Below are 974,923 nucleotides of genomic sequence, written 5' to 3'. Positions count from 1 at the left end.
ATTTAACGCCTTTGATAGTCACACACAAGTGAATTGGCCTAAAGCTCTGGCCTGAGCTGGTCTGTCAGTGTCACAGTACAAACACCCAGTTAAAATTGTTGTCAATAGTTTCATGATTGCTTTTCAATATTAACCAACATCTGTATAACACTTGTGATGGTCTTACTTCCAAATAAGGCAGTCAGAGTGTATCTGGGATCCCATAGTGGTAAGTGCAATATGAACTGGCCAGTTTTTTAGCAGTGCAGTACACTGCAGTTCAGAAGCTAGCTCTCTGAATTTCCAGTTATCAGAGGGGTATCCGTGTTAGTTTGTATCCACAAAAACAACGAAGAGTCTGGTGGCACCTTAACAGATTTATTTGAGCATACACTTTCCTGGGTAAAAAACCCACTTCTTCAGATGTATGGAGTGAAAGTTACAGATACAGGCATAAATATATATTGGCACATGAAGAGACGGGAGTTACCTTACAAGTGGAGAACCAATACTGAAGGCCAATTCAGTCAGGGTGGATGTGGTTCACTCCCAATAATTGATGAGGAGGTGTCAATGCCAAGAGAGGGAAAATTGCTTTTCTAGTGAGCCAGCCACTCCCAGTCCCTATTCAAGCCCAAATTGATGGTATTAAATTTGCAAATGAATGGTAGCTCAGCAGTTTCTCTGAAGTCTGTTTTGTTGAAGAATGGCTACTTTTAAATCTGTTGTTGAATGTCCAGGAAGCTTGAAGTGTTCTCCTACTGGCTTTTGTATGTTACCATTCCTGATGTCTGATTTGTGTCCATTTATCCTTTTACGTAGAGACTGTCCGGTTTGGCCAATGCACATGGCAGAGGGGCATTGCTGGCACATGATGGCATATATCACATAAGTAGATGTGCAGGTGAATGAGCCCCTGATGTGGCTGGTGTGGTCCTATGATGGTGTCACTAGAGTAGATATGGGGACAGAGAAGGCAACGAGGTTTGTTACAGGGATTGGTTCCTGGTCTAGTATTTCTGTGGTGTGGTGTGTAGTTGCTGGTGAGTATTTGCTTCAGGTTTGAGGGTTGTCTGTAAGTGAGGACTGGCCTGCCTGAATTTCCAGTGAAATTTCCAATGATGTTGATGGGCCTTGTGGTGGCCCTCTGCACAGGAGTGAATTTCACTCATAAAAATGTAGCCTTAGCTTTAAATTTAATGCAGATCCTGCCTTTAATGTAGATCTGCATAAAGAGGGGGCCTCCTGCAAATAGAATTTTTCCCCTCTACCATATGGAAATAGGGACTCATTCCCCTTATTCCCAGACCTCAGAGAAGCCTCTTTAAATGGTACCAGTGACTGGTGCTGAGAGAATAGGCAAAGACTGAGGGGGCCAGGCAGGAATGGGTGGACAGGTACGTGTAAGTGAGTGGGCCAGGAAGGAATTTGCGGGGCGGGGGGGTGGCGAGTGAGAGAGAGAGCACATCACATCATTCCTCTTCAGGCCTTAAGGAACTTTCCTTTAAAAAAAAAAAAAAAAAAAAAAACCTACTGCCTGGACTTTATTATCTTTTCTGCACAGCCTCTCTGATCCAGAGGTGGCAGGGTCAGGCATGGCCAGGGTGGCTATTTGGAAGCATCACTCCAATACACCCAGGGTACTGGCAGGCCCGAGCTCATGTGGAAGCTTAATACCTCATGACATAGTGATTAAAAAACTAGACTGATTAACATTAACATAGCACACGTTAATTGGATTAAAAGCTGGCTAACTAATAGGTCTCAATGTAATATAAACAGCCATCGAATGAATGTGTTTCTAGTTGGGTCCCCCAGGGGTCTTGCCCTATGCTTTTTAACATATGTATGAATTATCTGGAAGAAAACATAAAATTATCACTGATACAGTTTGCAGGTGATTCAAAAATTAGAGGAGTAGTAAATAATGAAGAGGACTGATCACTGATGCAGAGCAATCTGGATAGCTTGATAAACTGGGCACAAGCAAACAATTTGTGTTTCAATATGTCTAAATGTGTAAATGTATACAATTGGAACAAAATGTAGGCCATACTTACAGGACAGGGACTCTATTCTGGGAAGCAGTGACTCTGAGAAGGATTTGGGGAACATAGTAGATAATCAGCTGTACATGAGCTCCCATTGCAACACTGTGGCCATAAGGGCTAATGCAATCCTTGTATGCATAAGCAGGGAAATGTTGATTAGAAATAGAGAGGTTATTTTACCACTGTATTTGGCACTGGTGCAACCACTACTGCAATACTGTGTCCAGTTCTGGTGACAACAATTCGAGAAGGGTGTTGCTAAACTGGAGAGGGTTCAGAGAAGAGCCCCAAGAATGATTAAAAGATTAGAAAAGATGCCTTATATACTAATGAAGTTCAATCTATTTAGCTTAACAAAGAGAAGGATAAGAAGTGACTTGATTACAGTCTAGAAATATCTAGATGGAGAACAAATATTTAATAATTGGTTCTTCAAGAAAGGTGTAACACGATCCCATGTCTAGAAGTTGAAAGTAGACAAATTCATACTGGAAATATTGTTAACAGTGAGAGTAATTAACCATTGAAACAACTTACCAAAGGTTGTAGTGGATTCTCCATTTCTGACAATTTTTAAATCAAGATTGGAAGTTTTTCTAAAAGATCTGCTCTACGAATTCTTCTACAGCCTGTGTTATATAGGAGGTCAGACTAGATGATCGCAATCATTCTTTCTGCCCTTGGAATCTACAAAATAAAGGAGCTCTGCATAGATGGCTGTGGCTTCCCACAGATCCCTGTGGATCCAGGCAGACTTGGCAGCTTTAGTTGTAGGCTTCATGGCTTTTCTACAGTGGAGGGACTAAAGCCCAATAAGAGAATATGAATAGAATTCTGCAAATGGACCCTCAAAGACAGTTCCTCCCAGCACTATCCTCCACACAGGATATAGTATGAGATGGGCTAATCTGGGCCACTGTTATAAACCACAGCCATAATTTTTATTAGGTGTCCTTATAAGGTCCCTGTGCTTTTAACCCAGTTGTTTACTGATATTTAGTTCAGCAAACTACATTGATTGGTGGTTTTTGTAAACATTAATGTACAACCTTGACATTAGGTGGACCAAACATTGAGAGAGGTCTGGGAATCACCTACTGAAGGTTTAGACCTGCGTGCCTCAATATATGTTCAATCATCGTCAGCTACATAGAGTGACTATTTCTTGGCAGTGGCATTCCTCTCATGCTAGTGGTGAAGAAAACAGTAAAAATTCTCAGTTGTGGATTATTTTAATATGGAACACTTTGCATCTGATAGCACAGGCTGCCACCTCTGCAAACTGCTGTACATCCAGGGTGCCTGGTGCAATGGGTAAACTCTCTGTGCCTAATTTAGAAACCACAATGACCAAAGGAGTTTGATAATGCAGTTCTAATTTGATGCTGTTGGTTTTCCTTTCATAAAAGAAATTATGGGAAGAAAGGAAAGGAAGGGAGGGAGAATTGGAGGTGGAGGGTCAAAATAAGGAGCAGATAAACTCACACTGAAGAGATAAGGATGCAGGAACAACTTTGAATCCAGGAAGCCTCACCTCAGCTGGACATGCTTCAGCTGGGGGAAGGGCTTACAAGGGAATCTCTTCAGCACAGCAAGGTGGCAGGTGGAGAGAGTTCAACTTGCACTCGCTGCCATGGAGGGACTATGTCAGAAGGGTATCCCCAGGAGGAGGACTGCTGCATGAAGCCAGGACTCCCCAGCCTGCAGAGGCCCTGGGGCACCCAAGGAGGGACAGTACAGTAGGAAAAGACCAGGGGAAGGGACTTAGCAGGACCACAGGTAGCTTCGTACAGTTGCCCAAGAGGGGCCCTGGGTCAGAACCTGGTGGAGTGGGAGAGCCTGGGTTCCCCTACCACTAGATGAGGCTGCCACCTCAGACTCTAGCTGCTAGGTGGGAGCTCACCCACTCACAGGTGGATAATGAAGTAAAGTATTTTTTCAGTCAACCCAAAAACACAGAAACAGAGAATGAAGCTGTGGAAAGAGTTGTGGGGATTTGGGGGCGGGTTTTGGGGTGGGGAGGGGATAAATAATTCTAATGAAAAAAACGAACCCAGTATAGTAAAAACTGTATAGTGTCTATACTATAGTAGAGTAGGCCACCTACCTTATTCCAGCTTAAATGCTTCTGGGAGGGGGTAAGGTAATGGCCCTAATGAATAATTTTAGCGTCATGTTTTTCTTTACATTGAATTGTCCGGGGGTTAGGGGAAGTGGGGATGGAGAGGTGATCGTCACAAATTACAGGAGAAAAGAGTCCAAGCCAGTTTTATGATGTTGCCTGTCACTGTTAGAGTTCTTCATTCCAGGAATAAGCTATGTGCTCGCTCGCTCTCTCACTCGCACGCATTTTGCCATAACATTCTCCTCTCAGGGTATTTTAGAGAACAATTCAGCCTCCAAATACAATAGCAAGAAATGGCTGCTGTGATACAGCTCATAAACTGTTGAAATTTCTATGGTAGATTTAAATACGTGTTTTATATCATTGATTTACTATTACTACTGGATCCATTGGAGTACTTTAATTTGCTCCATTTGTTTGAAAATGATATAGCAGGGTGACATATTATACCTCTGCATATTTCTGAAATGTTAGTAACCCTGTTATTTCTTCTCACTGTTCATGGCTTCCCTAGAAGTGTCTATTCAAGGGAAGACTCTCATTTAACAGCAACCCAGACTAAACTCTACAGAGTGTGTTTCTGAGGATCATTTTTGTGGGGGATGCTCCCAGTGCTTAATTTATAATGAAAGAGGTGCCGGGGCTCAAGCAATTTTTACTTTCATAACTGATGCAGCAAGCGGACAGAGATGCCAGGGCTATGGACTGCCAAGCCAGGAGGTGCCAGGACTCAACCTTGGCTAGCCCTGGCACAAATTAAGCACTGGATTCTCCAGAGGCATGTGCAGTCTCCTAGGATGATGATGACAAGGGTCTTTTAAAACATCAGCCAAGGGAGGCAGGGGATGGTTGCCTGTAGAGCGCACGCATTTAAGAATGTGTGTGTTGAGAGAGAGACTGCTCAAGGGACAGGGATTCTAAAATATATCAGGTCAGTAACCTAGTCAAACAGGATAATGTGGTCAAGGCACTGCACAGACAGTGCTTAAACAAAGAGTGAAGCTCAGTACAAAGTGTGCCCTGAAAGTGGAAATATTTGCTCTTACAGCCTGTTATTCCCCAGGCAAAAATACCGTGGGGTGGGGTGGGGTGGGGATGAAACAGTTTTCAGAGGGAACACGAAGGAGCTGAGCTCAGAGCAAGCTTTCTGCACTCCCCTGACCCTTGCCCTCCTTCCTGGTCTTCCGGCCAGTGCATCCTTCAAGAGAGGCAGTACTTTGCAGGAGTGCCCAGCAGGGGTGAACAAAAGGGTTTCATAGAACAAACTGTCACGTGTGCTTTGAAGCTCATTGTCTGCTGTAATCCAGAGAAGCTTTGCTGTCTGCTGTGAGAGGAGGATTCACTGCATGAGCACTATCTTCAGTCCAGATGGTAACTGAAGCCCACTGCTAGTGATGGTCTGATCAGCATGCTCCTGATCATGAGACACCCAGTTCACCTGCATTTGTACTGTGGCTGCAATAGAGCAAAGGGGTCTGATCCAATGCTCATTAAAGTCAATGGAAAGATTCCTATTGACTTCAGTGGGAGCTGGATTGAACCCATGGTGAGTTGGGAGGAATCAGCTGCTACATAATGAACAGGCCTCCCAACTGAAGGAAAGGCACAGGCTAATACTGAATACAATACACTTTGTTACTAACGTTTAAAAAAATCAACACACTCATGAGCTTTTTTAGCTGATGTATTACTGGGAGAAGCAACAAATACTTAACGTGCCATGCTATTCTTAGTCTATTATGGAAGAGGAAGATAGTGTACGTTGGACAGAAGCCTTTTCATATTGCCAAAGAAAGCTTTCACACATTTGCTGTCGCTCCCCTCCTTCCCTGGATCTGTACTGCAGAACTGAAGTAGGTCCTGTCAATAATCCTAAAGCCATATTTTCAAGTGGATTCCAGTCTGAGTTATAGTAGTAAAACCTGACCTGCATGATGATAAACCAGCAAAAATCAAAGCAAGGCAAAAACAGGACTTCACACATATAAACAGAGTCATCCTCAGTGTAGGGGTCTTTTTGCAATCTCTTCACGGTAATAGTTTATTTCCGGCTGACTACAGTGTTTGATACTTTCAAAGCAGTGGGGTGTGACTGTGTTCTCCAATAGTTTTAGATCTTTCAAAAGAGTTGAGAAATTATGAACATCATGTTAATTTTTGCCGCCTTGTAGAATAATATCAAAGAATGTATGTTGTTGTCCTGATTTAACATCTTAAGTTATTTCTGTATCCATGGGTTTGCAATTTCATACATTTCCACTTCAGTTAAAATTCATGTGATAGATTTTTCTCCCACCTCCACAGGAGAAAAAGAGAAGGATTCCTCCCATCTCTAAGTGGGCTTAGATATTTGGTTGTCTTTTCTCCCCAGAGATCCAGGGCAAAGGGTTGTTCACAATTCTCCTCACAGAAGATCGGGAACTGAGACAGGGTCTTCTCTCTGTTGGCCCCCACTTGCACAAGAGGAAGGTTATCTCCCGAGGCCAGCAATGCATGTGAGCCTAGCCCAGGGCTGCTGCAGACCACAGTCCAGAACAGTTGTTTTGCCAAACCTAACTGGGTCTTGAAAGGTTCGAGTTCAGTTACAAATTCTTAATGCATTCTTAAAGTAGATTTGAATTTAGGAAAAATGTGTCTGCCCAGCCCTAGTAATAAGTAGCTGGTGTCTAGTGCAAGGCAGGGAAATGTGTTTGCAACTGACAGGTTATCCCCTTAATGCCTTTTAGTGAACTAGTCCATCCCCTCCTGCATTAAATGCCTCCAGAGAGGGCTCTGTGGGAGGAGATGGGTATCACACAGATTTCATAAGAACAGCCAGACTGGATCAGACCAAAGGTCCATCTAGCCCAGTACCCGGTCTTCCAACAGTGGGCAATGCCAGCTGCCCCAAAGGGAATCAACAGACCAAGTAATCATCAAGTGATCCATCCCCTGTTGCCCATTCCCAGCTTCTGGCAAAGAGAAGCTAGGGACACCACCCCTAACCATCCTGGCTAATAACCACTGATGGACCTATCTTCCATGAATTTATCTAGTTCTTTTTTGAACCCTATTATAGTCTTGGCCTTCACAACATCCTCTGGCAAGGAGTTCCACAGGTTGACTGTGTGTTGTGTGAAAAAATATTTCCTTAAGTTTGTTTTAAATCTGCAGCCTATTAATTTCATTTGGTGACCCCTAGTTCTTGTGTTATGAAAAGGAATAAATAAGACTTATTTACTTTCTCCACACCAGTCATGATTGTATAGACCTCTATCATATCCGCCCTTAGTTGTCTCTTTTCCAAGATGAAAAGTCCCAGTTTTATTAATCTCTCCTCATACGGCAGCTGTTCAATACCCTTAATCATTTTTGTTGCCCTTTTCTGAGCCTTTTCCAATTCCAATATATCTTTTTTGAGATGCGGCGACCGGATCTGCACACAATATTCAAGATGTGTGAGTACCAGGGATTTATATAGAGGCAATATGATATTTTCTGTCTGATTATCTATCCCTTTCTTAATGCTTCCCAACATTCTGTTTGCTTTTTTGACTGCCACTGCACATTGAGTGGATGTTTTCAGAGAACTATCCCCAATGACTCCAAGATCTCTTTCTTGAGTGGTAACAGCTAATTTAGACCACATCATTTTATATGTGTAGTTGGGATTATGTTTTCCAATGTGCATTACTTTGCATTTATCAACACTGAATTTCATCTTCCATTTTGTTGCCCAGTCACCCAGTTTTGAGAGATCCTTTTGTAGCTCTTTGCCATCTGCCTGGGGCTTAATATCTTGAGTAGTTTTGTATCATCTGCAAATTTTGCCACAATTTATTCCTACCATTTCTTTCCTATCTTTTAACCAGTTACCAATCCATAAGAGCCTTTGGTGAGGGACCTTGTTCAAAGGCTTTCTGAAAATCTAAGTACACTATATCCACTGGATTCCCCCTTGTCCACATGCATGCTGACCCCCTCAAAGTATTCTAGTAGATTGGTGAGGCATGATTTTCCTTTACAGAAACCATGTTGACTCTTCCCCAACTACCATATATACTTGTTCATAAGCCGAATTTTTTTAGTGAAAAAGGGAAGCACCAGAGAAGGGAGTCAGCTTATGAACGGGTATAGAGAGGGAGAGGTGGGACACAGCCCCTCCCCCCAACAGAGGGAGCAAAGAGAGGCAGCAGAGACAGAAGGGAAGAGGCGGGGCCAGAGTCTCTCCGTTTCTGGCTACACTGCTCTCCCCCGAGCCTCCGAAGCAGCTGCAGCTCCGGGGCTGGCAGGCTGCAGCCGTACCTATCGGCCTTGCCACCCCAGAGCAGGCTCTGGCTGCACCAGCTATGCCACTCAACCCAGCCTGCTGGAACATGCTGCGGCTGCACCACCCAGTCTGACCCGCTGGAGTAGGCTGCAGCCGCACTGTCCAGCCTGCCGGAGCAGCTCCAGCCAGGCCAGAGACATCCTCCCCTGGCCCTCCCCAGATAAGGTAGGAAGGGATGGGCTGGGGAGAGTGTGGGGGTCCTGGGCTAGGGGTGGGGTCATGTGGGGGGTGGTCACAGGGGTTACCCCCCTGAATCCCAGCTTCTCCCCCCAAAAAATTTCCCCACCGGTTGCTGTCCCGGCCCGTCAGGGTAAGCAGCTGGTGCGCCGGGACACTTTGTTTACTTAGGTTTACCTCCATGCTCGAGGTAAACAAACCATCTCGACCCGCCGGTGGCTTATCCTGATGATCCGGGAGCCAAAGTTTGCTGACCCCTGAACTATAGGGATGGCTTATGAATGGGTCATAAAAATTTTCCATTTTTACTTACCATCTTGGGTGGGTCAGCTTATAAACGAACCTTATGATCGAGTATATATGGTTAAGTTCATCTATGTTGTCTGACAATTTTTGTTCTTTACTATAGTTTCAACCAGTTTGCCCAGTACTGAAGTCAGGCTTACCGGCCTGTAATTATCAGGATCACCTCTGGAGCCCTTTTTAAAATTAGCGTCACATTAGCTATCCTCCAGTCATTTGATGACTGATTTAAATGATAGGTTACAGGCTACAGTTAGTAGTTCTGCAATTTCACATTTGAGTTCCTTCAGAACTCTTGGGTGAATACCATCTGGTCGTGGTGACTTATTACTGTTTAGTTTATCAGTATGTTCCAAAACCTCCTCTAATGACACCAATCTGGGACCGTTCCTCAGTTTTGTCACCTGAAAAGAATGGCCCAGGTTTGGGAATCTCCCTCACATCCTCAGATATGAAGACCAATGCAAAGAATTAATTTAGTTTCTCCACAATGGCCTTATCATCTTTGACTGCTCCTTTAGCATCTCAATCATCCAGTGGTCCCACTGGTTGTTCCCCACATCAGTCCTTCCAGGGGCAAGATTTGTCCTCCAATCCCCTTGGGACAAGGTGGCTGAATCTGTCCCTAAAACTTGGCTGATTCTTGGGAGCTCAGAGCCATAAATGCTGACTCTGACCCCTGCGGGAACTCTGCCTGGCACCCTGGAAGCACAGCTCTATTCAAGCCATATGGCAGAGATTCCCTCTGGCTACAGCAGTCCCAGGACCACCATGGGGGTTATGCAGAAAAAGACATACGGCCTTGGGGTGATTTACCTTTTCAGGGCAACGTCTGGGCGGCCCTCCAGGGAAACTCTCTAGCCTGTCCAGTCTCTATTTTACTCCCCTATGTGCACTCCCATTCACAGGGCCTGTGCATGGGGCAATTGTACCATGCTTGGATCTGGGGGCAGAGGGGTAGGTGGAATCCAGACTACTGTATATAAAACTACAACTGTTAATCATCAGTCTTATCTAGTTTATTTTAGTTGTTTTTATTGTAACAGCTATTGATGAAAGCATTTTATAAATGCCATTAACAGATTGTTGGCACAATTATTTGTAATATCGTTCATGATAATCGTATTACTGTAACCCTAACCCTTTCCTCACCCACCTCTTCCCTCTTTTTTGCTAGCCTCACTCCTCATATCATACCCAGAATTAGATTGCAAACTATTTGGGGCTGTAAATTGTGGGGTTTTTACTTGTTCTTTAAAGTGCCAAGATGCTTTTGGGTTACTGTAATAATAATAATAATAAACAATAATACAGTATGGTAGGTGAATCTGTGCAGATCGCATCACAAGCTGTCAAAAATACAGTGTAAAATTATTATGCTCCTTTTACTTAGGAAATTACTGCTCCTTTTCTTTGAAAAATGCATTTGGAGTCCTGCATTTATTTGGGTTTGTGAACTCGGCAGCTCCTTGGATTTTGTTATGGTTCGTTTGGTTTGGTTATTTTTTAAGAACTCATCAGCCATTCTTTCCAGGTGAGTCTTGAGGAGTCATTCTGAGATCCTGAGGCAGCTACAATGATGTCTCTGCAGAAAACCCTTTGGCTATTTTGCTCATTAGTGACATTTTTATTCCACACAGAACTAGCTACAAGTATCTGACTGACCAGGAATACTCTGAGCAGGCAATAATATGCTTTCTGAAGCAACAGAAATGACAGCACATGGCAGAGTCAGCTTGTTAGCTATGTTTCTCTAATTAAAAACTTTACACATAGTGTAAGGTAAAAATTAGCTGTCAGAAATTTCATCTGATCATAATTGATCACATTAATAAATCTGTTCCAAACCAGACTTCCAAAATCAACTATGATCATGTAATCTCAATTAATGAGTAAACTAGTTAGAATAGCTGTCCATGACTGGACGCTCTACCTTACACAACTAGAATAGAAATAATTCCTGCCTGCAGGGAGAGATGCAGAACTATCTTGTAACTAGGGCTGTCAATTAATCGCAGTTAACTCACACGATTAACTCAAAAAAATTAATTGTGAATAATCACACTTTTAATTGCACTGTTAAACAATAGAATACCAATTGAAATTTATTAAATGTGTGTCTTTCTACATTTTAAAATATATTGATTTTAATTACAACACAGAATACAAAGTGTGCAGTGCTCACTATATATTATTTTTATTACAAATATTTGCACTGTAAAAATTATAAAAGAAATAGTATTTTTCAATTCACCTCATACAAGTACTGTATTGCAATCTCTTTATCATCAAAGTGCAACTTACAAATGCAGACTTTGTTTTGTTTTTTGAGTGCAGTTATATAACAATGAACAATGTAAAACTTTAGAGCCTGCAAGTCCACTCAGTCTTACCTCTTGTTCAGCCAATCACTCAGACAAACAAGTTTGTTTACATTTACAGGAGAGAATGCTGTCCGCTTCTTATTTACAATGTCACCTGAAAGTGATACCAGGTATTTGCATGGCACTTTTGTAGCTGGCATTGCAAGGTATTTATGTGCCAGATATGCTAAACATTCATATGCCCCTTCATGCTTTGACCACCATTCTTCCACGCTGATGATGCTCGTTAAAAAAATGCATTAATTAAATTTGTGACCAAACTCCTTGGGGGAGAATTGCATGTCTCCTACTCTGTTTTACCGGCATTCTGCCATATATTTCAGGTTATAGCAGTCTCGGATGATGAGCCAGCACATGTTGTTCATTTTAAGAACACTTTCACTGCAGATTTGACAAAACGCAAAGAAGGTACCAATGTGAGATTTGTAAAGATAGCTACAGCACTCGACCCAAGATTTAATAATCTGAAGTGCTTTCTAAAATCTGAGAGGGAGGAGGTCTGGAACATGCTTTCAGAAGAGTTAATAGAGCAACACTCCGATGCAGAAACTACAGAACCCAAACCACCAAAAAAGAAATTCAACCTTCTGCTAGTGGCATCTGACTCAGATCATGAAAATGAACATGCATCGGTCCTCACCACTTTGGATCGTTATTGAGCAGAACCTGTCATCAGCATGGACACAGGTCCTCTGGAATCGTGGTTGAAGCATGAAGGGACATATGAATCTTTAGTGCACCTGGCACATAAATATCTTGTGACACCGGCAACAAAAGTGCCATGCGAACACCTGTTCTCACTTTCAGGTGACAGTGTAAACAAGATGCGGGCAGCATTATCTCCTGCAAATGTAAACAAACTTGTTTGAGCGACTGGCTGACCATGAAGTAGGACTGAGTGGACTTGTAGGTTCTAAAGTTTTACATTGTTTTATTTTTGAGTGCAGTTATTTTTTTGTACATAATTCTACATTTGTAAGTTGCACTTTCATGATAAAGAGATTGCATTACGGTACTTGTGTTAGGTGAATTGAAAAAACTATTTCTTTTGGTTTTTACAGTGCAAATATTTGTAATAAAAATAATAATATAAAGTGAGCATTGTACACTTTGTATTCTGTGTTGTGATTGAAAACAAAATATTTTAAAATGTAGAAAATACCCAAAACTATTTCAATAAATGGTATTCTATTATTTTTTAACAGTGCGATTCATCAGGATTAATTTTTTTAATTACTTGACAGCCCTACTTGTAACATTAGAATGGTTTCTTGGACTGGACCGTCAGGACTAATCTTTTGGCTGTGGTTATAGTTTCAATCTTTGACAGAGGTCCTGTGATTCTGCATGTATTGTGGGTATAATACTTGACACAGAGGAGTCAGGACCTCCTCTTTGTCTAGTGCTAGGGGAATCTGTGGCCTCTTCAGATGATATATTGATTTTTCATAAAGCAGTAAATACTAAGGTTGGATTAGCCCAGACTGTCTCTGAAAACCATGAGATAAATAACCCTGATACCTACCTTGCTCTCCCAGGGGAAAAGAGGCTTCCATTTGGAAAAAACACCAGAGGTCAATGGTAGATTATAAATAAGGTCAGATGATATGTATTATTGAATATTTTAATTGTCTCAAATTTATTCAGGCAAAACCACTTTTCTATCCTTGTGTTTATATTTCACCTTCCTACGTTCATTTGTCTCTGAGGGCCAGTATTGTTTTATGTTTGGTGTTTTATTCTGAAGAGTTTTCAGAATGCAACTGGGAATAAATGATCATTTCCTTACATAATATACAACAGGAACCTCTAGTTTGTGTCACTAGAATGAAATTAGCCTAAAGCCAAAACAATCTACTGTATATTGCTTTCTTTAAGTTCTAAAAATCATCCAATCTAATGGCTATATGAAAAATTTATATAAGGCCTGGTAGTCACTCAGAGTGAAATTGCAAGCTGTTTATAACGAACCTGTACCATTCATAACCAGGTAGTTCAAAGGCAATCATCTTCCACAGATTACTCTTGAAATGCTCCATATGAGGTTGAGAAGTGAAGCTATCAAATTGCAGTTAGCACATAAGTCTTGGAAGGTATATGAAAAAATTCAGAAACAAATGGATATAACAAATTAGAACTTCTAAAATGCTCTTAGGTATACATGGGCCAGACAGTCCAAAGTCATTTTGGTGCCATTTACAAACATATTTTCCAGGGAGTAAAAGAATTCAAACCCTTATAGCATGCCACAATCTGCAATGGCTTTTTTCCCCCAGAATGGCTAGTATTCTTCTGAAGTATTGCAGGAACTCTAAAAATATTGTTAACGCTTTGAGCATAAAACTCTATAACACTGAATAGCTACATCTCATCGATACGGAATTCCAATTGAAATGTGAACTGTAAAAGCTTCAGAAAAAGAAATCTTTTAAGTTTAATGATTAGCCAAATAACCGTTTGAAACCAAAGCACCTGAGTTGTGTTATGTTAGTGTAGTTATACTGGTGAGGGTCTATTGACTTCAAAGGAGTTATTCCTGATTTGCACTGGGCCAGATTATGAGCTGATATTTTTTTAAACAATTTCCTCTTCATTTACCTTCTAAGTCCTGAGTTTAGTTTTCTCTTTCCCTTGGCATGATTCACAGATTGCAAAGCCAGGAAAGGCCATAGTGATCATGACCTTCTGTATAACACAGGCCATAGGACTTCCCTGAATTAATTCCTGTACCACAGATGGCACATGAGTTTGATGTGTCAAGTCACTTCATAACAATCTTTTAAGAAAGTGGCACACGGATTGATAAATAGTTATTAATTTTAAGAAGGTATGTAAATTAATGAAGTTTGGGAGTGCTGAACTACAGAACATCTTTTAGAAAAATGTGATGATGTCACAGCCACGTAAAAAATTGGAACTCTATTGTGGGTAGGTATATGTTGATCGGTGGTTGGGCAGACAGCACCAATCAGACAAGTGGAGAAGTATATGATTTGTAATTATTTTGCTAAATGTACATTGTGACAAAGTTCCTCCTCTACCTTGATGCGTCTTGCGCTTATTGGTGGATTTGCTCACCTTGGAGCTTCACGGCCGCCCTCAGCTTGGCCGTTTTTGTGAACCCACAGTCCAGGTCAGCTCCTCCTGTGTCTGACCAGGAGTTGGGAGGTTTGGGGCGGAACCTGGGCCTGCCCTCTACTCCAGGTTCTAGCCCAGGGCCCTGTGGAATGCAGCTGTCTAGAGTGCCTCCTGGAACAGCTGTGCGACAGCTACAACTCCCTAGGCTACTTTCCCAGGGCCTCCTCCCAACACCTTCTTTATCCTCACCATAGGACCTTCCTCCTGGTGTCTGACAATGCTTGTACTCCTCAGTCCAACGGTCCGCGTTCTTACTCTCAGCTCCTCACACATGCACCACAAACTGAAGTGAGCTCCTTTTTAAACCCAGGTGCCCTGATTAGCCTGCCTTAATTGATTCTAGCAGCTCCTTCATTGGCTGCAGGTGTTCTAATCAGCCTGTCTTAATTGTCTCCAGAAGGTTCCTGATTGTTCTGGAATCTTCCCTGTTGGGAAACAGAACGTCCTTTGCTTGCTCCTCAGCTATCTGCTTTCTATTCCTTTCTAAAGCCCCCTGGCCTGGATTTTTCTTACTTTCTGAACCTGCCTTAGTCCCCCCCCCCGACCGGGCCAGACGCTTTTTTTGCTTTGTTTTGATTCTTTGTTATTTTTTTCCGTCTACGTGCTAATCGGCCCTCAGCTTGCCGCCAGCACCCGCCCCCCCCCCACGCCTGCTTTCAGGCACAGCTATTTGCCTCAGCTGAGCCCCCCAGAGGAGTGGGGGGAAGATTGCCAATTTTGCTGTCTGGAGGGGGGAGTGGAAACCCCCAGACCCAGCCGTTTTGCTGGCAGCTCAGACTTTACAACATTCTCAGCATGCCGGAAGCCTTGGAACACAGCCAACACAGCTGGAGAAGAAGATTTCAGAAGATAGGAGAAATAATCCAGGAGAGCTATAAATCATTGTGAAGGGGGCCATAAGACTGAGTAATTTTCTGAATTATACTCTTGTGGGGGGGAGTTTGACTGTGGTTACTTGCGCTTGTGGCGGCACAGGGGGTGTGGCGCGGAGCCCACCCCGATCCATCGGTGCCCCTAATTCCCCCACCCTTACTACAATTGTCACGGCCCCCCCGCCATCCGTCCCTGCTGGCAACCTGCCATCTCCCTTCGGCTCCAGCTGTTCGCTTTGAACTTTGCCTTTCGGACCGGACATAACAGCCGACCAACCAAGACTCTTTGGACAAACGTGTGTGGGTCTGCCCCCCCCCGGATTGCTTATCCCACAGCTTGCCCCTATTACTGGACCCCGATTTTGTTTCCCCCCCCCCCTCCCAGTCCGACCCCCTCGGCATTCCCCCCCCCCGCCTGCAGCCCGACAGGGAGGAGCGGTTACTTTGCTTCCCCCCCACTTCCGGTGTCTCCCTGTCTCTCCCTGCTCACAATGGCGGGGAATGAGAGGGGCAAGGCCCCTCCAACAAAATCAGTTGGCCCTCCCCCACATCCCCCCCGCCCGACCCCCAAGGTCCCCCCACCACCACTATTGTTAAGATACTTGCCACACCCCCCCCACTGGGGCACCGGCGGCAGGAGGCACCGGGGTGATCACTGCTGCTGCTGCGCCCACCGCCCCCCCAGATTCTAGGAACCCCCCCCCCCCCAGCTGGCCAGAAGGGCCAGGGCGGGATGAAAGGAAAGGGCCCCGCAAAAACCACTAAGCCCTCCATGGCAGGGGCTGCCCCCACCTCTGTGGCCTCGTCATCAGCCGTGGCGCCCCTCCCTGCATTTCCTTCCACCAGCTCTGCGATTGTCCCTCCCCCGGCCCCCAGGATGTATGCCCGGGTGGTGAAGGGCCCCCCCTGCCTGTCGCCTCGTCATCTCGCCCCCCCGCCTCCACTACCATCACCAGCGGCTGGGGCCCCTTCCCCGCCTTGACCAACAGGCACGGTGTCCGTTGCCTCCTGGTGCCCGCCTCGCCCCACGTGGAGACATACGTGCAGGCATTGGCGAAGGTGATAGGACCCACGGCTATTGTGGCGGCCTCCAAGATGTATGGGAAGGTCGTTTTTTTCTTAGCCTCGGAGGCTGACGCCCAGGAGATGGTGGAGAGGGGCCTGGCAGTGGGGGGGTTTTTGTCCCCCTAGAGCCACTAGAAGACCTGGGCGTTCGCCTTGTCCTCACCTCCGTTCTTCCCTTCTTACCCAATGTTGCCCTGTTACCCGCTCTCTCCGCTCTGGGGAAACTTGTCTGTCATCAGCCCTCTCCCGTTGGGCTGCAAGGACCCCGCCCTCCGTCACGTCCTTTCGTTCCGCCGGCAAGTGCAGCTTCTACCGCTGGCAGGGGCGCGTGACGGAGAGGTGCTCGAGGGGTCTTTCCTAGTCCCCTACCAGGGAGCCCACTATCAGGACTTTTACTCCACCGGAGAGGCCCGGTGCTACCTCTGCCGCTCAGTGGGGCATGTCCGCAGAGACTGCCCTTTGGCCTGGGGGGAGGGGCACCCGAAACCCCCGAGACCCAGCAGGACATCGGCCCCGTCGCTGCCGACGCCCCTAGCTGCCCGGCACCTGAAACCAACCCTCCTCCTACTCGACCCATCGCTGCTCCCGTCCGGGCCCAAGAGCTACCTTCCCCACAACGCCCGGGCGAGCAAGGGAGTTCCACCCTTGCTATTACCAATCCAGCAGAGCCTATGGAGGAGGGTGTGGCAAGGATATTACCGAGTATAGGAGAGGGCCCGCCCCAAGGAGAAACCCCCGCCCCTCATGCTGTCTCACCGCTGTCCTCCCGAACACCTGAACCATCGCCTCTGCCCCCCGACACGACCCCTGCTAACCAACCCCCAGATGATGCTGGACCCTAGTCCAGGGGAAGCGAGGCAAGCGGAAGGCTCGAGCTCCGCTGCATCCATCTGACGCGGAAGCCCCCCGGAAGACCAGGAAAGGAGGCACTGATATCGAGCCTCCCGCCACGACCATGAGTGAGATCCATCCGCTGGTGTCGGGAGGGGAAGACGGACTGGCATTGGAGGGCAGAATCCCCCCTCCATGGGAGACCCTCCCCTCCGAGACTTCTGAGGACGCCCCTTCTGCCTGGATACCACCTGAACCCCCCACGGACCCCGAGGCAACCGTTGAGGCGGGCCCTGGAGGAGAGGCCCCCGGGGTGGCAGGAGCTGGCCTCTCCCCCATGTATGCGGAGATTGAGGCCCTAGATTTGACCCCGGTCACCCAGGGAGGGGATGATCTACTGCCGGCTGGCCTCGAGCTGGGCAACCTTACCCCAGCCTCCCTTTCCCCATGCTCCCTTCCCCTAATTGCCTTCCCAGGCGAGCACCCTGCAGAAGGTGGTCCATCACCTGATGCCATGGCTGCTAAGACCACCATGGAGCCAGTGCCTAGCATTATTGGGAGCCGCCTCCCTTACCCCTTAACCCTTGACTCTGCTCAGGAGGCATTTTCCTTTAGCTGCTTGCCTCCTGAACCGCAGAGCCTTACCCCTGCCCCTGCCCTCACCCCGGTCCCTGTCCAAGTCCCCTCCTCCTGCAATGCTAATGCCGCCCCTGGCATTATTTCCTTTCCGCCTTTTGCAGATTCCCCACAGGGAGCAGTCTTTGCACTTTCTAGTCGTGACCCATTAGGCGTTGCAATTTTTTCCCTGCCATCCCCTTCCACCCCAAGGCGTGAAATGAATTTAATAACCCCAGCCTGTCAGACGCTCCGTCGGTGGTCCGCACCCTGTCTACCCGCCTTAGCGGACCATGAGGCTGTATTAAGAGCCCCACCAGGGAATACCCCAGAAATCATAACCCCAACCCCCCATGAGCTGCGGCATGCACTACGGAAGTTACTAGAACACACCCGTGGCGCCCGCAATAGGGTACAGCTGGCTCTTCAGCTACGGGGGGACTTCGACCAAATCCTCCAGGCCACAAGGGCCCTTATACAGGAGGGCAGGGGGCAAGGAAGGCACGGTGCTGCGGCCTACAAGCGAGCCCGCGGCTTCCAACACGATCTACTCATCCACGGGATGGGTCACAGGTTGCTGTGCAACCCACCGGGGTCCCTGAATACCTCCGCCAACAAGAAACCCCCACCCCTCCAGCCCTCCGCATGACGCCTCTTATTATTGTGACCCTGAATAACAGGGGCTGTAGGATGGCTCTCCGCAGGTCCCAGGTGCTCTCTTAGCTTCGGGAAGGGGGGTACTCTGTAGTTTTTCTGCAGGAGACCCATACAGACCCGACCGCCGAGGACAGGTGGCGGCTGGAGTGGGGGGACGGGGCATACTTCAGCCACTTCACGACTTGGCAAACTGGAGTGGCGACCCTGTTCTCCCCCAACCTACGGCCCGAGGTGCTAGGGGTCACTGAGGCCGTGCCGGGCCACCTGCTGCACCTTCGAGTCCGTATGGAGGGGCTCGTGGTTAATCTTGTTAACATCTATGCCCCACAAATGAGCTCACGGCGGCCACAATTCTATCAGCGGGTGTCCGACTTTCTCGGCACCCTAGATTCGCACGTGTGCCTGGTCCTGGGAGGGGACTTTAACACCACCCTCGAGGAACGGGACCGCTCAGGGGCCGAGCCAAGCCCAGCCGCCGCGACTATTCTCCGAGGAATAGTTGAACATCACTCCCTAGTGGACGTCTGGCGTGACCATCACCCAGATGATGCTTCCACGTTCACCTTTGTCCGGGTGGAGGCCCATCGGTCACACCGCTCTCGGCTGGACCGTATTTATTTATCCCGTTTCCATCTTTCACAGGCCCACTCCTCCGCCATTCGGCCGGCCCCATTCTCCGACCATCATTTAGTCACCATAACGGTCTCCCTCCGTGCAGAGAGACCGGGGCCGGCCTACTGGCACTTTAACAACAGCCTGTTGGAGGACGAGAGCTTCGTGACGTCCTTCCGGGAGTTTTGGCTGGCCTGGCGAGAGCAGGGGCGTGCCTTTCCCTCGGTGCGGCGATGGTGGGATCTCGGGAAGGTGCGCGCCAAGCTCTTCTGCCCTGACTACACTCGGGGCACCAGCCGACGGCGAAATGCAGCGATAGAGCAGTTGGAACGGGAGGTCTTAGAGGTGGAGAGGCACCTGGCCGCCAACCCCGAGGACCCGTCCCTCTGCGGAGCGTGCCGGGAGAAGCGGGAAGAGCTCCAGGCCCTCGAGGACCACCGGGCCCGAGGTGCCTTTGTTCAGTCCCACATCCGCCTCCTTCAGGAGATGGACCGCGGCTCCTGCTTCTTCTATGCCCTGGAGAAAACGAGGGGGGCCAAGAAACACGTCACCTGCCTTCTTGCGGAAGACGGCACCCCCCTCACGGATCCGGAGGAGATGTGTGGGAGGGCCCGTGACTTCTACACAAGCCTTTTCTCCCCGGATCCGACCAATCCTGGCGCTTGCGGAGTGCTCTGGTAGGAACTCCCCACGGTCAGCGTAGGTGACCAAGACCAACTAGACCTGCCTCTCAACCTGGCCGAGTTCTCGGAAGCCCTCCGTCGCATGCCCACCAATAAATCTCCGGGCATGGATGGGCTGACCGTGGAGTTTTACCGTGTGTTCTGGGACATCCTCGGCCCAGACCTAGTCACTGTCTGGGCTGAGTCCTTGCAGAGTGGGGTCCTCCCTCTGTCGTGCAGGCGAGCGGTGCTCGCCTTGCTGCCGAAGAAGGGGGACCTCCGCGATCTACGTAACTGGCGTCCCGTCTCACTCCTTAGCACAGATCACAAAATCGTAGCGAAAGCAATCTCGCTGCAGCTAGGGTCCGTGATGGCGGACGTGATCCACCCAGACCAGACCTATACTGTCCCGGGTCGCAGCATTTTGACAACCTATTTCTAGTCTGAGACCTTTTGGAACTCGGACGGAGAGATGGTCTGTCGTTCGCCCTTCTGTCTCTTGATCAGGAGAAGACGTTCGATAGAGTAGACCATGGGTACCTCCTGAGCACTCTGCAGGTGTTTGGATTCGGACCTCAGTTTGTGAGTTTTCTCCGGGTGCTGTATGCCTCCGCGGAGTGTTTGGTTAGGCTCAACTGGACCCTGACTGAACCGGTCAGCTTCGGGCGAGGAGTGCAGCAGGGGTGCCCCCTCTCGGGCCAGTTGTACGCTCTGGCGATCGAGCCTTTCCTTTGTCTCCTCCGCAGGAGGATGACAGGGTTGGTGTTGCGGGAGCCAGGGTTGTGGCTGGTCCTGTCGGCGTACGCCGATGACATACTCCTCGTGGTCCAGGACCCGGGCGACTTGGCGCGAGTGGAGGCATGCCAGGCCATCTATTCGGCAGCCTCCTCCGCCCGAGTCAACTGGGTCAAGAGCTCTGGCTTGGCGGTGGGGGACTGGCGGCAGGTGAGCTCCCTCCCACCCGCGCTTCAGACCATCCGGTGGAGTGCGGGTCCACTGCTCTATCTCGGCGTTTACCTTTCCGCCACGCACCCTTCCCCGCCGGAGAACTGGTAAAATTTAGAGGGCAGGGTGATAGAGCGGATCCGGAAATGGACGAGGCTACTCCGATGTCTCTCCCTCCGAGGGAGAGCACTGGTGCTTAACCAACTAGTCCTGTCCACTCTCTGGTACCGGCTCAACACCCTGGCCCCGGCCCTGGGTTTCCTGACCCACCTCCGGAGATTGATTCTAGAGTTCTTCTGGTCAGGAATGCATTGGGCCCCTGTTGGAGTTCTTCATCTACCCCTGAAGGAAGGGGGGCAGGGCCTGAAGTGTCTGTACACTCAGGTCCGCATTTTCCGCCTCCAGGCCCTGCAGAGGCTCTTTTATAGTGCAAGTAGTTCGGCGTGGAGCATACTGGCGCATGCCTTCCTGCGCCGCTTCCACGGGCTCCGATACAACCGGCAGCTCTTTTATCTTTGTCCAAGGGGTTTTCCGCGTGACCTCTCCGGGCTGCCGGTCTTCTACCAGGACCTCCTCCGGACCTGGAAACTGTTTCTAACGGCCAAGTCCGTGGCGGCCACTGTGGGAGCAGATCTCCTCACGGAGCCCCTGCTACACAACCCCCAGCTCCGTGTGCAGGTGGCGGAGTCCCGCTCGGTGCACCAGAGGTTGGTCCTGGCAGAAGTCACGAGGGTCGGAGACCTCCTGGACTACGACCGGAGAAACTGGCTGGATCCCCTGACGCTCACTCGGCACATGGGGCTTTCCAGCCCCCATACCTCCCGGCGCGTACTTCAGGAGGTGAAGGCCACCTTGACCCCCGCTGCTCAGGCTTATGTCAACCGAGCCTTGTGCGAGGGCGCAACCCGCCCATCCTCTACCCCAGGCCCATTGGACCTTTCCATTGGGCCCCGACCCTGTAGATCCCAACAAACCCCTCACCCTTTCACTGCAAGCCGGCTGCATGAACTGCAGCCGGTCAGTTTTCAAATTGCACCATGGAAATATTTATACACACTCACGCTTCACACCCTTCACGTCCACACCCTGGTGTCCCGCCCCGATACAAAGTGGCGGGACCTCCTGCCACCTTTGGAGGGTGAGCAACCTTGATGCGCCAGCCTGTATTCCACCTTGGTCCCGAGGCCAGTCGGGTACATCAGTTGGCGGCTCCTTCACGGAGCTGTGAGCACGGGCGTGTTTCTGACACGGTTTACCCCCATCCCGTATACTTGCCCTTTTTGTAATGTGAGGGAAACCCTGGCGCACGTATATTTAGAGTGTGCCAAATTGCAGCCCCTTTTCCGGCTTCTCACAAATATTCTATTGCGCTTCTGGCTTCATTTTTCCCCTCACCTTTTTATCTATACACTTCCCATCCGTGGCCCCACAAAGTTGCGGGATCTCCTGGTCAACCTCCTCCTAGCCTTGCCTAAAACAGCCATTTAAAAACCAGAGAGAGTAGGTTGGCCTATGAAACGTCCTGCGATTGTAGGGCCTTTTTCCGATCCTCAGTACATTCACGTATCCGGGCGGAGTTCCTCTGGGCGGCGTCCACCTACTCCCTTGACGCTTTCGAGGAGCGGTGGGTGCTGTCCGGGGTTCTCTGCTCAGTGACCCCGTCCTGTTCCCTCCGTCTGACCCTTTGATTGAGGGGAAGAGCGGGAGACGCCAGCCCCAGCCGTTGCCGCTGTGGATACCATCATTACTGTCATCTAGGAGAGGTCCTATAATACATGGGTGTCTACCACCCCCTAAACCGCTCACCCCACAGCCGTGCCCATCTTGCCGGGCACTCTCAGGAGAGGGAGGATCGGTGACACTGGGTGCGGCACTAGGTAACTCGAGGGGGTGGAAGACCACGAGTGTCGAGGAAGCCCCCCCGCTCTGGGCCCAGGCTAGCCTGAACACTTCTCCCTCCTGAAAGCTGCTGTGTTATACCTTCTGTTTGTGTTGTTTTGTTGCATAGTTGTTTTGTTTCCTTTGGTAATTTTGTAAGTGTTACCAATAAACTTCTTTTCTGTTTCAAAAAAAAAAAAAAAGAAAAAAAAACCTTCCCTGTTACCCTACCCAGGGGAAAGGGACCTGCTTAACCTGGGGCTAATACATCTGCCTTCTATTACTGTCCTGTAGCCATCTGGCCCCACCCTGTCACAACATTTTTAGTCTACATGTATATTCCGTTAGGGTAAAATTCACTCTTGTGCTACCCAACATCTATGCACCTTGTAAGTGCTATTTACATTCTTGAAATAGGAAGTAAATGGCACTTACATGGTGCACAGGCCTTTTACTAGTTCCCTGAAAAATAATGAATTTTACCCTTACTGATCTGTGATCTTAAACCATTTTGAAGAAGAACCTCACTAACCTTTACTTTATGAAATGTCACACTTTATAATCAGCACACAAACAGGCTCTCTCCTTGCCTCTCAACAAAGATGGGTCATGAAGTCTCAGATTACTATCATTGCATTATTTGTATGAAGTATATCACAGAACATTCACTAATATGTTACAAAGTATTATTATGAATGATTAAATCTAAACTTTAGCTCACAAAATACTATGCATCAAAAGTTTGTGTGTTGCCTTTTCCTGGCTTTTTTATTGTTCATTTTTAATTGGCAAGTTTTTCCACTGTGGATCTCCCATTCATGACCACAAATAAAGGAGGTTCAATTGTATTTCAAATGCTTTCAGATTCACCTTTAAAGTATTGGGTTTTTTTCTGCTGTTGATACACAATCCTAGGGATCAAATCCTAGGGATCAAATCTCATTCGACCACAACAAAAGTTAACATTTCTGATTTTTAACACAAAAAACATAAGTCTTTTAGTAGAGGTTATCCGCACACTGATTTAGTTGCAGGATTGAAGTCAGTCACCCAGATTCTCACCTCAGTGATGCCGATGTAAATATGGAGTAACTTCATTGGACTAAGTAGAGTTACCCTGGATTTACACTGCTATAACTTGGAGTAGAATAAAGGTATAATTTGAAGAGATCTGCAGGACATTGACATTTAGAGAGAAATCCTCAATTAAATAAGCCATCAATGTTAATTTGGAGTCAATAGAATCAGACGGTGTGAAACATTTGCATTACTCATACATATCTGGTGTTGGACGATGGAAATGCTTCATGAATATGGCATAAGGATGTTCATACAGCTACAAATTCATGAACAGTGCAGAAGATAGCTAAGGAGACAGCTACCTGGCACTTGAACGGAGGGAATAAATCACTGGATTCTACCCTGAAGACATCTAAGTTAAGTAGTGGAATCTTCATATTCGTTTGTGACGGGGGTAGTAAAAAACTGTGTTGTGTTAGAATGTAACCTGGAGGAGTCATGGTAACCGACGCTTTGTTAAATACTGTAACTGGGATTCACAAGGGGGATTTAGGTGCTGACACTTCTATTTTAGAGGTGCCCTGCCATTTACTGGAATTCACAAACCCAAATAGGCACCCAAGATCTCTATACAATGCATGAGGAGAATTACTTATTAGATGTATGCCCCTCCATTTCATACAGAACATAGGTCCTTCAACACTGTCTTCTATCTTCAGTGAGCTCTTCCTGCAGCCCTTGTCCCAAAATTATTTCCCTTGTGCCTCCATGTTACCTCCAACCCACTTTCCCCAACATCCGGGTTCTTATCCCCACCAGCTGCCTCCAACACCTGTAGCTTCACCACCCAGCCCTGAAAATTATGACCCTTACCCACTGCACTCAACTCCCATCACCATGCAGTATAGCCATCCTGAAGTGCAGCACTCATTACACAGCACCCCAGAAAGGAGGGCTGAGTATGATAACAGGACATACGCAAACCTGTGATTGTACTGTTCCCCACCCTACCCCCTTGACCTTTGTGTTTCCCAAGCAGTTGTGTTTCTTTTCAATAAATGAACTTTTTTCATTAAATGGATTTTTTTGCTTTGAAACCATTCTTTTTTATTGCATACCGTAAAAGATACTTTAGCCAAGGAAAGCTACAGGCACTGCAAGTCAGTGTATCATACGTAGTAAACACAGATTCCTACTATCATTTGAACCACTGCACTTCACTCCCGTGCAGGGCACCAGACATTACTGGTGGCTTTCAGCCTCAAATTGCTCCCTCAATGCATCCCTAATCCTTGCAGCCCCACGCTGGGCCCCTCTAATAGTCCTGCTCTCTGGCTGTTCAAATTCAGCTTCCAGGTGTTGAACCTCCGAGTTCCATGCCTGAGTGAATCTTTCACCCTTCCCTTCACAAATGTTATGGAGGGTACAGCACGCAGATATAACCGCGGGGATGCTGTTATTGGCCAGGTCCAGCTTCCCATACAGAGAGTGCCAGCAGCCCTTTAAACAGCCAAAAGCACACTCCATAGTCATTCTGCACTGCCTCAGGCTGTTGTTGAACCGCTCCTTGCTGCTGTCAAGGTTCCCTGTGTAGGGTTTCATGAGCCACGGCATTAAAGGGTAAGCGGGGTCTCCAAGGAACACAGTGGGCATGTCAACTTCCCCTACGGTGATCTTCTGGTCTGGGAAAAGTGTCCATTCTTGCAGCTTCCTGAACAGGCCAGTGTTCTGAAAGATGTGTGCAACATGCACCTTTCCAGGCCAGCCTGCGTTAATGTCTATGAAACACCCACAGTGATCCACAAGCGCCGGGAGAACCACAGAGAAATAGCCCTTCCGATTAACGTACTAGGAGGCTAGGTGGGCTGCAGCCAGAATTGGAATATGCATCCCCATCTATCGCCCCTCCGCAGTTAGGGAAACCGTTTGTGCAAAGCCAGCCACAATGTCATGCACATTACCCGGAATCATGGTTCTTCTGAACAGGATGCAATTAATGGCTCTGCAAACTTGCACCTACACAACTCCAGTGGTCAACTTCCCCACTCCAAACTGGTTAGTGCCCGATCAGTAGCTGTCTGGAGTTGCCAGCTTCCAGATTGCAATAGCTACCCACTTCTCCACTGTCAGGGCAGCTCTCAATCTCATGTCCTTGTGCTGCAGCGTGGGGGGCGAGCTCCTCACACTGTCCCATGAAAGTGGCTTTTCTCATCCGAAAGTTCTGCAGCCACTGCTCGTCATCCCAGACTTGCATGATGATGTGATCCCACCACTCAGTGCTTGTTTCCCGAGCCCAAAAGCACCGTTCCATGGTGGTGAGCATGTCCGTGAATGCCACAAGCAATCTCATGTCGTATGCATTACTTGCATCAATATCCTCGTCTGAGCCCTCACTGTCACTTTGGATCTTAAGGAGTAACTTGACTGCCAAACATGATGTGCTGACGAGACTCGTCAGCATATTCCTCAGCAGTTCAGGCTCCATTCCCACAGACCGAAAGGGAAGACAGAGTACGCAGTACAAAAAATGTTGAAAGATGGTGCCAATTGTGGGTGGAAGTAGAGGGATTGCTGGGATGCAAACCGATGCATCACGGGGTGTTGGGACAGCACCCAGAATGCCCTGTCCCCCTTCCCACAAGCCAGAATGGGAAGAGGTGCTCTGTGGGATAACTGCCCACAATGTACCGCTTCCAATGCCACTGCAAGTGCCTCAAATAAGGACATGCCAGTGCGCTTGCAGTTGTCAGTGTGGACAGACTGCAGTGCTTTCCCTACTGCACTCTGTGAAGGCTGGTTTAACTCAAAGTGCTCTACATCTGCAAGTGTAGCCATGCCCTAAGTCTCTAAGGTGCCACAAGGACTCTTCACCTGGTCCTAATTGAAAGCCATTTCACACACTATCAGCAGATACTATACTCAGGTGATGAGCCTTTGATCTTCAGGCTCCGAAATATTCTTTGCTAAGCCTTAAAGATTTCATTTTGAATGAACTCTACTCAAAGCCTGCTTTAGGGAGAGCTTTAAAAGCTTTCAAGAAGAAAAATATCCCTGTGGAACTTAACAAATACAAGCAGATTGGTAAAAATGACCTGCAGGTACTGCCATCTTGGTGAATTCTTAATGACAAATCTGAAAGCCTGAGCTCAATGTTTCCTTATTGCTTTGATAACGAGGTTGTGTGTTTGTAATACCGCTATAGTTGAAGGTTCCAGAACAGCTTCCAGATGCTTCCCTATTTTACATATATTTTATTCTTATTATCTGATCTTGTGAGATCTGTGACTTGGGGTATGACTACACTGGCAAAGTTTTTTATTAAAGCGCTTTAATTACAAGCACAGTTGAATGTCCACACTAGCTCCGTGTCGCTGGAGCACATCCACATTAGCAGCTCTTGCAACGACACACAGAGCAGTGCACTGTGGCAGCTATCCCGCTGTGCAACTGGCTGCGGGGTGTTTTGGGAAGGGTTTGCAATGCCTCATGGGGCAGGTACAGCCTCACATGATGCAGGTTTCTCAATCCCATTGCCAGCTGCTTTTCAACTGAAGTGGGGGATGGGGGGGGAGATTGTGTGACAGTGAGCATGTGTATGGGGGAGTGGGGAGAGACAGTGTGTGTATTGGGGGACAGTATCTGCATGCTGTCTCGTAAATTCAGAAGTAACCAGTTCTGAGATGTGGGAGAGGGAGACCCAACCTCTGTCAGCCCCCTGTCCCCCGCCTCCCTCCCTAGCTCTGCACAGCACAGCCTCTCTCTGTCACATACACACATATGCACCCCTGCCTCTGTTCCTATTGTGGGAGACGACAGGAGCATTCCTCATTAATTATTTGCTTTGTATCCCAGAGCAGAGCAGCACAGCATGCCCTGACTGCCAGAAGGGAGCTTTGAAAGGGGAGGGGCCCATGCCTGCACGGCTGCTGAGTTCAAACCAATGAGCAGAGCGGTCACTCCAGGTATTGTGAAACACTTCAGGAGGCCAATTACAGCGATAAAAGCAATCAAGGCATTCACACTGGCACTACAGTGTTAAAGCCTCAGTGCAAAAACCTTTAGGACTCTCTTCGGGATAGTTTTATTACAGCACTGCAACTAGGGGTTTTGGCACAAAAAGTGGCTTGTTAGTGTGGACACCTCTGTTGTTTTAATTCAAATAGCTGACTTTTGGTGCAAAAACTTGCCAGTGTAGACCAGGCCTTGACTTCTTCAGTGGGGTTTTGTAGGGTCACAAGGCTTTGCTTTCCTAGAGCTGATTGCAGGCTTGAGGCCACAGGCTGTGCCTGAAGCGGAATACTTGTGGAAAGTGTATGGGTGCAGGTTTGTTTTTTTACACAAAGTGAATGGGGAAAAACTTTTACAACTTCAAAAACACGCAGGGATTTCTTTTTTTTTTTTAATCAGCTCTGTAGCCGCAACATTTTGAGGGTTGGAAAAAAACTAAATTTGGCATGGAAATAGCCCTCATTTCATTTGATTTGTCCATATTTAACGAGTTTTTGCCAAGCTTGTGAAAGTGTGTGGCAAAGAAAGAGAGTCCTGGACTGCTTTGGTGTGACCATAGTATCATTAAATTTAACATCCCTGTGGTTAGGAAAACACCACAGCAGCCCAACACTGTAGCATTTAATTTCAGAAAGGGGAACTATACAAAAATGAGGAAGTCAGTTAAACAGAAATTAAAAGGGCCAGCACCAAAAGTGAAATCCTTGAAAGCTGCATGGAAAATTTTTAAAGACACCATTACAGAGGCTCAATTTAAATGCCTAACCCAAATTAAAAAACAGGGAGAACCAAAAAGGTGCCACCATGGCTTAACAAAGGAAAAGAAGCAGTGAGAGGCAAAAAGGCATCCTTTAAATAGTGGAAGTTAAATCCTAGTGAGGAAAATAGAAAGGATCATAAATTCTGGCAAAAGATCAAGTGTAAAAATATAATTAGGAAGGCCATAAAAGAATTTGAAGACTCAAAGTAATAGCAAAAAATGTTTTAAGTGCATCAGAAGCAGGAAGCCTGCTTAACAACCAGTAGGGTCACTGGACGATCAAGATGGTAAAGGAGCACTCAAGGACGATAAGGCCATTGCGGAGCAACTAAATGAATTATTTGCATCGGTCTTCATGGCTGAGGATATGAGGAAGATTCCCAAACCTGAGCCATTCTTTTTAGGTGACAAATCTGAGGAACTGTCCCAGATTGAGGTGTCAGTGGAGGAGGTTTTGAAACAAATTGATCAACAGTAATAAGTCACTAGGACCAGATGGTATTCACCCAAGACTTCTGAAGGAACTCAAATGTGAAATTGCAGGACTACTAACTATAGTCTGTAACCTATCAAATCAGCTTCTGTACTAAATGACTGGAGGACAGCTAATGTGACATTAATTTGTAAACAGGGTTCCAGAGGTGATCCCAGTAATTAGAGGCCAGTAAGCCTGACTTCAGTACCGGGCAAACTGGTTGCAATGATAGCAAAGAACAAAATTGTCAGACATATAGATTAATATAATTTCTTGGGGGAAGAGTGTCAAGGTTCCTCCCCCACTCTGAACTCTAGGGTACAGATGTGGGGACCTGCATGAAAACCTCCTAAGCTTACTTTTACCAGCTTAGGTTAAAACTTCCCCAAGGTACAAATTAATTTTATCCTTTGTCCTTGGAATATCCACTGCCACCACCCAACTCTAACTGGGTTTACTGGGAAATGCAGTTTGGACACATCTTTCCCCCCAAAATCGTCCCAACCCTTGCACCCCACTTCCTGGGAAAGGTTTGGTAAAAATCCTCACCAATTTGCATAGGTGACCACAGACCCAAACCCTTGGACTGAGAACAAGGAAAAAGCATTCAGTTTTCTTACAAGAAGACTTTTAATAGAAATAGAAGTAGATAGAAGTAAAGGAATCACCCCTGTAAAATCAGGATGGTAGATACCTTACAGGATAATTAGATTCAAAACATAGAGAATCCCTCTAGGCAAAATCTTAAGTTACAAAAAAGATACACAGACAGAAATAGTCATTCTATTCAGCACAATTCTTTTCTCAGCCATTTAAAGAAATCATAATCTAACGCATACCTAGCTAGATTACTTACTAAAAGTTCTAAGACTCCATTCCTGGTCTATCCCCAGCAAAAGCAGCATATAGACAGACCCACAGACCCTTTGTTTCTCTCCCTCCTCCCAGCTTTTGAAAGTATCTTGTCTCATTGGTCATTTTGGTCAGGTGCCAGCGAGGTTACCTTTAGCTTCTTACCCTTTACAGGTGAGAGGATTTTTCCTCTGGCCAGGAGGGACTTTAAAGGGGTTTACCCTTCCCTTTATATTTATGACAAAGAGTCAACATAGTTTTTGTAAAGGGAAATCATGCCTCACCAATCTACTAGAATTCTTTGAGGAGCTGTGATGCATGACCAGAAAGGGTTAATCCTCCTGCAGTATAAATGACTCAAATTCAACCCCTAAAAACATATGGGGAGATGTTTGTGTATTTACATATATATTGGTAGGGGTCAACAATGTAATTCAACAGTCCCCATCTATGCTGTATTCTGTTAATTCAGAGATCAAAAGAACTGTAAACATGGAATATTGCTGTATTCATCTCTCTTTAAAATGTATAGCTAATCATCTGCAAATGGTGTAAAAACAGGCAACTGACTTATGTTGATTTGTGTAGCTAAGTACCAGTGATTGACCTACTTCAAAGTTGCCACAATTACCTATTGTAAGTCAAGGGACTCCGACCTGTCAAAGAAGACTTGAAATTGTATAAAAGATTCATAGACACTAAGGTCAGAAGGGAACATTTTGATCATCTAGTCTGACCTGCACAACGCAGGCCACAGAATCTCACCCACCACTCCTGTGAAAAACCTCTCACCTATGTCTGAGCTACTGAAGTCCTCAAATCACGGTTTAAAGACTTAAAGGAGCAGAGAATCCTCCAACAAGTGACCCGTGCACTATGCTACAGTGCAAGACAAAAAATCTCCAGGGCCTCTTCCAATCTGCCCTGGAGGAAAATTCCTTCCCGACCCCAAATATGGCGATCAGCTAAACCCTGAGCATATGGGCAAGATTCACCAGCCAGATACTACAGAAAATTCTTTCCTGGGTAACTCAGATCCCACCCCATCTAACATCCCATCACAGGCCATTGGGCCTATTTACCATGAATATTTGAACATCAATTAATTACCAAAATCATGTTATCCCATCATACTATCTCCTCCATAAACTTATCGAGTTTAATCTTAAGGCCAGATAGACCTTTTGCCCCCACTGCTTCCCTTGGAAGGCTATTCCAAAACTTCACTCCTCTGATGGTTAGAAACCTTTGTCTAATTTCTAGTCTAAATTTCCTGGTGGCCAGTTTATATCCATTTGTTCTTGTGTCCACATTGATACTGAGCTTAAATAATTCCTCTCCCTCTCCGGTATTTATCCCTCTGATATATTTATAGAGAGCAATCATATCTCCTCTCAACCTTCTTTTAGTTAGGCTAAACAAGCCAAGCTCCTTGAGTCTCCTTTCATAAGACAAGTTTTCCATTCCTCGGATCATCCTAGTAGCTCTTCTCTGTACCTGTTCCAGTTTGAATTCATCCTTCTTAAACATGGGAGACCAGAACTGCACACAGTATTCCAGGTGAGGTCTCACCAGTGCCTTGTATAACTGTACTAAAACCTCCTTATCTCTACTGGAAATACCTCACCTGATGCACCCCAAGACCGCATTCGTTTTTTTCACCGCCATATCACATTGGCAGCTCATAGTCATCCTATGATCAACCAATACTCCAAGGTCCTTTTCCTCCTCGGTTACTTCTAATTGGTGCGTCCCCATCTTACAACTAAAATTCTTGTAAGGTTATGCATTTAGGGATTAATAACACTTCTCACTATTAAATTTCATCCTATTACTCCAGTTTACAAGGTCATCCAAGTCTTCCTGTATGATTTTCCCGGTCCTTCTCTAAATTGGCAATACCTTCCAGCTTTGTATCATCCGCAAACTTTATTAGCACACTCCCACTTTTGTGCCGAGGTCAGTAATAAAAAGATTAAATAAGATTGGTCCCAAAACTGATCCTTGAGGAACTCCACTGGTAACCTCCCTCCAGCCTGACAGTTCCCCTTTCAGTACAGCCTGCTGTAGTCTCCCTGTTAACCAATTATTTATCCACCTTTCAATTTTCATATTGATCCCCATCTTTTCCAATTTAACTAATAATTCCCCATGTGGCACGGTATCAAACACCTTACTGAAATCGAGGTAAATTAGATCCACTGCATTTCCTTTGCCTAAAAAATCTGTTACTTCCTCAAAGAAGGAGATCAGGTTGGTTTGGCACGATCTACCTTTTGTAAAACCATGTTGTATTTTGTCCCATTTACCATTGACCTCAATGTCCTTAACTACTTTCTTCTTCAAAATTTTTTCCAAGACCTTGCATACTACAGATGTCAAACTGACAGGCCTGTAGTTACCCGGATCTGCAAACCCCTGAGTTTACAGATTCATTAAAAATTCTTGCTAATGGGCTTGCAATTTCGTGTGCCAATTCCTTTAATATTCTTGGATGAAGATTATCTGGGCCCCCCGATTTAGTCCCATTAAGCTGTTTCAGTTTTGCTTCTACCTCAGATATGGTAATATCTACCTCCATATCCTCATTCCCATTTGTCATGCTACCATTATCCCTAAGATCCTCTTTAGTCTTATTAAAGACTGAGGCAAAGTATTTGTTTAGATATTGGGCCATGCCTAGATTATCCTTGACCTCCACTCCATCCTCAGTGTTTAGCAGTCCCCTTCTTTCTTTGCTTTCTTCTTATTTATATGGCTATAGAACCTTTTACTATTGGTTTTAATTCCCTTTGCAAGGTCCAACTCTACTTGACTTTTAGCCCATCTCACTTTATCCCTACATGTTCTGACCTCAATAAGGCAGCTTTCCTTGCTGATCCCTCCCATCTTCCACTCCCTGTACGCTTTCTGCTTTTTCTTCATCACCTCTCTGAGATGCTTGCTCATCCAGCTTGGTCTACAACTCCTGCCTATGAATTTTTTCCCCTTTCTTGGGATGCAAGCTTCCGATAGCTTTTGCTGCTTTGATTTAAAATAATCCCAGGCCTCCTCTGCCTTTAGATCCACAAGTTCTTCAGTCCAATCCACTTCCCTAACTAATTTCCTTAATTTTTGAAAGTTAGCCCTTTTGAAATCAAAATCCCTAGCTGCAGATTTATTTTTGTTAATCCTTCCATTCAGTTTGAATGGAATTAGCTCATGATCACTTGAGCCAAGATTATCCCCTACAACCATTTCTTCTATGAGGTCCTCACTACTCACCAAAACCAAATCTAAAATGGCATCCCCTCTAGTCGGTTCAGCAACTACTTGATGAAGGAATCCATCAGCTATCGCATCTAGGAAAAGCTGAGCCCTATTATTATTACTAGCACTCGTCCTCCAGTCTATATCTGGGAAGTTAAAGTCTCCCATGATCACACAGTTTCCATTAGTATTTACTTTATTAAAAACATTAAAAAGGGCTCTATCCATATCCAAATTAGATCCCGGCAGTCTATAGCACACCCCAAGCACTATCCCAGGGGAGGCTCTAATAGTTTTCTTCCCCAATGTAATTTTTGCCCAGACGGACTCAGTCATATCCATTTCATCGCTTCTTATTTCTTTACATTCTACCTCATCATTGATATACAATGCTACTCGACCACCTTTGCCTTTATTTCGGTCTTTCCTAAACAGCACATACCCTTCAATAGCTGTTGTCCAGTCATGATTACTATTCCACCGTGTTTCTGTTATCCCTATAATATCTGGTTTCACTTCCTGAATCAGTAGCTCTAGTTCCTCCACTTTGTTACCTAGGCTCCTCGCATTGGTGTACAAACATCTTAATTTTTGCTGTTGGCCTTGCTCACATTCTGTACCCTATTAGGCACGGTCATTCTACAGCCAGTATAACCTATTAGACTGGTCTCCACACTGCCCTTCCTCCTTATATACATTCTCCTACCCACGGCTGTATCCTTTCTTCCTTCATTTTCTTCCCTCTCAATGCTAAAATCCGGCGTGGAGATTACCTGGACATCTCCCAACCATCTCCCCCAGATTCCTAGTTTAAAGCTCTCTTAATCAGTTGTGCCAGCCTCCATCCTAGAAGTCTATTTCCTTCCCTACTCAGATTCATTGAAGTCCATCCTGAGAGAACTGTCCATGAATGCCTCCTAGTGGCCATACATCCCAAAGCCCTCCTTATAGCACCACTGCCTAAGCCATCTGTTCATAGTCATAATCTTGTCACACCTTTGTTGCCCTTCTCTAGGAACAGGCAGAATCCCACTAAAGATCACCTGAGCCTCAATTTCCTTAAGCGTCTTCCCCAGCCTAGCATAGTCTCCCTTAATACTTTCCAGCGAGAATCTAGCCATATCATTTGTTCCCACATGAAGGATAATTAGGGGATTCTTTCCTGCTCCCTTTAGGATCCTGTTCAACCTCAGGTCTACATCCCGTATCTTAGCACCTGGAAGACAGCACACCCTTCTCTTCTCTGCATCGGCTCTGGTTACAGGCCTATCTATTCTTCTCAGTAAAGAGTCCCCGATCACATAGACCTGCCTTTTCCTGGTGACGGTGCTATTCTCCAATCTATCCCCTGTTCCCTCTGTCTGCAAGTTCTTTCCATTCCTATTCTCCCTTGTAATCCTCTTCAACCCATCCTGTATCCTCCTGGGGCTCATATTTGGTGTAGTCTCCATTGACTCTTCCCCTTTTCTTACAGGACTAGCCGCTCTTCTCTTCTTCCTTGCCCTTGCACCTTCAGTGACTACCTGCTAAGCCCCTTCTTCATTTTCCAACTCTGCAAACTTGTTCTTGAGCTCTATTTCTCCTTCACTAGCCCATCTTTTCCCCTGCTGGTTCTTTTAGTCACATGCTTCCTCTGACCACTTTCCTCACCCAGTCTCCCCTCAGAATTCCTCAGTCCTGCTTCCATCTGCAAGTCTAAGCTTTTCCCTTCAGATACCTCATGTCTTTGCTCCATAATCTGCTTTCTAAACTCTACCAGACTTTCCACCTGCATCTCCAAACCTCGGATCTTTTCCTCCATCAGCTCTATCAGACGGCACTTCATGCAGACAAAACTCTTACCAGGTACCCCCTCCAGGATCATGTAAATACCACAGCTTCCACATCCAGTCATCTTCATTGTGTCTTCCGCTACATGGGTCACTCCCACTGCTGCCTCTGCCAGTGCCTTCTCACGTAGGTCCTGTTTGTGTTTCCCAGATTAACCACACCAAAACACCACCACCTACAGCAAAAACAACCCCCAAACAAGCACCACCAGGCAAACTCCCACTGAAACTCCCCTGTTTACAGCTCTGTTTGCTGGCTCCTGTGCAACTGTCTGTGTCACTGCCTGACTGGCTGCTACCTTTATAGGACCCCTAGTCAGAGAAGCCCCGCCCCCTAATCAGGGCTCAGCTTCTCTCCCAGCACAAAGCCCCTGCAAGCCTCTACACATACAAATACAAAACCAAATACAAATACCTTCTCCTCCAACAGAACTCCCACTGAAACTCCCCTGTTTACAGCTGTTTGCTAGCTCCTGTGCCACTGCAGCTGGGTCCTGATCCTGTCATCTCAGATCTGCTTAAACTTCATCAGTTTGAGTCACAAGATTGAGATCCCAGTTAAGCTGGTACACACTGAATATAATATTGGACATTGGACCATAACCTAAAGAACTATTTGCAACTACAAAGCTCACCATCTCTGCTATGAATCTGAACCTCAAGAATTGAACTCATGTCTGTATGTATATTGATCTTTTAACCATACTCTCTTTTCTTTTTTAATAAAATTTAGTTTAGTTAATAAGAATTGGCTGTAAGCGTGCATTTGGGTAAGATCTGGAATATTCATTAACCTGGGAGGTAATGTGTCTGATCCTTTGGGATTGATAGAACTTTTTTATATGATGAAGTAAGATTTTCATTAATCCTCATCATATCTGACTTGGATAAGTAGGTGGGTTATCCACCAGCTCCCCGCGGCCCCCCCCCCCCCCGCCCTCCCAGCATTTACCTAGAGCGGCTCCGGCCTGGTGCGCACCAAGGGCAGAGCAGGCTCCCTCCCTGTGGTTTCCCGTTCCCGGCCAATGGAAGCTTCAGGGGCGGTACCTGGAGGAGCAGCCAGGGCAACACACAGACCCCTGTGCCCCCCGGCTTCCCCAGGTCCCAGCCCCTTCCCGGAGTGGCGCGGGGGCTGCGCAGGCAGGCGGGCAGGCAGCCTGCCATGCCCCCAGTGTGCGCTGGGCTGGACCCGCCCCACGAACCCTTCCTGCAGCTGAACCCCCTGCCCTGAGCCCCCCACTGAACCCCATACCCCTACTGCACCCTGACCCCCTGCCCTAAGCCCCCTGCTGCACCCCACAAACCTCCTGCACCCCAACCCCCTGCCTTGAGCCCCCCCGCATCCTGATCCCCTGACCTGAGCCACCTGCCACACCCTGAACACTGCCCCCCTTCACCCCTACCCTGAGCCCTCTGATGCACCCTGCACCCCTCCTGCACCCCCTGGGGGCAGGGAGGGGGCGGAGTTGGGGTGGGGATTTCAGGGAAGGGGTTGGAATGGGGGCAGGGAAGAGGCGGGGCAGGGTCGGGGGGTCGGGATGGTCAGTGGTGCAGCCCTCGGGCCAATGTACTAGTCTTCATGTGGCCCTCGTGGTCATTTGAGTTTGAGATCCCTGGTTTAGAACTTTTCATATAGGCCTAGATGAGGGGTAGCTAATAAAGAACAATACATGGCTAAGAGAAAGCTGGGGTAAACAGATAACCTTGTGTGTTTCAAGTCAGTGAGTGGAGTCAACATAACTCTGAATGTAATTGGGCATCCTTATCGCGAGTTATAGACACATGAAGTGCTGAGAAAGGCCTCACAGTTAACTCCCTAATGCAGGGAGAAGATAGCGGTACAATACCCCTCAGATTCCAGACAGAGTTCGGGGAGAGGCCTAATATGATTGACATGAGTTATGACACCCTCCCCTCACAGATGTATGCCAATCCTAGCCCACAGAAATGCAAGAGTAAAATTATAAACAATTGTTATTGTTATTAAGTACTAATTACTGCTTTTTCGCTTTAAATCTTCAGGAATGTACCTGTTGGTCAACCGGGAGAGCTGCTACCTCATTTCCTTGAACCCCAAAATTAGCATTTAACCTATATACTTTAATAGACATAGTTTGACGGTAATTACCTGTGTCTCAGCAATATGTTAATTTGAGCCATGGGCGGAGCCATTATGTAATCTTTTAGACCATAAAAGATAAGCTTATTGTGCTTATCTTGTCTTGCTGCTAGAACCTATCCAGGGGCTTGGAAAATCCCATCCCCATCGCTTCTCTCCACCCAATGAGCACCCTATATAATCTCTTGTATCAGTTGTTCTGCAGTGTCTCTGAGCCTAATAAGCAAAGTGACACTCTGCCAGTGCTGTGCGTAATAAACTCCTGTGCTTGACTCTACACGGTTCCTTCACAAAGTAAGCTGTAATGGGACAAGAGGGAAGTTCCTCTCATGGATTGGTTAAAAGATAGGAAACGCAGTGTAAGAATAAACAGTCAGTTTTCAGAATGGAGAGAGGTAAATAGTGGTGTCAGTGCTATTCAACATATTCATAAATGATCTTGAAAAAGGGGCAAACAATGAGGTGGCAACATTTACAGATGATACAAAACTACTCAAGATAGTTCATTCCCAGGCAGACTGCAAAGAGCTACCAAAGGATCTCTCAAAATTGGGTGACTGGGGAACAAAATGGCAATGTTGATAAATGCAAAGTAATACACATTGGAAAACATAATTCCAACTATACATATAAAATGATGGGGTCTAAATCAGCTGTTACCACTCAAGAAAGAGAATTTGGAGTCATTGTGGATAGTTCTCTGAAAACATCCATTCAATGTGCAGCGGCAGTCAAAAAAGCAAACAGAATGTTGGGAATCATTAAGAAAGGGATAGATAATAAGACAGAAAATATCATATTGCCTCTATATAAATCCCTGGTACTCACATATCTTGAATATTGCGTGCAGATCCGGTCGCCCCATCTCAAAAAAGATATATTGGAATTGGAAAAGGTTCAGAAAAGGGCAATAAAAATGATTACGGGTATGGAATGGCTTCCATATGAGGAGAGATTAATAAGACTGGGACTTTCCATTTTGGAAAAGAGATGACTAAGGGGGGAATATGATAGAGGTCTATAAAATCATGACTGGTGTGGAGAAAGTAAATAAGGAAGTGTTATTTACTCCTTCTCATAACACAAGAACTAGGGATCACCAAATGAAATTAATAGGCAGCAGATTTAAAACAAAAAGAAGTATTTTTTCACACAACGCACAGTCAGTCTGTAGAACTCTTTGCTAGAGGATGTTGTGAAGGTCAAGACTATAACAGGGTTCAAAAAAGAAGTAGATATGTTCATGGAGGATAGGTCCATCAATTGCTGTTAGCCAGGGATGGTATTCCTAGCTTCTGTTTGCCAGAAGCTGAGAATGAGCAACAGGGGATGGATCACTTGATGATTACCTGCTTTGTTCATTCCCTCTGGGGAACCTGGCATTGGCCACTGTTGGAAGACAGGATCCTGGGCAAGATGGATCTTTTGTCTGACCCAGTATGGCTGCTCTTATGTTCTTAAATGCATGCCTGGACAATTAGCATGGCGGCTGTATGCTAGTTTGTCTTAGTTTCGTCTACTGGTGCAGTGCACCATTCTAGTGCTTTAGTGAAGACACTACTACGCCAACAGGAGAGCTTCTCCCGTGAACTTAGTTAATTCACCTCCCCAAGAGGCTGTAGCTATGTCAGCGGTAGAAGCTCTCCCATTAGCATAGCACTGTCAACAAGAGGGAGGGTGTTAGGACAGTATAACTACGTTGCTCAGGGGTCACACTCCAGTGACATAGTTGTACCGATAGAGATCTGTAGTGCAGACCTGGCCTTAGGCTCCTAAGCTCTTTTGAGGGGTGGTGCTTAGGTCACACCGCCTGTCCCCAGTATTTATTAACTAGCTTAGATGGCTCCCCACCTAGAATGTTGGCTTTTGTGGATTCCATTCTTATGTGCCTCTTGCCATGCAGTGTATGGGGACCCTAACTTGGAGCTGTGGATTCCAATAGGCAGCAGAGCCCCTAAAGTTAGGCAGTGCAACTCTGATCCTAAATCTGCTTTGAAGATCTGGCCCTATGTACCCTTTGTCTCCTCTGGCAGCATAAAGAGAGCTGTAGTCAGTAGAAATGGCCACATAAAATAATCCTTGTGCAAGGGACCTCCCCAGCCAGTTTAGCACTGTCATAAAGGGCTCTGTACTGGTTCTTCTCCCAGCCCACAGTGTAGTGAATGGATCAGGGCATTGCCATAATGATGTACGCTATGGCTATTCTCTGCTTCCTAGGGCCGATTGGAAACAGAGTGTAAGTTAAAGCAGTTTGCTCTGCATCCCTCCTGCTTGTAACTGAATAGCTTAATAGTGATTTTTTTTTCCTTTCTCTAGTTCCATGAGCCAGAAACATTTAAACCCGAGAAGCTCCCCCTATCCCCACCACAAAAGTCAGTGGCTGCCAGCCAGCCACTTCAAAGGCAAATGTAGGACCATTGCAGAAGGAGAGGTGAGCGGTGACGCCAGAGTGAAGACAAAAAGTGGGAGAAGACTGGCACCACCTTAGGTGACAAAAGGCATTCCATACAACATCCACCATCACAGGCATCCCCATCTAAACACAAAAGAACTTTGTTTCTCAATTCTGGAACAACATCTAGATCACGTGAGGCTACTGATGTTGCAGAAATTGCCAGTGAGGGCCCAAAACGTCTTTCCAAAGAACAAATGAATTGCACTAGAGCTGCAGGTGTTCAGCACCTGTGAAAAATCACATTACTGTTGTTTAAGTGCCTAATGTTAGGCAGAGACATTCGACAAATTTGGGTAAAGAGGCTAGAAAAATATTGCTCAACATACAGGATTGCTGTGCTTTGACATGAGCTTTTTTATGCTATTTTAACAAAAGATTTTACTGTTCTACCAGTGTGTGATAAGAATGTGATGTGTTCTGCAATAATAGAAGGCCACATAGAAAATTTCCTTCGATGCCCACTCCAGTAGATTATACAGCTTAAATACCAACTGGGAATTAAATATTTCTCGAATTGGCTGTTACTAAGGAATTCGGTTAGGTGAGCTGGCCTTTGTTTCATACTGAATATTATGGGAACAGAAACACACTTGCTTTTTGTGCAAAGTATGAAAATAATAAATATGGATGTTTGTTTCCATTCAACCTCTGTAGCAAAAGACCAGCTTACACTGCAGCAATCTTTAGCCTGAAGTCCCCTTTAAGTCAGATAGGTAGAGGTTGCAGAATTGGGCTCCTGCTCTCCAAGGTTATGGTGAGTCTCATGATTAACTATTTCTGACTCTGTATTTATTTTGGTGATGATGTCATTCAGAAGTGCTGTACATTGTGGAAAGGACCGAACACTTGGAAGCTCAATACAGACCCCAAAAAATCCCATACATCCCCAAAGCTATAACTGTTCTTTGTATTTATTGGTGCAAAATAGATGTCTCCAGTATGGGCTTCTTTCAATGTCATTATGAAGTGAGCATTTATGGAGGATGTCTCACATGGGAGATCAAAGTTGCAATTTCAAAAATGGTTGCTGAAAGCCATTAGAGGAACTGGGGTTCAAACTGTATTTGCTGGTCTGATTTAAAACAGTTTTAAGCAGCTCTGGCTAACTTGATTCCAACAGGAATTTAAATTGGTTCAGCAAACAGGATGTGCTTAGAGCCAGGATGTTCTGTCACTTTGCATCAGGGCCTAGAAAAATCTAGCCTATGGAAATGACAGAATAAATGTAGCTGCCAAGTTTTCTAAGCATGGATTCCAAAGTGTAACATTGACTGTCATTTATAAATGTAGTGAATTGAATGTATTACAGGGCCTGAATTAAGCAAAACATAGGCAATTCAAAATAAATAAAGCCCAATGTGGAATAAGTGAGGCACAACCATCTTTAAAGCACCTTTTTATAATGGCCTTAGCCAGGGTCACATTGTTGACTAGGAATTTATTATATCTGTCCCCTCAGCTCTGTTTCCTTGGGAGAACACTTTGATTAACTAATATACTATTGTGCATGTGTGAAAGGCACTTGTTTCACATTTGTAGACAACAATATTGGACATGTCACTGCTTTGTGAAGTGGAAGAGGGGAGAGTTTGGAGTAAAAGAGAGAGAACTGTTGGCATCCTCCTTAGTATGCAGCACTCAGGATAAGTGTCGATTCAGTAGTTCCACAGGAGTCAAGGCACAGTAGGATTTCATAATTGTACAGCTTAATGGTTCCTGTATATTATGAAAGACTGCTTCAGCCATTTGACTCACCCACACTCTCAGTTATTGCTCCAGTTGCCTAACCCCCACATGCACCCTCCTAATTTTCCCACTCCTATTTACCATTATTTAGCCATTCAGGTTTCAGTTTTTAATTTACTCATACTTTCACTGTTCAATCTTTCTGTCTCAGTAATTTTCACCTTGCTACCCTTACTCCCATTTTACTCCCACTCTCTTTAAAAGCCTTCTCATGCTGATTTTATGAAATATAGTAGAAGTAAAAGTGTTGTTTTTCACAGAAAAAAACCCACTTTTCATGGAGCAAAATCACAAATCTTACAGGGCAGCATTACATTTCATAAACACATTTTTAATGAACTGCAGAGGAAATTAATTTCCATTCACTTTTTAGCTTGTTGGGGCTCATAATGGGGCCTATAGGCCTTTTTTTGGTTTCGTCCTCTGGGCCAGTACAACTTCATCTCAGCTTTGCCTGTAAAAATACCTGTGAGACAGAATGAGGAGTACTTGTGGCACCTTAGAGACTAACAAATTTATTTAGGCATAAGCTTTCATGGGCTAAAACCCACTTCATCTGATGCATGCAGTGGAAAATACAGCAGGAAGATATATAGATATATACACACAGAGAACATGAAAAAATGGGGTTTGCCATACCAACTTTAACGAGACTAATCAATTAAGGTGGGCTATTATCAGCAGGAGAAAAAAACTTTTGTAGTGATGATCAGGATTGCCCATTTCAAACAGTTGACAAGAAGGTGTGAGTAACAGTAGGGGAAAAATTAGCATGGGGAAATAGTTTTTAGTTTGTGTAATGATCCATCCACTCGCAGTCTTTATTCAAGCTTAATTTAACTGTGTCCAGTTTGCAAATTCCAGTTCTGCAGCCAAACCAGACAGTGTCTACGCAAAAGAATTAATGGACACAAATCAGACGTCAAGAATTATAACATTCAAAAACCAGTCAGAGAACACTTCGACCTCCCTGGACACTCAATTACAAACCTAAAAGTCGCAATTCTTCAACAAAAAGAACTTCAAAAACAGAGTCCAACAAGAAACTGCAGAACTGAAATTAATTTGTAAACTGGACACCTTTAAATTAGGCTTGAATAAAGACTGGGAGTGGATGGGTCATTACACAAACTAAAAACTATTTCCCCATGCTAATTTTTCCCCTACTGTTACTCACACCTTCTTGTCAACTGTTTGAAATGGGCTATCCTGATTATCACTACAAAAGATTTTTTTCTCCTGCTGATAATAGCCCACCTTAATTGATTAGTCTCGTTAGAGTTGGTATGGCAACCCCCATTTTTTCATGTTCTCTGTATATATATATTTTCCACTGCATGCATCTGAAGTGGGTTTTAGCTCATGAAGGTTTATGCCTAAATAAATTTGTTAGTCTCTAAGTGCCACAAGTACTCCTCGTTCCTTTTGCTGATACAGACTAACACGGCTACCACTCTGAAATCTATAAGACACAGGAGACTTGCACAGAGGGAGAAGAAATGGTGTTGGCTTCCTGAAGGCTGCTCTTAGCACATCCTCATGCTGAGATAAACCGTTTCCACATCTCTCAGCTGTTTTTACATACATGAGCAATAAACAAACATGGCAGAAAATTTCGGTGGCACCCAAATTCATATTATGTGTGAAATCTGGGATCATTCTGAAAATAATATAACCCTAAGTGAAAAATAAATACCCTCTGAAGGGGTCTACAGGCCTGTTCACATATAGGGAAGGCCTACAACCCTTTCCACCACACCGCCTCTTGATGGGTCAATAGGATTATGTAACTAAATTGAGCGAGGTTAGATGATTGGGAACAAATTCAGTGGGAACTCATTGCACTCCAAGGTCCAATGGATGTGCAAAAAAGAGGAAACGAAGGAAGTTGCTAACAGAGTGGGGGGAAATCTGGATGCAAACAGTGAAGAACCTTTGTTGTTCTACTAACCCCACAGTGGGTGGACTTTGTTTTGTGCACTATTCTCACTGAACCAGCGGGTGCAGCCTGTGAAATATATGCCTAAAAATATGTGCTTTGTGGACTATATGCTAACCAAAACATGATAATTTATGCTAGTGGCCTGTGGTTGGACAAAGGCCTTGTGCAGAACATTGATTCTGAAAGAGGTCAGTATTATTGCTACAGGTCAGATAAATGAAGGCAGCTTCTTAACATTGTATCTCAGTTAGAAGTGTGTCAAAAGTGCTGTTGGGTGTTTGGGTTTTAGCACCTATTATATTTTGATTAGGGCTCTCTTGGATACTTGGCTTTAATGGAATTTGAGGAATTAAAAATGGCTTCACAAATCATTTTTTAATCTGATGAAGAAGGGAATGAAAAACAGGCCTGCTGTCATCTCTGAGTGTTTCAGGAAAATTGTAAATAAAGGAACAAGTCAATGGCTGGTTCACGCTTCATCAACTGCCTAACAACCTGTAACCAGCTAATTACACGTCTTTAAAATGCCCATACAAGAAAAATGAGTCATAATTAAGTTTCTCTAATGAGGGCAGGGGGGGATAGTGATTACTGATGCCAATCAGGTGAGACTTAACTCCTTAAGTAGTCCCTAGCAGGAAAGAATGTCATAGGAAAGGAATCTCATAGCAAATTAATGTTGACTATCTTGTAGTAAGAGTACAGACCACTGGTATTCTAATCTTAGTTCTGACAATGTCTCCTCCCCCATTTGCCCTTCGCTTTTAAGGAAGTCACATCATCTCTCTTCCTTAATGTCCCCAGCTGTAAAACACGGATGATAATGCTTATGCAGCTCAAGAGGATGTTCAAGATTAGTGAATTAATGTTGGTAAAATAAGACAAGCAGATATGCTAAGTGTCATGTCTGAGTTATGTTCCTAGTCCTGAATATTTAGGATATTACCACTCTTTACAGAAAGTCCACACACATTACTCCTTAGGGCTGTGGTATTTACATATTTGTCTGCCCTTTGAATTTTGTGGATCTGTGGAATAACTGTGGGTCAAGATTTTCAGATCCATGCTCCTGCCATTTACACCTTCCCCATTTCCCTCAATAAAGAGGTGTTTGCTTACACATTTTCATTCCCCTCTGCCTGAGAATCAACTTCCTAGTCTTATTCTTACCACTTTTTTTCTTCAGTGCATACAATGCCTAATATACACCAGAGCAGTAAATGTGATAGCCAATAGCTTAGCAAGAACGGAGGAATACAGCTGTACTAAGGTTCTCCCAATTGTATTTTTGGTACTTCCACACAGAATTTATAACCTACACCAAATTGGGGTGGAATTAGTTCTTTTGGCCTGCATTTGTTTTCAAAAACTGAACCATAGTAATTACACCAGTATAAATACCAATGGTGTAGGTCCTGCCCTGTATCTACTCTAGCACTTACTAACAGTCCTGGCTGCCGTTCAGCTGCACCCCAGAGAGCCCTGCAGATACAATTTGCCCTGCAGACAGGCTGTGTGACTGCTGGTGGCCCTGCATAAAAGGCTACAAGTGTATAGAATTAGCCAGCAAGAAGTTGGGGAACCCAGGCCTAGCTCCCCTGAATGCTAACTGTGGTGTTTCTCACAGGTTTTAATGACACTCACAACCTGCTTCTCATTTACACTCAGGGTATGTCTACACTACGGAATAAGGTCGAATTTATAGAAGTCGGTTTTTTTGAAATCAGTTTTATATATTCGAGTGTGTGTGCCCCACAGAAAATGCTCTAAGTGCATTAAGTGCATTAACTCGGCGGAGCGCTTCCACAGTACTAGAGGCTAGAGTTGACTTCCGGAGCGTTGCGCTGTGGGTAGCTATCCCACAGTTCCCGCAGTCTCCGCTGCCCATTGGAATTCTGGGTTGAGATCCCAATGCCTGATGGGGCTAAAACATTGTCGCGGGTGGTTCTGGGTACATATCATCAGGCCCCCGTTCATAGAATCATAGAATCATAGAATATCAGGGTTGGAAGGGACCCCAGAAGGTCATCTAGTCCAACCCCCTGCTCAAAGCAGGACCAATTCCCAGTTAAATCATCCCAGCCAGGGCTTTGTCAAGCCTGACCTTAAAAACCTCTAAGGAAGGAGATTCTACCACCTCCCTAGGTAACGCATTCCAGTGTTTCACCACCCTCTTAGTGAAAAAGTTTTTCCTAATATCCAATCTAAACCTCCCCCACTGCAACTTGAGACCATTACTCCTCGTTCTGTCATCTGCTACCATTGAGAACAGTCTAGAGCCATCCTCTTTGGAACCCCCTTTCAGGTAGTTGAAAGCAGCTATCAAATCCCCCCTCATTCTTCTCTTCTGCAGACTAAACAATCCCAGCTCCCTCAGCCTCTCCTCATAACTCATGTGTTCCAGTCCCTTAATCATTTTTGTTGCCCTTCGCTGGACTCTCTCCAATTTATCCACATCCTTCTTGAAGTGTGGGGCCCAAAACTGGACACAGTACTCCAGATGAGGCCTCACCAATGTCGAATAGAGGGGAACGATCACGTCCCTCGATCTGCTCGCTATGCCCCTACTTATACATCCCAAAATGCCATTGGCCTTCTTGGCAACAAGGGCACACTGCTGACTCATATCCAGCTTCTCGTCCACTGTCACCCCTAGGTCCTTTTCCGCAGAACTGCTGCCTAGCCATTCGGTCCCTAGTCTGTAGCTGTGCATTGGGTTCTTCCGTCCTAAGTGCAGGACCCTGCACTTATCCTTATTGAACCTCATCAGATTCCTTTTGGCCCAATCTTCCAATTGGTCTAGGTCCTTCTGTATCCTATCCCTCCCCTCCAGCGTATCTACCACTCCTCCCAGTTTAGTATCATCCGCAAATTTGCTGAGAGTGCAATCCACACCATCCTCCAGATCATTTATGAAGATATTGAATAAAACCGGCCCCAGGACCGACCCTTGGGGCACTCCACTTGATACCGGCTGCCAACTAGACATGGAGCCATTGATCACTACCCGTTGAGCCCGACAATCTAGCCAGCTTTCTACCCACCTTATAGTGCATTCATCCAGCCCATACTTCCTTAACTTGCTGACAAGAATACTATGGGAGACCGTGTCAAAAGCTTTGCTAAAGTCAAGAAACAATACATCCACTGCTTTCCCTTCATCCACAGAACCAGTAATCTCATCGTAAAAGGCGATTAGATTAGTCAGGCATGACCTTCCCTTGGTGAATCCATGCTGGCTGTTCCTGATCACTTTCCTCTCATGCAAGTGCTTCAGGATTGATTCTTTGAGGACCTGCTCCATGATTTTTCCAGGGACTGAGGTGAGGCTGACTGGCCTGTAGTTCCCAGGATCTTCCTTCTTCCCTTTTTTAAAGATTGGCACTACATTAGCCTTTTTCCAGTCATCCGGGACTTCCCCGGTTCACCACGAGTTTTCAAAGATAATGGCCAGTGGCTCTGCAATCACAGCCGCCAATTCCTTCAGCACTCTCGGATGCAACTCGTCCGGCCCCATGGACTTGTGCACGTCCAGCTTTTCTAAATAGTCCCTAACCGCCTCTATCTCCACAGAGGGCTGGCCATCTCTTCTGCATTTTGTGATGCCCAGCGCAGCAGTCTGGGAGCTGACCTTGTTAGTGAAAACAGAGGCAAAAAAAGCATTGAGTACATTAGCTTTTTCCACATCCTCTGTCACTAGGTTGCCTCCCTCATTCAGTAAGGGGCCCACACATTCCTTGGCTTTCTTCTTGTTGCCAACATACCTGAAGAAACCCTTCTTGTTACTCTTGACATCTCTGGATAGCTGCAGCTCCAGGTGCGATTTGGCCCTCCTGATACCATTCCTACATGCCCGAGCAATATTTTTATACTCTTCCCTGGTCATATGTCCAACCTTCCACTTCTTGTAAGCTTCTTTTTTATGTTTAAGATCTGCTAGGATTTCACCATTAAGCCAAGCTGGTCGCCTGCCATATTTACTATTCTTTCGACTCATCGGGATGGTTTGTCCCTGTAACCTCAACAGGGATTCCTTGAAATACAGCCAGCTCTCCTGGACTCCTTTCCCCTTCAAGTTAGTCCCCCAGGGGATCCTGGCCATCCGTTCCCTGAGGGAGTCGAAGTCTGCTTTCCTGAAGTCCAGGGTCCGTATCCTGCTGCTTACCTTTCTTCCCTGCGTCAGGATCCTGAACTCAACCAACTCATGGTCACTGCCTCCCAGATTCCCATCCACTTTTGCTTCCCCCACTAATTCTACCCGGTTTGTGAGCAGCAGGTCAAGAAAAGCGCCCCCCCCAGTTGGCTCCTCTAGCACTTGCGCCAGAAAATTGTCCCCTACGCTTTCCAAAAACTTCCTGGATTGTCTATGCACCGCTGTATTGCTCTCCCAGCAGATATCAGGAAAATTAAAGTCACCCATGAGAATCAGGGCATGCGATCTAGTAGCTTCCGTGAGCTGCCGGAAGAAAGCCTCATCCACCTCACCCCCCTGGTCCGGTGGTCTATAGCAGACTCCCACCACTACATCACTCTTGTTGCACACACTTCTAAACTTAATCCAGAGACACTCAGGTTTTTCTGCAGTTTCGTACCGGAGCTCTGAGCAGTCATATTGCTCCCTTACATACAGGGCTACTCCCCCACCTTTTCTGCCCTGCCTGTCCTTCCTGAACAGTTTATAACCATCCATGACAGTACTCCAGTCATGTGAGTTATCCTACCAAGTCTCTGTTATTCCGATCACGTCATAGTTCCTTGACATCACCAGGACCTCCAGTTCTCCCTGCTTGTTTCCAAGGCTTTGTGCATTTGTATATAAGCACTTGAGATAACCTGTTGATCGCCCCTCATTGCCAGTATGAGGCAGGAGCCCTCCCCTCACAGACATTCCTGCCTGTGCTTCCTCCCGGTATCCCGCTTTCCCACTTACCTCAGGGCTTTGGTCTCCTTCCCCTGGTGAACCTAGTTTAAAGCCCTCCTCACTAGGTTAGCCAGCCTGCTGGCAAAGATGCTCTTCCCTCTCTTCGTAAGATGGAGCCCGTCTCTGCCCAGCGCTCCTCCTTCATGGAACACCATCCCATGGTCAAAGAAACCAAAGCCTTCTCTCCGACACCACCTGCGTAGCCATTCGTTGACTTCCACGATTCGACGCTCCCTACCGAGGCCTTTTCCTTCCACGGGGAGGATGGACGAGAACACCACTTGCGCCTCCAACTCCTTTATCCTTCTTCCTAGAGCCACATAGTCCGCAGTGATCCGCTCAAGGTCATTCTTGGCAGTATCATTGGTGCCCACGTGGAGAAGCAGGAAGGGGTAGCGATCCGAGGGCTTGATGAGTCTCGGCAGTCTCTCCGTCACATCGCGAATCTTAGCCCCTGGCAAGCAGCAGACTTCTCGGTTTTCCCGGTCAGGGCAGCAGATAGATGACTCAGTCCCCCGGAGGAGAGAGTCCCCGACCACCACCACCCGCCTTCTCCTCTTGGGAGTGGTGGTCGTGGAACCCCCAACCTCAGGACAGCGCATCTCATGCCTTCCAACCAGCGGAGTCTCCTTCTGCTTTCTCGCCCCAGACATATCATCTGGTCCACTCTCCGCAACGATACCTGTGGAGAGAACATGAAGCGGTTAGTTACCTGTGTCTGTGTTACTGGAACCCGGACATTCCGCTTACCTCTTCTGGAGGTCACATGTTGCCAAGCTTCTTCACTGGCCTCTTGGCTCCTCTGTGCAACCTGCTCTATATCTGTAGAGCTTTGTGCCCCTAGAAGCCTATCCTGAGTTTCGTCCAGGAAATCCTCACTTTCCCGTATGCAACGCAGGGTCGTTATCTGTTGCTCCAGACCTTCAATCTTCTCTTCCAATATGGAGACCAGCTTGCACTTTGTACAGACAAAGTCGCTTCTGTCCTGTGGAAGAAAGACAAACATGGCACATCCAGTGCAGGTCACAACAGCTGAACCCCCCCCTTCCATATCACCTTCCTACTACGAGCTTCCTCAGAGCAGTTTGCAAGACGTAAGCCTCACTGGGCTCACTCCAGGTGAACTCCCAGGCAAACTCCTGCTGTGAGCTGCTCTGCTGTCCCCGCTGCTCAGCTGGTCCGCCGCCGCTCAGCTGGTTCGCGAAGCTCTGGCTATTTTTAAACAGCCAGGCTTCCCTGTCGCAAACAAACAGACACCCTACTGCCCGCCCCCTGCAGGCTAGCAGCCAATCAGACACTCACTCAGGCTCTCCCCGCAGCAAACACACGCTCGGATACTTCCTCAGCAAGCAAACAAACACAGACTCGGATACTTACCAGTCCCAGGCAAACTCCTGCTGTGAGCTGCTCTGCTGTCCCCGCTGCTCAGCTGGTCCGCCGCCGTTCCCTCCCTCCCTCCGTGAAAGCAAGGGCAGACAATCGTTTCGTGCCTTTTTTCCTGAGTTACCTGTGCAGACGCCATACCACGGCAAGCATGGAGCCCGCTCAGGTAACCGTCACCCTATGACTCCTGGGTGCTGGCAGACGCGGTATGGCATTGCTACACAGTAGCAGCAACCCCTTGCCTTGTGGCAGCAGACGGTACAGTACGACTGGTAGCCGTCATCGTCATGTCCGAGGTGCTCCTGGCCACGTCGGCTGGGAGCGCCTGGACAGACATGGGCGCAGGGACTAAATTTGGAGTGACTTGACCAGGTCATTCTCTTTAGTCCTGCAGTCAGTCCTATTGAACCGTCTTATGGTGAGCGGGCAGGCGATACGGACTGCTAGCAGTCGTACTGTACCATCTTCTGCCAGACAGGCAGGAGATGAGGATGGCTAGCAGTCGTTCTGTACCATCTTCTGCCAGGCAGGCAAGAGATGAGGATGGCTAGCAGTCGTTCTGTACCATCTTCTGCCGAGCAGCCATGAGATGTGGATGGCATGCAGTCCTTCTGCACCGTCTGCTGCCAGCCAAAGATGTAAAAGATAGATGGAGTGGATCAAAACAAGAAATAGACCAGATTTGTTCTGTATTCATTTGCTTCCCCCTGTCCCCCGTCTAGGGGACTCATTCTTCTAGGTCACACTGCAGTCACTCACAGAGAAGGTGCAGCAAGATAAATCTAGCCATGTATCAATCAGAGGCCAGGCTAACCTTCCTGTTCCAATAAGAACGATAACTTAGGTGCACCATTTCCTATTGGAATCCTCCGTGAAGTCCTGCTTGAAATACTCCTTGATGTAAAAACACCCCCTTTGTTGATTTTAGCTCCCTGAAGCCAACCCTGTAAGCCATGTCCTCAGTCGCCCCTCCCTGCATCAGAGCAACAGCAAACAATCGGGCATCTGAGAGTGCTGTCCAGAGCAGTCATAATGGAGCACTCTGATGGGGCTAAAACATTGTCACGGGTGGTTCTGGGTACGTATCGTCAGGCCCCCGTTCCCTCCCTCCCTCCGTGAAATCAAGGGCAGACAATCGTTTCGTGCCTTTTTTCCTGAGTTACCTGTGCAGACGCCATACCACGGCAAGCATGGAGCCCGCTCAGGTAACCGTCACCCTATGTCTCCTGGGTGCTGGCAGACACAGTACGGCTTTGCTACACAGTAGCAGCAACCCATTGTCTTCTGGCAGCAGATGGTGCAGTATGACTGGTAGTCATCCTCGTCATGTCCGAGGTGCTCCTGGCCACGTCGGCTGGGAGCGCCTGGGCAGACATGGGCGCAGGGACTAAATTTGGAGTGACTTGACCAGGTCATTCTCTTTAGTCCTGCAGTCAGTCCTATTGAACCGTCTTATGGTGAGCAGGCAGGCGATACGGCCTGCTAGCAGTCGTACTGTACCATCTTCTGCCGAGCAGCCATGAGATGTGGATGGCATGCAGTCCTTCTGCACCGTCTGCTGCCAGCCAAAGATGTAAAAGATAGATGGAGTGGGTCAAAACAAGAAATAGACCAGATTTGTTTTGTACTCATTTGCCTCCTCCCCTGTCTAGGGGACTCATTCTTCTAGGTCACACTGCAGTCACTCACAGAGAAGGTGCAGCGAGGTAAATCTAGCCATGTATCAATCAGAGGCCAGGCTAACCTCCTTGTTCTAATAAGAACGATAACTTAGGTGCACCATTTCTTATTGGAACCCTCCGTGAAGTCCTGCCTGAAATACTCCTTGATGTAAAGACACCCCCTTTGTTGATTTTAGCTCCCTGAAGCCAACCCTGTTAGCCGTGTCATCAGTCGCCCCTCCCTCCGTCAGAGCAACGGCAGACAATCGTTCCACGCCTTTTTTCTGTGCGGACGCCATACCAAGGCAACCATGGAGGCCGCTCAGCTCACTTTGGCAATTAGGAGCACATTAAACACCACACGCATTATCCAGCAGTATATGCAGCACCAGAACCTGGCAAAGTGATACCGGGCGAGGAGGCGATGTCAGCGCGGTCACGTGAGTGATCAGGACATGGACACAGATTTCTCTGAAAGCATGGGCCCTGCCAATGCATGCATCATGGTGCTAATGGGGCAGGTTCATGCTGTGGAACGCCGATTCTGGGCTCGGGAAACAAGCACAGACTGGTGGGACCGCATAGTGTTGCAGGTCTGGGACGATTCCCAGTGGCTGCGAAACTTTTGCATGCGTAAGGGCACTTTCATGGAACTTTGTGATTTGCTTTCCCCTGCCCTGAGGCGCATGAATACCAAGATGAGAGCAGCCCTCACAGTTGAGAAGCGAGTGGCGATAGCCCTGTGGAAGCTTGCAACGCCAGACAGCTACCGGTCAGTTGGGAATCAATTTGGAGTGGGCAAATCTACTGTGGGGGCTGCTGTGATGCAAGTAGCCCACGCAATCAAAGATCTGCTGATATCAAGGGTAGTGACCCTGGGAAATGTGCAGGTCATAGTGGATGGCTTTGCTGCAATGGGATTCCCTAACTGTGGTGGGGCCATAGACGGAACCCATATCCCTATCTTGGCACCAGAGCACCAAGCCGCCGAGTACATAAACTGCAAGGGGTACTTTTCGATAGTGCTGCAAGCTCTGGTGGATCACAAGGGACGTTTCACCAACATCAACGTGGGATGGCTGGGAAAGGTGCATGATGCTTGCATCTTCAGGAACTCTGGTCTGTTTCAAAAGCTGCAGGAAGGGACTTTATTCCCAGACCAGAAAATAACTGTTGGGGATGTTGAAATGCCTATATGTATCCTTGGGGACCCAGCCTACCCCTTAATGCCATGGCTCATGAAGCCGTACACAGGCAGCCTGGACAGTAGTCAGGAGCTGTTCAACTACAGGCTGAGCAAGTGCAGAATGGTGGTGGAATGTGCATTTGGACGTTAAAGGCGCGCTGGCGCCGTTTACTGACTCGCTTAGACCTCAGCGAAACCAATATTCTCACTGTTATTACTGCTTGCTGTGTGCTCCACAATATCTGTGAGAGTAAGGGGGAGACGTTTATGGCGGGGTGGGAGGTTGAGGCAAATTGCCTGGCTGCTGGTTACGCGCAGCCAGACACCAGGGCGGTTAGAAGAGCACAGGAGGGCGCGGTACGCATCAGAGAAGCTTTGAAAACCAGTTTCATGACTGGCCAGGCTACGGCGTGAAAGTTCTGTTTGTTTCTCCTTGATGAAACCCCCCGCCCCTTGGTTCACTCTACTTCCCTGTAAGCTAACCACCCACCCCTCCTCCCTTCAATCACCGCTTGCAGAGGCAATAAAGTCATTTTTGCTTCACATTCATGCATTCTTTATTCATTCATCACACAAATAGGGGGATGACTACCGAGGTAGCCCAGGAGGGGTGGTGGAGGAGGGAAGGAAAATGCCACACAGCACTTTAAAAATTTACAACTTTAAAATTTATTGAATGACAGCCTTCTTTTTTTTGGGCAATCCTCTGTGGTGCAGTGGCTGGTTGGCCGGAGGGCCCCCCACCACGTTCTTGGGCATCTGGGTGTGGAGGCTATGGAACTTGGGGAGGAGGGCGGTTGGTTACAGAGGGGCTGCAGTGGCAGTCTGTGCTCCAGCTGCCTTTGCTGCAGCTCAACCATACACTGGAGCATACTGGTTTGGTCCTGCAGCAGCCTCAGCATTGAATCCTGCCTCCTCTCATCACGCTACCGCCACATTTGAACTTCAGCCCTCTCTTCAGCCCGTCACTTACTCTCTTCAGCCCGCCACTTACTCTCTTCAGCCCGCCACCTCTCCTCCCGGTCATTTTGTGCTTTCCTGCACTCTGACATTATTTGCCTCCACGCATTCGTCTGTGCTCTGTCAGTGTGGGAGGACAGCATGAGCTCGGAGAACATTTCATCGCGAGTGCGTTTTTTTTTCTTTCTAAGCTTCACTAGCCTCTGGGAAGGAGAAGATCCTGTGATCATTGAAACACATGCAGCTGGTGGAGAAAAAAAAAGGGACAGCGGTGTTTAAAAAGACACATTTTATAAAACAGTGGCTACACTCTTTCAGGGTAAACCTTGCTGTTAACATTACATACATAGCACATGTGCTTTCGTTACCAGGTCACATTTTGCCTCCCCCCACCGCGTGACTACCCCCTCAACCTTCCCCCCTCCCTGTGGCTAACAGCGGGGAACATTTCTGTTTAGCCACAGGCAAACAGCCCAGCAGGAATGGGCTCCTCTGAGTGTCCCGTGAAGAAAAGCACTCTATTTCAACCAGGTGACCATGAATTATATCTCACTCTCCTGAGGATAACACAGAGAGATAAAGAACGGATGTTGTTTGAATGCCAGCAAACATACACTGCAATGCTTTATTCTACAATGATTCCCGAGTACGTGTTACTGGCCTGGAGTGGTAAAGTGTCCTAACCATGAAGGACGCAATAAGGCTGCCCTCCCCAGAAACCTTTTGCAAAGGCTTTAGGACTACATCTAGGAGAACCGCGAATGCCAGGGCAAAGTAATCCTTTCACATGCTTGCTTTTAAACCATGTATAGTATTTTAAAAGGTACACTCACCAGAGGTCTCTTCTCCGCCTGCTGGGTGCAGGAGGCAGCCTTGGGTGAGTTCGGGGGGTACTGGCTCCAGGTCCAGGGTGAGAAACAGTTCCTGGCTGTCGGGAAAACCGGTTTCTCCACTTGCTTGCTGTGAGCTATCTACAACCTCATCATCATCATCATCATCTTCGTCCCCAAAACCTGCTTCCATATTGCCTCCATCTCCATTGAAGGAGTCAAACAACACAGCTGGGGTAGTGGTGGCTGAACCCCCTAAAATGGCATGCAGCTCATCATAGAAGCGGCATGTTTGGGGCTCTGACCCGGAGCGGCCGTTCGCCTCTCTGGTTTTCTGGTAGGCTTGCCTCAGTTCCCTCAGTTTCACGCGGCACTGCTTCGGGTCCCTGTTATGGCCTCTGTCCTTCATGCCCTGGGAGATTTTCACAAAGGTTTTGGCATTTCGAAAACTGGAACGGAGTTCTGATAGCACGGATTCCTCTCCCCAAACAGCGATCAGATCCCGTACCTCCCGTTCGGTCCATGCTGGAGCTCTTTTGCGATTCTGGGACTCCATCATGGTCACCTCTGCTGATGAGCTCTGCATGGTCACCTGCAGCTTGCCACGCTGGCCAAACAGTAAATGAGATTCAAAAGTTCGCGGTTCTTTTCCTGTCTACCTGGCCAGTGCATCTGAGTTGAGAGTGCTGTCCAGAGCGGTCACAATGGAGCACTCTGGGATAGCTCCCGGAGGCCAATACCATCGAATTGTGTCCACATTACCCCAAATTCGAGCCGGCAACGTCGATTTAAGCGCTAATCCACTTGTCAGGGGTGGAGTAAGGAAATCGATTTTAAGAGCCCTTTAAGTCGAAATAAAGGGCTTCATTGTGTGGACGGGTGCAGGTTTAACGCTGCTAAATTCAACCTAAAGTCCTAGTGTAGACCAGGGCTAAGAGTATGTCTACACTGAAATTAAACATGCATGGCTGGGCCATGTCAGCTGACTCGGGCTCACAAGACTTGGGCTACAGGGTGTGTAAATTGCAATATAGATATTCAGGCTTGGGCTGGAGCCTAGGCTCTGGGACCCCGTCGGTGAGGAGGGTTATTGGGGTATATTTTGTTGCATTTTGCTGAGTATGAGGAGTTAGATATACAGCCACATTCATGAAGAATAGTATACCATGCATCAAGTTTTTTATAAAAGGAAATAACTTGCTCTTGGGCCATCAACAGCATTATCAATATTTCTTTCCTAAAAAGTGCGGGGTGGGGGTGTTTCTCTGTAGTGTCTACATTACTAACGCCACTGTTAAGTGTTCTAGTTGTTCTAAAACTTGTTCTAGTTGGCAGATTAAAACATGATTAGCAGTTGTAAAAACTTTGCGGGATGGGGGGAAGAAACTGCGTGGAAATGAAGAAGAAAAATATGGTCCTCCTTAGGGCTAAGAACTACTAGAAACTAGTCTTGATCTGCTAGACATTAGTATCTCGCTGGATTGTATGTGCTATCGTCATATGTGAAGTTATGAAGTTTGGCTATGTATGTGTTACTGAAACATGTGAGGTTGAAAACACCCACAAGCAGCCTTTCACATACAACAGTAAAAAGGCCAAACAATGTTAATGGCATGTTGCAGAAATGCACACAAGTACAAGGGTTACCCCAAGAACTGTGTACAATGGAAACCTCTCAGAGATAGCACTACACAATGGGAACTGTTTGACCACCCAGGTCACAGCAAAAAAGCTTTCCAGCAAGTGGAAAGAAGATATAAAAGGGGGAAATGACATCATGATGGGACCTCACTCTCCCTACTACAAACCTGGAAACACCTGAGGAATAAAGCCTGAACAGGGGGGAAGTGATAGTCCCAGGCTAAGGGATTTCTAGACTGTGTATGAAAACCAGGGAAACTCAAGCTGCAAAGCCAAGGCAGCTTGTGCCTTAAGAATCTGCCAGCCTGTTTATCACTTGAGGTGAGAATTTGTTAATTCATATCCTAGCTATCTAGTATGTTAAACTCAGTTTACAGTTTTGTTTATGTAGCGCCCCCTCTCCACCTGGTTACCTCCTTTAATGCCAATCCGCTTACAGATTTTGATGGACAGGTCTGGGTTCTTTTGGATCCCGCCACCCACTCACCGGGGTGTATTTTCTTTCTCTTTTTTTCCTATGAAATTATTTGGCGGTGCCTCCATCCCCCTCGCTCCTTCCTGGCAGGGTCACCAGGGCAGCGTGGGCGGAAAATTCTAACTACAGAGTAATCCCCTTTTACTTGCCAAATAGTTGGAGACTTCCAAGAAATAACACAAACACATAAAAATATATTCAACACAATAATTATATTAAACAGGAGTCAAATACAACATAACAGGATAAAACACATTTTTAGGGTCACCGGTGCCCACACTGCGAATACCCATGACTTGATGTAGCAAATGTAAAATTAGTGTCCTGTTGGTATGCGTACTTTGCTGGGGCCCTTGATGACCTATAACCACAAAATTCTTCTCTGCAGTGGTTTAGCAGTGTGGCTGACTGGGTTCAGTACAGCCCAAAGGACTCACAAGTGGGAGAAGGTGGTAAATCTCTCCACAGGTGTAATATGCATCAGGTTATAAAATCCTCAAACCCTTACTCCTGGCTTGAGTACTGGGTCCCTAAAACAAATTCCCTGACTAACTAAAAGATGGTGCACTCACAAACTCCATAAATGATCCTCAGGTTTGAAGATGACTCTGGACTCCTCAGTCACTGCAGAGGGGCTGCTCTCTGCTGGTAAGGATCCTCCCAAGGCAGGAATCAGGCAGTCGGTCCCAGGATTTCCCCTCACCACAAAGGGGTGCAGGGCTCATGGTGTAGGTTACACAACTACACTAACATCCAAACTATAGCCTCCTAGCCCAGCCTCCAGTCACACACTCAGCAGGCAGCTTCCCTGGCTTAGCAGACAGAGCAGAGCTGACCATGTGGTTGACTGGTCTCACCTAGAGAGCTGGAGGGTAAACTCAGCCTGGCTGGGAAGTTTCCCAGCAAACGCTACAAATTGGGAATCATCAATGGGGAAAGAAAAACCCAGCTGAGGGATTGGCTGTCAGGTCCCTAGAGGCCGCCTTCTCAGGGGGAACCCTGCATGCAGGCCTGGGACTCACCAGCTCCCTACACAGCCAGTCCTGCCCTTTTCCTGGCTGGCTCCAGACTGACTACAAAATGGCTTCTCCCTGGGAGGGCCTCTCACTCCCTACGGGTTGTGGGGCGGACTCTGAGTCCGCCTTGGCTCCCCCTCCCTACTAGGGACAGCGTGCCTCTCCCTGAGTTGCTAGCAGACAGAGTCCCAGGAATCTATGTAATCTCCTTGGGGGTTACATTTATTTACTAGGTAATCTGCTTTGATCTGTTTCTTATCACTTCTAATCACTTAAAATCTATCCTTTTGTAGTTAATAAATTTATTTTATGTTTTAATCCAAACCAGCATGCATTTGACTAAAGTGTCTGGGGAAAATCTCAGCATGGTTACCACAAGTGTGCATGATCCTCTTCACATTGAGGGAGAGGCAGACCAGTTGTTAAATCCATATACTGGCCAGATTTGACCAGGGCTGGATGGTACTGCTGGGAGGCTAATGGTTACAGAGCCTGCATGTGACTGCAGCTGGGTGTGTCCCTACCTGTGTGAATGCGGGTGAAAGTGCAAGCTTGGAGGGCTTTGTAATTTGTCACAGCAGCACAGTGTGAGCGGGAGCCCAGGCTGGTGGGTCAGAGAGCTCAGTGATACCCCAGTTGCAGTTGGCACCCCCGGGGGGAACCCGTCACAACCATAATTAGCTATTGTAGGGTAGACAAAGCTTAAAACATGACAGCTGATTCCTAAGTATCCCAATTAAGGCAGCTAGGTCTTGTTTTCAGTGCATGGAAGCTTAAAGAGCAAGCTGTTGTATGGCAGTAGAAAGACAGGGAAGTGTCTATAAAGAGTGAGTGGGTACAGGAAATACTGTAGGTTATTGGAATCCTTACTCTGGACAATAAGGGATTTTATCACTTGGTTTAAGTTACCAAATTTTAGATTTATGTTCCACACTAGCCTGAGGGAAATAAGTATTTCTTCTTTGACTAGATACAGTTGTGTATTCCATGTGGGTGTGTACACTCCATGCACCAGAGCCAGAGCACTTTGCCTAGCAGTACCTGTAGGGTGTGGCACTCATGCTATGTGGCATAGCCACTCCCCTGGCCATATAAGGATGGTGCCACCTGACCCCTTCAATTCCTTCTCATCACCCAGGGCTAGAGTTGGAGCTCTGTGTGGTGTCTTCATGTCAGACTTTCACTCTCAGTTCTCTGGAAGCTTTTCTTGTATAGAGTAGTAGTAATCTCTTAGTTTTATCTTAAGTGTTAGTAGAGTAGTTGGTTTCCCTGTGTGATGCCCTCACCAGGGTTCAAGCATTGTTCGTTATGTAGGGGGGCCATCCCCAGCAGTGACCCCCCAACAATGTGCTTGTTGTGTCTTGGCAGGGGACAAAATAAAGAGAGGTGCTCAATCTTTTAGTTGTTCACAAAGAGGACTCAGGTGGTGAGAGACTTGCAGTTGAAGCAGCACCTTCTGGAGCAGGCCTTGAGGCCCACTTTGGCACTGAGGTCTCATCTGATCGGCAGTTACCTTTGGATCCTGCAAGCGATGCTGCTCCATGCTTGGGCTCAGGCATTTCTCCCATTGTTCACCTTCCTCTGATATGGCAAAGAAGAGGTTCCATAAAATGAATCAGGAAAATTCAAAGGCTCAGAGACACTTCTCTTCCTCTTCTTCTTGGAGGAGGGCTGACTATCTTCCTACTTCCTCTGGCATGTGGGATTTAACAGGTCTGTCCAATTGCTGCCTGGTACCACACCAAGAGCAGCAAAGGCCCATACCATCAACTCTAGTTCTGGCTATGGGGCATCTGAGTATGGTACTGACAACATCACACCAGTGCCAACACCATTCCAGGACTACTTTGCCTCTCAGTCCTGGACTAACTGCTGGGTCAGGAGTTCTCTGGTGGTACGGCTTTGACTGGTTCATCCTCCATTGTGCCCCTGGCACCTTCTGGGCATGTTGCAGAGCTGCTAGGTCCAATAGCACGCAGCATTCACTACCTGAAGTATTGACTATGGACTCAAGGCACGGCCTGACACCAAAGGTCCCCTCTATGCTGGTGCATCCTTTGACACCCTCATTGTCTTGGCAACAGTTCACTTCTCCCAGTACCAGGTAGGGCTGTGCCACTGGTGTTGATGCCCCACTCCTCTTCAGCATTAATTGCGCTTCCTCATTGGGTTTCAGATGAGTCTGACTGGCTGTTTGCTCCATCAGGGCTGGCTCCCACATTGTCACCACAGAATTTCCAGGATTCCTCAAGATCCAGGTCGGAGTAATCCTCCCACTCCTCATCAGATTGGCACCAGAGATTGCCCTCAGATCACTATCAGTACCAAGATTGGCATCTGACCCACAGTCTGGACCAGGGGTCTTGGCCTGGTCACCAATGCTTTGTCTGTATACCCAGTAGCCTCCATGGAATTCCAGGAACATTCCTCAGTCCCTGAGGTCCCGCTCCTCAACCCACCCCAGAGAGAGGTTACAAGTCCTGACAGTGACTCCTGCTCCCAAACAATCTCAGCTACAAGTGACTGCTGAGTCTGTTAACCCTGGACGTATGGGGCTCTTCTGACTGGATCCTATGGTACAAGAACAGGATCTGTCATTGGTGCAGCAAACCGCCCCTCGTTTTCTCTGGATGACTCTACCATGCTGGAACCTTCCTCTCCCTCAGTGTCTGCTGACTTTAAGGTGTATCAGACCTCCTGAAGTGTATGGCCATTACCTTGGATATCCAGGCAGAATTCCTGCAGGAAAATATGCATAAGCTGCTGGATATTATCCAATCATCAGCTCCATGGAGAGTAGCCCTCCTGATAAATGAGACTGTCCTGGAGCCTGCAAAGGTCCTCTGGAATACCCCAGCTTCATTTCCCCCTACAGTGAAGCATTTGGAGAAATGGTACTTCATTCCCATGCAAGGATTTGAGGGTTTCTACTCCCACCAGACTCCTAACTCCCTGGTGATCACTGCAGCAAATGACAGGTCATGACGGGGAAGGTATAAATCCACACCAAAGGACAGTGAGTCCAAGAGGATGAACTTGATGGGGAGAAAGATTTATACCTCCTCTTCCTGCAGATGGTCATTGCCAGCAGGCGTTACTCTCTAAATATGTCTTTGTTAATTTGGCAGTCACATCTATGTTTACAGACAAGTTGGCAGAACTTCTAGGAAAGAGTTTAAAGTGTTCATTTCAGAAGGCTGTTTGGTGGCCAGTACTTTGTTGCAAGCCGCTCAGGACATGGCAGATGTGGTGGCCAGAATTATGGCATTGGCTGTGACCGTGAGGAGGGCCTGATGGGTGCAGAACACTGGCATTGTACCCAACATGCAACAGACTACTGAGGACTAATTGATTGAAGGTCAGGTTTTGTTTTCAGAAAAGACCACCAAAATCTTGCACTCTTTTAAAGGCTCCTGAGCTACTTTACGTGCTTTGGAAGCATGTACTCTGGCTGTGAAAAGAATCAACTATAGTGGTCAGCAGCAATGCTGCTCACATTGTTATTCCAGACAATCCTCCCTTCTTATGTGGCAGTGGGACTACACTAAAAAGAGTCACAGATATCAATGGAGAAGGTTCTCTGTTTCTGGGTTTAACTAGCCACCCCCACCAGCGTCTAGTAAACACCCATTTTGACTCATGTGTCCAGGACAGCGATGCAGTAGTAACCTCTCCCTTCTCCATCCTCCCTATTCAGGGACAGGCTGACCTGCTCTTACACTATTAGGCACTCGATTACAACAGACAACTGGGTCGTAAGCACTGTCAGATTGGGTTATGCCATACAGTTCCTCTCCATCTATCCTCCTCAGCCTCTCCCACAATGCTTCCCTTTAGGGACTGCTCTCATGAGATGCTGCTTCTCAAGCAGGTTCAGTCTCTAATTACACTGGGGGCCCCGGAGGAGGTTCCCTTGCAGCATCAGAGGCAGTCATATTTCCTGGTCCCTAAGCCCAAGGAAGGGATGAGATCTATCCTTTACCTCCGCAATATCAACAAATACATCAAATACGTGAGATTCCATCCAGTCACCCAACAATTATCCTCCCTGCCTTGAATCATGACTGTTTGCTACCCTGAACCTGCAGGATGCTTATTTCCACATAGCAATTCTGCCAAACCACAGGTTCCTGAGGTTTGTTGTAGGTGGCTGAAACTACCAGTACACTGTGCTGCTTTTTGGCTGGTCTTCCGCTCCCCAAGGTTTTACCATGTGTATGACTGTGGTATCAGCATAACTCTGGAAGAGGTGGAATTCATATCTTCCCATATCTGGATGACTGGTTATTGAAGGGCAAGTCCAGAGAGGAAGTTCTCTCTTATGTTCACTTCACATTACATCTACTTTATTATCTAGGTCTCATCCTAAACAGTGGGAAGTCAATGTTGGTTCTAACTCAAAGAGTCAAGTTCACTGGGCTCTAATAAAGTATGAGCTTGAGAGTGTTTCTACCAACCAAGCAATTCCAGGCAATCTGCCACCTCTATCTGGAGTTGCAGTCACAAACCTCAACCACATCCTGAGCATGATAGGCCATATGGCCAGTCCAGTATTCCAGGCTGTGCCTGCATCCTCTTCAGATGTGGCCAAAGTTGGTCAGTCATCCAAATCACTATCCCTCGTATATGATGGTCCAACTGCCTCCTGCAATCCTGATGGACAATTTAGGACAAAGTGTGCCAAGACATTCCGTTTGCTTGCCATCCACTGACCTGGACGATAGTCACTGATGCCTCCTTAATAGGTTGGAGAGCGCATCTGGATTTGTTGGAAGTTCAAGGCCTGTGGTCGGACTGAGAAGTTTTTCTGCAGATCAGTGTCCTGGAGCTTTGTGCCATCTGCAACGCCTGTCAGACCTTTCAGGATCACATCAGGGGTTCTCATACTCACTGGCAATACCACTGTGATATATTATGTAAACAGATGGGGAGGAGCACACTCCAGCATGTTTTGTCAGGAAGCAATCTGTAAGAACTTGTGGGACTAGAACCATTTCAGCATTGCCACTGGAAGCTTAGGCTGGGTTTCTGCTGGAGGACCCTGTGAAGCTAGGACCTGCAGGAAGTACTGTCCCGCAGGGCCTGAGTGGCTGCCCCTCACACCCCACTGATTGCTTCCTGGTTTAAATACTAGATTCGGCCAATCATGGGGAGCTGTCTGAGCAACAATGCAGACTGCTTGCTTGATTCCACTCCAGACCTTACTTGCTGTTGACGCTAGACCAGAGGTGGGCAAACTACGGCCCGCGGGCCCCTGAGCTCCTGGCCTGGGAGGCTTGCCCCCGTCCTGTCCCCCGCAGCAATGCTGCTGCACCGCCAGCACTCATGCAGGGCAGCGCGGCAGCATGTCTGGCTCCAGCCGGGCAGCGTGGCTGACAGACATGCCGCTCTCAGCGGCATGGTAAGGGGGCCGGGGGTCCTGAGGGGCAGTCAAGGGAAAGGGAGCGGTTAGATGGGGTGGAGGTTCGGGGGCGGTCGGTCAGGGGATGGGGAAAAACAGCGGGCGGTTGGATAGGGCAGAGGTTCTGGGGGGGGCAGGGGATGGGGAACAAGGGGGGTTAGATGGGGCGGGGTCCCCGGGGGGCGGTCAAGGGCGGGAACTGGGAGGGGTCGGATAGGGGTCGGGGGCCAGGCTGTTTGGGGAGGCACAGCCTTCCCTACTTGGCACCCTGATGTGGCCTTCGGGCCAAAAAGTTTGCCCACCCCTGCTCTAGACTCTGGCATCTTCTTCTTTCTTGCTTCTGTGTCAGAAAACTGCCTTCCCTGTGGTGCTAACATCTGCCAGGAGAGTGTGAGAGTTGTAGGCTTTAATGGCAGAGACTCCTTACGTGCAATTTTCCAAAGATAAAGTAACCCTGCAGATGCACCCTGGGTTTATATCAAAGGAGGTTTCCAAGTTTCACTTGAACCGAGTTAAATATCTACCAGTGTTCTTCCCTAAGCCACATTCAACTCTAGAGGAGCAATGTCTTCACATGTTGGATGTCAGCCAATGTTTAGAACTAAGCCTTTCTTTTCCTTGCCTCATTGGTTTGTTTTGTATGCACACCAAATGAAGGGTCAAGTGGTTTCTTCAGTGCATACCTTATACTAAAAACTAGCATAACACCCAGTTGCTATGCTGATTGGCACCACACATCTACATACTGAAAATTTTTTACACCAGCCCCACTACACATTTAGCATATTGAGGAATATATTCTGTAAAATATAGTGGTTAAGACCATGTTCTGGAAGTGGCTTGTGTTCATATTTGATTGCAGTAATTAACATTCATAATGTATTATTTTAGAGAAAAAAGAAAGCACAGGGAAAGTTTTGAGAGGACACAATTTGGTGAGTGACGAGGAAGAAAGGAAGCTAATAGGATAAAGAGAAGAACAGTTAGTTACTACTACTACTACTAATAATAATAATTAATAATAAAAATTGATTCACACAGTGTGCCTGTTCCTAACTAGCTATAACCAAAATGATGTTGGCTAAGATTCTAGAATAGATAGATAGATAGATTCTAAGGCCAGAAGGGACCATTGTGATAATGTAGTCTGACCTTCTGTATATAACAGGCCACAGAATTTCTCCCAAATAATTACTAGTTCAAGGGTGGTTAATAGGCAGACTGCAGGTCAAATCCAGACCACCAGACTTTCCAGTGGACCGTGGGGGCTGAAGCCAAGCTGTGGAGCTGGACCGATCAGGGTTGAGGGCACTAGACCGGGGTGAGCAGGGGCTCCGGGAACTGCTCAGGGGCGGGCGGTTGGGCTGCGGGGCGAAGTTGTGTCCCTGGGCGGCTGCTTGTGCAGCCACATTCCCACTGGCAGCAGCGCAGGGATGGCGGGAGCGGTGGCATTGGGGGAGGGGATGTCTCCACACACACCCTGTGGGGAGCCTAATTTGTCTCCACTACACCCTGCCCCTCCAATCAGGGAGTGATGGCGTGTCATGTGCTCACTCTGCAGCCCATTCAGAGGGCAGTGGCTGTAGGGGTCAGGGAGTTTTGACTAGTGGGCTCTGGGCTCTTCCGGGCAACCCAGCTAGTAAGTGCCCTACCGGGTCTTGCAGCATCCACTTGAATTGGGGCACCAAGCATGGCATGTCCCCACCACCCACTGCAGACCCCATCCCAGCCTCGTGCCCTCCCCACCACCATCCTTTGGGGCCAGTACCCAGAGCCTTCTCTAGCCCCCCCCCAGCCCCCAACCAACCTCTTTCCCTAGCCAGTCTGCCTCCAGTTGCCTGCTTCTGCCACATCCCAGTCTCCTCCCCCGACTTCCCCAGGGCTGCTATCTGGAGTCTCCTGGGTCCATCACACTGCTAGCTGGATCATGGTCCAATAGCTTCACCTCTTGGCTCCAAGTTCCAAAGAACTCACACAGACACCCTGCTTTGCTGCCCAGATCCCAGCCCATACCCATTCCTTCTCCTGCCAGCCCCCATCTCTGCTACTTGGCTCACTGGGGGCACAGAGGAACATTTTTTGGGGGTGGGGCAGCAATACCAGGTGACTCGGCCCAGCCCTGCATGTCCTATTTTCAGTTTAGGGAAATATGGTCCCTCTGGGTGAGGTGGGCAGGGAGCTGGCAGGTGATTGAGGAGTTGTGGTGGTGAGGGTTAGGGGAGGGAAGCTGGGTGGGGGGCAGTTGGGGGGTTATACGCCTACAATAATTTTATTTGACAAAACCAACGTTAATACCCTTTGTAAACTCAAAACAAATTCAAAACTTAAAACAGTTGTCTGAAAGTGTTTTAATGCTATTATTTGCATCTATTGGACATTTTATCTCCATCAAAGTCTCAGATATATTACATCTTTCTTTGAGGTTATTTTTAGGTTATACAATGGTTTCATTTAATGCACTAAAAATAAGCAATAGGCCCTGGATATATTACACATCATTGTATGTGTTCATTGAACAGGGGCACGTGTGGTATGACCAATGTTTCTCTGGAGTCTGGACCGTGACAAAAAATAATTGACTAACCCGCCCTAGTGTATATTTTTAGAAAAAATGTCCAATCTTGATTTAAAAATTGTCAGTGATGGGGAATCCACCAGAACCCTTGGTAAATTCAGGGCTTGCCAGGGATGAGTCCTAGCACCTCTAGGCTTGGTGGTTCATAGCCCTGACACCTTTGGGCTTGCTGCATCAGTATGGACACAAAAAATTGCTTGAGTTACTCTTTCATTAAAAATAAAAAAATGGTAAATTGTTCAAATGGTTAGTTACCCCCATAGTTAAAAATTTTCACCTTATCTCCAGTCTGAATTTATCTAGATTCAACTTCCAACCATTGGATCATGTTATACCTTTGTCTGCTAGACTGAAGAATCCATTATTAAATATTTGTTCCTTAGAGGTACTGTGACGGGCTTAGGCTAGACTTGTACTATTCCAAGTTACTACACCACCCAGATCACCTCCTCCTTTATCCAGTGACGAGGATGATGATGAAATCTACTCCTCCTATCACTCCTTGCTAGCCACAGTTACCAGACCAGGTCCACCAGAACACCATGAATATCACCCCGACCTGAAACTCAAGGGTGCTACAGACACCCATGGATACCACCACCATTGCCATTCCCACGACAGTGGCCTTACTGGGACCCAAGGGTGGCATACCGCCAATACTATGCTAAGCCTCCCAGTTCACACAGAGAGACAGAGCAGGGCATTCCCCATCACCCTCTATACCTGGACCCTCTGAACCTCTGGAAGAAGCAATTGAGGAATTGGAGGAGACTTCAGATCAAGAAGTCACCTCAGCTACCAATTTTTCATCCTCCTCTTTGGATGAAGACATCATGCCCCTCCGGCAACAATTCCACCCACATGTAAAAGAGTCGATAAAAAATATTAGGTTTCCATTTCCTTAGAGGGATTTTTGTTCTCCCATCCCACGCAAAACTCTTTGGTGGTAGAGGCTGTGAATGAAAGGGGCAGACAACATCAATCTAGAACCACTCCATATGACAGGGACTGGAAGCAGTTACACCTTTTTGGACATAAGGCCTACTTGTCAGCGACCCTACAATTTAGGATTGCCAACTACAAGGCATTGATGGCCAAAAATACACAAATTATTCAAAATGTCTGAATTTATTGATTTTTCACCTGAGGACAAAAAAGAGGAACTCAAAGCAACCATCTCGGAGAGCCACCTTCTTGCTTCAACAGCCTTACAAGCCTACCTGGACTCAGCAGACATGGTGGCATGTTCCATCGTCACGTCTGTAATCACGCAACAAGCTTTCTGGCTCCAACTCTCTGGATTGCACAAAGTAGTACAGGTTTAAAAATTTTGTTAAAGCTAATTTAAAAAATTATATAATACACAGATTAAGAAAAGAGTGTCTGTACATCTCGGTATAGTGCTTAGAGTATCCACAAATATGATTGTTTTTAAAGTCATAAGATATGTATAGTGCATAATCACCAATAACCCAAATTTAGGTGAATAAATTTAAGAATATAATTTAGATATTAGCATCCAAGTCATGAGTGATGAACCTGAATACAAGTTATACAGAAAGTTGGTTGTGAAAAGCAAATATAGCAATGAGTGAAGATTGTCCCTCAGTAATTGAGAATTTAGGGTAGGTTGTCCATTTAGAAAATACAATCCATGAGGAAAGTATTTCAGTTACTTTCCCGGCTGCACTTCTCATCAGAACTCCAGCTCATCCCTCCTGATATTGTTGATGTCCGGTGTTGTGATCTATGTAGATGTCCCTCGACCATCTGATGGCATCCGACACCATGAGTTGCCGCATCAGCCGAGCGTAGCGCTGACCGATTATGCATTCTTTCAATACTTGCTCATTACTGGGGTCCCATTAGCCCAGGGCTCCAATGATCAGCGCATGTGTCTGAATCTGGTAACCCTTAGCTCTCAAGGTTTCGGCCAGAGGGGCATATTTCTCCACCTTTCGAACTTGGGCATTGTGGAAGGCCGGGGTCCTGTTCTCAAAGAGCACTGTGACATCCACCATCATGATCTTCTGGTCCTCATTGGTGATGACGATGTCCGGTTGCTGTTGGCTGTCAGTTCCAGGGATGGCAGAGTTTACTGCCACCTTCCCTACAGGTGGCAGGATGGCTCTGACTAGGTGACCTTGGATGGCATTATGTCGCAGCTGCCAGATTCTGGAATGGGGCTTGCAGCTACACAGGACGTGAGGTCGTGTCTCGTTGGCATAGCTGTACTTCCTGCATTGCTTGTCCCAATTCCCATGACGGAGAGCTCCGTTCAGCGGAACACAGTTGAGCCGGGCCCTGTGGATGAACCTCCAGTTGGCAAATCAGGTGAAGCTGCCCCCAGGGAGGAAGTGGTTGCTGGTGTCCCACTTGCACGTTACCTCAAAAGCCTTGCCCTGGTCCGTCTTCCACTTCAGGTTTTCCACATACTAGCAGAAGATGGCATCCTTCAGGGTCCTCACCAGCATGATTCTGGCTCTTGGAGTGATAATTGTGTGGTCCATGTTCTTCACCTGTGGCACCAGGACTCCCAGCTCATGGCGTTCCTCGCACCACGTCCAGCGGCAGCTGATACGCTTCTCCAGTCGTCGCATAGCGTTGTGGGCACGAGTCCAGAGCGAAGCAAAGTCTCTCCTGTCTCTTCCAAATTTGCCTTCCAGAGGCAAAGCAAAGTCTCTCCTGTCTCTTCCAAATTTGCCTGCTCAGGTAGGTGGCGACATCTTGGTTGGATGGGGTCCTTGCGATTCTATTCTTGATGACATTCTGCTTAGCACTTTCTGTGATGTTTCTTACCATGGCATCCGGGCACATCAGAAGACAGAAGGTGTGAGTGATCACTGCAACGTCACAGAGATCATCCATACGAGGGACACTGGTGCCGCCCTGCCTGTGCAAGATGTACAACAGTTCACTGCTGGCTCTCTGGGGAAGAAACATTCACTTCTTCACTAGCTGCCTGATGGTGTTGTCTGCTTTGTTAAGAAGTACCTTCACCACGGCAGATCCCCTCAGGACGAATGAGATATGGGGGATCAGGAAGGTGTTCAAAGCATTGATCTTCTGCCATGGTGCCAGTAGGGAGGAGTTGATCCTGGCCACATCTCTAGGATCTCTGCGGTGGTATCCTCAGGTGTCTGCTGGATGCAGAAACCCATGGGAATGCTGAGATGGTGGTATGCTTGCCCATCCTCGAGGAAGATAATGGGTTCACCCTGGATCTGAAACAGTGTCACCTGGACCAAGTCCCTTCTACTGCCATCAATATGCAGGGATGCACACTTCCTAGCACTGAAGCCTTGGAGCTGCTCCCAGGAGCCTCCTGCTTACTATGCAGAGTGGGGGCATGGGGAAAGAGGTGCTGATGACAGAGTGTCCCCCGTACCCCATCTCCACGGAGTGTTTTGGGTTTTCAGCTATATAAACTCCAGTATTTTCTGCTTACGCAGAGCAGCTATGGCTGACTCTCCCTGTATATATATACTTGAATAAAGATCCTCAGGTGTTTCTGGTTTCAAACACAACATGTGGTTAATTTTCCACCACAGCATATTACCTCGATATAGTGCACATAACAAAATTCATTGATGAAAAAAATTAGAGGGAACACTCATACAAAGTACTTCCTTTTGGCTTGTCAACGGTTCCACAGTTATTCTTGAAAGTCCTTGTGGTAGTGGCAGCTCACCTCTGCAGCCAAGGGGTCAATATTCCCCTATTTGGACAACTGCCTCCTCAAAGCCTTGATTCAAGAATAGGCCCTAGAATCTACCCAAAGCATAGTAGCTCTCTTTACACACTGTAGCTCACGAAATCTTATGCCCAAATAAATTGGTTAGTCTCTAAGGTGCCACTAGTACTCCTTTTCTTTTTGCGAATACAGACTAACACGGCTGCTACTCTGAAACCAACAACAATCAACGTTCTCACCTGTGGAGAGACTGGAGTTCATCAGGGCCTACCTCGACTCTCCAAAGGCTGCAGCCTCTCTGCCTCAGCACAGATTTACCACTCAGAGCAATTAAGTTGATTAAATCCAAGCCAGCCTGCAGACATCGGCCAGGCCCTGCCTCCAACTATTAGGCCCTAGGTCAGCAATGACATTTGTCATCAAGCACAACAGACTACATATGTAATGCCTGCAAGGCTGGCTCAGGGCAGTATATATTCCACACGAAGTATAAACAAGCATCTTATGATGCCAACCAAAGTAAAGAACTCTCTACACTGGTGGACTGAACCACACAATGTCTGTTCAGGAGTTCCCTTTGTACGGCCCCTCCCCATCAATGATACTCACAATGGACACCTCTCTACTAGGCTGGGGAGCACACCTGTGCAACCACAGTACGCAAGGTCTCCCACAGTATTCTTGTCATCAAGTTAAGGAAGTATGGGCTGGATGAATGCACTATAAGGTGGGTAGAAAGCTGCCTAGATTGTCGGGCTCAGCGGGTAGTGATCAATGGCTCCATGTCTAGTTGGCAGCCGGTGTCAAGTGGAGTGCCCCAAGGGTCGGTCCTGGGGCCGGTTTTGTTCTATATCTTCATAAATGATCTGGAGGATGGTGTGGATTGCACTCTCAGCAAATTTGCGGATGATACTAAACTGGGAGGAGTGGTAGATACGCTGGAGGGGAGGGATAGGATACAGAAGGACCTAGACAATTGGAGGATTGGGCCAAAAGAAATCTGATGAGGTTCAATAAGGATAAGTGCAGGGTCCTGTACTTAGGACGAAAGAACCCAATGCACAGCTACAGACTAGGGACCGAACGGCTAGGCAGCAGTTCTGCGGAAAAGGACCTAGGGGTGACAGTGGACGAGAAGCTGGATATGAGTCAGCAGTGTGCCCTTGTTGCCAAGAAGGCCAATGGCATTTTGGGATGTATAAGTAGGGGCATAGCGAGCAGATCGAGGGACGTGATCGTTCCCCTCTATTCGACATTGGTGAGGCCTCATCTGGAGTACTGTGTCCAGTTTTGGGCCCCACACTTCAAGAAGGATGTGGATAAATTGGAGAGAGTCCAGTGAAGGGCAACAAAAATGATTAGGGGTCTGGAACACATGAGTTATGAGGAGAGGCTGAGGGAGCTGGGATTGTTTAGCCTGCAGAAGAGAAGAATGAGGGGGGATTTGATAGCTGCTTTCAACTACCTGAAAGGGGGTTCCAAAGAGGATGGCTCTAGACTGTTCTCAATGGTAGCAGATGACAGAACGAGGAGTAATGGTCTCAAGTTGCAGTGGGGGAGGTTTAGATTGGATATTAGGAAAAACTTTTTCACTAAGAGGGTGGTGAAACACTGGAATGCGTTACCTAGGGAGATGGTAGAATCTCCTTCCTTAGAGGTTTTTAAGGTCAGGCTTGACAAAGCCCTGGCTGGGATGATTTAACTGGGAATTGGTCCTGCTTTGAGCAGGGGGTTGGACTAGATGACCTTCTGGGGTCCCTTCCAACCCTGATATTCTATGATTCTATGATTCTATGGTCCCCATTAGCAGCAACATTACACATAAACCTACTGGAGATGTGGACAATCTGCAGTGCATGCTCACACTTCCTACCCATGATTAGGGACAAAACCATAAAGGTGTTGACGGACAACGTCGCTTGCATGTTTGGCTACAGAAGATGGCTACAGAAGAGTGATAGAAGGCAGATATATTAGTCCCAGATTAAATAGATACCTGTTTGCTGGGTAAGGTAACAGGGGCAGTTCCAGAACAAGCAGGAATTTGCTGGAACCAGTTAAGGCAGGCGGGCTAATTAGGACACCTGGAGCCAATTAAGAAGAAGCTGCTAGAATCAATTAGGACAGGCTGGCTAATCAGGGCACCTGGGTTTAAAAAGGACCTCACTTCAGTTAGGGAGAGGTGCATAAGGAGCTGGGAGTGAGAGGATGTGCTGCTGGAGGACTGAGGAGTACAAGAGTTGTCAGACACCAGGAGTAAGGTCCTATGGTTGAGGATAAAGAAGGTGTTGGGAGGAGGCCATGGGGAAGTAGCCCAGGGAGTTGTAGCTGTCATCCAGCTGTTACAGGAGGCACTCTAGACAGCTGCAATCCACAGGGCCCTGGGCTGGAACCCAGAGTAGAGGGTGGGCCTGGTTTCTCCCCAAACCTCCCAACTCCTGATCAGACACAGGAGGAGTTGACCTGGACTGTGGGTTCCACCAGAGAGGAAGGTCTCTGGGCTGTTCCCCTACCCACATGGTGGATCAGCAGACACTGCGGGGGCGGGTTGTTCTCCTTTTCTCCATGCTGGCCAGTGATGAGGTTATCTGAGTGAACGGCAGATTTGAGCCATGAAAGGGGCCAAACTGAGGGCTGCTGTGAATCTCCGAGGCGAGCAAATCCGCCAATAAGCGCAGGACCCACCAAGGTAGAGGAGGAACTTTGTCACTATATATATATAGATAGATAGATAGATAAGGAGAGAGAGAGGAGGGGCATGGTCACACAGAAGCAATGTGACTATGGAAATAGTACATCTGCCATAACATTGACATCTTAGCCTCCTACCAACCAGGATGCCAAAACATCACAGCAGATGCACTGAGCAGAACCTTTTCCCAAGACCACGAGTGGGAAATGAAACCAGGGTACTGCAGAATGTATTCAGATGCTGGGGGTTCCAACTATAGACCTCTTTGCAACAAACCGAATGCTAAGTGCCCATACTTCTGCTCCAGAGTGGGACTCGGACTCCGTTATCTCAGCAACACCTTTCTCCACAAATGATACACATCTGCTGTACACCTTTCCCCCACCCCTCTCCTAGCCAGGGTCATACAAAAGATAAGGACCAACAACTCCAGAGTCATCTTCATAGCTCTCACATGGCCCAGACAAACATGGTTTCCTTACCTCCTGAAGATAATATGTGCCCACCACACACACTTCCACACTTCTCCTGTCTCAGGATGCTGGCCAGGTCTACCACTCTACCTGAAGGCATGGCTACTCCAGGGTTCTGACACAGTGAAACGACCTGTGCAGAGGAAGTAAGGGACATTCCTTTAAACACCAGAAGGTCCACTATGCAGTATACCTACCTTCACAACTGGAAAAGATTTCATACATGGTGTTAGAATAGGCAAACAATGGCAACTACCTCTCCTCTACCAATGGTATTGGATTACATACTGGAACTTAAGAAATCAGGTCTCTCCATTAGTTCGATTAGAGTACGCCTTGCAGCAATCATTGCATTCCACTACAAAGTGGACAAGTTCTCAATCTTTGCCTACCCTACCACCAAACCTTTTCTCAAGAATCTTCACAACCTCTACCCTGAAATACAAGCCCCCACTCCCTCATGAGACTTCAATCTGGTGCTGCAATGCCTTACAGGGCCCCCTTTTGAACCACTAGCAATGTACTCACTTCTACACTTCTCGCTATCTGTCTGATGAGTGGGAGAACTGAGGGACCTCATGGCACATCCCCCATACACAATATTTTTCAAAAACAAAGTTACTCTATGAGCACATCCCAAGTTCCTACCTAAAAACAGTTTTGTCATTCCATTTGAATCCACCCATCCATCTGCCATCATTCTTCCCAAAACTTCATGGGAACAAACAAGCAGCAATACTTCATACCCTGGATGTCTGAAGGCTGCTAGCCTTTACACTGAAAGGACAAAGTCTTTCAGAAAGTCAAAGTCTTTCCATCACGGAATGATCTAAGGGAGATGCCATATCCAAACAAAGGCTGTCAAAATGGATCTCTGGCTGCACTGACTTTTGCTATCGTCATCAACAGATACAAACCTCACCAGGGACCCACACACACTCCACCAGAGCTTTTTCTACATTGATAGCCTTCCTCAATAATGTGCCCATTGTGGACATCTGCAGAGGAGCAACCTGGGTCTCTGCCCATACATTCACACTGCACTATGCCATAGAGCAGCACTTGACATCAAACAGTATACTGGGATTTGCAGTTTTATCACCTGCCATGACTGCAACTCCAAAGCCCCTCCCTTCCACGGAGGGGCACTGCTTTACAGTCACCTAAAGTGGAGCACCCCCAGGGACAGTCCTTGAAGAAGAGAAGTTACTCACTCTGTGCAGTAACTGAGGTTCTTTGAGATGCTTGTCCCTGTGGGTGCTCCACTACCCTCCTTCCTCCCCTCTGGACTTTTCACGCTAGAGACTCTGCAGTAGAGAAGGAACTGATGGATGGAGGGAGGGTTGGTCGCACATTGCTATGGAACTGCCCTAGGCAGCATGAGATGGGGACAGCGCATGTGCAGCCCAACCAGGTCCTGCTACTACAGGTCCTGATTACAAGTGCAGAGGCACAGATTTACCTGAAGTGGAGCACCCACAGGGACAGCCAGGTTGAATAATCTCAGTTATTGCACAGGGTAAGTAAACTTCTCTTTTCTTCCTGGTCACTGATAATGTTACTCCTGGGGGAATTCTGTGCCATTGCACAATGCAGAATTTTGCAGAAATTAACCTGCACACAGAATTTCCTTTCCCCCACAGAAATGGACTGCAGTGCTGCTGGCCACCACTAGGGGCCGCTGGACCCCGCAGAGCCCAGATCGCACCTAAAAGACACTGACAGGGGGAGGGAGAGGGAGCTAGAGCAGTGGTTCCCAAACTTTTTGGCATCACGCCCCCTTTTTAATTTTTGAGAAACCCTCACGCCCCCACCTCTCCTTTACCATCATCCAACCCCTCCCCCCGCTCCTTGTCCCCTGACCGCCCCCCTCCCGGGACCCCGCAGGGATTCCACCCCTTATCCAACCCCCCCTGCCCCCTGTCTCCTGACTGCCCCAACCCATATCCACCCCCCCATCCTCTGACAGGCCCCCTGGGACTCCCACGCATATCCACCCCCCCCGCTGCTCCCTGTCTCCTGATCGCCCCTCAGAACTTCCGCCCCATCCAACTGCTCCCTGTCCCCTGACTGCCCCCACCCTGGGACCTCCTGCCCCTTATCCAACCCCCTTCCCCCAGCTCACTTACCAGGCTGCTCAGAATGGCAAGACTGGCTTATTGGAAAACCTGGGAGGTGGCCGGGTGCAAGCTGCGCTGCCCGCGCAGCGGCGTAGCCACAGCGGAGGGTGAACAGGAGGGGAGGGGCCGAGGGCTAGCTTCCCGGCCGGGAGCTTAAAGGCCGGGCAGCCTTGTGTCCCCCTTGGAATTTCTTCACGCCCCCCAGTTTGGGAACCAGTGAGGTAGAGGGTCTCTGGCAGCTGCAGTTCCCAGCATACCCTGAGGGAAGGGGACAGTGGTGCGCAAGAAACTCCATGCAAGCCAGGGACCAAGCATCGGGCTGTTTCTCCCTCTGCATCCTGGGCTCTGGGGGGGAGGGAATGTGGGTATCTGGGCAAGGGGGGGTCATGTCTGGGCTGTGGGGGGAGAGGGTGAAGGCATCTGGGCAAGGGGGGGCGCAGCTAGGCTCAGGGGGGAGAGGGTACGGGTATCTGGGCTGGGATGGGCATGACTGGGCTCTGTGGGGAGCGGGTTTGTGTGTATTGGCTGGGGGGCACCATGGCTGGGCTCTGTGGGGAAGTGGGGAAGGGAGCAGAGAAACAGGAACTGGTTTATCATAGGGGTTTCTTTAACTCTACTCCTTGGGTATTTTTTGTGTGTGTCTGTTATAGACATACTTGCTGACAGGTATTTTGAAATAAATTACCAAAATAATTGAAACTGGTAGGATTGTGTAGGTAGGTAGGTAGGTAGGATTGCAGAATTTTAATTTTTTTGGCATAGAATGCCTCCAGGAGTAAAATGTTAAATAGTGTAGGGTCAAGAACTGATTCCTGCAGGACCTCACTAGAAACAGACCTGCTTGATAACAATTCTCTATTTACAGTTACATTTTGAGACTTATCAGTTAGCCAGTTTTTAATTAATTTAATATGCACTATGTTAATTTTATATAATTCTTTATATATATATATATATATATATATATATAAAAAATTAATTCTTTTTAATAGTTTTTTAATCAAAATATCATGTGGTACCAATTCAAATGCCTTACATAAGTCTAAGTATCTTACATTTATCAATCACATTTGTAATCTCATAAAAAAAAATCAAGTTAGTTTGACAAGCTAACCTAGTCTGATCCCCTGCATAACACAGGCTATTATAATTTCACCCAAGAATTCCTGTATTAAGCCTATAATTTCTGGTTGAGTGAGAGCACATCTTTTAGAAACCCATCTGTCATGGTTACAGTATAAGCTACACTTTCAATCCCTTTAGTTCTTTGCAAGTGCATCCCCTAGCTGACATGCCAGGCTTCTTGCACTTCAATCTGGGTGAAACCACAAGATTCAACCACTCTGGGACTTGGTCTCCAAACATCAGCCTGTCCATTTTTTCCAACAGTATTAACGCAACAGGCCCAACTTGATTTGGCACTTGTAAGCCCTTTCACTTTCAAATGAAAGTATTATTTGTTCACTCAAAGGTACATAGCACATAGAGTGAGGGGTAAAATAAATAAAGGTCTACATGCATATTCCCCTTTCCTTAACCCTTAATCTTTCCTTGTAAGCTTTCATACATTTCAGCTAGCCCAGTTACCTTTATCTCTGGATTAAGAGATGCAAACTACCCCACTGTAATTTCTCTCCCCCATCCCCCCCCACCCCGTGTCTCCCTAGACAGTCTCTGGCTGTTCACTCAGCCTCCACCATTTTCTAGGCCAGGGGTTATCTAATATTAGATATCCTCCTTTTGATCCTAGACTTAGCCTTGGGAAGAATAAACCACTCTCAATTTGACTAGTGCCAGGTAGGTATATTCCCAATAAATAATTTCCCCATTGTATCCTCAAGGACTTTTATGTGTGTTATTGTTTTACTTTTCTTGATTGATTCCTTTAAGAATCTCTTTTGATGTACCTGGATAGCAAGTAGCCCTTCAGAAACAAACACAAAGAGAGATGCACCATATTCATTAAAAATAATACAGATATTTCCCAGTTTGTCACAACAGCCAGTCTTGATTTAAAGAATTACAATGGATTCCCCATTATTTTATCTCTTTGTCAATTGCCTCCACTCTTAAAATTTTGCAATTTATTTTCAATTTGAATTTGTCTGCTTTCAACTTCTAGCCATTGAAGCTGCAGAGCTGTGAACACATACTTAAACAGGCATTGGGCCAGAGAGAGTATCAGACTGACTCTGGGCAGGGTACTCACCCAGGATGTAGGAAACCCAGAGTCCAGACCCCCTGCTCTAATTAGTTATACAAAGTGGAATAGCTTTAACAGGAAAGATTGAGGGAGCCCCACATCAAAATAGTCCATAGCTCAGTGGTTAGAGCACTTATCTGGACTCCAGCTTTGGTATTGACTTGACTTGTCTTTGAACTTTGACCACCTCCCTTAGACCTCTGGCCTTCAAGTGGACTCTGGCTATGGTTCTGATTTGCATTTGTCTGTGGACAATGATCTCCGTTTTGACCCATGCCTTCCCCGGTCTGTCCCAGACCTCGATTCCAGGACCACCCTTGGCCCAGGCCCAAACCTACATCTAGCTGTGACCCACACTCCAACCACTAGGCCCGATTATTGGAAGCAGAGCCTGACACCTACAGAGTACTCTGTCTGCTAGGCTAAAAGTTATGAGGGATGTCCTCCTTGTCTAGCTGTTTTCTGTGGAGCGAGATGGCCTCTGAGCACATCTAATAGATCGGGCCCGAAATGTGACATAGGCAAAAGAGCATCTATTCTCCCCTGGTTTGTGGATCACCAACTGGGGCTTAGGAGTCCAAGCAGAGAGGGAACTTTTACTGCAAAACTTACTCACTGAGTGAGTTTAGGCACCTACAGAGTACCCTGTCTGCTAGGCTAAAAGTTATGAGGGACGTCCTCCTTCTCTAGCTGTTTTCTGTGGAGCGAGATGGCCTCTGAGCACATCTACTAGATCGGACCCCAAATGTGACATAGGCAAAAGAGCATCTATTCTCCCCTGGTTTGTGGATCACCAACTGGGGCTTAGGAGTCCAAGCAGAGAGGGAACTTTTACTGCAAAACTTACTTACTGAGTGAGTTTAGGCACCTACAGGGTTAGGCAGTAGCTCAGCAGGGGTTTTGTGAATGCCAATAGGGCCTAAAACCAGGACTTAGATTACTAAAGTGGCAGTTTAGGTATATAGGGCTAAATTTTGAAAGGTTAATGGCAAATCTCAGTGTCTTTGTTCATTAATTCAAACTTGCTACTTCATTAACTAAGATAACTTGACTTCTCAGGAGAACAAATCAAAAGTATCCATACAAAGGAAGTTAAAACACAAAACATGCAAATCCTCAAACTAATATTCTGAAAACATAATTTAAAAATAAGGGGAAGGTTGTTATGGTAGCTTATAAAAATATCCAAACCCAGTAAGCATCTAAATGAAATGCACAAAACCTGGTGTTTGCATATGTATTAGACATAGGCCCCAGTCCTGTGTTCCTTGTTAATGCAAGGAAAATGCAGGATTGGAGCCTTATGCAACAGGTACTGTGTAATATGTTCAGAGCACTTAGGAGTCACTACTCTAGGGGCAAACAAATATGCATTAATGAATTAAAGCTGGTAAAAGCTGAACAAAACTGTTTTTTATTTTTCCAGATGGCATGCTATTTATACAGTTTAAACAAAGCGTTTGAACTGAAAAATGAAAGTAGAAACTTCCAGGAACTAAATTGGTTTCATCAGAATTGCCATGGTAACTGCATTTGTGAGAAACATTATCGGCAGAGTCAGTATGTATTTTATTCTCTCTCTTAATAACTGATGGATCCAGGGTGCAACCGGAATAATTCCTAAGTAGGAGTGCCCAGAATTCTCCCTCTTCTGTGCTGCATCCAGCTCTTTTCCCTATGCCACTCCCCATACCCAGTTCTGAGTGCTCTCATGCTGCCTTTGCACCCAGCCCCACACTCTCCCTCCTGTGTGTGTGCGCGCGCAAACACTCACTCTCTCTCCCCCCTTTGCTGCTCCATACCTAGCCCCCTGCTTTTCCCCCTGCTCCACGCACACTCCCTGCCTGTTGGTCCACACCAAGCCCCGTGCTCTTCCACTCACATTGCCCTGCACCTAGCCCTGTGATCTCCCTGCCCCACACTCAGACCTGAGCTCGTACCCAGAGAGGCAGTCAGGCTGAAGAGAAGCATCCCCACCAGGGGAGAGGCTAGTTCTGGGAGTCTCCGATCCCACCCTCCTTCTGTGTCTTTATTTCCCCGGGAAATGACAAAAGCCTGGATCCAATCTTCCCACCCTCCTGGGGACTGATTGTTCCCCATCCACCCCTGCCCACTCCACTTCTCCCTGAGGGCTGGGGCTGCCTGGTTCCCCTGTGTGCCAGGAGGACTGTAAACATGGGAGGAGGCAACGAGGTGCACTGAGTCGCAGCACCACTAAAATTTGGTTTGGTTTTTCCTATGTCCTAAGAGAGGTGAAACCGAGTGTGACATTTCCCAGGTGCGACCTGAACACTTCAGCCTGGGATGCGTTTTATACTGCTTTGCTAGTGAACAACAAACCCCTCCTGTCATAAATATAAAGGGAAGGGTAACCACCTTTCTGTATACAGAACTATAAAATCCCTCCTGGCCAGAGACCAAACCCTTTCACCTGTAAAGTGTTAAGAAGCTAAAAGATAACCTCGCTGGCACCTGATCAAAAAGACCAATGAGGAGACAAGATACTTTCAAAGCTGGAGGGGGGCGGGGTGGAAACAAAGGGTCTGTCTGTCTGTGTGATGCTTTTGCTGGGACCAGGTCAGGAATGCTCTTCAGAACTTCTGTTAAATTAGTAAGTAATCTAGCTAGAAATGCATTAGATTTCCTTTTGTTTAAATGGCTGATAAATAAGCTGTGCTGAATGGAATGTATATTCCTGTTTTTGTGTCTTTTTGTAACTTAAGGTTTTGCCTAGAGGAATTCTCTATGTTTTGAATCTGATTACCCTGGAAGGTAATCAGGTAACCCTGATTTTACAGAGGTGATTCGTTTACTTTTTCTTTAATTAAAATTCTTTTAAGATCCTGATTGCTTTTTCATTCTTCTTAAGATCCAAGGGTTTGGGTCTGTGTTCACCTATGCAAATTGGTGAGGATTTTTATCAAGCCTTCCCCAGGAGGGGGGCGGTGTAGGGTTTGGGGAGGATTTTGGGGGGAAAGATGTCTCCAAGTGGGCTCTTTCCCTGTTCTTTGTTTAACACGTTTGGTAGTGGCAGCATAGGGTCTAAGGACAAGGCAAAGTTTGTACCTTGGGGAAGTTTTTAACCTAAGCTGGTAAGAAAAAGCTTAGGGGGTCTTTCATGCAGGTCCCCACATCTGTACCCTAGAGTTCAGAGTGGGGAAGGAACCTTGACACCTCCACATTCTGCTCACAGCTGCGAGCAGGCAAAGTCACTCCCAGCTGAGTATATGAATGCTGTGCCCAGCCACCCATGTATCACATATAGGACAACACCCACATATCCCTCAGTCCCAGCCTTGGCCCCCCAAGAAATGTGTCTTGTACCATTCAATAGCCCACTGGACCATACAAACCCATAAATAGCTTGTCATTCCTACAATAGGTAATGAATATGCACCAGTCTTGTTGTCTCAAGTGGAGGTATCCCAAACACTTCAATCAAACACAATAGTTTAGATAAACCAATAAAACGAGTTTATTAATTAGAAAAAGACAGATTTTAAGTGATCATATGTGGTGATGCATAAAGGTCAGAATTGGTTACAAAAGAAATAAAAAGATAAATATGCAAGCTAATTCTTAAACTTTACCAAGCTAAGCGATCTTGAAAACAAACATAAAAAAGGAGGGGATGGGTTTCCTCACCCCAAAGCTTACAGCAGTCCGTGCTAGCTGGGAAAGCCTTCCCCTGGTTCCAAAAGCTTCCTTTATTCTTTCACATTTGTAGTTGCTATGAGCAGAGATGGGGGTGAGGGGAGGAGGTAATTTGTGTGTTGTGAGTTATCCATTCTTATACCTTTTCCCCCCTCTTTTCCAGCTGGGGTATAGATAAAACAGTCCTGTGTACATGATGTGCAAAATGTCTTTTAGGTGAATTGTAAATTTCTTGCTTACACCTTTTGCATATTTGAAATTTGAGCAGTCTCAAAGATGACATGTACATTTTTTGTTTACAGTCTCTCCTGCTGGCGAATCGTTGTTTCAGCAGTTAATAGTTTTCTAACACCTGTGCTCAGTCCTTTGTTGTCTCTGAGGAGCTAGTTGTGGACATTCCCCAGAATTGCACCATATTTCAATAACACATATAGTAAAATATCATAGATTTACACACAGTGTTGTTACACACATTTTAACAGGATAATGATATTCAGCAGATTATGAGCTTTGAAATGCTACCTCACAATGCATACTTTGTACAAAATATATCATAGCCATATAAAAGTGGTGAACATGGGGTACAGTGTGTCACACTGAGTCAAATTTTCAGCTCCAGCCAGAGACCTGGCAGGGGGAAGGCTGAGTCCCCCAGCCTTAGAATCATAGAATATCAGTGTTGGAAGGGACCTCAGAAGATCATCTAGTCCAACCCCCTGCTCAAAGCAGGACCAATCCCCAATTTTTTTTGCCCCAGATCCCTAAATGTCACCCTCAAGGATTGAACTCACAACCCTGGGTTTAGGAGGCCAATGCTCAAACCACTGAGCTATTCCTCTTCCCACTGTGTCTGCACCCACCACCAGAAGTGAATGAGGGTATTTGATTGTTCTTTCTTTCTTTGCCAAATTTCCAAATTGTTTCCTTCACTCTCCACCATTGCATCCCTGGTTGGAGTTATGATTTGGGTGTCACACAAGAATTTGTTCAAGCTCTCTTGGATTTTTGAATAAATATCACGTCTTCAAAAACTATAATAGAGAGTATGTTGTACATTATGTGTTAGTCCTAATAATGCATGAATACAATGTGCTGCTCTTAGATGAGACAAAAACATTTTGTTTCATTCTGAGGTCAGTTGTGAAGCAGGGCTATACTATGTAGGGTTGATGTCTGCCTCTAGGCAGGATTTATATACCCACGCATTTTGCAATTCTGCAGTGCAATGCTGGATGTATTTCACTATATTTGGGCATGACTGATGTCATATTTTATATGTACATTCTTCCAATACTCAACAAAACACACCATGGGAACACCAACTTTAATTTTTAAAAAAGAGAGAACCTCTACAACCCTGATAAATGTTATCCTTGACGTTTTAGACAGCCTGCCTACTAATGTACAAGGAAATGTCAAGGGCTTTTACAGTTCCTTGCATTCTGTCACAGTGAAGCAAAAAAGCTAAAAGGATTCTCTGATTTATGGTGTGATCCACATCAATAGGCCTAAGTGACAGTCTAGTTACCACTGCAGAGAAAACATGCAATATACAGTATGTTGCCTCCTGTTGAGGCCTTAAGCTCATTTTCTTTTCAAAAGCAAAATTGCCCCACAGACCTCAGCAATGATTTCAAATATCATTGAATTCTCATCATGCCACTTCCATAAAAGATTCTAGGTTTTGGAGTAAGTGCTTTTATGATTTCACTAAGTTTTACATTTATATGATGTCTCTCGATGACAGGAAACTGAAAAAAGACAAACTGTCAGAACTAGCTACATCAGACCTCAGATTTTGCTTCTCTAGGAAGCAAGTTTTTGACACTGGATTATCATGGTATCAGAAGTGTTGCTAATAATTAGTTAGTTGACATTTCCATGTAAGACCCTCGGACTTTATTATCCTGGCAGTTATACACACACCACTCCCGTTGACTTCAATGAGAGTTGTATGTGCACAACTGATGAGATAGAGGCTCATAAGCATTGGAACTTAATGGATGGGCTATTTCAAACTGCATTAGACTGAAACTTCTAAGTAAATGTAGTGATGTTGCTTAGTTCCTTTTCAGAACCAGTGAATTGCACCCCACCTTACAACCTAGGGTAAGATTTTCAAACATGGCTAGTTATGTGGGGTATCCAAATTGAGGTGCCATCAAGGGGGCTGATTTTCTGAGTTCTTAATACCTTCTGAAAATTAGGCCCTTTTGAGATGTTTCAAGCCAGGCACTCAAAAATTGAAGCATGCAAAAATCACTCATCACTTTTGAAAATGTTGCCCATAGGGATGCAGCTGATTAGCCCTTGTGTGTTTCGTCTTTCCTCCTCCCCCAATTTGGGAACGGGCAAGGTAAGACCATTCTCTTTTGCAAACATATTTAGGGAGGGTGGCTTCCCCCTCACATTCCATTTAGCAGCAGGAAGACACTAAATGCTATTGACAGTAGTGCTGGGTGAATTTTTTGGGGAGTGGGATGAAAGTTTTATGGTGAAAAATGCAGATTTGGTAACACCAAAACATTTCATGAATTTGTATCAGCTTCACCAAATTATTCATGTCAAAAACCCTCCCCCTCAAAAATTCCAAAAAACTCACAATGTTTCTTAAGAAAATGTCAAAATGAAACATCTTGAATTTTTGGTTTTGAAGTTACTTTTTGTTTTAAATTTGTTAACTATTAAAAAATCAAAACCCTTTACATGGTTGAAATTTAAATGAAACATTTAGTTGTGAGCCAATGAATAAAAAAAATGTTTTATTCACCCAGCTCTGTACCACACATGTACAGGAAGAAGGCTACGGTGGGTTGACCTGTCCTACACCTATTGAATGAAGATAGGTGGCCCACTCCCTTGACGGTAAGTGTTGAGGCTTGCTTGTTTGGCTCTTTCCCAAAATTAAAATTGCAAGGAGTAAATCAGCTTCTGAAGATGCCAGGTGGGGGAAATGTGCTGACTTGCTGCCCTGAAAATGTCTGGAGACATTTGAAGGGAGTTTGCAGAGCACTGTCACAATTACTGTAAGGGTAAAGTGTGTGAAGAAACACAGGGCATATTGGGAATTTGGGAGGAAGGATGTCCAGTTGTCAATGACATTCCCAAATCTTTGAGTATTATTTTCATAGCAATGCCTCCTCTCCCTGCCCCCGCCCCCACAAATAAAACATACAGGTTTTTCATGGCTTGAGCATTCATAATGGAAATTTAATACAATTCTAATTAGGGTCTTGCTTGCTGTTAAACACAGTCCATTTACCATAAACAGTGTGTGTGGGATAGCGCCCGGTATAACTTATAGAAAGCATGTATGTGTTTAAATTAACCTGTGATAGAGTGTTGGAAGCTAGCAGGTGAGCCACTGAGGCATCAATCAGCTTCCTGGAGAAGGATGATTGGGAATGTGCAAGCTAATTGGCTGATCAGGCTGGAAAGCTGGGTAAGCCAGTTAGTCCATGCACTGAGTGGTATAAGGAGGACTAGGGTGACCAGATGTCCCCATTTTATAGGGACAGTCCTGATATTTGGGACTTTTTCTTATACAGGCACCTATTACCCCGATTCTTCACACTTGCTATCTGGTCGCCCTAAAGAGGACATAGGAAAGAAGTACAAGGGGGAGAGAGGGAGTAACCAGGGCTAGCTGAGCCCAATGTGTTCAGACATCTCAAGGATGGGAACCCTCTGTTCCTCCCTGGCCTGGCAGGAAATGGTTAAAGCACTATATATAATACTGCTGCATGGGACTGTATTGGTAATAGGAATGTAAATAAATCATATGAAGTTGCTACCCAATGGAGAGAGTCTGAGAGGTTTCTGGGGCAGTTGGGGATGAAGTGTGCCCTGTTACACAACCTATTAGAGAAACGACATTTAAATTTTCTGCTATGCTAATTCTCTAGCTCAGCAACTTGGAAGTTCTGCTGTATTGGTGGCGTTTGAGTGGTTGGTGGAATGAAATCTGAGAGCTAAGCATGGAGAATTAGGATGTTGAGAGGACAGGTGCGTCTCTACAAGAATGTCTCATACCAATTGCTCTGTAGAATGAAAATATAGAAGCACTACTCAAGTCCTATATGCTCTGATATTTGATATCTAAGGAAAACATTATACCCAAACCTACTGTATCCCAAATATACAAACTTATTATGTTTTCCTCAATCAATTATTTAGTTATTGGAGTTTTTCCTTTTCTTTACTCCATCCTCACTTTTTCTTCCTCTGATGTTTACCTTCATTTCCTAAGGTAAATCTCTCTCTCTCTGTATCGAACTGTCTTCCTCTTCCAGTCTGGCTTCAGAAAGCAGTTTCTCAAAGAAGGAAGAGGAGATTTTGACGGTCAACATGATTGCAATTCTTCCCTCTTCCCGTTTAAGTGTGTAAGTAATTGTAAAGAGAATCTTCAAAAATACGCTTGGTTTTTATTTCAGAGTTTTGTCAATATCTGGATAAATAAATGATAAAAAGATACCAATTGGTAGACAGGGATTGGAAGAAAGGAAAATGTGGTAGATTTAAATAGTGATGAAGTGAACAAAATAGGAAGATAGTTGAGGAGGAAAAGCAAGGTGTAGCAGGGGAAAAGAACATGAAGAATGGAGAGGAAAGGGAAGAAGTGGAGAAATACAACAGAAGAAAATCACAGATACTTATCTTTAATGGTTTAAGTGAAACACAAGTATCAAGTTTTTTTAAATTCGAAGGCAAGATGGTGTGGCTTCGGGGAATGAGCACAAGGCTGGGTTTCAGGACTACAGCAGAGTCAGTGTCAGAGCTATGTTTAGAACTCAGGGACTTGCATGCAATTCTCAGAATAATCAGACCCCTGACTTCTGATCCCAAACACTTTACTTTGATTCCTCTGAGCCTTTAGGTAACTCACTTACCTTCTCTACCTTCATTTCCCGCTCTGTAAATTGGGATATTAATGCCTACCGACCTCAATAGGGTGTTGTAAGGACTGATTATTAAATATTTGAAAAATGTTCAAAGTTTAATGTGCTTTACTGAAGTGTTTTAAATATTATTAAAAGTTGAGCAACTTATTTTACAAATTATATGTACCTGCCTGACCAAACACCCTTACTTGGTTAGGACACACACAAACAGAGATGCTTCTAGAATTCATAGGAGTCCAAAATTTGTAGGTGTCACCTAATTTTGAAGTTGTATTTGCTGACATGGTCTCTGTTTTGGTTTTACAAAAGCTTCTAAAATACTGATTCTATCACCATCTTGTCTCTTGGTAGTTCTTCCTCCCCATGCCCCCAGACACTGTAAACAAGTCTCCAGTTTTTCACCATGTAACACCCTTTGGGGAGATCTTAAGTGACAAAACAGTAGCAACGCAACCTGTGTGGAACTTGGAAGGAAGAGCATAGATTGCAGAAGGGAAGAGTTGGAGAAAGCACCAGGAAGCCAATCTGTGTGCACAGCAGCTCTGTAAATGGCTTTCTTAATAAAGAGCCAGTTTAAGTTTAGAAATATGGAGTCCTCTCGTGTTGTTACCCAGCATGTAGCATATGAAACATGGTGGTAATGGTCAGTCTAGTGAGACCCACAGCAAGAGTGTGTTATTAACAGGAAAACAAGCAACGCCTAGATACAGAGCAAACAGGCTCAGACTACTAGGAATGTTGGATTTCCACATATTGCAGCACAAGAATGGAAACAGTGGAATTAATTTTTTTTAAAAGGAAGGTAATATAATTAATGTCAATCAACATGGATTTATGGAAAAATAAATATTGTCCAACTAACTTTGTGGGGTTTTTTTAAATGAGATTACAAGCGAGGTTGATAAAGGTGATAGTGCTGATGTAATATAGTGGGATTCCTGTAATGCATAGGACTTGGTACCATGAAACATTCTGATTAAAAACATCCTAGAAAGATACAAAATCAATGTGGTACACATTAAATGGATTAAAAACTCGCTAACCGACAGGTCTCAAAAATGTAAATGGAGAATTGACTGGGAGTGTCTCTAGAGGTGTCCCGCAGGGATTAGTTCTTGGCCCTACGTTATTTAACATTTTTATAAATGACCTGGAAGAAAACATAAAATTATTTCTTTTAATGTTACCAGATGACACAAACATTGGGGGAGTGGTAAATAGTGAAGAGGATAGGTCTCTGGTTCAGAGTGACCTGGATTGGATAGTAAGCTGGGCACAAACAAACAATATGCATTTCAATGCATCTGATCACAGTTTAAAAGTATGTGCGTAGGGAACATAATTTGATAATGGGCTCTTCCATCTAGCAGACAAAAGTCAAAAACTAAAATAACAGCACTTTGAAAGAATAAAATTACAGAGAATATCTGTGCATTGCAGGAAGTACCAACAAGTAACAACAACAACAATATAAGTATGTGTTGGGGGATGAGGGTGAAAGATTTCAGAGTAACAGCCATGTTAGTCTGTCTTTGCAAAAAGAAAAGGAGTACTTGTGGCACCTTAGAGACTAACCAATTTATTTCAGCATGAGCTTTCGTGAGCTCACTTGATCGGATGCATACCGTGGAAACTGCAGTAGACATTATATACACACAGAGACCATGAAACAATACCCCCTCCCACTTCACTGTCCTGCTGGTAATAGCTTATCTAAAGTGATCATCAAGTTGTGCCATTTCCAGCACAAATCCAGGTTTTCTCACCCCCCGCCCCCAAACTCACTCTCCTGCTGGTAATAGCCCATCCAAAGTGACCACTCTTTTCACAATGTGTATGATAATCAAGGTGGGTCATTTCCAGCACAAATCCAGGTTCTCTCACTCCCTCACCTCCCTCCAAAAACCACACACACAAACTCACTCTCCTGCTGGTAATAGCTTATCAAAAGTGACCACTCTCCCTACAATGTGCATGATAATCAAGGTGGGCCATTTCCAGCACAAATCCAGGGTGAAAGAGACAGTGTGTGAGCTCAGGGAGTGTGAGAGAGACTGCCTGCTGCCCCTTTAAGAGAACAGCACTCACTAGTCTGAAGGAAAGCTCCTTCAGACACAGCAGCAGCCGCCAGCAGCTCCGTCTCTCTCTTGGTGAGCCCTGTGCCCCGGCCCCCACACACACACCCTGCTCTGTGGCGATGGGGTACATGGGCAGGGGACAGCCTGACAGTGGTGCCCCTCCGCTCCCACCCCAGCATACAGGAAGCTCCTGGGAGCAGCTGCAGGGGCGGCTCCAAGGCAGGGGGCAGGAGCCGAGGGGCTGCAGACCCCGGGGGAAGGGCACCCCTGTTTATAACGCCCCCCGACCTTTGCTCAGTTCACCCGTATGTAAGGCCGGTCCTGAGAACAACTACCAGGGGTTGTGGTGGACTCTCCCTCACTGGCAGTTTTTAATTTAAGTTTGTATGTTTTTCTAAAATATATGTTTTGTTCAAAGAGTAATGAATTCAGGGAAGTTCTATAGTCTGTGTGTATGCAAGTCAGACCAGATGATCACAGAGGCCGAGTTTCCAACACCAATTTCGGTTCACTGATTTCTGATTCAACATTTTATTTCTTTATTTACCAAGCATGATCTTAACACAGTCCTTAACAAACTATGTCAAATTCAAAGCATAGTTTTTCTCAACAGTCTTAGTGACCAAACTTCTTAGGTCAAGACCCCTTCTTCTGTTTTATGGATGCTTCGTTTGTCCCTTCTTGTGCACTGAATCAATGAACACAGAGAGAGAGAGATAGAAAGAGGTGTCTGCCCCTTCTTTTTATAGTCCTGTCCCCTCTTTGAGGAGCGTTTCCAGCTGGGAGTAAAGGTGACAGGCAGTCTGTGTGGAAGGGTATGCCATGCTATTTCTTTCCTAAGATGTAGATTTTTCACTCTGACCCTTTATCCTGCCAAAGAATGGCCACTTAGCAGGTAATGGCCAATTGCCCTTGTTTACACTTGGCTGAGGGGTCAGCTTGCCCTTTGTCTGTGAGGAACTGGTTTGGCCACTCCCCAGAGTTGGAACATGTATTGGTAACACCATGCAGTGGAATCTTATAACTTTACATACAATGTTTCCACGCATATTTTACCAAGACACACACATTTTACCTGGTCACAGTAGATTAGCACTCTCACAGACTGGAGTAGTCTATCTACCAGACATTCAGGCAAGAACTATAATCAGAAAACTGAAGGCACATTTTGCAAGGTACGGCATAACTAAGGCTGCGCATTTGTCACGGAGGTCACAGATTCTGTGACGGTCCATGACTTCTGCAGCTGCCGGTGTGCCTAGCCAGGGGACGACTTGAGCAGCTCAGGCAGCTACTGAGCCAGTCGCACAGGCTGCTGCTGGGGCAGTCTCAGGCCACCATGCCCCCCTCCCTCAGCAGCAGCAGGAGTTTGGGTGTGGGAGGGGGCTGGGGCATGGGATGGGGTGAAGGCTCTGGGCAGCGCTTATCTTGGGAGCTTGGGTGCTGCTGCGGGGAGAGAGAACTGTGGGGAGTCCTCTCTCTCCACTGTAGCCCTGCGGCATCCTGCATCCCGGCCCCACCCCAAGTCTTCACCCCCAGCCAGAACCCTAACCCTCCCACACTCCAACCCTCTGCCCCAGCCCTGAGCCCCCTCCCACAATCCAAACCCGTCAGCGCCCCCCGCCATTAATTTTGTTATGTGCATCAATATGGAGGTGATGTCACGCTTTGCCTCCAGCATTTATAATGGTGTTAAATATATAAAAACATGTTTTTAATTTATAAGGGGGGTCATACTCAGAGGCTTGCTATGTGAAAGGGGTCACCAGTACAAAAGTTTGAGAACCTCTGTCCTAGGCAGAAGCGTGGCCAGGCAGCTCTGCGCACTGCCTCCGCCCTGAGTGCTGGCTCTGCAGCTCTCATTGGGTGGGAACAGCAGACAATGGAAACTGCAGGGCTGGTGTCTGCAAGCAGAGGCAGTGCGCAGAGCTGCCTGGCTATGGCTCTGCCTAGAAGCTGAGGGAGGGGGACATTGCCACTTCTGGGGAGGCACAGAGCCAGGTAGGGAGCCTACCAGCCCTGCCAACCCCCACCCCCCCAGCACCAGCAGGGGTCCCGGGCTGTGCGCCGCTGCCCCCCCCCCCGAACCTGCGGTGCCCCCTAGGCCTCCCTCCAGTACTCACGGCGCCTCTGGGCCGCCCCCCGAGCACCCCCAGCACCTCCTGGGCCTCCCCCCCGAGCACCTGCGGCACCCCCAGGCTGCCCCCTCCCCCCCCAAGATTTACTTAGGGGTATATAGTACAAGTTATGGACAGGGTATGGGCTGTGAATTTTTGTTTACTACCCGTGACCTGTCCATGACTTTTACTAAAAATACCCGTGACTAAAAGGTAGCCTTAGCCATAACTGACATGCTATGTACAGACAATAGGCCACAGTACATCACAGCAGAATTAAAATGGTTTAGTACTTAATGGAAACTTGAACACAAGATATCTTCCTCTGGGTACCCCCAAAGCAATCAGAAGGCAGAGTCAGCAGTAAAGACAGGCAAGAGACTGATGACAACAGAAAACGGACAGAGGAAGGAATCCCTATCTGGCAATGCTGGACCATCACAATATTCTCTCTCAGGGATTAGACAGTAGCCCAGCATAGGGAGTGACAGGCTGCAGACCAAGGACTCTGCTTCCCATGGGGGTCATCTGCTGCAATCCAGTCGAGGAGCAATGGACAGGATACAGAAACAATTAAGAGAATGCCAAGCTAGGCAGGCAGCCCGTTACAATAAAGAAGCCAAGGACCTGAGGCTTCTATGCACAGATGAGCAGGTCTGGGTTCAACCATCAAATAGCCACACAAAGAAATGGCAAAAGGCAATAGTCCAAACTAAAGTTGGACACGGGTCATATGAGGTAGCTAAGCTACAGTCTCCAGCCTCAGGTAGAGAGGAAACTGAGGACAATGGTGTACTTCTGGCAGACAGCGAGTATACTCAGACAAGACCAGGGCCAGGAGGACTTAGAAAAAGCCTCAGCCATCCTTTGGCCTGATGTAATCAGAAAAAATGTGGCTCAAGAGCAATAAAGAGAACCAACAGGACGCCATCCAACAGAAGGAAGACAGCCATAGCGTGGAAGCAAGTTCCCCACCAGTAGCTGTAACACAAACAAGAAGTAAGAGACTGCTTCAAAGACCAGCATATTTGAAAGACTATGAGACCTAGCAGACAGCAAGGGGCTGGAAGTAAAGTCATGTCCCTACAGTGGGCATGTCACCAAATGTTTGCATAAAAAACACAATAATCGTTGAAAGGAAAGCTATAGCAACCAGCATGGAAGTTGGAGGGAGTAGCACAGACTGCAGGAGGGAAGAGTTTGGAGGATGCACCAGCGAGCTTGTCTGTGTGCACCTGGCTTGAATGCTAACTGCAGTTGTAGCATCTCTATAACTAGTTCTCTTAATAAAGAACCAGTTTAGTTTTAGAAACATGTTGTTATCCAGCGGATGGTATATGAAACAAAAGGTTTCACTTTATTATCAAAAATTTAAAACTTGCTTTCCAGAGAGGCTTGCATTTTATGTTTTAAAGCTTCCAGCAGTTCTTTCATGGACAGCTCTCCTGCTGCGGAAGTGGGGGAGGATCAGTACCTCTTGCAGTAACTGTGCTCACACTTCATTTTTAGCATCTATATCTATGTATGTTGCTTAGGTCTTCCTCATTCTCCAAAAATTCAGGCAGTTCACAGTACTGATATCAGCTATTTAATAGAAACAATGTTGAAATAGGGGAGACAAGTGTGGCTTACTGCAGGGGCCTTCTCTCAACCTTTTTTGTTCTGAGCCCCCCTCCCCACCCAACATGCTATAAAAACTTCATGGCCCACCTGTGCCCCAACAACTTTTTCTGCATATCCAGTAGGTTAAAATCCAGGGAGGGCATTAGGGGGTAGCAAGCAGGGCAATTGCCTGGGGCCCTATGCCACAAGGGACCCTGCAAAGCTGAGTTACTCGGGCTTTAGCTTCAGCCCTGCGAGGTAGGGCTCAAGCTTTGGCTTCAGTTCCAGACCCAGGCGGTGGGGTCAGGCTTTGGCTTTCTGCCTTGGGCCCTAGTGTGTCTAACACCAGCACTGCTCTCTGGTTTATTTTGGCGGATTGCCTGAAACCTACTCATGGCACCCCAGAGGGATACTGACCCCTAGTTGAAAGCTGCTGACCTACTGGATGTAACGTTTAGGGTTACCACCTTTGAAATGCAAAAAAAAAAAAAAAAAAGCCGCCCCCGCCAAGGCAAGCCTGCTGCAACCCCAACCACAAGGCAACTCTGGACTCCCCTCCCACAGCTTTAACAGCCACTTATAGTATCTAGAGAGATAACACATATAGATAAGATTGCTATCATTAACATAACAAGTCTCCTCACTCTCCTGTAGGGTGACCAGACAGGAAGTGTGAAAAATTGGGACCGGGTGGAGGATAATAGGAGCCTATATAAGAAAAAGACCCCAAAATTGGGACTGTACCTATAAAATCGGGACATCTGGTCACCCTACTCTCCTGTGACTCAAAATCCTGTCGCACACACACATGTGGTGCGCTTGCGTGTGGTGGGCAAACAGCTGCTATATTTTCAACAGTTTTGATCTGTTATCGCTTAAACTGCAGCACCTTTAGCTGGACACAGAAACTTTTAATATTAGATATCCCAGTGTATTGTGATAGTAATGCAAATCTTTAGACCCACATAAAAATACCCTGGCAGATTATTACTCAGGCAACTGGCAAATCAGTAAAAAAAACCAGACAGGCCAGTCAAATATTAGCCAGGTGGTAACTCTAGGACAGGGGTGGGCAAACTTTTTGGCTCGAGGGCCACAGGTGGGTATGGAAATTGTATGGTGGGCCATGAATGCTCACGAAATTGGGGGTTGGGGTGCGGGCTCTGGCTGGGGGTGCAGGCTCTGGGGTGGGGCCAGAAATGAGGAGTTTGATGCGGGAGGGGGCTCCAGGCGGGGCAGGGTTTCAGGTGGGCAAATTTCCTGGTGCCCTGCGCAGCTGTATGCTGCTCCAGCCCCTGCCCCTGCTTCGCCCCCACTGTGCCCTTCCCCAATGCCCCCACTCCTCCTCTGCCCTCACTCCGCCCTTCCCCAACGCCCTTGCACCCACTCCACCCCTTCTCCAAAGCCCCCACCCCTGTCTCCACTCCACTCCTTCCCACACCTGATCTGATCCAGCTCCACCCCCACTCCCCTGAGGACTGCAGCAGGGCTGGGCCTGCACTCAGTGGCAGCAGGAAGTGCAGCGCTGCCGGGGGGCAGTTCTGCCTTGCCCTCCAAGCCTGCCCCCCCCCCATTGGAGGTCTGGGGCCAGGCTCCCCCCCCGCAAGGTGTGTGTGTGGCTGCGTAGGGCCCCAGAATAGCTAGGGACAGCCCTGCACGTAGGAGCCAGAGGGGGGACATGCTGCTGCTTCTGGGAGCCATGCAGAGTGGGGCAAGCCCCTGACTCTCCTCCCTGGCTGGAGTGCCAGAGCGGGGCAAGTCCTGGACTCCACTCCCCAGCAAGCGCTTGAGGGCTGGATTAAAACATCTGGAGGGCCGGATGCGGCCCCTGGGCCTTAGTTTGCCTACCCCTGCCCTTGGAACCCTAGATGAGGACTCTGGAAACCTGGGTTTTATTCCAAGTACTGCCACTACCTGGCAGGGGTGTGCACAGGAATAAAAATCTGGCTGCTTTTGGAGGGAAAATTTCTGTTCCCATCCCCCTCACGGCCAGAGGAGCCGGCTCTCCTCCCGCTCCCCCATGTCCCCAGGGCTGGAGGAGCTGTCATCTCCCATTCCAGCAGAGTTCTGTGCCCCCACTAATGGGGGGGGGGCTATGCCCCTGTTTGTACCCCTTTGCACACGCCCCTGCTGCCTGCGTTTTATTCCCAGCAACCCACTTCCCTTATCTGTGCCTTCCTTTCCACAACGGTAAAATGTGGATGATACTTAATTCCTTTGCCAAGCGCTTGGAGAAAAGCACTATTTATTATATTTCAAAAATTGGGGACAACTTGTAACAAAGATGTCCTATACTACTACTGGTAAGAAACCAAGACTTCTAGCTTGGTGTGAGCCACCTGCAAAAAGGTTAATACTTTTGAAATGCGAAAAGGAGCAGTGCCAGTGGTGATTCACTCCACCCATAGCTCAGTAACCTGCAAACACAGAGAGCTCTGGCTGTGCGTGCTGGGTCCCCTGCCACACACGCCCACCCTGAATTCTGCTTCATAGTAAGCCTGAACTGTTTGGCGAGCTGGCCACGCTAGGGCACGGTCAGGTGTGGGGACAGGCCCCGGAGGACACCATTGGCCGTGAACACTCTATTATGGGAACTGAATGACAAGGTCAGAGAAAGCCACTGTAGACAAATATTTTCCCCACAGGTGCATGCTGCAGTGCTAGGGCCTGTCCTGTTTGCTGCAGCATGAGCCAAAGCGTGTGGCAGGATCAACGAGCCTCCGCTTACGCTGCCATGATTTGGCTGGCGGCCCTGGCCGGGAGCCAGCTGGCTGCAGCAGGTTTCCCGTTGCGGGGAGCTGTGGGGCGGGCAAGCCCCAGGTTGCGGAGTGAGCTGGGGCCCGTTGCCCAGGCTGAAGGTGGGGGCTGCCCTCGAGCCGCACCCTGTGCTGAGGGGCTGCTCCACCTCGCCCCGTGCTCGCTCATCTCCAGCTACCGCGCGACCCGACCACCTCCCCCACAACCCCGCGGGGCCGAGCCTGCGCCGCACTGCTGGTCACGTGACCGAGAGGAGGCGGTTCACCAACCCCGCGGCCCCAGCCCCAGCCCCCTCTGGAGGACACGTGTTACGCGCACGTAACGAGCGCGTTCCCGCAGCTCGCGTCAATAGCTCGTTCAAACTGGGAGCGCTGAAAACTTGCGGTAAGTGGCGGCGCGCGGCGATGAGGGGGAGGGAGGAAAGCAACGGCAGCCGGGAGGGATCAGAACAGTCTGGGCCGCTAGCGGCGCGCACGCTGTGTGTGGGGGAGGGGCCTTTAGATAGGCGGGGAGGGAGCGGAGTTCCCGGGTGGGTGCATTCGGGGGACCCAAGAGAAGAAGAGGAGGAGGAGCAGGAGGCCGGGGCGTGCGTGGCGCTGCGGCTGTAGTAATAACCCGAGGAAAGCTGCTCCCTGGCCAGGCGCGGTGCTCGCTCCGTTCGCTCCCAGTTGTCCCCCAGCGGAAACCCGGGAGCGGCTGCAGCCAAACGGCCCCCACCGACCCGCTCGGCGCTAGCAGGCGCCTTGAAATAACAACTCCAGCGTCACGCGTTCACGTCACCGGCAGCGGGGAAGGGTCACGACCCGAGAACCCTGCTTAGAAGGTGACCCGAAAATAAATCGTCTTGACAAATGGTTTTATGGGATTTCCCCCGTACACGCCACGGGAACATTTTCTTAAGGACCCAGCCCAACCAGAGCAAAACGGTCCCTTTCTCCTCTACAGCGTATTAGAAAGTTTAGTCTGCGGGGAACGCTGGGAGAGCGCGGCCCGTCCGGTCTGGCGACCCCTTCAGGAAGAGGCGAGTCTTGCAAAGTATAAGACTGCCGCGGGTGAGACTCAGCTCATCCTAATCGCTGGCAGAAACACAGGTGCTACAGTGTATCAAACAGTAGGGGCCAGAGTGGCATGTGGGGTGCTGCCTGTGATCTTAGGTACACTGCTCTTGTTTGAGAGGTCTTTTTTGTGCTGGCCGACTCCTGCTTTGCTGCCTGCCAGCAAGTTATGCTGTATTGCTTCAGCCTGCTGGAGTGTACAGCCAATTCATAGGAAGTTCTGTAAGTGGGATTTTTAAGAATACATCCTAAAGGGTACAAAACACTGGAAGACCTTCAGAATTGTTCTATATATTTAAAAACAACTCTGCCACTAATCTGACTCCCCCTCCTTGCTGACAGGATCAAGTCTCTAGTAGCTGTTATGTCACAGCAGGACCCCTCCCATCCTTTGAGTTTCTTTGCCGCTTACCCTGTTAAGATTCCTTCTTGGTGTTTGACTTCTCTCTCTCTCTCTCTCTCTCGATTTTTTTTTTGAGAGAGAAAGAAAGTGTTTAAAGGCAAAGTTGGAGGGGAGAGGAAGAAAGTGAGTAAGAGACCAGATGTCGTCATGTTGAGGTATCCTTCTGCTCCCTGTTTGCTATGGTTCAGTGAGACACATTGATTAGAGCAGAGGCGTCTGACAAAAGAGTTGCTACTGATAGAGGAGGCAGCAGTGACAATACCCACTATTGGAGGAGCAATACAGATATAGCATTATTTTAGTTGGAAAAATGGCCTTCATGGTGGGATGTTTTAACAAGGGGCTTTTACTATAGTTTCAACCAGTTTCCCTGGTACTAAAATCAGGCTTACCGGCCTGCAATTGCTGGGATAACCTTTGGAGCCATTTTTAAAAATTGATGTCAAATTAGCTATCCTTCAGTCATTTGGTACAAAAGCTGATTTAAATGATAGGTTACAGACTACAGTTAGTAGTTATGCAGTTTTACATTTGAGTTCCTTCGGAACTCTTGAGTGAATACCATCTGGTCCTGGTGATTTATTACTGTTTAGTTTATAAGTTTGTTCCAAAATCTCCTCTTCTGACACCTCAATCTGGGACAGTTTGTCAGATTTGTCACTTAAAAAGAATGGCTCTGTTTTGGGAATCTCTCTCACATCCTCAGCTGTGAAGATGGATGCAAAGAATTCATTTAGTTTCTCTGCAATGGCCTTATCACCCTTGAGTGCTCCTTTAGCATCTTGATCATCCAGTGGCCCCACTGGTTTTTTAACAAGCTTCCTGCTTCTGATGTACTTAAATTTTTTTTTTGCTATTACTCTTTGAGTCTTTGGCTAACTGTTCTTCAAATCCTTTTTTGGCCTTCCTAATTATATTTTTACACTTCATTTGCCTGAGTTTGTGCCCCTTTCTATTTTCCTCAATAGGATTTAACTTCCACTTTTTAAAGGATGCCTTTTTACCTCTCACTGCTTCTTTTACTTTGTTGTTTAGCCATGGTGGCACTTTTTTGGTTCTCTTACTGTGTTTTTTAATTTGGGATATACATTTAAGTTGAGCCTCTATTATGGAGTCTTTAAAAAGTTTTCATGCAGCTTGCAGGGATTTCACCTTTTGTGCTGTACCTTTTAATTTCTGTTTAACTAACCTCCTCTTTTTTGGGTAGTTCCCCTTTCTGAAATTAAGTGCTACAGAGTTGGGCTGCTGTGGTATTTTCCCCACCACACAGATGTTAAATTTAATTATATGATGGTCACTGTTACCAAGCAGTCCAGCTATATTCACCTCTTGGACCAGATCCTGTGCTCCACTTAGGACTAAATCATGAATTGTCTCTCCTCTTGTGGGTTCCAGGACTAGCTGGTGTCAAGGAACTTTATCTCTGCATCATGTCTTGAGGTGACATGTACCCAGTCAGTATGGGGATAGTTGAAATCCTCCCTTATTATTGATTTTATTTTAATAGTCTCTCTAATTTTTTTTGAGGATTTCACAGTCACTATCACCGTCCTGGTCAGATGGTTGGTAATATTCGTTTCGGTAATATATGTCGGTAATCAGAGTAGCAGCCGTGTTAGTCTGTATTCGCAAAAAGAAAAGGAGTACTTGCGGCATCTTAGAGACTTACAAATTTATTTGAGCATAAGCTTTTGTGAGCTACAGCTCACTTCATAGGATGCATGCAGTAGAAAATACAGTGGGGAGATTTTATATACACAGAGAACATGACACAATGGGTGTTACCATACACACTGTAATGGGAGTGATCAGGTAAGGTGAGCTATTACCAGCAGGAGAGCGGGGGAGGGAAATAACATTTTGTAGTGATAATCAAGGTGCGCCATTTCTAGCAGTTGACAAGAATGTGTGAGGAACAGTGGGGGAGGGGGGAATAAATATGGGGAAATAGTTTTACTTTGTGTAAATGACCCATCCACTCCCAGTCTCTATTCAAGCCAAAGTTAAAGTGTTCAGTTTGCAAATTAATTGCAATTCAGCAGTCTCTCGTTGGAGTCTGTTTTTGAAGTTTTTTTGTTGAAGAATTGCCACTTTGAGGTCTGTAATCGAGTGACCAAAGGATTGAAGTGTTCTCCGGCTGGTTTTTGAATGTTATAATTCTTGACGTCTGATTTGTGTCCATTTATTCTTTTACATAGAGACTGTCCAGTTTGGCCAATGTACAGGGCAGTGCTGGCACATGATGGCATATATCACATTGGTAGATGTGCAGGTGAACGAGCCTCTGATAGTGTGGCTGATGTGATTAGGCCCTATGATGGTGTCCCCTGAATAGATATGTGGACACAGTTGGCAACGGGCTTTGTTGCAAGGATAGGTTCCTGGGTTAGTGTTTTTGTTGTGTGGTGTGTGGTTGCTGGTGAGTATTTGCTTCAGCTTGGGGGGCTGTCTGTAAGCAAGGACTGGCCTGTCTCCCAAGATCTGTGAGAGTGATGGGTCGTCCTTCAGAATAGGTTTTAGCTCCTTGATGATGCGTTGGAGAGGTTTTAGTTGGGGGCTGAAGGTGACGGCTAGTGGCGTTCTGTTATTTTCTTTGTTTTTTCACCTGTAGTAGGTGACTTCTGGATACTCTTCTGGCTGTGTCAGTCTGTTTCTTCACTTCAGCAGGTGGGCATTGTAGTTGTAAGAATGCTTGACAGAGATCTTGTAGGTGTTTGTCTGAGGAGTTGGAGCAAATGCGGTTGTATTGTAGAGCTTGGCTATAGACAATGGATCGTGTGGTGTGGTCTGGATGAAAGCTGGAGGCATGTAGGTAGGAATAGTGGTCAGTAGGTTTCCGGTATAGGGTGGTGTTTATGTGACCATCGCTTATTAGCACCGTAGTGTCCAGGAAGTGGATCTCTTGTGTGGACTGGTCCAGGCTGAGGTTGATGGTGGGATGGAAATTGTTGAAATCATGGTGGGATTCTTCAAGGGATTCTTTTGCATGGGTCCAGATGATGAAGATGTCATCAATGCAGTGCAAGTAGAGTAGGGGCATTAGGGGACGAGAGCTGAGGAAGCGTTGTTCTAAGTCAGCCATAAAAATGTTGGCATACTGTGGGGCCATGCGGGTACCCATAGCAGTGCCGCTGATTTGAAGGTATACATTGTCCCCAAATGTGAAATAGTTATGGGTGAGGACAAAGTCACAAAGTTCAACCACCAGGTTTGCCGTGACGTTATCGGGGATACTGTTCCTGACGGCTTGTAGTCCATCTTTGTGTGGAATGTTGGTGTAGAGGGCTTCTACATCCATAGTGGCGAGGATGGTGTTTTCAGGAAGATCATTGATGGATTGTAGTTTCCTCAGGAAGTCGGTGGTGTCTCGAAGATAGCTGGGAGTGCTGGTAGTGTAGGGCCTGAGGAGGGAGTCTACATAGCCAGACAATCCTGCTGTCAGGGTGCCAATGCTTGAGATGATGGGGCGATCAGGATTTCCAGGTAGAATACCGCTGGTCGGGGTTCTAGTGGTGTGTGTCTATGCGGATTTGTTCTTGGTGCTTTTTCAGGAAGTTTTTTGAGCAGATGGTGTAGTTTCTTTTGGTAACCCTCAGTGGGACAGAGGGTAATGGCTTGTAGAATTTGGTGTTGGAGAGCTGCCTAGCAGCCTCTTGTTCATATTCCGACCTATTCATTGTAATAACAGCACCTCCTTGTTAGCCTTTTTGATTATGATGTCAAAGTTGTTTCTGGCATTGTGTTCTGCATGGCTGAGGTTATGGAGCAAGTGATGCTGCTTTACCGCAATTTCAGCCCGTGTACTTTGGTGGAAGTACTCTGTGTCGAAGTCCACTCTGTTGTTTCAACCTTCAGGAGGAGTCCTTCTTTTTGTAGTCTTGGTAGGAAGTTTCCAGAATCCTTCTTTTTGTAGTCTTGGTAGGAAGGTCTCTGTGGGTTAGTATGTTGTTCAGAGGTGTGTTGGAAATATTCCTTGAGTTGGAGATGCCAAAGATAGGATTCTAGGTCACCATAGAACTGTATTATGTTCGTGGGGGTGGAGGGGCAGAAGGAGAGGCCCCAAGATAGGACAGATTCTTCTGCTGGGCTAAGAGTATAGTTGGATAGATTAACAATATTGCTGGGTGGGTTAAGGGATCCACTGTTTTGGCCCCTTGTGGCATGTAGTAGTTTAGATAGTTTTGTGTCCTTTTTCTTTTGTAGAGAATCAAAGTGTGTGTTGTAAATGGCTTGTCTAGTTTTTGTAAAGTCCGGCCAGGAGGAAGTTTGTGTGGAAGGTTGTTTTGTTATGAGAGTATCCAGAGCTTATTCTTAATCTTTCCGTGTTTGCTATATAGGATGTTGATCAGGTGGTTCTGCAGTTTCTTTGAGAGTGTGTGGCACAAGCTGTCAGCAAAGTCTGTGTGGAGAAACTTTTTAAAAAAGTTCTTTCATGCGACCCTCATGGCTGCCAGCCGAGGTGGGACGGGAGTGGGCAGGAGAGATTCACATGCCCCTCCCGACAATGTTGCTCCATCCTGCTGCTCCTAGGACCCTCCTAGGGGTTGCACTTGTCAATGTGTCATTCATAAAACTTTTGAGGTCTGTGCCCTGGGGGCCATTCACCTCGGGCAGCTCAGCTCCCTGCAAGCGGTTCCCTATCCCTGCTGTTGCTGGCACAGCCGTAGAGGAGGGACCCATGCAGCCATGCTGCTGGCTCTGTCTGCTGCAGGCTCCGCCCCTTGCAGCTCTCATTGGCTGGGGGAGAGGGACAGAGATACCATCATTAGTTGCTGGGCAGAGTCAGCTGTGGTGGCATGAGGCCAAGGGAGCGAGGGAAAAGGGTGGGAAACAGGCTGGGAGGTGGCGTGACTTGTGAGGCTCCAATGACAGCTCAAGGGGGCATGCTGCCTCCGTTCCCCCTCCCCGAGCACTAACTCCGTGGCCAGTGGGATAAGGTGAAGATAAGAAGAAAGGAATTAGGTTCTTTCTAGCTGTTGGCGCTGCAGGTCTGTGTAATGAAATGGGGCCCTTTATTTACTTTTTTACCCAGTGTCCCATGTAATGTTGGTAGGTTGTGTAGGAGAGGGCCATCTTACCAGGAGCACCAGAGGGCACTGAACCTGATGGGAGCATAATCCCAAACACACAGGGAGGGTCAGAACCACCCACTGCCCCATCTCATTAGGATAGTAGCCATGCTTCTCGCCCCCTGCATCTGACCAGTGGGCAGACCATGACTGTGCCTCCTCCTCAGCCGCTTTTGTGCCCAAGGAGGCTCAGCCCAGCAAGGTCCTTCTGTCAGCAGGGCATGTAGTGTGGAAAGTGGAGCATGAGCTGCCTTATGGTAGGATGGTGCTTGGTGGTCACTGAGAGACCAGGTTTCTATTCTTGGCGTTGCCTTTGCCAGTGATGTCTTGTGTGACCTTGGGCAAGGCCTCAGTTCCCCTGCTGTCCCACGAATAATAATACCCTCCCCCCCGTGTCTGTCTCTCTCTCTCACACACACACACACACACTCTGCTTGTAAACAGCCTTACAGAGAGATGTCTCAACCTAAAAAAAGGAAAATTGACGACGGACACGGCCAGTTCCAAAATAAGTGGACTGTTGATTACTTTGTCATTGAGTACAGACTGCCTCATGCCTGATCTGCAAAAACAAAGTTGCTGTTTTAAAAGACTACAGTATCAAACGACATTACACAACGAAACATGCAGAGCAATATGATAAATATCAGGGAGAAGAGAGAGAGAAGATGGTTTTACAATTGAAAAAAGAATTAGCAAAGCAGCAGTGGCTTTTTCAGAAGGCGAGAAAAGAGAGTCAGCAGTTTTGGCAAGCTAGGTCATGAGTGAAATGATTGCTAAGTGTGGGAAGCCATTTACTGATGGTGAATTTATTAAACAGTTCTTTCTTAAAGTCAGTGAGATTGTATATCCCAATAGGCTGATATTGCTAAAAACATCTCTCCTATCTCCAAATACAAGTAGCAGAGCGTATTCTTGAGCTCTCTAAAGATATTGATGGGCAGCTCCTCGAGAAAAGCACAGCTTTCCACGCATATTCAATCTCAATTAATGAGAGTACCGGTTTTGTTGACAGTGTGCAGCTTGCCATATTTGTGAGAGGCGTTGATGAAAACGTTGCAGTAACTGAAGAATTGCTCAGCTTGCCAACAATGTGTGGTAGAACAATGGCCAGTAAAATTTTTCACTGCCTCACAGAAGCACTGGCACAATATGGTCTGTCATGGCACTTGTTAGCAGGCTTGACCCCTGATGAGGCCCCAGCAATCATTGGTCAAAAAGACAGATTGGTGGCACTAGTACAAAGAAAGATGGCCGAGCAAAATGATGAACAACAAATAGCATTACACTGCATCCTTCACCAACAAGCACTATGCAGTAAATCTTTGAAGTTTGACAATGTCATGTCAGTTGTTGCGAAATGTGTGTATTACATTTGCTCAAGTTGCTTGCAGCACAGACAGTTTTGTGTTTTCTTGGAAGAAATTGAATCTAAATGCAGTGATTTGCTCTGCTTCACTGAGGTGCGCTGGCTAAGCAGGGGTTCTACTTTAAAGAGATTCTTTGAATTGAAAACAGAGGTGAAAAGATTCATGGAAGAAATTAAAATGCCTGTACCACAATTTGAAGATCACAAATGGATGACAGATCTTGCTTTCTTTGTTGACGTAACAAGAGATGAATATGCTAAACCTGAAGCTGCAAGGTCCGGGACAGCTGGGGACAGCAGTGTATGATGATGTGAGAGCATTCACAACTAAACTAAAATTGTGGAAAAATCAGATTTCTTGGGGGACTCTCACTCATTTCCCAGTATGCAAGTCACTTGTGGAAGAGCTCGGCTCTGAAATACAGTTCAGTGGTTCTGAATACACGACTAAGCTTGACCTGCTTTTACAAGAATTTGATCAGCAGTTTGCAGATGTCAGAAAGCACGAAGAAAGCTTCTCTATGTTTGCTAATCCATTTTCTGTTGATGTGAAAACAGCACCATGTGATTTACAAATGGAACTCATTGATATGCAGCGCAACAGATCTTTAAAGATTAAGTTCAGAGAAACCAAGGATGTCACCGTTTTCTTCAGACAGCTACCACCATCTTTCCCAAATCTTTGCAAAACCTTCAGAAAAATCATGTCCTTGTTTGCCAGTACTTACATTTGTGAGAAACTTTTTTCCACAATGAATATAAACAAGTCAAAATATTGAACACAACTGTCTGATGCACACCTTGCAGCAATCCTGAAGCTTTAACTGTTCAGTCACTGAGGCCAAACATCAACAAAGTGACAGAACTGAAGTGTTGTCAGGTGTCTGGCAAACACTAAAAACTCTCTGGCAGGTGAATAATTGTATAAAGTTGTATAACAGTTTTAGTATTTCTAAGAAATTCCAAATAAAAAATACAGTATAAACTGTTTCTTTTCTGAACACCATCTTTAGTGACATTATTGGCCCCCTGGGAGGATTTGAGGACTGGCACTGGCCCTAAAGTAAATTGAGTTTGAGACCCCTAAATTAGACTTTGAATAAAAGAGACTTGCAAAATAAGATGAGAAGAAACCTCACAGGGATTTTCAGAATAAATTAGCAGAATGATTGATATGAGAGGCTTTGGAATTATCTTTGCTGCTCCAGCCTGCTCCAACATCTGTAATTCTTTAAAACTAAACAACATAACTACTACCATTATGATCAGATTTTCAGTCTTTTAAGTTATTTTACTCAATTTTTAAATGTTCAATCATTTTGCATAATTTTATGTGGTTATTTAAAGAAATTTACAATATTCTGTTGGAGAAATTATTGTATACTGTATACATAGTGTATACAGAAGTGAGAAATATCCAGCTCTGTTAAGCATTGTGCAGTATATGAACAGTTATGAAAAAAAATAAACTCTTCATAGTCAAATTGTCTTTTAATGATAAAACTAGTAACTAGCTACAGAGTATTCCTTTGTTCTGAGCATAATTGGAATTTTGATTTGGGATGTTTGGTGAGGACCCTGGGGTTCATGTGCAAGAGGTTTCAAATGGTTTCTGAAATACCCATATCTCCTAATTTGCCTTTGGTTCAGCAGTGGGCTTTCATCTTAAAAAGTATGTCAGACACCATTGCATTATGAGTTCATTCAGGACCTATTAAGCATAGTGACAATTCTAATTAATGTCTGAAAACTACATTTCCCTACTAACTGATGTTTATAGAGGCTGTTTAGATTCTACCCCTCCCCCACCCCCCAAGTTTTGAAAACTTGGCAGGAACTGATGAGTCTTCAGTTTCTAAGCAATTGCTTCCTTTGTATTGAAGATAAATTTATCAAAATGTGAAGGTCAATTTTCTAAACGCTACAAGAACTAAATTAATTGATAATATATATTTCCATGGGATACGTACTAGGAATTATAATGATTAGATAAATTGAACAATGAAACCTCCTGTTAATTAGTTATCAAACAGCTTCATTTCAGTCATTGCAGAGTAAATATTCTTGGATGTACAGACATGTATTTCTTTGTTTTACAATTTGTTTATTTAAAAAAAAAAGACTGTGCCATCAGTTGAGGAAAATATAGTCAATTTGAATAGATTGGCATACACGTTAGAGGATCTAAAATATTTGGAAAATTGTGTGGTTCTAACAGTTATATATATTTCCACAAAAAAATGCACAATATTCTGCCATCTGAACCAAAGAGATCAAATACTTCTAACTGGCATCTCACTGATCTGTTGTTTTGATCCTTCAATATGAAGGAGAATATGGCGTCTCCCATGTTATGAAGTAGGATAATGTATCTTTTGCTTTGTGAAAGTAGTGCTTGCCATCCATCTAACATATTTACAAATGAAAAATAACAACAGCGCTTTGCTCTTGCCTTCCTTCTAATGTCAGGAACATAACTTCTGGACACTTTAATTCTCTTATGTGTTTTTCTCCAAAGTTAGTATCATACCTTTCCCAAAGAATATTTACTACTAATTATTAGGCTTGAGCAAGGTACATTTATCCTTCAGTGTCAAGAAATGGATATGGCAACTGGCAAAGCATGCGTCTTGCCATGAATGTCAGATTCAAAATCAATATGGCAGCAAATACCGCTATGCAGAATGCACTGCGGTTGCTATTGCAATCTCATAGTGCCCGCTAATGTTCAAGGATAAAATTAATAAGTCACGGTAAAGGAAATATTTAAAAAAAAATCAAAATTTGATACAATCATATGACTTAAGAAACTAATCTGTAGAAACACTGAGTTCCATATTATGACAGTCAATTTGGCATCATTAGCAAATAATGTACAGTAATAATTTGTACCTTGATATCTTGTTGCGAGGTGCATGAAAAATATGTTTTAGTGACTTTATTCTGATTCTGTCTTTGGTCTTGTATATTCCTCAAGTTTATCCCTTGTGAAATGTTGATAAAAATTTAAAAAGCCCAAACTCCTTCTTTACAGAGATTCTGGGAGGACTAGTTAATTTTTGTAAACGCTCTGCAAATGGAAAGTGCCATCTAACTTGGCATACCCTGTTAAAGAAGTATGGACTGAATGAATGGACTGTAAGGTGGATCGAAAGCGGGCTAGATCGTCAGGCTCAATGTATAGTGATCAATGGCTCCATGCCTAGTTGGCAGTCGGTATCAAGTGGAGTTCCCTGGGGCCGGTTTTGTTCAATATTTTCATTAATGATAGAGGATGGCGTGGATTGCACCCTCAGCAAGTTTGCAGATGACACTAAACTGGGAGGAGAGGTAGATACGCTGGAGGGTAGGGATAGGATACAGAAGGACCTAGACAAATTAGAGGATTGGGCCAAAAGAAATCTGATGAGGTTTAACAAGGACAAGTGCAGAGTCCTGCACTTAGGTCAGAAGAATCCCATGCACCACTACAGACTAGGGACTGAATGGCTCGGCAGCAGTTCTGCAGAAAAGGACCTAAGGGTTACAGTGGACGAGAAGCTGGATATGAGTCAACAGTGTGCCCTTGTTGTCAAGAAGGCTAACGGCATTTTGGGATGTATAAGTAGGGGCATTTCCAGCAGATCGAGGGACGTGATCGTTCCCCTCTATTTAACATTGGTAAGGCCTCATCTGGAGTACTGTGTCCAGTTTTGGGCCCCATGCTGCAAGAAGGATGTGGAAAAATTGGAAAGCGTCCAGTGGAGGGCAACAAAAATGATTCGGGGACTGGAACACATGACTTATGAGGAGAGGCTGAGGGAACTGGGATTGTTTAGTCTGCAGAAGAGAAGAATGAGGGGGGGATTTGATAACTGCTTTCAACTACCTGAAAGGGGGTTCCAAAGAGGATGGATCTAGACTGTTCTGAGTGGTAGCAGATGACAGAACGAGGAGTAATGATCTCAAGTTGCAGTGGGGGAGGTTTAGGTTGGATATTCGGAAAAACTTTTTCACTCGGAAGGTGGTGAAGCACTGGAATGCGTTACCCAGGGAGGTGGTGGAATCTCCTTCCTTTGAGGTTTTTAAGGTCAGGCTTGACAAAGCCTTGGCTGGGATGATTTAGCTGGGGATTGGTCCTGCTTTGAGCAGGAGGTTGGAGTACATGACCTCCTGAGGTCCCTTCCAACCCTGATATTCTGTGATGATCTAACTTAAGCGTCATTCATTGTTTTCTTCCTTTGGTACAATTTTTAAAATAAATGTAACAACATTTACTAAGTCATTAAATTGTCATACACATTGATCCCTGTAGGCCACTTGCACAGGAGAGAGGCTTGCTTTAATATTCTCAAATATTAATTGTCCATAAACCCAGGAGAATTCAGAAACTTCCTATCCCTCTCACGTTATGTGAAGATTTGTTCCTTGTTGCAAAATGTGCTGGAAAAGTCTGATTCAGAGATTTCCATGTTTTGAGTTGGCAGTCTTTCATTTTCTTTTTAACAAGGATTATTGATGCTTCATGAATATTTACATATTTTTATTTAAGCAAAGGTAAATGGGAAGTATTCACTATTTGGCTTTTGTTTTGTTTTGGATTTGCCTAAATTTGTTCTCAGGAAAGTCTATGTCCAAATTTGGTTGTTACAAACTATAAAAATCACTATTTGCAAGTGTACAGTAGAACATACAAAGGCTTATGCCTTAATTTTGTGAACGTTTCAATTGCATGGAACATACCATCATGGTCCACTGAGCCTTCTGCATTGTTCTGAAGCAGCCAAACAGAACCTTTAGACAGAGACAAAATGGTGGCTGGTTGGCTGCTGTGTTCTCTGCTCATCTTCTTATCAAAATGGCCCAGGGGAAAGTGCACTCTCTGGGAGTCAAATTATGAGTGTAGTCAGTGGGAGTTTTGGTAATAGGACCAAGATTTCACCCCATGAGTTTTAGATTAACCTCTTCTGCTGACTGGTGTTAAAGTGCACAGAACTATTATAGCCCTTATTATTGAGTAAGGCTTCATGCTCTTCCTCTAGGAGGAAGGCAAGTATCAGCTTCATCTCTTTTTACAGAAGGCATAACTGAGTGGTTGCACAAGATCCTTTCTAACAGAAGTAGGCTTAGAGCTCAGTTCTCTATGGATATGTCTACACTGCCGTTAGACATCTGCAGCTGGCCCATGGCAACTGACTCTGGTTAAGGGGCTTGCTGCAGACCAGAAAGGGTTAAAACCAGCCTGGGAAAGGGCTTCCCCTGGAGAATGAGAAGCAAAGGCTGATTGGAAAGGCAGCCACAGCTGGGGCCACTCCCCAATTAGGTTGTAGCTGGCCCTATAAAAGGCCAGTGAGCGAAGCTTAAGACACTCTCTCTAGCTTTTGAGAGGGAAGGACCTGACTGCCTGGGAGCTGAGCAGGGACCTGGGGGAAAGGCAAGAGGGGCTGGGGAGCTCCAGCCTGACAACCCCCCAGGCTGCAGGGCCTTGTGTGGAGCCTAAACCAGGTTCTGGGGCAGCCCGGGGCTAGGCAGAGGAAGCAGGTCCTACACCCTCCCCCTTCCCGCCCCGCCAAAGATGAGTGGCCATTACATGCTGCAGTCGGCCCCAGTGAGCGGGGGCTAAATGATTGGCAGTAGGCACTGAGGCAAGGTGGGATTAGGGGGTTGGCGGTTCCCTGGGGAGGGGAGACCCAGAGGCTGAGGGGGTACTGCTGGGGCAGAACCCCCAGACAAAGTAGCACCGGGGTCCGGAAGGGACACGGGGGCCAGCAGCGGCGACGACATTGGCCTGCAGAGGGTGCTCCGGAGCTGGAAAACTAGCTAATTTGCAGACAGCCATCAGGAGGCACCCCAGGGGTGAGTCATGCATCATTACAGGGCTGTTTATGGTTTTCGCTGCTTATGGGGCTGTTTATGTGGTGGTGGTGTTGGGCCTGAGACCGCAGCCTGAGCTCTGGGACCCTCCCACCTCAAAGGGTCTTAGGGCCCGGGCTCCAGCCGAAGTCTGAACATCTATACGGCAACTAAATAGCCCCTTAGCCTAAGTCCTACAAGCCAGAGTCAGCTAGTGTGGGCCAGCTGTGGGATTTGAATTGCAGTGTAGACATACCATTATAGGGAACGCCTAAGTTTCATCAACTTAGGCACACTGCCACAACCAGTTTGTGGGCAGCGAGACCTACTGATTAGAGCCAGAGTCTGCATTCATGAGACAGGAGTCAAGAATTGGCTGGGTCAGGATATTGGGAAGTCAGAACCACAAGGTAAAAAAAGGTAAAAGTTTTTTCTTTGTGAGATTAGACCGGGGGTCAGCAACCTATGGCACGCATGCCAATTTTTAATGGCAGTCTGCTGGGGACAGCAGTGTGCAATTAAAAATCCTGCCCGGCCCACTCTTTTCCGCCCCCGCCCACTGCTCTCTCCTTGCAGGGCAGGCAAGCTTCCCCCTCCCCGCCTCTTCCCACAGTGTGCTGGGTTCCTACCCCTCCTCCTCTCCCTCCCTGCGGCCGATCAGCTGACGGCTACTGAGGGGAGAGGGAAAAGTGGAGCCGCAGCGCGCTCGCTTTCTCTGCTCCGGCAATGTTGGGGAAGGGGGTGGAATGGGCATATCCCCTCCAGCCCCCTGCTGTGAGCCACTCAGGGCAGGTGACTGGGAACACCCCCATGACCCCAGTCCATACCCACAGCCCTCTGCCCTGACCCTGAACCCCCCATACTCCACAGCCCTCTGCCCTGACCCCTGCACCTCCCTCATACACCCAGCCCTCTGCCCTCACCCCTGCACCTCCCCTCACACCCTAGCCCTGTGCCCTGATCCCTGCACCCCCCCACAACCCCAGCCCTGACTCTGGCACCCCCCCCCACATACCTGGAACCCCCCGCCTGTCTCCCGCACCCTCCTCACACACTCCGAGCCCCCTGCCCTGACTCCTACACCCCCCTTATTCCCACCCTGAGCACCAAACGGGAGCTCCTGCACACACACACCCCAGCCCTCTGCCCTGACCCCCACACGCCCTGGCCCTGACTCTGGCACCCCCCACATACCCAGCCCCCCCCCCACCCCGTGCCCTGACTCTTCCACCCCCACATCCACATCCCCACCCCCACCCTGAGTACCAAATGGGAGCTCCTGCACACACCGACATTCTCACCTGCACCCCTTGCACCAAATGGGAGCTGCCCAGGTAAGCGCTCTACACCCAAACCTCCTGCCCCAACCCTGAGCCCCCTCCCCTGTTCTAGCTCCTGGCCAGACCCTGCACCCCAACCTGCTCCTTCACCCCCAGCCTTGTTCTCAGTGCACTCCCACACTCATCTCAGTGCAGAGAGAGGACGAGAATGAGCCAGAACCAGGGAGAAAGTAGGAACCTACTCTATGTGGACAGGGCCGGGACCCCACCTGGCAGCGGGCTGAGCGGGGCCAGCAGCTGGGAGCCAGCAGATGGAACCCCAGACCGGTAGTGGGCTGAGCTGCTCAGCCCACTGCTGGTCTGGGGTCCCGGCCACCAGGCCTGCTCAGCCCGCTGCCGGTCTGGGGTTCTGGCTGCTGGTCTGGGGTTCTAGCTGCTGGCCCCTTGCCAGCTGGGGTCCCGGCTGCAGGCCCCGCTCAGCCCACTGCTGGCCTGGGTGAATGGAACCCCAGGTCAGCAGCGGGCTGGCGGTGTAAGATCAGCATTTTAATTTAATTTTAAATGAAGCTTCTTAAACATTTTGAAAACCTTGTTTACATACAACAATAGTTTAGTTATATAATATATAGACTTATAGAGAGAGACTTTCTAAAAAACGTTAAAATGTAGTATTGGCACGTGAAACCTTAAAGTGAATAAATGAAGACTCAGCACACCACTTCTAAAAGGTTGCCGACCCCTGGATTAGACCATATTGAGTCCTTAAGGTGGCTGGTGACTTCTGTTTGCTGCACCAGTGAATGTTTATAATGTTCCATAGATGGACTTTAAGAATTCTGCTGAAACAATTTCAGGGCTAGCTGCACCTTGAATCCCTCTCTGGTGCTTCTAAATGCACCTCCTGTCAGGTGTTAGGCCTATAGCCTTAACCTATCTTTGGGAGAATCATGGGATTCCATCTAGAAGAGACTTGGTCTCCTGCTATAGCACCCTGTGTACCAACTGTGATTTTCCCAGCAGAACCAGCTGGGCTTGGTACTTGCAAGACCTCCCTCTGGGAGCTGTGATCAGGAGTTAATACAGTGACCAGGTAGCTTTCTTTTAAAAAAAAAAGTGTTGTTCAATCTTAGCAGTAAGAACACAGAAAAGGATTTAAAAACAACTAAACAGTGTATGCTCATGACTATTTTACCTGAGGTTTACCATCCCCTGAAAGCTTAGGAAGGCCCAGCTGCTTCAGACCCACTCCGCAGGGCCTGCATGTGTTACTCTGCCCCTTGTGAGTAGCTCATTGACAGCTGCTCTTGTCCCTTTTGCCCCGTCAACTTACTTTTTGACAGTATCAAGTCCACTCCCAGCATTGGCAAAACAGCTGTGTAACTTTGGGTTGGAACCAAAAAGTCGTATTTTCACAGCTGGAAGCCCAGGTATTATTTCTTAACCTTCTGACCCATTTACTAGGAGGTGTTTTATCTGAACCCATCGTGTTGTGTTCCTGCTTGTTTCCTGATAGCCCTGTTGTTAAACTAAGCTAACGCATGCAGTAAAATAACCCTGTATTATTATACAGTAAACATTCCCATAAGCCAGTCACACACAGTACTCATACATTAATACAGAGCAGTATTCCTGAATTATTCTGTATCAGCATCATGCCCCGCACACGTGCCATTAGATAAATTGGTATGGTAGAAGAATAGTAGGGGGAAAACTATAGGAGGAAAAAGATTAATAGGCCTCCTTTTGGAACTAGAAAACACTCCCAAATGAAAACTTATGTAGAACTAATATATAGTGACAAAGTTCCGAGCCTTTAAGTGTGGGTCCCTCACTTCCTGGTGGATCCAGGGGCCTCAGAAACTCACTAAGGCCCCAATGTGACCTTCCTTTCACAGTGTAGTGGCAAGAGTCACAGCCTATTGAGTTACTTTCATCACAGGCCAGTATGGGAGATGGAAAGGGGAAATACCCCACAGTTTTTGTTGCTCCATAGAGCTCAGTAGGCACAGTTCAGCCTCCTGAATGGACCAAGTCTTCCTTCCCCTCTCAAGGGGATCTCTGTAGAGCAGTGGTTCCCAAACTTGTTCTGCCGCTTGTGCAGGGAAAGCCCCCGGCGGGCCGAGCTGGTTTGTTTACCTGCCATGTCCACAGGTTTGGCCGATCGCAGCTCCCAGTGGCCGTGGTTCGCTGCTCCAGGCCAATGGGAGCCACTGGAAGCGGCGGCCAGTAGTCCCTCGGCCTGCCTATATATATAGCTTCTGTGTGCCTCAGATATGCACCTTCTCATAAATGAGACAATAATTGTTAAATCTGTATGCATGCACCTACACCAGTGGTGGGCAACCTGTGGCCTGTGGGTGTCACGCAGCCCATCAGGGTAATCCCCTGGTCGGCCGCCGGACAGTTTGTTTCCATTTGCCTGGCTGCCCGCAGCTCCCAGCGGCCACGGGTTGTCGTTCCCAGCCAATGGGAGCTGTGGGTGGCGGGGCAAATGTAAACAAACTGTCTGGCAACCCACAAGCAGATTACCATGACAGGCCACAGGTTGCCCACCACTGACCTGCACAATGCAAAATATTGAAGATGCTTGTGGTCAGACTACATGATCATAGTTGTCCCTTGTGGCCTTAAAGCGCCTTTGAAAGATGACAAAAAAGGCACAAGGATGTAAAGAGGCCACACAATTTTTCTTTTAAGGTAACTGGTTAACAATTAGCTTTATCTCATTCATTACAGCTGCTAGAATAGCAATTAACTAGTTTTGCAAGTTGGACCAGTCATACTTAAAGCAGAAAACTTCTGTTTTCCACTTGATTTTATATTTCACAGCATGTAGCAAAACCAAGCTCACTTTCTTTTCTGTTGTACTTTTGTATTTTGAAATCTTTCCCTGTTTTCCTTGCAAATCACATAGATGTGGATGCTTCCACAGTGACATTGACGCGCACAAAATTATTTTTCTTCTGATAAACTGACCAAAAACCAGACATTTAATTGGTTTGTGGAGATAAGGTTGTAGCCAATGATTTTAGTTTATTATTCATTTATTGTGTGATTATAATTAACTAACATGTAATGTCATATATAATCGTATGTTACACAGAGTTAAATTGTAGGATTATAGAAGTATGAAATTGATCATTAGTTAGATATCTAATGCATGATTATTCCTTCTAAGTACGTGGGGATGAAATGCAAGGCCAACAGGCAGAAAGATTTTAGCTTAGCCATACTAGGTCTTGGAGCTAAGAAATGCTTGACATAAGGAAGTGACCAAAGAATAACCTGATGCCCTAAGATTACGGGAAGAGATGTACCAATGGGTGATACTGCAGAAAAATTAACAGTAAAAGTAATTACAAGATACCTGGTAATCACATTTTTCGAACACATACCCTAACTGCAAAGTGCACCAAGTGCAGAAATGCTAATCGGGTATAGTCAGAATTACATTATAAAAGAGGGTACCCAGAGTGGGAATATTGAGCTCCCTATAGGAAACTCCAGCAGGAACCATCCGTCTACTGATGATCAAACCATGAGAGACCCATCAGACCCTAACACTACTGTTAAGGATGTGAGTATATTTATATTTGTAACTTGTGCATAGGTATGTAGAGAATTTCTATGTGCTTGGGTATTCATAACTTTAATTGTAACTTTAATAAAACTTGTAAAGGAGACTAAACCTTCTACTTGTGAATATATGTGGTCGTCACTCCCTTGGTCCTTGTGTTCCTAGAGACTCTAAGTCTATGTCTACACTTGCAGAGTTTTTTCGCTGACAGTTTTGTCGGTGCCAGGAAAGTGCTAAAAGAAAAATACTGGTTTGTGTTCACAGGCATCAGAGCGTGTTTACATATGCAGCACTTGCACAGCGGATGAGAGGAGTGCACTATGGTAGCTATCCCATTATGCACTGCTCAGGATACAAAGCAAATCATTATTGTGGCAGGGGTGGATATAAGTGTGTGACAGCCGCCAGAAGCAACCAGTCCTGAGGCAGAAGGAGAGGGAGACCCTGACCTCAGTCCCCACCTCCCTCCCTAATTCTGCGCAGCACATTCTGTCTGCCTACCTCTGTTTGTATTGTGGGAGGCAGCCGGAGCATTCCACAATAATGATTTGTTTTGTGTCCTGGAGCAGTGACAGCACCGGCTGTCAGAAAGGAGCTAAAGGGGAGGGGGGGCGCATACGTGCAGGCAGGACTGCTGAGTTTTAAAGAGTAGCCACTCCCGCTCTGCATTGTGGGACAGCTCCAGAGGGCAATTAGACCTGTAAAAGCAACCAAGAGTCTTCACTGGCACATCAGCACAAAAGCATCAGTGCAAAAAGACTCTCGTTGGGGTGGTTTTATTTTTGCGCTGAAACTCAGTAGTTTCAGCGTAAAATATGGATTTCCAGTGAAGATGCTAGCATAGTTTTTGCATAGAAATCTGACTTTTTGTGCTAAAACTGGCAAGTGTAGACCTACTCTCCTACTTGCTTTAGATTTAGATGAACTTTCACTCTGTTAAGCTTCAGAGTAACAGCCGTGTTAGTCTGTATTCGCAAAAAGAAAAGGAGTACTTGTGGCACCTTAGAGACTAACCAATTTATTAGAGCATAAGCTTTCGTGAGCTACAGCTCACTTCCTCAGATGCATATCGTGGAAACTGCAGCAGGCTTTATATATACACAGAGAATATGAAACAATACCTATTCCCACCCCACTGTCCTGCTGGTAATAGGTTTCTACAAGTTTCTACAAGCCATTACCCTCTGATCCCACTGAGAGTTACCAAAAGCAACTACAGCATTTGCTCAAGAAACTTCCTGAAAAAGCACAAGATCAAATCCGCACAGACACACCCCTGGAACCCCGACCTGGGATATTCTATCTACTACCCAAGATCCATAAACCTGGAAATCCTGGGCGCCCCATCATCTCAGGCATTGGCATCCTGACAGCAGGATTGTCTGGCTATGTAGACTCCCTTCTCAGGCCCTACGCTACCAGCACTCCCAGCTACCTTCGAGACACTACTGACTTCCTGAGGAAACTTCAATCCATCGGTGATCTTCCTGATAACACCATCCTGGCCACTATGGATGTAGAAGCCCTCTACACCAACATTCCACACAAAGATGGACTACAAGCCGTCAAGAACACTATCCCCGATAATGTCACGGCTAACCTGGTGGCTGAACTTTGTGACTTTGTCCTTACCCATAACTACTTCACATTTGGGGACAATGTATACCTTCAGATCAGCGGCACTGCTATGGGTACCCACATGGCCCCACAGTATGCCAACATTTTTATGGCTGATTTAGAACAACGCTTCCTCAGCTCTCGTCCCCTAAAGCCCCTACTCTACTTGCGCTATATTGATGACATCTTCATCATCTGGACCCATGGAAAAGAAGCCCTTGAGGAATTCCACCATGATTTCAACAATTTCCATCCCACCACCAACCTCAGCCTGGTCCAGTCCACACAAGAGATCCACTTCCTGGACACTACAGTGCTAATAAACAATGGTCACATAAACACCACCCTATACCGGAAACCTACTGTCCGCTATTCCTACCTGCATGCCTCCAGCTTTCACCCTGACCACACCACATGATCCATTGTCTACAGCCAAGCTCTGCGATACAACCGCATTTGCTCCAACCCCTCAGACAGAGACAAACACCTACAAGATCTCTGTCAAGCTTTCTTACAACTACAATACCCACCCGCAGAAGTAAAGAAACAGATTGATAGAGCCAGAAGAGTTCCCAGAAGTTACCTACTACAGGACAGGCCTAACAAAGAAAATAACAGAACGCCACTAGCCGTCACCTTCAGCCCCCAACTAAAACCCCTCCAACGCATTATTAAGGATCTACAACCTATCCTAAAGGATGACCCAACACTCTCACAAATCTTGGGAGACAGGCCAGTCCTTGCCTACAGACAGCCCCGCAACCTGAAGCAAATACTCACCAACAACCACATACCACACAACAGAACCACTAATCCAGGAACTTATCCTTGCAACAAAGCCTGTTGCCAATTGTGCCCACATATCTATTCAGGGGACACCATCACAGGGCCTAATAACATCAGCCACACTATCAGAGGCTCGTTCACCTGCACATCCACCAATGTGATATATGCCATCATGTGCCAGCAATGCCCCTCTGCCATGTACATTGGTCAAACTGGACAGTCTCTACGTAAAAGAATAAATGGACACAAATCAGATGTCAAGAATTATAACATTCATAAACCAGTCGGAGAACACTTCAATCTCTCTGGTCACGCGATCACAGACATGAAGGTCGCTATCTTAAAACAAAAAAACTTCAAATCCAGACTCCAGCGAGAAACTGCTGAATTGGAATTCATTTGCAAATTGGATACTATTAATTTAGGCTTAAATAGAGACTGGGAGTGGCTAAGTCATTATGCAAGGTAGCCTGTTTCCTCTTGTTTTTTCCTACCCCCCCCCCCCCAGATGTTCTGGTTTAACTTGGATTTTAACTTGAAGAGTGGTCAGTTTGGATGAGCTATTACCAGCAGGAGAGTGAGTTTGTGTGTGTATGGGGGTGGGGGGGATGTGAGAAAACCTGGATTTGTGCAGGAAATAGCCCAACTTGATTGTCATGCACATTGTGTAAAGAGTTGTCACTTTGGATGGGCTATCACCAGCAGGAGAGTGAATTTGTGTGGGGGTGTGGAGGGTGAGAAAACCTGGATTTGTGCTGGAAATGGCCCACCTGATGATCACTTTAGATAAGCTATTACCAGCAGGACAGTGGGGTGGGAATAGGTATTGTTTCATATTCTCTGTGTATATATAAAGCCTGCTGCAGTTTCCACGATATGCATCTGAGGAAGTGAGCTGTAGCTCACGAAAGCTTATGCTCTAATAAATTGGTTAGTCTCTAAGGTGCCACAAGTACTCCTTTTCTTTCTGTTAAGCTTGAAACTGTTACTCCCAGAGCCGAACCCGCGGTGGTGTAATACCACATTACCTTGTAGCCTTTTATTTAAAGTGAATTTTGTAATGTAAATATAGTCACTTGTTTTTGACCTAAACTAGTTATTTAAGTGGAGAAGAGAGGAAGAAACAGATTGTTTAAAATAAACTGATATAATTTTTGGTTTTGTAGTTGTTTCACGTGTAGGCTGTGATTGCTTGCCTCTTCTCCCCCAGATGTTTTCTTGTAAAAGAACATCGGGGGTCATTTTCTTTTCTTTGTGGATGACTGCTAACACTGTGTTTTTACTGCTATGCTTCCCATTGCACTTCTGAGAGTAATTTTTAAGTGCTTATATTTGCAAATATATTGTAACTTGGGGCTTTCTGCATATTACTTGATGGGATTCTGCAGGCTGCTTGATAAACAGTGTCTTCTAATGTGCAGGCAAGCATAGGGAATCAAAATAACATTTATATGTAGAGAGCAATCTAAATAGCATCTCTGTTCCATATGTTGTAGTACCCACTAGAGGCTCATTATAATCTTGGACCTTTTGTGCACCAAACACTTCAGTCCAGATAATGCTGTGCTCCATCTGCCCTAATCTCTGAGTTGCACAATGTGAACTTCTTTGTACTTTGACCTGTTATGTACCAACACTTGATCCTTGCTATTCTGTGCAGTGTTGTGATTTTAAACAAGTTTTCTGTACTAAATCTCGAGTTAGCAAGGTTGCTGTTTTATGATGATCAGTTGTCTATTACTTGTTTTTACATTTTAAAAAAAAAAAGACTAATTTGTAAACACTGTGAAAAGGGCACACATTTCCAGGTTATTTCTGTCTACCCTTGCTATTCAATAATTGTTCCTGCAGCAGCATTTTCATGTGCTATGACTTGTTAATATATACAAGGTGCTTCTGGCTGGTTATCGATCCAGAATATGTGCTTGTTGTTGAATTGTTTGAAGTCCTCTAATTTATTTACTCCCCGCCCCAAGGAATGACTCTTTGGAAGGGTAAATACCTAGCCTGTTCCATTGACACACTAGCCACATTTAGGCTAGTTCCCTGCTGGCATAAAATCTACAATTATTTGTGTGCTTCAGGAGCTACATAAACTCTTCTTTATGTATTTTGGGAAGCAGAAGAACTTTCCAGTGTGAAATTTTGAAATCAAAGTATCACAGAAGGCTATTAGATTTTAAACTCTTCTAAAACTTTTGTTTTATTCACTAATATTAATCACTTCTTGTGACTATTTGTATGGAGAGATTTTTTACCAGAATGTATTTTCTTATTGTCCTGAAGTTTTTTTCTGTGAAATTTAATAAAAACCCAAACTGCTCAAACCCATTATCACTTAATGATAATGATAATGTTGTGAAACATCATAAATCTAATCTTTCTATAAGTATTTTGATACGCTATCTTTTGTTGTTGAATTTTTATGTTAAGAAGTTGTTTTGTGCATCAGACTTGCAAAATATCTGTTTAATATGGAAACTGAATTATCTTTCATTGCTCTTAGAGTAAAAAGCCTAGTAAATTTCTATAAGCTGTGCAAATAGTGTCCAAATAGTTATGATTAGAGTTCGTTGGGAACCAGAAATTCCATTCTGTGGGAAATTCCTATATATATATATATAATAAAAATTCTGAAAATTGTCAGTTTGGGACCAATGAAACATTTAGTCTTGAGTAATGGTTTTAAATTCATATACAGTATTATATACAGGTGGATTTGATTTAAATCACTAGTCAGGAAGACTTGATTTAATCATGGATTTCTACATAAAAGTGCATTCTTGTTGGTTGTTGTAACCTTAATACATATTCTTCACAACTCAGATAGATGTTGGTTTCATTTTTAGAAGGTACACACTATACATTTTTAAAGTGATTTATTTTGAAAATTTTTCAGATTAGTTTTACAGCTATGCCAGAAAATGAATGATGGTTTGGTTATTTCGTTTACTAAAGGTAATTGAAGCAGATATTTATGAAGTCATTGGGAGGTGAACTATCTCCAATTCAACAGGTTAATGATTAGTATTTGGAGAATTTTCTTGCCATGCTGTATTAGGAAGAGAACATCACCAGACAGACATCTAAATTAACTAAAACAACATTATGTATTCTGGATTTTTTTCTTCAACAGCAAACATGTAATATTTTAGCAAAACAAGCATATGCATTTTTTAATTTAGTTAAACATCCAAGTTTTTTAAAATCAGGTTTGTTTTTGTTAAAATTGTTTTTAACTAAAAGAGTTAAATACATTTTTTTTTCTAAAAAATATTTCAACTCAACTATGTCAGCCAGGTCATCATGAGAAACTTAAAATATTGGCTTCTCCAGCTAACTCAGTCGTCTTCACCTTCATTTTCCTGTGTGTTCATAATCTGGAAAAGAAAAACAAGCTTTCCTGCTTTTTCAGGTCCCAAACGATTTTTCAATTTGGAATGAATTAGTTCAAAGGAACAAAATATTCTTTCTACACCGGCAGAAGAAGCTACTACTGTTAAAAGTGAGATTACCACTTCAACAGTCTTGTGGATCCAAGTGCTTAAGTGATATCCACCAGTTCACTGGTGTGACTTTCTTTAAAACATCATCAGCAAACATATATTTCTTGAATGGTTCACCCTTAGCTCTGAAGTTTATTATAGTTGGCATTATGGAGGGAGGATTGCTGGATGTACATGTCCATGTCATAGCCAGCTCCTTTTCTTCAGCAGTTAAGGTTTGATCCTGTACGGAGTATTGAGAATATTTGCAAGAAAATGAGCTGGGAATAGTGCTTGTCCCATTGGTTTTATTTTTTTAATGCTTGTAATTTAACTCTGTCATTGCATATTTTTCTTTTTAAGATCTCACTCAGTTTCTTCCAAATTTCAACAGCGTCCTCAATAAAACAGCTATTTCAAGGCTACAGAAATAGGCTTCAGGGTACTCAGAATCTGTTCAACATTTCTCTTAAGCCCAATGTTGAGAACTTTGGCTGTGACAGTGCCATCTATTTTTTCATGACTTTTTTCACAAACTGTCATCAGATTAGGCCAGTTCTTGATATAGTGCTCAAAACAATCCACTAATGAATTCCATCGCGTGTCTTGTGGGAGAGTTAGCTTGGTTACTCCCATTTTTTCAGAGCAGCTGCTTCAAAGTGGTTGTTACGGAAATATTTTGCAATTTCAACAACATTAGCCTTTATTTCTGGAACACTGAAGTCTTTGGCTAGGAGGTTCATCAAATGAGTACTGCAACTGTATGTTAGCTTCGGACTCTCTTCTAAATAATTTCTTCTCATCTTGGATACATTAGCAGCATTGTCTGTGACCAAGCTGCGTACTAGACATTTGAATTTCCCCCCCAGTTTGTTATAGCTTTTACTGCTGCTACTTGTAAGTGTTCTGCTGTGTGTGCATTTCCTGATGTATCAATTGTTTCTGTAAGGAAGACATTCCCTTCTTCTGTTGTCACACAAGCACGTACAACAGGATCATTGTGGACATTGCTCCACCCATCAAGACTCAAGTTAATAATTTTACCCTCTAGACCTCTTGCACACTGCTCAATTCCTCTTTTTATACACTTTATCCAGCAATTTGCCTGCGACATCTGCTCTGTTGAGTGGACTGTATCCTAGTCTTAATGACTGAACCATATTAATGAAGTATGCGTTCTCAGTTATACAGAAAGGAGAGTTTGTTGCATAAACAAACTGGGCAATATTTTCATCAATTACCTCGTTTTGTAATCTGATGGTTCTTATGACAAATTTATCTATGGCTGTTTCTGGATGATGGAGATTTTTTTTTTTTTTTTGGCTACAGGTGATATACTGTGGCTATATATGATGTGACTGAAACACTAACATTGGCAGGTAACTCTGAAACTATAGAAAATTATGGTGATCTTGAAGGTGGATAGTGTTCAGAATCCTGTATGTTGAGGATGGATTCTCCTAAACAAAATAAGTCAGTGCAGTTATTTAATTATTATTACCATACCGCTCATTTAGTATTACTCATTGCATGCACTGACATTCAGTACTACTTTAAAGGTGAAATCATAAAAGGAAGATCTGCCTATTTCAGCTATTTATTTTTTATCACAACTGCATCTAAAATGATAGTACCATAGAGTAACAACTATATTTTTTGCTCAAACATGAGAATTGAAGAATAGTCCAGAAGGAAGACAGGCAGTCCTTAAGAAAGAAGTATGAAATAAAAAAGTTTATCAATCTGAAGATCCTGCATGTTGAGACATGTTCCTTCCATCATATTCAACACAGCTTTCTCCTGAGAAGAAACACTTCTCATGATGTTGTTTCGTACAGGCAAGCAGGCCTTGCATTTCTTTTTTGCACTGTTTGCATTTTGCATGCATGCCTCTTACCCACAGGTAGAGGAACTTCATTAAAATATTCCCAAACTGTGTCTCTTTTATGGGGTGCTGCCATTATAGGTTTTCCGTTCTAGTGAGAGATCTCAAATCAATGAAGGCTACACTCAGAAAGACCTCAAGACTTCTGGAATATGCTGCTCAAACAGTTTTACTTTTGTTTCTACTGCCTATCCCTCCCTTCTCACATTTATCTCCAGACTTCTTTTCCTTGTCCTGATGTATTCTGCCCCCAACAATCTTCTGTTCATTGAACTTTTTGAAACTTTGCACTTTTAGAGAGAGGTAAGGGATTAACTCTGTGTACACAAATTTGCAGAGGACAGTAGGGTTGTGGTCTGTTATTTCTCACCTCTATATATTATTTATTTATTTATTTTAAAACATTTTTGCTGTTAACAAGCATGTTATCTCTGGAGAGACAAATCCACAGTTTGAGAACTGCAAAACTAAGCATCTCTGATGGTATCTTCTAGACTGAACACTAGGTCCCATTGGGTAGATTAACCTAAATCGATTCAGAAGCCCCTGGAACCCCATAAGATTGGGGTCCCTAATCCATGAACTCTTGGAACTCATTTACAAAATTTTTCTTAAACATTACATGAATATATTGCCTCCTACTATAGAATTAGAATTTTGAATTCCTATTCGATGATGAGATATCTTTGAGCTATAATGTATCTTATCTAAAACTATCTTTAGATAGATTTTTTTCTCAAAAAGCATTTTATCAAAAAAACTGATTTAAATTAAAAAAATCCTGTTTTTTATTTAAATTGATTTTTATCCACCCTAGAGTTCTCTTATAGTGCCTGCTCCTAAAACTCCATATTCATTTTCACCTTGATTCACAAGTCCAAACCTAAAATTCTGTACTGTTTGTACTCCTACTGTGAAAGTTATCGATCTGCTCACATATACTCTTAGTTGCTGTCCATATGCAACTAACATATACTCTTAGTTGTTCTGGGCAGGGGCTTGATGTGAGATGCCCTGCTGCTCCCATTCCATTAATATTACAGGTCCTACAGAAAATCTGTCAGGACAGAACTCTAATCATCCTTATTGCTCCCAACTGGCCGAGACAGTTCTGGTTTATGGATCTGCTGAAGCTCTCAGCTTGGCCACTTATTAAAAATCTGCCCATTTCCAGACCTTCTAACACAAAACAAGGATACTTTTGAGCATCCCAGTCTGGAATTGCAGCTCAAAGCCTGGTATTTGGATGAATATTGGACATAGAGTGCTAATGTTCCAGAATGGTGCAATCCATTCTCAATCAAAGGAGGAAAGTCTACTAGGAGATGTTATTCAGTAAGATGGAGGCGTTTCCTCTTAACTTGCGTTGCTGAGCCCATCTTCAGAATCCTGCTGGGTCCCTGCTGTGCTGGAATATTTATTTACCCTTAAGTCTTTGAGTCTCTCTTTAGTTCTCTTCAGGTTCACTTAGTAGCAATCAGTGCTTTTCATTCTCCAGTGGATAACTGCATGATCTCCATTCACCCTGCTACAGCTACATTTTTAAAGGGCATGAGCACTTTGTAGCACCTTTCCAGCATTAGTAAATTGAGGTCCCATTGGGGCATGAGCTTTCATTCTTTTGTTTCTCACTAAATCTCCTTTCAAAGCTCAGGCCACAGAGCATGTGGCTAATCTGTTTATGAAAGTGGCCTTTCTCATTGCCATAACATCAGCCAGAAAAGTCAGTGAGTTGGGGCACTCATTGTGGACCTGCCATATACTATCTTCCATAAAGAGAAGGTCTTGCTATGGCACCACTCAAAGTTTATCCATAAAGTAGTTTCTAAGTTTAATATGATGAATCAAACCATCCACTTGCTAATATTTTTTCCTAAACTGCATACCTCTGATGGAGAGGATGCGTCATTCTCTGGACATCTGAAGGGCATTGGATTTTTCTCTATGAAGAACAAGAATTAGTAGGCACCTAAACTGTTAGTTTCTGTAACAGAGAGCTCAAGAGGTCAGGATATATCTTGATATATATAAAGTGCAGAGACTTTCAAAATGTATATCTGGCTGTATTATCCTCTACTACCAACCAGCTCACATCTTTCCCTTGCAGGGGGTGAGTGATTATTCCACCAGAGCACAGACAATCTCTACTTCATCTCTGAGAGACGTATTGCTACTAGAGATATGTAGGCAGCTACCTGGTGCTCCTTGCTCACCTTCATGAGACATTATGCTTTGGTTAAGTCTTCTACTGCAGATACAGCTGTGGGAATAGCAGTACTTTAGTCAGCTATCACTTCTGTATTATTGCACCCACGTCCTGTTTGACCACTGCTTGTTAATCTCCCATGTGTGGAATACACACAGAGACCATCACTTGTAGAAGGAATGGAGGTTACTTACTTGTAACTGGAGGGTCTTTGAGATGGGTGATCTGTATCTGTACTGCACTACCTGCACTCCATCCTCTTTCTCTGGATTTGTAATAAGAGTAGGAATTGGAAAGTCATCAGTACACACTGTCCTTTCTACCCTCTGGAGCACAAGGAGAGCTATGGTGCACATGTGGACCAACAGACGCTGCTTGCAAGAAAATTTCAGATTCAGGAGCATGGTGCTCATGTGTGGAATACAGCTAGGGACCAAACATCTTGGAAAAACTTCCAATTACAGGTAAGTAACCTCCATTTACATATAAAACGAAATCATAGCATGATTTTCAGAGACTAAACTTGACTAACAGGTTAACCTCCAGTCTAAAGAAGTTTATCTCACCCAAAGTTCTCTCCAGCATTAATCCTGGGGAAATTCTGCACCACTGCGCAATGCAGAATTTGCACAGAATTAATGTTCTACATAGAATTTCATTTTTCCCTGCAGAATTGGTGCTGCAGAACTGCTGGCTGCCACTAGGGGCCACTGGACCCAGCAGAGACCAACTCTCCAGTTTGTAAATATAGGACACTGCCAAAGGGGAGTGAGAGGGGGAGCTGGAGGGTTCTGGGCAGCTGCAGTTCTCAGCACATCCTGAAGGAAGGAGGAGGCATGCAGCAAACTCCATACAAGCCCGGGACCCAGCATCGGACTTTTTCTCTCTTGATCCCTGGGCTCTGAAGGGTAGGGGAGTGTGGTTGTCTGGGCTGGAGTGGCACCCTGCGGCTAGGCTCTGGGGATAAGAGGTGTGGGTGTTTGGACTGGGGGGGTTCTGAGAGCAGGGAGTGTGAGTGTTTGGGCTGGTGAGGGTGCCCTGTTGCTGGGCTCGGGGGGAGGGTGGGGAAAGAGGGGTGTGGGGGTCAGAGCCTGAAGCGGCAGAGTTTTCCTCCAAGATGTGCCCAGCTGACAAATGATACACCAAGACGGAGGTGCCCAGCAAAAGCATAATAGAGAAACAGGAACTGGGTTGTCGTAGGGGTTTCTTTATACCTGTGCACGTAGGGGAATCTTTTTTGTATTGTATTGTTATGGACTTGCTCACAGATATTTTGAAATAAATTACCCAAATAATTGAAACGGGTATGGTTATATAGTGTTGTTTTGACAAATAAAAGATGCAGAACTTTAAATTTTTTTGGTGCAGAATTCCTCCGGGAGTATCAGCATTTCCAGTGAAGCCTGGTTGAGATCACACTTTCATGAAGAAAATTTGCTGTCCATTTACTTCCTGGGTGAGGGATACTGGGATGTCATCTTTGTCTTCCAAATATAGAAGAGCAAACCTTTAATGTGCACCTCAAGATATGGTTCTCTCCTTCCACCATTTTTCTTGTTAGTTTCTTTCTGAAGTTCTCACAGTCTTCTTGTTTTCATTCAGTTCAGACAAGTGATAAGAGACCTGTTGTGAACAAGGTGACTCAATTTACATGTAAACAGATAGATGGATACGCATCTCTTGTCTGACAGAAAATCTGTTTTTCACCTTTACTGATGACCAACCCCCAGACACAAACTTTAACAACATATTTTCAGCGTATATGCATAACTCCTTATGCAGCATCAATATATGTGTTTCTCAATGATATTGATGACCAGTGTGACACCAATTTTCATTTAAGAGATCAGATGACATGCTTTTTGTGAGCTAGAATGTACTTACCAGACTCAGGACATTTCTGTAACCCAGTGGTGGGCAACCTGTGGCCCGTGGGGTGCACGGAGCCCATCAGGGTAATCCTCTGGCGGGCTACAAGTTGGTTTGTTTATATTGACCGTCCACAGTCATGGCTGCCTGCAGCTCCCATTGGCTAGGAACGGCAAATTGCGGCCTGCCAGTGGATTACCCTGACGGGCTGCCTGCGGGCTGCAGGTTGTCCACCACTGTGTAACCCTTCTGCATCCTCTTTCTACTTAGCTTTAAGGTTCTTGAGTCATAGTATGTTTGGCATGTACTGGGAGGAAGTGAGCAGAGTGCCCTGCAGGACTCCTAAGCTTGTAAGGCACTATTGTGGTGGGGAAATTATGCTTTATGGTGTGATTTAGGGAGCAAGGAACCCAATAGAGTTTAGGGGTATGTCTAGAGACAATGGGCTTGTCTAAATTGGGATGAAAAATGTATCCACATTTTAAAACACTAGTAAGTTGTATTTTAATGTATTAGTTGGACAAGATAAATGCTAGTGGCAGCATAGTCTGCAACTCAACAACTTTAATGTGTGTTAAAGTCTGCACTGCCTTATCCACATTAGAGTTTTAAAATGTGATAACGGGTTAGTAACAGCCTTCGAACAATACATCTTTAAATTCTAAACTAGGAATTTGTCTTGACTATCTCCATGTTTCCCCAGGCTCCTTTGCTTTCATGAATTAGATAACCCAATTTTCTGGCCTCACTTTGCTCCTTAAGTTCTGAATCTTGACTCCTGCTTCCTTTCCCAGCTTTGCCTCCCTGCAAAACTTCTAAATGCCAGTGAATGCATTGTGAGCCTTACTATGTCAGCAGGAATCATGGATCTGATGTATACTCTATTTAGGTCCACTTCAGCTCCTGATAATGTTAAACAAAACAAATGCAAAAAAGGGAAGCATATCTTGTACTGGGGGCAGGAGGCAGGTGATTCAAGGAAGCTCAGTAGGGAGCCAGGAGGGTTGCATGCTCTACCGGAGCGAGGAGAAACCTGAGGCTTTTGACTTCTGCAGGCATCTTAAGCTGGGTAGCGAAAGAAGGAAAGTGCTGGAGACGTTGCAGAACAACTGTCACTGGAGCCAGGGGACTTTGGAATCCTGTTACTTGTATTGAGCTCAGCTTCTGGTGGTGGCTGCTGTTTTTCCATGAGTCACATGTACGCATGGTAACATACAGTACATTCTTAAAGCACTTACATCTCGCATCAAATCCCTGAAGCTTAGTCAGTGACTGACAAAAATATTTATTCCTCCCACCCCCAAAGTAATTAGATAGCGACTGTGATATACATTGGGAATGCAATATTTTGTCTTAACGTTTAGTTTTGCTCTTAAGTCCTTTAGTCATGCTGGTTATTAATTATCTCACGTAACCAAGAGTGTGTGAGGTGCTTTAAAACACAGATAAGACATGGTCATAGGCCAAAAAAGCTTACAAACTAGTATTAGGCATGAAGCAACAAGTGGGTAACAAGACATTAGGGTGGGCTTGTGTAGGAAGGACAGGGGAAACACCAATAATATTATGTAGTTGGTGAAGGCTAATGCATATGTTGATGGATTAAAGAAGTTTTTTTTTTAATGTATTTGGATAGTTTCTTGTAGGTATCACAGAAGTGTATCTTCAAGATGGATTTAAACAAGGAGAGGGTAGTAGTCTGGCAGAGCAGCTTACAGAGGGTCATCCGTGCATAGGAATTGGTGGAGCTGGTGGTGCGGGAAGTGCACAAACAGGGTACTAGGGCTGACACCGCTGGAGGAGTGGAGTGGGCGGGAAGGGACATAAGAGCCAAGACTGGATATAGGGAGGTGTAGAATTATGCAGGGCCCAGAAAGTGATGCAGTGGAGAAGGGGGAGCCAGTGAGGGGACTGATGAAAGAGGGTGGTATGACATGGTTGGTTTGATGGGCAAGGAAGGTGATCTCAGAGGCTGTATTTTGTATGGAATAGTTCTAGGAGTGAGTTTCAGCTGATTCAGCCAATGGTTTGTTCTAAAACAATAAGATGGAAATACAGTATTTGTTAAATTTGTTTAGGATCAGTAAGTTTTTAACTTTGTGCTTCACAACCTGTTTCAGATACTTTGCAAAAGTAAATGAAGCAAATTGAGAATGATTTCAGAGAAAATGAGTTAATGAACTCTAATGTACAGGGAGAAAAGTCACTGAATCATGGAGGTAGACATATTAAATCTGTACATCAGTTATGCCTCTCTTATCACCAAGTATCACAGATGGTGATAAAGATCCACATGAGGAAAATCATTTGGAGAAGAGTTTTAAATCTCATGGAAGGCTAACGTCAAGAATGATAGAAAAGATATTTCAGTCTTTTGGGTGAAAGATCTTATCATTGATAAAATATTGAAATCTGTAAAGAATTCAAGTGAACATAGGCAGTGAGTTACATGGGCCTGTGGTGCCCGTGCTCCACCAATATTCAGAGCATGGGGGCCTGGCTCCACCAATGTTTGGGGCTGGGCCTCTCCCTCAGCTCTGCCCACTGCCTCCGCTCACCTCCCTTGGTTCGTCCCTGGGCAGCGGCTGGCTGCTGTTCCCCGCGCAGTTTTCCCTTGCTGGCTGGCTCCTTTCATGCTGTGCCCACCAGCACCACTCTGGCTAAAAGGGAGCGGGGCAGGCTGAGGTGGCTGCCGCTGCTGTGGTCTGCGGAGGGAGGAGGCACATGTGACATGATGGCAGCCCTCCCCCTGGGCCCTGACCCTTCACCAGTCTTGCACCCTGAACCCCTCATCCCCGGCCCCACTCTGCAGCCCTCAACCCCGCACCCTCTGCCCTAGACCCCTCCCACACCCAACCCCCCATCCCAGAACCCTCACCCCCAGCCAGAGCCCTTATGCCCCCCACACTCCCCCACATTGTGCAATGTAGGGAAACTGTTAAACGCTTACTGTTTCCAGTCCATTTTTACATTATTTAATAAAAAAAATATCGGCTTACAAGGCAGGTGTGCGGGAGACTTGGATGCGTTCTAGGCACCACCAAAAATTATACAAACCTGGCGCCCAAGCAAGTGAAAAACGTGCTTATTTATTTTGCAGAGCTGGCTCTTGTTACACAAGTTTAATACTTTATGAAGCTACTCTTCCATGTCTGGGACAGAAATGCAATTTGTAATATTATTTAATTAAATATACTTTGACTGTCTTACAAGACAAATAGTCTGTGTAGCACAACTGTGTTTCTGACAAGGAGTGAACAATAAGAAATTATAATATGTAACTTTAAAAATTCTAGGAGTACTTGTGGCACCTTGGAGACTAACAACTTTAGCTGTAGCTCACGAAAGCTTATGCTCAAATAAAGTTGTTAGTCTCTAAGGTGCCACAAGTACTCCTTTTCTTTTTGTGAATACAGACTAACACGGCTGTTTCTCTGAAACCTTTAAAAATTCTGTAGTTAAGAAGATTGAACCAAATTATTAAAAGAACTACAATATTTTCCTCCAAAAATACTTTGTTCATTCCACATAGTCATACTGGATGACTCTAGACTTCAGAGGAGGGCCCAGTCTATTCTCCTAACTATGCACAAATAACTCCTATTAAAGTTAGCAGAGTTGCACACATGGCGAGGAGAATAAATCTTATGTTTTGAGAGTTCAGTGAGTTAAAATGCTTCTTAAAAAGTAGCTTTTAGTGCTCTAGAACAGTGGTTTCCAAACTTGTTCCGCCGCTTGTGCAGGGAAAGCCCCTGGTGGGCCGGACCGGTTTGTTTGCCTGCCGCATCCGCAGGTTTGGCCGATTGTGGCTCCCAGTGGCTGCGGTTCGCTGCTCCAGGCCAGTGGGAGCTGCTGGAAGCGGCATGGGCCGAGGGACGTACTGGCCGCCGCTTCCAGCAGCTCCCATTGGCCTGGAGCAGCAAACCGCGGCCACTGGGAGCCACGATCGGCCGAACCTGCCGACACGGCAGGTAAACAAACCGGCCTGGCCCGCCAGGGGCTTTCTTTGCACAAGTGACGGAACAAGTTTGGGAACTACTGTTCTAGAAATATGGTATACTGAAAGTGCTGAAGGTAAACTTGATTTAACCAGAGAAATGGGCAAAACACAGGTATAAATATCTTCACTTTGCTCCCCCAGTGTGCTTCAACACTGGGTTTCAGGGAACACTTTTAGGGATGGAGGGGTATTTCAGTCATATTCATCCAGTCATTTGTTTCTCATCTGTGAGAGCATCAAAAAAAAAAATGTGCTGATTGTGCTGGTGATCTGTGTGAGAGAGATATGGACACATGTAAATTAGCAACTGGACTGAGGCCATCAGTTGTATTTAATATATGAATTGCTCTTCTGTAAATGCTGACATATTGCTTGGTTTTGTACATGACACAAATGTATTAATCCCAAGCCCAAAATCATGAATCAAGCATCCTCAAAATTACAAGTGACTCAAAGTTAGATATTTTTTAAAAATTAAATTTATGTTTTTGGTCTGTTTCCTGATTTTTTGAACTCCCCCATCCACCTCCTGTGTGTGTAATTTTCACACACACACACACACACACACAGTGTTGCCAACTCTTGCAAATTTATAATAAATAAAATGATTTTGGCCTTAAGTGCAGAATCTCTCACTTCAGAACCAAACGGAGATTGGGCACCATACAAACACATAGTAAGAGACAGTGCCTCTCTGAAGCGCTTACTGGTACTGCAAAGCATGGTGATGAGTTTGTGATATGGGAGTGGGAACTGGGACTCACCAAATTCCTCTCATATAAAATCTACCAACTATCTATTAGATGGAAACAGAAATTCAAACTGGATGATTGACAAGGGAAAATCTGTGTTGCTTTTAGCAATGCCCTGAGGTAGCCAGTCCCCATTAAGGGCTAATGACATACCTTTGAGAATGAGGCTTGCTTTCTGGAAAAATAAGTTTATAAAATCAAGTTCTGACTTTTTTGGAGTTTGCACAAGCAGGGTCTTTCACACTGTGACAGTTTAAGACAGGAAGCCTGAATTTAATATGGTGGACAAGTGTAGTCAGTATATGGATTCAAAGAGTGAGGTGATGTCGTTAAAATACCAGGCAAGGAAGATGCACTTAGCAGCTGTGTTTTGTGTGGAGTGGTGGGTGATGGGATGTTACAAGGATGAAAGAGGATAAAGTTTCAGGAATCAAGACAGGAGACTTGGATATGAAGTGGTGACTTTAGAATTGAAAAGTCTATTTCATCACCAGCCTACTGAGTTGTCCAATCTTACACTCTGCTTTTAACTTATTAATGTTTTGGCAATAAATCAAGGAGTTACAGCAGTGCTGTATGTCCACGTGACTTATATGACTAATTACATTGGGCTGGTGTCTGAAACAATTGCAGTGGTGTTTGCTACACACTTTGTGTATGTGTTACTGTACGACGTTGGGATGAACTTTTATGTCCTGTGTTACAAAATGAATTACATCTTTCATATGCATAATCTAACTCTTTCTCTTCTTAGCCATAGATTTCATAATCTCCAATGGCAGGGAAAAAATATTTGGAAACACTGACATTATACTCTGATTCATTATGCTCCAATTTATTGTTTCCTTATAGTCGATAAGTTTTTGCTACAGATACATAACTGGGTTTTATCTGGCTATATTGCTGTTAACCAGTTTCAGAGTAGCAGCCGTGTTCGTCTGTATTCGCAAAAAGAAAAGGAGTACTTGTGGCACCTTAGAGACTAACAAATTTATTTGAGCATAAGCTTTCGTGAGCTACACTGAATGTATCTGATGAAGTGAGCTGTAGCTCACGAAAGCTTATGCTCAAATAAATTGGTTAGTCTCTAAGGTGCCACAAGTACTCCTTTTCTTACTGCTAACAGTTACATTAAGCAAATGGCTTGACTATTACTCATTATTATCAAACTTACTTCTAAAAGTAAAATCCACATAAAATGGTTAAAATAGATAAAAAGTTAATGAGAGAATGCCATACATCAAACTCCTTTTGTCTATATCAGCAGATACATAACCTCTGTTTTAATCACTGCACGTTTCTGACTTTTTCTTCTGTTGTATACATTCATCTTTTCATAGCAGATGCTGAGGAGCACTGACAAATTATAGTTCATTGATCAATAAGAGTTCATTGCTTGATTATGATGAAAAACCCTGCTATTATTTCAGACTTGTTTTTACAGCGTTTCTGTTTTCTTCCTTCATCTTTTCAGATTATGGCACAGGCTCAAGGCTTGGGGAGGAGATACATTAAAGCCTTTTTTAAAGGCTTCTTTGTTGCTGTTCCTGTGACAGTGACTTTTCTAGATAGAGTGGCCTGTGTAGCAAGAGTGGAAGGAGCATCAATGCAGGTAACAAAGCTTTATTTACTGTTAAATTAAATCCATGTTTTTAGCAAGGCCTGTGTCTCAATTTTAAATAACTGATAACCCAGTTTTAAAGGTGGAGGGTGCAGCTGAGAAGGATTCTCTCTCTCCCCGCCTTCCTGATATTGTGTAGTAAAATGAAATGTATGGACAGGGCCTTACGTCATGGAGTGGTCTGCTTTCTAATATGTCACACGGGTACTCTGTAGTATGGCAAGAAAAGGCTCTTGGGAGTAAAACTTCACAGAATACTATAATTCCAAGGAAAGCAAAAAGGTATTTTTTCAACAATAGATCTTGCTAAAATTTTGGCAAATCCAGACATGCTCATTTTACAGTAGTAAAAATTTCAGTGTAGAATTTGGGGTCTGTGGAGGAGGAGTTTGTTTATGAAATGTTCTATTTAAAACACTATGCATTTTAATTTTAAAAGAAAAAACAACTATTACCAGACCTATTATTACTCATGACTGTGTACAGGTATCATTTCAATAAGGAACCTGTGGAACTAGTTGCCGGGGAATGTTGTTAAGGCCAAAACTACAATGGGGTTCAAAAAAGAATTAGATAAATTCATGGAGGATAGGTCCATCAATGGTTAGCATTGCCAACATGGTCAGTGATGCAACACCATGCCTTGGGTGTCCCTAACCTCTGACCACCAGAAGCTGGTAATGGACAACAGGGGATGGAACACTTGACGATTGTTCTGTTCGTTCCCTCTGAAGCGCCTGGTATTGGCCGCTGTCGGAAGACAGAATACTGGGCAAGATGGACCATTGGTTTAATACCCTGTATGGCTGTTCTTATATTGTTAAGCTGGAAAATAGATGGCTTGAAATTGTGCTAACACTTATTTTATTTATTGGGAAAGTGATAGTCTAGTGGGGTTATAGTGTATGCTCGTGATATATAAACTGGTGTACTAAAGCACATGAATATTCTGATATTTTTTGCGGTGTAAAGGGACATTTAAAAGGAAAGAAAAAATTGTTGCTACTGAAAACCACCGCTGCTTCCCCTTACTGTGTTGTTGGGACTTTTCAAATGGATGCTGTTTCAATTTTGCAATTCTGTCAGAGTGACTCTCTTTGTCCGTTGCTTCATTGCATTCTGATGACCATATTCCAGTGTGTGTAGCTGCAGTACCTATCTTCTTCTGACAGTGCAATCGCCTGTCCCCCAGTGAAAATTACCTTCGTGTAGCAAGGGGATTGTCTTCTCTTTCTTCTTTAAGGATAATAGCGACTAGGGATGCATCAACTTCTGTTCCATTAAAGTTTCTGGACTTCTGGAGTAGATGAAGATCTCAGGAAGAGCAGAGACAGGTGTTGGGAGAGAGGAAGTGGTCTTGGGGAAAACTCAGGCTATTGTTTCTTTTAGGGACCAGGAGCCTTGTAGTGTAGTGTGGGGCAAGGCCTTCCCTCTCTCCCAGCCAACAGGATAAGCTCTGGGAAAGAGAGCATTATATATTCTTCCTCTTCTATCATAACGAGAGATGCTGGCAGGGGACAGCCTGCTGACTTGGCCCAGCCCAAGAGGGAAAGGACTGAGTTGCAAATGGGCCAGCTGGGAGAAGCTGGCTAAGGCTGCAAGGGGCCTGAAATTAGCACATAGGTCCCAGAAGGAGGGCTGTGGGACTCCTGAATGAGGGAAAAGAAATGTGCTTGAATACAGACTCCAGAAACAGGACTATGGGACCCCGGAACATAGGAGAAGAGACCTAGGTCTTGGAGAGCAGATTTTACTTTTAAAACACCATGTGTTGATGTTTCTCAAACAAAAATTTCATGGTATTTCCATTTTATAGGAAACTTCAAAAATATTTGGTTTACCAAATTTCAAAATGTTGACATTTCCCACTAAACGAGTTCAAGTTTTGCCAGCTCTACTTTTGTCCAATAGCTGAAAAATGTATGTTAATTTTTTAGCCCATTGAGTCAGCACCTCAGATTTACATCTCCTGAAAGGCATTATCTCCAACAATACAATACATTCTAGCACCAAGCTGGAATACTGGTTTACTGCTAATTTGGAGGGATGAGTGTTAAAAGCGAGTCCACATGATCTTTTGTATAAGATAAGTTTGAATAACACAAAAAACATAGTTCAAAACAAAGTTATACTTCTATGCTATATAACATATCTCACATTCTTATGTCATGACGTTTTTCAGAACACTACAAACCTTAACTAATTTTAAACATTGTAATAAAACATTCAGTTATTTTGATGTGAAGGTTTATTAGATCCAAACAAGACCAATCTTTTAGCAGGTGTGTTATTTTAAAGAAATGTATCTCTCTCTCATACTGCAGAGCTTGAGAAAGGAAAACTACAAGTCACTGCTTTAGAATGCCATTTCTTTATCCAGCACTCCAGAAAGTGATTTATGTTGAATGCATTTGAAAGCTATAAGATAGAAGGGAATGTGAAATTTAGTCAGTGTGTAGCCTTATTTACCAATAGAATCAAAAGCTCTCACTGTATGATTTCCAAGATTTGATTTGTACTAGACCGCTTAGACTCCTGGCTTTTTGCACTCATCATTCTGGTTCCTGCTGAGTTTGAAATTAAAAGTTATGTCAAGAAGCAAGGAATAGGGCTTTCTCTTTTCAGATTTTCTGATTTTTGTTTTTATTTTGAACCCGGAATGTGTGTAATGTTGCTTCATAATCACTAAAGATTGTAACTCTTTTGATACTCTGGCAAATAGACTGCGTGGAGGTCCTCAAGAAAACAGATATTCTCAATCATTTCGGCAGACTTCACGAATTTCATTGTTTCATGTTGATTTCACATTTTCACAATGTTGAGAACTACCTATTGGAACCTTTCTTCCGCTCAGTCACCTCTTTATGGGTATTTATCACTAATCTGTAAAGTAATGCACCATTCAGTGTGTTTTTTTTTTTTTTGACCACACTTTACTGCTTCATCATCTGACTTTTTTTTCTTTTTAAATGTCCTTTTCTTTAAACCTCTAGTTGAGGGCTTGTTTCTTAGATGGTCAGAGTTATGTGCTCATTTAACATCTTGTTAGTAATACTGAACTTCAAATGGATTTGTGTTGATTTACAGCATTGAATAGATGTGACACAGAAACAGCTGGTGTGAAAATTTAGTAATTTACTGTTACGGATCTTGCAGTTTTTCGTGTAATGTTGACTATATACTTATTTTATAGGTTTCAGAGCAACAGTCATGTTAGTCTGTATTTGCAAAAAGAAAAGAGTATTTGTGGCACCTTAGAGACTAACCAATTTATTTGAGCATAAGCTTTCGTGAGCTACAGCTCACTTCATCGGATGTTTTATAGGGTTACTGTCCTATATAAATGAACCTTCCTTTTCAGTCTATATCTGTTCATGGCTTCTCCTGTTGAGTTACAATGCTTTCTGTTTGTCTGATACATTAAAGTTTCTTTATACTTCAGTGGATTGATCATGTTTATCCTAATCCTGTGGAAAAAGGAACCCCCTGATGGTTAATGAATGTAAGAATTCATATATCCAAATTAGCTGCTTTGAAATGTTAGATTGTGATTTTATTTCCAAGTTCAGCGACAAACAATTGAGTGTGCTAAACTAGGAATTCAGTCTGATGATCAATAACCTCAGACAAAGTACACCTGCCACTGTAAACTCTACACTAGCAAATATTTTTGAATATTATAATCCATTATGCAGTGTACCTGTTGTAATTACTTATTCTATGGCAATTTCTCCTTACATTATTATTGTAATATTAGGATTACTGTGACTATATGCTGCTTTGAATATTTCTCCTCTTCTTCAAGCTATAAGAAAATAAGCCTTGACCTTCTGGTGTCCACCAGCAGCATAACAAATATCAAGTTAATTATTATTTATTGTTAAAGGATGTATTGCTTCCCTTTTACTTACAGAAGCTTGTGACCTGTAAGGCTCCCATCATATGACTGGGACCTCAATTTACATGCTTTTAGTATTAGATTGGTTAGTAATTGGAGAGTCAAAGTGCTGTGTGACTTCTGCACCCTTGTCCTAAATTAGGACCTAGGTGTTCCATTTATACTGAGCTATTAAGCCAGGAGCTTGAACAAACTAGAGAGGTTTCAGACTAGAGCTATGTATGCAACATTCTTGGATTTTGTTTCCTTAAAAATAACAGCATTTATGGGTCCATTTGTTAACCCTCTTTCAGAAATAGCGTTAGGTGTGTTTGTGGATTTTTTTTTTTGAACTTGGAGTTTAAGTTACCTGTAAACACAATTTTATATATGGTGTTAGTGTTCATGAAAGATGTCACAATTTATACTGTTTGCTAGAAGATTTATTATTGTTTGCGGGATACTGTAATGGTTAACGTGAAATGAGGGTCTTCTCCTTCAGGTTCTCCTCCCTTCTTCATGCCTTCTTCTCCTAAAGAACTGTTTCTATATGCCTCAGTAAGATGTCATTTCATTATATCAAGATGCTGTTGTGGGGTAGCAAAGCTTGTTATAAATTTCATTGGGTCCCTTGGATGTAATATTAAAACATAGCTATTAATGAATTGGGTACCAAGCCTCTGCCTCCAAACAAACCATGTCAGCAATACATTTTTAAAAACAGTATAATTTTCACAAACTTGGTGTAAGTTTTAGAATGCTGTGGAATACAATGATATTAATATAGCAACATCTATTTAAAATATAAGAGTGTGTATAATGTCACTGCTCATTAGAACAGAAGGCTGGGAGGCAACTGCCAGGCTGTAACTTGTGTGTCACTGACTTGCTGTTTGTCCTTGGGTAGATCAGCTTACTTTTCCATGCCTTAAAATCTCCATCTTTAAAATGAAGATAATACTCACTTATCTCACAGGGACCAGGGGTTGTGAGTTTTGATGAATGCTGACTTCGTATTTTGAAAGCTGTGTAAGCATAAAGTGTGAAATGCATCTACTCTTGGAGCCAGAGGCTCAAATTCCAACTGCATCGAACCCACCCTCCACCCTTATTGGGTTTCTTCACACAAAGATTTAGGCTATGTCTACATGCTGACCATTTATGTTGGCAAAGTATATGTCACTCAGGGGTGGGACTCCCCCTTCCCCCCGAGTGACATAAGTGACGCGTCTCCCACCGACGTAAATACTGCTGCTCGTTGGGGGTGGTTTAATTATGTTGACAGGAGAGCTCCCTCCCGTCGGCATAGAGCAGTTACACAAGAGATTTTACAGCGGCGCAGCTGCATCGGTACAGCTGTGCCATAAGAACGGCCGTGCTGGGTCAGACCAAAGGTCCGTATAGCCCAGTATCCTGTCTTCTGACAGTGGCCAATGCCAAGTGCCCCGGAAGGAATGAACTGGACAGGTATTCATCAAGTGATCCATCCTGTTGCCCATTCCCAGCTTCTGGCAATTGTAAGCTCTCTAGTTTAGACATAGTCTTAGTGTGCAGCAAGCTAGGGTGTGAATGTTTCAAACAGCGGTATGTCAAAGCACACTATGGAACTTTTAGTGCATGGCAGCAGGGTCCACACAGTGAGTTAGTGCACATTTAGGCTAGTGTGCTGTATATTTACAACCTGGCTTTCTGTGCACTAAGTCTCCATATAGACAAGCCCTTAGGTAGATAAGTTGAGTACCAGACAGTGCACTTGTGGGAGTCTTTTAGATGAAACTTTATGTAGCCCTCCCCACCGCTTTCCTCCCTGGGTTACTTGGGAACAGGCAATGCTAACCTGTGTGCCTGGGCACCTGATGTTGTTGATATTAAAGGAGATCCTGAGTATCCCAGTGGTGATGTTGGATAGGTGGGAATCCTCTGTCCACCCCTCTACTGCAGTCCCTTTACTCCTAAAGGAATTTAAAATTGGTAGTGCCTCCACCTGGCTGGCCCCTGTACACACTCAATGGCGTGCCTTGGGAACCTTCAGGAATAAACCTATTCTTGTAATATTAATAACAATAATCTGTGGCATGGGTCTAAGTCAAAAATACCAATTACAAATAATATACATCCAATATACTAATATTAGAGTTAACATACCTTTACTTAACTACTTAAAGAAACAGAGTTTCTTAACTGACTGAGATTAAATGCCACTACTAATTTAAATCCACAGGGGACAGTTGAATAAAATCAAATAATATAGTGTAGAGTAATAAATGAAACTTATCTAACTGGCATTTACACTGTCACCATTTACCCCACCCCGGAGTAGAGCTCCCTGGGATTTCAGAGTCCTAGACGCTTGCGTGGACATGCTTGAAGATCTGAAGCTGGAGACAGCACTCTGTTGGTTCTGTGTATCATCCCAGCCAAGGCAACAAGCTGCACAGCCCCTCTGAAGATTGGAGTTGGCCCCACCAACTGTCAGCAGCTCTTGGTCCTGGTCTGATAGGAAGATCACTCTGCCTCTTTTCAGACTCAGTCTCTCTGCTGTGCCCCTTCCCTTGCAAGTACTTTCCCAAACATGAGTAGGGGTTACTCACAGCTCCTTCATGGCAGGCTCACCTCAGTCAGCTCCAGGCACAGCAATAGTCTTTCCCCTGGCTCCAGTGAAGCCACAAACCATCTCTGAAGCTCCTTGCTCGATCAAAGCCCCAGCAGGATTTCTGCAGCAGCTCCTGGTATGGACAGATATGACAAGATTATGACTATCAACAGATGGCTTAGGCAGTGGTGCTATAAGGAGGGCTTTGGGATGTATGGCCACTGGGAGGCATTCATGGACAGAGGACAGTTCTCTCGGGATGGACTTCATCTGAGTAGGGAAGGAAGTAGACTTCTTGGATGGAGGCTGGCACAACTGATTAAGAGAGCTTTAAACTAGGAATTTGAGGGAGATGGTTGGGAGATGTCCAGGTAATCTCCACGCCGGATTTTAGCATTGAGAGGAAAGAAAACGAAGTAAGAGAGGTTACAGCCGTTGGTAGGAGGAAGGGCAGTGTAGATACCAGTCTAATAGGTTATACTGGCAGTAAAATGACCGTGTCTAATAGGGTACAGAATGTGAGTGAGGCCAAACAGCAAAAATTAAGATGTTCGTACATTAATGCGAGGAGCCTAGGTAACAAAATGGAGGAACTAGAGCTACTGGTGCAGGAAGTGAAACCAGATATTATAGGGATAACAGAAACATGGTGGAATAGTAGTCATCACTGGACTACAGCTATTGAAGGGTATGTGCTGTTTAGAAAAGACCGAAATAAAGGTAAAGGTGGTGGAGTAGCATTGTATATCAATGATGAGGTAGAATGTAAAGAAATAAGAAGCGATGAAATGGATATGACTGAGTCCGTCTGGGCAAAAATTAAATTGGGGAAGAAAACTATTAGAGCCTCCCCTGGGATAGTGCTTGGATGTGCTATAGACCGCCAGGATCTAATTTGGATATGGATAGAGCCCTTTTTAATGTTTTTAATAAAGTAAATACTAATAGAAACTGTGTGATCATGGGAGACTTTAACTTCCCAGATATAGACTGGAGGACGAGTGCTAGTAATAATAATAGGGCTCAGCTTTTCCTAGATGCGATAGCTGATGGATTCCTTCATCAAGTAATTGCTGAACCGACTAGAGGGGATGCCATTTTAGATTTGGTTTTGGTGAGTAGTGAGGACCTCATAGAAGAAATGGTTGTAGGGGATAATCTTGGCTCAAGTGATCATGAGCTAATTCCATTCAAACTGAATGGAAGGATTAACAAAAATAAATCTGCAGCTAGGGATTTTGATTTCAAAAGGGCTAACTTTCAAAAATTAAGGAAATTAGTTAGGGAAGTGGATTGGACTGAAGAATTTATGGATCTAAAGGCAGAGGAGGCCTGGGATTATTTTAAATCAAAGCTGCAGAAGCTATCGGAAGCCTGCATCCCAAGAAAGGGGAAAAAATTCATAAGCAGGAGTTGTAGACCAAGCTGGATGAGCAAGCCATCTCAGAGAGGTGATTAAGAAAAAGCAGAAAGCCTACAGGGAGTGGAAGAAGGGAGGGATCAGCAAGGAAAGCTACCTTATTGAGGTCAGAACATGTAGGGATAAAGTGAGACCGACTAAAAGTCAAGTAGAGTTGGACCTTGCAAAGGGAATTAAAACCAATAGTAAAAGGTTCTACAGTCATATAAATAAGAAGAAAACAAAGAAAGAAGAAGTGGGACTGCTAAACACTGATGATGGAGTGGAGGTCGAGGATAATCTAGGCATGGCCCAATATCTAAACAAATACTTTGCCTCAGTCTTTAGTAAGACTAAAGAGGATCTTAGGGATAATGGTAGCATGACAAATGGGTATGAGGATATGGAGGTAGATATTACAATATCTGAGGTAGAAGCGAAACTGAAACAGCTTAATGGGACTAAATTGGGGGGCCCAGATAATCTTCATCCAAGAATATTAAAAGAATTGGCACATGAAATTGCAAGCCCATTAGCAAGAATTTTTAATGAATCAGGGGTTATAACGTATGATTGGAGAATTGCTAACATAGTTCCTATTTTTAAGAAAGGGAAAAAACGTGATCCGGGTAATTATAGGCCTGTTAGTTTGACATCTGTAGTATGCAAGGTCTTGGAAAAAATTTTGAAGGAGAAGGTATTTAAGGACATTGAAGTCAATGGTAAATGGGACAAAATACAACATGGTTTTACAAAAGGTAGATTGTGCCAAACCAACCTGATCTCCTTCTTTGAGAAAGTAACAGATTTTTTAGACAAAGGAAACGCAGTGGATCTAATTTACCTAGATATTAGTAAGGCATTTGATACCGTGCCACATGGGCAATTATTAGTTATATTGGATAAGATGGGGATCAATAGGAAAATTGAAAGGTGGATAAGGAATTGGTTAAAGGGGAGACTACAACGGGTCCTACTGAAAGGTGAACTGTCAGGCTGGAGGGAGGTTACCAGTGGAGTTCCTCAAGGATTGGTTTTGGGACCAATCTTATTTAATCTTGGCACAAAAAGTGGGAGTGTGCTAATAAAGTTTGCGGATGATACAAAGCTGGGAGGTATTGCCAATTTAGAGAAGGACAGGGGTATCCTACAGGAGGATCTGGATGACCTTGTAAACTGGAGTAATAGTAATGGGATGAAATTTAATAGTGAGAAGTGTAAGGTTATGCATTTAGGGATTAATAACAAGAATTTTAGTTATAAGCTAGGGACGCATCAATTAGAAGTAACGGAGGAGGAAAAGGACCTTGGAGTATTGGTTGATCATAGGATGACTATGAGCTGCCAATGTGATATGGCCGTGAAAAAAGCCAATGCGGTCTTGGGGTGCATCAGGAGAGGTATTTCCAGTAGGGATAAGGAGGTTTTAGTACCGTTGTACAAGGCACTGGTGAGACCTCACTTGGAATACTGTGTGCAGTTCTGGTCTCCCATGTTTAAGAAGGATGAATTCAAACTGGAACAGGTACAGAGAAGGGCTACTAGGATAATCCAAGGAATGGAAAACTTGTCTTATGAAAGGAGACTCAAGGAGCTTGGCTTGTTTAGCCTAACTAAAAGAAGGTTGAGGGGAGATATGATTGCTCTCTATAAATATATCAGAGGGATAAATACTGGAGAGGGAGAGGAATTATTTAAGCTCAGTACCAATGTGGACACAAGAAAAAATGGATATAAACTGGCCACCAGGAAATTTAGACTAGAAATTAGACAAAGGTTTCTAACCATCAGAGGAGTGAAGTTTTGGAATAACCTTCCAAAGGAAGTAGTGGGGGCAAAAGATCTATCTGGCTTTAAGATTAAACTCGATAAGTTTATGGAGGAGATGGTAGATGAGATAACATGGTTTTGGTAATTAAATATTCATGGTAAATAGGCCCAATGGCCTGTGATCGGATATTAGATGGGGTTGGATCCGAGTTACCCAGGAAAGAATTTTCTGTAGTATCTGGCTGGTGAATCTTGCCCATATGCTCAGGGTTTAGCTGATCGCCATATTTGGGGTCGGGAAGGAATTTTCCTCCAGGGCAGATTGGAAGAGGCCCTAGAGGTTTTTCGCCTTCCTCTGTAGCATGGGGCACGGGTCACTTGCTGGAGGATTCTCTGCTCCTTGAAGTCTTTAAACTATGATTTAAGGACTTCAGTAGCACAGCTATAGGTGTGAGGTTTTTTGCAGGAGTGGTGGGTGAAATTCTGTGGCCTGCGTTGTGCAGGAGGTCAGACTGGATGATCATAATGGTCCCTTCTGACCTAAATATCTATGAATTTGTGACAGAGCGCCACACCAGCAGTCTGGCTCCTTTCTCCCCCCACCCCAAAATGGAGCCCACTGCCTCCTCTCCCCGCACTCCCTGGAAGAGAAAGTCTCTCAGCCTTTGCCTAAGGCATCATGGGAGTTGTAATCTCTAAGGCTAGATTGCAGCACACAGGATCTTCCCAGCTGGAACACTCCCAATAAAGTTCAGAGGCCCCTCTAATAAAAGGGCCCTACAAATAAAAAATAGGGTCTGTGCATTCTACATAGACTTCAGAGATTCTATGGCACTTTCAATTAGATTAGGGGTTTGTGCTTTTGTCATTGCTCCAATATCCTTTCTTCTCACTATCATGCAGGATGCTACCGTCCAGTCCAGAGTTGGTTGCATTTCAGTGGCCTGAATATAGTTTGTGAATCATTTGCAAAGTAAAGTGCTATGCAAATGTAGATATTAGCCTTTGATGAAAGATGCTGCAAAAATGGAAAGTATTATAAGTAGGAAATAACATTAAAAAAATTCTGATGTCCACTGAAATATAGTTGTAATAAGCTGATTTCCCTTAACTGGTGCTTACTGTACATATAGTTTTTGTGAAATAACTATGATTATACCTGCCATTTCTAAACATTATAGATCAAATTCCATTGACCTGCATTGGAGTTTTGCCAATTTACACCAGTGGAAATTTGACCCTGTGAGTTTAAACCTGCAGATAAAAAGGAAACTATCTTTAGTAATTAGTACCCGACTAAAATAATGTATCATAAATAAATGTTTTATACCTTGTTCTGATGCTGATGTCTATGCATGATCTTCATTCTTGTTAATGTCACTTATAGCTGCTTTAAAACCTTGGTGGATCCATTTTTGTCTTATGTCCATAAGCTAATATCACACAAGTCCTATTTGAAATAAATTTTTGTCTGCCTCTGTCTGGGTAGGAAATAAAAGAGGAATGAGGAAACTCTGTTTATAATGAATAAAAATGGCATTTGATTTTAAGCAGCTTTATAAATAGAAAACAGAGTCAAGGAGAGGCGGGTGAGAAAATAGTGAATCATTACAATTACTTTAGTGAAGCTGAATTCTTTGTCAGAAATTCTAGGTAGTCTTTAGATTTAGCAACATAATTTGTAAATAATTATTGTGAATATAAGTAAACTGAGGCTACACTGAGTGATGACAGATTGATGAGAGCTCTAAGACAATGTGTTGTGAGGACTTCATTTCAATGCACTGTGCCCATTTGTTGTGATCATCATAGATATATCCAATGTGAGCTGGAGAGCCCCAGAAGCTAATAGCTCATTGTTGGTGGAATGCTCCACATAAATGTCAAAGAACAGAGAACTGTAAGGTGAAGTCTAAAGTCTTTTCTGCCACAGATCAAGATACATGTCAGTTAGCACTGTAACATGACACCTGGAGCTCATTGAATATTTTCTGATGGAACACTTCCATTGGAAAATGCTGATTTGGTAGAATCAAGACATTCTGCTGTAGCATAATGATTGTCAAAACTTTCAGTGGAAACCAGGTAGGCGGACTAGCCTTGTTTCCTGCCAGCCTGGGTGCTCCCTGCTTCCCAGAGCAGCTGGGACGAAGCTGAAAAATTACATTTTGGTTGTCCTGTGCCTTTAAAAAAAATTTTTTTTTTTTAACTTCTGATTCAGGACAAAAGATTTTTTTCAAAATTTTCCACGTGATGGAAATGCCATTTTTTCGACCAGCTCTGTTGGCGACTGTCTATTATGTCCTTGAAGAAGAGGTTAGCAGTCTCAAAGCTCTCTCAAGAGGCAGGTATTTGGTTGGACTGATGCCAACCTGACTGAGTACATTCACAAACTCTAAATCTGTCAAGCAAAAAGGCATGCTAGCAGATGACCTCCATTACATATTTCAGGGACAACATGAGTGATACTTGATACACACTATGGTGGAATGGCTCTTCTAAAAATGGTGTCACTCTTCATGAGAAGTTGTAGTGCAAAGCATTCTTAATTCCTGTTTCAGAGTAACAGCCGTGTTAGTCTGTTTCGCAAAAAGAAAAGGAGTACTTGTGGCATCTTAGAGACTAACCAATTTATTTGAGCATAAGCTTTCGTGAGCTACAGCTCACTTCATCGGATGCATCCGATGAAGTGAGCTGTAGCTCACGAAAGCTTATGCTCAAATAAATTACTTCTTTTCTTTTTGATTCCTGTTGTATCCTAATAAGAGTATGGAATTGCAGTTGAATTACAATTTGCATATTGTGCTGTATTGCAAGATGTACATTGTACTTTACTATAAATATATGGCATTTAACTATATCAGCACCTAATATAAGTAAGTTCCACTGAACATACTCTTCTCACCAGTGATTCAGATTCTGGTCCCATAAAACCAATGGCCCAAAAAATTTCATTAGCTTTAATGGGATCAGGATTGGGACCTCCCAGGAAATGGGAAGGAAGCTGGAGAGGAGGCGTTTTAGGAGAAATGTTGAATTTCTTACTTTTAACCTAAAACTGTTTTCCTCTTTCCTTAGCCTTCCTTGAATCCAGGGGAAAGACAGGTATCTGATGTGGTGCTTTTAAACCATTGGAGTATTAGGAATTATGAAGTGCAACGTGGAGACATTGTGTCATTAGTGTAAGTAATTTCAAATACATTCAATTCATATTTATGCACATCTTGAACCATCAGCATTGTAATAGGTTTTATCTGTAATGCCACGCTGTATTTTTGCATGTTGGCAATAACGCTATAGAGAAGATTGATCATATGAGCAACAAATGCATTATTATTGTAAATTTTCACCATACAAGAAATCTTCAAAGGGTTCATTATTTGCTTGAAAGGAGAAAAATGTGAAGTACTGTGTGGTATTATATAGATGTTTAGAAGAACTGCCAAGAAAAAGACGTGCGGTAAGGTATTTCAGATTTCTAATCAAGTAGAGTGATCAGTTCAATGATGATTATAGATCTGGAATACAGTAGGTAAAAAAAATACATGGATTAATGGAGTATATGAAGAGAGTATTTTTTTAAGTCATGTTGCTTTATGGATATTTAATTCAGGAGGAAAAACCTTCTGTTTTCTTACTGTTTATCACATATCACAGTAACTTTTTTTTGGAAAAGTCTAACTACCACATTTAAGTTTAAGTAAGATCACAAAAACCAGACTTCTCTTTAAAGTACAACTTTATAAAAAACGGCTTATGAATTAGAACATGGAGGCTTATGTATCAAGCCAAAAGGTGGCACTGTTTCTCTGTTGAAAATATTCAAGACCATTAGAGGACAAAAATTCCATTTCAGTCTTAATGTAATATAGAAATGGAATGTCAAAGTGTGTATCACTGACGCAATGATATAATACATTCTCATAGTATATGCTTGGATGGCTTAAGCTTAAGGTGTTTAGTTTTATAAGTAAAATGCACAGTATATAGACTTCAACTGAACTTGTCTTCTAAAGCTAATTTCCTTAGATTCCTTAGGTTTACATCTGTTTTAATGGACCACATTGTTATGGCTATCTGTCTACTGAGGTGGCAATTAATATCTAAATTTTACTACCAATTGTTTAAGCAAATATAAAAAAATCTACTCTAAGGCACGCTGTTCTTTTGTAGGATTATTTTGGATTTATTTTTCTGGTTCTTGAATGGGCTGCTGCATTTTCTGACAGATTTTTCTAAATGCTTTGACTAAAGTAGTATATTATTCATATTTGAGACACCTTACATTTTATGGAGGGCCTCCAAATTAAGGCCAGTTTATTGACTGACTGTGTGGAAGCAGATTCTACATGTGTATACGTACTTCTGCCCAAGTCACATCTTAGAGGTTACTTTAAATACAGTAGTGTATCTGGTTAGTAATTATTGGACTGAATAGAAGGTCAGTGAGTTTAACCAGGCACAAAGTGGAATAACAATGTTACGCAGTCATTATGATTTTAAAGGTTCCCTTCTAAAGTCTGATCCATCTGCATGGATTACTTTCATTTTGTCACACAGATGCCCTGTTTTCGAAACGTTCTTGTTACCAGCCTTTTACACGCTGGGTTATACAGTTGTGTCCTCATTACTCTTTTGTCTTCTGTTTGACAGGGTTGTTCCCTCAGTTAGTTGGTGGTGGAAAGAATATCCACCCATGTGGAAGAGGTCACATAGTAGCCATGCAGCTGTACTGAGTTTTTTTTTTTTTCCTTGGGAAGTGTACAGAAGGCACAGAATAGTATGCTCAAAAGTCACTATGAGGAAAACAAAGAGGTGAAATTTAAGAAGATTCAGTATATTTTTTTATGTAGAACTATGAAAGGCTTCATATGTCATTACTTAATTTAGAGAATCTTATTATATGGGTTCATTAGAAATTGAGTTAAACTAGGACGCTGGCCTCTCCCTACTTCCTTCCAAACGTTGGAGAAGTTTAGATCCAAATTTTGTGACTTATGCCAATATATCATTATTCATTTTAAAGTCTGAGTATAACAATATGATGTGGTGAGCCTTGTATGATGTAGTATCCAGGTGAAACGAAATTGTGCAGGCACATGTTTATTAATTCTAGAGAATTAACTTCTGGTACATGAGTCTCTTTTATTGAGTAAATGGGTTAATTTCTTTATCCTACTCACCTTGATTCCCCACCTACAGTTATATGATTCAGTGGTCACTACATATGCTTTGTGTGTGTAATTTTACTAGCTTATTCTTGCATTGAGTGTTTGATATGGGCATCGCTATACTGCTTGTTAGAGGACTCCTTTGGATTCCGAGATTACAGGTATGTGTCGCTACACAGTTTACAGAATCAGCAACTGCATGTACACCCACATGATACATAGTCACTGGTTGTAGATGAGATGCATTATACAGTGGCATCAGTCCTTAAAAATATAAATTGACATACAGGGCCAGATTCTGGCTCTGGGTGTTGCTCTCCTGTCTTCAATGTGGATGAGTAACTGTGAGTTACTGATGGAAGAATTTGGTAGTAGAGATGAAGTTTGTGTAGTATGGAGGCTTGTAAAACCTAATGTGATTTCATAGTTTCCTTTTTAGTTTTAATCCATGCTTATAGATGGATGTGCAACCTGTGTTATATATATTAGGGCTGTCAAGCGATTAAAAAGTAATCGAACTGTTAATAATAGAATACCATTTATTTAAATATTTTTGGATATTTTCTACATTTTCAAATATATTGATTTCAATTACAACACAGAATACAAAGTGTACAGTGCTCACTTTATTTTTGAGTACAAGTATTTGCACTGTAAAAAAACCAGTATTAATCTAATTAATCTAATACAAGTACTGTAGTGTAATCTCTTTATCATGAAAGCTGAACTTTCAAATGTAGAATTATATACAAAAAAACCTGCATTCAAAAATAAAACAATGTAAAATTTAGACCCTGCAAGTCCACTCAGTCCTACTTCTTGGTCAGCCAATTACTCAGACAAACAGGTTTGTTTACATTTGCAGGAGATAATGGTGGCCACTTCTAGTTTACAATGTCACCTGAAAGTGAGAACAGGCATTCTCATGGCACTGTTGTAGCCGGTGTCGCAAGATATTAACATGCCAGATGTGCTAAAGATTCATTTGTCCCTTCATGCTTCAACCGTCCCAGGGGACATACATCCATGCTGATGATGGGTTCTGCTTGATAACAAGCCAAAGCAGTGTGGCCCAATGCATGTTCATTTTCATTATCTGAGTTGGATGCCACCAGCAGAAGGTTGATTTTCTGTTGGTGGTTCAGGTTCTGTAGTTTCTGCATTGAAGTGATGGTCTTTTAAGACTTCTTAAAGTCTTAAATTCTCCACACCTTGTCTCTCTCAGATTTTGGAAGACACTTCAGATTCTTAAACCTTGGGTCAAGTGCTGTTGCTATCTTTAGAAATCGCACATTGGTACCTTCTTTGTGTTCTGTCAGATCTTCAGTGAAAGTGTTCTTAAAATGAACAACATGTGCTGGGTCAACATGCGAGACTGCTATAACATGAAATACATGGCAGAATTTGTGGCTAAAACAGAGCAGGGGACATACAATTTCCCCCCAAGGAGTTCAGTCACAAATTTAATGCATTATTTTTTAACAAGTGTCATCAACATGGAATGGTGGCCGAAGCATGAAGGGGCATAAGAATGTTCAACATTTTTGGCATGTAAGTACCTAGCAATACTGGCTACAAAAGTGCCATGCAAATGCCTGTTCTCACTTTCTGGTGACATTGTAATTAAGAAGAGGGCAGCATTATCTCCTATAAATGTAAGCAAACTTGTTTGTCTTAGTGATTTGGCTGAACAAGAAGTAGGACTGAGTGGATTTGTAGGCTCTGAAGTTTTACATTGTTTTGTTTTTGAGAGCAGTTATATAACAAAAAAAAAATTACATTTGTAAGTTGCACTTTCATGACAAAAGTTTGTACTACAGTACTTGTATGAGGTGAATTGTAAAATACTATTTATTTTGTTTATCATTTTTACAGTGCAAATACTTGTAATAAAAATATTTCAATTGCAATACAGACTACAATAGACAATTTTTTGTCAGAAGGGCGTCACAGTGCAATGAAGTTTGAGACCCCCGTGATATAACCATATACTTAACACTCTATAGCGTATAACAATAATTATTTAACATTTATCATTAACCATATATTCAATATTTAACCTTTAATAATTAAACATTAGACAATTTAACAGTTAAGCACTTAACACTAATCATCCAGTAAGCACTAGCCAGGCGGTTACTAGATGGGTAGGGGAAGATCTCACTCAGACCACAAAGAACCAGCTTTATTTACAGACAAAATCCACACATTCTAGGAATAAAAAGGTAAAATGGAAGATTAGACTTACACTCCTTCCCTTTGTGTCCCTCTTATTCATCTATTAAATGGTCCTTCTGTTCTGTCAGTAACAGAGTGCTGTCTGCTCCAGCCAGTGGCTTCCTCCCTGCAAGCTGCTGGCTATTTCTGAGGTGAGGAGCTGCCACTGAGGTGAACATTGGTTTCTGGTGGCAGATATGAAGCCCGCTTGGCTGCTGCTGCTGCGGTGGCCTCCTGCTGGCTAGGTAGCTGGAACAGCTGTTGTCCAGGACAACCTTGGAATTCCATGATTGCTGCTGCTGCTGCTTTTATTGCTCCTTTACAAGCAGCTGCTTCTTTGCAGAGTTCTACTGCTGCTGCTTCTGAGGTGGCTTCTTCCTTGTAGGTATCTCACAGCTTCTTGTTCTTCCTGAAGGTCCCAATCCCACTACAAATTTAGCCTTTTGGCTGTCGCTCTTGTATACTGATTGGCTGAGCCTGAGTGACCAATCAGCTTTCAGAGATTAGCATATGTGAATTTGGCCCTGCCCAGTCACATGTACCTACACGTAATGGGAAGTTTCATATATTCCTATGGGCTCCTATACATTCCTATGGGATTTTGCTGAAATATTCCCCATCGGAAGTGATGCACTATTGTATCTCTATTACATCATCTGGAAATGATGCAACACTGTTCCCCTATTGCATCATCCCTACGCATTCCTCTGGGGCTTCTATGTACTCCTATGGGATTTTGCAGAGTCATTCCCCACAGGAAGTGGAATTTACCATTGTGTCACAGGAAGTGAAATTATTACATCATAGGTAATGGCTCCCTGTGTCTCTTAGAAATGGACTCCTCCACTACATCATCCCCGTATCTAAAATTTTGGTCAGCCATTTTGGATTTTCTAAATTTAAACTATTGTTAATTCCTATTTATTAAAGCTTTAATTTAAAAACTTATTACTGTTTTAAGCATTCCAAAAGGGTCCTGATTCAATCACCACTCTATAATTGTCCAGCTAAGAGAATTATAACTTTTTCTGATTTTTAAACCCTTTGAGGCTTTTCTGCAAGTTTTTATTAAAGGTGTCTATGAGGTAATTCAGACTGCTAGAGGCAAAGATCTTTTTCTGCAGTGCATATGTTAAAACATAAAAAATGCCTTTCCCCCCTCAATCTCATCTAAGCAGAGCATAAATCCTATATAAGGTGAGCCAAATTTTCAAAACCATGTTTGAGTCGGTTCAAAATGAATTCAACCATCACTAAAATTTGGCCCTTAACTTGGACATTACTGAATTACTAGGCTGTAATTTAAAATGAATAAGGTCTAATGACAGATTTTTTTTCTGGTAATTAAATGAATCTGAAGTACCAATATGAAGTAAATTAATTGAGTGTGTGTGATACATGTGGCTTTCTGCCATGGTGCTTTCCTTACATATTTATGTTGGGTAGCCTGTATCTAAAAATATAAAGCTTTGTTTTCTTTTTTTTTTTTTTAAATGCATCTAGGTTATCTTCAGTGGTTAGAATCCAAGAACTTCATTGAGGTGTACACAATTAAAAAAGAGAGGTCATATTAATGGTAAAATAGTCCCTGATCCTGCAATAGGTATCATGGTGACCTCTGTGCGGGTAGAACTCTCAACCTGTGTGGAGCACCACTGAAATTAATAGGCTCCACTCACACATAGTGTACTGCAGAATTGGAGCCTATTTTGCCATGATGCCTAGTGTAGGTTTGGGGATATCTTGTGTAATATTTTTATTTAAAAAGACATTGCCAAGGAATGATTTATAACACTAACATTTACTTTACATGTGTTTGTTGACAATCTGTGGTGACTGGGAATGAAATTTCCACTCCTCTCTTCCAGAGTTACTGGTATTTTTAATTTATTGTGGAAAAATATGGTTGGAACATTTGCTTTGGAGCCTTCTCCAGTGCGCACACTTGGAATTAGTTTTATACGGGCATGGCAAGAAAAAAAAGGGTAGGTCAAATTTTGGGATGAGTAAACTTGACATTATACTTTTTTAATTCAAACTTTAAAAACAGCAGACATATAACATATTTTAATATAGCTCTCTCTGTCACAGCTTCTTGTACTACTACAATCAGTTCACTAATGGCTGGGACAGTTTGACTCAGTTTAGTAGTGGAAATAGTATTGCTCTGATTCCAAATGCTGAATGTAGAAACTAACTTAACATTCAAAATGTTGTGCTTAATTTACACACTTAAAAACTGCTCATTTTACAGTGACTTACGACTAATGAAGCAGATTATACACCTAGGCATGCAAATGAAATCTTAAAAAAAAAACAATGTGTGCACACTTGGATTCCAGTTAAGCAATTTTCAGGAACGCTATCTAAAGTGAAAAATGAAACTTCCTATAGTTACAGCATGAAGTCATCCATATTGATTGCTAAGGTCCTTCTAAAGGTTTGAAATTAAACCTTCTAAAAGACTGAAATTGAAGTGGAAAGAACACTAAAATATATATTATAAGGGACAACTCTGGAAATATTGAAATAAATGATCTAAAAGATCTTGTTGATGTGTAATTTATATAATTATATAACCTTTACTAGGCTTAGGAAATAAGTTAATGAAAATATTTACATAATGCCATTTATCTGGAAACTTTCACAAATAGCATTATGTACTTCATGTCCTGAACTACTGTGAAATATTGATGTGCACTACTCCATAGCTTGTGTTTCCCCGCATACTATTAGTAGCTGCATTTCAATACTCAGTGAAGTATTGAGGAGGGTAATAATTATTAAATAAATTATAACAATACCTACCTCTTATATTGAACTTTTTTTTGTAGCTCTTGAAATGCTTTACAAAGGAGGGCAGTATCATTATCTCTGCTTTACAGATGGGGAAACTGAGGCAGAGAGGCACAGCAACTTGCTCAATGTCACTCAGCAGGCCAGTGGCTGAGCTTGAAATTCAAACCAGACCTCCTAAGTCCCAGTCCAGTGCACTGTCCACTAGGCCACACTGTCTCTGGCTGTAGTCAAAGCAGTTTATAGACATTTCCTAATAAATTCTAACAAAACCTCTGTGATAAAAGTATGTAGATAGCATATTTGAAATATTGAGCATTATAAAACTATATACATTTTACAGACAGGGAAACTGAGGCAGGGAGATTTTTCTTGTTTGCGGCTCATGTAGCATGAGTTTCAAAGTCTTCTAGTCTACAAACTCCCAGTCCCATGCTTAATTCACTACACCACTCTGCTGCCTGTGATTCCATTTTGTATATCAGTTTATCAAGCACTTTGGGCTCCTGTTCAAATGTACACTTAAAGAATAACTTTAGTCACTGTTTAAATACAACCATCAGATCATTGCAGTAAATTGCAGCAACTATTTAAACAGTTTACATCAAATATGCATGACTAATTAGGTGAGGAAATGAAGAATCTTGTAGAATTCAAACTATAGATGGAATTTTAGGTATGCAGAAGCCAAACCAGTGCCCTGTGACTAATTTAGCTTAACTGCTTACATGGGAGCAAATTCACAATTAAGAAAATAACAACTATTACCTTGTTTGGACTTGCTGAGAAAAAGATAAAATATGGAAAAAGACCATTTTTAATAAAAGTAAGAATATTTTACTAGGCAAACACACGAGCTGTACTGCCTGTAATAGAAAAAATTCATTTATAACCTTCTGAGTCATATGTTCACTAAACACAATGTCAATTCACATATAACTAAACCTATGAGATTAAGTCTGTTTGTTTTTCTTTTTGAGATATGACTATTATACAACATGATGAAATTCTGTTTCATCTAGGAGCTTTATACAGTAAATTCAGATAGATAATTGCCTCAGCATGGCCTAGATAAAATTTGATTGTGACTTCCATGCTTTTGAGAGTCTTTCCCATACACCAGAATCAACTCAACATTAATTTTGTGATTTTAAAAATATAGTATTTGGGAATCATTTGAAGGCACAAAGATGCTAAATGTAAAGATGCTGAGTCTCTTGTGAAATCATCATAATATAGAGTTGGATGAGTGTGTTTTTTATGGTTATTTTGCTTGTCAAATACTTCTGGAGATAGAGTGCATGGAACCCTGGCCATTCTGTCCCTGTGTGATCTGCCATGTCTCTATAGGTATGTCTACACTGCATCTGGGAGTGAGCCTCCCAGTCCAGCTCCACAGAGTTGTGGTGACAGGGCTCATGCTAGCCTGCTAAAAATAAAATATGTAGACATTGTAGCTCAGGCTCTCAAGTCTAGGGGTGGGAGTGGAGTGGGCTTGAGAGTCCAAGCTCTAGCCCGAACTGCAAAGTCTACACTACTGCTTTTAGCATGCTAAGGTGAACCCATGCTAATGCAAGTCTCTGGACCTGAGCTGGGAGGCTCACTTCTGGATGCAGTTATACATATATCTGATATACTTGTACCAGTTTGTGTATATTTGTTACAGGTGTGTTTGTGACAATCTCTGTTGCTCTCTATCTGACTTCTTTCCACAGGTCAGAATTTCTAAAGGTAGTTGCTATGGTCAGAAAAATGGTCACAATTATTAAATCCCAAACATTTTGAAATAAAGTTGAAATTTATGATACAAACTGAGAAATATGTTAGGCCTTATAAATTTCATGGAAACCAACATTTTGAGTGTTCAAATCATGAATTAACAAAAGTTTCCTTCCTTGTCATCAGTTTCCACCACCCCCTATATAATGTTCATAAAAGCCTATATATTTTACAGTTATTTTATTAATGAGTCTGTGCCTAAGAAGTGTAAAAAGATAATCCATACAAATGTATTTATTGAAAGGTACACTGAATTTTGATCAACCATTGCTACTCTGAACAGTCATTCATATTTTATTTTTAGCGTACTACCATGAGTCCTGTCACCACAACTCCCAAGACTGGGAGACTAAAGAACCTATATAAATGTAAACTTAGCATTTAGAATGCAGTGTGATGATCATAGTTTATGCTTTATTTCTTAAGATTTCAGAAACTTTTTTCCTGTCTCAAATATTGAACTAGAATACCTCTGCTTGACCTTCTGGAGTCTGCCTATTTCTGTTCTATTATTGTTTGTATTTAGGGCTCAATATATAGTCTTCTCGGATGCTGGACACTGCATGAAGAAGCTGTGCTGACATAGAAGTGAAATAATCACTTTACTTTTTGGGCCTTGGTGACCTCAAAAGATCCTCCTCTTTTCTTCTCTTTCTTTGGCTGGAGACAGAATTTTCATTGTTTTTTCTTGATAAAAATCATGTGTGTAATTCTACTTTTATTATCTTATGTACTTTATGGTCTTTTCTTAGATTAGATATTATACTATATATTACAGGTTTTATAGAGTTGGGGAAAGACAAACCTATTGTACCTTGTATTTGTAAAGTGGGTAAATTCTGTTTCCCAAATAAGGTTTTCAAGTACGGTACACAATCCTGGGTTTCATTAAAAAAAATGTTAGAAGCAGGCGTGCTCTAGACAGGCAATTTTTGTTGTACTGTTGAAATTGAAGTTACAGAGGGGAAAAGCTGCCCCAATTAGTCTTCCCTCTTCCTCCTTTCCTCCTCCTGCCCCTCCAGCCAAATGAAGTGAGCAGGCTTTACCAGGAATATCACTTGACTTGATTGCAAGAATCTTTCCTTATGAGTGGAAGGCTGGATTCCTTGAGCCAAAAAGTACCATATGTATGGACATGCTGTGTTTAAAGATTTTTTTAAAGTTCACAATTAATCCTTAGAATTGGAAAGGAGGTAGTCTGTTTCGTGTTAGGTTCCTGTTAGGTGCGGAAATGAATTGTAGATTTAGAAAACCTGATGAAAGGAATGGCTGTAATGGAATAATTTGTGGAAAGATCCACTTTCATAGCATGACAAATGGAAAGTATACCAGCCAGTGAGACCACCATATTGTGTTCTATTTTATTTCAGTTCTTGTACTAGACTGGTCATCCAGGTATCTGCTTGCCACTTACTGAGAAAAGTTAAATAGTAAATTATCACTGGTTGCAATTTTTGTTATCTTATTTGTTAGCACACATTACGGGTTGATAAATAAATAACCGTCACTTCCATGGTTAAGCTCATCTGGCTGGCTGAAGCAAGCACTTTGCCTGTTGTTGAAGCTGACCAGAACATACCAATCAATATTGATAGAAGAAGCAACTGTCTTTCTACTGCAGCAACATCTATTAGATAAAATGATTACATCAGTCATTTGGTATAATAGGTGTAATATAACAGAGAACAGAACTTTGTAAAAGGATCAATATCCTCTACTTCAAAAATAAATGTTGAGGTACTGTAGCAACAGGAAATGATTACCTTTATTAGCCTTATTCCAATGATATCCCTTATTTAAGGGATATGTCTACATTTATTGTGGATGAATGCTGCGGTCAATAGTGAAGACCTGCTAAATCGACCGCAGATCGCTCTCCCTTCTCTGGTACTCCACCAGAATGAGACACATAAGGTAAATTGATGGGAGAGTGTAAACACTGCAATAAGTTGACCTAAATTACCTAAATTGCGTAACTTAGGTAGACTTAACCCCGTAGTGTAGACCTTCCCTAAGTATATGGACCTGAGTTTGATAGCCAAAAATTCCTGTTAAAATATATGACTGTGTATACTAATTATACCCCAACATGTGTATATTTGTTTATGGCTGGCTAACTTCTTTACCGGGAGATCGCAGGCTGCAATCCTCATCCAACTAAAGTACTGCTAATGCAGTGGCTGAAGTGTGCTGAAAAAACTATCATTTATTATCACAGTGTGTTTAGTTATTGCTATTATTGCATGTGTGTGTGTACAGTTTTTATTCTCTCCTTAAAAGGTAGCAATGGGTAAAAAATAAAGTTTTGAACAGGTATACTAGATATAATACAATTATTTCACTTGTGTATTTCTACACAGACTGACACCTGTAGACTAATTCAGTCATAACCTCTGGAAAAACTTCCATTGACTGACAGGGTCAGGATTTTACCTGAGATTTTTATAACCTCATGTGTACAAATGCGCACTTGCCATTACAAAGATTTTGCTTCTGACCTGACTGTGCTCACACTGAAATAAATGGGAGTTATGCTGTTGTCTTCCATGGCAGTATTCAGTTGTGAATGAAAAATAAAAGGATAAGGGTTATATTAAGTTCCCACCAGAAATGTAATTGATTCTAGGAAGTGGGATAGAGGAGAGAAAAAAATTAGGTCTGTATGTGACCATTTGTATGAGCTCATATAAATTTTATAAGGTGACCAGGTACCATGGTGGTGGGAGCAATGTAAATATATAGGGAAGACCAGCAATTTTCTAAATCTAACTTGTGAAATGAAATCAGGTTCTTATTCTTTTTGGTCTCCTTTAATTTTTTTGTCAGTATGTGGGGGGAAAAATCCAAAGAAATCTACAAATGAAGTAACTTTTACTATTCTTTCTGTTATTCAGTGGAATAGTAAGCAATATAGAATGGGGTTTTCTCTCTTGTTCTTGATGACCAGCTGTCAAGGTTCCTCCCCCACTCTGAACTCTAGGGTACAGATGTGGGGACCTGCATGAAAAACCTCCTAAGCTTATCTTTACCAGCTTAGGTCAAAACTTCCCCAAGGTACAAAATATTACACCTTGGACAGGCCGCTACCACCACCAAACTAATACTGGTTACTGGGGAAGAGCTGTTTGGACGCGTCCTTCCCCCCAAAATACTTCCCAAAACCTTGCACCCCACTTCCTGGACAAGGTTTGGTAAAAAGCCTCACCAATTTGTCTAGGTGACTACAGACCCAGACCCTTGGATCTTAAGAACAATGATCAATCCTCCCAACACTTGCACCCCCCCTTTCCTGGGATATGTTGGATAAAAAGCCTCACCAATTTGCATAGGTGACCACAAACCCAAACCCTTGGATCTGAGAACAATGAAAAAGCATTCAGTGTTTTACAAGAAGACTTTTAATAAAAAATAGAAGTAAATAGAAATAAAGAAATCCCCCCTGTAAAATCAGGATGGTATATATCTTACAGGGTAATTAGATTCAAAAACATAGAGAACCCCTCTAGGCAAAACCTTAAGTTACAAAAAAGATACACAGACAGAAATAGTTATTCTATTCAGCACAATTCTTTTCTCAGCCATTTAAAGAAATCATAATCTAACACATACCTAGCTAGATTACTTACTAAAAGTTCTAAGACTCCATTCCTGTTCTGTCCCCGGCCAAGACGACTACAGACAGACACACAAAAACCCTTTGTTTCTCTCCCTCCTCCCAGCTTTTGAAAGTATCTTGTCTCCTCATTGGTCATTTTGGTCAGGTGCCAGCGAGGTTACCTTTAGCTTCTTAACCCTTTACAGGTGAGAGGAGCTTTCCCCTGGCCAGGAGGGATTTCAAAGGGGTTTACCCTTCCCTTTATATTTATGACACGCCCCCCAAATCTCAGCTAGGGTGAAACACTGGCTGGGATTTCTTCCTGGAGCTCTAGGAAAACAGAGTTAATAAGACACATGCATCTCTAAATATACTACCAAGTACATAAAGACTAACAATATTTTCCACATCTCAAGGACGATTTTAACCAGTTGATTCTGGGAAACTTTCACGGGAGAGTGCATCAGCCACTTTGTTAGAAGCTCCTGAGATGTGTTGGATGTCGAAATCAAAATCTTGGAGAGCTAAACTCCACCGAAGAAGTTTTCTGTTAGTTTCTTTGACGGTGTGAAGCCACTTTAGTGCAGCATGGTCGGTTTGCAGGTGGAAACGCCGTCCCCAAACATATGGGCGTAGCTTTTCCAGAGCGTAGACAATGGCATAACATTCTTTTTCAGTGACTGACCAGTTGCTTTCCCTCTCAGACAGTTTTTTGCTGAGAAACACTACAGGGTGGAATTCTTGATCAGGTCCTTTCTGCATTAAAACTGCTCCCACACCACGCTCGGATGCATCTGTGGTTACTAGGAACGGTTTGTCAAAGTCTGGGGCCCTTAGTACAGGGACAGACATGAGTGTCGCTTTAAGCTTGTTAAAGGCCTTCTGACACTTTCCGGTCCACTGAACAGCATTTGGCTGTTTCTTTTTGGTTAGGTCTGTCAGTGGGGCAGCGATTTGGCTGTAGTGCGGTACATATCGTCTGTAATAACCGGCCAAGCCTAAGAAGGATTGAACCTGTTTCTTTGACTTTGGGACAGGCCACTTTTGGATAGCATCCACTTTGGCCTGTAGGGGGCTGATCGTTCCTTGACCTGGTGTCCAAGGTAAGTCACTCTGTTTAGGCCTATTTGACACTTCTTAGCCTTAACAGTTAGTCCTGCCTCCCTTATGCGCTCAAGGACTTTTTGTAGATGTTCCAGGTGGTCTGCCCAGGAATCCGAAAATATGGCCACATCGTCAAGGTAGGCGACTGCATATTCTCCTAATCCCGCTAGGAGACCATCTACAAGTCTTTGGAAAGTGGCGGGTGCATTTCGCAGCCCGAAAGGGAGTACATTAAATTCATACAGCCCGAGATGTGTGATGAAGGCTGACCTTTCCTTGGCAGATTCATCTAGCGGTACCTGCCAGTACCCCTTGGTTAAGTCCAAGGTAGAGATGAACTGGGCCCTTCCCAGTTTCTCTAATAGTTCATCTGTGCGTGGCATGGGATAGTTGTCTGGGCGAGTTACAGCATTTAGTTTACGGTAGTCCACGCAAAAACGTATTTCCCCATCTGGTTTGGGAACTAGAACCACTGGAGATGCCCATGCACTTTCAGAGGGGCGGATTACACCCATCTGTAACATATCCTGGATCTCCCGTTCTATAGCAGTTTTAGCTTGAGGAGACACCCGGTAAGGTTGGACCCTAATTGGGTGAGCATTACCTGTGTCAATGGAGTGGTATGCCCGTTCAGTCAGTCCTGGGGTGGCTGAGAACGTTGGCGCGTAGCTAGTGCACAGCTCCTGGATCTGCTGTCGCTGCATACGCCCAAGGGTCATGGAGAGGTTCACCTCTTCCACACCACCAGCACATTTCCCTTCGTAGTAGACACCTTCAGGCCACTCAGCGTCGTCTCCTCCCTGGGCTGTAAACTGACAAACCTTTAATTCTCTGGAATAAAAGGGCTTTAGAGAATTAATATGATACACCTTAGGCTTTCGGTTGGAGGTGGGGAATGCTATGAGATAATTAACAGCTCCCAGGCGCTCCTGGACCACGAATGGCCCTTCCCACGATGCTTCCATTTTATGGGCCTGGAGCGCCTTTAAGACCATGACCTGGTCTCCTACTTTGAAGGAACGCTCTCTGGCATGTTTATCATACCAGGCTTTTTGCTCTTTTTGAGCATCCTGTAAGTTTTCTCTAGCAAGGGCTAAAGAGGTTCGGAGGGTGGTTTGTAGGTTGGTTACAAAGTCCAGAATGTTAGTTCCTGGAGAAGGTGTAAATCCCTCCCATTGCTGCTTCACCAACTGCAATGGCCCCTTAACCTCACGGCCATATACAAGTTCAAATGGGGAAAACCCTAAACTGGGATGTGGTACAGCTCTGTAGGCAAAGAGCAACTGCTGCAATACTAGGTCCCAATCATTGGAGTGCTCATTTACGAATTTACGTATCATGGCCCCCAAAGTTCCATTAAACTTCTCCACCATGCCATTTGTTTGATGATGGTAAGGAGTGGCAACCAAGTGATTTACCCCATGAGCTTCCCAAAGGTTTTTCATAGTTCCTGCCAGGAAATTAGTCCCTGCATCTGTGAGGATGTCGGAGGGCCAACCTACCCTGGCAAAAATGTCTGCTAGTGCCTGGCACACACTTTTAGCCCTGGTGTTGCTTAGAGCTACTGCTTCCGGCCATTGGGTGGCAAAATCCATGAAAGTCAGTATGTACTGCTTTCCTCTGGGTGTCTTTTTCGGAAAAGGACCCAGAATATCCACAGCTACTCGCTGAAATGGAACTTCAATGATGGGGAGTGGCTGGAGAGGAGCTTTGACCTGGTCTTGGGGTTTTCCCACTCTTTGGCACACCTCACAAGACTGGACATAGGTAGAAACATCCTTGCCCATTCCCTCCCAGTGGAATGACCCCCCCAAACGGTCTTTGGTCCTGTTCACCCCAGCATGGCCACTAGGGTGATCATGGGCTAAGCTCAAGAGCTTGGCCCGGTATTTAGTTGGAACTACCAACTGTCTCTGAGGATGCCAGTCTTCCTGGTGTCCCCCAGAAAGAGTTTCCTTGTATAAAAGTCCTCTTTCTACAACAAACCTGGATCGATTAGAAGAGCTGAGAGGCGGTGGGTTGCTCCGTGCCGCCGTCCAAGCTCTCTGGAGGCTTTCATCTGCTTCCTGTTCGGTCTGGAACTGTTCCCTTGATGCTGGAGACATCAGTTCCTCATGGGATTGTGGACCTAGGCTTGGTCCCTCTGGAAGCGATATAGGGGATGGAGCTGTTTCTGTTGACTGTGAACCGCTCTCCGCTGGTGTACTATGTTGGGATTCAGGCTCCGGCTGAGCCTCTTGTGTAGGGTTATCGGCTGCTGCCAGTTCAGGTTCGGTGGGGCCCTCTGGTGTTGAGGTTGCAAGTACTGGATTCAGTGCTGACACGGGGTCTGGTGTTGGTTGTTCGGCTGGTTCCGGTTCTGGGACTGGTTCCGTCTGGGTCTCTGGGACTGGATCCACTACTGCTGTTGCAGACATTGGCCTGGGGTCCAGGTCCATCACCTCTGACTGGGTCCTGATAGAAGTTTCCGGAACAGAGCTAGGCCTCACGGCTTGTTTAGCCTGGTTGCGGGTGACCATTCCCACCCTCTTGGCCTGCTTCACATGATTGGCCAAGTCTTCCCCCAACAGCATGGGGATGGGATAATCATCATAGACTGCAAAAGTCCACATTCCTGACCAGCCCTTGTACTGGACAGGCAACTTGGCTGTAGGCAAATTGAAAGAGTTGGACTTGAAGGGTTGAATCGTCACTTGGATCTCTGGGTTGATTAAATTGGGGTCCACTAAGGAAGCATGGATAGCTGACACTTGTGCTCCGGTGTCCCTCCACGCGGTGACCTTCTTCCCACCCACACTCACAGTTTCCCTCCGCTCCAAGGGTATCTGGGAGGTATCTGGGCCTGTGGACCTCTGGTGTGATTCCGGTGCAATGAACTGTAATCTGTTGGGGTTCTTGGGGCAGTTGGCCTTTACATGCCCCAGCTCGTTACACTTAAAACATCGTCCAGCTGACGGGTCACTGGGGCGAGGAGGGTTGCTGGAGAACGGGGTGGTGGGACGATAAGGGGTCTGGAGGGTTCTTTGGGAGGTAGGTGGGGCTTTGGGCGGCCCCCGGTAATAGGGTGTGGTCTGGGGTGGTCCCTTCTGGTCTCCGCTCCAACTGCGACCAGTTTTCTTCTTCTCTGCCACCTCCACCCATCTGGCTCCAATCTCTCCTGCCTCCATTACAGTTTTGGGTTTCCCATCTAGGATGTATCTTTCTATTTCCTCAGGAACACCCTCTAAGAATTGTTCCATTTGCATTAGGAAGGGCAAATTTACTGGAGATTCAACACTTGCTCCTGATATCCAGGCATCCCAATGTTTTACAATGTGGTAGGCATGTCGGGTAAATGACATGTCTGGTTTCCACCTTAGGGCTCTGAACCTCCGACGAGACTGCTCGGGTGTTATCCCCATTCTGACTCTCGCCTTGGATTTAAACAGTTCATACTTGTTCATGTGTTCTTTAGGCATTTCAGCTGCCACCTCAGCTAAGGGTCCACTGAGCTGCGGCCTCAGCTCTACCATGTATTGGTCAGTAGAGATGTTGTACCCAAGGCAGGCCCTTTCGAAGTTTTCTAAGAAGGCCTCAGTATCATCACCTGCCTTGTAGGTGGGGAACTTTCTGGGATGGGAAGTGGTACCTGGAGAAGGATTGCTAGGGTTTGTTGGTATATTCTGCTGGGCCTTTATCCTCTCCATCTCCTCCACATGCTTCCTCTCTTTTTCCCTCTCCTCCTCCACATGCTTCCTTGCCTCCATTTCCCTCTTGTGGGCAGCCTCTTGGTGTTGTTCTGCCTCCCTTTCTTGTTCCTTCTTCAGCTGCATGAGTTCTATCTGTCTTTCATGTTCCCTTTGTTTTTCCTCAGCCTGAAATTTGGCTAATTCCAGCTGTAGTCGAGCTGAGGATTTGGCCATTCTAACCTCTCTGTTTTTAACTAACTTTACACCCGAGGTTTAGAAATAAACAAACAAAACTTGGCTGTAAAATTTTGCTGTGCTGGAATAGAATACCTATTCTCTGATAGTGATTGTCAGCCTACAGAAAAAGACAATTCCCTTGTCTCTGCTCTGGGCCCAAATTAAAGCAAAAAACCTCCAACTACTTGGAAACCTGCTTACCCAGCCCAAAGAAGAAAAAAATTTCTTTTCAAACCTGTGCTCCTTGTAAAACAAAAAAAAAAATCAAAATCCTAAAAAAAAACCCTGCCACTTTTGTCTCCAGGCAAATGGGTAGAGCACACACCCCCTATTTACTTTTAGGAAGAAAAGAAAAAAAAAAACACCTCTGGGTTGGAAGACTGTGAATTTCCCTGCAGGAGTTAAGTACCCTGCCTCCAGGCAAAGAAAACCTGCAATTCACAAGATAATCCCCTTTTGTCTCTGCTTGGCCACAAAGCAGAGAGAAACCAAGCTGCTTTCAGTTTCAAAGCTGCCTTCTGGACTTCCTAAAAATTCCTTTTTAAAATCTGTATTTCTAGTTCAAAAAATCTCAACTGGATCTCAAAATGATTTCAGGTTAATCCCACCGCTGTGCCACCATGTCAAGGTTCCTCCCCCACTCTGAACTCTAGGGTACAGATGTGGGGACCTGCATGAAAAACCTCCTAAGCTTATCTTTACCAGCTTAGGTCAAAACTTCCCCAAGGTACAAAATATTACACCTTGGACAGGCCGCTACCACCACCAAACTAATACTGGTTACTGGGGAAGAGCTGTTTGGACGCGTCCTTCCCCCCAAAATACTTCCCAAAACCTTGCACCCCACTTCCTGGACAAGGTTTGGTAAAAAGCCTCACCAATTTGTCTAGGTGACTACAGACCCAGACCCTTGGATCTTAAGAACAATGATCAAGCATTCAGTGTTTTACAAGAAGACTTTTAATAAAAAATAGAAGTAAATAGAAATAAAGAAATCCCCCCTGTAAAATCAGGATGGTATATATCTTACAGGGTAATTAGATTCAAAAACATAGAGAACCCCTCTAGGCAAAACCTTAAGTTACAAAAAAGATACACAGACAGAAATAGTTATTCTATTCAGCACAATTCTTTTCTCAGCCATTTAAAGAAATCATAATCTAACACATACCTAGCTAGATTACTTACTAAAAGTTCTAAGACTCCATTCCTGTTCTGTCCCCGGCCAAGACGACTACAGACAGACACACAAAAACCCTTTGTTTCTCTCCCTCCTCCCAGCTTTTGAAAGTATCTTGTCTCCTCATTGGTCATTTTGGTCAGGTGCCAGCGAGGTTACCTTTAGCTTCTTAACCCTTTACAGGTGAGAGGAGCTTTCCCCTGGCCAGGAGGGATTTCAAAGGGGTTTACCCTTCCCTTTATATTTATGACACCAGCAGTCATAGTATTTTGAAGATAGTGGGTCTAAATGGGCAGCCAGCTGTTTGAAATATTGCAGAGATTACACCTGTGATTTGACTGGCTGGAAAGCCATCTGTGATCCTGTTACTGTGGCTGACTTACAGCATGATGGTTGACTACTCTTTGGAAGTCATGTTGTGCAAATGGAGTTTAAAAGCTGTCCTGATTTAGAAAGATGTCATTTTTACTTTTTGAAATATTTATAATTTTGATCCTAGGAACTTGCTTTGATTTCAGAGGAGCCTAATGCTATATAAATGCCTGCTGTGCTGTATGTACAGTAAGGTAACAGAGTACACATCTTAGACATTTTTTATCCATATAAAGAATGTGGGTAATTTGGTAGCAGAATTTTTAAAATCAGATAAACCAATAAAATGCTTTGCTGCAGCCAAGTGTGTACAGATTATTTACACAGGGGCACTGGTATGCAGGTACCCTGTTAAAAGTTGTTTACTTCAGTATAATGGATAAAGCATGCTGCCAGGCCATCTGGAATGGCTCAAGAGCATGAGTACCAAACTCAGGGCAGACTGTTAAGAAGCCGGACACAAACTCCAAACGGGTTGGGAGTTCTGTACTTAGATTTTGCCAACCAAGTATCAAGTGTAAACTCCCCAGGCACTGTAATAGGCTAACCATGGAGTCACAGTCAGTTGCCTTGGGTATTCTGATCTATCTTGCCACCCAGGCACTCTTTCTTTTATGATAGATGGTCCCTCACACCAAAAATCACAATTATTCAGATTATTCCCAATTAGAAAGGGCCAGTCACTTACCCCAGATTAACTGCAATTTAGATCTTACACCAAAGAAAATGCCTGTAGCCAATCCTATGATTAACTAAAGATTTACTAAAGATTAAGATTAATTTACTAAAGATTTATTAAAGATTAAGAAAAAGAAATGAGAGTTTTTTACAAGGTTAAAGCAGATAAACATACACACAAGGAGTTAGTTTTATGTTTAAAAAGGTGTTAGAGGCTGCTGTAATATGCAAACTGTATATGTCCTTTAGGGCTGACCCAGGCTCAGTAGCTGGGGGTTCCTTTCTTATGCTTAAAAAAATTGCCCTTTCAAAATCCAAGCAGTATAGAGAGACAATTCCTTTTTGTTGGGGGATTTTTATTTGCTTCCCCACAGAGCTCAAACTGATAGGATGTGTTCATGCTAATGTCTCCTCTTCATGGAGGGGTGGGGAAGATTGCAGTTAAAGAAGTCTTTGTTTCAGAATGGCTCATTTGGTTTCAGTGGCCATTCTTGGTGGGCAGCACCTAGCCCCTTCTGTAGGAAGCCAGCATTTTACATTAATTAAAGCTTCTTTCCTGTTTGATGACTCAAACAATTACAGAGGATTACAATGCAAGCACTTATCACCTTATAATGTGGCGTACAGGTATTATAAGTGAGATTCATACATGCAGCATCCTACAAGTGTTTCATAAAGTCTAAACACATTTTTATAAATTTAGCGTGTGTTTTAATAATGGTAACATACAGGTGAACCAGACTGGTTCCAGCTGTATGTTTGTCAGTGCTCAGTTGAGTCCCAGGGACCTTGTCATGAGCTCGCACCTGGTCTGCCAGAGTGTCACACACAATCCTGCACTCAGACTGGCAGCTAAAATGAGTACTTCAGCAACAAATTGAGGATTTCAGTGCCCATAGGAGTATGTGGTGGTCAGTTTAGGTGCCCAGATAAAAAACCCCACAATAAATAGTAGCTTTTTATATTAGAATAATAAGGGGAACATTGACTTTTTTCTCTACACCTTTGTAGACCTTTGTTAAGGGCCAGATTCAGTCCTGCACTGAGCTCCTGCAAGTGCTGGAGAGGGGCCTGAAGTGGGGCAGAGAATCTGGTCCTAGGGGGTTACTTAAAATATAGAAAAGCTATAAATTTGCCTCTTTAAAATAAGAAAATTCCAGGAATATTATAATAAATATTCCTTTTAGCTTGTTACAGAAGGAGCATGGGCCAAGATCTTCCCTCCTTCACTAGATTCATGGGAGGAAACTAACTCTGTATACATTTGGGCCTTTCTGTGGCCCCTAAACCATGCTGAGCCCCACAGCTACCTGAATAGTGATCTGTGCTCCAGGATTGGCTCTGTGTGCCTCTGACAGCCCCACCCCTCTGCATTGTGGTGAACCATGTGACTGGGGTCAACCCCTAGCTCCAGCTGCCCTCTGCAGAAAAGATTATACAGCCTTCAGTGGCATAGCACCCTTCCATGTGGAAAGGAGGTGAAATATGTGGTTGGAGAGTCTCCTTTGCGCAGGTATCTAAGGGTCAGGAGCTCGGCTTTGTCCTTCACTGATTGTTCCAGGGTGCTAATCCCGTCCTGCATGTACATGAACTGCCATGTTTTTTCTGTGCAATGTAGTTGTAGCTGTATGAGGCCCATGATATTAAGAGACGAGGCTTCTGTTTGCCAAAAGCTGGGAATGGGTGATGGATCACTTGATGATTACCATGGGCAGCGTGTATCATAGGCTGGGGCAGGCTAAGCCTCGCCAAACAGCCCCGCCTGGCCCCGACCACGCTCTGCCCCAAGGCCCCCTCCTGCTTGCTGCTTCCCTCTTGGCCCCAGCCCAGGCAGGCTGCTTCCTTTCAGGGAAGTGTGCTAGGGATGGGGTTAGGGTGGCTTGGGCTGCTTAGCACTTGGGGGCCCCTGGGCACTTGGGCTGGTTGGGCCATGGCACCTAGTGCTCTGGGGGCTGGAGGTGCTGGGGCTGTCTGCCTTGTGCTCAGGGGAGTCTGGGGGTGCTGGGGCCATGGGGCCTGGCACTCCAGGGCTGAAGGCCCTGGGGTGGGCGGGAGGGGGGGCTGGCAGCCACGGGGGGGCTTCTTGCATGTGGAGGCTGGTAGAAAGTGAACTTGGGAGGCAGTCACATAGCACTACAGGTTGCAGGACTCAACTGCCTACTTTTGGGTTCTGGATTGGAACCCCTACTCACTCTCTGATGAGGCTGGAGGCAAAAAGCCTATCCCTCATACTAGAGGCTCAGGACTAAGAAGTTCCCATATCCCAGAGAATCATGACTCTGGGGCTTTGGTTGGGTGAAGACTGAAGCTCTTTACAGAGCAGTGGAACTAGCCTTTGTTGGACTCTTTACATACCTCGGAAAGGGTGGGAAGCAACTTGTGTGCCAGATGGAGAGCTGAGTCGCAGAAAGATCACCACAGGACGGGAGCAGCTATCAACAGGGGCCACAGAGCCAGAATGTCATGTCCTTGCCCAACTACTAGGTGGTACCAGTGGGGAGCAGACCTCTTTACAGGTGTATATATGGAAATTGCCAAAAAAGTATCTAAAATTAGATTCTGAGCTACTCAACTTCTATCTTACCATGCAGTTTCATCATTGAAAAACTCTGTTGTATATCTCACGTTCTATAACCTGTGCTTGTGATCTTAATGTTCCTCTTAAGCATAATCTGAGATGCTGCCTTCTCAAAGCATTTAAGTCCCAGTGGTGCCAATGAATCTCCAAGTGCAAAGATCTGCTCACAAAGAGCAGCTTCCTGGATTGTGGCCCAGTTGTTCCTCCTTTTCATTTATTTTAAACAATTTAAGAATTAAATTCAAAATAAAAAAAATCTGTCTATATGTATGTACCACTACAACAATCCAGTCTGAAGATTGTCCCCCGAAAAAAGGATGGAAAAAATGGAACATCTTTTCCTAGTGATGATAACCCTTTTGAGATTACCTCATTTGTTCTAGTTTCTGTGAATTTACTCTCCTCTGAAGCATGTCAGTCCCTTGATATCAGGGTTTGCATTTTCCATTGCTAAATTGCTACACAAAATATATTAAAATATTCTGGAAAGGATGGCTCCAATGGCACCAAAGGGTTAACGAAGAAATGCATGTAGAGGGTTTATAATTTGGTTCATTACACTCGGAAGCTAACATGGAGTAATCTCACTTAAGCAACGAAGCATGAACTTTTAAACAAAATACTCAGGTGACTTTAACAGGAAAACAGTAGTTCCCTTGAGGTAATGCTGCTGTAAGAATGGAATTGCTTCTGCAGCTTGTAGGTTTAAAAAAAATTGATCCTAATAATGTTTTAGTCATGTTTATACGGTTTGTTGGTTTTCTTTCCATACAATCATAGAAATACTGATCTGATATATCACTATATGTGATATTTCTTCACACAATACATTATTCCAGAAATGACTTAATAATTTACATATCTTCAAAGTCTGTTGCAGCTGATCTCATATCTTTTAGATGAGAAACAAAATTCCCTTAGGCCATCTTAGTCATATTATGACCAATCATAAGTATTAATTGCAGGATGTTACTTCTAGGAACCATTCAACAAGTATATATGCTGGGAAAATGAATTCTGCTTACATATCAAAAACATTTATTTAAAATCTAACTGAAGATAAAAGAAAACCCTGGGTCAGGAACAGTAGTGAATAAATGGTCAGTCTGAATATTTTTACATGTAAGAAGTGAGCCTGGTCTTTATTTTGTATTATGTTGTCCCCTTCTCAAAAAACAAACACAAGACCGTGGCAAAAATCAAGTTTAAAATGGTAATTATGATCGTTGCTATATTTTCTAGGCAAGTGATATTAGTCAATAGACATGAATGAAAAATTCATCTTGTCATTGTTTTTAATGCAAATAGTTAGTACTGGAAACCTACTCTACCGAAATACATGCATTGTACATAAAGAAATACTGGTAATGAATGGAACTGGTAAAAACCAAATGAAAAAATCAGCTGATGCAAACCTCAGCAAAGGCTGTATATTTTTATAGCATTGTTTGTAGATTAAACATATTTTAGCAATGGAGATTTTTAAGAAATGAATGAGACATAACTGTGTTGTCTTTTTTATAATATTATCCGTTAGTGACCAGTGTCTGATATAACTTATACTTTATATTGACTTTAATTCAGTGGTTTTCAAACTTTTGTGTTGGTGACCCCTTTCACACAGCAAGCCTATGAGTGCGACCCCCCCCCTTATAAACTAAAAATCCACTGTTTAAATATTTAACACTATTATAAATGATGGAGGTGAAGTGGGGTTTTGGGGTGGAGGGAGACAGTGCACGACCCTCTACATAATAACCTTGTGACTCCCTGAGGAGTCACAACCCCCAGTTTGAGAACCCTTGCTTTAATTAGTTCTTTTAGGGGAAGCATTATCTCTCATTATGGGAGTGATGACTTCTAGGTTCTGTTCTACTCACATTTATTTGTATTACTGTGGTGCCTAGAAGCCCTAGGAATGGATCAGGACCCTGTTGTGGTAGGTGCTGTACAAATACAGAACAAAAAGATGGTGCATGCCCCAGAGAGTTTACAATCTAAGATGAGAGACAACAGATGGATAGAGACATAGATGGAAGAGTACAAGGAAATAATGAGCTATTACTGACCAGAATGATAGGCAGAGGTCTCAGTGCACTAGCAGCCTAACTGTAAAGTTTTTTTGTAGGCATCATGACAAAGGAGAAATTTCAGGAGAGTTTATAAAAGAATAATGAGGTAGCTTTGTGGAAGTTTACGGGGAGCTCCTCCTAAGTATGTGGGAGAAAGCATCAAGTAGCTTTTTTGAAATTTTAACAAATGGAGTGTGAAGGTTAGCATCATTGGCCCATTGTAGGCAGGAGCTCACATCTCAATAGTGAATGAAATGATCGGTTGGGTGTGTATAGGCCATGAAAGTGAAGGCATCCAGCTTATGTTTGATGCAATAGAAAAGGGGAACCAGTGGAGGTATGCAGCAGCAGCATTCTCAATGGATATGAGTGGGGGAAGAATTTGTAAAATGTGAATTTCCCAAGGCCAGAGAAAAGGATGTTGCACTAATTGAGTGTGAGATGATAATGTGGATGACAGTTTAGCTTTGTGGATGGATAAGAAAGGCTGTATCTCAGAGAAATTATGCAGAAAGAATTGGCAGTATTTAGAGAGAGCCTGGATGTGAGGACAAAGAGAGAGGTTTCTTATGAGCCAGAGTGACATGCAGGGTGGAGATGTTGATCATGAAAGGAGGGGGCTTGAGAGGAAGAGTGATTAGGAGCTCTGTTTTAACCATGTTAAGCTTGAGCTGATGGCTAGACAACCATGAGGAGACATCCAAGAAACAGGCTGAGGTTTTAGTTTGGACAGAAGACTGCTCTGGAGTACAAAGGTAGATTTGTGACCTGCCATAAGAATATAAGAATGGTCATGGGGGGGTCAAACCAATGGTCCATCTAGCCCAGTATTCTGTCTTCAGACAGTGGCCAATGCCAGATGCTTCAAAGGGAATGAAAAGAACAGGGCAATTATCAAGTTATCCATTCCCCCTATGTCCAGTCCCAACATATGGTAGTCAGAGGTTTAGAGACACCCGTATTGCATCCTTGACCATGTTGACTAATAGCCATAGATGGACCTATCTTCCATGAATTTATCTAATTATTTTTTGAACACAGTTATACTTTTGGCCTGCATAATATCCCCTGGAAATGAGTTCCACAGGTTGACTGTGTTGTGTGAAGGAGTACTTCCTTTTGTTTGTTTTAAACCTGCTGCCTATTAATTTTATTGGGTGACCCCTGGTTCATGTGTTGTATAAAGGAGTAAATAACATTCCCTATTCAGGTTATCCATGCCATTCATGATTTTACAGACCTCATGTTCCCCCTTGTCACCTCTTTTTTTCAAGCAGAAAAGTCCCAGACTTTTTAATCTCTTCACATATGGAAACTGTTCTATACCCTTAATAATTTTTGTTGCCTTTCTCTGTACTTTTTCCATTTCTAATGTATCTTTTTTGAGATGGGGCAACCAGAACTGCACACAGTATTCAAGGTGTGGGCGCACCATGGATTTATATAGTGGCATAATGGTATTTACTGTCTTATTATCGATCTCTTTCCTAATGGTTCCTAATATTCTGTGATGTCTCCAAGATCTCTTTCTTGAGTGGTAACAGCTAATTTAAACCCCATCATTTTATATGTATAGATGGGATTATGTTTTCTAATGTTCATTACTTTGTATTTATCAACATTGAATTGCATCTGCCATTTACTTACCCAGTCACTCAGTTCTGTGAGATCCCTTTGTAACTCTTTGCAGTCTGCTTCAGACTTAAATATCTTGAGTAATTTTGAATCAAATGTTGCCACCTCACTGTTGACCCCTTTTTTCCAGATCATTTATAAATATGTTGAACAGCATTGGTCCCAATACAGATCTGTCGGGGACACCACTACTTATCTCTCTCCGTTCTGAAAACTGATAATTTATTCCTACCCTTTGTGTTCTGTCTTTTAATCAGTTACTGATCCATGAAAGGACCTTCCCTCTTATCCCATGACTGCTTAATGTGCTTAAGAGCCTTTGGTGAGGGACCTTGTCAAAGGCTTTCTGAAAGTCCAAGTACACTATATCCACTGGATCATCTTGGTACACATGTTTGTTGACCCCCTCAAAGAATTCTAATAGATTGGTGAGGCATGATTTCCCTTTACAGATGTCGTGCTGACTCTTCCCCAGCAAAATTGTATTAATCTGTGAGTCAGCACAAAGTTGAATTTGTGTTTGTGGATGAGAATACCCAGAGATAATGTGTTACAGGAGAAGAGAAGGGGACCAAGGATCCAGCCTTGTGGAACTTCACCAGAAAGTTGTAGGAGAGATGAGGATGATCCTCCAAAGGTTGCTATGAGTGATTAGAGTGATTAGGAAGGAGTGATTAGAGAAGTAGGAGGAGAACCAGGAGAGGAAACCATAATGCAAACTGAGACATGACAAGATTTCAATAAGAGCATGATCAACAGTGTTGAAAGTGTCCAACAGGTTAAGGAAAATGAGGATGGAGTACTGGTTCTGAGTTTTGGCTAGGAGGAGGTAATTAAAGACTTTGGGAGTTTCAGTGGAGTGCAAGGGGCAGAAGCTGTGTAGGAGAGGGCCTAGAATAGAATTGGAGGACAGGATCTTCAGACAATGATTTTAAACAATGCGTTCACATACTTGCTGTATGACCTTGGGCAAGCCACTTCTTCCTTCTCTGGTGCACTTTCCCCATCATAAAATATATATTACACTTCATAAGCAAAAATCTATCTTAAAATTATTTAACTTTTGGAAATTTGTAGCTAAGGTTCGAACTACATCTTAACTCTTTCTACAATGGTCTGACCCTTGCCTATCTACCTCAGATTCCATTAGCATTCCACATATAAAGTGGAATAGATATTCTCTCTCTCTCTCTCCTGCTGTTGTTTCTTAGGCCTTGTCTGCACTACGCAGTTTTGTCTACAAAGTGTTAGCTTTCGTCGACAAAACAGTGATGTAAACACTGTGATGCTCCTCCCACCGATGTAACTCCCCTACAATGACAGAATAAAATCACTTGGATGAGTGTCATAGAGCTTTTTGCAGTATAGTTAGAGTGATGCAGCATCAGTGTAGATACTGCACTTGCTTATCTCACCCTGACTGGCTGCCAGGAGGTGTCCCACAATGCCCATCCTCATTTTTCTGGTCAGCAGTTTGAAATCTGCTGCCCTGAAGGTACACAGATGTGCACCTTTCCCCCATTTAAAGGCCTGGGAATTTTTGAAATTCCTCTTTCTGTTTGCTTGGCATGAACAGTTCAGACAGAATCTTCCCAGCTGACCATGCTGGCTTTCTGCAGTAAACGCTCTCCCGGATGGAGAACACCGGAACTGTTGGATCTGCTGTGTCTATGGGAGGAGTAGCAGCCATGTTACTCTGTATTCGCAAAAAGAAAAGGAGTACTTGTGGCACCTTAGAGACTAACCAATTTATTTGAGCATAAGCTTTCGTGAGCTACAGCTCACTTCATCAAGCTGTAGCTCACGAAAGCTTATGCTCAAATAAATTGGTTAGTCTCTAAGGTGCCACAAGTACTCCTTTTCTTTTTATGGGAGGAGGCTGTGCAGTCACAGCTTTGCTCCAGCTGTAGGAACTTTTGAAACTTATGGGCTTATTGCTTGGAGAAGGGGCATGAGAGGAATACACTGGAGTGTCCTGCTAAGAGCAAGGAGCTGACGCAGACATACCAGAAGGCAAGACAGGTGGCAAAGACATGTGGTGTGGTGGCAAAGACATGCTGTTTCTATAACAAGCTACATACCATCCTCGGTAGCCACCCCACCTCCACCACCAAGAGCCCCGTGCATGCTTTGCGGGGCTGGAGGCAGCGGCCAGTGCATTCAACCCCAAGGACGAAGTGGTGGACGAGGAAGTGGGAGCTGGAGGATGATGTGGAGCACACGACAGGGTATTTTGGTTATCCGGTGCATCAGGATCTCTTTTCTACTCCAGAGGGGTCTAGCCAATCCCAGCACTATGGCTCTGGCATGCAGGATGCAGGAGAGGGGAGCTCTGGTAACTTGCTCATTTTGCTTTGATACTGCACGGCGAGAGGAGATTGAGCTCTCATGTACTTTGTTGCATGGTAGAGCAGGGATAAGGGACAGAAAGTAACAGAGCCTGTCCATCTATGTTGTGGGTCCACAGAGGAAAATTTGTTAATGTACATGGGGATGTCCCTGGAATCCTCCATTGTGATCTCTAGGAAACTTTCCTGTAGGTTTTCTGCAATCCTCTTCTGAAGATTCCTTGGCAGAGCTGCCTTGTTTTTCCTCCTGCTGTAGGAAACTTTGCCGCGCCACCTGGCAATTATTTCTGCAGGGATCAGAGCGGCACACAGGAAAGCAGCATACAGAGCCGGTCTGAAACCATACACAGGCAGGAGATGCACTCTTGCATCCTGAGTTACCCTTAGGAGTGAGATATCTGGTTCAATTACCTTAGCCTGTGGGAAAGGGTACCAATATTCAGAATTGTCTCCCTAGTCACTTGTAGTAACCCCCTTCACAAGCCATCCTTTGTCCCTTCTTGCCCATTCCTCTTGCTACCACTTCCCTCCATGAACTCACCATATTTGGGACTCACACCAACTTGTGTGCTAGCTCAGAGTCAGCAAGAAAGCTGTGTGTAACTTTTGTGATTCATGGCTGTGAGCGCACTCACAATACTGTCTCTGTTCATTATTTCTTTGGCTTCTGCAGATGTGCCTTTGAGGACCCACTCCTTCACACTGGCAGAGCACCTTTGTCAGATAAGGTGGTGAACCAGGAGGAGTAAAGAGGATATGTTTTGCAAAGTGCTGCATTCATCAGATGCATCACATAGCGAAACAAGAGCATGGAGGGAGACAATTTAATGGAAGGCTGAGGCTGGATAGCCTGGAAAGGACTTGGGGGCAGGAGTGGATGATAAAGCTTCTGGAAGGCCAGACAGAGACCAGGAAGTTCCTCATTACTCTGCAATCTAAGCACATTCGTGCATGATTTTCCCTGTGGCCACTACAGAACTCCTATCCATACCCTCCCGAAACTCCTCCACTGTAGTCCTCTTGTGTTCCCTGTCCCTCACAGTACTCTGTACATTCAGTGTTAAGAACTGGTTTCCCAGCAAAAGCTGGAGTTACACACAGCTATGAGAGCCCTAACTGTGAGACTGTTCCTTATTGTCATGTCCCCTGTTTCACCAAAAATTAGTGTTTTGTCCTGTTGTTAAACTTGAGCCTTCAAAATAAAATGACTGTTTCTTTGTGACATGCATATAGCCACTATGTTTCAGTGATAACACTGCCTGATGTAAATAGGAATATTTGCTCACTACAATTAATGCTCAGGAAGCGAGCACTACAGGGTTAATTCAACGTGACAAATAATCATTGCCTGGCTGAATGCATGACATAAAGACACATTACAGGGAATCATTGTCAAAATGCTCCTTTAAAGCCTCCATGTTTTGAATAGCCTCCTGCTGCACCCTGTGACGGGTTGGATCACAGAAACCCCCTTAGGATGGCCACCTGATGTGCCAAGACTACTTCTGCTCCTGCTTTCCTGCCCTGTCAGCTTAGGACTTCAGTGCCCTGCCTGGTTTGAGCCAGACCCGCTAGCATGCTGCAAACCCAGACCCAGGTCTGAACCACGTCCCCTAACAGCTGTAGGCTTAATTGAAAGCAACTTAATTGAAAGTGTTCCTGTCCTTGACACTCAGTTGCCCAACTCCCAGTGGGGTCTAAACCCTAAATAAATCCTTTTTACCTGTATAAAGCTTATACAGGGTAAACTCATAAATTGTTTGCCCTCTATAATACTGGCAGAGGGATATGCACCAGCTGTCCCTCCACCCCCGGTATTAATACATACTCTGGGTTAAGTAAAAAGTGATTTTATTAAATGCAGAAAGTAGGATTTAAGTGGTTCCAAGTAGTAACAGACAGAACAAAGTGAATGACCAAGAAAAATAAAATAAAACATGCAAGTCTAAGCCTAGTACAGTAATAAAACTGAATACAGATAAAATCTCACCCTCAGAGATGTTTCAGTAAGTTTCTATCACAGACTGGATGCCTTCCTAGTCTGGGTACAATCCTTTTCCCTGGTACAGCCCTTGTTCCAGCTTAGGTGGTAGCTAGGGGATTTCTCATGGAGGCTGCCCCTTTGTTCTGTTCCACCCACTTATATATCTTTTGCATAAGGAGGGAATCCTTTGTCCCTCTGGGTTCCCACCTCTCCTTCTCAGTGGAAAAGCACCAAGTTAAAGATGGATTCCAGTTCAGGTGACATGATCACATGTCACTGTAAGACTTCATTACTCACTTGCCAGCACACAGGAAGACTTACAAGTAAAACAGAGCCATCAGCATTCAGTTGTCCTGGTTAATGGGAGCCATTAAGATTCCAAACCACGATTAATGGCCCACACTTCGCATATCTACAATAGGATCTCTTAGTTATATTTCATATTTCTAGTTTCAGATACAAGAGTGATACATTTATACAAATAGGATGATCACACTCAGTAGATTATAAGCTTTGTAATGATACCTTACAAGAGACCTTTCGCATGAAGCATATTTTAATTATATTCACACTCATCAGCATACTTTCATAAAATCGTGCAGAGTGCAACGTCACACACCCCTCTAGTTGCCTTTGTATCTGGCTGCTCAAAATCAGCAGCCAGCCGTCCATACTGGGGAAACTTTTCCCCCTTCACTTTGCAAATATTATGCAGAGCACAGCAAGGATCACTGGAATATTTTCCTCTTTGAGGTCTAACCAGCCAAAACGACAGCACCAGTGACCTTTTAATCGGCCAAAGGAACAGTCAGCGGTAATTCTGTACCTGTTGTTGAAGTGCTCATTGCTGCTGCCTAGGTTTGCGGTGTAAGGCTTCATGAGCCACAGGAGCAAGGAGTAGACAGGGTATGCAAGGATCACTATGGGCATTTGCACATCCCCCATTGGAATTGGCTGGTCTGGAAAGAAAGTCTCAGCGTGCAGCTTTCTATACAGTCCAGTGTTCTGAAAGATGCATGCATCATGCCCCTTCCCTGACCACCCTGCATTGATGTCAGTGAAATGGCCCTGCAAGACCATGCAGAAGTAGCCCTTTTGGTTGATGTACTCCGTCACAAGATGGTCGGGGGCCAAAATTTTGATATTGTTGCCCATTCTCTGGGAATCTGGCCAAGAAATAACTACAAATAAAGGTTGAACTAGAGCAGTACTGAGGATTGGTTTATTACTTGCTTCCCTTATTTGCGCAATTATACTCTCACACACATCCCATTCATACTGCTGGCAGACTGCAGGCACGCGGATGTTGGTTTTAATTTTGGGTGGCTGAGACTTTCCAGGTTCCACAGCTGCCCAGAGATCGGCCCGCTAGGCGACGAGAATCCCCGAAGTCCCTTTGGTAATATTTTGGTTTAAGCCGTGCGATTGGTTTCTTACACTATCTCACTCATTCCTTGCACTAATTGGTTGTATATTCATAAGTATGAATACAATTGGTAATATAGCTTTAAGTAGCCATATAACATTACTGGGGATTTTTCACTGCTTGTGGTTTTGACAGGAAACTGTGCAAATTGCACTTCAAGAGCAAGGTAACGACATTACAGGAAACCTACACAGACTGCATTTGAAAGAGCAAAAGGGGGGAGTTGATGGGGGGGAATGGGCTGCCCCTCCTCCTCATGGAGCTGTTGCTGTCTGGGGAAGGCCAAGCCATGGATGGGGCCGCGTCCGGCTACAGATATGCGTTCCATCTATCACCCCGCCACAGTTAGGGAAACCCATTGCCTCAAAGCCATCAAAGCCTCAAAGCCATCAATTATTTCTTACACGTTACCAAGAGTCACATTCTTCGTAGCAGGAGGTGATTAATGGCCCTGCACACTTGCATCACTACAACCCCCACAGTGGACTTTCCAACCCCAAACTGATTTGTGACTGACTGGTAGCAGTCTGGAGTTGCCATCTTCTGCACAGTGATCCCCACTCGCTTTTCCACAGTGAGGGCAGCTCTCATTCTGGTGTCATCTGCCACAGTGTTGGGGTGGGTTCTGTACACAGTTCCATGAAGGTGGATTTTTGCATCCAGAAGTTCTGCAGTCACTGCTTGTCATCCCATACATGCATCATGATGCAATCTCACCGCTAAGTGCTTGTTTCCTAGGCCTATAGTGATGGTCCACCATAGCAAGCTGCTCTGTAATGCCAGCAGCAATCTTGAATTATTTGTTTCCATGGCAAACAGCAGGGCGGGCATCACTGATTCACTCTCTGTTTTGCAGCTCATGAAATACTGCAGGCGCGCTGTGTTCATAACACTCATCACCAGACTGGTCCACAGCGCAGAATCCATGCGGTCAGGCAGAGGTGGCAGGCTCACAGTTTACAAGGGCAGTTAAAAAATTATGTGAAATGAAGTAGGAAGCTCATTGAATGATGGGACGGAAAGACCTGCATCATGAGATGGCATGCATGACCCCATGAAGTACCACAATCCGCTCCAAGAGCTCCCAGCAGCCGAGGATGACAGAGGGTGGCAAGTTGCACAGTGGGATAACTACCCACTATGCAACGCTCTCTCTGTCGATGTGAAAGCAAAGACTGTGGATGTGAACCGCTGACACAAGGAGCATTGTATGGACGTGCACAACCGATTTTGTTATGGTCATTGACATAACTTAAGTTGACTTAACTCTGTAGTGTAGACATGGCCTTAGTATTGATTTATATTGCAGTGCCACCCAAAGGTCACAGAAATTCGTGACTTACCCCCACCATTGTTCTTACTGCTTTGGAGAAAGAGCCCTGAGACTCTGGCCACATGAAATGTATCTCTGCACTCTTATGAGTGCAGTACTTCACTGAAAGCACTTTTAATTTTGGTAATTAGTATCGACTGTAGCTGTTGTGAGGCCTCTCTTTGTTCAGTTTGTAGGGTGGATGGAATATAAGGAAGGACTCTTGTACATCACAGCACGCATTATCTATGTTCTGGATTTAGCAGTATTCTGGTGTGGCAGTCTGGGAATGCTGCACCCCACCAACTCCATTAGACCATAATGTTTCTGTTGAATTTAATATGAGGATACCTTATTCAGTCAATGCTGTACTTCTTGTATCTTTATTTTTGCTATTCAACTTAAGGAGTTTTACACTGCCTCTAAATTTTGTAAGTGCTGCAGAATTTTGTATTGAAAATACATGACTGCATTGTAGGAACTGTCTTGGGAAACTGGAGACATTCTGACACCTGGGGTGGTGCAGGAGTCTGCTTGGGATTATAAAATAAGATTATCTGGACGTTTTTGAAATGATCATCCATAAAATAATGTAAGAATGTTGATATTTGCATTATTATCACTAAGCTTTAAAGTTAGCACCCCATTGAAGTGAAACCATCCTGACACCCTAGTTCTGCTCCCTCTGAAATCAAGGACACACCTCTAGGGAATTTCAGTGGGAACAGGACTGGACCGTTAGGCTCTGATCCAGAGGCTGCATATGTCAATGGAAAGGCTCCTATTGACTTCAGTGGGCTGTGGATGAGGCCCTATTATTTCAAGCTGTCTGCAGACGCTGTCAGAAATCACTTCACTCCAACTGAGTAAACAACATTGGAAGACTTTTCTCACAACCATAAATGACAAGCTTCATTCAAGTTTATAAATGACAGCTTGGATTCTAACACACTGTTCTGTGGCAAGGGTTTGGGAGCTTTATATAGATGTGTGGCCTGTATGGGAAACTTCCATTCCAAATATAAGATTGGAAAATATGAAAATGGCACGGAATAGTGTGTTGCCTATATAAAATGCACAGGGTACAGTGGAGTCTCTGGTCTGTTTTGAGGTGGTGAATGAGGAGAAAATGGCAAATGGTGAGAATATATACTGTATATAGCAATGAAGACATGATGTAAACACCTAGAGGATAATAGGGTTATAAGGCGTAGCCAGCATGGATTTGTCAAGAACAAATCATGGCAAACCGAGCTAAGTTGCCTCTTCAACAGGGATACTGGCATAGTGGATAAAGGGGAATCTGTAGATGTGATATATCTTGATTTTTAATAAGGCTTTTGACACAGTTCCATATGACATTCTCATAAGCAAACTAGGGAACTAGGAAATTACTGTAAGGTGGGTGCATAACTGGTTGACAGACCATACTCAAAGACAGGTTTCAGAGTAGCAGCCATGTTAGTCTGTATTTGCAAAAAGAAAAGGAGTACTTGTGGCACCTTAGAGACTAACAACTTTATTTGAGCATAAGCTTTCATGAGCTATAGGTCATTTAACTGGATGCATCCAATGAAGTGAGCTGTCGCTCACGAAAGCTTATGCTCAAATAAATTTGTTAGTCTCTAAGGTGCCACAAGTACTCCTTTTCTTTTTACTCAAAGAGTAGCTATCAGTGGTTTGCTGTCAAACTGGGAGGGTATGCTAAAGGAGTCGTAGAGGGGTCAGTATGAGTCAACGTTTTCATTAATGACTTGGATAGTAGAATGTGAATAGTGGAGAGAATGCTTACAAAATCTGATGATGACACCAAGTTGTGGGGGGGTTGAAAGCACTTTGAAACATAGGATGGGATGATTTAACTGGGAATTGGTCCTGCTTGGAGCAGGGGGTTGGACTAGATGACCTTCTGGGGTCCCTTCCAACCCTGATATTCTATGATTCTATGATTAAAATTCAAAACAACCTGGACAAATTGAGAAACTGGTCTGAAATCAACAAGATGAGATTCAATAAAGAAAATGCAAAGTACTGAACTTAGGAAAGAAAAATCAAATGTACAACTACAAAATGGGGAATAACTGGCTATGCAGTAATACTGCTGAAAATGATCTGGGGCTTATAATGGATCACAAATTGAATATAAGTCACCAAAGTAATGCAGTTGCAAAAAGGCTAATATCATTCTGGGCTGTATTAACAGTGTTGTATGTAAGCCACTGGAGATAATTATCCCGTTTAATCACCACTGGTGAGGTCTCAGTTGGAGTACTGTGTGTGTCCAGTTCCGGGCGCCACACTTTAAGGAAGATGTGCATAAATTGGGGAGAGTCCAGAGAAGAGCAACAGAAATGATACAAGATTTAGAAAATCTGACCTATGAAAAAAGGTTTGAAAAAAATTGGGTATGTTTAGTCTTGAGGAAAAAAATACTGTGTGTGGGGGGGGATGAGGGGACCCTGGTAACAAAAGTCTTCAAGTACGTTAAGGGCTGTTTTTAAAGAAAAGAATGATCAATTGTTCGCCATATCCATTAAAGATAGGACAAGAAATAATTTGTTTAATCTGCAGCAAGGGAGATTTAGATTATATATCAGGAAAATCTTTCTAACTGTAAGGGTCATGAAGCTCTGGAATAGACTTCCAAGGGAGATTATGGAATTCCTGTCATTGGATATGTTTTTTTAGACACATATCTGTTAGGGATAGTCTAGATTTACTTGGTTCAGGGGGCTGGACTAGATGACTTCTCGAGGTCCCTTCCAGCCCTACATTTCTTAAGATTCTATAATTGTTGTCTCTAGATACAGCATTAAGAGAGTGGTCTGGTTGAAGGATTGGCTTTATGTGAGTAGTAGGTGGAGAGCTAAGGGACTTTGGGAACTGCTGAGTTAGAGCATATCTTTCAGAAAGTTATCCAATGTTGAGTTAAAGATTTCAAGTAACAGAGAATCCAGACTTCACCTTTCATTAAGGGTTCCTTCCTGTGCAGTTTATATTAATGAGTATTGTATTATATTTGTTTCACATGCAACTAAAAAGTTTACCTTGTAGTTCTAGCATGTCATTGTTTATCTGTATAGCCATTTCTCATTATTTCATGATCACATTAGTTGTATAAATCTAACATTTGTTGAATGTCTGGGGAGCTACTGTGAAAAAGAATCTGGATTTGAAGATGGTAGAGAATAAATACTTAAATAGTACCTCAGTTACCACAGAGATATGTAGCTTAGTGCCCTTTGGGGCTTCAGTGGTTAACAATGCATATCTTAAAGCAAATAAAAGTGACACCTTGTGAACATATTTCTTGTGTCACATAGTGTTTTATATGTTTTGCTTTAAGGGACAAATTAGTGACATTTTGAGACAGAACAATAATTTGGATGTTGCAAGAACTAGGGCAACTGTAATGAGAGAAGTGTGGTACTGCAGAATACAATCAGAAAGTACATTGTCAGCAAGCAAATGATAATAGCATCTTGTATGCCCAGAAGGCCTGCTGTGATATTTGTGTCTGCTTATGATCCCTTTACCCTCAGAGCAGTCTATTTTTAAATTGGTGCTGGGTATGACCTTAGTAAAGAAATGCTGTTGGAACATATTTAAATGCATGATTGTGCATGCTGTGTTCTTCAGTGCTATAGGACGCTGACAACTAAGTTTCCCCTCCCACCCACCTCAACAGGAGATTTGTATTAGTGTGCACTTTTCCTGAGTTCAAAGACTTCTTTGCTTAACGTTAAATGTGAAAACTTTAATTAAAAATTATGTTCCATATCCTTAATGAAGTAATATTTTGGTTGAAGCCTTGAGAAAAGAGTTCAAATCATAGTTTCATCTTTTTAATGGTTTGATGGTCAGACATCATGTTAGAAAATGTGTTAACAAACATGTTTCAACTAATAAAGTGTTAAATATGACACAGCACTTAGTGTAGACAAGGAGAAATCGTGTTTTAAAAAGTCTTAACTGGTTGTGGTCAATCCTAGTGGACCACAACTTGTCCTTGTCTAGTTCAGTACTATTTAACATTACCAGTGTTTAACATTGCCATTACTTAATACATTTTTAACATGGTAACTTACCAGTGTAGATAAGGCTTTAGATATTACAGTGCTTGTGAAACAGCCGGAACAGTCTGTATGAAATTCTACAAATAACAGTCTATGGAGTCTACATGGAGTTACATCAACAATCAGCTAGCAGCTAAAGCGGAGTTTCTGTGGGAATTTGGTTTTCAAAGAGAGTGGTGATTTTGTGTTCTGATGGTGCAGTTATTTGTTCCAGTTGTGTGGCTTGCTTCAGTGCTTGCTGGTATCCCTTAACAAGAGGGAAGTACTGATCTCGTTTGTCTTGGTTTAAAACCCAGCGACTAGCAAACATGAGAGCTGTGAATAGCTAGCAGCTAACTGGGGATTCTTTGGAAGTTTGTAAGTGGGAGATTTGCTGTGGGAAGTGGCGGTAGAGGAATTTTTTTCCTTCTCTCTTGTTTCTTCCAGAAGTAGGGTCTAGGTAAACAATGCTGGCTACTTAGGCAGCACCAGAAGTGAACCAAGGAGGAGAGGAGACATAATATGGTAGGCTACAGGAGCTGTGGGATGTACAGGGTTGCCAAATTTGGTTGGACAAATTCCTGGCGATTTCATCATATGACATCTTTAATTAAAGATTAATCTTTAATTCCTGGAGACTCCAGGACAATCCTGGAGAGTTGGTGACCCTAGAGGCACATTACCCTTGAGTGGGTATCTGATAGAAGGTACCTATGCATGAAATGTCACCTGATAGCACTTATGACAGAGAAGATTCAAGGATTAGCAATACAGCTAGAGATGATGATGGAATTCAGACAGGGATTTGTAGGTATAATGCAGGTGGGGAGAGAGGAGGTGCTGCAGACAACTCAAAATTTGTGGACACTTCCCAGGGGAAAAAGGACCAGACGAGGAGAGTGTTCCATGGACGAGCGTGAACATAAGGACAAGGCAGAAGAAGAGACTAGCTAGTGGTGGTGAAATCGAGTTCAGTTACATGTTTTCTGCAGTGGGGAATGAGGAGGCGATACTGGCAGAAGGTGAGGTGGTGAGGAAGAAAAATAGGCACACCAGTCCCTACAGAAGAGAAGAAGAGGTGATGGAGGTAGCCAGAGACCAGAGGCTAAGGAAAAATGAGGGGACTGAACAGGGGACAAAACATAACACAGATTCATACCAGCACCAGGAAGAGACAGATCTATGTGGTTGGGGACTCCATGCTCAGAAGAATTGATAGGACTGTCACCAGACCAGATCCAGAGAAGAGAAGAGTGAGCTGTTTTCCAGATGCAGGGGTGAACCAGTAAGTGGTTATACCATTTTAGATTTGGTAATGGTGAGTATTGAGGACCTCATAGAAGAACTGGTTGTAGGGGACAACCTTGGTACAAGTGATCATGAGCTTTTTCAGCTTAAACTAAATAGAATGATAAACAAAAATAGATCTGCAACTAGGGTAATTGATTTAGAAAGGATACATTTAAAAAAATTAAGGGAATTAGGGAAGTGGACTGGACTTGAAGAACTCAAGATCTGAATGTGGAGGAGGCTTGGAATTACTTTAAGTAAAAGTTTCAGAAACTATCTGAAGCTTGCATCCCAAGCAAGGGGGAAAAATTCATAGGGAAGGGTTGCAGACCAAGCTGGATGAGCAAGAATCCAAACAGGTGATTAAGAGAAAGCAGAAAGCTTACAAGGAATCGAAGATGGGAGGGATCAGCAAGGAAAGCTGCCTCTTGGAGGTCAGAAAGTGTAGGGATAAAGTGAGGACTGCCAAAACCCAAGCAGAGCTGGACCTTGCAAAGGAAATTAAAACCAACAGTGAAAGGTTCTATAGCCATATAAATAAAGAGAAAACAAGGAAAGAAGTGGGACCACTAAGTACTGAGGATGGAGATAATCTAGGCATGGCCCAACATCTAAACAAATACTTTGCCTCAGTTTTTAATAAGGGTAATGAAGAATTTAGGGGTAATGGTAGGGTAGCTAATGGTAATGAGTATATGGAAATAGAAATTACCACATCCGAAATGAAAGACGAACTCATACAGCTGAATGGGACTAAATCAGGGAGCCCAGATAATCTCTATCCAACAATATTAAAGGAACTGGCATATGAAATTGCAAGTCCAATAGCAAGGATTTTTAATGAGTCTGTGAACTCAGGGGTCATACACTAGGATTGGAGAATTGCTAATATAGTACCTATTTTTAAGAAAGGGGAAAAATGTGATCTGGGAAGCGACAGGCCGGTTAGTTTGACCTCAACTGTATGCAAGGTCTTGGAACAAATTTTGAAAGAGAAAATAGTTAAATGGTAATTGGTAATTGGGATAAAATACAACATGATTTTACAAAAGGTTGATTATTCCAGACCACCCTGATCTGTGTCTTTGAGAAGATACTTGATTTTTTAGACAAAGGAAATGCAATAGATCTAATCTAACTGGATTTCAGTAAGGTGTTTGATACAAGTTCCACATGGGAAATTATTAGTTAAATTGGAGAAGACAGCTTAATATGAGAATTGAAATGTGGATAAGGAACTGGTTAAAGGGAAGACTACAACGGGTCATACTGAAAGGTGAACTGTCAGGCTGGAGTGAGGTTCTTCAGGGATTGGTCTTGGGACCAATCTTATTTGATGTTTTTATTAATGACCTTTGCATAAAAAGTGGGAGGGTGCTAATAAAATTTGCAGATGACACAAAGTGGGGAGATTTTGCCAGTACAGAGGAGGACTGGAATATCATACAAGAAAATATGGATGACCTTGAAAACTGGAGTAATAGAAATGGGATGACATTTAATAGTGCAAAGTGCAAGGTTATGCACTTAGGAACTAACAAGAATGTTTACTATAAACTGGGGATTTATCAGTCGGAAGTGACAGAAGAAGAGACAGACCTGAGTATATTCGTTGATCATAGAATGACTACGAGCTGCCAACGTGATGTGGCCATGAAAAAAGGTTAATGCATTCCTATGATGCCTCAGGCAAGGTATTTCCAGTAGAGACAGAGAAATATTTGTACGGTTATACAAGGCACTGATGTGACCTCATCTGGAACACTGTATGCAGTTCTGGTCTCCCATATTGAAGAAAGATGAATTCAAACTAGAACAGGAGCAAAGAAGGGCTACTAGGATGATCCGAGGAGTGGAAAACCTACTTCATGAGAGGAGACTCACAGAGCTTGGATTGTTTAGCCTAACCAAAAGATGGCTGAAGGGAGATATGATTGCTCTCTATGAAAACATCAGAAGCATAAATACCAGGGAGGGAGAGGCGTTATTTAAGTTAAGCACCAATGGACACAAGAACAAATGGATATAAACTAGCCATCAACAAGCTTAGATGAAGGTTGAACTTAGATGAAAGTTTCTAACCATCAGAGGAATGAAGTTATGGAACAGCCTTCCAAGGGGAGCAATGGGGACAAAAACCTAACTGGCTTCAAGACTGAACTTGATAAATTTATGGCAGGGATGGTATGATGGGACTGCCTAAAATAGCATGTAGCCAATCTGTAGCTGCTAGCAGCAAATATCTTCAATGGCTGGTGATGGGACACTAGGTGGGGAGAGCTCTGAGTTACTACAGAGAATCCTTTCCCAGCTATCTGGTTGGTGGGTCTTGCCCACGTGGTCAGGGTACAACTGATTTCCATCTCTGGGGTCAGGAAGGAATTTCCCCCCAGCTCAGATTGGCAGGGAACCCGGTGGTTTTTTGCCTTCCTTTGCAGCATGGGGCACGGGTCACTTGCAGGTTTAAACTAGTGTAAATAGTGGACTCTGTAACTTGACATCTTTAAATCATGATTTGAGGACTTCAGTAACTCAGCTAGAAGTTCTGGGGTCTATTACAGAAGTGGGTGGGCCAAGGGTCTGTGGTTTGCAATGTGCAGGAACTTAGTCTAGATGATTATGAATGGTCTGTTCTGACCTTAGTGTTTATGAGGTGTGGACATGATGCTGAAAAGGACCCTGATGGAAGTGGGGAAAAATTAACTGTGCGGCATGTTGGGATGACTGACACCGCTATATTCCCACTGGAATGGATCAAGGATGACTACACTTGGCTGGGTAAGACGCTTAAAGAAGTGAATACTTCTTGTCCCTACAGAAGGAGGATGAAGGTGTTACATAAAAAAAAAAGATCCACAGGTACCTCAAGAATTGGTGCTGTGGGGCTCGTTTTGGGATGATTGACCATTGGGATTCATTCACAGAAAGAAGACTCTTCTTGACTGGTGGACTCCATTGAAGTGATTGGAATGATTGATAAGAAGGGCTTTAAACTAGGAGATGAGGGGAGAAGCATGTGAGGGGCAGGTCACTTGCCAGTATTATCTGGGTATATCTCAATCATTGCCCTGCCATTACAGGGGCCTTGGGCATTGGCGTGCCTTGTTCTCTCCCTGTGACCCATTATAATAGTGTGATCTCCTTTGGACTGTAATACTTTGGTCTAATTTTGGTTGTTGGGTTTAGTGTGCAGGTTATGGTGGCCTGTGATAGACAGTAGGTCAATGTAGATGACCTGGTGGTCCCTTCTGGCCTTAAACTCTATGACGTCATGTTAGAACGCAGCCATAATGAGTCACGTTAATGAATGAATTTAAACATGACCATTTGTACCTATACAGAGTGCTAAGTTTTGTTTAAATTTGAGTCCGCAACCATGTGTCAAAACTGAGTTCTGATGTGATGTAATTCTGAATTGCGCACAAGCCCACAGACTCAAGTGGTTTAAAACAAGAATGAGTAAGAATATAAGAGAAGGTCAGAGAAAAACAAAAGAAACTGTTAACATAACAGGAATTCTGAATCTCTGCTAGTCTCCTCTAGGTTCCCTTTAGGATTAGTAACAGTGACTTTAAAAACAGTACTTTACATTTCTGTACCACACTCCCCCCTTTCACCCAGTCTGTTCTCAACACACTAACTAGTGACCCTTATTTCTGTTAAATCCCTCTTTCCCGCAGCACCCACCCACTATATAGCTATAGAGATTTTCTCAGTTGTCTCCCGCAAAAGCTGGTTTCCCTCATGACAATACAGAAAGTTCTGATTCAAAGTAGTCACAGTTCTTTTGTTACTGTTTGAGAAGTGAATATTATTTGTTGATTGGTATGCGTATAGGCTTTTTCTAGTTGGTTTTCTAGTGTGGTTGAAGATCAGGTGCAAAACAAAATAAAATCTGTAAAATGTATGAATGAAGTTAGATGTATTTGAAAAAGTTTGTGTCTTGTAAAGGCTCTTTTTTTTGTTGTTGTACTAAGGATTTACACAGGGGTTGTAGCTATATGCAAGACAACTCAGCAGGGTTTTTCAGTTCACAGAATTTGCTAATATAGCAACAGTTAAATGACAAGGGAAATTTAAAGTTGAAGGGACTCTTCATCTCATGATTTGTAAAAGCTCTCTTGGGATATTGTTCCAGAAATTTCTGCCAGTAACCATATTTACTCATAATGCATTGCTTGAGTGTTACTATATTCAGCTGTATACTGTTTGCTAGAGCCCTTGAGGTAGTACGTTGCACCAACAAATATATTCTCTAGGTACTTGTGCCACTGTTAGCAATCATATGTAACAGCCATTGGCAATCATAAAACATACAGTGAGCATTTAGGCTTCTGATTAGTACAAAGTATTACTTTAGGCTAGAAACATGCCATCTGGGTATCCTTAATCTATTAGTTTTAGTCCTGCTTTGTGTGGTATCTTAATGCCATTGCAACTGTGACTGTGTCACAGGTTTAGTAAAAGTACTAAGCTTTGTTTTCCACAGTCTTGCAGAATCACATGGCTGCAGTTGACAGGATAGAACAGAATTAAAATAAACAAATACAAATGAATAATGTGCCATTAATTTTTTGTAGTAAGCTGTATCTTCAGGAAGATAAGACTAGGGTAGTCTATTTATGGAATATTTTAATGTGGATAGCTTAACTCTTTCCCTCCCCTTTAAAAAGCTGTGAGAACAAGTTATGTACTCTGTAACTGGCATGATAGCTAGTTACTTTGTCAACACATGAGACACCTGAGTTTGAAAGTGGCTTCAAGATTTTGATCTTGTAACCAGTGGGGGCAAAAATTTGGCATCTCTATGGTATCAGCACTACAACGATGCAAAATTATTCTTACGTTGATTAACTTTGTTGGGAACTTATGTTTCAATATTACGACTCAAATGCTCAGCTGGTGTAAATTGGTGAGGTTCTGTTAATATCAGTGGAGAAATATTGATTTTCACCAGCTTGACTATCTGTCCCTAAGTCCAGTGTCACTGAAACATTTTTAATAGTGGGGTTGCTGAAAGCCAGCCCCCTTACCCTTGTCCACCTCTTTTCCCCCTCAAGCTGGGGCTGGAAGCAGGGCTGTGTCTCTGGGATGCAGGGACCCAGACAGGGGTAAAGGGGCCGAGGCTGGGGACATAGCTGGGGGTGGGTATGGGGCCAGAGGTGGAGCCCCGGGCGCGGGGCGGCAATCTGGACCCTTGGTGCAGGGACATCAGCAGAGCCTTGGGTGCCAGGTTGCAGACGGGACCCTGGGTGCGGGACTGGGGGCCAGGACCCTGCATATGGGGCCGGGAGCGGAGCCCCGCATAAAACCTGGGGGTGCTGCAGCACCCCATGAACCCCTGCTTCCTATGCCTAAGTCCTCCAGTCAACTCCCTGTAGCTTCATTGTTCATAAAAACACATTAAATCTCAAACAATATTCTGTTACAACATAAAACATGAACACAAAAGTCTTTTAATTGATTAAGAATATAATAAACCAAAACTTGGTAGATGTTGGTTTGAAATATGATCATACAAAGCGCTATGTTCCAGTATTGTTAGGATTGTGATATCTGCTAACAAATACAAGGTCCTTTGCATTCTAATTTGGATAATGCTTATTTTATGAATATAGTAAATGCAGTCTAGCCTTTCATTCTGGACCAGTAACAGGGTATTACTGGTTAAAAATGAAAGGCTAGACTGAATTTGTTATATACATATAACAATAAAATAGCTTATTAGGTAAATATTCAATTTTTATACACAGACAGTTCACATCCTGAAGCATTTACTTGTCATGCAGTATCGGAATGGCTCCAAAATGTCATATATGTACACATTATATATGTACACATTATAAAATCATTCACTGCATATTTCCAGTATTTCATAGGAGTAACCTTCCTTTGCCTATAAGTCATATCATCAAAGTGTGGGAGTCCCAGGTGTGAAAAGCTTTGCATTTTATAAGGTTGATATTTATTGATGTCTATAAAGGTCATCTTGCTTTGTGACAAGACAGATAATTTGGTTTTTTTCCCCACAAGCCAGGAGAAGCTTTTTAGTATTCCTTTCTTTTAGGTCTAAATTGAGTATAGTTTTAGCATAGTTTATAATCAAAACATTTTAAACAGTTAAAGCTGAAATGTTAAGTAAATTTATTTGTATTTGTTTTGCAGTTTATCAAATATTGTATCAAAATCCAGGGAGGATTTGATTTAAATCATGATTTAAATCACTAGTCAGGAAGACTCGATTTAATCATGGATTTCTACATAAAAGTGCATTCTTGTTGGTTGTTATAACCTTAATACATATTCTTCACAACTCAGAGATATATGTAGGTTTCATTTTTAGAAGGTACACACTATACATTTTTAAAGTGATTTATTTTGAAAACTATTCAGATTAGTTTTACAGATTGTAGAGAGGTTAGCTGGGGCTCGTCTCTCTCCGGGGCGGCAGGGAACCACACCGCCTCACTAAATTGTGGAATAGGTCTTGCGGGGAATTAGTCTGGCCACAGGAGTCATCCTCTGTGGCCTTTGTGAAGGTGGAAATACCATAGTAAGCCCAGGCCTAGATCAGGGCGGGGCACTGGTGGGTCAGGTGCTCAGGCCTTCAGGCAGGGGCTGAGCAATAACAGTATAGAAACAGTAGGCCCAGGCCCTAGGTTCCAAAGGGCCTGGGAGAGGGGGAGACTGCTACCTGCGAGTTGGGTGGCAGGGGGATGCAGGCCCTCCCACTCCACTGCGTATCAGCCTGGGGCCCTAGCAGTGGCAGAAGACCTGCTGCTGAATCAGTGGCGATCCTGGCTGCAACACACTGACATGGGTTCTGGCAGTGCTGCAGCCAGACTAGGGTTGGCTGCCCTCAGGCTACTTCCAGACAACCCATCTTGAGGTACCTGGGTCACAGTGGTGTCCTCATGGGGGGTCCAGCACCAGGGGTTCCTCAGGATAGCTGGCCAGGGGTAGACTTGGCAACTCCTTCTGGTAGCTAGCGTGGGGTAGGCTTGGTGACTCCTCCGGGTAGCCAGGCCGGGGCAGGTCGGGTCAGTCCTCAGGTTTTCCGCAGGCCGCTGGGCTTTCCCACTTGCAAGCTAGGCCAGAGGTGTCTGGCCTCCCTGGCGGCTGCTTCCTCAGTGAGCCCTGAGGTCGGGCCTTTATACTTCCAGTGCAACGCCTGACCCTCTCGGGGGCTCCCTGGCTCTGCCAACTCTGGTGACTGGAGGAGCTTGTCTCTCTCCAGGGTGGCGGGGAACCACACCGCCTCACTACACAGCTATATCAGAAAATGAATGATTGTTTGGTTATTTCGTTTACCAAAGGTAATTGAAGCAGATATTTATGAAGTCATTGGGGGTGAACTATCTCCAATTCAACGGGTTAATCATTAATATTTGGAAGATTTTCTTGCATGCTGTATTAGGAGGAGAACATCACCAGGCAGACATTTAAATTGTTTTATTTAACTAAAACAAGAACATTATGTATTCTAGATTTTTTTCTTCAATGCAAACATATAATATTTTAACAAAACAAGCATATGCATTTTTGAATTTAGTTAAACATTCAAGTTTTTTAAAATCAGGTTTGTTTTTGTTAAAATTTGTTTTTAACTAAAATAGTTAAATGAAATATTTTTTAAAAAATAACAAAAATTAACTAGACTATGTCAGCCAGGTCAGTATGAGAAACGTAAAATATTGGCTTCTGCAGCTAACTCAGTCGTCGTCACCTTCATTTTCCTATTTTTTCATAATCTGGAAAAGAAAAACAAGCTTTCCTGCTTTTTCAGGTCCCAAACAATTTCTCAGTTTGGAATGGAATAGTTCAAAGGAAGAAAATATTCTTTCTACACTGGCAGAAGAAACTACTGCTGTTAAAAGTGAAGATTATCACTTCAACAGTCTTGTGAATCCAAGTGCTTAAGTGACATCCACCAGTTCACTGTTGTGACTTTCTTTAAAACATCATCAGCAAACGTATATTTCTTGAATGGTTCACCCTTAGCCCTGAAGTTTATTATAGTTGGCATTATGGAGGGATGATTGCTGGATGTCCATGTCATAGACAGCTCCTCCTCTTCAGCAGTTAAGGTTTGACCCAAGTACCGAGTATTGTGAATATTTGCAAGAAAATGAGCTGGAGATAGTGCTTGTCCCATTCAGTTTTTTAATGCTTGTAATTTAACTCAGTCATTGCATATTTCTCTTTTTAAGATCTCATTCAGTTCCTTCCAAATTTCAACAGCATCAGCAATAAAACAGCTATTTCCCTGCATTTTGTTCAGGACTACAGAAATAGTCTTCAGGATACTCAGCATGTGTTCAACATTTCTCTTAAGCCTGATGTTGAGAACTTCGGCTGTGACATGCCATCTATTTTCCACGTGCAGAGTAGTTGGAAATTTCTGCCCTAGCTGTATCCATAGGGCTGGCTGTGGTGCCCCTCTGGAGTGGCGCTCCCATGTGACGGTATATCAGGTGCCGCTGGCCCTGTGACCTCTCAGTTCCTTCTTACTGCCCATGACTGTTGGTTGGAGCGCCTTGTCTTGCATTGAAAGAGCAGTAGCGGTTTTCTTTATAGCCTTTGTTCTGGTTGTTTTATATAGTTCTTAGTAGTCATAGCGTTAAGTTAGTTAGTAGAGTCCCGGTTGTGTTTAGCATGCAGCAGGCCGATGCCGATCAGCGATCACCATGGCAGTTATCTCAAGTGTCTGGGAGAAAGCCACAGAAAGGTCAAGTGTCATATTTGCAAGAACTTTTACCCTTGGAACCAGAAGGAGTGGGCTATCTGCTTGAGGCCCCTCCTAATGGAGGTTGCTCTTCGCCCCATGTCGGAGCCCTCCACCATGGATCTCATGCCGTGTACATTGGCTTCGGTGTGCATTGCAATGCCAGCACCGGACTCTGCCTGGCACTGCTCCCCATCACTGGTGCCAGGGAAGCAGCAGATAAAGCGGAGTCCCTCAGCACCGAAGGACAGAGGGTTACAGGCAAAGGACCCGCGTCAGGCTGTGTGCCAGTTTCAGGGCTTCACAGGGGTACCGCTGCAGTCAGATCTTCCAGCCTGGCCAGGGATCCGCCCGGCACCCCGGACCTGTTGTCTCAGAACCACGGCAGTCATTTGCAACCCAACCTGACATCTGACAGCCCGGCTGCTGCTTGGCTAAACATGCAGGAGCAGCAGTGTTCGGCTGAGGTTCAGCGCGTCCTGTTGAGAAGTAGGAAGCCCTCCACCAGAGCGACCTACCTACCTGGCCAAGTGGAAATGGTTCCCCTGCTGGATTGCGGACAGAGGTGTTTGTCCTGAGCGGGCTTCACTGTATCTTATTCTGGATTACCTCCTACATCTCAGGTTCCAGTGTTTGTCCCTCTCATTGATCAAGGTCCATCTAGCGGCTATCTCAGCCTTCCATCCACCGTTTGAGGGCAGGTCGGTTTTTGCGCAGGATATCACGGTCAGATTTCATAAGGGCCTAGAGTGCCTCTTCCTGCAAGTCAGGGACCCCATCCCGCTGTGGGACTTGCATCTGGTGCTCTCACAGCTCACATCACAGCGCACGAGTCCTCCCTTTGAGCCTCTGGCTTTCTGCTCTCTCTTTCTCCTTTCCTGGAAGGTTGTGTTCCTGGTTGCAGTGACGTTGGCCCGCCGAGTATCCGAGATTCAGGTGCTTACTTCAGAGCTGCCGTACATGGTCTTCTACAAGGACAAGGTCCAGCTAAGACCGCACCTGGGTTTTCTTCCCAAGGTAGTCTCTCCGTTTCATTCGAGCCACGACATTTACTTACCGGTCTTCTTTCCAAAGGCACAGAAGTCGGAGGAGGAGCGTAGGCTACATGCCCTGGATGTCCGGAGGGCTCTGGCCTTCTACATTGACAGGACCAAGCTATTCCATAAGTCGACGCAATTATTCATCACTGTGGCTGACAGGATGAAAGGTTGCCCTATATCCTCTCAAAGAATTTCTTGGATCACTGCCTGCATTCACTTCTGCTATGACCAAGCAAATGGGCCACCCTCTGTGGTCATCACTGCTCACTCTACCAAGGCACAGGCCTCTTTGGCAGCCTTTCTGGCCCATGTGCCTGTCCAGGACATCTGTAAAGTGGCCACCTGGTCATCTGTCCATAGCTTTACATCCCACTATGCACTGACCCAGCAGGCCTGGAACGATGCTGGCTTCGGTAGGGTAGTACTGCAAGCCGCTAAGCTGTGAACTCCAAGCCCACCTCCGTGGATACTGCTTGTGAGTCACCTAAAATGGAATTGACATGAGCAAGCACTCAAAGAAGAAAAAACAGTTACCCACCTTTTCGTGGCTGTTGTTCTAAGATATGTTGCTTATGTCCATTCCATTTCCCACCCTCCTTCCCCTCGGTCAGAGTTGCTGGCAAGAAGATATACCACCTCATGGGAGCGCCACTCTAGAGGGCACCACAGCAGCCCTACGGATGTTGTTAGGGCAGAAATCTCAGACTACTGTGCACATGGGCGTGTGCACACGTAAAATGGAATGGCCATGAGCAGCACGTCTCGAAGAACAACAGTTACAAAAAGGTAGGTAACGTTTTTTTTCTACCTTATCAATTTTAAAACTGTGGTCACAGAACTATCAAACATTCAATTTAAAATGAAGGCTACACATTCTTTTTCAGAAGCTAAACACTTTAAATTTTATCAATAATATTCAGCATAATTATTAAAGGAGTACAAACTGAGTCAGAAAAAATAGAGTGTCATTTGAATTCATGATTTTTTTAGGACTGAACCTGAAATGAACAAAGATTGTAAAATATTGAATTAACTCACCCTCAGTTATTTTTCAGTGTTGTGTGCTTTTTGTATTTTTGGAGTCCTACCTGTAAGGTTTCTCATTCAGTATAAATACTAAGATACAATATGAACCATAGAATTTAGTTTTCAGATCAGTTTATAATTGCCATTTGACTGTGTAGGTCATATTTTATTTTCCAAACTCAGTGTCCATTTGTACAGTACAAAGGTTTGTCCTGGCTTTAAACAGTTTTAAAATGGTTCAGGCTAACAGAGTTTAAAAGCTATTTAGTTGACCAGGGTAAGCTAGACACAACCATTTTAAAAGCATGTTTAAAATTTTTCTGCCAGTCAGATTTGAAAAACAAAATATCTAAACACAGTTCTAAAATAATAGCTGGTCTTCAATGACCAGACATACAGTGTATACATTATTTTGAACCAAAACACTTGAAAATGAGCTCACCTCATTGATGTGTAAGCTCAAGAGTAAAAGGGGCTTATATATTGATCATCAGGGCTTTGAGTTGTAAAATTCATGGGGGAAAGGTTTTTTAATTATTTCAAAGATAAATATATATTACCCTTTTTGTGAATAACTGTGCTAATGACAAAGAATGGTATATTAGTGAAATGATAATCAAAGGCAATGATAATTTGCTGGACCTCCTTGACTTTAAATGCAGAATAAAGGTACTCTACTGGAGAATTTGCCTCTCGGTGTAAATCTAATTTGGAATTATTCAGTTTCCTAATAATGAACAGAAAATTAGCAATGAATTTGCAATGCAGGGTGGCAGTAAAAGAGGCTAATATAGTTTTGGGCTGTACATTCACAGGCATAACATAAGGTAAGAGAGTTTCTCTATTCAGTTCAGTAGTGACTGTCCCTGGAGTATTGCATTCAGATAGGTATTAATAATCTGAAGTGAGCTCACAGAACAGCAACAGAAGTGATCAGGAGACTGACTTAAGAGGAGAGTGTAAAGGAACTAAGTGCCTCCAGCTCTTGGCTCTTAATGTTCCAACTACACCTTGGCCCAGGTCAGGCCCAGACCTCATGGAAAAGATGTCACTGGTAGAGGTGGGCAAATAGCAGATTTCTTAGTTTGATGACAGTTCCAAAAAAACGGGGGGTGGGAAGGGAAAATGTTTTGTGTCGAACCAGAAAAGAAGTTTCTATAAGTTCTTAGTGAATTATAAATTTAAAAAAAATGTTTTGGGTTGATGTCAGACATTTAAAGTTTTTAAATTAAAAAAAAAATTAAGGACATTTTGAAAAAAGTAATATTGAATAAAAAAATCAAAATGTTTCATTGAAAAAAAATATCTGACAGAATGTGTCAGTTTATTTGGAATTCTCATTGGGGTATTTTTTTGGTCTTTTTTTGCCAAATGATTTGGTGAAGTTGACATTAATTCACAAAATCTTTGTGTTTCCAAATCTGCATTTTTCACTGAAAAATTTCAGTTGGAAAATTTCACCCAGTTCTAGTCACTAGGGCAACATACTTATAGACTCCTCTTCTGTATGCAATTCTACAGAGCTTCAGTTTTTGGACCCCTTCATGGCAATCCATTGCAAGTGGGTAATGAAGGCTGGTATCACTGGCAGACCAGCGTAGTGGACATCTACAACTTGATACTATAATAATAAAAATATATTTGGTTAGACTTCATTTCAATTTATCTAAGGTGTGTCCATCTAACCATATGGATTCTTGGATAAAATATTAGTAAAACTACTCTATGCAAAGTGCAAAATGGACTACAAATCTAAATACCTTTCCCCAGACTGTACCCAACAGTCAACCCTTCATCCCACCCTGCAAGAAAAAACATGGGAGAACAGATAAACTTTGCAGCTGTGTGAAGTGTGAAGCTTACTAAATCTGTATTCTGGTGGGGGAGGAAGTGCATTTCAGAGCTGAGACCTCTTCAGCAATATCATCCCTTCTGTGTAAAGCAGAGGGCTCTTAGCCCAGTACCTTAGCTGACCAAATGTGGCATGGTACTCATAGGATGAGGAGCAGACTTTGAAAAAGCAAGGACCTAAACTGAGGCCTTGTTCTGCTTCAGAAATGATTAGTTAAAAACAAAATGGAAAAATGTGTGATATTATTCACTTATTCCTCAAGTCATCTTTTCTACATTGGCCTGAGAAATTCAGTCCTCTAAGCAGAAGCTACCATATTTGTATGGGGTCTGAGTTTATTATTATTATTACCTATTTGTATTGCAGTAGCGCCTAGAGCAGGGGTGGGCAAACTAAGGCCCTGTGTGCTGCTCTCGCCTGCAGGCACTGCCCCCCGCAGCTCCCATGGGCCGGGAACGGGGAACTGTGGCCAATGGGAGTTTCGGGAGAGGTACCTGCAGGTGAGGGACGTGCACGGAGCCCTTTGCCCCCCCCCCCCCCCCCCAGGGGCTGCAGGGATGTGGTGTTGGCCGCTTCCGGGAGCGGCGCAGGGTCAGGGCAGGCAGGGAGCCTGTTTGCCTGTCTTAGCCCCGCTGCGCGTCACTCCCACCCCAGAGCCGCTCCAGGTAAGCAGTGCTGGGCCAGAGCACGCACCCCAGCCCTCTGCCCTGAGCCCCCTGCTGCACCCCACACCCACCCTGAGCCCCCTTATACACCCCGCACCTCTCCTGCACACCGCACCCCCTCCCATACCCCACACTCCTTTCCAACCTCCTGCCCCAGCCCTACATTCATGGCCCTGCATGCAATTTCCCCACCCAGATGTGGTCCTCGGGCCAAAATGTTTGCCCACCCCTGGCCTAGAGGTTCTGGCCCGTTTGTGTTAGTCACCTTACAAACATTTAACAGGAAGATTGTCTTGGACCCAAGAGCCCAGTCTAAGTACAATACATGATTATAGACATCAGGTGGATACTACAAATAGATGTGGGGAGCACTGGGTAACAGTGAGACGTTAGAACAACATGATAACTGGTAGTGTAACTTTTTGTCAGTCTTTTTTTAGGCATCATGTCAGAGGTGAATTTTAATGACAGGAACAATCTGATGTCCTGTGGATTTTTATGGGTCTTCGTCCTATGCATAAAAGAGAGGCATGGGATAAAGTGTAAAGGGGCAAATGTAAATGGGCAATCCAAACTGACATTATTGGCAAAACAGAGGCAGTGATTAGCATGATTATGCTTATTTGAGTGGTAGCTGTAACTATGCTAGAACCAAACTGTACACATTTGCTATATTTATGTGCACATACAACTTTCTCTAGTAAATTACATAACTTGTAGCGGCAAGAAACCATAAAATGGAAGATCACACACACTATAGCTGATCTTTGTTTTTAGTCTCTGAATATTATAAAAATTTGCAAAATTAGCACCTACTCAGAAAATAATTACAAAAAAAACACTTAAGCTGCAAAGATGATTTCTGAGCTATAGACATACCACTTGCTCACCACTTTTCCGTGTGATCAGTAAAGGTAGTTCGCTTTGTTCCACTTCGTAGATTAGTTTGCTGCAGGCCCAGTATCTGTGACCTACCTGGCACTTGTTAGAAGAAAAAAGAGCAGGTTGACCCAGACGCGGATTGAGTAGATGGAATCCTTTATTGCGATACTTGTTCCCCTGGATCCAATTGTCCAACAAGCACTAGATTAATTACATCACACTCTTTTTATTTAAGTTAATATGTAAACACGTACATCTGTTACTGCACCCCAAAAACCCTTATTAAGTAATAGAAACACCCATACTGTTGGTATACCTACCCCTCTCCATTGTTTGCAGCATTACACATGTCATACAAGCATTTTTGCCTTGAAAATACATTTCTTTGCAACAATCCGTTGCCATAAATTTCCCTCAATTTGCAGTTCTCAGGGGAGGGAAGAAGGGGCCATGAGCAGTTCTCAGTGGAGGGAGGAAGGGGCTATGACCCAGGGCTCGCTTATGTAGCTAGGAAAGGAAGGGAGGAGGAGATAACACTTCTTTATCCAAAAGGTATCCTTTAGATCCCCACATTTTTTATGCAGCTGCAACACTTACCAATTCTTAACAAGGAGAAGGGAGGGGAAAGGGGTAACACTTTATCTATTAAGCGAAGGAATAGTGTGTGCTTGGGCCTACTCCCTGATACCATGCCAGCACACCAGCGGTTTTCCTTGTCTGTTAGTTACCCCTAACATGTCCCAACAGTACTGTGAAACTGTAACAATGGCAGATTTGTGCTGGATAGGGCTCTATAAAAGGGATTCACCACAAATTAAAGCGCTGAGAATTGTAGAGTTTTAAAATTCCTTTTAAGTTTTGTATCAATTCATTCAATCTCTTTCACACACAGCCATAGGACTTTATTTATTTCAATGGCATTTTATTTCTGTATTAGAGTTAGAAAGCATCTAAACTTTCTGCTTAGGCAGTACTGTATAGCTAGTGCTGGTAGAGTTAAAAAATTGTCTTGTCCATCTTCAGCACTGAATAGATAATTTTTAAAAAAGTAGACATAAAGATTGATAAAGCTGTATGACACTTTAAATCTCCCTTGACTTCCGCTTTTTTCAGCGTTTGTATTTTAATAGGCAGATTCTTCTCACTTTTACCTCACTGTAGCCGTGAATAGCAATTTTGAGTGTTTTCAGTCCTTGACTTGCCAAATGTCTAATAGTTGAATTCTGGACACTTGAGATTAAAGCAAATTTTCTAACAAATTTGGCAGTCAAATTCTAAGTATTCTGGTATTTTTTTCCTCTTCCTCACCTCACACTAGATTATTAAAATATCTAGACTTTATGAATTTGATTCTGTTCCACTTATTTGATTTCCTGGATATTCCTGACTTATTCCTGGTGTGAGTGAGAGGAAAACCAGGCCCTATACCTTTATTTGGTCCTTTATTAAACTGATCTACACACACTCTTATGTAAATTTGCCAAATTTAACCTGATCCATCTGAAATTTCACTGGCCTGGTCTTAGATTTTTCCGGAGAGTCTAAGGCCTTGTCTATATGAACACTTAATCTGTGGCAAGCTGGAGTATAAATCTACACTGTACTAGCCTGCTGTGCACTAATTGTCTGTGTGGACTCTACTGCCACGCACTGAGTTTCCTAGTGCATGTTAATCTACTCCCATTTTAAAGTGGTATAGACCAAACTCATTACTGAACTTCTAGTGTGCAGCAGTATTGTTATACCAATAAAATAAAAACCAGCAGGATCTTATTAAAGGGGAAAAGGCAAAATACCACATTTATTGTGAATACAGACAGAATCATAGTAAGCAGTTAGTTATAGCTATAACATTCCATTCAATCTCATATTTATTCACACGTTCATTCATACAAACACACACACACACACACGTTCTGCAAGGTTGTTATCATAGTTACCAGCCTTAGAGTTGCTAATGCCAAGCCACTGGCCAGGTGGCCTGGCCATGAGGAGGGAGCAGGGCCTTGTCAGATGCTCATCTGATGCTCCTGGAAGTTGGTTTGCAGAATCAGACCCCAAAGTTCTCACTTTCTAGAGTCCATTTTTATAGGAATTTCTTCCTATGCCAGTCTATGGGAATTGCTTCATCATGCTGTTGCTGAATCAATCAGCATACAGCACATTCCTGACGGCTCCGTGCTGCTAGATGTTATCTTGTTCTTTGGTTCTCCCATTCTTGAGTCTGTTGGGTGGATTCCAGTCTGCCCTCCAGGGGCCCTCTGGTTTTTTCCACTTGACGCCTTCTTCAGCCGATGGACACTGGATTCTTAGGCTGGCACCTCCCTGATCATTCAGTTATTATCCACACCAAGCATCCATCCACATAGATCCTCTATCTCTATTTTAATCACAATTGTTAATACAACAAAAGGGCAGGGAGTCTCTGGGTGCTGTTTCTGTTGTTACAGAGTATTGCTTTGAGTCTCTCTCTGTGTGAATTGCTTTGAGAACAGACTCTGTCTTAGAATGTACTAACACAATTAGCAGCTTGCAAGTTTCACACACAAAGGGAGAGAAACAGTACCAAAAACCAAGAGACCTCTTAATTAGTAATACCCTGGAATTTAAACTGTGGGGAATCAAACTCATTTGTGATTTTAATACAGAACTTCTTTAATATGATCCAACAGTATGGTGCATATGGACACTCAGTGCAGGGTAGATTTATACCCCAACTTGCGCCGAACTAAGTGTTCATATAGACAAGCCCTGAAACAAAACAGGCACAGATGTGATAGTATCATGAATATTTTCCCAAAATGTTTGTTTTTGGTAAATTATAACTCAAAAACAGCTTGGGTTACTGTCTCCAAATATGTTTTAATCTTTTGGTCTCTCTGTGGGCTGGTGCCTTCAGTTATGCCTGTGAAGTTTGAGGTAGATAGAAGGAATTATTTAGTAATTAAAAGTGGTTTCTAAGTATCTGTGGGATCTCATAGAATTGTGAACTCTGCATAGCCCTAGATACAGATGTTGCTAGGGGCACTGGTATAGTTGTTTGTAGGATTCCAGTTATATGGGGAATTCTCTTAAGGCTGCAGAGCTCTGAAAGTAAGCTTATGGGCCATTAGGAAGTCAGGGGAAATAGGGTCTTCACCCATGCATAGTCCTCTCGATGGTGAAGTAGTGGAAAACATAAGGGAGCATGGTCTGAGAAATGTGGGGTTTCCCTTAGAGCTTAGGGATAAATTTTTCACAAGTTCCTAAATCCCATTTTCAAAAGTGATGCAGGCACAAAGGAACCTATGTCTCATTGAAAGTCAACAAACTGAGGCGCTTAATTGCCTGCATCTTTGGAAAATAGAATTTAGACTTTTAAGTCACATAGGCACTTTGAAAATCTTATTCTTGCTCTAATCTACTTTAACATGGTCATATCCTACATAAGACCTAAGTATGTGACAGATATGGCAGTTTCCTTCAATATCTTTGGGAGATCTTACTGCATTAAGTTCATGTATTCTTGTGGGCCAGGGATTGTATGTAACCTCTTAAGGGGGGAGATGTGACAGATGTGAGACCTGGGGTTCAAGGGACTATACTGAACAATGTGTCAGACAAGAATGGAGTCTTGGAATAAAAAGTGTTAAGTAGTTTTCCTGGGGAATTTCTAGTGGGAGGTGAAAGCAAATTCCCCACCTCAGGTTATGCAACAACCCTACCTTTTGAAGCTTCAGTGTGAGGAGTGAGCCATTGTCTGCTGATTACCTGTTACGTAAGGCCAAGATCAAAGGAATGTAAAGGACCACACCATGAAAAGGAAAGATGGAACTTTTCATGGTTGTTCTGGTTCTTAGTAAGAGACTGTAATGAACTTGTAACTGTGGAGAAAAACCACTTGTGAGTTTTGAAGGACTGACACATACCAGATCCTGAGGCTGGGGTTGGGGTTATCTCTGGTAAGCTTTTAAGCATGTGTGTAGGATCCTTTATTATTTTTAATAGGTTTCTCTGTAATGCTTTCTCTTTAAGAATAAATGTGCTTGCTTATAAAGAGCTGTGAGGTAACTTTGTAACTACTGGCAGTTACACTGTTCATAGCCCACAGAGAGAAATCAAAGCGAAAACACTTGCCTGTTTAGGCAGTCTGGGTTGCTGGAAATATCACAGTAGAGGCAGGGAACAGCCTTGAAAATCCCCAGTCAGAAGGGAGAGAGATGTGGGACTAGTTTGAAGAGAGGTGACTGCTGAGGAGCCAGTGGCCTAGAGTGGGTGCTCTCAAGGAATTACAAAGGGGGAATACTGGTGCAGTTGCCCTGAACTGTGACAGTTACTACTAGAGCTGGCCAACAAAAGGAATTCCCATCCTGTGAAAAATGTCAAGTTTCCAAAATTTTTCAAAAGTCAAATTTTTTGTGGAACTGAAAATTCTGAGGTATTTCAGAAACTCCAAAACTTTCTTATTTTGATGTTTTTGAAATGTAATATGCAGGCTACAATCCACTACTGCCTGGGCTTGTCCGCCTGCCATGCTCCTGGAGCTGGCTGGCCCCCCGAGACAGATGAGTGGATTGTGAAGCAATCAGGGATCCTGGGGAGCTAGGTGAGCCTACCTGCCTGTTTTTCATAAATTTTTTTGATGGAGTTGACACATTCCCACAAAACCTTTTGATTCCATTGAATAGTATTTTCTGATGGAAAACTGTTAGAAAATTTTCCACCATAGGGTATGTCTGCACTAGAGTTAAAAACTCATGGCTGGCCTGTGCCAGCTGAGTAGGGCTAAGGGGCTGTTTAACTGAGGTGTAGACGTTTGGGTTTGAGTTGCAGCCGAAGTTCTGGGACACTCCCACCTTGCAGGGTCCTAGACTCTGGGCTCCAGTCCAAGGCCAAACATCTACATCACAAGTAAACAGCCTCTTAGCCTGAGCCCTGCGAGCCCAAGTCAGCTGGCACAGGCCATATCCTCAAGGGCCAGAAGAAGGTGTAAGTAACACCAACTTAGGTACTCAAGAGTCACTTAGATTTATCTGTGAAATTGTCTCCCAAAATGAAATGTCCTATGAGTGTTATGTTTGGGAATGCCATAATAGGGCCTTTTATTGTTGAAATTTAAAAATGAATTTAGTGGGAAAAGTTCAAATAAGTATTCCTGGCACGATAATTTACCCACTACTGTTGTTAATAAAATTTGACAGGTAATGACTCTCTCCATCCTATAGTATGTGAAATATCTCTTTTTTTCCCTCTCCCTACACAATTCTGGGACCTCCTAGTGTGATAGTCAGAAGATTTTCCTTAAAGTGACAATCACTGTGTAGTCTGTTTCAAAAAGTGATATAAAAAATAAAATGAAAAAGGGAGTATGCCAGCAGGAGTCTTTAATGGTACCATATGTTTTTCTTCCTGCCATGATAAATCATCTGTTTAATTAGTTCTAGTAGTACACTAAATGGGTAGTGTTGGCTGTCTTTCATACTGTTTCCATGCTCAGATTTAGATGGGTTGTCTTGTTTGTTTGTATTTTTTGTTTTTTTAGGTTGTTAAGTTGATAAACCACATGGGGGAAAAAGGTCATAACTTCATGAATGATCCCTTGGATCACAGATGCTGACAAAATGAAACCTGAACATTTTAAATTGGTAGGCTGCTGTTATCACGCTAACTGAGCCCATTAAAGTCACACAAGAGAGCATAACTTATTATGTAGCTAAGCTGTGACTTTTTCATGGTTTCATTGTAAACATGACAATTTATGGTTGGCATTAATGGTATTAAGTTGACAGAATTAAAGCCACTGTTTATAGATACAGTTCAGTAACTTGATTTAATTAGTTTCTCACTGAACTGATCTAAGAAGGATTTGAAGCAGTATTTTTGTATGAGTGCTTTAAAGGAAAACTCAACTTTTTGTGTCAAGATAAATAGAGAGAAACATTTAATTTAAAAGTGTACGTGTTAAATGCTTTGCTACTTAATATTTAAGCAGTGTGTAGGCTAATTTACACTGGGGGCTGAGCAGGCCCTTGTCATAGCCAGGTCATGGGTGGCCAGACGTATTCGAGCCAGAGTCTGCAGTACAAGACTGGAGTCAGGCTGGGTCAGGATACCGGGAGGACAGAGTCAGGAGACAAACTGGAGGTCAGAATCACAAATCAGATGCCAGGAGTCACGCCGGGTCAGGATGTCAGGAAATCAAACTGGGGGAGCGGGAGAAGGAGCAGGTAGCACAAGACACAGTCCAGAATAAGGTGGAGCCCAATTGTTCACACAGCTTCCTGTGCCTATTGCTGGCTTAAGTAGGCCCAGCAGGACAATCAGCTGCTACCTGACTCTCACAAATTGGGGCTGGGCTTCATGGGTCCCAGGTAAGCAATCATCAGCATGCTGCCAGATGGAGAGTTGGAGCGTGGCAGACCCAGGTTCGAGACCTGTGTGTCATGACATCAACCCCCACTCCTAGGGGAGCCCTCTGGGTAATGTGGGTCCAGGTGTCTCTGGGTGGCTCCTTTGGAAGGCTCAAATAAGGGCAGGCATTTTCCTCTGGCTCCCACGTGCATTTCTGTGGGCCATAACCTTCCCAACCTATCAAATACCATAATTTGCCATTGGATCTTAGAGTCGAGGACTTCATGTACAATATATTTCTCTTGACCTTGTACCTTTACTGGTGTGGGGTGGTGCTTGGGATCTATGGGGAAATGTGCTCTCAGTGAATGGTATCAGAAGTGGACTCTAAGGGATGAAGGGAGCTGAAACTTAAAGGTGACCAGGTTGATTTGTCAACAAGATGTCAATAGTCTAGTTTCTGGGAGGGTCTGTCTGTGTGGAGGTGTTCTGTTGAAAGCCATACCTTTTGTCCCATGGAGTAGGTGGGGGCCCTGTTGTCTGTGTTTGTCCACATGCTTTTTGTAGTCCCTCTTTGCCTCTTCAAGGTGTCTCCTCACTTCCATTTGACGGCAGATGGTAGGCAGAGAGGGGTACTCCAGATTCTTGTGGTCAGTAAACATGATGCGAGCCCCTTGTAAATAATGTTGCAACTCTTCAAAGGCAATTTTAATTGCCAGGAGCTCCTTGTTCAGGATCTCATAGTTTCACTCAGCAGATCTGAGCTCCCTTGAGTAGTAGGCGATAGGAAGCAGTATATGCTTGGGTCCATGTCTGTGGGAGAGGACTGCTTTGATCGCTGCATTAGGGTCGTCGGCTTCCACTACGAAAGCTTGTGTCATGTCAGGGAGGGACAACATTGGAGTGGCAAAGGCAAGCTTCAATAGCTCATATGCATGCTGAGCCTCAGACTACTAATGGAAATTGGTGTTTTTTCGGAGTATGGCAGTGAGGGGCTTGTTTTGTTTGGAAATATTCTAAATGAAACTCCAGCAGAAGTTTGTGAAGCCTAAAAAATGTTGTAGGTCACACACATTGTGGGGGGCTCCCTAGTCACAGTCAGTCTGGACCTTGCACGAATCCAGCTTGGTGCCTTGTGGAGACAGGATGAACCCCAGGTCTGATCATACATGTTTTCTAGTTTAGGGTAGAGACTGTGTTGTCATAGTCTCTCCAGGATGGTGCAGACGTGAATGATGTGTTGGTCCAGGTCGTCTGAGAATATAAATGTATCATCTAAGTACACTACACTAACAGGAATTGTCCAGTAGGTCTCATAGCACATTGTAAATGAAATGCTGGAACGTTGCTGGAGCATTAGTCAGTCCAAATGGCATAACTAAATATTCGAAGTAGCCGTACCAGGTCCAAAAGGTGGTCTTCCAGTCCCCACATTCTTGTATATGGATGAGATTGTAAGCTCCCTGAAGATCCAGCTTTGTGAATATGCAGACAGCCACCATGTGGTCCAGCAACTTGGGGATCAGAAGTAGCAGGTAACCGTTTTGGATTGTTATCTGATTGAGGGCTCGGGTAGTTGAGACAGTGGCAAAGTCTGCCATCGTTAAAAAAAAGGACTGGGATGCCAGCTTGTGAAGTTGATTTGCAGATGAACCTCTGGGCCAGGTTCTCTTGGAGATATTCTTGCAGTGCCGCCAGTTCAGGCTCCAACATTGCTTATATCTATCCAAATGGGTATCTACTCCTGGGGGAATTCAGCGTCACTGTGTGCATCCAGAAAATGTGTTCCCCCACCAATTTCTTTGCTTCCTTGCAGAAAATGATGGGGAAGCAAAAGGAAACCGCACTGGGGAAGGGCTGGGGATGCCCCTGGGCATAGTTTGGGGGCCATTGCCCCACCAAACAGAGGTGAGATGTGGAGGAGCACATGGGGACATGTGCCACTGCCCCCCCCCCTCCATTTCTGCAAGCACATTGCTGCCTGGCTGAAGGAAGGTGCTGCTCAGCTGGCTGTCGCTGACTCTGCAACTGGATGCTGCCTCCTCGGTCCTGGTGCTGGTTGTGCTCCCCTTCTGTGTGCTGGGAGTCATCCTGTTTTCTGTACAACAGTGAGTTCTTGTGGTGGTGCAGGGAAAGGGGTAAGATGGAGGGAAGAGGCAGTGGGGAAGGAAGCGGGAAAGGATGGGGCAGGGGACAGTGGGGAAGGGGGATGAGATGAGGAAGAGAAAGGGATAGGGGAGTCGGGAGGGAAGTGGTAGCCTGGCATGCCTTTGGCAGCAGCTGCAGCCTCCCCATTAAGCAGGCCTATCAAACCCCCATCCCGATGAGCCCCATCTCCCCTGCACCCAGACTCCCCTGCACCCAGGCCCCCCTGCAGAGTTCTGATGGGAAAGTGATTTTTTTATTCTCCCCAGGGAATGAGGGGGTCATGAAGGGTCAGCCAGGAGTTGCCAGGGATCAGGGGAAAATGCAGGGAGTGCATCACATGGAATTGTATTTTTTTCTCTGTTTCCCTGAATAAGGCCGGTAGGGTTACAGTCTCCTCCACAACTGGACCTGAGGACACCAGAAAGCTGTCAGTAGTTTTGATTGTCTGGACTGGTCTTGCGTAGCTGGGGATCTGTAGGGCCTGAGCTGTAGCTGCATCCATGAAATTGTCTGTCACTCCTGACTCGGAGAGTCAGTTGGAGGGGAATCTGTTGAGGGGTGGGGGTCCCCCAGGAATGTGCACCTGCAAATGGGAAGCTTGTGGATGGAGATCAGGGTGTGCCTCAGTGAGGAGTAAGGTATGGGGAAATTCTCATCTCTCAAGATCCTGGCTGGTTACCCTGACCAAGTCTGGGTAGGCTTCTTTCCCCATGCTCTTCAGCATTCATACTAGGCAGGCTGAGATGACATGGCCAGTTTCACCACAGTAGAAGCACAGATGGCACTGGCAGCGCTGTTCATTTTCTTGAGGTGTGAGTCAATGGTGAATCAGACTGGCTTGCATGGGTTTGGTGGGTGATACAGAAGCTGGAGTCATGGTACGTGGTAAGGAAGGCTGCAGGCAACCTCCTTTCTCCTCTTTTTGTTCTCTGAGACTATTATCTATGCAGATGGTGAGATCCACAAAGGCATCTAGCCCCATTGGCATCTCTACACAGGCCAGTTCATCTTTGATTTGTTCCCACAAGCCCCCTCGTAACTGGTACAGCTGTGCTGCTTCGTTCTTTGTATCCATTGTGAAGCAGCGTAAGTGTGCTGCATAGGAGGCCACTGTGCCTTGCTCCTGCCGGAGCCCCTTTAGGGCAGCCAGTTAACCTAGAGGCTGCACCTGCAGGAAAGCCAGGGAATGCTAATGCCTAATTGGCTGATGAGTCCAGCTGGGGGAAGAGCAGGGCCAGGCTTATAAAGCCAGGAAGCTGGCAACAGTGGCAGCTTGCAGGGAAGTAGTCTGCAGTCACTCCCTGGGAGAAGGGAGTATGTTTGAGGGTACAGGGTTCAGTAGGCTATAGTTACTCCTGGGAAGAGGGAGTCCAGGGAAGGTGCAACAGGGCCTGAGGGAAAGCAGAACCACAGTTTATGGTCCCTGAGCTGGAACCTGGAGTAGAGCAAAGGCCTGGGTTCCCTGCCAACCACTGAGGATATGGTACCATCAGGTGGTAAGTGGGAAGACTGCCTGAGACTGAGGATGTGGCAATTAGGCAGTGAATGGGAAGACTGCCTAAGTTGGCTGAAAAAAGAATTTGAAACCACAGAAGGGGAAGAACCAGCAGCGACAGTGGGAGGCGTAGAACTATATGAAGCAGTTAGCTGAAGAGCAGCATTATTTGCTCAAGACTCTCCAGGAGATGAGCAGGGGCAGAGAGGCTGGGACAAGAAAAGAGGCCCCAGGGTCAGGAGGCCAGAAGCCTGAGCAAAGCAGTGTTTCGCTGGTGGACACAGGGGACACCTTAAGAGAGAGATTTTCTTATTGGGAAAATAAGAAGCCTCGCCCTAAGGGGAAAAAAAGCAGGAAAGCCTCAAGGGGACTGGAGATGAGAACCACAAATCAGATGATCGGAGTCACACTGGGTCAGGATACCAGGAAATCAAGCCAAGGGAGTAGGAGCAGCAAGCACACAGTCCAGAACAGGGTGGAGCCCAGTTGTTTAGACAGCTTCCTTTTCCTGCTGCTGGCTTAAGCAGGGCCAGCAGGCCAATCAGCTGCTCCAGGACTCCATCAATAGGTCTGCAGGGGTGGAGCCTCAAACTGGGGCTGGGCTTAATGGGTTCTAGGTAAACATCAGCGGGCTGCCAAATGGAAGGTTGGAGCATGGCTGCTCCTATAAACCCTGAAGACCCAGATCTTAGACTCATAGGTCATGACAGTCCTTGCATAACCCCAGAATACAGGGAGCACAAAAATGGTTTTAAGCCCCAAGTGCAGGAAAAGAGTAATTAAGAATCAGGCTCGGTGATATAGTGGCAGATTCAGGATTTGATCTCAATACTTGACTATCAACCTTGCTCTCATTTCTCTTCAGTGCAAAACTTTTATAGACTGATTAGGTGTGTGACTGGTAGATGAAATTAGTGCCCTCCTCAATTTGTATCTCCTTTGTGTTCAGATGGTGGAGTCTTAAGACCTGGTCTACACTGCAGAGTTATGTAAGCTGCCTTGCATCACCGTCATTCTAATTATATAAGTGAGCCAGGTTCTGATCTCACCTACACTAATGTAAATCTAGAGCAACTATATTGACTTCAGTTAGGTTACTCTTGATTAACACAGGTGTACATGATCAGAATCTGGTCTTTCATCTACATTCTATTCATGCTAGAATAAATTGAAAAGTTGTTTTTGTTTTTTTTTTGTTTTTTGCACAAAATACCAGTTCTGTTTTAAGGCTCCCAGCTCCCATGGAAAAGCCCTCCATCCCAGTAACCTCACTGAAGTCAATATACTTGCTCTAGATTTACGTTAGTATAGGTGAGATCAGAACCTGGCCCAAGAGGTTTGACATTTGTAATAAAAAATTGGTTCAGAATATTTTGAGTTGGCTGTTTGTAAAGCAGATTAATTTAATAAATATTGTTGGAGCTCAGGAAGGTATTAAAGTGATGATAATATATGTGGACCAGTGAGAAAAATTAGTGTCTCCTGAAAGGGACTGGTCAGCACAAGCTCCTATAGATGTCAATTAGAATAATTTCCCATAGGGGTGATTTTATAATATTCTCCCATCATCTCAGCCACAGATTGATAGAGCCCTGCAAATCTGCTGATTTCCCGGATGGATGTGGATCTAAATTTTGTCGAGAACCCTGCAAATCTGTGGATATCCACGGACCATGTTTGTGGATCGGATGCAGATGCAAATTTTGTATCCACATAGGGCTCTACAGATTGGAATGTGGGGTAACTGTGCCTAAAATGTTACTGTTGGTTTACAGCTTTGCCATGGAGCTTTCAGCCAGGGGGTGGAGATAAGGACTGTCAAGGTGAAGATTAATCAGTTTGATGATCTGAGATGTGGTATCACCTAATAACCTCCACATAGGGACTGGTCCCTGGACATTATTCTAGAACTGTAGTATGTCTCAACACTCTACATGAGTGGGGAAAAAATGAGACTTGGATTGGCCTGGAGCTGTTTTATGAGGTGAGTGAACTTACCAGAATTATCTTTGGTCGGCTGTAAATCTTCTGTCAATTGGATCAGGATCCTTCTATTTCCCATGTACTGTGCCCCAGCCCACCTGTCATCAGTATTAGTCAGTCTGGTGCACTGCTGGTTTCCATGTAGGGCTACTAAGAACCTCATTACTGTGTAAACTGGGGCAAGGATTTAGTGCTAACCTTTCTGTGTGTAGTAAGTACTACCTACAGAAGGCTGGCAAAGAAGTAATAATCAACTACAGATTTACAGAGTCAGATTTACACTTTTGAACATTTAAATGAAGAATGTTATTGGAAAGTAAAATATGGTCTTGTGAAGTAAGCAGAAGAATTGATAAATTGAAAACCAGAGGTCAACTGATGAAGGAAAGTTAAAAAGACTTCATGAAATGACTAATAGAATAAATTTAAGGGGATGCCAGAGTTACACAAGGCTAGTGTACCATTAAGTTGGAAATTGCTTTTAATGGCATTGAATTATATGAAACTTAAAATGGCTTGACAGAGATTTTGCTTGGCATAACAGCATTGTCAGTGAAATATCCCAGTCATTCTGTAGAGAAAAGTGTACACTTTATTTTATTCTGCTATACTGAGACTACAGAAGAAAATCAAAATATGTAATACCTTTAAACAGAATAATGTGATGCTTGTAAACCTGGAAGGTTTAAATTGAGTAGTCATCCAACATGGTGGAAGTAGTGGAGAAAAATGAGAGCTGGGAATTTGTTTTTTATTGTGCTTGTTTTCTAGACAGGTCTGTAAACTATTTAAAGTGTGAAGTACTGTGTTTGAAAATGTTTTGAATCATGTCACATCTACTGTGGTTTACATAGATGAAGATTTACTTAAATGACGATGTCAGAGTTTTTCCTATTCTCTGGTAAATAAAATTAGACCTTTTAGGGTGAAGTCTGACCTCACTGAAGGGGTAGGATTTCACCCTTCACATTTATTAAACCAGAATATGGTTATTTGCTGGATCAACAAAGAGGCTTGTAGATTTGTCATTATTTTTTTGAAATGTGATCATTCTTTTCCTTCCAACCTCACTTCTTGTTTTGCCTATTGCAAAACGTGATCTCCACACCAACAATAATTAACTTTTAAATCGAATTTTATTAAACAAGTAAAGAACATTGACAGTGGGGGAGAAGGTGTTAGAAGTTGATGTGGCCATGTTTTGTATGTAGATGTGAAGTTCTGTGGACTACTGACAAAGTGGAAAGGTTTCACTGTGTGGTCACTGAGAAAATCAGTTCTCTTCAGCCAGTCAGAGTGCAGGAAATTGTATAATTGAGAAATTAGTATACAATTATGGGTCAATAACTGCTTGGCATTCTTGCCTTCTGCCTGAGGCAGTTCTGTTTTCATATAATGCAAGGAACAGGCTGGAGACGTAACTATAAAGACAATGATGAACATGAAGTTAAAACAATTAAAATGATAAAATACTCTACCCAACTATTATGCTATAGTTGATCATCAGGTAGTACAAAGGGTATATGAACAATTTATTTTTAAAAACCGTAGCGAAGGCAATTGTATAGTAGAAAAAAGTTCACTTTAATGTGAAGTAACTTAAAACAGCTTTGACAATGCTGTCTTTGTAAGTCACGGGCTTTCCTGCGTTAATCTTTACAAAGCTGTGCCTATATTATCAGAATGAAGCATAATGTGGCCCCTATCCCCTTTCCATCTGTGTGCCCAACTCTTATGGATGTCAGTGGGAGTTATGCAAGCAGTAGAGTATAGAACCAGACCCCATGGCTAATGTCTCCTGTATTCACGTCTGTGATGCAGAGAACCATCTTGTGCTAACTGAAATGTATGCAAAATAAATGTGTTTATTCTGTATCATGAGCCCTGAGACTAAACTGATCTATGGAACTTATCTGCAGTACTTGATTATTTATAGAATACTGACTGGACTCCTAAGTGTAATTTTGCAAAAATACATTTGTTCAGTTTTGCACACTCTGAATGTATGTGTAAGGTTGGGGTTGAATGCATGCAAAAGTGTGTGTGCTCTTAGGAAATGTAGGCCTCAATGTCCTGAAACAGAGCTCAGAGTAAAACCTGGAAAGAAATCACTGTGATCAGACTCTTCTTTGTTCCATAGTTCTGTTCAAGAAATTGAAGGAATTTCACTGGGATATTATATTATGTGAGATAGTGCTATATATTCCTGCACATTTTCCTATAGTGCTTGGAAATCAGAGTTCATGTATCACTATGCATACAGTAGAAGATATGAATAAAAGTGACATAATCAATCAAAATTTAAAGTCTTACTACATTTTATCTTGCTAGGGATTCTAACTGTATTGGCTGTTCTTTTTCATCCTTATTTTGTGAATGACATTTTCAGCTTAGCTTCCCTAGATAAGGAACGTATGTATTTTAGTTTTAAGCCAGAAACAAAATGAAATGGACACTTTTTTCCCAATATGTTGGAAAAATGTGAAGCAGGGAGAACAACTTTCCAAATGACTTAAATATGAATGGGGAAACAATAACTTTTAAATGTGTTTGAAATATCTTGAATATTCGGCCTCTTTTGCCTACTCCAAAAATACTTGGGGTTTCAAGTGACAAACTAGCTTGTGCAGCAAAGCATGTGAAGTGATACTGACATTTTTGTACTGGAGGGAATTTTCACACATTTTTGGGTAGATTGTCTTTAAACTGCAGTCAAAGAAAATAGAAACAGCACAGACCTTGCTCATTTTGGACTGCACTGTGTTCCCTTGACATATAAACCTACTAGAGAATATAACAGATTCATGCGTTGTGGTCCTTGGGTAGGCTGCCCCCCGCCTAGACCCTCTTTCAGTCCCCCAAATTGAACTCTTCCAAGTAGCAGGCCTGTGCCCCCAGTTCTCTTTAGGGTGAGATCTCCTGATCCAACTACTCTCCCACTGGGTTTCTTGGTTAGACTGTGGTTACCAGCTATGTTATTTAGCAGGACTAATGGGCTTCGCACATGGAAGAGTTTTCCTCTGGAAGCCTTTGATAGCATATGTTTGTGTAACACATTTGCAGTGAGACAGAAAGTGTTTGCTTTTAAAAAAAAGAAAAAAAAAGCATGATTTATTTTGCCCAAAAGGAATGCAGCACTTAGAGAAGTGGATTTCAGATAGCAGAGACCTTACTATATATTCCCTTACCTAAACTTAACCTTTAAACTTGGACCGCTGGATAGCAGAAAATTCCTGAATCAGCACTCAGATCATATCCACATAGCTCAGGTGGGTCCAGCTTACACCCCATCTCTGAGGAACAGCCTATGCCAGTGGTTTTCAAACTATTTTTCTGGCGATCCAGTTGAAGAAAATTGTTGAAGCCCATGACCCAATGGAGCTGGGGATTAGGGGTTTGGGATATGGGAGGGAGCTCTGGGCTGGGGCAGGGGGCTGGGGTGCAAGAGGGGGTCAGGGCTCTGGGCTGGGGCCAGGGATAAGGGTTTTGGGGTGCAGGAAGGGGCTGTGGGTTTGAGGGGCCCAAGGCTGGGGTAGGGGTTGGGGGCGTAGGATTGCGGCACCAGCTTACCTCTGGCGGTCCCCAGTCAGCAGCACAGCCGCGGTGCAAATGCAGGCTTTCCGCCTGTCCTGGCACTGCAGACTGTGCTGCATCCCAGAAACAGCCAGTGGCAGGTTCCTGGCCAATGGGAGTATGGAGCCGGTAATTCGGGTGGGGGCAGGGTGCAGAGCCCTGTGGCCTCCCAGCCTAGGAGCTGGACCGGTTGCTTGCCACTTCTGGGGTGCAGCACGGTGTCGGAACAGGTAGGGACTAGCTTGCCTTAGCCGGGCAGCACTGCTCGGTCGCCAGTGCTGACCAGAGCCGCCGCGACCCGGTGCCTTACATTCCGTGACCCAGTACTGGGTCCCAATTCACAGTTTGAAAACCACTGTTCTGTGCTGCTTGCAGTCTTCTCTCTTTGTCTCTTAAAGAAACATTCTTTTTCACTGATACATCCACGGCCACCTACTCTCCCCACTTCCAGTTGATGCCCCCGGCTTGGCAAAACAAAACCTATTAACTTTCCTGGTGTTTGGAAGTAGCATCTCCCACTAATGGTTCTATTGTTCTCTTAGCTGCTTTGAAGGCGTGTACCTGAAGCTGTCTTATCCACTGCAATACTGGGTCAGACAAATGGTCCATCTAGCCCAGTATGCTATCTTCTGACAGTGGCCAGTGCCAGATGCTTCAGAGGGAATAAACAGAACAGGCAATCATTGAGTGATTCAGCCCTTGTTGTCCACTCTCAGCTTCTGGCAGTCAGAGAGTAGGGACACCCAGAGCATGGGGTTGCATTCCTGACCATCTTGGCTAATAGCCATTCGTGGACCTATCCTCCATGAACTTATCTAGTTCTTTTTTTAACCCATTATAGTTTTGGCCTTCACAACATTCCCTGGCAACGAATTCAACAAGTTCACTGTGCGTTGTGTGAAAATATACTTCCTTTTGTTTGTTTTAAACCTGCTGCCTATTAATTTCATCATGAGACACCTGGTTCTTGGGTTATGTGAAGGAGTAAATAGCACTTGCTTATTCTCCCCATCAGTCACGATTTTATTAGATCTCTATCTTATCCCCTCTTAGTCATTTCTTTTCCAATCTGAGAAGTCCCAAACCTTTAAATCTCCCCTCGTATGTTCCGTACCCCTAGTTATTTTTGTTGCCCGTTTCCAATTCTAATATATCTTTTTTGAGATGGGGGAGTGGGGATCTGAACTGCACGCAATATTCAAGGTGTGGATGTACCATGGATTTATAAGGTGAGTCCCTTAATTACTGGGCAATTGGCTGTTATGGGGTGGGGATCTCTTAGTACACTGTAGAATACTGAAAGCAATGTAACATTCCTTTCTATCAGTGATTTTTAGTCAAACTCCAAAAGTATTACTAAAATAAAAGCTAACACTGGAAAATTATATAGAAATACACAGATCAACCTTTTGTCCCTCTCATTTTGATGTTCTGTAAGTGCAAACTCATGCAGCTCATACCTCTGGGAACTAAGTAAGCAGTGTTTTCCTATGTTACATTGGGGAAGCTGAGTCAGAGGTCCCATTACAAGAGCCAGGGCCAGATTTTTAAAGGTATTTAGGTACCTACTAGTGTTTTGAACATCACTGAACTCTTACCTCAGATGCGGAGGTGGGATTATAACTAGAGCTGAGAAAAAATTATTGGACAAATAGTTTATTTTCCAAGAAATGTAGTTGTGGATCACCTGACGCTATTTGCTGATTTGACTGAATAGTTTTGTAGAAAAACATTTGAGCTAGATTCACAAGGGCACCCATATGCCATAGGAGAACCTGGTAGTGGCACCCCCATACCCAATTTACTTGTGCTTATGGCATTCATATGGGATTTGGTTCTGTAGCAGGGAACTAGGTTTCCCCCCCATCCGAGGGGAGTCCCTTAACCACTGAGCTATTTGCTGTTATGGGGTGGGGATTTCTTAATCTTTCTTGTGGAAGCTGTTCTACTTTGTATAAAATACCTCAGTAGTCATTGGGCATCTCAGGGGAGTGCACTAACCACTAGGCTATTAAGTAGGATGGGGGGCATTGCACCACCACCTGCTGTTTTGTCGATCTAGTCCTTCCTTTCATTTGCTTTTTTAAAAGAAGTCGAAAGTGCCTGGAAACTAAATGTTTAATTTTGGGTTAAACTGAAATTAATTTTTGTGGGCTTTTTTGATTTGCTGAAAATTCTGAAAAAATTCAGCTTCAATTCAGATCAAACCATCCCCCCCCCCCCCGCTCCACCCCCAAGAATTACCAGGCAAATGAAAAATCTGTTGTTTGTCCAGCTCTAATTAGAGTACAGGAGCTACTGACTTACAGTCCTGTGATCAGATACACCGCTCTCTGGTAACCTTAATTAGCCCCATATGAATTACTTGTTTTCCCCAGACATTTTCTTTCTTTTGGGCCACTATATACTACTAAAAAAAAAAAAAAGGAGTACTTGTGGCACCTTAGAGACTAACCAATTTATTTGAGCATGAGCTTTCGTGAGCTACAGTAGCTCACGAAAGCTCATGCTCAAATAAATTGGTTAGTCTCTAAGGTGCCACAAGTACTCCTTTTCTTTTTGCGAATACAGACTAACACGGCTGTTACTCTGAAACCTATATACTACTAATAGTATATACTACTATACTAATATACTTCTTTTGACCACAGAGACTAGTTGAATAGCCTTATGAAAAACTACTTTAGAGATAGTGGCAAAGAGTCCTGTGGCACCTTATAGACTAACAGATCTATAGTATGTAGTGGAAATTTAGTGGAAATTTCCAGAGGCAGGACCTGCGTGCATCCGATGAAGTGGGTATTCACCCACGAAAGCTTATGCTCCAATACGTCTGTTAGTCTATAACGTACCACAGGACTCTTTGCCGCTTTTACAGATCCAGAGTAACACGGCTACCCCTCTGATACTTGACACTTTAGAGATAGTAATCTTTCTACTATCATATGTGAAGCTTCTTTGAATGCTTGTCTCAATTTCCTTTTAAAGAAAGGCACTGTGTAAGAATACTTCTGCAAAACATGAGCAGTGGTGTGGCATTGTTATACTCCACAGCAATATTTGGAATCATTTAAGAATATAGGTCATTTTCAATTTAACAGGGTCTAGAAGCCAAACATAGTTTATTAAATCTTTTGAGTGATTTACATAACAATGCTAAAACAATGAAAAAATCTGAAATCTTCATTGATAAAACGGGGAAAATAACATACCTACCTTGCTGAGGTTTTGTGACAATTAATTTGTTGTTTTGTACATTGCTTTCAAAATGTAAAACTATTTTATTAACAAAAACAATGAGAAATGACAATGTCAAACTTGAAATTACTATCTGAATAAGTTTAATAAATGTAAATATTCTGGTAGGATTACCTTTTTTCTCAGAGACTCCCAAAGAAGACAATTTACAAATTATGAATAATTGATGGCATAAGAGGCATCAACTGTACTAAGCCATCAGTGCTTGCTTTTTGTATCAAGGAGGATGAACATAGGGCTAGATTCACAAAGGTACTTAGGTGCCTAACTCCTATGCACCCTGCTATCTAATGGAATTTTCAGCCAGAAGTTAGATGCCCAACCCCCCCCCCCCCACCACAATGTATGGGAGAAGTGAAGTGCCTAAGAAAGGGATTTTCAGAAGCCCGCAAGCTAAGCAGACACTTGAAACTGACCTTACGTCCCTAGGTCTCTAGGAGTGCCCTAGTCAGCAGGCTATTGCGTCAGTCTCTCTTTCCTTCTGTACAAAAGACAGCCAAGGCGAGCAGGTTGGGAATTTTTTGGGCTTGGGCAAGTGTGCATTTGTGTCCACAATATCTAATAGCTTGGTGGTTAGGATACTCTCTTGGGAGGCGGGTGACCCAGTTTCAAATCCCTGCTTTGCATGTTTTGGAGTAGGGACTTGCATGCAGGTCTACTGCATCCTAGATGAGTGCCATTACCACTGGGCTATTAGGTATTCTGGTGACACAAATATGGATGCATGTCCAAACATCCACACTCCTGAGTGACGCAGGTAAGCTGTCCTCACCACTGGTTTAGTGTAGTGTAGACTGTGCTAGTTCAACGGAAGAATTCTTCTGTTGACCAGTTCTTAGGGAACTGGCTTAACTATGTCGATGGGAGAACCCCTCCCTTTGCTGTGGTGAGTGTCTAGGCTGAAGTGCCTCAGCTGTGCTGCTGTAACGTTTCAAGTGTTGACAAACCCTAAGTAACTTTGTGAATCTAGCCCATAGCTTGTGAAGCAAAGGATGACTGTAGCTTCTTGCCCCATCTGTAAGCCACACTTTGTCCTACCTGGCAAACACAAAGGTCAAAATAGCTACCCAAACAGATAAGTTTCCTGGTCCACTCAGGTTGGACACAAGGCTTGGACTCACAGCCCCACATTTCTCCCTTCTCCCCCCCTCTACAAGTCAGGGTGGGAGAGGGCCACTGATGTGTTAAATTTAAGCAGTCTCCAAGAGGAGTGTCTCTGTCCCAACAAGACACAGAATTCTACATATCCCTTTCAACCATCTCTCCAAGAGGAGAGTCTCTGTCCCAACAAGACACAGAATTCTACATATCCCTTTCAACCATCTCTGCCCAAACGGAATAATAGATTTAACCCACTGCAAAGACTGTATAGTCCCTCAAAGTTGAAAAGACTTAACACAATGAACCGGATATATCTGAATGTAATTCTGGCTTGACATAAAAAGAAAATGCAATGGTTAGGAAACATAACATGCATTCCGCAGGGAAATGCATAACATTTCTTAGGGACATGGATCAAGAGCTTGCCCCAAACCTTGCACCGCATGTGTGGGTGGGTGGGAATGAAAACCCTGCTGCAAGCAGGAGCGCTTGAATGGTTCTTCACAGCTTGTCAAGCAAAATGTGAAGGGGAATGCAGTTCCCTCCCTCCCAGCCAATTACAGGGTTCCTTAAAGCCTAAGAAATGACCTATGATAAGGTCCCATACAAAGCTATGCTGTGATTGGTGGGAGGGGTGAAGAACCCCCTTAGTCCAATCATCCCTGAGCTGTAAGCTTATGTGAAAGGTATGGGGGGGCTGAACTGAATTATATTGACAGAATGTTGCTTATTTCACAGATCAATAATTGTTCATTAGCAAAGTGATTCCACTTTGGTGTTTAGAAACAATACTTCTTGTTTGCCCAAAGAAATATCAGTTTCTTCCCAGATAATAGAATAAGTGAAGCAGAAGAATGAGGGAAAAACTGAATGCTAGAATAATGTGCTTGAAATTTAATGAGTCTGTAGTCTGCTAATTTAAGGGTCTTTAGTCTTTACCATATTTTAAGAATTATAGTCAAGTCACTGTGTCACTTTGACATTGGCATCTGACAGACACCAAAACATTTAATTCAGAAAATAAAGCACACATGAACTCCATTTAGCATAGTCTGTTTATGAATTACTAATATGAAAGACCATTGTTTTTATCTTTTTCTTTCCACAATACTTTGCAAACTTCATTCATTGTATGCCCGAATAAGGTTTCAATATGTATTGTAGTAGGATAGTTACTGAGTCCCTCTTTACAGTTATTGATTTTTATTTGCATAGTCATTTGTTGACAGATACTAGATAGGCATTGCATGTTGCTCAACCAACAAATGTAATGTACTGCAGTTTAAATTAACAACTCGATTAATTCACAACTGCTGGGGCACCCCCAGTCATTTTTATTAAATCAGGCCAAGCAGAGTTAAAAGTATGAAAAATCTCACGTACTGCTTGATTATCCTGTTGGGACGATCAGGGTCCAGACATCTCAAGGGGAGAATGGGGGGTCTGAATCCCAAAGAATAAGCAGTTGAATCAATTGCCTGTGTACAATGTCACTGTGCTATAAAAATACACTTATGAGGAGAGGCTGAGGGAACTGGGTTACTTAGTCTGCAGAAGAGAAGAGTGAGGGGGGATTTGATAGCAGCCTTCAACTACCTGAAGCAGGGTTCCAAAGAGGATGGAGCTTGGCTGTTCTCAGTAGTGGCAGATGACAAAACAAGGAGCAATGGTCTCAAGTTGCGGTGGGGGAGGTGTAGGCTGGATATTATGAAAAACTATTTCACTAGGAGGGTGGTGAAGCACTGGAATGGGTTACCTACGGAATCTCCATCCTTAGCGGATTTTAAGGCCTAGCTTGACAAAGCCCTGGCTGGGATGATTTAGTTGTGGTTGGTCCTGCTTTGAGCGGGGTTTGGACTAGATGAACTCCTGAGGTCTCTTCCAACCCTAATCTTCTAGGAACCTGGGATCCCCCATCTAGCTTGGGGGAATGCTGGGAACCAGTTCAAAGACAATAGATAAAATCATTTTTCTAATACAGGTTATCTAATATGGAAATGTAAACCCTGAGGTTGCATCTTTATGTTTATTTACTGAGTAACGTTTGCTCTTCCTTACTATTTCATCTTTGAATATGTAGTTTTTCTATTAAATAAACCCTTTGTTAATTTTTACCCCAAGCAGGCCTCTGTTGTGCAAATTGTGTGGAGTGTGGGGGCCAAAGGAAGCTGGTATCTAGGGGGACAGGTTGCACGCTTTTTGGGGTGATGAACCAAAGGAGAAAAATCTGAGTGTGCGGTAGTTAAGAACTTGGGAAGGGTGGATTTGGGGAGATTTAGGACTGGAAGGGCTGTTGGTGTTATCCTGCAAGGAGTAACTAGGCTGGTGGAAGCTAGGGTTAGACTTTGTGCTTTTGGGCAGGCCACTGGGGGAGGGCTATGAGCCATTGCAGCACAGCATTAAGGGCCCCCAAGTTTATAGGGCAGGCAGTGACAAAACCCCTTTCTGGTCTGGGTGATCCCCAAAACATCACATCAATGCTTTCTTAGTAGTCCATTAGAGTATCAGTTCTTCTATCACTAAGAAAATCACTCAAACAACTTCCTTGGTATTGATAAACCAATAAAAATGTATTATGGCTAATGAAGTCTGAGTGGCAAATAAAGTCTCTAACAGAGAGAGTTAAAAGCTGATCTTTACTTTTATAGGTACAATATTCCTTCTGAAAACCCACAAATCATGTACAATGTATGCTGCAGCATTGAAACATCCCTCTGTCCCCTTTTGACCTGAAAAAGAATGGCCCCAATGTCTTTTCTGTCTTTGGCCTTTCTTACTGTTGTTTCAGTGACATGGAAGTTGTTTGCTGGAAATTGTATTGAGAAATCATCTTTTTTCTCTTAGAACCTAGCTGTGCTGTGGTGTTGCTATGCTGCTGCAAATAGCCAGTGCTGATGTGCTTACCAGGGTAGATAAATGTATCACGGTAAGTGCAAATACTGTTTTCCCCGGTTGCAGCATGTGTGTCAATGTAGTTATACCAGTACAAATTTCCATAGTTATTACAAGCCTGTAATCTACCCAGGTATAGAAGGTAAAAACTTTGTCACTGCTGATCTGAGTTGATGATCTAAGAGGAAACTTCTCTGGGGCCCCCATGGTGGCTCGGAGCTCTGGAGCCTGCACCACCTGCAGGGGCTCGGAACTCGAGGGCTCCCACCACTCATATTAGAATTGCATTAGAATGATTAAATATTTTCATGGTAGGAGATGTACAGTAAACTGAATCTAGCTAACTTACGAAAACAAAGCTATAACATTGCTGAATTATTTTCTGTTCCAGGGATTTTACAGAATGCTGATGTAGTCAATAAAAGGGCAGTTTCATCAAAATGCATCATTTTTAATTTTTCCAAAAGCCACTTCAGTTTAAGCATAGAGTACTCAAATTTTCACATGAAGGTGAGGAAATCCTTTAAGCCATTTAAAATTTATGAGGAGACTTGTGATTTCATTCATTATGTTGACGATATGCACAGATTCTTTTGAAAATGGATTGGACCAAAAAAAGGCAAACAGACACTGCTGTAATAGCTCTACCCATAGTATGTGCTGTATTATGAGAGTTACTTTTGCTTATATGTTACCCAAGAGGACTGTTTAATGTGCTTGGTTATATAGATCTGCAAATTTTTAGCTGTGGCTGATAGCCATATTGAGGCATAAATTTGCTGTTGATATATTGCTTCTAGGCAGACTACTCTCATTCTGATAGAAATGGGGTCAAGAAATTGATTTTCTGCTTTAGAATAAGACTCATTTTAGTTTAAAACATAATAAATGGCTACTAGATACTGTATATGCAAGCAGATATGTGTTATAAATATTATATATGCAAAAGAAAAGGCTTTTTCATCATGAGGTTTCTATCACTGGTTGATTAAAAGTTTACACATGGAAACATCAGAGAAAGCTTTCTGAATAAAAATAGTATATATCCTCATCTGATACATTTCAAATGATGGAAAGTTGTCAGTGTTTATTAACATTTCTGCTCAGTAATGAATGGCATATTTCAGTACAGCAGCTATTTCAGTATTGTGTCACTATACCATATAGACAGAATGTGCTGTGGCTGCTATTTTAGCTTGTCTGTAGCTAAAGTGCTGAAGATGAATATTGCCTTAGTTCTTTGTACAACCTGACTATGAAGGAAAAAAGGTAAGTGTTAAAAAGATTAGGGCCTGAAAATTTATCAGACACATACCAGTCAAAAGCACATAGGAAAGGGCATTGAAAGAGGGAGGGCCGTCTGAGACTGAGGCACAACAGCTTCAATGTCTTGGCAATTGCTGTTTCCTGAGTGCAACCCTTCTGCCAGGTGGAGCCAGCAGCAGCAAGGGCCGCATTCAGTATCTAGGGGTTCCTTTTCAACAATACAACACAAAACTGGCTCGAGCCCCCACCCAGTGACCTGGGACACACTACCCTCTGGGCACCTCTAAGAGGCAATACTTCCCCTCTCACAAGCACAGAGTCTGATTGTAGCAAAAACTTTTAATAAAAGGAGGGAAGTAACTCAGCATTAATTTGGGAAGACACTGCAACTAGGGTTCATAATAATAAGCCATGAGCAAAAGACCCACTCCCAAGTAAGTTGGGCAGTTTCCTTTCCCCCTCTGGTCCTTAAATCCAGCAACCCAAAAATCCCTTTAACATGCCCCACTCACCACTGCACCCCACTCACAGTTGCTGTCCTTGGCCAGTGCAGCCCCAGAATTCAGAGGTTCAGGCGCAGAGTTCACTTCCCACCCTGAGTGGAAGTGGGGGGCCAAGGAGGCACCTTACACGTTCCACTGCTCCGGCACTCACTTGTCACCCCAATGGCTGCTTACACACCTCTCTGTGGGGCACTGCCCTGGCCCTGGCCCTCCCCACCAACCACCCTGCTGACCACACCTCTCCATCAGCCACCCGGTTGGCCATGTCTTAAGGGCCACCCCACTTAACACAGTTCTCAGTGATTTCAGTTGTTAGTGGAGGAGTCTCACTGGCTGGTACACACTGGGTAGTCTCTTGCAATAGAGACTCTGTTCCAAAGTAGGTCTAATATTTAGATCTAGGTATCAGTGATTTCAGCTTTACAGCATGTAACAAGACTCTCAATTGAGTCTAGCTCTTTTATTATACCATGGAAGGATCAAAAGGTGTCTAAAACCCTTAAACAGGGCCCACAGCACCAAGTGCAAATACCTGTCCCTACCCTCTCTCAATCATTGAGCTTTGGAACCCATGTCCCCTGCCTAATGAGTGCCGTTCAGTTGAGGGTGAGTTCCTCTGTTGGGGTATGCCAGGTGCAGTTCTGCTGCCCTCAGTTCACGCAACAAGGGTACCAACCCTTTAGTACTCCTGCCCCAATAACAAGGAGACTGGGGATCCGACACCAGCCACAAATGATCATTTGGGTAAGCAATCCCATCATGCTGAGCACCTAGGCAGGGTGGGTGTGTCCATGCAAACGAGATCAGCTCCTGAAGTCCTTGTCCACAGCTCACCATTAGATGTCGGGGGAGAGCTCATTCAGACTGCTTACATCAGCAACACCAGTCAGATTGACATAATTCTGTTTAGTTTCACTTCTATCTATAGTGCTCTGAAAAGCAGTGAAATTTAATATGGTTTTGCCATGTCCACTCTGCTACTGCTTGATAAGGCTATAAGTGGCAGCAGAGAAACTGTAGTTGTCAGTCAGCAGATTCAGGAAGACTTCGCTATATCCATTTAAATTCAGTTCACGTATGGAATGGTATCTGTGTAAACATGATGGCTGGAAATTTGCTTTTTATAAGGAAGGTTAAAGTGTGCAGAATATAATGAACTTTAGACCTCTTCTCTTCCCAAGGAAAGAGTCCTTCTCAAGTGGGCCAAGTGGATTTTTTTTTTCAAGCCCTGTAAAAGATTGCCATATATATAGATGCTCAGTGAATCTATGAATATATATTTACTTTTTCTGAATATCATTTAAAAATTTATATAGACAGTATTTCTCTATCATTACTTTTGGTTTAGATTTGTTTCTATTCTGTGTAGATTCCCTTTAAACAAAGAGGGAAAACTTAATATATTTTTCTTATGAGTTTTCCATTTATATTGGTTCACTACTGTGTGAATTTTGTAATTGAAATTCCGTACTTTCTATGAACTAAAGGAAGCATACTGTCTTCTTGTGACATCATATTTATTGGCTGGAGAAACTGTTATGTGACAATAGTTTCTAGCCAGGTAACGGAGCATGTCAGCAATGTTTCTCTGACTAGTCTAATTCTGTTTTAAAAAAACCCCTCTCGACATGGCAGCTTTTGAAATTATTAAAGCGTCAGTGACTTCACATTTTTAGTAAACACAATGATATTTCTATGGACTTGTCTGTATGGTCAGTGAATGTGTGGCAAGCTAAAATGTAAATCTGTAGCACACAAGCCTGCTACAGTCTGGCCATGGGGACTCTGCTACTGCACACTAGAAATTCTGTTGTGTGCTTTGATCTACTCCCATTTCAAAGTAGAGTAGATCAAAACACGCTATGCATCTTCTTATGAGCAATAGCAGGGCCAGCATTAGTGTGTGGCAGATTAGTGTGCTGCAGATTTACATCCCAGCTTGCCATGCACTAACTCACCATACAGACAAGTCCTATCTCAAAAAAATACAGTATTTTATATGTTCAGTATGCATTGTTTTTCAAGATGAACAGTAAATACCAAAGATGTAAGTGGTATTATTTGTAGCATGCTGTAAATATACATAATATTTACAGAACATAAGCGACCAGGCCTGTTCCCCCAAAGAGTTTATGACCTAAGACTCAGTCCTTCAAGGAACTCCACACTGGTTTAGTGGTGTGTCTGGGTAGAATTCCTCATAGGGTTGGATCATTATTCTAATGACTATAACATTTTGGATAACAGTGCAAATGCAAGAAAAGATGGGGAATCTGTGGATTGGAAGATCACCATAAGGAGGTCTGACAGATTTGAAGGACAGGATAGGAAGATAATTACATCATCAAATGTAATTATGGTGGGGTGGGAGGCTGTTGCAAGCACAGGGGTCTGTGTTAACGAACACCCTCTATAGTAGTTCTATTCACTCATGATTTATTTTCCTTTCTTCAGTTAAAAATATCCAGAATCAGAATTACTGGATTATACAAAAATAGCGTGTCAGATTCTGGATCATCATCAAATTTATCTTTTCCCTTTTACTAAAACTGGGGCATCCAAATTACATTTTTTGGAAACACCTCTGTGGATTTTAGACTATTTGAAAAATAAGATGATGCAATTTTTCATTTGGCTGAAAACGATACTTTTCATAACCATCAAGGAATTATATGTAAATTAAAATCACTTCATTAATTTTCCCTTTATGTTTCAAGTCCCTTGAATCTGTTATTTTTCAGTCTTTTTTGGTGTTCATTTTGGGTGATCTTTAGTAAGGTAAAGAAAAAAACATTGTTCAGATTGGGACTCCATTTTTATGCTAAGATTATTATAAGCCATAAGGAGTTCTGTTTTTGTCACTACTTCAGTGGCCTCAAGTAGTAGTTTGGAATCAAGCATACTGGATCATAAATGCCTGCAACTACGTTGAGACTGTATGCCGAACCTGATTCTCAAAGGGGCCTGGAAAACTGAGCCAGTCCAGTTTTTAGTAGAAGAGGTTGAAGTCATTGAAACTATATGATTGGTCTAGTGAAAAGAAAGAAACCTTTATAGAAGTAAAAATTCATATTAACTGAAATGGACTACTGTTTCTTAGACCTATACTCTACTAGATTGTGTCTAGAATTTGGAGATAACGGTATAGTTTTTAGTCCCTAAAGGAGTCCAAGGTAATTTTAGAAGAAAAGAATAAAGTTAGACTTGTAAGCCTACAGAGTGTGCCCACTTTTGACTTACCGGCTGACTGACAATGTTTCATCTTGGTTGGATTCATCTGTGAATGACCTATATATATGTTGGTAACTGAGTAAGCCTTAAAGTTACAGGGCACGTGCTTTATGCTGTATTTAAGCTATGTACTTTGGAACCTGTATGGTACATTTTGTAACAAGATTTATTTATGTTCCAAAGTTGTCTTAAGTTTATGGCTTAATGATAATGACTTAAATGTATATATTGCTTTCATCTGGCACTATCCATAAATTCTTTAAATAACAGTGACTGAAGAATGATGCAGCGTAATTTTATATGAATAGCAAAGGAGAAAGAAAAATGAAAAAACTCCCTTCTTAAGTTGGCTGAATCAAGGAAGGATGGAGACCTGAGTCCTTTGCAGACAAATCGACACAATTCTTAAATTTGCGTTTGATTCCAAAATACTTGGGCAATGGCTGCGTTGTAAAAGACTGTGTGGCAGAAAGTGAAATGTAATTCAGCTGAAACCACAGTGGAGTATTTAAGGTAGATAGAAAATGTGCTCTTTATAGTTGTCAGAGTCTAGATTCCTGGTTTAACATTTCTTATTCTAAAGCATATTCTGTTACTTTATGATATTTTTGAATTGATGGCCAACTTCCATAGGAGAATATGGGGCCAAAATCACTGTCAGTTTTAGATGCATCCTTTCTTGTACCCCGGATAGTACTCTTCTTGATTGTTAAAAGAAAAGGAGTACTTGTGGCACCTTAGAGACTAACCAATTTATTTGAGCATGAGCTTTCATGAGCTACAGCTCACTTCATCGGATGCTGTAGCTCATGAAAGCTCATGCTCAAATAAATCGGTTAGTCTCTAAGGTGCCACAAGTACTCCTTTTCTTTTTGCAAAGACAGACTAACACGGCTGTTACTCTGAAACCTGCTTGATTGTTGTTGGACAGTGTAGCCCTAGTCAAACCTTATTTGTATGCCTTTCAAAGTGGTATTGTTGGTATGAATATTCTGAGCTTTCCTTGCTGTTAACTGTAATAATGACCTCGTAGCACATTAAGCAGTGGGGGCCATTTTCTGGCTTTTTGCTCAAAGGTGTGTGCCCTTTTAAGCACTAGAGAGCTGGAATGGCTTTCTGTTGCAGCTGCAGTGGGGACGCTGACCCATCCTTTGCCAGGTGACCGGAAAGTGGAGGATACTATAGGTTCATGTTGATGCAGGAAAGGCCTCTTTTTCCTGGACCAGGCAGAGCAGCACCCACCCTCCCACCCATAGATGTGGTGAAATACTAGGTTTTGTCAGGATCCACTGTGGGCATTGTGCTAGTTTCTCCTTTCTTGGAGGACTGTTTCCCCTCACTGTCAGATTAGCCAAGGTGAAGTGGGGTTTTATTTGCCTTCCCCACAGCAGGTTTGGGGGGCTTAGTTGGGGCAAACATGAGATAGGAGTTAGGCTGTGATGTCACAACTCATTATGTAAACGTGGGGCGGATGTCCAGTGCAGGTACTCTGTGGGGAAGGGATAGAGTGATCAGATAAAATGGATTGGTAAAAGTTTTAAAGGAACTGTTATTTAAAGGAGCAGAAATGGGGGCGTTCGAGGCACCTGTGCCTGATATGGCAGGGAGCCTGCCTCCCCCCTTCAACCTCATTTGAGGTGGGGGGATGGTGATGTCCCAGCAGTGGGTAAGGAGAACCAGGATGGGTAAAGGGGGGGGGGGAGCTAATGGAAGCCCCCCAGGTATATATTGAAATGATTATGGAATTACCTACACTGTACACTTTTATCGGCCAGTTACTCCCAGACATTTAAGAATAAAATTGTGGCCTAATTAAACCACATCCAGTGTCTTTTTCCAGCATAACCAGACAATTCCCTTTGAAACTCTCTGTTCCCTTTAAAGCATGTATTCAGGGTACTATCTAAGGATATCTTGCTACCATTTTTTTCTGTTTTGTTCCTTCTAGATTCTTTGTGAGTGTCTATTTGCTGTATTGTTGAAATTTTCTGAACTACTGTATTAATTTCAAATATTTTTGAACACTCTCTTGATTTTGTATGAAATATCAGTCAAAATTAATTTTTAACTGATGGACCATTTGAAAACTCAAGTGTCAGTGAGAGACATGGCCTATAACAACCGTGGCTCCTTCATTTAAGTGGATTAAGTGGATGTTTAAAAAAAATAAACAAACTGATGTTTGTCTGAGGCGGCAGAAAGCTCAGCTCCTAGAAGAGAAAGAATGTGATGCTTTACCCAGTGGCAATTACTTTAGCTAATCAGTGAGTGCAATTTAAGAGCTGAAAAAGTATTTTTTCCCATGCTTAGCTGGAAGAATGGTGTTTATTGTACATAGTCTTGAAAATTTAAGGGAATTTTGGAGGAAGCACAACTGGCAGGGGATGTTCACAGTGACCTCTGTTGTGAATGTGGTGGACTCTCTCTTTCCTCAGAGTGGAAAAAAGCCATGGGCTAAGATTTAAAACAAAACAGGAACCTAAATGTAGGTTTTAAATAGAGTTGGGCAAATTTTTTTGACCAAAACTGTTTTTTGGTTAAAAAAAAAATGCAGATTCGATGACATCAACCCCAGATACCAAGAAATCTGTTATCTATAGTTAGGCACTCAGATACCACAAAATGTACTCCAAAGAGAAAGTCTGGGATACCTAAAAACACTTAAAACTGCTTTCACTAAACAAAGACGCCCTACCAGAGAAGAAGATTGCATCATTGAACGGGCCACCCAAATACCCCAGGAGAATCTGCTTCAATATAGCGGGTGGAAACCCCACTAACTGCAGAACCCTAGTTATCACCTGCCACCCTACACCAGAACCCATCATCAAAAAATTACAACCAAGACTTGCTGGGGACAACATCCTGAAAGAAATCTTTCTAGTACTCTCTCTTCTGGCCTTCAATTAACCCCCCAACCTCTCCAAGTTCATCATCAGAAAGAACCTCCCCATGGACCAGGACACCCGAGCTCAAAGTTGCACCCAGATCCTGCTAGAACAACAGATTCAAAACCTACAGACATGTACACAGGTATGATGATCAATACCCCTCACAAAAAACCTTTCAAGATCCATGGGTTATACATATACCTATTCAACTTGTGCTGTACCTCATCCAGTGCATCATATGCCCCAAAAACTATGTGAGAATCACTATGCTCTTGAATGAACTCCCACAGAATAATAATTAAAAAATACACTATTACACATGGGCAAACCCTTTTCACAGAGTGATCATTCTATATGTGAACAATATGTGTAGGTGTAAAGTGGGCTTTGTCACCTCCATAAGAAGAATTTCTAAGTAACCTCCTACAAAAAATTATAGAAATGTTGTTGTTGAAGTTAATTGTATATTTGCTCTAAAATCTTCATTCAGAAAAGTCTCTAGGGAAAACATGAAGTTGGAAACGTTTTGAAGCTTTTGCTTATTTCTTAAATGTTGAAATGGCAAACACTGTTGTGAAATTCATTCTTACAAATATGTTAGTTAATGCAAAGCTTCAAATATAATTTCCTAATACCATTGCTGTGTAAATGGTAAAATACTTTAGGTATCCACCTGGAATCTAATAACCTTGCTAAACTAATAGCCATTTAATTATTGAAAATTTGTTAATAGAAAATTAATTACTGGCATTGCTCAAGCAACTCCTTCACCCAACTCAGGAAGACAGGAAGAATCATCTTTCCAATATATTCCATGTAGAATCAACAACTCATTTAATAACTATTTAATCTAAAGACTGTCTTTAAGAATTATTTAATTTTAAAATATAGTTTTATAAACAAAAAATGTCGATATAAAGAACTGTAGTATTTTGACTTTTCTCAAAACAGAATTTCATTTTTGTCAAACTAATAAAATTGAAGGAATATCTCAGAGAATGGGCCGAATGAAAAAGAAGATAAAACAAACTTTAAAAGTGATTTTAATGCTTTCCTGCCACAAAATGAATAAAGGCAATTAGAAGAGGGTTTCATACTCGTTAGGCAGACTGCACATTGAGGAGCTGAATGTGTTACCTAAGGAAACCACTAAAGCATGAAGTCAACGAAAAAGTGACAGCATCCAACCTGAATCTAAGCAAGCCTGAAAGAGGTGTGTTTTCCTATAATTTTCATGGAACCAGGAAAGAGAGGAAGTATTAAATATATATATATATATATATATATATATTTGAAGTGAGCACCCCTCATACAGGCCCAACACTCTGTTCAAACAGTACTCATCAACTTATCCTGCCCACCAGCACAAGCAAGCTGCCACAACAGCTAAGAAAAATAGAGAAGACTCAAGAAAAAAACAGCCCAAGGAAAACCTCCCCGAGCCTTAAACATGAATTTGTAAAAGAAAGTTACCTAAAATGCTGCCAAGGTATTAGATTTAAAACTTTTGCTATGACTTTATTGGGGTATGGAAATGCTGTTATAACTCAAAATATTAACAGTTTCTCCTGTTAATCACCAAATGGTTCGATCATGTATTCCTGGAGATAAGACAAGGGCTAAGACAAGGGCTAAATATTGGTAAACAGAGAGATAAGGGGATTTAATTGAATTTAAGATTATTAAAATTCATAATTGGCCTGTCTCCAAGACAACTCCTTATAAGGTTTCTTCTATGTAACTGATTTATTTCCTTTTATTTCACAGAATTTAGTTAAGATTGCTTACTTTACCTGATTATAAACTGTCTCATTATTAATAAGAATAATAAAACAAGTTTCATCTGCCTTTAACAAATTATTTTGTCTGGCCTCTTCTCTCAGGCTCCACCCCTCCCTCACTCCAGCCTCCCTCCCTCCATCATTTGCTCTCCCTCACCTCACTCACTTTCACTGGGTTGGGGCAGGGGGTTGGGGTGAGGGTGAGGGCTGCAGCTGGGGGTGCGGGCTCCAGGGTGCGGCCAGAAATGAGGGGTTCAGAGTGAAGGGCATGTAGGAATGATATCAGGAGGGCCAAATCGCACCTGGAGCTGCAGCTAGCCAGACATGTCAAGAGTAACAAGAAGGGTTTCTTCAGGTATGTTGGCAACAAGAAGAAAGCTAAGGAATGTGTGGGCCCCTTACTGAATGAGGGAGGCAACCTAGTGACAGAGGATGTGGAAAAAGCTAATGTACTCAATGCTTTTTTTGCCTCTGTTTTCACTAACAAGGTCAGCTCCCAGACTGCTGCGCTGGGCATCACAAAATGGGGAAGAGATGGCCAGCCCTCTGTGGAGATAGAGGTGGTTAGGGACTATTTAGAAAAGCTGGACGTGCACAAGTCCATGGGGCCGGACGACTTGCATCGGAGAGTGCTAAAGGAATTGGCGGCTGTGATTGCAGAGCCATTGGCCATTATCTTTGAAAACTCATGGCGAACCGGGGAAGTCCCGGATGACTGGAAAAAGGCTAATGTAGTGCCAATCTTTAAAAAAGGGAAGAAGGAGGATCCTGGGAACTACAGGCCAGTCAGCCTCACCTCAGTCCCTGGAAAAATCATGGAGCAGGTCCTCAAAGAATCAATCCTGAAGCACTTCCATGAGAGGAAAGTGATCAGGAACAGCCAGCATGGATTCACCAAGGGAAGGTCATGCCTGACTAATCTAATCACCTTTTATGATGAGATTACTGGTTCTGTGGATGAAGGGAAAGCAGTGGATGTATTGTTTCTTGACTTTAGCAAAGCTTTTGACACGGTCTCCCACAGTATTCTTGTCAGCAAGTTAAGGAAGTATGGGCTGGATGAATGCACTATAAGGTGGGTAGAAAGCTGGCTAGATTGTCGGGCTCAACGGGTAGTGATCAATGGCTCCATGTCTAGTTGGCAGCCGGTATCAAGTGGAGTGCCCCAAGGGTCGGTCCTGGGGCGCGTTTTGTTCAATATCTTCATAAATGATCTGGAGGATGGTGTGGATTGCACTCTCAGCAAATTTGCGGATGATACTAAACTGGGAGGAGTGGTAGATACGCTGGAGGGGAGGGTTAGGATACAGAAGGACCTAGACAAATTGGAGGATTGGGCCAAAAGAAATCTGATGAGGTTCAATAAGGATAAGTGCAGGGTCCTGCACTTAGGATGGAAGAATCCAATGCACCGCTACAGACTAGGGACCGAATGGCTAGGCAGCAGTTCTGCGGAAAAGGACCTAGGGGTGACAGTGGACGAGAAGCTGGATATGAGTCAGCAGTGTGCCCTTGTTGCCAAGAAGGCCTATGGCATTTTGGGATGTATAAGTAGGGGCATAGTGAGCAGATCGAGGGATGTGATCGTTCCCCTCTATTCGACATTGGTGAGGCCTCACCTGGAGTACTGTGTCCAGTTTTGGGCCCCACACTTCAAGAAGGATGTGGATAAATTGGAGAGAGTCCAGCGAAGGGCAACAAAAATGATTAGGGGACTGGAACACATGAGTTATGAGGAGAGGCTGAGGGAGCTGGGATTGTTTAGCCTGCAGAAGAGAAGAATGAGGGGGGATTTGATAGCTGCTTTCAACTACCTGAAAGGGGGTTCCAAAGAGGATGGCTCTAGACTGTTCTCAATGGTAGCAGATGACAGAACGAGGAGTAATGGTCTCAAGTTGCAGTGGGGGAGGTTTAGATTGGATATTAGGAAAAACTTTTTCACTAAGAGGGTGGTGAAACACTGGAATGCGTTACCTAGGGAGGTGGTAGAATCTCTTTCCTTAGAGGTTTTTAAGGTCAGGCTTGACAAAGCCCTGGCTGGGATGATTTAACTGGGAATTGGTCCTGCTTCGAGCAGGGGGTTGGACTAGATGACCTTCTGGGGTCCCTTCCAACCCTGATATTCTATGATTCTATGAAGGAGGGGGCTCCAGGCTGGGACAGGGGGTTGGGTGCGGGAAGAGGTGTGGGCTCTGGCTGGGGGTATGGGCTCTGGGCTGGGGCCGGGGATGAGGGGTTTGGGTGCAAGAGGGAGCTCTGGTCTGGGAACAAGGGGTTTGGCATGTGGGAGGGGGCTCAGGGCTGGGGGAGGGGATTGGGGTGTGGGAGAGTGTTAGGGGTGTGGGTTCCAGGAGGGATTTTGGGTGTGGGAGGGGTCTCAGGGGTGCAGAAGGGGGTGTGGGATATGGGCTCTGGGAGGTAGTTTGGGTGCGGGAGGGGGTTCTGACCTGGGGCAGAGGGTTGGGGTGTGGGTGGAGGGTGCAGGGTCTGGGACGGAGTTAGGATGCGGGAGGGTGTTCCGACCTGAGGTAGAAGGTCTGGGGTGCGGGCTCTGGCTAAGTGGTGCTTACCTCAGGGGCTCCGGTCAGTGGTGCAGCAGGGCTAAGGCAGGCTTCCTGCCTGCCCTGGCTCCGCGCTGCTCCCAGAAGAAGCCAGCATGTCCGGTCCCTAGGTGGAGGCACGGCCAGTGCCTCTGCGGGGTGCGCACTGCCTTTGCCTTCAGGCACTGCCCCTGCAGCTCCCATTGGCTGTGGTTCCCGGGGTGGGGGCAGCGTGCAGAGGCAGGGAAATGGCGGCCACTTCCGGGAGCTGCATGCAGCCATGGTAGGTAGGGAGCCTAGCTAGTCTTGCTGCACCGTCGACCGGACTCTTAACGGCCCGGTCCTCAGTGCTGACCTGGAGCCGCCAGGGTCCTTTTCAACCAGGGATTCCAGTCGAAAACCAGACACCTGGCAACCCTAATCTGAAATAGAGGAAAGGCAGATATGGTTGCAATACTCAGCTAATCAGAGCAGTAGGCTTTGTTATCTAAAAACAATCCTTGAAGCTAACTATATAAGCAGTTTACTTTTCGGAAGAGAGAACCGCACCTCTGTGAAGGGAACTTCGGAAATACATTGGTTTACTCTGTTCAAACTATTTTTCTTTAAGTTATTTTAATTATTTTGTAGCTGTGTAAAGTAGAACATGGGTTAGTAACTCCAGACAGGTAATACATTTATTTTTATTCACTAGAAATTGAATAAATAGACATTCTGGAAGGAGACTTCCCCCCAGCCCAAACTCTTATCATTTATATATCCAGTCAGCATTGCTGCCCACAGCCCTTTCACACACATCTGAAGGAAAAGACGGGAAAACATCTGGAATATAGCTTTGATCACAAGAAAAAAATATGAAGATCAAGTTTCTGCTTTTTTTAAAAAAAATTTGCATGGAATGTATTATGCACCAAAATGTGAAGTCTGTATTATTTATAAATAGAGAGTTGAACTGGAATTTAGGAAGACATACTGGGTGATAAATAGGTCTTTTCTATCTCTTACTTGTATTATTCTGATTTATTTCCCCCTTGACTTCAAGTCAAGAGAAGAAAATTGTACGCTTCTGGCCTACTGTTTAAAGCATTTGGCGAGTGCCACTTATATCTCTGTTGTCAAAAACAAATATAGGAATATATACACTGTATTGCCAACCCCAAGCATTCAAAAATCGTGACTCATGTCAAATCGTGAGATTGACTTAAAATTCATGATACAGTACTTAACAAATAATAAGTGGTAGGTTATATTTTGTTGCTTTTTGGTACTGGAATATTTAGGGTTCATGTTTTCAAGCTTTTCTCTGTTTCCATAAGGGCTAACAACTTTTTTTTTTTTAATGAAAACTGAACTTCTTAACTAATAACTTGATTTCAGCAGCTAAGACTCTAACAAAAGCACCAGATATTCTGAGACTCATGAAAAAATTGCAAGAGTTGGCAATAGTTTATACAAAAAAATTCAAAATTTCAGCAAAATCTTGAACAATTTCTTTAAAGAGTGCTGTGTCTCTGGTGTAATGTGATGGTTACTTGACCATTTTTCAGTGTGCTTCAGCATCTAAGGTATTCAGCAGAAGATGACTATATGTAGGGTATTTAAATTGTAACCTGAGGTTGAATTATAAAGTTATACTTAATGCTCCTAAGCCACTTGAGGAAAGTAAGCCTGCAAATGGCATGTTTTCACTGGGGGAAGATCTACTGGCCCCTATATATCTAGCTATTTATACCTGTAATGTGTTGTCATAGAGTTCTTGATATTATCCTAAGGTTTCTTCTAAGAGGAAACAATGGTTAGTATAGTATATGGTTAGTTTTAGGACCCTAAAACTTTAAAATCCTGATTCATGAAGTATACCAGGCTGTAATACTACAAAAACAAGATATCAATTAAAATTTTAAAATATTTAATATATCTTGTTTTTGTAATATTACAGCTTGTATATATGATGAAAAGTTTGAGAAGCATATTATAATCAGGATTTTAAAGTTTTAGGGTGAGCTTTTTTTTAAAGCATTCAGTATTGGCCCCAGTGAAGTCAATGGTAAAACTCCCTTTACCTTAAATGGGAGCATTTAGACCAATGCTGGTTAGTGCTTTTGAAAATCCCACGCTTCGCTGTTAAAACAAGTAGTGTACTTTTGGCATCAGCATATGTTGAATACATTGAGTATTCCAGTGCTTGGTCCAAACGTAACACTACTATTTAATCGTTATTTATAACACCTCTGTTGTTTCAGTTTTGGGGACTTTCTTACAGCTTGGCTAGTGCACCTAAATCCTGATTTGGAGCACCACATCCCCTTTTCTAGTCCTGGCAACCTAGCCAATCCTCAGCTATATCAGTACGTATCAGTCCTGCCTTAAAATGTACACAGTATAATAATATACTTCATGAAATAGTGAGAATTCTTTTTAGTAGGAGTCTGAAGGGGTCACTCAGAGGATTAACAGTGATGTAGTCCTCTGAAAGCCACTGTGCTTTTTATTACAGCAGAACCCAGAAATGCTAGCTGTCTCTTTGTTTGGACATAGTGCCTGTACCCTATACACAGTCTATTCCAGTAAGTGCTATATCTGACATTTCAAGGAGCAGAGTTATACTCGGTGGAATGTAAGTCCAGAGGGAGGGAGCATGGGTTAATTGAATGTTAAGCCCTTTCAAGATGGGCATTTCTATCCCTGAAGGCCTACTTAAAGTGAATAAAAGAATACTTAAAGTTGCAAATTTTCTACTTAGTGACTGAAAATAAGCTGTGCAAGCACACATGAGACCCACTAAACCATAGTTGCCAAAAAGTTGTGAAATTTCCACAAACTATAAATGTCTCATCAGGTCAGTAAGGCCGCTGAGTGGGCATATATTATCTGGAGGGTTATTTTCCCCTCTTTCCTGAATTTTAACTGTGCTGAGTGCAGCTCCGTTTCCTGTTATCAGTTTTTCATCATTCTTATATTGCAGGCAGCCATTCAGTGTAAGATACTTATCAAGTTAGAGGAAGTGGTTTAAGTATTCTTTTGTTTGGTTTTATAAAGCGTAGGCTTTCTAAATGAATTCTGAACTTTCCGTGTTGCCTACTGACAAATACTGTGCATAAGAAACTCATATTATTGTAGGTCACTGAATTCATTTTTAAAATGCCAATTGACATAATTCCTTTAGGGAATTGTAAGTTGCAGTTCATATTATTGTCTAGTACAAATGTGGAAATTCATTGTTTTAGAAGGGATCTCATTTGTACTACAGAAGGAGCTTAACATGAATCAGGTGAGGCCTTTCCAGCTTTTAAATACTACTAAATGGAAATAGCAGACTTACTGGAGTTTTCCACTGTCACTGCCTATCTAGCATTCATTAGAAATTTGGGATCACTTTCCTTACCTCTGGCACAGAGCTTCACTACTGTGGTTGATTCTTGTATTTTGCGTAAACAAAAATGGAAGCTGAAGTATCCATAATGGCCTCAGCTGCTTAGTTCAAAATGAAATCTGGGGAACTAAACGCATGGAGAAAAATAGCAAAAGACAAGCTATCCAGAGCTATTTGTGTAAATGAGTGGCTTTTGATTGGAAAAGCTGGGGATACTACTGGTATTCGTTATATCCTGCTGACATCTTGCATGCATTTAGTTTCTGACAGATAGTCAAATATAGTGCTTGCTAGATGAGAGACGATAGTTAATAAAATTTGCTTGTGACTTTATTAGAGCAGTGGCCAGTAACACTGTTAAAGGTCTGTCAGCAATTCTGTTATAAACCTCCATTTTCTGAAGCTTAAATATTGGCTGTTTTTAATCGTTAAATTTTCAGGATTGATGTTTAACTTGCCAGCCTAAATGCACTTTCCCTTCTTGCCTGTACTTACCTGCTTCAGTCTATCATCCCTCATCAAAAAAACCCAACCCCTTAGTAAATATTGTGCTTTTAAATTAGGAGTCATTGGCATGATTCACCATACTGTTAATCCACTGTATTGCTGGTGTAACGTTAATCTTGTGTGCATGTGTGAGAGAGGGAGGGAGGACTATGGCAGCTGTTCAACACCGCACAACAATTTGGAACAGAAAGGGACAATGCAAACTGTGTCCAGTTGAAAACTAGAACTTGGCTAGGACTCCAGGGTTAACACATCTCATCTTGTGAAAAATGTTATGGGATCTTTAATAAACAAATGATGTTGCTTTAAATTGTATACTTTATCCGAGTGGTTCCCAACCTTTCCCATACCAGGAGTTCTTTTTCCTACCAGGTACCTATGAGAATTCTCTCTTCTCTAGCCATGTCACCACTCTCATTTAGCAAAATAGGAAGGGTGGGGTGGTCAAAAGCCCCTGGTACCTGTTTGAGAACCCTTGTCTTATCCAAAAGAAGTACTACAAAAAAACTATTTCTTCACTTATTTAAAACTAGCCACACTAAAACATTAGGTAATGGACAGCAGAGAACAGATCTACAGTGCCAGGGAGAAGGAATGGATGATGTAGCAGGTCTTCTCCAATTCCAGTTCCCATCTCTAATTTGTAAGATGCTGTCCTTGAATAGTTAACATTCTTGTTGGAACATTCAGCAAAAAGGAAGGGCGATATTAATAATGGGCATTGCATTTTCATTTTATAGTCTGCTTTTTAACTGAGATTACTGAACTTAAAAAGTTTTATTTTAGGTTTTGATTGCAGCACATTTAACAGCTACTGCTACTTAAACTTTTATAGCATCTTTGCATGCCAAGGCATTTCAGACCATTTTTATGTTAGCATTTAACAGGTGTTTCATTCAGTATAATTAATAATTATTTAAAATTGGCCTAAAGTCAGTGAAAGAAATATTTGCTCTCTTTGTGCTGCTCAGGCAGCACAATGGTGATCGAAACCTCCTTTAATTCCCTGTTGAGGATACCCCCAGCATGGAGGAGCCCCCAACATATACAGAGCTGGAGTTAGAACTGATTCCTATGTTGACACTCTTTTCTCCTTTTGGGCCCTGGCACAGGAGGTGGCAAAGGGTAAACTTAAATGGGGAGGAGAGGCCAACATGTGATGCAGACCAGTAATCCTCAGCTGCCATATGGTTTCTAGGGAACCATACTCAGCTGGCGAAAGTTAAAAGCAGCTGCCCCCACCCCTCCTGCAAAGCTGCTGTAATTTGTGCAGAAGATGGAGTTGTGGCAGAAAATCAGGTAGAGAATAATTAGCTCCCTGACAGTCCTCTTCCCTTGGTTGTGGAGATCAGTAGGAAAATGAATTCTGCACAGCCAACACATAAGAAATCTAAAAATGATACATTTTGTGAATGGTGATGTAAAAAGACATTAAGAACCTGACTTTAGCTGATAACCAGTAAAGTAAGATGTCTCTTAACTCAGAGGCGATTAGACCTTGTTTCTATAAAAGGTTTGTAAATCAGCATACCCTTATTACTAATAGAAAACTTCACTAGCAAACTGTACAGCTGGACCAAGACAGGGATTACATGATTAAACCTTTTAACTGTAGTCAGAATTCTAGCTGCTGTGTGTGGTAACTGTTGCCTACTAATCAAATTAGTTGGATTGCCAAGAAAAAGAATTACGATAATCTGTTTGGGACACTATAAAGGCATGGTCCAGAATCTCTTCATCATAAAAGGAAAGAAAAGGCTGATAATAGTTCCGCATTAGGAGCATTTAATATAAAACGAAATTCATAGACATATGTGCTTCGTTGTCCTCCAAGAGGCTGATAAAATAGCAGAAGCAGATGATCTTCAAATAAAGCTGAATAGTAACCTTTTTCATGCTGCTAGCCGGATTCCTATAACTAGTGGCTAAATTGTAGCTGTTTGAAAATGTTAAAGAAGTAGGCTCATTATTACAGACTCCGTGTATTCATAAACTCTACAAAAAAGAAATTCCACTGAAGATTACAGTTGAATTACTATTAAAGAGAATTGAATGCATTTAGCTGTAAAATAAAGAAATATTACTGCTTATGAGAACTCTGGCAAACTGTACATTACTGGGTTGCATGATCTTTTTCTTCTTTAGAAAGATTTGTAGTTATTTCAGATAGCATTGTAATGTAAATGCTCAATGGTGTAGTGCAATAATTGAATATATTTTGTGGTCCTAACGTTGTGTATTTAAAACAGTTCTCCTGCAGAGATGGTTAAGTGATGTAGGAGTAATTTAAAGTAAATAAGATCTGATAATGAATAACTATATTGTTTTGTTTTGAGAATATTTCATAACATTTTAGTTGTAATATTTTCAACATAATTCTCTGCCTGTTTTCATGGGATGTTTCCTACATAAAATATTTTAAAAGCAATATTGTATATTATGCAACTGTATAAAAACAACAGCTGGGGTGTGTCTTTTGCAGAATTGAAGATGTGTTTATTTAGAAAGAAATGGTGGTTGATTAGAGACTTTTTCAAAGGCTGCTAACCTTTGTGCTGTATGACGGTCTGGTTTAGGATAGTTTCATTAGTTGCTGTAATTTGTAGGCAGAAGCATGGTCTAATACTGTACTTAAAAGCAAAGCTCTGTGAGCCAGAAAGATCCTGGCTCTTTTTAATATATGTGGAACACTTGAATCCCTATATAACCTTGAGCAAGTTTATTAAACTATTTTTGTCGGTCACATGAAAAACTCACTTTAGAAAGCATATTTGGGGTAGCGTGACTTTGAACGGAATTACACCGGACCCTCACTAGAACGTGTGTCTATATAACGTGAATTTGGATATAACGTGGCTGGGGCTATGGATCCCAAATTTAAGTACTATACAGTACAATTTTTTTGAGTATAGATGTGATAAATCGACCGCTGAGCACTCTCCTGTCGACTGTAGTACTCCACGGGAAGAAGGAGCGCGAGCGCAGTCGACAGGAGAGTGTCAGCTGTTCACGCTTGATCAAGGTGTTATCGCCATTTTAAAGCAGTACTATCGACGGAACTTGGTACGACAAATGATAGAAAGTGAGTTGTCTGTCACCGATTTTCTGAAGAAGTTGACTATAAAAGACTTCTTTTACATTGGCGACGATTCCTGGAATTTGTTACATGCTGAAACGATAAACCGCTGTTGGATGGTGGGACTGAGAGGGTTGTTTGGCCACCAGCTCCTGGAAGAAAATTAAGAAAGCAGATCACAGTCTGATGAGGACTTAGACTTTAAGGGATTTACAGAGGAGGAAGTTGGAAGAACGGACATGGAGTGGATGCAGGAGGTGTGTCAGCAACTGTCCGGGCTCGGGGTAACTGTTCTGCCACAAAATATTCAGTCCTGCATAAGAGGCAACGATGAAGCAGAAGAATTTTGTCCCGTTGCTGAAAGTCTAACGGATGAACAAATTCTTCGGGCAGTACAACCAAACAACATTCCAGAAGCTGAAGAATTGGCCTTTGCCATGAAAGAAGAAGAGGAAGATGAAGTGGACGTTGTTCCAACGTCAACTGCAACCATAGCCGGCTTAGAGACTGCTTTGAGATGGTTTGAGATACAAGATATTGAGCCTATAAAAATTATGCAGCTACGTAGTCTTTTGCAGTTTGCTGAGCGGAAGTGGCACAGCAGCAAGAAGCAAAAGCAACTCACCGGCTTTTTTAAGAAAAACTATTCTAGTTTATTGTAATGTCTACTTTAAATCTCTAATAAAGCAACCCTTTTTTTCTCATTTATTGTTTCCTTCAAGTAGGAGTTTATTTTCTAAGGTTTTCTATACTTTATGGATGTGACATTTACGGTATACAATAATTTCATTTTAACACGGTTCCCGCTATAACGCGGTACTTGGCATGGATCCCAAATCCTGCGTTCTAGCAAGAGTCCAGTGTACCACAGGAGGTTGCATACTCTGAATTATGAGTTGTGTTTTCTCTTCTGTTTCCTGCCACCTTTCTGGAAGAAATCCTGAACACTATACTAAGAAAAAGCTGTAAAACATAATATATTGTAAAATCATAGTGTACGCAGGAAAAACTATAGTTTAATCTCTATTTAGCTCATTGAGATGAACCCTAAACTTCCACCTAGGGTTTTCCTTAACCAGCTAAATCAAGATAAAATGACAGTTTACCCTGTTTACACTAGGATTTTACATGTTAATATCACATTGTAAAATCTCACCTTTTCTAAGTGTGGACCTACCCAAAAAGAAGAGAGTGTAAAGACTTAGTTGCTACAACACTAATTTAGTGTGGCAAAATCCCAAGGCCTCAGAATAAAACCATATTATAAAAATCTTTTCCCCATTGTGTAAAACATGCATTGTGTATTTTCTATTATGTGATAATATATTGTACATACAGTAGTTACCCATCTTGGAAACTTAGAGGCTTTTATTATATATATATGTATATAAAACAGATCTGTAGAGTAGTTAATCTAATAGACTGTATTCAGCTCTTCTGTCTTTAAAAATCTGGGATAATTTTGAGGAACCTCAAATTTACTCAGCTGTAGTGATAGCTTTTTCACACTCAGGCGCAAAAATTAGGTTATAGTGTTTTTTTTAATTTGAACTGAAAAGTAATTTCAGATAAAACTAAGCATTGTTAAAACACATTTGATAACTTATATTTTAATTTGACCAGCCAAACAAAACACAGTTGTAAGGTGAAAGCAGCTTTTTAAAGAGGTATATTTATCAGCATGTAGCAATGTGGCCAATCAGCCACAAAGTGTCCTATAATTTAGCCCTGGTCTACACTGGTGGGGTGGGGGGGTCAATCTAAGTTATGTAACTTCAGCTACATCAATAATGTAGCTGAAGTTTGACGTACTTAGATCGACTTATCGTGGTGTCTTCACCGCGGTGAGTCGACTGCTGGGGCTCCCCCGTTGACTCTGCCTGCACCTCTCGCGGTGCTGGAGTACAGGAGTCGATGGAAGAGCGCTCAGGGATCTATTTATCGCATCTAGACTAGACGTGATAAATCGATCCCTGTTGGATCGATTGCTGCCTGCCGATCCGGCGGGTAGTGAAGACATACCCTTAGTCCTTTTATTGTGAAGAAACAAGATGCACTTATTTTGAAGATGCCTTGAAGAAATGTGAAAAGTTTGCTGTCAGGGTTCCTTCCCCACTCTGAACTCTAGGATACAGATGTGGGGACCTGCATGAAAGACCCCCTAACTTATTCTTACCAGCTTAGGTTAAAAATTTCCCCAAAGTACAAACTTTGCCTTGTCCTTGAACAGTATGCTGCCACCACCAAGCGTTTTAAACAAAGAACAGGAAAAGAGACCACTTGGAGACGTCTTTCCCCAAAATATCCCCCCAAGCCCTACACCCCCTTTCCTGGGGAAGGCATGATAATAATCCTCACCAATTGGTATAGGTGAACACAGACCCAAACCCTTGGATCTTAAGAACAATGAAAAAGCAATCAGGTTCTTAAAAGAAGAATTTTAACTAAAGAAAAGGTAAAAGAATCACCTCTGTAAAATCAGGATGGAAAATACCTTACAGGGTAATCAGATTAAAACATAGAGAATCCCTCTAGGCAAAACCTTAAATTACAAAAAGACACAAAAACAGGAAATACATTCCCTCCAGCACAGCTTATTTTACAGGCCGTTAAACAAAAGAAAGTCTAACGCATTTTCTAGCTAAATTACTTACTAACTTTACAGGAGTTGGAAGGCTTACATTCCTGATCTGTTCCCGGCGAAAGCATTGCACAGACAGACCAAACCTTTTGTTCCCTCCCTCCAGATTTGAAAGAATCTTGTCCCCTTATTGGCCATTTTAGGTCAGGTGCCAATGGGGTTACCTTCGGCCTGGTCTATGCTACGAGTTTAGGTCGAATTTAGCAGCGTTATCTCGATTTAACTCTGCAACCGTCCACATGACAAAGCCCTTTTTTTCAACTTAAAGGGCTCTTAAAATCAATTTCTTTACTCCACCCCCGACGAGGGGATTAGTGCTGAAATCGGCCTTGATGGGTTGAATTTGGGGTACTGTGGACGCAATTCGGCGGTATTATCCTCCGGGAGCTATCCCAGAGTGCTCAGTTGTGACCACTCTGGACAGTGCTCTCAATTCAGATGCACTGGCCAGGTATACAGGAAAAGGCCCGCACACTTTTGAATCTCATTTCCTGTGTGGCCAGCATGGCGAGCTCACCTGCACAGGTCACCATGCAGAGCTCATCGTCACAGGAGACCATGCAGTCCCAGAATCGCTGAAGAGCTCCAGCATGGACCGAACGGGAGGTACGGGATCTGATCGCTGTATGGGGAGAAGAATCCGTGCTGGCAGAACTCTGTTCGAAAAGACAAAATGCCAAAATATTTGAAAAAATCTCCAATGGCATGAAGGCAGAGGCTATAACAGGGACCTGCAGCAGTGCCAGATGAAAATTAAGGAACTTGGGCAAGCCTACCAAAAAACCAGAGAGGCGAACGGCCACTCCGGTTCAGAGCCCCAGACATGCCGCTTCTATCATAGAATCATAGAATATCAGGGTTGGAAGGGACCCCAGAAGGTCATCTAGTCCAACCCCCTGCTCGAAGCAGGACCAATTCCCAGTTAAATCATCCCAGCCAGGGCTTTGTCAAGCCTGACCTTAAAAACCTCTAAGGAAGGAGATTCTACCACCTCCCTAGGTAACGCATTCCAGTGTTTCACCACCCTCTTAGTGAAAAAGTTTTTCCTAATATCCAATCTAAACCTCCCCCACTGCAACTTGAGACCATTACTCCTCGTTCTGTCATCTGCTACCATTGAGAACAGTCTAGAGTCATCCTCTTTGGAACCCCCTTTCAGGTAGTTGAAAGCAGCTATCAAATCCCCCCTCATTCTTCTCTTCTGCAGACTAAACAATCCCAGCTCCCTCAGCCTCTCCTCATAAGTCATGTGTTCTAGACCCCTAATCATTTTTGTTGCCCTTCGCTGGACTCTCTCCAATTTATCCACATCCTTCTTGTAGTGTGGGGCCCAAAACTGGACACAGTACTCCAGATGAGGCCTCACCAATGTCGAATAGAGGGGAACGATCACATCCCTTGATCTGCTCACTATGCCCCTACTTATACATCCCAAAATGCCATTGGCCTTCTTGGCAACAAGGGCACACTGCTGACTCATATCCAGCTTCTCGTCCACTGTCACCCCTAGGTCCTTTTCCGCAGAACTGCTGCCTAGCCATTCGGTCCCTAGACTGTAGCGGTGCATTGGATTCTTCCATCCTAAGTGCAGGACCCTGCACTTATCCTTATTGAACCTCATCAGATTTCTTTTGGCCCAATCCTCCAATTTGTCTAGGTCCTTCTGTATCCTATCCCTCCCCTCCAGCGTATCTACCACTCCTCCCAGTTTAGTATCATCCGCAAATTTGCTGAGATTGCAATCCACACCATCCTCCAGATCATTTATGAAGATATTGAACAAAACGGGCCCCAGGACCGACCCTTGGGGCACTCCACTTGATACCGGCTGCCAACTAGACATGGAGCCATTGATCACTACCCGTTGAGCCCGACAATCTAGCCAGCTTTCTACCCACCTTATAGTGCATTCATCCAGCCCATACTTCCTTAACTTGCTGACAAGAATACTGTGGGAGACTGTGTCAAAAGCTTTGCTAAAGTCAAGAAACAATACATCCACTGCTTTCCCTTCATCCACAGAACCAGTAATCTCATCATAAAAGGCGATTAGATTAGTCAGGCATGACCTTCCCTTGGTGAATCCATGCTGGCTGTTCCTGATCGCTTTCCTCTCATGGAAGTGCTTCAGGATTGATTCTTTGAGGACCTGCTCCATAATTTTTCCAGGGACTGAGGTGAGGCTGACTGGCCTGTAGTTCCCAGGATCCTCCTTCTTCCCTTTTTTAAAGATTGGCACTACATTAGCCTTTTTCCAGTCATCCGGGACTTCCCCGGTTCGCCACGAGTTTTCGAAGATAATGGCCAATGGCTCTGCAATCACAGCCGCCAATTCCTTTAGCACTCTCCGATGCAAGTCGTCCGGCCCCATGGACTTGTGCACGTCCAGCTTTTCTAAATAGTCCCTAACCACCTCTATCTCCACAGAGGGCTGGCCATCTCTTCCCCATTTTGTGATGCCCAGCGCAGCAGTCTGGGAGCTGACCTTGTTAGTGAAAACAGAGGCAAAAAAAGCATTGAGTACATTAGCTTTTTCCACATCCTCTGTCACTAGGTTGCCTCCCTCATTCAGTAAGGGGCCCACACTTTCCTTGGCTTTCTTCTTGTTGCCAACATACCTGAAGAAACCCTTCTTGTTACTCTTGACATCTCTTGCTAGCTGCAGCTCCAGGTGCGATTTGGCCCTCCTGATATGATTCCTATATGCCCGAGCAATATTTTTATACTCTTCCCTGGTCATATGTCCAACCTTCCACTTCTTGTAAGATTCTTTTTTATGTTTAAGATCCGCTAGGATTTCACCATTAAGCCAAGCTGGTCGCCTGCCATATTTACTATTCTTTCGACTCATTGGGATGGTTTGTCCCTGTAACCTCAACAGGGATTCCTTGAAATACAGCCGGCTCTCCTGGACTCCTTTCCCCTTCAAGTTAATCCCCCAGGGGATCCTGGCCATCCGTTCCCTGAGGGAGTTGAAGTCTGCTTTCCTGAAGTCCAGGGTCCGTATCCTGCTGCTTACCTTTCTTCCCTGCGTCAGGATCCTGAACTCAACCAACTCATGGTCACTGCTTCCCAGATTCCCATCCACTTTTGCTTCCCCCACTAATTCTACCCGGTTTGTGAGCAGCAGGTCAAGAAAAGCGCCCCCCCTAGTTGGCTCCTCTAGCACTTGTCCCCTACGCTTTCCAAAAACTTCCTGGATTGTCTATGCACCGCTGTATTGCTCTCCCAGCAGATATCAGGAAAATTAAAGTCACCCATGAGAATCAGAGCATGCGATCTAGTAGCTTCCGTGAGCTGCCGGAAGAAAGCCTCATCTACCTCATCCCCCTGGTCCGGTGGTCTATAGCAGACTCCCACCACTACATCACTCTTGTTGCACACACTTCTAAACTTAATCCAGAGACACTCAGGTTTTTCTACAGTTTCGTACCGGAGCTCTGAGCAGTCATACTGCTCCCTTACATACAGTGCTACTCCCCCACCTTTTCTGCCCTGCCTGTCCTTCCTGAACAGTTTATAACCATCCATGACAGTACTCCAGTCATGTGAGTTATCCCACCAAGTCTCTGTTATTCCGATCACGTCATAGTTCCTTGACATCACCAGGACCTCCAGTTCTCCCTGCTTGTTTCCAAGGCTTTGTGCATTTGTATATAAGCACTTGAGATAACCTGTTGATCGCCCCTCATTGCCAGTATGAGGCAGGAGCCCTCCCCTCACAGACATTCCTGCCTGTGCTTCCTCCCGGTATCCCGCTTTCCCACTTACCTCAGGGCTTTGGTCTCCTTCCCCCGGTGAACCTAGTTTAAAGCCCTCCTCACTAGGTTCGCCAGCCTGCTGGCAAAGATGCTCTTCCCTCTCTTCGTAAGATGGAGCCCGTCTCTGCCCAGCACTCCTCCTTCATGGAACACCATCCCATGGTCAAAGAATCCAAAGCCTTCTCTCCGACACCACCTGCGTAGCCATTCATTGACTTCCACGATTCGACGGTCCCTACCAGGCCTTTTCCTTCCACGGGGAGGATGGACGAGAACACCACTTGCGCTTCCAACTCCTTTATCCTTCTTCCCAGAGCCACATAGTCCGCAGTGATCCGCTCAAGGTCATTCTTGGCAGTATCATTGGTGCCCACGTGGAGAAGCAGGAAGGGGTAGCAATCCGAGGGCTTGATGAGTCTCGGCAGTCTCTCCGTCACATCGCGAATCTTAGCCCCTGGCAAGCAGCAGACTTCTCGGTTTTCCCGGTCAGGGCGGCAGATAGATGACTCAGTCCCCCGGAGGAGAGAGTCCCCGACCACCACCACCCGCCTTCTCCTCTTGGGAATGGTGGTCGTGGAACCCCCAACCTCAGGACATCGCATCTCATGCCTTCCAACCAGCGGAATCTCCTTCTGCTTTCTCGCCCCAGAGATATCATCTGGTCCACTTTCCGCAATGGTACCTGTGGAGAGAACATGAAAGCGGTTAGTTACCTGTGTCTGTGTTACTGGAACCCGGACATTCCGCTTACCTCCTCTGGAGGTCACATGTTGCCAAGCTTCTTCACTGGCCTCTTGGCTCCTCTGTGCAACCTGCTCTATATCTTTAGAGCTTTGTGCCCCTAGAAGCCTATCCTGAGTTTTGTCCAGAAAATCCTCAGTTTCTCGTATGCAACGCAGGGTCGTTATCTGTTGCTCCAGACCTTCAATCTTCTCTTCCAATATGGAGACCAGCTTGCACTTTGTACAGACAAAGTCGCTTCTGTCCTGAGGAAGAAAGACAAACATGGCACATCCAGTGCAGGTCACAACAGCTGAACCCCCCCCTTCCATATCACCTTCCTACTATGAGCTTCCTCAGAGCAGTTTGCAAGACGTAAGCCTCACTGGGCTCACTCCAGGCGAACTCCCAGGCAAACTCCTGCTGTGAGCTGCTCTGCTGTCCCCCGCTGCTCAGCTGGTTCGCAGCCGCTCAGCTGGTTCACGAAGCTCTGGCTATTTTTAAACAGCCAGGCTTCCCTGACGCAAACAAACAGACACCCTAATGCCCGCCCCCTGCAGGCTAGCAGCCAATCAGACACTCACTCAGGCTCTCACACTGCCCTCCCAGCAAACACACGTTCGGATACTTCCTCAGCAAGCAAACAAACACACACTCGGATACTTACCAGTCCCAGGCAAACTCCTGCTGTGAGCTGCTCTGCTGTCCCCCGCTGCTATGATGAGCTGCATGCCATTCTAGGGGGTGCAGCCACCACTACCCCAACCTTGTGCTTTGACTCCATCCAAGGAGTGAGAGGCAACACTGAAGCGAGTTTTGGGGGCGAAGAAGGTGATGATGAGGAGGAGGTTGTAGATAGCTCACAGGAAGGAAGCAGAGAAACCAGTTTCCCCAACAGCCAGGATCTGTTTATTACCCTGGACCTGGACCCAGTACCCCCCGAACCCACCCAAGGTGGGCTCGCAGACCTTGAAGGCAGAAAAGGGACCTCTGGTGAGTGTACCTTTGTAAATATTATACATGGTTTAAAAGCAAGCGTGTTTAATGATTAATTTGCCCTGGCATTCACGGCCAGTACAGCTACTGGAAAAGTCTGTTAACGTGGGGATGGAGCAGAAATCCTCCAGGGACATTTCCATAAAGCTCTCCTGGACGTACTGCCAAAGCCTTTGTAAAAGGTTTCTGGGGAGGGCAGCCTTATTCCGTCCTCCATGGTAGGACACTTTACCACGCCAGGCCAGTAGCATGTAGTTGGGAATCATTGCAGAACAAAGCATTGCAGCGTATGGTCCTGGTGTTTGCTGGCATTCAAACAACATCCGTTCTTTATCTCTCTGTGTTACCCTCAGGAGAGTGATATCATTCTTGGTCACCTGGTTGAAATATGGTTGTTTTAGTAAGCTGACATTCAGAGGTGCCCATTTCTGCTGGGCTGTTTGCCTGTGGCGGAACAGAAATCTTGCCCGCTGTTAGCCATGCGGTGGGGGGAGGGGTGAAGCCATCATCCCAGAGAATTGTGTGTGTGTGTGGGGGGGGGGTTTAGTTGGGTTTCTGCTGTATGCCCCTCCTTTTAAATTGCCAACCCATTTTAAATGGCCAACCCAACGGCTACTTTGTATGGGAAATGAGAGTGCTGCTGTTTGAAGCCATTCCCACATGTTACGAAGGTTAAAGAAGCCAAAAGACTGTGGCTTACCATGGCTGCCTACAAGCCGAATTCTGCTGCCCGGCCCTGCATGCGTGATCTCTCACACAAAATCGGTATACATAACCAGCTGCATATGTTTCTCCTTCCCAGAGGCTAGTGAAGATTAGAAGGTGAAAAAACCGCACTCGTGATGAAATGTTCTCTGACCTCATGCTGTCCTCCTACACTGACAGAGCACAGCAAAATACATGGAGGCAGACAATCTCAGAGTGCAGGAAAACACAATATGACCACAAGGAGAGGTGGTGGGCTGAAGGTGGTAGGTGCTGCCGAAAGAAGGCAGGATTCAATGCTGAAGCTGCTGGAGGATTAAACACATATGCTCCAGCATATGGTTGAGCTGCAGGAAAGGCAGCAGGAGCACAAACCATCGCTACAGGTCTTGTGTAACTAACCGCCCTCCTCCCCAAGTTCCATAGGCTCCTCACTCAGACGCCCAAGAAGGCGGTGTGGGGGCCTCCGGCCACCCAGCTGCTACACCCCAGAGGATTGCCCAAGCAACAGAAGGCTGGCATTCAATAAGTTTTAAAGTGCTGTGTGGCCTTGTCCTTCCCTCCTCCCCCACCCCTCCCAGGCTACCTTGGCAGTTATCCCGTTATTTGTGTGATGAATAAATAAAGAATGCATGAATGTGAATCAACAATGACCTTATTGCCTGTGCAAGTGGTGATCGAAGTGGGGAGGGGAGGGTGCTTAGCTTACAGGAAAGTAGAGTGAACCGGGGGGGTGTGTGGTTCCATCAAGGAGAATCAAACAGAACTTTCACACGGTAGCCTGGCCATTCCTGAACCTGGTTTTCAAATGATGCTCACCACACCCTTCTGTACTTTTCTAACTGCCCTGGTGTCTGGCTGCATGTAATCAGCGGCCAGGCGATTTGCCTCAACCTCCCACCCCACCATAAATGTCTCCCTCTTACTCTCACAGATATTGTGGAGCGCACAGCAAGCAGTAATAACAAGTAGGAATATTGGTTTCGCTGAGGTCTAACTGAGTCAGTAAACTGCGCCAGCGTGCTTTTAAACGTCCAAATGCACATTCTACCACCATTCTGCACTTGCTTAGCCTGTAATTGAACAGCTCCTGGTTACTGGCCAGGATGCCTGTGTATGGCTTTATGAGCCATGGCATTAAGGGGTAAGCTGGGTCTCCAAGGATAACTATAGGCATTTCAACATCCTCAACGGTTATCTTCTGGTCTGGGAATAAAGTCCCTTCCTGCAGCTTTTGAAACAGACCAGAGTTCCTGAAGATGTGAGCGTCATGTGCCTTTCCCGGCCATCCCATGTTGATGTTGGTGAAACGTCCCTTGTGATCCACCAGTGCTTGCAGCACCATTGAAAAGTACTCCTTTCAGTTTATGTACTTGCTGCCTTGGTGCTCTGATGCCAAGATATGTATATGGGTTCTGTCTATCACCCCACCACAGTTAGGGAATCCCATTGCAGCAAAGCCATCCACTATGACCTGCACATTTCCCAGAGTCGCTACCCTTGATATCAGCAGCTCAGTGATAGCGTTGGCTACTTGCATCACAGCAGCCCTCACAGTAGATTTGCCCACTCCAAACAAATCTAGTGTATTTCTTGTTTTGATCCACTTGATCTGTCTTTATACATCTTGCTGGCAGCAGAAGGTGCAGTAGAACTGCTGGCCATCATCATCGCTGGGGTGCTCAGCAGAAGATGGTGCAGTATGACAGCTGGCCATCATTGTGTCCTGGCTGCTCATTAGAAGATGGTGCAGTAGGACTGCCGGCAGGACTGAATCGCCATGAGATGAAACTCAAAAGGGAAATGACCTGGCTGAGTCATTCCCATGTTTGCCCAGGCTCCCCGACCGACCTCACTGAGGTCGGCTAAAAGAGCACTCTGGAGTACGGTGACAATGGCTACCAGTCATACTGCACTGTCTGCTGCCAAAAGGCAATGAGCTGCTGCTGTGTGGCAATACAGTACCGAGTCTGCCAGCACCCAGGAGACATACGGTGACGGTGAGCTGAGCGGGCTCCATGCTTGCCGTGGTATGGTGTCTGCATGGGTAACCCAGGAAAAAAGGCGCGAAATGATTGTCTGCCATTGCTTTCACAGAGGGAGGGAGGGATGATATGTACTCAGAACCACCCGTGGCAATTTTTTTGCCCCATCAGGTATTGGGATTTCTACCCAGAATTCAAATGGGTGGTGGAGACTGCGGGAATTGTGGGATTGCTACCCACAGTGCAGTGCTCCGGAAGTCGACGGTTGCCTTGGTACTGTGGACGCACTTCACCAGCTAAATGCCAACTAAATGCACTTAGTGCATTTGTGGGGGTACACACATAATCGACTGTATAAAAACACTTTCTACAAAACCGACTTCTATAAATTCAACCTAATTTTGTAGTGTAGACATAGCCTTAGCTTCTTAACCCTTTACAGGTGAAAGGATATGGCCTCTGGCCAGGAGGGATTTTATAGCACTGTATACAGAAAGGTGGTTACCCTTCCCTTTATATTTATGACAGTTGCCCCTTTGAGAGATTATAATTTAGGACATAGGTAGATATGGTCAGAGGAACCGAGCCAAAGTTAAAAGCCTTTTCTATGCTATTGCATCTGTAGCCATCCTCAAAGTACTTTCCATGTTAGGACACAGACTCTCAAATCCTGTGGGTAAATGTTATTTGTAGGAACCTCATTGTATGTGGAAGCATTACTTTATTCTGACAGTTCACAACCACAAAATACTGCATTCCAAATGACCAAATACCAAATTCTGCATTCCCTTCTCTTCTTTCAGTATTATATGTACAGTAACCTTTGGTATTGAATTGTTTATTCTTTTTAAATGACTTAATTGTTGTAACATAAATCGACAAAATCTGGGAAATTAAAACATGCTACAACCAAGGTCCTAGTTTTTTTGCAGTTATTGCCATGGAAATCAGAGCTGGCCAAATAAATTCTGTTAAAACTCAGTAATTACGTTCAGTTTTTTCTGTGCTGTATTCTCTTTTAACCCATATTTTCTTCTCTTATACTTCCTGCTGACTCCTCCCCTCCCTCCTTTTCAGCTGCTGCTTAGCTCAGGTTAATAGAAATCATATGATTAACATCTATGGATAGCCATTCATAGGTTGACAACCCTAATAATTCTAGCTGCCCTTATTATACATGTCTTTGCTTCAATATGACATGCACCCTGAGGATTCGAGCTGAGCTAATATCTCACAGTGAATAATTTATTTGACAAATTTAGCCTCTTTCTGTTTGTGCAACATTTGCAAACAGATTGTGACTTACTTGAATTTATTCATTGTTGAAATTTGACATCTTTTGAATTTTATACTGTTGGGATTGCACACCAAAAGTATTCAAAATTGTTTTGCTAAATTGTGATCAGCCAGTTACATCATATGGTACCATTTCCTTTTTTCTGATTGGATGAGCACATAAGTTTTTTTAGCCTGAGTACTACCATATTAGATTTTAAAATTTGGTTTCTATGGATAATTATATTTGCTTTTTTAAAGTTTGGTTTAGATCAGTTTGATCAATATTTATGAAAAACAAAGACGAGATACAAAGTTGTCGAAAGTGTTTTAATATACAATTAATATTGGTTGACATTTCTTGTACGTTTGACTCAGTTTGTTTGAAAATTAAGAACTTTGGATGATATGGTGCCAAGGACAGGGCACCAATAAAACACTTTAAAATTGGGTAACAATATTCCAGCAACTCTCTTCCCAAGCACCAGAGAAATCTACGTAACATTTCACCCTCTACCAGCCCACACACTTCCACTTCCAATGTCATTAACCTGCTTGCAAAAGACAGTAGCACCTAACATGTAAATGTTTTTCTTATTCAACGCCCCTCTCCCAACATAATTTTACGTAAAAGCATGTGAAAGGACATTTTTACGTGCCCTTGGTCCCAAAATCCCAACACCTATCAGACTGTATCCTGATTTTTTTTCTTACTGAGGTCTCGAGAAGAAGCCAAGGTTGAACAAAATCCGCACAGTTTAGAGTTAAAAGGGCCACAACAGTTTGCAATGTTCAGTTTTTAGGTTATCTCTGACTTAAAATGGTCCCCCATATGAAATAGCCCTAAAACAGCCTTTAATATCAATATTGAGATGACCCAACATTCTAAACCACTTTAGCTATGACTCAGTCTAAAATTATATATTTAGTTTCTAGTTGCTGGAGATTGAACATCTGTGAATGCTTTACAAATAATAATGAAGTCTCACAACACCACGGTGGAACACCATCATACAGATGGCAAACTGGAGACGTAGAGTTGTTAAGTATCTTGACACTTGGAAGTCTGTGGCAGAGATTAGACTATATGGGTCTGCTTTTCAACAATGCTGAGCACCTACATCTTCGATATTTCAATAGAAACCGCAGATTATCAGTGTGTTAGAAAGTAATGTGTGTGTCTCCTCTGTGTGTCTCCCTTAGCCACAAGACCAACCTTCCTCTCCTTTGATTCTGACATTTTAGGTGTCTTGAATTCTGATGTGTGGCATCTACAAATAGGACCAGTTTACTAAAGCACATCACAGCCCTCACAGTGTTCTTAACTACCCTGGATTTAATCTGCTCTAGTAAACAAAATTAAAAATTTCAACATCCTTATCTTAACATTCACATCTTCAAAAATACTAAATGAGTTTTCTTTAAACTTGACTTGTTTGTTGGACCTCATTCAGATATATGAAGCAATGTGGACAAAATCAGCTATTCAATTATCTGTTGTTCTTTTTCTGTTTTTTCTCCCTCCTGTTCCAACAATGGAATGAAAAAAAAAATGTCCAATCTGATTCCGTTAATCCTTTAAAAAAATAAGCTTGTCTTAAGGCAGAAACCAAACCTGGAAAATTTCAGTCCAAAAGGAATTGTTTGGGAAAGTTATAAGCAACTGAAAAAGATGCGGTATGATGGAATTTGCATTTCAGCCATAACTATGCATACATAATCTTTTACAAGGACTGCTGTTACCTAACACTTTGATGTCTTCTATTCCCTCTGGCACCTCACAAATAGTCTTTGGCAGTACATAATGCAATACCACTGCCACCACTCCATTATATTAGGAAACTGGTTCAACTATCTATGCAAATAAGGCTATTTTTGTTATTAGGGAAGAAGACATGAAGACCTGATTTTTTTTGTAAAACTAGTTTAGCAGGTTAGTTTTGCCCTCTCAGGCAGCACTTTATTTCCAGTATTTTTAATTTCTGATGACATAATGCAATTTCATAATATTTGAGGGGCAAACCAGATGCCTGATTTTGGGATTAGTTTACTGCTAATTAAAGGACTAATTTTTCTGTCACAAATTTACTAGTGAGTTTGTCAAAATATTCAACAGTTCAACAAACTAAATTGGCCAGGAGAACTTGATTGGGTATTTTCCATTCCACGTAACTTTGGTGCTTATTTTTAAGAGCCATGGGAATAGCTGTTAGTATATGTATTGATTACTAGTCTGCTGATAATATAAGTCAGCTGTGTAGCAGAATAGTGATTCAGGAAGTTAAATTTCAGTGTACTCAAATTTAAAGGGAGGAAAACCCTACCTGAACAATGGATCTGTTGAGTATTTTCATTCTGTTATAGGAATTCTTATTCTATTTCTTTGATGTATAATTTTGTCATGCTGCAAGAGTTCATAATAAATTTGTGTCACAATCTGACAGATAATCATTGTTTAACTGCAAGCATGCATGAAAAGTCAAGAGATTCACAATCTGATTTCTCTCTAAAACTTTAGGCCACTGTGAGATGATTAGTCTTATTATAACTTGGATGTAAATGATATAATTTAACAAACAAAATACTATAAAGCTTGTTGGTGCAGTAGTAGTTAAGTACTAATGTAGTAAAGCCACCACAGCTGGCTTCCCATATGAGCAAATGACTGGTTAAGATCAGCAGCAACCATGCCTAGGAAAAACAATATTGTCTTGATGAGAGGTGGTGCAATAAAATGTCACTCTTCGAGCTATTATTCTGTGGGTGCTCCACCTGAGAATGTGTGTGGACCCATGCACTCTTGATCTGAGATTTTTAGCCTGCAGTGTCTATGGGTCTGTGCCTGCAACCTACAGATCCTTGTGCTCTGGTGCAAAGATATATGGAGGTGCCGCTGTTGTTCCAGTTCCTTCTCAGCCATCTTGAACTCCAGATGGAGCATTGGGTGTCTGCTGGTTAGCGCTACAGCTTTATTCTATTTTTCTCCTTTTGTAGTATTTCTTTTATTTAATTTTATTACTTGTGAACAGGGTCTCTTTCACCTTTAGTTTGTTTGCAGCCTTTCCCTGTTCAGGTTTCAAAGACCCCTAGTTTCAAACCTTGTCATACCTTCCACACGTCTTGTCCCGTCAGCGATGGGCATTCCAGCTGCCTTGGAGAGGCCCATGTCCCATTGAAGAGCAAGGTCTGAGGGAAGATAGACTGAAGCACCTCCCAATGGAGCGCTCACTGAAACCTGTGGGATCCGATTATCCCCATCCCAGTACATCAGCCACACTGACTTATGAGGCCTTAGTAAGCAGAGCCCATGGACACCTTTGGACACTTGGAAGCATTAGAAGCATTCAAAAAGAAAAAGACTCTATTATCTTGAGAGAGACTCCAAAAGGGGGAAAAAAAAAGGGGGGGGGGGATAAGTCATCTTCAAGGCCAGGGAGCAAGTAGACCTCATGTCCCGATGTACATGCGGCCAATGCTTCCATGACACCCAGTATTGAGACACCACTAGCAGCCCCATGTGGCACCATTGTTGATACCAGAATCGAAGCCCTCCCATTATTCCTGCAGAAACAAGGACTATAAGAAATCATCCTCGATACTTGGTCTGATACTGTCTTCCTCCTGCTGTGGTCACAAAGAGCATACAGACCATTCAACCATACCATCTCTGGTACTGCTCAGAGTCACTGTGGATTTCTGCCCTAGCTCATTGGTACTGACCAAGTTAATGTCACATGAGGACTCTGAGTCATGGAGGAACCCCAGTTTCCTTTTCTAAGGGATACCAAGAGAGAATACTCACCAAAAATGAAGCTGGAGTATCTGTCAGTGCACCCCCTAAACACTTGACCTCCAGTACCAACTCGGTTTCCAGTCACACGCTGGCCACTAGTACTGACACAGCCCCTGGTACCGATCTCAGTAAGTCCTCCATTGGATACAGGAGATGACATAGTCTTCAATTCAGATATTTCCATCCAGGACTCCATCACCTACCCATTCCAGCTCTCCTCCCTACAGGTGTTTCCAGAGGAGGCGATCCCAGAAATGAACTATCGTCCCCCATGTCAGCCCTGGCACTAATATTCCCTTCTCCAGTGCTCCATCACAATGGGCTTTTGGCTCCTTATGGTGATGAGTATTATAGGGTGCCCTGGTACAATAGGACCAATACAGACCAACAGCCACCAGTACAGGAGGATCCTGTCCAGAAGCGCATGAACTGATTAAGACCTGATTTAAAAAATAGTAGTAGAATCTCTACAGAACCCCTTGGAGGAAATACAAGAACTGCAACATTCCTTGGTGGATATTCTGCATACCTCCCCCACAGAGCAAGACTGCTTTGTCCTTAATGAAGCGTTACTCTCACCAGCCTATACAGCGTGGTAGACACTGCTACCATCCTGCCCAAGTGCAAGAGGAATGACAAAAAGTATTATGTACTGTCTAAGGGTTTGGAATATTTTTTTTCTCACATTCCACCCCAAATTAATGTCCAAATTAATGACAGGGAGTACTTGGGGCAGAGGGATACAAGGGCCCAGATCTCTCTGGTTAAGCAGAGTATGGTCCCAAAGGCTATGGCAGAGATTGTGGGGGTGGGTGAAAGCAGATTCCTCGTACCACAAGCTAAAATCCATGTGGTTTGGGAAGGTTTGGAAAGTGTTTTGATAGAACATCTCCTGGTTGACCTGCTTCTTGGTACTGATTTTTTCCGTGTAGCTCAGGTTAAAGTATTTGCCTGCAGCAGGAGGGAGTTTTATGCTGGGACCCCTGAGGGAAAGGGTAAAGTCTCAGGAACTGCTGAGAGAATGGAAGAGTCTCCTTGATTCTTCTGACAGGTTTCAGAGTAGCAGCCATGTTAGTCTGTGTTCGCAAAAAGAAAAGGAGTACTTGTGGCACCTGAGTCTCTAAGGTGCCACGAGTACTCCTTTTCTTTTGTCTTGTTTCTTCTGTAGCAGGGAGAAGCCACATGCTTCCAGGTTAGAGGGTGGTTGAGGTCAACTCCTGCACTGCAGCAGGAGGCAACACCACATCAGGAAGGGTGTAATGCTTTGCAGGGAGAGAACTGTCCAGGTTTTTAGCTGCCAACAGGTCACAGATAAACCAGAGATAAACTCGGCTCTAGGGAGCATAGAGAAATGTGTCCCAGAGGAGAGCCCAGAGAAGGGGCAGGGGATCTCAGAAACCACTGAGGTGGGTGAGGATTCCTGTGACACTCCAACATAGGGAAGCAGGGTGCTTCCAAGTATAGAATCACAGAATCATAGACTTTAAGGTTATAAGTGACCATTATGATCATCTCGTCTGACCTCCTGCACAATGCAGGCCATGAAATCTCACCCACCAACTCCTGTAACAAAGCCCTAACTTATGTCTGAGCTATTGAAGTCCTCAAATCGTGGTTTAAAGACTTCAAGGTGCAGAGAATCCTCCAGCAAGTGACCTGTCCCCCATGCTGCAGGGGAAGGCAAAAAAACCCAAGGGCCTCTGCCAATCTGCCCTGGGGGAAAATTCCTTCCTGACCCCAAATATGGCGATCAGCTAAATCCTGAGCATGTAGGCAAGACTCACCAGCCAGACACCCAGGAAAGAATTCTCTGTAGTAACTCAGATCCCACCCCATCTAACACCCCATCACAGGCCATTAGGCATATCTACCACTAGTAGTTGAAGATCAATTAATTGCCATAATTAGGCTATCCCATCATATCATCTCCTCCATAAACTTATCAAGCTTTGTCTTGAAGCCAGATATGTCTTTTGCCCCCACTGCTTCCCTTGGAAGGCTGTTCCAGAACCTCACTTCTCTGATGGTTAGAAACCTTCGTCGAATTTCAAGTCTAAACTTTCTGATGGCCAGTTTATGTCCATTTGTTCTTGTGTCCACATTGGTACTGAGCTTAAATAATTCTTCTCCCTCCGTGCTGTTTATCCCTCTGATATATTTATAGATAGCAATCATATCTCCTCTCGGCCTTCTTTTAGTTAGGCTAAACAAGCCAAGCTCCTTGAGTCTCCTTTCATAAGACGGGTTTTCCATTCCTTGGATCATGTACCTGTTCCAGTTTGAATTCATCCTTCTGAAACGTGGGAGACCAGAACTGCACACAATATTCCAGATGAGATCTCACCAATGCCTTGTATAACAGTACAAACACCTCCTTATCTCTACTGGAAATACCTCGCCTGACGCATCCCAAGACCGCATTAGCTTTTTTGATGGCCATATTACATTGGCGGCTCATAGTCATTCTGTGATTGACCAATAATCCGAGGTCCTTCTCCTCCTCTGTTACTTCCAAGTAATGCATCCCCAGTTTATAACAGAAATTCTTGTTATTAATCCCTAAATGCATGACCTTGCACTTTTCACTATTAAATTTCATCCTATTACTATTACTCCAGTTTACAAGGTCATCCAGATCTTCCTGTAAGATATCCCAGTCCTCCTCTGGATTGGTAATACCTCACAGTTTTGTGTCATCCACAAACTTTATTAGCACATTCCCGCTTTTTATGCCAAGGTCAGTAATCAAAAGATTAAATCAGATTGGTCCCAAAACCGGTCCCTGAGGAACTCCACGAGTAACCTCCTTCCAGTCTGACAGTTCCCCTTTCAGTGTGACCCGCTGTAGTCTCCCCTTTAACCAGTTCCTTATCTACCTTTCAGTTTTCATATTGACCCTCATCTTTTCCAATTTAGCTAATAATTCTCTGTGTGGAACCGTATCAAATGCCTTACTGAAATCGAGGTAAATTAGATCTACTGCGTTCCCTTTGTCTAAAAAATCTGTTACCCTCTCAAAGAAGGAGATCAGGTTGGTTTGGAATGATCTACCTTTTGTAAAGCCATGTTGTATTTTGTCCCAATTACCATTGACCTCAATGTCCTTACTACTTTCTCCTTCAAAATTTTTTCCAAGACCTTGCATATTACAGATGTCAAACTAACACACCTGTAGTTACCCGGATCATTTTTTTTTACCTTTCTTAAAAATAGGAACTATGTTAGCAATTCTCCAGTCATACTGTACAACCCCTGAGTTTACAGATTCATTAAAAATTCTTGCTAATGGGTTTGCAATTTCATGTGCTAGTTCCTTTAATATTCTTGGATGAAGATTATCCAGACCCCCCGATTTAGTCCCATTAAGGTGTTTGAGTTTGGCTTCTACCTCAGATGTGGTAATATCTACCTCCATTTCATCATCCCATTTGTCGTCCTACCATTATCCTTAAGCTCCTCTTTAGCTTCGTTGAAGACTGAGGCAAAGTGTTTGTTTAGATATTGGGCCATGCCTAGATTATCCTTAACCTCCACTCCATCCTCAGTGTTAAGCGGTCCCACTTCTTCTTTCTTTGTTTTCTTCTTATTTATATGGCTATAGAACCTTTTACTGTTGCTTTTAGTTCCCTTTGCAAGGTCCAACTCTACTTGACTTTTAGCCCGTCTCACTTTATCCCTTCATGTTCTGATCTCAATAACGTAGCTTTCCTTGCTAATCCCTCCCATCTTCCACTCCCTGTAGGCTTTCTGCTTTTTCTTAATCACCTCTCTAAGATGCTTGCTCATCCAGCTTGGTCTACAACTTCTGCCTATGAATTTTTTCCCCTTTCTTGGGATGCAGTCTGATAGTTTCTGCAAGTTTGACTTGAAGTAATTCCAGGTCTCCTCCGCCTTTAGATCCACAGGTTTTTCAATCCAATCCACTTCCCTAACTAATTTCCTTAATTTTTTAAAGTTAGCCTTTTTGAAATAAAAAACCCTAGTCACAGATCTGTTTTTGTTTATCCTTCGATTTAGTTTGAACTGAATTCGCTCATGATCTCTCGAACCAAGGTTGTCCCCTACAATCATTTCTTCTATGAGGTCCTCACTGCTCACCAAAACCAAATCTAAAATGGCATCCCCTCTTGCTGATTCAGCAACTGCTTGGTGAAGGAATCGATCAGCTATCGTATCCAGGAAAATCTGAGCCCTATTATTAATACTAGCACTTGTCCTCCACTCTATATCTGGGAAGTTAAAGTCTCCCATGATCACACAATTCCCATTAGTATTTACTTCTTTAAAAACATTAAAGAGGTCTCTATCCATATCCACATCGGATACCGGCAGTCTGTAGCACATCCTAAGCACTAACCCAGAGCAGGCTCTGGTAGCTTTCTTCTCCAATGTGATTTTTGCCCAGACAGACTCTGTCTTATCTATTCCATCACTTATTTCCTTACAGTCTACCTCATCATTGATATACAATGCTACTCCATCACCTTTGTCTTTATTTCTGGCTTTCCTAAACAGCACATAACCTTAATACCCATACTCCAGTCATGACTACTATTTCACCATGTTTCTGTTATCCCTATAATATCTGGTTTCACTTCCTGCACCAGTAGCTCTAGTTCCTCCATTTTGTTACCTAGGCTCCTTGCATTGGTGTACAAACATCTTAATTTTTGCTGTTTGGCCTCGCTCACATTCTGTACCCTATTAGGCACAGTCATTCTACAGCCAGTATAACTTATTAGACTGGTCTCCACACTGCCCTTCCTCCTTATATACATTCTCCTACCCACGGCTGTATCCTTTCTTCCTTCATTTTTTTCCCTCTTAATGTTAAAATCCGGCATGGAGATTACCTGGACATCTCCCAACCATCTCCCCAAAATTCCTAATTTAAAACTCTCTTGATCATTTGTGCCATCCTCCATCCTAGAAGTCCATTTCCCTCCTTTCTCAGGTTAAGTCCATCCTGAGAGAACAGTTCTCTGTCCATGAATGCTTCTCAGTGGCCATACATCCCAAAGCCCTCCTTATAGCACCACTGCCTGAGCCATCTCTTGAGCATCATAATCTTGTCACATCTTTGTTGCCCTTCTCTAGGAACAGGTAGAATCCCACTGAAGATCATCTGAGCCTCGATTTCCTTTTGCGTCTTCCCCAGCCTGGCATAGTCTCCCTTCATACTTCCAGCGAGAATGTAGCCGTATCATTTGTTCCCACATGAAGGATAATCAATGGATTCTTTCCCTCTCCCGTTAGGATCCTCTTCAGCCTCAGGTCCACATCCCGTATCTTAGCACCCAGCAGACAGCACACCCTTTTGTTCTCTGGATCAGCTCTTGTTACGGGCCTGTCTATTCTTTTCAGTAATGAGTCCCCAATCACGTAGACCTGCCTTTTCCTGGCGATGGTGTGATTCTGCATCTATCCCCTGTTCCATGTGGCTGCAAGTCCTCTCGATTCCTATTGTCCCTTGCAATGCTCTGCAACCCATCCTGTATCCTCCTGGGGCTCATATTTGGTGTGGTTATCTCTATTGACTCTTGCCCTCTTCCAATAGGACTATCTGCTCTTCTCTTTTTCCTTGCCCTCTCACCTTCATTGACCACCTGCTGTGCCCCTTCTTCATTTTCCAACTCTGCAAACCTGTTCCTGAGCTCTATTTCTCCTTCACTGCCCCGTCCTTTCCTCTTCCTGGTTCTCCTAGACACATGCTTCCACTGTCCACTTTCCTCACCCAGCAGTATCCTCTCAGAGTTCTTCGGTCCTGCTTACATCTTCAAGTCTGAGCTTTTCCCTTCAGCCTGCTCATGTCTTTGCTCCGTCATCTGCTCAAACCCCCTTGTAAACTCAATCAGAGTCTCCACCTGCGTCTCCAATCCTAAGATCTTCTCTTTCATCAGCTCGATCAGGCAGCACTTCATGCAGACAAAATTCTTTTTCAGGTTCCCCCTCCAGGATCATGTACGTGCTACACCTTCCACATCCAGTCATCTTCATTGTGTCTTCCACTACTTGGATCACTACCACTGCTGCCTCTGTGTGTGTCATAACCTTCTCACCTAAGTCCTGTTAGACTTGGAAACACAAACAAACCAAAACACCCACCCATAGCAAAACAAACCTCCAGCGAGCATGAAAACACTGCCAGAACACCACACACTCTCTTGAGCCTGTCTGTTCCTTTGCCTGGCTCTTATTCTTCCCCGAAAACTCCCACTCAAACTCACCTGTTTTCAGCTCTGTTTGCTGGCTCCTGTGCGGCTGTCTGACTCGCTGGCTACCTTTATAGGACCCCTAGTCAGAGAGGCCCCACCCCCTAATCAGGGTTCAGCTTCTCTCCCAGCACACTGCCCCTACAAGCCTCTTCTCCTCCAGTAGAATACCTTCTCCTCCAACAGAACTCCCACTCCAAGTATGGGAGGGGCTGAGACTAGCTCCTTTCCAGCAGAAGGCAACATGCCCTCAGGCACAGGGCCAGGAGAGGTGTTGTCAGTGATTAAGGAAACTGTCCCAGTTGTTAGCTGGCAGAGTTTTGCAGTGAATAAGAGACAGAACCCTTCATAGGGAGCACAGAGAAATGTGTCTGAGGAGGGGGCCCAGAGGAGGAAACTGGGGAAGGAATAGTGAGGGTACAGGAATGTCACCTCACTAGTCACGTGAGGCAGGATGCCCAGGACACTAGGAGGACAGCTGTGTCAGCATCTATGCACCAAGGCACTCAACCTGTTACCCAGGTTTTGAGAAGGAACTGTATAATTGACCTCCTGGAGAGGAGGAGTCACACAGCTGACTTTTCAGGGACAGAGAAAGCGGTGGCGGAGTGTACCCTAATCTAGGGCCCAATTTTTCAGGATGCTATTTCTGATATGTTTTTGGAAAGTAACTGTGTCTCTTTTAATCAAGGTGCAGCTCCAATGCCAGTGATAACAGAGGGGTTGGGACCAGGAAACTGCCAGGTGGTAGTTTGCCAGAATACAAATAACCCAACTGACAGAGAAGGGGTTGTTCTCCCCAAGGCTGGTGAGACATAGAGAGCAGTTATGGGAAAGCTGCTGGGAAAAAGTTAATCTGATTGAAGGGTAAATGCACCTAGCCCAGAAAGCACAGATCACAGCTCTCTAGGGGGCAGGGAAGGACTCAGTTCTGGGACGAGGAAACACATGGTAACCCCAAAAGGGGAGCTGGATTTTTTGCATATGTACAGTCCTGGGGTTGGGAGACCACTCCCCAAATGGTCAGCCAATGTGCAGGATCCCCCTGAATGCTTATCTTGCTAGACCCTGAGGCACCAAAATTCCTCAGGGAATTAGAAACATAATTAAATTAAGAGCCCACACAAAGGGGAACACTGGAGGGAAGGAAAAGCCAGTGACTGACTACATGGGAGAGAGTCAAAGGACACCATGGGTAATGAACAAGCTAACCTCAAACTAGAATATCTGAACAGAGGGTGTGGATTCATAAAGGTTCTTGTAAATGTACATCTAAGATAAAAATGTGGGTATTAATGTTAAGTTTTGGGGATAAGAATTTTGACATGGATGTTAAACCTTATGATGATGCTACTTTTCAGTTAATACCTCTAAATAGGTTTAAAGCTTAGCACAGCAGAGAAACCATAAAAAACCCTGGTTTGCTGTGTGTGAATGGGGAAACGGAGGTACACCACCTCATGGCCCTAATGGCTGGATTCCAAAAGAACTATAACACAAACTGTCTTTGAGGTAGTCAATGACTAACGCTCTTGCAGTAAACTAAGTGGGGAGGTGTGATGTTTTGTACCTTGGGGCAACATCCAGCACCCCCATGTTCATCCTTATAATATGATTGTGTGGTATCTAATGCAAAGCTTGTCATGTTGGGTGTCTTCAGAAGGCTCATGATGCACCAAGCATTGTTGTTATAATAATGTTATAATAATGTAATAGGTTTTAATTTCATGTATATTGTTATGAGTCTGAAAATGTGTCCTCATGGCTTAAAGCAAGCCTAGGCAAAAACTCTCCAAGAACAGAAGGGTAATTCACACCTCATCAGAGCATATATGGGACAAACCCAGCCCAGTCTCACAGGAACAAAGGACACTGGGCTAGGCAAAAACAGAAGATCTGTTGGACTCTCAAATGAGTCACCCCCCTTCCTTTGGTCAGTTTGGGACTGCGATGAGGTAATGCTCACCTGACTCTGAAGTGGGGGGCGGGTGGACAAAGCCAAGAGGGAAGGAAGAACATGATAAAAGGAAGAGACATTTGCCATGCTCTTCCTCTCTCTCTTTCTCTCTCTCACCTACATCAACAGACACCACACCAAGTGACTGAAGCGCTGATCAAAGGGGAGAGCCTGGCTGAAGAGCAACCAGCCAGCCTTTGGTGAGAATCATCTAAGTTTGAAAGGGTTAAGATCAGCTTAGAATGCATTTTCCTTTTAAAATTTCATTTGACCAAATCTGACTTGTTATGCTTTGACTTATAATCACTTAAAATCTATCTTTGTAGTTAATAAATCTGTTTGTTTATTCTACCTGAAGCAGTGCATTTGGTTTAAAGTGTGTCAGAGACTTCCTTTGGGATAACATATCAATTTCTTTGTTAAACTGATGGGCTCATATAAGCTTGCAATGTCCGGCGGGCATAACTGGACACTGCAAGATGGAGGTTCCTAGGGTTGTGTCTGGGACCAGAGATACTGGCTAGTGTCATTCGACTGCACAATCCAAGGAGAAGTTTATATGCCAGAGGCTGTGTATGAACAGCCCAGGAGTGGGGGTTCTCACAGCAGAGCAGGGTAAGGTTGGCTCCCGGAGTCGAGGATTGGAGTGACCTAGCAGATCACCGGTCCAAATAACACCAGAGGGCAATGTCACACCTTCACACAAAGAATACAGATAAGGGAAAATAGAATTTTTGTAAATATATTAGATATATTTAAGTGCAGTCATTGCCTCAATGTGGAGTTTTGTGTCCGTGTCTAATTCTTAAATTCTACCAGCAGCCAAAGTTGGCTGGGAACTTAGACAGCAGTTACTCAAAAGAGTCTGTACCTGATCATACAAATGGAAAGATTTTTCTTGCTTTTACTTTTGGAAGGCTTTAATTTACTAGGCTGTTGTGAACTGATAAAAACCGATTTTTGTACTGTGTTGTGAAATTTAGTGGCTTTATATTTGTTGGTGGAAGAGTAATAAAGTGTGGGACAAGGTAACCATTACAATTTGTAGGAGCAAATAAATATAGTCAGTGTTATAATAAAGGCTACAAGCAGTAAAGATGACTTATGCAGAAGATTCTTGCAACAATAGTGTGTTGTTTTTCTGGAATCTAACACAACTGAAGATGTTGACAATGCAAGTATTGATGAGATCACTTGCAGGTGTTAACTGACCAGCATTGTGATTGGGTTCAACTGAAATGTTAGAATTTTAAGTATATTTGTATTTAATAGGTAATATATTTTAAAATAGTATTTCACTGAATTAACACTGACACATTTCAACTAAAAGTGGTTTGTACAGTTGTCTAATCTTTAAAAGATCTTGCTATCATTGTATACTTTGTTCCTGTCTGTAGAGATAAGAAATCATTGGTCAGTGTGCCCAACACAGAAATATCCAGGTGGGGGTGGGGAACATCTGTACAGTTCCTTCTGAATTGTTTCATTAGGGTACAGCCTGCAAATCTTTGGATCTTTTGAGCTCTTCCTGCGGTACAGGGATTCCTACTGATTCTGAGCCCTCCTGGCCTCTGCACCAATTTGACAGGCGATGCAGCTCTGTTGGATACCCATGAGCAGAAGGAGTTCTGCAGTCTGGCTGTGTTAAGTGTTAGCATTGCTGCTGGGTGTCAGGGAATCAATGTGTGCTTGGCCCAGGCACCCCTTTATGATATCCCAGAGAGGAGCCAGTTCTGTATGAGGGAAGAGGGAAACCTTTCCAAGTGTGGATCTGATGGGAACAGTCTGATCCCATGTTAGCACCTTTCTGTTTCTGCTTGAAGGGTGCTAACATGTCAGTAGTGCTGGAACTATGGGTGGTGCCGCACACTCCGGCTTGAAGTAGAAATAAGAAACACCAAATACATGGTTTTCAGCATCAGCACTCCCACTCTAAAAGCACCCTGTAACGTGGTTTCCGTGGCCAGCATAGACAGATCTGTAAGCAGTACTGTATTTCTATGGTCAATACTAACCTGAAAGTTTGTGTTTAAACATGTTTCTGGAGAAGGATGGTATCATTGTTTCTAACCTCTAATAAACAGGGCCTACATCAAGATTTCAGGGAGTCTGCCTTACTTTTTCTGTGGTCATTTCCTGTTCATTATCAATAATGTATGTTGTGTGCTTTTAGTTCTTTAAAATAGGTTCACTTCCCACCTTTCAAAGTAGTTGATTATCCCTGGAACTGGAATATAGTGTACTCCTGCACTATTGTGAGCTATGTTATTTTTTACAATACTGGAGGATCCATGAGTCTGTTTCTCAAACTACATAACCATCGTATTAGACATCTACTCCATTATGTTGTTGCGTTTTCAAAGATCACAAGTCTATCATCTGGGTAGTCTGAATACATTTGAATTCACCTTTGCCATAGTACTGAAGAAATCAATACTGCAGTCCCACATATAACAAGCGGTGTAGAAATCAGATTCAGGACATCGTTGTGCTGATTCAGAAAGAATTGATTTGTTGTGTATATGGAGTTGTTGTTGTTTTTTTTTAATATAGATAGATGTTAAAAGTTAATTGAAATAGTGAGGACAGTTAAAGAATATGAATCTACAGTACACATCTGCCTATCAAATAGAATCAATGATCTGTATTTCTTATACATTTGTTTATTTTAAATGAATGCTTGATGTAGCTAATATGATAAAGTTTTTAAAAAAGATCTTACAAAATACATATTAGGTGCAATTATTAGAATTTTAATCTCTTTACAGTAGATCATGTAAGTAGAGATTTACTAATATTTTATTATCTTTGCCTTTGGCTGATGTATATCTTTAATTTAGTATAAATTGTTTAACATGTTGCTTATAATGTGACCTGTAAAAAGCATGGATAGTCTATCTTCTATCACACTTTTGTTTTGCAATGTGTGTTCACCAAATCTAGTATTAGTGTTCATGGGTATGGGTTTAAACATTTTGCACATGATTTTTCAGTGCCTCAGTTTTAAAAGCAGATATGTTATGTGCAAAATAAGTGTAATAACAATCATAACTTAGTATTTTTCGTTTGAAATTAAGGCTGAAATTCCCTTCTTTCAGAGGGTCCATACAAGGCTATGTGGACTTCTGTATGTTGGTAAGGAGTAGTGGGGATTTGACTGCTGTGACCATAAGTTCCTTCCCACTTGTTGTACCAATAAAATAAAAACCAGCAGGATCTTATTAAAGGGAAAAAGGCAAAATACCACATTTATTGTGAATACAGAAAGAATCATAGTAAGCAGTTAGTTATAGCTATAACATTCCATTCAATCTCATATTTATTCACACATTCATTCATACAAACACACACACACATACACACCCACACACACAGGTTCTGCAAGGTTGTTATCATAGTTACCAGCCTTAGAGTTGCTCATGCCAAGCCACTGGCCAGGTGGCCTGGACATGAGGAGGGAGCAGGGCCTTGTCAGATGCTCATCTGATGCTCCTGGAAGTTGGTTTGCAGAATCAGACCCCAAAGTTCTCACTTTCTAGAGTCTATTTTTATAGGAATTTCTTCCTATGCCAGTCTATGGGAATTGCTTCATCATGCTGTTGCTGAATCAATCAGCAGATAGCACATTCCTGACAGCTCCAAGATGTTATCTTGTTCTTTGGTTCTCCCATTCTTGAGGCTGTTGGGTGGATTCCAGTCTGTCCTCCGGGGGGGTCCTCTGGTTATTTCCAATTGACACCTTCTTCAGCCGATGGACACTGGATTCTTAGGCTGGCACCTCCCTGATCATTCAGTTATTATCCACACCAAGCATCCATCCACATACATCCTCTATCTCTATTTTAATCACAATTGTTAATACAACAAAAGGGTGGGGCGTCTCTGGGTGCTGTTTCTGTTGTTAGAGTATTGCTTTGAGTCTCTCTCTCTGTGAATTGCTTTGAGAACAGACTCTGTCTTAGAATGTACTAACACAATTAGCAGCTTGCAAGTTTCACACATAAAGGGAGAGAAACAGTACCAAAAACCAAGAGACCTCTTAATTAGTAATACCCTGGAATTTAAACTGTGGGGAATCAAACTCATTTGTGATTTTAATACAGAACTTCTTTAATATGATCCAACACACTCTCCCCTTTAAAAGGCTTTTCAGTTCTTCTTTGAGTGATTGCACATGTGTATTCCACTCTAGGTGTGCACGCACCTTGAGCACAGTTTCCAGAAAGTTTTCCCTCAGTGGTACCCATTGGGGTGGCTCGAAAGCCCTCTGCTGCCATGCACCTATAGCTCTGGTATAAAGCACTCAGCTGACCCTGTGCCCCTCAGTTCCCTTCTTACCTCCCATGACAGTTGCTGGTACTGCAATCCTTGCTTTGCAAGCTCTCTCAGTGATGGTCTTCCTATTTCTGTACATAGTTAGTGGTAGTAAGTAGTTGTCAGTTTGAGCTAATTTTAGTGAAGTTCTGTAACTTTGTGTTTTAGCAGAGTTTTTGTCCATTCCCGAGTCCCGAGATATGCCTCAGTCACCAGACTTTAAGCCTTGCCCCTCCTGCAACAAGGCTATGCCCCTGATGACCACACTCAAGCCTGAAGTGCCAGAGAGACGCTCACACTGGGGAATGCAGACCTGCAGACTGGCAGAGACTTCAGGCCTTGTACTAAGAAGGACCAGGAGGCCAGGATGAAGTTTTTGTTCATGGAAATGGCACTGAGACCTCCATCTGAGCCAGGCCTCTCAGACTCTGCACTGAGTGCCTTGGCGTTGGCAATACCGGGTTTGCCATGGTGCTGGGCCCAGAGTCAGAAGGGGCCCTGGCCAGCCCAATCCCCTGGCCAGCTGAGCCGGCCAGGAAAGCTACCCCCCGCCTCGCATCTTCCCACCCCTGCTCCGCCCCAGCCCTGCCCCCACTCTGCTATTTTACACCCAGACCTGATCTCTCAGGACCACAGTCAGCTGCTGCACCCAAACCTGAGCTCCTTTCATATAATGGCCTAGAAGCTCCATGGCGAAATCCCATAGAGCAAGCTTGCTCAGAGCAAGTTCGTCAGATCCTACTAGGTAGTAGAAAGCACTCAAACAGGGCTGCTTATCTCTAGAAGTGGAAGCAGTTCTCTGGGCATCCCAACGCAGAGTCTCGCCCATGTGTTCATCAGTACAAGACATTCTTGAATATCTATTGAACCTGAAACAACGAGGCTTAGCAATTGCCTTTATCAAGGTTCACCTTGCAGCAGTGTCAGCTTTCCATCCGATGGTGGATAACTGTTCTTTTTTTTCAAATGATGTCTGTCTGATTCCTTAAAGGTGTAGAAGGGCTAGTCCCTCAAGTAAGAGAGCCCGTTCACCCCGGCACCTGAACTTAGTCTTATAGAAACTTATGGGACCACTCTTTGAACCTTTGGCAACTTGCTCCTTATTATACCTCTCCTGGAAAGTGGTTTTCTTAGTGGCCACCACTTCAGCCAGAAGGCTCTCGGAATTCTGTGCCCTCACATCAGAGCCTCCATGCAGAGTCTTCTTTAAAGATAAGGTTTATTTATGTCCTCACCCCAGTTTCCTACCGAAAGTGGTTTCACAATTTCATCGCAACTGGGCTCTCTATCTATCTGTCTTTTACCCAAAGCCGCATGTAAATAGGAATGAACAATGTATTCACTCACTGGATATTAGACGAGCCCTTGCTTTCTACATAGGAAGAACTAAACCATTCCGAAGGTCCACAAAACTGTTCATAGCTGTAGCTGACAGGAGGACGGGTTTCCAAGTATCTTCACAGACAATTTCATCCTGGATCACTTCATCTATTTGTGCTTGTTACAATCAGGCAGATGTTTTACTATCAGCTATCCTGACTGCTCATTCCACAAGGTCACGAGCATCACCGTCAGCATTCTTAGTGCAGATCTCTGTTCAGGACATTTGTAAACCAGCCATCTGGTCACTGGTACGCACATTCTCCTCCCATTACGCCATCACTCAGCATTCCAGAGATTATGCCAAATTTTGTTGAGCTGTTCTCAGCCAGTGTGTCCATGAACTCTTATCCCTCCACCTATTCAACTGCTTGGGAGTCACCTAGAGTGGAATGCATATGTGCAGCCAGCTGAAGAAGAAAAAATGATTACCGTACTAATCTTCTGTAACTGTTGTTCTTTGACATGTGTTGCACATATCCATTGCGCAACCTGTCCTCTTGGCCCTCTACATCGGAGTTTTCAGGAAAGAAGGAAATGACAGAGTGTGGGGTGGCTGGGAATTTTATACCGGTGCTATAGGTGCACAGCAGCAAAGGGCACTCAAGTTGCCCCAACAGGGACCACTGAGGGGAAAAATTTCCAGCAACCGTGTTCAGGCTGCACACATACCTAGGGTAGAATGGACATGTGCAGTACATCTCAAAGAAGAATGCTTACTGAAGGTTAGTAATAATTTTTTCTCTTTTCTCCGCTTGCACTCACCCCTCTGTACCTTCCTTCCTACTGACAGACAGCTTGATGTCTTTGCGCCCATCTCCAGCTCCAGCTGGTTTCTTCTAGTGGTCAGGAAACCTGACACTTTTACTTGCCCAGGTACTGTTCCTGTCAAGCTTCTGAGCAAGAGAGGAAATTGGGCTGAGCTTTGTTTTTCTTCCACATGGAGGAGTTGGAGAAGGAAGGAAAAGGAGTAACTAGAGGATTATTCAGAAAAGGGCTTGGAGGGGAAGTTGGGAGGGGAAAGAAGGTGCTGCTATTAGAAGCAGAGAAGAGATGGAGTTGGAGGGGAGCCTGGAACCAGAGAGAACAAAAGAAGACAGGTGATACTGGGAGATAGCAGAATGTGGAGCTTTGAGCTAGATATAGGAATAGTCAGGGGGAAGGTGCACATGAAGGAGCCTCCATTAGGAGGTGGGGTCTCACTGGGTCAAGAGTCTTACCATCAAATGGGAGTAAGAGGTGGATACTCACTGATAGTGAAGAGGCAAGGGCAGCATGCTTCACGTGCCCTCAATGGTGAAGTACCTGATTTATTGTGGCATCTTGTGAGACCGCATCAGTGGTCCTCTTTGTTATTGTGGACCTCTGAATACAAATACAGATTGTCAGATTCATTTGATCTTACTTGCATACTGCATTTTTTATGTTTGTTTGGATCCCATTTAGTTTTCAGAGCAGATGTCATAAATGAATACATGGCATTTGAGGCACCTCTTAATACATTAGAACAATTGATACTTTACTAAACGGCACTCAAATACCATGGTACTTCTTACAACATATTTTAACTTACTTATATACTGTATTTTATTTTCATTTTCAATAGTCTTTTAAGTTTGATGAAGTTTTTAAAAATGAAGTTAGTAGCCTCAGTCTCTAAGGAGGAAAGTTAGCGTATTTAACAAATAATCAGAAATACACAATGCTCTGAGAGCTACGCAAATGGGTACTATGATGAGGCAAGGCCAGATGGCTATAGAAAAGTAGTGGGAAATAGATATATTAGCTCCAGGCTAAACAAATTGCTGGTACCAGGATAAGTTAAATGGCAGCTGCTCCAGATCAGTTAAGACACCTGGGGCCAATTAAGAACTTTCCAGAAGGCAGGGAGAATGCTAGGTTGATTGGGACACCTGAAGCCAATCGGGGACTGGCTGAAACTAGTTAAAAGCCTCCCAGTTCGTCAGGTGGGGGCGGATGTCAGGAGCTGTGGGAGGAAGTTGCGCTGTTGGAGAGACTGAGCAGTATACACCATATCAGGCACAAGGAAGGAGGCCCTGAGGTAAGGGTGAAGTGGAGCCTGAGGAAGTGGGGGCTGCTGTGGGGAAGTAGCCCAGGGAATTGTACGTGTCATATTTCTAAAAAGTCAGCTACCATAGCTGATACTATTAGGGTCCCTGGGCTGGAGTCCGGAGTAGAGGGCGGGCCCGGGCCCCCTCAGATTAATCACTGAGACTGGGAGACAACAGAGACTGTGCAAGGGAGGATAGCTTCCCCCTACCTCCCTCGCTGGCTTATGATGAAAATGGCTCAGTAGACTGTGACCCTTGTCTCTAGAGAGAGAAGGGTTACGTGGAGGGTCACAGTGAGCCTCTGAGGCTAGGAAAATCCGCCAGGAAACGCAGGACCCATGGAGACAAGGACAGAGCTTTGTCACAGTACTTATTGCAACATCAGAATGAATTCTGAAGACCAGTTATCTAATGAGTTTGTAATGATTTATAATACACAGACTGTCTTGTTGATTGTAGTATCCTGCAATTAAGTAAGCAGCTTTGGGGTGAGTAAGGATGGAGAGCTTTATTCTGTCCTTGATAATGCATTGCAGAAAAAGGATTTTGAAAGAAGGTAAACAAGGAAGCCATGTATGTTGATTCTTTATTTAAAGTTCCTTGAAACTGGTATGAAAAATTAATGTTGTTTACGTGAGACATCGGGGAGAAATTAAGGAGAATCAGATAAATATAGGTCTGAAAGGGACCTCAAAAGTTCATCTAGTCCATTCCCTGCATAAGGGAGGGAGGATTATGTATACCAGGATCATCCCTGACCAATACTTGTCTCAAGGTAAGAATAGAATTGTATGAGAAGGCCTAGTGGCCTACTCCCATTATCTGGTGTGTTGTTCAGGAGGAAGATAGTTCTATTTCCTTCCTCTGGCATCCTCCCTTCTCTCTGTGGCACATAGAAACACGGGAATCTCTTACTATATGTCCTTATCTCTCTCTCTTTTCTGTGCCCATCCTAGTCTTTCCACCCACCCTCTTTCTGAAATTCCTCCATATCTGCTTTTCCTATTTTTTCTGTGCCTACCCGACTTATATTGCTAGCTGCAACAGATTTTGATGGTCTTGGTTTTCCTCCCAACTCCAGATTTTATAGTTTCTCTGCCTCTCCATCTCATCGGAAGTTATGGCCTCTCTTTGACTCCTTCAGGAATTGATGTGCACTCTCTTTCTCTCTTCCCACCCTCCCAACATACACACAGGTCTAGAAGATCTGAGTGCTGCGGAAGAGTAGTGCAGCTTCAAAACAAGGGGTGATTTGCTATTACTGTGTTAGGTTACAAGTTTCAGAGTGGTAGCCGTGTTAGTCTGTATTAGCAAAAAGAACGAGGAGTACTTGTTAGAGACTAACAAATTTATTTGAGTATAAGCTTTCGTGAGCTGCAGCGCACTTCATCAGATGCATAGTTAGTAATTCTTCTATTCCTCTCATGGCCTTGGTGCCACTCTGCATTCTATTCTAAAATCAGACTTTGCAGCAGGAATACAGAGGAGCATATGAGGCAGGGGAAGTGGAAAGCAGTGAACCAGTATTGCTAACTCTAGTGATTTTTATCACAAGTACCACAATACTTGTTTTTTAATGGTGCCCATTAATTTCTTAATATGAAATTACACCCTTACCCAAATGGGTCTCACCACAGAGCAAGCTCCACGTGTCCAGAAACAATTCACTGGCCAGCATGGCCTTGTGGCTGAGTTGCTCAGCCTTCTCCTTGGTCACAGCCTCCTGTTTGCTACTTCTCTCTAGGTCTTTTGTGGCCTAGCCCTCCAGTCAGGTCACTTAAAAGTTCAGTCCCCCTACTGAAAGTCCCAGAATAAATACTCCTTTCAAAAATACTTCCACATTAACACAAACAAAAGTATTTTGCCATTCCTGGGTTCAACTCACCAGTCTCTGCCTCTTTATGGAACACTGGGCTCCTGAGCATGAGTCACTCAAGCAGCTATTGTCTCTCTCCTTAAGCTCTGTATCCCCAGTTCTCCTCCTAGAACAGGGTGTACCTTAGCCTGGTGTAGAGCTTTAGCCAGCTTCTCCCTCATCTAGCCTTACTTAGTCCTCAGGCTCAGAGAGTTTGGCAGCCTTTTTGTGCTGGTGTCTGCTTTGTTATGAGGGAGTAGGTAGCATATATGTAGGCTTGGAAGGATTGGACTTTTATTGGTAAATGTTGATTTCACCATCCACGCATAAATGAATGATTTTTTACAGATAAGCAAAGTAAGAAAAACATTGCATGAAAACTTTAGTAGAGTTTGATTTAAGGCTGTTTTCGCCATATATTTTGACATATGTTGTTGATGGTTATAAAGCTTTAACTTTTGGTATTTTGGAATGTCAGCATCCACTGTCATTAAATAATTACTTAATTTCCCACCACTGTGAAAATTCAGATAAGTAAAAATAGAAAAAAAATGCTTACAACCCATAATTTTGCACAACTATGAAAATTTAAATAGATAAAAAAATTAAATGCTTAAAAGAAACAGTAATATTATCCATTGAAATTATATATATAAAAATCAAATTAAGCCAAGCCTACAAATTGCTAATCTCCATCTTCCAGCTCATTCTCAATTGGTTGAGTGAGAGGGGAGTCTTGCAATGTGCAGGACATAGTGGATGGAATTGTAGCAATGGGGTTCCCAAGCTGCGGTGGAACAATAAATTACATGCATGTCCATATTTTGGCACCTGATCACCTTGCCACAGAGTACATCAATAGAAAGGGCTACTTTTCTATGGTTATGCAAGCATTTGTGGATCACCAGGGATGCTTCACCAAAATGTTGGGTGGCGAGGGAAGGTGCATGATGCTCCCATCTTTAAGAACACAGGACTGTTTAGAAAGCTACAAGCAGGGACTTTCTTTCCTGACCAGCAGATTACCATTGGCAATGTTGAAAAGCCAGTAGTAATCCTGCGGGACTCCGCCTACACCTTGCTCCCCTGGCTCATGAAGTGATACTCCAGCCACCTCGAAGGCACCAAGGAAAGATTGAACTACCGGGTCAGTAGGTGCAGAATGACATTTGTATGTGCTTTTGGTAGACTGAAAGACTGGTAGTGTTTACTCACAAGATTGGATCGCAGTGAAAAAACATCCCAGTGGTTATAGTTGCCTGCTGTTCCTGCATAATAACTTGTGAAGCAAAGGGGAAAAAGTTGCCACCACAGTGGAGATGGAGCGGCTATCTATTGAGTGGGAACAGCCATACACAAGAGCTATTAGACAAGCTCTAGGTGGAGCTATATGACTCAGGGAGGCTTTGAAAGAGCAGTGAGCCACAGTAATTTGTTGTGCTGAACTGTGCTCTACCTGACCCTGCTGTTTTGGGGCCTGTTAGAAATTGTGTGGTGCTTGGTGTACATCTATAAATACAACACGATCAGTGCACCTATTAAATTTTCAGTGCCTGCTGTACATTTATGATTATTACACTGTATTTGTTATGACCTTATATCACACTGTACAGTAACAAGTAAGCTTTCAGAACTGCTAGGTACTCTGCAGTATATAATGTGAACTAGTAGAGAGGAATTACTTTCCAAATAATAGAGTTTTATTCAGTGCAAAGAAAACTCTGTGTAATTTAAAAGCAAATACACTAAAAACTTAATATATTAATGGCACAGAACTTAACAAGGGGAAAGAACATTCATGTCCATTTTTAACTTCACATACAACAACCACTTTCACAGATCAGTGTATGGGAACCTTGGTTGGCCTTAATGTCCCCCGGAGGAGTGGTAGGCGAAGGAATATGGCCCTGATGCCATGTGGAATGCTAATGTTGTGTGTAGCGAGATGCTGTAATTAGAGTTCTCTCTGGATTACAAAGGAAGGCAAGCCCGTGATTGTTGAACATGTAGGTCCACAAGAGTCTGCAGCGTCTGTGTTTGCTGTCAGATAAGTCCCATTACGTCCTAATACACCTCCCTCTCCTTTTCTTGCTGGGACTCCAGGATCTTTCTCCTGTCCACTCTTCCCTTCTCCAGGCTGTCTGCCGTGTTCACCCTCTAGACCCTTTGCTCTTGGTCTGATGCAGCGTAGTTCTATGACGTAGTTCTATGGTAGCAGCGTAGCTAAAACACACATAGGTACCATTGGCAATATAGTCACAACAGAAAGTGAAAGTTAAGATTCAGAACTCCCTTCCCGTGTTCCTGAAAAGTTTTAAACAAGTGCTTATGCACTGTGCCACTCACGGCACCAGCCAGAGTGAGTATGGACCTGATTGGCTGCCTCCTGCGCAGCCTCCCTAGGGATCTATTAACCCCTTAGAGCCCAGTGTGGGGCAGACACCCCACCACAAAGTGACACACAAAGTGGCTGCGATTCTCAGAACCTGGACCAATTGACTGGCTTGCAAGGCTCATGCTATGGGGTAAAACTAGCAGGACATGTTTCTGCTTAGAATAAGCATCTGAGATCCTCCTCCACTGCCAGGATTCAGAGCTGGGAATCAGAGCTGGAGTGGGAATGTCTACACTGCTATTTATAACCCCACAGCCTGAGCCCCACGAGCCTGAGTCAATTGACCCGGCCTCTGAGACTCAGTACTGAGGGGTTTTCTTTGCAGTTTAGACATACCCGGTGAGGGAGATACAGGAGGCAAGTGATGATTAGATTTACGTAGGGGACAGGATAATGTGAGAGAGCATGGAAGGAAAATAAAGTATCCTGTCTAGGTATGAAGAGCACAACAGTGCTAGAAAGGCAGCTCCTCATACCCTAGGGATAGGAGTGTGTTTGTGGTGTCCCCTCTAAGTAGCAAACTGGTAGGCCTGCATTTTTGTGTGTGTATTTAAGATGGAATATGGAACCTGAGATGCTCCCATGCAAACTGGGGGTGGGGAGCTCTCCCTAAACGTGAAAAAAAAATCAGAAGATAGGTGGAAAGCATAATGTATTATTTTTTTAATATCATGGTTTTTAAGTCCATTTCATGATTTTGTCGGTTTGACTTATGATGACTGAACGCTTGGGGTTGATAATAACTGATAATAATGGAGTGTCCATCCATATCTTGACCATTTGGTATGTTGGGAGATGGTATTACTCTTTTTATGGCAGGTAGAAGCAGCAAATAGAGCCTGTGATGGGTATGTAAAACTCAGGATAGTCATAGAACTATTGGAACAGTTGGCATGTATTGGTGCCTACCATGAGAATTTAAAGTAGTTAAGCGGATGGAGGATGAATAAAAACTCAGCACGCTTACAATTTATATGTCACAACTAAAAGTCTTAGGGTACGTCTTTGCTACCCGCCAGATCGGCGAGTAGTGATCGATCTAGCAGGGATCGATTTATCACGTCTCGTCTAGACGCGATAAATCGATCCCTGAATCGACGCCTGTACGCCATCTCAGCAGGACGAGTAAGCGGAGTTGACGGGGGAGCCACCGCGGTTGACTCGCCGCCGTGAGGACGGCCAGGTAAGTTGAACTGAGATACTTGGACTTCAGCTAAGGGAATAGCGTAGCTGAAGTTGCGTATCTTAGCTCAGAAACCCCCCCCCCCCTTAGTGTAGCTCAGGTCTTAAAAGGTGATTTACATCTTTGATAAAAGACTAAAGCCAAACTGGTCATCCCCTCAGAAAAGACAGTCCATGCTGTTCTATTATGCTAAATTATTTGCTGGTTGCTGATTGATATCTTCCGACTTTTGCACAGTATATTAAATGGGTCAGGGTTAGTTTTCATTGTCAAATTTAGCGGTCAAAATTAATTTTAAATATAGCAAATGTGTGGCAAATGATGTCTGAAATCCTTTGCCTCGCTTCGATTTTAAAAATAATTTTAAATTGTATATTCTTCCAGTGCTTGATGCTCACACAAACCTATTTGCCTGAAGCAATGGTAGAAAATAACAAACAAATCAATACTGTAAGACTGTGTTTCTCAACCTTTTTGATACCAGGGACTGGCTTACTGCCTTCCTAAATCGTGTCAGAGAGATCTCAGGGACTGGCTCCAGTCCATGGTTTGGTTGTTGAGAAACACTACTGTAGGATACGTGGTTGCTGTTATATGTGGTTGGACATGCACAATTTTGTGTTATGGTATAAAAAAACAATCCTGGAGAGAAACTGAATATGTTATATTAAAAAAAGGAAGAAAGAAAAGCAAAAGGGCTTCTCTTAGCCAGTTCTATACCACTTTTAATTAGCTTAAAATATTGAACATGTAGAATATATTTATATCTTGACAGCACCCTCATTAAAAATTTTTTCATAGCTTGACACATTCCACTGTGAACTCATCAGGGAGTTTTGGTATCAATTAATTTTGAAACACATACTTTAACGGTTTATTCATTGGATCCAAATTGTTTTGTAAATCTAGTGTTTATTAGAGTGGCTGATAAATAGGACCTAAGGGTTTGTTCTCCCATTAATGTGTGGGGCATGTATGTTCAGAACTTCCATTAGTACTAATAGGAGTTACTGTACCTGCATAATACCCCATATATTGAAACAATAAATCTCTAAGTCTTCATTTTCACTTCTTAGAAATATCGAAGTTCTCCATACACAATTTTAAATCTAAGTGTTTAGTATTGGAATTCTTAGTTGTAAAGGATGTGCCCTTCAGGCCTGGCTTAAAAAAAATCTAAACAGGTTATTAATTCATTCTAAAAATATTTTCCTGCATATTTTAAATACATGCATAATTTACATGTTGTAGTGTGCAAAACAGTTCTGGCATGCAATTAACAGAACATCTATATGTATATAGTAAATATGGCAGGCGACCAGCTTGGCTTAACAGTGAAATCCTTGCTGATCTTAAACACAAAAAAGAAGCTTACAAGAAGTGGAAGACTGGGACAAATGACCAGGGAAGAGTATAAAAATATTGCTTGGGTATGCAGGAGTGAAATCAGGAAGGCCAAATCACACCTGGAGGTGCAGCTAGCAAGCGATGTTAAGAGTAACAAGAAGGGTTTCTTCAGGTATGTTAGCAACAAGAAGAAAATCAAGGAAAGTGTGGGCCCCTTATTAAATGAGGGAGGCAACCTAGTGACAGAGGATGTGGAAAAAGCTAATGCACTCAATGCTTTTTTTGCCTCTGTCTTCACCAACAAGGTCAGCTCCCAGACTGCTGCGCTGGGCAGCACAGCATGGGGAGGAGGTGACCAGCCCTCTGTGATGAAAGAAGTGGTTTGGGACTATTTAGAAAAGCTGGAGGAGCACAAGTCCATGGGGCCGGGTGCACTGCATCCGAGAGTGCTAAAGGAGTTGGCGGATGGCGATCGGGGGAGGTCCCGGATGATTGGAAAAAGGCTAATGTTGTGCCCATCTTAAAAAAGGGAAGAAGGAGGATCCTGGGAACTACAGGCCAGTCAGCCTCACCTCAGTCCCTGGAAAAATCATGGAGCAGGTCCTCAAGGAATCAATTCTGAAGCACTTAGAGGAGAGGAAAGTGATAGGAACAGTCAGCATGGATTCACCAAGGGCAAGTCATGCCTGACTAATCTAATTGCCTTCTATGATGAGATAACTGGCTCTGTGGATGAGGGGAAAGCAGTGGACATGTTGTTCCTTGAGTTTAGCAAAGCTTTTGACACGGTCTCCCACAGTATTCTTGCCAGCAAGTTAAAGAAGTGTGGGCTGGATGAATGGACTATAAGGTGGATTGAAAGCTGGCTAGATCGTTGGGCTCAATGGGCTCCATGTCTAGTTGGCAGCTGGTATCAAGCAGAGTGCCCCAAGGGTCGGTCCTTGGGCCGGTTCTGTTCAATATCTTCATAAATGATCTGGAGGATGGTGTGGATTGCACCTTCAGCAAGTTTGCAGATGACACTAAACTGGGAGGAGAGGTAGATACACTGGAGGGTAGGGATAGGATACAGAGGGACCTAGACAAATTAGAGGATTGGGCCAAAAGACATCTGATGAGGTTCAACAAGGAGGAGTGCAGAGTCCTGCACTTAGGACGGAAGAATCCCATGCACCGCTACAGACTAGGGACCGAATGGCTCGGCAGCAGTTCTGCGGAAAAGGACCTAGGGGTTACAGTGGACGAGAAGCTGGATATGAGTCAGCAGTGAGTCTTTGTTGCCAAGAAGGCCAATGGCATTTTGGGATGTATAAGTAGGGGCATTGCCAGCAGTTCGAGGGACGTGATTGTTCCCCTCTATTCAACATTGGTGAGGCCTCATCTGGAGTACTGTGTCCAGTTTTGGGCCCCACACTACAAGAAGGATGTGGAAAAATTGGAAAGAGTCTAGCAGAGGGCAACAAAAATGATTAGGGGACTGGAACACATGACTTATGAGGAGAGGCTGAGGGAACTGGGATTGTTTAGTGTGCGGAAGAGAAGAATGAGGGGGGATTTGATAGCTGCTTTCAACTACCTGAAAGGGGGTTCCAAAGAGGATGGCTCTAGACTGTTCTCAGTGGTAGCAGATGACAGAACGAGGAGTAACGGTCTCAAGTTGCAGGGGGGAGGTTTAGGTTGGATATTAGGAAAAACTTTTTCACTAGGAGGGTGGTGAAACACTGGAATGCGTTACCTAGGGAGGTGGTAGAATCTCCTTCCTTAGAAGTTTTTAAGGTCAGGCTTGACAAAGCCCTGGCTGGGATGATTTAGTTGGGGATTGGTCCTGCTTTGAGCAGGGGTTGACCTCCTGAGGTCCCTTCCAACCCTGATATTCTATGATTCTATGATATATTGCCATTCTGAAAATCACAGGCATATTGGAAACCTTTGGAGATATCTAAAGAGAGTACTTGTCCTATGGATGGCAGAGGAATTTGATTAAAAGTTGGGAAATTAGCCAAGCTAAGCAACTTAAACTTACACTTTTTCTAATAAAAGAACAAACTTTTTATATTCTGACATTGCAAATTATAGATGACACCATGAACTTTATAGGAGTTGCATTATCTACTGTGGCCAAAAAAAAAAAAAAAAGGGTGAGGAGGACATACTGAAGTTTCAGAATACCACTATAAATATTTAATATGGTAATCTCTTCCAAATCATGTCGTATTTTCAACTCTTTAAAAAACATTTATACCAGAAAATTACGTTGGATTACAACATAACCTGAAGGAATTGTAGCATCTAGCATGGTGTTAAACACTCATAGACAGGGACTGGCATGTTTTACATGGTGTCAACTGGTCAGTTTTAACCTTAAGGGCAACATAACACTAAAATACAAATTCACTGTTTGTTGACATTTGTTACTATACAATACTATCTCAATATATAACATGCTAATCTGTGTATTTTAGTTTGTGTCTACATTTTAATAGTCCTAGCTGTGTTTTTATTCAGAACTAGACTGTTATTTCATATGTATTTTAATTTGTTCCTTATTTTTTAAAATCCATTTGCCCGTTTTGAGGCCAACATTTCTTCCTTTCTTTTTTTGATGTTGAAAAGTTAGTTGTAACCTGAACTGTGGAACAGCTAATGCTGATCTGCAATACTAATTTATATTTGTCTTAATGGGATTATCAAGGGACTCCCCTATTCATAATAGTTGTGAGATGGCAACAAAAGCAAAATAATTGACTGAGTCCCCTGAAGCACAACAGGGCATCCTTTCACTGCTATTTTTGTGCACTGTGTGTGTCTGGCTGGAGGAACCTTTAATTGTAAATTGTCCTATTTTTGCTTTCTGATATTTTCTCTTGCAACCATAAAGGTCCTTTAATGTGGCTTTTGTTAGAGTTGTATGATACTTTTTTCTGGGTCTATTTGATCAAAGACAAAATTGGCACATGGCATGGTAAGAAAAAATAATCCATCTTTAAAAGTTGCTTTTCTTGTCTCAACTGCATGATTAGAGGGCTGGCCTCAGAAAGCAAGGTCTTAAGTTCTCACACATTTGCTGTCAATCTAGATCAATGTTCAATTATTTCTATTTTAATTCTGAAAATTTTTGAACTCTAGCACTTGGTATTATTTTAGTATAATTTTCTGGTGAATGCATCTCCATGTCTATTGATAACTGTGCTGCCTTTTTTTTTAAAGGAAAAGAGAAACAAAACAAAAACAGCAGATGCACAGAATAAGCAGCAGAATCAGTGTTGGTACATTATACCTCATTAACCATACTGAATTGTAAGTTTAAAGTATTGGAATTAATGTCTGTTGCCTGTTCATTCTGCCTTGTTTTATCCAAGTCTCAGTTATGTCACCAGGGTGAGCCACCAAGTCTTTTATCCAGTTATTTGAACCCCTGTTTATCTGAGTGTCAAAATAGTTTGGATGAATGTGGTTGTAATGAGTAAGTTTTTATATAAAATATTGTATTAACCAATTGAAAAAAGGGGTCACCTGTAGTGAGGTAGCAAAATTTGTGGATGACACACAATTATTTAGGTTAGTCAAGCCCAGAGAAGTCTGTAAGAAACTTCAGAGGGATTTGAAGTTAATTGTTGATAAATACAAAGTAATGCACATTAGAGGGAAAAAATGAGTTCGTCTTATATCTTATAGGGTTATAAATTAACTGTATTGAATCAAGAAAAGGAGCTGTCAAGATATCTGCTCAGTGTGAAGCTATGGTAAAAAAGATTTTAGACTGCATAAAAATGGAATGAAGAATAATGTGGAAAATATTATAATATCAATATATATATCATTGGCACAGCCTTATCTGGAATAATCTGTGCAGTACTGGTTACTCTGTCTTAAAAATGGATATTGCAGAATTAGGGGCAATGAAAACTCTCATATGAAGAGAGATTAAAATGACTGGGATTGTTTACTTTAGAAAGGAGAGGAAATAGAAAAGGTAGATTGGGAACTCCTGTTCTCCCTGACTTAAACACCAGAACAAGAGTACATGCAACTAAACTAAAAGGTGGCAAATTCAAAACGAATAAAAGGAAATACTTTTTTACGTACAACATAATTAGACTGTGGGATTCATTGCTCTAAGATATCACTGAGGACAGAAACTTTGTAAGATTCAAAGAGGATCTGGATGTTTATATGAATAACATAACTATCCAGGGTTATAATCTTTAATGATAACAAAGGAGTATTGAAAGTATTGAAAGAAAAAAGGTGAAATGTGGATGTTTTAAACCAGCCTCTAACTCCTAAGAATAAGGATGAGACTGTTCTGGGGAGCAGCTTGCCCCACATCTGCCTTGCAGTGGGATTTCTTGCACTTTCCTCTGAAGTATTTGGTGTTGGCTACTGTTGGTGACAGGACATTGGACTAGATGGACCATGAGACTGATGCAGTATGGTGTGTGTGTGTAATGGACTTTCCTGTCCTTACTGGTTGGGTGGTAGGTCAGATTTGTGTGATTTGAGAGAGAGGCTGGGGTAGTTAGCAATTGAAGTAAAGTGTTTTTGTTGGCGATGGTGCCACATTTGTGTGCTCTTGTCTCACAGTGGGAATTAACTAAATAGGGCTAACTCTCAGGAAAATGCATTTCAAAACCTGGGTGGAGGGTATCATAGGCTGGGGGAGGCTGACATGGCCCTGCCCATGCTCCGCCCCCAGGCTCCCTCCTGCAGTTACCACTCTTCCATGGCCCAGGCTGATTGGGGCACCTGGGACTGTGCCACCCGCAGCCCGGTACTCTGGGGCTGGGGGCGCTCGGGCGGCCGCCGGGGGGGGTGGGGGGTGCTTTTCGTGGTGCTTCATTTGTCCATACCTTTCTTTGACGGACACTCAAGCCGTGTCAATAAGTGAGCAAAAAATCTCCCTCTTTAATTTTTCTTCCAAGCTTCCCATCACCTCATCTCTGCCCTCAAAACCAAACTATCTCTTCTTCCGATGAATACGAGTTTCCTTGAAGATAGGTTCAACTCCTAAGTTTATAGCCTTTTCTGTGGCAGCAGTGATGGCATCTTCAAATCCGTTGTCTCTGTAGGCCACAACAAAATCAAGGCAGCTTTTCATCAAAGTAGTAGTGGTTGTGAAGTCCACCGACTAAGTTTGTAGTGCCTTCCTTACAACATTTACTTGGAACATTGACTTGTGTCAAACCACAATTGAGACCAGAAATCTGAAGTCAGTGATCTGGTTTGCCAGGCTTTGCTCCTTGTGTCAGATTCTGGCCTTGGTTTTACTTGACTGTGCCAGTTCCAGCAGGGCATCGTAAACCTCAGTCACTTTGTACCTCACTGACCTTATGCTGTCAATGCAGCTCTCCCAGCGAGTGTCACTTACTGACTTTATGGTCGGATCTGTAACATTGTATATGAGGATCTTCCACCTGATAGTTGAGGCTGAAAACAGGATTTATATCCTCAGGGCCGGCCCACAACATTTTGACACCTGAGGCGGGGAGCTCAAATGACGTCCCCATGCCCCCTTGCTTGGGCTAAAACTTAGAAAGGTTTCAATTCTGCCTTCTTCCTGTTCTACTCCTCTCATGGTACTGCTCTGCTACCTACCCAAATAAAGGAGAACTAACAACTTAAAATGCCTTGTTCAAAAATTTTAAGTAACACTTAACTTTTAAACGCCTGATCAGCAAATGTAACTTTTCTTGTCTGCATAGTAAACACTGGCATTTTTATCTGTTTGAATAATAAAAGTGGTGCTTTCCATGCCTTCTTGGTTGCAAAGATTTGAACTGCTTCCTGAAGGTCCACAGTCTGGGTCATGCTCTATTGAGATGGTTGCAAGGCCGCCCAGCCTCTCCTGTGTCATTGTGGAGCATAGATGTGTTTTTATTAACTTCATCTTGGAGAAGCTGCGTTCTGCACTGGCAACGGTTACAGGAAGTGTTAAAAGTATGTGCAAAGCAACAAAAGCATTTGGAAAGAGGGTGGTAATCTTATTTCTGCACATATATTCCAGAACAGCCTTTGGAGTTGATCCTGCTGAAATGTATCTTGAAAGGGCTTTCAGTTCATCACCTAAATCACTCACATCAATATCGTGCATGTCGTCATGTGTCGACACTGTCTCTAGTGCCCTGCATTGCTGGTGTAGGTCTTCTTCAGGTATAGTGAGTAGTTTTGGAATGTCATACAACATCCCAAATATACTGCTGTGTTCCTTGAGCTGCATGAAACGTTCTTCAACTGACTGTATTGCACAATCTAGCACCTGGTTAAAGAATTTAACTTTGAATTGTTGTTTGGGGTCTCTTATGGGATTATCCCGTGCCTCGTTATCAAAATGTCCTCTTCTTCAGTGACTTTTGTATTCTTGAATGGGTGGGAAAATAGCTTCAGTGTGAAGTTCCTCTGTCAACTTCCGTGCACTCTTCGGAACGTTTTCAAATCCCTCATCTGACCAGTAAGACTGTAGGTATGACTTTGCTTTGTCCAGTTGTTCCATTACTCCAGATATATCAAGGTCAGCATCTTGGAGTCTCTTGCTTACACCATTTTTTTCCAAACAGTATGTCATGCTGTCAAGGTTCCTCCCCCACTCTGAACTCTAGGGTACAGATGTGGGGACCTGCATGAAAAACCTCCTAAGCTTATCTTTACCAGCTTAGGTCAAAACTTCCCCAAGGTACAAAATATTCCACCCGTTCTCCTTGGATTGGCCGCTACCACCACCAAACTAATACTGGTTACTGGGGAAGAGCTGTTTGGACGCGTCTTTCCCCCCAAAATACTTCCCAAAACCTTGCACCCCACTTCCTGGACAAGGTTTGGTAAAAAGCCTCACCAATTTGCCTAGGTGACTACAGACCCAGACCCTTGGATCTTAAGAACAATGAACAATCCTCCCAACACTTGCACCCCCCCTTTCCTGGGAAATGTTGGATAAAAAGCCTCACCAATTTGCATAGGTGACCACAGACCCAAACCCTTGGATCTGAGAACAGTGAAAAAGCATTCAGTTTTCTTACAAGAAGACTTTTAAGAAAAATAGAAGTAAATAGAAATAAAGAAATCCCCACTGTAAAATCAGGATGGTAGATATCTTACAGGGTAATTAGATTCAAAAACATAGAGAACCCCTCTAGGCAAAACCTTAAGTTACAAAAAAGATACACAGACAGAAATAGTTATTCTATTCAGCACAATTCTTTTCTCAGCCATTTAAAGAAATCATAATCTAACACATACCTAGCTAGATTACTTACTAAAAGTTCTAAGACTCCATTCCTGGTCTATCCCCAGCAGAAACCAGCATATAGACAGACACACAGACCCTTTGTTTCTCTCCCTCCTCCCAGCTTTTGAAAGTATCTTGTCTCCTCATTGGTCATTTTGGTCAGGTGCCAGCGAGGTTACCTTTAGCTTCTTAACCCTTTACAGGTGAGAGGAGCTTTCCCCTGGCCAGGAGGGATTTCAAAGGGGTTTACCCTTCCCTTTATTTTTATGACAATAACTTTTTTTAAAAATCTGTATTCGATGCATAAACAGAAGTTGTATTATCATAGGTGTAATACAAAAACATTCCAACCTAATAATTAACATTTAAATAACTTTTGAATCTAATTACCCTGTAAGGTATCTACCATCCTGATTTTACAGGGGTGATTCCTTTACTTCTATCTACTTCTATTTCTATTAAAAGTCTTCTTGTAAGAAAACTGAATGCTTTTTCATTGTTCTCAGATCCAAGGGTTTGGGTCTGTGGTCACCTATGCAAATTGGTGAGGATTTTTACCAAACGTTCCCCAGGAAGTGGGGTGCAAGGGTTGGGAGGATTTTGGGGGGAAAGACGTGTCCAAACTGCGTTTCCCAGTAAACCCAGTTAGAGTTTGGTGGTGGCAGTGGATATTCCAAGGACAAAGGATAAAATTAATTTGTACCTTGGGGAAGTTTTAACCTAAGCTGGTAAAAGTAAGTTTAGGAGGTTTTCATGCAGGTCCCCACATCTGTACCTTAGAGTTCAGAGTGGGGGAGGAACCTTGACAGTTATGAAGTTTTAAGTTGTCATTTTAAGATTTAATATAATATTCAAAGTAATACTGTAAATAATATATTCCTAGGTACAGTTGATGAATGCAGTGTTGTTGTAGCAGCACTGTCAGCACTAGGATATTAGAGAGACAAGGTGGGTGAGGTAGTATCTTTTACAGGACCAACTTCTCTTGGTGAGAAAGACAAGCTTTTGAGCTTACACAGAGCTCTTTTCAGGTTTGGGAAAGGTACTCAGAGTGTCACAGCTAAATAAAAAGTTTAGCATAAGTAGTTAACACACACTTCAAGGTGAAATGGCGCAGGCATAAGGAAGGAGTGGGTTACAGATTATTGTAATAAACCATAAATTCACTGTCTCTATTCAGTCCATGATTTTTAGTGTCTAACAAAGTTAAGAATGGTTTCAGAGTTAGATGTTAGTCTGTCTTTGCAAAAAGAAAAGGAGGACTTGTGGCACCTTAGAGACTAACCAATTTATTTGAGCATGAGCTTTCGTGAGCTACAGCTCCTGGATGAAGTGAGCTGTAGCTCACGAAAGCTCATGCTCAAATAAATTGGTTAGTCTTTAAGGTGCCACAAGTACTCCTTTTCTTTTTGCAAAGTTAAGAATTTAATCTCTCAGGCTCATCTTTTGAAAGTGTTGTGTAGCTTTCCTTTGAGGATGAGGACTGATAGGTTAGATACAGAGTGATTACTTTGTGAAAAGTGTTCACCCACAGGTGACTGGGTGTTTTGTCTTTTATCATTTTCCTGTGTGAATTCATTTGAAAGCATAGTGATTGCCTGGTTTCACGCACATTGTTGTTGTTGGGTTATTTAGTGCACTGGATGTTACACTATACCACATGTTGCAATAAGCATGTGTGAGATCCATAGATCTTGAAAGGGGTATTGCTGGAGTATTGATAACTGTAGCAGGGGAGAGATGTCTTTGCAGGTTTTGCATCTGTTTTTCTGGCAGGGTCTGGTACCACTTTGAGTTGGTGTGTCCTGGCCTGTGGTGAGCTTGCTTCTGATTATGGGCTTGGAGAGGTTGGATGGTTGTATGCTCATTGAGCTAGTGGGAGTATAAACAGCAGTGCAGCCACTTGACACCTGTGGGTATGTACTTGGCACTGCTCAGCTGGGTCTCTGCTGCCACTATCCATGCTTCTGCGGCTACGCTGCTATTTATATATGTGTTAGCTCGATGAGAGCTAGCGCAAGGATGTGTAAAACAGCAGGGGAATCACACCCCTAGCTCACAGTGTAGATGTAGCCATAGTCCCATGTCTCCCCTCCACTCAAAGCAGGAGGTTACTCTAGGCCAGGGGTTCTCAAACTGGGGGGTCGACCCCTCAGGGGGTCATGAGGTTATTACATGGGGGGTCACATTCAGAGGCTTGCTATGTGAAAGGGGTCAGCAGTACAAAAGTTTGAGAACCACTGCTCTAGGCCTCTCCTCTCTCTGTTTCTAGGCAGGAGCTTTTTCCATTATGATTTTTGTTTTTACATCCTTTCTTTTACATCCTCTCTTTACATGCTCCCTGCCTTTCTAACAGGGAGAGGATTTTTAGAGAACAGGCGTATGCAAGAAACCAGTATTTTAGAAGAATACACAGCAGTTGTAGAAGGCCCAGCTAAGATCAAAGGTGATCTTGCATGCAGCCCCGCTGCACGATAATGCATGCCCTCATCCAGAAATGTGGGAGGCAAGCCCTAAACTGTGTGGGGCAGAAATCAGCAGCAGGAGCTGGCTTTGCAGTACCTCCAAGCCAGCTGGCCATGGCTATTCAATGCTCCAGGCCAAGGTGAAGGATGGTAGCAAGGGCTGACTCCAAAAGCAGCACTGTCGCAGTCAAACTTAAGCTGCTTTCAGCAGTAAGGCATGGCATTTTGGAAACAAAAATCCAGAGATCCATGGGTGTTTTTGCTGTTTTGGCAGAGGTGAAATATGGTGTCCAGGAATGTCTCCAAGGGAGTTTATAAGGCATAGGTGCATGAAAAACCTGTGATTCAGGACCCCACCCCTCAATCACCAACAACTGACATAATAACCAGGTATTTTGTGCTAGCTGTTTGTCAGGGTTTCAAGACAGTCAGGGCTGTGGTTGGTATCTTGATGTCTGCCTTCCCTCTGTCTGAGGGTAGCTTTGATTCCCCCAGGCTATAAAGCAGGAAACACTGTTTTCAAAAACAAACCAAAAAACCCCACTCAACTTCCCTGTATTTGGAGAGTTAGTAAGTTTGGGGAGCTTATCTATCTGAAATCCTTATGTGCAACTTTTCCCCACATGAGATGATTCTTAAGGCTGCACCAGAATTTTCTGTCCCCACAAAGTTTTTCACATGAGCCACACTATTTATTTGTGTTCCTTTTGTGCCAACCCTTCCACAACTAGCAGAATCAGTTGCAAACTTTAAATGTAGTCAGGTCATTCAAATTCTGTATATGCAAAACTAATCCTTGATGAAAATCAAATGCACTTTCAGGATTATTTTGTTAACCTAAGAAAAAAGGTGAAGAGCATCCATATCCACTGATTTCAGATGGATAAGTTCAGTAATTTGTCAGGCCTACACATAGTTCATAAAAGATCACCCTCCTGCTGTGGGGGCTCAATTAATCAGGCATGTAACCATTCCTGTGCAGAACAGCACAGTGCTCCACTCAAGTAATGTTGCTGTACGGCTACCTAGTCTTCAGAGTATTCTCTTATCCATTACTTCAACATAGATATGACTTTGTCTGATATGACTTATGAACAGAGTTTTGCAATCTCTCTTGGTTTTCCTTCATTAAAACCCTTCATATGGTGTTGGAAGGAAAATGAAGAAAATGAAAAACCAAACAAAACTCAAATAAGAGCTGATTTTTCCTCTTGATTCAGTTTTCTTGATGTTTTAAGTTTCCCTCCAATTTGTGGAGATTGATGTTACAGCTGCCTGCTTCACATTTGTAATGGATCATGGAGTGCCAGGTGCCCACAAGGGAGAATGGTAAAGTTTACTTACCCCATTTATAATTTTTCTTTCTCTGAAAAGGGCACTTGTTGCTCTCTGAGACTCCATCCAGAATGACTCCAAATTTTGCATTAAATTCCAGTTGGAGGGAAATTATCTCAATCATTCGTTTTCCCTTATGGAGCATTCGTACAGAAAGATGGAGAAATCTTGGGATTCCCTCATATTCAAATGTGAGTTTCGTTTCCATTTTTTGTATACTGAATGAATAAGTAGATAAAGTATCCTGCCTGGAGAAAGCTAATCTTTTGTACTGTTTATTAATCAGAATTTATCTTTTGTCTTCTCAACTTGTGCAGTTGGTTGAGTTAGAGAGGCAGTCCGTTGTCTGAACAGCTGCACTTGCAAGCAGAACAGGTAGAGAGAGAGGTTTTTAAAAAAAGAAGCCACATGCTTGGAATATGTGGAGGAACAACCCAGTTGTAACTGATCACAGAGCACCACTTATCCATTTCAGAGATGGATAAATTATGGATAGTTAAGTAAATTTCTCACAAAACTTGTTACCCCCAAGAACAGACTAGAGATCCCAGAGTAGCCCTCCTATTCCTGGTTCCCAAGTTGTTGACCTATATTAATCGCTTCCTGCTCAGTGAAAGGAGGGGACCTGCCCTAGTAGAATTGCTAAGATTTACAAAGGATCTCCGTATGCCCTTCAAGAAACTCCCCAGAACAGACTAGGGAAGTTTGTAAACTTGTAGTTTTACATCAGATAGCAAGTGAAGTTAATAGATTTTCATAGATTCCAAGGCCAGAAGGGACCATTGTGATCATCTAGTCCAGTGTTTTTCAACCTGTGTCTGCAGATCCCTATATGTAAGGGTTGGTGAAGGTTATCATTACCATAAAACAGTGGTTTTCAACCGGTGGTCCATGGAGTCTTGTGGGTCCGCAGATTATGTCTAAGATTTCCAAAAGGGTCCGCATCTCCATTCAAAATTTTTAGGGGTCCGTAAATGACAAAAGGTTGAAAATCACTGATCTAATCTGATGTCCTGTATAACACAGGTCATAGAATTTCCCCAAACTAATTTCTAGAGCGTATAGTGTAGAAAGACATCCAATCTCGATTTAAAAATTGTCCATGATAGAGAATCCACCACAACCCTAGATAAATTTTTCCAATGGTTAATTACCCTGTCAAAATTGTATGCCTTATTTCCAGTCTGAATTTGGCTATCTTCAACCTCTGGCTATTGGATTGTGTTATAGCTTTCTCTGTTAGATTGACGAGCCCATTATTAAATGTTTGTTTTCCCCATGTAGATATTTGTAGATTGTTACCTTGTCTTTGTTAAGCTGAATAGATTGAGCTCCATGAGTTTATTCTTGTGGCTCTTTTCTGAACCCTCTTCAATTTCTCCACATCCTTCTTGAGTTGTGGGCGCCAGAACTGGACACAGTATTCCTGCTGTAATCGCACCAGTGCCAAATACAGAGGCAAAATAACCTCTCTACTCCTACTTAAAATTCCCATGTTTATGCATCCCAGGATCACACTAACTTGTTTTGGCTACAGTGTCACTTACATTCAGCTGATTATCCACTACGACCCCCAAATCTTTTTTAGAGTCCCTATTTTCCAGGATAGAGTCCCCCATTCTGTGAGTACTGCCTGCATTCTTTGTACCTAAGATTTATACATTTACATTTAATTATATTAAAACACATATGGTGTGCTTGCCGTCAGTTTACCAAGTGATCCAGATTGTTCTGGTGGATTCTCTGTAACTTGAAGTCTTTAAATCATGATTTGAGGACTTCAATAACTCAGCTAGAGATTATGGGTCTATTACAGCAGTGGGTGGATTAGGTTCTGTGACCTGCAGCGTGCAGGAGATCAGGCTAGTTTATCATGATGGTCCATTCTGGCCTTAAAGTCTATGAGTGTATCAGTGACCTGTCCTCTTCATTATGTACCACTCCCCCAATTTTTGTATCACCTGCAAACTTTATCAGTGATTATTTTGTTTTTTTCCAGGATATTGATAAAAATGTTTAAGAGGGTGGGGCCAAGAACTGATCCCTATGGGACCCCACTGGAAACACACCTGCTTGATGTTGATTCCCTGTTTATAAGTAAATTTTGAGACCTGCCGGTTAGCCAATTTTTAATCCATTCAATGTGTGCTATATTAATTTTATATCATTCTAGTTTTTTAATCAAAATTTCATTAAAACCGCAACTACAAGCTGCCTTTTTCACAAGGATTTTACTTTGTTAGCTTAACAGAGTACTGAAGACAAGTCTAGAATGCAAATACTCTGATAGTTTCGCTTTCATTACTTGAACTGGATTGCATACTATAAGTGTTTTTACAAATAGACAATTTTTCATAGTACTGCTGGAACTAGTTTCCTTGTTTGCCTTATTTTAATCCTTTCCATAACTCTCCTAAACATTTCAAACCTCTCTAAAATGTTATTCATCCAATTAAAATCTCTGTCTTCATAATGACCATTACACATAGATTCATACTTAAAAAATTCAGAGGGCATTGTTTCTACTTTCTCCAGAAGCAGTTTTTTGCCTCCTTGCTGTAGTGAAATTATTTTAGTTTTTTAGTAAATTCAATAGCCCAATCAAGTGCCCTTAACTTCCATTCATGGTCTTGCTTTTCAAGACCCAGTCCAGTTGGGTAGTATAGGCAGTCCTTGGACTTACGACACAGTTGGTTCCTGAAAATTGCGTTGTAAGTCGAAACATTGTAACTTGGAATTACAGTTCACTCCATTGCGGGACCGAGCATCGTAAAGTCGAAACCAATTGTCCTTAGTCAAATCAGGGTGTCAATTCAGAAACGTTGTAAGTGCCATTTGTCATAAAGTCGAGGACTGCGTGTATATCCTGGGTGTGTCTGCTGGTATTTGGTGATACCAGATAAATCAAATTCCTCAGATCCTCTGCTTGTATAGCTGGTGTCACTTTATTTTTTCTTCACCTGAAGAACTTGCATTGAAATCAAGAGCTTGATATTTCAGTTTCTCTTCTAGAGAGTACATTCTTCTGTACTATTTAGAGATGGTCCAAATAAGTCAGCCACTTAAAGTCTCCATCTTGGTTCATATTTCTGATAATTCATTTGAGGTGTGGTGTTAAACTTGGGTAAATTGTTGTGACATTTTGGGGACCCCCCATTCCAGTAAGGCAATCTGTCACCTCCTACCCTTTATCCTTGCGGGTCTCTGTTCTGTGTACCTATGGTTTTGATCCACGACACCAGTCGGCAGGCAACAACCATAAGGTCTTACCCTGGCTGTCACCAGCTCAGTTCCTGAGTTCTTAACTATCACACATTCAGACTTTTCCCCTTTGGTTGATCACCCTGGAAAATGTGAAATCAGCCCCAAGATACCAGCTTCATTTGGCATATAAACTCCACACAGTTTGCACACCAGAGACCTGCTGTGGATGAAAATAAACAAAGTTTATTTAATAGAAAAAAACGGAGATTCAAAGATGAAAGAGTAAGGGAAAGCAAACATGTACAAGTTACACAGGAAATAAAAAGATGCAACTTCAGGCTTTACACTCTAATATTAGATATAATTCCTTTTCTAATCTTAGTTACCTATTGCCTTAAAATAGTTTTCCAGCACACTCCTTAGCTGTTGGAGGAGTTCAGCATTCCTGGACAGCCTCCCTCCTGGAGACAGTCCCTCAAGTTTTGGTTAAAAACCTCAGTCTCAAGCGTGCTTTTTTAAAGACTTTTTCCTTCTTTTTCTTCTCTCTGTGTATGGTTACTCATGAGTGGGGAAAGTCTTCCTGACTTGATGTTGGAGAGCTGGGATGTCTTTCCATTAACTCTAATGGTCCACCATTATCTTTTCCTGGCTGGACAATGGATAGTTACTTGAAGCTGGTTTTGTGTAAACAACTGGTTTGGGAGGTGCAGTTCCCTGCTTGACTGCTCACCATCCTGCTGTGATATGGAGCTGAAGTTGCACCACACCAAAGATTTTGAGCCCTTTTTAAAAGCATAGGAATACTTAAATTCATAACCATCATCTGTATACATATTGTGATGACCATCAAGTTCAGAACATTACAAACTTTCATAAAGAATTTAATATTTTTAATGAAAGAAAAGGAGTACTTGTGGCAGCTTAGAAACTAACCAATTTATTTGAGTATAAGCTGCATCCGATGCATCCGATGAAGTGAGCTGTAGCTCACGAAAGCTTATGCTCAAATAAATTGGTTAGTCTCTAAGGTGCCACAAGTACTCCTTTTCTTTTTGCGAATACAGACTAACACGGCTGTTACTCTGAAACCTGTCAATATTTTTAATGGTACAGTAACAGAGTATGCAATCAGTTGGTTTAACTGCTTATTTCTGGGGTGTAAACCATCTCTTCTCCCCTTGTGGTGTCTGGACCCTGATTTTTACAATAGTTTCACAAGCAGTTTTGTCTTCTATGATAGTAAGCTTCTATATTACTCAAACAGGAATACTGATCTCTCCTTTCTGAGCCTTGCAGCATCTTTTGGAGTTAGTGGATAGATTACAAGAGAGGCAGAAACATATTTTTTTAAAAAGTTATTTTATGAACTTAAATTCATAACTAGACACCAAACTAGACATAACTAGACATGCTAGACATTCATAACTAGACATGCTAGACACCAAAAATCATGGTCTCAACAGATGCACTAGTTTTATGGCTCATTACAACAATTTGTAACCTACTAGCCCTATGACTGCCGAAGTGTTAATTGCTCACTTCATTTTAAGTGGTTTCTTCCAACAACTTCTTTTGCAGTTTCTTACATAAACTGTTAATTCCTAGGGTGATTAGGAATCCTCTTCTTTGACAAATGTTTCTCAAGGTTTGAAACTTTTAGAAAGTTCTAGTTTGATCAAATGTTGGATTTCTTCCCATATCCTGGAGAATGTTTTTGTCTGTTTCGTTCAAACTGGTTCCTCTCTTGATCCAATTTACAAGACTAATTTGAGCTGTTTAAAACTTTATATCTCCAACTGCACTTTCTGGGTCTCTATTCTCAATATAAAGAAAAGGAGTACTTGTGGCACCTTAGAGACTAACAAATTTATTTATTTAGTCTCTAAGGTGCCACAAGTACTCCTTTTCTTTTTGCGAATACAGACTAACACAGCTGCTACTCTGAAATACTCTCAATATAGTTTTTGCATCCAACTGACTGGATTTGATTTCAGCCTTAGCATCATATTGCATCTGTTGCCGGCTCATCTCCTACGTTGCTAAAGCTGCTTTGATTTTCTTCTGCCCAGCATTTATTGCCTCCTCTCCAGATTTAATTTTTTCCATCATGGAAGTGAAATTCTCTATTTCTGTTCAAGCAAGAACCATAGAGCCCTAATAACTCAAAATTTCTCTCCCAGGAAATACTAGTGTGTCCTACCACTTATACCAATTGGCACAATGTCTGAGTGGGTAGAACAGTTTCCTTTTTGGGGGAAAGGATATTTTATCATAATTTACTTTTACTACCTGTAGTGAATATTAACCCTTTCAGTTGACACATTTCTAATATAGTTCATAATAAAATCTGTGAATATCATAATGTATCTTTGCCATGGTAATTTAAATCTCAAATATGGCTGTTATGGTCTCAGATGGACGAGGCAGACCTTTATATACCAGTAATTAAGAGATGGTTTAATTGCTAACAGAACAGGAAAGTGAAATTAAAAAGACTATTCTGTTCTGAAATAAAACTGGAAAAATTAAAAAAAGCATGATGTTTTTGTGTGTGATACCCAAAATTTAAGATTTTGTTTGTTCAGTAAGTCTCAATTACATTCCACAGCCAAAGTCTCTCTCTTTAAAAAGAACTTTTCATTAGAAGCATTTTATAAACAGTGACTCTATTGATGTGAAGCTGTTGATGAATAGGTGCATAAAGAAAACTCAGACTTTCTCTCCTCTTATTACAAAGACAATGATAGAATGTGTGTTAGGAGATATAAAGATTTGCATTAAGGAAAATTATAATGAAAATATTATGAGGCTATTTATTCCAAGTGAGTTGTACTATTGATTTTAATGTGTCCAGATTTTGTCTCTCTGTTTTAGCAGAAAAAGAAAGGATCTAGAAAAAGATCTAAAAAATGACTGGACGCATGCAGAGATTTCTTTACGAGAAGAGATTGTAAAGATTGGGACTGTTTACATAGAGAGGACAGAGAAGTCTGAGGGTATATGATGGAGAGATACAATCTGGTGAATGTTTAGGGAAGGTAGATGAGACACTGATATTTTATATAATACAAGAATATCCATAATTACAGGTGACTAGGATAAACATTTTCCACCCCAAGATTTCTATCATTTTCTCCTAAACATCTTCAACTGGTCACTTCAATGATAGGAGACTGGACTAAGTGTATCCATTGGTCTGATGTGGAATGGCAATTCCTATGTTCCCATAAAATTCCCTTCTGAAATTGAATTCTTCCTGTACTTTCAGACATCACTGAGGGAATGAACAAGTCTTCTCCATCCTTGTCTGTCATGCTGTTGGCCAGAATGGTTACCTTATGTTTTTAACTTAACTTTTTTACGAGGATGGGTTGTTGGCGTATTGCCATCCTGCAACCTAAAGATGTAGTGCGCTGCTTTTCATCTGGTTCCTATCTTTTGACCTGTCTGGCTTGGGTGACCCTGAAAAGACCACCAGCACAGCTCTCAGGGTCATTGGAACACATTGGTATGTTAGTGGCACATTATTCCTGATAAAACTGTTCCTGATAAAAAAATTGCATGCATCAAAAGTATATAGTAAGAATGACAACCTAGACCCTAAGTTAAAGTGGGCATTACTTTCATCAGAGATGTCCGTTGGATGAAGTAATGTCTTTTATTGGACCACGTTCTCTTGGTGGAAGAGGCAAGCTTTTAAGCTTCATAGAGCTTTTCTTCAGATCTGGAAAATGTACCAGTGTGTCACAGCTAAATACAAGATTGTTAAACATAAGGGTTAACATGTTGGAAGAAACCACTTAAAATGAAGCTGGCAATTAACTCCACTAAGGTGATAGGCCAAAGAATTTCATTCTCACCCACAACAACTTCACATTTAACAATAAACACTTTGTCCAAACCATATCAACAGCCATGGGTACTAGGATGGATCCCCAATATGCCACCTCAGGGAAGAATTTCTGCACTACAAAACTAATAATAATATACACCTCTATCCCGATATAATGTGACCCGATATAGGGCGGGTTCGCATACAATGTGGTAAAGCTCCGACATGCTGCTCTGAGCAGCGTGTTAAGGGTGCTGGGGCCGAGGGGTTGGATAAGGGGCAGAGGGTCTTGGGGTTGGTCAGGGGCTCCCCCCCCCAGGGTCTGGGAGGCAGGAGCTGTTGGGGGTGCAGTTTTGGGGGCCCTGCAGTCCCAGAGTGGCCCGGGGGATTAGCGGGGGGCTGGGAGCAGCCTGCTCTGCTTCCCTGGCCCCAGCCGTGTCACTTGGGGGAGGGGGCTTGGGGGAAGGGATCCCCCTTGCACTCACTAGCAGCAGCAGAAGCGGAGCAGCCCAGCCCCAGCCCACTTCACTCCGCCAGCTCCCAGCTGCGGCGCTCCGCTTCCCGCCGCAGGTGAGTGCGGAACCTTTCCCCAAATCCCCCCGCACCCCCAGCGACACGGCTGGGGCCAGGGCAAGGAAAGTGGAGGGCGCCCTTTCTCTAACCTCCCGGCATTCACCAGCGGCCCGGCCCCGCCACAGGTGAGTACAGGGGCGGCGTCCTTTCTCCAACCTCCCCGCACTCACTGGTGGTGGGAAGCGGAGCACCCGTGGCTAGGAGGTGGCGTAGTGGAGTGGGCTGGGCCGGGTTGCTCCGCTTCGCGCCGCTGCCAGTGAGTGCCTGTCAGGGGGCAAGGGTGTGGATAAGGGTCGGAGCAGACGGGGGACAGGGAGCAGGGGGGGTTAGATAGGGGTGGGGTCCTGGGGGTGATTAGTGATGGGGTCTCTGGAGGGGGTGGTCAGGGAACAAGGAACAGGGGGACCAAAGCAAGTTCGATATAACGCAGTCTCATCTATAACACAGTGAGATTTTTTGTCTCCCGAGGACCACGTTATATCGGGGTGGAGGTGTACTTGAGATACATCAGTGATAGTATCATCCCTTGGACTCATGACCTTAACACCTTCATAGATTTCCACCACAACTTCAACAACCCTCCCCTCCCCATCAGCCATCGAATTATCTCTAAACACTTGCCCATCAGTACCATCTTCCTGGAAGCCATGATCAGCTTTAACAATGAAACCCCACAGACAACTATATACAAGAAACCCATGGATCACCACATTTACTATCACAGATCAAGTAACTACCCCAGATACTCAAGAAATCTGTTATGTACAGCCAGGCACTCATATTCCACAGAACATTTTCCAAGTAGAAAGTCTGAGATACTCACATTAACACACTTAAAACCATCTTCACCAAAAGAGGACACTTTGTCAGATAAGTTTATTGCATCATGGTATGGTCCACCAAAATACCCCAAAAGAACCTGCTTCAATACAGAAAACAAAAACACTGACTACACATCCCTACTTGTCACCTACCAACCCACACTGGAACCTATATGGGGTATTATCAAACAATCACAACCCCTACTTGATGGGGACCCTATCCTGAAAGAAATCTTTCCTGAACCCCCTTTTCTGACCCTCAGACAACCCTCACCCCAACCATAGGAAGCTCATCATCAGAAGCAAGCTTCCCACAGACCAGGATACCCAATTCAAAGCAGCACCAGGCCCTGCTAGAACAACAGATGCAAAGCATGCAGACAGATCTCCCTTGCTACAGAGGTCAACACCTTCCATGAGTCCTACAAATGCCTATCACAACATGTGTGGTGTACCTCTTCCAGTGCATCAAATGCCACAACAACAACTGTGTGCGTGGAAACAGACAGCCAGTACACTCGAATAAACGCAACCAGAAAAATGATAAAAGACAAAAACACCCTATCACCTTTTGGTGATAGGGTGTTTGGTTCTTTCAGAAAAGAACACTTTTCTGAACAGATCACTCTACATCTGACCTCTCAGTCTGCATTCTCAAAGGAATCCATCACAACATCTTCAAAAGATGAACCTAGGAACTTAAATTCATATCTCTGCTAGACACTAAAAGTCATGGTCTCAACAGTGGCACCGGTTTTATGGCTCATTACAACAATTTGTAACTTACTAGCCCTTCTTTGTCCTATGACTGCAGAGGTGTTAATTGTTCACTTCATTTTAAGTAGTTTCTTCCAACAAGTGTTACCCCCTTATGCTTAGCAATCTGGTATATAGCTGTGACACTCAGGTATCTTTCCCAGACCTAAAGAAAAGCTCTGTGAAGCTTGAAAGCTTATCTCTAACACCAATATAAGTTGAGCCAATAAAATATATTACCTCATCCACCTTGTCTTTCTTATATCTCGGGACCAACGCAGCTACAACACACTGCAATGTACATTATAACAATCACTTCTTAGTTTAGTTTGCTGTAGATTCATCACAATGGTATTTGTAGCTTAGGGATAAACTTAAAAGAAAATGGCATTGTTCATCTTGGTGGACAGCACTTTGATACACTTAATTTCCTTAATTGATTTAATTTGAGTAATAAAAAAAAGATAAAATGTCTGGCACCAGAGAATTTTAGTAGTCTGTAGATAAGGGAGGGATGGGGCAGGAACACAACATCTAGATAAAATAGGTTAATTCAGTTGATATTGTTCAGAGTGCTAAAAGCACAAACTAATATCTGACATGAATGCATTTAGGGTTGATAATGTGGCAATTACACATGGTTAAAGGCTGCACAAATTAGCATGTTTTAACACCATTTAAGGTCATCTTAATCTGGTATGGATGACTTAATTTCATAGGCATTTGCAGATAGTTAATTTTGCCTTGTTGTTGCTTACCAGGAAATGGGGCTTCATGCTGAGTCAGTTTTTCCATAGGTACATGGAGGATTTTGGATTTTCTTTTTTAACATAGTATAGACAAAATAGAGTGTTTGTTTCCCCAAAAGATGTTGCCAACTGCACAAGAGTGTTTATAGTACAGTGTTAAGGAGTAGGTAGAATGTGTTAATCTTTTAAAGAAATTGCAGAGTATATTTTTAAAAATTATATTAAATAAAAAACCTCCTGAGTGCAAAGCCTTTGAGTTCAGTGAAATAAGTTTTCTAATTTCACATTATCTACATTTGTCATACTTCTGTAATTTTGCAATCCATAATATTTTCTAGGTGTGGTATCTCACACTACATATAATTTTAATGGAGAAATATTTGTGGCTAGATGCATTTGTATATTTAAATTCATAAAAGGTGCCTATACAGAATTCTCTGTACTGTATAGTCATTAATGCATCCAAAGCTCGGTTCATAAAGACCTTCCTCTCCGCCAGAATAAATTTTCTCCTTTTCTGTTAATTCCAAAACCCTAGTCAACCCTCTGTGACAACCAAAAGAATGCCAAGGAAAATACTTCATCCTCACTGTGCCCTGAAGGTAATCAAATCTTGGCTGTGTAGGACCACGGAGAAGTTACTTCCAAAGCTGAAGATCCTTCACAGAGAACACCATGCTTTAAGACCCCTCCCATTTAGACCTGGATCCATAATTGTCACAGAACAAGTGCCTCAGTTCCGGCCGGGGACGTTCCATGAAGAGAGGCATCATACAAAGAAACAAAATCCTGTTGTGATAAAGCATAATGGGATGAGTTACAAGTTTGTTGTTTCTAATGCTTTTTAATACTTAGAGGCAACTCTAGGAAGCCCTGCCACTTGAGAGCTAATTAAGGGGAGCTGGGTTTATGTAAAATTTAAAAGAAGGGATTTTTCTCTGAGGGGAGAGAGACCAAGGAGTTGTGCTGACCAAGAGTAGAGAGCTCTGGGGAAGCATAAAAGCTACTTTGTATGGCTTTGGCTTTTTGTATTTTTGAATTTACTGCTTGTAAAATTTTGCAGAAAAAATGCAGCTAGAAACCTTTGTCAAATTTGAGTCAACCGAGAACCCAGATAGTAAAATCCTACCGCAGGAGGGTGATTTTGTATTTAGACCTGAGCTTCTGGTGTACTTTTTTTCTTATGTTCTACCCTGGCTGTGTGACAGATTGATATATTATAAAGCCAGAAGGGGCTATTGTGATTATCTAGTCTTATGTCCTGCATTACTCAGGCCATAGACATGTATTGGGTTATTGACCGGAATAAACTAATAGGTCAAGGGAACTAATTCCTAGTTACTAAGATTAAGGGAGGAAAGGCCAGCTGCAAGGAAGAGAGAAGTTCAGGAGATGTGACTCATGATCCAGATATGTTGGGAGTTAGGAGAGTGACAAGAGTCACCACGAGGAAGGATTTAAGGGCTTGCTATACCCTACTCAAAAGATAAATTGACATTGTATTTGAAATATATTGTGCAATATATTTTCCGCACAGAGAAATGGGAAACTATTGGAAGTCTAAGAGCTGGTCTAGTCAAAAGTAGTAGGTTACCCAAAAGGAAAAGGAAGGACCAGTTGAACCCAAGGTAACATTTTTTCTATTTAAATTGTTTTCTTCTTCCAATCCAAAGATGTCTGAAGTAACCTTACACACCAGTATAAAGACTTGCAATTTACTTCTTTCTTGATTGAGTCTCTCTCTTTCCATGATGGAACAAATTTTGTTTTATTTAAGCTAAATGAAGCTACTGACCATTTTGCAATGATTGCTACTAGCTGTTAACATTTTTTGACAACTGAGGAGAGGCTGCAAAGAGTCAGAGCCTTAACTCAGTTTTGACTCTTGGTCAAAAACATGGATTAGAGAGTCGCAACCTGGAAGGCAATCTTGGCACTCTGACTGCGGTCATACCAAAACATGGAAAGCATAAGAAACTAAGAAAAACTAGATTGAAGGGGCAAAGATGGTAGCTGTAGAGCTTAAAATCAACATTGTAGACTTCATCAACAGGTAGCCTGTGCAAATCAGAGCATAGGTATAATGTGTACTCCACCAGAGCACAGGTATTATGTATACTGCCTATGAAGGGCAACCTATTACTGAGTTACTTGCAGTTTCTCAATGGTTTTAAATTGTAGAATAATCCAGCCCTGTGGTGGCCAAGACATAGATAACTGTGGGAAGGTCCAAATCCAACATAAAAGATCTAAACCTTCTTGTCACATAAAAATGATAAAAGCAGTCTTGGCCACTGCTGATGTCTGGGCATCAAGGAGCAGATGGGAATTCATCATGACCTGTAGGATGAGAACTGGAGTAACAAGTGGCAGGCATGCCACCTCTGTGCTGTTCCTTCTGTCATTTCTTCCATTTGCTTCCCCCAGTATATGCACATTCCTTCAGGCTTATCTGGACTGAGTCTCAGCCAGTGAGCTCTCAGCCAGACTCCAAGCTCTACCAGCGCCTAGGTAAGTTGCTCAGCTGCACCAACTTAATCAGGAGAGAGCTGAGATTCAGTGTTCGTTGTCATCCACAGATAGTGAACATGCCAAAACCAGCAAATTTAAAAAAATACTTGATAATTTTATTTCATTGTATATTCAGTCTCTTTTCTGTTTATTGTACAGTCGGAATCAAATAGACTTGAGAATTTTTTAATATATTCACTCTAGTAATCGCAAATGAAGTATCTCTAATCTGTTTTATAATGAGTTTTCCTGTTGAATTAATTCTGTCAAATCAAGTGACTAGTTCATATAGTTCAGTATTCAACAAGGCTTTGAACATACTCCTTTGGCTTTAACCACTGCATCACATAGCTGTAAACCTTTCGTCTTCTGTTTTGGACAGTCAGAAGGAATGATTTCAGATGACAATATTCACTTGGCTCTATGCTAGGAGCAATGTGTAACTAAATAGACTAGAGACAAACCCAGCAGACTGTGCTCTGATTCTAAAATTTTGTTTCTCACTCTCAAGAAGTAATGAACAGTGAATTAACTCAGGCTTGGAAGAAGATTGACTAATTAAACTTGTCTGAATATGTTAAAAAAAAAAAAAAAGTATGGTAGCACAACTTGATCCCAGATATTCAAACTTGTGTGAAACAGAGGCACATTAATAAGAGACCTGATTTTCAGGGATGCTGACCAATTGTAGCTCCTATTGAAGTCCACATGGACTCGTATATCACTTAAAAACACCCCTATAAAGAAACATGCTCAGGTTGTAGGATATTATCTTATGGTAGTCTTAGATTTCTCATGGTGCTCTTGAAGTGTCCAGGTATTACTAGGTTGAGTTCTAATGACAAAACTTGATGAACTTGATTCTTGGAATCCTGAAACACACTCTGAGCTGGCATCGCAGCATAATCATATTGGTTCAGTGCTGCCATTATGACAATGTTACAACATAATAATAATACCTAACTCTTATAAAGAACATTTCATCATTAGATCTTAAAGCACTTTACAAAGGAGATCAGTATCATTATCCCCATTTCAGAGATGCCATCACTTTTGCGGATGGGATACATCAAATAAATCATATTTGCAAAGATTTGAGCTCAGTTTAAGGTGGAATAATTAGTGTATAGATGTAATGGGCTGGAGAATAAGACTGCAATGTGGTCTGATATAAAATACTTTTTCGTGGGGGGGTATTAGGAAAGCTGTCATGTCAGGTGTCATTGAAATAAAACTGATGTTAAAGTAGCTGAACATCATTTCACTGAGATGTGGCAGCCTAATCATATTCTGTTTTATATTAATAAATCAAATGGGATATATTGAGGGGCAATGTAATAGCTGTCTTCCAATGTATAGGCCTTTGAAGTGATGTGTAATGGATGTGTGATGCAACACTGATAAAATTGAGATGGACTTGTCACTCTTCATTCATTTAAAATATGTAGCTGAAAGTTTAACACAATATTGAAAGATTTATCAAAAGATAACACATTGCTGATGCACCTATTTAATAGGCTTTAGTATACATCTATCCTAGGTGACTAGCAGTTATTCACCTTAAGGTGTGGAGCTGAAGAACCTTTTTAAAAACTCAAAATGTACAAGTGTCATGATGGCGTAAGTTTTATCTGGAAGCATGGTAGACGTGGAGAACAACATTATCTCAATGAATGTGGATGCTCTGTGTGTGTGTGTGTGTGTGTATCAGGAGTATACTGCAGTACATTGAAGGGGGGGGAATATATATTTCCCTCCTTGACATTTACTTGATGGGATACAGTCTAGAATAATATCAACCATTTTCTTAAATTGTATGTTTAATTACTTGTCTTAAAAATGTTTTCAAAAGGTTAATCAATTAATTTAAATGACTTAATTACTTTTTTAGTTTTATTTTAGATCAACAGAATGGTAATTTAAAACTGACATTCACACTGGTGTGGATGGGCCACACAAGGCTCTTAATGCAACTTGAGTGCATGGAACAAGGGTGAGCCACCATGGCACAGGTGCTGCATGCTGCAGAAAGAAAAGGGAAGTGGTTTGCCAGAGTACTTAATAGGGTGTTGATGGGGTGGGCCAGGTAATTTGTGCTTATGCAGATCCAATAGCCCTAATATCCCCTGCAAGTGTCACAGATGGGATGTGAACACCGTTCAGCCTATAGGCTGGAGTATTGTCTCAGAGCGTACTGTGTTGCAGCTCCGTATCCTTGTCCCAATTTAGAGGCTCAGCTCTCACCTCCAAAAATCATGCTTCCTGCACTTAATTTCACCCCGGATGAATAATTCAAAATAATTATTCTTGGTAAAGTAGAGTATCCATTTTTTTGTGTTTTTATATAGGATTCACCCTTAATCTGTTTTTCTTTATATATTATGTATCATTAACTATCAAAATCTAATATTGAAATAGTGCATCTTAAAAGTCCAGGATTCATTAAACTGAAAGTTGAGGCTAACTCTTAACTATCCCACTGTGCATAGCTGTAGCATCTGGTAGCACAGATAATAAAGTGAGAACTCAGTTTTGGGGAACCAGATGGCTCAGGAGACTATTAACGGGGTATATGGAGCCTTTAGCTCAGGTCAGTAGTAGTGGGAACATACCTGTGTAAAATGTCTTGATCTCAACTCTGACTTGAATGGACATGGAAAGTGCACTACTTTCTGAATCTTGGAGTGAATTCCTTCAAGTTGGGGTTAAAGCACATTTGTGAGGTATCATAAGTAAGCTTTGTCTGTCTTGTGTTGTTTTGGTTAAATAGGAGGCTTCTGGGTCTGATCTTTATTTACACAAAAAGGCCTCAAAGTGAGTGTAAATGTAATTTAAGCCCATTTTAAGTCTCCTTGCACTGCCAGAGTGTCTCCAAAGCCATTTTTTCAGTATCTTGGATGAAAAATGAAATTCATTTACAAAAGATTAATATTTGAAACAACAAAGAAACCCTCATAGATCTATCTTCTTTTGGCACATTTTGTGACACTTCAGAAGTGTTCAACGAAGTTAAAGCTTTACAAACAAAGTTCCACATATTATTTTATTTATATATATAAAAAATAAAAAAACATCTTTGTGTATTCCATATTTTGCCAAAGTGTTAAATTTGATCATTAGGAACTAATGTCCTGTAAATTCCAGAAGGCAAATCTAATGTTATTTGTAACACAAGGCATATTCAAACAGTTGTTTATTGGAGAGCAGTGGACCACAGAATATGCCTCTGGTATCCAGACATAAAACGATCCTGTGCAAGTTGAAAATACACTTCAGTCTATGTTTGATTCTAAATGAAGCACAACCAAAACATTTTGCTGTAATGGTGGGTCTCATCAGCGCTTTTTTTATATGCCTGAAATTAATTAGTTTATGGATGTGATAGTGTCAGCCAAGCAAAGGAAATAATTAAATCCCAGTTTGATTGTTAATTCACCTTCTTGTTGTGATCACCTATTGAAAATTGAAATTGTCTCAATTTCTGTGCCTTTAGTTGATAATTGTTAATTTTCGAACAAGCTAATGTTTAGTAAAGCACATGATACTGGCAGATGAAAAGGATCTTGCATTATGTAAGAATTGCCGCAGAGAACACACAAAGAGTCTGAAAAGCGAACAACCAAATGCTGTGAAAATATTCAAGAAATATCTCTTCTGCCACTGTCAGGATTTTCACCTTGGTTGATTTTAACCAATGATATATTCCAAATTCTGGAAGCAATGATAAACTGCAGTGTGGGTGAGGCATTAGGATATTGAAATACCAAATTATATTATTTTATTGCTTTAATATTAGCTGTATGGAATTCTAGAAAAAAAGATTTTTCCCTTCTGTTTTCGTTTATTTGAAAATAGTCTAAGGCTTTAATACAGTTCAGTGACATAGTTACAATAAGGTTTTGTTCTGACTCCACTGTAAGATAAGAGTTTTAACCATGTTGGGGGACTAATGTGATTTTACAGGGTCATGGATGATTTTAAAGTGTAGACTGGGCATAGTGGTATCCAATTTCTAATTGGATCTTGTTACATATATTCCCTCCTTATACAACTTATACAAGTCTTTTGGACTTGGAGTCAAGAGATCTAGGTTCTGTTCACAGCTCTACCATTCAACTGCTGTGTGGTCTTGGTCAAGTTACTGATTTTTTTTTAAATTCTGAATAGGAAAAAAAGCTGGGAATGCAAAATTTTCTGTGAAATTTTAGAAAAACTTCCATTTCAGGAGAACAGAAACAGAATTTAAAAATTTTTTTGAGTGGGGATCAAAAGCTGGCTGGGGAGCTGAGTAGCCCAGGAAACTAGGAAGCCTGGGATCCTCCTAGCCAGGTGGGTGGACTGAGAGCCAATGCAGCCTGGTAGCTGGGGAACTGGCTGGTGGGCGAGCTGGCAGGAAACCAAAGAAGGAAGCAAACAGGCTGGCCTTCCTGACTTCTATTGAATCAGCATTTTCTGATGGAAATCTGTTCTGTTGGAAAATATTTAACCAGCTGTAATGCCTTTCTTTGTAAAGAGCTTTGAGATCTACAGATGAAGAATGTGGTATAAGAGCTAATCTGATTATTTTATTGTTAACTTTTTTTGTACCATAAATCTGTTGAGTATGTATCACTTCTGCTTTGCTTTGTTTAAAAACTGCAGTGGAAAAAAGATCTAAAAAATGCACTGTAAGGAAAGACTTTGCACAGGTAGACAACAGGACCTGTTAGGTCCCTTCTTTCTATAACTTATATCTGACTCTATGAATAAAATCAATTGCTGAAATTTATTTACCTGTATCATTCTGAGAAAAACTAGAAACATAACTCAGAGAAAGCAACCTCAGAAGTTAAACATCCAACCTTCCAAATCAAGTTTTGTGACCTTTTCCCAACTGCACAAACTAATTAGTAAAGGAAAAATATAACTTTCATAAACTAAATTAGCCACCTAATTGAGTTGATACAGTCCTATGACATAATCACATTAACAACAAAGCGAAACATAGACATTTCTCTTGCTGGAGAAAACCAAACATTTTATAGGCTTTACTTCCTCAGAAGCCTGTAGATCACTGCAAGGAAAGGAGAGTTGTATTCTGTTTGTTCTGTGTAGAATTAGATTATATCTGAAAACAGAAATCACTATTAACATTTTCAGCTATTTTTAATGTTTTAAGAACTCCCCAATGAAACGTAATGGTAGTTTAACTTTATTTGTATTCCTAGCATCATTTAATTGTGATCCTAGTTGCGAAGATCTTTCATTAATCTATAACTCCAGCATCAATTTCTGTTTAGTAACCATGACTACAGGAAGTCGGAAATGTCAGCTGTATTAAATATTTTTCTGCTGCATATTTTTAAGGGGGTTAGAGGAGGAGAAGGATTTCTTTTTTTGCTTTTTTTAAAGAACATAATTATGTACATTTTCACCATGATTTACCCACCCGTGAGCAACTCCTAAACTACTCCTGTCGTTTTATCTTAAAGTAAGCTGGCACACACTGGTAAACTATAGAGGAAATGATTAGAGTTATTGAAAACTTTAAATAATTCACCTTCAGAATAAAAAGAAAATATATATGTTAAGCTATAAGAAGCCAAAATCACAACCTCCATTCTAAAATGCTAAAGTAGTTCAAATTTAGGGGTGGAATGAAAGAATAGTTCAATTTTGAATCTGAACTGCTTGCCGTTTATAATTTTGGTTTAAGTGTATTATCATAACTGTAAAGAACTTATTTTCTGGTTCCAGTTTGGATGCAGATGAAATCCTGCAAATCTTTTGACATTTCCACCATTTTGGGGTAAAATTAATTAGAATGATATACAAGATTTTGGTCCCTCTGTGAAGAAAGTGGGAGTTACCTGTGTTATTTTTATGAATGTTTTGTGCGTCTGTATTTAACCATTTATTGTATGGTTTCCTCTATGGAACATCATTGTTCTAGGGAGTTCTCCACATACACCCAGGAATGAGGCAAGGACTAATTCAACTGCCAGAGTTCAAATGGACAATACAGCAAAACCACTACTGACAGTTTACCTCCTCCGACTTCCCTGGAGAGATGCATTAAACCAGATTGACTAGGTTCAGGTGTCCGAGAACAAATACAGGGACTTTGAAGTGGATATAATACTGCCTGTTTCCGGGTGGAAAAAGCTGAGGATAAAACTGAGGAGCAGAGGCTACAGGGGTATAGTTTCTCTTTTCCAACACTAATACTGGGGGAGTGGTCGAAACAATGGCAAGCTATCTAAAGTTGCAAGGAAACACTGAAGTTTAGGTAAGATAATAGGCATGTAAACCTGTTGTTTTAAATCTTCCTTCCCTGTTGTGTTCCTAAGGATAAATAAACAATACTTCATTTTGAACAAGCTGTTATCTGTCACTACTTTTCACACTGTTCACATCTCCTGGAGGAAAGTCCACAGCGGGAGCCAAAACCCACTTGGACCTGCTAAGGGTTTGTGGTAGGTGGACAGGAGTGCTAGTCTAACAGTGGAGTGAATTGTGGGATATCACCCTGAGAGAAGCACAGGTCTGTCACTAGGAAAGGGTGCCGACAGAGCAACTGACTCAGTGGTCAATCAAAAGTACAACTCACCCAGGAAATGCAGCAGTAGTAAACGCCGAAACCAAATCCTAGTCCCATCTGATCCTCAGACCTCAATATAGCTCCTGATAATAGTTGCTCCTCCTCACATCCTTAGCTAACATTACAATACAAACAGCAGTTCTTTTAAAACAATAATACAGCTAATCAAACATAAGACAATGGTTATTTTTGAAGTTATTTTTACTAGTACAATGCTATAATATTAAGCAGTTCAAGTCATCTAGAATTAAGCGAAAATGCTTTGTTTCAAGTTAAAATATATGCGGTTTCTATATCAACTATCCCTCAAATTCAGAGAGATCTTTATAACTGCACATACTACATGCACATACTACATGGGGGAGGTTTAGATTGGATATTAGGAAAAACTTTTTCACTAAGAGGGTGGTGAAACACTGGAATGCGTTACCTAGGGAGGTGGTAGAATCTCCTTCCTTAGAGGTTTTTAAGGTCAGGCTTGACAAAGCCCTGGCTGGGATGATTTAACTGGGAATTGGTCCTGCTTTGAGCAGGGGGTTGGACTAGATGACCTTCTGGGGTCCCTTCCAACCCTGATATTCTATGATTCTATGATTCTATGCTTCTTTTAAAGATCAGGGGAAAAGGGTGTGGAAAAAATAAAGGTGAGCATTTTGTGACAGTAGATACAAAAGCAGCCAATCCCTCCGATTGACAGGTGCAGTGGGAGAATATTTTAACCTATTAGTGTCATTTGAAGCTTCTGTAACATTATTTGTCAGTTTAGGTTTTGAGGGGATATAGCACAATATACACCTAAATATGTTGTGTACACTGAGCAGGACCTGCTCTAGGCACCAGCAAAACAAGCAGGTGCTTGGGGCGGCACATTTCTAGGGGCAGCGTTCCGGCGCCGGCCATGCCGCCCCTAGAAACATGACTCTGCCGCTCCAGCTCCCCTCCGCCTGCTTCTCTGAGCGCGCCGCCGCTGCTCTGCTTCTCCCCCCTCCCTCCCAGGCTTGCTGCGCGCCGAACAGCTGTTTCTTGCGGCAAGCCTGGGAGGGAGGGAGGAGAAGCTGAGCGGCGGCGCGCTCAGGGGAGGTGGCAGCGGCAGTGGTGGAGCGGAGGTGAGCTGGGGCAGGGAGAGGTTCCTCTACCCCCCAGTTACTTCCTGCGCTCCCCCCCACACCCTCACTCACCTCCGCTCCGCCTGCTCCCCTGAACGCGCTGCCTCTCCCTCGCCTGAGAGGGAGGGGGGAGAAGCGGAGCGGCGGCTTGTTCCGGGGAGCAGGCGGAGCGGAGGTGAGCTAGGGCGGGAGGTTGCGGGCGGAGCCGCAGGAAGCAATGGGTGGGGGATATGCAGCACCCCCCGGGGGAGGAGGTGGGGCCGGGGATTTGGGGAAGGGATTGGGAAGGGGCAGAGTTGGGGTGGGGGCAGAGGGCACATGGAAAAAAAAGCGGGGGCAGCCAAAATTTTTTTTGCGTGGGCCGGCAAAAATCCTAGAGCCGGCCCTGACACTGAGAATATATTATCTGTATGTATAGTTTTTAAATGTAAACATAATACATCTTTTTAAATTTTATTTTCAGTTTTACAATATTATCTAATTCAACAGTGTCTTCAATTTTAAGTCTTCATAAAATGTATTGTACAAAAATACTTAGCACTTCAAATACTTTTATCTTAAATTCTTTATGAAGATTAATTCTGACAGCATTTCTGAGAAGAGGTCAGTGTTAATCTCGAAGCTGACAATATTTATAAATATTGACTTGTATCCAACCTCCCTTTTTTGGGAAAGGCCACTGAGAGTTTTGGTGATGCAGCTTTGGCAATTTCTGGAGATTTCAGATTTCCTTAACCTAAATCAATCAAATCTCAGGCACAGGTGCGGTAGAAAGATTATGTTGGTGGTATTGGCATATATTGGTCCTAGCAATGGTCAAAGATGAAGTGTCTGTGCTGATTCTTTTAGATATGTCAGTTGCCTCTAATATTGATTACCACAATTTTATTTTTGTCCCTTGGGAAGGTTAGTATTAAACTCAAGCAACCATCTCCTTGTGTTGACAATTTTGTTAAATCTCGTGCTGCCTCTGCAGCCGCCTTGGATGTAGGAGAAATAATAGAGTGTGGTAGGAATGGGCCTGAGTAGCAATGGAGCAGATTTTAGGTGGGAGGAGAGTAGGATAGGATGTACTTATACCCTTAGGGTGACCATATTTCCAAAAGGGAAAATGGGACATTGCTTGGGGCTAGCCTGAGGTGCCCCCGCCCCCCAATGCAGGGCTGGCCCCAGCTGCGTGCCTAAGCTCCTCAACCCCCCCACCCCCCACACCTGTGCAGGGTTGCCCCAAGCCGCTCACCTGAGCCCCCTTCCCCATGTAGGGCTGGCATCACTGCTTGCCCGAGCCCTGCCTGCCCCCCACCCAAGTCCTTCCTCCCCCTCTGTGTGGCTTTGCCACTCACCCCCCCCCCACCGCATTTTTCTCTGCACCCCACTTTTTGACAAAAGTAGGCATTTCTCCCACTTGCTCTTGCCAACTGATCAAGTGATCACCTCTGCAGCAGGGGAAGAAGGGCCATTATTAAGAGGGATGCAAGTTATGGAAGCTCCCAGCTGACTCTGAATGGGTGAGGCAGAACCATCTCCCCTCTGTACCTATGCTGGTACAGGGATGTATCTGGCCCACTGAATCCCAAATTACCCTAATCTGTCACTGATATTTGTTAACAATGCTTTTCTGATTGATTAGCACTTGATGCTTCAAGCACTGTGGAATTTGGCCCCATGATCTTTGAGTAGGGTGGAATGGCTTCCTCTTTATTGTCTTGTCTGTGTTATTTCATTCTTATTTTCTCATAGTGCCTGCTTACTTCTGCTTTTTACACTTATTCCTTAAATTTCCTGTTCCAGGCATCACAGTCTTTCCTTAATTGATTTTCTTTTTTTCTTTCTGTACGGTAAGCCAGATTCTGAAAACTAGAGAATGTCATTGTAATTAGTGGCAAATATCCCAATTATTAATTTGGGTAATGTGCCAAATGCTGGGTCAGTCAGGGTACTGTTTGGTCCAAGCCTATATTTTTGGGTCATTGGCTTTTTAGGGTATAAGTTATACAAGTAGGTTAACTGGAAAAAGTACCATTTGGAAAACAATATTTAGCATAATTTCCTCAGCACAGAGTTGGGTTACAATGTTTTCAAATACTTTTCAACACTACCTTATATCTTATAATATTATGGGCCAAATCTTTGGGCTTGAGTGGATGATTAAAAAGGTACAATGATGTCGTAAAGCTCACTTTTACATTCTCCTGATACGGATGTGCAGGGCTGGTCCCACAATATAGGTAAGAGCATTCTGAAGATCGCTCCAACTTACTCTGTCTGGTAATGGCCCCAACGTGCTGAAACCAGAGCTCGGAATCACCATAGCATAGAGCTGTCTTATTCTTCCCTCCTACACTGGCAGCAGGGAGGTGGCCTCCATAGGAACCTTTATGTCACCAAATTGGAGTGATCATCCTGGGCCAGATATATCAGGGGTGCAATGCAAAGCAGCAACACTGCACTAGTATGTCTGACCCCTGGTCTTTAAATTCCAGTATGCAGACTAACTCCTGTATATATCCATCCAGGGAAAAACTCCCATGACCTGAAAGATAGTATAGATTCGAACCGCGGGGACATAGGTTTCCAGATAGATTTCTGTCTTTTGTATAAAAAATGAGTCCTACAAGGCTGCAAAATCACTACAGTTCCTATTTGTACCTGCAATGGCTACCTAAAATACATTTAAATGAGTGGATCAGATCTCATGGATCTCTTCATTGTAAAAGAGTCATGAACTGTTTTCAATGTGTGTAAGTTACTGTGATGGGATAAGGGTCAGCTCCCTCTCCACTCCACTTGGTCTAATGGTCCCCCACCCCAACACACACAGTCACTTGGCATGGCCCTTTAAAAGTTTGAGAGGTTTTATATGCAAAGGAAATAAGAGGTATTGGTGGAGAGGATATGTTTTTGGGCATAAGACATGTTTTGGAGACAGTCACTTCCTGTTTCTTTAAGGGCCTGGGACCAGAAGCCTGGCAGAGTGAGCTGGGCAGAAAAAACTGGATCACTAAGAGTTAGAATGTGGAAGAGAGAAGAACAACAAAGCCCTTACTGAGAGTTGGAAGATATTGTCAGTCCCAATTAGAGTATGATGGAAATGAAAGGATCTGTCCCAAAGAAAAAGGAAGATGAGCATCCCCATTTGTACCAAACATATCACAGACTACTATGCATACAAAAGGAACAACAATGGCTTTGCTGAGTGAACTTCTAAGGGCTGTAGCTAAAACAGCATAATTTTTAATCTGTTTGGGACTCTGAAAGGAGCTTGAACATAGATAACATCCTTAATTGAGAGGGGTAAGAGTCTTTGTGCATAATGGGGGGGCTTGTCTCCAAAAGATCAGGAGGTAGCCTTTACAAAGTTTAAGCAGGATGAAGCCCCAATTTTGCTGGGTACGTTAGAACTGGCTCTAGGGACATGGTCTGAAGGCCCTGAATATTGTGAATTATAATGCGCTAAGGAGTACAGTTCACCAGATGAGTGCTTGTAATAAGAGAAGAAGAAAAAAAGCTTAATTTCCTCATATTTTTGTGAAGAAGTTAAGAACATTACTAAGAACTTAATGGACTTTCTTGCAGCAACCAGGCAGGAAGTACCCTCCCAGTCCCCCCCTGCTGGAGATCATGGGCGGTGTTAATTTTGGTTGAGCCCCTCTTTTCGATACAGGTTGCCTGTGTGTATGTGTGTGTCTGTATATGAGAGAGAGAGAGATGTGGTAATCTGCCCCCTTAAGGGTAGTGGTACCGAGATATCAGCTTAGCCCCTATTACCTGGCATGGCCTTTAAAGGTTTTAGGAGTTTTTGATATGCAAACACCTAGGAAATAAGGAGTATTGATAGAGAGGAAGAAGTCCCTGGGAATAAGTAGTGTTGTGGAGAAAGTCAGTTACTATTTCTTTCAGGGCCCAGGACCAGGAGCCTTGCAGAGTGGGAGGAACAAGGCTCCCCTCTCATCCAACCACTCGGGGATCAGCTGGGAGAAGCATAGAATGTATGTTTCCTCCTCTCTTATAGCAGGACAGACACCAGCAAGACAGTGTTTGGCTGCTGAGCTCTCCTAGCCTGAAGGCAAAATAATTATTTAGGCGAAAAGGGCCAGCTGGAGGAGAATCTGGCAGAGGCCTTACAGCTGACCTAAATTACCAAATAACCCAAGTTCCAGGAGCTGGGCTGGACTCCTGGCTTAATGAGAGGCAGAGAATGACTCTTTAAAATAGAACCCCAGCTCCAGGAAGGGACTTCTTGAACAGGGGCAAGAAGCCAACTAGGACTCTTTATATGGACGTAGAATGGACATGAACTCAGCAATTAAGGAAGTGAGTAATTGATTAGAAGAACCTAGGGGGCCGCTGTGTGCAGTGTACCTGCAGGGCCACAAAGAGGCATGATGAAGGGCAGCACCCTGTCACAGTTACGTATCCAAATTCTGCATCTTAATGACCTGTTCATCTTAAAATTGTCTGTGTCACAGATGCCCCTTCCCCTTCACTTTGTTATTTCAGATTGGGAAGAGACAAATAGTTGTAGAGAGATTTGGGTTTTCTGCTTGTTTGATCAGACACTTAGGGGATTATGAAGGAAATCTTTATAATAAAAAGTGAACTCATCTATAACGTTAATTTCAGTAAGTGGTCTAGAGCCTTCTGATTACTTTTTCCTTTTCCAATCCATCAAATGAACTGTAATTTCAAAGAACAATTTTCATATTTTAAATCCTTTTAATTGTAGGTTAGAAGCTGAACCATGGCTAAGGAGATTCCACAACCTCCCTAGGCAATTTATTTCAGTGCTTATCCACCCTGACAGTTAAGAAGTTTTTCCTAATGTCCAACCTAAAGCTCCTTTGCTACAATTTAAGCTCATTGCTTCTTGTCCTATCCTCAGAGGTTAAGACGAATAATTCTTTTCCCTCCTTCTTGTAACAACCTTTTATATACTTTTAAACTGTTATCCCTGATGACTTCCCGAACAGCCAGTACAGACCAGTACTGACCCATATTCGCATGCAAATTCTAGTTCTCTACTCAAAACTGGCACCACACTGGATCTTCAAAAGAGCAGACTGGGCCACTTTCACTATTACTGAAGGCAATATAATCTCCCGCATCCCCCCAATTGTGAAGATTTTTGACCGTTTTACTGTGCTCCTAATATCCACTGAAAAAAAGAACATTCTCCAGGGACACAGGCCATTATACACTGTTTGTTGGACTGCAGAGAGCCAAGAGCTCCTCCACAAATAATAAAAGTAAAGAGACCCAGAAATTGGAAAAGCTCTTCTGGCATCACTGGATGCAGCAAGGCAGAAATGGTGGCTTGAATGTGTAGAAGATCTAAACTTCACACTCGAGCAGATGTGCCTGGAATTTACTGAGACACCACGGGGATGCAAATTCCACATAGAATCATAGAATATCAGGGTTGGAAGGGACCCCAGAAGGTCATCTAGTCCAACCCCCTGCTCAAAGCAGGACCAATTCCCAGTTAAATCATCCCAGCCAGGGCTTTGTCAAGCCTGACCTTAAAAACCTCTAAGGAAGGAGATTCTACCACCTCCCTAGGTAACGCATTCCAGTGTTTCACCACCCTCTTAGTGAAAAAGTTTTTCCTAATATCCAATCTAAACCTCCCCCACTGCAACTTGAGTTACATATGCCACTAGGCTGCAGGTGACAGTCAATCCCATCTCTGCTAAACTTTTATGGACACTCAAACAGCCAGTGGACAAGCAGTATCTCAGACAAGTCCAGAATCAACTCCCGCAGGTGATGTCTAAACATAGGCACCAGCTCTGTGGGTGCTCTGGGGCTTGAGCACCCATGGGGAATAAATGGAGGGTGCTGAGCACCCACGAACAGCCTCCTATCAGCACCTCCCCTCCTCCTAGCATCTCCTGCCTGCCGGCAGGCCCTCCCAATCAGTGCCCCCCTGCCTTTAACCACTGCACTCAGCTGTTTTGCAGTGTGCAGGAGCCTGGGGGAGGAGCAAGGACGCGGTGCTCAGGGGACAGGGCGGAACTGGAAGGTAAGAGGCAGGACCTTGGGGGAATGGTTGGAGTGGGGTGGGTGGCTGTGGCAGATTCGGGGGTCGAGCACTCCCTGTCACTTCAGAAAGTCAGCACCTGTATGCCCAAATGTGCTCTAGCATCCCACTGGTCTGGACTCTTCACAAGTAAGTAGATCAGTGCAACCATTGCAGCCATGAAATTGGAAAATGCAGTGGAAAAAGATGGTATCTATCCCAAGTTCCTATATAATCTGGGTCCACTGGCATGGAAATAGGTGATGCAGCTTTTCACTAACATCTTAAAGACCAGTCAAACCCCTCACATGTGGAGAGAGGTCAAGGTCATTGCACTCTTAAAGCCTGGAGAACCTGCAGACCACCCTTCTGGTTATAGGCCAGTCTCCCTCCCACAACGTGATGAGCATATGATTCTGAACCAAATTGGGCCAATTGTGGATGCCAGCCTACCAAGGAGCAAGCTGATATTCAAGTGCACAGAAATTGCTGCAATCAGGTGCTGGCCCTCGCTACAAACATTGAAGCTAGATTCCAAAAAAACTCAGGATCAGTACTGCTTTCCTTGATCTGTCATTGACACATGACACAGACTGGAAGAATGGTCTGTTGCTGAAACTGGCCAAAGTGATCCTGTGTGTGTGGATTCTAAGGCTGCTGAACACCATGCTTAGTGGCCGAAGGATGCGCATATATCTTGGAGGTCAAACCAGCAAGCCACACACTTTCAATAATGGGCTACCACAAGGTTCTATACTTGCTCTGATTCTCTTCAGTGTATACATGACTGATATGTCTGAAACAGTAGTGTAGAAATGTGCGAATGCTGATGATTTGGCAATCACAACTCAGGCCCATAGCTTGAAAGAACTTGAAGTGACCTTTGCCTCTGACCTTAAGACCATGGAGGAGTACTTCCAAAAGTGGCAGCTGAGACTAAATCCAGGCGAATGAGTAGTCTCTACTTTCCACCTTACAACAGAATCACACAAAACTGTCTGTTGAGACTTGTGGTGAAACTGTTCATTATGATCCAAAGCCAACATATCTCGGTGTCATTCTTGATTGAACACTGACCTTTCATGACGATCTCAAGAAAGTCGCTTCTAAAGCAAAGACTTTTGTGTCAACGTTATTCATAAGTTAGTAGGAACAATTTGGGGATCAGTTGCTCCAGTGCTACGGACATCACCCTGGTGTACTCAGTGGCAGTGGACTGTGCACTAGTGTGGACAAGAAGCTGCCATACCCAACGAGAAATAATTGGCTTAGTTTGCAGCAAGGCAAATTTGTTAGAGATTAGGAAAAACTTTCTAACTGTAAAGATAGTTAAGCACTGCTACATGTTATCTAAGAATGTTGTGGAATTCCCATCCTTGGAGGTTTTTAAGGGCTAGTTAGACAAGAATGCGTCAGGGATGGTCTAGGTATATTTGGTCCTGCCTCAGCAGAGGAAGAACGGACTAGATGACCTCCTGAGGTCTCTTCCAATCCTCTGTTTCTATGATTCACCAACTCAGGAGCTACATTATATCCTATATCGGTGAGCTCAGAAATGTTCCATGCCATGTGTGAACCAGGGCCAGGTCTTGGATCATAAACTTTCAATAGTGTGCTTCCTTAACCTTTTCAGAGGCATCTAGCTAGTGATATTGGAACTGTCCTTTCAAGTAAGGTCAAAGGGTAGGGGAAAGAAATGTTACATAAGTGGAAGAAAGAAGTGGACAGACCGAGGCCAGCAACTGAGCTCCGTGCTAATGGAGCTGCCTTAAATGTAGAATTTGTGCTTCGTGATTAGGCTGCATGGATTGATGCTGAATCACAGCTGTTTGTGGAGTCTCTGCACTGGCGCTCTTGGTGTTTGGATTTTTAATGAGTCAAGCTTCACAAATCTCCTGTGAAAGGACATATAGTTGATTTCTTTTGATCCCTTAAACTAATATGTCACTTAATTCAGTTTGCTTTATTTCCTGAAATGAATCGAATTATCTTGTACTGAGGTGAGTACTGATTTTGTTAGCAGTACCTCTGTGGTAAGTGTTGTTTAAATAATAATAATTTGGTTTGAAGAAAGGATTCCATGTACAAGCCAAGTCCAAAGGGGATAACAGTATCCCATGATTTAAAATTAATTAGCTGTAAATTTATGTAGCAGTGATCTTAGATTAGCATTAAAATGAATCTTAGAATTGTATTGTGTTAGCATTTACTACCTATAGAATTGATTAATGGATTGTTATTTTACATTTTATTTCCAATTTAATTTTACGTAAGATAAATTACATTAAATAAACTTGGGAATGAATGGAAACTAATCATAATATTTTCAATACATTATAAAAATAAATAGATTTTTTAAGATTTATCTTTGTGTAAATTTCCTGGTTTTATTATAGGTGATTCTGAGATAATTGCTGCATCCAAGTAATGTATTTCACCCTAATTTATTCACTCTCAATCTGAATGTAGCTTTTCTCTGGGAATTTCCTTGGCTTTTTATTTAATAACATCATACATGAATAGTAAACAAAATATCCAAAGAGATTGTTACCATGTGATATCTTTAATGATATGAATATGGAGCAGTGATCTTACATTTTTTAATTTTATGGCCGTATTCACTGGTATGGTCAGGATGTTATATGTTACGGTGGAGCAGCAAGAGCATACTGGCCAGCTAAGCTTGGTTTTCAGGCTGTTTTTTTCATTACTAGTGCTGCCTAAAGCAGCTGGAATGCATTCCCCATTATCCTCCAATCTCCTGCCTCCACATTCCCCTCTGCACACAGTTGTTTCCTCCTCTGTCCTGTTCCCCAGCACCTATGTTCTGTATCCTACACACCATTTAGATTCTCCATCTGTTTTTTACCCCACATTCTCCTGTGCATATACCAGTATCCTCCGTCATACCTCCGCTGTTGAATAGGTCTGGTAAGACAGCTTTATAAATGAAATATTTGGAATCAAATATATTTTTGGTAATTTTTCATAACTGAATGTTTGTCAGCAGAGGTTGGTGCCCTCATACAAGATGCTCTTATTCAAAAAGGCCACTGTCTTCTGTTATTTCCAGTGAGAGTGAAATCAGCAATCATCTTTATTAAGAGCAAGTGTGACCTCATTCCCATTGAGAACAATAGGAAATAGCCACTTTGAAAGAGGAAAGGTGGCTTTCTCTGTAGTGGAACACACATCTAAGCCCATACTAAAGGAGAAACTTTCACTTTTATGAATACAAAAAGGAAAAAATGATAATTTAAAAGACTGTAATGCTACCATTTTGGATAGGGATTATTCTTTATACCTAGCAAAGTGGTAGGATCCCTGTGTTAAGTGCAAAACTCAACTCCACCTTAACTGTAGAACACCAAAAATGCTTTCATAATACTTAGATAAATTTTATGCCTTACTGTACTTGAGGGATTGTATATCATATGCATCGTGCTTGAAGAATGCTAGGATGGGTAATATTCAGTCCTGGATGAGTGACATGTTCTGTGCATAAGTGTCACAGTTTAAAGGTCTAATATCTCATAGCCCCACAGGGTTAAAAATAAGAGCTTTATGCCAGTGGGAAAGGAAACAACTGCACTTTCTAACTGGATGCAGCAGTTGCTCCTAGGTATGAAAGATCTTGAGACATAAGACTTAAAAATCAAAACTTAAAGAGAATTTATTTTAGTACATTTGTAGAGGATTTTATGGCTCCCTTTAAGCCGTGTACAGTTGAACTAATGGTAATTAATATACCTGTTGGCTGTGTGTCATTGATTTTCTGCATTGTTTGTTAAATATGAAGAAAGGGTTTCAAAAGGAATATAGTATATTACGTATACGGTGTATATTAAGTAATTTCAGAGTGATATACATTTACTCATAGTTTGATGTATTGGTAAAATAGATGAATACTTTTAAGAATAACATTGGACTGATCCATTTTTGGATACTATAAAAAACATCCTCTATGGTGGTGTAGCCTTTTTAAGTTAATATTTGTCAATTTCTAATTATACTGTGTAGCAACTAATTACACTATGTTAATTCTGAAGTACATTGGAAATGGATACCTTGAATATGAAGTGGAATTTTACAATCTTGTAGTTTATTTTGGTAGTTTCATATATTGTTTGCAGATATTAAGGAACAAAATTAAGGTTGGTGTAAACTGGATGGAGTAGTAGTGGAGAACTGACAGCATCCCAAGTAGTTAATTTCCACACTTAATTTTAAAGCGTGAAATATTTGTAACGGTGTAATTTTTTTGAAACACACTTTCAACTATAACACTTTTTTAAACGACTTGTTTATGGATTTCTCGGATTGTGACTGGGTAATCAAGGTTTTAATTAGATTACACTGCACATAGAAGAAGAGCCCTGCCCTGATAGATCTGTTGGGATTTATCTCCTACAGACTTCAGTAAATTGGTGGTAGGTGGGATGGTGTGTTAGGGAAAGGGTTGAGCCAAACAGACAAGTAGTTTGCTTTAGAAGAGGTGAAGCTATTTTAAAAACATTTCACTAATGAAAAATGCATAGGTCTGTCTTATCCATTACTAAAAGTGCACAATCACTAGCTGGTGCTGGAGCTGAAGCACTACATAATATCAAAGGCACATATTATAAAGCTGAAGATAAACAACATATAGTTATTCATTTAATGGACTGTTTTAAAATTATGCTCCAAGACCTGGTAACTTTTTCTTTTTAGAAAGAGTGTCTGTAATAGTTTTGTCAGAAAAATAAAATCAATAGTGGGCTACAAATACTTTGCTACAATGTGGCAAACAACTGCTTGTCATTATGGACGTGGCATGAGTCATGATCCTTTTTTATTAAAAGGAGTTTATTCAAGTTCTAAAAGTAAATTCATTTGTATGTAATAAGTAGAACATTTTAACACTCTTTTCTGAGTCAGGTTTTTATTATAAACTTATCATTGGCGTGCTTTGAAGTTAATCATGTTTATAACAGAATGAATAATTATGACAATTATTACATAGATTTTTTTCCTCCTAATTTGGAAATTTGCTTCCGAGGTGTTGAGTGTGTTCACTGATGAGGACATGCACCAGTGAGGACAGGCAAATACCGAAGTTAAAAAATGGCTGATTGAAAAGGCTTCCACATGTTAATATGAAAAAAACTAATTTAATTATTCTCAAGTTCAGGGAGCTCTGATAGCAATTGAAAGGTCTGGAAGCCTAAACAGATTTTCCTAATCCAAAGGCATGAAGAGGCATGCAATCTTCAGTGGGTCACTGCACTACTTTTGAGATATTGCCAGACGTTGTATAGAAGGACTCTGTACTTACTTCCATAGATCCAGGTGCCATCAGCCCCAGATTGTGAGCTGATTCACAGTCCAAGGAAAGCACACACACTCTTCAGCTCCCTTCCATAAAGAGGTGGTTGGGAGGATGATCACTCCACCATCCATGTTGGGTTTCTCTAGAGTGGGGCTGTTTTCCCAATCAAGAGAATGGGAAAGGAAGCAATTCTAATCCCTGCTGCTAGAGTCATGAACTTGCAGATGATAGAAATAATACTTTGATACCCACACAATGTCATATACAATAATTCATAAGAAGTAGAGACAGGAGACATCAAACAAAATGCTTGACAGTATGATCTGAAGGAAAACACAGGTAAACAACAATTCCTTACAGTGTATGGGTGATGTCCTAAATATAAAGGGAAGGGTAACCACCTTTCTATATACAGAACTATTAAGTCCCTCCTCGCCAGAGGCCAAACCCTTTCACCTGTAAAGGGTTATGAAGCTAAGATAACCTCGCTGGCACCTGACCAAAATGACCAATGAGGAGACAAGTTACTTTCAAAGCTGGGGGGGACAACAAAGGGTCTGTCTGTCTGTGTGATTCTTTTGCCGGGAACAGATCAGGAATGCTCTTCAGAACTCCTGTAAAAAGTTAGTAAGCAATCTAGCTAGAAATGCGTTAGATTTTCTTTTGTTTATTGGCTGGTAAAATAGCTGTGCTGAATGGAATGTATATTCCTGTTTTTGTGTCTTTTTGTAACTTAAGGTTTTGCCTAGAGGGTTTCTCTATGTTTTGAATCTGATTACCCTGTAAGGTATTTACCATCCTGATTTTACAGAGGTGATTCTTTTACTTTTCCTTTAATTAAAAGTCTTCTTTTAAGAACCTGATTGCTTTTTCATTGTTATCAAGCCTTCCCCAGGAAAGGGGGTGGGGGGGGATATTTTGGGGGGAAGACGTCTCCATATGGGCTCTTTCCCTGTTCTTTGTTTAACACGCTTGGTGGTGGCAGCATCGGGTTCAAGGACAAGGCAAAGTTTGGACCTTGAGGAAGTTTTAACCTAAGCTGGTACGAATAAGTTTAGGGGGTCTTTCATGCAGGTACCCACATCTGTACCCTAGAGTTCAGAGTGGGGAAGGAACCTTGACAGGTGATAAGAAGTTTCCAGGCATCTCTGTCCACTACCTCTCCTTTTTAAGGGCAGTAGCTGATGAGCCCACACCTATGTCATTTGCTCTGGCCAAATTTGTCTCAAATCTATGCTTTATAAAGTCAAGAACCATTGACTTTCCGGAGACTTAATTGTAGGACACTAGTACTCAGGACACTAGATGCAGTATGGTTTCAGAAACAGAGCCAGGAGCCAGCTAGGAAACTTCCAAAATCCTCTAGCAGCAAAATACATTTTTTTAACTATTAGTAGATTGCAATTAGTAAATCAAATTACAGAATTTCCAAAATAACGTTGTAAAAAGATTTTATTGGTTTAAATGTACAAGAACACAACACACAAAAAAGGTTCTTGATATCTTTATGGTTATAGAAATTGTAATATTAGCATGTAGACGTCATAAGATTTCTCTGTCTTCTGAAGGTCAAGGAGTCAATCTTTTAAATCTCTGAGACATTTGAGGAAGACTTTAGCTATCAGCCAACTCTAATCTTGGAATATTCACTGTACTGGGCCAGGCATGCTGTTTGAATGCCACCTAAATGTTTCTTAAAGAAAGACTTCCACACTTAAGTATGTTACATGAAGATTTCACATAGGCTCTGTAAAAGATAGTCTCAATGCAGTCCACACTTACTCATTCCTGACCGCTTCTCAATGTGCAGAAAGAAAGAAATAGGAGACCCGCCCTGATAACCCTAGACTAAAAAAACATTGTTTGCTATTACTCTTGGCAACACAGTATACACTGGAATTAACAAAGAGGACTTAGGCTCCTAACTACCCCTTTAGGCACCATTCACAAAACCACTGCTCAGCTGTAACCTCACCTTGTAGGAGTCTAAAGTCCCTAGGTGCCAAAGTTTCCACTGGTAAAGTCTAAATGGTGCATAAATTTCTGCTGGTGGGCATGCACACAGCCGCCTACGACCACCACCAATCTGCCTGGGGCCTATATCACACCTAAGCTCTGTTGGGATTTACAAATGAGGCATTCCCCTTGTCTGTCTTGCCAGTGGGACCCAATCCAGTAGGCATTCTCAGAACCTGCCTAACCTGCACAAAAGATGGAGGATATGCTTCCCCCATATCCCAGTGGGTAGAATACTAATCCAGGATACAAAAAACCCAGGTTCAAATCCCCACTCTGCCTGATTCAGAGTAGGGACTTGAATACAGCTCTACCACCTCCCCAGTGAATGCCCTGAGCACTGGTCTGTTGTTTATTCTGGAGTGGGTCTTTTTCAGTCTCTCCTGTTGAAGCCATTTCATTTTGTATGAAATAGTTAATCATTGGGCCAGAGAGAGTAAGACCTGTACTACAGATGTCTGGTTGGGGCACTCTTGGAGGTGTTGGGAGACCTGGGTTTGAGGTGTTAAATTGTGAATGTTAAATTCACAGATGCTATGTAAGATTGTGTCAGGATATATCAGGTCAGTACATAGGTGTATGTGAATTTAAAATAATCTAAACTAGCATAACTAATATGTCCAGGTAGCATAAGAGATGGATGGAATTTGAAAAAGCTACTGACAGAAGAGTGTGTTGAAGTAACACCCACTCTATTTAATATACCTCTACTTCTTTTTCTGCTGTCTTGGCTTTTAAGTTACACCAACCTGGGTTTCCATAGACACTGGAACAAACTCATCGCTGGTGTACCTTTGTTTGCAAAATTGATTAATATGGCCAGTTTAAACTTCCTTGGACTCACTTATTGATGTGTAATGTACACTACCATTTATGTAATCTCTGAGTCTGGCAGCAAGAATTCATATATTTATGCTTTTTTTGGCACCAGTTTTCTAGTATTTTCTGATACTTAGATAAATGTGTGTGTAAAGTAAGTCTCAGGGCACACTGAAGTTGTAACAGTTACATGGGAATTTGTGTAACAATTACTCAATGCTGTTTTGGGTGCAACCAGGATAAAAGAATCCTTTAGTAAATTGTCTGTAAAAATTGGCAGTCTCCAGGAATCACTGCACCATGTGTGAATCCTTGGGTGCAGCCCAGTCAGATATTGCTGTCCCCTTACGTGGGTCACTGGTAAGTCTGTCAGGTGAGATGATATATCCCACAAATTCCACTGTGTCCTTATCAGACTTGCATTTCTCTAGTTTCACGCAGAGGTGGTTCTGGTAGAGAGTCTCCAAGTGCACTGATGATGATTGCGGAAGTCCTGACTAAGTAGGGGAGTCCTTGCATTCATTGGGGATCTTGTGTGCTTGGACAAACTCCAGATCGATGAAATTGCTTGAGGATTCAAGTCCATCAGCATCTCCATATTGGTGTCAGGCATTGCAGGGTGCTGGCGTTGGATAGGGAGTTAGAGATGTACTGGCCACTGATTAGTCATCACCAGGGTACCAGTGTATTGGTGCAGACTGCTGGCGAGAGGAGAAGGGCACCATCCCAACCCACATACCCATATTGGGACTGCAGCTTGGTATTTCCTGACCAGAGCACAGATCACATCTTGGCAGTGCAGTTTGATGCAAAGTGTCCTGGTTCCCCATAGTATAGGCGTAGATCTGATGCCCAGCATTGGTTCTTTTCTGGGTTGGAGAGGAAGGGCCAGACTATATTCTGCACTTGCAAGATGACAACTTGGGCCTGCAAGGTCTGTAGGGCTCCCACTATCTCCATCAGAGAGGTATTGGCCTGTGTAGCATCCATGCTCACCGTGTATGCTCTAATTCCCATATTGTTTGGGTTTTTGGGCTGCTTGAACTGCCATCTGGTTGGGGCAGGAGTCAGGCCTACTGATTAGAGCAGGAGTCAGTGGCCAGGACTAGGAGCCCAGAGACAGAACCAGAGGCCAGATGTCAGAACCAAGGGTCAGAGCTGGGGTACCTGGAGTGAGGCAACACATGGGCAAGGCTGGGGCCAGGGCAGGACCAGGGCTGAGTCCAAGGTGGGAGCAAGGTTGAGAACAAGTAGGTACAGGCACTGTTGCAGCCATTGGGCAAATGCTATGAGAAGTCACCAAACTGCTGCTGGCCTGAAGTGCTGATCTGCCGATCCTTCCTACAGTAGGAGTCAGATAGGGCAGCCAATCAGGCAGCCTACAACAGCTGCACTCATGAGGTTGCCGGGAGACTGGTTCTCCTGCAGGCCCTAATTCCTGACAGGGAGCAGGTTAACTACACAAGGAAATATGAAATTGACTATATACCAAATACTGTCAAATGCAAAAGTTAAACAACCTGAAAAAAGAAAGAAATGCTTCTTGGTAAATTATTTCAGTTTTAGTAATCTTATATTTTACAAGTAACAGTAGTAGTACATAATTTTTAGGCAAAAATGTAGGGGGGGTTCAGTTTGATCATGTCCCTTCTATTAAAATCTCTCTTTACAAATTTTATATCTGAGCTAGCTTATATGACAGATATGCTCAGAGTTATATTTCTAATATTGAAGTCTTTCAGACTCCCAGTAGACTCCCACCCAAGTCCTGAGTGCATGTGAATTGGCATACCTCTGCTGAAATTAACAGAGCTACCTGATTTATTGAACCTGAGGATCTGATTTATTGAGTGTTTTGAAGATGCTGCTAAATGTAGTCTTCCAGCCTGCTATGTCCTTCTCTTGTCCAACTTCCGATGAAATAGATTAAGAAAGTGGGCCTGTGAGTGTGTGGCTTTTTCTCTTCTGTTTGATTTTGTTATATGTTCTTTTTCTCATTACACTGGGAACCATAAAGCAACAGATAAGATAAGCTGTGTGTATATCAAAAGTATGGAAATATTGACTTTAGTAGGTCAAATTGATTGATCAAATTGGTTTAATAATTGTTGAGCTTAAAATGGCATATTATATACTTATAAAAATTATAGTATGTAGAAGTATTGTGTGTTGCGAGTCAGTACAGACAGCATTCTGTCTGGATAATATTTTCTGTTTTAATAATTGAATCCCTTCTACTGCATATATTTAAATATTAGTTGTCTGTTTTTAATTGTATATTCACGCAATTGAGGGAAGTGGCCTTAACATACTTTCAGTTTGTTTGTTTTTTGCACAATATGTATTTTATGTCATTCATTCATAATTCTTTGGTTATACATATTCAGTAGTTTAATAAAATCCTGGATCCAGTTCTTCTCCCATTGAGGTCCAGAAGAGTTTTGTTATAGGCTTCAGTGAGAGCAAGATAGTGTTATACATATAAAATGTTAGGTTTTTAGAAAAGAGAATGGGCATTGCAATATGCTTTCTATATTCATATACTATTGAGATCTGAACACTTCACGAGTTGCAGAGTAAGACAAAGTGTTCATACTTAATGGATGAAAATAAAAAATTATCTGCTGTCATGTATCCTGTTATCCTCTGTGTGTTTCGCTATGTCTTTTTTTTTTTTTTTAATGAGTTTTGAGTACAAGCTGTTTGGATTAGAGGTTTAGACTAATAGAACATGTCACTCAGGGGGTAAATAAATGGTTTGTAGTTCATATAGTTTGCAAAAAAAAATGTAATTGATTCCTGATTTTTAATTTATTCCTGAATAAGTACATATACAGTGATAGGCCTTAAAAATGTACTAATTACTTATTTGTCTAAATAAGTATTTGCAGTTAAATAACCTCAATATTTGCTTCATTTAAAATATTTCTTATAAGAAATATGAGAGATAAATGCGGTGTTTGTCTTAGGAAAGTCTGGCTAGTTTTTAAAGCTCATCTCTATACTTGTATGTTTATAGGGCCAAAGTTGCACCAGCATGGAGAGAGTAATTGTACAACCCCAGAGTGCACACGTGTTAAGTAAGCTGCAACTTTACAGTTGTGCCACCTTTGGGGCACTTTTCTGCCTTAATACTGACCTTTTAACAATAGAATGTAAATAATTTAGATTAGAGAGACAAAGTGGGTAAGGTAAACTTTTATTGGACCAATTTCTGCTGGTGAGAGAGACAAGCTTCTGAATTTACACAGAACTCTTCTTCAGATCTGGGGAAGAGTTCTGTGTAAGCTCATAAGCTTGTCTTTCTCCCCAACAGAAGTTGGTTCAGTAAAATATATTATCTCACCCATCTTGTCTCGCTAATATGCTGGGACCAATGCTGCATACAACCATTTAGATTGTCCACTGACAGTATCAGATTGGTGGTATGACCTACTAGATCTCTCTGCTGCACTAGTAAGATGATAGCCTAGACTGCTGTTGTGCACACAGAGAAAACTTGGAAGAGCAATTCAGGCTTTTTCTGCAGATTTCAGGTATTGGCATGGTCTGTTGGTACAGAGAGAGTGGCAACATCAGCTATGCTGCTCTGCTAGTAGCTGAGTAAAGGCATTGGTAGATTTGCTAAAATGCTGGGCTGGACTAGGCTGCTCTTCACATGCATTCTGTGGGAACCTGGAGGAAGGGAACGCATCACAAAAGCTGCTTAAAAAGGAAAGTCAACAGATTCTGATTACTGAAAATCCAAAGCATTAGAAGAGGAAGTTCTTATGTTGTAAAGTTCTCTATAGTGGAGAAGAGTAAGCCTAAGGCTGCTCTCAGATGGAGGTAAACTGGGGTCAGATAAGGTGCTGCATGGAAAAAACCCTAAACTGCCTCCATAATGGTAGAACAAGCAGACCTAAGCCATTAGTAGTGTCTAGACCTGTAGATGCCTATATATGAGAAATAATGTTAAATTTTGTAGGTTAGCTGACATAGCATTGGAGCATCTTTTCTTTTTAATGAGCATCTCATAGATCACACCAAGACATACTGATCACACCTTGCTTTTCTTCTTTCTGTGGCCAAGAAATCAGACACTCTCTAGGAAGTGCCCAGTCACCATTTTTCTTCATTATTATCTCTTCAGTGGTATCAATTGGTATTGTTTAGAAAGGCTGTCTCCCCCTAACTCTGTCTACAGGGATTGTAAATTATTCAGCTGTAATGTCTTGACATGAACATTATTAGTGTCATTGGATTCTTAGGGCATTGGAATTAATGGTGGAGAAGGTAAAGAAGATCCTTGGTCCTCTCTATTCAGGCAGGGCTGGATTTACACCTTATGCACCCCTAGGCACAGCATCTTCAGTACCCGCTCTCCCCCCACCTACAGCTGACCTTTGTGTTTTAGAAAGGTAAGGCACCCGTAGGCACATGCCTGCTGTGCCTAATTGGAAATCTGACCCTACTCAGGAAGACTTGGTATTGTCTTAAGTGTTTGCAAATATGAATTATCTATATTTTTTTCCTTTTTCCCTTTGACTTGCTCTTATTAAGACATAATTGTGAGAGAGGTGTAGCATGATAAATACTATAGTATTAGTTACAAACAGGGCTGAACCAAAACACTGAAGTTTGGGAAAGTTTGACTCTGCTGCCTATATCTACTATAAATAAGAAGCTGTTGATAAGTAAATATAATATGTTGAAGAAATAGCTGATGATTTAGTTATTCTATATTTGCAGCTATAAAAGTGAGACAAACAAATGACTATAGACGGAATTTATTTAATAGCTGGCTGTTCAGAAGATATTTCAGTATACTTAATATGAATAAAGGAAAAGGTTGAGAGGTGGGAAATACAAGCAATATGTATCTCACGAGTATAGATTAATATTTGAAAACATCTGCCCTCAATTGAGTTTGTATATTCTAAAAAGGATGGAGGAGACACCTTGTAGAATGATTTATGACCATGATTATACTATTATCAGTGGAAAAACACTGCAATTTACAACAGTTGTGTTGTAATATTTATATTTACAGAAAGGAGATCATATTTACTCCCTATATTCAAAGGTGTGTAGCCTCTGCTTAAGGATTAGTATAGACTTTGTTTGGGAGGCACTTGTTTTAGATGACAAGTAAAGCGCATTGCAATTGTTTTGATTTTTTTTATTTGTAGACCACCATCAAAAGAGCATTAAATTGTACACACTCTGGTCAGATTATTTGTTTATCATCATTCTTTAAATAAAATGCACACAGTGAGGTTCAAGTATTCTACATGAGATTAAATAAATAGTCTTCATTAAATAATATATAAAAGAGAAAATCGAACAGAAACTCTTCTGGGAAAATTAACTTTCTCTTTTCCAGTCTTAGAATATTAGTATTTGAAGAGCAGCATTATGTTTGTTGCTCTTGGTTAATGTAATGCGACTATCAACAAAATACTGCTGCGTTTGAATATTAAGAATTGCTGGAACTGAGAAGGATGGAATTTCATACTGTAGATGCAAATTTATATGTTGTGTGGACTTACATTATCAGTTGGAATTCTAGGGTCTATATCATTATGAACCTAGTGAAGGTCCCTGGTACTAGATCCTTGAAACCTGGTTGCCACGTGCAAAGTGGCTGCAATTTTAGTTATGGGCCTGTAGCAAGGTGGAGCACTCACCGCCGCGGCACCTCCTGCTGGTCGTCTGGGAATTAGCTCAATTCCAGCACTCGGAGAGCCTCCTGCTAGCCGCTGTCTCTCCTGCCTCAGGCCCCCGTGTCCCTCCTGCACCCCGGTGCCCTTTTATCTTGGGGTGCTGCTCCACAGCAGCCCCCAACACTCTGGGTCTCCCTCTCCCCATTTGCCCACCTTGCCTCAGTGGCTACTGCCACTCATCATCTAGTCCCCTTTCTCAGAGGCAAACTGCAGTCTGTAATGGCCACTCATTATTGGCAAGGGGGTTGGACCAGCTGCCTCTGCCTATCCCCGGGCTGCACCTCTGCAGCTCCAGTACCTGCTTATGCTTTTAACAAGGCCTCAGCCTGGGGAGTTGCCAGGCTGGAGCTCCCCAGCTCCTCTTGCCCTTCTCCAGCACTGCTCTGCTTCAGGTACACTGTGCTCCCAGGCAGCTAGGTCCTTCTCACTCCAAGGCTAGAGTGAGACTGACCCAGTTTCTCCCTTAGCCCTTATATCAGGGCCAGCTGTGGCCACCTCCCCAATCAGCCTACCCTTTTCCCTAGGAGCGGGGTAACCCTTTTCCTTTTTGCCCCGCTATAGGGCTGTAGGGAGTCAGCAGCATCGAACAGCAGCTGAGGTGACTGAACAGGTCATCCTCGAACAATTTGTGCACATCCTGCCGACCCAGGGGAGGGCTTGGGTGTTGCGGCACCGACCACAAAGTCTGAGCACGGCCGTCGCGCTTATGGAGGACTTTCTCGAGGCAGAGGCCCTGATAGGACCAGCCGCCCGCCCCCCAAACCCTGGACCCAATGCACAGAAACTTGAAAGGAGGGGGGCCCACCTTCCAAACCAATGCACCCCACTGTACCCGACAACCAGATGGCGGCAGGACCGATTTTCCCCAATGCCCCGAGTCCACACTGCGTTCCACCCCTGGATGCTTAACCCGACCACCGGGCCCCAGCCATCCCTGCAGCCCCACCGATGCACCCACGCGGCCGGGGTGCCCAGAGGTAGGACCTTGCTTTTGATGTGTCGAGTACCGTCATTTGCAACGGGGCTGTCTGCGATGGCCTGCAACTTTGGCCTGGTGTGCACCGGGGAGCGACGGGCCCGTCCGCCTTCCGTGGCCAAACTGACAGCTCCCATGGGAGTCGCCAGAATCCACGTGGTTGGTCTAGTTGATTCAGGCTGTGGGCAGACCCTTGTCCATCAGGCGCTCTTCTCAGACACCGAGTGGACCATTGGGGAAGTACGGATTCAGTGCATCCACGGAGACGTAAAATCGTACCCCACGGTTCAGGTCCCCATCACGGTGAACGGAGCAACTCAGTTAATGAACGTGGCAGTGGCGTCATCCCTCACCTATCCAGTGATCCTGGGCTGCAACTGGCCAGACTTCGTCGAGGTGCTCCAATCCCTACCCACCAAAGAGGTGTTCGAGGGAGCTCCACCTGAGAGGATAACAGGCCCTGACTCGAGGTCCGACCCTGGAGTTGACCCAGGTCCCACCCCCGGGCAGGATGGCCTGGAAACGGCTGGTCCCCTTCCTGACCTGGTGGACTTTAGCCAAGATCAAAGGGAGGACCCTATGCTACAGTTTGCCTATGAGTAGCTGGCCCGGGTGGACGGTGAGGTCGTGGAGGTGCGATGCACCACCCAATGGCCTAGGTTTGAACTCAACCACGAGCTGCTCTACCGCCTTGACTGAGACCCCCAGACCCAAGAGGTCTGGACCCAACTCGTGGTCCCCCGCATCCATCGTCGGGCTGTCCTGAAGCTTGCACATGACATCCCAGCTGCCGGCCATTTAGGGCAGGAAAAAACCGTGGCCAGGGTCCACCGTGAGGTGAGGGATTACTGTGTGTCGTGCCGGACTGCCAACATGCAGCCCTGGCAGGGGTACGGAAGGCCCCCCGGTCCCTTTACAGTCGTAGGTGTACCATTTGAGCGGGTAGCAATGGACCTGGTCAGGCCTTTTCCAAAAAGTAAGGCGGCCATCAATACATCCTGGTCCTGATGGACTACGCCACCCACTTCCACGAAGCCGTCCCCTTAAGAAGTATCACCGCCCGCACTATTGCTCCGGAGCTCATGAAGATCTTCGCAAGGGTGGGCTTCCCATGGGAAATACTTACTGATCAAGGGACCAACTTCACTTGTAAGATGTTCCGTCAGGTGTGTGCCCTATTGGGGATTAAGAAATTGCAGACCTCGGTCTACCATCCCCAGACTGACGGATTGGTCAAATGGTTTAACTGGACCCTTAAGGGAATGTTGAGGCGTTTCCCCACCCAGGACCTCCGCCAGTGGGACCAGCTGCTCCCTCCTTTACTCCTGGCAATTCGAGAAGTCCCACAGGCGTCCACGAAGTTCTCCCTGTTGGAGCTCCTCTATGGGCAGCAACCCTGCGGGGTGTTGGACCTCTTGAGGCTGCTGGCTAAATAGAGAATGCGACCAGCTGGTGAGAGTTTGCGGATTTAGTGGAGAATCTCCTGCAGTGATACTACTAACTCCAGTAAAAAGAAAGGAGGACTTGTGGCACCTTAGAGACTTAACAAATTTATTTGAGTAGAAGCTTTCGTGAGCTACAGCTTACTTCATTGGATGCATTCAGTGGAAAATACAGTGGGGAGATTTATATACACGGAGAACATGAAACAATGGGTTTCGAGAGTGATCAGGTAAGGTGAGCTATTAACAGCAGGAGAGTGGGGGAAAAAACCTTTTGTAGTGATAATCAAGGTGGGCCATTTCCAGCAGTTGACAAGAACATCTGAGGAACAGTGGAGGTGGGGGAATAAACATGGGGAAATAGTTTTACTTTGTGTAATGACACATCCACTCCCAGTCTTTATTGAAGCCTAAGTTAATTTTGTCCTGTTTGCAAATTAATTCCAATTCAGCAGTCTCCCCTTGGAGTCTGTTTTTGAAGTTTTTTTGTTGAAGAATTGCCACTTTTAGTCTGTAATCAAGTGACCAAAGAGATTGAAGTGTTCTCCGACTGGTTTATGAATGTTATAATTCTTGATGTCTGATTTGTGTCCATTTATTCTTTTACGTAGAGACTGTCCAGTTTGACCAGTGTACATGGTAGAGGGGCATTGCTGGCACATGATGCTGGCATATATCACATTGGTAGATGTGCAGGTGAACGAGCCTCTGATAGTGTGGCTGGTGTGATTAGGCACTATGATGGTGTCCCCTGAATAGATATGTGGACACAGTTGGTGACGGGCTTTGTTGCAAGGATAGGTTCCTGGGTTAGTGGTTCTGTTGTGTGGTGTGTGGTTGCTGGTGAGTATTTGCTTCAGGTTGAGGGGCTGTCTGTAAGCAAGGACTGGCCTGTCTCCCAAGATCTGTGAGAGTGATGGGTCATCTTTCAGGATGGGTTGTAGATCCTTGATGATGCGTTGGAGAGGTTTTAGTTGGGGGCTGAAGGTGATGGCTAGTGGCGTTCTGTTATTTTCTTCGTTGGGCCTGTCCTGTAGTCGGTAACTTCTGGCTCCTCTTCTGGCTCTGTCAATCTGTTTCTTCACTTCAGCAGGTGGGTATTGTAGTTGTAAGAACGCTTGACAGATATTTTGTAGGTGTTTGTCTCTGTCTGAGGGGTTAGAACTAATGCGGTTGTATCGTAGAGCTTGGCTGTAGACGATGGATTGTGTGGTGTGTTCTGGATGAAAGCGGGAGGCATGTCGGTAGGAATAGCGGTCAGTAGGTTTCCACTATGGATGTAGAAGCCCTCTACACCAATGTTCCACATAAAGATGGACTACAAGCCATCAGGAACACTATCCCCGATAATGTCACGGCAAACCTGGTGGCTGGGTCCAGATGATGAAGATGTCATCAATATAGCGCAAGTAGAGTAGGGGCATTAGGGGACGAGAGCTGAGGAAGCGTTGTTCTAAGTAGCCATAAAAATGTTGGCATACTGTGGGGCCATGTGGTACCCATAGCAGTGCCGCTGATTTGAAGGTATACATTGTCCCCAAATGTGAAATAGTTATAGGTGAGGACAAAGTTCAGCCACCAGGTTTGCCGTGACATTATCGGGGATAGTGTTCCTGATGGCTTGTAGTCCACCTTTATGTGGAACGTTGGTGTAGAGGGCTTCTACATCCATAGTGGAAACCTACTGACCGCTATTCCTACCGACAAGCCTCCCGCTTTCATCCAGAACACACCACACAATCCATTGTCTACAGCCAAGCTGTACGATACAATCGCATTTGTTCTAACCCCTCAGACAGAGACAAACACCTACAAAATATCTGTCAAGCGTTCTTACAACTACAATACCCACCTGCTGAAGTGAAGAAACAGATTGACAGAGCCAGAAGAGGAGCCAGAAGTTACCGACTACAGGACAGGCCCAACGAAGAAAATAACAGAACGCCACTAGCCATCACCTTCAGCCCCCAACTAAAACCTCTCCAACGCATCATCAAGGATCTACAAGCCATCCTGAAGGATGACCCATCACTCTCACAGATCTTGGGAGACAGGCCAGTCCTTGCTTACAGACAGCCCCTCAACCTGAAGCAAATACTCACCAGCAACCACACACCACACAACAGAACCACTAACCCAGGAATCTATCCTTGCAACAAAGTCTGTCGCCAACTGTGCCCACATATCTATTCAGGGGACACCATCATAGTGCCTAATCACATCAGCCACACTATCAGAGGCTCGTTCACCTGCACATCTACCAATGTGATATATGCCAGCATCATGTGCCAGCAATGCCCCTCTACCATGTACATTGGTCAAACTGGACAGTCTCTACGTAAAAGAATAAATGGACACAAATCAGATGTCAAGAATTAGAACATTCATGAACCAGTCGGAGAACACTTCAGTCTCTCTGGTCACTCGATTTCTGATCTCAAAGTGACTATTCTTCAACAAAAAAACTTCAAAAACAGACTCCAACAAGAGACTGCTGAATTGGAATTAATTTGCGAATTGGATACAATTAACTTAGGCTTGAATAGAGACTGGGAGTGGTTGCGTCATTATATTAAATAAAACTTTTCCCCCTTGTTTATTCTCCCCGCCCCCCGCAACTGTTCCTCAGACATTCTTGTTAACTCCTGGAAATGTGCTGGAAATGGCCCACCTTGATTATCACTTCAAAAGGTTTTCTCTCCCCCCACCCCACTCTCCTGCTGGTAATAGCTCATCTTAAGTGATCACTCTCCTTACAATGTGTATTTTTTCATGTTCTGTGTATATATAAAATCTCCTCACTGTACTTTCCACTTTATGCATTCGATGAAGTGAGGTGTAGCTCACAAAAGCTTATGCTCAAATAAATTGGTTAGTCTCTAAGGTGCCACAAGTACTCCTTTTCTATAAGCATATTAACTTGATGGGATGATGTGCGTCCTCCCTGGGGCCAGTGCTTTGTGACCACCCTGCTAGAAATCTTCAAACTAAAACTGTTGTAGAGATCTGAATAACTGTTCAACCTACTGACAAATGTAAGGGCCGAGAAGCAATTGGAGATAGTTGAGGACAAGACGCCAGTTGTCAGGTTGCTAATGACACTATGTACTGCAGCACACATTCCTCTGTGCCATATGGGTGGCTGGCATTCCAGATCCTGAATTTGCACAAAATTATTAACACTTTTTTCATAGCTCTACAACGTACATTGAGCCAGTGAGTTCCATAGTGCTAGAAGTAGAAGCTTCTGGTGCCAGCTCCCAAAATCCATCCCTATGGCAATGAGACAATGCATCTGCTATGCTGTTATGAACCCTGGGCACATGCTTGGAAGAGGAGCAAATGTTAAGGCTTAAACATTGTAGCCATACCCATACCAACCTTATGCCCCTCTATGATCTGGCAATTGATAATGTATCACTACCATGTCGTTGCACTCAAATAACATGCTTTTATTAGCAAACTCCATTCCCAAAATGGCCACTGTAACCAAAATGGGGAAAAATTCCAGAAATTTCATGCTCCATGCTATCCTTTTGTGTGTCCAGGAGTAGGGCCATTGCTGAGTGCAAAACCCATCACTCCCAAAGCATCCAAGTGGATTTTTAAATCAGCCTCCAGTAACCATTCCTCTCTTCATAATGACACACCTCCAAATCCTTCTCCATCTCTCTTGTAACTCTTATAAAATGGTGAGGTCATTCTATGCCTGTGATGGCTGCTGTCAGTCAGGCACCGAATGCCTGCCCCAAGGCTACTACCTGGCAGACAAAGTTAAAGTGCTCTATAATAAATTGCAGCTCACAGTGTAACTCACTTGGTTCCGACACCTCTCCTAGTACCGATACCTCTCCCAATAGCTCCTGAAGCTTATCCTGAGTTGCGATATGCCAGCCCTCTTGTCGAGCTTGATCCGCAGGTAGGTTAGTGTAGTGGAACGTCCCTATGTTTTTCCTCCACTAGGGGTAACCCCAATTTTTTAGCAAGAATCTGAAAGGTGTCTAACAGCTTAACACACTCATCCAACTTTACCCTGCCCATCAACAAAAAATCATCTAAATCATACACTACTTGCCGTAATCCAGATTCCCGCATTACTGCCCAGTGTATCAATGTACTAAATTTTTGAAATGCAGACCACGATATTGCACATTCCATTGGCATATCTTTATCAAAATAAAATTGTCCCTAGAAAGATAAATCCAAAAAATTGAAGTCCAACAGATTCACTGGCAGCAGTCAAAAAGCAGACTTGATATCACACTCAGCCATCATTTCCCTTGAATCAAAAGACCTAACCATGCACATGGCCTCATTAGTAGAGGAATAGCGCATCGAACACAAAGGTGGGTCTATTCCGTCATCAACTAAGTTACCCCATGGGTATAACAGATGATGAATTAATCCATATTTACCCAGGTTGCCAAGGCAACCTTAATTCAGCCCCCTTGTGTGTATACTTTAAGATATAGTCTCTAATTACATGATTAATTACAGTTTTTTCCACAGGACCTCTGCCTTATCCATTGCATAAGACAGATGGTGCTGACTGAATGGGCAATTATTTATTTCTTTTTAGGTTCATCATTCAGTGTGTGACACACGCCTCATTTACTACATGTCATCCAGACTTTGCACTGAATACAGAATTATTAATGTTCTGATGGGCTTTACTGTGTGCTCTCATTGTAGCACTGAATGCATCACAAACAATTAATAGATTTATTTTCACAACCCCCCTGTGAGTTAGGATTTACTATTGTCCCCATATTACAGATGGGGAGCTGAGGCACAGATATTAAAGCAAAAATTGTCAAAGATAGCCACTAATTTTGAGCATCTAAATGTTACTTGGTTCAGGAAGAACATTGATAGGAATTTACCAGATTCTCCCTGTCTGGCAACTCTCACAACACAATGACAGTTAAAACAGGAGTTTTCTCCCTCTCCTCTCTGGTGATCAAAATGAAAAAAAATCCGCTCCAAATTTCAGGGTTTTTTTGCCACCACTCGCCTTTCTCCCCCCCCCCCCCTTTTTAAATCCATGGTCTGGCTCTGAACTGTCTGTCTCATGAGCACCAGCACTAAAAAGGCTTGGAACTCCTAAAGGTGGCATTGGCCTGAATGCCGAGATGGATGATCCCAATAGTTGCAAACTCTGGGATTATTTGCATAAATCTCTTCTCTTTTCTGTTCTCAGTTCTGCAACTCTTTCTGGTGGAGACACAATATTGTTGGGCTCTTTGTTTCCAAGAGGCAGGCTGATCATTGCCTTGATAGGTTAACCTGCTACACAAAGCCAGTAAAGATATACTCGTGCTAATTGGAAGGCCACAGATTCATCATGTCTTATAACTGATATCCTGGCCTTCATAGATCTCACAAAGGTTTTAACCTGCTCATCAGAAAGGGTGTTTTCCAAGTGCTAGAAATAATTGGTTTCTCTGCAATCCTCCTCGGTCTAATTTGATTCTTTCATGATGGCATGAAGGCTACAGTCCAATATGCTGGTAATCAGCTTGACAGCTTTGAAATCTGCAATGGTGTCAAACACTCATGTGTTTTGGCACCAACACTCTTTCAGTATATTCTTCTGTTTGCTTCTTTGTCATGCTTTATCACCTAGCACTGAATGTATACATCTCCATACAAGATCAGATGGAAAACTTTTCAACACTACCTGTCTAAGAGCAAAAAGCAGATCAAACACTTGGTGATAGGAGAACTTCTTTTTAACAATGACACAGTGCTTGTTGCACACAGTAAAGAGGAGCTCCAGCAACTTTGCAATTGCTTTGCACTAGATGATGATGAGTTTGGACTATTAATTATGGCACAAGGTGTGTTGACTGCACCAAAAGTTTCAATAGCTAACGCCACACTAGAAGTCATGCACACATTCTTCTATCTAGGATCAACTGTATCAAATAACTTATTTCTTTATGACAAGATTAGTTCTCACTTGGGCAGGCAGCTGCCACATTTAGCTAACTGATCAACTGTGTGTGGGATAACAGGAAGTGAACATTGAACACCAAGATATAGATCTACAAGACGTTTCTGAGCATGCTGCTATGTGGGGGCGAGACCTGGACTGTGTACAGTAGAGTCGAGAGAAAGCTAAACACCTTCCACGCCCACTGTCTTCATCATATTCTAAATGTCAAGTGGGAAACCAAAGTTCCTGACATTGAAGCACTTGAGAAAATAAAATTGCGAAGTCTAATTACTGTTCTCAAACACAGATGTCTCTGTTGGCTTGGTCATCTGCACCAGATGGACACATTCCAAAGGATCTCCTGTATGGAGAACTTTCAGATGCCTTAAGGCCACTGAGATGACTCTGTCTCAGATTTAAGGACATTTTCAAGAGGTACTTGAAAACTTTTAACATCGACACCGCAAGCTGGGAAGATGTAGCTAGCAACAGGCTATGCTGGAGGGCTATGCTGCACCAGGGAGTCTGAGGCTGAAGAGAGGTGGTTGAGAGAAAGGAAAGCGAAGAGAGTAAAGAGGAAAGTGCATTAAGCCTTAAGCACTAGTCGTGCGATGGCTTCATCCTCTGGCCCCGTATTTAATGGCTGCACTGTTTGTGGCAAGAACTGTCACTGGGAATTGGGCTTTCTAGCCACTTGAAAGCTGCAGCATAGTAAGTGAACTGCTTTGGCACTTACCACGTCGTTTTTCCAGACGGACAGTTGTGTAGCCACAGAAATTTTGCAATGCATTTATTTCAGCAATTGAATAATGAACAGTATCTAGTTTACTGAAAGCAGAATAACTGAATTTTTTCTAATTTGGTATCCATTTCTGTTTAAATTTAGTTGAAATTGAAATAACTACAAGACGTCTAGAATATTTCAGGATATATACATGTACTCAAAGATAAAATATATATTATATCATATGGATTAAATCCCAAATCATTCATGTACAGTATTGCTGTGCCAAAATTATTTGATGCATATAATGCTTCTAAAGCAAAATTCAATAAATGCTGTAATCTCCTTGGAATGGCATTTGAAAAAACTCATAAATTTAGAGTACACAGTTAAGTCAGTGAATTCAAATTAATGAAATGGCTTCCCACACAAGCACCATAGTAATTTACATATTAATTTCCGCTGATGTTTTTTTAGGGATGTAACAGACTTGTACTAGTCATATTCGATAAAATACAACAGATTGTGAAACAACAAACAGTGAGCAGTTGGGTATGATTTATCTTCTGTTCCATCAGATCCTTATTTTTCCCTGAAAATGCTTTATCTACATTATTAATGTCTGACAATTGTTTTATATTTTATGCCCTGAAGCAGAATATTTCTTTATTTTGCATATTGGCTGCTTTCGTAACAAATTACATTTATTTTTCATATTATGACAAACGTAATAACATAGAAAATAAATCAAGACATGTAGAGATGGGCACTAATGCTAAGCAGTTATATGTTAGTGGGCAAAAGATGTACTTATTTTAGGATGCAGAATAGAAATGTAATTTCCATTGGTTATCCTATACTTCCATTCAATACCATTGTGTTTGTTTTACCCCTGACTTCAAAAGTTTCCCCACAAATGTGGGGAAAGAATGATGTGGTGCCAGCGTGAAATGTGCTAGCAAGGTATTTTCTTCAGAAGATAGCTTACCTCAGCTCATTTCTAGTAACCTCCTACAGAAGTCAGGTCTCTTGTCAAATGAATTTTCTTGTACAGTACTACTTGTTTTCTAGGCATTTCTCCAACTGAGTGGCTTTATAGAATAGGTTAAGTTTTATGGGAAAAGTGCTTGTTGTGAAACGATAGGTCGGGCTCCATACAAAATCTTTAGATAATCTGAAATTGCTAAAGCTTTAAAATATCTATGATGAAAAAATAAAAGAAAATGCTGTAAGCTTAAATGACAGCTAAATGTCAAGTAAGGTAAAGATCAGTGTTGTTTTGTTTACTTAATGAATGTCTCAGCATTACATGAACATTCAAGCACTTCCTGACATGTAATAGCCATCCTCTAGAGGAGCAGCACTATATATATCTTATTTAGATCTGCACTTTGGTGGGGGTGGGGGTCACACAAAGACACTGGGAATCTGAAAAAGATCCCAGGAATGAAATACCCTACTCCTCTGCTGATGTGAACCTCTTAGGAGAAGGACATTTCATAAAATGTCCCACACTGAAAAGAGCAAGTAGGGGTGGTATCAACAAATGTTTGGCATTTGTTCATATAACACTTGGTGAAAGGTATTTTGAGAGATTGGGAAGAAGATACAACATGGGTCTTTAAATCCATTTTGTCCATGAAATGTTCTGTTGGCTTTTGTTTTTTTGGTATCGAATCATTAATAGAATTTTTTTTTCCCCTTTGGCTCAAAAGATTTTATATCTCATCTCTTTTTACTATTTGTCATTTTATAACACATTTTTATTATGAGACTAACTTTTGAATTTCAAACAGAAAATACTTAATAAGTTTTAGGGCAGTCAATGAATTGCAGTTAATGCACACGATTAACTAAAAAAAAATTATCGCGATTAAAAAAATTAATCACGATTAATCGCAGCTTTAAACGCATGTTAAACAATAGAATCCCAATTGAAATGTATTAAATATTTTGGATGTTTTTCTACATTTTCAAATATATTTATTTCAGTTACAACACCAAATACAAAGTGTACAGTGCACACTTTATATTATTTTTATTAAAAATATTTGCACTGTAAAAATGATAAACAAAAGAAATAGTATTTTTCAATTTACCTCATACAAATACCATAATGCAATCTCTGTATCATGAAAGCGGAATTTACAAATTTACAGTTTTTTTTGTTACATAACTGCACTCAAAAACAAAACTATGTCAGAGCCTACAAGTCCACTCAATCCTACTTCTTGTTCAGCCAATCACGAAGAGCAACAAGTTTGTTTACATTTACGGGAGATAATGCTGCCCACTTCTTATTTACAATGTCACCAGAAAGTGAGAACAGGTGTTTGCATGGCACTTACGTAGCTGGTATTCCAAGGTATTTCCGTGCAGATCTGCTAAACATCCATATGCGCCTTCATGCTTCGGCTACCATTCCAGAGGACATGCTTCCATGCTGATGACGCTCGTTAAAAAAATGATGTGTTAATTAAATTTGTGACTGAACTGCTTGGGAGAGAATTGTATGTCTCCTGCTCTGTTTTACACCCGCATTCTGCCATATATTTTATGTTATAGCAGTCTCGGATGATAACCCAGCATGTTGTTCCTTTTAAGAACACTTTCACTGCAGATTTGACAAAACGCAAAGAAGGTACCAATGTGAGATTTCTAAACATAGCTACAGCACTCGACCCAAGATTTAAGAATCTGAAGTGCTTTCCAAAATCTGATTGGGACAGGGTGTGGAGCATGCTTTCAGAAGTCTTAAAAGAGCAACATGCCAATGTGGACACTACAGAACCCGAACCACCAAAAAAGAAAATCAGCCTTCTGCTGGTGGCACCTGACTCAGATGATGACAATGAACATGTGTTGGTCTGAACGGCTTTGGATTGTTATCGAATAGAACCCATCATCAGCATGGATACGTGTCCTCTGGAATGGTGGTTGAAACATGAAGGGACAAATGAATCTTTAGCGCATCTGGGACGTAAATCTCTTGGAACACCGGCTACAACAGTGCCATGTGAATGTCTGTTCTCACTTTCACATGACGTAAATAGGAAGCGGGCAGCATTATCTCCTGCAAAATGTAAACAAACTTGTTTGTCTGAACGATTGGCTGTACAAGAAGTAGGACTGAGTGGACTTTGTTTTATTTTTGAATGCAGTTATTTTTTGTACATAGTTCTACATTTGTAAGTTCAACTTGCATGATAAAGAGATTGCACTACAGTACTTTTATTAAGTGAATTGAAAAATACTATTTATTTTATTTTTACTGTGCAAATATTTGTAATAAAAAATAAAATATAAAGTGATCACTGTACACTTTGTATTCTGTGTTGTAATTGAAATAAAAGTATTTTTTAAAATGTGGAAAACAGCCAAAATATTTATATAAATAGTATTCTATTATTGTTTAAGAGCACGATTAATCACGATTACATTTTTAATCACTTGACAGCTCTATTTTTTATATATTGGGCGGCTGTAAAAAGAATAGAAAAGCTTAATTGCATTTGAAATACATATTAGGTAAACTAGGGAACTAGGCAAACTTCTGGCTGAACATTGTACAATTCCACAGTATAGAGACTGACAACCATATTTTACTGAGCTATTAGACACAGTGCATCAGAGTGAATTTTAGAAATTAATAATACCTTATGTGTAATCCACCTCCCACATATTCTAATTATTTACAAATAAAAGGCATCCCTGGTTACCCAGAAGGCTTAATCTCAATTTCACTTAGTTGCCTATAATGGTAAACTGTTTCAGAGTAATACAGTTTTTAGTTTACCCTTGCAACTTTCATTAACTATTCATAATTGCTGATCCTTCTTGATGTTTGTGAGATCAGTGAGTAACAGTTTCTCTACTAGATAAAAACACAGTTCAGTGCAATGTGAACAGAAAGATGTAAATTAGACTAATGTGAAAACTAAATATTTCTAGAATTTAAACATTATTTTCTTCCTGTGTAGACAGAATGTAAAAGTCAGTTGGCTTCTTTATCTCCTTGTAGGGCTTTGTCAGCATAATTTGCATATTAATTTGTGTATTTTTCTTTTTTGATTTATTCCATATAGCATGGCTTCCTGCACTAACCAAAGGTGGAGTTTATTGGATACATCCTGTAAAAGAGCCAGATGGCTGAGTGTTAAATATCCAGGTTTTATAAGCAGCTTCCATGTGCCTATAAAACATCATCTCTGAGAGTTCATTAGGTGGTAAGCTTTCAAATGCCATTAGGCTGAGCAGATGGATATCAGGTCTAGTCTTTGCACAGATAATGGATAAAATTGCAGAGACTAAAGAATGCTTTTTCTATGAATACAAGGTAGAGCTCAGGAAAAGAGTAAGCCAAATAATTACCAATTATGATGATGATTTTGTTGATGACGGCTATGAGGACAGTGCAATTTTCTAAAGATTTCTAATTTGGTGGGGGAAAATGGTACATATCCTTTACTGTGAATATAATATGAATGATACATATCTATATGTAAGTTTCATATTGTTGCTTTCTATACAGTACCGCACAGAATCATAATAGTCAAATGGTTATGTCTCCATAATGGTCACCTTAAGTTTGAACAGGAGGGGTAGGTTGGGTTTTTTTCAGTAGGGAGTCACAAATCAGGCTAATTACATTTCATCATGTCCTGTTATACTCACAGTCATTTAGTATATCTAAATACAATTTTTACTAGAGCAGAGTGTCCTTCAGATTTGTTTTAAAGGCCCACATTTCCAGAAAGATAAAACACTCAAGAACAGTGACAGTAAAAACAAAAAGAGAAAACTAACATGCTTACAAATGTTTTCTTCCCACAAAGGTGCTCTTTTTCAGTATTAGTTGGATTCATAATATGGTGAGGGACCTGAAGCTCTTAAGATGGAAGTTATTTGGAAACACATTTGAATTAATGTAGGTTTTATCTAAATTGAATTGTTTTGTAACTTCTCTAGGAAATCAACCACATACAGGAATATTTAAAATGAACTTGGGAATGGTGATCATTAATAACATAGACTACAAAAGACTTTTCTGAAATTCATTCTTAAATATCTGGAAAATTCAGTGATATTTATTCTAACCAAATATTATCTTTGGGTGAAGTTAAAATGTGAATTTTGAGATCATTACAACTTTTATTTAATTGGACAAAATTATTTGATGCCAAGCCTCTACCTTTCCCTACCCACTAGTTTAGGATGCAGGGAATACTGGGTGCATAGCCCCTATTCATCCCCTCTACCCCCATGCTTGAGGTGCAATGTGGGAAGCTCCATTCCATAGAGGCATGTTGCACTTACACTTACTTCATTTTGAAGTCTTGTTAGTCTGCATCGCAAGCTACCTCCAAAATTAGTGTTTCTAATTTGGACTCTGACTTCATACTCTAGGTATTTCCTTCATTTAATCTGTACCCTGCTACTTTTTCCTTTAGCAGCATGTGAACTCCAGCAAGCACTTGGAGCTACTTCTTCACCTGTAATTGTTGTTTGTGTAATTATCCTGGCTTCAACCAGCGTATGGAGTGACTCTTTTTCCAAAATGCATATCCTTCACATGATAGCACTTTGCACTGTCATTGAAGTAATTGGGTTGTTACCAGTCAGAAATCCGTTTTACTCTTGATATGAAAATTGTATTGTACATGTCAGTAATGAGACACATATTTCACCAAAATTGTATTTTCTGTTATGGAGGATAGATTGAACATACAAGCAGATCCCATAAAATATGTCTAGGGCTGTGTTTTGTTTTGCTTTTGCTCATACTTATAACTTAAATGACATACTTATGTACAAAACACTGTGCAAATAGATTTATGAATAAAAGAAGTGAGACAGTTTCTTTGTCCACTAAAGTTTGTTTGAATTTATCACGTTTGATAAAATTTTGCACATACATAAAAAATTATGCACATTTCAAGTGATTTGGGGGAATCTTGATGACAAGATAACATCAAACTAATCAGAGTACAGAAACAATAAGGAAACAATAAGTGGCAGATTGATAAATACATCTAAGTATAAATAAATGAATCACATTTTTGAATTATAGAATTTTCTCCTAGAACATTGAAAGGAGATTCTGTGTAGAACTGCTGAAGATTTAAATAAGCAAATGAGATTTATTCATTGTGTTCTTACCCTAGTTTCTCATGCAAGTATTCCTTATAGATGTTTCCATAAAATTATATATCAGGGATCGGCAACCTTTGGCACGCGGCCCATCAAGGAAATACACTGGCGGGCCGGGGCGGTTTGTTTACCTGCAGCGTCCGCAGGTTCGGCTGATCACAGCTCCCACTGGCCGCGGTTCACTGTTCCAGGCCAATGGGGGCTGCGGAAAGCGGCGGGGGCCAAGGGATGTCTATTTGAGTGTGGCTTTGGAAAAACTATGGATAAATATATAGTCTGGTTTAGATGAAACAGGGATACAAATGTAGTTAAAAAATCAGGCTGTGACCTTAAGGCCACTTTGTCTTTGAAAAATTGGGTATACAGAGGTCTTGCTATCAAGGCCTGAAATTTGCCAACTCTGCTTGCTATGGTTATTGCTATGAGAAAAACCATCTTCTGACAGAGGTGAGAGAGAGACCCTGTAGCTAAAGACTCAAATGGTGGATCCAACGGGGCTGCTAATACTTTGTTAAGGTCCCAGAAAAGAAGTGTCCTTTACCAGAGGGGAGAGACAAACAACACCATTTAGGAATCTGACAACCATGGCGTTACAGAACACTGACTTTCCTTAAACTGGAGAATGGCTTGTTGAGATTGTTGCTAAAGTGGACCCTCAGGGAACTGTTAGAAAGTCCAGAAGTTTTAAGGTGTAACAGATTCTCCGTCTAAAATGTCTTGAATCTTGGTATAGATGGCTAAACTCCCTGAAATGCAGACCAGATCAAGAAACACTTCCATGTAGCCAAGTAAACTGACCTAGTGGACTACTTTCTACTATTAAGCAGGATCTGTTGAACCATCTCTGAACAGCCCTTTTCTGCTTGATCTAACCCAAGGGTTCTCTCTAACTGGGGGTCGGGACCCCTCAGGGGGTCGTGAGGTTATTACATGGGGGGTTGCGAGCTGTCAACCTCCACCCCAAACCCCACCTTTGCCTCCAGCATTTATAATGGTATTAAATATATTAAAAAGTGTTTTTAATTTATAAGGGGGGGAGGTCATACTCAGAGGCTTGCTCTGTGAAAGGGATCACCAGTACAAAAGTTTGAGACCCACTGATCTAACCATTCAACATCCATGCTGTGAGGCACAAGCTGCTCGAGTCTGGATGCCATATTTGACCATGGTCTTGTGACAGAAGTGGAAGAGGACATGCAAATTGTATTGAGAGCCTGTGAAGATTAGAGAACCAGCACTGTCTTGACCATGCTGATGTAATGAGGATTACCTTGGCGCAACTTGAGGATGATCTGAGGGATTGGGGGAAAAGAATATATTTAGCCTCTGTCCCAGACTCAGCAGAAAAGCGGACCTGGATTGTGACATTCCTGAGAATGAACTGAGATTTCTTCTTGTCCTGTGTTGTGAATAAGTCCCCAGACTGAATTCCCCAGGTACTGAAGATGGTCCTCAGCACACTATTATTTAGGGACCATTCATGATTCCAGGAAAAATTCCTGCTGAAATAGTCAGCCAACTGATTCTGGGAGCCAGCTAAATGAGTGACAATGTTATCTTTGATGCAAAAATGCTAGCACTTCATTGCTTCCTAACAGAACTGATTGGATCAGGCCCCACCTTGTCTGTTTATGTATTACATTGCAGTTGTCCTGTCCTAAGTATCTGAAACAGCAAGTCGCTGATGTTAGTGAGGAAAGCCTGGCAGGTGTGGCAAATCATTCAGTGCTTAAAGAGTTTGTTATGTAGCAGTGCCTCTTGTTCTGTCCATAATGCTTGGGTTCACAAAGTTGCTAAGAATGCATCCCAGCGTATCACTGAAGTATCAGTAACTATTGCTTTGGCCAAAGAAGGATGAGAATAAAGGCGTACGTCCACATACATTGCTCTGATCTGTCTACCCCACTAGGGACTCTAGGACTGCAGGATGAACCTGTATCAACTTGTCTGGAGGATGGTGATTTTGGGTGACAGACTAACGTCAACTACCCCTGAAGAGTGCAGAGATGCAGCTTTGTGTAGTGAATTATATAAGTACATGAGGCCACGTGGCCCAGATGCCTTAAACATAGACTGTGTGATGGAGTGAGACTTGAGAGACAGGAAAAACTGGTGAATTGCTTCAAACCAATCTTGTGGGAGAAAAGCCATTGAATTAGTAGAATTGAGTAGGACCCCAATGAACTCTATTTTCTGTGTTGGAACTAATGTGGACTTTCCCTTGTTCAGTGCAAGATCCAAATGATAGAATAGACATAGTATGAACTGGATGTGGCAGAGAATCTGGCCTTCGGATCTGCCTTGCGCTATCCAATTGTCAAAGTAGGGGAAGACTTGAATCCCCTCCCTTCTCAAATAAGCTGCCACCACTGCCATGTATTTGGTGAATACACACAGAATGGAAGACAGGTTGAAGGGGAGTATTGCCACATGGAAGTAAGCATTGTGAAGACCGAGGGTAGTGAACCAGTCATGATTTAATGAGGGAAGGATTTTTTTCTATGGTGACCATGCAAAATCTCATATATTTTATGGATTTGCTGAGATTCCAAGGTTGAGTATGGTTGTCAAACCCCCATTGGACTCAGGGATCAGAAAATACCATGAATAAAATCTCTTGCTCCTTTCTTCTATGGCCCCTGAAATGAGTAGAGTCTGAATTTATAGAAGGGGTGACTCATGAGATATGTCTGTGAGAGGCACGGGTGAAAGTAGGCTGTTGACAAGGTGGGTGGGTAAAAGGGGCAGCTGCCCCAGGGCCTGGTGATTTAAAAGGGCTCAGGGCTCCCAGCCGCTGTCGCCACTACCACAGCAGCAGCTGAAGCCCCGCCCCCTTTTAAATCGCCGCTGGAGCCCTGGGCGGTGCAGGCCAGGCAGCGTGATGGGCTGGCAGGGGGATGCTGACCCCAGCCCAGCCCCTTCAGCAAGAGGCCCTGCCCCTTCCAGGGGCCTGGAGTCAGGCCCCTGTACTGGTAAGTCTTCTGTGTTACTTTCACCCTTGTTGGGAGGGGTCAGGGTAGGTAGGTGGGGCAGGGGGATGGGGAGGAATTGGATACAGTGTCCCAGTTGAACAGCACTTTAAGTCTCACTTGACTGTGGTTATGGCTTCCCAGATGTTGAGGAAGTGGGACAGTAAGGCCCAAACAGGAGCAAAATGACAGGAAGATCACTCCTAAATGGATTGCTATCCTTGAGGTGGAAGTCAAAAGGGTTGCTTCTCAAAAAAATGATTGAGGACTAGTTGGCTGGCTGGATTTGGAGCCAAAGGGTCTCTTCCTCTGCAGTTTATGCCTCCTCTTGGAAAAATCATGTTGTCTAGAAGTATAAGTATGTAGCCTGTAATACTCCTGGGAGCATTGTTGATACTGCTGTGATTGCCAGGCTCTGTACTGCCATCTTTTTGTGGCTGGAGTATAGATTCTAACTGTGGTGGGATCCACAGGGTGCAGCCTGGGACTGTGGGACTGCTGTGCCCCCTTAACTTTCCAGGCTGTCTATCTAGGCTGTCTCTCACAATGTTTTGCTAGTGACAAGCAGCAAACCCCTTCAGGTGCTGTTATCACTCAGCACAGTGGAGGCCCACAGCTAGCTAGATTACATGAATGCGCCCAGAGCCACTCATGAATCACACAGAGAAAGGCACCAGCCACATCCCCCCCCAGCTCCCAGCCTTGTATCTCAGGAATATATCGTCTTGCACTGCTCAAGACCCTTTCTTGAGCAATTGAAGTTTATTAATTGTTTCACCTCTTCATCGATGGAAGGTGGATATACACCAGCCTTTGTAAACCTGAGCAGATTTATCAAGCACTTCAGGCAAACTCACTGGTAAAGATCAACAGTAAAACAAGTTGATTGATTAAAGGATAGATTTTAAGTGATTATAAATGTATAAGATTATATATCAGCAAAAATGTCAGAGTGGTTGGCAAAATAAAATAAAATATAAGCACTCAGTCTAAATCTTAACCCTTATCGTACTAGACAGTATTAGATCAAGCAATGTTCTCACCCCACTGGATCTTACAGTCCTTAATATACAGTTTGTCCCTTAAACCTGGGCCAGTCTCCCTTGTTAAAATCTTTTGCCTTCTCAGCATCATTGTTGCTTGCAGCATAGGTGGGGGAAGGAGAAAAGGGGAAGCAGGAGGCCACTTGTTCCTTTTTATACCCTTTGCCCATGTGCTTGGAGAACATAAGTCCAGGCATGTCTGATGGGCATCGATGAGTCACAAGGTGAAGCAATATCCCAGGTGTGTCTCCTGTGAGTGAGTCATTTAATTGTAACTCCTCTGTTGGACAGTGGCTGGTAATGTTTTTTCGGCACCCACCTGGGCATTGGTTAGCTCACTTGTCCTCGTCTCTGGGGATCTAATATCTGGGTTATTCCCCAACTTACAACATATTTTAGGGACAACCATACAACACATTCTCATAACTTCATTTGCATTAATGATAAAAATATGTAGAACAGTAGGTTTCAGCGGATCATAACCTTTCCCATGATACCTCACATGACATGTTTTATATGCAATATCACAATTATATACAAATGATGAATATGGGGGTTACAGGTGTCCCTTGGGGTGTTGAGTGTCACACTAACTAAGAGAGCATAGTACAGGAGTCCTTATATGAGTGTAAAGTCTCATCAGTTTTTTTTTTAGAGCAGAAGTGAGTGCTGCAGTCATGTGCATTGATTTCAGGCTCAGTAGCTATTCCGCATATGGTACTGGAGTCAATGATATGTTCCTGTCATGTTACCAGGGAGACATAGGTTGAGGTCCTGGCTGTAACCTGGGTACCTCAGGATTCCCAGTGATGTTGCGAACCCTTCTTCGAGGAGGAGGAGGAAGTTTCTCATGGATCAGGAATGGCTCCAATTTGTTTTATGGGTCCTCTATTATGGAGGCTGCATGGAAGAAGATTGGCCTCTCTTTATCCAAGGAGAAGAATCTGAGTCCAGAGGCCTGTCAGAAACTACCATAGCCTCTATAACTGTCTGAGTGACTGGGCAATCAGATGAAGCGGACTTCATGTGGCTGAAGCAGACCTCATCACCTGCTATATGAGGTGCTATTTGAGATTCAGAACTCTTATCAGCATTTTTTTCTTGAAAGAACAGCAGATATTGTACCTCTTTTTAAGGTGTCCCTTGCTGAGACACAAAGGGCAATGTGTGTGTGTGTGTGTGGGCGGGGGGGGGTGGTGTCAGTATTTTTAATAGCTACCCCATATGACAGACATGTTAAAGCCTGGTGAGTGCGTACCACCAGGCTTCGCATGAAACTAACTTAAGCTAACTACGGGATACTAACTATTCTTAAGAAAGACAAGGAGAAAACTTGTTGATGCAATAACTGTGCGGTAAACCTCCCGGGGAGCTCCAACTAAAGCCATGGCAGTGAGAAGGAACAGAGGGAAGTCAGGGTGATACGTAGCTTCAGGGGAGGCCACAAGGAGGTGCAGAGCACGTGCGCCCCAGCTGCAGTATGCTAGGTGTGTGCACACCTGAGTAGAATATACATCTGCAACCACTCAAAGAAGAACATACTTTTAACAATTACAGGTGGCTAAGAAGTTTGGCAGACAATTCACAATGAATAATTTATTCTGTGAATTTACCTCGTTCTCTTCATGAATTATCCATAAATAGGTAATTAATTTTTACACATTTGTTGACTATTCATAAATGTTTAGTGAGTTGTCTATGTGAATAATTTTCTGACTGGAGACTGACTGCTAACAATTTTGATGCAAGCATTTGTTCTTTGTGATTTGTTCTTTTTACCTGGGGGTTGAACTAAGTCACAAGCAATTGTTTCTGTTTGCTTATTGAATGCTCTAACCTTTTCAGAATGGGGGAGTACCTGAAGAATATAAACCATGTTCCCATTCTTTCAATGGACTGGGGAAGGAAGCATTTTTGGGAGAGAGATATTAAGAATTAAGCTGGTTTAGAGATTTTTTGAAGTTTTAAAATTTTACCTGCTGTCCTTTGTATGAGAGAGCACATTTATTGTCTTTGGCACTCAGGTTTATTCAGTCCACATGTGCACTACATTTTTCCCTGTACATTTTTATTTAACTATGCATACATCTGCATTACAGCTCTCTTTCCTTTAGAGTGTTGGGATTTAGTTTTTTCAAAAGCCAATCAAATTCTTTTGCCAGGGTTTTGATAGTGCATCTTATATCACTCTGTTCTACATACTTGCGCTTCTTAAAGGGACAGTGATAGTTTGCCTTTTTTTAAAAAATAGAAAAAAAAATTAGAACAGATATCAGATCTGCCTTTAGTCTTTAAATTCAGCTCAGATCATCACAACCATTTCAAGTTTCTTATCTACTTTAGATTTCCTGGTTGACTAGAATAGTATCCAACAGAATCTTTCGATTGGTATACTTGCGAGATAGTTGTTCAGACTATAATGTACCAAAACTAGCTGCCTCCTATAAATGGATTTGTTGTGTTGCAGCTATTAAAATCTTACTTTTCCATTCATGAGTAGATAAGACACCACCCTTGACCCCTCAGGTAGGAGCTAAGGGTCTGCAAAGACATGAGCCTCAATAGACTTTTGAAAAAAGAATCCATATTTGCTTTGGAATTGGCCTTGTGTACTTATAGTCTGTGTCCTGGAACTCGTAATATTTTTGGTGTAGTACAGAAGCAGGCATGAGTACAGTTATGCAATCTAAACATATAGACAGTCAACTATAGGGTATATCCTGAACCAAGAGCTCAAAAATCAGTTCGTTTGAAGCCTCCTTACTATTCTTCAGTTCTATGAATTACATTTACTGCGTTTTTAATCTGATTTTTGCTACTTTACTTTGTTTATTTGATGTTCTTCCTGCTTTAATTCTTTACACTTTAGAGGCTTTGATACCAGACAGCTCAAATTTTCCAGAAGTGATACTCACTTCTAAGAGTGCTCCCTGTTATGTCTGCGTGTTTTTATGTACATCAATGTGTGCATATGCATCAGGTACTGTAGTGTACAAAATCAGAGCCTGTCCTATTGACTTTGGAAAAATTGGGCTTGTTTTTAAAACGAGCCAAAGTCACCTGCAAGCTTGGGGTGTTTTTTCTTTTTCATATCAGGTGTCCCATTTGGGACACATCTATAATATTTACCTTTACTGTTTGTAGATTTTAGTGATTAGCTGTGTCTCTTAGTTCACCACACAGCATCATTATTTATGGTTTGTCTTTCATACTGATGCCATAAGGGATTAAAATCCAGATGGTTTCACTTCACTTCCTGGTTTATTCTGTGGAAATTCAGCAATTCTCAGTCCAGTAAAAATTAAGTACTGAACAAGTGTGTCCTCTTAATTTGTCTAACTTTGTTACGACTGTTACAAATTTAATTAGTCTGAACCAAGAGGTTCCCTGTATTCCAATTCCTCCAATAAACTTGGGCAACATATATCAGAATTTGAACTTTAAGTATAAGCATAGGCTTAGCCCTATTTTCACTAATCACTAAGCTGCTTTAGGATACGTGTTTCGGAATGTCATCAAAAACGTTTTTAAGAGCTTGCCTACATTTACAAGTTGTACCACTTTAACTATACCAGTAAAGTGAAAATGGTACAAACCTGTTAATGTGGATGTGGTTCTATTGGCATAAAGATGCTTTATGCTGAGGCAGCTATACTTATACAGGAAGGGGAATACTGCTATTTTAAAACAATATAACATTTTTTTATTTAATAAAATATTTAATTTAATTTAATTTATTTAATTAAATCATACCTAACTGAAACTGTGTGTGAAAGAGGCATATATATGTTACTGATATCATTTGATGAAGTTAATATATTATCATTAAATGCAAGAAGACATCATATTGTAGTGGGATTCCATCTGAAGTGTTTTTATTTTATTTACAACTGTTTTTCCTTGTAAAAACTGACTTATTTTGCAAAAGGTTAAGGAAGGATGATAAATTGACTTGCACTTTACTTTGTCATTTGGCACTTTTTAATTAAAGAACATATGTACAGTTTATGAGAACTGATGGAGATGTGAGGATTGCGGCTATAATTAGTGCTTCCATAAATGCTATCCAACTAAATCCAACCAGAAGGGTCATTCATTAAAAAAGTATTTGTGGCTTTGAAAGCTTATTCAAAAGCTCATGGGACGTGTTGCAATCTTTCTTGTCTTTAAGTGGTTTAAATGTATTATTGCCCCCTTGGCTCGAACTGTTAGACATTATTTGGGACCTTACCAGGTTATTTCCCAGGATATTAGGAAAAACTTCTTCACTAGGAGAGTGGTGAAGCACTGGAATGGGTTACCTAGGGAGGTGGTAGAATATCCTTCCTGAGAAGTTTTTAACATCAGGCTTGACAAAGCCTTGGCTGGGATGATTTAGTTGGGGATTGGTCCTGCTTTGAGCAGGGGGTTGGACTAGATGACCTCCTGAGGTCCTTTCCAACTCTAATTCTATGATTCCCTTATGGGGAAAAATGGATGATAGAGTCAGATATCTGTTTGGTGTAATCCTTTTATTTATAAAGAGTGTACACAATGTCCTGTGTTCTTGAACACAGTAGGAACAAACTATAGTAGTCAGTTACCTTGTTCAGAAACCCAGTTCTGCTTTCTAGCCAGTGTTGTGCCCCAAGGAACTCTGGCTCTGCTCTCTCTCGGAGTCAAAGTCCTGTCTACTTCTCTGGTTTTCTGTTTGCCTTTCCCTGGCTTTCTGGTTAATCTTTGCCAGATGCACAAACACAGATGCAACAATTCAATTCCCCAGACCCTGCATTTGTAATCAATCTCAGGGAAACACATCTTTTTGTTTCTGACTTAGTTCTTGATCAGGCCTTCCCAGGCAGCCCAGAGCCTTGGGTGGTGATTTCTCTTGTTTTAGGAATTGTAATCCATAAAAGAGCTTAATTGCTTCTTCTGATTAGCTTGAATGAAGGGTGGCTAGCAGGCTTATCAGCTTTAATGAGGTCTGTGATTGACTATAGATCAAAGACATGCTTGCTAGCAGCCATTAATATTTTCCAGTATTTTAGCTCACCCTGCATGAAGTTTAAAATGGTGATACCCTTAATGACCGATTCCAGACAGGAAGGAAATAAATCATTTTACAAATTAAAATTTGGGTTAGTGATGTCAAAATACCCCGACAGAACAACACTAGGTAAATCTATAAATAACTACCAATCATTTAACAAATTAAAAGTTCTATGATTCGTAGCTATTTATAGATTTACCTAGAGTTGTTCTGTCAGGATATTTTCACATCACTAACCCATACCAATTTTACTCCCATCCAACTTTCCTTGGAGCTTTTCTCTCCCTGCCTGGTTTCCTTTCAGCCAACTGAGAGATGTCTCTTTCAGTGGACCCCTGATCAGTATTTATGTTTCTGTGGGGTCTTGCTGAAATAAATATCAATTCTTTAAAAATCTCTGTCACAACTCTTCCATCCTCAGCATCCACACCTACATTCTCACTGTCTGCGGGCAGCCAAGCTGAGATTGTGTCCTGATACCTTTTCAGATCATTCTTGTGAGTTTAGACCCAATTGTATTCTGTACACCACTTCATTTCATAGATATTCATAGATATTTAGGTCAGAAGGGACCATTATGATCATCTAGTCTGACCTCCTGCACAGCGCAGGCCACAGAATTTCACCCACCACTCCTACCAAAAAAAAACCAAACTCACACCTATATCTGTGCTATTGAAGTCCTCAAATCGTAGTTTAAAGACTTCAAGGAGCAGAGAATCCTCCAGCAAGTGACCCGTGCCCCATGCTACAGAGGAAGGCGAAAAACCTCCAGGGCCTCTTCCAATCTGCCCTGGAGGAAAATTCCTTCCTGACCCCAAATATGGCGATCAGCTAAACCCTGAGCATATGGGCAAGATTCATCAGCCAGATACTATAGAAAATTCTTTCCTGGGTAACTCGGATCTCACCCCATCTAATAGCCCATCACAGGCCATTGGGCCTATTTACCATGAATATTTAATTACCAAAACCATGTTATCCCATCATACCATCTCCTCCATAAACTTATCGAGTTTAATCTTAAAGCCAGATCTTTTGCCCCTACTGCTTCCCTTGGAAGGCTATTCCAAAGCTTCACTCCTCTGATGGTTAAAAACCTTTGTCTAATTTCTAGTCTAAATTTCCTGGTGGCCAGTTTATATCCATTTGTTCTTGTGTCCACATTGGTACTGAGCTTAAATAATTCCTCTCCCTCTCTGGTATTTATCCCTCTGATATATTTATAGAGAGCAATCATATCTCCCCTCAACCTTCTTTTAGTTAGGCTAAACAAGCCAAGCTCCCTGAGTCTCCTTTCATAAGACAAGTTTTCCATTCCTCGGATTATCCTAGTAGCCCTTCTCTGTACCTGTTCCAGTTTGAATTCATCCTTCTTAAACATGGGAGACCAGAACTGCAGACAGTATTCCAGGTGAGGTCTCACCAGTGCCTTGTATAACGGTCCTAAAACCTCCTTATCCCTACTGGAAATACCTCTCCTGATGCATCCCAAGACCGCATTAGCTTTTTTCACAGCCATATCACATTGGCGGCTCATAGTCATCCTATGATCAACCAATACTCCAAGGTCCTTTTCCTCCTCCGTTACTTCTAATTGATGCGTCCCTAGCTTATAACTAAAATTCTTGTTATTAATCCCTAAATGCATGACCTTACACTTCTCACTATTAAATTTCATCCTATTGCTATTACTCCAGTTTACAAGGTCATCCAGATCCTCCTCATTTATTCATGTTAAGACAGTATCTGGTCCCTCCAGATGTTTATCCATCTTAGTGTCCCTACCCTTTCTCCTAGGACTGTGGCTCCCAGACCAGGTGCCTTTTAAAAGTTTCCTGTTATGACTTTACATTGTAGTCTTCTCGTTTTATCAGAGGATATCCTCATTTTTTTCTCTAGCAAAGATGTGAACTTTTTCAGTTTTGGATTGTCGGGTTTCTACAGAGTCCAAATGGTCCAGATTCCTTTCTTCCTCTTCAGGGACTCCGTACAAGAGGTTTTCTAGGGTTCTTAACTCATGCACAAATATGAGGAGTGCTGGGTTTCACTTTCTGCTCTCAGTGACTTCTGTTCTATAAGCCATCAAAAGGATGTGGATAAGCTGGTCCCAGTCCCTTTGGTGGTATTCTACAAATGTTGCCAGCTGAACCTCCAGAGTCGAACTGAATCTTTCCACTATCTGATCAAATCGTGGGTGTTTTGGGATGGTGAGAGTTTTATGGATCCTTAGAATCTCACACATTAGATTCAAAATTTTTCTCTTGATTTGCATGTAACTCACCCAGAACCTCAGATCTGGTGAAACATTCATTCACTATTACCTTCACTACTATCACAGCCCCTTGGTTTCTTATTGGGTAAACTTCAGGCCGTTGTTTGGGAAACTTTTGGCTACTCTGCAGTCCACTCTTGCCATCCAACATCTGCGGTTCTAGCGGATGAACCAGGAACATTTGTAGTTCTGCAAATTATGGGCCAAGAGGAGACAGCAATCTCTTCCTGAGCGCACTCATTCCACCAGAGCAACCAAGTCCTTGCTATCCTGCTTAGGGGAGTGTTTCAGTTCTCCTTCTAACAAGGGTGTCTGGACAAGGCATCAGTATTACCATGCCTGTGCCCAGCTCTGTGTGTGACTGGGAAATCATATCATTTCTTTTTTTCCAGCCACCTGGTGAATTGCCCCTGAGGATTGCTAAATCTAAAGAACCATAGCTGAGATTGGCCTGCCTATAATTTATACATTTCCTTCTTTTTGGAACATTTTTTTTTTTGCAGTACCAGCATTTAACTTAACTACTTCCCCTAATTTTTGCATTTTTGCCACTATCCCCTGATTTACAAATCAAATGTATCATTTTTTCTAATTGTTCGAATGTGTCATGAACCACATAGAATACCCTCTTCAATCACACATATTAAATATAGAGCTGTACTTTCAGGGCTTATGGCAGTCAACTTCCCTATTTCTCTTTAGCAGCTACTTCCTTTATTGTTGGGTTGCTGCAAGGAAAGATTCAGGTTTTGTGACAAATTCCACACCCTTTTGGAGTATACTTGATCTCCTTTCACTGATCTTGATCTGTAAGTCCAAGTCCAGTTAAGCATTTATAAATTGATTCATTGCTAATTATCCTGGAAGTCCTCATGGATATCTGGATATGCCAGGAACACAGGTCTCCTTAGGTCCTCTTCCAGTTCAGGTGTTTCTTTTCTTCTCCTTCTAGCTCTTAGCTGTGTCTTGGCGAGCTCAGATTGATTGCTTGATCCAAACTTCATATCAAGAGAGTGTACCTTATCTGGCTAATTCAGTCTTTTTTCTGCCTGTAAATTCTGCAGCACCATCAGATCTGGGCAATTCAAGTTGGCTGCTAGAAACTGTTCACTCTGTTCATCACCCAGCTATACATTTGGGCTATGATGTTGATCTCAAGTAAATAAGCCTCCCAGGGAGTTTTCCCCTGAAATATATTTATATTACCTGGGCTGGGATAGTCTGACCTCCTCCCTTCAGGTCTCGGTGGGTTACAAAGGAGGTAGAAGCATTGTAATTGTCCTGTCTTGCCAAGTTCTCTGACTGGCCCAATTCCCCATACAGGTGGCAGTTTGTGATCCTTTGATTTCCTTCTCAAAAATTTTTTTTTCAAGCTACTTAAGTTTTTGCTGCAGCTCATCTCTGTTAGCAAGTTCCAAGTTGGCCAAAGATTTTCTGGTGTCTCGTTTTCTTGCAGAGCTGTGCCAAATGGCACACGTTCTATGCCTCTCCTAAAAGTAGAGCAAAGACTTTTAGTATTGTTTCATATTCTCTCTGTGTATATAAAGTCTGCTGCAGTTTCCACGGTATGCATCCGATGAAGTGAGCTACAGCTCACGAAAGCTCATGCTCAAATAAATTGGTTAGTCTCTAAGGTGCCACAAGTACTCCTTTTCTTTTTATAGTCTCACCAGAATGTCTGGAGGCATTTTGAGCCTGATCCTGTGCCCCACTGAAGTCTACTGGAGTGTCTGCTTTAATGAGCACTGGATCTGATAAATAGGCATAATGTCTCTGGCCCATAAGGTAGTACTGTGTATGTGTGGAACCTTCTCCCCTGTCCCCCGCATGAGTCCACGTGTGGAATTTATATGGGTCCCTTTGCATTTAAAATACTTTATTTAATCATAATATATGATATATATGACATATATATGACATAATATATTTAATAATAATATATATTACCTTCAGCTATAGAATACAAAGCTTAAACAGACACAAAGAAAATATATTGTGAGTCTGTTTTTTCCTTTGAGGTTCTGGTTTTACATCTTAGTTTATTAATTATACTTTTACATTAAAATTTTAATAGTTGTAAATTATGTATCATGTCTTTAATGCAGAGGGGGGCAAACTACAGCCCGGCTCCTGAGCTCCTGGCCCAGGAGGCTAGTCCCGGCCCCTCCCCTCTTGCTCCCCTCCCCCACAGCCTCAGCGCGTTGCGCTCTGGGTGGCTGGGCAGCGCAGTTGCAGAACTGTGGCCTGACCAGGTGCTCTGGACGGCACTGCTCTAGCGCCACCAGCCACCGGTGCTCCAGGCAGCGCGGTAAGGGAACGGAGGGGTTAAATAGAGGGTAGGGGAGCTCGGGGGTGTGGTCAGGAGTCGGGGGTGTGGATAGGGGTCAGGACGGTCAGAGGGCGGGGAACAGGGGGGCTGGATGGGGCAGGGGTCCCGGGGGGGCAGTCAGGAATGAAGGGGGGGCAATCAGGGGTGCGGGGTCTGGGGGTGGTCAAGGGACAGGGAGCTAGGGGTAGTGGATGGGCTAGGAGTCCTGGGGGGCCTGACAGGGCACAGAGGGGTTGGATGGGGCAGGAGTCCCGGGGGAGCCGTCAGGGGGTGAGAAGCTGGGGGGTCGCATAGGAGGCGGGGGCCGGGCCATGCCTGGCTGTCTGGGGAGACACAGCCTCCCCTAACTGGCCCTCCATACAATTTTGGAAACTCTATGTGGCCCTCAGGCCAAAAAGTTTGCCCGCCCTTGCCTTAGTGTCTATTTATATACATAACGGATTATTAAAAGCAGTCATAACTAGGAAATTATTAGTGCTTTTTCTGTTTAATCTTTCAAAGTTAAATTGACAACAGTCTTACAAGGATATGACAAATTATTATCTTTATTGGATTATTTGCAGGTGAGATTCGAAGCTTTATTAGATTAATCAGTACTTAAATTAATTATGCACCAGTTTATAGTCAGCAAAATTAAACATAACGACTCCAGGTGTGGAATGTTGCCTTGCTTTTCAAATGGTAGTTTCAACTAGATAATAACTACTTAAGTATGGTACTTCTTTGGTATTCTTCTTCATTCATCTGAGCTTGTGCAGTCCTCAGACAATCTGGTTGCTTATCACAGCACTACACAAAGGAATGATGCTCGCAGTACCTGGGATGCAATTTATAGAAATTATGTCTATATGTTTTAAGATTTCAGAATAACATAAATGATTATTGGAGAATCTATTTTGGCTCCATAAAGTCCCTCTGTGAAGCTTCCCTTATGATATAATGTTTCAAAGTTTATGACAGATGTACTTTTTCTCATGAGTTCCAAGTAATTTTCTGTCTTTTGTATGATGATATTGGTATAGTAAGATTGGCTGGAAGAAATCTGGTGTATTAAAATCACAGCAGTTCATTCTCCATATCATTAATTTCATAATATCTTTTTCTGTCCAGCCAATTTTTTTCTCTCTCAATCTTTGTCTCCACTTATAAAGATTGAAAGAGAGAGAAAATTGTAGAGAAGGTGATATCTTAATTTCCTTCACAAATCCTTGACAGTAGTTTTTGAAGTTTAACATTAGTTTGCAGATTTCTTGCTTCTGGGATTTAATAGATTTTATATTATGCTTGTTAAATTTCCCTGCTGTTACGGAGGGAAGGTTATTTCTAAAGATGTAAAATCTGTAATTCCTTTGTGTTTTATTTCCCGGGCATTTAGTATTTTATACCACAAACTATCTCCAACTAACCAATTTCAATCATAGAATCATAGAATATCAGGGTTGGAAGGGACCCCAGAAGGTCATCTAGTCCAACCCCCTGCTCGAAGCAGGACCAATTCCCAGTTAAATCATCCCAGCCAGGGCTTTGTCAAGCCTGACCTTAAAAACCTCTAAGGAAGGAGATTCTACCACCTCCCTAGGTAACGCATTCCAGTGTTTCACCACCCTCTTAGTGAAAAAGTTTTTCCTAATATCCAATCTAAACCTCCCCCACTGCAACTTGAGACCATTACTCCTCGTTCTGTCATCTGCTACCATTGAGAACAGTCTAGAGCCATCCTCTTTGGAACCCCCTTTCAGGTAGTTGAAAGCAGCTATCAAATCCCCCCTCATTCTTCTCTTCTGCAGGCTAAACAATCCCAGCTCCCTCAGCCTCTCCTCATAACTCATGTGTTCCAGTCCCCTAATCATTTTTGTTGCCCTTCGCTGGACTCTCTCCAATTTATCCACATCCTTCTTGAAGTGTGGGGCCCAAAACTGGACACAGTACTCCAGATGAGGCCTCACCAATGTCGAATAGAGGGGAACGATCACGTCCCTCGATCTGCTCACTATGCCCCTACTTATACATCCCAAAATGCCATTGGCCTTCTTGGCAACAAGGGCACACTGCTGACTCATATCCAGCTTCTCGTCCACTGTCACCCCTAGGTCCTTTTCCGCAGAACTGCTACCTAGCCATTCGGTCCCTAGTCTGTAGCGGTGCATTGGGTTCTTCCGTCCTAAGTACAGGACCCTGCACTTATCCTTATTGAACCTCATCAGATTTCTTTTGGCCCAATCCTCCAATTTGTCTAGGTCCTTCTGTATCCTATCCCTCCCCTCCAGCGTATCTACCACTCCTCCCAGTTTAGTATCATCCGCAAATTTGCTGAGAGTGCAATCCACACCATCCTCCAGATCATTTATGAAGATATTGAACAAAACCGGCCCCAGGACCGACCCTTGGGGCACTCCACTTGATACCGGCTGCCAACTAGACATGGAGCCATTGATCACTACCCATTGAGCCCGACAATCTAGCCAGCTTTCTACCCACCTTATAGTGCATTCATCCAGCCCATACTTGCTTAACTTGCTGACAAGAATACTGTGGGAGACCGTGTCAAAAGCTTTGCTAAAGTCAAGAAACAATACATCCACTGCTTTCCCTTCATCCACAGAACCAGTAATCTCATCATAAAAGGCGATTAGATTAGTCAGGCATGACCTTCCCTTGGTGAATCCATCCATCCATCCATTTAGTTTATGATAGCTCTTTTGTTTTTTAAAAACACTGGGAACCTCCTGAGAAAAATGTTAGGAATAATTAGAAGAAATAGCTGTGGACACCTCAACAATGGTTTTCGTAAAACATTGTCTATAAAATTAGACTTTTGGTCACTTCTCATTTGGGTTAATATGGCCTTTCACTTTCAGAAGCATAGAAGATTAGGATTGGAAGAGACCTCAGGACGTCATCTAGTCCAACCCCCTGCTCAAAGCAGGACCAACACCTACTAAATCATCCCAGCCATGGATTTGTCAAGCCAGGCCTTAAAAACCTCTAAGGATAGAGATTCCACCACCTACCTAGGTAACCCATTCCAGTGCTTCACTACCCTCCTAGTGAAAGGGTGGTTTCCTAATATCCAACCTAGATCTCCCCCACTGCAACTTGAGACCATTGCTTCTTGTTCTGTCATCTGCCACCACTGAGAACAGCCAAGCTCCATCCTCTTTTGAACCCCCCTTCAGGTAGTTGAAGGCTGCTATCAAATCCCCCCACACTCTTCTCTTTTGCAGACTAAATAAGCCCAGTTCGCTCAGCCTCTCCACGTAAGTCATGTGCCTCAGCCCCCTAATAATTTTCTTTGCCCTCCACTGGGCTCTTTCTAATTTGTCCACATCCCTTCTGTAGTGGGGGGACCAAAACTGGACACAGTATTCCAGGTGTGGCCTCACCAGTGCTGAATAATCACTTCCCTCGATCTGCTGGCAATGCTCTTATTAATACAACCTAATATGCCGTTAGCCTTCTTGGCAACAAGGGCACACTGCTGACTCATATCCAGCTTCTCATCCACTGTAATCCCCAGGTCCTTTTCTGCAGAACTGCTGCTTAACCAGTAGGTCCCCACTTTTGTCCATTCCTAATGAGCTAATAGAATATTGGCTGTGAAAGAGGAACATCGAGAGCTGTTTTGGGTTCCTTTCCTGTCTTTCCCATCTAAACTATTTCTTGCATCTCCTTTATAGCAACTATGCCAGCACTATTGATGTTAGAATCTCAGTGCTTAATGTAAAGCTCTGGAGGATGTTTTTACCAAAGTTTTCATGAGATTCCAGAAAACTGCATATTGCAACAAGAAATAAAATGTAGAGTACAAAATTGCTGATAAGTTGCATAAAAGACAGTGGCTCACTATGGATTTCAAGGAATTTTGACATGTATAGTATTTGCATATTTTACTGGCCAAATTCAGACAGTCCATTACCTCATATAAAGGTAAAAAGAGGCAACTAGGAGTGTAGTATCCAAATGTTAAGTCCCACTCTTGGCTCCTTAAAACCTAGAGAGTTTGTACTCTAGAAATGTACTATGGACACAGTATCAGACGATGTAGTTTGCATGAGTCCTGGGGGTGGTGATGTTGTATTTTTTACACTATCTATTCTGAAACTAGCTCCGTAGCTGCTTCACATTTTACACAGATTTTTCCTGCCGTGGGCAGCTGAGATATGGGCTCATAATGACATTGCTTTTGCAGTATTAATTGTACTCCTGCACTCAGGAAAATTGGTGCAAGGCCTGAATTTGACCTTATAACAATTTACAGATTTAGATCATTTAATATATTAATAATTCATTTCACAGGCACTAACCTAAGTGAGCGGTGACTGTGGGAGAGACTGGTAAAGTATTTTGTTTATGTATAGCTTTTTTGGTTTAAAAGTACAAGTACTTTAATTATATATTGTGCAGACATCCAAAGACTTCAATAAATGGACATATTTTATTAAATGAATGTTCTAAACTGTGTATTTGGTTTGGAGAAGGATTATTTTCTCCTTTATCAATTCTTTCATTCACTGTTATACACAATTACAGTATTTCCCTTCCTCTCTTGTACTCTTTTAACTATTATTAACATTCTTACAATATCTTTGTTGTATTTGGTCTCATGGGTTTATGTAGTCCATTTAAAGACAAAGATACATTTTAGCAATAGAATAAATTTGGCTTATTTCTGTATGCATGTGGTTGTAGTAATGTAGGCACGGCATCATGGCAATCCTTTTTGAGGAGCACTTTCTCTGGTGACTTCCTAGACCCAAATAACCTTCCCCAGAATAGAGTTACCCTTTTGAAATGAATTGGTTTTCCCAGTGTAATGGAATGGCAAACTATATTGTACTATTCAGCCACTAGGTGGCGCTGTGTGTAAAATACCTCATTTACATAAACCTCATCCATATCTGACATTAAAGGATCTTATTACAGACACATCTGGTTTGTATAATCAGGCATTGTGATCAGTCCATATTTGGTACAGAAGAACAGGACAGCCAGCATAACTTTCTTGGCTTGGCCCTTTCTTTTTTGCAAAGCCAAAGACTGGTAGGTCTAAAGTGGCCATTTTGCATCTCTCTTCCAATTAAATGTGTCTCTTATGCTTTCCTCTGCTTATTGCTGAGGAGATGGCACATTTTCACAGAGTATAGAAGAAGAAGAAAGAAAAATAACAATATTATTAAAGCCCAATGTTTGTTATATGACACAACGTGGCTGATGTGATTGAAGAGCCATAGGCCATGATCTCTGAAAACTCATGGCAATTGCGGGAGATCCTGTACGATTGGAAAAAGGCAGATATAGTGCCCATCTTTGAAAAGGGGAAGACAGAGAATCCGGGGAACTACAGACTGGTCAGCCTCACCTCTGTCCCCCCAGAAAAATCATGGAGCAGGTCCTCAGGAATCCATTTTGAAGCCCTTGGAGGGAGGAAGGTGATTAGGAACAGTCAACATGGATTCACAAAGGGCAAGTCATGCCTGACCAACCTGATTGCCTTCTATGACAAGATAACTGGCTCTGTGGAAAGTGGTGGACATGATATACCTTGACTTTCGCAAAGCTTTTGATATGGTCTCCCACAGTATTCTTGCCAGCAAGTTAAAGAAGGATGGATTGGAAGAATGGACTATAAGGCAGATAGAAAGCTGGCTAGATTGTTGGGCTTAGTGGGTAATGATCAACAGCTCAGTGTCTAGTTGGCAGCCAGTATCAAGCGGAGTGCCCCAGGTGTCGGATCCTGGAGCCAGTTTTGTTCAAAATCTTCATTATGATTGGGTGGATTGCACCCTCAGCAAGTTCACAGGTTATACTAAAATGGAGGAAAGGTAGATAAACTGAAGGGTACGCATAGGATCCAGAGTGACCTAGACAAATTGGAGGATTGGGCCAAAAGAAATCTGATAAGATTCTACAAGGAAAAGTGCAGAGTCCTGCACTTAGGATGGAAGAATCCCATACACTGCTACAGGCTGGGGACCGACTGACTAAGCAGCAGTTCTGAGTGTTACAGTGGATGAGAAGCTGGATATGAGTCAGCAGTGTTCCCTTGTTGCCAAGAAGGCTAACAGCATATTAGGCTGCATTAGTGGGAGCATTGCCAGCAGATTAAGCGAAGTGATTATTCCCCTCTACTCGGCACTGGTGAGGCCACATCTGGAGTATTGTGCCCAGTTTTGGGTCCCCCACTACAGAAAGGATATGGAGAAATTGGAGAGAGTCTAGTGGAGGGAAACAAAAATGATTAGGGGCTGGGGCACATGATTTACGAGGAGAGGCTGCGGGAACTGGGCTTATTTAGTCTGCAAAAGAGAAGAGTGAGGGGGGATTTGATAGCAGCCTTCAACTACCTGAAGAGGAGTTCCAAAGAGGATGGAGCTAGGCTGTTCTCAGTGGTGGCAGATGAGAGAACAAGGAGAAATGGTCTCAAGTTGCAGAGGGGGAGGTCTAGGTTGGATATTAGGAAAAACTATTTCAGTAGGAGGGTGATGAGGCACTGGAATGGGTTACCTAGGGAGGTAGTGGAATCTCCATCCTTAGAGGTTTTTAAGGCCCGGCTTGACAAAGCCTTGGCTGGGATGATTTAGTTGGGTTTGGTCCTGCTTTGAGCAGGGGGTTGGACTAGATGACCTCCTGAGGTCTCGTCCAACCCTAATCCTTTATGATTCTATTATTTTATTACATGTAAAATCCCTATTGCCTATTTATATTGTAATACACCAATTTATTTCTATAAAGTACTTACTGTACAGAGTTCTGTATTTTGGACATTTTGTTTTGTTTGTCAAAACAGCAATCCTAACTAGAAAATGTTTCATTTGCCATATTTCTTTACCCAATAAAAGTAAATTTACTATGATTTATGATTTTTTTTTTCAACTACATATATACTATATGATTCATTCATGCTCTGAAAGAAAGTCTCAATGGGCCATCAAATAATGATATTTGTCACTTCCTCTCTTAACTTTAAAGCTTTTATTTTCATCATGCAAGCCTTGCACTTGATTTCATTTTTCCAAATGAAGCAAGAGATTTGTCCTGGGTGTAATAGCTTCAAATCAAGATGTAAAACATGCTGCTTCTTTGCGCCTTGTTAACACTAAGATGTCACATACCTCTAGCAGCATGCTGGGATAGCACTGACTGCTGGCAGCACACTCGGAAAGCACCAACTTCCAGCCACACACTGAGATTGTGCATCATCTTGTAAACCCTGGGTTAACTTTGCATACTTGGTGCCTTGGCTTAGTTCCTGTTTCTATCTCACAAAGCAGCAGCTTTAGTTTTTTACCCATCAGTGGTAAATCTAACACTAAACATTATTCTTCTGAGCTTTCTTAAAGTTGCTCAATGCTTTTTTTGCCTCAGTCTTCACAGACAAGGTCAGTTCCCAGGCTGCTGCACTGGGCAGCACAGTATGGGGAGGAGGTAAGCAGCCCTCAGTGGTGAAAGAGCAGGTTAAGGACTATTTAGAAAAGCTGGACAAGAAAAGCATGCACTACTTCAGCTTTTTCCACTTCACCTGTAGCTAGGTTGCCTCCCCCATTAGATAAGGGTCCCACACTTTCCCTGACCTTCTCCTTGTTGCTAACATACCTGTAGAAACCCTTCTTGTTACCCTTCACATCCCTTGCTAGCTGCAAGTCCAATTGTGCTTTGGCCTTTCTGATTACATTCCTGCATGCTCAAGCAATATCTTTATACTCCTCCCTAGTCATCTGTCCAAGTTTCCACTTCTTGTAAGCTTCCTTTTTGTGTTTAAGCTCACCGAAGGTTTCTCTGTTAAGCCAAGCTGGTCAGATGTCCAAATATTTCATTATATATTTCCTTAGTGGAAATGTCTATAGTCTTTATATTCTGAGTAAACATTTAAAGAAATATTTTTAACATGCATTTTCATGCATGTTTTACAATGGCTGCAAATGTATATTAATACTGTATGATTCCTTGCAGTGACTAAAACTCACAGTTAGACATTAAAATTTAGACTCCTCTATATAATATCTTTTAATGTTTACTGGTTAGCTTTATCATTTACCACTAAAAATGAAATTTAGAACACAAAACATCATGCTTAAAGCTTCAACCACACTAAAACAAGGAATTAAGAATTAAGACTAAAATAGTAATGTGTCAGTGACACATTTCACTGTACCAAGATATTTCAGAAATCTCCAATCATTGAGTAGTATTGTCTATCACACGTGTTGTTAGAGTAGAAACTATTAATGAAATCTGTCTGGTTTAGGTTTTTACGTGGTGCCTGTCATGAAGGTATCTAAGCACTATATAAAATTAAGGTATACAAAAGCCTGGAAATAAAAGGTGTTTGTTTCTCTTTACTCCTCCAGGCAGAGGAGCATGACTTTATTGTATACAGTTTTTTTAAAACAATTTTTATTTAATAGATTTAAAAAGGAATGTGAACCAACACAGAATGTTTGCTTTTATTCTTGTGGAACACTTTTAATTGAAAAATTGTGACCTATGCTTTGAACTGAATGCTGTCAAACTTAGCTTAGTCTGATCTCCCCTAGCAAAAGTTTTCGCATCTAGGATCCTGCCTGAGAGCTGAGTCTGGGTTTTTCCAGCTGTGTTTTCCTGTGGAGTATAGTTATTTTGGGGTTTGGGTTAAGGTGGCTTCAAAGGTAGGCAAGTCCCAGTCTGTTCAGTGACCTATGTAAAATATAGGTTTAATTTAGTTGCTCTGAGAAAGTGTGTCTGCTTTGTGTGTCTATTTCTAAAGCGATGTTCATTACTTAAGAAATATTCATCAGAAGAAATTCAGGCTAAAATATGAGACATTATCATCCTCAAATATTTTAAAATGTTTCTTTTTTGGGTATGCAGCAATATGTTTCACAGAGATAGTGAGACACAGAAATGATCACCCTAATCACATAACTATCGAAGTGAGAGATGCCCCTGCAAAGGAAACAATCTTAAGCAGTGAAAGCCCTCACTTCTCATGTTTCTTTGTAGTGGTTTGAGTAAGAGGAATATAAAAGTGTGTAACATACAGCAGCTGCAGCCCAAATTCATTGAAGTTGGCAGAGCAGAACAGAGCAATGCAGGTTTGATAATGTCTCAGGGTGATGGGCAGCCTTTGTTCTTCACTCTGTCTGGTGAACTGTAATACACATTCTCACTGTATGCTGAATATGATTTAATTATTTAATGTAAGAGCAGCAAAACTGAATAGTCTGAACTGTCTCTTTCCACATGTTTACATTTTTAATCCCCATGTATTTAGGGGGGGATTAAACATGACATGACATGACAACATGACATTTTGATTCTACTGTCTGTTTCTTAAACATCACCTACTTTACAAAGAAAGCTTAAAAACTATAGTTACTGTAACAGGTAAAGAAGCCAGACTAGCTTCATCCCAGTCTGTTAGCTCAGTATCTTCAGGTAATTGAAAATAAGGGCAGAATGGTACAGTTATCTGTTTATTTTTCTTTTACTACTCTTTTTATGTTTCAAAACATGTAATGGTGGGTACTTTTGACACTTGTGACACAATTTGCATTTTTTGTTCATATTTACTATTGTTTATTTAAGGCTGATTTACAGAAACTGCTGTGTTCATTACAAATGTATTTTCTTGTCCGACGTCATGAAAAGATAAATGCTGTATTAGTCTTGTAGCTCATTATTTTTCTCACTTTTGAAGATGAAGTGAGAATGGAGCAAAGTCACATATGCTTAAAATGGAGCAAAGTCACATTTTCAGAGATGGCCTGTGGGATTTCTGGCACAGCATGACAGAGCTGCTTCTTTGATTTGCTTGTTTTTGGGGGAACTAACAATTATAATAATGGAATTGCATCTAAAAGATCCCATTTTTTTCAGCAAATAACATCATGAATAATTACATAGTATTAGCAGATACACAATGATAGAACAAAGTTGCTTTATTTGTAATTGGGGATTGAAAAATCCACTTGCCCACTTGTTGGTGAGCAAGAATCTTTTCTGGGCATGTGCCGTCAATTTTAGAATTTAAGATTTTATTTAAAATAAATATGTTTTTACCTCTTATATTTGCACACAAAAACTTCTACATGTAAACCAGAGCAGTGTCATCATCCTGTGTCTGCAGAACTCTGTGGGTATCAGTGAAACTAGATAAGAATCAGATCAGTGTCACTATACTGCAGTTTGAGAAGCTATGAGAACAGTGGAGGTAGACACAGGAGCTATTCACTGTGGAAGAAGATTCAAAAATGGAAGTTGAGGTAGAGCTGGATTATCAGAGACCCTCAGACCATTATCTTGCAGCAGCCAGGCAGCTCTAAGGTGGCAAGTATGAAGAAGGTAGAGAGGAAAGAATGGATACCATCCTGGTAGGAACTGCAGAACCTTCCACTTTCACTGGAGCTAGAGTGGGAGGGGACATTTTCACCTTGGTATTGCCCCTAGGCAGTGGGGACTCTTGTCCTAATTTGTTCCACTGACTACTAGGTGCCTTGTACATTTTTAAAACTATGTGCGTGAGGGATGGGATGGGTCAAAGAGATTGCTGAGGGGAGAAATGGGGGAGAAAAGTCAATGGGAGGGTCCACAATGCTGAAAGAGGAAAAATGAACACAATGACAGAGAAGGACAGAATCTTAAAACAGTTGGCAAACAACTGTTGTAGCAGGACACCTCCCCAAAAAGATAAAGAATAAAAATAGGAAGTGGAGGGGAAAGACTTTTGCATTCCTTTCCACTTTCATATTGCCTGAAACGCTCTCAATAAAAAACTCCAGTACCAAAAAGGGCTTTCATTTCCATCTTCAGCAGATAACCAGAAGTAATACATACCCAACTTCTTCAACCTTGCAATCTAATGTAAAACCTTAACAGTGACCTCATATCATTTTATGAACAATGATCTCATATCAATTATATCAACAAATCAGCACATATGAGTATCTTACATTCCATGCATTAGGGAAATTATTCTGCCATAGCATTGCTGAGGCCATCCCACAGTGGGTTCAACTTTGTGCACATAATTTCAATTATAAAATGCTCTATAAAAAACGCTACCTGTACATAAATGTTGTATGCTGATTCCTAGATTATTGACTTGCACATTACAGGAATTATACAGTATTAATATACATTTTCAGCCATTGTGAAACATGCATGAAAATGCATATTAAAATATGTCTTTAAATGTTTACTCAGAATATAAAGACTATAGATATTTCCACTAAGGAAATATACGAAGAAATAGTTGGACATGTAAAATCCCTATACCTATTTATATTGTAATAAAGCAAAATTCTTTCTATAAAGTACTTACTGTACAGAGTTCTGTATTTTTGACATTTTGTTTTGTTTGTCAAAACAGCAGTCCTAAGAAAATATTTCATTTGCCATATTTCTTTACCCAATAAAAGTAAATTTACTATGATTATAAAGGATCCACAGCAAGTTATCTGCTTTTTTTGCTTCTCTTGCCCAGACCCCAGAATCTTCTAGTCCCCAGAGTCAACAAAGATTTCTACTCCTTTTGATCTTCTTTTAGATTTTAAGTACTCCACAGTAAAGCCAGCTCTGAGATATGCAAATGTATCCTAAACTTTTCTTTTATGAAATTCTAATATACTGCAACTAAAGACAGGACCATAGAAAGCTCCAGGGGTTAAATCTTGGCCACACTGAAGCCAAGGAGAGTTTTGACTTCAGCGGGGCCATGATTTCTCCTCGGATGTGAACACCATTGAACTTTGGACCAATCCCAGCTTTTACGTTCCATGTCCATATTTAGAAATAATCATAACTATTGTATGTAGTAAGAACATAAGAATGGCTATACTGTTGGGCCAACAGTCCAATAGCCTGTCTTCTAACAAAAAGAAAAAGAGTACTTGTGGCACCCTAGAGATGAACAAATTTATTTGAGCATAAGCTTTCGTGAGCTACAGCTCACTTCATCGGATGCATTCAGTGGAAAATCCACTGATTTCCCACTGAATGCATCCGTTGAAGTGAGCTGTAGCTCACGAAAGCTTATGCTCAAATAAATTTGTTTGTCTCTAAGGTGCCACAAGTACTCCTTTTCTTTTTGTGAATACAGACTAACATGGCTACTCTGAAACCTGTCTTCTAACAGTGGCTGGCGCCAGGTGCTTCAGACGGAATGAACAGAATAGGGTAATTATCTGTAATCCTGTCTCAGCATCTGGCAGTCAGAGGCTTAGGGATAACCAGAGCATGGGATTATATCCCTGACCATCTTGGCTAATAGCCATGGATGGACTTATCCTCCATGAAGTTATCTAATTCTTTTTGGAACCCAATTATACTTTTGGCCTTCACAGTCCCTGGCGACAAGTTCCACAGGTTGACTATGCACTGTATGAAGAGGTACTTCCTTATGTTTATTTTAAACCTGCTGCCTACTGATTTCATTGGGTGACTCCTAATTCTTGTGTTATGTGAAAGTGTAAATAACACTTCCCTATTTGCTTTCTCCACACCGTTTATGATGTTTATAACCTCTCTCGTATTCCCTGCCAGTTGTCTCTCTTGTAAACTGAACAGTCCCAGTCTTTTTAATCTCTCCTAATACGAAAGCTGTTGCAAACCCCTAATCATTTGTGTTGCTCTTCTTTGTACTTTTTCCAATTCTAGTATATCTATTTTGAGATGGGATGGCCAGAATTGCACGCTGTATTCAAGGGGTAGGCGTCCTAAGGATTTATATTGTGGCATTATGATATTTTCTGTCTTATTTTCTATCCTAATGGGCCCTAACATTCTGTTGGCTTTTTTGACTGCTGCTGCATACTGAGTAGATGTTTTCAGAGAACTATCCGCAATGACTCCAAGATCTCTTTCTTGAATGTTAGCAACCATGTAGCCCCCCTCATATTGTATGCATAGGTTGGATTATTTTTTCCAATGTGCATTACTTTGCATTTATCAACATTGAATTTCATTTACCATATCCTTGCCTAGTCACTAAGGTTCGTGAGATCCCTTTATAACTCTTCACACTCTACTTTGTACTTATCTATTTTAAGTAATTTTGTATCATCTGCAAACTTTGCCACCTCACCATTTATCCCTTTTTCCATATAATTTATGAATATGTTGAACAGCATTGTTCTCGGTACAGACCTTTGGAAGACCTCTGTCCACTGTGAAAACTGACTATTTATTGCTCCCCTTTGTTTCCTATCTTTTAACCAGTTACTGATCCAAGAGAGGACCTTCCCTTTTATTCTGTGACTGCTTAGTTTGCTTAAGAGCTGTTGGTTGGGGCCTTGTAAAAGGCTTTCTGAAAGTCCAAGTCCACTATATCCCCTGCATAACCCTTGTCTACATGCTTATTGTTACCCTGAAAGAATTCTAATAGATTGGAGAGGCATGATATTCCTTTACAAAAGCCATGTTGATTCTTCTCCAACATATTGTGTTAATCTACGTGTCTGATATTTCTTTTCTTTAGTATAGTTTCAACCGATTTGTCTGGTGCTGAAGTTAGGCTTACCTGCCTGTAATTGCCAGGATCACATCTGGAGCCCTTTTTAAAAATAAGTGTACATTAGCTGTCCTCCAGTCATCTGGTACAGAGGTTGATTTAAGCAATAGGTTACATACTGCAATCAGAAGTTCTGCAATTTCATAATTGAGTTGCTTCAGAACTCTTAGGTGAATATCATCTGGTCCTGGTGACTTTTTACTCTTCAATTTATCAATTTGTTCCAAAACCTTCTCTTTTGACACCTTAGTCTAGGATAGTATCTCAGATTTGTCACTTAAAAAGAATGGCTCAGGTGTAGGAATCTCCCTCATTTCCTCTGCAGTGAGGACCCAGGAAAAGAATTTGTTTAGCTTCTCTGCAATTGCCTTGTCTTTTGTGAGTGAACCTTTTAGCACCTTGTTCGTCCAGTGGCTCCACTGATTGTTTGGCAGCCTCCCTGCTTCTGATGTACTTACATTTTTTGTACTGTTGTTGTGTCTTTTGCTAGTTGTTCTTCAGATTCTTTTTTGGCCTGCATAATTATTGCTTTACACTTGACTTGTCAGAAGGCTTGTGTACACTTACATTTTATAGCACTCAATTTGCTGGCTCCAGAGTTTGAAAAATCACCCCCTGAGCGCAGCAAGTTTGAGTGCTTTTAAAGCACAAGTGTGGACAGGCTCCGAGTGCTGGGAGCCATTCCTCTCATCGAGGTGGATTAACAAGAGCACTGGGAGAGCTCTCTCCCAGCACTTGCGTGTGACCACACTCATGCTTCAAAGCACTCCCACGGCAGCGCTTTGAAGTTTCTAGGGTAGACTTAGCCAGAATGTGTTTGTTTCTTTTTTCCTCAACTGGATTTGACTTCCATTTTTTGAAGTGTGGCTTTTTTATTCTAACTGCTTCTTTTGTTCTGTTTAGCCATGCTGGAATATTTTTGGTCCTCTTGTTGTGTGTGTTTTTTTAATTTGGGGTATACATTTGATTTGAGCCTCTATTATGTTGTTTTTTAAAAGTTTCCATGAAGCTTGCAGGCATTTCAGTCTTGTGACTGTTTCATTTCATTTCCATTTAACTTCTCCCTGATTTTTGTATAGTTCTCCTTTTTGTAGTTAAATGCTATTGTGGTGGGTTTGCTTAGTATTTTCCCCCTACAGGGATGTTAAATTTAATTATGTTATTGTCACTATTACTGAACAGTTCAGCTCTATTCACCTCTTGGACCAGATCCTGTATGCCAGTTAGGACTTAATCAAGAATTGCCTCTTCCAAGAATTGCGTTCCAGGACTAACTGCTCCAACAAGCAGTCATTAATGGTGTCTAGAAATTTTACTTCTGCATCCCACTCTGAGGTGACATGTACCCAGTCAGTATGGGGATAGTTGAAACCCCCCATTATTATTGGGTCTTCTGTTTTTTGTATCCTCTCTAATTTCACTGAGAAAAGACTACATAACAAAAGGAGGAGACATAATTCCTTAAAAAATTATTAAATTGAAAGATAATTGACAGTATGTTACAACTAAGTATGGTGTATGACAGACATTACACAATTTTATTACATTAAGTTGCAGCGGTCATTTCTCAGGGGAGGCTGGGAGGTTGGGATTGCTACACAGGTGTTCCACCTGGGTTCTCAGATTTAATCCTCAAGCTAGTAGGTGTCGGGTATTTTTTCAAATGATGGTGACAATCTATATCTGACTGGACATAATGTATTCTGTAAAAAATTGATGTGTAATATTTCATGATGATATAAAATAGCATTTAAGAACATAAGAACGGCCATACTGTGTCAGACCAAAGGTTCATCTAGCTCAGTATCCTGACTTCCAACAGTGGCCAATGCCATGTGCCCCAGGAGGAATGAACAGAACAGGTAATCATCAAGTGATCCATGCCCTGTTACCCATTCCAAGCTTCTGGCAAATGGAGGCAAGGGAGACCATGCCTGCCTAACATGGCTAATAGCCATTGATGAACCTATCCTCCTTGATTTATCTAGTTCTTTTTTGAACACTGTTATAGTCTTGGCCTCACAACATCCTCTGGCAAGGAGTTCCACAGGTTGACTGTGTGTTAACTGTGAAAAATACTTCCTTTTGTTTGTTTTAAACCTGCTGTCTATTAATTTTATTTGGTGGCCCCTAGTTCTTGTGTTATGAGAATAACACTTCCTTATTTACTTTCTCCACACCAGTCATGATTTTATAGACCTCTATCATATCCCCCCCTTAGTCATCGCTTTTCCAAGGTGAAAAATCCCAGTTTTATTAATCTCTCCTCATACGGCAGCTGTTCCAAACCCCTAATCATTTTTGTTGCTCTTTTCAGAACCTTTTCCAATTCCAATATATATATTCTTTAAGATGGGGCGACCACTTCTGTACGCAGTATTCAAGATATATTCTATATTATATAGAGGCAATATGATATTTTCTTTCTTATTATCTATCCCTTTCTTAATGCTTCCCAGCATTCTGTTTGCTTTTTTGACTGCTGCTGCACATCGAGTGGATGTTTTCAGAAAACTATCCAAAATGACTCCAAGATCTCTTTCTTGAGAGGTAACAGTTAACTTAGACCTCATCATTTCATATGTATAGTTGGGATTATGTTTTCCGATGTGCACTGCTTTGCATTTATCAACACTGAATTTCATCTGCCATTTTGTTGCCCAGTCACCCAGTTTTGAGAGATCCTTTTGTAACTCTTTGCAATCTGCCTAGGACTTAAGTATCTTGAGTAGTTTTGTATCATCTGCAAATTTTGTGACCTGTTTACCCCCTTTTCCAGATCATTTATGAATCTGTTGAATAGGACTGGGCCCAGTACAGACCCCTGGGGGACACCACTATTTATCTCACTCCATTCTGAAAACTGACCATTTATTCCTACCCTTTGTTTCCTATCTTTTAACCAGTTACCAGTCCATGAGAGAACCTTCCCATTTATCTCATTACTGCTTAGTTAAAATTTGTAGTTAAAATTTTATTTATCAAAAAATTGTATTTTAGCTTTTGAAGACAAAGTGGAAGAATGTGACTCCAATAAAAAAACCATGGTGCTCAGGCAGGTGGATGTTTTTGATTCGTATCTTATAAAAATAGCCACTGTACTTGAGCTTGCAGTGGTTGTGGCTGAATTTACAAGTCATACAGAGATGTTTGCTTTCATATAGGAGAGCAAGACTGCGACAAAGAATTGATTTTCCTTTTTTAATCTTATAACCTGTCTGTAAATATTGATCATGCTAAGTGCATTGTAGTCTACCTCTTTAGGTTAATTTAATTGAATCTTGCATTTCTATAATGCCCTTTAATACAGAAAGATCCCAGAACACTTTACAAGTCTAGATAACTGTATTGACATCAGTGCATTATGATGGGATTACACCAGCCTAACCAAAATAAGAATTTGTGTCTTTGATGGGGCAGCTGCCGCACACAGGTAGAAGAAGGATTAAATGGAGGCTGCGCAGAACCCAGCCAATTAAAAGAGGGCTTATTGAGCCAGCCAATAGGAAGAAGGCTTAGTGGAACAGCCAATCAGGGCCAGGCTGGCCCATATAAGGAGGTATACTGAGCAGAACAGAGGTAGTCTCTTCCTGGAGGCCAAGGAGGAGGACTGGCTGTCCTGTAGGAGGGTTGAGAGAGAAAGCACCACGGAAAGAGCAGTATTGGGCAGGGTTAGGGGAAGCAAGAGGGAGCTCCAGCCTGACAGCTGCCAGACTGAGGCCCTGACACAAGGGCGGAGAAGCTGCTAGGGCTGCCGGGAAGTGGCCCAGGGAAATAGATGGCGGAGTAGGAGGAGGGGCAGTATGTGGCCTCTGGCTATAGGGTCCCTGGGCTGGGACCTGCAGTAGTGTGTGGGACAGTCCTCAGTCTTCCCCACTTGCCACCGAGGGGAGTGGCCAGTGCATGGACTGCAGTTTGCCCCTGAGGCAAGTGGCTGGACTTAGGACTGTTGGGTCCCCCAGAATTGGGGAGAGAACTTAGTGGGGCACAACTGGAGGGCTGTGTGCAGAAAAGGATGCTGTGGTCTGGGGAGTGACGTGGATCCTAGAGATGGAGGCGAGAGTGACGACGGGTGAGACGTCACTAGATGAGGGTGCTCCGGCCAAATGAGAGCTAATTCCCAGGACGGCCAGCAGGAGGCACTGCGGTGGTGAGTCCCTCCCCATTACAGTGTGTTTGTGTTTTTGTATGTCTTCTAAATCCATTCTTACTGTGCATATTGTAAAGGGCCATGACCACCTACAGCACTACATAAATAACAAAAATGTAAGACAGCTTTGCTAAGCTTCACTCATCCATTTTCCTGGGGGGAGTAATATTTATTTATTCTGACAAGTGAATAAAATATCATTGATTTTTTTCTATTATTATTGTCAACTTCATAAGAGTGGAGAAGTAGGGGTTGTGCCTGGGCTGGTAAATTTCCAAGAGAATTTTACAAGGTTGACATAAAGTAAATATTTTTTTTTACTTCCCTTTTCCTCTCCACACTGAAATCTAGCCAACTATAGATTTGAAAACAATCGTTCTTTTATTACTCATTGCAACATTTCACAATAATTTAGGCCAAAGAAGTGAAGAAGAATGTATCTAATTGAAATCATAATGAACTTCTAGGTATGCAGAAGGTAATTACAAGATTTGTACTTTTGAGGGCACTCGTGTTGCTACTGCTACATTTGAAAAAAGTGCCAAAGGTGTGACAGCCACCATTCTGAGTAACTGTGAGGACTGACCTCCAGATCTGAAAGAACGAGTCTCCACAGCTTGAGCTGAATGGCCAGGCTCTGTAACAGATATCCTCTGTGGACTAGGCACAGATATGGACATGTAGTACAATCTGAACTGTGGGTTACAAGGAATTTGGAGGAATTTAATTTTGCCTGTCATCCAATTGTAAGATGCTCTTCGGGGTAGGACCGGCTTTTTGTTCTGCGTTCGTACCGTGCCGAGCAAAATGGGGTCCCGATCTGTGACTAGGACTCCTAGGCACGGTGGTTATACCAATAAAAATAATTTATTATTGCTCATAAAAAAATAAAATAAGAAGACGCCTCCAACAGGACAGCAGCTGCTAATACTGGGACTAGGACTTCAGTACTGTCTGTGGGAAGAACCCCACCTACTGAATCCAATCCTCCTGTTCCAATAAAACCTGGAGATTTCAATGGGGCGATCTCTTCCAAGTACTAAGTAGCTTTGCTTAGCCTGTGAGATTTGACAAGCTAAGATTATAGCCTGACATTGGAAGAAGCTACTCAAAATTGACCTTAAAGATTATGTTTTTAGCTTAGAATCTAGATGCTTAGTTTATTGCAACTTCAAATGAGATTGAGGTAAGAAAACCCTTTAATTTATTTTTTTACGAATTGTAATTAAATTATTCAAAGAGTACAAATATCTGCTAATAATACAATGCTTTTATACAGTTTTTTTAAACTTCCTGTAGTAATGAAAAAGCACAACAAGTGCTGATATGTTAAATTGCAAACTAATTAAACAGAAGTTGTTGAGAATGACCTTTGCCTGTGGCAGCACTTGTAAGATTCAATTATATTTAAAGGTAAAATATATAATTAAACAACTTGTTCGAAAGCAGTCAGATTGGCTTTCAGTAGCTTTCAGCTGTTTTATCTTGCCTTGTACCCTAGAGAACATACTTCAGTGTTGTAACTTTATGTAAATTTTATAACTGGCATCATTGATTCCTTTATTTATCCTTTGCCACATTAACAAGGCAGGGGGCATCGGTTTTCCAGAGTTCCATTCAGTTCTAGGCCTTAATTTATTGGTCTTACTCTTCTGTGTCGTCTTTTGCCCCAGTATGAAAATACTTTATTCAGCCCATTTGCAAGACCGCTGCCCTCTTTACATTCAAATTCCTCCCATCTTTCCTGTGATGCCTAAAAGAAACTTGCTAAATTGTCACTCATGAGCATAAGTTACATGCCCTATTTATTGATACTGAACATAACCATGCACTTCTTCTTCCCCTCCCCCATCCTGCTATCTACTTGTCTGTCTTTAAACTGTGAGCTACTTGGGACAATGAATGGTATTACGCAGGTACGGTACCCCTTAAGAATGCTACTCTCTAAGTGGGGAACTTAACTTACAACAACATCCTGTTTTCACTCTTGTACAGCCATGTTTGGCATTGTTAAAAATGTGCAAGTACATACCATTGTTAAGTTATTCTGAATCTCAAGGACTTCAGCTGTTTACATTTTTCCATTTTCAAACTGAGAAACCATATTTACGTTTGTAGAAAATACAGTGAACACTAGAACTTTTGTTGTTAGCCTTGTTTTGTGAGGAAAGGGGATGATGAGGATCTTTTTATGGCTATTCCAAACAAATCAATACCAGAATGCATTGCTACCTTTAAATGGCTAACGCCCTACATAACTATACTGCCATCTGCAAGAAGTTTAATCATGAAAAAAGCTTGTTCATAGTAGCAGATTACAAATATCCTTTATGAATTGGAACCTGAGCCAGGAAAGCTTACCAGACAACTGATGCCTATTATATTTTTTTTTCCAGTTTAACTTCAAGATTGACAGATGCCATCATAAGAAATAATCTGATGAACATCATAAGGAATAATCTGAACTATTTTTAAACATTAATGCATTCTAACTGTAACTAATCAAGGAAAAAAAATCTGGCTGCTACTGTGGTTCACTCAATGAAACCACCTGAACAATATTTAGTGATGGTCGAAAAACCAAACAACATATTTGAATGTACTATTAAGAAAGGGGCAGGAAGTAATAATTGCTGTTGTTTATTATTTTGCAATGTACAAAAGTGTGCTAGGTACCTCACAATGCAAGTAAGAGGACATAGTCCCTTTCCCAAAGAACTTTTAAGACATGATGTAACAAAGGTGAGAAAGTATTTAACAAAACTGTAGTTAGTACCTGGGGGTGAAGAAAATGAAACCTCAATAAGGTTGTGTGGTTATCTCCATTAGACTGCTGATAAGTCACTCCTTCACACCTTTGGAGTCAGAAAACACAGGTTCTTGAAATGGGTACCTATATCTTAGGTCTGGTATCCATAATGAATCCCCTAAGGTCACTTGTTCATTAGAGCTAGTGGAAAAACAGAATTCCTGTCCTGTAGAAAATGCTAAGATTTTAAAATTCCATTTTGTCCTGAATTGGGACAAAACATAAAAATGTTGTCGAGAAATGAAATATATTTAAAAAAAATTGTTTCTACCTTATAAAAATGTTTTGTTCTTCAAGTATATGTCAGTGTGAATCTCACTGTGTGTGGGTTTGTGTCTCATGCATGTGAGATCAGGGTACTTTAAATATCAGTGTCCATCAGGGCCTGCTTGTGCTCTCATGAGAGACCATAAAGGGTGGGGCAGCTGTGACCCTCCTTCAGTTCCCTTTTACCATCCATGTCCATGAGATGAACCTGTATCTGACTTGCTACTCGTTAGCTCTGGCTACATCTCAAAATTCTTCAAAAGCTACAGGAGTCTTTTGATCCAATGATAAAGAACCACCATGAGGGAAATTGACCTCTCTGGACTGAATATTGATGGTCAATGCTCCTTGTACAGGCCATCTTAACATGTTGGATTCTAAACCTGTGGGCTTCAAGCCCTGCCCATCCTGTGACAAATTAATTCTGCTGAAAGATGGGCACAGCAGATGTCTCTTCTGTTTAGAAGAGACCCATATTCCTGTTGCTCTGTGCACATGTTCTCACCTTCCCCAAACAGATCCAGAGCAGAAAGATCAGCTGCCTCTACCTACAGGACTCAGCCACCATCACACCAGGAACGACACTGGACTGGCCAATAACGGTATTGCATGCTGTTGTAGTCTTATTGATATTACTGGGGTCTGTATTCAGATGCTTCTAGGAGCTGATCTGCACCACATTCGAGGAAGAGAAGGAGATCTCATTCCCTGATGGCATCCCTGGCCAAACCAGCAGCACCAGACAGGGAAGAATACCCAATGGAATGTGACCTGGGGGAAGACCAACAACAATGTTCCACTTCACCACCTCAGGACCTGTTATTTTGGTCACCTGATGAAGTGCGGTCAGCACTGGTACTGATGCTGTATGACTTCATTTCAAGAACATCTCATGAGTATTCCATAGACTGTAGAAACAGAGAAATCTATGATACAAAAAGTTTCATAAGTTACATGCATGCCTAGTTTACCAGGTCGTCAACCATCTTCCACATGGAGACTCTGATAGGTTTATACTTCAGGTCCTCCCATAGGCAGGCCTATTTCTGTTGGTCCCAGTCTCATGCCTGTCAGTTCTCACAGTGGACTCTGTGAGTTCTGTATGTTCTATGAAAGTGACGCCATTTTGTTTAGTTTCTGCATCTGACCATTTAGTTAGGAATACAATCATTAACAACCCCATAAAGATATATATAACATTTATGAAGTTAATACAGTAGTCTCTGAATATTCTGTTGTTTATAGCATTGCATCTGTCACTCTTTTCAGTTCTACCCAACACATTTCCAAAATGCAGAAATAAAAGGGGTTTAAAGACAGGCAATAAAAATGATGAGGTGTGGAAACACTTCTACATGAAGAAAGAGTGAAAGGGCTGAGCAGAGGCATTACACATGCTAGTAGGCTGGAACTTCTCAGGTGGTGGAGTGTGATCTGTAGGCTGGTCCAAGGCAGTAGATGCCCCTGGTGGTTGAAGAGGCCACAAAATCAGTCTCTTTCGGACCCAACAGGAGCCTGAGTATAAGTAAGGAGGAGAAGCTCACAGTATGTTTCTTCATTAAGAAAAAAAAGTTAGAAGTTGAATCAGTTTATTGAATTATTTTAATTGCATAATCATCTAATAGCTAAACAAACTATATTGGGATCTATTTGTAATAATGGAACATTTAGTGATACTTTTTCATTTAAACATATTTTATTTTATCAACCACATCTGAAGAATGAGGATAGCAGAACAACCATTGAAATGAAACTATTTTCCCTACTAACAGCATATTGCATACTAAGGGTTCATGGGAAATTAAAAGATAAAAGCAAACACCAATCTCTGTATTTAAAAAAAAAATCTTGTAGTAAAAGAACAATACGTTTGCAAAGTCAAACACTCAAAAGTTAAGAAATGTCAAGTTGAAAGTTGAAACATTTAGATCCATAGCACAGACCTCTCTCTTGGTTGATCTGATGAAGTAATTAATAGTAGCAGATTCTGTTCGGCTCTGTATCAAACAGCCAGTATAGGGGAATGGACATCTACTTTGACAATGGATTTCCCAGATATTTGCTGGGAAATGCAGCAAATACTGTAGAGTAATGTTGAAACTCTGGAATCCTGGATTCAATTTCAGGTTCTGGAGGGGAGTGACTGCTCAAGTGTACATAGACCCTTTTGCTGCTCCTTTCCCAGTTTGTCTCCATCTGTTCCTTTTACCCCACAGTCTGCTTTCCCCACCCCACACACATCTGCACCTCCTAGTCTGCCTCTGTCTGTCCTAACCTGCCCTGTCCTCCTCTCTCACACTTCCATTCAAGCAAGTCCAAGTACAGCCAGCAGTGGGGAGTCTGGTGACGTTGAGATTACAGGAGAGACAGTCTCCACATAGTTCTCAGGCCCAGCCCAGAATGGACCCCTGGCATGCAGAGGAGTAATTGGTAGAAAAGTTCTGCTGAGCCCCTATATACTCTGTGGCTCAGATGGAGTGTGTGTAACCCCCTAGTCAGTGTGCTATCTGTAGGGATCCTAGAAATCTGTTTGCCATGGAAAAATGCAGAATTTACATTTTTACAGAGAATCTTTAGTATTTATGTTTTGTAAAAAAATAAAAACATATATTAACTACAATGTATGGAACCCATTTATCTGATCTAATTGGGACCGGGACCAGATGAGTTGAGCAAAAATTTGGATAATCTGGAGAATGGGCAAGGCACTTTAGTCCCAGGCAGCAGACCTCGGGCTGTCAGTCCCAGGCAGGAGCCCTGTTGCTGAGGGGTGACAGCAGGAGCCCCACCTGGGGCTGAATCCCCATTCTCTGGATTATCTGAATTTTTGCTTATCCGATCTGGCCCCAATCTCAATTCGATTGGATAAATGTGGTTCCACTGTACATTGTGGATAGGGAAACTAATGTTCAGCATTTCATTTTAAGTGCAGAAAAATGTGGATTTTCAAATTTTGGGTTTTTTTATTGGAGAATTTTGTGTTTTTAGAATCCCTGGTTATGTGTCTCCCTCTGTGCTTGATCCACAGAGGATGTTGTCTGTTACAGTTCTTAACTAGAGAGCCTGGTTCGTTAGCTCAAGTTGTAGAGACTCATGCTTTTAGCTCTGGAGATTCCTCGTTCAGTCTGAGGTGTTGATCTAGTTGATAGCAATTATGTGTGCTCAGTACTGTTAACATCTAGGAGCTGTCAGGGGATGGAGCATGCTCTGTGTAGATGGTCTTGTCAGAGAATAATACTGCAGCCCATGGCCCTTGGCCCCTGAGCAGAGCTGGGTGGTGTAATGGCTGGAGTCCCTTCCCTGCTGGTAGGGCAGAGGCTGAGCCAAATTTGGGTGAATAGCATTGCTCCCACTTCCACCTCCCCAAACTTTTTTGCAGTCCATCCAGTGCCCTTGCTGCAGTCTCTATCAAGCCTCTACTGAGCATGTTCAAACTGTGATTTTCAGGGGTTTATAACTTGTCCAGATTTGGGTGGATTTTCGCAGGAACATCAAAAGGTATAACCTGACAGAAGGGGGACCCCCTGCCAGATTTCAAGTTCCTGCTCCAAAGCACAGAGGCCTTCAAGATTCTCAGTGAAATGGTTGTAAGAATCTTATAATATTGGCAAAACAATGTATTTTTTCCCTTACCTCATTGTCAGAAACAGCTGAGCCATTTTAGCTGAAACTTTAAAAATAAATGAATAAAATCAACCCGAAGTAGGGACATATCATGGAAAATTTCAGTCTAAACGGTTAAGTTTGGTAAAGTTATAAGCAACTGAAAACAGGGTCTCATAATGGAAAATATTGAAAAGAGTACTTTAGCTATGAAAGAAATGAAGAAATATTTAAAATTACCCTGTGTTTTATACTTATAGAGAAGTTACAAGCTAATTATAGTCTTTCTGTGCAGCAGCAAATACTACGGCAGTGGTGTTTCAGATGACTTCTCTTATTGGTGTGAAAATAACAGTTAAAGAATACAGTGACAACTCTAGATGAATAGCTTTGGTCGATAGTTTGTACGCTGCTTGCTGGAACTGAAGGCTAACGGCTGTCAACCACATCTACATGTGGACATAATTTTGGACACAATTCAAACAAATATCCATCTGAATTCTTGGAGTCTGTTTTATAGTTCCACATAGGAGTGAAATATGTTCACTGACAGGAACTACATTGCGTCAATTTGATCTTAATGCTTCATGATACTATGTTTCATGATACTATCATATCATATTAAAGGAACTTAAGCCAAATACACCTGTCAGCAGTTTCCCTAAAATCCCTTTCTCCTTTTCCTACCATTATTTCCTACCATTATTAGGAAAAAAAACCTAAAAAAGAATCAATACTATTTATCATTGTAAACCCTCTGAGCAAGGACTGTCTTTTCATTATATGTTTGTACAATGCCTGGCACAATGTCCCTGTCTGGAGCTTGCTACTACTAATTATAATTAATTATCCCTTTCCTGTTAATTCATTCTGATATGAGAAATCCCATTACAAATAAATCAGGTCTGCTTTAAATCCTTTTATCAAATGATAACTTTTGAAATTGGATGTAACAATCATTAGCATTTCCCCTTTATTTTCATATGTAGCTTACATTATCTAATTATGTGGAAGGGGTATTTTTCTAAGTAAAACATTTAGGGTCATAGTCAGGTTGTATTCAAATTTGTGGGGGAAATGGCTAAAGATTAACGATGCAGAAGCAGTTTTCTTGTGGCCTGTTTTCTAATTTGTTTGAGGTCCCATAAATTGGTGCTTGTCCAGAATGGTAATAGGGTATGGAGCTTTTCACCTCTGGGACTGTAATTAGGGCTCACTGCATAATGTGATTGTGTGGCTCCAAAGATTGCAGCATAATATTTGTTCTTTTTGATTTTGCTGTTTAATGTGCTGTGGAATCTAAGCTTTCATTTGTTTTTAAAAATAAAGTCTCTAGCCCTGATGATTATCCAGATAGTCCCATAGTGTCTGCTGGGCTTAGTGTGGAAAGAGAAATGGATGGACAAAGAAGTAACTGATGGTGCTTACCTATTTCTCAGACCTGCCGTCTTCTGGCCCTGATGCAGTTTTAACCATGCCAGCTGGTAATGGCCCCTCAAAGGCAATCTGTCAGCTGAGAACACAGTAGCGCTCCTGCCATCTGTCCTGGTATGTTCCCTATACAAACATCAGGACTGGTAATGTTGTAGAAGCTTGTTAAACCAGATGAGGACTTTCCTAGGCTAGGCGATTTTCAGCTTGTGAAATACAGCCTGTTTGTGGTTCCTATGCACTACTGGTTTGGGGCTGATAGAATAATCTGCAGGACTTCCAAAATTTGGTGGAATGTAAAGGAAACTAAATGTAACCTGAAAATAAACAGAAGGAGGATTGCACTGTATTCTGGGTGAAGAGTGATGGGGAGAGGGCAGGGCTCAACTGCACTAGGGTTCCTGCCAAGTAATTCAGGGTCATATAACTTGCATCTTATGACCTGCGTAGTACATGGGGCCTCGACAGTCGTTCAGAATTGGACAGCTATTACACATTATAGCTGGTCAGTGATGTCTGTGAGATGAGTTGGTTATCTCAGTTCGGCTCCTAGGAGATAAATATTGACGTCACAAAAAGTATCAACACCTTTGGTATAAATACTCAACCTTGTGAGGAGACCAGCAGAGAAGCCAGTGATTAACGGCCTGGAGCGTGAACTATCTTCTTGCACCTGGCTGTGGCCCCTTCAGGACCGGGTTGAAGCATACCAGCATGGCAGTGGGGGAGCAAGAACTTTCATTTCTAGAGCCAGTGCTGTGCTTGTTCTGTAGATAAACAGTTTTGATTTTTAGTGCTGTCAATCTATCACTTTACATAAGCAATAAAATACAATTTTAAAAGCCCATACGGAAATGTACTTGCATTACGTATAAAACCAATCATGGTGATGTGATATATCAGCAATAGAATTTCAAAAACTAATACTGAAGATAAGCACTCAAAATGGAGAAGTTTAATATTGGATTTTTTAAAAATAATATAATGTATATCAGGGGATTTGCCATTTTGAAAAATTGTAGTTGCCCTTTTTATTTCAGTGAAAGTTATTTTAACATTGAGCATTGACTTCTTACCCTACGACAACTATTTAGCATTTAAAGAAAGCTTCTAATTCTGTTAAAAAAATCTGCATCATATGATTACTTTAATTCATGATAATAATCCAGACAGACTCTGACTATTAGATCAGTTTTAGTAACAGTGTTTCCCAAAGGCCAATCTTAATTTCTGAGTCATTTGTTGAAGTATGTGAAGCTCTAAGAGTATATCAGAATCCTTAGTCGTCATGTTGCATTATACTTTTCCAGCATATTCAGGTTTTTTGCTCCAGAACCAACAGTAAGATTCAAGAGGACCAATTTATGTATCTTGTTCTCCATAACATTTATGATTTACTTTCAGGGATGTGCATTTTCAAAATCAGGTTGTGGGTTTTTTTCCCCCCATGGCTGCCCAGCAAATGTTTTGAGCTCTGCAGAAAGCCTTTGTGGAATCCCACAAGACTTCAGCTGAAGGTGCTGATTTTCTCTTTTTCGAAAAACTCACTTCATTTGTGGAGAACAGTGAACGTCCAAGTCCTTGAATATCTGTACTTAACTACTATTACATATTTTGAACAATTACCATGTAGATCTATGATTTTCATTCAGGGCTGGATCACTCGAGTTCTGAGGCAAGAGATACTAACCTTTACGTATGCATAGATGGAACAATTAAGTACTGCTTGTAATATTGTGTTCACATACATATATAATGTAAAACAAAAAATACTTTATCTCCCTTTTAGATGTGCTTTATATTTTTCTAATTATGCCCATGTAAGGTCATCATCTTCATTTAGTGTCAGAAATTAGTTGTTGGAAAACTTTGAGAAATTATCTGGCGCAGGACCAAATATCGTTGATTCATAAATTCCAAGGCCAGAAGGGACCATTGTGATAATCTAATCTGACATCCTGCATAACACAGGCCATAGAACTGCCTCAAAGTAATTCTTACAGCATATCTTGTAGAAAAACACCCAATCTTGCTTTGAAAATTGTCAGTGATGGAGAATCCATCATGACTCTGGGTAAGCTGTTCCAAAGATTAATTTCTGTGTTAAAAATTTACACTTTTTTTTCCAATCTGACTTTGTCTAGCTTCAACTTCCAGCCATTGGCTCATATTATACCTTTGTCTGCTAGACTGAAGAGTCCATTATTAAACATTTGTTCACCGCATAGGTGCATATACATAGGCGTGTGTACGGGGTGTGCCGGGTGTGCCCAGGCTCACCCTAATGCAGGGGTCAGCAACCTATGGCATGCATGCCAAAGATGGCACGCGAGCCAATTTTTAATGGCATGCTGCTGCCTGCCGGGTCCCAGCCGCCGGTCCCGCTCAGCCTGCTGCCAAACTCAGGCCGGCAGCGGGCTGAGTGGGGCTGGTGGCTGGGACCCGGCAGGCAGCAGCATGCCATTAAAAATCCTGCCCGCTCTTCTCTGTGCCACACCCCCACTCTTCCCCCAGCATGCTGGGTTCCTGCCCCTCCTCCTTTCCCTCTCTTCTGCTGATCAGCTGATGGCCCTTGCGAGGGAGGGGGAAAAGTGGAGCTGCAGCACACTCGCTGCTCCGGGGAGGAGGTGGAGAAGAGGTGGGGACGGGACTTTGGAGAAGGGGGATGGAATCAGGACATATCCTCTCCAGCCCCTTGCCGTGAGCCACTCTGGACAGGGGGCTGGGAGCACCCCTATGACCCTAGCCCACACCCCCAGCCCTGTGTCTGACCCCTGCACTCCCCTCACACACACCCAGCCCTCTGCCCTGACCCCTGCACTCCCCTCACACACCCCAAGCCCTCTGCCCTGACCCCTGCACTTCCCCACACCACAGCCTCCTGCCCTGACCCCTGCACTCCCCCATGACCCCAGCCTTGACTCCACACCCCCTACACATACCCAGCCCCCCCACACCCCATGCCCTGACTCTTGCACCCCTCACACTCCCACCCCCATGCTGAACACCAAAGGGAGCTCCTGCACACACACCCCACATTCCCACCGGACCCCTCGCACCAAATGGGAGCTGCCCAGGTAAGCACTCCACACCCAAACCTCCTGCCCCAACCCTGAGCCCTCTCCCTCATTCTAGCTCCTGGCCAGAAAGGAGCTAACCCCTAACCCCCAGCCTGCTCCTTCACCCCCAGCCCTGTGCTCAGTGCACACCCACCCTCAGCTCAGTGCAAAGAGAGAGCGGAAGATAATGGGCTAGAACCAGGGAGAAGATAGGTACCCACTCTATGTGGGCTGGGCCAGGATCCCAGACTGGCAGTGGGCTGAGTGGGGCCGGCAGCCGGGACCATGGCTGGCAGGACCCGGCGGACAGAACTCCAGACCGACAGTGGACCGGTAGTGGGCTGAGCCGCTCAGCCCACTGCCAGTCTGGGGTTCTGGTCGCCAACCCCTTGCCAGCCGGGGTTCTGGCTGCAGGCCCTGCTCAGCCTGCTGCCGGCCTAGGTGAACGGAACCCCAGGCTGGCAGTGGGCTGAGCGGGCCAGTGGCATAAGATCAGCATTTTAATTTAATTTTAAATGAAGCTTCTTAAACATTTTGAAAACCTTGTTTACTTTACATACGACAATAGTTTAGTTATATAATATATAAACTCATAGAAAGAGACCTTCTAAAAAACGTTAAAACGTATTACTGGCACGTGAAACCTTACATTAAAGTAAATAAATTAAGACTTGGCACACAACTTCTGAAAGGTTGCCGACCCCTGCCCTAATGTCTCAAAAAAATAAAAAGTAGCTTTGTGTTTTAATTTAATCGCATGATATGCTCTTTTAGTTTTAAACTGTCGATTGTTGTCTTATGGAATAAGCACCTAATTGCATAATGTAGATGTTGTAGAAATGTATAGAAAGCCCGTGTTCACTCACAGCATGCGTCCCACTACTGCAGCGCCGCATTACCACTGGTCCTCCCTTCCCCCTCCAACTACTAGAAAATTCTTTGACCTGTATAAGCGGCCGCATCAGGCATGCCCAGCACAGTGTCTACAGTGTTTGTAATCTTTGTCGCGTGTACTCTACTGAAATAGCATAACAAGCCCGTGGCTTTACTTTTAATTCAATCATATGATACCCCCTTTTAATTTTAAAATATGGATCGGTTCATTGTCAAGATAAGAAAAAGAGCAGACTAACTGAATTATAATAAATGTGCTGATAGTAGTGCAAATACCTCGGACTCCTCGGTTAAGAATTTACATGAAGATAGTGCCGCCACCAGTTCCATAAACTGCAATAAATTGAGTAGTGCAATAAACTGAGTAGTGACCAACAGAAACAGACTTTGTCTCTTAGTTCAGGTCAGTGTAGTTCCTATTCAAAGCCATCAAACATTCCTTCTGATGACCCAGTCTCTGATATTCCAAAAAATAGATTAGAATGTCGGTCTCAATTATCTAGAGGTCCGTATCAGCCTAGATTGACCATGTTTCCTAGAAGTAAAATAGCCAATAAACAAAGAAGTTTTCAGTCTGATTGGTATGAAAAGTGTAGGTGGTTAGAATATAGCCCATCAAAGGATGCAGCATTTTGCATTTACTGCGGTTTCTTCTCCTCTAATGATGCAGCAAAAAAGGTCACACTGATCCAGCATTTATTGATAAGGGATTCAGAAACTGGCATAGGGCTAACGAATGTTTTAAAAACCACCAACTGTCAAAATCTCTTGTGTTGAGCTGTTCTTCATGGTCAAGTTTTAATGAAGGAAAACCTATTGATGTATTGTTGGATGAGGGCAAACAGGCTTATCTGTGTAAACAAGAAGAACAGTGCCATAACCAAAGTGTAATGGAGTGACTGACTGACATTGTTCTGTGTTTGGCGAAAAATGGGAGACCATTCAGGGGTCACAATGAAAAAGCTGACAGTTTTGAGAGAGGTTTATTTCTAAAACTTGTCAATATGCTCCAGAAATATGATCCCGTAATGGCAAAGGACATGCAACAATCTCCTCGAAACGCTACCTATCTGAGTAATCGCATCCAAAATGATTTAATTGTAGCCTTGCACAACGTTGTGCAACAAAAGATTGTGTCTCCACTAAATGGAAAAATGGTCTCAATAATTGCCAACGACACTACTGACTGTGAACACCATGAACAGATGTTCATTGTGACGTGGTATTTTGACAATGAAAAACATAGTTCAGTTGAACATTTTATGTCTGTTCAGAGACTATTAACAGTTGATGCTCAGTCTGTTTTTGACCAGTTAAATGACGTCCTTGGCATTCTTAAAACTGACTGGTCATCAGTGATATCTGTCTGTTTTGATGGCGCATCTACTATGTCTGGATGTACTGCGGGAGTTCAAATGAAATGTAAAGAAAGAAACCATGAAATACTCTATGTACACTGTTATGCGCATTGCTTGAACCTCATCCTAGTAGATGCATGCACTTCAAGTAAACAAAAGAGAACTGTCTTTGATTTTTTTGGTGTTGTTCAGACTCTTTATGCCTTCATGGAGGGGAGTCCTGTGCGACATGCAGTAATGGAGAAGATTTCACAAGAAGTAGGATCCCAGTCGAAGACTTTAAAGTCCCTGTCAAACACAAGATGGGCATGCAGAGCAGAAGCAGTGGCTGCTGTAAAACAAAACTACTCCATCATTTTACAAGCTTTACAAGAGATTATTGAAACAACTCACCTTGCTGACGCTAAAATAAAAGCCAGGGGCCTTATCCATGAACTAAATTCATTCGCGTTCATCTTTGCCCTTTCACATGATGCAAGCTATTCTCCAGATGGTGGTAAAAGTGAGTAGGTCTCTTCAAGCTCCAGATCTCAACTTACTTACTACAATGACAGGGGTGAAAAGCTTGTGTAACTCTTTGGCTGCGACGAGAAGTGGCCCAGAATATTTTCAATCTATTTTCAATGACAGTGTGAAAATGTGTGTAGAGAATGATATATCGATTCCTCCAGTTAAGAGAAAAACGTCCACTCATATTGATGATGCGTTTGAATCCCAGTATCACTTTGATACAAAAGAGGAGCAGGAAAAAATAACTTCATTTTACCCACTCCTAGACTCAATGATTACCGGCATGGACCAGCGATTTGAACAGGAGACTTGTAAAATTGTGACTGCAATGGGAAAACTGCTGAACTTAGACATTGGCAGGGACAATATGAGAATCATTGCCAACAAATCTGAAGTGTCCTTGGATGAGTTGGAAGCTGAAGTCGGATTGCGTCGGGGTTATGACGGATCTGTTCCTAAAGGTAGCACTACGAACACCACCAGAGAGTGGCTTGATTAGCTAAAGGAATCGGATCGGTCTTCCATGTTCTAGGCCTTTTACAAATCTGTTCAATGCTTTGCAGTCTTACCTGTTACAAGCTGTTCATGTGAAAGAGCCTTTTCAAAACTAGCACATGTAAAAAAACAAACTAAGAAGTACAATGTCCCAACAGCGCCTCGACTCACTCATGATTTTGTACATTGAACAAGAATTGGCTGTCAGTTAATTACAATGACATGATTGAGGAATTTAAGTCCGTAACACCTGGTGAGCGACATCTCATTCTATAGGACAGGAAGATGAAGAAAGCTTAATCTGTTTTGGTCAATTTGGGTTAGCTCATTATCTGGTTAAAGGTAAAGATCATGAAAATTGACTGTATCTTTGTATACGCCTGGTTATCACTACAGCAAAAATTTGGTATTTTGTGTCTTATTTTTTAAGTTTGTATTTTTTAAGTAAAGTTTAGTTGTTAATTTAAAAAAAAATTAAGTTGAGTTAAGTTTTAGTTTCTTTAGTTTGTTTGATGAATAAAAATAAAGTCCTTTATGATTGACTATTCAATAAATGTTCGCCTTGAAAAAAAAATTCCCTGGGTGCACACCCTAATTAAATGTGCTGCGCCACGCTTAGGTACGTACAGACTGTAATCAAGTCACCCCCCCAACCTTCTCTTTGCTAAGCTAAATAGATGGAGCTCTTTGAGTCTATAAGACATGTTTTCTAACTCTTTAATCATTCTTGTGGTTCTTCTCTGAATCTTCTCCAATTTACCAACATCATCCTTGAATTGTGGGCACCAGATCTGGACACCATATTCCAGCAGCAGTCACACAGTGCCAAATACAGAAGTAAAATAGCCTCTCTACTACTACTCAAGATTCCCCTGTTTTGGACACAGGATCGGACTGGAAGCTCATGCTTAGCTGATTATCCACATGACCCCTAAATCTTTTCGCAGTCACTACTTCCCAGAATAGAGTCCCCCATCCTATAAGTACGACCTAAGGTCTTTGATCCTAAATGTATACGTTTACCTTTAGCCATCTTAAAACGCTTAATCTTTGCTTGAACCTCGCTTATGAAGCAATCCAAATCACTCTGCATCAGTGACCTGTCCTCTTCATTATTTACCACTCCCCCAGTTTTTGTGACATCTGCAAACTTTATTAGTGATTATATGATGTTTTCTTCCAGGTCATTAATAAAAATGTCATATAGTGTAGGGCTAAGAACTGATCTCTGCAGGACCCCACTGGAAACACAGCCGTTCAATGATTATTCCCTGTTTTCAATTACATTTTGAGAGCTATCAACAGCTTTTAGTCCTTTTAATGTGTGCCATATAATCTTGTATCATTCTACTTTCTTAATCAAAATGTAATTGGGTATCAAGTCAAATGCCTTACAGAAGTGTAACAATATTATATCATCACTATTACCTTTATCAACCAAGCTTGTAACCTCATTAAAAAAAAAAAGATATCATGTTAGTTTGACAGGCTCTATTTTCCATAAATCCATGTTGATTGGCATTAATTATATTACCCTTCTTTAATTCTTGTCCCATATCAGCCGCTCTTGTCCGGGATCAATGTCAGACTGGCAGGCCTGTAAATATCTGGGTCATCCTGTTTACTCTTTTTAAATATCATGAATAATAGAAATGTACAGATATTTAGGATTATGTTCTGTTCTTCTGAAGGTCCATGCGCCTAACATGCCTATTTGTAGGATCACTGCATATGATACCTGCCTCAAATCGATCTGCTCTTCAGTTTTCACTGATTTGCTGTTTGTAGATCTAGATGTGGGTGGGATTCCCAGATCTACACTTCTGCCAAACATAGTCAATGTTTACCCATATGCCCAGATATAGGGCTCTTCTTAGTCATTCTTGTGCCTACCATATGTCTTGCTCTGGCTTTCAGTTCCAAATGGGATTTCTTTACATTTCTTTTACACACATAACATAACACAACACAGTGACTTTGATTGGTGATATATGAGGATTAAATCATCTTTCACTGAAACTGTGGGTTTTGACTTATCATTCAATTTATGTATGAGTAAGAATTGATGTGTTGTTCCCAGTTTTTGTACCTAGGGTTGCCAACTTTCTAATTGCATACAACCGAACACCCCAGCCCTCGCTACATCCCCCCCTCCCTTGGCGGCTTGCTCTTCCCACCCACACTCACTTTCATTGGGTTTGGGCAGGGAGTTGGGGTGCAGGGGAGTGAGGGCTCCAGCTGGGGGTGCAGGCTCTGGGGTGGGGCCAGGGAAGAGGGACTTGGGGTGCAGGAAGGCACTCCAGTTTGGGGGGGGGGCTCAGAGCTGGGGCAGGGGTTGGGGCATGGGCTTACCTCAGGTGGCTCCCAGTCAGGGGCGCAGTAGGGCTAAGGCAGGTTCCCTGCCTGTCCTGATTCCACACTGTGTCCCGGAAGCGGCTAGCAGGTCCAGCTCCTAGGTGGGCGGGGGGGCAGGAGGCTTCATGTGCTGCTCTCGCCCGCAGGCACCGCCCCCAGCTCCTGTTGGCCATGGTTCCTGGCCAATGCGATTGCGGAGCCAGTGTTCAGGGTGGGGGCAGTGCATGGAGCCCCGTGGCCCCGCCCCACCTAGAAGCCAAGCCTGCTGGCTCTTTCTGGGGTGCAGCACGGTGCCAGGAGAGGTCGGGACAAGCCTGCCTTAGACCTGCAGCACCCCGATCAGACTTTAAATGGCCCAGTCTGCGGTGCTGACTGGAGCTGCCAGGGTCCCTTTTCGACCAGGCGTTCCGGTGGAAAACCAGACTCCTGGCAACCCTACTTGTACCCTAAACATAGTTGTTAAGAGTCACAAAATACATACAGTCCACAAGTAAGCAAAGTATCACACTTGACTATTTATTGCAGTATTTTACTGAAGGGATTGCAATATTTTTGGTACTTTTCTTAGTGAAAGGAAGTATTGGAAATGTGCCTCGTATTTTGTATGAGTACTCTTTTGTGGTCTCTCAATCTTTATGCAGCTTGCAACCAGAAAGCCCGGTGTTAGAGAGTGAGGAAGATAGAAAAAGCACAAACAAACAAACCTGTCCTCATAAGAGGACCAGTGTTTGCTATCTTATCTACCATGAGGCTGTACAACAAACAGTGTTATGTTCTCTGTGTTGTTCCATATCTGGGATATTTTGCTTCTTCTGTTCTTTCCCACATCTCTCTCTCTCAGAATAACTGTTCATATATGTTAACTCCAGACCCCTTTCCCTCCCCATTTATTTTTACTTCTGCCCTCTTTTGTGGTCTCTTTTGTACATTCACCACATCCTGGATCTTCCACCTTGCAGGGAATAAGAACTCTGTCCTCTGTGCAAGGCCCACTGTGGCCCCTTACAGTTGCTGTCAAGCTTGTCTCCCTCTAGTATAGATGGTTATCTGCATGTCTCTATGACATTCATAGGCACCAGCACCAGAGAGAGTTGCACTTTGCAGAGGCCCAGGAAGGTAGATCTGGTTGGCATTTGCACTCCTAAACTAGAAACTAAACCCACAATTTAGGGGAACCATTTGCATGAAGACTTGTGGGCAGTTTAATTGGATTGCTCTTAGTAAGAAAATATTTGTCATGCATGTTTCATCTTTACCCATGTTTACTAAATAAGGCTATGAGAAACTTTTATAACAAAACCTGAAATCAGGCAAAGCTCAGCTTTGTTACTAAAACAAACCTTTTAAATATGTTTGTGTTAAATCTCTCACTAAGAGATGTTAGGGCCTGTTGTGGGACATCCCATCTTCCCACTTATCTGTGTTGTAAATTCTGGTGGGGCCCAGTGGACTGAAATTCACCTTCCCGTTGAAGACACCTTTCCACAGAAGGCTGCTGCCCCCTTTCTCTCTTCTGAACTTTCAGGTGGTGGCAACAGGTCTGATCCCATCTCATGTCTTCTTGGAGAAGTTAAAGCAGGCTATGCTCAACTACTTTGTCTAATATCTTCTATGGAGTGTGAGCATCTTGTCTGCCTCATCCTACTTTCTGTGTAAATATAAGTTGACCGTAGTTACAAAAGACAAAAGTATGTTTCACCCCTCATATATGCTGGGGTCACTACCACCATCTTTTGATTCAACCCAATACAGGTATATTTATCAGAGTGCAAGATTTTTTCCAGTAAGTTAGTGGTCTGAATTAGTCTATCTTTAATTGTCATTAACCTTCTCTTTGAGCAAATGACCAGTTTAGTTATCCTGTAAATTCATTTGGGTTTTCTCTTCCATGCAAACGCTTTTCATTGTATTACATGCTTGTTCCATGAACTGTTTGATCCCCTGAACAGGGCAAATTGTGTTTACTATAGCAAAATGCCTTAAACAACATTTTGTAATTTTAAAAAACAAATAGATGTTATGATTCGTGAAATGAAAAACCAGGACATTTCAGGTGTCCCACAAGAAGTTAAGTGGATACTATGGCATCATATGTATCCATATGGCATCCAAACAGGAATTGGGCACTTCACATAAATAGGACCTGTTGAAATTTAGAATAGGGACTGTTAGTAAGGTAGCAAAGTCAAAGGAAAGGAGAGAGTGCTGGAAGGCTCCCTAGCAGCTGGAGGTAGGTGACACCAGGAGAGAAGCTGACAGTGACAGGGAAACCTTTCGACCAAGATGTGGAGTGAAAGAAGCTGGTGTTTGAACCTACAGGGAAAGGTTTATGTATTACCTTGTAAATTGATAGTACTGCTGCTGCTTTTGCCACTGGTGGACCTAGTAAGAGCCTGCTGCTGTTTCCCCATAGAGCCTTGAAAGCACATTGTCCTGTTAGGCAGAACGCTCCAAGAAAAAAAAAAGTCAGAGCAGAGTAACTGGTAGGAGCAAAAGATGTTCCACTAAGTTCCACTAAGTGAGATGGGGAGCCTCCAGGGGAAGGGTGATGAATCAGTGGACAATGTCATCTGGGAGAACTGGGGTTGGGGAGAGAGGAGGAGGGAAGTTAGTAGCCACCAACAGGGCAGAGGCAAGCCACAAAGACTCTGTAAAAGAGTGGATACTGCTGTCATTATTCTGCAGATCATCTAGCCTCTAAGTGTGACCCTTTACTAGGTTCTAAAATTTCAATTTAAGCTTTCCTTCTTGTGCATACAAATTATAATGGCATGATCTCTTGTTGAATGATAATATAACTTGCACATACCATTCTAGTATGTATGATTACCAATTTATCTGAAGCCCCCCTTGCGAAGGTGCATAGGTTATGTGATCCATATCTTAAAGGAAGCATGGAGAAAGTTGACATCAAGTTTGTGTTTTGAGGATATTGGGAGAGGAAATGGGATAAAGCAAGGAGTCTGGTACCAGTGTGGACCATATGTGGAGGCTAGTGGGGAAGGCTGATCTCTAGCTTATAATTAATAAGAGTGTTCAGAATTTTTCTGAAATGGTGGGGATCTGTGCCACTTACGTGAAAATTAGTTGGAGGGTTTGTTTGTTTTTCAAACTTAACTTCAGATTTCCTGACTTTCAAATAGGTGTGTTTCTATGTGTTTTCAGCAGTCTTATAATCTTATTTTAAACTTAATAGAATGAGTTAAGTTTATAAATAGCTATCTAAGTATATTTTTATTGTACATTTCTTTATTTAAAAAAAAACAGAGCCTAAATCTTTTAAAGGGTATTTTCCTCTTCCTTCTTAAAATCATTTTAAGTATTAATTTTAGAAGGAGTTCTTATAGAAATGAATGAAGAAAATGACTATTGAACTTTATACTCCTACATGGGCTAGCTAAGCATTTACCATTTAATGACTTCACCAGTCATTTATTTCTCTGTGACCTTCGTTTTAGTATCAAAAGAACAAAGACTCTCTCAGTTTATGCTAATATGGGCTTAAAAGTAACTGATTTAGATATATATTTTACATATAGAACTCTGCTTCTCTTTTAATTTTCAAATACTTGCTTCCACTCCTAATTATGAAGATTATTTTATTGTAAAACTGTCAGTGTATTGCACAGTTTTTAGCAGATTTGTTCTTGAGATTTATGTGAACAGATGGTAAGGTGAACATCACAGCAGCACCTAAAATATGAACCGTGGCTTGAAGGTCTTATTCAGGAAAAGGACAAAACTAGTGCTGTATAACTGACAGAAAATGCAATGGTATGTAAATTTTGGAACTTCATAAATAAAATAAAAAAATCTTGTTTTGAACAGCTGTTTGAAGTCAAATGACTGCAGTGGAAACTAGCTTAATTTACATAATGATTTCATAGGCTAAAATATTAGCTATCATCTCATTGATTGAATTGTCTGTTCATTAATGCAAAATATTTATGCAGTTCTTACAAATGTCTGGCATAATCCTTGCACAGAAAGACAGACTGAGTCAAATTGAGAGTGAAAGTAAAACATTTATATTTGATATATCTATGGTGTTGGATTAGTTGCATATCAATTTTGGAAGTATTCATATCCTTCTGGTTGTAAGTGTGTTTGCTGTTTTAAAGAGAACATTAAGTAGTCTCCTTTGTAAATTGAGGATTACAAAAAACAATGTTAGAAAATAAAAATCCTTCTTGTAATTTTATGCTAATCCCAATTCCAAATTAATGCATTCTCTGAACTAGTCCTCTCAGTCTCCTTGAATGAGGATTGTTCTGAAGAATTTGTAGTGTAAGGCCTGGATTATGCATTGAGAATCAGTAGTATGGATGGGGTCTACACATTCGCGGCCGTGAAAATTGCATCACAAAATCTGGTCTCTGCTGTGAAATCTGGTCTCTGACCACCCAGTTCTGAAGGCAGAGTGGAGAGCAGCGGCTGCTGGCTGGGCACCCAGCTCTGAAGGAAGCACTGCCACCAGCAGCAGCACAGAAGTAAAGGTGGCAATGCTGTGACCCCCTGTACGATAGGCTTGCAACCCCGTTTTGGGTCCGGGCCCCCAGTTTGAGAAACACTGTGGAGAAATCACACATTTTTCGTGGGTTGGTCACTACATAAATGGGAAATTTCGTGGATGTAACCCATCTGCAAAATTTCCAATTTATGTCGTGGACAACCCACGAAAAATGTGCGATTTTTCCACAATTTAAGTAGACCCCTAAGCATGGACCACAGTCCTTCTTGTGCAGTCCAATTGAGTTCATTGGCTCAGGAGTCTCATCAAGGCCACACTGGCACAGGGATCCACTCTCGTGAATTTCAGAACATAATCAGTCCTTAAGTGATCTCAACTCTCTTTCTTCATGGAAAATCCTAAATTTCTCATTACGTTTAAAAAATAATATGCTTACAACAAGTAAAGTGGAGATTGTTAACTATTTTCCAATGAATTCTCAAGTAATCATTTGTGTATGTGAGGGTGGATTAATCCGGTAATACACCAAATAATTTATCATTGGTATAAAACTTTCTAGGAAGTCTGTCAATGCACATCTAATCTTTCTGGGCTTCCAATTTTATCAAAATTATTATTCCTCTGGAGACTGTTTTCTTCCATTGATCAGTTATGAAGTAACAATTAGGGCATTGAGAAAATGCATTAATGTGTTTTGAAATGTTTCAAACTTCCAGATAAACTATTTTGTTTAAAATCAAGACAATTTCCCCAATAATTTTTAGAGTTTTTCCTTTTTTTCCCTTTTATGCAATATACTCCCTCAAAAGCCAATTGGAAACACATTTTTACATTCCCCAAAATATGTAGCTTGAATTGAGAAAGGTTTGATGAAGGGCAGAATGCAATAGCATCTAAATCATATTCATTAGCTAATGACAAAATTAGCCCAATGGCATCTAAATCAGACTCATAAGCAACTTCGTGAAGGGATCTTGTCTCCCTATGTGTCTGAAAAGCACCTAGCATATTGGATTCCTAAACTTGCTACTTGTTCAATGCCAGTGGAGGGGGTTCACCTACACAGAGCAACTTGAAGGATTGGTGTTTTACAGCTCAATTATTTAACTAATAATCGTAACTATGCATTTCATCCTTCTAAATCTTGTATTAAGTATCATATGGCTTATAGAGCAAAATTAATATTTTAAAATAATTACATTTACTATTTTCGTAGGACTGCCCTTCAGTAAAATCTATGTAACAATATTTGATTTATTAAACATCACATTTGTCCTGGAAAACAAATCACATCTTACATATATTTTGTTATTTTGATCATATTCTAAATGCATGAGCATCAGAACGAATATTCAGGAATGTGACTGAGCAGAAACAGAATTTTTTGGAGAGTAAATTTATTCCTAGGATCCATTGATTTGAAACAGTGCTCTCACTTAACAGACATAATACTTTTTGGTGTTTACTTTTGAAAATTATGCTTTTGAAAGTTATGTAACTAGTAACAGCACTTAGATATCACAGTGATAGGCACTTCAGAAGTACCTAAGGCATGGTCTACACCTGAAACGTAGGTTGACCTACCTACATTGGTAAGGGCTGTGAAAAATGTCATGCCTTATGTGACGTAGTTAGGTTGAAATAATTCTTCCATTGACCTAGCTACCGCCTTTAGGAGAGATGGATTTACTACAGTGACAGACTGATGTCATCCATCTCTGTAGCACTTGTAGTGTAGGCATAAACCACTGCACATCCTTGGGAAGAGGATAAGTATTTCTCTGTTGTGCATCAGTTAAACTGTATCTGAATTAGTAATACTATCTTTACCTGTTGGATAATTGTAGGGGATTCATTAAAGGGCCACAAAGATACCCAACTGATTGAATTATTGTGGAAGTTATGGAAGTTTATGTATTATCTGATACAGGTCAAGAATACAATAAATAAGAGAATTTGATTTGATTTGCTACATAGCACACTTTGGTAAGTAGTTTAGATGTGAGTTTAAGTGTCTGATTCAAAGAGAATTAAGAGAACAAAATAACAGTTTCATGCTGCCCTTACAAAAGGGAGATACAAAAAAAAAAAAAAAAAGAAACCATTTAGTTCAGAACTAACAAACCCAGAAAAGCAAAAAACCTATACAACAGAGTACAAAATCCTAAAAGTACTAAAAAGTAATCCAGTGATAAAATCACAGGTTCCTTAACTTTTTTAGCTCTGCCATGTAGTAAGGATTAGTTTTGATCCAGCAGTATCTCAGGGGAAACTTGTTGATTTCTGGCACCAGTAAAGTTCCGCATGTGCATGTTTGCAGATTCAGTCACAGTGTTATTTGTGGATGCCAAGCACAAAATAATCCTTTTTTTGCCATAAATGTGTTTGAAAATGGTGGCAAGCAGTTCAAATGCTAGCAGGAATAGGGTCTTTGAAATATATTCTGATAGGAAAGAGTGTTTGGGGCAGATTCTCAGCCCCTGCTTTGCTCCTTTTTTGCCACTCAGGCATTGTAAAGGTGTGGTGACTCACCATTACTATCTTGCCAGTTCCTAGGACAACCTTCCTGCAGCCATTGGCACAGGGATGTATATGATGGGAAGTAAAGAGGGAATGTTGGGGGCTTCAACTGTACCCTGGCAAATAATTTCTTGGGTACTACTGCCAGCTAGTGAAAATTACTTATTCCAATCATTTTCACTATATATTATAGACTTGGTAAAATGGGTAGTATGATTCTTGTTAGCATAGTTCTGTTAAACAATCCAAAGGCACACTGAACCCCAAAACTATACTAGCTACAGCCATGTTGGAAAACATTTGTTGGAAAACAGTACCATGATTTATTACCCAAGATAAGGAATTTGCAACATGTCTGTAGCCACCTAGCACTTACACACTTGTCACTTTGTTTGATACGTTGGCTATTAAGAACTTCACAGTGATAGAATTTACATCCTCCTTCTCTAAAACAAAGGCCACTGCTGATACCATTTGAAGTAGAGGAGAAACATTCTTAGCGGTGAGCCTCTTAGGATAGTTAAGTGGTTTTGATTCAATCCAGTAGAAGACAAAGATATGAGTACATCCTAGTCACTTCATTAGTCTCTTCAGCTGTTTATTAGCTGAACAAAAGCAAGTAATATGCAGGAATGTCATAGCTGTGAGTAGTCTGTAAACTGACTATATATATAATATCGATAGAAACCTGGTAGCATATTTTGCTTTCTTATATTTGATTCTGTTGACACAGAATGCACTCTGCCAACATGATTAATGACTCTGATTAAGCAAACCTATGTTCTTGCAGAGTACAGACATAATTATACATTTGCAAAAACTTTCCAGTACTAAGTACAGTAGTTTTTAGGAAATGGAAATCTTATTATCATATAGGGTGCATTACACTATAACCCTGAAATAATGCGACATTTTTCCAGCTTGTGGAATTTTCCACAGTATATCGCTTGATAATTTTGTCACTTGATATGAAGAAATTCAGCAGAAGAATGGCAAGACACATGTGAAGGATGACTTATGTCCTCAAAGGAATGAATAAAGGAGCCATGCCAGGGATGCACATCTTACACATGATAACCAGCCTGAATAATAGATCATCAGACACTGTTAAGGTTGATAGGCCCCAAGTTAATATAACTTTAAAAACTTTTATTTTGTGTAGTTTCATGCCATTAAAAAGGAAAAGAAGACATATTATTGGGCAGCCAAAATATAACAGTCGCATAAATATTTTTCTCACTGAATAGCTGTTTCTTCATGTAAATGTAAGTCAGTTTGTTGGATCATATTAAAGAAGTTCTGTATTAAAATCACAAATGAGTTTGATTCCCCATAGTTTAAATTCCAGGGTATTACTAATTAAGAGGTCTCTTAGTTTTTGGTTTCTTGTTTTTACTCTCCCTCTCTGTGTGAAACTTGCAAGCTGCTAATTGTGTTAGTACATCCTAAGACAGAGTCTGTTCTCAAAGCAATTCTTTGTAACAACAACTACTCACACAGAGAGAGACTCAAAGCAATACTTTGTAACAACAGAAACAGCACACAGAGACTCCCCGCCCTTTTGTTGTATTTATCTCGCTTTGTTAACAATTGTGATTAAAATAGAGATAGAGGATGTATGTGATGGATGCTTGGTGCAGATAATAAATGAATGATCAGGGAGCTGCCAGCCTAAGAATCCAGTGTCGATCCGCCTAAGAATCCAGTGTCGATCCGCCGAAGAAGGCGTCAAGTGGAAACAACCAGAGGACCCCTGGAGGGCAAACTGGAATCCACCTAACTGCTTCAAGGATGGGAGAACCGAAGAACAAGATAACATCTGGCAGCACGGAGCCATCAGGAATGTGCCGTCTGCTGATTGAGTCAGCAACAGCATGATGAAGCAATTCCCATAGACTGCCATAGGAATAAATTCCTATAAAAATGGACTCTAGAAACTGAGAACTTTGGGGTCTGATTCTGCAAACCAACTTCCAGGAGCATCAGATGTGCATCTGACAAGGCCCTGCTCCCTCCTTGTGTCCAGGCCACATGGCCAGTGGGTTGGCACGAGCAACTCTAAGGCTGGTAACTATGATAACAAGCTTACAAAACCTGTGTGTGTGTGTGTGTATGAATGAATGTGTGAATAAATATGAAATTGAATGGAATGTTATAGCTATAACTAACTGCTTACTATGATTCTTTCTGTATTCACAATAAATGTGGCATTTTGCCTTATTCCTGTTAATAAGATCCTGCTGGTTTTTATTTTATTGGTATAACAAGCTGTGATGTTTGCTGTTATCCTAAACACTTCTGTTCTTCTAGAGTCTAGATGGCTGGACCATCTTCTGAAGATATTTAGTAGCTCTGTACAATGAGACACCTACCAGTGGCTCTGGAGGGACAAGTAGCTCTGAGGGAAGAAGTAAGTCATATTTGGGCAGTGGACTGCTGATGGGTGTCTGGAAGGTCTCCAGTAATTATATAGTGGGATGCTAGCATTGCACTGGTCCTCCTGAAGTCTCCATCAGCTCTGGAGAGGGAGCAGGATCCCTGAAGAGTCCAGTTGATGGTGCGAAGGTATGAGGTAACCATGGGAAGTGCTGAGTATGTGGTATTGGTTCAAGACTTTGCCAAGGTCCAGGTGCAGAGCTACAGTTTCTGAGGTCAGTGAGAATCCTACTTTTGCCTTGCAGTTTGTAGTTATAAAGTTTCTGGCTGATGTTGTATGTTTCAGCAAATGGTTATGTCCAAAAATCCTGTTTGTTTTGAAGGCAGTCAAAGCTATCTAAGCATATTCTCTGCCACCTTTCCTTGGGCATACAGTTTTTTAGATGCTGCCAGCCCAAACTACCTTCTAAGAATGTATATGGCCAACATCAACATAGTATCTGAGTTCCTTACTAATATTAGTGAATTTATTCTCACACATCTCTCTGAGGCAGTGAAGTATTATACACTTTTACAAAGGGTAGCTGACTCACTGAAAAACTTGATGGCTTGCCCATGGTCACAAGGAAATCTGTGGCAGATATGGAACTTGATTCCCAGTGCCCTAATCACAAGACCGTCCTTCTTCTCTTGTTTCAAAGTAATATGTGAAAGAGGAAGTAAACTTAGTGACACTGTCTCAGTTTTGATGGGACCCCACAAATGCCCCTCTGCTCATTCTTCATTTGGAAAGAGCACCAAGGATTTTTGTGTACAGGGCCAGGATGGAGATGGATGACATCAGTCTGCACACAAAAAATGAAATGTGACCGTACTACCAAAATTATAGACAATAAAGGAGAAGGGATGCAGATCATGATAAGTGAAGACTATGTCAGAGATCTTCTGACTAATTCGAATGAATTCAAGTCAGCAGAGCCAGATGCTATTCACCCCACAGGGCTAAAGGAATTAGCTTAAGAAAACTCGGAGCCAATAACAATAATATTTGCAAAGTCATGGATGACAGGAGAGGTCCTGGAAAACTGGAGAAAGGCTAACATAGTGCCCATCTTTAAAAAGGAGGAGCCAGGGAACTAGAGACCTGTCAGTCTGACCTCGATACCTGGGAAGCTACTAGAGCAATGTAGAAAACATTCCATTTGCAAATACCCGGAGAATGAAGCGGTGATCGCTAGCAGCCAGCATGGATGTACTAAGAATAAATCATGCCAAACCAGCTTGGTTTCCTTCTTTGACAAGATAACTGGTTTGGTGGATAGGGGGAATGCAGTGAACATAATATACGTAGACTTTAGCAAGTTTTTTGACACAGTCCCACATGACATTCTCATAAGCTGGAAAAATGTGGGCTCAGTAGAACTATCATTAAGTGGATACATAATTGGTTAAACAACTGCAAACAAAGGGTAACTATTAATGGAATGATGTCAGATTGGAAGGAGGTCTCAAGTGGGGTTCCACTGGGATCTGTTGTGGGTCTGGTGTTATTTAACATCTTTATTTAACATCTGTGTTCCTAGATGTAGGAATAGAGAGCATACTGGTCAGATTTGTAGATGACACAAAGCTGGAAGGGAGTTGCAAACACTGTGGAGGATAGAACTAAAATTCAAAGGGACTTGATAAATTGGAAAACTCGGCTATAGACAACAAAATGAAATTCAACAAGGACAAATGTAAGGTGCAACGCTTAGAGAAGGAAAACCAAATGCACAAATACAGAATGGGGGATAACTGGCTTGGCAGCAGCACTGCTGAGAAGGATCTGCGGATTGTGGTGGATCACAACCTCAACATGAGTCAACAATGCAATGTTGTTGCAAAAAAAGCAAATCTAATTTTGGGTTGTATTAACAGAAGCGTAGTATGCAAGTCACGGGAGGTGACAGTACTGCTCTACTCAGTGCTGGTTAGGCCACAGCTGGAGTACTGTGTCCAATTTTGGTCACCGCTGTATAGGAAGGATGTAGAAAAACTGGAAGGGCAAACAACAAAGATGATCAAAGGGATGGAATGTAAGCCATATGAGCAAAGTCTGAAGGAATTGGGTATGTTTAGTTTGGAAAAAAGTAGATTAAGGGGGGGCATGAATACTTGAAAGGCTGCCATAAAAAAGATGGAGAAAATTTGTTTTCTCTTGACACAGAGGCAGGACAAGAGGCAATGGGTTCAAACTACACCATAGCAGATTTAGATTAAATTTGAGGAAAAACATCCTAACTATAAGAACAGTAGGACAATGGAACAAACTGCCGAGGGAAGTCATGGAATCTCCTTCACTAGAGGTTTTCAAAAAGAGGCTGGATAGCTATCTGTCTTGGATGGTTTACACACAACGAATCTTGCATCTTGGCAGTGCATTAGACTAGATGATGCTTGTGGTCCCTTCTAACCCTACGGTTTTATAATTCTATGATAGTTGGAGCTAATGCTGCTTGAACCATACTTTCAGGGATAGGTCGGCACAGTTATCACAGTTTACTCTGGCTTGAGTGGACCAGGTTTCTTTCCTTGGGGATCACAGTATTTGCAAGTTGAGAGGGTCTCACTGCAGTGACATTTGCTGTCTGCAACTATCATCCCTTCCAGAGAATATTTTCAGGAAACTCCTTGATGGGAACTTCACTACTTTCTCCGCTGCTCTATTAATCAGACCATTACTTATTGTTCTTGGCACACTATGCTCAAGACAGGCCTAGGAGTGGAATTAACATAGTTGTTTCAGGCCCCACAGTATGCCAACATTTTTATGACTGACTTAGAACAACGCTTCCTTAGCTCTCGTCCCGTAATGCCCCTACTCTACTTGTGCTACATTTATGACATCTTCATCATCTGGACCCATGGAAAAGAAGCCCATGAGGAATTCCACCATGATTTCAACAATTTCCATCCCACCATCAACCTCAGCTTAGACCAATCCACACAAGCGGTCCATTTCCTAGACACTACTGTGCTAATAAGTAATGGTCACATAAACACCACCATATACCGGAAACCTACTGACTGCTATACTTACCTACGTGCCTCCAGCTTCCATCCAGGACACACGACACGATCCGTTGTCTATAGGCCAAGCTCTAAGATACAACCACATTTGCTCCAATCCCTCAGACAGAGACAAACACCTACAAGATCTCTATCAAGCATTCTTAAAACTACAATACCCACCTGCTGAAGTGAAGAAACAGATTGACAGAGCCAGAAGAGTACCCAGAAGTTACCTACTACAGGACAGGCCCAACAAAGAAAATAACAGAACTCCATAGCTGTCACCTTCAGCCCCCAACTAAAACCTCTCCAGAACATAAAAGATTTACAACCTATCCTGAAAAATGATCCCTCACTCTCACAGATCTTGGGAGACTGATCAGTCTTCACTCACAGACAGCCCCCTAACCTGAAGCAAATACTCTCCAGCAACCACACACCACACAACAAAAACACTAACCCAAGAACCTATCCTTGCAACAAAGCCCGATGCCAATTCTATCCACATATTTATTCAAGTAACACCATCATAGGACCTAATCACATTAGCCATGCCATCAGGGGCTAAATTCACCTGCAGATCTACCAATGCAATATATGCCATCATGTGCCAGCAATGCCCCTCTGCCATGTACATTGGCCAAACCAGACAGTCTCTATGCAAAAGAATAAATGGACACAAATCTGACATCAGGAATCATAACATTCAGAAACCGGTAGGAGACCACTTCAACCTCTCTGGCTACTCAGTAAAAGCCTTAAGGATGGCAATTTTGCAACAGAAAAGCTTTAAAAACAGACTCCAATGAGAAACTGCTGAGCTTGAATTAATATGCAAACTAGATACCATTAACTTGAGTTTGAATAGAGACTGGGAGTGGCTGGGTCATTACACAGAGTGAATCTATTTCCCCATGTTAAGTATCCTCACACTTTGTCAACTGTCTAAATGGGCCATCTTGATTATCACTACAAAAGTTTTTTTCTCCTGTTGATAATAGCTCATCTTAATTAATTAGCCTCTTACAGTTTCTATGCAACTTCCACCTTCTCTGTATGTATATATATATATCTTCTTACTATATGTTCCATTCTATGCATCCGATGAAGTGGGCTGTAGCCCACGAAAGCTTATGCTCTAATAAATTTGTTAGTCTCTAAGGTGCCACAAGTACTCCTGTTCTTTTTACTCTCCCTATATTTTTACAAATACAAAATTTACATATAGGTTAAAAATTGTGTGGTGAGATGGGAGGAATCCTAGGGCACAGATAGTGTAATCTTAAAGGTTGACAAGCTGCTTCTCTGATATTTGTTTAAACAGAACTAATATAACATTAAAATACTGTATTTGTTTGTAGGTCTCCTCAGAACATTTTTGTAAGTGGTCAGCAATATTTTATTGACCTTACATAATGACCTTGGTTACTGCAGGGAGTCCCATGGGTAGATTGTTCTAGATTAGTATGAATGGTCACAGAACAAGCATATTTCTCCAAATGTGATCAGATTCAAATGGAGTGGAAGAAAGCCAGATTTAATTCTGACACATCTCAAGATTAGAATGTCAATGCAAATGGAAAGGCAGTGTTGTGCCTTGGTGTTGCTGGTTTGGAGTCTGAGGCTGGGAGATGTCAAGAAGACAAAGCTGTAAATGATAGCGTGTGAGTGCTTTACATACTGAGGGGGAAATGTTGGTGTCTTTATTGTTTGCACAGTGTTAATACTTTAAATCATTATACCTTTATGCTTTCTGTGGGGAATCAGGCAAAAAAGGCTTTTTCTATCTTTGTTCCTCTCTCTTTGGAGAGATGTCTATTTGCTTAAAGACTGGTTATTGAATTGAAGGTTGCAAAACAGTAGTTCAGAAAACAAGCGCAGCAGTATACTCAAACATCCTCTTCTCTGGTTTCTGGGATTTAACTATATTGGTGATTTATTTCTGTTTGTTAATTAGAATATAACAGCTATTTTAATTTGGAAAGCTTGTTAGTAACAGCCCAACAGCCCTCTGAGCAACAGTAGATAACCTTCTCTGTCCTGCTTGGGGATTAGCGAATGCTACTTTGGGAGCTTGATTATTATTTTAGCGTAAATGAGTCCAACAGCAGCTTGTCCAAAAAACAAAAGAGGGTAGAGATTTGGGAAAGAAGCAGAAAGATTCTGCTTTTGGTTATTAACTACACTCATCAACCCAAATTAGCAGCAATAAAACCTTTCATACTTCATGAAGTAAAGTGCTAATAATTTAAAACATCTTTATATCCATGATTTTTTCTTAGTTCTATGGATGGGTTATATTTTTTTACTTACCATGTAGGAATTTCTTATTGTTGAGTTTGAGGTAGAAGCTGAACCTATTTTTAAAATACACCTTAGACATAGAACTTGTTCACTAGGAATATCCTGGTTAAACTGAAATATAGCTGTTTATTTTTATAAACACTTTAAAAAATTTTATGAACAATTGTTAAGCAGTGGCATACAGTTTTTGATTTAGACATAGACCGGATTTCCACACTGGTCTAAAGGAGAATAAATTATTGCTCAGACCTGAACAAATTAGGGGTATAGGTAGTAATATATTTGTTGCCTGGTAAGCAGAAAATTTGTACTTGCATTGTGTGTAATTTATTATTGAAAATTTCTCCAGAGCAGAGGTGAGAATGAGAGATGTTGACAGCCTATGGTGTGTCCATCCTCTACTGCGGGGGTGGGCAACCTACGGCCCGGAGGCTGCATCCGGCCCTTCAGACGTTTTAATCTGGCCTTTGAGCTCCTGCTGGGACACGTGGTTGTGGGCTTGCTCTGTGTGGCTCCTGGAAGTAGCGGCATGTCCCCCCTCTGGCTCCTCCGCATACATGCAGCCAGGGGGCTTCGCACACTGCCCCTACCCCAAGCGCTGCCCCCGCAGCTCCCATTGGCCAGCAAATGGGGCCAGTGGGAGCTGCAGGGGTGACACCTGCAGATGGGGCAGCACGCAGAGCTTCCTGGCTGTGCCTCCACGTAGGAGCCAGAGGGGGGGACATGCTGCTGCTTCGGAGAGCTGCTTGAGGTAAGGGCCGCTCAGAGCCTGCACCCCTGAACTCCGTGCCCCAACCCTTTGCCCCATCCCTGATCCCCCTCCCACCCTCCAAACCCCTCGGTTCCACCCTCCTGCACCCCAGAGCCCGCACCCCCAGCCAGAGCCCTCACACCTCTGCCCTGGCCTGGAGCCCCCTCCCGCACCCTGAACTCCTCATTTCTGGCCCCACCCCAGAGCCTGCACCCCCAGCCTTCCGGCCTCCGGCCTCCAGCCTCAATCCCCCCCAAACCCCAACCCCCAAGTTTGTGAACATTCATGGCCCACCATACAATTTCTATACCCAGATGTGGCCGTCGGGCCAAAAAGTTTGCCCACCCCTGCTCTACTGGGTAGGCAAGAAATAATGTCTTGGGTTTAAGTCTAACTTTTTCTCTTATCGTGGCTTTGGTAGTGTTCCCTGGCAATCTTTCAATGGTTATTTTTGAGACAGACATACAGGGATAAAAGTAAGTTAAAGGACTTACCGGTATGCCGGCGTCCTGAGCTGGGGCATGGCCTCAACCGGAAGAGGCGTGGCCTCAACCAGAAGAGGCGGGGCCTTAAATCCCTGGGCCCTTTAAATCTTGATTTAAAGGGCCCGGGGCTCCAGCTGCGGTAGTGGCAGCAGGGCGCCCCAGGCCCTTTAAATCACCCCCGAGCTTCCTGAAAGAAGTAAAGGTTGAGTTTTTTTGAAAAACCAAAAGGCTTTTGCTCTTCAGAGCAACACAAAATCCAATACATTGGTACAAGCTAATGTTATAGCTACCACATACAAATGGAACACAAGATGGATAAAATCCCCTTTGCTTCTGCTGACAGCAGTCAGTTCTATAAGCAGTGCGGTTACTAACCCCCAATCACTTCCACAAATCAGACTTCAAGAATTATAACATTCAAAAACCAGTCAGAGAACACTTCAACCTCCCTGGACACTCAATTACAGACCTAGAAGTCGCAATTATTCAACAAAAAACTTCAAAAACAGACTCCAACGAGAAATTCCAGAACTGGAATTAATTTGCAAACTGGACACCATTAAATTAGGCTTGAATAAAGACTCGAAGTGGATGAGTCATTATACTAACTAAAAACTATTTCCCCATGCTATTTTTCCCCCTAATGTTACTCACACCTTCTTGTCAACTGTTTGAAATGGGCCATCCTGATTATCACTACGAAAGTTTTTTTTCTCCTGCTGATAATAGCTCATGAAAGCTTATGCGCAAACAAATTTGTTAGTCTCTAAGGTGCCGCAAGTACTCCTCGTTCTTTTAACGATAGCAGTTGCTTGTACTACAGTTATAATGTGCACACGCTCTCTCATGAGACGTTGCGTGTGTTCTTAGTTGTACTGAATTTTTGTACCTCTAATAAGGAAATGGGAGAAAACCCTGAATGGTTTCTAAAATGTAATTTTACATTATTCCTGGTGGAATCTTAGAAATAATGACTGTTACTTCACCAGTTTTTTCAATAAACAAGACAGAATAATTGAATATACTCACAAAACATCTGCCGATGTTCATTACTTCAACTAAAAATGAGTATAATTAATTTTATACCCTTATAACCTCAAAATTAATAGTCATTTTCTTATCATGCAAATTACTAATACAAATACCTCTACTCCAAACCTCTGTCTCCTTCTGTCTGAACCAAAATCTCAACCTATCTCTCTGATCTCTCTTCATGGATGATTAGCCATAGGCTCAAGCTCAATATGGCTAAAACAAAGCTCTGAATCTCCCCCCTAAGCCTTCCTCCAATCTCATTGCTTGATCACAATACTACCACCATCCTGCCTGTCACTAAGGCCCATAACCTGGGCATGATCTTTGACTCTGCATAACATCTCCAAGATATGGGCTTTCCTATCCACCCACACAGCTAAAACTCTCATCTAGGCTATCATCATCTCACTTCTTGGTTACTGCAACATCCTTTTCTCTGTCCTTGACAAATGCAATATTGCCTCATTCATTTCCATTCAGAATGCTGCTGCAAAGATCATTTTCCTACCCTATCACATTGACCATGTCAGCCTTCTCTTTGCATCTCATTGACTCATATGCCAGAAGGGACTCTCATGATCATCTAGTCTGACCGCCTACACATTGCAGGCCACAGGACCTCAGGCAGAATCCTTCCTTTGACTTCCCCTTCTCTACCATCTTAAACATAAACTACTTGTCTTCACTTGCAAGGCCCTTCACGGCCTGGCTCCACCCTACCTATCATTCAGTGTTGAGATGTTGACTCCCATTTCTGATTGGCCTGTGTTACCATCACCCATTCATTAAATTTTCAAACAAGCACCTTCATGCTTTCTCTCATGCTGCCCCTCATATTTGAGAGGACGTAAACATCTGCAATGCTACTTAACTGTCCTCCTTCAAATCCCTCCTTAAAACTTTCTTTTCCATGATACCTAAAGAAAAAATAACAATGGTTAAGGCGCTGGTGTGCTGATACCACAGTGTATCATGCTGACCAATATTATCTTATTGTTTCTTTGTTCTCCACTGTCTGTCTATATCCATGTGTTGTCTGTTGTCTTATACTTAGATTGTAGGCTGTTCCTTGCAGGGGTCATCTTTTTGTTCTGTGTTCATACAGCACGTAGCACAGTGTGGTTCTGATCCATAACTGGGTTCCTATGTGATATGGTAAAACAAATGATGATGATGCTATAAGATAGAAACCTCAGACATAAATGTGCTCTTACATAAATTTGCATTAATGTTTGATGTAGTTTTGGACCAATTTTTGAAAATCTTAACAAGACTGCACACTAACTTCACAAATATTTTTCAGACCTTATTGTGGAAAGACACCACATCTGAAAATAAGTTGAAGATATCTAGTGTGCATGCTGCAAATACCTAGCAAACTTAATTTAGTTTTCTATCGAATCTAAGTGCTATATACACAATTAAGAGAATCAAAATTTCATCCAAACCCCAAATCTCTTCATCCCTCCATTTTCAATATTTTTAAGTGACTGTTGTCACTAGTTTGTCTCCAGAAGGTAAATATTACCAACATTCTGCAGTGATTGTTGTGGGCAGGCTTGTGACAAAGATAGGTTTTGTATTGGATTCCAAAGGTGGAAAGAATAGGAGTCATCCTGACTTCCGGGGCAATGAGTTCCGCCATCGGGGGCTATTGCCAAAGAGGTTAGTATCAGGATCTTTAACAAGGTCTGAAACTGAAAGGGGAGCCACTGTAGAGCAAAGGACACCCTCCTGATGCATTTTTTCTGGTGTTTCTTAGGTAGTAGGTAAGCACAGAAGGGGAGTAGAAGGAGGCAGTTGCTGAGATATTGGTACGAGTCTGAGTGGTTCTGTGCAGAGCGTTAGGAGAGGGAGGGGAAGCCTGAACATGATGAAGAAAGACAGGAAAGTAATGGAAGAACAAGGATCCATCTCATGGGATGAACTACAAGTTTTCTTGTGCTGTGTCCATTACTTTTTTTCAGTCAGATGCATGAAAAATAACTACTACACCTTAACCTTCCAAAAATAGAAATTGGGAGACTGTTCTGAGTTAATTCAGATCTGGCTAGTGAAACCATTTCAGAAACCCATTTGAATCTAAGATAAAACATGTAATACCTGCTGTGTGGTTTAGCAAATAAATCCTCTCATTTCTCAAGTTTATTTTGTAACTGACAAAAGAAAATTCACGAGAGTGAATTTGTAGATCTTTCCGGACTACTTTTATCTCCCTATTAGTGAGGTCGCTACCCAAGTACACAAAAATGGAAACTTAAAGTGGGCAAATGTGGCCTCATGAAATGAGATTCCCAGGGCTCTGTGGTCATAGGGGGAGTGAATGGGGCAGTGAGCTAGGGGTAGAGTAGCAGGTTGCAGTGCCTACCTTATTAGGATGGGATGGGTTGTGTCACTCAGAAAGAAGATAAGGCCCTACTAGGAATATAGGGGGTAGAATCTGTCTGGAGAATTTAGGAATGATTGAGCAAGGTTAAAGCACCTCTAGAGCTGGGTCTCACATTTTGGTGGATCATAGCAGCATTTAGGCTAAATCCAGCTTGATTTGGTCCCCACAGTCCTTCAAATCCAATTGCTGTCTGGGAAAAAAAATAACAGTACCCTTGAAAATTCATTGGAAATATAATTGGATTTCTTTTGTTTTAACTGTTTTCAATCTGCATTTTCTTTTCAAGCTTATAAACTATTTTTCATGGAGAACCTCACCATTTGATCAATGAAAAGTTAACAAGTGTAGTACTCCTTTCCCATTATTTTGTTGTTAAAAATACAGTATCTTGTCTACAAATTATTGAGAAGAACAGTTAAATAGTAGCTTCTGTCATTCAGAGGGTTTATTTAATGACGCAGTATGCTCAGTTAAAGTAAAGTTTTGATTCAAGGCAGTTTGCAGTTAAACCAAGCCATTTAGTGCGACATTGCTTTAAAAGTCTGATGTGTCATTTTCATAGGTTCTGAAAAGAATTATTAGAAGACCTGAGTTTGTACCTGCTGAAACCGTGCAGGCTAGTCCCAAATATATAAGCATTTGCAATATGCCACTTCCTATGACATTAATAATAGTCTGTAAACTATGTCTGACAATGTGCTACATAATTGTGGAACGGTACGTTGAGGGTTGTAGGCCTAAGTAAAATGATTTAGTGTTCTCTGAAAATGTTGATGGAAGCAAACAATTCCTTGCAGTATTTGAAGCAGAATACAGTTTTTTGGGGTTTTTTTGAGTTCCTAAAAGGATGTGGGACTGGGGGTGGGAGGATTTTGTTGTTCTTGTTACCAATTAAGATATTCTTTTTTTTAAAAATGAAAAGATGATGCATTTTGTACCCACAACTGCAATCATTCAGTATATTGTGTAAGTAAATAAGCTAGTATACATAAACACATAATGAGTTTTTAATTTAGAGAGAAAGGAATCAGTGGGGCAAAGAGAAGATGTAAAAGTTGGAAGAATTTGCCTTGTGGAATAACTTATGAATCACTTGAATAAAAACCCAATGGAACAAGCCTTTGTTGGACAAAAGAATGCAAATATATTAAAAATTAATACTTCAGTGTAATTTGAAACCAATGGTGCCTGAATTGTTATGTGCCAAATTAGGTTGCTGTAAACAATAACAAAATGGTTGAGTGTTCAAATGAATTCATGGAGTTATTTAAACTTTTATTAGCATGTTTAATGAGATGCAGTGAAAGTGGGAAATGTGTAATTTTGTGACGGGTGACCTGAATCAGTCTTTCCTGCAGCATAATATGTTTTTGTATTAATTTTAACTTTAAAAGAAATAACTTAATAACACTACTATAAACAAATTATAGGATTACTTTACTGTGTTTATTCTTAATGAAAGAACAGAACATCTCAAAGAGCTTGTGTTGGATCCCAGGTAGGTGTACTGCTATCAGAAATAGATTTTTTTAAAAAAACTTTGTATAGAGGAGAAATTTCACTGCAAGTTTAGGAGTGATAAGGGATAGATCCTGTCTTATTAAATATCTTCATTAATTATCTGGTAGGAGACCAAATAGCTAGTAAATTAAATTCTCAGATGATGCTAAAGTGGGACAACTTGCAAATACTAGGGAGGCCAGACAAATTATATAAAGTGACCTAGAAAGGCTGCAAATATACAGAAAATAAAAAAATGAGTTTTATCTCTTTGGATAGTGCTTGTTAATAACTATAATAACTTTTTATTTCAAACAGATAAGGAATGCTGACATATCTATAACTATACATTTGTCAACTGTAAAGTTCATATATTAATTTAGAATTGGAAACAGTAATAATGTAACCTACCTAACCATCTAGATCACTCCATCTGGCTCCCACCACTTTCATAATAGTGAAACTCTCCTTTTTCAACCTATTCTCTAACCTTTGCTCCCTCTCTTCATACTTATAAACGCACTACTACATTTGACACTCTCAGTCATGACGTCCTTCTTGATTTATGACACAATTTTCTGGTATCTCAGTCACCTTGTTCTCCTTGTTTGCTCCTACTTTGTCAAACACTTACTTTTTGTGACCTGTGCTTGACACTCTGCTAGGCCTTTCTGAGGATAGATCTCTCTACTAGGAAATCTCTGAAATTTCAGTGTTTCATGGACTCCCTTTTTTCTGTCTCATCTTTGATACGATTCTGCTTTCACTGAGCTCTATATATCCCTTCCTGGGTTTGACCCTTTATTATTTGGATATGATACTGAGAAAACACAGTCTTGGGGGTCAATACAATGCTCTTGATACTTGGACTCAGAATGCTGGAGTTCCCATGTCTGAAGGATTATGGTGGGAGCTCTTTAATAAGAATATCTTACACTTATATGCCGCTTTATCTTTGACTACAAAAAATAAACTGCATCCTAGATCCAAGTGGGGAAGAGGCAGTATTAACTTCCAATAAACCTATGTCCAAAGTGCAAACGTTTTATGATTTGGAGGTTTTTCTTTCTTTCTGACTGAGGATTTGAACTTTGAAGTTCCTAAAGGAATATTCATATTCCCTTTCTATATTCCCCCCTCCCCCCTTCAAGGAAACCTTTGCAAAGTATTAGGGAGGTTTTCAGTTTAAAAATTTGTTGTGTCTGTTTTTTATTTCAAGAATGCTTCATGTGTATATTTACTTGAGAAAGTATGCTGTATACTCCATATTACATTAACATTTCTGTTATGTAGGTTTTTAAATCAACATTAACTTTTTCGTTATCCAGAATTCACTAAATGTTTTTGGTTTATCTAGGTGCCTTCTACAAGAAAACACAGGGATAGCTCTCCTCCAGCCTTGCTGGCAGGAACGTGCTTAAAGCTATTTGGGGGTTTTATTTTATTTTATTTGTTTTATAACTATTTAAGGTGTGGGGATGCTGATGTGTTTGAGAGGGTTAATGAGGGAAAGCTAAGTTGAAGAGATGGGTTTTGGCATTGTGTTCTGAATGTGATCATTCTTATTTTACTCTTTATTGTTTATCCCGATATAATGATACTTAATGCTTATTCAACAAATGGCTGATCCTAGATATTGTCTATCAGCCAGCTTGATGTTCTCATTGGTTTTCATATGCCAAGGCAATAACATTTTGATAGTTTTAAAAAATGTGAAGGTTATGGCTTTAATAGTTATCAGAATGGACATTTAATGTAAGTGTGTGTGACCATCTTTTGTTGTAATTGTAGATCAAATGCTAGGTGCTAACCACTGTGAGCCAAATTTTCCCCTTGACTACAAAGGAAGCATATGAGATTGGGTGTGGTAATGCAGAGTGCATTTAGTATCTGAGCACTAATAAGGGAAGTAGTATGCCTATGTAAAAGCATAATGTCTTCTGGATGTCTGTTTGGAGTACACTGGCTAGTGACACTTCTTACGCTTGTACAACAGAAGCGGCAGTGCTGATCAGCTGGTGGCTATTAGGTTTGGGGCCATCTGTACTTCCCCTTGCCCAGGAAACTGCTTCCCGTGGGGTATGCCAGGGAGTTAATTGTATGCTATCCCTGGAGCATTGGCAATACCTGGCAATGATTCTCAAACTGTGGGTCATGACCCCAGAGTGGGTCACGACTCTGCTTTGATGGGATTGCCAGCGCAGAAAGCCACAGGCGGGAGCTCCACAGGTGGCAGGGGGCTAAAGCTGCAGCCGGGAGCTCTGCGGTAGGCAGGGGGCTGAAGCTGATCTCTGTGCTTAGTGGGACTGAAGCCCCAAGCACCACAGGGCTGAAGGGGGGAGGACGGAGGGTTCTCAATTTTTACTAGTAGGGTTGTCATGATTTTTTAAGTCCAAATGGGATCACCAGCACAAAAAGTTTGAGAAACACTGGACAATAGCATTATGCTGTCTCCTGTACCAGGAGTGCTGAAAAGGAGAGCGTGAATGGAATTCCTGAATTTATATAGCTCAGCCATACTAGAACCATTTGGTTATAGTGTACCAGAGCTGATATAAAACAATATTTGTTATTTTTGTTAGACCTCCTTTGCAACATGGATAGGGTAGGAGTATTTTTTCCAAAATGTATGTGTAATGGAAGGCAGATAGACTGATATGTTTTGTCACTGAAAACTTGTATTTGTGTGTATGTGGGAGCTTATTTCTGTTCTAAAAACCTGTATTGAAAAGGTGCCACTTATATTATTTTTACCTCTATATTTGATGTATTTTCCTGTTTGAAGAATCCATATACAATTTTAGGAGACACAAGAAGAGATGAAAACTTTTAGGTTTCTATATGAGCACTAGTAACCAATTTGAATTGCTGCTACAGAATTCCAATACACTAGACCCATCGATTATCTAATCAGTAAGATACTGTGTATTTTGACAATCTGCCATTGAGACAGATTTATTTGACCTTGAATACAAAAAGTTGTTTCTCTAACTGTTGCCTCAAAGGATTTTGTCATCTGTGAAAGCTTTTTCATGTATTTTTCTAGCCTTTTCCCCCAACTTCACAGATGAGACAAGCAATGAGATTAGATAAATGTTACTGTGCATTAAGAAGAAAATCAAACAATTAAAGATATTCTTAGCTATGTTTTAAGTTGTGTCCTTCCTAATAGAATAAACCTTATAGCACATAGTTAAATGTCATAACTAATGTAACCTGCAAAGATATTAGAAACAGCTTATCTCAAAGGTCCAGTGACAGACTTATTCAACAGTGTTCTGTCTAATATTTAGCTGCAGTACATTTCATCTGAGCAGGCACTTGGGTCTCATGATGATGGGTATTGTGTAAGAAACTAAAGAGAACAGAATAAAGAGACTCCATCACATATTTTGAAATGCCAAGATAAAAAAACTTTGTTTAACTGTATTTAAGGTTGAAAATACCTGTCATTTACTTGAATATTACCAACTGCACAATGAGGCTTGTTCTTTTGTTTAAAAAAAAGTAGAGACGAGATTATAATTTAAATTTAACCTTCAAAAATAAAAATTCAAAAGCAAGAATATTCACAATAACAGCCATGCAAATTACTTTAAATATTCTCTATTATTACTGTACTGTGAACAGCTGAAAATCTGAGACAATGGTGCTGTCCCCCACCCCTTTTTTTTTTTTAAACAAAGCTCTACATTCTTGTGAGGCTTTAATGCTAGAGTTTGTGATAGGTGCTTTCAGTCCTAATTGTTACTTAATGTTTATGTCTGGGAATTTTCTTTCAACTTTGTAATAGGTTGTACTTACCCTTTTAATGGGGTTCCTTGTTTATTCAAGAACTAACAGAATTCTGCGACTTGCAGTCTAGGGCCTGTAGGCATGATCATGCACCATTAAAGCCAGCGGGGTTTTTGTAGGGCTGCCAACCCTCCAGGATTGTCCAGGAGTCTACAGGAATCAAAGATTAAACTTTAAGATTATGTCATGTGATGAAATCTCCAAGGATACATCCAACCAAAATTGGCAACCCAAGGTTTTTGCCATTAACTTAAATTGGAGCAGGAACAGGCCTCTGTGACTACAGGCTGGAAATGAAGCTTCCTGGGGGTTGGGATAGAATTATAGAAGGAAAGCTCTTTGCCCAGTCATAGGAGATCAAAGAAAAGACAAGATTTGGAGTGACTGTCCTTTTGGAAAAGGCCTAGGAGGGAAAGAAGGAACCTGGGCTTGGAGTAAATAGTGGTGTAAAAGCCTGCTTGCGAGCACTGCACTGAGGGATAATTTATGATTTAGGGGTATGGTGAAAGCAGAAGAAGAAAATGGATTGGAATGAGAGATGTTATATGGTTTTAGGCTAGTATGTGCAACTTCTCTTATTGAGGAGTGCAGGTCCAGGGGTCCAAGAGAGGATGGCAGGAATCCCCTTCACTCCCCTGTAAAACACCTTACACGTCCCTAGGCACATCTTGGACTGTTTAGCTTGAGGAATATCAAACAACTGTTTTCTTGTTTGGAATTTTCATTTCCTCAGATTGAATGGGAGAATTTTGTGGTTTAGAGGGCTAAATAACATTAACTACCTAACCCCTGAAGGGAAACTGAGACCATCCATACTCAATGCTAGACCAGATGAGCAATTCCATTAGACTTCCAGAGCTGGATTTCCAATTAGGTGCAGTAGGCATATGTCTAGGGGTGCCTTACTTCTCTAAAACTGTGTAGACCATGAAGGTCAGCAGTAGGCAAGATGCTGTGCCTAGGGACGTGTAAGGTGTAAATCCAGCCCTGCAGACTTCTTAAGGATCACTATATATATATATATATGGTTGAAGTGTTGACAGGACCTTAATGGTGTCTTGTAGCCAAGCTTAGGTCTTGCTCATGATAGCAAGTTATAAAACACTGTTAAGACCCTTCTATGCTACAAAAGAGAATTGTGCTGTAACCAGAACTTCTGACATGTTAGATCTGCAGTGTAAACTGGGCAAAAGAATGGCAGAAGAGTCTTCCTGTTTGGTATTTTTGGTACCAAATTTACTCTCCCCCCCATAGCTGTATACTTAGCATTTAGCTTGTTTTTGGCTTTTGTGATAGTTTTCAGACTTATACTGAAATTGTTTTGCCAAAGTAATCTCATACTGTACTGTAAAGGCATCACTGTAATGGGGACTACCCTGGCTTGTATAGAAATCATTTTTCTAGTGCAATCCAACATTATAATGGTATAATCATAATAGAATCTATATGGACCGGCACTGAAATTGCTTTACTATTGTAATCTCAGATCACAACTGTGTTTTAAACTGGGTTTCTGTGGGCAGGCATTGGAATTATTTTGCTATCACTGTGAAAATGTAATAGGTTCTTCAGAGTTACTGTATTTTGAAGTTATTTTGCTATTGCAATCTTGCATTGTAATGGCATTGTAATTTAATTATGATGTTGTCAATAGCATCATGACTAAAAAAAAATATGAAGCAATGCGACATATGCTCACCAGCTGTTTGTCAAACTGAATTGCCTTAATGGTTTATATTTTCCAAATTGCCAAATGGAACTAGTACAGTTTAAGCACATGCTGCCAGCAGAATTTTATTTTTAAATATCCATCATGTTTTGATCTAGAATTGGCAAAAAGATCCCAAACTGTGTCCAAGTTTGTTCCCACTTAGAAATTCAAAACTGAGATGACAAATTTAAGCTTTAATAAAAATTGCCATAGCTTAACCAATAAAATAAATGCTCAGTTAATTGTAATTCAGCTTACTAGACAAAGTAGCAGAAAAAGAATAAAATCTGTTCTCCCCCTTTTGTCCACCCACCAAATAGCATGCCAGGGTTAAGAAACAAATCTTCAGGGGTGTTCTTTTCTCCTAACTCACAATAACTATGGGGCAGCCTTCATTGCATGCTTTGGTGGTTATGGAGGCTCCACTGGGTAATCACTTCTACCCATTGTCGGTAGGAACAGTCATAGTTGGCTTCCCACTCCCCTCACCCCCACAATAGTCCATTTGAGGCTGGACCAGAGCTGTTGGGAGGCAGCATTTGCTTAATATGATCTCCAATTCCCAATGCAAGGGCAAGTGACCCTGACACATTCTTCTCTTTGTGGTAGTCTCCCCTGGGGCCTCCTTTTGTGGCCCAGTTAACATCATTAGTGGAGAAGTGACCTTGGATAGTCTTCATTAGCCTGATCTCTGTAATTAGCCCACATAGCTTAATTCTTATTCACAACAGGAATATCTGAGAGATTTCCTAATTCCCTACTATTTCTATGTAACAGGAACGATCAGGAAACGATATAATTCCGTATTCAAGTCCTGATTCACATCTAGGGGTACCTGAAAAGATGGAATAGAGTTAGGTCTGATCTATCGGTAAAAGTTTTGCCAGCATAGGGATGTTGGTCAGGGCTATGATTTCTTTTTACTGACATAGGTATGCCAATGAAAACTCTGGTTCTGATGCAGTTATACTGGTACTGTCCTCCAAAATATCTGGTTCTTACCACTATCCAAGATAGGCTATCAAACTGGATGGTGCTCTGGTCTATTCTGGTAAAATGGATGGGGTTTGTTTTTTTTAATGATAAGATAAACCAATACTATACTTTGCTAGTTTTGAAAAATAAAAATGCAATTAAGATGAAGTAAACTTAAGAGCAGAATAGTTAATTAGAAGAAAATGAATGTACATAACAGGCTAAGCAGAGTATTTGAGGGAAAAACAGATAGCTATAGTAAGTAAAAGATGTTGACCTGGATCCTGCAATGACTTTTGTCTTAACTTTATGCATATGAATAGTGGGACTATTCACAAGCATAAATCCATGCAGGTTTGGAGTTTAAAAATACAGGTTTAAAATTGAAAATTTAATTTTCTGTCTTCTTAGAAAACAGGAAAGCCTTCTTTTCTTCTTTTAATTGAATAGAGGTATGTTTCTCTTACAATTTATGTAAATTATGGACTAATTTTGGTTGTCTGATTAAACTAGAAAACTCTGTGTTGTAGAATAAAATTGACAACTATAATATAGTGAAGCAAAATTAGGGTTTTAAGATAACAAGGGATATTTTGTAATATGATATGCTCACTAAATGAAGCATGACTAATATAAAAGGAATATGGTAGATGTGGTTTGAAGAATTTCTGTTTCCAATACATCAGATATTTCCGTACTTCCAAAGGATTGCTTTATCCAATCATTCCTCTAACTGAGCCTCTGGTGTATAAATGAAGCATTGTATCTGTTCTCCCTCTTATTTTATACCCTGAACTAGTCCTATGAAAGATAGATTCGGTTATTGTTTAGTTGAAATGGAATTACTGCAATTCCACAAACAAATTGGACCTCATTTAGATGCACTTTGTTATAAATAATCTTGGAGGAGATTGGATTTCTCTCCTTGCTGATGTTCTTCGGCTGTAGATTAAACTCAGAGCATCTAAAAGGGACTGAGTTATTGCTCAATTGAATGATCACTGAACAACATACACTTGTCCTTGTTCTGCCATGTTGTTATCATCTCTATTTCCCTAAAGCATATTCAGCAAAGGTTATAGTAAAAGAATCTCTGTTTTCTAGGATTTTTTTTATTGTTTATCCCAACTTTTTCTTATTCAGCTCCATGATTCACAGCCCCGATAGTGCATAATTCTTCATTATCTGGAAAGGAAAGCCATTTCATAGATTGGTTAAGGGCATTTTCCACAGTCAGGTCAGCTGGTAACCATTTTTCAAATTCAGTGTTAGGCCACTTTGAAATTTAACAGCATGTCTTTATGAGCTGCTGGAAATCCTGCTGCCTTTACATTTTCCATTCTAAATGTTTGCACTTGTTTATTTGGGTGTGTAAAAAATGCTTGTTAAAAAACACACCCACACACCATGCCCAGAGATCTTTAGGACTGCTAAATAATATCTTATTTTCATCCTGAGGTTGTGTGGTAGTGAGAGCGACAATGTAAATTCTTACACTTCTAAGCCAGCTACCTCTAATCTTGTGTTGGTTGGGCAAGTTACCTTCCAAAATACAGTACTTCTAATCTGAGCTATTTTTGCAAAGAGATAATCATGCTAATTAATGTTAAATTATATTTTGTGGTTTGCTGATATAACCTTTCATAGGGGAAAGTACACATTTAATTTAGCTGAGCGTAAAATAGTATCACAAGGTAAAAGAGCACACTTGCAATCATTTAGCTAATAATTCCCACAAAAAAGCAAGTTTGTACTGTGTATATATGAGTAGCAAATCTGGGATGTGCTAGATGCATGTGTTGATCAAATTAGTTTACATTTTATTGCTTTTTGGCATCTTCCAAAAAAATTTTTTTACAAGGAAGTGGAGGAGTGATAATGCCTAATTAAAATGTAAAATAATAAAACAGTAGGAGAGTGGCTTTTCTTACTGCTGAGTTAGCTGATTTATAGTGTGTGCTCTCTTTAAGCATTTCATAGACAGCACTTGGAAAACTAACAAAGCACAGCTTCTCTGTTTGTCTCTCTGAGACATACCAGTAAATCTGATCAGATAAATAATGTGATGTTAATGTACAGTGTACTGCTGCAGAGACTTCAGTGTGGGTTTTTAATTGTCTTGACAATATCAGATGTGTTTACTGCAGAGGAGAATTTAAGAAAACATAATTGAACAAACCATTAATATGAATCAAATTGATAGGCTACGTGTAGGTGCCAAATATAAAAGGCAGGATGGCAGTGTGAAGTTGTTGAAAGGATGTGGAACTGTTTCCAACATAAAACAATGTGACTGTCACAAACACAGTACATCAGCTTTGTTTGCATTAAAATATGGTGTTCTTCTTCAATTGATTATCCACACAGATTCCATTCTCAGTGTGCATGTACCAGATGCATATGAGATTGGATTCTTTTTAATAGCCGTGTGACCACTGTAGCCAAGGTTATTAGGAGCAGGGCTGCCTCACTGGCCTCTCAATTCCTTCTTACCGCCCCTTGCTGAGAGACGGAACTCTGTGGTGGAACCTCTTAACCAGCAAGAGATTTTTTGGCTTTGTTATTCTAATTCCTAGTAGTTAGCTAGATAGGTAGGTAGTAGACCCATTAGTTTAAAAGCGAAAACAAGTTTAGATAGAAGTTCCCTGTGGATAGGGTTTCTGTGCACTTTCCCCACCCTCCTGTACAGGGCTAGACCGCCTTGTATATGAGACCAAGATGACTGAAGTAATGACATAACTAGAAGTGGAAATATGGGTGGGCCTCAATTTATAAGAGAAGGAAATGACCTGTTCCTAGGACAATTCATGGGGTTGGAGGCTGAACTTACCTACAGTTGCATGGGGAAGTGGGTCTTCGTGTTTATCTTGGGGCATAGCCACAAGTAGGCCTGGGAAGGCGTGGAGGAAGGGGTTGGGGAAGGGAAGGCTCCTGGGCTGTATTGCTGTGTTGGGAGGTGGCAAAAAAGCATCTGCCCCACAATGAATCCCTGCCTTGTCACTGGGACAACTCCAGGGGTTTGGAGACTGAAACCCTGGCTGGGCTGGGCTCCAAACTTTGCTCATAAGGGATACTGCACCTTCTCCTGCATGCCTGTGGGCAGGACTCACCTCCGAGCTGAGTGTAGGATCAGTCCAGGTCCTTGGACTTGGACAGACTCTTTCCTTCCCTTGCTCCAAATCTTCACCACCAGCTGTATTCTGGAGTCACACTGAACCTGGCTAAGAGAAGAGTCTAGTGCTGGGATGGGTCAGGAGCCCTCGTGGCCCAGCTCTGGCTGTGGAGAGGAAAGGGACCAGGCGTGCTGCCTCCTCCCCTTTTTCTGGAAGCAGAAATATTGAACAGGGTGGTGGGCAGCAGGCAGGAGGCATCGGGCAGGAGCCGATGAACTTTGGGTAGGCCTGCATGCTAATTGGGTGGACCATTGCCATGCCCCAGGCCAAAGGCAAATCTCCAGGATTCAAGATCTTCCCCTCCTGTGACACAGCAGTGCCCATCAGTGATGGTCATGCAAGGTGTTGTCTATGCTTAAGCAAGGGCACGTGCCTGAATGCTGCCTGGTGTGCAAGACATTCTGAAAGCACACCCTGAAAGCCAGTGAGAGAAGACTGACATTAGATATCCTGGAGACCTCTATTCAAACATCCTCAGATCCAGGTAAGCCAGGTGGGAGACCTTCCTCCCAGCCACTCCTCCGGTGACCTGTGAGCCACACTGCCATCCCCCTCCAGCTAGGAGGCAGAAGGCCTCTCCTAAGGCTTTGACTTACCAGAGCCTTAAGACAAAGCCTTGTATAATCTCTAAAGCAAAACCAGCACTGACGGTTGATTCCTAGAGTAATTACCATGCTGCTCGTAGTACTGCCCAACCAGCTGACCCTGTACCAACCACACTGACACCAAGGAACCCAACACTGAGCTCATTGGCACCAAACACCATGGAGCGAAAGGAATCTGCATCCTAGAGCATCTTTACTGGTATCGATGGCCTCATCAGCATCATAATGTTTCTTGACATGAGAAGAATTAGGAATGGGACTGGTGCTGGATTCCCTGATCATAGACAGACACAGAGACAATCAACAGGCCAGATCCATCCTATGACTTACTGGTACTGGCCATCGATGTAATGAGACTGGACTCATCAGGCACTGTTCCCCTCCAATGGAGGATGATTTTGCTTTCCCAGTGTCTTCAGACAATTGCAGCAGACCATCTTCATCAGACTGTGACTCAGTGGGTGTTGAACAGACAATCTAAGGAGGAATTCACAAGAGGCACTCACAGATCAGCAGATTTCATTAAACAAACACTGAGCTGGTTTCCACCTATGTACCCTCCTTGCCCCTCCCTCAGCCCAGTACCCATATTAACCTTGGCCATATTGGGCCTCTTGGGGAGTAAATCCATACATCAGCTGCCTCAATGAACTCCAAGCCAAGAACATCCTTGCCCAAACACCTGCTGAAACTGGCCTTGATGCCCACTCCTCAACAACTCATAGTAGAGGAAGAACAAGAAATGAGTGTGGATGATCTTTTCCCTGAACACTAACAGCCAGTGCCCATATCCTTCTTGTCCTGGCACAAAGCAGCCAACCTTCTATCCATACCCTCTTTAGACAAGCTGAAAATCATTTAGGACTTGAGTAGAAGTCTAGTAGATACTCTTGACATTCTGTTCAAGATCATACAAGAAAAAAAAGCACAACTTGTTGGACATTCTCTCCAGTCCTCTCAATTAGGTACAATGGCCCTACTGATCGATGAGAGGTTGCTAAAACCAGCTATCTGGCACACTCCTGCATTGAATCCTGCCACTTCAAAATGTGCTGATGAAACAGATGCCAGGAAAATGATTTGAGTACTTTTTTTCCAGCACCCCACCTGGGATATTTGATCACCCAAGCTGCACAGGAGAGGTCAAAATAACAAACTAGGTCAATCTCCAGAGAAAAGAATCCTAAGAAACTGGACCTTTTCAGATGGAAAGTGTATTTCTCAGGATCTTTAACTCAGAGTCACTACCTATCAGGTGCTCCTGGCAAAGTACAACTTTCTGCTATGAGATCAACTCTCCTCATTAGCAGACAAACTCCCTAATGGATGTCAGGAGGAGCTAAGATCCAAAGGGCAGCTCAGTGCTAGAACTGTGCTCCTGAAGGCACTGGACATGTCAGACATGGCAGCTAGGACCATGGCAGTAGTGGTGAAAAATGAGATGGTTCTACTGGCTGCAAATGTTGGGCATCCCTGACCATAGAGGAATTGCCACTTCAGGGAGACAACTTCTTTAATCATGAACCAGATAAGGTGTGAAAGATGTGAGTGATGGCCCAGCTCTTAGGCGTAACACCACCACTGCCACCAACAGCCTCAATCATGACGGAGGGGTGGCTGGGTCAAAACTGAGAGAGGCTGCAACTCCACAGGCCAGATCCCAACACCACTAATTCAGGTTTGGCTGGCCCACCCACCCCAATCTCCAGGCAGCAGGAAAGTGCGGACAGGGTGTTGGGATCATGGTGAAACCTCTCCTCATGTTGAGCAGACGGGTCTCGATGCTGAGTGGAGCTGCCTCCTACTTTGTATCCTGGGCATGGTCTCTTTCACTGCTGTAAGTAACAAGGACCAGCCCTGGGGCCAGCATGCATAGCAGGTCCTGCACTTAGATTGTGCCCTGGCCTGGGCCCGTCAGTCTGCCTCCCAGGCACTCATTGTTCCATGCTCTCTTGGTATTTATTTTTTGTTTTTTTTAAAATCACACTTACACTAGAGTTTAGTATAGGGCAGCCATTGAATCAGGAGGATACATCCACCCCAGCCTCAAGGTCAACAAAGACAAATCCACACTGGCTGAGACACAAAGCATCAAATTAATAGGAGCAGTGTCAGGTTGCTAGGTTAGCAAAGGCATACCTAACGGCAACAAAGATTCCCAACAATGACAGATATCGTATGACAGCTTCACACACAACCAGTAATGCAAGTAAAAACCGCTCTGAAGCTTCTGGGACGCGTGCTGGAGTGTACTTATGTCATGCATCAGACCAGACTTCTCCATTGTCAATCAACTTTTAATGAAGACCGAAACATCAGTGACCATAACATCAGCCAGGAGAATAGGGGAAATCCAGGCCCTTATGGCAGATCCTCCCTATACCGTTTTCTACAAGGACAAGGTTACTTTAAGACTATACCCTAAGTTCCTGCCTAACATTGAGTAATATAAAAATCTGAAACAATCTGTTCATTTCCTGGTCTTCTTTCCTAAACGTCATTCTTCAATGGCTGAACCCAAACTTCACACCTTAGATGTGGTTAAGTTGTTGTCTTTTTACTTGGATAGGACCAGATAAATTAGAACCTCACCAAGACTATTTGTGACATTTGCCGAATGGATAAGAGGACAGCGGATATCCTCAGGGAGACTAACTAAGTGTGTTTTGGACAGAATATGTACCTGCTATTTTCTTTTGAATATAGAGCCATCTGAACACAATAAATCCAGTTTGACTCAAGCTTATGTGACTCCTCTTTGAACTATACTTTCGACTGAGATTTGTAGATCAGTGTGGAGTTCAGTACACATGTTTACCACTCTCTATGCCTTGGTACACTTGCCTCTAGGTCAGATGTAAGCTTTGGCAGAGTGGTCCTCCAGTCGATATTCAAGTAGGATGTCTCTTACCTACCTTCAAGAACAGGATAGTGCTTGCTATCACTCAAATAAGAAAGTATTGTTACTTACCATACAGTAATCATAGTTTTTCAAGATGTGTTGACCACATATATTCTATGGCCCACTCTCTGCCCTCGCTGTTAGGGCCTTGGCAGTTTTTAGGACACTTGGCAAACTCAGAGGCAGTTGAGGCCAACCCCCCACTTATATTTTCAGCTATGATGGTTGCAAGGGCTCCCAGGGTGCAGGTATGGCCCTAACAGATGCTGCTGTTCAAACAAGAGATGTTGTCTACCCAAATTCATACCTAGTTACTGTAGGTCAAGTAACCATACATTTTGGTATTACCAATACCACTGAAACTCTCTAGCAAGCCTGTGAAGCCCTGTGTGTGCACACACATGGATGCAACAGTGCATATGTTTTCACACTACCTTGTGAATGCACTTCCTCTGAGCAAGAACATCATGTTGCACTGTCACTGTGTTACTCTGTACCACAGAGCCATTGGCCATTGCAGAGCCATTGGCCATTATCTTTGAAAACTCGTGGCGAACCGGGGAAGTCCCGGATGACTGGAAAAAGGCTAATGTAGTGCCAATCTTTAAAAAAGGGAAGGAGGAGGATCCTGGGAACTACAGGCCAGTCAGCCTCACTTCAGTCCCTGGAAAAATCATGGAGCAGGTCCTCAAAGAATCAATCCTGAAGCACTTGCATGAGAGGAAAGTGATCAGGAACAGCCAGCATGGATTCACCAAGGGAAGGTCATGCCTGACTAATCTAATCGCAATTTATGATGAGATTACTGGTTCTGTGGATGAAGGGAAAGCAGTGGATGTATTGTTTCTTGACTTTAGCAAAGCTTTTGGCACGGTCTCCCACAGTATTCTTGTCAGCAAGTTAAAGAAGTATGGGCTGGATGAATGCACTACAAGGAGGGTAGAAAGCTGGCTAGATTGTCGGGCTCAACGGGTAGTGATCAATGGCTCCATATCTAGTTGGCAGCCGGTATCAAGTGGAGTACCCCAAGGGTCGGTCCTGGGGCCGGTTTTGTTCAATATCTTCATAAATCATCTGGAGGATGGTGTGGATTGCACTCTCAGCAAATTTGCGGATGATACTAAACTGGGAGGAGTGGTAGATACGCTGGAGGGGAGGGATAGGATACAGAAAGACCTAGACAAATTGGAGGATTGGGCCAAAAGAAATCTGATGAGGTTCAATAAGGATAAGTGCAGGGTCCTGCACTTAGGACGGAAGAACCCAATGCACAGCTACAGACTAGGGACCGAACGGCTAGGCAGCAGTTCTGCGGAAAAGGACCTAGGGGTGACAGTGGACGAGAAGCTGGATATGAGTCAGCAGTGTGCCCTTGTTGCCAAGAAGGCCAATGGCATTTTGGGATGTATAAGTAGGGGCATAGCGAGCAGATCGAGGGACGTGATCGTTCCCCTCTATTCGACATTGGTGAGGCCTCATCTGGAGTACTGTGTCCAGTTTTGGGCCCCACACTTCAAGAAGGATGTGGATAAATTGGAGAGAGTCCAGCGAAGGGCAACAAAAATGATTAGGGGACTGGAACACATGAGTTATGAGGAGAGGCTGAGGGAGCTGGGATTGTTTAGCCTGCAGAAGAGAAGAATGAGGGGGGATTTGATAGCTGCTTTCAACTACCTGAAAGGGGGTTCCAAAGAGGATGGCTCTAGACTGTTCTCAGTGGTAGCAGATGACAGAACGAGGAGTAATGGTCTCAAGTTGCAGTGGGGGAGGTTTAGATTGGATATTAGGAAAAACTTTTTCACTAAGAGGGTGGTGAAACACTGGAATGCGTTACCTAGGGAGGTGGTAGAATCTCCTTCCTTAGAGGTTTTTAAGGTCAGGCTTGACAAAGCCCTGGCTGGGATGATTTAACTGGGAATTGGTCCTGCTTTGAGCAGGGGGTTGGACTAGATGACCTTCTGGGGTCCCTTCCAACCCTGATATTCTATGATTCTATGATTCTACTTTTGCCCTACCAGCAGCCCCTGGTTCTATGCATACTACAACCCACCTAGCCAACTCTTCCAAGCTACATAAATGTATAAATAATTAAATATGTATTTGTGTGCGTGTGTACACACACACACACACACACACACACACACACACACACACACACACACACACCTACTTGTCTGTATAAATCAGCTAGATTCCCTGTAGGCAGAGTGGAAGAAAGTGGGTCTTGAGATAGACTTAATTGGAAGGAAAGTAGTGGCTTGGTGGAGAAGCTCAGGAAGTGTGTTCCATGCATACCAGGAGCTCTGAAAGAAGGCTCAGATATATATGCAAGAAGCCGAGAAGACTGGCAGAGGCAGACGATCAGCAGGAAATTGGGCAATGGAAAATAGACCAAGGGCAGACTTATGGAGGACTTTGAAAGCTGTGACGATAAGCTTGACATTGATGAAATACAAAGGCAGGAGTAAATGGAAAGATTCAAAACCTGCTACAATCAAAAAAGTAGTAAGGAAAGTGACTTCAGCAACAACATGTCTGGAATGGTGGGGGTAGGTCATTGTGGCTGGCAGGGATGCAAAAGAGAAGGATGTGCCAATGATTGGAAAATGATGAGGAGAATAAGAGTGCTTAGAACAGGACAGATCCTAGAGATACCGTGGCGGAGGAGGTAGTAGGATTTGGATGTAGGTGAATGTGGGGCAAAGAAGAGGAAGAAGTTTAAAAAAAAACACCACCAACATATGGATACTAGTGTAGATAGTATCAGAAAATGGAGAAGCAGAGATGGTTTGGAAGGTTAATAATTTTAATAAGTTCATTTTGGGGCATTCAGTTTAAGATGACAAGGAGACATCCAAGAAGTGGTGTTAGAGGCATAGGTTGTGATACGGAATGGGATAGTAGATAGGTCGCAGGGCAGGATGTGGGAAAGACAGACAGATATGTGAGTTATCAGCAAAGAGAGATGGTGGTTGAAACTATCTGATGAAGGAGTTTGTTCAGAGGCAGAGTGCAAAGTTAAAAGAGCAGGGGTACAAGGACCAGGCCCTTCTTTGTAATTATCATGTCAGAACAAAATATTTTTTTTCACTCATTTTTGATTGACTAAAGTTCATGCCTAGGAGTTTGAAGCATGACAGGCAAAAGGTGTGAATTTTTTTCTTACCTCAGTGCAATTTCTATGTTTCAGTTTTTTCAGTGGTCATGTCAAAAACATCTAACTTTAATAAAACAGCCTTTTCCTATTAGAAGAAAAATTCTTTTAAAAACATTTTTGATTACATGTCTGACTCAAATTGCAAACCCACATAAAATGTCAAGTTATTGAATTACCCTTCCAAGAAGAATAGACTTTTAAAGTAATGATGGGTTCCAGTCAGGGTGCTTAAGCAGAACTAGTAAAGAGCTTTCATTCTGGCATAGTATGACATTGTATTTGTATGGAAAACACAGCGGCCAGAATGCAGTTTTAAGGCAAGCTTCTGTAATGCATTATCTAGTGTGTAAGCCTACACAAATACTTAACTGAATATTAACAAGTACTTTAGAAAGATACCTTGCATTAAATAGAGAACATTTTGTTATGATGAAAAGTCTATAAGACAGCTCTTAAAAGAATACTGGTGTACCTCTGTCATTCCTTGAAAAGGATAGATATCTTTAAGAGAGGAGATTTTTTCCAATCAGAATTACACACTGCAGACATTACTTCATCTTAAATATTATGTGTAATAAGAATTACTCATTCTCTGGATTAAAAAGGAACTGATAAGAAACATTTGGACATTTATATTTTCTCCACCTAGTCTGTGGTGCTTACAGCTCCCATTAATGGTCATGACACTCCTCCCTGCACCCCAGTAGCAAGCATCTAGAACAAGGCAGAAGACTACTGGATTTTGTTAGCTGCATGAGCCATGAATGTATTTGAGTATATAATGGGAGGTTTTGGTCCATCTTCTCTATGTGTTGGTATGGTAGAATGATCTGGGGGAATAAGCACAGACCTAGATGTTTTGATTTTGGACATTTTTACAAAAGCAAAGGAATAGATTCACAAAATGCTGAGGGACGAAGCGGTCATTCTCACTCTCTTTCCCCGGCCCAATGACTGTCCATTGTCATCATAAATGACTGTGAAGTACCACTGTGAACAACAGTGAATAGTCATGGGTCCAAGGAGAGAGAACAAACACTCTACAGCCTGATAGTTCTAGAACTCTCCTGAAATGTAGGAGACTCAAGTTCAAGTCTGAGTTGCAATGACTAATTTTTATACGCAATGGAACAGCTTCAACAGGAGAGGCTTGAGAAAGATCTAAAACATCCCACAGCCTTCTTTCCTGCAACATGGGAGATCCAAGTTCAAATCCCTTCTCCACATCAGGCAGAGTGGGGGCAATTGAACCCATATCTCCCATGTCTCAGGAAAGTATCCTAATCACCCATTCCCCATCTGCTTTGTGAGTCTAGTCTTTTGCTTTTGTAAAAATGCCTGAAATCAAAACAAAAAATATTGGGTCGAAAGGAAACATTGCTTCAATCCAACTCAATATTTTTTTTACTTTACTTTGCTAGGAATTACCCATTTTTGATTCGATCTGAAACAAAACATATTTTCTTTTTTCTTTTTTTTTTTTTTGGAATTGCCAGTGAACCAAACAATCTGTTATCTGTCAAATTCTACTATCAGGCTTCTTGGGCAAGTCATATTTTACTTCACTTTCCCCACCAGTAAAATGTGGATAATACTTAACCTAACTGAAAGAAGTTTGGATTTAATAAATATTTGGATTAGCTGATGCTCTTACACCTGCTTCAAATGTGTAAAATGCTTTTGCACTGTTAAGTCCTTAAGTACAGGTTTTATACTATTTTGGATGGGGTCATAAAACATTTGTCTGAATTTCACTGGAAACAAATTTTTGGCTACAGGTAATTTCCCTAGTTCATCTGCTTCAATGTGCGCAGGTCTCATGTGGTTATAGGGAGGATAAGAGGACCTTACTGCCCAGTGTGGCTTTGTAGGACTGGGACCATTTTTGCTCTGAATATTTATAAACTTACCTTTCCTAGCAATTATAATACTAGTACATAGCAAGATCTCTCTCATATGGTATATGGCAGCTAAAGTGATACAACGCAGGAATATTTAAAAGGTATGATTTACAGTTTACCTATGTCCTGGTTTTTCACTAGGTCCTTAGCCTGATATCTTTTTGTATAAATGCTTATTCCCAGCATCTATGCGAATAGATGATACCATTTGGATGAAACACTGATTTCTGACCCTAGCTTACAATTCCCGCTCTGCACTAGGGATCCTTGTTTTTAATAAGGGTCCTGAGGGCTGTGGCTTGCAATGCAGGCTCTGGCAGCATGCCTCCATTGGAACTGCACTGTCAGGAAACATGGCACTGTTGAAGAGCTAAGGCTGGCATGCAGCCATGGGGTCTCCAGATATCCTGGATGCTTCGGGGGCAGGATTCATATCCTTTTCTGTGAGAGGAAGGAACAAATCCCACTGCCATGATGAAACAATTGGAGACAAATCTATGAGGAAAACTTAGTGGGAAATTTCCTTTTCCTTTTGCTCTTTCCTATGGGAAGAAGCAATACATACTTTAATTTTTGTAATCGTGCTTCACTTTTTTAGCTTAGAGGCACATAGAGAGTGAAGGTTGTAATAGTTATGAAGCTCCCAATGACAATGCAAGAGCGTGAGTCCCAACCCCAGGGCAGACTGTTAAAAACAACAAAGGCCACAAACCCCAAATTGGTTGTGAGTTCTAAACTTAGATTTTACCAACCAACTTCACCAAATGCAAAGTCTTCAGGCACTTTAAGAGCCTTAACATGGAGTCATAGACAGTCCCTATGGGTACTCCAGTCTGTCTTGCCACTCAGGTGAGCATATCTCTGTGATAGCTGGCCCCTTACACTAAGAATCACAGCAATATTCATGTTACTTCTAATCCCAAAGGACCAGTCACTTATACCAGGTCAATTGTGCTGTAGGTCTCACACCAAAGATAGCACGTGTAGCCAATATTATACTAAACTATATGAAGATTTATTAAATAGGAAAAGGAAATTAGAGAGTTATTTGCAAGGTTAAAGCAAGCAAGCAGACACATGAACGAGTTACAGTGTTAGGTTTCAAAAATTAATATAGGCTTCTATGATTAGCAAGCTCTATTTGTCCTGTAGAGCTAACCCAGGCTAAGCAGCTGGAGATCTCTTGCTTATGTCTAGAAACTCCTTGCCTCCCATAATCCAAGCTCAACAGAGATCCTTAGTTCTTTTGGTTTGGGGTTTTATCCCCCTCCTGCCATGTGCTCTGAGCTGCAAACTGAGCTAATAGGAGGAGTCCACTTGAATGATTCATCTTCACAAGGAGGAATGTAGAACAATAATAAGAGTCTTTAGTCCTTTTTGTTGATGGTTTCTCAATCCAGATGTAGGAAGTTTCCAGTTGTAAGATTCAACCCTAGTCTATCTGGTATCAATGGGTCTCCTCAGTAAGGAGGTGTGTAACAATTTCTGTAGAAGAGCAGCTCTTCATGCTGATGTCCTTCTCCTGTATGGAGATTCATACAGTCTCAGAGGCTCACAAAACAGCCACTCAAATATTACATTACAGTATGGCACACAAATAGTACAAGTGAGATTAATGTATGTAGCAACTAACAATCATTCAATAGTCTAAATACTAAACACTTGCTTATAATTATGCTACTTATTTTAATCGATATTAATGCACAAGTGAGCTACATTAATTCCAATGATATACCTCTGTATCCAGTGTTACATGGGTGACCTTGGCATGAAGTGGCACCTGGACTTCTAGCGTCACAATAGTTAGTAGCATTGGAGTGACCTTTATTTCTTCATAATTGTCAAATATTTGTATAAAAGCAGACGATTAGCATCTTAAATTTCAAAACTAAAAAAGATTTGAAATAACTATAGCATTATATTTGAAGCAAAGCAGCTGACTAATCATTTCTTGTTTTTTATAGACATCACAAAAGAGAAGAGTTTTAAGTACCGATTTGAAGGATGACAATGAGCTGGTTTTGTGCATATGTATGGGGTGCTCCTTCCAATGCCTAAGGTGCAGCATGGGAGAAAGTGCTATTGGAAAAAATTTAAAATGGGCAATGGAGACCGGCATCATTTGTGGAGTGAAAGTGTACTGTATAAAAGAAGTTGTGTGGTTTGTGGACAGGTTGTAAAGGCGTTTTAAAAGTGAAGAAAAGTAGTTTGCGTTTGATGCACTGGTAGAGAGGGAGCCAGTGGAGGGATGGCATATATACAAGATAGTGAAGCAATGAGCCAGAAAATGGTATTTGCATGCAGTATTTTGAATGGGTAAAAAAGGTCAGAGAGAAGGATGTTTTAGTAGTCAAGATGTGAGATGATAAGGCCTGGACAAGAGATTTAGCTGTATGGATGGACAGAAAAGGTAGGATCTTACAGAGAGTATGCAGCTATTTAGCTATGTAACAGGATGTACTCACCGCTAGTAGTGCCTCCTCCTGGCTATGCTGAGAATTAGATCTGGCCAGGCATTGCGCCCTACTCTGGTAATGTCTATCCCATCATCCTCTCGTCCTGCGGACCTCTCTCATTCCAGGAACTGTAGCCTCCTCTTTGTGACTTGGCCCTCCAGCCGGGTCATCATATGTGTTCCTCTTCTAGGGGTGGTGTAATGAAGTCTTTCCAGGACAAATTTTCCCAGGCAGTCTGCTTTGCTCTGCTGGCCTGTGCCTCACCCCCAGTGGCTGGTAGGTGAACTCAGGCCCACCCTCTGCTCCAGGTTTCCAGCTCAGGGGCCCTCCAGTCAGCAGTCAAGGCCTGCACTGTCCTACCTTTCTGCATTCCCCCTGAACCTTTTCCTGCCTTCCTGTGTTCACAGCCTCCCAACTCACACCTCTCAGGGAGTAACTGTGGACTACCCTTTAGCCCCAAATGCACCTCCCTTCTTCCAGGGAGAGACTGCAGCCTCCTCTGTTGCCAGCTTCCTGGCTTATATAGGTCCTACCAGTTCCTGCCCAGTTGAGCCTGCTTCCAGTCAATCCCCCGCTCCCTGGCTCCTCTCCGGATGCAACTTGTGGAGTTAATTGGCCCACCTGGCCATCTTAACTCCTTCCAGTCCTGTGTGGGATGGACACCTCATCACAAGCTAACTGTGATTTCTTTTATTACAAAATATAGAACCAGACACATTTCTGACAATTATTTCTAAAGGCAGCTCTTGCTTGTAGAATACTGTTTTTATTTTAATTTTACAATCTTTAGGGTTTAAATGAGGTACATGAACAGATGTGAAAACTGATTGTTCAGTGCAAATTTTACAGTTGCTATTTACCATTACCACTGCCAGATATCTTACTTCCCTCTTGACTTTTGTATGTACAACACATCTGTGTGCAAATACTGTGTATCAGAGTCTACTGTGATGGTGAGCATCAGAGAAATGCCTATACTTACATTAATTAAATAGATATGTTTCCTGAGAATATATTTCATTTTCAAATTGTATGAAAAATTATCCTGTTATAAATTTATGCAATAGTATATAGAATCATCATTACAGGCTTTGCAACTTGTGACAATAATATGTTGTATAGTGAGTAAAGGTCATCTGGGATGGCCACCTTTTCTCTTGCTTAGCATACATGCTTATGCAGTCTGTGTTGGGAATTAGTGGTGAACAGCAACAAACTGATTGATTTTAAAAAAATCCTTTGTCTTCTCTCCCTCCTTGATTTTCTTTCTTCTTTAATAGACTCTAATAGATCAGGTGTTAATATGATGATAAACGTAATGAATGTCATCTTTCAGTATGCAATTTTCTTCAATGTGTGTATGGATGTAATTATTATGAAAAGTCAATAAAATTCTAAGGGTTTTTTTAAAAAACTGGAGAGCAAAGCTCTGTGACTTTATAACAACATAATGTTGTAGGAAGTGTAAGAATAGACATCTTTATGTCTGAATGCAGTTGATTTTTAAAAAATTGAAGGATTGGCAGCAATAATTTTGTTGGTATCTCAAATGAATATTTGTAAGGGAATGAGCTTGAATTGACATTAACAGTATTTACAGATGTATTTAGTGTTGTAAAGTCATTCTTGTGCTATGAATGTGATGCTCAATTATACTGGCACTTTTATGTTGTGTAGGTAATTTTCTTACATGCAGTGATCCTGTGTTCTATAATACAGTACGAATATGGGCTCAGATTTTCAGCATTGCTCAGTACCGATAATGGGGGCCAGATTTACAAAAGAGCTCTGCTCCCATTTAGCCTCCTAAATGTAGTGACTGGGCTTTCAAAAGTGCTTAGAACCCAACTGTACTCTTTGAGAAGCTGTAATTATTATGGCGGTACAGAGCTGTGGTATACTGAACCTTTAAGGTACTCAGTAGTACATGGGTTGAGCCATGATTTGCAGGTAAGTGCTCAAGGCAGTTCAGCTGCTAGCCCTTGTAGGCACTAGCTCTGGTGAGTTCCAGTAATCACTCAGACACTTGACTAAAGGGAAGGGATATTTTTCTAGGGATGCCAGGTTAAGACAGAGGTTGTAAATACCATAGGTACAGTGAGTTAACCAGTTACACGTCAAGATAAAACATAATGGTTCCTAGCTTGGTCCCTGGGAGTAGTCCTATAGAGGGATACAGCTCCACAGGGTGCCCTTTCCTGTCTGTTCCTTAATTAGAGGCAGTTAGGTATCTGTGAGTTTCGAGGCCAGGATCAGTCCATGGTCTGTGTCATATTGTTGAGGGCCCCTTTGGGTTATCTACAGGGTTGCTAGCTTTGTAATATTTAAAAACCAGACCCCCCCCCATGCCTCTTCCCCCAAGGCCCTGCCCCCACCTCTTCCCTGCCCTGCCTCTTTTCCCAAGGCCCCTCCCCAATTTGCTCCTCTTCCCTCTCCCCACATCACTCACTGCTTTTCCCCTGTCCCAATCTATCCAGGTCAGGAGGGACTCACCTGCAAAGCCGGGGCTGGGAGTTGCAGCTGCCCAACACAGATAGGAGGTGGTGCCAGCTGAGTAGGGGTCCTGCACAGGTGATGACCTGATGCCTTCCTAACTTCCCTGCCCGCAGTAACTGTACTTTGGGTGTCCAGTCAGTGGACCTGACTTTCTGGTTGAAAACTGGTCAGCTGGCCACCCTAGTTGTCTCCCTACTGTTGTGGCAGTCCTTTCTGTACAGCTCCTGCTAGCAGTCTGCTAACAACTCTGGGGACAATTAGGCTACAAGGCTTCACCGCAGCTCCTGGTTGTATATAATTTCCTTTTGCAAGAACTGTGCCCCCCTTTCTCTTGGGTGTCACAATCAGAGCACCCAGACGTTACCAGGTTCAACTAATCTCCAGTGTATGGGGCGTTTGGCTGCCATAGTGTTCCTAAGGGTCTCATCCCTTTAAGAGTCTGGGGTAGCTGCTGGCACTGTGTCATGAGAAAGAATTTGCATAGCAAGCATTAGTTATAGTTGAAACTGAGTATTAATATATTTTATGCAAGTGATTCAAATCCAGTGGTAAAATTTTGCTCACTAGATAACTAATTTAAAGAGCAGTAGAAATATCAGCAAATAACATTCTACATGATTTTTAAAATAGGTCTGCTAGGTAACTGAACATAAATGGCCAATAAAATGTACTATCTAAAATTATAAACTGGTTGAAATATATGGAGTAAAAGATTTGATGGTAATAATGAAACAACCAGTGAGTGGACTTGATTGTAGAAGGTGGAGTTTCAGCCTTAACTCTGAATTATCAGGCTTTGTGAGTTTAAATCACAGCCTAATGTTATTGGTCTTTGTGTGATTTGATTTCCAGTGGACTGCTGAGAGGATTTCTGTGGCTGAACTCAGGAGACAGATGGAACCAAGTCATGTACTACTCCCATGTTCTGGGGAAGTCTTTTAAACATTATTTTTATTAAGTATCTTCTTTTTTTAGTCAGAGGAAAAAGCAAAAGGCTGTTTCCTACTCTACAGGATGGATCTAACTATATTAGTTTTGTGAGGTAAAGCTTTAATTCTTTTGAAAGTCAATTTTTGTCTTCTTGCCAATAGTTGTGTAAAGGACATAAGTCTCTGTTTGCATAAGTGAGTACAACTCCTTTGATTTCAGTGGAATTGTACCTGCTTTCACCAGCAATGAATTTACTCTGAAATATCTGTGGAAACTCTTGCAAATATACTTATTCTGGTCTAAAGTTCCAGTCTGGCAACCAGTGTATAGTTTCTTTTAGGGACCAGTGTATAGTTTCTTTTAAGCTACTAGTGTGGGAGATGTATCCTAGGGGTCACTTCAGATTTAAAAGCTTCTCTTAAAGTCAAGTATTCTGTACAATACACATGGAAGAAGTATTATGAGCCAGACTAATCCCTAGAGAAATGTAAGTTGTCAAGGTTCCTCCCCACTCTGAACTCTAGGGTACAGATGTGGGAACCTGCATGAAAAACCTCCTAAGCTTATCTTTACCAGCTTAGGTCAAAACTTCCCCAAGGTACAAAATATTCCACCCGTTGTCCTTGGACTGGCCGCTACCACCACCAAACTAATACTGGTTACTGGGGAAGAGCTGTTTGGACGCGTCCTTCCCCCCAAAATACTTCCCAAAACCTTGCACCCCACTTCCTGGACAAGGTTTGGTAAAAAGCCTCACCAATTTGCCTAGGTGACTACAGACCCAGACCCTTGGATCTTAAGAACAATGAACAATCCTCCCAACACTTGCACCCCCCCTTTCCTGGGAAATGTTGGATAAAAAGCCTCACCAATTTGCATAGGTGACCACAGACCCAAACCCTTGGATCTGAGAACAATGAAAAAGCATTCAGTGTTTTACAAGAAGACTTTTAATAAAAATAGAAGTAAATAGAAATGAAGAAATCCCCCCTGTAAAATCAGGATGGTAGATATCTTACAGGGTAATTAGATTCAAAAACATAGAGAACCCCTCTAGGCAAAACCTTAAGTTACAAAAAAGATACACAGACAGAAATAGTTATTCTATTCAGCACAATTCTTTTCTCAGCCATTTAAAGAAATCATAATCTAACACATACCTAGCTAGATTACTTACTAAAAGTTCTAAGACTCCATTCCTGGTCTATCCCCAGCAGAAACCAGCATATAGACAGACACACAGACCCTTTGTTTCTCTCCCTCCTCCCAGCTTTTGAAAGTATCTTGTCTCCTCATTGGTCATTTTGGTCAGGTGCCAGCGAGGTTACCTTTAGCTTCTTAACCCTTTACAGGTGAGAGGAGCTTTCCCCTGGCCAGGAGGGATTTCAAAGGGGTTTACCCTTCCCTTTATATTTATGACATAAGTAATATCAATAAAATTCTACAACAGATAGTTTTGGTCCTGAGGGTTCATCTCTTTCTGATGAAAAGCTCCTCTCCAGCACTCACCCTGAATTATTTTGCCATGGCTGTGGAGATCTTTAGGGGAGAATGGCATGTGTCTAATGGCTGAGGTAGCCTGCTTGACTCTCGTAGGTGATGAGGAATCACCAGAGAAGCTGGATGAAGTAGATCCTCAAGCCCTCCTGCACAATACAGAGATTTGCTGCTGAACTGAAGGATCATGCTATATAGGGGAGGTGTACGTTCTATGAGACCTCCTCAAATTTGATTGCTCTTCCCCAGTGCTGCATTTTCTTTGTGCACATCTGGGTGAGTTATGCTATAAAAAGGCCCTCTGCACCTACAAGAGGGGGCATGATTTCTCTGTGTGACTAGTGATTTTGGGAGTTGAAAGCTTTTTCACATGAATATCTTATGAAGTCTCAGTTTCCAGCCAAATTCTTATCTTATGAATATGTAGGCATTTGTTTCTCTTCTTTGATAAATGTATTTCTTTCCCTTTTGTACATTGCATGCCATGAAATTAGAACATTTTTGTAAAGACAAAAAAAGAAGAGAACAGTTTCCCATCTACATTAGTATTGCTTTTAGCTTTTTTATTTTTGAAGTATAGGAGGTGACTCTTTTCTTTTTACTCTTACATTTCATCCACAAGCAGGGCCGGTCTTCTCTCATAGGTGGGTGACATCATTTTTAGTTTAGCAGCCTGGACAGTTGTTATGGGAGATATTTGATGCCAGAAAAACACTGATTGCTTTAAACTGCTGCAGTTAGATTACGATAGTTAAGGTGGGAAAAGCTAAATAAATGGCTTGGATTATTGGATTTAGAGAGAGAACAAATGCATAGGCAGGGCTGCACATTTCTCAGTTTCAATGTCTGCAACCTATTCTGTCTTCAGCAGTTGTCTGATATTAATGAGTTATTTAACTCACAATTGTGCCATTTAAACAAAGCCACAACGTGGTGACAGGCAGCACCAGGAGATATTCTATCTCATAGAGATGCATGCCTACTTCTGCATTTCTTTATGAGGTGCAGCTAACATCCTCAGCCCTTGCTGTTGGTCTATGCATGGGGAGGTAAAACCATGGCTCTACCTCCTCCTGTTCCCTTTAAGGCACAGGAAGGGTATGGATGTAGCAGTTCCTATGTACAGGGGAGTGCAACTCTGCTTGGCCATTATGTGGGTTTTTTGTGCTTCCCCATCCCCACTGTACATCTATGTAAAGCCAAATAGAGTCTCTCTAAGTGAACACAATGGCCTGACAATAAACATGACTGTGCTGCTTGTCTAACATTAGGTGTATTTACATTTTCATCTTTATATTTTCAACTTCCAAGGTTGAATTGAGAGTTCACTTTCAGTGAGCAGCTACCATAGTTCTGGGGTACATGTTGCTGGCTTGAAAACGGCGATAACACAACATGCTATCATTTTCCAAGATATAGCAGTTTTATGGTACTTTAAAAGTATTCAATGGATCCATCAGTTCTTCATGGGTATTTTCTATTGCATTACATACTTAGAAAGAAAAGTGTAATTTCTATATCTGAAGAGACAAGTAAGATGTATGTCTGTAATTTCCAAGATTTCTGCTGGGAATCAGTTGCTGCTGATTTTTATCTGTCAGCTTGCCCTTGGCCCCCTCAAGGGAGGCCCAAATGATAGTACAATCCATCAGGAAAGCATGATGGTTGTCATTGTTAACATGTCATGTGCTGGTGACACAAATAGCCACAGCACACAGATAGTCTCTGTGAGATTGGTGGGGACATTTACCACGTTATAAACAATGGGAGTTTTTAGAAGTTTTTGCAGTCTGGAAGAGAAAGCTATGAATTAGTTAAGACACCACTTTGGCATAATAATAGTGATTTGAATAACAGGATAACTCATATTGGTTTAATGAAAATATAACATATAATTGAAGAACTAAGGAAACTTTATATACAAATACCGCAGTGTTTATAAAGAATAGAAGGAGAAAATTGATAAAATGCAAATACCAAAAGGAATCTTACCTACTGGTATGCAGTTTAGCAACTTGTCTATTACATCATTTCTTGGGAAGGCTGGTAGTCTAAAGCTCACTATTGAAACTAGAGTTCTGTCTTACTCTTGTGCTACCTCCAACATTGCCTAAAGCCAGTTAAGGCCCTAGTCCAGCACACCATTTAAGCACATGAGTAAATTTAAGCATGTGAGGCATTGCACTGCAGTCAATGCACATGCTAAATGCAGTGTTTAAAGTGGTCTGAAAAAAGTGGGAGTCTATCATTATCTACAGAAATGAAAGTGCTATTACATCTGCCTGTCCCCATCTGCTCTCCCTCCCTAGCCCCCATGTCTGTTCTGCCCCTGTCCTCCATCTATTTTGCCCCATATCAGTTTTTCTCACCCCCCCCTTCCCCCCCCAGCTTACTTCTGCAGATCCTGTGGTTCTTCTCGCCAGGCCTGGGGGACTGCAGCAAGGTACCCTCTCCTCCTTCCAAGGCTCGGTGCTACCCGGAGGAGAAGGGTGGAGCAGAGGAGCTGTTTTTTTTGTTCAGAGGAAGGGAGGGGGAAGAGGGAGCCAGAACTGGCGTGAGCTGATCCCTTCCCTCCTCCTTTGAGAATCTTTAACTCCTGAGGGAGCGGGAGAAAGCTCTGTCTACTTCCAGCAGCAATTATAAGTGGCTGCTCTTCCCCAGGAGGTGGGCAAGTGGGGGAAGCAGCCAATCAAAGGGGTGTACCCCTCAGCCATCTGGGATAAATTGTAGAAATTTTATTTCACAGGTCTGTGAAGTGGCAAAACTCCCATTGATTTTAATGGGGCCAGGATTTCGCCCTATAGGTCTAGGGTCCAAGTGAACACCACCTCAGCTATAAAAAGACCCAGATCCTTGTCACAAGAAACTCCTAAATTCAAGGACACCCAGGATAAATAAAAGTTTTGAGCTGTCACTGATTGTTACTCAAGCACCTGTAACTGACTTTCACCAAATAAAATAAGCTATCATCTTACCAATCATTGCATACATATTATACGATTAGCCTTCAAAATATTCTCTCTTCCAGAAATGCTTCCTTTTATTATCTATACTCACAGTTACTTTTAAAGATACAGGAACTTTTAAACATTTGTCATATCCTTATATGCGATCTGTCTCGGAGTAAAACATGCATGTTCCAGGAATATCCAAGGTTACACCAAAATAAACAAGAAGAATATTGCTGACGCATGCCTAAATCCCCATAAATTTCAGTGAAAATATCCCCCAAATATTTCTTAACTTTTATTAATTATATAATAATGAGTACATAAAACCTACAGGTACCTCGTCCATAGCTTTGCAGTTCTCTCATGACTAAGACATTTATTTTCATAAAGAGTTGTGATACTGGTATGGATTGTGAAGTTTAAATGGGTATGACTGTACAACTTCCATCTTTTTGCTAGATAATTAAGGCACAGCCTGGCAGCCCAATGGTATTCTTTGTTATTTATTAAATAGAGAAGTAAAAGAGGACACAGAAAATATTGTTGCCTTTGAACAGTTTTTTCCTCAGAAGAGGAAAAAATGAACAGTACAAAACCATTATTAAAAACCTGTTACTCTTACATATCTGAAGTAGATGCCATAGAAATATGAAAAAAATAGGTAATTTATAGATACAAAAATAATGAGCTCTGTACAGTAGTGAAGGCTTCTAGTCATTTTCATTTGTAACAAATCTTCTTGTTTATAATACATAAATTACTTCTCTAGAACTATTTCTTCTTTTTTTCTAGCAACATTATCCTGAAATTGGTAGTTTGCTGCCGGAGATGACTAGTACACATATCCTTTCACAAGAAGAGAGTAGCTATTTTGATTAGTCATATATAATAATCAAAGATACAAATCCCTGAGTACAGTGTAGCTGATTATTGATTCTGTTATTATATTATGTGTGAAATATACTGATAGAGAGCATCAGCATCATTTTGCCATTGTATTCATGTTACTAATAATTTACAATCCTGAATTACAACCAAGGGAAGACTTGCATATCCTGAGAATAGGTGCAGATTAGTTTTTCTGGGTATAATACAGTAGATTTATGGAAAATGCTCTCTGATCTAGTATTCTGAAAATGTTGAGCACCTTAGTTCTATTTCATTCCTCTAAATTAACATGGAAACTACATAATTATCTTGCAAGAATCACATTGAATGAGTTTCTCTAAGAATTTGCAATTGGTTTAATTGCCTCTTGGATGCAATTAGTGCACACCTGTGTACAGATACTAGCAAACCTTGATATAAACAATAGTACAAAGCAGCATACTCCATTAAATGAACTATTCTGTTCTCTGTATACAAAAAGCCCCTCATTACTTGGTGATCTTAAGAGTCAATTTCAAAATGCTTATTGATTGACTGGACATCAGCTATTAAAAATAAGCATTTTGAAGTCGAAGGGCCTCTTTTCTGAATGATTTTCTACTGATGATATACTTACTATTGAGATTTGAACTGTTCCTAGAATAAAATAGCTAAACTATTTACCTTTTTTATGTAAAATATGTATTGAAATCAGAAATCACTAGGCAGGACGGGCATTTATAGTGCCCAGTGCTCTTTTCTGAATGATTTTCTACTGATGATATACTTACTATTGAGATTTGAACTGTTCCTAGAATAAAATAGCTAAACTATTTACCTTTTTTATGTAAAATATGTATTGAAATCAGAAATCACTAGGCAGGACGGGCATTTATAGTGCCCAGTGCCCAGTTAACAGTTATATTTTAATGCATTTTCTTATCAGCTGCATTATGAGCTATTGGTTCACAAATAATGACTCTTTCCTTCTATCACTAGCACCACTTTTTAGTAATTAATTAGGCCAAGATTATCTTTCTGTCCCTAGAGTTAAACAACAGGAGGCTTGCAGCAAAGATGGAGGGACCCCATTTCTGAAATTCATTCCTACTTGTGATCTGCCAAACCTGAGAATGGGGACATTTTAACATGTTTTTCATAAGGTATCTATTATTAAATATGGTGAATTGGGAGTAAGGCAAGGAGCTGTCTGGCTTTGATTCCAACTGGCCATTTTGTAACTGTACTATACAGTTTATTTCTATGTAGCACTGTCATGCAGAGCCTTACAAAAAAAGGATAGACACTTAAAGAAAGACACTCCTAAACTTATGCCTGAAAGTTTTAAGGCAAGATTTCAAAATAAAAGTAATACTCCCTCTTGGGAGGAGAGGAAGGAATTGCAAGTGAAAGAACAACCTCCAGCTAAAAATGAGCTGGAATGGTGAGTAGAGCAGGAGAGGGAAGAAAAGGAGAATGAACATACAATGTCAGATCGGAAGGCTAAGATGAAAACCAGGAAGCCAGTTTTGAAGTAGATTCAGTTATAGCAAGCAAGTGGAGAGTGATGGAAGATAAGAGTGATTTGGTCCCTTTTCCTAAATACATTTTGGCCAGCGCATTTTAGGTTCTAAAGCCATATTGTCAACTTAAAAGAGAAGACATGGAAATAATAATAAATTCATTTAAGAAAGTAAATTATTTTAGGCAAGAATATAGATTCCAGCTGGAGCATGGTTGTAGTACGAATGAGTTCTGGCAAGGTTACAGGAGTGGTGAAAGGAGACTCTCAGACAAGATGTGAATGAGAAAAGAGACTTTACCTTGTGAGATTGAATCAGATATTCCTATATCTGTACATTAAATATATACAAATTGATTACTACCATAATATTTATTCAGAATTAAGGATTTTGAAATAAATAGGTGCCTACTAAACACCATGGACCAAACATATTGTCCCTTCATACCATGCAAAAACTCTGATTTACATTTGTCCTTTTAGTTTTTAAATATTGCTATATACATTTTATAATCATTGTTTTAAGATATTTAAATTTAATAAACTGTGACTAATAAGTGTTCATGGAAACCTAAAACTTTGCTTATTTAAAATTACTTAGTATTTCATTAGTACAATCATTTGATAAGTGGCATTACCCTAGCTTTAGAAGAGGGGGAAACTGAGGTACAGAGAGTTTAAATGACAGCAAAACCTTATCTGACCTATTTTATTTTTAGTTTACATAGTGGTGCTTTTTGGTGAACACTAAAAAGAATTCTATATTGTCACCTTTTGAATATTTAAGAATTTTAAAATCAGTCTTTCAGTTTCTGACATTTTTCTGTTAACAAATGTGTGTCAATGCATAACACCAGCTTTGTTTTTGTTTTAAGCTATGCACACTGAGGCAGGGCCTCAGCCGTAAGGCAATGAATGTTTAAAGCATTTATGTATAAAGCTGCCTCAAAGGATAATTAGATTATTATAATGATACTTGCTTTGAGATAGCTAATTAAAAAAAATCTATTGCTCCCAAGCCTAATTATTTGAGTAATGATAACATATTAGCAACTGTGAAACTTCAGTTACTGCCAGCCATGGTTTAAAAAAATAATTAAAATAAACAAATATGGTAATCAGGATTTCCCCATAAGATCCTAAAGGGGGGCAGCTTTACTACACTTTCATTTAATACTCTTCCATATTTCTGTTTCTAAAGTACTTCTACTCCTTATAATCCTGCACATACACCTGGTAGCCTCATGTACCTTTATGGTCAGATTCTCTGATGTGGTATGCCAACACCAGAGAATTTTGGTCCTAAAGCCAGCATATCCAGCCCTGGGAGATGATTTCATGGCACCCCATTACACTGCATTGTTTTCAGTGACCAAGAATTAGTGTAGAGGCTCCTATGCCACCCCTCTCTGCTTGCTGGTATAGGTGGTGAGGCCTTGAGGCACCAACACTATACTCGTGGCTGCCATTTTGACCATTAACAGCTTGTATATCTATGAAGACTGCTCTAGTTTATGTCTGCGGACCAACCAGCACATAACCAAACCAGGACTGTGGGAGTACAATGGTGAAATTTATGATGTCTCTGGAAATTAACTTCCACCATATGCTCCTCAGCTATAGCATAAACATAAAAATAAGCTGTTCATGGTTTTTGTTTTGTTTTTAGTTTAAAGCTTTCTAATTTTTTCCAGTGATAAAGTTGAGGCCATTTCAAAACATTTCTCCACCCTTCCCTGATCGCTTCAGTGTGAACAATCATATTGGACATAAAGGAGAAAGCAAGAAAACTCAGGTTTCATGGATATAATGTAATTATAAGGTTATGCTTCACAGCTGTGATCTCTTCATCTTACGTAATTTAATCATAGTAGACATGTAGTTAATGACAGCTGTTTGTTTAACAGTCATCCATGATGTCAGAATTCTACCAATCACTAAGAAACTGTCACCGTCTTGAAATCAGACTGTACAAGTATCAAATCAGCTGGAAAGTTAATCTTCTGTGAATATAAAGATAAATGGAAAAGGACAAAGTAAACGCTTTAAAAGTAACATTTTTAAAATGAAGTCTTGTGATATCCACAAAACTGGAACAGAGAAAAGAACTTCTCAGGAGCAATCGTTCTAAGCTTCTGATGTATGGGTAGTTAGCACACATTTTTAACCTTCTTGAAGAAGCAGCAGTTTCTAACAAAGTCTTAAAGCACAGTATAGAAGCTCAGTTTTTTTTCTGTAGCCACTCTCAGTCTGATAGTTGGCTAAGTTAAAAAGTTCACCTCTGAGGAAGATGGTGGGTGAAATCCTGGCCACATTGAAGTCAATGGCAAAATGCCCATTAACTTCAATAGGAGCCAGGATTTCACCTTGAATCTCTATATTTGCATCTATCTACTATAAATATGTTGGAATTTGTAGTGAGCATGAGGAGAGTGTTCAATATATAGCACTTACTTTATACTCTACTTAGAAGCACTAAATGTTTTTAAAAAATGAAGGAGGCTTCAAAAGGATTTGACAGATTACAGGCTGATGACACTACTGTTGCAGTTTCAGTGGAAATATGGCTTGAAGTAATTTAAAAAAAACCTGGAAAAATACAAAGACAAAATTGAAAAATGATTTAGAGAAGCTACCACATTATTCCATTATTTAGCAAACATGACTGATACCAAATGCAAGGTCTGAAGACTTAGCCAAGAACAGCCTGAAATGTGAACAGTGGGACATGATCCTGGGTTCTTCTTTCCTTCCTTTTCTAGCATTTAAAATTAAAGATCCAAGTTTCTTCTCCAGATCTATAATTGTGAAAGAGATTGTGTCACACTTTGTTGCTTATAATGGTAGGAAATGGTGGAAGCAAAATCGCCAGAGACAACGCAATTGATGTCAGGATTTTGTCCAACCTGCTCCTCGTCAGGCAAGCTTATTATTACCACAGTCAGATTACCTCAAGTGAATTTTTGTAATAGCTAGGGTTGCCAACCTTCTTGGATTGGCCAGGAATCTCCTGGAATCAGAATTAATCTCCTTGTGGCTACTGAAACCAATATGGGAGATTTTAGTGAGCTGCTAAAAGTCCGGTCGGCAGCGCAGCGGGGCTAAGGCAGGCGCCATACCTGCCCTGGCTCCACGCAGCTGCTGGAAGCAACCGGCACATCCTACACACAGGGGCAGCCAGGGGGTCTCTGCACACTGCCCTGCCCCAAGCTCCCATTGGCCAGGAACCATGCCCAATGGGAGCTGCGGGGGCCATGCCTGCAGGCAGGGGCAGTGCGCAGAGCCATCTGACCGCCTTTGAGCCTAGGAGCTGGATGTTCTGGTTGCTTCTGGGAGCTGCCTGAGGTACGTGCTGCCGAACCAGAGCCTGCACCTCTCACCCTATCCCGCACCCCAACCCCCTGCTTCAGCCCGGAGCCTCCTCCTTCACCCAAATTTTCTCCTATAGCCTGCACCCTGCACCCCTTCCCATACCCCAACCCCCTGCCCCAGCCCTGAGCTCCTTCCTGCACCCAAACTCCCTCTCAGAACACACACCCCAAACCCCGCCCCAGCCCAGAGCCCCCTCCCACACTCCGAACCCCTTGGCCCCACCCTCCAGCCCGGAGCCTGAACTCCTTCCCACACCACAAGCCCCTGCCCCAACCCGGTGAAAGTGAATGAGGGTGGAGGAGAGCGAGTGACAGAGGGACGGGGGATGGAGTTAGTGGGGGTGGGGGCCTCAGAAGGGGTGGGGTAGGGTTGCGGACTCAGGGAAGGGGCCGAGGGCAAGGCAAGGGTGTTTGGGCTTGTGTGATTAGACAGTTGGCAACCCTAGTAATAGCCTTTGTGGTGAAAGTCAAATAATTTGGCTTAAGTGTAGCTAAAGACATACACAAGAAGTGGCAGGTTTAATTTAGTAGGCTGGGGAAATGATTATTTGTATTCTTGTGTTTTGCTCACAGAATTACAATTTTTTTCTTGGAATAAATATGTGTATGGAATGAACTACATTGGGTGTGGTTTTTTGTTTCCTTTCAGAATATCTTTGTGGTGTATTTTCAAGTCTCTACCTGAATTTTTTCAATGTCTTTTGTTCAGAAAGGACATTTTTTATCAGGTTGGGGAAAGTATCAGAAGAACCCTGATTGTCACTGATGTCTATCTTTTGGCTAGGACTGAAAGTTTTCAGTGCTAGAGTCTTGACTTTCAGCTTCAACCTTCTGTATTGGAAAATATTCAGCATCAGCACTATCACGTTTAAAATTTGATATTTCTGGTGCAAAGAACCATTTTCCTTTCTAACATGCTAATGCAGAGGGACCTTACAAGTTTTAATTTTGGTGTTTAAAACTTTCCCTGCCACTGATCTCCTAGTCACTGTTCTCCTCTTGCTCCAGGCTGCCACTGCTCTCCTCATGTGAAACCATGTTGTGGTCCTTGTCCATATTCCATCCTAGATAACTTACTTCCTGAGATGTTGATCAAATCCTCAAAAACAGTTCTTGAATTTAGAAGTAAGCAATCCATATTAGTCCCTTTAGAAGGCTGACAGGCTCTTTCTTTTCCCTTCAGTATATGCTTCTCTGCATCATCTAGCATCACTTTAATTAGGACTGGGGCCAGTTTTGCATATTTTAGAACGTGTTTTATATCAGTTGTACTTTTACCTCAGTGAATAGAAAGAACAGAAATTCTCCATTGATTCTCATTATTCTGTTTTCTTAATGCATTATTTATGTTCCACATGTAAGTCTGTAAAAATTATGCTGTAAACATTAGAACTTTAAACAAATTTACTGAAGGGATTATGCAAGAACTTGATTTAAAGATAGTAGTAGTGGGATATGAACTAGGTGGATACAAAATAAGGCTTCCTTCTGAAATAGTTTTTTTGCAGAAGAGGAAATAATTATTTAAGAGTACTTTATATAGTTACTCTTCAGATAAAAGGATTTGGAGGTCTAACATGAAGAAGGCTTTGTCTTTGGCAAAAGAAGAAACACGGAAATTATTAATTGTAATTGTACAAAATATGTTTTAATAGAAATGAAACCTGTGGTAAGGGTTTAGTAGTATGTGTGTGTGTAAAGGCAGATTTACATACACTAATATAAGGAGATGTCTTTGGGTGTTCTCTTTTGGTACCACTTGCACAGGGGCACTGATTCAATCTATATTTCAGTGCAAATAAAAATGAGCTGGTTGAAGATTTTATACGGTTGGCCCAAGTAGATTAAACAAACCAAGAAAAGGGTCATGTGCCTAAATAAAAGGACCTTTTACTCCAAGGTATTACTAAGGAATTTGAAAGATATCATTGTGCTTTCTACTGTGAAAATTGAACAGCATAAGGTCAGGTTTATTAATATCTAAATGTATTACATAACTTGATATGACTGCAGATAACCATTTTGAGAATATGAGCTTTGCAAAAACGATGTTGAATGAATCAGACTAGAGAAGAGATTTTAATCTTCTGTTCCTTTTCCTGTAATGTTCTAAACTCTCATACTGTATATATCAGTGAAAAGAATGTTATACCTTTATTAAAATCTCAATATCTGCATTTATATTTATAATGTTAGAAACATAAAATTGAAGCCTACAAGTTCTGAAGGATATAAAGAAATGTTTTAATAGAGATGCTAAAGTGCTCCTTCCAAGAGCCAATAAAACTGAAAAGCATTCATTATAAATGTAATAAAAACTTACGAGTCCCATTTTATTAAAACTACTACCGCTATTCCTGCTGGATCTGAATTACTTAAGGGACAAACCAGTGACATCTTGTGTCTAGTAATGTGGTTTATGTCTCAGATGATGTCCAGTGAAATGAGATTGGTGGCTTTAACATGCTCTCCTAATGGACAGCCCTTTACATCATAAGATTACAACTCCCAGTGTAGAATACTCAGTTTCTGATTATAACAGGCTCCTGTCTGCAGACCCTGAATTACTTTTCATTTCTTGATTTATGACAGGGAAAGTGTATGCTTTTCATAAGTGGTATGTTAGCAATATTGTTTGCTAGATTCCTAGAACTTGTGATAGGTCATATATATAGTGTAATCCATACTAGGTTGCAGTATTGCTTGACTCTCTAGAATAATACCACTTTCAGTTGATTTGTGGACTATGTGATGTTTATAGCATATTGATCCCTTGACAATTAACATGACATGGACTATCTCATGCTGGAGGGTCATTTTTTAAAATTCCTTCCTGAAGTGTCTATTTCCATAGATTTTAATTATCAGAAGTTTTATATGTGGACTGCTTCTCCAAATTTCTTTTTATTGGGACCATTTTCATACTCGTGTAACTGAAACATGTCAAGTCAAATCAATTCTGGCATCAGATCAAAGCATGTGAAATATTGTGTGAAATCAAATCATATCTGGCATCAGTGAAATCTGCTCAGACATTAGCATGCCCAAGTTCAACAAAGGGTGAGAGAAGTGGAAGTGGGAAGTGGAAGTGGAGGATGGCATCACTATGACTGAGAAATAGTGCTGTTCAATAGGAATGTCCTTAATCATCAGACTGGCCACATGGACCAGCCTAAAGAGCTCTAATTTTCCACCTGTCCAAGTACCTTGGATATGGGGGATGGAAGAAAGAGGAGAAGAGAGAGAATGGTGGGGGGAGGAAGAGGAGAGTGATTTTTTTCAGGAGAGATGATAAAGGAAGGAAGAACCAGCCCATCTATATAGCACTAAGTGGGAAAGAGAGAAGAGTGAGGTGCTGAGGACAAAGTAAGGAAAAGAAACAAAAGACATAGAATCATAGAATATCAGGGTTGGAAGGGACCCCTTAAGGTCATCTAGTCCAACCCCCTGCTCGAAGCAGGACCAATTCCCAGTTAAATCATCCCAGCCAGGGCTTTGTCAAGCCTGACCTTAAAAACCTCTAAGGAAGGAGATTCTACCACCTCCCTAGGTAACGCATTCCAGTGTTTCACCACCCTCTTAGTGAAAAAGTTTTTCCTAATATCCAATCTAAACCTCCCCCACTGCAACTTGAGTTGTCATCTGCTACCATTGACAACAGTCTAGAGCCATCCTCTTTGGAACCCCCTTTCAGGTAGTTGAAAGCAGCTATCAAATCCCCCCTCATTCTTCTCTTCTGCAGGCTAAACAATCCCAGCTCCCTCAGCCTCTCCTCATAACTCATGTGTTCCAGTCCCCTAATCATTTTTGTTGCCCTTCGCTGGACTCTCTCCAATTTATCCACATCCTTCTTGTAGTGTGGGGCCCAAAACTGGACACAGTACTCCAGATGAGGCCTCACCAATGTCGAATAGAGGGGAACGATCACGTCCCTCGATCTGCTCGCTATGCCCCTACTTATACATCCCAAAATGCCATTGGCCTTCTTGGCAACAAGGGCACACTGCTGACTCATATCTAGCTTCTCGTCCACTGTAACCCTAGGTCCTTTTCCGCAGAACTGCTGCCTAGCCATTCGGTCCCTAGTCTGTAGTAGTGCATTGGGTTCTTCCATCCTAAGTGCAGGACCCTGCACTTATCCTTATTGAACCTCATCAGATTTCTTTTGGCCCAATCCTCCAATTGGTCTAGGTCCTTCTGTATCCTATCCCTCCCCTCCAGCGTATCTACCACTCCTCCCAGTTTAGTATCATCCGCAAATTTGCTGAGAGTGCAATCCACACCATCCTCCAGATCATTTATGAAGATATTGAACAAAACCGGCCCCAGGACCGACCCTTGGGGCACTCCACTTGATACCGGCTGCCAACTAGACATGGAGCCATTGATCACTACCCGTTGAGCCCGACAATCTAGCCAGCTTTCTACCCACCTTATAGTGCATTCATCCAGCCCATACTTCCTTAACTTGCTGACAAGAATACTGTGGGAGACCGTGTCAAAAGCTTTGCTAAAGTCAAGAAACAATACATCCACTGCTTTACCTTCATCCACAGAACCAGTAATCTCATCATAAAAGGCGATTAGATTAGTCAGGCATGACCTTCCCTTGGTGAATCCATGCTGGCTGTTCCTGATCACTTTCCTCTCATGCACAGAATATTCAGAATAGAAATCCCATCATGGTGGGCAGCCGAGTCTGGAGGCATGAGGAATAAGGTAGGACTATGAACAGAGATAAACACAGAAATGGAGCAGGTATTGTGTGGTATAAGATAGCAAATACAGTAAAGGGGCCTGGAACTGGAAAAACTTGTAAGAGGGGAACAAACTCAGAAATGTGAATAGTTTTGTTTCCCCCACCTCTTATCCTGTAATGTACTCCTTTTTTCCTTCTCCCTTTCTGTAGTGGGGAGGCTGTCTGGCCGAGGAGGTAAAGGCCTTTATTTACCCTTCACTATGAGAGATGGTTGGTTTTACTGTTCCTTTTGGTTCCAGATACTTACACTATGTGGCCCTTATTACCTGTGTCATATGTGGTCAGACTTACAGCTAGGTCATAAAAGACTCCTATTTAAAGGCTTAATACATGAGTTTCTCATTTTCACTCTTACTGGTGAGTGGATGACCACCCACTTGCTATGATAACATAGAACAATTGACCCTATGTGTACCGTGACCAAAACTAGGAATTCGTGTTTTCCCATGACACTGATTGAACAGCCACTGTTTAAAGTAGTCCATAATCCTCTTCTGAATGCAACCAAGAATTGCCATTGAAAATTGTGACGGCTTAATTTTTTTTTGTTTTTGCCGTGTAAATGATGACATTGAAAAAGGGGACATAAGGAAACTTCCCAAATTTTTGTGGAACCACTGGTTCATCATGGTTCCTTTATGTGAACAGTAAATGCCAAGGTACTTTATTCAGTGAGTGAATTTTTTGTGGCACAAAAGGTTCAATACAGTGGATCCTCCTTTTCTTGTAAAGCTAGAAGAAATTGTCAGTGTATTAAATGAACTCTTTAAATTATGTCCTTTGTGGTCTGAGAGACCAGCATAGAGAAGAACCAATGTATATTAGAGAGGAGAGTCTAAGATGCCAGAATATGGGGACAAACCACACTAGAAATATGGAACAATCATTAACATAAAGTGAAATGGTAACTTTCTTTTGCTGTTTATTATGAACTTTATCAATAACTGTAAATACACTACTTGCTAATTTGGAATAATTTTAAATACCTTTATTAATTGTTTTGTCACATGCAATGTCTTTCAATACTTTTTGCCTAAATTTTGGTATGCTGCCTGTCTGACCAATGTTTTATTGAATGCAAATGGTGACTGAGTTTAATAATGTTAAATTTAGGGACTGTTGTAGATTTGACTGTTAGTACAACAAAGGACTCAAGGATCTTATCCCAGGTTGCTTTTGTGCTTTTAATTATCTCTCTCCTACATTTACTTTGACTTTCTTGTTAGTTCTGTGTGTGAGATGGGCTAAAATGCATGCTGTCTATTAAAATATATTTTTCACTGAAACATTGCAGTGTGACCTTTGAATTTATGTAATTCAAAAAGATAATTGCTTTTAGATGCTTAAGTCTGACACTGTTAGGATCAACTCTATTAATATGTTGCTCGTAGTTCCATACTGTTGAGTCTCTGTTAGTCCCAAAATATCTAATTTTGAGAGTTGTGGGGAAGTTGAGGGGTTATATTTTACTGAATCTAATCTTTTCTGATTAAAACTATTTTTAAACAACTCAGCATGATGTAAAAGTCAAGCAAACAGAAAACATGTAACTAGAATTGTTCAAAATTGTAACCTATTAAATAATGTAAAGACTGGGTTGCAAGGCAAAAATCTACCCTTGTGTAGCAGTTGGCAAAAAGATTTTGATTGAAAATCTGCAGCTAAAAATTGTTGACTCATTTATAATTAATGAGCATATTGCCCTTGTTCCATGAATAGCAACTTTTGAAAACTATCCTAATATGTCTCTGTGCATTCAATGGAACTTGATGTTGTTTGGAAATTAGTGTTTAGAGTCACCCATTTTTCTATCAGTCCAATTTGTACCAGATGTACAGTAGCAGCCATCAAGTGAAATAGAACAGACAACATTCCAAAATCCATTCCCAACAGTGCATCTGATATTCCATAGGTATTAATGAAATTTCAGTTTCCACTGTCTTTATCACTGAAAACGGTGGTGAATAACCTCAAGTAGACAGATTTCAAGAGAGCCTTCTAAGTGTACATCAGAATAAGTGCAAAAATGAAAACTTTGAGTTACTGCCCCAGGGAAATTTAAACTATTTCTGACATTTCACACGTATTAAATACTGTTCTGTTTTGTTTCATTTTTTTTAACAAACTGGATGCAGGAAAAATAACCACATTATAATAAAAGGAGACATGTTTATACCACTTCAATGCATGAGTTTTTTAATTCATCATCCATTATGGAAAAAAGGCGGTAGACCTTTTGCTTTGTATGTATTCTGCATTTATGGATGTTAGATTTCTAAACATTTGAGTCTAAAGTGTCCACTGAGATTTCCTTACCAAGCTTGGTTTATTAGAGCCTAAATGATGTTTCAACATAAAAACAATGTTTAAATTGACCAGTTTATTATGGGCGGTTCTCTACTATTTTTGATGAGCTGAGACTCAGTTTAAAAAAGATACTCAACCAGATTCCTCTTTCTGTACCACACAGCTTTCTCATTCCTGCTTGAATTTGCTTAGCAAATTGGACAGAATGTGACACTATTAAAACAATTAAATATTAAAAACAAACATAAATATCAATGTTAATATTCATAATTAGCATACATCTTGTTACAAGACTTTATATATTATCATACTTATGATTATCATAGGGAAAAGAACATGGAAATTGAAGAGAATGAGAACGGTAACTTTTTCACGTAGTGTTGTCAGTTTAAAGACTTTCAGCAGTGGTTGATGGCTCCTTACCTTTCTTTGGTTGCTCTGTGCTTCCGTACAAATTGGCATTCTCTGTGTACTGAATTAATGAACAGAATACCCTTTGGTATACTTCACACACACACACACACACTCAATTTATGTAACTAGGGATTTGGGGAAAGAGTCTCAAAGGACTTGTGATTTTAGGTGCCTTTGTTTTTGCGTGCCCAACTTGAGACACCTTAAAAGGTAGAAGTTCAGCACTTTCCAAAAATAAGGCCTCTTTATGGTGTGTCAGATTGGGCACTCTAATATTTAGGCACTCCAAATCACAAGTCACTTTTGAAAATCATTGCCTTAGCATATGTGCTGGCAAAATAGGAAGGACAGTCAGTCATTCAGACACAGTCATGTAATATTAAGTGTACAGCAGATTACTGTTTAATAAGACAGGATATAGAACTGTGTGACCTGTTACTTGATTTGTCCTCTAGAGATCTATGTCTTAGAAATAGATTAACATGCAGTGAAGCAAGAGCATTAAGGCAATCAGTGAAGTTTTAGAAGGCTATTGTGAGATTTGGGCTAGGAGACCAGGAATCCATTCATGGGTGGAAGACTACAATTAAAATAATGGGAGGACTAGGCAGAATACGTATAGCTGAAATAAATTACTGATGAAGGAGAGTGGTTGGGTACAGTTGGGAATTAGAAAAGCGAGTGAGCATGGACAGCAGAATGAATGAAGTCTGTTTCAAAATGGTGATACCTTCCTTAACACTTATTACCTGACTAGATGTCTCTCTCTTTGTCCTGAGTCTTGGAAGCATATCCTTCTCTGCTTTCTCTGATACCATATGAACCATTTCCTAGCTACAGAGCTAGAGAACATGCAACTGCACTGCAAAAGGACAAAAGAGGCTCACATTCTGCCTGCCTTATACCTGCTGCGGTCCAGCCTTTACTCCCTGAAAGTACCCTAGGCTCCTCTGCCAGTTGTCTTTTACCACCTGCAGTTTTCCTAATGTGTATCATTTCCCCCTCCTTCCCCATCACCCTGCAGCTTGTGCGCCTCACTGGCCATGCAGAGTAGTTAGCTCAGGTTAGGTTAGCACTGGCTGGCCTAGTGCAGTGGAGCATCCCCACATGCCAGCACCCGTGTGGCTACATCCGCCCATTTGCTGGGCTGGATTTCTAGCAGGATGTCATGTGATTCTAGCAGGATGTCACAAGGTGCATTAAACTAGGCCACTCTATGAATTAATTTGCAGTGTATTGTGGAAGAACTTGTCTGTCCTTCCTTGGTTTCTATGTGGAAGTGCCCTTATAGGTTTTACGGCTATCATACCACAGCTTTACCACAGGTGTAAACTTCTGGCCAACTGGCAGCATGGGAGAGGGATTTCCTGAATGGTATCTCTGTTCAAATACTGTGGAAGTTCAGCAGAAACGGAGGGGGCAAATGTGGAGTTAAAACACATTTCAGAAGAAGGGAGGAGTTAGACAAGAGAATACAACCCAGGTAGAGTTGTGGGATAGGACAGGGGGACTAACAGCACCCACGCTAGATCATCCTGCATTCTCTCGATGTGCCAACTTAGGCTGAAGTAAAATCCAAGCTCAAGCCTGTATCCTTAGCTATGCCAGTTAACTTGGGCTTAAATCACCCTCAAGCCTGCTTTAGAGATTTTTCTGTGTGGACAGAAGGGGATTAGAGTGACGCCTGGGCTAGTTCTTCAGTAAAGATGTACCCACCGGGGGAGGTAGGACACAATGGTAGGCTGAGCAGAAGAAGGGTTTGGGGTTTTTTGGCAGTATGGTTGGAGGGACCAGTTAAGTATCAACCCTACATCATCTTTTAGCATCCCAAAACATTTCCTGTTGCCAAGCACATTATTCATGGCACTTGCAGACAAGACTAACATATCTGCAGCCATCCTCACAGCTAAAACCTGAAGAATGTAGGTTTTTATACATTTGAAAAAAAGTATGCATTTTAAATAAAACTACTTGGACCTGAGGAGAGAGGCACAGATGGAGGGAGGGAGAAAGACTCTGAAACTAGTTTCCCTGTGTAAGCCCTGGAACTGCATCACCCTCCCACTCTGTTGCTTCTGTGCCACAGCAAGCAGCTCTGCTCTGTGTGGGTAGATTTAGATCACAGACCTTTGTGTTTTGGTAACAGGCATCCTTTCCTCTGCTCTCCTCTTCTCCCACTCCTACCAGCAGTCTGGCCCCAAATTTTGACTTCAGGTTAGTTTGTGGCTAATATTTGTGCCCAGAGGAGAAGGGTTGCGTCCGCGGTGGGGGGGGGGGGAGGAGGCTGTGCTAGCCCCATCCTCAGTGGGCCTTGTTGGTCATAGAGGGCCCCTCATTATACTTGAGCAGATAGGTTGAAGCTGTGTCCTCACAATGTGCTGCTGCTGTCATTGGGGCTGAGCAACCACGTGGGTTACAGGAGAGAGTAGAGCACTGTCCAGCAGAACCAGTGTCAGCACTAGATATGGACAAAAGTAGGGCCTGTGTGACATGCAGACAATTCTGGCCAAAGGGCATGTGTCCTGCACCCGAGAGATGGATAGGCCATCAAACCCTCCATCCTTTCCTTCAATATGGGCCAACCCAGTTCCTGCCATGCATACTGCTGATCCGTTAGGGCTGTCCTTTCTGGGGGAGCTAGTCCCTCTGGAGCCCCCCATTTTCCAGAATGTGATGCTGTTGGTGTGGTCATATAACAGTCACTGGACAGCTTCTTTGGAGAGTTGTGTTTTGTGCTTGAGAACCTACCAGTTCCAGCTCTTCTGCCCAGGCAACCTCCTCCTGAGGCCCCAGGGAATAAGACCACTATCTTAGACATGAATGACACTTCAGATCTGTCTTTGTCCTTCTCAGGCTCCCAATCCCATAAAAAAGAAGTCTTCAATAAGGTATGAAACATCTACCAGGATTTTCAATGTATCCCTCTCTGCATTTCATTTTACTCCCCATCTGACTCTCTTCCGCAAGAATTTCAATTTAATGCCTTCTCACAGCATTTGATTAAGCTAACCATTAAGCTTCTCCCTAGGCCATTTCATTTTAAAGCTCACCCCTCCAGGCATTTCATTTGAATCCCTCTTCTCAACATTAAAAGTCTGTGGGGGGTAGTTCCAGGAGTCTATCTCCTCTCTCCCCCAATTCTCTGTTAATAATGGAAACCTCTTCTTTTTCTGCCCTTCCCCACTGGCTTGGGAGAGGGGCAGCAATGGGGCCTCTCTTCCTGCCTCCCAGGCATGGGGTTGGAGGGAGGGTCACTGCTGGAAGTCAAAGCACGAGGTGCAATTAGAAGCAGCAGCAAGTCCCTAGCTGGTTGTAGCATACAGAAGTATTCCTAGCCCTGAAACAAGGGAAGGGGAGAGAGCATTATCTGTTCCATGTGCTAAGGCTCCGATCTATGGCCCAGAAGACAGGGGAAATGGAAAAGAGTAGCAAGCAAAAGGGACTTCCTGTTAGACTAGGGATTTTCCCTATGTACCTGTAGGAAGGTGGGAAAAACCTTCTCTACAAGGAAAACCTTTAGCTTTGGCGGGTCTACATGAGGTGTCAGGGAATGTTCTTATAGGCAGAGGGCACAGAGGAGGGTAGGGGTTGGAGGCACTGGACACAAGATAGCGCAAGTGGGTGGGAACATTTCATTTACGGACAGAAATATTCCATAACTTTGAAGCATGAGGTATGGGCCACTATCAGAGATATGATATTAGACTAGAGAAAATACTAGTCCTCTCCAGTGGGACTGTTCCTCCACAGAGAGTAATACAGAGGAAATGATGATAGAAGTGAGAAATAGAGAAAATGGTATGGAAATGGAGAGAGTGAGAGTAAGAAAGAGAGAAGAAAGATGTGAAATCAGGAATAAAGTAAGAAAAGATAAACTCTCAGGTTAATGAATTTTACTTACTTTATTACCGTTTCTTTTTTAAATGTGGTTCCCTGACATACACACTCTGTCTCTACAAGCTTGGGGAGAAAAGAATGCATGGCTATTCTCTGCATTTATACTAATACTTCTGGCTATTCTTGATTCTGTAGTTAAATAATTTGAGAGGAGGTTGCTGCGGTCTTGAAAATTCCCTCTTTCATTTTTATCAGAGTCATTTAAGTGAGGAGTGTCCCTGAAAGTGTGAGTGGGAGGGTTTAAGCCTCCCAAAAACCCCCAGGCCAACTTTGAGCGCAAGAGTCTGAAGTGACTTCAGAGACCCTTTAGTATTATTTGCACCACTTCTAGCATTGCTTCAGATCCATGATTTCCCATTAATCAACTTTATCCCTATCGCTAGAAGACATAGAGTATAAGTATTTTATTGGCTCAAGCATGTCTGTTACGACCTTTAGAAGAATGACTTTCCAGTTATCTACATCACATTCTTGTTGCAGATTTTCCACCATCAGATTGTTGAAATAAGAATTAAAGAATGATGCTGAAGTTCCTACTCCAGGATGCTACTGATTACTTTCCCTTTTGTACATTGTCTAAATCAAATCCACAGCATCACTGGTAACAAAACCATTATCTCAGATATACCATTTAACAGCAGCAACAAAAATCAAAGGTGATAACTGTTGTGGCAGACATACCTTATACATAGGGCTGAATTGGGAAACAAAAGGTGGCAATACAGCTCCAAGAATTAGACCCCCTGGCCTGACAAAGGAAGTTAGTGGTTTTTATGGCCCTCTAATAGCTTAAAGTTGCCCACCCCTGATATGAATGTTCAGAATATGATCATGCATATTCCTTGGGCTCCAATGGGCTTCCCCTAGGGAGCTCAACTGGACATCCAAGTTAACACTTGAGTTGAATGGGGCAGTTTATATCTCTCGGAGCTATTGTTCCAGGATTTCTGCAGACTCAAATAGATGTCTCTGTATTCCTTACACTTGGCGCACATTTCTGAGGTTACGGCTACACTTACAGCGCTACAGCAGCACAGCTGCTATTACCTCCCTGAGAGGCAGTAGCTAGGTTGATGGAAGAATTCTACTATCAACCTAGTGCGGTCTATACAGTAGGTTGACATAGCTACGTCTCTCACGGGGGGTGGATTTTTCACATCCCTGAGATAGATGTAGCTATCCTGATGTAAGTGTTCAGTGTACACCATCCCTGAGGTTTTCTTCACAACCACAGACTTTCTTAAAAAAAAAAAAAAAGAGAGAGAGAGGGAGAAATAGAACTGAGATTCTGGAGAACAAGAGGGCAGCTTCAGAGAGGTGCCAGTTTGCCACCGCTGCATATTAGCCCAAGCTGTGTCCTGACTGTACACACAGAGAGTAAACCGGAGTGAATGTAACTGTTCCAGTCTTGTCCTGTTCTGAGACAGATAAAGCCTGTTGCTAAAAGTGGACTCAGAGGAGTTTTTACATGTTAGTTTTGTCTGTATACAGTGTCGATCATAGGATATTAGAGAGACGAGGTGGATGAAGTAATATATTTTATTAGACCAACTTCTGTTGGTGAGAAAGACACAGTTCTTCTTCAGGTCTGGGAAAGGTACTCCCAGCATCACAGCAAAATGCAAGGAAACCTGCACAAAAGATGAGCCTGGGAGCTTACCTGCATTACTCTGTTAGACAGTTACCAGAGACACTGCATTTACAACAATCTAACCATGGGCAGCAGGTATCATAGGCAGGGGGCGGCTGTGCCTCTCCAAGCAGCCTGGCGTGGCCCCACCCACGCTCCACTAGGCCCTCTCCTGCCTGCTGCTCCCTTCTGTGGCTCCGGCCATGCCACCCGCCTGCCCGGGGCTGGAGCCAGGGCCGCTCTGGCCACACTGCCCACCTGCCCAGGGCTGGGCCTGGGGCTGCTCTGGCCATGCTGCTCACCCACCCAGCGCTGGGGCTGGGGATGCATGGGGGGGCAGCAGCTGAGGAGGGCGGTGTGCTCCAGGCTCCAGTGGGAGAGCAGAAGAGGTGGGGCTTCTGGCACAGGGGGAGAGGCACGGGGCTAGCCTTCCCCAAGGGCGTGTTAATCTAACCCACTAACCCCCTCTTTTTTGTCCTATCACTACAGAGGTGTTAACAGACCACCCTACCTTCAATGGTCCATTAGGATTGTGCTAACTACTTACCCTAAACAATCTGTTCCACCTTGTATTTTGTTGTGACATTGTTAGTACCTTTCCAAGACCCGAAGAAGAGCTTTCTTAACTCAAAAACTTGTCCATCTCTCCAACAGAAGTTGGTCCAATAAAAGATATTACCTCAGCCAGCTTCTTTCTCTAGTTTTGTCTGTTACTTTCAGATCTCACTAGTCTTGCTACTCTCAGCTGATTATTGTTCACTGAGTAATCATTTGAGGCACAAATTGCCAGGAATGTAATGAAGGCAACACGTATAGTACTTTACAAAAATGAGTTAATTAAAGCCTAGAGATGGTTGAAATTTTTTTGAGAGAACAATTTTCCATCAGAAAATGGAGTTTCACTGAAATCAAAATGTTTTGCAAGAACATGTTAACTTTAATAACATTTCTGATGTGCAAAAAAGAATCATTTTGACGTCTGGTCATTCTGATTTCCTGTTTTGTTTTGATGTTGACACATTTCATTTTGATAAGATAACATGTCATTTCATTTAGTTTCCACTTTATTGTATTATAATAATTTTAATATTACATTTAATTTTAATATTATATTTTATTGTATTACCTTATCAAAATGAAACATTGTGATATTATCAAAACAAAATGATTCAACGTTACCAAAATGAAATGTTTTGATGTTTCTGAATCAACATTTTTTAGCATTTCCATTCCATGAGAAATTTTGACTTTTCATTCCAACTGTGGAACAAAAACAAATTTTGAAATATCAGAATTTTCAGTGGAATGGATATGTGATTTCCTGACTAGCTCTACTGGAGCCCAGTTGGAGAATTGGAATGAGGTCCCAACAGATGCTAGCCAGATAAGTATGTCTTAACAGGATCTCACCTACAACTGCATATGATTCTTGACACATGGGAAAAAAAAACATTTGTTTGGGGAGTTATTGAGCAAACACTACTGAGGCAGAGACAGGGTAAAGAGATGAAAGGGAAAGAGAGAGGAGCACAGAGATTAGAGTTAGGATAGATAGCAAATGGGCTGATTGTACAGAAACTTGTATCAGAGTCCACAACAAAATTGATGGGACCCTGGAACTGTCTTATGAAATTGGGCCTTCAAAAGCCTTTTGCCTTTTCAAACAATTAGAGGTATTTTATTAGTAATTGTATTAGCATTTATGTAGCAGTTTTCATCTTCAAAGCACTTTGTGAGCATTTGTGAACAGACTCCTGTGTGGAAGATAAATACTACTTTCCCAATTTTAGAAACTTCTTATCTTAGACTCAGAGAAATTATAGATGGAAAAGATCTATTAGATTATCTTGTCCATCCTCCTGGCAGTGCAAAATTATTTTCTAATGAAGTTTATTTTTTAGTGTTTTCTCCAGCTTAGGTCAACTTACTGCGGTGTCTACACCGCACTGGGCCGATGGGAGACACTCTCCCGTTGGCTTACCTTTCGCTTCTCATTCCGCTGGAGTACCAGAGTCGATGGGAGAGTGATCTGCGGTTGATTTAGCGGCTTTTCACTAGACCCACTAAATCAACCCCCAGTGCATCACTTGCCGAGTGTCGATCCCCTGTAAGTGTAGACATGCCCTCAGGCATGAGTTTGAATCTGGAATTTACATATATTTTCTTTGAAGATTTCATTAGCACCCCTAGATACATAACACTATCCACTCAGCCCATTTTCCAAGATGTTGCCCGAGTAGGTTTGTACTCACTTTGAAAATGCCGTTCACGTCCAAATTCTTGCTTGGGAGCTGGAAAATTGATTTGCACACCTAAATGTGTTTTTTTTTTTTTTTAGTCATTCAGTGGACACAGCTTTTGAATATCTAGCTCATTCTGCTTAGTGTATACAGTCTGTCTCTTTTGGTGCATGTATGTCTGCTACCCATTTTCCAGATAGAGTATACAGAATGCTGTATAGTTTGATCCTAGCTTTTAGGTCCAACACAATTGGGGTTACTTTCTATTTCTGTTATTGATATTTCTCTATTTAAACAATTTATTTTTATGGTGTTTATAATCCCTCATTTTAATAGGATAAAATTTTGGATGTGTATACTTTTGTTTATTTTTAATTGATACTAGTGAGATTTCTGCATAGAAAGACATTGTATTGCAGAATCACTCTGGCAGGTACAGCTAGGGAAAAGTCGTGTCATATGAGTAAGGGAAAACTTTTTTCCCCCCTCCCTCAGACAAGACTAATCTTTCTAAACATAAAAAATAACAATGATCAAATTTACAATGAAATAAGATATAACAGGAAGTGTTGGAAGCCATATACATTCTCGTTAGGGGAGGCAGAGAAAAAAGTATTTTGTTGTCATCATACTAGAGCCTGAAAAATAGATCACACACTTGAAGAACTCACTGAAAAAAGACAATTCCAAGCAAGCTACTCTGAAAAATAAGGAAATGATATAGCTAACACCAAGTAGCTCAGTGTTCAGTGTTCTTAGCTGCTGGCCAGACATTTAATTTAGCGTAAAAAATGGTGTGAAACTGTGCTTTAGAACATAAATCCAGTATCATTGTTTGTTTTGACACACTGACAACCAACCACTTTAGGTAACTTCAACTGGTACTAATAGAAAAAATTATCTCATCAGTAGACACACCACCAAAAGCTGACATTTAGGAATGTCCTATAAATAAAACCTAATGATACATGTATGCAGCTTGACATATTGAGGCTAGTCTATGGTAGCAGTTTGTGTGTGCAAGCATTTGGATAGGGGAAGACATCCTTTTATTTCAGAGGATAAGTCTTCATAACAGGTTTCTTTTAGGACAGTTCAAGAACACCAGCACCTTAGGTATGACAATATCTGGGGTATTAGTATACTGGAACTTTTCTAGATAAAAATAAAAGATGCTCATAAACATACAATCCCCCAACTTGTTTGAAACAATACTACATCAGTGCACACTACCAAGATCTGCATAGGGGAGTTAGAGCACAACATACTTGTGTGGTCTACAAATCACACCCCCATTGTGTGGTCTCCAGGGTCATGCAGACAAGTCCAAAGATTCATGGGAAGTCTGTGAGCTGTATGAAATGCTGTACGTTTGACACCCCTGACTTATATGAATCAAGTCATGGAAGAGCATCTGGACAAGCAAGCACCATAAACAACATCTCAAAGTCATTTTGATTTGGGTTACTTATATGCTTGTATGTAAACCTAAACTTTCTGGGAGATTTTCCATTGACTTCAGTGGACTATGGATCAGGCCATTTTGGCACTCTTTGTCAGTGGTCTTGTAGCAAGTATTGAAGTATCTATTCAGCAGATAATGAAAACATTAAGAAAAGCTCTATGAAGATATCTCTCTCCTCCATTTATTAAGTGATAGTGCAGTTTTACTTATAAATGTTGGGCAAATTTCTGTCTGGCCAGTCCAGGAAGCATTTCACTTTTTCATTAAAAAAGAAGGAGCTTATATATAAGAGACTGTGTAATCTTTTTGTAGTAGTAATTGATGTAGTGGCTTAACACAGCACAAGGATGGTGTTTAAAGCCTTCTGCCTTTAAGACCTGTAATTCAGCGTCTGCTATATGGAAACCAGAACAGTGGTGAAATCTGTTTTTTTGTAATTGGTTGATGGGATGCAGAGGAAGGGAAGACCAAAAATTTTTTGGGCACTACTAAGTGAGCATGCCAAGTTTTAGTATGTGACTCCATATTGGGGACGCTGCAGTCTGAAAGTAGAAACAAGGCAGGTTGTTGGGCTTTCAATGAATTTGGCTACATTTATTTAAATGAAGAAAAAAGTAAGCCAAAAGATAAACACATTTTGGAGAGAAATTGAATTCTCCTTTATGGCCTTCCTTGTGCTGATCTCCACTGTCAAAATCTTGTGCCTTGCCACATACCCATACAATCCAAAGTAATAAGAGAGCTGGGATCCAAACAGACAAAACATTTCATTTAACCAGTAATTCCAATAAAAGGACTTGACCGTATCAGGAAAAAAAATCCTTAGGACTGTTGTATTAGAGTCTTAAAAATCCCAAATCCTCTCAGACTTTATTGCTTATGTTACTGGAATGTTTGTATATTCAAAGGATAGAACTTGCCTTTATTTATCTCGTCTGTGCCTTTAGTGGAGTTGCATAGAAGTAAATGAAGGTGGTATTTAGTCCCTAGTCTTTATTAATGTTTACTGTTACTAAATTACATGAAAGACAGATTTAGAAAGGTGAGTACTGTAAATGATTACTTTTATATATTATTGGTGCCCATGGAGAGTCTCATTAACACTCACAGCTTGGAAAATTCCTTCAACTATCCTACTGTGCTCTGGAAAACACGAGTACTGTGCAGACTTTATTTTTTATGCTTCTGTGTTTTGTATTAGTGACTTACAAGGCATTATTGCAGCCTCTTTAAGGCAAGTAGGATGTCATATGGAAAAGAAATTGAACATAGGCTGCAACTGTTTCCTTTTATTCTTTTTATGAAACAGTTTGCATATTTTTAGTATAAATAAGAGAGATTGGTGAGATGAAATGTTTATATCAGCCTTACTAGTTTATATGTCCTTGAAACCTCTTTGGTGATGTCTCTTCTTCAACAGTTGCTATATTAGCAAGTCTGAATCGTGCATACTCCAGCCGGAAATTCTACTGATGCTGGACTAGTGTAAGAAGTAATCAATAATATGGAGGCAGTGATAAAAAGCCCTCAATGCTGTCTTCTCAAGTTAGTTTGTAAAATTATATTTGTGAATAGAACATGCTTTTTGTTTTCTCCTTTTTGGCATACTCTACACTAAATGACATTTGTAAGTAGTGTGTGTTTTTTTCTAGTTTTTCTACAGTTTTGTATTTAATCTCTTCCACCTTACTTTAAAGATATGCAGACTAAGTATCTTTACAGTAATAAAGTGAAAATGTTTGTGATACTTCTTGTAAACAGTGACAAGCAGCCATAAATCCATGCCCCAGGTCAAAGTCTGGCTGAGCTTTTATCTTCCTGCAGGCTCAGAGCAGTATTGCCAACCACAAACATTCAGAAATCATGAGGAATATCCCTGAAGACCGTGAGAATAGCTTAAAAATTGTAATTAAAAATAATAAATGTGGGTTATTTTTATTTGCCTCCTGGTTTTTGAGCCTTTAGGCTGGTGGGGTACTGAGTGGTAGAAAGTGGCCCAGGGATGCAGCCATAAGTCACTTGTGTCGTGTGTGTGTCCGTCCCCCCCCCGCGCTGTTCCTCAGAAGTTCTTGTCAACTGCTGGAAATGGCCCATCTTGATTATCACTACAAAAGGTCCTCCCTCCGGCCCCTCCCCCCCCACTCTCCTTCTGGTAATAGCTCACCTTACCTGATCACTCTCCTTACAGTGTATATTGTTTCATGTTCTCTGTGTATATAAATCTCCCCAGTGTATTTTCCACTGAATGCATCCGATGAAGTGAGCTGTAGCTCGCGAAAGCTTATGCTCAAATAAATTTGTTAGTCACTAAGGTGCCACAAGTACTCCTTTTCTTTTTCCTGGGTATTGGACATCATTGCTTCTCACAGGGCCCGGGAATGGAGACCAGTGGATAGGGAGGGCCTAGGCTCCCCTACCAACCACCTTGTTATGGAGGACACAAAAACGTGTTCTTCCAACCCCCCACTCCCACCCCTTGGGGAAATCTGGAAAGGATAGAGACTTTGCAAACTGCATGCTGGGACTGAACAACAACAGGGGTCACTAAGCAGACTGAAGGTCCTCCCCCACCCCCGGGCAGCTGAACTGCTCAACTTCAGCTGCATAGGTAGCTCCTGTGGCAATAGAGGCTGGGCTGGATTTCAGGTGTTTTTGAGTTTGTTCTTGATGAGGATCATGAACAGTGTTCTGTGTATTCATTTATAAACCGGACATCTGAATAAATTATCCCTGCTCAGACAGGCTGTTATTTAATCACATGCAATACTTTCTGGTATAGAACAACACAGTGGCTAGGAGTCCTTAATATTATGACTAGAATATACTTTCATGAGATTGCCTTCATTGGCCATAGATAATTATAAGGATGGAAAGTGTGTTCATAGGCAGACTGTTTTGCTCTTAGGCAAAATGTCAAAAATAATTATTGGTATGCAATACACTCTCCAGAATTAAAATGTATAGACATACTACATATGTAGTAAATTCTCCCTGTTCACAGTACATCACACAGTATTTTTATAGTGTTTTATATTGTGCCTGAGTTTAAAAGAACACTTGGAAATATTAGAAATAAAACATATTTAAAATAAAATCTCCATGTTATGATTTACGCAGGGTGGATTTTTTTCAGCTTGGAAAAATGAAAATAATCTACCAGTTTTACTTTTATTTATACTAAATTTCTACTCCATGGTACTTTCTGTCTCTCACGTGGTAGCATATGTGAGAAAGTGGGGATTTTTTGTAATATTTTTAAAAATCCTAGTGTGTGCCTCAGTTTCCCCCTATATTTTGTATTCCCCAGTAGGGGAAAAAAGGATTGTTTGCTCCCAGTGCAGGCTAAGAGATGTATGTGTCATCTAGCTCTCTAAGTGGACTGAATGGATCATTAGCCACGGCCAACCCATATCAATGGAAAGTCCAATCAATGGAAAGTCCAATTGACATCTAGCAACCAACAACCCAGATGGAGGAAAATTTCCCCACCTTTTAGCAGGGAAATGGAGCAGAGGCCCTAGCCTGAAAACAAAGGACTGAGAAGTGTGAGAATAAGAGCTGGCTTCTGAAAGACACTGGGGGCTCGCTGGCCTGGGAACTGACTAAGGAAGGAAGTCAGTGAGAGAGACAGACAGCCTGAAAATGCAGTTCACAGCAGCTTCGCTAATGGACTGCTCTGGAATGACCAAAATGGCCTATGTTTTAACCTTAATTTCTCTATGCTAATTTAAGGACTTCCTGTGCTGTGTTCCAGTTTACAAGTAACCCCTACTGTTTTGAAAATGTGGTTTGTGTTGCAGTAAATACTTGATGAGGTGCATTAAACCCCAAGTACAAATAGACTCTATTAGGAGTCTGTCTCAGTTGAGCTCACTGAGCAGAGCTCACGGTGTAAAGCAGGAGTGCTGAAGTCCCCAAGGTTCAGTGTCAAGAGGTAATGAGTCTGTGTAGTCTACCCTGAAGGAGGAGTGAGATCCCCTGGGGGTCTGTCACATCAAAAGGGGTTTCTCTAAGAGACTACTCCATGTTGGGGTTGTAGCACCAATATTGTGGATGCATAACAATGCAATCCTTGGATGACAAACACTGCAGGGGAATGGTAATTTGTTTTAAAAATGGTCTCCACTGAAACATAAGGAGAAACTATAATGGTACCATAGCTTTTCTCGCTTGGGTTTTTCTAAAGCTTGTTTTAAAAACTTAAATTTGGGGCCAAATTTGACCCTCTCACTGTCTCTGCATTAATGCTCAGTCTATTTCATAAACGTATTTCCTCTATGGAAATTGTGCAAGCAATTAAAAACAACCTATGAATAGTCTCTTTGGAAAATACTCCTGGGATAGAAAGTGGCTGGCACTGGGCAGGGCGGAAGAAAGAACACTCTCTTCTCCCCTCCTCCCCATTCAGAGGGGCAAGGCACAATCCCAATCCATGTATGCCCAAAGTTCATGGACTTGGGGCTAGGCTCCTCAAAGGCATTGGGAGGTGTAGCACAGGGACAGGACCTTAGTTTTAGTGCCCATCCCCTGATAGCCAGGGAATTGCATATTGCACACTTTTATAGGGCATTGCAGCTTCTGTTCTGCAATAACACTCCTACAAGGACCCAGAGGCTTTCCATTTGGGTCAGTGAGAATGATTCAAGGAGTCCTGCTACTGCTTGTTAGTCCACACAGCCAGTAGATTAATGGGAAGTGAGTTTAGTCTGACTATTATATGTTTTTAGCATGTTTTAATCAAGAGACGTTAATATTAACCTTATGACAGACCAGTGTATTTCTTAAGAATATCACTTCGGTTCTGTGATGAAATCACCTCTTAATGGTCTGTTTGTTAAGCTAAATAGATTGAGCCCCTTGAGTCTATCACCATAAGGCATGCTTTCTAATCCTTTAGTCATTCTTGTGTCTCTTCTCTGAACCCCAGTTTATCAGCATCCTTCTTGATGGTTCCCCGTGTAGAGTTTTTAATAATTTTTATGTGTTCTCTGTTGGTTTTCTATCGTTCTAGTTCTTAATCAAAAAGTTGTACTTTACCAACTCAAATGCCTTACAGAAATCTAAGTATATTGCATTAACTTTTATCAATCACATTTGTAATCTTATTAAAACAAGATATCTGTTTTCCATAAACCCATGTTGATCGGCATTAATTATATTATCCTCCTTTAATTCTTTATTAATCAAAGCCATAGCCACTGGCTATAGCTAAACAACCTGGAAACTGTTTCTTCTCCTACACATCCATCTGATCATAGGATCAATATGATTCAAAATCTCTTTATAAAATAAATATATACTAGCTATACACTAAAAAAATACTATTGGTATAAACACAATCAGATTTCTAAACTAGACAGATGTTTAAGTTAGCACAGAAACTTTTTCCATCATAAATTCTTATTAAATTGATGTTGTTGTTACTTTTGTTCTCACAGCTTTTACAGTAATATTGTAGATACAGGACAGATGTCATCAGATCAACCAGATTTTTAAAATGTTTACAGATAAAACTTCCATTTTAATGGAGATATTTAATGGAAACTCTTTTTTTTTTTGCTGTTAGACACTAATTTAATATAATTTTAAATATATTCTATAACTAACTATAAATTGGCAATGTTTATATATCAATAATGTGAACATGCTTCGGCTACATAGTTCCTTGCCCACCAATCCTTTTTTTATCATTACAAACCTATAATTATTATTTGAACATACATTGGTTTAATCATTAGATAAAAGGAAAATATTTGAAGGATAGACAATAGGGGTAGAAAACCGTAAGAGAAGTTGTTCTGTCTATTTTCATGTGTTATTTGTTTCATCTGTTTATTTTTATATTATCCAAAAACAATTTTCATATTGCTTGATATTTTTCTGTATTATCTTGAAACTTGTACAGTAGTTGTTTGTATGAGGTTGTTCACATGTTCTGCTAGTCTTATGATTCATTCTTCTTTGCTGTTACTGCACCTCTTCATGATATTAATGTTATTTAGAGGGGAGTTTTTTGGAAGCTGATTCTTATCCACTGTATATTCTCTACCATTCTCTATATTCTCTCTTTAGGTTTATTATAGTCCCAAGTGTACAAATTGTATTATTACTGTTATTTCTGACTGTAACTTATTTTGTAACAAAATAGAGAGGGCATGCCACAATGTTTGTTCGGCATCTTTTGCCAGAAATCATGTATTGTAGGAAATGTTTGTAGAGGTTTGTGAAACATTTGCAATGAAACTCTCAAATCAAGTAAATTTTTCAAGTTTCTTTTGAGACCTAAACATAGCCAAACGTTTGGGTGTTCAGAAGCCACACCCATATCTAAATTTCCCCAGTGACCACTATCTTAAAAATGGGGCAACTGAAAACTGTTGATTGAAATCTTGATACTGAGCTGAATTTTGTGACTTGAACTCATATCTGCTGTTAGATTAACCTGGGCTCAATTTTAAGCAAAACTGAGAAAATGTATATTTCTGATCAAACTTTGATCATCAAAGCCAAATGTGGTGTACATGGTTTTAAACAGGAAGTGAATTTCAGTCCAAAGTCTTGAGAGAATTTTTTATCTGCTTTCAAGTTTCTGAATCTGATTACTCATTACAAAACAAATGGGGTGGATGCCTATGCTAAGTGTAACCACAGGTAAAGCTAGATAACTGAGCAAATCTAAGTCCTACGCTCAACTCAGTGGCATTTATCTGTCTGTCTGTTGTGTGATAAGTTTCAAAAATTGCATACAATCCACTCCAAAATTTCAGTGTATGTTCTAGGTACTGATGGGCAAAACTCTATTGATATTGGCAAAAAACAGAAAGCTTCAAAAGCTAAAGTGAGGACCACACTGTGCTCTTTGGCATTCTCTGTTAGTGTCTACACATATCAGGCTAGAGCTTACTGGAAGGTTACATACACACTTTGTTGCTCATGTAGGCTGAGCTCTCTTATCTAACATTTCTAAGTGCAAATGGAAGCCTGGCTAGGGACCTGGTTGGTAGAGACCGGATTGGCTGGAATGGGGGGAAGTGGTCTGGCTGTTGGGAGGGCTGGTTGAAGTGGGGATATGAGGTGCAGCTGGGTACACAGCTCAATGTACATGAGCAAAGGAGGGTGTGACCCTTCGGTTATATCTTCACAAGTAGCTGGTGGCTGTCTGAATATATATGAATAAGAAATAACATGACATCAAAAATAGCAGAACACTGAACTTTATTTATTTATATGGAAAAATATTTATGAATCACTTTCTGTATTATTTGCCCAACTCTGTATGTGTGTTAGTATGTGTATTAACACACAAAAAGTGTCACAGTGCTTATATAACAGTGGTGAGTGCCTTATAAAACACATAGATTATATTTTTGTTATGGTTGCTAATAGATTTGTATATCAGGGAATATTGCAGTTTTTTTAAAAAAATCCTTGTGACCCTTTTTCTCATTTATACTGAGGCCCCTTTACGCTGCTCTGGTGGTGTAAAGGGGCCTTATAGTGGGCATAAATTACATTTACAAGACTACAGGCCTTGATAAGTCTTTGATTGACATAGGAGATGAGATATTTGACAATGCTCAGGACTTGAGCAGCAAAAGCAGGGAAGTTCTTGTAACTGCACACAGTGGCTATGGTCTCCCCCCTGCCTCCTTTCACTGCTACAAAGACAGGTTTCCTTAGAAGATCCTGTTTAAGTTAAAGGTTTAATAAAGTTGTGTAATCTTGGTCAGAAGACTGTAATTCTTAACTCCATGTTCATTGACCCTCTTCCATTCACAATATTGTCTTATATGAGTTCGTTCAAATTTGGTGTGGTAGTATTTTTCAGTCCTAGAAATTCTCATTCCCAGCCAGACACATTCAGAAGGACGATAGAATGGTCCTGCTTTAGGATGTGGTATTTTGGGGCTAAAAAAATGAATTAGGAGATGGAGTATCCTTATTTTTATGCATTTTCTAATTATAGGATCTGCAATTCACCCTTGTAGTACCTGCTGCAAGAGCAAATGGCTCCTTTTAAAAACAGAAAAACAGGTGTGCAGAGGAAAATAAGATGGCAGCTTATCAGGTCATGTGTGCCTTTTAGTGTACTTCTGCTTAAGAAGTTTTGTTAGGAATAGAACCTTCTGAAGAGAGAGTTTAAAATCCCACAATTATCTTTCCATTCCATGGCTTGGATTTTTAGCTGCTGGCTGCTTACTCATGTGGAAGCAAGCACATTTTACATTTAAAAGCACTTTAGCTTTTGCTTGGATAAAGTTTCTCTTGCAACTGGCAAAGTCAGACCAACCCCAAAGCTTTAGAAATAAATGTACATTTGCTGTATTTTGGATAGACAGAATATGTAATTTATAAGTAAAAAGCATTTTTTCTAAATTTCCACAAATTAAAAATAATTTCACTTAAATCATCACTTTGGGTAGCATTGAAAGTCTTTTTAAAATCACATGCCTAGTAAAGACTCAAGTTACAAAATGTGGATGCTGACTTGGGTTTTGAACCCTTCCAACTTTTGGCAGTTTTCAGAGCTGGAGCTGTAGGCCTAAAACTTGTAAATATTCATGCACATGCATAAAATTAAGCATTTGAATAGTTCTTTACTCACTTCAGTGAGGCTACTCACATTCCTTAAAGTTAAGCTCCTCTAAGTGTTTGGAAGATTAGCGTTTTATTTTGGACTGTTGTAAAGGTCACTTGCAGATTTTTGATCTTGGTTTTGGTCTGTAACACCTTAAACATTTTTCAAAATTTGAAATATTTTTTTTCCAAATAATTATTTATTTAAATAACCTCTGCATGCAAAATGTTTTTTCCCTGTGAAAGGTGACCCTCACTGGCAGTGCTGGCCCGTGGTCAAGCAGGGGTGTGGCTGGTGGTCCCCCTATCGTCTACAATTCCACCTATTGGCGTCAGTTTCTTCTTTTGCGGCTCACCCCTTCAGTCAGGTCACACATTCTAGTTCAGGGGTTCTCACAACAAAATTTTTGGTGGCCTCAGAGTGTGGCCACCAACATGCTGGTGGTCGCGCTGATAAGTTTTCCTAAAATACTTAATTAACTTTAGGAAAAACCAATAAATATGCACATATACATGTCTGAATCATAATTTATTTATGTAGGGTTTTTTTCAGACTCCGTAATAATCATAATTTACAGTTGTCGCTATTCTTCACTGGACCTAAACAGAATAGAAACACAAATAAGGTGCTTTGCATGTTCTTATCTTTTTGTTGTTGTTGCTTCTTTTGCTTTTTTGATTGCGCTTTTTTTCTTCTAAGACTTGCTAGCTGGTAAGTCTTCTGCTGTGTAAAGTGATATTTGTATGTTTGTTAACAGCCCTGGCAAGCCCTGAGACAAATTAAGCCCTGGATGGGGAGGTGGGCAGGGAGGCAGTGTGGCCCAGGGACAATGACAGGGCTGATGAGCCTGGGGCCAGAGCCTGAAACCAGAGCCTGCCACCACATGGATGGAGCCCACAGCCCTGTGGCCAAAGCCTGCCTCGCCTACCCCAGGGAAAGTGGGGAATTCACCAGCTGCCTGCACCTCCAGCGTTTGTGTTTCTGGAGGGGGGCAGGGCCCAACCACTGCTGGCGGCCTTGGAAGAGGGGCCACTGCTTTGAGGTCCCTCCCACACTCACAGCCCCAGAGGCTATGGCCGCAAGAAAAGCCCTGGTGGCTGCGTGCGGCCTTGGTGGCCGCATTTGAGAAACACTGTGGTTCACTTTTTTTATGATATACATAGAAGAAGTTCCATAACACAGAAGTCTTTTCATGCCTGCAGGAGCTTCGGGACTTTCTCCTTAACTCTGGGACCTGGGGTCTGGACCCTTGTGTAGTCAGAGTCATCTCCAGCTAGATTCCCCGCTGATATGTAGACTCCTATTGTCCTACTTTCAGGAGTTAATAGGGGAGCTTGGGCTCACCCTCTCCACTGGGCTCTGATCCAGGGCCAATTGTGGACAGCTAAGTTCTGCACATTGGAGTGCTAAATAGATGCCTCCCTGGATCACTTCTTACCTGAGGTCCCCGCCGTCCCTCTTTTTTTCCTCTGATGGGATAAATTAAAGAACTGAATTGAAAATAAAGTTTCTTCTGACCTTCCCAAGCAAACAATCACCAATCACTTTTGCAGGTGTGCTCATGTCAGTGTGGTCAGGTCTTAGGCAAGTAGAGACCCTGGGCCGTTATTTCCTAAAGCTCAGAGCAAAGGTCTGTTCCCTTCCACAGCTTGCCTTCTTCTGAGCTGCTCTGCTTCCCTTTTAAGGTCCACCTTCAGCTTGTGCTGGGGTGGCTGGGAAGGGCACCATGAACCCAGAGCTGCTCGTTACCCTTGTTCTCCAGTGTGGGGTTTGTACACCCTATCGCGTCCCCCCCTCAAAGCCCATTATTTCAGATGAAAAAAATTGCATTGTGAGACCCCACCTCTCTTCCTCAAACCAGATTTCCCTCCATCTGCTGCATATTTCTAGAAGTGCTATTAGCTCCTCTTGAGGTTCAAACATGCCCTCTAGAATGCATCAGCAATTGCTGTGTATTTGATAAAATCAGCTATTGTGCATATGTGCCAATATGTTCAATTGCATGGCTGATTTCTCAATCAACAGTATATAGCAATGAGCACTGCCTTTTGGCAAGCAGGAGTAGTGAGCAAATTTGTCTTTATTCTTGTTTTTTTTTTTGTACATTCAGCATGGAAATGATGATGATGTAGGCTACAGAGAATCTTTAGATATTAGCACCCAAAACATGCAATGCACTTTACAAACAGAGCCTGTTTTAGTCTTTGGAACCTGGAGGGAAATGTGAATATAGATATAAATATTCAATACAAAGTGTCTCTGTTTTAGCTCAATTTCTTTACAATCCCAAATATTATGTAGGAGCTTCATATGGTACCACCTTTTTAAGACCAGGGCTGTCTAAATTATTGTATAGTATTGAATTCATCTGCTTTGTGACCAAATATAGTTGCTTGAATGAATTATAGTTATTTTGTGTTTTTAGTGCATCTTACATCTTTCTGTTTATTAACTAAAATAAATTGAGAATACTGGACTGTCATTTAAAGTTGTAATGATTGTAAATAACCATAAACTCCACTTTAACACGTACCTCATGTTTCTAAGGAAGGTCATTACTCAGGTTATTGATTAGGTGAGTGTGTTTAACTATTTGCTATTAGGAGGCTCCTGTGTCACCTAAATTCTGTCAAGTCAAGTGGCATGAGCTAGACAGTGGCAATGAATCTTACTGACTGTTGTGCCATTCAGTGGCTACGTGAAAATCATCTGTTATGCTGTCTGAAGAAGGGTTTCTCTTCACACAGGCCTTATCATCTGTCCAGAGAACAAATGATAGTTTTAGCTTGGTCAATACAGTATAATTTCCACTGGGCCTTTGATCTAAGAAATTTGTTTTCAGTTACAAAGTTTATATTTTTGATCAGGGAAATGCAAGGAAATGAAAGGGAAGAAAAAAGAGTTAATGAGTGAGCGAGATGGCATCGTAGATATAATGTACGGGTAGTATACTTCTGGAGACCTGGGTTCCAAAGGGGATTAAGTCACAGGTAAAATGAGTTTGGTCTCAGTTTAGTCTCAGGTGAACATTCATCCTTGTCAAAAAGCTGCTACATGTGTTGGTATGATTTTAAGTCTCTCTTCAGAAGAAGCTCAGAACGGGGAAATGATAAGCAGTTGTATTGCACACTAAGGCCCAGAGCCTGCAAACACTTGTGTGATGCTTCACTTTCTTGCCATGAGCAACCCCTTTGATTTCAAGGGGGCTATTCATGGTAATAAAGTTAATAACGGGCATAAGTGTTCACAGGATTGGGGCCCAAAACTAAGATCCAGAGTTGGAACATTTTGAAGAAGTGGTACAGTTTTCCTTCACTATGCCTGACTCTGGTAATTACCATCAATCTCACCACCATTAGCACCTTCAAAACAAAATTAAACTACCCTCGAAAAGTCTGACATAAAAACAACTGAAGCAAAGTTAGTAATCTGAGATCACATTTTCTTCATTACACATTTTTATTGCCTCTGGATGAGGTGCTTTATTTTGCTTTTATTTTCTACTATTTCAATATGTTATAATGGTTCTTTTTATTAACCTTTCGACTCATTATATGTATTTTCAATTTACATGGACTGCTCTATTTGAGTACTGCTGTGGAAAATGATTTCAGAGCATATGCATTTCTTTTGATCATTTTCTTAGAGTCAGTGTTTTGTTAAACATGAAAATAGAAGGTGCATTTTTTAATATATGTATTTGCTGTCTGGAACCTAGTAAAAATGAGGTCATTTGGGAGTACAATTTTAATTAGAAGTTTAATTTTGTAAATAAATTTTTATTCACAGTCTAATTACATCATAGCCCTTGGATAAACAGAATCAGTGCTGAAGGAGAGACTGTACTTAGATGAGTGTGTCCACAGACTTTTTATCACCTAACTGTTGTTCTTCAGTGGAGTACACTGACATCCTTTGTGTATGGCACATGGTGTAATAACAGTGCCTTGGCAGGTTACATTTTCCTTTCTGCCACAACAACAACTGTACTTATTCTCAACAAACCAAAGTGAAATTTTAGATCTTTAGATATTTCATTCCATGTTCATGCCACCCCTTGTGCAAATTGACTTTTAATTGTTCTACACTGTGCTATACCTATTTAAAATGTATTAATATTGTTACCCTCACTGACCCGAACAGTTAGCCAATATTCTGGGTCTTGCGGGTTGTTTGTTAGGAGGAAAAATTGATGATAAAGGCAGGTATTTCTTTGATGCAATCTTGTTTCTTTACAAAGAAGTCAAAGTCCTGTTTCCCAGAACACAGTAGGAACAAACAGTAAGCCGTTTCTTTGCTCACATCTCCAAGCTTCTTTCAGCCAGCACTTAATCAAAAGTGCTCCCTCTCTTCCCTTTCTCTCAGGGCCACCTTACTAGTCCTTCTCTGGCTATCCGCTTGACTTTTAGCTACTTCTCTCTGCCTGCTTCTTGGTGCTTCTGCTCACCGACACATACAGCTCCATCAAATAATCCCCAGTGAATCACTCTGCCTACGTAGGTCAGTTTCTGACCAACCTTGCATGTGGCCTGGTTTTTTTGGGTTATGGCTCATATTGCTTCATATTGCATATTGTCTTATTCCAGAAAGGAGCTTAACTGCTTCTAACATTTATCCTGACTGAAAGCTAGCTGTCATGCCCACCAGCTTCAGTGACATTTTTCCTAATCTCCGCCATAACCATTTGAACTAGGTTTCTTTTTCATGTAGCAATTCTGGTTTATTATTTCACTCTTAATTTTGTCCTTTATGTTAATTGCTAACTTTTATATATAGTATTTATCACCCAAGTTAAAAATGAACTATAAACTGTTCACTTTCTTCTATACATTGCATCATGACATTGTAGTCTTTCCATTTTCAGACAATGAAGCTGCCACTTCACAATTAAAGAATGTTGGTTGTATCACTTGTGAGTCCAGTTAAGAATGTAAGCTTTTGTGATTTCACATTCTGCCATGGCTAGAGCAGGTGTGCTATTGTTGCTGGCCAAGATGGGTATACTGAATGAGGTTGCCATTGCAGTCATATCAGATGTTGTGTTGCACAAGCATGCCAACTCTTATTATCAATCCAGCATATTTTCTTCATTGTTGAAAGGTTTGATCAGAAGCTGTACTTGTAAAGTGCTCTGTGTCAGTCTATATGGGTAGTTGTTTTTGAGTATGCCTATTAAAAATATTGTCCATTTATACCCTTTCACTGTTGCTTTTTTTTAACGTTTCTTATCCATTACTAATAAGTGATCACTATAGTCAGTGCCTAAAAGCTATCACTACTGCGAAAGTGAGTCAAATCAGCCTTACTCTGTAGGAAATGGGTTTAGATTTGACTGAGATATGAGCATTTGAAAATTACCTACCTCATACATATGGTACAGAGTTTTCGGTTATGCATATTAAGTAGGCATGCAAGAAAGGGTGGACAGCACATACAAGTGAAGTACTTAACTCCTAATTTATAAGAATGATCCCAACCGAGACAAATGTTGTGTATATCTTGGGAAGCCCAAGTTTTGGCAAACAGAGCCTTCTCTTACAAGTAGTAGAATAATGGTTTATGGAACTCTGCACAGATCTGGGTGACAGGAGGTCCTGCATTCTATTGCCCCTCTTTCCTGACTGGTTTAAATAATTCTTTGCACTTTGTTATTCCTATTGATGAGGTCTTATGCTGCTAATGCTACCTCTTGCAGTTTCACAAAGAATGCTCTCCATTTTACAGATGTTTTAAAAAATAAGATTTACACATGTTTTTAAAGTGTTTAGAGAGCTACAGATTACAAAGCATCTGGTAAATGAAAGGCATCATCATTATTCAGATTTTCTAGTTGAGATAAAGGTGCTGAGAATTTGATTGCTCTGGAGGTGTTGTGGAATGGTCGAGGAAGAGTATGTATTTAAATACATATTTCAAATAGATTCTTCTATGCAAGAAGGGTAATTCAGTGGGCATTCAGCCTTCTTACAGCAGAGGGATAGAACCAGAACAAGCAGCCCTGGGCTGCGTGGCAGTGACCCTGGTGCTGATAGCCTGCAGGTTTAGTTTTGCCTCCTCATTTCCCTGCAAGCTCCTGCAGAACCCCTTGGTGAAAAGCGTAACATTTTCAGTGGCTTAAACTGAAAACTATTTGTGGATTTGGAAAGATGAGGTCCTACTCAGACTGTACAGCCAGGCTTTTGCAGAGATGAAAAAACATTAGGTATTATTCCAGCAAGCTCAATGAATAGCTCCGAACCAACCCAGACAACATTGCGCATGTTTTCAGAAATCCTACAGGCCATTTCACATGTATATCTAAGACCTTGACCCTGACAGACCAGACTGGTGTTGGAAAAATGCTTTACAATTTTGTATTGCATAATCTGAGAGGAAGTTTTGTGGTCACATAGAGACTATGTGAGATGTACATAGTCATGGGGCCAGAATAAAACTTGCACATTCAGGCCAAGATTTTCAAGAGAGACCAGTGATTTTGTATGTCTCAGTTCTTGAGTGCCCAACTTGAGATGCCTTAAAATCATGACTTTCAGAGATTGGTTGCTCAGCGCTTTCTGAAAAAATCAGTTTGGGCAAAATCACTGGTCACTTCTGAAAAATTTTGCTTCTAGCTAAATGCTTATACTTTCTGACTTTGAGTGCCTTAACTTTGTAACCTTAATATAGGTTGTTTTTTTTTAAAGCTTCAGTAGAAGGGACACTGTCAATATAAAATTCACATACTATCTGAACATTTGTTACATATAATTACAAGTAACACAATTATTTTAATTGAAAAAGATTAGAGAAAATATCTCTCTTTTTCAAGTGTACATCTGACAGCACTTTTCATCTAGTCATTTTCACTGTTTCAGTTAGTGAGTTTCCCTGTCTTTTTGTTTGTGTGGGTCTGTCATCCAGTCTTTCACTTCCAGAGAGTCTCCTGGTGTCCAGGTATGGTATTGCAGGGATTGTCTAAGCCTAGCACCCCCTTTTGTTTTTCTAGGGGCCACAATAGTCTGTCATTGTATATGACCTAGCTCTCCAGCCAGGTCACTATTCAGTTCTTTCCCTTTTCGGGGTTAATAGAAAAATCCCCCAAACAGGAAACTCAAAGCCTAATGGCTTCAAAGCCTGTCTCATGGTCTCTAGCTGTTCTTGGTTTCTTTTAACTTTGTCACTCATGCTTCCCATCTTGGTCTAGAGAAGAGGTAGGGGAACCCAGGACCACCCTCTCCCCTGGGTTCCAGCCCAGGAACCCTACTTAGGTTCCTCCAATCTCTCTACCATTTTCTCTGGGCTACTGCTACCTTTACTTCACTCATCAGCATCGTCATAAGATCAGCAGGCTCTGTTGCCCCCACCTTGACACTGTGATTTTTCACAGCTTCTCCTGGGACAAGCTCAGACGCATCACCTACAAGCCAGTCTCTGTTCCTCTCTGTAGTGGACTATCAGGATCCTGACAAAGACAGATAGGACCAAGGATCAGAGCAAAGTCAAACCTGAGGCTGGTAGTAGCAGAGGAATTCGTAGTCAGATTCCAGGCCAGGGTCAATACCAAGAGTCAGAGTCTGAGTCTTGTTTCAGGTTCCAGATTAAGAGGCAAAGTCCTAATCAAACTAAGGTCAAAGCCAGGGGTTCAGGAGCAGGAATGCTCCTGGCAGCTACAGGAGAGCCATACTGTTACCTGGATACTTCCTAGGACACCCCTTAGGGCAGGAAGACAATCAGGAACCATGAGACTATTGCCTGTCAGACCCCTTGATGCAGGACTTCCCATGGTCTGTGTCCAAAGAAGGTTGTGGGCAATGGAGCACAAGGTGGTTACAGCTGTTGCTGTGTGGCAGCATGGAGGTGTCTTTTACCTATCAGCACTGCCTACTCGGCTTAGGTTCTAGACCCACTAGAATTTACACAGATTGTATTACTAGCAGTTCTTTGCCCTTAGCCTTAAGACAGTCATTAGCTTTCTCCTTTGAATACAGGTTCCTCTTCAGCCCTCTTTCTCTGGGACTTTTTTGCCTTAGAATAATCTGTATTCCTCTCCTTTGAACAGAGGTTTCCTCTCTGGGACTGGGGTTGTCTCTGTCCTCTTTGTCTTAGAGTAATCTATCTTACTCTCCTCCCAACAGGAGATTCCCCTGTCCCTGGAGCTAGGGGTGTGCCTCAGGCCCCCTGCCTTACATTAAGTCAATTGCAAGGCAGCTCCCCTTTACTGAACACTCTTCCTTAATAATCTTCCAATCTGGTGGGTTCAGCAGGCCAGTATTTTGCTATCAACATCTCTCTGCTGTGAGGGAGGAGGCAGTCTTTATGCTGCTCCCCTTCTCCTAGCCCCTTCTCATTGTTTGGGTGAGAGGGAAGCCTTGCCCTGTCCTCTCTGCAATGTTTCGGGCCAATTTCCTGATTCCTTCCCTGAGCACCGTTCATTCTCAGGTCTCTTAGCTCTCTACATGTATGTTTTGGACTTTTCTAAACCCAGAAAGGGCCAAGACAGGTGGCAGAGTGGGCTGAACACTAGACGCTGCTACCCTCTATGGTGGACTACACCATCTCTGGGTCTTTCTCACAGGATCAGTAGAGGAAGCATTTAAAAAAGAAAACAAAACAGGATTACTGGCAGTAGGACTCAAGCAAATATAGTACCCGAAACTACTTTTAACTCATGTTTTAAAATCAACTAGAGAACAAATTAAAGGTGGGCCAGATTTACAAAGCTACTTAGGTCCCTAAAGGTGCAGATAGAGACCTATTAGGATTTATGAAAATGCCTAAGCAATTGTGGCATCTACCTCCCAACCCACTGAACTCAATGGAAGTTAGACATCTAACCAACTTAGATACTTTTGAAAATCCCAGTAGGTCCTTATCTGTCTAAATACCTTTCTAAAATCTGACTTAGTGTTCTGGACCAATGTTCATATTTATGAGTGTTGCCTACATGGCACTGAGACCAACATGCTTCAGTTCAGTGCTGTTCATCTTGTCATTACATACCCAAGAGTGACCAAAGACATTTCTCATGAAAGTGTTCTGACACTTTGAGATTCAGTTAGTGGTAAGTCTATATCTCTGGGTCATACAATATAATATTATGGAAAAAATTTCTATTGTGATTTTTATGTTGCTATGTGTGTATGTGGAAGGACAAAAACCATGTTGCTTCCACCCATGAGTGTGCAACTCAACAAATGCAAGGCGACCTTTTTGCAAAAAGGTATCACAATTATGACAAATGTAAGGTAGGTAAACTTTGTCACTTTGTTTAACAGTGTGCTAATAATGCTTAGGTCTGTTTCAACACACAATATGTTTTTGTTTGGTGCTGGTTGGTACATAACCTCAATCTATGAAATGCAAATTTTAATGCCACGGTTTACAAGAGCAGCTGCAAAACAGGATGTCATTATCGGCAGGTCTTTCTTTGAGCACACAGTTATTCACAAAGGGCTTTTCCTTTAATAAGTGCTTCTGACACCTCTGTTAATGCACTTAAATGAGATGTATTAAAAAATCTGCCTGAGTGGATTTTAAACTTCAGTTTCAGTGATAGGTCATGAGTTGCTTTATCTAACCTTACTTTAGAGAAAAGTCCAAATAACTTATAATACCAGGAGGGTCACATTGTTTTCCCTGTACAGGCTTATCCATGCATTCACCAGAGTTTTTGGATAATATAGATCATTTTATCTGAGGGCATAATTTTTCAAGGCACCTCCAGGAAGAGCTGATAGTTTCAAAATTTTTTATCTAGTCAGTTGCGACTCTGTCTGTGTTTTTGTTCACTGGACTCTTCTTGCAGATATGAAGAAACAAATATCATATCAGCAGTGCTTTGTTATGATAGAAAAACGACACGATGACAGAGAGGGTATGGTATCCATAGAATTGGCCATCAGTTGGTTGCCACTTGACAGTCGAGAGAAACCATGAGTATTATCATCATCATTTGAGCCTTTTTTTTTTTGGTGATCTCCTGATTGTTGCAGGTCTACTTCTTGTTTTTAAAATCCTTTTTCTTATATGTAAGCGTAAAGGCTGCAGAATGTTGGTGCTACTGTATCATTGTGAAAAGTTAGAATGTTTTTGGCAATCGCCACCCTGCACTTAAGCAGGGAGGAGTTTGGCTGGCTGGCTGGGAGAAGAAGGCAATGCTTTCTGGCTTGGGGGAGAAGGGGAAATGTAGGGCTGCTGAGAAAGCAGTCAGCGTGGTGGATAACTCACCACCTAAGAACGAGGGGTTTGCAAAGGTCAGCTGGGCCTGGTCCCTCCCCCTCTTTGGCCAGGTACAGTGGGGGGGTTTTCGCCTTCCTTACAGCAGGTTCAGGTAGGCTCTCTTCATGCATAGCATGATGGGCGGTAGGCCATATGTTGCAACTCTTCATTTAAGTGTATAGCGGATGTTCAGTGCAGGTACTCCATAAATTAAGGCACAAAAGAATGAAAAAATGGCTTGGAAAAGGAATTAAGGAGAGGTGCTTGGTAATCGAGCAAGCCGGGGGCAGCTGGGGACTCCTACGATTGGTACAGCAGGGAGCCAACCCCCTCCCATCGTTATAGTCCACCTTAACCCCTCCTACGAGGTGGTGTGGTCCCGGCAAGGGAATTGCTGGAGGGACCTGAATGAAAAGTGGTGAAAGCCTCCCCACCTCTCTGGAATTGGTAAGATCCCAGCAAGGGAATTGCTGGCAGGACCTGGATAAATAGTGGGGCAGCTGTGGAAGCCCTCCCACCCCCAAATTGTCTGGAATTGGTAAGGTCCCGGCAGGGAATCTGCTGGAGGGACATAAATTTTGCACCTGCACTGCACACATTTTATCCATCGGGTTAGTCCCAGACATCTGTCTAATAATAAAGTTGTGGCCTGATTAAACGCATATCTAATGTCTCCTGTCATTCTTTCGGCATAGCCAGACAATGAGCAAACAAGCAATCAAACTAGCTGACTTACAGCAGCTGGTACTGTCAGTATTTTGTTTCCTGTAACAAACTTGTTAGTTGTCATGTTTCCAGGAACAAATATACCTTGATGCTGAATTTTTCAGCTGAATTTGTAAACTTCTCAGAGGAACTATTTTTTCATTTGCTGCTGTGGCATTGTTTCTCTTGGTTGTAATAGGGATATACCTCAAGGCAGTGACTGCAGGAAATCTCAGTTTTCTTGCCGATAGCACCCTACCCCCTAACATCTACTCTGGTTCTCCAGGGAACAGAGCAGATAATAAGCTCTCCATGTGATCAGTGCTAAACCATGGATAGTGAAGGTTTATGGGTCTACATTACCAGAGACTGTTTTTCTTTTTACATCGGAGCTCATTCGTCTAAGGTGGGTCTCTTCTACAGGGCAGTGCAACATGCTGGCATGGCTACGTCATCATGGTTCTGCCGTTCAGTTTATGTAATATGTAATGTAGTTCACTATTCTCAGGTACACATTGTTCTGGCTTTGAATTAGTATGAGGATCAGGCTGCAGAGTCTTTCAACATAATATCAAGAAAATGAAAGGGAGGTAACAAAAACACCAATATAGTAAAGTTAATACCAGTATTCATGAAATAAAGTTCAGTTTTAGGGCACTAATGGATTTACTGGCTATTTTTCAAAAATCTGATTAGATGGAGAAATCTGATTAGATTTAATGATTAAAAAGCGTTTAAAACATGAAATAAATAAAAACAGTTTATTCATAGTTAAATGTGGTTCATCTGTTAATGTAGAAATACTAGTGATAGAAATTTAGTGGATATCAATAACTCTCTCTCTTTGCAGAGGAACACATGAAAGAAAACCAAGCTGGCTTTGCTGCAATTGGCAAGGCTACTTTCTTTTCTAATGATGTGAGGGTTTAAAATGTACTGACCTACTCTGAGCTTACAAAACTGGCTCCCAACCAAGTCTACTGTTTATAGTTACTGCTGTACTCTTTACTTAGTAACATACTTAATGGGATGATCGTAAATTTGGACTTCCAGCTAAATGAGTTTAAAATGCTTAACAGGAGGAGCAAGGATTCAGGTGAAGGGTACAAAAAAGAGAGACAGACACCCTAAAAAATATAGGTTTGTTGTACATACCAAAATAAAGTTCTGATTATTTTATTACCTTAGAAGTGTAAATGTTTTTTGCCAAGTGCAAGTTTTCTTTTAACAAAGTTGTCTTGGATAAAAACAGCATTGAAAGTAAAATTAATGTGTTGCTTCTGCAATGTCAACAGACAGCAAAATTTGTCTGGTAGAAATCAACAGAGGAATCTCTCGTGATAATGAATGTCCTTCATTCTGTTAGCCAGTTTTTCAAGTAGATTTCTATTTAGTAATGGTAGTCTATGAGCTTGTTCAATAACCTAAGTAGTGTCTGGAAAGCACAGAGAAAGCATAGGAAAAGATCAGTGTCTATGGCATAAATCAACACATTATAAAAATAAAAAAATCTGTTCTTTATACCTGGGGGAGGTAATACTTTAAAAAAATAATAATTCAAACTTGTTGAAATCTGGATTAAGTTTTCGATCATTCCTTTTACTCTAAGTGTCCCTTTCTATATACAGATCTCAAGTTGTTCTCCTCACAAGATGCTATCTTACTTTTTCAAATGTATTTAACAAAAGAGCTTTTGCCAAGTTTCAAGTCTCAGATAACAACAGAGATATTGGTTGGAGGTTAGTTTGCCTTCAGCTTTTATTGAATTATAAAAAAATGTACTAATAGACTGAGCCTACAACATGAATCCTACATTTTTAGCAGCAGTTTGAACCTAAATTATGTGTTGTTCTTGAACTTTGGTAGATTTTCCATCATTGAAGTCTTTAAATCAAGACTGGATTCATGGGCAGCGGGTGAGCCAGCCTTTGGGGGAAGCTAGGCCCCCAGCCTCTCCCTTTCTGCCCAAGACCCCACCCCTACCCCTACCCTTTTCCTCCATGTCCCCCACCAGTGCCCAGAGCACCCCCATTGTGGCCGCCGGCTTTCCCACCGCAGCCCTGGCTGTCTGAGCACCCCCACCCCTGGAGTGCCAGGTGAGCAGCCCCAGCGTCCCCAGCCCCGGAGTGTTGTGTGGGCAGTGCGGCATCAGCACTCCCAGCCTGAGTGCCGGGTGGGCAGCATGGCTGCAGTGCCCCCAGTCCGAGCCCCGGAGAATTGGGTAGGTTGTGCGTGGGCGGGGCCATTACAAGCTGTTTGGGGAGTCTCTGCGTTCCCTAGCCCATGATACCCACTGCCCATGACTGGATTTCTTTCTAAAAGAAAAGGAGTACTTGTGGCATCTTAGAGACTAACCAATTTATTTGAGCATGAGCTTTCGTGAGCTACAGCTCACTCTTATGCTCAAATAAATTGGTTAGTCTCTAAGGTGCCACAAGTACTCCTTTTCTTTTTGCGAATACAGACTAACACGGCTGCTACTCTGAAACCTTTCTAAAAGAGACGCTCTCACAAGTTGGGTTCAGTGGACGAAGTACTATGGTCTGTGATACACAGGAGATTAGACTACACGATTGTAACAGCTCATTGGGACTTTGATTTTTGTAGCAAACTAGCAATTCTACAGTAGGATGAAAAGCATTGAAATACAGAAGTATTCTATTGACTTAAATAGAAATATTAATAATATCCAATATCACATGGCAGTCCTTGATTACATGTAATACTGTGTTCAATTCAATAACAATCACTGTATTTCAATGCTTCTCCAACCATTTCTAGCTACCCTAGAATTTCCAATTTATTGCATAATAAATTGTTGGTGTGTAACAGAAATCAAGGCATCTTGCTATAGAAATTCAGTCGGTATTCTCTTCACCCCTTTCTCTTCTTCTGTTTAGGGGCTAAGAGGGGACTCAGGGACGAAGAAGGACATGGGGTTTGTTCCACCCTTTTCTTCCCATTTCAAGTCCCAGGTCCTTGATGGTATCCCTGTGGGAGGAAGTGAGTAAAGGTACATGATTCCCCCTTTTCCTTCTTCCTGACCCAGCAGCACCTATTGGTGTTTGTAGGAGCTACATGGCTTTTTCCTGAGTGGATAAAAATTGATTTTTTTAAATAGTAAAATATATTATATATATATATATATATATATATATATATATATATATATATATATATAATTGGTAGCTTTTATAAAATTTAAAATAAATATGTTTAATTTTTTTTAAAAAATTACTATGACAACCTACATTAATCCCTAAACTTACTAAAATATTAAAATAATTTAAATAAAATAAAACCCAAACAGTACCTGTTTGCTGCTGAAGTTTTAAAGAAAATCAGACCACTCAACTGGTTGAAGTTGCTTGCTATGCACATGGAAATAGAGTTTGCTGACGTGCTAACCCAGCTTTCGGCAGTAGTGATCTCTTCTGCAGGAGCAGAGAGAATATATTTCTCATTTCAATTTATCCAACTAGTTTTGTTCAATGACTAGCTCATTCAAAGTTGAGAAAGTAATTAGGAGCTAAAAAGCACGAAAGCTTGTTTTCTTCTTCCAATCTATGAATAAAAATTAGGTGTGATAGGATGAAATCTACTAATTCTAAAATCTTGAAGGATGTGGTGACCAGTCATAGTTGCTAATTATAGATAATAAATCTTTTATTTAATAAATCAATTAGTTTTAAATACAAAACATGTTTTGATAAACTTCCTTTTTTTTTCTTTTGTATCCAGAATATTGAAAGTAGTTTTATTTAACTAATAAAAAACAAATTTTAAATGTTGTCTTATGTATTTTTAATTGAGCTCCAATTTTCATCCAAATGCAACTTGATACAAATCACTTCTCTCCGGCCACCAGCTGCCTGTGTGCCCCCTGCTCCTCCTGAGACCTCTGGCCTACCTTGGCACCACTCGCCGCTGCCTGGTGAGCAGCTGCTGGGCTCAGACCATGGGGGTGGCGGGGGCAGCCAGGGGATGGGGCTGGTCGTAGGAGCTGGTGCAGAGCCCACAGGAAGGGGCGCTGGCCGGGATAGGCGAGCAGAGATGAGCACGCAGAAGTTGCAGGGCGTCCAGGTGGCTGCTGATGGAACCATACTCCCCCCTCACCTTCCGGTGTGTGTTCAGCCCACGCTGGTCTCTGCCTGCTTCTCCGGGTCAGCCAGCACAGGGCCACATCAAATTTTGAAAAACCACATGTGAAAACTGAAGCAAAATCCTTAGCAGAAAAGTTTGAACAGTACAATATTGCTGTTTTTACCTTTTTGTGGAACCATTTACTTCAAAGAATTAATGCCATCAGCAAATCGCTGCAAAAGGTTGATACAAACTTGTTGAATGCTGCACAATTGTTAGCCTTGGTTACAAGTTTTGTCATAGAAGTTCAAAATGACTATAGCTCGGTGAAAGCAGAGGCACTAACATTAACAGAAAATATAGCTTCCTTTGATATAGCTGTTGAGAAGCATAAAAACACCAGGAAGTTATTTTTCGATGAAACGAGACACAATGAAATCAATTTAAAAGGGAAAAAGAAGATCATGGTTGAGACAGTTAATGTTATTTGTGACACAATAATAGTGCAGTTGCAGAGTAGAGGTGAATCTCTAAAGAAAACTGTTGATTTATTTTGCGTGTTTTTTGACAGAAGTATGGATGAAAATGCTAAAAGACACTACAGTAAGAAATTAAGTGAATTCTACTGAATGGGCATAGACATAAATCTTTTTGAAGATGAAGTGAAACATTTCATTCATTTCATTGAAAATGATGAGGTTTGTGCTTCAAGATCACTAGTTGATTTGTATAGACTTGTACGTGACTTAATTGATGATTTTGTAAAGAAAAAGTATAGAAAAAAGCTATCTGAATAAATTTTTTTTTCAAATTGAATAAGTTTCTTCAGAGGAAGTTAACTTTTATTTTTCCATTCATGCATCATTTATACTTTTTATTTTTACACATTTTTCATGTTAGCATAATGCAAATACAAGCTTTCATCTAGAGCAGAAGTTCTCAAACTGTGGTCTCAGAACTCCATTCAGGTGGACCGAGGAGAGGTTATTATGTTTTTTTTTTTAATAAAGCACTCTTATCCAAGGCACTTTACAATAGTTAGCTAACGATACAAACAATATTTGGAAAGATCATTAAGTGATCTGCCGAGACCCTCAGCACTTTTCAAGTGGTCTGTGGAAAAAAAGTTAGACTACAAAAACAATCAAGGTACCTCACTTTATTTTCATTTACTTCCTATTGCTTATAGTATAGGAGGAGGATGAAGAAAAAAGAAGGAAAAATGGGGTTGGGAGTAGAGGAGATAAGAGAGAATGTTCTTTTTCTTGGCTGGGTCCTGTGGGGGCCCCCAAAAATGAAGGCCCAACTAACTCTAAATCCGCCACTGCCAAATTCATTACACTGGAGATGAATTTGGCCATTTTAAAAGCCTGTAACAAAGGTGGCTGTTTCAAAAAGCACTTCTAAAGTAGCAAACTTGAAAGTAGCTCATCTAGATGAGGTTTAAGAACAATTATAAATGAAAATGTGTATTCCTATTTTGGACTAATCAAAATATGGCAGCTGTAAACTGGGGTCATAATTCGTTCTTGTAATTGGTGAGGCTGTTGGTAATAATGGATATTATGGAAGCAAGTAGATTGTTTTCTCACGAGAATTTCTTACATGATTTATTTCCTTCATCTGATGCTATTTCTCATCTGTTCGTTTTATGTGATTAAGGATATATGTATATCATTTGCAGTTCTAAACCGTATCACTTTAGTCATTATGCTGATACTTAACACAACTGTGTCTTACTCTGAATTGCAAATCATCATGCACAAAGAACAGCAGATGAGTTTTTTGTTTTGTTTTGATTCTTTTTAAACCATAAGTAACACTCACAATTTGAACAATTTTAATTCCTAAGCTCCTCTCAACCCTTCCCAACCAAAAAATCCCCAAAACAACAACCCCCCCACAACAACCTACCTCAAGCAGAATTCTGACCATGTAAAGGGAGAAGTGCCATAAAACAGATAAAAAGAAAGAAAAAAAGAAGTAGAAAGGAATTGAAATAATAGGAATAAATGGTCAATTTTCAACATAGCAAAATGTTAACAGTGGGGTGATGACCCAATTTGCCCACTAAGGCTTCTGTTGTTTGGGAAGGAGGTGCCAGATCAATTTCAGTGTTTACAGATGAGCAGTGGGACCGTATATGTTGCCAAATTAAATGAAGTTTAACCACTTAGTCCAGAGAAGAGCAATGAAAGTAATTAGAGGCATGGAGAGACTTCTTTATGAAGGGAGATCAGAAATATTGGAACTGTTTCATTTGGAGAGTGGATCAGTAATACAATTTATGAAAGAGGTATGCAAAATAATGAACAGCATAATGAGAGTAAAGTGAGCATTCTTGTTTACCTTTTACCAAGAAGAAAGGTACATCCAATAAAACTGAAAAGCAAGAAATTTAAAATTGATTCAAATGGTATTTTTTTTACACAAAGCATAATTAACTTGTGGAATGCATTGCCATAAGGTCACGAAAAATTGTTGAGTTCAAAAAAGAATGAGATATTTTTATGGATAATGAGGACATCTTGTTAAAGTAGTTGGGATACAAAAAATATATAGGTCATAAGCTAACCACTAATTGGCAGGACATAAGAAGAAATATCCCCTTGGGCAGGTTATTTCAGAATTGTCCACTACACGGTTTCTTGCTCCTTCCTCTGAAACATCTGGTACTGGCTACTGTCAGAGAAGAAACTGGGTTAGAAAGATGGTCTGATCTGGTATAAAGAAACTGTTAGGGTTTTTTTAAATTAGAAGTACTGTAGCACTGCCTTGCAAAATTCTACTTGTCCATTCACCATGTGGAAGCTTCTGTTGTTGTTGTTGATGCTAGGTGAAAGTATATTTGTTTTATGATTAGTATCTGTCATCATGATAAAGGGTAGGGGAATAGAATTTATGCTGGTTGTTAAATTTTTGTGACAGTATTTCAAAAATGCTGTAGCATAATAGATTGCATTATACAATATTAATATATAATCCTTGAAATTTGTTTTGTATATTTTCTTTTACAGTTTTTAAATTATAGACAATGCAATCTACATATACTGATTTGACCAGTTGGAAAGAATCACATTATTTCTCTTAGTCATACAAAAAAGTAGTAATCTTATTTCATAATTTTCTGATTCTATGCTGGAGCACTTTCTGTGTCTGAATAGCAAAGCTGCAGTAAAATATTCATTTTCTAAATAGAAAAGAAAGAAAGCATTAAAAAGCCTGCATACTATAAGGATTCTAACAAATAGTGATTATAGTAATGTCTTGTAAAGGTACTCACTCACAAATATACTGATCTTTTCTTGGGCTCATACTGGTAGCAGTATTGGTTTCAAATATTTATAACTATAAAATATATCTATCATTTAGGCATGCCTTTTTTCTTTTGTCTAACACAATTCCTTTGCATTATAGTATTTAGTGAATGGCAGATACTGTGCATTCATGCTAGTGTATATTATTGCTAATGTCTATTCCTCTGTAAACAGATTCTTCTGCTGCGAAAAAAGTGTTTGGTATTAATAAGTAACCAACTCACTCATAATTGAAACCAGCCAATGTATTTGTGATATTAATATATTAATCTTACAGTATCTTATCTACAGTAGTGTAGAAAATTCAAGGAAAGGTAGAATTATTTTAATAACTTTTGACACTTACTTAATATTAGTAAAAGACACTTTCATCCCAGAGTATTATATACCTGGACATCACTATTACTACTAATACATACACCTATACCCCGATATAATGCTTTCCTCAGGAGCCAAAAAATCTTACCGCGTTATAGGTGAAACTGTGTTATATCGAACTTGCTTTGATCCACTGGAGCGCACAGCCCCGCCCCCGGAGCGCTGCTTTACCGCGTTATATCCGATTTCATGTTATGTCTGGTCACGTTACATCGGGGTAGAGGTGTATTTCCAGATGTATCCCACTGTTAAGTAATTTTTAGTGAAAAATTGTTTTTCCTTTGTTATATTTTTTCTCTTTCTCTTCTCTCAACTGTATATATATTTCTCTGTCTATATTTTTTTTAAAAAAAATGTAAGTGAACAATCCCATTAAGCAATAGACAGTTACTGAAATTTCCCTGGAGTTCAGAATTATTGGCACACAATAGTCACAAAGAATTTTTTAATTGACATTTAAGCAGTTATTCAAGAAAGCCAAACTGCTATAGTTTGGTTTTCATTTTAGGGGACTTTTTAAAACAACAATTTTGTGGGTTAACGATGGCTACCAAAGGCATATTCATTTGCCAGAGATAATCATTGGGGATGGACACTGTGAAAGTTGTTTTCCACAGTTGTGCCTTTACACTGACTTGCCAAAGCATGGATTTTGAGTCTTTCCTGAAAAGAGACTGTCAGTCACACCAAATGGTTTTGTGTGTGTGAGCGTTTTGGGTTTTGGTGTTTTGGGTTTTGTTTTTCTTCTTATGGCTGTATAGTAATAATTAGAATGAAAGAAACTAGAGGCATGCTCACCTTTTGTCACATCTTCTTTGGTGCCATCTGTGATGGGGTGGACTAGGCCCAAAGGCCCCCTATTGGAGGGTCAGGGTTCTGCCACACCCATCCCAGGAAAGGAGCAGTGGAGAGGTCCTCCAGGTGACCTAGAATGGTTTTGAGGAGGCAACCAATCAGAGGGGCTGCTGGATGGCCAACAGGGACCAGGAGAGCCATATAAAAAGATGCTGCAAAACAGAGCGCAAATTGATTGTTGTTTGGAGCTGGAGAAGAAAGGACTGCATGCCTGGCTGGCTGGAAGAGCAGCAGAACCAAAGAGGGGCTCCTGGCTGGCTGCTAGGACTAAGCCAAAGACAGTGTTCTAGCAGGGACTGGGGGAGCAATGAATGAGCTCCAGGCTGGTTGCGGGGACTGAATAGGGACGGAGCCAGGGAAGGGCTGCAGGAAGATAGTGTCTCCAGGGAAGAAGCCCTGGGGATATGGCCCCATACCGGGGTTGGGACTAGTTAAAGACTGAGTCTAGGGTGGGCTAGAGAGACACCACCAGAAAGACACCGAGATAGGTCTTGGTGGACTGTATAGCCCCAGAAGGGATCTGTTCTGGCTCATATGCAGACAGTGTGTGTGACTCAGCTGGAGGGCTGAGTTGCTAAAAAAAACCCGCCTGAAAACCATCTAAAGGGGTCACTGGAACGGAAAGAACGCAGATACACCCAGCCAGACAGGGCGCTTGCGAGAGTTGGGTGCCGACCCCGTTACACCATCACAATAAAAGACATTTTGAAGAGTTCCACTTTGGACAATTTAGCAGTTATTATCATAGGATCTATTTCAGTGGTGGGCACGAAATGCAGCTCCCATTGGCCAGGAATGGTGAACCGCGGCCAATGGAAGCTGCAGGTGGCCGTGCCTGCAGATGGTCAATGTAAACACTGTCTTGTGGCTTGCCAGTGGATTACCCTGACGAGCCACAGGGTTGCCCACTACTGATCTAGTTGGTTACATTTTCAAATTCTTTGATCTAGAAATTGCATTTTTGTAATTTTGATTATGTAGAGCAGGGGTTGGCAACCTTTCAGAAGTGGTGTGCCGAGTCTTCATTTATTCACTCTAATTTAAGGTTTCATGTGCCAGTACTACATTTTAACGTTTTAGAAGGTCTCTTTCTATAAGTCTATAATAGATAACTAAACTATTGTTGTATATAAAGTAAATAAGGTTTTTAAAATGTTTAAGAAACTTCATTTAAAATTTAACTAAAATGCAGAGCCCCCCAGTCCGGTGGCCAGGACCCAGCACCGGGTAGTGTGAGTGCAACTGAAAATCAGCTTGTGTGCTGCCTTTGGCACATGTGCCATAGGTTGCCTACCCCTGGTGTAGAGACTTCACTGCATGGTACATGAGTCAAATTTTAATAAGTTTCTTACATCAAAATTTTCCCCCCTCCCTACTTTGTGTCCTCTACTTGTACTAGATTAGTTGCTTTGCTATGTATCTTTCTCTTTCTAGCACTACCATTTTAAGAAATAATAGCTTGTTTAATGGGTGTCAGCTCAGCAGCCATGAAACACTTTTCTTCCTATTAGATGTCAAAAGAAACGTGTTCCACGGCTGCTGAGCTGATTCCCATTAAAATAGCCATTATTTCTTAGAATGGTAATGCTAGAAGCAAAGTGATACATTTGGGATGAGTATTTGCATATGAATACGCAGAATGCACTTCCAGTTCACATCTAGTTCATAAGTATGTGTGAACTTGAGTTAACCAAAACATTTGTTTGTTCATTTATTTGTTCTTTCTTGATTTTCAGGAGTGAGAAAGATGTACAATATGGCTATTTACTTTTAGAGTCCCTGTCTTTTGGGGCTGTCGGTTGTCCTTTCTTTAAAAAAATAAATACTCTGTAATTTCATGGTACAATAAATCATTTTTTACTGTGCTGCAGTTCTTTTTTCCAAATTCTTTATTAAAACTATGGATACTTGTGATGTTCAGAGCTACCAATACATAAGTGTTTCACAGTTTATTTACTAATTTAATAAAAAGGCTAAAATGCAAGAACATTTTTAAATACTAATAAGGATCAGTTTAAACCAGGCGTTTTCAAACTTCATTCCACTGTGACCCCCACTTCTGACAACAAAAATTACTAGATGACCCCAGGAGGGGGGACTGAAGCCTGAGCCTGCCCAAGCCCTGCTGCCCTAGATGCGGGAGGGGGTGGTGGAGCCAAAGCCCTACTGCCCTGGGCAGGGTTGAGGGACAAAATCCAAGCCCAAGGGCTTCAGCCCAGGCAGGAGGCCTGTTACTTGAGCCCTGCTGCCCAGGGTCGAAGTCCTTGGGCTTTGGCTTTGTCCCTGGGCCACAGCAAGTCTAAGTCAGCCCTAGCAACCCCTTTAAAATGGGGTCCCACTTTGGGGTCCCAACCCACAGTCTGAGAACTGCTGATTGAAACCAATGGTAGGAAAGCCAAAACTCCCATTGGCTGCAGTGGGGCCAAGATTTCACCTCACGGTTAAAATTGACACAATGTCTTGGTTTTTGTCTTGATATTGCAGCATATGTTGTGTGTGAGGATCATACGTCTTGATCCTGTAGTCACGTGAGCAAATGCTAAATTTTACTCAAGTGAGTAGCCCCCAAGTCCGTGGTTGCATGATCAAGGCCACGCTTTATTCTGAGGAACCGTGAATATATTCCTATAAGAGATGAACTTATTATAGCGTATAAATCTTAACTCTGAATGCTATTGCTTTTGTTGTTTTAAGACAGAACATTAACATTATTTAGTAGTTGCTGTTTATTTATTACAAGTAAATGGTTGAAAACAGTAATGTAACCCTACAGAACATATGCTTCTATAATTTTTAATATGGAATATGGAGAAGAATAGAGATTAAGTAACGATTGTCTCATTGTACTGTGAAATTACTGGGGATCTTTTTTTAAAACAAAAGCAAAAAAGCAATGGTACGTGAGAGACTTGTTAGTAAGAATTTGACTGGGAGAATTACTCAATGGAATGTCTCCAGAGTATCAGAAAATGTGATTTCTAGACCAAAGAATTTGAATAAGGATTTGGAAATGTGAATTTGTTTCTGCTTCATCTAACCAGATTCTGTATAATGTGGTGTGCATTTAGGAAGAAAATTCCTGGTTCTTAATAAGGCAAGAATTCATGCTGAGAGGGATATGAGTAGTCATTCAGGGAACAATTGATTTTGCAGAATCTTAGACTTGGTAACTTGTTGGAAATTTGTGCATTTATTATACTGTGTACCTATAAAGAAAATATGAATTTCACATTAGTGTCTGTTTTATTAGATGAGAATTTAAACGTGAAATTTGTTCCTTCTTTAATCGTAGAAATGTTTTTTGTTTACCAACATCTGGAAGTTAAATGAGATAAGAAGGATTTATAGAGATTAGATAAATAGAGAATATGGAGCTAATTATGGATTTAACTGTTGAAGACCCCATAAAGGAGAGGATCAATAGCAAAGGAATATTCATTGCCAGTCTCAAAAAGGAGTGGTTGACTTTGGGATGAGGAGAACTAGATTCCTGAAGACTTTAAATGTGCCAGGTGACCAAGAGGTAATGTCAAGATCAGTGGCAGCACTGAGGTCAGGAAGACGCAAGGTTCAAACAAGCAAAGGCTGTGTCTGGTTTTTTGGTGGGCACAAGGTAGCAAACTCTAAATTAGTATAGTTTATTATGTGATTAAAATGATTAATTAGAGTAATGTCAGAAGATAAAATGAATACTGCATACTTTTTGTTGGATGCCTTTTTAAATTTTGAAAAAGGTGGCAGGGTGGAAAAACAATTAATATATTGCTCCATTAAACATGCTCCTCAGGACACAATTGGTTTGTGCTATCAAGTTGAATGGTTAGTTACAAGATCTCAAAGGTAGTAGTACAGGTTGTTCTCTCTGGTGGCAGGGACTTCATTTGCGTGTGGAGAAAAGAAAAATGATTGGAGCTGCAGTCTGTTTTTGAAGTCTCACAGGAAAATAGACAAAGTGACTCGTCAGCAGGCATCAGAAACAAGGATCCTAAAACTGATCAATCTTGGTCGCCTGTGATGGTGATGTTGCAGTGTGAGTGCACTATGTGTTATACATATGACAGAGAAATTAAAAAATAATTTGGAAAAATCGTGAAATGAATGATTGAAATATTTGGAACTTGGAATGTACAGGTCTCTTGTTATTTATACTTTATATATAGTGACAGAAATTAAATCTGTAAGAGACCATGTTTAATGCTTAATCTCAAGTACTTTTGCCTGTGATAGTTTTATTGATTGAGTCGTTTTAGAAGAGTTTGTGGCACCTGTATTCTATGATCATTTGTTCATTAGAAATACATAATATAGAGATATTCTGCCTGTTTTAGATTAGTGTTTCATGGCATACCCCTCCTTACATTTACCACAAAAGTAGGAGTAAAATATATATCAGCGATAATGATGAGCCAACATAATCTATTTCTGTGTCTGTGTATTTGTTTCGAGAGAGTGACAGAAAATACTTGACCTTGAAAGAGAAGTGGGGAGTGGGCAAGTGAGATTTTTTTTTAAAGTTTTGCTTTAAATTATTATAAAGTTTTCAATTTCTCACAACCCCGTTTTCTTTAATCATCCCTCTGCGGTCATGACCCACCAATTGAGAAGTATTGGTTTAGATAATCCCTCCAAGGCATCCTTAAACAAACTTTTCTAAATTTATCAGAGACATCTTAATTTTTCTTTTCTAGAATTTCCCTTTTCACCATCTGCTAATACTACTACTTCAGACCTGATCATATTCTTACCTAGCCACTCTCCCTATTTTATTCTTCCCAACAGCTGGCCGTGGCCATTTGTTCTCCCTTCTAGCTCATAGACTTTAAGGTCAGAAGACCATCATGATCTGTCTAGTCTGACCTCCTGCATGTTGCAGGCCACATAAGCTCACCCACCCATTTCTGTAATAGGGCCAATCCGACCCAGGGGGAAATTTCTTCCTGATCCCAAATGTGGCAATGAGTTAGACCTTGAGCATGTGGGCAAGAGCCACCAACCAGATCTAGGAAAGAATTCTCTGTAATAGCTCAGAGCCCTCCACATCTAGTATCCCATCATGGCCATTGGATATATTTGCTACTAGCAGTCACAGATTGGCTACATGCCATTGTAGGCAGTCTCATCATACGGTTCCCTCCATAAATTTGTCAAGCTCAGTCTTGAAGCCAGTTAGATTTTTTTTGCCCCCCATGTTCCCCTTGGAAGGCTGTTCCAAAAAGTCACTCCTCTGGTGGTTAAGCCTAAAATTTGTATCTATTTGTTCTTGTGCCAACATTCGCACTTAAGTAGCTCCTCTTCCTCCCTGATATTTATCCCTATGCTGTTTTTATAGAGAGCAATCATGTCTCCCGTCAGCCTTCTTTTGGTTAGGCTAAACAAGCCAAACTCTTTGAGTATCCTCTTATAGGGTAAATTTTCCATTCCTCGGATCATTCTAGTAGCCCTTCTCTGCACCTGTTCCTGTTTGAATTAATCTTTCTTAAACATGGGAGACCAGAATTGCACACAGTATTGCAGATGAGCGCCTTGTATAATGTTGCTAGCATTTCTCTGTCTCCGCTGGAAATACCTCACCTGATACATCCTAGGATTGTATTAGCCTTTTTCACGATCACATCACATTGGTAGCTCATAGTCATCCTGTGATCAACTGAGACACCCAGGTCTTTCTCCTCCTGTGTCATTTAAGTGACAAGTGGATTCTCTTTCTATTGTCCTTCCTTCTCCATCTACTTCTTGTAGCTGCCCTTTCTATCCTGGGAATATTTTAACTATTTGGTGAAAATTCCTTTGCGAGAGTGCCAGCCAAAACTCCAGGCTTTGTCCTGGTTTGAGATTTCCTCTGGATCATTTTCAAAGCATATTTATTTTGCACAATATTCCTGTGCTTTCCCCAATTCTGAAATTTTAGTGATTCTGTTGTCATCATGGTAAAGCAGTAGATTTATGTTTCCTGTGTCGTTGACTCCCCTCAGTTGCACACAAGAATAAACCTGAATTCAGCCTGAAACTGCAAGCCTGAAAGAAAAGGAAAATGTTTAGCATATTATGGTTGCAATCTTTAGTTTTAGTTTTGCAAACAAAACTAATAAATTATATTTTAAAATGACCAGTGCTAGTACAGGATGAAAGATTTTTACCTCACAATGTAAAACTGGATTATCAAAGTTTCATTCTTGTATTTGGGAGGAAGCAAGTATTTGAACCTGTTTGTTTTCTTGTATGTCAATGGCTTTACCATATGTGTTTTATCATCCAGAGCAATGAGGGATAGAAAGGTCTAGTTGTGCTCATGGAATGACTGGAAAACAAAGAATAGAAAAAATTGTAATATTCAATGTCCTCTTGAATATTAGACATTAGTAGTTCAAAGTATTTATCTTGTATATGGAAGAATATTTGAAAGGTGTTTTCTTTCTGCCTTATGAATACAGTTTTAAAACACAGGGGCTCAGAAGAGGAAGACCTGAAGAAATGAAGTCCACAACTGCTCAGAGACAAATTAGACAACTTATAGAATAAATGCATCCATGGTTACATTGTGTAGAATAAAAATCTGTAATGGAAATAAAATCTTATGCTTCAGGGCACAAGGCAACTTCTGACTGAAGAGGGTTGGTAACTGCCCTTATGGGCATGCCTCATGTCTGATGAGGCTCATTAAATCTGAATTATACAAAGGTACCTACATTATGAACTGTTGTATCAGTCACAACTGTTGTATCTGCCCTTAATTTCCCCAACCAGTCTAGTCCAGTAAAATTAGCACAATATCATTTAAATTTAAATTCAATTTATGTTATGCTGTCCCACAAATTTCATAGTGAAAAACGTATGGTTGCATGTTAGAAATTTTTGGAAGACAGCTGGCGATTTTGATAGCTTTGTTAGGGGACAGCTATAGTTTTTGTCATCTTGGAAGGAGTGGGTGTCAGTTATGTTTTATTTGCACTTAAGAGGAAATGGAAGCTATTAAAATTGGAGAGAGAGGATGCACACACTTCCAGACCTTCAATGTGACTAGGGTTTGGCAATATGGGTAAGTCACTCAAATAACTTAACACAAAGTTTATACTTTGTTTTCTTCCTAAATCTTGGCTGTTCCTAGGGCTTCCCTGCAAAATCTCTACTGTTTCAGAGAGCCACTTCATCCTATCTTCCACTACTTACTAGGAATTAATTGGACACTCCTGATCTAAGCTTGGACTAGCTAACCAAAAATACTTCTGCAGTTCTATGCAAGCCCCTAACAGCTTAACACATCAGTGCTGCTTTTGTATGCAGGCTCCTAGAAACTGTTATTCTAGTACAGTCTGCCTGGCTTTCAGGTTTTCAGTGGATCCACAGTGTATTTACCCCAGTGCTTTTGATTTTTACAAATAATTTATTTTTCTTCCAAATGTTTTCAGCTGCTGTGCTTTCTTCTTGCAATTTTGCTTCAGAGATTACTTCCCTACATGTTTAGATACTCATGCAATGGAATCTTCACTTATCCCTTGCCTTGCTCCTTTTTTTTTTTTGTCTTTTCTTTTTTTTTTAACAAAGGCTTCTTTTTTGTTTACATGTTTTTAATCTCTCTGGTAAAGCAGGGACTTTTTTGCTCCTTTGCTTAAATCCTTGAAAAGTGGAATAAATATGCTCTGGATGCTAAGTAGAACAAACTTGAAGATGTGGGCATACCATGGATTTATATAGAGGCAATATTATATTTTCTGTCTTATATTATCTATGCCTTTCTTAATGATTCCCAACATTCTGTTTGCTTTTTTGACTGCCACTGCACACTGAGTGGATGTTTTCAGAGAAATATCCACAATGATTCCAAGATCTCTTTCTTGAGTGGTAACAGCTAATTTAGACCGCATCATTTTATATGTGTTATATTTTTCCAATGTGCATTACTTTGCATTTGTCAACATTTAATTTCATCTGCCATTTTGTTGTCCAGTCACCCCGTTTTGGGAGATCCTTTTGTAGCTCTTTGAAGTCTGATGGGGACTTAAGTAGCTTGAGCAGTTTTGTATCATCTGCAAATTTTGCCACATCACTGTTTACCCCTTTCTCCAGATCACTTATGAATATCTTGAATAGAACTGGTCCCAGTACAGACCCTTGGGGGACACCATTATTTACCTCTCTCCATTCTGAAAACTAACCATTTATTCCTCCCCTTTGTTTCCTATCTTTTAACCAGTTACCAGCCTTTGGTGAGGAACCTTGTCAAAGGATTTCTGAAAATCTAAGTACACTACATCGACTGGATACCCCTTGTCCACATAGCTTGTAGACCCCTTCAAAAAATTCTAGTAGATTGTTGAGGCATGATTTCCCTTTACAAAAGCCATGTTGACTCTTCTCTAACAAATTATGTTCATCTATGTATCTGACAATTTTGTTCTTTACTATAGTTTCAACCAGTTTGCCTGGTACTGAAGACATGCTTACCAGCCTGTAAGTATCAGGATCACCTCTGGAGCCCTTTTTAAAAAGTGGCATCACATTAGCTCTCTTCCAGTCATTTGGTACAGAAGCTGATGTAAATGATAGGTTAGAGACTATAGTTAGTAGCTCTGCAATTTCACATTTGAGTTCCTTCAGAACTCTTCGGTGAATACCATCTGGCCCTGGTGACTTATTACTGTTTAGTTTATCAGTTTGTTCCAAAACCACCTCTAATGACACCTCAATCTGTAACAGTTCCTCAGATTTGTCACCTAAAAAGAATAGCTCAGGTTTGGGAATTTCCTTCACATCTTCAGCCATGAATACTGATGCAGAGAATTCGTTAGTTTATGTACAATTGCCTTTTCTTCCTTGAGTTCCTTTAGCATCTTGATCGTCCAGTGGCCCCATTTGTTGCGTAGCAAGCCTTCCTGCTCCTGATGTACTTTAAAAAAAATGCTATTACTATTTGAGCTTTTGGCTAACTGTTCTTCACATTCTTTTTTGGCCTTCCTAATTATAATTATTTGCCAGAGTTTATGTTCCTTTCTCTTTTCCTCAGTAGGATTGAACTTCCTCTTTTTAAAGGATGCCTTTTTGTCTCTCACTGCTTCTTTTGCTTTGTTGTTTAGCCACTGTGGAACTTTTTTCATTAACATACTGTGTTTTTTTAATTTCGGGTATACATTTAAGTCAAGCCTCTACTATGGTGTCTTTAAAAAGCTTCCATTCAGCTTTCAGGGATTTCACTTTTGGCGCTATACCTTTTAACTTCTGTTTAACTAACCTCCTCATTTTTGTGTAGTTCCCCTTTCTGAAATTAAATGCTACAGTGTTGGGCCGCTGTGGTGTTTTCCCCGTCACAGGAATGTTAAATTTAATTGTATTATGATCACTATTACCAAGTAATATTCACCTCTTAGACCAGATCCTATGCTGCACTTAGGACTAAATCAAGAATTGCCTCTTCTCTTGTGGGTCCCAGGACTGACTGCTCCAAGAAGCAGTTATTTAAGGTGTCAAGAAACTTTATTTCTGCCTGTAGAAGTTCTCAAATGGGGGTGATGAGATTATACAGGTGGCATGTCGGGTGAGGAATATGATTTTGGTTCGACTTGAGGGATGCAGTGAGAAAACTGAATAGTCCATAATGAAAGAGAATTCAGTACTCAAAGTGAGAGACATTAGGGCTTGGGCCACTGTTTTGGCAGAAAGGATACCATTGGTTTGGATATGGGCGTGAAGGAGTGAATGTGGGTGAATTATGCCAGAGTTGTGAACTTGGATGCTAAAAAAGCTAGTTTTCAGAGTAACAGCCGTGTTAGTCTGTCTTCGCCACATGTACTCCTATTTTTTTTTAAAAAGCTAGTGGAATTATTAAGAGTCGATGGTGTAGTGGAAAGAGGAGATTTCCTTTGACATGTTGAGTCTGAGGCCTTGTCTCCCCAGAGTTTGCTGATATAGCTATATTGTTATAGCTAGACTGGCACATCCTCCTATTGGAAACAGATTATGCAGGCAAAAGAATCCTTTTGCTGGTATAGTTTATACGACTTCCCCAAACATAATAAGCTATACCACTCTGACTGCCTATACTAGGTTCTTTGCAAGTATAGCTCGATTGGTTGGGGTACTGGATCCTTGAGTCACAAATTTCCTAGAGGGAACAATGCTGTCTGTAGCACCTTCTAGACAAGGTCATACATTGCTCCTTTTCAAGAAAATGAGCTGCCTGCCCTGATGAATCCTCATATGTGCTAGCAGGATGACATCTCCTCCCCCAGTGTGGTTCCTACCACTGAAGAACATAACTACCCAGTATGTGAAACTAAGTATGGCTCCCCAGACACCTGAAGGGAATTTATTGTCTTCCAACAAATACATGTAACAGATGTTCTCTGACCATTGGTTTAATGAATTGCTAAACAAAAAAACTTCCACTACAATAATCTGGTAAATTTTGGCAGCCTGAAGGACCTTTTCAAAAAAAAGGAAGGAACCAATACAGCCTACCTCCCTGAATTTGTCAAATAACACTGAATAAGTGGTACATAAAACTAAGAACAAGGAGCAAAAACAGTTTTAATCAGAGAGATGAGTGTTGGAATGGCCTGGGTGTTTTCCTGTGTTCTCATCTCTTCGATTACCATCCTTATGCTTAAATTTCCAAAGTTACTTCTGACTCTTTTTCAGTTTTGAATCTACAACTATCTTTCTGACAGACCAGTCTAGCTCTGTTGATGAGACACATGTTAGTTATCAAATAGTGACAATAAAGTCCAGCCTTATTGACTAGTAAATAGGTATTTATTTGAGCAGCACAATTCTATTTGTTCCTGTGCTGCCATTTGGAACTCAAACCATCCTCTGTTTTTATGAACCTTTAATTATTAAACCCTTTCAATGAAAGTTAGATGCCTAAACTTCTTAGGTGTTTTTGAAAATCTCAGTAGGCCACCTGTCTGCATTTTTAGGAAATCTGGTTCTGTCTTTTGATCAGTTATTTATTTAACCAATGATTGTGAGCCAAGCGGGCTGGATAGAAGAACTCTACCATCCTCATATAGACATCATACAAGCTGAATGTATATAAAATCACTCTGAGCATGGTGGAAGTATTATGTTGCAGCCAGCTTGTGAAAGCTCAGGGACATAAAGTGAGCTTTGGTTTACAAGAAACTTTGGTTATCAGGGGCTAATTACTTAAATAAGCTATGGACTGTGGAACTGGAATGCAGACTTTTCAGTGCTGCCAGAGTTATTGTTTGCAAATTTGGCCCGGGAGCGTAAAACTCTTCACAGTGCTCTGGCTGGCTCTGAACAGGTAGGGCTGTTCATAATGAGGAATAGCTTGCGAAGTCTACTATTGTGTATCATCTTTTTTATATTATCAAAGAAGGAGTCTGCTTGTGATTATACCTGAAATCTGCACTCGAATCCATAACACAATACAACCCTTTTGTTTCATGTTGTTCATACCATTGTGCAGAATTAAATAATAAAGAATAGCACAGGGAGAGATAAATTAATAGAGAGAGTAGTCAAGGAAGAAAAGAGATGTTTCAAAAGAGAATTTTAAAAATAGAGGAGTTAATGAGACAGAATGTAGCTGTAGAGAAGAATGTCATGCCACCAGTGGTGAGATTGTGTGGAAGGGCAGACAGGAGAGCAATGCTAAATAAATGGAGGGAGTGAGAAGGGTAATGGAGATCAGTTTTGAAGATTTTAGAAAGGAGGAGGCAATTTTGAAGTGGATTCCTTAGTGACTGGGGAGCCAACAGAAAAAACTGAAGGCAGAGATAATGTGATCATATTTCTATGTATGTGTGAGTGGGTAGGCAGCAACATTCTGCAGATTTGAGACATAGCTATAGAGGAGATAGCTGCATTAATCAAGGTATGGGGAGATAAAGTCATGCAAGTGGATGAGGATTATAGGAGAGCTTGAGTTGAGGCAGTGATGTGAATGTGCTATGTTATAGAGGTGGTAATAGGAGATCTGCAGGAATTAGGAAATCGGAAGAGAGAAAATGTTCAGTTTTACATTGTCCTGAACACCATTGTTAATGGGTTTGAATTTGTGCCCTTGTATGTGTGCAAACGTATTGTATACGCACATAATTTGTTAATACTTAACATTTATTGGTTTGAAAACTTCTTGGTATTTATGGAATTAAAATGTGTAGAATCTTAAATGTTAAGGTTGGTAAGCACTTTGATTTTCAAACTACACAAAAAATACAGAACTGATACAGCTTATAGAACCATTTTTAGTCTGATGAAGCAGAGATTAATAACAATAATAAATGTTTCGCATTTTATTTTTATCACCAGCTGTCACAGTATTTTTATTAGTAAAATAATTTAAGAAGGCAAGAAGGTAAATAGCCGCCTCACCAACATATTTATCTATTGCTTTTTTTTTCAAGAAATATTGGGGCAGAATTAAATTAACAAAACAGACTGCTGCTGTGAATCAGTCTAATTTCACTTAATCCCTTTATTACTTAATAGATAAAATAGACTAGAACATAATGTTTCCCTAATAGTAGTTTAATGAGGATGGATTCCTTATTTTACAGAAAGCAACTTCTGAATGGGTATTTTTATTTTTGCAAATTTATTGGATTCTTTGCATATACTTTAAAAATGATATTTCAGCCAACTCTGCGTATTGTATGTAATGTATTTAAATGTGGTGTATGATAGGACTACATGATTTTTCTCTTGTGGTTCTGTATAAATATGAAGTCATTCTGTCATTACTATAACTTCATCAAAGCATTTTCTTTCCTACTGTCTTTGGTGACCTCCCAAACAATAGCTCGGTTTCCTTGCTGATAGAAGTATATAAGCTAAATATATTTAAGTTTAGCTAAAATTCAAACTAGAGACAGAGAGAAAAACACTAAGTAAATGTTAATTATCTTGAACATCACTTCATACTTAAAATAGGAAATAAATAGGGCTGTCAAGCGTTTAAAAAAATTAATCATGAATAATCGCACGATTAATCGCACTGTTAAACAATAATAGAATACCATTTATTTAAATATTTTTGGGTATATTCTACTTTTTCAAAGATGTTGATTTCTGTTACAACACAGAATACGAAGTGTACAGTGCTCACTTTATATTTATTTTTTATTACAAATATTTGCACTGTAAAAAACAAAAAAATTGACCTCATACAAGTACTGTAGCGCAATCTCTTTATCAGGAAAATTTAATTTACAAATGTAGAATTATGTACAAGAAAACCGGCATTCAAAAATAAAATAATGTAAAACTTTAGAGCAGGGGTCGGCAACCTTTCAGAAGTGGTGTGCCGAGTCTTCATTTATTCACTTTAATTTAAGGTTTCGCATGTCAACACTACATTTTAACATTTTTTAGAAGGTCTCTCTCTGTAAGTCTATATATTATATAACTAAACTATCGTTGTATGTAAAGTAAACAAAGTTTTAAAATGTTTAAGAAGCTTCATTTAAAATTAAATTAAAATGCTGATCTTACGCCGCCGGCCCGCTCAGCCCACCGCCAGCCTGGAGTTCCATTCACCTAGGACAGCAGTGGGCTGAGCGAGGCCTGCGGCCCGGACCCCAGCTGGCAAGGGGTCGGCAGCCAGAACCCCAGACTGGCAGTGGGCTGAGCGGCTCAACCCGCTGCCACTCAGCCTGCTGCCAGTCTGGGGTTTCATCCACTGGCCCCTGCCAGGCAGCGTCCTGACTGCCGGCCCCTCTCAGCCCGCTGCCAGTCTGGGATCCCGGCCCTGCCCACATAGAGTAGGTACCTACCTTCTCCCTGGTTCTAGCCCATTCTCCTCCTCTCTATCTGCACTGAGCACAAGGTTGGTTACAATTTGCAGGAGATAATGCTACCTGCTTCTTGTTTACAATGTCACCTGAAAGTAAGAACAGGCATCTCAGGAGAAGAACTGTTATAGCTGGCATCGCAAGATATTTACGTGCCAGATGCACTAAAGATTCATATGTCCCTTCATGCTTCAACCACCATTCCAGAGGATATGCATCCATGTTGATAGGTTCTGCTTGATAACAATCCAAAGCAGTGCAGGTCAACGCATGTTCATTTTCATTATCTGAGTCTGATGCCAACAGGAGAAGGTTGACTTTCTTTTTTGGTGGTTTGGTTCTGTAGTTTCCACATTGGAGTGTTGCTCTTTTAACTCTTCTGAAAGCATGTTCCACACCTCCTCCCTCTCAGATTTTGGAAGGCACTTCAGATTCTTAAATCTTGGGTCGAGTGCTGTAGCTATCTTTAGAAATCTCACATTGGTACCTTCTTTGTGTTTTGTCAAATCTGCAGTGAAAGTGTTCTTAAAATGAACAATATGTGCTGGGTCATCATCGAGACTGCTATAACATGAAATGTATGGCAGAATATGGGTAAAACTGAGCAGGAGACATGCAATTCTCCCCCTAGGAGTTCAGTCACAAATTTAATTAACACATTTTTTTTAACAAAAACAACGAGGAGTCCGGTGGCACCTTAAAGACTAACAGGTTTATTTGGGCGTAAGATTTTGTGGGTAAAAAACCAACTTCTTCAGATGCATTTTAACAAGTGTCATCAGCATGGAAGCATGTCGACTGGATTGGTGGCCGAAGCATGAAGGGGCATCTGAATGTTTAGCATATCTGGCACATAAATTCCTTGCAAAGGCAGCTACAAAAATGCCATGCAAATACCTGTTATCACTTTTTTAATCTCTCATCAATGTAAACAAACTTGTTTGTCTGAGCAATTGGCTGAACCAGAAGTAGGATTGAGTGGACTTGTAGGCTCTAAAGCTTTACATTGTTTTGTTTTTGAGTGCAGTTATGTAACAAACAAAAAAATCTACATTTGTAAGTTGCTCTTTCATGATAAAGAGATTGCACTATAATAATACTTATATGAGGTGAATTGAAAAATACTTTTTCTTTTATCATTTTACAGTGCAAATATTTGTAAAAAAATAATATAAAATGTGTAGTGTACACTTTGTATCTATGTTGTAAATGAAATCAATATATTTGAAAATGTAGAAAAAACATCCAAAAGTATGTACTAAATTTCAATTGGTATTCTATTGTTTAACATTGTGATTAAAAGTGTGATTGATCACAATTAATTTTTTGAGTTAATTACGTGAGTTAACTGCGATTAATCAACAGCCCTAGTAATAAGAATACAGGGCAAAATTCTGCACTCAAATATATAAGCACAACACCTGTTGAAATGTGCATGCAAAAGAAACAGAATTGGACCCTTGATCTACAAAATGAAATAATCCCATGCTATAATGCTTGCTATATGGAATCTACAGTAGAATGGGGGAGATGAGTACAGACAAACAATGACTGTATGTCATTGCTGTTTCAAAAATGGACTTTCATACTGAATGTTTTCTTCTCGGTTTACCCACATGGATCATACATCCCTAGCATGAAACTCAGATTACAGGCATCAATATTATTTTGGGGTCACATGCATACCCATTACATCTGATCAGGAATTTTCTGATGAATTTATTTATTGAGAGCAAAACATTTTGTGGATGTTTTTAATTTTATGAATGTTCAATTTTGGGAAAAAAAAGAAAAGAGAAAAACAACATTCTGATGTTGAATGGTTCCATTTTGACATTTTCTGAATAGAATGTTTTAATTTTTGTTTCTAAACTACTTTTTGTTTTGAAATGTCTTTTATATTATAAATATTTAAAACATAAAACTGATGAAAATACTTTCAAACTTGTGGATTTTCCATTAATTGCAGGAATTGATGGAAAGGACAAGCACAGGTCCTGCAGTGCATACTAAATGAAGTCCAGAACAATAGTATATATATACATGGTGCTTTAAAAGTGCCAATTTCACAAAGCTGAAAACAATAATGAGCCAAAGCCCGCTGGGAGATAGAATGATGTGAATGATAATACGTCTTTAAGAACACTTTACTAGATACCCCAACAGCCACAATGCTATAATGAAGAAAGAAGACCATATTGGTTAAAAACTGGCCTGGGTTAGAGGGGAAATGAAGACAGCAATAAAAAAGTACTATATAATAAATAGAAGAAAGGGGAATTTGATAGTAATGAATATAAATTAGAAGCTGTTCCTTATTTGGGGAAAAAAGGTTATGTAGTCATATCATATAACAACACTCTTTCCATACCACTAATATCACAGGAGGATGTTAAACATCAGATACAAAAGATAGATATTTTTAAATCAGCAGGCCTGGATAACTTGCATCCAAGAATTTTAAAAGAGTTGGCTGAGGAACTCACTGGTCTGTTAATGTTGATTTTGAATACTAGGAAAGTTCCAGAAGACTGATAGAAAGCTAATGTTGTGCCAAAATGTAGAAAGGGTAAATGTAAATTGTGTAATTATAGGCCTCTCAGTCTGACATCAATCTCAGTGTTGGGGTAGAATTACATGCAACTAAATACCAAAGCCCCAAAACCAAATCACCTCAACATTTGTATCCAAAAGGAAAAAAACAGACAAGATTTGGTCATTATACAAGTACAAGCTTTTGGATTTTGTTATAATAAAATTCCCTGACAAATCTATATTTGCAGAAGATAAAGAAATGTTGACCATTAAAGAATCACAGTGTGCTCTCCAAAACCCTCTTTTTTCTAATAGATTAAAGGGTAGAGCTGGGTAACATACATGTATTGAAATAAATCTGAAGGATTGTTTAATGTTAAAATTAAAATTTGATAATATTTTTAATAAGTTTTAATAATGGATAGTGAATGAGTATAGATAAGTTAACACTTAAGACAAACCATGGCCTGGCATGAGTGTGGTTTTTGCCAGTTCTTCTTTCATATAAACAGCTGATTTGTTTAAGATGATGTTACTGATGGCAAAATAATTAATGTGTCACGTTGGAAGATGTAAGTAGGAGATATACAAACATGAAATGATAAATAAAAAAACCCTTTTTTGAGAACACTCAGGAACAGGGTAACCAGGATGACTCAACCCAGAAAAATGCAAATCCAGTAGTAAAAATGTAGAAGTTAGGGAACTCAAGTTTGCACCTACATAATGTACAGGTTATTTAATGTGGGTAACTTGTTAAATACTGATTGGCCATTGCTCAGCTTTCCTCCAATTTGAAAATGTGTAATTTTCCAATGAATGGGGGCCTAGAACTGGACAAACACTGGTCCAGAAACTGAAGGACCAGCCCAGGAGGCGATTATCATGAAAGGTGCAAGAACTTCTTGTTGCCCCATAATGAGGTAATTTGGGCCCATTTACCCATCTTGTCTGTTATTTGTCTGTGATAAATGTATGTTCAAAATACTGTAAATGATAATAATTCTGTTTGAAATTGTTTAAATAAAGGCAAAAATTGTTTAAGCCTAAATTGGGTGGACTTGTTACTCAGTTTCCCACCTTACACTCCCAGGCGAAATAATGGAGTGGCTAATATGGAAGTGAGGTATGAGAATTAAACAAGGGTAATATAATTAATGCCAATTAACATGGGTTTATGGAAAATAGATCCTGTCAAATTAAATTTGATATCTTTTTTGGATAAGATTACAAATTTGGTTGATAAAGAAAATAGTGTTGATGTCTTAGACTTCTCTAAGGCATTTGACTTGGTGTATCATGACATTTTGATTAAAAACGAGAAAGATAATAGATTAACATGGCACATATTAAATGGATTAAAATTTGGCTAACTGCTAGGTATAAAAATGTAATTATAAATGGTGAATTATCACTGAATGGGTGTGTTTCTAGTAGGCTTTCTCAGGGATTGGTTCTTGGTTCTATGCTTTATAATATTTATACTCATGACCTGCAATAAAACAAAATCATCACTGATAAAATTTGCAGATGACACAAAAATGTGGTTAATAATGAAGAGGATAGATAATTGATACAGAGTGATCTGTATTGCTTGGTAAACTGAGCTTAAATAAATGTATACACCTAAGAACAAAGAATGTAGGCCATACTTATACAATGAGGGACTCTATCCTGGGAAGCAATTGGGGATTGTGGTGAATAATCAGTTGACCATGAGTTCCTATTGTGACACTGTGGCCAAAAGGGCTAATGCAATCCTTGCTAGCATAGGGGAATCTTGAGTAGGAGTAGAGAAGTTATTTTACCTCTGTATTTGGCACTGGTGTGACTGTGGAATAGTGTGTCCGTTTCTGGTGTCTGCAATTTAAGAAGGATGCTGACAAATTTGAGAAAGTTCAGAGAAGAGCCATGAGAATGGCTAAAGGATTAGAAAACGTGTTATTCTGGTAGACTCAAGTAGCTCAGTCTATTTAGCTTAACAAAGAGAAGGGGAAGGGGTGACTTGATAACTGTCAATAAGTACATACTTGGAGAACAAATATTTAATAATGATCTCTTCACTATCAGAGAAAGGTATAACATGATCCAATGGCTGGAAATTGAAATTAGACAAATTCAGACTGGAAATAATGTGTAAAATGTTAACAATGAGAGTAATTAAGCATTGGAACAATTTACCAAGGGTCGTGGTGGGTTCTCCATCACTGAGGATTTTTCTAGATGATATACTCTTGGAATTATTTTAGGGAAGTTCGATGGCCTATGTCAGGAGTGGTCAAACTGTGGCTTGTGAGCCACATGCAGCAATTTTACTGCTAAAGTGCGGCTCACAGAGCCCCGCACATCTTTCCCCCTTCCCCCGTTCTCCATCTACCAGACTGTGGGAAGCTCATGCAAGCAGGAGAGTGTGATGGGGGGCGGTCTCAGGACTTCTGTACAGCGGGGTGCACCTGCCAGAGTTTGGGGCTTCAGTAGGATCAGGGCTGAAGTCCTGACTCCCGACAAGCACCTCCCACGGGACTGAAGCCCCGAGTCCTGGCAGGCGCACCTTGGCTCTCAAACTTCTGAACATTGTTGTATATTACTTGGAGGGTCAGTAAGTTTGGCCCCGCCTGGCGTGTGTTATTAAAGGATGTCAGATTAGATGATCACAGTGGTCCCTTCTGACCTTGGAATCGATGAACCTGTGCTGTGTGATCACTGGCAACCATATTCATTGTTTTTGGTGCCTAGGAGAAGGCCATATCCTGGACAGATTTTCTGTCTGCTTTGTCTTCTTCATTAGAATCTAAAAGTTTGGGAGGATTGCCTCTATGTTCTATTAATTGAATAAGGTTCTTGTTGCCCAGTCAACCAGTTCTGGTATTGAGCATCCAGTGCCACTAATGTTGAAAGATGCTTTCACCCCAAAATTCTGGTCTCTGCAAGTGGCTACTTTGGGACTGGAAAAAGTGGAGTTTTGGTGCCTGGCTTCTCCCTTATTGAATTAGGTAGGAGCATGATGTTCTTTTGTATCAAGCTCTGTGCAGGAGCTCAAGAATCCAACTCAACATTTCTTTGGGATTTTAACATCAGAACACAATTGTTTCCATCTGGAAAGAAAAGAGGGAGGCATAATGCCGACAGATTCCTCTGCTCCCACACAGTGCCAAGGAAGACAAGAGATTTTTTTACATTTACATTTGCATTGAGACCTAATCCTTCTCCAACACTTCAGTATTAATGGAGATTGGTACAGATGATGCCTTGGCATTGGCTCCTTTGCTATTGTCCCCTTTACTGAAAACTGTGAAGGCTTTGGTATAGACCCCAAAAACATTTTCTAGGTGGTGAGAGGAACTTGTTCCAGTTATGCCTCCATGGATTCTTTCCGGTTTGGTCAATCCTGGCAAGGATCCTCCTCTTTCTTCCCACTCTTTAAATGTCAGTACTAGTGCCATTCTTTGCAGAGATTAAGACTCTTGTTAATCTCACACCTGGGCAATTCTTGAAGGGGAAAACACAATTATTTACCAGAGTAACTATGGTTCTTCAAGATAATTGTCCATATGGATCGGTGTTCTCTGTTAGCCTTTTTGTTACTTTTTTTGTGTCTTCTTTGAGGGATTTCTGAATTAATGGAAGGTTCTAAATGGCAGTTGGGGTAATATTCCCATCTATACCTCAACATGAAGGGAGAGAGTGTGTGGACACTGCTTGCTAAGAGCTTCTGAATTTGCATGCCAACAAGGCACACTTCTTGATAGTGTGAATCCTTGTGGACAGTCATCTCAAAGAGCTACAATTGTTATGGGAAGTAATGTCTATCTTTTGGACATCAATGCCAAACTTCCTTTCACAGCTGAGGTAGGGTATGTGACTTTCCCAGAAGCGTAAAGGCTGTTTGGAGCACAGCATGAAATTATCAACATGAATGAGGAACAATAGCTACTTTAGGGTAAGGCAGATGGAGTTGTTTTCCACTCCCGTAAACCGTAACGTTAGAAAGAAATCAGATATTTTAAGACCTGGTAAAGCCCATCTGACCCAAACTGCCTGGCGTTTTCAGCTTTACCTTACTCCCACATTACTGTCACTATTTTTGTCTGAATTGCATTGTATGTTTATGCTTTGCTTCCTTATATGGTGCTTTTTCTCAGTCACTGATTTTAACATTTCAACCAAGTGTTTCTTTTAAGGATTGCAGAACTCATTAAGAGGTTTACACTTTTGCTATTCAAATAAAATGTCTTTGTTCTTTTGGTGGGGAGTGGGTGAGTGGAGCAGAAGGGAAATACTGAATTTGAGTGATAATTTATTTACTGAGTCAGACTAGCATCTTCCTAACTGGCAGTAAACATACCTTATATGGTGCTTTTTCTCAGTCACTGATTTTAACATTTCACCCAAGTGTTTCAGTGATTGCAGAATTTATTAAAAGTGATTGCAGAACTTATTAAAAGGTTTACACTTTTGCTATTCAAATAAAACATCTTTTTTTATTTATTTTTTTGGTGGGGGGAGGGAGTGGAGCGGAAGAGAAATATGGAATTTGAGTGATAATTTATTTACTGAGTCAGACTAGCATCTGTCCTAACTGGCAGCATGGGGGATGATGTGACAGTGCTGGCAATAATGCTACTGGGAGATAAGCTAGGGAGCAGAAGGGATGTTGGAAGGTAGAGCAATTGAGCAGCTGCATCAAGGCAATACTGTCTGCAAGTAGAGGACTGTGAAATAATAAGAACTGGGAGAGAGAAGGTCTGGACAAGTGAGAATAAGAGATTTGCAAAAGTGCTTATTAGCAAGGAATGAGAACTGTTCAGTTACAAGTCAAGACTCAAGAGGATCTTGGAGGGATCCAACAACTAATCCAGAAAATTTGAGGGGTTTCAATTTCTATTTAGCTTGTTAAGGTTTTGTATCCTAATAACTGAGGTCCCCTTCTCCAGAGGGGTTCCTCAGTGCAAGACGATACCATGATGTCATCTGGAAGGAGGGTCCCAACTATGGGGTTGTTTCCCTAGACCACATTAGACCAGCTTGGCTTAACAGTAAAATCTTCGGTGAGCTTAAACACAAAAAGAAAGTGTACGGGAAGTGGAAACTTGGACAGATGACTAGGGAGGAGTATAAAAATATTGCTTGAGCATGCAGGGGTGTAATCAGGAAGGCCAAAACACAACTGGAGTTGCAGCTAGCAAGGGATGTGAAGGGTAACAAGAAGGGTTTCTACAGGTATGTTAGCTAGAAGAAAAAAGTCAGGAAAAGTGCGGGACCCTTAATGAGTGGGGGAGGCAACCTAGTGACAGATGATGTGGAAAAAGCTGATGTACTCAATGCTTTTTTTGCCTCGGTCTTCACAGACAAGTTCAGCTCCCACACTGCTGTCCTGGGCAACACAGTATGGGGAGGAGGTGAGCAGCCCTCAGTGGTGAAAGAACAGGTTAAGGGCTATTTAGAAAAGCTGGATGTGCCTACGTCCGTGGGTCCAGATCTAATGCATCAGAGGGTGCTGAGGGAATTAGCTGATGTGATTGCAGAGCCATAGGCCATTATCTTTGAAAACTCATGGTGATCGGGGGAGGTTCCGGGCAATTGGAAAAAGCCAAATATAGTGCCCATCTTTAAATAAGGGAAGAAGGAGAACTTGGGATCTACAGACTGGTAAGCCTCACCTCAGTCCCTGGAAAAATGATGGAGCTGGTCCTCAAGGAAACCATTTTGAAGCACTTGGAGGAGAGGAAGATGATCAGTAACAGTCAACATGGATTCACCAAGGGCAAGTCATGCTCAACCAACCTGATTGTCTTCTATGATGATATAACAGGCTCTGTGGATATGAGGAAAGTAGTGGATGTGATGTATCTTGATTTTACCAAAGCTTTTGATATAGTCTCCCACAGTATTTTTGCCAGCACGATGAATGGGCTATAAGGTGGATAGAAAGCTGGCTAGATTGTTGGACTCAACAGGTAGTGGTCAATGGCTTGATGTCTAGTTGGCAGCCAGTATCAAGCGGAGTACTCAAGGGGTCAGTTCTGGGGCTGGTTTTGTTCAACATCTTTATTAATGATCTGGATGATGGGATGGATTGCACCCTCAGCAAGTTTGCAGATGACACTAAGCTGGCGGAGAGAGGTAGATATGCTGGAGAGTAGGGATTGTCCAGAGTGTCCTAGACAAATTGTAGGATTGGGCCAAAAGAAATCTGATGAGGTTCAACAAGGACAAATGAAAGGGGAGTTCCAAAGAGGATGGAGCTGGGCTGTTCTCAGTGGTGATAGATGCCATAAGAAGCAGTGGTCTCAAGTTGCAGTGCGGGAGTTCTAGGTTGGATATTGGGAAACACTATTTCACTAGGAGGGTGGTGAAGCACTGGAATGGGTTATCTAAGGAGGTGGTGGAATCTCCATCCTTAGAGGTTTTAAGGCCCAGCTTGACAAAGCCCTGGCTGGGATGATTTAGTTGGGGTTGGTCCTGCTTTGAGCAAGGGGTTGGACTAGATGACCTCCTGAGGTCTCTTCCAATGCTTATCTTCTATGATTCTAAGGTACCATAGTTTGATGTTAGTTCTGTTTATTTGGGCAAGTTAATTTTAAGGGTTAGTGTTTGTCTGTTAGATCTCATGTAAACAAATCACTACAGCCCTGATGCTCCAGAAACACATGCTTAAGTTACATGCATGCTTCACTTTATGCATAGGAATAATAACAGTGACTTCATTGTGACTACTGGCACACATATAGTTAAGTATGTATGTAAGTGTTTGCAGGATCAGACCTTACAAATATATTGTTAAAAATGTGCAGCTGTTAGAGAATCCATGTTGAAAGGAAGGAAGAGGAGGGCAGGCAGCATCATGAAGAATGCATGGACATTGCATAAGGGACTTATGGTCAGCAGGGTTTATCCATGGGTCCTCAGGCCCAGTGTAATTAGCAGGCTTACTTTCTTGGTGTGGCTTCATACATGCTGAGTGAAGAACTGAGATCTGTTTAAACTCTTGATTTTTTTAAAGGATATTCTCTTCCAGGGATTTCTCTGCAGAAGGGGAGAATATAGGCTTAAGTAATATCTTTGGTTCTGAAGGTTTAAATCAGACCTTTAAAGTTAGTTTAAGTTTTTGGTAGATTAAGTGCATTATTCATTTATTATAGGTAAATTAAATTATATCTTCAGGGTTATTTTTGATGGTTAAATTTGCTTTTTCTTACATAGAGAGAGACAGTCACAAAATTGGAAGTATTTTATGACACATGAAAGCACACTTTATTTCTAGATATTGAAAGAATGAATGATGTAGTATTTCCTTTGTGTAATAAAGACAGGCTGCCTTTGTACTAAACTATCTTCTGTATGAATTACAGCAGGCAGAGGCAGGGTGTGTACTAGACAGAAGGCAATATGTTGAAAGAAATTCAGAGCTTCTGTTTTGTGTTTGTTTATTAAACTGTCACCCTCTTATGCATGTGCACAATAGACTGAAGGGGAGAAACATTTAGTGAAAGGAATCTGTTCATTCAGGAAGAATTAATGGTTGTATACCGGATTATAATATATGTTTATGATATCACCACATGTAAACAAACACAAGAGAAATATCTCCAAAATGCTTTTAAAAATCTTGGAGGCGTGACGATTCAAGCTAAACTTTGCTGATTCTCATAAGAACATAAGAATGGCCATAGTGGGTCAGACCAAAAGTCCATCTAGCCCAGTATCCTGTCTTTCAACAGCGGCCAATGTCAGGTGCCCCAGAGGGAATGAACAGAACAGGTAATCATCAAGTGATCTATCCCCTGTCGTGCATTCCCAGCTTCTGGGAATTTGAAGCAGCTTCTTAAATTGTTTGACTCTACATTATTGCAGCTCTCAAAACACTCTACACCCATTTCCAATCAACTCAAGTTAGATTTAGAGATGTTGAAAAGTTAGTGAGGGTCAAGGAGAATGGAAATAAAACTGCTTTTGACACTGCACCTTCATCACTCAGAAAAATGAGATTGTAATTTAATCTCTCTCTAATTCTAGATCCCAGAATATTTTCCTGTTATTTTTGGTTTCATGGCTCTATTAAGCATGATTGCATTTGCATTGTCTGTGATTGGGAAGAAATATGGCATAAAAAGTAAATTTGGAGAGAAAAAAATCTAATCTGCGACTATATATGTGCATAAAGTATTTTTTCATTGGCTGTGGAAAATAGTAGTGATAGTATCTTATTGTAGACAGTTTTTTTCTGTAGCACAAGCAAGGGAAAACGATATGGTAGACTGTATGACAAGAACTGGTAGAAGAGGGTGTGTTTTAACCCTACCCTAAAGAATAAAATATTTCCACAAGGATTTTATTACTGCAAATTAAACACACAGTTATGTGTTGTGACTGCCTAAAAACTACTGGATGATTGCTTTAAAGATTTACGGAGAAAATTATCCTCTTATATTACCAAATCCGCCCCCCCTCCCACAGTATATGATGTGGAATAAAGGCTTGTGTAGCTTTATACATACACCTGCAATAGTAGGTCTGTAGATGTCTCAGTCTATGGTTGAACTCTCATTGTCAAGAGCTATGAAATTGAAGATTAGAGACAGCATGTAGATCCCTGCCCAACAAAGTACGTAAGCATGTGTGCAGTGTTAAGCATGTGAGGAGTCCCACAGATGTAAGTGGGACTATCCATGTGCTTAGCATTATGACCATGTGTAAGTGTTTTGCTGGGTTTTCTTTAGTTAAACAGGCTTTTTCATTTTATATTTTCCATGAAGCAAGACTTTGAGCTTGTTCAATATATTTTTCTGTAACTAGGAGTAAAAGGAAATTCCATTGCCACCATTTTTCGGTTTTGCTCAGGTTCTGATTGCTCTGACAAATGCTGATAATAATTACATGGGAGGCAGTGGGCAAAAGCTGTGCCACTGCATGCTTTTTCATAGCAGAAGTTAGCCAGTGCTTTCCATTATTCTAAAAACACAGTCCAGATTTGTGATCATTTGGGAGCCATCTCTGTAGTTTTCCTTTCTTCAGATCAATCCTTTTCTTTCTATTGGAGATTGGAAAGCTTTTTTCTATAACAATTGCAGTTTTGTATCCCTCTGTGATAGTGTTGCAATCAACTACATGGAATTGCATTACTTTTGTTTGCAGTTTTTTCTCTTAATTTGTCAAAAGTGGCTTTTGAAAGACATTGCCTTAACCAAGTAGAAGCCTATTTTTGTTTTCAGAAAATGTTGTGGTTTTAGCAATGAAATATAGTTTTATAGCAATGAGGCTTCTTGTAGTCTGTGTACTATCATACGTTCAATCAGCCACTGTAAGGTCAGTTTCCTTTAATCACTGGCAAGTCCCACTATTACTTTTTGCCATATATACATATATATATGCATTTTTTAATTTGCTTTGTCTTTGTTATAATGATATTTTGCATTATGCATTTATTGGTGATAGCTTGAGAATTCTAGCAGACTTTTATTCATGAATAGAATTTAATCACATACATTTTATTTACTCTTTGCACACTGTTTTATAGAGTTAGAGAATAAGAAGTCACTCAATGAAGTTAATGCCAGAAAAATTTCAACCATATAAAAACACTTCTTCACATAGCGTTTAGTCAGTCTGTGGAATATGCACAAGGTTTTAGTGTCAGATGTTGCAAGTGGGTAATTTTAAAATAAAAATAACTTTGTAGTCATGCAAGCTAAGATAAGAGTAATCGATTTTATTGCTTCAGGGCACCTTCTGGTTGCAGGAATCAGTTGGTCAGATGCATTGTGGGATTTTTGTCTTCCTCTGGGCATTGAACAATGCCAGAGGAAGACCACTGGATTTGATATGGCAAAATCCATTTCCTATATCCTTCTGCAGAAAGCATAAGAGCAACAGAAATATTGATAATTAAACTAGATTAATTTAGACTTAATGTTCCTCATTTCAGGAGTAGCCTTATTTTGTTTGTCAATAAATTGCCATGAATGCTATAGCACTATAAGTAATAATTATTAATGACAGCGTCAAACAATGCATTCAGACTTCTCTTGAGTAAACAGAAGTGACTATGTTTTAGAGAGATTTCTTTGTATTGCTTCCAAAAAAAATACATTTCAATCTTTAGTGACGGTGGCTGTTATTAATTTTTTTTATTGAAACCATTGCCATTGCAGCGGAGTGCCTCACAAATATTAGTAGACTAAGGCTCACAGCCTCCCTGTGTGGTAGGAAAGTATAATTGTTGAATAATAATGACCCATTTTACTGATGGGTAAATATAGGTTTCCCTACTATCAATCTTTTGTGTTACCCCCAGTTTCATCCTCTCTCGGGATGCAGGCTGGTTGTCAAAGATGCTTTCTTTATAGCGTTGGCAGCAGAGCAATATGTTTTGCGTACTAGAGGATATACTTAAATATTTCATTGATGATACTAATAATATTTGCACATGGTGAGTAAAGGATAAGTTTCTGGAAGGGAACTAGGGCTTTGAAATTGGGCATATATTCATATATAGTGTATTATTTTATAAAGCAATTTTATTTTAACTAGAACAGTTTCAGTCATACTTTAACAGGGCACTGAACAACATTAAAAAGCCGAACTTTTAGAACCCCTTCTTAAAGGGAAAGCAGGCTGTGCAGTGTGGGGGAAAGGGAGGGGAAGCAACTGGGCGGAAGGAGCAGGGAATGCTATTTATTATTATTATTTATTATTTGTATTACCCTAGTGCTTTGGAGCCCTAGTTTTGGTCAGGACCTCATTGTGCTAGGTGCTGTACAAACACAGAACAAAATGACAACCCTTGCCCCAAAGAGATTATAATCTAAGTATAAAACAAAGATGGATATAAAATGACAGGGAATTACAAGGAAGCAATGAGACTATACTGGTCAACATGGTAGGCTGTGATCTCAGCACATCTTTAGCCTAGCCATTGTCAAGTTTTTTTTTGTTGGCATAATGGGAAAGGAAAGTTTTAAGCAGGGATTTGAAGGACAATAATCTGATAGTTTTGCAGGTGTTTATGGGGAAAGCCTCCCATGCATAAGAGGCAGCATTGGAGAAAACAAAGGTGCTCGTTTTGGGGGCAAAAATTGGGGATTGGTCCTGCTTTGAGCAGGGGGTTGGACAAGATGACCTCCTGAGGTCCCTTCTAACCTTGATAATCTATGATTCTATGAAAACTTAACAAGTGGGCAATGCAGGCTGGCATCATGGGCCGACTGCAGGTGGGAGTCAACCTTTCAATACTGAATGAGAGATGTTAGGTGGGGTGAGACCTTGACAATGAAGACAAGTATCTTAGAATATGGCAGAGAAGAGGGAAGCAGTGGAGGGATACAACAAGAGACATGACATCGTCAAAGCGACAGGATAGGACACTGGTCTTTGCAGATCATGACCAGAGCTTTGGCTCCACCCCCACTTCTGCCCCCTTTTTAAAATGTAAAAATGTTAAAAACTTTATTCTTAGTCAGAGTCATCTGAGAGATCAGAAAATCATGTCTTGGGAAACAGAGGTGTATTTTCCCATCCACTGACTCATTCTTTTATTGATAAAGATCATTTACAATTTGTGAGTAATGGAAAAATATGTTAAGAATAACTTAAACATATATTTAGGTACCCTTTTAATCAGTGTGTTGGGTGTATTTTTATCTAATCCAACGCTTTTGTGTAATAACTGGAGTTATATTTTGGCTGCATGTGACAATTATCTAAACTAAAATATATGTGAGCTGTTTACTAGCATTTAAGCAGTGTTTGCCCAAATGTATGCCAGAGTTCTTATATGAAATGCAGCTACTAGGAAGTAAAGTTTTAACCTTATATCAAGAGAACACAGTATTCATCGATGTAGTAATATCAGCCCAACAGAAAGAACTTGGGTATTATATGTGTTGTATTGAAAAACTGCATCAACAAGACTTTTCAGTCTTGTCTTGGATAATGCCATTTCTGATATCTTAAAACCAGCTACTGCCTTAACATCTTCTATAGTTGGTACCACATTCCAAAGTGAGGTTTACTTTACTGGTACTGCAGATATTCAAATATGAAGATAAGGAAAATAAATTTCAAATCCTGCTCAGCTTCTGTATTTAATAGTTTGAAACTACAATAACAGTGGCTTTAATGCATTGGATTCCTGAAAGATAACTATTTAAGAAAAGAAGCAAAGTTGTGTAACATAATCCCATTTCCCATCCTTGAAAAAATGAAATATAACTATGTAGTGGTTTGTGCTTACAGTGTACAGAATAAATATGCTAGTTAGAGCAAGATTAGGTAGAAAATAAGACAAGAAAACTTTGAAGGGTTGAAATCATAATTGGTATTAAAATATAGATAATTCTCGGGAAAGTTCTGAATTTGTGTCAACTATGCAGTTTCTGGTCACATAATGTAGACCTATCCTAAACACACAATTTCAGAAAAAAAATTTAGTCAGTAGTTTGCTGATCCATGTGCTTTATTCTGCCTTTTCTTTTACTGTGGCAATTTGGAAGCTGTGCATTCCCAAGTACTGTCCAAGTCACTCACTGTGCACTGAGAAACTCAGGAATATAATTTCATGAAACTCAGAAAAGTCATGAACTGGAACCATTTAGAGCATATTACACAAAATCCTTGGGTAAATATGAAGTAAGGCATTCATCATGATGTAACAACCACCATTGTAGAGTTAAGATTGTCACTGAATTTCCACAATAAAACTGATTGAGCCCCCTCCCCTCCTCCCCACCCCCCCGGTCACCTAAAATCCACAAACAAAGAAATAGTAGCCTGAAAATTGGATTATATCTGAAGCTAAATTAAGCCAGGGGCCCCTGAAATAAGACACCTTAAACAGAGGTGTACACCAGAGTCCAAAAAAAGAAAAGAGGACTTGTGGCACCTTAGAGACTAACAAATTTATTTGAGCATAAGCTTTCGTGAGCTACAGCTCACTTCATCGGATGCATTCAGTGGAAAATACAGTGGGGAGATTTATATACACAGAGAACATGAAACAATGGGTGTTACCATACACACTGTAAGGAGAGTGATCAGGTAAGGTGAGCTATTACCAGCAGGAGAGTGGGGGGGGGCTTTTGTAATGATAATCAAGGTGGGCTACATGGCTGCTACTCTGAAACCAGAGTCCAAAACATTCTCAAATTTTATTTGCCACCTTACAGAAGAAGGCGGGAGGAAGTGGGCAGAGACAGACAAAAACGAAGATAGATGGAAGTAGATAAATCTAATGTACTGGATTCAGTTCATCAAGATCTAATAGATATGACCAAAGATTAGAATGGACTAAACTTTAAGGGCTACACAATACAGATAAGGATCTACTAGTAAGATTTTAAATAGTAACATCAGACTGGATTGTAATTTTGGATGAGTTCAAAATAGCACAAATTAGCGCTGAACAGCTAAGCTTTCATTTAATAAAAGGAGGGGGGAAATGTAGCCTTTAGCCATATAGCAAAAATCCTTAAAATGTAAATTGAAGTTAATCAGTTAATCTCTCTAAAAATTAAGACACTCAAAAAGACTAATTTAATAGAAAGTTTTTTCTAATATTTTTGGCAGATTTTAGTTTCAGAACAGAAAGTAGAAGACATTTAAAATTAATTTTATTGCATTCATCCATTTGACAGGGACCATTTCACTGAAGTGAAAAGTCAGTTAAGACTGATTTTATGGTATTGCATTCCAAACTCTAAATTTTTTTTAGAAGCAAAGTTGTGTGTAAAACAATTCTATTCTCTATCCTTGAAAAGCTGAAATTTAAGTACTAGTGTGATTGCCTTTTACACTGCCTCCTTTCTCTGATTTGAGATTCCTCATGCCCTTTTTGAGTCCCCCCACTAGCCCCAAGAACCGAAGGCCTCCTAGTGTGCTCACTTCCTATGGAACTTAGGTAGACTGTAGGAAGTGGGTTAGTGTAATGGCAAATCATGGAGCTTGGAGGGGAAGGACATTGGTGAAGGTGACTATAGGTAATTCCAGTTGGGTGGGGAAAGTGGTGGAGGAGGGAGAGCAATGGGAATCGGAGCATATGGAGATAGTGGAAAAGAAGAGCATATGGTGGTGGCATAAGGTGGTGGTAGAGTGGGGTAATTCTCCCCTTTTGCAGGTCCTTTGGTGAATGCCTATGATCTTGGAAAGTTCAGCAGCACCCCACTGCCCTGCTGTGAGCCTGAGTGTGATTATTGAACCAAGCCTCATTAAGCTTAGAAACAACAACCACCTTTAATGATTCAGACCCTTATTAGGCATGGCAGACCCTGACAAACTTAAATAGCATTGTCAGATCCCTGACAAGCCTAAACAGGATCATTGGGAGACAGCCTATTCTACTTATGTTCATCAGCAGGCCAGTGATGTCATTTTATTTTGGGAGCTTAGAATCTTCCTTAAGACTTTCAGGGAGACAAGAGGGTTTGGTTGAGCACTGGAAATCCTAGGCTTTCAGGAATGTGTGTCTGGGGAGGGACCTCCATCAATTTCCATGCGGGGCAGCACAATGAGCCCCTTCAGAATAGTCTGTGACTCGTACACTTACTCACATGGAGCTGTATTCTCTGCACATCCTATTAGGGGACTGCATGTGAAGAAAGAGGAGAGTCACAGGAGTGGCATGAGCAACACCTCTGATTGGCTGTTCCCCATAATCCTCTTGCTCTCCCCTTTCAGTAGGCCATATAAGGCAGCTACAAAGTGTGAACCATGGAAAGTCTGCAGGAGAGAGGCTTCACTCCTGCATATCATGGAAGAATAGAACTTTGTGTCTGTAGATCTTATGAAAGAGGCATTTGTTAAATAGTCTGCTCCCACCTCTGCATAACATTTCCTGTTCCCCTCAGTCCTAGGTTAGAAATATTTTTGAAAAATTAGAAAACACCCAGACAAAAACTTTTGCTTTTGAGTTGAGGTTTCAGGTGATTTTAAGCATATACTATCTCATGAGCATTGCGTTAAAAACAACCATTAGTTGTGTGTTTGTACAGCTCCTAGCACAATGGAGTCCTGGTTCATGACTAGGATTTCTAGGCACTCTGGTAATACAAATAATTAATCCTATTAATACTGATAGAAATTAGGAAATTAAAAATAAAGCTTTCACTACTTAAACAAGCTGACTCTCACTCAACCAGCCACAACTTTAACTGCACCATTGGACTTAGAGCAACGTAGTAGTAGCCTAAAGAGGAAAATGTTATATAGGAGTTTTTAAAGTTAATCTTGTAAAAATATGCCCAATGCAACCATATGTAAGTGAAAGTTTGAGGAAACAAGGCAATGAATGGAGGCCAATGACTATATGATTTATAATGGTACCATAGGAATCTCCTTAATGAATGTCTTTTCAAGATTTTTTGTTAATTTAGTTCTTAAAGGAGTTCAGTGCAAGTGTGGTGTAAAAAGCATTAATGCCATCATTTCTTGGCTAATTTATATGTGTGTGTGTCTGTGTGTGTGAGTGTGAGTGTGAGCAAGCATGCACGCACACACTCGTGGTTTGGAAATTGATGGAAGAATGAATGAGACCTCCAAATATTATGCCTTTTTGCTTTAGTGGTGTTAACTTGTGCATTGTATTGTGTTAGCTTTTGCAGCTCAGCTCACTTGTGTTGTATCTGCTGGAATAGAGTAAAGTTGTGGTCGCTCTTTGGGTGAGAGTCCATACCTTGTTTGAGAAGTGTAAATTTAATTTTTAATTTTCTTTCTAATTTTTCTTTTTTAATTCAGAAATTCATGAAAGCTAATGAATTTACACTTAAATCACAGATATATACCTTAATACCATATTGTCAAAATTGTGAGTGGAGAATGTACTATTGTTTGTAATGTGGTTACCGGCTCACTGGGCACCTCCTATGTACTACATACCTATGCACTGAACTGGAATCTTCTTTAAAAAATGGGGAGTGTATCTGCTGGAATGAAATCCTGATCTATTAAAATCAATGGCAATTTTGACTTCTCTGGGACCAGGTTTTCACCTGTGGGTCTTAATCCATCACATTGTTGTGCAATTGGTGGACAGGAGGGAGGGTAAGGTTTGTTTTGCTCTATTACAAACATGAGTGGAAGCTACTTGTAGTCAGAGACTTGTTTAAAATCTTAATGAGCTGAAATGAATCTTAAAAGCCTTGCATGGCCTCACCCTTACGGCCAACCTGGAGTTGCAGCTTGCAAGAGATGTTAAGAGTAACAAAAAGGGTTTCTTCAGGTATGTTGGCAACAAGAAAAAAGTCAAGGAAAGTGTGGGCCCCTTACTGAATGAGGGAGGCAACCTAGTGACAGAGGATGTGGAAAAAGCTAATGTACTCAATGCTTTTTTTGCCTCTGTCTTCACCAACAAGGTCAGCTCCCAGACTACTGCACGGGGCAGCACAGCATGGGCAGGAGGTGACCAGCCCTCTGTGGAGAAAGAAGTGGTTCGGAACTATTTAGAAAAGCTGGAGGAGCACAAGTCCATGGGGCCGGATGCGCTGCATCCGAGAGTGCTAAAGGAGTTGGCGGCTGTGATTGCAGAGCCATTGGCCATTATCTTTGAAAAGTCATGGCGATCCGGGGAAGTCCCGGATGACTGGAAAAAGGCTAATGTAGTGCCAATCTTTAAAAAAGGGAAGAAGGAGGATCCTGGGAACTACAGGCCAGTCAGCCTCACCTCAGTCCCTGGAAAATCATGGATCAGGTCATCAAGGAATCAATTCTGAAGCACTTAGAGGAGAGGAGAGTGATCAGGAACAGTCAGCATGGATTCACCAAAAGCAAGTCATGCCTGACTAATCTAATTGCCTTCTATGACGAGATAACTGGCTCTGTGCATGAGGGGAAAGCGGTGGACGTGTTGTTCCTTGACTTTAGCAAAGCTTTTGACACAGTCTCCCACAGTATTCTTGCCAGCAAGTTAAAGAAGTATGGGATGGATGAGTGGACAATAAGGTGGATAGAAAGCTGGCTAGATTGTCGGGCTCAACGGGTAGTGATCAATGGTTCCATGTCTAGTTGGCAGCCGGTATCAAATGGAGTGCCCCAAGGGTTGGTCCTGGGGCCGGTTTTGTTCAATATCTTCATAAATGATCTGGAGGATGGTGTGGATTGCACCCTCCCCAAGTTTGCAGATGACACTGAACTGGGAGGAGAGGTAGATACGCTGGAAGGTAGGGATAGGATACAGAGGGCCCTAGACAAATTAGAGGATTGGGCCAAAAGACATCTGATGAGGTTCAACAAGGACAAATGCAGAGTCCTGGACTTAGGAGGAAGAATCCCATGCACCGCTACAAACTAGGGACCGAATGGCTCGGCAACAGTTCTGCAGAAAAGGACCTAGGGGTTACAGTGGACGAGAAGCTGGATATGAGTCAACAGTGAGCCTTTGTTGCCAAGAAGGCCAATGGCATTTTGGGATGTATACATAGGGGCATTGCCAGCAGATGGATGGACGTGATCGTTCCCCTCTATTCAACATTGGTGAGGCCTCAACTGGAGTACTGTGTCCAGTTTTGGGCCCCACACTACAAGAAGGATGTGGAAAAATTGGAAAGAGACCAGCGGAGGGAAACAAAAATGATTAGGGGACTGGAACACATGACTTATGAGGAGAGGCTGAGGGAACTGGGGATGTTTAGTCTGTGGAAGAGAAGAATGAGCGGGGATTTGATAGCTGCTTTCAACTACCTGAAAGGGGGTTCCAAAGAGGATGGCTCTAGACTGTTCTCAGTGGCAGCAGATGACAGAACGAGGAGTAATGGTCTCAAGTTGCAGTGGGGGAGGTTTAGGTTGGATATTAGGAAAAACTTTTTCACTAGGAGGGTGGTGAAACACTGGAATGCGTTACCTAGGGAGGTGGTGGAATCTCCTTCCTTAGATATTTTTAAGGTCAGGCTTGACAAAGCCCTGGCTGGGATGATTTAGTTGGGGGTTGGACTAGATGACCTCCTGAGGTCCCTTCCAACCCTGATATTCTATGATTGATTCAAAAGCACAGGTTGAAAGGGGTCTGAGAATGGGTGCATCTGAGGAGATATGGGTTTAAGTGCAACCCTTCACATCAAAATGAGGCACGTATCTACGTGCCCCACATGTTTGGTCTTACTTCTGTTTCTGAGTAGAAGTAACTTGATGGCTGTGCAGCCGTACTCTCTTTAATGCAGGTGTGGATTTCCTTAGATCCCTGTTGTGCTCATCATGCTTCATCTTGTCCTTATAGGCACAACTGTGTGCCCGTACTGTGTAGAATCTAGAATTGACAAGTGGGGAGCCTAATTTATGGCAATGTTTGAGTTTATTCTGTAATTGTTTAAATAAAGTGACAATGTGGTTTTTGCACATACTTAGTTATGGGGTTGTAACATTCTCATTCTGAGCCCTGGCCTTTTTTTTTTTAATTGCTGTTGAGTAGTTAATACATAGATCTCTGCCACCATCTTAACATAGAGCTACTCAAAGAAATATGATCTGAGAAAAAATGTAGCCTCTGTAATAAAACCCTGAAACAAACTTTCTGTGAGTAAATATAAACATTAAGATCAGATACAAGTTTTTAAATGATCCCATCTCCAAACGATTTTCCCATTTAATGTTTATGGTCAACAGAATTTCATCAAAGAAAATGTGACTCTGCTTACTCACTTTCCTGTAGTTTCAGGAAAATCTCAGACTAAAGCAAATTTGCACTCTGATGGAATCCTACAAAACTATAATGATACTGAAATTTATGATACCTGTATAATGGGATAGTGTTATTTTCCTTAGTGTCTAAATCAACCAGTATCATTTGTTTCCTACTAGTAAACCCTAAAAGTTACCATCAAAATCCAGGGTTCTTTAAACTTTCCACTCCTTAGATCAAATCACAAGAGAGAGATCTTTCCTGGGACATCCCTGCTCCCAACCCCCCTGCTCCCAACCAACCTATTGCTTGGTTCTCAAAACATTTAATTCTACGGACCACCACAAAGAATTCCGCAGGTCTCTTGTGGTCCATAGATCCCACTTTTAGAATCACTGATCTAATGGATAAATCTCATAGTCTTTATGCAGGTAATACTCCCATTGAAGTGAATGGATATATGCTCATTTAAGGATAGGAGTGCCTTGCCCTATTTAAAAATAACACATACCATTTTTTGTTGGTATACATCAAAGTGCTTTTCAGTGGAAGTTAAAGTTCATTAGAACTGGGAAAAATGAGATGTGGAGTGGTGAAGTGACTTGCTCAGGGTCACACGGGAGGTGAGTGGCAGAGCCACTTTATTGTAAGGAATTTCTCCTTGTCATAAATATAAAGGGAAGGGTAAACCCCTTTGAAATCCCTCCTGGCCAGGGGAAAGCTCCTCTCACCTGTAAAGGGTTAAGAAGCTAAAGGTAACCTCGCTGGCACCTGACCAAAATGACCAATGAGGAGACAAGATACTTTCAAAAGCTGGGAGGAGGGAGAGAAACAAAGGGTCTGTGTGTCTGTCTATATGCTGGTCTTTGTCGGGGATAGACCAGGAATGGAGTCTTAGAACTTTTAGTAAGTAATCTAGCTAGGTATGTGTTAGATTATGATTTCTTTAAATGGCTGAGAAAAGAATTGTGCTGAATAGAATAACTGTTTCTGTCTGTGCATCTTTTTTGTAACTTAAGGTTTTGCCTAGAGGGGTTCTCTGTGTTTTTGAATCTAATTACCCTGTAAGATATCTACCATCCTGATTTTACAGGGGGGATTTCTTTATTTCTATTTACTTCTATTTTTTATTAAAAGTCTTCTTGTAAAAACTGAATGCTTTTTCATTGTTCTCAGATCCAAGGGTTTGGGTCTGTGGTCACCTATGCAAATTGGTGAGGCTTTTTATCCAACATTTCCCAGGAAAGGGGGGGGGTGCAAGTGTTGGGAGGATTGTTCATTGTTCTTAAGATCCAAGGGTCTGGGTCTGTAGTCACCTAGGCAAATTGGTGAGGCTTTTTACCAAACCTTGTCCAGGAAGTGGGGTGCAGGGTTTTGGGAAGTATTTTGGGGGGAAAGACGCGTCCAAACAGCTCTTCCCCAGTAACCAGTATTAGTTTGGTGGTGGTAGTGGCCAGTCCAAGGACAACGGGGGGAATATTTTGTACCTTGGGGAAGTTTTGACCTAAGCTGGTAAAGATAAGCTTAGGAGGTTTTTTCATGCAGGTCCCCACATCTGTACCCTAGAGTTCAGAGTGGGGGAGGAACCTTGACACTCCTTCTTACAAGAGATTTTCCATCTGAACAGCTAGAAATAGAGTTATCAATCTCTAATTTAAATGTTTAAGTATATTTTCAAAATTGGTGTGATTTTGACCAACATTTAGGTATTACATATGTCAGGTATCAGGGTTATAGGAGAGAATGAATGCCCTCCTAACTAGCCAAACAAACATATTTGCTTCACTAATAGAAAGTCAAGACTAGATTTTTAAATAAAGAGCATGATGATTTGGTGTGAACAGATGTATTTATTCAGCTGAAACAAAAATATTTTTTTTTCGTTTCAGTGCTTATCGTTAGGTGTTCATTTAGTGTGCTGGTTCACACCATTGTGCTGAGTTACTGTTGCTTGAAACAAATGAGATTCTCACCTCTGAGCTGTATCAGTAACATGTTCTAAATGTAGCTAGATTCCAAAGATTAACATACAAGATACATGAGCAAGTTCTTGCTGACCTATACAGTACTTGCATTGTAATAGGTCATATTTCAACTCCTGTGTTTTTGATAAATAGCTTGGCTCTAAAAGCTCTGTCCAAGGTTCTGAAATCTCTTATGATATATGAGCATGTCTAGCTGATAAATTCTGATGCCAGCCTGTGTGTGATAGTGATTCATCAGGTTTGTAAAATTTGTGTTCAGCAAAACGTATTGAATTTATAAAGATCCAAATTTGGGATATTTTAAAATTAGTACTGGCGTGTTCTCCTTTCTAGTTTTAAACATCTTTCTGAAAATAACTTGCACATGCTCAGAAACAACTAGGATTTAATCAGAAAGTGTCAACTTTAACTTGAAAGTAAATTATTCATTTGTAATACATCAAATGAGATGATTTTCTGTATTAGGAATGCTTACAGACCAATGGCATTATGCAGCAGGCCATGAATAAGTGGAAATGTTAAATGTTAAATGTTAAATGTTAAATTTGCTAGTGGACACACACAAAAATGAACAAGAAAGCACTAGAGAATCTCAAAGTTAGGGTTCTGACCTACACAAATGCTGCCAATAATTCCAGAGAAATGTTTCTTTCAGGTGAATTCAGAAAGATAAAATCTATTTGATTACAATACTTTAAAAATATTAAAGCATAGTAAAAACCAAAATGCCTTTTGTCCTATTTTTTGTTTCATATGCAAGAGACTTACATGTTATTTTAATAATTTTTAATTCCCTAAATGTACTGTTTTCATTCCCTAAATGGAAACTCCATTTTTCCTTCTGGCTTAGTTCTCTGTATTTGTATACACAACCACTAACTGGAATATGGTATCAATTTTGCTGCTAGGTTCTTCATCTGTCTCTACCACCTGGAGGTCAACACTCCTTTAGCATGTCATATCTCAGTTTTGAACTACTTTTTCCACTGAATCCAGGAATAGTCAGATTTACTCCATCCATATAACAGAATTAGGATTTAAATTTAGAGTCAGCAACAGTGTCCATTTGCTGTTTCAAGGCCCAGCCTTACTCCTAATGAATACAAGGGGAATTTTGCCATGAAGGCCATTGTGAGTGGGATCAAGCATTCATTTTATTTCAGTGTACATCATTCAGTTATTTGCATGTCACATCTTCAAAGCTGGAGAGTTTAAGAAACCTTTAATTGGTGGTGGTTGCTGTTGTATCAGAACAGAATTGTGCAGACCCATATAGAGATCCTAAATGTCAACAAGATTGCTAAGTTATGTTAAAAATTGTGCGAGTTTTCTGTGTACCAAGAAACGTAAACTTTAGACACTGTTAATAATTAAATTGGCCTTTTTATTGCAGCCAAAGTATTGGATTTACATTATTTGAGTCTAATAATTAAATCCAATCTTCAGGCACCAAGTAAAAAAAATAAATCTAATTCGCTGACAGCAGTAGGTCCCTGTATGTTTCTCCTTTGGGTGAAGAGAGGTGTGTGTGTGTGTGTGTGTGTGTGTGTGTGTGTTTTAATGACCAACAGGTAAATATATATAGTTATTACTTCTTAACCATATGGATAACTGCTTTATACAGGTATTTATTGTGTTGTTTATTGCTGTTATACAGCCTAAAAAAACAGCAAAAATTTCCTATGCGGTCAAGCCTGCATTTCAACTGGAAAATATATAAAGAGATTTATAGAGAAAGATTTTATAAGACATGAAAATGAATTTGTTTATTGTCAGAGAGGAGCTCCCAGATGGATTTTCTTTTTTTAAGAAACAAACAAGCCAAAAACTCTTTTGATTTTAATCAAAAATGTATTTTTCCTCATAAAAAATGTTTCACATACTCACTGCGTCTACTCTACAGAATTTGTCCATTTCATTACACCATGTGTCAATTCTAATTTATCTGGTCACTGCAAAAACACGCTGCTAGTGTGTGTAATACAGCACAGGAAGAGGTATTGCTCAGTTCTACTACTCTTACTTAAATAAAAAAAATACAGAAAATGTTCTTGGCTACTTGCACTGTATTCCAGACTGAAAAGTCACATGGAAGTTCTAAAAAAATGGAGTAATTGTATTTGGTTGGCACAATACCCTTAGAAGCCAGTTAGTTAAAAATCTTTTTTATGCTGAATCAGTACATATTCCCATTTGTCAACACCAGCAGCAATGCCCAGACTTCTGATCTCTAAAGAGTAATACTTTTTTTGCCTTTTTATTTAGCACAACTGCAGTCTTGTGCTTTTCCAACATTGGTGTTTACATTGATGTTTCATGACATATTCGTTGGTACTCCTATCACAGTTGCTTTTACTTCCAGGGCTGTGCTTTTGTCTTTGCCAGTGTCCCAAAGACTGATTAGAGGAGGATAAAGTTCATTGAGTGAAAAGGATTGTTTCTTCAGGTAATTCCTTAAATAGCTGTGTCCTGCATCGCAGTTAATTTCTTGTGAGATGCAACTGTAGAGATATACCACACAGATGACTCCCAAAAGAACTCCAAGGCAGGCAAGGAATCTTGTTATGTTTGTCTTTTCATAATCTTTCACTGCAAGGTCCAATCCTTTTGTGGTGACATTGACACATTGTTTTTTATTCTGCTGGTAGATGGTGGGAATGTCTATACAAATTTCATATTCAGTTGATGGATTTAGATGAGTAAGATTATACACCTTTATATCAGATGGAATTCGAACACTCTGTGCAGCCGGAGAGTTCTCGGTCTTCTGAAATGCAGTCCATCTAATGCTGGATTTCAGAATTTTAGAACTTGCTTTCCAAGACACCAAAATAGAATTAGATTGCACTTCTTTTATTTTAATCTTCAAAGATCCATTGCTGTCTTGGGGGAAGGAACCATCCACTTTCATCATAACTGATTTTAAATCTGCTCCAACTAGATTAGTTGCTATGCATGTATATAGTCCACTTTCTTTTTGTGTAACATCACTTATGTCTAATGTTCCTTCAGAATGGACATAGTATTTATCAGTAACCATATTAGGCAAAAGTTTGCGACCTGATGGTGTTATCCAGTATATTTCAGGTTCTGGTTCTGCTGTTGCTCTGCAGTGTAAAGAAATATAGCTGCCAGTTTCTAAATCCAGAGTTGAGGGAAAACTTTCAGGCGCTATCAGTGGGAGGCAGATTTCCATCATTTCCCTAAAGTGTACCTGCCTCACATTCTGGCCTTGAAATTCTGGAGGATCCACACAAAATAATGAATCTGGCTCCATGAATCGAATGTTGGTTTTATTCATGTTAATCCAGCGGATGACACAATCACATCTGATTGGATTGCTGTGTATACTGATTTCTTTGAGGTTAGGCAAAGAGTCTATTGTATTGCGGTATAGGGCACTAAGTGCATTACTATTGAGCATGAGTGATTCTAGCTTGGGAAGTTTATAGAAAGCGTTTGGATGGATGTATGATAATCTGGGGTTATTGGTAGCTTCTATTTTTCTTAAATCTGGCAAATTGTTAACAGCAAGACTATCTATAGAAATTAGTTCAGGCATGTTATTAATTCCCAATTCTTTTAGGTGCAGCATATTGCTAAAATCTCCTCTTCGTATTCTGTTAATGGGATTCTTATTTAGATCCAAAAATTTGAGATTTGTAACCTTTTGAAGAGCAACATGGGGCACTTTAACAAATCTATTGTCATAAAATGAGATGCTTTCTAAATTGTTAAGGCCAACCAAAGCATTATCAGGTATTTCAGTGAGATTTATGCCTGCTAAAACCAGGCTGCACAGATTGATAAGAGGCTTAAAGTTCATTTCTTCGATTCTGATGATTGGATTTTCCCCAATCATGAGAATCTCAAGGTTAGGAATAGCTTCAAACCACTTACTGTTGATCATCTGTAGGCTATTTGAATTGAGATGAAGTCTGAGAAGATTATCAAGGCCTATAAAAGCTCCTGATGCAATTGTGGAAAGCAAATTGTGATTAATATAGAGTTCTTGTAAATTGTTCAGTCCAGACAGACATTCTTCAGGCAGCTCAGTAAGTTTGTTTTCCTCAAGGTACACCGAAAGAAGCTGTGGCATCTTTCTAAGGTTAATATTGATCACTGAGGATAAATTGTTTTGAGATAAATCAAGACCAGTAAGGTTCACTGGGAAATATACTGAGTGTTCAATTTTTGCAATGTTGTTTGTCTGTAGAAGTAGAACCTGTGTGTTAGCAGGCAGTCTCGTTGGGAAATTAACAAGGCCTAAATCATTACAGTCCACTGTTGGAGCTTCCATGTATATGGATCTTGGGGTAAACCAAGGTCTGATCTCACATGTACATGACTGAGGGCAGTCTACCTTTTTATCTACAGCTTGTACAAATGCAGTGATAGCTAGGCCAAGTAGGAAATGAATTTTGAGTGGCATGTCCTTCATCTTAGCTCAAGTCTTCAGAAAAGTAAATGGCCCTTAAGGATACCACAGATGCTGTTTTTAACTTCAGTAAGAGCTAGTCATTTGATAAAACAAATACTTGCATTTGTCAAATGATGAATGCCAAAGAAGCACAAAGACTTTCTTCCTGAAAATAAGTGATAACCTCGTAACCACCTTGTCCAATGATAACAGGCATGCTGTGGAAATGAAGGTCACTGTCTCCTTGATGCCATAAAACTGATAAGATTTGCGATGATGAAGCATGTATAGATGGTCATAGAAGATTAAGCAATTCATTTATTTACTAGTATTAACTTCAGATCCCATGATTGATTAGTGTTGGCAGGAATGACAGGATGACCTAAAATATAAGAAGAGGAAATAATTAGCCATCTCTCTATAATATTAATTATTGCACATAAGAAAATAAAATGGCTGTGGTTTCTAGAGTATTGCAGTGGCATCTATTCAGCATAAATAAAGTTAATATAGTAATATGTCTTGCAGCTTGTCACTAGGGTACTTAGCTCTCCAGCAAGCTGAAGTTCCAAAAAATAAAAAACAAAATATATCACTGAGATTTTTCCACATATTTCAGGCTATTTTAAAATATTTTTCTTTCCTACTGTTATCACTAAAAGCAGACTCTGCTATATTGGCTTTGAAATCTTAACCACTGAGCTAAATCTTGCAGAGTATGAATGTTTACTCTTTGAACACAGAGTTTATAAATATAAAGAACACAATTTATATGTAATCAAGGAAAAAGGAACAGTTGCATTAATATACACCCAAAATGAGTGCATCCTGAGACATGCCCATGAGATATTTATACAGTAACATACAAAATTGATAATGCCTGTGTTTTATCTTTTCCTAATTGTTTTATAGCTGCTATTCTGGGAGCAAGCTTGATTTTTAAAGATATAATTGGAGGGGAAAGTGTACTTTGTAATAAATTGTCTGTCATATTGGAAATTCAATCTAATTACTGCCCGTCTTATTTTTACTTGAAAAATCTTACATTGCATTAGGATAACAAAGGGAAGGTGCCTTTATTGCAGTCAGGGAAAAAAAGCACACTTAGCTGATAATGCTTTCAACTCAGAGTCTGAGCTCCACCATTAAGGTGCCAAGTCTCCGCAGTCCTCACTGACTTCAGTGGGTACTGAGGGCTCTCACTGCCTTCTGAGCTGTGCTTATCTTGTAGAATTATACTTTAAAATATAGCCTGTCTCCAGATGTGTGGTAGCTCTTTCCCTCTTAAAGAAACTGCTTTGAGCACATTCAAAACTATAGTGTGAGAAAGTTCTGATGTCTTTATGCATGAAATGGGACACATACTACTGCATTTATTTTAAAACAGCAGACTGTGTACCAAAGCTCACCATACAGTGTCTGTCTCTGGAATCAGCCATACCTTATACATTTATTTTTCACTTTGTCTTTTACTTCTAGTATTAAAATTCACAATGGCATAGTTTACAAACACTAAGATAAGGTCAGTGCTTCATTGATATTGATAAATGCATTTTGAAATGTCACTGGTATGGACAGACGGAAACACTCCACACTTGGCAAAAGGTTCCTGTCTTCAGAGATGTAAAGCATATAAAATCTGAAATAGCATCTGATTTGGCTGTTTTCCTGCCATTTGTTGGCACCAAGTCCTTATCTATAAAACTGACTTTCATGTTACAGATAACTAGTATGTGTTCTGCTAGTGATAAAAGCTATCTCAAATTAAAATTGCTGAAGTAAGCAAGAGAGGCATACTGCAATTTCTCCATCCTTTCCTTTTTCTGCTTTAGAAGGAATGCCGATTGATCTTGTGTCCAATCCACTTATTTAAGATCTACGTTACTGCCTATATTTTCCTTTTTTTAAAATATTTGCCTTCTGTTTCTTATTTGCATCTTATCCATTCAATACTGTATATAATTTTAGTTGCTTGCATTAACAAATATATGTGATTTGTTTTTTTGTTTTTTTTTTTTGTGGTACAGTGATGGCTCTTAAAAAGTTGTCAGTTTTATTTAAGAAAAATAGATAAGGTTGCTTTAGTATCTTCAGCATTCTCTTCAACTTCCTCATGCTTACTCCAGCAAATACCTTGATTACTGTAAATACCATAGTTAAATAACTGCAAGTAATTAATAATTATCTAAGACATTTGGCAAGTTTTTGAGGTCTGCTCTTTGAATACATGTAAAGATTTTTCATCACTTAACTTTACAATATAACTATATTAATAAAATGAACAGAAAATGTGTGAGCTAAACATACAGAAAACAGTCTGCTGCTTTGGAGTTTTATAATACATTTTTACGGCAATGGTCCAGATCATCCTGAAATGCAAAGAAACCCTGGTACAAAATAAGATAATTAAAATATAATCTGTTCCTTCATTTCTTGAAATGAGGTAAACTTTAGATTTACAAAGAAATAAACATATGCCTGGTCAGTTAATTCTTGTAACTATGGGCTTATCTAGATGGAGAGTTAGTGTGCGAAAAGCTGGGTAGTTAAATATACAGTGCACTAGCATGCTGCACACTAAGTCTCCAGGTGGACCCTACTACCGCGTTCTAACTGCCTAGGTAAATCCTCACATTACTAATTTATAGTCTGGAAGCATAATGGAATAAAATCTCATTCTGTGGGCAAGTGAGTGACAGAAAGGTAAGGAGATATCATTTGATTCAAAAAAATCTACAGAATCATAATTTCAATGAAGTCACCCTCTGAGGCATGGCAGGGGGTGGTGCTGTCACACCCCCCCCCCCCACCCCCAGCTCCAGCTCTTCTTGGTTGGTGGAAACTTTGATAATACAATGTGGTCAGAAATGTGTTGAGTTGGGTGTCATTCAAAAGCCCTTTTTCATGAGCACCCTGGTATCAAACATGACAAATCTAGAACAAGTATGTAGATATAAATTAGAGAAAATGTTTTAAAATGAACACTTTTAATTATACTTTAACATAGGGATGCATTGCCCACAAAAAAAAAATACATTGATTTTGGAAATCTTTGAGAAGACACCTAGCCTTGTAGGGCTGAAAACGTTTATTCATCAAAGTCATCATTGGTGTCGTTTCCAGCTAGGCACAACTGCTAGACATGTTGTCACACTGAGCCTCATCCATGCCACACTTGTACATCTTCATACAAGGGGGGCTGTTGGCCAAATATTTGTAGAGTGGTGAGCATCTGGTCTTTGCACAGGAGCATTTTATTAACTGAAGGATTGTTTAAGGAGTGCATGGAATTTCACGCATAACTGCTGTGATCAATCCATCCTGCAAGACCCATCCATACCCTATGGTGGGAGGGGAGTAGTTTTGGATGTGCTTGATCATGTGGAGCCACTATATTGCTTGATAATTTGCCCTCTTGATAGCAGACATAAATGTACCCTTGATGAGTGGCAGTTTTTCTCCAGATACTTCTTGGAAAACATCCACCAAAGTAGGTCTACATGTGTCATAATATTGGTCTTCAAATGGTAAACTTGGCATATGAATGCCTCCTGTGCATTTATTACCTCATCAGTGTCTGTCTCAGCTATTCCGAGCACCTTCAGAACAAGGAGAGAGTCTTTGGAGGCTGAATCAAAGGCCTTCCAGTAAGATAATTTCCTTCCATTAGTGTCACATCCTGAAAGGGAATGGAAACCTAGTAGTGCTTTGAATGGTGCAAGTGATAGGAACACATCTCTGAGGAATCTAAAATGATTCAGTTCCGCAGCAACAGACGCTAAAACAGAATATTAATGAAGTCTTGGGTAGTGTCTAGCACTGGAACATCTATGTCTTGTGAAAAGATCTAGAGTTTTGTAGCACCTTTCTCTGTGGCAATGATCGCATGCAAGATAATTTTAGTGTTAGTTTCTCATGGGAATTATGAAGAAACTCCACTTACCAGTGTGAGGTAGCAGCTTCATTTTGCCATGCAACAATGAAATTCTTTGAGCAATTTTTCGCATGTTGGAGCTTTTTCCTGCAACGTATGCAGTTAACTAGACCTTCGTTGGAGTATCAGACAGTGACTTCTTCATTGTGACACTGGAGATGTTCATTGAGTCAATGATTTTGTACTGGACAGGTGCAATACCATGGAATCTCTTCTTTTTGGTAATACTTTAATTGATTCCTCTGCATACATGTCAAACACAAAGTGGATTTTGTCATTGGTCCAGTATTTTCTCTGTAGCTTCATAATGAAGTGTTCAGCCAAGTCTTGGCAGGTATTGAAAGTTTCTGGTTTGTTGAGAGCTCATACTGCAAGTGTACCATTTATGATTGCTTCACTGAAAGGTCTCTGCTGGCATAAATTACCCTCACACAGGTGTCATCAGGTGCTGGATTAACAAAAGTATGAATGTGCATTAGTTTTCTTTTGGCCTGGCACATATGCATTGTTCCACTGCATTGGAATATCAATTGTGTTTCCATGGAGAACTTGTACTTTCCCAAAGTGTTATGTAGATCAACATCATGCTGGGATCTCAACCTGACCAGGAGAAGAACAAACTATGACATGTCTGTGGTTAGCTCTGTAATTGCCCTGCTACCTTCATTCTGACATTTTTCTTTGCATTTGAGCACAACTTTAGTTTGTTCTTTTTGATTGGATCCCATAGATTGATAAATTGCCATTGGTAAATGCTCCCCTTGTCAATGGCAGTTTTTCTCTTTTTGTCTGTTTCTTGGAAAACATCTGCCAACGTTCGGTAAAGTGCCACCAAGCATTGTGTTTAACCAGCTTCTCCGCTGTAGTATCCGCCAAAGATCCAACTACTAGTGAATACTCTTTGGCTCCCCATTGATGCCTAAAAATGACTAAGACCAAAGTAAAAATAAGGACTTTGTAATAAATTACTTTGGGATTGTTATTCATTATGTTTGGTAATGTATGTAATGTAACTCTGTGCATACCATTTGCAGTTGGATTCCAGTAATTTCTGGCTGGATGCTGACATCTTAACCAGTGCCTCATTACAACTCTTTTGTTATAATAAACAAAGCTGATAATCAGTACCACTGAACTGCTTCTTTTTTTTTTGCCAGTGATAGCAAACCAACTTGGAGCACTCCTTCCATTTATAATCTGTAGCATTAAAAAAATTAATAAAGTACCATATTCTAAGCATTAGCTGATAACACACTACTGTCAATTGAGGGCCACAATTTAACTTTGCAAAGGTTTGACATGCTTGTATTAAAAATCAACTTTTTAAAAATTATAATTTAAAACATTTTCTCAAAGATATATGTACATAATTGTTCTAGATTTGTCATGTTTAGCACTATTGTATTTTTTGGAAAGAAAGAGCTTTTGAATGAAGCCCAGCTTGACTCATTTCAATTGACATTATATTTTCAAAATTTCTATCAGCCAGAGGAGTTGGATGCGGGGGTGGAGGGGAGAGGGAGTTCCCCCCATCATGCTGCAGAGGGTAACATCATTGAAATTATAATTCTCTAGATTTTTACAAATCAAATGACACCTCCCTTACCTTTCTCTCATTAACTTGCCCATGGAATTAAACCTACTACCAGACTGTTAGGTCCCAGTCCCGCAAGCTGATGCTTGCATGCAAACCCCTGTTTCTGTGTACTGCCCCATTTACTAATGGTCCATCTGCAGGGATCAGCTTGCAGTGCCACGTCCTTATAACCAAACTATGTTTCAAAATGCACAGACACAACTCCCTATGTTAAAAGCAAGGCTAAAAAGATGGGCCCAGTCCAAAATCCCCACCTGGGTAAACTTCCTATTGATTTCTGGTATTCTACTTAGGGTTTTTTATTACAATAATTTCTGTGGAATTCAAACCTTTTTATAAGGATGAAAAATGCAAAACTAAACTAGTAGTATTTGAATAGTCATTGGAAATTTTACCTAACTGAGGCCAGATTCACAGAGGGCCTTAGGGAAGTCCCAGATTTAGGTGCCACCGGTATTCGTAAAACTCCCACTTAACTGCTGCTGAAGTGTATTGGTGCCTAAACTCAATTGGTGCCCAAGATTTTTCAGTAAAACTTCCCTAGATGCCTATATTCCTCACTCTGGGAGCGTGCACTGCTGCCTCACTCTAAGCAGTTGGATACCTAGCTCCTGCCTGAGCCCCAGAGCAATCCACATGCCTAAGCCCCTTTGTGAATGTAGCCTTAAGGGCTACTCTACACTATCAGTGCTAGCTCGGTGCAGCTATACTGATGCAGCTGCGCCACTGCAGCACATCTGGTGAAGACGCTTTATGCTGATGGGAGAGAGCTCTCTGTCGGCGTAATTACTTCACCTCTGCGAGAGGTAGTAGTTATGTCAGTGGGAGAGCATCTCCTGATGACATAGTGCTGTCCACACCAGCGCTTAGGTTGGTGTAACTTGTGTCACTTGTGGGGGTGGCTTTTTCACACCCCTGAGCAATGTAAGTTATATTGACACAAGCAGAAGTGTAGACCTGCCCTAAATGACCTCAGAACTGGGCCAAATCAGTGTTGTTGATAATCATTGAGTCAAGCCACGTCCATTCATTTTCCCCAAAGACAATTATACTCCTACAGTTAGTGTAGGGGTTAAAATTAAAAAACAAGATGCAAACTAGGGGGACTAGATTTTACTCTAAGCTTTTGTATGGCTAATTCTTTAACTTGTCATTTGAAAGCAATTATTGTGTTTTGGCATTTGTTTGTTTTTTCCACATGTTGTTACAAACCGCTCTATCACTTGGATAGGAATTGCAGGAAATCTAATTGACATTGTTCCACTAGAGACTGACACGATTGATTGATTTCTAAAAACCTGTGTGAGAGGTAACCCAAGGACTGGTTTCTTTGTTGTGATTCAGTGAAGAGTACAAATTCAAGTACCACTTTCCCTTGAACTGAGAAAGTATTAAAACATGTTTGACTCATTTAGTAACACTTACAGTCACTTTTAATATACAGTCACTCATCCCTGAACTCAGGCCAAGCAAGCACTCAGTAAAACAATCTTTTTGCTGATAGCTTATTTGAACTTCTTACACTTGATAATTAATTGCTCTATAGTCGGGTTAAAAAGGCAATGGTATGAATACCATGGCTGAGGATGTCAAAGGAGCCTAAGTGAGTATGTTACCCATCTTTCACTGAGATTTAATGAGTTGGGTACCTGCACCACTCAGACTCCTTTGAAACTCCCAGCCAAAGTGAGTTAGGTGTCAAACTCCCATTGGAATTCATTGGGAGTTGGGGGTCAAACTCACTTAGACTTTTATGAAAATCCCAGCCATATCTGGAAGGGGGAACCAAAAACCTCTCTTTTTGTTTTATTATAAATATAATTTTCATTTAGACCAGGTAAAATCTTTTGCCTGAGGATCACCACACTCTTTGCAGACATCAGTTCAGACTCACTTAGGATAAGTGTTGTTATTCCTTTTGTACAGGACATTGAGGTACGGAAAGATTGTTCTATAACCAAAGTCCAACAGGACACCTGTGGCAGAGTCAAGGAAAGTACCTAAAATACTTGACTCTCAGTCCTGAGTCTTAACCACAAAACTCATCCTTAGCAGATACCATGTTTCATTTTAAAAGGCATGTGGTTTTGGTTTTGAATAATAATATTACAATTTTGACAGCTTTGAAAATGTTCCTGGGCAATTTCTGTATCTGAAATGGAGTTATTATTTATTACTAGTATCATATTAAATATTTTATCTAGTACTATGCGTGTGCAGGGTGCTTTACTTAGTGCCCATCCTAGAAACCCTTATGCATGTATTTATTTTTATGCACATGAGCAGCCCCATTAACTTCAGGGTTTGCACAATCAGGATCATAATGTCTAGGACATGGTCTCTGCCCCAAAGAGCTTACTGACTGACATTTAGCTCCTGCAACGACTTACATTCATGCTTTGCTTTTAATATATGGGTAGTCGGTTTGATTTTAGAAGGATTACTTGCATGCATTAAGTTAAGCCTGTGTATACATTTTTGCAGGATTGAGCCTTGATTAATCATGAGAAGAGAAGATGCTCAGGTAATAACATGGGTGGGGGAAGGAAATAGATAATGTACAGAACAAGACTATTGGGGCGTTTGGGTGGTAAAGTGTGTGTCAGGTTAGCGGGTTTTTTAAAAAATATAATTACATTTTTATGTATGACTTCAGGTACCATAATGAATGGGAGAGCAGCAAATCCCTGGATTCCTAATGTAGATTTTCTGGTGCTACACTATGAAACCAAACCACAGAATCAAGTTGTGCAGCATTCATGCATTATGTATAAAATGATATGTAGAAGGTTAAATGTTTCTTACTCCGGCCACTGTGAACTTTCTTTATGTCAACTGGTTGTATTGATTTTTGGGTGGGAGGGGTGTTGGGTATGATTATTTTCTAAGATTGAACAGAGGTGTACAAGGGACTTCAAAGTCAGGAGTCACCTGCAATTTACTGTTTAAAAAACTAACCTGCATATAAATTGATATTTTGCATTCAACATTAGAGTGTGAAAATTTCATTTTCCTTTAAAAAATGAAGCCTTACTGCATTAAATGTTTATATTGGAAAGTAAATACTCTGTAAGGCTTCACTTTTGAAACAATATAAAATGTGCAGCCTCTTTAACGTTGTATGCAAAATACCACTCTGTGTGTGTGTGTGTGAGAGAGAGAGAGAGATTATTGTACCTACCTTCACGTACCTACTCAAGGTTTATATTGCATATGCAGTATTGGATGAACTATGAAAATAGATACCCAGGTATACTGGGAGACTTCTTGTGAAAGCTAATATGCCTCTGGCAAAGAGATTATCCAGTACTATTACCTGTCAACTAAAACTCATATACTGAGGAATTATCAGGTTTGTCATTTTCTTGCTGTAGTGCAGTTAGATGCTTCCTGCTTAATACAAATTTATTAGATATGTAGATGATTTTATTCTAAGGTAAGAGTCTCCTGAACACCTTGACTGGTACTCCCTGTCTCCATTAAACATTGCCGATAATAGTAAACAAAGGGTACTCTCCCTACCCCCTCCAATTCCAATACAAATTCCAAACCAAAATTTTCCTACTGAAAATTATCATTTTTTGGTATTAATTACTTCTGATTTTTTGAAGCTGAAATACTTTGGTAAATTAGATCTTTGTGCAGCCCAATCTGGAGTTTTTGGGGGAATTATCCACAAGGACTTGCTTAGTTTTATTCAATCCATATTCACACAAAACTCCCATTTCAACAGTCCTGAATAAGGTCTGAATAAAAACTGAGCAAAATCTTTTGGATTTGTCCCTAATAGAAATGGATAAATTTTAAACTTGCAATTTTGAAAGTAGTAATAAGAAATACAAAGAGAAACTGAAGGGCTAGGAGAATTTATCCAGATCCCATGAACAATGTGTATGGCATTTGCTAAATTTCTTAAGAACACACTCATTCAAGTAGTGCTGCTTCATCAACATTTAATTTAAATGAAAAATTACACAGTTCTATTAAGTAGGAATTTTCATGTGATAGCTTTTCATTTATGAGCTAGTGAAGATCTTTTATGTTATAAAGAATGCTTAATGCAAGTGAATAGAGTAATCAGTAACTATTCCTTTAGTGTGTATACAATATTTTCTCATCTAATTCAGTACAGACATATAAGAATCCAAAACAGAGGCGTCCATGATGTCTGCTGCTATTTGCCTAAACCTCTAAGTATTGTTTATAATTTTAATACTGTCTTTATTTACTTAGGAATCTAACTTGAATCTGTTCCAAATCTTTATGGGCAGGTTTGTTATCCTTTTTGGAAGTCCTTTACCACTGGTTGAAATCCACCCAGACTCCTTCATTATAGTGATGTCTGTTGTTTTTTTAAACAAATACGTTCAGTACTCTTTGAAAGTGTGTGACCCTTTTCAGACTAATTATCTGTCCTGTGAGCAATGATTGGTATGCCTTAATTAGCTTTGTTTCACTTTCTGTCATTGATTCACAAGGGGGCGTTACCATTGTTTGAGCTGGGAAAGACCTTCAGGGAATGGATAAACTGAAAGTCGTTTCTCATCACTGAAGCAACAGACAGCTAAGAACCAAGTCAGAGTGGACAGAAAGGAAAAGAAGCATGTCAGGCTTTGGCAATCTTTCTTTTCCACTTCAGCAGTTAGAGAGACAGTGATAAAAAGTAAAAATGCAGCAGTTACACTGTAATATGCCCTGCTGGCAATAAGGCAAACATTTCAATTCACAAGGACCAATTTTGAGGTGGCAAGCATTTTCAAAGCACAGCTGTTTATACACAGCTACCTTTCAGATATGTCCTGAGAGGGGCATTTCTCAATTCCTGCCATTACAAACATTTTCAGCTGTTTCACTGGACAACAATTCTGAACATGTCACTAAACCAGAAACAAGGGAAGGGAAGATATTATACCTTGCTTTATTATAATTATAGCACTATGTAAAGGTTCATTTTTCTAATGAAAAGTGGAAAAGTTATGCATGTCTGAGTTGAGATAGATGGAATTTTGCACATGTTCAATTGCTGAGAATATGTGCTTCTTCCTCATTTTTCCTTTTGAATGCACAATACACACTTTCTTTAGGTATATTTCTTGTCGTTAATATTATAAGAAAAATTAACACTAGAGAAGTATTGTTAACAGGAAGCAACCTTTTTATTTACAACTAAAATCCCTATTTATTTGATGCATTTGAAGAATTATGTTTGGTGCGAGATTGTGATTTTAACAGACAAAGTGGAACAGGGATTTTTGTGATGAGCTATGAGCAGCGCTAAGGTAAGTGATGCAGTTTCAGGATAAACTAGCAAAAGACATTTTATTCAAACAGATATTTTATAATAGGCCTCGTCCTGGGATAAGGGATGGATTTCACCTGCTCAGTCCCATGTGCTTCAGCTGCTTAAAGTCCAGTTACTTTGGCTTTGTGAAAAAGGTGAAGTGGATTTCAACCTAACTACATTGGCTTGCTTTCTTTCCTTCTCCAAGGTTGGACATGGGAATAGTTTATTTAGAATCCTGCTTCTTTTTATGGCCATGATCCTAACAGTTGAGGAGAAAGGGACTGTTATATGTTCTCACTTGAAAACCATGGGTCAAGATTTTCAGAAGTGACCATTAATTCTAGGTATCTCAATTTTGAGATGTCCAACTTGAAATTCCTTAGAGGTGCCTGCTTTTCAGAGGCTGAGTGCTCAACACTTTTTGTAAATTAGGCTTCTTTCAGGTATCCTTAGTTGGACACCCCGAAATTGAGACACCCAAAATCATTAGTCATGTTTGACAATTTTAGCTCTGGTTATTGTTTATTGTTGGTTTTTTTTAAAAAGTTGGTAAATTTCAGGTTCTGTCTTCAAATGGTTCATTTGTGAAACTAGAATTTGCAGTGCTCGGCATTTACTTACGTTGTGGGGTGCAAAGAAGACAGCAAAACCCTTTGTATTCAGCAGATTGATATATACTAGAAGCAATTTACAGTGGCTGAATTGTTACTTCAGCATGTATGTTTAATCTTACTTTGTTACCCTCTTACTTCATCCTCTTTCTTTCTGTTTCCTTCCCTGGTCTAGATTTTGCCTAAGGGAAAGCCAAAGGCTTAAAATGTTTTATATGCGAATAAGACAGGATAAGGAAAAGGAGTGCTTGTGGCACCTTAGAGACTAACCAATTTATTTGAGCATAAGCTTTCGTGAGCTACAGCTCACTTCTTCGGATGCATACTGTGGAAAGTATAGAAGATCTTGTTATACGCACAAAGCATGAAAAAATGGGTGTTTACCACTACAAAAGGTTTTCTCTCCCCCAACCCCACTCTCCTGCTGGTAATAGCTCATCTAAAGTGATCACTCTCCTTACAATGTGTATGATAATCAAGGTGGGCCATTTCCAGCACAAATCCAGGGTTTAACAAGAACGTCTGGGGGGGGTAGGAAAAAACAAGGGGAAATAGGTTACCTTGCATAATGACTTAGCCACTCCCAGTCTTTATTCAAGCCTAAGTTAATTGTATCCAATTTGCAAATGAATTCCAATTCAACAGTCTCTCGCTGGAGTCTGGTTTGAAGTGTTTTTGTTGTAATATCACAACTTTCATGTCTGTAATCGCGTGACCAGAGAGATTGAAGTGTTCTCCAACTGGTTTATGAATGTTATAATTCTTGACATCTGATTTGTGTCCATTTATTCTTTTACGTAGAGACTGTACAGTTTGACCAATGTACATGGCAGAGGGGCATTGCTGGCACATGATGGCATATATCACATTGGTGGATGTGCAGGTGAACGAGCTTCTGATAGTGTAGCTGATGTTATTAGGCCCTGTGATGGTGTCCCCTGAACAGAAATGTGGGCACAGTTGGCAACGGGCTTTGTTGCAAGGATAGGTTCCTGGGTTTGTGGTTCTGTTGTGTGGTATGTGGTTGCTGGTGAGTATTTGCTTCAGGTTGGGGGGCTGTCTGTAGGCAAGGACTGGCCTGTCTCCCAAGATTTGTGAGAGTGTTGGGTCATCCTTTAGGATAGGTTGTAGATCCTTAATAATGCGTTGGAGGGGTTTTAGTTGGGGGCTGAAGGTGACGGCTAGTGGCGTTCTGTTATTTTCTTTGTAGTAGGTGTACTTCTGGGAACTCTTCTGGCTCTATCAATCTGTTTCTTCACTTCCGCAGGTGGGTACTGTAGTTGTAAGAATGCTTGATAGAGATCTTGTAGGTGTTTGTCTCTGTCTAAGGGGTTGGAGCAAATGCGGTTGTATCGCAGAGCTTGGCTGTAGACAATGGATCGTGTGGTGTGGTCAGGGTGAAAGCTGGAGGCATGTAGGTAGGAATAGTGGTCAGTAGGTTTCCGGTATAGGGTTGTGTTTATGTGACCATCGTTTAATTTTCTTTTTGCGAATACAGACTAACACGGCTGTTACTCTAAGACAGGATAAACTCTCTCATTTTAAAACAATCAGAGGAATTCTTGCATCATAAAAAATACTTTATACCTGTGGGCATCTCATGCACTTGAGATTTTCTTTAATCTAAAAATAAAGATAATTTCTGGAAAACAGGTGTGAAGGAATTTACAGTTTTAAAGAGGCCTACAGTTTCTTTTCTGTTAGTTGGATCCGATTCACGAATGCATTGACCTTCACTTTGTGCTGGAGTTAATCAACTTATATCTATGGACAGGCATAGAACTAGAATAAGGCAGTGGTATATCAGGAACCTATATCAGAAATTATCCCTATTCACTTAGGACTTCTTGTAGTATTTTGAAAAGTATTATAGTAAATAAGATGTATAGCATTGGAAAATAAAGTAACTCAAGTAGTAGAAATAACATGATATATTGGTATCCTCTATTAGGAATGCAGCAGAGTGAGATGCAGTGTACATGAACGTTTATATTCTCAGAGAATTGATTGCATGTGTTCTGTTGGAAGAACATTCCAAAAGACTTGGATAAGCAGTTGATAAAGGACCATTCTTAAGTAGTTGAGGAGCTTTAATATGGCACCTCTACCCCACTTATTTTGAAGTAGGTTGCCAGTGGCTGGTAAAAGCTGGACCAGATAAGTGGCAGTTAGCTATGTGGACACTTGCCTGTAGGAAGCAGGTAGGGTAAGGTGTTCTGTTAGGCACAGTATTTGATTTTACCATAGCAAACTACTACAGTAGCAAGCTACTATGTGAGTTCATTGTCAGGAGGATCCTGGATTAGTTTTTCCAACATTTCAGATTTCCTCTATGTAGATGTCTGTTTTATATGCTTTTTAGATTTAATTGGAAATTTTCTATCCATTGAGCATTTCTGACAATTTGTCTGAGTGGTTAGCAAATAAGGGGGGGGAAGGGGAAGAGTTCCTTAAAGGATATTTTCTAGAGGGAAATCTTAATTTCAACACTACAAAACCACCTCCTTTACTGAATTTTGATCAGCTACATTTCTTTAATAATCCCAGTGTAAAGTGTACAAAACAATCTGGCAGGTGAGGTATTTAAATGAGTGGAGATAAAATGTAAAATGATAGGAACATATTAAAAAGTATAGGCTTTAATTAAATTGGAAATAAATTGTGGACAAGATATGCAATTTTCTCATTTATGCTCATTCTCCGCATTTACTTGCAGTCTGTAGTGATTAGACTCTGTTTAGTGAATTGCATCTATTTGGACTAATTATAAAGGAAACTTTAGAATGAATCTGAAATGTGATTAGATTATGTGATTCCTGATTTAAATATCATATGATGAATGCATGATACTATTATGTATAATTTTTGTCAGTAATGCATTACCTATATTGATTCCCAAAGGATTTTCATTTCTTACAATAAAAATGTTAGTATTTTGTCATATATACATTTATCTAAGCATGAAAGTGAGGCATGTATAGTGTTGTATAAAAAAACGTATTTTCTCAGAAGTTCAAAGAAAAATAGTCAGAATGTTCAAAAAATACTTTGGAAGGAGAATTTTTCCAAATACTTATAACTTTGGTTTTCTTCTCTAAGTATGTTATGTTAACAATGCTGTGCTGTATGAACATTTCACCACCACCTAACTGACTTCTCTATGTAGCCAGTAAAGGCTACAGAACAATTATGCCAAATATAGTACCACTGTAGAGTGTGTGGATCTGTTATTGGACCAATTTCTGTTGGTGAAAGAAACAAGCTTTTGAGCTTACACAGAGCTCTTCTTCAGGTCTGGGACTACCATGGCTACAACTACACTGCAAACAACTGTGGATTTAGACAATTATAGTTTATTTTAATTTAGGTGCATCCATAGAGGCTCAACCTTCCTTTGCCAGTCATTATGTCGGTATTGGAAAGCATTTACTGGCAGTTACCAAGGCAAGTAATAGGCAGGGAAACAGTCAAGTTCTCGGTGTGGGTGATTGTAGCCAGTTACCAGATTCTTCAAGCAGATGGCCAGCATTAAAGATAAGAGAGCCACTTTGGGCATGATTATATAAAGGCACGAAATCCATACAGGAGAAATGAAGTGCTTATGGCTGTTAAAATAGTCCAGTCAGTTTCAAACAGTGGCTGACAAAAAGTATATTTGATGTTTTCCTCTTTATGGCTTCTAAAACATGAATGATAAACATGCACCTAACATCTAGAATTGGATGCCCTCAGGTGGCTGCATTATAGATAGAGGAAAAAAAGTCATTTAATTTGGTTATTTGATTTGTGTTTATCACATTACATTTCCCCCTAAATATATTCCCTTCTGGATTTTGATTTATCACTCAGCCAAACACAGATCCTTAGGAACTATAACAAAGTAGCCATCATAGCAAAATTTGACTTTATTTTGGTTATTGCTTCACTTATATATTTTTTCAAAGACTAGGGTTTAGGTTTAAAAGATGGGTAAAGATGTATTTATTATTTGACTGTTTGTGTCATGTTCATTTAATTTATTTTATATTGTCAGTGTTTTTAATGTCTGGAATGGCTTTTAGGCCCAAATGTTTAGTTAGTTTCCCTTGCAATAATGGATGTAGTGCCAGTTTGAGTCAATTTTAGAGAGAGGCATATGATGTTAAATATCTTTTTCTTTAAAGAGAGAAATCATCTCCAGTGCATATTGTATTGCTTTAAATCGGAAAACCCTGAAAGACCAACAAAGGCATTGTGACTATAATTTGTATCAACAGAATCAACACCCCTTAATGTTTTGTCTCAACATTCTACACAGTTTAAGGAATGTAAATTGAAGTTCTTCGTAAATTGTATCTTTAGGCATAATGATAAGTGGAAATGTCCACCAAATAGCACTGTTAAATTCATTTTGATGTGTTAAAAAATAGTGGATGAAAAATAATGTTTTATATGACATGTATTTTTCCCTGTAATTTAGGTCCAATTTCTTTTACTTTATAATTTGGGGTTATTAATTTTATCCTGAGCCACAGGGGCAAACAGGTTTACAATGGACAGTTAAACACAAATAGGTATTTTTAACTTTGCTTTAGGCATTGTGAAGAAGTGGATTGATGAAAAGACAGTTATGGGATGCTAAAATTGACAAGTGATCATTTGTAAAGCAGAAATTACTCATTATAATATTCTTTGCTAAGAATGGGAAAAGTAAGTTCTGGTCTCTGCAGTGTTTTACAGTGTTGGAGTGATTTATTCATGCTCATAAATTACCAGCTGGTAGAGATACTGTCATTTCTAATTCCAGAAAGAGTTTTGATTTGTATTTATTTTTAATTATAGTTTTTGCTCAGCTGAGCACTTAATTAATAATAATACATGTTCAAGTTGATTTTGTACATGATTAGCAAAACAAATGATGTTTCCAAATCTGAAGTTATTGTCATTTCATGCCTATATGAATATATTCAAACTCTTCATCAGCTCTAATCCACAATGTAGGATTATTATGGTTCCTTTCGTATTGTCCCAGGAACAGATACATTAGAATGCAAATCCTTTCTATTTTTTTTAAAAAAAGAGCAAAAGGGAAGGATAAATATACTATATCGCACATATAACTAAATCCAATATCACATTTCTAGATTTGGTATTGAACTTGAATTAATCATACACTTCCAGAAACATTGACTGAATCTCCTTAAAGTCTTCTTGCTTTCCTTTTAAACTAAAGGTAATTTGAGTCCAAGTTTGCTAACTCACTTAACCCATTTTACCAATCTGTGATGTTCAGACTTACAGCCAATTTCCTTTTTTTTTTAGTATAATCCTTTTAGTACTTGCTCTTAAAAGGATTTTTTTCTGTGCTTTGTTTAAATTGACAGGATCACTCAAATCCCTTAATATTAGATGATTTGGCTCACTAGCAATGTCACTGGCCAGGATCACTTTAATTTAATTTGTTCCCTGAAAGGCCGAGGACATATCCATATCATAAATTTGTATTTGATTCTCACCTGTTCCAGCATTTATCATTCTTACTCAGTCTTTCTGCATTTTGGACACAATGTCTGAGCATGATCTATAGTATAAATTCTAATGTTGGGTCTAATGTGCATGTTCTTGCATAGTTTTGTACAGTATTTTACTGTTAATAAGTTTACCGTGACCCGTTGTGTTATCAGTTTGTCTGTTCAAGATTTAGGGAAGGTTCTCCAAATTTGTGCACATAAGTGCACTTACACATTGGTGTCATCTTAGTATATGATGCAAATATGTAGGCACACAAATAAGCTTTTTGTGCATGAGCATAGCCAGCTGGGTATTGCATGCCCAGGCATATATTAGGCGTGCACAAACGTATGTGTGTAGGTGCATGTACCTAACTTTGAAAATATGGCCCTTATTACAAATCAATAGGAAGGAAGGACACTAAGAATTCTGAGTTTGGTGTTATATGAAAATACCTCTCATGTTTAGTAGTGGGAGTGGGGATGTTAAAGTGAACAATCTTGTTATTTGTTGTGGGTGAAGTGAGAGAGATTAGCCATTCAGATTATTCTTTCTGTTTGTGCTTGTAAAGGTGAAGCCAGATAGTGGATCTAGATAGAATGTTGGGACACCAGTAATGACTATTTATTCATGTCAAAGGACCACTTCTTATAGAACTGTCAAGGAGGATGGATTATTTCAAAGCATTGTATTCAGCCTTCATTTCTCCATTTTTATTTTTTGTTTCCACATAATTGGTCAAATTCTCCTGCCCATCAGTGGAACAATTTGTCTGAGTAAACTGAGCTAGGTTTGACTTTAGGTATGAGTGATCTTGTTCAGCTATTTATGATTGATCTTATTCAGCCATTTTCTCTGACTTTCTTCTTGTTTCAAGTTACTATGTCTTTCAGAGATTTAGCTACTGTAAATTCACTGGGAAGAAATTATCCAACAAAATTAGCTCTTTTTTCAGTTTGCAAACTATTTGTAACCATGTTATGATTTTTACTCATATTTGCATTTGTGCAAATGGTTTATGCAAACATACTTCAGCCAATACATTGTTCCCAAGCTGTCTGATTCAACTCTGTGATTTATTTATTTACAATTCATTTTTCATGATATGTACTATTGGTAGGGCTGCAGATTTGTCTCAGCATTTTTTATCAAAAATTTCGGACCAGTTATGGTAAATTTAGTAAAAGTCATGGAATTTAGAGCAAAAATAGTGTGTAAAGTCATGGGGTACCATTTAAAGTGCAGGGGCTACATGGTGCATGTCAAGTCCAGCCCATGAGGGGAGGGCGGTCGGAGGCCCTGAGGGACTGGGATTTGCAGAGTGGAGCCTGGTCCACACTTACTCCACAGCAGCAACTCCTGTCACCCAGGATTGTCAGGTTCTGCGCTCCAGCCCATTCCTCTTGCCATAGTGTGCAGGTGGGGCCTGCTCCTGGGCAATGCCTCACCGTATCCCCCCACCTTCTTGGCCCTGGCACCACTGGATAGCCTGCCCTGAGCTGGTCTGTGGTGGCAAAAGTGGTTGGGCCATGTCCCCTGTGGGCCTACTGGCTGGGCAGCCTGTGAAATCCTGGAAAATGAAGAAAAATCCCATACAGACAGAAAAATCCCAATATCCATGACATTTTTACTACCATGACAATCCTGCAGCCCTAAACTTAGTCCCCAGAACCATGTGGTATTGTTTCTGTTACCTAAGTGATTGTCTAAAACTTCACTAACAAGAGGAGAATGAATAAGGAATACTGATGTTTTGCATGTTGACTACCTGGATAGTTTTAAGAACAGCCATTCCACAAATATTCCTGAGAATGAAAACCATTAATATTTGTGAAAAGTGAAAATAAAAGGTCACAGACAGAATTGAACTCAGCAAATATTTGAAATTTCCACTCTTCCCTTCCCTCAGCTTACAGAGAATAGCAATATGTTCTTTTGTAAACCACTTTGCCATCTGTGGGTGACAAGTGCTATATGAGATCTAGGTTTTATTATTGTTGGTACAAAATATAGTGTGCCCTAATATATTATTTGTAAAGGCAGGTGAATAGAGGGCACATCTTTTGAAAAACTCAAGAACTGTTCCTCTCTCTGTGTCCAAATGCTAATATTATGGAAATGATCTACACTAAAAAAGGGCTCATAAACAATTCATTACAGAAATGCTACTCCAGTTCTCTCTTAAAAATATCTATATTTAATAGATCTTGGCATGTTGTTCTTGCTCTTTGAATTCACAAGCAATCTTCTCCAGAATGTATAAGGCTGTTGTAAGGAAGAACTTGACTGGCAAATATAGTGAAAAGTCTTACAGTTCTTTTATCAGGTGCCCCAAGTATATGCTGTACCATCCTCAAGGGGGAGGCATACATAGAGGAAGTATATACTATATTGAAGGTAGCAGTAAAGGGATTGTCATCAAATTTGTATTGCTGATTAAATTGCTCACTTTTGCAGAATAAAAAATCATTGCTGTTTTGAAGGCCATAAGGAAGTTTCTGCACAGGTGTTCAGAGATGTAATGTATCTCCAAAATGGAAGAAACATTTTAGTTACACATAATAAGCTAGATGAATCCCTCCTTTGGGAGGGGATCCTGGGAGCAGGAAATTTCCACGAGCTTCCCTTCACAGAGATGTCCCACAATTTCCTTGGGGTGTTGGCATTTGCCTCTATTATTCCCTGTGGAAAAAGCAGTGGTATGGATCCCAAATCCCACATACTCCCAAGATCTTTTAAAGGCATAAGGCTCTCCACGTAGAGGCACCAGCTTCTGCTCTCACGCAGCCTGGCCCCAATGAGCAATGTTGTCATGGACTTTCCACCCTTTACATAAGGGAAGAGTGTCTGCCCACAGCGAGGAGCCAAGCCAATGAAGTATCATAACTTTCTAGTGCACTACCTGTGAAATTTGGGGAGTGACAATGCTCAGCCCTCTTAGGCCTTCCTCTTCCTACACATCAGTCTTGAGGAGCAGGAAAATGGTGTCTCAGAGGTGGCTGATCCCGCACCTTCTCCCGCCCACCCTTTCATCCAGGAAGAGGAGATCCTTTTGGAGAGATGATTCCTCTGCACATGGAGCCTAAGTGGGTTCAGTCTCTTGCAATAATGGGGAATAGCGCCTAAAATAGTAGGCCTAAGTGAATTATGAATGTTTAAAAAATAGCATTACTTGATGGAAAGCTAGGTATTAAATACAGTAGCTAGCCCAGCAATGCCAGCAAATATACAGTAATTCTCAAAGCTGAAGTTGAAGCAAGTAAACTGGTACATTTAGCTTTTCTGTTGTTAATCTCTTACCATTATATTTCTGACCTCCCTATCCTGGTATACTATATCTCCTAGAAAAAGCAAGTTTTGAAAGTATCTCCAAAGTTAAAATTGATAATGTGGAACATAACTTAATGTACAGAGCTGCTTAAGCTTCCTAACATGTATGTTTTCATGCTGTGACAAATCAGATGAAATTTTTTCTGTGTAATGGGAAGCAGTGACAATTAACCTCTTTGACCCTCCTTCACTGCCCTTTCTGTATTGGCCTTGCTCATCAAGATTCCATTGCAATCAATGAAATGGCAGAATGTTGCTGATGCAGTACACTCAGAAGCACAGCCCGTGTGTTTGACATGGCATTCCTGGACCATTCAGCAGTAGTCAATTGGGTGAAATTCTACAGCTGAGTGACTGGGAGCATGGAAAGTATGTTAACTCATTTCTTAAAAGTGATAGGATCTTCTGCTTTTCAAACTCCCATCCTTCATGAGAGACAACATGAGATAAAGAAAGAGCGAAAGAAATATCAAGTAGAGCTTGAAAGTTATTTCAGCTGTCAGTAGAACAAGAAATGATCTACTTGACCCTTTCAGACATTATAAATCTGAAGATAGTGCTCAGGGATAAAAAGCCATGTGGGTAAGGCCTATAAGAATCTGGGCCTTCAGCATTCCAGGATACAGCTTTTCAGGGTTATTGACTTGATCAATTAAATCACGGTTAATAAATGTGATGTTAACAATATGAAAATTACTCTGACTATCATTGATAAAGGTTAGTCTAAAATTGAATATTATCAAAGAAACACTCCAGAAATCAAACAGTTGTAGTTAAGGATTATGAACTATCTGCATTTGTAGTGTTTTTATCCAGGTGAACTGCTCCCCCAATAGGGCTTTCAGAGTATTAGCTGTGCTTCTGCTGGTGCAGAATTGTGATGGGGGCCAGCTTGTTCCCTCTTCCCTTTTTGCCATCTCCCTGAAGTGTGATAGCTAACAAGCAGCAGGTCCTTTATGGGGAAATTGGGAAGCCAGCAGCAGCTCTTTCTCACCCTTGCATAGGGTTACAGATGGCAGCTTGCCCTGCTGGTAGTGCTGGAAGTTGTCTGGTGGTGGGAGGGAATCTGTCATTTCCTTGTAGTCACCCAGTGTGTGAATGACTGTGGAGCTGATATAATGCTGGCAGGACTGTGGAAAATTTGGGAACTTTCCAGTCTCATCTACACTACCTTGACATGAAATTAAACTGTCTGCTTACGGTGTTGCTTCTCTTTATCCTACCCATGACTCAATCTACTCTGGGGTGAGCAAAATATTCTTGGCGGCAGAAGGGTCTTTCTGATCCCTCAGAACTACTTTTTCATACTAGTGAGAAGCAGACACTTAGTTACTGCTGATGGGGAAAAGAACCTGAGGATTATCTGTGGTATCACAGTGAAGAGGCAGGGCTTCACTTGGTTCCTAGGAAGATAGGGGAGAGAATTAGTAAACAATGATATGGGGTTAAAAAAAGGGAATTTTAAATATCAAGATGGGCCTTATCCTTTCAGTGGACCTTTTAAAATGAATTAGTTTACTATTTTGGTCCAGCTGCACTTAAATTTTCAAACTCCCACTACTTTTGTGTATTTTATCCCCTAAAGTCATAGAAGATTCTCTGCATAGTCCATCAAGTGCATTGGATCAGACTGGGGACCGGTTTGTGCTAATGTTGCCAACCCTCCAGAATTGGCCTGGAGTCTCCAGGAATTAAAGATTAATCTTTAATTAAAGATGGTCATGTGATGAAATCTCCAGGTATACATCCAACCAGTACTGGCAATTCTATTTGCGGCCCTAGTTATACAAATAACTTGCCATATGCAGTATCAGAATTCATTCATTTTATTAATATTTTTCTTCCACATTTTCTACTGTCTAGCATGTGCAAATTAAATAAAAAAATCATATCCTTTCTATTAATATTTCTGCTGCAGTCCATTTGTGTTGCAGATCTCAAACATGGAACATTTTGTGAAAAAGAAGATAAATGTCTGTGTGGCCTGTTCAGAATGCTGGATTCATAGTAAAAAAGGGTTTCAGCAGAGAATGAGCTGATAGAATGTGGTACCATCTACTTTGCACTGTAAAGCTTCTCATTGCCCATCTTAGGATGAATCCTTGCTTTGTTATTTCTGATTCTTCTTATAAAGGTCAGTGTTTAAAACAGATCATTTTTATGTTCTGCCCTAGTTAAGAGTACCCTGTTACATCACACAAGAGGTCATTACTAATGGTTGTTAAACAAGTTTTTTAACTAAGGTCTCAAAATATATTACTGAGTTTTTTCAGTTACATAAATCCCATGCTTACATGTAAGAAATCAAACCAGAAGATTATTTCTACATACTGATAAGGTTGCAATAAGGCTGGTTCTCCAGCTGAAAATATTGGCAGCGTTATGATCTGTGCAAGCCCTGGAAGGTTGCAAACACTGGCTTCACAGCAGGCTGAGCTATTCAAAGGATAGGCTGGTCTGCCTTAGAAACCCCTTTCTTATGAAGCTGCTGTGGAGTAACAGAGCTTGTGAAAGGTTCCTCTAGCACTTGAGTGCTGGGATCTCCCAACTCAGCTCCCACAACACTGTCATCTGTGGTGGCATTACCTGATTAGATAATACACTGTCAGGACCGAAGAACTCTTTTGATACTGTATATCATTCCCCTTCATGGGCACTGTTAAAAGGTTAAATGGCATCTAGGTCCATTCTGTGAACTAGATTCAGCTAAAAGTGCCCAGATTAGCTTGTTGTTTGGCTGTCCTTGCCAAAGTGCAGCTAGGCGGCGGTCTCCCTCATTTAGGAATACTTAAGCTACAGCTACACTATGAGTTAGGGGTGTGATTTCTTCCCCCCCGCCCCATGTACTTATACTTGTGCTAGCTCTCATCGAGCTAGCGCAAGTATAAATAGCAGTGTAGCCACCGTAGCACTAGTGAAGGCATGGCTTAGCTATGCTGAGTACATACCCACTTTGGCTGTGTTGCTGTTTATACTCATGCTAGCTTGATGAGAGCTAAAGCATGAGCTTTACTTCTCCAGGTTGAGGATATGGATATAGAATGCCTTCTGGAGCCCACATGGGCACAGAAGCCAGTACTACAACCCTTGATTTCTTTATGTGCAGACACATAAGGGCCAGGCACAATCTGGCCTTAAATCACTGTAGACTTGTTTTTGCTTGCTACCATTGTGAAATAAAGCCTAATTACACTAAGCACAAACATAGCAGCAGAAAGAAAATACAATGTGTAAAACTGTGGGCCATGAAGGCTCCTTGATATGGATGGAATAGGATTCCAGAGATAAATCCTTTAGAGGGTTCATTTTACCTCCAAATTACTGTTCACTAGCTTTGAAATAACAAGTCTATGGCCTTGACATTTAATCAGAGCAAGAATGGCATTTCTTGAATCTCATATTCAGGATTATTATTTCAGTAACTTACCAATTAATTTATTTTTTTTTCTTGAAAGCCAGAAAAATGCACAATGCTTGTTGTTTTTGTACAGACTTCCCACTCATCACCTCATATGCTAGTGATTTCTCTTGGATATACTTATTTGGTCACTTTATTTGTAAAATACAATATAACAATATTTTATCATAAGTACAAGGCATTTTTCAAATTTTGTGTGAGTAACAAAGGAAGCAAATGCTAGAGACTGGACAGCTATAACTTTACAGTTTCAAAAGGAAATAAGATTAACTTTCTACTGAAATTTAAGGAGAGCAGATAGTCCTACTGAAGTGGCATTATATAAGGACTAGAAGAAGGAATGTGCTATAGACCTAGCACTGGCTGTGCATAGGGTTACTGTTCTTGAATGATTACATATAGATAGCTCTAGGCTATGGGTCAGATTCAGGCTTAGAAGTACCTAAAAAGCATGTGGGGAACCACAAGATGCAATCTTTATACCCTCCCACAAAATTCATATAGTTTGCACTCTGCAAGTCCTCTGGGAACCATGGAAAGTGTTAGGTCCTAATTCACTCAGTACCCCCAACCCCACTCTTCTACTGAGATTAATCATGCACCTGATTATATGTGATCTCTGTGAGAAGTTGTGTAGGGTTTTTTTGGTACTCACAGGATGGCCTGAACATGGATCTACATTAACCATACTTTTGTAGTGTTAACACACACACAAAGTTGAAATGGGTGCATGTTTGGCTTTATATGTCTATTCTATATATGTGACTAAATTTTGAATTAGGCCTTAAAACCTCATTTAGCTGATGAGTGAAATGTTTTGCTCTAACAAGTACTGTATGTACTATTTGGTAGAAATTGCAAATGATATAATAGTTTGACTTTGGTTTCACTGTTTTCAATGGAAACTTTGATTATATTTTACTAGGATTTATAACCATCAGTAATTGTTTTGCATCTTAATATATAGAGAAGTAGGTTGAATAAATGCATAGCATATTAGAAATGCCATTAAGCAAATGATTCTACATGGAATTGCTGAATTAATGAATGCTTTACCTCTCTTCTGAACAAAACACAAATTTTCCCCAATTATTTTACAATTGATTTCTCTATATTGTGGCCCAAGGGAATGCAAAAAGTCCATTTGTATGTATTTTACTATTCTGTTTCTTTAGTTTGATTAAATTAAACATCAGAAAAAATTCATTTTATTATACACTTCTGAAGGTGAATTAGTATGTTTTTCAAGAGTCTAATGACTTTTTATGGTTCTCTGTTTTCTAGACAGGCACATTCTAAGACATTGAATCTGCATTTCTTAATTATGTTTATTGCTTATTTGTCGGCAGCATGGACTTACATATTCTGCTTGTGTGGAAATAAAGGCATGCGCCTTTCACCTTTAGACTACAAGTTTGAATCCAGCAAGTGTGGTAGCCACTGCATTCTGCCATCATCAGATGGCTATTTGTGGTCCTTATGAAATGAACTTGATCTTAGTCCAGTTCCTGGACAGATTTCCACATCAAATAAACCATCACTACAGTTTTGTGCTAATTGGCAAATTGTCTTGAGAGAGACCAAGTGTGGAACAGACATGGAAAAGACTATCCTCTCACTCCGAGAGGTAGGCCTACCAGGACATGGTTGAGGCACATTCGCAGAGCAGCATAAAGAAGTATGTTTGTATTCTTGCCAGGAATGCCATATGTGTTGTGGTTTTTTTTAATTCAGTCTTGGGTGTTTGTATTTTATTCAAATTCCAGGCAGTTGGCTGCGCAGGCTGCGTAGACTGTTGGTCCTTCATCAGTTGAGACTGAGCCGATCACAACACGTCTTCCAATCTTCTCTCGCTCTGGCCATCCTTCACCATGCTTGTCCATATCTCCTTCTTAGGAAATCATCCCACCTCTTTGGAGGCCGACCACATGGCCGTTTCTGTTCTCACAGACACGACTCGGATATAGCTGCCATCCATCTGTTGTCGCTGAGTCGGGCCATGTGTCCCGCCCACCGCATTTTGCTGAGCCTGCTTTCAACAACAACGTCTTGCACTCCAGACTGCTGCCTAATTATTTCACTGGGGATGTGATCGCGGAGTGAAATGCCCAAAAATGTTCGTTCCATCGCCGTGTGTGACAGACTGTTGATGTTCTTCAATCTTTGTCAGCGACCATGTTTCACTGCCATATAACATCACTGGAAGCATGGTCAAATTAAAAAGATTCGGACAAGTTGTTTTGCTGATCTTTCCTTGGAAGATGTCCTTGATGTCATTGAATGCGCACCATCCAGCTTTTTTTCTGTGTGACAGTTGGCCTTTCTGAACGTGGCGCATGTTGACTTCCTGGCCCAAATAAACGGCAGTTGGTTAAGTTTTTCAAAAGTCCTTTCTCCCCTAGGGGTTGCTATGGATAGATGCAGAACACATGTTTCTGAACTTTGCTCCCCCATCTACATGCCTCAGCCACTAGACTCATTCCTCTGGCCCAGAGTCTCTGAGGACATAGCAGAAATCAGCAGAGGCAAGGAAAGTAGACAGAACAGCTGTATTTGCTCATCTTCTTGCCCATTAATGCTGCAGAAAATGGGGAATGGGGAAGATTCAGGGGGGACTGATTATTTTTCCCTCTTCTCATTTCAGCATAAAGGGGCACAGACAAAAGCAAAGGGATTATAGGAAGACAGGCAGTAAACATATATGGGAGATGGATGGGGGAACAAGATGGGGATAGAAAAGGGATACAGTGAGGTACTAGTTTGGAAGCAGAGATGAAGAAGCCTGAAACTACTTCCTCTATGGGGAAGCTTAGAGGAGAAGCAATGCCCCTCTCCTTAAAAGAGGAGAGAAGACCTGAGGCTTTCTGTGCTGAAAGAGAGAGGGAGTGTGTGAGAAAGCCACATGCCTCCCCATCTCCCAGAAAAAGAGAAACAGGAAGATACTTCCTGAAGATACTGGAGGAGAGACTATGACTCCTGTCCTCCTTTCAAAGATGCTGAAGTCCACGTACATAAGTAGGGGAAGAGCGAGCATATGCTTCTCCCCTAGCAAACACATGCCCCGCCCCAATCTGAGGTGGCCTTGGGCAGACACATCTTATGAAAGATTTCAAAGGTTCAGATAAGTATCCTTTACTTCTAGATGTTTATCTAAACCCACAGCTTTTACATCCTGGTCCTAAAGGTTTAAAGTATATATTTAAAATATAATATATAAAGTTATTTAAAATTTACTTAAAAATCACCTGAATGGACACACAACCTTCTGGTGTCTGGGGACCTGTCAGTTCCTAGAGCCCAAGGTTATTTGGAGTATTATGGAGAAATGTTTACATGTTGGCAGTTAGGCTTCCTTTCTTGTATCTCTCCTCTGGCTAAAAAGACTTCACTCTCAAATGACTAGCAGTCTGGCATCTTTCATGAGCCTGAAATTCACAAAACCGAAATATATCTTCCACAGCATGATGTAGACCCAGGTTCAACAAAATATGTCTGTGCATGGTCTCTGCATGAAGACTTTGAGAAATTAATAAAACCATTGGCCTTTCAGTAATTGGTCATGGTGGGTCAAATTTTCAAAAGCACCCAAGTCTCATTTTCAAAGTAATGTAGTCTCTTAGGAGCTTGAGTCTCACTGCAAGTCAGTGGGATTTAGGAGTACAACTGCCTATGTCACTTTTGAAAATGAAATGTAGGGGTAGATTTTCAAAGGCCTAAATAGCAGTTCGGCACCTAATTCCTTGAAAGTCAATAGCAGGCACCCAGCTGCAATTTGGGCCTTTGAAAACCTGCTCCTTAAGCTCCTGAATCATGGTTTTACCAATATGACCATTTTTGGTAAATATCCCCTTTTAATTTCCGATAGGTTTGAGTGTATAGGGAAAGCTGTCAAAAGCTCTGAAGCCACTTAGGTATTTTTGAAAATTTTAACACATCAATGTCTGGTACCGATGTAACATTATAATAGAGCAGTAACAAAAAGGGAATGCAGAAAACAACTATGAGATTGGACAAATACACTGTCCCTCCCCATTCAACACTCTTTATTATTTTCTCTGAGCGTCATATACATTATTAGACATAATGAAATTTTGAAATGTTTTGAAATACAAAACACTGATATAAAACTAGCCTTTCTTGAACATGCTTATCATTAAAACTCTTGGGAAATATGTGTACATGTTGTGTCACTTAATCCTCATATCTTTGCAGCATAGAGAGATTCTGTTAAAAGTACATGGCAATATTTTTTTTTTCAGACACTGCTCTGTGTCTCACAGACAAGCTGAGTAATCTGTGGCAGTTGCTAGGGTAACCAATTTTTGTGATTCACGGAGTAAGTCTAAGAGTAAAACACATGTAAATTGACAATGAGCTACTGCTGTTCTGGAAAACAGTAATATATGTACTCTTGTTTTGTCAATTTGTTTTCTATTAAGATACCTATATAGTATATACATCTCAATATGCAAATGATTGCTCTTTCTCATATTCTGCCCTTTTTTTGCACCACCCATTCCTATGTTGCATAATTGGGGAGATCTTTTTATGCTCATTTTATCATTTTATCTTCAGGTATTTCTATGCCCTCTCTCACCTTGCTATCTAAGCCCCAATCACATGTAAAGATTATTCGTTGAATAATTTCTTTCAGGAAATAATTTTTCAGAAAAGTATTCTATAGAACATTTCATTTGTTCGTGATTAGGGACCAAAACATTAAGGGCTCGGTTGTGCCCTTGTCCTGATCAGTAAAGGGGAGTAAAAGTCCCCTGCGCAGTTACACAGGACCTACCCAGATCGTAGGTCTGGATACAGAGATGAGATCAGGAGGTTGTGCTTCTATTATCACCTCTATGAGAGCAAAGCAGAGAGGTGCGTGGAGTAGGAGGAGCCATGTCTCCAGGTACTCATGGTGCACACAGTGCCCTTATTTTAGTAATACTGACAACAGACTTGCTTAATGTAGAAATATATAAATAATCAAATAAAATTATTGGGCAAATAATTAATGTCTCAAAATATTAAAAAAAATAGCATGAAAAGCTCCCTCTCCATTCCCTACTCCCAAAGTAGTGACTAATAGAAGAATACTTCAAGACTGTTCCCCCTAAAATTAGTGCTAAGTACAACTCATTACAGTGAGATATACCTTAAAATGGAAATGAAACTTGTCTTACAGTATGGATACCATTATTGAGAATTCTGGAATTTAATGTTTGGGACTGATTTCTCCCCTGATTTACACTCCATACGGCTTCAGTGGGGTTACAAGTACTGTACTATAAATCAGATCTCAGAGTAACAGCCGTGTTAGTCTGTATTCGCAAAAAGAAAAGGAGTACTTGTAGTCTCTAAGGTGCCACAAGTACTCCTTTTCTTTTTATAAATCAGATCATAATTTGAAATCCTTTGTGTAAAGTAAAATCTTGTCCCTTTTTTTTTAATGTTGGGAATAAAAAGATATTGATTGGCTACATATGGATACTCTAAAACATAGCAAAAACAACAAGGAGTCCTTGTTGTACCTTAAAGACTAACAAATTTATTTGGGCATAAGCTTTCGTGGGCTAAAACCCTCTTCCTCAGATGCATGGAGTGAAAAATACAGGAAGCAGTATATATATATATCACAGCACATTAAAAGATGGGAGTTGCCTTTCCAAGTAGGGGTGGGGGGTCAGTGCTAACGAGGCCAATGCAATTAAGTTGGAAGTGGCCTATTCTCAACAGTTGACAAGAAGGGGTGAATATCAAGAGAGGGAAAATTACTTTTGTAGTACTAACGAGGCCAATGCAAACTTCAAAAACAGACTTCAATGAGAAACTGCAGAACTGGAATTAATTTGCAAACTGGACACCATCAAATTAGGCCTGAATAAAGACTGGAAGTGGATGGGTCACTGCAAAAAAGTAATTTTCCCTCTGGTGATACTAACACCTTCTTGTCAACTGTTGGAAGTGGGCGATGTCTACCTTGATTGTATTGGCCTCATTAGCACTACAAAAGTAATTTTCTCTCTCTTGATATTCACCCCTTCTTGTCAACTGTTGAGAATAGGCCACTTCCACCTTAATAGAATTGGCCTCGTTAGCACTGACCCCCACCTCTCCACTGTGGGAGGTGGAGAAGAAGCTTACAGTGACAAGTGACCCCTCTCTAGAATGGGAAATACAAAAAATTCTCTTCTTGTGAATAAACAGGTGTCAATTTCGTCGCAAACATAGGAGCAGAAACCCAGAGCCACAGGACTCAGGTACCTAACTCCCACTTGAGGTGCCTATATCTAAACTTTAGACTTCACTGAGATCCTCAAAGCCCCACTTGGCTGCTGCCAAACCCTAGAGGTGGCTAAAACCCCTTGACAACTAAAGTTCCATTGTTAAAGTCCCAGAGGCACCCAAGTTTCTGCCTCTGGGCATGCGCACTGTTGCCTCAGTCTCGGTGCCCAGTCCCTATTTCACACTTAAGCTGCAATGGGATCCTTAAGCCAGATGTAACTTGTTGAATTCCTGACTATCTTGCCTGTGATGCCTGAGCCAGTAGGCGTGCTCAAAGCATGCTTAGACCCACACAAAATGACCAGTGGGATGAGGGGAGGAAGAGGCAGAAGTGAAACTCTTAACCTTTAGCCTTCTCATTAGTGGCTTCACCTGGGATGTCGGGGACCTGATTCAATACCCCCTGCTGCCAGAAGAGAAGGAATTTGAACTTGAGTTTCTCTCCTCCCTGGTGAGAACCCTTTTGCAAAGCCTAAGTCCCTTTGTGTGTTTGGGCTAAATTGTCTCTGTTCTCAGATTATTCAGTGCTGCCTCTTTGAATTTGAGACCTGAATTATGTAGCAAGCCCCAAGGAGAAGGATCAGAAACATTGCTTTCACCTGTTCCAAGTATATTATGGCTCCCATCGGATTCCTGCCGTGCTGGGATACCTAATCAGTCTCTGTTGCCTGACAGCTGAATCAAATTTGCGGGATGAAACAAATGCTCTTCACTTACCCCATGGAAGGAAAGGACTTTAGCTTTGGGGTTCTGCTGTGTAGGATTTATGTACTCGATCGGAGGCATACAAGCACATACATTATAGAATTACGATAATTCCAAGGCCTTTGCTTATGAAATACTAAACTGACTTGATCTGATCTTTAATACTGGGATTCTCAGAAAATCCCCTGTTCGTTTTGGGTCATGTGGGTGCAATAAAGTATATTATCTGTCTATCAAAAACTTTGTTTTATGAGCAGTCTTTCTGCGAACAAGATTGATTTTACAGGAGTTAACATTTTCCTCAGTCATGAATATTGGTCAGTGGCATATTGCTGCTCCTGAAAGAAATACATTTCAATGCAGTGACAGGATTGATGTCATCTATGAAATTTGGTCAGCCCTTTGAAAGTTTATGATTAGCCTCTGCAAGAGAGGTTAAAAATGGTGTCCAAGGCTTATTCTGCAGCTTGTACACTTATGATATCCTAGCTCTTATCAAGTAGTCTTATATCCTGACCCAATTATAAACATTTGCCTGTCATATTTGTGTTGAATATTTATATTTTTTGTTTATATATAATATCAGTTGATTTTTTTTCTTAACTGTAATGTCGTATACCTTATTTAATATTATTGGGGTGAAATAATTACTGCGATTTTGTTATTTGGAAAAAAACAATAAAAAGCAAATTATACCAAAAATAAGATTCTTAGGGGCTGATCCAAATCCCATGGAAGTCAGTGTAAAGATTCCCATTGACTTCATTGGCCTATGGATCAGGCCCAGAGAGTGTCGGAGTAATGATGCAGAAGAGCTCTTAAAAACCAGAAACTGAAATATAAAGAACACTCCCTCAGTAACATTGTGATTTCTCCAGTCAATGCAATAGTAAAAGAACTTTTATTCAGAAGCAGAGAGCCAGATCCCTGGTTAGTGGAAATTGGTACAACTTCATTGAATTCGATGGAGGATCTGGGCCAGAGCCCTAAAAGCACTTGAAAGTTTGGAAAACATATGGATAATTTTATAGTTCAACCAATAATTTTTTAAAAGTACACCCACATTTATTACAGTGCTTTGTATAACATGGCTTACTATTGAATGCTACTCATTAAGGCCAACATTTTCAAAACTGGATGTCGTTATACTCCTAAATCCATAGTTATATGTCCAAATAAAAGTAATTTTCAGAAGGAGTGAGCACCAAAAATCCCACTGAAATCAGTTGAAACTTCAGATGCAAATCTCTTTTATTTAGATGCCTAAATATAGATTGGGAGCCTAAATTTAGACACCCATGTCTGAAAACTTTGGCTTGTGGCAAATACATAATTTTAAGGAAATTATTGTAAAATAAAGTTATTCTATTTCTGTCAAGTTCTGCAATAAAATCATGTTTTTACTGGTGCATAATGTAAGCCTTTCTATTCTTTTTAAAGCATCTTACAACTGCTTTCAGGAGGCAATAGTAATAGGAATCCAGCTGAGAAAAGATACCTGCTATTACATATGTGTACACTATGGATTTATGTAGGTGTCCAGTTTAGACTAAACAATGAAATCAGCATGAAGTACAGAACCTAATGCTGTCTCGGAATAGTAATAATAGACATGATATCAGCAATGGCACAAAGATCAAGGATAAGCAATCTGATGTTACTCTGATCACCCCTGCAAATATCCTGTAAAAATATACCCTAGAGTTTGCGTATATCTTCAATATAATCTACTATACAGTGTTCTTGTCACATTTACTAAGCATCTGAGCTCACTTCAGTCACCTTTATTCATGCTAGGTAGTGTCTTACTTGTGGCACAATGTAAGTAAAAGTAGCAGAATCAGGTCTTATGAGAATTGTTTCTTTATAGAGTTTGGGCCTGATTCTCAGGTTACTAGAATCAGTTTTACACCAGTGTAACTCCAGTGGAATTATGGCTGACTTACACAAGAGTGAATGATGCAGAATTAAGTCCTTTGTGTAGTATTTGTTTCAGTATTGTAATAACATCTTTTTGAAAGACCAAGGAGAAGGGGTTTGTGATCTGATACATGAAGAGCTGAAGGGGTTTGAGTGCTACTGCGATCCCTCTTCCTCTTCCCAAAGGACATAAACCGTTACCAGAGAGGAGAATTCAGGCTGATGGGGAGATGAGTGGGCTTGGTTCAGGCCAGGTTTGCCAAAAGATTCAGAGTAAACCTGAGTGTAGAGTAAGTAGAGGCAAAGTTTCATTGCAGGCTTTTGGCATAACCCTGCTTTCAGTATGCAGGGGAATCAAGTTTATAACTCTCATTACTACGAACGGAAGTATAAGGGTAAATCCTTTGTTTATTTTCTATAACTACATTTCAAAATACTTCTGGAGCACAAAACTTTGTCTCATATTAGGCACCTGGTCACACAAATGTGACGTAAAAGTTGGTTCTTCCTTTTTATGGTGAATTATTGTAGCTTTCAAAAACTGAAATATCCATGAGTGCCCCTCCCCACCTCACCCAGATATTCTGTTGGCTGTGGAAATAATGAAGTGCTTCACTGAAATATGTTTAACTACAGTGCATTGAAATATGCAATATAAAATTAACGAAAAGTGCTCCTTTAGTGTAATGCTAAAGTGTGAAAGCTGTACTGATAGTGATGTTACAGTACTGGACTCATATATGCTCATTTTTGAAATTTGTGTTTCATTCCTCATGAATTATTTTTTCAAGGCTAGACACATATTAAATATTGAGGAGGTTTGGTCTTCCTCATTGAGAATGTAATACTTTAGTAACAGTCAGATGTTCTATTGGCTGGCTTCCTGCACAACTGTTTCCCTCACACATGTGAAGTAAAATGCGCAACAGGCAACCCAAATTAATCAAACTCCAATTAACCAAAAACTGATTAACTGAAGGCTGGTTATGCTCCCAGGATCTCTCAGAGCACAGCATCTGAAAAACCAGATGGTGGACTCTTCTCTGGATTCTGGGGATGGAGATCCCGAAGGCAGGCCTTTTAAAGCTGGCTGGCTTGACACCCCCCCCTCCCTTCATCTGAAATCCTGTTTATCTGAAGGCTTTGGATGTCCTCTAGACCTACGAAGAAATAGGATTGCACTAAAATATGTGAAATGACTAGAATTTTTCCAAACAATGAAAAAAAAGACCTCTTTGAGTTATTCTTTTGTGTCTGCTACCTTCCTGTATGAGTTCAAATGAAGCAGCATGATGAGTTCTGCTTTCTTAGATGGAAAAATGATGAAAACACCAACAGGTGAAAAGAAAAGGCTCTTAATGCCCCACTCTTGCTTCTGTTGATATCATTCGGACTTTTGTCATTTATTACAATGGAAGTAGGATTGGGCCCAGTGGTGGCAATTCTTAGGGCCATCTGTGAAAGGATTTTAAATTGCTCTGCTTGTTATAGACGTTTTAATGTTAATAGTTTCATTTTGTTGGTTTTTTAGCATAACATTCTCTTATAATTAGCTTTACACAGAACTCAGTTAAAATGTTGCTAAGGGGAAACAGAAACCAACACAATTAGTGAAAAACAAGTATGAATAAAAGAGAGCAATTTCAGTTAAGGCTTCCCACGATGTTTTTTATCCAGCTCAGTTGTACTGGGATACTTGAACATAAACCAAAATCACCCGGAGTATATGAAATTGCCCACTTTAGAGACAACATGATAGAGGGCCATTTGTGCTGTAGTATCTGTTGCTAATGAGGAAGAATTACGAACATCAACATGAGTTGTTAAGCAAAATTTCCTTGGCTTATACCCCTACTAGCACTGTTTTATTACTCCCTTTTCATTTCTTTCCATTTTGTGAGTTGTATTTAGTAATATAATGTAATTTGTATTGTAGAAAGAAAAATGTACATGTTACAGAATCTGATAATCATATTTACGGGTATGTTTCCAGTGGGTGGAAGCTCAACTTCCTCACTGGTGGGTGCATGTTGTGTCTGTATGTTAGTGCCAGCTACAAAGCGGATGCAAATGTGACTTATTTGCTCCTCTTCCTACTGGATTTGAACTTGCTATTGAATTGGAAGGGATGGTGAGGGGTGACAAAATGTTGGCACGCATTTTGCTTGGAAAAGACAGTACACATTCTGAAAATGTAACTCTTAAAACAAAATGCATGGTCAGGTGTGAAGATTAATATTTTATAGAAAAGTTGAAGAGTTCACACAGTGCCTTAATTGGCTTATGCACTTAGGATCAAATCCTGTTAGTGACCAATGTTACAGTATAGCTGCACAGAAGGGGCTGGGCTTAGGGAATTTGGTAGGGATCTCCGGGTCCAAACATTCAGAGAATTATTGGGTCTCTGGAAGGGAGGAAGTATGGCCAATGGATCTGTAATTACATGGATCTGCTAGCTGTTCTCTCTGCCCCTCATGGATGTGGGATACTGTGACTTTGCTGATACTCTTAGGGACAGGATCTTTTTCCCCATGAATATCTGCAGTGCACAGCCTTTAATTGGGCTATATGGTAAGTACAAAATGTTTCCCTTATTATAATACACGTGACAAGCAACTGAAGTGTCAGAAGCTGGTATGTGTGTGTGTGTGTGTGTGTGTACATATCCTTCTGACACTTCAGATATATATATAAAACATATATAAAAATAATGTCTGAATAAACTACACCAAAGGAACAGTCAGGAGGATGCATAATCTGAGCAGTGTGTGCCAGGTGAATCTGCTTAGCCCCATATTTGCAGGTACATCATTTTTGTCTATCCTCACATCTCAGCATTGTCCCCATAAAGTAGCATTACTATCATTCATCATTTTGCCTTTCTTAAGGCAGCGTGATCTCTCCACACTTTATCAAGTAATAACCATGCTAGCAAATTCTGTTAAAGGGCATTAGAGTGAATAATGAAATCACCTTATTGCGCACGTGTCATAAAAATAACTATTGTACAAGCTCAGCAGTTGTTTTTCAACTTAATACCTGGTCATGTGGGAAAAAATATACTCTAAAGGGCTTAGTCCAGTAAAAGTATCTGGGATAAACTCTCAGCACCAGGCATAGAGAATTAGTCACACCGCTCCTATTTATTGTTAAGTGGCATTAATGGGAGTTATGAATCTAATCTGACTCCCACAATGCTGGAAATGGAACTCTGCCTGTCTGCAATATTTTATTTTTCATATTAATAGATTTTTGTTTAGAGCTTTGCAAGAAAAATAAATGAAAATTTGACCCATTTAATTGTTTTCTAAGCTTTAAAATTGGGAGTGGGGGGAACAACTTTTAGGAGTCTGGCTATTTTCCATAATGAACACCTAGAAGACTGCTGTTTTGTGACGGTTATGAGAGCAGCTAGAGTTTGCTGTTTTGGGTAGAGGAAAGGTTTCTGGGAGTCTGGGCCATGTTGGGATTCTTGTCTAGAACAGGTCCTGACTGGTCCCTCTTCCTTCCTAAATGTTCCACTTCCCTGCACTGCCTGCTCCTGACCTCTCCACCAGGACAGAACCATGAAGGAGGAGAGAGTTTGCATTGGGCCATCAGGCTGATGGTGAAGAGGATTCAGCACACCGCTGCTGGCAATGTGTGTGATTAGGCGAGTGTCAGCACAGGGAAGGCTAGGGATAATGATGGGGGGAGAGATAGCTCAGTGGTTTGAGCATTGGCCTGCTAACCCCCACGTTGAGAGTTCAATCCTTGTGGGGGTAATTTAGGGATCTGGGCCAAAAATTGGGGATTGGTCCTGCTTTGGGCAGAGGGTTGAACTAGGTGACCTCCTGAGGTGCCATCCAACCCTGATATTCTATGCCTGCTCTGGAAGAAGCCCCTTTCAGGGGTTGATGGGAGAGCCAGGGAAGGTAGAGAAGCACTTCATTAGGAAATAAGGGAACAGGAATGGGACAAGGGAGAGGAAAATATATATAAAATCCTTTTAAATTTAGAACTAACCTTATAATTTTTCAAGGATTGAGAAAACTTCTCTTTACATTTTAAAAAATCTTACGCAGGTGACAAATTTCACACTGATTTTAAGCACAATGCAAATTTACATGGCATATGAAGGAAAGAGAAACTCAGACCTAATGTACAATGCAATGTTTTGTTCTATTCACAGCAAAGTTATGTCACTGCTGTGAAACTGAACCATAGGTCTTGATTCAGGAAAGCACATGTGTATGCTTAAGTTATCCTTACTCAAGAGAATGCTTGGGTGCTTTCCTGTACTATGACCATAGTGATGAAGCTAACCAACCTTATTGTCATTTGCAATTTCCTCTAATTGTATAAAATCATTCTAACAGCCCACTAATTTGCTGAACTTGGTGTTAATAGCACCACATTCCCTGCATGAGGAATTTCCCACAAGGAGATTTCTGTTTTCTTTTCAGTGACACTGTCCACCCTCTTGTGATTTTCGGTCCTAAGAGGCTCAGTAAAGTATGTCCCAGTAGATGATTTTGCTGGTGTTTGTGTATATTTGTCTCTCTATCTCTCTCTATGTATCTATTATGGTGCATGTTGTTGTTAGTCTCTAATTTATTCAGCAAGCCTTTGCAGAAATTGGCAGCCTCCTAGATAAGAGTATTGTATAAAAAGTTATTTTTTTTTCTTAATGCAGGTAGCTAGATGTCCAGGGGATTCTTGATATAGTTGAACTTAAAGCTGATATTTCAACTTTTTTCTTAGAAGACTTCTTTAGAGACTTTAATGTATTTCCCGGCAGAGTAGTTGTTATTCACATGAGAAGAAGCCTCCAGTAAAAGACTCCTGGGATAATGCTAATAAACCGTAGGCATTTTGAAAGATCTTTTTTGTCAGCTTTTTTACTCAGATTTGCGGACTTTACCTCCAAAGACAGAAGCTTAAGCAGTAAAGGAGATTAAGTATTTATTTTGTACTAATGTTGTTGAAAGCTATTTCTCAGCTTGATTTAAGTAGAAGGGGGCAGATTCTCTTCTGGCATAATTCTGAAGTCATTGGAGTTACACCACCAGAGAATTTGGCCCAAAGATTGCATTTAATGCCATAAATAGTAGTAACAAAAATAATGTGAAGCCCACAGCATTTGGTTTTGGACCAGTTTACATTAGATCATAGCTTTATGTCCCATGGCATAGCAGCTACAGAAAATGTGCTGTCTAAAAGAAAATATGTTAATGAATAAAAATGTTAGATCAAGAAGAAATGTCTCCATATTGCACTATACCAAAATTTAATTTTTTAATGTAAAATTGTGTGCTTTTATTTATATTTCCATTCAAAATTGGGTCATTTGAATGTATTTATAAGTGTGAATTGCTTTCAAGGCAAACTGATAAGTAGAACTGGGAGTGGGAAGAATGAGAGAGATGCAAGAATAAGCCAGTTTCCAAATGTTTCATAATTTAAGACTAAGCATATAGTTGAAGGAAAAACAGCCTGATAAATGTAATCATGTTTATCAAGTGATGCCTTTGAAAATGTCTTTGAATAACGGAAAAGGACTGCTCCTCCAACAGCAAGTAACTGGAGTCTGTGGTTTTTCTTTGTCATTCACTTTATACTGGATTTTAGGTGTTTTACTATATAGTGCCACATTTTATGTGTATATAAATAAAATTTTATTATTATTTCACTTTTTGAATCTTTCAACATAGCTCTCAACTAGTACAAACTGGAGTCCTATCTGGAGAGGTTAAAGTTAACAAGCCTTTTGAGAAAATTGTAGTTATTGTGTATTCTCACCATATTGTTCTTCCTCACCAGTTAGGACCCCAGCTACTTTACCTAAAGCCTAAAGTGGGAATAATCCAGTTCAGATCCAGGAGGGATCCTCAACTGATACAAATCGAAATTGCTCCATTCACTTCGCTCAATGTGTGCCAGTTTATCCCACTGGAGGAAAGGGCCGTATATTAGGGAGGTTGATATCAGTGATATCTAGCATGTCTATTACTTTCAAATTGTGTCTTTGTAACCTTACAGTTCATCTAGACCAGTGGTTCTCAACCTATTTATCATTGTGGGCTGCATATGCCTGTTACGTGGGCTGCAGGTTGAGAAGCACAGCGCCACTCCCAAAAAAGCCCCAGCCCCCTATGCTCAGTGCCCCCTGCCCAGAGACACCTCCACAGAGCGGGGCCAGGCAGGCCCTGGGTGCTAGGACAGGCAGCCAGGACCCGAGTCCCAGCTGCCCAGGGCCAGGAGCAGAGCCCAACGTAAAACCTCGGGGTGTTGCAGCATCCCTGCAAGCCCCTCATTTCCAGAGACCCCCCACACACATTGCCCAGAGCACCCTCCCCCTCCCCGCAACCTGCCCAGAGCCTCACTCTCCTGCACCCTGCCCCACTGTGGCATTCACCAGCCCCCTGCTGGCAGGAGTGCTCCCACAGGCTGCCACATGCTGTCTCCCCTCAACCAGCCCTGCCCCCAGCCAAATCAAAGCACAAATTTTGAATTTTTTTTAGCACACAGATAGGCCGCAACTGTGTGCTAATTTGGCCAATTGTGGGCCGTGGGTTGAGAACTGTTGATCTAGACTGTAGATGTCTAAAAAGCGTTTTTGGTACCAAAAACATTGAGGAATGCTCATTGTGACCTATAGATGACTTACAATAATAGCATTCAGCTGTTTACAAACTGCTCAGTTGAATAAATAAATAGCATGTACTGCATTTTCCCACTTACAAAGACTTACAATGAACAATATTGATTTCTTTCTCATACTGATGCACCTAATGACATCTGCTGCACTTCTTTATGTTCCAATGGCATTTCCACTCAGTAAAGTAAAACATTTTAATTGCTTACTGAAATTTCTTCCCAAATCTATGTATGTAACCACAGCCCTCTTATTAAAAGGAAATTTACATTTTTTTTAAATAACAGTTTGGCTTGAGTGTATTATACAGGAAGAACTGTACAGGTATATTTTAAAAGGTGACCTTCTTTTGAGAAATCTTTTACTTCAAAAAATACAAAAAACAAAAAATAATTTTATGAGTGATTTATGTCAAATAAATTTTCCATTATGCCATTTTGTAGTTTGTCTTTAGTAGTATTTTCAGAGTACAAGGTAGAAGAGTTTACAAGTGTCTCTGATAATAATCTAGAGATATTAACTATGCCTTCTGATTTTTATGCTTTTCTTTACCTTAATACGTTATTGGGTAGAAGAGGGATACATGAGTTACTGGAGTCATTGAACTATATTTCTGATGCCCCATAACCTGCTAAAAATGTCTTAATACAATGCAAGAAATCAAATTATGTTTAATTGTCTCTATCTGGAGGCTTTCCTTATTGAAGCAAGATAGTGCTTATCTGACACCAGGCTGTGTGTTTTTTACTGCTTATCTTATTCTATTACATTAGCTTCTACAAAAACTTAGCTATTGAACGAGCTCTTTAACTGCCAGCTATTTAAAGTGATAGTAGTTCTTTTTGATCAATAAAACAGAATTATGTTTGTTCCTGGAATCCATATAAAATTATTCAGATTAGGGGTCAAATTCAGAGAAAGTAGGTGCAACTGCATTAATTTGAATTATTCTGATTTACACAAGGTCTGAGTTTTGTCCTCCTGTGTCCCCTGTTAATCACAAGGTGGTTGCAGTACATTAATATTTTTATAAAGCTTCTTATGCTAAACCTATTAATAAGGATTATGCATGATACTTTATTATATGCATTGCAGGTGGCAGCATGTTACAGATGGTCTGGTCTAATATGGTACAAACCAAAAATACCCACATGCTCCTGGGTACTCCAAACAAGAATTGTGATGTAATTCCCAAATCGACCATCTCTGAAAGGGGGTACTTCGAGGGTTGCCATAACAATATCAGCCAGTCATTGTCTCTGACACTGTGATATACTTTAGGGAGGCTTTAGGGAGTATTAACCATAATATAGGGTCACAATACAGTTCGGCTGGGTTAATGGGTAAGAATGTCTTAGCTGTTTATCAGGACATCTGTGTTTCCTCTGTACTCATGAGTGCAATGAATGCATGTTTCAAAAGCTGGAGTATCTTTGTAAATAGTGTAACAGTATGTGAAATAGTATTCGTGGCAAAAAAGAACAGTGGGTCTTAGGTTTAAAGTTATCAGGGTTAACTTTTAATGGTATTGATTATGTAAAATGTGAATGAAAATAAAGATTCAGAACTCTGGACTGTGACATATAATTCAGAAAAAGTTTTCATGCAATAGTGCTCTCCATGTAACAAGAAGAAACAATTTCCTCATTGCACTGCCACATATTGTACCAGTACAAAACACAGGGTTGCAGTTCTCCTTTAAACAACTAAAAAACCCCATGCAGTATGGCTGAAAAGGTAGATTTAAGTAATAAAAGGAGAAGTTATGTTGTATGATAAACCTGTATATGTTCTAAACAGTCTTCCATTCATAAAGCAAGTTTGCCCCAGTACCTTTCATTTTGCACTCTGAAAAGAAACCTTTTATTAAGCTTGCATATTTTCCAGAGGGAAAATAAAATGCTGTGGCATATTGTCAGAGCTGCTTTACTGTCATCATTTACAAGGGTCATCTGAATTAATTGACATCTTCCCGTATATATTGTTACACTACCCCTTTTCTGATATGTTTATGAGAAGGTGACAGGTATGCAGCAGTTGACTGTCTTTTCATGTTTGTCTTCACTGTAATTTGAAAATTTGAAAAGACATATTTGAAAAGAAAATTGAAAAGAATAACTCTGAAGTTGCAATTGTACAAGCATATAATTATGTTGCTACAAAGGAGCAGATTCCTGTTGGTGTTTTTGTAGGGTGAACGGGGTGAACTGCTTTAATACCTACATTTTATTCCATAAAACAGAAAAGCTATGTAGAAAGCTTTGGAAGCATACACTAGACAGCTAACCTCCCCTTTGCATGGCTATGAAGTAAAATCTCTTAACCTAGCTTTCGCAGCTGCCTAAGTCACTGATCCATGTATGCTGATGGACTTTACTGAACATGTTTTCATCTTAAGGGAGTTATACTAAAGCCTTTGCTTATATTGGGTGAAAGGTATGACACACAAGTACACATACTAAGCATCATCAAATCAATCATGATATTTCATATTGATTATATAGAGAATTTTTAGCTCTTATCCCCGCGTCTGTTCCTCTCCTTTTCTCCCTCCCCCCTCCCCAAACATCCCCTGTGTGAGGCTCTTACTCATTCTGATCAGCAATCCTGGGCAAAAACTAGACATATGAAAACAAAGACATTTTCTTACAAATAAACTGAAAAGCCTTCTTGTAGAAAAACAGGCTAGTGGAAATATAGCAATTGATTTGAACAATACTCTTCTCAAATGAAAAATGTACTTTAGAGCCAGCCTGCTGTGGTCTTGTTAATTACCAAAGATTAGAACTCTTTTGCTTAATGTTATTCTTTTTACCTAGTATGTGTCAGTTCTAGCTACCGTAGCAATCAGAGCTTCACACTGTCCCTTTTGACTGTTAAAAAGGAATATATTTTTTAGGGGAAGTCATTTGCCACAATCCCTAAGATGTAACCTGGCAGAAATTCAATAACTGTTTGTGATATGCTCATTCAGCTTTGGTGCTCAGTGGCTTTAGGTCCTGACAGACAACGGCATTTGCCTTAATCCAACCATTGGAGAGAGAGAGGAAAGAATAGCTGTCCTGTATCTTGTTTTATTGGTTTCAAAACACAGGGCAATTGTGTAATTTGATTTTGCGTTGCAAGGACTGGGGAAAATGTTTTGTTTTGTTTTTTTAAATCCTTTGATGTTCTTTCAAGCTAGCAAATGCACACATCTCAGAGACCTGCAAACACATTTAGATCATCTGTGAGCCAAAAGGTGGTTGCATTTGTATTCTGAACGTAAACTAAAATTTGGAAAGAATCTAATAGAATAAGTTGAAGAAAACAAGAAAGCAGTGATTGTGTAAATGAAAATATAAACTGTAGAACGCATCACATTATATATATATATAAACAAACTTACCCTGCAAGAGTCGTTTCAGTGCTGGAGGACTTCTGCATCTGTATATTTGGATTCCTTAGTGCAGGTAACCACATACTTGTGTTAATGCCAGGGTGTGAAGAGTTGCATGCGTATATAGCATAGGATACATTTATCTATAGATATCCTACAAAAAGAGAGAATCTGTGTGCTGCCAGCTGAGATCCCTTATGTTTGCCAGAGCTCTGTTGCTGGCTGGCTGAGGCTCACAATCCAGTGAAGAGAAAGATGCCTGCTAGCTCTTCTTATTTCTCCTTGTTTCCATGGTGGTTAGAGCTGCATCGTTCACCCGATCAGTTGTCACACTGACATGGTGCTGCCTGCTCAGCGGTCATTAATAACTGAACATCCTCCACTCCCCAGAGAGGAGCCAATAGCTTCAGAGTGCCAAGATGTAGCACTCGCAGCTACTCCAGTCTGGTTGGCTGAAAAATCCTGTCTGTTATATGACATTGCTGCTTAGGGTACGAATAAAGGGAACAAGTCTTTATATGTTTCTGGGTATCTCTTCTGATTCGGGAAGGGTATGGAGCAGTGCTTTCATATTTTTGTGGGACAATGTAGGATATTTAATTTAATCTTTAAGAGGTAGAAGGAGGGTATCTATGCTCAAAGCAACAGATCAGAGATCACTAAACTTCTACCCAGGTTGCTTTAGTTCAAAAGCCATCACGTACAGATTGAAGTCATTTGGTAAAGCATTTTCTTTTTCCTGTATCTTTTGCTGTTTTAATTTTGGACAGTATAGATGATTTACCAATCTCTCTTTCCCTCTTTTTAAAAGATAGAATATTAAAGTTATTTATGTGCATTGGTTGGCTAAAAATCAATTTTACACATGTAAAATGTAGTATTAATAAAATGAACAGATTTGTTTTAAAAAATCATTGGGGTTTTTTTCCCCCTCCTGTCCAGTTCACTGGTTACTGTATGGCCATTTAGTAAAGTGAAGCAATTGACTGCACAGAATTTTCTTTTTTTTCCTCCTTATAATATTTTCTTTAGTACTTTGGGGACTATTGCAGAGGCACAGACACTGTGTTTGTCCGTATCTCTGTAAACAAAAGGCAGGCAAACTATAGTATGCATCTGTGCAGGCTTCTGAGGTTACAGAACAGTTCAGAAAATGTTTGTTTTCCAAAAATTTATTACCACTTTATTTCCCAAACAACAACAATTAGGTGGATCTTGTTCAGAAAAAAACCTCCTCATTACGAAAACTGTATCGTGTAAAGAAATGACTTTGTAACGGGGGACAAAGAATAGTGTAATATAAAGATCTGTTTATCAACAGGTCAAAACTAGAAAGGATAAATCTTGCATAAATCTCCTACTATAACCCTGACTGAGACAGGCCACCCTCTAGTGGAATGAAATGAAATGTGGTTTTCATTTCATTTTCTTCAGCTTTGTTTGAAGAAAGATTGACAGTCATGTCTAATTGCACGAGGGATCAATATTTGTTTCCTAAATGAAACAGCAACAAAATGCCACAGTACTATTAAAATAATAGTTATTGTTTTGTGAGCACTAAGTATCACATTGAATCTTAGATTATAGGCTTTATTAATTCCCTGAGGAATTGGTTTTATGCTTTATAAAGTTGCTTATTTTATAACATGTGATTTAAAAATAGTGCTAAATACTTGGAATAAAAGTCGCTTTGGAATAACACGTTAAGAGCAAATAGGTGCAAAACCCACACATTCCTTGCTGATACTTACATTAGTAGTAGATATAAGGACACACACATCTTGATTTTTCAAAAATATGTCAATGCTGAATTTATTTTGAATGATGAAAACATCTTTTACAAGTTGTTTAAAGGTATGTGCAGGTCTCTTCTTACTTTTATATACGTGCACGTGTGTGCGCACACAATTTCAATGAATCATTCAAGAATACTAAGGAGCTGTACACTTCAGTTTCTAAGTAACATATATTGTGTAAGAATCATGCAAAAACTGATGCAATGATTTGATATATGAAATTCAGATTATATTTTTACTACATAAGTGTTTCATTTTGGTTGATTCATATGGGCCATATAATTGGAGGGCTAAATAATTAAATCAATTAGAGTGCACTTGCATAAGGAAAGTAAGTTTTGATATGTAATTAAAATACCTCCTTGATTGACATGTATGTGAAACTACAATTTAACTGATATAAGAATATACTTTTTAATTATATCAAAGAAGAGAAATAATTTAATTTTCATTTCAGCTAATACCAAAGATTTTTTTAAAGATGTTTTCAAAATGCTTGCAACGTAAACTACTTTTTATAACTGATACAATTATGATGATTAAGGTTCATTAGAAGCTCTTTTCCTGCTGATTTCACCAACATGTTTGGTAGTTTTAAAATAGCAACATAATTTATTTCACCAGATTTATATATAGTTTATTAGCTTTCACTCTGCAATTTTTTTTCGTCAGACTGTGAGTTGAGGGGCAGAGTGAGGGAGAAAATAAGATGTGCAAACACTAAAATGGAGTTTGTTTTCACTGGGTTTTGCATACTAGATGAGTGAAACATCAGAACAAACCCAATAATTATTGGTTGAAATGGAGAGTTAGTTTGACGCAGTAGACCAAGGGTAATTAATCTGGGAGTTGTAACCACTCTTCTCTATAGCGAGGGAGGGAGGTTGAAAATTTTTTGTTGTTGTAACACATGGTCATAGTATGGAAAAGGTTGAGAACCACTTTACTAGACTATTAATGTGTTGTATGTTTACAGTTGTTAAGAGAGTTGATGGTGACAGAACTTTTATTACTGCCATTATTTGGAAATTAGCTCTTTGAATGCACACAGAACTGTGTTGAAGAGATAAGCAGAAGTGCTTAGAAAGCTTAATGGAAATTACATACTAAAAAAATATGTTAAAAGACTGTTTTCTTAGGTCGCAAAGTCAAACACTTGAAAGTTAGGAAATGCCAGATTTAAGGTTTCCATGCAACCTTGATTCTGCCTCCTTTTGCATCCAACTTGTGAACTGCATGAGGCAGCGGTTCTGTGGAAAACATAGTTTGTGATTGTGTAAGTAACGCAGAATAATGCAGACACACAAGGGGGTTGAACTGAGGTTGCATGGGCAACTGTGAATCTGACATTTCATAACTTTTGAGTGCTTTTGCAATCTAAGCAACATTCTTTTAATGTAGGTTATGTATGTAATTTTCTAGGTGTTTAGTTGTTTAAAGGAAAAAGATAGAAATAAATTCTACTTTTTACAACTGTATGAATCACCAGCAGGGTTTGAAACCTGAATCTTCAGTACAGCTTGATCTACAAAACTAACTGTAGCTGACTACAGGAGAAGCCTGTTATCTTTGGTGGGGAAGAGGGAAATGGGCCACTGGGGCTATGTGCTGAGTCTGGTTGGGGAAACTATGCCCAGCTCTTTCTGTCTCCATCCTCCCCCAGGAGTTGAAGGCGCTCCTGTCATATGGGGTGTCCCAGATGGAAGGGTGGCCACTGGGGCCAAGTACTGTATTCAGGGGGGGTTGTGGTGAGGAATAATGACAGCTTTGCCTGGCCCACTCCTCAGTCTTTCTCTACAGTTGATTCAGCAGCTCACAGGAGTTTCCAGTACAGCATGTGTGCTGCTGTTTGTGTGGTGGCATGGGCCCAGACTTAGAATGTTAATGTTCACAAATTACTGTGGCACTTTGGCAAAATTTTCCTGAGGAACACAAGTGAGGGAAGGGGAATAGCGATTTTTAATAGTTTATATTTCAGCCAAACATGAACAGATTTTTGAGTGAAGAAAAAAAAAAGGCCATGTTTCTAGCCCCAAAGCTTTTTCTGAATTTCAAAGTGTTGCTGGTATTAGAGCTTCTAAAAATGCTTGCTAGAATCTTTTATATGGAAAGAGTTAGGCAACCTAAATATGGGTGTTGCCACCAACTCCTTCTTTGGCAAGTACTAAGGGTTACTGATCCTAAAAGGGTGGCAATTAAGCAGAAGGACGCAAGAAATTTAGTCCACAGTCCTGTAAAAGGGATCCCCTATGGACTTACCGTTACATCCATGTAAGGACTCATTAACTTCAGCGGGACTCTGTGTGGGTGTAAGAGCCCACCCAAATATATGTCTTTGTAAGATCTGGGCCTTAGTGAGCAGCACAATAAGGGCAAATTTCATATATGTTTAAATTTCATATAAGACATGTTTAAATCTGAAGGTGACTTAAGTGAGGTTGAATATGGATTTAGTTAATGATCTGTTGCTTAACTTGATAACCATGGGAGTTTTGCATGTTTCCAGGTGTGCTCAAGTTCTTAATCAAATGGCAACTGTGCTTCATATGTTGGAATTCAAAATAAAGACTTAGGGCAAACTCCTGGGTTATGCCAGAACTGCAGTCTACAGAGCGCAGACAGGGCAAGTTGTCTGCAAGGTTGACATGAAGGCATCTGTCTGAATGTGTTCTGCACTGGAACTGGTCTGGTTCCTGGTGCAGCTTGGAAAAATATCAGAACTACTTTAATTTCTGGCCAAATACCCCAGCCCTAAGTGTGGGATCCGTCCATATTCCCTTTCCTTAGAACATGTCCCTTTATTGGGGCTGCGAGGGAGTGGAATAGAGACTGCACCGCTTCTCTGTGTCACCTTGGAATTCCCTTATTCAAAGGGAATCCAGAAGGAGCTACAGTGGTGCAAAGCAGCCAGAACATATCGGAATTTAAGAACCACAGGTTCTTATGTTTTCAAGCACAGTGTACTCCTTATTACACTTTAAAACTGATTTTGCCTCAGCTGTGTTTGACATTAGATCTTTGAAGACAGAAAGATCTTCTCAACCACTTCACAGGGATATAACTGAGATGTTTGGCTCATAATATATTAATGAATGTATAATTTATAAGCACTGGACACTGAAGGATTTTAGTTCTCTCGAGACAAAGGCAGTTCAGCTGAAAATGAAATACAAGAATGCTTTTTCCTCGGACAAAATTATTGGATTTGGAATAGGACCCATCCAGAATGTAAAGGTTCTCTCAACAGCCTCAGTCAAACTGTATTAGATTCAACTGAACAAGGCCAGCAAGTTCTCTTCCTTCTCCAAAATTGACTTTTCTTGCACACACACACACACACACTCACTCACTTTTCATCAGTTTGCCTGTCAGTCTGACAAAGTATATAATAGTGATTATAGAGCTGAAATGTACTAGACGTAGAGACCATTTTCCAGGTTTCTCCTCCAGAGAGGGCCTTGTTGTTCTGTTCAAGATTCTTAGGGGCAGGTTGTCAGGTGGCGTAAATTGTCACATGCTCCCAGGTCCTAGTCTTTTTGAGTTTTTATGGGACATTTTCCTCTGCAATATTAAGCTTATTTGTTGTATACCTGTCTGTGTTGGTTGTCACTCCTAAGGACAGAATTTCAGATGTGATTTTCCTAGCTTTTTTGGCTAAAATCAGACTAACGCTATTTTATCGTAGTATTGTCTCTGCAATGTTATGTAGGGAGATAATAGCAATTCTAGATTATTTACAATTTGCAGCTGTCTTTATGGGAGCTATATTGCTGCCTTGGAAACCTGTATAAACAGGACCACATTCTAGATATTGTAGATGATATCCTTATGATTGCATTTACTTTTACTTCTGAGCTCAAAAAAGTAAAATAATGATTTTTCCCTTATCAATAGCATAAACTCAAACTTACTTCATGGATAATTGTTATGGCATGAACAAGGCAAAACAAGGAACAGGCAGGATGAGTGCAGCACATGTTGAGAGTATGGTTAGCTCAGAATACTAGGTTAGATCAAGTACAGTTTAATATATATAAATGTAATGAATGTTGAAATGAATTGACTAGTAATTATGGTACATAATTTTGGGTTTTCAATCCACAGATCCAGCAAATGATTTTTTATAAAAGGACACAAATATATTACACTTGTATTTTGAAGAAGGACATATGTTTAATTAGCAAAGCAATACATATACCCCCACCCTCTATAATTTTGCCATCACAGACTTTAGGGATTCTCACAAGCTGCATGATGTTTTCTGTGAGCCTATCTGTGCACTAATAAACTGGGCAGGGGAGGGACTTACTGGGAGAGGGCTGTTTCAAAGGCTTTCACACAGTTCCCATTACTAAGGAAACCACTTATTTTGTCTGTACATGCTTTGAATAGAGCTCTCATTTGAAGTCTGGTGCTCAAACCATGAGGATTGCATTATGGCACTGAGAAAGAAATGGGGAAAACAAAAGAAGCTTAAATACCACAACTTTAACGAATGCAATCTAACAATATTGTGCAAGAGGTAGAGTGTGTGTGACTGGATGTGTGAGTACACAATATTTCACAGATCCTTTAAAAATTGAAGGCTTTGCCTGACCATGTGTTAGTAAACAAAATAGGTAAAGCAGACTTTTTGACCTATACTCCTTTTCTCCCTTGCTATGACACTGCTGAGAAATTCAGCATGCAACTTGTGTGGCTCCAAATATGGACCATGAATGATCTGGGGTATGACTGCACTCCAGCTGGTATCATGTCTTCCGGCCCGAGTGGACAGACACATTCTGTGAGCTTGCGTGCAAAAAACAGCAGTGTGGATGGTTGCTGCACAGCTGGCAGCATGGACTAGCTCCCCAGGAACAAGCCTGCCGGACTCCCTGGAGCCTTACTCAGGTAGTTAACCGGGCTGCCACCTGTGCTGCAAAGTCCACACGCCTATGTGTAATGATCTAGCTAGGGCAGAGCTAGTGCATATCTGACTTCTGGGTTGGGAGGCAAGCTGCCAGCGGCCGTGTAGACATACCCTTACTCTCTGAAACGAAATGTGATACCACTGTGAAATAAAAGAAGGCGCTGCTGTAATAACAAGGGCAAAATTGTGGTTATCATGCTGTCTGTGGATTCCACAGCTGATCACACATTCTCTTGGAGATGAGTGTCTGTATGTTTTTGGCAACAGTGCCCAATCCACTGGTAAGGGTAACTGCCAATACACACATAAATACATTGACATTCCATCAGGGTAAGCCAAGCTTCCAGATGCCCACAATGTTCATCCAGGTCCCAGAAATGTTGGCCAATGACTCTGAATCAAACCCCATTTTAAAATTCAATTAAAATGTCCCCCTATTATTGACTGCATAGTGCTCAGTTAATATGCTCAAACGTAGGCATTTGAATCTGAAGGCATTGACTCTTAAGACATATTCTGCTATGTACACTCAAAGATAATGAGTGTTCATGAACTAAAGTAGGAAGCATGTAATCAAAGAATAGTGCAAATGGGTTTACTTCCTTCTTTCCCCCTTCCCTACATGAGGTGAGTAGTGGAGAAATCTTAGCATGTGCATCTTGACAAATAAATGTTCTTATTCAGCTTTTCCAAAGTCAGTGCCTGAATTAGCTTAGCAAACATTACATAAGACTGAAGACACAGACAGAAAAAGATATCACATTACTTAAATCCTTCAGTATTGCCCTCGGACTTTTACATGACTTCATGGAATCATATAACATCAAAGATGGTGCTAGGTTTGTCTACAGAAGCTGATTTCCTCTGAAAGTACAAACATGCTCTACTAATGCTAATTTTTTTTCTGGTGGAGGTGATGACTGTTTAATTTATTTTGAAATGAGAAGCCTAAAGCTGCCAGCTGTTGGGGGCGTCTGATGTGTCCACAGAGTGTTTACTTTAAGTGTATGTTTAGTAGTTCAGGTGACATTGTTGCTGACAAGAGAATTGTTCTGAAGCTAGTATATATAGAGTAACTGGCTTTTTTCCCCACAATTAATAAGCAAATGGTCTCATATAAATTTTCTTTTAACTCCCTGACTTGTGGAAGAGAGGAAGAATGACAGCTGTGGTGAAGATAAAATGTCCCTGGGCTGACTCAGTTGAATATTTCTGGGTGTTATAAAGTAGACGACTTTAAATGACACAGAGCTGTATTGTGTCCTCTAAGAAATATCAATTTTTAACATTCCAGGGTATATTTGTTGGTTTACTCCTAGCCTGGTTATGTTCTGTTTTCTTGTAGTGTGGATTCAGAACGTGTCTCCTGGGACACTAAAAACACTGATATTCATTATCATTATATTTCTGCTTGCAGCAAGAAATAAGGGCACTCCTATTCTAAGGGTACTCCTCAGGAGACTCCTGTTCCATAGCCACTACCACAGCACAACAATGGCGCTGCAGCTGTGCTGCTGTCGTGCTGTAGTGTGGACACTTCCTACATTGATGGAGGGGATTTTTTCCACCAAAGGAGGTTATCTCCCACTTTGAGAGGCGATAACTAGGTTGATGGAAGAATCCTTCTATCAATCTAGGAGTGTCTATACCAAGAGTTAAGATTTACCTACCTACAGGGCTCGGGTTGGAAAATTATTCACTCTCATGAGTGACATAGACAGGTCAATCTGATTTTTTAAGTGTAGACCAGGCCTGAGTGTATGGTAACACTGATAATTGCCATTACAAGCTAATCCCTGCATTTCCAAGACAATGCATAGGGACTTAGCCCATGACTTCCATCAGTATTGTGGCAAAGGAGATTAAACTAATAACTTAAAATATCTGAGAGATGGAAACCCTTAGAAAAGGTTAACAGCCACTTCAGATACAGCTAGCACAGTATTATTTGGTGATAGGTGCTGTTGAACTTGAGACGCTGTTAACAGTAGATTGCTGAGCCCGTGAGTTTGGGAGAAAGGTTTCTGGTAACTTATAAAGAGAGACAGTCTGTCTGGAGATCAGATAAACATGGACAGGTTAAATTGTGACTGGCCACCTAAGTTTGCAGTGAAGGATTTTTTGAAGGTGTAAGGGGGGCTGGGACAGGGGTGTGCCTCAGTGGTGGTAAAATGTTTTTCAGGAATAGCAAAATAATGCTAAGGCCAATCTTGCTGCTCACACTATACTCTTGGGATGTCCCAGTTAACTGGTGGAGGAGGTTATTACTTATCACCCTACCTGCCTACTATTGTTATATTTTTTTTTCTTCACCAGTTCCAGTGGGTCTATGTCTCATGATTCTGAAGTTGATGATCTAAATCTAAATGCCCTATGTCTGTATAAGTTTTGAACTGCTCAGTGCCTTGAATAAATTATGATACTACAAAGTGTTCAATAAGTACTCCAAAACATTGTCATCATTTCTTTATAAATTATATGGAGAACCTCAGTATATTTACTTACTTACTTTCCATTCTTATTTTTGTGTTTAAAAAATGCTCTGTAGAAGGCTTCTGTTAAACTGAGTTCAAAATTTTATGATCTTGGCTAAGGCAAGGCACAAGTGTTATCCGTTATTCTAGATAGTTTTTATTGCTTTCCCAAGCCATCCTAAGTAACAAATGTTTTTTTTCAATACTGAAAGTACTCAAACACAAATGAAACCTTTGTTCTCAAACACAAATCACTAAAGAGTTAAGTGCAGTAATCAACCTGCCTCAACACAAAGCAACTGGACAGGGTGCAAAAAAGGTCAAGGTATTAAAATCAAGTATCCTATCAAGTATGCAATTTCTTACACCTATTAGTAACTGTGAATTACTAACTCTTCTTGTGCTAGCTGAATGTAAAAGTGTCATGATCATTAAACAATGTGATTAATAGATCCTTTGAAAAGAGATCTAGGGTAAGAAGGCTCAGTAATACTTTTTGTTACAACCACCAAACCTCTTTTATTTTAGCATCATCTGAATCGTGTCATTATTAAAATCTTCATAAACTTTGTCAAGAGGTTCAAGAAATAGAAAGATTTTTTTGGCAACCGAAAGTTAGTTTGTAATTGTCTGAAGACATTCTCTATGATGGATATGCAGACACCTTGCTTTTAAATGCTGCACAACATCTGTTTCAGATGTTTACACTGCAAAGTTAAGTCAACCTAATTTACATCAGCATACAGCTGCTGCAGTAATTACATCGCTTGTGTGTGTGTGTACACTTTGCTCCTTGTGTCAGTGGAGCATGTCCTCACCAGGAGCACTTGTATCAATTGTACTGTGAGTGTTGGGCATTGTTGTATGGCTTCTGAAAGCCAGTAACAGTCAAAGTAAGCAATGCAGTGTCTACACTGACAATGCATCAGCCTAACTACATCAACATTGACTCTATGCCTCTTGTGGAGGCGGAGTTATTATGTTGACGTAACAAGGCATTTAAATCAGCAGGAGCGAAGTTTTAGTGTAGACACTTACATAGTTAGATTGATCTAAGTTGCATTGCATTGACCTAACTCTGTAATGTAGACCAAGGCTCAGTGGCTTGATTCGTAGATGCCAAGGCCAGAAAGGACTTCCATGATCTACTCTGGTCTCCTGTATGAGACAGGTGATAGAATTTCCCCAAAATAATGCCTAGAACATATCTTTTAGAAAAACATCTATACTTGATTTAAAAATTGACAGTGAGAGAGAATCCACCATAACCCTTTGTAAATTATTCTAATGGCTAATTACTCTCACCATTAAAAAAGTACACCAGATTTCCAGCCTGAATTCGTCTAGCCTCAACTTCCGGCTATTGGATTGTTATACCATTGCCTGCTAGATTGAAAAGACCATTATTAATTTTTTGTTCCCCATGTAGATATTTATAGACTGTAATCAAGATGCCCCCTAACCTTCTCTTTGTTAAGATCAATAGATTGAGCTCTTTGAATCTACTACTGTAAGGCGTGTTTTCTAATCCTTTAATCATTCTCGTGGCTTTTCTCTGAACTCTCCAGTTTATCAGCATCCTTCTTGAATTGTGGGCACCAGAAGTGGACACAGTATTCCCGCAGCAGTCACACCAGTGCCAAATACAGCAGTAAAATAACCTCTCTACTCCTATCTGAGGTTCCCCTGCTAATGTATCGTAGGATCTCATTAGTTCTTTTGGCCAGTGTCACACTGGGAGCTCAGTGGAATGGGGCTTTGAGTACATTTGGCTCTGCTAAAGAGTGGTCTTATGGAAATTAAGCATTTAGTTTCCTGATGGGAAGATGCTAGCAATAGCAGCAATATGGCATTCCTTAGGGCTTGTCTACATTGGAAGTTATTCTGAAATAGCTATGCTTGATTAACTGTTCTTGATTAACTCCATATGTGGATGCTTTTATTCCAGAATAAAAGTGCTCTATCCCAAATTAGCATAATCCCGTCTGTTTCTCCTCCCTCCCAGAAAAAATGCAAAGAAATAAAGCACTCTCATTCTGGAATAAAAGCGTTCATACATGGAGATAATCAGTAATAATCTGCTTTTGCCTGAGTGAGGATTTAAGGATGAGGTCCAATGACATCATGAAAAGTGAGAAATGGTGGCTTGTGTTTAAGTTGTTTCTCCTTGTGTCATCCTGCCAATTCCCAAATCAGATTGTAAACTCTGTGAGGCAGGGTGCTTGTTATTTTTATGCATTTGGAAAACAAACGTACTATGTGATATAATAAATAATAGTGAGAAACACAGGTAAATGTAAACTCTGAGTAAAATCCTAGCTCAATTGAAGTCAATGGAAGTTTAGCCATAGATTTCAATGTGGTCAGAATTTCACCTGTAATTTTGGCATAAGCAGTACTGTGACAATCTGAGGAAGTTTGAAGTCCATTTCCTGAGGGATCCTGAAAGAGGAAGAGAGATTGGTTTTGAAAAATGTAGCTCGTGGGTTTATTTGCTCTGTCTGTACTTGGGTAGATTTTGATTTCACACAGTTTACATTCACCTCTGGCATGCTTTTTTTTTTTCTTTCTTTTTTTGTACTGTATTTCCAATAAATTTGCCAGAGCACACAGAGATATTTGCTGGTTGGGATCATCTAATTTTTCACCTACTAGATACACAATTGTGAGTTTTGTATGTGCAATACCTATGAATCAAGTTGAAAGCCTTTGAAGTCCTGGCTTCATTGAAGTCAGTGGTAATTTTGTTATTGACGTGAGTGGGACCAGGATTTCACTCTCTGGTTTTAGCCCACTTTGAAAATTTGGCTCTTTAAGTCTGTGAGCAAGAGTTTTGTTTTTTCTCTGCCTCTCCAATTGTACACTTTGTTTCTATATCATGCTTTCTCCAGTTATTCTGGAACTTTATCATTCAACAAAGTATTTAGATCCTCCTATCTATCTAAGTACATCTAGTCATACCATTAGTTTAAATATTTCTAAGGCACATGCCACCTTGGAATTTAAGCACTGAAGTTGCATGGACCTACCTCCCCTTTGAATACAACAACCAAAAAATGATTAGTTTTCAAAATGTTTAGTTCTGCTGACCATCCACCAGCTCTGTAGCTCAAAAATTCAGAGGCATAGGTATACCCAAGGCCTCTAGAAGGGCACAAGTACTTGTGTCAGGGCATTTGCAAAGGATAAAAAAGGGAAGCAGCATTATTTTTCATAATGTACAGTTAATTCTCTTGACTTTTTGAATTTTTAAAAAGTTGCCTCATAAATATGTAACATTGGACTAGAGGATTAAGCCACCCTTGCTATGTACTTATATTGTTAGCTAACAATGATAAAATGAGTTTTATATCTGCTTTTGGAAAATATATATTTTTAAAATGTCAATTTAACTTGTTTCATTTACATGCAGTTTATTTAATCTTTCATGTTATTCTTCAAGCAACTATGGCTTGAACTATAGATCTCTTCAAGCAACTATGGCTTTCCCCTTTGCATTTATGAATTTTCTTTCAAAATAAAAAGCAATTCTTTAGAAAGTTTTCAGTTTTGGTGGCTATATGTTCTAGCTATCATTCCATTGCTAACTTTTCTCCGCTGTCAAACAAAGTATGAGATGCTCCACTCAGTGATGTGATGTGATGAGGCTGTTCTTCAAGTGTGGAAGGGTCTATTCAGAATGAGTGATTTCTGGAAATACTTTGCCAGTCTTGCAGTTAGATCTCTCTATTGTTTTTAGTATAATTAAAGAATCTACATTGACTAATAGAGCCACTAATATTTTATATGGAACGGTTCTTATATGTTTCTTCTTATGGTTCACCTTCTTTCTGATCAAATTTGATACTATATTATCCCAGGCCTGTATCTTAGGCTCTTTATTTCTCTGTGGATGCTCTTTTCCAGTGAGAATTTTTATTGTAGTTCTATACATAAAACATAACAATAACCTTATTTTTTCTAACCATGACAAAACTTTGTGCAGAAAATAAAATCATTATTTTTTTGCTAAACTTACTTAGGAATAACTCTAGCTTCCAGTGATATTGTGAAGGAATTGATGTAGTTCATTCTCATTATGAAGAGCTTAGATCCTATTGTAATGGGTCCTATACAAAACATAAGATTGATAAATAGATTCTTATATATGAGAAAAGCAATATTTTGTAATATTTTCTATAATACTACAATAGCACTTTTGTAAATTATAATGATTTGGACCATAACTGGAGAATACTGTGGTACAATATTTTTATAAGGTAGTGCACATTCTTTGTCACAGACTTTATTCTGCTATTTCTGGTTTTGTCATTCGTATCACTTTATTATTTCACTTTCATACTATTTTTTATGAACTATTTGTTGAACATACCAGGTATTTAAATCCTGAAATTCCTTTGTTTTCAATGATGGAAGCATTAGTGGAATGTGAAAGCATAGGAGCTACAGTAGAGGCAGGGCCGGCTCTAGGCACCAGCTAAGGGAGCTGGTGCCTGGGACGGCAAATCAGAAGGGGCGGCACTTCGGCCGTTCTTGGGACACCACTCCTTCCTCGGTGGCACTTTGGTTTATTTTTCTTCTTTGGCGGCTGCTTTTCTTTCTTTTTTTTTTGCTTTGCCTCTTGGGGCGGCAAAAAAGGTAGAGCCGGCCCTGAGTAGAGGACTGAAATGAACTTACTTTTCCTGCTACATTTTTCAAGGCTTCATTAATAATTGGCTTTATAGAATGGTTTAACTTAAATTTAAATAATGGATTGTGACAGGATCATATGTGAATTGGGTTATGAAATAGGCCCCTAATTATTTACAAAAAACATGGAAAAGCCAATCAAAAACTACAAAAAGTAAAGTCTTCTGAAAATATTTTGGATACCAGCAAGATTACTTACTACCAGTGTTCATGTCAGCATTCTTACCATGTGACCTGCAAAATCTCTATTAAAACAAAGTTGAGGATTGAAGTGCATTATGACAACTGCATGGCTAAAACCCCTAAAACTAATAAAGTATATTAATACAAAACAAATCTTCTGTGCCCAGGGTCAAAACAAGGAACATTCTCAGTACTAGAGAATGATTTTGTTTTTGCTGTATTATCTATAAGAAACTAACTTTACAGTAGATAACACACTTATTCTGATTTTCCTAGCAAGAAAAAGTGGGTAGGACATTTTTCTTTTTTCAGAGCCTGATAATGGTTCATGACTGAAATGTAGGCAAGTAATCTAGTGACAAGGATGACACTGCTGAGAATAAATAAAGCAGGTGGTGAGATAGGGAAAGTAAAAGTTTGGAATGTGCCATTCAGTAGCACATAAAATAGTATGAACTCAGAACTTTAAGATGTGTTGATGGTGCTGGGTGCGATGATTCATGATTAACTACTGTGTTTAGGTATCAGAGTAGCAGCCGTGTTAGTCTGTATGCGCAAAAAGAACGGGAGTACTTGTGGCACCTTAGAGAATAACAAATTTATTTGTTAGTCTCTAAATAAATTTGTTAGTCTCTAAGGTGCCACAAGTACTCCTGTTCTGTTTTCAGGTAGTTGTTGTTTTCTCAAAATTTGATCTGAAACTTTGCCTGTTTTGTCCTCCTCCCCAATATGAGTTTTCTTGTTTTGTTGATTCCCCTGTTTTTAAATGAGGTGGGCATGAGGTGAAAACATCTTTGTAATGTAACTTACATCTGAGTTGCAATAACATTGATTTTGTAAATTCAAATTGACACAATAACCAATTTGTTAAATTGTTGAGGAAAAACACAAGTTTCTTTACTGACTGAACTTACACAATAATCTATGCCAATGCATTCTATTGTATATTTCACAAATATAGAATGGTAGTGTTAAATCAGTAAGAAAAATACTGTTCTCATCTAAGGGATATATGATGGTCCTTATATAAGAGGAATTTGGTGGGTCTCTGCACAGGAATGGTCAAATCAGGGTTGAGCCATGCTGGCAGGGTATATCTTTCTGTTTATTATAAATAAGTTGTTATATGGCCCTCGTCACCATGATATCTGAGTGTCTTCCAGTCAGCATTAAGATTTGGCATCTGTGGTTTGTTCTTTCTCTCATCATCTCCCCAGGGGGAGAATAGTGTGTGCAGGGTCGTGTTTTGTTTTTGTGGGTCTCTTTAAAAAAAAAACATAATAAAAAGTACCCACGGCTATGTGTTTATGTTATAAATGGCAAGGTTGAAGAAGTGTGCCTTACACTTTGAGCGGATGGTGGTGAGACTTGTGAAGATCCTTAGTGCCTGTGGGAGTTCATTCTGTAGTCTCAGACCAGCTGCCAAGAACGTTCTGTCTCCTGCACAGATGAGCTTTACCTGTCTGGTGAAAAGTTACCTTGAGCCTGTGGAGTGGAGTTGTCAACCACTTTCTCCACCTCATAGCTGTGCAGTAGGTGTGAAAAAGCTTTCCCTGCTGATACCTTATAGATCAGTGGTTCTTAAACTGTGGGTCAGGACTCTAAAGTGGGTCGCAACCCCATTTGAACGGGGTTGCCAGGGCTGGCTTAGACTTGCTGGGTCCCGGAGCTGAAGCCCGAGCCCCACTGCCCAGGGCCGAAGCCAAAGCCCGAGGGGCAGCGGTGCTCAGGTTATTGGCTCCCTGCCTGGGGGTGAAGCCCTTGACCTTTAGCTTTGGCCCCCCGCCTGGAGCGCTGGGGCTTGGGTTGGCTCAGGCTTCAGTCCCCGTCCTGGGGTGCTGAAGTAATTTTTGTTGTCAAGGTGCAATGAAGTTTGAGAATCTCTGCTATAGATAAACATAGGATGTCATTTACCAGGGTTATCATTCTGATGCCTTTTAACATTGCTAATGTTGGACAATTTTTTAAGCTGAAGTTCTTCTCTATGCAAATATGTAAATTAGCTCATAAATAATTTGTATAAGCTATCCCACATAATGCTGCGCAAAACTCTGCAGTTGTGTTAGCAGCACGGTGTCCATGCTATGCTTTAAGGCAGTGATTCTCAACCATTAACCCTATATTACAACAGAAAAATGTTCTAGATTTCTTCTCCCCTAGTTCTGGAACCCGCTTCCCATCTAGTCATAAAGAAAGAGAGAGTGATAAAGACTCCTCATGACCTGTTTGTAGGCTCCCTGGGCGTTGTGCTCCTATGTTTTATGGCATATGTTTAAGTACTTTAACTAGTTAACCCAAAATGCCACACTATCCATGTCATGCAATGTGGGTGAAGTAAAGCTTTGAATTTCCTGAATGCTTAATTTGTGAATTTCCTTCTTGGTAAATGCATTTCAAACACTAAAATTCTAAACCACAGTACTGCATTTTACACTGCATAATATTTTATTTGGTTTATAGTCAGCAATTCAAATACAATCACTGAATACTTTGCTAATTATTTTGCTATTACCAAGTGCTAAAACCTTTAATGATAAAAAGGGAAGTGTGGAAAGAAAAGAAATACAAAATAAAGAGAACTGCATTGCAGTGGAGTAAAATATACAATGTAGGTAGTTCCAGTATCACCGGAGTTGAAATGAACACATTTTTATTTACCATGCAACTTTAACCCAGTATATAACTTGCCATAACAATGAAGCAAAAATGGGGGAAGGGGGAAATCATTCTTAAATTAGCACTTTTCAGTGTACGAATCTTACCATACTCTGCCTTTCAAATAGTGTAGGCTCAAACTACAGTATTTTTAAAGTGGTATTGATAAATCAGGTAAGCGACAATAGTGTCATGTGGGAGGGTATTGATGGCTGCCAGCAAGCATGTCTTTACTATGGACAACCAGCTTCACCTTGCTGAAGCTAATAGGTGTGCTAGCCACCTATCCTTCAGGCTAAATGACAGAGCAATTTAAAGACCTTTTGAGTAGAGATAGCGGAAACAACAGAAGCCATTGCCCAAGGCACTGCACCACATGGTAAGGTGGGAGCAAGAACTAACTGACAGAGAATAGGGCCAGGTCTACACTACATCCCTGAGCAGCGTAGTTATACTGACATAACTGCCTCTCAGAGAGGTGGATTAACTATGCCAATGGGAGAAGCTCTCCCCTCAGTGTAGGAGCATCTTCACTAAAGCACATTGCCCGTGTAGCTGTGTGTCAGAATCAGACAAGATCAGAACTCAGAGAAGATGTGTGAATGTGGCCCTCAGAGGAAGCAGAGAGAGAGAGAGAGCTCCTTATGGACAGAGTACTGACTGGAAAGCAGGCTTGGATTTCTGAATAAGAAAAGCTGCCTCCTGCTGCTTGTTCCTACTCTGTTCAAGGAAACAGGACTTTGTGTACATCCTTTGCAAATAGACAGAATTGCACTGAAGAAACGCCCAACTATCAGCAATTTCTCCTCCTAATGGAAACAACTCAGCAAGGTCCTGAATATTGACTAACCACTCAGACCAAAGGATAATAATATTAAAGATGACCTATAAAAGAAAACGAAAAGGGGTTCTGCCTTGATTTTTGCTTTTCTTTGGCACAAAACAGGTCGGAACTATTTCTGGGCGGGGGAGTTTATTTTCTAGCTTATGGCTTTAGGGCTGATCAGGAAGGGCTGATCAGACGGTTGCTCCAGCCATGGGTGAGGAGAGTAAAAAAATTTTTTTCCCAAACAAACAAATATTTGCTTGTTTTTATCATTAGAAATACAGGACTGATTTACTCTTTCTAGTGACATCTAAAGAACTACATAAACAAGGTTTATGACATCACAGGTATCAAGAAATTGATTGAGAAGGGAAGTTATATTTTTATATATATTATACGATATACTACATATAGTCTTTTAGTCTGACCTTTCTGCTGCATGAAGTCATGGAAATCTCTCATGCTTATCTGTCTCACTGTGTACATAGGGGTCAGTTTTTCAAACCTATATATACTTACAGCTGTTTGCAAAGATCACATTTTATCAGTACATATACATAAGCTTGAAAAATTGAGTGTGTTCTGTAGCTTGCAGCACCTACATACATGAGACAGATAATTAAACAATTTGTTTACTCTGAATTGTCAGTAATAAGTTTGGGTTATATTCATCTTGGAAACAAGTGCATATTTATCTTAAACAATCTTTGATTTGTTGGCCTGGTTGAAGTTTATTACTCCTCTGTATACAAAAAATAAATCAGCAAGTGTGATATGTTATAGACTTTGGTTTTTCATTGGTGAAAGAGATGTTGGCAACTTTTCCAGTAGCTTAAATAATGAGGTGATGTTGGCCACTTGTACAGAATTTAGATTTTGGCAAGAATAATCCCTCACCACAAGTACGTGTTAGCCTGCGTGTAGGTACCGTAAGTTGCGTATACAAAAACTCTGTCGTGATGCTGCATTTACTGAAGTAAGCTATTTAAAAAGTAAATGGTGTGGAGTTGGAATCTCAACTAAAATAAGGTACAGGAATAGAAAATAAAGCTTAAACTGGTATCTATGGCTTTGGCCAGTGGAGAGATTAGTGTTCATGCTTCCATTATAATCCTTAGTTTTCCAATTTTCATAATTTTCTGAAAATTCTCCTTTATGATTAAATCTGTAAATGGTTGGTATATCCCAGAAGTGTGTGTGTCGCTGCACTCTTGTGACCATGAGAATCTTATTTTTTTCATTCCCTGGCTTTGCTGCATTTAAATTTCTAAACTTAATGGTGCATTAACACTGCCTTTTTGTACTTAATATGTATTTTGAGCTATACGGTAAAGTTATTTAGCACTAGTTTATGATTAGTATTCCAACCCTCTGAGGTGATTGTTTAATTAAACATCAAAGCCTGCCAATATTGTGTCTCTGGAGATTAGAGAGAGAGGTAGGATACATTCAGAAAGAGAGGACTAATTCAGAATTCCATAGTAAAAATGAGAGATAATCTTGACTAGAATTTTTATGTACAGCATAATACCTTTGGGGGTAATGCATTTTGAAGATTTAAAGTGCAACTATGACTCTCTATGGACAGGGACTTAAGACCCAATCTTACAAACACTCATTATGGGCTGAGTTAATATTGCTTCGTGCTTATATAAATGCCTTAGTAAGTGCTTTCAGGATCTGGCCCCTTCATTATTGATCGTAAAGTGTTTTACATGGCTGGATGAAAGGCAAGAAATGTATTGCATTAAAGAATTGCAAAGTAATTAGTATTTTTTAGTTATAACTTACTTTTATATTGTCTTTGTCTTGTGAGTATCCTGATGTTTGTGTCTCTTTAAATTGTTTTTTTCCCCCATAGGCTGGGGAGGGGAGCAGGTGAGGTCTGAAAGGCTCACCAAACTAGAGGGTTTGTTCCATAAATTCTCTAACTGGAATCTATTGTCTCTGAGCTCTCTCTGTTCTTATACCTTAATTTACTCCTGGGCAAATTCTGTGCCACTGCACGTTCACAGAATTCAAGCCTCACCCCGTACACCCATACCCCCCTCCCACAGCCCTCCCACCCAAAATCCACCCTGCTGAACCTCAACCCCTGCATCAAGAGCCCCCCTGTACCCAGGCCTCTGCCTATAGACCCCCACCCCTACACCCAGACCACACCCCACTGAGCCCCCTGCATGCGAATCCCCACCCTGATGAGCCCCACCTTCCTGCATCTGACCACCATGATGATCCCCCCCGTACCCAGATCTCCACCCCACTACCCCACTGAGACCCAACTAGCTGCTCCCAGACCCAGCCACATCAAGCCCCACTCCCCCAGCACCCAGACCCCCCACCCTGAGTCCTCCACACCCAGACCCCCTCCTGCTGAGCCCCACCCCCCTTCACTTGGAACCCCTTGCAGAGTCCCATTACCCCTGCACTGAGAACGCCCCAACAAGCCTATTTTCATCCAGATATCCCCCCCATGCCTGGACCCTCCACCGAGCTACCTGCACCCAAATTGTCCCACCCCACACCTGGATCCCCCCACACTGACCCCCTCCAAACTTGGATCTTGCCTTGTTGAGCCTGCCTGCCCTCACCTGACACAGAGGAACAGGGCCCTGGGGTGTTTCTGTGGCAGGCCAAGCCCTTGCACTGTCAGGGTCAAGTGCAGCCTCACCTCTGAGTGCATGTCCCGGGAGTGGGAGCTGCAGGGTGATCTTCCACCTCTCTGCAGCCAGTGGCCTGTGCTCCCTGCTGCCATGTTGGAGCCACTACATTCATTTATTGACAAATAAAACTTGCAGAATTTTAAAATATTGTGTGCAGAATGTTTATTTTTTGGGGGAACAGAATTCCCGCAGGAGTACTTAATTCTCACAGGAAGTTATATGGTCACTATGATTAAATTACATTAGGGAAGGGATAAATCGCATTCAAAGTAGGAAGGATGGGCTAGCAGATAGGGCAGTTAATTGGCACGCAAGAGATTTGGCTTCAGTCGCTGGCTCATTCACAGGCTTCCTGTGTGACCTTGAGAAATGTACTGTGAACCTCAGTTCACCATCTGTAAAATTGAGATAGTGTGCCCCTAATTCACAGCATTGTCATAAGGATACATGCTTTAATGATTATGGGTGCTCAGATATTATGCTGATGAGAGTCAAATGAGAACTGATTTAGATAGGCTATATTTATCAAATACCAACAACCCAAGTCTTGACTAGGTAAGATGACTGGCATCACATGTGCTTATCATAGCACATTTTATACATGCTATGATTAGTCTGCTGCTCCCACTTGCTGCTGCGTACCCCTCCTCACCAGCACACCTTTGTTAATCCTGTCCCCAGCTCCAGAGAAGCAACCCTCTCACTGCCCAGACCTTTTTCTCGCTCCACTTCTTCTCTAGGGCATGCCCATCATAATTAGAAATCATGTGATCTTATTACTGTGATCCTTGTCTGTCCTCATATCAGTCTTTCCTGCTTGTCTCATTCAGGATGATAGATCTAAAGTTATTGTGTAAACTCTTTAGGTCAAGGACCATTCTTTTGCCTTTGATCTGTAGGGCAGCTAGCACACTTTTGAGTGCTTTGTAAATTATGAATGATGAGACTAACAGAACCAGTAATCCCCTTCTCCTCAGACTGACCTGTTACCTTCCGCTACCCCTTCTCCTTCCATGACGAAGGTTTGTATTTGTGTTAACTGTTCAGCCAATATCAGTGGTCATTATTTGCTATTCAGAAGAATGATTGCACCACACCTTTGGGGGCAAGGGGGAGATTTGTCTGCCTGGCCGAATGAAGGGAACAGTGCGTTATGCCGGGGGGAGAGGGGGAAGAGGAAAACTCCTGCAAAAAAGAAGAATGGGTCCGCGTGATCGCTGATCCATCCCCTTAGAATGAAGGGTTTAAAAGGGGCAGCCCTATGTCTGAAGCCTCCCTTTTTCATGGAGCAGGCTGAGGCAGGACCCACCCTCCCTCCCCTTTAGGTGGAAAAATACCAGGTTTGGTCAAAACCTGCTGTGGGCATTGGTCAAGACCTACTATGGGGTCTGGGAAGGAATTTTTCCCTTACCACCAGATTGGCTGAGGTGAAGTCTGGTTTTTTTCGCCTTCCTCATAGTAGATTCAGGAAGGGCTATGTTCATGAGTGGCAGGAAGGGTGGTAGACTGTATGTCACAACTCATTCTATAAGTATGTGGCAGATGTACAGTGCAGGGACTCCATAGGGAAGATATACAGTGACCGGAGAAATGGATTGGAAACGGACTTAAAAAGGCGGTGTTCGTTAAAGGAAGGGAATGGGGATGGGAGGGCTTCTATGCTTGGTGTGGCAGGGAGCCAACTCCTCTTTCTTATAGCTCACCTTAATCCTTCTACAAGGGGGCGGGGTGGATGGTAAGGTCCGAGCAATAGATTGGCTGGATGGAAAAAGAAGGGGAGCTGGTGGAAGCCCCCTGGGTAATTATGGAATAAGCGGGGTTACCTGCACTGTACACATTTATCTGCCAGTTAGTCCCAGACATCTACAAACAAAATTGCGGCCTGATTAAGCCCATGTCAAATGTCTGTTGTCCTTCTTTCGGTATAGCTGGACAATCCAAAAATAGTAGATTTGTCTTATCTTTAAATCATGTTCTATGTCAAATAAGTTTATGTACCAAATGAATGGAAGAATATAATGTCCTAGTGGGGGAAAAAATGGCCAAAGCTTTTAGCTTTCTCTTTCATACTAGCAGCCTGTTCTATTAGAACTGAAGTTTGAATTAGCTTCAGGCATGCTGGCCGACATATCTCTACGCAGCAGTATGAGAAAAACTCTCAAATGGATATTAATGTTGTTGTACAATGTCTGTAAAACTTGTATATGTACAATTTATAGTAATGTTTTCATTAGTTGTCTTTCTTTTGAAACCAAGATGACTGGAAATTGCCTTTGACTGGTGTGACACCATGAATTAGAAAGGACATGGCTTTAACTTCTCATTGAGACAGCAGTGTATTATTTTAATATGGCTTTGGAGAGAAACAAAGGAAAGCTAATTAATGTGTTTATGTAAATTCTACAGATGACAGTGTTAAGCCACAGTCAGTTCTGCTTTTCCAGGGAAGGAAATTATGGTAGTCTTGTTCATGCCTGTTGTAATAATTTGGGGCCTACCAAAACAAACAGTTTCAAGAAATATGAACCCTCTGGATTTCAGAGACAAAGCAATGAGACAAAACACTAAGGAGTAAAATCATCTGACAAACTGATTTCACACTGACTGTAGAATGAAGGATATTACTTCAAGTGCTGATGAGTAATTGAACTGCAAAATGCTGTGCTGCATTACCATGACAATAAAACATGAAAGCCTTGTCTACACGAGGTTCTTTTCTGAAAAATTTCTCATGGTTGATAAAACTGGCAAGTAGAAAGGAACTAGTGAGAAGCATAGCTTCCACTTCCTTCCTGGACCCAGAGGAAAAGCTCCCCCTTCTCATTGTGTGTAGCTGCTAACAGAATAAGAGAAGCTCTTCTCCCTGGTTGGTGCAGTGAGAGCTCCGCCTCCTGTTTCAACCTATTTTAACCCTTGGATAGACCTCCATCTGTGGTAAAATGGTGGAAGTGCTGTAGACAAGGCACGGCAGCTACTGGTCTTTTTTCTACCATATTGTACAGACCTGTTTTGAGCAGGTTTAGATGACTTTCTGCTAAAATACCAGCCGGTGCCTGGTGCCCCAGCTGCACTGGTGTGCCTGTTGTTTTTATCACTGATGGACCTGTTAGCGTGTCAGTAACTGTCGGAGGTTTTTCAGGAAAAAATGGCTAGTGTAGGCACATCCTATGATGTATTTATGAGGTTAGAAATCCTCAGTTGTATCACCAAAGAGAAATGTAATTCTATACAGAACTCTGAATATACAGGGCCATTTGATCCCAAGTGGAAAAGGGCACAACTGTCTTGAAGTCAATGAAGTTGTGCCTGCTTACACCAAGGCTGAATTTCTAAGATGTCGCAGTAAGACAGATTGTCCTTGTGTCTTGGTCTACATTGGAGTGGGGGGACTGATCTAAGTTATGCAATTTCAGCTACGTGAATAACGTAACTGAAGTCGACATACTTAGATCGACTTAAGGTGGTGTCTCCACCGCGGTGAGTCGGCTGCTGCCGCTCCCCCGTTAACTCTGCCTGCACCTCTCGCAGCACTGGAGTACAGGACTCGATGGGAGAGCGCTCGGGGGTTGCTTTATCACATCTAGCCTAGACGTGATAAATCGATCCCCGCTGGGTCGAACGCTGCCCGCTGATCCGATGGGTAGTGAAGACATACTGTGTGTGTAAGTTACTATGCTTGTTCTAATGAAGAGAAGCTACTTAACTTTTCTTTATAATGTGTAGCACAACAGGCATGCTCATACATTGAATTTCTTTCTTTTTTTTCTTCTAAAATTGTATTTTATTACATTTAGTGAAGCGTTCATCAGGCTTGTAATTATTTTATCTTTTCTCTAGATGGGAAGTACTTTGTTATGTTTGGTCATTGGCTGATAATGTTTAAATGGTGATCATAGAAAGAAAACAAATTGACTGAATTACTGTACTGTCAAATATTGACATTAATTCTGTGGATAACATTAATGTAGCTTTTTTGCATAATTGGATATAATACAGGTGAGAATATACATAGTAAAGCATGTGTAATTGTAAATGTTTCTAATTTTATTGTAACTGTTTAGCTTTTGTTAATAACATGAATGTTCTCAAAGATCAGCATCAATGGTAAATGGATATTATACTCATGCACATACAAAATCAATGTTTTGGTAATTTAAAAATCATAAACATAGTTATAAATGGGTAGGTGAATAAAATGCAAAATGTTAAATTAATTCTAAAGTTTGTCTGTTATTAAGCTTCAAATGAAAAAAATCCCAAATTAAAAAATCCCATACAACCTCAATCAACTTTGAACAACCCAAATTTTGGCTACCAAAAATAGTGACACTGAAAATATTGTAAAAAGAAAAGGAGTACTTGTGGCACCTTAGAGACTAACCAATTTATCAGAGCATAAGCTTTCGTGAGCTACAGCTCACTTCCTCAGATGCATATCGTGGAAACTGCAGCAGGCTTTATATATATATATACTCCTTTTCTTTTTGCGAATACAGACTAACACGGCTGTTACTCTGAAACCTGAAAATATTGTGAATCTCTACAGAAATAATGTTCATACAAACCCTATTGGAAAGGTAATACGGAGGATGAAATGAAGCATCTGAAATCATCATAAAATTCTGTGTCTCTCATTGAAAACTGAGAACCTTGCATCTGCAGAGTTACAAACTGAGACCCTCAAAGCTCCTCAGTGTCAACTGACAAAGGGTTCACTGTCCTGTTACAGCAAACCTGACAAACTCACTACTTCTAACACATTGTTGCCATAGTATGTATCTGTAAAGAAGTTTGTGTAAGGTATCTAATGAAAGCTTATATTATTCTAGTCATCATAAGGGTTGTGTGATGTATGTATGGGTGATAATTGTATGTATGTTTGTACTAATAATGGGTTTAAACCAGGTAACAAGGCAGGGTTGATAAACAAATTTGTCTTAGCCCTGGTCTACACTGCGGTAGTGGTGGGGATCGATCTAAGTTATGCAACTTCAGCTACGTGAATAACGTAGCTGAAGTCGACATACTTAGATCGACTTACTGTGGTGTCTTCACCACGGTGAGTTGACTGCTGATGCTCCCCCGTCAACTCTCCTGCATCTGTCGCGGCGCTGGAGTACAGGAGTCGACGGGAGAGTGCTCGGACATCGATTTATTCCCGCTGGATCGATCGCTGCCCACCGATCTGGCGGGTAGTGAAGACATACCCTTAGACAAAGGAAACTTGATTTACCTGTCTGCCTCGGTCTCTGATGTAAATCAAGCAGTTATAAATCCAAAACACCAATGGGAGAGACACTTGCATGTAAGTCAACAGGAAAAGCCAGGTTGATGGGGGGATGTGAAATTAGCATGGGAAGACACTGGAGACTAAAACCACATGGGTTTGTCTTATCTCTGGGGTCAAAACCATGATTTTGGGGGACATATAAGCAGAAGCAAAAAGACATTTTGTTATCCATTGCACTGAGGAAAACTCTTGGATCCTGGTTTTGACTGAAAACCAGCAAGCTCTATAAACAGACTTTACGGGTGAGAAAACTGCTTTAGCCAAAGGATCGTAGCCTGCTAAAGTTATGTTTCGTCTCTTAGAAGTGTGTTATACCCAATTCTGTTTTCACTATCCTTAGCATCACTTAGCATCTCTGTTCTTTATTAATAAACTTATTATATAGTCACCTCAGTGTTGTAATATTAAAGTGAAGTGTGAATTCTTCCCTGAACCAAACAGGCTGGTATGCTCACTGTCTCTGTGAAGACAGAAAACTTTGTAATTTCTGTGACTGTCTGGGGCTGGATACTACAGGGGAATGCTTTTCAAAGTGGGTGGTGATTTGGGTGCACCTAAAATTAACCTGCAAGGGGAAGTAAAGACTGGTAGAGCTTCTGAGTAGATCGTTTGGGTGGCTAGCAGATTGGCGTGACAGGGACCTGACATCAGTTTATCACCAGCTTGCTGAGGCAAGAGGGTAATGAGGTGATTCACAATCCTGGGTGCTCCCAGAAAGTGTCATAAGAACAGCAGTACTGGGTCAGACCAAAGGTCCATCTAGCCCAGTATCCTGTCTTCCGACAGTGGCCAATGCCAGGTGCCCCAGAGGAAATTAACAGAACAGGTAATCATCAAGTGATCCATCCCCCGTCGCCCATTTTCAGCTTCTGGCAAATAGAGGCTAGGGGACACCATCCCTGTCCATCCTGGCTAATAGCCATTGATGGACCTATCCTCCATGAACTTATCTAGTTCTTTTATGAATGCTGTTATAGTCTTGGCCTTCACAACATCCTCTGGCAAGGAGTTCCACAGGTTGACTGCCGTTGTGTGAAAAAATACTTTGTTTGTTTTTTTTTCAATCTTCTGCCTATTAATTTCATTTTGTGACCCCTAGTTCTTACTATGAGGAGTCCCAGTATGTTTGAGCAGATTCTATTCTTGCAGTTACATTTTTTGTAATCGCATTGAGTTGCACTAAGGCAGGGGTTCCCAAACTTGGTTCGCAGCTTGTTCAGGGTAAGCCCCTGGCAGGCTGTAAGATGCTTTGTTTACCTGAGCATCTGCAGGTACGGCCGCTCGCAGCTCCCAGTGGCCGTGGTTCACCGTTCCCGGCCAATGGGAGCTGTGGGAAGCGGTGGCCTGGCCCGCACTGCTTCCCGCAGCTCCCATTGGCCAGGAATGGCGAACTGTGGCCCCTGAGAGCTGCAAGCGGCTGTACCTGCAGATGCTCAAGTAAACAAAGTATCTCACGGCCCGCCAGGCACTTACCCTGAACAAGCCGCAAACCAAGTTTGGGAACCCCTTCACTAAGGTAATTGAGTTTGCCTCAGTGGGGACGTTGGCCTGTTATTTTAGCAATGCTTCCAATATTTCTTGTTCAACCAATAAATTAACTTGTACCACACCATTAAAATGGTGATTTTTTTTTATTGTGAAGAGTTCTATATAATAGAGATTGGGATAAACATGCAAACTAATGCAGGGGGCCGGGGGAGGGTGGAATCTGAAAGTATGTAGGAAAAGTGACGCACAAAGGTATCCTTAGAGTCACTTACAGGATTAGATATAGAGGCATTTATATCTGATTCAAAAAGCATGATGCTCAGCCAAATGAAATCCACTGAGATTTACCTGTCACTACACTGTAAGTAGCTAAGAAATTTAAATGAGTCTTAAAGAGGCTATGAAGTTCAGGACCAATTGATACAGAATATAGACACTGATGAACTAAACTAATGTATTAATAAAATCCTCTCTGTACTTTATGCAGTGAATATAAACTTGAGAAAGATCAGACCTGTTAAAGGACATTCAGTTCCTCTGAATTTGGCTGTGTTTGAAGGCCCTGGAATGGGATCAATACATTGTTTCCCAGGTCTCTTAGAAACAGTTGTTGCGGCCAACATATTTTATGTTGTTCCCAGAAGTACCATCCCCATAATGCATCTCTTCTAAGACTGAGATGGTAGTTGTAGAAACCTTTCTCAGCTTGATGCCATGATGTCATTCATCTCAAGGCAGCATTTTTTTACTTGAATATCATTGGTGTGGATTTTGATATCCTTGGTACTGCATGCAGACATTTACAGATGTGCAGATCAAAATACTCTGTTTTGTCAGTTTTTTGCAACATTTGTCATTCCAAAATTCTCAAGTATATATACATTAATAATAGTTCTTGGCAAAGGACAGAAAGGGTGGTGTGATTTACCTCTCATACAGTGTACATTAGGATCAATTCTATTTCAATGAATAGTGTTTCAAAGTAAACCTGGTGTGAGAGTATAATCAAGCCCAGAAAGTGGAGAATCCCTCATTTAAAACTGCTTTCATGTACACTAATTAAGCTATATTTTGTATTCTCTTAGACATGTGCATTGCTACTGACTGCATGTCACTAAGAACAAAATATTTCCTTGGGATTTTACATATACCAATAACTTGACACTTGCAATGTGTTACTTTAACTGGACAGAAGGAGCTATCATTCTGCCAGTGCAACCGGGAGACAGCATTTGAATTGGGGAACATCGGCTGCCAGTCGAAGTAGGCTAAAACCAAGAAAATAAATAAATAAAATAATAAAACATAATGGGAAGAATCTCTCTTCCACAGAGTTTATGTTTTTATGAAGTGAAAAATCAATATGTGTAGGAACGTTAACTTTATTACATGTTGAAACATTAACAGAGTGAGAGAGCTTGGCTTAGTATGTGCTTGGCTGGAATAAAGATGGCTGTGCTGAGTGTAAAGGACTTGAAAGATTTTAGTCCACAGAGCTGCTTCTTTCCCAGGTGTGCCATTTGAGCTTTTGCCTATTACTGCAAATTAGCACTTCAGCGATTGTTCCTGATACTATAGATCCATCTAATTTCACTTTAAAAATGAGATGCCTTTTCTGGGTCACTTTTCCTCAGCAGTTGTAAAGACCTTAACTATTTTTTTTTTAAAAGATGCTGTCATAAATATAAAGGGAAGGGTAAACCCCTTTGAAATCCCTCCTGGCCAGGGGAAAGCTCCTCTCACCTGTAAAGGGTTAAGAAGCTAAAGGTAACCTCGCTGGCACCTGACCAAAATGACCAATGAGGAGACAAGATACTTTCAAAAGCTGGGAGGAGGGAGAGAAACAAAGGGTCTGTGTCTGTCTATATGCTGGTTTCTGCCGGGGATAGACCAGGAATGGAGTCTTAGAACTTTTAGTAAGTAATCTAGCTAGGTATGTGTTAGATTATGATTTCTTTAAATGGCTGAGAAAAGAACTGTGCTGAATAGAATAACTATTTCTGTCTGTATCTTTTTTGTAACTTAAGGTTTTGCCTAGAGCGGTTCTCTATGTTTTTGAATCTAATTACCCTGTAAGGTATCTACCATCCTGACTTTACAGGGGGGATTTCTTTATTTCTGTTTACTTCTATTTTTATTAAAAGTCTTCTTGTAAGAAACTGAATGCTTTTTCATTGTTCTCAGATCCAAGGGTTTGGGTCTGTGGTCACCTATGCAAATTTTTATCCAACATTTCCCAGGAAAGGGGAGGTGCAAGTGTTGGGAGGATTGTTTATTGTTCTTAAGATCCAAGGGTCTGGGTCTGTAGTCACCTAGGCAAATTGGTGAGGCTTTTTACCAAACCTTGTCCAGGAAGTGGGGTGCAAGGTTTTGGGAAGTATTTTGGGGGGAAAGACGCATCCAAACAGCTCTTCCCCAGTAACCAGTATTAGTTTGGTGGTGGTAGCGGCCAATCCAAGGACGACGGGGGGAATATTTTGTACCTTGGGGAAGTTTTGACCTAAGCTGGTAAAGATAAGCTTAGGAGTTTTTTCATGCAGGTCCCCACATCTAGAGTTCAGAGTGGGGGAGGAACCTTGACAGATGCTAAATGTAAAGTTAATTTGTTTAACTTTTAAGGTTTCAAGACTCCATCAATAAGTGATTTTTATAATGGGTTTGCTCTTTTTTCCTTTTTTTCTAAAGCCCAGAAGTTATCAAGGATTTTTTGATGCTAGATTTCATGTCAATCACATGGTGATCCATAGAATCTAGAATCCCGCAGAGGTTACTTGACCAGCTGTTCTGTGTCTTTGAAAGGTAGTGTTGAAGTTCCTATCTTCTTAGCTTCTCATTTGTATGATCATCTGCTGGGTTACTACTCAGGTCTGATTCTATAAATAGTTGTTATTGTGCATATTCTTACCCCTGCGTGGAATGACAAGTCACTAGGATTCCTTCTGGGATTGGAATATGTGTGATAGTAACTTTTAGCTAGTCCACAAAGGGACTTAGGTGTTATGGCATTCTGTGGTGCAGTCCAGACCACTGAAGGGCTATGTCACCCTTTCCCTGGGGTGCCTCAAAATGCTCTGCTGCTGTAGCTCCCAACCTGGGCCCCTCACAAACAGCAAAACAGCATTCAGGTTACACTCGGAGTGTCTGTGTATAGCCACAGCCCTGGTCCAGCAACTCGGACCCCAGCAGTCTTGAGTAAACACCAGCCACACTCTGGCTTCCAGCAGCCTTGGTTACTACATGCAGAATGACCCCAGCCCACTCCCAGTCCAAATTTTCCCCTCAAAATTGTGTGTTCTGCATTGCCATCCCCTGGACAGTTCAGATATACTAGGTCCTTTGCCCCTCTAAGAGGCTCAGTATACGACAGTGTGCTACCCTATATGGATTTACCCACATAGTTCACAACACTGAATTAGTTTTGATTAGAGGATAAAACAAGTTTATTTAACTACAGGTTTTAAGTGAGTACAATTATAAGGCATTTATGATGGGGTGTACCAGGCCCTTTGAGGCCTCCAGCCTGAGACCTTGATGTCCTACCACCACCTGCCTCAGGAAAGGAGCAGTGAAGGTGGGTCCTCTAGGCCTGCTTAGAAAGGCTGCAGGGAAGTAGCCAATCAGAATGCAGCTGGCTCAGTTAAGAGGAGCTACAGGGACTAAGCAGGTCAGTTGCTGGCTGGGACCAGAAGCGGGAAGAAGGACTGGATCACAGAGAAACTCTCCAGGCAAGGAGGCCTGGGAGATACCTTGTTCAAGCAGCAAAAAGACAGAGAACCCAAAAGGTGATGGGACCGAGTGGGAAGCAGCCCGGGGAAGGCAGCAACAACTATTAAAGGGAAGCAGTATGTAGCTGCTGTGTTGGGACCCAGAGTAGTGGGCAGGTTGGGGTCCCATCACTGGGGAAGTGGCCTGAGCCTTGAGGAGGGGATAAGGCTTGCTTAGAACCCCCAAGTGAATGAGAGGACCTAAAGGGACATCAGAGAACCACTGAGGACAAAGAGTCTCCAGGGACAAAGCTGTGGGGACAGTGCTCTAAAACAGTGCAGCAACAGACTTAAAAGCTGGCCCAGAAGGGGGTGAGAACTGAGACCAGAGACAGGGCTGCAGATAATCACAAGGACACAGTGATAGGCCTTGTTGGACCTTTGTTACCCTGGAAGGGCTGAGCCACTAAAAACTCGCCTGATGAGGGCAACAGCCAATGTGGGGCTCCAGGAACAGAGAAAGGAAAGAGTGCATTATTTCACCCAGCCAATGAGGTGCTCATGAGAGGTGAGTGCACTCCATCACAGCATTAAAGTCAGAAATGGTTACAAGAGACTAAAACTAGTACTAAAACTTAATCAACTAGACTTAGTTCAAGGTAAAGTCCCTTACCACATGTTCCCAGTAACATTGCTGACCAAATTCTCAGGCCAGGATCTGCTCCCCAAGTCCAAAGGCTGTTTCTTTTGTCTTTTTGGGTGAAAGGGAGAGAGACTGATAAGGAAAATACCTGGAGTGCTTTTGCTCTTCATTTTCTCTTGAGGGTTAGTCCGAGATAAAGTTCCTTCCATCTGTGAGTATGGAGACAAAGAGTCTGGTGGTGAAAGAGGTTGCATTCTGTTGTTTGCTAAGATGCAAATCTCTTTGTTCCTGCCCCACACTTTCTTCCCAAAGAATGGCCATTTGATAGGTGATGGCCCATCAACTTTAATGACACCTTCCAGAGGCATCAGCTTGTCCATTGTCTTTGAGAAACAGGTTTACTCACTCCCCAGACTTGTTCGGTAAACACACTTCAGTCATGATTTCCACTTATGTTCGAACTTTACATGTAATGTTGCTACACCCATTTCAGCATATTATTTACCAATGAGTTATACATTTTTTCAAACGATACATCACAAGGCATATTTTATACAAAGATTATTACATTAGCATGTAGGGTATGAATACAAGGGTGCAGTCGATCAGTGTTTCAAAGCTGAGAGGAGAACAAGGGTTTTGAAGAGGGGTTTCCCACCCCTCAGGTGGTGCCCCAACCCCGGCCTATAGAGTCATTCTCACTCAGTGGCCCAATGCATATTTATTATTTATGAAAAGTGGAACAGCTTCAACAGAAGAGATTGAGAGACCAACATCAGAATATCCCATTGTCCAGTGACTAGGGCACTGACCTCAGAGGTGAGAAAACATCCTGTTTAAATGGCTTCTCCTCATCCTGGGGGAGAAGGAATTGAACTAGTCTCCTGCATCCTTGTTGAGTTCCTTAATCGCTGGCCTAAAGGGAGAGTTCCTCCTATTTTTTGTGGAATTAGGCAGTCTCTGAATATGCCTACTGGATTGGGACCCACAAGCAAGACATCTAGTGAGCTTAGGCACCTGTCTGAGTCTCTTTCTAAATCTGGGCCAAAGCAGCACTGTGAAATGACAACTTTTTGAGATTTAGACTAAGATGGAGAAAAGGAAAAATAAGAATATTTCAATTCTGGCCAAACTGAACTGGATATTACTCTTTCTTAGGTCAGAAAAAAAAGTTAATTTTTTTAATTTTCTAAGGTTATTTATTTATTTTGTATGCTTCTGCACTTTCAGATTCCAGCTGGGAATTGGATTTACCAAGAAACCACACAATAGAGACTGTTTTTATGATTTTCCAAAACAAGTGTTGCCATGAAATCTCTCAAGTATCTATTCTTGTGAAATAATCATCCTTGTTTCCATATCACAGGAGACTAGATGAAGTTTAGATAAGTATACATATCTTGATATCTATCCAAACTGAATCATCAACTCTTTCAAGGTTTCAGACTAATTCCTACAGTTGTAGTTGGCTAATCAAGTGTAAAGAAGTCATAACACTTTCCCATACTGCTGTTAGTATTCCACAGCAAGAATGAAATTTCTTCCATTAATGTAACAGAAGTTGCCTCTGGTGGCAAAACATGGTAAACACTTATGAGTCCAGGCTCTTGAAAGTGTACTTAGTACTGTAAAGAACTCTTATATTTTAATATTCTGGATGCCTCTTAAACTCTTTTCTTTTTAACATATATTATTATACAGATATATTAGATGCAAGTTTGCAATGTTACATGGCTGCAAAATTAGTTAATGTAATTTTTGGCTGTGTAGAAAAGCACGGCAGGACCCCCCCCCCAGCTCCTGCCTCTGCTAGGTCCACAAAGTCACTTTGAGACCCTAGGGCTAGTCACCACTGGTACAGTTTATTCACAGGCTTTTCCCGCCACCATTTTACCATGTACAGTTGGCCCTTCACTGTCTGCAGGCAGGAGAGACGAGCTATCTCTCTGCTTCCACTCCCTGCCTTTTCCCTTTCTTTCTGCTCCCTCTGGCTTCCTTCCCCTGAGGCTTTTATACAGCATCCAGCTAATTAGGTGACAGCTGTCTCTGCTTCCGCAATTAGGGCCAGGTTATCTCCAGCCGGCTCTAATTTATCCCCGTAAATGGGAGCTGGCGTGACAGAGGGCTGAATCAGCAACACTTTGCCCAGCACCCTGTCACAGGCTGTATGTGTAAAGGCATTACATCATTAAACAGGAAGGTAATAATTCCTCTCCATGTCATTCTCGTGTGACATCACTTGGGTTATTGTTTTCAGGTCTGGCCACTGCGCTCCTGAAGAGATATGTTTATAATTTGGCTAAAAGATTGCTAATTGGGTAGAGGATTGAGGAAGATAAATCTAGAAATAGTAGGCCTGGAGCACCCATGGAAAAAAATCAATGAGTGCTTAGCACCCACTGGCAGCTAGCTCCCCCCTCCCTCCCTCCCAGTGCCTCCCACTGGCCACAATCAGCTGTTTTGTGGCATGCAGGAGGCTCTGGAAGGGAGGGGAATGAGGCGTGCTTGGGGAGGGGGTGGAACTGTTACCCACTCAATTGAGGGCACCCCATCTATACCCTGTGGATAAATGTAAAGTAATGCACATTGGAAAAAATAACCCCAACTATACATACAATATGATGGGGGCTAATTTAGCTACAACTAATCAGGAGAAAGATCTTGGAGTCATCGTGGATAGTTCTCTGAAGACGTCCACCCAGTGTGCAGTGGTAGTCAAAAAAGCAAAAGGGATGTTAGGAATCATTAAAAAAGGGATCGAGAATAAGACGGAGAATATCTTATTGCCCTTATCTAAATCCATGGTACACCCACATCTTGAATACTGCGTACAGATGTGGTCCCCTCATCTCAAAAAAGATATACTGGCATTAGAAAAGGTTCAGAAAAAGGGCAACTAAAATGATTAGGGGTTTGGAACGGGTCCCATATGAGGAGAAATTAAAGAGGCTAGGACTTTTCAGCGTGGAAAAGAGGAGACTAAGGGGGGATATGATAGAGATATATAAAATCATGAGTGGTGTGGAGAAAGTGAATAAGGAAAAGTTATTTACTTGTTCCCATAATATAAGAACTAGGGACCACCAAATGAAATTAATGAGTAGCAGGTTTAAAACAAATAAAAGAAAGTTGTTCTTCACTCAGCACACAGTCAACCTGTGGAACTCCTTGCCTGAGGAGGTTGTGAAGGCTAGGACTATATCAGGGTTTAAAAGAGAACTGGATAAATTCATGGAGGTTAAGTCCATTAATGGCTATTAGCCAAGATGGGTAAGGAATGGTGTCCCTAGCCTCTGTTTTTCAGAGGGTGGAGCTGGATGGCAGGACAGAGATCACTAGATCACTCCCTCTGGGGAACCTGGCATTGGCCACTGTCGGTAGACAGGATACTGGGCTGGATGGACCTTTGGTCTGACCCAATATGGCCTTTCTTATGTTCTTACCGAGGGCTCAAGGCATGACCCAATCAATTTAGGCATCCCTACCCTTTCCCTTCCAAGGGCTCAGTGTGTAAGGCACCTATCCTTACCCATGGGGCTTAGGAAGAAACTTGGTCAATTTAAGTACCTGCTCTTTCCCTCTGGGCTCAGGGCTTTATGGGTCTGCAGAACCTTTTCCCAGTGAAAGATCCTTACACAGTTGTGCTCTAAACATTTATTTATTAGCAACACAGACATACCAAGCAAATCTCTTATGTTTCCCACTCCCAATTTCACCCAATGGCCAGTCAGGATTCATTCATCTGGGGGTTCCCGGCGATGCCTCTGCACGTCACAGTTGTGCGTAGGGGTCAAAGTTCCAGCAGGTTGATGTTGAACTGCAGTCTGGAAGTGGTTCCCAAAGAGCATTGTTTTTCATTTATATTATATAGGTAAAACTAGCTCCTTCCTTCAAATGTACTAAACCTATCACATTATCCCACACTCCTAAATAACAAAAAAATTAACCAATTACACACTGGCATCTCGGTGTCCTCCTTTCTGCCCAAGTTCTTTACATTTTATCTTTCATGCCAAAATTGTAACTTAATTGTGACCTTCTCTATTTGGTCAGCATAAAATGCTGGTCAGAGCTTATTTTACCATTTGATGAATCTCTTTCTGTATCCTCCCTAATTTCCCAGTGTCTTTACAACCGTGGTGGTTATAACTTTCGTTAGGGACATTTATCAGCAGCAGAACATTCCTTTTTTCAATTGTAGTGATGAACTCCCTGAGTTTCACCCAAGGCTGGTTTAATATGGGATGGAGGGGGGAGGGTATTGAGCAGGTCCCAGGCCTACAGAACAGGGAAGGAATAGACAGGACGCAGAAGTAGTGGGGGGCAGAACGAGGTGGGGCAAGGGGCTTCAGAGAAGGGGTCCAATAGGGGTTGGGACGGAGTGGGGATTTGAGCACCTTTGGGGCCCGGAGAAAGCTGGCGCCAGTGATGTAATTGATTGAAGTTAAGCCAGGGAAAATTTAGGCTGAGTACTGGGAAAAGCTTCCTCAGAATTAGATGTATCAAACAGTGAAATGATCTCCTGAAAGAATTGGCAAAAGATCCCATTGTATATCACATTCAAAACTTCACTGACAAAATACTAGAAAATATACCATGGAGAACAATCCTACATTAACAGGCAAATGGACGGGCCTAATTTTATCCTCATTATGGTAAACTGCAAAGGGAAGTAGTCTCCTTGCAAACTGAGCACCACCTGGATCAAATCTCTGGCTATGTTACCCCAAAAAATGGATTTGGGGGCATCCCTAGAATAACCTGCCTATCGCCCCCTTCATCTGTTCTTCCCAAGGTAAAGGTTTCTGGGGTAGTTAAGGAAACACTGAAAGGACACAAATGTAACCTTCTGATAAAACGATTGACACAGGCAGTATTATTTTCCTTAAATAATGTTTTTTATTAATGTAACTAATAATTCCTACTACAATTTATCCTAAATTGAAAACCAGACACAAATCCCTTATTGCAAGTTAAAGAGCATTTAAACTGCAATAGTGTACAGTTTAAATGATTCTAAGCATTGCACTCTGTATGCTGGATGGCCAGTCCATTACAGATCGCTGACAGCAGTTCTTAAAATGTACTTTAATTTTTACATAGGAAAAATAGAAAAATACAATTAACACACACATACATTTCAAACACACCCATTCTAACTCTAATCCTATATTAAACTACAATAAAAACCTAGCGAGCTTCTTCTATCTGTGGACTATGCTGCATTGCTTGTGGCTGCTGCTGCCTGCTGCTGCTTTCTCCGCCACTGTCAGCTTCAGTCAGCTATCGGGTTCTGCTCTGCCTGGTTCTGCTTCATCGTCTTTTCCTTCTTTGGCAGCTTCTCACCTCCTTGTCCACTCGTCTCCTGACTGACTTTCTCTGCTCTGACTGTCTACTTTTATACAGTTCTGTTAGCTATTAGCCCCTTACTGCTCATTCTTATCACTCAGTTGTTTACCACAGAGTTGTGCTGCACCTGTTTGGCTGTCTGCCAATATATATATATATTTTCTCCAGCTGAACTTTTGACTTGCTGAACTTTCAATCTGCTGAACTTTCAGCTTACTTTACACATTCATTCACAATCTGCTATACTACACATTCATTCATACTCACTGTTTACTTCAAAGTTATGATCTACTGGTTGCTTAGAAATATCATGTTCCCTACATCTTCCAATTGTATGTGATCTGCAGCTTCTCATGGTGGAGTGACTCTTGCTTATTCAAAATGGAGATCAAGAATACAAAATGGAGTGTGGGGAATTTCTCTGGTATCGGCTAGGTCGGTAAGGTAGTCTCATTGGATATTCAGATCATCACTGGCAATCTTATCGTGCCATCAAACTTTTGGATCCCACAAGATCACTGGCTGTGAAGTGGCATTCCTTGGTAAACATGCTTCAGAATTCATTGGTCTTTCATTCTAATAATATGTCCATACTAAGAAAACCACCAAAACGAAACCAGTGCTGATGCAGGTAGTTGCTGGGTTCGATTTTGAATATCCTTATTTTTGATCTTGTCTTGCCATTTAATATGGAGCAGCTGACAAAGACGAGGAGACTTGAAAACATCATGTCCTTAGCCTTGTTCAGCACCCACATTTCAGTTGTGTACAATAGAGTTGGTATAACTATAGTTCTGGAGCTCCACAGCTTCTTTGTTGACTGCTTGCATACATTCATTACACTGTAGGTGTGTGCGCCTTGTGTACTGGTGCCAGACAGTTTAAAACTAGTTTAAAACAGTTGAAACTAGTAGGTACATCCACCGCTGACCTCCTCATGCTGTGATCGATTGTATGAAGGGTGTAGAAGCTTGGCCCCTCCTCCAGTTCCTTCTGATTATCGGTGGTTGAAGCATTGGTGTTCCCTGAGAACAACTAACTACTCAATGTACCTAGTGATACTCAGAAAGTCTATGGACTTTTGCTTTTCTTGTAAAGTTTTAAAAAAATAATTTTAAGTTGATTTCATTTGATTTAGTCCATCATTTGGGGTTTTCCAGTCTGGTGGGTCTCTGAATCCCACCTGTACCAGGGAATCTATGCCAAGGTCCCTGAGGTTCAAACCTTGTGCAGGCTGCAGGAAGTCCATGCCTGCTAGTGGCCCTCACTCCCTCTGCCAAAAGTGTTTGGGTGAGGTCCACATCAGTTGTAAGGTGCTCTATGTGTCGTGGCTTCAAGACTAAGATGAAGAAGATGAGGGAGGAGTGCCTTCAATATATCCTCATGGAGGCTGGCCCTAGACTGGTGGCAGAGTCCCCTTAATTAGTTAAGGGAAGCTCTTTGAAGACTCCTTCCTGAAGTGGTCCCCTGGCTGTGTCACCTGAAAGAGACTGCAGAAGGTCTCTGAAACTATCCTCTTTGAGGCCCAGGGAATTGGAGTCCCAGTCTCAGAAACACAAGCAGTAGTCTGCAATTGGGTCCTGGTGTGGGGATCTTCGATGGAGTGTCTTTTGTGTACTGAAGGTTGAGCATGCCCTTTGGTCCGCCATGCCCTGGTACTGTCTCAATCAGAAAGACTGAGCCATTGATTCCAGTGCCCTCTCAGGGACTCTCAAGACTGGCTACCTTTCCAATGGCAACAGAACAGTCTTTCCTGATCGCTGTAGGTCAACAGCCCGGTACTAGCTATGACAGTGGTTAATGCCATGGCTAGAAGCTTATTATGCCTGTCAGTACCACTGTTGCCTTTGCTTCAGGGTGAAGACTCTTGCTTGGCACTGACGCATCCTTCTAGATTGTTGGCACTGGGCTGCTTGTCCATGGCACCACCTGCCTCAGGCTTATACTATCACCTTCTGTCATAAATATAAAGGGAAGGGTAAACCCCTTTGAAATCCCTCCTGGCCAGGGGAAAGCTCCTCTCACCTGTAAAGGGTTAAGAAGCTAAAGGTAACCTCGCTGGCACCTGACCAAAATGACCAATGAGGAGACAAGATACTTTCAAAAGCTGGGAGGAGGGAGAGAAACAAAGGGTCTGTGTCTGTCTGTATGCTGCGCTTGCCAGGGACAGAACAGGAATGGAGTCTTAGAACTTTTAGTAAGTAATCTAGCTAGGTATGTGTTAGATTATGATTTCTTTAAATGGCTGAGAAAAGAATTGTGCTGAATAGAATAACTATTTCTGACTGTGTATCTTTTTTGTAACTTAAGGTTTTGCCTAGAGGGGTTCTCTATGTTTTGAATCTAATTACCCTGTAAGATATATACCATCCTGATTTTACAGGGGGAATTTCTTTATTTCTATTTACTTCTATTTTTTATTAAAAGTCTTCTTGTAAAACACTGAATGCTTTTTCATTGTTCTCAGATCCAAGGGTTTGGGTTTGTGGTCACCTATGCAAATTGGTGAGGCTTTTTATCCAACATTTCCCAGGAAAGGGGGGGTGCAAGTGTTGGGAGGATTGTTCATTGTTCTTAAGATCCAAGGGTCTGGGTCTGTAGTCACCTAGACAAATTGGTGAGGCTTTTTACCAAACCTTGTCCAGGAAGTGGGGTGCAAGGTTTTGGGAAGTATTTTGGGGGGAAGGACGCGTCCAAACAGCTCTTCCCCAGTAACCAGTATTAGTTTGGTGGTGGTAGCGGCCAGTCTAAGGATAACGGGGGTAATATTTTGTACCTTGGGGAAGTTTTGACCTAAGCTGGTAAAGATAAGCTTAGGAGGTTTTTCATGCAGGTCCCCACATCTGTACCCTAGAGTTCAGAGTGGGGGAGGAACCTTGACACCTTCCATGGGGCCAACTCAAGATCCCCTGTGCTAAGTATTACTGTCAGCTAGGATGCTGTCTGTTCTGCCCATAGAACCATGCTCCAGGAATAGGTCCCAATCAAGGTAACCGAAGACCCCCTCATAGCACCACACAACCCTGGTTTGCCAGGAACTCTGAGTTGTCTTTTGACTTTGAAATTGACTCTCATGTTTCCTGGAACCAAAAGTCTAGAGTCCACTCTCGTCACTGTTCTCATTGCCAGGGCTTGGAGAAGGGTCCATCCAGGGAATGGGACACTTGGGCTGGGCAAGGCTGGGGCCAGGTACTGTAGCAGGCCCCCACTGTCTGACCCCAATGGCCCTACTGGTTGCCTTTGGGAATGCCTCAAGCATTCAGAGCAATATCACATTGTACTGTAAGCGTAGATGTGCCAGGAAGGATCTCCCAGGAGGCTCTAAGTGGCAGTCAATACTGAATTGATTCCCGTACACTTGACTTAACATTGCTGGCTCGGGAACAGTCACCCGGTACCATAGGCTATTCAGGTATTGCAAGACCAACACAGAGATCCATCCATTTTGCCTCCAGTTCAATCGTCTTTTCCTCTTCTCTTACTGAGGCCCTGGTACTGGTGGCATCATCCCTGGTATCAGATGACATTAAAGCATACCAGGAGTTACTCAGGAGAATGGCAGCCTGTCCGTGCATTCAAATGGAATTTGTAGCGGAGAATACACTCACACTCACAAGTTCACTGACATTCTCCTTCCCATTGTGGCAGGGAAGGTGGCCTGCCTATAAACAAGATTATCACTCAGACAGCCAAAGTGATCTGGCAGACCCCTTCCTCCATTCCTCCGGTGACCAAACAAATGGAACAGAGATACCAGATTCTGTCCCAGGGTTTGAACAGGTCTGTCTACATCCCATTCCTTGCTCATTAATCATGGCCATGGTGAATGAGAGAAGTCATCAGTACTACCCTCAAGGACAAAGACAAAAAAGCTTGACATTTTTGGCTGAAAAATTTATTCCACAGCAAGCCAACGATCACACCTTGTTGATGTATATGACTTTTCCAACGGGAAAGCCATATCACACTCTGTCACCAAGTTGCCTAAAGATTTAGTCAAGCAGTTCCAATTGCTCATGGCAGAGGGTTGCCTTATTGCTCATTCAGCACTGCAGAGTTTCCTGGATGCACCAGACTGTTGCCAGAGCTATGGAAACAACTGTAATGATGTGCTGTTCCTCTGGCTGCATAGTAATAGCTTATACTACTAAGGGAGTAACACCTCCTGATATACTCCTGGCACACTCGACCAGAGGACATTTATCCTTGGTTGCATTTCTGGTACATGTTCCTATTTGTAGAGCAGTGATGTGGTTCTCGATCCATACTTTCATCAGACATTATGCAATGTCTGCTTCCTCATGGTAAGATGCAAATGTAGTCAAGGTGGTCTGATGAAACTCTGAGCCCCACCTACTAGGGTAACAGCTTGGGAGTCACCTACTGTTTAATGGACATATGCAAGCACTTGAAGAAAAAAATGGTTACTTACCTTTCTTGTCACTGGTGTTCTTTGAGATGTGTTGCATATATCTGTTACACAGTCCATCGTCCTTCCCGACACATCAGAGTCTGCTGTAAGTTTCCACTGCCAAGTAACCAGACATCTCTGGGACATCTCTGCCCTTTTTACTCTTGCACACAGCATAAGAAACTCAATAGTGGGCAGGGTTGTTCCTACAGGTACCATTAGGGAAAACTCTCTGGTGCTGATGCATGAGGCATGCGCACATGTACAGTGTAAGGGACATATGGAACACAGTTCGAAGATCAACAGTTATGAGAAGGTAACTAAACCATTTTATGGCAAGCCTGATGCCATGACATCTTGACAGAGATTGCTGAAAGGCTTGAAACATGGCAGCAGAAACTGCTGCTGTATGAGCATCCATATCCTTTGAACATCCTCCAGCACTGTCTATAACAGTGCACAAGTAATTAACAGTTCCTTCTGCTTGATGTCCTGTCAGGACAGGTTAATACTGAGCTATTTTTAATCTGGGGCTAGAGGCTGCTTGATGGTAATGGCCAGGGGCTTAGTTTTATCCAGATTAATAACCAAACCAGTGTGCTCTGCTTCTTGTCTGATCAGATTGGCCATCAGCTGCAGTGAATCACCAAACTGAGCCAATAAGACAGTGGCGTTGAGTATATGAGTTCTTGAAGCAGAATGGTATTCAGCTCAATGCCACCCACAGCTGCCTCCTCAAGCTTATCCTTATCCACCAACCAATCTATGAATCAATGCTGATATTCAGCAATGACGGTAACAGAACGAAGCCTTGCTGAACTCCCACAGAGATAGGAAACCAAGCTGTGTAACTGCCACCACCTTGAACACAGCTTTTGATTTCATTATAGAACTCTATAATGACACTCCTCTCAGGGATGCCGAGTCACCTCATCAGATCCCACAAACTTGCTTGATGCACAGAAGTCTATAAAAAGTGCTTTGTATGACTTATTAAATTCAGTCATCTTCTCAAAAATCTGTCTTAAGGTAAAGATCTGGTTGACAGTGGAACAAACAGGTCTAAAGCCACACTGACTATATGGTCTAAAGGTCTAAAGCCTTCCCTTTGTCATGAAGTGTATCATTGATTTGAGACATTAACAGAGATGTGAAGACTTTCCTGAGACTAACAAGAGTACAATATTTCCATAGTTCCTACATCCAGCCTTATGCCCCTTTTTGAAAAGATGGTCTGGACGAGTAGTTGACTCCAAGAGTCCATTGACTTCAATAGAACTACACACGTACTTGAAGTTAGGCATGTGCTTGAATACCGTGGAAACTGGCCATGGCTAAGGTCACAGGAGAACTATAGTACAGGGATCGGCAACCTTTGGCCCTCGGCCCACGCCGCTTCCCGCAGCCCCCATTGGCCTGGAGTGGAGAACTGCAGCCAGTGGGAGCTGCGATCAGCTGAACCTGCGGACATGGCAGGTAAACAAACTGGCCCGGCACACCAGGGGGCTTACCCTGGTGGGCCGCATGCCAAAGGTTTCCAATCCCTGCTATAGTACAACATTTGTCCAACATTACTCTACAGCATTTTTGCCTCTTTACTTGTGGAGAAGATGCAGAAATGTGTTTACACGTTACATCTATTTTTCTGTTTCAGAAGACCAATTTCTGAATTATCTACAGCATTCATAGATGGCTGCTCTGGTTCATTTGGCCAGATAAATCAATTCAACCTTGACCTTTATTTGTTTCTTTGGTAGGTTCCTGACTTTGCTATCTCTTATGTTATAGGTATAAGAGCTCAATAGGTCTGAAATCGGAGTGACAGCAGGGCCAACACAAGTACAGTACGCTACTGTGGTTTGGTCATTTGATTGCATATTACAATGTATACAGAATGATCTCACAAGGTATTTTACAAGGGACAATCCTTGATTAACTGTCCTATAAAACCGAAGACAGAGAATCAGTTCTGCAAACTGGAAAAAAGCCCTTTCATAAGGATGCAATGTGAGGTAAAATCTTTAGTTCAACGTGTTCTATGGTGAAACCTCCTTTTCTCTATTTTCCTTATTTTCTCTCTTTTAATGTATTGCAGTCTCAGTCCTTTTCTTTATTTTTCTTTTACTCTTCCTGGAATTTCAGTTCATTCTGTATGAAACTGTATATTTCTGGTTCACCATATATAGTACTTAGACCAACATGTTTGAAGTTGGGTGCCTAAACTTAGGTTAACTAAAGCCTCATTTTCAGAGGTTCCAAGCAAGCGCACCTTCTGGTGACTTCATTGGGAACTGTGTGTGATTAGTACCTCTGAACTATCAGACCACTCTTATTCAGGAGCTTATATGTAGTCAATCAATCTTGAATGTTGTGGCCTTTGCCATTACCCAAAGGCATCCATCTTTCTAAGAGTTATATCACTCATATATCTAAATTTCCCTCTTGTACAAATCTATTGTTGTACTATTGTTTATTACCATAGATTATTGCCATCAGCAATACTAAATCTTGAAACTGAAGCTTTAGAAGCTCTGGATACTAGAAGTGTTCCCCTTCCATTAATTCACTCTTAATTCTTCTCTATTTTTGGTGTAGCTTTCTATATACTAGCCCTTAAAGGTTCAGGAGAGAACCCTTCTGAGCTGAGGACACTCTATCCAAAACTGGTCCCCACAAAGGAATGTGTATCTACTGCAGATTTCATCCTAGAGTAGGAAGAGGTAAACAATTGAGTTTGCTTGGCAGGTGGTCTGAGTTATCCAGTCAATTAATCCTGCCAGAAGCATATAATGTGTCCTAAGAAGGATCTGCTGAGTGATCATAGAAAGCCTACAAAACACAAATGTCTGTGATTTTGGTTTTTTGTTTCCTTTTCTTTCCTTACTAGAGTTTAATGATTAAAGAAAAAGCACCTGACCTGGGACCTGAAGCATAGTCACTGTGCCTTATCTTTTCTTCTTTTCTATAAATAAAGCAGCAGGGGAAACGCTGTGATTAAGGAGAATGAGAGAGACAAAGTGGGACTCACTCATCTCCTGGGACCAACACAGCAACAACATTGCAAACATGAATGAGAGTGTCAGATGTCTCTTGCTGGACTCAACTAAGTGCTCCTTATGAATCTGCCACAGACTTCGGGTAACACACTTGGGCCTTAGGAAGTTGAAGATTATATCTACAACAATTAGTAGCTGTATTTTGTTTTCTTCACTCACAATCCATGGTAGAGAATGGCTCCTACACTGGAAACAACTTCGTCTTCAATGTAGCTCACTACTCTTGCTCTTGCCACCACTGGAATTCTTCTTGGAATTATACTGGGCTCAAACAAGAGATAGGGGGGAAAAAAGCTTTGTCATGATTCAAAACTTCTTTTTCTTCCTGTAACTGTAGCACAATGAAATAAATTTCAGCATTTTGGAAAATAAACCAGATCACATGGTAGTATCCAAACATTAATTGGTAGTCCTTAAGGCAAAATAACAAAGAACAGAAGAACTCTGTGATCTCTAAGAGCAGGATTTTTTAAAGATAACAGCTGAATTCTTACAGACAGATAACTGGTCATATTCACTTTTATTTTAGTTCAATTATTAATGATTTGTGTATGAAGCAAGGAAGTTTACTTATAAATTTAAAATGGACTAGAGAAAAAAATCCATTTAAAATATCAACACTTAAACCACCATAAAGGTATTGTTAGTCCACATGAGGCAGTGAAATAACTGTGAGACTTAAGAATTAAAAAGATTGAATTAAATGACTTTTAGGCTGGCATTAAAATATAATTTAAGTGTTTTCAAATAAGAGTAAGAGCATAACTGCATGTATATAAAGAGAGAAAGAAAGAGAGTTGTCTGGTAGTTAGTACAGGTAATGAAAATCAGGATTTGAAGTTTGTCAATTTTTCATAAATATCTGAGGTTTGAGCGCCAGATTTTATTCATGGTTTGTTCCAAAATGGTCACAGTAAACAGAGGATCTGACCCTCAAAGTGTTAATGATAACTAAAGTAACATGGAACTTAATCAGAGATGCTCAAAATGAAGATACCAGGTATGCAATAAAGCTATCTCCGTGTCACAAAAATCTTCATGTCTGAAGGGAAAGAACATTGTTTTATCTTTAAACCGTTTAACCACTGAAAATGGTCCAAGTACTACCATAGAAAATTTAAAATGGAATTCCAGTTAGCTGGTTAATTCAATGCATTTGAATTATTATTTCATCTGAATAGAAAACATTTTCCCAACTGACTGCTGCAATCCAGATACTTTCCTTTTTCAAAAAATGGTGACTTATTCTACTCTTTCAACTAGTACAGCTTGTTCCTTTGGTATAGGTATTCATGACCTTACATAAAGTATCAAATCTCATTTCCACAACAGGCTCTTCCTTTGGTAGCCTAAATCTGTCTCTTATCTGGTGGTGGTTTGGCTGCAAGAATGAAGGTGTGAATGAATCTACAGCTAACGAAAACTTTCGTCAGATTCAAAATCTGCAGATCAGCCAGCTTGTGTGACACACAATTGCAATGGGGGTAGGTTTGAGTTAACAGATGCCAAATTTGCATTTCATTTAACGTTTAGGTATTTTTGGTAGCATGTAAATAAAGCTGTCACAATGTTTCTTGCTAAGTGACTTTGGAACTGATGTTGAACTGATGGCACCCAGCATAATACCTGAGCCCAGACTCTTTTGCGGTTTATATTCCACATAGCTGGCTAAAAACTGTGAAATAAACACAATAGAGTATTTTCCATTCAGGGAAGCCTTAACAAGTCTTTATAACAAAGAAATAAGGTACACACTACAAATGTTTGGGCTCACTATCTTACCGCAGTATAGTAACGAAATAATTCAGAATCATCACATCTTCCTTTCACACTAATTTTTTTATTCGACAAACTTTGGAGTGTTTCTTTACAAACAAAACTCTTCTGTTGGCCACAAATGAGTGATATATTTACAGGCAAGAACTTATGAGCCCCAGGATAACAATGATTCAATTTCCTTATCCTTGGGGGGGTTTATAAATATCTGCCCTAGCTGCTAATACATCCTTATGCAGTCTCATCTTTCTGAAGATTTCATATAAAGAGACAGGATGTGATACACAATTCAGCCAGAATGACAGTATCATTGGCACACACTTTAGATTTTCATTTCACAAATGTTGGTTTAGAATGGCACTGTGCGATAATTTAGTTATACCAATATTGTTAACACTTTGTACAGCTACTTAAAATTGTATTACAAATAGGGCAAATCTTCATCTGGTGTAAATCAGCATAGCTCCACCAATGGAACTCCATCAGTGGAACTGCATCAGCTGAGGATTTTGCCTATTGATTTTAGAAGAATCACACATTTCTAACTAGAAACTATTTTAAAAATCTAGGTATTGGTTCAGTTGAAAGATACTTTAATACCCATACGCCCAGTATTCCTCTCACTGAAGGCCCTGGGATTTTGCCATTGTCTTCGGTAAGTGCAGGAGCAGAAACTACATCTTATGGCATATGTAGCCCTCTGCAACCCTGAGCAATGTAGTTAAGCTGACCTAAATTTGTACTGTACCCTAGCCCTTACTGTCATGTTATTGCTGGTCACAACTCAAGTCCCCTTTAGGAACAGCAAGTAATTAGGAGTTTGCAGTGGTCACATCTTTTAATTTTACTCAACGGAAACGTTTACATGAGGGATAATCAGCCAGATCTGATCCTGTTGCCTCCTGGGTGTGATTTATTTATCATTAACAAAAATAGATCTGAAAATGCCTTGCTAAGTAAACCTCATATTCTTGCCCCAGTCCCTCCTGGAAATAAATCATGTTGTTTGTACAGCATAAGGATTAATAGACTTCTGTGAGACCATATTAGGTAGGAACAGTAATGGGGTTTTTTTTGTTTGTTTATTTGGGTTTGTTTGATTTTTAAAGAAACAACATGACAAAGAGCATGGCAGCCCTTACTGTAATAAACAGCCTTACTGCTCATCAAAATGATTGGTCAGGGAGTCTCAGCAAATAATGCTGTCAAGGTTCCTTCCCCACTCTGCACTCCAGGGTACAGATGTGGAGACCTGCATGAAAAATCCCCGAAGCTTATTTTTACCAGCTTAGGTTAAACTTCCCCAAGGTACAAACTATTTTACCTTTTGCCCTGGGACTTTATTGCTACCACCACCAATATAGAACAGGGAAAGAGCCCGCTTGGAAACGTCTTTCCCCCCAAAATCCTCCCAAACCCTACACCCCCTTTCGTGGGGAAAGCTTGATAAGAATCCTCCCCAGTTTGCATAGGTGAACACAGACCCAAACCCTTGGATCTTAAGAACAATGAAAAAACAATCAGGTTCTTAAAAGAAGAATTTTAATTGAAGAAAAAGTAAAAGAATCACTTCTGTAAAATCAGGATGGTAAATACCTTACAGGGTAATCAGATTCAAAACATAGAGAATCCCTCTAGGCAAAACCTTAAGTTACAAAAAGACACAAAAACAGGAATATACATTCCATTCAGCACAGCTTATCTTCTCAGCCATTTAAAGGAATCATAATCTAACGCATATCTAGCTAGATTACTTACTAAGTTCTAAGACTCCATTCCTTTTCTGTTCCTGGCAAAAGCATCACACAGACAGAGAGAGCCTTTGTTTCTCCCTCCCCCCAGCTTTTGAAAGTATCTTATCTCTTCATTGGTCATTTTGGTCAGGTGCCAGGGAGGTTATCCTAGCTTCTTAACCCTTTACAGGTGAAAGCGTTTTTCCTCTGGCCAGGAGGGATTTTTAAGGTGTTTACCCTTCCCTTTATATTGATGACAAATGCATATATTCAAACAAACAAAAAAGTAAAGAAGGCTACAAACAGAAATTGACAAAATGTGCTTCAAACTATTAGGATTCATAGTTTTAAAGAGAAGAGCTGCTGGCCTGGAGGAATGGTTCAGAAGTAGAACAGGAAATAGTTGTGACTCTGCTTTAGACGAGAGATGGAGAATGTCTCAGTGATCACAAACTCCATCTCGCAGTTGGGAATAAGCTGTCTGTTTCACCACTAATACAGTAGCAAATCCTATCTACTGAATCACTGAACAGTTTAATGACAGATTTCAGAGTAGCAGCCGTGTTAGTCTGTATTCGCAAAAAGAAAAGGAGTACTTGTGGCACCTTAGAGACTAACCAATTTATTTGAGCATAAGCTTTCATGAGCTACAGCTGACTTCATCGGATGCATTCGATGGAAAATTCAGTGGGGAGATTTTATGTACACAGAAAACATGAAACAATGGATGTTACTATACACACTGTAAGGAGAGTGATCACGTAAGGTGAGTTATCACCAGCAGGAGAGTTGGGGGGCGGGGAAACCTTTTGTAGTGATAATCAAAGTGGGCCATTTCCAGCAGTTGACAAGAACGTCTGAGGAACAGTGGGACGTGGGGGGGGGGGGAGATAAACCTGGGGAGATAGTTTTACTTTGTGTAATGACCCATCCACTCCCAGTCTCTATTCAAGCCTAAGTTAATTGTATCCAGTTTGAAAATTAATTCCAATTCAGCAGTCTCTCATTGGAGTCTGTTTTTGAAGTTTTTTTGTTGAAGAATTGCAACTTTTAGGTCTGTAATCAAGTGACGAAAGAGATTGAAGTGTTCTCTGACTGGTTTTTGAATGTTATAATTCTTGACGTCTGATTTGTGTCCATTTATTCTTTTACGTAGAGACTGTCCAGTTTGACCAGTGTACATGGCAAAGGGGCATTGCTGGCACATGATGGCATATATCACATTGGTAGATGTGCAGGTGAACGAGCCTCTGATAGTGTGGCTGATGTGATTAGGTCCACACCACACGATCCATTGTCTACAGCCAAGCTCTACGATACAACTGCATTTGCTCCAACCCCTCAGAAAGAGACAAACTCCTACAAGATCTCTATCAAGCATTCTTGCAACTACAATACCCACCTGCTGAAGTGAAGAAACAGATTAACAGAGCCAGAAGTCAACAGTACCCAGAAGTCACCTACTACAGGACAGGCCCAACAAAGAAAATAACAGAACACCACTAGCCATCACCTTCAGCCCCCAACTAAAACCTCTCCAACGCATCATCAAGGATCTACAACCTATCCTGAAGGACGACCCATCACTCTCACAGATCTTGGGAGACAGGACAGTCCTTGCTTACAGACAGCCCCCCAACCTGAAGCAAATATTCATCAGCAACGACACACCACACAACAGAACCACTGACTCAGGAACCTATCCTTGCAACAAAGCCCGTTGCCAACTGTGTCCACATATCTATTCTGGGGACACCATCATAGGGCCTAATCACATCAGCCACACTATTGGAAGCTCATTCACCTGCACATCTACCAATGTGACATATGCCATCATGTGCCAGCAATGGTCCTCTGCCATGTACATTGGTAGATTATCACTACAAAAGGTTCCCCCACCACCACCACTCTCCTGCTGGTAATAGCTCACCTTAAGTGATCACTCTCGTTACAGGTTTCAGAGTTACTCTCGTTACAGTGTGTATGGTTACACCCACTGTTTCATGTTCTCTATGTATATAAATCTCACCACTGTATTTTCCACTGAATGTATCCGATGAAGTGAGCTGTAGCTCACGAAAGCTTATGCTCAAATAAGTTTGTTAGTCTCTAAGGTGCCACAAAAGCACTTCTTTTCTTTGAACAGTTTAACTGGTAGTTTCTTTAGGAAAATGATGGAGGGGCAGATATGCTAAAAGCAAAACATTCTTTTAAGTTCTTCAGTGTAGACTTTGGATTACCTGACTGACCAGCATGTGGAAATACACAAGTCCAAATTGTTGATAGCTGCTATGAATAGATAATATACTTAATAGCTTTCTTGGTTGTTCTCCTCTCCTCCCGCCACTCATCACTTTGAGTAGCGTCATATTTTTGGCCTAACTTAATGCTGACAGGAAGAGTGAAATATTTCATTCATTCATAGCACCTTCTGCTGTTGAGGGTGTATGCCCTCAAAAAGTCAGGTCAGTCTATTACTTTGGAGTTCTTCTGGACTCCTCATTGTTTATAGATATTAAAATAGCTATAGTAGCTAAAATAGCTATGATTCCTTTCTAGTCTTTCTGTGGACAGTCGATCTCCTGAAGTTTTGGAAATTATCATTTTATATTTTGAGCAATTTTACTATAATAGAAATGTCCATTATTTTGCAATGTATTGCTCTTAATCTTTTACAAAAATCTGCTGCACTAAGAAAGTACTTCCAAAAGGTAAGAAATGGGGTAATGGGTTTGTAACAAACAGCTTCATGCTTGTACAAGAGCTCCAAATACCCTGTCAGGTCTAAACATTAAACAGTCATCTCCCTTGACCGGATTGGTCAAGTAGTGTGTGGTACTAAACATTTAGCAATGGTATATAATTTATCAACTCACTCTTTCAGATAAATATTACATAGACAAAAATAATTGAGGAATCATAATAATTCTTAAGTATCAGAAAAGAAAAATACTTGAATGGTTTCTAAATGCATTGAAGAGAGGACACCAGAGTTTATTTATGCTGTAAATGTTATTTCACAGTTCAATCAGTTACCTTGCTGTGTAATAAAAGACCCTGAAATTAAAATGACCCTTCTTCATGAAATATAACTGTAGGATTCATTTGCTATGAAGCCGCCTTGATTTGATCTTACTCCGACTGAAACGGAAAATGATATCCAGCTAATGCATCTGAAGTGGGTTTTAAAACCATCCAAGGCACTCTTGTGAAATTAATGACTTTTGCTTTTGGCCTCAATTACATCTTATAATTCCCCAATAGTAGACTTTTCTCCCCTTTTTCTTTCTCCTCTGATTTTATGTATCCCATTGGTCGTGTTTCAAATCTAAGAGAAATACATACATGAGAGGTATTGTATATTTACAAAACAAAGCACACCTGCCCACATTTGAAGAAATAAGTCTTATAATTAATGTTCTTTGCCATTTGTAAGTGGTTAAAGGACAGCTCAGCCTTTTAAATATTAAAGTAGCTAACAGCTTGATCAAGAAAATCAGGTAACAGCGGAGCAGCATAATGACTGCAAAATGTTAATTAAATTTTTTCTTGTAAAAAATTTTCATTTTCAGTCTGACTGAGCCTAGACAACAGAGTGTTATGAGCTGTAACCTAGATATCTGCTCATTATTGATCCTTGACATTTAGTTTACAAGAACATTTATTTTGTTGCAAAGCACTGTATCACTTAAAGAATATTTATAAATTAAAGTGTTCCCTTTTAATTGCAATAACCACATGGTGAATTTTGTTGTGGAGTAATATAAGTAATGTACACAACTAAGTGCTCATTTGGATTTATTCGCATTCAAAATTAGTCACCAGTTTCTTGTTTTATCTTTATTGCACAGCTTATCAAACTTGTGGAAGCGTGTGCTAAAAATGTTCCTTTTTAAAAAACGAGGCTGCTTTACGATATTAATGGCAACATTCCATTAACCCACATCTAGATAATTTCCTAGCCAGGAAAAAGAGTGTGAGGAATCTGATCATGATTCTGGGACTGATTGTGGTAACATCGTAGCTACTCTCGTTTGCAGTCAAATAGCCTTACAAAATACTTCTTGAGCAGGAGAACCCTCTGAAGGCAACTAAATAATGTCTTACGCATCTCCTTAAAACTTTCTAGTGTGTGCATTCCATTACAAATTATCCATGGTGCTGGTATATAGACATGTTTCTGTTGTTAACCTGATGAACAGAGATGCCCTCTAATTTAGCATCGTGTGCAAAGTTAATGAAAAATGATGACTATATGTAATATATATCTCCTACTCCAAAACTGAATTCCTTATAGTGGGTCCACCTAATGTGTATGTCTGGGTTTGAATTATAATGGAAATTCTCCTGTTGTGCGGAGTGCCTGGTTGCAATTCATGTCTCCTGACTGAGCCTAGTTTCTTCTGAGGTTAGGGTCATCAAGCTTTATTGCCTTGTGTAATTTCAGCACTGGCATCGACCTGGTTGGTTATTGTCCAGTGGGTTCACCTCTGCAATTTATTTGTCTTTCTTAGGTTTTCTCCAGTTAGGGTGGAGGATCTGTTTTATTAGTCTGCTCTTGGAGAATAATGGAGCATTTGGATTTCAGACCCCTGTTAAGAAATAGGGCTCAGCCAGTAGACCTCTCGCTCAAAGGTTAACTTAAAATTATGGTTTTCTGCTGTCATTGACTATATCAGTATGATGAAACACCTTCTCCCTTTGTTCGACCCTCATGTAGTATATGGATGACCTGTAACAGAGGATTCAAGAAGGAAAGAGGCTAGAGAACTGATGGTAGAAACTGCATTCTGAATCTGAATGATTGTTTCTTATCTTAGCCTGTGGATGTAATGAAGGCAAGGAAATGGTTCTTTTTCTCCATTATATATCATCTGCTAAAAGCCAAAGAAATGGAAACTGAATTGTCTCTTCTTCAATACAGCATCAAGTTTTAATCTGTTTCATGGATTAAGTCACTGTGATTCAGTTTAGATTGACAACCTCTGTGACAGCAGATGTTATGGGAAGGTGGGGACAAATGCTTCTCAGTGAGGTTCTAGAGGAGCTCAGGACCTTCTGGCTGTGATCAGTGTACTGGATCCATACTTCTTTTCATTGGTAAACTCTTGTGGTAGCACATGGATCTGTTTGGTAGAGATTGTGAGTGCCTTCCTTTTGGAGGAGAAGGTGTAAACTTCTCCCAAACGAGTGATTATTAGCCACATGCTCAAATAACCATCTTTTGACACTGACAATCTCAATTATTATCATCCTGTCTCTAATCATTCTTTCTTCAAAAGTTTAATTATTAAGAAGATTGTTGAGACAGCTCTGGCACCATGCTCAGAGAACCTTGACCTCCGTCAGTTGGATTCAGACTTGGGTATGGGCACAAAGACTGATCTGGTCTCATGGTCAGTAGTCTCCTTTTGTTGATCTTGAAACATCACATGTCCATATTGATTCTTTTAGATTTATGCTCCCAGCTGCCTTTGATACTATTGATCAAGTGTTGGTTTTGACACATTTGAAGAATGTGGCAGGGATAGAAGTCATTTTGGGTTAATGGCTTCATTATTTTCATAGATTCATAGATACTAAGGTCAGAAGGGACCATTTTCATCTAGTCTGACCTCCTGCACAACGCAGTCCACAGAATTTCACCCACCCACTCCTGTGAAAAATCTCTCACCTATGTCTGAGCTATTGAAGTCCTCAAATCGTAGTTTAAAGACTTCAAGGAGCAGAGAATCCTCCAGCAAGCGACCCGTGCCCCGTGCTACAGAGGAAGGCGAAAAACCTCCAGGGCCTCTTCCAATCTGCCCTGGAGGATAATTCCTTCCCGACCCCAAATATGGCGATCAGCTAAACCCTAAGCATATGGGCAAGATTCACCAGCCAGATACTACAGAAAATTTTTTCCTGGGTAACTCAGATCCCACCTAATATCCCATCACAGGCCATTCAGAAAACCCCCCAAATGTAATATTAAAGGCTTGCCCGTGGCTGCTGTCATGTGAAGTGCTGCAAGGTTCCATTCTATCACTCCTCTTAATTATTTGTGGCATGTGACACTGCTGAGTAGATAGTGATGCAATGTCATTTATAGTCTGATGTTATTCAGCTCTGTATATCCATTTCAGCTGACCCAGACAATGTGACTTTTTACCATATCTGACCAAAATTGGTGCTTGTATGAAAGATAGCTTTCTGAAGCTCAGTCCTGAAAACACCAGAGATGATGCTGATGGGAAAAATCTGGAGGACATCCTTCAAATGTCTAGTCTACCTTCTACAAGTTCAGAAAGAGGCATCACTATCTGGCAACATCCCTGCCACTCCGTGCCCTGTGGTCGTCAGAATATTTGTTGTTGTATTTCTAGTACCTTTCAAGATCAGACTGTGTTGAAATCAGTGGGAACTTTTATGAATATTCTCTGTGCCAAAGTTAAAAAGAAAAGGAGTACTTGTGGCACCTTAGAGACTAACAAATTTATTTGAGCATAAGCTTTTGTGAGCTACAGCTCACTCTATCGGATGCATCTGATGAAGTGAACTGTAGCTCATGAAAGCTTATACTCAAATAAATTGGTTAGTCTCTAGGGTGCCACAAGTCCTCCTTTTCTTTTTGCGGATACAGACTAACACGGCTGTTACTCTGAAACCTGTGCCTAAATTATGGTTACAATCAAGGTTATATTTTTATTCTTTAGTTTGAAAGTGACTGCAGCTTTTGAAAGAATTCAGAATGACAGCACTGAAGACTGAGGGGAGATATTTAGCTGAAGTAAATTGTCAGAGCTCCATTGCCTTCAATGGGACTATGGCAGTTTCTACCAGCTGAGGATCTGCTCTGGAAATCCCCCATTTGTCTATTGAAGTGGTCTAGCACAGGCAATGACAGTGCATTTGTCTCTTATGTACTTCACAACGTCTCCACTTCCATATCCTATTGGTATGATAATGTTAACCCTTGTGACCTGTGTGGCTAGCCAAAGTTCAGGGTCTTGCAGATTGTTCCAATTAGGAGGAGAAACTGATGATGGCATCAGGTACCTTTGATACAATCCTGTTTATTTACAAACAATGTACAAAATCATGTACTGAACATAAGAGGAACCAAACAGGAGACAGTTTTCTTTTTCACAAAATCAAACATCTTTTAATCAGCACCAGATTCAAAAGCCTTCTTTGAGATCCACAGGCTTTGCTTGTCCAGGCTGCCTGGCATTTGCTTCTGTTTCTTTGCTTAGAGAGATAAGAGAGATGGCTTCTGCATGCTGCTTTGCTTGTCTTTCATCCTCTCTTCCCACCTCCCCACTCCCCATATTCAAACAATACCCAGTAAAGACATCTGAACACATAGTTCAAATTTCTGAGAAGCCTAGAAGGGTGTGCCCTTGTTTTGGGAGGAATCTGTTTTTAATTCATAAAGGATTTTAACTGTTCCTACTATCTTAAATGAAGAGAGGCATTACACCCATCACCTTCAATGGGGTTTAACCCAACCTACCACAACAGGGTAGTTCAGTCTCCATACTCACACAGGCCTTGGCTTCTCTGCTGAAACTGCCAACACAGCTTCCAGTTTCCACAAGTATTTTTTTTCCCTTTGTAATGTGGATAGCTCTCCTCTGGGAACTGACACTAAGAGCATCAATAATTCACTTCACATAAGCCGATGAACATGTATCACTCTCTGACACCGTCCTGGGTGAATGTACATCACTATTCTCTACTGGATAGGACCATACCTGCTCGAATGTTTATAGTTTGTACATGTCTCATTCTATAGTGGTTGGCTTTCAAAAATGATAGAGGCCATTTTGCTTGTACTGAATGCTATTATCAATTCTCCAAGAGAAGGATGCTTTGGATTCTGTTTCCCATGTCCTACTTCTGTATTTAACCGATGACTAGGGTGTCTGTATACATATGCAGCAGAGAATCATTGCATACTGTACTAATGACCTGGGCTAAGGTTGCCAATCCTCCAGGATTGTCCTGGAGTCTCCAGGAGTTAAAAGATTAATCGTTACTTAAATACTATGTCATGTAATGAAACCTCCAGGAATATGTCCAACCAAAATTGGCAACCCTAACCTGGGCTGGATTCCAAGTAGTGACCTAGAAGTAAAGTGCTTAGTATCCCATTACCCTGCCTTGAGCTATACAGTCCAACTCAGTATTGCACTTTAAGACATTAGTCCCATCACTACAAATTAAGCAATTTTCTGTTTGCTGCAATATTCCATGAGAGAGACTAATCTTCTTCCCCTTGGTGCTCTGTGTTTCCTCTTCCTTGCCCTCATCCTTTGGTGTTATCTAGTTTAATAACATTATTATTATTATTTACAAATAGCTTCCAAAACAAATGAGAAACAATCATAACCAACATTATAAAAACAATTTAAGATTCATTTAAAATGATAGGTATAGTAGTTTTTAAATAGAAACATTAAATGGTTCTGGACTACAAAGAAAATGATCATTCAGTAGCTCAGTTACTGTAGCGTAAGTCTAGTGTGGTAATACTCTGTTAAATTCTGTGGTAACAAAAGTCGGACAAATGTGACAAATATTAACAATATCACAAGCAACCCAAAAGCCCCCAAAACAAAAACAAACGTGGGGTAGAAATAAAGATAATTTAGTTTTCTTCAGTTTTATGTGGAATGATACTGCGTATTTATTGCAATGGCATAAATTCAAACTAGACATATTACCTCTGAGTTTCAAAGCTCTGCTTGTGGCTCCTAAGAGTCTGAATACCACTGTGTAAAGAGAAGTGCATTGCCTGAATGGAAATGACTGGTGGCATTGTTTGAATATTGAAGTTTATTATTATGTGTAAGAATATGTAAACACTTGTTTATGGAATACACTTAAGGCTCATCAAACATAACTGTTGTGCATTCATTGAATGAAGAATTATTGGGCCAGATTCTGCAGCTCCAACTTAAGACAATAACGTACCATGATTTTTTAAAGTCTATTTTTAAAGTGGATCCCCCATTGACACAAGGATGAAATTTGCTCAAAAATCAATGACACAATAATGCTGCTCAGTTCATACTTAGTCATTTCTTGATCTATAGCTGGGACCTGAGGTGTACAGAGCAGATCATAAACTATTTAGGAAATGGTGAAACAGACCACTGAGAATTGAGAACATTCTTCCCTTTCTAAGAAGCTACTGAACAAGAGTGAGGGACCACATCAGTTGGGTGAAGTGGGAGAGAAGAGGAATTTCCCTCCCTTCTTTTGAACAAATTGCTGCTTACAAGTTGTGCTTTGGGCTTTTATGAGCGTATTCCTTAGCTGCAGTAGGGTTCGCTAAGCCTATCTCAGTTGCTCATTTTCAGCTCAGGAGAAAAATACGTGTAGAGTAATTGTTGTTAGAATAATATTTGTGAGATTTTTTGTTTTGTTTTGTTTTTCTCTCAAACTCATTTTTCACAGAGCTATTTCCATTTTAGTCCCTGCCTTGCTTTAGATTACAGACATGTCTTTTATTCCTTTTCACTTTTATGTCTTTTCTATAGCAACATACTTAGATATCAGGGGAGGAGAGAAGGCAACAAGAACGAAGGGAAAATTCACAGGGTTAAAAGAAAAAGATAGAAGTTTATTAGTGACATACAATTCCTTTACATAGATAAAGATGGAGGAGGGCTGGGGAGGATGATCCCTCAGAGATAATGAGAATAACGATGATAGGGTTTTTTGGGGTGGGGAGGGTTGACCCATAGGAACCTTTATTCAGTAGTGAATATATAAGAAGCTATGCAGAAAGGAGTACAGAGACTTTCACAGAGACTTTATAATTAGCCATTGGTGTTGGTTTATATATTTATTTTGTTTCTGTAAGAAGATGATTATTAAGCAGATACAATAGTGATGGCAGCTCTAACTCATCTATGGTGATTGCAATATCAAATTTGTATAATTTGCAGACAAAGTCTCCACTAAGAAAAAATTAATAATTAGTTTGCAGTAACATAACTTGCTGTCAGTGTCTGGTGTATCAGAAAAATTAGCAAAGCAGGGAGTGACTAGAAAGTAACTATTGTCGTAGTAGAAATAACAATTCATTACAGCTGGCAAAGTATTCTTTAATGTTATACGTGCCACACTTGGAAAGTCATATTCAATGACTTATTTGCAAACATTAATAAAGATTCATTCTTTTCCCTTGTGGTGTCGTTGTATGCTTGTGCAGGAAAGAAGATTACAGAAGATTGCATGGCAGTACACAAGAATTCCTGCAAAATGCTACTTATATATTTTATCATATAATTTTTTGACACATATTTAAATAAAGAGAGATTTTTAAAGCTCTTTAGCTATTAAAACACACAGGTCCTTTCTTTATTGAAGGGGTGGACACTTACCCATTGTACTGTCTTTACAGGATGACAGTATTAATTTTAACTTCCAAAGGATGCTGTTTGTCATGGCTCCATTATTAGGACGTTGGGTCTATCATCAATCTAAACCAAGAGGTGAGTGCTCAGCACTTCCTGAAAATCAAGCCACTTCAATGTGTCTCAAGTTGTACACAGAAAAAAATGGAGGCCATCAAAATCACTAGTCACTTTAGAAAATTTCAGCACTTAATTCTAGTCTCTGCAATCACGTTTTCATATTTTGGGACTTTGCCACTTAACTCTAAATATCTGTATTGAACTACTTGTTTTGCTCTGTGTATTTAAAATTAGGAGAAAAGAAAAAAGAAGTGAACATTCTACATTGAACACTATTTCAAGTTTACTATAAAGGCATGTCATCATTGTTCTCTTTGAACTTGCTTCTTGTCTTTGGTCTGTGGTCAGTTTCCCATGCATCTTATGACCACAGCCCAACAAGTGATGGACCTTTATATGAGGAGGGCTCCATAGTCCTTTTTTAAAAAAATCTGAGAATCCCCAAAGGGGTAGAGTCCAGACAACCATTCATTCATTACTTCCTCTTAGAGATTGAAGGTTTAATTTCCTTGGGACAGTGCATTAAATTCTCCATACCAAAGTCTAAGACTCGAGTGGTCCAATTAAAATAAAAATGTATTAAGAACAGAGAAGCTGTTCAAGATTAGAAGAAAATAAATGTTCTGTATGTCATATCTAGTCTGACACTCAGCAAGCTCATCTAGATAGGTCTCCTTTGGATTTAATTATAATGTCTAAACATTTTAAGTTTATAGAAAGTCTTTTCTCCCTTCTGAGTGTCATGGCCAAAAAGCGTCTTAGAGGGGCAGTCTCTGGTTTCAGGTGTCTTAAGTATCCCCTGTCTCCCTCACATTCCAGTCCTTTAAAGTCTGTGATCTTTTCTGATAAAGGATCATTATCAAATCAGCCTTTAAAATATGTTTTTTAAGTGTACCATGCGGTGTGAGGGGGAGGCAGTGGAGAGGGAAGAGTGAGGTCTAACTCACTGTTCTCCATAAAATGGTTATTTTCTCCTATACAATCTAACAACCCCTCTTTTCCCCTGCATATAAGTCTTTGAAATACCAATTTGATCTTGCATACAGTTTGGGCCTTGTCTATGGATAGAAAGGGTTTGCCAGTATAGCTATATAATAAATAACTCTTTTACTGATATATGCTTGGCGTCCACTGGGAGGGAGTTATTTTGCATATATTCCTTATATCAAACACAATAAACTATATCAGAAAAAGGACTCTTTTGCACGTATAACTCTGTCTAGACTAGGGCTTTTGCTGGCATAGCCATGTTGGATAGAGATATGTAGCTATGCCAGCAAAACTTTTAAGTGGTGACCAGGCTTAAATTAGCCCAGAGGAATCAAGCTGACTGAATCCTGGTTTGCAGGTGAATTATTTCTGGCTGGAGATGTTAAAATACTGTCTTTAAAGCATCAGTATTTCTGTTTTTAGTTGTTTCCTCTTACCTGTGTTTCTACTCTGTCAAGTATGAGTTATTGCAGTGTAATTGTAGCCATGTTGGTCCCAAGAAGAAGAGCTCTGTGTGACTCCAAAGCTTGTCTCTCTCACCACCAGAAGTGGGTCCAATAAAAGATATTATCTCACCCACTTTGTCTCTCTAAGTATGAGTTATTGACAGATTAAAACCAAATCTGCCCCAAAATGGTTGAATTATTTTTTTAACTCTAAATAAAAGTACAGGGAAATGGGAACTGGTAACGTTAAGTTTCTTGTTGGTGTGGGAGTATATTTAATAAAATCCGTTGTTTTATTTCTTCTAATAAAGACTTTCTAATGGTTCTGTTTCTTTCTGTTGTTTGTTAGATGCATGGTTGTGGTAATCAGCTTCAAATTGAACTATGCTTAATTCTTGTTTTACTGAACTACTGATTCAGTGTTTTCAGGTACATTCAGAGCTGGAATTTCCTAGCTATTTATATGTAAATAGGCAAGTCTTCTGTAATTGGTACTTGAATAGCCTGCTAGCAGCCCAGTAATGTAATCTAAGTTGCACATTTTTTCTTTGTTATCCATTCATAATGGCATCGGAGGGCAAACAGGCAACATACTTTTCTGTGTAATAATAGAAAAAGAAGGAAACTTTGTTTTAAGGATTAAATGTGGCTATTTTTCAGTACCATACAATGTTAGATATCGCACAACAACTGAAGAGGGAGAAAAAGGTACTATTAGCTTCTAAATGCTAAGAAAAAAGATTTGAATTGTTTGTTTCAGACAGAGAGAGGGGAATAGGAAATGGTGGAAAACTGGGATTTAATTGAGTTGAGAGTCAAGATGTAGCATACCTTACATCAGGCAGATAGAGAATACATCTTTCACTGAGGGCCTGATTCTATGCCCACTGAAGTCAATGGGAAACTTTCCCCTGTCTTCAATGGACTTTGGGTCCAGTCCATATGGAAGATTTCCATGTACTTATTTTGCAGATAGAAATGTTTACATTAAAGGTAAGCCTACTCTGACTATAAAAAATATGATATCTATGAGCCTACACACAAGTTGCACTGATTTAACTAAAATCAGTTTTTAAATCGATTTGTTATTCCAGTGCAAACCCCTCTGTGTACACACTTAAAATTCAGTAACAACTGGTTTACGTCAATTTAGCTTAAAATGTGGTCAATTAACAAATTGTGGGACATACCTAAAGACTCCTTATGTACCCATATTTAAACATGTGCCTAAATCTGGAGCCATAATGGCTTACTTACAGCTAAAAAAACATTGGGTGATAAGGGCCTGAACTGAATGATGCTTTTAACTGTGTGGGCAGAGAAGAGGGCAGCATAACAGAGTAGAAACTTTTAGGACTCATCATAAGAATACAGGGGTCTTCAGACCCCTGTTCCCAGATGCTGGAAGCCTACACAGAGATGAAAAGGTATTTTTGTTGAGTCACTCTAAATTTATATGACCTTACCTCTCATCTAGGACTTTTAGGCTGTGTATACGCTACACACCTTTTAGCGACACAGCTGTGCTGCTACAGCCATGCCGCTAAAGGTGCACAGTGTAGCTGCTCTTTGTCGGCGGAAGAGATCTGTGATTACTCATAATAGCTGAAATAACTTCAATTCACTATTCATACTCGTTTGTCTTTGTTCCAGGGCCTTCTGAGGTGCTTTCACTGGATTTTGAAGCGTACTGTTGATGATTAGGCATCTAATTAGTTATATAGGGAGAACAAGGTTTATGTGTATTTGTTAAAAGTACATCCTGCTTTTGCTTTAATTTTCTTTTAGTTTTTATGGCACATGTACCCATTGCAACACTTGAGCTCCTTCTGTAATTGCCAGGGAGAGGAGTTTCTAATAGTATAGCAGAAGGAATGCAATCATATTTACATGTAAACAGACTGTGGAACTGACATATGTTTTATTTGGATTAGCTGCCTCATTACTGTTTTCCATGCATTGAGAACATACTTCTATATATTATCAGAAATGCTACAAAAAGAGGAGGATATGCATTTATCTTTACTACAATACAGTAATAATATGAGATTGCTCTTTTACTGCACAGAAATAAATGTATTCAATGGCTTTGAAGATTACATTGCAATTACAAACACAGAAGCAGCTTTAGGGACTTCATTGTATTCATACATTTTCTTTCCCTGCTTCATAGTGAAATATTGATGTCTCCTTCACCTGTCAACATTTCTGTTTCACGTCAGAATTCAGATTTTAAGCTATAATCATGGCCCATGTCAAGAAGCGAATCATCTATGGAGCTGATCTAAAGGAGACTCCTCAGCCTCCTTCCTACATAGTCACAGGCTATGGCTACACTGGTACTTTACAGCGCTGCATCTTTCTCGCTCGGGTGGGAAAAAACACCCCGCTGAGCGCAGCAAGGTACAGCGCTGTAAAGCGCCAGTGTAAACAGTGCCTCTAAGCTAATCCCCTCGTGGAGGTGGAGTACCAGGAGTTCTGGGAGAGCTCTCTCCCAGCCCTGGCGCGCGACCGCACTCGCACTTCAAAGCGCTGCTGTGGGAGTTTCGAGTGTAGCCATGCCCACAGCTTTCCAAGGGGATAGTACCCTTTCCAGATCACTGTGATGTGCTGCCCAGTCCCACCCTATTCCCAGAGGTAGAGTCACACAGGACCAGCTCTAGGGACCAGCAAAGCAAGCACGTGCTTGGGGCAGCCCAATTCCAGGGGCAGCATTCCAGCCACCCTTTTTTTTTCTTTTTTTGCTTGGGCAGTTGTGCTCTTGGCGCTTGGGGTGGCAAAAACCCTAGAACCAGCCCTGGAGTCACAGAGTCTACCCTACCTATTTCTTGACAATCTGGGTATATACTGAGCATGCCAAACATCTTAAACGGAGCAAGTGCCTGCCCGCCTGCCTAACATTCGACCAGGATCAAAATGTTATTGATGTCAAGAAGAAGAGACCTTTCTGCCCAAAGACCCCATCAGCCTGCCCCCACTTATTGGTGGGAAAAGGAACTAACATTTTAAGCACAACTTTATGCACAATAATTAAAAATCTGTAAAGTGTGTATCCTTCCTGCTGGGACTGCGCCATTCAAGGCTGATACTTGGCTTTTAAGACTCACTTCTTTCACAGTGCCAATAAAAAGTGTGGGGTGGAAAAAGGCTTAACATTAAATCTTCCTCTTACACCTTGTCTACACTGGTGGTGATGTGTAGGGGATGTGTAGCTACATGTCACAGTGAAAAGCAGGCTGTGTTCATGCTCACTGAGGTGTGTATGTGTATCAACACATGGGGGTGAAAAGCAAGAGGGAAAGGCTCTGGCAGCAGGACACTACACTGCTAAAAATAGCAGTGTAGACAGGGGAGGTACTGTGTGGGCATGTAGAGAGCTATGTAGAATATATACCCTGTGGGTCTGGCTTTTCTTGCCGAAGAAGTGCCTTACCACCTATACTGCTATTTATACCTATGCTAGGGGGTCACACAGTGTATGTGCGCTACACGACACTGCTAAGTGTAGACATTGCCTTAGATGGTGAGCTCTTCGAGTCAGGAACAGTCCCCATTTTGTGTCTTGTACGATGCCAAGCACATTGTCAGTAGTCAGGAAATTAATAACAACTTTAATTCTTCAAGGCATGGTAAAACCTTGACTAACTAACAGGGTTATTTCAGCTTTAGGGTTGATAGTATAGTAATGATGTCTGAGAACTATTACTCTCAGAAAATAGGGATTTGGAGACAGGAATTTGCTTTTCATTTTTATTTTGTTTTGGCCTTGTGCAGTGGAAAGGTCTTTTATTTGGATAAAACAGCTTGCTGCACAGCCAATGTATGTGGCCTATAATGCTTTCACACGCTAGAAGGCTGTGTGGGGTTGTTGTTTTTTCCACCAGAGAAGTTCCTGAACATTCACAAGATCAAATGACCTTCCTTCAAATGTCCTTTCAGACAATGAATCATTGTGAAGTACTGTCACTTGCCAACCAACGTTTAAATGATAAAAATAAAAATTCATGCAACTCAGGTTTGGAAGCATTCAGCTGGGCTTTAAGTCAGAGCCCAGGATTCCTACAAAAGTGTTATGTCAGTTGTTGGTTTCAATTTTTCTTTAGTCATACAGCTGCAGAGATTTCTTACTTTATACTAAATTTTGTCATACAATTATAGTCCAGGACATGCTAACACGGTATTCCATAACTTCTATTCAACTTCTGTGAAACTCACTATGAAATAACTTTATTATTTTGTACAAGAGGTTAGGGCTACTAGGAACTAGGAAGGGATTTATTTGTAAAAAGAAAAAGATAATATACAATAGCAATATTCATTCAAAAAAGTGGGTTTATTTATGTATCTTTAAAAACTATGTACAATATATGGATGTGACTTAAAGACCTCTTGATGCCAACTTCCAGAAGGAACCAGGGCACATAGGATACAAGGGTCCCCTGAATTCTCCAACAGAATGTCATGAAAAGTCTCTAATGAAAGCCTGCATCATACTGGTCAGCATAATCATTGCAAAATGTATGTATAGAAAATATGTGAAGAGTTATGTATACATACCAAAAAATATGTTCTCTAGGTGTGTGAGTTAAGAGGTCTCTAAAAGGTAATCCACATACTCCTGGCAGGCAGGGAGAAGAGTCACTTATCTCACTGGCTGGTCATATGTAAATTGAGTATTGTATCATTTTCAATGAATGCTCATATATGTGTATGTGTGTGTGCTGTGTGTTAAGCAGAGTGGTGATACAGAATTGAATATTACGAACGGCTGGGTACTATTCCTTTGGGAATAGCAGATCTAAGAGTTCTGTGGGAGTTCAGTGGAGCAGGGTCTGAGCACTCCCGAGGGACACACAGAGGACTCGGAGATTGGAGTGTGCCTACAGTTACCCTGTACAGAGAGAGTGAGGTCTGTGGAGGCCTGGAAGGCAGTGTTTGTCTTGCCAGAGACTGGGTTATTTTCAGAGAGCTGATCCACAATCAGTACAGACAAGACTACCTAACGCTAAAGCGGGGTGCCTTACAACCCAGGGAAGTGTCACAATGGGATATATGCTGTTACTGAAAAAATAAAATGAGTAATAAGGGTCCATCTCTTTGGCCTCACTTTTCTTTGCTCTGCCTTTGTAAGGCAGCACAAAGCAACTGGAAAGCTACCCTGAAGTGGCAATTCAAGATTTCTCTGGTGTAGAGGAATTGTAGGCTGGCTTAAACCTGCATGTCTGGCTCTCTGTCACCCACTCCTCTTCCAGCATAGTGGGTGAGTCAGGAGCTGGTGGCACACTGCTCTTGAATCATCTGGGATCTGAAGTCCCATTAAAAGTCAGAGTAGATTGCTGTTACACTAGGGGCTGGTTTGGTCCATAGCTCCTCCATGTTTGGGGGAGGAGGAAATGTGGTTTAGAAGCCAGCATTTTCAGTACTCCTAGGGATTGAGCCCAATGTGTTTCATCTTGAGAACTAGCAACTCTTTCTACAAAATATATAGGAATGCGAAAACCATCTTGGACACCACTGAAATGCAGCCACTTCTGGAGTGCAATGTTAATTGATTTTGAAGTGTTTCAGGCTTTAAAAATTCTTTATTAATGCTATCACAATGCTGCAGCAGAATGAGCAAGTTTTATCCCTTCTTCTGAAGCTTTGAGAAGGGTTATAAATGTGTGCATGTGTTACATTTTCAATTAATTCTGTTGTCCTCTCTTGATCACTTTGGAAAATACGTTTAAGTGGCTTTGAGGTGATTTATTTAATCTTACTGAGTCACACACTTAAAAAATATGTGAAGAATTACCCTAAGAGAAGAGCTCTGTGTTCATCATTACTTTGTTGTGACTATGATTTGTAGAGTTAAACAAATGAAATAGGTTGACATTTCAATAACTGTTCAATGGACCAGACACTTACTAGTCTGTTTTCAGCATAGTTTGATCAAACAGAGATGTGACAAGCATAAAAACAAATTAAATCCTTCACTGGAAACAGTTGTCCATTAATTCATACCCTGATGAAAACTGGTCTTGTAATAACTGTCACTTTAATATACTGAGATTGCCTTATCCTTTCAATTTGTTTTATAATTACTTCAGCTGAATGGGTAACATCAAAGAGTGCATAGCATAAACATCAATACATAATTTTCTTTTAAAAACTTTTCTGTGTGTGAATTTAGTACTTGTGAAAGGTACAAGATTAAGAGCTCTTGACACTGAAGTTCTCTATTCGCACAACAGTTAGTGCATGGGCAATAGCAGTGCAGGATTGCACATGCTGCCCTTCCACTCTGCCCCAACCTGGACCTGGAGGTTTTCCTTTAAGTATGGAGGATAATTCAGTTTCCATGAGCATTGACCTGCTAGCCTATCTGTGATACAACAAAAAGTGCCAACAACAGTGGTGATTTTAATGATGCAGCCATTTTCTGGTGAGGACTGCATTAGGCCCACCAACTCAGTTCACATATGCTATCAAACAACCTTTAGATAGTAACAACCATTGGACACTGTTGTACTTGTAACAACAGCTCTTGGAGTCAGTGGATTCTGAACCTGGCCCCATTGGGATATAACCTTTTGTAACCCTGATTTGTGTTGTGTAATTGTGGTGAAGAAATGAAGTTACTGGCACTTTCGTATGTGACACAGTGATGATATAGGCTGAATTCTGTTGGGGATCCCTTAGCATCTCTAATCTAGAGGCTCTGGGTGAAATCCTGATCCTGCTAAAGTCAATGGCAATTTTATTGTTGACTTCAGTGGGGCCTGCTGGGATTTCACCCTTTATACCTAGAACTGTCTAAACTTTGCAACGTTTCTTTTACCAAATTGTACACAAATTCTTTTGCTGTTTCTGTAGTTCACATGATTACTCTACTTCTTGGTCTCTCTACTCCTCTCCCCATCCCATCTTGAGAGGACAGTTATTTGAAAACTCTATGGTATTCATCTTAATTTTCTGTTCCTTATTCTGGTTTCTCTACCAAAATGAATACTCAGCCCCTCTGTATGTTTTTAATTTTCCCTATTTTTTTTAAAGGTGAGAACTCACTTCTCACTGTATAATAGAATTTTGTTGCACATAGAAAAACCATGCTTCCTTATCAGCCATTCAAGAATTCACAAAATTATGAGAGAACTTCAGAGAATCTTGGATACTGACTACCTGGCAAGGAGATAATGATAAGTTATAGTATGCTTGGGTCTTTGGCTTAATGCAAGGAAGCCAAATGACTCTGAGGCACCTCACATCAGATAGGGTCACTGAAAATAAATTCCTGAGTTGCCAGATTGATTTCCCTGCATATCACTGAATGGAGGCAAATCTCTTTCATCTGTGTAGTTCATGTACATTTTCATTTATCTTGAAACCATGGCAAGATGATCAAATGTGTAAGTCAAAAAAATCACTGCAAAAACTATACCGCAACTTCAGCACTCACACAAGTTATGCTTGTAATGGTAGCAATGGACAGCTAACATTATGGCCATTTTTGGTTCCTATAAACCCATATTTCTGGTGATTTTGGTAGTTAATTTTCAATAAAGTCACAAATAATTCACAAACATTTACTCACCAAGAGGCAGATTGTGAAACCTTTATTCCTGTGGTGACAGGTTACTTACACTAGAATTCCCATTGACTTCAAAGTTGTCACAGTTCAGGGCCACTGCACCTGTATTTCCCCTCAGTGGTCCAGCAAGGGCACCCACTCTCAAGTTTCTATCTTCCCAGCCATTGCCTTTCTGGGTGGAGACATATGTCTCCCTCCCTTCTGACTGCGGTATGTCCAGGTTGCACAGTTCCCTGCTTACTCTGTTATCCTGGGCTTGACAGGTTGCCCAAGGATGTCTGCTTGTTTTCCCTTCAGAGACGGTTAACAGATGTAATTGACACAGTTATGTGACCACACAGCACTTCCTATGCAAGCCTACTTTATTCTGAAGGTAAAAAGCATTGCAGAGAAATATATTAAAACAATCAAAGAATCTACACAATGCTAATAAGCTTACCAAAGTTACCTCAACCCTAACAGGGATTCTGGCAGGCTAAGTCCTTCACCCCCTCATCCAAGGGGATTCCTGGTGGTTAGAGTTCATCAAAGCTTCAGCTCAGAACAAGTATCCAGGCTTATGGGACCTCAGTAGTTCCAGTCCTTCCAACCCTACTATAGGGACTGGGGCCATCCATGGATCAGGGCCCCTGTCTGTTTCCTGGATGAGGAAGAAAGCCCTGAGAAAGCCCTGAGAAAACCCGGCTATTTATCTAAAAATACCTCTCTTTGTCTGTTGGTCCCTGGAGAAACCACTTTGGACTAGTTTATGTGAACCTCTCCAGGTTAGTGGCTTCAAAGGGCTGATAACAGAGGAAGTACATTATTCTCCCCCTTCCGTGCTAGAGAAGGTATGTACAATGCCTCAGTTGCACATACACAAATGCATTTTTAATACAATGGACCACAAATGTACTAACCCTAATTTCATAAATTTTATTGAATTAATGTAAGCTTTATCTTAATTTCATAAGGTTTGTTCAGGGTATTACAGAATATTGTCAGTTTGTCACAGCTCAGCAATGGAAATAAGGGGTTTGCAATCTGGTCCCAAGTTATTTGGTTTTAGATATTATTTTTATCAAGTAAAGTTCAAAATGCAGCACAGGAGATCATGGCTACTCTCAGATGTGTTGTGTTTTTCATAATTCTTAATTCCATGTTAATGAAAAAAAGTCAAGAGAGAAATAACATGAATAGCTCAAGACAAATGGTTACATTAAATTAGTGTTTCCTCCACAAACAAATTATAATGAGTAATTTTGGGGTCAATTGTGCAAGGTTTACCATGTTGTTAAATGCTTAGTCTCATGAATAGTCTCCCTGATTTTACTAAAAAAGAAAAGGAGTACTTGTGGCACCTTAGAGACTAACCAATTTATTTGAGCATGAGCTTTCGTGAGCTACAGCTCACTTCATCGGATGCTGTAGCTCATGAAAGCTCATGCTCAAATAAATTGGTTAGTCTCTAAGGTGCCACAAGTACTCCTTTTCTTTTTGCGAATACAGACTAACACGGCTGTTACTCTGAAACCTGATTTTACTGGTTGACTTAAGTGAGTAAGCACTCAGCAACATTAGTAAGTGTTGCATACTGTATTATCCTAATAGATTATTATAAAATACTACAGCTCCCTCTGCTATCTAGAATATTATTCATTTATGCAGTAGCTTAATCAATGGAATTCTAAGGGTATCCTGTTACAGTACTATGAAAGGGGGTAAATTATATGAGACTGTCACTTCTTGATCATACATTAATTTTGTACTAGATTATGGTGTCAGTAGTATATTTCCATTTCTTAGCATGGGTTCATATCATCACATTTTAACCTACTGATCTGAGAATCTAGCAGATGAGCCACTGCTGGGGGATAAAACAATCTGAAGTCTTTCTTTCCAGACTCCAATCTAAATGTGTCTGTTTACCTAAGCATTTATATTGTGCTTATCAGTATGGTATCTGAGCATCAAAAGCTGTGATGAGAATTTGTGTATCCTGGCACTACCAAAAAAGCATGCTAATCAGCAGTATTAGGGTATCTCTCAGGCAGCGGTATGACATTATCTCTCCAAATATATATCCCATATAGTTTTGGAGATTTGATTTTTGTACTATTCTAAAGCTTCTGGGAGAAGATAGTGAAAATGTGTACTTCACACGTACTCCTTAAAATGATTGTATGCAATTTTAAAAAGTGCAATTGAATTGATGATTACAACTTATACTTCAAAACAAGTAATGTTTGTAATCTGCATACTATTACTAGGAACACTTTCACTATCATTTTAGTTTTTCTAAGGAAATATCTTTGTATTAAAGAACAGACCTGCTGCATTTTGCTCTTTGTTTGTAGACTGCTAAACAAAAGTGAAAGAATACAAATGAAAAAATTATTGAAACCACAATCAAAAAAAGGACATACATAATGGCATGTTCGTGCAATAGTGAATCTAGCCTTCCTTAAGGATATCTTTACTCTTTCTTTTGCCACTGACATATTTGGGAAATTTTCTGAATATTTATCTGAAGAAACTGTAGGCATGCTGATACAGTTAAAACCATAGCTGTCCAATTACCACCCAATTTCAAATAAGCCAGGGGGTAGGTTGGTATAATAGTAGGGATACTGACACACAGATTTCATGTCTTAATTTACTATGCAAATAAGGGAATATATTTAAAAATAAAAATATTGCCTTGAAGCAGTGTTACAGAGCACAAACAAGGTTCAGGGATTCTATTTAATATCTATTCAGTGCCAGTTATATTGCTATCATAACCATAGGATTCTTAACTTGCACTCAAGATGCTTTATTTACTCCGAGCATATTTTCTGTTGTAGATTTATTTATGGAGACATATTTTTTCTTGATGTACTGTCTATAAAGTTACCTTAAATTTACAAAATACTGGTTTAATTATTATTATTTTTCTTTCCATGCAGTTTGACACATCTGTATAAGGCTCCTAAAACACAATGGGGGCCAGAGTCATTGAAGCTGGCTGGTACAGGAGGGGATAATTTACATCCCCGTGCCGTAGCATGGCCTTCCTTCACACAAGTGGGTAATTAACCTAAATGAAGGGCAGATGGTGTGGTGATCATCTACATTCTCTTTGGGTTTTCACCAGGCTGGGCATCTGCACTGTGGGTTTTTTAGAAGCCCCTTGAGTACAGATTGTTGAGGGATGTGCATCTTATAGCTACACTGGCCATGTTCCCTCTCTACTACTTTCAGCATGTCCTTTAGTACAAGGGAGATTTCAGCCACAGCCACCTCCCAGGGCAAACCTTCCACTGCTGGGAGCCTAAAGAATGGAAGATTACATGGCCGCTAGAAATAAAGCCCAATATTAGAATTAAATGACATATAATAGAATTCTAGGATTTTGGGGTTCTGGAATCCCACCATAGCATGACATTAGGATAATGTAGAAAACCCAGTAATTGTCCTACTTCTCTGTTTCCAGAAGCAGTAGGATTGGGAGTTGAAGTCCATTTCACAATCAATTCTTTCCTTCCCCTTTGAAAGCATTAAAATTGTGAAGGTGAAGGCAAAGGCTTTCATTTGCCTGCTTCCAATTCCTCTGGGTAGGCTAATGGTGAGAGGCCCCTTTGAAGACAGCAAATATTTTTTAAATGACAGACCTCCTAGTCTTTGCCTAGCCTTAATGTACTCTAAAAGACTAATCTTGCCCCCCCCCCCTCATATAAGCTTTATGCTAAGTACAATTCAGGTAAAATCACACTAATCTGAGTATTTGAAATGACTAACAAGAAACTTCTATAAAATTAATGTTTCCCCATTCAAAATGTGAATAATGTGGAATAATACTATCATTATCTTATTTATTTATTTTGATAGAGCTAAATTTATTATTTATTTATTTTATGTCAAAGATGGAATAATACTGACACATGATGCAGACCCAAGATCAGAGTCAGTAAAACAAATATTTACTATCATTTCACTTTTGTGTCCTTGTACAGCTTTGGATCAGAGAACAGTTACAAGAGGAGGCTGAAGCCCACTAGCTACTAGTAGGCTGGCCCAGATCATATGAGAAGTTTGATTTCCTTTCATGAAATATGAGACTGATTCTGCACTCATGCAATATTTGGAACTCAGGCAGGGCCTTATTTAAAGTAAAATACCTGTTTCCTACCCTTATGGCTTTAAAGAAATCCTGTGCATTGCTAAAAGCACATTAGGAATTTCCATCCAGCTTATTGTGTGGCCAGAGGAACCCAGGCCAAGAAACCTCTCTCTCCCACAGAAAGCCCCCATCCCCCATGGGCTTTGCCTCCGCCAAACACCGCCTCCCCATTGCTAGCCCCTCCCAGCTTGGTATTGTCTGCAAACTTTATGATTGAACACTCTCTGTGCACTGTGCAATGATTATCTAAATCATTGATGAAGATATTGAACAGAACTGGACCCAGAACTCGTCCCTGCGGGACCCCACTCGTTATGCCCTTCCAGAATGACTGTGAACCACTTATAACTACGCTCTGGGAATCATTTTATAACCAGTTATGCACCCACCTTATAGTAGCTCCATCTAGGTTACATTTCCCTAGTTTGTTTATGAGAAGGTCATGTGAGACAGTATCAAAAGCTTTACTAAAGTCGAGATATAGCACATCTACCACTTCACCCCATCCACAAGGCTTCTTACCCTGTCAAAGAAAGCTATCAGGTTGATCTGTTCTTAACAAATCCATACATATCACCTTATTATCTTCTAGATGTTTGCAAATTGATTGCTTAATGTATCAGACTGGATCGCTAATGCTCCATTCTGCATCCAACTGATCAAAATTTCCTTTGGGGATAATTGTGCCCAGGGGTCCTCTTTAATTGAAGTGTCTCCTTTACTTCCGTGATCCCAACAACAATATTATTAAACACATTCTGATCTGTTATAACCCCGTGAAACCCAGTGCAAAGTGTTCCCCCTAGCCTTCAACCAGGGGCAATGCTAGGGAGGGGCATGAATGGTCAAATGCCCTTCCCAGACTCCTGGAAGGGGCACATTCCAGAGGGAAGGGGAGGAAGCTGTCCCTGTCCTGTCTGTCCCATCCAGTTACAGCTGTGCTTAGGTATGTGCCTGGACAAGAGTAGCCTGCCTGAGCTCGCTGGAGTCGCTCTGCCTGCTTCTACCTGCCCAGTGAGCAAAGAAGGGGACCTTCTTTCTTGCAGTGGTGGGGAAAAATGGGAGGGCTCAGGGGAGAGAGGAAGTGGGGACTGCCGGGAACACTGGAGACAATCATGGGGGGACAGAGAGGCAGCATAAGCCCGTGTCAAAGGGTCTGGGGGGGTCAAAGAAGGAGCCATATGGCTGGCCTGGATGGGTGTTGAGGGGAGGGGGGAGCAGAATTGGATTAAAATTCAAAATGATCTGGACAAACTGGAGAAATGGTCTGAAGTAAATAGGATGAAATTTAATAAGGACAAATGCAAAGTACTCCACTTAGGAAGGAACAATCAGTTGCACACTTATAACATGGGAAATGACTGCCTAGGAAGGAGTACTGTGGAAAGGGATCTGGGGGTCATAGTGGACCACAAGCTAAATATAAGTCAACAACGTAACACTGTTGCAAAAATAGTGAACATCATTCTGCGATGTATTAGCAGGAGTGTTGTAAGCAAGACACAAGAAGTAATTCTTCTGCTCTACTCCACGCTGATTAGGCCTCAGCTGGAGTATTGTGTCCAGTTCTGGGTGCCACATTTCTGGAAAGATGTGGACAAATTGGCAAGAGTCCAGAGAAGAGTGACAGAAATGATTAAAGGTCTAGAAAACATGACCTATGAGGGAAGATTTAAAAAAAATTGTTTGTTTAGTCTGGAAAAGAGAAGACTGAACGGGGACATGATAATAGTTTTCAAGTACGTAAAAGGTTGTTACAAGGAGGAAGGAGAAAATTTGTTTTTCTTAACCTCTGAGGCTAGGACAAGAAGCAATGGGCTTAAATTGCAGCAAGGGAGGTTTAGGTTGGACATTAGGAAAAACTTCCTAACTGTCAGGGTGGTTAAGCACTGGAATAAATTGCCTAGGGAGGTTGTAGAATCTCCATCATTGGAGATTTTTAAGAGCAGGTTAGACAAACACCTGTCAGGGATGGTCTAGATAATACTTAGTCCTGCCATGACTGCAGGGGACTGGACTAAATGACCTCTCGAGTTCCCTTCCAGTTCTATGATTCTATGATTCTTTGTGTCAATCAACTCCTCCTTCCACTGGAATTCAGTTTTCCCAGAGATGTTTCCTGCATTTTTACAAAAAAGGGTTTTCCCTTTTCAAGAAACAAACAAACAAAAAAGACATTTTATTTTTGTATATTTTAAATTATTTTTTAATTCACTGGACTTTGGAGCAGGCACCCTGTCAAGGCTGGAAGGAGGACTTTTCAATGCAGTGCCACTACAATAGGCAGGACTGTGTAAAAAACGGAGCCAGCTGGTGCTCTCTCTCAGATGTATCACTCTGTGATTCCCCAGTGAGGATGAACACATTCTGTAATGCTGTGCCTCATAGAGGGTACTCAAATACTGTGGTGTTGATGGTTTTAGAAAAACAGCTGAATAGACAGGAAGAGGCTGCTTCCAGACTGCTGCGCTGGGCATCACAACATGGGGAATAGATGGCCAGCCCTCTGTGGAGAAAGAGGTGGTTAGGGACTATTTAGAAAAGCTGGACGTGCACAAGTCCATGGGGCCGGACGAGTTGCATCCAAGAGTGCTAAAGGAATTGGCGGCTGTGATTACAGAGCCATTGGCCATTATCTTTGAAAACTCGTGGCGAACGGGGGAAGTCCCGGATGACTGGATAAAGGCTAATGTAGTGCCAATCTTTAAAAAAGGGAAGAAGGAGGATCCTGGGAACTACAGGCCAGTCAGCCTCACTTCAGTCCCTGGAAAAATCATGGAGCAGGTCCTCAAAGAATCAATCCTGAAGCACTTACATGAGAGGAAAGTGATCAGGAACAGTCAGCATGGATTCACCAAGGGAAGGTCATGCCTGACTAATCTAATCGCCTTCTATGATGAGATTACTGGTTCTGTGGATGAAGGGAAAGCAGTGGATGTATTGTTTCTTGACTTTAGCAAAGCTTTTGACACGGTCTCCCACAGTAGGGCTGGATGAATGCACTATAAGGTGGGTAGAAAGTTGGCTAGATTGTCGGGCTCAACGGGTAGTGATCAATGGCTCCATGTCTAGTTGGCAGCCGGTGTCAAGTGGAGTGCCCCAGGGGTCGGTCCTGGAGCCGGTTTTGTTCAATATCTTCATAAATGATCTGGAGGATGGTGTGGATTGCACTCTCAGCAAATTTGCGGGAGGAGTGGTAGATACACTGGAGGGCAGGGATAGGATACAGAGGGACCTAGACAAATTGGAGGATTGGGCCAAAAGAAATCTGATGAGGTTCAATAAGGATAAGTGCAGGGTCCTGCACTTAGGACGGAAGAACCTAATGCACAGCTACAGACTAGGGACCGAATGGCTAGGTAGCAGTTCTGCGGAAAAGGACGTAGGGGTGACAGTGGACGAGAAGCTGGATATGAGTCAGCAGTGTGTCCTTGTTGCCAAGAAGGCCAATGGCATTTTGGGATGTATAAGTAGGGGCATAGCGAGCAGATCGAGGGACGTGATCGTCCCCCTCTATTCGACATTGGTGAGGCCTCATCTGGAGTACTGTGTCCAGTTTTGGGTCCCACACTACAAGAAGGATGTGGATAAATTGGAAAGAGTCCAGCGAAGGGCAACAAAAATGATTAGGGGTCTGGAACACGACTTATGAGGAGAGGCTGAGGGAACTGGGATTGTTTAGTCTGCGGAAGAGAAGAATGAGGGGGGATTTGATAGTTGCTTTCAACTACCTGAGAGGTGATTCCAGAGAGGATGGTTCTAGACTATTCTCGGTGGTGGAAGAGGACAGGACAAGGACTAATGGTCTCAAGTTGCAGTGGGGGAGGTTTAGGTTGGATATTAGGAAAAACTTTTTCACTAGGAGGGTGATGAAACACTGGAATGCGTTACCTAGGGAGGTGGTAGAATCTCCTTCCTTAGAAGTTTTTAAGGTCAGGCTTGACAAAGCCCTGGCTGGGATGATTTAATTGGGGATGGGTCCTGCTTTTGAGCAGGGGGTTGGACTAGATGACCTCCTGAGGTCCCTTCCAACCCTTATATTCTATGATTCTATGATTCTAAGAGGGAGGGCTTTTGGACAATGTGGGAAGGGGCACAAAGAACAGACCCTTGACTTCAGTCCCAGCAACTTCTTAGCTTTAAATAATTAATAATTATTTGACCAACATTTCCATTTGAATTTGACATCCAGTAGTTCTTGTGCTCAATGCGTAAATTTTTACTTTATAAATACTTACAAATAAATGATCAAAGCATTATATTATTTTACCAAGCTTGTCAGCTGCTCATTAGTTACGCAGATTGTTCCTAATTATAGTTTGCATAGTCTTATAGATGTAAAACATATAAGAAGGAATTGCCTGGAATGCATATGGAATTCATGAGGACATACTTTGAATTTGTGGTGTTCTTTTTGTTATCTGACTTTCTAGCCCTTTAAAGCAATTGCTGCTTTTTTATTATTTATTTGTATTACCATAGTGCCTAGGTAGCTCTATGCATGGACCAGAGCATCATGGACAGGGCTAGGCTCTGTATAAACATAAATCAGAAAGATGGTCCCTATCCCCAAAAGCGTGCATCTAAGTATAAGACAAAAGACAGCAGATGGAGACAGACAGACAGACAGGGGAGTGACAAGGAAATAATGAGATAATATTGGCCAGCCTGATTGGCAGTGGTCTCAGTACACCAGCAGCCTAGCCATTGTCAAGTGTTTTGTAGGCATCACAGCAAGAGAGGAATTTGTAGCACAACAGTTTGTGGAGAGATTCTCCCATATCTGAGAGACAACCTGGGATAAAGCATGAAACTGCTTGTTAGAAAATTTAACAATTGGATGATGGAAGCTGGCATCATGGGCCGGTCAAAAACGAAAGTCAACATCTTGATGGTAAACAAGTGATGATAGGTAGCATGGGGATTGGCCATGAAGGGCCTTGAAAGTGAAGACATGTAGCTTATGTTTGAGGTGAAAGAGACGGGGGAGCCAGTAGAGATGCAAAGAGAGGGATGACATGGTAAAAGCGACGGGCTAGGAAAAGCATTCTGATTGGATATTCATGGGGCAAGGTTGCATTTGTCAAGGCCAGAGAAAAGGATATTGCTATAACTGAGATGTGAGATGCTGAGAGTCTGGAGGAGATTTTTAACTTGTGGATGGATAGGAAAGGCTATATTTTAGAGATATTATGGAGAAAGAATCTGCAAGATTTAGACATAGCCTGATTGTGAGGATCTAGAGAGAGGTCCAAGTAGAAGATGACATCCAGATTACAGGTCTGGATGTGACAGGCTGGATGGTAATGTTGTACACAGTGATAAAGACGAGGTTGGAGGAGGACTTAGGAGGAAAGACAAAGAGTTCAGTTTTTTTCCATGTTAAGCTTGAGTTGATGGCTAGACATCTAAAAGGAGATTCAGAGAGACAGGCTGAGACTTTAGTTTTCCACATAGAGATGATAGTTGAATTTTTGCTTGCTGATGAGATTACCCAGAGATAAGGTGTGAAGGGACAAGAGGAGAGGATCAAGGGCAGAGCCCTGTGGAACCGCCACAGAAAATTGGAGGGGGGGTGAGAAGGCTCCATTGAAGGACATGCTGAAGGAGAGATTAGAAAAGTAGGAGAGCAAGGAGAGGACAGAGTCATGGAAGCCAAAGGAGATCAAAATTTCAAGAAGATCATGGTCAAGTATGTGAAAGGCATCTGACAGGTCAAGCAGGATGAGGATGGAATGCTGGTTCTGAGCTTTAATAATCTCTTCCTAGCCAGACCCTTTGGCAAGAGCAGTTTAAGTGGAGTGCAAGGGAAGGAAGCTGGATTAGTGGGGTGTCTAAAATGGAATTGGAGGAGGTGAGCTCTAGACATTGATTGCAGACAGCATGTTCAATGAGTTTTAGAGATGAAAGGGAGAAGGGAGATGGGGTAGTAGCTGGAGAGGCATGCGGAGTCAGGGTTATTTTTTAAGATGGGGGAGACTCAAACACATTTGTATTGTGAGATGAAAGAGCCAGAGGACAGCAAGAGTTTAAGAAGCAGAGTAAGGCAGAGAATGACAGTGGGCAAAAGGGAGCTCAGAAGATGAGCTGAGATGGAGTCACTGTGGCAAATGAAGAGGGTGGAGGAGGAGAGCAGGTGAGAAACTTCTGCATCTGTGATGGGGAGAAGAAAGAGTTGTTGGGAGGGAAAAGGGGACAGGAAAGTAAGCTGAAGAAAAGGGGAATGTCAGTGATGGTCTGTCAATTTTCTATTGAAAGAAATTGTTCAGACCCTCTGCAGTGAGCGGTAAGTGGAGGCAAGAAGATGAGAGGGTTTGAAGAGTGAATCAAAGGTGGTGAAAAGGCTGCTGGGATTGTGGGGACATGAGATTCAGTTAAACTGGAGAAGTAGAGTTGTTTAGTTAGGAAGATGGTAGAACTGAATGAGGAGACAATGAATTTGTAGTGGAAAAAGTCTGCCTGATCATTGGATTTCCTCCCAAGATGCTCCACAGCATGAGAGCAGGAGCAGAGGAAGCCGTGTTGGGTGTGAGTCAGGGATAGGAATTGGCAGGATGGACGGGGCAATGGATATAGGAGCAAAAGTGTTAAGGTGGAAGAGAATGAAGCGTGAAGAAAATCAACCACCTTATCAAAGGAGGAAAGGGAAGTTAGGGCAGGAAGGAAAGCGCTTATGGAGTGGATGTCATGGAAGGGCCAAGTGACAGGGCATGAGAGAGGGGACTGATGGGAGTGCTATCAAAGACCATGTGATTGATGGTCAAATAGTGGGAACTGAGCAACAGAGAGATCAAAGAGAGCAGTGCCTGTGAAGACCAAGTCAAGTGAATGGGCACTGAATTGGAGAGTTGAACTACTGCTGCAGGTTGACTGAAGAGATGAGGAAAGGAACAGTTAAGAGGGTTGGATGGATCATCAACATGGGAGTTGAAGTCACTGATGATGAGAGTGGGAGATTATGAGAAGAGAAAGAGTCAGGCACCAAAATTAGAGAGGAAAGTTGATGAGAGGGAGTTGGGTGGATGGTAGATGACAGTAATGTGGAGTGGGAGAGGCTAGAAGTCAGATGCAGAACTGCTCAGAAGAGGGGAAAGAGTGGGAAGTGGGAGAAGGGGTGGTTTGGAAGTACCAGGAGTCTGAGAGCAGAAGCTCAACACCCCCCCCCCCCCCGTAACATGGTCTGAGTGTGAGGAAAGAGGCTCTCAGAAGAGGCAACTGTAAAGGCAGTGTCAGATGAAGGGATCCACTCTCTGTAAGAGCCAGGAGATGCAGAGGGAGAGAGATGAAGAGGCTATGGATGACTGTAATCTTTTTAGAGATGGAGTGAGTGTCCCAGAGACAGCAAGAGAAGGAGAGGATGGAAGGGGGAAGGAGGGAGGTGGCCATGCGATTAGGAATGGAGGCTTATGAGGGGCAGAGTAGTGGTAGGAGCAGATGTTGGAGTAGAGAGTGCCGGGGCTTGGGCAGATGTCATCAGAGGCAAAGAGGAGGAGATGTATATGGAACCTCGATTTGTGCTGGTGGAGAAGAGGAGGAACAGGAGTAGGCAGAGGTTCTGGAAACTGTAGAGGTGTGAATGTAACTGGTTAGGGAAGAGGGAGCCAGTGGGGAAAGGAAGGGGGAAGGATGGATGCTATGATCCAGAAAAGGGGTATGGCAAGAGCCATTTTTGACTGGGTGAGTTGTCTGTTATTTACCAAGAAAACTGCAGATGTTTAGTAGTTTTCAGGAAGCAGTGATATTTCATATTGCTGTACGTGATTGAACATAATAACATGAGGTATGAAAAACATGTAAATTGAGAGTTATGCATTGATAGGTTTTAATTATATCAAGCCTTTCCAATGCCCCACAAAGACTCTGGAAATGCATTTAAACGTTTGCTTTATTGTGCGCCATGGAAATAAGATGGTGTTGCTAAAGATCACTTGTTATTTTGAATCAAATGCTTACCATGTCTGGGAAAATTCATTATACAGTTGTATCCTTTTTGATTATTTGATGATCTGTTCTGCATTTAAATTTGTGGACAATGGTTACTTAATCTAAGGGCTGGTCTACACTGAAAACATTGACATAACTAGGTGTGTAAAAAATCCATACTCCTCTGTGATGTAGCTATGCCAACCTAACCACCACCACCCCCTCCCGTGTAGACAGTGCTAGGCTGACATAAGAATTCTTCAGTCAATCTAGCTACCGCCTCTCAGGGAGGTGGATTAACTATAGCAACAGGACAAACCCTTCCATTGCTGTATTGTCTACACTGAAGCACTATAGCAGCATAGATGCAGCACTGCAGCTGTACCGCTGTAACATTTTAAGTGCAGACAAGGCAAGTCTAATAATTATTTTTCTGGTTGGATGCTCAAGTACCATTGGTCAGTTTTCTTTTTTCATACTCTTTCTCAATACATTTATAAGGGCGTGGTCCAAAGCGCATTGGAATTCATGGGAGTATTGACTTAAGTGGGCTCTGGATGAGGCCCTAGATGTAGAAGACTCACAACTTTCTATGTCAAAATATTTGAGAATGATGCCATATTCGTAAGTTGATATAAGAGGCCCATTCATCTGTTTTTAGTGCACATAATGAAAAATATGTTGTAAACAGTGTAAGGTGGGGAAGATATCTCCTCCCCCATAATCTTTGTTGGAAATCTAAATAGAATTGTTCAACTCAATGTAGACCATCAGAATTCAGCCATAGGTATGAAATGATGCTACTTCCATAAATTGTAAGACAAAACAAAGTTTTGCAAGTCATAACATTCTAAGACTTATGAACACCAATGGCTTTATATAAATGATACGAAACAATAACTTTAAAAAGACTCAGATTGTCTTGGATTTTACCTATGTAGAGAGCTGGAAACGGCTGTGGGTTTTGACTGAGGGATACTGTCGGATTGTTCCCTCTGGGCAGAGGGATTGCCTTTCCCCCAACAGTGGAATGTAAATAGGATTCAAAACCTGTGGCTCTCCTGTGATCTCTTGAAAGTCCAGGCCATCTACATAAATGCTCTGTGCTTTTTGCAATGTTTCCTTCTCCCTCTTGTTGAGCCTCCATAATGGAATTGCTTTGGCAGACAATTGATCATCCACTCTGAAAGCCTGGAAAGAAACCTCAGATTCCAGAAGAGGAAAGCTTTAATTTGGTCGTTCAGTGGCTACCTTTTAAAAACTTGAAAGTTACAGTTTAGTAAAATTAACTTTACTGTAGCATTGACAGCATTCATGAATTCAGAGATGCCAACTCTCCTGAATTTTCTGTAATCGTCCCAATTTTTACATGTAATTACAAAATTCAGGCTTAAAGCTACTAATTTTGTGTGTGTGTGTGTGTGTGTGTGTGAGAGAGAGAGAGAGAATCACCACCACTTGGGACCGTTGAACACAGCAAATAACTTTGCCATGGCTGGGGGCACTCTTCTCCACCACCCCTATGGCATGTGCGCAGACATGTGCTATGGCTTCTCCTCCCCGCCACTCCTGCAGACTGCTCAGTCAAGGTCTCATAGGAGGCAAGCTGCAGCAATTTTGAATAGGTTGGGGCACTGCTGGATTTACCGCACAAGCCACAAGCTACATGTTGTGCTTTATTGCCTTGTGTGGACTCTGCTGGGCTACATTAACAGAGCTTCACCAGCCTGGTCCACCCAGGGCTTTAGAGCACAAGCCCAACACACAGCCTACAGCTTGGTCAGTGAATTCAACAGTGCCCCAAGCACCACTGACAATCGCTGCAGCTTGCCTCCTATCAGAACCTCACTACACAGCCTGTGTGGGAGGAGAATCTGGACAGAAGAGGGAGAAGAAGAGGAGGATCATCCTGGGAAGAAGGTCCAGGCCTGGGGCTGGCCAAGATATTTAAGGGCCCTAGGAGGTATAGGAGGGCAGGTTTGCTGGGGCTGATCCTTCCTTTCTCCCTGTCTGGGGGGGGGGCAATGGAGTAATCCAGGGGGTCCAGGTCCCCTTGGAGATAGACAGGAAGGGGAGTGGAGGGGGGAGAAGCCCCTGGGAAGCTCCAGGGGAAGAGAGAGGTTTAAGCAACATCCCTAATTTTTTTCATAAACATCCCTAAAATCTCAGAGCAAGGTTGACATATCTGTGAATGTGAAATAATGTGGAATCCTGCATTTGCAGTGATGCAAATAACACTAAAATTATCAAGCTCTGAAATGCAACTGCTGAAGTAAGAGTGATGCAGAAGGAATTAAATGGAGTGGGCCAAAAAGGTGGGAAAAGCATTCTCTGGCCCTATTTTACTCCACTGTAGATCTGACATAACTGAGGCCCCTGAAGTGGAGCAGATGAACTGGTCTACCCAATTTAAATAAGGTGAATTTGGACATAGAAATTAAATATGATTAAGACCAAAGAAATGGTTAGACTGAAGACACGGTAACGGAAAGTCATGAAAGTAAAATGCCAAGGAGCCATTGTCGACAGTCACAAAACCCATTAATTGAATTAACAGAAATCTATTTAATCCTGGAATCTGCTCCATGTGGCAGTCAAAATGTTATTCGGTAACGTTTAGAAACAAAAAGCCATTATAAATAATTATATTTTACACATTTAAACTGTCCTTATCAAAGGAATGCTTCCAAACAGTACTGTGGCTGCAGCAGCAAGAGCCGTAATTTGCGAGCTGTGTGTATTTCAAGAACTGGTTCCCAGCAGGGTTCCCAGCAGGTCCATGATTCTAAAATCATTAAATCTCCAATCCCATATCAGAATCAAAATAGGTAAATAGGGTATTGCTGAAATAATGTGATTTACTGCTTAAGATGATGACTATTTCACACAACAGACAATAGTAACTAACATTTAAGAGCTTTATTAACTATGAAAATAGTTTACCAAATAAACATGACTGGAAGAAATGAATGGCATGTAGGAAAGCAATTTTTTTTTTTAAAAAAAAGAACAGTGACCCTTCCATCACAAAAAAAATAAGGTCTCCCGTTTCCACTGATTCTATTGTTAAATATCCCTTTCAAAGCACATGTTGTTATGTTAAACAAAATGTCCTTGTTACTTTGAACAGCTCAATGTTACAGGGATGAATTGCCTGATTTTTCTACTTAATAGTTTTGTGGTTTTGAACTGACAAATGCTAATGTTTGGTAGAAGCTTTTCAATATATATAAATCCCCCACTTACAAAGATTTATTGATCGCTCACTAAAGGATGTGCTTTCTGCAATATCTGTGTCCAATAATGACTCACAACAAAGGCCAGGAGAGTTCAAAACCTTGAGATTTAATCTATGTACTAACCAGATACTGCAGGGCCCAGAAAGTTCCATCTTTTGTAAATACAGGCTTCCTGTTTCTCCTTAGCCCACCTGCATCCCACAGAGCATCCCCCTCTGGTTAAGGATCTGTCTTCATTTTCATGCTAATTGCTTTGTCCCATGTTTTACTGACTTCTTCCTATTGCTGACAACACGTCAGGGCTGGAATTTTGGAGAATACTGGGGGGTATCTTGCATGTAACTGACTTATTGACAATTGTTAGCGGTGGGAATAAATTCAGGAAAATATATCAAGCTAAAAGTTGTGAGTATGACTTTCCTTTCCTTTTCTCTTCTCCAATCTTGGACTCATTCTGTCCAGGCTCATGCAGTTCTCTTGCTTGTTTTTTGACTAATGGATTCCCTGGTTTTACTATTCTCCCTCTTTTTCCTGGTCTGTCTTACTTTGATGAACACTGTTTCATTTCATGTCATTCTTTATCTTTTTGGTATTTGCCTGCATTCTCTGTTGTCCACTCTGTATTTTCTCCTGTATTATGTTGTCTCTTCTCCCTTCCTCCCTGTTTGTCTGTCAGGGTATTTATACTGCCCTTATCTATGTCTAATTCTTCAAATGGTTTAGTGTTCACATCAGGTGATGGGTTTATGATGGTCATGAGAGCTGATGGTGCTAGCACCTACCTGGAATGTGTGCTCTCACCCTTGTTTTCCCCTGTATTGTCTCTCAGGGATCATCCCACCCATCTCTTTTTGCTTCTCTCCTATTTATCACAGTTCCCATTAAATTCCTGTTGAACACCCATTGTTCATCCTCTCCCTCTGCCCCTTTGAAGTCCAGCCTCCTTTCTCTCCCCTTATTTGGGTTCACTCCTCAGGTTTCTCTTCACGGCTAAATAGGGTGGTTTTTACAGAGAGAAAATAAATGCACAGTAATCATCTCTCTGCAAAATCCTTTTACAAGTGTCTTGGTGCCTGTTGTGTTTACCATGAGGTAGTGAGGTGAGGACAGCAGTCTGTCCCTTTGCCTGGAGTTGATCTTGCCTCGTTTATTTTATATAAAAACTACAGTGCCTCATCTCTGCAAGGAATTTATAGAGGGATAGCTTTAATTATCCCACAGTAGAAACACATCTCCACTTTCTTTTTACTTTTTTTCCACCTTTTCCACTTGGGTCTGCCGTGAAGGAGAGAACCTGGTGCAATCTTTCCCTGTCCCATTATGTGCCAGTAGCTAACAGCTAAGTAAATCATTCATACAGTCATTTCCTGAGGCCTGCTCATGTGACCAGAGGCTCCACTGGTAAATCAGGGGAGGAGCATGCTCAATTGCACACAGGCCATTGGTGGCTGAGAGGAAACATGGAGAAACCCTAGTTCCATTAGTTAGAAGTCCAGTTTACACCCCCAAAGAGGAACAACACCGATCCTCCTGGGCTTGCAAGATTGTACCTGGGTGTCTAATTATCATTATTAATTTTATTTTTTGTTATTGCTTAATATGATTTTATTTATTGTTATATATATATGCCATAGGTGCCCATCAATATAATAGGTGCTGTTACAGGCATTTAGAAATATAACAATTTTGTTCAAGATTACAAACCATTTCTGAGCTTTTCTCCCTCTAATTTTGGTAGAATTACCAAAGTTTTAATAAAAGCAGTTAACTTTTAAACAAGAAATTCTAGTGACTGTTTTTAAGCTTAAGTTTGAGTCCTGGCTCAGTGGATCTCCAAACGTAATGAGTCACATAAAATAAAAGAATGCGAAAGACTGGCTCTGACAATTGTGATGCTTTTCCTTCCATCCCCATAGATGGCAAAAGGTGCAGTCCTAATGGAAATTAAACAATGTATTTTACATTTTTCTGTTCAGAGATCTTGCACATCACCTATACAACATGTACTTTCTCAGGGGGCATCCAAAGGGTGTATGTCCTGCTGTAATTTTACTAAGAGCTGGTGAGATTTTCAGTAAAACCCAGGATGTGATTAAACAAATACAGTTATTGAAACACCTGCACATTTGAATTATTCACGGCAAGAGTAGGTTAGCAAAAGTAAGTGCTTTACTAATGTTATTTCAGTGGTGGCTTTTTGCTCATATCAATTTAATCGTATAACTATTTAGACAGTGAGCCAGTTTTTGCCTTGTGACTTAAGGAAATAATTCTTTGTCCTCACTATGCAGTTGCTATCCAATATGTTGTTAAATTATTTTTTTTACTTGTTTTGAAAATTCACAGTATACAAACTATCTATTAAGGGGTGTGGTTTGTCAAGTATAGTATTGCTTGGTTTGATGCAGTGCATTTTGTAAATTAATTAATAATAGTGCACAGAGTCCTTTACATGAATGTAAAATAACTATCCATTTGTGGATAACAACAAGGTTAGGTTAAAGCTCAAGTAGCTACAAGTTGCTTATAATCATCTTTCATACTATATATCCTTTGTGATGCAATGAATATTCACCAAGGGAATGATAATTTTAACTGAGTGATTTGTAGCTGGATGTTAGCCAAATTACTTTGACTCTGGGGACTGAATACAAGTGATATACAAGGACAACACTAATATAGTCACTGTGAAGTTGGCAATCTGAATAAATATTAAAAGTAGTATTATGCCTGAATATATTCTTAATCATAACTGTCTTGATATTGGCTGAAAATTTGGTTACGTTTGGATGAACTATTCATCTGAACAAATGCTTGAGTGATCTTATTAAAGCTGCTTAATGAAAGTGCTGTACACTATGAAATTCTTGCCATGATATTTGGGAATGCAGTTAACTAAAATAAAGGTGTAACAGTGGAAGTTACTTTCATAGAAGAAAAAATATTTGTACATTACATTATAATGTTTAGATTACATTCTTAAAGGCATTGCTGTTTCGTTGTGACATTTTGTTAGATGAAAATTAAATATCTAGTCTTTGGCATTCTTAAAAGGGATAGTGAATGAATAATAATTCTCATGCATATTACTAATAACAGTTCTGTGGTGTAAAATGTTAAAACCAGGTATTCCATAGCATATAGGTATATTCTCATTTTGTTGCCTTGGAATCTATACTCACTCACCTGTGGATTGTTAAAATAGATCCCTGAGAGTTTAAAAACCTTTCCTGTCTATTTGGGGGGAGGGATAGCTCAGAGGTGTGAGCACTGCCCTGCTAAATTCAGGGTTGTGAGTTCAATCCTTGAAGGGGCCATTTAGGGATAAGGGCAACAATTGGGGTTTGGCCCTGTTTTGAGCAGGGGGTTGGACTAGATGGCCTCCTGAGGTCCTTTCCAACCCTAATATTCTATGAAGAGGCAGCAGTTTCTGCATAGTTAAGGTTGTCTTCAGCTCTCTTTAAAGAGCTCTATTTCAGCACTCTTATATCTTTTGTTTTATACTAGGTTTGTCTGGAAAATTGCTTTAAAATCTCTGAAGACAAAGACGAATGTTCTAACATGAAAAATGGCTTGTAACTTCCAACTTACCCAGATGCTTAAATCTCCACAAAAACACATGCACTACCTACATTTAAGAAAATGGTTTATAGTTAAGTGAAGCTGTTCACAATTTTGTGTTGTAGATAGTTTAAGCTCTATCCCAGTTCCAGGTATTTCAAGTGGGAATTATAGGCCCAATCTTTTTGCAGTTTGTATTAGTGGAAGTTTTCCTACCATTTATTTCAGCAGGGGAGTGTGTGTGTGTTGTGTTGGAGCATGTTGTCTTTATTGACTGGGTGAGGTTTTCTATAAAAGACAGTGAACAAAGATCTTGTTTTTTGGCTCAGATGGTAGAAGCCTATTTGTTTGGAGCCAAAGAGCCACAGTTCCAGCCTAGCTTATGTAGCTATGCATTGATTAGAGAGGTAATAGTCTCTCCATAGTTAAGGTTGCTACTACATGCCCACTGTCAGGCTTATTTTGATCCCTCTGTAATTAAATAAATCTTTATGCATTCATATTTTTAATTTTGTGTCCTTGGTAAGTAGAACATTGTCTGAAGATTTTAAATACATTTTGTAGTCTATCCGATACTTAAAAATGGTTCCATTTTGAACATTTTGCCAAGTGTCTAATGTCTCTTTGTGGTCCTCTGCCTACCCTATAGAATCGCATTATACTTCAAAATTGGAAAAAGGTTGATTTTTGACATCAGTATATGTAAGAGGCAGTTTCCAAGAAAAGGGATATTAAAAGGACAATTTGAAAGCAAGGCATTCTGTGTTCATGATCAAGATCCCTCAACAATGTAGCTGATGGAGGAAAAAATGGACTGATCAAACAACATGGGTTCCACCATTTTCCTTTAGATAAAATTCCACACTCTCACTTTTAAGATGATTTGTTGTTATGGAGTTTAATATTTTTATATTATGAATGCCTTTTTAATGTAACCTATTTATATTTAAATAAGAAATGTTCCCTTATGCCCAACTCCAGTTACAATTAATTTTGGGTAACTCTTGCATGACAGTTGATACCTCTTCTTAGCCAAACAGTTAATCACACTGTAGTTTGGGATCCCAAAAGAAATGGTGCAAGAAATAGTAGCAGAAAGTGGCATCCGGGGGAAATCATGACCGGATAACATGGTTGAGAGGTAATATTGTTTAGTAGGTCTAGCAGCATAGACACAAGTCGCCTTGGATAACATTTTTGTCAGAAGTTAATGAAAATAGAGAGAAACTTTTCCCCTGCTTTGCATGTATTTATTTTACAAAGAATGTTAATTAGAAATTATGGGCCAGATTCTCTGCCTCCCTGAGTTTTTGCTCAATGCAGCAGAGAGGGGGCTGTAAGGGAGCTGCTTATGCCTCCTTGATTTTCTGCCCAGCTTCATCCTCAGGGTTGTTCTAACTTGCACTAGGGGACAACAGTCCCCAAGTATCCTATCAGCTGAGGATACTTGGAGCATTCTGCTCTCCCTCCCCAACATTTGTTGACATGCCTCCTGTACTGGGGCTGTGGGGGGATGACATAGGAGTTATGGCTAATCTCTAGTTCTGTGCCTCCTGAGGACCCACTAGCACAAGGGAGATTCCTAGCAGAGGAAAGGAAGGTAGAGCAGGGCAGAGAATCTGACCTGTATATATATAGAAAGAGCTCTCCTCCATCCTGCAGATCAGTGAGCCTACTAACATGTATAAAGTCAAGTACATCCTTAAATGCTTTGCTGGGTCAGAGCTGGAGTTCACAGCACCTTGCAGGCTAGAGCACAAATCATAAAATTTGTGTGACTAGTACATACATAATCATTGTGACAGGTAAATAACATAATATACAAATAATGGGGAATTGAATAGGTTTCAATAATTTCCCATTTGGATGAAACCTTCTATCTTAATTACTTGTATTTTTTAAATTTTAAAATTTAATTTCACTTTTTTAATTGCAAGGATCATTGGGTCTTCAATGATTTTGTTATGAAACTACAGAATAATATTCTTTATTTTATAGAAACTCAAGAGCAGTATGGTCTTTCAACTGCTTGTTGTAAAATGCAGAATGTATTTGTACATTCAAAAATAGGTTTGTACAGGAAAATATTGTACATTGTGAATACATGTCAAATCTGTTTATCCTTTTCTTTTACAAGAATGGACTAATAGCAAGTAAAGTTTTACTTGTGAAAATTCACTTAGTGCTGTCTGGGTGCCTTGCAGACAGTATTCTGTAGATTATTTAAATCATGTAAAGTTGCCACAATGGCAATTTGCACTCACTTTGTCTCTTTTTGAGATGTTTAGTCATTTCACTGTTCTGGAGGCCAAAATAGCATAGGAACATTAAAGAGGAACATTGCCAGAGTCATAAGTTTTCATTGGCTTGACCTACATCTTGAAGTTTATTGTTTTCCCATTTTGCTGTTGTCATTGGGCTTGAAAATCCTTTGTCCGTTCATTTTTACTGGCAAGTAGGGTTAGTAATAATAATAGCACACTTCTCCTCTTCCAATACTTTTATTAAAGTGACTATTAAAAATGTATGTAGTTCTTCCTGTATGTCCTCAGAACAAACATACTGAATTTAACATGTTTGAATTTCATCTTGTGCATACTCATTCTAAATCGTCAAGGTGAGAAGTATTACCTCAGTGTTCATGAAAAAGGGCTCCCTTGTATTTTGTAGTCATGTGAGAAAGGTAAGGGGAGCCTCCATCTGTACAAGAACTGTACAATTTGAAGCATAAACATCTTTTGATACAGTAGTGAAATATGTCAGCTTTATGGGGTTGACCAAGTGAATGGTCATGTAACTTGAGAGGAGTGAAAAAATATGAGATGAAGTACACTGTCCTTCATACTGCATTCAGTTCTTCTTATGATGAACCTTCACCACTAGGGTGGAGCTTCCTTCTGTCCCAGTAGAGAGACTGGAATTCAAATAGACCCACCCCTCCACACTGTCTAATACTCTCTTTTTTGTTCATTTAGAATATTGTTTGTTTAGAATATTTTAACAAACAAAAAACTTGGCTAACGGGTTTGTTTAGAATATTTTTAACTCAAAAACCACAATAAACAGTGTGAAAAATGAGGTTTTTTTATTAAGGATTACACACTTCTGCAATTAAGGGAAGAGAAAGCCCTGAGCCTACATCTCTATCAAGTTAAGGAAAACAAGATTTGACATTCCTGATATCTGTGCAGTAAAAGACAAGCAGAAATAAACTCTTATTGGGAAAAAGTAAGACTCTCTAAGGGTTTCTGTCAAGATTCCTTCCCCACTCTGAACTCTAGGGTACAGATATGGGGACCTGCATGAAAGACCCCCAAAGCTTATTCTTACCAGCTTAGGTTAAACACTGCTACCACTGAAGTGTTACACAAAGAACAGGGGAAGTGCCCACTTGGAAACGTCTCCCCCCCAAAATATCCCCCAAAGCACTACACCCCCTTTCCTGGGGAAGGCTTGATAAAAATCCTCACCAATTTGCATAGGTGAACACAGACCCAAACCCTTGGATCTTAAGAACAATGAAAAAGCAATCAGGTACTTAAAAGAGAATTTTAATTAAAGAAAAGTAAAAGAATCACCTCTGTAAAATCAGGATGGTAAATACCTTACAGGGTAATCAGATTCAAAACATAGAGAATCCCTCTAGGCAAAACCTTAAGTTACAAAAAGACACAAAAAACAGGGATATACATTCCATTCAGCACAACTTATTTTATCATCCATTTAAACAAAACAGAATCTAATGCATATCTAACTAGATTGCTTATTAACTCTTTACAGGAGTTCTGACCTGCATTCCTGCTCTGGTCCCGACAAAAGCATCACACAGACAGAGAGAATCCTTTGTTTCCCCCACCCCCTCCCCATCTTTGAAAGTATCTTGTCTCCTCATTGGTCATTTTAGTCAGGTGTCAGCGAGGTTATCTTAGCTTCTTAACCCTTTACAGGTGAAAGGGTTTTTCCTCTGGCCAGGAGGGGTTTAAAGGTGTTTACCCTTCCCTTTATATTTATGACAGTTTCTTTATATGTATTATAGAGAATCCCTAATGAGATTACCTTTAAGGTTAATGAAGCAAAGTAGCTGAAAAGTAGTTGGGTTGGTGTTCTGGGGCAGATGATGGTACTTGGTTTAAGGTCTACACCGACTGTGGTGAGCAAAGAGGCATTGAGCTAGGGGGGAGCAAGGACCATTTCGTTTCCCTTGTTGTTACTTATCATTGTTACTGTGCCCTACTACTACAAAATAAATACATGATAATATGAATACTAACTTTGATCTATAATGTTATCCTTCTTATCCCTTGTCTACACTAAAAAACTTGCCCTGTTTTAGCAACATTGATGTTAAAAGAAAAGGAGTACTTGTGGCACTTAGAAACTAACAAATTTATTTGAGCATAAGCTTCCGTAGCTCACGGAAGCTTATGCTCAAATAAATTTTTTAGTCTCTAAGGTGCCACAAGTACTCCTTTTCTTTCTGTGAATACAGACTAACATGGCTGCTACTCTGAAACCTGTCATTGATGTTAAAGTGATCTACTTAAACTGGTTTCATCCCTGCTTAAATCAGTTATCTTACTTTGGCAATTTATGGATGCTAAAATAGTATTAAACTGGTTTAAGTGTATCTACATTAGGAATTTGCATTTGTTTAATTAAATTGATTTATAACTGAGAGATAGTTGGTTGCCATACACCAACAATTACAAAAGATTCAGGTTGTTTCCAGTCCCATGAGACTAGTCACTTACCCCAAGTCAATTTGTACCTCAGATCTCACACCAAAAACAATGCTTGTAGCCAATCCTACAGTAAACTAACTAAGGATTTACTAATTAGGAAAAGAAATGAGAGCGCTATTTACTAGTTGAAGCAGGCAACATATATACACTGATGAGCTGCCAAAATCTTAACAACCAGTTCCCTCCTCACCCCACGAGGACTTCTTGTGGACCCCCTGTGGACCCCCTTGTGGACCCCAGGACTCCTTCTCCATCCAACTCCCCACGTTCCTTGATGCCCCCTGGGGACCCCTGTCCCATCCACCCCTTTCCCCTGACTGTCCCTAGAACCGGGCAGGAGGGTCTTGTGGGCCACTGTAGTGGGTGCCCACCCCACCCCACCCCTAAGAGCTAGAGGGACCTGCCGGGGGGTGAGGTGGGGAGTCCTGGCGGTACTTACCTCTGGCTGCTAGGGGCGGGGTAGCGTAGCTAGGGAGGGATGAGGGGGAGTGGCCACTCCCCCCCCGATCACATCAAAAGTGACTCCTTTGGTGCTGACTCCGTGGGTGCTCCGGGGCTGGAGCACCCACGGAGAAAATTTGGTGGATGCAGAGCACCCACCAGCAGCTCCCCTCCCTGCCCCTGGCCCCAGCTCACCTCCGCTCTGCCTCCACCCCTGAGTTATGCTCCGCGCCGCTCTGCTTCTCCCCGTCCCCAGCTTCCCGCGAATCAGCTGTTCATCTGGGAAGCCGGGGAGGGCTGAAAAGCAGGCGGCGGCTTCGCGCTCAGGCCCAGGGAGGCGGAGGTGAGCTGGGGCGGGGAGCGGTTCCCCTGCGTGCCCCCCGGGTTACCTGCTGTGGCGCGGGCGGCCCTCTTCATGCTGCTCCCCCCCACCCGCCCCAGCTCATTTCCTCTCTGCCTCCCTGGGCCTGAGCGCGAAGCCGCCGCTTGCTTCTCAGCCCTCCCAGGCTTCCCGTGCGAACAGCTGATTCACGGGAAGTGGGAGGCAGAGAAGCAGAGCGGGGCGGCGCTTTCAGGGGCGGAGGTGGAGTAGAGGTGAGCTGGGGCTGGGTGCGGGGTGGGGAGCTGCCGGTGGGTGCTCTGCACCCACCAAATTTTCCCCATGGGTGCTCCAGCCCCGGAGCACCCATGGAGTCGGTGTCTAAGGTGCCACTTTTGGCCAGTTGTTAAATTTAGAAGCCCTTTTAGAACTGGTAGCAGGACAACCAGTTCTGAAAGGGCTTCTAAATTTAATAACCGGTTCCAGTGAACTGGTGCGAACCGGCTCCAGCTCACCACTGCATATATACACAAATGAGTTACATACAGTCTATGGTTACAAAAGGTGATTGAGTAGTTGTAATCTGTCAGCACTGGATGCATTTTAGAGTCCAAACAACAGAGATGAAAAATTTTCAAGTCAGCTATCTTTATTTCCTTCTTTCAGAATTCAAGCTGACTGGAGGACCTTTCTTGAATATAGCACCTTCATGGGTGTGTGAGGGCTATTAACCCAGTCTTTGTATTGTGATGTTCTACACTGGCCCATTTAGTTTTGATAGTCCTTCTTGTTGGGCAGGAGAACTACTCCTGCCTGGGTTCACAAGTTCAGAGCAGGCATTTTTACAGTTATAAAGCAAAACTTACCTGTTACGGTAGAGCAGATGTCTCCAAACTGTGAGGTGCACCCCCCTAGTGGGGCACAGAGGAAACACTGGGGGAGCACAGTGGGGCCCAGGCCTGCTCCCATGGGGGTGGGGAGGGAGCACCATTCAGTCCCTCCCCGCCTCCAGCTCTGCTCTGGTCCTGTTTGCAGTCAGGTCCTGGCTCCTAGCCCCAAGGCCTTATACCCAGGCCTTATACTCACTTGTGACCTTTCTAACAGCTAGAAAGAAGCCTTGTTGCTCACTGACCCAGAATATAGGTTTGTGATTTTGATTCTGGTAGATCAGATGTCAGCTGTTGCCAAGTCGGTAGGCATCAGCTGAGCTCTGCTAAATTCATAGCTGGAAACCAGATCAGGTCACCTGGATTTTAGTATTGTTCAAGACAGATATTAGACTTGTAAGGATGTGTTTAGTCTCTATAAAATGTTGTAAGTTGCTGCATGTATAAACTAGAGTTTACTTCACTGCCTCTCTCCAGTGCCTAAAAAACCCAGCTCCCACAGAAAAGCACCTGGAGACCCAGAATTCAGCCACCGCAGATTTCCAGCAAGGGTTGCACAGGGTCAGCTTCCCCACAATCAAATCCAAAGGAATAAAAGAAATTAACTTAATTCTTAAGTATCAACGTTATAAAATCTTATGATAAAGAAACATAAAAATCTCTCAGTTAGCTAGTCAGCTAGCCAATTAACCAACCACTCCATTAATTATATATCTATATCTATATATGTCTATATCTATATCTATATATAAACTGTTACAAGAAAACACAAAGTTGAGGCTAGGAAAATAAATTACTCTTTCCCCATTATCACATTTCAGTAAAAAAAAGCTGGTGCATCACACTAGTTGAGACAATTTATAACAGTTTGGCTAACATCCAACAGCATCCAAAGTACAGAATTAAACTATAAAAAATATTTTTCAATTCCAGGTTCCCCTTTCTATAATTAACAGTCAGGGCTTCCTGCTTGGAGGGTTAACCATATCACTAACCGGCTGCCAAATGCTTCAGAATTAGAGAAAACAGCCTGGCTTTCTGCTCTTGGGGCTCAGCTTCTCCCAAGCCAGGCATGTCAGGAGGCCTTTGGCAAAGCAGCTGCCTTCATGGAGTCTGAGTCCACCAACAGGGAACCTGATGACCACGCCCAAAACTAGCACACCACCTTCCAGAAACTTCTGAGTGTGGACAGCTAACTGTGCATCTGCCTAGCAACAATGATCCCGACATCATTTATTCCTACCCACCCCCAATCGATCTCTTAAAGAGATATCTCCCTACTAGGCACACGGGTTACACATGCATTAATCTTACTGGTAATGTCTGTATCCCATGCTCTAAGGCAGTGGCCCCCACAATTTTGAGGGTCATGCCCTCCCTTACCCTTGTCTATGCCCCCCCCTTACCGCACCCCTCAGCCAGGGCTGGGAGCCGGGATGCGGCTCAAGGGGGGATGCGGACAGGGGTAAGGGGGCCGAGGCTCGGCCGAGGCTGGGGGTGGTTCTGGGGCCAGGAGCAGGGACAGAACCACAGTCAGGGGCTGAGGCGGGGCGCAGGACCGAAACTGCAGTTGAGCTGCAGTGGGGGCTGGCAGCCAGGCCTGCAGCCAGGTGTGGCTCTGCTACCGGTCCTGCCCCCACCCCTAGCCTCGGCCCCAGGCTGGAAGCAGAGCCGCGCCAAGGCTGGGTATAAGGCCAGGGGCTAGGAGCCGGGTATAAGCCTGAACCCAAATCTTGAGTCTGAACACCCTTGAACTTTGGGGAAGCTCAGATCCAGATCTGAATCCAAAGTTTTCTGCTTGCCCTGAGGCAAAACCCCAGATCTAAGTACTCAAACTTTAACAAAATCCAGATGCAGTCTTGGGGTATGTCTACACTTGGAGCTGGAGGTATAATTCCCAGCTCAAGGCAACCTACCTACACTAGCTGTGACTGAGCTAGCATGCTGTAAGGAGTAGAGCCACATTGGTGTGAAGAACTAGCTGCCCCAAGTACAATTTTGTCTGAGATTCTAGGCGTGTCTCTGGGCAGCTAGACTCTCCCACTGCTCTTGCCACTACGGCTACACTTTACCTTTAGCATACTAGCTCAATCAGAGCTAATGTGGGTATGTCTCCTCAACCTGCAAGTTACATCTGCAGCTCAAAGTGTAGACATACTCTTTGTGGCTCATCTCTGCTCGGAAGGTGAACCCTCTTTTATGCCTATAAAGTTGTTTAAATGGTCTCATTTTACTCTGTGATTAAGCCAGTAAAATAGCTGTAAAGCCACTGGGAAATCTTTCTCTTTTTTATAAATATCTACTTTTTATTCTTACCCCAAAATTCTCCAACCAATTAAGATACTGCAGTGATTTGATATGAATAGTCAGTTGCATGTTTCTGGTAACTGTGTTGCATTAGGATATCAAATTTGTTCTCTCAGAGCACTCTTACCTTTTGCCTGGCCTTACTGGTTTACTGCTAACACACACGTGGGGTTCTTTTGGTGTGACATGTCACTTCAAACCCTAATAATAAAAAGCAAACCAATGACAACTGAAACAGACACTTTATGTAATTGGCTTTGTACAATACAATCATTTCACAACACGATAATGCGGATAGTAACAGTTGTCACCAATGGAGTTTCTTTTGTTTGCTAGCATATTGCATTCAGAGTAGTTCATTGTGGCATGGAGACATCTGCACAATAAAAATAAATTGATCACAGGATGGATGGGTTCTTGTTGCAGAAAATAGCATTCCATCCAGCAAGTAGAAAGATGAAGCTCTGCTACCCTTCCTTGTTTGAATGAGTCTCTTTTCTGAACCATCTGAGGGGAAAATGGGAAAGCGATGTCAGTGCTCAGGAAGGGATGAGGCTAATTCTGTTTAAATAAAGAGAGGAAGGGAAGTGAGGTGTACTTAAAAGGCACGAGAATTATATGAAAGCAAGGCCTGTGAAGTCTAATTCTGCTATCAACTGATTCTGCTGCCAATCGTCAAGTTATAAGGAGGCCATCAGCCAATAGACAAACCTATGTCTGTAGGAATTGGTTAATAGTTTGTTTAGGAAAGGCTGTGCTTTCTTTGCTCAGTGTGTTTTGTTCAGTCACTGCAAACTGAGAAATAAATTAAATTAACATGCTAAACATCAAAATGTTATTCTAGTCCCTCCTTCAAGTGGGCCACACAGTCTTCACCATGGTGAAAACGTTTTTCTTTTATAATAACTTTAATTTCCAGGCAACCATATGCAAGAATATTGGGGCACTTTAACTTATAATTAAAATAAATTTTACAAATGATAGTTCTATTTGACCTTAGTAAGAACACAGGAATTACAATTCTATATCTGTAGACTGGTCTCTGAAAGCATCCAGTACTAGATGCCTTTCAAGGCAGTGTTTCTTAGCTAGTGGGTTGTGACCCTCAAGGGAGGTTTATGGAAGGCAATCAGGAGGTCATGAGATTTTGAGAATTTACTATAATGCTAAAGCGAAGAAAATACTCTAATACTCAACTATGAAAGTATTCTCCCCATGCTTTTTAAAAAAAAAGATTTGCATTCTTCTGAGTGAGTTTCTAAGTTTCACTTGGTCCAGCATTCAGGTTGTTTTGGGGTTATTTTGCCAACACTTGGCCAGTCTTGGCCAGTCTATAAGATTACCTGTTTTTTGTTCAAAGAGCTTTTTAAAAAATCTAAAAGAATTAAACTTTTTATTATGGTCATTTAGTTAAAAGTGACAGTTAAGAGGAGCATAAACTGTTTACCATTTTATGAAATTGTAGAAGTTGGCTTGTAAGTTCAGGCATTAAGTCTGGGAAGAACCATATGACTATGAAGATGATGGATATACAATTTGAGGAACTTTGATTTGAGTTTCCATTTTACATTACAGCTGTAAATGATTCTTTCATCTGCTCCTGTATTCCATGTATACAATAAATAAGTGAGATCATTCTTAGTGTTCTCCACATGGAAATAAAACATGGTGCATGTGGACAAATGCCACATGGGTGATTTTTTTGGAGTTTCTAGTGGGTGATAAATGGGCACAGGATTTTCAAAAATGGTAGCTGGAAACATTTTGGGTGCATTATTTTATGATATAGTTTTCAGTTAAACTATCTGTGCGATAGATCTTTGACATATGCATTATTTTGTGCACACAGAAAATTATGCCCCTACTGGGTGCATGCACCTGGTGCTCTAAAAAATAGTAATTGTTATCTTAGATGTTTACTATACAGCTTCTCCCAGAAGATCCCGAAGTGCATTACAAACTACAGGAATCCCATCACCACTTGAGTCATCTCTGCAACAGAGGGTGCTACCAGGCAGACTGCAATATCCACTCACAAATATTTATATTTAATTAACCAAGAAAAATTATCTGTAATTTTATCTATTTTATCTATTTTTCTTGTTAGTACCATTAGCTGCTGTGTTTCTGTTTCCTTGAGTTTCCTTTTTGTTTGTTTGGTTTTTTTCTTTGTGGGGAAAAATAATCTAGATATCTAAATGTGAGAGGGTAGGCTAAAATATTTGTGGGTTACGTATGAGACCTATAAATCTCCTAGAGAGAATAGCAGAAGATATCCTGATGTTTCTGTAGAATCTTCAAAGATCTGTTTGGATCTGCTCAAATGACCAAAGTCTCTTAGGGCAGTTTTTGTGCAGAGCTCCCACTGATGTCACTGAGAGTTCTGGACACAAAACAAGTGAAGAATATTGCAATTAGTATCAAATACAGCCAAAGGCTGCATGACCTTCTGACACAGAAGGTCAGTTTCTGGCTAAAAATACCATATCAAAAAGTACTTCTTAGTGTATTTCTCATTGGTGTTCTTTGCTGGGCAATCATATGCAGGTCATAGTCCATACTATTAGAGTCATGTCATTCATAGTAGCCCATCTGTGGTTAGTTCAGACTCACTTGATCAGTAGAATGGGCAGCCAAAGCTCATTTTATACTTTTTACCAAATGCTGCTAGTTAGACTAAAAGCTGTTATTTACAGAAAAAAAAAATTAGGTTAACTTCTTTTTATTGAAACAGCTTTTAGATGCTGGCATGTTCAAATATCTCCACCCCTGTCTGTGTATTGCTTATTACAATATTCCAAAGCTTTGCACATGGTAGTTTGCCTATTGATATAAATGTATAATAACATTCACAATTACTGTTCTAAAAATGTTTGGCCACTTTGCAGGGGATTTACATTTTCTATTCTATTATTACAATATCATGTTGTCAAGGCTATAAATATGGTCTCATTATCTCCAGCTCCTTTTAGAACTGTTATAACTCCTTAGCATTGCATACAAGGTTTAAGTGAATAGAACATTATATAACTTCAGAAATACCAGGTTTTCGGTTTTGTTTTTGTGTGTGTTTTGCATGTAAACCATATATATAGCTTTTTATGATGTCTTCATACATGATTGTACTTCTATAGCAATAAAAAGGCTGACTTTAAGAAATACAATTTGCCATTACTTTTGTCTTTACCTTTTGATAGCTGGAAAATAATTTGCTTTCATTTTCCTAAGACATAAACACTGAAAAAGCATCTATTGTGTACACCAAACTCTTTTTATAAGAATCATTATAACAAGGGTAAAACTCCTATTGACCTCAAAAGAGCTGTTCTTAATGAGTTTTTCAATGGATTTACATTGACATAATGGCACTACTCTTAAAACAATTTATTTTTTATTTTTTCTGGCAGTCTGAGCATCTTATTTTGTGTGACATCCTGGAATTCTAGTAATGAGAGTTGCAAAGGAGCAGCTGGTTATCTTTTCCATCTCCCAGCCAATGTAGCAGTATTCCCTACAGTATGCTTTCAGGCTAAAATCCTAGCCCCATGGAAGTCAATAGAAGTTTTGTCATTGACTTCCATGAGGTCAGGATTTTGCCTTCGGTATTTTGTCCAGTTTAATTTTATATGGCTTGGGCAATAGGGCTCCCACTTTCATGGGAGTCTATTCCATGAGCAAGTGGAGTTTGCGGTTACAAAACTGTACTTGATACCCAATTACACCATTGTAAAATGTGTCTTGCTCCTTAGTGCGTATACTTTTCAAATACTTAAAGAAGGCTTTCATGTCCCTTTTCAGGGTCTGATCCTGCATTCTGCTCAGTGCAATCCCCTGTTTGCGGTGCAGGACCCCTTTCTTCTGTGGAAGTAAGATTAGAATGCTGAACACCTCAGAAGATCAGACCTATAGTCTTCATTTTACCAAGTAGCACACATTTGTATTAGTCTTTCCTTTACTCCATGATTGGAACTCTATTTGCTTTTTGTTGTCTTCCTTGGATTCTCTCCCCTAGGGATAGTTACAACTGGAGTAAGTCCCCTCTCTGGACGCTGTGGGTGTAAACTAAAAGGTAGTTTCCCTAAATGTAGTCCTCTTTAACAGGGCTAAGTTAACAGGAACTATACAGGGGAATTACAACGCAACATATTAGTGCACACTGCAGTTCACACCCCCATGGTCCAGACTGCTGGGCTGCGTAGACTCATTAGTGCCCAAGTTCTTTTTGAAAATTGGACATAGGTTCCTAAATCACTGAGGCACTTCTGAGAAATCTATCATACACACACATTTGCTACCAATTATTTGTTCAATAATTTGTGGGGATGTTTACACTAAGAACCTTCTTGAAACCTTGTAGAAAAGAATGGATGTTTGGAAACTATTCATTTTGGTTGTACTAAACCACTATGGATGGCTTAGGATAACACCTCTCTGTTGGAAGCTGGACACTTTGAATCCAAGCAGAAACTAAGTCCATGCTCTGGAAGCATGAAAACACAGAAATGTACATTTTCAGTGTATAAAATACTTTAAAAATAAGTATAGCTAGCTTACAGTTATTACATAAAAAACTCATATTAGAGTTCAGAAATTTTCTATGAGTATTTTATTATTGTTCCTTTCCAGAGGCTTTGATTGTGTACTCTGCAACCTTTTGTAACAGAACTAAGTCATTCTGTTTCTGTTATAGCATAAAGTGTTTTGGGAGTTATGTTAAAAATAGTTTAGTTCACACATAAAAGCCTAAGCAACAGGATAATATAACAGTCAGTCAATAGTTTACTTTAGCATAACAAGCATAAGAAGTCCAGATGCCCTGGTCTCCGATTAGCTTGCTTAATATTAGTTTGGCTTAGAATTCAGCAGGTAAGTAATTCTAAGTGCACTCTCTAAAGCAAAGGTTGAGGTGATGAAATTTTTCAACACTTTAGGAAAAGGTGGAAGTGAGGTGAAATGGCAAGGGTAAAACAGCAGATAATTAATTGAGTCTCTTTGTTAACAGAGAGGAGGTCAAGTACACATAACCACCGCAGTTACACAGTTTGCATTCTAAACAGCTGAGTCATTTAATTTCAGAGTGATTAGACTGGAGGGCTGGGAACTAATTAAAATGAGATTTTAATTCAGAAGAGTAGTTATATTTTCAAGTTAATATAGTACTTCCAGGTTTTCAGATTGACTAGTCACATTGTTTTGCAGTCTACCCATTAATTTTATTGCACTGAAGTGTTTTAATTAGAGCTTTCAATTTTCTTTTTTGTTTTTCTTATTACTGCACTTGAGCCAGTTGGCTGAAATCTGAAAATGAGAGCTCATCTTCAATTGAGCCTGCGTTTGACTTTGCCTTTCAGATTTTCAGAACTACATATAGGATACACAATTTTGATTGCTAGGTCCACTTTTTTTAAAAAGGGGGGGAAAATACCAAGATGGCTTTGCTCGATTCATGATAGAAAATATCCATTTTGTTTCCATACAAGATAGTTGCTGCACTTCTTTTGTGGAGTTGGCTACTGGTAAAGACCCAATCTGGAAAGACCTTCCACCACCAGTCAGAGGTGACAAAAATCTTCCATCTGGGCCATCTCAGCTACTGGTGAGACTGCAGCTATGTAACAAGTCAAGGATATACCAAAGATCTCTGAATCAGTCGTAGAGTACCCCAAGCCTCTCATTCTTCCTCTTCTATCCCACACTTTGGGAACCATTTGTCCCAGATTTGTTAACACATGGCAAACCATTCCTTCAGACTGCTGTGATTTAGGAATAATCATACTGAGGCACTCTCTTCAGTTTCAGAAATCCCTCTCGCAGGAAACTGCTACATCTATCTGTCTGAGGTACTTAGGTGGCCCCATCACCGCAGTGTTTGAGCTCCTCACAATCTTGAGTGTATTTATTCTTCCAACAGCTCATATTACAGATGGAAAACGTAGGCACAGAGATTAGTGACTTTCCCAAGATCATGTAGGCCAGTGGTTCTCAAAGCAAGTCTGCTGCTTTTTCAGGAAAAGCCCCTGGCATGCCGGACTGGTTTGTTTACCTGCTGCGTCTGCAGGTTTGGCTGATCGCGGCTCCCACTGGCTGCAGTTCACCGCTCCAGGCCAATGGGGGCTGCGGGAAGCGGCGCGGGCCAAGGGACATGCTGGCTGCCCTCCCTGGAGCCCCCATTGGCCTGGAGCGGCGAACCGCAGCCAGTGGGAGCCACGATTGGCCAAACCTGCAGACGTGACACGTAAACAAACCGGTCGGGCATGCCAGGGGCTTTCCCTGAACAAGCGGCGGACCGGCTTTGAGAACCACTGATGTAGGCAGTGTGTAATGGAGCAGGGAATTACACCCTAACTACTGGAACATCCTTCCTCTTTGCAAGTAAAGGTCTTGGCTCTTTTGAAAATGGGAGTCATATAGGCAGTGGTAGAGTTTACCTCAGGGAAAGTCTTTTATGCCCAAAATGAATAGTTGCTTGCACCCTATTCTGGACCTCCACTAATTTAACAAATACTGAAGGAAAATCAAACTTCACAGGGTTTTCCCTGTGGAGCTTATTCTGCATTCTCAACCTTCAGGACTGGTTTTGGGCCTTCCTCTTTTGAAAAGCTTATTTCCATGTCTCATTAAGGCAAAAGCACAGGAAATACTTCAGGTTCATTATGGGCAAGTGGAAGACAGTATCCTGTCAGTCTTGTGGGTATTAACCAAGTACTTGGCAGTTGTAAAATCAAAATCCATAATCTGTATCTGGATGATTGGCTCAAAAGAATTCATTCTCAAAATGGAGTAGCTCACCGCGGCAGGACACTTAATAAACAAAAATATACACATTGATCCAACTCTCAGGTTTTTCTAACCTTTGTGGAGGCTTCCTAGATCAGGGGTCTTAAACATGTGGCTGGCCCGCGGAGTTATTTCCTGTGGCCTGCCATAGGCGCCAAACCCACGGGCAGCCAATCCTCTCTCCTGCCCTACCCCCCATCCCAGGGCACTGCGTCCTTGCTCCTCCGCCTACCTCCCAGCACTTTGGAATGGGGACAGGGAAGGGGAGGGAAGAGGTGGGCAGGAGCGGGGCCTCATGGAAGGGGTGGAGTGGGTGTGGGTCTGGGGCAGAGGGGGGGCTTTTGTATCATTGTATGAAAAGGTTTCAGTGATGCGGCCCTCAGGCCAATGTGCTAGGCCTCATGTGGCCCTCGTGATGATCTGAGTTTAAGATCCTGCTCCCAGATTAAACAAGGGCCCTAGTTTGCACCCAGATTGGGTGCTGAGATCTCATCCAGGCACTGGACCTAGAAAAATTCAGACTAGAAGTCCCAATGAGATTTAATTTGCAAGTATTAGGCCTAATGTTGTCCAGCACCTTTGTTGCCTGCTTTACAAGATTATAGATCAACCTTTGCTAATGTGGGTGAGTCTGCATATAGACTGTACATGCCAGTATTTCCCCACAGCGGTACAAAGACTCTTTATGGTGGAGGACACTGCCAGAAAATGTCTTGAAGGGGATGCCTTTCTCTGAGCCCATTCCTCAGATAAGGGTAGACATGGATGTCTATTTCTTCATTAACCTGTGCTCTTCATCGCTCACACTTTCATGAGCATGGCATATACACCTCTACCCCGATATAATGCTGTCCTCAGGAGCCAAAAAATCTTACCACATTATAGGTGAAACCGCGTTATATCGAACTTGTTTTGATCCACCGAAGCGTGCAGCCACGCCCCCCCGGAACACTGCTTTACCACGTTATATCCGAATTTGTGTTATATTGGGTCAGAGGTGTATATGCAAATTTTCCAAATAAAAATTCTACAGTCTAGGTTAGGGAACATAGTTAGAATCTTTAATTGTTCATGTTCTTTGGAAGCTTCAGCAGTCAACGCTTCACAGTATTTGGAGCAGTGTGATCCTTTCTGCGTTGCACCTGGCAGATATTAAAAAACACCAGGGCTGATTCCTCATCCCATTTCACAAAGGAAGTCACTTATAGTTAGTATCCTACCAAAGGGGTGCTATTTGTCACAAAGGAGGAGAAAAAGGGATTATTTATCAATAGCAACTCTTGTTTTCCCAATGAATTATGTCCAAAGAGAGATACTGACCTTCTCCCTCCCACTCTGTTTCAATACCCAAATCTAAACAGGACTTCTGGAAATAGAGGGGAACTAAGGGATTGCTAGAGAGTGGAGTGCATGTACATCAGGAGTCTGTAGAGCTTGAGGAATTGTATGCATCTCTTAACTGCCAATTGCTGCTTTAAAAGATTTCATGGCTATTTGGCTAGGCACACGACTCCTACAGTGGAGTTTTGTACAGGCAATTAATTTGGATGGTTATTATTTATTATGATTTGTATTACAGTAGCACTTAGAATCTCAAGTCATAGGGACCCATTGTTCTAGTTGCTGTACAAATGTAAAAAAACAAAACAAAATACCCAGTACCTGTCCCATAAGGCTAGCTTGTGATCTAGGATTATTGCAAGATTTTTCTTTTCAAGCGAGAGGCTTGAATATGAAATGCTAACATAGTTCAGAACATTGAATCGTGGAATTAAAATCAAGAATTACTGTATGCCATTACAAAAATAGTTTTTCTGGTATTAATTTTATTACTGCAAACATATTTTCCACTGGAGATACAGTGCTAATCAAGCATTGCTGAAGCTTACACTCAGTCAACTGGCACAACTCCAGCCTTAAAGTGTAATGAGACTAAGTTTCCAAGATGGATGAAAAATAGTGGATATTCAGCATATGATTCATTTAATCAGCTTTCATTACAATTGAAGTCTGCTTCTTCAAGTTTAGCCTACAAGGAATCCAAGACCAATTGAAGAATGTTTTGAGTTGCTCTTACTTTCTGTTCATAGTGCCAATATTATGGATGGTTACTTGGCAGACTTTTTATTAGGAAAATTTGCATATATGTCACGCTTATGAAAGGGTGAGAGAAAAGGTGCACAGGTTAAGCCAGAAATTGAGCCAAATGCTGTCATCCCCGTTACCCCTGCTCTGTAGGCAAGAATGGCATAAAACACTACAAAATTGCAACAGTAATGATGCAGTTCAGGGTATCAAGGAATATACCTCTGGTGTGCCTCTTTCTTCAGCAATGCAGGGGCAGGGAAGAGAAAAGGGTAGGGGAGTAGTCAGTGGATCAACCATATCCATAGAGCTGAAACCCCTGCTAGGGAATGTGAAAGGGATCTGGCTGTAACTGCAGAATGTAGTTGTGGCAGTGGAATGCTGGCAGTGCTGCTGTGTACCAAGGGGAATTTTCCTCCACCCCACCTTCATTCTCTCTGCAATCTTTGGGTTGGTCAGGGAAGGACCTCTTTTGCCCTGCAATGCCATCAAGTGCTGTCAAGGTTCCTCCCCCACTCTGAACTCTAGGGTACAGATGTGGGGACCTGCATGAAAAACCTCCTAAGCTTATCTTTACCAGCTTAGGTCAAAACTTCCCCAAGGTACAAAATATTACACCTTGGACAGGCCGCTACCACCACCAAACTAATACTGGTTACTGGGGAAGAGCTGTTTGGACGCGTCCTTCCCCCCAAAATACTTCCCAAAACCTTGCACCCCACTTCCTGGACAAGGTTTGGTAAAAAGCCTCACCAATTTGTCTAGGTGACTACAGACCCAGACCCTTGGATCTTAAGAACAATGAACAATCCTCCCAACACTTGCACCCCCCCTTTCCTGGGAAATGTTGGATAAAAAGCCTCACCAATTTGCATAGGTGACCACAAACCCAAACCCTTGGATCTGAGAACAATGAAAAAGCATTCAGTGTTTTACAAGAAGACTTTTAATAAAAAATAGAAGTAAATAGAAATAAAGAAATCCCCCCTGTAAAATCAGGATGGTATATATCTTACAGGGTAATTAGATTCAAAAACATAGAGAACCCCTCTAGGCAAAACCTTAAGTTACAAAAAAGATACACAGACAGAAATAGTTATTCTATTCAGCACAATTCTTTTCTCAGCCATTTAAAGAAATCATAATCTAACACATACCTAGCTAGATTACTTACTAAAAGTTCTAAGACTCCATTCCTGTTCTGTCCCCGGCCAAGACGACTACAGACAGACACAGACCCTTTGTTTCTCTCCCTCCTCCCAGCTTTTGAAAGTATCTTGTCTCCTCATTGGTCATTTTGGTCAGGTGCCAGCGAGGTTACCTTTAGCTTCTTAACCCTTTACAGGTGAGAGGAGCTTTCCCCTGGCCAGGAGGGATTTCAAAGGGGTTTACCCTTCACTTTATATTTATGACAAGTGCTATAAAGGCTTTCCTACATACCGTTGTCAATGCACTTCATTTCTGATTTGCAACACCCCCGCTGTTGACTAGTATAACTGTAGCACCCCTCCTGAGCAAAGTTTGTCAATCATAGCAAGATGTGTGATGTATTTTAGTTTTTTTTTTAAGGTTAATTTTCTAACTGTGAGTTTAGTGCTAATGTGAAGTGGATGCATTCACTTTAGTCACACTAGAGGCCAGGTGCAGCATGGGCACTCCCTCAGTCCTGAGCTGGAGAAATCACTTCTAAGGGTGGGAAGGCAATGCGTTTTGCATGATCTTTCAATTCTTGACCCCTCTGTTGAGAGTGCCAACAAGATGGGAACTAAGGATGATCTGATGATGGCTTTGTGATGTGGTCACAAACTTCCTATGAACAGATCTGGAGCGACTGTTTACTGTTTTTGTGGTGTCCACTAATGAGGACACTACGATTTGAACTAGGTTGTCTTGGCACTTCCTATTTCACAGGGGTGTTGTAGGGATAAATACATGAAACTGTCAGATGCTCAAATACTATGGTAACAGGGGCCGTATAAGTACACAAGATATGTGAGAAAATGTGTTGCATTAATCATTCTTTCACCTAGCTCCCCTACTTTTTTAAATCTGCGTCATGTTACATGATTATTCATTTCACATCCAAGCTTTTACCATGATACAAGTTACATTTTCTTCAGAAAATAGATGGTTTTCCTATAATGATGGCCAGAAAAAGAGGACAACACTAAATGGGGTATTTCTCAAAAGAACATATTAGAAAATACATAGTAAAAATAGGGTCCAATTCTGAAGCAGTTCTTTGAGCTCTTAAATAGGTGTTCCATGCACCACATGGCTCATAGCAAATATCATAATCGATTTATTATCAGGCAGGCCAAACACAGTACCTGTACACTGATGCTATTAGAATGGTCACTCTCCTGTGGCATCACCACTAGAATTTAAAGATGTAGTGGAAACTTCTTGGGAGAGGAACAGTGGGGTAAATCATGCTCAAAATATTCTTAAAAGCATAGTGTCCTCTATGAAAGATGCTTTAAGTGTTCTGTCTGTTTTGATTTTCTTTGTGTAAATAATAGTCAGTTAAGTCACTGGCTGGCATAAATCCCATCTGGTATAATCTGAAAATAAACCGTGCTGTTTAAACATTCTCAAAGTATACAAGAGCAAAGCCACATGCAGACACATAGGATCTGTAATCTTCAGGCACCTCTCAAAATTAAGTTTAAATATCTCTTCTGGGACCTATTCTATATATGATCAGTTGACATCACAAATCAAAAGAGAGCACAATCCCCGCAAATAAAAGCTTACCAGGGAAATGTAATATATTAAACAAGTACTGCTTATCATCAAATGCAGTCTAGTTCTATTTAAATTGCATTACATGATTCTTGATGGTGGGTTAATAGTAAAACTATCCTCTCTTTGTTCCATACATGCACCTATAAACCCTGGGTGCTCTTTGAAGTAGATCTTTATTTTATGATGCATCAGTAATTTAAATGGGCTCTGCTGGCATTCAAGTCTAATTTCTTTATTCTTTTAGTATCAGATACAGTACTAATGTCTGTTGAAAAACATAATTGCTTTTGGCTTATCCACTGCCTCTGAGCATCAAACATTGTATATGACCATTATCCAGGATCTGTGGGTTATTTTTTATTCTTATAAAAGGCCTCACACTCAGCAGGCTATGATCTTGCATGGTATTTGGAGATATGTGTTCCTATGTCCCTTTAGAGAGTGAAAAATAAAGCAACTGCCTTCTTTCACTTAGCCTCCTGGGACCTTGGGACAGACCGTAATAAGCACTGTCTATGGAAAAGCTTGCCGCAACATCAGTTCCAAGTTCTTATACATAAATTGCTGTAGACAACTATTGGGAAGAAGTTACTAAGATGAATCAAAGAATGAAGGGAATAGTAGAATCTGAAATAATATAAGCAAAAATGCAATGGAAGTTTAATTATAATTGTAAATGAATTTATGAGAATCATTGTTTGAAATTGTGCTAATTGATTTCCACTCAGTGTAAATAGTCTGAATGGGAGGATAAGGCAATTGCCCACCCAACCCCCTGCTGCAGTATAAGCAAAGGCCTAGAGCCTTCAGGTACTCTGCAGCCCTTTAATCTGAGAGCAGACATTCTAGCTGGTTCTGCAGCTGCTCAGATCCTCTTCTGTCTCTTCCTTCTCCTCTACAATTCTCATCCTGTAAATAGCTTCTCTAACACATTCCTCATACTCACCCCCTCTCAGCTTGTTGCCTTCCGGATGAGGTTATCTGCCTGGGAACATAAAGCACTACTGCTCCTTCGCTTGCTTCTCATGCTCTGAAATGGGTGTAGTAGGTTGGGGAGGATTCTTCTGCATCTGTTGCTCTGAAATTCCCTCCTCTTTTCTCCAAGAGAGTCCCAGCATGGGGTGTAAGGGAACATAAGAGCTAGCAAACAGGAGCGGCTAACAGGGGAGTTTTGTGAGGGAGTTTACAGGGGGAATGTGAGGGGGCTAGATACACTTAACAGTCCTTAAACTTCTTTAAATTTAAAGCCACAAACACCCCCCGATTAAAACAAAAAACAAAGAACAACAGAGGAATGAGCTTTAGGAGTTAAAAGATAATTCAGGGAGAAGTCCAGCAACAGAGTGGGGGCTATCCAGTTTATTGCACCCAATGCAGCATGTATGATTACCTGCCCTATAGGCAGGTGGCCTATGTGTGCATTCCATACAAGGAGCTCCTGGCCCTCAGAGACCATGTACGGGCTTTGAAGAACAGAGTGGCTGAACTGGAGGAGCTAAGAGAGACAGGTACATAGATGAGACTTTCCTGGACACAGTAAAATGGTCCCACCCCTAATCTGAAAGCCTCTGTGCTGTTGGGGAGGGTGAAAGTCTCACGGAAGGAGAACATCCAACTGGAGCAGAGGGAAAAGATCCCATAGTTGGGACCCTCCTTCCAGATGATGATGTAGTATCCTCTCACACTGAGGATACCTCTCCGCATGGAGAGGGAACTCCAGTTGTTAGGAAGAGACAGATATTAGTAATGGGCTATTTGAAAATTAGAAACATAGATAGCTGGGTTTGTGATGACCAGGAGAACCGCATGGTAACTTGTCTTTCTGGTGCAAAGGTTGCGGATCTAGATAGACTTATGTGTAGTCCTGGGAAGGAGCCAGTGGTCGTGGTACATGTAGGTACCAGTGACATAGGGAAGGATAGGAGAGAGGTCCTGGAAACAAGTTTTTTTTTAAAGGGAAATCATGCCTCACCAATCTACTAGAATTCTTTGAGGGGGACAACAAGCATGTGGGCAAGGGGGATCCAGTGAATATAGTATACTTAGAGTTTCAGAAAGCCTTTGACAAGATTGAACTAAAGTCTTTTAAGCAAAGTAAGCTGTCATGGGATAAGAGAGAAGGACCTCTTATGGATTGGTAACTGGTAAAAGATAGGAAACAAAGGGTAGGAATAAATGATCAGTTTTCAGAATAGTGGTGTCCCCCAAGGGTCTGTACTGGGCCCAGTCCTATTCAACATATTCTTAAATTATCTGGAAAAAGGGTAAACAGTGAAGTGGCAAAAATTGCAGATGATACAAAACTACACAAGATAGTTAAGTCCTAGGCAGATTGCAAAGAGCTACAAAAGGATCTCTCAAAACTGGGTGACTGGGCAACAAAATGGCAGATGAAATTCAGTGTTGATAAATGGAAAGTAATGCACGTTGGAAAACATAACCCCAATTGTACATATAAAATGATGGGGTCTAAATTAGCTGTTACCACTCAAGAAAGAGATGTTAGAGTCATTGTGGATAGTTTTCTGAAAACATCCACTCAATGTGCAGCAGCAGTCAAAAAAGTGAACAGAATGTTGGGAATCATTAAGAAAGGCATAGATAATAAGACAGAAGATATCATATTGTCTCTATATAAATCCATGGTACGCCCATATCTTGAATACTGCATGCATATGTGGTCACCCCATCTCAAAAAAAGGTATATTCGAATTGGAAAAGGTTCAGAAAAGGGCAACAAACATGATTGGGGTATGGAACAGCTGCCATATGAGGAGAGATTAATAAGACTGGGATTTTTCAGCTTGGAAAAGAGATGACTAAAGAGGGATATGATAGAGGTTTATAAAATCATGACTGGTGTGGAGAAAGTAAATAAGGAAGGGTTATTTACTCCTTCTCATAACACAAGAAGTAGGGGACAGTGTTTGAAATTAATAAGTGACAGATTTAAAACAAAAGGAAGTATTTTTTCACACAACGCACAGTCAACCTGTGGAACTCCTTGCCAGAGGATGTTATGAAAGCCAAGACTATAACAGGGTTAAAAAAATGAGATAAATTCATGGAGGATAGGCCCATCAATGGCTATTAGCCAGGATGGTCAGGGATGATGTCCCTAACCTCTGTTTGCCAGGAGCTGGGAATGGGTGACAGGGGATGGATCACTTGATGATTGCCTGTTTTGTTCATTCCCTCTGGGGCACCTGGCATTGGCCACTGTCAGAGGACAGGATACTGGGCTAGATGGACCTTTGGTCTGACTCAGTATGGCCTTTCGTATCTTCTTATGTTTTTATAAGGAACTCCATTGGAGTGTCTTGACTGAGATATATCCCCATTAAGGAAAAAAGGGGAGAAGGCACTCTTTTTCTTCCCCTGTTTTGAGAATATCCACTCTCATCCAGGAGATAAGAGGAGAAATATCCCATTTTCCTTCCAAAGCCACTGATGATAAGTGCTCCCAAGCCAAAAGGTGAAGTGAGACACCCCACACCAAGGGGAAATGGCCCTGAAAGCAGGAGCTTCCCAGCAAGTGAAGGACTTCTAAGCAGGGGTAATAAGAGTGCCTTGAGAGAGAAACAGTTGTGGGCAATTGGTGGTGTGTGTCATATGGGATGGAGATAGTAGGTGTGTGGTGGAAGTATATGGAGGTACAGATGGTGGGTGTGTCAATGTGTGAAGGTGAAATGAGTGAGAGTGCTGCTGAACTGATCTAGTGAATGGATTTATGGATGTCTGTGGGTGTTTTAGAGTAACAGCCATGTTAGTCTGTATTCGCAAAAAGAAAAAGAGTACTTGTGGCACCTTAGAGACTAATGCTCAAATAAATTGGTTAGTCTCTAAGGTGCCACAAGTACTCCTTTTCTTTTTGTGGGTGTTTTAGTGAGTGAAAGGTTTGGGTAGGTAGTAGAAAAGGAGGCAGACCTCTCAGAGGGCTCATGGGAGCAGAAACCTTGGAAGATACCTTGCACCTGGTTTCCGACCCAGTCCTTCTCCTGTTCTTAGTCCCCACTCCATTCCTGACTTTTTGCATTTCTGTTTCAATAATCCTATTTTGGCTGGCTCATGTGGCTCTGACCCAATATGGCTGATCAACTTCAACTCTGACCTGATCCTATAGTGGGACACTGGTATGAACTTTTCCTTCTAACTGTGATCCTCTAGACTTGGACCATGTTCTTGAGTCCCCCTCCAACCCAGCCCTGGTCTTGACCTGTGCCCCTGAAGTAGGGTCCTGACAAGAGTACCTCATTTAAAGAGGAATTGGGTAGCAGCAAGTTATTCTCAGATTTGGTAACTTTTGGGGCCCACTGCACGGCTCACCTATTTTCCTACAGTTTTCATCAGGAGAGAAACTGGGAGATGGAATGGAATTGGGTCTATGTTAAAATGGTTTTCAGGAGATTTGTTTTTCTAATGGGTCACTGATATGCTTCCTACTATTGCTTCTGCTTTAAAAGTTTTTGTAATATTTCTGGACAGTTTGATAGATACTCAACTTCATAACAAGGGGAAATGTGTGTGTGTGTGTGTGAGAGAGAGAGAGTTGCAGGCTGTGGCACTGAATCAGGGGAGCTTGAGAGACCAGCTGAGTAAGCAAGGGACTCGCTCATCTCTCTCTCTGAACACAGTATCAGGGCCTGACTCTCACAAGAATGTCAGAGCAGGGAGTTGCTCTTTAGACATGAAAGATCTTTCCTTTTTCTCCGTAATTAAGTTGAAAAGGCTTTGTCTAGCGTAACTTAGGAGAAGTGCAAATCTAGCTATGTTAAGCAAACAGTTTCTTTTGTTGTTAATCCATTTATCCATTTTTTAATAAATCCCATTTTAAGATTACTGTTGTATGGACAACTTCACACAGATGTTCGTAAAGGGAAGAAAACTTAATAACTTGTAAGGACAGTTGCCAAAGAGTTTCTGGAACCTGTTCCCCTTCGTCAGGCTCTGTACAGAGTGTGTACAAAGATGTCCCAGAGAGTGGTGTTGCCATTAGGGTATGGCGGGTGAACACAAAGGGAGAGACTGAAGGACCAAGTAGGAGACGGGAGTTGATGGAGGGTGTTGGTCACAGGCATGCCTGACAGAATGTATGTAAATAAACGTGTGAAGGAGTTGCCTATCTCACAGCTAGAGAAAGAAGAGTGAATAATAATTACAAACTTTGCCAACATTTGCACTAAATAATTGTAAATACTTTGTAAACAATTGGGGGGAGGGATAGCTCAGTGGTTTGAGCATTGGCCTGCTAAACCCAGGATTGTGAGTTCAATCCTTGAGGGGTCCATTTAGGGATCTGGGGCAAAAAAAAATAGGGGACTGTGCCTGCTTTGAGCAGGGGGTTGGACAAGATGATCTCCTGAGGTCCCTTCTAACTCTGATAGTCTATGAGTCTAATGTTTTTTCTCACTTTTTGACCAGATCTGAAGCCAGAGAGTGGCTAAAATATTCAGTAACATTCAGTAAGAAAGATTCTGAAGCCAGAAATTGCCTACGTATTTCCTCTTTATATGTCTTCCATTGCCAGTTAAGGTTCCTATCCTTCGTTGAGCACCTTTCAGGTGAACCTTTGTGATTACACTAAGCTCAGTGGAAAACTGTGACCTTAGAATATTCTCTCTCATCTACGGTCTATTATTTTTTATCTTTAGCCAACTGAAAATCCCTTGTTTAGCAGTATCTATATTTTTGCGTCCTGTTAAGTCCAATTCTTATTTGTCTTACATTGGTTTTTGCCATTTAAATGAATTCTAATCAGAATATGAATATAATATGTATTTTATGTTACTATATCTGTTCTGGCTTCAGATGTTAAAAACATTCGTGATTTATAATAATGATGTATAAGGGTTTCTTGAAAGTCTCTTTGATAAATCAGTTTTTTTAATGTGTCCTTACTGGCAGAAAAGTGACCACAGTGAGAATGAATGTTCTTACCTCTGATTTAGAATGATGTTTATTCAAGGTCATTACAATTATTGCTGAGTGGGTGCAAATTAACACAGAGGTCAGTAATTACATTACAAAATGTACATGCTAATCAAACAGAAATGCTTGTGAGGGGAATTTAAAAGAACCTTTAAAAGTAATGTGTGAGATAGAATTTTGAAAGGGCAGACTTAAAATTTGATGGCTGTTTTTATTCAGTCTTTAGCAAACACACACTTTAGCACATACATTATGTATTACTATTTCCCATTGGTTAAAATACATTTTACAGAAGTACAAGTTCATACTTAGCCTAAATGAATAAGAGATTAAATAAATTACCTGTGAAATTTTTCTGAAATGGTTTAATTTACATTAACTCTAGGGGGTAAAAAGTAATAGCTCTTCTCTTAGGCCTGATCTCAAGTGAGCCGTGGCACATAGAGATGCTAGTGATGGTAGCAGTGACAAGTACTGTTGGTGCACCAACTACTAGATGCGACTACGTGGGCATCTAAAATGTGGTGGGTTCCTCCCAAGAATGACATGCAAAGGGGTCACAAAAACCATCTCTATTCTCAGATTGGTAGAGATAAATTGAAGAGATGAGATGAGTTAGCTTGAAGGAAGGGTACTTCAAAGAAGTGTCACATTAAATGACTTTAAATGACAGTAAATAGTATCAGGACTTAATTCTAATAATGACTGAATTATCACATTTGAAATTATGGCCTCACCAGGTTCGAACTGCCATGGCCACATATTGTTCTGGAGAAAACATCCTTTGATCATAGGAATCCTTCCCACATATGAATTATAATTTCCTTATCTGTGCTGCGCAGATGTCTCTCTGCTTTGATCCCTTTCTTTCTGAGACTCTGGACTGGACCTCTCAGCAATTTGATCTCTCTTATGGAGACTGGAACTGTGGAATTGAATCTGCATCAGTCCCTAAGATGACATTTCCTTCCTTGGGCTTGTCTTCACTATTGAATTAACATGAAGTATTGTATTATTGTTCCTGTTAACTTGATCCATGCCTCCAAACAAAATTCCATTATGTGTGTGGAGGTAGTAGTAACATGAGTTGGCATGACCAGGGGTATAGGACAGACCGCAAGTGAATTTCTATTGATAGCTGTTAATTTGACCTGTTGGGTTTGTAGGGTTGTAGATAAGTACTGTAACACAACAGTCTTGGGGCACCAGTTCTCCAGTGTCTCCCATAATCATCCAAGACCTTTGTGGCCCTTTCTTGCCCGTTTCCTAACCATAAGTAAGACTAAGATTTTGTTATGGTTATTTTTAATAAAGGTCACGGACATGTACAGGCAATAAACAAAAATTCATGGAAGCCGTGACCTGTCTGTGACTTTTGCTGCTGTGACTCCATGGTTTCCCCCGCCACCATGGTGGCTGGGAGCTGTGGGGTTTCCCCTTTGCTTGTGCCAGCTGGAAGCTGCAGGGGGACCCCCTCCACCCACGGAAGCTGGGAGCTACAGGGTGACCATATTTCCCAAAGAGAAAATGGGACACCCCCAGCCATTCACCCGAGGTGCCCCCCTCCCCACCTCTCCTCCTGAGGTTGTTGCTCATTGCTGGAACCCTGAGGAGTCTGTCACCTGTTCTTAGAACCTTGTAGGGTGCCCCCTGTTGCTTGTTGCTGCTATCGCCTGTCACTGGAACCCTACCAGGGCCCAGCTGGCTGACAGCTCCAGAGTCCTGCACCCCTGGGGCTGAAAAAGAGAATGTCACGGAGGTCTCCAGAAGTGACGGAATCTGTGACTTCCATGACCTCCATGACATAAATGTAACCTTAATCATAAGTCATCTACCACTACAAATAAGCCTTCTTGGTGTTCTGTCCCCCTAGTTTCATGTGGCATCCAGTATTCATGACTGAACTCCTCTCTGGTGAGTTTCCCATCCAAAGTCATCTTAGCTTAGCCTTTGAAGAATGTGCCCTAAGAAGAAGACATGCTGCCAGCTGGCCAGAGGCTGACACCACGACACTGGTGGATTTCTGGAGTGAGACTAACAGGGCCCAGGATGTCAGGAGCAGGAACTGTGATGCAAATCTCTGTGGTGACATTTCTAACAAGCTGGCCATGCTTGGAGTCTAAAGTACAGACCGTCAGTCAGTGCCAGGAGAAAATCAAAACATGGGCTACCTGATGGCCTTTCTTAAAAGTAAACAAATGAAAACCTATATTAAGAGAACATGGAAAAATTATATTGTTTGCACAGTTAAGTATTTCCAAGTCAAAAACTGGGGAAGTCTGAGTATATCACAAAAAGATACATGATGCTAATGTGAGATTACAGAAATGTTTTTTTTATATTATACTGCATATTTAAGTAGTAGTATGAGTGTATATCTTAATGTATATGCAGAAGGGTGTAGAATTCAGATTGTATATGCAGGGTTATCTTTGCTTCCTGATAATTGCATGCTTAAGTGTGCAACTGTATCACACTCAACATAGTGTTATATGAGAAACAATTTTCAGCTAACACTTGATACATTATGGCACTTTGTATAAAGCTGAAAGTTTTAGAAAATTCTACCTGTTTTTTCTAAAGTCCTTCTTTGCTCACCTATGCAAGATTTGCCTCAATTAGTTTGATAAATATTAATCTCATTTTGAGTTTTTTCAAAGTGAATGAATGACATGAATATTTAAATACACTATACTATTAAAGTTTGATGGAAAATTCAGGTTTATTTGCAAAGGTCCCCACATCATCAATAATGGGACATTCTAACTTCATCAGTGTCAAGTGTCTTCCCCATTTCTTCTGCTATAAAAAGAGTGTTGATTATCTTAGACTTTGTATTCAGCTGATATTTTACCCCCAGTTTTTTCATGATGGTTTGAAATAAGAATGATAACAATAGATTCACTTGAGCTGGAACATCATGATTGATGCCATATCAGGGAGAACATGGAATCCCATAATGACTTTAATAGTGCCTATTTCTTTGTTGAATTTCTTTTCATTTTCTTAAAACAACAGGCACATTACTGACTGTGTAACCTTATCCCTTTCCCAGGTCTCCTAAAAACCCTGAACAGAAGATCATTAAACGAGTGATTGCTCTTGAAGGAGACATTGTCAAGTAAGTATTTTGGCCTTAATCTGACTTATTATAGGAACACTGGCTTTTCAGTAAATTTTGAATGAGTATCCTAAATGACAACTTTTTGTATTTTCTTGCTATATATTCTTAACAGGAATGTCAGTGTTGTACATGTCAATCTTTTTGAATGAGATAAGAAATGTTACACAAAGGTAACCTTATGAAGGTGCAAATCCTGCTCACCGTATACAGTATTTGATTCCCCCATTGCAAATTTATGCCAGGCAATTGTAAAGGAATTTTTATACGTGAGCACAGTCTTTCTGGTAGGACTGATAATATTTATAGAGCGGTTGGCAGGTATAAAGTTCACACACTGAGTACAGTGGTTCACACAGGTATCCATCATCATTGCAATGTTTTTTGGGGAATATACAGCACCCTTACAGCAAAGCACTGTATCAGGAGGGTTTATAGACGAATTGAGCTCTGAAGAGTCTGTTTCTAGGTTTTGGGATGTCCTGGGAACTAGGCTTTTCTAGGACTAAGAGAAATTAAGGCTCAAGCTTATGTGATGCCTAAAAGTGTTTGCATTTTCCACACATTTTTAAACCCTCAGTAATGATAACGCTTTGCTCTTATGCAGCACTTTTCATAAGTAGTTCTCCTAGTGCTTTGCAGAGGAAGTCAGTATCGTCCCTGCTTTGCTCAGAGATCAAAGGCTGTCATGTTCTCACTCTGTTACAACCACTTCTTTTGCATAGAGTTGGCTCTCCTTACCTAGCTGTTTGGCTCCTCTCACTGTTCTGGTTTGCTCCCCCTGCCCCAGCCAAAAGGTTACTCTTCTACTGTGTGCTGCAATTGGACACTTGGAGTTCTACCTCTAGAGTGGCCAACATAGCTGAGACTACTAAGCTGGTTAATCAGCTATTCTTCAGTTCCCTCTTCACTGGTACCTCTTACTGCTGTTGTTGCCTATTCAGCACACCCACCTGTCTTTCCACCCTGCCCAACAACAAAAATGAAACCAAGGAAAAATAAAAAAATACAATAAAAAGGGACTCACAAAATCCTGTTACTTATTCTTAAATCTGGTGGGCCTATTGTTTAATATGGCTCTGGGGGAGACTGGCTCTGAACAGGTTTGTCCTCACACCAGTCATGATTTTATAGACCTAAATGGAGAAAGTAAATAGGGAAGTGTTATTTACTCCTTCTCGTAACACAAGAACTAGATGTCACCAAATGAAATTAATAGGCAGCAGGTTTAAAACAAACAAAAAAGTATTTCTTCACACAACACACAGTCAACCTGTGGAACTCTTTGATGGGAGATGTTGTACAAGCCAAGACTATATCACGGTTCAGAAAAATAATTAAATTAATTCTTGAGGATAGGTCCATCAATGGCTATTGGCCAGGATGGACACAGGTGGTATCCCTAACCTCTGTTTGCTAGAAGCTGGAAATGGGCAACAGGGGATGGCTCACTTGATGATTGCCTGTTCTGTTCATTCCCGCTGAAGCACTTGGCATTGGCCACTGTCAGAAGGCAAGATACTGGGCTAGATGGACCTTTGGTTTGACCCAATATGGCCGTTCATATGTTCTTATTTATTTGAACCTTAAACCCACCTGGCCATTGACACACCCACAAGGGCCACAATGACTCACAACAGATCTATGGATATGGTAACTGTATGCATTTGCAGCTGGACAAATTCTGTGCTGGCATTAATTCTATTAACTTCAGTGAAGTTAATGCCAGCAGAGAACTTTGTTCAATATATTTAGAATTCCAGAGAGACCCTTAAGTACACTGATAGTTATTTTTGTTATTACTACAGTTAGCTCAGTGTACTGGTCTTCTAAATATATAATAGATAATAAATGGTAAATTTCCAAAGGGTTGAAGCCCAACACTCCTTTGTATAGACAGTTATTGACAGAAATCTAAGTATTTGAACGTCTGTCTTCTTGAGAAGTGCAACGGGGCGCAGACTCACCCCGTGGCAGCTTCTTGCTGGCTGTCTGGGAATTAGCTCTTTTTACCAGCTCCACAGCACCCAATACCGGTGTTTTGCCATTGCTGGCCCCCGTGTCCCTCCCAAACCCCAGTGCCCTTTTACCTGGGGTGCTGCCCCTCCAGACAATATCCCACAGATCTGGGTCTCCCCTCCCCAGGGAACCCCCCACCATCTATCCCCACCTTGCCTTAGCCTATGGGCTAGTGCCAGTCACCATCTAGCCCTCTTTCACTGGGGCCAACTGCAGTCTATATAAGCCAGTCATCAGAGGCAAGGGGGGTTTGGACCTGCTGCCTCCGCCTACCCTTGGGCCGCCCTGTTGCAACCCCAGTACCCTGTCTTGGGCCATCTGCCAGGCTTGCAGCCTGGGGTTTTTCCAGCCTGGAGCCTCCCAGCCCTGCTTCGCCTCAGGTACCCTGGTACACTCCCCAGAAGCCAGGCCCATCTCCCTCCACAGCTAGAGGAGACTCTGTGTGCTCCTGGCCCACTGCCCTCTTATAAGGGCCAGCTGGGCCCTGATTAAGCCAGCTGTGGCCTGATTGGGGCATGGCCCCCAGCTGAGGCTGCTCCTCCCAATCAGCCCCACCTTTCATTCTCTGCCACAGCCCTCTCCCTGGGCTGTTTTAAGCCTTTTAAGGCAGGAGTGGGTGACCACCCCACTACAATTAGCACCGGGTTTTCTAATAAGATCCCACTACAATTAGCATGCATAATGTGGTTACTCCTTCTGGCACCAGCATTGCCCCTCTGCAAAGTATTCACAGATGCATGAGGACTTGCAGATTGGCTTGTCATTGGAGGAGAAATCTAGACTGCCAGCTCAAAACCATTGTCTAGTTCCTAGGGAACAACTTGCTTCAAGAATTGATTCTACTTTGAGACCAATGTGGACCGCAAACCCTGATGCTGCTCATACAGCTGACTCTCCAGGGACCATTGCTTACACTCAAAGCTTGCATAACAAAAAGTAACAAAATTAACAACAACATAATGTCTTCCCAAGTCTGAACATTTGCTTACATGCCAAAACCCTATAATACTTGGAAGGCTATGTGAAACAACAGCACTGAGTGACGCCTTCTATAGCAATCTGTCTTCACACAATAGCTTCTTTCTGTGCCATTTGGCAATATATTTGCCAAAATATTGTAGTTAAAAAGGGGACGATTAACAACCAGTTTAGTGGTTCCTCATTCATTTCCATAGGAATGTTGTTGAAAATGGATAGCAAAATAAATCAATCCCAAATTATCCTACTTATTATTTTATAATATTAACATTTTACAATGGGTTCTTGAGTAGATGGATCATGGGGGGGGGGAGAGGTTCAAAAACATCTAAGGTAATTAGTCATCCAGTTCCCAGAGATACTTTTGAAAAATCCCACCCATGATGATAAATATACACAAACCTCAAATGCCTTCCAATATTGAATGTTTCTTGAACTATTTTGGTTAATTTCTGGTTAGAAGCATCCTCAGAAAAATACTTACATTTTATAACTTACCTATACACATTTTGTACCATTGGAACAGATCTTTGAAAAATTTACAACTTTTCTCCTTTAACTGTTGAGAGTAGAAATACATACAGAATATAAATACAGGTTTATATAAGTGTGACAATTTTTCCCTAAAATTTGAGTTCTTTTATTGATTATTTTCAGTTATGGTATTAAAAGGAGATATGTGACTAAAACATGGAAACAAACAGGAAGTCACAGTAAATTTGGTAACCTAAGATAGGTGACAAAAACACAATCAGACATTTTCCTTTCCAGTTGATGAATCTGAAGACAAGTATTTTTCAGAAGCAACATGAAGTTAGTATTGTATCAACCCAATATACTATGATTATGTATTCATTAATATGTTGTATCAAATTATCTGGCCAGTATGAAATTATATTATGAGTTAAACTAAACATAGATTGGAATATGCACAAAATATATTCATGAGAACTAAATTCATCCTCTGCTTAGTTCATTGAATAATTGCAATGAAAATGTTTGGAAGTCTCGAGCACTTCAGTAGCAGAAAAATTACCCTACTGTACCTAGAAAGAATTTTGCTGCTCTTCAGGTTTATCTGTACTTTGAACTATGTTTTAAAGCAGTTTATAGGAGTTATGGTAGAGGTACTGTCCACAGTTGTTTAGAAAACTTGCTTTTGAAAATTAATTGGTCATACACTCTTTTGGTAGGGACAAAACTTGTTATTGTCCTAGAGGTCGAGTGTGCAAGCTGCTCCACTCCTAATTCCAGGGTTTGGATACAGATGGTTTGTGCCCAGATGCCACACTGGTACTTTCATTATTTCCCACACCTGTCACTTCACTGATTAATCAGAGCTGCTCCATGTGCTGAAGGACAGCTGTTCCCTCAACACATGGAACAACCCAGTGCTCCCTCTCCTTTTCTTCTGGAAATCATGGTACTGGAGTTGTGCCAGCAAAGAGTAGGCTGCTGCCTTCTCCACTCCTCACTCAGCCTGGGGGGTGGATATCCCCAGGCCTTAGGGTGCATGTGCATATCAGTTGTGAAGAGAACTGTGTGAGGTGTATCAATTGTTGAGGGGGTCTTTGGGCAGTAAGTCAATTGTGGGATGTGGGGGAGGAGGCTGTGTTTGTATTAATTGTGTGTGGTAGGGTGATATCAGTTGAGGAGGTTTGTGTGTGTGTGTGTGTATTGATTGTGGCTGGAGGTCTTTGTGAGGGTGTGTGTGTGGATTTATGTGGAGCTTTGGGTATGTGGAGGGTCTGTAGTGTGTGTGCAGTCTGTCAAACACGAGCAGTTTTGTAACAGGTATGTGTGAGTGTGTGTGTCGTTCTGCATGGGGTGGCCAGTATCAGTTGTAGTGAGGATCTGCATTGTGTGGGGATCTTGTCTGTATCAAGTACTGATTGGTGAGAACAGAAATAACGTTGGAAGACAGAATGAAATGGTTTGTATTGTGGGGAGTGCCAGAAAAAATTGGTGTTGGGTGACTGAATCAATTGGTTTGTTATTTCAGTTGTGGCAGTGATAAGAGGGGCTTTGCCAGGGAGTGGAACTAGTGGGAGATTAGCAAGCAGTGCTTCCCCGGATGGATGATGGGCAAGGAGTTCTTAGCGAAATGTGGACTGTAGCACCGCTCTCCCAAACTGAGCATCAGAGAATGATGCTAAGTCCAAAGCGTAATGCCTGGTGAAAGTGTGCACTGAATTCCACGCTGCTACTTTGGACACTTCCACCAAGGGAACGTGCCTAAGGCTCTCATGGAGTAGATTTTAAACCAGGAAGTACTGGTTTCCTAGCTAAGATGTAACAATGTTCTATACATCTCCTAATCCAGTATGAAAGTCTGGTAACGGGTTCTCCCAGGAATCTCTCCTATGTATCTCTCTGAATAACCTGTTAGATTTTCTAAAGGGCTTGGTCTTTTCCATGCAAAAACAGAACACTTTATTTGCATCTCGGGTACTGATGACATGCTTCCTTTGGTGAGAGTGAGAATTCTGCATTGAGATAGGTGGAAATCTACGACCACAGTAGACGTGAAGCTGAGATAGTGACTTGTCCTTGTAGACCACAGACAAAATAGAGTTACCTTGAAGTACTAAGCTCACGCATCCTCCCAGCAGACATAATCACAATTGGAAGTTCACTTTGATCAATCTCTCACAAGGAGGAATGCCCAGAGGCCCTGTAAGAAGAAAGAGGTTATTTACCAGTAACTGTTGTTCTTTGAGAGTTGTCTGGGTATATTGACGCTATTCACTCACCTTACCCTCTATGTTGGTGGTCTATAGAACATCAGGACCCTGTGATTTCAGAGAAGGAACTCAGGTGGTTGGGAGGTGCACTTTCTCATAGAGAGCAAGGCAATTATTTCACCCTTGTGCACTCCCCAGCAGACACGACTTTCAAAGCCGTTCTGCAGCTTGACAACAGAGCTGCCATAGCCCACGAATGTGAAGGTGCAGAGTGATTTTCAAGGAAGAACAGCTACTGTTAAGTCCCTCCCGTCTTTTTCCCTCTTTTTATAAGTATCAGACCCCCTGCCTAAATTTCCCATAGAGTAATAATCTGTGGAATTGAACAAATAGGGATCCCAATTAGAGGTGAGCAAAATTTTTCTACCAGAACATTTTTTGGAGAACAATGTAGATTCGGGTCAACCAAAACATTTTATGAATTCATGTTGAATTCACTGAATTGTTTCAGCTGAGAAATATCCTTAAAAATACCTATTGAAAAAAATCTACACTTTTAGTTACACTTTTTAAAAACAAAACATTTCAAGATTTTGATTCAAAATGACTTTGTGTTAAATTTAAAGTTTTCTTCAATTTTAGTTTTAACTTTTTAAATGATTTAAAAGCTCAGAATTGAAACAAAACATTTAGTTTTCGTGAATTGAAATATTTTGTTCAACTCAAAATTGTTTTTTTTTAAATTCACAGAAAATTAAAAAAAAAATTCAGTACAATTTTTTCCTGATTGCCTGCAAATTGAAAAAATCAATTATACGCACAGCTCTAATCCCAGCCTACCCTTAATGAAGGGTATCACTGCTGCATATTGTAATAATGGGGAGTGCAAGGTTTAATGTGGTTTTAGTGTTAACTTGGGAAAGGGAAATAGCAAACTCAGAACAATGCTGTGAGAAATGTTACACACACAAACAGAAGTGAAGAAAAATGCTTAGCTGAGGTCTTAAATCACACTGTTATCAGATACAACAAACACAACATAATACAAATTGACATAAAAACTGGATTATGTTACCAGTGTAAAGAAATACAGCATCCTGCTTCTTTTAAATTTGATATTATCTAAAAAGCTATCTGCCTTTAAAATAACTGTCATGGAACAGCAATATATCTTTATCTCGCTTGTTCTGAATAGACTATACAAAAGCATGTTGACCTATCTTTCAGAATAAGTTGTCATAAATGCTGTGTATTTCATGCCATTAACCAAAACAAGTGTAGCTAGCTTTTTATTATGTCTTGTCTTGAGTACTGTAGACAATGAAAGTAATATTTAGGCAAAGCCGTTACGTCTATAGAATAGGTTTCTTTACAGTTGTTTGTTTTTATATTAATTTGTTATGACCCCTGCTGCATAAAAAGGCTAGTTTTGCGTTCTTCATGTGTAAAAGCAGAGACTAAATATAAAATAATAAATTCATACACTTTAAAATATACAGGGGTCAGATGTAATTTTGGCAGACCACAACAGAGGAAAGATCAGCCCTGGGACCAGTGTGGCTTTGTTTTGTAGATTTTCCATGTAGTCGAAAATAATAGACCACACATTTTTTCATCCTTTAAAACCTGCTGTTAGGGACTGAAAATACTGCGAACTCAGTGAATAAAAAATCCTGGCATTTCACTTCTGAGAGCTTGGTTCCAGTCTAGCTGGCAGTCCCAATGAAGTGAGTTATGTGGTGTCTTTTAAATTCCCAGCATAGTGCAGTCCACATCACCAACCCATCACAGACCATTTGACTTTCAGTAGGTAGCAGCAATTCTTCATTGGGAGATTTCAAAGAACAGGCAGAAAATCACCTTTCAGCCCTAGAGAGATGTTATAGGTTAACACTAATAGCACTGATGGACAGTGTGCAAATCTCACACAGTCCATATCCCATAGACAAGACTTTATTTGTCTTCCATGAATTCACAGCAGAATTCACTTTGTAGGAAGGAAATTGTTAAAAAAAAATCACTGGAGACTATTTAAATGATAATTCTTTCAAGAGAGAGGCTACGTTACAAAAAGTCATTACCATCTAATTTATTAAAAATAAGTGCTGGTATTAGAAAACATATTGAATCACTAGAAATTAAACATTTTAAAACCAATTTATCTTAAACGTGCTGTTGAAGATACAAAAATCTATAGTAATCTATCACAGATAGTTGAGTCATGCTATGTACAGTCCCAGAAATAATGAAGTTTTATGAGAAGAAAAACTGTACCAAAATTGGGTTTTTACTAGTAAAACTTAAAATGATGGCTATTTAATAACCTACTGTACTGCTTTTTTATGGCCACTGCCATAATCTGATGTTATGAGTCTACTTGACTTAGACCATAGTTTGATATTCAGCTCTACACTATAGACTGACCCTTTTCCCCCACCCCAGGAAGTCTGTATGAAAAACAACAGACAGACTTGTGTCCAGGGGTATCATTAGATTATTAGAGGTCGATGTTCAGAATCCTGAATATTTCAACATGAGATCAATGAATTTTTCAAGTGTTTCTTGCTGTTGCTTCTCCCTTTATCTGTCTGCCTATCTTCAAACTAAGTGCAAATAACAGAAGCTTTGGGTAGTTGTGTGAGAAGTGACTGTGTCTCTTAGGGATTGTATCTCTAGTACTAATTATGGGGTGTGGGAGGCAGATGACAGTACCACCTATTAAGGTTGCTTGACACCTCCTATTATAGCCATATGTGCTGAAATTTTACACACTGGGTATTTGCATGCTCAGGGCTGGATTTTCACTTCAGTTGCAGAACTGTACTGCTATGGGCTGAGCTGGGTTCAGGCACCTGAAGTGAGAGTACAAAGATTGTCTCTCCTGTGCTCTGAGTGACTTCCCTATTGGTGTCAGGCATCATGGAGGAGGAAGCTGCCTGATTTGAATTCAGAGGTGACAAGATCTGGATCTACACAAGCGGGTGAGGAAGTAGATTGGGACAAAGCTTGTAATGACAGTGAGAGTGGGACTGGAGGTTGGTAGAGGAAAGAGGGGAGCTGGGGGTTATAGTGGGGGGAGACTGGGACTGGGTGGGCAAGGGGGAGTGGGAGCTAGGGGAGGATATGGGTGGGACTGAAATTGGAAGAGGAGCAACTAGATGAGACTGGGACGGCTAGGTGAAAAGAATGAGGCTGGAACAAGGAATCAGAAATGAGGAAGAGATGGGACTGGGACAAAGAGAGGATGGAGGCTATGGGGCAGCATAGTCTGGGTCCACTAGAACACACTCCCCTCCAGAGCCTAGAATAAAACTCAAGAATGCCGAGTCTCACCATTCCTTCTATCAGCAAATATCTGTGAAACCATTGGCAAAGTGTCCCATCCCCCTCTAGAATAATAGAATCATAGAATATTAGGGTTGGAAGAGACCTCAGGAGGTCATCTGGTCCAGTCTCCTGCTCAAAGCAGGACCAACCCCAACTAAATCATCCCAGCCAGGGCTTTGTCAAGCCGGGCCTTGAAAACCTCTAAGGATGGAGATTCCACCATCTCCCTAGGTAACCCATTCCAGTGCTTCTCCACCTTCCTAGTGAAATAGTGTTTCCTAATATCCAACCTAGACCTCCCCCACTGCAATTTGAGACTATTGCTTCTTGTTCTGTTATCTGCCATCACTCAGAACAGCCTAGCTCCATCCTCTTTGGAACCCCCCTTCAGGTAGTTAAAGGCTGCTATCAAATCCCCCCTCACTCTTCTCTTCTGCAGACTGAATAACCCTAGTTCCCTCAACCTCTCCACGTTGGAGATGCAGGTCTGGTTGAGTTTAGAAAGGGATTCGAGCAGATTATGGAGCAAAAACATGAGGTATCTGAAGGGAAAAGCTCGGACTTGCAGATGGAAGCAGGGCTGAGGAATTCTGAGGGGAGACTGGGTGAGGAAAGTTGTCTGTGTAAGCATGTGACTAAAAGAACCAGGCAGAGGAAAAGACGGGCTAGTGAGGGAGAAATAGAGCTCAAGAACAATTTTGCAGAGTTGGAAAATGAAGAAGGGGCTAAGCAGGTGGTCACTGAAGGTGGAAGGGCAACAAAAAAGAGAAGAGTGGCTAGTCCTATAGGAAAAGGGGAAGAGTCAATGGAGACTACACCAAATATGAGCCCCAGGAGGATACAGGCTGGGTTGAAGAGGATTACAAGGGAGAATAGGAATGGAAAGAACTTGCAACCAGAGGGAACATGGGATAGATTGGAAAATAGCACTGTCACCGGGAAAAGGCAGGTCTATGTGATCAGGGGCTCTTTACTGAGAAGAATAGACAGGCCCGTAACCAGAGCTGATCCAGAGAATAGAAGGGTGTACTGTCTTCCAGGTGCTAAGATACGGGATGTAGACCTGAGGTTGAAAAGGATCCTAAAGGGAGCAGGAAAGAATCCCCTAATTATCCTTCATGTGGGAACAAATGATATGGCTAGATTCTCGCTGGAAAGTATTAAGGGAGACTATGCTAGGCTGGGGAAGTCGCTTAAGGAAATCGAGGCTCAGGTGATCTTTAGTGGGATTCTGCCTGTTCCTAGAGAAGGGCAACAAAGGTGTGACAAGATTATGACTATCAACAGATGGCTTAGGCAGTGGTGCTATAAGGAGGGCTTTGGGGTGTATGGCAACTGGGAGCATTCATGGATAGAGGACAGTTCTCTCGGGATGGACTTCATCTGAGGAGGGAAGGACATAGTCTTCTAGGATGGAGGCTGGCACAACTGATTAAGAGAGCTTTAAACTAGGAATCTGGGGGAGATGGTTGGGAGATGTCCAGGTAATCTCCACGCTGGATTTTAGCATTGAGAGGGAAGAAAACGAAGTAAGAAAGGATACAGCCGTGGGTAGGAGAATGTATATAAGGAGGAAGGGCAGTGTGGAGACCAGTCTAATAGGTTATACTGGCTGTAGAATGACCGTGCCTAATAGGGTACAGAATGTGAGCAAGGCAAACAGCAAAAATTAAGATGTTTGTACACCAATGCGAGGAGCCTAGGTAACAAAGTGGAGGAACTAGAGCTACTGGTGCAGGAAGTGAAACCAGATATTATAGGGATAACAGAAACATGGTGGAATAGTAGTCATGACTGGACAACAGCTATTGAAGGGTATGTGCTGTTTAAGAAAGACCGAAATAAAGGTAAAGGTGATGGAGTAGCATTGTATATCAATGATGAGGTAGAATGTAGAGAAATAAGAAGTGATGGAATGGATAAGACAGAGTCCGTCTGGGCAAAAATTACACTGGGGAAGAAAACTATTAGAGCCTCCCCTGGGATAGTGCTTGGGGTGTGCTATAGACCGCCGGGATCTAATTTGGATATGGATAGAGCCCTCTTTAATGTTTTTAATAAAGTAAATACTAATGGAAACTGTGTGATCATGGGAGACTTTAACTTCCCAGATATAGACTGGAGGACGAGTGCTAGTAATAATAATAGGGCTCAGCTTTTCCTAGATGCGATAGCTGATGGATTCCTTCATCAAGTAGTTGCTGAACCGACTAGAGGGGATGCCATTTTAGATTTGGTTTTGGTGAGTAGTGAGGACCTCATAGAAGAAATGGTTGTAGGGGACAATCTTGGCTCAAGTGATCATGAGCTAATTCCATTCAAACTGAACGGAAGGATTAACAAAAATAAATCTGCAACTAGGGTTTTTGATTTCAAAAGGGCTAACTTTCAAAAATTAAGGAAATTAGTTAGGGAAGTGATTGGACTGAAGAATTTATGGATCTAAAGGCAGAGGAGGCCTGGGATTATTTTAAATTAAAGCTGCAGAAGCTATCGGAAGCCTGCATCCCAAGAAAGGGGAAAAAATTCATAGGCAGGAGTTGTAGACCAAGCTGGATGAGCAAGCATCTCAGAGAGGTGATTAAGAAAAAGCAGAAAGCATACAGGGAGTGGAAGATGGGAGGGATCAGCAAGGAAAGCTACCCTATGGAGGTCAGAACATGTAGGGATAAAGTGAGACAGGCTAAAAGTCAAGTAGAGTTGGACCTTGCAAAGGGAATTAAAACCAATAGTAAAAGGTTCTATAGCCATATAAATAAGAAGAAAACAAAGAAAGACGAAGTGGGACCGCTAAACACTGAGGATGGAGTGGAGGTCAAGGATAATCTAGGCATGGCCCAATATCTAAACAAATACTTTGCCTCAGTCTTTAATCAGGCTAAAGAGGATCTTAGGGATAATGGTAGCATGACAAATGGAAATGAGGTTATGGAGGCAGATATTACCATATCTGAGGTAGAAGTGAAACTCGAACACCTTAATGGGACTAAATCGGGGGCCCAGATAATCTTCATCCAAGAATATTAAAGGAATTGTCACATGAAATTGCAAGCCCATTAGCAAGAATTTTTAATGCATCTCTAAACTCAGGGGTTGTACCGTATGATTGGAGAATTCCTAACATAGTTCCTATTTTTAAGAAGGGAGGAAAAAAAAGTGATCCGGGTAACTACAGGCCTGTTAGTTTGACATCTGTAGTATGCAAGGTCTTGGAAAAAATTTTGAAGGAGAAAGTAGTTAAGGACATTGAGGTCAATGGTAAATGGGACAAAATACAACATGGTTTTACAAAAGGTAGATCGTGCCAAACCAACCTGATCTCCTTCTTTGAGAAAGTAACAGATTTTTTTAGACAAACGAAATGCAGTGGATCTAATTTACCTCGATTTCAGTAAGGTGTTTGATACCGTGCCACATGGGGAATGATTAGTTAAATTGGAAAAGATGGGGATCAATATGAAAATTGAAAGGTGGATAAGGAATTGGTTAACAGGGAGACTACAGCGGGTCCTACTGAAAGGGGAACTGTCAGGCTGGAGGGAGGTTACCAGTGGAGTTCCTCAGGGATCAGTTTTGGGACCAATCTTATTTAATCTTTTTATTACTGACCTCGGCACAAAAAATGGGAGTGTGCTAACAAAGTTTGCAGATGGTACAAAGCTGGGAGGTATTGCCAATTTAGAGAAGGACAGGGGAATCATACAGGAAGATTTGGATGACCTTGTAAACTGGAGTTATAGTAACAGGATGAAATTTAATAATGAAAAGTGTAAGGTTATGCATTAAGGGATTAATAACAAGAATTTTAGTTATAAGCTGGGGATGCATCAATTAGAAGTAACGGAGGAGGAAAAGGACCTTGGAGTATTGGTTGATCATAGGATGACTATGAGCCGCCAATGTGATATGACCGTGAAAAAAGCTAATGCGGTCTTGGGATGCATAAGGAGAGGTATTTCCAGTAGAGATAAGGAGGTTTTAGTACCGTTATACAAGTCATTGGTGAGACCTCACCTGGAATACTGTGTGCAGTTCTGGTCTCCCATGTTTAAGAAGGATGAATTCAAACTGGAACAGGTACAGAGAAGGGCTACTTGGATGATCCAAGGAATGGAAAACCTGTCTTATGAAAGGAGACTCAAGGAGCTTGGCTTGTTTAGCCTAACTAAAAGAAGGTTGAGGGGAGATATGATTGCTCTCTATAAATATATCAGAGGGATAAATACCAGAGAGGGAGAGGAATTATTTAAGCTCAGTACTAATGTGGACACAAGAACAAATGGATATAAAAAGTTTAGACTTGAAATTAGACAAAAGTTTCTAACCATCAGAGGAGTGAAGTTTTGGAATAGCCTTCCAAGGGAAGCAGTGGGGGCAAAAGACCTATCTGGCTTTAAGATTAAACTGGTTAAGTTTATGGAGGAGATGGTATGATGGGATTTTGGTAATTGATCTTTAAATATTCATGGTAAATAGGCCCAATGGCCTGTGATGGGATGTTAGATGGGGTAGGATCTGAGTTACCCAGGAAAGAATTTTCTGTAGAATTTTCTATGAATCTTGCCCATATGCTCAGGGTTTAGCTGATCGCCATATTTGGGGTTGGGAAGGAATTTTCCTCCAGAGCAGATTGGAAGAGGCCCTGGAGGTTTTTGCCTTCTTCTGTAGCATGGGGCATGGATCACTTGCTGGAAGATTCTTTGCTCCTTGAAGTCTTTAAACCATGATTTGAGGACTTCAATAGCTCAGACATAGGTGAGCGGTTTTTTGCAGGAGTGGGTGGGTGAAATTTTGTGGCCTGCGTTGTGCAGGAGGTCAGACTAGATGATCATAATGGTTCCTTCTGACCTTAGGATCTAGTATCTATGACTCTAAGTCATGTGCCCAAACCCCCTAATCATTTTTGTTGCCCTCCGCTGGACTCTCTCCAATTTTTCCACATCCCTTCTGTAGTGGGGGGACCAAAACTGGACACAATACTCCAGGTGTGGCCTCACCAGTGCTGAATAGAGGGGAATAATCACTTCCTTTGATCTGCTGGCAATGCTCTTACTAATACAGCCCAATATGCCATTGGCCTTCTTGGCAACGAGGGCACACTGCTGACTCATATCCAGCTTCTCATCCACTGTAATCCCCAGGTCCTTTTCTGCAGAACTGCTGCTTAGCCAATTGGTCCCCAACCTGTAGCGGTGAATGGGATTCTTCCTTCCTAAGTGCAGGACTCTGCACTTGTCGTTGTTGAACCTCATCAGATTTCTTTTCGACTAGTCCTCCAATTTGTCGAGGTCACTCTGGACCCTATCCCTACTCTCCACCATATCTACCTCTCCCCGCAGCTTAGTGTCATCTGCGAACTTGCTGATAGTGCAATTCACCCCATCATCCAGATCATTAATAAAGATGTTGAACAAAACTGGCCCTAGGACCAACCCCAGTGGCACTCTGCTTGATACCGGCTGCCAACTAGACATGGAGCCGTTGATCGCTAGCCGTTGAGCCCGACAATCTAGCCAGCTTTCTGTCCACCTTATAGTCCATTCATCTTGCTGGCAAGAATGCTGTGGGAGACCGTATCAAAAGCTTTGGTAAAATCAAGATACATCACATCCACCACTTTCCCCATATCCACAGAGTCAGTTATCTCATCATAGAAGGCAATCAGGTTGGCGGGGCATGACTTGCCCTTGGTGAATCCATGTTGACTGTTCCTGATCACCTTCCTCTCCTCCAAGTGCTTCAAAATGGATTCCTTGAGGACCTGCTCTATGATTTTGCTGCGGACTGAAATGAGGCTGACCAGTCTGTAGTTCCCCGGGTTCTCTTTCTTCCCTTTTTTAAAGATGGGCACTATATTTGCCTTTTTCCAATCCTCCAGGACCTCCCCTGATAGCTACGAATTTTCAAAGATAATGGCCAATGGCTCTGCAAATAAATCAGCCAACTCCCTTAGCACCCTTGGATGCATTAGATCTGGACCCATGGACTTGTGCATGTCCGGCTTTTCTAAATAATCCTTATGTTCTTTCACCACTGAGGGCTGCTCATCTCCTCCCCATACTGTGTTGCCCAGTGCAGCAGGCTGGGAGCTGACCTTGTCTGTGAAGACCGAGGCAAAAAAAGCATTGAGTACTTCAGCTTTTCCAACATCATCTGTCACTAGGTTGCCTCCCCCATTCAGTAAGGGTCCCACACTTTCGCTGACCACCTTCTTGTTGCTAACATACCTGTAGAAACCCTTCTTGTTACCCTTCACATCCCTTGCTAGTTGCAACTCCAGTTGTGCCTTGGCCTTCCTGATTACACCCCTGCATACTTTAGCAATATTTTTATACTCCTCCCTAGTCATCTGTCCAAGTTTCCACTTTTTGTAAGCTTCCTTTTTGAGTTTAAGCTCACCAAAGATTTCACAGTTAAGCCAAGCTGGTTGCCTGCCATATTTGTTATTCTTTCTGCACATTGGGATGGTTTGTTCCTGCACCATCTATAAGGCTTCTTTAAAATACAGCCAGCTCTCCTGGACTCCTTTCCCCCTCATATTAGCCTCCCAAGGGATCCTGCCCATCAGTTCCCTAAGGGAGTCTAAGTCTACTTTTCTGAAGGCCAGGGTCCATATTTTGTTACTCTCCTTTCTTCCTTTTGTCAGGATCCTGAGCTCAACGGTCTCATGGTCACTGCTGCCTAGGTTGCCACCCACTTCTACTTCTCCTACAAATTCTTCCCTGTTTGTAAGCAGCAGGTCAAGAGGAGCACGGTCCGTAGTTGGTTCCTCCAGCATTTGTACCAGGAAGTTGTCCCCAACACTTTCTAAAAACTTCCTGGATTTTCTATGCATTGCTGTATTGCTCTCTCAGCAGATGTCAGGGTGATTGAAGTCCCTCATTAGAACCAAGGCCTGTGATCTGGAAATTTCAGTTAGTTGTCTGAAGAAAGCCTCGTCTACCTCATCCCTCTGATCCGGTGGTCTATAGCACACATCCACGACATCACCCTTGTCACCTCTAAACTCAACCCAAAGACTCTCAACAGGCTTTCCTCCAGTTTCATACTGGAGCTCTGAGCAATCATACCGCTCTCTTACATACAGTGCAACTCCCTCACCCTTCCTCCCGAACCTGTCCTTCCTTAACAGTTTATACCCACCCATGACAGTGCTCCAGTCATGTGAACTACCCCACCAAGTTTCTATTATTCCAATCACATCATATTCCTTGATTGTGCCAGGACTTCCAATTCTTCCTGCTTGTTTCCCAGGCTTCTAGCTCTGGTCCACAGAGAGGATGACAACCTACTATCGCTATCAGTTACTCCATTAGCTCAAGTAGCAGAGGTCTCTGTGGTGGACCTAAAAGTTCCAAGCCTGCTTATGACTCATGTAGGTATCAGTGTAATGCCACATGATGGAATTTATGTTTTTATTTTGTTTGCTTTAAAAAAAAACTTTAGAAATTTCTCTCTGTCTCACACACATTATGTTAAAGAACATTAATAAGATAGCTCGGGCAACCTTAATTCTGGCACTTCCTAACTTTTGAGTGCAACTTTTGACACTGCAACCTTAATAATGTTCTGTTAATGTAGGAATTTTTGTGTGTGAAATATGTATGTATTATGAAATTTCACCATAAATTAAACGTTTGTGGTGGAACCACTTTGTCTTCTATCTGTAGTTCACCATAGTTTTAGTTTGGAGTTTTAGGAAACATCCCAGTTAAGGCTTATGCAATACACTTATCAACACTAATTTGTAGATTCTGATGGGATCTGTCAAGTCTGTAAACTTCAGTTAGACTTAAGTTATAATTCTTGATCATGAGTCTTCAGCACTGAAACAATCCTGAAAGCTTCCTGGCTTGGAATTTCCATTGATTTCAATGTAATTTCCATACATGGAGGCCTTACATGATTGCATCCCATTTCTATAAATGAAAATGATATGAATATGTATTGGTACAGTATCGATAAGCTGGAGAAATATCCTGGCAATGCTTTTGAGAGTTTGTTTAGTTTTCCTGTGTGTACAGTTAGCTTCAAAGGATCAGTTGGCCTGTTGGCTCAGAGACCAAAGTCAGACAACAAAGCTTGACCTTCCAAAATTTTAATTTACTCAGATCTATTGTTAAGGATCTAGAAGAGATGTGATTGCTTTGCACTTGATTTTTGTAAACCTCTCCCCATATAGAATGTGTAGGCTTGGCTTCTAGTAAAACATCCTCTTGTTTGTGAAATGAGAATGTTTGAGAGAGAAACCACTGAGAGACAATAAACATGGTACCCCAACAACACTATTTTTACAGAGTTGCTATTCCGAGTAGAACTAGGAGCTCAAACAAAGAACAAATATAAAATTTCTGTGGAAGAGAGAACACAAAGTGACGTTCTCGGTAGCGTTCTGACTTGATAGCATTTGTATCAGCACTGAAACACAAATGGCATTTGCCTCACAGTTGATCCTGCAACAGGGAGAGAGAGAGAGTTACATTTAAAGAAGCAGTTCGCTGAACTCAATGACAGCATCTCTTTTAAGACTACAAAATTATGAACTGTGGTCTACAAAAATAATTCTAATCTACTATTGTCATTAATGATGATGGGGGAGAAAACTTTTTAAAAGATATGTAGACTTTTAGGCGTAGCATTCCTGCTGACTTTATATGGAAATCATATGGCTAAAGCACTGCACGGTTCTTTGCACAGTATACACCAGTATGTGGATGCAGTAATGACATAATTCTTTCTCTTCAAACATTTCTCTCAAATATTCAATAAAATATTGTTAGCAATAATGGTGTATAGTACCACATTGCCAATGTGTTAGTAAATATTGCATGGAATCTGAAGAAAGATATTGCAGTTAATTTAAAAAAAAATCCATAAGCTCATATTTTCTTGTCAGAAACTACCTAATGCCAAGAACAGCACAAAGTGTGATTCAGGAGGCGAGGGGGCAAAAAAATGGCTTTGGCCACCCAGATTCTGGCTGTACTAGGGGCTAGTGCAATCCCTGCTGTAAATTACAGCAGCCCTGGGGCATACAACTTACACGCAGAACAGAATAGCTATATCACAGGGCACTGTGGTTCTCTTTTCTTCTGGCCCAATCCCTTGCATGCGCCCCACAATTCTGGGCACAGAAAGTGGTGGGAAGTATAAGGGTGAGTATGACTGCCCTATGTGTCTCCTGCACTGGAGGAAGTTTTTCTCTTTGTCTGTTGATACTACTTATGGCACTCACTTGCTGCTGGTATGGCGTCCCAAAAAGCATAAAGTTGATTCCTTATTGAGAGGTTGTGGGGGAGGGAAATACCAGTTGCACCTGGTCTGTTGTTGGTTTTCAGACACATTACCCATTTTTGGTGTAGTGCTTTCTTTGTTAGAGGGTCAGACAGGTATAGAAGTTTTGTCATGATTTCTTTGGGAAAACCTGGGCATGCAATCATTTGTAGAGCTTTTGCTTTCCAAAAAAATCTCTATTTTTCAATGAAAGTTGATGTAGTGCCAAGATGTCAGGGATTGGAAACAACACACGAAACTAATAATCTCAATGGGAGGCTCAAAAAGATTGTCTTTATGAAGTCTTTTTTTTTAAAGATAAGTAGCAAGTCAGTAAAATGCATGAAAGTTTGAGAACTAGGTATTTAATAATAATAACAACCATATTACTCTATTTATTTTCATTTCACAACTTATATTATTTCATTTATTATAATCTCTGCAACAGACAAAAATTTTCAAGCCTAGGTGCCCAAACCTAAGCTTCAATAGCCTTATTTAGGCACCTAAATAAAAGATGACCTGTTTTTTCAGAAGTTCTGGGTACCCTCACTTTCCTTTATCTAAGAATTGCCAATTGAAACGGGGTGGGGGAATTATCACAAATATTGTAATGACTGTATTAATGGTCAAAGTTGTCATCATTTATTATTATTACAGTAGTGCTTAGACCCCTCAGCCAAGATCAGGGCCCCATTGTGCTGTGCACTGTACAAAGTAAGAATCAGCCACGGCCCTGAAAAGCTTAGAGTGTAAAGACTCAAACCTGTGAACACTCAGGCATATGCTTAACTTTAAGCACATGAACAGTCCCACTGAAGTCAATGGGGCTCTGTGTGAGCATAGCAGCTTTACCTGTCTGAATTTCATTGCAGCATCTAAATAGAAAAGAAAGACAAAGCATAGGAGAAAGGAAGTAGTAGTTTGATTGATGGGGAGCTCAAGTACAGAGAGATTATGTCACTTGCCTGAGGTCATACAGAAAGCCTGTGGCACAGCTGTTAGTTGAACCCATATCTCTTGCTTCCTTATCCCAGTGCATTAATCCTCCTTAAAGTTGATAAATGCAAGTTTCAGGGTACTGTCTGTAGCAGATTGTAGACAAGCTTGAAATTGTGGGATTTAGGTGTGTTTCAGGCTTGCCCCTACTCCCAATGTATCCAAGACAAAACTCCCATTAACTCTAATGGTGCAGGTTCAGGCCTTTGGTATTTTTACAAATCAAAGGGATACATATGGAACAAAATGAGCACTGTACATAAGTAAATTCTCCTGCTTGTTACTGCAGGTGTCAATACCAGGAGAGGGAAAGTTGCTTTTGCAGTGAGCCAACTTTCCCTCTCCTGGTATTGACACCTGTCATAAATACAAAGGGAAGGGTAAACACCTTTAAAACCCTCCTGGCCAGAGGAAAAACCCTTTCACCTGTAAAGGGTTAAGAAGCTAAGATAACCTCGCTGACACCTGACCAAAATGACCAATGAGGAGACAAGATACTTTCAAAGCTGAGGGGGAGGGGACAAAGAGTTCTCTCTGTCTGTGTGTGATGCTTTTGCCAGGACCAGAGCAGGAATGCAGGTCAGAATTTCTGTAAAGGGTTAATAAGTAATCTAGTTAGATATGTGTTAGATTCTGTTTTGTTTAAATGGCTGATAAAATAAGTTGTACTGAATGGAATGTATATTCCTGTTTTTGTATCTTTTTGTAACTTAAGGTTTTACCTAGAGGGATTCTCTATGTTTTGAATCTGATTACCCTGTAAGGTATTTACCATCCTGATTTTACAGAGGTGATTCTTTTACTTTTTCTTTATTTAAATTCTTCTTTTAAGAACCTGATTGCTTTTTCATTGTTCTTAAGATCCAAGGGTTTGGGTCTGTGTTCACCTATGCAAATTGGTGAGGATTTTTATCAAGCCTTCCCCAGGAAAGGGGGTGTAGTGCTTGGGGGGATATTTTGGGGGGGGAGATGTTTCCAAGTGGGCACTTCCCCGTTCTTTGTGTAACACTTTGGTGGTGGCAGCGTTTAACCTAAGCTGGTAAGAATAAGCTTAGGGGGTCTTTCATGCAGGTTCCCACATCTGTACCCTAGAGTTCAGAGTGGGGAAGGAACCTTGACAACACCTTTTTATCAATTAATTATTGATAAGTGGAGTGGACTACATCCACCCTGATAGAGTTGGCCCTGTCAGTACTGGTTCTCCACTTGTAATGTCACTCTCTTCATGTGTCAGTATAATAATTCCTGCATCTGTAATTTTCACTCCATGCATCTGAAGAAGTGGGTTTTTTACCCACAAAAGCTTACGCCCAAATAAATCTGTTACTCTTTAAGGTGCCACTGGACTCCTCGTTGTTTTTGTGGGTACAGACTAACACGGCTACCCCCTGATACTTTAGGAAACTGCGTCTCGCTGCACTTGTAATCAGATATTTGCAGTAGTACTGCCTGGTCGGAGTCACGCTGCCTCAGATGGTTACAGAACACCGTATGACCAACCCCCCCACCCCAGTTCCTTTTCTACCGCCTTTAGCTTGAGATGGAGCACTTAGCAGAGCCTCTGTACTTTAACCTAGTTAGTCTAGATATTTAGTCAATAGTTAGTTTTTGGTTAGTTTTATAGTTACGTCTCCTTCACTGTTTATTTTCTTTCTCCTTTATAAAAAAAACAACCTTTTCCCCCTAATATTAGGAAATTAATAGGGATGTCAAGTGATTAAAAAAATTAATTGCGATTAATCACATAATTAATCACGCTGGGATGCATATAATAATATGTCCCTTCCACAGGAGGTCCTGAGGTTAGGAGCTGACAACTTTCAGTACAAAGTACTGCCCTTTGGACTGTCCACTGCCCCATGAGTATTTTCAAAAATTCTCAGGGTAGTGGTGGCTCACGTCTGCAGACAAGGGATCATTATATTTCCCTTTTTGGATGATTGTTTACTCACACAAAGCATCGACTTAACAAGGGGCACTAGAAGCTACTCAAAACACAGCAGCTCTTTATACATGTCTCGGCCTACAAATAAACACCCAGAAATCAACAGTCACACCTTTGCAGAGACTGGAGTTTTTTGGGGCCTACCTCAGCTCTCTGGAGGCTACACCCTTGCTGATCGACAATGATTTACGACTTTACTAAAGCTAATCTCCATGACACTAGACAGTCCCTAGACATCAGCCAGGACCTGCTTCCAACTGTTGGGCCACATGTCTGCAACGATGTTAGTCGTCAAATATGCCAGACTGCACATGTGATGTCTGCAAGCCTGGCTCCGGACAGTGTATGTTCCACACAGACACAGCGTAAACAAATGTCTCATGGTGCCAAACAAAGTAAAAGACTCTCTACAATGGTGGACACAACCAAATGATGTTTTCGTAGGAGTCCCCTTTGCACAGAACCCTCCAATGATGATAATCACTATGGATGCTTCCCTACTAGGTTGAGGGGCACACTTGTACAATCACACTGTCTAAGGCTGCTGGTTCCTGTCGGAATCCATTCTTCATATAAACCTACTGGAGCTACGAGCGGTTCACAGTGCATGTTCCCATTTCCTAACTGTGATCAAGGACAGAACTATAAAGATCCGCTCAGACAACGTCACTTGCATGTTTTATATCAACTGGCAAGGGGGAAAGCCGTGGTCACACTCCCTATGCATGGAAGCCATGCTACTATTGAATTGGTGCATCAGTCACAACATCGACATCTGAGCCTTCAACCTACCAGGAGGCCAAAACACCACTGCAGATGCACTAAGCAGAAAAATTTCCCAGGACCATTAATAGAAAATAAACACTGAAGTACTATAGAGCAGTGCTTCTCAAGCTATCTGATGTGTGGGACCAGCAATTTTTTTTCCAATGTGCGCACAGACCGGCAGCTGATGGCTCGCAGACCAGCACCGGTCCGCGGACCACCACTTTGAGTAGCACTGCTATAGAGCATATTCAAACTGTGGGGATTCCCAACTATAGACCTTTTTGAAATGACCCAAAACACCAGCGCCCACACTTCTGCTCCATAGCGAGATCAAGACACTGTTCCCTGGGTTATGCTTTTCTCATCTAATGGGATGCACCCCTACTGTATGCCTTCCTTCCGACCCCTCTTCTATCATGGGTCATACACAAGATCAGGACAGACAACTCCAGAGTCATCTTGATAGTCACCATGTGGCCCTGGCAAATGTGGTTTCCTTACCTCCTAAAGAGGCCCACGTGCCCACAAAGCACTCTTCCTCTTCTACCTCATCTCCTCTCTCATGATGTGGGCCAGGCCCACCACTCAAAACTGACAAGACTCCACCTCAAGGCGTGGCTACTTCATGGCTCCAAGAAATCAAAATGACCTTTTCAGAGGAAGTAAGGGGCATTCTTTTAAACAGTTGCAGACCATCTATGCAACATACATACCTGCACAAATGGAGGTGATTCAATACATGGTGCCAAAATAGACAAGTCATGGTGGTTTTCCCTCCTCTACCACTGTTACTGGACTATATATTGGAACTTAAGAAATCGGACCTCTCCATAATTTCGGTCAGAGTATACCTCGCTGCTGTCACAAGCATTCCATCACAAGGTGGATGAGTTCTCAATCTTTGCTCACACAGTCACCAAGCATTTTCTCAGGGACCTTCGTAACATTAACCCCCAAATATGAGCCCCTACTCCATCATGGGACCTCAGTCTGGTGTTATGAGGCCTTATTGGGCCCTCACTGAACCACCAGCCGTGTGTTCACTACTCCACCTTTCAATGAAGGTGGCCTTCCTCATCACCAGCATATCCACCGGGTGTGGGAACTGGGAGCCCTCCTTGCACAACTCCCCATACACAACATTCTTCAAAAACAAAGTTAGCTTAAGACCATGTCCCAAGTTCTTACCTAAAGTTGCCGTCTTATTCTATCTGAATCCGCCCATTCATCTCCCATTGTTCTTTCCAAATTCCCATGGGAATAAATGAGAAGCAGCACTCCACACCCTAGATATCCAAAGGGTGCTAGTCTTCTACATTGAGAGAACAAAGACTTTCAGAAAGTCACCAAAATTATTCCTTTCTATCACGGAACAATCAAAGAAGATGCCATATCTAAACAGAGGCTGTTTAAATGGATCTCTGGCTGCATTCACTTTTGTTATCACCAACAATAGTTACAATCCCCACAAGGGACCCGCACACACCCCACCATAGCACTATCCGCTTTGATAGCCTTCCTTAACAATGTCCCCATTATGTACATCTGCAAAGCGGCAAACTGGGCGTCAGCCCATACATTCACACAACATTATGCCATAGAGCAGCATTCATCATCAGATGCTTTATTCAGACTTACAGTTCTATCATCCACCACGACTGCAACTCCAAAGCCCCTTCCTTCCACTGAGAGGTACTGCTCTATAGTCACCTAAAGTGGAGCACCCACAGGGACACTTCTTGAAGAAGAAGAGAAGGTTACTCACCCTGTGCAGTAACTGAGGTTCTTCGAGGTGGTTGTCCCTGTGAGTGCTCCACTATCCTCCCTCCTCCCCTCTACTTCGGAGTTTTCACACTGGAGACTGTGCAGCAGAGAAGGAACCATGGAGGAGGTTGTGGGGGGGTTGCTGGTTGCATGGCACTATGTAACTGCCTGAGCTGGTTTGAGACGGGGAAAGCACAAGTGCAGCTCAACCAGGCACTGTTACTACAAATCTCCGATTACAAGTCGAGGGGCATGCAGTCACTTAAAGTGGAGCACCTACAGGGACAAACATCTCAAAGAACCTCAGTTACTGCACCGGGTGAGCATCCTTCTCATTGTCCTCTGCTTTGGATTTGCAAGCCACAACTCTTTTGCAACTCTTTTGACTCTCTGAGTCCCTCTGTTTTCTATGATGGGAAAATTAAGCAAAAATTCCACAAGTTCAAACTCAAAGGGTCACATTCTCAGCTAGTGTAAACCGTCATAGTTTATGTCACCAGAGTTTTGCCAATTTATTCCAGCTGCACAACTGACTGAAGTACTGTTATACTGAGTTTACCCTCTTGCAAGATTTTCCTTGGGAAAGTAGGATGTGGCCTACAGTACACCACAAAAAGTCAAGTGCTTTAAAGATTTTATTCAGTTATATTTTAAAATTTCTCCATTATGTAAATACCTGGAAAGGGGGAATATAGAATTATATACAGACTAATAGTGGGTTTGCTACCCTTTGTTTTAAAATACAGTGGAAAGGTACTGAAATTCCCTATTTGTTGTTTTTTTTGTCTCATTAAAATTACACTTTGTCAAGTCTATTTAGTACAGGCGCATACATTACTGCATTGTTTGTCAGACGTAAACAATAATTACCCATGTTTTAATTTTTAAACTTTGAAGTGATTGTGTTTATTGTTATGTAAAACTGGCAAATATATGTTGGGAGAAATATTAATTGTAAATTGTTCATTACAAAGACTGCCTCTATAGTTTTGCACTGCAAAGTGATATTGAAATGTGGGTCTGAATGGTTCACACTAGCAGAACTAATAAGGTTTTGAAATTGATCATCTTACTGGTTATGCGATTCAAATGAGAATAGGAGTGAAAATGACTATTATCTTTTTTCATTATTATGGAACTGACTATTGTTGACACTTTCAGTGAAGTAAATTGTGTGATGAAACTGTAGTATATTTGGGGTATGTCAGGTAGCAAGCCGTGAAGTTGGGGCTTCAGCATCTGTATATTAAGGAGCCAAAAATATTTTCTGCTTTGGTGTACTCAGTTGGTACTGATTGCACAAATAATTTGTGCTCACTGAGCATTATGCTAAAAGCTTTTTAATATGCAACCTGAAACGTATGATGATACATTCTATGTTCAATATTTCTGGAACTTCAGGTATTTCCAAGGTAGCATTTCTAGGAAATAGGCTTCAACACACACACACACACACACACACACACACACACACACACACACACACACACACACACACACACACACACACACACACCCTGTTTAATCCTATAGCATGAAGAGAAGCAAGTGATACACACATACACACCCTGTTTAATCCTATAACATGAAGAGAAGCAAGTGATATATGCTGAAATAGATTTTAATAGGATTTTCTATAATTGAAAACCAAAGCCTAGTGACTTACTATTAGAGATAAAACTCTAACAAGTGATGGGTCTATAAAGGGAATGGAATATAATAATGGATGAGGAAATCAATGAACAATTTAGAAATAGGTATGTACTAAAAAGAAAGGTGACCTTGACTGGACTTTAGGGGGTAACTTTGGGGATTGAACAAATTAATCAGCGCTCCAGTGCCAATGCAACTTTCTGGGCAAAATAAAAATAAAACTGCCTACATAGAACATGATGGAGATGGACTGGAACTTATAATTAGAAGTAGCAATGCTGTGTGCAATCTATGGTATTACAAACCATTTCTTGTCATGTTTCCAATATAATATACATAGGGTGTGATCATGTTTAAAAGGAGGATTTAGGATTTATAGCAATAAAAATCATTCTACTGTTTCTAAAGCTTATGCAGTTAAAAGTTTAATTATTCAGGTTTGCAAGAAAGGGGAATAGAGACTAAGTTAATAAACCAGAGAGATATGCTTTGTAAATGAAGAAGAAAGCTAATTAAGCCAAGCATAGCAGTATAGTATTAATTTTTAAAAGCGCTTCTAGCATATTTGTAGTAAATCTTGCAACAGCTGCTGCATATTTCCTAAGAAGTTATCCTACAGTTTAAGTTTAGCATCTTTGCTGCCAAGGTTTCTTAGCCAGGTAAGAAAATTATATTATTAGGCACTATGCTAATATGTATTTCAGTACAGTTAACTCTTTGAGCCATTTTGATGAAAAGAAAAGAGAAAAATTGATACGGAAATGTATCTAGGCACCAGAATATTTTACATTCCAGTAAACTGGATTCAGCTAAAACTAATTATTTTCTCTTTGAGAGGAGTCAGAGGTTAGTATGGGGCATTTGCTCCTCTATCCTAAGAGCTGTGTCATGTGGGGTGCTATAGGGCTACACTTCTCAACCTGTATGTAAGACAGTTAAGGGAGTTAGTGAAGGACTGCATTTCCTGCTATATGACCATTACACCCAGCACTACATCTCTGTTTTATCAGACCTGGATTGTGAAATTGATAGGGCTTTCCAGAGTTTAGGTGAAGTTGGAGCTTTTCTGAAAGTTGCCTGATTAAAGTAGAACCTGGTTAAGACAGATGTACTGATTGTAAACTGGGAGAAACAACTGGTAGAGATAAAATCTGCTTTTTTAATGAAGAAAGTTTGCCTACATTTGGTTCTCAGGTTCATAGTTTAGGGGTCTTACTGGATCCTCAACTGCTTCAATAGTCCAGACACAGCGTTAGCAGTGGCCAGAGTGTGTGCTTCATCATCACGTGGCCAGGAGTTTGCAACTTTTTCTGTCAGTCGTGGTCCTCACCACTGTGACCCTCACTTTTACTGCCTCCATCTTATTGTAATGTGTTCTGTCTGAGGCTACAGGTGAAGCCCATTCAGATAAATTAGCTGGTGCAGAATGCAGTGGATCATTTAAACAGCAGGGCTTCTCACAAGACTGAATTGGCTTTTATGTAACTTGGAGGGGCAATTCAAGATATATTTTGGACAATAAAGCCCTTTAAAGTTTGGATCCTCTGTATCTTAGTTATCAACTCTTTCATGTTGTATCCCTGTGTTTGAGATCAGCTTGAGTTTAAAGTCCCTGGACATGTTTGTGTTGAGGCAGAATGTTCTTATTGGAGGGTTCTCAAAGTTGGCATTCAGTTTTCTTCCTTGATGCTATGGAAGCTGGGCCTGTTGAAATTCAGAGCACATTGAAAGGCCTATCTATTTTATTGTTGTTTTTTTCTGAGAAGGGGGTCTGAGGGAGATAAAGAGGGCTAATTTTCTGTTTTCCTGAATCTAGGGGGGACTCTGTCCAAGATGGTCAAAAATGTCTGGAGATTTTGGGTGCCCATATTCTGAGATACTTTATAGAGGCCTCTTTATGGTGTTGCATGGAATGTTTTGAAAACTTGAAAATCTTGGTTTCTTTTGACAGTCGGCCTTTCTGGGTAAGATCATGTGTATATTTCTGAATGAAATAATTAAATTACATGTGCACATGGTGCTCAGTATAGGTAGATCTACATTTATCAACATAAATAACCATACAAAATCTGTGGCTACTGTGTTTTTGAAGACTGCATAGGGCTCAGTAAACCACAAAACATAACCTCCATGCTCAGCTAGTTTATACAGCTGGCATGAAGAAGACCATCAAATAGAAGTAACCAGCCTTTAGAAGTGGATTGATGAAGTAGAAGGCTCTTGCTTTCTTACATTTTCTTTGTAACACCCTTATGACTTCAGTGAATCTTACAGGCTTGGGTTTGTAACTCATTGATGGAGAATGGGAGAGCATCCGTTTTGTTTTGTTTTTGTTTTATCCTACCAGAGTACTGGAAGGGGAAAAGAAAGAAAAAAACATCAAAGATCCTTATGTGCTTACATTTTTGAATCAATAACCCTTTAAAAATCTTACTTGATGTTCTGACATCTCTATTTGTGGCATCATCATAAGGTTAATGCATATAGCTAATCCGTTTGCTTCTACTGCTTCTAGAGTTCTAGTGTTGCATACTGGAAGATGTTAACATGTAAAAGTGTCTTGTCAAGATATGCTTAGAGCTATTTTACAGCAGTGGGTGGAAATCATACTGTAGCTGATGAAAGCCTACCATACTTATCCTGAGAATCCTCCATGGCTAGGGCATCAAGAATGGTCATGCTAGTAACAGCTATGGGCTGTTCTCAGGGCATTCATCCTATTTTCACCAAACCTTTGATTACTATGTGTTGCAGTTGGGCAGAATAAGGACAGTCAGAGGCTACACATGGGAGACATATGACCTCTATGCCCCCCCCGCCCTGCCATTTGCTTCTTGTCTTCTACTGAGCATGCTCACATGGACTGAACATGCTCAGTCTGCACCCCCGCTATCAGCAGGCATGGTTTCCTCTCTGAGGACAGTCACTCTGCTTTGGAGAAGAGATTGGATAGAACTGCTGATGTGGTAATCTATAATCATCTACAGCGGGAGAAAAGGCTCATATTTCTGTTAGTTCTATTTATTTCTTTATATAAATTGTTCCTTGACAGTCACATGGCATAGGAGATACAAAGGTGCATTAAGTCTACTAAGTCATGCTTGTAGTTTTCCTTATACATTTCTTTCCTTTTGCACCATGTTGAGATATTGTATTTGGTCCTGAGAAGTGGGGAACAATGAAAGATTATGGAATCATTCAAACAGTATGAAAATTTATATATGCAAGAAAAACTTACAAAAGTTTTAAAGAGTGAAAGTGTAAGTTAGACCTGCTGGCAACAAAAGTGATATGCATAACAGAATCATGATTCATTTCAATTATTCACTATTTAAAATCCACCTTGTTTCTCACTTTACAGTGAATGGAAGCTTTTTGCCTAAGTATATTTATAAAGCATAAATTAAGCATATAATATATGCTTAAATGCATTGCATCTAATTACAAGGACTTCAAAACATCTGTTGCTCATTGAAGACAAATTCTGATATTCTGGTTAGTTTAAACAAAACAGATTGGAGTAACAGACTTCATGTCTTTCCAAACAACCAAAAATTGCTAAGATGTTCTGAAGTACCTGTTGTTCCCCATCTGACAGTCACAGTGGCTAGCAATAAATGCAAATCTGAAAACAAATTACGTTGTACAACTTAAATTGTTTTGTGTGCAGTCTTGTTGTTCTTGAATTGTTCTATTATGCTACTACAATATGATCATCAACAGGACATCGTTGAAAATGGGATTTGTGTCCCAGTAGGTTCCTGGAAAGAACAGAATGTTTTTCACTGATAGTGAAGATGAGACTCCTCCAGCAATTGTCCCTGAAAGTCAGATAAATTTAATATAGTTACTCTATTTTTGGTTTTGACTTCAATTTAAAGTATTATCACTGATAAATATTAGTGTTACCCACTATGGTAGTTATTTCTTCTGCCATACTGAATAAATCTTGGCAATGGTGTAGCTTTTGATTCGTTACTATGATAAATATTTTTGACTTTATCTTTGAGGTTATCTTTGTCATTTTAACTGCATGTATAACACTATTAAAATAAAGGGCCATATCATCAGCTGGTACAAATTGACATATAGCCATCGATTTCAGTTTGGGCTAGCTGTTTATGCTGTGTCCCCAAGAATTGACAAGCCTGAACACATTTTCTAGCCAATAAAATTTAATTAGAATTAACCTACTGTGACGGGGTCGGGCCAGATGGCTACAGGAAAGTGATAGAAGGCAGATATATTAGCCCCAGGTTAAGTAGGTCCCTTTTCCCTGGGTAAGGTAACAGGGAAGGTTCCAGAACAATGAGGAACTTTCTGGAAACAATTAAGGCAGACAGGCTAATTAGAACACCTGCAGCCGATCAAGAAGCTGCTAGAATCAATTAAGGCAGGCTAATCAGGGCACCTGGGTTTAAAAAGGAGCTCACTACAGTTTGTGGTGGGCGTGTGAGGAGCTGGGAGCAAGAGGCACTAGGAGCTGAGAGTGAGAACATGTACGGTTGGAGGACTGAGGAGTACAAGCATTATCAGATACCAGGAAGAAGGTCCTATGGTGAGGATAAAGAAGGTGTTGGGAGGAGGCCATGGGGAAGTAGCCCAGGGAGTTATAGCTGTTGCACAGCTGTTCCAGGAGGCACTCTAGATAGCTGCATTCCACAGGGCCCTGGGCTGGAACCTGGAGTAGAGGGTGGGTCTGGGTTTCCCCCAAACCTTCTGACACAGGAGGAGTTGACCTGGACTGTGGGTTTACGAAAATGGCCAAACTGAGGAATGCTGTGAATCTCTGAGGTGAGCAAATCCGCCAATAAGCGCAAGACCCACCAAGGTAGAGGAGGAACTTTGTCACAATACTAATTAGCAGGCAATAATAAATAGCTTCGTAGAGTTTTGCAGAATATAATATACTTGCAAATGAGAACATTTACACAGCTCCAATACATGAAAGATCACATATGTAATGTGACAGTTCTGCCCTTCTCCACGGGGAGTACAAAGCAGTCATTTCCCTAATCTCCCAGTCATACTTTGCCCTATGGCCCACCCAATTTACAGGATGACAGCTTCATATTTACAAATCATTAATCTCAGCACTACATGCAGACTTCAAAATTGACTTTGTTTAGAGACCTCACTAATAACTCAAACACATGGACTACCTCTTCAGTAGTCAGACTGAATGTTCCTTACCATATGTAACAACCTGGCCCAATCTTACATTCTGGAGGGACACCAGTCTCTTGTTAGTGGACCCAACCAATGGATCCCACATGCTTCTAAACCTCTGGGTCTGGATAGTGACTAGAGCTGGGTTAAAATATTACAAGCTTTGATTTTTTTGATATTTTATTTTGAAATTTCCTACAATTTTATTTAATTAAAATAAGTTAATTACTCAAAATTTAAACAAAATCTTTGTTTGACCTGAAATGATTTCAGAATTGCCAGACGAATCCCCCCCCTCAAATCCATTGTCTATATAGCTCTAGCAGTGACAGATCAGAGTTGCTAGCTCTAGATCTGTCAGTCATACTGACTGGTGCAGATCCTGTGTCTGACACCCTCCTTGGGCAGTGGGACCCTGCAGTCCAGCCACCTAGTGCCCACCCCAAACCAATCCCCATCCCTCCAGAGCTCCAAATTGCTTAGACAGGTTCCCTCAGAGTTCCACCTCACCATGAGGTGTCCTTAGCTTTTCAGTTAATGCCTTTAGGGATGGTGTGGCAGGCGAGCAAGGAAGACAGGCTTAGCAAAGGACTTTTTTAACCACAGCACTTTAATCTTAAACAGCACTGGAGAGTTACAGATCTTTGAAAAATAAGAGTCCTGAACACTCCCCCGATAGTCTGATCTCACCTTCCTGTGAGCCCTGGGTTAGGTCAGTACCAATAGGCTAGGCAGCCCTTCTTATCTTCTCACTCTTGGGCCAGGTTTCCTTATGTGGCAGTGGATAGTCTCCCTTTGCAAAGAGCACCCCTCCTTTAAATAATGTCTCTGACCTCTTCCAGGTGACCAGGGTGAGAAACTCCTGTCCCTTCCTCCAGGCAGGCTTCTGTGTAGAGAGTTCACTGCTCTTGTGGATGGTCCAGTAGCTGAGAGACAATCAGAGTTGATGGCACTAGATTTCTCTATGCCAGCTTCTCAGATATATTTATTTCTTTATTTAACATGTTGTTATGATAGTGCTTAAGGACCAGTCAAAAGTGGGGGTCCCATCGTGGTAGATATTATACAAACACAAAGTAGAAGATGAACCCTGACTTGAAGAGCTTACAGTCTGCATAGCCATTCAATTACATGTTATGCTTCTATACAAAATGGATGCTCTTATCCACAATGGAGGCTGCATACACCTGTGATTCTCAACCCGGGGTACATGTACCCCTGGGGGTACTCAGAGGTCTTTCAGTAGGTACATCAACTCATCTAGATATTTGCATAGTGTTACAACAGTCTACATGAAAAGCACTAGTGAAGTCAGTACAAACTAAAATTTCATAGATAGTGATTTGTTTTTACGGCTCTGTATACTATACTCTGAAATAATACAATATTTATATTCTAATTGATTTATTTTATAATTATATGGTAAAAATTAGAAAGTCAGCCATTTTTTGGTAATAGTGTGCTGTGACTCTTTTGTATGTTTGATTTTGTAAGTTTTTAACTGAAGTGAAAACTTGGGTGTACACAAGACAAATCAGACTCTTGAAAGGGGTACAGTAATCTGGAAAGGTTGAGAGCCACTGGCATACACCATGAAGGTCATACTCCAAAATGAATGTTACAGCACAAGAGTGGAGCATCTGAAAAGAAATGGCATTCACAAAAGCAGATGGAGTTCACAATCTGACACAGGCATGTTTCCAATCTGTCACAGCCACAACCTGCTGGCATACCAAAAATGGCCTGATTAGTTCTGGATGTCTAAAATAAAAATGCCAACCCCAGTTTCTGAGCAGACCTATTGGAGAGGGGTTTTTTAATGCAACAAAGTTTCCTTTTTATCTTTAAAATTAAGTCAACCTTGGATGAGTTGTCAGATCATGCTCTTCAAAAGGTAATATCAAAATGTGTTAGTACCTCGTGACTTGTCACTGCAAATTGAATGTCAGTTCAGGTTAATTCCAACACATCCAAGCACACCATATCAAAACACATTGACCAACATTTTGCCAATGCCCAGCTCTGAACCAAGCCTACAACCACAGCCCATCTATGTACCCAGTAGACCAGATGGTGCTAAATATTTAGGCTTTCAAGCTCAAGAAGGAGAACTGTGCACCTGAAAATTAAAGAAAACACAAATAGTGTAAACACAACTACTGTAAATTACAGCTGTGTTGCACCATCTAATCTGCCATGCAATTCATGAGAAATCCTGATAAAAGACCAAATAGCCTATAGGAACCAATAAGACTTAATGATCAAGAGCTCTGTTTTGTGAGAATACCCCAACTTCAGTTTTTGACGCAACAATACTGATTTTCACATGTTATTTTTTTTTAATTTAAACCCTCTAAACTGCAAGGTTATGAAGGTAAATAAGCTGCCTACTGTTGTGCAGGACAGAGTTTCCCCACTTCGGCATAGAAATTACTGATCCTGTATCTTTTTGGTCAGTTTTTGAAAACTGATTACTTAGCTAATGTCTAACTTCTTTTAACTGTCTAAATCCTGTGCCATGATAGTGTGCTGCAAAGAATCCCCTGCAGAAATAGGAATCAATTTGCTTACATTCAGGGCACCAAAGAAGGCCAATGACAAGATATTTCTTTAAAAAAAAAAAGGGTCTCACACCCATTCATGCAAATATTACCAAGGGACCCTCCAAACCAATAAAGCCAATGGGAATTTTTCCATTAACTTCAGTGAACATCTGATCAGGTCCTTACACAACAGCAAGCTCAAGAGGTTTTAAGAGATGGGTTAATGCATATCATTGTGGATCACCATAGTCCTGGCCTGAACTTCCATGTGGCATCAAGCCGAGATACCTCAACATAACATTGGAAATCTGACATTCCTGCACAAAAAATTATATTCCAGTTAGCTATAACTCTCTCAGTCATCTCAGAAATACAGGAATTTAGTTATCACTGACATTTCCTTCTCAACGCCCCATGCCAGTCCTTGTATCTTGTCATCCTGGAAATGGGAGGACACAGCAGCAATGCCGTTGTTAATACCTGGAATGTTCTTTAGAGTGAAAAATATATTGAGTCCGATACAATGCAAAACAAATTCCCTAATAATTTAATTAGCAAGGGAGACTTAGATGATTGATTATGTATTATATAGAAGACAGACAAATTTCCAGGCCAAAATGAAATGTGTCTGTTCATTAATTCCCTCTCATCCACCCCTATATAGCCATTGCACCAAAGATTTGAAAAAAATGTCTTTTACTGTGGCTGCTTCCATCCAAGAAGTCCAGATCCTTGTAAAAATATATCAACACCAAATCACCAACTGTGACACACAATATCTGTGAAGTGTGAACCCCACTCTGAGCTCCATAATAAAATCTCTTATTTATTTAGGAATGTCTCCTAACCCAGTAAATCATCGTGCACTGCTTTGAGACACTTTGATGAAGTGATGAAGGAATCACATGCTTGCCATTACAGAGACCAGCTAAGAACAAAGAGCCCTAACAGGAGCCACCACCCTCCATACAAAACAAAGATGTTTCAAGAGTGATTGCCAGTGTCACAGGGTGACCTTTGCTTTCACCTCTAAAGTTTTGCAGTTTCAACACTTTTTCCCTAGAAAGTCCAAATTCACCATCCCAGAATCAGTTTAAATCCCTAAGAAAGTTAATATTTGAGAGGGGCTCTCCAGTGTCTCAACAGATAAAGGCCATGATCTGACTATTAATGACCAAAATAAGGCCATCATATGCTGGCAATCATATGAATTATTACTGCATGCAGATAAAAAGTCATCTACATTAAGAGTTACTCAGATCAGACTAGATTCCTTTACCAAAGCCCATTTCAAAGAAACTTAAATCTTTCAAAACTGTTCATTAAACAGCAACAACCTACAGACAAAGCTTTGTTAAAATAAAAGTTTCCTTGAAATTGAAAATCCAGTAAATCAGAGTTCATGATGGACTGGTAACAAGCAAAATGTACATTTTACATCAGTTTTGCCAGTAATGATCAAACTATTTAAAAAAATGGAGAGATGTATATGTAGTAAAACAGACTGCTACTAGGGGAAGTCCTTGACCAATTCTCCTTTTGGGTACAAATAGGACTTACACCAAGCATGGACAATTTTAGCCCTGAAAGAATTTTAGGAAGTTAAGGGCTAACACAACTGGACCTAGATTCCACTTTATGTGGCACCGTAACTAAGTTACATGTGCAAAATGAATACACTCCCAAACAGATGTTACACTTCTACATTCATTTTCTGAACATTCAAATATACCTTTCTAGTCTCCAGATTGCCTTTTTCCTCACTGACATACACAGACTCTTCCTTCTAATTTGCACCATTAGCTAAATTTATCTTCTGTGTAATTTAGTTGCCTCTATTTGAAGCTTTAGCCTAAATGTCAGAATAAGTTTCAAAGTGTCTAGGATTTGACGCAATGGCCATTAGCCAGGATGGGCAGGGATGGTGTCCCTAGCCTCTGTTTGCCAGAAGCAGGGAATGGGCGACAGGGCATGGATCACTTGATGGTTACCTGTTCTGTTCATTCCTTCTGGGGCACCCGGCATTGGCCATTGTCAGAAGACCGGATACTAGCCAAGATGGACATTTGGTCTGACCAATTATGGCTGTTCTTATGTTCTTATGTTGATTGAATTACTGGAGTTTCCATTTTCTTCAGTGTGGTACAACTGTTTCATATTTTTAAAATGATTTATTTCAAATCCAAGGAAACTAATAGTGATGCAATACATATTTACATAAGTAGAAAGTAATTGGGAAACAAGTGGGCAAAATTTCTTTCTGTGTTGAAATGATGACTTGCCAATGAGAATATAATATGTTGTCAATTTCACAATACAAAATTATTCATATAAACTATATCCAAACATTTTCTGCTGCAATTAAAAATTATGTCAATGTTTTTGTATGCAGTGTTGCTGCAACCATGTCGGTCCCAGGATATTAGAGAGGAGCTCCATGTAAGCTTGAAAGCTTGTTTCTGACACCAAAAGTTGGTCCAATAAAAGATATTACCTCACCCACTTCATTAATGTTTTTGACATTTTATGTTTAGATTTCTTATTTGATATTTAAGGAGTTATTTAAATTAAGCACCAGTGTGGATACAAGAACAAATGGATATAAATTGGCCATCAACCAGTTTAGGTTTGAAATTAGACAAAGGTTTCTAGTCATTCGAAGAGTGAAGTTTTGGAACAGTCAACCAAAGGGAGCAGTGCGGGCAAAAAAACTTAACTAACTTCAAGACTGAGCTTGATAAGTTTATGGAGGGGATGGTATGATGAAACTACCCACAATGGCATGTAGCTGATCTGTAGGGTGACTAGATAGAAAGTGGGAAAAATCGGGATGGGGGGGGGGGGTAATAGGCACCTACATAAGAAAAAGCCCCGAATATCGGGACGGTCTCTGTAATATCGGGACATCTGGTCACCTTACTGATCTGCGACTGCTAGCAGCAATTATTTCCAATGGTTGGTGAGGGAACACTAGATGGGGAGGTCTCTCAGTTACTATAGATAATTATTTCCCAGGTATATGGCTGGTGCCCACATGCTCAAGGTCTAACTGATTGCCATATTTGGGATCGGGAAAGACTTTTCCCCTAGGTCAGATTGGCAGAGACCCTGGGGTTTTTTGGTTTTTTTTTTTGCCTTACTCTGCAGCATGGGTCACTTGCAGTGTAAACGGTAGATTCTCTATAACTTGAAGTCTTTAAATCATGATTTGAGAACTCAGAGGTTATGGGTCTAATATAGAAATTGGTGGGTGAGGTTCTGTGGCCTGCAATGTGCAGGAGGTCAAACTAGATGATCATGATGGTTCCTTCTGACCTTAAAGTCTATGAGTCTATGCCATCCTAGCAACAGTATAGGCCTATTACTAGATGGAGGTGGTTAAAATTGTTAATAATAATGCAGGAAAAGGCACAAGTGTTCAATACACCTTTCTGTTCTGTATTTGGAAAGAAACAAGACGATGTGCTAATGTAGTGCCCATCTTGAAAAAAGGGAAGAAGGAGGTCCTGGGAACTACAGGCCAGTCAGCCCCACCTCACTCCCCGGAAACATCATGGAGCAGGTCCTCAAGGAATCAATTCTGAAGCACTTAGATGAGAGGAAAGTGATCAGGAACAGTCAGCATGGATTCACCAAGGGCAAGTCATGCCTGACTAATCTAACTGCCTTCTATGACGAGATAACTGGTTCTGTGGGTGAAGGGAAAGCAGTGGACGTGTTGTTCCTTGACTTTAGCAAAGCTTTTCACACGGTCTCCCACAGTATTCTTGTCAGCAAGTTAAAGAAGTATGGGCTGGATGAATGCACTATAAGGTGGGTAGAAAGTTGGCTAGATTGTCGGGCTCAACGGGTAGTGATCAATGGCTCCATGTCTAGTTGGCAGCCAGTATCAAGCGCAGTGCTCCAAGGGTTGGTCCTGGGGCCGGTTTTGTTCAATATCTTCATAAATGATCTGGAGGATGGTGTGGATTGCACCCTCAGCAAGTTTCCAGACAACACTAAACTGGAAGGAGTGGTAGATATGCTGGAGGGTAGGGATAGGATACAGAGGGACCTAGACAAATTGGCAGATTGGGCCAAAAGAAATCTGATGAGGTTCAACAAGGACAAGTGCAGAGTCCTGCACTTAGGACGGAAGAATCCAATGCACCACTACAGACTAGGGACCAAATGGCTCGGCAGCAGTTCTACAGAAAAGGACCTGGGGGTTACAGTGGACGAGAAGCTGGATATGAGTCAACAGTGTGCCCTTGTTGCCAAGAAGGCCAATGGCATTTTGGGATGTATAAGTAGGGGCATTGCCAGCAGATGGAGGGACGTGATCATCCCCCTCTATTCGACATTGGTGAGGCCTCGTCTGGAGTACTGTGTCTAGTTTTGGGCCCCACACTACAAGAAGGATGTGGAAAAATTGGAGAGTCCAGTGGAGGGCAACAAAAATGATTAGAGGACTGGAACACATGACTTATGAAGAGAGGCTGAGGGAACTGGGATTGTTTAGTCTGCAGAAGAGAAGAATGAGGGGGGATTTGATAGTTGCTTTCAACTACCTGAAAGGGGGTTCCAAAAAGGATGGATCTAGACTATTCTCAGTGGTAGCGGATGACAGGACAAGGACTAATGGTCTCAAGTTGCAGTGGGGGAGATTTAGGTTGGATATTAGGAAAAACTTTTTCATTAGGAGGGTGGTGAAACACTGGAATGCGTTACCTCGGGAAGTGGTGGAATCTCCTTCCTTAGAAGTTTTTAAGGTCAGGCTTGACAAAGCCCTGGCTGGGATGATTTAATTGGGGATCAGTCCTGCTTTGAGCAGGGGGTTGAACTAGATGACCTCCTGAGCTCCCTTCCAACCCTGATATTCTATGATTCTATGATTCTGTCACATGAGGATGAGGATGTACCTTCTTGTCCATTAGTGAGCAAAGATGATGGTAAACAACATCTACTAAGGATAGATATTTAAAATCAGCAGGCTGGATAACTTGCACCTAAGAGTCCTTAAAGACCTGGGTGAGGAGATCTCTGGCCTGCTAATCAAAACACATCTTGGAATAATGGGAATAATATGGAATACTGGAAGAGTGCTAATGTTGCGCCAATATTTAGAAAGAGCAAACAGGATGACACAGGTAATGATAGGTCAGTTAACCTGACATTAATCACAGGCAAAATATTGAAAAGTTGGTATGGGATTCAATTTAAGGATAGGAATATAATTAATGCCAGTCATCATGGTATTGTGGCTGGTAAAAGTATAGATAAAATAGACTTTGGAAAGTATTTGACTCAGTACCTCATGACATTCTGATTAAAAAATTAGCACTATGAATATCAATAAAGCATTCGTTAAATATATTAAGAGCTAACTAACTGACAGATCTCAAAAAGTAGTCATCAGTGAGGAATCATCATTGGCGGAGAGTGTTTCTAGTGGGGTTCTGCAGAGATCGGTATTAGGCTCAGCACTATTGAACGTTTTCATCAATGATCTGGAAATTATTATAAAATCACTGTTGATAAAATTTGCAGATGACACAAATGGTGGAGAGGTAAATAATGACTACAGAGCAGTCTGGATCACTTGATCTATTCAAACAAACTGTATTTTAATATAACCAAATGCAAAGTTATATATCTAAGAACAAGGAATGTAGGCCAGACCTGCAGAATGGGGGACTGAATCCTGGAAAGCAGTGACTCTGAGAAGGATTTAGGGGTCATATCGAGCAAGCAACTCAACAGGGCCATTCCAGCACTCCCAGATCATAGGGCCATTAAGAAGCCTCAGCCATGTCCCTTTTTCTTGGTCATGCCTCAGACAGCAAGGATCAGAAGCAAGTTAGTATAGGAAGTGCTAAGACAACACAGAGATGCTCCTAGGCAGGGAGAATCCTCTTGTATGGTTGGACCCTTTAGCTTCAGGGTTTCTGTGCAACAGTGGAGTACCAAAAAGCAGTCATATTTTCATAGCAAGTAATATGCCAATTTTAATCTACCAGAAAAGGACAGTTGAAATCTCAATATTTGCAATCTAGATTTGAATGATGCTTAAATCCAATTACTGGAATAAAAAAAAACTCCCGACATTACTGGTGTCACAAAATGGGATGTAAAAGATGCTTCTGCTGTTCGTGGTTGCTCGGATTATTTATTCTCAGTAATCAGGACTGAGTATCAAATAGTTGGAGTGACCGTTTGAGAATGTAGATTGTTGGTATGCTCAAAGGATTTGCTAGGAGGGGCTACTTCCTTTTAAATGCATTATAAAAGCTTTTGTTGATTTATCATATGGCTCCTCCTCTTCTCACATCACTTTTGGATTTTGAAGGTCCACTGAAAAGTTGGAACAGATTCAAAAACTTCCACTACTACAAAATGTGTGCTTGTGCTTTGGGGGAGGTGATTGAAGTGTTTTTTAGTGTCTTGATGAAAACTGACAAGAAGCATTAAATACCTCATTAAATCGGCATCTTTTTTTACTCTTTCTAATGCATTTCTGCCTGAGTCTCATTTATACTGAGACATTAGAACTGAGCACTTTTACACAAACAAATTATTTTAGGGATTTGTGTTTTGTTTTTAAAGAAATATTTTATTCTATTTTTACAAAATTTTCTTATAAGCAGTGTAACTTTTCATTCATAGCTGTAATGAAAGGGCTTTCTCCCTGTGATGGGGTAGTCTACTGTCAAAGGCATTAGTGCTAGTGGTCAGCCTACTCTGCCACCTGGCATGGCCTTTGAAAGGTTTGAAAGGTCCAGTAGAAAGATATATAGAAATCTAAGCGGAATAGGGATAGGGAACAAGCAAACCAGGGAACTAAGACTGCTTGGAGAGGGAATCTTGTTATTGTATCTTAAGGACCTAGGGCCAAGAGCCTTTGAGAGAAGTTGGAGCAAGGCTTCCCTCTCACCCACCAATTGGGAAGGAATTGGGAGAAGGGGAACAGCATAAAGGCTGCCTCCTCCTCATAGCAGGACTAACTCTGAAAGGAGAAGCCTGGCCTGCTGAACCTTCCAGATTGGAAGGAGGGTAATATTGACTACTGTAAGGCGGAGAAGCTGTCTGAGGTATAGCTCCTGTCCTAGAGAGAAGGCTCAGGGGGAACTTCTTTTTTAAGGTGAGAGGTACTGACTGTCTTAAGGTAAGGGGCAGAGAAAACTACTAACCATACAATCCAGCTGTGAGACTGGCTTTTAGGAAATGCCTCTGTAGCTGACCCAGAAGCTATGAGAAGCCATAACATCAAGGTGGGGGAGCAAAATCTGCAGATCTGGTGAAGATGCCAGTCAGCAAGGTAAAGGCAGGAGTGGTCCAGGGAAAGTGACAAAGGGATTGAAGGAATGGTACTTATCCACTTGAACAGGGTCCACAGGCTGGAACCCAGAGGAGAGGGTGGACCTGAGTTCCCCTACCACCACCCCCAGACCAAGAGGGGAAACATGGTGTTCAGAATAAAAGAGGGGCTGGGAGATGGTTTTGAAGGCTATTAGCTTTTGAGTTTCTTATTTTCTGGACTCTTCTGTTATCTCCTGAAAGGTGAATGAACTGAATAGGGACTGGCCAGAGGGCTAGCCCATGAATAATGACAGACTTTTGTGGCACCAGCACATGTAAAAGGGTCACTTGACTGAGAGAACCCCTGTAACACTGCACCCAGACTCTAGCTGGGACTCGGGAGGTGAAAGTTGTGATTACACTCCCCATTGCAGGAGAAATGTGAATAAAATATTTGTTTGAACCAAAAATGCAAATATCTCCAACTTCAGGCCAGTCTCTTCTCATGATTACTGTTATACTCTCAACTAGGGAATATAATTCTGGAATATGCTTCTTCTATTCCTGCTAGTCTGATTGTACAACACTTGTGTTTATTTCCTTCTCAGGGTTGTTATATTTTGAAGTTCTCCTTCTGGAATACTTAAAAAAAATCAGGTTTACTTTCATAGGGGGAGAATGTACTTTATTCAGATTCTGTTAAAAAAAATTTTCAGAGCAGTCATTTTATTTTAAATGATCAGAAAACCATGTTAATTTCAGTTTAGTTGCATTGAAACTGAGGCAGTGCTAACTGCAGTTCTCCCAAGCCGTTTTCCTAACTTAGCTTCATTTCAATCCATTTTTAAAAAGAGAATAAAAGATATTGGCTTAGATCCTTAGCTATGGTACATTGGCATAGCTCCATTGAAGCCTATTGAAAGATACTTCGAAACAAATTATATGTCTGAGGGTTTTTTCCTTCTCATTTTAGTGGTAGGGACACCAGATAAAGAGAAGATAAAGATCTTCATTTTTAAAATGTCTGTTCCTGCTGCTTATTCCTCACGGGAACTTTTAATTGGAGCCTTCCTGTATCCAATCCCTGTATGTGGAATCCTTCTCACGTAAAGACTGATCCAAGACCCCTACGACACAATGTGGCTTGCTATCCTGCCTTGTCATGCTCACAATCTACTAGGGCAGTTGTCCAGCTCTCTCCCCCGTAGGTGCTGACTTTTGGTTTTGCTGGTGGGTGCCCCATCCCAGCTCCGCCCCCTTCCCTAAGGCCCCGCCTCACTCTGCCCCACTCCACCTCTTCCTGTCCCTGCTCTGCCCCCTCCCCTTAGTCCTCTCCCCTGAGCATCTCCTGCCCACTGCTCACTCCTTTCTGCCTCCTCCTGCCTTGAAGGCGAGGTGGGTGTGTGTTTGGGGGGGCCTCAGCCTCCCCCAAAAACTAGCAATTTTCAGCATATTTGTATACTTCTTTCATATTCTGTTATTGAATGTATCATTGGCATCTTAATGTAATCATTAAAATAGTAATGAAATATATCATTACATTATCGTGAATTACAGTATATTAAAATCATTACACTCAGCTACAAGCTGTCTTCACTAACATCCCAGTGGAAAGACATTACGTTCACTCTGGGCTTCACACCTGCTTAGAGCCTGTTTGGGAGCTGAGGCCACTGATGGCTGTGGGAAGAAGGTGGCTGGGCGGGACAAGCAGTAGACTCTTTCTCCTTTCCCTTCCTTTCGCTCTCCCTGCCCCTTTCCCTTCTCTTGTTTCTTCTCTAAGTCCTTGCTCCCCTTCCTGATGTTTCCCCCTTTTGCTTCCCACCCATGTCCCTTTTCCCATCTCTCTCTACTCCCCACCTCCTGACGGCTCTGTCTAGTGCCAGCTCCCCCCCCCCCATACACACACACTCAAAGTGGCAGAGGAGATTTCCCCACACCTTGGGTGGGAAGGTTGCTGAGTGGTTAAGGCACAGGCCTCAGGCTCAGGTGTTCAGGATTTGATTCTCTGCTCTGCTACAGACTCCCTGCTTAGCCTTGGGGAAGTCACTTCACCTCTGTGTGCCCTAGATTCCACCTGCCAAATGGGGCCAATACTGACCCTGCCTCCTAGGCTAAATCCATTCATGGCTGTGTGATGATGGGGGAAATGGAGATACCGAGGTGAGTAGAATTTCTCCACAGCCTGAGAGTGAGAGCCAGCTCCACAGGGGGACGGGAGAGAGATACGGGCACAGGCCAGCTCCACACAGGGTGGGGTTGGGGCTTCAGCCCTGCAGTTTCTGCCAGTAGGATGGCTGGGGTTCCTGAGTCATGGACTTCAGCCCCACATCTTCTGCCAGGGTCCAGGGCTTCTCCTCCCCCTTCCCCCCACAGCGCGGCTCCTTCCAGAATCCAGGGCTTCTCCGCTTCTGCAGTGCAGCTCCTGCTGGGGTCCGGGGCTTCTCCTCCCCCACCCCCACCCAGCACAGCTTCTGCTGGGGTCTGGGGCTTCTCCCCCCCCACCCCCAGCGCGGCTCCTGCCGGGGTCCAGGGCTTTTCCTCCCCCTAATCCACCACTGCACCCAGCCCTAGCCTGGCTGAGCTCCCTTGGGTCACCTGATGCCTGCTGTGGCTGGAGTTGGTGAGCAGGGGCTGGCTGTGCTGCTGCTGATAGCCCAGCACTGCTGCCCATGCCTAACCCTAAGGCTTTTTTTGTGAGACTCACTCAGCCCCTGCCTGAGCAGGGAGGTGGGAAACAGCTGATCTGAGCCTGCCTGCCAAACAGTTGATTGCAGCTGCCGCAGGCTGCCCCTAGGAAACAGCTCATCTGCGGAGGCACCCGCAAAACAGTTGATCCCTGGCTGCCAACCGTTGGTCATCCCAGTGGGTGCTAAGCACCCCCTATTTTTTTCTGTGGGGGCTCCAGCCCCGGAGCACCCACAGAGTCGGCACCCATGCTCTCCTCATTCCACTCTGACTGGCCACTCCCCTTCAGAGGTTATTTTAGAAAACATAGGGTGAAATCCTGCCCCTATTGATGTCTATGTGAGTTTTGCCACTGAGTTCAATGGAGTCAGGATTTCACCTTTTGTGGTTTGGGGTTTGTACCACTGAAAATAGTTTATATTATATAAATGAACAAGTATACACTATTGAGTATCCGTGGAACTTAATCTGCTGGCCCTATTCTATCTGTGTATATGATTGGAAAACCTGACATATATTTCTACATCCTACTCAAATAAAGGATGCAGATGTCATTTCTGAGCTGTATTTTGGAAGGGCCTCTGGAAATTTGTCACAGTATGGGGCATCTCCACAGCCACAGTATTACACCTGATGGGCAATATGTCAGGAGCAGATGCAATAAGAAATATATTTTTCTCGAGTCTTGATGGCATATTTTGATTTATATAGATATTCCAAAATAGTATTTTCAAGATTTTGATCTATGTGCTGAATGCATCACTATATAAGACATAGTTAATGTAGTTGTAAATAATCCTTAGCTAGTCTTCACAGCTTCTCTTTGCTGTGGTCACTTGCTTCAAGAAAGTGCAGAGCAGTAACCTAGAAAACCCTAGAGCAAATCTGTGACTGCATTACCGGCTCATCATTGGTATAATCAAGTACAGTAGGTTTTACATTTTTCCTTATTTTATTACTATGGAATGGCACAATAATAAATTACACTGCAGGGCTTTAGAGGTTTTAGCCTGGAGGAAGTTTATATTGAGTAAGTTAATTTATGTTTAATCGTCCTCATTTAGTACTTTATTCTGTGCTGTGATCCATACTGTGTTGCACTGAAAGTTGAAATACTCTGTGTGTTTCAGGGGCTAGTAATAGCCTCTGCCTGAAACTGCTGCTCCATCAGGACATGATAGTTTTTCTGGAAGTGTTAGGTTGGATATGAATGTCTAAAGTGCCTCAGTCTGTGGTAATGAGTGGGGCAATATTTGACCTGAAAGATTTTATTCCAATACATCTGTTATCCACATGTCTTGTCCACAACTAGCTTATCAAGATCTAACTAGATGAGTGTGATATGTTGCATACATAGTGTCAGAATAATCAATGTAAATGAGCTTTCTCAGATGTGGATCAACAGGGAGCCGCCTGCCTGCCTGTTATTCTACATATTGTTTATCTAAATCAAAGGTCAAGGTACAAAATCATGCACTCAGTAATATCAAATGGATTTGACACACATGCTGGCAGAGTTTTTGTCAATAAACTGACGAATGGATTACACTGACATTTTTTCCCTTCCATGGCATTTAGATAATGGATGCTCTTTTTATGTAATACGTAAGCTAAGGGCAGCATAACACTAAAGAGTTAATACATGGTTTAAAAAAGAATGTATTTAGGACAACAGGTATGAGAGAATACAGTGCAAAGGAAAGTGATAATATTAAAAAAGTAAGAGCATATTATGGCATGCATCAGGCCTTTCCATTTAAAACAAAACAAAACCAAAAACCCAGCGTGACATGTCTTTCACTTTATTGATGTATGCTGCAGCTTGGGTGACATATCACAGCTAATAAGCCAGTTTGTGATGTGCTGCTTATTTAATTGAGAAACAGGACATATGTCATAAAATGTTGCAAACCTAAGTGCAAAATATTGTAATATACTGTATATTGGTCATATGCAATATATGTTTTTTGGGGTATACATGTACTTACAACAAATAAGACATGGGAAATGAGGACAGAGATTATATAGATCTTATTTTCTTGACATGTGTATGTTGGCAAAAAATTCTGTAATTTTGGCAAAAAATTACTATTTTCAAATAAAGATGAAAGCAGTTACTTATCAGTCGTGTCTATTGTATGCTGTGCCCTGAAAAGAAATGGCTAAGGAGTTGGTTCTGGATTAAATAGATAGTATGACTCTTCTGGTGAATAAAACAAAATGCATGGAAACCTATACTTGGTTGTGCTATGATTATGAGTAAAATATTGACCCTGTTTGCCATATTGACCCTGTTATCTGGTTATGAAAATCCCACTTCAAGGCAGGTCTGCACCTAAAACAAGCAGAACAATGGACGATACTGGAAATCACAGCGTTAGAGATTAAATTAGGTTGTTTAGGCCAGCTACCTGCCAATGCAGCATTGTTACCTGACATACATTTTCTATTGATTTGTCTAGTTGAGTTTTCTAGTCCTTAGTGATGGGGCTTCCATCATTTCCCGAGGAAGACTTGCATAATCTAATAAATCTTCCTCTTGGGAAGGTTTTTCAAGATCTGATTAGATGATCACAGTGGTCCCATTTGGCTTTATAATCTATGTATTCTATTCAGCCTAAATTTTCACTAAATTTTGTCATATTATTTTTTTCTAATGTACATATTTTCATTTTATTATTTATTATTACATCCTCCTTATGCAGGTAGAAACTGATTTCTTCCATCCCTCTCTGTCACTGGCTGCTTCTATCTGCACTGTGGTGTTAAGTTTGACTGTCCTGCCTTCCCTGCTAAGGGTTCTTCATAAGGTTTCTTTTGAGCATCCTTGTTTTTTTCGTACTGGTTGGTTTCCACTTGACAGCTTTATGTGGGAGTCTGTTTGTTGGCATGTAGAGTACATGCCCCAACACTTCCTTCTAATTCTAGTGGAGACAGGAGACTGGTTAGTGAGTTCTCTGATCTGGTACTTGGTGATAGTCTTTCCAACAAATGCCCAGGCACTTATTTTCAAAGCATCTAGTCATGATTCTAATATTTTAATAGATCTCCAGCTATATGTAAGCACTGAAATTACATTTGACTTGAAAATTGTATTCAATTGTGGTGTTGCATGTCTTTGATTCCCATACATTGTTGAGTTTACTGAGTGCTGTAGATATTGTTATTTTTCAAGTCACCTTTTTTTTTCTTTTAAGATTTCCATTGGCCAGTATGGGACTGGCAGTCAGTTGTCTGGGGAAGGGAAACACTGAGATTGGATTAGGACCTGGGAGGAGGGAAGAAGACTGGGACTGGCTGTACCAGGCACTAAGAACAATTGAGGAGAGCTAGAGTGTGGAAGGGATGGGATGGGAGAGTGATCTGAAATGTAACTGAAGTATGGAGCAAGAACTGGGGATCCAGGCCTGTCTGGGCAAAGAGACTGGGACAAGGACCCCAGTGATGCAGGAGACTGGGACAAGAATTGGCAAGACTGAGATTGGATGAGAAGCCCAAGGAGGGAGACTGGGACTAGGAGCCAGTGGCATCGGGGGAGAGAGAGAGACTTTGGATAATGTGATTGGGTGGGCTTGGCCCAGAGGCCCCCTACTAGAGGCCTCAGGGTCTTCATAGAATCTCAAGGTTGGAAGGGACCTCAGGAGGTCATCTAGTCCAACCCCCTGCTCAAAGCAGGACCAATCCCCAATTTTTGCCCCGGATCCCTAAATGGCCCCCTCAAGGATTGAACTCACAACCCTGGGTTTAGCAGGCCAAGGCTCAAACCACTGAGCTATCCCTCCCTCCCTCTTGCCACACTCATCCCTGAGAGAGACACTGGACAATGTGATTGGGTGGACTAGGCTCAGAGGCTCCTTACATGAGACCTCTTGCAGCACCCGTCTTGCAGCACCCATCCCAGGAAAGCGGCAGTGGAGCCAAGTCCTCCAAGTGGCCTAGAGAGACTGTGCAGGAAAGCAGCCAATCGGGGGAGGCTGCAAAGGCTAGTCAATCGGAGGGTTCCAGGCTAGCATAAAAGGAGCTGCAGTGTAGACCAGAGTCCGTTCCTTGCTGGAGCAAGAGGAGTGTGTATTCCTGGCTGGCCAAAGGGAACTGCAGCACCACGGACAGATCAGTGCTGGCAGGGCTTGGGGGAGCAAGAAAGGGCTCCTAGCTGGCTACTGGGCCTGAAAATAGAAGATCCCTGAAGTAAGGATGAAGCACCGGTGAAGGCTGGAGCCATGGGGAAGTGGCCCGTGGAACTGAAAAGAGTTTAGTTAAAGGGACATGGCATCATGAGGCTGCTATTCTTAGAGAGCCTGGCTTGGGACCCGGAGTACTGGGCAGGCCTGGGTCCTCCCCTTCACTGATAGGCACTGGGGAATTGGCCCACAATTGGACAGCAAGAAACTGCTAGAAGAAGTCACCATAAACTGAGAGAAGTACAGAATGGGATGCTTGTGAGAGGTGGGTGCCATGCTGTTACTGGGGGGAAACTTGAATTGGGTAAAGAGACTGGGACTAGTTGCGAGGGGAGAAGGAGAGACTGGGAGTCTGAATTGCGTAACTAAGAGGTTGGAACTGGGATGGGAAGCTTGAGGAATGGAGACTGGAACTGAGTAGGCAAGGAAAATGGAACTGAGACAAGAAGTTGGGGTGGGAAGAAATAGGACTGTAAAGGGGTCAATAGCCCTATTGTAAAGGGGAGCAGTTTGCGGGGGATGTGGCAGAAGGGTTCAAGTTTGGGAGGAATAGGCAAGAGTATGACCACTAGAAACATTTTCTGTTCAGCTGTTACATGATAATGACATTAAGAATTAATTTGAATTATTTTCTGTTGAGAATGAGACTTACTTAAGCAAAATTGGGCATTTGTAGTTAGGTTCTGACAAATGTTTTATCCCAACATTTTGGGTTGGCGTATAGTCATCTGGTTTATAAATATTCAAACTACAGTGTGTAGCAACAGGAGGATTAAAGCCCTGGACTTCTCTCTGCAGTAGTTATGTGCATTTCATTGTCGTGAAACATGAAAAGGCCATGTAGAGAACAATATTTTCAAAAGTACCTAAGTGACTTGGTGCACTGAGATGTCTAATATATACCTGTACAACTGAAAAAATTGAATGAACAAGGACAATGTGCTTTAGACCCTGAAAAAAATTACTTTTCCTGTTCCATGACCAATTCCCCCTAAAGTTCTGATCAACCTGTGGTAATAAGTTGTCAATGTTGTCTGCAGTAGTGAATAAGCACTTGAGGGCATGCTGGTTGAAGAAAGGACACAGAACTTTAATTGCATGAGTGTTCAGCTCAGTCTGAGTTTGCTCTATGTCCTGGAAATATCTATTTCATATTGGGCATGCTCAGATGCTTAACACATTCATAGAGGGCTAGATGTTTGAAGGTATTTAGACACCTAAAGTTGCAGGTAGGTGTCTAGTGAATTTTCAAGCAGAGTAGGTGCTTAAACACTTGTAGAAATCTGTCCTATAGTATCCTATACTAGTAGCATGATATTAGCAAATGGATGCCTATCCTTACAGTGACATTTTAAATTGTTTGCAATAGGCAAAAACTTGTGATCCAGCCATTTTGTGTTCCTCTCTATAAAGGGCACATTTTGTTCCACTTTTTTATCATTTAAAAACAATAATAATAATAATAATACTTACACATGAAACAGTGAATGTTAGAGGGAAGAAGGTAGAGTTCCTGGGAATAGGTTGAAAGGAGCTGCATGCTCAGGCTGTACCACTGGGCTTCATTTAGATGGAGCCACTAGAAAAATCTGCTCATATTGCCCTGGACTCTGTTGAAGAGGGGAGGCGGGAAAGCTCTGCTTGATAATAATCACAATAATACCTAGCAGTGTATATAGGAAAAAGACACTCTGCACATTGAACTGAATGCCTAACTGAACATGCAGTTCCATCCTGTCCCTTTGTTCAGTATCATCCTCTCTTTTATGCAATGTTAATGGCTTCTGATAGTTTTGTGCTTCCCACAAATCTCACCCCTTCTTTCACATAAACAATAGCTTTTAAAACAAAAAACAAGTAGTAGGGAAAATACCTATTTTTAAAAAAATTACTTTCCTAACGCTGGACAATGAAAATGAATTAAAATAAAATATGATTTTTTTTCCTTTAGACAGAATAATTATGTAATGTTAGCCTCTGAAGCATATGAAGAGAAAAAATAACTTGTTGCATGAATTCTCCATTTAATTTTTTTCCCATCTGTCTTACTAATCTTTTATTCCATGGGTATCACCATGGTAGAATATCATTATTAGAATGACACTTTACCCTTCAGTAACTTTTTATTTAATGTGTTGTTTTGCTGGTTTGTTTTGTTTGTTTGTTTTTCATTTGTCTCTGTTGATTTTCAAAAATCCAATCTATCCTTTGGTAATGTGATGTGTGGGAAATGGAGAACAAAGTACTACAAACAGAGTGCTTTTAAATAAATTGTAATTAATTACGTGTGCAAATACATTGACTAAGTTTGGGTTTGCAATTAGATAACTGATTATGTTGAAAATGGCCTTGCATGCTTAAACAGACGCCTGTGCCTCTGGCCCATCCAGTTCTTTCTAGTCTGTTGAGTAAGTGTGCAGTCATTTTTTTGCTACTAGGTGCCACCTGTTCAGGCAGCCCATCAAATACAGCACAGAAGTGGGGATGAATGTATTACTACAGCACTTCTAAAAATGACTTTACTGCTGGAGGAATTGTATGCCACTGCGCATGCGCAGAATTTATGTTCCCCGCAGATTTCTTTGTTTCCCCACGGAAAAATGACTTTTTGATGGGGAAGCAAAAGGAATCCACAAAGCCATCGTGCAACCCTCCCCAGCAGAATCTTTCAGGTGCCCAGGGCAGCCAGCCGAGAGGCAAATCACCGTGGGGTGGAGTGGGACGGGGAAGACACAGCTGGTGGCTCCTACCCTTTGCTAGGCTCAGCTGCTAGTCCCGGCTGGGCTGGGGAGGACGGGACTTCCTCTTCCCCTTCACGGCATCTGGGGCCAGGTCAGACCCACCCCCAGATTTCTCCCCCAGCTGTAGGAAGCTCCGCAAACTTCCCCCTGCCCAGCCCTCAGTGCTTCCTGCACCGGTCGCTCCTCAGCTGCAGGGAGCTGTACAGGGAGCTGCTCCCCTATCTGTCCAACTCACATGCATCCAGACCCAGACTCTCCCGCTGACCCTCACCCCCCCACACCCAAAGCCCCCCCGCACCTGGACCACCCTGACGAGCCACCCGCAACTGCATCCCCACCTTATGGAGCCCCAACCAGTTGCACCTGGATCCCAAACCCACTGAACCCCACTCTCCCAGCATCTGGACTCCCACACGGCCCCCCCACACCCAGACCCCCCCTGCTGAGCTCTATCCCCCCCACATTCAGCCCCCCTCCCCGCTGAGCACCAACCACCTTTACCTGGATCCCCCTGCAAACTCCCATTACTGTTGTACCCAGAACCTCCCAACAAGCCCCTGTGCATCCAGATCTCCCCCCCAAACAGAATTCTTTCAACCCACACCTGGATCCCCCCACACTAAGCCCCTCCACACACAGATCCTGCCTTGCTGAGCCTGCCTGCCCACACCTGGTGCACCTGGCATGGAGGGGCAGGGCTCTGGGGTGTTTCTGGGGCAGGCCCGGTCCTTGCGCTGTGTCAGAGTTGCGTGCAGCCTCACCGCTGAGTCCGTGTCCTGGTGCGGGGGAGCTGCACAGTGATCTCCCACCTCTATGCAGCAAGTGGCCTGTGCTCCCCAATGCCACACTGGAGCCTCCACATTTATTTAACAAATACAGTTTGCAGTATTTAGCATAATTTTTTAATTTTTTGGCACAGAATGCCCTCAAAAGTAATCCTTGTACCTCTCCTTATTGTAAACTTTAGACTCTCAACCCTAGCCCTAGTTTTAAGATCCAGCAAATGTCATTTTCCAGTAAAAGAGGATCTGCTGCTGCCCTATCCTTCCATTCTACAAATCCCAATCCTTCCTTACCCTCCTCAGTTTTGAGCTACTGTTTCATAAACTTGTTCAATTTTTAAAAATCCCTTTTATATTTCTCTCCCATAAGTGAAGACCTATCTCTCCATGAATATCGATCATGATATCACCCACTGGTTAGATGGCATCAGCAAGTAATCTGCTGATTTGTCCCCCAGTGGTGGACTGACCTTCTGGTTGTGGCAGAGTAGAAGCTTGGTGGCAAACTGCACACTGTTGTTGGAAGAGCTGAAACCTGTACTAGATCGAAGAACTTGTGAAGGCAGATTTTGATGTAGAATGCTTGTTTACTAAAGTCCTGGTAAATTTGATTCAAAATTATAAGTACTAATTAGATAGCTAATTCTTTGATCGGCTTCCAAACACAGATTAATATCACCTTGCTTTCTTCCACATAAAAGGGGGCTGCTGGGAGCCAACCCATTACTTAAAATTTTAGTGGATATTTTGAGAAAGGATGTTTATTAAAATGCATAAATATACACCTACAATTATTTTTACAGAATAGAAGATACTTTGCTTATTTTAAAAAGCAGAGAGATTTCACTGAACATTGTGGACTTTCTGTAAGTTCCCTTGTGAACCTCATTGGCATTAACAGGATTGGTATACAAGAATCTGAGGGCAGTATTTTTACTATAAATTTGGATTATGAAACATGAGGTACTAATATCTTCTATATAAATAAACACATGGGTATTTTTAAAATATAACGTTGTCTTTATCTGCTCATGTATAATCCTGGAATAGCTAAAACTTTATTAGATCTGACATATAGTACAATATATGTGACCCAGAAATTTCACTAAATAGGTTACCCAGTTGCAGGTGCTTTCTGAATTTTTTTAAAAAAATGTATTCGTAAAATATAACATCAAAATACATTAAAATTTGAAAGCAATAAAGAGGACTAGCACAGCACGCACACATGTTGGTTAGAACCAATGGCTGTCTTGTTGTTTGTATTAAAATGCAACTAACGTATCTTTTCTTTACTCAATATTAATTATTTCAGTTGCTTTGAAATACAATCCTGGAGCCTTAAAATCCCTGTACTGCATATGTCTTTGGAGAACATGGACCATCAAATATAGTTCTTTCATTTGCTAATGCACAACATGAGGAAATTAACTTCACCAATTAAATTGGTTAAATGTTAACAATTCAGAGCGTTATTCTTTGGAAAACAATATCTAATGAGGCTTTGAACCATTCTGAGATGCTGGATTTATTGCTGGTTTTATATCACTTCCTCTATCCAAAACTCCAACCAAGTAAGACACTAGGGATGACGTGTGAGGCTAACTGAATTTCTGTGCTATGGTTTATGTCATTGTTCCTTATTTGAAGGCCTTTTGGTATCAAGTTCTCTTTTTTTTTGCATGTGCAGATTTTTTTCTAGAGTATTTTGGGCATATGTACGCTATGAAGTTAAGTCAACTAGAGGTAGGTTGACATCCAGCCACAACAGTAATGAAGTCAGTCATGTGTGTCCACACCATGCTCATTGTGTCGGGGGAGTTCATCCTCACTAGTAGCGCTTGCGTCAATACACAGAGCAGTGCACCGTGGGTAGCTATCCCACAGTGCAACTAGCCACAGGTGGTTTTGGGAAGGGCTTGCAACGCCTCATGGGACCAAAACATTTTGTCGCAGGGGGGCATGGGAACATGGCTTTGGCCTCCCATGATGCAGTTTCCTACCTCCCTCCCTCGGTATCAAGGGAAAACAATCCATACTTTCTCGTGCCTTTTCTCGAGAGCCTGGTTTGTCCATGCATACACCATAGCCCGAGAAGCGTAGACTCTGCTCAGCTATGCACTCTTGCTGTGAGCATTACCAGCATCTCACACCTTATCCTGCAGCATTTCCAGAGTAGAGACAGGAGCTGCCATACAGAACATTGTGATGTCCTGCAAGCAGCCCTGCTGCAAGCCATAGAACGAAACAATTCTCGGGTGCTGCTGGCAGTCATGCAGTAGCTGAACATGGTGGAGTGCTGTTTTTTTGGTCCTGGGAAACAAGCACTGACTGGTGGGAGCTCATCGTTATGCAGCTATGGGATGATGAGCAGTGGCTGCAGAACTTTCAAATGTGAAAGGCCACTTTCAAGGAAGTTTGTGCAGAGCTTTCCCCTGCAATGAAACACAGGAACACTAAAATGAGACCTACTTCTTTACTGTCAGAGTGAGTGGCAGTCACCAGGGAATCAATTCGAAGTTGGTAAATCCACTTTGGGAGCTGTTGTGATCCAAGTGTGCAGGGCCATTAATTGATTTCTGCTAAGAAGGGTAGTGACTCTGGGCAATGTGCAGGACATAGTGGATGTTTTTGCCATGATGGCGTTCCCTAACTGTGGTGGGGCACTAAATGGCATGCATATCCCTATCTTGGCACTAGACCACCTATCCAAAGAGTACATAAACCATAAGGGATAATTTTTAATGGTGTTTCAAGCACTAGTGGGCCATAGGGGCGTTTCACTGACATCAACATGGGATGGTCAGGAAAGGTGTATAATGCATGCATCTTTAGGAACACAGGTCTGTTCAGAAAGCTGCAATCGGAGACTTTCTTCACAGATCGCAAAATAACCATTGATTATGTTGAAATGCCAATAGTGATCCTGGGAGACCCAGCCTACCCCTTGCTCCCGTGGCTCATGAAGCCACACAGTGGACAGCAGTAAGGAGCGGTTCAACAATAGGCTGAGGAAGCACAGAATGATGGTGGAATGGGCCTTTGGATGTTTAAAGGGTTGCTGGTGCAGTTTACTTACTAGGTTAGACCTCAGTGAAAGCAATATCCCCATTGTTATCAATGCATGCTCTGCTCCATAGTATCTGTGGGGTAAAGGGAGAGAAGTTTCTGCAGGGGTAGGGTGGAGGCAGATAGGTTGGCAGCTAATTTTGAGCAGCCATATACCAGGGCAATAAGAAAAGCCCAGCAAGGAGCTCTGTGTCTCTGGGAGGCTTTGAAAACCCGTTCAGTAATGATCTACAGCAATGCGCACCACTTCTCTGTGTTGTGCCTTTCCATACCATCCCCTCCATTGAATCAGTTTCCTTCTACCCCCACCCCATGATTGGAATATATAAAGAGTATTTCATTCTCAAAACATTGACTTTTATTGCATAAACATAAAGAACCTGAAGAAACAAGAAAATAATGTAACCTTGGGCAAACGGTGTCATAAAATTGGGAGGGGGAAAACCCAAGTCAACTTGTCTATTAAAGCACAGTAGTCTTGCCAATAGAACTTCGAATGGCCACCTTTTGTTCTTACACTCAACACTGGGAGAGGGAACTAAGGGATACTGACTCTTCTTCCCCCTCTCTTCTCCTCCCCCCCCGTCTCCTGGAATGTTTGGGGATTGGAGATTGGGAACAGGGCAATGCTTGCAGGCAGTTCTGCAGAGGGAGTCTAGCTCTTCTGGTTGAGCTTCAAGAAGATGCTTCAACATATCTCACTGGTACTTCATAATGTGCAACATCTCATCATGCATGGCACACTCATGCTCCTGGGATGTTCTCATGTCCAGTTTTTCAGACAGTGAAATCCTCCAGGCTCTTAGCTCCATGTCAGTGGTCCCAGAGGAGTTCATTATCTCACTGAACATGTCATCATGTGCTCTCTCTCTCCACCTTCTAATCTGCAAAAGCCTCTCTGCCAGCATGGAGGATGTGCTAAATACCAAGCTTTCCACTATCAGGTATGCAAAGCACAAAGCAACCATTGTCAGTGCATACCCTGAGTCTACTGCAAGGTTTCTAGTTTAAAAAAATCACTCCCCTTATTACACTCAAGTGCAAGCCAGAACATAATCAGAATCTTTAGCTATTCAATGAACTCATTTGTGCTTCCAGTAATGGTGAGTATGTTCCAGAAACATGAGCCTTGTGCTGCAACTTGTGGGAAACCCATGTCAGGTGGGCAGGTGGACAATACCCCCTCCACCTAGCAACATGGACGTTGCTTTGAGACCAGGGATCAGTGTTGGGGCAGCGCCTAGCCTGGGAGGTTTGTGACCATGAGAGAATACAGGAAGCACCCCGCCCTTTCCTTAACACTGCTGGTAATAGTCACCTTGGACTTGCAGAATCTGAGTTCAATGCCAATCCCTGCTCACCGAACCACACGCATGTTAGGGAAAGTGTGGCTGAAGGACCCAGAAGTCACCATTGATAGTGGAGCACATGCTCTATTGTTTGTTGTATGAGCACTTGTAATGAAAACTTCCACCGTCTCCCCTGTGTGATATCAGTTTCCTGAGGGTAACAGAGGTGGTAAGGGAGCAGATGCTGCAATTGTCTGGGTACGATTTATGCTGTGTACTGCAATGATGCCAGCAGAGTTAATTCTGGAGTGGCATGGGAAAGTGTCCTAGCCTGGTGGAAGAAATAAGGCAGCCTTCCTCAGAAACCTTCTGCAAAGGACTGCAGAGTACCTCCATTAAAATTTCCTAGAGATCTCCATAGAGGTTTCCCATACCGTCCTTGTGCACATGAACAGTCTTTTCTTGGGGGCACCCTCTGTATAACTAGAGTGGTCACTGGGAAGCAGATACCCACTGCATCTCACTCCCCCCCTTCAGATTAAACAAAATAGAATAGCATGTAACCCGTACAGTTTAACTGGAATTCATACTCACTAGGGGTGCCTTCCCCGGCATCACATGTTCCTGGCTCTCTGGGAGAATGTATCCACCACTTGCCTGTCTCCCATTCTCCTCCTCCTCCTCCTCTTCCTCATCCAAGATGTCCTCCTCGTTGCCTGAGGTAGCCTGGGACTCAGACTCCTGGGAGGTATCCACGCTGCATTTGGGAGTAGTGGTGGGGTCAATGCCGAGAATCCCAGGAAGCTCATTGGAGAAGCAGCATGTCTTTGACTTACTTAACTTACTAGGCAATATGCTACTGTCTACCCAATGACAAATCAGCCTGCAAAGTGTGCTTCAGTGCTTAGAAAATACAGTAGATTAGCATTCCTAAATAAAAGTGCATCTGTAGAAGCGAAAGTAGAGAATCTGCATGACCCTTTCTTGTTTTAGCACTTCATTGTCACCTTTCAACAGATTGTCTCTCTTGCGCTAGAATGATTTCAACATTCAGTTTTGAGATGTGTCAAAATAGTTTTTTCCTTGTGGCCTCCTTTGGGTTGTCAAGCCTGTTTGTTATTTCAAGACGTAAGAGTCACATTACTAAGTGGATGTAAATGTGTGGTGAAAGCTGCAAACATTGTCAGCTTGAAAAAATGTTAGGAGAAAAGAGAGAACAACCAGAGGCATAACTGAATCAATCCTCTTCCTTCCTCAGAGAGCAGGGTGGGTACTGTTGTAGCAATGTATTTTTTTCTCTTAAAACACATTTTTGTTGATATGGGTTTGAAACATGCACACATTTGAGTACATAAATCATCTTATTTCAGGAATGGCACCAAAGAGGATACAATAAAAGGAATTCTCTATTTTATAGAACTATATTTAGCCAAGTATTCCCATGTTTTTAAACTTCACCCTATAAACCAGTTCATTGGCTGTACATTGTGAAACTTCTGAAACCCCAAATAGCTGCCTTGTATGGAAAAGACACTTAAATCCAATTCCTTACATCCATTGTGGTCTGCAAAAATTGATTGACACCGCTGGAACATGGCTGTCAAGGTTCCTCCCCCACTCTGAACTCTAGGGTACAGATGTGGGGACCTGCATGAAAAACCTCCTAAGCTTATCTTTACCAGCTTAGGTCAAAACTTCCCCAAGGTACAAAATATTCCACCCGTTGTCCTTGGACTGGCCGCTACCACCACCAAACTAATACTGGTTACTGGGGAAGAGCTGTTTGGACGCGTCCTTCCCCCCAAAATACTTCCCAAAACCTTGCACCCCACTTCCTGGACAAGGTTTGGTAAAAAGCCTCACCAATTTGCCTAGGTGACTACAGATCCAGACCCTTGGATCTTAAGAACAATGAACAATCCTCCCAAAACTTGCACCCCCCCTTTCCTGGGAAATGTTGGATAAAAAGCCTCACCAATTTGCATAGGTGACCACAGACCCAAACCCTTGGATCTGAGAACAATGAAAAAGCATTCAGTTTCTTACAAGAAGACTTTTAATAAAAATAGAAGTAAATAGAAATGAAGAAATCCCCCCTGTAAAATCAGGATGGTAGATATCTTACAGGGTAATAAGATTCAAAAACATAGAGAACCCCTCTAGGCAAAACCTTAAGTTACAAAAAAGATACACAGACAGAAATAGTTATTCTATTCAGCACAATCCTTTTCTCAGCCATTTAAAGAAATCATAATCTAACACATACCTAGCTAGATTACTTACTAAAAGTTCTAAGACTCCATTCCTGGTCTATCCCTGGCAGAGAACAGCATATAGACAGACACACAGACCCTTTGTTTCTCTCCCTCCTCCCAGCTTTTGAAAGTATCTTGTCTCCTCATTGGTCACTTTGGTCAGGTGCCAGCGAGGTTACCTTTAGCTTCTTAACCCTTTACAGGTGAGAGGAGCTTTCCCCTGGCCAGGAGGGATTTCAAAGGGGTTTACCCTTCCCTTTATATTTATGACAATGGCATATCACAATATCCTTATTAGGCACTGAAAACCATGTTCTGTTAGTCAGGGAGATGCTCTAGAGTAGTTAAAATGTTAATGGATGCTAGGAAGAGAAAAATCAATCTTAAAAATCAAGACCAATTTTGCTCACTTATAAATTATATACAAATATGTAAATTCTATACTACAAAACGCTGCTGTTATTTACTTTGTATTCCAATACAGAAAACACATTCAATCTCTTTTGCTGCACTACCTGAACTGTTTGGATGAAGACTATAGTGTATTTTTTAATATTTGTGGTGGTTACATTCTTTGGGAAAGGCGATCCAGTAGTACTTTTATTTATTCTCTCTTGCCCCTAAATTAAGACTTCATCCAGTTACATTTTCTTAAGTTTTTAGAAACTTTGGGGAGTTTTACATGCAGCAAACATTTGCCTCCTCCCTCTCCCCTCACTTACTTGTATGAGATAAAATCCTTAAAGTTGGCCCTGTTGATAGGTGATTTTTAGTATTTTCATTCATAAAATTTTCTTCTTGAGACCTATTTTTTCAATTATCCATTTCAACCTTTGCTAGAAAAGGTAAATGCATTTTGTGACGGGAAAATCATTATACTGTCATGGGTTGTCCTCTAAAGGACCCACATTTGTTTTGGCTTTATCAATGCATTTCTCATGGTTGACCAGCTTAGTATTCATTATGACAGCTACTATTTGGAGGTTTCTAAACCTGTCCTAGATTTTACTGGTGTTCAAGCTCATCTGCTCAATTATCTTTGTGTGTGTTTTTTTAGTCTCTCTGACTTCCACTTCTAAGTTTCTGATTTGGAAGTTTTGAAAATGATTCATTGATAATAAGGAGCTTAATTAATCTCTGTAGAAGTCAATTATATATATATTTTTCTTGCCTTCTATTATTTAAGCAAAATCTCCCAGTTTAATTTTGGAAAATAATGCAGTGACTTAACAAGCCTGATGTCATGTCACTAGTCTGTGCTACAGTGCAGGTCTTCAGAGAAAGCCACCAGTCTGTTCTCCCTTTTCACTGCCTCTAGAGAAGGCAAGATAAAATGAGATGCAGTTCTTGGACCACTCTTCCATGCTCTGTGGTAACAATAAGATGATAGCAACTTCCTCCTATAAGCCCATCCATTCCCACTCAGAAAAGAGAAGGATCCCTCTACTTGGCAACCCTCACATTCCCTCTTGTCTCACTTCAGCATAAAATACTTTTTTTTAACACTAAGCATCTTGAACTGAAGTAAATTAAAATGAAAATTTTTTTGATTTCTCTTCTCATTAAATGTGCAGGTGTGACTAATGATAGAAAGTACTGCTGCATTTCACTGTTTCATATTATCTGGAGTTATTGACTACTGAAAGGTGCTGGCCTGGCAGCCTTGGAGAGTAAAGTTGTACTAAACTTACCCACAGAACAGATGCTATACAGGTAGCACAGGCTCACTATCTCTTAAGCTCCACTGAACATAACAGATTTTGCTTTGAAGGCTTGTAGCAATCAATAGCCCCCACCACTCTGTCCCTTGCTCTTTTCTTTTCCCTCAAAAGTGATGTTTATGTACATTCACTGAGGCTCAGTTGTATATCCCTATTAAATACTCCAGTCTCTCTCTCTTGCACACACCCTAACAGTTTTAAACAAGAAAAAGTGTCAAAACATTTATCTGTATGATCTTCAGTTCTGTCTGGCATAGACTAGTTTTCTTATAAGGACAGGGCATAATATAAGGAATGTCTGTGTAATTAGGCCTTTACATAATTATTTTGGCAGATCCTACAGTTTATTAATTTAAACTGAATGAAGTTACTAATTGAGACTTTTATTTTGTTTTACCTACTGCTATGGCACCCCAATCCCTTGGTAATGGATGTTCTGTGGCATCAAGGCAATGTGGTCTGGTAAATAGGGTACCATTGGATTAGGAGTCAGGCTTCTGTGCACGGTTTTGCCACTGACTTGCTATGTGAGAGTGAGCAAAGCACTTCACTTCTCTATGCCTCTGTTTTCCCCCTTGTGTCCCTTGTCTGTTTTCCTTATGGATTGTAAACTCTTTGAGATAGGACTGCTCTCTCATAGTATAAAAAGGTTAAATTAATCACAAAGGAATCTAATCAGGCTGAGGCTGATGTCTCTTCCAGTAAGATGTTATTACTAAGTAACTTTAACTGTAATAAAAGTATCCCATGTAATATTTTGTGGCGATTGTTTAAATGAAGCTCTACAAAGATTAAAAAAATTGAGTTAGATAACTATGGTCTGAATCAAATGTGCAGCGACAGGAAAAGATTCAGTCAGGATCAGTCTTCCCAGTCATTAACTAGTGCTACTAGGCATATTAATAAGGTAAAGAAGGAAATGAATCTCAGCAAATACTGACCTAATCCACCAAAAAATTTTGATTTCAAATTTTGATTAAATAATCCAGGACCACACTGTAATAAAATGTGAATATCCCAACATATAATTCAGACCTCTCAAACATATGTTATTAACCTCTCCGTCAGATGTAACAAAACCTGCTGGCAGATCAAATGTGATAATATCAGAGAAAGAGCTAGTCATGTACTGTACAAACCAGGGATCTTTCTGTAATGTGGCAAGATGAAGTGGAGTGAAACGCCATAAATTTCATGGGCAGAAAGATTCATCTGCAGCTGAGCAGCACTAGTTATCTCCCAATTTTCTCAGACAAAATACAAATTTAGAACAGGTCATTAGTTTGATAAACCTTGGACTGAGACAGATGTCTCCAATATTACAGCAACCTTTAGTGATGTGCAGTAGGTACCAGTTGAAGTAGCTGCAGTTTTTCTACTAGATATAAAAGACAAATTCACCTGATGCCACTGTTTGGAAATAGGAACAATTAATCAGTGTGTGCCATATGTCTGGATGAAATAAATGGAAAACATAACATGGCAAGTGTACATATGCTTATGCAATAGTTGTATTTTTAGACTTTAGTCCATACTATACATACACATGACTAAATGGACATGCTTTTGGTACTTATTTTTCAAGTATAGTACTTTTGAGTATACAATTTTTTTTTTAAATAGTAAAATGCCGAATCACACTGATATTCCTGGCTTCTGTGTCCATATGACAGAGGGCATCATTAAACTTTCCCTTTAGTGTCCTTTCAGTCACAGTAAAAAACAGAGTGCTATCATGATGATAGACTTGGAAAAACTGTACAATAATTGCTGGACAGCTACTTAACAAAATAATCTCAGTGTTCTGCTGATATAATTTACAGCGGTGACCACAGAAAAGCATAGCCCCATTAGAAACTGAAGATCCAGATATTAGGACCTGCATTTTCCCTTCCAGTCTGTTTCCCTATTTCAGACAGAGCATGCATATAATTATATATCTACTGAATGCCATATCTTGGACCCTTAAAAATAATCATGTGTGTGCAGATGAACTGTGACACTCCTTTGTATGTGGAGTCCTTTATATTCATTCTACTGTGTCAGAATAGTAAAACCTGGTAAAGGTAAGCTGTATTTTGTTTAAATATTCAAATCTCATAGAGTAAGTCTTAATTTATTCCTTAGTGCGCTGGCCTTGAAATGTTTTATACAACACTTGCATATAATCAAAAACTACTGTCATGTGGACCTTTCATTTCAGACAGTTGTCATAAAAAGTGACATGCACGAAAGTTCAGGCAGTTGAAGGTGCCTTTTGCCCCCGGTGTGGAAATAAACACTTTGTATGTGATTAGCCAAAGATAGAACTTGAGATACTTTAAAAATAAATTTTTAAGTAAATTCATAGAATAGTAACAACAATCAGTTGGATTTATCTAAAAAAGGAAAGCAGTAAGCTCTCACAAAAGATTCCATTGAAATTCTGTTAAGAACTTTGTCTGACCGGTACACTGAAAGTACAATAGAAAAGTATAGTGTCTGAGATTTTAATGTGGCGGTAAGTAAGTCTGAAATAGAATATTAGGTAATTTGTTCTTGTCAGCTTTTTAAATCTTTGTGTTTTCTCTATCAACTCACTAACATTTAAACTTCTCCAAGAAGAGTTATGTGTAAAAAGGGAGAGATGTTTAAGGGTTGAAAGATCTTACTGTCAGTAGGGCTGCCACCAGTCTCAATGCACAAACCCAAACACCCTTACCCCGCCTCTTCTCTGAGGCCCTGCCCCCCTCCCTCCATCGTTCGCTCTCCCCCCCCCCACTCACTTTCACCAGGATGGGGCAAGGGGTTGGGATGCTGGAAGGGGTGCAGGCTCTGGGCTGGGGAGTGGGGCTGGGGGATTTGGAGTGTGGGAGGGGGCTCCAGGCTGAGCCTGGGGCAGGGGTGCGAGAGGGGTACAGGCTCTGGGAGGGAGTTTGGGTGCAGGAGGGGGCTCAGGGCTGGGGCAGGGGGTTGGGGTATGGGCTCTGGCTGGGCGGCACTTGCCTCGGGAGGCTCCTGGAAGTGACTGGCTCTTTGGCTCAGGGGCATCCACGCGGCTCTGCATGCTGCCCCTGCCTGCAGGCACTGTCCCCCCAGCTCCCATTGGCCACAATTCCTGGCCAGTGGGAGCTGTGGAGTCCCCACTTGGGGTGGAGGCAGAGTGCAGAGACCCCTGGCAACCTCTGTGCCTAAGGGGCAGAGGGACATGCCAGTTGCTTCTGGGAGCCGCGCGGAGTCAGGGCAGGTAGAGAGCCTGCCTTAGCTGTGCTGTGCCGCCAACCAGACTTTTAGCAGCCTATTAAAATCTGCTGGATTGCTTTCAATAGCCACTGGGAGATTGAGGCCGATTCCAGGAGACGCCCAGCCAATCCAGGAGGGTTGGCAACTCTAACTATCAGCTTGCACAAAGTTTAAAAAAAAATTGCTATTAGTGTGGAATTTCTGCCTCAGTTAATTACAAGCCTTTCACTATTTCAAAAGGATTGATATATTATATCAAAAAGATTGTACTACATGAACATGACGGTCCCTGGTTAAGCTAGTGTTTTTTTTTTCTGAAAAATCATTAGGGGTTGTATTTTAAAAAAAGAAAAGGAGTACTTGTGGCACCTTAGAGACTAACCAATTTATTTGAGCATGAGCTTTCGTGAGCTACAGCTCACTTCTGTAGCTCACGAAAGCTCATGCTCAAATAAATTGGTTAGTCTCTAAGGTGCCACAAGTACTCCTTTTCTTTTTGCGAATACAGACTAACACGGCTGTTACTCTGAAACCTGTATTTTAAAAGTTATTGTGGTTTATTTACGATTGCCTTATACTAGTGTTGTAAAAGATAACCCTTGCCCGGCACTCCAAGCCCCCAGTCCTTCAATTTGTTGCTTGTGGTCATTGCAGTTGAGTTACATGATGGTCATTGCAGGATTGGAACCTAAAGAGACAAGACAGATGACTGGTAGGAGAACAGAATTTTTATGATCCTTAGTTTACATATGGGAAAATGAGGCACAGAAAGATGACGTGACTAGGAAGGGTGTGGGGGAGCCAGGAATTGAACCTAGCATTCAAACAGTCCAGTCTATTACCTTAATTCCAACACTGTTCTTTCTTGTTTGCTGTATACGTTCTGGAAATTCTTAAAAGCCCAGAAATACACTAGCTTTACACCCATTTTCTCTGACCATGCTACTTATGGTAGTATATAGTATGACACTTAGAGTACAGCTACCTTGTACACTCCTTTCAGCGGTGTGTAGAGTACAGGCACTGCACACACTATCATGGGTATAAATAACTCTGTATGCGGTGGGCAAGTGGAGTAAAGATACTCTTGAACCCTATGGGTATGTACCCTACAGGGTTTTCTCCTCGCCCCAGCACTGCTACCTGCATACACTATTTCGAGCAGTGTAGTGTCCTTCTACCTCCCCATTACTGGAGATTTCCCCTGCCACAGGGAAAGACTTCAGCAGCAGGGAAAGACTTGTGCTGCACAGAGCTACTGGACCCTTTCCCTGCCACACTGACAGATTACTGCAGTAGGGAAAAGCTCCAGCCAGGGAGGGAAGGTTTGGTTACTCTCTGTAGCTGAGCCTTTCCCCACTGCCTCTCCCCTGTCAGATTCTTTCACTGATTGTTGCTACACACTACAGCATGGATTCAGTCTGCTTTTCACTATGACATGTAGCTACACATACCCTACATGCCGCCACAAGAGGTATGCAGTGTAGACTTAGCCATACCGTTTGTCTACACTGCAGCTGGGAGTAAGCCTCCCAGCCTGGGTAGACAGACTTCTGTTAGCGGGGTTCAAGCTAGCATGCTAAAATAGCAAAATGGACATTCCGGGTGGGCCCTTAACTGAAGGGGATTGGATGGGCTTGAGAGTCTGAGCTTCTCCGTGAGTCAGAATGTCTACATTGCTATTTGTAGCATGCCAACTGAAGCCCAGGCTGGGAGAATCACTTCCAACTTCAGTGTAGCCATACTGTTATTGTCCTTAATTTGCAAAGGTGCTGAGCACCTGCAACTCCCATTGATTAAATTAAAGTTGTTGGTGGCTGACTCTTCTGGAAATCAGGTACATAGTACTTAATTTTTAAAAAGATCTCATTCATAGGCATGTAAAATCTACCCCAGTAACTAAGTATTTTTTAAAAAATCATATTGATGTATATGTCTGAGTCCCTCACAATCTGAATTTATCCTTATAACACCCTTAGAGGTAGGGAAGGGCTATATCCTAGTTTTACAGATGGGCACAGAAAAAGTAAGTCACTTGCCCAAGGTAAGTAAGACTTGTCTACACTACTGCTTAAGTCATGTAAGTTGCATTGTTCAGGGGTGTGAAAAACCCATCCCTGAGTGACATAAGTTACATCGACTTAAAGCGGTATCTGCACCATGCTATGTCAGTGGGAGATGCTCTCCCATGGACATAGATTCTTCCTCTCATTGAGGTGGAATAATTATGTCGATGGGAGAGCACTCTCCTGTCAGCATAGCGCGTCTTCACCAGGCATGCTACAGTGGCACAGCTGCATTGGTGTATAGGAAATCTTTGAAAGAGCAGGGAATCAAACCCAGGCTAGTGTCCTAACCACAGGACCATTCTTCAACTTCTGGAAGTTGATTGTTTCCTAAATCAACCGCCAGCTGTAATAATATTGTGTGTGTAATCCACAAAAAATGTGAGTGCCTTTATCCAGAAAGGCAAGATGGGACTCGGGGAAGAATAGCACAGTGCTACCCCACAACTGCTGAGGATCCTTTACTTTTCTTCATGCCCAGGTCTCCCTGTAGTTTGCGTTGGCAATGCAAGCCCCATCATGAAACACTTTTGCTGGGAAAAATGCCAACATTTGAAAATTCACCCTCAATTTGAAAAGCTCTGGAGACACAACAGCTGCCCTGATTATAACATTTTGTTTGGTTTTGTATTATTAGGGGATTACAGATTGTTAAACTGAATGCAGGGAAAGTGGCCAAAGATTGGTGGTTTCGGCAATTTTGTTGCCTCAGAATAAAAAGCTCTTTTCAATAAATCTGAAATGCCACAGAAGGTTTTCTTTTCTGCTTGCTACTTGGTGTAAAACAGATATAAGTGAGATCAGACTCAGCAATTGGTGGATTTATCTAAGTGACTTCACTTGGCACAGAAACATGGGGTGAAATCCTGGTCCCACTAAAGTCAATGGCAAAACTCCCATTGACTTTAACCAGGGTGGGATTTCACCCATGGAGAATAATCTACCTCTTGTGTAGAGATGGTCCATGGGACATTGGCATATGAGAGAGATTTACTTGCGGGGGAGAGGGGAATAACATTAATGAATCATATCTGAGAATTAATGCACACACATCAGGACATTCAATGTTATAGTTCCCATAGCAACCGTAACTGTATCACATTACACGTTTCTATTAGGGCATCAGGTTTTAGCAGCATGTAGTGTAATGTGCAGGGGAAGGAGCTGTAGTATCTACGGGATCCATTATTTTGAATTTCTTGACATCCCTACTTTTAAATTCTTCACTTTAATGTTGCATTAACCTTTTTATCCACATCCCAAAGGCCATCTGGTGTTTGGGAAATACCCTGTTTTGTGGTGTGGACAAACTGTCCACTAGCAACTAGACTCAGACCACCAACTATTTTCAGCAAACTGTGGTCAAATGGTAACAAACTTCAGTCCCCATTGATCTGGAGTGGATCTGAACCAGTGATTTAGAGGTGAATGCTTTCATGTATCATTAGCTACCCTCTGAGCCACCCACCCTTAAAAAAAGTTATTTTACTGTTTCCAGATGTAAGCTTTTTGGGACATAGACATTGTCTTCATTTTATGTTTCTACAGTGCTTAACACACTTCGGGCACTACTGGAAATAAGCAATAATAATATCCACTGGAACGTGTGTCTCTGACCTCATGATCTTGTTGGTGTCTCTCCATTTTTATTTCCTTTCATAATTTCTCTACTAAAATTATAGAAGAATTTGGGTACATGACACAGGTGCCTAATATTAGGCAGCCAAGTTTGAAATTTTGTCCTGTCTTCATATTTTCTGTTGTACTAAGAGTTAGCATGATTAGTATCCAAATGTTTTGCTGCTGATTCCTTTGTGAGCTGCTGTTGGCATGCAGGACATGAGAGTAATCAAAGAAATCCTGGTCTAGCTCTGCCGTCCTGGATCAGACAAGCTGCTGCCTGAGTACTTTCCCCACTTCTAGCCTGAAACTGGGGGTGAGGGGACTGAGACTGCCTAATGGCTCCCTTCTCTGGCCCATGAGGAGAATGGAAAAGAAAAACTCCTCTCTGACAGGCACTTGGGATATGAGGAAAAATTTCCACTGACTCCCTGAATCCAAAAAGTGTTGATTGTATGAAGTAGCTGGAGCAACAAAGTGGTCTATATAATAACTCCCATGCTGGCCTTGTCTTCCACAGGAGCCCTCCCCTTTTAAACTTATGCCTGGAGTGTGGCATGAGAACTTGCCTTCCTTTTTTTAGAGTCATGACTAAATACTAGCTAGCTCTGTCACCTTTACTTGCTATTCTGAAGGTAGCTGTTGGTCCTAGGGAAATCAGCTTCCCTAATCCGTCTGGTCTGTTTCTTAAGTGGGATGGGTGACTTGTATGTCCACAATCCTCCCCCCGTGCCGCCCTTCCACTCCTGTGGCAGACAAACTCACAAGCTTCCTCCTGGGTTCCATCACTGCTACTAAATCTTTAAACTGTACTCTTAGACTGAGATGCTTCCGGATATTTGGAAATCCATAAGAAAACTAAAGGCAAGTAGAATATAGGATTATATTTGTTCTCAAGTTATCTGGATATTATCAACATCTGGATGTTGTGGCACTTTTCTATTCTTATTGATGCTCCATCTACAAAGTCACTTGCTACTAAAGAGGTGTAGGACAGGAGTGATAGGTAATCTAAAGCTCGAAAGTCCACATTGCAGTATTTTTTCCCCTTGCTGCTCTCTTTTATCTGTCTTCCTCCTGTTTCTGTACTTACTCTTTTGTGCTACAGTACTGTTGCTGAATGCTAATGATCAAAATCATGCTATGAAAGTTTTCCTGTAACAATAGATTTTTGGTGTGGAACATCCAGCTGAAACGGTTTTGAGTATCATCATTAGACTCATAGTTTAGCAATTGTGTGGGAGTATATTCGGGCCTCATCAGGTCAGTTATTGCAATAACCCTACATGTCTGCCCTACACCAATGATCTTTTTGTTTTTTCTTTTCAAGCTGCTTAGCAATGGTGTACATTTCCCTTCCTTCTCATCCCCACTGGAACTGCTTTTCTTTATGCATTTTTGTCACGGTTTCCATCATTTTTGTACTCACTGTTTTTTTTACACCTTCACAAACACTGCTTCCTTAACTCTCAAGGAGACCCTATAGCTTCCTAGGGTTCTGTGGCCATAGAAATGCCCAGAGAGTTGGGGCTCACAGATCCACCTGATAATCTTCTGTCTTCCAGCTGCTGGTACCTATACTGAGGTGCCACTAATCAGGGCCAGATTATTATTATTATTATTTATTATTTACTAGGTTTTCAATTTTGAATAGACAGGCAGGAGACTAGCAGACACAACAGAGAGCCACGTAGCAAATGGGACTTTGAGGAGTGGCTGACTACTGAACATGTATTTTAGAAGGTGCATCTGTGCTGGCCAGTATATGGGAATAGCTGTAGCTGTGAAGAATGGAGGAGTCTTTTAATGGACGTTTAAAGGTGAATGAGACACAGGCCTGTGAAGAGAGAGAAGGGCTCAGCTATGGACCTTGTTAAGAAGAGATGTTCTATGCAAGGGGCTGACATATAAAATGTCCCTGATATTTCACAAAAATGGCATGTTCTGTCGAAATACATTGGGTTGATACCACAATGTCAAAAGAGGTGCTTCCTCCCTCCAGAAAGTCTCTTCTGCTGCTGCAAAACACAAAGGCTAGCATAGAGCAGATAGACAGTGAGTTGGTGGATGAGGAAGCACAAAGGGTCTGGTAACATGGGAAAGAGAAAGGGAAGGTGTGTGAAGGGTAACAAACAGGAAACAGACGGGACCATGAGCAAAATGAGCCATAACACTTCACAAATGCCTCACAGGGGAATGGCCACTCAGTTGTTGTGGAATTCTTCAAGTTTTGCTCTCAGGTTGCTAGCAGCACATCACTGCTAGTATTGGTTTAACTTAAAAGTTACTGTGAGCTGGCAGAGCAAATGGTATAGGCAGAGCCATCACTTCCTTCCTCTTCCTCTATAAGCCGCTCTTACTGATGCTTGTCACTTCTTCTGTCACAACCACAGCATTACTGCAAATAGCTCTTTAGCTAATTTGTCTTTTCAGTGGTGACATTCTGTTCACTTTAAGCACTCCATTGCCTTTCATTGTCTTTCTTTAATGCAGTGGGAGATTAGCCACTAGGCCAATGGGGCCCATGCCCAGGGGCCCTGGCCAATTGGAGGCTCCTGGAAAAATGGGCACCTCCACACCCCAACCTGCTCCTGCAGGGGAGCGGGGTCAGGGCATAGGGGCTTGTCCTGCTCTTCCTGCCCATCCAGCACTCCTGCTGCGGAGCGGGGAAAATCCCCACGCCCCGACCCAGCTCCCTGGCAGGAGCGCCTGGGAGGATGCGGGGGACTACTGGAGGCTGAAGGGATGGGAAGGGGCCTGCCGCTTGCCCAGGGCCCCACAAAACTGTAATCTGCCTCTGCTTTAATACAGTAGTTTGTACTGACTCATCAGCCTAGAAGAAGCATAGCAGAGTGAAATGAATGTGTACTGGGGCAGGAGATTATAAACTGCTGCTATCAGATTTTAGTTTCTTAACATCTGATAGCAGATGATAGTGTGAGTATCCTTTCCCTCAAATGCGCTATAACTGATTCATCAAATTTGGGGGAGGGTTGATTTTTTTTTCTTTCTTTTCTGCTATCTAGTTTTATTTCCCATTCCAGTTTTCCACCTGTTTTCTCCCATAAGACAACAGAATGACTTTTACATCTAATTTGTCATACTCAGTGATCCTACACAATTTTCTCAAACAAACTTTCTCAAGAAATCACTAAACAATGTTCTTCTGACACTCACACAACATGATTTCTAAAGATTCTCCATTATGACAGGGAACGCTAATGATTATGGACTAGATTGTTTTCCCTCCCTTAAGTAGCTGAGCAGCAGGGGCAGGATTGCAGTCGTGAGGCTTGGGGAATGCAAGGACTACTACTGAGATGCTTCTGTCCTGGAGCAACTCAGCTTAAAGGAGGGTTGGAGCTATATCTCCCTCTGCCACATGCTGGTCAGCAGAACTGGTAAACTGTGCAAGGGGAGTAGGGAAATATGCTGCACCTCCAAAAAAGGGTTGTAAGATGTTCAAATGTATTCTGGGGGCGGGGGAGCATGCCTTTCTCTGAAGAGCAGTGATTGGTCAAAACTGAACATGGGGTTTCTTAGTGTTCTGAGGCAGTACAGAGAATCCTTTCTTAGCTGCTTGGCTGGTGTGTCTTGCTCACATGCTAGGAGTCAAACTGATAACCAGATTGGGATCAGGAAGGAATTTTCTCCTAAATTAGACTGACAAGATTTCTTGGGATTGTTTCACTTTCTTCTGCAGCATGGGGCATGGATCATCTCTTACCTAATCAATTTCCTGCCATTCAGGGGCCTCGGGCATTAATAGCACCTCTGTCTCTGCTGTTCTCTGCCTGTAGCACACAACAGCTTAATCTCTTGATGGCTGAAATGCTTTATTCTATTCCATGTTATTAGGCTCAATACAGGGTTAGCTGGGGGAACTTAATGGCCTGCAATATGCAGGATGGCAGACTAGATGGTCTAGTGGTCCCTTCTGTCCTTAAACTCTGTGCACCTGTAACCCACACACCTCCTGAGTGTGGTACTCTGTCCCCCTCTAGTTGTACTGAGACCACTTAGAGATTAATGTGTCTGCTACAGCCATGCAGTAGAGGCTCATGCATTGAGCTTCAGAGGTCCCACGTTTGATCCTGCAACAACCAGGGTCTGTCAGTGTTACACACCTGTATTGGTCCCCCCTATAGCCCAACTAGGGAGCTCTCACTGCTCCGGCTGAAGTAGGGCCACTTTGCATTCTCCCCAGTGCAGGAATATGTCTACATGCCACAGACCCTGTGTGAGTAACATTGTGGTTACAAATGGGTCCACACCACTAAGTGCAGATGGGAGTCTAAACATCCAGTTTGGAAGCAGTCCAAGGTGAGATTTGGACTAGGCTCATCTCTAGTTTAGATTCAGAACATGTGGTGCAAAAAGCTGCATTTTAATCTTGATTTGCACCTCTTCTTGCACTGTGATGCATATATTACTCCGAAAATCCAGTCTTACATGTGTTACTCATATGAGTAAGGACGTGCCAAATTGGGCCCATAGAAATAAAGTTATTTTCTTCACAGCAAAACTGATGAAACACTTTTTTTGAACTCCTAAATGCAAATGTGAACAGATGGGATTGGTGATACAGTTGTAGATTATTAGAACAAGGTATAAAAATTGGTTTCTCTTGATCTATTAAGGTAATCGTTATTGCTATAAAAACTGAGGAAATGCATGTTTAAAGCTGTCACTATAAAAGGATGCCACATAAGCACTAAAATAGGGAAAGGATAGTATTGTGGTTAAGGTACTGGATTAGCACTCAGGAGATCAGAGTTAAATTCCCAGATCTACCTATGTGATTGTAAAATGGGGATAATGGTGGTTCCTTATTCCCATTTCTTGTGTGTTTTGTCTGTTTGGATTGTAAACTCTTCTGGTCAGGGACCTTCTCTTGGTATGTATATGCTGAATAGAACATCTAACACAGTGAAGCCCTGATTTTCGTTAGGGTCTCTAGGTACTTCTGTAAAACAATTAATAATAAAGTATTTGCTATTGTGTTTATTGCAATAAGTGGTGACCAAGAAGATCAGAGTTGAAGACATGTTTCAGAGTTGAAGACGTGACATCATCAAAACCATAAATACAGCATCAAAGTACCAATGGGAAAGTGGGTATGCAAATACAAAACTTACTGTATGCACTTCACTAAGGGCTAAATCTTCCCACTGTATGCAAAGGCCTAGTATACAGGTCTTGTGCCAAAGATCTCTATGAGGGGTGGGGGAAGTTGGAATTTTCTTCTTGATGCTTGCAGCAAACTTTTTTTCCTGGCAACTACTGCACAAGGATCTGGGGGAAAGGATGTCTTCAATCCTTTGAGTCTCAGGTCATCCGATTGCCCTCTGATCCTTTCGGAACTGGCAGTGTGGCTGCCTTGTGCCATGCTTCTTTTGGTTCCCTTGCTGTGGTTGTTCATTATTTCCTTTTTCAGTGTGGCTGAAGCAATGGAGGTGAAGTTAATGAAAGGTTCAGCATCAATTGACAGTGCAGGCTGCTGTGTAATTTATGGAACATTGCTATAAAACATGCTGCTGTAGTGACCCTGGGCTTCTCTGTCATAAAAGACAGGGGTTACTTGGAGTAATAAAGTCATCCCCATCCCCCCACTGACTGCAGGGCTGTGTTTGTTTTAGCCTCTTAACAAAGGGGGAGGGGAATACAGAAAGCACCCCTGGGCCCTTCTCTACCTAGTGTCCAAGCCAGGTATGTTTCTCATTCATTAAATTTACAGCAAGTAAAGCCAAAAAGAAACAAATATTCCAGAATACCCAGCATATCTATTATTTAACCCCTACTAGTCCCAGCTATCACCCTACAGTAGATACATAGCTAATATGTTTCCTTTTCAGTGACCACCTTGGGATGGGATGCTTTTGGCACAGCTTGGCTCTTCCGTTGAACCTTAAAGGACTGGTAAAGACACTCTATTACAAGTGAGAGTAACTCATCCCTAATTTCACCCTCTTCTGACTGGCATATACATATAACCTGTATTTTTAAATATGCTCTTGTCATGAAATGTCTGAAGTTATGTGTCGGGGATTATGCTGCATTCCCATCGTTTGCTCTACATGCTTCCCCGGCCTCAGGTTTGCATGAGTAACTTTCCCCCTCCACTGCGCTCCACAGAAGAGGGGAGAGAAGTGGTTTAAAGACCATAGTTTTCAATAAGTTCAGGGTCATAACCACTTAGTGGAGTTTCCCCCCCGTAAATTAGTCCTAGCTAGACTTATGATTTCAACGTTGGGTGAAATAGATTTTTTTTCTCCCCTGCAGCTGATAAACCCGAAACATGTCTGTTTCTCTGTCTATTAGAATTAAGACTCTTCTTTACTCTAACTTGCCTGTCATCATTGAATCTTGTTGTATTGCTTCTTTAGGATCATCTGATCATGCTAATAACAGTATAGCCACTTCATTCCAGAAAGACCACATGCTGGGTGCCTCAGGTCATATATAAAGGTCTCTCAAATTACTTTTCTATTTTAATAAAACTAGAACAGCTGCAACTGTGTCTTTGTGAAAATAATACAAGATTCATTTTCCTATTACTGTGATTTCATACTGGGGAGAAGGATCCAATATGAAACTATTTTTAAGCTGATTGTATCATTTTTGTGATATGTTTCTCTGCTCTGTCTTGATTCTTTTCTGCTTTTGTTGATAATTATAGCAAGAGTTCAGGATCAATGTACAAAACTCTAGGCAAGATTACACCAAACCAAATCAGAAATACATCCATTGAAACACTTCATAGTTCCAAAAGAGGAAATGTAAGAATTCTTCCATTCCTTTTATTCTACAGAATTTTCTCAGAAGAGAGAGCACCAAATAAAAAGCTCAATAGGAGCATGTTCCTGTTCCTATTCAAGTCAATGGGAGTTGTGCCATTGAACTCAATGGACACAGGATTGGGATATTCTGTTGGTATTAAAGTAAAGATGTTCAAAGTAGTCTGAAAATTCCATATTGAATGAACACTTGCTTGGTTTAGTAACATTAAAGCAGAAAAACCACGCTGAGAGATGGAAATCGGCGAGCGTAATGAGAGATCAGCTCACTCAACACTGTGAGGTTACTGGATGCAGAGAGAATATTTTTGAGGATAATGCCATTTCCTTTTATAGTTGATTTTAGATGACTTGTTTGAGGATCTGCAGTTTGAAGTTTTCACTACTTTTCAGGGTTTTGCAGTTACCAAAGCAATATGGAATCCCAGTATTGAGTTTTGGAAAAAAGAAAACCTCCATTAATGCCCGACCCTAAGAATACAGGATCTGCTTTTTAAAGGGGTTTTTAGGCTCAACAAAGCACTCTTTATTATTGTCCAATGCTGGATTGCCCGCAAGTGAACTCATTCGGGAAAATGTTTAAAGATGGAATCAAACGACAAGCAGTATTCTACTGTGGAAGGTGTCAGGATAGCCCTAGGTAAATTTTTTCCACCTATGAAGTGCCCCACATTGCTGTAGGTTCTAAGGTCAAAACTGTACAACTATAACAATGTTCAGCAAATATAGAGAGACAAGGAGGGTGACATAATATCTTTTATTGGGACAACTACGGTTGGTGAAAGTGACAAGCTTTCGAGCTACACAGAGCTCTTCCTTGGGTCTGAAGTAGCTCCATGTAGCTCAAAAGCGTGTCTATTTCACCAACAATAGTTGGTACAATAAAAGATATTATCTCACCCCTTTTCTCTCTAATATCCTATGACCAACATGGCTGCTACAACATGCAAACAGTAAAAATCGGTCTGTTTTTGACAGGATAAATTTCAAATAAAATACTCATGAATACCTGCAGTTCCTGCTGCTATAGGCATGGTTGACGGAAAATAATCAAATGGGATTCCAGATGAGTTATTTTCCACCAAACATTCTGTAGGTACCCATATTTGCCCTTAAACTGAAACACCAAGGGATATCTTAGGTTATCCTTCCAGGGAAAGGGTTTGTTCGATACTAATAACATTTACCTTAAATGATAAAAGTACATTTAAATAGTGAAACCTTCTGGAAAATAATCTAGATTCAATCATTTAAAATACATGTCATTAAAGGATAACTCACTTCAGATACACCTTTCACTGTAATCTATTTTACTTTAAAAAAAAAAAAAAACAGGAGCTATAGGAGACATAGATCACCACTTGTCCTGAGTACCGTTACTTGTCCTGTGTTTGCTTTTATAGACAGATGCTAGTGGGAGACTTGAATTTTACTTTCTTCCCTGATGGTGGAATAAATAACATAAACCAAGACACACAAATTTAAGTTTATTGTACTTTGAAATATAGAAACAGAGAGAGAGAGGCTTTCTTCCTGTTCATTTCAATCTGGATTATAGAATGGATGGAGGGCGGGGAAGAGAAGAATTTGAAACTGTTGCTCCAAATGTTTAGACAGTTGGCTGGAAATTAAAACCAGCTGTTGTGTACTATGTTCTCTCTGTTTTTTGCTTGTACTGAGTGTCAGGCATGAAGATACCAACATCATTTAATTAATGAGTTTAATTAGAATTGTAAAGAAATCATGGAATTAGACACCTGTGACTTCAGTTGTCCAAACATGTTTAGACTCCTCTTCCTGAAATATAAAAATGACTTTATTGGGATTTTTTTAGTCTTTCCATTCAGTAATTTTGTGTGTCCTCTGTTAGAAATCATTACTGAGGTCTCTTTGGAACACTATGTATATTAGACTTTAGCAAAGTGGCATGCCAGTGGTGCTGGAACTAGGGGTACTGCTGCACCCTCTGGCTTGCAGTAGTAATAACAAACACCAAAAACATAGTTTTCATCATTAGCACCCCCCCTTATAAAATTGTTTCAGTACACTGTGGCAGATTCTCACTTCAGACAAAATTGCTACGAGCTGTGAAATTGACAAAAATAACAGCCAACAGTCATGTAAGGAAATCAGTGTCTACACAGACACTAGATCACCCTAACTACACCGACATAAGCCCTACACATCCTGTCGGCATAGTAGGGGAGTTACATCGTCAGGAGGAGTTTTTCAGTGTGTACATCTCCGCTGTTTTGCTGACGAAACCTGACTTTTGTCGTCAAACCTATGTAGTGTAGAGAAGGCCTAAATGTTTAGTTTCACGTCTTTTTCTTTTGTCCAAATTTGACTTGCTTGATCTTCAGGCATATCTAAATTTTGGATAGATTTGAATGATCTATCTTCAGTGGAGCCATTAATACACACTATACAACTAGACTGAATAATGTGAGTATCAGAATTAGCCAAATTTCATCGATAATTATTATCTAAAATTTAGCTCAGCTTTTCAATATGATTCAATACTCATTCAATGGCCATGGCAGAAGTTCCCTATATCTCTGGCAAAAAGGAGAACTCCTTTTGCTGTTTCAAGTGTTTTGTTATAGTTTTTATTAAGAATTGCTTTCTTAAAAATGCACTTCAATTTCTTTGTGTTGTAGTCACATAAGGTGATGGAACAAGTCACTAAACACGTATTTGTTTGTTCAAGCATATTTGTATGTTCCTTAATATTCCCTGTTTTTTTAAAAAAAGTTATTTCCCAAAGTTCTACCCCTAAAGGATGATTTTTGATGCTAGTGGCAATCAATGAACAGCTCATCACCACCCTTAGACCAGAGACTCAATACTGAACTACTACACAGTTCTATTATGCTTAATAGTAACAGCCATTCACAGTTTTTTTAGGACTTCTTTCCTTCACCATATTCTAAATATTCCGTCTCAGTAGACCTTGCTCATTTGTGTTTCTCCAGATCATAAGCTCCTGTTTCCAAATATTTTACTTTCACAAGTGATCATGAGGCAAACTTTAATCACAGCGCCTTGTGCTTTGTTTTGGCCTTCTTTTCCATTCAAACTCACTCTTTATCTCTGCTCATATCAACAGTACCTTCTTCACAGGGTTTTATGAGGCTCAATTCCTTAAAGTTTGCAAACTTCACAGAATATCAGGGTTGGAAGGGACCTCAGGAGATCATCTAGGACCTACGGGTGACAGTGGACGAGAAGCTGGATATGAGTCAGCAGTGTGCCCTTGTTGCCAAGAAGGCCAATGGCATTTTGGGATGTATAAGTAGGGGCATAGCGAGCAGATCGAGGGACGTGATCGTTCCCCTCTATTCGACATTGGTGAGGCCTCATCTGGAGTACTGTGTCCAGTTTTGGGCCCCACACTTCAAGAAGGATGTGGATAAATTGGAGAGAGTCCAGCGAAGGGCAACAAAAATGATTAGGGGACTGGAACACATGAGTTATGAGGAGAGGCTGAGGGAGCTGGGATTGTTTAGCCTGCAGAAGAGAAGAATGAGGGGGGATCTGATAGCTGCTTTCAACTACCTGAAAGGGGGTTCCAAAGAGGATGGCTCTAGACTGTTCTCAGTGGTAGCAGATGACAGAACGAGGAGTAATGGTCTCAAGTTGCAGTGGGGGAGGTTTAGATTGGATATTAGGAAAAACTTTTTCACTAAGAGGGTGGTGAAACACTGGAATGCGTTACCTAGGGAGGTGGTAGAATCTCCTTCCTTAGAGGTTTTTAAGGTCAGGCTTGACAAAGCCCTGGCTGGGATGATTTAACTGGGAATTGGTCCTGCTTTGAGCAGGGGGTTGGACTAGATGACCTTCTGGGGTCCCTTCCAACCCTGATATTCTATGATTCTATGATCTAGTCCAACCCCCTGCTCAAAGCACGACCAATCCCCATTTTTTGCCCGAGATCAACTTAACAGCCCCCTCAAGGATTGAACTTACAATCCTGGGTTTAGCAGGCCAATGCTCAAACCACTGAGCTATCCCACCCCCACACCCCCAAAAATAAAAAAAATTCCAAATTTTTGCCCCAGATCCCTAAATGGCCCCCTCAAGGATTGAACTCACAACCCTGGGTTTAGCAGGCCAACACTCAAACCACTGAGCCATCCCTCCCCCCACTTAATTCTACAGCCAACCTTTATTAGATCTGTCTCATATTTACTCTTAACTGCTTCAGGAGCTGTCAAGGTTCCTCCCCCACTCTGAACTCTAGGGTACAGATGTGGGGACCTGCATGAAAACCTACTAAGCTTACTTTTACCAGCTTAGGTTAAAACTTCCCCAAGGTACAAATTAATTTTATCCTTTGTCCTTGGAATATCCACTGCCACCACCCAACTCTAACTGGGTTTACTGGGAAACGTAGTTTGGACACGTCTTTCCCCCCAGAATCCTCCCAAACCTTGCAGCCCACTTCCTGGGAAAGGTTTGGTAAAAATCCTCACCAATTTGCATAGGTGACCACAGACCCAAACCCTTGGATCTGAGAACAATGAAAAAGCATTCAGTTTTCTTACAAGAAGACTTTTAATAGAAATAGAAGTAAATAGAGGTAAAGGAATCACCTCTGTAAAATCAGGATGGTAGATACCTTACAGGGTAATTAGATTCAAAACATAGAGAATCCCTCTAGGCAAAACCTTAAGTTACAAAAAAGACACACAGACAGAAATAGTCATTCTATTCAGCACAATTCTTTTCTCAACCATTTAAAGAAATCATAATCTAACACATACCTAGCTAGATTACTTACTAAAAGTTCTAAGACTCCATTGCTGTTCTATCCCTGGCAAAAGCAGCATACCGACAGACACAGACCCTTTGTTTCTCTCCCTCCTCCCAGCTTTTGAAAGTATCTTGTCTCCTCATTGGTCATTTTGGTCAGGTGCCAGCGAGGTTACCTTTAGCTTCTTAACCCTTTACAGGTGAGAGGATTTTTCCTCTGGCCAGGAGGGATTTTAAAGGGGTTTACCCTTCCCCTTATATTTATGACAGGAGCTAAAATAATTTGGCTTAGATTCTGTTTAAATTGTAATTCTCTTCCTACCCACCCTCTTCTCAGAGTTTGTCTTTATGTTGCTGTTGTGACAAAGGTCGAGTCTCGGTGATCACTTTACAATTCCAGTTAAACTGCCAATGAATTGCTGTTGATTTAATTTAACACATCACACTTTGTACAAGTCAATAATACACAATAATTATAAAATACCACCGTATTGTTTTTATCTGATATCTAAAGTCTGCAGAGTTTTGGGGAAACTGTACATGAGCATAACAATTAACCTTTTTTTCCTGAATGCCACTGGAACCTATTTATCCAATGTCCTTCTGTCCTGAGACAGAAAGATATCTTTCTTCTGAAACTAGACTATGACCTCTTCTGCCAGAATATAATAGAGTGATTATTCATTACGAGTGGCTGATTTGTGACCTGTAGGTGCTACCCTTCATTGGAGAGGGAGACTTTCTAAGGGATAAATGTGAATTTGACACCTAACAGCCATATCTCTCTCATAATGCTTTAAAGATCTCCAGTGAATAGGAGCAGTAGGGGAGTACATCTGCTGCTATGCAATATCCACTTTCTAGCCACCAAGCTCCATTGACATAAGTGAAGCTTACAGCCTTTTTTCTTCAGCAAAAATGGTGGCTGAGTGTATGCTAATTTGAATGCACTGTGTGAGTAATTTCCAAGTTACTTTTGTAAATATAGTTTATTGATATATGTGGCTGCAGATGTAAGGCTAAGAAATTCTGAGGAAGATTTTTTTTAAAAAAAACACCAAAAAAGGACTTAGGAGCACAACTCTCATTGCCTCACAATACGATTTGTGCACAGAAGTCCTTTAGCTGCTTTTGAAAACCTCCCTGATACTTTCACATGAAAATGCTGCCAAAAGGCCTCAAGTGCCAGTAAAGTGTCAATCTTTAATTCATGGAAGTGAAAGTATTTAGGATACATCCTTGCATTTCCTTTTGAAAGAATGATGACATGTAAAATTGATATTGAGTTAAATTTAAGCTGTACTAGAGATAATTTATTTTTGGGAGGGGAAGTGGGTACCTTTTCTACATTAGCAGCCCTAACATATTTTATATTCTTTCTTTTCTCTCAAATTGAGTTGTAGAAACAAAAAGGACAAATGATGCCTTACTTCTGCTTTAAAGCTCTCTTTTCATATTCAAGAGACAGAACTTTCAAAATAAGTAATTTAGAAACGGTTATGAAAAATATTTGCATGACTTTCTGCATAATTACACAAATTAAAATGCTTCTTTACTGATGTAGGACTTAACTGAGGGTTTTTTAAAAAACTCATAAATATCTGAATTTCTTTATCTCAAATTACATGAGAACTGTAACAATGATTTAATTCTCAATGACTAGACTAGTCAACTAACACTTTCAATTGAGAAAGAAGATTTTCAATAATTGGTGTAAAGTAAAAAGAAGGGAGCATTTTAGGGTTTGGACATCTTGGTATTAGCGTGAAACTGATAAAAGTCTGGCAAATGTGAACAAAACGAGGACCAATATGAAACTTTGCACTAAGTTTTCCTGAGATATTTGTGAACAAGTTCAGTAAAACAAGTTGACTCTTTTCAGTTTGTTTTCACTCTCCTCAGAACAGCATGGCATCACTTGGGCCTGGGACCAGAAATGGAAGTGCAGAATGACTAATTTAATTACTATTATATGCTAATAAACGCCCCCTCCCAAAGCTGAACGCTTCTTAGATTCACCAAATATTAAAGAGTATTTATAGAGTTTATTATGGCATTTTACAACTGCTAACTTGAAGTCTTATCATATCAAACAGCACAATGTCTCTTTTAAAAAAAAACCTTGTAAGAGTTCAAAATGGTGAATAGCAGTTCCATTTACAATCAGATTATAGTGCCCCGGCCCTGCATACAATTTCCCCTCTCAGATGTGGCCCTCGGCCCAAAAAGTTTGCCCACCCCTGTTCTAGTGGATCAGGTGTCTGTTAAAAGTAAGTAAATGAAAATATTTATGCATAGTTCCAAATGCAAGAGATAATTCTCTACATACACACTTATTTGATACCACTCCTGACATGGAAGTTAATTGTTATACCTTCTTTATAACTTAACATTAATTTTTTAAAGTATCAAACTCAATCTGCTTTAGGCAATGTATAGAAAAATGTAGAACTGTGCATTGTGTGAAGAAGTACTTCCTTTTGTTTGTTTTTTAAACCTGCTGGCTATTAATTTTATTGGGTGATGTCTTGTTCTTTTGTTATGTGAAGGGGTAAATAACACTTCCCAATTCACTTTCTCCACATCATAAATGATTATGATTTTATAAACCTCTATCATATCTCCCACCCCTTAGTCATCTTTTTCCAAGCTCAAAACCCCCAGTCTTTCTAATCTCTCCTCATATGAAAGCTGTTCCATAACCCTAGTCATTTTTGTTGCCCTTCTCTCTATCTTTTCCAATTCTCATACCTTTCTTGAGATTGGGTGACCAGACCCGCATGCAGTATTTAAAGTGTGGGGGTACCATGCATTTATACAGTGTCGTTATGATATTATCTGTCTTATCATTTATCCCTTTCCTCATGGTTCCTAACATTCTGCTTCCTTTTTTGACTGCTGCTACACACTGAGTGGATGTTTTCAGAGAACTATCCACAGTGACTCCAAGATCTTCCTTGAGTGGTAACAGTTAATTTAGACCCCATCATTTTGTATGTATAGTTGGGATTATGTTTTCCAATGTGCATTACTTTGCACTTTCAACATTTAATTTCATCTACTCCTTTTTTTTTTTTTTTGCCCTGTCACCCAGTTTAGTGAGATCCCTTTGTAACTCTTCAGTCTGCTTTGGACTTAACTATCTTGAGTCATTTTGAATCATCTGCAAACATTGCCACCTGACTGTTTACCCCTCTTTCCACACCATTTATGACTATATTGAACAGCATTGGTCTCAGTACAGACCCCTGGGGGATCCTGTTATTTACCTCTCTCCACTGTGTAAATTTACCATTTATTCTTACCTTTTTTGTTTCCTGACTTTTAACCAGTTACTGATCCATGAAAAGATCTTCCCTCTTATCGTATAATTGTGTACTTTGCTTACGAGCCTTTGGTGAGGGACCTTGTCAAAGGTTTGCTAAAAGTCCAAGTGCACTCTCTCCACTGGATCACCCTTGTCCACATGTTTGTTCACCCCCTCAAAGAATTCTAATAGATTGGTGAGGCATGATTTCCTTTTATAAAAGGCATGTTGTCTCTTCAACAAATTATGTTAATCTGTGTATCTGATAATTTTGCTATAGTTCAACCAATTTGCTTGGTAATGAAGTTAACATTACTGGCCTATAGTTGCCAGGATTGCCCATGGAGCCTTTTCAAATAATTGGTGCAGGATTAGCTATCCTCCAGTCATCTGATACAGAAGCTGATGTAAGCGATAGATTACATACCACAATTCTACAATTTCATATTTGAGTTCTGTCAGATCTCTTGGGTGAATACCATCTGGTCCTCAGAAATTACTACTATTTAATTTATAAATTTGTTCCAAAATTTCCTCTATTGACACCTCAATCTGAGAAAATTCCTCAATTTTTCACCTAAAAAGTATAAGTCAGGTGTAGTTTTCTTCACCTTACTCTTGCGACAGTAGTGTAGCAGAGCTGTTTGTTCTGGGGTCTGTGCATAGTGGCCTTTTTGTAAGGGTAATTTACCCAAATAAACTGAGGGTTTGTGCACTACTATTATCTCAACTATTATAAGATTCAGTCTGCATTTTCATGAATTTTAGTACATCCATAGCACTTTAACCACTTACTCATCACTCATCCTGTGCGGTAGGTAAGTACAAGTATCCTTATTACAGATATGAAGTTAGACAGACATGACAAGGCCACAGAGAAAGTTGGTGTCAGAGTTTAATTAGTATGCCTAAGTCTCACAGTTTCAGCCATTTGTTTAGTGCACTTGCCCATAGTGCCTCTTCTGTTATTGAGCTGTCTTGTCCCTCCCCTCAAAATGTGCAGCCAGAAGTCACATTGTCTGCTCAACAGTGTAGCCATCTCCATTTCTGGCACTCATCTGTGTGGTGCCTAGTGGTGGCCCAAGTGCTATCAGCAGAAGCCAGGTAGAGCTTCCCACCAAGCTGTGAATTGACTTGGGTTCCTTCTGAAAAATCAAGATCTGTGGTCATCATTTTCACAGATTTCAAACACTAACACTGAGCACTGTAATGGGGATCATGAATATGTGATCTTTATGAAAAATCTGTGACTAACTTTGAACTCAAAGGATCTGTTTCTATCTGTTACACTAAAGGGTCTTTTCACAAAGTAGAGTGCTAGACATTACCCTTACAACCTCCCCCCCCCCCACAATTCTCTTCTTTCTCTCTCTCTAGGCCCCCTTAAATCATGTAGGCTTCTGTGGATATAGACATTGTGGGCTGCAGAGAGCAGCTCTGGCAAGGGGGCTGAGTAGCAATGCAAAGGCCAGGTGGCTGTCTGAGGATGACCTTTCTTTTCCTCCATATTTGTTGAGGGGCTGAACCATCTGCATGTGGTGGGGAAGAAACTCCATCCTCCAACTGGAAGGATTAGAAGAAAATTGAGTTTTGATTCTCCTGCATGGGAGATGATGGGGCTTTCTCTTCTGTTAGTTCAGCCTGTTTGTCATATCAAAATTCATTCAGTATAAAAACCAGAACTCCTCTATACTATTGAATGTACTGTCAAAATATAGTAGGGTCAAGAGCTTTTACAATAATTTCTGAACATGCTAGGTGAGAGGGCAAAAAAGTGTCAAGGCAGCATTGTCAAGAAAAAAAGCCTAGATGAATATAAACAAAAGATTAGTACTAAGAGGAATAGCCTAGGGCATCATATAAGACTTGCACATTCTGCAGAATAAATTTGAATGGTTGGGAGAATTTAAAATACATAAAGTTGTGATACTAAATAGATTCTGGGCCAACTCTGCTTTTAGGTAATTGGATTGCATGAGTGTAAGTAACAGAGCAGAATCTGAACCATTACTATAATAAAGAGGGATAGGAGGATTTTGTAATCAACTATTGGAAAGCATTTCTGCAGGAGGTTGTTGGGTCAAATACTGCTTTCACTTATTCTGGAGTATATCTGGACTGTTTACTTCAGCTCAGTTGACTTCAGTGGAGTTCCTTCAGACTTTATACCAGTGTACGTGAGTAGAATTTTGCCCAATGTATTTTAATTTTAAGAGTAGATCAAATGTAAAAACTGGATATGGATATTTGAACTCTTGACTTATACAGTTAGCAGTATTGTTGGGTTTTGTTTTTTGCTTCTATTTATCCTTTTGTTGTACACTTGCAAAATCTCCAATTGAGTAACACCATTAGGATTTACTATTTTTATTTAGTTACCCCTGAATATCTAGTAAATATTTTTATGCTGGTAAAATTATGTGGCTTGTGATAATGTATTCAACAGATGGCAACTGTGGTAGCTAACCATTCACAATATTGTACTGTAGTGCTAAACGGAACACAATCAATCTAGCATGTTAATTCCTAATGTGAATAGGTACTGAACTGGTATGATCAGTGGTACTTTTTATCAATAAATAGCAAGCAGAATAATTTTCATAATCATAACTTGGAAGATGGGTATGGTATTGTCAATGAAGTAATAAAGATTTGCAAGTGAAAGAATAAGCGTAGTAGAGAGATGACTTTTATTGTGTTCTATTTTTCTTTTGCTGAATCTGCAGGCACATTAGCCATTTAAATTAGCTGATTTTTAAAGGTGAATTGCTGCTATTTTTCTACAGAAAATTACTGTCTTTAAAAACGATATTTTTAAATTAAAGAGAATTATAGTTCTTTTGAGTAGGGGAATGTGCACATCAGTAGACTAAGATAACTTCAGTATGTCAAATAACAGTGAAGATTCATGTATAAATATGTGTAGAAATACTTGTATTCACTTACTTCATTCACATCTTTAGATTGCATAATATAGTGCATATCTTTCAATGTTAACATATTGCACATTATATATAAACAGCAACTTTAATATGTTCTTACACCCCTTTAAAATGGAAGCATGCAGTAGTGTCAGATACACGTAACAATGATCATTAATTGAAAGGAGTACGGGCCTGACATAAACATTCCACAATACCCCATTAGTATTGGTCTCATAGCATCAGTCTAACAAATCTGGAAATAAAGGGCCAAATTCTGCCTTCAGCTGTGCCATTGTAAATCCAAATCAGCAGAACTCCTCCTGGTTTTCTCAAACAAAGGGTTGAGGAAGTACTGGAGTGGAGGAGACTCATAGTGAGAAGGATATCTGTGTTGGGAAGGATAGAAAGACAGTGAAAAGGAGGTAGTTCCAAGAGGTGGGGAAACAGTGTAAAAGGGATGGTGCAGGAGAGGCAAGAATGACAGTGTTGGAGGAGTGGTGGCATTGGAAGGGGCAGGCTGGTTCTGGGGCCTTCAACAGTGACCAAATTTCTAATGCTAGAGGTTGAACTCTTGGACCAAAAGAGCAGAAGAATCTCTACTTCCTGGAAGAAGAGTGCTAAGAGCATAGGCTTGCTAGATTCCCCCTGTTCATGCAAGCAGAGCTGTGGGGAAAAGTGAGATTCCCTGTGCATTGAGTGTGCTGTATATGACAGGCCAAGTGACTTGAAAGCGGTTTCAGCTGGAATGCAATTGAATGAGTCAGAAAGAAATGTTTTGTGAGAAGGGAGGAAGATGTCATGGAAAGTAACTGAAAGATGAATAAAGATGATCTGACCCGGAGAGAAGTCAATTTTTTAAAATACAGCTCCTCCTGGCTCTGTTGGTTGGTGCCTGATCCTGTAACTTATCTGATTCCAGTAATTATAAAATTATCTGTAGTGGCTTTAGCTTCTATTGCCTAGTCTTTAGTTAAACTGTAGAGTGCGTGGCTGATAACTAGGGGACCCAGTTTACAGTTCCACAGCCAGTTAAGGAAATGTATGGTGGTTTCTTGTATACAGGAAAAGCATTTCAAGGCATGTGCAAAATCTGTGCTCCAGCTGTACATTGCATCATTAAAACTTGTAGCAGAATGATGAAAGACTAAGCAAAAAGTTATCTACAAAAGGAATCACCTCATGTAACACTCTTGCAAGATCAAATGAATTTTGGGTTGTAGCAGGAAGTAAATGGTATGTGGAGGAGACCACGAGGAATAACACCAGAAAATAAAATAGCCAGATACACAAAAGAAGACTACCATGTGATATAAGATCTGTGATAAAAGGGTACAAAAACTGGGCATGGAAAGTAAAGCAGTTTGATAAAATTAAACCTATTAACTATAAATCAGAGAAAAGGGGTGTTTTAAAGGATATAATCCATGTTTGCCAGGTAGGAAAATTTGACCATGAAACAAATTCTCAGGATATGACTATACATTAAACAGTATAATAACATTATGAATAATGTTTTGGAACCCCAAGAAATAAAGAAATAAGATATTTTCTTTTATTTTCTTTATTAGCAGTAGTGTTATTGTAGCACCTAGAAACCCCAGACATGAACCTAAACCCTCTTGTGCTAATTGCTGAGCAAAACACAGAACAAAAAGATGATTCCTGCCCCAAAGTGCTTACAATCTGTTGCCTCTTGTCTTACACTTAGATGGAAACAGACTAGGGGAATACAAGAAAACAATGAGACAATATTGTCCGCATGATTCATAGATTCCAAGACCAGAAGGGCCCATTTGTGATCACCTAATATGACCTCCTTTATAATAAAGGGCATAGAACTTCACCAAAATAATTCCTAGAGCATATCGTTTACAAAAACTTCAATTTTTATTTAAAAATCTGTCAGTGATGAAGAATCCACCATGACCCTTGGTAAGTTGCTCCAATGGTTAATTACTTTCTCTGTTAAAAATATTTCCAGTCTGAATTTTTCTAGCTTTAATTTCAATATCTAAATGGGTAACATTTATAGACATAATCAAGTCACTCCTTAGCCTTCTTTTTGTTAGACTCACGGAGCTCAATCTATTTAGCTTATCACTGTAAGGCATTTTTTCTAATCCTTTCAGTCATTCTCATGCTCTTCTCTCCACCCTCTCCAATTTATCAACATCCTTCTAAATTGCAGACAGCAGAACTAGACACAGTATTCCAGCAGTGGTCACCCAGTGCCAAAAAAGTGTAAAAATAATCTCTCTAGTCATACTCCAGACACCTCTATTTATGCATCCCAGGATCACATTAGCCCTTTTGGCCACAGCATCATACTAGAAGCTCATGTTCAGCTGATTATCCACCATAACCCCCATTTTTTTTTTCAGAGTCACTGCTTCCCAGGATAATTTACCCATCATCAAACATTCTTTGTTTCTAGAAGTATACATTTACATTTAATAATATTAAGATGCATATTGTTTGCTTGAGCCCAGTTTACCAAGTGATCCAGATCGCTCTGTATAGTGACCTGTCCTCTTAATTATTTAGCCCCAATTTTTATGTTGTCTCCAGACTTTATCACTGATATTTTGTTTCAGGTCATTAATAAAAATGTTAAATAGCTTCAGGCCAAGAACCCCACTAGAAACATACCAGTTTGATGGTTCTCATGTTTACAGTTTCATTTAGAGACTTATCAGTTAGCCAGCTTTTAATCCATTTTATGTGTGCAATATTAAATTGATATCTTTCTAGTGGGGCTGTCAAGTGACTAAAAAAATTAAACGTGATTAATCACGTGATTAATCATGCTGTTTAAATAAATGGTATTCTATTGTTTAATATTTTTGGATGTTTTCTACATTTGCAAATTTATTGATTTTCAATTACAACACAGAACACAAAGTGTACAGTACTCATTTTATATTTCTGATTACAAATAATTGTACTCTAAAATACAAAAGAAATAGTATTTTTCAATTAATCTAATCTAAGTACTGTAGTGCAATCTCTTTATCATGAAAGTTGAATTTACAAATATAGAATTATGTACCAAAATAACCCACATTCCAAAACAAAACAATGTAAAACTTTAGAGCCTACAAGTTTGCTCAGTCCTACTTCTTGTTCAGCCAATTGCTAAGAGAAACAATTTTGTTTAAATTAATGGGAGATAATGCTGCCCATCTTAATTACAGTAAAAAGAAAAGGAGTACTTGTGGCACCTTAGAGACTAACCAATTTATTTGAGCATGAGCTTTCGTGAGCTACAGCTCACTTCATCGGATGCATGCTCAAATAAATTGGTTAGTCTCTAAGGTGCCACAAGTACTCCTTTTCTTTTTGCGAATACAGACTAACACGGCTGTTACTCTGAAACCTTAATTACAGTGTCACCTGAAAGTGAGAACAGGTGTTCACATTGCACTGTTTTAGTTGGTGTTGCAAGATATTTATGTTCCAGATGCGCTAAAGATTCATATGTCTCTTTATGCTTTGGCCATTGTTTTAGAACACATGCTTATTTGCTGATGAGGCTCATTAAAAAAAAGGTGTTAATTAAATTTGTGGCTGAACTCCTTGGGGGAGAATTGTATGTTTCCTGCTCTGTTTTACCTGCATTCTGCCATATATTTAATGTTAGAAGTCTCAGATGGTGGCCCAGCACACGTTCGTGCAAATTTGACAAAATGCAAAGAAGGTACCAATGTGAGATTTCTAAAGATAGCTACAGCAGTCAACCCAAGGTTTAAGAATCTGAAGTGCCTTCCAAAATCTGAGAGGGATGAGGTGTGGAGCATGCTTTCAGAAGTCTTAAAAGAGCAACACTCTGATGCAGAAACTACAGATCCTGAACCACCAAAAAAGAAAATCAACTTTCTGCAGATGGCATCTGCTTCAGATTATGAAAATGAACATGTGTCGATCTGCACTGCTTTGGATTGTTATCAAGCAGAACCCGGCATCAGCATGGATGTATGTCCTCTAGAATGGTGGTTGAAGTGTCAAGGAACATATGAATCTTTACTGCATCTGGCATGTAAATATCTTGCAACATAGGCTACAAGAGTGCAATTCAAACACCTGTTCTCACTTTCAGGTGACAGTGTAAACGAGAATCAGGCAGCATTAACTTTTGCAAATGTAAACAAACTTGTTTGTCTGAGCGATTGGCTGAACAAGAAGTAGGACTGAGTGGACTTGTAGGCTCTGAAGTTTTACATTGTTTTGTTTTTGAGTGCAGTTAAACCCTACATTTGTAAGTAGTACTTTCATGATAAAGAGATTGTGCTACAATACTTGTATGAGGTGAATAGAGAAATACTGTTTCTTTTGTTTACCATTTTTACAGCACAAAAGTTTGTAATAACTAATTTAAAGTGAGCACTGTACACTTTGTATTCTGCGTTGTAATTGTAATCAATATATTTGAAAATAGAAAAACATTCAAAAATATTTAATTTCAGTTGGTATTCTATTGTTTAACAACGCGATTAATTGAGATTAATTTTTTTGTTAATCATGTGAGTTAACTGTGATTGATTGACAGCTCTACTTCCTAGTTTTTTAATCAAGATGTCATGTGATACCAACTCAAATGCCTTACAGAAACCTAAGTATATTATATCAACACTATTACATTTATCAACCAAACTTGTAATCTCTTAAATTAGTTTGACAGGATCTATTTTCCATAAACCCATGTTGATTTGCATCAATTGTATTTCCCGGGTTAACTCTTATTAATCCAGTTCTGTATCAGCCACTTTGCTATCATTCCTGGGATCAGTGTCAGACTGACAGGCCTATTAGCTAATTTTTAAATATTGCCAAAACATTTGGCTTTCTTCCAGTCTTCTGAAACTTCCCCAGTGTTGGAAGACTTATTGAAAATCAACTTTAATGATCCACCGAGCTCCTCAGCCAGGTCTTTTAAACTTTTGGACACAAGTTATGCAGACCTGCTGATTTTAAAATGTCTGACTTAATTAATAGCTGCTGTTTAACATCTTCCTGATATACTAGTGGAATGGTAAGAGATATCGTATGGTATGACTACATCATCTCTTCTCTTCCCCCCAATACCAAACAGAAATATTTATTGAACATTTGTGTCTTTTCTGCATTGTTCCTGTAAATTGTTCTACCATTTCCATGTAGTAAGGGACCAATACCATTTTTAGGGTTCTTTTTGTTCCTAATATACTTTAAAAACTCCTTATTGTCCTTAACTCTGCTGGCCATAGATTTCTGTTTGAGTCCCTACTCTAGCCCTCTTGTGCCCAACGAGATTGGTCTGTTCTACTTAGGTCAGGCCATCCAACCTCTAGTTCTAAGGCTGTGGTCTCAGCACACCAACAGCCTAATTTGTTGTCAAGTTTTGCGGGCGTCAGAGGAGGATAATGAGTTCATCCTGCAGATGTTTTTGCTGAGTCCCCCCAAAGCATGAGGGACAACATGGGAGAAAGCTCGTAAGCCCTTGTTTGAAAATTTAACAAGCAGGCTTTGTGGGGCCAATCAGAGGTGGGAGTTGACCATTCAATAATGAATAAGAGGTGATAGGTAGGACGGGGATGGACCATGAAAAGCCTTGAAAGGGAAGGCAAGGGACGGCATGTTTGATACAATAGACAAGATGAGCCAGTAGAGGGATGCAAAGAGAAGGAGTGACATGGTCAAAGTAATGGGCTAGGAGAATGATCTTTGAAACAGCATTCTGAATGGATCTGAGCAGAGCAAGATTGCATTTGTAAGACTTGAAATGATAAGAGTTTGGACAAGAAGTCTAGCTATATGGATGGATAGGAAAGGCCATATCTTAGAGGTCTTATAAAAGACTTAGACTTAGCCTGGATATGAGGACCTAGAGACAGGTTGGAGTTGAAGATGATACCCAGGTTATGGGCCTGAATGACAGGCAATATAGTGGTGATGTCTACTCTGACTGAGAGAGAAGGTAGTGGAGTGAGATTGGGAGGAAGATTCAGAGCCCTGTTGAGCTTGCTCTGATGGCTAGACATCTATGAGGAGATGTCAGAGAGACTGAGATCTTAGGATAGAAGAAAAGATAATTTAGAGTAGAGAAAGTTATTCCTAAAACTATTTTTTAGGCAAAATGAACATCGAGCTACCAAAAGGAAGCCTGAACTGGCTTGAAGATACTAAAGTTGGAATCTTTGGACAAAAGATACATTTATGGGCATTACCAACAAATGTTCACATGACTGATAGTAGCAGTCTGAGAGTGATCTGAAGATAGTGACTGATCTTTGAATGTAGAAAGAAACATGAGACAGAAAAGATTTTATATCCTTATTAGAATAAAAAATAAAATAGGAAAAAAATTAAACTTAGCTTATCATTTTGAATATTGAGTAATATAATTACACGATACGTGTGCAGTTGTACATGAAAAGTAGTAGTGGTGATAATGGATCTCTAGTAAAACACTAGACCTCCCAACCCCCCAAAATCTGCTTTTTCAGTTATCCCCCACCCCAAAAAATGTTTTGTAATGTAAATCCAATAGCACTGAAGTCCTTTTAGTATTAATACAATGTCAGCAATAAAACAACTTGTTAGCCACTGAGGTTACCCTATGAAAATGAGTTAACGAAACACAAAATACATTTCTTCAGATTTCAAAAACAAATGGTAAGGTGTAATTTTAGGTACGCTCTTACATGAAAAGTGAAATTGTTCATGTTCAACAAACATTTAAATGTTAGTCTTTCCTTTGACTTTAATTGGAACTGCATTCTGTCCCAAAGCACCAAAATATTGTCTTATGCCTAATAGACTATTCAGAGTTTGATTGCTCTTGACACAAGACTCACAATACCAGAAGAGAAAAGATGCAGGAAAATCTGAAATTGTGTAGAGAGAGGCAAAAGAGCAATCAAAATGGTGACACAGTTTTTATGGGAAAATATCATGTTGGGTCAATATTATATTGGCATAAGATGAAGAATTCCAGTAAGTCAATGGACTTGCAACTGCTTAGGCCAAAAATACATTGGTTCAATTGATTCTAGGAAAGTTTAAATAATCCATTAACATTAGTCAACTGTTATAGGAAGGATTGTTGAAACTTTTTAGTAATTGATAAGGGCAGCTATAGAGCTTCATTGTAAGCATGGGAGAAAGGTTGAGGATACTAAATTTACCTAATTTTATCTATAAGAGGATAGCTGTTTCTGAAGGAGATCCCTCTCGCTGCATATTGGCAGAATATGAATTATTCTTTTAACATGAGGAATACTTTATTTTAGTCATTGGATGGGATTTGCACAGAGACAGACAGCAAAGGCTTATTGCCCCCAGCTCCTCAGTTTAATGTTTTTGTGAAATGTTAAAATGTTTGTCTGAATTTTGCTCAGTAATGTATAGGGTCTAGTTTTCCCAGTATCATGCAAACTTCCCCCATTACTCTCCTGATGACACCTCATACCTAATCCACAACATTCCGTTTATTTCAGTCTTGACTCTCTCCAAACCTGGCACTACTAATTGAGTTTAAATCAGTTCTGTTCTGGAATTAGCCTTGAATAGAAACTTGGGCAAATTTCAGTGTAAAATGTTATTAAGGCTGAATAAGAGTCAAGAGACAGTGCTTCCTTTCTTATGGTAAGGCTGGCTCAGATGCTTCCCAATTCAGATGGTGGACAGCATAGTTTGTTTGAGACACTGAGGTGATGAGGAAGCCCAGATCAATTGTGGTCCCTCCCCATAGCAGCGATCACTTTTTCTCTCATTGTCTTTAATTGTAGACCATATTGTCCTCCCCTTGGTCCTTCTGACTTTTCTTTCTTTGCCATCTCCTTCTCTGTTATGACATAAAGAAGTGAATACAGGAGCAGTGAGCAACTGTGAATCTGAGCTATGTGCAATCTCTTTAGGCAGGATACCTACATTCTTCACTTTTTATATAATTTTGCCATTCTTAATGAAAGTGGCAAATAGTTTCATTAGACTTAACGCATTAGATCAATAGCATATGCAAAAGAGCTTTTGTAGAAAGGTGTTTAACATTCCTGAGTACATTAGTCCACTTGATATTTTAGAAGGAAAAAATGATATTTTTGGAAGAAGAAAACTTCTCAGAAATCATTTTGTTGCCAAAATGTTTTTATGGAGAATGGGAGTTGGCTGTAAATCCTGTATGCCCACTTACTCTAGAGGCAATGCATTCATCTTAATGTTATGACAACAGTACAAAATAACTGGAATTAAAACAAAACTTATTAGTTGTATTCCATGAGACTATGGACTTTTAACTGTGGAGACTGGGCTTTATTAGTAAAATTGACATAATAAACAATAAAATATAATGCATGTTACAATCTATTGCTCTGTTTGACTTCTAGTTCAGCTTTAAGTTGAATATTTTTTCCAGCTAACTTGTCTTCCGGAAAATAATAAATTTATTCTGTTTGTTCTGGAGTAACTCTATGGTGGTTCAGTGACATAGATAACTATATACTAGGAAGCAGATGAGATCACCTGACTTGTTTTCATTTGAGTATCTTCAGGATGTTAAGACAAATGTCTAAAAGTGACAGGGTTGTGCTTTAGTCACCACCATACACAGCTACAACATCAGAAACTAATGTGAAATGATTTAATAGGCCTGTTTTCATTTTGTGTTTATATGTGCTTATGTCCTCCAGTTTTTTTTTAAGCGTTTAACGATGAACAGCTTACGTAAGTTATGCTTTCCTATAAATTGTTAAACGTATGTTGGATTAAATCCTGGCCCCATAATGACAAAACACCCATTCGTTTTGATTGCTATGGCCAGGATTTCACCCACTGTTTCTAAGATGAGATTTTGCTTAGGTTACAGTATTTAGCATGGTAAGCTGGTGGGTTGATCCATCCGCTGTGAAAGGTAAAATCATGTTCCAGGCAACTGCTTTACCCAGAGCTATTCTTGATTATTTATAGAGCTGACCAGAGGTGACAATTCCAAACTCGCAGCAACTTTTGAAGTTTCAGACTTTGGTTTTATTTCATTCCAATGTGAAACAAAAACATTCCAATGCTAGAATGTCCGATGCTAGAATGTCCATTTTTTGGATCAAAACCTGAGCTTTTCTGTTTGGAAAGGGAGGTATGTGCATGTGGGACTAGCCTGGGATATGGGACATCCAGGTTCAAGTCCTTGCCCTGCCTGATTCAGAGCACAGGTTTTTTCATCCTAGGTTACTCTGAGTCAGGTGGAGCAGGGATGTGATTATAGGTCTCTCACATCCAAAACCAGTGCTTTAGCCATCAGGCTATAGATGTGGGAGATTTAATACAACACCTCGCTCCATCAGTGTTTCCTGTGAACTAATTTTCTTTTTTATTTCATTGGTGGTGACTAAAACCATGATCAAGTTTGCAGAGATTTGCTAGATCTCTGTTACAAGAGCTTAGCAGAGGGGCTTTTCAGTCTTGGGAATCAAACCCCCAAAATTTCAGTTGCATTCTGGCAGTAAAATAGGTGCATATTATTGACTCAGGAATAGTTTAGGTAATGCTGTAAGGGCACTGGCAACAACACTCCAGAGCCCAAAGACAGATGTTTGATCTTTCAAGCCTACCTCATCCTCAAAGATTGCATGTTTTCTCTTGTGCTTAATTCTCAAGTGCTTAATTAAGTTAGCATAAACGTGAAGTTATTTAAAATTTGTCTTTACTATGCAACTTTATTCTCAGTAGAATGTATTCTAATAATAAAAACATCCAGAGTGCCATATATAATCTTCCAAACATTTCACTCCCCCTTCTTTTTTCACCCCCAACTCCAAATGCCCCAAACCCACTATCTAGAGAGATGGAAATATCTATTATAATGTATATAACTATTAGGTGTACTTTAGTTTACCTGTATGGCTGCATAGAGTTAAATCAAAGGAGGCTGTCAGGCCTTGTCTACACTACAAAACTTTGTAATGTAGACAAGGCCTCAGGGGTGAATCAGCAGGAAATGAAACAATGGCAAAGAAAAATGAACTATCACAGAGAATGTCAAGGGTTCTTGGGGAAACAATGGGGGTAGATATTGATTGGAGAATACAGTGAGGCTGGTTTGATTTACACCAGCAGCCTGTGCGCCCCCTCCACCCCCCCCCCCAAACAAGCTGTTACAGTGACCAGAGATTACTGGGGCACTCTGACCGTGCTTGCTTTTCTGTAGCTATGCTCCGCTACTAATGTAGGGAAGAAGATGTATGACTGACCGTAGCAGCTCTGCGCCACCCAAGTACGTCCCTTACCTGACCACAGGAGGATTTGCCCTACAAATACATTATAGATTACCTTTGTTACAGAGGGGTTTGCATTTGTTCATTATCTACTGCAGGGGCTCTCAACCTTTCCAGACTACTGTACCCCTTTCAGGAGTCTGATTTGTCTTGCACACCCCAAGTTTCACCTCACTTAAACTACTTGCTTACAAAATCAGACATAAAAATACAAAAGTGTCACAGCTCGCTATTACTGGAAAAATTATTACTTATTTTTACCATATAATTATAAACTAAATCCATTGGAATATAAATATTGTACTTACATTTCAGCGTATAGTATATAGAGCATTATAAACAAGTCATTGTCTGTAAGAAATTTTAATTTGTACTGATTCTGCTAGAGTGCTTTTGATGTAGCCTGTTGTAAAACTAGGCAAATACTAGATGAGTTGATGTACCCCTTGGAAGACCTCTGTGTATTCCTAGGGGTACACGTACCCCTGGTTGAGAACCACTTACCTACTGTGTATAAAGAGGGACTTATTCATGCAGTGTCTGTCCCCTGGTGACACCCAAAGGCACAGAGACTGAGAAGGCTTTCTGATTTCTCAAGGTCACATGAAACTGAAGGTAATCATTCCTCATCTAATTTGTCTCAGCCAAGTCTCTCTCTCTGGCACTCACAGCTAGCCCTAAAAAAGCAGATTCCTCTTGCTTTGTGGGCAGGTGGTTAGAATACCATACAGAGCTCATTTTTGACTGTCAAGATTGAAATTACTTCTCAGCCAAGGGATAGGTATAAGAGCATCTGTTAACTATTAAATCATCTGAGAGAGGTAAAAACATTATGCTGGATTAGAAATGTATCCTTGATTTGCAGTGATTCCATAATAATTTCTTAAGCAAATTAATTTCAAAAATATTCTGTGATGCTAAAAAATACCAAAACTTCTGTAGATCCACTGATCCTAAATGGGATTAGTGTCCTCAACATAACAAGTTACTTTTTTTTTTTTTTTTTTTGGTATTTACATGTTTTAGGAAAGGTGAGGCTAAAATCTTGAAAACTGTAATAGTGAGAGGTTTGATAATATGTGGGCAGTAGTAGCATATGTTTCCACTATAGATCTGCCAGCGATCTGAATCTCTCCCTTATCTCGTCTATTCCTGCACTAAGAACTTACATCAGCATACCTACGTCTCTCAGGGGTGTAAAAAATCCACACCCTTGAGACATACCTATACTAACCTAACTCCCGCTGTAGACAGCACTACAATGGAAGAAATTCTTTCACTGACCTAGCTACCATGCCACAGAGATGTGGATTAACTACAGCAACGGGAGAACCCCTCCTGTTGCTACAGTGAGTGTCTACGCTGAAGCACTGTAGCAGTGGTTCTCAACCCACGGGACACTTGCGGCCCAATCAGCACACAACTGTGGCCCATGTGACATCCTCAGGGCCATACAGCTAGTATATATATATTGTGTAGATGCTCTGCTGCGATAGCATTTGAGGTATAGACTTTATATGACTCCCATCACATCTCTAAGTACCTCCATCTGAGCACAGTAGTATCTGCATTCTATGTTATTCCCATGTTGTGTCTCTGAGATGCCCAAGGGACTGAGATGTTGGGAAAATAATTTTTCTTTACTTCTGTTTCAAGACGTAAGGCTTCAGAAATTAAGAGTATTGTTTGTAAAGAGTGATGTTCTTCCATCCAAAATAAGTCTAATTGTAACCCCATGAAAGTTAGTAAAAGATTACTAAATTAAAAAATACTGAATTAGCAATTATTTAAGCAAGTTGTATTCCTAAGAATTCATTGAGACATAATATAAACTTTCCATTAAATGCTTTGTATCCGAGAGCTCACAAAGCGCGGAAGATTTCAGGGAAATGTTGTTAATTGTAGCAATATTAATTCTTAACTAAGGAAGAGGACCAACCACTTGCATCATTTGCAAAAGTCAGAATGAAAGCTCATTCAATGGACTTTTTGTAATACAAGTCAAGTACAGAGGAAAAAAAATTACTACTAAATATAATAGTTCCTCAAGTGCTTTATATCTTAATTACTTGAGGGGTTTTCTTTGTTTGTTTGTTTTTGAGAGACAGAGCTATTGCTTACAGTCTTCCATTTTTTAGAGTCAGTTTCTATCATAATCATCCACTTTTTATTTGTATGCTATTGAATCTAGAAGCTGCATTGCACTTTCCTGCAGAAGTTTGCTGGAAAAATGTGCTTGACTCTGCACCTTCTTTTTCTGCTTGGAAATGCTGTTGTAAGTTAGTGACTCTGCCCAGGGTGATTATATGAAAAGACAAATGGGGAATTGTTTTCTTTCACTATATCTGCCCAAAACACTTAGCTAGTGAAATGTATGAATGGTGTTTTGATGTACTTGGAGAGAGAGCCTCATCAACCATCTAATGCAAGCGGTCTCCTCACTGTTACTTATTACCAAAGGGGTATTAAATTTCCATGAAGTTCTTGTGAGAAAGCAGCAGAGTCAACAATGAATTGACTAATTTTAATTATGGGAAATGTGCTAGACTTAAGGAGGTGGTGGCGGTGGTGGCGATGCAGGGGACAGGGGAGAAATAAGCCTACAAATCGTTTTTGCTCTTCTTAAGAAATCTGAAACACTTCTTCACAAAAGTCATTAAAAACTAACAGCTGTCAGTAACTAAATGTGGGTTTCTGAACTCTGTAGCCCAGCTTGCTTGCAGGAATGATTTATTGATTTGCTGCACAGTAATTCAACAATGAAATTATCTTGAAAATTAAAAACAGCATTAAGTAATGGATCCAGTTTACACTAGCATGAGTTTACTGTTATAACTTGCTATTAATGCACATAATGAAAGATATAAATAACCTTTATTACAGACTTTGAGTTTGCAAACAGTCAAAACCACTTGGGAGGTTAAAAAAGGAACATTACAACAAGACTGAGGTTTGCCCTGTCTATGAATAGAAACAGAAGACTGTTTGAGTAAACACCGGGGAGGGAGAAGTCCTTTTGAATCCTTTCACTGTGGCAGCATCTTCAGGAGCGAGGCGATCCATGAAAAATTGGATCCTGTTTCCTGTGAAGTCAGCTAGCTTGGCAGCAGACTGAAACTTTGGCGGCGGGGTGAGAGGCAACCTACCATATTAGATAGGAAACTAACTGTTAAATTCACATTTTATTATTTTATTTGGTATTGTAAACATTTGCTTCCATGACACTCTTGTTTCTAGTTGAGTCTGTATTCTTTCTTAAACCAACTTTTTGTTCTATGATAAATGCTCACAAGTGCTGTGTGTTATACAGGAGTGTTGGTTTAAGGTAAAACTAGTAAACTGAGGTACACTGCTCCTTTGGGAGCAGAGGATTTGGGAGTTCTGTGAGTAGCCAATGTCAGGAACTGGATATTACAGAGGAATGATTTAAGACTGGGTTGTACCTACTGTGAACCTTCCAGGCAAAGATAGGGCTGGAATAGTCTAGAGGAGAGTGCTTAAGTGGCTGAAAGGCTGGTGGTGATAGGGAGTTGACACCCAGTCAGCAAAAGGCAAGATTCCCTCATGCTGGAGGCTGGGAGTAACAAGGGGACCTCAGTCCTGGGTACCCAAGAACCATGACATCATTATCCTCATTTAATTTATTTATTTTTTGCTTCTCAATATGAGAATTTTGCAGATTATTTCCTTTTAATGACTACAATGTCCATAATCCTCTTACATACAGTAACAAAGATTTTTTCTGTCTTATTTTAGGGGCAGAAATACTTATGCACTGAATATTGTTAAAAGTAAAAAGAAAGACCAACTATAACTCCTATCATCTGTAACAGCTTCCATAGGTGCAGACTCCGTGGGTGCTCTGGGGCTGGAGCACCCATGGGGAAAAAATGGTGGGTGCAGAGCACCCACTGACAGCCCCCCGTCAGCACCTCCCCCTCCCCCGAGTGCCTCCTGCCTGCCAGCAGGCCCCACTGATCGGCACCTCCCACTCCCTCCCCATGCCTCCTCTCCACCGCAGTCAGCTGTTTCACGTGCAGGAGGCTGGGAGCGGGACGAGGAGCAAGGACATGGCATGCTCGGGGGAGGGGGCAGGAAGTGGTGGGGGTGGAGCGGGGGCGGAAAGAGGTGGGGCGGGAGTGTTGAATTGAGGGAAGGGGTGGCATGGGGGCGGGGCCTGGGGCAGAGCTGGGGGTCAAGCACCCACCGGCACAATGAAAAGTCGGTGCCTGTGACAACTTTCCTTTTGCACTAGGCCCCTGCAGTCTCTGATTGCACTCCTGTACCTATAGAAGCCCCACTGAGGTAGGTGGAGCTCTGTGCAGGTGTAAGATCCACCCATACAGATCAGATTGCATTTCTGTGTTAATAGATTTGGAAAAGCTGTTTCTCCTCCCACTCAAGGTGTGCTAGTCATAATAAAAGAGGATATTCTTGGGGATTTTGTGGTGGCTTCTTGAAGACATTTTGATTAAAAAAACTAGAATGATATAAAATGGCACACATTAAGTGGGTTAAAAGCTGGCTAACTGATAGGTCTCAAAATGTAACTGTAATTGGGAAACTTCATTGAGCAGGTGAATTTCCAGTGGGCATTCGCAGGGATTGCATCTTGGTCTTATGCTATTTAACACTTGTATCAGTGATCAGGAAAACAACATACAATCATAAAAAACATAAAGTTTGCAGATGACACCCAAATTGAGGGAGTGGTAAATAATGAAGAGGGCAGGTCTCTGATTCAGAGAAATCTGGATCACTTGGTAAACTGGGCAAAAGCAAACAATATGTGTTTTAATATAGCATAATGTAAATGTATAATCTTAGGAACAAAGAATGTAGGTTATACCTAAGGATGGAAGACTCTATCCTGGAAAGCAGCAAATTTGAAAAAGATTTGGGGGTTGTGGTGGATAATCAGCAGAACATGAGCTTCCAGTGTGATGCAGCAGCCAAAAGTCCTAATGTGATCCTTGGATGCATAAATGGGAATCTTGAGGAGGAGTAGAGAGATTATTTTACCTTTTGTATTTGGGTCTGGTGTGACCACTGCTGAAACAGTGTCCAGTTCTGGTGCGCACAATTCAGGAAGAGAAGAGCCACGAGGGTGATTAAAGAATTATAAAACATTCCTTATAGCAATAAACTGAAGGAGCTCAACCTGTTTAGTTTAACAAAGAGGTTAAGGGCTGACTTGATTATCATCTTTAAGTAACTACATGGGGAACAAATATTTAATAATGGGCTCTTCAGTGTAGCAGAAAAAAGTATACTATGATCCAACAGCTGGAAGTTGAAGCTAGACAAATTGAGACTGGCAATACAGTGTAAATTTTTAACTGAGCGCGTATCCACAACGGCCCCTTCTGACCTGGAATCTATGAACTACAAATGAAGTCTTTGAGTGCCACAACCCACCCACCGCCCCCATCCCCCCGAGTATTTGTGTGAAGTTTTCCTTCCATTCTGGTGACACACTCTCTCTCATGAAAATAATTTGGGGAAATGTAGGAGGAAGAATGGGAAGGAAATAAAGAGGAGCACTTCTGTAAAAGTGAGCTGCGCTGGAAGAGGTCCTTGAGTAGAGGATGTTGCTTTGACTGGAGTTGGGAAAATATTGAATAGTTTGGTTTGTTGCTTCATGCTCTTTTGTGTTCTTTCTATGAACGTATGAACAATCAAATTTTATTAGCAAAAATTTTCATATGGGAGTTAGTATGATAGGGCCAAGAATTTGGGCTACAATGACGTCAAGAATAGTAGTACCTTTGTCTTGTTCGTTATTTCCGTTACGTCATTCACTACATACTCACCAGCCTATGTACTGAATGAAGCAGAGAGTCTGTGGCAATCATAATATGTGATTATATTATTAATGACCATATTGCACTGCATACAGACAAGAGGGTAGAGTTAAAATATTACTACAGGCTTTATCAAGTCCCTAAGCTCTCCAGGTAAAATTCACCCATGTGCAGAGGGCCAGCCCAAAATCTGTAGAATACTTTAGTCTCTTACCTTCAAAACAGAATTTAAGTGGGAATTAAGTGATGTCTAGCTATGTCCATAACAGTAGTGGAATAGAAAGTAGGTATTAAATAATTTTGACAAGTAGACCACTTCTCTGGGCTTTCATTTTGAAATACTTTATTAAAACGTGTTCTTGTATAGTATTCTATAAAAGTATTATTGAAACAGAGCAGGGGAGCTGCTTAAAGCATTTAACTTATTTCCTAAGAGAATTCTTAATAGCATGAAAACATCTCTGTTGTTATCTCAAATATGTTTTGATAAGTACAACCTTATAGCTTCAAGGAAGTTTAGCTGTGTCACATTTATAAAACATTATAAGTCATGGGTAGAATTGCAAAATGCCACAGTGTTTTACATCTTGCAGAATTTGGGGCTGTATTCCTTAAAAGGTATATATATTTACCAACCCAAGACATTTTTTGGATCTGTTAAATTATCTGATTCATTAACTGAATTTTGGAAACTAATCTTTAATCAGGCCAGTTTCTGATTATGTGTGTCTCTGAGTCCATTTTCAAAGAAGTGGGTTCTTACCTTGTCAGCTGAACTGCAGAAGGAACTTCCACTGAAAAAATAGTTCTCCTGGCGTCATTCTTTTAGTTGCCCACAAAGCTATTTTAAAGTGGGATTGTTGGGGTTTGCAATTTGTAAAATAAATAATTAGTGCTGATCATTACTTCCTACTTGCTTCCAAGCTAAAACCTGCCTAGAGTTATGTATCTATTTTCAGTGTATCTCTTGTCACATCGTAGGTAGCTGGAAATGTGGATTAAAATTAGATGAAAAATGCATTGTGGCTTGATGAATCAATAGTTATTGAAATACAAATTGAAGTTAATTGCCCAATTCACTTTTTTGGTCAAGAGATAGAATCTGAGCATAAAAGAACCTTTAATTTATATATTTATAGACTATTTTCCAGGACACTGTAGTATCTCAGAACATCACAAACAGTAACTATCCTCATAACATCCCTGCAAAATAGAGATGTATGATTGTCCCCACTTTACCTATTGGAAACTGAGGTCACAAAAGAAATTAAGTTACTTGTCCAAGGTCGCAGAGGAAAGTCTGTGTAAAAGCCAGGAATACTCTTCAGATCTCCTTAGCCTTAACCAGATCCAGTGCATTGACTAGAATAAACAACCTTTCTCCCCAAAATAAAATTATTGATCTAAGACCAGAAGTAAGCATGAATACAGTCTTTACCATCATGCTCTATTACACCTCTAGTAGAGTTAACATTGTATTGAAATGTATAGCATACATGTCTGATAGGGTCTGAACATTTTAGGTTTGTTTTATACCAGCTACATGTAAACCTGAAAAATGACATTCTAGGTCATTTGTGCCCAACTTTTGCACACAGGACAACTTGCTAGAAGCCTAAGGACTGCAGATAATTTCATAGAATCATAGAGATATAGGGCTGGAAGAGACCTTGAGAGGTCATCTAGTCCAGCTTCCAGGGCTGAGGCAATTTAAAGCTACCTAGACCATCCCTGACAGGTGTTTGTCCAACCTATATTTAAAAACCTCCAGTATCCGGGATTCCACAACCTCCCTTCAAAGCCTGTTCCTGGGGTGAACTGCCCTTATACAGTGGAACTCTGTTTATCTAATCTAATTGGGACTAGGGCCAGATCAGATAATGGAAAATTCAGATATTCAGGAGACTGGGGAAAGATCTTTCCCATCTCCAGCTGTCAGCCCTGGGCGGCAGGGCTCAGGCCATCTGGGGCTGACAGCTCAAGCCCCACATGGCCAGTTCATTTAATATGGAGGCTCAGATAAACTGGGTTGTACTGTAGTTAGAAAGTTTTTCCTAATATATAACCTAAATCTCCCTTACTGCAGATTAAGCCAATTATTGCTTGTCCTACTTCCAGTGCACATGGACAACAATTGATCACAATCCTCTTTGTAACAGTCTGTAACGTATTTGAAAACTGTTTGCCCCTTCCTCCCCCACAATCCATTTTCTTTTCTCAGTACTAAACATGCTTAGTTTTTTAAATCTGTCCTCATCAGTCAGGTTTTCAAAACTTTTTATCATTTTGATTGCTCTTCTCTAGACTCTTTGCAGTATTTTTTTTAGCAAAGTCTGATGCCCAAAACTGGACACACTTCTCCAGCTCAGGTCTCACCAGTGCCAAATAGTGTGGGACAACTACCTCCTCTTCAGTTTTGATTCTGTCCCTATAGTCCCTATTAACATGACTTCACATTTTTTCCTATGGTATGTCAAACCTATCTTCTCCATTACTTCTTTTACTTGGTTTGTACATTTTTGTAGTCCGTTGGCTTCTTCATTGATAAGAGTGATGACGTCAGCAAAGTCTAGATCCGTTAGCCAGGAACTGTTCCATTTTAGGCCGTATGTATCACTGTCACATTGTTTTAATCCATAGTTGATGACTAGCATAAACAAAAAAGGAGACAGGACAGACCCCTGTCTTGATGCTGAATGGCTGCTCCCTCCTTCACCTCAAACCCCTCGTCCGCAGCCCTAACCCAGAGCCCGCACCCCCAGCTGGAACCCCCACCCCCACCCCCTATCCTCCTACCACAGCCCAGTGAAAGTGAGTGAGGGTGGGGGAGAGCGAGCCAGCAAGGGAAGGGGAATATAGTGGGTGGGGGCAGGGCCTCAGGGAAGGGGTGGGGCTAGGGTGTTTGGTTTTGTGCAATTAGAAAGTTGGCAAGCTTATGTGTGGTACTGGGCAGGTTGGAATTGTGAAAGATGTTGAAAATTGATGTTAAATTCCATGAATGAAATGTAACAGTTTTTTGTATTCAGGATCTTGGGTTTGTGTTCTTCTCCAAAATTGACACATCTAGTAACATGGTGCTTCCTAGTCTCATTCTGGGGCACTGGTTCAGTACTGACTTGCAGCAAAGAGTGACCCTTCTTGAACCCCATGTATCACTTTCTGCAGCACTTGGGCTTCCCCTGAAGGACTGCCCAACTCAATCCTGTTTAGCTTATGAAATTTGAGGAGATCATAACCCAAGATCACATGACTGCAGGAGTCTAAATGCTAAATCTGCAGCCAGCGCAGAGCTGTCTGGTTATTTTTGCTAAATAAGATGGTGCAAACATTGCACTGCACATAGGAAATTTGTCTTAAAATACCTTCATATTTAAGTACAACATATGATCACCTGAATTTTACTGGAGTGAAAATGTGATGCTTCAAAGAGTTCATACTAATGATTATGGAAAAGGTCGATTACCTGCTTAGTCATTCAGTAACGTACATGTCTTTTGTTTCTTGCTGTGTTAAGTATTTGCAAAAAGAAAACGTGTTTATTAAAGAAGGACCTAATACTGGAAACACTAGCACATGTGTTCTCATGTGGTAGGCATACTGAAGTCAATGGTACTACTCACAAGCAGTAAAATTCTGCATGCATTTAGCTCCGTTTGAAGGATCAGGCCACAAGGTAATAAATAACAGGAATTTCTTAACAAAAATGTTTTATGTTTATTTATTTGTTTTGACCTGTGTGTATATATATATATGTACACTGCTAATTGTTGTTGCATCTGTCTTTTAGAACCATCGGGTACAAAAACAAGTATGTGAAAATTCCTCATGGCCATATATGGGTGGAAGGTGATCACCACGGGCACAGCTTTGACAGTAATGCTTTTGGCCCGGTAAGTCACATTCACTATGTATCATTTTATGTTTGCAGTTGGAGAGCAAATCATATCTGATGCGTTACTCAGATAAGTATTCATTTCCAGTATTAGCAGTCATGATTTTAGAGAGAATCCATGTGCCTTGAAATGTTTCTTCTAATCAAGATGGAGGGACAGATCTTGCTCCATTCTCTTTGCACTACCTAAGTGGCACAAATAACAGAGATTGTCTTTAACTCCCCTACAAGAAGCAGAGGGAAGAACTGAGGGGCGAGGGAGCAGTTTTGAGGGATGGGGGCAGCTGACAGATGGTCCCTTAGGATCTGTTGCCAGCTGATGCAACTTCAAGTTTTTCCCTCCCAGTAGTTCTCTCCTGATTTGGAGCCAGTGAGCTATAACGATACTCAGCAAATGTTAACTGATAAATCAATATGTTGAAGAAAGTATGAAGTAATGGGCACTTTGTCTGTCTAATCAATTCTCAATGTAAGAGGGAAAAAACTCACCCTAAATGGCGAGTGTCTCCAGTTGCATACAAGTATTTACAAAACAAAAGCTAAAAACTCAGATTTAGAGTGCTAAAATGACATGACCTGGATACACTTGGTCTCTATGGAAAGACGGGATGTCCTTTTCAGGGTTTCAGTTTTCTGGCTTTTTTTTTTTAATTGCTCACTTTGTCTGACATACAGAAATTTAGGCTCATCTTCTCTGCATTCTGCCCTGGAGATATTAATCATTTTTCTCATGTTATACATGCAGTTTTGTTTACCTCTTTACTTAGAAATGATTCTATTCTAAAATGATAAAACGACTGGTTGTCATGGGAAATTCATGCCAGATTCTGTGACCCTTACTCAAATTCTGTTAGCACTTTACATCTGAAGTAGGGCCATTTAATTTAATTAGACTATCGTGGAGTAGATACTGCTCAATTTAAGTGAGGGTGGCAGAGTTTGGCCTCTGATAATCTACCTCCAATAACGTGACATGAAGAGGAAAGCGTGAGAGTATCTAAGATTCAAAGACCTCCTACCTGGCTGGACCAGTGGGATGCTATTGCCCTAATCTCTTTCACCTCCCTTGTAGTTTGTCTCACTATCTGCTTCAAGGGCCACATCACTAATGATTTTTTTTTTATTCTCCCTTTCTGCTCTGTCAGTTTTTTGACAGTAAATTTTAGAGTTCCCCTTTTTTTTCTTCTTCTGGCCACTAGACTTTTTTTTTTCCCACTTGACCCATGCATATCTCTCCCTCTCTGTATTGTTACTGGTTGTCTTTTTATCCACAGTCTCTCTCACAATCCCATCAATACCCACAATCCCATCCTCACCATTTTCCTGTTACTTCTTGTATTTTGTCATGGTAACCTCACCAGTGTAAAACTACTCTGAAATATTTAGGCCTTCTGTTCACTAGGAAAAAGGTGTGTTTTTAACTTGCATTAGCTAACACATGTTAAACAACATGTGATAAAATCCTAGTGAAGACAAGGCAGTTAGTAGTTTTCACAGGAGTTGGTAGGTCAAGGTACATCCTAGTCTCCCCCATTGTGCTAATGCATGTGAAAACTATAAACTACCTTTTCTCTGCGATTTACCTCATGTTTGTTACCATGAGATAAGTTCCCACCTCTTTTCTGAGTGAATAGGCACTGTCAGAGAACTATTGTGATAACTTTTGACAATGCAAGCTTTCTAGCATTCCACACAGTTGACTTTGGGAAATATGTATAGAACCATTTAAAAGGTTTGTATTGGTTGAGTTAAATTTTGAGTAAGTATCAAATGTAAATAGATATTTTTCTTCAGATTTAAATTATAGCAGCAGTTGAAAATATAAAGGAAAAGGTGACAAGCGCGCTCTTGTGGGAAGAAACTAGCTATGAGGATTGACTAAAAATCATAAATATGTACATCTGCAGAAAAAGATAAAATGCAGACTTAGGGATTCTTTAGCTCCTATTGACTAATGTTTCGCCTACACGTGTTTTGGTTTGTGGAGGCAGACTTACATATGTTATGAACAGATTGGCATATCACAATGTCCATTCCTCTGCCTGACCAATTCTTGTAGGATACTGAATATATTAGGATTGTACTCTCAAGGCATTCAGAGGCATATTCTTCTTCTTTTTAATACCTTTTCTTTCATAAGAATAGAACAGTCAGTCAGAATGAAAAGACTGCACAATGGCAAGAAAGGAACCCAATGTCCTTGCTTTGTTGTAATAGAGGTCACTCCAGAGAGTAGTTTGAATGTTATCTGTGCCACAACTCCAATTTGGAGGAACCAATGCATTTTCCTGGGTTAAAAGGGCCCAGTACAAAAAATTATCTTTAATGTAGATTACATTTTAGGGCTATTAACTTTGATGGTATTCCTTTAATTACAATAAAAAAAAAAGCTTATATACTATAGATAAAGTCAGATATAGTTATGTTTTGTGGATAAGCATAATGAATTACATGGGCATATATGTAAATTATGGAATTGAGAACAGATAGAAATCATTTTTTCACTTGTAGAATAATGTGTAATGGCTTAATGGACTAGGTGATAAGACAAACATATTGGGATCATTCAAGGGCTAATTTATATGTCATCTTTGGGGGTTATGAATCCTAAAATGTGAACGACCTTTGACAGATGATGATAATCATTATATAGTTCCTAAAACATTTTATCCATTGTATCCTTTAGCCTTTTTGTATCTATCTGATTTTAGTAGGACCAAGATGAGAATTTCAAGGCATGTATAGACAATTTTCTCAAGTTTCAGAGTAGCAGCCGTGTTAGTCTGTATCCGCAAAAAGAAAAGGAGTACTTGTGGCACCTTAGAGACTAACAAATTTATTTGAGCATAAGAGTGAGCTGTAGCTCACGAAAGCTTATGCTCAAATAAATTTGTTAGTCTCTAAGGTGCCACAAGTCCTCCTTTTCTTTTTTTCTCAAGTTTATACATTAAAATACTTTTTTTTTAACTGTAGTGAAAATATATTGCAGAAAAAGTCAAGGGACCCTCAAAATGGCTTTATAGTTCCTCTCTGTCTAGTAGGTTTTTTTTTCTGACTTCAATTTAAGCATTAATTTAATTCAAACACCACTACATCTATAAACTGTGCTGAATTAGTAACACAGATAACTGTATAGTATAGCTGGACGACTACTGATTTAAATGTTAATGTAATCCAGCATGCAAGGAAGTTATTTAAGTAATGCAGTTGTTGAATTTTGTCCTTTAAAAAACTGCTTTGTGCAGCACAGACAAAAAGGTACTGCATTGTTGTTACTTTGATATTGCCTGGTTCAATCTGAGGTCTTCTCTACACTGCCCCACAGTTTGGACTATAGGAGAATGAATAGCAGTGCACACCAAAGTGCTGAGCTGTAACACTCCACATAGGACTCTGAAGGTGTGAACTAAAGTTTCTTGTTTGTGGAGCATTATAATAAAGCAACCTAGGAACCTTTAAGTTTGTGCCTGCAATCCACACAGGGGAATTCCAGCACAGCTCTTTGGTATGCACTGCTATTCACAACTCCACAGTCTGAACTGTGGGGCAGTATAGACATAGCATAAGTTTTGCAAGTCATGTCTGCCATTTATATTGGCTGAAATAAGCTATTTTAAATGCCAGGCAATAACCACGAAAAGAACTCGGTGATCCTTGCCGCCTTTGTTTTGTTTTTTAATTTAAGGGATGAAAAAATTACATCTAGAATGATTTTAGTTCAGTTAGCTGGACTGGGTTAGTGATATCTCTTCAGTGAACCAGTTCTGTTTTCAAGCTTTTATGAGGGTAAAGCCAAACATTTATTATATCACCTTATTCTGGTTTAATTGGAATATTACAGAGACCTAAGAATGCAGTGTTGGATGATATATGGTTTTGCTTTTAAGAGACTGCTTTATGTTTTTAATTCCAGTAAAGCTATTATTCAGTTGTGAGTTCATCTAAGAAATGTTTCTTGGGAAAGAATTGTGGCAGTAGTACTACACAGTAGTAATAACAAATTCTTTCAAATTAAATACCAGGATTCATTTTGTAAATGTACTACTTCTATAGCTACTACTTTACTTTTCAGAATGTTTCCCAGTTTAGGATTTGAAAGTGCTTTACACAATTAATGCCTGATAGAATGCCCATTGAAGTCAAATGGTACTTGTTCAATTGACTTTCATAATGAGCCTGCACATAGCTGGCATCACAGAGACTTGGTGGGATGATACACATGACTTGAATATTGGTATAGAATGGTACAGCTTGCTCAGGAAGGACAGGCAGGGAAAAAAGGAAGGAAGTGTTGCCTTGCATATTAAAAATGTATACGCTTAGACTGAGGTTGAGATGGAAATAGGAGACAGACTGTTGAAAGTCTCTGGGAAAGGATAAAAGGGGTAAAAAAACATGGGTGATTGTCATGGTAGGGGTGTATTACAGACCACCTAACAAGGAAAGAAGAGGTGGATGAGGCTTTTTTTTAAACAACTAACAAAATAATCCAAAGCACAGGACTTGGTGGTGATGGAGGACTTCAACCTACTCAGACATCTGTTGGGAAAATAGCACGGCACAGATTGTCCAACAAGTTCTTGGAATATATTGGAGAAAAAAAATATTTTGGAAGGTGGAGGAAGCTACTAGGGGAGAGGCTGTTTTAGATTTGATTTTGACAAATAGGGAGGAACTGGTTGAGAATTCGAAAGTGGAAGGTTGCTTGGGTGAAAGTGATCATGAAATAATCAAGTTCATGATTCTAAGGAATGGTAGGAGGGAGAACAGCAAAATAAAGACAGTGGATTTCAAGAAGGCAGACTTTAGCAAACTCAGGGCATTGGTAGAGAAGATCCCATGGGAAGCAAGTCTACGGGGAAAAACAATTGAAGACGGTAGTTTTTCAACGAGACGTTAAGGGCACAAGGGCAAACTATCCCACTGCGTAGGAAAGAGAGGAAGTATGGCAAAAGACCACGCTAGCTTAGCCAGGAGATCTTCAATGATCTAAAAATCAAAAGAGTCCTATAAAAAGTGAAAACTAGGTCAAATTACAAAGGATGAATATAAACAAATAACCCTAGGATGTAGGGATAAAATCAGAAAGGCCAAGGCACAAAACGAGATCAAACTAGCTAGAGACATAAAGGGTAAGAAGAAAACATTCTACATACATTAGAAGCAAGAGGAAAACCAAGAATAGGGTAGGCCCGTTACTCAATAAGGGTGGGGGGATAATAACAAAAAATGTGGAAATGGCAGAGGTGACTTCTTTGTTTCGGTTTTCACCAAGAAGGTTGGTGGTGATTGGATGTCTAACATAGTGAATGTCAGGAAAAATGAGGTAGGATCGGAGGCTAAAATAGGAAAAAGAACAAGTTAAAAATTAGACAAGTTAGATGTCTTCAAGTCACCAGGGCCTGATGAAATGCATCCTAGAATACTCAAGGAGCTGTCTGGGGAGATATCTGAGCCATTACAGATTATCTTTGAAAAGTTATGGAAGACCCCATGAAGAGAGAGATTCCAGAAGACTGGAAAAGAGCAAATATAGTGCCAAACTATAAAAAGGGAAATAAGGACAACATGGGGAATTACAGACCAGTCAGCTTAAGTTCTGTGCCAGGAAAAATAATGGGGCAAATAATTAAGCAATCAGATTGCAAACATCTAGAAGATAATAAGATGAGAAGTAATAGTCAGCATGGATTTGTCAAGAACAAATCATGCCAAACCAATAGCTTTCTTTGACAGGGTAACAAGCCTTGTGGATAGGGAGGAAGCAGTAGATGTGGTATACCTTGATTTTAGTAAAGCTTTTGATAGTGTCTCACATGACCTTCTCATAAACAAACCAGGGAAATACAACCTAGATGGAGCTACTATAAGAATAGTGCAAAACTGGTTGGAAAACTGTTCCAGAGAGTAGTTATCAGTGGTTCACAGTCATGCTGGAAGAGCATAATGAGTGGGGTCACACAGAGATCAGTTCTGGGTCCAGTTCTTTTCAATATCGTCATCAATCATTTAGATAATGGTATAGAGAGTACACTTATAAAAGTTGCGGATGATACCAACCTGGGGGGGGGGGGGATTTGCAGGTGCTTTTGAGGATAGGATTAAAGTTCAAAATGTTCTGGACAAACTGGAGAAATGGTGTGAAGTAAATAGGATGAAATTCAATACGGACAGATGCAAAGTACTCCACTTAGGAAGGAACAATCAATTGCACACATCAAAATTGGAAATGACTGCCTAGGAAGGAGTACTGTGGAAAGTGATTTGGGGGTCATAGTGGACCATAAGATAAATATGAGTCAACAGTGTAACACTGCTGCAAAAAAAGTGAACATCCTTCTGGGATGTATTAGCAGGATTGTGTAAGCAAGGCATGAGAAGTAATTCTTCTGTCTAGTCTGTGCTATTTAGGCCTCATCTGGAGTACTGTATCCAGTTCTGGGTGCCACATTTCAGGAAAGATGTGGACAAATTGGAGAAAATCCAGAGAAGAGCAACAAAAATGATTAAAGGTCTAGAAAACATGACCTATGAGGGAAGATTGAAAAAATTGGGTTTGTTTAGTCTGGAGAAGAGAAGGCTGAGAGGGGACATAACAGTTTTCAGGTACATAAAAGGTTGTTACGTGGAGGAGGGAGAAAAATTTGTTCTTCTTAACCTCTGAGGATAGGACAAGAAGCAATGGACTTATATTGCAACAAAGGAGGTTTAGGTTAGACATTAGGAAAAACTTCCTAACTGTCAGGGTGGTTAAACACTGGAATAAGGGGAGGTTGTGGAATCTTCATCATTGGAGATTTTTAAGAGCAGGTTAGACAAACACCTGTCAGGAATGGTCTAGATAATACTTAGTCCTACCATGAGTGCAGGGGACTGGACTAGATGATCTCTCGAGGTCCCTTCCAATCCTATGATTCTGTACAAAAGCCCAATGGGAGACTTTCTATTGACTTTTATCGACTTTCTATTGACTTTATCAGTACTCAGGATATAGTTTGAAATGCTCTTTAATTTAATAAATCATTCTCCAGAATCTGCAGCATTATATCCTCTTCTACATGGATCCTAAAGTGATCCTGTTTGAGTAGAAATAGAACTTTTCTATGGCTTCACACTATGATTTTTTGACCTATGCTGGTGTTCCTAGCAAGATATACTTGTACTTAATTTAGAAACTCATTGAACGTACATTTTGGGGATTATTTTTGTTTTCTGGGCATGAAGAGTATCTATAGCTCCATCACTACTAACTCAAATGCAGTTTTCAGTTTTGGTGACTGCAGCACTATAAAGAATTATTTTTGACCAGATTTTATTTTCAGATAGGAGAAATGTTACCATGTTGTGGGTTTCTCAGTATTAAGGTAGGCATTTAGTCCATTTGATCTCAATGCCTTGTGTAAATCACTAGTAGTCATGTAAAGTGACCATCTTTTTTGGTCAGAAATAAGGAAAAAATCACATGAAAAATAAGGGATGACACTTTATTTTAAGGGACACTTGAAGGAAACACCATTTCCCATGGCATACCATGTATATTTTTTTCTCGTGTGTGCTTTTATACTACCCTCAAGTATACATTGCCATCATCATAAGCATCAATTTAATGTTTAAAATAGTACTTATAGTGAAATGTATTAAAACTCATAATATCTTTGACTTTTTTTTAAATCCATTCATTAAACTCCTTACATGTACAATTTGAAATTAACTTTAATTTCAAGCTCAGCCTTAACAGAATCAATATTTAGCAGAAAGAAAAGGAGTACTTGTGGCACCTTAGAGACTAACCAATTTATTTGAGCATGAGCTTTCGTGAGCTACAGCTCACTTCATCGGATGCGTACTGTAGCCACAGTATGCATCCGATGAAGTGAGCTGTAGCTCACGAAAGCTTATGCTCAAATAAATTGGTTAGTCTCTAAGGTGCCACAAATACTCCTTTTCTTTTTGCGAATACAGACTAACACGGCTGTTACTCTGAAACCTGTCAATATTTAGCAGGTTTCTGCAATCTGTCCAGGTATGTTTACACAAGAAAAATATTGTTTCCTCTGCTGCATTTGAGCATAAATTCCTCAAGTTTTAAGAAATGAGGAGAAGGAGCTGGCTACCATGTTTCAAAGCCTACCCCTTCTCCTGCACACAGTATTCACTGAGCCTTCTTTGGGATAAAACATACTAGTGCCCTTATGTGGCAAGCATGTGCTCTTTATTTCGCCACTAAAGAACCATTCCCTTTCCAGAAGTTTTCTGATTTCTTCTTAGCACTTCCTTACTTACGTTACAAGTACAAAAACTGAGGATTGGAGTGGAGAAATTTCTGAATATGTAATGTCATGTTTTAACAAAGTCTCAAACAAGAAGCCAGATACATGATTTTTATTGCAGGTGTGCAATTCATTGCAGTCTTAGGACAATGCAAAAGGAAAATCTTTTTTTAAAGCTTTGTGGCTAGTTTTTGTTAAGATTGGTTTCTTCAGTCTGAATTCTTCAGTCTGAATTCTACACTGAAAATATTGCTTAATGCTGGTCTGCAAAGATTTGATTCAGCCTTCTCTTACTTATGAAATAAGGGAGTCTAGGGATATCCCTTAAAATAAGGGACAAGTGGTCACCCTAAGAGACAAATCAATAAAATAAGACTGTTCCTTGAAGTAAGGGATGGGTGGTCACCCTATGTCATGTTGTCAGAAATGTATATTTAATGGCAGTGGGTTAAAAGCAAAACATTAGTGAAATATGTGGTCCACTGTTAATATAGAATTAGCAATGTTAATAGTTATATACATTTTGTTCCTTTTAAAGGAATAAGATAAAAATGTTCCCAAATATAAATAAATTGGTTCAATGTAGGGAGAGTTGGTAATAATACAATACTTTCATTGATTAAAAATGGCCATGTAAGTTCAACTTTTTTTTCTGAGCAAGAATATTGATTCAAACAGTCTTGCAAAGTTCTTTCTGTAATGGTTTGTGTGATTCAAAATTATGATATATAGTAGTTGACCTCAATGTTTCTTCCACTCTGAAAGGTTCTATTGGGAGAAAATTGCTGGAACCTCTTCTCTACATTACACGGATGTTGTGAGGATAAATGCATTAATCTTTGTTGTGAGGCACTCTCACACTAGGATTGTAGGAGCCATATAAGATAGAGCGGGTAGCATTCCTGAAAATAGACAGAAGAAACTTAATATGTTTGACCATGGTACTTGATAATAAAAAAAAATTGCTCTTAAGTGTGAGCAAGTCTGGCAGAAAAGAGGGAAGGAAGAATTTGACTGATCCTTCATGCTTGCTGACAGAATTTCCAGTTTGAGGAGCCATGACCAAACCATTTGGAAACTCCATAAACAACAGGAGTTCAGAGATGAATTCATTCACTCCTGATAAAAGGTTTAAGGTTTTACATGTATAGTATTTTCTAGGAAACAGCAGGAACAGGTTTAAGTTTGAGAAACTGAAAGAATTTGTAAACCATGTTGCTTCTTGTAAAATCCATCCGAAGTGCTGTTGACATTTCTGTGTTCATGTATATCCAAACATACCAGATGTGTTGTATTCAGTGTATTGATGCTTTGTGCCCATATTACTCAGTCCTGAGGTTTCACTGGCCTGTTTTAGTTAACTGTTAATTACTTTATAAGATCCTTGAAAGAGGTACCTCAAGTTCTTTCTTGTTTATAAAGTATCACATGCAACTATGATGCAGTACAGATAAGTAACAATGAATAATAAACATTCCTCTGACATAGGAAGATACTTATTTTATGTGTTGTGAAAAAACAGCTTTTGTGTTGGAAAAGGTTATTAAACTGATCATTCTGTTGAAATAATTTGTTGCCCAGGGGACTCCAAGGCAAAAATTTCACAGCCGGTGCTTAATTGGTAATGAAAGAGGTGCCAGGGCTCAAGAAATGATTTCATTTTAAATTTTAAACTTGTTATGACTTTGAATATATGGCAGTTATTGTCATTAACAACACATTCAGTCATAACAAGTTTATTTGAAAGAGTGGCTTAGATGTTTACAACCACATATTTTACCAGGGATATAACCAGGGTGGGGCGAGCGGGGCAGCTGCCTAGGGTACAAAGCTGGTGGGAAGAGGACGTGCAGAAAAATGGGGTGGGTGGGGGAAAAAAAAGGTAGGGGGTAGAGCCCTGCAGTGGGACTGGGATCCCAGGGATACCGTTACCATACCATGCCACCCTTACTTCTGTGCTGCTGGGCTCCTGGCCAGCAGCCCCCGTTCTCTGGCCACGCAGCTCTTTCCTAATGTTTGAAATGAGAGAATCACTATGCTCTGGAATGAATTCGCAGAGGAAAATGAAAAAAGACAAAAGCCCCCTATATCCTGTGGGTGAACATTTTTCACAAAGAGATCACTCCATATCTGACCTCTTAATCCTCATCTTCAAAGGAAACCTGCACAATACCTTCAAAAGACGAGTCTGGGAATTAGTCATAACTTTGCTAGGCACTAAACATCGTGGACTTAATAAAGACACTGGTTTTATGGCTCATCATAACAATCTGTAACCTATTCACCTTCCTTTGTCCTACAGCTGTAGAGGTGTTAGCTGTCCACTTCACCTTGAATGGTCTGTTGCAACATGTGCTAACTCTTTATGCTAAACAATCTGTTCCACCTTGTATTTAGCTGTGACACTCTGAATATTTTTCCCAGTCCTGAAGAAGAACTCTGTGTATGCTTGAAAGCTTGTTTCTTTCACCAACCGAGTTTGGTCCAATAAAAGACCCACCTTGTGTTGCTAACATTGTTTATAGTTATTTTTGTTCACTTGGTCTCAGGGCTTTCAGTGCTTAAAAATTAACCTTTGTCAGAGATTTCAAATAAATGTAATTTTCAGTGAATCATCTCATTCAGTCATGGACCAGTACCAAAAATTCTCACTGTCCGATCAGGGGAACAGCAAGAGGTTTTAAACTCTGACATATTGTGACCCTTGAGGGCTACCAGCGAATGCTGTGTTCAGTCATAAATCTGGGAATCTTATCGAGGTTCTTGTGGGATTAAACTTGTTCATATTGTGGACCACATTTTAGAAACGTACTCTTCCTCTCCCATTTATGGTGACATACCACTCTGTGACAACAGCACTTCCTTACATGGAAGTATTTAACGTATGTTTAGCTGCCTTTTAATGCAGTTTAGCATTTGGACTCATAAAAGAGAACCAGCAGCTCTCTACAGATCACTAGCATGTACTCTCTACAACCATTTGATAACCATAGGTATATAGAAAAGGAGCACTTGTGGCACCTTAGAGACTAACCAATTTATTTGAGTATAAGCTTTCGTGAGCTACAGCTCACTTCATCGGATGTAGCTCACGAAAGCTTATGCTGAAATAAATTGGTTAGTCTCTAAGGTGCCACAAGTCCTCCTTTTTGCTAATACAGACTAACACGGCTGTTACTCTGAAACCTGCCATAGGTATATAGCATTTATTTCTGAGCTTGTCACATTGCAAGATTTTGAAATATAAAATTGCACTACTCTAATTACTAACTTTCTTTCTTCCTTCATCCACTTCAGTTCCAACGTGATTTTCGTGGGCACTGTCTTGAAAACTAGTAGGAGAACTGTATACAAGAGCTGTAGCTTTATACCATCTGGAAGCAGGAGATCCACTTTACACATGGTCTGAAGCAGGATCTGGTTATCCTTGTGGGTTTGTGAGATATCAGCTGCTGAATGCCTATCAGATTGAAATGGGGGGAGGAGGGGAAGCAAGATTGTATAAAAATGAGGTGATTTTTAAGATTTAATATTTCTTAGCCTACGGGGCTAGAATCCCTGGGCAGGCTACCACAAATACACCAATGCCAGTGCGGGTGCTGGACTAGTAATTGGAAAGGAAAGAAAGATGTTTTGCTATCACCTGTCATGACAGATAATATAAACTGGTGGAAGTTGCATACCCAGTTATATTAATAGTGAAAATCTGTTTTGTTCATTGCAATTAAAACAAAAAAAAAGAGATCCTTAGAATTCATATAATGTAAAAGTGATTTATCTAGTATTTTCTTAAGGAGACACTCGATTGCATTTCTTAATAGTAGAGTAAATGATCCCTGTAATCATTGCTTTCCCGCTTTGGAGTAGAGTATGCTAAGTGGTACTTCTGCCATATTGCACCTTTTTGGAATTTATTAAACACTTTCCTGTATGGATTTCAGAAATGTTGTTTGTAGAATATAGCTTTTTGGTTGGCATGTAGCCAAGTCAAAAGGTTGAAGAGCTATGGGTTTCCACAATGTTGCTAGCACACTCAGGTTCCACTGTAGTTAAGCTAGTTGAAAATTTTGAAGTAGGACTGAAAGCTCACCAAATACAATGTTAGCAGTTTAGAGCATTCAGTTTTGTGTTGTGCCAGGGACGATTGATATATTTTGTTTTAATACCAAGGGTTGGTTATATAGCTTGAAACTTCAGATAACTTCATTTTTCTGAGATTGGGATTTGTATAATTTAGGTGCCAAAGTGATAGACTGTCGGTCTGCTCTATAGCAGATTTGAAACTAGTATCTAACATTGATTTTTGGCCATGTACATGCTATATCTAATATAAGACGAGACGCATAAGATCAAAACAAGGTGTAGTACACTGGAAGAAGAGTGGAATCAGAAAAAGTAACTGCCTCCAAAATTCCCTAAAACTGTTGCTTGGAAAGTTTTACCTGTATGGCTTGCCTTTCTGTGATAGCTAACTTCAAATCTCACTGACTTGGGCATCTTTGTGGATCAGTTTTTACATGAGGAAGAGCTGTTTTTCACAATTTGCTAGGTTGATCTTGTTCCAAACTCTCATGTTGATTTTATCTGCCTTTTGGATTTTAATTGACAAAAAATAGTGTTTAGTGTAGCCCTTTTGGCCAACAAAACAGATTTTTCTTTTCTTGGCATGTGAAAATGCAGAGCATGCCCCTTGCTCTCACCAAAGAAATGATAGCTGCAGAGGCTATGAATGCAGCAGGATTTAGGTCTTTGGGAATTCATTAGGAGGAGCATCAGTATGAGCAGGATGGATTTAGGCAGTAATAAATAAGAGAAATTGTAATAAGAGAAAACAACCTGATTCCAAGAACTTCATGCCAGTGATGTATTGATGATTTTTGAAATGCAGCTGGTCTAGGTTAACCCATTGAAATGAAAATTTTAAAAACTAATTCCTGGATAGGGCCAAATTGCACGCTATATGGGTCTGTGGTGGTCCATAAAGCCCTCACAAACAGCTCTGGTGGTAAGACATTGACACAATAGCTCACAATGAATGGAAAAGCGGGAGGAGGAGGAAAATAGATGCCAAAGGAAGAAGATAAATTACTGGAAGTTTTGAACTCCAAATACAACCCTTTGGAAACTAGCTAGTCCCTGGTTGGTTGTCAACTGGATAATTTCAAATCTATCAAGCCACTGGAGGAGGAGGTAAAATGTTCTGATGCTTGGCTGAGGGAACTGGGTGACAGGCTAGGGAGGTGAGAGAGAGCCTGTTGGAAGGAGAAATGAGGGAATAACAGCTGACTGGAAGCCAGGGTTCCCGCTTTTTGGGGATAGGAAGGAAGTGAGAAGAGTACTCAAACTGAAGGGGAGCATGAAAGTATACTTTAGTACTTTAAGATAAGCATGTGTGGGTGATTCTCCTCCCCAAACTCTACACATTTGTAACATTGATGCAATGTAGACATATTTTTAGTGCCAAAGAATAAAACTTTTCTTGCTTTCTTTCCCTGTATCTTTCAATTTCACATAATTTTTTTTTTTAGTCTGTGTATATTGTATTAGGAACTTTGTTGCTTACATTCAGATCCGTTAAAAGTGTCTTCTAAAGGGATATTTGCTCCTTACATCTAAGTAATGTGAAGCCTGGTCTTTTTTGTTCCATGATACTCTAAGGTGTTTTGTGATGGCTAATACAAGGCAACCTGGTAACTTGTACAAAGGATTCTTGGACCTGAAGGTACGAGGACACTTTCAGTTGACCTGAAAACAATACAACCTCTTTGTTGAAGGAAATAATGCAGAGATAAGAAATCAGAGCCCTGTTCCTTAAAAAAATAAATGTAGTAGAGTTGTGCTTCTCTCACTGCCACTAACTCACCTTTCTATCCACTAATGATTTTTCGTCCAGGTTTGTCCTTGACCCAATACCTCCTTTAGTTCGTGTAGATTTCCAACTCCTCTTTCCTCGCTCTCATAGCACTGCTCTCATTCCTTTCACACTCATCCATGTACTTACTCTGATACAGCCGTGTTCCCCAATACTCATTCAACTCCAAACCTAGATCTCCACATACAGCTTAAAGCCAAAATCTATATCCTTGCAGAGGTGCCACTTTCAAACTGAAATGCACCAGAATTGCCATGCACATTTGGAATATAGGCACAAATGTCAACATCAGCTTCTAGATGGAGATCAATTATATTGTGAGGATTAGTATGTTTATACTGCACAGTGACGGATAAAAGCTCCCTGTTGCTAAATACATTATACTGTTTCTATTTAGCTGTACTTTGCTCTTAGATAGAATAAAAGCTCGAAATGGAAGTTCCTTTCCCATATTCAAAATCTGTAGGTAGAGCCCTGTGTGGATACAAAATTTGTAACCACATCCGATCCACAAAAATAGTTTGCGAATATCCGCGGATATACAACAGATATCCATGGATTTGCAGGGCTCTATATGTAGGCAGTGGTGAACTGTTACATGGTTTCATTGTTCTTAGAATCACAGAAGGTTAGGTTTGGAAGAGACCTCAGGATGTCATCTAGTCCAACCTCCTGCTCAAAGCAGGACCAATCCCAACTAAACCATCCCAGCCAAGGCTTGGTCAAGTCAGGCCTTAAAAACCTCTAAGGATGGAGATTCCACCACCTCACTAGGTAACCCATTCCAGTGCTTCACCACCCTCCTAGTGGAATAGTGTTTCCTAATATCCAACCTAGACCTTCCCCACTGCAACTTGAGACCATTGCTTCTTGTTCTATCATCTGCCATCACTCAGAACAGCCTAGCTCCATCCTCTTTGGAACCCCTCTTCAGGTAGTTGAAGGCTGCTACCAAATTCCCCCCTCACTCTTCTTTTCTGCAGACTAAATAACCCCAGTTCCCTCAGCCTCTACTCATAAGTCATATGCGCCAGCTCCCTAATAATTTTTGTTACCCTCCACTGGACTCTTTCCAATTTGTCCACATCCCTTCTGTAGTGGGGGGACCAAAACTGGACAGAATACTCCAGGTGTGGCCTCACCAGTGCTGAATAGAGGGGAATAATCACTTCCCTTGATGTTCTGGCAATGCTCTTACTAATACAGTCCAATATGCCGTTGGCCTTCTTGGGAACAAGGGCACACTACTGACTCATATCCAGCTTCTCATCCACTGTAATCCCCAAGTCCTTTTCTGCAGAACTGCTGCTTAGCCAGTCGGTCCCCAGCCTGTAGGGGATTCTTCCTTCCTAAGTGCAGGACTCTCTGCTCTTGTCCTTGCTGAACCTCACCAGATTTCTTTTGGACCAATCCCCCAATTTGTTTAGGTCACTCTGGACCCTATCCCTACCTCCAGCATATCTACCGCTCCCCCCAGCTTAGTGTCATCTGTGAACTTGCTGAGGGTGCAATTAATCCCATCATCCAAATCATTAATAATGATGTAGAACAAAACCGGCCCCAGGACCGACCCCTGGGGCACTCCGCTTGATACCAGCTGCCAATTAGCCATCGAGCTGTTGATCACCACCCATTGAGCGCGACAATCTAGCCAGCTTTCTATCCACTTTATAGTCCATTCATCCAATCCATACTTCTTTAACTTGCTGACAAGAATACTGTGGGAGACCGTATCAAAAGTTTTGCTAAAATCAAGATATAATCACATCCATCCTTTCCCCATATCCACAGGGCCAGTTATCTCATCATAGAAGGCAATCAGCTTGGTCAGGCATGACTTGCCCTTGGTGAATCCATGTTGACTGTTCCTGATCACCTTCCTCTCCTCCAAGTGCTTCAGAATGGATTCCTTGAGGATCTGCTTCATTATTTTGCCAGGGACTGAAGTGAGTCTGACCGGTCTGTAGTTCCCTGGGTTCTCTTTCTTCCCTTTTTTAAATGTGGGCACTATATTTGCCTTTTTCCAGTCATGCAGGACCTCCCCCCGATCACCATGAATTTTCAAAGATAATGGCCAATGGCTCTGTAATCACATCAGCCAACTCCCTCAGCACCCTGGGATACATTAGATCTGGACCGATGGACTTGTGCATGTCCAGCTTTTCTTTGCTGACTACTATCCATTCTACTTGTATTATCTCAGTAGATCCGTAAAGGTTAATTAGTCAAACAAGTTCAGAAAAATTAAATTATACTTAATTGGTGGAGTAATTGTTGAGAAGATGTCTGTTTTCCCTAAAGTCATTTATTGCTGTAGAGATTTTTTGCGAAGATGTGTATGTTCTGTGATTGCCATTTTTCAGTTTTACATTGGCTTTCAAAATATCCATTGTATTTAGAGATTGAGGCCAGGAGCTTAGTAAGATTCAAAAACAGAGTAGATATTTTAGATGGATAATGAGAACATCCACAATTACATTATAAAGGATAAAACAATTTTTAGGAGGAACAAAATCATCATGATTCATAATGTAAGCTAATCACTGACCTGTATAGGTTAGGAAGAAATTCCCCTTATTTACAGGATATTGCATAGTGATCCATTACGGGCTTTCTTGCACTTTCCTCTTAAACCACTGTCACAATATCTATGAGATACAGAACTATCTGGTATCATAATAAGGTACATTAGCATGAAGTACATTCAACAAAATAACTTTCAGTTAAAGATGTACTATACCAATATATTAAATAACTGAGGCAACCATTCTACTGCAATAATGTATTACATTTGCATTAGTAAACTAGATGGAATTCTTATTTCTCAAGTGATAAAGAAATGCAGAATAGATTGCTTCATCTTTAAGCTGCCTCTTTAAATAAATAAGAAAGATAAACAAATTACTTGATCATTTAATATAGTTGGGCAGTCATGGCGATCCTTATTTCACTACACTGTTACAAGGTGCACCTACATAAAAGAAGACTTGCATCTTAAAAAATACAATGTAACAGAAATTCTATTTTTGTTGGAGGGTTTTGAGAGTTTTGTCCTGGTACATCATACAAAAATTTGTTTGACAGGATCACAAACTGAAAAGCCACTTGGGTTACCTCAACAACAAAGTAGCAATGGAGCATGTCATTTCAATTTGTCACTCATTGGCTGTCTGTGTGTGTGAAATCTCCACTCCTCAGCCCATTGCTGTGGGTTACTAGATAGGAACAAAGTTTTAGAAGTCACAGAAATATCACACTTCACATAACAAAAAAGGAAAAAAATAGAGTCAAGTGAAGTCTATAACCCAAACATAGTTCCCATTCTCACAGGCTCTGCAAATTCTTTGTGAACATTAACACCATCTGAATTACATGGGCATGCTGATATCAGTTTTACTCTTGTTGCTATGTATCAACTTATTAGGGTTTTGTTCTTCAAAACAATTGCTCTGAAAAACAGTGCATTATTCCTTCCAGCCTGACACACACATTCAATACCACACAAATTTTGCCCACTGTTACAAGCTCTTCTCCTAGCTGCATCACCCCACATCTATTGAGGGCTCACCTTCCTAATTCTCCTGAGAAATTTAATGGAGGCCCATGTTTATAAAACAGCAGCACAGAACCACTTTGTTCACCTAGTTTTGAAAGTTCTGAAAACTCAAAAGAATTAAGAACATACAAACAAGATGAAAGTTTCTGAAAATAATAGAAAAATCTATCCTGACACCCAGTGTTTCTCTTTCTTCTCTACTGTTTGATAAACTGAGAAAATAATCAAGTTATGTTGTACAGATGATAAAGAGTAAAGAACCTGCATCTGTTAAACTGAGATACTGAGTATTACGAGGTCTGCATATGTCAAATTCTAATAAAGTATCTTGTCGGTTTGCAGAGAAAGTTGAGAATCTGATGGCAGCTTACAGCTTAGAAAGGGAAAATGAGAGGAAAAATAAAAATCTCTATGCCTTAGCTTTTGCAAAATGCAACTTTTCTGGATTTTTCCATTCCTATTTTCAAAAGCATGTAAGATCACAGAAGACAAATGATCACATCTCATTTCCACAGCACATGTGTGGCCCCCAAAACCATTTACAGTAGATGATTCCTCTCCTGAAACTAATTATGCTATGAGTCTATTGTGTATAACAAAGAGCTAGTAAAAACAACCCATCAGATGAAAAGTTTTTAAACAAATCCTTCCACATCAGTGGCTGATATCTGAACGCCAAATTAAGTCATCCGTCTGAGTAGACATCAGCACCGTAGGTTAAATTTGTATGTAATTGCGCTGAATTTTGTTTACCAACTGTTTTGTAGCATTTAAATGCTAATACAACTACTGTACACTAGTCTCCTATAGTATGTGATGGTTTCTTCTTTGCTTAGTGCCATCTTGTGTTCTAGAAAATCTCTTGCCTCAGTGAGAAATAGCAGTCATGCAAAATTAACCATAACATGACTCTACTTAGGGTGAAATTGTGTTCAAAGATATCAAATTCACTTGACAAAAAACTTTTTCATTATTATCCATGGATAATATGAAATATTAATATATGAATATTCAATATTATCCATGGTTTTATGTGTCAGAATGGGCAATCTCTTTTTTTGAAAGAAAACAATTTAATCCAAGAGAAATTAGTATTGTCTGCAAGTTGAGGTAATTGAAGATCCAAAGATAACCAGGAAAGATAAATTAATTCTTGGGAATAATATCAAACAGTTTACTCTTCTGCCAGAATTTCACTTTACAAGACTTTCTACTTAGCCATCTAGAGAAGGTCTCAATCTACATTTGAATGTATGTATTTTAAAATGAGACACAGGGAACTAAAACAATTAAATTTTCATTGAAAAAAATGCAGAGTTGCTTCTATAGTTTCTGAAATAAAAACTTGCATTATGCCTTTGAAATGGAACAGTGCCAGCTTTCTGGGGACTAATTTAAATGATTCACAGAATAACAATATTACATAGCATTAATGACAGTTTTACTTTTCATGTCTTACCATGAGTCTTCATTTCCATGAAATCTTTTGGCATTAAGTTTGGAACAGAAGAGAGAAGACTCATATTTTTCAAGCAATTATGTGCTCATCATTTTAAAATTTCAGAAATGTTTGCTAATTAGAGTACCATCAGCTTTGCTGTTAAGGGGAGTGTAGTGGGGTGGTCACCCTGCTCCTGCCTTGAAGGGGTTAAAAGCAGCCCAGGAGAGGGCTCCTGCTGGAGAAAAGCTGATTGGTCAAGCAGCCACAGCTGTAGCCAGTGCAATCAGGGCCCAGCTGGCCCTTATAAGAGGGCAGTGGGCCAGAAGGAGGAGGACACTCTCTCTTGGCCTTTAGTGGGAGAAGGGCCTGGCTGCTGGGGAGCGTATCTGGGTACCTAAGGTGGAGCAGGGCTGGGGGAAGGCCAGAGGAGCTGGGGAGCTCTGGCCTGGAAACCCCCCATGCTGCAGGCCTAGTGTAAGGCCAAAGAAAGGTACTGGGGTTCCAGAGGGCAGCCCAAGGGCAGACAGAGGCAGGAGGTCCAAACCCCCCTTACCTGTGTTGAGTGGCTTATGTACTGCAGTCTGCCCCAGAGAACAGGGGCTAGTTGATGACTGGCAGTGGCCAAAGACTGAGGCAAGGTGGGGATAGAGGGTGGGGGTTCCCTTGGGAGGGGAGATCCAGAGTGTGGAGGTTACTGCCAGGGGGCAGCACCCCAAGAGAAAGGGGCACTGGTGTCCTGGAGGAGCACGGGGGCCATGGATGCAGGACACTGGCCTGCAGAGGATGCTCCAGAGCTGGAAACAGAGCTAATTCCCAGAAACCAGCAGGAGGTGCCGCAGGGGTACCAAGTCCTGACCCTGTCACAAGGAGTTACAAATAAGTACTGTAATGTACTTGCCGGACTCCAAATTGGTGCAAAGTCCGACTGTTGGAGTCCGGCAAGGCTGCCTTCTTTTTCCCACACTGTTCAACATCTACTTGGAGGACATAATGACTGATGCCCTAGAAAATCACATATGCACAGTCAGCGTTGCGGGGGGGTGAACAATCTCAAATCTTCGGTTTGCTGATTACACTGATGGCCTGGCAGGCAGCGGAGATTAACTTGCCAACCTTGTGAAACGATTGGATGAAAGCTTTGAAAAATATGGCATGGAAATCAGTGCAGAGAAAACCAAGCTGATGACAAACAAACGTGATGGGATCAGCTCACATATCACAGTCAGTGGACAAGAGCTGGAGACAGTGAAACCGTTCAAGTATTTTGGGGCAATCATCACTGATGAAGGATCCAAGGCAGAAATTTAGGCAAGAACTGCGCAGACATCAGCAAGTGCAAAGCTAAAGCCAATTTGGAGGAATAAGAACATCTCCCTGAAACTGCTGCACGCATTGGTCATCTCCATTTTTCTGTATGCGTGCGAGACATGGACCCTTATGGCAGAACCTGAACAGAAAATACAGGTAGTAGAGATGAGACGTTCCGTAAAATCCAAGGCATCTCCTACTTAGACCACATCACCAATGAAGAGGTCTGCAACATCGTCATCCAATGCGCTGGGTCATATGAAGACCTCCTGACAACCGTGAAGAAACACAAACTGAACTGGTATGGCCATGTAACACGATCATCTGGCCTATCCAAGATCATCCTCCAGGGGACAGTACGGGGAAGAGAAGAAGAGGTAGACAGAAGAAGAGATTGACAACACAAAGGATTGACAATTTAAAAGAGTGGACAGGAATGGACTTTGCAGAGACTCAAGCACTGACACACAATCGTCAAGAGTAGAGACAATTGCTTGATTGGTCATCAGTGATGGTGCCCCAACAATGAATGCAGTTATGGGAGTGGTGGTGATGATGATGTCTGTAATGTACTAGTGACATTGAACAAACTCTTTGGGAGCTACCAGACTCCATAAAGGAGTAAGAGGAATCTGTTTATTTGCTACAAAGGTTCATTTCTATTGCTCTAGAAAACTTTTGAAATAAGTCAAATATTAAAAGTGTAAACAAAGTTCAAAATTAACTTTTTCAGGGTAGTGTGGCATCAGGGTGTCAAACAGGGTGGAGGGAATGGAGACTTCTGGTCGTCTGAAGTATTTGAAGTAGTTTCATTAGCTGTCCCTATTGCAGTCAATAGGAGTTTCACCATTAACTGGAGGGAGGCCAGGATTTCACCCCAATCTTTTCTCAAAGACTTGGCTGAGACTCCAGGAGATACAGCAGAGAAGTTGCATATCATGGGGAGAAGTGACTTTACGGCACTTTTGGACCTTTGCAATCTGGGGCTGCTATGGCAGTTGGAAAGGCCTCTGTGTGATTTAGACAGTCTTGGGGAGCCTGTTTGTTACAGCAGCCTCCTAAGGTTGCCTTATAGGATGCAATGCTGCTCAAAATCTCCTCTGTGCTATGTGCTGTGTCCCTTTTCCTGACACACACCTCCCATTCTTAGCTCTGGCCCCAACCTGTCCCCTCTGACTGACCTTGTAAGGGCAGCTTTCAGAAGACATCCTTATGGCTCTCTTCCATAATGCCTGTGCCAAGATTATAATACTGTCAGACAATCTTTCAGATTTGAGAGTGTTTTTTAGTTCCAAAACTTGTCTGTCATTAAATAATTGAATATAAATTAGGTGAAACTTGGTACTGAATTTTTATCTGTAAATATTCAAACCCAAACCTTATCCTATACATTAGCAGGTTCATAGACTGATTCAGACATTATGGTAAAGGCTGGTATAAATTACAAATGTATCCTTCATTCAACCTAATCTTATTTGGAGTCTGATTTACCCCAAATCTCTTTCTTTAAAGTAAACTGTGGATATTCATGGTTCCTTTTCTTTCAGCATCTGAGAAAGTCTAGATGCATTTGAAAGGGCTGTCTCACGTGATAAGCCTTTGGAAAGGCATTTCATCTCTCAGACACAGCAGCCATTGTTAGTTCACAGGAAAAGGGACTATAGATTTCTGTTTATATAGATGGAACAGAAAATTTGCTTTTATATGGTGTCTTCTATACTTCAAGGTAGTTAAAATGCTTTTAAAAATCCCAGTTGAGTTCAGTTGTAGTTGTAGTGTGTATGAGTAGGCAGTTGCATCTGCTATGAGACAGTGCTCTCAGTAATAGCACATAAGCAGATTTACAAATTAGGAATAGTTTAACTGAGAGAAAGTATATTGAAAATGACCACAGCTAAGACAATAAGAACATCAGGGGAAGTACACCATCTGGGAAAAACATTAATATTTGAAATGGATGGCATATTTTTCAGCACTTTTTTCCATTTCTGTCTTTCACAGGCAGAAAACACCACAGGGCCAGAGACTGTATAAAACTCATATACTTCATGCCAGAGACATTCTCTTCTGTAAAATACCTCTCTGCTCTCAACCTGGTTTCTGGAGTACATGGCAAGATCACAAAAACCACTACTAAACTGGCACTAATTGGCACTCTTTGCAGTCTCATCAGGGAAGCCGAGAACTGTGACAATGTCCCAGCCAATGGTCCATCTGAAATGAATTTGTACTATTTTTTTGTAGGAGGGATGGACAGAGGAGTTTGATAATGTCAGGACTGACAGAAATGTTTACCCAAAGTTGCAGTCAAGCTAAACCTGACTCTTCAAAGAAAATATATAGACCAGGATTTTCACTATCTGAGTGGTCTAAAGCTAGGTTCTTAAATCCATAGTTACAGACCTAAAAAGTGGCCTGATTTTCAAAACTGCTGAGCACCTACCTCTTTCTATTGACTTCATTAAGAGATGCTGAGTGGTCAGCAATCTAAGAAAATTAGGCATCTTAATAAGGTACCTAACTATGAACTTAAAAGTCCAACCTCAGGCTCTCATTTATGAAAATCCAGGCTTTAACTTTTTTTAATTTGAAGTTTTCTGAGCGTCTGGCTTCCTTAGGCTCTCATTTATGAAATTCCAGGCTTTAACTTTTTTTATTTGAAGTTTTTTGAGCATCTGGCTTCCTCCCCCTCCCCCACTCCACCTCCACCTCCGGAAGCTGAAGCAGATAAATATTTTAATGTATTTTCTCACATTACTTCTAGGACAGTTGAAATTAAGAAGATGTACTATCTCAGACCTCATAAGGATTTCCACCTGATTTCTGGATCATTGTGGTTTGGATTAGATTTCACACATTGGAATACTTATCTCAACGAAACCAAACATCTACACTCTTGAGATTTACTGATTGCTAATTTGTAGTACATTGCCCCACACTACCATCAGTTGCTGTATGTAGACATTAGCTGTGTTTAAATTAGTAACAACTCTTAAAGAGACTCTTCTTATTTTGAAGGAATATAATTTATCGATAATTTTGAATGATAGTAAGTTCAAGACGTGGAGAGAATGATCAGAAATTCCATTGGTGATGAAGAAAACTACTATGATGTTTGTGTAGTGGAACAGGTTTAGATATCAGTGATTATTCCTCTTAGAGTTGGGGTGTTAAGATTGTAGATGAGATTTAGGAGATTTTGGGTTCATATTCTGATTCCTCCACAGAGTCCTTGCATGACCTTGGGCAAGCTCAGTAATCCCTCTGTGCCTCCATTCTCCATCTATAAAATGGGCATAATGATATTTCCTTGTCTCCACCTTTTGGCTGTCTTATCTGTTAAGATTGTAAACTCTTTCAGGTTGTAAGCTCTTAGGTTGTAAGCTTGTATATTTTCTCAGTGGGGCCTCAGACTGTTGGGCCCTTTAGATGCTACTGTAATACAAATAATAATTATTAATAAACTGTTAGAGAAAGCACGTGCACAGCAGAAAGAATAGAGATTACCACTGTCAAGGTTCCTTCCCCACTCTGAACCCTAGGGTACAGATGTGGAGACCTGCATGAAAAACCTCCTAAGCTTATCTTTACCAGCTTAGGTCAAAACTTCCCCAAGGTACAAAATATTCCACCTGTTGTCCTTGGACTGGCCGCTACCACCACCAAACTAATACTGGTTACTGGGGAAGAGCTGTTTGGACGCGTCCTTCCCCCCAAAATACTTCCCAAAACCTTGCACCCCACTTCCTGGACAAGGTTTGGTAAAAAGCCTCACCAATTTGCCTAGGTGACTACAGACCCAGACCCTTGGATCTTAAGAACAATGAACAATCCTCCCAACACTTGCACCCCCCCTTTCCTGGGAAATGTTGGATAAAAAGCCTCACCAATTTGCATAGGTGACCACAGACCCAAACCCTTGGATCTGAGAACAATGAAAAAGCATTCAGTTTCTTACAAGAAGACTTTTAATAAAAATAGAAGTAAATAGAAATGAAGAAATCCCCCCTGTAAAATCAGGATGGTAGATATCTTACAGGGTAATTAGATTCAAAAACATAGAGAACCCCTCTAGGCAAAACCTTAAGTTACAAAAAAGATACACAGACAGAAATAGTTATTCTATTCAGCACAATCCTTTTCTCAGCCATTTAAAGAAATCATAATCTAACACATACCTAGCTAGATTACTTACTAAAAGTTCTAAGACTCCATTCCTGGTCTATCCCCGGCAGAAACCAGCATATAGACAGACACAGACCCTTTGTTTCTCTCCCTCCTCCCAGCTTTTGAAAGTATCTTGTCTCCTCATTGGTCATTTTGGTCAGGTGCCAGTGAGGTTACCTTTAGCTTCTTAACCCTTTACAGGTGAGAGGAGCTTTCCCCTGGCCAGGAGGGATTTCAAAGGGGTTTACCCTTCCCTTTATATTTATGACACGCCCCCCAAATCTCAGCTAGGGTGAAACACTGGCTGGGATTTCTTCCTGGAGCTCTAGGAAAACAGAGTTAATAAGACACATGCATCTCTAAATATACTACCAAGTACATAAAGACTAACAATATTTTCCACATCTCAAGGACGATTTTAACCAGTTGATTCTGGGAAACTTTCACGGGAGAGTGCATCAGCCACTTTGTTAGAAGCTCCTGAGATGTGTTGGATGTCGAAATCAAAATCTTGGAGAGCTAAACTCCACCGAAGAAGTTTTTTGTTAGTTTCTTTGACGGTGTGAAGCCACTTCAATGCAGCATGGTCGGTTTGCAGGTGGAAACGCCGTCCCCAAACATATGGGCGTAGCTTTTCCAGAGCGTAGACAATGGCGTAACATTCTTTTTCAGTGACTGACCAGTTGCTTTCCCTCTCAGACAGTTTTTTGCTGAGAAACACTACAGGATGGAATTCTTGATCAGGTCCTTTCTGCATTAAAACTGCTCCCACACCACGCTCGGACGCATCTGTGGTTACTAGGAACGGTTTGTCAAAGTCTGGGGCCCTTAGTACAGGGTCAGACATGAGTGTCGCTTTAAGCTTGTTAAAGGCCTTCTGACACTTTTCGGTCCACTGAACAGCATTTGGCTGTTTCTTTTTGGTTAGGTCTGTCAGTGGGGCAGCGATTTGGCTGTAGTGCGGTACAAATCGTCTGTAATAACCGGCCAAGCCTAAGAAGGATTGAACCTGTTTCTTTGACTTTGGGACAGGCCACTTTTGGATAGCATCCACTTTGGCCTGTAGGGGGCTGATAGTTCCTTGACCCACCTGGTGTCCAAGGTAAGTCACTCTGTTTAGGCCTATTTGACACTTCTTAGCCTTAACAGTTAGTCCTGCCTCCCTTATGCGCTCAAGGACTTTTTGTAGATGTTCCAGGTGGTCTGCCCAGGAATCCGAAAATATGGCCACGTCGTCAAGGTAGGCGACTGCATATTCTCCTAATCCCGCTAGGAGACCATCTACAAGTCTTTGGAAAGTGGCGGGTGCATTTCGCAGCCCGAAAGGGAGTACATTAAATTCATACAGCCCGAGATGTGTGATGAAGGCTGACCTTTCCTTGGCAGATTCATCTAGCGGTACCTGCCAGTACCCCTTGGTTAAGTCCAAGGTAGAGATGAACTGGGCCCTTCCCAGTTTCTCTAATAGTTCATCTGTGCGTGCCATTGGATAGTTGTCTGGGCGAGTTACAGCATTTAGCTTACGGTAGTCCACGCAAAAACGTATTTCCCCATCTGGTTTGGGAACTAGAACCACTGGAAATGCCCATGCACTTTCAGAGGGGCGGATTACACCCATCTGTAACATATCCTGGATCTCCCGTTCTATAGCAGTTTTAGCTTGAGGAGACACCCGGTAAGGTTGGACCCTAATTGGGTGAGCATTACCTGTGTCAATGGAGTGGTATGCCCGTTCAGTCAGTCCTGGGGTGGCTGAGAACGTTGGCGCATAGCTAGTGCACAGCTCCTGGATCTGCTGTCGCTGCATACGCCCAAGGGTCATGGAGAGTTTCACCTCTTCCACACCACCACCACATTTCCCTTCGTAGTAGACACCTTCCGGCCACTCAGCGTCGTCTCCTCCGTGGGCTGTAAACTGACAAACCTTTAATTCTCTGGAATAAAAGGGCTTTAGAGAATTAATATGGTACACCTTAGGGTTTCGGTTGGAGGTGGGGAATGCTATGAGATAATTAACAGCTCCCAGGCGCTCCTGGACCGTGAATGGCCCTTCCCACTATGCTTCCATTTTATGGGCCTGGAGGACCCTTAAGACCATGACCTGGTCTCCTACTTTGAAGGAACGCTCTCTGGCATGTTTATCATACCAGGCTTTTTGCTCTTTTTGAGCATCCTGTAAGTTTTCTCTAGCAAGGGCTAAAGAGGTTCGGAGGGTATTTTGTAGGTTGGTTACAAAGTCCAGAATGTTAGTTCCTGGAGAAGGTGTAAATCCCTCCCATTGCTGCTTCACCAACTGCAATGGCCCCTTAACCTCACGGCCATATACAAGTTCAAATGGGGAAAACCCTAAACTGGGATGTGGTACAGCTCTGTAGGCAAAGAGCAACTGCTGCAACACTAGGTCCCAATCATTGGAGTGCTCATTTACGAATTTACTATCATGGCCCCCAAAGTTCCATTAAACTTCTCCACCATGCCATTTGTTTGATGGTGGTAAGGAGTGGCAACCAAGTGATTTACCCCATGAGCTTCCCAAAGGTTTTCCATAGTTCCTGCCAGGAAATTAGTCCCTGCATCTGTGAGGATGTCGGAGGGCCAACCTACCCTGGCAAAAATGTCTGCTAGTGCCTGGCACACACTTTTAGCCCTGGTGTTGCTTAGAGCTACTGCTTCCGGCCATCGGGTGGCAAAATCCATGAAAGTCAGTATGTACTGCTTTCCTCTGGGTGTCTTTTTCGGAAAAGGACCCAGAATATCCACAGCTACTCGCTGAAATGGAACTTCAATGATGGGGAGTGGCTGGAGAGGGGCTTTGACCTGGTCTTGGGGTTTTCCCACTCTTTGGCACACCTCACAAGACTGGACATAGGTAGAAACATCCTTGCCCATTCCCTCCCAGTGGAATGAGCCCCCCAAACGGTCTTTGGTCCTGTTCACCCCAGCATGGCCACTAGGGTGATCGTGGGCTAAGCTCAAGAGCTTGGCCCGGTATTTAGTTGGAACTACCAACTGTCTCTGAGGATGCCAGTCTTCCTGGTGTCCCCCAGAAAGAGTTTCCTTGTATAAAAGTCCTCTTTCTACAACAAACCTGGATCGATTAGAAGAGCTGAGAGGCGGTGGGTTGCTCCGTGCCGCCGTCCAAGCTCTCTGGAGGCTTTCATCTGCTTCCTGTTCGGTCTGGAACTGTTCCCTTGATGCTGGAGACATCAGTTCCTCATTGGATTGGGGACCTAGGCTTGGTCCCTCTGGAAGCGATATAGGGGATGGAGCTGTTTCTGTTGACTGTGAACCGCTCTCCGCTGGTGCACTATGTTGGGATTCAGGCTCCGGCTGAGCCTCTTGTGTCGGGTTATCGGCTGCTGCCAGTTCAGGTTCGGTGGGGCCCTCTGGTGTTGAGGTTGCAAGTACTGGATTCAGTGCTGACATGGGGTCTGGTGTTGGTTGTTCGGCTGGTTCCGGTTCTGGGACTTGTTCCGTCTGGGTCTCTGGAACTGGATCCACTACTGCTGTTGCAGACATTGGCCTGGTGTCCGGGTCCATCACCTCTGACTGGGTCCTGATAGAAGTTTCCAGAACAGAGCTAGGCCTCACGGCTTGTTTAGCCTGGCTGCGGGTGACCGTTCCCACCCTCTTGGCCTGCTTCACATGCTTGGCCAAGTCTTCTCCCAACAGCATGGGGATGGGATAATCATCATAGACTGCAAAAGTCCATGTTCCTGACCAGCCCTGGTACTGGACAGGCAACTTGGCTGTAGGCAAATTGAAAGAGTTGGACTTGAAGGGTTGAATCGTCACTTGGATCTCTGGGTTGATTAAATTGGGGTCCACTAAGGAAGCATGGATAGCTGACACTTGTGCTCCGGTGTCCCTCCACGCGGTGACCTTCTTCCTGCCCACATTCACAGTTTCCCTCCGCTCCAAGGGTATCTGGGAGGTATCTGGGCCTGCAGACCTCTGGGGTGATTCCGGTGCAATGAACTGTAATCTGTTGGGGTTCTTGGGGCAGTTGGCCTTTACATGCCCCAGCTCGTTACATTTAAAACATCGTCCAGCTGACAGGTCACTGGGGCGAGGTGCGTTGCTGGAGAACGGGGTGGCGGGACGATAAGGGGTCTGGAGGTTCTTTGGGAGGTAGGTGGGGCCTTGGGCGGCCCCCGGTAATAGGGTGTGGTCTGGGGTGGTCCCTTCTGGTCTCCGCTCCAACTGCGACCAGTTTTCTTCTTCTCTGCCACCTCCACCCATCTGGCTCCAATCTCTCCTGCCTCGATTACAGTTTTGGGTTTCCCATCTAGGATGTATCTTTCTATTTCCTCAGGAACATCCTCTAAGAATTGTTCCATTTGCATTAGGAAGGGCAAATTTTCTGGAGATTCAACACTTGCTCCTGATATCCAGGCATCCCAATGTTTCACAATGTGGTAGGCATGTCGGGTAAATGACATGTCTGGTTTCCACCTTAGGGCTCTGAACCTCCGACGAGACTGCTCGGGTGTTATCCCCATTCTGACTCTCGCCTTGGATTTAAACAGTTCATACTTGTTCATGTGTTCTTTAGGCATTTCAGCTGCCACCTCAGCTAAGGGTCCACTGAGCTGCGGCCTCAGCTCTACCATGTATTGGTCAGTAGAGATGTTGTACCCAAGGCAGGCCCTTTCGAAGTTTTCTAAGAAGGCCTCAGTATCATCACCTGCCTTGTAGGTGGGGAACTTTCTGGGATGGGAAGTGGTACCTGGAGAAGGATTGCTAGGGTTTGTTGGTATATTCTGCTGGGCCTTTATCCTCTCCACCTCCTCCACATGCTTCCTCTCTTTTTCCTTCTCCTCCTCCACATGCTTCCTCTCTTTTTCCTTCTCCTCCTCCACATGCTTCCTCTCTTTTTCCTTCTCCTCCTCCACATGCTTCCTTTCCTCCATTTCCCTCTTGTGGGCAGCCTCCTGTACCTCCTTCTCCAGCCACATGAGTTCTATCTGTCTTTCATGTTCCCTTTGTTTTTCCTCAGCCTGAAATTTGGCTAATTCCAGCTGTAGTCGAGCTGTGGATTTGGTCATTCTAACCTCTCTGTTTTTAACTAACTTTACACCCGAGGTTTAGAAATAAACAAACAAAACTTGGCTGTAAAATTTTGCTGTGCTGGAATAGAATACCTATTCTCTGATAGTGATTGTCAGCCTACAGAAAAAGACAATTCCCTTGTCTCTGCTCTGGGCCCAAATTAAAGCAAAAAACCTCCAACTACTTGGAAACCTGCTTACCCAGCCCAAAGAAAAAGCAAATGGGTAGAACACACACCCCCTATTTACTTTTAGGAAGAAAAGAAAAAAAAAAACCTCTGGGTTGGAAGACTGTGAATATCCCTGCAGGAGTTAAGTACCCTGCCTCCAGGCAAAGAAAACCTGCAATTCACAAAGATAATCCCCTTTTGTCTCTGCTTGGCCACAAAGCAGAGAAAAAACAAGCTGCTTTCAGTTTCAGCTGCTTTCTGGAATTCCTTTCCAAAGGAAAAAAAAAATTCCTTTTTAAAATCTGTATTTCTAGTTCAAAAAATCTCAACTGGATCTCAAAATGATTTCAGGTTAATCCCACCACTATGCCACCATGTCAAGGTTCCTCCCCCACTCTGAACTCTAGGGTACAGATGTGGGGACCTGCATGAAAAACCTCCTAAGCTTATCTTTACCAGCTTAGGTCAAAACTTCCCCAAGGTACAAAATATTCCACCCGTTGTCCTTGGACTGGCCGCTACCACCACCAAACTAATACTGGTTACTGGGGAAGAGCTGTTTGGACGCGTCCTTCCCCCCAAAATACTTCCCAAAACCTTGCACCCCACTTCCTGGACAAGGTTTGGTAAAAAGCCTCACCAATTTGCCTAGGTGACTACAGACCCAGACCCTTGGATCTTAAGAACAATGAACAATCCTCCCAACACTTGCACCCCCCCTTTCCTGGGAAATGTTGGATAAAAAGCCTCACCAATTTGCATAGGTGACCACAGACCCAAACCCTTGGATCTGAGAACAATGAAAAAGCATTCAGTTTCTTACAAGAAGACTTTTAATAAAAATAGAAGTGAATAGAAATGAAGAAATCCCCCCTGTAAAATCAGGATGGTAGATATCTTACAGGGTAATTAGATTCAAAAACATAGAGAACCCCTCTAGGCAAAACCTTAAGTTACAAAAAAGATACACAGACAGAAATAGTTATTCTATTCAGCACAATCCTTTTCTCAGCCATTTAAAGAAATCATAATCTAACACATACCTAGCTAGATTACTTACTAAAAGTTCTAAGACTCCATTCCTGGTCTATCCCCGGCAGAAACCAGCATATAGACAGACACAGACCCTTTGTTTCTCTCCCTCCTCCCAGCTTTTGAAAGTATCTTGTCTCCTCATTGGTCATTTTGGTCAGGTGCCAGCGAGGTTACCTTTAGCTTCTTAACCCTTTACAGGTGAGAAGAGCTTTCCCCTGGCCAGGAGGATTTCAAAGGGGTTTACCCTTCCCTTTATATTTATGACAACCACCAAATCTTAATATTTCTGGGTCTCATCCTGCTGCCTTCTGCTGGAACAACTGCAGTATTAGGCACTCCGTTAATGGCATCACTAACAAAATCCAGAGGCATTTTCTTTTGCCAGGTCTCTTTTACCAATATAGTAATATAATCCCTTTAATCTTATTTTTGGCAGGTAGAGGTTTTTATAAAATGCTACTGAGACTGACCTTCAGATATTTTTTGTAGTTCCCTGAATTACCTCCCTTTCTTCCACCCAGGGGTGAAAGTAAATTAAAGGACTTACCGGTATGCCGGAGTCCTGAGCAGGGGACAGGGCCTCAACCGGAAGAGGCGGGGCCTCAACCGGAAGAGGCAGGGCCTTAAAGCCCCAGGCCCTTTAAATCACTGAGGAGCGCTGGGGGCTCCCGGCTGCCACCGCTACCCCGGGTCTCTGGGCTCTGGCAGAACTTTAAAGGGCTTGGGGCTCGACTGTGGTAGAGGCTGCCAGGGCCCCGAGCCCTTTAAATCCCTGTCTGAGCCCTGCTGCCTGAGCCCTGGGGTAGCGGCGGCCAGGCTCCGTCAGGAATTTAAAGGGCCCCGGGACTCCAGCCGCCGCTACCTCCCTGGCCCTTTAAATCCCCTCCGGAGCCCCGCCGCCACTACCGTAGGGCTTCTGCACCAGAGCTCCGGCGGGGATTTAAAGTGCTGGGGTGGTAGCGGTGGTTGGAGCTCCGGGGCCCTTTAAATTTCTGCTGGAGCCCTGCTGCTGCTACCCCAGGGCTTTAAATTGCCATCTGGGAAAGCCGGTCCCGGTACGGCACACCGGCTCTTGCTGGTACACCGTACCAGGATGTACTGGCTTACTTTCACCTCTGCTTCCACCCAATACCTCAAGAAAACTCACAACTTTTGTTTTGCCTTCCAATGCTGACCTTTGCACTAGTGATTTTCCTTTTGCCAACTGCTGTCTGAATTGACTTCCCAAGTACTGTATTTTTCTGTCTGAAATGACTGTAATATTCTCAGGGCAGGGACCATGTGTTTCATGTGTCTGCTAAAACCTGTATACACCTTTGACACTCCATAATTATTAATAATTTTTCAAAATTACTGTGCCATTTATGCAAGGTAGCCTATTTCCCCTTGTTTTTTCCTACCCCCCCCCCCCAGATGTTCTGGTTTAACTTGGATTTAAACTTGGAGAGTGGTCAGTTTGGATGAGCTATTACCAGTAGGAGAGTGAGTTTGTGTGTGTATGGGGGGGAGGGGGTGAGAAAATCTGGATTTGTGCTGGAAATGGCCCACCTTGATTATCATGCACATTGTAGGGAGAGTGGTCACTTTGGATGAGCTATTACCAGCAGGAGAGTGAGTTTGTGTGTGTGGTTTTTGGGAGGGGGGTGAGGGGTGAGAGAACCTGGATTTGTGCAGGAAATGGCCCAACTTTATTCTCATGCACATTGTGTAGAGAGTTGTCACTTTGGATGGGCTATCACCAGCAGGAGAGTGAATTTGTGTGTGGGGGGGTGGAGGGTGAGAAAACCTGGATTTGTGCTGGAAATGGTCCAACTTGATGATCACTTTAGATAAGCTTTTACCAGCAGGACAGTGGGGTGGGAGGAGGTATTGTTTCATATTCTCTGTGTGTATATAAAGTCTGCTGCAGTTTCCACGGTATGCATCCGATGAAGTGAGCTGTAGCTCACGAAAGCTCATGCTCAAATAAATTGGTTAGTCTCTAAGGTGCCACAAGTACTCCTTTTCTTGTCACTTCAGTTACTTTTTGTCAGATAAATGTTATTTGTCATGACAGAGCTTAGTGCTCAGTAATATATGTTCTCAGTAATGTTTGAAGTGTGTGTGATTCATGTTAAACCTTTATCTTGGTTGAGAGTGAAGAGTGTGCACTTAGCATCTTGACAAATTTGAATCTTAATGCAGAAATGTAACACTCTCCAGTCTTTTACAGTAGGGAAGACCACACAGTCCTCCTCTATGGGTTTGTTTGTTAGCATTGTTCCATAGAAAAGGTTTATGTTGCCACGGCTTCAGTTTCCATATAATCTTCTACAGTGGAATTTAGCAAAGCAAAATGAGGTAGTCATATTTGCATACACACAAAACTGTTTCCTATTGACAGTCAGCTCATTGCTGTAAATAGAAAGCAAGGTTTCTTAGCAGAATCAAAATGTAAGACACAATGTAGCTTGATAGAAATATTACGGGCTCTACAAAGATACTATCATCTAGTGAAATGTAGAAGGATTAAGATTCCAGTAAAATGCTGACTATTGTAGTGACTTCTGGACTTTCTAATCATTTTTGCTTTTTTTTCCTTTTGAAAGGTAGGAAGAAATATGCCTTCATAATAATAAATAACATAGCAAGGTGACACCAATAGCCCTTTCAGTCCCAAGTTTCCCCAAATCCATCCCCTCAGAGTTCTTGATTACCAAACACTCTGACTTTTCCCCTATGGTTTGTCAGTTCCCCCATGTGAATCCAGACCCCCAGATACGAGCTTGCTTTTGGCACACCACTCCACACAGTTTGCACACCAGAGACCTATTTAGGATAAAAATAAACAAAAAGTTTATTCAATATAAAAATCAACAGCTGAAAAAAAAGGAAATAGCAAGAAAGCAAATCTATCCAAGTTACTCAGAAAATAGACACAACAGACACTCAGACTTTACACTTTCAAATTAGATAAAATCAGTTTTCGAATACAAGTTACCTATTGCCTTTGAATATTTTCCCAGCCTGCCCCTGCCATAGACAGGATCCAGTGTTTTCATGGAGAACACCCAACAAGTACCTGTCCCTCAGTCATCAGTTCAAACCTCTTCCTTTATAAAAGGTTTCTCCTTTTTCCTTCTCTCTGAGTATGGTCACTCAATGGTTATTCAGATTGAGGAAATTCTAGCTGGGAAGCCAGTGACATCCCAAAACCACAGTGGCCCATCATTTTTGTCTTTTCCTAGTTCGTACCATGCTAGGTGCTTGGAACTAGTCCTGTCTCATCACGGATGCAGTCCCTCCCGACCTGACTGCCCACCAGCCTGCTGTGGGTTGGAGCTGAATGTTGTAGCACAAATTGAGCACAGTTGTATATATACACAAATACATTCTCTGTATACATATTGTATCATAATCATCGAATTCAGACACTACAAGCTTACTGCGTATACTTTTATAGTACAGTAACATTGTACATAATCAGTTCATTCAACTGCTTATTCTTTTGTGGTTCATACCTCCTGTTTTCCCCTTCGAGTGTCTGGACTTTGAGTGGGCTTTTGGCACCTGACAAAGTGCCCTATACACAGCTAACCAACCATCGAGCTGCCTCCTCCGCCCCCCACACAGCTACTACAGCGTGCTTCCATGTTGCCAGTACAAAAATCCACAGTGCACTGAAAACAAACGAGAGGAGTGGAATCAATGATTTTAACACCAGAATTAATAACACACAGGTACTACATGGATTGTATTAAGCATTTTCATATTTAGTTCATAAAACTCTCCATGTTTTAATTTGTCTGTTGCTGCTGCCGAATTTCCAGACCCTGGTGCAGAGAACCCTGCTACAGAAGGGCCATGTTACCATGGAGTACACAGGTCCTTTACTATATAAAGTAAAACACTGGAAAAAGATAAAGGGTTGAACATAATAGTAGACTAATTGTCAAGTTGATATTTTTAAATAGAAGAAATTCTACGTTCTATTGGCAAAATGCCTAGCAATTTAAAGAATTTTGGGGTTTATGGTAGATTAGAGTCAGGCTAGCAGTGTGCAGAACATTTATTATTACTTATTATTTTATGTCACCGAGGGGAGTGCTAGACATTTCACAGATGGCACAGGACTCTCTTTGTGTAAATGAGTTTGCAAGCTAATGCCCCAATCCTACAAGAAATTTCATGAACCCCCCATTGAAATCAGTGGGGCTATGGGCTGATGCATTGGTCTTCCCATATGGAGCACATGTGAGGATCAAGTTCTAACTGCTCTTAAGTCAGCCTAGAGCCTGGGCCAAGTTGCCTTTTAGTTCTGCAGGTTTGGGTGCTGATTGCACAGTGTGTGTGTTTGCCTGACTTTTTAAGAAAATATTGGAGAAAAGAAACTTTCTTGAGAGCTCTTTCTGGGGATGTCATAGGGGACTCTCAAAGTCTGTTTGTGACCATGCTATTTCCTGTTTCATTTGAAATCAAAGTTATGTGTAAATAAGACAATATATATGGTTCTTATCTCTACTTTAGAAATAATGAGCTACTTAAGAAAAGAGAACTAAAAATATTGGTGTGTATTTTTTTCCCAGAGAAAATTTTTGATCTGACCCAATTCAGCTAATTTGGCTATTCTAATCTCTGGTTTCTGATTCTAATTTAAGGCATCTTCAACTGTGCTATTTTGAGTTCAGTGTCCTGCTTTGCCCATAAGTTTTCGTTTTCAAGAAAAATCTAATGATTTTCAGCCCAAGCTTTTTTGCAGTTAAAGTGGTTTTCCATTAAGCACTGTCAGGCTCAAGCATGAGGCTGCATGACTACCAGCCATTCTAATTAGGGGGCCAAAAAAGAAAAGAAAAAAAAAACTTAAAAAACCCCACAAGAGTCGTGCATGGTTTGGGAGGAGGGGCCAACAACAACTGTGGAACAAATTCTGTGACTTCCATGGAGCTATGCCAGGGAATCTAGCAGGGAATTTGGCCCTCTAGGTGGTTTCATAAATTTAGATGCAGTTTCTGCATGTGGTGATTTTTAATTTGTCCTTTGAAAAGTTGTGCCTTCCCTTTTTACTCCCTGCTTTCACATCCGTTCCCCCAACGGTGTGCCATGTGTTATTACACTCCTTATCGTGAGAGAGCAGCACTTTGTGTCTTGTCTGGCAAAAGCCATATAACTGGCAGACCCTTCCTGCCCCTATGGTTTTCATATATCACCTCCATCACACATACAGCCTCTGCTGTCCTGTGGCTTGTGAACCTGAACTCATATTTCCCAGTTGGTGAGACATCATGCTGCTACTCACCATCTGGCCAGCCAGTGTCTGCATCCAAAGAGGTTTGAATTAGGAGTCTGAAGGAGCTAATTATGTTCAGTGAGTGTTTCATGACATGTTATAATAGCCAAACAAACAAGAAATTAATTGCAGAAATGTTTTCTCCAGAAAGTCCCTATTCAGCTGGTTTCAGTATTTCTCAAACTGCTTTTTATGCATATTGTCTATTTTGTTCTATATATTTGAAAGTCTAGTTAGCACATTTTGCATAACTGATTCCTTCATATGTTCTGAATTACAATCCTTTTTGGAATTGTAGACAGACAAGCGCACATAATATCTTATGTATGCTTCATTTACAGAGGCCAGTCACTTCCACACTAAGTGCTTTAATGCAGGTTGTTCAGTGATAACATTTCACTCTTGGCTGTGAATTTCAGCGCTCCCAGGCAACATTATGTGCTTGTTATTTTTGCAAAGAATGCTCATTTGTTCTATAAATGTTCACTTTGCCTCCTTCCCAAACTGAACTGCAGCAGGATGAAATGCTCTGTGAGAAAATATATTTGAAGAAAGTTTTGTAAGCAAAATTTCGGTTTGTGGTAATTTTTTAAATTTACATTTAAACATCTTGTCTTTGACAAGTTCCTGATTGTTGATAATAGGTAAACTCTGATTTAAAAGCCCAAGAATTCATTATTACCCTTGGGGCAGTTTTCTGCCTTTGAATTCATGATATAGTTATCTCTTGATATTCTACACATAGTTTTTATGCAAAGATCCCATGACATCCACAGAAGCCTTATTCATAGCTAGAATGCAGCATGTGAAAGAGAGATCTCTGATAAATGTGGGTACAAGATATACAGTATGGGTCAGAGTGAAGGATTTGGCTCTTCCTATTCTTGTGAGCTGTGACTGAAATGTAACTGTGAACGCTAGATATGCATGTCAAATATGTTGTTGTTAGTCATTTTATTTTTATTTATTTCAATTTACAAAAATGCCCAAAAGGGTAAGGCTATCCATATGCTCTAGTGCTGACGAGGTCATTTAAACACATATCCTAAATGTAACAATTTAACATAACGCACTGTAAATTCTCTTCCTCCTCACAATTCTTTACCTAAATAAGTCCCTTCATTTGCATATACTTGTGGGGAAAAGCTGTGCATGGCAACTGTAGGTTGTATTTATATTTTAAATGTGTTCAGAAACTTTTTGAGATGAGTACTAAAACAACTATGATTAAATAGCTATTGAAAATTATTTGAAAAAGACCCTGATAAATTAGTATAACAAAACTAATTGGGAGTCAGGGCAGAGCTACACTACCACTTAAGTCGACCTAAATTATGTAGCTCCGGGTGGTGAAAAAAGCACCCTCTTGAGCGATACAAGTTACAGTGACCTAAGCACTGTCCACACCGGCGCTATGTTGGCAAGAGACATTCTCCCGCCAATATAGCTTCCACCTCTCACGGAGATGGAGTAATTAGGCCGACAGGAGAGCGCTCTCCCTTTGGCATCGAGCATGTTCTCCAGATGCACTACAGTGACGCAGCTGCATTGATACAGTTGAGTCGATGTAGCACTTCTAGTGTAGACTTGCCCTCAGACACTGGAGAAGGATGATGACTGGCTGATTCTGAACTCTTATGATCAGGCTTCCTCCAAAATAGATTTTTACCAAATTGATTCTCACCTCAAAGCCTCTATAGCCCTCAACAAGGTGTCTGACACTCATACACCAAATATACCCTGAGAGATTGATTCTCCCATGTGGCTGGGCTTCACTTGATGTAGGGGGAAAGGAGGGTTGTATGAGCTTGTTGCAGCTGCCTGATCCTGCACTGTCCACCTTTGATGTAAGTTACAACAGCTCAGTAACTGCTCTAATTTAAGCCACTGTCTCTAAATGACCTTACAGTAGAGGGTAGGCAGAGCAAAACTCTCAGTGGTACAAAGCAGCCACAGCAGACTAAAGAATCCAGCCCCCAAAATGGAATCTCATTCATGTGGTCTGACCATGAAACAGGAGGGCCAAGAACAAACATACTTGCCATTAAAAGCTATGTCAGAGGACATAGCCAGCATTAACTCCACCATGGGCATAGTCCAGTCTATACAGCAAGGTCTTACTGCTCCAATAGAAGAAGTTGAAGACCAGATATCAGCTTTGACATGAACTGCTGAAGAAATAGATACAAAGGAAGCCAGTCTGAGAGAAACCTAGCAGGAGAAAGCTCTGGCTCTAGAGGGCAAATCCTAGAATCTTCTAGAGAAATGGAGCCAGTTGAATTCCTGTAGCAGATGCTGCTACAGCTCCTGAAGCTACCCAAGGTTGTATACCTGGAGACCAAACAGGCATCCAGATCACTGGCATGAAGCTTGAATGGAGCTTTACCCCACTTACCTTTGTCTTCCCACCATTTATGCTATATCTCTGGAGTAACAGTTGAAAGCATGGGTGGATCAGAAAAAATCCATATGACAGAACTAACACAAATAAGTGTAATACTGAAACCAAATTGGCTCCCCTTACACCTTGGCACATGCTTTGTCATGTTCCAACATTCTAGTTTATCAGACTGTCAACCTTCAGGGGTTACCTTAAAGCAATATTTGAACACTGTACAGCAAAAGAACCACAACAAACCAACCCAGAATTTGTGTGTTCTAAGGTTTTTCTCCTTTCCTTACAGTTTCCAGCCTACCGTTCCTATGTTAAGATAAATTATAAATTTTGGGAACTTAAAAAGGCTTTTGTTGCAAGAACAACTAATAATAACTTTTAGATAAAATTAGAAATGAATTCTTCACCAATGATCTTTAATTCAAGATGCTTCTACTTGCAATAGTTTGGGAATATATATTTTAATGAAACAGAAATTAATTTCTGTAGCACAGAATTCACAAAACAAAGCAGTGGATGAGGAAAGCAGAATTCTAGGCTTGCTTCATGATCTAGTGATAGTGTGATCGCAGGTGTCCAAGTTCAGTCACAAGCCTCCATGCTGATAAACCTACAGTATAGTGTAGTGTCAGAATGGGCAGGTATTGCCTCCTATTGCTGTTTAGAAATCGCCTCTGGCTGTTGCAAGGATCAGTGTTGAAAGGCTCCAGAGTGAACAATATCCAGTCCTTCTGGAGCCCCTCAACATAGGGAAATTTGAAAATTACAACTCCATGTCCATGTCATGTTTGTTTGAGATTCTAGTTGTGTGTCCAACTTGATTCAAAGCGCAGTATTTTTGTTGGCCGGTAGCATTTTCAATTTTTGTTTTTATACTATGAGATACAGAATGTCTGCACTTTATTAGCAATGAGTTCCTCAAAATAAATTTAATCATGTCACAAAAACAGGTGAGTGAATCACTCCTTCCTGCTGAATTCTTGAACATTCCCAGAAGCATTCCACTAGCTGGATTGCAATATTTCAGTAGCCTGCAGTCCAGCCTCAGAAAATATTTCTTCACATTTGTTTCTGCTAAGTACTGTAGAGTGCTCTTTTTATGGCTCTATGAATAGAATTATAGAAAGTTGTGGCGCAAATGTTTACAAGCTAACAAAAAGCAGATACCTTTGGTTAGATTTCAGATTGTGAGCAGAGAATGCTGGGGACAATCTCAGTGTATTTCTCTGCATTTTGTCATGCTACGGGCATATGATCATAAACATTCCAGTCTTTAAAAAGAGGTTAAAATAAATAGTTAAATAAAGATGGAAAATAGAGGATATGGATATCTTCAGTTCTTTAAACAGAATTTATTATGTTCCAAGTTGCATCTTGTTAAAAGACAAACATAACATACATTAAAATATTAATCTATCCATGACATTTAGTACTTTGAATTATTCATAATTTGTTTTTGTTGGTTTTTGTGCAGTGTGGTGGTAGGTTTTTTTGTTTGTTTGTTTGTTTTAATGAATAGAGCTTTTATCCAGACCACGGCCAATCAAACTGATAGAAACAGAAAACTTGTCCAGTGAGCGGTTGTTAATGTGGAAAATCCCCTTTCAACTTTAGAAGCCCTATTCATAAACTATCAGCTAAGAGTCCTCACTTTTCACCTTCAAAGCCCACTGCTTTCCACTGCAGAACACCAAATCTGTGTTATCTACTCATCCCTTCGGTCTCAGTGTCAAAATACCACCATTTATAATCTTCCTTTGCACAGTAACATAACTCATAATATCCTTTTTGTTTAATCCTCTTCCCTCCCATGACTTCACCTTCATCTTATCTTCACTTTCTGTTTCTCTCTGATTTAGTCTGTAAGCTCTTAAAGGCAGGGACCATGTCTTTTAAATCTTTGTAAACTGCCACACAAAAAGTATCATCATTTATACAGCGATGGTCTGATCTTAGACAAAACACCATTGGCAAGTGCAACAAACAATGGGGGAATAAGAGGATGAAAGTTGTAACAAACGAGTGATCTTTGAAAAGGGGTGAACAGTGAGGTGACAAAATTTGCACAGAATACTCAAATTACTCAAGATAGTTAAGTCCAGAGATGACTGTGAAGAGTTACAAAGGGATCTCACTAAACTGGATGGACTGGGTGACAAAATGACAGATGAAATTTAATATTGATAAATGCAAAGTAATGCACATTGGAAAATTAAATCCCAACTCTATGTACAAAATGATGGGATCTAAATTACCTGTTACCAAGAAAGCGACCTTGGAGTCATCATGGATAGTTCCCTGAAAACATCTGGTCAATGTGCAGCAGCAGTCAAAAAACCTAACAGTGTTAGGAACCATTAGCAAAGGGATAGATAATGAAACAGAAAATATAATAATGCCTCTATATCCATCCATGGTACGTCCACACCTTGAACACTGCATGCAGTTCTAGTTGCCTCATCGAAAGAAAGATATATTAGAGTTGGAAAAGGTACAGAGAAGGGCAACAAGAATAATTAGGGAGGGGTATGTAATAGCTACCATATGAGTGCACATTAAAAAGACTGGGAATGTTCACCTTGGAAAAGAGAAGACTAATGGGGGATATGATAGCAGTCTGTGAAATCATGAATGGTGTGGAGAAAATGAATAAGAAAATGTTATTTATCCCCTTCACATAATATCAGAGGTGGGGGTCACCCGACAAATGAATAGGCAGGAGTTTTAAAGCAAACTTAAGAAGTACTTCTTCACACAATACACAGTCAATCTGTGGAACTTGTTGTCATGGGATGCTGTGAAGGCCAAAAGTATAAGTGGGTTCAAAAACGAATTAGATAAGTTCATGGAGGATAGGTCTATCAATGGCTATTAGCCAAGAAGGGCAGGGATGTAACTCCATGCTCTGGGTTTCCCTAAACTGACAGGAACTGGCCATTCTTATGTTCTTAATAGTAGATTGGCTAGGTGTACATTTTGATGGTTCACATATAGATATTTTTAATATAAAATATACCTCACTCGCCTGTTTTAAAATATTTTGCTTGTTTATAAATTAACATGGTCAATAGAGGGACAGGGTCAGTGTGGAGCTAAGGTGTATGAAAGAGGAGAAATGGGAGATGTTAGAAGGAAAAACACAGAGATGGAGAGGAACAGTGGAGAAAAGACTGGAACAAGAAAAAGGAATGGAAAGAGAGGAGAACAGGTATAGGCAAGGAACAGAAGAATGGAAGGGTGAAGGCAGGATGGGCAAGTATAGTTAATTAATGGCATTAAAACAAGTGGCAACACAGATTCAATCAGTTGTTGAAAGGATATGGACTCCTGGAGTGTAGTGGTGGCGGACTGACACTGACTCAGGGGCTTTTTGTAGCCCTCTCAGTAGCACACATGGTGTTTTTGTTCTGCTCCACACGTCTCTTCACACAGTACTGTAATCCTTGCATACCCACATAAATGTATACATAATCTTGTCCTACAACAGCAAAGAATTTGCAGGAGGGAAAGAGAAGGTCTGTGAGCTAGGTTAGGGCAAGTTTATTTGAACCAATGTGCGTTAGTCTATTTAAAAACACTAGTATGAAATACAGTACAACTAGCATGCTTACCTTTTGTCAGTAAAACCTAAAACGAACAGAAAAAGCCTATTTTTGGTTTCTTGCTTTTTACCGAAATATTATGGCCTCATTATATAATGATCGCTTTACTGTTTATTCTAGGGAAAAAATGGGGAAAACCATAATTTTTTTTAAAAAGGTGAGATACAAATAATGTTTGTTATGTTAATGTTCCTGTAAGTGTTTAAAATATTTAAATTAATGTCAGATTAGTCCAAGGTGACAGGATTATCAGGGTTGATTCCCCCCCCCCCGAGTATCGTTAGATCAGTTGTTATTTTTTTATGAATGAAAATAAAGCATTAGCTTTCTTCCATTAGCTTGCCTTTTTCAACTACAAAATGTGAGAGATTTCCCAAAGATAATACAAGAGTTAGAGAAGCCAGCCATTTTCAAGGACATTTTGAAGTGGATATCTCTTAACAACCTTTTTGTTACAGAGTACAATACAAATTTTCAGCAGAGTAGAATTATAGTAGTCATGTCAAATGTCAAGGAAAACTAGCATTTTTTAGAACCAGTAAAAAGTAATTTGGTATCACTTTAATACTTTATTAATCATTAAGATAGCACCTTCAATCCAAAGATTTCAAATTACTTTCCAAACACTAATTTAGCCCCACAATGTTGCTTTGAAGTAGGCAAAAGTTATCCTCATTTTACAGATTATGACATTGTGGCTCAGAGGCATTGTACCTTGCCTCAGGTGATACAGGAAGTCTTTGACAGAGTCAAGGATACAACTCCAGTATTATGACATCTAGTCCTGTACTCTAACCAGACCTTTCATTGTCACTTAGAAGAAGTCCACAACAAAGAACATTCTTCCGAATTTTAATTAGTTATTGATGTAGATGTAAATTAAAAGTGAATGGTAATTATCAAGGGCTCAAGTTTATATAAGCTGGTTAGCTTTCTTCATGATCCTGTCTCAGTCCAAATAGTCTTTGATTTTATGACAGTTCTCTTACAGTGCAGTTGTCACTGGAGATACAAGAGATGGTCTGAAATATAGGAAGAAACACTGAAATAATTTATTTCTCAAAATCTTCTACAAAGTTTTTCCTTGCTCTGCCTAAGGCTGGAAAGAGATTTATTAAGCTAATTAGATAGAGAAAAATTCAGCAGTCCTTTGAAGTGATATTTGTGTTTGTGTACTTTGAAAAACTTGAAGGATACTTACAGTATAGAAGGTTGCATTTACTTGTGTTTTGAGGCACAGAAAGGAAGAAAATAATAATCCTGGTTAGCAGCTATTCAACTCCAGTATGTTTTTGTTATACACAATATGCTGATTTTCTTATGTTACAATGCAGCCCTTAATATCTAGAAACATACTGACTTTTATACTGGGTCCTTGTGAAGATTTATAATTAATTTATTTGAAAGCTTTTGCATAAGGTCTTAGAGCATCCTAAAAAACAAACTCTTTAGGTGAAGTTTCAGTGGTTTCTATTTATAAAATCAGTATAAAATACATAATATTGTGATTAATATTTTTAGCAGTTAGATATTTTTCATCTTGTTCATCTCCTTATATAACTGCACATCCTATAGGCCCAAATTTTCAAAATTCCGGAGTCACTTGCTTCTACAAGAAATGTAAACATATGCATGGATGCACAAGTACAGTGATCCATCTTAAATATTCAACATTGGCCAATAGATTTATATACGTCTCACAGTTACTTCCTGTTGTACATATGTGTAAAAAACAAAAATGAGCAACAACAAAATCTAAGTAGCTCTAGCATATAGCAAAAGAGGTATTCATCTAAAGCGCTTCACAATTGTCTGAGCTGTGATGAAAAATCATAATAGCTGTTTATTATAAATTCTTATATCTTTGTTTAGTTTATGAATATATTACCCTTTATCACATTTCTCACAAGAATAATTCTTTGGATTAATGGTGAGTAGATTCAATTTCTAGACTTTTCTGTGACACCTTCTTTATTAGTCAGAAAGACCATGCTACTGGTGACAAAACAACAGTTGGTGTTTACAAAACCTTATTGTACTCATTACATTCTGTAAAAAACCCACAAAACAACATTTTGGTATTTTTCTGTGTCTTTTAGAAATACTCTGTAATTTCTATTTCTGCTGTGAATGATTTTTGTTATCTCATAACAAGGAGCATATTTTTCTGGATTGCTACTTGCAGATATGTTAGAATGCTCTATATTCATGAGAAGAAAAGCGGTTTCTGAATGATACTGTGAAAAGGAAATGTATAGAATTACTGGTAACAAAAAGCAGCTTACAGGCCTTGATGACAGGTCAGAATAATTTAGAGACAGAAAAGACACGTAAGAGTATCTAGTCCATTTGCTTTCCAGTAGAGTAGAGGATTGTTCTCTACAGCATATTTCCCAGAATCAGGTCCAGTCTAACTGAAAATAATACAAAATATGAAAATAATTGTCTCTTTCAGACTCTTTAACCATTGATTATTTATATATTTTATAGGGTTTTATTTTTATATTGTTTTTGCATTACTTCATGATATGTCAGTAGTAGTAGCTTGTATTAGGACATGTCATGTGAGGTCATGATGTCATATTATACACCACTACTACAGACATGTCATGAATTAATGTAAACATAATATAAAAATAAAATCCCATAAAATGAAATCTGAAACAAAAAAATTTCCGAGAGGAAATTTTAAATTTTTTTAAACTAAATTTTGCAAAATGTTTTTTTTTCAAAATTACTGTTTCCCAGGAAATTTAGAAAGTATGTTTTTGTTCCAAATGTGAACAAAAATAAATGTCAAAATATTAAAATTATCTGCAGAATGCAACTTCTGAGTTTTGACCAGCTGTAGAAATAACCTGCCCCAGGTATATGGACCCCTTACGATTTACATCATCCTTCCCCTGAGCAAGGGTTGAACCCAAAATCAGAGTGTAACGGATTGGGTTTTCATTATGCTAACGACTGAAATGTGGGTTGGTAACTGGTATAAGAAGGTGCATCCCCAAATCTAACTCCAGTCACCTGACATGCAAAAGGGAGTCATCAAAATGAGGTAATACTCACAGTAGATTGTGCAGATCTTAATAGGATAGTCCCTATCCTTTCATCCTTCCTGTGACTAGCACAGAAATAGCTAACAAGCCATTCCAAATGTGGCCTGCACTATATGAATCTTACTGCTTCCCATCTCAACCACCAACTATTTTTGGTCTGCACATAGTACCGGAGGCCTTGCAGCTGGGAGGTGGATGACTTATTCCTTAATTGTTCTGCTCTATGGTTGCTTGCCTTCCCTCTTCTTCCACTGTTCTGAGGGGCTCTAAAAAGGATACAGTGGGATCAAGTTCAAGTCACTTTAATTTCCACAATTGGCCCTGAAATTTTGATTCCCTAGCTGCCTCCAGGTATCCAGAGCAGCACAAATGTTGGATTTAACCAGGAGAGGAGCTGAATACTGAAGTTTGCATTAAGTTCAGTAGGAGTGGCAAGCACTCATGTCGATTCTGAATCAAGCTAAAAAAGGAATGGGTGTCTGCTTCTCTATGAGAAAACTCCAATTTCAGTCTCAAGGTGCAGGTATTACGGGGACAGAGCTCTCATTGCATCATTTGCAATGAATTTTTTTCTTCTATAACATTTTGTGGTGACTGTAGTGGTCAGTAGAGCTTCAGTGTTGAGCTTATTCTCACAATATGTGTAGCATAAACAATAGCAACACAAGTATCACCATACTGCTCTGCTACTGTATATCTAGGGTTGTGAGATTATTTTAGTCTTTAATCCCATTCAGGCCTTCCTTTTATTTAAGAATAACAAATCGTGGTGATTTTTGTGTTATAGATGCATGCATGGCAGGAATGAAATTGAGACTGCATCTCATTACACAGGCCTCCTGAAAAGCCATCAATTGATTACTTTCTATCACTTCCACCTGTGTTGAATTCAAATCAACACGCTATCAGTGAATAACCCATGATTTAATGATAACATTTTCACCTGTCCACTTAGGGCCGTATCCAAAGCCCTATTCAAAGCCCATTGTGTGACTTCAGTGGGTTTTGGATCAAGCTTTTGTGTAGACATGAGCCTTGATGGCATTGTCCTGAGTGGTCAGATGGATGTGCAATGAAAAGGATGCCAAGACTGGTTTATGCAAGGTAATCAATATATATATTAAATGTATAGAATTGAATAGCAATCTGCCCTACAGTTCTCTGGGTGACAGATCATTTAAGTTACCTAATTACCTACTATTTTGGCAGTACACAGTCACTTAATGAGTCAGATATTTCAGTCCTGCCTCATCTTTAGTATTCACAGATGTTAAATCTGTTCATTCCCATGTGAGCAGTTTTGATTTGATCTACTTAAGAAATAAAATGTGAGTTTGCACATTTTTTAAAGATAAGATATCTGCTTATTTTTGTTCAGCATTGCCTCGCGATCCATTTCTGCTGTTGTTGAGACTTGTATGTGACACCAATAGCTCGGGTACCTCAATTTTTCTTCCTCAATAATTTTCATCTTTTTTTTTAGATTAAGATAGAGGAGAATGTAGATATATACTTATAATGGCTCCCCCCTCCCCCCCTTTAACTGTTTGGTAAACATCCAGAGATTCTGAACGTATCTATTTGATAAATGCAAAGAGCTTTTAAGCTCATGCTCATCTGTTTGTTTATTATGTTTTCAGACTTTTCCAATTTCTGTTTAGTATTCAGTGAAATAGTATAAAGAAAATTATCTGCACTGCAGCTACAGAGGGATTACCTTCACTTTTGCTTTTCAGTAGGAAACCAAATGTAACCTGGACATATCTCTGGACATTTGCTCTGTTTTTCTCCATTGGTTCATGATAAAGATAAGGGTTTCATGAGTTTTAAGAGACGAGAAGTGGTAGAACTAGCACTTTACTTAACATGAAGCTCTTCAAAGAGATGACCTGTTGTCATAAATATAAAGGGAAGGGTAAACCCCTTTGAAATCCCTCCTGGCCAGGGGAAAGCTCCTCTCACATGTAAAGGGTTAAGAAGCTAAAGGTAACCTCGCTGGCACCTGACCAAAATGACCAATGAGGAGACAAGATACTTTCAAAAGCTGGGAGGAGGGAGAGAAACAAAGGGTCTGTGTGTCTGTCTATATGCTGGCTTCTGCTGGGGATAGACCAGGAATGGAGTCTTAGAACTTTTAGTAAGTAATCTAGCTAGGTATGTGTTAGATTATGATTTCTTTAAATGGCTGAGAAAAGAATTGTGCTGAATAGAATAACTATTTCTGTCTGTGTATCTTTTTTGTAACTTAAGGTTTTGCCTAGAGGGGTTCTCTATGTTTTTGAATCTAATTACCCTGTAAGATATCTACCATCCTGATTTTACAGGGGGGATTTCTTTATTTCTAATTACTTCTATTTTTATTAAAAGTCTTCTTGTAAAAAACTGAATGCTTTTTCATTGTTCTCAGATCCAAGGGTTTGGGTCTGTGGTCACCTATGCAAATTGGTGAGGCTTTTTATCCAACATTTCCCAGGAAAGGGGGGGGTGCAAGTGTTGGGAGGATTGTTCATTGTTCTTAAGATCCAAGGGTCTGGGTCTGTAGTCACCTAGGCAAATTGGTGAGGCTTTTTACCAAACCTTGTCCAGGAAGTGGGGTGCAAGGTTTTGGGAAGTATTTTGGGGGGAAGGACGCGTCCAAACAGCTCTTCCCCAGTAACCAGTATTAGTTTGGTGGTGGTAGCGGCCAGTCCAAGGACAACAGGTGGAATATTTTGTACCTTGGGGAAGTTTTGACCTAAGCTGGTAAAGATAAGCTTAGGAGGTTTTTCATGCAGGTCCCCACATCTGTACCCTAGAGTTCAGAGTGGGGGAGGAACCTTGACACCTGTAGAGTCTTCATTTTCTGCTTTCTTGTATGCATCCTAGCTAATGATTTGAAGGGACTCTTAAATATCAGAAAAGTGCTTGTTAGCCCAAGATAGTGGGACACTCCCCAGAAAGCCAGGAGGCAAAATTTAGCAGAAGAGGACTGAAGTGGGGGGGAATAAGAAGATGAAGTTGTGTTAATATATTACAAATATGTGAAAACTGAAATTATTTTTCCCTGCAATACCCTGAACTTTACTGAAGGGTCTGGACAATGTATGCACAGCAAATTGCAGAAAAACAATCATAGCCAATAATAGCAGTATTGTTTTATTTTGAGAGTCCCACTGAAATTGATTGGGATCAAAGATTGACTTTGATGGGAACCTTGAAGATGTTTTAATGGATTCCTTGCACACGCTCTAGAGTTTGTTCCTGTCAATGCATTTGGACCAGAAAGTAAACAAGATCTTGCTGCTGTCCAAAGAAAGACTGGTGTTACTTGATTCATTTGTGCGAAAGCGGTAAAAATCAAGGGAGTCAATCATTCTCACAGAGGAGGAGATGAACAAGCCAAAGGGGTTATATAGGCTTCCTCTGCTTCTACAGCCAGGATGGGTTAAGGTTGCTGAGGTTGATGATGCATGTACGTTATAAACTTACACTGAAAGCATAGTTGTATTTGTTGCATTTTTTGTTTTGTTGCCATTTTTCAACTGTTATTCCCCTCATATCTGTATTTTCCATTTATGGTCCTCAGTGTGTCTCACTGTGCACACATTAAATAAAATCTCACCAGGAACTTCTGCACAGTTCTCTGTTCTTGGGATTGTATTTTGAACTATGAGATAGAGATCTGGTATATTAGCTCTTAAATTCCCCTTTGCGGGTAGAACTTAGGTGCCTATTTGATAGAGTTTATTGAATACTTGATACGATTTGCCTCATGTTTAAGGGGCACAAAAGGTCAAAATTCTCATTGATTGAATTTTCAGCATTACATTAATGACTGACTGTTTTGGAAGTATCCATATGAACATCAAGAAAACAGGTGACTGTGACCTTTACAGTAAAGGCCAATTCAGTTCTGGAATAAGCAGACTTAACTCCCAGGGCTTAATTTGTCCCAGCATCTACATTTATTTCTCTTTATAATTATTCTAACCAGGTGGTTTTGAAAGAGGTTGTTACCAGACTATACACCTTTTTCTAACACAACATTGTGTGTATTTATTGCTCAAGGAAATCAGAGACTATAGTAAGAATAGAGAACATGTCACTAGAATGGGAGTAACTATGCTAATAGTCCTTAAACCTCTGAGCATGCCCAGTGTGAACAAGTTGTTTCCAGATGCCTGAACAGGTTCAGTCTGATCTGCATACTCATTAAGTTAATAAAAGTTCTCTACCTTCTCTCATGAGAAATCTGACTCCTGAATTGTGTAGTAAACATTGCAACTAATTAACTTTCTTGAGAAGGGTCCATATATAGTGCAAGATTCCCCCCATGCTCAAGACCCTGTGTGTACTTCTTGACCTAAATTCTAAAAGTCCCTTGGATTCTGCAGCACTGTGCTGCAGTGGATTGCAGATTGAGATAAATTTAAGTGCTCTGTTGAATAATATAGAAGTAATTCAATCAAAAAGAAAAGGAGTACTTGTGGCACCTTAGAGACTAACAAATTTATTTGAGATAAGCTTTCGTGAGCTACAGCTCACTTCATTGGATGCATGTAGTGGAAAATACAGTGGGAAGATTTATATACACACAGAACATGAAACAATGGGTGTTACCGTACACACTGTAACAAGAGTGATCAGGTAAGGTGAACTATTACCAGCAGGAGAGCAGGGGGTGGGAGTAGGGTTTGTAGCGGATACAGACTAACACGGCTGCTACTCTGAAACCTGTCAATCACTACAGTATTCCTTGTGTTATTCAGTTCAAGCTTAAATTTAGTTTGTTACAATGCCCTACATTTTTAATCTTCAAGGCACTGTGGATATTTATACTACAAATGCAAAGCTGATTTGTGTAAATTTTAAGGGAGAGAGCCTCAGGTTTTGGTAGTGGGTAGAGGACAATGGGCATGTTTAGCAGCTGGCAAGATTTGGGAGGCAGTTTAGGATTGTGGGATAAGCACAGTGGGTGGATGTTCCTTATAAAAGGATTAACAGTGATACAAACAAACAGTTATGTTTCTCTGTCTTTTGTTCTCAAATCTAAAATGTCTGTTTTCCAAGGCTTATTGTATTATAATTACTGTGGCCAGATTCTGCAACCCAAACACTTGCTGAGTAGCACTTTACCCCACAAGAAGTCCCATTTGAAATCATTATGATTACTTGAGCAAAGGTGGCAGAGTCTGGTCTTATATAAACTTAGTCCCGGTATCACTGCAATCACAGACATTTTACTACTACTTCGAGGATGTGTCGGGGTGGATCTCACAATAGGTATGCATGCACCTCACTCTTGTGAGAGGAATTTTTATAATAGCAATGTCCATAGGGGCCTCATGTGTGGCCTGTGCCTCCTTGTGCTCCTGTACAAGAGCACAAAGGGAGGGGCAACTGTGACTCTCCCTCAGTTACCTCTTGGGAGGTGTCTGACTTGCTACTTCTTAGCTCAAGCTAAATTTCTACAGATCATTCCATCTTTCTGAGCTCAAGATTGTTTTGTGATTGCTCTCAACTTGCAGGTGCATACCTTTTTAGAGCTATCCCTCCAGCTGCAAGAAGTGCCTAAGATTCACACTGAAGATCCTAGATTATGTGATGCTTGTGAAGGATACAGGGCTACCATTTAATTCTCTCACAGTTCTTCTGGCACCAGTATTGGTGTGTCACATGCCAGTATAGTTGGATTCAATCATCTCCCATCAAGAATATCAAAATTCAAATAAATCCTCTTTAACTTGCCCTCTGGTTAAAGATCTGACTCTCACGTGAGACTTCAATGTTGTCCTGAAACTCATGCAGCCTCCTTTTGAACTACTGTCAGAGTGCTCAGTATACCACCTTACCAACAAGACTGTCTTTCTCATGGTCATCACCTAAAGATGGTAAATCAGTGAGCTCCAAGACCTCATGTACATCCTTCTATGTTGACAAGGTGGTGCTGAAATGACAACTCAAGTTCATCACTAAGGTGGTCTGAGAATTCCACCAGAACCAATCAATTACCTTGATGCCAGGGGAAAAGAAATTGCATACTTTGGACATGTTCAGAGCTTTCCTTTATTATTTTGAAAGAACCAAGCCTTTCAAGCAGTCTCCCTGCCACTTTGTTGTTATAACTGGCCCCTCAAAAGGCCAAGCCATTTCATTACACATAATCTAAGTGGACCACTCAGTGCATTTCCATCTGCTTTCAGATTGACAGATTAAACCTCTCCCTTTGAACATAAAAGTGCATTCCACCAGGGCAGAGGCAGCATCTTCGGCCTGATTTATGAACTTGGAAATTTCTGAGATCTGCAATGTGGAGCAACCTACTGAATTTTGTTAAACATTATGCTTTTTGTTTCACTAGTACAGATGAAACTCCTCACTACCACCATCTAAGGATGATGCAGTTTGCCCCTCACCTACAGTGGGATTCACACTGACACATGCTAGAAGAAGAAAGAATGATTAGTTATTCTACAGTACCTGTGGTTCTTTCAGATGTTAGCTGTGTGAATACTGCAAGCCACCCTCTATCCCACTTTTTCAGAGTCCTCAGCACAGGGCCGTCCCTAGGGGGGTTTGGGGCCTGGAGTGGAAGTGATGAATCCGTCACTTCCAGGACCAGCCGCACCCACCAATCACACTGGCCCATGGAGGCCCCCAAAGCGCAGGGCTCGGGGCAGTCATCCCGATTCACCATACCCAAGGGATGGCTCTGCCTTAACAACATGGGCTTTGAACAGTGTGTGACAAGCCAGTTGTGACTCTACAGCTCACTAACTTGCTGAGCACCAACTCACTGCGTGGACCCTGCTAGAGTGCAGTGAAAGTCCTGGAATGAAGCTTAGCATACGATGCTGTCAGGGTTCCTTCCCCACTCTGAACCCTAGGGTACAGATGTGGGGACCCACATGAAAGACCCCCTAAGCTTATTCTTACCAGCTTAGGTTAAAAACTTCCCCAAGGTACAAACTTTGCCTTGTCCTTGAACAGTATGCTGCCACCACCAAACTTTTTAAACAAAGAACAGGGAAAGAGACCACTTGGAGACGTCTTCCCCCAAAATATCCCCCCAAGCCCTACACACTCCCTTTCCTGTGGAGGCTTGAGAATAATATCCTAACCAACTGGTTACAAAATCATCAAAGATCCAAACCCCTGGGTCTTGGAACAATGGAAAAATCAGTCAGGTTCTTCAAAGAAGGATTTTATTAAAAAAAAAAGTAAAAATAATCTCTGTAAAATCAGGATGGAAAATACTTTACAGGGTATTCAGATTCAAAACACAGAGGAACCCCCTCTGGGCAAAACCTTAAAGTTACAGAAAAACAGGAATAAACCTCCCTCTTAACACAGGGAAAATTCACATAAAACAAAAGATAAACTAATCTGCCTTGCCTTGCTTACCTATACTGGTTGCAATATTGGAGACTTGGATTAGGATGGGTTAGAGAAGATGGATTTCTGTCTGGCCTCTCTCAGTCCCCCCACCCAAGATTTGAAAGTATCTTGTCTTCTTATTGGTACTTTGGGTCAGGTGCCAGCCAGGTTAGCTGAGCTTCTTAACCCTTTACAGGTAACAGGATGTTGCCTCTGGCCAGGAGGGATTTTATAGCACTGTATACAAAAAGGTAGTTACCCTTCCCTTTATATTTATTACAGATGCATTGTAGATTTTCACCTGGCTTTCCGTGCACTAACTCACCATGTAGACAAGAACTTAGATGAGAGAAGATGCTGAATTAAATGAATAAAGGTTAAAAAAATAGCAAAGATCAACACTGATAGGTCCTAGGCTGACATCCAGCTCTTCTTCCCCCTCTGTAGGGAGGGATTGGCCACTGGCTCACCATTCAGGTAGCTTTGACAAAAGTATTGCCTTTATATATTTAATTGTTCTGATATCTTCATTTTTATGTTGCCCTCATTGTCTTGACCTGGTCTGTTAGTATTTGTTTTTTCTAAATCTAACTGTCCTCTGATGTGGTACAGAGTCTCCATGTCACTTTGTGCTGCAGCAGTCTGTGCATCTGTTGCCATTTTGTCTATAAAGTCTTCCTAGCACTCTTTTTGGACACTTTATTCTTTATGGCCTATTCCTCCTGGATTCAGTGTCTGTGCTCTTGTTCTTCTTTGATTTAGTTTCAGTTTAGTTCTATTTCCATCATATATCCTCAGATAAACATTTGTTGTGATGATTATTCATGAATCCCAGCACTACTGCATAAGTTTTAGTAAAAGTTTTCTTTACCTGTTTCCATATCTTGGCAACATTGTAAATACAACAGGTGGAAAAAGGCAGAATAGCAAAGCCAGACTTGAGAAAAAGATATCTGTGCTCCACACCAAACTTTGAATTTTTAACCCCATTGTAAAATCAGACTTACTATATGGTACTGAAACTTGGAGACTTCAGACCTTACTATCTAAACTCCAGGTTATCATAAAGAGCTGCCTTAGACAAATCCTCAATATCAGATGGACAGACAAAATCAAAAGAGAGAAATAGGGGGAGGACAAAACAGAAACCAATAAGATTGGAAATTATGGAACAAAATTGAGGAGAGGGCTAAGACATACATGGAGGAAAGATCCTAATAACCTAACAAGACAGAAATTGCAATGGAACCTGCAGGGCAAAAGGCCAAGAATGACAAGTGTAAGCAAGATCTGAATGAGCTCTCCCCTGATATCTAGAGATGAGCAGGTTGGGGGGAAGGACTTCAGGGCCAGGTTGTATTTACATGAACACACCTACTCTGCCTAGGTATCCAGTAGACAGTTGTGTTGCCAAAGTGATCAGTATTGATAGGTGTTGCGTTACAAATCACCTTAGTATTGAATGCGTAGGTAATGAAATGTTGTTTTTCTTATTGTATGAGTAAAGGGCAGCAGGACTGTATGTAGTGTTTCCTGATTGGGGGGCTCACCTCAACTAAACTGAACTTGCCAAACAGGGGGTTTGGATGCCAGAGGTGGAACCTCAGGAGACTGACTCACAGAGGTCACAGTAAAGAGGCAGGTGGCAGCAGAAGGTGATGACACAGGGCCATTGGCAGCGGAGCAGATGATGATGTGGTGGAGTGAACGATGGCACGACGAACAACAGCAGCGGAGTGAACGATGGTGCGGTGGCAGCAGGCAGCGGCACAGAGTGGATGGCGGCAACAGTGAGGCAGTTGTTGTGGTAGCGGCAACAGCGGAAGCATTAGATTGATGATGTTTCTTCCCCTCCTCCGCCCTGGGTGGGAAGTGAACTCTCATGAATGCAACTCTGAACTCTGGGTCTTCGCTGACCAAGGAGAGCAGCTGTGAGTGGGGTGTGGTGAAGGGAGAGGGGAATGGCATGTTAAAAGGACATTTGTTGGACACAAGGTGAGAAACAGAGGCATAGGACACCGCCCAATGTATTCTGGGGTGGAAGTTTTGCTCATGGTCAGATGTGTTCAAATCATGGTTGTGATGTTTTCCCAAATTAATGCCCGGTTCCTTTTCCCTTTTAATAAAAGTTTTCTCTGCTGTACACAGATTCACTGCTGGCAAGTGGGGAAGTATTGCACCCTAGATTATTGCCCCCCTAGAGGCACCCGGGGTGGTGTTTAATTTTCCCAGATTACTAGGTGGGGATTTGAACTGTTTCTGTGTTGTATTGTTAAGAGGGACCACTGGATATTGAACCTAGTCCTTGTTGATACTGACTCCACCTGGCAGAAGAATTGCACATGGAAATGCACAATAAGACTGCAGCAGGAGACCAGCAAAGATGGAAGGCAGTGGTGGAGACCCTGTGCCCCACATGGAATAGAGAGGCATGAGGAGAGAAAGAAAGATCAGCATAAAGTTTTAATGAAACAATGTTCACATTTAGGTGCTGTCAAAAAGAATGCATAAGGTAACTGCTGGTTTTAACAGCAAGTTCATACCCCATTAATTAATTAAACATTTTTGTTAAGCTTGTTTCCATGGATAGGAGGGGTTGACCTTTGAAATGTTCCCTGATGATATTTGGATATAATAATAGCCACATCCTGAGAAAGTGTTGCAATTTCAAACTGAAAATAGCCCATAGTTATAGGCTATATTAAAAGGACTCATTCAAATGCTGCTTATTAGGCAGCCAGCGTACTGTGCATAGCCCACATAGAAACACTTAGTGGAACTTGAAGAATGACTTGGAAAATTAAAAGTTAAAACGAAGTTTTGTGAAAATTCCTTACCTGCACATAATATAGAACATACAGGTGTATGGATATCGATATGGAGGGGTCTGATTCACCGCTGTGTAACTTCAATTTTGTGCCCATGTATGTAACTATTGATTTTCACTGTGGAGAAAGACATCTATTGACTTGACTATGTAGAAATAGTAGGTCAATTAATACATGAACAGGATAAAATTAATGATTAAAATGGCTGAGATACTGAACTTTTAAAAATCTCTAACAAAAATGAAAATATTGATGATCAGAAAATAATGGAAATCTTATAAACTAACAAACAGGCAAAGAAAAATTTGCAAACATACAAAGCAGCCATTCAGAATAGTCAGGATATTAAGGAAATTGGTGTTCAAACCTACTGAACCACCAAAAGTTATTTATGAAAAATCATGGACAAAAGATTAAGTATTGATATAGTGAAATCAAGCAATTACAGAGGCTATTTTCAATAAAGAAATATTAGTGATCCTGGCAATTACTATTCCATATATCTGCCTTCTCTTCTAAACAAAATAATGGAATTTTTATGAGGGAAAAAAATCACTGAACATCTAGGGTTTGATCTTGTTTTCACTGGAGACAGTGGTAAAGTTCTTGCTGATTTATATGGGAGCAGGGTTGGACTCCTAAAGTATAAAATAATTCTGAGCAATTAGGCAGAGTGGGATTATGAAAAATAATTGTCAGACAAACTTCACTAATTTTTTGATAGAATTGCAAAATTAGTAAACAAAGGGAATGTAGTAGATGCAATATATTTGACTTTTTGTAAAGCATTTGAAACTGTGTCCCACTAAATAGTAATTAAAAACATTAATTCAAATTGACTGGGATAGGAATACACTCATATCCTCTGTTTATGGCTATTTAGCCAATTTTCAAAGAGTAATGCTAAATAGCAATATATTAGGTTGTGGTACTTGACAAGTGGGTTACTATAGGGATAGATTTTAGCACTGGCCTTATCCTCATCTTCATTAATGATATTAAAGAGGGAGCATAGAGCACATCAGTTGTTACCTCAAAAACAGAATTCAAATATTCCCCAAGAGTTTCCCCTGTAAAACAGCTCACCTGTTATAACCAATCTGTTCTCATCAGTGATGCATCTCCAGGGTGGTCAAAGAATCTTGGGCTTGCCAGGGGTTCCCTGTTTCAGAAAGTCCCCAGAACAGCTCACCTATTACCCCCAGAGGGTACAGATACAGGATTCTGATAAAGGATTGACACAAGTAGTATCTTTTGCAAAACAAAGCACCCGTTAGTGGTCCAAACACAAACCTCTAAACACAAGCTAAAAAGCACCTGAACCACAACATACAGTTAAGATGATCCTAAGTGGCTGCGCCCCACTTCAGATGGCCAATCTTCCACAGGTAGCTGACAGCTGCTGGCAATAGTTCTTAGCTGTTCTTTAGGTTAAGTCTCATCTCTCTCTGGTTTCCTCTCAGGTTTCTGCTTCTCTTCTTCCTCTGCTGCTTCTCTCCTGCTTCTTCTTCTGTGTCTCCGAGAGTGACCACATTCCAAAATCTGTCTGTCTCTGACACTCTTTACACACTCTGCTGACAGATTTGATTGACAGTTGTTTTGTTTACTTTTGCTTATATTTTCCTGTCAGAGCTCTGCAGAGTGCGTACCATGTTGCAACATTGTTTCTAATGTACCCAACTTCATGATCAAAAATTACCTCATTATTTGCCATATTGCAACATAGTTTCCAGTGTACCCAGTCTCATGATCAACAACTGTCTCACTCCTGCTAGATGTGAACCAATGTAGGATTTGGTGGAGATGTGCAGGGTTTCTGTAGAACTACAAAGATACCGTGTGGCGCGCACTGTGAAGCCTGCAGTTTTCTCAAGTTTTGATACACTTTTCAGCTAGTGCCACTGTAAATCAATTTTTCAAAATTTAATTTCTTTTTTTCACAGATGCTCTGTGAAGACAAACCTATTAGGAAGGCATTTGAGTGCGTCACACTGTTCTATGTAACCAGCTTGTACATATTTAAAACTGGCTTTTCCATTTATCTTTTACAAGGACTATTTCTGAAACACCACAAATTACATTAACATAAAAGGTACAAACCCCATATATACCTGTGTGTATATATATATATATATATAAGAATATACCTGTAAGGCTTTACCATGCAGAATACATTGTCAGAAACAAAAGCAGTGATATGTTAAATTCTATATCATTTTGGGGCCAGATTCTACTCTCATGTACATGCATGCAGACACAATGGGGCAGTTTCTTTGCCCTGATCTGCTCCTCCTCCATCATTCAGGTGGTGCAAAGGAAACCAAAATCAATTCCAAATTCCTGTCTGGGATTCCCCTGGTGTAAGGGAGTCCCAACATGTGTACAGCCAATTGAATTTTCTCCTAAATTTCTCTCCCATTGGGTGACTGGAGGAGCAGGTCTGCAGCAGGAGAGAGAGAGAGAGAGTGATTAGAGCACAGTGGGCTTTGGCAATTCACAGCTGGCTATACTGTAGTCTGTAAGGATTAGTGCTAGTGTTGAGGCTGGGACAGAGAATCAGGGAACCACGACGACCTTTGTCCAGCCCTGCCTGTGTGCTTTGTTCAGTAGAAGCTGGTCATAGCAGACAATCTGCCCCATTGTGTTCAGAGGGATTGTGCATATGTAACTGAGAACAAGAATATGGACTCCAGTTACTTAGTAATAGCTTGAAAATGTTACCACAATTAGAGATGGTCAAACTTCCAAGTTCAGAGACCTGATGTGGCTCAAGTGTAATCAAAAGTTCAGTGCTTATCTGAATCTCTGGAATCTGCAAAACTGGGTTGGAAATCTTATGAGAATAAATTGTTTTATGAGATTACTTGAGCTCCCTGCTTGCAGTACAGCCATAAAGGCTGCAAAAAAAAAAAAAAAAGCCTCTCATGTAGGATTTGGCACTTTTGCTTCTAGCTAAAACCAAGAACTTCCCAGGAAGCAAAAATGAAAGATAAAGAATAAAATTATCTGAACTTGTCTAAACCACACTAAAGGTTTGTGTCAGTCTTATTTTGATTTATGGGCAAAGTTTCAAATCGGTTCTTATTGTCTCCAAACTGGTTTGCACTTACCTAAATAAAATTCACAGCTTGTGGGTTACATCGTATCTGTCAAATCACATTAGATTTCCACTATAGTCTGCAGATCATTTTCATGTAGTGAAACTGCTTATATAGATATTTTTGTGAATTTTGTAGAAAGACTAAAAATAAATTTTCTTTCTAGTTTGGTATTTCCCAACTTGCATTTAATGCAAAAAGCAATTTTTTATGAGACTATGAAAACCACCTGTGAAAGTGGAAAACAGATAGCACCCAGCAAAGTATGGATATGACAGTCATTGTCAATCCTAAATGTTCAAAAATCGTGAGTCAGACCCTAGAAAATAATGACATTGGCTTAAATATAATGAAATTTAAATAAATAACTATATAGGGTATTTACCTTCTGTTTTTTTAAACCTTTAGCGTGTTTTTTAAACCAGTCCTATTAAGCTGAAAGCATCACTTGTCATACTACACACTACATACGACACACAGAAGCTGTGAACATTCAGTGTGGATCTCAATACGTAGCAGATTTGAATATTAGGCCACATACTGTGGATTTTACCAATTATTTTTCCCGAGACACAAAAAGAGATTACCCCATACAGAATGCTTCAATACGAAGAAGTAAGCTACTCCAAGAAAACGATGCTCCTTTGTGACAATTCTTGCACATACTATCCATAATAAATATCTGATAAAAATGATTCAAAAGCCATAAAATATATATTCACCACATCTATAATACAATTTGTTTAGCGCATACGAAGCTTCAAAATAAAAACAGCACTGTAGCAAGTCATATGGGAAGCAAGAATGAGTAAAAGTTTTTGAAGGCATTATGAAGGTGACACATTACTGTTTTACTGAAATTTTTTCTGACAAACCCCATTTCACACAACTGGCTTGTGGTTTTACTAACGCTATGAGCGATTTTTCATCCTCAGCAGCTTTGACATAATAAATATGGAAGGTTTACCACTGAATGATATTCTTCAGTTTAACTGGCACTACAAAATGAACCTGCAGGCCTAGAAAGCTTATTCTAGGAGATGTAATCCTTGCCTATCACTGACTACTTTCTGGAAGTCAGCAGCACTTTCCAGATCTTTCAAAATGCAATTTCCTATGTGGTCTTAATAATTGAAAACGGTGGCTGTAGTGTTGTTTCTGTTCTAAGCAAAACATGTAAGAAGGCAGAAGGATTCTGTGCCAAAGGTCAGTAGCCCAGCAGGGGTATGAGAACCTCTGGCACGAGGTAGGAATGAACCATTGGTAGCATGGTTATTTCCATCCCCAGTGTTTTCTTAGGCTAGCAAGGCCTGACACCTGGACATTGAGCAGTTTATAACGGAATGAAACCAGTTTTTATTGCGGGGAAAAGTTGATTTGCTTCAAAGTGCAGCTCTACTCTGAAATGTGGTTCTGTAAAAATAGAATTGTGTGGCTCCATGTTAATTGCCTGTAAATGAATTCCAGATCAAATATGCTCAGTTTACAGTACATTTCTAGCTAACAGTACTGCAGACTCATCCTGGGCTCTGATGGTATGTCAACACAGCAGGTGGGAGTGAGTCTCTCAGCCTGGGTAGACAGACTCACGCTAGTGGGGCTCGAGCTAGAGCACTAAAAATAGCAGTAGCAATGGGGATGTCTGGCTCAGATGGAAGCTTGGACTGTCACATACACAGAATCCCTTAAGCTTCTGAGCCCAAGCCAGAACATCAACATTGCTATTTTTAGTGAGCTAGTTCAAGCCTCACTAACACAACCCTGTTTACCCAGGCTGGGAGGCTCACTCCCAGCTGCAGTGTAGACATAGCCTGAGGGCCCACAACTGGTTTGTTTCCTTGCCCATCACCCTCAGTGCATGGCCTCATGGGGCAGGATTTCTTTGCTCAAATCCAAGAAGATGCCCTGTGCAAAACAGCAAAGATGAGATTTAAAAGGCGCATCACAGATGCAGCACAGAAACTAAAAGACACAGCACAGAACTCCCAGGGAAAGGGGTAGCTGAGATGATTTTAAGCCATCTTTGTGCTCTTCCAATGCTGAGTAGCTTTGGGACCCCCTGTTTAACTTAAACAGTCCTGGGGGCCTATCTCCATTGCATCAGCCTCCCATGGTTGCCCTATAGGCTTCAGCACTAGCCAAAATCACAACTGCGCAGTGAGCTGCCTTAGTCCTATCATGCTCCTTCACTTTCAGCCCCAATCACAGCCTAACCTCCACAGTGGAGCTTGTAAAATGGGTAATCAGGATGCAGCCATATGGCTGTCTTCTCCAGAGCCTGTGTCAGGGGATCCCTTCCCTGGCTGGATATGGGGCTCTGAGTTCTGTTTTACACCATTCTGGCCCTTTTACTTGGCAGAAAGGAACAGAGGTGAGGATCTAACCCCATGTTTGGCTGGGTGCTAAGTCCTTTAGCTCTGAGAAAACAGATAAACACGCATATCCATCTTTGTTACTGTATTTCCAAAAGACAGATTTCAAGTACAACCTTTCTACTCTGGTTTTCTCTGTGATGAATTCACTACTTGAGTTCAGTGCATCCTCTAGAAAAGTAGGCACTAACTGTAGTGATGGGGTGCCATTTAAATACTTAGATAGACTGTAGTTCTTAGTTCTGTATGTATGTTTCCAGAAAAGAAGAGAGTTTATAGTTTGAAACTACTTATTTTATTTAAAAAAACACATGAGAGAAGGAACAGAGAAACCCTATTCAGTGCTGTAGCGTGCCTGGTTTATGTCTGTTTTATGCCTGTTGCATGTAAGTTAATCATAATAATCCATTTCAGGTACACTAATAACCATGCTTTTTGCTTGCTCAGATGTTATTTGGGCCTATTGTATAACAGATACAATAGAGCAGATAAGTGGCAACAGTGACCAGACCTGTTGATTAGCAGGACTGTGCTATTCCATGACCGATTCTTTATCTGATAATGGAATGACTCTCTTGTGTAAGGATGCAGCTTATTATATCTTGATCCTGATGTACACTACAAACTTATGTCAGTATAACTACGTCACTCAGGGATGTGGAAAATCCACACCTCTGAGCGATGTAGCTATCCCGACATAACCCCCAGTGTAGACAGCGCTATGTCGATGGGAGGGCTTCTCCTGTCAACATATCGACCCCCTCTTCGGGAGGGGAAGCACCCATGCTGACAGAAGAAACTCTCCTGCCAGCATAGGTAATGTCTTCACTAAGCGTTACAGGAGCACAGCTGCCCTGGTGTAGCTCTGCAGTGCTGTTAAGTTTAGACAAGGTGTTAATCATTTTAAATGTCTAAACCTCATTCAGCATAAAGACAAACTAAACCACCAGCATTGGTGCAATGACTACAAGGCAAGTGCCTCCTGTGTGGGTTCTGCAACATTTTGACAACGTGCCTGTGGTTGAAACTGAAGAAAACTTGCAGAAGTTGTAATCAGTTCTTCCTCCGATTATCTGAAATGTATTACCTCAAACACCCTTAATGGAAGCCAGGGAATCAAAACAGCTTAACCAAAACAGCACAGCTTAACCCAGACAGCCATGTCGCATCTCTGTGTCCTGCCCTGAAGTGTAAAATTTAGACTGTGCTGTGGCTTCAGTGCAGTTGATAAAATTGTATATGACAGTTACTACAGAACATTTAATACAGGGGATGATTAATTGCCTTTCTTCTCTTAACATCAACATGAATTTCTTTCCAAGTTCTGTTGTTTTGCACAAGGCAAGCCATATGATGTTGATGAAGATTCAGATTATGTACGACGCTGCAGTTGGATGTTTTTTTGCTATATTTAAAGTAGTTTGGCTTTTTTAAACTGAATTAGTTTTTAATATTACAGGCACCAATTGATATATGGAATGTGAGGCCACTGAAAGAGTGATTTCAGTGTTTGCATCAGTAAAGTCATTGAGTTGGCTACGGTTGTTTGACATAATTGTTTCTTTTAAAAATGCTTTAAGGAAAGGGTAAATTGCATGTATAAAATATTGCATGGTAAAAAGTAAGAAAGAAAGTGAGACAGACACAGAAAGAAAGAAATAGAAAAGTGGCAACAGTGATCAGACCTGTTGATTAGCAGGACTGTGCTATTTAATGACCTATTCTTTATCTGATAATGGATTGACTTTCTCTTGTGTAAGGATGCCGCTTATTATAGAGAACTTGGAAACATATCCCTGAACAGTGTGGGACCAAAAAAGTAGAACACAGTTTGCTGTTACAGAATAAGCATGTATTTTATTCACAAAGTTTCTAATATATCTTTTTATTTGTCATTATCATCACTCATCCATTGTATGGCATGGGTCATGTTTTCCTTTGAAGTAAGCACTACTAAATTGCTGCAAAGCAATAAATCTAGACTGGTAGGTATTATATTTATGTGCAGTGTGAGTATTAACTGTGGCAAAATGATGAGAATAGTAAACATTTTTCGGGACCCCTGAAAGAGACTATCCATCTTTTACTTGACATAAAGTAGAGTCTCAGGTCTTGGTTTAAAAATCAGAAGTGTCTGACCCTGAGTTGTGGTTATCAGTGACAATTCTTCCACTTCTACAGACTTAGTGCTGTTGTTCCCTCTTTTCAGTACCTAACATGTCTGCTTTTGTTTGTGGGTATTGCTACAGCAATTGATCTATGGCTGATATGCCAGTGCTTGAGCTGGCTGTCAGCGGTTAAGTGAGAAGTATGGCCAGTTAACTTGTTCCTTCAAGACACCATGTAACCCCTATATAATGATAATAACCATCTTTACTGCCACAAATCCTTGATTCACTCCTGACCTCAAATGTCCTACAAGTTAGTCTTTGAATACTTCAGTGCTTATGTTAGAGTCCAAGCCACGTAAGTCAGTTGTGTATTGCAGCATTCACAGTTCTAGATCCCCTTGACAATCTGAATACTACAGTAGCTTGCCTTTCATAGAGTTACTTATAGCTTGCATACTATGATGATGTCTATGAAGTCTTCCCTGAAGTTATTTTCTAGGCATTCCTCTTAATAAAAATATATTTTTACAGTTAGTTTTTTGGACTATTTCTATCATATGATATAGTATAAGCTTATGAATAAGATACTGAGACTTGGGGAGATCTGGGCTTTGTTCCTGGTTCTGTCACAGAGTTTCTGTGTGACTTTGGGCAAGTCACTTAGGGTACATCTACATTGCAATTAGACACCTACAGCTGGCCCATGCTAGCTGACTCGAGCTCTTGGGGCTCAGGCTAAGGGGCTGTTTAATTGTGGTGTAGACGTTTGTGCTTGGGCTGCAGCCCAAGCTCTGGGACCCTCCCACCTTGCAGGGTCTTAAAGTTTGGGCTCCAGCCTGATCCAGAATATCTACATCTCAATTAAACAGCCCCTTAGCCTGGTTCCCATAAACCTGAGTCAGCTGGCACAGGCTGTGGATTTTTAATTGCAGTGTAGATGTAACCTAAGTCACTCTGTGCCTCACTTCCTTATCTATTACATGGGCATAGACATCCTTTTTCAGCTGACTAGGTTGGTGCAATGAGAAATCCATTATGGAATATGAAATGTAGATATTAAAATGAGGAGCACTGTAAAAATTCCTGTAAATAAATTAATTACATTAAAAAGTTTTCATTTTGATTCATTGTTACTTTTAGTCAGCAATTTGGTACACAAACTCACTTTCACCCTCTTTACTTGTCAGAATTATTCTCTTTGATCTTTTAACCAACTTTTCCCCATTTGTAATAGCTTTCTGTAGTTGGGTCATTCTGCCTAGACGATCTCACTGATTTTCAACCCCAAAGCTGCAACTCAAGGTGATTCTGCAGCAAGAAGTATGGCATTGCTCCATGAGTTTCTATTAGTGAAATTAGAAAGCACAACACTACCTCTTTGCATTTTGGTGTATATACATTACCTTATTTTCCTCAAGATTGTTCATGGCTGCTCTAATTGGAAAGACATGAACGAATGCTGAGTAGAGATGGTGAAAAATGGGGAAAAAATTGTGAACATTTTCACTATTTGTCCTGACATCCCATTTTTGATAGAAATTTTCACAATTTCAAATATTTCAGTCCTCTCTAGTTCTCAAACTTATGACTAAGGCTGTAATATTTTGATAAGCTTGGATTTACCGAAAACATGAAATTATGCAATGGCTGGGAAAACCTTTGCAAAATGTGAAGTTCAAACTTTTCCCCTTTCTTTTTATTTTCTTTAAACTGTGCACGACCAAAGGAAATATTCAGCACTGTGAAAGTGATTGATCAGTGTCTCTCACCATGATAGGGATGTATGTGAGTCCAGAGGCAAGTGAGGGTGAGCTGGCTTTGGTGTTAGCTAGCTATCCCTTAGGCCCTCTGATAGAGCCCAAGCTTAATGCTCATTTGAAATCAGTGGAAAGATTCCTATTGACTTTGATGGGCTTTGGTTCAGGTCCAGGCTGAGCTTGCAGATCAGACCTCTGAAAGCAGAAGGAGGAGAAGGGAAAAGGAAACCCAGATGTGGAGAAAGGAACCAACTCTCTCCAAGGACACTACTGTATTTCAGGGCCAGAGAAAGCCTGTGCTCCCAGTCTTCTAAATTCTTGTATTTCTTCTGTCCCTCCTCCCCTTTCTGCTTTCAGTGCAGAAAAGTGTGATGGTCACTACATGAGTGTGTGAGTTTATAAAAAACAACAACCACCAACATGCTGCCAACATGAGCAAATGCTGGGGAAAAAGCCTGAAACGTGTGCTACTTAAATGGAATGCATTTAACATGTGAAGCACACCTGTTGTTTGGGGGTCACTTGGATGAAATGATCTTGTTGTAGCTCATAAAAATGAAAATATTCGCAGCTATTTCTGCAAGGTACTGTTTCTGAAGACTCATTGCAAAACCTCAGCATTGCCTTCCTTGCCAGTAGTTATAAGTTGGAGAGGTTGTTTACTTGCTTTTTTTCTACCATACAAAATACTTGGATAATTACATCTTTTTCAAAGAGTAACCCATGTGGTGGTGGTGTAGCTTGGTCCTTATTACTAAACAGCACATGTGACATTCAAGAGGTAGCATTCAACATGCACCTGTATTAGGTGAGAGTTCACCTTATGTTTGACAAGATACTGCATTTTGCCTCTTTATTAGAAGTCTTGGAGGGCAGGGGAGCATCTGAGCACAAAGTTATCAACCTCTCCCCACCCCTAATTAGGATGTCCTCAGAAGCTGCATGGCTATATAGAAGAGAATAGTCATTTTTATTTGCCACACTCTTTCAAAGTGTGTGAATTTTTAACTCTTCAAGGCTTTTGTCTTTCCCTTCCCCAGAGGGCCTTGATACCTTAGTTTGATGCTGCAAAAAGGGGAAGTGTAAGCACCTATATATAAATTAGAAGTCTGTGCAGCTGATCAAAAAAAGAAAAAAATTGCATTTCACTTTAAAATGTTTTTTTATACTATCCTGTCCTGGTCAGATGTTAGCTTTGACATTCATTTCGTGGTTTGGCTTCAAGTAGCTGGTGACCAACATCACCTGGCAAGAAAAATGCATTAGGCTTCAGTTAACCATTACAATGAGAGCTCTAAATCGAACTGCAGATGTATACAACAATTATATTTTCCCCTCAGTAATATTGTTGGCTTTCAGCATCATGGAGGAATGCCTGATTAAAAGAAAGCCTGCAAGTTAATTCCCAACATGCCCCTTGGCAGCTTTTTCATTTCACTTAGAGGTGGGAGCAGGTGGTGTCATTTAGAATTAAGTACATCATATCTAAGTTGGCAGGAAAACACCATTCAGTGATGAAATGTCTCAGCAATGAATCTCATTAATTGTTCACCAATTTGTGATAATTTTATTTATATGTGCATGCTGTAATGCAAGTACAATGAGGTGTCATGTGTTTGAATTGTATTTATTGTTGAATTTAGCTTAAAGCAAAAGACTGGAGCCACTGAAGAAAAACAAGTTCTTTAGTAGTGCTTTGAGTATTAATCTATTCCCTACATCTATTTATTAAAATAAGGAAGCAACATATTACATTTCTTAAAGTTGCCATGCAAAGGAGACAGCTTCAGACTGCTGATTCTTGATATTGTTGAATAACCCATTCTGAGCATGCTATATTAGCATCTGTGCAACATAAAAATGTAAATTCCCATTCCTATACTATCTAGCTGTTTTCTATGGTATTGCATTATTACAAATCCTTATATTTGCATGCAAAACTGCCCCTGACTTTAGTGGGAGCTATGCATGTTTAAGGGCTGTAGGACTGGGCTAATGCTGTTATGTTGTGGAAAATCAAAAAAGTATTTTTTTGCTGTTTTTTGTTTCTCTCCTCCAGTGTGATTTTTGCAGACAAATCACAATGGGATTACCCTAAATATACCTAGAATGGGCTCAGTGATGCCTTATCATTATAGTCCTGCTTTGGGATTCTGCCATAGGGTCACTTAGTAGCTCACACTCACCTCCCTGCACCCCCAGCTGTGCTGACCAGGGCAGAGGGAAGAGGGGACCATGCAGAGGTGAAAGTAAGCTGGTCCGGTCCGGTACAGTGTACTGGCAAGAGCCAGTGTGCCATGCCGGACCGGACCGGCTTCCCTAGGCTGCCGCTTTAAAGGGCCCCGGGGCTCCCCGCAGCGGCCAGAGCCCCCGGGCCCTTTAAATCACCCCCTGAGCGCTGCTGCTGGAGCCCTGGGGTAGTGGCGGCTAGGGCTCTGGGGGTGATTTAAAGGGCCCGGAGCTCCACTGCAGTAGTAGCGGCTGGGGCCCTTTAAATTGCCCCTGAGCCCCGGGGCTCCCAGCTGCCTCTGTAGCTGGTAGCTCTGCGGGTGATTTAAAGGCCCCAGGGCTCCCAGCCAGAGTCCTGAGGCCTTTAAATCTTGATTTAAAGGGCTCGTGTATTTAAAGGCCCCACCTCTTCTGGTCAAGGCCACGCCTCTTCCGGTTGAGGCCACGCCCCCTGTTCAGGACTCCGGGGTACCGGTAAGTCCTTTAAGTTACTTTCACCCCTGGGACCATGCCACTGCTGTTTCCCTATCCTCCTTGAGCACCAGGGGAAGTAGGAGGGGATAGCTGTCAGTAACTTGGGGAATGCATGGACTACTATTGTGCCTGTCTGCTACAAATGGCCCAAGACGGGGAAGGTTTTTAGCATCATCCACTTTAACTATTGGTTAAAGCAGTTATGGTACTCATTTTAAAAATGAATTGAGCCAAAACTCAACCCTTACATCCAAACCTCTCCCTGTTTCTAAAGGGGAGAGGAGAGAATTTAGATGCTTGAATCCATATTTGCACCTATTATTTGATTCCAGGTTGGTCTGTAATTTCTCATTGTGTTCAGTAGAGTTGTGCTTGAGGTAGGTCTACAGGATTTAGGACTCATTTAAGACCACCAAAAACTGCACAGGAGTAGTACAAGCGCCACAAAAACAAGCCTTCTTCCATACTGGCTTGTCCCTGAGACCACACTCCTTCCCCATAGCGCAGAGACATCCAGTGGCCAAACAACACACCTGCAAGTCAATATTATTACATCTTCATGACAGGAAAAGATGGATTCAGGTGGAGAAGACAGTGAACTGAACATTACTAATAATAAAGAGGATAAGCTACTAAATAATAAGCCTAGTTCTATATTGTATTAGTGACAGCAAGTAAAAGTGAGACTACCACCCAATGAGCCACAGTTAGAAGTGTGGTGTTAGAACTAAAGTAACAATTCCCCTTTATGAGGTCTCACTTTCTGATTTAGTTTATCTCTTACTAACTTAATTAGCATGATCTGCTACCCTGGTGTTAGACTAAGGAATGCATCACTAACACATGCACCTTTAGGTTCTACCATGATAGTATTACAACATCTTTGCCACTCAGACCCGTTCTTTTCCATCTCTGCCCTAGTTGTCTCATTTAGCTAGAATCTTCCTTGCTCTTTTGATGCGTCAGTCTGATTCCCCTCAAAGCATAACAATGCTATTCAGAGCAACTTTCCATGTTTTATGAAAGCAATTCTTTTAAAGAGCACCCTCATACTTATTTTTCTCCAAATATGTTGTACAGTGAACTTGGTCTGAGAAGTTCAGACACCGGACAGAACAATGATAGCTTGTAGACAATAGCTCTTTTACATTTTCTTTTACAGAATAATTAAGTAAACATCAAAATGCTCAGGAAATATTTGTCTCACTTGCTCATCTCCACATAACTGTTGCCTGAAAATCATCTATTGTGCTTGAATCCTGCTCTTTTACTAGAATCTTGTTTCCATCTGTCTAAATTTCATGTTAAAAAGACTCAATACCAGCAGAAAATAGCTGACCTTTATAAAGTGGCACTTTAATATACTGGCATGATTTTAATGCTGTTACACACAATGACTGTAATAATTAATGTTATCATAATGACTTTGCTGTTATTATTATGATCCATTTTTTCCATTATCATCCAATGCCAGAATCTAATTTAACTTACGAGTTACATACTAGACAATTAATGTTGGACTCATAAACAGCCTACTAGCTTCATTATAACTCACTGTGTTTAGTGTTAAGTACAACGAAGAACCCAACAAAGTTTTTAAAACTTTTATGACGTGTTTTATTCAAACATCTCACTTAGAATAGTTACATTAATATACACTACAAAAATGCAAAACATTTTAACAAGCAAAAATCTGTGCATCAAAAGTAAGACATTTAACCCTCAATTTTCAAAGTTGTACAGATATTAGTCACCTCAAACCTACATTTCCAAAAATTACTAGGAATTTTGGGTGCTTCAGTTATTGTGCCCCCAAGATGAGACACCTTAATGGGACTTGATTTTTCAGGGTTTGGTGCTCAGCACTTTCTCAGATTCAACCTCTTTAAAGGGTCTCAAATTGGGCACCCCAACACTGAAGCACCTAAAATCACTAGTTACATGTGAAAATGGAGGCCACAACTTCCCACTCACTTTTTGTGGGGTTTGAGGCTAAATCCTTTAAATAGGGATTGGCTAATTTATTTATAAACAGAGAATTGGTGAAGTGTGTTGGTTTCAAAGTCAGCCAACATAACATAACACAGAACTGGAAGGGACCTCCTGGGTCTTGAAGTCCAGTTCCCTGCTGTTGCCAGCAACCCCACCATATAATTTCATTCATAAATTTATCAATCTCCATCTCAAAAGTATTTAGGTTTCCTGCTACCACTACTATTGGGAGGCTGTTCCAGAACCTCACTCCTCTGATGGCTAGAAACCTCCTAATTTCCGGCCAAAATTTACTCGGGTCAGTTTGTACCCATTTGTTCTTATGCCAACACTGTCCTTTAGTTTAATTAGCTCTTCTTCCTCCCTGGTGTCGTGTCCCCTCCCCGCCATTATATTTATAGAGAGCAATTGTATCTTCTCTTCAGCCTTCATTTTCTTAGGCTAAACAAGCCAAGATCTTTTAGTCTTCTCTCATAAGAAAGGTTCTCCCTTCCCCCTGACCTTCCTCGTAGCCCTTCTGTGTACCTGTTCCAGTTTGATTTCATCTTTCTTGAATATGGGTGATCAGAGTTGTATACAGTATTCCAGATGAGATCATAGAATCATAGAAAATTAGGATTAGAAGAGACCTCTGGAGGTCATCTAGTCCAACCCCCTGTTCAAAGCAGGGCCAATCCCAACTAAATCATCCCAGCCAGGGCTTTGTCAAGCCGGGTCTTAAAAACCTCTAAGGATGGTGATTCCACCACCTCCTTAGGTAACCCATTCCAGTGCTTCACCACCCTCCTAGTGAAATAGTTTTTCCTAATATCCAACCTTGAGCCCACTACTCCTTGTTCTGTCATCTACCACCACTGAGAACAGCCTAGCTCCATCCTCTTTGGAACCCCATTCAGGTAGTTGAAGGGTGCTATCAGATCTTATCAGTACCTTGTACAATGATATTAATACATCTCTGTTTCTACTGGAATTACCTTGCCTGATCTGCCCTTGGAACACTGTTTCAGATTCAAACTGATCACTCTGCCATGAAGGTTTTCTAAATATCTTGCCTATATGTTTCCCTCTTACTTGCAATTCCTTTTACCATACTATAATATTTCCTATAAATATTTCTTCTCTGTCCTCGGTGTTTACACCTTTTATGTACAAGGGAAGCAAAGATGGCCAGTGTTGACTGGCATCCCCTCCATTAGTGAAAACATAAAGTTATTGTAGTCATGGAGTTCTACAACCCATTAATCAAAGCTAATCCCTTGGCCTTCACTTTGATCTGGTTACTCCTCTCATCCTCCTTTCCAGCCAGCTCAGCTCTTCTCAGCTGAGTCTGGACTAGTCCTCTCTTCTCTTCTCAGCTGGCTTACTCAGTCTTTTAGCTGCACCCAGAGGCCTGCTCTCACTTCCCTCCCTACATCCTCAGCCTGCTCCCCTGATTTGGAGGGAAGGAGGAGAAAATCAAGGTCCTTTATTTTTCTTTGAAGGGGGAGATGGCAGGATATTGGCACTACAATATTGGCATCACATTGCCAGGAGGTGTTGGAGATGGATTGGCCATGTACGTCGTATGAAAACTGATTCCATCACCAGAGTAGCAGTAAGATAGACACCTGAAGGCAAGTGAAAATGAGGCTGTCTGAAAACAACATGGCGAAGAGCTGTGGAAGCTGAGCTGAAAAATCTGAGGCCCAGCTGGGGAACTATTGAACGTCTTGCCAGAAACAGACACGAGTGGAGGAGCTTCGTTGCTGCCCTAAACACCAGAGGTGTAATGTGAACATGATGATGATCTATAAAAAGGGGAATTAGGACAACCCAGGGAATTATAGACCATCGGCTTAACTTTGATACCAAGAAAGATAATGGAGCAAATAATCAAACAATCAATTTGTAAGCACCTAGAAGATAAAATCCTGTCAAACCAACCAAATGTTCTTTTTTGACAGGGTAACAAGCCTTGTGGATAGGTAGAAGCAGTAGATGTGATATATCTTGACTTAGTATGGCTTTTGATACCCTCTTTTATGACCCTTTCATAAGCAAACTAGGGAAATATAGACAAACCTCCTATAAGGTAGTGAACAACTGGTTGGAAGATGATAGAGTTCACAGTTAAGCTAGAAGGGCATATCCAGTAGGGTCTTGCAGGGATCCGTCCTGGGTCCAGTTCTCTTCAATAACTTCATAGATGATTTGGATAATGGCATAGAGTGCACATACAGTTTGTGGATGATACCAAGATGGGAGGAGTTGAAGCATTTTAGAGGGCAGGATTAGAATTCAAAATTATTTGACAAACTGGAGAAAAGGTCTGAAATAAATAGGATGAAATTCAAGAAGGACAAATGCAAAGTACTACACTTAGAAAGGAATAATCAATTGCACAAATACAAAATGGGAAAAGACTGCCTAGGAAGTTGTACTGCAGAAAACAATCTGGGGCCTTTAGTGGATCACAAACTAAATATGAATCAACAATGTAATACTGTTACAAAAAATGCAAACAGCATTCTGGAATATATTAGCATGAGTCAAATGAGCAGGACACAAGAAGTAATTCTTCCACTCTACTCAGTACTAAGGCGTCAGCTGGAGTATTGGGTCCAGTCCTGGGCACCACACTTTGGGAAAGATGTGGACAAGCTGGAAAAAGTCCAGAGGAGAGCAACAGAAATGATTAAAAGTCTAGAAAACATGACTTATGAGAAAAGATTGAAAAAAATTGTGTTTGGTTAGTCTGAAGAAGAGAAGATGGGGGCGGGGGGGATATGATAACAGACTTTAAGTACTTAAAAAGAGCAGTGTGATAAATTGTTCTTCTTATCCACTGAAGATAGGACAAGAAATAATGGGTTTAAATTGCAGTAAGGGAGATTTAGGTTAGGCACAAGGAAAAAGCTGCCTAACTGTAAAGTAGTTAAGCACTGGAACAAATTACCTAAGGGGGTTTGTGGAATCTGTCACTGGAGATTTTTATGAACGGGTTAAACAGACATCTGCCAAGGATGGTCAAAATAATACGTAGTCCAGCCTCTGGGCAGGGGACTGGACTAGATGACCACTCGAGATCCCTTCAAGTCCTATTTTTCTGTGATTTTATTATTGTGTTTTTGTTGTGCTTCCCAAAATTGCACAAGTCATTGTGTCTTCTTCCAGTCCAGTGCCTTCCAGAGCTTCCTCCAGGGTGGTCCGTCTTCACACTGCTCCCCAGTGTGGGGATATGTCTGTCATAATTACCATGCCAAATAGTAATATTCAGGGTTGACACTCTTCAGCCTAAGCCCTGGGATTCCGCCCATGTCTGAACCCTCTCGCCCTTTCACTGCAAGGGGAAATGAGTCTACACATGCAGGGGTGTGCACACTTAAGGTCTCCCTTTCTTCTTCCAGGTTAGTATGGTCCACCAGTCACCTCCCCAGTCTCATGTTTACCTCTGACATGGCTCCTTTGAGCCTTTCACCTGCATTGGACACTGGGAGCAAGTCATCATGAAATGACAAACTCGCACACCGCTTTTAAAATCCCTGTCTTTACTTCTTATTAATCTGAAAATGGGCCTCCAGAATGCTTCAAGGAAAATTAAAAGCTGCTGGACACCCTGTCAGTCTTATCCGAATGGAAAAATTGCATATGGATTCCGAAACCTGTTGACCGATCAGAGCCAAAGCCTCTGGGAAGTGCAGTTCAGATTATACTGCTATCATAAGGCCAGGCTGCTACTGTATGGCCTGAGGGTTTCACATCTGGGAAGGGGAGGAGCATGAGAGACAATCAACTCTTCCTCCCTCTGCCACAGCCTAGCCAATGGCAGCAGCGAGAGGCAGAGAATTCTCTCCTTCTACACAGCCCTCCTCCCTGTCCAGGGATGGTCTCCACATGTATTTTGGACAGAAGCTTGTCCCTCCCTTCCCCACTCCTTGCAGGGCTCTAGCAGTTGTTTTCTCCTGCTGGAACAGTCAAACATCTCCCCTGCCCCAAGATGGGTATGGAGGAATTTTGGGTTGCAATTGATTAAGGTTCATCATATTGCAAACCCCAACTTTTCAAAAATCAAGAGTCAGACTCCCGAAATCATGATTTATGAGATTTTTAAACGAAGTATTGGTTTGTCTTTGTTTCTTAAATTCCTCCCCGCCCCCCCATGTGTGTGACAATTAGTGCTGCCCAATCTCCTAAATGCATAGAGGAAGGAGATTCTGGCCCCTGCTGCAGGCCCCCCTACATCGGCCCATCCCCTTGACCCACAAATCAATCCTTTCACCCCAGCCCCCACGTCAGTTCTGTCCCCCCAGCCTCACCTGTACTCCTCCTGCATCTCCTGGGGAACTTCATCCCCCTCTCCTAGACCTGGGGGATACTGCAAGGGGGTGGGCAACTCCACAGATTCTTCATCCAATCCTCCTACCTCTTGCATGGCGGGTGTGGCAGGGGGACAGTGATAAGTAGTAGAGAACAGCTGTCCAGTTGCTCACAGGAAGGGAGTGGGAAACAAGGAGCGGGCAACCCTGAGGTGCTAAGCTGTTTCTGCTCGCTGCTCCCCTGCTGGAAGAATGGTGTTAGCTCCTGAGGTGAAGGAGAAGAGAGCGTTGCTTGCCTCCTGCAGTAACCCTGATTGGCTGCTCTTTACCATGCGCTAGGAAATTGGGGAAGCCAGACAGAGGGCTTTTTCTCCCAGGCAGACCTGAAATCTTCATGAGGGCAGGCCGGACAGGCTCCCAACCCCAGATAAAATCCTGTGACTTGTGAAAAAATCATAGGAGTTGGCAATACTGGCTTCATTGTATTTTCTGAAGCAAACTTCTGCTGTTCTATAATGCAGAAACACTACACTGGTAGTGTTTCCACTATCTAGGAATATTAATATCCTGTAATCAATGCTGGCACTTTGCAGTTCATTGCTAATTTAGGTTGTAGAGTTTAGTTTCTACTTACCTATATGTAAGCACCTGCCTGTTTTTTATAGTTGGAGAATACTAATTCTCTCCTAGTAAATTTCTGTTCAAAGTGATTATGGAAAATCTGGAGAGAGCAGCCTCTGGTGCCAATTTCCCTCTTTACTAATTCATTTCAAGACCCACAGTGGAACTCATTTGTGTAGCACGAAGGTATAATTTGACACTTCTGATAAATAGGCATGGTATAGGAGTCTGATCCAAAGCCCGTTGCAGTCAATAAAAAAATTCCACTGATTTCAGAGAACTTTGGAGCAGACCTCAATGACATATATCATATTGCCACATCTCACTACAGGGCCACTCATTTTTAAACCCAAATTTACCTGTGTCTCAACACAAACCTGTTCTTTATTTTTTTATTTTTTGGTAAATTAATGACATGAAAATACCAAATCTTGAAAAAGAGATTCAGACAGAACGTACAAATAAATCCCATGTCATTTAAAGTTTCCTCTCCCATTGTTTGGTGTTTTGTCTTTTATTTAGGCCTTCACCACACATCTTCAGTCTCAGTGCCACACAATGGGTTCTCAGCAAGTTAAGGGCTATTGCTGATGTAACTCTTCTGCCAGTGATCAATGGCCAGGTCCTTACTCACAATTTTTTTCTGAAATTTTAATAACTCTGGCTTGAACCCCTGTCCAGTAACCTTGGAATCTACCTATCACATTGGGAGCAATTGATTGGCAAGCACAGTGACCAAGCTTCTTTGGGAGGTGCCCTTGTTATAAACTCTCCCTGGCCAAGACCTTGTATTTTGGGGGGATTACACTGCCTAGCTCGAGGCCTTCCAACAGAGAAGTGATGGCAGATGCCTTGATCTGTTGCAGTGCCCCCTAGCAATGGCATTGTAGGAGTGATACATTCTCACACTTGTGCCTTACCCCCCATATCGAACCGTTGGTTGCACTTCTGTTTCCATCATGAAGTGCCTGTATGGCAGATTCTGCTGGCAGAAATGGAAGAGTGAATTGAACCCTGAATATGCAGAAATCACTCACTCACCAGTAAAATGCACCTGTCTCTACAATGGGATGTGGTAGCCCTTCTACATCATCTGTACCATAAAATAATTTCATTTTTTAAAGGAGAGGAAGCATTTACTTTTCCAACTAACACAATAAACTTCCTTATTTGTTATGCTGTAGTTTAAAGATGCTGTCTCTAACTCTATCCAAGATCAGGCCATAATGACTGCAAATGATAATTAAACCTTTTAAAAAGGGAGTATAAGTCTTAGAAATTAATATATGAAGCTGCAGTACTTTACATCTGCCATTGTGATGTTATTCTACAGTATCTCACAAAGTGACTGTGCTAGAAAACATTTCATTATATAGACAGAACAAATTTCCTGTAACTTAAAATGTAATGAATAATTCTTTTCAGCTGAGGCTGATATGGCTGGCATGATATGAACAATTTTGATGATAGTTTAATTCTGGAGATGTCACTATAAGCAAAGGTCCCTCTTTCTTGATGGAAACCAACAAAATTTATGCCCGTTTGTTTATTATACACTTGATCAGATTGCTGTGGGGTTTAACAGACTAATGTGAGATACCAGGGCAGTAAACTTTTAGAGTATATGTTTTTAGATTTAGGGCTAGATTGTGCCTTTATGAACTTCCCTGGATGAGGGCAGGTGTGTAAGCTGCACCACTCCAGGATTACTCCAGAAGGCATTGTGTCTATGACACCCCTCTGAAGCACAGTTCCCCTTCCTTTTTCCCTCTTTCTCCAGGATGTAATAGTAATTTGACGCCATGTCAGCAGCAAAGTATCAGGTCTATACCCACAGCAAATTATGGCACTGCATGCACTAGCTTACCTGCACAGGCCAGCATTTTACGGGGAGGAAGAAGTTACTCACTTTGTGCAGTAATGATGGTTCTTCAAGATGCGTGTCCCTGTGGGTGCTCCACAACTCACCTTCCTCCCCTCTACTTCAGAGTTCCTGTCAATGACTCTGCGATAGAAAAGGAACTGAGTGGGGCTAGCCAGGGCATACTGGTGGGGCACAAGGAGAGACACTGCATGTGCCTAACAGACCAAAGTTCTCCGATAGCAGCGCAGGGACCCTAGCATGCTTACAGTGGAGCACCCATAGGGAAACACATCTCACATAACCATCGTTTCTGCTCCAGGTGAGTAACTTCTTCATCTCCTGCCTTTGACTTTGCAAAGTGTTTATTTTAAACTCAGGCTATTAAGAAAAAAATAACGGTATATATAGCCTAAGTGGTATTTGAACCAGATTTCAAGAGATAAGAAATCAATTACATAATCTACTCTGCCAGTGGTATTTTTCAGTTTTGGATTGGAAAGACAAAATATTACACCATAGAAATATATTTTTTACAAAGATTTGTCTTGGGAACTGTCACATTACTGATGACTACCCCCAAACACTAGTAGCAGCTACATTTATTTTGCTTTTCATGTCACACTATTTTTGAAAAAATTTCAAAGGTGGAATGCAGGAAAAGGATATTCAGAATTCTGCAGAGAGACTAGGCAACGACTTAATAGGCTTTTATATTATTTGAAAAACCTAATAATGTACATATTTTACATTCACAATTTAATAATATTTAAACATTGAAGGAATATATGTTTATAGATATGTGCTGAGACTTTTTTACCCAGAGTAATACACCAAATGAATATAGATGTTCTATGCTTTTAAAAAAGAAGATGCGCTGTTCTTTCTTCATCTGTCAAATTAATAACTTTATTCCTTGGATGCCTTAGGAATATAATAGGGAATAAATTTATCTTGAAAAATCACAGCCTTTTCAGGTGGCTTCTTATTAATGTCACACACATAGTATATGTAAGTAAAAATGGTTTTAGTGGTCCATAAGGAGATCATGCAAAGCTGAGAACAATAGAGAATTGCATTCAGATACTGCAGTGTGAACAACATTATTGGCATAGATGGCACTATGTGTAATATCATGCCTTTCCTTATATCGTCATAATATCTAAATACTATAGGTTGAGTGTCACATTTTACTCTGAATTTCCTCACTTTTGTCACTACGAATAGGCAATTATGAACAGGGATGGTTATACAAGTTTGGTGAAAATAAGAGTTGGTTGAATCTTCAGTGCAACTCTTAAATCCAAATCAGAGTTTTACATTGGGTTTGCTAAAGTCTACAGGTTAGATATTGGAGAGTTTCCAAAGTCACAATTGTTGTTTGACAAAAGTTTGTGATTTTGTTTCATGTGCTTTTCTAGCCTCTGAATTTTACTTTAACTGCAATTTCATGGAGATGATTATTTTTACCTCTAAACTATTCGTTTTCGTGCTCAGTGGAAAATGGACTTGGTTTTGCTCAAAAAGGTAATATCATGAGTAATAGGCCTGTCAGCCTGACTTTGATCCTGGGCAAAATAATGGAATGACTGATATGAGACATGATTAATCAAAAATTAAAACAGAGTAATATAATTAATGCCAATCAACATGGATTTATGGAAAATAGATCTTGTCAAACAAGTTTTGTTTTGATGAGTTTACAAGTTTGGTTGATAAAGGTAATATATTTAGACTACAGAAAAGCATTTGACTTGGTATCACACAACCTGTTGATTAAGAAACTAAAAAAATACAAAATGAACATGGCCATATTAAATTGATTACTGGCTAATTGATAGATCTCAAAACGTAATTGTAAATGGGGAATTGTCATTGAGAAGGAGTGCATCTAATGGGGTCTCAGAATTTGGCTTATGACTCTATGCCATTTAATATTTTTATCAATGACCTGGAAGAAAATGTAAAATTATTTCTGATAGTTTGCAGATGACACAAAGTTTGGCGGAGTGGTAAATAGTGAAATGGGCTGGTCACTGATAGAAAGCCATCGGTATCACTTGTTAAGCGGGGTGCAGTCAAACAATATGCATTTCATTATGGCCAAAATTTAAGTTGTATATCGGGGAACAAAGAGTATAAGTTGTACTACCACAATGAGGGAATGCTATATTGGGAACCACTGAGTCTTAAAAAGACTTCATAGAATCATAGAATCATAGAATATCAGGGTTGGAAGGGACCCCAGAAGGTCATCTAGTCCAACCCCCTGCTCAAAGCAGGACCAATTCCCAGTTAAATCATCCCAGCCAGGGCTTTGTCAAGCCTGACCTTAAAAACCTCTAAGGAAGGAGATTCTACCACCTCCCTAGGTAACGCATTCCAGTGTTTCACCACCCTCTTAGTGAAAAAGTTTTTCCTAATATCCAATCTAAACCTCCCCCACTGCAACTTAGCAGTCATAGTTCATAAGCTCATAGTGTGATGCTGTGGCTAAAGAGCTAACGGAATCCTTGAATGTGTAAACACGGGAATCTCGAGTAAGAGAAGGGAGGTTTATGTTACCTTGTACGTGGCACTGGTGTGGCCGCTTTTGGACTACTGTGTCCAGTTCCAGTGTCCACACATCAAGAAGAAAATTGAAAAATTGGAAAGGATTCATAGAAGAGCCACAAAAATGGTTAAAGAACTGGAAAACATGCTTTATAGCAAGAGAATCAAGCAGCTCAATCATTTTCATTTATCAAAGAGAAGGTTTGATTCAGCACTCTGGTTGCTGTCAATCCAATTAGTTTCCCCAGAGAAAGGCCTGACTGAGAAAAGCTGGGGCTAATTACTAGATCAGTCTGAGCTGGAAGAGCTAATGAGCTAGTTAACCTATTAACTGAAATAGCAAAAGAGGGAATGAGAGAGAGAAAGAGGGAGAGGCTAGCAGGGCCAGCGTAAAGGAAGATCTGTGTGGAGAGAGCTCTTCCCTCTCTTCTCTCTGGCAAAATAGGGTGTTGTTTGTGTGTCACTATAAAAGGGATTGCTGCTTACAAACTGTAGGTGTTAAAGCCATCTGTGCAAGAAGACCGGAGTGGAGGGCTGTGCCCTGTCACAATGGGGTGGGTTGTCTGGAATCTTTCCTTTATCCATGCTAATGGAGGACCTGATAAGGGAGTCAGTGCAAAGGTTTGGCAGGCTCGGCAATGGAGGAGACATTGCAATGGCTTGAAGAACAGCAGAAGATGCAGAAGACCCTGCAGGCCTTCCAGCAGACCTACTCCCTGGAGAGATAGTCCTTGCTTGCCTGGCAGGCTGAGCAACAGAAAAACCTACAACACTGTATTTGAGAGCAAGCTCCTGTGCAGTGTCGGCTAATCCAAGGTATGGTAATGGCAACCAGGCACAGGTGGTGGGCATTTGTATAAGATGGACTCTGTGGTTGACTCCGACATATTCTTGGTCACTTTTGAAAGAGTAGCTATGGGTGCAGGTTGGGACAAGGGAACTTGGGCCCTACAGCTAGCACGCTGTTTGGCAGGGGAAGTGCTATGTGTATGGCTAAAACAGCCATCCTAGATTGCGTGCCTGGGATGTAAATTGCTGGTGGCTGCGATGAGACAAATAAACTACATGTTGGGGTTTACAAACCAGAAGTGTTAGAACCATTTGTGTGAGAAGACAGGAGCAGAGGGCCACACTCTGTCACAATACTACAAATACTTACATAGGGAATATAGATTTGATCATAGAGGGCTCTTCAGTCTAGCAGACAACGGCATCACAAGATTGAATCACTGTATGTGGTAGCTAGACAACTGCAGACGAAATAAGGCACAAATTGTTAGTGAGGATAATTAGCCACTAGAACAATTTACCCAGGATTATGTTGGTTTATCACTTACATTTTTAAATCAAGATTGGCTGTACTGTATTTCAAACGTAGATATTGGAATTGAAGCAGGAATTAATTCACAGAAGCCTTATGGCCTGTGTTATGCTGGAGATCAGATTAAATCACCATTTCTGGTCTTAAAGTCTATGAAACTGAATATTTTATTTTCACATAGTGCTTTCATCCATGGATCTCAAGTGCTTTGCAAAGGAAGTGAATGTTGTTATTTCTATGCTTCAAATGGGGAAACTGAACTACACAGAGGTAAAGTGACTTGCCCAAACTCATGTAGCAGGTCAGAGACACAGTTGGGACTGGAACCCAGATCTCCTAAAACTAGTCCAGTGTCCTATCCCCTGGATCATGCTGCATGAGCAAAATAACAAGATATTCTGAGATTGTCACATTTGGGGTCCAAAACAGATAAATCAGAGAAACTTTAAATGCTGAATAGTTTTGTATTTTATTAATAATTTTTCACATGCTTCCTGGAAGTACCCTCTGCCTAACTCAGTAGGCCTCATTCTTTGGTGCTCAATGTAATACTTTAAATTGCTTATACATACCCAAAGGGATAATAAAACAAATACTGATTACCTTCAAGTAAAAATCAAAAGTATCCAAAAGTCATCTGAAACTAGGGGAGAAAAACACATCTTATTTCCCAGATTCAAAACAAGGATAAATCAGTTTTAGATAGCTGAGCACAAGAGTATCAAATGTAATCACATTTCGGACATATGTTGGAGGAGGTGGACAAAGAGAGAGAGTGAACTTTCTAAGGTAAAATGTCAGTATGGGGTTTTAAGTATTTTGGTTTCCACTATATTATGTAGTCCACATAAAGGTAGCAAAAATGTATCGTTACACTACTGTCAAAACAATTCAAAGGGTATAGCTAATGTCATGTAAGACATGTCAGTTCAGCAGCAACATTACTCATACTCTAAAGTATTGTATCTCTCTAAGCCAGTGGTTTTCAACATTTTTTCATTTTCTTCAGACAGTCACAAATAGCATAGAATTCCACCTAAGTTACCAATGTAAACAAAAAAGAAAAAGTTTTCTCATCCACTGAGATTAAAAACATTGACAAAGTTCAATAACATAGTTATATAAGTGCACCCTACAGAGTTTATTCCAGTACCAGGAGAAGTGTAAGTAACTGCATGCACCCTAATTTCTTTTGAAATATTTGGTGGCATAAAAGGTAGTTGGAGGAGTGGTGAGCATAAGTAAAAATAGAAGGTTTACAGTGAGGGAGAACATATTTTGGAATAGTTCTAGATAACAGTTCAGTGCTATCTCATAGGATCCTCATTGTCCTGGAACTCCCTATCACCTTAAATGGGTCCTCTGTTTTAGATACTGGGGTTTCAGAAAGTGATTCCTAGATACTGGCAAACGTGCAAAGGTGGCCAGCAAAACTGGTGAGAAGCTTAGTGGGGGCAGGACAGAAGGTTGCAGTGGGGACCTGTATGTATTGAAGACACTGTGTCCTTATAGGCTTCAGTGTGTAAAACTTTGTCTAATGAATGTTGGGCAGAAAGGGGAGCAAAAGGACTCAACTGGCTGATTTCCCCACCCTGCCTTCTCCCTTCCTGCCTTCTCTCTAGTTCTTTCTTTTTTTTAATTGACTGGTGATGGGCAAGGTGTCCCAGTTCCCTGGGTAATCACAAATGTATTATCTACTAAAGACCTTAAGTCTGCAAATCTGTGATGCCCCGTTCAGCAAAGTCTTAATTATCCAAACAATGTAGGTATCCTGTGATAGAAAGATCCACTGTAAGAATACCTAGTTGTGTTGACAATTCAGAAGGATCCCAGTTTTGATTTATGAAGATGTTAATCACTTAATAAGCACCCATTCCTTGCTTTGGGCACCTTTTACAGCAGCTACAATTTATGTTCTTTTACTAATATAAAAACTGACAAACAATCTGTTAATTACATCATAAATTCATAACCTCCAACAACTCTCATGATAACTTCTCATCCTCTCAGTCAACCTCCCACTCAAATGCCTCCTAGAAAACATGGTTGAAGTAGCATATCCAAAAGGTTAATAAATCTGGACTAGAGCAAACAGATTGCATAGTCAATTGCATTGTTCATGAAGAACAAACTGTCAGGAACTCCCTCCCACTTATAGCAAGGGCATTCTCTGTTGATTTCAAATAGGATGACTCCATCTCTCCTACCAACAGACATGCAGCCATTCTGCACCAGCAACACTGGAAAACTGTTTTGTTTGTTTGAGGGGATGCAGAGAATAATTTTCAACCTGAAACTATTGATGGAAATGATAGATTAAGTAAAGATGATTACACAAGTTATAGTCTGCTCAGGACAGTAAAATAGTACAGTAATAGGACAGTAATAGTCAAAGCCTTGCAAAAAATGCAATGTGATCTTTTAGTCAGGACTTTGGCTTTAGCACCCTGTTCTCCAACGTCACCCCACTTTGGGTGAGAAACAGGGTCCATTGTGCCAAGCTGGTGTTTGAGACTGAGCTCATTTTGGACCCGGTTAAAATATATTTTAGGGGTGTGTGTGGGGTTTGCAATCTGATTGGTGCCACCCCCCCCGCCCCCGTGTATGCTTGGAAGGTCTGTATTGCCCATACCGCTGCCAAGCACTTCTTTTTACAGGGTCTATATTTTACCTCTGGCTGCTGCAGTGCCTGGGAATTGTATGCTACTGGGATTAGCCGACCCACCACGTTTTTCTGGAGGAGGACGGCCCCCAGTGCCTCTGGACCTCAGGACAGCCGGAGGTAAAAAGGTTTGGTTGTATCCGGGAAAGCGAGGGCTGGTGCTTCCAAGGCAGCTCGCTTTAGGGCATCAAAAGCAATTTTGTGCGGTTCCTCCCACTGCCATTGTGCTTTTTTTTTTTTTTTTTTTGAGTAATGCCCGCAGGGGACGGGTGAGAGTGGCAAAATCAGGACTGTGATTCCGAATAAAATTAAACCCCCCCAAAATGGTGCACAGTTGTTTTAAATTGGTGGGTTTCTTCATCTCACACAATGCACAGACTTTGGCTACCTCTACTAGCCTCCCGTTTTCCCCCAGGGTAATGCCCTGGTAGATGACTGACCGCTGAACCCGTTGTGCCTTTTTTAGTGATACCTTAAACCCAGTCTCCTCCACTTTATGTAGCACAGTTTTAGTAATGTTTCGCACCGGGGCTTCGTTTCCCTGTTCACTAACAAACTATTTACATATAAAATGACGTGGCAACGGACTTCAGAAGGTAGTTTATCTAGCATAGCCACCACATGTTGGTGTGCAATGGAGGGGGCGTTATGGAATTCCATGGGGACTCGGGTAAAGGTAAATTGTCTCCCCCTGAACTGAAATGCAAAGTAGTACTGGGAGGGAGGGGTAAGGGGTAAAGCAAAAAAGCAGTTAGCTAGATTGATTACCGAAAACCATTTGTTTTGTGGCTGCACATGCAGCAAAACCTCAGGCATTGAAGCGACCACCAGTGCCATCATGGGGGTATTTTGGTTTATTTCACGGTAGTTTATGGTGAGGCGCCAGGTCTGGCCCACCGCTTTCAGCACTTAGAAAACTGGGCTGTTAAAGGGGCTGTGGATAGTCCGGAGCACCCCCTGTTTTTCCAGGTCAGCAGTTACTCCCACTATACCCTCCTTTGCGGCTTTGGAGTAAGGATACTGACATTGTGGGGGAACGGGGGACCCTACCACCTTGACCAGTGCCATCTTATGCCTTCCACACTCGGATGGATACCTTTGCCACACCCCTGGTATGGCCCGTCTCCACTATGCTTCCTCCTCTGCGGTCAGCGCTGCTACAGCAGTGGTTGCAAACCTCCCCCTCTCATCTCAGGGCAGAGGTACACACCTCTCCTGCTATAATGTGCCCCCTTGGTTGTAAGGATTAAACCAAAGCCCTGTTCCAGCAGCCATGGCATCCCCAGAATCGCCGTTTCCATGGAAGAAGGATCAATGGTGAACGAGGCATGAAAAACAGTTCCCACAATGGTAACCCCTCCCAGGTCTGTCTCTGCTGGGGTCCTGAGTTAAAGGCAGATACCTAAGTAGGGGGTCCCAGATTCCCCTCAACAGGGGTAAAATTTAACACATTAATACCAGCCCCAGTGTCCAAGAGGGTCATGCAGGGATGTTTAGCAACCACAACAGCAATTCTGGGGCGGCGGTTTGAGTCCCAGTTTACTTTACCCCGTTACTGCCAGCAGGACCCCTGGCAGACAATGGGGCTGCCCTAATTGGAGCCCTCCCCGGGATTCCCAGCCCATAGAAGTTGGTCACAGAGCTGGCTATAATCTTCCACCAGAGGGGCAGACAGGGAGGCTGCTGCCACGGGACAGCGTGGCGGCGGCTGATCACCTGCCATATGAGCCCGAGTCTTGTGGATGCTAGTGACCCGTTTCTCCCTTCCACCAGCAGGATGGTGGGTTTTTTATCGCACTGGTTTATATCCTCCCCCAGAGCCCGGAGGGTGCACCAAGTTTGTGTACACACCCGCATTGCTGTTCTTTCCCTATCCACTTCAGTTACTGGCGAGGGCTGGCTCTACCTGGAGCGCCGATTGGACCGGCTCTCCGTTGATCCCTTTCCCCCTGCTGCCGGCACCCAGTTGGCATATGTGGGGGCACCTCCCTCCCCCGGACTGGCCTGGAGGGTCACTACTTTTGCCTTTTTCACTGGTTCCCTGAAATGCTTAGTAATTTGCATAATTTTTTTTTAGGGCCTCCCATATGACCGGTTCACCCTCGGCCCAAAGCCCCAATTTATCCTTCCACCAAGTATTCATCCCTTCTGTAAGTTCCCATAACTGAGCCACAGCCCACAGGAGCTGGGACAAGTGGTGCTGTGCCTCGTTGATCGGTCAGCTTTGCTCCAGGACCGCTGCAATTAAACTTTGTTGATAAAAATAATCTAACCCTGTTTGCCCCGGGGCCTGATCTAGATTGGATAAATATTTTCATTTCTTCCTGGTGGAGAGAAGGACGTTTGCCACCGTTTGAACAATAAGCAACCCCTATCCGTGTAAGTTGGCCACCATGATTCTTATGGTGGAAGCTAGCTCCGGGCTGGCAGCGGTGAGCACTTGCTCAGTTTTTTGCTGGGACAGATTATTTACGTGTATAATGTTTAAGAGGGAAAAGAGCCATTTTAAAGGGACCAAGCTTGCGAGCCAGCATGGAGATGTCCGCCGGGCCCAGCGGACTCTGAATTCTGGCTGTAACATGCTGAGTCTGGATCCAGTTCCCCTCCTGAAGTTGTTCAGTGAACCTCTTCTCGGTCTTAATGAGGGCTGCTATGGGGACACAGCAAGGTTCCACCCACACTTGGGGATTCTCACCAAGGGAGAAATTAAAGCCCTCACAAGGGTCACCCGAATCATCCCCCGTGAGGCTCGCCACCTGAATGCACAGCCGATTGATGTTTTGATTGTTCAATCTTGGCAGCCGGTATCAAGTGGCAGCCGGTATCAAGTGGAGTGCCCCAAGGGTCGGTCCTGGGGCCGGTTTTGTTCAATATCTTCATAAATGATCTGGAGGATGGTGTGGATTGCACTCTCAGCAAATTTGCGGATGATACTAAACTGGGAGGAGTGGTAGATACGCTGGAGGGGAGGGATAGGATACAGAAGGACCTAGACAAATTGGAAGATTGGGCCAAAAGAAATCTGATGAGGTTCAATAAGGATAAGTGCAGGGTCCTGCACTTAGGATGGAAGAATCCAATGCACCGCTACAGACTAGGGACCGAATGGCTAGGCAGCAGTTCTGCGGAAAAGGACCTAGGGGTGACAGTGGACGAGAAGCTGGATATGAGTCAGCAGTGTGCCCTTGTTGCCAAGAAGGCCAATGGCATTTTGGGATGTATAAGTAGGGGCATAGCGAGCAGATCGAGGGACGTGATCGTTCCCCTCTATTCGACATTGGTGAGGCCTCATCTGGAGTACTGTGTCCAGTTTTGGGCCCCACACTACAAGAAGGATGTGGATAAATTGGAGAGAGTCCAGCCAAGGGCAACAAAAATGATTAGGGGTCTAGAACACATGACTTATGAGGAGAGGCTGAGGGAGCTGGGATTGTTTAGCCTGCAGAAGAGAAGAATGAGGGGGGATTTGATAGCTGCTTTCAACTACCTGAAAGGGGGTTCCAAAGAGGATGGCTCTAGACTGTTCTCAATGGTAGCAGATGACAGAACGAGGAGTAATGGTCTCAAGTTGCAGTGGGGGAGGTTTAGATTGGATATTAGGAAAAACTTTTTCACTAAGAGGGTGGTGAAACACTGGAATGCGTTACCTAGGGAGGTGGTAGAATCTCCTTCCTTAGAGGTTTTTAAGGTCAGGCTTGACAAAGCCCTGGCTGGGATGATTTAACTGGGAATTGGTCCTGCTTTGAGCAGGGGGTTGGACTAGATGACCTTCAGGGGTCCCTTCCAACCCTGATATTCTATGATTCTATCTTCCTTTTATTACGAACACACTGCCGCTGTGGCGTATTCTGAGTACAAAGGGTTAATTCTTTGACGAGTCCCTGAAAGACTGGTACTTGCTTAGCCAGTGCTTCCAGGTGGGTGCGTTCTGCCTTTTCTGCCTGGAAGTCCTGTCTCAGGGCTTGCAACTTGTCCTGAACATAGGCCTGGGTTGCTGCCTGGTTAGTAATCTGCTTTCTCGCTTTCCCTGCTGATTTTGCAACAGCGTTAGCAACGTATACTACTACTGTGCTTCCCCAAAAAACCGGAGGAAGGGGGTCATTGGGGTGTAACACTACTAACCCTGTCACCCCAACCCTGGAGTGGCAGCACTCCTCCTCTTCCAAGAGGCCTGCGTTTGTCTGTCGCTCACCGGAGCCATGACAACAGACTGCTTTGGTGCTCACCATTGCCTGAACCCCTGTCCTGCTTTGTTGCTTACCCCTGCCTGGGCTTATAGCCTGTTACGGCTCTGCCATGGTTGCTGGCCGGAGCCCCAACTCTTCGCTGCCACACACTGCTTAAGGGCTGGGATTATAGCCTACCACTAAACCCACTTTTTCTTTTGAGGCTATCCCTGCCACTCGGACTGGGAGGAGGCATGGCCTTTTTCAGAATCCAACGTGAAAGGACAGCCACACCCGCTTACACTGGGACAGAGGCAATAGGGCTAGCTTTTATTCTTTAAGTTGAAAAAGATAAAAGGAACTTCGTATTGCTAGAGTTATTTTGTAGTGATGCCCCTATCCCCACTTAAGGTATTCCCACCTTTAAAAATAAGTACATCTAGAAAAGATTCCCACTTCCCTGAAAGTAAGAAGTCCATCTTTTATCAAAACATTTTCTATACAATATGTTTCCCTCTTCAGTTTTCTGTGGCAGACCAGATGCATGAATCTAGTTCCTGCATGCCAGCAGATGGTCACAGTTCAATGAGACTTATTAGTGATATCATCCACAACATACAAGGAGCTTGCAGAATGCAGTGGACTCTTCAAAAGTAGATTGTAAAATGTATTTTACAAAGCATAGTATATCACAAAACTTTGAAATCCTCAACTTCAACGTATCTGCTATTTGGAAAAAAACCCAAACAAACGAACAACCCTGAAACTTTGTAATCTTGAAGGAAGAGGAACTGGACTGACATTAGCTTCCCTGAGCATGTGCTACTCTGGGCTGCAATGTGCAAAGTGGAAAGTAGTTGCTGGAAAGACATGTGAAAAAAGAGAAGAAGATGTGAAGTAAAAAGCAGTTTCTCTGTTGGAAAATGTGACATGTCTTGGTCCTGCATGTCAATTTTGGTTTGGAAAACTTGTTAAAGAGACAGTTGATTTGGGTTCTACCTTAACAGTGATTTGGTGACGTTTCCAGTTGCACATTTGTAACGTTCATTCCACTTCTGAGCCATAACCCACCACTTGGGTGCTTATTGACATATGTCAAACAAATAGGATATCTGGCAGGTTTGGGTGATAAAGGACAAAAATAGAGGTTCTATCTACACACTTACAATCTGCTGGATAGTTTTAGTCTAACTGTGGAAAGGATTATGTAGTTCACTAGGCTGGAGGCATTACACTGCAAAATGGAATCACTATGACCACTTGTTTAACATATCCCAATGCATTCTGTTCAAATGAATGGGGTCTTGTTGAACCCACATGGTCCTTGAAAGTATATTATGTGCAGTACTGAAGGGGATAATACAGTATGTTTAAAATAAGACAAGACTTCTCACGACATCTCTGATATCTCCATATGTAGCTTCCCATCCCACTCTTCCTTTTTGTTTGAGATTCATAGTCCTATCCCATCCCTGGCTAGAGCTCAATGTTACAGAATATTTCAGATTTAAATTTTTCCATTGCTTTTTTCAAATTGTATTATGTTTGTTTATGCTGATAAAACAAAGAGTCCTCACCAACCCAGAGTAAAGGAACAATTATGAACATTGAACCTGAAGGAGTTATTTGGTGAACAGAATGGCAAAACTCCAATTTTAACAGATCAACCTTGGGTTCTTTATAGAATAAAAGGGCCTTTGTGAATTCAAAATCTGTCAGAACAGAACAGGACAATTAAACTGATTCAAGGTGTGAGTCATGAGAAAAGATTAACCAGTTTTGACCATCTCTGCTTCTGAAGGTTGGAAATCATATTGGAAATTCTCACTGCGGTGTTCTACAGCATAAGATCCCAATGGAAAAGAAAATTATATATGCCACTGAGCACACAAGGATAGTAACTACTCAAATTCAAAACTATGAGCCCTTATGTAATCCTGCTGGGTTCTAAAGTTGTGTAGTATTACGTTGACAAGAAGTGGTGCACATAGGATAAGGCAGCACAATAGGACGAAAGGAGGTAAAGAAGTTTAAGCATCAATTTGGAGGACTGTTTAGTAAGTAATCATGATGCAAAAATTTTATAATCTACAATCAATTCTACAGAGCAATCTGGATTGCATGGTAAAGTAAGTTCGCTGGAACAACGTATTTTAATACAGCTAAAATGTAAGGTCATACAGCTAGGAGAAAAGAATGTATGTTATACTTAATAATAGGATGGGGGATTATGTCTTGAAAAGCAATGACTCTGAAAGGAGCTTAGGCATCATGGTGGAGAAGCAACTAAGCTGAACCTCTGAGAGTGATATAGTGGCTAAGAGAACAAATGTGAACTTTGGATGTGTAAGCAGGGGTAATTTGAGTAGAAATAAGGGGGTTGGTATTACTGTTATATATTACACTGACATTAGTGAGATCTTTATTGGAGTACAGTCTCCAGTTCTGGTAACCACACTGTAAAAGAAGAATGTTGATAAATTGGATGGGGTTTAGAAATTGGATGGGGTTTAGCTTCAAGAATGATTTGAGGTATGGAAATCTGCCTTACAGTGAGAGAATAAAGAAGCGCAATCTATTCAGTGTATTCCATAGCAAGTTAACAGGTGACTTGATCATATTGTGTAAGTGACTACATGGGAAGAAAATTTTTGATAGTAAGAAGTTATTTTATCTGGCAGACAAAGGCATAACAAGATCCAAAGGTTGGAAACTGAAGCTAGACAAATTCAGGATAAAGGTGCAATTTTTTTTAAATGAATATGTTTAATTATAGGAACAATTTATCTAGGACCAGTGGCACTAACAGAAATCATTTCTTGTCGGTACGCTGCACTCATGGGAGCCCTGATCTCCCAGGAACAGCCGCGGAAGGAGCAGAACATGGGGTGGCCGGGCGGCCTCACGCCAGCATCTCCTCTAGTGCAGCAGCTGTACCGCCCTCAGGCCCCCGCAGCCTTGTCCTCTGGCAAGGCTGCTGTACAGACCTAAGGCAGGAGGACTCAGACGACACAGCTGCTTGGAAGGGCTGGGGGCGGGCTTCTCCTGTGTCTTTCCAGTACACCATACTGGCTATAAATATCTTACTGGTCCGGTGTACCATACTGTACCACCATACTTGCACCACTGTCTTGGACTGGGATGAATTCTATGTCACTTGAAGTCTTTAAATCAAGATCTTTCTAAATGATATGCTATAGCTCAAACAAAAGTTATGGCTTTATGCAGAAATCACTTGGTGAAAATCTACGGCCTATGTTATGGAGGAGGTCAGACTGGATGATGATGATAATGGTCCCTTCTGGCTTTAAAAATCTATGAAAAACGCTGTATAAGCACACCGACACTCATCGCCACATGGACATAGCATTTTTTCGTAGATTCATAGATTTTTAAGGCCAGAAGGAACCTTTAGATCTTCTAGATTGGCCTCTTGTATGACACAGGCCCTAGATTTTTTCACTCACTGGCTCTTGCATTGAGCTTTCTCCTTGAAATCCATAACCAGTCATCTCAAAAATCACAACTATCAGGTTAGAAAAAGGAAAGATTAACTGTGTGATGACTGTACACAGTAGATTATGACAGCTGCCAGATCAATCTGGGACATTGCTTTTGCTGGAGGAGTGTTTGCTCTGTATATGCCCACCATGCATATATTCCCAGGCATAAACATTCCTTATGCTAGGGCTAAGGACATATATGTAAAACTTTTTAAGAAATATCATTAGAACACTGTAATTTTTTAAAAAATAAACTAAACATTTGAAAGGCAGTGGAAAGGTGACACTTCACTATGTGAAACATGGTAATAGGAGGCTTAATACTTTGACACTGCCAAATGACCAGAAGTACAAGAGCTCAGAAGAAGTTAAGATGATGGTCTGGTCATATCAAGAAAAGGAGACTCTCACTGTATTACTATAACTATTCATCTCAGTAAACTTAAGTGCCACAGACACAGTCATGTGGGCATTTTCAGCTCACTGAGAAGGAATTTAGCTGGAGGACTACCATGAGTAATGCAAGTAAACTACCACATGAACTTGGGCAACTTTCATACTGTTCACAGTTCATGCATGCTCATGGAAGAAAAGTGTAATATTGGTGAGGCTGGAAACGCCACAGACCGCATTTCGTCCATGCACTAGCAAAGCAGGTTTGTTCCCTAGGGCAGGCTTTTCAGATTTATCTAATCTCCTTTCAAATAGCTCAAACAATAGGGTTGTCATTTAGAGGCTATCTCATAGTCTAGTACGTCTACATAGTGTTACTTTTCTAAATAATCAGCTAAAAATGGATTTTGTTTAGGTTCCTCCTATATAAAAATCTTAGTTATAACTTCCGGACATGCCGGAATAATTCCACTCCCTCCTTGGTGTGTTCCTCACCCTACACATTGAAGTAGAATGGGCAATGCTAATCCAACCCATGGAGATTCCTCCTGATCCAGAGTTTGCTGGTAGCTCCTTCTCCTGTAGGAGGAGATAAGTGGAGATGTTTCCTATGCATTTGAGATAAAAAGAAAAATATGCTGCCTCCCCCTCTGCCCCCCACCTCCAAGCAGCCTAATGGGATAGGAATGAGAGATGTTTGACTTTTTTATGTGTGCTTGAATTTAGGTTGAAAATTCAATAGGTAATGCTCCCAAGGACCCCAATCCTGCGAAGCCAAATGTATGTGCTTAGCTTTAAGCGCATCAGTGCTATGAGTCAGTTGACTTCAAAGGGAATATTTGAATGCTTAAAACTACACTCATGAATGAATTTTTGCAGGATTGGGGTCACAGTGACATGAGAGGGCGGGTATTCTTACCTCTAAAAATCAGAAGACAGCACAAAAAAATCAAGACATCTGTTTGTTTTTAATTTGATTGGCTGTTTTTGTATTTTATTTATATTCTTGGGATTGACAATGCATATTATATCTCTCCTGATATACCAAGAAAATGAAAGGCATTGGATGTGCAACTTCCTTCACTTTCAACCGTCTTCCTTTCTAAACAGGGATCATGCATTGAAATTACAACCCTGTACTTATGTTTTATAATCTGTTACCATGGAGATATTACCACACACACAGGATGATACTTTCATTGCATACAATCAAACAGGAAAAGAATGTTGATTAAAATGGGTGCACAGATCTCATAAGCCATAATAAAAAAATAAATAATGGAAAAAATGAACTTGATTTGGTTTACATTTTTTAGTGATTATCTTGATCACATAATTGTTTATATTTTCTGCTCTAGATTTCCTTGTGTTTGCATTAAGTATATTATATGTGGTGTTTCTTTTGTTTTAAAAATTCTTAATTTAGGTGGCTAACTAAACAGTATTAGGACAAGGAATGGCAGCCTGACAGCTATGCTATAATTAAATTGTGTTAGTATTTCCATTATAGAACTCTATGATAAATATTCCCTATGGCCTTAAATTGGATCTGAAAGTGAATTTTTTTCACCAAATCTGAGAGAGAACACTTCCCACTGTCTCCCCTCCCCAATTCAGCCCAGTTTTAATTATGAAAATGTAAAACAAAAATATATTTTGGACATTTATAAATTTTTGATCAAAAGCATTTCAGAATTTAACATTGGCAACTCAAAAGGAGTGTGGGTTTTACAATGTGTCAGTTTACCTGTATGATGACTGTCCTGGACAAGATGGAATATTTCTTTGCTGCTACATTAACCCATTTTCCAAAATCTATATTTCTCATATAATATACACCTCTTCCCAGCGTGGTGTATATGTGATGCTTCCCTGGAGTGCCCAGCATTGTGAGGCACCTGCTCACCTCCTGCACTTAGCATGAGGAAGTCTTGTGCATGCTTGCTGTGGATCAGATCCCTGAAAACACCAGCCTCTAGCCACACAAACACTGCCTTCCAGGCCCCTGGAGGCCTCTCTCTCTTTGCACACATTAGCGATAGGACAAAACAAAGACTCAGACCAGACAAGTTAGGAGATTTGGAGGAGATGTTAGTACTGAATATTTTTATTATTATTTTACTCTTCCTTGTTTTGTCTCTTATATAATGTTGGGATGCAGAAGGCATTTGAATTATGAGGCATTAGTGGGCTGTTAGTCTGAAGGGTACTTGGAACCCTAAAATTGAGAGGTGGTTCCCTGCCAGTTGGGCAGTGTGAAGGAAGGTACAAAAGTGTCCATGGGAGAAGAAGAAAGAGGACAATGGAGCTGTCATCGTTTATGAAATAAAAGATGCAAAGTAGTACATGAGATTTAAATGTATATACATCATAATGAATTTACGCAAAAGGGCAAAGGTAGGGCTGCCATGTAAACCTTATCTCTGATTCTCATGACTTTCATGGGTGTAGATTAGAACTTGCACATTCAATTAATTTAGATATTTTGGCTTTGTTATATTGTAGGTGTAAATCTGGAATAGAAATTTATTACTGGGATGAACCAGCTGTTCTGCTGCACTTCAGAAATTAATGCCTGGGAGACATAATTTACAAAGCTATTAATATGTAGCATCTCCTACTTTGGCTATGTAGTGTCTGACTTGTGAAGCCTTAAGTGAAATACTTGGTGATAATGTTTGACACTTTCCCCATGTAGGCTCTATTAGTGTGCTTAGAAAATGAGTTTTGTTTGGGAACACGGGCACTATTTAATCTCTGCAGGTTTATATAGCCAGTAACTTGAGAAACCTTGTGTTAACAGTTCTCTGCAAGAAACCCTGCCGTTTTCTCTCAAAGCACATCCAAAGTTACCTATTTTGATACTATGCCAACAAAGAGTTCTTGTTCATAACTTCATTCTTATTTCCCTTGTAAGACCCAGATTGGCTGAAAATGATTGAAAAGTATATGGAAATATATTGAAGGCAAGACTGAATGGAATGTGGAACTTAAAAGTCAGACAAAAGAAAATACATTGCAAATAGCCAACCTGGATGAAAATCCTTTTATTTTTTAGTATTCACCCAAGAGTTCTGAAGGAACTCAAATATGAAATTGTAGAAGTACTAACTAGAGTTTGTAACCTATCATTTACATCAGCTTCTGTACCAAATGACTGGAGGATAGCTCATGTGACGCCAATTTTAAAAAAAGGCTCCAGAGGTGATTCCCAGCACTTACAGGCCAGTAAGCCTGACTTCAGTATCAGGCAAACTGGTTGAAACTATAGTAAACAAAAATGTCAGACACATAGATGAACATAATTTGTTGGGAAATAGTCATTATGGTTTTGTAAACGGAAATCATGCCTCACCAATCTACTAGAATTCTTTGAGAGGGTCAACAAGCATGTAGACAAGGACGATCCAGTGGATATAGTGTACTTAGATTTTCAGGAAGCCTTTGACAAGGTCCTTCACCATAGATTTTTAAGCAAAGTAAGCTGCCATGGGATAAGAGGGAAGGTCCTCTTATGGATTGGTAACTAGTTAAAAGATAGGAAACAAAAGGTAGGAATAAATGGTCTGTTTTCAGAATGGAAAGAGGTAAACAGTGGTGTCCCCCGGGGTCTGTACTGGGACCAGTCCTATTCAGCATATTCATTAATGATCTGGAAACAGGGGTAAACAGTGAGGTGGCAAAATTTGCAGATGATACAAAACTACTCAAGATACTTAAGTTCCAAGTGGACTGCAAAGAGCTACAAAAGGATCTCACAGAACTCAGTGACTGGGAAACAAAATGACAGATGAAATTCAATGTTGATAAATGCAAAGTAGTGCACTTTGGAAAGCATAATCCCAACTATACATATAAAATGATGGGGTCTAAATTAGCTGTTACCATTCAAAAAAGAGATCTTTGAATCATTGTAGATAGTTATATGAAAACATCCACTCAATGTGCAGCAGCAATCAAAAAAGCGAACAGAATGTTGGGAATCATTAAGAAATAATAAAGATAGATAATAAAACAGAAAATATCATATTGTCTCTATATAAATCCATGGTATGCCCACATCTTGAATACTGCATGCAGATGTGGTCGCCCCATCTCAAAAAAGATATATTGGAACTGAAAAAGGTTCAGAAAAGGGCAACAAAAATGATTAGGGGTATGGAACAGCTTCCATATGAGGACAGATTAATAAGACTGGGAGTTTTCAGCTTGGAAAAGAAACGACTAAGGGGGGGATATGATAGAGGTCTATAAAATCATGACTGGTGTGGAGAAAGTAAATAAGGAAGTGTTATTTACTTCTTCTCATAACACAAGAACTAGGGGTCACCAAATGAAATTAATAGGTAGCAGGTTTAAAATAAACAAAAGGAAGTATTTTTTCACACAATGCACAGTCAACCTGTGCAACTCCTAGCCAGAGGATGTTGTGAAGGCCAAGACTATAACAGGTTCAAAAAAGAACTAGATAAGTTCCTGGAGGATACATCCATCAATGGCTATTAGCCAGGATGGGCAGGGATGGTGTCCTAAGCCTTTGTTTGCCAGAAGTTGGGAATGGACGACATGGAATGGATCACTTGATGATTACCTGTACTGTTCATTCCCTCTGGGGGATCTTGCATTGGCCACTGTTGGAAGACAGGATAGTTGGCTAGATGGACCTTTGGTCTGACCCAGTGTGGCCATTCTTATGTTCTTATGTAAAATAAAGAACTAAAAATTCTTGGCCTTCTGTGGTGTTTTATGCATCCATATTTTCTTCAGTCATCAGTCTAACAGGTAAAGTGCAATAAATTACCATGTCTACCTTTTGGCAGTAAGTATAGATCAACACAGCACCCCATCCTCATAATTTGTTTAGCTTAGCAATACTCACTTTTCACTGTAAGCTGGACTCTATTACCATTTACCTTCAGGAGAAGTGTTTGTATACTGCTACACTTGTAACTACGTGAAATGATAAATTTAATACATTTGATGCTATTGATGGTATATTGCTATTTTCTTTGACAACCAGCATATTTTCCTCAGCAACAGCACTGAAAAAAGTAAAACACAGACCTTTTTGCTGGTATCTCCTTGTTATATGACATTTATTTTTCAAATATTTATAAACAACAATTTATTTGGACTGGTATGAATTGGCGTAATTGATATAAATCAAAATTTTATTTTCTTATTCAAATGCAGTGTTCATTTTGAATTATGTACCTTGCTGTTGGCACTGTAGTGCTTATTCCCAGAGTAAAATACATTTTTATTTCACAGTCTGACAATCAAGGCATCCTACTCATCAAAGTCACTCTCGTCAGACACCTCATCGTTGTGGATGACAGGATCAGCAGCTTTTTTGACAATGTTCTCGCACTTCTGACACTTATACACGTCTATGCAGGAAAGCCTAACAGCAAGACAGAAACACCTCCCTGTTTGACATTTCACATGTTAGCAGGCACAGTGGACTGCCTGCAACATTCTAGCTGGTGTTGGATGACTTGTCATCCCAGTGATGGCAAGCTCTTTGTTTTCTAAATGCCATCCATGGCCAGCAGATGAAGGAACATTTCATCCTGTTAACAAGAGAGGGCTTCTTTATAGCAGGCTGGTAATTTGCTTGTTTGCTATGTTGATGTAGAGCATCACATGCTGGTGGCATGCTGTGTGAAGTCAGTGAAGGTGATGCTAGACAGAACACCTTGTATATGGCATCATTGACTCCTATGGTGAAGTTTGGCCATACAACTGGCGCACACATTTCTCAAGCATGAGGAATGTTGCACTTGAATTGTGAAGTTTTCCCCAAGGTCTGTGAAAACATCAGGGAACTCTTCACTCTGAGGCCACCGCAAATGCTTTCTCTTTCTCTTCCCACAGAGGGCACTTGTGAATGTGTGGAGTCTAATAAGGGAGGTACAGACCTTTGGGCCTAGAGCTGAGATGATTTTCTCCAAATCAATAATGTGGCTTTGATTGCCAACACCAGAGAAGAAATGCAAATTGACTGGCAGTTGTGACTTAAGACTGATGCTTATGACAGCAATATTTGTATCTGGGCTCCTAATTATCACATTCTGATCGTCCTTGGCAGTATGTTTCAAATGAAGAAATTTACATGTCACAATCTTTACGGTCACAACTTAATTCTCAACAGCTATGACTGTCACTGAACGATTCTGTACAACCAGGCAGTGACCATCCTCTCCATGGGCTATGAGTCCTTGCCTACAGCTTGCAAATCTGCATCCTTCCACATGGAGTACAAGAATTTCTGAATTGTTTCCTTATTGTTGCCATCAGGAAGAAACTTCTTTTACTGACTGGGGTTTTCTGGTCCCTTCCATAAATTTGTAGGGTTTGGGAGCCACAAGCTGCTCGGTATGACAGTTCCATATTTTTGGTGCTCACATCGGGATACTGATCTATGACAAAATACAAATGAATATACTTGTACTTTCTTGCAAGCTTAATCATGTACGCTAAAATGGATTTTTCCGTTTGTGTACCTCTGCAGTCATGCCTGCCATCACTTCACACTGTCTCATTATAGCAGCTCTCTCATGTTCAGCATCCGCCTCCTCCTCCTGGTATGATAGATGGCCACCATGGCCAGCACCTGGAGGAGGTTGACAAGGAGGTTTCATGACTTTGTGGATACATGGATAGGGTGTGCAAAAATCCCCCTCATGCCACAAATGGTACAGATGTTAGGGTGGGGGTGAACTGTACCAAGTACATGGCCATGCTCATGGCTCTGTGACGGAGCCGCCAACTAATGTTCCTGGCGGTTGACAGACCTGCCCACTGGAGTTATTCATCCTCCACAGGTGGTAGGAGGTCCCACTACTCGGTGTCAGGGCAGGACACAAGGGTGAGGAAATGAGAGGTGTGGAGCATGAGCACGTACAGCTGTTTCCTAAATGCAGTTTGGAGATTATACAGCCGGCTTGAGATCATGCAGGGGAGGAGTGGGGTGTTCGTGTGGTACAGGCCAAATGCCAAGGGCCAGAGGTGAGCGAGGCTTGTGTCATGGCTAATTATTGTATTCCAAGAAGTATAATGTCACAGTTTGTTTAGAATGGAAACCACTTGAGATGATCCCATCAAGTGTCTAATTGTCAATACAAGGCAAAGTGATTTAGGTGTCTGGTTTTGATCCTTAGATGCGAGGTAAATAATATCTTGGCAAAGTGATATGAGTTTAAGATCCAGATCATCTGGAAGATCAACATAACCAGCCAGAGTTGGTGCCTGTGCTGCTCCAGAAATCCAGGCAATCGAATTGTAAAATTCAACTGGCATGACAGACTTTGCAGCATCAACACTTAAATTGATTGATGTTGGTGGCCAGGGACAACTCATTCTAGAACTTTCATCCAGTATTCTCTTTATGATCAGTGCTGGATTGTAGGCAGTCCTAGTTGACTGCATATCAGAACTAGCGCACTCGTTGTTGATCTATGTGATGGTAACTCAGCTTGTGGTTGAGAATGAATTTGGTGCTTTTCACTCAGAATTATCTTTGTAGCTGCTCCTGCCTCAGATTGATAAGGAAGTCTATTAGTAGGCATAGTTGCTGATAGTGTGTCAATGGACACCAAACATTCTTATGGCATGGTTAATGAAAGGTGAGGTGAGGAAAGTCATGTTTCAGACAACATTTCAATCTGTCAGCTCTGTAATATGAAAACTTGCATGATTTCTAAAAAACAGGATTCTGGAGCACAGGAACACTGATTGTAGTTTTGAGGCATGGGTCTTGCTACTGTGTTTTAAATGTATATTTTATTATTGTTTTCAAAGTTTACTGCCAACTTAAAGGTTAGAAAAATGATGTGATGTTTAAATTTCCATTTGTCTTTACCATGATTTTTGCCTAAATGATTATGAAACAGTCTGCCTATACAATGACTTACTTGTAATGTGAAGAATCAAGACCTTCATGATTTATTAACATGAAACTGTGTGTATGTCTTGTCAACCGCAACACCTCCCGGTCTACATTGAACCTTTGGTGGATGATAGTGGCACAGGAAATCTTGTAGGCTTCACTGTACATGTGCTCAGCACAATTAGTCTTATCCTGATCTACTGCCTTGTCAAAAATCTTGGCTAGTCTCTGTAACATATTTTATAGTACCAGACTTCAGTTGCCACACAATCTTATCCTTGTATGTGAACGGCAATGCTCTGATCCTCTTTCAACTCTGCAGCTCTTTTTACCTTTCCTGAATCTGTGCTGCCTGCCTAGATTAAATGATCCTTCCTGTGTTTATGGGTTCAGTGGTGTATCACTCTCTTTGCCTGTTTATGATGTAGATGTCAGGAAGGACTTGTCCAGATGCATGAACAGGGAGGCTAGATCTTGACCAAAATGTCATCCTGGGGCTGGGCAAAGGTGTGAAACTGGTGCTGGAAGAGGTAGACTGTCTATCAGCCTGTTTCCCTGTAATATTGACAGCTGAGCACAGCATTTTCTTGCACTCTCTATGAACGTTTTGCCTATAAAATGGCTACAGCAGGTGGGGTAGAGCCCTGTGTCACTGGTGATGTAATCAAATTCTTTTGACAGGTGCTGTTAAAATGATTCAGCAATGTATCAATTATCCTCATGCAAGTCCAACCAATGCTTGAGCACATTCATGGTATTTATCCCACCTGGTGTGTAAATAGTTACAGCAGACTCTTTGACTGAGGCTCCATGCATCTAACAATGCAAAACAGTTATAAAACTGGATTTCTTGTGAATCTTAGATGATTAAGAAAGGATTTCCTGGTCTTTGTCACAATCCTTGAGTGTAACCCAACAGCACCCTAACTTGGGAGGGGTGGTGGGTGGGCAGGGGGCCATGTCTCTCCCACTTTTTAACAAAATAAACATATGTTATTTCCCATGGTTATTTCCAAAGGTGCCTGATTTCCCATGCCCTGTTCATCTGGCAATTCCCGGGTCACAGCTCCCTCGTTAATGCCTTGGCCAGCTGTGAGCCCTGGGCTGCAGGTAAGTGCTCCAGCCATAGCAGCAGAGCCCAAGCCGTTGCTCTGGCACAATCATTCCCAGGAAGAATAGAAACTCTGAGGTGCTGGGGACCAAGACAGAAGCCACATCAGAACAGGGGCTGGTTGCTTATTGGGTGTCCCTGCTAATTGGGCATGGGGTGCCTGAGTTATTCACCTAGCCGTGAGCTGGGCTGGACAAAGCCTTGGCTTCTTGGGATTGAGTGGAAGAAGACAGCACTGGAAGCTGGCGGCCACTGGCCCCAGCAAGGCATGAGTGCCAGGAGAAGGGGCCTCAGAGCCGGCTTGCAGCCATGGGTAAGAGTCTGAGTGCTTTGGACTCAGGAGTGGGTAGGCAAAGCTCTCCTGCAAATGATTGACCGCAGCTGCTAGAAGAGCCTGGAGCTTGAGTCCTGTGTGCTTGCCCCTTGTTCACACCACTGTGCCATGGCCACCTCAAGGATGACCTGCTGCAGCAGCTGGAGTGCTCCAAGCTGCTGGAACTGGTTATTGTTAGCGCTCCTGCATCTTATGGCTGTTGGCTTCTCTGCACCATTGAGGCATATTGGCCTGTGTTTTCCTGTGCATTTTTTGGGGGCGTACTTTATAAAAGCTTATGCCTCAAATGCTGAGGTCCTTAGCATGTAGAGCTTTGCCTGAGAAAGGGATCAGTATCTCTTTCTCCAGACATCAATCGATCACTGTCTCCCCATATCTACTTTCTAAGGTGCTTTGAAAAGTTACTAATTCTCTAGCTCCCTTCAAGCAGCTCTATTGTACCTGCCGATGAGAATCACTACTTTAATTAGTTTTTATTAAGCCAGTCATTACTGGCATTAGCTGCATAGCTCGGTGCTCTTTCCTTGTTCCTGCTGTTATATTTTGTATAAAAATGTGTCTGTCACACAAAGGGTTAACCTCTCTTTGTTGTGAGAATCTGCAGCGATAAGAGATTGTTTCCCCACAAAAGGTTAACTCTGATCTGAGGGCTGTTCTCTAATGGGATGCTGTCCAGGTTCCTTTCTCCTGTTCAGTCTCCTTGGTCATTATTAATGGGATGTGCACCCCTCTCCAAAGCACTCTAGAGCCCCTCCCTAGAGCATGACATCCGATACTGATCGTGAGCCACTGCTGAGGCTGAAAAAGCGAGACTGGGAACTAGATAAAGGTGCAAGAGGAGTTAGTGCCTTTAAGGGAAACTCCAGACCCTCCACCACTGGGTCTGGAACTGGGGGGGGGCCTACGGCCATGGTCCCCCCAGTTTTTAATAAAAGAAACATGAATTTCCCACCCCCCAGAGGCTACCCGTATCTGCCCATAGTGGAGGAGGGGCAGTGAGGGCAGCAGCTTCAGCAGATGCTCAGTCCATCTCAGCCTGCTCAGTACAAGCAAAGTGGGAAATCTCGGGAGGCACAGGACCCTAAATGCCCCCCCCCCCTGCGTCGCAAGGTCAGTACTGGGTTAACTGCCTTTCTTCTCTGGTGTTGGCAATCAAAGCCACATTATTGATTTGGAGAAAATCATCTCAGCTCTAAACCCAGTACAGACCTTTGGGCCAACTTTCCAACATTTTCACACTCAATGCCAAACAGAAAAAAGCAAACAAAGAAAGTCTAGGAGACAACAGTGAAGTCGCTTCCTGAAAATCTACATGGTTGACAATGTACATGGTTGTGCTTGCAATATCCCATAAATATTAATTATTGTGAGGAAAATGTGGTGGTGCAAGCAGCTTTTACTGTGTTCCCACTCTATCTTTTTTTGTTAGAAATTAAATTTATCATCTTCTGAGACATCAAAACCTCCCTGTAAGTTATAAAGACCTTCTGTGCTATTTTTCTACAATGCTGACACTAAGGCAAATCTGCAGTTTGTCAGGAAAATACATGCACCTATGAATCTTTAGGAAGAAATTAATTTAAAGTATCAGTCATTTATCATCCAACTACTTTGCCTAGAGTTAAAATGGAACACATTAATATCTATACTGAACCATGAGTATTACTGATGATAGAAAAATTGGCGGTGAGGGGTAATGTTTTGCCCCAGAAATTGTACCAAAATAGAGAGATATGGCTGGTTATTGCACATTTTCTGTTTTGCATGATCAATGAGAAAAAAATTAGTGTATAATAGACACTAGATGGAACAGAATTCTGGGCTTTATAAACAATTTCATACATAATTCAAAGATAAAATAAAGGTTTATTGAGCATTTTAAACATGTTTTCACCTGTGTATCATGTTTTAACTGTATGATGCGTTCACTAATCATTTCAATACATTTTTTAATATATTTCAAAATCATTTTGAACCATCTTGGGCCTAGATTAGGCAAATATTGTGGAAATTATAGCAAAAAATTCTTTAATCAGTATAGTATCAAAATTGGTTGACAGCCAGATAACTTTGGATGTGCTGTTACAGAAAACTGCAGGGTTTCCTCTAACTTCTAACACAAGATCTTTCAGGTTATTGCCTACATAACATTGGATAGAATTGTGGTGCCCCTTTTGCTGGAACAGAGTGATACAATAATGGGCCTCACCATATGGCCTAATGGATGTTCAGCATGTTTTAATTTTGATTCCTTTTCTAGTGCGATAACAAAACCAAAATTAAATACAATAAAGCTACTAGAATGATGATGAATATGTGTCTTTTCCTTCATTAAAAAGTGAATCTGTAATAGAATATTGAATTTTAAAGCAAATGTGTTGTACTTGGATCTTTCATTTGTCCAACAGAAACATTTTATTGTATTTCATTTTCTCAGAACTTCTCCAACTTTTACTTTGTTGTGATGAATATTGGGGTTTTGGTGACTCTCATGAGACACGGGAGTACAGAAGATAAATGATGGCAGTAGATAAACAGAATGTCCTTTAGTTATTCCTCAGAGGTAACCTAGTTTGTGAAGGCATACATTCTGCAAACTGGAGCCACCACCACTGCGAGCAGTACAGAGAATCCAAATCTGCCAGTGTATCATATCAGTACTGTGTGTGTGTGCGTGCACACACGTGTGCACAAGCATGTGGGTGTGTAAAAACTAATATGCTGGCAAGAATACCAATAAGTACAAAAGGGAGCCCAGAATTCTCATGCTTCTCTAACTCTGACTCTTGAGGTCCATTATAATGTTACAGAAGGCTCTTCAGACTTTAATTCTGGATAAAGCAAAAATTAGTAAAATAATGTGATAGGTGGCAATGTATCTTTAAAATACAATTGAGATCTGGTGCTTTCTGACAGTATCTTGTTTCATTGAAACAAGCAGCATTGAAAATAACATTTTATTTCCTGCAGCTATTTCAATAGTTCAATAAGGGGGTCTTAATTTTGCATCCTGGAGTTTTGCAAGCCCACTTCTGAAATGCAGTTGACTGCACTGAACATGGGAACTCACCCATTTGAGTCTGCAAAACTGGGGGCTGGCATAGGTTAGCTGAAAATTTTATTAGTGACTGGTGGGTAGTTTGACAAAATAATTAATTATAAACATTTGCTTAGTTAAAATGTAATTTAATCTTTTAATTTAATCTTTCCAGTTGGTTTTCATACTCTACCATTATAATTCCACTGGAGATGTTCACAGCAAGAATCATTAGTGGCTTATCTAATAGATCCTTCAAAGAACATATTTGAAGTTTGTACATCTTGTGCAGGAAACTTGCTTCTGGCAGTCACTGGTGGCAGCCCCACTGGAGTTAATATTGCCACAAGTTTCAGAAAGCAGATGATAACCTGGGTGTCTTGGTGTCCTTGACACTCTCACTGGAAAAAGACTGAGATTTTTGAGATATTTACTGAGGACACAATGGCTTAGAATTCTTCCTTTGTACCAGTTTTTAACTGATTGCCTGGTGCTTAGAGGTAAATCCTACAGTTGTAAGTCCAATGTAAGACTAAACTACCTGTAATAGAGATAATGAGTTGATGTATAAATTGGAGATTACTAAAATAATCACATTACTAGCTTTAAACTACTAGTTTGTTTTCTTATTATTTATTAGTTTATTTGTACAGTGTCCCAAAGTGTGCTAGCCTCAAAATATCCATCAGAAGGGACCTGAAATGATACTGTGGATCATATTCACAGCATCACCATCTTGATGTAAAATCCAAGCTGGCAGGATTGTGAAGAAGGCAATGTAGTGGAAGACTCTCTGCATGATTCACTTGTTATCTTGCAAATGTACTTACATTTCAATGCTAGAAATAGAAATTTGTGTTTAAGGAGATAGACCCTAGTGGGCAGAGGGCAGATGAGTTTCCTGAATGTTCAGGAAGAATGCTTTGCACTTTAAATGATACAAACTTTGTGACAAGCAAGAGAAAATCTCCAGATTGTCTCAACGTTGAGCATTTGTCACCAGGTTTGGCTGAGTGGGAGTAGGTAAGGTGACAGGGAGGTGTAAATATCGTTGAGTATAGAAGGATGAGCTTTTTACCAAAAGCCATGCTTGTCTCTCTGGACTTCAGGGAGCCAGAAATTTCATATGTTTGGCACCCAAAAGAACTTTGGTTTGTGAGTGAGTCATTGTTTGATTTTGTAATAGTATGTTGGTGGGGTGAAGGGGATGTGGCTGTGATTGGCTGAAATCCTTCACTTAGCTATAATACTATTGCTATGCTCAGAGGTATCTTTGCACAATATATATCCTTAAAACTCTACAGCACATGTTTTTCCATCGTAAATCTGGCAATTATTTTATGCTTTTTGTGAAGTATTTTAAGTTTTTCAACTATTTGTTCTTAAGTTTAGGCTGCACATAATGCTTCTAAGCATTAGAAAGGGATTGGAGTTTTTGGGATAGTGGAATCAGTTTTTAATTGCACTCTTAATAAATGTATTGGTTTGGAATTAAGACTAGAAATATATATATTTAAATCTGTTTTGCAGTCCTTTCTGTAACACTCTTGGAAATTATTTCCACACCATGGGGACCTCTTCTGGGAGAAGCAGGGTGTAGCAACCACAGAGGCCCCCCACAGCTGCTCAGTCACTGAGAGTTTTGTACTTCTAAGGAATGTGTAATTCCTAATTATGAGGGCAGCCTTAGCTTGGCACAGAACTTGTAGACTCATCTGTTGCTACCAGACATTTGCTGTCAATATTGCACTATAAGATCTATAGGACAAAAGCTGCCTTAAATCACCATGGAAAAGTGGTGTCAATTGTTAAAGGATACTTTCAACCTGAAAATCACACTTCTGTCTGAATGTGCTAGTCTCATTCTCGCTATAAATAAGACCTAAGATTACCAGGACTTGGTGAATTTTCTCCATGTTTTTAGAGTGTTTACTTTGTGTATCTCATAGCTCTTTATATATATTCAGTAAAGCTATACATTTAGGCCCTGATCCTGCATTATGTTTGTCATAAATATAAAGGGAAGGGTAAACCCCTTTGAAATCCCTCCTGGACAGGGGAAAGCTCCTCTCACCTGTAAAGGGTTAAGAAGCTAAAGGTAACCTCGCTGGCACCTGACCAAAATGACCAATGAGGAGACAAGATACTTTCAAAAGCTGGGAGGAGGGAGAGAAACAAAGGGTCTGTGTCTGTCTGTATGCTGGGTCTTTGCCGGGGATAGACCAGGAATGGAGTCTTAGAACTTTTAGTAAGTAATCTAGCTAGGTATGTGTTAGATTATGATTTCTTTAAATGGCTGAGAAAAGAATTGTGCTGAATAGAATAACTATTTCTGTCTGTGTATCTTTTTTGTAACTTAAGGTTTTGCCTAGAGGGGTTCTCTATGTTTTTGAATCTAATTACCCTGTAAGATATCTACCATCCTGATTTTACAGGGGGGATTTCTTTATTTCTATTTACTTCTATTTTTTATTAAAAGTCTTCTTGTAAGAAAACTGAATGCTTTTTCATTGTTCTCAGATCCAAGGGTTTGGGTCTGTGGTCACCTATGCAAATTGGTGAGGCTTTTTATCCAACATTTCCCAGGAAAGGGGGGGTGCAAGTGTTGGGAGGATTGTTCATTGTTCTTAAGATCCAAGGGTCTGGGTCTGTAGTCACCTAGGCAAATTGGTGAGGCTTTTTACCAAACCTTGTCCAGGAAGTGGGGTGCAAGGTTTTGGGAAGTATTTTGGGGGGAAGGACGCGTCCAAACAGCTCTTCCCCAGTAACCAGTATTAGTTTGGTGGTGGTAGCGGCCAGTCCAAGGACAAAGGGTGGAATATTTTGTACCTTGGGGAAGTTTTGACCTAAGCTGGTAAAGATAAGCTTAGGAGGTTTTTCATGCAGGTCCCCACATCTGTACCCTAGAGTTCAGAGTGGAGGAGGAACCTTGACAATGTTGCATACAGGCAGACTGTTGTGACCACATGGTGCTCCAATAAAGTCAAAGAGGATCTGTGCAGATGCAGCTGTTCACCCCCATACAGTAAATTTCAGGATCAAGGCCTTTATGAGTTTCCCCTGTGCTGAAAATATCCCTTTTTGCACCTGAGTATGAGAGCAGAAAACATTTTTGGTTTGTTCTTTTTAAAAGGAATTAAAACAACAAAGGAAATCCAGTACATGCTATTTTAAAGGTGCTTTATCAAAAACTGGATTTTTTAAAAAAAATAGTCCATTTTACAAAATTCAAGTTGGCTGTTCCCGTAACAGGAAACCTTCATGCAAGAAAATTAGATGATACATTAAACAAGTGCTATTCGAAATGTTTTGCAGAAACCTTCAAAATCACACTGTTGTCTCATAGTCTTTTGTAAAAAATGATACATTATTAATTTAGTTTGGTTTGTCAAGCTGAAAATTGAATAAATGCAATTAAATATTATACTATATGAAAGTAGTAAATACACAGGAAAATGTTTTATTCACTATGAAATTTTCATTGCTTTGTTCTCTTAGTACAAAGGCATAACTTCCCATTGATGTTACTGCAAATTATGTATGCATATTGTAGGATAAATACACTGCCAGAAGGCCTGATTCTGCGTTCCTTGCATACCTCAAACTTGCACTGATTTTTCAGCTATTCAGTGGGAGTTTAGCATGTGCAAAGAGTGCAAGATTGTTAACAAAGCATCAAATCACTGCTTTCCATTCTACCGCAGATCTCTCCCATTTCTTGCGAAGTGCAAGGTTTTGGCCAGCCCTTTCATGGCCAAGCTGTGATGGGATGGAGTAAGGAGCCTTTTCTCCCAGCCCCTTACGTAGCTCATGTAAAGGCCTACCAGAACTGCAGATCATGTTCTCAGCGGAGTACTGAGCTGCTTTTAGTGATATGCTTCTCCACAAGGAACAATTAGGTTCATAGGGGATAGGGTTACCACATAGCTGGTATTTGACTGGCCAGGCAGGTTTTTTTATGGATTTGCCAGTTGCCAGAAAAAATAATTTAATCTGCGAGTATTTTTTATGTGGGTCTAAAGATTTGCATTATTATCACAATACACTGGGATATCTAATATTAAAAGTTTCTGTATCCAGCTAAAGATGCTGCAATGTTCCCACTTCCACAGTTTAAATGATAACAGATCTAAACAATTGAAAATACAGCAGCTGTCTGCCCACCAACATGCAAGAGCACCATGCGTGTGTGAGAGCGGCTGTGAGTCACGCGAGAGTGAGGAGATGTGCTGTGTTATCAATCTTATCTATACATGTAATCTCTCTAGATACTATAAGTGGCTGTTGAAGGGGCAGTTGCAGGGTTGCCTGGTGATTGGAGGCTGGGGTTTCGGTGGACTTGCCTTGTGGGGGGGTGCCAGTTTTTTTTTGTATTTGAAAGATAGCAACCCTAACTGGGGGCAAAGGCCAAGTATGTGGCACTGTCATAAATATAAAGGGAAGGGTAAACCCCTTTAAAATCCCTCCTGGCCAGAGGAAAAATCCTCTCACCTGTTGTCATAAATATAAAGGGAAGGGTAAACCCCTTTGAAATCCCTCCTGGCCAGGGGAAAGCTCCTCTCACCTGTAAAGGGTTAAGAAGCTAAAGGTAACCTCGCTGGCACCTGACCAAAATGACCAATGAGGAGACAAGATACTTTCAAAAGCTGGGAGGAGGGAGAGAAACAAAGGGTCTGTGTCTGTCTGTATGCTGCGCTTGCCAGGGACAGAACAGGAATGGAGTCTTAGAACTTTTAGTAAGTAATCTAGCTAGGTATGTGTTAGATTATGATTTCTTTAAATGGCTGAGAAAAGAATTGTGCTGAATAGAATAACTATTTCTGTCTGTGTATCTTTTTTGTAACTTAAGGTTTTGCCTAGAGGGGTTCTCTATGTTTTTGAATCTAATTACCCTGTAAGATATCTACCATCCTGATTTTACAGGGGGGATTTCTTTATTTCTATTTACTTCTATTTTTTATTAAAAGTCTTCTTGTAAAACACTGAATGCTTTTTCATTGTTCTCAGATCCAAGGGTTTGGGTCTGTAGTCACCTATGCAAATTGGTGAGGCTTTTTATCCAACATTTCCCAGGAAAGGGGGAGTGCAAGTGTTGGGAGGATTGTTCATTGTTCTTAAGATCCAAGGGTCTGGGTCTGTAGTCACCTAGGCAAATTGGTGAGGCTTTTTACCAAACCTTGTCCAGGAAGTGGGGTGCAAGGTTTTGGGAAGTATTTTGGGGGGAAGGACGCGTCCAAACAGCTCTTCCCCAGTAACCAGTATTAGTTTGGTGGTGGTAGCGGCCATTCCAAGGATAACGGGGGTAATATTTTGTACCTTGGGGAAGTTTTGACCTAAGCTGGTAAAGATAAGCTTAGGAGGTTTTTTCATGCAGGTCCCCACATCTGTACCCTAGAGTTCAGAGTGGGGGAGGAACCGTGACACCTGTAAAGGGTTAAGAAGCTAAAGGTAACCTCGCTGGCACCTGACCAAAATGACCAATGAGGAGACAAGATACTTTCAAAAGCTGGGAGGAGGGAGAGAAACAAAGGGTCTGTGTGTCTGTCTGTGTGATGCTTTTGCTGGGGATAGAACAGGAATGGAATTTTAGAACTTTTAGTAAGTAATCTAGCTAGATATGTTTTAGATTATGATTTCTTTAAATGGCTGAGAAAAGAACTATGCTGAATAGAATGACTATTTCTGTCTGTGTGTCTTTTTTGTAACTTAAGGTTTTGCCTAGAAGGATTCTCTGTGTTTTGAATCTAATTACCCTGTAAGGTATCTACCATCCTGATTTTACAGAGGTGATTCCTTTACTTCTATTTACTTCTATTAAAAGTCTTCTTGTAAGAAAACTGAATGCTTTTTCATTGTTCTCAGATCCAAGGGTTTGGGTCTGTGGTCACCTATGCAAATTGGTGAGGATTTTTACCAAACCTTTCCCAGGAAGTGGGGTGCAAGGGTTGGGAGGATTTTGGGGGGAAAGACATGTCCAAACTACGCTTCCCAGTAAACCCAGTTAGAGTTTGGTGGTGGCAGTGGATATTTCAAGGACAAAGGATAAAATTAATTTGTACCTTGGGGAAGTTTTAACCTAAGCTGGTAAAAGTAAGCTTAGGAGGTTTTCATGCAAGTCCCCACATCTGTACCCTAGAGTTCAGAGCTGGGGAGGAACCTTGACAGGCACCATAACTCCCCCCCGACCCCCCACAGAGTTTCATTAGCAAAGAGTGAAGTTAAATGCAAGTTAAGTTGAACAAGTGGAACGTTAGTAAATCCTGTGCGCTGTCCATGTGGTTGCATTGCTTCCAGCCCATCTCCTCACATTTCCTGTTTTCCTGGTGTCTCCTCAATAATGGCCCCTCCTGGGAACAAGGGCCCTCTGACTCTAGTTCCAGTGATCATGATACAATGAGGATATCACCTCACCTATCATGAGGATATTATCTGCAATTATTAAGGATAATATCATGAGGATATTAATATCATGAGAATATTATCTGCAATTATTTTCACACCAAGGAGTCCTGTCAGTGCTTGGGTGAATCTTCTTTGGAACATCTCTGGAGCTGGATTTATGCTTATTGGCATGCATAGATATCTGTAGTGACCAAATAGTGTTGCAAAGGCTGTCAGTATTCTGGACTCTTTATCCAGGTTTATGTGACAAAAGCTGTTCCTGACATCACAGACTATAAAGATTCTGACTTTGGAGAATTCTGGCAAGATGTCATCCATTGTGGGCAGTAGATAGTGGCATCTCATGTCCATCTTAAGTCCAGTGACTTTGGACAAATATGCAGATGTATAATTTCCCTGATGGCTTCTTTACCATCATGCTGCTTACCCAGCATATACTGGCCTCTGCAGGCAATATTGTAACCCTGCTCTGCACACTTTCAAGCTCCTTATGTACTGGATTACACAGTGCCACTGGAATTTTCCTTTGTGGTAAACACACAACTTCCACTGTGGGGTCTACTTCCAGTTGCAGCTTTCTTTCGAGGTGCCCATCGCCTTCGAGAACTTCCTATATGCTTTTAAAATTGTTTCCATTGTCTATGGCCTGTATGGCTGTATTCCCCAAGAGGGATCTGGGGTGCTTACCATCCACCACTGCAAACTGCAGTGGTGCTATCTCTTATTTTTTGGGTTAGTTACTATGAGGTCACAGTTTTCCGGTGGGCTGCATTATGCTCTTGTTGTACATTAGACTGTGCCTTCTCTTTGTAATGCATTTGTTCAAGTCCAATTTACTCCAAGGAATCACATTGCAGGAGGCTTCACTATCCAGCTGAAATCACACAGGGCATTTCCCTGTTGCCGTTGTCACATGCACAGAATTTTGCACTGTCCTCTGTTGCTTTCCTATCCTGACAGCCTGAACTCGATATGCTCAGACTCAAGGATAGAGTCATGGTATCACGACCACTGTCTTATGTGCAATTCCTCTCATGTACATGACTGACTGAATCTTTCTTTCTGAGAACTGCTTCTGCTCTTGCACACACAGCTAAAATGGCTCAACTTGCCACTTCCTTGTAATGCTGTTCTAGTGCAGGGCACTTTACCTGTTCATGCTGTCTCACACCGTAATGCATCTCACCATGGTATGGAACCCTTGCCACCTGCTCTCCTTTGCTGTTGTCTCATGACATGTACTTCTGGGGGTACTGTGCCTCATAGGGCTTTCATCCTTTCTCTTGAGGCCTCCGCTGCATGCCCCATTTCTAAGCATCTGTCTAATGTGAGATCACCTTCCTGGAGCAGCTGGTCCCAGAGGTTATGATCCCAAGTGCCACAGACTATCCCTGTTTTGAATTAGGGAGTCTGTCAAGTCCCCCACTCCCTCTCCTGTAGCAGCCAGTAAGACAATAAGAAAGGGATCTACACCCTTCCCCTTCGGATTGGTCTTTACTGAAAAACCTGTGTCACTCCGCAGTTTTGTTCTGCTTTGGAGACTGTGATGGGGTTCACTCGCCACTGCGTCACCCCCTGCTGGATGTCTTGGGGATCAGCTCTGTTCACCAGTGCGCCCTCTTTTGGTGGTGTCTCGCCGCCATCACTTCTGCTCTAGGACCCATATCACTCTTCAGGACACAGCCCTCCAGCAGTGCCGCACTCTGTGCTCCTCACTTCCGGGGGGGGGGGGCGTGTACTGCAGTCTGATGATCCAGCCACTTCCCTCAATGGCAACTGCTGCCCAATGTTTGGTCACATCCTTCGTGGTGATGGACCCTGTAGATGTCCACCACTTGCTGTGTCCCCTCGGACTCCTCTGTAGATCTCCCTGGGCCACTTCCCTGCAGCCCCAGGACCCTCTTTGCCCTTGCCTTAGGGCCTCAGCCTGCAGATCCTTGCAGCCCACCAGAAGCTGCCTTTAGCTCCCCGGGTCTCTGCCGCAGCACTGCTCTGTCCGGGGTGCCTGCTGCCTTCAGCTTGCAAGGCAGCCCTTCCATCTCCCTCCTCAAGCTCCAGGGAGTGACGGAAGCTGCTCTGCAGCCCTTCTTATATGGGCTAGCCTGGCCCTGATCGGCTGCTCCTCACAGCCCTTTTCTGATTTGCTGTTTCCCGCACAGCCTCCCTAGGGCTCTGTTAACCCTTGAGAGGCCAGTGTGGGGCAGGTGCCCCATTACAGAGACAAATAGTTCCGCAAAGCTCCTAGGTGAGCTTCAGAGTGGTGCAGACCTCTCTTCCCTTTTCCCCAACAAGGTAAAATAACAGTTTGACTTTTCTGCTATTGCCATCCTCTTGCATGGCCAGCTCTGTGTACAGCTCAAATTCCTCCTTCCACCGGGTCCATCTCTGGGCTAGGTTTGTGTCTGCAAAATCCAGGGGGACTTCAGACCAAGTTCCATAGCTCATGCTGCCAGCTGCTGCACTGCAGAGAACTCACAGCTCAGATACTGTCACCATGTTTCATTAGCAAAGCGTGAAGCTGAATACAGGTTAAGCTGATCACGCGGAACTTTATTCAATCCTGTGCACTGCTCTGTCCATATGGCTGCACTGCTTCTAGCCCAACTCCCCACATTTCCTGTTTTCATTGCATCCCCCCAATAACAATCCCTTCAGGGAACATGGGTCCTCTGACTTCGGTTCTATTGATCATGATACACTGCACCACTTAAAAGGGTGTTATGGATTTCTGTACACCCCATGCAACTGGCTCTCCGTGGTGTGCTGCTGCTCTGCCTGTAAGTCACATGTCCTAAACCAGCTCTAAATGATTAGCCTCCCCTTGAACTATCAGTGATTCTTCTGGCCCCATAGAAACTAATGAGATTTCTGCAATTGACATCAGAAGAACTAGTATTTGGTCCTTCACACTTTATTAAAACAATCTTACATCAGAAGGTTTCTGTCATTAACTTGCTTCTGGGTGCCAATCTGGATCTATTTGTTAACCTGTTGTAATATATTATGTGTGTTCTCTTGGTGTACAAAAAAGAATTTCTTTGAGCATTGAGCTATGAATAATATTGGTGTTATCCTAGTTTCTCTTTTCTTCAATACTCCTATTTTTGTTTCTTCTGGATGTTTCATCTCATTTCCTTGAAGCTTCTTGATTGTGCTTGGCTGCTGAATTTTTTTTTAAAATTTGTCTGTAAAAGGCTTGAAGAAAGGAGTTGAAATGTCTAGACTAAAGAAAAACAAAGCAGAATTAACAGAAGGCTGAAAATATATTTTTGAAAGAGCATGTAAGGTAAGGCATCTTTCCCATAAATCTTTGTTACTCTCCTTATGTAGGCTCCAGATATTGTGTACGTTATTTTAACATTGCATTCTAAAACTTTGTGAAACTACTGGTTTATTGATTTGCCAGTGTTCACATGCAAACTATGACATTTTCAAATGAATTCATGAAAATTTGTCTTTCCCTCTGGCAAGCACAGTTTTTTTTCCCCCTACTGGAATTTGTGTTCAGACATGAAAGCTTCATAATTTCCACAAAAGGGGCATATCATTAGCATGAGCCGATTTCTGGCAGGTCTTAATCCTATGGAAGACCTGGTGCTGGAAGTCATCAGCTAAAGTGGAGTTTTGTGTGGGACTAAGTTGGGGTGAAAGATGAGTAAACCTTGATGCCTAAATGAGAGTAAATGTTATCTACAGGATAAAGCACTGGACTGGGTCTCAGGAGACCTGGGTTATTTTCCAGGCTCTGACAATGACCAGTTGGAAGACCATGGGTGAGTCATTTTCTGCTCTGTGCCTGTTTCCCCAATTGTAAAATTGGGATCATAATACTTTTTGCTATATGAGCTAGGTATTATTACTGTTATTTTATTATAAATACTGCCCTGGAATGCCGTTTGTTTGTAGTTTTAGAGATAGAAGTCCTATAGTTTGGAGGCGAGCCAATATCTCAGCGTATAATTTCTACCCTGCTGTCACCTTACAGACAATACCTTGTTTTCATTTGCATGAAGAGGTGCAGTTCAAGCCAGAATTTTGCCCCCAAAGTTTTCAGGTTTGTTGTTTCACTGGCTGTGATAAGTTTGTTTTTTGTTTGCACAGTCCTGTTTAAAACGCCTATGCTATTACGAAAGTGAACTAAACTGACTAGCAAGTCAGTCCTCTACTGCTTTACATTGACAAATATGCTCTTGCAACTGTTTCTAATAGGCGGAATGTGTTGATGTGCTGCTCAAGGCATATCAGTATACAGGAGTTGTAACTGTGCTTTCATTTTTCAGAAAGCGTGAAAAGTGTATACTAGAGAAGGAAATATGCCAAAAGAAATCATTACTGTCACTTCAGATTTGGCCTCACCCTCAGAATCCTCAATAAAGCAATCCCTGCAACATTTGGATACTGGAAACTTTTATTTCAGTGGAATATTTCTGCCACTGTAATTAAAAGCCAGCCAAACTTACTCAAAACTCTTTATTTGTGAAGTGATGGAACTTCTACATGTATCTGAGCTAAAAAAGTGGCAGCTAATCGTATCCTGTCAACAATTTATTTTACAACAAACATTTAATATTTTTTGCCAAGCTTTAGATGTACCAGTTGGTGGCTTTAGATTGCTTTCTCTATTCCTACACTAAGAGAACTCAAAAAGAGCTCTGAGTTTTCTCATACACAATTTTATCCATCCAGTTTTGGAGTGTACCATGTCACAGCGGCAAATTATATGTTCCGTGATTGCTATAAGGTGACATGTAGGAGGCATATATGCTACAGGGTAGACTGACAACCTTTAAAAAAATCATCATTAAAATAAATGTCCTAGAATAGTATTAGTCTTGTGCTAAATCTAATACATGTCTTGGGTTTTTTTTTTCTATCTATCTACATTTAACAAAGGCATTTGAATTTTTATCACATTTTATACAAAATAAGTAAATACATATAATAGGAACTAGATATTCCAATAATAGAATGCACAGTGAAGTACAAGGAGCTATTAACATCAGACCTATTCCAGGAAGGAATAGACAACTGAAGGCAATCTATTTCCAAGTAGCCAAGATTTGGTGTTAAGCTGGCAATCAGATTTTGACCTGTCCACTCCAGCTTTTCCCCTTTATTTACGGGGGGAAATGATCATAAGGATTTAGCTTTTTTTTTCAGTCCTTCCTAGCTCTGTCAGAAGGAAGAACCCTGCTGGTATATCAGAAAAGGGACTGCAAAAGCATAGTCTCTCCTGATCTCATTCCCCAAAGCCTATTTGTCACGTCGGCAATGGGATATAGTAGTCATAGACTTCACCCCTGGGAAGGCAGAAGAATTGGATGGTTGTGTACACTGCTGCCTCATATGCAGTGTCTTTGCTGAGCTTTTACTTTAAAATTTGTCGGTAGTATATATCAGTGGTACAGTTCCACTGGAGGGAGATTTAATGTAGATAAGGTGCCATTTCTATGTCATCTAGTTCTGCAAAGATCAAGTCTAGCTGATAAGGTCATAAAAACTTTCCAGGTACATTACTACTCTAGATCCCCTACTGTTGCTTTTTACTGGTGGAACTCCACTGGTGGTGGGAATTTTAGGAAGTCCATGTTTACAAGACCATAGGGAGCGTCTGCATTCATGATATGAAGTAGCCTCTATGGCTTCGATATGTGTAAAGAAACTATTTCAACCCTGGTGACAGATGGTAAAAGCATCAGTGGATTGTAACTGTTGTGGAGGAGTATGGGGAGAGGTGGTTGCTAAAATTGCTGTGTCCCAAGCCCATTTGTGGCTGAATAAATGGTAACTCGCATTGTGAACTGCACTTACAAGCCCAAACAGGAGCCAAAGCAGAGCGCAGACTGTAAGTGGTATATACTCATATTATACTAACCTGCTTATAATACAGAACTATGTATTCCGCACAAACTGTAGCTTCTGAGAGCTTCAAGAGTGAGCATATGCAGAGCATATCACAGTAGTCCAGGCAGATGCGTCAGAGGCATGGATAACTATGGAATGGTCTGCTCCGGGAAAAGTCCCGGGGAGGGATAGCTCAGTGGTTTTAGCATTGGCTTGCTAAACCCAGGGTTGTGAGTTCAGTCCTTGAGGGGGCCATTTAGGGATCTGGGGCAAAAATTGGGGATTGGCCCTGAGCAGGGGGTTGGACTAGATGACCTCCTGAGGTCCCTTTCAACCCTGGTATTCTATGATTCTAAGTCACGTGTGAATCCATGAGCAGTACTAGATCTAACAGGAGCCGGTGTAGGTGGGCTTTTGGGGGTATCTTGGCTAACCTGCTTAAAAGTAAACAAAGACCAAGACTCATTTTCCATATACCAGTGAACAGCAATCAGACTGTAATGCCTTTCATTCAGTTCTGAATCTGTAGGTCAGAGGTGAAAGTCTCCATATCCAACTGCTGAGACATTCAGTTCCTTCTCATCACAGTCAACCATCTGAAAGTAATGCTTTTAGTTATATTTTTGTTAGGCACTCAAATGACTTCTGGTTGGAATGTCATATGAATTATTTATTATGATTATTATATTATCTGTTAAGAATAAAACCCGGTTTAATGTGAAATTCTCTCCTAAACATATTTCTACTGGAATCTAAATCTGTGCTTTTGAATGCTTTACTGAAGATTTAGAGAAATATGGCAGTTAGCATTGCTGGGTTTTCATTTGAGGCACCCAAATTACAGTACAAGATATTCAATTTTATATCTCTCTATCTATCTGTCTGTCTGGATTGGGATCTGTTGATTTACTTGATGTATTCTGTGTTGTGTGATCTGTTGAGTACCTGATACATGTTTTTAAAATTATGTAAATATGGATAATCTTAATCAACTATGGGGAAACTAATCTAGTGTAGCAAATAAATACAAAACTATATATTTACAAGCACCTAAATACATAATAAGCCATAACAGCTGGAGCTCATGTTTTCTTCTGTATACTATACATCTGTGACAAGAAGGGGAGTTGACAACCAGGACTTCTATACCGAATTTGTTCCGATACTAATTATATATGGGAACCCCTCTCCCATATAGGTCTGCTCCCTAATACAATGTTAATGTAATGTTCATGGTCTAGCTTTAAAGCAAAAAAACGGGAAAATTCAAAGTTAACGATGTAGCACCTTCCTGGAATTAGCTACTTGATTTCATCTGTTGAAATCCCTTTGCACAGGTAGCAGGGTAAGCTCTAGTGCTCAGGAATTTTTAAACTGAATTTTTTTTTGCTGGAAAATGCCATTAACCAAAACTGAACCCTTTTGCAGGAAAGGTTATGTTTTGATAAATTTCTCAAATTGAAATTTTTTGAAAGTTTCTATATGTTTTGTTTTGACTTTTTCATAGATATTTAATTAGATATTAAGGTCAGAAGGGACCATTATGATCATCTAGTCTGACCTCCTGCACAATGCAGGCCACAGATTCTCACCCACCCACTCCTGCGAAAAACCTCTCACCTATGTCTGAGCTATTGAAGTCCTCAAATCGTGGTTTAAAGATTTCAAATTGATAAAAATTCGTTTTTCACTTTAAAATTATTTTTTTGTTTTGAAATTTAAGCTAATTATAGTAAATGGTCAAAATTGAAATGAAATATTTCAATTAACCCAAATCTTTTTTTTTTTCCCCAGATTTTCAATTCATAAACATTTTTGTGATCGACTTTTTGTCCCAATTTGGAATGGGATTTTTTTTTAAATCTCTAATTTTCACAGAACAGGAAAAATTGTTCTCATCCAGGTCTCGTAAGGGCAATTTATCATCCTTCATTCTAAACATCCGAATGTTTAAGGGATTAAGCAGAGTCATTAAAAATGGATAATGTGTCACAGCAAATTGTTATTAAACAATTCAGCATTTATATAAATGTTATGTGTTCTACCTTTTTCATTCCTGGCATTTATTTTTTAATATTCCCCAGCAACCATAAAATTCTGACATAGTTATTTCAACAGTAACCAGTTAGTGATGAAGAATGAGAAAAGAGAAGAATATAGGGCATGTAAGTAGGATTTTTTTCTAAATAGAAGGATTCTAAGATGTTTTTGTCAAGGGGAGTCAGCTATAACAATATTTCTGGAACATGCCTTTTTGTAGGAAACTTTATTTTCTGCATCCTGCAGGGGATGAAACAAATGAATAAAGAAAAAAGTTTGCCATCTCAAGGCCATAAGTTACATGCTGCTAAAATGATTTGGAGATGTCAAGGGCAAGAGCTTTTTGTACTTTTACTTGAGGAGTTATTAATTACATTTGGTATATTGCTGTATTCACTTTACATTAGTCTCCTTGTTTGCTGCTGTGCTTTGCTGCTTTCCGTGTTCCAAGCACAGAAGTGGACATTGTATAGAATCCTCTGGGAGTTACCGATGTGGGGAGTTACTCAGCCTGGTGTAAATGGCACAGCCCCACTGGTATTGATTAATATCAGCTGATTTATGCCAGCTGAGGATCAGGCCTGGATATTTAATAAGGGACTAATTTTACTGTCCTTATGCACACAGAGTAATACCTTATTATGTGAGCCAACCTGTGTGTTTCAATGGGATTATTGGTGTAGTAATGTACTACCTGATATGAATAGGGGGAAGAGACCCTTTCCTAAAATGCTGAATAATCAGTTTGGGACAGATCACACACTCATATGACAAACACCACAGAGCTCAATCACTCCCTATTCCTCCTTCTTCCTCTGGCCACTCTGTCAGGATTTCCCCTGACTCCTACTGTCTTGGGACTGTCCTCCAGAAGCTTTCCCCAGTAGGGGGTGGGGCTGCAGAGAAGTCTGATACTACACCTTAACTTTTCACCAGATTCCATATGGGATCCTGGGGGAGGGAGATGTGCATACCCTTGACCTTCAGTTTGTGCTCTCCTTGATGAAGATGTTCTGTGCCTATGGAGGGCCCTGAACAGTCCAGTATAGGGAGACAGACTGCGGTAGTGGTGTATTAACCCCATTCTATGCAGGATGGGAAGGATCTGTGTGGAGGCTCCCCTGCCAGCTACTGATCAGGGTCTGCCAGGTTTGCAAAATTTATATCATCTTCTATCACTGAATAAGTCTGAAGCACATCATGCCATTGCTAAATGATTTGCTTTGACTTCTTGCTGATTTCCATATAGAGTTTGGCTCTGTGGATATGGGGAAAGCAGTGGATGTGATATATCGTGACTTTAGCAAAGCTTTTGATATGGTCTCCCACAGTATTCTTGCCAGCAAGTTAAAAAAGTATGGATTGAATGAATGGACTATAAGGTGGGTAGAAAGCTGGCTAGATTGTTGGGCTCAATGGATAATGATCAACGGCTCAATGTCTCAGTGTCCAGTATGAAGTGGAGTACCTCGGGTTGGTCCTGGGGCCAGTTTTGTTCAACATCTTTATTAATGGTCTGGAAGATGGGATGGAGTGCACCCTCAGCAAATTTGCAGATGACACTAAGCTGGGGGGAGGGAGAGGGTCCAGAATGACCTAGACAAATTGGAGGATTGGGCCAAAAGAAATATGATGAGGCTCAACAAGGACAAGTGCAGAGTCTTTCACTTAGGACAGAATAATCCCATGCACCGCTACAGACTGGGAACCGACTGGCTAAGCGGCAGTTCTGCAGAAAAGGACCTGGGGATTACAGGGGGTGAGAAGCTGGATATGAGTCAGCAGTGTGCCTGTGTTGCCAAGAAGGCTGCCATAAATAAAGGGAAGGGTAAACACCTTTAAATCCCTCCTGGCCATAGGAAAAACCCTTTCACCTGTAAAGGGTTAAGAAGCTAAGATAACCTCGCTGGCACCTGACCAAAATGACCAATGAGGAGACAAGATACTTTCAAAGCTGGAGGGGGATGGGGGGGGAAACAAAGGGTTCTCTCTGTCTGTGTGATGCTTTTGCCGGGACCAGAGCAGGAATGCAGGTCAGAACTCCTGTAAAGAGTTAATAAGCAATCTAGTTAGATATGCATTAGATTCTGTTTTGTTTAAATGGCTGATAAAATAAGTTGTGCTGAATGGAATGTATATTCCTATTTTTGTGTCTTAAGGTTTTGCCTAGAGGGATTCTCTGTGTTTTGAATCTGATTACCCTGTAAGGTATTTACCATCCTGATTTTACAGAGGTGATTCTTTTACTTTTTCTTTAATTAAAATTCTTCTTTTAAGAACCTGATTGCTTTTTCATTGTTCTTAAGATCCAAGGGTTTGGGTCTGTGTTCACCTATGCAAATTGGTGAGGATTTTTATCAAGCCTTCCCCAGGAAAGGGGGTGTAGTGCTTGGGGGGGATATTTTGGGGGAGAGACGTTTCCAAGTGGGCACTTCCCCTGTTCTTTGTGTAACACTTTGGTGGTGACAGCGTTTAACCTAAGCTGGTAAAAATAAGCTTGGGGGTTTTTCATGCAGGTCCCCACATCTGTACCCTAGAGTTCAGAGTGGGGAAGGAACCTTGACAAAGACTAACAGCATATTGGGCTGCATTAGTAGGAACATTGTCAGCAGATTGAGGGAAGTGTTTATTCCCCTCTGTTTGGCACTGGTGACGCCACATCTGGAGTATTATGTCTAATTTTGGGCCCTCCATTACAGAAAGGATGTGGACAAATTGGAGAGAGTCCAGCGGAGGGCAACAAAAATGCTCAGGGGGCTGGGGCACATGACTTATGAGGAGAGGCTGAGGGAACTGGGTTTGTTTAGTCTACAGAAGAGAAGAGTGGGGGGGGGGTTGATAGCAGCCTTCAACTACCTGAAGGGGGGTTCCAAAGAGGATGGAGCTCGGCTGTTCTTGGTGGTGGCTGACGACAGAACAAGGAGCAATGGTCTCACATTGCAGTGCAGGAGGTCTAGGTTGGATATTAGGAAACACTATTTCACTAGAAGGGTGGTGAAGCACTGGAATGGGTTACCTAGGGAGATGGTGGAATCTCTATTCCTAGAGGTCTTTAAGGTCCGGCTTGAGAAAGCCCTGGCTGGGTTGATTTAGTTGGTGTTAGTCCTTTATTAGTTTATTATAAGAAAAAATAATGGGAAATGGCCCACCTTGATTTTCATACACATTGTAAGGAAAGTGATCACTTTAGATAAGCTATTACCAGCAGGAGAGTGGGGTGAGAGGAGGTATTGTTTCATGGTCTCTGTGTATATAATGTCTTCTGCAGTTTCCACAGTATGCATCCGATGAAGTGAGCTGTAGCTCACGAAAGCTTATGCTCAAATAAATTGGTTAGTCTCTAAGGTGCTACAAGTACTCCTTTTCTTTTTGCGAATACAGACTAACACAGCTGTTACTCTGAAACCTGTCTTTCTCTACTTGTAGTTTACTAGCGTAAACAGTCTGTGTGGATTCTTATAGACCTGTAGAAATTACGAAAAGATTATAGTGGGGACCTACTAGGTCAGAATAAAATATTCGTACACTAACAATAAATGCAGAGTTGCAACATAAAATTTTAAATATATCCACCTCTTCAACCTTTTCTCAGTTTGTAACTCCAGAAAATGCTCTCTAGTTAAATTATACAAGTAGTGTGAAAGAGAGCTAAAATTCAAACCCTATTAGGATTAACACAACTATATAAAATGTTATAAAAATAATAACCATAAACCATTACAAAAGGTTACATTTTCATTAACCCAAAGCAAAACTATTCTGCAGTGCGATGTTGTGATGGAGAGATAGTCACATTGGACTCAAGCTTCCAGACTTCTGACAGTAACTCTGTCAAGTATTTAATAATGAAACAGCAAACTATTTATATTGGCCATCTTATGCTCATTCCACGTCAATCATTTCTTCCCTTGGGCAGGTCTTGATGGAATTTCATATTTGCTATTTTAATACCATTTATCTAGACTTTTCATGTGGGAGCTGGATGGACACCTAAGGCTGGGCACTGTGCTCTTGTTGAGTTGGAGCACCCTGGGCACACCAATCTATGGCATTGCCTTGAAATTGCCTCTCTATCTACCATCCCCAGCAGTACAGCCAGGGGGTTCTAATGTTTTTGCCTTTCAGTGTCTGTGGACTGCTTGGTGTCATTTTTAGGCCTCAGTCTTGAAGTATTTAGGTAAAACTTGGTCAACTGGCAATTTTGCAAGTAGTATGCGTGACTGAGTGAGAGTTCAGGATCCGGGCCTTAGACAAAATGTGGACTATCTATTACACAGGCAATGAAATGTAAAAAAAAGAAACACTAGACATTAAAATTAAACCAATAATTTTAAAGAGATATTTTAGAATTTAATTATGGGCAATAATTCCTTTGTTCTTTAAACAGAGTTGTCTTGTCAGTAGAAATGAATATCTTTAATTCAAGCCTTCTACGAGCCGGCTTTATTTTTAATGGAAGTATGTTACCATGACACAGAACACAGACAGACAATTCTGACCAGCATACAGCAATGTGTTTGTGATGGCTGTGATGAGGGTATCTCTACCACTGAGCTGTGTTGTTTCTTGAGTGAAAATTTTAAAGCCACACAACTAGATATAACAAATATGTTATTTAGACGGGTTCTGAGTCATTTTATGTGTCTAACCCAAGACTTTGGCTTTAATATTCTCATACTTCCTCACTCCCAGAACTGTTATCTGGTATAATGGTATTTAATGAATTGTATTTGGGAATCTTTTTTCTCTAGTCAAAGGCACTCAGATTTCAACACTCACCCCCGCCCCCACCACCACACACACAACCTTGCCTTGATGATCTATCGGCAGGTGTTGTTATTGTCCGGCTATACCGAAAGAAGGACAGGAGACATTTGACATGGGGCCGTAATCGGGCCGTAACTTTATTATGTGTCTGGGACTACCCGGCAGATAAAAGTGTACAGAGCAGGTAACCCCATGTTTATTCCATAATTCCCCCGTGGGGCTTTTGTCACCTTCCCCTCTTTTTCCATCCAGGTCCCTTCAGCAAATTCATTACCGGGACCTCACCATACACCCCACCCCCATCGTAGGAGTTTTAAGGTGGGCTGTAAGAAAGGGGGGAGTTGGCTCCATGCCGTACCAATCATAGGAGTCCTCAACTGCCCCCAGTTTGTTCCTTTAATGAACATTCCAAGCCATTTATCCAGTCACTTTATACCTTTCCTATGGAGTACCTGCATTGGACCCCCACCCTACCCGCAAATAATGAGTTGTGACATACAGCCTACTGCCCTTCATGCCAGGGATGAACAGAGCCCTTCCTGAGCCTGCTGCGGGGAAGATGAAAAAACCCTGACTGCACCCAGCCAATATGGTGGTAATGGAAAAATTCCTTCCCAGACCCCCTAAAAAGGGGGCGGCCAGTGCAATGCCCACAGCAGGTCTTGACCAAACCTGGTATTTCACCACCTAAAGGGGAAGGAGGGTGGATGCTGCTTCAGCCTGCTCCATGTAAAAGAGAGGCTTCAGATGCAGAGCCACCCCTTTTAAACCCTGCATTCCTAGGGGATGAGTCAGTGACCACACTGACCATTTTACAGCAATTTTCATCTCCCCACCCAGCCATAAAGCACTGTTCCCTTCATTTGACCAGCCAGCCAAATATACCCTCAGCCCCCCTGCTTAAAGGTGCAGGGCAGTCATTCGCTTTTAACTTTGCACAATAAAAAGGAGGACTTTTGTTATACTTTTTTCTGAGGAATAACCAATTATTAATGAGACTGAGAAATGTAGTATTAGTGTATGTCTACACTGCAAAGAAAATCCTCCAGCACTGAGTTTCAGAGCCCAAATCAATTGACTTGGGATCTTGGGGCTCAGACTGCAGGACTAAAAATAGCAGTGTAAATGTTCCCCCTTGGGCTCGAACTCAGGCTCTAAGAGACAGATACACACACACGCCATGAGGTTTCAAAGCCTGAGCTCCAGCCCAAGTAGGAACACCTACACTCCTATTTTTAGCCTCACAATCCAAGTCAATTGACCTAGGCACTGAGACTTGGTGCTGCATGTTTTCTTTGTGGTTTGGACATATTCTTAGAGACTGTGCACGGATCCTGCAGCAATGAAGTCCAATGGAGCTTTGCCATTGACTTCAATAAGTTTGGGATCAAGTCCTTTGGGAAGTGATGCCAACTTGTCCATTTTTTTTATGCTACCTGATGTCTTTTCTCTATTTCATATCGTCTGTCCAAATAGCTTTTGTTATGGGGAAAATTAAATTTCTGTTAACCTAGGATTAAGTTCCCAATTTACTAGAAATCTCATTAGAAGAGCAGAACTCAGGATTTCTACCATCCAGGAATGGTGCTAATATCAGAACTCACATACTAGCGATCATTTAGCCTCAAATCTGAAGCCTGAGCTCTAGCCTAAACCTAATTCAGATCCAAGTATTCTGGCTTTATCCAAATAATCATAATGCCTTTATCCAGTGATCACTGCACTTCCCAGTTTATATATTAGGAATCAAAGCATACTTAAATTCCAGACCAAAGTTTTCTTTTTTCCACCCACTACTTCTACTTTTTTCCCTACCATCAGGACCGGCTCTAGGCACCAGCAAAGCAAGTACGTGCTTAGGGCGGCACAATTCCAGAGGCGGCGTTCCAGCCATCCTTTTTTTTTTCGCTTGTGCGGTTGCTTTCTCAGAGCTTGGGGCAGCAAAAAACCTAGAGCCGGCCCTGCCCACCACCCTAGATGGCTGGAATTACATATGTTTGGACAATCGGGAATCTTACTGTACATAATTTATTAGCCTTCAAAAAGCTCAGTAACACTCAAATTTTTGTGTCAGATAGGGTAATTCATGGATGTAACCAGTTGATTTAGTCAGCTGCTTTAAAGAAGGCATGTTAACACTACACACCGTAAGTTCAGACAAATTTGAACCACACAAAACTGAATCAGAAAAAATGCCAAAAGAATGCATAAACCTTGGGTAGCAATAATAAATAGTCCTGTTGCCAAACATTCCTCTTCTCCCCTCCCCCTCCACTTATGGATGTGTAGCCTTGAATACTTAATACAAGGGCCTGACCCAACTCCCATTGACGTCAGTGGGAGTCTTTCCATTTGCTTTGATCATTCTAGGGATTCAGTGCCCATTGAAGTAAACGAAAAGATTCCCATTGAATCCAGTGATCACTAAATCTGGCTTATGGTGCATTTTATTTTTAGTGCAATCTACAAGTGTCACAGTAATCTGCATTACACACCAGTAGCTGTCCCAGTCAAATGTCTCTGATGCAATTGGCCACCATTTGGGTCTTATATTACTGGACAAGTGACGCTGATGTCTTCCGTGTTTTTTTCCTTCCCACTGTTCGAAGAATAAAGACTTTTTTATGGTAGAAAAGCATGTTTTTGAGTGAGTCTCCATGATCAGAAACATGGGTTTAGTATGCTGACAAAAAGATTTCATGGCATTCAAATTTTTACTGCCAAACCTAAAGTGTTCTGGAAAAAATGTTGATAAAGTTGGCAAAACCTAGAATTCTACTGAAACTTGCCCTTCCCATTTATTTATTTCTAAAGCTAAGTTCACAATACTTCAGGAAGGTTATTTTAAAAGTCACTATCTACTAGTAATTTCCATAAATCTCCTTCTGTACTCATTAGAAAAGTGCATGTTTCCATGAGATGTGATGACATGGTGTGGCACTGCTAAATATCATACCCATTGGAAATAATATCCTTGGTCAAAAGCAAAATGCAGCGCAATAATGTACTGTTGTCCACTTACCTTGGGGTAATGGTACTGACAAGTCTTGCAACTACTAGTATTCCACGTATTATCTGTTGAAACCAGTAGGATTCATGAGGTTGGGTTAGACAGATTCTTCTTTCTTTCTTTCTCTAAAGAAAATTAAATCCAAAAATAATATATTTTGGGGGTCTGATTTTGATGTCCTTACTCAGGGTGAATAGCACCTTAATTCTATTAGTTCAATGGGACTCTTTGCCAAGTAAGTACTCTGTATGAGGTTTGCACGCTCAGGCCCTTAATGTTAAAGTTGTGTTCTAAACTAATTGATTAAGAAATTCAGTTTGAGGTGACAGTTCATCTTTAAAGTTATACCATTATTCTAAAGGAACATAGGAATATATTTTTGGCTATAAATAGTTTTGTTTTTTTCATCAGGAGGGGGTTAGAGTTTAGATCAGCAGTCACAGGAGATATTCTATTAAATTGCCATTTTTTGTGAACTGAAGACAACAGTCGCCATTATGGATTATAACCACAATCAACAAAAGAGTAAAAACCCTAATGGGATATGTGTGTTTAATTCCATCTTTAAATTTTACTTTCTTTCCTGCTAGTATGACTAAACAATCAGAACATTGTTTTTATTTTAGTATTTGACTTATTTATTCTTATTGCAGTATATTCACAGACTTTTAACAAGCATGAAGTATATTTTCTGTAAACTAAACAAAATTCAAATACATTATTACGGAAGTAACTCTAATGCTTCTTATTAGCATTTATATATTATAGTTTTTCTCATTCTAAGCAGCTTGGTTATGAAGAATAAAGTGCATTATATTTATGAATGAAAATATTGTAGAGATGGGCTTAACCAAAATTTCCCCAAACTTTGAAGGCTGAAGGGATTTTCAGAATCCAAACTCTTGACATCCTTTAATGTCCCAATGTCATGAGAAACTTGCAAAGTCCTGATTGATGCGGTGTGACACCCAGTTCACCAAGTATCATTGTACTGTGTCTCCAGATGCTGGCATCCTAATAAGGGGCAGAATTAAGGGTGTATGAATGTGTTGTGGGGCAAGTGCTACCTTAACTATGCACTTCCTGGTTTTCTTATATTTTAACACCCAACAAGGGATATGCTATGGGATCTAAAATGAACATTTCCTGGTTGACTAACATTTGAGTTTATGGTGTCTATGTTTCATATTCTGGAAGACTAAAGGGAGCATTTGTAATGGCAGCAACTGTAACTCAGTCTTTACAAAATATTTTTTGTAAGTGAATAAGTAATACAAGTCACTTTTTGGTTTCTAACTGGAGCAACATATCAAGTATAAAATAATGTGACATGTTGTTGTCTGAAAACTATTTCTGACATGGCTTTAGGATCCAGTCATAAATTATTTATAAGATATCATTTTAGATTATTTACAAAAAGTTCTGAGTGTGACTTCTTGTTTTGATATTTTTAAGCCTCCTAAAGAGTTGCTGCTAAATATGGGGGGTTAATTTTGCCTTGACTCTAAGTAACAAATCACAAATGATATTCATCATACTGAATGAACTTTTATTGTGTAGCACCCATAAATTCAGTAGAACAACTAAGGCAAGGCTTGGTGTACTGTAGGTTTCAGATATAGGGTCTGATTCTCCGTTGCTCTGTACCTTGGATAGATCCTTACAGCAAATCAGGTAGCATTTTACACACACATTGCACTAATGTAAATGACTGCATGAAATACAAAGTATTGGGGATTAGGCCTGGAACCAGTTGTTTGTTTGATTTTTACTTTTATCCTACTTTTGAGGTAAACCTTAATTTTTTTAGAGAAGGGCTCTGCTTATGTCTAATAGGTTCATGTGTTTCAACAAGTTACTTTAGGCTTTTAATTAATAAGTAGTTTCTGATGATGAAGGTGTTGGTTGTAATTCTGCAGTTTAGGCTGCATGGAGCTTCTCAGTTACGTGTATTTTATCATAAGGAGCTAGCTAGGATAAATTGATTTTTTTTAACAGAAATTGAATAGGTTTTATAATGTCAGCTTTTTAAAATGAGTTAGGTTTTGTTTTGTTTTGTGTGGTGAGAATGATCAACATATGTTAACTATATTCCTTGTGCGTAAAATGTGTAATTTTCTGCTCTGTATACTTGTTGCTATAATAAGGGCCCCGATATTCCCTGATTCTGTGGCTGCAGAATTCATCCCTTGGCACCGGCTTGTGCTTCTGAATCTCAGCTTAAGAAAAAGTATCCTTTACAGCTGAGGTGGCGACCTTGAAAATATGATCTGAGGATAAACAGATGCGTGAGGTACCTGCCTGGGTCTACAGAAAGTTTGAAACAGTAACTTTGAAGATGTGCCCTGCCCCATTAATCTCAGTCAAGGCCCTGTATATGCTATAATTCTGTGGACATAGAATTTAGTATTTTTCCAGGATGCTATAGAATTACCATTTGGCTGCAACCAGATACTGGGCATTTTGTTTTCTGACTCACTGCTCTGTCTGGACCCGCCTGCTGTGGCATCTTGTTCTCCAGCTTTCCCCACAAGGGGAGTTAATTGGTTTACAGTGGATGCACTGTTCCATAGAGCCAGCCAGCCAAGGATCAGGGAGCCAGAGCTGGAGTCCAACTCTACCAGGGAGTGGGGGAAGCTAGAAGTGTAGGCTGGTGAGCTGTGCTGCCTTGGGAACAATGTAGTAGCCAAGGCCCAGAAAGCCTGGAAGATGAGCCATTGAGGCTACCCTTTTACTGCTTTTAGCAGAGGAGGACCTGGACAGCAGGGAATGAGAAAAATCCAAAACACATGTGTAACAGGAAAGAGGGCCTGCCCATTCCCATTCCCTCCTTCCTTCCATTTTGCCACTGGCTGAACAAAGGGGTGGGGTGGAGCCAGCTGATTAGCTGCTGGGTGTCCCCTTGCCCATTTAAGCTAGCCATGGCTTTTCAAAAAGCCTCTTTCTCTCTGCTTAGCTGCACTGCTCTCCCTCCCCTTAAAAGTAGATTAGAAGCTCTACTGCTTATGATGGTATGTTTCTGAACAATCTCCTGTTTTTAGGGAAAGGGAAGGAATTTTTCCCCTGGGGCTAACTTAGTATGTGGTCTGGTCTTTTTAAACCTTCCTTGCAACCTCTTGGAGGCACAGTTGGGTAGAAATGGTACGATTCAAAGTTCATATAATGCAGTTGAAATTACTGACTTGTTGCAACTTGGGGCCCATGTGCTGTGTGGGCAAAGGCTAAAAGGGCTAGCTCTCGGAGGTAAATGAGACTTGAGATAGTATAGTTAGATTTTGTACTCAAAGAAGGAGAGTAGCCTGAAGTCTTTGCAGACTGAGGTTCCTATCACTCCAAAAAGTTTTCACAACAGTGCTGAGTCTGTAAGGAGGTTCTACCCTGAGTTGTTTGGTTTGTGGTTAAAGCCCTATAACTCTCAGTGGAACAAATTAAAAGCCTGATACTTGAGAGCAGGCTGAGGGCAGTGTGGTGCACCTCCCCAAGGTTTAATTAATAAAGTTGCTGTTTGCCATTTAAGCCAATCCCATGTGTTTGCCATTAATTTGCCTGCTTGTCCTCGTCAACAGCTACCTGTCACCTTCTTTCCTGGCACACTTGTGGGAAGGAGGTTCTAAGCTGGGCTCCTAGGACAACATCACAGGATCAGTGGCTCAGGGAGTGGAGCCATGGTGACTGGAAAGTATAGTGACAAAAACATGCTCAGAAATAATCAGTGTCAAAAATAATTCTTGATAAACTATATGTCACTGAGCAGTAGTTGTGTGGGAATTGGAAGGGATGGGAATGAAACTATTTGATAGTGGTGGAATAAATTAATATTGGTGCAGAATTTGGCAGTTGTTGCAGTGGACTTTTAAAGAGTGTTATTGGAGAATTTAGGGATTGTTATTGCTCAGTTTGATCCCCTTGTGCTGTGCTGTCCTCTTCAGAGCTTGATCCCCCTACTTGAAATCCTGGGACTGGTGAAAGGCGTGTCCAAATGCAGCTGGCACCTGCCAAATTTCCATTCTGTACTGGGAGCTGCAACAGGGACAACAGATTTTCTCCATCTTCAGAAAGTTATCAAAGTTAAAATAAAAGTTCAAGCAACTCTGTAATCCCATCCAAAATTTTGATTCTATCTATGTCTTACTTAATTCCAGCTCCCTTCAGATTCTTGCCTTGGCCTGGTTTTCCTTCAGTTCTTGTAAGAAACACATTTTCTTCTATCAAAAGATACATGCTTAACCTTTTCAAATTCTTTATTTAAAATGGCATGATTTTGACTCACAGTATGTAGTTCCTTCTCAAAGGTTAAAACTTATATCCTCAAGTCTGGAAACATAGGGTGCATATACCTCCAGTTCTTCTTTCTTCAACTGTATTCATGGTGTATAAGATCATCTGGTTTGAGGCTTCTGAAGAGAAGGCTACTTCTCATTCACCTCTGGCTGACTGTGACTCCTTTCAGACTGGAGACTGAAAATACAGCGGGAGAATGCTGCTATACTGAAGCACAGGGTACTTACTGCTATTTGCTATACAGAAGCTTTGGTGGCTAGTTTGCCTTTTCAGGGATCTTCCTACAATAACCCAACAGAAAAAGCACAAAACATCACTGTGAAAAGAAGACAGTATAGTTTTTACCAAGGACCAAATGTGCTAAGCAAAGTCGTTTAGTAGCTGAGGAACAGGAGCCCCCTTACAAATAGTTCAGCACACCTCCATTAGTAAAGTAGCAGTTTCAGTTGTAGTCTTTCCCCTTTACCTTAAGAATCGCTGATGTGATTCTATGACTCTTAAGAGCAAACTGGGAAATCTATGTTCTATTAGTGATGGTCTCAGAAACATCTTGATTTTGATATGTGGATCATCTACTTTATTTGTAAGACTCTCAAGATCCCTGAAACATAATTAAACTTCAGAGTGAATGTACAGGAGCCCTAGATTTTTCTTCTGCTAGAGTAGAATAATGAAAATTTGTCTGATCATGTGATCTGTGCATCTCATTACTGCTGTCTCCTCAGCTAATTTCTCAGATGCTACTAGATCTCCAGGCATTGCAGAAATAGTGATGGATAAGCAGTCTGTTGTTGATCTAAAATGTGATTTCAAGCCCCAAAATATTAAGATACAAAATAACTCCTGAGTTTTACAGCTGCCAGAGGCAAGTGCATATTGAATAGATTTGTGTTACTTAATAAGTCAAACATTTAAAATTCAGTTGGATTTAGTTAATATTTTGACAAGAAGTGAAAGAGCTCCACGTGATGATTTACAGTGCAACTGCATCAGGAAGTACTGATATTTGTGTAAATACTGAGAAATTAGGTGGTTTAAGAGGATAACAAATTAAGACCAGTTAGCTCAGAACCAGAATGTAAAATTGATTTATTTTATCTTACTTAACTGTAAGAATGTGCTTAAGTGCTTTGCTGAATAGAGATGAACCTTATGCTTCAGGTTAAGCACATGCTGAAGTTGGGCTTAATTGCTCAAGAATGATTACAATAAAATATTTATTAACTACGCAAATAACTGAATTCATTAATCTTCCACTGCAAAAAGGTGAACAGCTCTGTGTGTGTATTAAAAGTAGAACCTAATATCTCAGTGAGAAAAACATAGCTTTTTAGGTTTCAGAGTAACAGCCGTGTTAGTCTGTATTCGCAAAAAGAAAAGGAGTACTTGTGGCACCTTAGAGACTAACCAACTTATTTGAGCATAAGCTTTTGTAAGCTACAGCTCACTTCATTGGTATTCATCCGATGAAGTGAGCTGTAGCTCACGAAAGCTTATGCTCAAATAAATTGGTTAGTCTCTAAGGTGCCACAAGTACTCCTTTTTTTATAGCTTTTTAGGACACGGTGGTAGCTTAAATGCAATTATAATGTATGGAGAAGGAGGGAGATATCCATATTATGTATTTTATGTAGAGCATGGCTCTCAGTTTACCTGCCTGATGTGATTCCGTCTGACTCCACAGTGTTAAGAAAAGAAGGTAGTTTGGGAGAACAAGCAGGAAATGAAACAGACAGAGAGAAGATACCTCCAAGAGTCTTTTAGAGAACAATGGGGGACTGTTAATCAGGAAATGCTTACCTAGCTCTAGCCAGGTTAACACATTTATTTTCCCAAGGTCAGAGCTTAGGATCAAAGGGACACTAAACTATTAAGCCCTTCCACCTATTTCAGAAGAGAGCATCAGCTGTTGGAGGTGAGACGGACAGAGACACTGCCAGAATATAACAGCACAGGTTTTTTCCCAGCCCAGAAGTAAGGTCTCTGAACTCAGTGGGATGTACCAAAAACTTTCAAGCAAAGGATAAGGTTTAGATCAGACACAGACATATAGGCTTTTGTTGTTTTATCCATCTTCACTGTCTATTATTTACCTTTGAGTGAATAAACCTGAGGTTTGTTCTGATAAAACTGTTTTGAGTCACTTTAATCAGCCAATGGCCACAGGCTCCTGAGAGACATTTCCTTGCAGGTGCCAAACACAGTTGGGCCTATCATGTTTACATGATTCAGAAACAGGGGTCTGTAACCAAGCGATCCAGTCCAAGAGTGGCTGGACCATGGTGTACCACACTTGAGAGGTGAAGGAAGCTGAGCATGTCATCTCAGGGGGGCACTTGAGAGGGTCTGAAATGGGGTCTAAGACTCCCATTGTAACTCTGACAATATATATAATAGGAAATATTTTATTACTGCCATGACTAATGAAATAGAAAAGATAGTTATATAAAGTTTAAGTTTTTATATGAATATGAAATGAATAAATATGATAGTCTATGCTTTTAAACACTACACAGTAAAATATCAAGAGAATGCAATATCCTTCCTTCTCAGCCTTCACTGTTAGAATATGTAGATATGTAAAAGTTAGGGCACCATCAGGTGATAGTAGCTCTCCAGATAATGTAGTACCTGAACACTGGAGTTGAGCCAGGGATAAATTTGGCCTCCTGTATTTCTAGTCAAGAACATACTTGAACATACTTGAACTATTGATATGCCAAATGTGACTCCCGTGCTCAATGAGCATAAAAAACTGCCTTAGCACCTCAATCTGGCTGGACTCTACTTTCATACAGTGGGGCTCAAATCCTGAGAGAGGAGATTGCCTCTTCACCAGTTCCTTTGCTACCTCCCACTAGATCCCTGTGTGAGAGGAGGGTCTTTCTTGCTGAAGGACAGCTGGAAAGGATGCAAGAAGGTTAATTTCTTCTGCACCCTTCCCTGCACCTAATCATCCTTCAAGGTATTTAAACACTCTTTTGAGCTGTCTATTTTAGCTATGGTGTGTGTGTTTTGGAGGGGAATCAAATATCTATTAAGCATATTTATGTTTCTCCCTGTAAATCTTTCAGCTCAGTGTGAGTATATATAGACTGCAAATGGTTTTGATAGAATGTACCATTTTCAATGAGCTGTGGGTATCTTCACACAGAGACCTATATCAGAAAGTCTTTTACAATGTTAATAACATACCATGCAGCTATCTAATGACACTTTGATATCCTTGCTACCCATCAAATATCTGCTCCCTATTGGTTTTCAACAGCATGTTTTCTGTAAGCCAGACTGCTTTTGTATGTCATTATATAAGAAAATATAAACAAGCCTCACAGTAGGGCTTTTTGAAAGATTTAATTAAGTGGAATGGTCTGCTGAGTGTTTTTTTTTTTCTGCCGAGTAAGAGAAAATCAAAATGATTCTGATAAAAATACCCAGAGAGCATGATTCATGTCAATCAAAAAACATGAACTTGCATAGTACGTAAGAACTGGGAAAACTATGAGTGTGATTACAGATCTGTTTGCTGCAACCTACAAATGTGTTCTTTTGAAAATTTTAAAACAATTCATCTACCTTTTAAAAATCTCCTTCTTACCAGGCAAAACTGTAGTATCATAAACATGCTTTTCCAATTTGTCTTAACAAGGATAAAATGTCTATTATCACATCCATTTTTTATTAACATACGTCTTCTTGAACTAGGTACTCTAGCTACTGCTTAGTACTGTCATACCAGAGGAAACAAATTATGGTCATAGGTCATGATTTCATATGTATAGTTGGTAACGCTATTCTATTGCACTAGTGCCTAGAAATCCCAGTCAGGATCAGAGGGCCTGATCAGGGAATAGTAATTCTCAGAACAGATTTTTCCATTTAAATATATCTAGGAGGTTGTAACAGTTTCTTCAGATGTGAACCTAGCTAGCATCATCTGTGTCTTTGTCACCTCAGGGTTAGACTGCTGAACAGTATGATTTACAGTGGTTGTCAGTTAACTTCCAGGCAGAATGTAAAGTAGTGAAACAAGCTAAATGGCATGGGACCTATCTACTTAGAGACGTTCTCTCTCCCAATGCCAGATACTACCACAGTTATCATCAGTGGAAACATTCAAGTTGGAGCCTCCTAGTATAAAACAGAGGAAGATACACGCAGGATGCTGTCCACTAAGGGTTCCTTAACATTGAAATCCACTCCTCTCCTTGGTCCTAAATAGTCATAATTTGTTGCAATTCAGGGTATGTTGTAAGGACCAGCTATTTTCCTGGGCTTGGGGGGCAGATAGTGGGAACAGGGGGAATGGGCTGCTGACTTTTTTTTTAATTATGGGTGAAGATTAAGGGATAATGCTTACTGGAATGCTTTATTTTATTATTTAATTTTGTATGTAATTTTAAACGGATCAATTTAAATGGAGCTTTTGATAAGTCCCATCTTGTTTTAAAAATAAAAATAAATAAGTACACTCTATAAGGAGGGCTAGATTTTGAATTCACCCAGAAAGCAAAGCTAGTGCGCAATTCTACAGTTTGTATCTTGGTAGAAGCATTTTAACAGAGGTGCGCTATGATCTGCACTGTCTGCTGGTTGCTTTTGGTTGGAGTTTAAGGTGTAAATTTTGCCCAGTAAAGCCATAAATGGCTTGAGACCTGCCTAACTAAAAGATTGCCTGTCTGTCTTCTTGTGTTAGGGATGTTGATCACCAAAGGCACTTGAGCAATATCACCCTCAGTTAAATTAGTGAGGGGCATTCTCTGTGAGAATCTGTTTTCTTTGGAGCTTCCCCACTTTGGTATGAACTAGCCAGTGCCCTCAAGGTCAAGAGGTATGTAGCAAAACATTTTTATTCTCCTCAACTTTTGAGCAGGTTAGGGAATTATGAGTGTGATGAGTGGTGGATAAATTGTTCTTGTTTTGTTTTGCTTGCTCATTGTTTGGTGTGGGTGAAGGTGTTGGACTTGTAAAACATAAGACTAGTGTGTTTAAATATTGATAAGACAAGTATGAGCACCCTTTAATCCAGGGGTGGCCAACCTGAGCCTGAGAAGGAGCCAGAATTTACCAATGTACATTGCCAAAGAGCCACAGTAATATGTCAGGTTTCAGAGCAGCCATGTTAGTCTGTATTCGCAAAAAGAAAAGGAGGATTTGTGGCACCTTAGAGACTAACAAATCTATTTGAGCATAAGCTTTCGTGAGCTACAGCATAAGCTTTCGTGAGCTACCGATGAAGTGAGCTGTAGCTCACGAAAGCTTACGCTCGAATAGATTTGTTAGTCTCTAAGGTGCCACAAGTACTCCTTTTCTTTTTAGTAGTATGTCAGCAGCCCCCAGTCAGCTCCCCCACCCCCACTCCCAACACCTCCCACCCGCCAGCAGCTCTGCCGATCAGCGACTGCCCCTCCCACCCCGCACCTCCTGATCAGCTGTTTCATGGCGTGCAGGAGGTCCAGGGGCAGAGGGAAGGAGCGAAGGCACAGCAGGCTCAGGGGAGGGGGCGGGAAGGGGTGGAGTGGGGGCAGGGCCTGTGGCAGAGCCAGGGGTTGAGCAGTGAGCACCCCCTGGCACATTGGAAAGTTGGGGCCTGTAGCTCCAGCCCTGGAGTCGGTGCCTGTACAAGGAGCCGCATATTAACTTCTGAAGAGTCGCATGTGGCTCCGGAGCCACAGGCTGGCCATCCCTGCTTTAATCTTTTCTCTTCTGCATTTAAATAAAAAAGAATAAAGACATCAATATTAAAAATAACTTCCTGGAATTGTGCTGTAGGACATCTCCTGTTAGCCACTCAGGAACTGGAAAATATTCATACTAACTAATGTAGAACATAGTGTGTGTGTGGGGGAGGGCAGAATATTATTCATAGGGCACAAGGTCTGGGTGTATAAGGTCCAGATCTCAGTTTTCTGTCAGAGTGTTCCTGGACAGGAAAAGAACTCTTTTCTCAATAGTGAACATTGACCCTGAAATATAACTCCCCTTCTACTTCTTAAAAACCCAATGAAAACCTGATTTGTATTTTAACCAGTTTACTCAGCTCAGCAATGCTGGTAACACTCACACTAAAGACTGGTTTTCTAAGAGCCAAACTCTGCCTGACACTTGTGTGAGTTCATAGTGGAAGCAGAGGGTATAAGGAGCCGCTCCCACATTGTGTACTCTTGCATATGGGCCAGTCAGAATGAGAGTTTGTGGACTCTAAGGAATATGGGAACAACTCTATTTATATTCCCTGGGGAGCACCCAACATCACAAATGGAGGGGAAGCCATGGTCCTATATCCTGCCTGCCTCCTGTGCCAAGCACCGGCCAGCCAGGGGGAAGAGGCCCTTCCTATAAAGGAGTGATGTAATGGGTGAATGTGCAGCTTTTGGGTGTCCAGGAGCTCCAAAAGCAGTTTTTCCAGTGTTTCCTAGGGAGAGCAGGATTCCACACTGGCCCTAACTATGTCATGCCTAAATGGCACAATTAAGCCTTATATTACTGACATGCAGCAGAACAAATATGTTAATCAACTTCATGTGTAATGTACAGCATTTCTAAATGGGGTGTTCAGTCAAAGCAGACAATGTTACACAATCAGAGGCAGTATAATCAGGTGAAAAATGTAACTAATACTGACACTCTCAGAAGGTACTGGTGCAAAGTATGCTTGACTGGAATTCACACAGAAGTTTCAAAATTTGTATGCATTTCTGAATAATTAATATATATAGACTTGGGATGTATCTGCTACATTCTATTTGAAGATAATAAATGTATTGTAATGACAATTTCCTGCCACTTAAATTACCAGTTCTTTACATTTTTGAAATGCATATAGACTAGTGCTTTTTAATCTGGGGCTGTTTCATAAAGACTATTAATACGTTCGGGTCTTCTGTTGAGTAACATGACATAGTGACAGCCTTATTTAGGCTTAGAGTTTTGGTGCATCAGTCAGTGAAATATTAAACAGCTCTAAACTATTAAATGATCATTTTTTTGGTATATGCAGCAAGCAAGCATATCATGCTGTGCACTAAAGCAAAGTCTGTCTTAATTTTTGCAACTCTTTGGGCTAAAAATCTTTAAAATAGTAGAATGATTTATAAATCTTTCTGTAGGCCTATCTAGAATAATAGTTCTGTAAACCATAAGCAAGGAAGAATCTCACAAATAATTTCTAATAAAGTTATACTTATTGGAGATAAAAGACTAACAGTAAAATATTGTAAATTAACCTCAGTTTAAAAAAAGGACTTTTGAAAAGACAGAGGAAGAAATGGAAAAAGAACATTACTAGTTATTGCTGTCATCTCAATAACATATCCTTGACAATTCCAAGAATTCAGTGCATTCAGTCAGAGGAATGTATGTACCAGGCCTTTTTGTTAGTTTATCTAAGTCAGTCATTGGCATTCGTAGCTGCTTCCTTATGAAAGTGCAGGGAAAAATCCTGCATATTTTTTAATGTCCTTAAATCCCCAGTACTTTGATACTGTTATGAATGTAAGTGATGATAAAAGGTTAACCAAGCTCTCTCTTGCCTCTGTAATATCTTCATCTATGTGTGAAATTTATCATTTGATAACTAAAAAAATTCTTTGTTTTGCCCCTTTTAGAACTCAGGCCTAATCTAGCCACTCAGTTCTGATTGACTAAGAGAACACAGTTCACTTATTTTGTTACTTAATTCACTACCCTATTTTGATTCAGTCAAGAATATGAACCTTATTAAGAATTCAGTTAGTGCCCATCTACTCTGATATGAACATCTTAATTTGCAAAGACACATTGGAATGGGGTAGGTACAATTCTTCTACAAATTTCAAATAGCTATTCTATGCCACACTGAATTTTATTCATTCTGAGAATTGGTCTTAGCATTTAGATTTTGAGATCTCTAAAATGTATATAGATATAGATGCATGCACGTACACACAAACTCATACAGTATGTATACAGCATTTTGTGTGTGTATCTATCCACCTCTATTGCATATGCAAAATGTTAAAACTGGTTTTCAGAAAGAATACTCTTTATATTTTGTCACAGAATACCTGTCTGAAATTCATATAATAATGATTATGACTACACCATCCCTCTGTGTGTGTGTGTGTGTGTGTGTGTGTTTTGTTTGAATTTAAAATGATCTCATTAGAATATTGGGAACTCCAGCTGAATCCTTGTTTGAGTCTACAGTAGGGCCTTTGAATGGAAACACTTATGTTATGCTTTATCTATGTTGGAACTACTGCTCCAGCTATAATACTAACAAATCACTTAGTACAGGTTGAACCTCTCTAGTCCAGCACCCTCAGGACCTGACCGGTGCCAAACCAGAGAATTTGCTGAACCATGGGAGGTCAACATGTAGCGAGTGGGTCTCTTTTTATTTTTATCTCGCCAAGGTGAATAATCGGAACACTTGCAATGCCACCTAGCCAAGGCTTACCGGCTCTCTTCATAACAAAGTGTTAGTGTTGTTTCACAATTTTACTGTATTGGCACAAGGAAATAAGTAGATAAAGCAAAAAAAAAACAAACAGAAAATAAAATCATGCCAGACCATGGATGTTGCTGGACCAGAGAAAGCCAGACTAGAGAGATTCAACCTGTAACAACAGTAGTGTCCTGTGTGCTTTTCTTCATCAGTTGATGGCTCTATTAGGTTTGACTTGTAGGAGTGGGGTAAGGCTGGGGAGAATGAGTGAAGTTGTCAGTATGTTGCTTTTCTTACTGTAGTTGACACACGCTTACTGCATTTTTATTGTGATAAACAAGGTAGCATCTTGCAGCAGTAACAGCCAGCAGGATCATTTAAGATGAACAATTTGAGGTGCCATGTGCTTTTTAAATAAAATAATTCCTTAGTTCTCTCCTTGGTGTGTTTCTTACATGCATGAAAGAATATCAACATTTGCTTCTTCTACTCTTGTTCATTACCACAGGTACTTCAGCTGGAGGAAGTGGTTTCTCTGGGGTACTACTTTAATCCACAGGATTTTATGTGTATTGAGCTTTTCTCCTGCTGCTATACTTGGGAGAGGTTGATTCAAAGTTCAGCAATGTACAAAAAATGAAATGTAATAGCAGTTTACTTTCCATTAAACTATGGATTTTTTAAGAGGCTAATTTACTGAGAAAATACTCGGAGACAGTTTTACATCTACGATCTAATATCAAAACCCTGTGTAATAGTCTTTCTTAAAGACAAACGATCTAATTTGACACATAGCTATCCCGCACAATACATTTTGGTTAGTATTATACCTGGCATACTAGCTAGTTGCGGAAGTGTTTCCATTCTAAGATCCTGTTTTCAGTTGCTCCATAACTTTCCAAAGCATTCACCTTTGGGGCTGAAATTTTTCCAGTGTTTTTGTCCCTTTGCATATCAGTGTCCACTTCATGTGGCATACATGTAGGGGTTGTAGTTGTCTGATGATACCTCATATGGGTTGCAGTGTGGGGAGGTAGGTGACAGCTGTATTGGGTCAGGTTCTCTTAGGGCATTTGGGTGGCCTGTTCTATGATGCAATCTACTTCTCTAGTGGAGTGTCCTTGTTCAGTGAAGGTGGTTTTGAGTGTGTTAAGGTCCAATAAAAGATATTACCTCACCCACCTTGTCTCTCTAATGGGACCAACACACCTACAACAACACTGGATAAAACTAATTTATGATGGCTAGAATAGTTTCTTATGGACCTTCGTGCTGGCTGGAGGTCAACAAAATGCATAACACTCTAGCCCCACTCTGAAACACCTTCTCTGTGGCCCAAATGCCCCCAAAATGCCATTAGAGAAAGGGGCCCAGATATGCCAACTTTACACCAGCCCAGGATTTCTCCATATTGGAGGAATTTTCCCTTGCCCTTTTAGGGCTGTTTTAAGGCCACTTTGTGCAGTGAAATTTGTGGGATGCAGGATTCAGCCAACAATGTTTAGCCTGAATAGGACCCCCAAATAGTTAAACTAATCTAAAAGAACAAAAAGTATCCAAAATTGTCCACTGTCTGTCACAAGGTAACAAACTGCGAGCAGAAAATCTAAAATGTAACAAGAATTCCACAGAGTTGGACCTGCACATTGCTCCTTTATTAAACTTATTTGCAGAAAAAAAGTGTTTAATGAATATACTACTTCAGGGGAAAGAAACCCTAATTAGAAACAACAACTTTTATTGATCTTATTGTTTTTTTGTTCCAAGCTTGGGTGAATTTTACTCTTTGTGCTTTGTTTTGTTTTTGTCATTGTTTTGAAGCACTTGGAATGCCTGTGGCATATAGATAGATTATAACTCAAATTGAGGGGTGAAAACACGAGAGACACGTCAGAGTCATAGGTTGGCATATGCTTTTACAATGTTGTTTTCTAAGAGTTGATGGAATTTCTCACATACCATATAACCTGTGGCATTAGTATTATTTCTTTCTGATTTTGTTTTTAAAGAGTTTAGAGTTCCTCTCTGCCAATGGCATTCTATAGGCTTCACACAGTTTAAATACACATTAACAAGACTAAAAGACAAAACACAAATGAAAAAGACTAAACTTTTTACAGGCTTGAAAGTGATAAAACAAGATCAGTCAGAGTTAATGTTTTTAATTAGTGTTTCTCAAGAAGAAGTACATTCTCATTAGACTTTTCTTCTTCAAATACAGCTCAATAAGGGAACAATGTGCTAAACTAATGCTGAGGAATTCGTGTTATGCTTTAGATTTTGTGCTTGTGGTTTGCTACCTTCTGACAGAAAGTGGACAATCCAAGATTCCCCTTACATTCTGTTGGAATCTTTAGTATAATTATAATAGGGTCCTAAGACTTAAGTAGTCAGAGGCCAAAAAGGGATGGTATGCTGTAGAGATACATAGGTAATTCTGCCCTTTCCTCTGATTGCGCGTGTCTCTACCTCTGTATTGCTTCATGTGAGCAAATCAACTGCCCATGTGTATTAGCAATAAAGAAACTGCTGTGAGGACCATGCTCTTGGTTCCTCATTGGAGTGTCTCAGTTAAGCTGTGTTCCCCAGTGCTGTTCTTTCTCACCTTGTGTTTTGGTGCAGAAATCCGGGTCTCAACCTAGTCTCTGCCATTAAAGACCCAGTGGCAGCATCCAGGGATTGAGGGAGTAAAGCAGCAGAAGATGGCAAAGGAAGTCAGGGGGGAGCATGCACAGTAGAAGGAAAATGGAGGCATGAGATACAGAGTGTGGGGTGGAAGCTGGAGCAGCAGAATAGGGAGTAGGAGCTGACTTTAGTCTTCCAATCCAGCATTTTTCCAGAAATGCCCATTTAACACAGGATGCCACTAGTCATGTTCCTCTGTAAATCAGCTTTGTTAGGAAGAAGTTTTGTTTCTCGAAACAAATCAGAAGATGGTCAGTAGAAGCAATTTTCAGGGCATGACATTCTGTCAGTGTCATGGGGCCATTGGCCTTTTAAGGAGAGTCAGGGCCTAGCTTACCCATGGAGGCCCTCTAAAAACCACCTGGGAGTAATTGGTTGCCCTAGGTAAGTGTTTAATGTTCAATTAGTAGAGGAGCATCTGCACCCTAGAAAACAGGCTGCCTGAGCTCAGTCAGTGAGTGTGCTCAGGAGGAAGGTGCTCTGAGGAGAAAAGGCTTATAAGGGGAATGCAACCCCAAGAGAGAACAGGAGTAGCTTAAAGGGAGAAACTGGGAAGGACCCAGAGAGAGAGAGACTGTTCCCCAGGTGAAGGGAGTAGGAATATCCTTAGAGAAGGATCTAGAGACTTTCCAGGGGAAGGAATAGTGGTTCTGAAGGTAGGAACCAAAAGTTTGCTCTCCAAAGAGAGTTGTGCTGTTGCCGGCACTCAGTGCCGAGAGGCATAACAACAGCAGGGGGTCGTTACCTGGTGTGCTTCACTCAATAATCAAAATGGGGTGGAGAAGCAGAAAAGTTTATTTGCAGCTGCAAACAAGGTACAGGGAGAATAGAATCTCAAATCCTGCACACCAGAGCAGGTCATTACACACACTTTTATGTTCCTTAATGCTACTGCACTACACATCAGCCAATTAAAACTTTGCACAAATACTCTGCCTTCCTTATATGGGTTACAACAATGTTTATTTTCTGCAACCTCTGACAAGCATTCCTAGCAACTTGAACAACCAGCACATTCTGTCTGGCCTTGTAGCTCTCTCCTATTATCTTTAACTTGGCGTCAGCAAACCTTACACTATAAGGCATTATCTGTGGCTGCAACATTGTTTTAAGAGCAAAAGAGCTTACTTAAACCAGCCAGGCCTGAATTCTATTAAGGGGGGTTGAGAAGAAGCCCTTAGGCCTTCAGCAGGGAGACTTCCTTGACCCTTATGGCCTTCCATCCCCTCGACTTAAATAGTGGCCATGCCCTGGGGTCTCCAACAGTACTGAGGCTGGGATGGTGAATGCCTTGGGGAGTACCAGAATAAGTCCTTGCTTATGTTTATATTAATTTCTGTTGTCAATAAATGAGCCCCTCAGAAGAGGGTACTCTTTAATACCCAGAAGGTCTGTTTGACTTGTCTGTACCTGGCTGAGGAGAAACTAAGGCACGGCTCCCCATTGCCTGAACACTAGGGGACATGCAGCCAGAAGCAGTGTTCACAGTCAGATTCAAATATATTTTGACTCCATTATTTATGTTCTCTCTGTATATGGAGAAATTCAATTGAAATCAACAGGTGACCATGTACTGAGAGAATACAGGCTAGATGTGAGAAGAGAACGTAGTCCTCCACATCAGTAATACATCTTTGCTTCTTATATGCTGCACTGGTGATTGCATCCATTTTATTATTTGTAGCCAACACTGTAAAAGATATCATATAATGTGATTAACTAAGAGTACAAATCCCTGTGATGATAGTGTGCTGCCATGGCATCTGAACTCCAGTTAGTGAGATAATTAAAATAGAGAGTATTCTTATGCCCAAAACACTCAACCAGCTATCCAGAACAACAGCAATACTGAAATCAAAATGTAACAAGTCTATCAAAAAGAAGCTACCAAACAACGATCACTCAGAAGCATGGACTTAGTTGGCCTCCCCCTTAACGTAAAAGGAAAACTGCAGTGTTCCAAGGCAATCAGCAAGTGAAATAAGATATCACACAGTAATTTCTGTTAGATACTGTGGCTTGTTAACTCACCAAATTATATGCAAGTAATTCAGCACCTGCTTAATCAAGCTACAAAATATGGAATTAGATATCTGCCACTTCAACTTCAGTGATTTGATTATGTAGAAGAGAGAGATTGGTGTATATACATCTAATCCTATGAAATTAAATCAGGAAAATTAGCTGAAGATATTCGTAGGGGTCTGTTTGGTGTCTATTTGCATAAAATGTCAAAATACCTACTTATTCAAAGAAATGTTTTTGTGGTGGGAAGTGACAATAGAATTGAAGATACGTGTCTACTGTAGTTGTATTGGGTTAATAATAAAGAGGCTAGGAAGGTACCCAAAGTGTTTTCTGATTAAATATAAATCTTGTCTGGGAAAACTGCTTTTGCATTATAAGAGAACTAAAATTTGTGAGTAACTGTCAAGACTCAGAGCTTAAAGGATACAGACTGTGTCCAATTATCAAATGTGGGTTAAGTTAGGTGCCCAAATTTTTCATTTTAGCCCTTAAATCAGCACAGAGTCAACCAAAATTCCCATATTTGCTGTCCAAATATAGTGTTGTTTATAATTTTTGGTACTTTCTAAGTAGAACAATAATAATGGCTTCTCTTTTGGTTTGCAGACGTAAAATAAAAATGACTGAGTGAATGACTGTTAAACAGAATGTGGGAAAACTCTGTTGAACTCCAGGGTCTGCAAAATCATTAGAACTTAACATAAGTCTTTTTAGGTATTTTGCAAATAGCATTTACATTTCTCTTCCATTATGTCTGTAGCACAAGTCAATACAGTTCTAAATTCTTTGCTTTGTTTGCCCTTATTTGTCTTATAAAATCATTCACTATATATTATTTCAAAAAATAATTGTTACATTTTATTAACGTCTGTTGTTGGTGCAGGTTTCTCTTGGGCTTTTACATGCTCGTGCTACCCATATCCTGTGGCCTCCAAGGCGCTGGCAGAAGTTACAACCTATGCTGCCCCCAGAACGTATACCACTTCGCAGTGATCAAGAATGACCTACATGTACATGATGGAGAAATGAAATATTGATACTAGGATTAACCATCAAGAGGGGTTGATGGTGTAACACAACAAATAAGACCACCAATTGTACTATAACAGGTACTGCTGCAGCAGAAATTCCCTTATGTTAAGGTGTCACTTTAAAATCACATGGTGCATTATTTTGTCTTGGAGTAATTATTCTGTGATTGTGGAGTATTCCAATGTTCAATTTTCCAGAAACAGTAAAATATATGAGCCATTGTCTGTTCCAGTGCTCCTGTTGATAAGACATTATAACAGTCTATAAAATGTTTTAATCTTTTGGTTTTGATTTGTTTCTTTAACAGCGTGACAGATCCTTGAAACTTAATATTTTGTTAAAAATGTGAAGTCAATCCAGTACTTCATCATTTCAGTTGTCTGAATATGTAGAAGCATTTACTCATAATATATCATTTTGAATTGCACTATAATTGTTAAAATTGAAAAAGCAGCGTTTCTATAGATGAAAAGCTAATTGTACAATTGTCCAAAAAAGAATAAAAATGCATCTTTAATCCAGTTATTTTCTTTTTCATTTAATGCAGCTTGTTGTTTTTATTAATAAATTGAATACATAATATTTTAAATTTTGTTTTTCATTGACGTTTAATATAAACATTCCTTTTATATCCATTTGTTGAGACAGAGTTCCAAACAAAATATAATACTCATTACACCACAGCATCTACACAAAATACACTCTGTTGGTTTCTTAAGTACAATCGCTTAGTGTTAATATAGATTGCCACATTTATTTGGAAATTTGTAAAAAGCTCCTTTAATATTATAAACACATTCCTCTACTAATGCACAAGTTTCCAGAGGCCGCATTATCAGTGAAGGGGCTTTGACTGATTTCCATTGATGAGTGACATTTCATTTCCTACATACTGAATTTTACTTCAGAGGGGATAATATTCAGAAGGATTCAACAGCTGGCACACCTGCGCTAGAGTTATGCAACCTTTCTCATCAGACTCCAAAACAAGGTGAAACTAGGCCTGGTGTTGGGTTTCAGTGCTAAACTGAACTTCTGAGAGGACTTAGCTATTCTATTCTATACAGGTTGCTCAATAATTCCAGCCACTGCTAAATCTATCTATCTACCCCATCTACTTATTATGACTCCCAGCACTTTGGTATCCTTGAACATCATAAACCTAGACCAGGCTCCCTTTCCTTCCACCAAAGCCTCTCCCCAGTGTGACACCCCCCTTTATTAAAACTAATGTGGTTTGCTTCGTTGCTAATTACAGTCAGTCTTTGATTACTTGGATTTATTTAGGGAGACTGAAAACACTGATTTGTAATTCTTTCACAAATTAATCAAGAACACTAGAATGGATTCAAAGAATTTGCCACAGCTATAATTAGTTTGGGAGACAGGGACATACAAACCTACATTAAAGAAAAAGACGGAGGCGGGGCAAACAAAAACAAACAAAAGTAGAACATGTTACATGAATGCCATCTCTGGTGTCATTGTAGGTGTCATAAATATAAAGGGAAGGGTAAACCCCTTTGAAATCCCTCCTGGCCAGGGGAAAGCTCCTCTCACCTGTAAAGGGTTAAGAAGCTAAAGGTAACCTCGCTGGCACCTGACCAAAATGACCAATGAGGAGACAAGATACTTTCAAAAGCTGGGAGGAGGGAGAGAAACAAAGGGTCTGTGTCTGTCTGTAGTCGTCTTGGCCGGGGACAGAACAGGAATGGAGTCTTAGAACTTTTAGTAAGTAATCTAGCTAGGTATGTGTTAGATTATGATTTCTTTAAATGGCTGAGAAAAGAATTGTGCTGAATAGAATAACTATTTCTGTCTGTGTATCTTTTTTGTAACTTAAGGTTTTGCCTAGAGGGGTTCTCTATGTTTTTGAATCTAATTACCCTGTAAGATATCTACCATCCTGATTTTACAGGGGGGATTTCTTTATTTCTATTTGCTTCTATTTTTTATTAAAAGTCTTCTTGTAAAACACTGAATGCTTTTTCATTGTTCTCAGATCCAAGGGTTTGGGTCTGTGGTCACCTATGCAAATTGGTGAGGCTTTTTATCCAACATTTCCCAGGAAAGGGGGGGTGCGAGTGTTGGGAGGATTGTTCATTGTTCTTAAGATCCAAGGGTCTGGGTCTGTAGTCACCTAGGCAAATTGGTGAGGCTTTTTACCAAACCTTGTCCAGGAAGTGGGGTGCAAGGTTTTGGGAAGTATTTTTGGGGGGAAGGACGCGTCCAAACAGCTCTTCCCCAGTAACCAGTATTAGTTTGGTGGTGGTAGCGGCCAGTCCAAGGATAACGGATGTAATATTTTGTACCTTGGGGAAGTTTTGACCTAAGCTGGTAAAGATAAGCTTAGGAGGTTTTTCATGCAGGTCCCCACATCTGTACCCTAGAGTTCAGAGTGGGGGAGGAACCGTGACATGGTGGCACAGTGGTGGGATTAACCTGAAATCATTTTGAGATCCAGTTGAGATTTTTTGAACTAGAAATACAGATTTTAAAAAGGAATTTTTAGGAAGTCCAGAAAGCAGCTTTGAAACTGAAAGCAGCTTGGTTTCTCTCTGCTTTGTGGCCAAGCAGAGACAAAAGGGGATTATCTTGTGAATTGCAGGTTTTCTTTGCCTGGAGGCAGGGTACTTAACTCCTGCAGGGAAATTCACAGTCTTCCAACCCAGAGGTGTTTTTTTTTCTTTTCTTCCTAAAAGTAAATAGGGGGTGTGTGCTCTACCCATTTGCCTGGAGACAAAAGTGGCAGGGTTTTTTTTAGGATTTTGATTTTTTTTTGTTTTACAAGGAGCACAGGTTTGAAAAGAAATTTTTTTTTCTTTGGGCTGGGTAAGCAGGTTTCCAAGTAGTTGGAGGTTTTTTGCTTTAATTTGGGCCCAGAGCAGAGACAAGGGAATTGTCTTTTTCTGTAGGCTGACAATCACTATCAGAGAATAGGTATTCTATTCCAGCACAGCAAAATTTTACAGCCAAGTTTTGTTTGTTTATTTCTAAACCTCGGGTGTAAAGTTAGTTAAAAACAGAGAGGTTAGAATGGCCAAATCCTCGGCTCGACTACAGCTGGAATTAGCCAAATTTCAGGCTGAGGAAAAACAAAGGGAACATGAAAGACAGATAGAACTCATGCGGCTGGAGAAGGAGGTACAGGAGGCTGCCCACAAGAGGGAAATGGAGGCAAGGAAGCATGTGGAGGAGATGGAGAGGATAAAGGCCCAGCAGAATATACCAACAAACCCTAGCAATCCTTCTCCAGGTACCACTTCCCATCCCAGAAAGTTCCCCACCTACAAGGCAGGTGATGATACTGAGGCCTTCTTAGAAAACTTCGAAAGGGCCTGCCTTGGGTACAACATCTCTACTGACCAATACATGGTAGAGCTGAGGCCGCAGCTCAGTGGACCCTTAGCTGAGGTGGCAGCTGAAATGCCTAAAGAACATATGAACAAGTATGAACTGTTTAAATCCAAGGCGAGAGTCAGAATGGGGATAACACCCGAGCAGTCTCGTCGGAGGTTCCGAGCCCTAAGGTGGAAACCAGACATGTCATTTACCCGACATGCCTACCACATTGTGAAACATTGGGATGCCTGGATATCAGGAGCAAGTGTTGAATCTCCAGTAAATTTGCCCTTCCTAATGCAAATGGAACAATTCTTAGAGGGTGTTCCTGAGGAAATAGAAAGATACATCCTAGATGGGAAACCCAAAACTGTAATCGAGGCAGGAGAGATTGGAGCCAGATGGGTGGAGGTGGCAGAGAAGAAGAAAACTGGTCGCAGTTGGAGCGGAGACCAGAAGGGACCACCCCAGACCACACCCTATTACCGGGGGCCGCCCAAAGCCCCACCTACCTCCCAAAGAACCCTCCAGACCCCTTATCGTCCCACCACCCCGTTCTCCAGCAACCCACCTCGCCCCGGTGACCCGTCAGCTGGACGATGTTTTAAATGTAACGAGCTGGGGCATGTAAAGGCCAACTGCCCCAAGAACCCCAACAGATTACAGTTCATTGCACCGGAATCACACCAGAGGTCCACAGGACCAGATACCTCCCAGATACCCTTGGAGCGGAGGGAAACTGTGAATGTGGGCGGGAAGAAGGTCACCGCGTGGAGGGACACCGGAGCACAAGTGTCAGCTATCCATGCTTCCTTAGTGGACCCCAATTTAATCAACCCAGAGATCCAAGTGACGATTCAACCCTTCAAGTCCAACTCTTTCAATTTGCCTACAGCCAAGTTGCCTGTCCAGTACAAGGGCTGGTCAGGAATGTGGACTTTTGCAGTCTATGATGATTATCCCATCCCCATGCTGTTGGGGGAAGACTTGGCCAATCATGTGAAGCAGGCCAAGAGGGTGGGAATGGTCACCCGCAGCCAGGCTAAACAAGCCGTGAGGCCTAGCTCTGTTCCGGAAACTTTTATCAGGACCCAGTCAGAGGTGATGGACCTGGACCCCAGGCCAATGTCTGCAACAGCAGTAATGGATCCAGTCCCAGAGACCCAGACGGAACCAGTCCCAGAACCGGAACCAGCCAAACAACCAACACCAGACCCCGTGCCAGCACTGAGTCCAGTACTTGCAACCTCAATGCCAGAGGGCCCCACTGAACCTGAACTGGCAGCAGCCGATAACCCTACACAAGAGGCTCAGCCGGAGCCTGAATCCCAACATAGTGCACCAGCGGAGAGCGGTTCACAGTCAACAGAAACAGCTCCATCCCCTATATCGCTTCCAGAGGGACCAAGCCTAGGTCCACAATCCCATGAGGAACTGATGTCTCCAGCATCAAGGGAACAGTTCCAGACCGAACAGGAAGCAGATGAAAGCCTCCAGAGAGCTTGGACGGCGGCACGGAGCAACCCACCGCCTCTCAGCTCTTCTAATCGATCCAGGTTTGTTGTAGAAAGAGGACTTTTATACAAGGAAACTCTTTCTGGTGGACACCAGGAAGACTGGCATCCTCAGTTGGTAGTTCCAACTAAATACCGGGCCAAGCTCTTGAGCTTAGCCCATGATCACCCTTGTGGCCATGCTGGGGTGAACAGGACCAAAGACCATTTGGGGGGGTCATTCCACTGGGAGGGAATGGGCAAGGATGTTTCTACCTATGTCCAGTCTTGTGAGGTGTGCCAAAGAGTGGGAAAACCCCAAGACCAGGTCAAAGCCCCTCTCCAGCCACTCCCCATCATTGAAGTTCCATTTCAGCGAGTAGCTGTGGATATTCTGGGTCCTTTTCCGAAAAAGACACCCAGAGGAAAGCAGTACATACTGACTTTCATGGATTTTGCCACCCGATGGCCGGAAGCAGTAGCTCTAAGCAACACCAGGGCTAAAAGTGTGTGCCAGGCACTAGCAGACATTTTTGCCAGGGTAGGTTGGCCCTCCGACATCCTCACAGATGCAGGGACTAATTTCCTGGCAGGAACTATGAAAAACCTTTGGGAAGCTCATGGGGTAAATCACTTGGTTGCCACTCCTTACCATCATCAAACAAATGGCATGGTGGAGAAGTTTAATGGAACTTTGGGGGCCATGATACGTAAATTCGTAAATGAGCACTCCAATGATTGGGACCTAGTATTGCAGCAGTTGCTCTTTGCCTACAGAGCTGTACCACATCCCAGTTTAGGGTTTTCCCCATTTGAACTTGTATATGGCCGTGAGGTTAAGGGGCCATTGCAGTTGGTGAAGCAGCAATGGGAGGGATTTACACCTTCTCCAGGAACTAACATTCTGGACTTTGTAACCAACCTACAAAACACCCTCCGAACCTCTTTAGCCCTTGCTAGAGAAAACTTACAGGATGCTCAAAAAGAGCAAAAAGCCTGGTATGATAAACATGCCAGAGAGCGTTCCTTCAAAGTAGGAGACCAGGTCATGGTCTTAAAGGCGCTCCAGGCCCATAAAATGGAAGCATCGTGGGAAGGGCCATTCGTGGTCCAGGAGCGCCTGGGAGCTGTTAATTATCTCATAGCATTCCCCACCTCCAACTGAAAGCCTAAGGTGTATCATATTAATTCTCTAAAGCCCTTTTATTCCAGAGAATTAAAGGTTTGTCAGTTTACAGCCCAGGGAGGAGACGACGCTGAGTGGCCTGAAGGTGTCTATTACGAAGGGAAATGTGCTGGTGGTGTGGAAGAGGTGAACCTCTCCATGACCCTTGGGCGTATGCAGCGACAGCAGATCCAGGAGCTGTGCACTAGCTACACGCCAACGTTCTCAGCCACCCCAGGACTGACTGAACGGGCATACCACTCCATTGACACAGGTAATGCTCACCCAATTAGGGTCCACCCTTACCGGGTGTCTCCTCAAGCTAAAACTGCTATAGAACGGGAGATCCAGGATATGTTACAGATGGGTGTAATCCGCCCCTCTGAAAGTGCATGGGCATCTCCAGTGGTTCTAGTTCCCAAACCAGATGGGGAAATACGTTTTTGCGTGGACTACCGTAAGCTAAATGCTGTAACTCGCCCAGACAACTATCCAATGCCACGCACTGATGAACTATTAGAGAAACTGGGACGGGCCCAGTTCATCTCTACCTTGGACTTAACCAAGGGGTACTGGCAGGTACCGCTAGATGAATCTGCCAAGGAAAGGTCAGCCTTCATCACACATCTCGGGCTGTATGAATTTAATGTACTCCCTTTCGGGCTGCGAAATGCACCCGCCACTTTCCAAAGACTTGTAGATGGTCTCCTAGCGGGATTAGGAGAATATGCAGTCGCCTACCTTGACGATGTGGCCATATTTTCGGATTCCTGGGCAGACCACCTGGAACATCTACACAAAGTCCTTGAGCGCATAAGGGAGGCAGGACTAACTGTTAAGGCTAAGAAGTGTCAAATAGGCCTAAACAGAGTGACTTACCTTGGACACCAGGTGGGTCAAGGAACTATCAGCCCCCTACAGGCCAAAGTGGATGCTATCCAAAAGTGGCCTGTCCCAAAGTCAAAGAAACAGGTTCAATCCTTCTTAGGCTTGGCCGGTTATTACAGACGATTTGTACCGCACTACAGCCAAATCGCTGCCCCACTGACAGACCTAACCAAAAAGAAACAGCCAAATGCTGTTCAGTGGACCGGAAAGTGTCAGAAGGCCTTTAACAAGCTTAAAGCGACACTCATGTCTGACCCTGTACTAAGGGCCCCAGACTTTGACAAACCGTTCCTAGTAACCACAGATGCATCCGAGCGTGGTGTGGGAGCAGTTTTAATGCAGAAAGGACCTGATCAAGAATTCCACCCTGTAGTGTTTCTCAGCAAAAAACTGTCTGAGAGTGAAAGCAACTGGTCAGTCACTGAAAAAGAATGTTATGCCATTGTCTACGCTCTGGAAAAGCTACGCCCATATGTTTGGGGACGGCGTTTCCACCTGCAAACCGACCATGCTGCACTAAAGTGGCTTCACACCGTCAAAGAAACTAACAAAAAACTTCTTCGGTGGAGTTTAGCTCTCCAAGATTTTGATTTCGACATCCAACACATCTCAGGAGCTTCTAACAAAGTGGCTGATGCACTCTCCCGTGAAAGTTTCCCAGAATCAACTGGTTAAAATCGTCCTTGAGATGTGGAAAATATTGTTAGTCTTTATGTACTTGGTAGTATATTTAGAGATGCATGTGTCTTATTAACTCTGTTTTCCTAGAGCTCCAGGAAGAAATCCCAGCCAGTGTTTCACCCTAGCTGAGATTTGGGGGGCGTGTCATAAATATAAAGGGAAGGGTAAACCCCTTTGAAATCCCTCCTGGCCAGGGGAAAGCTCCTCTCACCTGTAAAGGGTTAAGAAGCTAAAGGTAACCTCGCTGGCACCTGACCAAAATGACCAATGAGGAGACAAGATACTTTCAAAAGCTGGGAGGAGGGAGAGAAACAAAGGGTCTGTGTCTGTCTGTAGTCGTCTTGGCCGGGGACAGAACAGGAATGGAGTCTTAGAACTTTTAGTAAGTAATCTAGCTAGGTATGTGTTAGATTATGATTTCTTTAAATGGCTGAGAAAAGAATTGTGCTGAATAGAATAACTATTTCTGTCTGTGTATCTTTTTTGTAACTTAAGGTTTTGCCTAGAGGGGTTCTCTATGTTTTTGAATCTAATTACCCTGTAAGATATCTACCATCCTGATTTTACAGGGGGGATTTCTTTATTTCTATTTACTTCTATTTTTTATTAAAAGTCTTCTTGTAAAACACTGAATGCTTTTTCATTGTTCTCAGATCCAAGGGTTTGGGTCTGTGGTCACCTATGCAAATTGGTGAGGCTTTTTATTCAACATTTCCCAGGAAAGGGGGGGTGCGAGTGTTGGGAGGATTGTTCATTGTTCTTAAGATCCAAGGGTCTGGGTCTGTAGTCACCTAGGCAAATTGGTGAGGCTTTTTACCAAACCTTGTCCAGGAAGTGGGGTGCAAGGTTTTGGGAAGTATTTTTTGGGGGAAGGACGTGTCCAAACAGCTCTTCCCCAGTAACCAGTATTAGTTTGGTGGTGGTAGCGGCCAGTCCAAGGATAACGGGGGTAATATTTTGTACCTTGGGGAAGTTTTGACCTAAGCTGGTAAAGATAAGCTTAGGAGGTTTTTCATGCAGGTCCCCACATCTGTACCCTAGAGTTCAGAGTGGGGGAGGAACCGTGACAGTAGGTCTGTCATTCTTTCTGATTCTCTAGTTCAGTCCTTTCATCCTTGTTTGCCTCTTGGGTATCAGCTAGGCAGTAGCTCTCACATATGTTGACAGGCTGGCAGAGTCCTCTTTGCCCTTTTGGTTCACTGACATCCATTCTTCAGCAATGCCAGACAGTTGTCAACAGCACTAAAGTCCTTTTAGTTCATGAAAAGCACCATGATTATCTTAATTATAATATTTCAATTCAAGTCAGTTGCACAGCAACAAGAACATTTGATAAGATTCCTTAGGTTCGCAAGCCTATTCTTCATGTAGCAGAGAGTGGCAGAAAGGCAGAGCATGGAGATGGGAGAGATTTTAAGGGATTGAGCAAAGGGTAAAGTAAATTCTGTCCCATAGACTCAGATGTGATATGCTTCAAAACCTCCTGGTACTTAGTTAACTTAAGCCCCAATTTATACAACTGAGTTTGTGCAGGCAGACACTTGCACCTGTTGCATTCACTTCAGTGGGACTCATCACAGGTATAAAACTCAGCATGCATGGACCCAACTGTGGGTTTGGGGCCTCAAATACCGTCTGCCTGGACCAACACAAGAAACATTACATTCAGATGAAAGAGCTGAAAATATTTGGTCTTCAGTATATTGACCTTGCTAGGTCTGCAAAACTAGTTCTTGCAACAGAAAAGTGTTCTGCTATAATCTTGGCACCAGATAAACGTGGGTGACATATTCCCCTATGCCCTAATGCAAATGATGACCAGAGATTATTCACAGCATGACACAAAACTGCAACTAAGGCCACCTAAAAATCACTAAATTCACATCACTGAATGTGAAGGTTCGACAAAGGAACACACAGAAGCAGCCGCAACCGCACAGAGACACAAAAAATGGTAGGTTCCTTCACCCTGGCCATGCCTCAACCTTCTCTCGTGTTGCACTGGTTCCACTGCACAGAGGAGGGGGCTGGCTGGGGTTGGCCTTACGGGCCCAGTCAAGCCACCATGAAGTCCATAAGAGTTTTGCCATTGACTTCAATGAGATTAGGACTAGACCCTCAATTACTGGGGCAACACCCACAATATTACAACAGTAGAAGAAAAATACATATGTCGATCTTAGTTTCTTTCTGTGCAGGGAGCTGCATAAGTGCCCTGAAGAGGTTACTTCAGCCATGCATTCCTTCTCCCGTGTGCACCTCCCTATTATGCAGCATTGCTATTCTGGCCTGGTGCTGAGTTCTAGATTTCAGCCACAGTGAAAGGCAGGGTATACCAGCCAAGCTATTGGTACTACTGGCAAACATGAGCAGCAACAGCTGAGGCTGACAGAATGAAATTACATACAGCTGCAATGCATCAATACACTAAAAGGAAGCAATAAAGAAACTGGAGAGCAGGTGCAATGGATTGCATTGGTGCTCTAAATTTGTCTTTCAGGATTTCCCTGCAACAGAGAGACATTAATTGTCAGAGCAGACAGAGCAAGCTCCCTCTTACAGTCATTCTTCCTGTAACATACTTAGAAATGTAGCAAGAAAGTTTAGCATAGCATTTCACAAAGCACCATGTGTTCGGTGGTGAAGCCTGTGCTTGCTACACGAAGAATTCACACAGTGGTAAGAGGTCAGTGCAGCACTAGAAGGGGCAACATAGGGCCCAGTTACAACACACAGTACTTTAATAAATAATGGCTTACTCCACAGTTACATGGTTCCTGAAGCACGAACACGAATGGAATACCACTCCCCTGTTAGGCATCAGAGACCACTGCACCGACATACAAACTACGCGAGCGCAAAACAGGAAAATCAGTTGCTGTCCTGCTGAATATTTGTCTTTGATTTTTCTTTCACAAGGGTTTTTTTTTCAGATTTTTCCCCCCAGAAAAATTCATAAAGAGTGTAAGCTGTGTGCAAACAGCATTCTCGCTTGCTGTGTTTTTCAGAAGCAAACTACAGCAGGAGTAACGCATGGAGGTCCCAAATTTACTGTAAGTGCATGGAGTCAGAATCTAGCCACTGGTCGGCTAGACTGCTGGCACAAGCCTTTGAGCCTGTGCTATATCCCTGAGTGTCTCCTTACCTAGTGTATCAATGATACTGTCTGGCATATTTAACCAATATTTCAGACACAGAAAAATTACTAATCCATCCTGTCACTAGCCAGTGTTCCACCTTGTGTGGCCTATTAAATTACTTGCACAAGGTCACAGAGAATGTCTGTGACAGCACTAGGAATTAAACCAAGATTTCCTGGATTTCAGACCACTGTCTTAATTGAAAAACTATCCAGCCCGCTGAGCAGGTAACTATTGCAGATTGCTCAAGCTCCTTATGCCAGGTTGCTGAAGGAATGAGATGATGCTTTTCAGTGGTATGGTTTCTATTGGCAGACACCCTGGGGGTTTTTCACCTTCCTCTACAGCACGGGTCACTTGCTGGTTTAAACTAAATGGTGGAGTCTCTGTAACTTGATCTCTTTAAGCCAGGACTTCAGTAACTCAACCAGAGGGTCAGGGTCTATTACAGGAGTAGGTGGGTGGCCCGCAAAGTGCAGGAGGTCAGACTAGATGATCACAATGGTTCTTTCTGACCTTAAAGTCCATGACAATATACCACTGTAATGCAGTTGCTGTCAGAGTAAAAGACTTGGGAAAAGTCCTTCATAACCGAACGTTTACTATATGGCAAGGGTGGGCAAACTATGGCCTGTGGGCCACATCTAGCCCATGGGATTACCACCCCCTGGGTGCTGCAGGGCTAAGGCAGGCTTTCTGCCTGCCCTGGCCCCACGCCACTCCCGGAAGCAGGCGGCACCAAGTCCTTGCGGCCTCTGGGAGAGGTAGGGAGGGGCAGAGGGCTCCATGCACTGCACTCACCTTCAGGCACTGCCCCCCACAGCTTCCATTGGCTGGGAACAGGGAACTGCAGCCAATGGGAACTACAGGGGAGGTACCCACAGGCGAGAGCTGTGTGTGGAGCCCTCTGCCCCCACTCCCGGGGGCCACAGGGATGTGGTGCCAGCTGTTTACGGGAGTGGCGCAGCGCCAGGACAGGCAGGGCGCCTGCCTTAATCCCACTGTGCATCGCTGCCACCCCAGAGCTTCCCAAGGTGAGCGGCGCCAGGCTGGAGCCCACACCCCAGCATCCTACCCTGAGCCCCCTGCCGCACCCCTCCTGCACCCCAACCCCTTGCCCTGAGCCCCCTGCCACATCCCTGCTGTACCCCAAGCCCCTCCCCTGAGCCCCTGCATACACCCCGCACCCCTCCTGTGCCCCAATCCTTTGCCCTGAGCCCCTTCCTACACACCACACCCCTCCCACACTCTGCACTCCCTCCTGCACCCCCAACCCCCTGCCCCAGCCCTACATTCATGGCCCTGCATGCAATTTCACCACCCAGATGTGGCCCTTAGGCCAAAAGGTTTGCCCACCCCTACTATATGGAGGCTTATCCAACCATCTCTAAGAAGTCTGGGTCGAAACCTTTAAGTGCTTTAAGGCTTGAGTTTTAAGGTAAGAGAAGAGGCTAGATGCTAGTGGGGAGAGTTGAGATTGGCATACATACAGGCATTTGCAGCCTTTGGTCATGTGTTACTGAATGTTGCAGTAAATTTGGTGTCAATTTTTAAAATTTAACCTTTCCTGCTGAGTGTCAATTTTTTTAATTAAAAAAAAAAGTTGTGTTGCCTGGAACAGTGGTGCTCAGCCTTACCAGCTGGGCAGTGAAGGTTTTTATATTTTGTTTTGCTTGCAAATATACTAGCTTACAAGGTAAATCATCACCACTGTCACTCAAGATTCACCTTGTAAGATAGAGATTTTCATGGCAAATATTGCCATTAAGCAAGTAATTTTTCTGTCCAAAGTTGTTTTTTGCTGGGACTTTTTTGTGGGCTGCTTTACTATCTTTTAACAGCTGAAAACCTGGACTTTAATTATTTTTTTAAAAAACAGCAGCTATTTCTTCACTGAGCGATGGTCCCTAAGTAGATTCCAAAAGTGGGTGCGCATGTCCATCATGCACCGGAGCCAGCAATGTTCATAGTAGAGACTGTTGACCCGCATGTGCGTCATGCATCACCCGTGTGGCACATTCGAGGCTTTAACAGGCTGTGCGGGTCGACACTGCTCCAGTTCCCTCTTATTGTCACATGGCCAGAGTATGAACCCTCAGTGCTCTTAGCTTGCTAAGAGAACTGCTCTTTGTATATAGTTTTTGTTTTTAGTTGTATTTAGTTGTCCATTTGTAGAATGTTAGGTCTTTTCTTGGACTTTCCCCTCTGTGGGGCATTTCCCTGAACTATGCCCCAATGGGACAGTTTTAAAAACTGTTCTTCATGTCCGTGCACCGTCTCTGTGAGGGACGAACACCACCATTGTCTTTACTGCCTTGGCAAAGCCCACACTGTCACCTGTTGCTCCATCTGCCACTCATTCCCATCCAGAATTCGAGCAGCCTGAGAACTTCTCTTCCTCAAGTATGTTGTGGAGGAGGCTATGCGCCCACGTGCACAGTCAAATCCAGCACCACCGGCTCCGCCGGAGTGGCATGTGTCACCATCAGTGCGTGTCTCCCTGGGCCTTTCCCATGTAGTACCAACAGTACCAGCACATCCGTCAAAGCCTCTCCATGCATCTATAAGAAGCATGGCCATGGGCATAAGGGTGGATCCCCATTGGGGATCATGTCCAAATGCAGCCTCATCTCCCTGAGCCCTGCCAAGTCGGGTGAGAATTCATGCATCGATGCAGATACCCCTGCTGCAATGAAGTTTCATACGAAGCACAAGCCGCTCCACAGATGCCATCCTCAGCTCTGGGGCCTGCACCACCATCCTCTCCTCTGGCACTGTCGACACTTCTGGGACCATCTGGTCTTTCATGCCCAGACCCACGTACACCGGGGTGCTTGTCCCCTTTTATGCCAACAGTTGAGCTTACGCTGGCTCTCCTCCATGCACCAGTCCTCTGCCCGCTTCAAAACTTCTGTCTCCGGCAGATGAGCCCCTCCTACTCCTCCAGCATTCTCTCTGACCTTCTCTGCCAGCACCCCCAATGGATGAACCCCTTCTCCTCATGTACCGTCCTGCTCTGCCAATGGCACCAATGGCCCCTCCTCTGCCAGCCCTGTCTTTGGCCTTGGAGTGGTCCTCTGAGCCAGACTAGCCTTCTCACCTGCCCAATCCTACAGCCTGGACTTTCTGCATTGTCCCTACCTGTCAGTCGCCCCATGGTTCTGCTACCTGTGTGTGCTGCCGATGCCTAGTGATCCCTAGACCTGGTCCTACTGGGCTGCTTGGGACCCCTACCATGACCATGGAGTGCAACCATGCCCACATCACCAGTCAACTATGACCCATGCCACTGCTGCTTCCATTTCTGTTGGCACCATTTGCACCAGTGGCACCCCCAGACCCCACTGGCACTTCCTCATCACTGGATGGTTTGCTTCTATTCCCATCCTTTCCCCACTCAACTGCCATGCCCAGTGCCATGGATTACTTAGCTGCATGGGTGAAGCTCTCAATCATCCCGTGGAGGACATCCAGGGCCCCCAGAACCAATTCTTGGACACTCTACAACCCCTGGGATCATCCTGTACTACACTGCCAATCCACAAAGCCATCTTACACCTGGCTCAGACTATCTGGCACACCCCAGCCTCCTACACCTTTACCCTGAAGCAGGCAGAATGCTGCTACTTCATGCCATCCAAGGGTATGGACTTTTTATTTACCCACCCGCTGCCTAACTCCCTTGTGGTAAATGTGGCCACTGAGTGTGCTGGCCAGCAACATTTGTGGTCCACACCTCCTGACTGGGCTGCGAAGAAGCTGGATCTTCTAGGACATAAAGTCTATTTATCTGCAAGGCTGCAGTTCCACATTGCTAGCTATCAGGCCATCTTGGCCAACTATGACTTCCTTTCGTACTCTAAGGTAGCAGACTTCCAAGCCTTCCTGCCTCTGCAGAATCAACAGAACTTTCAAGATCTCCTAGATGAAGGCAAGTTGGTTGCCAAGATGGCTCTCTATGCTGTGGTTGATGCTGCTGACACTGCATCCCCACCTTCTAGCATCCAGGGTAGTGCTCTGCCACCACTCTTCAGTCCAGCAGGCTTCCGAAGGAGGTACTCTTGACAATCATCAGTTGTTCAGTGGTGAGACTGATAAATCCTTCCACTCCTTCAAGGACACCTTCCGGTTGCTAGGCATCTATATCCCAGCTCCTGCTCTCAGACAGCAATGGTCAATTTTCCGACCCTGTCATCATGCTGCCTACTAGCCCTACCCTCAACAGACGCCTGAATTGTCCTGCCACCAACTATACTTTTAGTGTCCTCATTGCGCCTGTACTACTACCTCCATTGACTCCACCTTTCCACTATGTCTGTCTAAGCAGTCCTTTTGACTCTTTGCTCGAGACCTTCTAACCTTCTTCCATCTCTCCAGTCACACTGCAGATTATCTTTGGGAGTCATCTTGCCCTCCCTCTTTGCCCACCATTGGGGCAAGATCACCACCAATAGCTGGGTGCTCAACATTGTTCACCATGGGCACCTCATTGTATTCCTCTCCTTCCATCCTTGCAGCCCTTCCACTGCATGCCCTCCAGATCCTTCCCAGTGCCACCTCCTCTGGGAGGAATTGGCTGCCCTCCTCCAAAAGAGCGCCATAGAACATGTCCAGTGATGTTACCAGGGCCGAGATTTCTACTTCCCTTATTTCCTCATGGGTGGCCATTGCCCCATTCTGGAGCTCTTATCATTGAACAAATTCACCCACAAGCCATTTCTGTATGCTCCCCCTCCCACTTATTATTCCATCTCTTCTCCATGGAGCTTGGTTTGTGGCTCTTGATATGAAGGATGCGTATTTCCATATAGTCATCCACCCCGCTCATCACGTTCCTCTGTTTCATGGTGGGACATTTCCACTATCAATTTCGGGTCCTTATCTGTGTAATTGCCACCAATCCCCATGTCTTCATGAAGGTTTTTGCCATTGTGGTATCCTACATGCAGCACCTGGGTCACTTTGTCATTCCCTATCTGGACGGTTGGTTCCCTGTGGCCCCATCCCATGCCCGCCTCCTTACCACTTTACAGACCCTCCGCACCCTCCTCAACAGTTTAGGAATTTGCATTAATGTGGAGAAATCAGTCCTTGTTCCTACCCGCACAGTAACTTTCCTAAGGGCTGTCATAAATATAAAGGGAAGGGTAACCACCTTTCTGTATACAGTGCTATAAAATTCCTCCTGACCAGAGGCAAAATTCTTTCACCTGTAAAGGGTTAAGAAGCTAAATTAACCCCGCTGGCACCTGACCTAAAATGGCCACCGAGGGGACAACATTCTTTCAAATCTGGAGGGGGGGGGGGACAAAGGGTTTGGTTTGTCTGTGTGATGCTTTTGCCAGGAACAGATCAGGAATGTAAGCTTTACAACTTCTGTAAAGTTAGTAAGTAATCTAGCTAGAAAATGTGTTAGATTTTCTTTTGTTTAATGGCTTGTAAAATAAGCTGTGCTGGAGGAAATGTATATTCCTGTTTTCGTGTCTTTTTGTAACTTAAGGTTTTGCCTAGAGGGATTCTCTATGTTTTGAATCTGATTACCCTGTAAAGTATTTACCATCCTGATTTTACAGAGGTGATTCTTTTACCTTTTCTTTAATAAAAAATCTTCTTTTAAGAACCTGATTAATTTTTTCATTGTCCTTAAGATCAATGAAGGGTTTGGGTCTGTGTTCACCTGTACCAATTGGTGAGGATATTATTATCAAGCCTTCCCCTGGAAAGGGGGTGTAGGACTTGGGGGGATATTTGGGAGGAAGACGTCTCCAAGTGGGCTCTTTCCCTGTTCTTTGTTTAAAATGCTTGGTGGTGGCAGCATACGGTTCAAGGACAAGGCAAAGTTTGTACCTTGGGGAAGTTTTTAATCTAAGTTGGTAAGAATAAGCTTAGGGGGTCTTTCATGCAGGTCCCCACATCTGTACCCTAGAGTTCAGAGTGGGGAAGGAACCTTGACAGGGGCTCACCTGGACTCTGTTGTGGCCCATGCCTTTCTTCCCTCTGACACCTTCCGTTGACCTCACCACTCTCATTGCGCAGCTCTGCTGTCATCCACATACGTGTGTCCATTGGTGCCTTTCCCTCCTGGGTCATATGGCAGCCTGCATCTCTGTCACACCGTATGCCCATCTTCATATGCATTGTCTCCAGCTGTGTCTCCGCTCTGTCTATGATCTCCAGTCCGACCACCTAGACAATCCGGTCCTGATATCCCCCTCTGTCCTCATCGCCTTATCTCCCGCCATACCTTATGTCATAAATATAAAGGGAAGGGTAAACCCCTTTGAAATCCCTCCTGGCCAGGGGAAAGCTCCTCTCACCTGTAAAGGGTTAAGATGCTAAAGGTAACCTCGCTGGCACCTGACCAAAATGACCAATGAGGAGACAAGATACTTTCAAAAGCTGGGAGGTGGGAGAGAAACAAAGGGTCTGTCTCTGTCTGTATGCTGGTCTTTACCGGGGATAGACCAGGAATGGAGTCTTAGAACTTTTAGTAAGTAATCTAGCTAGGTATGTGTTAGATTATGATTTCTTTAAATGGCTGAGAAAAGAATTGTGCTGAATAGAATAACTATTTCTGTCTGTGTATCATTTTTGTAACTTAAGGTTTTGCCTAGAGGGGTTCTCTATGTTTTTGAATCTAATTACCCTGTAAGATATCTACCATCCTGATTTTACAGGGGGGATTTCTTTATTTCTATTTACTTCTATTTTTTATTAAAAGTCTTCTTGTAAAAAACTGAATGCTTTTTCATTGTTCTCAGATCCAAGGGTTTGGGTCTGTGGTCACCTATGCAAATTGGTGAGGCTTTTTATCCAACATTTCCCAGGAAAGGGGGGGTGCAAGTGTTGGGAGAATTGTTCATTGTTCTTAAGATCCAAGGGTCTGGGTCTGTAGTCACCTAGGCAAATTGGTGAGGCTTTTTACCAAACCTTGTCCAGGAAGTGGGGTGCAAGGTTTTGGGAAGTATTTTGGGGGGAAGGACGTGTCCAAACAGCTCTTCCCCAGTAACCAGTATTAGTTTGGTGGTGGTAGCGGCCAGTCCAAGGATAATGGGTGTAATATTTTGTACCTTGTGGAAGTTTTGACCTAAGCTGGTAAAGATAAGCTTAGGAGGTTTTTCATGCAGGTCCCCACATCTGTACCCTAGAGTTCAGAGTGGGGGAGGAACCTTGACACCTTATACCACCATCACCCCAGTTGCCTTACTTATCAGATGGGGCAGTCATTTGGATTGCCACACAGCTTAGGGCCTCTAGTCACCCAGGGAAGTACGGATACACATCAACATCTTGGAGCTATGGGCGGTCCACCTTTCCTGCTGGGCCTTCCTGCCTTTCACCTAATCCTGCCATATTTAACTGGTGTCGGACAACATGACAGTGGTTGTATATATCTACAAGCAGGGCGATTGTATATATCGACAAGCATCCTCCTTTGTAATTGGTGCCTCTGGCATGGGGCCACTTTACACACCGTCCAGCTTCCGAGTACCAGCAACTAACGGACTGGACATGCTCAGCCACTCCTTCCATGCCTACCATAAGTGGGAGCGCCATGACCCCACTCTCTGGTCCATCTTTCGCCTATGAGGTATGCCGCGTTAGGACCTCTTTGCGATGCCAGAGAACCACAAACTTCCTCTTTTTTTTCCGGGGGCCCTCAGCCCAGGTTCCCAAGACAACAGCCTTCCCTGGACCACCAAACTCCTCTATGTCTTTCTGTCCAGTCCTCTGCTTCCCCAAGTTCTGTGCAAAGTGTGGTGCGACTGGGTGATGGTTATTCTCATAGCCCCCTCTTGGCCTCACCAGTACTGGTACAGAGATCTCCTTCACCTCTCCACTTGCCCTCCGATCCACCTCCCAGGCCGTTTGGATCTCCTCACACAGGCGCATGGTTGGCTGCAGCACCCCAACCTGAGCCCTCTCCATCTCATAGCTTGATATTTGGATGGGGATCATGTGTAGACAGAGCATGCTCTGCCCCCGTCCACGACATCCTTACCCATAGCAGAGGTCTGTCCACTTGGGCATGTTACTAAGCTAAATGGCACCTCTTCATCACTTGGGCACTCCATCACCAACAACCTGTGGACTCTGTCTCCATTCCCGTCCTTCTGGACTATCTCCTCCACCTCTGCCAGTTGGGCCTCACCCATTCCTCTGTCCAAATCCATCTGGTGGCTCTCAGTGCCTTCCTTCCCCCTGTGGATGGCTTTTCCATCTTCACACACCTGACTACCTCCCGCTTCCTTTGCAGGCTTCTCAATGTCTTCCCCGCTGTGAGGAAAGCTATTCCCTCTTGGGACCTGAATCTTGTCCTCTCTACCCTCACTAAACCACCATTTGAACCACTTGAAACCTGCTCCCTCATTCACCTTTCCATTAAAGTGATCTTTTTAGTGTCACCTCATCATGGCAAGTTGGCAGCCATGATGGCAGGACCCACCATTAGACAAGATCTCCCTGTGTCTTCATCCCAAATTTCTCCCCACGGTGGCCTCCCCATTTTCCCTCAACCAGTGTGAACACCTCCCAATCTTCTACCCAAAACTGTACACCTCCTTCCAAGAGCACACATTTCACACCCTCAGTGTATGCCGCGTATTAGCCCTTTACCTCCACTGAGTCTTCATTGTGGAGAGCTACCGGGGCCTCAACTTTCCAGCGACTCTCTAAGTGGATCGCTCTTTGTATCGTGGACTGCTATACACTCTCCTGTGTTCCCCCCCTCTGGGAGTCGCAGCCTACTGTACTTGAGCATATATTGCAATGTCAGCCTTCCTTGTGGCTATTCCATGGCAAGACATTTTTAGGGCAGCCACTTGGCCCTCTGTTCATCTTTTCCACCCACTATGTCATCACTCCTGCCACAGCGATAGATGTGGCAGTCGGTCAGGTGGTCCTTCAAACTGTGTCTTCTCAAGAGCCCTCGCACCCACCTCTGCACTGAACACTGCTCGCTACTCTCCCATGTTTGGTATCCACATAGGGACCATCACTCAAAGAAGAGGAGGTTATTTACTGTAGCTGAAGGTTCTCTGAGATATGTGGTCCCAATCTGGATTCTAATCCCACCCTCCTGCCCCTCTGCTCTGGACTCTTTTGCTTCCTGATATGATAGAACTGGAGCAGCGTCGACACGTACAGTCTCTTAAAGCTTTGGATGCACCATGCAATCAACACATGATGCAAGTGTGGGTCAACGGATACTACCATGAACAGTTCCAGCTCCAGTGAAGGGTGCGCATGCGCACCCACATTAGGAATCCAGATAGGGCCCACACATTTCAAAGAACCTCCAGATACAGTAAGTAACCTCCTCTTCCAAATATCAGGCTGTTTTAATAATACAGTTGAAAAAAACCTGAGGGCTGAGAAAATATTTTCATTTTGGCTAACTAGTTGAAGTCATGCTGAAACTGCACATTATGCATTCTCATCTTTAACCCAGTCACAGATGGCTCTGCATTTTATTTAACATCTAACTTTGCCCCATATTTTTCTAATTGACTTTAAAATTGAATTGTACATCCTTCGGGGGCTGCTATAGATCACCTGCAGGATCTTTCTTAAATATACTTCAATTAATAAATGAAGCAATTGACAGAAATTTGTTTTTAACATTCCCCATAGCCTTACACAGTTGATTATTACAGGGGCTCATCATACAAATTATTACCAAATCATTCTGAGTGCTTTGATGCCTAAAGATCTAAGAGCTGCATATTCTACTTGAACCTGCTTTTCACACGGCTATAATTAAAGAAATGTATTTTCTTTTTTCTCTCATTGAGCCCTTCAGTATGAATTTAGGTCCTGAAAGGGACATAGGAATGAATTAACTCACTGGTTCAGATTGTGGTCAGTACCTGATGTTCCCTATCATGAACAACTATGTATTAACTCGCCCATAGGGAAAGTTTCTTTCCAACCTCTGGTAATGTTAGTCATATGCCTTCAGGCATGAACATTTAACTTCCTTATTTATTTTTGATCCTTTCTAATGTAAATGTGGATGTTCTCATTATCTAGATACTTGTCTAATCCTTACTTTCAACCACAGTATAGGAAAAATCTGTCAGCCGATATGTTTCAAGTGATGGTTGGCTCACTAGAGTTTGAAAATTTTAGTCTCAACCACTTGTAAAATGGAGCTAGATAGATGTACCTGGCCCTCATATCCATTGTATCTGTGCACCTCACAATCATGAATACATTTTAATCACAACCAAAGGTAAGAAAGTATTGTAAAATGCTTTGAGATATGTAGATGAAAAATACTATATAAATGCAAACTATTAATATAGCTATAATCATGATAGCTTATACCATAAGAATACAGCTGATGGAGATCAAAGGGATTGGGGCAGAGTGTGGTCACGTGTCAGATTCCTAGCCTTTTGTTATCCCAGTGTCTTAGTCTTTCAGCAGCCATTTGTGGACAATCCTGGAATCGCTAGCTACAGTATCTTTCATTAAGAAATTATCAACTGCTGTAAAGATTCTTTGGAAAATAAAGCTTTGACACAAAACTTGCTTGCCAGTTGAGTAGAACTTGTAATGGTTAGAAAAGTTGCTTCTGCAAAGTCAGGCATTGCACCTGAAGTACGGAGCCACTTGGGTGCAGTATACCTAGTACTGATGCCCAGGCAAAGGCACATTTTTCAGAGTATACATTTTTGTGGAAAATGAAATCTCTTGTCATATACCAATTAACAAGACATTATTTTAATGTGTCACCATGGTACCATTGACAAGACTCCAAGCATGATTTTAGAATGGCAAATTATTCCCTGGAAATGTCCAGCAGGGCCTATGCTAACATCAGAGATGCTGAGGCCCAGGAGTTAGGATGGCTCTTACCAGGGTTTCATTCTCAGTACAAAGAAGGTTGTTAAGTCTCCAAAGGGAAAGAACCATCAAAAATAAAAATAGAAAAAGGGAAAACTTAAAATAAAGGAATTCACAAAGACTGACAGCATTATGACTATGATAGAAAGCTCTGCTTTTAAACCTTTAGACGTTCTTGAACTTTATTTCAACAATTATCAAGATTTCCTCCTGCTGCCAGAACTCTAAAGGGTCACTAGGTGCATTAAATGCCATGCAGTGATCTTCTTCTGAAAAACTTTTAAGCAAGGGGAATTGCATTCCCATTCTGTTATAACTTTTAAAATCCATTCACACCTGAGGCTTTGAAGGACTAATTGGGCTAGAGTTCAAATCTCTTCTTTTTTAAATCAACCTTATTGGATGTGAACTGACTCCCCAAGAGAAAAGCGAACACTTGATTAGCACTACTTGAATGTAAATGCTCCTTGAATGTTTTCAGCTAGAAAGAAAGAAAACTAACGAAGAAAACTAACGATATTTGGTCCTTTAAATAATAGTAATTTAAATTGCTGCTGCCTTGTAAGACAAAGGAGACTTAAAAACCTATTATAAAACCCCACTTTGTAATTAGAAGTGTCAGATCACTCTCATCAAGATATACAGAACCCACCACAGTATACTTGGAGACTATCCTAGCTTTTCATATGACTGGAATTTTACAAGGCAAGTTACCACAAAATAACTCAGAGATCTGTCTAAGGAATTAAAAATGTAACCTCCCCCCCACAACCATCTGCCAGCTCATTCTTGGGACCTTTTCATATTACTCAGAGGAATCATTGAGCTTGCATTTGAACCCATCAGAGCAGGCAAATTAAGGTGTCTGTCTTGAAAACTAGTTTTTGCTCTCACCGGTTTTTCCTGCAAGAATTAATTACATACTTAAGTGACAGGTTTTTTCCCTTCCTGAGAGTATCCAAGGAGACACTGATTTTAAAATCAGGTTTTTCTTTTCTCCACAAACTAATCTCTCCTTTTCACATAAATGTTTAAATTCTTCCCTGGACCATATGTGTTCGTTGGATAGATTACATCACATTGTGGAGATGAGAAATGCATCTTAGGAACGTACTATATAGGAAAGAGCAAGAGTTCAAGAGCAAGAGTTCAAAGGATCACACAGAACTAGATTCATAAAAAAAACTAAGGTCCCTAAGTGCCACTTTAGGTATGTAAATCCTAGAATCAGGCCCTTGCTGGGATTCACAAAACCCCCACTCAGCTGCTGCTGAACCCTATAGGTGTCTAAATTTTTTCAGGAAAAGTTCCCTAGGTGCCTAGGGCTCCGTTTCCGTGCATGCAGACTGCTGCCTCACTCTAGGCATCCAGATGCTAAACCCAGACTGATGCATGATCCAGGGAAAGAGAGGTATTCTTCTGCCTATCTCCTGCAGGACCCGATCACTAGGCGAGCTCAGAGCTCACCTAATGGATCTGGCTCCCGTAGGCAAACCCACACAAAACAGCGGGCATGCGGAGCTCCCGCCTCATAACTTTTAACTCAGTGTTTAAGGTACTCACCTGGGATGTAGCAGACCCCTAGTCCTTTGCCTAAGAGGAAGAAGGGATTTGAATAGGGATCTGCCACCTCTCAAGTGAACACCCTAGCTTCAGGGGCACTTACCTGAGAGGTGCCAGAGCCCAGTTCAAATCTCTTCTCCCCCTCAGGCCAATGGGGGACCGGAACTGTTTTTTCCCCGCATCCCAGAATGTTACCCTAACAACTAGGCTAAACTTATGAGGGAGGTTGTTGTCCTCACTAAAACAGCATAGGTGCCTATTTCCAAGAGAGGGTTTGCAACTGAAAATCCCACACAGAGAGGAGCCTCCCTGCAGCCCAGGCTTTGTCGCTGAACTCCCGGAGATGGATGGGGCTTAGGGCACACCCCTCCCATTGGCTCGCTTAAGCAGGGAACTGCCTAGCATGCTGGTTTTCGTGATTCCCATTGTCTGGTGCCCCATTCATTGTATATGAAGTGTGGACGCCTAACTCAGGCTTTGGAAATTCCAGTGATTTTTCTAGGCACCTAAAATTTAGGCATGGTGATGCTGAGGTAACACGAAGTAAGAAAAAGTGGGATAATGTGTGGAAGAATTATTGTTTGTGAGCCTGAATGATGGTCCCCTCCCCCAGCACATATTCATCAGTTTTCACCTCACTGTACTGAGCAAGGCTTCTCTCTGCTTATTTTGCGTTCTGTGTTTATCTATTGTTGCTTGAGACATCAGAGCAGAGGTTAATGTTTCCCAGCTTGCTTTATGCATGAGGGCAGTGGTGTCTTGGTCCGAGGGGCAGAGATAAAGCTATTAAAAACTTTCAAGTCACAGGAGGCTTACCTGCCTGTGCTGAGTGGGCTTGAGGGAAAAGAGTCTTTCCTTTATAGCAAATAATCCCACGTCTTGGATGAGATGCTGCACCATATAGTTATGTGATATGCAACTATAATATTTTTGAACTTGTTCCTCTCAAACGTGTTCCTTATAAATATTAAACCTACAATTCTCCTGATCACAGCTAATCCATTACTACAGGTACGCAAGGAAGAGTTTACAGTAAAAGAGTGAATTCACCTTGTTGTAGAGGGCCTTATGCAAGGGGGCTACAAGGAGGAGCCTGTGCCCTTTGTGCATTGCAGATGGGGTCCAGGCATTATCCCACATAGGGGCAGTGGTGAAGAAAGGCAACAGGAGCCATTTTTATAAACTTCAGTTACCATAATAAACTGTATAAGATGAACATGGGCTGTGAATACCACAGTGTCTGGTATGCCATAGTGTCTGGGGGGTGGAAAGGCCCGGCTGCACTGCATCCCCTATCTAGGATCTGCGTTAGGGCTTAATTTTACATCCCCAATCTTCCCCCACCCTTGTATTTCTCCAGAAGAGGTGACACAGGGTGAGAGAAGAACTGCCAAAGGATGGGAATAAGATAGGGATGAGATTCACACACAATAACATCATCTTGCGTTAATTAGGGTTCTTTTGATCTCGTGTTATTTCTGCTTCATTTTATACATTGTAATTTTAACATTTTAATTTTCTCCTTAGTCTAGCAAAATACTGTGTCACTAATGCTGTGTCTTTTAGAAATCACAAAGTCGTAAATGTTGCCCTTTTGATGTCCACACCTGTATTTGTCTGGAATTTCTATGGACAACATTATGTAAGCAGTGTCAGGATGAGCTCCACCCTGACATCTGGTGGTGAGGTGTGGCAAGTTGTGGAAAAGAACTTCAGGGGCCGATCTCATTTGCATAGGCACACCCACCACGCCTAGAATGAGACCATAGCTGCCCAAATGGTCACTTTGGCTGCTGTGGGATCCCCAGTGTCTCTGTTATTGGGGCAGGAAGAATAAATTGCTATTACCCTGATTATGGGAACTGTGCTTGGAACTGTACGTGGCCTTTTGTTATGATGGAGGGATTCACCATCAACTAAGTAGCACTCGCTAGGCAAGGGTCATGGGTTCCAAAACTGTGTGAATGGAGAGAGGCTGGGGACAAGTATTAATACTTGGTGGCATGGGCCCCTTGGTGAGGGCCTTACATGCTGATTGCACTTCCTCCTCTCTCCACTGTGGAATATCAGAGCTAATTTTGATTTCATTAGAAGTCTAGTTATAGGCTGCTGAGCTCACTTTGGGCTGACAGTGCACCAGCACTGGGGCTCCCCTACTATAAGCTGAATTCACCTAAGAGCTGAAATCACTGAGTGTTGTGTTAAGTAGTGGGGGAGCCTGAAGATATATTGTGGAGCAATTTGCGGGACGGCTGGTGAAGCAGTTCGACGCGGAGCAGTGTGTGGATGGCAGGAGCTGCTTGTGGGCCGTGGAGCTGAGTGAAGGAGTTCGTGGGGCGGCTGGCGGAGCGGAGCGCAGCTGAGTGAAGGAGTTCGTGGGGCGGCTGGCGGAGCGGAGCGCAGCTGAGCGAAGGAGTTCGTGGGGCGGCTGGCGGAGCGGAGCGCCGCTATGGAGCTATGGGGCGGTCAGCTTCAGATCACGTAAGGTGCCTCTTACCCCTGTCACATTTCCACCCAGATTGGGAGGTAAAGCTCCGCCGATAAACTTTCGAACTCTGGGGCTGCCCTGACCAGGGACAGAGACTTTTGGGGCATTGGACTTTTGGGACTTTGGGTGATTTGGGGTTGCTGGACTCAAGAACCAAAGGGAAAAGGGCATGCCCCAATTTGCCTGGGGTGGGGTTGTTTTTGCTCATGGGTTGTGTTATGAATCCTGTTGGTGGTGTTTCCCCAACATAATGCCACATTGTTTCTCTCTGTTATTAAAAGACTTTTGCTACACTCAGACTATGTGCTTGCGAGAGGGGAAGTATTGCCTCTTGGAGGCGCCCAGCGGGGGTGGTATATATTGGTCCCAGGTCACTGGGTGGGGGCTCGAGCCGGTTTGCATTGTGTTATTGGAATGGAACCCCTAGATATTGAACCCGGCCCTTGTTGCTGCCAACTCTGACGGGCAGAAGGGTTACAATTACAAGAAGCAGCACCCAAATACTGTGTTTCACAGAGGCATTGTTCTTCTTTGAGAATTGCTAGCGAGTGTGGATCAGAGGTGCAGTGCTCATTTTTCATTTCGGTCTGTTTAATTTGAGCTTTCCTTACATAGCAATTTACACAGCCAAACTATGTCTGACAGATGATACATGGCCTACCGGTTGGCTAGACAAAGCTAATGTACGTCCTGATTCAAAAATGGTACTTAGTCACACGGCCAACCCTAAGCATGTGAATAATCCCATTGAATCAAAAGGGCTACTGATGTGCTTGAAGTTCGATGTGAGCTTAACCAGCTGGCTGAGTTAAGGCCCTATTTTAAAAAAACCCACAAAACACAAGGTAGAGGTTGTGCTACCTTTGATCCTGATAATACATCAGTTTGATACAGGCAGCCCCAGGTTCATCTGCACAACCCTATTGACATCAGTGGGGGTACCCAGGGGCTGCCTCAGACTTCTGCATGGATCTGGTTGCAGGATCAGGATCTATAATTTGAATGCCTTACATTCAATGTACGCCTGTAGCTTTAGAGGCTGGGATGAGGCTGAATGAAGCTATTGCACTTTGAGGTAAAGTGTACTCAAAATTACACTGCAGTCAACTCCCATACATGACACAGGTGAAACAATTGCATTATTTTGCTATCATTCAACGCTTAACTATCACAGAAAACATCCACAAAATATAGTATTTCTAAAACTTGTTATTGTATAGAATAAGCTCCCATTAATACAGGAAAGACCATGTATCATCTCTCAGGATAACTGAGTTCCTCTGGCTGTCCTGAAGTTAACTCTCCAGTCACAGACAGATATAATGGCTATAATGAAATAACCACCTTGGACTTGCATTTTAACAGGCACACAGTAAATAGCTGCTCCTGGCTTTTGGCCTTTGTGGCTTTTAGTCATGGTGGTGGATCCTGATACTATTGTCCTTTGATTCTCTAGTCTTCGTAGCATACTTTTTATCCCAGCATCACATCTGGTCCTCTGTGGTGTCCTTTAGTTAAAATCTCTCTTTGCAGAGAGCTTTTGTAATCTCTGCACTTTTAAAATGGATCCTGAATATTTTCCCCTCTGTCTTTCCCCCAGGGTTTCAAACATGTCATCTTCTCTTGTTTTTCCTTCCCAACTTCGTTTTAAAAAGTCCTCCCTCAGATCGACTCTTTCTCATTCCCAGGTTTTTCTGATCTGCTCTACTACTCCGTCCTTCTCTCCTCTAGGGCTGCTTTTCTTTCCTAGCAGCCTTGGAAAAATCAGCTCTACTTTGGCCTTGTCTGCAGGTCTGTGGGCTCTTTCTAAGGGCAGCAACAATGTCCTCTGCTCACTGTTAGTTCAGCTCCTCTGCACCCAGACACAGTCACCAGCTGCAAACACTGCACAAATAATGGCTTTTGCAAATCTCCCAGATCAGCAAAGGCAACAACAACTTTAAAGAAAACACTCTAATAGCTGTGTATTCTTTGCAGTATCACTGTAAAAATCAATAAATCAATTGAAACGAGATACACCATTTACTAAATCATACACTCACAGAGATGGAAAAGAACCTTCTCTGTGCTCAATCCTGCACAGTGCTGAGCACTCTTGGATGAAATTCACTCCTGTGCAAAGCACCAGCTCAAGGCCAATGCCTCATTAAAGTCTTTAAGAGGACCTTAAAGTGGGTCATAGACCTCGTGTTGGCCCTCTGCATGAGGGTGACTTCCTTGTGAGGAATTGAGCAAGACTTCATTGGGCAATGAGGGTGCTCATCACTTTGAAGGTGTTCTCAGCACTTTGCAAGAGCAAACGCTGACTGAAAATACTAAGCATGGAGTTTTCTGTTGTTAGTTTTCAATTGTCCGATAGCTACAGTGGCTTGCTCAGATGACAAGTGAAATGCAACCAAATTCTGACTGGGTGGAAATGTTAAACTATTCTAAATTACCATATAGATGCAAACTCTTTAATTATGGACTGAAGGGTTTAGAATTACAGACAATTAATTAAAAAAATCCCACACTTTCAGCACTGATGCTGCTTCAGCTCTTTAAACACCAGCCCATTAACTAAATTGGAGATATTGAACTGATGAACAGTGTTTATTTCCAGTAATCTACCCTTCAGCCTTCGAATGGGTTCAAATACATGTTTTACTCATGTCTAGCTGCATGAATGAAAGGTGACTATGTGAATAAAACTAATTTGCTACCAGGGGGAAAACTACACTGTTACATAGCAATCAAAGTTGATGGGCCTCATCGAAGGTTTAGCATATTACAAGACTTGCCAATGCTTGAACAGGAATGGTATAATTCACTTAATTAATGTAGGTAGTTAGTATTCTGTTGAGAAAGGAAAAGGCTGCAATGGAGAAAGAGAGAGATTTTATCTTTTGGCACGAGAAAACATAGACATTTATAATATCCAAGCAGAAATGTCTTTTTACCTTGGTACAATTTCCAGTTGCAGAAGAAGATTCTGAATAAATATCATAAAAAGAAAGTCATTCCATTATACATACTTAAGGAATCAATTTTCCATTCTCCCAGAATATAAAATAAATAACACATCTTTGATGTTCAAATACTTATTTTTTTCTGAGTTTCCTTTAGAAGATCCTCTGTCCTCTCAGGACTTATACAATGATAGAATTTCCTTGGATTTGCTTGTGGTTTAACACCATTAAATAGTAATAAGTGCTACAAATACTGGACTGTCAAATTATATTTAATTAAAATAAAAAATCCAAGCACTTGCTATTTATTTATTAAATAAGATGCCATGTGTATCCCCAGATGATAATATGTTCAAAGGAAGAATAATTAAAAGTATACTGTGGAATACTATAACTTACTGGGTCTGATGTCAATCTTCCTGGAAATCTGGAGCTCAGTGTATCTAATTGTCTAAAAGTATATGTGTGGCTGTATACTCCATAGGTGAAATTCACATCACTTCTGCATGCAGTATGAGTATTTGAACTTTGTGCCAGGAGCTAACTACCAGTTGGTGGGGATGGAGTCTGCAGTGCAACCACTTTGTAGCATTTTGTGACTTGCCCTTGGCTTAGAATAGCAGTGCTTGCTCCTCTGTACGGGGGGGTTCTAAGCTTCAGGATCTGCACAAGCCTGTTGATATTGTCCTGCCTGTGTTGTTCCCCACCATACTGGCAGAGAGCCCACTTCTCTAACATGCAGAGGGTGCACAAGTCACCCCTGCATGGCTGACCTACATGTGCCCCGGCAATGGGGTTCTCTAATGCCCTTCTCTAACGAGTGACTTTCACCCTCAATGTGAGGACTTAGGGCTTGATCCAAAGCTAAGTGAAGGTAATAGAAAGATGCCCATTGGCTTTATTGGGTTTTGGATCAAGGGAGCATAATGCCAGCACATTATACTTTTTTGCTTTTCCCTTTTGAATTAATAAATGGGTTAGTATATTCAAATAATCATAGATATTCAGAATTACACATTCTAATACACAGAAGTGGACCCTGCAGGAAAAAAAGACAGCAGAAATGTGATTTAACTCTGCCACAGCTGTATTAAGTAACACATCTGGGAGCTATCTGGAAATAACTCATCCAGTGTAGGTCATTTTTCCTTTGTGATTGCTCTGTCTGGCAGTGCCCATCAGCACCCCACCCCATTAAGTAGGCCCGGCATCATTACTGGGATCCCACTGCCCTCCCCTCATATGAGGGTTAAGGGGCTTGGGAAGAGGTTTTGTTTTTTTCCCCTCACTATGCCAGTCAGTAAAAGCCCCAATCCCATTTTAGGAGATGAATTCTCCTAATCTGCTTCCAATTCCAGTTTATCAGGGAATTGGATCCCTTACTGAAGGGACTTATTGAACTGCACGGCACACCTGCCAAGTTGTGACAAAATGAATTTTACAATGTAACCTTTCCCCCAGGTGCCTGGGCTGCTAAGAGGAAGGTGAAAAACTCCCAACCCACTCAGGCAAATCTGGCAGCGAGGGAAAAATTCTTTCCCACCACAAAAAAGGGAATGGGCAAGATGCCCACAGCAAGGCCCCCAAACCTAATCCTACTCTGATCCCAAAGGGGAAAGGGGGAAACTTTCCTTTCCAATGCAGAATGGCACCCCTTCTCCCAGGTTGGGGGATGGGCTTATATAAACCCTCCCTTTGGGTCCTTGGAAGCCAATAGGCTTATACAGTACCTGTCTGTCTAACCAATCAGCCACAGAGACCACCCCCTCCTCAAGCCCATGAAGAGACCGAATGGCCACTAGACGAGTGTGTGTGCACATTCTGTATAGGAGCCAAGGTTTTGCTTTCATCTGCCAACCCAACAAACCTCATCACCTCTGAGGCTATGGAAGGGGAAGCATTTCATAGACAATACATTGGTAAGAATACAGCACCTTCTACATTAACATTATTCACCCACATTTTCAAACCAAGAAGCCAAAAGTTAGGCCACTAAAATAAATGTTTAGACACTTAAATAAATGCAGCTTTGTTTGCATCATTGTCAAAAAAGGACACATTTTGAGAAGGTTTTTTTTTCAATAAGTTGTTTTTTCTTGCAAAAAAATCATAAAAGGATTTTGTGCATTGTACCATAACTGAAGAGAGAGAAAAGAACTGACATGCTATAATCTAAGCGAAAATAAGGAAAACAAAAAATTAGCTTGTATTATCTGTTTTGAGGAGCAACTATTAGTGGTAGTTAGTGACTAAAAGCTCTTCTGATAATTGGCCAGTTGTGTAGGTGTCTAATGGTTGGTTTAGAAGCCTAACGTTCAGCTTCTAATTTTGAAAATGTTGGCATATACCTTTAAGTGTATTATTTTTTTCATCACTTAGAAAGTTGTTCCTGATACCTTGTCCCCCTCTGCTTATTAGAACAGCACAGCGCATTATACAATTGAAATGATGACAGGAATAGAACATTAATTCATTTATTATATAACAAGAATTAAGCAAAACTGCCATTAACAGCAGTGGAACATTTGCCCACGTAAACAATGCAGGTCCCATCTCTTTCTTTTTATTTATTATCCATGTATTGCTTTTCATTTATTAGCTCCTTCATTTACTGTACCTATCTACAGCTGTGCTCAAGCGTACCTCCAGCAATAATTAACTGTACCACTGCTTGTAAACTAGAGATGAAGTGTTAGTATTTCATGCTTTATGCATGCACTTTTCGTATTAAACAGCTATTCTGAAAACTTAAGCTTTTGCTAATACCCTCTGCTCCCAAATCTGTGTACCTGCTGATTTCCACTGAGCCTAGAGAGCCTGCAGTCGGTGATAAATCTTGGTTTAAACTTTAATGTGGTATTCTGTGGATGAAGAGGATAAGTCACATAATCATCCCAGTCACGTGCAACATGGCTGAATTATGGTTTACATATGAATATACAATGTTGCTGCAATCTGCACTCACTATGAGTTTAAATCTGAATATGAAACTCTCCGGGTGGAAAAAGAGGAATGTTATCATTACAGTAACTATTAACAGAGATGTGAGATCACGACTGTCATAAATATAAAGGGAAGGGTAAACCCCTTTGAAATCCCTCCTGGCCAGGGGAAAGCTCCTCTCACCTGTAAAGGGTTAAGAAGCTAAAGGTAACCTCGCTGGCACCTGACCAAAATGACCAATGAGGAGACAAGATACTTTCAAAAGCTGGGAGGAGGGAGAGAAACAAAGGGTTTGTGTGTCTGTCTGTAGTCCTCTTGGCCGGGGACAGAACAGGAATGGAGTCTTAGAACTTTTAGTAAGTAATCTAGCTAGGTATGTGTTAGATTATGATTTCTTTAAATGGCTGAGAAAAGAATTGTGCTGAATAGAATAACTATTTCTGTCTGTGTATCTTTTTTGTAACTTAAGGTTTTGCCTAGAGGGGTTCTCTATGTTTTTGAATCTAATTACCCTGTAAGATATATACCATCCTGATTTTACAGGGGGGATTTCTTTATTTCTATTTACTTCTATTTTTTATTAAAAGTCTTCTTGTAAAACACTGAATGCTTTTTCATTGTTCTCAGATCCAAGGGTTTGGGTTTGTGGTCACCTATGCAAATTGGTGAGGCTTTTTATCCAACATTTCCCAGGAAAGGGGGGGTGCAAGTGTTGGGAGGATTGTTCATTGTTCTTAAGATCCAAGGGTCTGGGTCTGTAGTCACCTAGGCAAATTGGTGAGGCTTTTTACCAAACCTTGTCCAGGAAGTGGGGTGCAAGGTTTTGGGAAGTATTTTGGGGGGAAGGACGCGTCCAAACAGCTCTTCCCCAGTAACCAGTATTAGTTTGGTGGTGGTAGCGGCCTGTCCAAGGGGTAATATTTTGTACCTTGGGGAAGTTTTGACCTAAGCTGGTAAAGATAAGCTTAGGAGGTTTTTCATGCAGGTCCCCACATCTGTACCCTAGAGTTCAGAGTGGGGGAGGAACCTTGACATGGTGGCACAGTGGTGGGATTAACCTGAAATCATTTTGAGATCCAGTTGAGATTTTTTGAACTAGAAATACAGATTTTAAAAAGGAATTTTTAGGAAGTCCAGAAGGCAGCTTTGAAACTGAAAGCAGCTTGGTTTCTCTCTGCTTTGTGGCCAAGCAGAGACAAAAGGGGATTATCTTGTGAATTGCAGGTTTTCTTGCCTGGAGGCAGGGTACTTAACTCCTGCAGGGAAATTCACAGTCTTCCAACCCAGAGGTTTTTTTTTTCTTTTCTTCCTAAAAGTAAATAGGGGGTGTGTGCTCTACCCATTTGCCTGGAGACAAAAGTGGCAGGGTTTTTTTTTAGGATTTTGATTTTTTTTTTTTGTTTTACAAGGAGCACAGGTTTGAAAAGAAATTTTTTTTTTTCTTTGGGCTGGGTAAGCAGTTTTCCAAGTAGTTGGAGGTTTTTTGCTTTAATTTGGGCCCAGAGCAGAGACAAGGGAATTGTCTTTTTCTGTAGGCTGACAATCACTATCAGAGAATAGGTACTCTATTCCAGCACAGCAAAAGTTTACAGCCAAGTTTTGTTTGTTTATTTCTAAACCTCGGGTGTAAAGTTAGTTAAAAACAGAGAGGTTAGAATGGCCAAATCCTCGGCTCGACTACAGCTGGAATTAGCCAAATTTCAGGCTGAGGAAAAACAAAGGGAACATGAAAGACAGATAGAACTCCTGCGGCTGGAGAAGGAGGTACAGGAGGCTGCCCACAAGAGGGAAATGGAGGCAAGGAAGCATGTGGAGGAGATGGAGAGGATAAAGGCCCAGCAGAATATACCAACAAACCCTAGCAATCCTTCTCCAGGTACCACTTCCCATCCCAGAAAGTTCCCCACCTACAAGGCAGGTGATGATACTGAGGCCTTCTTAGAAAACTTCGAAAGGGCCTGCCTTGGGTACAACATCTCTACTGACCAATACATGGTAGAGCTGAGGCCGCAGCTCAGTGGACCCTTAGCTGAGGTGGCAGCTGAAATGCCTAAAGAACACATGAACAAGTATGAACTGTTTAAATCCAAGGCGAGAGTCAGAATGGGGATAACACCCGAGCAGTCTCGTCGGAGGTTCAGAGCCCTAAGGTGGAAACCAGACATGTCATTTACCCGACATGCCTACCACATTGTAAAACATTGGGATGCCTGGATATCAGGAGCAAGTGTTGAATCTCCAGTAAATTTGCCCTTCCTAATGCAAATGGAACAATTCTTAGAGGGTGTTCCTGAGGAAATAGAAAGATACATCCTAGATGGGAAACCCAAAACTGTAATTGAGGCAGGAGAGATTGGAGCCAGATGGGTGGAGGTGGCAGAGAAGAAGAAAACTGGTCGCAGTTGGAGCGGAGACCAGAAGGGACCACCCCAGACCACACCCTATTACCGGGGGCCGCCCAAAGCCCCACCTACCTCCCAAAGAACCCTCCAGACCCCTTATCGTCCCACCACCCCGTTCTCCAGCAACCCACCTCGCCCCGGTGACCCGTCAGCTGGACGATGTTTTAAATGTAACGAGCTGGGGCATGTAAAGGCCAACTGCCCCAAGAACCCCAACAGATTACAGTTCATTGCACCGGAATCACACCAGAGGTCCACAGGCCCAGATACCTCCCAGATACCCTTGGAGCGGAGGGAAACTGTGAGTGTGGGTGGGAAGAAGGTCACCGCGTGGAGGGACACCGGAGCACAAGTGTCAGCTATCCATGCTTCCTTAGTGGACCCCAATTTAATCAACCCAGAGATCCAAGTGACGATTCAACCCTTCAAGTCCAACTCTTTCAATTTGCCTACAGCCAAGTTGCCTGTCCAGTACAAGGGCTGGTCAGGAATGTGGACTTTTGCAGTCTATGATGATTATCCCATCCCCATGCTGTTGGGGGAAGACTTGGCCAATCATGTGAAGCAGGCCAAGAGGGTGGGAATGGTCACCCGCAACCAGGCTAAACAAGCCGTGAGGCCTAGCTCTGTTCCGGAAACTTCTATCAGGACCCAGTCAGAGGTGATGGACCTGGACCCCAGGCCAATGTCTGCAACAGCAGTAGTGGATCCAGTCCCAGAGACCCAGACGGAACCAGTCCCAGAACCGGAACCAGCCAAACAACCAACACCAGACCCCGTGCCAGCACTGAATCCAGTACTTGCAACCTCAACACCAGAGGGCCCCACCGAACCTGAACTGGCAGCAGCCGATAACCCTACACAAGAGGCTCAGCCGGAGCCTGAATCCCAACATAGTGCACCAGCGGAGAGCGGTTCACAGTCAACAGAAACAGCTCTTCCCCAGTAACCAGTATTAGTTTGGTGGTGGTAGCGGCCTGTCCAAGGGGTAATATTTTGTACCTTGGGGAAGTTTTGACCTAAGCTGGTAAAGATAAGCTTAGGAGGTTTTTCATGCAGGTCCCCACATCTGTACCCTAGAGTTCAGAGTGGGGGAGGAACCGTGACAACGACGATGGTATTATTTTCCACAGGCCAGCTCCCCTTGTTCCATACATGAAATGATGCAAGAGAAACCAGCAGAAGAAAATAATTAAATGGGTAACATTAATGCCCCCAGTTAATTTGAAGTGACTGTGAGAACCATTTTTGTTTGCTAGTTTTGCCATTCAAAAACAAAAATCTTTGCAAGCTTTTCATGAAAAATACCTGTCAGTTTCCAAAGGCTAAATGTACATTTTTAAATTCAGCAGACTGTTTCATCTAAGAGGAAACTTCTTTATAGGCTATCAGTGCTGAGAAAGCTAAATATTATATTGCTGATGTAAAGAGAGATTTACTTCTGTATATTCCGCTCTGGCTTCCAGAAGGATTTCTTATGCTTTTCAAATTCTGTCACCCTAAAGCAGCAATGTCATCTGTCTTTGCCTGTAGCTATCTACATGCTGTAGTGTTCAGAGAAAAAAAACATAATTGACAGTCACTGGGATCCCAAGGGCAGCTCCCATGATCAATTATGTAAACAGGCTGGCAGTTACCAAAGTGAACAGAGTTCATGAATCTAACATAACAAGATTTGTATATGAAAAGATGTTTACTCTGGATGGCATAGGGTCACTACCTGACCCAGAGCTTCCCCATACTACCTCAAATATGTATTTAATGAAGCAGTTGTCGCAGTGTGAAAAGCTTTTACCTGCAATTTAATTTGGCCCGGATTTGGACACCCTTACTCATACTGAAAAGTAACATACTCCACGAGGCGGTGGATTGAAGTAAATGGACCTACTTGTGGGGTAAGGTGCTACTAAACTGCAAAAAAGTATAAACATCTGGCCCTTGAATTTTATATGAAAAAAATCAGCTGTATGTGTATTGTACAACTGAGAAAGTGATTCTGTTCATTGGATAAATGTTATTTGTTTTGATCCACCCCAACCTTTTTAACTGTACAATAAACATGGTAGTTTCATGACCCTAATAAATACAGGGTTTAATGCTTCTAAATTTGACTGCTGGAATAGACTGTGATGTTTTATGCCTGTTAGAAACATGGAGAAGAAATATCATCTCCGTGGTGCCTAATGGGAAAGAAAAGCTCAAAAGCCCATTAACCACATATGCATGAGTCTGTAACATTTAGTCAACATCTGATAGCTGTTGTTTCCCATTTCTGATAGAAAATTTCTCAGCTGAGTTGTTTCTTATATTTGTAGACTAGATATCAGCGATCAGCTTTCATTACAGGTGTGCATGTTATCTGAAACCAGCACAGTCAGCAGGTTTTGATGAGCAAATAAGGGCCTATCTAAACAATGTGCACAAATACACATCTCTGTGTTATTCTATTCCTTATATCACACCCATCACCAAAGTGCTAAAGAAACTTTGAGAAAAAATCCAGGTAAAAGTTAGGTTTAGTGTTGTTTTAAAACACTCTTAACAAGATATGGTGGTACTTTATTGGACAGCCTAGCCACATGCTAACTCTTTCTCAAGCCGGATGGTAAAGTTTTTTATACTAGAAAAATGAACGATTACATTTTAATTACATTTAAATATATATTTAATTGAAAGTGAAAGGCTGAGGAAAAAACTTGAATGACACTAATCTTGCTACTCAGATGTTCAGTACACAATGTGCTCATTATCCTTTATTGTTCCTCTATATGGCATCTGATGATGGCCCATAGAAGACTTATATTCATTGATAGACAAAATATACCAGGAATGGGTCCTTTTCTTTATGTTCATGTTAAGTGAATAAGGTGAGTCACTTTTGTAATGTTTCATTAAGTTGTCATTTCCATGTTCTTACTTTGGCTTTCACTCTTCAAGATACAGACATATCTTCTGTCTAAAAGGACTTTGAAATCCCCTCATTGTGAAGTTTACACGGAGACATGCCAAACTTCAGCAAGGGAAATCAAAGAGCTATGGAGACATGTTATCCAGATGCTGTATCTCAATTTCATTTGGCTATATTGTGCCACATCTCAGGAACGTGTGCACTGAGTGTTCCAAAGGGGCCGAGAAAGCTCTATAATCATGGCAAAAGTGAGTACCTTGGCAGATAAGCTCGAAAGAGACAAAGTATTCTTTTTATATGAATAGCTGTTTGTAGAAAATGGATGATCCATGAGACTATACCAGGGTAAAGTTGGAGATGAGACTTTGTATTGGACACTAAAGTGGAATCTTGCCTCAGTCGTGAGTAGAAAGGAGTAACAAAGGACATAGCAATTTATAATGGGCAATAACATTGTCATTTTTACTCTATAAATGACTAAAATAAAGGTATAGTTCAAATGTATGTCAGGAATGAGGGGGAAGGAAAGTGACATGAGATATTTGATACCAGAGAATGAGTCTCTGATATGTTGGCCTGCCAATGGGTTAGGAAAAATAGAAGCAGAAGAGCGAATGGCTTGAAGAAATTTTAGGTATTGTTATTGCCTGTAATGACTGGAATGATAGCTATCTTAATTAGATGTGTTATGCTACGCCTTTATTTTGTTTTAATTTGATTTTTTCTATATTCTTAATCTTGTTTTACTACATCCCATGTGGTTCTAAGAGGTTTTACACTATGATTTGTGAAATTTCAGGTGCCCGGCCCTGGGGAAATTAAGCAACCTGCAGCTCCTAAAGAAGTAGTGAAGGAACAGTGTCTGTGAACTACCCCAACTGGGAGGCTTCATCAAGAGCGCATGGAAAAGGAATCCTCTCCCAAAAGAGTATGACTTGCAGGGCTGTGTCCTAATGCAGCACAGGAAATGCTTAATAACCACAGGGGAGAACCACTTGAGACTTGGGTGCAAAGTGACCCTGTGAGATTTTCAATTTCCCATTCAGAGATTTCAC

General features: G+C 41.5%; 2 protein-coding genes across 7 annotated transcripts; one reads left to right on the top strand and one right to left on the bottom strand.

Annotated features, from left to right (window-relative positions):
* Window positions 1-93,138: 93,138 nt before the first annotated feature.
* On the top strand, window positions 93,139-937,495 carry IMMP2L (inner mitochondrial membrane peptidase subunit 2). 6 transcript variants are annotated; one of them, XM_084646924.1, is made up of 7 exons: window positions 93,711-93,782; window positions 123,331-123,418; window positions 130,058-130,195; window positions 142,922-143,025; window positions 689,560-689,625; window positions 793,281-793,383; window positions 936,908-937,495. In XM_084646924.1, exons 2-7 carry the CDS (start codon window positions 123,386-123,388, stop codon window positions 937,025-937,027), a joined length of 564 nt encoding a protein of 187 aa, XP_084503050.1. In that variant the 5' UTR covers window positions 93,711-93,782; window positions 123,331-123,385; the 3' UTR covers window positions 937,028-937,495. The 6 variants fall into 6 exon arrangements, with proteins under 6 accessions (XP_084503053.1, XP_084503051.1, XP_084503050.1 ...); XM_084646927.1 differs by lacking the exons at window positions 93,711-93,782; window positions 123,331-123,418 and adding an exon at window positions 93,139-93,247; XM_084646925.1 differs by lacking the exon at window positions 123,331-123,418 and having other exon boundaries at window positions 93,686-93,782; window positions 936,908-937,494.
* Window positions 529,101-574,636, bottom strand: LRRN3 (leucine rich repeat neuronal 3). Its single transcript, XM_084646910.1, has 2 exons — window positions 574,293-574,636; window positions 529,101-532,078 (listed from the first exon to the last, which is right to left on the bottom strand). Exon 2 carries the CDS (start codon window positions 531,715-531,717, stop codon window positions 529,591-529,593), a length of 2,127 nt encoding a protein of 708 aa, XP_084503036.1. The 5' UTR covers window positions 531,718-532,078; window positions 574,293-574,636; the 3' UTR covers window positions 529,101-529,590.
* Window positions 937,496-974,923: the final 37,428 nt, after the last annotated feature.

This window comes from Lepidochelys olivacea, assembly GCF_965140295.1.
Source record: "Lepidochelys olivacea isolate rLepOli2 genome assembly, chromosome: 1".
Lineage (NCBI taxonomy): Eukaryota > Metazoa > Chordata > Testudines > Cheloniidae > Lepidochelys > Lepidochelys olivacea.
The sequence above is the reverse complement of the archived record's forward strand: the minus strand, read 5'-3'. Positions and strand labels throughout refer to the sequence as shown.

Bases quoted from the DNA above. Each gene is read 5' to 3' on its own strand.
- IMMP2L (XM_084646923.1), top strand. From the start codon at position 94,258: ATGGGATTTCCCCCGTACACGCCACGGGAACATTTTCTTAAGGACCCA. The intron at 130,196-142,921 runs GTAACAAAGCTT...CTCTTTCCTTAG, and splicing joins TGGAAGGAGCATCAATGCAG to CCTTCCTTGAATCCAGGGGA. The intron at 143,026-689,559 runs GTAAGTAATTTC...TCCCTTTCCCAG, and splicing joins GGAGACATTGTGTCATTAGT to GTCTCCTAAAAACCCTGAAC.
- LRRN3 (XM_084646910.1), bottom strand. From the start codon at position 531,717: ATGAAGGACATGCCACTCAAAATTCATTTCCTACTTGGCCTAGCTATC.